The sequence below is a fragment of the Rhinatrema bivittatum genome, chromosome 4 (assembly GCF_901001135.1).
Source record: "Rhinatrema bivittatum chromosome 4, aRhiBiv1.1, whole genome shotgun sequence".
Lineage (NCBI taxonomy): Eukaryota > Metazoa > Chordata > Amphibia > Gymnophiona > Rhinatrematidae > Rhinatrema > Rhinatrema bivittatum.
In genome coordinates, this window is record NC_042618.1 from 213,661,162 (window position 1) to 214,652,865 (window position 991,704).

At 44.6% G+C, this 991,704-nt stretch overlaps 2 protein-coding genes across 2 annotated transcripts; both read right to left on the reverse strand.

Moving 5' to 3' along the window:
- Positions 1 to 43,480: 43,480 nt before the first annotated feature.
- Positions 43,481 to 80,801, reverse strand: INKA1 (inka box actin regulator 1). Its single transcript, XM_029599674.1, has 2 exons — positions 80,452 to 80,801; positions 43,481 to 44,608 (listed from the first exon to the last, which is right to left on the reverse strand). The coding sequence occupies exons 1-2, from the start codon at positions 80,500 to 80,502 to the stop codon at positions 43,646 to 43,648; spliced, it is 1,014 nt and encodes a 337-aa protein (XP_029455534.1). The 5' UTR covers positions 80,503 to 80,801; the 3' UTR covers positions 43,481 to 43,645.
- An 87,977-nt stretch (positions 80,802 to 168,778) lies between these two features.
- On the reverse strand, positions 168,779 to 787,673 carry BSN (bassoon presynaptic cytomatrix protein). Its single transcript, XM_029599675.1, has 12 exons — positions 787,385 to 787,673; positions 686,660 to 687,059; positions 567,512 to 568,417; positions 431,883 to 432,287; positions 414,025 to 420,894; positions 295,758 to 297,975; positions 294,505 to 295,394; positions 289,289 to 289,385; positions 259,344 to 259,484; positions 238,257 to 238,311; positions 187,747 to 187,824; positions 168,779 to 170,622 (listed from the first exon to the last, which is right to left on the reverse strand). The coding sequence occupies exons 1-10, from the start codon at positions 787,540 to 787,542 to the stop codon at positions 238,271 to 238,273; spliced, it is 12,126 nt and encodes a 4,041-aa protein (XP_029455535.1). The 5' UTR covers positions 787,543 to 787,673; the 3' UTR covers positions 168,779 to 170,622; positions 187,747 to 187,824; positions 238,257 to 238,270.
- Positions 787,674 to 991,704: the final 204,031 nt, after the last annotated feature.

Sequence of the window (991,704 nt, forward strand, 5' to 3'; positions counted from 1 at the left end):
AACAGGAAAGAGAAGTTCAGTAAACCTTGTGATACAGTAAGTTATGGGGTAGCCAGGTTGGTACCAGCAGGCCACAGTTTCCCAAAAACCAACCGGGTCAATGCTAACAGATTCATGGGTGGCCAGGCACTGTCTGGCTTAATTGTGCATATAGGGGTAGATTTTCAAAGGGTTTCGCACGTAACCCCCGAAAACCTACCCCTGTGTGCACCGAGCCTAAGCTCCGGGATGCGCGTATGTCCCGGGGCTTTGAAAAAGGGGCGTTCCGGGGCGGGGACGGGGGCGTGGTGCCGATCTGGGGCAGTCCCGAGTCCTCCGGCACAGCAGCCATGCCGGACGTTCGCATGCCGGCAGCCGTAAAAAATAAAATAAGGTGGGGGGGATTTAGGTAGGGCTGGGGGGTGGGTTAGAAAGGGGAAAGGTGGGGGGACCGAAAGAAGAGTTCCCTCCAAGGCCGCTCCGAAATCGGAGCGGCCTTGGAGGGAATGGGGAAAGCCATCGGGGCTCCCCTCGGGCTCGGTGCGCGCAAGGTGCACAAGTGTGTACCCCCTTGTGCACCTCGACCCTGTATTTTATAACATGCGCGCAGCAGCGCACGCATGTTATAAAATCGGGTGTACATTTATACGCGCCGGGTAGCGTGCACAAATGTACCCTGCGCGCGTAAGATTTAAAATCTGGCCCTGAGTGAATAAATATTTTCTCCAATTTTAAATGTGCTACTTACTAACTTCATGATTGTGTCCCCTAGTCTTTGTATATTTTGAAAGAGTAAACAACTGATTTACATTTATCCTTTCTACTCTATTAATGATTTAATAGACTTCTCTCATGACCTCACTGCCATCTCTTCTCCAAGCCAAAGAGCTCTAACCTCGTTAGCCTTTCCTCATGGGGGAGCTGTACCATCCCCTATATCATTTTTGTTGCCCATATCTCTACTTTTTTCACTTTAGCTATATCTTTTTGAGATGCGGTGACCAGAACTGTAGACAGTATTACAAGTGTGGACTCACCATGGAGCAATACCGAGGCATTATGACATTCTCAGTTTTATCCTACATTCCTTTCCTAATAATTCCCAACATTCTATTTGCTTATTTGACTGCTGCCACGCACTGAGTCAAGGATTTCAAAGTATTGTTCATAATGATACCTAAATGCTTTTCCTGTTATGGAACCTAACATTGTGTAACTACAGTTTGGATTACTTTCCCCTTTGTGCATCATTTTGTCCACATTAAATTTTATCTGCCATTTGGCTGCCTAATCTCCCAATCTTGCAAGGTCCTCCTGCAATTTCTCACAATCCGCTTGTGATTTAACAACTCGGAATAATTGTGTCATCTGCAAATTTTATCACCTCATTTATTCCAGATTATTTATAAATATATTAGAAAGCATCAATCCCAGTACAGATCCCTGGTGCACTCCACTGTTTGCCTTCCTCCATTGAGAAAACTGACCATTAAGTCCTACTCTCTGTTTCCTATCTTTTAACCAGTTCACAATCCATAATCAGACATTGCCTCCTATCTCAGGACCTTTTAATTTTCTCAGGAATCTCTCATGTCAAATGCCTTCTGAAAATCCAAATGAATGCATTCCACCAGCTCACAATTATCCACATGTTTATTAACCCCTTCAAAAAAAATGTAGCAGATTGGTGAGGAAAGACTTTCCTTAGGTAAATCAATGTTGGCTGTGACTCATTAAACAATGTCTTTTTATATGTTCTGTGATTTTGTTCTTTAGAATAGTTGCTATGATTTTTCCCATCACTGACGTCAGGGTCACTGGTTTCCCAGATCACCTTTGAAGCCCTTTTTAAAAATTGTCGATACATTGGCCACCCTACAGTCTTCAGGTATGATAGACAATTCTAATGATAGGTTACAAATTACTAGTACTAGATCTGCAATTTCATTTAGGAGTTATTTCAGAACTCTAGGATGTATACCATCTGGTCCAGGTGATTTCCTACTCTTTAGTTAGTCAGTCAGCCCTATTACATCTTCCAGGTTCACCGTGATTTGCTTCAGTTCCTCCAAATCATCACCATTAAATACCATTTCTAGCATGGGTATCTCTCCAACATCCTCCTCAGTAAACACCAAAGAAAGAATGAATTTCGTTTTTCTACTATGGCCTTGTTTTTCCTAAGTGCCCCTTTTACCCCTTGATCATCTAATGACCCAGATGACTCCCTTACAGGCTTCATGCTTTGATGTATAACCCCTCCCTACTGTGCCTGTCCTGCACGGGTAGGGCCATAAAAGAATTTATAAACTCTTTGGGGCAGGAACCCTGACTAGCTCTTTTCTGTTGCCCTTCCGCAGGGTGTGGATCCTTTGGCTTGGGGGGAAAGGGTTTCTTTCAGGTTCCAGTGCAGGGATGGCTAACTTCCTCTTAGTTATCGCTAGGAGAGGGGTCACTTCTCTTCCTGTGTGCCCAAATAAAGACACTGGATGTACCGGGTTAGTGTCCAAACTTAAATTTGCTATATAAAATAGTTGCAGGTGGCACAATAAATATGGTTCCAGAACCACAGTTTTTCTCTTCTTAATAATAACTTTGCCTCTGTCTTTGCAGGAATCTTTCACAGGGCAAAGGATCCTACCTGGATTAGGTGAGATGAAAGTCCTGATGGGCAAAGCAGCCTTTAAGTTGGGCAGGAAATCCTTTCCACGGATGGCCAAAAATCATGTCCTTATACATTTCCTTTCTCCAGGGGCTGAAGACTCCTGATGGGTGTCCTCTAATCTCTTTACAGCTCTATACTCATGGTTAGCAGTTTCTTCCTCTCTTTGGATTATCTCAGTCTCTGGCTCTCCTCTAGATCCCTTATGGGAGGGATACCTAGAAACAGGTTTCTTACCCTGCTCCCTTTCAGGAAGGAAGGGGCAGTCAAAAATATTCCTCCTGGATGGCTAAACTCAATGTCCCTTTTTCCTTAACCAAATATAACACTGGAGTTACTCCTCACAACGGGTCACCATCTCTGAGGGCAGGTCTTCCCTATCCCTGGGCTCGCCAAACACAGGGTTCCCCATGCTCTGAGTCCAAGAAAGGCCCAGGTGTCTAGTGAGGTTCCCACCAAGAAAAGCTCTAAATCCTGAAAACAACCCAGAAGCGTATCCAGACCAGCTAGGGAGTAGACTGGCAGGAACACCTTCCCAGCACTGGTTAGGATTCCTAGGCTGGGTAGCCTGATCCCACTGACTGGGCCTGAAAATGCAATAAAAGGTAAACGCCTACCACCTCCTGACTCTCCAAAAATTATACACGACTGCCTCCTGTATGCCCAGGGAAGCACTAAGAAGAGTAGATTAGTGGATGCGGGGAGAGCCCATTCAGATTCAGTCCCTTCCTTTGAAGGGCCTGGGAATGGCCATCCCCCTACGGGTTCTCCCCGCATCCACTAACCTGCTCTCGGTAGTGCTTCCCTGGGCCTACTGGTAACCAAAGAATGGCTCTTGGTTACAGCTGTATTTGAAAAAGTTTTAATTTGAAATTTTGCCTCTACAGCCAGCTTCTTTTCAGGTTCTCTTTTTTCCCCCACCTTATCAATGTTTTGCATCTAACTTGCCAGAGCGTATGCTTTTTCCTATTTTCTTAAGTTGGATCCTCTTTCCAATTGTTGAAAGAAGTTCTTTTAGCTAAAATATCCCCTTTCACCTCCCCTTTTAACCATGACAACAGTCATTTGACTTTCCTGCTATCCTTCAAATGAAAATATAATTTTATAATCCTGTCTGGGGCAAGTAGTTAGAAATATATTTTTAAAAATAATTTTTTGAGTAAAGAATTTGGCATCATAAGATACAGGCTCTCAGTAGTAGTATTAGGACAATGAGAGGAATGTTTCTGATCTGAAAACTGGAACAAAAAACCCATCAACCTTTTAGAGACTTATTTGCTGAGGCCAGGATGAGGTTCAGATCCCTCCACGAGAAGACTGGAAAAGAATTTGGCTTTCCATACAATGCAAGGTTTTCAAACCTATCCTAGTGACCCCACAGCCAATCAAAGTTTTAGCATATCATCAATGAATATACATGAGATAGATTTACATATATTAAATGCCCAGTATATGCAATATACTGGGCTTGCATGCTTGCAGACTGACTCAAAAGGGCAGTGTGACACCCCTTTCCTCTACCCTCCAAGCAGAGGATGAGTAATAATCAAAAAGCCCCTTTCTGTGGGTAAACATATGTAAAATAAACAGCAAGATATCACTGGTATTTAATGATATCTTAAGGGACATGTCATTAACTTTGAAGCCAGTGACATGCTGATTCCTATATAGCTTGTGTCAGGGATTCAACAGTCAGATCGAGAAGGGGATATGGGGCAGCCCTGCCTATTCCAGTCAGTATAGGAAAAGCAAAACGTAAGAAACACCATTCACCAGGATCTAGGATTAATGTATAATGCCCATTTCCATTCAACAAACTTATTAGGAAATCCAAACCTAGTTAACACAGCAAATAAAAACAGCCACCCCAGCCTATCCAGTGCTTTTTATGGCATTCTGCAATATCACAGCACCAGTTATGTTTTCCCTCCTAGCCAAATGAACAATGTTTAGAGGCCTTCGAGTGTTATCTGTCAGCATTTCGCTTCATGTCTGATCTGGATTCATAATAAATAGCATGATATTCTCCAGAAAAAATTGGTGTATATTAGCCAAAATCTTGATGTGTTAATCAGAGAAAAAGAACGAGTTAGGATTAAGCTCATCTTTGTCCTTCTTATGGATCAACACAATCGGTGCATCTGTCAAGTTATTGGCTACTGTTGGTAGCTCTTAGATGGATAGATGCAGTACCAGCCTCAAAAAGCAGCTTTTGAAGCTCTGAAATTTCCATATTTTTCCATCTTAGCATTCTTCAGCCCTAACTTGCAATGGTGGTGAGCAATGATGAAAGCGGCTAAGGCATAGGAGATGTGCTAATAATGCAGGAACATAACATTTTCAAGCCAGTAGCATTCTGTTCTTCCACTTTTACTGAGGCAGAGTGGCACTGTGCTGAAATCGAAAAAGAATGCTTGATAAGTGTCTGGGCTTCTGAAAGAGTCTATCAGTACCTTTATGGCTTTGAAAGCTATCGGCTTATGATGGACTATAAGCCTATTGTTAGCCTTATCAACAGAAAATACCTAGATAAAGCACCTTTACGATGCCAAAGATTACTCATCTGCCTAATGAGGTTCAATCCTGTGACAGAATAGCGCCAGGGTTTGCTATTAGAAGACATGTTACCCTGGTACCCAAAGCACAACTCTGACCTTCAAGAACCAAACCAGAAAATTTCAGCCAATGTCTAGGAAACAGAAATGCACAGACCTATAATGGCAGTCCCTGTGGCAGCAGAACAGACTGATGACAAACTTCAAGCTGTCCTAAAGATGGGCTGGCCAGACTGGGGTCAAAATGTGCTGGATGTAGCAAAAGAATATCATTCAGTCAGAGGACACCTCAGTCAGTCAAATGAGATGTTGACACATTATGACTGTCATCATTCCTAAGAGCTCGAGAGCTGGCATAGTGCAGAGAATACATTATGGTTATTTAGGGCTTGCCAAATGCAGGGAGAGGCAGAAACAAACTGGTGGCCAGGCATTGGATGCCAGATAAAAGAAAATGTTCTCTCTTGTCAACATTGTTTCATCTGTAGACCTATCTAGCTCAAGGCCCTCCTCGTGTCAAAGCTGCTTGATCTTCCTTGGGAAAAGGTGACAGCTGACCTATGTGACATTAAACATAATACTTACCTAATAGTTATTGACTGCTGTCTTTGGATTTAAATCCTGTATGTAACTACCCTCTCTAGTGCAGCAATAACTGGAAGCCCTAAGAGCCTCTTTGTCTGATTTAGATCACCCAAGACCCTGGTAACTGACAATGGCCCCCAGATCAAGACCCAATTGTTGTCTTACCTTTAAGCTCAATATGATGTCTTCCATATGATAATGAACCTATATTTTCCCCAAGCGAATGGAATAGCAGAAAAAGTGTTAACCACAGCAAAAAAGTTCCTGTATCAACCAGAATCCCTTTCTTACCCTTCTGAGTTACCCCAATATACTAGCAGAACTTACGAGGGAGAGTCCAGCTAATGCAGCTACGTCTCCATACTGATGCTTCACTGCTAGTGACACCTGCACCACAGTGATCTGATTTTACTGTTGTCCAACAAATGATGCAAAAGCTAAACACAAACTATGAGACTTTCTGCAGTAGACATCATTCAGTGAAAATGCTATAAGCTGTCATTACAGGAAACCTGGTTCATCTCATAACAGATGATGAGAAGCTTTGAGACAGGATAGCCATAGTTATAGGGCAATATGACACATTACACTCTGACTTGCTCCAGATCTCAGATGGCACATTAACCAGGTATAATCAACAGCATATCCAGCCCATTACTTGTGAAATAGATCCTGTAGCAATCCAGGAGACTGGTTCCAGACCTGCCAGGCTATCTGAAGCCTGTTCAAAGCAGTGATCTGCAAAAGATCACGACTACTGGATCAGGCCGAATAGTGAAACATTTGTTAGACTGGATTAATAGTCTGAAGATGGACATCTGTTGCAGAACAATCTTCATCTGCTTCAGGTTTATGATAGCCTACTCTTTGCCCAGTGGGTTGTTCAGAAGTACTGATTTGTTGTCTAGTATGTGAAAGTGTTCATAATAGAAAAGGGGGAAGATGTAATGTGGTGAATAATGTTCGGTGTATAATGCTCATTGTATAATGTTCAGTTAAGTCTGTGTAATCAAATCTCTGTGGGGAGGGGTCCTAGTTATACCTAAATCAATGTTTCCCAACCCTCTCCTGAAGGTACGGGTTTTCAGGATATCCATAATGAATATGCATGGCAATTTGCATACATTGGAGACCCTGTGAATACAAATCTATCTCATGCATTTTCATTGTAGCAGTCCTGAAAATGTGACTAGATAGGTATACCTCCAGGAGTAGGTTGGGAAACCAGCACATGACACCAGTCATTGAAGACGTCCTTTAACATTGCTGAGAACACTTCTAGAAATTTTTTGTAAAATATCTAAATGACAGCTATCCGACTTAGGGCATTTCCCAATGGGCAGTCAGTTAATGGTTCTTTGAATTTCCACTGGTGTGACAGGGGACAAAAGCACTGTGACAAAATCATCCGAAAGATTTGGGAGTTGCCATTTGTTTAAATACATTTTAATACTGCCCTCCAATCATCTCCCTTGGTTACCATAAAGCTCGGTAACGTGAGATAGAAAAAGGTTGCTGATTTCCTCATGTTTCCCCATGACATCCCCATCATCTTTTCAGAATTTATCATGATGCTCTGTACTTTTTTTTCCCTACTAATGACCCAGTTTTATTTCCATATTTATAATAACATTGTCTCATATATCTAAGGGCTCTTTCCAGTGGGGGGTTTTTTTCTGGTGTAACCCAGGCACTTCTTGGATCGCACCAGAGAAGTTCAGTACTGAGTACAAAGGGAGAAAAGAGTTAAGATTTTGTTGTTTTTACAGGCTCAGCCGGCTTTAGCCAAGAAAGCTTTGTTTGGGGTCAGGAGTGGGTTTTCCTTTCCAGTCCACTCACTGGCTGGTTTGGGTTATTCCCTTCTGGGTCATTTTTTTGGAACTTTTACCCTTTAAGTATTGGGGCCTTACTGGAGCCTGCTCAGTTCCTGGATCAGGGAATGGGGAACCCCGGGGTTGGGCCTGGTCCTGGGCAGGTTAGGGAAGACCTGACCTCCGTTAGACTCAGTGAGGAAAGGGGGGGGGGGGGGGGGGGGGGGGGTGGGGGGGGGTCAGTGACCTGCTGTGAGCCACCCCAGTGTTTTTCTGAGTTTTGTAAACCTCCAGGAGGAAGTTATGACTGCCCTTCCTTCCTGCTGGGAGCATTAAGAATCCTGTTCCAAGGAATCCCTCCCGTCAGGGATCAGAAGGAGATAACAAGGACTGCACCAATAACCAAGTTTGAATCAACAAACTGTGAGTAAAAGCAAAGCCTAATATCTGAGAAGTTACCCATCCGGTGCTTCCAAATCCCCGGGGAGAGAGAGAGAGAGAGTTTATTTCTCTGCGCAGAGACTGCAACATTATAGCATTGCTGGTGGAAGGGGTGGTTCTGCCCATGTAAAGGACGCCTGGCTGGCATTTGACCTTCCTTTACAGATAAAGGAGGAAACTGTGAGAAGTGAACATCCTTGTGGATTGAGATTTGTGCCATTTGCCTCATTTTAATCAGTAAAGATTAATTTGGACACTAACGCAGTGACTCCAGTTGTTTCTTTGGCACATCCAGCACACATTGGGACAGGAATACCATTGGGCACCACAGGGATCAGATAAAGGATGCACGGAAGCCACCCTTAGCTCTTGGGACCCTGGGAGTCATCTCCCCCCACCCCCCATACTCAACCAAGGATCCAGGCCCTGGAAGGAAGGGTCAGTGTTCAAGCTAGCCTGGGAGGGTTCCTGTCCCTACAAGTACAGCAAATACTTTTATAGCTTTATCAGGTAGCAACCCGTAGCCGGGGCTGGGATTACACTGGAAAATATGGTGCCAATACTCACGTGCAGGACCTTCCTTGGGAGTGAGATGGGAAGGGGCAACCAATCAGGGTCCAGCCCCCCCCCTCCCCCCCCCGCAGCTGGCTGCAGGACCTATGAAATGCCAGCATTGCAAATATTACATCTGACCCTAGAATACCAATACACCTCCTACCGAGAAAACAGAACAAGCTGAACTGCTACACAAAAACTATACAGAATCACTACACAAAAAAACACACTACCAAAATACTTCACCACAAACACACAGACAAAACTTGGATAAAAACTGGAAACCCTGAGAAGCTAGATGCTGCATGCAGTGCAACACTGGAGAAATAGAAACAAAAATATTTTTCCTTCTGTACCATGCAAAATACAAAGATATCAGAGATGCTGCACATTCATATTCCCTAAGTCAGTGGTTCTCAACCTTTTTTCTATCAGGACACACCTGATAGATAGTTCTCACAGGCGTGACACCCTGAACATTTGACTGTCACAAGGCTAAATGTAAATGTACACTTTGCATCCACAGGAACCTCAACTCCACCCCCGACCCTCAGCAATGGGTATAAAGCAGAACTAGAACATTCCCCGAACAACTCACCATACAAAAATATATATTCTGGTGTTATTTCAATAACAGCAACACAAACTCCCTCTACTATCAGGCGCAATTGCCCTACTTTTAAAAAGATAGCAGTTTGGCACAAGTACACCTATTGAGAAAACACAACAAATAAGGTGAGGTATTTTACTAGCCTATATGCTAGTTAAATACCTCACCTAGGTCACTCACACAAAATCAACCTTCACCAAGTACAGAAAGACCACAAATTATAAATATGGAAACAGAAACTGAAATGGAAACTCAATAAAGCCACTCTGCATGCAGTACAAAACTGGAGAAATGGAAGCAGAAATATAGCACTTAACATAGTCCCAGGATCTGCAATAATGCACATAAACTAATCTGCACAAAGTTACACCTACATTATGGCATGCACTCAAATTGAACAATCCTACATATAAAAAAGGCAACACTACAAATATTAAAGCAGGTCCTAAACACCAATTTACCTCCAATTAGGGAAACAGAAAAAGCCAAGCTGCTATAGATCCCCACCAGGGGTGGATTCCCGATGACGACCGGCCTGGGGATTCGCTGCCCAGGCCGGCCCAGGAGATACCACGTGGTCCGCCGAGCGCAGCTCTGTCACGGCCGCGCTCGGCAGACCATGTAACTAGAGCAACCGGCCCACCGGGGGATGCCCGATCCCCCGATAGGCCAATCCGCCCCTGATCACCACATAGTTTTATAGTTGTAAAAATAAATGAATAAATGTTTCCAAAGAGCTAGTGAACAGAAGATCTAACAATTAAAAACAATTAAAAAATATTAAAAATTCTCTGAACACCAATAAAATATTTCAAAACAGCAGACACATCACATAATACCTAATAATTAAAATGACAGTCAATCAAGAAAACTGAACTTAAAAAGCTACCTTTACTTACCCTCTCCAGCAGTTCTCCTACTCCTTTTCCTGGCAGGCCACACCAGAAGCAGCAGTACCTGTCCTCTTACTTAGGGACCACAACCAGTCTCTGTCTCTCTCTCTCTCACACACACACACAAACACATCAGTCACCTCCCTGATCAGTCATTCTCACACATAAACACGTCGCCTCTCTGACCAGTCTCTCTCAGTCACACAATGCTCTCTACACACGCATGTTCTCTCTCACACATAGGCTTTCAATCATACACATGTTCTCTCTCTCACACACACACACAAACACACTGGGCATGAAGAATGAAGCACCACCCTCCTTCACATACACACCACACACACAAACACACACACACACCCTCCCAGTTTCAAATACACACCACCCACACACATTGGGCCTCAGCTGAACAGCTCAGTCTTTAGCTCCCGCTGGCCTGGTCTCCGGCAGCGACAGTGTTCCGAACTTCAGGTCTCGCTGGCCTGGTCTCTGGTGGCGACAGTGCTCCAGTCTTTGGCCCGCCAGCCTGGTCTCTGGCAGCAGCAGCGCTCTGATCTTTGGCCCCCGCCAGCCTAGTCTCTGGCGGCAGCAGCATTCTGATCTTCGGCCCTCACGAGCCTGGTATCTGGCGGTGACAGCGTTCCAATCTTCAGCCTCCAGTGGCGGCAGTGCTCCAATCTTCGGCCCCTGCCAGCTTGGTCTCCGGTGACAGCAGCAATGCTCTGATCTTTGGCCCCCACCTGCCTGGTCTCCGGCGGCAGCAGCGCTCAGATCTTCGCCCCTGCCGGCCTGGTCTCCGGCAGCAGTCAGCACTTCAGTCCAGCCCCGCCAGCCTGGTCTCCGGCGGTGGCCAGCACTCCAGTATTCGGCCCTGCCGGCCTAGTCTCCGACGGCAGCAGTGCTCTGATCTTCAGGCCCCTGCTGGCCTGGTCTCTGGCGGCCGCCAGCGCTCTGATCTTCACCCCGCCAGCTGCGGGTAGCACGGGACACACTTGCTGGTGCTTGGCGACACACTGGTGTGACGCGACACATCAGTTGAGAATCACTGTTCTAGAGAAATCATGTATATGCTGGAACTCTAAACCGAGACACTCAGCCTCAAAGATCTTCTGCTTGGCTATCCTAGCCCTGCTCAGGTGAATAGAATAAGCAATTTTTTGCTCCTTAGTACAGCTTTAAATATTTCCCATCTAAGAACTGGGTTATAGACGGCAGAGTTGTGATAAAAGTTGTTTATTCCATCAGAAATTAGATTTCCAAAGCCAGCATTGCCCAATAACATCAGATTAAGTTTAGCTGACCTCCTTCGAAAGTGATGGAGAATAGGTGATGCTCCCAGCTCTCCTAGTTTATCAGCATGGAGTCCAGCAGTGTGGGCCATTTGAACTCTGAGCATGCATGTGCAGTGCTAAGCCCTATAGCCCCCTCCTCTCTTTACTGGTATGCTTCCTGTTTCAAAGTGGAAATGCACATGAAGAAGGAGAAGGCAATGGGGTCCGGCAGCACAGTGCATGTTCTGGGTTATCTTGGCCCATGCTGCAGACCAGGAGGAGGGATAGAGAGAGAGGTGCCCTTTGCAGCCATTAGTAGCCTCAAACTGCACTGCTGCATGTTTTGCGGAGGTTGGGAAGAGAGGGATCAATTGCAACCTTCAAGAATTATAAACCCCACTGCTCTTCAAGTGGATGTGGGAGGAAGAGAAGGGGCTGACTGTGGCCGTCAGAAGCTTTGCAGCCTCCGCCGCGCACGGAGGAAAGCACAGGAAAGCTGGGGTGATTTCAGTGGTGGGAAACATCTCCCACTGCTGCCACGAGCTCTGCCACTGGCCTAACCAGAGAGAAGAGGAGAGCTGCACTAGAAAAGGGAGAAAAATGGCTCAAAGAGAGCAAGGAGGAAAGGGAACTGGGCTGAGAATATGAGGGGGGAAAATTGGAGGAGAGAAGGAGTGAGACAGGACTGAGGAGAAGGAGGATAAAGAGGGAGGCGGGAATCCATGATTGGCCTAGATAAGGGATGTGAGAGAGGATGGCAGCCTAAGGGGGAGAGAAGAAGAGGACCCTGCAATCATGCTGGACAGAGGTAGAGAGAGAGGGAGGGAGGGATAGTGGGGCCACCAGGGATCAAGGAGGAGGCTGGACAAGAGAACAGCAAGGTGTGGATGTGACATTAAACATGAAAGTTATTTAGGGGGACACACAGACAGACAGACAGACATGGAACCTTCCTCTCTTCGAGAAGCAGGCTGTTTTGCTTTTTCTAAAATCTAAATTATTTTATGACGGTCACTTTCTGTATGTATTCGTAGGAATCGTAAAAGAATATAATAAAGTATAAAAGAAAAGCAGGCCGAACGGGGGTCCGTTTTCAGGGAAGGTAAGGTTCAAAACTTTGTAGGTGGGTAATCACCCGTTTACCGCCGTATAAAAGCCGTTCGAAAATTGCTGCTCCCCGCCACTGAGAGGAAGATTAGGGGACACTGTGATCAGCATCCAGACTTTTACCTGCCGGGGGAAAGGAGCAGGGCTAGGTTGGGGGAGGGAAGGTATATGCAAGGGTCTACTTTTGAAACCCCCTAGGCACGCTTTCACGCACGGAGTTTGCACCTTCTTCAAAGCAGATGAAAAGGACGCAGGAACCCCGCCGGCCCAAGTTTCCCTTTGAAAATTCGATTGCAGGTCTGCAGGCTCCGATGCAGATTTTCTGCCAGGTCGTGCCAAGTCGCCCACGTGGAACTTTTTTTTTTTTGGACTTGCTTCCTTCTCCCCATTGCAGCTGGAGGGGGAGGTGATATGGCCACCTCCTTCAATTACCAGGGCAATTTTCAATTAGCCTGGGAATTTGCCCTCCCTACCTATTCAGTTTAGATCCCATTATGAATGATCCTGGAGTGCATCTCCTTATTTCTTTTGTCGTGGCATGCAAACATAAAAGAGAAGTGAAAGTTCTGGAAGCTGGAAAGGGGGTCCATATTCCCTGAAAGACTGGGAACCCCTGCGTGTCTGCTGACAGCCTGGAACTTTGAGTGACTAATATTGCTTGGCTGTTTGCTGTGACATTCTGCTGGTCAGTGGTGACAATCTGCCCCTGTCCTTATCCTTTCAGGCTGATTTTGTCAACAACACAGCAAGCAAAGAGCAAGTCCCAGCACATGGCTCACATCTTTAAGAAAGCAGAAGAGAGACCAAAAAGGGGAAGGCACAGAAAACAGATGCATGATTTTTTTTTTTTTTTTTTGGTCTAAGAAGGGAGCGGCTGAGAAACAAATCTCACTCCCATTTCCTCCATTATTAGTCTTGGTTTTAAGGGCAACTTCTCTCTCAACTCTGTTCTTTTTTTTTTTTTTTTCACAGCAACACAGTCCACTCCCCAGGATGCCAGGGTTTCTTCCAGCAGGGAGGAGGATAAATCTCCGGGACGCTAAGCTCACAGGGGTGGGGGGGACCATTTCATGGTCTCTCTCTTTGGCTGCTCGCTCAGCTATGCTCACTCTTTGGATGTCCTCGCTTTAGTGCCCCACTGAGACTGAATGAAGACGCTGGACACCCTGGGAGTCAACAAATATTTACTACAACCAAAAGTATTTAAATTCCAATTCACAACAAAAATTGTCCAATAAACCTTCTCATAAAAAAAATAAATAAACAGTCCAAGGATGCCTCTCTCTCCTCAGTTCGATGGCTGAGTCAGTGTCCCCAAGGTGGCAAGGAGTAGGAAAACCTGCCCTGCAGGTGGGTTCTCATTGGGGTCTGGGATCTCCTTATCTTCTTCTCTCTCTCTCTCTCTGGGTAAGAATGGGACTTCTGGTGACAGAAAATCCCCAAAACGCACTCAAAGTGCAAAATCCTCTCCTCCTTCTAGTGGTCAGGAACTGCAGGCAAAAGAATTCCTCCCAAAACAACAGGAACCGAATTCACCTCAAGAATCCTTCTCCGTCAGGTCACTGCTCTCCCTCCTTGTACTCCAGGCAGCAGGGGAGAAGCGGCGGTGTATCCTGACCTCCCACAGGCAGGGGTTTAACCTCCTCCTGGGGCTCGATCAGGCTCCCAAAAGCAAAACTCTCAGAAAACCCAACGGCTCTTTCAAAACTCTTCTTCATTCCAAGGGTAATGCCTTCTAGATCCGGGAGGGTGCTGGCCAGGGCTGAGGCTTTCCCCCTTGGATCAGGCCTGAGGGACTTAAGAAATGGGGACCACTGCTTCTAACTTCCTTCAACTCCAAAAGCAAAGCCAAAACCAGGCCTCTCATGCAGAGCCTGATTTTAAGAGTGCACCGGTGACCTATCCAGACAAACCTCTGTGGAAGTGCCTGCAGGGATGGTCGGCAAACTACTGGATCCTAACTTAGGGGGTCATTTTTTAAAGCTAGCACACGCGAAAAGGAACGTTTCGCACGTGAAAAGTCGCTTTTCACGTGCGACAGCTAAAAAGGGGCGGAGTCGGGGCGGCGTCTGACCCAGAAGAGGAGGAATCGGGGTGGACGCCTCGAAGACACTGTGGATGGCGAAAAGGTAAGGAGCCTTTTCGCTTCCAATTTTGCGCCCAATAGCACCACCTTTTACAATGACGCTATTGGGCGCAAAAGGGGCAGCGATCGCAGGCCCGCCCGATTCACGACGCCGCGGTACGTTAGAAAATCTAGGCCTTAGGGCTTAAGCTAGTGACAATTTGGCTAGTGAGAAAGCTAGCCAGGCCTGGATTTTGGCATGGGCAATATAGGCAATTGGTTAGGGCACCACATTTTGAAGGGGCCAAATATCCAGGCCAAAGAGGAGTGCAACTGTATTAAGGAGGAGCCTGCTCTACAATCCACTTGAAAGGGGCACTGCTATGGCACTTTGGGGAGGTGATGGGAGTGGGGATGGCCCCCCCTCCCACACACACACACACACACACACTTTCCATTACTAAGGTCTCCCACCCCCCACTCTCCAACCCTGCCTATGGGCACAATACTTTTAAATCCAGCCCTGGAGCTAGGTATTACCTTACATCTACATTTGATGTTGCACACACAAAGAAACAGGGAAAGGAATTAAAAAATGGGCACATTAATCACTAGGGCACAATCGGGCCAGGACTGTATAAATGAGTCGTCTGGCCAGCCATGCACTTCTACAAATTCCAACTGAACGGTTTAAGTTTTATTAACAGGTGCTGCAAAAGTGTTTGCAATTTCTCTTTTGACTACATAAACTCATGACCGGACCCACAGACAGATAATATTTGTCATGTATTGCGATAAGAAGAAAGCCCTGCTCCTGCCTATTTTTTTTGTATTGTTAGTTATTGGTTTAAGGTATACATTTGGTTCCTCATTATCGCATACCTCAAAGGAACTGGCTGGTGGAATAAGTATATAATCAAAATAAACATTTTTAAAATGATCTAAATAAAATATGAATATTTAAAACTAACATCTCTGTAGTATCTTTTTGCCTGGTGGATACCTCGGGTTGGATGCAAGCTTCGCATCTTTTCTGAGGGCGAACACATCTGATGATCTTAAGGGGGCCAAACAGGCGGGATAAGGTGATGGCAAAAGCCAGAAAGATGCACAGGGAGAGGACTGGTCAGCAGAATGAAGGCGGCAATATTGCCTTTGTAATAGTCCCGGATGAGACCTCATTTGGAGTACTGTGTACAGTCCTGCAAACTGCACCTTCAAAAGGACATAAACTGAATGGAGTCTGTACAGTGGTAGTTACTAAAACGGTCAGTGATCTTCACAGCAAAGCTTATGGGGACAGACGTACAGGTCTAAACATGTATACCCTAGAGGAAAGGCAAACTAAGGGAGATATGATAAATACCTCAGAGGTATGAATGCACAGGAGGGAGCCTCTTTGAATACAAATGAAGCTCTGGAAATAGGGGTCATGGGATGAGGGTGAGAGAGGGTAGACGCAGGAAAAATGCAAGGAAATATTTCTTTTCGGAGAGGGTGGAGGAAGCAGAGAAAAGTCTCTCTGCAAGGTGCCGGAGACAAAACCAGTATGAAAGTAATCTTGCAGAAGGGTTTGTGGAGGTTTTTTTTTATCAGAACAGAAATACCTGTGAGCCTTTGCAGGTAAATTTTGTAAGGAAAACAATGTGCATACAAATCAGTGCATGTTACATTCCTGCCCTGACCTAAACAAACCCCTGAGAATGCACCCCCCCCCATGCAGCCAAAGATCCATGTGTAGTGGAGGAGTGCACGGAGCCCCCTTTTCATATAATCACTATTTATTCACGTGGCTTTGAGCATTGTCCTCCCCTCTGGTCTTTTGGTGATCTTGTAACCTGTTTCTCCCAGAGATGTAATTTCATGGGGACTTTCAGCGCTTTTAAGGAGTTTTTAATTGGTTGGTTTTTTTTCTGTGCCTTGGAACTTTACAACCAAGCAGAGTAAGCGATGATGTTACAAGAGAGCTCTGTGACAGCGGCAGAACCTCAGGACAGAAAAGAGCTCGCATCAGGAGAAAGTCTTTTGTGGGTTGAGAGAGGATGTTTGGTGTGGCGGGTGGCAAGTTAAGTCCTGTAAGAATATTTTGAAAAGCTTTTTGGTCTTTTATTGCCTGGTTTTTTTCCCTCTTTTATTTTAGTTTTGTTACTGTTATTTTGTTTATTATTTTTTTCTTTTTTCTTCTTTTGGTTTAGTTTGTTGCTTTTTTGCTCTTTTTTTATCTTTTAGTTTAGTTTTTTAAATTTATATATTGTACATATAATTGTATATAAATATATATATTTTTTGAACATTTTATTTTATATATATATATATATATATATATATATATTCTTTTATTTGATTTTGTATATAGTATTTTGCCAGCAGGTTTCCCTTTGCCCATTGCTGGTCAGTGGTTGTAGCCAAGGATTTGCACAGCTCAGCAGTAAGTACATCATCAGGAAAGATGTCATGGGGAGGGGAAGGAAGGAATGGGGAGAAGGGTTAGGAGGGAGAGAAGAGATGAGGGAAGGAGGGGAGGGATGTGTGTGAAAGGAGCAGGAAAAGGATGAGTGGTTGTGGTGAGGGAAGAGAGGGATATTTGTATGAGAGCTGAGGGGAGTGCATGAGAAAGATTAAAGAAGGGGAGAGGGAGAATGGAAGAATATAGCAGCGGGATTCCAAAATGGCATTGGAGGGTCAGGACTCTGCTTGCTGAGCTCTCACACCCACATCCCACTGACATTTTCCTCATCTTATATCCCAAGTGCAAGAAGGTTCATCCTCTAGAGGAAAGAAGGGACGAGTCCCCCAGCGGCTCAATTCCGTGCAAGGCCAAGCTTCCATGTGTTGGAGGTGATTCTACTTTTGTATCTTACTGACAATTATTTGGAAAATAAGCATTGGGGGAGATAGAGACATAGCAGGAAATCTCTCTCTTCCTCACTGCCTTCACAATCACTTAATTGTGGGGGAGAGTATGAGGAGAGGAAAGGAAAAAAATATGAAGCTTCCACCACGAACATTTAATTCTGAAGGGTGGTGGGCAGGACGGAGCCAGGGATGTTGCAGGAGCTCTTTCCTTCTCCTGCTGTGGACAATGATTCTGAAGAGGGAGTAGAGGAGAGGCTTGGAGGAGGAGCAGGAGACCTGGCAGGGGGAAAGCAAGAGTTCCCACCACAAACAGCTGTTCTGGGACTCTTGTGGCAGGCTAGCTGGAACTGAGCTAAGTATTTTATCTGGCCTGTGGGCTGGACATTCCCCGGCCTTAGCCTAGATCAGGGATAGGCAGCGTTAGTCCTGGAGTGCCACAACCAGATCTGGTTTTCAGGATATCCACAGTGAATATGCATGCGGTATATTTGCATGCACTACCTTCATTATATGCAAATATTTCTCATGCATGTTCATTGTGGATGTCCTGAAAACCAGTCCTGTTTGTAGCACTCCAGGACCTAAGCTGCCTACCCCTGGCCTGGTACAAATGGAGACAGTATTTCTAATGTCTGGGTAGGTGCCCGCCTGAGCAGCAGCAATCAGACAGTATGGTTTGATATAACAGCCGAAGCAGAAAGAAGTAAAAAAAAGCTCAAAGTCCTGGATTTCAAAAATACTGACATTGGTAAATTTGGGAAGTACCTTGAAGAGGATAATGGAAAGCTGGGAGAAGGATAAAAAAGACAGGTGCAGTGGAACAACAGTGGAGCAAATTAAAAGGAGCTATATAATAAAAGCAACAACTCTTTATGTCAGAAAAGTAAATAAAAGTAAGAGGAAAAGGAAACTGATCTGGTTCTCCATGGAGGTGGCTGAAAAAAATAAAGGCAAATAGATCAGCATTCAAAAAGTACAAAGGAACTCAAAAAGAGGAAGCCAGGGAAGAATATCTGGAGAAGGTGAAAGAGACGAGGAAAGAGACCAGGATACGAAAAGCTTGAATGGAAGAAAGGATCTCCATAGAGGTAATGTGAGGTGTCAAAACATTGTTCAGATATATCAGTGAAAGGGGGAAGGCTAGAGGTGGTATCATCATATTGAATGGAGATAAGGAGCAATTTGTGAAGAAAGATGAAGAAAAAAGCAGAAATATTAATCAAATACTTCACTTTGGTGTTCACTAACAAAGATCCTAGAGGAGGAATGTTGCTGTCTGGCAAGAGTACAGATGGGTGTGTGGGGTAGGTACCACCTCTTCTATAGAAGAGAGTGTTTGGGTGGAAATAGAGGCGCTGGCTGGCAGGTCCACTGTTCAGTAAATCCTTAGAGAAGGCAGTGGTGCCATAAGTTTGGAGAAGGGCTGTTGTGGTCCTGCTTCACAAAGGTGGTAGCAGAGAGGATGCTGGAAGCCTTACCTCAGTCATAGGAAAATTAATGGAAACTCTGCTGAAGGAAAGGATGGTGAACTATGATCTACAGTCCAGTGGGTTGCAGGATGCAAAGCAACATGGTTTTACCAGAGGAAGGCTGTGTCAAATGAACCTGATTGATTTTTTTGATTGGGTGACCAGAGAATAAAGTTCAAGGACAAGAGCTTCATGTGATTTTACTTGGATTTCAGCAAAGCTTTTGTTACAGTCCTACATAGAAGGCTCCTGAATAAAATAAGCAGCCTGGGAGTGGGTGCCAAGGTGGAGGAATGGGTTAGAAATTGCTTTACTGACAAACGGTAATAGGTAGTGTTAAATGGAATCTTTTCTGAGGCGAGAACGGTGAGTAGTGGGAGTACCTCAGAGATCGGATCTGTGCCTGGTTCTGTTCAGTTTCTTTGTGGGCAACATTACAAATAGGGTTAGAAAGAAAGGATTGTCTTTTTGCGGATGGTACGAAGATCTGCAACAGAGTGGATAACCTCCTGAAGAACTAAAGAGAATGAGAAATGATCTAAGAAAGCTTGAGAATTGGTTCAAAGGTTTGGCAGTTGGGATTTACTGTGAAGAAGTGCAGAATCATTCATTTGAGGTGTGGTAATCCAAAGGAGCTTTTAGGTGCCTATAGGTGAACAGAAGCGTCACACTACCAGAGAACGAGGTTGTAAATAAACTCTAGTTAAATAAACTAATAGGTAGTGTTACAGGAAGAAATACCTAAAAAGGTATATAGGGAAAAATAGAAGGGACTAACTAAATTCGGTATATTGGGTAGGGTTAGGAGCAGGGGGACTAGAATATGAAAGACCAGCAATGTGAGTACCATAAATGTAGGCTGCAGGAGAAGAAATAAAGAAAAATACTTGTGCAGAAGCAGCAATGGGGCAGAATTTGACTCAAGGGAATATTTGATTTATGCCAAGGCAAGCTGCACATGATTGATGATGTGCACGGACTGAGAGAGAAAGCTTGGGGTGATTGTATTCGATTTGAAGGTTGCAAAGCAACACGAGAAGGCGGTTGCTAATGCCAGGGTGATGCTGGGCTGTATTGAAAGAGTCATAGTCTACAGAGAAAAGGTGGCACTTATGCCCCTATGTAGGTCATTGGTGAGGCCTCACCTGGAGTCCTGTGTTCCGTTTCGGAGACCACATCTCAAAAAGGATATGGATAGATTATTTTTGTGGATTTATTTATTGGCATTTGATATTCCAATTTTTTTTTTTGTTACCATGAATGGCCTTAAAGTGGATTACAATAAATTTAAAGTAGGTTATTACAGTGTTAAATCAACAATATTGGTTGAGGATCTGCATATTTAAAGACAGATTCTTTTGTTTTGCTATAGAAATAGGATTACTTCTGTGGTAACTAGGTTGCTGGACAGGAAGTCTCTCTTGGGAATGCTTTCTTCCTGAAGGTGAGGTAGCTGGACTCCAAGCGTAGGGATAAAAAAGCATGCTCCAGATCTTTGGTGTGTAACAGCTAAAGGCCCAAAGTCTGGTGCAGGACAGTCTAGCACAGGCCAAAGGTGGGATGGAAAGTACAGCCAGTTGGAAAGATCTGCGTCCTCTCTTGGGAGCATAAGGGAGAAGAAGTTGCAAGCGATATTGAGTGGGAGATTATGTGAAAAAAAGAAAACCGAAAAAAAGAAAAAAATTTTTCAAAAAAAGAGGTGGTCAAAACGGTGGTAAAATTTGAAAAGTTAAACCTAAAAACCTGCTTAAAAATAAGCGGCAGTGTTAACCATGGTTTTAAAAAAAAAGGGTTATCCTATGATTGTACTATGAAAGGGCAGCCAAACTGGCATTTGTACATAAAAGTTAAAAACGCCATTAGGATGAAGTGTGCATTAGCCCAGATATGAGGGTATACCTTATTGAAAGAACCATGAGGCATTCGTGACTTTTCCTTTGGAATATTGTTGTTATTTAGTCACATATTTTCCAGTTTTTCCAATTTTGAGTATCCTCAAAAAGATGGCACTCAATGTTGAAGGCATGAATGAGGTCACATATCAGATGGATGTCATTGTTAAAAAGTACTGAGGAGAGGACTGAGCCTTGGGAGATTTTGAGAGTTTATTGAGATTTTGAGAGTTTATTGGCTCAAGTGTCAGACTGGGTTCTGTTACAGAGAAATGATTCAAACCAGTTTAAGGTGGTACCTTCAATGCTGTTACGATGCTGCTTGCGGGTCTAGCCACAAGCAGCCTCTTACCTCTATGGCTGGAGGCCGCCGCTGCCGCCATCTCTTCTTGTGGCCTGGAGGCTACCACCGACACTATCAGAGTCGCGGCCCGAGCACCACAGATGACATCGCCACCGACATCCTTCCCTCGCGGCCTGAGTGCCGCCGCCGATGCTGCCACCATGCAGCCCGGAGGCCGCTGCCAATTCTGCCACCCTCGTGGCAGGCAGAGCCACCGCCACTGTGTCTCCTCGCAGCAGGAAGCCACCACTGGCCTTCTCCTTCTTCGCGGCATGGAACCGCTGACATCAGGGCCTCATTTCGCGGTCTAGTGCCGCCTCTAGCTTGATCCTCGCGGCATGGATGCTGCCACTGCTGTCCCAGGTCCTGGCCTTCCCCTAGGCATACGGCCACGCCTCTTTCTGCTACTTAAAGGGCCCGCAGCAGGAAAAGCCCCACGGTCCAACCTGATGACATTTCCAGGGCGTCTTCTCTTCAGCCCTATAAAAGGACTCCTCATCAGTCCCTCGTTGCCTTCGCAAGGAGCCAGTCCACTCCTGGATTCTTCCCCTGTTTCCAGCTCTTCAGTCCAGGAGGCTTCTGAGGTCCTTTGCTTCTCCTTTAAGGTCCTTGTTCTTCGTGGGAGTTCCCTTGATTTGTCCATGGTTTCTGGTCTCTTGTCGTATCCTGTATCTTCTCCAGATGTTCCTGTCTCCAGATGTTCCTGATGTCCCATGTTCCAGTCCTAATCCCGATATCCTCATCTCCATCTCTTCGTCCTGCTTCCAGGTTTCCTACTTGTTCATCCTTCTTGGCGTGCCACTGTCATGGTCCATGACCAGCCCATGGGGGGGCTGTGTAGAGCACTTCGTGGCACAAGGCCTACATTTATGTCTGCAGCGCAAGTCTCCGGAAGGCTCCTGTTTTAATGCCGAGGTCCGTTGCTGAATCCAAGTTCCGAGTCTTGAATCCTGTTGCTGGCCTTCGGAGCACCTTGCACCTGCTTCTGTCCATGCCCAAGACTTAAGCCACAACCTGCTCTGCTTCAGCGTGATCTGCAACCAGCCACAGGTGGCTGTGTAGGATGCACCTTGGTGCAGGTCTCTCCTGAATCTCCGGATCCAAGTCTCCACTTCCTCACTTGGAGTCTGCTTCGCTTCCGGCATGGTCCACGACCAGCCATGGGCGGCTGTGTAGGGTGCGCTGCAGTGCAGTACTCAACCCATACTAGTGCCTGTATCCTGAAGCTTGCCTAAGTCTCTGAGTATCCTGAATCCTCGTCTACGACTCTGAGTATCCTGTATCCTCATCTACGTCTCTGAGTATCCTGAATCCTTGTCTAGTCTCCAAGTGCCTACGTCTCGTCCAAGTCTCCACATGCCTACATCTTGTTCTTGTTCCAGTACCATCGCCTGTCCTCAACCTCTGTCCATCCTGTCGCACCTGCCGTTCCCAGACGGTGGGTCCGAAAAGGCTATTGAGTAGCCGGAGGGCTACCCCAGAGACCAGCATTGCATTGTTGGGTCTCTGGTGTATTCAGGTTCAGCAGAGGTCAGAGTTCCTGGTCTTCAGCCTGTCCGCCCGTGCTTGGACACGTCTTGCCTGCCTCTGTGCTTCTTTGGAGTTCCTCTGGAGTCGTGCCATGGGCTAAGGGCACACTATCCCCCCATAATTAGGATCACTCCCTAGCGCTCCCCTAACAGATTGCGAAGGTCATGTGTCCGGTGAGCATGTTCCTGTGATGGACCCATTCCTTGTTTCTAGAGTTCCTGATTTAAGAAAGTTTTGCTCAAGAATTTTTGTTCAAGTTTTCCTGAGAATCCCTCAACCCGCTGGAGGCGCCAGCCTTGGTTTGGGATTTTTTCTTTTGTTCTACGACCTGCAGGAGGTGCTAGCATCTTCTCATTTACCAAGAACCTTCTTTGGGAAGCACCCAAATAGCTTGGGTATATTTTGGTTTCACGACCTGCAGGAGGCGCCTGCACCCAGGTTCACTAGCTTCCACAAGCTGTCTAAGCTTCTGGTTCCTTTTGGCTGCTTCCACCTCATCAAGATTTTTTATATTTTTTCCCTGGGTTTACCTTTCTTTACGACCCGTAGGAGGTGCCTTCACCCAGGAGTTATCGTCACGTAGCTGGAAACCCTGTGCCTTCTGTCTATCAGCTTCACCGCCTTGTAAGGGGTATCCGCACTTCATGGTTCCCAATTCTACAGCCTATTAAGGCTCCTCATTCCAGATGAGCTGCCATCCTTCGACTGGGGCCTGGATTACCTCTTTTCATCCTTGAGTTGAACCAACAAGTTATCTCCGCTTGTTACGCTCAGCTTTTTCAGATGCAACCAGTTTCCTTTTCAGCATTGCTTACCACCTTTTACTCAAAGACCAGTGACATCTCTCTGCAGTTCCTTCACGTTCAACATTTATTCTTGCAATGCTCAAACATCACCCGCTGGTGATGGTTTGATGACCTCATCGCTGGTTGCCAACTGGTTAGAAGAGTCTTGGGCCCGCTACAAGTCTCATCAGCCTTACAATGGCATCTGCCTAAGCGCGTCTCTCCTAGTACAACTACCCCTGGCATTGTTCTTAAGTACCCCAGAGAACACCACTCTACCTACCAGTTCATCAGTCAAGAATAACTCAAGTGTGAGTGTCAACTTTAAACCAAGAAACCTTGAGTTCTAGCCTCACCTAAGGGTTCACCCCTTTAAAGAAAATACAAGGAAATCTGTGCCTGCAATAGTTCCTGTTCTTCTTTTAAGTATACTCATCCTTGTTGAATTATACCTCCAGCCCAAGTGAGTCTAATCAGCACCTAGTCTACTGCTGTATGAAGACCAAAGACCAGCAAGAAGACTCCATCTTAAGTTCATTGCCAAGAGTAATTCCACTTGTGACCACCTGGAAGTTGCTACCTTATTTTACCTGCTACCTTTGGAATACTGCAAGCAAAGGAATTCATGCTTGCCCTAACACCTTATCATCTAAGAGACTGCCATGTCACCTGGTCATTGGAATCCCCTAAGACCTTGCTCTTGAACCATTGGCTAGTGTCTAATGCTATATGCTTCCCTATGCTTATCCTGGACTTTGACAACTATTGGAATGTTTCCTGCCTTCTAGAAATGCCAAGGCTATTCGTTGATGCATCCTGGTCTGCCATCTGGACGCCCCATCTTCAGCTTCTTCCACAGTAGAATCATTGGAGTACTAGTCTTCCTAGGATCCTTCAACTTGGCTTTTATTCTGTGGTTCAATCTTTCATCCTTCGACAACAGCTTCAGCCTTGGAAAATTCAAGAAATGATTCTCCGACCTTTACCCCATCATTTCCAAGATGATATGGGAGCCATAAGGTTTCTACTACCATGATTACAAGAACCCGAGATCTAGCCTAGCTGTCCTGCACCCCTGTATGATGTTTATCTTGCGCCTTCAGTGTTGGTCTGTGTACGTCTTTGTCTGAATCTTCGACTAGCTCCATTCCATGTCTTCAGCTTCGATTGCCTTCATCACTTCAGTCCCTCGCCAAGAAATTCCAGCTTTTGTTCTTGGACCCTTGCTCTCCCGCTGATGGTATGGATGGGATACCTTTGACCCTTCCAAGCTGCTGATAGGAGGCTTGAGGAGGGGGGGTCTTTGAGGAGGGGGTGCTGTTACGATGCTGCTTGAGGGCCTAGCCGCAAGCAGCCTTTCACCTCCGCGACTGGAGGCCACCGCTGACGCCATCTCTTCTCGCGGCTTGGAGGTCGTTGCCAACACTATTAGAGTCGCGGCCCAAGCACCACCATTGACATCGCCACCGATGTCCTTCCCTAGCAGCCCAAGTGCCACTGCTGATGCTGCCATCGTGCGGCCTGGAGGCTGCTGCCAATGCTGCCACCCTCGCAGCAGGCAGAACCACCGCTGCCGTGTCTCCTCATGGCCTGGCATGGAGCCGCTGTCAGGGCCTTGTTTCATGGCCTAGTGCCACCTTTAGCTCGATCATCATGGCATGGATGCTACTGCCACTGTCCCAGGTTCTGGCCTTCCCCTAGGCGCGCAGCCATGCCTCTCCCTGTTACTTAAAGGGCCCGCGGCAGGAAAAGCCCCGCTGCCCCACTTGATGACGTCTCCAGGGCATCTTCTCTTCAGCCCTATAAAAGGGCTCCTCGTCAGTCCCTTGTTGCCTTCACAAGGAGCCAGTCCTCTCCTGGATTTTTCCCCTGTTTTAGCTCTTCGGTCCAGGAGGCTTCTGAGGTCCATTGCGTCTCCTTCAAGGTCCGTTTTCTTCGTGGGAGCTCCCTTGTCTTTGTCTGTGGTTTCTGGTCTCTCGTTGGATCCTGTATCTTCTCCAGATGTTCCTGCCTCCAGATGTTCCTATCTCCAGATGTTCCTGATGTCCCGTGTTCCAGTCCTGATCCCGATGTTCTCATCTCCAACTCTTCATCCTGCTTCCAGGTTTCCTACTTGTTCATCCTTCCTGGCGTGTCCCTGTCGTGGTCCGTGACCAGCCCTTGGGGGGCTGTGTAGGGCGCTTCATGGCACAAGGCTTATCTTCATGTCTGCAGTTCAAGTGTCCAGAAGGCTCCTATTTTAATGCTGAGGTCCATTGCTGAATCCAAGTTCCGAGTCTTGAATCCTGTTCCCAGCCTTCGGAGCACCTTACACCTGCTTCTGTCCATGCCCAAGACTCAAGCCACAGGCTGAGTAGGGCGCTTCATAGCCTTGGCTTGCTTTCAGGTTTCCAAGTCAAGTCCGTCTTTTCTGGATCAAGTCCTCAGAGTCCATCCTTGTTCCAAGTTCCATGTTTCAATTTCTGAGTTCCTGTCTTGATGGTCTTCATGTTCTTCATTGGATGTTCTCGGTCTCTATGTTTCAACCTTCACAAGGAGTTGCCTTACTCCTGGAGTTCTTGTACCACCTATTCATTCCAGGAGTCTTCGCTTCTTCAAGGTCTTCTGTTTCTTGTTCTTCATGGGAGCTTCTCCATGTTTTCTGTTTTTCATTCCTGGTCTCTCGTCGGTTCCTCATATAAATTTCCTGTGTCTTCATCTTGTCCAAGTCTTCATCTAGACTGAGTCTCCCAAGTTCCCACAAGCATGCCAGCGTCATGATCCGTGACCACCCCACAGGCTGAGAAGGGCGCTTCATAGCCCTGGCCTGCTTTCAGGTTTCCAAATCAAGTCTGTCTTCGCTGGATCAAGTCCTCGGAGTCCATCCTTGTTCCAAATTCCATGTTTCAAGTTCTGAGTTCCAGGTTCCTAGTCATGTTCCTAGTTCCAGTCTCATGGAGCTTGTCCAGCCAGTGGATCATCTTGATCCTCATTCCAAGCTATGTTCCAAAGAATGTCTGGCTTCCATCCATGGCCGAGTCTCAGTCCTGAGCCTGCCTCTCCCCCGGCGTGGTCCATGACCAGCCCTCGGGCTGTGTAGGGCGCACTGTGTGCAGATCTTGATTGAGCCTGAACTCGAACCTGAACCCAAGTCTTCAACCAAGTTCCAGGTCTTCAGTGTCTTCGTCCAAGTTCCAAGTCTTCATCCAAGTTCTAAGTCTTCAGAATCTTCTTCAAGTACCACTTCATGCTATGTCTTGTGTCCTCAGCCTTTGTCTGTTCTGACGCACAAGCTGTTCCCAAGTGGCAGGTCCAAAATGTCTGGAGGGCTACTCCAGAGACCAGCATTGCATTGCTGGTTCTCACTGCTGTGCATACAGGGGCAGCAGAGGTCTGAGCGATCTACTCTCCAAGTCCATCCTATGCCCGGACATGCTCGCCTACCCACGGCACGTACCCTGGAGCCTTGCCCTGGGGTTGTGCATGGCCCAAGGGCTCACTCTCTCAAGCAAGTGACCACACTCTCCCACACTCGCAACCAATTGCAAAGCCCATGAACTCGATGAGCGTGTTCCTGCAACGGGCATATGTTTTCTGGATTCAGTGCATCTTGTTCCAGTTTTGAACTTTGTCCAAGCTTTGTTTGGAAGTTCCTGCATCTGTTTCAGAATGTTTTTTTGACCCACAGGAAATGCCTGCATGTGTTCCTCAGTTGGTTTTTTTTTTTAATCAACCTGCAGGAGGCGCTTGCACCCAGGTTTGTTAAAGTTTTCAGTTTATCCAACTCTTCTGGTTCTCTCCTCCTCTTTTCTGCTCATGACCCACAGGAGGCGCCTGCAATGCTTCTGGAAAAAAAATTTTCATGATACGCAGGATGTGCCTGCATTCCATTTGTTCAATTTCTGCATCTGATCAAAGTTCTCTGGTTCTCTCCAGCTACTGCCTTTGCCTCGCACAGCATTGGTTCTGACCTTCAATAATGTTCCCAGTTGTCAGGTTTTTTCTCAAGCTTTCAGCTATCAATATGTTCGTCAGCTATAACCACATTCCAGCTTTTTATCTCATATAGAACAAACCATGATTGGTTTAGCTTCCAATCATACTCAAAGTCATTGATCGAGTTCCAAGCTTTGGCTTTGGACATCTTTGGTTCAAGCCTTCAATTACTCTCCAGTCTCAAGCTTCGCATTGTACAAGCTATCAGTCTCACCGTTGCCCAATTTCCAACTATGAAATAAAAACCAATGCCGTTTCCGGTCTCCATTGTCCTTTACAACCAATCTAATGGAACTACAGTATTTTGAGGTTCTGGAATTGAGATTATACCCTTTGCAGCAGAATAACAGCCAATTTTCTCCATCACATGGATTTGCAAGGAGCCTTTTCCAAAAGTACATCAGTCACTGCTGCTTTGAATTACTGTTCTCCAATGTCATCCTTTCAGAACTTTCTGAGTCAGTGTAATTAATATGCTCTGGCTACGAGAAGCTGCTTGGTAATCCAGTCTTACCACCTTGGCAGTTTAATGGCCTTTTTGTTTATGAAATGGTCTTAAATAATGGTATTTCCTTTAAGCTCTGGAAGATTGTCATCAATTCTTCCCACAGCAGATTGCTCTATGAAATCCACTAGTGACAATCTCAGGACCTCATTGTTAACAGCTGGCTTTTCTTCAAAGAGCTTCTTGAGTCAGCATCCTTACCGGTGTGTTTAATCAAAGGATTTTTCTACCTTGTTCTGGAGCTTATTTTGCCTGCCTTCATTAATAGCTACCTTTATTCTGGATCCCTTGCACCTTGCCTCACAGTTCAGTTTTTCTTTGGCATTATATTCAACCGTCTGCTACGTTTTTGTTACAACCGTCACTTTGGCCAGACGGCCCTTACCACCAGTCATGAAGCCCTACTATCCAAAATAAAGTTTCGGATCTCACTCGTGTCAGTAAACATTCTAAGAACAACTATCAACTTTAAAACTTTAGCCTCTGGGATTGCGTTGCTGGAGAGTGAGATGGTCATTCATTATAAGAACACAAGAGCATGACTGATCTCTAGTGTCCAAACTTCATATTTTGCCAAGTTCCTTCAAGTGGAAGCAAGAACTGTTAAGACTTTAAGCCACGTCCATTACTGGTTGTGATACCATGCTGCAGCAACCTGAGAATAACTAGCTCTATTCTGGTAAATTTAATGTATGTGATAAAAGCGGGGCTAAATCAATTTCAACCCTTTCTAATTTTCAACTTCAAGAACGGAACTCACTACAGTTATGAGCCGGTTTCAGCCTGTGCATTACAGATTAAATTCTTTTCGAGCTATAGTCACCTAATTCTGGTTCCTGTTCTGTGGTGGACCTTTCTTTTCAGTGGAAAACCTGCGACACCATCTGTTCTTCCGCAAGCCTAAGCTACAGGATCTTGTTCCTTCTGCTCATGATAAAATGTATCATCGAATCCGGACCACCATCTATTAGGACCTTTGTGGTCCTTGAAAGTATTCCTGCTCTACAGGAGATGTTTAGTCTGTAATCGCTCACCCAAGTTCTTCATATCAGCCTCTCTTTCCAGTACCTTCTGCTACTCAACAGCCAACTGGTTTTCTGCAGTTTAGTCTACTTATTAATCCTGGTACAACACTTCCAGCTACAAAAGGATCAAGCAATAATGTTCTAATTAACTAACCACCACCTTTGCTAGAGTAGCATGAGGACAACAGCTCTAATGTGATTCCCATTTCTGTAATAAAGTGAGAACCTGAAGTTTCGGATCAGTTACACTTGGATGATATATTTATTTATTTGTTTGTTTGTTTTTATATACGACGTTCGCAGGGTACATCACATCAGTTTACAATAAGTAAAATTTAAGACTCGGTAAAAGAAATCATAGTATAAAATACAGTAAAATTCTAAATATAAAAGTACATTTAAAATATCATAAAATACAATTAAATACAATATAAAATCCTTAATATTCTAAAAATAATTAACTATATTATAAAAAGGATGATTGAGGAATTCAATATATCAGCAAGTGTTATGTGAATGCTTGTTGGAAAAGCCAGGATAAAATAAATCAAGTCCAAAGTCAAGTCTTGTTTCTTCGTCCTAGTCAAGTTATGTTTTGGTTCAAGCTTCTGCCATATCTTCATTCAAGTCTACAGTCTTGTCTATGTCTAAGTTTTAATTATATCTACATTCCTGACTCCAGTTTTGAATATTTCTTCACTTCAGTCACAAATTAAAGAATTTCCAGCTACTGTCTTTGGACCCTCAACTCCTCCTGCAGGTATAAAGGATATACCTTTATCTTCTCTGTGGCCGAAGACAAGAGGCTTGAGGAGGGGGTAATGTTGCACTTGCTGCCTGCGGTTGGGCCTGCAAACAGCTCACTCACCCCTGATGCCGTGAGTTTCCATGTTCTGGTGCAGCCGCCACCGGCTGAGTCTGTGCTGCGTTGTTTGGTGTAGCTGGGGCCATCACCGATGCTTCCCTCTCTTTGCGGCTGGGTGCCACTGATGCTGACAATGTTCGTGGCCTGGATCACTGACTACGATGCTCCACTCGTGCGCGATGCCCTCCCTAGTTGTGCACGTGCATCTCACTCTTCTTTTAAAAGGACCATGGTGGGAAAAGCCCCGTGGCCCTTTCTGATGACATCCTGCCTCGTCAGCCAGTCAGCCCTATAAAAGGGCTCCTCATCTGCTTCCTGGTTGCCTTCACAAGGATGTTCATGGTAGTCCATGGCGCTTCATACTTCAAGGTCTTCTGGGGTCATGTTCCTGTCTTGATGGTTTTCATGTTCTTCTTTGGATATTCACAGTCTCTGGCCTTCTCAAGGAGTTGCCTTGTTCCTAGAGTTCCTGAGTCATCTCTTCATTCCAGGAGTCTTTGCTTCTTCAGGGTTTTCTGTTACTTGTTCTTTGTGGGAGCTCCTCCATGTTTTTTGTTCTTTGATCCTAGTTTCTTGTCGGTTCCTCGTCTACGTTTCCTGAGTCTTTGCCTCATCCAAGTCTTCGCCTTGTCCAAGTCTCCCAAGTCCTTACAGGCGTGCCAGTGTCATGGCCCGCGACCAGCCTATGGGCTGAGTAGGGTGCCTCGTAGCACTGGCCTGCTTTCAGGTTTCCAAGTCAAGTCCTCGGAGTCCATCCTTGTTTCAAGTTTCATGTTTCACGTTCCGAATTTCAAGATCCTAGTCATGTTCCTAGTTCCATACTTGTGGAGCTTGTCCAGTCAGTGGATCACTTTGTTCCTCATTCCAAGCCATGTTCCAAGGGATGTCTGACTTCCGTCCATGTCTGAGAGTCAGTCCTGAGCCTGTCTTGCTCCTGGCGTGGTCCACGACCAGCCCATGGATTGTGTAGGGTGCACAGTGGGATGGCGTAGTCCGCAATCAGCCCTCAGACTGTGTAGGGTGCGCTGCAGCGCAGAGCTCGTTTGAGCCTGAATCCAAACCTGAACCCAAGTCTTCATCCATTCCAAGTCTTCAGCATCTTTGTCCAAGTTCCAAGTCTTTGTCCAAGTTCCAAGTCTTCAGCGTCTGTTGCATGTCCCATCCACGGTAGGCCCGCGACCGGGCCTACTCACCCTTACAGCTCTGCTCCCTGACCCAGACCATCCTCGCTCGTGGCTGTGGGCAGCTGCCTACACCCCCGAGCACCTACTGCCTCCTTGGCTGTTCCTGACTTTTCTGCGGACCTCCTCAGCTCCTGGTGGGCCGTGGGGAGATGCCGTCATCCGGCCTCCTGTGGGTTTTGACTTAGGCGCATGCACGTGCGCGCGCCTCTCGTACCTTTAAAGGGGCAGCGGCGGGAAACTAACCTGCGGCCATGGATGATGACATCATCCGGACCTGGTATATAAGGCAGGGCCCCACCACTAGTTCCTTGCCTTGGCAACAGGTCTCCACATTTATTCATGTGCTAGTTGCCCATCGTTCCTGGTTCCTGATCCGGACACCGTTCCTGGTTCCTGCTCCTGATCCGTACCTTGGTCCCTTCCTTGTCTCGCTGGACTGATTTTCTGGCTTTGACCCCTGCTATGTTGGACCACGCTCAGGACTGGCTTTAACCCCTGCTATGTTGGACCATGCTCAGGACTGATTCTCTGGCTTTGACCCTTGCTATGCTGGACCACGCTCAGGACTGATTCTCTGGCTTTGAGCCTTGCTCTGCTCTGATTCAGTACCTTGTCTTGCTCAGCTGCCTGCCCTGACCCTCCTGTATACCAAGGTCGTAGCATACCTAGATGACATTCTCATCTCAAAAGACCTGACCCTCATTGAGCCGATGTCCGCATTGTACTCCAGTGCCTATGGGAAAATTATTTGTTCGCCAAATTGGACAAATGTCTTTTTGAAAGATCCAGTTTGCCTTTCCTAGACTACATCATTTCCCAGCAAGGTTTCACTATCTACCCTAGTAAATTAAAGGGTATTCGCGACTGGCCTCGACCTGTGGGTCTTCGGGCGCTTCAAAGTTCCCTTCAATTTACCAATTATTATCATCACTTCATAGCGAACTACTCCTTGTGGGCAGCGCCCCTCACGGCTATGACTTCAAAAGGCAGCAACACGAAGAACTGGTCCTCCAAAGCTCTAGTGTTCTGAATCTCCGTGCGGAGTTAGCAATCTGTTATGCTCCGCTATCTGATGGGAGGAGCAATCACTTAGGAGTTAGCAATCTGTAGGAAAGCTCTGTGATAGAGCTGGGAGTTAGCAATCTTGTTAGAATCTGTGTTGCGGGCTCCTAAAGGAGGAGGAGTCAGCAACCTTGTAGTGTCTCAGATATCGTCTTGCTAAGGATTAGCAATCTGTAATGAATCTGATATAGTTGTAGGTGGATCCCTGGGCCGGTGGCAGATGACCACGCCCCCGGGAGGATATCCCAAGAGGGACCACCGGCTAGGCTTGAGTATGGAGACAGACACACATTAATTCTTTTATTAAACAGGATTTTGAAACCATCAGAGGTGGCCGTAGTGAGCTGATATGCCCAGGAGGGCTGTAATCCCTCAGGTACCGGAACAGCGATCCAGGATGGCTGAGCTGTTGAGAAACTGTAGAAAGTGAGTAGGCAGAGTAGGCAGAGTTCATGAACAGAACTAGATGACAAAACTCACGTAAGGTCTCAAGGAGGCTCAGGAGCTGGAAAGGTTTAGGCCCTCGAGGAGCGAGTACCTGGTTCCAGGGAAAGCTCTGAGAGAGCGATGGTAACTCACAAATGTTTGTAGCAGCGATAGCTTCCAGGCAGTAGAGAATCTTCAGAGTGTCCAGGAACATGGGCCCTCGAGGAGTGAGTACCGGTTCCTATCTGTAATCTGAAAGTAAAGAAAAAGAGCGAGGCCCCCGAGGAGCAGGTACCCCTAGTAAGTCCGAGGAGGCAGAGTAGCTTGGACAGCCAAAGCGAGTCCTTGCTAACTCAGATTGTTAGCGATATAGAGACCTTTAAATATTGGAAGCGTATGATGTCATCTCAGGGGGACGCCCCTGAGGTTCGCACTCTTGCTGGTACTCAATCAGAGCACGCGCGCGCGCCCTAGGTCTTCAGGCAACATGGTGGATCTGCAACGTCGAGCCGGTCCAGGGACGCAGGCTGGAGACAGCATGAAGACGCTGCGGCAGCCAGCCATCCATCAGACCTGGAGGGAGTCGCCACAGAGGTAAAGAGGGCAGAGTGAGGACGTTGAGCAGCGACGGTCGCAACATCTAGCTGCCTTCCAAGACCTCAAGAACGCCTTCCTTTCTGGTCCTTATTTGCACCATCCAGATCCGAACCACCCCTTCGTCGTAAAGGTGGACACCTTGGCCATAGGAGCTGGGACGGTTCTGAGTAAATACTCAACCAGAGGAGTTCTCCATTCATGCTCATTCTACTTCCATAAGTTCTCCCATGCCGAACAAAATTATAGCATAGGGGACAGGGAGTTATTAGCTATCAAGTTCGCCCTCAAAGAGTGGCATCCCTGGTTGGAGGGCGCTCAGTTTAAGTTCACCGTCTTTATGGACCATAAGAACCTCGAGCACCTCAGATATGCCCAGTGGCTTAACGCTCGCCAGGTCTGCTGGGCATTATTCTTCTCTCACTTCAATTTCAAGCTCCGTTACCATCCGGCAGAGAAGAACCACTGAGTGGATGCTCTTTCTCATTCCTTTGACCCTGAAGATGTTCAAGATGAGCCGAGTCACATCATAGACCCTGCCTGTCAGCCACCATTATGGTTCCAGCTGGGAAGACCGTTGTGCCTTGCCGGCTCAGTGAAAGGGTCCTGCATGGGATGCATGACTCCAAGCTAGCCGGTCATCCGGGATGCACCCAAACACTGTGTCTACTCCAACGCTACTACTGGTGGCCTACTATGGTCTCTGATACTCGTGCCAATGTGGACTCATGTCCAACCTGTGCCCAGCAGAAGCCACCAGTAGGTCGACCTTGGGGCCTCCTCCAGCCATTGCCTGCACCAGAAGAGCCATGGACTCACTTATCCACAGACTTTGTGGTGGACCTCCCACCTTCCAAGGGGAATATGGTCATCTGGGTAATTGTAGACCGATTCTCCAAAATGGCTCCTTTTGTTCTTCTGCCTGCCTTACCATAGGCCCCAGAACTAGCACGTCTCTTCTTTCAGCATGTCTTTCGCCTTCATGGTCTGCCCACGGATATTGTCTTGGACAGGGGTCCCCAGTTTGTCACCCGTTACTGGCGCTCTCTATATAAGAAGTTTGGAATTACCATTAATTTGACTACAGCTTATCACCCTCAAGCCAATGGCCAGGCCGAGCGCATGAACACCTCGCTTAAGAACTTCCTACATGCCTACATGAATGACCAGCAGGACAACTGGGCAGAATTGTTACCCTGGGCAGAATTTTCCCACAACTCCCATATTGCAGCAGCCACTGGAGTTTCTCCTTTCTGCATTGTGTATGGTAGACAACCTCAGCTACCCTTGCCAATTCCACTGTCGGTGCCCTCACCGGCAGCTCAGGCTACAGCAGACGCTTTCCAAGCGCTTTGGACCCAGATGAATCAATGCCTTCGCCAGGCTGCGACACGTGCTAAGAAATCTGCTGACACCCACCGTCGATCGGCTCCTGAGTTCCAGCCAGGCCAAAAAGTCTGGCTAAGCACGTTTTTCATTCGACTTAAACTTCCTTCACAGAGGTTTGCACCAAGATTGTTGCGTCCGTCGGTCTCAGACGGCTTCGTCTGACATGCCTCACCTCTATTTCAGCCTTCTCCACCAGCCTCGGGAGAATGGCGTCCGTAGTGTCTCCTTGCCGCACCCTCCGGCTTCCCCAGAGCGGATCTGGCGCGGCGTCCCGCCATGTTGACCTGAGGCCTCCTGGGGCGCGCGCATGCGCACGCCTCATGTCTTGTTGCAGTGTTGGCGCGAACCTCGGGGGTGTCCCCCTTGAGTGACGTCACTGCTTCCTTCAAAAGATTGCCCATTTGCTGACTCTCGCCGAGTTAGCAACAGATTGGATTCACTCTGGTCTGAAGCTGCTCTGCCGCTTCTACTCTGCTGGAAGCTACCTTCACCCTCCGGGGTTCTACTAACCTGGGTACCCGCTCCTCGGGGGCCCTTTGCTTATTTCCAGGTGCCTATCCTAATTACAGGTACTCACTCCTCGAGGGCCTGTGTGTCTATCCTGGTGCCTGCTACCAATTCTTCAAACCTGCTGGAACACTACCTATCAGCTACAGAGAGTGAGTACTACTTCTCCCAGTCTGACCATCTACAGCTCCTCGCTGCCCATCTGCATCTGGCCCTACACCACCATTGTGGAACGGGTCTCCTCTGCCGAGGATCACAGACTGTTGATATCTATCCTCTCTATACTGCTCACTGGGAACTCTATCTACTCAGCTAACAGGGAGTGTGTTATAACATCTGCCAGTCTGTCTCTCCTTCAGTGCCTTACTAGACATCTGCATTGGGACCTTACACCACCAATGTGGGATGGGTCTCCCACGCCAAGGATCACAGACTGTTACTATCTAATCCACTCTCTACTGCCACCTCTGGTGAACCAGACATGCTGTATAATAAAAGATATATTCTCTGTGTTTGTGCATCTGAGTCTAGCCTGGTGCTACAGTTTCCTACGGGGCTTTTCCCCGTAGGAGATACCATCACTGTTGCCCCTGAGAATCCACCAAATACCTCGATATCATAACAAAGATTTATTGGCCCATTCGCTGTTACCCAGCATATTGGGCTGGTTACATACCAGCTCAGGTTACAACCGACATTAGGAATACATAATTCCTTTCACATGTCTCTGCTCAAACCAGTGGTACTCTTGTGGCCTTCTCGTAAGGCCCCTGAACCTTCCCAGCTTACCACGGAAACCGATACCACATATCGTGTTCAAGAAGTCCTTGACTGCTGAAGTAGAGGCCACCGTTGGGAGTATCTTCTCTCCTGGGAAGGTTATGGTCCCGAGAACTCCTGGGAGCCTGCAAGAAATATCTTGGACAAGGGACTCCTCCTCTGCTTCTATCGTACCCATCCGGGCAAACCCAAACCTCCAAGAGGGGGGCATAAAGGGGGGTACTGGTGCATGTCCCATCCGCAGTAGGCCCGCGACCGGGCCTACTCACCCTTGCAGCTCTGCTCCTGAACCCGGACCATCCTCGCTCGTGGCTGTGGGCAGCCGCCTACACCCCCAAGAACCTACTGCCTCCTCAGCTGTTCCTGACTCCTCCGCGGACCTACTCAGCTTCCAGCAGGTCTCCCCGCGTAGGCCGCGGGGAGACGCCATCATCCAGCCTACTGTGGGCCTTGGCTTAGGCGCACGCGTGCCTCTCATACCTTTAAAGCGGCCGCGACGGGAAACTAGCTCACGGCTCTGGATGATGATATATTTGGGTCCTGTTATATAAGGCAGGGTCTGCCACTAGTTCCTTGCCTTGGCAACAGGTCTCCACATTTGTTTATGTGCTAGTTGCCCATCGTTCTTGGTTCCTGATCCTGACTTCGTTCCTGCTCCTGACCCGTACCTTGGACACCTTCCTTATCTCACTGGACTGATTCTCTGGCTTTGACCCTTGCTACGTTGGACCATGCTCAGGACTGATTCTCTGGCTTTCACCCTTGCTATGTTGGACCACGCTCAGGATTGATTCTCTGGCTTTGACCCTTGCTATGTTGAACTACGCTCTGGACTGACTCTCTGGCTTTGGGACCACGCTCAGGACTTATTCTCTGGCTTTGACCCTTACTACGTTGGATCACATTCAGGATTGATTCTCTGCCTATGACACTCACTATGTTGAACTACACTCTGGACTGACTCTCTGGCTTTGACCCTTTCTCTGCTCTGACTCAATACCTTGTCTTGCTCAGCTGCCTGCCCTGACCCCAGCTTGCTTTGACTATGCCTTTGGTATCTACTTGGACTTGGCCTTTTGGCTTCGGCCTCTATTACCTGGGCGCCCCTTGTCTCTGCCCTGTTCCTACTGGCACCCACGTCTCTGGATCCCTGCCTCGTTCAGACCTACATCAGCCCCTTGATACCTCTGCTGGTTCCCGGCAACCCTTGCACCTCATCTACTGGGAGTCGTCATATGGAGGCCCGCCTAAGACCAGTCGGCCCCGACACCCAAGGGCTCAACCTGCAGGGAACGAGGGTTGGTATTGGTGAAGCTCCAGTTGGCCTCCGTCTCCTAGTCAGCTCCGCCTCCTGACGGTGGGGACCCGTGGGGCTTGACCTATGGGTAGCGTCAACCTCACCTCGGGCCAAGGGTTCACCACCAGCACAACAGCGTCTTCGTCAAGTACCAAGTCATGCCATGTCTTGTGTCCTCAGCCTTCATCTGTCCTGATGCACAAGCCATTCCCAAGTGGTAGGTCTGAAAGGGCTATCGAGTAGCCGGAGGGCTACCCCAGAGACCAGCATTGTGTTGCTGGGTCTCACTCCTTTTTGTACAGGTGCAGCAGAGGTTTGAGCGATCTATGTGACAAATCGAAGTTCAAGCCACACTCCAAGTCCAGCCTGTGCTTGGACGCGCTCGCTTACCCTTGGCACGTAAACCTGGAGCCTTGCCCTGGGGTTGTGCCATGGCCCAAGAGCTCATTCTCTCGAGCAAGCAACTGTACTTTCCCATGCTTGCAACAATATTTTCATTGTTCAACGCTCCTAATAGTCAAATATAGGGGTAGGTAACCGCTGCAAGCAAGTTGAGTTTTCAGGATATCCACAGTGAATATGCTTGAGATTTGTTTGCATGCAATGGAGATGGTGCATGTAAATGCATCTCTTGAATATTCAGTGTGGATATCTTGAAAATATGACTGGTTTGCAGCATTCAGATGTTAATTAATTATCTTAAATAATAATAAGTAAAATATGTATTAGACCCAATATAGTTGCTTAGACTGGGTCTAATACATATTATTTTACTTATTATTATTTAAGATAATTAATTAACATCTGAGTCTGTCTGACAGGCTATGCAGTCCTCGTGTTGACCAGATTGGAGCAGGTAATGGTGGGACACTGTCCCAAAGCCATTGTGGGGACCTTTAAAGCCAAATGTTTGGGTAAGAATATAAGACTTGCCATACTGGGTCAGACCAAGGGTCCATCAAGCCCAGCATCCTGTTTCCAACAGTGGCCAATCCAGGCCATAAGAACCTGGCAAGTACCCAAACATTAAATAGATCCAAAGCTACTAATGCCAGTAATAGCAGTGGCTGTTCCCTATTGATTAATAGCAGTTTATGGACTTCTCCTCTAGGATCTTATCCAAACCTTTTTCAAACCCAGTTACACTAAATGCAGTAACAATATCCTCTGGCAGTGTATTCCAAAGCTTACTTATTCGTTGAGTGAAAAAGAATTTTGTCCGATTTGTTTTAAAATGAGCTACTTGCTAACTTCATGGAGTGTCCTTTAGTCCTTCTATTGTCTGAGAGAATAAATAACCAATTTATATTTACCTGTTCACGTCCTTTCATTATTTTGTAGACCTCTATAATATCCCCCCTCAGCCGTCTCTTCTCCAAGCTGAACAGCCCTAACCTCTCTAGCCTTTCCTCATTGTGGAGCCATACCATGCCCTATATAATTTTGGTTGCCATTCTCTGTACTTTCTCCAATGTAACTATATCTTTTTTGAGATGCGGCAACCAGAATTGCACTCAGTATTCAAGGTGCGGTCTAACCATTGAGCGATACAGAGGATTTGTGACATTTTCCATTTTATTTTCCATTCTCTTCCTAATAATTCCTAACATTCTGTTTGCTTTTTTGACTGCCGCAGCAAACTAAGTCGATGTTTTCAATGTATTATCCACTATGATGTCTAAATCTCTTTCCTGGGTGGTAGCTCCTAATAAGGAACCTAACATCGTGTAACTATAGCAAGGGTTATTTTTCCCTATATGCAACACCTTGCACTTGTCCACATTAAATTTCATCTGCCATTTGGATGCCCAATCTTCCAGTCTCACAAGGTCCTCCTGCACTTTATCACAATCTGCTTGAGATTTAACTACCGTGCATAATTTTGTGTCAACCTCAAAACTGATCTCCTCATTTGTCGTACCCTTTTCTAGATGATTTATAAATATATTAAGAAGCACTCCACTGTTTACCTTTTTTCACTGTGAAAACAGATCATTTAATCCTACTCTTTGTTTCCTGGCTTTTAACTAGTTTGCAATCCATAAAGTGACATCACCTCCTGTCCCATGACTTTTTAGTTTTCTTAGAAGCCTCTCATGAGGGTAATGATCACATTGCTGCTGGTGGCTGTTTGGATTGTTGTAGGACCTTGTAGTTAGACATGGGACAGGAGAGGTGCTAGGTGTGAAGTGGAAAAAGGACCTACACAAAAAGTGGAGTAGAATGATGGAGAATGAGAAAAACTGTCTTGGATAAGAAATCATGCTTACAGGCAGTCATGCTCTATGGCTGGCAGCTGGGATATATCCTTGGTGATGTAGACAGGATTGACCAGGAAGACTCGATAGGACTTTTTCTGCTGTATTAACTCATAGGATTACTGTGTAATCTTTTAAACTACCTAGGAATGTTGATAGTACAAGTATAAATTTCCTAAATAAATAAACTGACTTCCCTGACATTTTGCTACCACTCGGTTGCAGTGAAAGCCTCTGCTAGAAGGCTCCTTCAATGTTAAAATCCGGCCTCCCCATGCTCATTAAAATTTGGTTTATCCATGGTCATTCCATGTAGGTCCTTCAGCCTTCCTGGAGACCCAATTCAATTACACCACTGTTGGCAGCTCCTTGCAGGTTACCAGAATGCCTTCTAGGAAACCCAAGGCATTGTCAATGTTGCTTTGGGCTGCAATTGCCATGCTGCATAGGTTACGTCAGTACTTCATTCCCATCATCTAGTCACAAGGGCTTCTCTGCGCAGGGTCGGTGCAAGGGTTTTGGGAGCCCTAGGCGACCCTTGCACTGCCGCTCCCCCCTCCCCCCCGGTCGCGCCCCCCCCCCTACCTGTTTTGGCGCTGACTCTGTGCTTCTCAGGGTGCTGAGCCATAGGGGACGCTGAAGAGCAGCCACATGGTGCCGCAAGCGGGGCCTATCCCGCTCACAGCAAAGAAAAATGGAAACAGTTGGCGCCAAAACAGGTAGGGGGGGGGGCACGACACTGTGAGAAGCACACAGTCCCTATTTCTGTTTGCTGCAGGCGGGATAGGCCCCGCTTGCAGCACCACGTGACTGCTCTTCGGCGCCCCCTACGGCTCTGCACCTTAGGCGACTGCCGAAGTTCACCTGATGGACGCGCCGGCCCTGCCTCTGCGTATCTCATGCTTTTTAAAATTCCGTTACCATTTTAGTTTCTACAACTTCCTCCAGGAGGTCATTCCAGGCATCCACCAACCTTTCAATGAAAAAGTATTTGCTGATGTTGCTTCTGAGCCTACCCACTTGGAGCTTCATGTCATGACTCCTAGTTCTATAACTTCTTTTCCATTATCTTTTGCATTAATGCTGTTCAATTATTTAAATGTCTATATCATGTCCTGCCTTGACTCTCCTCTCTTCTAGGATATACATTATTAGGTCTTCAAGTCTCATTGCATGAGTCTTTTGTTGCTGATCCCAGACCATTTTTGTTGCTTTTCCCTAGACAGCCTCTAGACTCTGTCCTTTTTGAGATCTGGTCTCCAGAACTAAACCCATTATTCTTGGTGAGGCCTCACCAATGACCTGTATTAGGGGAATTATTGCCTTCCTTTTTTCTGCAGGTTATACCTCTCCCTATACATACTAGCATCCCTCTGGCTCTAGCCACTGCTTTCTCTCAATGCTTTGCTACCTTGAAATCATCAGACCTTGTTACCCCAAGATCTCTTTCCTGGTCTGTGCTCATCGGCCTTTCACTTCTCATCATGTGCCACTCCCTTGAATTTTTGTTTCCCAAATGCATGACTCTGGACTTCTTTGCACTGATTCTTAGTTGTTTTTGTGTTTTAATATATTTTATATGGATTAGCTTATGTATTTTATTCAGAGTTTATTGATGGAGTGTGTCATAAAGTGTAAATAAATTTACTGCCAAGCAATAGATCACTCCTCAAGTTTTCTTAGATCTCTTCTCACTCTGTCTATTCCTTCAGGGGTGTTCACTCTGTTGCAGGTCTTAGTGTCATCTGTGACAAGGCAAACTTAAATTTTGAACCCTTCTGCAAGACTGCGCAAAAAGGTATTGAACAGAACTGGCTCCAGAACCGATCCCTGAGGCATTCCAACTACCTCGGATTGAATTCCATTTACCACTACCATCTGTTGTCTATCATTCAACCAGTTTCTAATCCAGCCCACCACATTGGGAGCCACCCCCAGACTGCTCAGTTTATTAATGAGCCTCCAATACAAAAGCTTGAATGAAATCACATCTAGTCACTTTACACTCTTGTGACTTCAGAACTGAGTTGAAAATAAAGGATTTTACTTAATATGGCTTTCCCCATTACTGAACTTTAACAAACACATAATAGCTGCCCTCTATGTTTGCATTTTTTTATTCCTCCCTATTTCCCTGTTTATGAAGAAAGGACACTTGCAGGGCATTTTTTAATTCCTTATATACATGCAGACACATATACAAACACACACACACACACTGTGCAACAACAATATGCTCTGTTTGCAAAGCCCTGTCACACTCACACAGGCGCCTTCACAGACATATACAGGCAGACACATACTTGTATAGGCCCAGGCTCCTCCAAACACACATACAGGCACAGGCACACCCTCCCCCCCCCCCACACACACAGGTTTGTACACACAGCAGCACACATACACAAACTGTTATCAACCAGATAACCCAAGTAACGTCAGGTAATCTTCATTACAATGCTCTTGTCTGCGAAGCCCTCTCATACTCCCACAGACAGGGATGGGCTGACACAGGAAAACACAAGCATACAGAAGTGCACACAAGCATATCAACATTGGCTTGCACATACACACACACACACACACACACACCCAGACTCCTCCAAATACACATGCACACACAGGCAGACGCACATGCACAGGTGCACGCACACACACACAGAGGCTGTAATAAACCAGAATACCCAAGCAATGCCGGGCATTTTTCGCTAGTATAGATATATAGCTCTCTCTCTCTCTCTCTATATATATATATGAAGGGTATCCACCAGGCAGCCGCACTGCCAGCCAGTGACTCAAAGCCCCCATTTTGTTTCTCTTCAAGTTGCTGAAAGGAGTAAGCTCATACATGCACACACAGACACAGAGAGGCACATACTCCACTCCCAGACTTTCAGACACAGAGAGAATCAGATACCTCATACCCAGACACATCACACCCAGACCAAAAGAGAGAAAAAGACACCCAAACAGATATAGATACAGAGACTGCACAGTTATCCAGAGACCCATGTCAGACAGAAAAACACAAAGGAATAGACCACAGCATACCAGACAAATAAAGACACACGCACACTCCACACCAGGACACATGGCCTACACAGCTCAATGATAAGGGTTGGAAACTTTTTTAAGAAACTTGGGTGCCAGCCATAATTTTTTTAAGAGTTCAGAAAAACTCCATTTCACTCTGCCCACATTTTTTTTGTTTTTGCTTCTTTCCTGTTTTCACCAATTTTTCTCATTTTTCTCTCTCTTTGTATTTTTCTTAGTTTGTTTTTTATGTTTTCATATGTTTTTCGCGTATTTAACTTTAACTTTTCTTTTTAAACACTTTATGCCTTTATTCTTCATTCCCCACTTCCTCATTCTCTTTGGCCTCTTCGCTCATTCCCCTCTACTACCTCACCACTTCTTTTCCCCCAGGCGGGCAATGGCAATGCTCTTTCTCCCTGGGTAGCGACCCAGCAGCATCAGGAACTGCTCCTGGGCTGAGGCCTGAGCGTGGCAGCTCTTCCTGGGTTGTGGAACACTAGTGGCTCCTCCCACGTCCAATTCAGCCACAGTTCTCTTCCCGGCCCCATCAAAAGAGATGCATGGCTAAGCTGTGGCATGCTTACAGTAATGCCACTACATTATAGCAGCTCCCTCCCTCCTGAGCTTGCAGTACCTCCATGGCACCGAAACTCTACGGCATAGCCATTTTTCTTCTCTGACTGGGCAGTCGGTGTGCCTCCATTCGGAACTGTTCATGCTCACCCTTTCTTTTACTGATGCATCTCATGGTTGTAGAGATATTTAAAAAAAAAAAGTCTGTCTTTGAGATCATTTAAATGTATTAAGGGGTCAATACTGTTGGAATTTCATTTAATAGGTGCTCAAAGGGGTTTCTGTGATAAATTACTGAGTACACATATATCAGAAATATATAGCTCTGAAAATTTAGGTGTTTGGCAAGGAACATGGCTGGTTGATGTTACCTGATTGCTGCCTGAAAATGACATCATGCCAACTGCAGCCATTCACAAAGCCTTAGGCAGCTGGCATGACGACATCATCAGAGCAACTCTTCCTGTCTTTCCAGAATAGGTTCATGTACCGAATAATCACGTGATCCATCTTGTTTATAAGAAGAAATCTCAGCCACAAGAAAGGGCCACCCTTTGCCCACCTCAGTAACAACAAAACATAAAACATTTTCACAATGCAATATTAAAAACATGTTAACATTTATTTTACAAAACAAAAATAGATATATGTAACTACAAACTAGAAATGCAAAAGTCTGGCAACTCTTGGTTTTCTGTAAAGCTTTGGCAGGGCATACGAGTGCACAGTGTGGTTCAAAGTTCAGAGTTCATGATTCAGGGATTTAAATATAGCCAATGATGTCACTGCAGATTATTGGCTGTCGGCTCCTGCTGTTCATCAGGACTGCAAATCTGTTGAAGTCTGAGGTGAGCTCTGTGATGTTGGAGTGGGACTGGTGGAAGTAAGGGACCTTGGGCCGGTAGTTGAAGTTAACAGGGCAGGACAGCCTCTTTGAAGCTGCCTGCTCCCGTGCAGAGTCTCTGTCTCCTCGCCGTTTGACATCGGCACCCTTAGGGCGGTCTGAGCGTGCCATATTAGCCAGCTTCCGGCGCACATTCCCCGAGATGTTGAGGAAAAAGTCGTGGGGTTTGCCCAGCCAGCGATGCTGGTCCTGTGCTTTCAGCATCCCACTCTCCTCAGACATCTCAGGCAAGTCCATCCAGTTTTTCACTAGATCAGCAAAGCAATTGTCACCAAGGACCAGTGGCTGCCGGTTTCGGCTCTGGGACAGCAGTGCCACCGTCCAGTCTTCTGTGTCTGAGCTTTCAAACGCCCTCCACTGCTCCAGGCAGGCATCAGAGGTGGATTTGGGACGGACCTTCTTGTCGGGTGTCTGATGGTGCCGGCTGCGTAGAAAGCCCCCAGAAGACAGTCTGTGTGGCCGCTGGCAAGGCTGCGGATGCCTGCGGAGAACAGGCATGTCATCCTCTCTCAGGCTACTGCCCGACACCTCTGAATAACCTGAATCAAACTCCAGACTGCGCTCACTGCAAGGTGGGGTGAGGGCTGCAGGGACGCTCTCCTCTTCATCTACAACCATTTCCAGGCAGCAGGCCGAGTCCGCTTCAGAAACGTCAGAGACTCGATTGTTGGAGCGCTGCTCTCGGGATAGTATCTGACTGCCTGATAAACCTTGAGAGTCCAGGGGGGTGTGGTGTCCCTGCACCCGCTTCAAATCATGGAGAGTCCGCATCATGCACTGCATCTGGTCCCGCAGGGAATCCCCTGACTCCTTCATACAAAGCTGTAAGAAAAGAGAAGGCCATATGAGTGCACAGGACACATACACACAGGCTCTCAAAAAAGCAGGCCATATGAGTACATAAGCACATTCCCTTTACAAGAGTCCCAGAAAAATGCTCCCCAGAGAGACTGCCAAGTCACTCAACAAATAAACACCAAGGAGCAAAGCCACGTAGAGATCCCAACATAGGGTCAGCTTATTTATCAAGAATCACGGTGCTTTCCAATCCATTCTCAATCAATTTGATTTTTAAGTCATAAGGAATGTCATGAGATTTACATGTACTGGGGGGGGGGGTTCCATTATATGCAAATATATCTCATGCATATTCATTATGGATATCCTGAAAACCAGAGTGGTTAGGGGTGAATCCAGGAAATGGTTGGGAAACGCTGGTGTAATGTACTCATTCAGGTTAAAATGAAACACACCTACTGGTCCTAAGGGAGGCAATATCCCCATTTGGACTGCCGACCCCCCAAAGACCTCAGTAGAGCTTCTCTGCTTCCCCAGGGGAGCAGCTCTGAAAAAATATTTTGGAAGACAGGCATACAAACTCAAAGGTCAGTTTTCAAAGGGTTTAGTTGTTCAAGTTGCCTAACTCTGGCAGTTTTTTATTTATTTTATTTATTTAAAATCTTTTCTATACCGTCGCTAAGTTATATCCCATCGCAACGGTTTACAAGTAGGCATCTAAATCAGCCCTTTTGAAGATTTACTAGGGTTGAATGCCTACGTTTAGGATCCTAGTTTCACTAGGCCCCTAAATGTAGGAGCCTAATAAGTGGGTGGCTACAGGAGCGGAGTTTGGGCAGAGAGGCAAAGTTAAGTGCTTAGCACTGAGTTTTAGCACTAGTATCTAAGAGCCTAAATCGAGGCATAAGAATAGTAAGCCTATATTTAGGTGAATCTTAGCTAAAACTTTAGGCTGCTAAGTTAGGAGCATACTTATTGGTGTCCTAGACTATATTAGCAGATAAAGCTCATCTGGTCTGCCCATTTTCATTGCTGGTGCAGTGCCATAGACCCCCAGCTGACCTCTGGTTTTCCCCTTACTTCTTTGCAACTCAGGATCCTTTGCGCTTATCCCATGCTTTCTTGAACCTGTTATTGTTTTTTGTTTATCTCCACCACTGGAAGTCCATTCCATGCAACTGACACTCTCAGAACATAAATATTTTCTGATGTTCCTCCTGAGTCTCTACCCTCTTGGAGCTTCCTATTGTGACCTCTTTTCTAACACATTCTTTCCTCTGAAAAACCTTTGCTTCTTATATCTTTGAGGTATTTAAATTTCTCTATCATATTCCCCCACCCCTCTCGCCCCACTGTCTCTCATATTTAGAGCTTTGTCTCTTCTCATATAGCTTTTAGTGGAAACCCTGCACCGTTCTGGTAGTGTTTTTCTGAATTTTCTCCACCCTTTCTATATCGTTGTCAAGGTAAGGACTGCAAAATGAGCAATGCCTTGTACAGAGGTATTGTCATCTCCTTTTTTTTCTACTGGCTATGCCTCTCCCTATGTGCCCTAGCATCCTTCTGGCTATGGCTACTGCCTTTTCATGCTGTTTTGTAACCGTGAGATCATCAGACATGACCACCCCAAGATCTCCCTCCTGGTTGGTGCCCATCATTATCTCATCCTTCCACCATGTTCTGCTCCTTTGGATATCTGCACCCTAAATGCATAATTCTGCACTTTTTGCATTGAATCTTAACTGCCTAGTACTCGACTGCTCCTCAAGAACTCTCCCAGGGGTTTCTATTCTCTTGAAGATCTTAGTGTCAGCTGCAAAAGACAAACTTTTCCTTCTCCCTCCCTGAACAGAACCAGCCCCAGGACACATCCCTGCACCACCCCACGAATCACCCTTCTTTCCTCAGGTGACAGAAAAGATCCCTATAGCCACTAAATGCCAGGAGGTTTTAGGTGAGTATATTTTCTTCCTCTTGGTGTGGTGGAATAGCCTAGTGGTTAGACCAATAAGCTGTGAACCAGGGCAGCCAGGGTTCAAATGCTGCTTCTCCCATTAAGGCTTCTTGTGACCTTTGGGCTAGTCACTTCACCCTCCATTGTCTCCTATGCAAGCTTAGGGGGTCCTTTACTAAACTTTCTTGCCCATAGATACAGAATGGGAAAAAAGCCTTAAAAGATTGAAAGCCCTCTGGGACAGATAAATACCTTCAATATAACTTGTTCTGAGCTCAGATTTGGAACTGAGTAATTTTGATAAACAGGCTAAGCTGGGTTCTTAATGTTACAGAATTCTTATTTCTACACAGAGACTACTGCACGGGCCTGACTATGAACACTGCAGAGGCTGTGTTGTAGACTGATTAGTAAAATATTATACATACTCCATACATGATTGTTGTTCTGTGGCTCTGTGCATTCACTCTAGAAACTTGCAGTAGATATGAGAACTAGACAGATAGGTATGTAGATAGGACCCTATGGGATAAGGTAGGAGGTTCTCTATTGTTGGCATAATATTTTCCAAAAGATGGAGATGTAGCATAGCCCAGAGCACCCCTGAAATGGGGTTAATGTATACTACCATTAGAAGGAGTTAGGAGGACTCTTGTGGTTGACAGGAGAGAGAACTGATGAGATGTTTTTTGTCAGTTCTGGGGCTGGTCTGTATATAGACTTACTGTTGAACCCCACAAATAGGAAGAGGATCCCAGGCTCTGCTGGAACCTGTTAGCTCCAAAGTTTTGTTTATTGGATTATTGCAGCTTTAAATTTTGAAACCTTACTGCATTTAAAAAAAAAAAAAAGAAAAAGTGTTAAATAAATAAATAAGGGAACTTGAAAATTAAAAAAGACTTTCGTTTTCTATACAAGTACTGATTCACGGAGCATCGGGATGAGCATTCAACATAAATTTTAAAAATTGTGGAGTGGAAAATAAGCAGTGAAACAATTTTATGTGCATGGAAAAATTATAAACAAACATTCTAAAACCAATTTTGAACTCTATTGACTGTGAGGCAAATGAGGAAGGTTGGTGGAGGTTAATGATTAGGAATTTAATGGTAACCTGGCTGCTACCCAATTATGATCATGTATGAAACCAACACCATCTTTCTTTAAATATTAAATATAAATTGTCCTCTTGGCAGTCAAAAGAGTAAAAAAAATTTTTTTTAAGTTTTTTTTTTTTTTTTTTGTATTAATCAGTTGTGTAATTGAGATGCCTTTTGTGTAGTTGATTTAGATTTGGAGCCAGTTAGCTGGCTTAAGATGCCTTTCTGTGTGCTGCTGTTAAAGCTAAGATGTCAGAACACTTTTCATAAGAGGTTTGGAAAAGGGAAACACTCCAGTTATTGTCATCCTTTGAGGATACCACCTGATGGGCTGCTCTATCTATAGCTACACAATACCGGGTTCCCTATGAGGCATCACAATCCAGGAAAAGGAGCTTGGATTTACCGTGGACAGTGCTTTGAAATCTTCGGCCCAGTGCGCGGCGGCGGTCAAAAAAAAGCAAACAGAATGTTAGGTATTATTAGGAAAGGAATGGAGAATAAAACGGAGAATATCATAATGCCTCCATGGTGTACCCACACCTAGAGTTTTGTGTGCAGGTCTGATCACTCCATAGCAAAAAAGGTTGTAGCGGAGCGAGAAAAGATGCAGAGGAGGGCAACCAAATGATAAAGGGGATCAAAAGGCTAAAGAGTGTAGGGCTCTTCAGTGGAGGGGAGATATGAGAGAGATTCATAACATCATGAGTGGTTCGTAATGGGTAAATAGGGAATGATTATTTACCTTTTCCAATAACACTAGGACCAGGGGACACTCCATGAAGCTAATTCCTAGCGCTTTTAAAACAAATCAGGGATTATGACAGGGGAGGGCACAGTAAAAGAGAGTGGAGGAGAGGAAAACAAATGGAAAAAACGTATTTCAAATATTGCAATGTTTATTGTGTTACATGCCAAATGTAAAGTTCGCTGTGTCAATGATTTCTTCGGATTATTAAAAAGATTTAAATATAAAATAAGTCAGAGAAAGTATTTTTTCACACAGCGTGCAATTTAAACTGTGAACTTTGTAGTCAGGAGGATGTGGTGAAAGCAGTCAGCATAGCTGGATTTGAAAAGAGTCCGAACAAGTTTCTGGAAGAAAATCAGCCATGGAGACTTGGGAAAGCCACTGCTTATCCCTGGTTATGAGCAGGAAGGACTGGATCTGTTACTTGTGATCCTGCCAGGTTCTTGTGACCCGAATTGGCCTCTGTAGGAAACAGGGTGCTGTGCTTGATGGACCTTTGGCCTGACACGGTTTGACATTTCTTACTCTCTTATGTTTTTAACTCTGAGATGAAGGTGGAAATGTGAGAATTTGTTGCGGTTGGTACTGCTGTGATCAGCTCTTAAGAGTTAAGTAGCTCAGCTGGACCCTTCTAGTGTGCGCTTATTCCTCCCTGTGTCACATATGTTTGGGGAGAGTAATTTTATAACAGCTTGCCTAGGGCCACTTTCTACTCGCAGACTTTAGCCCAAATTTTCCAAATGCGCACAAGGTTTTTAATTTTTAGAAAAAAAGTACAGAAAAACAGTTTTTTCTGCTTTTCTGTACTTCTTTTACATGCGCTCAGATATTAACGCCTGCTCCAGGCAGGCGTTAATATCTGAGCGATAAATGTGCGTCTGAGACGCACACTTTTTTTTTTTTAATGCGGAGTGAATGAGTAATAACCTTATTCACGTGCATTTGCATGTGATGAGCGCTACTGCATTCACTACGCGTTGGACACGCGTTAAATAGGCGCTAATCCCCCTATTGCATTAGGGGGTGGATTAGCGCCTATTTAATCCGCGTCCAAGTGCACTGTATTGCATCGGCCTCTTTGTGTGACATTCTTTCCCGAAAAAGATTTGCTTAAAAGGGACATATCTTAAATTTAGAAAATTATTAAAGACATTTTTACTGTGGGAGATATTTCCCTTTTTTGATTACACGCTTGCTCTGTTGTGCAGAAAATGAAATTGGTCAAGGATATATTTGATGGCATATTCATCATGAGGTTTTTAACAAAATGTTATAATGAATGTTTTATAATAGTTGATGTAAGTGCATTGATTGTTTGGAATGTTTTTATAATGTTCTTTTTTTTTTTTTACTTTTTATGTTAGATTGTATATCGCTCTGAGATGGAATGATGGGGGATCTATAAATATACAGTAAATAAATGAAATGAAAGTCTATTTCCAAAATGTGCAGGTTGTCTCCATATGCGTGTACACTTCTGCATACTTTCTAAAACCAAAATTATAAATGAATTCTTTGCTCCAATTCTATGCCCCTGCCACCCCCTCCTCCCCTCCCCTGGAATGCCTCTTGCTAGTGTGAGCAAAAGTACATGCAAAATTGGGTTTAATTGGGTTTCGTGTGTACTTTTACATGCACATCTCCCTAACTGATTTTCAAAGCACACTTACACACATAAAACATGCTTTGAAAATCAAGCCCATAATGCAGAATCTGAGTCAATTGCACAGGTGGAAATGAAAAACTTTTTTTTGCACTGAAATTGAACTGTATGTTCCCTTCTAGAGTTTGAAATTTGAAACTGTTGATCTAATAGCTACATTGCTGCAGAAATGGAACTGTGTGTTATAGGACTGTTTAGTAACTATTTACCTCTGAATAAAGTAAGCATCTTGGAAACAACCAGCCTGGCAATTGGGCCACTCGATAGGCCGCCCTGCTCTCCCCACTGGAGATCCAACTTGTTATAGTCTCTTAGGTGGAGCAGAAATATGTAGGCTCATGTTAGGCTTTGAACCAGCCTAGGAAAAGATAGCTACAGATAGAGAGGGAGCTATTTACTTGTTTGTCGATATTTACTATGGTAGACTTGTTGGATGTCGTCTTTTTTTTTTATCGGTTGCACTGCATTTTGATGTCCCATTGTGTAAGACTACTTCAAGCATGATAAGGAGAGAAGCAAATTATAAATTTCAATAAATAAGCCATAATAAAATGCCAATGCACGTTATAAATGTGCATAAATCCAAATTAACGTACTGCACAATTTGTATTTGTGTTTGACAGATATTAGGGATTGGATGAGGGATAACCTTCTGAAGTAAAACTCTGCAAGATAAGAGGTTTTATGGTTAGGAAACAAGTGCTATATAATCTTTTTTTATGGGCCAAGGTCACAGTTCCACTGTAGACACAGGGGTATTACTGGATACAGAACTGTCATTTTATTCAATATCTATTATTTTATTTTGGGTTTACCTCACACTGAATTACTGTCAGGTATTTCTCTTACAATCTAAAAAGGTAACTTTTAAACCGGTGTGCGGATTTGATAAATTGCAGGAGGACCTTGTGAGCCTGGAAAATTGTGCATCCAAATAGCAGATGAAATTTAATGGGGACAAGTGCAAGGTGTTGCATATAGGGAAAAATAACCCTTACTGTAGTTACGCAATGTTAGGCTCCATATTAGAAGCCACCACCCAAGAAAAAGATCTAAGCATCATAGTGGATAATACTTTAAAATCATCAGCTCAGTGTGCTGCAGCAGTCAAAAAAGCAAACAGAACATTAGGAATTCTTAGGAAGGGAATGGTGAATACAACGGAAAATGTCATAATGTCTCTGTATTGCTCCAAGGTGAGACCGCAACTTGAATACTGTGTACAATTCTGGTCGCCGCATCTAAAAAAGATTTAGTTGCAGTGGAGAAGGTACAGAGAAGGGCGACCAAAATGATACAGGGGATTGAGCAGCTCCCCTATGAGGAAAGGCTGAAGAGGTTAGGACTGTTCAGCTTGGAGAAGAGACGGCTAAGGGGGGATATGATAGAGGTCTTTAAGATCATGAGAGGTCTTGAATGAGTAGATGTAAATCGGTTATTTACACTTCTGGATAATAGAAGGACTAGGGGGCACTCCATGAAGTTAGCAAGTAGCACATTTAAAACTAATCGGAGAAAATTCTTTTTCACTCAATGTACAATTAAGCTCTGGAATTTGTTGCCAGGGGATGTGGTTAGAGCAGTTAGTGTAGCTGGATTTAAAAAATGGTTTGGATATGTTCTTGGAGGAGAAGTCTAACTGCTATTATTCAAGTTGACTTAGGGAATAGCCACTGCTATTACTGCGATCAGTGGCATGGGATCTACTTAGTGTTTGGGCACTTGCCAGGTCCTTGTAGCCTGGATTGGCCTCTGTTGGAAACAGGATGCTGGGCTTGATAGACCCTTGGTCTAACCCAGTATGGAAATTTCTTATGTTCTTAATTACCTGGGTAAATAATTACCCTGCTAAAATGTAGCTGGATAAAAAGAGGCAGGCAGAATGCAATCTGGTGACCTGGCTAAAATGTATCCAGCTAGCCCTCAATTTCAGTACATTTTAGCCTGATTCATGAGATGCTGCCCCAGTACAAATGGGGATTCTAGGTGGGGACTGAATTTAGAAATTAATAGTGTTCTGGCATGCTTTGCAGTTGTGATACTGAAATATGAGTTTTATACTCTCTGGCATTTATGATTGAATCAAACTTAGCCTCTGCTGCAGAGGATCAACAAAAGATAAGGGAAGGAAGGAAGGAAAATGTCAGGTTGAGATTAACTCATAAGAACATGCCATACTGGGTCAGACCAAGGGTCCATCAAGCCCAGCATCCTGTTTCCAACTCAACCTGCTGGAGCTAGCTAATCACCACCTACTGATGGAAACATCTCACTTAGTGGTCACCAGTGATCATCTGGGCCCTGTGGGTGCTACAGTGCTACACACAATTACCTATTGAGGTGAGCAGTCATAAACAGCAGTTCTGAGCCCCCAGATTAGGCACACTATCTTTACACCAAGCAGCATCTTATATATACCCCAAGGTGTCATGAGTCTCCCTGAGTCCTCTGTGCAAGGATGTGAGGGCCCCCCAACTGAGGTATCTGACTTTGGGTGATCTTCTGGGGGGCTTTGCTCCTAAGCATCTGTAATGGGCCTTATATGAGCCTCTGCTCAGAGCAGCATCCTATGCTATGGGGCTGGTGCGTAGTCCAGGGCTGCTCTGGTGCCGTGCAAATGCAAACGGGGCTTCTTCCATAAACTGCTTAGCCACAGTTTCAGACTGCAATACATATGGGAAAGGAAGAGGCCCAGGAAGAAGAGGTGATGTGTTGGGGGGGGGGAAGATGGGGAGAGGGCACCTCTGGCGTACCCCACTATTTCTTTTTACAGTAGGCTGTGATCACTTTGCAGATTTGTTGATTGTATGTGTGTGTCTTATCAAATGCTTCTGGATATAGTAAATGCAATATATACACACTCACACACATATATATATATATATTATAAAAAAAATATATGTTTACCCCGGATCAAAATGTAAATGTTTCAAAAACAATTTTTTCAAAGCTCATTTATTTTCTTAGTTCCTTATACACACATTATGCATGCTGTTAGAGCCCCCCCCCCCCCCCATCATTAAAAACAAAAATCCATACATACCTCATTCACACCACATAATTCACTAAAAATTGCAAATATCACTACCATAAATTACAAAACTCCAATAAACCTTAACGGATCTTATTGCCCAGCCCTACAAACAAAGCCAATAGTTCCGGGAAAGAAGGTTTATAGGCATGAGCAATAAGATCCGTTAAGGTTTATTGGGCTTATGTATTTTATGGATGTGATATTTGCAGTTTTTAGTGAAGTATGATTGGTGTGAGTGAGGTATGCATGGATTTTTTTTTTTTTTTTAACAATGGGGGCTGCTCCAACAGCATGTATAATGTGTGTCTAATAAGGAACTAATAAAATAATTGAGCTTCGAAAAAAATTGTTTTTGAAACATATAGATTTTGATCCAGGGTAAACATATATATATATATTTTTGTATAGTGTTATATATGCTTTTACATCTATATATACACATTTCCTTTAAATCTTCTGTTCTGAGATCTGTAGAAGCTGGCAGGGGGCTGCCAGCAGGTGCTTTGATGAGAACGGCCTTGAAAATGAAACAGAAAGGCAGGCACAGAAACTGGCAGTTGCTGCCTTTATCTGTTCCAGCAACTGCTGAATAAACTGCATGAAGTGATCTGTTCCTGTGGCTGAGGGAGAGAACAGAGGAAGGTGTGGAGGGATAAACTAGCAGCACCTGGAGAAGGTGGGCGGCAGCAGTGAGGCGTGTGGTTTGTCGGAGCCCATACACGCGCAGGTGCTGGCATGGCTCTGGCCGACAGCTGGTGGAGTATATGGCTCACGATCCAAAAGTGGTAGGGGGTGGGGGTGGGCGGGAGGGAGGGACGAACGGGAAGGAGCCCTAAGGCTGTGATTACTGCTGGTTTATAGCCATGTTCCAGCACCGCCCCTGAATTGGACATGCAACGGCATGCAGTACAGAGAAAGGCACAGCCCAAAAACCCTCCAGACCTACACAGTCTGTATCTTAAAGGGATAGAGACCTCATGCCAGCCTTACACAGTGCTTATCTTAAAAGAGTAGGGATCTCATTTCTGTGCTATACAGTGTATACCTTAAAGGGTCAGAAATATCATCCCGCTGCTACATGTGTGTATCTTAAACGGATGGCGATCCTACGCACCCCTGCTGCACAATGCACATTGTAAAGGGATAGGGTTGTGCAGTGCCACACAATGTGCACTTTCAAGGTACAGGAATCTCACTCCAGTTCTACTTAATGTGCACCTTAAAGAGACAGGAATCTTCACACTGAACACAATGTGATCTTAAAGGGACATTGATTTCACTCCAATGCCACACAAGGCATATCTTAAAGGGACAGGGATCTGACTCCAGTGCTATACTGTGTGCAATTTGAGGCTAAGTTTCAGCAGTACATGTTTAAGTCAACAGATATGCACATAAGTTAGGATATGTAAAGTTATAGCTGCATTTTATATGTAAACTGAGTGGCAGGAGTCACATACGGGCCGATACAGTAAAATTCGCGGGAGAGCCGGCGCTCCGAGGCAAGCGCCCGCTCTCGCAACGCGCGCCCAGGCCACTCTCCTGGGCGTGCGATCCAGTATGCAAATGAGGGCCTGCGGTAAAAGATGTCCCTAGTGCCTCCTTTTTGACAGGAGCGGCGGCTGTCAGCGGATTTGACAGCCGACGCTATATTATACCGGTGTCGGTTCTCGAACCCGCTGACAGCCACGGGTTCGGAAAACGGACGCTGGCATAATTGAGTGTCCGTCTTTCAACCTGCGGGCCACCGGCCGATTTAAACATTTTTTTTTTTTTAATTTTTAATTTTTTTTTTTTTAATTTTGGGGCCTGCCTTTGGGCAGGCGTTAATTTCTGAAAGCAAAATGTGCGACTTGGCTGCACATTTTACTTTCTGTATTGTGCGGGAATAACTAATAGGGCCATCAACATGCATTTGCATGTTGCGGGCGCTATTAGTTTCGGGGGGGTTGGCCGCACATTTTCAACGCACTATTACCCCTTACTGTATAATGAGTAAAAATAGCGTGTCAAAAACGCGCGGCGGCCGGAGCGCACTGTACTGTATCGGCCTGTTAATAAAATATAGCATATCTCTGTTCTGAACGTACATGCCTATGTATCAGTACACACATATTTTTGTAATGCACGGAGCCACGTATTTTCTATAGCTGCTTTAGAAAAGCGCACTTGCATGTTTTCCATGTAAAATAACTGGAGCATGTGCATGTAATTATGGCAGTTTATGTACAAAGGCATAAAGGGGCATATTTTCAAAGGGTTACGCGCGTAACCCCCAAAAAGCTTCCCCAAGCTGCCCCTGCACGCGCCGAGCATAGGCTCGGCGGCGCGCACAAGCCCCGGGACGTGCGTATGTCCCGGGGCTTCGAAAAAGGGACGTTCTGGGGCGGGGCCGTGGGTGGGGTGCTAGCCCGGGGGCGTTCCAGGGGTGGGACCGAGGCCTCCGGAACAGCCGCCGTGCCGAGGGATGGCGAGCTGGCAGCCAGCCAGCGCGCGCAATTTACGCCTGCCCAGAGGCAGGAGTAACTTTCCCGATAAAGGTAAGGAGGGGGTTTTAGATAGGGCTGGGGAGCAGGTTAGATAGGGGAAGGGAGGGGAAGGTGCGCCGACCCTGGATTTTATAACATGTGCGCTGCAGCGCGTGCATGTTATAAAATTGGGTGTAGATTTGTTCGCGCCAGGTTGCACGAACAAATCTACGCCCACGCGCAGCTTTAAAGATCTGCCCCAAAGTGTGCACGTACTCTGCTTATGAAAATCCTTGCGCACCTACTTGCCAGCACTTCCACTAGCTCACCCAGACCTCCACCACTTCACCCTGACACCTCCACCACTTAACCCAGACCTCCCACCCAAAATCTGCAGACAAAACAAGAAGTGTGATTTCAGATCCACGACTCAATTAGCAGGTGTAAAAGTATGCATACAAGTTCAGTGATACTGACTTGTGCGCGAACCTTTGAAGCTCAGCATGGACCACCCCTAAACCTCCCCTTTCTATTCCCCTTTAACATTTACATGTGATTCTGCTAGTATATGCATGCGTCAGGCTTTTGCAAAATACATACTTACACGCATGCCTGCTGTTTTCGCATGTAACTTCCAATGTTACATGCTGAAACTTTTTGAAAATGACCCTTTTTTAAAAGGATGGTGAGCTCGGCCACAGCTTCACAACATATCTTTTAAAGGAACTGTGAGCTGAAATCCAACAAAGTGAATTTTTTTAAAGGGACGGCCGATCTCACAACCCTAAATGTTGTGTATTCTAAAGAGACAATACTCTTACAGCAATGGAGTGTGCCTCTTAAGGGAGACCATAATCTCACATCAAAACAACACGGTGAACTCACTCACTGCATCACAAGTTGTTCATTTTAAAGGGACAGTGCTCTCATAATCTCACTGAAGAGACAACTTAAAATGTTTCATGCAGTTATGTGTAATTTGTCATATACATCATATTCAGAAAGAAGGGAACGAACTACCTTACAAACTCAAGAAAGACTGATCATATTACTCCCATATTACAAAACCTCCACTGGCTACCAATCACCTATCGCTCTCAATACAAAACACTCACTATCATACATAACACGCTATATAAAAATAACTCCCCCTGGATCGAAGATATGCCACACTTCCACCAGGCCAACCGTCCTACCAGAAACTCCCTTGCGGGCACCCTCCACACCCCTTCACTCAAAATTGCTCACCTCACAAACACCAGAGCGAGAGCCTTCTCCATCGCCGGCCCCACCCTTTGGAACTCCCTCCCCACTGAGCTCCGACTAGAAACTTCACTTAATCAATTCAAAAAAGGAATCAAGACCTGGTTATTTAAACAGGCCTATCCCAACGCCTCTCAACCCTAGCATTTGACTTCTCCTCAACACTCATTATTTCCCTCTCCCTAGTACAGTGTCCCCCGCCCCCCTACACACCCTCCCTCCCTCACCACCCCATCCATATTATGGCTTCCTGATATTCAGTCACCACCTCTCCTTCCCATCGCCACCCCCTGCCCCCTTGTACAGTTCCTACCCCACCCCGCCTCCCCTATGCGCTTCATCCCCCACCCCCGCGCTACCCCCCACTTTGTCGTCTCTTGTATATAATTAATTTATGTCCAACCTGGTTAACCACATGTAATCTCATTTAATAACTGTGGCGCCCGTTGGCTCTACAGTAAAGTTGTCACCTTTTAACTTCCTATCCTTCCTCCATCTATCATTGTAATTTCCTTTCTCAGTTGTCTGTAAACCGACATGATGTTTTTTTTTTTACGAATGCCGGTATATAAAAGTTATAAATAAATAAATAAAATAAATACACTAATTTATTCACTGGTAATCAGCCATGTTGATTACTGTAACTCCGTATAGTTTGGTCTTTTGAAAAAAAGGCATTTGTAAGGCACTTGTAGTGTCTCAAGAACACAGCAGCATGTTTATTAGTGGGAGGGAAACCAACCGGCCATGTTAGACCTGTTCTGAAGGAGCTGCACTGGCTTCTAGTAGACAGTAGAGTACAGCTCAAGGTTTTCTGCATTATTTTTAAATCCTTGCATCAAACAGGTCGATGATACCTGAATGAATTACTTATATGGCACCAGCCCTCAAAGATCTTAAGGTCCTTCCAGCATGTTTTACTGACGATGCCATCAAATTCAAACTGTAAACTACTGGAAACCAAGTGAACGGCTTTTTATTATTATGCTTCAGCAGCTTGGAATGCGATTCCACTAGCGCTCCACTTGAAAAACAAGCAACTACTCAATTAGGAAGAAGATGAAAACTTGATTTTGGAATCAGGAATATGGTTAGGCTGCTGATGTGATACTTAATTTTAACACTGTATTTTATTTGTTGTTCAGATATTATCGTTTATTATGAAACGTGGTTATATTAAGAATGTACATTGTTATAGTGCTTTTATACATTTAGTGATTCTGTAACCGAAATACTTATTGAGGTAATTTTGTCACCTTGTGCTTACGTTAGCTATCAAATACGTGCATAACCAACCCCAGTTTTTCATAACATAAGGGCGCTCTGAAAATCATTCCAGCAAAACTGCACAGTTAAGCCTGCTGTTTGGTGCACCTAGTTTTGCTGAGGGAATCTGGTGCATACTTTTTTTAAAATAAAAAAAAAAGGATGCACGCAAGTCAGAACCCCGCCCAGACTCCACCACCCAGAATGCCGCTCCCCTCAGCACACGACACATACGTGCAACGCAGAGGCGTGCAATTTTATGCACATATCAGTCACAAAATTTTCCAAAGGGTCATTCCTGCAGGTAAAACACCACTTTACCCCATTTTGGAAAATGACCCTTATTATGTAATCCATTCCGAACGTACTCCTGCAAAAGACGGAATATTTACTGCAATTGAAATAAAAGAAAACCATATCTTCCATATACTGCTCAGTATTTCAAAAGCATAGGCAGCGAGTAGTTATCGACACCCTGTATCACCCAAAAAATGGTATGCAATCAATTTTTAGCTTCTTGAAGCAGTGCCACTGAAATTCCCCTGAAAGGTATCACAAATTACCTTGCATAAAAAGGGATCTGATTGACTCATGGAGTACATATGATGACATTTGTGACATCACAGCCCACATCTACAAATCACATCTAGAAATATTTGTGGTGCCCTACCTAACATGATGCTTCTCCCTGGCAGGAATTCAGGGGAATTACAGTGGAATTGCTTCAAATTTTCAAAGTGACTTCACTATCATGTTTATAAATAATGTCAAGTCCTCCTATAGGGATGACGCTTTCTTTCTACCTCCTACCTCGGTATGGTCACCCTGTCTGTCCCTAAATCTTGTTTCTTGACCTCTATTTTTTATTGCCTCAATACGGAAAACACCTATTCATGGTATGAAAACACTCCAAATAGAAGAGAGCCATCAGAGGGATTTCCAGGGAAATAAACATGACTAATAACTGTTTTAGTTCGGTTTCACTTCTTGCTCATAAGAACAGATGAAGCGCCATGCCGGGTCCAACTAATGTCTCTGAATTCAGCTTCTTGCCTCTGATAGCAGCCGATCTGAGTCAACAGCAGTGTAGTAACATAGTAGATAAAAGCAGAAAAAGACTAACTGGTCCATCCAGTTTGCCAGACTGTGACCACCAGCAAGATATCTTTACTTAGGACAGTCTTTGTATTCCTTATTGATACTCTCTGGAAGGATTAGCCTAGCAATTAGAGCAGCGGGCTTAGAAGCAGGGATGCCAGGGTTCAAATCCTGCTTCTTCCCACAGATACTCCTTGTGACCTTAGGCAAGTCACTTCATCTCCTCTGCCACAAGTCCAAATTTTACAAGGGTCATTCCTTAAACTGCAATGTGCCGTTATCGCAAGCGTCAGGGCCTTATTGCAAGTGATAAGGGCCTAATGCATGTGATACCGGCCGCATCGCGGTGGTACAATTTAAATCAGGGGAAGGGGAGGAGCGTGGGGCATGGTTTGGGCAGGATTATGGCCCGGCGGCACTGCAGGCGATAATGTTATGGGGGTGAAAGTGTGCGGCCCGGCCGCAAGTGCGGTGGGTGAAAATGCACTGCCACAATGTGGCCGGCTGCATACTTTCACCCTTGCCCCTTTTTTTTTTCCTGCGGCCCATCATTCCGCTATATTTATAGCAGAATGATGAATCCCGGGGTTAGACTGGAACCCTTCTGGCACAGAGAGAACGACCCACACTCCCTGATTGTAATCTGTCTTGCGTTTGGGTTTGGAAGGCATGTAATTAAATCTGAGTCTGTCATCTTGTGCAGATGAGCCTACAGGACTCCCTCCAGCACACCCCCCCCCCCCCCAGGTCTAGCCACAAAACTCTACAATAATCTAAACAGCCAGCAATACTAGTATGGCCATTGCCCAAACATCCAGTCTCCTAGGTGGCCTGCACAGCCTACCAAACCGACTCGGCTACATGAGTGCCTGCTTTTCCTCTAGGTCTTCCAATTATTTCTGCACTTGCAGCCTACTAGATAGACCCAACTCTTAGTCTGATTCTCTCATCCCAGCCTGATTTAAACAGCTATCATTACTGGTGATCCTGCAGAGCCTGCCAGAAAGACCTGGCTGCAGGAAGTCAGTTCTATCGCTGCAGCCGGCCAGACAAACCAAAACGCTTGGTTGCCTGTGTTTCTACCAGAAGTTCTGCAATTTCATATTAACCACTTTAGCATTCATTCTGCAACCCTCCACACTCACTGCTCAATCAGACAAGCACAGAGCTATTAACCCTTCAACATATGCCAGCAGAGCGTGCTGTCTGCTATCTCTTCACTTGCAGCAACCAATCCTCTGTGGGAAAATCCATTCTTTGTTGATCCTGTCCAGGAGATCCTTGCACGCTGGGAAACTATTCCAGGATTACAGGTGGAATCGTTTCTGTTACTCCAGGAGTTGAAGCTAAAGCTCATTCACACACATTTAATGCATCCAAGCAAGAATCTCCCTTCCGGGGGGGGGGGATTGGTTTCTCCAGGATTAATGTGGAACTTACTCTGCTCTCTTTCTAGTGTCAGTTTGGATTAAGCGTGCATTCACTACTACTGGAAAAAAAAAGAATTATTGATTTAATCCTGCCTTGCCCCACTGCACAGAAAGTGGAATGCTAACCACTGGAGGGAGAATAAGGAATCAAACTACTGCAGTAGCAAACTTCTTTAAAAAGGGAGAGGAAATGAGAAGGAAACTACGTGGAGAAGATGGGAGGGCTAAAAGTCTGCCTGAGGTGAGAAGCATCTTGGCAGCCCCGATAAATGGGCAATTTTCAAACTGTCTCTGGGGCTTGCAGAGTGCCAGTTCATTTTCAAAGAGAAATTCCCCGTGGTCCTTTCCTTTGGAAATTCAGGCCAGCAAGGGAAAGCAGGTGCCATGGAAGTGTGGGGATCTCAGAATGAAAACCTCTCCCCTGACCTGCACCCATCTCTTTGTTCCCACCCTATTCCTGGCACATGGCCTTTTACAGTGTGGGAGGAGAGGTAAACGCCTCCTAACCTGGGTAAAAGTTTTGAAAATTACCCTCCCAAGGTATTCCACAAGTTAGAAGAGGTTGAAAGAAGCCCAAACGACTGCCAGCATGGCTGAATAGTGCTGGAAAGAAGCTGGCAGTCGTTTGGGCTTCTTTAAAAACTGGACAGCAGGAAAACAGAAGGCAGAAGAAATGCGGGATAGACCTGTCGCCTTAGGCAGAAAAAGCTTTACTCGCACAATTGTTAAAAAAAAGCCCTACATTTGCATATGAGGAAAATTGATGAAAAGCGTCTCATAAATCGAAAAACTTTTACTGAGTGCAAACGGTAACAGTGTTTCTGGCTCACATTCACGCCATTTGAAATTCTTTAATGGCACAATCACTTATGATTTCTGACAATCAGTAAAGGTTTTTCGATTCATGAGATGCTGTTCATCAATTTTCCTCATGTCGTTCGGTTACAATACTATCTTTGTGCGCTTTTAGAAGCGTCTTATTTGACCAGTCCCCCGATACAGCCATTTGTGCGAAACTCGGCCAGAGTTGGGCTTTTTTTTTTTTTTTTAACAATTCTGCGAGTAAAGCTTTTTCTACCTAAGGCGAAAGGTCTATCTCACATTTCTTCTGCCTTCTGGCTCCGATAGACCGTTTCAGGAAAATTGGAAAGCGCATAAGCACTGGTAAATTAGCTGTAAAATATAGTAAAGGAGGGTAGATAAAGACCAAACTGGGCCATCCAGTCTGCCTAGTAGAGATTCATCCAATATGCTCAGAGGCATGTGTATAAAATGCCGTATGCAACTCAACACCAACTCCCCTTTCCCAGTCCTGTCACTCATTTTACCATCACTGCCCTCTTCATCCGTGCCAAGCATGCCCCAAAATCTGCATGTTAGTTCGTCTGTCATGTTTCTGTTTACTTATTACGTTGCGTTTTTGGTTTTATTTTGTTATCTGCTGGAAGCAATCATTTTGTTTTTGGACCAGCAGATTCACTTCAGGCCTTACCATCCACACCTTTGCTTCTTAGAAAACTAATAATTAAGCTAACACTCAGGCTCCCTTCTATTATTACCAAATCGTGCAATAATCCCCACAGCCACCAAGGTTAGTGGTGCTGTGGTTAAAAAAAAAAAAAGATCCAATCTCCTCATGCTCAGTGATGTTTGGGGATTTAACTACGATCCCTCCATGTGCGTCGTCCTATCTTCTTGCAGGCCCGATGCTGTTCAATCGCTGCTGTTTGTGCCTGTAACTGCTGCTCCATGCAGGTTATTCCAGTGCATTCTTGAAAGTGCAAAGCGGTCATACCACTGGTGTTAATTGGCTGAACTGCCATGCCATGCTTTATTACCATCCTCTTGTCTCCAGGCAGACTTTGCATTTTTCCCACTGGTTTTTCAATTCCGACACTTTTGCCTCTGCTGCCCCCTCTGGAAGGTTATTTCAAGCATCCGCCACCCTTTTGGGGAAGTAATATTTCCTCCAAGACTACCATCTTGAAGCTCTATGTCATGGCTCCTAGTTCTAAAACTTCTTTTCTGTTGAAAAGACTTGTTTCTTGTGCATTAAAACATTGCAGTATTTAAATATCTCTAAAACATCCCACTTGCCCCACAGTGTAAAAAACTAATACAATTTGAGTTTCAAAAAGCACATGGATAAGGGCAAGTTAATTGATATAGTGTATCTGCATCTCATTAATGATCTGAAAAAGGAAGCAATGAGTGAGGTGATCAAATCTGAAGAGGACACAACATTTTTCAAAGTAGTCAAAACATGAGTAGATTGTGAAGAACTGCCAGAGGACCTTATCCGACTGGAGAACTGGTCATATAAATGGCAAATGTGAAATATAATGTGGACCAGAGCAAAGTGATAGCCATAGGGGAAAATAATCCTAACTATATGTATATAGTGTTAGGTTTTACATATAGGGGTAGATTTTAAGACACAAGGGGATGCACATCAGTGCAACCTGTGTGCGCTGATTCCCGCAGCTTTCCCCAGTTCCCAACCCCCTAAACTAACCTCCCTTCCCCTTCCCCTAACCTACCCGCCCCCTAGCCCTAACCTAGCTCCCCCCGACCTTATCGTACTTATTGCGCCTGCCTCGGGGCAGGCGCAGGTTGCGTGCGCTGGCAGCCTGCCGGCATGCAATCCTCCCACACAGCGGCAAATGGCACTGTGCCGGAGGCCCCTCGCCCAGCCCCACCCCCGGACTGCCCTGCCCCTTTTCTTCGGACCTGGGACTTTCGCTCCTGGCTGGGCCTTTAAAATCCGGGCCTAAGTGAAAGCACTCAGGAAAAGCACCTAAGAGTCAATACATTAAAATCATTAACTCACTCTGCAGCAGCTTTAAAAAAAAAACAAAAAACAGGAATAGAAAATAAAACTGAGAATATCCACATGACCCTGAATAAATCTATGATATGACCACATTGAGTTCTGTGGGCAGGTCTGGTCATCCCATCTAAAAAACGATATAGCAGAACTAGAAAAGATACTGAGAGGAGCAACAAAAATGATAAAGGGGATGGAACAACTCCCTTATGAAGACAGGCTAAACAGGTTAGGGCTCTTCTGCCTGAAGAAGGGATAACTCAGAGGGAATATGATAGAGATTAATAAAATTATGAGATCCATATTCAGGGATATTAGGCACACTGCTGAGTATCCCTGGCTATCTTAAAGTTAGCTGAATAAGCTATCCTACAGTTATCCAACTATGTTATCCAGATAACACTGAAAATCGACATTTGTCCCACTAACTTAGCCAAATAGTTGACTCTGCCCTGAAATTCTCCTGCCCTGTCCCCGAGTTAGTTGGCTAAAAAGTTATCCAGATAACTGGGAGCTTGAAGTAAGTTGCAAACTAAAGAAGAAAAAAGAAAATGGTAGGGTTTAGGAGGTGGAGAGGAGAGGGGAAGGGAGATTAGGGTAGGGGGTAGGGAAGTTCCTTCCCAGTCCATTCCTTAATTGGAGCGGACTGGGAGGGAACTGGTGAAGGCTAGGATGCGTTGCCATGCAGAAATTGCAAAAATCCCCCTCCCCCTTGTGCATGCTGCCCACACGTTACGCACATGGCCCTCAAATTTTCCACCATGCGTGCGCTGGTGCGCGCATGGTAAAAAAAAATCGGCACGTCCATGTGTGTGCATAGGGAAACGCGCACACATGTGGAAAACCTACCCCATATACAAAAATGTTTATTCTTCATATGCTAATACATTATTCAGAAATCAAGACATTTCTAAATACTTTGTGCAAGCCATAACATTTCTCTTAATTATGCAACTAAAAATAACCATATTAAAATTCACGCTTCACATAAAACAAATCACACCTTACACAATCATACTCACTCATTCTAACATCCCATGCTATTCCCATTAAAAAAAAGTCCTATCATATATATATACCTCTACATACATGTGCAGCAGATCCCGGATACAAATTAAACTCCTACTTCTTATATCTTTATATATCGCATTACATTCACTAATTCATTAATTGATTTTTATAAATCGTCCAGTATATGTGGGATTCTCCAAATGCTCCTTGTGTCTGCCGCTGTAATAAGCAGGGATCTTCTCATAATTGTACTGCGACATAAGCAGAATTACCCCAACAAAGGATCCCTCCTTGTTGGTGGTCCTGTTGGAGTTAATACGGTGGATTAAATAAGCAGCTTGATGAGATGTGCTTGGGTGCTCACGGGAATATGATATGATTGGTTTGAATATTTGGGTCCATTTGAAACTTGATCCTTATGTGAATTTTGGGAAGAAATATCCTATATACGTGGTTAAAAATCTGTTATTCAGTGGTTTTTGTCAACAGACGGCTGAATCTTTTCCAGCTGTGATATAATTCCCCCTGAAGAAGCCTCTTATAAGTGAAATGAGGGATCCTTTGTCGGGGTAATTCTGCTTATGTTTGGTTTATGGAAGATGCAAATTTTAATGTGGTTATTTTAAATTGTAGAATTAAGAGAAATGTTATGGATTGCACATTGTATCTAGTGATTTCTGGATTTTTGAATAACGTATGAGTAACATATGAAAAATAAAAATCTGTGTATCAAGTCCAAAGTTGTCCAGACCAAAGGTGCTGAATATCGGCCTCTGTGAGTTGTATGGAACAGGTCAATAAAGAACAATTACTTATCCTTTCAAACATTTCTAGGACCAAGGGCCACTCCATGAAAGTATCTGGTAGCAGATTTAAAATAAATTTAAGAAAGTACTTCTCAGTCAACGCACAATGAAGCTGTGGAATTTGTTGCTGTAGGATATAATCAGGACCAGTAAGTAGTATACCTTGGTTTAGAAAAGGTTTGAAGACATTTCTGGAAAACGGGTCCATTAATAATTATTAGCTAGGAAGACTTGGAGATTGCCAGCGCTTACTTCTGAGAGTGAGTACAAAAGGAAAAGACTTTTCCTTTAGGATCTTCCAGGTACTGTTCAAGTGATCTGGATTGGCCAGGATCAAGAGACAGGGGGTTGGGCTCCGTGACCCAGCATGACACTTCATGTGCTCTTATCTTCTCAAATGAACACATCACCTGGTGACTAAAGGTATCGGGGAGACTGAAATGTAAGATTTCCCCAGGGTCTTTCTATAGCATCCTGGGAGGAGGTGACCTGCTTCTGGGGACTTTCAGAATAGAAAATGCTAGAACGAGACATGAAGGAAAGAGCAGAACAAAGAATAATCAATCTACATATTGGTAATGCACAAGAATCGAACCATTCCCGCTGGAAAAGAAGCTGTAGAACTAGGGGAAATGATATGAAATTCCAAGGGAAAAGACTCAGGAACAACGCCAGGAAACACATTTTCATGGAAAGGGCAGTAGATGCATGGAATGCCCTCCTGGAAGAGGTGGTGAAGACAAGAACTGTAAGTGTGGGATAAGCACAGAGGATCTGAAATGGCTTAGAGGATGGAAATGAAGAAACAGAGTAACCTGTGGTAACTTCTGGAGTAACATTTCTGCATGGGGGTAACCTGCCCAGAGTGGCAGTTAGAACCCTAAACACCTTGCTGGGCAGACTGGATGGACCATTTTGATTTTAGGTGCTGTCATTTTCTATGTTATATTAGTATGAGTGATTTGTAATTGTAGCAGAAGACAGTGAACTATGGACAAGCTCATTCACAGGCAGCATGCCAAAAGGAAAAAAAAAACAGCAAAACGGAGAAATGCAGATTCTTTAACACAGAATTGGAAACAGTTACTCGTTGTTGGGTATGATGTGCTGATGCCAGATGGTGGGTATACAGAAAGGTGCAATAAAGTAGACCAACTTATCTGCTGGAAACTGTGAAAATACTATGGGTCTGATTTCCAAAAGCTATTAGACAAATATGTGTGCTTTTATGCTGTGCTGCGTTCTGCGTGTATATGCACTTTGAAAATTCAGAGGCTTTAGCCCTAAGTGCACTGTTATTTATTATTTATTTATTTATAATTTTTTATATACCGCCGCTCATCAAAGATATCACGTCTGTGTACAGTGAACAGGAACTTACGCCGGAGCGTTATACATTTAACAGGGTTATAAAATGACCCTCCTAACATCACAGTAGCAGAGAAATACTGGAAGCACAACCCTGACAGAATTACAGAGTATGAAGAAGTTGTGAGCACATGGGGCAATGTCATCCCAACGACTATAAAGCTTCATTCTTAGTGGAAAAGGAGAAAAATACAAAACAGCAATGCTCATAGAAGTATCAGTACCACGTGACCTTTCTGTACCTAGAAATGCAATCAGAGACCAGGAAAATGTAGCAGAAAAAGAAATAATCCCACATGCACTGGGGCCACCAGTTTGGATATGCTACCTGCACAAATTGCACCCTAGCAGGCTAATTTTAAAACCAGCGCGCGTGCTCCCATACATGCGCGTATTGGCACACGAGCGGAGATACGCTTGAATTTTAAATCATGCGCACACTTGCGTGCGTATGATTTAAAATGTGCCTACCGCTTGTAAGTATGCTCCTAATTTTACAAGGTTACTCGAGCAAACCTACTTCGCGTTATCTTCCACAGGACTTTGCCGGCTTTAACGCACGCGTGTAAGCGGATTTTAAAACACGCTCCCCCTAGGGACATTCCCAGTTTTTCCAATTAGTCTACCAGTTTGCCCAGTCAATCTCAAGGTCATCCAGACCCCTCTGGTTCTTCATCCTGCATGTCCCCCAGTTGACCCGTTCCCCTCACCCTGTCCTGTAAGCCCAAAAACTGCAAGATCAGCAGACTTGCTCCTCATCAGGAGCAGCAGTAAAGTTACACGGCTAACAAGTTGCTGCGTCTGCGGCCTCCGGTTTTAAAACTTGGAGTTACGCGCGTAACTGTGGGCTCTGCCCTGGAATGCCAACACCCTGCCCCTTTATTTTTTTGCTTGCGTTTGCACATATACGCACATAAATCACAGCTTTTAAAATCCGCGTTGCTCAAGCCGTGGCCTTACATACTCACGTACACGGGCATTTTTGCGCACGCGACGCTTTTAAAAATCGACCCCTGAGTGTTCCAGAAGGAAGCAATGCACAGATTAAAGAAAGCAGCAGCAGTAACTTTGAGAGTCTGCGATTCCACTGAATATGCCCTGCATACAAGGGAGGGTCATTTATCTCATGCTGTGCATAAAGTAACCTATTCGCAAGTGACGGATCCTAGTAGAAATGCCAGCCCCAGCTAATGGCTGATGAGTGAATGTGTTTGCATTGTAAAACCTGCTTTTCTTTCTTTCGCTATCTGTATGCACTTGGGCAATGTATATATTGGAGACCGTGGCTGTAACATGATCGCTGCTCCATCTGTTTCCCTTTCGCTTCCATTTTTTCTTGCCTTTCCTTCCTTTCCTGTAAAATGTTCCTTTTTATCTCCTCTTTCCTTTCTGCCTTTCTCTGTATTTTTTCAGTACAGTTCGGCTCTCAGAAGAGACTCTTTTCTTTCTCAGGACAATAAGGCACCACATTGCCCCTTCCACCAGATCTCCACCCTGCCAGCTACACATATCCCATAATTACAAGCCCAGTAATGCTATCTCTCTTGTTAGGCTGTCAGAAACTAGCGAGTGAGAAACTGTTAAACCACACAGCCTCCTGTAAGGAGGGGCAGAAAAACAACAGGGAAAAAAAAATCTTTGTAATTTGTTGGTGGTTAAGGGCCAGATGGGAAGGAGGGGGAGTTTCTCGATTGCTTTTGTTTCCCCTCTGCATTTCCTCAGCTGTATTGCCAGGGCCACCCAACCCAAGGCTCTGTGGCAATGGGTCCTGGAAGCAGGACCCAGGGAACAATGCAGGCCGTAGGGTTGTTGGGGGGGGGGCGGCCTTAATGTCGATGACTTTATAAGCAGTTGAACATTTTTTTCATTTCAGATTTCATTTTGCCCTATCTAGGAAACTGCAAGAAAATATCTTAATATGCTATTGATCATATAAATATTTGTGAGGTAAGACTGAAATACAATTGAAGTGAAAATGTGACATAATGCATCAGCACAACACTCGGAACACGAGTCATAACAAACCTTTTTTTACTGAGACACATACTGGGGGTAAAAGAGTGTTTACTCCGGAGAAGGCCCCCTTTGCAAATTGTCCCGCCTCCTCCCGTTCAACAATTGGCTTGCAGCCTCCTCGCACTCCTCAAAACTGTTCTCCCCATGGACATATCATGGCAGATTTTTATGGAAACTAACATGCATAGAGTTGAAACTGCAGTTTACTCCCCCAGACTAAACACATTTCTGGGAGCCCCATTTCTAAATTCAGCTAAAAGTACGCGCACTGTGGAACAGTTGAGAAAGGGCCATACCTGGGCACTTTTGCGATGTGGCCATCCTGAGACTACTGTAGATTAGCATGCGGGTAGAGGGATGCACAAAAACTTCTCTCTTTCACTTGGCCTCCCCCACACACTCCCTCTCTCCCCCATCCAGGATTACCCCAGAACTCTTCCCCTTCCCTTCTCCCTGATCCCAGCACTCTCCTTCCCCCTCCCTGCCGCCTATAAATCACTCACGGCTCCCTGACTTTTGGTTTGGGGTGTCTCCTTCCTTCCTCCCTCCCTCCCTCAGCTGACAGGCTGAGCTGTGTTTGCTCCAACCCCTCCCAACCTGTTTCTCCCCTACATGGTGCCTGTTGATACAGAGAACATGGGAACAGGAGGGGAGGGGGTGAGGCTGGAGCAGACACATCAGAGCAGTAAAACAAGTGCTCTGCTCTCTTCTCTGTTTTCTGCCTAAAGGGGAGGGGCTAAAGTAATAAACAGAAAGCTTCTGCCTAGAACTTTTCAGTGTTTCACCTGAAACCAGTTATTTATGCAAATTCCCTGAGTCTCAGGGTTCCACCCACAGGTATAGAGAGGGCAATTTTCTGACAGCCAGTCAACACACATAGGGGTAGATTTTAAGACATGCGCGTGGGCGAAAATGTGCGTGCTACCCGGCGCGCGCACATGTACGCCCGATTTTATAACATGTGTGCGCATGTTATAAAATCGGGGGTCGGTGCGCACTGAGCCGCGCTGCCTTCCCCCGTTCCCTCCCCCCACCCCACCTTCCCTTCCCCAAACTCCTCCACCTCCCAGCCCTAAGCTAACACCCCCCCCCCCAAAAAAATTGTCTTACCCTGTTGCGCCTGCTGGCCAACTGCCGGCATGCGATCCCCAGCACAGCCTCTGACCCCACCCCCTTACACACGTCCCAGGGCTTTACGTGCGTCGCTGAGCCTTTTGAAAATAGGCCCGGCACGCGTAACCCTTTGAAAATCCAGCCCTTAGATTGCTATTTACATGCATTAAAGGCTTTGACAATTGCTCTCGTAATAAGTTGAAGAAGTTTTTTTTTTTCATGAGAGTTACATTCTAGGTTCATTGCATCTTGGATGATGTAGAGGAGATGGCCCACAGGGCACAAGCAGGCAAGCAGTATATTGATGAATCGATGACTTGCTAGGCCGTTTTATCCATAGGGCCCAAAGCCTGAGAGGGGCCCAGCTTGATCCCAAAAACAAATTAAAAAATGAATAAAATGGTAAATAAAGAAAAGAAGATTGCTATTGCCATATTATCTTCTTTAGGTCTTAACAAAGATTGGCTGAGTCCATGGTTCGTAAATTGCGCAAAAAGTTTATATGGTGAGGAGTGGGGAGAGGCCCATCCTAGCGAGGTTTGCCCAGGGCGTCATAGAGGCTTAAAACAGCCCTGAGGCAGATAATTTTCCTGTTGCCTTCCTTCTTTGACGGTAAGCCCCAAATCTGCTCACTGTCATCTAGGGCTGTGCATTTGTTTTGAATTGCTATTAAAAACACAATGCAACGCTTTCCTTCATTACTTGGCATTTCAAAATGAAATGCAATAAAAACTCGAGTGAAATCCCTGGGTTTTTCTTTGTGTGTGTGTGTGAGAGAGAGAGAGAGGGGGGGGGGGGGGAGGGGCGGTGCCAAATTCTGTCCCCCACTCCCAGTGGTTGCCCCTGAATGGTATGGCATCTGTGGCCTCACAGGTTGGTTTGCCAGCAGCATGTGTCAGAGGTCTCAACCGACCTGGCCCTGTAATGTGAGGTCAGTGTGTAGTGAGGTGCATTAGTGAAGTGTATCTCCCCCCATTAGGAGGGATTGACATTGTATATAAAAACTGTGCATCCATGTGAGACAGGAGGAGACTTGGGGAGTTCAGAGTCAGCCTTGGCACTGGGCTGAGGGTATGAGTGTGTCTCCTCATGGGGAAAATTTGCATGGGACCTTCCCCAGGCCTGGTGCTAGTGGGTCTGCATACCATGCAATTGCATGGGGCAGCACCCTTGGGGGGGGGGGGGGCAGGGGTTTAACAGAGGGTGGAGTTGGCACTGGCCAGTGCGGGCCCTTAGGTCTGATTGCGGTGGTGGGGCCAGGCTGGGAGGATAGGAGAGGGTGCTGGGCTGCGGCCCAAGGAGCTGATGCCATCTTCTGAAGAGGAGTGCCAAGAGGTAGGCCGCGAGCAGCAAAGTACCAACAGATTTAAGCCGCTTCAGCATAAGCGGAGCAAACTCGAATCCCCAGCGGCATTTATTTTTTTTTCCTGCTTCTACATTTCTGCTGCCACCTCTGCACAGCCAATAGCGAGGCTGAGAGCCGCAGGGGCGAGCCCTGGGCAAGAGAAGTGTCAGCCAGATGATTTGCATCTTCCAGCGGCAAGATAAGAAGGGGAGGCTAAGGCAAAATCTGGCTGCTTGGTAACTGCTGGCGTCTGTGGGGTTTTTTTTTTAATTTTTGCTAATATATGGATCTTGCCTGTGCCCAGTAGATCAAACGCTATCCTCACAGGACCTAGTTACTGCCCCCCGTCCTCCCCAACCTTTAATCCTGCCACCCCAATTCCCTTTTGATCAGACCTGATTCTTCTGCTGCCAGCGGAAAAAGACAGGAAGAGCCAGGACTGGAGCTGTGAAGCCAGCAGGGATCCGCCAGAAGAAGAGAGGAAGGGGCTGGGATTGGAGCTCGCAGCTGACACGGATAATGAGGTACGGTAAGGGATGGAGACTGAAGGACAGGAAGGGAGATTCTGAGGCCAAAATCGGGCAGGATATTGAGGACGAGGTGGGTCACAGACAAGAGGAGGAGAAACTGAGGACAATTGCTAGGAGACAATGAAGAGAAAGGTTGGGGAGGGGAAGAGATTGGAGGGGAGAGATTGATGCCACTTGCAGGAAGGAGATGACTGAGGCAAAAAGTAGGGGGAGGCAGTTTCTGGAAGGGGGGAACTGACGCCAAAGTGGAGGGGGAGTCAGAGGTCATGTGGTGGTGGGGGCACAATAAAAGGACAAATTTTGTCCCTGGAAGGCCAGGGGTTAATTTCTTATTTGTTTGTGCTGGGGAGGGAATTTGGCAGTGAATGGGAAGGGGAGCCCTGCATTGCCTTTTGTTTTTGGGTATTTTGTTTCAAGTAAGTGAAATGAACAGAAATAAACATCAAATGCAATGAAAAACAAATAACAGTAATAAAAAGAAACAATAATATAAAATAAAATGAAACTTTTTACCTTGCCCATCACCAGTGTAATCTAAACCTCTTCCTATTTTTATGTTCAAGTGCTAAGGTAATGAGGCATTATTGTGATATCTACATAGTTCATACATAGTTCATACATAGTTATTACTAGAGAGTTTACAAAACAAGAAGCAAGATGTATATGCTCAGCTATTAATCCACCTGTCGTGGATCTTCTTAATATGCTTTAGGATAATTAGAGAAATAGTTGAGTGCTAAAATGCAAGTAGAACCATTTCCTTTCAAAAACGTTACCCCCCCACCCCAAAAAAAAAAAGTATTGCAAATTTTGCAGTCCTCTAAATGTGGGTCCCTGGAGATCACCCAGTTTGCCCTCCCCTAAGGCCACCACTGGAGGGAGAAAGCCAAATCTGACAGGCTGACATCAACCTACACTCAAAGCTTTTTTGGCTCCCATTGTCCTAAGTATCTGAACATTTTCCGGTTTACACCATTTCTAGTTTTCAGACCGGGTAGGGTTTTGGTTTGGTGGGTGGTTCACACAGGGGCTGGTACCAGGTCATCTGGACAGGCAGAGCCAGTTCTGGTTTTGTCCTGTCGTGTCTCTGGACTTGTAATCTCAGTTATACTAATCTAGATATGTGATGGGTTAAAATTGCATGGCTAATCCAGATAACATGAGCGCCTGTCACAGTTTCTGATGGGGTCCCAAGCAGCAAATGTTTGGTGAGCACTGTGCTATGATTACCATGGACGAAATCACACAGTGAAAGGAGCTTTCCATAACAAAGAGAGCTTGAACTACAATTCTCTGGCAGAGGCACTGGAAGACATCCTATGCTAACAGTGCTTACCATAATCTTGGTTCCCACTGACAGCTATCCATACCACATATTACATGTTGATTAGAAAAGCAGCCCCTTATCTGTCAGCTTTCCTCACATTGAAGGTGCTGCACTGTATTATAGTACAATGATGTAAAAATGCTTTTGCATTGTCCTTGTAACATCTAACATATTACCAGAGATGCAAACTTTCCCAGTTCCAGGAGGGAAATGTTCGGTCAGTTATAGATTTCTGGCAACCCTACCATGATGCATTTTTGCTACCTGTAGTGCTGCTCTCAAATGGTAGAACCAGGGATTACAATACCACAATGCACTGAAATGCAAATTCAATAACCAGAACAAGCCAAGGCTGCTTTCTTGAACTATCACTTGGCAGCTCTGCATATGACCATTCTGTTATAAAGTAACTATGAGCAGAAAGTAGCACACAGTGCCCTTCCCACTAACCATTTCCCACTGCTCCTTCCCACCCCCTAAAACCTAATACCTCCCCCCCCACCAACACTCCTACAATGTGCTCCCACTACTCTTTCCTACTTTGTGCATATTTATATTAGAACAATATGACAGGCTAATTCAGGTTCCCCCCCCCCCCAATGCATTTATGGACTTATAGAAAGAACACAAGACATGCCATGCTGGATCACACCAAGGGCTCAGCATCCTACCTCTGACAGTGGCCACTCCAGGTCACAAATACCTGGAAGATTCCAAATAGTTGATTTATTTCAGCCTTTGGAATAACCGATGGCTTTCCCAAGTCTATCTGGCTAATAACTGTTTATGGACTTTTCCTTCAGGAAGTTGTCCAAACCCTTTTTGGAGCCCCACTATGCTAGTTGCCTTGACCGTGTCCTCTGGCAACAGATTCCATAGCTTGACTGTGCGCTGAGTGAAAAAATACTTCCTATGATTTGTTTTAAATCTGCTGTATCATGGTATGTCCCTTAGTCCTAGTGTTTGAAAGGATAAATAATGGTTCCCTGTATACCCATTCCACCCAATTCCTGATTTTATAAATCTCAGTCATATCTCCCTCTCAGTTGTTTCTTTTCCAAGCTAAACAGCCCTAATCTGTTTAGCTTCTCTCTATAAGGGATCTTTTCCATCCCCTTTATCATTTTTGTCACTCTTCTCTGTACTTTTTCTACATCCACTGTCTTTTGAGATGGGGTGACCAGAACTGCACACAATTCTCAACATGTGGTCATACCATGGATCTATACATAATTATTATGATGTTCTCAGTTTTGTTTTCGAGTCCTTTCCAAATAATTACTAACGTTCTATTTGCCTTTTTGACTGCCCACACAGTGAACTAAACATTTCAAGGTATTGTCCACAAGGATTCCAAAGTCCTTTTCCTGAGTGGTAACAACTAACATGATATCCAGCATCATGTACCTGTTAGCTGCACCTGTATTGGTATCTGAACCTCCATTATTTTTCACTACGTGCTTTACTTTGCATTTCTCTACATTAAATTGCATCTGCCATTCAGATCCCTATGAAAACATAAGAACATCCATATTGAGTCAGACCAAGGGTCCATCAAGCACATTATCCTCTTTCCAACTGTGGCCAATGCAAGTTGCAAGCACCTGGCAAGAACCCAAATAGATTCCTTGTTGCCTATGCCTAGGAATAAGCAGTGGTTCTCAAGTCTACCTGGTTAATAAAGGTTTATGGAAATTTCCTCCAGGAACTTGTCCAAACTTTGTAAAACCTGGCTATTTTAACTACCTTTCCCATATCCTCCATCAGTGAATTCTAGAGCTTAATTGTGCGTTGAGGGAAAAAGTATGTTCTCAGATTTGTTTTAAATGTGCTATTTAGTAACTTCATTAAGTGTCCCCTAGCTTTTTATTTTTTGAAAGAATAAAAAACTGATTAGCATTTATCTGTTCCACTCCTATCATTATTTTATAGACCTCTATCATATCTCCCCTCAGCTGTTTCTTCTCCAAGCTGAAGAGCCTTAATCTGTGTGATGTACCCCAACGAATGTCGGTATATAAAAGCAAATAAATAAATAAATATCTCTTTAGCCTTTCCTCATAGGGGAATTGTTCCATCCCCTTTATCATTTTGGTCACCCTTCTCTGAACCTTTTCCAGTTCTGCTATATCTTTCTTGAGATGTGATTACAATTGCATATGGTACTCTAGATGTGGTCACATATGGAGTGTCACAGAGTTATTATGATATTCTCCTTTTTATTCTCTATTCCTTTCCTAAAAATTCCTAACATCCTGTTGCTTTTTTGACTGCCGCTGCACACTGAGCTGAAGAATTCAGTGTATTGTCAACAATGATACCTAGATACTTCTCCTGGGTGGTGACTCCTATTATGGAATCTAATATTGTGTAACTATAGTTTGGATTACTTTTCCCTACGTGCATAACTTTTCACTTATCCATATTAAATTTTATCTGTCATTTGAATGCCGGTCTCTGTCTCATGAAGCCCTCCTGAAATTTTTCACAATCTACTTGTGATTTAACAACTTGCAATAATTTGTGTCATTTGCAAATTTGAGCACCTCACTCATTGTTCCCCTTTTCCAGATCATTTATAAATATGTTAAAAAGCACTGCTCCCAGTCCAGATCCCTTAAACACTCCACTATTTACCTTCCTCCACTGAGAAAACTGACCATTTAGTTCTACTTTTTGCTTCCTGCTTTACCCAGTTCGCAGACATTGCCTCCTATCCCATGATTTTTTAATTTTCTCAGAAGTCTCTCATGAGGGACTTTGTCAAATGTCTTCTCAAAATCTAAAAAGTCAGGATGGCAAAAGCGCTTATGGAAGAAAAAATAGCTAAAGAGGTAAAGCAAGGTGACAATTTCAGGGATATCAGCGACAGACCAAAAGGTAGAATTGTAAGACTAAGAGCAGAAGATGAAAAATGGGTAGAGCGAGATGAGGAAAAAGCAGAAATGCGAAATATTTCTATTCGGTGCTCACTGAAGAAGTGAGTGGAACAAGTCCATTCTTGGATGTCAAGGATGCATATGGGCAATACACCACACCATTTACAAAGGGGAGTGTTTGGATGAAATGAGTAACACTGAAGGTGGACAAAACCATCCAAGAGGTTCTCACAAGTTCTCTGAAGGATCTGTTCAATACATCTTTGGAGACAGGAGGGGTCCGTGTTACTGAAGAACAGTTGTCTGTCCTTATAAAAGCGACAAGAGGGAGGAGATTGGAAACTATAGGCCAGTTATGGAGATTTTACTAATTTCTTTCCACCTACAAGCCAGCTGCTTGCAGGATGCAAGGCAGCAAAGAGGGAGAGATTTTTGATTGGATGACCAGAGAATTAGATTAAGGGCATAGTTTACTTGGATTTCAGCAAAGCTTTTGATACTGTCCCCCACAGGAACTCATAAATAAACTGAGCAGTCTGGGAGAGGGGGACCAGAACAGGCCTGGATTTAGATATAGGCAATATCGGCAAGTGCCTTGGGTGCCAATTTTTTGAAGATGTCAAACACCCAGTCCAAAACGGGGCACGACTGTGCCGAGGAGGAGCCTGCTCTATCAATCCACTTCAAAGATGCACTGCTGTGGCAGGCTGGGACTTTGGGGCGGAAGGAGAGGGGGGGGGGGGGAGTGAAAGGAACTCCCTCACTTTCTGATTTCCAGACTCTCCAACTCCGTCTAATGGGGGGGAAAAAACTCAAATCCGGCCATATTCCAAGGCGGTGGCCTGGATTAGAAACTTGTTGAGTAATAGATAACAGAGGGCGGTGGTAAATGGAATTCACTCTGTGGAGAAAAAGGTGATTAGGGGAGGGCCTCAGTCCTGGGGCTGGTCCTCTTCAATATCAGGGGACATGGCAGATGGGTTAGAAGAAAAGGTTTGCCTTTTTGCAGATGACACAAAGCTCTGCGTTACCCCTGAGAACGTAGACAGAATGAGAAGGCTAAGATTCAATTCAAGAAAAGTGTAGAGTCATCCATTTGGGGTGCAGAAACCTGAGGATGGTGATACATGTTAGAAGGAAAAGAGCTGACGAGCACTGACCAGGGTGATCGTGACTGAGAATCTCAAGGCGGCGGAATGCTATGTTAAGTCAGTAAGCCAGAGCCAGGAGGATGCCTGGGTGTATAGGCAGAGGTTTAAACACCAGGGAAAAAAAAAAAAGGAGGTGATAATTGTTTTGTACGTCATTGGCAAGTCCTCACCTGGAACAATGTGTTCAGTTCTGGAGGCCATTTCTCAAAAAGGTTAGAGAGAGAGAGAAGCTAGAGGCAGTTCAGCGAGAGGCAACCAAAAGGTTGTGGGCACTGCACCAAAAGCCATATGATATAAGACTGAAAAACCTAAATATGTTTACTGAAGAGGAGAAGAGAGATGGGGGAGAATATGACAGAAACATTTAAATACCTGAAAGGCAAACCTTTTTGAATGTAAGGGAAGTCGCAGAACTAGGGATCATGACTCAGAAACAAAGTCAGGAAATATTTTTTTTCCTAGAAAGAGTGGTGGATGCATAAAATGCCCTTCCTGAAGAGGTGGAGACAAAAATGGTAGCATAATTAAAAAAATATGTGTTTTAAGTACAGAGGATCCATAATGGCAAAGGGATGAAAATGCACATGGAAAATCCTTGCTCTCTAAAAGTGTATGTGCCCACTCTGATGTTTAAGATCCTCAGAGGCAGGTTTGTTAGCAGTGCCTTCTACTAGGAATTATTACTTGCAAACAATGTATTCTAGAGCTTTTTTTCTATGTGGTTCCCACATTGTGCCATGCTCCACCAGTGATGCTACAAGCAAAGTCTTATCTTAAGATCTTTAGGTGACAATTAAAGATGTTTCTTTTTAAGAAAGCATAGTTGTAGTTATGTTTGTTTTGTTATTTCGGCATTTTATTGTGATTTTATGAATGTTTTGTTGTAACCAGCGCGGAACATAAGTTGGAAGTCGGGGGTTATAAAAACTGGTAAATCAATAAAAGAATGAAGTGCAGAGTGGCAGTTAAAACCCCAAACAGTAGCGATATGAGTGCATCAGGGCAGCAAACAAGCACAGAGCAGAAGTTACAACCCAAAATGACAGTGGTGCGATTGCATCAGAGATCCAAGAAAGTATGGGGAAGCCAGCAATGTGATGAGTATAATGGGGTCGTCCATGCTTGGGACAGATGAGAGATCGGGTGGAAGAGATGGGCAAAGAAGGAATTGGTTGGGTAGCATTTGGGAATTTTATGTGCATATTTACCTAAAGGGGATTATTCGTGACTGGGCAGACTGGATGGGCCATTTTGGTCTTTATCTGCCATCATTTACTATGTTATTAATATTAATTCACAAGCAATTAGTAAACAATTCATTTTTCAAATCTAGGCTAAACCGTAGCCGTTTTTGTTTTCCTTCGCAGGGGTAAACTTCACCCTGGCTGCATGTCATGCTGATTGGTCTTCCAGCCCTGGTTTCCCGATCTCCATCTCCAGACCCTGTGTGGGACATCAAAGGCATCACTGCCTGGGGATGAGAATCAGAAAACCTGGACTGGAGCCACACGTGAGGGCACGGAGGGCTGTAAACCACAGACGGACGGCGAAGAGTTTGTCCTTTTCCACCGAGACGCCCTGGTGCCCTCTTCAGACCATCCTCTCCCTGCAGCTGGCAAAGTATCACGCGTTTGCTGATTTGTTTCCTAGTTGGGTATTGCCCTCTTGGTGACAACGACACAAGCGATATTTAAAAAAAAAACCCATTTGCAGCTAACGCCAAACACGTGTCGGCAGCGCTAGAACCGAGCCTTAAAAAAAAGCGGGTAAACGTCCAGATTTTATTTATTTATGTATTTATTTATTCAACTTTATATACTGACTTTCAATTTAATATCAAGGCGGTTAACAATCATGGAATTCGCAGTAGCAAGATTCAAAAACAAACATACCCATATAACAAACTTATCACTATAGATTTTACATTATTTTCAGCTAAAAATAATAGGCTAAAATACATATTACTTCAACACTGAAGTTAAAACACTTAAAATATAATAATATGAGGAACGGCAGCCCCGCACCTCCCGACTGCCCTGAGCGCCGCGCAGCTCCGCGGTCCTCCCCAGCTCCGCGCCGCGCATGTAAGATAAGTAACCAATTATAGACAAAAAAACCCAAAAACCCCGGCTCTTAGAACAAAGTGTACGGAAATATCCGCACCGAGCACCTACCGAGCACCTTGCCAGCCCCGCGGCTCCCTAACCGCCGCTCCCCCTCCCCGCAAGCCTTCACCGAGGCAGAGGTCCCTCCTGAAAAGCAAAGAGTTAACACTTCCTGGAGCTTTGTTCCTCCCTTCAACATCCCCCCCCCCCCCCCCCCCCCCCCCCCCCGAGAAGGGACTCGAAATGAGTCCTCTCCTAAAAACGAAGTCACCTCAAAAAAAAAGATAAAGTGTCAGTCACCTCGGTGGTTTTTTTTGTTTTTCTCTCTCTTAACAAATTTGACTTTTGGCGGGCAAGCGCCCTTTTTCACCTTGTTTTCTAGAAGGGATTAGAGAGGTAGGTAGGGAGGGAGGGGCCAGTCCTCTTTTGAAAGTGGCCCGGACTTCGGAAAATGTCATCGCAGGACTTGCAAAGCCTGCGGGCTCAGCTCCCCCCCCCCCCCCCCAAAAAACCCCCACTCACCGTCGCCTGCTTCCCCCCAGGGCGGCTCTGCGAGCTCTCTCCCGGCCGGAGCGCATCGTCCCCCTGGCAGGGCAGAGGGATGCGCGCGCCCTCCCCTTCGCTCCAAGCCAGACAGGAGCGCGAGCGCCGCCGCCGCGCCCCCTCCACTCCCCCGCCCGAGAAAGTTTCGGCGACGCAGGAAGAGCCGCTTGCCCCGACACGTCGGGCCCTGTTTGCTTTCATCCCCGCCTACACCAGCCACACGTTCTCCCCGTCTCCTGGCTCCTCACCCAGACTCTTCACACCTTGATGCTTCGCGCACGCTCTCTGTCGTCGTCCCCCCCCCCTATCCTGCTCTTCCCTAGCCGCATCGCTTGCCCCTCTCTCTTCCCCCAACCCGTACCCCTGTATTCCCTTTCTTTATACCCGCTCACTCCCCCCCCCCCCCTTTCTGTCCCACTGTCTCAGAGCGGGACAGATCCAGAGCCACATTCTAGCGGTCCACCTTGACAAGGGAGCACCAGTTAAGTTTGTGGTCGTTCAAAAAATGTTGCGATGTACGACGACCACTCTGAAGAGTCGGTCTCCATCCTCTTATAAAGCATCGCCCTTCCTGCCTTTTTGTCCCTATTCCTCCCCATCTCTCTCCGCATCCCCCATCTCGCTCCTTATCCATCTTTGAGAGCATCTTTCCTCGCAAGCTCCATCTGCAGCAGCTCTTGCCTCCTGCCCGCATCCAGTGCCTGAACGCAGCATCGTCGTTTCCAAGCCGCGGACTTCTCACACCTCCCCTCCGGCTGTGCCCAGAGATGAATTAAAAAAGAAAGAAAAAAAAAGACCAGCAAAGTCTTTGTAACTTACCACCTGAGTCCGAAGGTGGCAGATAAAGTTGTCCAGTCTGGTGCTTTGCATGCCAAGGGGGCTATTCAACCGAGGGCGAAAACGTCTCTCCCTCTCCAGAAAAAAAAATAAACGTCTAGTCTATAAATCTAAATTTTATGGCTCTATCACTATAAATACTGTGCATTTATATCTGTTATAGATTTCGGAATAGCAAGACTCTGAAGGCACAGGGCAGACTGCTCCACGATAAAGGTTTTATGAGAGCTAAGGGAAATGGCTCGCGCTGGCTCTGCAGTCCAAGCGCTCGTGAAAGTTGCCAGCTCAGCTCCGAGCCGCCACTGAGCCCGGGACCCTGCCCGTCTGCATCCCCCCTCTCCTCTTCTGCCCCGAGCAAACTCTCCGGCACACGCGCGCGGACCCGCCCCGCTTTCCCCGACAGCCAATCAGCACGCCCGCCTCTAGCATCGGCCAATCCCCACGGCGGCGGTAATGTGAACCCCCCCCCCCCCGGCACCCTGCGGCCCCCTTAAACCAGACCTTGACGCGGGCGGCGGAGCAGAACGAGAGCCGGAGCCTCCACTCGAAAACTGCAGGGCAAGGATAGGGGGATTCAGCCGTCAGCCGAGAAAAAACGCAGACTGATTCAAGCTGAGCTGTGTATGAAACACGTGGGCACACAAATGTGTAGACTCGCACACATAAACAACTAAGGAGTCCGCCTGAGAGAGCGAGATCATCATATGCTGGTTTATCCGTGAACTTCATTCCACTGCAAAACTATCCTATTTGAATATACTACTGAGAGAGAGAGAGAGATGTGTGTGTCTGTGTGTTAATGTGTGTTCAAATTTATGGACGGACACACACACTACATAAATGTATCTTTCTATATATTTGTAAATCTAAATGCAGAAGCCAGAGGGCTGGATTTGGCTGTGTAATTAGGGTGGCCAACTTTCAATTATGAAAATACCGAACCCTTGCAGGCTGAGTAAAATCTTTGCCTACGATGACTTTCCACATGTGACTGAACCACGTTACATCTCCAGAACACCTCCTGAGAGCCCTCTGATTAATCCTCACCATCTCTCTTTGCTTGGATAATGGGTGGCATATCCCATGGCAGGGAATGCAGGTGGAAGAGGGTGCAAAGCTCAGAGCTTGTGCTCCCCCTGGTCACCATGCTGAAAATGCTGTTCTGGCTGCTGCCTGTCCATCCACCTGACTGAATAGGTGGGCCTGAGTAGATGATATTTTTTCATTTTCTGTCATGACATCACCCGCAGAACTGAGGCAAAATATCTCATAAGAACATAAGAAATTGCCATGCTGGGTCAGACCAAGGGACCATCAAGCCCAGCATCCTGTTTCCAACAGAGGCCAAACCAGGCCACAAGAACCTGGCAATTACCCAAACACTAAGAAGATCCCATGCTACTGATGCAATTAATAGCAGTGGCTAGTCCCTAAGTAAACTTGATTAATAGCAGTTAATTGACTTTTCCTTCAAGAACTTATCCAAACCTTTTTTGAACCCAGCTACACTAACTGCACTAACCACATCCTCTGGCAACAAATTCCAGAGCTTTATTGTGCGTTGAGTGAAAAAGAATTTTCTCCGATTAGTCTTAAATGTGCTACTTGCTAACTTCATGGAATGCCCCCTAGTCCTATTATTCGAAAGAGTAAATAACCAATTCACATCTACCCGTTCTAGACCTTTCATGATTTTAAACACCTCTATCATATCCCCCCTCAGCCATCTCTTCTCCAAGCTGAAAAGTCCTAACCTCTTTAGTCTTTCCTCAAAGGGGAGCTGTTCCATTCCCCTTATCATTTTGGTAGCCCTTCTATGTACCTTCTCCATCGCAACAATATCTTTTTTAAGATGCGGCCATCAGAATTGCACACAGAATTCAAGGTGTGGTCTCACCATGGAGCGATATAGAGACATTATGACATTTTCCATTTTATTAACCATTCCCTTCCTAATAATTCCTAACATTCTATTTGCTTTTTTGACTGCTGCAGCACACTGAGCTGGTAATTTTAAAGTATTATCCACTATGATGCCTACATCTTTTTCCTGGGTGGTAGCTCCTAATATGGAACCTAACATCGTGCAATTACAGCAAGGGTTATTTTTCCCTATTTGCAACACCTTGCACTTGTCCACATTAAATTTCATCTGCCATTTGGATGCCCAATCTTCCAGTCTTGCACGGTCCTCCTGTAATGTATCACAATCCGCTTGTGATTTAACTACTCTGAATAATTTTGTATCATCCACAAATTTGATAACCTCACTCATCGTATTCCTTTCCAGATCATTTATATATATATATATATATATATATATTGAAAAGCACTGGTCCAAGTACAGATCCCTGAGGCACTCCACTGTTTACCCTTTTCCACTGAGAAAATTGACAGTTTAATTCTACTCTCTGTTTCCTGTCTTTTAACCAGTTTGTAATCCACGAAAGGACATTGCCTCCTATCCCATGACCTTTTAGTTTTCTTAGAAGCCTCTCATGAGGGACTTTGTCAAACGCCTTCTGAAAATCCTAATACACTACATCTACCGGTTTACCTTTATCCACATGTTTATTAACCCCTTCAAAAAAATGAAGCACATTTGTTAGGCAAGACTTCCCTTGGGTAAATCCATGTTGACTGTGTTCCATTAAACCATGTCTTTCTATATGCTCTACGATTTTGATCTTGAGAATAGTTTCCACTATTTTTCCCGGCACTGAAGTCAGGCTCACTGGTCTATAGTTACCCGCATCGCCCCTGGAGCCTTTTTAAAATATTGGGGTTACATTGGCCACCCTCCAGTCTTCAGGTACAATAGATGATTTTAATGATAGGTTACAAATTTTAACTAATAGATCAGAAATTTCATTTTTGAGTTCCTTCAGTACCCTAGGATGCATACCATCCGGTCCAGGTGATTTGCTACTCTTTAGTTTGTCAATCTGGCCTACTACATCTACCAGGTTCACAGTGATTTCGATCAGTTCGTCTGACTCATCATCCCTGAAAACCATCTCCGGAACTGGTATCTCCCCAACATCCTCATTAGTAAACACGGAAGCAAAGAATTCATTTAGTCTTTCTGCAATGGCCTTATCTTCCCTAAGAGCCCCTTTAACCTCTCAGTCATCTAATGGTCCGACTGACTCCCTCACATGTTTCTTGCTTCAGATATATTTTAAAAAGTTTTTATTATGAGTTTTTGCCTCTATGGCCAACTTATTTCAAATTCCTTCTTCGCTTGTCTTATCAATATTTTACATTTAACTTGACAATGCTTATTTTTTATCCAATTTTCTTCAGATGGTTCCTTTTCCAATTTTTGAAGGATTTTTTTTGGCTAAAATAGCCTCTTTCACCTCACCATTTAACCATGATGGTAATCTTTTGCCTTCCTTCCACCTTTCTTAATGTGTGGAATACATATGGACTGCACCTCTAGGATTGTATTTTTAAACAATGTCCATGCCTGTTGAACACTTTTAACCTTTGCAGCTGCACCTTTCAGTTTTTTTCTATTTTCCTCATTTTATGAAAGTTTCCCTTTTGAAAGTTTAGTGTTGGAGCTGCAGATTTACTTATTGTCCTCCTTCCAGTTATTAGTTTAAATTTGATCATGTTAAGATCATTGTTGCCAAGTGGCCCCACCACCGTTACCTCTCTCACCAAATCCTGTGTTCCACTAAGAATTAAATCTAAAATAGCTCCCTCTCTTGTTGGTTCCTGAACCAATTGCTTCATGAAGCAGTCATTTATTACATCCAGGAACTTTATGTCTCTAGCAAGTCCTGATGTTACATTTACCCAGTCAATATTGGGGTAATTGAAATCTCCCATTGTATTGCACTGACAAATTGGTTAGCTTCCCTGATTTCTCTAAGCATTTCATCATCTGTCTGAACATTTTGTCCAGGTGGACAGTAGAATACTCCTATCACTATACTCTTATCCAACATACATGGGATTTCTACCCACACAGATTCTACTGAGCATTTAGTCTCTTGTATGATCTTTATCCTGTTGGACTCTATACCCTCCTGGACATAAAGTGCCACACCCCCACCATGTTGATCCTCTCTGTCATTGCGATATAATTTGTACCCTGATATAGCACTGTCCCATTGGTTATCCTCTTTCCACCAAGTCTCTGTAATGCCAATTATGTCAATCTCATCATTTGCTGCTATACACTCTAACTCTCCCATCTTACTTCTTAGACTTCTGGCATTGGTATACAGAAATTTCAAAGTGTGTTTTTTGTTTGTATTAACAACCTACTTTTCAGTTCTTAGGGATAATTTGGAAATCTTTAGCTCAGGTGATTTTTTACATATATGCACATGGACTATGTTTGCTTTTATTGGAACCTCTCTGTTGGGATGCCCTAACTCTCCTGTTTCATTAGTATCCTTCAAGGATACTTTTCTCCAAACCATGCACTGCTGAGTGACTGTCGGCTTTCCCCCTTGTTCTAGTTTAAAAGCTGCTCTATCTCCTTTTTAAAAGTTAGTGCCAGCAGCTTGGTTTCACTCTGATTAAGGTGGAGCCCATCCTTTTGGAAAAGTCTCCCCCTTCCCCAAAAGTTTCCCCAGTTCTCTAACACAAATTTTAAAATTTTCCTAAATAATCAAGAAGTAGAGAACACCTAGCTATGACATTGACTGTATCTAGCAATCTAGCTATAAGAAATTACAAGAACAACTCTTGTGCAATAAAGCAGTGTTTCCCAACCCTGGCCTGTAGGCACACCTAACCAGTCAGGTTTTCAGGATATCCATAATGAATATGCATGATATAGTTTTGCGTCATAGTGGATAATACATTGAAATTGTTGTCCCAGTGTACTGTGGTGATCAAAAAAGCAAACAGAATATTAGCAATTATTAGGAAGGGAATAGAAAATAAAACATAGGATATCTTAATGCCTCTGAATCGCTCCATGGTGAGACCGCACCTTTAATACTGCACCTTGAATACTGTTTGCAATTCTAGTCACTGCATCTCAAAAAGGATATAGCTACACTGGAGAAAGTGCAGAGAAGGACGACCAAATGATATGGGGCATGGAACGGCTGCCCTATGAGGCAAGGCTAAATAAATTAGGTCTGTTTAGTTTGGAGAAAAGATGACTGAGGAGGGATATGGTAGAGCTCTACAAAATCATGAAAAGACTTGAACAAGTTAATGTAAATCAGTTACTTACTCTCAGATAATAGAAGGACCAGGGGGCACTCCATGAAGTTAGCAAGTAGCTCATTTAAAACAAATAAAAGAAAATTCTTTTTCACTCAGCGCATAGTTAAACTCTGGAATTCATTGCCAGAGGATGTGGTTTCAGCAATTATGTTACTGGGTTTAAAAAAGGTTTCGATAAGTTCCTAGAGGTTAAATCCATAAACTGCTATTATAGTAATTAATAAGCAATAGTAGCTTGTGATTTGTCTAATGTTTGGGTACTTGCCAGGTACTTGTGACATGGATTGGCCACTGTTGGAAACAAGATTCTGAGCTTGATGGACTCTTGGTCTGACCCAGTATGGTATTCCTTATGCTCATACGTTCTTATATACTGGAGACCCAGGGTATGCAAATCTATCTCTTGCATAATCATTGTGGCAAACCTGAAAACATGACTGGCTAGGTGTGCCTCCATGAGAGAGCTGAGAAACATTGGAGTAAAGACATCCCTGGCAACTTGGCTGTCAGACATTACAAGAAAAACTCCCAAGGGCCCCATATGCAATAAAGACAACCCTGGCCAGTTTTAGCCACCCATCAAAACTACCTTTAAAATTATTTGACAGTATTGCATCAACAATTTTAGAAAATGGATACAGGATCTTATTCAAATGACATGTAACATCTCATAGATGTTACATGTCATATCCACAAGTGTCAGTTAATCGCTGGAGAAATACAGAGGCCATAAAGCATAAATAGAAACATGCAGACAAATACCGAACTGGAAACCACAACAAGCATGTATTGCAATATTTGCACTATTATCACTCCTCATAGAGCATCAAACAATAAAATCAAGAAATCTAAAACATGAATCATAATAGTATAATGATACAAATAAAAAGAATAAATATTTCAAAACTGCTGATGAATGAAGCATCCATAATTAAAAAAAAAAAAAAAAAGTATGAATTTTCCAAAACACCAATAACATTTTTCAAAGCTGCAGACACATCAATTGCCCAATTAGTAAGTTCCAGTTATGCTGTGAACAGGGAAGCCTATGGTATTATCACACAAGGGTCAAAAGAGCAAACAACCTCTTCGTCACAGTAATACAAAACACAAGAAGAGGACCTATTCAGCAAATAAATTCGTTTATTCATATATATCAATACCCTATCTAACATTAAAATCTATCCAACACACTCATCCATCATACATACACACCCATATAAAATCAATGTTCATCAATAAACATGAAATGAAATGTACTGTATACAATGTATATAATAAATGTAATTATACAGTATAAATATTCAAAACCAAAATTTTCAATGCTTGACAATTTATGTAACGTGCTAATATTATGGCTTGATAATTTATGTAAAGTGCTGATGTTATATAAAGTGCTAATATTATAGAACAAACTGATGTTAGTCCAAAAAATCCAACAAAGATCTTCGTTTCGCCAAGTTTATCTCAAAGGCTTCTTCAGGGATGGACTTAAACATCAAAAAGCAACCAACACATGTTCCCAAAAATATTCTCCTGATTCTTTTCAACAGGTGTATTTGTGAACATCATCAACTCTCGAAGAGCCTTCAAACAGATCAATCACCATTATTCATATAGGGGCGGATTTTAAAAGGCGCGCGAATAGCCTACTTTTGTTTGCGCTCCAGGCGCAAACAAAAGTACGCTGGATTTTAGCAGATACGCGCGGAGCCGCGCGTATCTGCTAAAAACCTGGATCGGCGCGCGCAAGGCTATGGATTTTGTATAGCCGGCGCGCGCCGAGCCGCGCAGCCTACCCCCGTTCCCTCCGAGGCCGCTCCGAAATCGGAGCGGCCTCGGAGGGAACTTTCCTTTGCCCTCCCCTCACCTTCCCCTCCCTTCCCCTACCTAACCCACCCGCTCGGCCCTGTCTAAACCCCCCCCTTACCTTTGTCGGGGGATTTACGCCTCCCGGAGGGAGGCGTAAATCCCCGCGCGCGAGCGGGCCTCCTGCGCGCCGGGCCGCGACCTGGGGGCGGGTACGGAGGGCGCGGCCACGCCCCCGGACCGCCCTGGGCCGTAGCCACGCCCCCGTACCCGCCCCCAAAACGCTGCCGACACGCCCCCGAAACGCCGCGACGACCGGGCCCGCCCCCGACACGCCCCCCTCGGAGAACCCCGGGACTTACGCGAGTCCCGGGGCTCTGCGCGCGCCGGGAGGCCTATGTAAAATAGGCTTCCCGGCGCGCAGGGCCCTGCTCGCGTAAATCCGCCCGGTTTTGGGCGGATTTACGAGAGCAGGGCTCTGAAAATCCGCCCCATAGTGTCCCGACTGGGACTACATCATCTTCAAATATTTTCAAAGCTCTTCAACGATTTTCTCACATAATCAATCCCAATTTATTCATGCCAAGACTCAGAGAATTCACCGTCTTCAAAAATTCTTCAGACTCATAATTATACGATCCATTTAGAATGTATCATTGCACCTCTGTTCCCAAAAAGATTCACCATCCGGAAGTGACGTCTACTTCATGTTTGAAAAAGAGCGTCAATATTTTTGGGAACATGTGTTGGTTGCTTTTTGATGTTTAAGTCCATCCCTGAAGAAGCCTTTGAGATAAACTTGGCGAAACGAAGATCTTTGTTGGATTTTTTGGACTAACATCAGTTTGTTCTATAATATTAGCACTTTATATAACATCAGCACTGTACATAAATTATCAAGCCATAATATTAGCACTTTACATAAATTGTCAAGCATTGAAAAATTTGGTTTTGAATATTTATACTGTATAATTACATTTATTATATACATTGGGGGTAATTTTCAAAAGGAGTTACACATGTAAATGTAACTACTATTGTAGCAATTTTCAAAAGCCATTTACTGGAGTAAAGTGCACTTACACAAGTAAATCCTATGGACAATTCAATGGCATATATTATAGCAATTTTCAAAAGCCCACTTATTCAAGTAAAGTGCATTTACTCGAGTAAAACCCTGTTTTACTCGAGTAAATGCTTTTTAAAATCAGGCCCATTGTATACAGTATATTTCATTTCATGTTTATTGATGAACATTGATTTTATATGGGTGTGTATGTATGATGGATGAGTGTGTTGGATAGATTTTAATGTTAGATAGGGTATTGATATATATGAATAAACAAATTTATTTGCTGAATAGGTCCTCTTCTTGTGTTTTGTATTACTGTGAGCAGGGAAGCAGCATGTTGTGGGAGCTCCTGCCTATTTTTATCCTGATGACTTGCATCCTGCAGTGGGTGAGGCTCACGGTTTGATTACATCGGTAAGCGATCCCTGCCGTTGCTGTAGGCTGATCGTGCTCTAACACTTAAAAAACCGGTAAAGAAACCTGGCGCTGCTAGGCCAGAACCAGTAAGTGACTCTGCTTCCGACAAAGAAATGGCAGCTTCCATATGTGCGTGGATGGAGGAATTCGCTGACAAGATCTCTATAATAAACTAGACGACCGTCTCTCTGTGGGGGTCGACAAAATGACTCAGGTGATGCTGCACAGGACAATTCAACAAAAACTGAAGAGCAGGATGGAAAGTTGATGGATTTAGAAATGGCGCTCACCGCAGCTGGTGCAAAAATCGATTGGCTCGAACGGTGATTTGATACAGCTCTGGAAGAACTGGACGTGCTTGAAAATTGCTCACGCCGAGGCAATATCCGAATACTAGGCATCCCTGAAAAGGTAGAGGGAGACGATGCGGTAACCTTTTTTGGGGAAATGTTTTCCTAGTATCCTGCAGCTGGAAGGGTCTAAGCCATTTATTAAAACAGGTCGTGCCCATCACACGCCGATGCCTGCCCCAGGGGTTGGAGGATGGCCCAGGGCTGTTATCATTAAGCTGCACATTTAGCGATAAGTGGAGAATACTTAAATCGGCCTGAGAGCTCCGAGACATTAAATTCCAAAACTCTCGCATTGTGATCGTTCAGGATTTTTCTGCGGAGCTCCAGCGGAAGCGTCAGGCTTTTAGCAAAGTCAAGCGGGAGCTGCAGGGTATATGAACTGTAAATATGCCATGTCATATCCAGCCCGCCTTAGAGCCGTTTGGGATGGATGGCCAGTCATCCTCGACGCCGTTGCAGCGGCGGAAAAATGGCTGCAAGATACCAAAAGCCCAGACTCGGCCGACTGACATTTGTGAACTATGACTGCCTTTGCTCATGTGCTGTCACCCCCTACGGTTTGGCAGGAGCCCGGTCGCAGATTGCATAGGTGGGGGTATTTCCCTTTTGCTTTTTGCGTCCCTCCTTTGTTGGATTGTTTTAAGCTGAGGGATCTCTTTGCGGGGTACAACTGAAGTCCGCTCTCGTGCTGCAAGCCTGTTTTTTTTCTATTTTTTCTTTTTACACCTAATACTACATGCTATATGTTTTTTGCATATGTGTTCTATGTGCTGCAAAGTTTGATATCTGCAAGGCCGGCTCATTCAACACGCTTCGACGGGCGTGTTGAATGTCTGCGTGACATATCTCTTGTTCCAGCTTTCTTTGCTCTGGGAGTGGATCTGCTTCTTTAAATCTCACCGCTTGCTGCTTTCCGATATTCCTGACCTTTGGAGGAGATGCTGTTGCTGCAATGAGCTCGGCATCGCGAGGCGGAAAAGGATTTCATTTTCCCTCCTGTTGCTGTACCTGGCCAGCCATCCTGATACTTCTGAACGATATTTTAAGCTGTTTCTACAACACTTTGGGGTCCTGCTTAGCAGCCTAGTTTCTCTCTCTCTGAAGTTACCGATGATTGGACATGGTAATATGAGAGTTTTGGTATTTGACATGCTACTCATCATTTTCTCTTATGTTCTCCTACTTTTAAGAGTAGAGTATGGGGTGAGTTCTTGGGATTTAGGTGGGTTTCGGGGGGGGGGGGGGGTGAGGGGTGTTGGCTGCCTTCTTGCTCTCGATTTATTTCCCACTGAGAGGCTGTAAGGTCTTTGATTTTGGGAGTTGGGGGGGTCGGGGTTGGTTAGTGGGGTTGCTGTGTTTAGTTATTGGAATGTGGATAGGTTGGGGTTTGTCCGCAGTTTGGGTGGTTTCTGGGGGGGGGGGGGTTAATGGGGCAAAGGAGAGATTTAAGACATACTGTGGTCAAGAGGGCGGGGTAGGGATTTTTGTGGGTGGGTTTGTCAAAATGGCATGTAACTGTGTAGAAAGCTTGCACAAAATACAGTGTATGTATGCTGGTGTGCAGAATGCTATTTTCTTTTGATTCCTCTCTGGTTTGGCTTGCATTGCTCAGTTTACGAATGCATATTTGACTCCACAGCTGGCAAATGTCTCATTTTCAAAAGCCCACATCAAGTATATGCTTTCTTTAAATGGTTATGACTGTCCGCTGTCTTTCCTTGAATCTTAGGGGAATCTCCTCTCCGATGAAGCGGAAACATATTCTTCAGTTTCCTAAGCAATGTAATGCTGAAAGTTTGTTACTACAGGAGGCTCACCTAACTGATTCCGAGCATGAAAAACTAAAAGTGGGTTGGGAAAATGTATTCTTCTTCCCATAACTCTAGAAGTAGGGGTGTGTGTATACTTATCCCTAAAGATCTGCCTTTGGCAGTCTGCCACTCTTTTGTGGATGCGGAAGGCAGGTTTATTGTATTATAGGGTTTATTATATTTTGTTTCCTTCATGTTAGCTAATGTATATGCTCCCAATGGAGAACAGTTGGGATTTTTTCGCATTCTTACTGATTACATAGCAAAATTTGGCTTTGAACATTTGTGTGTGGGCGGGGTTTGGAATCTTAGCCTTGATCTGATACTGGATAGAACTGCTTCATCTCAATCACTTATTCCACTTAATTTGGGTTTTCAGGATTTAGTTACTTCGTTCAAGCTTATAGATATTTGGAGGCATTTTCATCCCCAAGATAGGGATTATACCTTTTACTCACCAAAACATAATTCCTATAGTAGGAGTGATTTGTTTCATTGCTCCCCAAACTTGCTGTCTAACATGGACAGCAGTAACATTTTGCCCAGCAGATTCCCCTGTCGAGATCTGTTTTAATCTTGTTGCTGGTCCACTTAAACCTTCTACTTGGAGGCTTAATGCCTCTATTTTGGGAGATAAGTGCTTTCCTGACCTAGTGAAGGATGCCATTGCTGAGTTTGACTATCACAAACCGGAGGGGGATTATACACCCATTTTGCATTGGCTTTGGCACTCAAAAGCCTTTTTTGGGGGCAAACTTATCGTCTTTTGCAAGTTATCTTCAAAAGGAGAGGAGGCATAAGGAGGATTCATTGCTGGCACAGATCAGAGACTTGGAGGTTAAACATAAAAGAATGGGGGTCTGCTAAAATTCTAAAAGCCCTAGAGAAATGCAGATGAGAATTTCAGTCTCTGGAAGTGCCCAGGATTGGGGGAAAAACCTAAAGTATACCAAGCTTAGATTTTACAAGCATAGAGATAAACCAGGAGCATTCCTGGCAAGAGGTACTAAGAAAAGAGTGTATAAGTCACATATTGTTGCAATCAGGCAATCTACGGGGAAACTTACCACCAACCCTCAAGAAAATGAGAATGCCTTTGTGCAGTACTTTTCTGCCCTATACAAGAAACCAGAAGGTAGTAACCTGGCTGAGATACAGGAGTTCCTGATCAGCTTAGGGATGCCATCCCTGCCCAAGGCTCAATGGGGATATGTGGCGGCACCAATTTCCGATTTCATAAAGTGCACTATCTTAGCGCTTTGCATAGGTATTACCACAGAGTGGTAAGTACCACAATTGTTGCAATTCCTACCTCCAACAAGTGTGTGTGTTTGGAGAGAGAGAGAGAGAGAGAGAGAGAGAGAGAGAGAGAGAGACTAGCTACAAGGCCCTCATAGTAGTTAGGTATTTAGGTTTAGGTAGTAGTGTAGGTTTAGGTAGTAGTGTAGGGGTTAGGTAGATTTAGGTAGTAGTGTAGGGGTTAGGGGCCACTTTGACATGCAGAGTGAGACGTACGAATAGAACAGAAGATTTGATGACATTCGTAGTGAGGAAACTCACACAAAGATGAGATTTGTACAATGTTCTCTCAACCTAGCTTGATGTTACCCAGGAAGAGAGTCCATCAAGCGAAAAGCCCATAACACAGCTTGGAAAATAATCCCCTTAGTTTGTACCTGAGGCAATGGAGGATAAAGTGACTTGCCCAAGTCACAAGGAGCAACAGTGATTCATAGCCCACTGCTCTAACCACTAGGCTACTCCTCCACTCTGTCCAGTGTTTGCTGCATTCTGGGAGAAAATTTCTCAGGAGATAGTGGACATTTTGGGTATCCCTGTACTGGTGACCTCTGAGTTGGGGTTGCTGGGTCACTGGAACAGATCCTTAGTAGGGATGTGAATCGTTTTTCAACGATTAAAATTATCGTCCGATAATGTTTATATCGTCTTAAATCGTTATAGAACACGATACAATAGAAATTCTAACGATTTATCGTTAAAAATCGTTAAATCGTGTTAGTGCGCACTAACTCGAGTTAGTGCGCACTAACTCCCCGTTAGTGCGCACTAACTCGATTTAGTGCGCACTAACTGAAAATGATACAAATAAACACTTTCCAGGTCACTGAAGGTCAGTTAGGAATGAATATGTGTTCCTATTGGCTGGCTGCCCTCTTATCTATTGATGTTACCAAGGTTACCACTGAGGTGATGGTTGGGGGGATGGGAAATGGAACTGGAAACTAACGAACACCAACAGAAAATGAAACAAAGTGTTCACACTTCCCAGGTCAGTAAAGGTCACTTAGGAATGAATATGTATGTATGTATTCCTATTGGCTGGCTGTGCTCTTATCTATTGATGTTACCAATATGGTTGGGGGGATGTGAAATGGAAACAGTTGGAAGCTTGACAAAAAAAGTAATGTAATGATCAGCACTCACGTGACTAGAACTTGTTTGTTTATTATTTTTGTTAGCAGGCACCTGAAATGCTAGTGCATGTTGAATTTGCCAATCACTGTGCATTTTAGAAAGGTGGTCCTGGCTGGAACTGTACACAGTTCAAATATATGTAATTGATTGTTGGTAAGTGTATTTTTTAAGTAGCCACACTGGCACCAGTATGTTTACTTTTCCTCCTACTTAACTCACTAGCTCAGCTTTGTAAGAAGGGCTTCTCTGCTTGTGTGTTGTTTTTGTTTGGTGTGAGGAGAGCAGAAACATCAGATCTTTATTCAATCTACTACAGTCATCTCTTACAGTGCCCTATCCCTATTAATACCAGGAGTGTTGTGATCTTCCTGCACACAGTGCCCTAACCCTGATACCAGTCTGAGACAGCTCCCTCCCTGCATTACTAGTGAGAGGCTGGCTTCACAGACAGGGGGGAGCTGCCTGACCCTCACTCCTGACTTCCCCCATGTCCCAGCTAGTGAATGGTGTGTGGGTGAGGGGGGGGGGGAGGATGGTGAAGTCTGAGACAGCTCCCTCCCTGCATTACTAGTGAGAGGCTGGCTTCACAGACAGGGGGGAGCTGCCTGACCCTCACTCCTGACTTCCCCCATGTCCCAGCTAGTGAATGGTGTGTGGGTGAGGGGGGGGGAGGATGGTGAAGTCTGAGACAGCTCCCTCCCTGCATTACTAGTGAGAGGCTGGCTTCACAGACAGGGGGGAGCTGCCTGACCCTCACTCCTGACTTCCCCCATGTCCCAGCTAGTGAATGGTGTGTGGGTGAGGGGGGGGGGGAGGATGGTGAAGTCTGAGACAGCTCCCTCCCTGCATTACTAGTGAGAGGCTGGCTTCACAGACAGGGGGGAGCTGCCTGACCCTCACTCCTGACTTCCCCCATGTCCCAGCTAGTGAATGGTGTGTGGGTGGGGGGGGGGGGGGGGTGGATGGTGAAGTCTGAGACAGCTCCCTCCCTGCATTACTAGTGAGAGGCTGGCTTCACAGACAGGGGGGAGCTGCCTGACCCTCACTCCTGACTTCCCCCATGTCCCAGCTAGTGAATGGTGTGTGGGTGAGGGGGGGGGAGGATGGTGAAGTCTGAGACAGCTCCCTCCCTGCATTACTAGTGAGAGGCTGGCTTCACAGACAGGGGGGAGCTGCCTGACCCTCACTCCTGACTTCCCCCATGTCCCAGCTAGTGAATGGTGTGTGGGTGAGGGGGGGGGGGAGGATGGTGAAGTCTGAGACAGCTCCCTCCCTGCATTACTAGTGAGAGGCTGGCTTCACAGACAGGGGGGAGCTGCCTGACCCTCACTCCTGACTTCCCCCATGTCCCAGCTAGTGAATGGTGTGTGGGTGAGGGGGGGGGAGGATGGTGAAGTCTGAGACAGCTCCCTCCCTGCATTACTAGTGAGAGGCTGGCTTCACAGACAGGGGGGAGCTGCCTGTCCCTCACTCCTGACTTCCCCCATGTCCCAGCTAGTGAATGGTGTGTGGGTGAGGGGGGGGGGGTGGATGGTGAAGTCTGAGACAGCTCCCTCCCTGCATTACTAGTGAGAGGCTGGCTTCACAGACAGGGGGGAGCTGCCTGACCCTCACTCCTGACTTCCCCCATGTCCCAGCTAGTGAATGGTGTGTGGGTAAGGGGGGGGGGAGGATGGTGAAGTCTGAGACAGCTCCCTCCCTGCATTACTAGTGAGAGGCTGGCTTCACAGACAGGGGGGAGCTGCCTGACCCTCACTCCTCCGGGGTATTGTGATCTTCCTGCACACAGTGCCCTATCCCTGATACCAGGGGTGTTGTGATCTTCCTGCATGCAGTGCCCTATCCCTATTAATACCAGGAGTGTTGTGATCTTCCTGCATGCAGTGCCCTATCCCTATTAATACCAGGAGTGTTGTGATCTTCCTGCATGCAGTGCCCTATCCCTGATATCGGGATGTGTGCAAGAAGATCACAACACCCCCGGTATCAGGAATAGGGCACTGTGTGCAGGAAGATCACAACACCCCCAGTATCAGGAATAGGGCACTGTGTGCAGGAAGATCACAACACCCCTGGTATTAGGGATAGGGCACTGTGTGCAGGAAGATCACAACACTCCTGGTATTAATAGGGATAGGGCACTGTGTGCAGGAAGATCACAATACCCCTGGTATCAGGGTTAGGGCACAAGTTCTAGTCACATTGACTGATCACATTACTTGTTTTGTCAAGCTACCAACTGTTTCCATTTCCCATCCCCCATATACTGTCAGTAGGAAACTTGGTAACATGAATAAATAAGAGGGCAGCCAATAGGAATACATATTCATTCCTAAACTGACCTTAACTGACCTGAAAAGTGTCAAATTGTATCATTTTCAGTTAGTGCACACTAACTCCCGTTAGTGCGCACTAACTCGAGTTAGTGCGCACTAATCGGAAAAAACGATTTTTAACGATTTTTTAACTAAAAAATCGTGCCTAAGACGATTTTCTTGCCCTGCCACACGATTTCTATCGTTAAGACGATATGGAAAACGATTCACATCCCTAATCCTTAGTCCCTGTTAAATAAAGGCTGTTAGTGGGATAGTTGCTTTTAGCAGCACGATTTATTATTGCTACTTTTTGGAAGACATGTCCCCATGTTGATTACTGGAAAACACACGTTAGGGACATTGCAGATATCAAAATGTTAAGGTATGATCTTAAAAAATGAGCATGCCAAATATGTTAAAATCTGGGGTTAATACCATGAGTATCTGCAAGCTATATAAGTTCATATAAATGACTTTGCCAAACTAGCTGCCTGATCTATATGACTTTGTACTTTACTATTTCTCTGTGGAAAGATATTTTATCTGTACTATGTGGAGGTGCTCCTCCTTTGCTGCTTTTGTTTGTTGTATGCCGTTTAAAAGTTTAAAATAAAGAGATAATAAAAAACAATTAATGAAAGCTAATAAGGATTAAAAAGTTCTCCCACTACCATACTTGGGATCTTTTGATTTCCATTCACTCTGAGATTGTCATGGATTGGGGGAGGCCCTCCTCACACACATACACACAGGAACATAAAACAATAAGGCTTGCCATACTGGGTCAGACCAAAGGTCCATCGAGTCCAGTACCCTGTTTCCAACAGTGGCCAATGCAGGTCACAAGTACCTGAGAGGATCCCAAGGGGTAGTTGCAACTCTTCTTTAATAATGGTTTATGGACTTTTCCTCTAGGAACTTGGCCAAACTATTTTTAAATGCAGCTACACTAATAGCTTTCACCACATCCTCTCTTAACATATTCCAGAGCTTAATTACGCATTGGGTAAAATAATATTTTCCCTTATTTTAAATGTGCCACCTAGTAACTTTATTGTGTGTACTCTTTGAAAGAGTAATTAACTGATTAACATTTACTCGTTCCACTCCACTTATTTTATAGACCTCTATCATATCTCCCTTCAGCCATCTCTTCTCCAAGCTGAAGAGACCTGACCTCTTTAGTCTTTCATCATAAGGGAATTGTTCTATGCTCTTTATCATTTTGGGTGCCCTTTTCTGTACCTTTTCTAATTCTGCATAATATATCTCTTTTGAGATGTGGTGACCAGAGCTGCATTCAATACTTGAGATGAGGCCACACCATGGAGCGATACACAAGTATGATATTCTCTGTTTTAGTCTCCATTCCTATCCTAATAAGCCCTAGCATTCTATTTGCTTTCTTGGCTGCTACTGCACACTGAGCAGAAGATTACAACGTATTATCCACGATGACGCCTAGACCCTTTTTCTAAATGGTGACATTGTGTAGTTATAATTTGGGTTACTCTTCCCTAAGTGCATCACTTTGCACTTGTCCACATTAAATTTCATTAGCCATGTGTATGCCCAGTCTCCCAGTTTTGCAAGGTCCTCTTGTGATTTAACAGCTTTAAATAAGTTTGTGTCATTGGCAAATTTAAGAACCTCACTCATATTTCCCATTTCCAGGTCATTTATAAATATATTAAAAAGCAATGGTCCCAGAACAGATTCCTGGGGCACTTCACTATTCACTTTCTCTATTGAGCAAATTTACTATTTAGTCCTAATCTGTTTTCTATCTTTTAACAAGTTCCCAATTCACAATAGGACATTGCCCCCTATCCCATGACTTTTTAATTTCCTAATAAATCTCTCATGAGGGACTTTGTCAAGTGCTTTCTGGAAATCCAAATGCAATTGGTTTACCTTTATCCACATGTTTATTTATGCCCTATGTCTGTATATGTTCATTCTCTCTCACACACATACACCCAGACTCTCACATGCCCTTTCTCACAGGCACCTTCAGGCTCACACACACACACACACACACACACACACACACACACACATAATCAGGCCTCCTCCTCTCTTCTGGACCTTCTCAAACAGCCTTGCCGTGCCTCGCCTTCAGCTACCTCGTGATGAGGTCCTCTTCTGTCCCTCCTGCAGTGCCAAATTGAAATGTCTGCTGATGACATTTGAACCGCACACCACAGATGCTGGTCTTGGTGGCAGAGGCAGCATTTACCTAGTTGAAGTCACTGGTGCTGGGCAGGAGGAGGAGCAGTGTAGATGGTGGGCCATGGGGTGGCAGATGAGCAGCTGATGGTACTGTAGCTGGATTGGAGAGCTAAAATCTGGACATTTTCTGGATAGCTTAGCTCTCCTTCTGGCTTCTGGACATTCCCCTGGTTTTAATATGAATGGATAATGTTGACCCGAAGCTTTTCGGGAAGAGATTGTGAATTATGCTCTGTTTACAATACTTGTAGTCTGCCATTTTACCAAAGTCTGTTCATGGTGGACATTAAGGTCATATCTTGGCCTGCCACCAGTAAATTACAGCAAGCATTTTCATACATTGCCCCAGGCTCTGGAACTTGTTGCCAAAGTAAGATTGCTTTTCTCCTAATCTGTCCACATTTACAAAACTGATTAAGAGAGAGTGGGGGACTTTGGTTAGTGCAGTTAGTGTGGCTGGGTTTAAAAAAGGTTTGGATAAGTTCTTGGAGGAGAAGTCCATTACCTGCTATTAATCAAGCTGACTTAGAAAATAGCCACTGCTGTTACCGGCATCAGTAGCATGGGATAGACTTAGTTTTTGGGTTCTTGCCAGGTGCTTGTAGCCTGGATTGGCGCGCATGTTATAAAATCGCACGTGGGCGCACACATGTAAGTTTTGAAAAACTAACCTTAACTGAAAACTACTTATCTGATAGTATCTTGGTAGGAAGTAATTCTTGTACAGAAACCGATTTCTGTTCCAAACGGTGTTAAGAATTAGAGTGAGTCACGTATGAAAATTTGTTTTTTGTGCACCAGAAGTAAATTATTTCTCATTAACATTACTGACACTATTGAAATAATTACACTTGTTTCTAGAGATGAAGAACCTAGAACATTATCCATTTGCCAGTAAAATAAAACCCTTTATTTTAATTCTAAAAGTACTTCTCAAATCATTTTTCTATTTTGATTTATTTTCTGGGGAAGATACTCTGGGTGTGTACGCTATCTCCATACCATCTTTAAAAACAGAAATCCCAATAGCCTTACCATCTGGCTACCCACGTGACCCCAGTGCCCAAGATAGTTTGGTGCCCAAGGGGGGGTTTACATAGACATCATTGATGCTTTGTTTGTATTCTTTTGTTTAATTCTGTACTATGGAGTTTTTTTTGTTTAATTCTGTACTATGGAGTTTTTACCTTTATGACTGATTGTACATTCTTTTACGTATGTCAATTATGTACCCACCCTGAACCATAGAGGGACAGGTAATAAATATTTTAAATAAAATGCATAAATAAATCAATAAACAGACTGGAAGTCGATCCAAGTTGGCTATGTACCGACCAAAAAACAGAACTGGATCTGTATATGTAAAAGAGCTTTATTATGACAAATTGCAAGCCCGATTCTGGCCGAGTTTCGCTCCCTCTGGAGAGCTGCCTCAGAGGGTAGTAAAATTAAAATAAATATTGAAATTAAAACACACATATAAAAGACAGTATAGCACATAAATGTATGTTAAAAAAATTACATGTGACAAAAGAACATAAAGATATACATCAAAACATAGATAAAAACTATTATATGAATACAAAAACATGGAATCAATATATGTGTGTGGGCATCATAATGGCAACCAAATAAGCACCAAAAGAAAAGAATAGATTCTACACATATAGACACGGGTGGGGTGTTGTAATGTAGTAGCGGATGAGGTGGTATGTTGATACTTGTCAAAATAAAACTAAACTTAGTGTAACCAAAAATTGGAAAACTTTTAATAAATCATTTGATTACTGTGTTGTGGATCTGTGCAAAACTCGGAAACACAGAACAACTTGATGTCAATGTAAACAGACACACGTCTGTCTCTGCACACTGCAGACACACATGCACACGGTGTTTGTAGTAGTCTGGGAGTTAGGAAGCATGCCTGTGTTATTGCTACATGACTGCTATAAGAACTTGGAGCATTTACTGTGCCGATCTGTTAGAACTGAGGCTTCTGATAAAGCAGGGTCGGATTTAAGATTTTGGCGCCCATAGGCAGCATGCTATTATGGTGCCCCTGTGTAGTTCTGCTAGTACAAGTCCCTAAAGCAAGCAGAAGTAGGCACCTCTTTGGACTGGGTACCCTAGGTAGTTGCCTAGCCTAAATTTGGACCTGCAATAAACAGTGAATGTGTGTCCAAGTGTGTTAGTGTTTGTGTGTCTTTGTTTGTGGTTAGGTGTTCATGACTGCAAGTTCATCTCTCTGTGTTAGTGTCTGTGTAGCTTGTTTTTTTTGTGTGTGTATATGTGTATTCGTCCTGGAGATACCTGGATCTTTTGTGAGCAGTGGTAGCCTTTAATGAATATACACCATTCCAAAGTCTTGCATCATCCCCTGGTCATCCTACATGTGAAGTTGTGAAAACCATGCAGCTTCCCCCTATCCCCACCTTGGAATGGGCAAACCAGACAGGTGCTAAAGTCTTTCTATGAATTATCCACAGATGATGCTTTATGTGAAATTTCAAGGCGTGCAAGCCCCTTCTGCAGATGTGAAAATTCAAAAGCTCAGGTACAGCATCTTTAAATAATTTTTAAGTTGGTCCAATAAAAGGCATGGGCCCAATATTAAAAAAAAATAAATGTTTATATAAGTTAGCCGGATAAGACTTATCCGGTTAACTTAAATGGGATATTCAGCAGCACAGCTATGCTTCTGAATATCTGTGTATACTTAGCAGGATATATTAAATCTGGCTAATTTAGAACAGCCCTATAACCGTCAGCTGACACGTTATATCAATTTGAGCTGGGGATCAATCATCACACTGTATTCATAACACAACCCTCCTGCAATGGGCGCAACAATGGCCCCAAGTCTGGCCAATTTATATGTACGACAATTTGAAGAAGAAAAATTGTTTTCTCATACACAGTTTGAACCAGTCTCTGATTGGACACGTTACATCGACGATGTATTTTTCATTTGGCATTCAAGTGTACAGGAATTAGAATTTTTTTTGCAGTGGTTAAATACCCTTGATGTACATTTACAATTTACCAGCACTTACCATTGTACAGCCATTAATTTTTTGGATATAGCTATCCGCTTGGTCAATGGACGTTGCATTACTACATTATACAGGAAGGAGTGCGAGAGGAATACCCTATTACATTATTCTAGTTTCCATCCTCAACAGTTACGTAATAACCTTCCGATTGGGCAGTTTCTCCGGATACGGAGAATTTGCAGCACAAAGGCTGAATTTGTTCGGCAAGCAGACATTCTTAAAACACGCCTACTTGTACGAGGCTATCCAGCGCGATATATTAAAAAAGCTTACAAGCGTGCATACAATGCGGAACGTCAATGGTTACTTCTTGATACACCTAAAGAAAGTGAAGGTTTAAGGGTAGTTTGCACTATCCCTTATTCTAATTTATCAGATAACATAGCTAAGTTGATTCGCTATCATTGGCCAATTTTGAGGATTCATAATATTTTTAAAGAATCTCCAATCATAGCGTATAGTAGAAGTAGAAACGTGGGGGATTTGGTCACGCATTCTTTCTTGTCTATTGATAGCCCAATTGATATGAATAAAATCTCAGGGCATTGGCCATGTAAACACTGTTCTTTATGTAGTCAAGTGATCGAGGGGGTAGAATGGATTGATAAATATGGTAAGGTACATAAATCAAGACAGTATTCTTGTTGTGATACATCTCACGTGATATATATCATAGTGTGCCCCTGCAACCTGTATTACATAGGACGTACAAAACGCCAAATCCGTGTGCGCTTGATCGAACATCGCAGTTGCATAGCTACAGGTAAACTCATGGCTCCAATGGTGGCCCATTGTTTAGAGAAACAGCATAGTTTTCAACAGCTGACATGGCGAGTTCTGGAAGTAGTAACTTTACAACAACGTGGGGGTGATCCCAATACAGTGCTTAATTTAAAGGAGCAACAATGGATATTCTGGATGCGGACAGTGAGCCCAAATGGTTTAAACAGTATGATCGAGTGGTATTCTTTATAATGACTGTGAAAAACGTGGTGACGTCACGTATGCAAGGGGTTTAAAATGGTGGCGGGAAGTGGTAAACCGGAAGAGAAGATCAAAAAAAAACGCCGAGACGTTACAATGGTGGAAAGACTGAGTAAGTAGTTCTGCAGGTGAGGACAGTGTTAATACAGTTATTTCAGCGTTTAATATAAGTTTTTTTTGGCGCAGAATGTTGCCCTTGAAGAAGGACGATCCCGTCCGAAACACCGTACAGTGTCGGGCACAGACACGGCAATGTGGAGAGTCATCACGTTGCCATTTATTATCGGATGAGTAACCTGGGCACAAACAGCTTGAAATATCGGCATCACAAGTTAAGTGAGACTTATAATTTATCAAGAAAAGTAAAAGCACGGAGCACTTTAAGTTTTAAGCACAAAAAAATTTTCAAAAAATATGGACTGACCGATGATTAAAAATAAGGCAGAGTGAAAAGTTGGTACAAGTTGCCGCACAATGATGCCTATTATGAAGGTCAATTAGAAAGAGGTGGCGCTAATTAGTGGTAAAATAAGAGCAGGAGGGTTGTGTTATGAATACAGTGTGATAATTTAGAACAGCTACATGGCAGGTCTAACTTATCCGATTAACTTAACCAGTTAAGGCTGAATATCGGCATTTATTCGGTTAAATTAATCAAATAAGTACCGCCGCCCCAATGTGTCCATTCCCCGCCCATTGACTATCTGGTTATCTACTTAGCTGGATAAGTGACTTATCCAGCTAAGTGATGGCTGCTGAACATAGCCGGTTACTCTGCGACTGCCACTTAGCTAGATAACTCCTATTGACCCGGCTAAGTAGTGTTTCAATATTGCACTCGATGTATAGAGGGGGTTTTGCAGCCTGTGTGTGGTCATTCAAAGGGTTAATAGTTCCCCCTGTCTACAAAGGTCAGAGAGCAGCTGTTCTACATATGCAGGAGAGCTATAGGGAACTAGGCAGCGCACTGTAGGTCTTGCTGGAAATTGGTTGTGATATTGTGAATAAACCTGGGCAGAGTAGTTCCTGAATTAATAATGTGGCAGCCTGCACAGAAGTCAGTTTTCCTAAGGCAGAATGGTTCCTCTCTATTTCTGTGTGTGTGCAAACAGGAGTTCTAGAAAAGGTTAATTTACTAGATCTCTGCTTTTGCTTCATGGCCTTTTGCGTTTTGGCTGGGATTGAAAACCTGTACAACATGAGGATTAATGCCCTGCCACCAAACCCCATTGGGGACACGATGGCATTACGGTCATTACCACAGAAGGATTAAATCTTCCAGGAAAACCAGCATCTGTGTGCAGATGTGGAAGTAAGTGTGTCTATGTATTAGTGTGCATTTGGGGGCATACACATATTTGTGTGTGTGCTAGATTTCATGTGGCAAATGTGTATGTGTATGTGTATGTGTGTGTGTGTTTTAGTTTCATTTGTGTGTGTGCTAGATTTCATGTGGCAAATGTGTATGTGTATGTGTGTGTGTGTGTTTTAGTTTCATTTGTGTGTGTGCTAGATTTCATGTGACAAATGTGTATGTATGTGTGTGTGTGTGTGTGTGTGTGTGTGTGTATGTGTATGTGTATGTGTGTGTGTGTGTTTTAGTTTCATTTGTGTGTGTGCTAGATTTCATGTGACAAATGTGTATGTGTGTGTGTGTGTGTGTGTGTGTGTGTGTGTATGTGTATGTGTGTGTGTGTGTGTGTGTTTTAGTTTCTATGCATAGAGGTGTAAGTGTGTGAGAATATGTGTTTAGGTCAGGATGAGCAAACTTTTTGAACTGTGGATTCCAGGGCATTACAAACATGTACAGTCATTACCTGCTTCAGGGATAAAAAGGCTTTTTTTTTTTCCCCACTCAAATCTGAATGCATTCTGGTAGTGGTAGTTTTGATGACCTCATGTATAAAGTAGTGTGATCTCATGTTGAAATGCAGGACTGCAGGTCCCAGAATGCACTGCTATGGACAGGGTAATGCCTGTACAGAGCCTGCTGGATAACCCCAGCTTCAGTGTTTCTTGCTATTGCTGGGATCCTAGGGGCTGCCTGGACATGTCTGAGTACCTGCAGTGATACCCTGGATGCAGAACAGTGCTGGGACAATTGTAGTTCATTTACAGACTTTGTATAGTACAATAGAAAATCCCAATTAAGGGTGTTAATGGTTTCCATATATCCCCTCCAACAAACCTCAAATGCTACAGCTATCTTCTGCCATTGGAGAAGTAGTGGAGACAGGGGGCTAGGATAGGATTGATGACCAAATTTATTTTTGCTGTACCTCTCCTAGAGCAATTTGTTCTATTAGTGAGTAACAAATTCAGTGAAATGAAATAACAGTATATAATAGTTGAGAATATCAAGCATTAATTTGTCAGACCACATCAGATGATGTCCTTCAGTACAAAGTAATATATAATGAGTCACTGACCATTAGAAGGTAGCCTTAACCAATGAGTGATATTTCAATGGTTCTTTAAGCCAATAAAATTCAGCTGAGCTGGTTGACAACAGGTTGGAACTTGAACATTTTTACAAAATCGGGGAGTTTTATTTGGCCTTTGATATTCAAAAGGCATGTCTGGTTAACTTTTGGAGTTAGCTGGACAAAACCCGAGATCTGAGTATTTTTTAACCCACTCCCTGGCTAAATTTTCTCTGTGTAACTCCTTGCCTGCACAGAATTTACCCAGATAAAAAGAGATGGTGTGAGGGGGGTATTACTAGGTTGGCGGTTCACTTTGGGCAGCAATGATATTCAGCACTTCCCAGACAAAGGCCTGGATTTATCAAAAATGATATGAGTGAGAGAGAGAGAGAGAGAGAGAGAGAGAGAGAGAGAGAGAGAGAGAGAGAGAGAGAGAGAGAGAGAGAGACTAGCCATAAATTCTGCTCCATAGATAGGTATTTAAATCCCTATGGGAGGCCCACCTAGTAACTCGAGGTGAGGTTTAGGTATTACTGTAGGGGGTTAGGGGCCACTTGGACATTCAAAGTGAGACGTACGAACAGAACAGTGCTCTCTTGTGAAGATTTGATGACCTATGGAGAGAGGAAACTAACCCAAAGATGAGATTGGTGCAATGTTCTCTCCACCTAGCTTGATGTTACCCAGGTAGAGAGTCCATCGATCTAGGTTGAGAGAACATTGTACCAATCTCATCTTTGAGTGAGTTTCCTCACTCCGAAGGTCATCAGATCTTCACAAGAGACCACTGTTCTGTTCATACGTCTCACTTTGAATGTCCAAGTGGCCCCTAACCCCCTACACTAATACCTAAACCTCACCTCGAGTTACTAGGTGGGCCTCCTATAGAGATATAAATACCTACCTAGGATGAAAGAATTATGGCTAGGTTCTCTCTCTCTCTCTCTCTCTCTCACAAACTATCACATAACTTAACAGTAGTTAAAGCAGTACAGCTTCACAAAATGGTAAACCTAACTCCTCCTCTTTTTCAGATTTGCATCACACCATGTGATATGGTGCTATCGCATGCGTTAACGGTGCTTTTTGCATGTGAAAACACCTTAGCGCATTTTGATAAATGACCCCCAAAGTTAGCCAAGTATGTCAGGTTGAACAAATACCTGTTCTAAAGTTATCTGGGTCATGAAGACATAGTTTATAAGAAGGCTTTTTAAAACATTGGCTCCAGCCGAATCTTTGTATTTTACTAATTCAGTTTGAGTCATAGTTTTTGTGGGGAAGTCCTGGGAAGCACAGGTACATATGGGAGGGTAATAGACTCTGTGTCCTCTGGTTAAAGGGAACACAGTCCCAGTGCAGTTAGAGAGTAGACAGGGAATTTGAAAAGGTTTTATCTGTGGCGTTACTGCTTTCGTGGAATGAGGGTAACCATTATATTGTTTTATGTGGTGTTATTAATTCATTACTATGATGGTGTTGGCTGTTTTTATTATTTGTATGTTGCTTTGAAATTATGGGTTAAGCAGCAGGTAACATAGAGAAAATAAATAAATATATTCCGCAGCACACTGCCACTAAATATCCAGTTAGAGTTGTAGCATTCCAGCACACCGGCTTACTCAGTATGGACCTCTTGGCAACACAGAAGGTGTCAACCCCTTGCTTCACCCAGTTTGCCCACTTATGTCTACCTCCTGTACAGATATGCATGCCTTTGAAACAAATGCTTAAAATGCAGAGTATGACTCCATTTTTGGTTCAGGTGATTACATCCAAATCAAATGGACAGTGTTTCTGAAAATATCCAAATGTTATAAAATTGGGGCTGAAGTAAGTTGCGCGTGCTGACCAACTGCCAGCGCGTGATCCCCGGCACAGCGGTAAATGACCGCTATGCCGGGAGCCTCTGACCCCGCCCCATCTCAACCCCCAGACCGACCCATCCCCTCCCTGCCCCTTTTTGCAAGCCCCAGGTCTTACTGCATCCCGGGGCTTTACGCACGTCTCCGGGACTTTTGAAAATAGGCCTTTTGAAAATAGGCCCGGCATGCGTAACCTTTTGAAAATCCGGCCCTTAGTGTTCTATGTGTGTGACTCTTCTACAGGGTCTCATGTATTTAACCTCTTGCCCTAACGTTTAAGCCCTTATCTCCCATAACCTTTAGGTAAAAGGAGATGGTCTTGCCCTAACGTTTAAGCCCTTATCTCCCATAACCTTTAGGTAAAAGGAGATGGCTCTTCAGTCCAACCGTTTTGCAGATTTCTTTTGAAAGAAAATAGCAAATCTTTCTATGTGCTTGACATCTGCGGCTCATCATTCTATACATCAAACTCCCTCCACTGAAGTCCATTAGGAGGAATTTGATTCCATCATTTAAGCAGAAATCACGGAGTATGTAAAGGCTGTGAACCTGGCAATTTGCCCCCCTAAATCCATGTAACACAATCATTTTTTAAATCATTGGTTGATATTTGCATCCCCTTCTCGGCTCTTGTAAATGTATCTTTCACTGAAGGAACTTTACCTACACCTTTGGTTAAAAAAACACCAGTTCAGCCTTTGCTGAAAAAACCTTAACTAGATCCTACTGATCTTATTATCCCCCAGTTTCTTTCCTCTTGTTTTGTGGTGAAAGTCACTGAGATGGCAGTATTTAAACAGCTGCATGACTTTCTTGAAAAACCTATCTTAGATACATTTCAGGTTGGATTCCATCTCAAATACAGCACAGTCATTACTTCAATCTAGCCTAGAAGTTTTTCATCAAGGGTTTGGCACAGCTACTGATTTTTTTTTCGTGGTGCTTGCCTTCTCAGCAGCTTTCGCTACCTTGTAACATACTAGTTGTTTAGTCCATCTACTAGAGCTGGAACAGTCTGTGCCTGGTTTAAATCATACCTGACCGATCGAGTGCAGTATATTCAATTTAATTCCTTTGTTTCTGACTGGTTTCCTCTTGCCACTCAAGGCTACTCACCATTGGCCATGCTTTTTGATATTTAACTCAGACCCATTTGCAAATTTACTCTCTGGACTGGGGTTGCAATATAGAATCTATGCTGACGACATACAATTTTTCTTTCCTATAACCTCTAACATGGACCACTTTGGGCGTTTCTATATATTTCATGCTGTTAAAACTTGGCTTACAAACAACAAATTAGCCCTGAATATAGGTAAAACAGAAATTATTTCACTCAGTAGAACTTCTAACTCAGAATGCGCATTGAGCTAGCTGTTTGATGGTTTTTATATCCCAATAGTGATTGAGGTTCGAAATCTGGGAATCATCTTTGAGTATGTAAAACATTTAGTGTGGGGCTCCCTTTTCAAACTGCAATTACTTTGCAATTTAAAGCCATTTTTTGGAACTAGGTCAATTTTGCATGGTGCTCCAGGCTTTCATTTTAACTAGCCTAGACAATTGTAGCTCCCTTTATCTAGGTTTACCAGCCTCCATTGTCCATCAGCCCATATCCTCATGGGTTCCTTTTTCGATCGTATCACACGTGCTTTATTCTCTTTGTTTTGGTAACCATTTAAATGGGGGATTATTTTCAAAGTTTTATGTTTGATTCACAGGGCATTGATCGGTGCTGCCCCTTCTTGTATTAGCTCATTGGTCAAGAAATATAGGCCAGAAAGGAGCCTAAGATCAATGGTTGCTGGACGTTCCTTCTATATAGATAGTATAGCTATCTGAATTAAGAGACTGCATTTTTGCTGGGTCAGGCCCATGCAGCACAGCAGGCTTCTAGAACCTTTGGGGAAGGAGACTTGCTTTGTCGTTTATGAGGAAGCTGAAAACCCATCTTTTTGGACAGGCTTTCAAATGATACCGGCTCTATTAATTAATACTGACCTTTTTCCTTTGCCTTTCAGGAAATATTGAGTAGTTCATGTTTTGGTTTTATATTTGTTTTATTCATGTTTATGTAGGTTTTTATAAAAGAAGGATTCAATTTCTCATGAAAACCAGCATCTGTGTATTAGTGTGTTTTGGGGGGGCACACACATATTTGTGTGTGTGCTAGATTTCATGTGGCAAATGCGTATTTGTATGTGTGTATGTTTTTTTAGTTTCTATGTGTAGAGGTGTAAGTGTGTGAGAATATGTGTTTATGTCAGGGTGAGCAAACTTTTTGAACCCTGGATTCCAGGGCATTACAAACATGTACAGCCATTACCTGCTTCATAACCAGGGCTTTTTTTCCCCATTCAAATCTGAATGCATTCTGGTAGAGGTAGTTTTGATGATCTCATGTATAAAGTAGTGTGATCTCATGTTGCAATACAGGACTGCAGGTCCCAGAATGCACTGCAAAGACTGAAACAAAGTATTCATTTAATTATTTTACTTTATTCTTATCCTCCCTTTTACTCCCTCTTCCCCCCAACCTGGTCATCAAATGGTCCAACTGATTCCTTTGCAGGTTTTTTGTTTTTAATGTACTTGAAAAGATTTATTACTAGTTTTGACTTTTTGGCAAGTCTCTCCTCAAATTTACCCTTGGCCTGGTTTATTAGTGTTTTATACTATGTGCCTTTCTATTTTCCTCATTAGACTCTGCTTTCCATTTTTTTTTAAAGGATTTTTTTTTGTCTTTGATGGCCACTTTCACATCACCATTTAGCCAGGCTGGTGGGTGTTAGTGTTTCTTTTTCTTTTAACCTTTCTTACAGGCCGATACAGTACAAGAAATATAGGCCAGAAAGGAGCCTAAGATCAATGGTTGCTGGACGTTAACCTGCTCTTGGACGCGCGTTTTCCCTTACCCCTTATTCAGAAAACGCGCGTCCAACCCGCAGCACCTAATAGCGCCCTCAACATGCAAATGCATGTTGAGGGCCCTATTAGGTATGCGCGCGGGATACAGAAAGTAAAATGTGCAGCCAAGCCGCACATTTTACTTTCAGAAATTAGCGCCGACCCAAAGGTCGACGCTAATTTCTTCCAGCACCAGGAAAGTGCACAGAAATGCAGTAAAAACTGCTTTTCTGTGCACCCTCCGACTTAATATCATAGCTCAATTTTGCTGGCATCCGGTTTCCGAGCCTGTGGCTGTCAGTGGGCTCGAGAACCGACGCCGGCAAAATTGAGCGTGGGCTGTCAAACCCGCTGACAGCCACCGCTCCTTTCAAAAGAGGCGCTAGGGACTCGCTAGTGTCCCTAGTGCCTCCTTTTACCTGGATCTACCGCGTCACCTAATTTAAATAGAGAATGGCACGCACCGGCGAAGGGCCGGTGTGTGCGCCAGAGAGCTTAGCTTTTTCAGAGACAGATATTCAATGCCACTTTGCCGGATAAATTAAGACTTAGGTGCTGCGTCCAACCCGCAGCACCTAATAGCTGGCTGCGGGTTGGACGCGGGTTGGAATGCATTTGTGTCTGGGCTTCCAAAATATTGTTTTTAAATAGCATCCGTGCCTGATACAAATCTTTTACTTGTTATTTCTCTTTTTAGCTTTCTTCTAACTAATTCCCTCATCTTATCATAGCTTCCCTTTTAAAGTTATATGTTATTGTGGTAGTTTTATGGGGTTTTTTTTCTCCAGTGACTATCTCAGATTGGATTTAATTATGATCGCTATTGCCAGGTAGATCCACCACTCTTCTTTGCACCACTCTCCTGCATTCCAGTGGAAGCTGGATCTAAAGCATCCCTGCCTCTTGCTGGTTCTTAGACCAGTTGCTCCATGAAGCAGTCATTTATGATGTTCAGAAATGTAATTACCTTGTCAGGCCCTAATGAGACATTTATCCAAGCAATGTTATGTTAATTGTGTAACCAATTGAAGTCGCCCATTATTATTGTATTAAGTTGTCTAATCTCTCCCAGCATTTCATTGTTTGTTTCACCATCCTGGTCGGGTGGGCAGTAGTAAACCCCAGCGCTATATTCCTCCTTATCATGCATGGAATATCTACTCTTAAAGATTCCAGATTCATCCTTGGCTCAAGCTTTTTCAGGGTTGGTTCTCCAAGTCCAGCAACAGCAAGACCAGCTCATCCATATGACCAGCATCCTCCAAGGTCTCGGGGGCCCGAATGGACTTCATGCTGGTCCATGTACCTGCAGCGGCACCTTCTCCAGCTGCACTGGTCTGGCATTTGGGACCCATGTCACATTTACCTCCTCCACCCAGGTATAACAGGGATCCCAAGGCAAGCAGGGGTTTTATTAACCAGTGCATAATGCACTTTGAGTTGCAGGCTACCAACTTCCCATTGGACCAGACCAAGGTGACATTTATTCTCTCCTGGCTGGTTCTGCTGTCAGCATGAGCCTAATGGGTTCACCTGCTAGGCTGCATCAGCCAAAGGGCTCACAACTGTGATACTGATTGTCTGTTAAGCAAATCCATCTACACTAGAGCTGCCCTATTGGTGTTCAGTGTTACTCACAGTGAAAAGACCACCATAATATACAAAACCATCCATCAACACACCCCACTCGACTTACAAGTCCCATTCCAAATTTATAACTCCTCCAGACCAACAAGAGACACACTCAGAGGATCTCTTCAAGTGCCCCCAGCCAAAACTACCAAACACATTACCTTGAGAGATCGGGCCTTTTCAACAGCCGGCCCCCTTCTATGGAACTCCATCCCACCGGACCTTAGACAGGAGCCCAGCCTCCCAACCTTCAGGAAGAAACTTAAGACCTGGCTGTTTAAAAAAGCTTTCCCGGACACCGATTAATTCTATTCAGCCAGATTCTACCACTTCCACATGTAAAAATGTTATTACTAATGTAAATACCTATACCTAATGTTATTCTCTTTCTTTTCTTCTCTCCTCCCAGTTCTATTACCTTGTTATTTGTAACTGCTTCCTTCTACACAAATAGGTTATTGAATTGTTTACTGTACACCCCTGTTATATGTAAACCGGCATGATGTGTTTGCAACATGAATGCCGGTATATAAAAATTTTAAATAAATAAATAAATAAATAAATTAGGGGGACTGTTTGCTACTTAGATACTGTGATAGGCAATTTTTTCTTCTTTTGATATATAATAAAATTCAAGAATCTTGGAATTCTTGGACGTTAAATTCTGTATCATTCCTCAATCCTTTATATCTGATTGAACCCACCTTCTGTTCTGTGTGCTATGATTACAATAGTGGCATTACCACAGCCATTAGACATTTGAGGAGAGAAGAGGTGTCAAAGTTCAGGTAAGAACATAAGAACATAAGAAAATGCCATACTGGGTCAGACCAAGGGTCCATCAAGCCCAGCATCCTGTTTCCAACAGTGGCCAATCCAGGCCATAAGAACCTGGCAAGTACCCAAAAACTAAGTCTATTCCATGTAATCATTGCTAATGGCAGTGGCTATTCTCTAAGTGAACTTAATAGCAGGTAATGGACTTCTCCTCCAAGAACTTATCCAATCCTTTTTTAAACACAGCTATACTAACTGCACTAACTACATTCTCTGGCAACAAATTCCAGAGTTTAATTGTGCGTTGAGTAAAAAAGAACTTTCTCCGATTAGTTTTAAATGGGCCCCATGCTAACTTCATGGAGTGCCCCCTAGTCTTTCTACTATCCGAAAGAGTAAATAACCGATTCACATCTCCCCGTTCTAGATCTCTCATGATTTTAAACACCTCTATCATATCCCCCCTCAGTCGTCTCTTCTCCAAGCTGAAAAGTCCTAACCTCTTTAGTCTTTCCTCATAGGGGAGTTGTTCCATTCCCCTTATCATTTTGGTAGCCCTTCTCTGCACCTTCTCCATCGCAATTATATCTTTTTTGAGATGCGGCGACCAGAATTGTACACAGTATTCAAGGTGCGGTCTCACCATGGAGCGATACAGAGGCATTATGACATTTTCCGTTTTATTCACCTTTCCTTTTCTAATAATTCCCAACATTCTGTTTGCTTTTTTGTGAAACAAGCCCAAATCCAGAATACTTCTTACACCAAGGGTCACAGCTCACATCTAGTGGAATCAATCACATTGGAACAGATAAGGACAGAGAGCTACATACCCCTTAGTAGTCTGCTGACCCTAAGTAGATCTCCAGAGTGCTCCCCTCTCCTACCTGACAGGTTAGCAAAAGGCCTTCAGTAATGCTTCCTCAGGAGAAGGAACAACTGAGAGCTACTGAAACTGCACATCTCATAAGACCACCCTCACATTTCACAACTGGAGTGCTGCTTTGGAACAAGGCATACAAAGCAGCCTTTAGGAGTCAAAATGAAGCACCTGCAGAGCTGTAGCACATGGAACTATCCACACCTGCTATGAAATCTGGTCCATACATTTATGAACCTGGTGAATTTAGGGCAAAAAGTTTAGAGAAGCATGCTGCCCACACTCCCTCTGCACCACAGACAATAAACATGAGTCATAATGGAAGTAAAAGGAAGAGTCAGATTCTCACAAATACCCCCTATACTTGTAAGTTGCCAGGCCCCAGGACACAAGGGAAGAGGCTTCAGATAATGGGAACATAATCCACTCAAGCCTTAGAGTCCCAACAAAGGTAAGCCTTTACTGTTACTCATGACTACTTAGGCCAGCCAAAAAGAAAGGTAACTACACAGACAAAAGAGTAATATTACACTTCTACTCAAGGAAAAAAGTATGAATATACATGGAACATGCTTATGTCTGCATGCTGTTTTATAAAAGTACACGTGTATAAAATAGTCACATATTTTAGCCCTTTATCAGTACCTAAATAGCTAGTAATTAGGTACAGAAGATAATATAATAATGCGGGTTATTCCCATTGTCCAGAATGCCATAATGCTATGCAAACCAAATTTCCATCCCCAAGAAGTGATCCTTCTGGTCAAGGAGGTCATGCTAGTGCAGACCATGGAAGTCCTCCAAGAAATTAAATTCCTATTAGCAGGAGAAGATCTGGAAGGCAAAAGAAACAAGATTACTGCAGTTTTCCATAACCACTGCAATGTGGAAAACCTTTGTCACAGATGGTGTGACCTGCATCTACAAGTTCAAGAGAGGTGGACCAAACATCTGCCAGGAGTGCCCTGTCAGTCAATCACCTTCACTGTGGCTGAATGGGAGGTACTGAACACCATCCCGCAAGTGGTTGGGTTCAGCCAGCAAGACCCCCTCCAGATCCAGAGGCACACAAGGTAAATGTTGGCTGTCAACATTGAAGGGATGTATGGGGTTGTCTCTAGTCAAATTAATTAAATTACTATCTACATATACACAGCCAGCCTCTTGGCTCCAATGCCTGTAGGACCAGCATTATCAGTGCACCCCAGTGAGCTGTTATGAACATTTTTGGGTGCCAGCATGTCCATACCTATACTGCATAATGCTTGTAGAGAGACAAGGACTTGAGAAATTTCTAGGCAGAGATTTGGCTAAAGAGCCAAGCTTGGGGGCCCTGGGTTGCTTCCAAAGCCTCTATAGGATATCCTCTGCTATGTCTGTTAGCAAATGGCTACAACCATGAAGCAGCTCTCACATTTCATACTCTTTACCTACTTGCAGAAAAAGAGCTATCAGATTCCAATGCGCCAGGCCCTAGTCATGTGAGCATGTGAGCAAGAGCAGCAATCTTTGGATCAGCTACCTAGTTCAAAGTCACAGACAAAGCCAAAGGCAGCAGATGACGATACCAGGCTGGAGGAAAAAGGGACAACAGGAGCAGGAACTGGTGAAGCCAGAGGACAAGTGCTGTATGCCTATGGAGAGCCAGGTACTTCCAAGCTGTTCCCTGTGGGGTGGGGGGAAGAAGAGAAGAACAGGCATCAGAGTGGGGAAGAAGCACACAAGCCAAAAGCCGAATGATGACCCAGAATGATCATCTTGGGCACAGTCTTTGAGGGCCTGCAGGAAGAGGTGCACAGCAGCCAAAACATGCTGCAGGATGACATGCATAGCATCCAAAATGTACTCGGGGAGATGCTTACCCAGATGCTTCCCTGACAGCCACAGCCACCCTGGATGCCTCCTCTCCCTGCTGGAGCCCAGCCAACCTTGTCCTCCCCCTGCTGGAGCACAGATGGCCTTTAGGCCTTCTCTTTCTGCTGGCCCACAGCAATTCACCTCTTCAGCTATCTCTACTGCTTCAGCTGAGGCTTCATCTACCCCAACTGTGGTGTCTCAGACCACTATTGCTCTTACATCCCTGGACCTCCAGCTAGCAACTCACAAAAGCCCTGTCAGCTTCAGGCTCCCTGTTCCAGCCCTACCCCCCCCCCCCCCCCCCCCTTGCCAATGACTGACATGAACATGCTCTCAGATGAAGAAGACTCAGCCATGCTCCAAAAAGAGGGGCTGGTTGTACAAATTAGGAGCAGTGAGCACATGCACTGTATAATACCTGGACCAATGTAAATGTTTTGCTGGATCCACCTTTATCTCTTCCCATTTTAATATCTCAACTCCATAATTATGGTAAAATAGCTGGATTCAATGTGAATATATCTACATCAGAAATATAAAAGCGCCTCAAAATGGTAGAGAATCTACAGAGGAATTTTCCTTTTGTTGGGCTACTAATGAACTGCAATAATTGTGGATAAAGAAAAGATTAGTATCCCCTAAAAATAAAGTAGTATGGACAAAAAATTATAACCATTTGATTAATGGGATCCTTTGAGATTTACAGTTATGAGACTCAGTTAACTTGTCCTGGTTGAGAGAAATAGCTGCTATAAAAATGATTGCTTTACCGAGACTGTTTCAAGCCCTAACTTTTGCAATTCCAAAGGAAATGATTGATAAGATCCAGGAGAAGGTTTTGCATTTCATTTGGAAACAGAAACCTTTTAAATATCCAAAGAATTATTCTGGTTGAGAAGGGATGGGGGACTAGGTGTCCCGAAAGTTGAAGTGTAATATTATAGCAGCTCAAATAAAAGCTATAGCTGATTGGAAAAATAGAACAGCGTTTTTTGCAAGGTATAGGATTAGCTGATTAGCCCTGGATTCTTAAGAATGTACGGGTCCTAAGCTTCCTGCAAATCCCTATACAAAACATATGATTCAATTATAGGATTCTGCTGGAGAGAAATTGACCTCATGGGGGAAATATTTTCCATTTGCTCTAATTAGAACTAATGGTGATTTTCTCTCAGGGCAGGTTTTGAATGTCTTTAAGAGATGGGAAGGAATTGGGCTAATAAGATTTAATCAGCTGGTGGACAAACAGGGATGTTCTGAATTTCAGGGGCTAGAAGACAAATCTGGTTTATACAACTTGGAGTTCTTTGCTTATCTACAAGTAAGGCATTGTATCGGTAGGAATATCATTCAGAGACCTAATTCCTCTTACGAAAAACTTTGTATTAAATTTTCTGAAGTCCATATGCAGCCACTGCATGGCTCTGCAAGTTAGCCAGTTTTACTTAACTATATATTTAACTGGCTAACTAGGGCTGTATTTCCAGTGGCACAGTTGCACTGCTGAATATGCCTAGCTATCTTAAAGTTAGCCGATTATGTACAACCAGCTAACTTCAGGACCGCTTTTTGTCCCAACCAGGGTTGGCCAGATAAATCAGCCGGCTAAGTCTGAACATTGAATTAGCCAGAATTTATCCAGCTAACTCGATTCCTCCCAGATGTGCCCATTTCCTGCCCCTATCTTGTATATCTAAAAACTTAGCTGGCTAAGCTACTTATTCAGGTAAATGGCACTGGATATTCAGTGGCATCACGCAGCCAGCTAAGTGGTTCTGTTTCCAAGGGTTTGATTTGCCATATACAAAGGATATCAATCATCGCTTGCCCGGTGAATCAGTCTGGAAAGGGACTTAGGTACTGTTTTGGAGGAAGATATTTGGGAGGTGGAATGGTCCAGAATGGCTAAAGTATCTATATTTGCACACCTGATGGAAAATACATATAAGGAGTATTACTGATGGCATTTTCCATCACAGAGACCATATACATGATATACAACTGTATCTGATGAATTTTGATGAGATTGGGGAGAAGTGGGCAGAATGGGGAATATCTGGTGGAGTTGTGCATATCAAAGATAAATTCAAAATCTCATAAAATATACAGTGCGAATACAGGCAGACTGGCATCCTGGTTTGTTTTTATTTGGAATACCAGTTGACAAGGGACCTAGGACTTCTAATTGGCTTATTAAACAGAAGTTGATTGCAGCTAGATGTGAAGTGGCTGCACATTGGAAGAAGACTGAAGCACTGATGATGTTGGGGATGTATAAGACTATGGAGCATATATAATATGGAATGTCTCACAGCTACCAGATATGATAGACTGGTTGTCTTTAAGAAAGTATGGCAGCCATTTGAGAACTGAGCACATTTAAAAGAAATTGGAGAAAAATATTTTTTTTTTAATGCACAATTAAGCTCTGGCATTCATTGCTAGAGGATGTGGTCAAGGAAGTTAGCTTAATTGGGTTTAAAAAAGGTTTGGACAAGTTCCTGGAGTAGAAATCCATAAACTACTTAATGTTTGGGTACTTGCCAGGTACTTGTAACTTGGATTGACTACTGCTGGAAACAGGATGCTGGGCTTGATGGTCCCTCGGTCTGACCCAGTATGGCAACTCCATTTGTTCTTTAGTGGTTAAAACTAATTCTTCTATCCCAATAACCTCTCACCTTTGCAGGGAATAGCACAGAAATTTGAATTCCCTTCTGGCGGAGCTCCATGCAAATTGGGGACAATGCTTTTCAGCCCACTAGCACTCAAGCTGAGTAATCATTAAATACTAATATTTTCTTCCCTTCATACTCCAACAACATTTGCATTTCCTGATTGCCTGCATTAATGTGTCCTTAAGGTCATAATCAAAATTCAGGTGATCACTGGTCTGGGGCGCAGAGCACCTTCTTTAGCAGGGCCTATTCTGTGTGCTCTTTCTGCTACAACAGGCCCCGCTTCAGGCAGATTTGTACAAGCTACAAAAGTTCTGAATCTTTGACATATTCTAGGATACCATTAAGATGGTGCAGATAAGGGTGACCAAAATAAGGGGCATGGAATGGTTGCCCTATGAGGAAAGGCTAAAGAAGTTAGGGTTGTTCAGTTTGGAGAAGACACAACTGAGGAGGGATATGATAGAAGTCTACAAAATCATGAAAGAAATTGAACAAGTTAATGTAAATCGGTTATTTACTCTCTCAGATAATAGAAGAACCAGGGAGCATTAGATGAAGTTAGCAGTGGAGGAGTAGCCTAGTGGTTAGAGCAGTGGACTATGAACCAGGAGACCAGCGTTCAAGTCCAGCTGTTGCTCCTTGTGACGTTGGGCAAGTCACTTTACCCTCCATTGCCTCAGGTACAAACTTAGGGGGGTCATTTATCAAAATGCGCTAAGGTGTTTTCGCATGCGTCAAAGGAGAACATTGTACAAATCTCATCTTTGGGTGAGTTTCCTCTCTCTGAAGGTCATCAAATCTTCACAAGAGAGCACTGTTCTGTTCGTACGTCTCACATTGAATGTCAAAGTGGCCCCTAACCCCTACACTAATACTATTACGTAAACCTCACCTCGAGTTACTAGGTGGGCCTCCCATAGGGATATAAATACCTATCTACGGAGATAGCATTATGGCTAGTCTCTCTCTCTCTCATGTCTGAGTACCCAGGGAAGGTCTGGCATGTATCACAAAGTGTGAAAATGTTATCACAATTTGCACTAACTTGGCTCTTCACATAGGTATTAGCACAAATTGCAATAAACTGTCTATTTGCATAAAACATGCCCCTATTGCTATCACATGCAATACTTATCTCATTTTGATAAATCCAGGCCTTAGATTGTAAACCCTCTGGGGATAGGGAAATACCTACAGTACCTGAAATGTAATCCACTTTGAAACGCTGAAAAAAGTGTGAAAAGTGGATTATAAATCTAAAATAAATAAAAGAAAATCAAAGAAAATTCTTTCACTCAGTGTGCAGTTAAATTGTGGAATTGATTGCCAGGGGATGTGGTTTCAGCAGTTAGTGTAACTGGGTTTAAAAAGGTTTGGATAAGTTCCTAGGGGTTAAATCCATAAACTACTATTATGGTAATTAATAAGCATTACAGTAGTAGATTGTGATCTATCTTCATGTTTGGGTACTTGCCAGGTACTTGTGATTTGGATTGTGCACTGTTGGAAACAGGATACTGGGCTTGATGGACCCTTGGTCTGACCCAGTATGGCATTTATTATGTTATTCCTCCTACCTCTATTTTCCTGGTCTTCTATGCATTCAAGAAGGAGTTCATTATCCTGTTTCAGTACGTCAAACTGAACATTCAGTTTTTCCAGTGCCAATTCCTGGCTGCTAATGTGCTGATCCATCTCTGCAATTTGTCACCTTCCTGAATTTCCTCCATAGCTGATTGCAGCTAACGGAGATGATCTTCGAGGATCACTGAAACATTATGAAATATTTCTTTAATTAAGTCCTCCTTAAAGTCAAGCAGGGACGCCTCCATTTCAGTTGCCATGTAGGTATGAGTTACCTTGACCTTCTCCCACACTGACCAAGAGGAATTCACCAACAAAACAAGCTTCACACCAGGAAAATCAACAGTACCGGTCAGCACAACTACATAGTCTGCTAGCCAGTGTTGAAATAAAGTAAAAACAGCATGAAACGGGTTAAATTACAATGATTTACAAGCTGGCCCCCAGGAGTACCAGCACTCTGACTTCTCAGCTAGTGGCCATCACTGGAGGTCCCCAAGTCAGTTTTAGTTTTACTCTTCAGTTCTACCCTGTTTTGGCAGATAAGTCTACAAGTTTCATTACTTTGCCTACCTCTGATGTGAAACTAAAAGGCCTGTAGTTCTCCGCTTCCTTTTTTCCCCCCAGTCTTATGTAGCTCTTCTCTTCTTCAGAGTAGTTAAATCACAAGCAGATTGTGATAAATTGCAGGAAGACCTTGTGAGACTGGAAATTTGGGCATCCAAATGGCAGATGAAATTTAATGTGGATAAATGCAAGGTGATGCATATAGGGAAAAATAACCCATGCTGTAATTACACAATGTTAGGTTCCATATTAGGTGCTACCACCCAAGAAAGAGATCTAGGCGTCATAGTGGATAACACATTGAAATCGTCGGTTCAGTGTGCTGAGGCAGTCAAAAAAGCTAACAGAATGTTAGGAATTATTAGAAAGGGAATGGTAAATAAAACGGAAAATGTCATAATGCCTCTGTATTGCTCCATGGTGAGACCGCACCTTGAATATGTGTACAATTCTGGTCGCCGCATCTCAAAAAAGATATAATTGCGATGGAGAAGGTACAGAGAAGGGCTACCAAAATGATAAGGGGAATGGAACAGCTCCCCTATGAGGAAAGACTATAGAGGTTAGGACTTTTCAGCTTGGAGAAGAGACGGCTGAGGGGGATATGATAGAGATGTTTAAAATTATGAGAGGTCTAGAACGGGTAGATGTCAATCAGTTATTTACTCTTTCGGATAGTAGAAAGACTAGGGGGCACTCCATGAAGTAAGCATGGGGCACATTTAAAACTAATCGGAGAAAGTTCTTTTTTACTCAACGCACAATTAAACTCTGGAATTTGTTGCCAGAGGATGTGGTTAGTGCAGTTAGTATAGCGGTGTTTAAAAAAGGATTGGATAAGTTCTTGGAGGAGAAGTCCATTACCTGCTATTAAGTTCACTTAGAGAATAGCCACTGCCATTAGCAACAGTAACATGGAATAGACTTAGTTTTTGGGTACTTGCCAGGTTCTTATGGCCTGGATTGGTCACTGTTGGAAATAGGCTGCTGGGTTTGATGGACCCTTGGTCTGACCCAGTATGGCATTTTCTTATGTTCTTATGTCCTGTTTCAGGTAAAGCATAGAAGACTGGGAAAATAGGGGCACGAGGAATAATATATATCTTAATGGTATCCTAGAACATGCCAAAGATTCAGAACTGTGTGAGGGGCACAGCCAGCGAGTCCTTTGTGTCTTCGGGATTCTGGGATGTACCCCATCAGGTCCCATAGCCCTGTCTGCTTTCAGCTGTGCCAGTACCTTGGATATTATCTCCTCAGCAAATGGTTGTGTTCACTCGCAGTCCTTGATTGCCCTTACTTTTTGCTTTTGGTCCATCATCCTCTTCTAGTATTTGTTTAAGATCTCCACTTTCTTCTGCTCCTCTTCTTCACTAAATTCCTCTGCTCCTTTAATTTTTACTATTCCTCTTTTAATCATCTTTTTTCACGTATATACCTAAAGAACTGATGAAACGATATACTCCTTTACTTTTAGCCTCTGCCAGTCTAACTGTACTTTCTACCTCTTTGTTTTACTTGATAATTTTGGCTTTCCTCCTCTTTCCTCTGTGTTTAATATTTTCTGATTGACTTTTTGCTCTTAATTTTCTTCCTGCTTATTTGTTGAACCATGATAGCCTGTTTATTCTTTTCTCCTTGCTAGCATGCCTAAACACACATTTGTTGCTGTTTCAACACTCCTTATGCTTTCCAACATACAGAATATTGGAAAGACCGATATAAAAAGGATCACTTTCAGTATTCCTGGGTAAAAACTAATAGGCTCATCAATATGCATGTGCATGTGATGAGCGCTATTAGTTATGGGGGGGTTGGCCATGCGTTTTCCACGTGCTATTACCCCTTAAAGTATAAGGGGTAATACTAGTGCGTCTAAACGCGCGACCAAACAGGGGCTAAACGGTACACTCAGCAACAGCATTCTGCATCAGCCTGACAGTCTGGAAAAGGAAGGTTGTGTTGCAAAGCCCTGCTCGGATGATTGTAGGGAGCAGGAGCCAAAGGTGCACCTGCTAATACAAGCCAGTGTGGCTGGAGCTGGATTGAGAGAAAAGGATCATAGTGACCTTTTATTACCAAAACACTGTCTGGATTAATGTAGAAGGACAGGGCCTAAAACCACTGCTAACATAGGTACTGGGGGTTGGAAACTTTACTTTGAAGAGGCCTTTCAGCTGCAACACCAGTTTTTCCAAAGCCTGGACTGGATTGGTGAAGGAACTGGGAATCAGAGGAGCCAATTCTGGCACAGATGTTACTGGTGGGGAGGGGAGCAGCCTGGTTCTGACTCGCAGTTATAGGTGGGCACTGGTGATTTGGCTTGTTTGAAGAAATATTGAGAGTTGACTAACACAAACAAGAAAGGAGACTGACTCCCTGCAGGGTGAATCTACCATCAGAAGTTGCACCAGAGACATACGTCAAGAGCAGACCCTCATACCTACCCTTACCTGAACTTTTCATGGGCAGCGAGAAACTGTTTTGGGGCTTTGTGAATCAGTTAGTTGTGCTTGGCTTGTTATTCCCAAGGCTAGGACAGCAAGAAGGCGAAGGCGGGGATAGTAATTTATAATAATTTTATTCTGCTGATCCATTAACGAGTACAACATAAATACAACATTCAAAGTAAGAATATTCAATAAATATATCTATCAAATAAATTGTCAGAATAATGTTTCAATGAAACCTGCATGAAATAGATAAAATTAATTCAGAAAAGCTTGTATAAAAATCAGTCTTGTGATCACACTTCTAGTGGAAGGGTGTTCCATAAAATTGGAACCAGCATGGAAAATGCTCTAATCTAGCTCTAGTTTCAGCCAGCCACAATATTTTTGAAAGAAGGAACAGAGGTGCACGTTCCAGTTGATCTCCAATGCCATTAGGTGTGTAAATAGAAACAGCAGAACACAAGTATTCTGGAGCATTGTGAGCAAGTGCTTTAAAAGTTAGCGAAATTATTGTATATGTTTGTTCTAAAATTGCCCTGGTCTCAGTGCACTGAAGAGGATGCAGTTAACCCAGATTCAAATATACTTTTACGGGCACTAAGGAGGGGCGTTCCGGGAGCAAAGTTGGCATTTATACGTATACTTTCACATTTCAAAATGCGTGTGCATAAGTGTACACGCAGAATTTACGCTCTTTGAAGAGAAGGTGTAACTTTACGCAAGTGCATGTGTACAGGGCCGGTTGCTCAAGTATTTTCATAGCAAACTTATGTGTATAAGTTCACTTTGAAAATATGCATTAATGTGTGGACTGTTTTGAAAATGACCTTTCTTGTGCCTCCAAGCCAAAATGCAGGAGCAGTTATGTACAGCTGATCGGGAGCATTGCTGGCTGCTTTTGTGTTTCAGGCCCTGATTTGGCACTTTGCAGAGACTGGCCGCAGTGAAGAACAGCAGCAGGTCAGCTGTCCTGAAGTGGGGCTGGCAGAAGAGGTGGGATTCTGTGGAGGTGCTAGCGGGCCAACGCTGGCTGAGGAGGCAGGACGATAGAACCGAAGTCAGACATTGTGGAGCGGGTCAGGACCCATGCTCCAGAGGCCATGTGTGTGTGTGCGGGCCCCGGAATGGTGCTGGCTTCCTGCAACAACTGCCAGAGACAAGCAGACTGCCACAGCGGGGGGGCTGCCTGCATAATCTAGCAAGGCCTTTGATGAAAGTGGTATTGAGGCTTTATTTAAAGCTTTATTGCCTCTTTCACTGTTGGGACACAGAGAGCAGGTGTGCGTTAGATATAGGGACTTCTGCTATACCCTCTGTTTCACACCCGCTGCCAAAATAAACTAAAATAAAATACAGGCTACTACGAGCTGAAGGAGCAGAAGACATAAAACCAGGGGATACATTATGGCCAAGAAATCCCCAAAGAGATTGTTTCCAGCTCTCTGAGCTGACCATGCGGCTAAATCAAAGAGATCGAGTAGAAAGGCACCTGGGGCAAAGCACTAGTTGCTGAAGTGTTCCAGAGGGGGAAGGTGATATCAGAGGTGCCGGTCACAGCAGATGCCGCTGCTGCCACCATTAGGTACAAGCTGGGCAAACTGGACTCTAGGCTGGAGTTAGCCATAAGCAACATTGCCCAACTGGCTAAGTAATGCAAAGGAGAGGACAAGTGAGCCGCAGGATTCCCTGATGCCAACAGCAGCAAGACAAGAGGCCTCGCAACAAAAACTGGTACAATTAGCAGACCTTGAGAACAGGATCGGACTAATATCTGCATCACTGCAGTCCCAGGGAAGACAGAAGGCGCCTACGCAACATTCTTCTTCTCAGAATAGATACCAGAGATACCTGACATCGATGCTCAGAGCCAGAGACATAGGACCAGGCACTCAGTGCTACTTAGCCAGATTAGCCACTTATCTTCCTAACTGGATAATCTGGATAAATAAGTCATTTATCCAGCTAAGTAGTTAGCCGGATATCTAGTGGGTGGGTGGTGAGCGGATCGGGGTGGTGTTACATAGCTGGCTAACGCAGCCTGATAAATAGCGATATTCGTACTTATCCAGTTAAATTAGATAAGTTAGACCTACCATAGAGCAGGTCTAATTTAGCTGGATAGAATTTATATGGCTACGGAGCAGTTTTGACAGGGATATTCAGCAGCGTAGCTGTGCTGCCGAATATCCCATGAAAGTTAGCCGGATAAGTTTTATTTTGAATATCTACCTCAGAGTTTATTGCGCTTTAGCTCCAAAGCCAGCAGAGGTCCCATAACCCAGATCCATTATTGCACAAGCCGATTACTTCCAGGCAGATGTCAAGGAGGTCAGTATTCAAAAGCTTAAAAGACATTTATACATCGAAAAAAGTGAGATATATTGGACATATCTGGTTATATGGAATTTTTGACAGTGGTGGCTTAGCCACATCTCATTGGTGTACAGCAGCAATTAGCTTAAATAGTAACATTTTATTTTCTGCCTTTCAGGGGCTTCATAGTAGAATACATTCAAGTGCTATAAGTATTTATCTTTCCCCAGAGGGCTCACAATCTAAGTTTATACCTGAGGAAATGGCAGGTGAAGTGATTTTCCCAAGCTCACAAGGAGCAAAGCAGCACTTGCACCCTGACCTCCCTGGTTCACAGCCCGCTACTCTAACCACAAGGCTGCTCCTCCTCTTCATAATTATGTTGTGAGCGTGGACCCTTGTGCCGAGGCGGAGTTCTTGCTACCTGCAGGGTGAAGCTGGCAGGCGGACTCAGACGAGGCAGAGGCTCAACTGGAGCTTTGCCTTTACCAGCCCACGTCCCCCTCGGGTTGAGCCTTTTGGGTGCTGGGGCTGGCAGGTCTTAGGTGGGAGCCTCTGCTTGTGACAAGATCTGTGGATGCAGCAGGCTTGGAACAGGAGAAGGTGAGGCATATCCGGTGGCAGGCTATGATCGAAGGCAGGTGGCAGTCAGGCAGGTCCAAGAGACAGGCTGAGGACTAGATCAAGTGTCCGTCCAAAGGGACCAGGAGGGACAGATAGGCGGAACAGGCAGGTGAAGCACACTAAGAACATAAGAACATAAGAAACTGTCATACTAGGTCAAACCAAGGGTCCATCAAGCCCAGCATCCCGTTTCCAACAGAGGCCAAACCAGGCCACAAGAACCTGGCAATTACCCAAACACTAAGAAGATCCCATGCTACTGATGCAATTAATAGCAGTGACTATTCTCTAGGTAAAATTGATTAATAGCCGTTAATGGACTTCTCTTTCAAGAACTTATCCAAACCTTTTTTGAACCCAGCTACACTAACTGCACTAACCACATCCTCTGGCAACAAATTCCAGAGCTTTATTGTGCGTTGAGTGAAAAAGAATTTTCTCCAATTAGTCTTAAATGTGCTACTTGCTAACTTCATGGAATGCCCCCTAGTCCTTCTATTATTCAAAAGTGTAAATAACCAATTCACATCTACTCGTTCAAGACCTCTCATGATCTTAAAGACCTCTATCATATCCCCCCTTAGCCGTCTCTTCTCCAAGCTGAACAGCCCTAACCTCTTCAGCCTTTCCTCATAGGGGAGCTGTTCCATCCCCTTTATCATTTTGATTGCCCTTCACTGTACCTTTTCCATCGCAACTATATCTTTTTTGAGATGCGGCGACCAGAATTGTACACAGAATTCAAGGTACAGTCTCACCATGGAGCGATATAGAAGCAGTATGACATTTTACGTTTTATTAACCATTCCCTTCCTAATAATTTGTAACATTCTGTTTGCTTTTTTGACTGCTGCAGCATCTGAAAGTATTATCCACTATGATGCTTAGAATTTTTTCCTGGGTGGTAGCTCCTAATATGGAACCTCACATCGTGTAACTTCTGCATGGGTTATTTTTCCCTATATGCAACACCTTGCATTTGTCCACATTAAATTTCATCTGCCATTTGGATGCCCAATCTTCCTGTCTTGCAAGGTCCTCCTGAAATGTATCACAATCCGCTTGTGATTTAACTACTCTGAATAATTTTGTATCTTCCGCAAATTTGATAACCTCACTTGTCGTATTCCTTTCCAGATCATTTATATATGTATTGAAAAGCACTGGTCCAAGTACAGATCCCTGAAGAACTAAAGAGGTAACAACAAGGTTGATGCGAATGCAAGGTCCAGAAGGGCTGGAGATGGAGACCAACGATACTGGACACTGACACTGAAGAACGAACACAGATGCTGGAACTGGAAATGGGGACAAGCAGGAACTAGAGATGCAGGAACTTGCAACTCATACTCTGAAGACACAGGTTGACCTGTTGCCGAGGAAGGAGTAAGGGAGGCAAGGACCTTTTTAGGCCAGGGCTTGTGATGTCACTCTCAGGGGCTGCAGGGTTTTCCCCACCATGGTCCCTTTAAATCTTTGAGAGGTGTGCATGTGCGTGCCAGGGGAGGCTTATGCGAAGAGAGTGTTGAAGTGATGGCGTTTGCCACATGTCGGCGGCATCTCACCATGTTCTTCAGTCTCCACTCACAACAACAAACATTAAAACACTAACGTTGAATCATTTTTAAAGTGAAATTTGGCGCCAATAGAGCTGTCAATCATCTTGCCGAATACAGGATGGAAAACAATGGAAATCAATATTGTAAATAGTCTAATATTGCGAGCAGTCTTGACTAGGAAAGATTATTAAAGAGAAATAATTAAAGAAAAATTCTTAATGAAAATTCTTCCTTTTTTTTCTTTAAGTCTACCAAATGGTGCCAAACAGAACTGTCAATCATAACCGTAATGATTCCCAATGTTGCAGTTTTATCTTATTGTCACCATTTTTATAATTGTACTTTGAAGTTATTAATGTTTACTTATGATTTCATTTTAATTTCATTTTTATTAAACACAGTGTTTTACATGATTTATTTATAGCTCCTGAGACAGCCGCTGTGAGAACGGCGAAACTCGGCCTGAGTCGGACTGTTTATTTTAGACACGTCTCCAACTCAATAAAGAATTGGAAAAGACCTTGGCATCTATTCCTTTTTGTTTTCCTAACGGCTTTTTTAGATCGCCTATCTTCTTGCTTCGTGGGACCAGGCAGAGGTCAAGGCAGGCGGAGATCAGGGCAGGCAGAGATCAGACAGCGCTGAGGTCCAGGCAGAAGTCAGGGCAGGTGAAGATCCAGAAAAGTCTAGGTCCAAGCCAAGGTCAAACCAGGAATCTGGCAGAGACAGACAAGACCAGGGCAGAACATGAAGAGACCAAGACACAATGGGGGCAGGCAAGGTGAAACAAGGCAAGGCAATGATAACGCAGGGCAGGGCAATGACAAGGCAAGGCAGCAAGAAGACAAAGCAACAAGGAGACAAGACAACAAGAAAAGCAACACACACTGTAAGACTTCAGGAAGACTTGTTAATGAGCCAATGCTTGTAGCATGGCTGGGGTTTAAATACCTAGCTGTGTGACATCATTGGGCACCAACAGTCATGTTTCCCATTGCGGGGCCCTTAAGTGTCAATGGGCCGTGCATGCACATGCCTAGGGAGGCCTGAGGGAAGGGCAGCATGGCAGTGTCTCAGCCATATCAGCAGTGTTTGGAGGTAAGTGTGGCCAATCATGGGGCATCCTGTGGCCAACAAAAACGTTACACAAGTGAGGCCTCACCCATGATCTGTAAAGAAGCATTATTACCTCTTCTACTGTAGTGTTTATGCTTGTGGAGCAAGCTACTATAAACCAGGTTTCTGCCCCCACGAGCTTATCATGTTTTGGAGCCTTAAAATGTGGACAAAGCTGCGTCTAGATCTGAGTGATGTGTTTTGGACCTGTCAGAAAGGGGTTTTCAACCCTGCAGAGACTGCAAGCTACCACACCAAGGTGAAAGAATATAACAATATGTCAAAAGCCTTGGTGCACTCTCCTGTGAATGACAAATGTTCTGCAAGAACCAGCATCCACCACTCACAGTCTTAACAAGTTGGGAAAAGGGCGGTACTGTTTAGACTGCCCAGGGAACGGCACAATATAGCCAGCAGAAGAGGAAGCCAAAATAATGCAGGGAGACCATTTAAGGTAGAAAAGACACAATTTGGCTGGCTCTGTCTGTGTGCGTGGGGCAGGGACAGCCAGGAAGAGAGGACTGCATCTGGCAGTCCTGCAATCAGTTCTTCTCTTGAAGAGCTAATTTTTGAGAGGGAGGGACAGAAGTCTGTGCTCTGAGGAAATAGAGAGACAGCTGTTCTTGCTTCATAGCTGAGCTACATGTAAAATCCCAAAAAGGGACTGAGGAGCCAGAAGCTGAGAGACTCTTTCCAGAGATTTCCAGGCTTAGAAGCACATGGCTGGATCACTCCCCTAAGAGACAGAGTTAATTAATCTAAACTTTGCATAGAGGGTATCTTAGCTTCATCCTTTCAGCCAACATCAAGCATAAAGCCTTGCTGGTAGGTACGGCCACATGAGATAGCGCTGGGAAAAAAAACAACTGGTGGACTGTGGTCTTTCTGTAAGAGACTGAAACCAGGCACACTTTCTTTTAGTACCAAGTAAACCATTTGGGGAAGCTCTCCAGGAGAGAGAGACCTTTCACACACTGCAGTGCTCATCTATTTTGGTTTGTCATCTAGCCAGCTCCACTGTCAAGAGGGACTCATTCATTTTCTTGATTGTTTCTTGTATAGTTTGTGTCTGGGACAGGGTGCACTCTTTAGAAACTGGTGACATTGGGGTGGATCTGTTCACCCCCCCCCCCCTTTCTGAGTATTCAGGGGGTAAAGACCATTTTTGAAAGCTGTGTTCTTCACTACTTTTCCCTCCAAGCTCTCTATAGTGTTCCTTCTTTTTTTACTATCCATAAGAATATGTTGGTTGCCCTGGCCAACATTCCATACCAGTGTTATTTTTGCATTGCTTGATTTAAAATAAGAAAACTGCAAGCTTATATTATACTTCACTTTTGTTCTTTATCCATTTAATATTCTAGCTGGATTTACCCTCTACTTACACAATACTAAAAGGGTATTACAATAGTAAAAGGTTTAATTACTGTTTTATTCTGGTGTCATGATTTTATCTGGGCTGTGGTGCCACAAGTGAGAGGCTGCTTGGGAAGGGCACAGAATTGTGGTACCGGGGTGACTGGGACCCTGACTCATCCCCCACTCAGGCCACAAACCTGAAGATAAATCATATTGGTAAATATAATTTCTCATGTGATACTCCCCACCCCATGCATAGGGATAATTCAGGGGGGGGGTGGGGGCACACCTGGATAACAAAAAATAAAAACCATGTCATGAGTGTGACCAAAACTTAGCTGGCTTAGTCAGTTTTTCAGCTGTGCCAGGCCATGTACCATAGAAGACCCAGATCCCCAATGAAGGTAAAGGGGAAAGGAATGTAGGACTATAGGTTCACTCTGCTAGTGGGTCTCCATCACACATCCCGCTGTCACGCTTAGAGGCTTCTCAGACCTCTTTATTGCCTGCCACAAGCATCCTATGATCCCAAAGAAAAACAAAACAAAACACTCCTGCTGCAGGCAAATACCAAACTGTACACCACACAAAAATCTAGCCAGATAAAAAAAAGAGGCTTTCCAGGGGCATTTCAGGGAGGAGTTAAGTTATTGGCTAACTTAAACGATCCATTTGAGTAGCGCTGCCAAAATTAAAAAAAAAAAAACCAACCAAAAATAAAAGGGTCTACGGCCTGATTCTCTCCCTAGCCCAACCAAATTTAATAGATGGCCCTGTTGAGCTGTGCATTCCCCACTGCCCCAAACCCCTCCTAAATAAGTGAAAAGCATCTTTATTTGATTTATTCTACCTTTCAGCCACTTCAAAGCAATTTACGTTCAGGTACTGTGGGTTATTTCCCAATCTCTCGGGTGCTCACAATTTTAGGCCTGGATTCATCATTCTTTGCAGAATGATGAATCCTGCGAAAACGGGGGACAATGGGGGGGGGGGGGGGGGGGCTGCCGGCTTTCGCACCGAATAGCGCCACCGTGAAAGGTGGTGCTATTCGGCGCGCTAGTAACATTATTGCCGGCATCGAAAACACCACCGACTCCTCCCCTCCCCCTAATTTGCATTATATTGCATGCGAAAAGGCCCTTTTTGCATGAGATATGGCCTTATCGCGTGCGTTAGGGCCCTAATGAATGCGATAAAGCTTTAGAAAATAACCCCCTAAAAGTTTGTGCCTGAAGCAATGGAGGGTGAAGTGACTTCCCCAAGGTCACAAGGAGCAGCAGTGGGATTTTAACCCTGGGCTTCTCTGGTTCATAGCCCACTGCGCTAAAACCTAGGCTAATCTTCCAATTCTGCAAGCCGTTGCCCTGCCACCCCCTTCCCCATTCGTGATTAACATCTTGAAAGCCAGCCTCCTCCTGGGCCCTACCACTTCCACTCTAGAGCCCCTGTCCCACCCCCTGACTCTGGAAAACCCTGCCGGGAGCAAATTCTAAGCTTCCCCGCTCCCGTTGCACCATCGCTGCTTCTACCAGAGGGCCAGGGAAGACAGGAAATTGAGAAGCCTGTGGACAGAGGGCAGAGGGGGGAAGGAATCGAGGGTGACCTGATGGAATTCACCCCCGAATTCTAAAGGAACTCAAATATAAAACTGCAGGTCTACTACTGGCACTCTGTAACCTATCATTCAAATCTGCCTCTATACCTGAAGACTGGAGAGTAGCAAATATAACACCAGTTTTCGAAAACGGGCTCCAGGGATGGTCTGAACAATTAGAGACCAGTGAACCTGATGTCGGTGCCTAGTAAAATTATAGAAACTATAGTTAAGAACAATCACTGATCGTACGAATAAACATGGTTTAATGGGAAAGAACCAGCACAGATTCAGGGAAGGTAAGTTGTGCCTTACTAACTTATTAGAATTTTCTGAAAGTGTAAACATTAGCATGTGGATAAAGGAGAACAAATCGATGTAGTGTATTTGGATTTCCAGTAGGCATTCAACAAAGTCCCTCAGAAGAGACTCCTTAGAAAACTAAAAAGCCATGGGATAGGAGGTGTTGTCTCAGTGTGGATTGGTAACTGGTTAAAAGACAGGAAACATAAAGTAGGACTAAATCGTCAGTTTTCCTCATGCAGAAAGACAAATAGTGGAGTGCTCCAAGGATCTGTCTTGGGATCAGTGATCAACTTATTCATTAATGATCTAGAAAGGAAAGCTACAAGTGACGTGATCAGATTTGCAGATGACACTAAAATATTCCAGCTAGTTAAAACACAGGCAGATTATGAGGAACTGCAGAAGGTCTTTGTGAGACTGGAGAACTGGGCATCTAAATGGCATACGAAATGTAATGTGGACAAGTGCAAAGTGATGCACACAGGGAAAATTAACCCTGATTTTAGATACATGATGATGGGTTCCGTATTACAATAACCATCTAGGAAAAGGATCTAGGAGTCGTTGTTGAGAGTGCATTGAAATTCTCAGCTCAGTGTGTGGCAGTGGTCACACAAGCAAACAGAATGATAAGAATTATTTGGAAAGAACAGAATGATAAGAATTGCTTGGAAAGAAATGGAGAAAAAAATAGAGGACTTCATAATACCTCTGTACAGATCAATGGTGTGGCTGCACTTTGAGTATTGTGTGCAGTTCTGGTCTCCCTATCTCAAAAATTATGTACAGAGAAAAGGTACCGGTTAAGGTTAAGGGGATAGAATGGCTCCCTTATGAAAAAAGGAGAAGAGATGACTGAGGCAGAATATGATTGAGGTCTACAAAATCATGAGTGGAGTAGAACATGTAAATAGGGAATGGTTATTTACCCTTTCAAATATCACTAGGATTAGGGGACACACTTTTAAATTAGCAGATTTAAAATAAATTGGAGAATGCTTTTTTTTTTTCACTCAACGTACAATCACGCTGTGGAATTCATTGCCAGAGGATGTGGTGAAGGCATGTAGCATAGCTGGGTTTAAAAATGGTTTAGACAAAAGCGAGAGGAGAATAAGCAAATATAATTAAGCCAGCTAGGGTGGTTAAGGGAGTGGGGGAGGAGTAATGAGGGGATTACTTGTTAAACAATTGCATCAATTATCTTGCATTCTGTACTTTGCATTTCATGCAGCAGATTAGTGTACGGTAAAACCTATGTACATCAGATGGTTACGTGTTATTATGCAATAAAAATGTTGAATAGAAAAAAAAAGGGTTTGGACAAGTTCATGGAAGACAAGTCTTAAATAGTTGTTAACCAGGTGACTCAGGGAGACCCACCACTTGTGAGCAGCAAGAAACTGAATCTACTGTTAGGGATTGGTCACTGTCTGAGACAGGATGCTGGGCTCGATGGACCTTTGGTCTGACCCAGCATGGCACTTAGGGTTGCCAACTGGCTCCAGATTTTCAGGACGCTTTGATCCGGTCCTGGTTTTACTCCCCAGCATGCAGGTACTTATAGTCTTGCTTTTCTTAGGGAATGCAATAGAGAAATCAGAATAAGACCCAGCATGTGATGGAGTAAAACCAGGACTGGATCAACCTGTCCTGAAAATCTGGAGCCAAGTTGGCAACCCTAATGGCCACTTCTTATGTTCTTATAATGAAGGGAGAGGAGGGAGGGAGAAAGAAGGGGGGGGGGGGGGAAGCAAGAGAAGGGGGACAGGAAAAGAAAGAAGAGAAAGTATTGAAGTTCCTGCTGCTGAAGTAAACAGATGAAAAAGGAAAAGGAAGGAGAAGACCAGAGAGAACGAACAGAATGGATTAGGGACAAGGGCAGAGAAATCCGACAACGGTTGGAAACCGTTTTATTATGTGAGAGAAAATATTAATCAAAGTAGTTCCCAGGTGAGGTTGGGGGTTGTGGAGTAAGAGAAAAAAAAATCAGTGCCCCCCCTCTCCCCTCCCCCACTCCACAACTCCTTTGCTTCATGCTTTCCAAACAAGCGAGTCATCAGCTGCCGGTGCCGGTGCCTGCACCGCTTTTTTTTTTTAAAGAAGCATTTCATGTTATTTTATTTTAAAACATTTATAATCCCACCCCATCCAGGGTTTGAGGCAGGGAACAAGACTAACATGCATAAAATGAGAAATATCACAACGCAAAATGGGAGTGACCTTGGAAGCGCTCGGTGTGTTTACAAATGGTTCAGATTCAGAAAAAATGTTACTGGCCCGGCAATTTTTCACGGGCTGTCAAAGTAACATACAGAATGATTACAATAAAGGGAAAGAAAAGAGTGTGAGAATTAAAAAAAATAAATAAATAAGTCAAGTAAGATTATGGTAAGTAAGGCACCAGGGTCATGTCTCAGATTTTGGTGCTGCTCCGTATAGTCCCTAGTCAGGTTTTATTTCTGGCCTGGTGACAGGATACGGCGTATTTTGCTGCTTTAGCCGCTCTTTCTTCTCTTTCCCCCCAGGATTATACAGAGTCTTTCTTGCTCATTCATTTGAGGGAAGTTTCTGATTTTCTCCAGCAGCTGAAATGTGCACCATTTCCTAACATGTCAGGGCTTTAGAGTGAGTAAGGAGCTCCCTCAAGTGGTAATAACTTCAGCTGGGCTCAGAGCCCACAGAGGGGCTGATGTAATAGGACTCACTGATATATCAGTCCAGGTTTTCACTCCTGTTGTAATGTGCATTTTACCCATTTGTTTCAAATGAATGCACATCCCTATTGAAATCCTCAGTTTAGTGTGCAGCAGTGGTCAAAAAGCAAACAGAATAACAGATATTATTTGGGAAGGAATAGAAAATAAAACGGAGAATATCATAATGCTGCTGTAAACAGTAGATCTATGATGTAACTGCACCATGAGTATAGGGTTGCCAACTGGCTCCAGATTTTTAGGACAGGTTGATCCAGTCCTGGTTTTATCCCATTGCATGCTGGGAGTTATTCTGATTTCCCTATTGCATTTCCTAAGAAAAGCAAGATTTTAAGTACCTGCATGCAGGGGAGTAAAACCAGGACTGGATCAACCTGTCCTGAAAATCTGGAGCCAGTTGGCAATCCTACATGACTATTGCATACAGTTCTAATCTCCCATCTCAAAAATTATATAATGAAACTAGAAAAGCTACAGAGAAGTGCCACAAAAATGATGAAAGAAATAGAACAGCTCCTTGTGATAGTGTGGAGCTGGGTTTAGCTTTAAAGAGGTGTGCAGAAGGAGGGAAGATCAGCTGGACTCCAGCTTTCAATAGAAAAGCACTTTTATTCTTCACATAAACAGAAAAAGCCTGCTTACCTCAGCAGCGTTTCACCAAAGGTCAAGCATTCAAACATACAGGGTTCTGGCATAATGCCTGGAGCTTTCTTCTCCCCTTCTGGGCCCGTATTCTATTTTCTTAGTCTGGGCTTTTATTCCTCTCCCCTGGGAAATGCCCTCTAGCCTGAATTCCCACTCTGGAGATTTAAGATAGACTGGGCTAGATAGCTAGTTCCTGTCCTTTAAGATGTTCTGAGGCTCTTGTCTATGCATCCCTTCACATACCCTCCCTTTCAGCTCATCCTTCTTAGGGTGAGCACCTGCTCCTACCAGGGATATCCCACTCTGTGCTGGATCTGTCCCTTTCTTCCTTTTAAGGAATGTAGCTTTTGAGTGTTCACCTTGAAACCAGGGACTGATTTCCTCTCTATCACCTATACCTAATCATGGGCAAACTTAAGGGAACCATCTTCCAGTTGAGCCCATCCAAAATGTCCCTCCCTACCCATTCTGGGGGACCAATTAAGGGTTTCTGGGATGCCCACAGTTCCTCATTTGTCCCAGTAAATCTATTTACTATGGCCTTTAGGTACCTAGAATACCGAGCTTTCCCTTGGTGGCACTACTGTCAGATTTTGGGTATTTTGTTATTCCTCACTTACAAGTCTAGGCTCCCCCAAGGAAAAGCTCTAGAAACAACTCTTTTTTTTCATATACAGTCGGTTACTCCAGCTTTAAGCTGGACACAAAGAGATCCAAAATCTCAAATCTTGACCCAGGATGTCAGGATATGAGAGCCACTTCAAGGCTGGTCTCACCGGTGGATGTTTTCAGTGAGACTTATGTAGTAGGGTATCACTGTTGGTCTCTGTGAATGCAAGCTAGCGTCACCATATGCTCATATTCAATTTGAATTTGCTTAACTAGATCCCCCTGGATGAGGATTTTTACACTCCCAGGCCGGCCTAGGGAACCTATTCAGTCAGTTGGGACCATAAAAGTACTAAGTCCTGGGCAGGGAGTGTCAACAAAATTACAAATGAGGGGTGTCATTAAGTTGATGTCCATAGCTTCTTCCTCAGTCTGTGGACATTGCCTGGTAAAATGGCCTCTCTTTTCACGACTGAAGCATAGCAGTAGACCTAAGTCCTGTGGTCGATCCTTCTCTGAGATCTGTGGCGGACACTGCTCCCTCACTCTGGACTCAGGGTTCCAGTAGTGGCTTTTTCTTTTGTACTCTGATGTACTCTGGCATTAATTAGTCTTGATAGAAGGCATCAGCAACTTTTAAGGTGGCTTTGAGGGTAAGCTTCAATCACTGGCATACCCACTGCGCATAGACAGGTGCCAGCATCTAAAAACTGCTCTAGGAGAATTAAGTTGGCCACCTCTGTGCCAGTCTTCTCTTCAGGTTGTAGCCACTTCCATCCTACACCTTCAATTGATAAAAGAGATTGCATGGTTTTTCTCTTAGTTGAACAGTTTATTGCTGGAACCATTAATGGTATACTTCTGGGATACACCCTGCATGTTTAAGGATGGCGGCTTTAACCTGTGCATAGTTGGCCCCTCCATCTGGATTTGCAGCCTGGAACGCAGCTTCACTGCTGTATGTCAGCAAATTGCCCAAGAAGGTGGTTCACATTGACTCTGGCCACCCTATTAAGCGGGCATCCATTCAAAGTTTACCAGAAAACCATCTAAGGATACTGATAGAGAGGTTCCAATAAAAGCAAAAGTAGCCCATGTAGCCTTAATTAAAGAACAGATTGAGTCAAAAGATTCCAAATTATTCCTATTAATTGTTAGAAAAGTGGTATAGACAAATAAAAAATGTACCTTGAAATGTCTGTATGCTAATACCAGAAGTCTAAACATTAAGATGAGAGAGTTAGACTGATGAGAGCACTGAATGATGAGGTAGACATAATTAGCATCTCAGATACCTGACAGGAGGATAACCAATGGGGCATGGCATACCAGGATACAAATTATATCGCAATGATAGGGTGGATCAGTTTGGTGGGTGTGTGTGGGGGGGGGCGGCGAGGGGCATTTTATATTAGGGAAAGCATCGAGTCCAACAGGATAAAGATCTTGCAAGAGGCTAAATGCAATGTAGAATCTTTATGAGTGGAAATTCCGTGTGTGATGAGGAAGAGTATAGCGGTGGAGGTATTTTACCACCCACCTGGCCAAAACGAACAGTCAAACGATGAAATGCTAACAAAAATTAGGGAAGCTAACAAATTTGGAAGCAAAGTAATAATAGAAGTTTTCAGTTACCCCCAATACTGACTGCATAAATGTCTCATCAGGACGTGCTATGGAGATAAAGCATCAAGAAAGCCCAAATCTTTTTTTGTTTTTTTGTTACTGACGTGGAACTACTAACTTTGGGGTCCATTTTCAAACAAGCACGTGTGCGTCCATGTGCGCACAGTTCCCGGCCGCGCTCACATGGCAGCGATGATTTTATAACGTGCGCGTGTTTGGCGCGCGCATATTATAAAATACGGTTCCCGTGCGCGCATGCATGCCGGATTTTAATATCTGCACACGCGTGTGTGGGCGGGTCGGGACTTGAACGCGCGGGGGGGGGGGATTTTAAAAACCAATCTGCGGCGACGCAACTAGGCCTTCCCCAGTTCCCTCCCACGTCACTCCAATTAAGGAGCGGACTGGGAGGGAAGTTCCCTATCCCCCTTCCCATTATGCCTCCCTTTTCCCCTCTCCTCTCCTCTCCGACCCCTAAAACCCCTTTCCCTACCTTTATTTTTTTTAATTTCGGAACTTACTTCATCTGAAAAGATGAAGTAAGTTCCGCGCGCCGGCCAGCTGCTGGCACGCACTTCCCCGGGATAGGGCCTAATGGTGCTGTTCCGGCTGGCCCACCCCTTTTTCATGGTCTGGCACTTCTAAGCATATCAGGGGTTACGCACGTGGCTGGGCCGTTTCTTAAATGCTGTAATTCCCGGATTTTACGCACGCGAGCCTCTTAAAATTTGGGCGATTGTGTTTGCATTAACAGGACTTTCATCCCACCCCACGGCAGCTCAGATGCTTTGAGACTTTTTCATGCCGCTATTTAGGGTCACGTATAATCTTTGGTCCAAAGGTATATTGTGTTATTTTTTTAAAGAATTTGTTTATGCTAATAAAAAGGAGGATTTCTCATCTCAAGGGCCAATAAACAAGGTTATGACTTCCCTTAAAAATAGCCTATTGCTGAGGACTACTGCAATGGACAACTTTTAAGAAAAGTTATACCTTCTTCTTGAAGTACCTGTGCAAATGTATCATTGTCCATCAGTGAAACAAATGGAGTTTTACTGATCCTATCCATTTATCATTTTTTTCTCTTGGATGAATCAGCTGTTACTTAAACATTTGCATATCAATGATAACAGGGGATAGGAAATAGGAGAACAAGATGTAAATTAGGGTGGTGTCATTTCTTGAATTTATCTTGCGTTTAAATTTCTTTTACTCCCTTTCATATATGGAGACATGGAAAGGATTATAAATTCAATTTGTGTTCCTGATATTTCTTCAGATTCTATTACTGGCATTATAATTCTTTGTTTCCTTGCTTTATTTCATATAACTATGAGTTAAATGCTAATAAACTATAAATTAAAAAAAAGAGGGGAGAAATCCTCTGGCAACAAATTCCACAGTTTAATTATATGATGTGTGATTTGTTTTAAATGTGCTGCATGGAGCGCTTCATGGAGTGTCCCCTTGTAACACCCCAGAGAGCCCCGCACCTGTTGCATTCAAGGGCCGCGTATAGCATTTCCTGTTTCCCTTGAGCTACTGTTATAGGCCTGGCAGCTGGGACTTCCTGGAGCGCTGGCTGATGATATCACACTCTGGGCATGTATGTAAGGAAGTCCTTTGCAATCAGTCAACGGCTCAGCAACAGGTCCCCTGCCGTGCTTTGCCTTCAGTGGATATTGCCTCGTTCCTGCTTCAGCCTTGCCTCGTTCCAGTCCTGCTCCTTGCTTGCCTCGTTCCAGTCCCACTCCTTGCCTTGCCTTACTTCAGTCCTACCCTTCACCTAGTCCCTTACCTCCTCTCCTTGCTTTTCCTTTCTCTCTGACTGCCTTTCCAATTTGATCATTGCCTGGATACTGATGTTGCTGGATTTCTGCCTGCCCTGACCTTGGCCTAGTTACTGACTCTGCCTGTCTGCTCTCTACAGGACCTTAGAACCCAAGGACTCATCCTGTGGGGAAAGAAGTTGGTACAAGTCAGCGCCGTGGCCAGGCAAATTGGTGCCTATTGCCAAGTGAAAAACTGCCATTACACTGCACATGACACCACGAGATGGGAGACTCTGTTTGTACGGCAATGTCCATGGCTGGTGCAAGGGTATTAAGCGCTCTAGAAAAATCTTAAAGCCTTGAACCCCCACCACATCACACCTTTCTCACACAAAATTAAAAAAATATGCATTTATAGCAACAGATTTTACATGAGAAATGGCATTCAAAGCACAGTCTTCTGCAGTAAAAACATCACTTCCAAAAGGTATATTAGATTTACATACACTGCTGTGGTACCAACCAGATAACTCTGCAAAAAAGCAAGAGACACTTGGAACCCATATGGTATTAGACCTACTGTAATATGACTTGGGCATGGGCATGACCCTGAGAGAGTCACAAGTAAATAGAATTATAATGCAATAAACTTTCTATATCAAAACAACACTAACTGCTAGCACGCAAACAGCAACAACTCTACCTATGAAAGCTAATGCTGCAAATATTACACCAGTCACTAAAACAATAATATACCCCCTATTAGGAAAACAGAACAAGCCATGCTGCTATGGATCCCTATATAGAAACTACACATCATTGGAATACCTCACTTCATTTACACAGGCAAAACACAGATAGAGCCTCAAATACAGAATAAAGAGACCATAACCTATAAATAGAAATGTACAGACAAAAACTGAACTGGAAAACGCAACAAGACAAATTCTGTATGTACTGCAACAATGAAAAAACAGAAGCATTACCATTCCTCATAAAACAAAAAACTAGTAAAACCATACCAATAAAAAGAATAATTCAAAACTAATGAATAGAATAGCATTCAATAATTTAAAACTCATATAAAAATGTACAAACACCAATAAAATATTTCAAAACAGACATGTCAAATAACACTCAAAAATTAAAACTAATAAGGATTTTAAAAAATCCTCCGTTATCCACACCTAGCAACTTTTAATTTCCAGATGCCCTGAAACTGTCATGGATTAGCAGGCAGAGAGGAAGTGGAGTTGTTGTGGACACACATACTCTCTCTCATACACACACATACACACATGCTCTCTCTCTTATTCTCATATATTAGGATTGCCAACCTTTTCACAGACCAGGACTCGGACACAAGGACTGGGGGGGGGGGGGCGGTACCCCCCCCCCCATCTTTTGCATACATTTCCATAAATAAAATCAAGAAATATAAAAACGTCAATATAGTAAGATCATAATAGGGCTGAGTTAAAAAGACAGGAGAGAGAGGTCGAGAGCAAGAGGTAATGGGGATAGGAGGAGACAAAAAAAAGAGGATGGGGAGAGAGGAGGAGGCTGAGGGGAAGAAAAGTCCCCCCAATAGCTTCTTCCTCCTTTGACAAAATCCTCCTCTTCTCCCTTCAGCCCCTCCCCACTCCCATCGTGCTTACCCCATTCCCCTGCTGTCCTCCCCATTTTGTCCCCCATTCTCTCTCTGTCTTCTCTTCACCTCACTCCCTCTTCAGTCCTATTGCTCTCTCTAATGCCCCCACACTGCCCTATTCGTTGCTCCTTCTTTGCTCCCCAGACACCAGCTCTCCTAGTCCTCCCATCCATCCATCCACCATTTCCATACCTGTGGTCCCTGTCCTGGTAGTTCCAAATCCAGCTGGGACTGAAGACAGTGGTGCTGAGATGGACAGCAGGCAGCAAGTCCCAACCTGACCCCCCACGTGACCTGGTGGGCCTGGTGTGCGGGTCTGGACTGGAGGCAGTGGCAGTGCACGATGGTGGTGCTGAGTTGGTCAGTAGCAGATCTCCACGTGATGATGGCAGCAGATCCTGCCAAGTTCCACGCGCGACAGCGGCAAAACTAAGGCAGCAGTTCCCATGGTGCTCAGTGTGCATGAAGGAACACAACACTGCGGCCACAGTATGAATCAGAGAAGGCTGAGACTTACCAGTGGCAGTGGCACTGGCAAAAAGGAGAAAAACGTGAACTGCTGGGTTTTTTTTAACGTGCTTACAGTAGAAGTTACATCTTCTGCTGCAAGCAAGTTGCAGGCAGGCGGAGGAACAAAGCTTGCCTTGTCAATCATTCCTTCACAGTAGCTCTCTAATTGGTGGATCAGGTGGGGCCATGGCCCCTGTGGCCACTCCTTTCTGACGCACATGCCCTATAGACTGTGAGCCCCTGAGCATGTGCAGATGCTCTTTTTGATGCTTGCAATTGGTGCACAGCCAGAAGCAAAATGTAATCTGATTGGTCCCCAACCTAGCCACCATCTTCTGACTCTGCTGCCTGCCTGGACTGGATTTTACAGAGTCCAGTTACACTGTACAACTGAATGGAAATTCAAAACCAGGCAGTTGGTCACCCTATCACATACACGCATGCTTTCTCTCACTCTCACTCCCACACACATACACCCATGCTGTCTCGCTCTCTCTCCCACAAACATACATGCTTGCTTTCTCTCCCACACATATACTGACATGCTCGCTGTCTCCCACACACATACCTACATGCTTGCTCTCTCTCCCAGATGTCTAATTAAGAGCTAGGTCCTCCGGATCCCTCTGGTTTGATAGACTACACTCCCCCCAGTTACCCTAGACCCTTTAAACCCAGCAGAAATGGCTAATTTCTTTTATTTTTGAATTTACACTTCCTCTATAGCAGAGGTAAAGTTACGCATCAGTGGACCTGGACGTGTGCCGGGGTGCAAAAGTATTTATACACACAGATCTTGGCCACACCCTGAAATGCCCCAGCCTGTCCAGACCATGCACACGTCTGGGTGGCTTTTAAAATTTGGTGGGCGTGTGCAAACCTGACTTGTGCTCACATCTCCTGATTTTGCTGCATGCCAGGCTTTTAAAATTCACCCTATTATGTGGAACAACACGCATTCTGTTACCCACATACAGGGGGAGTGATTTTCAAAATGCCCATTTCCATAGGTAAAACATGTTTTACACTCAGAAATGTCTTTGTTTATTGTCCCCATTATTAGCAGACATGAGGATGGAACCAAAGAGCAAAGTAGTAATCTGTCAGGACACAGTGTACCATAAAATAAATAAGCTGTGCAATACAACACTAAATAAACCCCACAATTCTATTCATTATAAAAATATAAAGACAAACTATAATCATTTAAAACTTTCAAGGTGTATAATCCAGTATATAAAGTGAAAAAGCAAAATTGCTTACCTTGTAATAGGTGTTATCCCAGGACAGCAGGATGTAGTCCTCACATATGTGTGATGTCACTAACGGAGCCCTAGTGCGGGAAAACTTTCTGTCAAAGTTTCTAGAAACTTTTGACTGGCCCAGTGAGGCCACTGAGCATGCCCAGCATGCTATGATATTCTCTGCCACAGGTGTCTCTCTTCAGTCTCTTATGTAGCAATGAGCTTTTTGCAAAAAATAAATAATAATAATAAATGGTATGAGACCCAACTCCACGGGGTGGCGGGTGGGTTTTGTGAGGACTACATCCTGCTGTCCTGGGATAACACCTATTACAAGGTAAGCAATTTTGCTTTATCCCAGGACAAGCAGGATGATAGTCCTCACATATGGGTGATTAGCAAGCTATAGGCTGAATCATCTTGTAGTGAAGCGTTACTGAAGCATGGTTGCTAAAATGAGTCAGCCGAAGATCACAGCAGGTTGGATGTAGAAGGAGTTGGGGTTAAACTGGAAACAAGTTCTTTAAGACAGATTGTCCATAGGTTGAATCTTGTCGTCCTTGTTTATCCAAACAGTAATTTATTTATTTTATTTATTTTTAATTTTTATATACCGGAATTCCTGTATACAATACAAATCAGTCCGGTTTACATGAAAACGAAAAGATTGCCCTGGTCTGGGAGGTCAGACCGGGTTTTTTTTACAAGGAACATTGAACAATAACATATAATACATTCATAACATGAACATTTTTTTACAAAGAACATTGAACAATAACAATAAATCCTTAAATATTTTCATAAATTAACTTAAAATTAGGCCAATTAGCATGTTGAACTTAAATTAAACGTGATTAAATTGAAATTTAATTTTGCATAAAATTGCATATTATTAACTGTAATACAGAGTATTCCCAAGTTCAATCAGGATAAGGCGCTTAGTTACATTCTGGAGATTGGAACGTTTGCCTGAAGAGCCAGGTTTTTAACTTTTTTTTGAACTCTGGTAATGAGCTGCAAAGGTGTGAAGAGAACTCCATGTTGCTGCTTTACAAATGTCAAGAATTGGCACTGAACGATAGTGTGCTACTGAGGTTGACATTGCCCTTACTGAATGAGCTTTTACTCGCCCTTGGGGAGGAAGGCCTGCTTTTTCATAACAAAACTGTATGCAATCTGCTAGCCAGTTGGAAAGGGTATGTTTTCCTACTGCTTTCCCTGGTTTGTTTGGATCATAGGAAACAAAGAGTTGATTCGATTTCCTGTGGACTGCAGTGCGGTTTAAGTAGAAAGATAGAGCACGCTTGCAATCCAAGGTATATAAGGCCCTTTCTCCTTGATGAGAATGAGGCCTTGGAAAGAATGTCAGTAAAACAATGGATTGGTTCAAGTGGAATTCCATAACAACCTTGGGAAGGAATTTTGGATGTGTACGGAGTACCACTCTATCATGTAGAAAATTTGTATAGGGTGAGTATGTGACAAGTGCTTGTAACTCACTATCCCGTCTAGCTGATGTAATGGCTATGAGGAAGATAGTCTTCCATGTGAGAAATTTAATATCCCAGGAATCTATGGGTTCAAAGGGAGAACGCATGAGCCCTGATAAAACCAAGTTTAGATCCCATTGTGTGACTGGAGGTCTAATTGGTGGTTTGAGTTGAGTTAAGCCTGTCATAAATCTATGGACAAGAGGTTGTGTAGAGATTGGTGCATCTGCTATCTTGTTATGGTAAGCAGAAATTGCACTTAAATGTACTCGTACAGATGAAGTCTGGAGACCAGATTCTGAAAGATGGTACAAATAGTCTAGTAAAGAAGTTGTAGGGCAAGCAAAACGATCAATGTTGTTTTGCTTGCACCACACAGTAAATCTCTTCCATTTGGAAGCGTAGTTCTTTCGAGTTGAAGGTTTACGTGAAGCTATAAGCACTTGAGATATATGGGTTGAAAGATTTAGTGATTGTAATATCAAGCTTTCAACATCCATGCTGTCAGAGATAGGGTTTGAAGGTTGGGATGGCGCAGTCGTCCCTGATCTTGAGTTAAGAGAGTGGGAGCTACTCCCAGGCGAATTGGGAGGTCTAGAAGTGTGGGAAACCATACTTGTCGAGGCCAATACGGGGCTATGAGTATCATGGACCCTTTGTCCTGTTGTAGCTTCACTAGAGTTTTGGTTATGAGCAGTATCGGAGGATACGCGTATAGTAGGCCTGAGTTCCAAGGGCAAGCAAAGGCATCCTTGGCTGGCTGGTTCTTCTGTTTGTTTAGAGAACAGAAGTTGTCCACTTTGTGATTCAGATGTGACGCAAAGAGGTCTATTGTTGGTTGACCCCAGTTTTGAAATATCCTGGTCGCTACTGAGTGATCCAGTGACCATTCGTGTGGTTGGAACTGACGACTGAGTCGATCCGCCACTACATTGTGAATGCCTGCTAGATAAGTGGCCCGGAGAAGTATGGAGTGGTTTAGGGCCCAGTCCCAAATCTGTGCAGCTTCTTGACAAAGGAGATACGAACCTGTACCTCCCTGCTTGTTGATGTACCACATGGCTACTGTGTTGTCTGTTTGGATGAGAACAGTCTTGTGTGAAAGGCAGTCCTTGAATGCATGCAGTGCATAACGTATAGCTCGAAGCTCCAGGAAATTGATTTGGAAAGTTGCTTCGAGTTTTGTCCAAGTTCCCTGGGTTTGGAGATTGTCTATGGGAGCTCCCCAACCCAAGGTGGATGCATCTGTAGTTAAAGTGATCTGTGGGACTGGTTGTTGGAAGGGTAGGCCCTTGCGCAAATTGTCCTTGTTTACCCACCAGAGAAGTGAGGAACGTAGTTGGTGGGTTACTTGGATTGAAGAATGTAGTGGTTGAATGGCTTGGATCCATTGTGATCTCAGAGTCCATTGGGTTACCCTCATGGCGAGCCTTGCTAGAGGTGTGACATGAACTGTAGAGGCCATGTGGCCTAGTAAAGTTAGAAACTGATGAGCTGTTGCTTGTTTCTTTGAGTGAATCGAGTTTGCCAACAAGGACAAAGTTTCTGCTCGATCCTCGGGTAGAAAAGCCTTTGCAAGGACGGTGTTCAGTTCTGCTCCTATGAAATGGAGCAGGTGAGACGGTGTGAGATGGGACTTTTGATAATTGATGAGAAAACCCATGGAGTGAAGTAGAGCAATTGTTCGGTTGAGAGAAATTATTGCTCCCTGTTGAGATTGACTTCTGATGAGCCAGTCGTCTAGATATGAAAAAACATGGACACTTTCCTTGCGTAAGTGTGCTGCTATTACTGCCAGACATTTGGTGAATACCCTGGGAGCAGAGGCGAGTCCGAATGGCAGTACTCTATATTGGAAATGTTGATGGCCCACTATGAAGCGCAGGTGCTTGCGATGAGGAGGGAATATTGGTATGTGAGCATAAGCATCTTGAAGATCCAGAGAACAAAGCCAATCTCCTGTGTGCAGAAGTGGTAGCATGGTGCCTAGAGAAACCATCCTGAACTTCTCTTTTTTTAGAAATTTGTTGAGATTTCTGAGGTCTAGGATGGGACGTAGGCCTCCAGTTTTCTTTGGAATGAGGAAATATCTGGAGTAGAATCCTCTGCCCTGCTGTGTCCAGGGCACTGGTTGAATGGCCCTGGCTCTCAGAAGGGTGGATAATTCTATTTGTAATTGAATTAGTTGAGAATTTTGTTGTGGGTAGGAAGTTGGTGGAAATTCTGGAAGAATTGAGAGGAAATTTAGTTTGTAGCCTCGAGACACTATGGAGAGCACCCATTGGTCTGCTGTTATATTTATTTATTTATTTATTTATTTACAATGCTTATATACCGCACAAAGGGTAGGGAACTATCCGTCTAGGCGGTTTACAAAAGGGTACATACATAAGCAAAATTACACATTAACATTTGAAAATTTGAGAGAAAATATAATACTCTGCCTCCTACTGGCAGGTCTGGTCTGGGGTTCAGGAGGAGGGTCTGTTCTCTGGTCTGATCTTCAAAAACCCGCTGCTGGACGAGGTTGAGTGCGGGTTGTTCTGGGCTGTCTAGATTGTGAACGTTGAGTAGGTCTAGAAGGCCTAGTTCTAGCAGGTTGGGTGTAGTACCTCCTTGGTCTGTAATAAGACCGCCTAGGGTCTCTTCGAGGAAGGCACCTAGAGGACTGTGTTGCTGTCTCTTGTGGTAGTTGGGACAACTGTCGTAGGGTCTCTGTGTGATCCTTAAGCTGTTGAACAGCATCCTGGACCTTTTCCCCGAACAAATTGTCTCCGAGACATGGCAAATCTACAAGCTTTTCTTGTACCTCAGGCCTGAGGCTTGAGGCTTTTAACCATGCCCACCTGCATGCTGTGATTCCTGCTGCTGCTGTTCTTGAGGCAGTGTCAAAATTGTCATAAGCAGCCCTTACCTCATGCTTCCCTGCTTCCAGGCCTTTGGTCACTATGGCCTGTGCTGCTTCTTGAAATTGTGCAGGTAGAGAATTTGTGACTTCTTCCATTTGTTTCCAGAGATCTCTCTGATACTGTGTCATGTACAGCTGATATGCAGAGATTCTGGAAGATAGGAGTGCACCCTGGTAAATTTTCCTGCCAAGGGAGTCAAGGAAGTGATGATCTTTCCCTGGAGGGGTCGAAGAGTGTGGACGGACACGCTTTGATTTTTTCTGGGCAGATTCTACTACCACAGACTGGTGTGGTAGTTGTGTCTTTTGAAATCCTGGTGCTGATTGCACTAGGTACGTTGTATCCACACATTTGTTTACTGTAGAAACAGTACATGGGTGCTCCCAAATACGGTGCTGCAGGTCTAAAAGCACATCATGAATGGGAATCGCCAATACTTGTTTGGGTGGGTCCACAAACTGTAGAACTTCTAGTGTGTGTTGTCTAGAATCCTGTTCTGATGAAAGTTTGAAAGGGATTGTGTCTTGGACAAAACTGGAAAAAGATAAGTCCTCTGGTGGAGATCTTTTTCTTGATTCAGGAGGTGAGGGGGTCTGACATAAAGTCCTCAGAAGAGGTGTCTGTCCCTTGATCATCCCAAGAATCCTCATCATGATCCTGGTAGGGAGTCTTTGGGGTTGACTTGGGTTGCTGGTGAATACCTGATGGTCCAGGTAATGAGTCATCGATGTAAAGTGATGGAGGAACTTGTTCCGTGGGTTTCTGTGGAATTGTGTCGATGACTTTGTGATATTTTTGTAGGAGACGTTGGAGGAGAGCTAGATCTTGAGGCTCAGTCTCCTCTGTCGATGATTGCATCAATGAAATAATAGGTGGCATCGATGCAAGTGTGGATACTGGTCTTCTCGGCGTCAACACTGTCGATGGCGGTACCATTGTCATCGGCACCAATGAAGTGGATGGTATCTGTGCATAGATCGAAGTCGATGCCGTAATTATTCTAGGCGTCGACATCGAGTCCCCTCCTGACGTCGGTGTCAAGATTGACCCCGGCATCGGTGGTACCACCGGCATCGGCAGACTTGCCGGCATCGATGCTGTAAGCATCGGCATCGACATACAAGTCGGTACTGAAAGTTGGTCCCTCAAAGCCTGTGAAACCGCTTCTCGGATTAGATCGGACAATTCCGGCCGCACAACCGATGGAGTCAGAGCGGTTGCGGGCGGTGGCGTAGACTGAGACATGAGATCCTGCACAGTGCCCTGTGGAGGATCTGGTACAGGTACCTGAATCGAACTAGGCCGAGGCATTGAAGGCTCCGAGGTTTCCTGATGCTTAGGCCGCTTAGCCATCGATCCTTCCTGGGAAGCAGATTCTGACATCGAGGGGCTTCGATGTTGATGTCGATGTTTAGACTTGGATTTATCGATGGATTTTGTCAACGTTGAAGACGATGAAGGAGATGAACGATCCCCCGACGGTCCCGGGTGAGGTGTTTTAAGAATTAAACGCTTAGGGGCGGATTTTAAAAGCCCTGCTCGCGTAAATCCGCCCGGATTTATGCGAGCAGGGCCTTGCCGCCGGTGCACCTATGTTCCATAGGCCTACCGGCGCGCACAGAGCCCCGGGACTCGCGTAAGTCCCGGGGTTTTTCGAGGGGGGCGTGTCGGGGGCGTGTCGGATTGGCGCGGCGTTGTGGGTGCGGGACGCGGCGTTTCGGGGGCGGGCCCGGGGGCATGGTTTCGGCCCGGGGCGGTCCGGGGGCATGGCCGCGCCCTCCGGAACCGCCCCCAGGTCGCGTCTCAGCGCGCTAGCGGCCCGCTGGCACGCGGGGATTTACTTCTCCCTCCGGGAGGCGTAAATCCCCCGACAAAGGTGGGGGGGGTCTAGATAGGGCTGGGGGGGGGGGGGTGGGTTAGATAGAGGAAGGGAGGGGAAAGTGAGGGGAGGGCGAAAGCGAGTTCCCTCCGAGGCCGCTCCGATTTCGGAGCGGCCTCGGAGGGAACGGCGGCAGGCTGCGTGGCTCGGCGCGCGCCGGCTACACGAAATCAGCAGCCTTGCGCTCGCCGATCCAGGATTTTAGCGGCTACGCGCGTATCTACTAAAATCCAGCGTACTTTTGTTGGCGCCTGATGCGCCAACAAAAGTACGCGAAGGCGCGCTTTTTAAAAATCTACCCCTTAGTCGCTCCAGCCGGAGACGACTTCGATGACTGTGAGGGGGATGGTATCAGTTGCAGGCTAAACAGATGTTCCATTTTTTCTAGCCTGGCCTTCCAGCCTTTCGGTGTCATCTCCGCGCATTGTGGACAGTTATTTACTTCATGTTTGTCACCGAGACATAATACACATTCAGTGTGAGGGTCTGTGATCGACATCTTTCTGGCACAAACAGGGCATTTTTTAAATCCTGTCGCCATTTTTTTCTCTTTTACTCGATCGACAGCCGTCGATGAGATTATGAGGAGATAAAATTTTTACTAACAAGTAAAATTGAGACTGGGTTACTTACCGGCTGGTAAGAAAAAGAACCCGAGAGAGATTTTGAGATAGAGAATATCAATAGTATGACTTACAAGTCAAATTTAAGTGTTGAGAGAATCTCAACAGCTCCTGTACCGTGATGCTGGCAGCAGCGCGGAAAAACGAAGACTGAAGAGAGACACCTGTGACAGAGAATATCTTAGCATGCTGGGCATGCTCAATGGCCTCACTGGGCCAGTCAAAAGTTTCTAGAAACTTTGACAGAAAGTTTTCCCGCACAAGGGCTCCGTTAGTGACGTCACCCATATGTGAGGACTAGCATCCTGCTTGTTCTGGGATAATAACATTTCTTTTACATTTGTTACTTTTTCTTCCTCTCTGAACTTGTCTGTCTTGACTTTTTTGATTTTCCTTTTTATTCTGTCTTACGTATCCCTTTTCTGCCCTTCCATCTATCAGACATCTCTCTTCATCTCACTTTTTTCCATTTCCCTTTCCTCTGTATCTGTTTGCTTCATCACTACCTCTTGTGAATCATTCATCTGCACGTTTTCTTTCAATTCCTCCTATCCTATTCCCTTCCCCTTCTCTCCATCTCCTTCTCAAATCCACAACTTCCCCCTCCACCATCCTCTATTTGTCACTGTCTCCCACCTCCATCTCACTGTCTCTTCTTCCTGTCAGAATGTCTCCTCTGTCCCTTCCTTATGTTCTTTCCTTTCTCTCCCCCACCTTCTCCCCTTCCTTTGCTATCTTGTCTCTTCTGTCTTTCCCTTCACCTCTCAGCCCAGCAGATCAACCAAGACCCAGAACAGCTGGAGAGGATCAGAAATCTGTGGGCCCGAAGCAAGGTACACCTCTGGCTGGAGGAAGTGCTGTTGCAGGCAGCATAATCAGCTTCTCAAGGCAGAGGGCATGTGGGGACAGAAAAAGAGTCAGCATGTGCTCTTCTTTCTGCCTCTGCTCCCACCAACAGAGACTAATGAAAAGAGCACATGCTGAGCTTTCCCTGTTCTCTGCAACTCACTGCCTTGAGAAGCTGATTCTGCTGCAATTGCTAATGCAATTACCTTCACAGCCTTCCCTGAACTACAATTAAAAAAAAAGGTGCGCTGCTGGGTGCCTATGTTCTTCCTCCTCACGGCTGTATGGCTCTCATTTCCTTCCGGCACGCTAGGTCCATGCTCCTCCTTCCTAGCTCTGCGAGCCCGAAAAATTTCCTGCCCACTATCGGCTCGATACTGTAAGGCTGCGGTAGAAACAGTGCGGCAGTGTCAGGCGCACCCTTCCTCCCCGCATGCACAGTTCTCTTGACCTAGCGCCTGATACTCTCTTCTAATTGCATGCAAATGCATGCCGCGGCTGTGAAGCGTTAGGGAAGGGTTATGCCCGCGCAACCCATTTTACTGTATAGGCGCTTAATACAGCGCCTATACAGTAACCTGGGTGCGCTGGTACCTGTCATTTCAAATGTCATTTCAAATGACATTTGAAATGACAGGCACCAGGAAGTGTAAAAAACAAAAATTTTAAATACCTGTCGGAGGGCCGCGTGGGTCCAGGCAGCCGGCGGGATCCGGGTGGTCGCGTGTTAAATCTAGGCCGTGGATGGGTGGGCGCCTGTTCCAGGCGGCGGCGGCGGGGGCGGGTGGACGCGCATTAGTTTCAGACAGCCGGCGGCCGTCTGAAACTAACGCGCGTCCACTCGCCGCCGCCTGGAACAGGCGCCCACCCGCCCGCGGCCTAGAATAGATTTAACACGCGACCACCTGCCCCCCGGCTCCCGCCGCCGGCCGCCTGGACCCACGCGGCCCTCCGACTGGTATTTAAACATTTTTATTTTTTTTTCTGACAGGTTTTATGTGTCCCACAGCATTACATTTTCTCGATCATCTCTGTATCGCTTTTTTTTTTTATTGTGTTTTATTGTTTTTGAGTATCTTAAGCGGTGTCGATGGATTTGTTACTAGACTCACAGTCCTAACACCTACTAGGGGGAGGCGGTAAACTAACACGTTAAGGCCGCGGCAAAACAGCGGGTTACTAAGGAGATAATATCAGCGCCCGTTACAGTATCGGAGGAGAATAGCTAATTCCTTCATTATACAGCTAATTCGTTCATTTACACATCATATACATGCTGCGTGCGGAAAGGGTTATGTGTCTATTTTACGAAGCGCTAAGGACGCGTGAAACTGGAGACTGTATCGCTGGATCGCCTTACTTGTCTGTATTGTGCGCTCCCAGCACGTTACAGATGGGGAATCTTTAACCGCACGTTACTGTATCGACCTGTTTGTGCCCAGATCTTTTTTTTTTAATTCTAGGGCCTGCTTCTGCAGCAGGCCTCGCAGTTTATTGATGTTGGCTCAGGGACCCAGCAATTCCTTTAGAATTCCGGAGAGTCTGGGCCAATTCCGGAGAGTTCCCAGATCAGTTCAGATCTTTGTGAGCAATATGCAGAGAGGTGAGAACGAAAGATTTGTCTTTTTGCAGTTGACACTAAGATCTGCAACAGAGTGGACACCTCTGAAGGAGTAGAGTCAGTAAGAGAGAATGAGAAGTGCATTAGCCTGCTGATGCTCTCGAAAATAGTTTACTATCCCTTTTGAGGTGCAGCATAACATTAATATCAATAAGTTGCGTTCAAGCATTTGCATAGAACATGGATCATTAAACTATTTTATACACTTTGTTTTTGGCATTAATAGGAGCACATGGATGCCACTGAGAACATCAGAATATTTCAAGCATCTGAGAACACTTAAAAAAAAAGTTTATCCTTCTGGATTACCAATGTATATCTAATAACAAAGACCACAACTGATAAAGCAAATGTTGCTTACCTGTAACAGGTGTTCTCACAGGACAGCAGGATGTTAGTCCTCACATATGGGTGACATCACAGGATGGAGCCCAATCACGGAAAGAAGGTGGAAAGAAGGCAAAACGATTACCGGCATGGTTAAAAGGGGAGGTGAAAGAAGTTATTTTAGCCAAAAGATCTTCATTTTAGCCAAAAGATCTTCATTCAAAAATTGGAAAAAGGATCCAACAGAAGAAAATAGGATAATGCATAAACGTTGGCAAGTTAAATGTAAGACACTGATAAGACAGGCTAAGAGAGAATTTGAAAAGAAGTTGGCCGTAGAGGCAAAAACTCACAGTAAAAACTTTTAAAAATATATCCGAAGCAGAAAGCCTGTGAGGGAGTCAGTTGGACCATTAGATGATCGAGGGGTTAAAGGGGCACTTAGAGAAGATAAGGCCATCGCGGAAAGATTAAATGATTTCTTTGCTTCGGTGTTTATTGAAGAGAATGTTGGGGAGGTGCCCGTACTGGAGAAGGTTTTCATGGGTAATGATTCAGATGGACTGAATCAAATCATGGTGAACCTAGAAGATGTGATAGACCTGATTGATAAACTGAAGAGTAGTAAATCACCTGGACCGGATGGAATACACCCCAGAGTTCTGAAGGAACTAAAAAATGAAATTTCAGACTTATTAGTAAAAATTTGTAACCTATCATTAAAATCATCCATTGTACCTGAAGACTGGAGGATAGCTAATGTAACCCCAATATTTAAAAAGGGCTCCAGGGGTGATCCAGGAAACTACAGACCGGTTAGCCTGACTTCAGTGCCAGGAAAAATAGTGGAAAGTGTTCTAAACATCAAAATCACAGAACATATAGAAAGACATGGTTTAATGGAACAAAGTCAGCATGGCTTTACCCAAGGCAAGTCTTGTCTCACAAATCTGCTTCACTTTTTTGAAGGAGCTAATAAACATGTGGATAAAGGTGAACCGGTAGATGTAGTATACTTGGATTTTCAGAAGGCGTTTGACAAAGTTCCTCATGAGAGGCTTCTAGGAAAAGTAAAAAGTCATGGGATAGGTGGTGACGTCCTTTCGTGGATTGCAAACTGGCTAAAAGACAGGAATCAGAGAGTAGGATTAAATGGAGAATCTTCTCAGTGGAAGAGAGTGGACAGTGGAGTGCCTCAGGGACCTGTATTGGGACCCTTACTTTTCAATATATTTATAAATGATCTGGAAAGAAATATGACGAGTGAGATAATCAAATTTGCAGATGATACAAAATTGTTCAGAGTAGTTAAATAACAAGCAGATTGTGATAAATTGCAGGAAGACCTTGTGAGACTGCAAAATTGGGCATCCAAATGGCAGATGAAATTTAATGTGGATAAGTGCAAGGTGATGCATATAGGGAAAAATAACCCATGTTATAGTTACACAATGTTAGGTTCCATATTAGGTGCTACAACCCAAGAAAGAGATCTAGGCGTCATAGTGGATAACACATTGAAATCGTCGGTTCAGTGTGCTGCGGCAGTCAAAAAAGCAAACAGAATGTTGGGAATTATTAGAAAGGGAATGGTGAATAAAATGGAAAATGTCATAATGCCTCTGTATCGCTCCATGGTGAGACCGCACCTTGAATACTGTGTACAATTCTGGTCGCTGCATCTCAAAAAAGATATAATTGCGATGCAGAAGGTACAGAGAAGGGCTACCAAAATCTCAAAAAAGATATAATTGCAATGGAGAAGGTACAGAGAAGGGCTACCAAAATGATAAGGGGAATGGAACAGCTCCCCTATGAGGAAAGACTACAGAGGTTAGGACTTTTCAGCTTGGAGAAGAGATGGCTGAGGGGGGATATGATAGAGGTGTTTAAAATCATGAGAGGTCTAGAACAGGTAGATGTGAATCGATTATTTACTCTTTCGTTTAATAGAAAGACTAGGGGGCACTCCATGAAGTTAGCATGTGGCACATTTAAAACTAATCGGAGAAAGTTCTTTTTTACTCAACACACAATTAAACTCTGGAATTTGTTGCCAGAGGATGTGGTTAGTGCAGTTAGTATAGCTGTGTTTAAAAAAGGATTGGATAAGTTCTTGGAGGAGAAGTCCATTAGCTGCTATTAATTAAGTTGACTTAAAAAATAGCCACTGCTATTACTAGCAACGGTAACATGGAATAGACTTAGTTTTTGGGTACTTGCCTGGTTCTTATGGCCTGGATTGGCCACTGTTGGAAACAAGATGCTGGGCTTGATGGATCATTGGTCTGACCCAGTATGGCATGTTCTTATGTTCACTTTTGTCAAAGTTTCTAGAACTTTGACTGGCACCTACTGGGCATGCCCAGCATGGCACTAAACCTGCAGCCAGCAGGGGACCCCCTTCAGTCTTGTTTAAAGCTACAGGAAGTGTAAAAAATAAAATAAGAAAATGTTACGAACGCAACATTGCGGGGTGGTGGGTGGGTTTCGTGAGGACTAACATCCTGCTGTCCTGTGAGAACACCTGTTACAGGTAAGCAACATTTGCTTTCTCACAGGACAAGCAGGATGGTAGTCCTCACATATGGGTGAGTACCGAGCTGAGGATGTCCGAGAATTGCACCAAATGTACCCAAGATATGGTATAGGCACAAGGATTGGGATGGAATTTGGTAGAGGGCATCTTGAATCCTAACGGGCAGGCGGAAGGGTGTTGGTACGTCAAGTTGCAAAAAGGTTGCGCAAGACAGACTGGCCGAAGATGGAATCTTGTCTTCCAGCCTTGTCTAAGCAATAATGAGCTGTAAAGGTATGGAGAGAACTCCAGGTAGCAGCCCTACAAATATCAGAAAGCGGCACCGCGCGCAGGTGTGCTACAGAAGTTGCCATGGCCCTGACAGAGTGTGCTTTAACACGGTCTAAAAAGTGGAATGCCTGCTTGCTGATAGCAAAAGGATATGCAGTCCGCTAACCAGGAGAAGAGAGTCTACTTACCCACAGGCTGTCCCAATTTGTTGGAATGGAAAGAAACAAACAATTGAGAACTTTTCCTGTGGTTAGCTGTACAGTCTAGATAGAATGCTAGAGCCCGTTTACAGTCAAGGGTATGTAGAGCCTGTTCTCATGGATTAGAATGGGGCTTGGGAAAGAAGGTTGGTAGTATAATGGATTGATTAATGTGAAACTCCGATACTACCTTAGGCAAAAACTTAGGGTGAGTGCGGAGTACTACCCGGTCGTGCAGAAGTTTAGTGTAAGGCGGATAGGTAACTAGGGCCTGTAACTCACTAACTCTGCGAGCGGATGTGATTGCCAAAAGAAAAATCACTTTCCATGTGAGATATCAAAGATTACATGATTGGAGAGGCTCGAATGGTGTTTCCATGAGCCGACCCAAAACCAGGTTGAGGTCCCAAGAAGGGGCCGGAGGGCGCAGTGGAGGCTTGAGGTGGAGCAAGCCCTTCAAAAAGCATGTCACAAGGGGTTGTACAGAAATGGGTACATCCCGAACACCTTTATGGAAGGCGGCTACCGCACTGACATGCATCCTAATGGAAGAAGTTTTTAGACCTGACTCTGATAAGTGCCAGAGATAGTCTAGAAACTTTGCTGTGGAACATGTAAAAGGATCAAGTGACAGTAAGGAACACCATGACTTAAACATGTTCCATTTGTAAAAATAAGATTTTCTCATGGAAGGCTTCCGCAAAGCAATCAGGACACGGGAAACTGGCTCCGAAAGGTTGAGTGGCTGAAGAATTAGCCTTTCAACATCCAGGCAGTCAGGGACAAGGCCTGAAGTTTGGGGTGGCGTAGGCACCCATCGTTCTGGGTGATCAGAAGCGGGTCCTTCCCCAGGGGAATGTGCCTGCGAATGGAGAGGTCCTGAAGAATTGGAAACCACACTTGGTGTGGCCAGTGAGGAGCAATGAGGATCATGGTTCCCTTGTCCTGATATAACTTCACGAGAGTCTTCGATAGAAGTGGAAGTGGAGGGAATGCATATAGGAGACCGGTTGCCCATGAGAGGGAGAATGCGTCTCTTGGCTGTGAGTGTTGGCTGCGAGTGAGAGAGCAAAGGTTCTCTACTTTGCGGTTTTGAGGTGACTCAAAGAGATCTTCTTGAGGATAACCCCAACGTTGGAATATTGAGTTCGCTACTGTGGGGTTGAGAGACCACTCGTGTGGCTGGAAGGTGCGACTCAGCTTGTCTGCCAACACATTGTACACTCTCGGCAAGTAGGTGGCCCTGAGGTACATCGAGTGGGAAAGACCCTCCGCCCATATCTGTGCCAATTCCTGACACAGTAGGTAGGAGCCCGTCCCTCCCTGCTTGTTGATATACCACATGGCCACCTGGTTGTCCATCTGGATCAGGATGACCTGGTTGGACAGGCAATCCCGAAACACCCTGAGAGCATATGATTGCTCGTAGCGCCCAGGAAATTGATTTGGTGTTTGGCTTCCTCTGGAGACCAAGCTCCTTGGGTTCGCAAATTGGCAACATGTGCTCCCCAGCCGAGGTTGGAAGCATCGGTGGTAAGAGTTATTTGAGGATTTGGGGCCTGGAAGATTGATCTGATTTTTCCACCAAGCTAGAGACTGACGAAATGGGTCAGTGATGCGGACCACGGTCGATAGTGGTTGAACGGATTGAGTCCATTGTGACCTCAGAGTCCACTGCATGACTCTCATGGCCAAGCGGGCCATTGGGGTAACCTGCACCAAGGACGCCATGTATCCCAGCAGGATGAAGAAGTTTCATGCAGTCGAATGGTGTTGAGACTGTAGCTGGTGTGCGAGAGAAATGAGAGTGAGAGCTCGCTGTCGAGGCAGAAAAGCCTTTGCTTGAAAGGTGTCCAAGTCTGCCCCTATGAAGACAAAGTTTGAGATGGGACTAAGCAGGATTTCGTGTAGTTGACGAGAAATCCTAGCGAAATCAGAGTGTGTAAGGTAAGATGTAGGGACGACAGAGCAGCGTGCTGAGCAGGAGCCCTGATCAGCCAATTGTCGAGATAGGGGTAGACCTGGTCACCTTGAGTCCTGAGGAAGGCTGCTACTACTACGAGACACTTGGTGAAAACTCGTGGACCGGATGCTAGGCTGAACGGAAGCACTCGATACTGATAGTGCTTGGGGCCTACCAGAAATCTCAGAAATCTGCGATGAGATGGAGTTATCGCAATGTGTGTGTTCGCGTCCTGGAGGTCTAGACAGCAGAGCCAGTCTCCTCTTTGCAGAAGAGGAAGGAGGGAACCCAAGGTTACCATCTTGAACTTTTCTCGTTGGAGGTACTTGTTGAGGACACGCAGGTCCAGAATTGGACGAACGCCGCCTGACTTTTTTGGGGATTAGAAAGTACCGGGAATAGAACTCCAAGCCCTGTTGGGAGTAGGGCACTGGTTCGATTGCTCTGGATTGAAGGAGGAGGGAGACTTCCTGATCCAGGAGTAGTGAATGGTCTAATGTTCCCCATGTCAGCCGAGGTGGGGAGTCTGGTGGGATGGAGAGAAAGAGAGATTATGGCCAGGTCCCTCTGGTCCGAGGTGATTATGTGCCATATGTTGTTGAAATGGCACAATCGACCCCCTACCGGTAACTGGCAGCAAAAGCTGGTTGCTGCTCTCTATGCAGGATTCAGAAACTGGAAGCAGGCCCGGCTGAGGAGCTGCTTGCGGTTTTTGGTTACGGGATTGACAAGACTGGGCTTTTTGGAAAGGCCTCGTAGAACGACCTCTAGACGGTGGTGGATAGGACTTCTTTGGACGGAAGAATGACTTTTCGGTGTCCTTCCTAAATGGTTGTTTAGTCGAATACTCAGAAGGCATTAGAGAGAGTTGGTGACGGGTCTCATGATGCTCCTTGAGTTCCGCCACCATCCGCTGGATCTGTTCACCAAACAGATTGTCTCCGATACAAGGCAGATTGGACAATCTGTCTTGTACTTCAGGGCGCAAGTCCGAAGACTTAAGCCAGGCCCATCTTCTTGTAGAAATGGCAGTTGCTGAAACCCTGGAAGCGGTGTCGAAGATGTCATAAGAGAATCTTATTTCATGTTTCCCCGCTTCAAAACCTTTGTGAACCAGGGTTTGTAGCTGTTCCTGGAATTGCTGAGGCAGGGACTCTGCAAAGTCCTGTATCTGCTTGAATAAGACCCTATTATACTGGGTCATATAAAGCTGGTAAGAGGCGATCCGAGAGATGAACATGGATCCCTGGAAGACACGTCGGCCAATGGCATCCAGGAATTTCTGCTCCTTGCCTGGAGGGAAGGAAGAGTGCGGCTTTGAGCGTCGTGCTCTCTTTTGGGCAGACTCTACTACCACAGATTGGTGATCCAGTTGGGGTTTTTGGAACCCTGGAGCTGACTGGACCAAGTAAGTGGTGTCAGCTTTTCGGTTGACTGGAGCTACTGAACCAGGGTGTTCCCAATTCTTTTTGAGAAGGCCCAAAAGAACCTGATGGATAGGGATGGAGGTGATTTCCTTGGGAGCATCCAAGAATTGTAACAGTTCCATCATCTGGTGTCTATCATCTTGCTCAGTCTGTAATTGGAAGGGAACCATTTCAGACATTTCCTTCACAAAATTTATGAAGGACAAGTCCTCTGGAGAATGCTTCCTGCTTTCAGTAGGAGAGGGTGGTGATGGTAAATCATTGGTGTCTTGGGAGGAATCGTCAATCCAGGTGTCATAGGGATCAACACCTGTCCCTCTAGGATCCTGAGAGGGACGGGACAAAGGTATTCTTGAAGGTCCCGGTATAGGCTCTGAAGGCATCGAGGGAAGTACTGGAGGCACCGATGAAGGCATCGAGGGCACCGATGCAGGCATCAATGGTATCGATGGATGGATTGGTGGTGCCGATGGCCGCATCGGCATCGATAGTTGAGGCATTGGCAGGACTCCCGATGGGGGAAGACGGAACGGTGTTTCTCCTCCCAATGACAGAGCAAGCAGAGAAGGCACCAGAGCCATCGGTGACCCAGGATCCATCGGTGGAAAAGCGGCTAGAAGCATTTCCATCTTCGAAAGCAGCGGTGCCAATGCTGCTGGGATGGGATCGGTGGTCGGTTCCACAACCGGCACTGGTTTCAGCGCCGGAGGAACTTGGAATCTGTGCATCACCTTATCGATGGACTCCTGAACCATCCGGTCCAGCTCTTCTCGGAGACCTGGAGCAAGCAGCCCCGGCTCCGGAAGGGGAGAAGGAGGCAGAGGCATAGCCGGAGGGGACCACTGTTAAAGGCGGAGTCGCGGCTCCCAATACCCTTTCGGGTGAGGGTTGCCTTGGTGACCCAGTCCCAGAAAGGGTCGATACCTTTTCTGGACGGGGTTTCTTCGATGGCGGCTCGGACGATGGCGAAGTCGATGATTTTCCTTCATCGATGGTCCAAGGCTTTCGGTGTCAATGCCGATGCTTCTCTCTATGATCCCCTTGATCCTGAGGGGGAGTAGAGGTAGTCGATGGCTGGGAAGTCATCGATGCCGGACGGTCACCGGCCGGTGCCCGATGCTGGCACGAAGTGCATGGCGCTAGTTCGGACAACGTCAAAGCAATAGACGGCATCGGAGTTTGAGAATGGAAGAGAAGTTCCATTTTCTCCATTCTGGCTTTGCAACCTTATGGTGTCATTAAGGCACATTTGGTGCAAGTCAGGACATCATGCTCACACCCGAGGCACATTACACAGACCTTATGGGGGCCTGTTATGGACATGGTGCGAGTACAGTCAGGGCACCGACGGAACTCCGACACCATGGCCTTTGAAAAATTGAGCTGCGGTGCGGTCGTCGGCCAATAGGCCGAAGGGCCAAACTCGACGGGAATTGACCGAAAACGGATAAGGGACTTACCGGAGTACCGCAGAAGCAAAAATTCGAAAGGGGGACCCCTGTGGGGTATAAAAGTTTTTAGTAATTCCGTGAGGAAAATTCCTGTCAGGAATCTCTGTGGAGCTCCTTAACCCGTGTGGCTACTGCTGCGTGGAAAAAAGTAGACTGAAGGGGGACCCCTGCTGGCTGCAGGTTTAGTGCCATGCTGGACATACCCAGTAGGGATGTGAATCGTTTTAGGACGATTAAAATTATCGTCCGATAATTTTAATATCGTCTTAAACCGTTATGGAACACAATACAATACAGATTCTAACGATTTATAGTTATAAATCGTTAGAATCGTGAGCCGGCACACTAAAACCCCTAAAACCCACCCTGACCCTTTAAATTAAATCCCCCACCCTCCCGAACCCCCCCCCAATAACTTAAATAACCTGCAGGTCCAGCGGCGGTCCGGAACGGCAGCGGTCCGGAACGGGCTCCTGCTCCTGAATCTTGTCGTCTTCAGCCGGCGCCATTTTCCAAAATGGCGCCGAAAAATGGCGGCGGCCATAGACGAAAAAGATTGGACGGCAGGAGGTCCTTCCGGACCCCCGCTGGACTTTTGGCAAGTCTCGTGGGGGTCAGGAGGCCCCCCACAAGCTGGCCAAAAGTTCCTGGAGGTCCAGCGGGGGTCAGGGAGCGATTGCCCGCCGCGAATCGTTTTCGTACGGAAAATGGCGCCGGCCATACGCGTATGGCCGGCGCCATTTTCCGTACGGAAAATGGCGCCGGCAGGAGATCGACTGCAGGAGGTCGTTCAGCGAGGGTTCCGGCGCCTCGCTGAACGACCTCCTGCAGTCGATCTCCTGCCGGCGCCATTTTCCGTACGAAAACGATTCGCGGCGGGAAATCGCTCCCTGACCCCCGCTGGACCTCCAGGAACTTTTGGCCAGCTTGTGGGGGGCCTCCTGACCCCCACGAGACTTGCCAAAAGTCCAGCGGGGGTCCGGAAGGACCTCCTGCCGTCCAATCTTTTTCGTCTATGGCCGCCGCCATTTTTCGGCGCCATTTTGGAAAATGGCGCCGGCTGAAGACGACAAGATTCAGGAGCAGGAGCCCGTTCCGGACCGCTGCCGTTCCGGACCGCCGCTGGACCCGCAGGTTATTTAAGTTATTTGGGGGGGGTTCGGGAGGGTGGGGGATTTAATTTAAAGGGTCGGGGGTGGGTTTTAGGGGGTTTTAATGTGCCGGTTTTTCGATTTTTCGATTTTTAACGACCCGCAGGTTATTTAAGTTATTTGGGGGGGGGTTCGGGAGGGTGGGGGATTTAATTTAAAGGGTCGGGGGTGGGTTTTAGGGGGTTTTAATGTGCCGGTTTTTCGATTTTTCGATTTTTAACGATTTTTAACGATTTTTCACGATATTTTACCCCCCCAAACGGCAACAATACGATTCCCTCCCCCTCCCAGCCGAAATCGATCGTTAAGACGATCGAGGACACGATTCACATCCCTAATACCCAGTAGGTGCCAGCTAAGTTCTAGAAACTTTGACAAAAGTGTTCGGTGATTGGGTTCCATCCTGTGATGTCACCCATATATGAGGACTACCATCCTGCTTGTCCTATGAGAAATATTTATACCGACTGGGTTAATGAAACCATCATATGAAAGAGCTTTATACATTTGCTTAAAATGCATTCAAAAGAGTATGACTCCCTTTAAAGCTGACTTAAGCATTAGAAAGAGCTCAAGATTTAATCATTGGTCTCATAGTTATACTTTTGCCAATAGAATTGTACAATTTTTTTAATGAAATGCACTTAAAAATCAAACAGGTGGATATAAGCACTTATCTTTTAAAAGTTGCTTTTTGCAATGGTGGTTATAGGTTGAAATGGACTCTCCCTTGGAATGGCAAAAAGCAACTTATAAAATTGAGCTGTGGTGTGGTCGTAAGTGCTTACGTCCACCTGTTTGTTTTTTGTGCATTTCGTAAAAAAATATGCAATTCTGATGGTAAAAGCATTTAATATGAGACCAATGATTAAATCTATGAGCTCTTTCTAATGCTTAAGTCAGCTTTAAAGGGCTTCATATTTTTTTTGAACTCCTTTTGAAGTGAATTTATAAAGCTCTTTCATATGATGGTTCCATTAACCCAATTGCTGGTATAAATATTTATCTGTTGTGGTCTTTGATATTGGGTGTTATTTTTACCACCACTGTGGGGTTAGGTTCTTTTCTATTGGAATATTACCAATGTATATAACATTATTGTGTCCCTAATGGCATCAATTCTCTATAATTGGATAGGTTTTCAATTTTAGTCAACAGTTTAGATCTCAGCCAAAAACCGGCCAAGGCGTGATCAAAGCACATTACCAGACAGCAAATCCACTTTGTATATTGCTAACATATTTACAGGCCTGATTAAGTAAGGCTTTTCTCTCATTCAGTGACTTTGGGAAAATCGCCCTAAGCCTACCTTGTAAGTTTTTTTGTTAAAATGTCCCACCCTTTGTACCTGTTATTTTTTGTATAATCACTTTTTCTCACCCCCGTTTCTCATACAAAGCTGTGTATACTGACAGCGCTCTGTCGATAATAGTGGTGAAAATTAACAAAACCACTTTTATTAATGGAAAAGTAATATTTTTGCAGAAAATGGTCAATTTTGTCTTTTATACAACTGTGGATAAATACAGCATTTGTCACAGATACTCATTTCCTGCTCCACCAGCAGACAGGGATCAGGCCTCAGGCACCCCATGCTTATAGTAAGTCCTTTTTATTCCATTCCCACTGAAATAGCTTGTAGGGTTCAAACTTGTCATTAGCAAGTCACAATACATGAGGTGATACATTGAGAATTACTACATGTTCTTACAGAGCACAGCAGGACAGACACACAACTTACAATGTTCAGATATAGGATTCAGGCCTTTGCACTAACAACTGTAAACTTCTGGTCCTATTCTTTTTATACAGAACTCTTCCCCCATATCCCACCCCCTCCAAAACAGAGAAAGCTGCCACAAAATAAATGAAAATACATGGAAGCCTGATGTATATTTGTAGGAAGTTCCTCATTTTACTTGCACAGCATGTACAAAAGACTATATGTCTGCTATGTTTCCAGGTTTAGAAAGTGGATTTTAATCCAACAGTCTAATCAAACCAGCCACAAACAACTAATTTTTAAATATTTTTTTCTTTTACACACACAGAAGCGTGACTTGGCAGGTGAGATGGAAACCTTCGGTACTGTTGGATATTATTGTTTTATATTTTTTTGCTTGTTTTCATTCTTTACCATAGGTGCCAGTTCTGTGAGTACCCTGGGTTCTTAAGCACCTCCGTTATCAAATCTTCTCCCTCATCTGCTCTTAAATATCCTGTACCTGCTCCAGAGGAGAGGAGAGATTGAAGAGGTGAATGGGGGAGGCAGATCTGATATCCGGAGTGCTCAAGCACCCTCAGAGCTGGTACCTATGTTCTTTACCAGGTGAAATGTATGCATTATACACTTATTTAGAAAGGTCAGGGGATGGCTGAAGGACAGCCATGAATAACTTAAAAAAATAATCTGCCAGGGCCTAGGTTAACTGAAAATCCTTCAGGGCATGCCAAGAATAGCCACATTATTTCTGTGCGGTCCTGTGTACTGAACATCCCTGACTGGGAAATGGATTGGTGTGTGGAGCATTATCATTTTGCATCTTCTTAAAATAGTAGATAATGAACTCCCAGCTATATGAATAATCATATCCAGGGTTTCAGATGTCATGTACGCCATCAAATTAATGTCTGAATGAGCAGAATTTAAGATGCCACAGCCTTTGCCAGGCATACGTGATGGATTATTGCATCTTGATCAAATTGATCCTTTCCTGTCTCAGCCATTCCCTTCTCTGTCTCCCCTTTCTTCTTTGCTTCTGTTCTATTAATGCTTCCTGAAAGATCCCTGCTTTCTCTTTTCCTTCCCCATCCTTTAAAGACAACTTTGCTAATTACAGCTTGAATAGTTATTGTAATGCTACCACTGAGCCTTAAAACAGGATATTATATTCTGATTCAAGGAAAAGTCATGCTATAGATACCAGACCTGGAAATGTCCATGGTTTGCAAGGAAATTAGAGGTCATTCATAATGACAACCTATAGAATGTGATGTATGACAAAAGTAAACCACAGCAAGGGTACAGTCATATGCTACCTTGTAAATGTCATAAGATATGTCTTACTACACAACTGCACTTAATCACTCATTAATTATTTCATAGAAAATTGATTTTCAAAGAGCTTAGGTTCCTAACTTTGGCATTAGGCTTCCAAGTTGGTCCTTTTGAATATGTACTAAGGCTTAGAGCCTACATTTAGGCACCTAAGTTTCACTAAGCTCTTAAATTTAGGACCCTAAAAAGTGGATGGCTAAAGAGGCAGAAGTGACTCGGCTGTCTTAAGTTTAACCTGCTAACCAGTAGCTGAGTATATTCAGCAGCGTGGCAGCACTGCTGAATATCTTGGCCAAGTTAGCTGGATAAATTTACCTGGCTAGCTTGCGGACAGCATCTGAATGTCAGTCCTGTGTATGTGGATGATTAGAGACAATCTTCAAATGATCTAATATCCCTTTCTGAACAGACCTGCCAAACGGCTCTGAGCCATGTTTTTTCCCCATTCCTTACATTCCAGAGAACCAGTACTTGGGGAAATATTTGGGTAATTATGGAAAGGCTATATAGGAGGAACTTTGCCCAATGCATAGTTTAAGAATTGGGTTTGGGTTTTAATGTCTGATTACAACCTGGCTTCACAAACTGCGGGTTGGGACTCTAAGTGTGGTCACAAAACATTCAGCTGGAGTTATAAGTGCCTCAAATGTTTGCACTCTGCAGGTGCCAGCATCAGCAGCGTTAGTAGTGGAAGTCAGCATTGGGCCTGTGAGCCAGGATATACTTGTAGGCCGTGCAGTGGTCCTTTCCTCACATGAGTTTCTGTGTAACAGGAAGGCCTACAAAAGGAGGGACTGGGGCTGCCGTAGGGCCTGTGAGTTTGCACTGGCTCACAGGCCCTGTGCTGGCTTTCATTAATAATACTTTGCTGCTTGCAGATCACCATCAGGCTTGGGACAAGCCATGAGGGGAGGGCTGAGTGCGATAAGCTGGTTTGAGATTGCCATTGCACCTCTAGTAGCCGAGTGGTTAGAGCAGTGGGCTACAAATCCCACTGTTGCTCCTTGTGACTTTGGCAAAGTCACTTTTACCCTCGGTTGCTTCAGGTACAAAAATTAAATTGTAAGCCCTCTGGGCATAGGGAAATAACTACAGTTCCTGAATGTAGTCCACTTTGAAGTGCTGAAAAGTGGAATATAAACTAAATACAAAATAAATAAATCTTCACCCACTACTGAACCTGCTCCTGTGATCAGTCTGTCCTCTTTTCACACCAGTTGTCATCCACCTTTGGCCTGTTGGCCAAAGGGAAACATTGCTACTGACCCTGGCCTGGTTGATGTTTGGAGGAGAGATTAGATGCAGGAGGGGTTTGAGTGTTGAGCGAGTAGCTGTGGGGTGTGTGAGGAGGAATAACATCTGACTGAGCTGTGCGAGCTTAGGGAAAATTTTGTTTCCTTCATGGCATGAGTTGCCGGGATGGGCTCTAATTTTTGGCTACCTTGGCTACGTTCCTCCATGCTGTGGAAACTACATGTTTAAAAGTACCACAGGAAGTTTAACTCCTGCTCTGACCCAGGAGTTAAAATTTCCCATGGTAAAAGGATTCAGCTAGGGAGCCTAACTTTCAAACCTATTTCCAATCCAGTATTTGCATCCATAAGTGGATGCGCAAACATTTACTGTCGTATTTTATAAACTGTGAAGCAAGATCTGCACAGTTAATAAAATATCACGTAGTTCTGCTCTGAAAGTATATGCATATGTTTCAGTATGCGCGAATATGTCCAGTGCAAGAAAATGCATACTTTCTCTATTTAATTTATAAATCTACACACATTTATTTTTAGGTGCCAAAAAAATATAACATATACGTGTAATAACCCTGATTTGTACTTGGAGGCAGTTATTTTATAAAGTATATGCATATCGAAAATACTTGCGCACATACTTGAAATCACCAGTTCGCTGATACCTCTACCAGTTCACCCAATCTCCAGTTCACCTAGACTAGCACTTCACTCTGACCCCCTTCCAGTTTACCCAGAATTCTCACCCAACAACTGCAGACAAAAGACAATTAGCATCACTCAATTAGCAGGTGTAGCGTGTACAGATTAGTTTGGTCATGTATATGTGTATATGTCTTACAAAACAGCAACTACCAAGCATACTTCTGAACCCTGCTCCAGAATGGCTCTCGCCAGCCCCTTTTTTCCACCAGTACAATGTAAATGTGAAATGGAAAATATGCATGCCTTCTCAACATTTATAAAATAGCATATCTTTGCGTACATGTTACACATACATATGTGCTATTTTTATGCATGAAACCCTTCTGAAAATGTACTCCTTAGCATGTATTACAGGGTAACAGCTAATTCACTCATTAGCAAGGGATTTGCATTTAGACACACTAATCTTAGCATGAGTTTTAACCCACATTTTAGTGTGTTTTCTCCATGCAAAAAAACCTGTTAAATATCAAGGTTAATTTTGCATGGGAAAAATATGCACTGAAACACTGGTTAAAAACTGTGCTAGGATTAACATCCTTTATTACATCAGCTCCCAGATGGGCAGCCCAATAAAAACATTGTGGATTTGGAAGGGCCACATAATCTTATTCTGATATTTTATTAACATTATTTGTATTTACCTTTAATAGTGTTACTATGCATGTTTTTATTTGTTTTATAATAACTTTGTAGAATTTTTAATTTTTTTTGCCTTGTATTAATATTGTAACCTACTCAGATTTTTTTCAATGGAAGAGCAGTATATCAAATAAATAAATTCATAATAATAATAATTATTGAGTGCTATTTTCTAACAGAAAATATTTACAACAAAAGGTTCTGATGATATCATGTATAAGAAGACTGAACCACCCAAACATCTCACTGTAAGAAATACATTCTTTAACATGTTTTATACAAGTTAGATTGCTCCCACAGCAGAAACAAAGTTTTATGCTCCTAGGTGGAGGAAGTAATTTTAGAACGAGAGAGGTGTAACTAGCAGGAAAAAGGAGGTGATAATGCCCCCGTGCAGGTCATTGGTGATACTGGAATACTATGTTCCGTTCTGGGGGCCGTATCTCAAAAAGGAAAGAGATAGGTTCGAAGCGGTCCAGAGAAGAGCAACCAAAATGGTACAGGGTGTGCACCAAAATCCACATGAGATGAGACTGAAGAATCTAAACAAGAATGGAAATGGAATTGAAAGAGGATGGAAATGAAGAACTGGGGTAACCTCTGATAACTTGGTGAAATATTTCTGCATGGATGTAATCTGCACAGAGCAGCAGTTACAAGTGGCCAGTAGTGCATTTAAGGGATCCAGTCTGGCATATTTCACTGTTAACTTATGGTTGAGCAATGCGGCTGATTACACGTTGTTTCAATGCAGTTTGATAAATTTCATTCTTGATGATGGAAGGGAAAGGGCAGTTCAGTCTTGTGCTTCTATGGCTGGAGCAGGCGCTCTGAGCACTGCACGAAGGAATGCATAAATATAATTGACAAGGAGGAGGTCTGGTCATCACTTGCTTTTATGGTTTGGATGGGACCTGCTTACACTCTTAACTCTTAACACTGCTGGGCAGACTGGATGGACCATTTTGGTTTGTATCTGCCTATATGTACTATGTTACTAAGCCCCCCCCACAAGATTTTTTTTTTTTTTTTAAATTATGGGCCTATTGCTCAAGGAACCTCCCTGAACCTCCTCCAATTTAGAAAATATATGTGGCCTCCAGAATCCCTCCCATCCTCCACTTTCCCACCTGCAATTCCAAACAGGGCATTTCCACCCCCTCCTTCCCCACAGCCACTGGGAGCAGGGTATAATTGCAGGCCTACAAACACTTTGTTTCTTTTTGTTTTGCAGAACACTTAAGCAGCTACATGTTGAATATTGCTGGCTAAAAGTATAGTTATCTGGGGACATGTACCTGGATAACTTTAGACCTGCTCTGAGGACAAATAGACTTACCAGCCACTTAGCCAGATAACACTGATATTCAGCGCTCACCCGGCTAAGTTTAAGCCCTGCCTCTTTTGTTTTGTCCGGGTAAGTTTTAATACTCTTGACTAAAACTTAGCCAGACAGCAGGGGCACATATTTAAATCCCCAAAATGATATTCATCAGCTATTACAGTATCTTGTGACTTCTTAGTTTATCTGACCCTGTTTGTGATATGTCATAGGTCCCCAACCCAAATTTGAATAAAATGTTGTCTCACACAAGGGCGGGGGCAGAATTGATCTGTTCCAGCGGGCAATGCAGGGGAGTTTTTTTCCCCCCTGATAATACACTTTCAAGTTGCTAAAAGCCGTTAAGTGATACCTCTACTAATATAGGAGATGCAATGGCTTCATGATTGGAGATGTGTGTGCCCTCACAGCTAAGCAGCACTGTGCTACCACCTTTATTTCCTTTAACAGAGGAAATAAAGGTGGCCTCATTTAAAAACAGAATGCTTGGAGGCCTTTGGAGTAATTTTTAAGTAAGCTGTTGTGTGACAGTTAAAGGACCTATTAGGTTCCATGGCTGCCAAGAAGAACTGTAGTTAATCTTTGATTTCAAATGCTGTTAGATCAGTACAGGAGGGGGCACTGGAATCTGGGGCCAGCAATGGCTAGGAATGAAAGCTGCCAAAGCTTCATATCAGCTTCTTTAACACAGGCTATTTCAGCTAACTTAAAAATAGTAAGGTGCAAAAAGGCAACTGAAACTATTTTTTTTTTTAAAAAGGAGGCACATGAATATGCATTTCTATTTTAGGTTCCTTATTCAGTTGTTATGATTAGCTGGCTTATATTACTAGGAATTTTATGACTTAAAGCATCTATATAAATATATTTACATATACAAGTATTAGCAAGTAAATTAGTCTTGCTATAAAGTTTTCAGAATATCTATCTTTCTAGACATCTTATTGGTAAGCTTTCTTTATTTTTTTAGTTCAATAGCTTCTTGCTGTGAATGAGATCTAGAGAAAGGAAGAAGTCCAGCTTCTGACAAAAAAGTACGTAGAAGGTTTTAACATGGATTGAAAAAATCCATTCATTTGATTGGTTTAAGAACTCATATCATGATCACTATGAAATTAGGCAACATCTATGAGATCATTAAATCAAACCAGTAGAAAAGCAGTATTAACAAAGCGTGATGGCATCATTATGGACTGCAAAAGTTGGACTGTGTAATGTCTACCAGACTGCAACTTAATATATTTAAATAGCGTTGGAGTTGTGTTTGTTTATAATTTCTCCTAATATCTAATCACTTTGTCTCCTTGACTTGTAGCTACAAAATGGGAGGAACCCATCAGTAAATCTGAGAGTTTGTAAGAGTTTTGTTGGTAGATTCTGGTGGGACATAATAGTTTGTGCTGATTGTGCTTTAAATGTTTAACTCTACAATTCATGGTAAAGCATATATTAAAAAAAAATGAAAATGCTCCACATTTCCTGCAGGGACAGATTTTTCCCATTAACTTGCTTTCCTTTTGGTGGCTTTTTAGGGGTTGCTTCATAGGCAAATAATACCTTTACATATTTGCGTCCTGAGTAACCTTCAAAAGAGACTTGTGACCATCAAAGGGAAAATACTGAAAAACAGCTGTGAACCATCAACAATATTTATGGCCTTTAGGTTACAATGAACAACATAGTTATTGATTGGTTTACTTATTGATCGTTTTGCAATAACAAGTCAGATTTGCAAACAACATTCATTAAATGTGAAGAACCCATTATGAGAACAATTAAAAAAATCTCTAAGCACAGCACGGGAAACATTAAAAATAGATGGGATCGTGCAAAAAACTATCAAGCCATGCTCAATTACATCAAGACAGGAGACAGTTATTACAGGCTATATGGCTACCCTTTGGCAAAGTGTCCCTCAAATGAGTCGAACATGCCACTAATGTAAAACTTCATACACACAGGTATTAGATATTAACATATCTATCCAGTTTCTCAATAACATACTTTCAATTTAATTTTTATACATAACATTGAACTTTATGAAATATTAACAGTTTTTTTTTTTTAATTTTGTATTTTGTTGCATAGACAATTAGACATGAGACTTTGTTGTTGTTGCCCAGGATAAATGGAAGCTCCAATGGATGGACAAATGAATTGTCATTCTGAGCATGCTCAGCATGAAAGAGAGCTTAGCAGAAATGAACAAAAAACCATGGAGAAAGAAATGGTAAGAGAGAGAATCCATTTAACATTTCCTGAATTCTTCAAACAACTTGTTCAATTTGAATTCCTCTTGCCTCAATGCAGAAATAATTTTTCACACTGGTAAGTTTAATAGTTCTTGACTTCAGTAGCTCTTTTGTCATAGGCATGGCTTAGGACTCGAATTGCACAGTTAAGAGGAAGGAGAATGGCAGAGGCAAACTCTCCTGCCCTTTTCACATTCAATTGTGCTCTTTTTTAGCTCTCTGCACTCTATTGCTTCTACAAACATCCCATGGCGAACCAATGACAAAGCAGAAAAATGGAATAAAGGGTAAATAAAAAAATAAATAAATAAATACATAAATAAGCAAATGAAAAATGAGGTATACAAATAAAATAAAACTGGAATGGTTAAGGCTGTCCTTGAAATCAAAATAATAGCAGGAAAATAATAAATATATTTTCTAAACAATGGAAAGAACTGCCATTTGAATGCTATTTAATGGCTTAGTGATAGCTGCTAGACATGCCTGGCCAGCATTTGTTCTGCGATCAAAGTCAGCCAGTTTTGCAGTGCCTTTCAGATTCCTATGGCCTCATATTTTCAGTTCAACGAACAGTGTTAGGTCCTAATTTCAAGTTCTCCTAATTTCAACGATTGCTTTTTTGAAGGGGAGAGTAAAGAGAACACTGTATGTGCACAGAGATCAGTGGTGCAAACTGGAGTGCTCCAGGACAAAAAAAAAGAGAGCGCTTAACTCACAGCCCTCAATTCAAGCCTGTCACAGAGAGCATGGAAAAACCTAAGAAGACTGACAGCATGAGCTTCAGCTACTGAACACTGTGAGACTCTGTGTATAATCGCATGAGAGGACCAGAGATTCCCCTATGCCAGCGAGTTGGGCTCCAAGACAAAGCCATGGCTCCTCCCTGCTGGTGCTACAAGTCTTCTCCAACAGTGGGGATGGTCTGAGATACCCACCGTTCTCCAGTTCCCTAGCTTGTAAGACTTTCTTATGATATAATTCATAAATTCACGATGCACCTTAGAAAATATGTTCCTTTATGGCTCATCTGTTTTTATGTTCAACTTCACATAGTCAAAGACGTGAACTGTTTTTCAAAGTGCATCAGCGGTAGTCGCAACAAATCAAATCTGTAACAATTAAAGCTTCTGATATACACGTCTTTCATCTGATCCAGTTAAATGTTTGAAATCTGAGAAAGGTTCATCTGTGCATGTTGTTGAATGACATAGTCACAGAAACAGTTAAAGGATTTCATGTTTCCAAAGCTGTGGAGAGACAGAAGGAAGAAGATAGGTTATTTTTTTTTTTAAATAGCAATCTACAAACTCTTGATAACTTACTGCTTTTTTCAGCATACATTATGGATAAATTGCAACACAAGCATCAGGAGATAAATATAAAAGTATTTCTAAGAAAAATATATGCATGTGTAATATATAGGGATATATTACACATTATGGATAAATTGCACATTATGGATAAATTGCAACACAAGCATCAGGAGATAAATATAAAAGTATTTCTAAGAAAAATATATGCATGTGTAATATATAGGGATATATTACACATTATGGATAAATTGCACATTATGGATAAATTGCAACACAAGCATCAGGAGATAAATATAAAAGTATTTCTAAGAAAAATATATGCATGTGTAATATATAGGTCAAACTTTTGATTGACACCTTGTGAACGTCACTTCCGGAGGATGGGTTTAAAAACCCTGCATTTCCGTCATTTGTTTAAGCAGGTCCTAATGGAGGATCGCCAATAAATGATTTACTAAGAAGACGCCGTTTTGCTTGCCTTTTGGGAATTACATTTCGACTCGATCTTTTGAAGTTCTCTACCCCTGAAGCAGGACCTGTTGGTCCGAAACGTGATCACGTCGGGACTTGAAGCTAAGTACAGCTATTATTTTGTTGCGAGTTTTTGATTCTAAACTAACCCTTTGGGGCTTGGATATTTCCCGTGGCAATATTTTTTGAAATATTATTCAGGACTTTAAATATATACTAAATAAAGTAATGTGACTTCCCCTAAGTTGGGTCTGACTGATTAGCAGATCCAGTCGGGAGTGGTCCTACATATTTATTAATTTCTTCACAATATTTTGGCGTTTAAAAAATTGTATTACTCATCTGGAAACTTTTTCTATATTGGTATTAATATATAGGGAGTACAGATGTACCTAGATGAATCTGACTGTACTCATACTTACCGCCTGCTGTTCTACAGCTGATATAACTGTCAGCTCCTTATTTATACCAAACATGCAAAGGTCAGATTAACACTTCTGCCAATTTCTTTCATGTTTAATTTCACATAGTTTTCTGCCCCCATTTAGTATATAGAATGATTAACACTTATGTTGGACCAATAGGCATGGCCTAACTTGCTCTTTACTATTATCTCTAAGAAAAAAAATGTTTTCTTATCTTCTGGCACTAAAGTCGTAAAAAAAACAGTTCACAAAGTGTATCTGGGTCAAATGCAGGTCGTTTTTATAGTTGTTTAAAGCTGCCAGGGGCTTCTATTAAAACATTTTGGGGTATATTTTCTAAACGTGTACAGGTGTAAAACTGAAAGATACACACATAGCAAGCATGTACACGCATACGTTGCATTTATCAAAAGCACGTACTTGCAGTGTTCTGGGGTGGAGGTTTGGAAATTCGCTCACAAGTTGCTATTTCTAAACAGTACATCAGTGAACCTATTTATTTAGCAGATTTATATTCCGCCCAAATCACACAATTGTTCGAGGCAGATTCCAATAAGAATATAAATACATTTATAAACAAACTAAAAATAACAATCAAAATCACTTCCTACACTAAAAATAAAAAACGGCTCTGGAAAGGGAATACAACCCATAAGATATTTAGCATAAGCCTTACAAAACAAACAGGTTTGGAATGCTTTCTTAAATGACTTCAGGCATGCTGTAGCTCTAAGGTTCTCTGGAAAGGAATTCCAAAGCAGAGGGCTGGCAATGGAAAAGGCTCTCGCCCGCATTAACTCATAGGGGAAGATTTTCAAAGGGGTACGTGCGTAAGATACGCGCGTACCCCCCCGAAAACCTGCCCCAAGTTCCCCCTACACATGCCAAGCCTATGTTGAATAGGATCGGCGGTATGCACAAGCCCCGGGACGCGCGTAAGTCCCGGGGCTTTCCTGGGGGGGGCGTGCCGGGGGCGTGTCTTGGCGGCGCGTCATTCGGGGGCGGGGCTGTGGGCATGGTTCCAGCCCGGGGGCGTGACCAAGGCCTCCGAAACAGCTCCTGGGCCGGGGAATTGTGCGCCGGCCAGCTGGCCGGTGCAGGCGTAACTTTTAAAACAAAGGTGGGGGGTTTAGATAGGGCTGGGGGCGGTGGGTTAGGTAGGGGAAGGGAGGGGAAGGTGCGGGGGCGGGTGGAAGGAAAGTTCCCTCCGAGGCCGCTCCGATTTCAGAGCGGCCTCGGAGGGAACGGAGGCAGGCTGCGTGGCTTGGCACGCGCAGGCTGCTGATTATGGGCAGCCTTGCGCACGCCGACCCCGGATTTTAAAGGATATGCGAGTGTCTATTAAAATCCGGCGTACTTTAGTTTGCGCCTGATGCGCGAACAAAAGTACGCACAGGCATACTTTTATAAAATCTACCCCATAATGGGCTAGTTTAGGTGAGGGGACCTCTTGCCTGTTCCTGTTCACAGATTTTAAGCACAATGAAGGTTTATACATGCCCTTTCACACCTGCTAATTAAGTGGCGGAAATGAAATTACACTTGTCTTTTGTCGGCATTTTTTTGGTGGGAGGTCTGCGTTAAGTGGTTGGATGAAGTGTTGGAAGTTCTGTGTGAACGGATGCAGGTGTTGGGAAACTTGGTGACTGTAAGTATGCTGATAAGTAAGTATCTCAGAAGCAGAGTATGTGCAATCCTAACCCTGAGCCATTGGACTCTTAATAATGAAGTACTGTTATGAATTAGTAAATTGCTACGACTTTAAAGGCCTTCTCGCTCTCTTCGTTCTGCTGGATGTCCCTACAGGTAGCTCTGTGAAGCTGGTCAAATTGAGAGAGAAGCTGTTTGCTATAGCTGGCCCCACCCTTTGGAATCAGTTGCCGGAGGTGCTTTGACTGGAGCAGTGGTTCTCAGCCCTTTTCCTGTCCTGACGTACCTGACGGACAATGCTCATATGCATGACACACTGCTCACAACAATCCACATCTGAACTAAAAAAAAATCCTAAGTATTACTTTTATTGTTCAGAATGACGCAAGGTAAAGATAAGAGTCTTCTCTCTGAACAGAAAGATCATAATTTTTCTATGAACTGTTGTCGTGTGCCCAAGGATCCGGAAATTTCCACTCACAGTGATGGATGGGGTTATATATTTTGATCTTAGATATTAATAAGTTAAGCTTTAAATCTTAGTTTCAATTTAAACAACAAATACATCACACATTTTAAATAATAGATTATATATTTTTTCTTTTTGGATGGATAGTTTTTGTTCTTTCAGCTGGCAGAAAAGATGACGCTTATAACAAGAACACAGGTACATTTTAGCAATGAAATATCATTCCCATTAGTAAGCAATAGCTCTTCTCAAGTATAAATAGAAACACATAGACAGAAAGTGGAAACTGCAACAAGTAATGCAGCAATGGAAAAACAGAAACATCAGCAGTCCTCATAAATCATGAAACAATAAAATCATAAACTATAAATCAATGATAAACCACACTAATAAAAAGAATATTGCAAAAGAGCTGATGAACAGACTAACATCCGTGTTATGCTCCCGACCCACGGAGGTCTGCGGGCCGGTCCCCCACCTACCCCAGGACGTCTTGCAGCGGCATCCTGGAGTCCTGGTGAGGCCGGTGAACTTCTTTGCGGCGTTCCCTCGGCAAGGGAGATGCCGCTGATGTCTGGGCTGGTCCTGCCCCCTAGGCGCGCGTGTGCACAGGGGCTCTGCCATTTAAAGGGACCAGCGCAGGAAAACCCTGCTCCGCCTCAGGACGTGACGTCAGACGCTGCCAGTACTTAAACTGGCTTGACAAGCCTCTCCTTGCCTTGCTACAAGGTTCACTCTTCCTAGAGTTGCTAGTTGCTGTTCCTGGCTTCTGACTTCGGCTTTCGTCCACTGGTTCCTGACTTCAGCTTTCGTCCAGGAGGTCTCGCCTAAGTCCAAGCGACTCGGGTCCTCACGAGCTCCTCTCAGGGGGACCATGGGCTTCCAGTAGTGAATTTCCGGTTGGCCTCCTGGCTCCAGCTCTACTCTCCTCTATCCTCTGGAACTCCTCCTCCGACACCTGCCCACAGGAGACTGCTCATAAGTCCAAGTGGCCCAGGTCCTCACGGGCTCCTCCTGGGGGGACCTCGGGTCTCCTGCCTGTGCCGCCTCCCGGCTTCGACATCCACTGTGGGCCTTCCCACAATGCATCACCATCTGTCCTAGTCGGTTCAAGGGTCCACGAATACAACAGTTTGCAAGGCCATGGACCCGGCGGACATGGCGGGCTTAAAGGCTACCCTGGAATCACCCAGCGTCTACAGCAACAGCAAATCTGCCTTGATGCCCTGATGGCGACAGTAGAGAGACTGGCCAATCATATGGATGGAGCACCTGCACTCGTACCTCCTGCACTAGTTGCTGCGGGCAATCCCGGACCGGCAACGCCCACACAACTGCCAGCACCTTCAAGGTACTCGGGGGAAGCGAAGCAGTGCTGCGGATTCCTCAATCAGTGCTACATCCATTTCACTCTGCTGCCTTCCCAGTTTTCAACGGATCTGATTAAAACCAGTTACATTATCTCTTTTCTAGACGGGAAGCCCCTGGCCTGGGTCTCTTCACTATGGGAGCGTAAAGACCCCATTCTTGGGAACCTGGAACAGTTTGTCTCGGCTTTCCGACATATCTTTGATAAGCCTGCTCGCAGACCCACTGCCGCCACCGAGTTACTTCAACTACGCCAAGGCACTCGGTCCCTTGCCGAGTATGTGGTGGAATTCTGTACCTTGGCCGCCGAGCTAGACTGGAGGGACGACAGTCTTCATGGCATATTCTTAGAAGGCATGTCTTCACGTCTCCAAGATGAGCCAGCTGCGAGGGACCTTCCGGATGACCTGAATAGCCTATTTGATTTGGCTGGGCCGGTAGACCGCCGAATCCAAAGCCGCTTTCGTGAGGGGAAGTCTGGTTGTAGACCCAGTAACTCGGGGTCTACATTTCCCCGACTGGTACACTCCTCCTCTGCCTCTCCCGGAGCCCAAGGGGTTGAGCCCATGCAACTGGGACAAGGTCTGATCTCGCAGGAGGAGAGAAGACGTCACCGCACTCAAAGCCTGTGCTTATATTGCGGTGGCAAGGGGCACTTCCTAGCTCAATGTGGTGAGCGGCCGGGAAACGCCAGAACCTAGGGATCATTGGGGAGCTGACCATAGGTAATACAAGTTCCGCCTCCTCATGCACAGTACCGGTTACCCTCGTCTACCCCGGGGGTACTTTTGATACGCTGGCTTTGGTCGATTCTGGAGCAGGAGGGAATTTCATTCTCGCAGACCTTGTCCGGCAGTTGCAGATTGGGGTCCAACCCCGAGTTCCACCCATCCAGGTATCTTCTATTCACGGTACTCTCCTCCCGGGGAGTATTTCTACCTGCACCAAGCCCTTGATTCTACGCACTGGCCTCCTACACGCGGAAGAAATCTCACTCCTCATACTGGAGAAATCTATTCACCCAGTCATCTTGGGCTTGCCCTGGCTTCAGAAACATTCTCCAGTTATACACTGGGATACTCTTCAGATCGCATCCTGGGGCCCGTCTTGTTTTGACTCCTGCCTGGCAACTATTCCTCGTCCCAGTGTGCCTCTTCTGACCACACCCAGGACACTCCTGCCACAGTACCAAGATTATGTAGATGTTTCTTTAAGGAGAAAGCTGAACTCCTTCCTGAACTTCAGCCCTTTGACTGTGCCATAAACCTGATCCCTGGCACTATGCCTCCCAGGGGGCGGGTTTACCCTTTATCGCTCCCGGAGACCCGAGCCATGTCGTCATACATCCAGGAGAATTTGGAGAGAGGCTTCATTCGGCCCTCTAATTCCCCCACCGGGGCCGGGTTCTTCTTTGTTGCCAAGAAGGACGGGTCACTCCGCTCCTGCATCAACTACAGCGGCCTTAACGCTATCACATGGCGGGGCAGGTACCCTTTGCCTCTGATTCCCGAGCTACTAGACCGGCTCCAAGGAGCTAAGGTCTTTACCAAGCTTGACCTCCGGGGTGCGTATAATTTGGTATAGATATGACCCGGCGACGAATGGAAGACCACATTCAATACTAGAGATGGGCACTACGAATATTTGGTTTTGCCCTTTGGCTTATGCAACGCCCCTGTGGTCTTTCAAAACCTTATAAATGAGATCTTGAGGGATATGTTGCATTCCTCTGTCATAGTGTACCTCGACGATGTATTGGTTTATTCTAAAGACTTGTCCACGCACCGCGTACAAGTGCGGCAAGTGCTACAGAAACTTCGGGACAATCGTCTCTTTGCCAAGTTAGAGAAGTGCCAGTTTGAGCAGGAATCCTTGTCCTTCCTCAGATACATAGTGTCATCCACGGGCTTCCACATGGACCCTGATAAGGTGGTGGCTATTAGGGATTGGCCACAGCTGGTAGGGGTTAAGGCACTATAGCGCTTATTTGGCTTTGCTAATTTCTACCGCCAAGTCATAGCTCATTACTCCTGGATGGTGGCACCGCTTACGGCCCTTACCAGGAAGGATGCCGATGCTAAGAACTGGTCCCCGACTGCGACTAGTGCCTTCCAGAGGCTGAAGGAAGCTTTTCTACTTGATGTCTGTCTCCACCATCCAGATCCGCAGCGCCAGTTTATTGTAGAGGTAGACGCATCTGATCTTGCAGTAGGGGCTGTCCTGAGCCAGTTATCCACTAATGGCAAACCCCTACCGTGTTCCTATTTCTCTCGAAGATTCTCTCCGGCAGAGAGAAATTACAGTATTGGTGATAAGGAGCTCCTGGCCATCAAGCTCGTGCTGGAGGAGTGGCGCCAGTGGCTGGAGGAGGCCCAACACCCCGTGATCGTCTATGCGGACCACAAGAACCTGGAATTCTTCTGCCGAGCCCAACGCCTCAATTCTTGACAAGCCCGATGGTCACTTTTCTTTAGCCGGTTCAATTTCCTTCTCCGGTACAGACCAACGAAACAAGAGGGTAGGCTATCTAAAAAAGCCGTGAGGGCAACAAAATGGGTTAGACGCCAATAGGTTGTCCAATATGAAGCTGTATTTGGATGGAGACGTATTCTTTATATATTGTGCCCGACTCAGGCCGAGTTTCGCCCACAACCAGGGCTGCCTCAGGGGCTAAAACATAAATAACAAATTTAACTAAACAAAACAGGACATACAGAACATGATTAAAAAACATAATTGAATATGCATACAAATATAATGGTAACATATAAAATGACACTCAATACAAAAAAGGAGGATGTATTATGTTCTTTTTTATATAATTTTTAAAGTGCTAAATAAATTATCCTTATAAACTAATTACATAGGAACGGATAGTTTATAAGGATAATTTATTTAGCACTTTAAAAATTATATAAAAAAGAACATAATACATCCTCCTTTTTTGTATTGAGTGAATTGGTAGGTGAGGATATTTAGCTTCTGTTGGATTGATTAACATATAAAATGAAACAGCTTATAGGGAACACATGCAAAACAGCACATAGGGGGAAAGCATGAATCTGAAGTCAACAGAAGTAGCGTGATATATATGATTTTACATGTGTGCTTTAAATCATAAAATATATATGAGTGTAGTGTCACAACGATCTTGCTGAATGGTCTGTATAGATGTACATATCTTTGTGAGTGACATCGCGGATGTGATAGAAGGTAAGGTTTGTCTATTTGCGGATGATACTAAGATCTGCAACAGAGTGGACACGCCGGAACGAGTGGAGAGAATGAGACGGGATTTAAGGAAGCTGAAAGACTGGTCAAAGATATGGCAGCTGAGATTCAATGCCAAGAAGTGCAGAGTCATGCATATAGGGTATGGAAATCAGAGAGAAATGTATTCGATGGGGGGGTGAAGGGCTGATGTGCATGGAGCAGGAGAGAGATCTTGGGGTGATAGTGTCTAACGATCTGAAGTCGGCGAAACAAAGTGACAAGGCGATAGCTAAAGCCAGAGGAATGCTGGGCTGCATAGAGAGAGGAATATCGAGTAAGAAAAGGGAAGTGATTATCCCCTTGTACAGGTCCTTGGTGAGGCCTCACCTGGAGTACTGTGCTCAGTTCTGAAGACTGTATCTCTGAAAAGACAGAGACCGGATGGAGGTGGTCCAGAGAAGGGAGACCAAAAAGGTGGATGGTCTTCATTGAATGACTTATGAGGAGAGATTGAAGAATCTCAATATGTATACCCTGGAGGAAACGAGGAGCACGGGTGACATGATACAGACTTTCACATACTTGAAAGGTTTTAATGATCCAAAGTCAATGATAAACTTTTTCCGTTGGAAAAAAATCAGCAGAACCAGGGGTCATGATTTAAAACTCCAGGGAGGAAGACTCAGAATCAATGTCAGGAAGTATTTCTTCACGGAGAGGGTGGTGGATGCCTGGAACGCCCTTCCGGAGGAAGTGGTGAGGACCAAAACTGTGAAGGATTTCAAAAGGGCGTGGGATAAACACTGTGGATCCATAAAGTCTAGAGGATGTGAATGAAGAGAAGAGGCATGGGGGTGGCTTGTGGGAATGACAGCTACTACCTGGTGATTAATACCCTTATTTAATAAACATACACGTGGTTAATGCGACTCCAACATTGCTCTATGCTTTAACGGCAAGAGGAAATGTGGAAAAAAGGATTTGTATTCACAAATAAGCGGGGGAGTAGCTTGCTTGTTGCGGCGGTTACTACCCCAAACCAAATAAGCCTGATACTTCACTTGGAATATATATCCAGCGCAGCTCACTGCTTCAATGGCAGGGGGAAAGGAAGAAAGAGGATTTATATTCAGACAACAACCAACAAGGACTGAATTGCACAGGCTGGGTAAACAAATAAGTGTGGGAGTAGCTTGCTTATTGTGGCGGTTACTACCCCTAACCAATTAAGCTTGATAGTTCACTTTGATGCAGTTCCAGCACTGCTCTCTACATCAATGGCGGGGGTGGAAGGTAATTAGAACCAAAAAGTTACTAATAAGGGCACAGAGTAACAGATAAGTATGAGAAAAACAAGTGTTAAAGCTTGCTGGACAGACTGGATGGGCTGTTTGGTCTTCTTCTGCAGTCATTTCTATGTTTATTTCATTTTGTTTGTTTATGATAGCACTACTTAGCTGGATATCCTTTAAAGATATTCAGTTAAGTAGCACGTTATCCAGCTCACAAGGATGGATAATTTAGGCCTACTTGGAAGAATGCTAAAGTTATCTGGGTAACTTAACCGGATATATGTGATCTTTGACTAAGTTAGCTGGATAACGCAACCCTTCCCCGTGACATAAGAACATAAGAACATGCCATACTGGATCAGACCAAGGGTCCATCAAGCCCAGCATCCTGTTTCCAACAGTGGCCAATCCAGGCCATAAGAACCTGACAAGTACCCAAAAACTAAATCTATTCCATGTTACCGTTGCTAGTAATAGCAGTGGCTATTTTCTAAGTCAACTCAATTAATAGCAGGTAATGGACTTCTCCTCCAAGAACTTATTCAATTCTTTTTTAAACACAGCTATACTAACTGCTCTAACCACATTCTTTGGCAACAAATTCCAGAATTTAATTGGGCGTTGAGTGAAAAAGAACTTTCTCCGATTAGTTTTAAATGTGCCATATGCTAACTTCATTGAGTGCCCCCTGGTCTTTCTATTATCCGAAAGAGTAAATAACCGATTCACATCTACCCGTTCTAGACCTCTCATGATTTTAAACACCTCTATCATATTCATCCTCAGCCATCTCTTCTCCAAGCTGAAAAGTCCTAACCTCTTTAGTCTTTCCTCATAGGGGAGCTCTTCCATTCCCCTTATCATTTTGGTAGCCCCTTTTTTATCTGGTTAAGTTATAAATATATATAATATATATATATAATTTAGCCAAATAAGTGGCTGAATATGCCTATTTTGCCATTTAGACAGATAACCTTTGATTTATCTGTCTAAATGGCTTTTAAATTTGGACTTCAGAATTTTTAATTTTAAAAAGTATGCATGTAAATGTACGCACATAAGTTATGCCCTCTGAAGAGCCGGTGTAACTTTACACAGGTGAATGTGTGCACATATTCAATCAATTATCCGTTTATTTTGAAAGTGAACTGGTGTGCATAAATTCACTTTAAAAAAATTCAGTAAAGTCTATGTGCACAATATACACACAGATTTTACCACTATGGTAGCTGTTTGAAATGACTCTGGTAAGTAGAGGCTGGAAAGCTACAGAGAAGCCCTGGGAGATGCTGACTCAGAAAAAGGCCAGGGATATTTACCCTTTGGTTGCCAAGTAGTTAGATGCGCCCTCGGAAAGCCTCACTGGTCTAGAATTTTGTGTTAACCGATCTATTAGTTTGATATGGCAAATATGTGCCATTTGTGTTCTTATTCGTATGTTCGCTGCCGTGAGCTATTTCTTAGAATCAAACTGCGGCTCTGCTCTTCTAAAGCTGAGTATACAATTAAAGCTAAGGAGATGCTTCTCTGGTTCAGACAGAGGGGGTACCCTTTAAGGATTCTTAAACATGCCTTTAAAAGAGCCTTGTACGTCAATAGAGATGTCCTGTTTCTTCAAACACAAAAGGATGGGAGCAATACTTTGAATTGCATTTACACCTTTTAGTCATGATATTTCTACGATTATTCGTAGACATTGGTCGGCTTTATCTTTTTCAGAGCTGTTTCAAGGTTCCCTACGTTTTACTTACCGCAGGGGCAGAAACTTAAGGGACATTTTAATTCGTTCTGACTTTTCTCAAAATACACTTAAACGCACCCCGGGTAGCCATACCCCATGCAGTAATTGTTCTGTCTGTAAACACACATCTGTCATGACCAGTTTTACTGACCCTGTTTCAGGTAGAGTTTTTACATTATATGGCTCATCTGACTGTAGCTCCGCCGGAGTCATATATGTTATACGTTGTCCGTGTGCAAAACTCTATGTAGGCAAGACCAGACGACAGATCAGGACCAGGATGATTGAGCATCGGTCAAATATTAAACATGCTAGGGTTTTGGCCCCTCTCGTTGATCATTGGGTATCCTCATCTCACACAATATCGGACTTATTCTTTTTTGTATTGGAAGTGGTTCCCGCCCTCCCTAGGGGCGGAGATTTTGACTCTCATTTGATTCAGTGCGAACAACGATGGATTCACCGCTTGAATACTGTCGCCCCGGCAGGGCTAAACAAAGAAATTGAATGGGTCCATTTTACCTGACTGCTGATTGGACAAAAGTTTCAGGTCCTGATTGGTGGGTTATTCTCCTTAGCTGATTGGTCTGTGGAGGCTTTTGGCGCTCTTTTGACAGGTTTAAAGCTCCTTGTCTAATGATATGTAACGGGCTCCCTGTCATGTTACTTTGAAGACTTTACTCTGGTAAGTGTTAGCTTTTGAATATTTTACTTTGGTAAATGTTCACAATTTGTACACCTTATTCTATTGAATTATTATCTTTTATGTACGGCATTGGCGTTCTTTCTCTAACGCAGTCCTATGTTTATGCTTTGTTTACAGTATGCATTTAAACTTCTTGTGCGTCCCTCTAGATGCAGCCCCTGGCAAAACACGGGTCCGTGTCGGGGGACCCCTCTTTTTGAAACAAGTGTCATTATATACAGTGGAGTTGCCGATATAAATAATAAAAACTTTGATATTTATTTATTTTATTTATTTTATTTATTGTTTTTGTTATACCGAGTTTCATGATAGGCATCACATCAACCCGGTTTACAAATAACAAGGAGTGTAAAGCATAACGTAACGTAAAAAACGATATTTTCAATAAGAACCTTGAACTTTAAATACAGTGAATCAGAAAAAGGGAGAGGGAAAGTTACAAAAAACAAGGAAAATAAACTTGGGATGGAAGGGGAGAAATTGAACAGCACAATATTTACATTTCAGCCTATTGATACATTAGAATAGCAAGTGAAAAAATAAGACTATAAAACGGTACATAGGTAATCAAATGAATAAATATGACACAGTTGTGAATGATATTGAAAATTTACGTGGAATTCCTGGGACTGTGAACCCTTTCTTCTAGCACTCACTCTCTGGTGTGGATGTATATTTAGAGTGCTAACTGTGCTCGGTTGTTTGTGGACTTAGAATCAAACAGGACATAATCATAAAACTAAAAAAAGGCTAAACAAGTTAGGGCTCTTTAGCTTGGAGAAGAGACGATTGAGAGGGGATATGATCAATGTTTATAAAATCATGAGTGAAGTGGAACACGCAAATTGGTAATAGTTATTTACAATACCCTTTTCAGTAGTACTGGAACTATGGGGAACTCCATGAAATTAACAGGTAATAGATCTAAAACAAATTTAACAGAAAAATACATGCCCATATGGAGGATAATTTCCCAGAGGGCAGGTTCATCAACATATATTAGTTAGGCAGGCATGAAGATTGTCACTCCCTAAGCCCTGGAATGAGCAACAAAGAAGGGATCTTCCAGGTCCTTCCAACTGACCTGGATTGGCCATCATGTCGGAGATACGATGCTGGGCTCGATAAGACCATTGCTCTTATCCAGCATGGCACATGTTCTTATGTTCTTGTTTTTCCTACACTTTAAATACATTTGGCATCTTGGAACCGTCACCTGTTTGGTCAGTGGATTGATTTTTGTTCATTAAGGGTCAGGTTTCACCAAAAGAGGTAAGAGGGAAAAATTGGTTTTGCATTTTTCTAAGAGGGACTGTGAAGAAGAGAAATTTCTAGCCACAGAGAGGAAAAGTATTCCCTGTTCAACAAGATTTTCATTTTGAGCCTGGTCAACTGCAACAACTGCTTGGCCAGAAAAGGGTTTAAAATCCACCCACTAACAACTAGTTACATGTATTATGGGATATAAACCACTTATTGAATATAGCTCCTCCCTCCTGGGTGTATGAGGAGTTTACCTTTGAAAATGAGCTTGCTGTCCTGCAAATCCCAAAAATGTCCTCTATGGGGGACATTTTCTAAACCGTGTGAATTTATGTAACATTCATGGATATATTTCCACTAATCTCAAAGGAAATTTGCACCTTATTTTATGGAGGTTTGATAGGTACTAGCAGGTACCACATGGCTTTGAAATAGTGTCTCTGGTATGTAGAGGTTGGAAAGCTACAGAGAAGCTCTGGGAGATGCAGACTCAGAAAAAGGCCAGGGATATTTACCCTTTGGATGCCAAGGAGTTAGATACACCCTCGGAAAGCCTCATTGGTCTAGCATAGGGTGTGCCCTGATTGGTGACAGTATATAAGGAGAGCAACAGAGACACACCTCTGGAATCTCTGCTGATCTGGCCTTGTTCCTGCTCTGCATCCAGCTCTGTAGTCCTCATGCCAATGTTTTTGCTCTGCATCCTGTCATGTTCCTGTTCTGCATCCAGTTCTGCTTTCGTGTTTCCTGGGTTCCTGATACTGAGTCTGTTCCATTGCAACAGCAGCATGTCAAGACATCTCCCTAGCTAGGTCTGGTTTTACCAGTCTAGATTCTTGCTTTATCTGACCATACAGCCTGTTTAGCTGTGCTTCTTCCTAAGTGTAGCACAAGTGACCAGATATAGCCTGATAAGGTATTATTTCCCTTGAAAATAACGTGCATAGATTTGAAAATGTAATCTACGAGTGTTATTTCCCTCCCCTGACCTAAGCAATCCTTGCATGCATACTTCTTATTTGGCTAAAAGTAAGCACATTGTTGATCCCTGTGTTGATCCCTGTGTGTCTTTTTTAGCCAGATAACAGATGGATAGCCTTCAGAGGGCCTATTTGTTAGGGTAAATTGGTATTTAAATGTGTAAATGGCTTCTGAAAATTGCTGAAGTTTTAAAATCTTTTCTGTCATCATTTAGCTAAACAACCAAAAACCATTACATTAAATACTTGGAAACTGCTGGTGGTAATACCACTTCCATATTAGATTTTTTTATATTTTCAATTTGACACAAAACCACTTATAACATATATAAAGTATCTAAAATGTAAAATAGTATAGTATATATAAAATATAATATCTGATATGACCAAAAACAATAGGTTACTTAAAAGTGCTTAAAAATTGAATAAGTAAAGCCAAGGGACTTGCAAGATAAGCTAAGTAAATATAAATTTTAATATCTTTAAATCACTTCTACTAACAATGTGGAAAACATTCTAATAAATTAAAAAAATTATCAATTATCAAAATCCTTACATTCACTTTTTAGGCCAAAAATAAATTATAAACCATACAAACATCCCTGTTTATGTTTGTATGGTTTATGATTTATATTTGTTCCAAAAACTGAATGTAAAGATTTGGATAATTGATAAATTTTCTTCATTTATTAGAATGTTTTCCACATTGTTAGTATAAGTGTGATGGGGTGTGGGTGTGAGCCCTTGTTGCTGTGATGTAGTTGACGCAGCCTTGTAGGCTAACTTACGAGGCCCTGTAGTGGGACAGACTGGAGCTTCACCTGTACCAACTGCCTCACCCATGTTGCGCCCGTTGGTTGCAGACGGCTGCACCCTCTATTGCTCACCCTTTTCTTGCCTGCTTCAACCCATGTCGGGAGAGTGGCTGCCGCTGCTTCTCCTCGCCGACCCCGTCAGCGTCTTCGGCCCAGCATGGGCGATTGCGTTCGCCATCTTTGATGAGGATTCACCTAGGAGCGTGCGCGCGGCTCCGTCCTTTACGTGCGTCATGGCGGGAACCTCGAGGGCGTCCCCACCGCATGACATCATGAGCCTCCAGTATTTAAACCTGAACCACCAACTCCAATACGAATTAGCAAGGATTCTTCCATGCTTCTCTGACTCGCTACCATGCCGCTCTGGTTCTCTACTCTGGACGACTTCAGGCACTCGCTCCTCAAAGGCCTTGCCTCGCTTCCTTACTACCTCTGAGATAGAGGGACGACTGCAGGATATTTAAGGTACTCGCTCCTCGGGGGCCTTGCCTCGTTCCTGTGCACTCTTCGGGGTCAGACTGTCTCTAACTACGGAAGCCTATGGTACTCACTCTCTGGGCCTTGCCTCGCTCTTGCCGACCGGGATATCGCTCTCTACAAGGACACTCAAGGCACCCGCTCCTCGGGGGTCTTGCTTCGCTCCTGCCAACCCTTCGGGGTATATCTTCTCAACACGGACACCTAGGGTATCCGCTCCTCGGGGGCCAGATTCCGTCCCAGACCTCCGCTCCTCGTAGGTTCCCTGCTACTGCGATTACCACCATTCCAGTGAGTATTGCTGCTCCTGTTCTGTCTCTGTTTATCTCACAAAATCACAGATTCCGGGACCGCTTGCCACCATGGGATTCAGCCGGGCTTCCCCTGCTATCCGGACTGGGTGAGATCACATCGCTGTATTCCATCCTGCAGCTAACAGAAGGAACACCGCCATCAGAGACTTCCTCTTCTGGCAGGGATCAGTTCCCTCTCCTGAGACTACCACCGTATTGCAGTACAATAAAGACTATTCTCTGTGTCCATATCTACTCAAGAGTTAGCCTATCGTTGCAAGTCCCCACAGGGCTCCACCCTGTGGGAGGAGCCATCTCTTGCAATGACCAAGGGCCCACACTTTATCATCTAAAACCATAACACTCCACAGGTTGAGCTTTTGGGTTCTGGCGACCAGCAGGGCTTGGGAGGGTCCCTAGGGCGATATGGAAGGCAAGAGTCTGAAGGCATGCTGGGGTCAGGACAGGCAGCAGAGTGAGTAGGAGACAGGCCAAGGTCAGGGCAGGCTGTGGACAATTGTGATCAGGTCCAAGCAAGAGGTCAGATCCAGGCAACAGGCAAACATGGTCAGGTCAAAGCAAGAAGTCAGGTCCTGGTGGTAGGTCAGATCCCAGCAAGAGGTCAGGTCAATGTGGCAGGCAATCGTGGTTAGGTCCAAGCAAGAATTCAAGACCCGGAGAATGAGGCCAAGGATAGATGAAGACACACGAATACTGGATGAGATGAAGAGGAGAAGACACCACTGGACAAGGATAACAAGTCGTGGCAAGGCTGGACAGGATGGCTGGACGAGGCAAGGCTGGACAGGAAAGCTCGACGAGTCAAGGCTGAACAAGACAAGGTGGGATAGGAAGGATGGACGACGCAAGGCTGGATAGGAAGGCTAGACTAGACAAGGAACCGGGAACTTGAGAGCAATATGCACTGAAGATGCAGGAGACCTGTTGCTGAGGCACTGGTAAGTCATCTGAGGAGCCCTTATATAGCAAGGGCTGGATGACATCATCAAAAGGTGCTGTGGGGACTTTCCCACCATGGGCCCTTTAAGAGAGGAAGTTGTATGCGTGTGCGTCTTAGGAGGTTCAGGGACAGGAGCAGCATGGTGGCATGTGGGGCTATATTCGGCAGCGTCCCTGCTACGTTGGGGGCTACTGGAGGCATCAGGGTAAGCACAGCGATTCGCAGGGCTGCCTGCGAAGCCGTGATTCATAGCAATAAGCAATTTAATAATATTAAAATTTGTACTTTTGTATTAAAATTTGTATTTACCAGTCTTGTCTTTCAAGTCCCTTGGCTTTACTTATATCTGAGTATGAAACAACTAAATTATTTTTAATGGGGTAATTTTCAAAAGGATTTACAAGCATAAATCTTGGCTCTTGAAATTTATCCAGGGGGTTGTGCAGGCAAATATATTTGTAAACATTTTCTCACACTCATAGCAGGCATTCCCTGGGGTGGAGTGGAGGTGGGCAAGACACTTATGTGCATACTTTTGAAAGTTATACCTGCTTGTGTGCAGGTGCAACTTCCTGTATACTGGGGACACCTGCGAATTTTCAAAGCGGACATATGCCCATATCTCTGCTTTTAAAATTCTGGCTAAATTCTGGGGGTACTTTGTATTGTGTACCCACAGACTTTAGCCATATGTGGGCTGCTGAAAATTACCCTTTACTTGTACATGAATAACTAATAAGAATAATTACCTGTAACTGCTGTTCTCCCAAGATACCATGATACAGCATCATGCATATCTATTTTAGACATGCTTATCTTTGCATAAGAGATTGTACCATGTTATTTCATGCTAGGTCATTGTATTTTCCTTAAACCATAGCAAGTGAATGTAAAGCATTTTTTCATACATTTCTAAATTTTATTAGAGACTTACTATTATACCCAGAGTCCCATGCTGCTGGCTGAATTTACTGATGTCTTCACAGGTTTTTCCATTCCTTGTCTCAAACTCCTATCGAAGAGATAAAATGGGGAAGACCAGGGAGATAAAGAGAGACGGTGGGATCAAAGAAAAAGAAGAATGGCAGGAGTGAAAGATGAGAGAGGACAAATAGAGACAAAGGGAGGAAGAGAGAAAACAGAGATATTGAACTTGAGAATTGAAAACAATACTTCGTAACGTTTTACACATTTGCAGAAAGTTTCCTAATTTTCTAGTTAGATGTATATGATTTTGCTTTTCTTAATGTTATAAGGCCAAAAAAAGGAGCATGTGGGAACATGTCTCCCTTCCAGGATAACCAGCTAAAAGTGTCCGCCAACTTTCACTCCTTTCTGAGTGGAAAACCATGGATTTTCCTGGACCACTCAGGGAAGCTCTATGAGGCATTGGATCAATCTAGGAGTACTACTCTCCAGAATATTTACAAAGAGCCGGAGTAGAGCATGGAAACTATGAAGGAGATTTGCATGCAAATTTATCTCATACATATTCATTACGAATGTCCTGAAAATCTGACAGACTTGGAAACCACTGGTATAAGTGACCATATGTTCCCAGAAGGGAGCAAATATATATTATACTCAGAAATAATGACAGGAATTATTTTTTCATGGAGAGGGTGCTGGATGCCTGACATGCCTTTCCAGAGGAGTTGGTGGAAACAAAAACAATAAAAGAATTAAAAAAAAACCCCAGTGGGATAAACACAGAAGATTCCTGGAGACAGAGGATGATAATGAAACACTGGCCTGGCATGCCTTTAAAGAGGAGTTGGTGGAGACAAAAACAGTCCATAACAGCAGTGGTTATCACTGCTTTGTGATTTCAGGAATGTACAGGGGTAACCCACACAGAATGGCAATTACAACCCTAAAAAGCAATGGGCAGGCTGAATCAACTATTTTGATCTTTATTTGCTATCATTTACTATGTTACTCTGAGAGAAAACGTAGAAGGGTAAGGTACACCTTAATGGATGGTGTCTTGGGAATACAGAAGTCATAAAATCAGGAGCTCAGAGAGTTCTAAGGCTTTCTGAAGTTAGATCTAAGGTTCCAGGAAGGACCTTCTGGGTTTTTCTTGCTAGGTCAGATCAATAATCCATCAAGCCCAGTATCCTGTCTCTGACAGTGGCCAATCTGGGCCACTGGAAACACCTGAAAACACCTGTTGCTCATTCCCAGATGGACGAAGTGACATATCTTCTGTCTGCCTAGTTAATAAGTGACAATGAACCCGTCCATCAGAAACATGTCCAAACCTTTTAAAATCCAGCTATTAGGGATGTGCTGTCATTTTAAAATGACCAAAGCTCTTTCATTTCTTGAGATGGCATCCACCACAAACCAGTAAAATCTTGTTTATGGTTTCTACGCTCTCCTACTTCTCTCTGCAAATATTCTGGATAGCTGAGTATTCCTTGACCAATCCAATGCCAAGAACCGTATTCTCCATAGTAGCAAATCTCACCAATGACAAACAAGAATCACCCCTAAGTTTACCAGAATCAAAATGCAACAAAATAGCTAAATTCTTCAGCGACAAAATTACAAACTTAAGATCCAAACTTCCAACCAACACCAAACAAGAAATTAAATTGCAAAAAAGAGACGTTACTCAATGGTCCTCATTCACTGAAATATCAGAGCTAGAAGTAGAATCCATACTAAAAAATCTAAACCCAGCTCCACACAAAATCGACACAATACCAACATTTGACATAAAAAAAGCAGCCAACACAGTCTCCCCAACCTTAGCTAAGATTATAAACCTATCCCTATAAGAAGGAACAATTCCAGATATACTAAAAAGAGCAATTATAAAACCAATCATAAAGAAAAAAAACAGTGAGCCCCTGATCGTAAACAACTACCGTCCAGTCTCAAATCTACCCTTATTAGCCAAATTAATAGAAAAAAGGTACAGAAACAACTAGCGGAACACCTTGATATCAATAACTTACTATATCCATCACAACATGGATTTCGCAAACACTACAGTACCAAAACACTACTCCTCTCACTTACAGACAACATCCTAAGAGGTTTTGATAGCGGAAAACAATACATTCTAATAATGTTAGACTTATCAGCAGCCTTTGACACAGTAAACCATAAAATTCTACTAAAAAGACTAGAAGAGATTGGACTACACAACGAAACAATAAACTGGTTCAGCTCATATCTAAAAAATAGGTTCTTTCAAGTTCAGATCAACAACACACTATCAGACAAATTCAATCTTGAAACAGGTGTACCGCAGGGATCAGCCTTGTCCGCAACCCTTTTTAACATATTCATGCTTCCATTATGCCATCTACTAGCAGGATTAGGAATCATACATTACATCTATGCAGATGATATTCAATTAATTCTACCAATCGATGACACAATAGAAAAAACATTAAACCTAGCTAACATGTACCTAGACATCATAAAACAACTATTAAACCGAATGGAACTAGTGATCAATATTGAAAAAACGGAATTTCTACACTTAGAAAGAAAAAATATTGAAATCATTCAAACCCCAATTATACTCAAAAATAACCAGAAAATAGAACTAGTGGAAAAAGTAAGGAACCTTGGAATAATAATGGACCCCGAAATTAATCTAAAACAACACATATCGCTAAAAGTAAAAGAAGGCTATGCTAAGCTCATGATCCTCAGAAAACTTAAACTGTTACTAACTCCTGCAGATTTCAGAACAGTGCTTCAGGCACTAGTTTTCACCAGTACCGATTACTGTAATGCACTTTTTCTAGGACTCCCAAATACAACAATAAGACCACTTCAAATTCTACAAAACACAGCAGCGAGAATACTAACTGGAAAAGAAGAAGAGACCATATAACTGAAACTCTGGCTGAACTTCACTGGCTACCCATAGAACAAAGAATAAAATACAAAGCACTATGCACCATACATAAACTAATACATAAGGAAAAAGCAGACTGGCTAAACACTGCACTATGGGTACACGTACCATACAGGAACCTTCGTTCAGCAAACAAAGCTCTCTTAACCATTCCCTCAGTCAAGACAGCGAGACTAACTCAGGTAAGAGAAAGGGCATTGTCTTTAGCAGGACCCACACTCTGGAACACAATGCCTTTGGAGACCAGATTACAGAGAGACCCCAAAACATTCAAGAGAAGTCTAACGACATGGCTTTTTAAACAAGCCTTTTCTAAAGAGACTGGAGAATAGAAAATACACTGGAACAAACAGAAGTGCACCGGCACACAGCACTATTCCGTCTGAAATGCTCCTTCCCGTGGTCTCCTAGGGTGCGCGCGCGCACACGCTGCCTACGCTTATCTACACGTCATGGTGAGAACCTCGGGGGCATCCCCACCGCATGACGTCAATACCTCCGGGTATTTAAGCCTCCGCTCCGCTCCCAACGAACAAGTTAACAAGGACTTCGGTTTAGCTACTCTGACCGCTTCTAAGCTGCACGCTTAGATTCCTCGTTACCCTCCGGGGTATCTCGCTCCTGAAGAAGCTCTGGGCACCCGCTCCTCGGGGGCCTCTCGCTTCCAGCTACCCATTGGGGTTTCCACTACTAATTCAGACAACCGCTCCTCGGGGGTCTCTCTTCTCATTTCAGGATTATCTGCGCTTCCAGGTACTCGCTCCTCGAGGGCCTTACCAGCTCAGAGTATCCTGCATCACGGAACTCGAGTCCCACCGTCATCATCTACCAGGAGGATTCTTGCACTACTCTTCAATGAGTACCTCTATGTTCCAGTTCTCCATTTCCACCCACCAGGTTCGGCTTATCCCGCTCTGTGGAACATTACCAACCTTATACATCCGGGTGAGACTTCTACATCTGAGACTGTCTGAGCGTATTGGCACCCTGCTGGACTTCAGTGCCATTTCTTCTTGCACAATTACCATCTATCTACAGCAGTACAATAAAGCTTTCCATCTCCAGTGTCTGCTCTCTGAGTCTAGCCTATCGCTGTGGTTCCCCATGAGGCTTTTCCCTGTGGGAGGAGTCATCGCCACTGCGACTAAGAGTCCACACTATGCCACAAACCCAACAACCACTTAATGATGTCACATCCTCTTGAACTCTTTCAAAGTTCTTTTCAACTTTCTCTTATGGTACTTGATGACTATGTTAGTGCCGCCGGCACTAACGGGCTGCGGGCGCCTTCCCTTACCCGCGGTTTGCCTGTTTGGGCCTCTCCAGGGTGCCGTGCTGTGGCGGCAAGCCACTGCCGCCACTCTCCGGGCCATCCTGCACCCGCGCGGAGCTCCAACACCGCCGGCCCCGATTCCTCCGTGAGTCCCCTAGCTCGCACGTGCACCGAGATCCCGCCTCTTAAAGGGGCCGCGGAGGGAAAACAAAGCCCGGCACCTAGCTGATGTCAGGACTCACCAGCTATTTAAGGAAGCTTCCCCAGCCACACTTCGACTTGGCAACAGGTCTGCTTGGCTTCGTTTCTGGTGCCATGCTTGTTTCTGCGTTCCTGCTTCCTGAGTTCCCGTTCCTGTGTCCCAAGTTCCGGTTCTTGCCTTCCTCGTACCTGCTCCTGTCTCCCAGCCCTGTTCCAGCTCCTTCTCCTTCTCCCTTGGATGGATCTTCCTGGTTTTGACTGCGGACTGGACTTCACGCCTCTTGTTTGCCACCTGCCCTGGACTCCGGATCAGACCACACACCTCCTGCTCACTGGCAGCCCAAGACATTGGATCATCTTGTCAAAGCTTCCTTACAGGGGCCCACCTAAGCCCAGCCGGCCCCCGGAACCCAAAGGCTCAACCTGTGGGGAACGGGGTTGGTATTGGTGAAGCTTCTACCTTTGGCCCCTGTCGTCCGTCGGCCTCGCCTCTTGACGCTGGGAACCTGCGGTGGGTCTTCCACCCAGGTGGTGGGAATTCCGGCTCAGGCCAAGGGTCCACAACCTATAGTGTGGTCACAACAGGTTGCCAAGTCCATGGACCTGGCAAAGGCTTCTGCAATTCAGGCTATTCTGGGCCTGGCCCAAAAAATCGTGGAACAACAAAAAGCTTTGGCCACCTTGGCCTCGGCAGTAGAGAACCTAAGTCTCCGCCTCGATTCTGGACCCTTCACGGTAGCCCTAGTGGTTCCCTTGCCAGTTCACTGGCTGGTGATCCCTTTGCCTGTACCTCCGCGCTACTCAGGAGATCCCCAGCTGTGCTGCGGCTTTTTGAATCAGTGCAATATGCACTTTTGCCTACAACCTGCCCTCTTTCCAGAAGATATAACCAAGACCACCTACATCCTCTCCCTTCTGGATGGGAGAGAGCTGGCCTGGGCATCACCACTGTGGGAATGCGTGGATCCAGTTCTACAGGATCTGCCCAGCTTCTTGTCCTTCTTCCGCACGGTCTTTGATAACGCCGCCAGGCAAACAGTCTCCGGATCCACCTTGCTCCACTTGCGCCAAGGTTCCCAACCCCTGGCCGAGTATGTTATTCAGTTCCGGACCCTCTCTTCCGAACTCCACTGGGATGCTGGTTGCCTATGGGCTATCTTCCTTGAAGGTCTAAGCCCCAGGATAAAGGATGAACTTGCAGCATACGAATTGCCAGGCTCCTTAGACTCGCTCATTGACCTGACGGGATGCATTGACTGGCGCCTTCAAGAATGTTCCCATGAAGTACGGTTCTCCAAGAGACAAGCCTCGTCCCAGTAGCGTCCCCGGCATTCACCTTCGCCCACCGAGCTCACCTCTGCCTCTGGGGCATCCGGCGAAGAACCCATGCATCTGGGCCATGGGAAGGTCTCTACTAAAGAACATCTTCGACGTCGGCAGTCCGGCCTCTGCCTATTCTGGCAGGTCACTGCCTAGCCACTTGTCCAGTAAGGCCGGGAAACTCCTGGACCTGGGTCCCTCTGGAGGACTCGTCCTAGGTCTCACTTTGCCTTCTCCTCCACTCACCTTGCCTATATCCCTCACAGTGGGCAACCAGAATTTCCACACTTTAGCCCTGGTGGACTCGGGGGCTGGAGGCAATTTCATTATGAAACAACTCGTGGACCACCTCCGTATCCCTGTCAACCGTTTACCTGTGTCTCTGGTGCTCTCCTCTATTCAGGGGAATCCCTTGCCTGGTCGGGTAACTATGTCCACCGCCCCGCTCACAGTCCGGACCGGGGCACTTCACGTAGAGCTTCTCTCCTTCCATGTTCTGGACCGAGCCATTCACCTGATAGTCCTAGGGCTACCCTGGCTTCGGAAACACTCTCCCAGTTTCGACTGGTCTACAATACAGCTTTCCAGTTGGTGCCCCGCATGCCGCTCCAGGTGTCTAGAACTAGTCACGCCCCTCTGCTGCACCACCGTGACTACCCGGTTTCCTGGGCTACCACCTCAGTACGCCGCCTTTGCTGACATATTCTCCAAAGACACTGCTGATACGCTGCCTCCTCATCGCACTTTCGATTGTGCCATCAACCTGCTGCCTGATTCGGAGCCCCCCCGCGGTCGCACCTACCCATTATCCCCTGCTGAGACTAAAGCCATGACGGAGTACATCCGCGAAAATCTCAACAAGGGCTTCATACGCCGATCTACATCTTCGGCGGGGGCAGGATTCTTCTTTGTCAGGAAGAAGGATGGTAGCCTCCGGCCATGCATTGACTACTGTGGCCTAAACTTCATAACCCTCAAGGAACGCTACTATCTGACGCTCATTTCTGAGCTCTTTGACTGGCTCCAGGGAGCCAAAATATTCTCGAAACTCGACCTCAGGGGCATGTACAACCTGATTCACATTAAAGCGGGTGATGAATGGAAGACGGCATTTAACACCTGGAACGGGCATTATGAATACCTCGTGATGCCCTTCGGACTCTGTAATGCCCCTGCTGTCTTCCAGAATATAATGAACGAGGTATTTCGAGACATGCTATATGACTGAGTTGTGATCTACTTGGACGATATATTGGTCTTTTCCAAAGACCTGCAATCGCACTGCAAGGATGTAGCTTGGTTCTTGCAGTGGCTGCGTGAGAATCAATTCTATGCTAAGCTCGAGAAATGCTCGTTTGAAAAGAGGACGGTGCCCTTCCTGGGATACGTGGTGTCCAGTCAAGGGTTTCGTATGGATCCAGAGAAGCTCAAAGCTATCCAAGATTGATCTCAGCCTGCTACAAAGGTTTTTAGGATTTGCTAATTACTACAGATCCTTTATCCGTAACTACTCCACCTTGGTGGCCCCACTTACCACTCTCATGCGTAAAGGGGCCAATCCCAACTCCTCCAAAGTGGTAGGAGCTGTCCTAAGTCAGTATTCTGCTACAGATACCCTTCACAATGCTCCTTCTCCTCTCGACGGTTCTCCCCAGCAGAACGGAATTATACCATTGACGACAAGGAGTTGCTAGCCATCAAAATGGCCTTTGAGGAATGCGCCCATGGCTGGAGGGGGCCCAACACCAAATTTCCGTTTACACGGACCATAAAAATTTGGAATATTTACATCGAGCTCAACGCCTTAATCTGTGGCAAGCACGTTGGGCCCTTTTCTTCACACAGTTCGATTTTGTGTTCCGCTAGCGACCTGCTTGTAAAAACCTGCGAGCAGATGCCTTTTCTCGATCCTTCAACGTAGAAGACAAACCCGAACCCCCTCGACATATCATCGAGCCTGCTAGAATTCTCTTGGCCACCACAACACCTGTCCCACCGGGTAAGACCTTGGTACCTTTCAGACTCCGGAGCAAAGTCCTCCACTGGGCCCATGACTCGCGTATTGCTGGACATCCCGGTCAATCATGGACTCTGGCGCTCCTCCAGAGATACTATTGGTGGTCTACTATGAAAAAGGACTTCCGAGCCTACGTCGAATCCTGCATCACTTGTGCATATCAGAAGAACACTCCAAAAGACAACAGCAACCCCAAATAAATACAAATTTTAAAAAGAAAGAAAAACTCCCTTAAAAAAAGGAAGAATGTATTCTGCTTCTGCCCTGAAGAAGAAGCCCCAGGTAAGAGCAAGAGCACCCTCCTGTGACCAGCAGAGGTATTTATTTATTTATTTATTTTTAATTTTTATATACCAGTGTTCCTGTATGACATACAAATCACATCAGTTTACAGTGAAACATTGAAATAAAGCAAAAGAACTTCGCACACAGGCGGTACATGGAACAAGGAATACAAACTGGGATAAGGGAGACTATTCTAGTTAAGTTATGGAATGGTCCTGAAAACCGATAAACAGCTAAAACAAATCAACAAATAAATAGATAACTATAACAAGTAGTCAGTGCAAAGAATGGGGAGAAGGGCCAATTACAGCTTGTAAGAGTGAACAACAGTGATCTGCAGCGGAGAATACTAATAGGGTATATCGTGCCCAGAACAATCTTAAATGAATCGGACATTGCGGAAATATGGAGGAACGAGAAGGCAGGTTGTGAAGTGAAGGTCTTAGGTTCCTGGATAAGCTTGGCAGAAAGGCCAAGAAAAAGAATAAGGGCTTATGTTCCTGGTTAAGCTTGGCAGAACAGCCAGGTTTTGAGTTTCTTTCTGAAAGTCGAGTGGCAAGGTTCTTGTCGGATGTCTGGCGGGAGCGCGTCCCATTGTGTCGGGCCTGCTGGAGATAGGGCGCGTTTCCTTAGGGAAGATTTTGCTGGGGGGGCATAGAATGTGCCTTTGTATGCTCCTCTGATAGGTCTGGATGATGTATGTGGATGCAGTTGGAAGCTTAGGTAGAGCAGGGAGATGTTGTGCAAGGCTTTATGGATAGTTGTTAGAACTTTAAAGAGGATCCTTGTTTAATGGGCAGCCAGTGGAGGTTCTTAAGGATAGGGGTGATGTGATCTCTTTTGTTGGTGTTGGTGAGAATTCTGGCTGCGGAATTCTGAAACATCTGGAGTGGCTTAATGGTGTTGGTAGGGAGCCCTAGTAGGAGGGAGTTTCAGTAGTCAATTTTAGATAGTATGATGGATTGTAGTACCATGCGGAAATTGTTAAAGTGAAGTAATGGTTTGAGTTTTCTAAGAACTTGCAGTTTGTAGAAACAATCCTTGGTGGTGGTGTTTACAAATTTTTTTAAGTTAAGCTGGTTGTCAAGGGTGACTCCTAGATCTCTCACATAAGGAGATTGATTTAATTTTGGGATGGCTGATAGGGGGGTGCCAGATGGGTTGAGAAGCCAGTTGTGGTCATCTTGAATAGTGTGACAGAGCTTGCCAGAATCACTGTGTGAGCCTATCCTATGTAGAACTATAGTTGTCTTGGTAGTATTTACGCAGTTTCCATGTCTTCAAAAGGTATTTTTCTTCCCTCCTACATTAGTTGCTTCTCCTGCACAATTTTGTGGACTAATGTGCGTGGTATAGATTTTTCCTGATATAAGTTTGTTGCTATAAGCTTATGCTTGTTCCCTATGTTGCTTTAACAAAGTTTATTCATGTTTTGTAATTTAAATTCTATAAATAAATAATTTTAAAAAAGAGCTCAGATGAGAATCTCTGCCAACTCCCCCAGTGGGTGGTACTAAAAGTCAGGACAGCCACATCAAAGGAGCATGCTTAAATTTTATAACAGCCCCTAAAACTGCTGACTGGTGTCCGGGTTCAAATTTGACCTCAAACAGACTTATAGCAAACATCACGTTTGTGGTCCCTCATAGTACAGTACACAAGTGCACTGGGTTAAACTGACTTTTTCTAACAGTGAACATGAATGGCCTCATGACTTCTCTGCTCTACTTCTCATACTCCTCCATTCTCAGGAAAAGACCCTTCATGGAATAAGACCACACTGTGAAAATCACCTTCTCTATGCCAGGGAAAGTTCCTATACTTAGTTAAACTTTCAGATAGAGACTTGGTAACTCTTCCACATTATCAAAATAACAGAAAGAGCATCCCCCCTCTTCCCCCCCCCACCCCCAGCCAGCAGGTGTGTCCCAACAGGGGAACCCAGACTCTTACAAAAGTGCCAGGGACTTTTATGGACAAAAGTGCCAGGGACCTTTTATGGACTTTTATGGGAAACTCACTCCTTTTTTGTTTTGCTTTACCTCTTTTGAAGATGTCCAGTTAAGTAGGAAGTTATCTGGCCACACAAGGCCAGATAACTAAAAAATCTAACCGGCTATATAACTTTAGGCTAGTATAATCAGTAGGATGTTTATCCCGCTGAATACACAGGACAAATTATCTGGCTAACTTCAGTCAGATAACTTATCCACTAAACGGCCTACTGGATATTGGTCTCCTTGAATATATTTAAAATCCGCAATCCGCTTAGATTCATGGAATGTTCCCTAGTACTAATACTATTTGAAAGGGTATATAAACATTCCCTATTAATCTGTTCCACAAACCTTTATCATATCCCCTCTCAGGCATCTCTTTTCCAAGCTGAAGCACTAACCTAACCCTTTCTTCATAAAGGAACCATTCCATCATCTTTATCATTTTGTTGCCCTTTTCTGAATCTTTTCTAGTTTTGCTGTATTTTCTTTTTTGAGATGGGGCAACCAGAACTGCACACAAACTCAAGATGTGTTTGCACCATGGCTCGGAACATAGGTAATACAATATTTCAGTTTTATTCTCTATTCCTTTTTGAATCATTCTTAACATTCTATTTGCTTTTTTGATTGCCTATGAATACTGAACTGAGGATTTCAACATATTGTCCGCAATGAGTCCAAGATTATCTTCCTGGGTGGTAATTCCTAATATAGAACCCAGAATTGTATACCTATAGTTAGGGAAAAATATTCCTATGTGTATCAATTTGTACTTGTCCACATAAAATTTATTCTGCCATTTAGATGCCCAGTTCCCTAGTTTTGCAGGGTCCTTCTGCAGTTCCTGTCAGCTTGTGTTTTAAGTACTTTAAATATTTTTGTGTCATCTGCAAATGTGATCACTCATTGCTCCCTTTCCAGATTAGTTAATGATCAAATTAAAAAAACACTGGTCCCAGTAAGGATTCCTGAGACACTCTACTATCTACTTTTTTCCACTGGAAAAAATAATCATTTAGTCCTACTCTGTTTCCTATCTTTTAACCACAATAAGATGTTGCCTCCTATATCATAACTTTTACATTTCCAGGAGTCTCTCATGAAGGCCTTTATCAAATGTTGTCAGAAAAATGAAAAATACTATAATCACCAGGATCACCTTTATCCACATGCTTATTCATACCTTCAAAAAAATTCTAGTACATTATCCTTTATTTATTCCACCATTTTCTCTTTGCCAAATACATATTGATTCTTCCCCATTAAGCCATGTTTATCCACAGGATCAGTAATTTTGTTCTAGATAATAATTTCCACCATTTTACCTGGCACCATTGTCAGACTCACTGGCCTATAGTTCAATAACCTGAGTATTGATTGGGTAAATGTCACACTAGGTCATGCAAGGGAGGTAAAGTTCCTAGTTCCCATCAATGACTGCTTCATGTAGCAGTTGGTCATGGAACCAACAAGTTAGGGAACAATATTATATCTAGTTCTCAGTGGATCACAGAACCTGATGCAAGAAATAAACATGGTGCATCTCTTGGCAACACTGCTCATAATGTAATTAAATTTGACATAGTCAATTAAGGGTGAATACTAAGAAAACTATTGCAGAAGCATTTAACTATAAAAAGGGAGACTATGATAAAACGAAGAAATTTGTTAAATAAAAACTGAAAGGAGCAATCCACAAGGTTAAAACTTGAAGGAGTTGTGGATATTATTTAAAATTACCATCCTTAAGGCCCAAACAAAATTACCATCCTTGAGGCCCCCCAAAAAAGGTTGGCGGCCGGAGCTATGGCAGCGTGAGGAGACATGTCTTGTGGCTGAGCTTCTCCTGCTGCTTTTACTTGTCTTCTAAATATACTTTCTAAGACAAAGGGGAAGGAGAAGGTGAGGGTTTTCCCTTCCCTATCTGCTCACTTTCTAAGTCAGCCTTCCAATACATCATTCATGTCTCCAGGGCACTCTGTGCTGGAGGAACAACTCTCTGTTATGAGTGCTGGTGAGGGAGTGTTGCACTCACCAAGGAACGAGTTATCTCTTAGCCTCCACAATTATTTGGAGCCGCCGAGGGAGTGATGTGACTCTTTTGCTGTCTCGGCTTCAACGCCTATAGATGAGGTCATGGCTGAGATTTTGAAAGAGAGGGTCAGCTTGGAGTTGGTATCCCTAGGATCTCCTGCCATTTTGCCCTGCAACAGTCTGATTTATGCCAGAGGAGGTGAAGTGAAGAGAAGGCGCTCCCTTCTTTGGGAGCTGCAACAGGAAATCTAAAACAGCCTGGTGGTGAGTTCTTTCCAATTCCTTTGAAACCAGCAGTTGTGACATTGGTATTGTTATGGGAGCTGGTGGCTCTTCTTGCTAATTCCTTGAATACCTTTGTCAATAAGCTTGATGTTGTAACAACCTGTTTAGATCATGTGGTTTCTCAGCATGGAACATTTAGCTGCAGCATACTGACAAGATTAATAATATGGAAACTAAGATTAAAGTAATTCATAGAATCAGAGCTGCAACGATACAAGACTAATGTGCTCTTTCTAAGAGGTTAGGAACCTCTGAGAATCACTCCAGGTATTTAAACTTCTGATTGCTCAATTTTCCTAAAGTTATGGGTGAACTTCTTATTTCAACTTTGAAAAAATATTTCTTGGATATCCTGCATATTTCCTCTTCTGATATTCCTCCTATTAATAAGGTATTTTTCTTATCAAATTCAAGTTCTGGAGCACAGAATCAAAATTTTAAACTTTTTGATAATAATCAAAACTTAACCTCTTTCTTGGTGTCTTTTGTTTTTGAGCAAGATCTGGTAATATCTTGAAATTTTATTTCAGGTACATGAACACTGCTTTTCTGGGTCAAGTTGTAAGGATTTATCTCTATTTGTCCAGAATAATGCAGAAGAGAAGGAAGGGGTTTTTAGTTTTGAGCCAGGGCATGCTCAATTTAGGTATTTCTTTTTTGTTAAAATACCCTTGCAAGTATGTCGTAAAACTTAACACTGATTGTTATGCATTTTTTTTGTTTCTGATCAATTGAAATCTTTTTCGGATCTATCTATCTATATCTAAATATCTATATATATATCTATATATACATATTTATGAGTCGGCCTGTCCCGTTATAGCTGTTTCTTGTTTTTGCTATTTAGTCCCCATTTTCTCTCCTCTTTGTTTCTTTTATGATGATTACTGGTGTTTTGGTTTCTTTTTTTTGTATTAATTTCTAATGTACTTATTTGTTTTACTCCAGTTAAGTTGCTGTAATGCAAAGTTTATTGCTTTGTATTATGTTTGTAATCTATATAAATAAAAATGTTAAATAGTTTGGACAAAATCGCTAATCTCAGAAACCACTGAAGCGATTGCTTTCAAATTTGGACATAACCTTCATTTCGCATACAGGAAGGTTCTTCTGTACTTACATTACAGATATGTCACACCTGTGACAAGTAAAATAGGTTTAAATTTTTTTTCGAGAAAACAGCAACATCTGCTGGATGTATGCGCCATCTGTTACACCTTACACTAAAACACACTACACTAATCATTTCGCCAGTCCATGTCCACGTTTCACTTCCATTTTAACACATTCGCGCACTTTTTTTGCCGGAAGATAACTATTTCCTTTACAGATAAAATACACCCACCACCCTCCTCCCACCCCCCACACACATGCCAAATTGATTTACTTCCCAGGCCCTCACAACACACACAAAACCTGACAGAAGTCCGGGAGGCTCCAGCGGGGGGGCCAGGACCGGTCTGGGACACATCTTCTGCACTACGGCTGTCGGCTGCCAGCAATCAACATGGCGCCAATGGCCCTTTCCCTTACTATGCCACTCGGGGACACCAATGGCGGCAGTAGCCCATGTAGCATAGTAAGGGCGAGGGCCCCTCGGCGCCATTTTCAGGACTGGCAGCCGGCGGACCTTTGCCCTTACTATGTCAGAGGACCTACCGCTGCCATTGCTCCACCCCACTGACAAAGTAAGGGCAAAGGGCCATCGGAACCCGTTTCAGTGCTCGCAGCCGACGGACCAACGCCAATACATCACTCCTGGGCCGCTCCTGAAGCCCGCTCCACCGACTGACATTTTTATCAGGTCTCGGGGGGTCTGGAGGGTGGGGGGTGGTGATGAATTTATTGCGAACATCTTGGGGAGGGGTCACGAGGGGGGGCAGATTTCATTCATTCAGCAACTCTGGGGGGGCAGGGGGGGGCTACTGTTTTTCACAGGGCTGGGGGAGGGGGGCAGGAGAGTGTGGGGTGGTTAGTTTAAGAGAACTTTTCTCATAGGGTTGTTTTTTGGGGGAAGGGGGAGGTTCACACACAAATACATACACTAAACTTGCACGATCTCGGGAACGCACCAAAATAGCCCTCACCAGACCACAAAACAAATTTGGAAGTGCAAATTTGGTTAGGCACTCCCCTATTTGGCTACATAACGTGCAAAGACGCCCAGGGACAGACCACATGTAGCACCAACAATTTTAATTTCCCAGGTCTTGGGAGTGGCCAGGAAGGTGGGAGGTTATTATTTGATTTAAAGGGTTGGGATTGGGGTTTTTTTTGGGGGTGAGGGGGTTCCCATAGAAATAGAAAGACAAAGGTTTTCTGATCTGAAGGGTAGGCAGTAGGCGGGGGGAGGTGACAGTGAGGGGAGGGAGAATGAGGGGGGAGGTGAGTGTCAGGGGAGGGAGAATGAGGGGAAAGGTGAGTGTGAGGGGAGAGAGTTGGAGTGGGGACAGGGGAGGGAAGGGGGGGTGAGTGACCAAGGGGGAGGAGGATGAGTGACTGAGGTAAATGAGCAAGGGGAAGGGAGGGTAAAGAACCTGACTCTGCCACTGCAACGCGTGGCCGGGTACCGCTAGTTTATAAATAAATAGAATTTGAAAAAAAGGTTGAAAAAAACCCAAATACAGAAATATAGAAATGACGGCAGAAAAGGACCAAATGGTCCATCCAGTACTCCTGGGGGAATTCTGCGCAGAAAAATTTAAAATTCTGCGCACAAAAACTGAAAATTCTGCAAACTTTATATTGGTCAAAATAACACAATTTACATGACAGTCTTTAAGTAACTACATTTTAAATTATTACAGAAAAAGGTTGTTACTTAAAGTTGCAGAATTGTAAATATTTTTAGCAGAATTTCCCTAGAAATTCACTGTAAGAGTGTCCCTTCCACTCGCTCTCCCTACTCCCCTGGCCAGTTTGCCCTCTCAGGCCCCAACTCCTCCACCTGCCAATATCTCTCCCCTTCACCTCTAGGCTCAACCCTTTCTACTCTATTGCCAGTCCCAGACTTTGACCCTGTTCTCAGTACTGCCCCTCACACAGGCTCCCTCTGTCCCTCCCTCTCTCACACACATGCTCACTCTCTCTAATACACATACATACACCCTCAATACAGGCTCCCTCACATACACAATCCCTTCACACAGGCTAGCACCCTCACATACACACAATCCCTTTTTCATACACACGAGCTCCCAATCTCTTACACAGATACACACTCCTTCACAATCTCATATAGGCTCCCTCTCACTGAAACCCACACTCAAGCATCCCCCCAGCCCCCTATTTTACCTCCCATGCTCTCTCTCACCCTCCTGCTCTGTCACCCTCCCCTCCCCTCAACATAGGCTCCCTCTCTGAAACCCACAAGCATCCTCCCACTCCCCCTCTTACCAACCAAGCTGTTTCTCACTGTCCCCCACACCCTCTCTCCTCTCTCACACACACATTCTCTCTCACCGGCATCCCCTTCCCCTCATATAGGTTCCCTCTCTCTGAAACCCACACTCAAGCATCCCCCCACCCACCCTCTCTTACCTCCCATGCTCTCTCTCACACCCTCCTGCTCTCTCGCTCACGTTCCCCACCCCCCTCTCACCAACCATGATCTCTCTCACACCCTCCTGCGCTCTCTCTCACCTTCCCCACCCCCTCTCACCAACCATGCTGTCACCCTCCCCTCTCTCACACACACATTCTCTCTCACTGGCATGCCGTGGGATGTGCTCCGTTTGCGGCGAAGATGAAGGCACGGGCGCGCCGTTCGCGGCACACGAGGGCCTTCCCTTTTCGCTGCGAACAGAGCGCGTCCCATGTGCCGCGCTCTGTTCGCAGCATGCCAGGGTCTCCTCTGCTATTTTCTGCTGTGCTGAGACGCCCCTACTCTCGCAATGGCTGCTGTCTGTGCGCTTCCGGTTTTGGAGGGAGGAAATCGTCGAGGCAACGGTGAAAATCTGTGGGAAGGGCGACGAGGGAGGAAATCTGAGAGGTGAGAGAGGAAATTTGCAGGAAGGGGGAATTCTGCGCAAATTCTGCATTCCGCAGTAGCGCAGAATACCCCCAGGAGTAATCCAGTCTGCCCAGCAAGCTTATGGTAGTATCTGCTGTGCCGTTCAGTTTACCCCCATGTTTATCAGTTTCCCAAACCATAAAAGTCAGGGCCCTCTTTGGTCACTGTTTGAATCCAATTCCTTGTAACCCCTTGCCCTTGAAGCAGAGAGCAATGATGGAGTTGTGTTAACAGTATGTAGGCTTATTGGTTAAAGGTAGTAACCCCCGCATCAGCAAGTTACCCCCATGCTAATTTGTTTCCCCAGATCATAAAAGTCAGGGCCCTCGTTGGTTGCTGTCTGAATCCCATTCCCCTTTTCCCCTGCTGTTGAAGCAGAGAGCACTAATAGAGTTGCATTAATAATATGTAGGCTTATAGGTTAAGAGTAGTAACTGCTGCACCAGCAAGTTACCCCCATGCTAATTTGTTTCCCCAGATCATAAAAGTCAGGGCCCTCGTTGGTTGCTGTCTGAATCCCATTCCCCTTTTCCCCTGCTGTTGAAGCAGAGAGCACTAATAGAGTTGCATTAATAATATGTAGGCTTATAGGTTAAGGGTAGTAACTGCTGCACCAGCAAGTTACCCCCATGCACTCTTCTTCATTTCCATCCTCTAGTTTTTAGGGATCCACAGTGTTTATCCCATGCCCCTTTGAATTCTTTCACTGTTTTCGTCTTCACCACCTCTTCTGGAAGGGCATTCCAGGCATCCACCATCCTCTCCTTGAAGAAATATTTCCTGACATTGGTTCTGAGTCATTCTCCCTGAAGTTTCATTTCATGACCCCTAGTTCTACTGATTTCTTTCCAACAGAAAAGGTTTGACGATTGTGCATCATTAAAACCTTTCAGGTATCTGAAGGTCTGTATCATATCTCCCCTGCACCTCCTCTCTTCTAGGGTGTACATATTCAGATCCTTCAGCCTTTCCTCATAGGTCTTCTGATACAGATCCCACACCATTTTGGTCGCTCTTCTCTGGACCGCCTCCATCCTATCTTTATCCCCCTTCAGATACGGATTCCAGAACTGAACACAGTACTCCAAATAAGGCCTCACCAAGGAATTGTACAAGGGCATTATCACCTCCTTTTTCTTACTGGTTATTAGGGATGTGAATCGTTTTTTGACGATTTAAAATATCGTCCGATATATTTTAAATCGTCAAAAAATCGTTAGGGCCACGATACAATACCAATTCCCCCGATTTATCGTTAAAAAATCGTAAATCGGGGGAAGGGGGAGGGCAGGAAAACCGGCACACTAAAACTGCCTAAAACCCACCCCCGACCCTTTAAATTAAATCCCCCACCCTCCCGAACCCCCCCCAATGCTTTAAATTACCTGGGGATCCGGCGGTGGTCCAGAACGGCGGCAGTCCGGAACGGCCCCCTCAATAGAATCGTGTTGTCTTCAGCCGGCGCCATTTTTCAAAATGGCCGCCGCAAAATGGCGGCGGCCATAGACAAAAACGATTCGACGGAGGAGGTCGTTCCGGACCCCCGCTGGACTTTTGGCAAGTCTTGTGGGGGTCAGGACGCCCCCCCAAGCTGGCCAAAAGTTTCCTGGGAGTCCAGCGGGGTTCCGGGAGCGATTTCTTGCCGCGAATCGTTTTCGTACGGAAAATGGCGCCGGCAGGAGATCGAGTGCAGGAGGTCGTTCAGCGGGGGTTCCGGACCCCCGCTGAACGACCTCCTGCACTCGATTTCCTGCCGGCGCCATTTTCCGTACGAAAACGATTCGCGGCAAGAAATCGCTCCCGGAACCCCGCTGGACTCCCAGGAAACTTTTGGCCAGCTTGGGGGGGCGTCCTGACCCCCACAAGACTTGCCAAAAGTCCAGCGGGGGTCCGGAACGACCTCCTCCGTCGAATCGTTTTTGTCTATGGCCGCCGCCATTTTGCGGCGGCCATTTTGAAAAATGGCGCCGGCTGAAGACAACACGATTCTATTGAGGGGACCGTTCCGGACCGCCGCCGTTCTGGACCACTGCCGGATCCCCAGGTAATTTAAAGCATTTGGGGGGGGGGGTTCGGGAGGGTGGGGGATTTAATTTAAAGGGTCGGGGTGGGTTTTAGGGGGGTTTAGTGTGCCGGCTCACGATTTTAACGATTTTTCACGATAGTTTACACACCCAAACGGAAACAATACGATTCCCTCCCCCTCCCAGCCGAAATCGATCGTTAAGACGATCGAGGACACGATTCACATCTCTACTGGTTATTCCTCTCTCTATGCAGCCCAGCATTCTTCTGGCTTTAGCTATCACCTTGTCACATTGATTCACCATCTTCAGATCTCCAGACACTATTACCCCGCTTAACTTATGTGGCTACTCTGTTCGTGCTGTAGGGCTGCCCTAAAGTTAGCCGCATAAATATACGCAGCTAACTTTAATATACCCTGCTAGTTAGCTGAAAATGTGTTTTTGGCTAGTTAGTCAAACCGCTCAGTGGCTGAATATTGGCCTCAAAGTAGATAGAGTGATGGGGCCAAATGGGGTACATCGAAGGATTTTAAGGGAATTCAGAGAAGCTTTGGAACTCTGTTGGCTGACTCTATCAATACTTCTTTAGAATCATTAGTTGCAGAGGACTGGAGATGGGCAGATGTGTTCCTATTTATAAAAATGGAAGTAAGGAGGAGGCTGGGAACTATAAACCAGTTAAGTCTTATCTTTGTGGTGAGAGAATTAATGGAATTGCTGCTAAAACAGAGGATACTGCAGTTTCTAGAATCCAATGGATTACAAAATCTGAGGCAGTATGGATTTATCAGAGGTAGGAATTATAAGACAAATCTGATCAATTTCTTGGATTGGGTGACCAGAGAGTTGAATCAGAAGATATTGTCAGATATGGTGTACTTAGATTTCAGTAAGACCTTCATACATCATACCATTAGGAAAAACAATGCCCAAATACTTAGCCCCAAATGTTATAACTTTTCCCTACCTACAGGGACTACAGCTAGGAAGCTGTTGCAGATGGTCTGCCTGTCCTTTCACATCAGCAGCCTGTACAACAGCAGCAGCAGCAGCAAGGAGATTAGGAATCTGGGATGGGGAATATCTCTCCACAGCTCCCATAGAGGATTCAGAAACCCAAGTTTAAATGGTATACAGCGGGCTCTTATAGAACAAGACATGTGACTATATGACACACAATTTCCCCAACTGTGCAGCACACAGAGAAGTCAGACATCCAGGATTCAGAAACCTAGTAATAAATGGATTACAGTGGGCTCTGGCAGAATAAGGCCTATGATGAAGAGACACCCACTCTCCCCTTTGTTACCCTTTCATAATACCTTTTCTGCACTGGAAAATGAAGAAGCTGCGGGAATGGAAAATGAGGTGATATCTGAAAGGAATGTAGCTACCCATTGTACCCAGTAACCCTTAAACATTGTCAAAGGTCATTGTTATGATCCTGCTCGCGGAGCCCATCCCGCGAGTAGGCCTCTCCACTCACCTGCCCGCTGCTGTTGACTGTCTCCGCGGTGGGCTGCCACCGACGTCATCTTCACGCGGCAAAGAGGTTGCAGCTGTTGCTTCCTCTCTGTAGTCGGGAGGCCGGCTCATGAGCTTGCTGCTGCCGCCTCCTGACTTCTTTGTTCGCGGCCTGTGCTGCCGCTGGAACTCTGCTTCTGCAGTGGGGAATCCCTTGCTGGGATTCCCCACTTGCTGAGTGCTGCCGCCAGGACCCATGTGGTAGGAAGCTGCCGCCAAGTCCTCTCTTCATGGCCTAGTGCTGCCGCCAGGCCCTGCTTTTCTTCACGGCATGGAGGACGCTGCTGTCCGTGGTCCAACTCCTCCCTGGGCCCTCCTCTAGCCGTCAGCACGCGCCTCTTCACACTATTTAAAGGGTCAGTGGTGGGAAAAGCCTGCGGCCCCACCGAAAGTCTTCTTCATTTCACTTCCTGCTTCAGCCCTATAAAAGGGCTCACTTCCAGTTCCTCGGGGCCTTCGGATCCAGAATCCACAGTTGTCTGTGTTCCTCTTCGGGTCAAGGTCCTCTGTGGTCTTCACTTATCTAGATGGCTCTTTGTTCCATGTTCCTGGTCTCCTCGTCCTGATGTTCCTGGTCTCATCCTTTGTCGGAACTCCTTCGTCGCCTGATCCATGTCCTGATGTTCCGTGGTTCCGTTCCTGAGTCCTGATGTTCCAGATGTTCCGTGTTCCTGATGTCTTGGTCCTGATGCCTTCGTCTTCGCCTCTGCAACCAGTTCCCAGCTTCCTGTGTCCACCTTTCCTGGCGTGCCACTGCCATGGTCCGTGACCAGCCCATGGGGGGCTGTGTAGGGCGCTTCGTGGTACAAGGCCGTCTTCTCGTCTACAGTGCAAGTCTCCAGAAGACCCTTGTTTTTAATGTTCCGAGTTCCAAGTTCCAAGTCTTGAATCCTGAGTCTTGAATCCTGACCTGGTCTTCGGAGTTCCTTGTATGCTTCCGTCCATGCCCATGACTCTGCCAGAACCTGCTCCACTTCAGTGTGGTCCGTGACCAGCCATGGGTGGCTGTGTAGGGCGCGCTGTGATGCAGTTCTCATCCAGTACTTTCGCCTGAGTCCTGAAACCTTGCCTGAGAACTTCTGAGTAACCTGAATCCTTGTCCAAGTCTTCTGAGTAACCTGAATCCTTGTCCGAGTCTTCTGAGTATCCAAGTCCTTGACTGAGTCTTTCCAAGTTCCAAGTCCTTGTCTGAGCCCTTCCGAGTTCCAAGTCTTCGTCTTGTTCCTGCCCTCAGCCTCCGTCTGGCCTCACGCACTTGTCGTTCCCAAGCGGCGGGTTCGAAAGGGCTTTCGAGTGGCCGGAGGGCTACTCCTGAGACCAGAATTGCATTGCTGGGTCTCCTTGGTGCGTGTAGGTCCAGCAGAGGGCTGATCCTGCTTGGTGCCTGTTCCGAGTTCCTTGCTTTAGTTTCAGTCCTGCTTGTTCCTGGTCCGCCCGTGCTTGCATTCTCTCACCTCCCACGGTGTGGCTCAGGGCTCCTCTCTGAGTCGTGCCGTGGTTCAGGGGCTCACACTCTCGCATGAGCTAGCGGCCACGCCCGTATCAGGATCTGAAGGTCGTGGATGCAACAGTCATAAAAGGAATCTACTTCTGCTGGGAGACTCAGTCATCAGAGAAACCATTTTGGGAAATAATTTTGATGGGGACTCAACAGTTAAATACCTTCCAGGATTGTCAGCCAGTAGAAATACCAACCAGATAATCAATGCAATTATAGAATAAAGTAGAGACTCCGATATCAATGTTATTTTCCAACTGGGGACCAATGACCTTGCTAAAATTGGTATCCTTGCAGTACGGTGGGGGTGAAAGCGGAATTGGATTCAGACTATAGCCAACACTGGGCCCTATCTTTTATAGTCTGGGGCAGCGCTTCTCAACCGGTGTGTTGCGACACACCAGTGTGTCGCCAAGCACCGGCAGGTGTGTCGCGTGCTCCTGGTCTCTCCTGCTGCTCTTCCTTCCCTGCTGCCATTGCCGCCGGGCTAACAGCATGTTCAAGCCCAATGGGAATGGCAGCGTTGTTAGAGGAAGCTGTGGCACCCGCGGCTGGCCTTTTCTTCTTCCCGCGCCTGCCCCAGAACAGGAAGTGATACGCAGTGCAGTGAGCGAGAAGGAGAAAGAGCCGTGCCATGTGGAAAAGTAGCAGCGGCGGCGGCAGCAGTATCGGCCCCCGAGCAGTAGCATGGCCTGGAGCAATCGAAGCAGCCAGCAATCGGCAAAGGAGACAGCAGTATAAGCTTCCCGTGGCTGATGGGATTCTTCTTTCTTGGCCTGCAGGGGCTGGAGGAGGCTGCTGCAGCTACCATTTGTGCTCGGGGGAAGGTGGGGGGGGGGGGGGAGAGGAAGTGAGTGAGAGAGAGAAGACAGCCAGCCTGTAAGTGAGAGAATGTGTGTGTGATTGAGAGCATGTATTTGATTGAGAGCATGTGTGTGATTGAGAGAAACTGGTTAGAGAGGTGATGTGTGTATATGTGAGAGACAATAAAAGTGACTGGTCAGGGAGATGACTGGAGTGTGTGTGAGAGAGTGAAAGATTGGTCAGGGAGGTGACTGATGTATGTGTGTGAGAGAGAAAGAGCATGGAAGTGAGAAATTTGGGTATGTGAGAAAGCATGGGAGTAAGAAGCCTGGTGTTGTGGGTGTGTGTGTGTGTGAGAGAGAGAGAGAGAGAAAGAGAGAGAGAAAGCATTGAAATGAGAAATCTGGGTATGTGAGAAAGCATGGGAGTAAGAAGCCTGGTGTTGTGGGTGTGTGTGTGAAAGAAAGCATGGGACTGAGAAACCTGTATATGTGAGAGAGAGCATGGGAGTGGGAAGCCTGTGTGTGTTTGCATGCAGGAGAGAGAGACTGGTTGGTAAGGTGACGGTGTGTGAGAGAGAGAGACTGGGGTGTGTGTATGTGAAAGAAAGTGATTAAGGAAATGAGAAGCCTGTGCATGTGGAGAGAGTGAGCATGGGAATGAGAGAGAGACTGGTGCGTGTATGTGTAAGAGAGAGAAAGTGTTTATGGGAATGAGAAGCCTGTGCATGTGGAGAGAGTGAACATGGGAGTGAGAAACCTGGGTGTGTGGATGTGTGTGAGACACAGTAAGGGAGTGAGAAGCCCGTATATGTAAGATAGAACACGGGAGTGGGAAGCCTGTGTGTGTGTATGGAATGAGAGAAACTGTTCAGGTAGGTGACTGGTGTGTGTGTCAAAGACTAGTTGGGAGATGATTGGTGTGTGAGACAGAAACTGGTCATGGGGGTGTGACTGGTATGGTGTGTGTGTGTGTGAGAGAGACAGAGAGACTGGTCATGTGTCCTAAGGAAGAGGACCATGAGTATAGAGCTTAGCCACTACTGCTGCTTCTGGTGTGTGCTACGGCCTGCATGGAAGAGGACATGAGTAGGAGAGCTGCTGGAGGGGGTAAGTAAAGGTGGCTTTTTAAGTTTATCTTTCTTGATTGACTGCCATTTTAATTATTTAATATTATGTGATATGTCTGCTTTTTTGAAATATTTTATTGGTGTTTGGAGGATTTTGAATAGTTTTTATGAGTTTTTAATTGTTGGATGTTATTCTATTCATAGCTGTTTTGAAACATTTATTCTGCTTATTAGTATAGTTTTACAATTATTTCTGTGTGGAGATCTATAGCTGCTTGCTAGTTCTGTTTTCCTAATAGGAGGAATATTGATGTTTAGGGCCTGATTTAATATTTGTAGTGTTGCCTTTTCATAGATAGGGTTGTTACTGGTTGAGTGCATTCCATAATACAGGTGTGCGGATTAGTTTATGTACATAACTGCAGATCCTGGGAGTATGTTAGGTCGGTTCTGTGTGTTTTACTGAAGTGAGATATTTTACTAGCATGTAAGTGTTTGTATCAGTCTTATTTGTTGTGTTTACTCAAGAGGTCTTGCATTGGTGGTAAACTGCTGTCTTTTCATAAGTAGGGCTATTGAGCTTGGTAGTAGAAGGAGTTTGAGTTGCTGTTACTGAGATGACACCAGAACCAGAATATCTTTTTTCTAGGGTGAGTTGTATGGGGAATGTTGTAATTCTGCTTTACATCCATTATTGTGGGTCAGGGGGGGTTCCCATGGATGCAAACTGTACTTTTACATCTAGCCCCGTGACGATCATGGGTTCAGTGTGTCATGGATGTGAGAACCATCTGGGAAAAAAAAGAATGATCACATCACCCCAATATTAACTTCACTACAATGGCTTCCTATTAAATCCCGAATTGAATGTAAGATTTTGACCATTATACACAAATTAATACATTCCGATCACCATAAACTAACAAACTTGACTATCACTCCACAGAATAACAAAAGGAAACTTCGATCAAATAACACTTCTCGTCTAATAATTCCTCCCATCAGAGATTCTCATCTATCAACAACAAGAAATAGAGCTTTCTCCATTGCCTGTCCTAAAAAATGGAACTCCCTACCACCTTATTTGAGAACTCAAACTAATATCAAAACGTTCAAGAAGGATCTTAAGACTTTCCTTTTTCACAAAGTCTACATTAATGATTTAATTCAACAATCTAACTTCAATCAATGCTACCAACCAGACCCATGCAAGAGAGATACTGAAATAACATCTGGCATCAACCATTGTAGCAGCAATATGAACTTATAATTAACAATGCTAGAAGTCCATCCCAAAGATGAATACATACCAAGACTATTACCATCCTCCTTTTCCCTTTATTTCCTTGTCCTCCCTTTTGCACCACCAACCTCACCCCCTTCCCTTCATCTCTCCCACTGTTAATTTATGCAAATATGTTTTAATTGTATATTCTCTGTTTGATTTTTGTAAACCGTTATGAAGGCTGCACCAAATGACGGTATATAAAACTGAATAAATAAATAAATCTGTCAGGTGTGTCCCGACAGAAAAAAGGTTGAGAACCACTGGTCTGGGGTACTAATACACAGACATTAGGGAAAAATACAGGACTGCTTCTCCAGCCAAGCCCAAAAGCAAAACATGTTCAAGCAGCATTGACTGAATTATCAAGGCTGCTCACCCTGTAAAAATGTTTTTAGTAGTATTACTACACTTAACATAAGGCTTGGGGGTTACCTGCACGGAGCGGCAGTTACTACCCTTAACAGAAATTTGGGATAACCTGCATGGAGCAGCAGTTACTACCATAAGAACTTGCTGGGCAGACTGGATGGACCATTTGGTCTTTTTCTACCATCATTACTATGTTATTATGTTAGTCAGTGCAGCCTACTATAGTTGATGAGTGATGATCCTCTTGTGCCCCAAGCTCCAAGACTGCAGGAGCAAAGCAATGAGGAACAATGACAGTTGTAGGATTTAGTTGCCCCTAGGTACTGCTGGTACTGTCAGGTCCAACTCCATTTAGGTCAACTAGCAGTAGAAGTACTAAGACACAGGCCCACAGTTTCCTGCTCAAGTTCAGGGGTAGATTCTGTGGCACAAATTTGAAAATTCTGAAGCACATTGATCTTTTATATAAAAATGTGTTTCCATTCTTGTTTGTCTTTCTATAATGTATTAATTTTTATTGAGTAAGGAAAGCAGATCTCAGGTGTGAGTTTAGGGAGGATATCCTAAGGATAGGGGAAACAAAAGAGAGGGTGAGAGGACCAGGGATGGAGAAAGGAATAGAGGGAGACCGGGAATGAAGTGAGGAGAAGGCTAAAGGACTGGGGAAGGGGAGGATGGGAGATGGGGAAGATCGAGGAAGTGGGAGATTAGGAATCTGGGATGGGGAAAAGAAGGGAGAGGGAGGGAGGTTCTGGGACTGAGGAAGGGGAAGAGGGAGTAGGAGGAGACAAGTTTTAGGATCTAGAGAGAAGGGAGAGGTAGGAATTAAGGAGGTTTTAAGATCTGGGGGATAGAATCTAAGATCAAGGAAAAAAGAATCTGAATTGCAGAGATGGAGGTAGCTTGGAGTGGAGGCAGGTTTCCCTCCCTTGCTCTGCTTCTGTTCCCTCTTGCAGCTCCTCTCTAAACTCCTACTCAATCTGGCATACACCTTTTCCCACCAATCTCTTCTCTCTCAAATACACAAACATTGCCCCTTTCCTTCCTCTCATGCCCTCCACTCCTATCCCTGAATGACAAGATGGGAGGGGCAGGATTAAAGGGGAGAGTAGTTCTTCTATGCTCTGCTATATTTGCTCCAGAATTACCTCTTCCCCTCCTGTTCCCTACATACTGCCTAAGAGAGGACAGGCTGGATTAGGCAGCAAAGCACTGTTTTCTGTTGAGTGAGATTCAGCATAGCTAGAAGGCAGCAAATCTTCTATTAATAAATCCGGGCCTGATGAGAAGACTGGAAACATCTTGCCACCAGTCTTGCAGAAGGAGGGGGCCTGAGGAAGGATGCTGTAGATAGCAGACCAACAGATGCTAACATACACCCACCAAATAGTGGAAGCTGTGGAGGACATAAGAGCAGTTCAGCAGCAGTAGATGTTCATTCAGGAGCAGGAGATGGAACGGATTATTATAGCCTTTGCCCTTCAGCTGCTTACACAACAGCTAGCTCTTCTTGCTGCTGCAGGACATAGGCAAGTGTGCCAAATCTCTCAGCTTTCCGCTAAATCTGCCAGAGCAGATGGGTGCAGTATCAGTTCTCTTCCAACTTTAAAGGATGTGAGTACCAACAAAATATACTGGAAGCTCAGAGTGAGTATCCGAATTAAATTTTTACTGACAGAATTCTTAAGTAGTAGAAATGGCACTTTCACATTACAGACTTTGCACTGTCTCCCTAAAATGTCTTCCAGGGTGAAGATGCCAGACAGGTGTCCTCAAAGTAGAATTTTAGGTCTTACTCACAGTTGTCCTCTTCAGTTGTCACAATAGAATTTTCGTAGGAAAAATTCAGTTGCAGGGAACACAGATGTCCCTTCAGGAGGGTAGCCACAAATGTCCTCTTGGGAACTTAGAAAAAATCTTCACAAAAATGACGAAAAGATCAGGAAATATTCCTGCAGTGGGTGGTTTCTGATCCATCTCCCTCTGTAAGAGCTGAAGACCATTTGGAGTCTTCCCTACCCCCTGATCTAATATAACTGGTAGATAGCCCAAAATCTTCCAGCTAGTGGGACCAGTGCTCTCACAAGAAGGAAACCTAAAAAATGGCAACCAGTCCTCCAAAATCTCCAATACACATATGGAACTAGCACCCAGAAAAGCACTGGTCCCCTTCCCACTATGGTATTGGCCCAAGCTGTGAAATTCAGTAGTCAAGCAGGGGAACAAACACAAAAAAACCACACTCCTACTCTCTCTAACTCCTAACCAAAATACCACGCTGTGAAATGCTGCAGGCTGCATTTATAAACAGCAGGAGGGTGGCCTTTCCAGCAACCTCAATGAAGGAGCTGTTCTGACTGCTGCACCCCTCTCTCCACTACCTTTTCTATTCTAGCTCAAAGAGTTTAAGATTATGAGCTCTATAGTGAAATCCGAAAGGGTCATCACAATAGATTTCTCAAAACTGCCTGGTCAAAAGCACTATCTTTATGCAAATCCTGTTTCAGGCAATAATGTTTTGTAAATGTATGTTCTGATGATCATGAAGCTGCTTTGCAGACATCTTGAATTGAAGCTGACGGATAGTGTGCAATTGTTGCTGCAGTCACTTTTACTTAATAGGCCTTAATTTTCTGTGAAAGATTAATTCCTGCTATTGAGAAACAAAGCATGATACATTGTGAAAGCCATTTTGACAGGATTTGTTTAGAAATTGGCAGACCTTCCATTTTAGGCGTTTCAAGGAATAAGATCCTGGCGTAATAGCTGATATATTACATTGAAATCAGTATGCTGTGGCAGTCAAAAAAGCAAACAGAATGTTAGGAATTATTAGAAAGGGAATGGCAAGTAAAATGAAGGATGTCATAATGCCTCTGTATTACTCAATGGTTAGACCGCACCTTGAATACTGTGTTCAGTTTGGTTGCCACATCTCAAAAAAGATATAGCTGCACTGGAGAAAGTACAGAGAAAGGTGACCAAAATGATAAAGAGCATGGAATGGCTCCCATATGAGGAAAGGCTAAAGAGGTTAGGGCTGTTCAGCTTGGAGAAGAGATGGCTGAGGGATATGATAGAGGTCTACAAAATCATGAAAGGACTTGAACGGGTAAACATGAAACAGTTATTTACTCTTTTGGATAATATAAGAACCAGGGGGCACTCCATGAAGTTAGCAAGTAGCACAATTAAAACAAATTGGAGAAAGCAAAATTGCTTACCTTGTAATAGGTGTTATCCCAGGACAGCAGGATGTAGTCCTCACATATGGGTGACGTCACCGAACGGAGCCCAGGCGGGAAAGCTTTCTGTCAAAGTTTCTAGAAACTTTTGACTGGCCCTGTGAGGCCACTGAGCATGCTCAGCATGCTATGATATTCTCTGCCACAGGTGTTTCTCTTTAGTCTGGTATATAGCATGAAGCGATAGCAAAAAAAAATAAAATAATAAAAGGTATGAGACCCAACTCCGCGGGGTGGCGGGTGGGTTCTGTGAGGACTACATCCTGCTGTCCTGGGATAACACCTATTACAAGGTAAGCAATTTTGCTTTATCCCAGGACAAGCAGGATGCTAGTCCTCACATATGGGTGAATAGCGAGCTAGAGGCTGAGTCATGTTGTATTGAGGCAACAGTGAAGTATTGTTGTTGAATGAGTCAGCCGAAGATCCCAGAACATTGGATGTAGGAGGAGTTGGGATTAAACAGGAAACAAGTTCTTTAAGACAGATTGTCCGTAGGCTGAATCTTGTCTTCCTTCTTTGTCTAAGCAGTAGTGAGCTGCAAAGGTGTGAGGAGAACTCCATGTTGCTGCTTTGCATATGTCTAAGATTGGCACTGAACAAAAATGTGCTACTGAAGTTGACATTGCTCTTACTGAAAATGCCTTTACTCGCCCTTGAAGAGGAAGGCCTACTTGTTCATAGCAGAACTCTATGCAATTTGCTATCCAATTGGATAAGGTATGTTTACCCACTGCCTTACCTGGCTTGTTTGGATCATAAGAAACAAAAAGTTGAGTGGATTTCCTATGGACTGCAGTACGGTTTAGATAGAAAGCAAGTGTACGCTTACAGTCCAGGGTGTGCAATGCTGTTTCCCCTGGATGGGAATGAGGCCTTGGAAAGAATGAGGGTAAATTTATGGATTGGTTTAAGTGGAATTCCGTAACTACTTTGGGAAGGAATTTTGGATGTGTACGGAGAACCACTCTGTCATGTAAGAACTTTGTATAAGGTTCGTATGTGACAAGTGCTTGTAACTCACTAACCCTTCTAGCTGAAGTAATGGCTATGAGGAAGATAGTTTTCCATGTGAGAAATTTAAGATTACAAGAGTCGATGGGTTCGAAAGGGGAGCGCATGAGTCTTGTTAGTACCAAATTCAGGTCCCAGCTTGGGACGGGTTTTCGAATTGGTGGTTTGAGGTGAGTTAAACCTCTCATAAATCTAGTTATGAGAGGTTGTGTAGATATAGGTGCATCTGCTATCTTGTTATGGTAAGCAGAGATTGCACTTAAATATACTCTTACAGATGAAGTCTGGAGACCAGATTCCGAAAGATGGTATAAGTAGTCTAGAAGAGAAGTTGCGGGGCAAGTGAAAGGATTTATATCCTTTGCTGAGCACCAGAAAGTGAATCTCTTCCATTTAGAAGCATAGTTTTTTCGTGTGGAAGGTTTACGTGAAGCTATAAGCACTTGAGATATATGAGATGAAAGATTGAGTGGTTGTAAAATCAAGCTTTCAACATCCATGCTGTCAGAGACAGGGACTGAAGGTTGGGATGTCTCAACCGACCCTGATCTTGAGTAATGAGAGTGGGAGCTACTCCTAGATGAATTGGATCTCTGACTGAGAGGTCTAGAAGTGTGGGAAACCATACTTGTCGAGGCCAATGCGGGGCTATGAGAATCATGGCCCCCCTGTCCTGTTGTAGCTTCACTAGAGTTTTGGTTATGAGCGGTATTGGAGGATACGCATATAGCAGGCCTGAGTTCCAAGGGCGAGCAAAGGCATCCTTGGCTGGTTGGTTCTTCTGTATGTGTAAAGAACAGAAGTTGTCCACTTTGTGATTCAGAGGTGATGCAAAGAGGTCTATGGTTGGTTGACCCCAGCGTTGAAATATCCTGGTTGCTATTGCAGGATCCAGGGACCATTCGTGTGGTTGGAAGTGACGGCTGAGTCGGTCCGCCACTACATTGTGAATGCCTGCCAGATAAGTGGCTCGTAGGGACATTGAGTGATGCAAGGCCCAGCCCCAAATCTGTGCTGCTTCTTGACAAAGGAGATAGGAGCCCGTATCTCACAGTCTTGTGTGAAAGGCAATCCTGGAACGCATGTAGGGCATAACGTATAGCCCGGAGCTCTAGAAAATTGATTTGATATGTTGCTTCGAGTTTTGTCCAAGTTCCTTGTGTGTGGAGATTGTCTACATGAGCTCCCCATCCCAAGGTGGAGGCATCTGTAGTTAAAGTAGTCTGTGGGACTGGTTGTTGGAAAGGTAGGCCTTTGCACAGGTTGTCCATGTTGGTCCACCAAAGTAGAGATAATCTTAGTTGGTGGGTCACTTGAATTGGATAGTGTAATGGTTGAATTGCTTGGATCCATTGTGACCATAGAGTCCATTGAGTTACTCTCATGGCTAGCCTTGCCATAGGAGTAACATGAACTGTTGATGCCATGTGACCTAGCAGAATCAGAAACTGATGAGCTGTGGTCTGTGTCCGTAAGGAAATGGACCTTGCTAACTGAATAAGGGTTTCTGCCCGTTCTATAGGTAGAATGGCCTTTGCTTGGTTTGTGTTCAAATCTGCTCCTATGAATTGAAGCAGATGAGTTGGAGTGAGATGGGATTTTTGATAATTGATGAGAAATCCCAGGGAGTGAAGCAGAGCAATTGTTCGGTTGAGAGAAGTTATTGCTCCTTGTTGAGATGGACTCTTTATGAGCCAGTCGTCTAGGTATGGGAAGACATGGACACCTTCTTTGTGTAAGTGTCCTGCTATTACTGCTAGACATTTGGTGAAGACTCTGGGAGCAGATGCCAGTCCAAATGGGAGAACTCTGTATTGGTAATGTTGAAGGCCCACTGTGAAGCGCAGGTATTTGCGATGAGGAGGGTATATTGGAATGTGAGCATAAGCATCTTGAAGATCCAGAGAACAAAGCCAATCCTTTGCCTGAAGAAGTGGAAGCATGGTGCCTAGAGAAACCATCCTGAACTTTTCTTTCTTTAGAAATTTGTTGAGATTTCTGAGGTCTAGGATGGGACGTAGGCCTCCTGTTTTCTTTGGAATGAGGAAATATTTGGAGTAGTATCCCCTGCCCTTCTGCTTCCGAGGCACTGGTTGAATGGCCTTGGATCTCAGAAGGGTGGATAATTCTGTTTGTAATTGATGAAGTTGAGATTTTTGTTGTTGGAATGATGTTGGTGGAAATTCTGGAGGAATTGAAGTGAAATTTAGTTTGTAACCTCGGGCAACTATTGAAAGAACCCATTGATCTGAGGTTATGTTTTGCCAATTTTCGTGAAAAAAAGATATTCTGCCTCCAACTGGAAGGTTTAGTTTGGGATTGCAAGGTTGAATCTGTTCTCTGGTGTAATCCTCAAAAGCCTGTTGCAGGCCCTGTTTGTGCAGGCGGTTGTGGGCGTGCAGGCCTGGATTGTCTGGCTTGAGAACGCTGAGTTGGCCTGGTGGATCTACCCCTATTTGTTGGTTGGTAGTACTTGCGTGGCCTGTAGTAAGAGTGTCTTACATCTCTTCGTGGAGGACGACGAGAAGGTTGACCAACAGATTCTTGTGGGGTCTGAGACAGTTGTTTTAGTGTCTCCGTGTGATCCTTGAGCTGTTGAACCGCTTCTTGAATTTTATCTCCAAAGAGATTGTCACCAAGACAGGGAAGGTCAACAAGCTTATCTTGAACCTCAAGCCTGAGGTCAGATGCCTTGAGCCAGGCCCACCGGCGAGCAGTGATTCCTGCTGCTGCTGTTCTTGAAGCAGTTTCGAAGTTATCATAAACTGCTCTCACTTCATGTTTTCCTGCTTCAAGACCTTTTGATATAATTGCTTGAGCAGGCTCTTGGAATTGAGTTGGTAAGGAAGTGATGAATTGTTCCATCTCTTTCCAGAGATTTCTTTGATGTTGAGTTATATAGAGTTGATATGCAGAGATTTTAGTACTCAGCATGGAACTCTGGTAAATCTTCTTACCCAATGTGTCCAGGAACCTGTGCTCCCTGCCTGGTGGGATGGAGGAGTGTGGGCGCACACGTTTAGATTTCTTCTGTGCTGATTCCACAATGACAGATTGATGGGGCAATTGTTGTTTATGGTACCCAGGAGCTGGTTGAACAATGTAAGTAGTTTCTACTCTTTTGTTCACTGCAGGTATGGAAGCTGGGTGTTTCCAGATTCTTTTTTGAAGTTCCAATAACACCTCATGTACAGGTATTGCTAGTACCTGTTTGGGTGGATCCACAAACTGTAATACTTCGAGAGTTTGTGCTCTGGTATCCTCCTCAGCAGCCAATTTAAATGGAATGGAATCAGACATAGTTTGTATGAAGGATGAGAAGGAAAGATCTTCTGGAGGTGACTTCTTTCTTCGGTCAGGAGAAGAAGGATTGGACATGAACTCCTCTGAGGAAAATTGAGAGGGTTCATCATCCCAGGAGTCTTCTGATTCTTCTCTATAAGTTGTTTGAGTTGTTGGAACTGGAGGGGCTTGCAGCCCGGAAGGTCCAGGTTGTGGATCATCGAGGAAAAAATCAGCAGATACCTGCCTTTTTGTAATAGGTGGTAATTTGTCGATTACTTTTTGGTATCTTTGTAGGAGGCGATGATAAAATGTCTCATCGTGCACCTCCTCCGATGGAATAAGTTGCTGCAGGGATGCAGTCGTTTGATTCGTTGATGGAATTTGAAAAATCATCGATGTAGATTGAGTCAGTAGCCTCGGTGTAGTGGTTATAGTATCCGCCGAGGATCTTGAGGGAAAAGACGTTGTTGTCATCGGTGTTATCACCGGCATCGATGGTGTAGGCAGAAGCATTGGCATCGATACTGACGGTGAAGGTATCGGCATCGATGGCATAGCCATCGGCATCGATGTTGAAGACATCGGCATCGATGCTGGAGGCATCGGCATCGATACTGAGGGTATCGGCATCGATATCGAGGGTATCGGCATCGACCAAGAGGTCGGCATCGACAGGCCTGTCGGAAGTTGTTGCTCTTGAAGAGCTTGGAAAACAGCTTGTTTAATCATTGCAGACAATTCAAGCTGTGGTGTAAACGAGGGAGCCGATGGTGTATGCGATGGTAGTGCAACGACCATCGATGACGGTGTCGGTGTCGGTGACGGCGAAGGCCCAATCACCGGCGTGTCTTGGTTTTTAGACCGCTTCGGCATCGACTCGTCCTAGGACACCGTTTCGGAGGATGATCGATGTCGATGGCGATGTTTAGTTTTGGATCGTTCTGTTGACTTTGTAGAGAGTACAGAAGATGGCGAGGATGAACGGTCTCCTGATCCATTCGGATGCGGTTTTTTAAGGAGAACTTTTTTTGTTGCTCCAGCCGGAGACGACCTCGGTGCTTTTGAGGGAGAAGGAATTAGCTGAAGAGAAAAAAGGTGTTCCATCTTCTCTTGCCTGGCCTTTCGTCCCTTGACTGTCATTTCTGCACATTTCTCGCAGGAATTGACATCATGTTGTTCCCCGAGGCACATTACACATTCCGAATGGGGATCGGTAATGGACATATTTCTGTTGCAGACCGGGCATTTTTTAAAACCGGTCACCATTTTTGATCGACGGCCGTTGATGAAACGAACGTGTGTGTGTGTGTGAAAAATTTTCAGCCGAAAATTTTTAAACAGAGAGTACTCACCAGCCGGCGAGGCAGAGATCTTCCCGTGACAGAGAATATTTAGAAAAAGTGACTTTTCAGTCAAAAACGAGATTCCCAACGGTAGGGCTATCGGTCCGTGGTGCGAATGGCAGCGCGGAAAAGTGAAGACTAAAGAGAGACACCTGTGGCAGAGAATATCATAGCATGCTGGGCATGCTCAGTGGCCTCACAGGGCCAGTCAAAAGTTTCTAGAAACTTTGACAGAAAGCTTTCCCGCCTGGGCTCCGTTCGGTGACGTCACCCATATGTGAGGACTAGCATCCTGATTGTCCTGGGATAAAATTATTTCACATTCAATACAAAATTAAGTTCTGGAATTCATTGCCGGAGAATGCGGTTAAGGCAGTTAGTATAGCTGGGTTTAAAAAAGGTTTGCATAAATTCCTAGAGAAGTTCATATATTGCTATTAATCAATAGGGAATAGCCATTGCTTGTTGCCATCGTTAGTAGCATTGGGATTTTCTTAATGTTTGGGCACTTGCCAGGTACTTGTGAATTGGACTGACCACTGTTGGAGACAGTGGTCAGTCCAAGGGCTTAATGGACCCTTGGTCTGAACCAATATGGCATATCTTAAATTCTTATGCCCTTGACTGGATCTCTCATAACATAGAAATAATTGTGTTGATATTCTAAAGGGTTTTATTCTGTTTACATAGATAACTCTTCTACAATCTAGGTTTGAACTACTCTGTGTACTGAGATCATGTGAGGTTTTAGAAAGAAGTTAGGTAATACAATAGTCTGATTCATGTGTTTGACTATCTTCAGTAGGAACTTTGGATGTGTTCTCAATACAACCCTATTTCATAAATTTGGGTATACGGCACATAATGGAATGTGGCTTGAAATTCATTAACTCTACAAGTTAAAGTGACTGCTATCAGGAACAGAGTTTTCCATGTTAAAAATTTTAGATCTACCATTGCTAGCAGCTCATTTGGAGACTTCATTGAGATAAGACTACATAAAGATCCCATTGTGATGAAGGGTGAATAACTGGAGATTCCAAGTGATATAGCTCCTTTATAAAATGAGATACCAAAGGGTGTTGAGAAACAAGTAGCCCTTCCAAATGCTGATGATATGCTGCTATTGAACTTAGATGTAATTGTACTGAATTAAACTTTAAACCAGAATTTGCAAAGTGAAGAAAAGATTCTAACTGTACAGTTGGAGCACAGGAAAATAGGTCACTTTCCCATTTCAAATACCAGTTGGATAATCTTTTCTCATAGGTTGCTTTCTTGCTGCTAGGAGCACCCTTTTTACCTCAATTGGTAAGGACAATGTTTCTATTAATTCACTTTCAAGCTCCTTGCTGTGAGGGATAGAGACTGGAGATTGGGGTGAGGCAGGATGCCTTCTAATTGTGTTAGAAGGTCTGAATATATCCTTTTGTGTATTTGGGAGGGGGGGGGGGGCATTATGGTTAGTCTTTCCAACCAAGGGAACCATATTTAACAAGACCAAAAGGGGATTGTCATAACCATAACCCTTTTGCAGCTTCACAATTGTCCTTGCAATCAGAGGTATTGGAGGGAAAGAATATATCAGTCCCCTGTTCCAAGGAATTGATAGCGCCACAGAATCCTGTGCTGGACTCCTGGAATAATAAAGAGGAAATTTGTGATTTTTAGGAGATACAAAGAGATCTATTTCTTTTTTTTTTTTTTTAAACTCTCCTAACAATGGAATAACTGTTCTTCTCTTTTTTTGGTGCACAGATCATTCATTGTCTTTTCCTGGTAGGTAAATTGCAGAAAAATAAACATTCTTCATTTGTGCCCATTTCTAAACATTTTGGGCTACTCTGCAGAGAAGAAAAGAACCAGTTCCTTCTTGTTGATTGATTGAAGTTTACATATTGTACAGACTAGGCCTATCAATTTGTATAGCCTATGTTCTAGTAGATATGCTTTCTCTATTTGAGTATTCAATTGCACTGCTATAAATTCCAGTTGATGTGTCGGAGTCATATGAAACTTGTTGAAGTTTACTACAAATCCTAGGGATTGCAATGTTTGAACTGCAAATGTATGTCCTTTTTGGAACTGCAGGACAATTTGTTCAATATTAGCCAATTGTCTAGATATGGAAATATCATTGCATTATTCTTTCTTAAATGAACAATTACTACTGCTGAACACTGTATAAATACTCTTGGAGCTGCAGCTAGCCTGAATGGAAGGACCTTGTACTGGTAGTAATGTTCCCCTATAATGAATCTGAGATGTTTCCTATGCATTTTTTGAATTAGTATGGGTGTGTAAGCATCCTTCAGATCCATCATAGTTAGCCATTCTCCCAAGTCTAAAAGTAGAAGAATGGTGCTTAAAGAATTCATCTTGAATTTTTCTCTTTTAAGGAAACATTTAGATTTATGAGATCCAGTATTGGTTGCATTTCTCTCAATTTCTTTGGAATGAGGAAGTACCTGGACTAGAACCCCTTCTCCCTCTGTAAAGGGGAAACAGGTATTATTGCAATAGCTAATATTAAGAACTCACGTTCTTTCTTTCATACTGCCATCTGTTCTTTTAAATGATGATGTACGTATGGGTAAGCTTCAGGAGGAAAGGTTTGAAAGTTTTTCAGTTATATTGAGAACCCATTTGTCTGTTGTTAAGAACATAAGAACATAAGAAATTGTCATGCTGGGTCAGACCAAGGGTCCATCAAGCCCAGCATCCTGTTTCCAACAGAGGACAAACCAGACTAAAAGAACCTGGCAATTACCCAAACATTAAGAAGATTCTATGCTACTGATGCAATTAATAGCAGTGGCTATTCCCTAAGCAAACTTGATTAATAGCAATTAATGGACTTCTCCTCCAAGAACGTATCCAAACCTTTTTTGAATCCAGCTACACTAACTGCACTAACCACATTCTCTGGCAACAAATTCCAGAGCTTTATTGTGTGCTGAGTGAAAAAGAATTTTCTCCGATTAGTCTTAAATGTGCTACTTGCTAACTTCATGGAATGCCTCCTAGTCCTTCTATTATTCGAAAGTGTAAATAACCGATTCACATCTACTCACTCAAGACCTCTCAAGATCTTAAAGACCACTATCATATCCCCCCTCAGCCGTCTCTTCTCCAAGCTGAACAGCCCTAACCTCTTTAGCCTTTCCTCATAGGGGAGGTGTTCAATTCCCTTTATCATTTTGGTTACCCTTCTCCGTACCTTCTCCATCACAACTATATCTTTTTTGAGATTCGGCAACCAGAATTGTACACAGAATTCAAGGTGCGGTCTCACCATGAAGCGATATAGAGGCATTATGACATTTTCCGTTTTATTAACTATTCCCTTCCTAATAATTCCTAACATTCAGTTTGCTTTTTTGACTGCTGCAGCATACTGAGCCAATGATTTTAAAGTATTAGCCACTATGATGCCTAGATTTCTTTCCTGGGTGGTAGCTCCTAATATAGAACCTAACATCGTGTAACTACAGCAAGGGTTATTTTTCCCTATATGCAACACCTTGCACTTGTCTACATTAAATTTCATCTGCCATTTGGATGCCCAGTCTTCCAATCTTGCAAGGTCCTCCTGTAATGTATCATAATCCGCTTGTGATTTAACTACTCTGAATAATTTTGTATCATCTTCAAATTTGATAACCTCACTCGTCATATTCCTTTCCAGATCATTTATATATATATATTGAAAAGCACCAGTCCAAGTAGAGATCCCTGAGGCACTCCACTGTTTACCCTTGTCCACTGAGAAAATTGACCATTTAGTCCTACTCTCTGTTTCCTGTCTTTTAACCAGTTTGTAATCCACGAAAGGACATCGCCTCCTATCCCATGACATTTTAGTTTTCTTAGAAGCCTCTCATGAGGGACTTTGTCAAACGCCTTCTGAAAATCCAAATACACTACATCTACCGGTTCACCTTTATCCACATGTTTATTAACGCCTTCAAAAAAATGAAGCAGATTTGTTAGGCAAGACTTTCCTTGGGTAAATCCATGTTGACTGTGTTCCATTAAACCATGTCTTTCTATACACTCTACGATGCTCTATGATTTTGATCTTGAGAATAGTTTCCATTATTTTTCCCAGCACTGAAGTCAGGCTCACTGGTCTATAATTACCTGGATCACCCATGGAGACTTTTTAAAATATTGGGGTTATGTTGGCCACCCTCCAGTCTTCAGGTACAATGGATGATTTTAATGATAGGTTACAAATTTTAACTAAAAGATCAGAAATTTCATTTTTTTAGTTCCTTCAGTATCCTAGGATGCATACCATCCGGTCCAGATGATTTGCTACTCTTTAGTTTGTCAATCTGGCCTACTACATTTTCCAGGTTCACAGTCATTTCATTCAGTTCGTCTGACTCATCACCCCTGAAAACCATCTCCAGAACTGGTATCTCCCCAACAGCCTCATTAGTAAACACAGAAGCAAAGAATTCATTTAGTCTTTCTGCAATGGCCTTATCTTCCCTAAGAGCCCCTTTAACCCTTTAGTTATCTAATGGTCCAACTGACTCCCTCACAGGTTTCTTGCTTTGAATATATTTTAAAAAGTTTTTATTATGAGTTTTTGCCTCTATGGTCAACTTCATTTCAAATTCTCTCTTCACCTGTCTTATCAATGTTTTACACTTAACTTGACAAAGCTTATGTTTTATCCTATTTTCTTCCGATGGATCCTTCTTCCAATTTTTGAAGGATTTTTTTTGACTAAAATAGCCTCTTTCACCTCACCTTTTAACCATAATGGTAATCGTTTTGCCTTCCTTCCACCTTTCTTAATGTGTGGAATACATATGGACTGCGCCTCTAGGATTGTATTTTTAAACAATGTCCATGCCTGTTGAACACTTTTAACCTTTGCAGCTGCACCTTTCAGTTTTTTTCTAACCATTTTCCTCATTTTATCAGAGCTGCAGATTTACTTATTGCCCCCCTTCCGTTATTAGTTTAAATTTGATCATGTTATGATCACTGTTGCCAAGTGGCCCCATCACCGTTACCTCTCTCACCAAATCCTGCGTTCCACTAAGAATTAAATCTAAAATAGCTCCCTCTCTTGTTGGTTCCTGAACCAATTGCTCCATGAAGCAGTCATTTATTACATCCAGGAACTTTTTGCCTCTAGCAAGTCCTGATGTTACATTTATCCAGTCAATATTGGGGTAATTGAAATCTCCCATTATTATTGCACTGACAAACTGGTTAGCTTCCCTGATTTCTCTTAGCATTTCATCATCTGTCTGGCTATTTTGTCCACGTGGATGGTAGTATACTCCTATCACTATACTCTTACCCATTCTACCCATATAGATTCTACTGAGCATTTAGTCTCTTGTATGATCTTTATCCTGTTGGACTCTATACCCTCCCGGACATAAAGTGCCACACCCCCACCAAGTTGATCCTCCCTATCATTACAATATAATTTGTACCCTAATATAGCACTGTCCCATTGGTTATCCTCCTTCTACCAAGTCTCTGTGATGCCTATTATGTCAATCTCATCATTTGCTGCTATACACTCTAACTCTCCCACCTTACTTCTTAGACTTCTGGCATTAGCATACAGACATTTCAAAGTGTGTTTTTTGTTTGTATTAACAACCTGCTTTTCAGTTGTTAGGGATAATTCGGAAATCATTAGCTTCGGTGATTTTTTACATATAGACACATGGACTATGTTTGCTTTTATTGGAACCTCTCTGTTGGGATGCCCTAACTCTCCTGTTTCATTAGTATCCTTCAAGGATACATTTCTCCAAACCATGCACTGCTGAGTGACTGTTGGCTTTCCCCCTTGTTCTAGTTTAAAAGCTGCTCTATCTCCTTTTTGAAAGTTAGTGCTAGCAGCTTGGTTCCACTCTGGTTAAGGTGGAGCCCATCCTTTTGGAAAAGTCTCCCCCTTCCCCAAATGTTTCCCCATTTCCCTTGTTATGCGATACTATTTATTTATTTATTTATTTATTTATTTATTTTTGGATTTTTCTATACCGGAAGTTCCTGTATAATATACATATCACTCCGGTTTACAAGGAAATAACTAACTATTGCCTAGATGGCGGTTTACATTGAACAGATAGAACAATTAAAACAATTTAAACACTTAGAAACAATTAAAAAAACAATTAACAATTAATTATTGCTGAAACAGTTAATATAGAGAAAAGGCGCAAAGAGGGAATTCGGGCAACTCCAGTGAACAGAAAGCACATGGTAATTAAATTTCAGAAATGAACTTTTCAGGAACTTGTATGCAGGGGGTGGGGGACAGTGACTGAGTTGAAAATGTCATTCTTCCTGCTCTTAGCTCTCTGGGAATGCTTGTGAGAAAAAACTATTGGGCTACAACAAACTGTTCCTCCCACTGGAAGATCTTGATTCAGAAAACTGTGACCTGGGTGATGCTTATCCAAAGCCTGTTGCAGTATTTGTGTAAGTTGTTGTTGAAGACATTGCTGTGTTCTGTCTCTTGGTCAAGTTCTTGATTGTTGTTGGTGCTGATATGCTTGTGGTTGGGTCTGCTGTTGAGGAGTCAATTCATGTTGTATATAATAGTATGGATTATACCTTCTCCTTGAATAGTAATAGTGTAGTGGACCCTATGGTCATGCTACCAGTAAATCCAGGGTGTTAAGTGTTAGCTAATTAGTTTAGGATGGTTCATGGGGAGGTTTCATTCATTCATTCTGCAGAGTCTGGAATGGCCATCCCCCTGGGTAGGATAAATAACCGCTCCCTTGCTACAGCTTGGGAGGCAATCCTTTTAGGTTGACCAAAAGTTTAGAGTTGATAGGAGCTTACCTTTTGTTATTTTTTTGGGCCCAGTCAGAGGAGTTAAGCAAGCCCTGTTTGGTGGCCCTGACCAGGGTCACTGGCTGGTTTTGATTTCCCCCCTGGGTACATTTTTTGGACTTTATCTTTAAAGTGGTAGGAGCCTTACTGGAACCTGTTCACCTCCTGGGCCAAGGGAAAGGGGAACCCTGGGTCTGCGGCTGTGCAGGTTAGGGAAGACCTGCCCTCCATACTCTCCACGAGGAAGGGGGTGCCAGTGACCTGCTGTAAGAATACATTCTGGTGTTATTTTTAGTTTTTGGGAGATTTGGTTTTCAAAATCCAGGAAGAAGTTCTGATTGCCCTACCTTCCTGACTGGAGCACAGTGAGTCCTGCTTCAGGGGATCCCTCCCATCAGGGATCACATCAGAGTAAAGAGAGAAAATGGACTGCATCAGAAATAAAGAAATTGGGAAATCAACTAACTTTGAGTAAAGGCAAAGCCTAACATCTATGGAGACAGCCATCTGGTGCTTCTAACCCCTGGGAAGAAAGAGTAACTTTGTATCTTTGCCAGTTGAGGGATGTTTTGCCCATCTAAAGGACGCCCTACCCACCTGAGGACTCTATTTTTCCAAAGCTCTGGAGAGAAGAAATTCCCCTGGCTCTGGCAGCTGATATTCCTGCACAGTTTGAGGAGGAAACGAAAAGAATATAATCTGTGGTGCTGTGGATTAGTGTTGTGCCATTTTCACTCATTTGCAACAGTAAAGATTTATTTGGATATTAACACAGTGACGCCATTTACTTTTTTTTGGCACCTCCAGTACTCGCTGGGACATACACCTATCCCAGGGACAATAACAAAGGACATGACAGGTCATCCTTAGCACCCGGGGCCTTAGGCGTAATCTCCCCCTCCACACTCAACCAAGGATCCAGGCCCTGGAAATAAGAGTCATTGTTCAAGCTGGCCTGGAAGGTACCAGCCTCGGTTATACAAATAATTTTATGGCCTCATAGGGTAATAAACTGCACCTGGGGATGGAGTTACAGAAGTAATGATTTTTCACTGATTGGTGATCTCTTTTGACCCGAATGGTCAACTTTAGGTGGTGTTAGTGATTGAAAGGCAATTGAATGCATTTTTAAAACTTTTACAGTTTCTTTTTCTTTTTCACCAAATAAGTTACTGCCTATACAAGGTGTTATGGCCGCCGGTTGCGGCAGTCCGCGGCCGGGACCAAACACTCACCCACGGCATCGGGTTGCTTAGGCGGCTCCTGCAGGGGCAGGGAGCCTCCGCCGATATTCTCCTCACAGCCATGGCCACTGCCTGGCTGACCGCAGGGCTCTGCTTGCTGCTAGGACTCCGCCCCCTTCTTGGCTGCCTTAGAGCCGCGCGCGCGGCTGAAGATAGGATTTAAAGGGGCCATGACAGGAAGTGTCGTGGCTCCCTTCTGAAGCTCCTCCCTCAGGTTCAGGTATTTTAAGGCAAGGTCTGCTCCTCAGACCTTGTCTTGGTATTGAGGTTTGTGCATGGTTTCCTGTTCTCGCTTGGTTCTTCGTCCCGCTTCTGCTCCTCCCTCCTCACTGGATTGATTCTATGGCTCCTGACCTTTGGACTGGCTGTGGTGAGTGCTTGGCATTGACTTCGGATTGCCTTCTGACCCTTCTCCTGTGTTGTTCCTGGACTGGCTATGGACCTTTCTCCTGTCTGTTCCCGGACTGGCTTTGGACCACTCTCTGGACTTCGAGCCCTGGACCGGCTTTGAATTCTTCTTCGACTTCTACTCCCGGACTACCTACGACCAGCTGGAGGCGCCAGCCATCTGGAATCCATGACCTGCAGGAGGCGCCTGCATCCAGACCTTCAGTAGTCTTCAGGGAGTTCTGTAAGTCCCAGCGGCCGGATCTCTACAGGCTCCTCCTGGGGGGATCACGAGCTTCCAGGGTGAAGTCTTCTTTCAACACTCATCTCATCGAGCCTTGCCCTCCGACGGTAGAAACCTAACGGGTTCTCTGTCCGTTTGGGTAGTACCACCCTACCTCGGAACAGGGGTCCACCTTCTGAATTCGTAACACAAGGTGTATCAGTAAGCTTATTGTGCATATCCTTTCAAAGGCCTGAAGCTCTAAGCCAAGCCAAATGTCTAGCAGCTAATCTATAGCGATTATTGATGATCTTGAAGCCATATCTAATCCATTATATATACATCTGGTCAAATATTTTATACATTCCTTTACTTCTTCTCATAAAGGAGCAATTTCCTGGGATTTCTGGTCTGATTGACAAACAGTTGCTTTATCTTTTATAGAGTGTTTTAGGTGTATTGAACCATCTGTAACTGATGTGCTGCAATTCTTGATTGTAGGATTGTAGATTGAAAAGCCTTTCTTCCAAAGTTGTCTAATAATTTGTATACCCTTCCTGGTGGAGTATAGAGTATATCTTTGATTTCTTTTCCCTCTTCATGGCAGAGTCAGCTACCAGCGAATCATGTGGTAGTTGTATTTTCTTGAAGCCTGAACAATGTTATACCTTGAATTTAACATCCACATTTTTTGCAGATCCTGCAATGCCTTATTTTGATTTGGAGGCTGGATAAATTTTAATATTCCTTGGTACTCCTCTGACGCTGAGACTTCATCTAATTTGAAGGGTATAGCCTCCATCATCTTTTGTACAAATACGGGATATGTCAAATCTTCAGTGGGCTTATTACTCCTTGCAGGTTCTGGTCATAGATCTGAAGGCAGCTCTGGGGAAGGCTGCAATAATACATAGAATAATACTTGGAATAAGAATCAAGTGAATCTTCCAATTTGGAGATGACAACTGGTGGGTTCTGTCAAGAATTCCTGTTTTTTGGCGACGACCCCACCTTATCCATTGGATTCATAGCTTAGAACAAAGCTCTTCTGCTGACTTTTCCAGAATTAACTCTGATACTTTTACTTCTGAAAAAGAAGCTGATATGTTACTAGCAAATGATGAAACTAAATCAGACCACAGTTTTTGTACAAAAACATGGTATTCTGCCAATGGAGGTAAAGGCAAGAGCGGCAATACACTTCTTGCACCAAGATAGTTAGTAAAGAACCATCTTTGGAATTGGTTCTGATGGTCTAAAACAAGGTTTCTTTCTTTTTCAGGAGCCATGAGATTGAGATGCTTCCGCTTTACTCTTTCTAGGCATTGACCTGCTGGGTTCTGGTCATTTGGGGTAGATTTTCAAAGGTGTGCGCGGGAGTATATGTGCAAGCGCTACCTGGCACGCACACGTTATTCCCCCCCCAACCCTACTCTTACCTCCCCTGACCTTTGTCTTACTTTTGTGCCTGCCTCTGGGCAGGCGCAAGTTGCACGTGCCGGCAACCTGCCGGCACGCGATCCTTTGACACAGCAACAAATGGCTGCTATGTCTGAGGCCTCTGGCCCTGCCCCTGCTCTGCCCCAGACCGCTCCGCTCCAGACCGCCCCGCCCACGGTTTTGCAAGCCCCTGGACTTACATGCCTCCCGGGGCTTTGCACACGTCGCCGGGCCTTTATAAAACAGGCCCGGCATGTATAGGGCTTTTAAAATCCGGCCCTTTCTGAGTAATTTTCCTTTTAACAGATGGAGAAGAGAGCTCATTTTTGAGCTTTATGTCTCTGTAGGTTTGGGCCCTGGGTGACGCTGTGTCACATGGTCCACATGCCCAAATGTCATGATCCGGACCTAGATACTTCAAACATAGGGCCTCATTTACTAAGCATTTTTCCCATAGACACAGAATGGGAGTGTGGGATAGCCGAGTGACTTTCTTAGGTTGGAGGCAGGAACCATACTGACTCCAGCCTTTCTTCTTACAAATTCCAGTTTTATTTACAACTATCAGCATACAAATACATAGACTGCTTACCTCCTGCAGTTTACTTCCACCATTACTTTATACCAGAAAGGATTCAGGAGCTGCCTTCTCCTGGAAATGTGGGGCCTCTCTGTTCCCAGATGGGCTCACATTCCTATTCCTCCTCCCAGGAGATCCGCCCACAGAGCTCTCCATCTCTATGGCTTTTAAGGTGGACCAGGCTGGTCCTGCACAGATTAAAGAGGGGTTGTAGAGCCACTCCTTTACAAGGAGAAAAACCTTAATAAATCTGGCCCATAGATCATACAGGTTCTGACTTCCCATTTTGTGGCAGCATTTTCTATAGGACTTAAAAGTTTATTTCCTGATTGATGAAGATTTTTCGGATATTAGAGACAAAAAAGAAGAGCAAATATTTGAAGAAAAGAAAAAACTTTAACAAAATAGTCTGAAAAATCACAGTGATACAAAATGAGAGATTATTCTGACTATTCACGAAACAGACATTAAAAGACTGAGAGAAATATGTGGCAAAATTAATGCAGGAATTCCTGCATATACTCAATAGAAAGTTTTTGTTATGAGCTTGTGAGACAGAATGCTCCGAAATGGCACTGTCAGATGACATCATCCACTTTTATGGTTGACATTTCTCCTGCTTTTCCATGGAGAATGTCTGCATTGTGGCACTGCCCTGGGTGCTTGTCTAGGACATTTGTGATAATGCTCCTGGATTTGCAGAATATCTGCATAATCATGGAGTATAATATTTTCCTATTTCTATTTCATACTCAGATGGTACTCTGAATGCCACATGCATGCAATCAATAGCCTCCAGAACAGAAGGAAAACTGATGTCATAGAAGTCCCTCATAGTTTGCTCTTTTCTTTTGAAAGAGAAAATGAAATATAGTCCTTCATTCTGTGCAGAAGTGCATGAAGAAATACATCAAAGCAATGTAACATGGCAAACTAATTCCCGTCATCTTCTTCTACTGTTGTCTGGAACTGCCTATGGCTAAGAAAGCCAAGGCAGTGGTCTCTTTGATATGTACAAGAAAAGCATGGTTTCTATGTATTTGACTCTTCAGATCTTCTTTTAACAGGTCACATAGAGCCAAGATGGTTTGTTGGTTGAATCCACCATGAATGGTGGATATGTGCGGATTAATAAGACAAAAACTTAGCTGGCCTATAGGCTAAAAAATCCTCCCTTCTTCACTAAAAACATTTCAGAATTCAAAAAGGAAACAAAGACTCTGGAAAAAGTTCATCCTCTCCCCTTTAATCCAGCCCCACCTGGAATCTCCCAAATCCTTTATGGTAGCCAGGAACTAGGAAGAAGTGCCCAGCTCCTGGCATGTTCAGTGTTGCTTTAATAGCAATGCTGATCACGTAAGCCACCAGCATTGCTATAAGAGTATTGCTTTGACAGCAGTGCTGGATGTTCTGGTTGCTGGATAATTCTTCCCAGCTCCAAGCTGCAGTTGGGGGTTTGGGGAGTTCCAGATAGGGTGCAGATGGCAGAGTAAACTTCTGTTAGCACCTTTATTTATGTATGAATTTTGCAACTGTGGGGGGTGGGAGATGGAGGTGGGGTGGAGGATTTTCAGGCCTATAGGCCTGCTATATTTATGCCTTATTTTGGGAGGGTTTGGGAGGGAGGAAGCTTTGATGCCAGTAGCCTCATTTGTTACTGTAAGGTCTCGATAGGCAATTCTCTCTTCCCACCAGCAGAGGCCTCTGTGGACTACAGGGACTAGATGGTCAGCCCTCCCAGTTCCTTGGCCTGCACTTCCTGAGGACAGCCACCTTATTTTTTTTTTGGACACATATATATTCAGGCTTCCAGTCAGCAAGTTGTCAAAGTTTGGTTCTCATTATCTGGCCTCCCTCATTGGAGTCCTGCTTTCAAAGTCCATCTCGCTGCATTAATTGTAGCATGTTCCATGCTTCTGTAGATCTGATGACTCATCTCATTTGGTCTTCCTGTTTCCAGGTCGTTTATGTTTCATATTGCATTCCTGCTGTGTGCTGGTTCAGGACCTACCACGAAAAGCCCTGCTGGCCACCAGCACCTGAGGGCTGAATCCGAGGGGAAGGTGGCCATCACAGGTAGAAGATGCCCTGTCACTATTCCAGTTGAAACCTGTCTGACGTACATTGCCAGTGTACCAGTCTTTCTGGCCTGAGTGGCACATTCCCAGAAGAATATGTCATCACAGTTTCACTGTGGTGGGGTTGGGGAGGGGGTCCACACCAAAGCTTTTGTTTTTACATTTTTTTTAAAGCATCAGCACTTAACCAGATATATTATTTGAATATACTCAATTAAAGGTACAGTTATCAGAGTATATGTACCTAGATATTTTTGAAACCTAACTGGCGATATTCAAACATAGCTGATTAGATTTTAGTTATCAGGTAGGTTTATCCAGATAACTTTATTCAAGAATATTAAACAGATCATTTATCCCACTGAATATATAGAATAACTTATCTGGCTAACTCTGGACCATTTGGTCAGTGCCTACTATAGGCCCTGAACTGCTCTCTTCATCTATCAGTACTGCATTCTGAAATAGATGAATGGTGGGTCTGCCCTGAAAAGCAGAGGGGATGGATATAGCTACGGTTCCTATTCTGAAGGATTTGGAAAATGGGTTGTTGTGTTTTAGAACACAACTTATTGGTGTGGTCTATTGGTTATGAACCTTTTATTGGCCCTAGCTGTTGAATTCTGCCCCAAAATCACAGAACCTGCAATTAGTGGTCCAGTACTCTGCAGGATATGGAAATATTATCCCTTTCCTGTTACACAGTGTCATGCTTTTTCTATGCCACAGCAATGAGGGCACAGTGAGGAGGTGCACTGTCCTCAGCGCCAGTGTGTCTCTTTTTCTTAATAGCATCTGCTAAGTGGCTCTCTTCAAGACTGACAAGTCTCCATTGTTCTGCTGTGAACTCCGTGGTGCAAAGATACTTTTTCTTCGGTTTTACTCCAGTTCTGATCTGGATCCCCTTTTCTGAGAGGAAGATATGAATCTGTACCTTTTCTCCATAGGGAAAGCTAAGGACTTGTCATGTAGAAGGGAGATTTCTGACCCCTACTCAACATGACTGGGCTTTCCGTGCTGTTATATGTAGTACTTTGACAATAAGGGGATCGCCATTGTACATCTCAACCTGGCATTACTGGAGTTCTGCTTCTGAAGGAGGGTCTCTAACTAGCCTTTTTTCCATGTTCCCATACCTTCATTGCCAATATGTTCTCAGTCTCCATGGAAAACCTATAATTTCAGTATCTGAGTGCTCTCGGTAACATTCTTGCACAGATGGAACAATTTGGAGCACTATGAAATGGTCGCAAACAATACACACATACCTTATTGTAGGCATCTTTTGAATCTGTTCGACGCCATGCTTGAGAAAAATATTGGTGCTAAGTCAAAATCAATTTTGAACCAAAAAAGGGAAGCACAAGCCACAGAGATAAAGATATAATGAAAAAAAATAAGAAATAAAAAAATATCAATTTGAAGTGAGGTAGCAAAAATATAAAAAAGTTGAGAAAGCATGATCAGTTGTTCTTTCTACAATAGTCTGATGCACTGATGTTCTAGTTTGGCAGGAATGGTGAACTGGATCAGCCCAAGGTGCTCACATGTTGAACCAGTCAGCAGTAGTTTCTAATTGGCTTTCACTATCTCCAACTAAAGCTCATGAGTATGTTCACGTATACTTCACTGCCTATGAAAAAGTCCCAAGAATGTCATCAATTCTCCTGAATATAGCTTCAAATTGGTGCTGCTCAGTTGCAGTTGTGGCCTTGGTACCAATCTCATCTTGTCTTTCAAACACGACATTACATATCGCCCCAAAGTCCAGCTGACTGGATTGTAGTATATTATTTAATTTTAGATTCACAAACCATTTGTGTCCTTTTGTTCATATAGTGCCTGAGCATTCTTTTTGAGATCACATGAGTACTTATCAGAGTTAGATGATGCATTCTTGCTATCCCCTCCAACTTATGCAGCATATTCACTGTGTTTTGCCTTTTACTCAATTGACACACTCTCACACAATGATTTAGGCTACCACATGATCTACATGTTTTTCTATATGCTAGACAATGTTCTTTCTTTTGCTCATGTACATTGCCACGTGCTGCAAATTTGGTTTCTAGTGAGCTATCCTGCTGTCACTTATTGCAGCAGCCATCTGTGCTTAGCTGATGCTTGTTTTTTTGCATTAATACTGTTAGCCTGCTGGTCCTGTTTCATAGTTCTCATTTGCAAGTCAGTAAGTTCCGCAGTGTGACATATTTCAACAGCTGTATTCAAATTTCAGTTTCATTTTCTCAGAAGATGGCGTCAGGCACTCTCATTGGTTATGGAAAGGACTAGTTTATCCTGAATCAGTTCAGAACATAAAAACTTCTATACTGGGTCAAACCAAGGGTCCATCAAGCCCAGTCTCCTGTTTCCAACAGTGGCTAATCCAGGTCACAAGTACTTGGCAGGATGCAAACAGTAGATTGATTCTATGTTGCTTACACCCAGTGATAAGCAGTGGCTTTCCTCAAGTCTACCTGGTTAGTAACAACTTATGGACTTTTCCGCTATTAAGCTGTCCAAATCTTTTTTTAAACCAAGCTACAAGAACTGCCTTTACCACATCTTCCAGCAATGAATTCCAGAGCTTAATTTTGCACTGAATGAAAAAGTATTTTGTCTGTTTTGAAAAAGTGGTACTTATTAACTTTGTGTCTTTTTTTTTTTTTTTTTTTAAACGTGAGCAACGGATTCTCATTTACCCGTTCTACTCCACTCATGATTTTACAGACTTCTGTTATATCTCCCCTCAGCCATCTCTTCTCCAAGCTAAAGAGCCTTAACTGCTTTAGCCCTTCCTCATAAGGGAATTGTATCATTCCTGTTATCATTTTGGTCGCCCTTCTCTGAACTTTTTCCAGTTCTATTATATCTTTTTTGAAATGTGGCAACCAGAATTGGACACAGTACTCTAGATGTGGTCACAACATGGAGCAATACAGAGATATTATGACATTCTTATCATTCAGTGGGCCATATTCACATGTTGCTGCTTGCTGTCTCAAATGTATGATAAATTTGGCAATGGATTCACCCTTTCTTTGCTTGAAGCAGCCAATTATGTATCTTTCATATATTACGTTTTTTAATTCTAATGAATGAAGGATGACTTTTGTCTTTTCTCTGTTCCTCTGTAAAGTTCAAATTGTGCGTATAAACATGGCAGCATTCAGTACCCATTTCCTCAATGTAGCTGCCCGCACGTCAGTTGACTTCAAATTTAAGCCTGTGGTTAGAGAGTAGTCTTCAAATCCTGCCGTAAAATTTTCCTAGTTGCTACTTAAGTCACCACTAACCTTCATACCTTCGGGGGGCAGTTTGCTGTTAGCAACTGCCATGATGCAGAAATGTTCTTGTGCTTCTGTGTCCATAGAAGGGCACATGGAGTCTTAATCAATATTGCAAGCCTTGCCAGTAGCTCACAGTTCCTGAGCCACCTCCACTCTGGAAACTCTCTACTTTAGATGTAGGGAAGGAATTTGGGTTCAGATACTTCTAATAGCATGTTTCATATGCAGAAACAAAGACAACTGAAAGTTGTTAGTGAACGCATGCCATATTGTATTGTATTAGCCAGCAAGCAACAGATAAAGTTAAAGCAACAACAGAGACAGGAAACAGAAAAGAGTGAGATATAACAATGAGCCACAAGGTGGCATCAATCTACAGGTTAACATCAGTAACATTCACTTGCCACTCTTCTGAATATTGCCCTCAGAGCATTTTTAGTTTATAGATCATTCCCCATAACATCATCATAAATGTATTGCCCTTTATTATGCTGATATGAAATACAGCTGATTATGCACACACAATATTTGCATAGCTAACAATTCAGAGCATATACAGAATTGCACTGATAATCTATCAGTGCATTAGCCTATAACTTACCCTATGGCTTTTCTTCACCAAAATGAAGTAAATTTCTTGCCAAAAGCAGAGACAGCTGTGAATTGCAAAGATGACAAATTGGACAGTTAATATAATCATTTGACAATGTGTTTTCAATTTTCAAAACCTGTTAGTTGCAGATACAGCATCTCACATAGGATGCAGATTTATATAAACCAGTACCCACAATTCAGGGAGGAAGGGGAGGTGGGGAGGCTCCTCAGGCCAATAAACCCCCAGCTTTTAAAAAATCCTTTGAGGGGGTTCAGGCACTATGCCCAACATATGTTTGAGAAATTTAGTGGGGTGAGTGATCAGGCCTGCAGGCCTCCAAAGATATTTTGGTTTGTCTCCACTTAACTGGTTATATTTTAAATACAGTCAGTTAAAGCTAACGTTATCTGGATACATATACCTTAATAACTTTCAACCAGGGGGACGGAAGAGAGAGGAAGAGAAAGGATTTTCAAGCCTAGAGACCTGCAATTTAAATATTAGTTTTGCAGGGCTCTAGGATCTTGGGAATGTTTGACTGGGGAGGGGGTTAGGGGAATGGACCACAAGGGAACTGTATTTTGGGGGGTTTTCTACATTGATATCATGAACATGTCCATGGTTAAGTTTAAATGCTCTCTCGCTCATATCTTGTCATAGCCAAATAACTTATTTGACTAACTCCAAATATCAAAGTTAGATAAATATGATTTCTTGCTATCTCAGCTCTGGCCTGGAACGCCCACCCCAAAAAGCCCCGACATTATCCGTGTAAATTTTAGCAGGATAAGTCATTGTTCATCTTAAATTTAGATGGATAAGTACCAAGGATATTCAAAAGTAGGCATTTATCCAGATAATTCAAAAGTTATCTGGATAAATGCCTTTGAATATCAACTCCAGAGTTCTATGCACATACATAGTTTTGAAAATCAGGTCTTTAACTTCCATTCACTTCCCTCAGAAGTAAATGGAAATTAAAACTTAACTTCAGTTCCTGAAGTGAAGTTTCAGTGCTAAAAGGGAAGGAAAAAGGTGCACTAATTTTTAGCACACTTTGCTGCATTTGAAGTAATTCCATATTTAGCTCCTTAGCATGCATTTGTATGGAAAGTGAACTAAAATTAGCTTACTTTTTTATGTCTCTCTTAGCACACATTTTTTGTGTACTAAAATCTTTATCATGTGGGAAGTAATTTTAACATACAGAAAATATGACCTAAATCCAAAGTAAAGCAGTATGCTAAGCCTAGGGCACTTTACTACAGAGGTCTCTTTTTATTTATTTATTTATTTATTTATTTATTTATTTAACAATTTTTATATACCGGCATTCGTAGGACACATCATGTCGGTTCACAATTAACTGAGAAAGGAAATTACAATGAACGAGGATAGAGAGAGTCAACGATATTACAATGAACTAGGAAGATGTGTAGGCCTTGAGTTCCTGAAAAACATCTGTATTATCATACCTTCTGTCTCTCCTTGTGCATTCGAAACAATGACACTACAATTTAAGGCTGAGGAAGAGGAGCTTCCCTTTAACCAATGAGTGAACAGGAGGCAGAAACTAAAAATGGCAAAGAAAACCAAGCAGACAAGGAAATTTATGAAAGCAAGTGGGCAGCTAGTTGGAACCTCTTGCTGGTTGGGTAAAATTCATGCTACTGGGTACAACCATGACCCTCCGTCTTACAGGACTTTACCCCAGGAATACCCTTTCTGCCTTTGCCCTCCTCTTCTTCTCTTTTTTTTTGCCCTTTTGCGTAAGTTTTTTCATGGGAATCTGTCTTCTGTCCCTTGGGCTTTGTTGCAGTATTTCCTGCTAGCTATTTTTGCTCCATCAGCTGATTTGCCCCTTTCTATTATGGATATGGACCTTCATTTTCATTTTTTTATTTTATTTTCGCCAGGAATTGATCAGTCTCTATTACGACAAGAACAAAAATGAGAGAAATCAATGGAAAAAAACCATCATTTTTCTGGGATAAATTCCCAGGAAAAATAAAATAAAAACTGAAAACAAAAGTCTGCGATTATAGAGCATATAGACTCCTTCACAAGCTACCAAGGTTCATTGTCATGATGTCAGGGCAGAAGTATTCTAGCTAGCATTAAGCTTGGGTTTGTATGGGTTAAAGGCAAGTGTCTTAACTCTGAGTCACAGGGTGATTTGGGGGAAATGTAGGCTAGGAGTCTGCATGGATCCTAGATGTAAACCCAGTAATCCCACCCCAGAGGAATTTGATTGGTCCTCAGGAATTCAAAATTTCACTCTGGGAATTGTCGGATTTACAGTCTAAAAAGACCCCAGCAACTACATAACAGATGTCAGAGGACCCTGGATTTATTCCTTATCTGCATTGAGCAACTGTTGGACCCTTGGGCCAAGGTGGGGTTAATGCAACCCATTGGTAGGAACCTACGGATCCCCACCATCGGCAGGCGGAGAGGGCTGATGAACAGAGGCCTGCTGGAGCTTCACCAATACCAGCCCTCGTTCCCCACGGGTTGAGCCTTTGGGTGCCAGGGCCAGCTGGACTTAGGTGGGCCTCTGTATGTAGTCGATGAGGAGATTGAGTTCAGCCCAGAGACAGCAGGAGAGAGATGGTAAAGTCTTACACTGGACGAGGTAATGTCCTGGAGACTCGGGTGCCTAAGGAAAAAAGGCAGACAGGGGGCGCCAAGCAAGAGCAGGTCGAAGCCTGAATTGTCCAAGTCCAGGAGGTAAGCAGATGAGGTTTTGAGGAACAGGCTTGAGTCAGGGCTGGTGGCAATCTGGAAGCAGTGGCAAGCAAGGCTGAGGTCTGATCAAGGAGATAGTCTAGAAACGTAGTCAGGCAATGCAGAGGTCCAGGTCTGGAAAGAGGCAACGACGTAGACTGGCAATGCAGAGGTCCGGGTCTGGAGAGAGTCAATGGCATGGTCAGGCGAAGCAGAGTCAAAGTCCGTATAGGCAATCCATAGAAAGGTGTAAGGCAGTAATGTAGGAACAAGGAGACAGGAACCAGGATCACACGAGGAACAGGAACGAGATGAATCTCTGAAGAGGCAACGAGTACTTGACCAGCGAGGAGACCTGTTGCAAAGGCAAAGCTAGGGAGCGGAGCCCGGGCTTAAGTACTGGTGTTCCGCCGACGTCAACATCCGGGGCCGCAACTAAGTTCCCGCCACGGTCCCTACTTAAGCCTTGGAGATGTGCGCGCGCCTAGGGAGGGGGGCATGGCACCGAGTAGCAGCGTCTCTCCGTGGGTCACATGGAGAGGCCCGACGTGAAGCAATGGACGTGGAGGGACAGCAGCTGAGCCGGAGGCACCAGGGGAGGCCTGAGGATGGAACTGGCGGCCCATCGCTGCCAGAGAGAAGGAACCAGGAGCTGGAGTCACTGCAGATAGGTGAGGGGGCTGTGTTGCGGGTCTGCTGCGGACGGCATGCGTAACAGTACCCTTCCATTACGCCCCCCTCTTGGAGGTCGGGGTTTGCCCAGATGGGCACGATGAAAGTGCAGGAGGAAGGTTTTGTCCAGGATGTTTTGAGCTGGTTCCCATGAGTTTTCTTCGGGACCGTAACCCTCCCAGGAAAAGAGGTATTCCCACCGGTGGTCCCTACGTCGGACATCAAGGACTTCATGTACTTTGTAGGTCGTATCAGTTTCATCCACCAATGGAGGTGGTTTAGGAGCTTTTCGGGAAGGCCAGGACAAGACCATTGGTTTTAGAAGAGTTATGTGAAACGTATTATGTATTCCCAGAGTAGGAGGCAGCCGAAGCTGGTATGTAACTGGTCCAATGCATCGGGTGACTGAAAAAGGCCCAATGTACTTTGGAGCGAATCTTTGAGACGGTATCTTGAGTCGGATATTCCGAGTGCTTAAACAGACTTTCTGGCCGGAAAGAAATTCAGGGGCCGAGCGTCGGTGACTGTCAGCAGATCTCTTGGCCCAGGAAGCGGCTTGACATAAGAGAAGGTTCTTCTGTTCCCATAAAGCCTTAAGGGCATCTGCAGTAGCCTGCGCCGCAGGAGAGGGTACTGATAATGGTATGGGCAATGGTGATCGTGGTTGTTTTCCATAGATGATGGAGAATGGTGACGTGCCTGTAGCAGTGGCGATGTGGGAGTTGTGAGAAAACTCTGCCCAAGGAAGAAGTTCGGACTAATTGTTTGGCGGTTGTTAAAGTAGGCGCGGAGAAAGGCTTTTAAGGAGAAATTAATTCGCTCATCTTGTTCGTTGGCTTGAGGGTGGTAAGCGGTTGTTAGACTGATGTTAATGCCGAATTTTTGGCAGAGAGCGCAACAATATCTAGCAATGAATTGTGGACCTCTATCAGAGACAATGTCCTTGGGTAGGCCATGTAATCTAAAGACGTGGTGAAAGAATAGGCGTGCCAGTTCAGGAGCAGATGGTAGGCCTGGTAGAGGGACGAAATGGGCGATTTTTTAAAAATCGATCTATGGTTACCCATATGATGGTATGGCCCTTAGAGGGAGGCAAGTCCACGATGAAATCCATAGACAAGTAGGTCCATGATTCCTCGGGAGCTGGAAGTGGCTGGAGTAAGCCCCAGGGTCGACCGACTGGGGGTTTTTGCTGTGCACAAGTGTTACAGTATTCGACATATGCTTTAGCGTCAGAATCCATAGTGGGCCACCAGAAGAAACGCTGGAGCAGCGCCAAGGTTTGTGCTCGCCCTGGGGGACCAGCAAACTTTGAATCATGTGCCCACCGGAGGACTCTTTCTCGGAGTCGTCGGGGCACAACAGCCTTCCCAGTAGGGACTGGGTGAGTAGCAGATAAGCAAATGCAAGCTGGATCTATGATATGACTAGGTTCTTCCGGAGTATCTTCAGGCTTGAATGAGCGTGATAGAGCATCTGCCCGGAGGTTTTTCTCAGCTGGACGGTAACGAAGCTCAAAGTTGAACCTGGAGAAGAATAATGCCCATCGGGCCTGACGGGCGTTGAGACGTTGGACGTGGCTCGGATGTTCCAGGTTCTTATGGTCAGTGAACACAATGAACTTGTGTTGAGCACCCTCTAACCATGGGTGCCACTCTTCAAGGGCTAGTTTGATGGCAAGTAACTCGCGGTCTCCGATACTATAATTCTGTTCCGCAGGCGAGAACTTGCGAGAATAAAATGAGCGTGAAACTGTGGATCCAGAAGCAGTGCGTTGGCTCAGGACCGCCCCAGCCCAGATCGTGGAGGCATCCACTTCTACTTGAAAGGGGCGGTTTGGGTCTGGGTGATGGAGACAAGACCCCTCCTGGAAGGCTTCCTTGAGGTGGCAGAAGGCTAAGATGGCTTCTGGTGTCCAATTTCGGGAGTCTTGTTCCTTGCGAGTCAGAGGGGCAGCCAAGGTTGAATAGTGTGGAATAAAATGGCGATAATAGTTTGAGAATCCTAAGAACTGCTGGAGGGCTTTAAGGCCCACGGGTTGCGGCCAGTCTCAGATTCCTTTTAACTTAGCAGGGTCAATAGAGAATCCTCATTAGGAGATAATGTACCCGAGGAAAGGCAGACTGGATTTCTCAAATAAACACTTATCCAACTTCGCAAATAAGTAATTTTCACGAAGACGCTGGAGGACAATGCAGACATCAGTGCGGTGTGTGGCCAAATCTTTAGAAAAGACGAGGATGTCATCCAAGAATGCCAAAACCTTGGTATACAGCAAATCTCTGAAAATTTCGTTCATCATTTGTTGGAAAACTGCGGGCAAGTTACAGAGACTGAAGGGCACCACCAGGTATTTGTAATTCCTGTCTCTGGTGTTAAATGCTTCCAAATGTCGTCCGGGCGGATTCATACCAAGTTATATGCCCCGTGTAGGTCCAACTTGGTAAATATGGATGCTCCATGCAGGCGATTGAATAGTTCTGAAATCAGTGGCAGTGGGTACTTGTCCTTACGGGTAATAGAATTCAGGCCACGGTAGTCAATACACGGCCTGAGAGACCCATCCTTCTTGGTCACAAGAAAGAATCCTGCCCCAAAAGGAGAGGTAGAGGGGCGGATGAATCCCTTTGCAAGGTTTTCTAGAATGTACTCAGTCATGGCTTTTGTCTTTGGGAGAGACAGAGGATACGTATGCCCTCGGGGAGACGTGGTCCCAGGTAGGAGGTCTATGGGACAATCAAACTTCTGAAGAGGTGGGAGAAGGTCTGCTTTTTGCATGGAAAATACATCTTTGAAATCCGCGTAAGGAGTGGGTATACCAGAAGAAGCGGCAGCCAGAGGAACCATAGGTGGCGGTACTACTTTATGTAGACAGGACTGGTGGCAGGTGGAACTCCACTCTACCAGTTGCAGTGAACCACAATCAAATTGGGGAGAGTGACGTTGGAGCCAGGGTAGTCCTAAGACCACCAGATGAATGGATTTCTCTAGTACTAGTAGTTCAATGTCTTCTATGTGGAGGGCACCAGTGCGTAATTGAACTGGCTCAGTGGTGAGGAATATTCGACCGGGTAACGGTTCCCCATAAATGGAAGCTATGCACAGGGAAGTCTCTAGCAGACGGGTTTTTATACCCAGGAGTTGAATTAGATTCTTAAGGATGAAATTACCTCCTGCTCCGGAGTCCACCAGAGCAAGAACTGGGAAGGACCAGGAATCTCAAATCAGGGTAACCTGTACAGACAGTTGAGGGGCCGGAGATGTTGCGCCCAATTTCAGGACCCCTTCTGAACTCAGACTGGGAAGTTTCCCAGATGGACAGGGCAAGTCTGTAGATGGTGGCCAGGTGCTCCGCAATACAGACACAGACTGATTTGTCTCCGCCGGAGGCGCTCTTCCGGTGTCAGCCACCCACAGCCTAACTGCATGGGCTCTTCTGTCTTAGCCACAATAGAGACCCTACCTGTGGCAGGGGCTGGTGGTTGGTGGTGAACGGGATTGAACCTGAGAAGGCTTCTTGGGCATCCGACTCTCCCGGCGACGCTCTTGGAGACGATGATCAATTTGGCCCGTCAAGTCTATAAGGTCCTCGAGGGAGGAAGGGAGCTACCGTGCAGCCAGCTCATCCTTCAGCTGGGAGGAAAGTCCATCCAGGTAGATAGCTCGCAGACAATCTTCCTGCCAAGCAAGTTCAGCAGCCAAAGTCCGAAACTCAATGGTATAGTCAAAAAGACTTTTTTGACCTTGACGAAGGTGTAACAAACTTGAGCTTGCCACAGCATGCCACCCTGGATCATCAAAGTTCCATCGGAACCCATCCTTGAACTGAGACAACTCATTTAGAAGGGAGTCCGATCGTTCCCATAGGGGAGAAGCCCAGGCCAGCGCTTTCCCTTCAAGCCAGGATGTCCTGTACCTGATATGTAATGTCCTCTTCTGATGCCAGAGGTTGGGGCTCAGGTGGTTTCTTGGAGAATTCGGACAAGATAAGAGGCTTCAAAAGTGAGATGTGGAAGGCGTTATGAATCTTGAGTGATGTGGGCAGGCAGAGACTGTAAGTGACTGGTCCCAGCTGGTAAAGTACGGGAAACAGCCCGATGTATTGGGGGCCGAAGCGGGCTGGAGACAGTTTCAAGCGAATAAAATGAGTGCTGAGCCACACCTTGTCTCCTGGGTTGAAATGTGGAGCTGCCCGAGGATGGGCATCGTAGAACTTCTTTGACTTTAGAGCAGCTTGCTGAAGAAGTTGTTTGGTGTGGTCCCAAAGTTGATGTAATTCTTGTGCGGTAGCCTGCGCCGCTGGAGAAGATACAGACAGAGGTAGTGGAAGAGGAGGCAGAGGCTGGCGACCATATACTACTTGGAAGGGTGAAGACCCAGTAGTTGCAGACTGGTGGGAGTTTAAGGCGAACTTGGCCCAGGGTAGTAAGTCGGACCAGTCATTCTGCCGAGAGTTCACGTAAGCCCGAAGAAATTGATTCAGGGTTCGGTTTTTCCTGTCTGCCCGTTAGCCTGTGGATGATAGGCCGATGTGAGGTCCAGGGCGATATCAAATTTTTTACATAGTGACCTCCAAAATCTGGCTGTAAATTGTACACCCTGGTCTGAGAGGATGTGTCTCGGGAGTTCGTGGAGGCGAAAGATGTGGCGAATGAACAATTTCGCCAACTCCAGGCTGAGGGGAAGACCAGGTAGTGCCACGAAGTGAGCCATCTTTGGAAATCGGTCCACAGTGACCCAAATGGTGTTGTTGCCAGAGGAAGCAGGGAGGTCCATAATGAAATCTGTGACTATATGGGTCCACAGTTCACTGGGTGCAGAAAGGGGTTGTAAGAGGCCCCAAGGATGGCCCGCCGGAGGCTTCTGACGAGCGCAAGTGGGAAATGATTCGACATACGCTTGAGCATCTTTTTTCATGGTCGGCTACCAGTAGAACCTTTGGAGCGTGGAAAGAGTTCTAGCTTGTCCGGGGTGACCTGCCAGTAGGGAATCATGCACCCAGCGGAGGATTTTCCTTCGAAGTGGTCGGGGAACTGCCGTCTTCCCAGGTGGCACAGTGAACGTGGTGGAGAGGAGAATTTTAGATGGGTCAATGATGTGTCGGGGAACATCCGGAACATCTTCTGTAGTGAACGAACAAGAGAGTGCATCAGCTCGAGCGTTCTTATTGGCTGGTTGGTATCGTAGTGAGAAATTGAACTGAGTAAAAAAGAGAGACCAGCGGGCCTGCCTGTGATTGAGGTGTTGTGCATGGTGGAGATACTCAAGGTTCTTGTGGTCAGTGTATATCGTGATCTGGTGCTGTGCTCCCTCAAGCCAGGGACGCCACTCTTCGAAAGCCTGTTTAATTGCCAGCAATTCCTTGTCCCCGATCCCATAATTACGCTCAGCCAGGGAAAAGCGTCGGGAGAAGAACAAGCATGGGTGCAAGGTGTGACTGGCCGAGTGCTGGCTGAGTACAGCGCCAACTCCAACATCAGAAGCGTCCACTTTGACGATGAAGGGTCGTCTGGATGATGCAGGCATGGTTTTTGCAAGAAGGCTTTCTTGAGTTCCTGGAAGGCAGTCACGGCTTCGGGCGACCACTGAGAGGGGTTTGCCTCCTTGCGAGTCATGGCTGTGATCGGGGCGGTCAGCATTGAATAGTGTTGGATGAACGACCTGTAATAGTTTGTAAAACCAAGGAATCTTCGGAGCGCTTTAAGGCCCGTGGGTTGAGGCCAATCGCGAATGCTCTTGGCCTTTTGTGGATCCATTTGGAAACCCTGGCTCGAGACCACATAGCTTAGAAATAGAACAGACTCCTGGTCGAAAGAACATTTCTCCAGCTTGGCATATAACTGGTTGTCCCTCAGACGTTGCAGAACATTGGTGAAGCCCTGGTGGTGGCTCTGGAGGTCTTGAGAAAATACCAGGATGTGGTCCAAGTAGACCACAATGCAGCTATAAAGCATATCTCTGAAGATTTCGTTCATCGTATTCTGAAACACCACTGGAGCGTTGCAGAGGACAAACAGCATTACCAGATATTCAAAATGGCAGTCACGGGTGTTAAATGCGGTTTTCCATTCGTCGCTCTCGGATCCTGACCAAATTGTAAGCTCCTCTGAGGTCCAATTTAGTAAATATTTTGGCCCCCTAGAGCCTGTCGAAGAGTTCAGAGATTAACGGCAAGGGGTAACAGTCCTTCTGGGTAATCTCGTTTAAGCCGCGGTAATCTATGCACAGCCGGAGGGAGCCGTCTTTCTTTCCCCCAAAAAAGAACCCTGCTCCTGTAGGAGATTTGGAAGGCCGAATGAAGCCCTTTGCCAAGTTCTCTTGTATATATTCGGACATAGCCTTGGTCTCAGTTAACGAAAGTGGGTAAACCCTTCCGCGAGGAGGCTCAATGTCAGGCAGTAAATTTCTAGCACAATCAAAGGAGCGGTGAGGAGGCAGGGTGTCTGCTGCCTTCTTAGAGATCACATCCGTGAAAGAGGAGTACTGCAGGGGAAGACCCGGAAGGGATGTCGTGGTAACCAAGCAGGGCATCGGGGACACGACCTCCAAACATCTCCTATGACAGGAGTTGCCCCACTGAGTCAGTTGTAGAGTGCTCCAATCAAATTGTGGAGTATGTAGTTTTAACCACGGTAATCCATGGACCACAGGGTGTATACCCTTGTCCAGTACCAGAAAGGAAATGGTCTTTGTGTGTAGAGATCCTGTGCGTAGTCGAATGGAGACCGTGGAGAAAGTAACTTCGACTGGTAGAGGTTCACCATGGATGGAGGAGAGCAGTAATGGTGTTGGCATCCGGACGGTGGGGATCCGAAGATGTTCCATGAGTCTTCTTAAGATAAAATTCTCACCGGCACCGGAGCCTACCAACACCAAGGTGGGGAATTCTTGAGCATCCGAGTAAATTGAGACAGGCAGGGTTAATGGCGGAGAGGGTGACATTAGGCTTAGGAGAAGTCCTCCGGCAGAACCTAGGCCTGGGAGTTTCCCGGACAAAGTGGGCAGGAGGGTACCACATGGCCCAGTTGGCCACAATACAGGCAGAGGCCCGATCTTTGATGTCTATGCTTCTCCTTTGCAGATAGGTGACCGTGGCCCAATTGCATTGGTTCTTCCTCCTCGGTGCCTTGTGGAGCAGCAGTTGGAGCGGACAATGTGGGGCGGCTGCGTGGAGTACCTGAAGCCGTCCTGTTGGATCCTTTGGTCTCGTGTGAACGCTCGCGAAGACGGCGGTCGATACGAACGGCGAGGTTAATTAAGGGATCCAATGCTTTAGGAAGTTCTCTGGCTGCTAATTCGTCCTTGATACGCGGTCTCAGGCCTTCGAGGAATATAGCACACAAACAGCCCAGGTCCCAGTGCAATTCAGATGAAAGGGTTCTAAACTCGATGATGTAATCGGTCAGAGGTCTGGAACCTTGTTGCAGATGCAGGAGCGTAGAACCGGAGATGGCCTTTCAATCTGGGTCGTCGAACACAGAGCGAAATAGGGTGAGAAAGTCCGGCAGGACCTGAAGGATCGGATCTGTTCACTCCCAAAGGGGTGATGCCCAGGCCAATGCTTTTCTACCGAGGAGGGATAAGATGTATGTTGTCTTGGAAACTACATCAGGAAAATATGCAGGCTGTAAAGAAAAGTGCATATTGCACTGGTTCAAGAAGCCCCTACACAATAGGGGTTCACCTGCGAAACGAGGAGGTGCTGGCATAGGCACCATAGGCTGGAATGGAAATGCATGCAAAGCTGGGCTTGACTTGGCAGGCATCGAGGCGGAGTCCAGCCGATTATTCAATTGGTTTATGGCATTAGCCAAAGTCTCCAGAATTTTCTGATGTTCCGTAATTCGCTGGGTGAGGTCAGGGATGGCCTGGAGCGTCGAGACATGTGCCGGGTCCATGGACTTGGCAATCTGTTAGGATTTGTGAGTATGTGGGCCCTGGACCGAGGTGAGAGATGGTATCGCCTACGGGGAGGAGCTCTGTCAACCTCACCATCAGTAGGCAAGGTTTCAACTGAGGGTGTGCAGAGCAACAGGTGCTGGAGAGAGAGAGTGAAGAGAAGAGGGCAGAAGAGCTAGAGATGGTGACCCCAGGAGGTGGAGCCACGGGGCGCCAGCACAGGGAGCTGACGACGGTTCTAGCAAGAATGTCCTTTGAAGCTTTATTAAAGAAACAGAGTGACAATTCCCGTGGAGCGGGGAGTGATTCAGAAAGTCACACAGACGCTGAGGTGCCACAGGTCTGTGCAGTGGGGAATACCCACGGAGGAGTCCTCTGTAGAGATGGATGGTGAAGGTCCAGACGGGGTACACTGGTGAGGGTTCCTCAGTAGCGATGGTATGGCAAAGGCCCGCAGAGCGGGGTACACTGATGAGGGTCCTCAGTAGTGTGGTATGGCAATGGCCCGCAGCGCGGGGTATACCGGCGAGGGTTGCTCAGTAGCGTTGGAACGGCAATGTTCCTCAGAGCGGAGTACACCGATGAGGGTTCCTCAGTAGCGTTGTGTTGGATTCGTGGACCCTTGAACTGGCTGAGACAGATGAAGACTCACCGTGGGGAGGCCCACTGTGGATGTCAAAGCTGTGAGGCAGCTCAGAGCAGGAGACCAGAGGGATATTCACCACTAGAAGCCTGAGGTCTCCCCAGGAGGAGCCCGTTAGGACCTGAGCCGCTTGGACTTACGTACGGTCTCCTGAAGGCCGGGGTCTGAAGAGGAGTTCCTGAAGATTGAGAAGAGAATGGCCGAAGCCAGGAGGCCAGCTGGAACTTCACCACTGGAAGCTCGCAGTCCCCCCGAGAGGAGCTCGTGAGGACCCGAGCCGCTTTGACTTAGGAGGGGCCTCCTGGACGAGAGCTGGAGTCAGGAACCAGTGGAGCGAAGCCAAAATCAGAAGCCATGGACAAGCCGAGGTCAGAGGCAGTCGTCAGAAGCTGAAGACAGAAGCCAGAAGTCGGAAGCCGGAATCAGAAGCCACTAGTCCAAGCCGAGGTCAGAGGCAGTCGTCAGAAGCCGAAGACAGAAGCCAGAAGTCGGAAGCCGGAATCAGAAGCCAGTAATCCAAGCCTAGGTCAGAAGCCAGTAGTCAGAAGCCAAAGACAGAAGCCAGATGTTGGAAGCCGGAATCAGAAGCCAGTAGTCCAAGCCGAGGTCAGAAGCCTGTAGTCAGAAGCCGAAGACAGAAGCTAGTAGTCAGAAGCCGGAATCAGAAGCCAGTAGTCCAAGCCGAGGTCAGAAGCAGGTAGTCGGAAGCTGGGGTCGATAGCCAGAAGACAAAGGTAGCAGGGTTTAAATACCCCTGCAGCGTCTGACGTCATCTGGGGCCGTCCTGCCTGTTACCGTGCTAGCCCCTTTAACTCTGGAGCTCCTGCGTGTGCGCGCCTAGGGGGTGGGGCCAGCCACGACGGATTGGCGGCATCTCCCTCGAGGAGAAAGCGCCGCGGGAGAGGACCCGGCGGGCCTTGCCAGCCGAAACAGAGCAACCGTGGGCCTGGCCGGCCCCGAGGTGAGTGGCAGGACCGGGGCACGGCCCGGTACCGTAACAGTATCCCCCTCTTACGCCCCCTTCCCGGGGGTTTTGGCTTTGCCGAATGATCCAAGTGGAACTGGTGGAGAAGACCCTTGTCCAGGATGTTAGAGGCTGGTTCCCACATGTTTTCTTTGGGACCGCAGCCCTCCCCTGAAAGGAGGTACTCCCATCTGCGGTGGTGGAACCGTACAACTAGGACGTCCTTTACTTGGTAGACCGAATCCTCCTGGGCTGCGGGAGCGGCAGAGTCAGGAATCTTCTTATGGAAGACGAACAAGACCAACGGCTTGAGCAGCGAGACGTGAAAAACGTTATGCACTCGGAGCGTAGCGGGAAGGCGAAGTCGGTAGGAGACAGCACCCACCTGTTCCGTGATGGGGAACGGGCCAATGTACTTCGGAGCCAAGCACATAGATGGAACCCGCAGGCGAAGGTTTTTGGTACTTAAGCACACCTTGTCCCCAGGAAGAAGTGCTAGGACCGGACGTAGCAGATGGTCCGCGTACTTCTTCGCCGTGACTGTGGTGCATTGCAATTTCTCCTGAGTAGAGCTCCAGAGGCTGCGTAGTTGCTGAGCTATGAGCTGCATGGCAGGTGAAGTGACCGCCAATGGTAAAGGCAAGGGAGGTCGGAGGCGTCTTCCATATATCACCTGGAAGGGTGGTCTACCAATGGCCGAATGCCTATGGTGATTGTAGGAGAATTCTGCCCATGGGAGTAGAGCCACCCAATCGTTTTGTAGATCTCCCACGAAGGCTCGAAGGAAGGCTTTCAGAGTCCGGTTCGTGCGTTCCGCTTGACCATTACCTTGGGGATGAAAGGCGGTCGTGAAGTCCAACTGGACCCCAAATTTCTGCAGAGTGCCCTCCAATATTTCGCCGTGAATTGTAAGCCCTGGTCGGAGGCAATGTGGAGGGGAAGTCCGTGTAAATGGAAGATGTGCAGGGTGAACAGACTGACGAGTTCAGGTGCTGTTGGCAACTTAGAGAGGGGGACGAAGTGGGCCATCTTCGAAAACCTATCGATCGTGACCCATATCACAGTTTTCCCTTCAGACCGTGGCAAGTCTACGATGAAGTCGGTCGACAAATGGGTCCAAGGCTCGGTGGGGATAGGCAATGGTTGGAGAAGCCCCCAGGGCCGACCAGGTGGCATCTTCTGTCGAGCACAGGTCAGACAGGAGCTAACATAGAGACGAACATCTCTCCAGACCCGAGGCCACCAGTAATATTCGGTCAGTAGGTCCAAGGTCTAAGCAACCTCCGAATGTCCTGCTGTCAAGGAGTCATGAGCCCATGACAACACTTTCTTGCGCAGGCGAGTAGGTACGACCGTCTTCCCCATAGGAACCACCTCTGATGCTGCAAGGAGGACCTTGGCTGGATCGAGGATATACCGAGGTAGTTCCAGGTTCTCTTCAGTTTCCATTGTGCGTGAGAGAGCATCTGCCCTAATATTCTTGGAGCCTGGCCGGTATCGGAGGAGGAAATTAAATCTGCTAAAGAAGAGCGACCATCGCGCTTGTCGAGAATTTAGGCGTTGGGCCTGGCACAAGGATTCCAGGTTTTTATGATCCGTATAAACAATCACGGGGTAGTGGGCCCCCTCCAGCCATTGCCGCCACTCCTCTAGCGCAAGCTTGATAGCCAGGAGCTCCTAATCACCAATACCATAGTTTTTCTCTGCCAGAGAGAATTTTTGAGAGTAATAGGAACAGGGTAGAAGTTTGCCTTTAGTGGATAACTGGCTCAGGACAGTCCCTACTGCAAGGTCCGATGCATCCACTTCCACAATGAACTGGCGCTGCGGATCTGAGTGGTGGAGACAGACATCAAGAAGAAAGGCTTCCTTCAGATTCTGGAAGGCAGTTATCACCGTCGGGGACCAATTCTTTGCATCAACACCCTTCCTGGTAAGGGCCGTGAGCGGGGACACCATTCGGGAGTAGTGGGGTATGAACTGGTGATAGAAATTGGCGAAGCCCAGGAAACATTGTAGAGCTTTAACCCCTACCGGTTGTGGCCAATCTCGAATGGCCACCACCTTATCAGGGTCCATATGGAAGCCCGTGGATGAGACTATATATCCAAGGAACGGTAAGGATTCCTGCTCAAACTGGCACTTCTCTAGCTTGGCGAAGAGGCGATTATCGCAGAGTTTCTGTAATACTTGCCACACTTGTATGCGGTGTGTGGGTAAATCCTTCGAATAGACTAAGACGTCATCAAGGTACACTATCACCGAGGTGTGCAGCATATCCCTTGAGACCTCATTCATAAGGTTCTGGAAGACCACAGGGCGTTGTATAAGCCAAAGGGCATGACCAAATATTCGTAGTGCCCATCTCTGGTATTGAATGTGGTCTTCCATTCATCGCCGGGTCGTATCCGTACCCAATTATAGGCACCCCGAAGGTCCAGCTTGGTGAAGATCTTAGCTCCTTGTAGACGGTATAAGAGCTCAGGGATCAAAGGCAACGGATATCTGTCCCGCTGCGTGATTGCTTTGAGGCCACAGTAATCAATGCAGGGTCGGAGTGACCCATCCTTTTTACATAGAAACATAGAAACATAGAAATGACGGCAGAAGAAGACCAAACGGCCCATCCAGTCTGCCCAGCAAGCTTCACACACTTTTTCCCTCATACTTATCTGTTTCTCTTAGCTCTTGGTTCTATTTCCCTTCCACCCCCACCATTAATGTAGAAAGCAGTGATGGAGCTGCATCCAAGTGAAATATCTAGCTTGATAAGTTAGGGGTAGTAACCGCCGCAATAAGCAAGCTACACCCATGCTTATTTGTTTTACTCAGACTATGTTATACAGCCCTTATTGGTTGTTTTTCTTCTCCCCTGCCGTTGAAGCAGGGAGCTATGCTGGATATGCTTGAAGTATCAGTTTATTCTTCTCCCATGCTGTTGAAGCAGAGAGCCATGCTGGATATGCATCGAAAGTGAAGTATCAGGCACATTTGGTTTGGGGTAGTAACCGCCGTAACAAGCCAGCTACTCCCCGCTTTGTGAGTGCGAACCCTTTTTTCTTCTCCCCTGCCGTTGAAGCAGAGAGCTCTGCTGGATGTGTGTAGTATCAGTTTTTTCTTCTCCCCTGCCATTGAAGCAGAGAACTATGCTGTATATGCATAGAAATTGAAGTAACAGGCTTATTTGGTTTGGGGTAGTAACCGCCGTGACAAGCCAGCTACTCCCCGCTTTGTGAGTGCGAACCCTTTTTTCTTCTCCCCTGCCGTTGAAGCAGAGAGCTCTGCTGGATGTGTGTAGTATCAGTTTTTTCTTCTCCCCTGCTGTTGAAGCAGAGAACTATGCTGTATATGCATACAAAGAAGAAGCCGGCCCCGGTGGGGGAATTAGAGGGCCGAATGAAGCCCCTGTCCAAATTCTCCTGAATGTATAAGGACATGACTCGAGTCTCTGGAAGGGACAAGGGGTAGACCCGTCCCCTAGGATGCATAGTACCCGGGATCAGATTTATGGCACAGCAAAGGGCCGGTGCTCCGGGAGGAGTTCAGTTTTCTCCTTAGAGAAGACATCTTCATAGCCCTGGTACTGTGCCGGGAGTGCCATGGGTGTGGTCAGGAGAGGCACACTGGGATGAGGAACATTAGTTAGACAGGAGTCAAAACAGGACAGGCTCCAAGCTGCGATCTGAAGGGTGTCCCATCGTATGACTGGGGAATGCTTCTGTAGCCAGGGTAAGCCCAAGATGATGGGATGCATGGACTTCTCCAGTATAGGGAATGAGATCTCTTCCTTGTGCAGGATGCCGGTACGAAGGACCAAGAACTTGGTGCAAGTAGTAATGCTCCCCGGAAGGAGGGTACCGTGAATCGAAGACACCCAGATAGGAGGAATTTGGGGTTGGACCCCAATTTGCAACTGCTGGACGAGGTCTGCGAGAATGAAATTCCCTCTGGCTCTGGAGTCGATCAGAGCCAGCTTATCAAACGTGCCCCCAGGGTAGACGAGGGTAACTGGTACAGTACATGAGGAGGCAGAACATGTATTACCTAGGGTCAGCTCCCCTTTGATCCCTAGGTTCTGGCGTTTCCCGGCCACTCACCACATTGGGCCAGGAAGTGCCCCTTGCCACCGCAATAAATGCATTGCCCTTGAGCGCGGAGTTGTCTTCTCTCCTCCTGAGAGATGGGACTTCGACCTAACTGCATAGGCTCTACGTCTTGGTTTCCGGGAGAGGCAGAGGAGGAGGATACCGGTCGGGGAAATGTAGGCCCAGAGTTACTGGGTTTACGACCGGACCTCCCTTCCCGAAAATGGTGTTGAATATGGCGGTCCACCCATCCAGCCAGATTGATCAGGCTGTTCAGGTCATCCGGGAGATCTCTTGCCGCTAGCTCATCCTGGAGTCTTGGAGAGATACCTTCCAGGAATATACCGTGGAGGCTGTCGTCCCTCCAGTCTAGCTCGGCTACCAGGGTACGGAATTCCACCGCATACTCGGCAAGGGACCGGTTGCCTTGATGTAGCTGAAGTAACTCAGAGGCGGCAGTGGGCCTGCGAGAGGGCTCATCGAAGATATGTTGGAAAGCTGCGACAAACTGTTCCAGATTCGCAAGGCAGGGGTCCTGACGCTCCCATAGTGGGGAGGCTCACGCCAGGGGTTTCCTGTCCAACAATGAAATAATATAGCTGGTTTTAATCCGATCCGTAGGAAACTGGGCTGGCAGTAGGCTGAATCGGATGTAACACTGATTGAGGAATCCGCGGCAGAGCTTCGCTTCCCTAGAGTACTGAGAAGGTGCTGGCAGTTGTGTGGGCGAGGCCGGTCCGATATTGGCCGTGGCTACAGGTACTGGAGGACTGAATGTAGCGGCTCCATCTACCCGATCGGCTAGTCTCTGCACGGTCGTCATCAGGGAGTCAATGCAGATTTGCTGTTGTTGCAACCGCTGTGCAATTCCGGGAATGGCTTTCAAGCCCATGGCGTCCGCTGGGTCCATGGCCTTGCAAACTGTTGGATTTGTGGACCCTTGAGCCGGCAGAGACAGATGAAGACTCACCGTGGGGAGGCCCACTGTGGATGTCGAAGCTGGGAGGCGGCACAGAGCAGGAGACCGGAGGGATCTTCACCACTGGAAGCCCAAGGTCCCCCCAGGAGGAGCCCGTGAGGACCCGAGCCGCTTGGAATTAAGTACCGTCTCCTGAAGGCCGGGGTCTGAAGAGGAGTTCCTGAAGATTGAGAAGAGAAGGGCCAAAGCCAGGAGGCCAGCTGGAACTTCACTACTGGAAGCTCACGGTCCCCCCGAGAGAAGCTCATGAGGACCTGAGTCGCTTGGACTTAGGAGGGGCCTCCTGGACGAGAGCTGGAGTCAGAAACCAGTGGAGTGAAGCTGGAATCAGAAGCCGTGGACGAGCCGAGGTCAGAGACAGTCGTCAGAAGCCGAAGACAGAAGCCAGAAGTCGGAAGCCGGAATCAGAAGCAAGTAGTCCAAGCTGAGGTCAGAAGCCAGTAGTCAGAAGCCAGAAGTCGGAAGCCGGAATCAGAAGCCAGTAGTCCAAGCTGAGGTCAGAAGCCAGTAGTCAGAAGCTGGGGTCGATAGCCAGAAGACGAAGGTAGCAACTAGTAGTTCTCAAAGAGAGTGAACCTTGTTGCAAGGCAAGGACCCAGGCCTAGCTGCAGGGTTTAAATACCCTTGCAGTGTCTGACGTCATCTGGGGCCATTCTGCCTGTTCCTGCGCTGGCCCCTTTAACTCTGGAGCTCCTGTGAGCGCACGCATGCCTAGGGGGCGGGGCCAGCCAAGTCGGATCGGCAGTGTCTCCCTCGAGGAGGGAGCGCCGCGGGAGAGGCCCTGATGGGTCCTGCCGGCCGGAACGGAGCAACTGCGGGCCGGGCCGGCCCCGAGGTGAGTGGAGGGATCGGGGCACGGCCCAGTACCGTAACACGTTGGTATGGCAATGATCCGCAAAGCGGAATACTCACAGTAGTAGAGCGAAGTTCCAGAGGAAGCCCCGGGGCACAGGGCAAGTAGCAGTTCAAGAAGCAAGGCCCTCCGAGGAGCGTATAGCCAGAGACAGATAAGGCCCCTGAGGAGCGGGTACCCGGAATGTCTCTCGTCAAGGATGCAGGAGCTGGAACGCAGGTCCGGAGTGAGCGGATTCAGCAATGAGGGAACTCGTTGCCAAGTCGTAGGCAGGCAGGGCCAGCCGGCTTAAATGTCCAAGAGTATTGACGTCATCTGGGGGGGGACGCCCCCGAGGTTCCCGCCATGATGTGGATAAGACTGGCCTAAGGGCGCGCGCACGCGCCTAAGGAACTCCCAGGGCAAGATGGCGGTCAGCAGCAACATGCCGTGCGGGAGGGCCCAGGAACTAGGGCGTGCAGGCCAGCGGTAGCTGGCAGAGGCCGCCAATCTCCCCAGAGGAGTCGATGCAGGAAGGCATAAGGTGAGCAAGAGCGGTCGGAGCCGTCTGCGATTGACGGGCGTAACATATGTATGTTCCACTGTTTACTCTGTGTAGCTGATTGATGAAAATGGGAGACCTCAAGACCCAAAAATACTCTACTCTAAATTCCACAGTTCACCCTAGTTTCTGAACACTTCAAAGGCAAGGAGCTGAGTTGAGCAGACCAGGAAGCTGACTTGTGAACACCTGACCTAAGAGTATCAATGTATCTTAGGAACCTCTAAGTATCCAATATGTATAAACTAATATATCTTAGGAACCTCTAAGTATCCAATACGTATAAACTACTAATTTGTAATCTTATTGCGCTCTTGGTTATTTGCCTCCTTCTACTCTCTTTTCCGGCTACCTATGCTTCCAAGTTTTATCCTCCTTGTTAATTGTAACTTTGCTCCTTTTGTTAAATGATTGTTTATTGTTAAAGTTTCTTACCCCCGTTCTATGTAAACCGATTTGATATGGTTATTACCATGAAGGTTGGTATAGAAAAGTGTTAAATAAATCAACATAAATCAACATAGTAACACACAAAAATAATAAAATGTAAGAATTTCCCAAAGGGGAAATAAAGGGAAAAAGAAATAAAAGAAAAACAGAACTAAAGCATAGTTTGAGAGCCTAGCAACTGAGAGGTTTGTCATGAATAACTTGGTTTTGAAGAGTTGTTGGTCCAGGGATCACTTGCAGTCCTGATCATGAAGAGCTTTCCAGTAATCTCTTGCTATGATGATGCACACAATGCAATGATTTGACTCATGTTGGGGTGGGGGGGGGAGGAGGAACCTACAAGAAGTAGTAGTTACTACCCTAAGCAACTTGCTGGGCAGACTAGATGGACTATTTGGGTTTTTATCTATCATCATTAGCTTATGTGTGTTTTCACGGAAGCTACTTATTGCCACAAATGTCCTTGAGCTGTCTTTTTTGACATTGATCACAGCTGTTTGATCAAATATGGCTGTCACGTCATTATTCCAATTGCACTGCAGTGCTTCAAATTCACAAATCAAATAACTTTTTGCATAATACTTTCTAAAAGATTAGCTTCTGATTTCTCAAATAAAGCCACACATGTATAGTTTAAGCAGAATCACCTATCTTGCTACTATTTTTTTAGTGGCTTCTTGCTCAGAATAGGAATATCATTTTCACTGTCAGTGTCATATCCATTATTTTCTTAGTAGAAACTGAATTAAATTTACCACTTGACCAGGCACACAACTATCTCTGTAATGCGTATTCATGGTAAAGTAATAGGTACTGAATACTTTTTTCTTGCCCAGTTGCAACTTCCAGCTCAATCAGCAGCTGATCCTACTGGGGTTATCATACCTTGAATCTTCATACTCAGCTATCTCGGAATCACTCTCTCATTTTAACTCCCTTTTTGCTTCTCAGCTAGCCAAGCCATCATAGTGACAAGCCTCAGTTAAGAGATACAGGCCATAGCTCCCTCCGGAATCTATTATGCATACACACTGAGCTTGGCCAGTAGTAGGTGTCACTTTTATGTGATCTATTTATTTATTTATTTAATAGTTTTTATATACCGTCATTAAGTGATGACAGATTTCCCCCCAGGGAATGTGAATGCTGCCTCCACTGCCTCCCTATCCCCTACTAGCATGAGGAGTATGAGGTGGCTCCAGCAATGGAACTACAATAGCATTGCTGCAGAGCCACTAGATATGCCCTGAATATATTTTAAAAGAAGTGTTTTCCTTTACCATCAGTGAGTTTGCCTGCTTGTTCTGCTGCTGTGCCTGGAAGAAGTTTTGAGAACATGCTCTCTCCTTCTTGGCCTGATTGTCCAGGTGCTGCCCCAGCAGGTGTTGTAGCTCCTATTGGCTTCTGACCCACTTTGATACCTGTCAAAGGAATATAATAAAGAATCCTAAGGAAAAACATAAAACTAGAAATCCTGTTTCAAAGTATTATATGTACAAATTTAGAAGTGCTAGGAAATGAGAGTGGATAAGGAGGAAAGAAGAATGAGAAAGAATAGAGAGGAGACATTAGTTGGAAAAGTGAAAGGGAAAAAAGGGAGCATAAAAGGTAGAGTGAGAAAAGTGGTCTAAATAAAAGGGGATACAATGGAAGGAAGAATGAGAAGGGATGGGGAAGTAAGAAGATGCTCCAGGAAGGGAGAGTGAGAGAGAAACGTGGATAGAGAATAGGGATGTGCATTCATTTTAAACAAATAAGAAATCCAAATAATATCAGGTATCTTTTATTTATATTTTGCAAAACAAATGCAAATGGCCAGTGCCTCAAAAAGCAACAAAATTGTTTGTTTGCATTTGTTTTGCTTGTCCCAAGACTCTAATGAGAAACTAAAACTGCAAGGCATTCTTTCTTTTGAAGGCAGCTGCCAGACAGCACACTAAGCACAGTGCTTAATGCTTAGCAATCAGTGTTGCCACATTTGACCCTAGACTTATCAGATCTGGGGTTGGCAAAGGAGAGGGAGAGAACAAGCCAGGATACAGTACAATCAAGGCGAAGCATTTTTTTTTTATCCTAGCTGGCATCTACATGGACTGATAGTAACTTCCTCCTTTTTTTCAAGCTCATAATGACAGGAAGTTTTAGAATGCATTATTTTATCTTATTTTGTCTCTGGCTGCTGGGAGGGAAAGATGTAGGATTTTAAGCAGTGCGAGCTGAAGAAATATTCAGAAAAGGCAAGTTCTGGCTATACTGCTTTCATTTTCTCAGACACAGACACACAATAAGACACTTTCTTACGTGTCTCCACTGTCCAAAATCTTCTCCTATCTATTGGGGTCATTTATCAAAGGCTTATCGCACACAATACAGCTGTATCTCGGGCGATAAGCCTCTATCGCATGCGAAAAGGCCCTTTTCGCGAGCGATAGCATGCAAATTAGGGGGAGGGGAGGAGTCGGGGCAGGGAGGGGGCAGAGTTGGCTGTGTCTTCGTTGCCGGCGATAATGTTACCAATGTTATTGTCGGCAGTAGCGCACCAAATAGCCCCACCTTTCACGGTGGCACTAACCGGTGTGAAGGCCGGCAGCTGGCACACCACGATGGTGCGAAGGTTGGGGGCTTTTGCAAGCCCGCCCCCCTTTGCCCCCCGTTTTTGCTGGATTCATCATTCAGTGATGAATGATGAATCCAGGCCTATGTTTTGCAAATTTACAAATTTTGCTTTTACGAGTATAACCTTGGACTCGGAGTGTTAAAGTTTGTAAAGTAAACTTTGTAGCGTTGTGATGGTTTTTTTTATATTAAACTATGTCAGGGATGGCCAACTCCAGTCCTCGAGAGCCACAAACAGGCCAGGTTTTCAGGATATCCACAATGAATATGCATGAGGTAATTTGCATGCACTGCCTCCATTGTATACAAATCTATTTTATGCATTTTCATTGTGAATATCCTGAAAACCTGGCCTGTTTGTGGCTCTTGAGGACCAGAGTTGGCCATCCCTGAACTATGCCATCTGTGGAAAAAAACGGTACCTCTCCACTATTAACCCAGGGACATTTAGGCATTAGGCAGACACTTATTCGGAAGGCACTGGCTGTGCAGCAGAGTGGCATTCTTTTAAGCAAGATAGTGTGTGCCTATGTGCATTGCAGTCTATGCCTGTGTGTTTCCACACTGGTATGTGTGTGTTTGTGTAAGAGAAAGTAGTAAACACACACTAACTCACAACTTGTAAAAAAACCAAACCCCTTTCCAAAGACAGTGGACACTAAGAAGTGGGCACTTCTAGTCACTGTGCCAAATTGTCATCATGCCACAAATAATGGGAGAAAGAAGAAAGTGCTGTGGTAATGGCAGAGGGATTTTGATGCCTCTGTGCTATTTGTCATGCCCCACACTCTAAAAGGTGAATTTTAAAAGCCCAACGTGCGCCAAAACCAGAAGATACGCGAATGTGTAGGGTGAGTGCGTGCCAAGCAGATTTTAAAAGCCGCCCAAGTAGGCACGTATCTTCCGCTGCGTGCACAAATGAAAAGTTCCCAAAAAGGGACGGGACATGCGTGTGGTCTGGATTTCAACTTCAAATTAGCACGTAAAAACTTACATGCAGAGTTGTGCGCCAGGATCCCCTGCTGTATAACTTTACTTCTGTTATGGAGGACGTGTAAGTAATAAAATAAAGATAAATAGATATATTGGCAGGATTTTAAGGGTCAAAGCTAACAGGAGAGAAGGGAGGCTTTTAAACTGGGGGGGGGGGGGGGGGGGGGGTTGGGTTTTCTGGATGAACTGGAAACAAACTGGGAAACTGGTAATGGCTTTGGTGCGCATGCCTTTTAAAATCCCGCCACTTACACGGTAGAAATGGCATTTGTGCGCATCCACTTAAAATTGAGTGCACATGTGCATGCATTTAGGTTATTTTATCGCATGCATATATGCATGTGTATATTATAAAATGGCCATGTCCCTGGATGCGGGCTGATGAATGCATGCACATGTGCCCAAGGGCCTGCTAAAAACTTACTGTCCATGCCAGTATTACTGAGGATTTCTTGCTCTGTAGGGGTTTTGTGGTGTTCATGCCACTATTGTGGCATGCTGTTTTTTTCATAAACTGTGTCATCTCTGGAAAATAAATACCACTACCAGGCACAGATGGGCACTTTCTAGCGCAGCGGATCTCAATCAGTGTGTTGCAACAGACCAGTGTGTTGCCAAGCACCAGCAGGTATGTCGCGCACTTCCTGGTCTCCCACTGCTCTTCCCTCCCTCTCCTCACCCCAGTGACACACACACAAAATTCTTCAACGAACATTGCTGCTGCTCCTGCCTGGGCTATCAGTACATTCAAGCCCAGAGAGAAACGGCAGCAGTGTTCGTGGAAGTCAGCAACAGCAATATGGCCTTTTCTTCTTCCTGCCCCTTAGCCAGAAGAGGAAGTAATGTTTAGCGAGTGCGCGGGAAGAAGAAAGGGTCATGCTGCTGCTGCCGCCGCTGCAAAAATCATGTCCCAAGGCTCCCTCCACCTACTGCGATCGCGGGAGCAATTCCGTCTCCTTTCTGAGTCAGTCCTTCACTGCCGTAGACCCAGGGCAGCTAATTGACGGATTTTCCAAATAGTTGTGCGGCAGAAAATCCCCTCGGCCACATTTTTAGCTGACTTCTCTGTACTGCGATGATTGCAGCACAGGAAAACAGTTGAGTGTTGCCTTCTTACCGCTGCCTGGCTGGGGGAGTCACTCCTCCTACACTTCCCTGTCTGTCATGACCCTGCTTTAATAGCAGCATACCGGCTCTCTTGTGTTGTAGCTGCCATGTCTACAGGGGTAGGGGGTAGTGAGACGGAGAGAGTGAGCCAGTATGTGTAAGTATGTGAGAGAATGTGTATGATTGAGACTGTGTATGTAAGTAAGAGACAGAAAGCATGTGTGAGAGCAAGAGACTGGTCAGAGAGGTGACTGGTGTGTGTGTGTGTGTGTGTGAGAGAGATTGGTCAGGGAGGTGACTGGTGTGGGTGTGTGTGAGAGAAAGGGAGATTGGTCAGGAAGGTGACTGATGTGTATGGAGAAAAAGAAAGATTGGTCAGGGAGGTGACTAGTGTGTGTGAGAGAAAGAGAGATTGGTCAGGGAGGTGACTGGTGTGGGTGGGAGAGAAAGAAAAATTGGTCAGGGAAGTGACTGGTGTGTGTGTATATGTGTGTGTGAGAGAGAGGTGACTGGTGTGTGAAAGACAGAAAGTGTGTGTGTTTGTGTGTGAGACAGACTCATCATGGGCCCTAAGGAAGAGGAGCATGAGGACAGAGCTTCAGTAGCCATTGCTGCTTCTGGTGTGTGCTATTGGCTTTCAAGGTAAAGGTGTAAGAGAGATGCTGGAGAGGGTAAGTAAAGGTGGCTTTTTAAGTTTATCTTTCTTGATTGACTGCCATTTTAATTATTGGGTATTATCTGATGTGTCTGCTGTTTGAAATATATTATTGGTGTTTAGAGTATTTTTAATAAAGTTTTTAATGATTGGATGTTATTCTATTTATCAGTTGTTTTGAAACATGTATTATATTTATTATTCTAGTTTTAGAATTATTATATTTGTTGAGAAATGTATAAATAGAAACGTGGAATCAAAAACTGAACTGGAAACAGCAAGAAGTCAGACTGAGTGTATGCAGTGCAACAGTGGAAAAACAAAAACATTAACTTGATGGTCACTTTATTCTGTATTTGGTGAGGGTCTGTCTGTGTTCTGCGTGTATGACCCAGGCAAGGGTATTCTGCAAGCTTGTAGTTTCTGTGTAGGTATCTATAGCAGTTTAGCTTGTTCTGTTTTCCTAATAGGAGGTGTATTGGAGTTTAGGGCCTGGTTAAATATTTGTAGTATTGCCTTTTCATAGGTGGGGTTGTTACTGTTTGAATGAGTTCCCTAATGCAGGTGTAACGTTTTGCGCATTAGTTTGTGTAATTTATTGCAGATCCTGGGAGTATGTTAGGTGCAATATTTCTGTTTTAATTTCTTCAGTTTTGCACTGCATGCAGACTGACTGTTTTGGATTTCCATTCCAGTTTCTGTCTCCATATTTGTAATTTGTGGTCTTTCTGTACTTGGTGAAGGTCGATTCTATGTGTGTGACCGAGGCGAGGTATTTACTAGCATGTAGGCATTTGTATCAATCTTATTTGTTTTGTTTTCTCAATAGATATGCATTGGTGGTAAATTACTGTTTTTTTCATAAGGAGGGCTTTTACACCTGGTAGGAGAGAGTGTTTATGTTGCTGCTACTGAAATGACACTAGAAATATCTTTTTTGTATGGTAAATTGAACGGAGAATGTCCTAGTTCTGTTCTGCACCCATTGTTGGGGGTCAGGGCAGTTCCTGTAGATACAGAGTATATGTTTACATTTAGCCCCATGATGATTGTGTGTTCAGTATGTCATGCATGTAAGAACCATCTGTCAAGTGTATCCCGACAGAAAAAAGATTGAGAACCACTGCTCTAGGGTAGGCATTTGCGGTGCAACAGAGTGACATGCTTTTCAACAAGAGTATAGAGGGGCAGATTAGGCTATTGGGTGATTGGGCTTCCCCCGGTGGGCCAGTCACTCCCATCACATGTTATTTTTTTTCAGCCAAATAAAGAGGGGCTGCTGCGGCCAGAAGAGAAACCTGTGGGGCCTTGGCAGAGCCCATCCTGCTGCAGCTTGAGGAGAAGATTACTGGGCCACAGCAGAGCCCATCTTGCCGCAGCTGGAAGAGAGGCCTGCAAGGTCACGTGGCCCTCCCCCCACAACTTTGCAGGAGCAGCTCAGTAGCAATGGCTTCCTTCCACCTCTCTTTCAGTAGTGAGGAGCAGCGCTGCCATCCAACAGCGGCTAAAGCCAAGTCCCAGAAGAAAGTGAAAGGTCTGAAATCTGTATGTGTGTATGCTTGTGCATATGTGAGAAAGATCGCCACCAACAGTGTGTATGTGAGAGAGAGCCTACATGTATGTATGAGACAGCCTGCATGTATGTGTACGTGAGAGCGAGTAAGCCTGCATGTGTGAGATCCTGCGCGTGTATGAGAGCAAAACAGCCTGCATATGTTTGACAGACTACGTATGTATGAGAGCAAGAGAGCCTGCACATGTATGAGAGGCTGCATATGTATGAGAGAGTAAGAGAGCCTACATGTGTCTGTGAGCATCTGTGTGTATGTGAGAATGAGAGAGAGTGTGTGGATGTGAGAGAGTGAGAAAGCTTGTGTATGTAATAGCATATAAGTGAGTGACAAGAGAGCCTATGTGTGTGACAGTGTGTATGTGTGTGTGAGAGGGGGAGAGAGAGGATATAGATCGTGAGGCTCCCCTTCCCTAATCCACAACAATCTGTGGGTGACTGGAAATCAAAGGATCCCAGGTATGGAGAGCTGGATATTTTTAATCCTAATATTTTAAATTTTGGGGTGTTATTTCATGTATTTACTATTTGAAAATTTGGTGTTTGGGAAATATTAGAAAACTTTTGAGTCATTTCAGTTACTGGATGTTTGCTGGCTGTTGCCTGCTTGACATATTTATTCTTTTTATTAGTATGGTATTAATATTATGAAAGATGTTTTATATTTCTTAACTTTATTGCTCAATGTTTTATGAGAAATGATGATATTTCTGTTTTTTGATTGTTGCACTACATAACACAGTCAGGCTTACTGTGGTTTCCAGAGCATGTGTATGAGAAAGAGCGAGTCAGTGAACCTGTGTGTGAGCCAGAGTTTGTGAGCCAGTCAGGATGTGTGTGAGAAAATATAAGGGAGTTTGTGTAAGAATGAACATGTATATTAGAGAATGTGTATATATGAGAGACAGGAGAAAGTTTATGCAAACCTCCTATCTCTGACTAATCCATGACAATCTCAGGATGACTGGAGTCTAAAGTTCCCATGTATGGCGAACATGGGCTTTTTTAGCCTTACTTTTAAATATTGAGTACTATTTGATGTGTCTACTGTTTTGAAATATTGTATTGATGTTTGGAAAATTTTAGAAAATAATGTTATATGTTTTTAATTATTGGATGTTTTATTGATCAACTGCTTTAAAATATTTATTCTTTTTATGAGTATGGTTTTACTACCATGATTGATGGTTTATATATCTTGATTTTATTGTTTAGTGAGGAGTGATTTTTTTTTTTTTGTTTTCCATTGTTGCACTGCATAGAGTCTCTCTTGTTACAGTTTCTAATTCAGTTTTTGTCTGCATGTTTCTAGTTATACTTTATTGTCTCTTTATTCTGTATTTGGTGAGGATTTGTTTGTGTTCTGCATATGTGACTAAGGTGAGGTATTCTGCTAGCATGTAGTTTCTGTGTATAGATTTTAAGCTTGGCTTGGTGTAATATTTGCAGTGTTGTCTTTTCATAGGTAGGGTTGTTACTGTTTGAGTGCTGGCAGTTAGTGCTGTTTTCATATGGGAGGTTTACTATATTGTAATTCAGTTTACTTAAAGCTTTCTGAGGTTCAACATGCTTTACAACAGTCTCAATACCAGGTGTCTTTTTTGCAAAGTTTTCTGGTTGGTACCAGAGCACTGCATGTAAATAATACACGTAATAAGTGATATTTTTACTTAGAACACTGAATATTCTTTTTCATTTAATATATGTTACTATAAATGCATATTTTTAAATTATTTGTGGCAAGGATGGATGCAGGTGTGTGTGCAAGACTGTACAGTTTGCCTATGACACCTAATACCCTTGCACCAGCCCTGGCTACACTGACTCCATAAGAGAAAGCAGGATTCTATCTGGAGCTGTACTACTTTGGGATAGTGGCTCTCCCCAGTCTTGGCCAGGGCTTAATTTTCTCTTTTTATAAGCTCAGGGAACAGTATGGGTCATTTCTGGTCTCCCCTCCTCTGGAGTCAGTAGGCAGAGCAGAGCCTGGGGAACAATAAAAGCAGCAGACTGTGAAGCCTGCAGTCAATGGGAATGCACTAGAGTGGTGGGAGGGTTGTGGAGAAGTGGAGGTAAGCTACAGGCACAGGAAGGAAGGGGGCAAGACAGAAGGAAGTGCCTATGCAATCTGAGGTGACAGTTCTGAGCTCTGAGAGAAGCAACTGGCTGTGGAACCAGCGAGTCTCCTAGAGGATGAGATTGGGAAAGGGAAGGGTCTGCTGCAGAATGGGGAAGGGTTAGTAGCAAGAACATTACACCATGCTGCATTAGTGCTGGACTGGGGGCATTCACTGTATGAGCACATAAGCAGCAGTACAACAGTAGCATGTCAGAGAGAGTATCTGTGTATCTGTATCAGAGAGAGTGAGAGAGAGAGGCACATACCCATTTACATTTTGTCTGTGAGAGCGAGAGTGTGTGTGGGTATCTTTCTCTCTGATACACACACACACACACACACGCTCTCAGTGCATGGATGTATCTTTGTGTCTGAGAAAGAGTATGTGTCTTTGTGGGTATCAGTGTGTATGTGCCGATAAAGTTCCTGCAATTTAAAAATCTGTTTGTGACTGAGCATGTGTATGTCTGTGTTACGTTCTGTGTGACTTGAAATAATAGTGGGCCCTTGGGTCGTGGCGAGTGAAGACTCCGCCCACAGGGAGGAGCCCTGTGGGCCCTTACCACAACAGGCAAGGTCTCAGCAGTGATGGACAACAGAGGAAACAACTTTATTATACAGCCAATGGTGATCTGAGGAGCGGATCAATAGAATCAGTCCCGAGAGAGTGACCTGCAGTTGGTCGGTCCGAGTAGTAATCCTCAGCGTGGAGTAGTCTGGTGAATACCTTCTCTAGGCGTAGCTTGTGCTGGCAACTCCGGTAGTGGTCCGCAGCGCAGGGTAGGCCAGAAGCCGATGGGAAGTTGCACAAGTCTGGAGGGATCCAGTAGTGGCCCGCAAGCGGGGTAACCCAAGGATCCATGCCACAAAGGTAGAAGAGCAGGATCTGTACTCATGCCAGTACTGTGGAAGTAGATGGAGGAAGTCCGAACAAGAACAGCAAGGGTTGTCCGAGGACGTTGCAGGAACTCACTGGAACAGAGAAACAGAAAGTAATGGCTCTCCGAAGAGTGGATAGCCCTGAGTGCGGCAAGGCCCCCGAGGAGCGGGTACCTAGGTCACCTAGTAGGATAGCGAGACGGAGACCCAGTGTGGCGGAAATAGCAGGACAGGAATCCTTGCTAACTCGTCGTGCAAGAAGTCAGCTGAGTTTAAGTATGGTAAGCAGATGATGTCATGCGGTGGGGACGCCCCCAAGGTTCCCGCAAAGATGCGTTTAAGAAGGGGGCAGGTGTGCGCGTGCCTTGGGTAACCCTGGATGTAAGATGGCTGCCGGGAGCGCCCACGCCATCCTGGGCACACCATGAGGGTCGGCGTGTAGAAGCGGAGGCCGCCATTCTCCCCAGACTCGGAGCTGCATAGAGAAAGGAGTGAGCAGCAAAAGTCACAGTCGCCTGCAACCAACGGGCGCAACAGTACCCCCCCTTCTTAGGGCCCCTCCCAGGGGGTTTCGGCTTCCTAGCTTGAGCAAGGTGGAAGCGATGTAGCATCTCTTTGTCCAGTATGTTGGCAGCAGGCTCCCAGCTGTTTTCTTCTGGTCCGTTCCCTTCCCAGGAAATGAGGTACTCCCAGTGCTTTCCTCTTTTACGAACATTCAATATGTCATCCACCTTGTACCCAATGTCATCTTCAGCATCGAGGGGTTGTGGATCAGGAATCTTATGAGAAAACTCTGAGAAGATAAGTGGTTTCAGGAGTGAAATGTGGAAAACATTGTGTATTTTCATTGAGGGTGCAACCTCAAGCTGGAAGTCAAAGGTTCCAAATGTCGGAGGACAGTGAAGGGTCCAATATATCACGGAGCAAATCGAACCGAAGGTAGCTTGAGCTGGATATATTTGGTACTGAGCCATACCTTATCTCCTGGCTTAAACTGGGGAGCCACTTGATGATGAGCATCATAGAATCTTTTTGCTCGTTGTCCAGCCTTATGTAGAAGCTCCTTGGTCTGAGTCCAGAGTTGGTGAATCTCGTCAGCAGTAGCTTGGGCAGCCAGAGACGTACTAGTCAATGGTATGGGAAGTGGTGGAAGTGGTTGACGGCCATACACAATCTGAAATGGCATGGATCCTGTGGTGGATGCCGGATGCGAATTCAAGGCAAACTCAGCCCAGAGTAATAACTCTGCCCAATCATTTTGCCTACAGTTGACATAGGCGCAGATGAACTGCTTAAGAGTCCTGTTCATTCTCTCCATTTGTCCATTAGATTGGGGGTGATATGCAGACGTCAAATCCAGAGAAATATCGAACTTTCAACACAGTGCCCTCCAGAACTTGGCGGTGAACTGGACTCCTCTGTCCGATACAATGTGTTTCAGCATCCCATGTAAGCGAAAAATATGCCGCACAAATAGCTTGGCTAATTCTGGGGCAGATGGCAGTCCTGGTAGAGCAACAAAGTGTGCCATTTTCGAGAACCGGTCCACGGTAACCCATATCGTATTGTTTCCACTAGAAAGAGGTAGATCGACCACGAAGTCGATTGCAATATGCGTCCAGGGTGTTGTGTTCCGCGGCCGTGGAAGGCCACGACCGCATCCCCCTACCTTGCCCATGACGGCGACCCACCACGGGAGCTCGGGGGAAGTCCCTAATCCAGTGCCCGTCGCTCCGGCACGGGTCCCAGTGATGGTCGCTGGGTGGGGGAGCCGTCCCTGCTCCTCCCTCACGGCGTCCAGCAGCGTTTCCTCTGTGGAGGAAATCCAAGATGGCCGCCACCATTTTTAGGCACAAGGCCGTGCCTCCTCATCAGATTTAAAGGGACCTGATCCCACAGCTGTTCCCTATGAGCCAGAGCAGAGGAAGTATAAAAGGAGGCTTCCTCTGCTTATTCCTTGACTTGGCAATGTCCCACGTAGTCAGGTCTGCTTGCTTCGGTGAGTTCTTCTACTTCGGATCCTTGTTCCTGTCTTGTCTTGGTGTTCCTGGTTCCTGACTTCGGATTGGATAGTGGTGATTCCTGGTGTGTGACTTTGGATTGGCTAGCGGTGATTCCTGGTGTGTGACGTCGGACTGGCAAGCGGTGATTCCTGGTGTGTGACTTCGGACTGGCAAGCGGCGATCCCTTGGTGTAAGACCTCGGACTGGTAAGCGACGACCCTCTGGCACCTGACCTTGGACTTCTTCTGGACCATCGTCTCCAAGGGCCCACCTAAGTCCCAGTGGCCTGGGTCCCTACGGGCCCCTCCTGGGGGGACTGCAGGCTTCCAGTGGTGAAGCTCCAGTTAGCCCTTGCACCGAACTCTCAACACCTTGACCTCTCAAAGGTCCACCTAAGTCCCAGCGGTCCGGGTCCCTACGGGCTCCTCCTGGGGGGACCGCAGACCTCCAGTGGCGAAGACTCCGTTCTTCTCCTTGATGTCACGACTCTTCGTCTGCCTCCACAGTCGCTTCAGTCTCCAGTGCCGAGGGTCAGCTGGTCACGTCTTCTGTTCTGCCTCGCTACCCGACGGGAGAACCTACGGATCTTCCTCCTAAGGTATACCATCCTCCCGTCGGCCCAAGGGTTCACAAGCCTGAGCTTAACACAGGGTTCATCAGGAATGGGCAAAGGTTGGAGCAGACCCCAGGGATGACCGGCAGGAGGCTTTTGCCTGGCGCAGGAGGTGCAGGATTTCAAGTACACTTGCACGTCTTTTCTCATAGACGGCCACCAATAGTATCGCTGTAGGGTAGCAAGGGTACGGGATTGTCCTGGGTGGCTTGTTAACTTAGAGTCATGAGCCCAATTCAACAGCTTCTTCCTTAGAGACAGTGGAACCACCGTTTTACCTGTGGGAACTGAATGGGTAGTGGCCAGCATTAACTTCTCAGGGTCAATGATATGACGTGGTTCAACTGGGACATCATGAGGAGTAAAGGACTGGGAGAGAGCATCTGCCCGAACATTCTTCTCAGCAGGACGATATTTGAGTAGGAAGTTGAACCTGTTAAAAACAGTGACCATCTAGCTTGGCGATGACTGAGCCTCTGAGCATGGCTGATATTCCAGGTTCTTGTGGTTAGTGAACATGGTTATCTGATGTTGGGCACCTTCTAATCAGGGATGCCACTCTTCAAATGCTAGCTTGATGGCAAGCAGTTCCTTATCGCCGATACTATAATTCCTCTCTGCTGGTGAGAAGCGTCTCGAGAAGAACGAGCAGGAATGTAGAATGAGTGTATCGCTGTGCTGCCTAAGTACGGCCCCAACGCCGACATCTGAGGTGTCCACCACGTCAATGAACGGCTTGTGAGGATCAGGGTGGCGTAAACAATGTTTCTGCAGGAAGGCCCTTTTGAGTAATTGGAATGCAGAGATGGCCTCTGCAGATTATTTTGAAGGGTTAGCCCCTTTTTTCGTCATAAGAACATAAGAAATTGCCATGCTGGGTCAGACCAAGGGTCCATCAAGCCCAGCATCCTGTTTCCAACAGAGGCCAAACCAGGCCACAATAACCTGGCAATTACCCAAACACTAAGAAGATCCCATGCTACTGATGCAATTAATAGCAGTGGCTATTCCTTAAGTAAACTTGATTAATAGCCGTCATAACAGTGAGGGGAGCAGTCAAGGTAGAGCAGTCCTTGATAAAGGTGCAATAGTAATTTGTAGAGCTTTGATACCAGTGGGTTGAACTCAGTCTTGTATGCTTTTTGTCTTCTGGGGATCCATCTGAGATCCCTTACTGGACACGATGTACCCAAGGAATGGAACAGTCTCTTGATGAAAGGCACACTTTTCGAGCTTGGCGTACAGGAGTAATGACATCAGTTTGGTGGGTTTGCACATCACGGGAAAAAATGAGGATGTCATCTAGGTAAGCAACCACACAATGGTACAGTAGATCATGCAAAATGTCGTTCATATTTTGAAATATGGCCAGGGCATTACAGAGGCCAAAAGGCATTACCAAATATTCGACCTGGCCATCGTGAGTATTAAAGGCCGTTTTCCACTCTTCACCCCCTGGAGCCGATCAAATAATTTTGAAATTAATGGTAAGGGATACTGGTCTTTGATGGTGATCTCATTCAGACCTCTGTAGTCAATGCAAGGGTGAAGGGATCCATCCTTCTTGCCGACGAAAAAGAATCCGGCTCCTGCCGGAGATTTGAAGGGTCTAATAAACCCTTTCTGCAAATTTTCTTGGATATAAGCCGACATGGCCTCAGTTTCAGATAGGGAGAGTGAATAAACTCTTCCTCTGGGTGGCTCGGAATTGGGCTTTAAATTGAATGCACAGTCAAAGGGTCTGTGCAGTGGAAGCACATCTGCAGCTTGCTTTGAGAATACATCTTGAAAGGAAGCGTACTATGGTGGTAGACCAGGAGGAGCGAAGTAGTAGCCATACATGGCAGTGGAGTTATTTTATTTAGATATCTGTTATGGCAGTCAGGACCCCATTGAGATAGCTCCATAGATGACCAATTAAATTGAGAAGAGTGCTCTTGTAGCCAGAGTATGCCAAGCACTATAGGGTGGATGGCCTTTTCGAGAACCATCTTTTTATGAAAGTGCCTCACTTTGGCTGTCAGATGACTACAGCCTAATTGCATAGGTTCATCTTTTTCTTCAGGGCTAGGTGCAGCCTGGACCGGAGTGGGCGGCAGATTCCGTGAACGGATACCACAGGATACATGTTTCTTTAGAGATTTTACCTCAGTTGAGTGTTCGCGTATATGGTGGTCAATTCGCCCAGCAAGGTCCATCAGTGAGCTTAAAGTGTCAGGTAACTCCTGGGCGGCAAGTTCATCTTTTATGCGGGAATTGAAATATAGCTCTTAGGCAACCTGAATCCCATAGGAGTTCGGAAGACAGGGTCTTGAATTCAATCACGTAGTCCGGGAGTGGTTCCAGGAGTGCTGTACTGGCAATAGACTGGCAAGCGGTGTCATCAAAAACTGACTTAAAGAGAGCCAGAAACCCATGCAAGTCATTTAGGATTGGGTCATTGCGTTCCCAAAGGGGTGAAGCCCAGGCCAGGGCTTTCCCATCGAACAGGGATAAAATATAAGTAATCTTGTTAGTAGCAGTAGAAAAGTAAACTGGTTGTAGAGCAAAATGCATACAGCATTGATTGAGGAAGCCCCTACACAACAGGGAGTCTCCTGTGAAACGTGTGGGGGGGCTGGTAGAGGAACTGTAGTTCGCCTGGTAATAACCAGGGATGATGCATTCTCGCTGGAAATAGAAGAATCCTTCAGTCTGGAATTCAGCTGGTTAAAGGCGGTAGCCAATGTGTCGAGAGACCTCTGTTGCTCGGTGATCCATTGGGCCAGACCAGGAATGGCCTGCAAGGCTGAGAGCTGAGCTGGGTCCATGGAGTTAACAATCTGTTACGTTCTGTGTGATTTGAACTAATAGTGGGTTCTTGGGTTGTGGCGAGTGAAGACTCTGCCCACAGGGAGGAGCCCTGTGGGCCCTTACCACAACAGGCAAGGTCTCAGCAGTGATAGACAACAGAGGAAACAACTTTATTATACAGCCAATGGTGATCCGAGGAGCGGATCAATAGAGTCAGTCCCGAGAGAGTGACCTGCAGCTGGTCGGTCCGAGCAGTAATCCTCAGCGTGGTGTAGTCCGGTGAATACCTTATCTAAGCGTAGCTTGTGCTGGCAACTCCGATAGTGGTCCGCAGCGCGGGGTAGGCCGGAAGCCGATGGGAAGTTGCACAAGATTGGAGGGAATCCGGTAGTGGCTTGCACTAGGTAGCCACAAAGGTAGAAGTGCAGGTTCTGTACTCACGCCGGTACTGTGGAAGTAGATGGAGGATCAGGCACCAAGGAAGTCCGAACAAGAACAGCAACGTTTGTCCGAGGACGATGCAGGAACTCACTGGAATAGAGAAACAGAAAGTAATGGCTCTCCGAGGAGTGGATAGCCCTGAGTGCGGCAAGACCCCCGAGGAGCGGGTACCTAGGGTCACCTAGTAGGATAGCGAGACGGAGTCCCAGTGTGGCAGAAATAGCAGTACAGGAATCCTTGCTAACTCGTCATGCAAGAAGTCATCTTAGTTTAAGTATGGTAAGCAGATGACATCATGCAGTGGGAACGCCCCCGAGGTCCCCGCCATGACGCATTTAAGAAGGGGGCAGGCGAGCGCGCCTTAGGTAACCCCGGATGTAAGATGGCTGCCGGGAGCGCCCACGCCATCCCGGGCACACCATGAGGGTTGGCGTGTGGAAGCGGAGGCCGCCATTCTTCCCAGACTCGGAGCTGCATAGAGAAAGGAGGTGAGCAGCAAAGGTCACAGCCGCCTGCGACCGACGGGCGCAACAGTCTGACACTGGCAGGCAATGTAATTACTTGCAACTGTTCAAGAGCCAGACCGGGAATCCAGGATATATCTCTATAAGAGATATAAGCAGAAATGTAGGGGGCACAACCAATTTGCTCTGTTCATCCTTGATCTAGAATGTGCTCAAATTTTTAGTTATTTAGGAAAATTGAAGTGTATTTTGGAGATATTCTGGCTCAATTATTTTGGGTTCCAAGGTTGATTTGGCATCCTTTGGGAGTTGTGTTGCGGAGAAAGTGCATGAGGGCGTCAGATACCCCATGAGCTGGTTTTGAAAAATTCCCCAAGGCCAATATTGTTCTGCAATCTGCCCTGAGTGTGTGTGCCTGTGTACACTATAGTCTCTGCCAGAGTGTATGTGTGAGAGAGGGTCTACACTGGTGTATGTGTGTGAGAGCAGTAAGAGTACACACACTTATACTACTTGTAAAAAGACAAACCCGTTTCTATAGGCTGTGCCACTACTGCTACTGTTTCACCCCCTCTCTGTGCTTTGAGGTATTCATCTCATTGCTGCTGCTGCTGCTGTTGTTTCACCCCCTCACTATACGTTGTGGTGCTCATGTCCCATTTGTTGGTACCCTTTGCTCATCTCTGGGTGCCTTCTGTTGTTCAGGACACTATTATTAGTGCCTTTTGCTCATCTTTAGGTGCTTTGGTGTGTTCATGCCTCTGTTTGGAATAAACTGCCCCCCTCAGAGAGCCTTGAGGTTTTGATGCCACTCTCACAGTGCCTCAGTGTGTTCATGTCACTGTTGCAGCTGTTTTGTTGCTCTTTTGGTGCCTTGTGGGTGTTCATGCTAGTATTGTTGGTCCCCTTTAATCCTCTTTAAGTGCCTTGGGGTGTTCATGTCACTGTTCTTGTAATGTTGCTCCCTTCAGAATGCTTTGGGGTGTTGATGCCACTCTTCTTGCTGTATTGCTCTGCACTTATAGTTGTTCTTTTAAACACAGTAACATAGTATTGATGGCAGAAAAAGACCAAATGGTTCTTCCAGTCTGCCCAGAAAATTTCTTATGTTGGTAACTGCCGCTTTATGCAGGTTACCCCCATGTTTCTGTTAAGGGTAGTAACTACCTCTCCATGCAGGTTACTCCCAAGTCTTATGTAATGGGTAGTAATATTAACAATCAAAACCAAGCACTGTCAAACCCATATCAAAATTACTGCTATCCACAGTTTTTACAGGGTGAGTAGCCTTCTTGATAATTCAGATAATGTTGCTTGAATGTGCTATGGTTTTGGCCTTGGACATGAACTCTCACTTTATATCTTGGGATGTTGATGCCACTATTCTTGCTGTGTTACTCTGCATCTTTATTTATTTAAAAAAATGTATAGACTGCTGCGTTCCAAATTGTACATAAAGACTGATACAGGCCTCTTCAGAGATTTCCTTTGGCTTCTCCCTCCCCAGGGTTTGAAGTTCACCATCTTCCACCTTCTAGATGGTTGAATTAGTCTTTTTCCTTATATATCTACATGTCTGAGGTCTAATTTACACATCAAGATCACTATAGGTCTCCTCCTGAGATTTTCTCTGGCCTCTCCCTCCAAGGCTTCATACTAATTGTATTGGCATCCTCTGCTCCTCATCTGGAGCCTTAGAGTGTTCCTGCCAGTGTGGATGGTCGCTTTGCACCTCTCATGGTACTTTGGGGTCTTCATGCCATTGTTTGTACTGTTTTGACCCTCTATTGGTATCTTGGGATTTTCCTGCTGTCTTTGGTGCTTCATTTCCCCTTCATGCTGTCTTGAGCTGTTTATTCCACTTTTGGTGCTGCTGTGTAACAGTTTTGGTGCTTTGGCGTTTTCATACCACAGTTTTTTGTGCCCTTTGACTCTCTTTTGAAGCCTTGGGGTATTCTTGCCACTCATGTTACTGCTTTGTTCCTCTCATGGTGCCTTTAGGGGTGGCTGCCTCTGTTTGAGATACTTTGCTCTCTTATGATGCCTTGGACTATTCATGCCACTTTTGGTGCCATGTTGAAAGTCTTGGTGTTTTGCCAAGTACTCTTCCTGATGATGTTTACTTCTGATAATGTTTACTGACAAGTTTCATTAAAATTCATTAGAAAACTCCAATTTTAGATCCTAAAACATGATACATTATTCCCCCATTGAGTTTAATAGGAAAAAAAATGAACAAATGGAATGAATAAATGATTTTTTTTTTCATTTGAAACCAAATTAATTTTGGGGGGCATAAGAAATGAATGAACCAAAAGAAAAAGATTTTCTGTGCACATTCCTAATAAAGAATAAAATAGGGCAGAATGAGGGAGGAATAAGTGAGAGGGAGAATAAATAGAAGACAGAGTGTGCATTGGAATTGGACTCAAAAGGAGACAGAGGTGATGGCAGTACTGGTTTTTATTTTTCTAGAGGTGGTTTGGAGGGGGGCTGCAGGCCCAGCCCTGCAGGGCCAAATATTTGAAGCTCGAGCAGGGGAGGGGAGCTATGATAGGGTACCAGGCCCGTGATCTTTTGGGTTTTTTCAAACCTTGCAGCTTGGCACTTAACCAACTATATTTTTTTGAATATAGCCGGTTAAGGCTAAAGTTATCTAGAAACACTTTCCTGGATAAATTTAGACCTGCTCCCAGGCATGTCTGAGTTAGCCAGACAAGTTATTTGGTTATCTCAACCCACCCTGGTATGTCCCCAATATGCCCCTTTCTTATTCAGCTAAATCTTAGCCAGACAATCTGGCAAACTGGATAAAGGGAATATTCAAAACTTACCATTTAGACGGATAACTTATGAGTTATCCATTGAAATGGGTTTGAATATGGATCACGTTGTGTTAAACATTGTTGTACACCGTTCAAAGCCTTGGAAGAATGATATCTAAAAATGATTAAATAAATAAATAAAGAAGGAATCTGTGCAAGGTGAAGAAGGCAATATACAAGTGCTAGTTTTAAAGTTTTTATGAATGTTTTTACTGTAAGCCGCTCAGAACCTTGGATGTAGCGGCATAGACATATTTTAAATAAATACAAAAATAAATAAACAAACATACATAAGAAGTGCTATGCTGGGTCAGACCAAGGTCCATCAAGCCCAGCATCCTGTTTCGATAGTGGCCCATCGCAAAAAGTAGATCCAATTCCTTGTTGCTACTCCCAGCACTTGCCAGTACTTGTTGCTGGGATTGAGCAAGGGTGGCTTTAATAGGGAAGACAAAGAAAGAAAATAGAAAGAACAAGGAAGTAAAGTGAACTAAAATGGAGAAACAAAGAAATAACAAAAAATGAACAAAATAACAATTCAGAGACATGTAACAAAGGTTTGGAAAGTTATATTTATGTAGGGCTAACTAGGCCCCCCTATCTTAATATTGGGGATATTCCAAGAATGAGAAGTTCCTCAGGAAACAGCGTCACCTAGGAGTGACAGGGAGATCCATCCCCCAAAGGGTAGGTTAGTAAGCAGGAATATAAATGTTGACTCCTTGAGGTGCTGGAAGGTGTTGAAGGAAGTTGTTTGGAGTTGCTGTAAGGTTCCAAACAGGCTTTGTCCAAGGAACTAGTGAGGGGCAGCCAAGGTGCTGTGACTCTCACTGGGCTTGTGGAAGAGAGAGGTTTGGTTGCCTCTTTTTTCCAGTTTCCAGGGAGAAGAATAATTCTGAGGAGTCTAAAGGTGTCAGATCTAAGCTGCCTATGTTGAGGGTGGCATTGATTTCTGGCAAAAGGAGCTGATAGAGCCATCAGGTAGAGTACTATCAATTCTTTAAGTGAAATTTTCCTGGAATCAAAGGGTTTCAATGGGAGAAGAGGCCTTTTGGAGAGCTAGGAGGGATCCCTGAATTATACCCCAGTAGTCAAGTGGCTTGAGGGTTCTGAATCTATTGTTTGGACTGTGTGGAGATTTCTCATGGATAAAGCCTATCTATTTTCATACTCTGAACTATTTTTTTTTGTACTGCTGAACCTAATTTATCTAGCTAATTTAGACCTGGATTTTCTATCGGTGCACAGCTTTCTGAATCCTGCGGTAACGGGGGGGGGGGGGGGGGGGGGCGAAGCGGGGGACGGGCCTGCGAAAGCCGGCAGCGATCGCACCACCACAGTATTATTGCTGCCGGATTTCGCACCCAATAGTGCCACAGTGAAAGATGATGCTATTGGGCGCGCTACTGGCGGCGATAATGGGTCTTACCTTATCGCTGCCAGCAAAGTTACTGTGGCGTCTGCCACAATGCCGCCCCGACTCCTACTCTTCCGGACCCGACTATGCCCTGACTCCGCCCCTATCAAACTATCGCACGCGAAAAGGGACTTTTCGCGTGCGATACCGATAGAAAATGACCCCCTTAGCTGGATATGTCTAAATATCACTACTTATACTCCTAAGTTAGCTGGAGAAGTAGCTCCTCCCACTTATACCCCATTCCACTCACCAATTATTTGGCTAAGTGGTACTGAATATTGGGCCCATAAATGTAAACTGTACCTCCTTCACCTCATTTGGAAAGGGGATCACAATTATAATCCCTGCTGAGCACTGACCCACTTGTTGTAGGGTTGGGAAATATGTTTTCTATGATGGGTCAGGATAAACCTGTAAGGCTCTAAAGGAGATCACTCAAAAAAAACCCCAACAACTAATTTTACACCAAAAGTTGTGGTCCAAACCAAAAAAGCTTTATACTCTTCAATACAACCGCCTCCCCTTTTCCCCCCCAAGCTTCCTGCATTTCAGTCACGTTGACATTATTTTTGATATAAAAAGCGATTCCTCCCCCTTTTGTGCCAACAGACTGTAGCCTGGTATGACTGTATCCATTCATAGAACTCATTGAACAACAATGTCCAGGTTCTCCTCCATAATAGTGTGAAGATCAGGAATTGTATTGCTTAGACTACTTCTATTTGTACTCATGGACTTCCATGTATTTCTCCTTGGCTTGCCTATATTCTGTATAGCCTCACATCTGCTCCTCTCACCTTCCATGTTTGTGGAGGGGTGACAGCCCAAATCCATTGGCTTTCATTCACCACCACCCCGCCCCTTTAGTTTAAACACCTGACAACATATGATCTGAAGTTTTCACTTAGGTTTTTTTCCTCTAACAGAAAGATGTAGGCCATCATTACAGTAAAGCTTTTTATTGGTTCATATATGGCCCCAGTGCTTAATATACCTAAAACTTTCCTCTTTGCATTAGGTTTTGAGCCATTCATTAAAATTGGCGATACAACCAAAACTTTTATCTCTTGCCATGAACAGGCAATCCCTCTGAAAATGCTACTATCCTTGCCTGATGCTTGAGCCCATTTCCTAAAGTCAAGAAATCTTTCTGGACTTTACTGACTTCATTTAATGTCAAGTCATGGGTTCCCAAATGGATTATAAGATCATTGTCAGAATTCTATTCTTCTGTGATAATACAAATAATCTGGTTTCTATTCCTGCTAACTGAAGATCCTAGTAGGAATTTGACATTTTTATTACCTTTCAAGTTTGTCCCCAAGTTAATGCCTTTAATTCTGGAGTCACCCAAGAGAAGGAATTTCTATTTTGGGATCTTTTAACAGTGCTTTAGTTTCTGTGAACAGAAGGTGTCTTTTTTTATAGCTATCTGTCTCTTCTTTTCTTCCTTCATGCTTGACCTGAGTCCTCCTACCAGCGGTGGGTCCTAGGTCAGCAGAATAGTCCTTTAGTCCCTACTTCAATGGCACAGATAAGTGCAGGCTCCTCCAGCAACACCGGTATCAGCAGGAAGGTCCAGCCCAGACCTCCCAGCTCCTGCACATGACAGTGGCTCCCCCTTCCCCATACATGCCAGACCTCAGAAAGGAACATACCTGGGAACTTTTCAGTTGTACTCATCCTTAGATTTGGTGTGGCGGGGCAGGGGTCCACACTCTCACATACAGTTTTTTATCACTCTATCTTTCCCCTCCCCCTAAGTGCTGGTTTTTCCCTATCCCACTTCCTCTGCCTTGCTAGGCATCTCACTCAACAGAGAACAGCCTTCTGTTTCCTATTCCAGTCCCTCCTGGCCTCAGGCAGGTACAAGGAATGGAATGGGAGGGGATGAGACTGAGGTTAGAGCAAGACATCCGCCCGGACCAAGATGTGGCAGGCCACCAAGCAATGCTGTCCGTGCCACGTGGGGGACGCTGCTCAGCTGAGCAGCTTCCCTAGGCGCATGTGCGGTGCCTGATTCTTAAAGGGCCCGCGGTGGGAACTCTCTATGACACTCCTCCCACTGATGTCACCAAGACACCCTTTTTAAGGCAGCCTGAACCAGACTCTGATGCCTCTGCAACAGGTCTCCTCTCTTGCGAATAGATGGTTGAGTTCCTGTGTCCTTGGTTCCTGTGTTCCTGGTTTCTGCGTCCTTGGTTCCTGTGTTCCTGCATCCTTGGTCCCCTTGTTCCTGGCTCCTGCAATCTTCTTCTGGTCTTCTGCTGGTGTTCTTGCTCCCGTCTTCGGCTCCCTCCTCCCAGGACTGATTCTCTGGTTTGGACCTTGGCTTGCCTTGACTTGTCTTCTTCCTGGACTGACTTCTGGCTGACCTCAGATCTCTACTTGACTTTGCTTGTTCTGCTGCCTGCCCCAAACTAGTCCTGCCTGGACCTCCTCTTAGCCTGCTCCTTCTTCAGATACCATGCTTCACAGAGGCTTGCGCCTAAGTCCAGCTGGTCCCAGTACCCAAAGGCTCAACCTGCGGGGAACGAGGACTGGTAGTGGTGAGGTTCCTGTTAAGCCTCTGTATCTTCCTACCTCTGCCTGCTGACAGCGGAAACCTTCAGGGCCCTGAACTGTGAGTGGCACTAACTCCGCTTTGGCTCAAGGGACCATCGACATAACAGATCTTTTGTATAGGTGGTATAACAAGTATAAATAAACAAACAAATTTAAAACTTTATTGGCAAAGCAATTTGCACATGCATTTGCAAAGTGATACATAAAATGGTTAAAGCAAAAATCGAGAATTACTATAAAATAGTGATAACAGTAAGATAAAATTACAGGGCAAGGACAATTCCCCAGTTTCTAGTGCTGGTCTGTGTTGCCCTGGTCAGATCAATTTTCTGGCCTGGTAGCAGGATATAAAGTATTTTCCTGCTATAGCTACTGCTTCTCCTATTTTCCTTAGAAAAGAACAGTCATTCTGCTCCCTAATTCAGCCTCACTCCTGTTCTTTCACATTCCCTTCCTCTCAGGCAGCCTGCAGAGAACAGGATGGGAGGGGCCAGCACCTGGGTTTTCCAATTTTTTCTCAGACCAGGACTGGACACCTGAAGACTGGGTGGGGTGGAGAGGGAAAGGCTGCCCCTCCTTCTCCTTTCGCCCTCATTTGAAAAATGTGCCACCACTACTCCTGAACCTGCCTCCTCTCTCTCTGTCCCTTTTGTTCCTTCTGTTCTAGCATTCACAAGACACACCCACACACACACACACACTCGCTCTCTCTCTCCCTTACTCCTGCACATGCATACCTGATGGTGCATTCTTGACAGCTGTACTGGAGATAGAGGCTAGGCTTGCCAGTGCTGTTCATGCTGATGCCCATGGTCAGTGGCCCCTATGCTGTGAGTGGCTACTGTCCATGTGCAGTTACAGGGGCATACCTAAAGTATTTGGCACCTAGGGTGGATACTTCCTTTGGCACTCCTCCCCCATATACTTTTAAAATGTAAACACACAGAAAAACATATTTGGAAGTAGATTTTTAAATAGCACACTAGTACTGTCGCAAACTGAAAATTAGAAAAAATCAGGACATTTATGTTCAAACTTTTTATTAAAAGCCAGTAACAGTACCAATAATATGCATAATACAAATGTATTTTACATCCATCCAAGAGCAAGAATCTAAACAAACACAAATTTGCTGAATTGTTTTATTTTTCTAATATTAATCCTTAAATACCAGTCTCCATATAACCTCCAAATGCAAGACATTTATAGTTCAGTGACAGGTATTATTGCATTTTACTTTAAACAAAAAACATACGAAATCCAACCTCAGTGCTCAGTCTATTCACAGTCTCTGCTTTTGAGCTTTAATCTCTGTAAATCAATTGATGAGCTCATCAAAATTTACTTCCTTTGCATATTGATGTTCAATTGAAAGTAAAGGCAAATTTGTCAATCTTCTCTGACTCATGGTCAAGCATAAGAAATTTTTTATCAATTGCAATTTGGGAAAACTTCTTTCATATGAAGCAACAAACACACAAGCAGTCAAAAATAATCTCAAACACAGTGAGACGCTTGGCAGAGATTCACAAGAATCCCATTTCACAATAAACTCCAGAAACTTCTGTCCATTTATTTGCTTCTTCAACAGAGATTTTGGCAGCTTTCAAATGCCTCCGAAGTCATCCAATTTCCACACTGACATCTTCATCAGAGAATTCATAAAAAATCTAAGTCAGATTTGGAATACACTTCTTAAGTTCTTCTTCAGTTGCAATAAGCACAATGTTTGACTGAATAACAGCGAAGATTGACAGAATTTGATTCATTGCCTTAAATCGAATCTCCAATTCTTGATGAAATCAAACAAGACATTCAAGCATAGCCCGTTTTACTTCCTCTGGCAATGTGAGACCAGCAACCTTTGCCATTTCTCCTGACATCCTTACATATAGCTTTATACTCCCATTTCCTCACACTTTGTACTTGCATAATGAATGGTCTGCTTGACAATTTCACTGCACTGATCTTTAAGAAACAGTTTTAGAGCTTGGAGCTTCATAGTGCACTTATCAAGCTGATTCCAACTGTTTAAAAATATTTTTGTGTGAAATTGATTTCTTATAGGACTTGACCCCAAAAAGAAAGGTAACGCAAAAAAGAGAAATCACATACAAAAGTCAGCAAAATCTGTGTTGATCCTCTTGTGGCCACATTTTCTTTGGGATCACGCAGTATTTCCAGAGTTGAGGTCAGTTTCTCAACATTTGCTTTAAGGATTCACAACATTATAATGGGCACTCCATCTTGTCTGAGAAAGCCTTTTGACTGTCATGCTGACATTCTCCATCAGCATTTTCCATCAATAAGGAGAGGCTGAAAACAAGGAATAGACTCTCCAAGGCTCCAAAAAAAGTCACAGACGAAGAAGTACTTCCAAATATGTGCACTCCACAAAGGTTCAGAGAATGATTTGCACAAGGTACAAATAATGCCTTGGGATTAATCTCTCTGATCTTTGACTGAACACAACCATGAATCCCAATCATAGTTTCAGTTTTGTCATATCCCTGTCTATGGCACAAATTTATGTCCAGCCATCACTCTCTGGATATCTGGAGAGATCAGCAGCCATCTGGAGAGATGGCTCAGGATTTCTGGAAGGGTCAGCAGCCATTACTCTCCAGATATCTCAGGATATCTGGAGAGATCAGCAGCAGTCTTTCCAGCAATAAGGAAGAAGCTGGAGAATGTTTCCTTTACTTCTATATGTTCACATTCAATATGGATGTATCTGATAGGGATGTGAATCGTTTTTTGACGATTTAAAATATCATCCGATATATTTTAAATCGTCAAAAATCGTTAGAGCCACGATACAATAACAATTCCCCCGATTTATCATCAAAAAATCGTAAGTTGGGGGAAGGGGGAGGGGAAGGGGGAGGGCGGGAAAACCGGCACACTAAAACACCCTAAAACCCACCCCGACCCTTTAAAATAAATCCCCCACCCTCCCGAACCCCCCCAAAATGCCTTAAATTACCTGGGGGTCCAGCGGGGGTCTGGAACGACCTCCTGCAATCGAATCGTGTTGTCTTCAGCCGGCGCCATTTTGCGCCGCCATTTTGCAAAATGGCGGCACAAAATGGCGCCGGCTGAAGACAACACGATTCGATTGCAGGAGGTCGTTCCGGACCCCCGCTGGACCCCCAGGTAATTTAAGGCATTTTGGGGGGGTTCGGGAGGGTGGGGGATTTATTTTAAAGGGTCGGGGTGGGTTTTAGGGTGTTTTAGTGTGCCGGTTCACGATTTTAACGATTTTCACAATATTTTAAAAACCCAAACGGCGACAATACGATTCCCTCCCCCTCCCAGCCAAAATCGATCGTTAAGACGATCGATGACACGATTCACATCTCTAGTATCTGATCACTTACAGCTGATCTGTGTAGGACAAATCAGGAGTGCTTTAAAAAAGAATCTGAAAATTCTTTGCTTTCTTGATATCAGCCACTATTTTCTCTTTGTTGTGATTCCCCAAAAGTCAAATAAACTCATTTTGAATCTTTGGAGATAAATATGAAGCCATTCTCCTCCCAGATGGAATAGGATGCTTAATCTTTACAAAATGCTCTTTCAAAACTGGATCATAATTTGAAAGCAACTCTACCAATTCTATGAAGTTTCCTTTGTCTGCTGATGACATGTTCTGTTTGTGATCATGAAAAGAGAGATTCTGGCAAGCTAGCAACAATGTTAAGTCCAAGAGGCAATGTAAAATATTCTTTCATTTCTTTCCCTCCCTGTTCATTGCTGCTTGATGGACTTAATCAATGTTCTTTTGAAGCTTCAGCCATGCTTCCAAAGTCTGGGAAGGCAGCTGGATTCTCTCAGTACCCCTCCTCAAGCCTCTTCTCTTCGGCTTCTGAGGAGATGAAGGTACTATTTTACCAATTCGGGGCTTGGGGGTCCAGACCCAGGATTCAGAGATTGGTTTTGAGACTGGACTGAAAGATCAGACTTAACTGAAGAAAAGGCTGAAAGCTTGGACAAGGACTGAAACTTGCTCTGATCGATGGACAAAGTTTCTTTGGCAGGAGAATAATACAGTTCAGAATTCACATAGGAACAGGATGTACATTGAGGCATCAAAATCAACACTTCAGACGAGACCGGAGACAAAGATGAAACGATACAATGTTCTTGGCAGGATGGACCCCATTGGTCAATCTGTAAGGAATTCCAGTCAATAGATGGTTGATGAAGTCTCAGCCAGGTTAGTCCAAGTACAAGAGGGCTGGATGCTTTAGATAGTACATAGAACTGAATGCTGTCTTGGTGAGACCCAATCTGCATCATGATGGACAAGAAAGCAGTAGTCACACGACCAGGTAGGGGTTTTCCAGAGACAGACAAAATGAAACAAGGGGTGGTTAAGCTGGTAGTAAGGCAACCACATTGACATAGCAGCGATTCTTGAATAAAGTTTACCCCCACTCCAGAATTTACTAAAGCTTCGGTCTGAACTGAGTGTTTTCCGTAGGTAAGACACATTGGAACCATTAATAGAGGAATCAAGATAGTGCAGGGCTGCCTTCCCAACAAGACTTCTCTTTATAGAGTTTTCCAGTCTCAAGGTGCACTGATAGACAAAATGATCTTGTGTGGCACAACAGAGACAATAATTTTGTGATATTTGCCTTTGTTGCTCATCAAGTGAATGTCTGGTAACTCCCAATTGCATGGGTTCTTCGAAGGCAGCCACTTTCAGTGGTTCCAGGATGGGTTGCGAAAGATTCAGAGATCTGGGAACCACGAGTGAGGTCTGCTGAGAGTTCTTTTCACAAGCCTGTTCCTGGAATGGCAAGTCAATATGAATAGCCAAGGCAATGAGTGCTTCAAGGGACAAAATAAGATCACGGGCTGTAAGTTCATCTTTTATTCTCTCAAATAATCCCTGCCAAAAAATGGCAGTTTAGCTATCTTCACCCCAACTAAGGGCCTCATTTTCTAAAGTATTGCAGGCCTGCGGTACTTTATAAAAATGTGGTAATAAGGGGTGGGGGGTCGAAATGGGGGGGGCGGTCCTGCGCTAGCCGGCAGCAATCGCACCTCCGCGGTGCGATCGCTGCCAGCATCGCGCCCAATAACTACACCATAGAAGGTGTAGTTATTGGGCGTGAAATAGGCAGCGAAAAGGTCCTTACCTTTTCGCTGTCCGCACCATCCTCGCAGAGTCGGCCCCGGTGACGCCCCTACTCCTCCTCTTCCAGGGCCGACTCCGCCCCGATGTGGGTAGCGCAGGCGTGCGCTACCTTCGCTAGCTATCACAGGCTTGCACTGTTAGCGCAAGCCTGCGATAGCCTGAGAAAATAAGGCCCTAAGTTTGGAAGCTAAGGTAAGGAATTCTAATAACAGAATGATTGCCCTGACGAATACAAAAGAGTTCTGTGGAAGCAGAGATGACACACCCAGATTGATCAAAGATCAGACCGAATTGCTGAATGAAATTGTCCAAATTCCTGAGAAGCAAATCATCTTGTTCCCATAAGGGAGAGTCCCAAGCGAGAGTTGGACCGCCTAACAGGGAGAGCATATATGTGATCTAGACATGGTTGGAGAAAAAAACAAGCCAGCTGTAATTCAAATTGCATCTTGTGTTGCGTCGGAGGTGGATCATTGGGCCGAGGTGGGGTTGACGTAACCCGTAGGTGAGGACCTACGGGTCCCCACCGTCGGCAGGTGGAGTGGGCTGAAGGTAGAGGCCGCTGGAGCTTCACCTATACCAACCCTCGTTCCCCGCAGGTTGAGCCTTTGGGTGCCGGCAGGACTTAGGTGGGCCTTGAGGTTGGTTACAAGAAATTGTAAACATTCTTAAAAAGATGAACCCGGCACTCCATCCATAAGACAAGATTCCAATAAAAGGCCTTCAGGCTATCCCAGATATAGTTGCCCGCTCTTTAGCTGATATTGTCAATAATTCCTTGGAAGAAGGTTTATTCCCAGATTCTTTAAAATGTGCGGTTATTAAACCATTATTAAAAAAACTGCAGTTAAACCCAGATGACATTGCAAATTTTCGGCCCATATCAACTCTCCCTTTTTTAGCAAAATTGATAGAGAAAGTGGTAAACATACAAGTAACGGAGTATTTAGAGTCCAATCAGTTACTCTTTCCCTCCCAATGTGGGTTTCGGAAACTTCATAACACAGAAACTCTTCTTATGTCTCTGTTAGACACCATGTTAAGAGGGCTTGACCATGGTAATTCTTATCTTTTAATTTGCTCGATATTACATCCGCATTTGATACTATTAATTACGAGTCAATGATAGACAGACTTCAAGAAATTGGCCTTAAGGATACCACTTTAGCCTGGTTCAAAACTTTTTTCGCAAAAAGATTTTTCAAAATCAAATTAGGGTCTGCAGAATCCGTTAAAGTTCCACCCAACTCTGGTGTTCCTCAGGGTTCATCCCTTTCCCCAACCCTGTTCAACATTTACATGGCACCGCTTTGTAAACTTTTGACAGGCTTAGGGTTATTCCAAAACTCTGAAACTCCCTACCGCTAGATATCCGACAAGAAACAAACATACATTCCTTCAAAAAAATGTTAAAAACATGGTTATTTGAGCAATCCTATATTCCATCTGGCTAATCCTCTTATTTACTGACTCTCCCACTATTGATTTGGTAATTTATATATAGTTTGACAAGAAAATCATTATTTTGAATTATTGGTGTTACGCAGGTTTTATAAAAATGTTTGTATTTTATTATTTTGTAATCTTGTTTAATCAGCTAATTTTATATTTAGCTTAGTATTTTTACTGAGCTTTCTATTTTATTTTATTAAGTTTTTTACATCTCATAAGATTTATTTATAATGCTAGTTTTAATTTTTAATTTTACATAGTTAAATTTTACTTGTTGTATTGGACTAGGATTAAAACCTGGCCCCATTTATATTGTGAACCGACATGAAGTGAAAAACAAATGCTCAGTATATAAAAACAAGCCGTTAAGCCCATTAAAACGGGCTACATTACATTTTTTTTTCAGTCCATTTTCTAACACAGCACCCTTCTACACTTTTTCTCCCTCTCTCCCCCTTCCCCTCGTTCACTCCTCCCCTTTCCTCCACTCAGTCTTACGCACCCTCTGTCTCCCACTGCCTCCATCCCCTCACTCTCACCTCCCTCCCCTTCCCTCAGTCACTCCCACCTCTCTCCCCTTCCCTCAGTCACTCCCCACCCTCTCTCAATCCCATCCCCTCCCCCTCAGCCCTCCTCCACTCCCTTTTTCTCTGCTCCACAACTTCTTACCCTTCCACTTACTCACATCCTTGTCTCTCACCTCTCCCTCATTCTCCCTCTCCCCCTTCCACTTACTCACATCCCTGTCTCTCACCTCTCCCTCATTCTCCCTCTCCCCTCACTCCCTACCTCCCTCCCACACACTCACCCACTCCTCCCTCCCTCTCACTCAGTCCCTCCCTCCCCCTCCCTCAGTCCCTCCCTCCCACTCAGTCCTCCCCCTCACTCAATCCCTCCCTCCCTCTCACTCAGTCCGTCCCTCCCTCTCTCTCTCTCCTCCCTCCCTCGCTACTGGCCACCGCTGCCGCTGCTCGCTGCCGCCGCGCTGCCCGCTGCCGCCGCCGCTGCCCCGCTGCCGCCGCCGCCGCTGCCACCCGACGCTGCCGCTGCCGCTGCCACTCGACGCCGCCATGTTTTTTTTTTCTGGCAGAGACCGACGTGCTCGCCCGCACATGTGCGGTAGAGCTGGTCTCTACTGCGCATTTGTGGCACGTCGGTCAACCTTCAATTATTAGGTTGCTGTTAAATAAAATAAATAAATAAATAATAAAATAACAAAGTTGGTTCAGCCCAGAGACAGCAGACGATAGGTGGCATAGTCCTACCCTGGACTGGGTGGTTCAAAAACCCTTTTTCGACAAGTCAAAAATATTTCACTCAGGTCCAAACCCAGCTTGGTCCACATTGAAAGGCTCCAACACATGATAAGCTCATGGGGGCAGAAACCTGGTTTATAGTAGCTTGCTCCATATAGAACATGAAATATAGTGTCATCCTTCTTGGGCAGTCTTAGAACACTATCAGCAATGTTACAGTTGGATTTGGGATAATGTACAAACAGAAAGAACAAACTACTGTTGGATTCAGTTCCATACTGTGGTAGAATGAGGACTCTACTGACCTGCTGCTGCAGTTCCCTGTGGCAGTACTTGTGGTGCTCTTCCTTGCTGTGCTGCTTTTGCTGCTGTTTTGGGGCTATCTGTATGTTCTGCTTTTGGCTGTAACATTAAAACATTATATGCATGTCTTAGAAATATAGAAATGTGATGGCAGAAAGAGATCATAAGCCTATATCTGCCCATCCACACCAACTATTCAGCTATAAAATCCCTACCACCCTCAGAGATCCTCCTTGTTTATCCCATGCTTTCTTGATTTCAGATACGATCCTTGTTTCCAACACCTCCATGGGGAGGCTGTTCCATGCATCCACTATCCTCTCTGTAAAGAAATATTTCTTAATTACCGGTACTCTTGAGTCTACCTCCTTTCATGTTCATCCCATGACCCCTTTTTCTAATAGAAACATGACAACAGTCTTGTATTTACTGGGGTGTTCCATCTGAGAGTTGGGTTTGATTGTGGAGGTTGTTACAGGCAAAGATACTAAAACTAAAATTCAAATCTCAGCATGTACTGAAAAAAAAATAATGGAATAAGTATTATACAAATGTGCACATTTTCTAGGTTAGGATGCACAGGCCATTCCAAACAAAAAAAAATGAACATTAGGAAGCATATATTCTGATGCCTTGGGAGAGAGTGAAGATGGCTGCTGTTATGGTGGCAGCTCCTGATGACCCCAAAGTATTGAGCATTAAAGGAGGTGCTCCTCCAGCCTCTGACCCAGCAAGAATTACTTAGTGCCATCTCAGCACGTTGTCTGAAGACAAAGGAGAAAAAAGGGAAACAACCAACTCGTCACTCACTCAAATGGTGTAGGATTTTGAAAGTTGGGCTGCATGTGTGTATTTTGGTTGGAAATAGTATCCACAGAAAAGGTGCAAATCTCTGTGGGAATACCTGGAGCAGTTTTCAAAGTACAAGCACATGCAGATATTTCCTTTAAACATTTGTGCAAAGATGTGGATAAAAAGTGGAGTACTAGCAGTTTACTACTGCCCCTGACAGAAGCTATATTTAAAGCACTAAAAAAATCTACTTAAATTTAGCTTCTGTTCAGGGGCTTTTTGTGCTAATGATTAATGTGGTGATTAGCACATTATGTACCTGTTTAGCATACATCTGGCATGTTTACCCATTTAGGGCTGAAGTCCGTATGTAGAAAGTACATGCAGATTTCAGCCCAAATTTTCAAAGTGGACTTATGCACATAAGTCCTCTTTGAAAATTAGCAGATGAACATGGGACCCAGTGCAGCATATGTGCGAGCATTTATGCCTGTTTGGGAGCAGGTGAAAATGTGTACGTATTCATTTATGTGCATACCTTCAAAAATATGGGTGGAAATAGTTTCTCCATCCTGGGAATGTTTCTTTCCAGTACTCATAAAAGTACATACAAAATCACTTCTGAGCAAACTTTTATGTGCACAAACTCTGGGGCAATTTTCTAAAAGCTAATCTATGCACATAAATGCTTTTTGAAAATCAGGCCTTTAAAGGGAAATTTAATAACTGTGTGGGTAGGAGTATAGTCTATGTGTAACTTTTATATGCAAATTTTCAAAACACATGTAGGCGCATAAGTTCACTTTGAAAATTTCCAGGTACATGCCCTGGTATACGTACAAACTTACCCACACAAAATCACACCTGCTCTATCAGTTTAACTTAACGTGCATATTTTTAAAAGAAAAATAAATGCACACAAGTCCCAACTCTGACCCCTAGACACCTCTCCCCAGTGTTTGTAAAAGTAGGCGTGAAAGTGGGTTAAATGGGCAGAGACCCTGAGGCTATTTTATAACAGCCATTTATGTGCATAAACTGAGTTTTCTGTGTGTAAATGGCTTTGAAAATCAGGCCCTTTATACAGAGGCATATTGGCTAAACTGCGCGCTTTTTAAAAGATATTCAGTGAGACAAGTCTCTCGCTGAATATTCTTGGATAAAGTTACTCATTTTAACCTATCTGATGATATTCTGAGTATAGCTGGTTACATATGAAATTATTTGTGTTGAGTTACCCGGATAACGTCATCCTTAACAACTCATATGTTGCTAGGCGTGTGGCACAATTGTACAACTCTCAGCAGTGTCCTGCTATAATATCAGTTTTTAAATCTGATAGGACGTGGATATTGGTTTTCAGAAATGCAAAGTATATTGATTGTACCTAAAATGGAAATTTATGGATCTCATGCAAGCAAAGGGCTCAAGTATCATTTATTTTAAAATCTGAAAACTATTGCTTCTTTTGTCTCTTGCTATGTTGCACCAGTAGGCAGATCTGTACTGTCCACAATGGATCGGTTTTTTTATAATTTGTTTTCTTAATTTGTTGGCAAATGGCTAAAAACTGTGTTTGTACAATGCAAGATGAGCTGGCAGTCAGGCCAGCTCAGTGGCTAGTACTGTCATGTAGGATACCAGTTCCTTGAGTTGGCCAGAGCTGATTTTGTGGAGGAAGAGTTTCATAGTTCTTGGGAGATGAAGGCTCATTCATTACACATGACTAAAGATAGCTTTGGAGAAAAGTCTTAGTAAATTAGGCTACTAATGGCCATAGTTGTGAATGAAGGCTCATTATACTATAGCCCAGTACAGGCTAGTTCCAAATGAACTAGAAGCCCAAAAAAGCTGGAGGCAATTGTGGGACCAAATAAACAAAAGTGGGTTTTTTCCCCAGTCCAGCTTCTGCTAGACAAATGTCCACATCATTAAAAACAAACATCTCAGTTTGGCATGAAATTGTTACTAACACCATTGTTAATAGCCTCTACATAGAGGCCAAAACATACATAGGTAAGAAATGCCCATCTATCTTTGAAGGTGGTCATTAAAGTGCAGAGTTGGTGCACATTGACAGGACAGTGTACAGAAGTTTTAACTGCTCCTGCCTATGCTGTACCTATTCTGTGAATAGATGGAGGATGCTGCTTGCAATGTTATCTAGCTGGCACATTACTAAGCAGTAGGAGGGCAATTTTCAAAGGCACTTCCACAGGCAAAACAGGAAATGGCTTGTTATAAAATTGCTCGCCTGATATGCAGGTAAACTTATGTACATAGGTCCTGAATGTGCATAAGTTTATTCAGACTGAGCAGAAGTATTCCTGGGGGCAGAGTTGGAAGGGATTTGGACTTACGCATATACGTTTTGATTTTCAAAAATATGGGGCGGATTTTAAAAGCCCTGCTCGCGTAAATCCGCCTGGATTTACGCGAGCAGGGCCTTGCGCGCCGGTGCGCCTATGTTCCATAGGCCTACCAGCGCGCGCAGAGCCCCGGGACTCGCGTAAGTCCCGGGATTTTTCGAGGGGGGCGTGTCGGATCGGCGCGGCATTTTGGGGGCGGGACATGGCGTTTCGGGGGCGGGCCCGGGGGCGTGGTTTTGGCCCGGGGCGGTCCGGGGGCGTGGCCGCGCCCTCCAGAACCGCCCCCAGGTCGTGTCTCGGCGCGCTAGTGGCCCGCTGGCGCACGGGGATTTACTTCTCCCTCCGGGAGGCGTAAATCCCCCGACAAAGGTAGGGGGGGGTCTAGATAGGGCCGGGAGGTGGGTTAGATAGAGGAAGGGAGGGGAAGGTGAGGGGAGGGCGAAAGCGAGTTCCCTCCGAGGCCGCTTTCGATTTCGGAGCGGCCTTGGAGGGAACGGCGGCAGGCTGCGCGGCTTGGCGCGCGCCGGCTGCACGAAATCGGCAGCCTTGCGCGTGCCGATCCAGGATTTTAGCGGCTACGCGCGTATCTACTAAAATCCAGCGTACTTTTGTTTGCGCCTGATGCGCCAACAAAAGTACGCGAAGGCGCGCTTTTTTAAAATCTACCCCTATGTGCGTAAATTTCCTTGAAAACTTCCTGCACACAAATTAGCTGGAATAATTACAGTATGTTTGGGTATTTTTGGTGGGATAATTTTCAAAGTGAATAAATACATATAAGCTTGGTTTGAAAAGTGGTGTAAATTGTGTGGATTTGTCAGCTTTATCATGTGGGTTGATACAAAATGTTCCCCAAAGGGCGATTTTCAAACAAGATCTAGCAGCCTAACCACACTGGCAGCTAGATCCCATGTTAAAAATCTGACTCGTGTAGAGCAGTTCACTAGGTGGCAGTATTTAATAACTGTTTTAAATATAGGCATGCCTGAAGATATCATTTGGACAGGGGAGAAAAGTGTGCACATTTATTGAATACTTCAATGTATGCACATTCAGGTAAATTTTAAAACGAGCATGTGTGCGCCCATACATGCACTATCGGCACGTGAGTAGAGATACGATGCAATTTTAAATCATGCACACAATTGTGGGTGTATGTTTTAAAATAGACCTCCCATATGTAAATATGAGCCTAATCTTAAGAGATTGCCTAAGAAAATGTACTTTGCATATCTTTTCTAGGACTTTGCCGGCTTTTACATGCATATGTAGGCAGATTTTAAAACATACTTGCACCAAGGGACAACTCAGTTTTTCCAATTAGTCCACCAGTTTGCCCAGTTAATATCAAGATCTTCAAGACCCCTCTGGTTCTTCATCCTGTACGCCCCCCAGTTGACCCAGACCCCTCACCCTGTCCTATAAACCCTAAAACTCGAGATCTACAGACTTGCTCCTCATTTGGAGCAGCAGTAAAGTTATGAGGATAACAAGCCGATGTGTTCTGTGGTATCCAGTTTTAAAAATCTGAGTTACATGCGTAACTGTTGGCCCCACCCTGGAATGCCCAGGTTCTGTCCATGTCCTACCCCTTTTCCGCCCTCTTATTTTTGACGCATGTATGGGTATATATGCGTGTACTTTGTGGCTTTTTAAAATCCATGTTGCTTGTATGTGGGCATTTTTGCACAAGCAATGCTTTTAAAATTGACCTATTGTTTCCCCCACTTAACTCCATTTTTAGAAGGGGCAAAGTACTCAAGTGCCTTTGTACCTCAGTAACTTTAGAAAATTTTCAAAGAGAAAATGCCTGGTTGTTTTTCTTTGAGAATTTGTTAAATGTATGTGAGTATTAAAGTATCTGTGTACTTTGCTAGTATTTGTCTTTGTGGAAATTGCCCTATAAACTCATTAAAAAATCATTTTACATTTTTTAAAAAGTGTGTTAATGCTTGCATAAATATTTCATTCATCATATAGAGATGGTCTTTATTTGCAGGTCTTAAGTTCATGAAAAAGTGTATAAATACATAAATACTGTGAATATGTTTACTTACCGGTCCTGTTTGGTGAATGCCTACTTGTGGTTGTATGGTTTGTTGTTGTTTCCCTACTGGTTGGGGATGAGCAGGCTGTTGTTGCAGTGGTCGGGAAGATGGCTGTCCTTGAGTTCCCTGCTGCTGCTGCTGCTGCTGCTGTTGTTGCTGCTGCTGTTGTGGCTTAGTCTGCTGTTGAGAAGCCTGTTGAAGAGAACCTTGCTGATGAGTGGCTTGGGGGTGAGAAGGTTGTTGCTGATGAAATCCTTGCTGTGAAGAGCCAACTTGCTGCTGTTGTCTTGATGGCTGTTGTTGGGTCTGTTGCCTTGATGATGATGATTGCTGTTGTCCAGGTTGCTGCTGTCTCATCACTTGCTGCTGTTGATGGGATTGGAGTTCAGATTTGTTTTGCTGAGATGGTGGCACTGATTGTGTCTGCCTCTGTGTCTTCTGTGCCTCTGAAGTATGGTGATAACTAGATGACTGCCGGGATTGTTGAGAGTAATCAGATGAACTAGAGGAATAGGCAGGCTGTGATCTAATTTCTGACTGTTGAGCCTTCTTTTGTGAAGATGGCTGTGAATGTGGACGGGATTCATGTCTGCCTTGATCTCTTGGATGCTGCTTAGAAGATCTCCGAGTATCATCACTTGGATGGCGTGAAGAAGAGGAGTGTCTTCCTGACTCTCCATGATGTCTGTGTTCCTTAGAAGAGGAGTGACGATGTTGGGAATAGTCATCATGTTGCCACAAGTCTTCATCTGGAGGCTCATCATAATCATGATAAGTGTGTTTCACTGATGTCTTTTTCTGCGAGGAAGAGGAATGGCCACTGTAGTACCTTGATCTGTCTGAACGGGCTTCCCTTGGTTTATCAAACCAATCTGTCTCTTCCTGACCCAAGTGATAGGCTTTGGAAACCAAAAAACAGATCACAGTTACTCACTTGATTCAACAGTGTAAATGTAGCCCAAACTGAGGCAGGTAATAAAAAAAAAAGAGTGCAAGCAAATTATGACATGCAAAAAGATCTCCAGATAGAGCACACCATGCACTCAAAACCTTTCACTCACAGAAAATATGAATGCACTAGAATAAGACAATTTACAAGCACTGAACACCAGTGGAAATATAGAACATGCTAATACAATAAAAAGTAATAGAACAAAGGAGAAAGGCACACTGCAAACAAAAATGAGGCTGTAATAACTGTCTCTGCATATGAAATTATGATGCTGTTAACATTGAAAGACATCACTATTGATAATTTTTACCTTCACTGTCTGAAACAACACAGTGTGAATCATCCATGATGTAAGCTTCTTCTTGTTTGTAAACGTGATTCCTTGGCACTTCTTTTACATGTTCTTGTACATCAGGTAGTGAGTGACTGGAACAGAATGGTGGGCAGCTTTCAGTGGTGGTTTGAGGCAGTGAGCCACCTGATGAGCGAGATACACCTACAGTCTTCGCCAAAGGACTGATAGGGCTTTCTTCTTCTGAGGCTTGTGATCGCATTGGAGCCCGACCTCGACTCTGACTCATATTAAGAGAAGATGGTTTTGAGTTTGCTTTTTGAGACCTGTCAACATTTTCTCTTTCATATGACTTACTTCTGCTAGTTATGACATCACGGTTTGACCTGTCTGATACATAACTAGAGGCAGATCTGGATCTACTTCCACTGCTAAACCCTCTGTCATCTTCATCCACTATATCCCTACTAGATAAGCCATAATATTTTTGTTGTTCATAAACATTCTTCTTCAAGCCATAAGTGATATCATCCTGAAGTTTCTTTGCCTTGGATGTGACACTAATGCTGCTGCTAACAGATGTAGTTACTGGGTAAGAGGCTAAATCAGACTCTACATCTTTAGCTTCTTCAATGGGAGAGAACTTGGAGATTTTTTGTTCCATACCTTGTTTTCTATGCTTGCTACGTTTTGAGGATACAACAGCTGGACCCAGACTTTTGGATGAATGTTTCTGTATTCCTGTGCTAGATCCATGTTTCTCTGGCCGTGTGGAATGTCTGTAATCATTATCTCCATAGTAATAGGAGGAACTGCTGGAGCTGCCTGACACTCTTCCATTGTTTTCTAAACTCCTGTGGTAACTCTTTCCTCGATTGTCAGAGCTATGATGGTCATATATATCCTCTTCTGATTCCTCCTCAGCCCTTGCGTAGCAACATGGCTTATTTGAGATATCACTTTCCACTAAGCCATTACTTTCTTTTATGTGGCGGTCATTGCTGTTCTGTGGTTGCTGGGACTCAACTTTCTGGCTTTCAAGTGGAGTAGCATTCTCTTTGGTTAGTTCACTGATATCCTCAATCACAACATAGTTACGAGGAATGTTTTGTTCTAGGTTTGTGTACAGACCATCAGAAGAATAACTAGTAGAGGGGCTTTCCACTGCATTGCCTCTATCAGCTGGTCTTGTTTCTGAGGCCTTGTACTGATCATAACTGCTAGGCACTACAGTACTAGTGTATGCAACTTCTGAAGCAGCTGAAGCGATCACTACTGTAGGATCTGCAATTATTTCATAATTTGTAGGAATCTTTTGTTCAAGATCATTTAGTGTTGTCTGCCTTGGTTTCTGGTGAACTGTAAATGTATCAGCCTGGGATTGAAAGAGAGAATTTGGTGCTGGCTGTAAGGAAGTTTGGCTTTGGTATGTGGTCTGAACTGGGCCCTGGTTAGGTGGTCGAAAACCTGAATGGCTCTGCAGACCAAGTTCTGACTGGTAGCCTGTGCCCTGTGTGACACTGTGAGTCTGAAATGTGCTTTGTGAAGCATAGGCAGAAAGCTGATGAGCCTGGAAGCCATTTTGAGAAGGGCCATTGCTTGACACAGGGTAGTGTGGTGACTGGAATCTTGTATACTGGAAATTGGCAGATCCCTGGGACACTGCCTGCCCAGTTGGATACTGATAAGCATTGGGAGAATAGGAAGATGTAGTTGTGGGAAACTGCTGTGTGGCTGAAAATTCAGAGTACTGGCCGAGTGTGGTAGTGCTAGGTCTGATAAGAAGACCACTGCTATCATAATTGGAAATCCGTATGTTGTTAAGTTCACTGTCTGACATGTAATCTCTGTTTTCTCCCAAGCATCTCAGATATGAAAAGTCTCGTCTGTTTGGTACTCTCTCTTTGGTCAAAGACTCCTTTCTTTGAGTAATTCCTAGTTCTAAGAATTTTAACTTAGCATCAATCTCTTTTTCTTCCTCATCCAACTCAGCTTGCTGCTTGCGAAGTTTGGTGGATTCCTGTTCTACAATTTTCAAGTCACGATCAATAGTTTTTAGGAAGCCAACTTTGGGAGCTAGAACAACTTGTCCTCCTGTAGTTCTCTGTGTTAGGTTGGACATATACATCTGCGAGTGAGCTTGGCTGGTGAGGGGTAGATGGGTTTCATCTGGAGGTGGGCTGGGCAGAGTTCGCTTTACTTTCCGAATCAAAGTATTTGATTGCAAAGCTGAAATCTATAAATAGAAAAAAGAAAGGCCTTATTAACAATTATTTATAGTTGTATTCCTTTGAATTGTATTTTATCGCTAGCCTGCTCTAATTTCTTAGAATGATTTAGCTACAATCAAGAAATCCACAGCCCCATACTCTAAATGCTCACATCATCTCACTTTACTTTAGTGCCATAGCAATTTCCTCAGGCAGAGAAGACAAACACACTGACCCCTTAAGAATTTACATAATACAACTATGAAAATGACTAGCAGGTATTCTTCCATAGTGCCAAATGTTTCCTGCTATTGGGGTTTGAAGTACTTCCTTTGCAATGTAGGAGTTCAAGCCTGTAAATTAACTTTAGTCTGCTTTATGATTCTCATACCGTTCCAGTGGTCTAATTTGTATTATTATTATTTTAACAGGCAACCTGCAAAAATTCACAGAAAGGATTCCCGGGCCTGCGGAAGGGTTGTCAACTGACCCCAGGTTGACTGAACAGGCTGATCCAGTTCTAGTTTTGTACCACTGTGTGTATGGACCTGTATTTATGATTCTTAGGAAAATCAATGGGACAATCAAAACTATAAATATATGCATGCAATAGGGCAAAGCGAGGACTGGATCAGACTGTTCAGTCGACCTGGGCTCAGTTGGCAATCCTAGCATGCATTAACTCTTCACTTCTCTTCTCATGGCCCAAGGAAGGAGATCCTTGAAGCCTTGTGGTGACTTTTCTCCTTTACACTCGAGGAGGGAATCTCCTGTTTTTGCGCATGCCATCACTGGTTACTGAGAATGTTGGCCATTTTAACAGTGGTGGCTATAAAGTCCACTGCAAAGACATTTTCTTTGTTTTATTTAAGTATTTATTTATTATGCACTGAAATTTTAAAATTTGAAAACAAATGTAGGAAACTATTACATAATAAAGAAACAAAAAGTAAAAAGATAGTAAATAGTCAAGGAAAATATTGTAATTCTGCAATAGCAAGTCCATCAAATAAGCAGGGATCTAAGATCCTAAGGCAATGACAAAAATGCAGGTAAGAAAAACCCACCAACACCATATAACAGACTTGGCTCGCACTAGCACACTTGCCATCCTATACTACTTATAAGGGCTTCCTACTTCTCATTTCTCAGCAGGAGTCTGCTTTCCTGGTGCTAAAAAAATAGTAACTTGGTTGTTATCTTTCAAAAATAAAGCAAGGTGGTCAGGTTTCTGTTAAGATATACAAATTCTCTTGAAACTTCATAATGCATTGACACGCATATTTGAAGATAAAATTATCATTGATTGTAAGGACCTGTTGGCAAAACATTAGAAAACCCTTGTTCTTAACCTAGAAAGAAGAAAATGGCACATACCCCTTCAATGTTTCATACTGCAAAACATATCACAGGACCCCATAATTACCACAGGAAAAACATTCAACATAAGGGAATCTTCCTCATGCTCCTTCTCCAGTGTAGTATAGTATATAGTCAGTAACCAAAAAAATCACCACTGCTTACCAAGAAACAGTAATCGACAGACCCTGAGATTATTTAATTTAATATAGGTTTTCTAGTCTTCCTTGCATGGCGTTCAGCCACTCCAAAGTGGATTACCAAATGACATTGGGAGGGTAATTTTCAAAGAAACTTCTGCAGGTAAAAAGAGTACTTTACTTGCAAAAGGGGTCTGGACTTTGCAGACAGAGCATATTAGCGAAGAGTATCTAGCATTGATCGGGTTGTCTAGTTCACAACCAATGTACATTTTCAATACCAAACAAAAGTGGAAAAGATAAATATTCTGACTGATAGGCATATAAAATTAAGCGTATACATCCTGTATGTAGGTAATTTTAAGCATGCTGGGGAGAGGCTTCCTAGGGCAGTCTAGGCAGGCTTTGCATTTACATGCATACGTTTTGATTTGAAAAATATGCATATAAATTTTCCTGAAAACTTTCCCTGCACAAAGTAACTTTGTGTGGGTAGTTTTCATGAGATAATTTGCAAAACAAACTTGTGCATTTAAATTAGCTTTGAAAATTGTTGTAATTTAGGCATATAACGGCCTGCAAATTTGTGCAGGCTTTTGGAAAACTACCCCAACAGTGTAAAAATATAACAAATAAAACAAAAAATAAGCAGCATATTACAGACAGGATAAAAATTATTTTATACTAGGAGCTGTGCTCCTGCTTGCTTCGCTCACCAACCCCAATAATGGGCTCTCGATCTTGACTCCATGTACATGGATAAGTGGAAAATGCAAGGAATGACTCGGTGGGGAAAGTGACTAATGAAGGCAAGAGCAGAGTAAAAGTTATAGAATTCTCAACCCCACCCCTCCTTTTTTTTTTCCCTTTGGCAGAGTGGTGGATGTTAAGGGAAGCCCCCAAAAAAGAGAAATTGATAACTGCCTGGCAACTTCATAAACATGTTTCATGACTCCATGACCTAATTGTGTCCATTATTGGTATCTTCTACTTGCTCTGTTTGGGTGGAGCAATGGGAAGGGGCAAGAAAGTTCAGTGGGGAAAAGTGTAAGTCAGAAGACTTGCAGCGATTTTCTGAGGGTGGAGTGGTAGTACAGGGGGGTAGAGGTGGGGTATCTGTATGGTAGTGGTGGGGTATATGGGGTGCAAGTGGTGGTGGGAGAATGTGTGAACTTTTTCCACCTTGTACTCTTCATGATTTCCGTCAATCCTATGTGTTGTGGATGTGAATGGGGAACATGTAAGTGGTATTGGGAGGTGAGTGATTGTATGTGTGGCTGGGTATGGGATATGTGTAGTGGGGGAGCCAGCCACCTACCCTCATATCCCTCTCATCCCCTGTGTGTGTGTGTGTGTGTGTGTGTACAATCTTTCCACCTCTTCCCCATTACACTCTCTACTTTTTCCCCTCCCCATTCCCTTCTCCCTCATGGGTGGGTGTGTGTGTGGGGGGGGGGAGGGGGAGTTGTAGGGAAGTGAGTGTGATGGTATATGTTGGGGATGTGTGTGTCGGGGGTGTGGTCTTCCTCTTGCGCTCTCCACATTCTCACCCTCCCTCCTGCATGTGTGTAAGGGGAAGGGGTGTGTGTGGTGGTGTGTGAGTTTGTCAAGAGTGTGTATGCATGTCGAGAGAGCTGAGGGTGTATGAGCACTCTTCCCCTTTCCATCTCCACTAATGTCCACCCCTCTTCTCCCCATCCCATGTGTAAGCAGAAGGGGGTATTATGGGGAAGTGGGTATATGTATATGTTATAAGATTGGTGTAATATTGAGTGGATGTGTATGTATATGTGAGTGTTCATGTAAAGATCCATTCCAATTGCTCCTTTGGCCTGCAGGTGGCGCTATGAACTGCTTGATCTGTCTGTCTAGTCCTCCCAGTTCTGTGCTCCTAGCTTCCCTCTGGAGGTCATCTTCTTTCCTATATAGACATGTACTGATACTGAGGCAATCTCATCAGTCAGTTTCCAGAGCTTAGTCCTACCTTCTGGTCCTTGTACTTTTGGCTCTGCTCCTGTATCCAGAAGACTTCATTATCTTGAGCTTCTACATTTAGTACTCCTGTTTGTTCTCCTTCCTGGGTTCCTGGATTTCAGGTTCCTTTCAGCTCCTTATCCTGCTTTAGGCCTCTCGTTCTCTGACCATGTCGGGGACTTCTCTCGGGTTTTCATGCCTCACCAGCCACCAGCACCAGAGGGCTCAACCCAAAGGGAAGGTAGTTGGCCTAGGTGGAAGTCCTCCGGCAGTCTGATTTTGACTTTCCTAGGATTAGGCCCCTCATTTTTGGGGCAACTTTCAGATAACAACTGTCACAGTTCAGGAGTGATTGGGGAAGTGTGTGAGGTGTTGGGGAATGACTGGAGGGGTGTGTGTGGCAGGGACTGGAGAGGGGTGAATGGGTGGAGATGGCAGAGGGTGACCGGGTGGGTGAGTGAATGGAGGAGGGGGAGTCGAGGAGTGACCGGGGGAGAGGGATGTGTGGGTTGTATCAGGAAATGACTGGGGATGTTGAGGATTGACTGAGGTCAGATTGTGTTTGGGGGTATGTGTATTGGGGAGAGGGTGTTGGGGAATGATTAGGGATGGTACTGTGTGGGTTTGCCAAGCAGTGCCTGGGAGTGGGGGATGTGTGGAGAGTGAACGGGGGGGGGGGGGGGTTGTGTGTGGTGGTTGTTGAGGAGTGACTGGAGATTGTGTGGAGGTGTGTAAGAGAGAGGGGACTGTCAAGGAGTGACTGGAGGTAGGGGTGTGTGGGATTGCAGGCATAGGTGAGTGGTGTGTAAGTGTTGTGAGTCTGGAGTAGATGTGTGTCAGGGAGTGAGTGGATTAGGATTAGTTGGGTAGGGAGGACTACACCCTCCCCTCACTCTTTTATGTATGTAGAGTTGGGGGTGTGGGGTGGTGAGGGTGGCAGTTTAGGGATAGAAGCATATTGGGGGTTGAGCGTGTAGGGGAGATGGGGTTGGTACTGTGGGGGTTGGTGGTGGAGTAGGTGAGGAGGGGAAAGGGTGTCTGTGCACCTTCCCCCTCTCCAGTCCCCCTCCCTCTCATGCTCCCACTATTCCCTCCCATTCCAACTCCTCCACCTTTCCTCTACTCCCTCTCCTTTTCAGTCCTCCCCCCTTGCACCCCTGTCCTCTATTTCTCCCCCTCCACCTATTCTGGCACTTCTCTCCCCTCTCCTTTTCCTAGTCTCTTCTCACCTTGTGCTGTCTTCCTGCTGCTAGTAGGGCCTGGGAACCCTCACCGGCTCTTCTGTTGCCTGTACTGACTACTGTTTTCTCTAGTGCTGGTGGAGCCCAGGAACCTTCACTGGTCCTTCTTCTATCAGCACCTGTTCTTTTTGTTTTATTTGGCTGGTAGGGCTAGAGAACTCCCACCAGCTCTTCTACTGCTGGCATCACCACTTCTCTTTCTCTTTTAAGCTGGTGGGGTCCAGGGAACCCCACCAGTTCTTCCACTGCCAGCACTGCCAAAGCAATCACCTTCTCCTTGGTGCTGGTAGCTCCTCTCACTGCTCCTTGTAAGGTCATTACATTGGTGCATGGGTAGATGTGACACAAATCTCACCCAGAGTCTCTAATATTTTTATGATTTATAGAGATGCATAATGGGGTCAATATTCAAAGCCATTTAGCTGGAAAACTCACAAGTTACCAGGCTAAATGCCAACCTTTTGAATATCAGGGCACTTATTCAACTAAACTTAGCTGGAAAAGTCTTTACTGGCTAAAATCTAGCCGGATTAAAAAAAAAAAGGCATTCCAGGGATGGCTTTAGTCGATTTTCAGCTGTATTTGGTTAAGTTAATTAGATAACTTTATACCTGACTCAGAGCAGGTCTAAGGTTTTCACCTTAATGTGGCCAGATAATTTGAGTGTTAACTGACAATATTCAAAAGCTGTTCATTATTTCACATTGAAAGTGGCCCTGATTGTGCTTGAGCACCGTGATCTCAGTTGAAGGGCCTTTATTTCTCAAGGTAACAGGTAGGTGGGTGGGGCACTTAAGGCCATTTTCAGTGGAACTGGGGGAGGGGAAGTCGAACCTGTGGACTCCAGCAACATTTTCTTTTCTGGAAGGTTTGGGAGAGTATGTGGTTCTCAGCCTGGCAGGGCTATTTGTTAAATATTAGGGGTGGAGATGGGAAATCAGGCTGCAGGCCCATACTGCACTTTCTTTTTTTTTTTTTAAATAAAACAATGCCACTTAACCAACTATATTGTTTTGAATAAGCCATTTAAGTTTCAAATTATCTGGCTACATGAGGTTGGATAACTTTAAAACTTAATTGGTTATATTCAAACACTAGCAAAAACTGCCCAGTGTTGCTCAAGGTGTCAAGTCCATAACAGCTATCAACTCTAAAAATCAAACAAAAATGAAAATGATAAATAGTATTTTATTTTGTTACGTAATTAACAGAAAGCATATAGACACCTAGGGAACATCTCTATATAATACATTGACAGTATATTAGACATCTCTAGTTACCTAATTGTAGAGAGTGCTAAATAGTGATTGTTACAGGGGAAGATTAAAAATCACTGGTTCCAGTACATTTTCCTGGGACACTGCACTATGTATTGTCCTACAGTGAGAGAGCTGACCAGTTTTACTCTGTGTTTCCTGTCTGTTAACCAGTTCACAATCTACAACAGGGGCATAGCCATGGGTGGGCCTGAGTGGGCCATGGCCCACCTATTTAAGATTCAGGTTCACACTGTCAAGGCTGCTTGATACCACAGGATGAGGCATGGCCGCTGTGGTTCCCATCCCGCTGTGGTCAAAAAGGGAGAAGGCCGCTGCGGACCCCATACTGTGGCGTCAGAAGAAGGGGTCTGATAGTGCCTGAAGAAGATGCCATGTGTATGTGTGTGAGCAAGAGCCTGTGTGTATGCATGTTTGGGAGTGCCTGTGTGTGTGTGTGTGTGTGTGTATGTGTATGTGTGGAAGCCTGAGAGACAGGGCTTTGCAGACAGAGCATATTGTCCTTGCACAGTATTCCCTACACTGTTCAGGGCACTACTTGTTTGTCACAGACAGACACAACAGTGTGACTGACCAACACAACACATATATATATATATATCATTTTTTTTTATTTAAAAAATTGATATTCTGTACATATCCTAATGTTCATTGCGAATCACAACTTGAACATTCATAATTAAAATCTACCATGAAAGTATAAAAGACAAGGCATAAAATACAATAAAATAATTTAAAATGGAGACAATAATACATAAAATTCAAAAAATAAAAAATAAAAGTAGACTAGCATGCTGCTATGAAACCATTACGCAGCTTAAAACAGATGTCAAATTTTAAAAGATTGAAATAATAAATATAGAACACTGAGTGCTGTTTTAAAGTTCTTAAAAAATACAAAATGCTTCTATGAAACCATTAGGCACCTTAAAATAGCTTTCATTTCATTTCTTTTTTTTTTCATTTAGTCATTCTTATTAATCATTCGCTTGAGGAGAAACCCTGGCTGGTATGGTGTACAGCAATTAAAACAAAACATAAAAAAAACAAGATATAAATTAACAAAAACATCACAAATAGAACAGATTAACATTAATTAAAATATAACAATAAAAAACTCAAAAACAGCCTACAGAAAACCAGAAAATATCAACTGCTACCCACAACCTAACATGGAAATAGCCAAGATTTCATATTTTTCTGAAAAGATAAATAATTTGACTCCATCCTCATCTCCTTTGGTGCTGAGTTCCAAAGTTCAGGGCCGATTGTAGAGAAAATTATTTTCCAGATAGTATTCTTAGATACTACCTTAACGGGTGGAACACTGAAGATTCTCAGATGCTGAGCAAAGGCATCTCCTAGGTCTATAAATATTCACCAACTGCTGAAAATACTTAGCCCCTGCTCTCTAACCACCTTGTGCATTAAACTCATGATCTTAAACTGTATTCTTTGTTGGACTGGGAGCCAATACAGTTGCTTTAATAAGGAAACAGCACTGGCTCTCCTTGATGACCTTATTTATCATGTCAGTATCTCAAAAGACTGGCACAATAAATATAAAACATTAATGGGCAGATCTTAAAACCTGCTTGTTCGTGCAACCCGGCGCAAACAAATCTATGCCCAATTTTATAACATGCACACGCTGCAGTGCACATGCTATAAAATCCAGGGTCGGCGCGCGCAAGGGGGTGCACAATCGTGCAACTTGCACGCACCAAGCCGCGCAGACTTCCTCCATTCCCTCCGCCTCTTTCCACCTTCCCCTCTCTTTCCCTCCCTTCCCCTATCTAACCCGCCCCCCCAGCCCTACCTAAACCCCCCCTTTACCTTTGTTCCAAAAGTTACGCCTGCCTGAGGCAGGCGTAGGTTACGCGCACTGGCTGGCTGCCAGCGGGCAAAGCCCCGGCACAGGCCGCTGTGTCGGAGCACTCGGCCCTGGCCCCGGATTGTCGTCATGCCACGGCCACGCCCCCGGACCATGGCCCCGCCCACAGACCGCCCCTTTTTTCGAAGCCCCGGGACATACACGTGTCCCAAGGCTTGCGCGCGCTGCCGAGGCTATCCAAGATAGGCTCGGCGCGCGCAGGGGCAGCTTGGGGCAGCTTTTCGGGGGTTACGCACGTAACCCTTTGAAAATCTGCCCCTGAGTGCAGTTTACAAGTTCTTAAACAATGTAAAATGCTTCTATAAAACCACTATGTACTTAAAACATTTTGGGGTCAATATTCAAAACTGGTTAGAACTAATCTGGCTAAGTTACGATGTATATTCAGCAGCATGGCATGCAGTTAGCCGCATAAATTGTACAGCTAACTTGCTCTGCCCCATCTGCCCACCCATAACTTATGTGGCTAACTTTTTAGACATATAAGGAACTTATATGGCTAAGCAGTAGCTGCCGAATATGTGCACATATTCAGTGGCCGCTGCTTAGTTGCATAAGTCCCGCTTATCTAGCTAAATAGTGCTGAACATGGTTTGAATATTGGGCACATAATGGGTTAGATTTTAAGGTTATTTGGCTACATGTAGCCAATAAATTTAGTCAAATATATTCAGCGAAACATTTATCCCATTGAATATCTGTGACAACTTGTCTGCTCACTGCCTTACTGGCCTCAATCAATTAACACATTAAGCATTAAAATCCTTTATGACTAACATAACCAAAACTTGCCATACTTTAGAAAATATACCAAGCATCCTAATAGAATACAATAATATACATATGTGTGGAATTAATATGGTAAATATTAATAATAATATATTCCCCAATGCAGATCATACAGGTAAAGCATAAAAACAATGCATGCAATTTCACTGATCCTCAGATTTCTGAGGTTACGTGGGAGAATTTTTCTCCCACATCATTAATTGAAGTAACACAAATAATTTCCAAGATCCAACCAGTTCTCCTCTCCTTTAAATATCTGTTCAATTACCCTTTTAAAGATGCTCAAAGATTTCGCCTTTTGTGACAAACTTCATTAATTCATCATTGTCCAAAGGTTTACCACCATCATCTTTAAAGAAAGCCTCCGTATGACTGCTTCTTAAGAAATCCTTTCTGGATCCATCTTGTGTTCCCAATTACCACCCTATCCCCTAGATTCAAAATGCTACAATAATGCATGGATAACACCCGTATTGAGAGAAAGCAACTATCTATAAGGTCTTCATAGTAGTTATTTCGCTGTAGGAGGGCCAGCTAATTGCTCGAGGTGAGGAGTTGTAGTGGTTTAGGGGGCAGTTTTACATGTAGAGTGAGATGTAAAAACTGCACAGTACACCTTGGTGAAGATTTGACGTCATTTGGAGTGAGGAAAGTCTCATGTTCTTTCGCCCTAGCTTGCTGGACTTTACCATCAAGCTAGGGTGCGATAACATATTACAAAATTTCATCTTTGTGAGACTTTCCTCACTTCAAATGATGTCAAATCTTCACCGAGATATACTGTGCTGTTCGTACATCTAACTGCATGTAAAACTGGCCCCTAGTAGCTTCTGAAGTCTGAGTAAAGTATGTTTAGCTTCTGAGCGAGAGAGAGGACTACATCTAGGAACCCCTAGAGTTTGCAAGAAGAAAAAAAAAGCAATCTTGTGAGAAAAGCTGGAAGAGGTATTAGAGAAAGACTGAGGGTAACTGCTCTGAGCTCCTCAGACTCTGGGAGAATACTGAATGAAAGTGCACACTGTGAACTATGATAAAGGAAAAGCTGTTATTAGCTTGAAGTTGGGGAAGTAGATACAGAAAAATGGTCTGAAAATTTTGAGAAGCTGTAATTTTCTTGTTGAAGTTTAATATTCCAGATATTGAGCGGGGTTTGAACAGTTGATAAGAGACTATGCTAACTCGAAGTCTGTGATCACTGAACTGATTTCATAACTACATTGCCCTTATCTGATTTTTCTACTTGATATTTACTTCAGTAAGCAGATTATTGTTATAGCACAAGTACAATGTGGATATTGAAGTTATTGGAGTAGACAAATGTTTTTCTAAAGTGTCTTCAGCTCACATTGGCTCTGCAGGGAAACCTTCCCCCAGCTATGCCCTATGAGAGATTGTTCCCCATTCTGGAAGAGCCAGTCAAATGCTCCCCAGGGCTGGGAAGGTGGCCTCTTTGTACATTTCTCTCAACCATAATCCCATCAGCATATTTCAAATACTCCAAAAATGATTCCCACCAGAATGCCGAGGCTCATAATTCTCCCAGACACCTACCAGGAGCCCAGCAAATGTTTACTGGTCTCATATGTCTAGGCCTCACTGACAATAAAGACCAGAGGTCCTCCAGGAAAATAGTGCCCCTCTCTCCTTTCTGCAGCAGAAATCATTTAATCCCTTTGTTTAACACTACCTTATATATACCAAGCTCGATATAAGAGCCTACCCTGACTCTTAAAACAGTTGTTATCATTATCCTAAGCACTTTGTTCCTTAGTCTTTTTCTTTCCAGCAATCTTTGCTTCCAAGTTTACCTCCCTTGTTGAATGTAACTTTGTTCTTCCTGTTACCTACGGTTTCGTTACAGTTCCCCCTTTTTGATGTAAACCGACCTGATATGGTCCCTACCATGAAGGTCGGTATAGAAAAGTGTTAAATAAATAAATAAATAAATATTAGCCCGGGGAAAATTCCCCTTGTGGCTCTCTCCCCACATGATTAAAGGAATATACCAAATCTCTTTGATAACGTCTACCACAATTAAAATCACGATAACCCACAAATGGCAGTTAAACAAAATCTCTCCCTTCCCACGGGATTTCTCCTAGGCCAATTTTCTATTTACGAGACTCTATGTAAGTGGTCCAGACACTCAAGGTAAAAGCCCAAACCACAAATGCAGAGGCAGATGAAAATGGACAGTGAAGCAAAAGGGCTTTTGATGTCAGGAAAGAAGGCAACCTTGGAGGAAGCTAGAAGTCCAAGGGAAAGCTACCCTAGTAAGATTTATGCTCATGTGTTAATCAGGGGTAATCAGCTGTTTGGAGGCTGACCAGAGGTTGAAGTACAGGGGCTTAATTCTGCTATATATGATGTCTATAAATCCCTGTTTACAATACTTTACTGATTTAGGTCAAGAATGGAGCCTGTAAACAGTAGGCTATGACCTTAACTGGAAGCAAGATGTGAAGTAAATACTTGTGATTGTAAATAAAGCATATAAAATGTACATGAACTTCTTGCTTTATCTCTGGGAAAATGAAGACACTTTGTATTCCTTCCCCCAAAGAGCTTACCCAGAGAGACCATTCTCTGACAGAGCCCCATTTTTCACATCACTGATGGGCTGGTGGAGATGCACACAGAGAGGCTGTGATATCAGCAGGTTTGAGGACCAATATGAAGGCAGTGGTGACAGTGCGAAGATCAGTCTGTGGGGGCTGGCATATTGGCCATGGCACTGATAAGAAGATTGACCTATGAGGACTAGCATAACAGCAGTGATAGCAGCAACAAGAAGATTGGCCCACAGAGGTTGGCATAGTGGTGGTAGTGCTGACATTATAGCCCCTATGCAAACATGAAGGCACTGTGCAAAGTGGAAGAGGAAGGTAGGTAGGGGATGTCAGGGAGAGACAGAGGCTAGTGGAGGATGGGGGTTGAAGAAAGATGTGTGTGGGCAAGGGAAGAAAGACTGATTGGAGGAAGTAAGGGAGGAAGAGGAGAAGCACACACAGGGGCCAGCATGGAGGTAACAGAAGGAATGGTGGCAGCAAGAAGATCAGCCTGCAAAGACTGGAACAGTAGTAAAACTGCAATATATAAATCCTGAGACACATGTGAAGTGGGTCAAGAAACCCAATGAGACCTCATATATGATTGCCCGGAGGCTAAGCTAATGAAAGCTTTCAATGGCACAACATTTTCTTTTAATCGTTGGTCTCTATGGGCTGTTTTTGAAAGACGCTTCCTTGTCAGAAGCTGTCAGTATGCACTTAAAGTCTGTGAGTACTTAGAAAAGGGTTGCTCTATGCCCAGAAGGTGTACTTATCTTGCAGCTTATATCCGTTAATGAGCCTTGAGGTGGTGTTGGCAGAATGGATAAGTCCGACGTTGTTCTGACACTAAGTGTTTCGGAGAGAACCTCCTTCTTCAGGGGGTCGGATACCACTATTGCCGGCTCAGTCGTTACCCGGAGATACTCTACATTGTTGTACAGAAGTTACTGTTTTATAGCTGTGCCGATGGCGTCTCGGTGTAGCTTTTCGCGATGCTATTATGGTGTCAATCGCTTGGCCGCCGATAACGTGATAAGGTGATAAAACATTTTTCAGATATATCAGAGAAAGAAGGAAGGCCTGAAGTAGTATACTGAAATGGAAAGGTGACAAAGAGCAAGATGTAGAGACAGATGAAGAAATGGCAGAAATATTAAACAAATACTTCAGTTCTTTGTTCACTAAAGAAGACTTTGTAGAAGGACCATTGGGTAGACAATTATAGAAGAGAATGTATGAGAAGAGCTAGGAAAACTGAAAATAGACAAGGCCATAGGGTCAGATGCGGTACATCTGAGGATACTAAGGGAGCTCAGAGATGACCTAGCAAGTCTGCTGAAAGACCCATACAATAGATCCCTGGAAACAGGAGTGATGCCGTGAGATTGGAGAAGAGCGATTGTGGTCCTGCTTCACAAGAGAAGTAGCAGCGAGGAGGCTGGAACATTTAACCATCTTGCTTTCACGTTTCTCATCTCTTGGTCTTTCTGGTGCTATTTAAAACTGGTTTCAATCCTATCTCTCTTCTTGTTCCCAACAGGTATCTATAGATTCTAATCGATCTGGATGACATGCTCTCTCTTCTGGTGTACCTCAAGGCTCTTCCCTATCTGCCACTTTGTTTAACATCTATCTTACTCCGCTTTCTCACCTTTTGGACAGCTTTGGGGTGCACTACGGACTACATGTCGACAATATCCAGTTTTTCTTTCCCCTTAAAACCAATTGGGATCAAGCTGTAAAATTTGCATCAATCTGCCTTTCTGCAATTCAGCAATGGCTGTGTTCCAATAAACTCTCACTTAACCTTAATAAAACCAAAATTCTTGTTCTTTCTAGGTTCCCAGTCACTGCTTTACCTTCTCATATTGAGATTAACAGCTGTCAGTTACTAATATCAAACTTGGTATGCAATTTCGGTATCATCATTGACTCTTTTCTCTCTATGCAGCCACATATCGCCTCACTTTTATGCTCATTTTTGAGCCTTTTGATTTTTGTACTATTTTACAATCATTTCTCTTCTCTAGCTTAGATTATCCCAACTCTTTTTCCACCGGCCTACCTGTCCATACCATTAGGACCACTTCAGATACTTCAAAATGCCGTGACCCATCTCTTATCAAATACACTAATTCGCAAACATATCACTCCAGTTCTCTAATCTCTGCATTGGCTACCTATTCCTTATCAAATTCAATATAAACTTGCAACGAACGTTCAGAATATGTTAAACAAAATAGCATCTCCTTGGATTTCCTCCACACTGAAGCTCTACACTCCCTCTCGTTCTCTGCGTCCCTCCAGTCAAGACCACTATAAATTCCACCTGCAAGGCTTGCTCACCTTGCAGGTGGAATGAGGGAACCAGGGAATGAGCCCTCTCTACTGCTGCTCCCACCCTTTGGAATTCTCTTCCTCCTGACTTGAGAAGGCTAAAAGACCCAAAATGTTTTTAAAAATCCCTCAAGACTTAACTTTTTAAGCTGGCATTTTACATCATATAGCCTTTTTGTTTATTTTATATGATTTTTTAATGTAGTTTGTGACTGATACGTATGTATGTTTTTATTGTACTCCGCCCTGAACTATGGAAGGGTAGATGTTGCGCGCCCCGTCGGCATCTGGCCCGCACACGGGCCTGCTCATCTCTCTGGCTCCTCTGCAGGTCCCGGGTCGGTCTTAACAGCGGCAGCCACGAGCTCCTCCAGTCCTCGGTGTCCCGCAGCAGCAGTCGTCGGGCCTTCCACTGCGCACCAGGCCTCACTCGGACTGTCTCTCTGGTACTGACCTCAGCCTGTTCCTTGACCCTTCTGTCTGCTGCCTACCTCCTGACCTCAGCCTGCCTTGTAATCTCGGCTGACCTCTGGAACCTGACCTCTGTCTCGTTGACTACTCGGATTTTAACCTCAGCCTGATTGACCACATCTCCTGATTCTGACTCTGTCCCTTGCCTTGTCATTGCCTAAGCTGTTCTGGTCCTCCTTGCTCCATCTGACCTACGGTCTCGAGTCCGACCTTGCTACTTTGCTGTCCATGGGCACACCTGTCTACTACCTCTCCAGGAGACGCTGTGAGGCCCACCTAAGTCCAAGCGGCCCGGGTCCCTACGGGCTCCACCCGGGGGGACCTCAGGCTTCCAGTGGTGAAGCTCATCCAAGCCTCTATCTCCTCCAGTGCTCTGCCCCCTGGGGGCAAGTGCTTCCTGGTCCCTACCAAGGAGCCATTCTCCACTGCTCCAGGATAAGGGTCCACCCCCAAGCGCAATAGTAGATATAAATATTCTAAATAAATACATAAATAACACCACAGTAGACTGCCTTAACTCTGGATATTGTACATAATACAATAGTGGACTGCCTACCTTTGCAGTACAATTCCCAGTCCTTCTGGTTTGGCTCAAAATAGATTTAAGGGAGCTGCCTCTCCTTCTGGTTTGGCTCAAAATAGATTTAAGGGAGCTGCCTCTCCTGGAGACATGGGGGCCTCTTGAACCCAGCTGGGCTTACACTCCTCCCCTGCCCCACAGGGTCCTTCCCACAGAGCTCTCTCCCTCTGTGGGATTTAAGGTGGACCGCTTATCTAGTCTGGTCTTGCATACACAAAAAGGGGGAAAACAGGATCACTCCGTCACATGGTCGAAAATTTGGCAGCTGGGATTCAATGAAAAACTCTAGCCATATAGGCAAGAAGGGAGGTATGTGAAAACACACAATCCTGTATAGAACTCCCAACAAAAATATTTATTCATTAACTAATACTTTTGTGCTGAAAACACATTTATATAAATGGAGGAAAAGACCTCAGAATCCAGCAAGTCAAATTTTAATTTGCCTAAGATGATCTTATCACTGGTCAAAAAACCTCCACGAGATTCAGCACATTTGTTTTTTAGTACATGAAGCTGCTCTCTCTCTCTCTCTGGATGATTTTCTCAATGGTGATCTGAAGACGGAAAAGCAATGTGATAAGAAGAATGCTGGGCTACAAAGAGAGAGGAAAAATCAGTAAGAAAAAGGAGATGATAATGCCCTTGTACAGGTCATTGGTGAGGCTTCACTTGGAGTACTGAGTTCAGTTCTGGAGCCCATATCTCAAAAAGGATAGAGAAAGGATGGAGGTGGTCCAGAGAAGGGCGACCAAAATGGTGTGGAGTCAGTAATGGAAGACTTATGAGGAGAGGCTGAAAGATCTAAATATGCATATCCTGGAAGAGAGGAAATGCAGGGGAGATATGAAACAGGCCTTCAGATACCTGAAAGATTTTAATGATGCACGAACTTCAAACCTTTTACATTGGAAAGAAATCAGTAGAACTAGAGGCCACAAAATTAAACTCCAGGGAGGACGACTCAGAACCTACACCAGAAAATATCTCTTCACAGAGAGGGTGGTGGATGCCTGGAATGCCCTTCTGGAGGAGGTGGTAAAGACGAAAATGGCATGGGATAAACATTGTGGATCCCTAAAGGTTAGAAGATAGAAATGAAGAAAAGGGTGCATGGGTGAAACTTGCTGGTGTGGCAGTTACTACACTTAAAGCATGATTTTTAATCCCCTGCGCGTGGGGAAAATGGGGGTTACACATGCAGCTGGGCCTTGTGTGCACTGTGTGCATTTTAGAAGAGGCCCGGCTGTGCGCGTAACTCCCGTTACGTGCACAAGAGCCAGGCCTCTTCCAAGGGGCGGTCCTGGGGAGTGGGGAGGTGGGGGCGGGGCGGGGCAGAGCTAGAAGCCGCTGGTATAGCTGGGTAAGTTAGAAAACAAGAAAAAACCAAAAAGGTAGGGCCTTCAAAGGGGTCGGGGAAGAGGGAGGGAGGGTAGGTAGGGGGATAGGAAAGTTCCCTCCCAGTCCGCTCGTTAATTGAAGAGGACTGGGGAGGCCTGATCTCATCACCGCACATAAACTGGGCAAATCTACCCCCCTTGTACGCACCGGCCCAGATTTTATAAAATCGCACATCCATGTGCGTGCGCCAGGTAGTGCCCGCACATGGAGGTGTACGTGTAGTTTTTAAAAATCTACCTGTTAACCAGTAAGCCTTGATACTTTTGATGCAATTGCAACATTGCTCTCCACTTCAATGGCAGGGGGAAAAGAGGACCTGGATTCAGACAACAACCAAGAAGGGTCCTGACTTTTACATTCTGGGGAACTGATAAGCATGGGGATAACCTGCACAGAGCAGCAGTTACTACCCTTAATAGAAGGCAAGGGATTACTACCCTTAACCAATAAGCCTTGATGATTTTGACAAAACTACAACATCACTTTTCACTTTGATGGCAGTCTGGGTGGGGTGGAAGAGAAATTGGATTCAGACGACAACCAATATGGGCACTGAATTTTATGGTCATGGGTACTAATACACAGACATAAGTGAAAAAGCACAGGACTCCTCCTAAGATCAAGTCCATAAGGAAAACACGTCAACACTTTGTGAATTATCAAGAAGGCTCATCACTCAGTAAAAATGCTGCTAGCAGTAAATTTTTAATGGGTTATTATAAGGCTTGGGAATAACTGCATGCAGCAGCAGTTGCAACCCTTATGAGAAACAAGGGCGTTAACCTGCACTGCATGGCAGATACTACTATAAGAAGTTTGTTGGGCAGAGTGGATGGACCATTTGGTCCTTTTCTGCCATCATTACTATATCACTACATAAGATTTTGTGTGCTCAACTAGCCCAGATTGAGATTGATGGAACCATCTTGCAATGGTTTCATTCTTTCCTTGTAAACAGGATTCAGCTAGTTAAATTTAGCACTCAGTTGTCATTCTGGTATCCTCTGATACTTGGTGTATCTTAGGGGTCATCTCTGTAGGCAATGTTGTTCAACATTTATTTGAGACCCTTGCGTAAACTTCTTTCTGGCCTAGGTTTACATTATCATTTTTACACAGACAATATAGAATTCTTCTTTCCATTTTTTTGACATCAGTACCATACTTGAGTGTAATAAAGTGTTGGTTGTCAAATAATAGGATTTTGTTAAATCTACTTAAAACTGAGATTGTTTATTTGAGATGTCATTTCCTATTCCTTTTGTTTTTCAAAATTACACTATACCCGTTGTGAGACAGGCAAGGAATTTAGGTGTCATTATAGAAACTAATTTATACTTTAAAGCTCATATGAAATCACTGGTACATAAATCATTCTGGAAGCTGTGCATGCTGTGCAGACTAAAGCCTTATCAGGATCCAGTTGATTTTCATATTGTTACAGGGGCTGATAATACTCGGCATTGATTATTGTAATTTGCTATATTTGGGCCTACCTCACAATACTGTATAGAACATGTAGATTATCCAAAATTCAGCTTCTAGATCTTAACTGGGACTTCCAAATTCAACCATATTACGCCAATATTAAGCTCCCTCCATTGGTTACCAGCTGAGTAACAAATTCACTAAAAAATAAGAACATACGAACATGCCATATTGGGTCAGACCAAGGGTCCATCAAGCCCAGCATTCTGTTTCCAACAGTGGCCAATCCAAGCCATAAGAACCTGGCAAGTACCCAAAACCTAAGTCTATTCCATGTCACCGTTGCTAGTAATAGCAGTGGCTATAGCTAATGTTACCCCCATATTTAAAAAGGGCTCCAGGGGCGATCCGGGAAACTACAGACCAGTTAGCCTGACTTCAGTGCCAGGGATCTGTATTGGGAACCTTACTTTTCAATATATTTATAAATGATCTGGAAAGAAATACGACAAGTGAGGTAATCAAATTTGCAGATGATCCAAAATTGTTCAGAGTAGTTAAATCACAAGCAGATTGTGATAAATTGCAGGAAGACCTTGTGAGGCTGGAAAATTGGGCATCAAAATGGCAGATGAAATTTAATGTGGACAAGTGCAAGGTGATACATATAGGGAAAAATAACCCATGCCATAGTTACACAATGTTAGGTTCCATATTAGGTGCTACTACCCAAGAAAGAGATCTAGGCATCATAGTGGATAACACATTGAAATCGTCAGTTCAGTGTGCTGCAGCAGTCAAAAAAGCAAACAGAATGTTGGAAATTATTAGAAAGGGAATGTTCTTCCTGCAATTTATCACAAGTTTTTACTGTGAGTTTTTGCCTCTATGGCCAACTTCTTTTCAAATTCTCTCTTAGCCTGTCTTATCAATGTCTTACATTTAACTTGCCAACGTTTATGCATTATCCTATCCTATCCTATTTTCTTCTGTTGGATCATTCTTCCAATTTTTGAATGAAGATCTTTTGGCTAAAATAGCCTCTTTCACCTCCCCTTTTAACCATGCCGGTAATCGTTTTGCCTTCTTTCCACCTTTCCACCTGTGGAATACATCTGGACTGTGCTTCTAGGATACACAATTCTTTAAGTGAAGACTCTCCACCTTGATTGTTGAACATTTATCATCTGACCAGAAATTTAAGATCACAGAGCCAAATTCTTCTTGAAATTCCCAGCCATTGATCTATTAGATTACCGAAATCATGCAAACAATTTTGCAGTTGCGGGACCAGTGTTGTCAACCTGCTCCCTGCTGCATTACGCAAGCAGACTGGTAGCAAAATGTTAAAAAAGAAGCTAAAAGGACTTCTTTTCAGGCAAGCATTTTATTATATTCATTAAGCTGACATAATTTCAATAACATTAGTTTAAATATTTGGCATACTGTGAGAACATGAACAAATAATATTAGTTTGTATATTCAGGTATGCTATGAAAACATAAGTGGTTAACATTTATTGTTGATATAAAGATAAATGGTTTTATTCTGTTTTTTGAATGTATTTTATGAATGGTTTTACTGTAAGCCACTTTGGACTTTTGGATCAATGCGGCATATAACATTTAAAAAATAAATAAATAAATAAATAAATAAATAAATAAAGAGAGGCCAGTGGGGAGAAAGCAAGAAGGAATAGATCCTAGGGGTGGGAGGAGAGACAGGAGATCACCAGAGGGGAATGAGTAGGAGAGAGATAAGAAAGTAAAGATGGGAGGAGAGGAAGGTTGGGGGCAGAGGGAGAGGCTGGAGAGGAGAAATAGGGGAGGGAGGCTGGTAAAAGGTGTACATAGTTACCATCTACTATTTTATCTCCATGCCAAACTGTGAAAACCTGTCATTTTTTATGGGGATTTAATTTAGTAAAGATATAAAGGAGAAGGCATTGTGTAGGAGTAAAAGCATGAAATTAGATATTAATAAAATTCCTTGTGGTATCAGATTAAATTTTGAGTCTCCCATTGAGCCTCACTGTGTTCTGAAACAATTCACTTTATCATGCTGTGCCTCTGTTTACCCAGTTGTACTTTGGTAATAATAATGATTCACATCTATAATGACCCCATTCAGATTTTTTTTACAGGAGATTGTAAACGTAAAAAGTCTGAAATAGAAAATCTAATAAATTAATTTGGCTCTTTTCCATGAATAAAGCTGTAATGCAAATCCATGAATCAGAGCATTAAATTGTAAACTCTTCAAGATAGGAAAAATGTATGTACATAAGAACATAAGAAGTTGCCAAACTGGCTCAGATCACGGGTCCATAAAGCCCAGCATCCTGTTTTCAACAGTGGCCAAACCAGGTTACAGTACCTGGCAAGTATCTAAAACATTAAGTACATCCCAATCCCATCAGGACTTGCTAGAGATATAAAGTTCCTGGATGTAATAAATGATTGCTTCATGAAGCAATTGGTTCAGGAACCAACAAGAGAGGGAGCTATTTTAGATTTAATTCTTAGTGGAACGTAGGATTTGGTGAGAGAGGTAACGGTGGTGGAGCCACTTGGCAACAATGATCATAACATGATCAAATTTAAACTAATAACTGGAAGGGGGACAGTATGTAAATCTAAAGCTCTAACACTACATTTTCAAAATGGAAACTTTGATAAAATGAGGAAAATATTTACAAAATACTGAAAGGTGCAGCTACAAAAGTTAAAAGTGTACAACAGGTATGGACATTGTTTAAAAATACAATCCTAGAGGCACAGTCCATATGTATTCCATGCATTAAGAAAGGTGGAAGGAAGGCAAAACGATCACTATCATGGTTAAAAGGTGAGGTGAAAGAGGCTATTTTAGCCAAAAAAAAAAAAAATCCTTCAAAAACTGGAAGGATCCATCTGAAGAAAATAGGATAAAACATAAGCATTGTCAAATTAAGTGTAAAACATTGATAAGGCAGGCGAAGAGAGAATTTGAGATGAAGTTGGCAATAGAGACAAAAACTCATAATAAAAATGTTTTAAAATATATCCGTGGGTAGGAAACCTGCAAGGGAGTCAGTTGGACCATTAGATGACCGAAGGATTAAAGGGCCTCTTAGGGAAGATAAGGCCATTGCAGAAAGACTAAATACATTCTTTGCTTCTGTGTTTACTAATGAGAATGTTGGGGAGATAACAGTTCCAGAGATGTTTTCAAGGGTGATGACCCAGATGAACTAAACCAAATCACTGTGAACCTGGAAGATGTAATAGGTCAGATGGACAAACTAAAGAGTAGCAAATTACCTGGACCAAATGGTATGCACCCCAGGGATCTGAAGGAACTAAAAAATTAAATTTCAGATCTATTCATTAAAATTTGTAACTTATTATTAAAATCATCCATTGTACCTGAAGACTGGAGGGTGGCCAATGTAACCCCAATATTTAACAAGGGCTCCAGGGGTGATCCAGGAAACTATAGACCAGTGAGCCTGACTTCAGTGTTGGGAAAATAGTGGAAACTATTCTCAAGATCAAAATCGTAGAGCATATAGAAAGACATGACTTCATGAAACACAGGGAAGTCTTGCCTAACAAATCTGCTTCACTTTTTTGAAGGGGTTAATAAACATGTGGATATAGGTGAACCGGTAGATGTGGTGTATTTGGATTTTCAGAAGGCATTTGACAAAGTCCCTCATGAGAGGCTTCTAAGAAAACTAAAAAGTCATGGGATAGGAGGCGATGTCCTTTCGTTGATTACAAACTGGTTAAAAGACAGGAAACAGAGAGTAGGATTAAATGGTCAATTTTCTCAGTGGAAAAGGGTAAACAGTGGAGTGCCTCAGGGATCTGTACTTGGACCGGTGCTTTTCAATATATATATAAATGATCTGGAAAGGAATATGACGAGTGACGTTATCAAATTTGCAGATGATACAAAATTATTCAGAGTAGTTAAATCACAAGCAGACTGTGATACATTACAGGAGGACCTTGCAAGACTGGAAGATTGGGCATCCAAATGGCAGATGAAATTTAATGTGGACAAGTGCAAGGTGTTGCATATAGGGAAAAATAACCCTTGCTGTAGTTACATGATGTTAGGTTCCATATTAGGAGCTAGCACCCAAGAAAAGGATCTAGGCATCAAAGTGGATAATACTTTAAAATCGTCGGCTCAGTGAGCTGCAGCAGTCAAAAAAGCAAACAGAATGTTAGGAATTATTAGGAAGGGAATGGTTAATAAAATGGAAAATGTCATAATGCCTCTATATCGCTCCATGGTGAGACCACACCTTGAATACTGTGTACAATTCTGGTCGCCGCATCTCAAAAAAGATATAGTTGCGATGGAAAAGGTACAGAGAAGGGCAACCAAAATGATAAAGGGGATGGAACAGCTCCCCTATGAGGAAAGGCTGAAGAGATTAGGGCTGTTCAGCTTGGAGAAGAGACGGCTGAGGAGGGATATGATAGAGGTCTTTAAGATCATGAGAGGTCTTGAACAAGTAGATGTGACTCGGTTATTTACACTTTCGAATAATAGAAGGACTAGGGGGCATTCCATGAAGTTAGCAAGTAGCACATTTAAGAATAATCGGAGAAAATTCTTTTTCACTCAACGCACAATAAAGCTCTGGAATTTGTTGCCAGAGGATGTGGTTAGTGCAGTTACTGTAGCTGGGTTCAAAAAGGTTTGGATAAGTTCTTGGAGGAGAAGTCCATTAACGGCTATTAATCAAGTTTACTTGGGGAATAGCCACTGCTATTAATTGCATCAGTAACATGGGATATTCTTAGTGTTTGGATAATTGCCAGGTTCTTGTGGCCTGGTTTGACCTGTGTTGGATACAGGATGCTGGGCTTGATGGACCCTTGGTCTGACTCAGCATGGCAATTTCTTATATTCTTATGTACTAATGCCAGTATGTCCTGATGTTACATTTACCCAGTGAATATTGAGGTAATTGAAATCTCCCATTCCTGCACTGCCAAATTGGTTAGCTTCCCTGATTTCTCTTAGCATTTCATCATCCATCTCATCATTTTGGTCAGGTGGACGGTAGAATACTCCTATCACTATACTCTACCCAACACACATGGGATTTCTGTCCATCTAGAATCTACTGTGCATTTAGTCTCTTGTATGATCTTTATCCTTTGGTCTACAGGCCCTCTTGGACATAAAGTGCCACACCCCCACCAAGTTGATCTTCCCTATCATTGCAATATAATTTGTACCCTGATATAGCACTGTTCCATTGGTTATCCTCCTTCCACCAGGTCTCAGAGATGCCAATTATGTCTATCTCATCATTCAATGCTATACACTCTGACGCTCCCATTTTACTTCTTAGACTTTTGGCATTGGCATACAGACATTACAAAGTGTGTTTTCTGTTTGTATTAACAACCTGTTTTTAGTTGATAGGGATTTATTTATTTATTTGTTTTTATATAACGCCGCTCATCGAAGATATCGCGTCGGTGTACATAGAACAAGAACATACACCAGGGCGTTTGACATTAAACGATTTAAAACATATGTAGATAACGAAATAATATGCAGAACAAGGTATTTAACAAATGTAGAATTACACAGAATTTAAATAATATTTAGAGTGTTATGACCCGCTGCGGCGGGCCCTCCGCGAGCAGGTACTCACCCCTCGGTGCTGCCTTTCTCCACCCGACGCGGCATGGACGCCGACGTCGGGCCTGCCTGTGCGGCCAGAGCCGCGGTGTCACCTTGTCCACACGGTCCGGAGGCCGTCCCTGCTCCTTGTCTTCGCTGCGGCCGGAGCCGCGGTCTTTCCTGCCTTCCTTCGCGGCATGGTGCCACCCCGGGTTAGCCTTGCGGCAGAGAACCATGACACCATCAAGGGGGTCCTCGTGGGACAGCCTGGAGGCTGCCCCGAAGCCTGCCTGCCCGTTTCCTGCTTCTCAGCGTCTGACGTCGGTGCAGGCCGCTGTCCGCGGTCCTGCACTGGTCTCCTGCTGCTTCTTAGGCGCTGGCCCGCACCATTCTGCCTGATTTAAGGGGCCAGCCACAGGAAGTGTGGCTGACTCCACCTCTAAGTGGACTTCCTGCCTCTGTCCTATAAAGGGCTGCTTCATCAGTCTGTTCTTTGCCTTGCATCAGAGTGTCACCCTTCTGGAGGCTCCTGCCTGCCAGAGCTCCATCAGGCCTTCCTGTCTTCTCCATGGAGTTCCTGTTCAGTTCCTGTTCTTTTGTCTTGTCTTTGTGCCTGAGGTCCTGTCTAGATGTCCTGTCCAGATGTCCGGTCTAGATGTCCTGTCCAGATGTCCCATTCAGATGTTCCATCCAGGGATCCTGATGTCCTGCCATGATCCTTTATGATCCGATGTCCCGGCCTTCCCGGATGTTCTTTCCTGTGTCTTCGTATGTGCTCCTGGCCTTCTGACCTGTTGGGCCTAGGAGTGGCCAACAGGTGGGATCCGCCCCTGCGCCTCGGAGCTTTTGTCCCCGCCAGCCGTCGGAGCTTCGGATGCCATTGGTCCTGACATCGGAGTTCCTCCTCGCATGGATCTTCCCTGCGCATGTCCCGCTCTCCTCGTGGTCCATGACCAGCCTTCGTGCTGTGTAGGGCGCGCAGTGGGACAGGGTGGTCCGCGACTCAGTCCCGCGGGGGGGCTGAGTAGGGCGCCCTGAGAGACTGTGCAACTGTCCTTCTATCCAAGTGTCTTCTGTGATGTCTTCGTATCCCAAGTCTTGCTACAGTTCCTGCCTGGTTCTAGTATTCGAGTCTTGCTACAGTTCCTTCCTGGTTCCAGAACCTGTATCCTGTCACAGCACTGATCTATTATTGTCCTGTCCTTGTGTCAAGGTCCTTGACTGCCTGCTACCTCAGGCCAGGCCTGCTGCTCCATGCTGTTTGCAGCAGGTCCGAAAGGGCTCGGAATGGTCAGAGGACCATTCAACTTCCAAAATCCTCGGATGTTGGCCTTGGGAGCTTGCAGGCCTCGCAGAGGGTCAGCCGCCTGCCATGCTGGGATACGCCTCACCCCTCGGGTCGGTCCTGGGTTTGCCTGGGGTCGGGCTGAGTCCCAAGGGCACACTAAACAACACCAGGCCTTGAGGCTGACCGTGACAGTATGCAAAGCCTTGAGGCCAACCGTGACATAAAGGGTATAAAGAATGTATGGCGTGGCATGATATAACAAGGTATAACATAAATGAAGGAACAACGATAAAAAGAAAAAAGAGAAAATGTAGGAACATAATATAAACGTGATAGTATATGAACATATTATGAACGTAATCATATGTATTGGATCATATTATGAACATAATCGTATGTATTGGAATCATGAGTTTAGGGAGAGATAAACTTGATAGGTAATAGCAGCAGGAAATACATCTATGGATAAGGAGGGGTGAAAGGGAAAGACAAGGGTGGGGGGAGTGGTAACTGAGAAGAAGGGAGTAGAAGGAACAGCAGATGGACAATGGAGAAGGAGTAGTGGAGAGAGAAGATATGAAGTGAGAGAATAGATATTAGGTGTAAGCTTGTGCAAAAAGCCATGTTTTGAGTTTTTGCTTGAAGATTATAGGACACAATTCTAGACGTAGATCTGTAGGCATTGAGTTCCATAGCATAGGACCAGCTAGTGAGAGGGCTTGTACGTTGGTGGATGCATAATTGGATAGTTTGGAAGAGGGTGTCCGTATGGTTGCGAGGTATTGGTTTCTGGTAGGTCTGTAGGATGTGTGGAATTGTAGCGAGTCAGTAAACCAGTTCATGTCAGGGTTGTGTAATGCCTTATGGATGAGTGAGAGTGTCTTGTATTGTATGCGGGAAGAGATGGGGAGCCAGTGTAACTCTTTTAAAACGGGGGTAATGTGTTCATTACTACGTGTGTTAGTGAGGATTCGACCTGCTGTATTTTGCAGGATTTGCAGGGGGTGGATTGAGTTTTTAGGTAAGCCTAAGAGAAGAGAGTTACAGTAGTCGATTTTGGAAAAGAGCATAGCTTGTAGAACAGTGCGGAAATCAGAAAAGTGAAGTAAGGATTTAAGTTTTTTAAGGGATAATTTGGAATCCTTTAGCTCGGGTGATTCTTTACTTATAGGCACATGCACTACTTTTACTTTTATTGGAATCTCACCATTTGTTGGGAATCCCGGCCGTGGCTGTCCGCGGTTGGGTCCCCCCTTACCGCCAAGCTTGCTTCCTGCTCGGGCTGCGTCGGGACCTTCTCGCTGCGTTCTCCCCACGAGGGAGATGCCGTCGGCATCCTCAGGTGGCTCCGCCCACTAGGCACGCGCGTGCCCGACTGCTCAGGATTTAAAGGGGCCGCGGCGGGAAACCTCGGCCCGGCCCCAAACCCCACGTCATCATTGGAGGACTATAAATAGGCTGCCTCAGACCTCATTGCCTTGCCTTGGCAACAGGTCGCCTCCTGGGAGAATCTAGTTGCTTGTTCCTGACTCTGCTACTGCCTTCCTGCCTGCTCTAGCTCCTCTCCTGCTCCTGAGTTCCAGTTCCCACCTGCTTGCTTCTTTGGTTTTGACTTCGGCTTGGTACCTGGTTTCATCTGTCTGCTGCCCATCCTGACCCTTGGCTTGCTCTTTGGTTCCATCTGTCTTCCGCTGGCCCTGACCTCTGGCTCATCTCCTCGTCTAGCTCCTCTGCTGCCTGCCTCGAACTCCTGGACCGTCACCGACTCCCCACATCTGCAGCCTGCCTCAACTCAGACTGTTCACTGTACTCCTCTTCGCCAGGAGACCTTCTCCTAAGTCCTGCTGGCCCCGGCACCCAAGGGCTCAACCTGCGGGGAACAAGGTCTAGTATAGGTGAAGGTCCTGTCTGGTCTCCTGGTCCTGATCCACCTCCTGGCTACGAGTACCGCTGCAGGCCTTCCTTCAGTGGTTCCACCTCACACTAGCGGCCCAAGGGTCCACGTTCACAACACCGTTGGGATTTCTAACTCTCCTGTTTCATTAGTTCCCTTCGAAGATACCTTCTTCCGAACTATGCACTGCTAAGTGACTGCCACCTTTCCCCCCTTGTTCTAGTTTAAAAGCTGCTCTATCTCCTTTTCAAAAGTTAGCACCAGCAGCCTGGTCTCCTTCCCAAAAGGTTGTCCAGTTCCTTACAAAACTGAATCCCTCTTTCCTGCAGCATCGTATCATCCACGCATTGAGACTCTAGAGCTCTGCTTGCCTCTGGGATCTGCATGTGGAACAAGGAGCATTTCAGAGAATGCCACCCTGGAAGTTCTGGATTTCAGCTTTCTACCTAAAATCCTAAATTTGGCTTCCAGAACCTCCCTCCTACATTTTGCTATGTCGGAGCCCACATGTACCAAACAGCCGGCTTTTCCACAGCACTGTCTACAATCCTATCTAGGTAACGCATGAGGTCTGCCAGCTTCGCATCAGGCAGGCTTTAATGCTATCCAGAGTATGGCATGTCCGAGATCCTAACAATATTAACTCGTATTTGGTAAGAAACCATTTTTTATTATTTCTGTATCTATGATATGACTTGATCAATTAAAATACTTTCCTCATGTAAAATAAAAATCATAATTCTTTTTTAAGAATATTTCTCTGACTGAGTTATTGAGTGGCTCTGAGCTCATAAATAATTAACTGAGCTCAATGTGATGCCTCAACTCTGATATGTTAGACTTATGTGACATGGTATCCTAAGTTAAAGAGAATAATCTTTACGGGAACTCCTTATTAAAGTTTCTCTTACTAAAGGTTACCTTTCAGAGCAGAACTAAGACAGGCCAAGGTAACCCTTTGCTCCTGGGCAGTAGCCCTGGAAGACTCATCCTCGGTATGAGAGGACAATGCATCACCTGGAGAGCAGGTCCTTGCTACAGGATCACTTCCTGCTACACCAGGGTGTTGCTCTCCAATCAGGAGACCTTTCTGATCCAAGGCAGCACCGGGGCTGCCAGACTGGATTTAGGATGTGGCAACTATGTCCCTGAAGGTCTCATCAATGTACCTCTCTGTCTGTTTCAGCACTTCCAGGTCTGCCACTCTAGCCTCCAGAGATTGGACTCATTCTCTGAGAGCCAGGAGCTCTTTACACCGGGTGCACACATACAATTTCTCACCGGTGGATAAAAAGTCATACATGTGACACTCAATGCAAAAGACTGGAAAGCCCCTTCTTGCTGCTCTGCAGTGCATGCAATGCATTCTATAAAAAGTATTACAAATATTACCATATGCATTATATTAACCATTATGAGGTCTGGCTTAAATCACCTTTTGAAAATGATAAATAAATAACTTGTGGCCAGTGCGTGTAAAAGTACACATGCTGCAAGAGATATTCCAGAAGAGAGGGAAGATAATTTAAGAGCAAACTTTCAAATTTCAAAAGCATGCACGTAAATTTACATGGACAAAGTTACACCTGCTCTGGCTGACTTTGGTAAAATGGAGATGTACATTGAGAAAACGAGCTGCAGCAGAGAGGTGACGAGGAAGAACAGTGGGCTAAACTGAAAGCAGCTATAAAAATGACAACAAATCTTATAATAATATAGCTGTACTTATGTGGGGACAGCCCTTGGCTTCAGGGAGGGTGCTAGAGGACTGAAACAGTCTGGATTCTGGCCTTTTCTCATACAAAAATACTTTATTATTACAGGAAAGACAACCAGTATAAAATCAGCTTACTTCATACTCTTTGAAAGAGGAAACAACTGATTAACGTTTACTTGTTCCACCGAACTCATTATTTTATAGGCAACTATCATATCTCTCCTCAGCCGTCAGTTCTCCAAGCTGAAGAGTCCTAACCTCTTTAGTCTTTTCTCACAGGGGACTCGTTCCATCCCCTTCTCTGTACCTTTTCTAATTCTGCTATATCTTTTTTGAGAACTGCACACAATACTCAAGATGAAGTTGCACCATGGAGTGATACAGAGGCATTCTCTGTTTTATTCTCCATTCCTTTCCTAATAATTCCTAGCATTCTATTTGCTTTCTTGGCTGCTGCTGCACACTGAGCAAAAGATTTCAACAAATTATCAATGATGACACCTAGATCCTTTTCCTGAATGGTGATTCCTAATGTAGAACCTTGCATTGTGTAGCTATAATTTGGGTTACTCTTCTCTAAGTGCATCACTTTGCACTTGTCCACATTAAATTTCATTTGCCATTTACATGCTCAGTCTCCCAGATTTGCAAGGTCCTTTTGTAATTTCTTACAATCCTCTTGTGATTTAACAACTTTGATTAATTTTGTGTCATCAGTAAATTTGATCACCTCACTAGCTCCCATTTCCAGGTCGTTTATAACTATGTTAAAAAGCAGTGGTCCCAGAACACTTGCTGAACTACACTGGCTCCCAATCGAACAAAGAATACAATACAAGGCATTGTGTATAATCCATAAACTAATCCATGAAAAGGCCGACTGGCTTAACACAGCACTGCGCGTACACATTCCACACAGAAACCTGAGATCCGCAAACAAGGCACTACTAACCGTTCCTTCTGTTAAATCGGCATGCCTCACGCAAGTAAGGGAGAGAGGTCTGTTGCTAGCTGGACCTGTTCTATGGAACTCCATGCCACTCGAAATAAGACTACAGAGGAATCTGAAACTATTTAAAACCAATCTGAAAACCTGGCTTTTTAAACAAGCTTTTTATAAAGGCAAAGAGAAGGATGAAAACAACCGATAGATAAGGTAGCACTAAGCAATCAGTTTTTTTTCACTTATGTCTCCAAATACATATTAAATGTAGACTTGAACCACGTAACAGTTACCTAACAGACGTATAAACTCTAATTTACACCTAGTTTCTCTTATAAAAAATGTTACCGTTCCATGTTGGCACATGTTTAATTTATAATCTATACCAATCATATTTGTATTTTGTGCCTTTATGTAGACCGTTGTGATGATGAACTAACTTAACGACGGTATAGAAGAGTTTTTAAATAAATAAAATAAAAATAAATGAATCCTTGGGGCACGCCACTATTCACCTTTCTCCAGTGGGAACATTTACCATTTAGACTTACTCTCTGTTTTCTATCTTGTAACCAGTTTCCAATATACAATAGGACACTGCCTCCTACCCTGTGATTTTTTAATTTCCTAAGCAGTCGTTCATGAGGCACTTTGTCAAATGCTTTTTGGAAATTCAGATATACTATATCAAATGGATCACCTTTATTCACATGCTTATTTACACCCTCAAAAAATGTATCAGATTGGTAAGGTAAGACGTCTCTTGACTAAATCCATGTTGGTTTGTCACATTAAACTATGATTAGCTATATGGTCAGCAATTTTGTTCTTTATAAATACAGAGTAGGTCCTATAGCCACCCAAACTCAAAAAAAACAATAAGCGCTTTAAATTACTTTGGGGTCAATGTAATAAAACCTGTGCTAAAATTGGAGTTAAATTTTTAGCACAGGATTTACTTAATGTGTTAAATGAAAGATGCATACTAAGGGGTAGATTTTTAAAAAATATGTGCTCGCGTCCATGTGCGCGTGCTACCTGGCGCACACACATGGATGCGTGATTTTATAACATGCGCGCACCGGTCCACACATGTTACAAAATCAGGGCAGCGCGCGCAAGGGGGGGCTTCATTTTTTAGATTTTCGTGCGGGGATGCATTGGGGCCTTCCCGAGTTCCCTCCCAGACTGCTCCAATTTAGGAGCGGGCTGGGAGGGAACTTTTCTACCCCTTACCATAACCTCCCTTCCCCTTCCTCTCTCCTCCCCACCCTCTAAAAACCAATTTAAAATGTTTTTACATTTTATTTTACAAGTTACTTCAGGGCCCGACCTGAAGTAACTTGCGTGCGCCAGAAGTCGGCTGGTGTGCGAGGCTCCGGGACAGCGAACAATATTGCTGTCCCGGCCTGCCCCCACCCGCCTCTCCCTCCCCAAAACACGCCCTCCGGCCCGCCTCTTCCAAGAGGCCCAGCACTTGAGCGCGTCCCGGCCTTTACGCTCGTGGCCAGGCCTCTTGGAAGATTCACCCAGCATGCGTAAGGCCCGATCACGCGTATAAAGGCTGGGATTTATGTGCCCAGGCATTTAAAATCTGCCCTTAAAGTTGGAGTTAAACTGGAAAATCCTCACTAATGCAGAAAAGTGCTTTATAACATGAGTAAGAAGATAAGTGCTTGAAGTTGGAAGGCGTGTGACCAAAATGATCTTGCATACAAGACTGATATTGGCATCCTGGCTTGGGCACAATCTGGCATGCAAGTCCATTTTGATCACACTCCTTCCAATTTCAAGTTCTTACCTCTGTACTCCTGATTTAATGCACTTAAGTGGATTTTCAGATTGACTCCTTGGGGCCTGAGGTGGAGTAAAATTTAACTCACATTTCTGGTGGCCATTATATTCTATTGCTGTACCCATGTGGTAGTATCTTTCTCCCAGACTGGGAGCTGCAACAGAATAACTTTGGCCACCAGAAATGTGAGTTTACTCCACCACAGACCAAAGAAGGCTCACACCTACAGCTGAACAAAACACAAACTCTCTTGGGAAGACACTTTCAACTGAATGGTATGCACTTGGTGTTGTGCATCCTGACTCTGAAGCACTGTTCAGCAGTAGGTGCCCATCCCAGAGAGCATACACTGTAAATGCAAATCTCCTGGGTCCTAGGTGGAGTACCACACTGAGCACAACTATAGACATTTGCCACCAGAAATGTGAGTTTACTCAACCTCAGCCCCAGGAGTTAAATTTCCAATGTAAGCTCTCTGAGGAAGGCACCAATCACAGGTTGTCTTCATTTTCTTGAACAGCTGGTCAGCACATGGACATGAGGTGCTAAAGTGTGTAATGTTCATCTGTTGATGCCTACTCAAAAAGCCTATGCTTTGTTTATTTAGCTGAAGGTATCTACCCCAGAGAGCTTGTTGTTTGATTTCACTTACCAGGCTTTGTCAAAATGGCCCTGAATAAGAGAATGCACCCACAAGTTGGGATGCATAGCACCAATCTCACATGCAATGCCATTTTGGCAAAGCATGGCAAGTAAAATCAAAACATAAGCTCTCTGGAGAAGATACCTTCAGCTAAACAGAATGCACTTTGGTGCTGTGCATCTGATTTTGGCATCCTGTTCAGCTTTAGGTGCCCCGCCCCAACAAGAGAGTTTATGCTTTGTAAAGCTAGCTGTAGTTGTCTACCCCAGAGAGCTTATGTTTTGATTTTACTTACCATTTTCTGCCAAAAGAGCCTTTGATGCAAACATTTTCTCTGTGGATTGAGTACTTAGAGCTAGATGAACAAAGTGTAAGCTCCCTGGGGTGGGCATCGACAGTAAAATAATATGCCAAAGTTGGATGCACAATGCCAGTGTATTGTTCAACTGTAGATGCCCAACTTGAGAGAACTGGAAATTAAACTCCTGGGTCCAAGGTGGAGGAAAATCACATTTTTGATGGCCAAAATTATTTTATTGCTGTGCCCTGTTTGGTAGAATCAGGTAACTGCCACACTGGGCACAGAATAGTATAATATGGCAACCAGAATGTGAGTTAAGTTTTACTCCTGCTGTGACCCATGAGTTAAATTTCCAACTTTAAGAAAGTGTGTTTTAAGCTGTCTGCTTTTTAACACACTACCCTGCATTGCTGAGGAAATAAGTGGGCCCACGCCCCCGTGCCCAGAGCCCACTGTAACCAAGCGTCATGCTTGGCGGCCCGATTGCGCCTGACCAAGGGGACTGCAGTGTTGTGGCGAGCGGAGCCGTGGCACAGCTTCCCTTCCCCCTCCTTCCTCGGCCTGGCTCGTTGGTGATGCAGCCGGGCGAGGGGAGGGGGAGGAGTGGTTGCGGGCTGATCACGTCGCGGCCCGCTTAAAGGGCTGCAACAAAGGCACATCCAACCTCTTTGCTTCTGGCCAGCCTCGCTGCCCCAGGGATTGGGAGCCGAGTTGAGGGCAGTGAGGTCGGGGGGTTCAGGGCTCCAACACATTGGCGATGCCTTGGATCGTGGCCTGCCCTAGAAGGAGAACATTGCCGATCCGAGTGAGTGGGGGAAGGTGGTTCAGTCAGTGTTCGATTCTGCAATGATTTCTTTTTCAGCTTTCCTCGCAGTATCCAGCCCGTGGTACACCGGAGCAGCTGGCACCCCAACAAAAAAAAAAATCTAGCAATAGGATTGTGCTGGGCAGGAGAATCACGCAGCTCACTTGCAGGCCGATACAGTAAAGCGCAGCCGCGGTTACCCTGTTTCTAACCCGCTTTCTACCCACAATTTGGCCGCGTAAGTCTAACCCGCGATTCACTATCCGTTTTTACCAATCTTTACCGCTTCTTTAAATCGACGCGTATCCCTTTCCACCCGCGGCATATATATGATATGTAAACGATTGGATTAGCTATTCCCTCCCATACAGTAACATGCGGCCCGATTATCGCCTTTTTAACCAATTGTTTTGCCACGTCTTTAACCCGCTAATTTTCCGCCTACCCTGACCCTGATGTTAGAGGGATGTGACAGCAATAGGCAGGCTCCGGTCAAATAAGTGGGTGGGTTGGAGCAAGCGAGTAACATGGTGTGGCCTGGTTCTCCTACACTCGGGCCTGGTTCTCCTACGCTCGGGCATCGGGGATTGCCAGTCCTCTCTCCCCCCCCCCCCCCCCCCTCCCGAAGCAAGGCGCAGCGCGAAAATCGACTCGACTCGACATGTTATTAAAGCAAATAGAAATTGTAACAAAAGTAAACTTACTGCATGTTTCCAGCAGCCCCAGTCCTCTCTCCCCTCCTCCCGAGGCGCCCACCGCGGCTCCCCTGCCTCCTGGGGGCAGCCGGCGGCGAAAGCGGCTTCCAGCAGCCCCGCCGGCGAAGGTGCATGAATGCACGTCCAATTTGGGCGCTCAAGCAGCGAAGGCGCATGAGCGCACGCCGTGACCTCTCATGCACCTTCGCCGGCGGGGCTGCTGGAAGCCGCTTTCACCGCCGGCTGCCCCTGGGAGGCAGGGGAGCCGTGGGGGGCGCCTCGGGTGGAGGGGAGAGAGGACTGGGGCTGCTGGAAGCATGCAGTATGTTTACTATTGTTGCAATTTCTATTTGCTTTAATAACATGTCGAGTCGATTTTCGCCCTGCGCCTTGCTTCGGGAGGGGGGAGAGAGGACTGGCAATCCCCGATGCCCGAGCGTAGGAGAACCATCCACTTCCTGGTACCTGTCATTTCAAATGTCATTTGAAATGACATTTGAAATGACAGGTACCAGCGCACCCAGGATACTGTATAGGTGCTGTATAGCACTCTATACAGTAAAATGGATTGCGCTTCATGGACGCTTCATGGACGCGCTTTGGACGCGGCTTGCATTTGCATGCCATTTAAATACTGTATCGAGTGGTATGTGATCCGAACTGTGCGCGCGGCAAATGAGCGGGCGCCCGGCACTGCCGCACTTTTTCTTACGCACCCTTACTGTATCGGCCTGTTGGTTGGGTTCCCCGGGTCGACTTTGCTCGCACACCGTTCTGATCAGGTCCACAGTGGAGAGACAGTGATCAGAGGGCTCCACGTGGTCGGGCTCCTTGGGGGTGGGGGGAGAGCTCCTACAGGCAGAGCATTTTTGCTGTCCCTGGCAACGAGCAGCACCGTTGAATAGCGTTGATCCCCGCCTAGCACCAGTGCTGGTCCAGCAACTCTGCCTTAACTGAGACCCATTAGCGGGCTGGCCGCACAGCGTCAATGGGCACAGTGCATGTGGAGATGCGGCGTGGTGAGATGGGGGCCCTGGTAAGGCGGTCGGAAGGGGAGTAATGCGAGGTTGCATCGTGGAGTTCAGCTTGCGAGCAGTAGCGCGCATGGCGTCAGGGTTGTCTGGCAGCGGTGGTCCGATCCCCACTGGATATTAAAAAAAGAAAAGAAGGGGAAGGGGGAAGGGAGAGGAATTTTTGGGATGAGGCATGAGCCGTGTGGCTGGAGCAGTTTGGATTTGGGCACGGATTGGGCAGTGACGGCGGCCTGTTGCTGCTTCTGCCGCAGGGCATAGAGGGGTTGGGGTGGCGTTTGCGTCAGAGGAGGGCCTTCCCCTCTGGATGAAGATGGGTGAGGCGGTGGTGCAATGTCTGTCCTGCTGCTTGCTCTGGGCTTGCGTCAGCATGGCGACTAAGGATGAGGGCTGTGCGGGTGAGTGGTGAGGCGCATTGGTGAGAGCTGGGCGGGGACCAGGCCCATGCCGGTGGTGCCCTGATGGTTTCCCCGTTTCCTGTACGGGGATGGGAATGCGGCTGGGACCTGTAGGTGGTGCATTTGGGGAGCAGTGGTCCGAAGCAGTGGTGCTGGTGCATGACTCCTTCCCTCCTGACCTCCTCCTCTCACCACAGTCGGGAGGTGTCGGGGGGCCACTTTTCCGGCGGTTTCCTCATCAGCATAGGGATTCTTAGTTAGTCTATGGATCGCAGGGACAGGGTAGTGGAGTCAGTTGAATATCTAAACGATGGTAATGATGTACAACGAATGAACCTTTTGAATGAAAGGAAAGTTTTTGAATGGGAGGACAGGAAGTGAAATTCCAAGATGATAGAGTCAGGATTATTGTCGAAAACAGGGATTCAATGAAAGAGTGTTGCATTCATGCGAACAATTTTATGGAACAACTGCTAGAGGCTAAAGCAGCAACCAACCTCAAGAGGACATGAGATAAACCACCCCAGCAGCAGGCCCAAAGAAGCTAACGGGAATTTACGGCCATTCCTTTATGTTCAGGTCAAGGATTGAATTATAAAGAGAAGACAGTGAGAGTCTTAGGGGAATAATCAACGGATGGGAATAAGTCGAATGAGATGGGTTTAATTGCCTATGGGCTGCATGGGCCTCACGCTTTTGCAAACTGATTTAGCGCTTTTCTGCATTGGGCATTGATCCAACATTACTGGGTCAATAACACCATATGTTACCTGGACGACTTCTTATTCGTGAAATGAGTGAGTCCAACCGCTGTTCACACCTCTTCTGCAATTTTCAAGCTACAGCAACCATTTTCAGATTCCCTTTGGAACAGAAGAATATCGAATCTACCAACACCTGTATCCATTCGCGGATATCGAGAATAACTCAGAGGAGATAACATCCAGATACGGGAGGATAAAATGGTGAAGTTGCGGTATGGGTTGAACAAAGTGACAAGAGTGAAGAAGTGGATCCTCCCAGAGTTGCAACCCATTGTGGGCAGCCTGAAGTTTGCATATAGAGGGACTCCACCGGAAGGATCTCCTCAGAAGACTGCTTGCAGCAACAGCGGGTGCATGCAAGCCTCAAAACTTCATTAAGATAGTGTGACCCAGGTGCAATGACAACCCCATCTGGGCATCCTTCATGGCTGACTTCGACAGGGTATTGCTGTGGCAGGAGCGTCTACTTTCCATCAGGAACTTGGATATACAGTTTTGGGCTGTATTGCCTGGATACATGGCTGCCCCACTGGGGCCGGACGCATGGGTGGAGGTAGGATTAACTCTGAATGTCATATTCCTGGAGTTATTTCCCATGCTGGTGGCTCTAGTACTTTGAAAAATTAAGCTGCAGAATAAGCAAACCACATTATGGTGCGACAATCAAGTGGCATCCTCGTGTTCAACACTTAATCCGCTAAAGGGTAGATTTTTAAAGAAGGGTGCGCGCTACCCAGTGCGCACACATGGACACGCCAATTTTATAACTTTAGCAAATTTCGCATGGCGAGAAGAATGGGCCTCTCCCAGTTCCCTCCCAGTCCAATTAAGGAGCGGACTGGGAGAGAACTTCCCTATTCTCCAACCCATACTCCCTCCCTCTTGCCCTGTCCTTCCCACCCCCTAAACCCTTTACCCTACTTTTTTTTTTTATTTTGTTGCTTACTGCTCTGTTGGAGCAGTAGCAACTTGCACGCGCCATCAGTCCCTTCTCCGGTACACTGTGCAGCCGCCTCCAGCCCCGCCCCTCTCTGCCCCCCGGACTGCCCTTTCCTTTGGCCCAGCCCTTCTGCGTGTAACGGGAGTTATGTGCGTGGCCAGGCCCCTTCTAAAATGTGTGCGGTGCACGCAAGGCCCAGCCGTGTGCATAACCCCCGGATTTTACGTATGTGGGGGATTAAAAATCAGGCCGTAAGTGTCTGTGCATAGCAGAACTGCCCGGAGAGGTGGTACAGGCCACTGTACACAACAATACCACTGTTAGAGTGTGATACGTACCAGGGGTTAGTAATAGGAGTTGCAGTTCCTTTATCCCGAGCTAACTGGGAATTAGTTTGTGAACAGGTACCTATGGCGGAGGAAACAAGAACCAAAGTCCTGGACCATCTATGGAGGATTGGTCGTCGACTATCAGAGACCTCATGAAAGCATCATTAGCTGAGAGCACATGGGTAGTTTACTGCAGGAGCCGGGTGGGGGACCCGGGTCTCGATGCTGCCTTGCTTGATTATCATGGTAGGCAACGGAGGTGATTAGTTAGCCCGGTCTACTGGCTCAGATTATCAGTCCCAGCGACAATGACTTGAGGATAAGTATGTCTCCTTGGCCAAGAAAATGGGCATTCATAGGCTCGGTAGCTAGACATTTAGCAGGTCTGACCTGCCTTTTGAAAGAGAGCATACGAGGAGATCCCATGGAGTGGAGTAGCAGCCTATTGTTGAAAGCAATGGGCCCTGAACCAAGGAAACTAGGGATCAATTCCCATGCAGGTCCCATCGAACAGATATCAGTTCTCTACGGTGGTCAGAAAAGTAGTAACAAGAAGGGAGCTGGATATCAGGAAATTTACTCTCCTTAAGGACTGGAGCAGCCACATAACGCCACACAAATGGGTATTCGGATCGACACTAATATAACAGACAGGAAGATGAAGATCAGCAGCAGTCAATACGTATGCTAGGATGGACTGGATGGGCAATTCTAATCATAAGGTATTTTGCAGATTTGTACCGGGCCTAACTGATGGCTTAGGGTATCAGAAACTCTTTTGTACATTAGGCTGCCAGGACAGAACACGAGTGCCCCTAGGGATCGCAGTTTGGATTGGCACCTTGTGGGCTGGTCGCGACACGGATGGGTAAGCCAGGTATGCATTGGAACGATTTTGTGCTCCTTTCTTCAATGTTTGAGGGATTCGATAGCAGCTCCACATGCCATCACAACTTATTTGGGGTCAACGACCTTGACGAATTATCAAGCAGGCAGCTAATTACGAGGATTGAGAATGACCTGACCAAAGTAGATGTTTGGTTCCTGCATACAAGAATGCAGAGGAGGGTACTCAAGAAGTTCAACCATCTGATCGATGTATGGACCGCAAGCTGTGTTGTCACCACATAAGGCACAAACAGGGGGGATCTCCAATGTAAAGGCTTATTCAGGGCAGACAGTCCAACCTACCCTAAGCATTATCAACATCCAGAATTTCATTACTTCTGATCTCTTCTTTCTTGTTAAAAACTACATCTATGTGAACTGAACAATTCATTGTAAATCACACACTTCCCTTCTTGGAAATTCTACCATTTTACGGGTTAATATACTATGTTAAAGTTACTATCTTCTCTTCTTCTTGCTCCTAGTTGTTCAACTCCTTGTTTTATTGTAACTGCATCTATAGTATGTTTAATACATATTATCTCGTTCTCTGTTCCGGTTATCACCCCATTGTTTATTGTAAACCGGCTTGATGTGATATTTTCACGAATGCCGGTATAGAAAAAAATCTAAATAAATAAATAAATAAATCTTTCAGGCATTGGCTATGATATATTCAACAACACCCAGCAGGAGGCTCTGGAGGGTTGGTTTTTGGGGATGGAACTTGGCCACAGCTAGAGGGGGGCATGAGGCAAGGGTCACCCTACCTCATGCCTGTGGCGGTTACCTGGGCCAGTAGGGGCATTTCAGACGTGGTGCAGGTGAGCATCATGGTCCAGGTCAGCAGTGGACTGGTGCCTTGGGCAGTGCAGGGTGTGGCATTCCACACACAGCAGTTCAGGGGCCCCCTTGCTTGGAGGACAAGGAGGGAAGCCTGGGTTTGATGCTGCCTTGCTTGGTGGCTACGGCGGGCAGCTGAGGTGGTGGTGTAGCCTGGTTTTTGGCAACTGACATACCAGCTCAGGTACCAGTTTGTCTAGGGGTATATATATATATATATATATATGGTAAATAAAGCTGTGGCTTTTTTTATCCAACATCTGTGTTTGTTCTTATATCTTGTTTAAAGAATGTATCCATACATGGAAATGGGTCACTCAGAGGTAATGGGATGCTGGGAGATTGGAGACTGGGAGGGACGAAGACAGGACGCCAACACAGTCGCAGCTGCTAGAGTTAATAAGTGGGCCCGTGTCCCCATGCCTGGAGCTCACCTGTAACTGCGCACCTCACTTGATGGCCTGGTTGCACCTGACCAGGGGGACTCTGGTGTCTTGGTGAGTGGAGACACGGTGCGGCTTCCCTTCCCCCTCCTTCCTCAGCCCGCTTAAAGGGCCGCGACCAAGGCACATCTGGCCTCTTTGCTTCCAGCTAGTGTCCCACCCACCCACCCCGTTTACTTTGTTAAACAGGAAATTTCAGGTCAATTAATGTTAAAGGTTTGATGTTAGTCAATTCTATAGCAATAAGATTATTGGGTTAATTTGTGTTTGGGTTAATCTGTATTTGACTGTTGGTACATACGACAGATAGCACCTAATGTTAGCTAGTGTAGCATGTTTACTGTGTAATACGCAAACTAAGTAGTTAGCAGCATGTATTAGGTAGTCACATGACGGTGAAATGTGCAACTGTAGGGTTAATGTCGCAGCGAAAGGGGGGAGGCAGTTACCTGGGCTGGTAGGGGCATTTCGGACGTGGTGCAGGTGGGCATCATGGTCCAGATCAGCAGCGGACTGGCGGTATGGCGTTTTGCATGCCACAGGTTGGGGCCCTCTTGCTTGGAGGACAAGGTGGGGGGGGGGGGCCCGGGTTTGATGCTGCCTTGCTTAATGGCTACGGTGGGCAGCTGAGGTGGCGGTGTAACCTGGTTTTTGTCAACTGACATACCGGCTTGGGTACCAGTTTGTCTAGGAGTATATATATATATATATATATATATATATATGGTTAATAAAGCTGCGGCCTTTTTTATCCAACATCCGTATTTGTTCTTATTCCTTGTTTAAAGAATGTATCCATACATCGAAATGGGTCACTCAGAGGTAACGGTATGGTGGGAGATTGGGGAGTGGGAGGGTCGAAGACGGGACGCCAACACAGTCACAGCTGCTAATGCCTTTTTTTACATGGGATTTGCATAAACCCACGCTAATCTAAGTGCAGGTTTTTACTCCTGTTTTAGCATGCATATTTTAGGAGTTAAAACACCTGTTACATATGAGTTAGCTTATGCCAGAAAAATGCAAGCTAAAACAGGAGTAAAACCTGTGCTAACATTATCATCCCTTATTACATCAGCCTCTATGTCTTTACATTGATCTGTGTACAATTATGAAGCCCTTGGGTGCGCATACTAGTCCTTGGGCCCCTCCACCCCAACAGTTGGTTTTTCAGGATATTCCTAATGAATATGCATGAAAAATATCTGTGCACATAGGAGGTAGTACATGCAAGTAAATTGCATGCATATTCATTAGAGATATCCTGAAAACCTGACTGGCATGTGGGGAGAGGCCCCAAGGACCAGTTTGAGCATCTCTGATATAGCTATACTGAGGACAATATTCAGTGACAATTGGCCAGATAAGTATAGAGTTAAGTGGCACCGTTTCAATATTTGGCCATGTGAGGGGTGGGATGGGGGCATTCCAGGACGGGGCTGCTAATCCTGCTAATTTAGGGCCTGATTCATCAAGATATTTTCCCATAGACACAGAATGGGAGAAAAGTCTTAGTGAATCAGGCATTTAGCTGGATAAGTGCCAATATTCAGCTTTATCCAAGTAAGTTGGCCCAATAAGTTAGACCTGCTATTCAGCAGGTCTAAAGTTAGCTAGATAAACTTATCCAGCTAACTATTAAATACCCGAGCATATTCAGTGGCACAGCTAACTTGCTCAGCTGGATAGGAGCTGAATATTGACCTTACTAAATCCTGCTTTTTACCAAGGCTTTATTTATTTTTCTGTTTTAGGCTTTATGGATTTTTTAAAGGATTTTTTCTTGTTTTGTGTCTTTGCCACTGACAGGATTGTTTTTAGTTCTAAAACCCACATTTTAAGGATGGTAAAGACCCTTAAGTATCTGCACTGGATTTGCCAATTGTGTAACTACCTTAATCACCACAACCTCGCTACTGTGATACATGCATTAACCACCAATTAAATTGACTATTGCAATTCTCTATTTAATGGCATCTCACAATAGTCTGAAATGCTTTAGCTCCTAGAGAACACAGACACTAGAATTCTGGTAAGCCAAAGCAATTGACCACATACGACCAATCCTACATCAGCTGAACTAGCTCCCAGTTGAAAGCAGGATAAAATTAAAAACCTTCATTTCATCTTCAGATTTGTGAATAAATAGACCCCCAGTATCTCTCCCAAATTCTTTTCTCCTAAACTCCCACAAGAGCACTTTGATCCTCCCAAATGGATCTTTTTTTGTCCCCTCCTCTGGCTTTTCCCAGACTGACTTGTACAAATCTTCATGTGTTTAGCTATTATGCACCAAAATTTGGAACAAGGTACCGTTACCTCTATGTCTTGAGTTGTGCTATCTCACATTCTGGAAAAAAGCCTAAGGAATGGCTGTTCAGCAAAGCCTTTCCCTAGGTTTCTCAGCAGAGACCTTATTATAATCAACAGAGCCCCCCAAGAGAGGATTACAATTGAGTTACCTGGACTTTCGTATTCAACATTTTTACTTTGTCTGCATCTGTCAGCCTACTCTTGATATACTTCTACTCTTACACCTGTTTTATATTTATGCTCTCCCCAATAGATCCTTGATCCAACTATAAGTATTATCATCCACTAGCATATGACTCACAATATTCCTTCTACACCTACTCTACAAATGTCCTATTTTCTTGTTCTTATTTCTGGGATGAAGAAGAAAGAAATCTTGGCTCAATTATGATTGTTAATTTGACTCAATTATGATTGTAAGTGACTCTTGGTTCAATTTTGTTGTAATCCACCTTGAGACCATTGTTTGAAAAGGTGGAATTTCAAATGCTTATAAATAAATCATGAGAATTGCCACAATTGAATACAGAGTGACAGCATACAAATAAATAAAAAAATACATAGATAACATTTTGCCATAGTCCCTAGCTGCAGTAAACTCAGATTCTTTTCAGAAGATCTGTTGCATTTAAGACTGTCCTCCTCTTGCTGGTTAGTATTACAATATCATTGTTAATGAACTTTATTGCTTGTTACTGCTGAAAAACTTTTGAAGATAATTTGATGCACATACTTTATGCAAATCATGTTTCAAAGAGAAACTACTGTCTTGCTTTGCTTTAAAAATTTGCAAGTGCAAGGAATATGTGCTAAAAGCATCTTTTTATTTATAGGGGTAATTTTCAAAGCCATTTTTGCACATATAACTAGTTTTTATGTGTGCATATGGTAGAGATGTACAGAAGGAAACATTTCATTTCAGTAAGGTTTTTTTTTAATTTGGGGTTTGTTTTGAGGTGTTTTAATACCTTTTCATGTCTTTCTGTCCCTTGATTAGACTTAAAAAAGTCAAATCATACACTCAGTCCATCTTGCTGCAGTGAACAAGTTCCTTTCTGTCTAATATAATTAAATAATAGGAAAGGGGAAGTTGAAGCTCTTTTCTAACTGTGTAGTCCAGGCCTTGTCATCCCCAATGCATAATTTCTAATGGGATTCTGACTAGAGAATCCCTGTAAACCCAAAAACCCCTTCATCTTGATGCATTCAGGTTGACAAGGAGACCTAAGTGTCTGGGGAGGGGGCTATCTGTAACCATTATATTTCAGGAAGTTGAGGCAACACTATGTCTTCAGAGTTGGGAGTTAATATTGACTTTGGGTCTGACTTGATAATGGTCTCTGCTTCAGTAAGGCAAGTACATGCAGGGGTGGAAGGAAGTGTCATGAGAGGCATAAAGATGGTTGGAGTGAGATGGGGTATTTGTAAAATGGCCTGGACGCGATCAGCAGTAAGGGACCTGGAGCCTTGAGAAATCTGCTAATCCAGGTAAACAACAGAATAAGAGCAAAGTTGCAGCTTGTCTTTGGAAACCTTAAGACAGGTCTCAGGCAACTGAATCAAAAGTGCAGGGTATCCTCAACAGAGGTCTGATATGTCACAGAAAAGAGAAGCAGATCATGAACATATTGGAGTAGTGTAGAAGTCCTAGGAGCATAGAAAGAATTCAGAATGAAATGGAGGACCTGGGAAAAAATAGAAGAGAAATGGATGAAAATCTGAGGCAAACATGTCCAGGTGTAATACTGGCCCTCAAAAAAGAAACAGAAAAGGTACTGGAATTCAGGGACCACAGATATGGAGAAAAAGGATGAACAGAGATCAACAACAGAGAAAACAAGAGCTTCAGGTAGAATCTTAGACAAAAGGAACAACTGGAAAACTAGGCAAAACAATAGAATTAATGTCCCTCAAATCTTGCACAAAGTGGTAACTATCAGAGCCAGGTTTAGGAGGATCAAGGAATTACAGCAGCCTGGCGTGTCCATTGGACTTCTCAAAAGTACTCCTTGGGCCAAGAGGTCATGAATGACAGGATGAATATCCTCAATGGCAGCAGGCTTATGGGGGAACTGAGGCCTATGAGGCAAGGAAGGGTCAACAGAAATGACTACAGGAAGCAAAGCAAGGTGACCCACATCATTACTGTTGCAGGCTCAAAGGGACTCAGGGACAATAGATAAGTCAAGGCCAGGAGGGCAGGAAAAGGGAAAGAAGTGGGCAGGAGGATAGTGTGGCTGAGCTTTTAAAGCAAGTCACAGCTAAGAAGGTTAAGGCAGCCGAGCTTTTAAAGCAAGTCACAGCTAAGAAGGTTAAGGGGGCAGAAGGAGGAGAGGAGGAAAGAATGGGAAATTTCAAGGGGGCAGAGCTGCACTGGAACAGGATGTGTAGTTTGGCACCAGTGCTGAGTATTAGTCATTCCCCCAACAGGTACCCTCTCAGAAGAAAGAGGAAGTAAGAGGGCAGACTGCAGTCAGATAATAGAATGAGACATTCCATTGTCAACTAAACATTGAACAGGATTTCCAGAGACCATCAAAATAACAAAAGGCTCAGGAGAAGTAAAAGAATAAGAGGCTTTGAGTTAAGGAAAAACCCTGGTGGTCTCTGAAAATTCCTAGCTGGAGACAGAAAGATTGATCCTAATGGGGTTAGGGCAGCTGAGTTAGGGTGAGGAGCGGCAGAGAGACAAGGAGATAGGGGGGTAGTGTGGGACCACCACGGTACGGAGGGGACATTACAGTGGCCCTTCATAATTCAGATATGACAAACCCGTTTAGTGTTATGAAATTCTGCTCATCTGTTCCCCTGTCTCCTGCCCCTTCCTCTAGCAGCATTCTCCAGCTGCCCACGCTGAAGCGCAAGCAAGCAATTTGCCTCTGATGCTTTAGAAACAAACATCTGATCAAAGCAGGCTTGGGCTACAGCATAAAATTTGGAGGGAGCCTCAGTTGCCTAAATTATGCAAGCAGTGGCCATACACTCACAGAACTTGAGCAGGAGTTCCTGGTAAAAGAAATTGGTGAAAGCTGACTCATTATGCTCATGCTCAGGATTTTCTAATCCAGAGAAATTAACATACATCTCCCTAAGCCTGCTCAGAAACTCAGATAGCTCTTCATCAGCAGCCATTTTGCAATGAGAAATTGTAGGCCAGTCTGTTTTAGAAGGAAATATCTCAAGAGCAGCTTTAAACAAATCCTCTTTTTTCTTATCAGTAGGGGAATGTGGATTCGGAGGTACTTGCTTGTGTTACGAAGCAAGGGTGTAAAGGTGTGTGCGAACATCTAGAGAGAGAGCAAGTTTTAATAGCTGGTTTATGTCTATAAAGGTAGGGTTATAGATACTAAATAATCCACATAACTCCTCTACCCACTTACAGGGCTCCTCACGATAATGTGGCAGGGAGCTTTTGATGGCTGGCAAGTCTCCTTGCGGCCAGGGAATGTATACTTCCTGAGTGCTAGAGTGGGTAGTTTAATTTGGGATCATTCTAATGTGATACATGTCCAGAACTGGCTGGGAGTACAGCTTTCTTTGCGTACAATTAGGGTAGGCAATACCACAGCGGATTGGAAAGGAATCTCTCTAAGGACCATCCTATAACTGGGAAAGATCAGCAAGGAAGGCGTGATGGATATTCCCCCTTCATACACAGAAGAGAGAACATTCTCAGGCACAGAATGGAGTGATTTCATGGATATGAGCCTTGGGCTGTGGCGTGGTTGATACGGCCTAGCAGATGTACCTACTAGGACTATGCCAACAACTGGTGGACTTGCTCTTGCTTCACCTATACCAGCCCTATTCCCCACAGGTTGACCCTTTGGGTTCCAGGGGCTTGCAGGGCTTAGGTGAGAGTCCAGCAAGTAGCGGTCAGGATGAAGCCAAGACACAGACAGAGGTCAGGGTTGGCAGTGAGCAATGGTCCCTGGGTCTAGGCCAAGATCAGGGCAGGCAGAAGTTCAAAGGAGAAGCTGGTGTCCGTAGCAGGGGGTCAGAACCAGGAGTCAGGCAGAGGCAAACAAACACAACAAGTCAAGGCACAGGGGACCAAAGCAAGACAGGAACCAGCAGGGCTAGAAAGGACAAGGTACAGGCAGGCACGACAAGAACCATAGGCAAGGCAAAGAAAACAACAGGTAGGGCAAGGATGACAAGGAGCAAGGCAGGCACAGAAATAAGGAGACAAAGCACACGGAAAGCAACACACACTGCTGGTTGCAAAGGTCTTCCTTACATACTCTTGGAGGATGTGATGTCATCAGCCAGCACCACAGAAATTCCTGGCTGGAGGACCTATAAAGGAAGTCCAGAGCTACAGGAAGTTTTAGCCAGGTTCCATGGAGCAGCATGTTGCCGGAGATCAGATCAGAGATGATACTAGTGTGGTACTTTGTTAAGTGTCAGAGTGTATTCCAAAGAACGCATCCAGGTGCCTGGCCAAAGGTTAACAATAGGAAAGATACAACAGATCTCAAAGAGAAAACGAGGGAACCTTCCCTCAGTGGTGTCTGGAGATTTGTAAGATAGCGCCCCTGATAAGCAGGGTCATCCAAGTTATCCTCAGGAAGAGGGCTTGGATGCAGAGAGTTTTGCAACGTCTTCACAGTCTTTACTGGCGACAAGGGGGATGCAGGATAAGTTGGGTATTCTGTGGTTAGTGAGTATTCTGGTGGGGCACAAGGTGGGGCCAGAGTTCTTAACAGTGCTTGCCGCCAGCACATCCCATAAATGCATAATTCTACCATAATCAAAACTCCCTTCCAGTGGAAACTGCAATTTGGGATCATCTTGGGTCAGAAAATTCCATCTCTTAAGGTACCTGACATCCAACTTTGAGTAGTGCTCCCAAATATAATGAGCTGGGGTATTTGGGGAAGGTTCCGGGACATCTTTGGAGTGTCCAGACCCCATGGTAAAAAAAAAAAAAAAAGCAACTAACTCACTCAAGCATGTCTTTAATGTGTCACAAGAAAAGAGCAATCACTCTCCACCACCACTACAAGTTCTCCAAGGCACTGATATGCTGCAAACCCGGGCTGCACCTGCCTCTAGTACCTCTCTATTTTCTCTTATAACAGCACTTAAACACAAGATCAAATAAACACTAAAATCCAGCCCACAATAATGCTCACAGAGTCAAACACAGCCACTACAGTAAAAAAAACAACAAATTGTATAGTTGTGGTCTTCCATGAGAACATAGAACACGGAGAAATTAGTGCTGGAGTTCCTCATGGGAAAACCCAATCATTCATGCTTCTCAGGACCCTGTACACCAACAGAGGCCCTATCTAAATCAGCTAGAACAGCAAAGAACCAATACCAAAGGGTCAGATGCAGCTGACCAAACCTAAAGCATTCACATTTCAGAGAATGTCCACAATATTTAAAGAAAGCTCAACTAACAGCTGATGGAGACCAAATAAACAACCACTTTTCCTTGGTGCTGCTGCCAAGCTAAAGAGCCAGGGAGTGGAGACAAAAGAGAGAGCAACAAAAAAGAAAAGATAAGAACTCTCCTGGGAAACACCTGAAAGCGAACATCAAGGAAAAGGTGTCAAAGGCACAACCAGGAGCACATACAGAGCTAATACCACAAACTCAAAGAAGAAAGAAAAGGAGTCCTGCAAAAAGTAGGAGGTCCAGCATGGGAAGAAAAATAAAAATAAAGGGACAGACTACAGGGGGAAAGGTTCCCAGGAGGAAGAAAAAGTTTCCTTCTGAACAAGGTTCGGCACCAGTTGTGGTGTTTTAGTACCTTTTCAGGTCCCTATTTCCCCCAATTAGATGAAAAAAAAAATCAAATCATACAGTCCTTCTTGCTGCAGTGAACAAGTTCCCTTTATTGAGGATATGTGCACACAGAGGTTTGCCACCACAAAAGAATCAGGAAGCAATACATGCCTTCACATTTACAAACTCTTCTTAGACTTTTTCACTTCTGCTTTCTTTCATATAAGGCAAGGTTTTGAGATTTAACCAATTAGTTGTCAGTTCCTATACTCTCTCATTATTTATTTTCTCCTTATATATCTCAAGAAAAAACAGAAATGCATCATTTCACTGATTAGTTACAAAAAGTAGAACGAGTGCATTTGGCTCATTAATATTCTTTAATCTCAAGTTATGCTATACTTATGCAATCCTAACTGTCTTTTAGAAGTAAACTACTGGTTATAACTGGTTTTATTCTTACTGATATTTATTGGCTTGCTAGATAGCCCAGTGTCTCCTGTCCAGCCTTAAGTAGTTTCAGCCTTATATAATTACGGTATATAATAGGATAGGGGACATTGAAGCTCTTTTTTAACTGTGTAGTCTAGGCATTATCAGCCCTAGAGCATCACTTTTAATGGGATTCTGACTTGAGAATCCCTCCAAACTTGACAGTTCATTTAATGTGTATTGATAAATCAAAATAAGTCATAAATGTTAAAAAAAAACACTGAAATGGGGGTTTTTAGAGCATCCCTGCTGCTAACTCGGGCCCTCCCTGGGCCCCTCTTTCAACTGAGTCAGGGCCTCCCAAACTCACAATTACTTCTTCCATGCAATCTTCTATGTTGAAAGAGGCAGGAAAGATCCCCAGTCACTCCTGCCACTGAAGCTTCTGCTTGACTATCATGCTGACTGGCCCTGAGATCGGCATCAATGTTTCATGGCCATAAAGCATGTGATCATAAAACAAAATGGTGTCAGTCTCAGAGCTGAACAGTACCATTGTGGAACCAGGAATTGATGGGGCAGGAATGACTGGGGATTGCTCCTGCTCATTTCTATAATGAAAACCCAATGGATGGGGTAAGTGGGTGCTGAGGAGGCCCCATTTCAGCTCTGTGGAGGATGGGGAGGTTCAGGGAGGCCTTGTTTTTAAATCAACCAAAAATAATCTAAAATCTTCAGATATTTTCAGCTAAGTTTATTTTAGGTTTATTCTGTTTGTAACAAACTTTTGTTATGAACTGCACATTCATTTAAATTGAATGCACAAAGAATAAACTAATGACAAAATTAGCTGGTTTGCATAAAAGTATGTACATGGGGTGAATTTTCAAAACATTACGAGTGAGAAAATGTGGATATACACATGTATGTGAAACATCTGCACACAATGGGTCACATATATACGTATGGGCACCTTTGTGAGTAAAAGTATGCACAAAAAAGGGGACATGTTGGTGCATGGTTTGCACTATTTTAAAAGTGACTTGTGTACGAATGTCATCAGAACTGCGCAAGTACATTTGTTACTGCTTATTTATGCATACTTCAAACTTTCGTGCTGTTTTGACATTTGGTGTTTGGCAGGCTGGCTTCTCTGGGTGAGTGGACATGACAGTAAACTAGCAGGTGGCAATGAGTGTCCCTGAGACAGACTGAGCCATACTGGGGGGGATACTGGGCTATTCTGAGGGGTATAAGTGAGTGTACCTGGGACATATAAGCTATACAAGGGGGGGGGGGGGGCAGTGAGTGTCTCTGACACAGACTGGGCTATACTGGGGGTTAACTGAGACATACTGGGTTATACTGAGGTGAAAGAGTGGAGTATCCCTGGGACTGACAGGGCCATACTGAGGGTTAACTGGGACATACTAGGTTATACTGGGGTGTAAGAGTGAGGGTACTTGGGACTGACAGGGCCAAACTGGCAGGTGGGAGTCTATGGTAGAGAATCCATTTTCAAAAATACTTTAATGGGCTTTTGGTACTCATGTCACAACTGCTGAGGAGGGAGAAAGAACAAAAGATGGAGAAGGAGGCGGTTCCTCTTACAGAAAGTATATAGGATTAGGGCATAGTTTTTGGATCTGTCATAAAAGCAAGTTATGTGCAGGTTCAGTTCAACAAGGAAATTATACTGTATTTATGCCAACAAAGCAGAATCTGCAACCTTCCACCCACGAGGGCCACACTTTGCCTGTACACATCAAAGTCACTATTACCCTGGCATTTTTGGCCACCAGCACCTTCCAGACACCTGTAGAGGTCATGGCTGGAATAAGTCAGTCTGCCACCTCCACATGTAAAGATCAGTTCCTGGTTGCAATTTTCAGGAAAACACATCAATATATGTCTTCCTCTGAGCAGACAATAACTGATTTCTACCAAATTGCATGCTTCCCCTCTGTCTTGGTGGCTATCAATTGCACTCACATCTCTATAAAGGCACTAGAGGACGATATGGCCACCTACTGCAACTGTAAGGGCTTCTACTACCTTACAGGCCGATACAGTACAGTGCGCTCCGGTGGAGCGCACTGTTAACCCGCAATTGGATGCGCGTTTTCGACGCGCTAGCTTTACCCCTTATTCAGTAAGGGGTAATAGCGCGTCGAAAACGCGTGTCCAACCCCCCCAAACCTAATAGCGCCTGCAACATGCAAATGCATGTTGATGGCCCTATTAGTTATTCCCGCGCGATTCAGAAAGCAAAATGTGCAGCCAAGCCACACATTTTACTTTCAGAAATTAGCACCTACCCAAAGGTAGGCGTTAATTTCTGCCGGCACCCTCCGACTTAATATCATGGCGATATTAAGTCGGAGGTCCCAAAAGTTAAAAAAAGTAAAAAAAAAAAAAATTTGAAATAGGCCCGCGGCTTGAAAACCGATCACTCAATTTTGCCGAGTCCGGTTTCCGAACCCGTGGCTGTCAGCGGGCTCAAGAACAGACGCTGGCAAAATTGAGTGTTGGCTGTCAAACCCGCTCACAGCCGCCACTCCTGTCCGAAAAGAGGTGCAATGGATGCGCTAGTGTCCTTAGCGCCCCTTTTTACCACCGGCCCTAATTTAAATAAATTAATTTACTGTATCGCGTGCACAGGAGAGTGTCCTGTGCGCGTGCCGGGAGAGCGGGCACTCGCCCGATCTCCCGCAATTTTTACTGTATCGGCCGGTTAATAAGCAAGTGGTCTGTGATGCCAAGGGGATCATCTTGGATGTCGTGCCCAGGTTTCCAGGATCCAGGATCCAGTCATGATGCTTGCATCATCTTGCAGTCAGGAATTTATGACTGCTTCCAGGAAGGGCACATCACTTGGGGCTGGCTTCTAGGTAGGAATGCAGTTACCATTACCATCATACTGCAACTAACCTCTTCTTTTGGTCTTCCTTATATCTAGGTGGATTTACAGTATTGGCATAAGAGGACCACTCCAGCCTCAACCAGGGAACTACCCTGCTGCCCAAAATTAAAGAATATCTAACTTGGCTCTTAACTGTCTTCTCTCCTACAGGTGATAGAGGATATCCACTCAAAACCTGGCTCACGATCCCGCTAGCTAATCCTAGACCACTGAAGAGGCTCACTACAACAGGGCCCACCAACAGACCAGGGCAGTCATCGAAAAAGCCTTTGGCCCACTCAAAACGCATTTCCTCTGCCTCGACAGATCTGGGGATTTATTTATTTCAATTTCTATACCGGTATTCTGGTACAATCATACCGGTTTACAATTTAAATACGTTTTAAATACATCACATTAAAATATACAAATAAAACAATTATTCATCTAACATTAAAATACTAAAATACTCCATAAAATTAGTTAAAATTAACATCCTAAAATCTAAATCATACTATCAATAACGATGACCAAATAGCTTCAGATGACCTTTCTCTATTATCTTACTTCATATCAATCTCCAAACGCTAGTTTAAACAAATGTGTTTTTAATTTCCTTTTGAAACTTGAGAAGTTTGATTCCAGTCTCAGCTCACTAGGTAGATCATTCCAAATAAATGAGCCGGCCAGGGATAAGGCTCTCTCACGCACTTTTCTTAAATGGGCCAGTTTTGGTGATGGTATTACAAGCTGACTTTAGTAATTCGATCTTAGGTTACGTTGTGAAGTGTGTAGCCGGAAAGAGGCATTTAGCCATTCATTTTTTTCATTGTAAATTGATTTATGGATTAAACAAAGTAGCAACAAAAAAAGAGTAGATAGGTAGAACAGGGATCCTTTATTATTAGAATGTGGAACAGTGAAATCAAAGTCCGACTAAGGCCGAGTTTCGCTCATATAATCGAGCTGCTTCAGGGGCTGTGATGTTCAACCAGCTCACTCTGTATCAATTCCTCCTCTGTAATCAGATACAATGTTGCACTTGAACAAATAAAATCATTAATTTAAGCACACCGAGTTTACGCGACCCAGCATCTCGCTAACATTGTATCTGATTACAGAGGAGGAACTGATACAGAGTATGGTCTTTAGAATAAATACCACTATATGAGCTGGTTTATCATCACAGTCCCTGAAGCAGCTCGATTATATAAGTGAAACTCGGCCTGAATCGGGCTTTGATTTCACTGTACCATATTCTAATAATAAAGGACCCCTGTTTTACCGATCTACTCTTTTTTGGTTGCTACCCTGCTATATTGGATCGTATTCTGTGCTGTTTCCTGGATTAAACAAAGGACTTTAAACTGAATTCTAAAAAATACCGGAAGCCAATGTAAATTTTTCAATACAACCCCACTAAGGTCTGTGAGATCTTTTTAGCCTGCTGCATGCTTCCTAACCTAGCCAAAAACAGAGGCCTGACTCCTCCATAGGGACTAAAGATTATCTGGATGAAGAAGAAGAGAAGGAAGAGGCACATGACCCGAGTCAGGAGGAATTACAGGAGATACATCGCCAGACTCAACAGCAGGCTGTACAGGAAGGGAACACTCTGATACAAAGACATTTTACATGGTGAAATTGCATTTATTTATATGGGGGTAATTTTCAAAAGGATTTACACACTTAAAACTGGGTGTTACATGCATAAATGGGCTTTTTAAATTACTATGCTATAGAATTGTCAATAGGTTTTACATGCCTAAGTGCACTTTAACTGAGTAAATGGCTTTTGAAAACTGCTATAATATATGCTTTTTTTTCCACTCCTTTTGAAAATTATCCCCATAATGTGTTAAAATTATTTAGAAGATAAAGGTGCATTTATTTATATAGAGTGGTCAGTGTGATGAAGATTAAATTCCACTATTTTTGTGCTTCCTTGCTGGCCTCTTTTTTGGAGTGGAAGAAGCTCTGGTGCCTTGGCCTGGTCCAATCTGGTGTTCCTCTGTAGTGGTGTGTGATCAATACTGCCCTTGGAGGGCCAGGACCTGGGGGAAGTTGCACTTCCTGTTAGTTGCTGGAGGGGCCCGTAGGGCTGTGAGGCATCTGAGATGTTTTGGGAGCAGTGGTGGGCCTATCCATGTCAGCCACCTGTGCCCTTGGAGGGGGTAGCATCTCTCTATGGTGGTGGTGGTGGTGGTGGTTGTGATGCCATTGCAGGTGGTTGTGGTGGCAAAAGAGGAGGTGAAAACACAATGGGTGGTGGTGGAGCTACAAGTTGAACAGCACATGAGGCAGGCAGAATTCTGGGCTGGGGAGGTGCCATCTAAGGTGTGGTGCTGCAAAGGGTAGTGGGTCTGCATCCAGGGAGACATGACATAGTACAGAGCTGGTGAGGGTAGTGGCTGGCAGGGGGGCATTCTCTGTAGCATCCCCTTTTACACTGCAGTCTGGGCCTCCACTTGTTCATGAATGCCCCTTGGCTCCTGCCTCATACCCTGCATCTACTTTGGATCATATCCCTAAAGCTCTGCATGTCATGCCTGAGGTCAGTGATGTCCTCCACCACTTGGGCATCCAGTTCCATTATATGCCTCTCTGCTGGAGTGGCCTACACCTCTTCTCTAGGAGAGCCAAGGTCCAATTATACTATGCTTCTCATTTCTGGGCACTGGCATGCCACCAGAGATCTGGCTTGCTTGAAAGAGTTGCTATCGGCTAGGTCACGTCTCCTCCTCCTCCTCCTTGGGCTTTCACTGCTCTGTTGCTGGGTGGTCATCTGCTGGTCATTCATCCTCCTCCGTGTCCTCTTCAGGGTTATCGGGGAGCATCTATGAGAACTGCCTTGCCCGTTGGAGGCCACTGGGTCCCAATGCAACAGAGTCCTCAGCTGGCTGCACCCCTGTGAAAAGGAAGAATGTACATACTTTCAATATACAGTACATGTTAGGTGGCTTTTTCTCTTTACTGTCATTGGACCTTTCTTTCTACCTAACAGAACAGTTCCAAGGCCCTACTCTAGCACCCCAAGCTATATTACTAACTATATTGAAAGCATTCCCATACTAACCTAATCTTCCCTTGATACACTTGTAAAGCACAAGCAGCCAAGGACAGAGAATTGACTCACTAATTTGTGTGACTCTTGAATAGAGTTGCCAATTGGCTCAAGAATAGCAGGATAGGTTGATGCAAGTCTTGTTTTATCCAATTGGATTCTGAGAGTTGTAGTTCAGTCTGTCTTATTGCATTTCCTTAAAAAAGCAAGAGTAGAAGTCCCTGTATGTAGTTTGGTAAAAACCAGCACCGGGTCAACCTGTCCTGATTTTATTCCACAAGTTGGCTAGCATACTATTCAGTGATCGCCCCATTTGACTCGTGCACCATTTAATATTTCTATCCAGTAACATATCTCTATGGAAAGGAGAGGCATTCTGTGTCCCTTGAAATATGTCCCATCCCCTTACCTACATCCTATTTGAAGCTTTAGTTGGTCAGAGTGCACTCACTATGACAGAGATATCACTCGACTTAGCCTGTCAAATGTCAGCTTAGTGTCAGTATGCAATGGAGGTGCAACCATTACCCCACTGGTGGGGTATCTTCACTAAGTGCCAGCATAGAGACCATATCTTCACAGAGGATGCTCAGAGGAAAGTTGAGGAGATGATTTCTAGAAAAGGACTTTTAGGAAGTATAGAAGATAGCAGAAAGAAAGAGGTTCCCACAAGCTAGTGTAGAGGGAGGTGCTAGAGGTAGTTATCCTGCCAGGGAACTCTCATCAAAGTCTGAGTGATATATCACTAAAAGCTTCTCGAGACTATAAGGAGAGTGAACATAACCTAGGAGTAAAACATTTTAGCTAACTCTCATCTACTGTGTGTGTGGGGTGGGGGGCACATGGTTGAAATGGTACTAGCCCCAAAGACCTGACAAGTGTAGTGGGTCTGGAAGTGACAAGAAAGTGGGTTCTAGTAGTTTCTGTGTGCAGATAGTTAGCAACAGTGTACAGAAAGGTTTCCTGGTTAGACATTCATTTCTCAGCCATCCTGCAGTAAAATATTACATTTTCTATCATTGCACAGTTGTGCAGAATATTTTAATGAAAGATCGACTAATAAGCAGAAAAAGTATCTGTGATTACAACTGCATTCTGGCAAATAAAATACTCAGGTATTCTCCTCTGTGCAAGAACCACAGAAGGGCATGAGGCCTTGGGTGGCTCTCTCCATGTGGTCACATGCCCAGGACCTTCACTGGACAAGGACCACTTAGACAAATATATGGTACCCTACATCATTAGTCAATACATACATGCGATCACTTTATTAGACTTTCCTATAGATAATGCTCACCTGCATGGCCTTCAGATTGCGAGGTTTCCAAGTGTCCCACACCTCCCACAGCTGCCTCTGAAATGGTGCTCAGCACCATCCATTCTGTTGCAGAGAAGGTGATCTGGCTGGTAGGCTCCTCAGCTCTCATCCTGGTCTGTTTCCACTTCATGAGATGTTGGAGGTCCTGCCACTTGTGGCTCAGGTCTTTCATACTTCAGTTGTTGTGAAAGACAGCACTGAGCCTGTGGTGGACCTTCTCCCATGTCTTCTACTTTCTGAATGAGCCCACTCTCCTGGACTTAGGGCCATAGAGGAGATGCTGGACCTCACAGACAAGAAAGTCCACTTCCCTAGGTAGGCTTTCTCAGTAGCGTTCCACTCCTTCTAGACATGGTGCTAGTAGGAAGACATACACTGAGAGCAAACCTATTATATCCACATATGTGCATAAATGGCACAAATTTGCATGTATAAAGAGGCAGGATTTACACAAGTAATTATTATACACGTATATTTAAAAAATAAATAGGAAATATATCGTGTTTATTATTACTTGCTTATACTGGTATAACATACTTGCATTAATTTGCTTTAATGATATGATTATATACTAATTATGTCTACTTGAAAGTGTGCAGAGTTGGTCTTCACTAAGGATAATAGCAGGATCCATCTCCTCAGAGATTTTCATATCTGGTCCAAGGTTTCTCCTTATAGTTTGCAATGTGGATAAGACCTGAACTGGCTCTGCCAGTTCCTGATGCCATGGAGCCTGCTGATATCCCATCTCTATAATATATACCTTGGATGTTAGAAAAGTAAGGCATGTTAGGATGACTACCTCAACATCAGAAGCCTGGCTGATTTATTTTTTTTGCCTTGGCTTTTTGTCTTTTAAACTTGTATATCTATCTATCTATCTATCTGTCTATCTATCACCTCCATAAGGAACAGAACCATATTTATGCCACTATCTCATAATAATTTAGATGTGTCCTGTGTCTTATACTATATCAGGCAAACTCTTTCTAATGGGACTTTGTAGCTTCTTCTACCCTATCAACCCTTTGTCAAGTAATTTATGTCTGGATGGAAACAGCTGATTAAAATAACATTTCTGACTCAGCTTCATGTGACAAACAAGCTCTGATTTGCTGCAATTAGAGCAGTTAGAGGGTCCTTATAGATTACTGGTGGTGGAGGTGAGTTAGGGGGTTAAGTCATGGAAATACCAAGGAGTGCCTAATTGCTTACAGCTGGGAGACTTCAAAAAGCACATGATCCTATATATATTGTAGAACCCAGGGTTAAGCAGTCTTCTTGCAGGCAGATCTACATTAAGAGATATACGTGTGGTAAAGTCCATGAAGGGATTAGCAGAAAGGAGTTGGAAGCCTTTTGGAGATAGCTAGTGTAAGCATGGAGAAGGGAAGACTTGGTGCTGTAGATATATCATATACCCGTATTAATCCAAATAGGCCTTCATCTCTGTAGAGCAAGAAAGATTGCAGTTCTTTTCTATGACATTTGCAGCTTATGGACATCGAGATGACTTTGTTGACCTTGTAGCAGCAGCCAGTTTAAAGGGAATGCAGCTTCTATCATCACATCTATTTCATACCTCTTCTCTGTTGTAAAGTATGCTGAAGCAGAAAGGGCTACTTCATGTGTGCTCCTTGTCTTCCTATGCTGTGCTTTTATTAAAGGGGATGCATAAAGTATTTTACCCTGTATAGACTAATCCCCTGCATTTCACTTGGCTGCACTTACAACTGTAGCCCTTTGGGGAGGTAACTTGTAAAGGTAGTCTTCTACCTCTGATTTGTTGTCTCCCTTACTGGTTTGTCTTTCGGAGAAGCAACGTATAGACTGCACAACCAAATAAATATGCTGCTGTAAGGATAGATGAGAGAGGGATAACAATTAGTGGACAAACTTGTAGACAAGCTACATGCATGGCTATGTATGAGTCAGTGAGATATATTTATTTATTTAAATAATTTATAGTATTGGGTGTTCTGAAAGGGCCTTTACTGTTTATGGAAATAAGCCCGTAACAACTTGCCATAGTGGGTCAGACTAAGGGTCAATCAAGCCCAGTATCCTGTTTCCAATAGTGGCCAATCCAGGCTACAAGTACCTAGCAAGTACCCCAAAACTAAGTAGATCCCATGCTACTGATGCCAGTAATAGGAATAGCTATTCTCTAAGACGACTTGATTAATAGCAGTTAATCGACTTCTCCGCCATGAACTTAGCCAAATCGTTTTTAAACCCAGCTACACTAACTGCACTAATCACATCCTCTGGCAACAAATTCCAGAGTTTAATTGTGCGTTGAGTGAAAAATAATTTTTTCCAATTAGTTTTAAATGTGCTACTTGCTAGCTTCATGGAGTGCCCCCTAGTCCTTCTATTATCTGAAAGAGTAAATAACTGATTCACATTTATCCATTCTAGACCTCTCATGATTTTAAAGACCTCTATCATATCCCCCCTCAGCCGTCTCTTCTTCAAGCTGATTAGCCCTAACCTCTTTAGCCTTTCCTCATAGGGGAGGAGTTCCATCCCCTTTATCATTTTGGTCTCCCTTTTCTGTACCTTCTCCATCACAGCTATATATATATTTTTGAGATGTGATGACCAGAATTGTACACAGTACTGAAGGTCCGGTCTCACTATAGAGCGATACAGAGGCATTACGATATTTGCCGTTTTGGCACCATTCCCTTCCTAATAATTCCTAACATTCTGTTTGCTTTTTTGACTGCTGCAGCACACTGAGCTGACGATTTCAATATATTATCCACTATGAAGCCTAGTTCTTTTTCCTGGTTGGTAGCTCCTAATATGGAACCTAACATTGTGTAACTACAGCATAGATTATTTTTCCCTATATGAATCACCTTGCACATGTCCACATTAAAATTAATCTGCTATTTGGATGCCCAATCTTCCAGTCTCCAAAGGTCCTCCTGCAATTTATCACAATTCGCTTGTCATTTAACTACTCTGAATAATTTTGTTTCATCTGCAAATTTGATTACGTCACTTGTCATATTCCTTTCCAGATCATTTATAAATATATTGAAAAGCATCGATCCAAGTACAGAGCCCTGAGGCACTCCACTAAGAAAACTGATCATTTTTCCACTGAGAAAATTGACCATTTAATCCTATTCTTTGTTTCCTGTCTTTTAACCAGTTTGTAATCCACGAAAGGACACCTACTTCTATCCTATGACTTTTTAGTTTCCTAAAGACACTACATCTACTGGCTCACCTTTATCCACATGTTTATTAACCCCTTGAAAAAAATGAAGCAGATTTGTGAGGCAAGACTTGCCCTGGGTAAATCCATGCTGACTTTGTTCCATTAAACCATGTCTTTCTCTATGCCCTGTGATTTTCATCTTTAGAATAGTTTCCACTATTTTTCCAGGTTCTGAAGTCAGGCTCACTGGTCTATAGTTTCCTGGATCACCCCTGGAGTCTTTTTTAAATATTAGGGTTACATTGGCCACCCTCCAGTCTTCAGGTACAATGGATGATTTTAATGATAGGTTACAAATTTTAACTAACAGATCTGAAATTTCATTTTTTAGTTCTTTCAGAACCCTGGGGGGCATACCATAAGATCCAGGTGATTTGCTACTCTTTAGCTTGTCAATCTGGGCTACAACATCTTCCAGGTTCACAGTGATTTGTTTCATCTCATCTGAATCATCACCCTTGAAAACCATCTCTGCAACCGGTATCTCCCCAACATCCTCATTAGTAAACACAAAAGCAAAGAATTCATCTAGTTATTCAGCAATGGCCTTATTTCCCTAAGAGACTCTTTAACCCGTCGGTCATCTAACAGTCCAATCGACTCCCTCACAGGTTTCTTGCTTCGGATATATTTTAAAAAGTTTTTATTATGAGTTTTTGCCTCTACAGCCACTTCATTTCAAATTTTCTCTTGGCCTGCCTTAACAGTGTTTTACACTTAACTTGACAATGCTAATGTTTTTCCTATTTTCTTCTGATAGATCCTTCTTCCAATTTTTGAAGGAATTGTTTTGGCTAAAATAGCCTCTTTCACCTCATCTTTTAACAATGCCGATAATCATTTTGCCTTCCTTCCACCTTTCTTAATGCATGGAATACATCTGGACTGCTCTTCTAAGATTGTATTTTTAATCAATGTCCACGCCTGTTGTACACTTTTAATCTTTGCACTTGCACCTTTTAGTTTTTTTCTAATTATTTTCCTCAATTTTTCAAAGTTTCCCTTTTGAATATTTAGTTTTAGAGTTGCAGATTTACATATTTGCCTCCCTTCCAGTCACTAGTTCAAATTTGATCATGTTATGATCACTATTGCCAAGTGGCCCCACCACCATTACCTCTCTCACCAAATCCTGCGTTCCAGTAAGCATTAAATCTAAAATAGCTCTCTCTCTCGTTGGTTCCAGCAGATTCTACTTGGTTAACAGTTTATTGACGTCTCCTCCATGAATTTGTCCAAATCATTTTAAATCCAGCAATGCTAACTGCCTTAAGCACATTCTCCGATAATGAATTCCAGAGTTTAATTGAGCACTGAGTGAAAAAGAATTTTCTCCAGTGATCTCATAGATAAGAAAGTTCACCTCTTTAGGTAGGAAGTTAGGATTTCTCAGTAGCGCTCCCCTCCTTCTGGACATGGTGCAAGTAAGAAGACATGCACTGGGAGCGAGCTCTTTATACCCACATTTGTGTGTATAAAGAGCATACATGAAACAATACAGACACATACCCATTTTGAAAAATGAAATGAATTTTTATATTAAAATAAATATTTTAGAAAAACTGTTTAAACAATTTATAAATAAACAAATATAAAATTGGATGGGGTGGAATTTAGGGAGTAAATTATGCAAATAAAAAAATATGGCCCAGGTAGCTAAGGAGGACAAGTCCTGAAGGCCTGGGGCTGATGGCAGAGATGGCCTCATGTCCATCAACTCATGAGCTGCCTTGAAGCCCTCTAAAACCTCGGCTAGTTGCTCTACCATTGCAACCAGTCTCCTGAAGTCAGTTCTGAGCCATCTCAACTCTTCCACTACCATCTGCATCATCTGACCAAAAGCTTCCTGAGACACAAGTTCCTGGCCTGGTGCTCCGGTCACTGAGGCAGGCTCAGAAGCTAAGGGTTACTCTACAGAGGATAGAAGGTACTGAGGGAGCTCATGGCCTTCATTAGTCAGCAATGGCTGGCCAGCCTGAGAATCTGCATCCTAAGTTCCTGGGGCAAAATGGGGAGGAGGACCAACCATACTGCTGAATATCCCATGTAAGTTAGTTGGTTAACTATTATCCAGCTAACTTACATAGAATATTGAGGCCTATGTGCAAAAGTATACACACACTAATTACGCCCTCCAAAGATGAAGTGAAACTTTATGTGAGAGAATCATTTCTATACATACCTGGCCAATTACCCACAAATTTTCAAAGTGAACATTGTACATGCAGACTTTATGAGGATTTTCAAAGCGAACATACTTGCATATGTTTGCTTTGAAAATTCACAGGTAATTAGCCAGTAATGAGTAAAGTTACTCCTCATCTTTGGAGGATACCACATGTGCATATACACTCTGAGAATGTAACTTGTTCACCTAAGTGCCATTCATCCCCAACTACGTCTCTGGGAAACGTCTACTCAGTTTGTGTAAAATTACATGCAAACCAGATTTGTCTGTATTTTTATCTGAAAAAAGCCAAAGCCAATTTTGTATAAGCCATTTCTACACATAAAACTAGGTTTTATCTGTATAAATAGCTTTGAAAAATACCCTCTATAAGATCATAAGAGGTACCATGCACCAATGGTTCATTGAGTCCAGCATCCTCTCTGATAGTGGCCAATCTGAATCATTTTGACGAATCTAGCAAATCATAGTGAGGTTGATATTCAAAAACTTAGGAGCTACTTATTGGCTAAGATCAACACTTAAGCCGGCTAACTATATTTTATCTGGATACTGGGCATTTTCAGCAGCCATAATTTATCCGGCTATCTCAGTTGAGCGGCACTATCTAGCTGGATAGGAAAAGTCAGATATTCAGCTTTACAGAGGCATTTAACTATGTTGTGTATCTGGCTAAACTTAGGACAGCTATTTAGGAGTCTGCAGCAGCGGGACTTTCAATATACAAGAATAACTTTATCCGGATAGCATTGTAAACATCTTTAGTAGAGTAACTTTGGATTGTAGACTAGCAAGGATGCAGCATGCTTCCCATTTTGTGGTGGTGGCGCTGTTGGCAGCAAAGGCAACAGGTTCTGCAGCAGAGACAGCAGACAATATCACCCAGAAAGAGTGTACAGATGCAGAATAAACTATTTTGACCACTCAGAAAAGCAAGTCTTCACTAGATATCATTTTAATAAGTAAACTATTTTGGATATTTGTAGCTTGCTCAAAGAGGATCTAGAAAATGTCACACAGAGAAGCCATGCTTTAGTAGTATACATAAAAGTCACCACTGCCTTGGCCTTTTTAACCACTGGCAGTTTTCAGACCATTGTAGGAGATACTATTGGTATAACTCAATCAGTCACTTCTCATTGTATACAATGTATTAATGCTTTGTACCAAAAAATGAATATCTGCATATCCTTTCCATATGCAAGACAGCAGAAAGTAGAAACAATATGGGGCTCCTATCACATAGCGGATTTTCCATCAGTGATAGGTGCTATAGATTGCACTTATGTGGCGTTAAGGCCCCCAATGCAGCATGAAAGAGTCAAGAGAAACAGGAAAGGTTTTCACCCTATGAATATGTAGGTAGTTTGTAATGCCAGGGGAATAATCACAGACGTCTTAGCCATCTATCAAGAATTCTGCCATGATGCTTTCATTCTTGCATAGTCTGAACTGGCAGAGGACAATGGAGAAATAACAGGAGCTTGGCTCTAAGTAAGTCCAAGCTCCCTAAATAATCTCTCAGAACTTATTGTATGGCTTAGTATTTACTAGTCTGCCATGTTACACTGGGAATAATGCAGAAATTCCAGAATATTCAACTCTCTCTGTATAACTTACCCCCAGGAACTTCTTTTAGCTTGTGCACAGCCATGATGTATTGTTTGGGTCTGGCACATAGTCACCTCTGGTCTATGCAGGTGCTTCCTGCTGTCTAGCCTAGTATATCAAAGCATACAGACAGACATGCTTGACACTAGAAATCCTCCTTTTAGTCTCGTAACTGTACACCATGCTTGTCTGCATAAAGATCATATGTTGTGATCTTCCTCTCTTTTTCTCCACTGCACAGGTGAAGCATAGCTGCTTACCTGTAACAGGTGTTATCCCAGGACAGCAGGATGTAGTTCTCACATATGGGTGACGTCACTAGAAACCTTTGACTGGCACACTGAGCCCACTGAGCATGCCCAGCATGCCATGATCCCTGCAGCCACAGGGTTCTCTCTTCAGTCTCGTTTGTAGCAATAAGTGCGAGCGGAAAAATAAAATAATAAAATGGCTGCGGACCCAACTCTGCGGGGTAGCAGGTGGGTTTCGTGAGGACTACATCCTGCTGTCCTGGGATAACACCTGTTACAGCTAAGCAACTCTGCTTTATCTCAGGACAAGCAGGATGATAGTCCTCACATATGGGTGATTAGCAAGCTACAGGCTGATTCATGCTTTAACAGGTCAATGGCACACAACAAGTGCAACAGGCACAACAACTGGGGTGCTATTGACTAAAATGAGGCAGCCTGAATCACAGCATAGTTGTGGAAGGAGTTGGGTATTACACTGGAAATAGGTTTTTCAAGTCAGATTGTCCAAATGCAGAGTCTTATCTTCCTTCCTCAACTAAGCAGTAATGAGCTGCAAATGTGTGAAGAGAACTCCAAGTTGCAGCTTTGCAGATGTCAGCAATAGGTACTGAACGGTAGTGTGCTAAGGAAGTTGACATAGCCCTTACTGAGTGCGCCTTTACTTGCCCCTGAAGAGAAAGGCCTGCTTTCATAGCAGAATTCGATACAGTCTGCTAGCCAGTTGGAGAGAGATTGTTTGCCCACTGCAACTCCTGGCTTGTTTTTGTCAAAAGAAACGAAGAGTTGGGTGGATTTCCTATGGTCTGCAGTGTGGTTTGGGTAAAATGCAAGCGCATGTTTACAGTTCAAGGAGTGCAAACCTCTCTCGCCCTGGTGAAAGTCTGGCCTTGGGAAAAAAGTGGGCAAGACTATGGATTGGTTAAGGTGAAAATCCATTACCACTTTAGGTAGGAATTTGGGGTGAGTGCGAAGGACCACCTAGTCATGCAGGAACCTTGTGTAGGGTGAGTATATGACAAGGGCTTATAACTCACTGACCCTCCTAGCAGATGTAATAGCTACAAGGAAAAGGACTTTCCATGAAAGAAATTTTACATCACAAGAATGCAAAGGCTCAAACGGAGATCGCATGAGCCTTGCAAGCACTATATTTAGGTCCCATTCTGTAACCGGTGGTTGAATGGGAGGCTTAAGTTGAAGTAAGCCCCTCATAAAATGACTCACTAGGGGTTGAGCTGTTATTGGGGCATCCCCTATTCCTTTGTGGTATGCCGCAATGGCACTCAGGTGTACACGTACAGAAGAAGTCTGGAGACCAGAGTCTGAGAGGTGCCATAAATAGTCTAATAGAGATGGAGTGGGGCAGGAGAAAGGGTCAATACCTTTTTGAGTGCACCACTTGGTAAGTCTAGTCCACTTGGAATGGTAAGATTTATGTGTGGAAGGCTTTCATGAAGCTATGAGAACCTGAGAGACTTGTGTCGAAAGATTGAGTGGTTGTAGGATCAAGCTTTCAACATCCAAGCTGTCAAGACAAGGTTTTGTAGGTTCGGACGGTGTAGACTACCTTGGTTCTGAGTTATGAGGGTGGGCTCTGTGCCCAGGTGAATTGGATCACTGATAGAGATATCGAGAAGTATGGGGAACCATGCCTGTCCTGTTGTAGCTTCACGAGAGTTTTGGCTATGAGCGGAATCGGAGGATGTGCATATAGAAGGCCTTTGTTCCAGGGGCGAGCAAAGGCGTCCCTGGTGAATGTTTTTTGACGGCTGTGGAGGGAGCAGAACCTTTCCACTTTGTGGTTCAGTTTGGACGCAAAGAGGTCGATGGTTGGTTGACCCCAGCGTTGAAAGATTTTGCTTGCTACACAAGGATCCAGAGAACATGCGTGGGGATGGAAACGTCGACTGAGACTGTCCGCTAGGACATTCTGTATGCCTGCTAGATAAGTGGCCCTGAGATGCATGGAGTGTGCTAGGGCCCAGGCCCAAATCTGTACTGTTTCTTGACACAGCAGATAAGAGCCTGTGCCTCCCTGTTTGTTTATGTACCACATTGCTACTGTGTTGTCCGTTTGTATCAACACAGTCTTGTGTGAGAGGCAGTCTTTGAAGGCATAAAGGGCATAGCATATCGCTCGAAGTTCTAAAAAGTTGATTTGCCACTTTTTCTCGAGCGGAGTCCACGTACCTTGCGTCTGGAGGTTGTTGATGTGAGCTCCCCATCCCAAGTTGGATGCATCAGTGGTCAAGGTTACTTGAGGAGATGGTTGCTGGAATGGTAGACTGTTCCGTAAGGCAGGTTGATTCGTCCACCAGCGAAGTGAGAAATGTAACTGGTTGGTGACTCATATTAGGGAAGACAGTGGTTGAACAGCTTGAAGCCACTGAGATTTCAAAGTCCATTAAGTCTTTCTCATGGCTAATTTCGCTATAGGGGTAATGTGGACTGTAGACGCCATGTAGCCCAATAATGTAAGAAATTGGTGGGCAGAGGCTACCTTGCATCTGCTCAGAGAGTTTGCTAGTTTTGTGAGGTTGTGTGCATGGTCACTTGGAAGAAAAGCTTTTGCGACTGTGGTGTTGAGGTCTGCTCCGATAAAAGTAAGGAGCTGAGACGGGTTCATATTTGATTTCTGATAGTTGATTAGGAATACCAGGGAATGCAAAAGGGTTATGGTGCTTTTCAGGGCAGCGAGAGCTCCTTGCCTGGATGGACTCCTGATCAGCCAATCGTCTAGGTAGGGAAAACATGAATTCTGTTTTTTCTTAGATGTGCAGCAGCCACTGCTAAGCATTTTGTGAACACTCGAGGTGCGGAAGCCAGTCTGAATGGTAGAACTTGGTATTGGAAATGTTTTTGCCCCACTATGAATAGTAGATATTTTCAATGTTGTGGGGAAATGGGGATGTGAGCGTAGGTTTCTTGAAGGTCCAGAGAACACAGCCAATCTCCTTGCTGTAATAAGGGAAGAATGGTCCCTAGGGAGACCATTCTGAATTTTTCTTTCTGAAGACATGTGTTGAGATTGCGGAGGTCTACGATGGGACAGAGTCCGCCTGTTTTCTTTGGAATTAGGAAATAGCGGGAGTAGAACCCTCTGCCTTGTTGAGACCTGGGAACAAGTTTGATGGCTTTGGTAGTCAGCAGGGTGGAGATCTAACTTTAGTTGAGATGTTGGAATGTTGTGTGACCTCAGTGGAGCGGGTGGGGAATCCTGAGGTATCGTTCGGAAGTTGAGAAAGTATCCTCGGTTCAAGATGGCTAACTGATCTGTGGTGATAAGGCTCCAGTTGTGTATAAAATAATGGAGTTGACCTCCTACTGACAAGTCTGGTCTGGGGTTCTTGGAGTGGCTGCTGCTCTTTGGGAATGTTTCAAAATCCAGATGCAGGTCCCGCTTGCGGGGCTGGTTGAGGTCTGGGTTGTTTGGTTTTACGTGGACGTCCACGTTGAGGTGGATGTGAAGAACATACTGTCAATGATGGTGGATAGTATCTATGAGGTGTGTAGAAAGGTTTTCTGGTATCCCTTCTGATGGGATTTCTAGCTGAGGAGGAATTGTAGTTTTGACAGTTCTCATAGTGTCTCGTGATGATCTTTTAGCTGTGAAATGGCCTCTTGAACCTTATCACCAAAGAGGTTGTCTCCGGTGCATGGCAGGTCTGCTAATTTTTCTAGTAGTTCTAATCTAAGATCAGAAGTCTTTAACCAGGCCCACCTTCTTGCACTGATTCCTGTAGCAGACATACGTGCAGAGGTTTCAAAGGAATCATATGCTGCATGGACCTCATGCTTTTCTGATTCAAGTCCCTTCTGAATAATGGCATTGAGTTGTTCCTTATGCTGCTGTGGGAGATTGTCTGTGACCTCTTGAACTTGTTTTCACAAGTTTCTCTGGTATTGTGCTCATTGTGCTGGGTGACTCTGTCATCAGAGGAACTAAACTAGGAACTCTTAGCGAGGGAAACACTACAGTTAAATGCCTCCCAGGATCATCGGCCAGCAGAAATGCTATTCAAATAGTCAAAGTGATCAAAGAAGAAAGCAAAGACTCTAAAGTTGATATTATCATCCATCTGGGAACCAATGACCTTGCTAGAAACAGCATCCAAGCGGTACAAAGAGATTTCCAGTCTCTAGTGAAGCAGATTAGTCACATGGCAACAACCATCACCTTTTCAGAAGTGTACCTGTTCAGGGAAAGGGGAAGGAGAGGCTAAGCCGTATTAATAACTTCAATGTATGGCTCAAATCCTGGTGTAAGGAACAGTTTTGGATTTATAGGGGGCTGGGGCCGTGTATGGAACAATAAAAAGCTATATGTCACAGATGGCTTACATCTGTCTGTGGCAGGAAAAAGGATCCTAAGAGATAAAATCAAATCCTATGTCATAAGGCATTTAAACTAGAAGCTGGGGGTGGCAGAAAGAAATTAGAATGTCACTCCCCAAATACAAATGCAATGGAAAAGGCTGAAGTGGATAACAAAACTCAACTATATAAGTCACAAAAGGAGTCCAAGAAAAGCAGTAACCTGAACGAGAAAAGCTGGAAAGCTATGAGCACAAATGCTCGTAGTTTGGGCAATAAAATCCCAGATCTGCAAGCCCTAATGGTGGAGAAGGACTTGGACGTTGTTGCTTTCACTGAGACATGGTTCACGGAATCTCATGATTGGGATATGGCAATACCGGGCTATAACTTGTTAAGGAAGGACAGAGAGGATAGGAAAGGGGGAGGAGTAGCTTTTTATGTCAGAAACAATATCCAAGCATCTGAGCTGCAAGGAAGATGGGGCAAAGAAGAAGCACTATGGGCCGACCTAAAAAAAGATGATGGGGCATCCGTTTTTATTGGAGTGGTTTACAGGCCTCCAAATCAAAAGGAAGAGCTTGACAGAGATCTCGTTGAAAACATCCAAAAGATGGGAAAGAAAGGGGAGGTGGTGATTTTTGGAGACTTTAATCTGCCGGATGTAGACTGGAGAATCCCTTCTGCAGAATCTAACAATAATAGAGAGATAGTGGATGCCCTGCAAGGGGCTCTATTCAAACAAATGGTAATGGAACCCACGAGGGAGGGAGCTATACTCGATTTAGTGCTCACTAACGGAGATAATATCTCTGATGTCCAGGTGGGTGCCCACCTCAGCACCAGTGATCACCAAACGGTATGGTTTCATATCACAAATAGGATACGGAAAAGAAGCATGAAGACCCAAGTTTTGCAGTTCAAAACCACGGACTTTATAATTCTTTCTTTATTGGATTTTCAAGAAAAAAGCTTTACAGCAATTCTTACGTTATACTTACATAAATCAGGTAAATTGAATATTACAGCAAAATCACAAAATCATATACATCAAACATAAAAAGTATTCTGCTATATTCAAGCCTTATAACTTGGGGGCCTGTTAAAAGTTCAAAATACATAATTCAAATAACCATTATCTAAGGAGCAGGAGCACTAATTATTTGTTGTTGGCTCAACATTGGTGTTAAATTGTTCTCTAGCTTTGCTTGATTTTTATCTGCCAAAAAATTCTCTAAATGTAACGGTTGTGAAAAAATAAATTTTTTGCCCTGATAGTTAATGTAGCATTTACTGGGGTACTTTAAATAAAAAGTAGCCCCCAATTCCAATGCTGCATTCTTTAGGGCCAAAAACTTCCTTCTCCTAACCTGTGTTGGTTTGGAGACGTCAGGAAAAATAAAAACTTTCTGTCCACAAAACAATAAATCTTTATTTTTAAAGAATTTTTCCATAATTATCTCCTTATCTCTCTCTAAGGCAAAGGAAATGAACAAGGTTGTTCTCTTTGTTATTAAATCTATTGATTCCTCCAAGAAGGTGGATACACCTGGGGAATCCTCCACCTCCCTCCCAGGTGCAACATCTAATTGGCGTGGAAAATAATAGATTTTGGAAATAGCTGGAACCTCGTCACTTAATAAAATTTCTCTTACATATTTTGAAAACATTTCTATAGGTGACAATAATCTGGTGATAGGGAAGTTCACAATACGTAGATTTTTTATTCTCATAAAATTTTCCAAATTTTCCATATTTGCATGTAGACTAACATTATCTGCTGTATGTAAATCTTCCATTTTTTTAACAGTCTCTACTTCCAATGATAAATTAGACATAGTTGTTTCAATTCCATTTAACTTCTTCTCCTGTTCCTGTATTAGGATCTTATTACGATTTACAATTGCTCCTAAAGATACATTCATTTTTTGCATGTTAGAGTCCAGTTTAATCATCATCCTCCAAATATCCCCCAGAGTCACATTGTTTGTGTCGACGGTATCTAACCTTGCACTTTCAATGTTAAAAATTGGAGAATCCTCACTCGTACCCTGTCTGTCTAAATCAGACTGGGGAGTACCTGCAACATTCGGCGATTGAGAAAAATTTTCCAAATCACTTCCTCTTGCTTGTTCTTGTATGTTGGTTTCTCCAACTGATGTTCCGGGTGGGGGCTGAAGAGGTGTTGGGCCTATGCCGGGACTCAACGAGGCCTCATAAGAGTCTCTAATGCAGTCCCTTTGTGGCGAAATCCTCAATACATGGGCGTCCATTGGTCCTTGTCCTTGTAAGGCCGGAGACGAAGTGACGAATTTTGCCTTCCTTTTACGCCCCATAAACACTTAATAATCAAGGACTAATCCAGCCACTCCAAGCCGATCAAAGTCGATCTAAGTCGCGCACGCCCCTTGGACGTGCGCGGCTTTGACGATGCGCCGGCGGCTACGGTGCGCTGCTGTCCTGCGGGCTTTTCAGCTCACGGCTCCGGTCGATGACGTCAGGGGGCAGGAGTCCCGCAGGTGCAGGCGATCTTAATCCCTCACCGCTCCTCTGTGCCGGGCAGGCTAGGTCGGCTCCCTCCTCCTCTCAGGTCAGGCCCCAAACTCCTCTCTGTCCCGCGGGCTTTTCAGCTCGCGGCTCCGGTCGATGACGTCAGGGGGCAGGAGTCCCGCAGGTGCAGGCGATCTTAATCCCTCACCGCTCCTCTGTGCCGGGCAGGCTAGGTTGGCTCCCTCCTCTTCTCAGGTCAGGCCCCCAAAACCACGGACTTTGATGAAGTCCTGGAGGATGAACTAGAAGGCTGGGAGAACAAGAGAGATGTGGAACAACAATGGACCAAACTAAAAGGAGCAATTACCAAGGCAACTAATCTATATGTTAGAAAAGTAAAGAAAAGCAAAAGAATAATGACACCTATCTGGTTCTCAAAGGAGGTAGCTGACAAAATAAAAGCTAAAAGAACAGTGTTCAAGAAATATAAAGGATCCCAAAGGGAGGAGCACAAGGAAGAATATCTGGTGGAACTGAGGGAGACGAAGAAAGTAATCAAGACGGCAAAAAGTCAAGTGGAAGAAAGGATTGCCAAAGAGGTAAAGTGAGGTGACAAAAACTTTTTCAGATACACCAAAGAAAGGAGAAAAGTTCAAAGTGGTATAGTGAAATTGAAAGGTGAAAAGGATCAATGTGTGGAAAGAGACGAAGAAATGGCAGAAATATTAAACAAATACTTCAGTTCGGTGTTCACTAAAGAGAACCCTGGAGAAGGATCGTCGCTAGTTAACAAGAAACTGGAGGGGAGTGGAGTAGATGTAAATCCATTTACAGTAGAGAATGTATGGGAAGAGCTAGGGAAACTGAAAGTGGACAAAGCCATGGGGCCTGATGAGGTTCATCCCAGGATACTGAGGGAGCTCAGAGATGTGCTGGCGGGTCCGCTGTGTGACCTGTTCAATAGATCCCAAGAAACGGGAGTGGTGCCGAGTGATTGGAAAAGAGTGGCGGTGGTCCCGCTTCACAAGAGTGGGAGCAGAGAGGTGGCTGGAAACTACAGGCCGGTTAGCCTCACCTTGGTGGTGGGAAAAGTAATGGAGTTACTGCTGAAAGGAAGAATAGTGAACTATCTACAGTGGGAAGAATTGCTGGACCAGAGGCAGCATGGATTCACCAGGGGAAGGTCCTGTCAGACAAATCTGATTGACTTTTTTGACTGGGTGATTAGGGAATTGGATCAAGAGAACTTGATGTCATCTACTTGGATTTCAGCAAAGCTTTTGATACGGTACCGTACAGGAGGCTTGTGAATAAAATGAGAAGCTTAGGCGTGAGTGCCTAGGTGCTGACCTGGATTGCAAACTGGTTGACGGAGAGAAGACAATGTGTGATAGTAAATGGAACTTACTCTGAAGAGAGCGGTGTTAAGCGGAATGCTGCAAGGATTGGTGTTGGGACCGGTCCTGTTCAATATCTTTATGAGCGACATTGCGGACGGGATAGAAAGTAATTTTTGTCTTTTTGCGGATGACACTAAGATCTGCAACAGAGTGGACACGCCGGAAGGAATGGAAAGAATGAGTGTTAGCGATCACCCCGCCAGGAGGGCAGAGTTAGCAATCTGTTATCGATTTCCCCGCCAGGAGGGCGGAGTTAGCAATCTGTTGTAATCTGACTCCTGTAGAAGAGAGGGGTTAGCTATCTGTTATGGATTACCCTGCCAGGAGGCGGAATTATCAATCTGTTAGAGTGTCTGCTAGGAGTTAACAGTCTGTTATAGGTTAGGGCTGCTGCGTAGCAATTTGTAATAGAAGCTGCTATGGAGTTGCTCACCAGAGAGGAAAGGTCAGCAACCATCCAAGATCTGTTCTTCCAGAGAGGAGGAAATAGTATCTGTTATGAATCTCCGCACAGAGTGGCAACCTGATATACGAGAGTCTCCCTGAAGAGAGGTGTAGGCCCTCTGTATGGTTCCTGCTAAGAAGTAGCAAATGGTTATGATACAGTTCCTGAGGAAGAAGATGTTAGCAACAGTTGAGGGTAGACTGCAAGGTAGCAGTTTGTTGTACTCAGCTCTTGAAGTGTGAGAGATGAGCACTCTAATGTAGAATGGTGAATCCTTGGGTCAATGGCAGATGACAGCACCCTCAAGAGGATATCAAGAGAGGGACCACCGACTAGGCTGGAGTATGAAGACAGACACAGATAGTTCTTTATTAGACAGGTAGTAGAACCACCAGAGGTGGCAGTAGTGAGCTGATGTGCCCGGCAGGGCTGAAGTCCCTCAGATCCTGGAACTGCAATCTCCGGGTTAGCTGAGCTGTAGAGAGAGACTCATAGATAGTGAGTAGACAGGGTATGCTGGATACATAACCAGAAGTAGATGGTACACTGACATAGATTATAATAAAGCTCAGTAACTGGAGAGAGTTAGGCCCTCGAGGAGTGAGTACCTGGTTCCAGGAACAGCTCTGAGAGAGCGATGGTGACTCACAGTTAATTATCTCTGTAATGGTTTCTAGGCCGACTGTAATAAGAACTCACAATATCTGTATATGAAATAACTTCTGAAATAGAAGTGAGTCTTCGTAAGGTTTTAGGAATATAGGCCCTCGAGGAGCGAGTACCGGTTCCTATCTGCAATCTGTAATAACTCACGATCTCCGTACCTGCGATACCGTCTTAGACAGAAGAGAGTCTTCAGAGTTCTAGGAACATGGGCCCTCGAGAAGCGAGTACCGGTTCCTATATGCAACTGGAAAGGAAATTCACAATGTTTACGTCTGCGATCGCTTCCAGGCAGTAGGGAGTCTTCTGAGCGTTCAGGGATGTATGCCCTCGAGGAGCGAGTACCGGATCCCGTCTTAGCAAACTGAAAACAAGAGGAGAAAGCGGGGCCCCCGAGGAGCGGGTACCCCTGGTAAGTTCGAAGAGGCAGAGCAGCGGAGAATGAAGCGGGTCGGAATGATCCCCACAATCAATCCCTTGCTAACTCGATTCGTAAGCGTAAGCAATGACCTTTTATGTTGGAAGTAGATGACATCACTACAGGGGGACGCCCCCGAGGTTCGCGCCCTTGCTGGTGCAAACTTTGGAGTGCACACGCGCGCCCTACGTCATCAGGAACATGGTGGATCCACAGCGTCAGGCCAGCCCAGGGACTCCGGGAAGAAACGGCGAGGAGAAGCTGCGGCAGCATCTGTCCATCAGACCCGAAGGGAGTCGCCTCAGAGGTAGAGAGGGTGGAGTGAGGGAAGAACAGGCACGAACGCAACAATGAGATGGGATTTAAGAAAGCTGGAAGAGTGGTCGAAGATATGGCAGCTAAGATTTAATGCCAAGAAGTGCAGAGTCATGCATATGGGGTGTGGAAATCCGAAAGAACTGTATTCAATGGGGGTTGAAGGGCTGATGTGCATGGAGCAGTAGAGAGACCTTGGTGTCATAGTGTCTAACGATCTGAAGTCGGCAAAACAATGTGACAAGGCGATAGTTAAAGCCAGAAGAATGCTGGGTTGCATAGAGAGAGGAATATCGAGTAAGAAAAGGGAAGTGATTATCCCCTTGTACAGGTCCTTGGTGAGGCCTCACCTGGAGTACTGTGCTCAGTTCTGGAGACCGTATCTCCAAAGGGACAGAGACAGGATGGAGGTGGTCCAGAGAAGGGCGACCAAAAAGGTGGATGGTCTTCATCGAATGACTTATGAGGAGAGATTGAAGAATCTAAATATGTACACCCTGGAGGAAAGGAAGAGCAGGGGTGATATGATACAGACTTTCAGATACTTGAAAGGTTTTAATGATCCAAAGTTAACGACAAACCTTTTCCATTGGAAAAAAATCAGCAGAACCAGGGGTCACGATTTAAAACTCCAGGGAGGAAGACTCAGAACCAATGTCAGGAAGTATTTCTTCACGGAGAGGGTAGTGGATGCCTGGAACACCCTTCCGGAGGAAGTGGTGAAGACCAAAACAGTGAAGGATTTCAAAGGGGCATCGGATAAACATTGTGCATCCATAAAGTCTAGAGGATATGAATGAAGAGAAGAGGCATGGGGGTGGCTTGCAGGAATGACAGCTACTACCTGGTGATTAATACCCTTAGGGGCGGATTTTAAGAGCCTTGCTCGCGTAAATCCGGGTGGATTTACGCGAGCAGGGCTTGCGCGCCGGTGCGCCTATTTTACATAGGCCTGCCGGCGCGCGCAGAGCCCCGGGACTCGTGTAAGTCCCGGGGTTTTCCGAGGGGGCGTGTCGGGGGCGGGGCCGAGCGGCGCGCCGTTTTCGGGGCAGGACGCGGCGTTTCGGGGGCGGGCCCGGGAGCATGGTTTCGGCCTGGGGCGGTCCGGGGGCGTGGCCGCGCCCTCCAGAACCACCCCCGGGTTGCGTCTAGGTGCGCCAGCAGCCCGCTGGCGCGCTGGGATTTACTTCTCCCTCTGGGAGGCGTAAATCCCCCAACAAAGGTAGGGGGGGGGGTTTAGATAGGGCCGGGGGGGTGGGTTAGGTAGAGGAAGGGAGGGGAAGGTGAGGGGAGGGCGTTAGCGAATTCCCTCAGAGGCCGCTCCGATTTCGGAGTGGCCTCGGAGGGAACGGAGGTAGGCTGCGCGGCTCGGCGCGCGCCGGCTACATGAAATCGGTAGCCTTGCGTGCGCTGATCCAGGATTTTAGCAGATACGCGCGGCTCCGCGCGTATCTACTAAAATCCAGCGTACTTTTGTTTGCGCCTGATGCGCCTACAAAAGTACGCGAGGGCACCCTGTTTGAAAATCTACCCCTTATTCAATAAACATACACATGGTTAATGCGACTCCAACATTGCTCTATGTTTCAACGGCATGAGGAAATGTGGAAAAAAGGATTTGCATTCACAAAAAAGCGGGGGAGTAGCTTGCTTGTTGCGGCAGTTACTACCCCAAACCAAATAAGACTGATACTTCACTTTCAATGCATATCCAGCATAGCTCTCTGCTTCAATGGCAGAGGGGAATGAAGAAAAGAGGATTTATATTCAGACAACAACCAACAAGGACTAAATTGCTCAGGCTGGGTAAACAAATAAGCGTGGGAGTAGCTTGCTTATTGCGTGGTTACTACCCCTAACCAATTAAGCTTGATACTTCACTTAGATGCAGCTCCAACACTGCTCTCTACATCAATGGCAGGGGTGGAAGGTAACTAGAACCGAAAAGTTACTAATAAGTGCTAAGAGTAACAGATAAGTATGAGAAAAAAATAAGTGTGAAAGCTTGCTGGGCAGACTGGATGGGCCGTTTGGTCTTCTTCTGCCATCATTTCTGTTTCTATGTAGAGTTGATAGCTTGCAATACAAGCAACATTGAGCCCTGAAACATTTTTTGGCCTAAGACATCGAGGAATTTCTGATCTTTCCCCAGAGGTCCAGAGGAATGAGGCTTCTGCTTCCTGGCCTTTTTCTTCGCCAATTCAACTACCACTGATTGATGTGGTAATTGTGGCTTCTGAAACCCCGGTGTATGTTGTACAATGTATGTAGCATCTGTTCTTCTATTAACAGGTGGTACTGTACAGGGATGCTCCCAAAGACGTTGCTGTAAATCTAAGAGCACTTCATGGACTGGTATTGCCATGACTTCTTTGGGGGTATTGACGAATTGGAGGACTTCCAGTGTTTTGTGTCTGGTGTCCTCTTCTGTGTCTAGGTCAAATGGAATTTTCTCAGACATCTCTTTTATAAAATTAGAGAAAGATAGTTCCTCTGGGGGAGACTTTCTCCTCTCTTCCTGTGGGGAAGACTCTGAAAGGATGTCATCTATGTCTGTATCAGTGTCTACGTCTTACCATGAGTTATACTGGGATTCTGAATGGGATCCCGGTGGAGGAAGAGTGTCCTGTATGATTGGACATTTTGGCATCGATGGAATCCTCAATGTTTTTAATGGATGATACGTCAGTATCAATGGAGTAGGCCGGGCACTGATGGCGATTCGCCCAGTATCGACAGCATAGATGGGAATCAAAGTCCGATGTCTCCCGATGGACCAGGAAGAGGCATCGAAGGCATCAATGGAAAGTCCGGTCGGGATGGTTTTTGAAGACCCGATGGACCAGGTAGAGGGTCTTCGTCTTCTGATGAACCTGGAATGGGTATTGTCGGTGGAGTTATTGGAGGTTCCATCAGTGGTGCTGGCATTGGTTGCGTAGGGAAAGCACCAATTAAGGTATAGAGCCTGTTTAACAATGGCGCGAAGACCAATGGCTCCGGTGTCAGTGCTGGTACAGGAATTGGCATCAGTGGCGGTTGAAGATTTTTAATTGCTTCTATGACCGCCTGTCTGATGAGGGTATTCAGCTCTTCCCTGGATACTGGGATTGGATCCTCTGTCACAGGGGAAGGCACGATGGGCACTCCTGGCTTATCCACATGAATATGTGGTGGCTCAGTCTCCAACACCGGTCCCGGTGGGGAGCACCTTGGTGCCTCGGGTACAGAGAGGCATGGGGACTCATGTACCCAGGCCCACTTCGCTATCGGATCGATGGCCATTGATGCCGATGCGGTACTGGTTCTCTCTGGAATGGAGTCCATCCGATGTCGATGAAGCTTTTTCTCTCGATATTCGGTCCTGTCTTTACTTGGAGCCGAGGAAGAAGCTACCAATGCATCATATGGAGTCGGTGACGGACGGTCACAGGTTCTCTTTTTCCCTCGATTAACTTTTTCGAAGGAAGAGGGTGTTATCATCGGTGACGACTGTGTAGACGTCGATGGAGTTACTTTTTGAATAGATCCTCCATTTTATGAAGGCAGGCACGCCTGCCCTTCGGAGTCATCTGCGCGCAGGTGGAACATGCACGGACATCGTGATTTGGACCGAGGCAAAGGACGCATATCTCATGCGGATCGGTGATGGACATCGTTCGGGGGCATTTTGGGCATTTTTTAAACCCTGAGGCCATGATTAAAATTTTAGGCCAAGAACGGTTGATGGCCTGTGGGTACCGGTATGAGGTAAAAAGAACTGGGCTGAAACCCCTCCCCCCACCGGAACGGTACTCACCGAGTGTCACTGAAGGGAGACCCTTGTAGGGAACTTTTTTTGTGACTTTTGATGAAAATTCTTATCAATTTTCCGTGAGGAAAGTATGTGAGAATCTCACAGAGCTCCTTCAATGCGAGGCTAACAGCAATGCAAAAAAAAAAAAAAGAGACTGAAGGGCTGTGGCTGCAGGGACCATGGCATGCTGGGCATGCTCACTGAGCTCAATGTGCCAGTCAAAAGTCCAGTGATGTCACCCATATGTGAGGACTATCATCCTGCTTGTCCTGAGATAACAGAGGCTACCCACTAAAATTCTGGCTATTCCCTCCCCATAGAAACCCACAGATTCCAGCAGGCCTCACAAACACATCAACTCTGTCATTGAGCGAACCTTTGGCATTCTGAAGATACACTTTAAATGTCTGGATAAGATGAGAGGAGTGTTACTCTATAGCCCAGACAAGGTCTGTCAGATCTCTGTGGCCTGCTGTATTCTACACAAAATAGCTACTCAATGAGGGATCCCAGCACCTGAGGAAGAAGAGATAGGAGCTCATTCTGACTCAGATGCTGACTCTGAGCTCGATGTAGAAGAAATACAAAACTAGGCACCTGCTGCTGGACAAAATCTAAGATAAAGCTTGATTGAAGAACATTTCTAGGAAATAACATAATATTCACATTGAAAGGCAATATTAAAGATAAAGAGACAGGAATGGTACTCTGATTATAACAATGGTTTTCCCCTTTGTTATTCCACATGTGTGTCTTAGTGTGTTAAAGCTGCTAATTTCATTCACCAGCTGGCTGTAAGTAAGGTAGATATCAGCTTAGGCTGATTTACAGCCCATGTTACCATGCTGCCAACCTCAGGGAAGCAAGTAGATATATACCCGGCTAACTACTGAAGATGGACGGCTGTCTTCTTATTAATGAGATGATAGCCGGATAAGTAAGTAGTAGAAACTTAGCCGGCTATATTTTATCTGGTTAAAAAACTGAAATTGTAAATAGTGCTTATGCAGATAAAGAACTCAGACGGTTTAGACACATATCCGGTTAAATTGAAAAGCTATCTGGCTAAATATATAGTGACGTTTTAAATAAAGGATCACAAAGCAGGTGATAATGAAACAATAGTCCCTTAAGCAAAAGCATTCAGTAGCTCTTAGAATAAGACACTTTATACAGCCAACCCATTCTGCTGTTAATGGAGCAATGTGAGAATGTCAGTTTGGAGACTTTGTGATTTAACTCTGACAGATGAAGGTGTTTCACAGGCATCTAATGGGTGATATGGGCCTGGTTTAAAAAAAAAAGCTTTAATATACAGAGATGTTGGTATCAGGGATGTAAAACAAGCAATGACAAATATTGGACATGCATGCATCTTAAAATTAAGGAAGAAATGAATCATTTGTTAGGGGCATTGAAGAGGCTCAGAACTGCAAAGGTTACTCAATGTCATGCAACATCCTTCAGCCACTAAATGCAGAGGTTTTATTTAGCATGCCAGTGTTCATTAGGGACAGCTATGCAACACAAGGCACAATGTTAAGATATGCTGAGCCTCTTTATTGAGACCTTGCATCAGATTGGGGAAACATGACTAGAGTGCAACTTGTTCAGAAGAGTGTTCCCAAGAAGAAAAGTAGTGCTAGTGTTCATATTTGCAAAACCCTTTCAGGAGGCTGTGATGCCATATGCTACTGAAGCACTAATCCTATTAATCATAGTGGAATATATCTATATAAGCCTTCATATATTTGTCTGTTTGATATAGCTCTTCCTATAACATAGTGTAGTATTTCTTGTAGCACAAGTAGGCCATCTGGTGCTTTTAAAGGAGAAAAGTTGAGGATAGCTTAGTGGTTAAAGCAGCAGGTTACAACCAGGGTTCAAATCCTGCTGTCACTGCTAGTAATCATGGGCAACCCACTTTACCTTCTATAATTTCAGATACAAGCTTAGGGCCTCATTTATTAAGCAGTTTTCCCAGAAACATAGAATGGGAGAAAAGCCTTAGTATATCAGACCCTTACACTGTAAGCCCTTTGAAGTTAGGGAAATAAAATACCTGAATGTCATCTGCTTAGAAGTGTTGAAAAGTGGAATATTAGTAAAAGATGTGGTATAATAATTTTTCAGCCCCAGTATGTTACCGACAACCTAGGTATAGGCAGATTAAATCTTACTATGTGTATATAGTGGGAAACGAGTGTTAGGGCTATATAGTTGCTTCTGGCATAAAGCAAGTTCAATGTGCATGTGCATGTGACCATTTGGCTGCACAGAGTACTTTCTGGTTCCAATGTCCACTGTAACTGTTACCTTACAGAAACAGGCTTCCTTGCCTTAGACCAGAGTTTCCCAAACTGTTTGCTAATGTGACCTCATTTACCACTTAAATATTCACATGACCCCAGAAGATCTATTTATTTAATAATTTTTATATACCGACTTTTCATGTGAGCATATCAAATCGGTTTACAGTAGTTAGCAAGTATTCGTTTAATAATACTTGCATTTCTTAAATTCAATAGCAGGGGTGTGGTCCCCCTCCAACAATTTTTCTGTTCTCACTCCATCCCCTCTCTCATCTCCCTGCCTTACCTCCTCCCACATCTGATGCCCTTTCATCCCAAGCTCCTCTCTTACATTGCCCAGCTGATCTTTTGTCATTTTCCCTCTCTTATCTTCTACAACCAATCCCTCTCCAGTTGATGCAAACCATAAACCCTCCCTGCATCAGATCCCTCTCTCCATGCATCACCTCCTCCAAACATCCTCCTGGCCAGGGCCAGCGGCACCATTTTCCTTTGGGCCCCAGTCTAAAGTTAGCTCTCTTCCTTAGTGGGAAGAGAGGGCAGGTTGATAACAAGGACAACATGATTTCTCTTGAGTAGATTCGGTGGTAGGCAAGGACAGAGTAACAGTAGCAATCTCCACTGGCCTGTGCACACTCAGCTCTCCCCTCTCCTCAGAGCTGGTGCCAAGGCCAACAATCTGAAAGCAGCAGCAGAATTAGTAATGAAAGTTAGCACGGGACCTGTGAGCATGTGCTAGCTCACAGGACCCATACTGACTTTCACTACTAATGCTGCTAGTGCCAGAAGAGCACAGTCATTTGAGGCACTTGTGACCCCAGCGGAAGGTTTTGTGACTCCATATGGGGTCCTGACCCACAGCTGGGGAAGCCCTGCTTTAGACTCTGTTATGTAGCACCACTTATTATGTGACTAATCGGGGCCTTTTAACCGAAAAGTGCTATATTTGTCTTATTTGTGGCTTCTTGTAGAGAATGCGTGTCCATTACTTCCTTGCAGGTGTAGCCCTTTGAGATGCACCTCCCTTATCCTAAAGCCAATATTACACATGAGGGAAGGTTAACACCAGTAAAAGGATCCAGCAGAAAATGTTATGTGGTATAAACAGGAACATTTCTGGTAGCGCTTGTTAGTTACTAGTTCCTAATGATCATGTTTTGTTCTTCCAAGAAAAGTTGGCCACTGCATCACCTATTTTTGAAGGCTCAATATTTCTCTCCTGCTGACCATCTTCTTCTTTGTAAGGTTGCTAGTACAATCTTGATGGCTCTGATTGTGGACATCATACTGTTTATAAGGTTTGTGTAAGAAAAAGTTGATATAGATGACACTGATGTCTTATATAGTTGACTCAGGCAAATAAAAAGTCAGCACAAGAAAATAAACTAAACTATGAGTCCTTTATTACAAAATTAACAATAATTTATTTTATTTATTTACATTTTTATATACCGAAATTCATGTAGCAAAAGTTACATATCAATTCGGTTTACATTATAACATTAAACAAGCAAGACAGAGTGCAATTACATCGAACAGGAGGATAATCTTGGATCAAGTAACTGGGGATTAAAGAAACAAGAAGTTACAATAAATAATGTAGTACTCGAAAGGTATAATAATATGTATTTATATGTATTATATGTATTTATATGTAATAATATGTATTTATAAAAAACTATATATAAATATGATTTTATAAATATGTACAAAGCTTCCATTTTGGGGGTTCATCTAGGGCCACTATAATCCAGACCACATTTATTTGCCATCAGCTGTTGGTTTGTCTGATGGACTGTATTTCTGCCCTTTGCCTTTGGACTTCCCTGCTCAAGGCATTTATACAGCCACTTCATCCCTCTACCTTCCTCACCAGAGCATTGCAGGTTTTATATAATTGCTACAGCTCCTGTAGAACCTGCTTTAGTGGGTTGGTGGTCATTGGTTGAGGTGGCACTGAGGGAGGCAGAACTTGCTTGGCTGCCTGAGAAGGTCTGGGTGGCTCCCTCTCCTCAAACTCTGCTATAGCAGCCTCCTCACCCCCTATAATCTCCCTTGCCACCTCCTCCATTCTTTTCCCTACCCTTCTCCTCTGCTATCAGGTTTTCTGCTGTCTTCTCTTTCACCATCTGGTTCTTCTTCTCCTCCTCCTCCATTTGGTTCACCTCCTCTTCCTCTGTGCTCCAGCTCTCCGCTGCTGCCTCCTTCTCCTCCTCATCCTCTTCTTCCTCCTCCTCTGTCTCTGTGCACTTGCTCTCTGCTGCCTCCTCCTCTTCTTCTTCCTCCTCCTCTACCATCTGGTCCTCTGTCTCTCCCATGGCTGATTCCAGTCTTCTATCAGAGGCACTGGCTCTTGCTGAGGAACTACCTGCATTATGGAAGTCAAATATGAATGTTAGTGATTACAGAGAGAACAGAGGATGGTGTCAATAGTGTAAATGACTTCTATATTTCCTCCACTGCTGTACATCTCCTTGCATTTCAATGTGCACATATGTAAGGTTTAACACCATATTTACAAAACATTCTGTAATATTATTCTTGTGTGTGTGTGCTTATCATACATGTCTAGTCCAGTGCAATTCAGTTTTAAGAATCTTGTGTAATGTAGCAGATGCTTGACCAAACATGGTACACATGGGAACACATGAGCCTGTATAATACACATTAAAACAAATCAGCACAGGTTAAGACTAAGGTTCAGTTAAAATATCTGGTGCAAGTAGGCCACAGTTTTGTGGTCTTCTGATCACTTAATTGCTGAGGCCCATAAAGCATATATATTTTGTGACAAAATAGAGATATTATGCATAACAGACAAGGCTAAAAATTGCTCTTCCTTGACTGATTGCACAACATTTAAAATGATACATTGCATCAGTCATACATTGAACCAGAGTGATAGCTCTAAATACATTATGGAAGCAGGAAACAAAAAGACCTTGGATTAGTGGGAAATAAGCCAGTCAGTCAGTCACCAACTGTGCAGACAAAGAATTGTGTGCAGAGAAAGCATTGTGTTTGGTGTTTATGGCAAATGTAAATGCTCATTTCTTTCTAGCTGCTCAACATCAATATCCTTTCCTTTTCAGAGTAATAATTACCATATCAGTACTTACAGGCATAAAACATTTGCTAAGAGAAATTAAGTGCATGCTTTCCTCTGTTATATCATGCCCAATGTAAATGGTCTCAAAGTACAATTGGCTATCACTGCAGTCAAATAAACTTTATTACAAAACCCTCATTTACCCTATATAAATGGAGAACACTTACCTTCTGCAGCCTGCAGCTCTTCGCGCATTTGCTGTACAAGCCCAGGATCCAACCCTCAGATCTGTCAGACTTTATATTTAAGTTCCTCCAGGTCCCTGGAGATAAAGCTTCACCTAGGAAAAAAAAACAGAAAGCTGTGAACCAAGTGGGGGTAATTTTCCAATGGATGTATACACATAAAACAGGGTTTACATATGTAAATGCACTTTTGAATATTACTACAATAGATACCATTGATTGAGCATTAGGTTTTACCTGTGTTAAGTGCACATAACATAGGTAAATAGGCTTTAGAAAATAGCTATGAGAGTATTTGACATTTACATGTGTAACTCATTTGAAAATTACCTCCTTTCTGTGCACCTTCAGCTATCACTTCCCAATGGATCTTCTCTCCATTCAGCTAATCTTTCACTGACACCTCGTGAAACCTAGCCTCCAACCCTCCTCATGATTCCCTCTGGCTAGGATAAACATGAACAAGTAGTTCAGTCATCTATGCAACAGCCATACCAAAGGCCGACATGCTAGCTCATCTAAATGGATATAAAGTGCTATTTTCAACACACATCTGCACCAGTCCTGACTTCACATCTGCCACCACTGGTGACTTCACATCAAGCCACCACTGGTGATCTGCCAATGGAAAATGGGAGTACATCAACAGTATACTTCGGCACCCACTGGCTAAAGAAGATGCTTCTGACCAAAGGCAAATGTGTGGGGAGCCATGCCATGATGGCACTGTACTTATGCATATAACCCCCATGCCATCCCATTACCATCATCTGCTCAACAGTTAGCAAATTTTTTGGGATTGTGGACCTACTGTGTGTCATTCCTATACTAGAGATAACTACTAACCTGCCTTCCCCCCTGGAATACAACTTTAACCCTTGATATACTGTAATCTTACCAATTAAAGGTTCGTCTGATTTTCCTCTAGGCAGTCATTCTCTCCAGGATATTACCCCTGCTGGAGCCAGGATACAGGATTGCCTTCTGTGGCAGGACTAGATGCAGCAGATACTCCTTCTTCTTGTGGAAAAAATTTGGATTCCTACTGCGCGCAACCATTTTGAAATTTTACTGCATAGCAGATAGAGGGCGTGGTTTCTTAGTTACTCAGCTAGATGGTGATATTCACTATCTAACCCGCTAAATAGGTTATCTAGCCAGTTATCTAGTTATCAGCTATCTAGCAATATTCACTAGGTAACTGGGTAACAAGTTAGCCAGGTATGTAGCGAATATCCTTAGTTAGCTGGATAACTAAATATCTGGCTAACATGCAATATTCATCTGCATGTTTGCCTGTCTTTTTTTTTATAGCCTGCTACACTCTAACATTGACACTTAGCCGGACAGGTTTTTCATGTTTGAAAATTCCCGCTCTTTTGTGGCCATTTATAGTTAGTCGGCTATCTTGGTGTTGGCCGGCTAATTGAATATCAACCTCAGTATTTTTACTGATGGGTTAATACTGAGTTGCAAGGTGGCTGGCAAAGTTAGGCAGATAAACGTATCCAGCTAACTTGGTTGCAATATTCAGTGGCAAGGGTGCATTATTAAATATGCCCAGCTATATTAAAAGCTAGCTAGATAAGTTTACCTGGCTTACCTTAGGGATATTCTCAGGCAATCCTAAAGTTATCTTGCTATGTTAGCCAGATAACTTATCTACACTCTGGGAAAAAATGTTGGAAGAATAACTGAAATGGAATTCTGATATCATCTTAGGCAGAATTTTAGGACAGTAACCTAGTAACATAGTACATATCGACAGAAAAAGACTCTAGCGATCCATCCAGTCTGCCCAGCAAACTTTTTTTTTTTTTTAAATATTGTTAGGATAATTGTTGCTCTGTATAGGTTATTCCCACCAACACAGGTTATCCTTTTCTTCATCTCCATCATTTAGTCACTAGGAATCCTCTGTGTTTAACCCATGCCCTTTTGAATTCCCTTACTGTCTTTGTCCTCACTACCTTCTGTGGGAGAGCATCCACCACTCTTTCCATGAAGAAATACTTCCCAATGTTGGTCATGACTCGATTCCCTTGGAGCTTCATATTATTACCCCTATTCTAGTTTTCTTTCCATTGAAAAAGTTTGATTCCTGTGTATTATTAATACCTTTCAGGTATCTGAATATCTGTATCATATTACTTCTGTCCCTCCTCTCCTCCAGAGAATACATATATTTATGTCCTTCAATTTCATCTCATAACTCTTTTGTTGCAGACCCCATACCATTTTGTTCGCCTTTCTCTGGACTACTTTCATCCTGCCTTTATTCTTTTTGAGATACAGTCTCCAGAATTAAACACAGTACTACAGATGAGGCTTCACCAATGACCTGTACATGGGGATTATCACCTCCTTTTTTCCTGCTGGTCGTACCTCTATGCAGCCCAGCATCCTAGCCACCCCCCTTGTCACATTGCTTTGCTGCCTTCAGATCATCCGTGCACATCAGACTTTCACCCCCAGTACGTAAAACTCCTTTGGATTTCTATTTCCCAACTGCATGATTCTGCACTTCTTGGAAATGAATTCCAACTGCCAAACTTTTGACCACTCTTCACCAGAGCCTACGCAAACTCACTCAACCATCAACACCAACAGACTCCCACCAATCCAACACCAAGAAGAAATCCACATCCTTCGAGCAACATAATAACCTCTAACGACAATGTGCAATGCCCTATCATCATATACAAATAACCTAAGTATACCTTGAATCGGAAATACTTGGGGTAACTATCCTAACCAGACAAACCATCCAACATATATACCTTCCTGTCCACTGGCGGAGACTCACCTCAACCATAAAACCTATTCTACGTCGCACGAGAACCTTTTTTAGTATGTAACAACTAACACACAACCTGATGTAACCATGTTCACCTAATAGGTTCACCTAATATGATCACTGTAGACACTCTGATGTAACTTTGTTTAACTAATATGATTACTGTAAACCGTTCTGATGGCGAAACTGAATGATGGTATACAAAACATGTTAAATAAATAAATACGTTTTCTTAGATCACTTTTCATTCTATCTACTCTTTCAGGTATGTCCACTCTGTTGCAGATTTTACTTTCATCCACAAAAAGGCAAACATTTCCTTCTAATCTTTCTGTAATATCACTCACAAAGATATTGAACAGATCCAGTCCCAGAACTGATCCTTAAGGCACTCCATTTATCACTCTACTCTCCTCAGAGAAAGCTCCATTTATGATCACGCTGTCATCTGTCAGTCAACCAATTTCTCATTCATTGCATCACCTTGGGACTCATTCCAATGCTTTTCAATTTGTTCATGAGCTTCCAGTGTGACACAGTATCAAAAGCTTTGCTGAAATCCAGATAAATCACATCTAGTGCCCCTCCTTCATCTAAGTCTCTAATCACCCAGTCAAAAAAGTCAATCAAATTTGTTTGACAAGATCTTCCTCTGCTAAAAACCATGTTGTCTCAGATCATACAAACTACTGCATTGCAGATAGTTCCCTATCCTTTCCTTCAGCAGCAATTCCATTAATTTTCCCACCACCTAGGTAAGGCTAACTGGCCTGTTATTTCTAGGATCTTCCCTGATATAACTTTTGAGAAATGGGGGTCACCTTCTCCAATCCTGCGGCACCACTCTAGTTTCCAATGATCTATTGAACAGGTCTTTTCAGCGGACCCACCAGCACCTCTCTGACCTCCTTCAGAATCCTGGGATGTATTTCATCTGGCCCCATGGCTTAACCCACTTCTACTTTTGCTAGTACTTCCAACATCTTTTCTTCCGTAAATAGAGTAGTATCTATCCCACCTACATCCCTGTTCTTACCAACAAGCATTGGTGCATCCCCAAAATCTTTCTTAGTGAACATCGAAATGAAGTGTTTGTTTAACGATTCTGCATTTTCCGCATCTTTTTCCACACCATGACTCTTATCTCCTTTCAATTTTACAATACCACCTCTGGCCTTCTACCTTTCTCTCATATATTAGAATAATGTTTCGTCACCTCACTTTACTTCTTTGACAATCCTTTCTTCCAATCAAGCTTTTGCAATCTGGATTTCTTTTTTTTGTCTCTTTTAGCTCCATCAGATATTCTTTCCTGTAAGCCTCTTTTTGAGTTTCTTTGTACTTTTTGAATGCTGATCTTTTTGATTTTATTTTTTCAGCCACCTCTTTAGAGAACTATATCAGTTTCCTTTTCCTCTTATTTTTATTCACTTTTCTTACAAAGAGATTTGTTGCCTTTGTTATAGCTCCTTTAGATTTAGCTCACTGTTGTTCCACTTCTCCTAGCCTTCTAACTCCTCCTTCAGGTATTTCCACAGGGATGAGAGTGTGCCTCAGGGATCAGTGCTGGGATTAGTTCTTTTCTTTTTTTTTTTGTGACCAACATAGCGGAAGGATTGTCAGGAAAGGTTTGTTTGTTTGCCTATGATACCAAAATCTGTTACAGGGGACAGTAGGAAGGTGTGGAAAACATGAGGAGAGATCTAATGAAGCCCGAGGAATGGTCTGGAGACTGGCAGCTAAGATTTAATGCTAAAAGATGCAGAGTAATGCACTTAGGGGCGGATTTTCAGAGCCCTGCTCGCCGGTGAGCCTATTTTACATAGGCCTACCGGCGCGCGCAGAGCCCCGGGACTCGCGTAAGTCCCGGGGTTCTCCGAGGGGGGCGTGTTGGGGGCGGGCCCGGTCGTCGCGGCGTTTAGGGGGCGTGTCGGCAGCGTTTTGGGGCGGATACGGGGGCGTGGCCGCGCCCTCCGTACCCGCCCCCAGGTCGCATCCCGGCGCGCAAGAGGCCCGCTGGCGCGCAGGGATTTACGCCTCCCTCCGGGAGGCGTAAATCCCCCAACAAAGGTAAGGGGGGGGCTTAGACAGGGCCGGGTGGGTGGGTTAGGTAGGGGAAGGGAGGGGAAGGTGAGGGGAGGGCAAAAGGAAGTTCCCTCCAAGGCCGCTCCGATTTCGGAGCGGCCTCGGAGGGAACGGGGGTAGGCTGTGCGGCTCGGCGCGCGCCGGCTATACAAAATCAATAGCCTTGTGCACACCGATCCAGGTTTTTAGCAGATACGCGCGGCTCCACGCGTATCTACTAAAATCCAGCTTACTTTTGCTTGCGCCTGATGCGCCAGCAAAAGTAGGCCAATTCGCGCTATTTGAAAATCTACCCCTTAAGATGCAAAAACTATAGGGAGAGATACAGTATTGGAAGTGAAATCCTTCTAAGCACAAAAGAAGAATGGGATCTGGGGGTGATTGTAGCTGATGGTCTTAACATGGCCAAACAGGTAGATAAAGCCAGAAAGATGCTTTGCTGTATAGGGAGAGGAATGGTCAGCAGAAAAAGGGAGGTGATATTGCTCCTATGTAGGTCTCTAGTGAGACCTCATTTGGAATACTGTGTACAGTTCTGGAGACTGCACCTTCAAAAGGATATAAACCGGTTGGAGTCAGTCCACAGGGTGGCTACTAAAATGATCAGTAGTCTTCATTCTAAAGCATATGGGGAAGGACTTAAATATCTAAACATGTGTCCCCTAGAGAAAAGATGATAGGGGAGATATGATAGAGACATTTAAATATCTCCAAGGATTACATGCAGAAGACGCTGGCCTCTTTCAATGGAAAAGAGGCTCTAGAATAAGGGGTCATGGGATGTGTGAGGATCCTGGTGGCTATGCGCCCCTTCTTCCAGCAGGGGAATTTAGAGGGCTGCAGTCTGAATTGTACAGGCCTATGCCTTGCAGGCTCCCTCAAGCAGCTCAACACTAAGCTGCTTGAGGGAGCTTGCCTCATATAAGCCTGCCTCTCATGGAGCTCCCTGCCTCAGCTTGGGGTCTCCTTAGCCCACATTATGTCCATCATTGCTCTTGTTTAAAGCTTGATCTTGCTCCTGTTTGGATCCCTGTTGCCTTTGCCTTTGTTTTTTGTGGCCTTATTGTTCTATGTTTAGTTGTCTCATCTTTTTCCCTGGTTGGCCCCATTATCATGGCCTTCAGTTTTGTCTGTATTTGGTTATTTGTTTTGTCCTTGTCTTTATTGTGGTGCACTTCTGTTCTGTGTGTATCTGTGAGCACCTTCCAGTTATTCTACCTTCATTTCCATTCTGCCTAGACTCATGGATACCCCTGTACTTCTTGCGTGCACCATCTGTAAGTCCCTGCCCTGGGACCACCCAAGTCTTGCTGGCAACCAGAACCCAAAGGCTCAGCCTGAGAGAGAGGTGGCCTGTACAGCTGAAGATCCCTGCCTGTCTTGGTCCTGCTCCGGACTGCCCTGTCCCTGTCCTGTCTCTGTGTCCTGCCAGCAGCCACTTCAGTCCATGGGGTTACCCTATTCCGGCACATCAAGCTCTGACATGATGAGGGTAAACTCAGGAGTAATCTTAGGAAATATTTCTTTATAGAGAGAGTAGTGGATGCATGGAATGACATCCCTGTGGAGATGGATGACAAAAACATTATTTGAATTCACAAAAGCATGAGATAAATACAGGGGATCTCTGAGGGAGTGATGGGAATCATAAGATCTACATTTATTGGATGGATGTGCAGACTAGATGAGCCATATGGTCTTTTTCTGCTGTCATGTTTCTCTGTTTCTATTTTAACAAAGTCTGTACTTCTGAAATCTATGACTTTGATCTCTTAGTCGCTATTTCAAAACATACCATCTGATGATCGTTGGTGCTCAGATGGGCACCTACTATTTCCATTTGTGAGCACCAGTATTGCTCTTCCCCTCATGGTTTCCATTACTATTTATTTAAGTAGAGTCCCTTGAAAGGCATCCACAATCTCCCTATTCCTTACAGATTCTGCAGCAGGGATACTCTAATCCACATCCAGCAGATTAAAATCTACAATGAGCAACACTTCTCCCTTTTTCCCCATCTTTCGAATGTCTTCAACCAAATCTCTGTCAATTTCTTCTGTCTGATTTGGAGACTTGTAGACCACACCATTGTAAATAGAAATGCCATCATATTTTTTTAAAGACAGTTCACAAAGCTTCTTCCTTACTCCATGCCCCCAAAATTTTAGTTACTAAGATATTGCTTTTGACATAAAGAGCTGCTCCTCCTCTTTTTCTGCCCTCTCTATCTTTCCTCAACAGGTTATAGTCCGGGGACAGCTGTATCTCATTCATGATATTTATAAGTTGTCATACTGGGTCAGCTCGAGGGTCTATCTAGGCTAGCATTCTGTTTCCAACAGTGGCCAATCCAGGATAAAAGTACCTGGCAAGTATCCAAACATAAAATAAATCCCATGCTACTAATGCCAGTAATAAGCAGTGGCTATTCCCTAAGTCAGCTTGATTAATAGCAGTTTATGGACATCTCCCAGAATTTGTCCAAACCTTTTTAAACCCAGGTACGCTAACTACCTTAACAACATCCTCTGGCAATTACGGTAATTCCAGAGCTTAATTGTGTGCTGAGTGAAAAAGATTTTTCTCCAATTTGTTTTAAATGTGCTATTTCCTAATTTCATTGAGTGCCCCCTAGGCCTTGCATTATTTGAAAGATTAAATAACCGATTCACATTTACCCTAAGACCAAAGATTCCTCCTGGTATTGTTAGACATCTCTTCTGCCTGCGATACTATTGACCATAACATTCTATTGACATGTTTGACTGAGTTTGGAATTCAAAACTCAGTCTTTAGTTGATTTCAGTCTTTCCTCAGTAAAAGGGAAGTTGCAATGAGAATAGGTTCTGCCTGCTCTGCGTGGGTAGATATAAAAACTGGTGTCCCTCATGGATCTAGTTTGTCTTCCATTCTGTTTAATACCTACTTGGCTCCCCTCTTCAAACTTCTTGACAGTCTGGGGCTTAAGTTTCGGATCTACGCAGATGATAATCCAGTTCTCATTTCCGATAGTGTCCTCAGTTGCTTTTGCTTTACAGGAACTTGATATATACATGTTGGCCATCTCGAGATGGCTACGTCAGAACTGACTTACTCTTAATATAAAAAAAAAAAAAAAAAAACAGAAATAATCCTTATCTCAAGACAACCTAAGACTGTCTTTTACTTCGAGAATCAAGAGACAGTAGTCCAGGCATGGTACGTGATTTGGGTGTCCTGTTAGACACCAGGCTCTCTATGAAACATCAAGTAAATAATTTAGTTAAGTCTGGTAACTATAAACTAAGAGTGTTGAGGAGACTAAAACCCCTCCTAGAACAGGATGATTTCAGGTTAGTTCTCCAAACCTTGATCTTTGTACGTTTAGAGTTTTGTAACTCCTTTTTTCTTGGAGTCCCAAATAATACCATTAGATCCCTTCAGTTACTTCAGAACTCCACAGCAAGAATCCTTTCTGGGACACATAAATATGATCACATAACTCCAGTATTATACAAATTATGGGGGTCATTTATCAAAATGCGATAAGGCGTTTTCGCATGCGTTAAGGGCTTATTGCATGCGAAAAGCCCCGTTAACGCATGCGATAGGCCCTTACCGCATGCGAAAACGTGTTTAACGCATGCGATCGCACCATATCGTATGGTGTGATGCAAATTCAGAAAATAGGAGGAGTTAGGGGCGGAGAGTGGGCTGGGTTAGCCTGTCTGCGAAGAGCTATTGCACAGCTGTAACGCCGATTTTAACTACACCTCTTTGAATTGCGTTAGGCTGTGCGATAGCTGCCGTGATCCTGTGGTAAGGTTTCATCGCCCTTTGCGATGTCTCCCGTAAGGCCTATTTCAGGTGAATTGAAGGGTCTAGAGAGAGAGAGAGAGAGAGAGAGAGAGAGAGAGAGAGAGAGAGAGAGAGAGAGAGCAAGCCTGGCCGTAATGTCATGGCCCATAGGTAGGTATTTGTATCCCTATGGTAGGCCCACCTAGTAACTCGAGGTGGGGATTAGGTAAGAGTGTAGGGGGTTAGGGGCCACTTTGACATTGTACGTGACACCTACGAACAGAACAGTGGTCTCATGAAGATTTGATGACCTTCGGAGTGAGGAAACTCACTCCAAGATGAGATTTGGGCAAGGTTCTCTCAACCTAGCTTGATGGATTCTCTACCTGGGTAACATCAAGCTAGGTTGAGAGAACCTTGCCCAAATCTCATCTTGGAGTGAGTTTCCTCACTCCGAAGGCCATCAAATCTTCAGAAGAGACCACTGTTCTGTTCGTAGGTGTCACGTAGAATGTCAAAGTGGCCCCTAACCCCCTGCACTCTTACCTAATCCCCACCTCAAGTTACTAGGTGGGCCTACCATAGGGATACAAATACCTACCTATGGGCCATGACATTATGGCCAGCCAGTCAGTCAGTCAGTCTCTCTCTCTCTCTCTCTCTCTCTCTCTCTCTCTCTCTCTCTCATCCCCCAGTGGTTGAATGCAGGAAATACAACAGGTCAGCACTTCTAACTTAGCTCTTCACACAGGTAATTAGTGCAAATTGCAATAAATGCTATATTAGCATAAAACACACCCCTTTTGCTATTGCATGCAGTACTTACCACATTTTGATAAATCCAGGCCTATATTGGTTACCAATACAATAAAGGATTGTGTACAAAGTTCTCTCTACAAGAACATAAGAAATGACATACTAGGTCAGACCAAGAGTCCATCAAGCCCAGCATCCTGTGTCCAACAGTGGAAAATCCATTGTACAATTTACAATAGTGATACTTCTTGGCTAGGTACTAGACTGCACCTCTATACACCATTTAGGAAGTTTTGATCAGCAAACAAAGGTTTGTTATCTGTTTCCAATATTCAACAGACACATTTGGGGGAAGTAAGGGAAAGGGCAATATCTGTAGCGGGACCTATTCTGTGGAACAAAATGCCAGAAACTCTGAGATTAGTAGTTGACAAAAAATTGTTTAAAAAGGGCTTAAACATGGTTATTTCAGCAAGTATTTGGTGAGTTAGAAACATAGTTCTAAAGGATTGATATATTTGAGGGCTGTATATAACCTACTTTTATGTGGTATGTTACTTTAAAACTATTATATGACCCTATGATGTGTTAGATGATGTTTTTTGTTTTATTTTTTTATGTTGCTTTATATTAAAGATGTACTTTTTGCTTGTCTGTTGTTTTTAACTATATGTATGTTTTATTGTAAACCACTTTAGTTAAAAGCGGTTTAGAAGACATTTTCAAATAAATAAATAGATTCTAGTTCTCTCATGATTTTATACACCTCCATCCTATCTCCCCTCAACTGTCTTTTCTCCAAGCTGAACAGTCCTAACATCTTTAGCCTTTCCTCATAGCAGAGTCGTTTCATCCCCTTTATCATTTTGATATCCCTTCTCTATATCTTTTCAGTGCAACTATATCTTTTCTGAGATGCAGTGACCAGAATTGAACATGGTACTCAAGGTGCGGTCTCACCATGGACTGATACAGAGGCATTATTACATTCTAAGTTTTATTCACAATTCTTTTCCTAATATGTCCTAACACTGAATTTGTTTTTTTGACTGCTGAAGCACACTGAGTTGACGATTTCAATGTATTGTCCACTATGATGCCTAGATCTTTTCCTGGGTGGTAACTCCTAATATGGCACCTAATATCATGTAACTACAGCTTGGGTTATTTTCCCTATGTGCATCACTTTGCACTTGACTACATTAAATTTCACCTGCCAATTGGATGCCCAGTCTTCTAGTCTTGCACAGTCCTCTTGCAATTTATCACAATCTGCTTGTGATTTAACAACTCTGAATAATTTTGTATCATCTGCAAATTTGATCACCTCACTCATTGTTACCCTTTCTAGATCACTTATAAATATATTAAAAAGCACCAGTCCAACTACAGATTCCTGAGGCACTCCACTATTTGCCTTTCTCCACTGTTTGCCTTCTCTGTTTTCTTTTAACCAGTTTGCAATCCACAAAAGGAAATTGCCTCCTATCCCATGACATTTTAATTTTCTCAGCAGTCTCTTATGTGAGACTTTGCGCCAAATGCCTTCTGAAAATCCAAATACATTACATCTACTGCCTCACCTTTATCCACATGATTATTGACCCCTTCCAAAAAAATGTAGATTTGTAAGGCAAGAATTCCCTTGGGTAAATCTATGCTGGCTGTATCCTATTAAACCATATCTATCTATATGTTCTGTGATTTTGTTCTTTAGAATAGTTTCCACAATTTTTTCCTGCACTGAAGTCAGGCTCACCAGTCTATAGCTTCCCGGATCACCCCTGGAGCCCTTTTTAAATATCGGGATTACATTGGCCACCCTCCAATCTTCAGGTACAATGGACAATTTTAATGGCAGGTTACAAATTACTAGTGATAGATCTATTTCATTTTTTAATTCTTTCTGGTCCAGGCAATTTGCTACTCTTCAGTTTGTCAGTCTGGCCTACTACATCTTCCATGTTCACTGTGATTCAGTTCAGTTCAGCTGAATATTTACCTGAATGGGTATCTCCCCAAAATCCTCATAAGTAAACACCGTGATAGCTACAATATCCAAGTCTACATCTATTATTAGTGCCTGCAAATCTGGAACTTTGTTGCTCAAACTTCAAGCATTTATGCACTTAGTTTTCTAGCTTTTCCCCCTCAGTTTGCTGTACTTCCCAGATACCTTTTCTGTGTTTTTGCCTAAAAGTAGATTAATTTTGGGGTTTTTTCTCTAACTACTTCCTGTATTTGTATGCATTCAGAATGACATTTTATTTTCATTGACTTCCATCTACTATCCCTATCACTAGTTTAAATGCCTGATGACATATTATTTTGAGTTTCTCACTAAGGATTCTTCTTCCTGCCTCAGAAAGATGCAGGCCATTTTTCAATACCCTGCTCCAACCCCCAATATATCCAAATCCTTCTTCTTAAACTAGGTTTTAAGACATACATTGAAGTTGTTTATATGAACTAACCTTTCTTTTCCCTTTCCATGTACAAGTAACACTTCTGAAAAGGCAGCAATCTGTGCCATATAACCAAGCTGCTTCCTCAGATTCTAGAAATCTCTCTTTACTTCTTGGATGTTATTTCTAGCAAGGTCATTTGTCCCCATATAGACAGTTTTATATTCCTTATGTTCTTCCTTAATGGTATTGAAAATCTGGTTTATACTTCTGCAACTGAAGATTCTGAAATGGATTTTATTATCATCAAACTGAGTCCCCAAGTTAGTACCTCTAATGATAAAGTCTCCCACAGGAGAAGCTTTCTGAAAGGGCAGTTGGTAACATATTGTGATTTCTGTTGGGTTCTGGTGAAAATGTCTCCAAGTAGAGGGATCATTTTGTTTCAATATTTGATGACATTATATGGTTTCAATGTGCCTTGAGTGTCTCTTTTTTCAGATACAGTTTTCATTTTTGGAGTATCATCATTTTCCAATGCAGAAAAGGTATTTTGTACGGGTATCATTTGGGAGAGTGGGTGTCTCCTTGTCACATGTCTTATCCTTCCACAGCCCATTGTAATCCATTTATTTATGCGTTTCTGAATGCTCTGTGGGAGTGGGGGCAGATATTTTGGATGCTATACAGTTGCGGAGCTTTTTGTAAACACAGACAATTTCTCTTTTAGTTGAGTCAACTCCTTTTTTATTACAGATGGCTGAAGGTAAATGATAAGCCTTGAGCTTCCAGATGATCTGCCTTAAGACCAAGGACCACAATTATTACACAGATTAGGAGAAGCACCCTATTATGATTAAGTTACTGTTATTATTTAAGTTGCTAAAATGTGGAGCTCCTTGAATCCTTACACTGAAGTCACTACCAACAAAACTAGGCCCTTCCATGTCAGGAACTTTTGGCCACAAGAACACAGTGGCTCAAAAGGAGCTTTGATCAGCTGGGTCAGTACCATGTTGAGATTTCAAGACACAGTGGGAGGCTTCAAATGAAGCAAGCCTCGAATGAATCTGACATCCAAAGTCTATACAGAGATGGATCTGCCTTCTACATGTTGATAATACATGCTGACTGCATTGAGGTGAACTCTTATTGAGTTGGATTGAGACCTGACTTGGATACATGTAGAAAGTAATCAAGCAGTTTATGCGTGGAGCAAGCTAAAAGGTCTGAGCCTTTTGCTCCCACCATAAGGCAAACTTCCTCCATTTTAGTCTACTGGACTTTCTTGCAGATTCCTTTCTTTTTTTCTTTTTTTCTTTATTGGTTTTTATATACCGCCGCTCATCAGAGATATCGCGTCGGTGTACATAGAACAAAAACATACGCCAGAGCGTTATACATGGAACAAGAATAATAGTTTAAATCTTATATAATACAACTTTCTTAGCTAACAGAACATGAGACACATCCTCTGAGAAATCAAGGGGTTGCAGATTTACCCTCTCAACATCCAGGTAGTAAGATCCAGGGACCTGATGTTGGGATGGTGTATCTGCCCTCAATCCTGAGTGATGAGAGCTGGGGAATTCCCCAGTCTGACCATTTCTCTGTTGGATATTTCCCTCAGGAGTGGGAATCAAACCTGTCTCAGCCAAAAGGGAATTATGAAAATCATGGTCCCCTGATCCTCTCTCAGCTTCAATAAAGTCTTCAGAGTAGAAACAGAGGATATGTGTACAGCAGGCTCTTGCTCCAGTTGAGGGCAAAAGCATCCAGTGTTAGTTTGCCTTGAGTCCCTTTCCTGAAATAGAACAGCGGGATCTTCCTGTTCTGGGGAGATGAAAGCAGATCTCACTTGGGTGTACCGCACTTGTGGAATATCTGGTTTGCTATCCCCCAGTCCAGGGACCTTTCATGGGGTTCCAGGACTTGCCAGTTACATGGTTTTGAGAATCATTACCTGAGAAATGACATACTCCCACATCTGGACAGTCTCCTGACACAGGGTGTATGATCCTGTGCCTTGGTGCTTGTTGATGCAAAACATCACTACTTGATTGTCTGTCTGGACCAGGATCACTTTGTTGGTCAACCGATCTCTGAAAGTCTTCAGAGAATACTGAACTCCACTTATCTCTAGGAAGTTTATCTGATAAAGTTCTTCCTGAGCAGATCAAGGACCTTGATGACAGAGACCCTCTACATATAGGTTCCCCACCTCAGGTTGTTCGTATCCATAGTCAGGAAAATTTGGATTGAAGCAGTTTGTAAAGGTATGCTCTGGTCAGATTGGAATTGTTTCACCACGAGGACAGGGAGTCCTTGAGTGGCTGCATGACATAGATGCTGTCTCAAAGATTCTGAGTGGCCTGCAGCCACTGTGATCTGAGGGTCCACTGAGCTCGCTTGGAGATGTGCCCAGGGAGTAACATGGACTGTTAATGTTATGAGGCCCAACAACTTCAACATGTGCTATTTTGATGCATGCTGACTCACTTGAATCCTTTCCACTGCAGATATCAACATGATAGCCTTCTATTGTGGAAGAAAGGATTTTGGCTGAGTCATGTTTTGCAGTGTCCTAATAAACTCCAATAGAGATGACAGGCTCAAGTAGGTCTTGGGGTAGTTGATGATAAATCCTATTAATTCCAACATCAGGATGGTTTTATGCATCAGTTCTGTGGCACTCACCTGGAATGTGCTCTTAGCCAATCATCCAGCTAGAAGCACACATACATTTCCAATATGCATAGATGCACTGCCACCATGGCAATAAATTTTGTAAAGACAAGTGGCAGCTTGCAATACTGGATGTAACAGTCCCCTGCTACAAAACTTACATATTTTCTGTGATCTGGAAATATTTATATTTATTTTAAAATAAGTTTAGTCTACCTATAGCAGACCAGCTGTGCTAGGCAGATCACAGAGAAACATAATCTAAAAAACAAACAATATAACTATCAAAACAGCGAGTGAGTGTAAGCATTCTTAAGATCAAAGCAGCATAGCTAGTCCTCTTTTTGAAAAAGAGAATTAAGTTGCCCGAGCAAACCATCTTGAAGTTTTCTATGTTCTGAAACTTGTTTAAGGCCCTTAGGTCTAGGATGGAATGGATTCTCCCAGTTTTCTTTGGAATTAGGAAGTACTTGGAGTAAAATCCCTGCCCTCTTTCCTTTGGTGGAATACGCTTGAACGTATTAGTCTCTAAGAGGGAGGAGAGCTCCTTCTGAAGCAATTCCACATGTGGAGACATCCCCCAAGCGAGGTCTGGAGGCAGATATGGAGAGATACCCAAAAGATGCAATCTGTACCTTTTTTTCATTATGTGCATACAAGTTCAAAGTTATATTCTGGGTCAACATTTATGTAAAACCTCAGCCTGCCTCTGACAGGAAAGTTCTCTGCACAGATAACAGGATCCAGGCTATGTGATCCAGTCAAACCCCTTCCCAGGTTTCAACTGGGGTGCCAGCTCTGGCTTGGGGAGTCATCTGTTGTCTTAAGTGGGCATGAGAGCTTGTTGTACACAGGACAGAGGAGGTGAGGATAATACCTCTCTGACTGGAAGAAGTGCTGTTACGCATGCTGGCCATGGCAGACCCGCGGCTTGGCCCCCTCACCTCTTTCAAAGTGATCCAGCACCTGGTCCCTTGTCTCTGGCAGCTCTGGGCTGCCGGCTCCGTCCTCGGGCCGCCCCTGGGGCCTCTGGCTCTGCTACAGCTCCTGATGCTTCGCGTCAGGGCTCTCTGCCTGGCCCACAGAGAGATGCCGCCCCAACCAGTGCCGCGCCCCTCCCTAGGCATGCGCACGCGCACAGCTAATCCTTTAATAGGGCCCGTGGCGGGAACCTGGCTGCGGCCCTGGATGATGACGTCGGCTGAGCTCCAGTATATAAGCCCGGGCTCCTCTCTCTCAAATTGCCTTTGCAAAAGGTCCTCTCGCTAGTCGAGTACTCGTTGTTTCTTCTGTTCCTGGTAACCGATCCTGATTGCCTTCGTTCCTGTTTCCTTGTTCCTGTATTCCTCTTCCTTCGTCTCTCCTCCAGATTGCTAACATCTGCATTGCCTGACTACTCCGTTGCCTCTCTCCAGCCCCGGACCTCTGCATCACCTAACTACTCCATTGTCTCTCTCCAGCCCTGGCCCTCTGCATTGCCTGACTACTCTGTTGCCTCTCTCCAGCCCTGGACCTCTGCATTGCCCGACTACTCCGTTGCCTCTCTCCAGCCCCGGACCTCTGCATCGCTTGACCTCGCCGTTGCTTCTCTCCAGCCCTGGACTTCTGCTTTGTCTGACCATCCTTTGACTCTCTCCTCGTCCAGACCTCAGCCTTGCTTGCCACTGCTTCCCTACTGCCACCAGCCCTGATCCCAGCTTGCTTCAAGACACCTCTTCAGCCTTTGTCCTGGATGTGGTCCATTCAGGCTTCGGCCTGCTCTTGCTCGGGCGCCATTTGTCAGACTGTGTTCATATTGGCGCCTGAGTCTCCGGGACTCTGCCTCATCCAGCACAGACTGATACCTATACTAGTTGCTGCCTCTGGGCTGACTTCGATCCAGCCATTGATGACCACTGACAGAGGCCACCTAAGTCCAGCTGGCTCCGGCAGCCAAAGGCTCAACCTGCGGGGAACGAGGGCTGGTATTGGTGAAGCGCCAGCCTGCCTCCGTCCGTCAGCCCTCACTGTCTGCCGATGGTGGGGACCCGTAGGATCCATCCTATGGGTAGCATCAACCCCACCTCGGCCCAATGGTCCAACTCCGGTGCAACAAGTGCCTCCTGAGCCCTATGCTTAGATACTTTCCGACAAAGGTGAGTGGGTCTGGAGAGGCTGTCGAGATCTGCTGAAGCAATGCAGTGTTCACGGATTTTTGCCACCACTTCCTTCACTCTATTTTTTATGCAATTTTTTTCCAGTGCATAGCACATCATCAAGTCTTTCCTGTACCTCAGGTCTGAGGCCTGCAGCCAACAGCATCTGTGGTTGCCAAACCCTATAGCACAGATTCTTGATGCTGTCTCGAAAACATCAAAGGCTGAGCAGCCCATGAGTTTTCCACACTTCATTTCTTTCTCATCCAGTAACTAAAGGTTACTGCATTTCTTCTGAGGACGTTGCTTGGCTACCTCCCGCATCTGCTTTAACAGATCCCAAATGTATTGGCCCATAAACAGCTGGTAAGATGCTATGTGGGCATTCAGGATAGCTTCTTGAAACACTTTTTCTCAAGAGTATCCAGCGTTCTGACTTCCAGGACGTCGCTCTAGTAGGAAGCATTCATCATTCGATCCTTTGGGTCTAGCAAAGAATCAACATTAATCTACCAAATTTCTTGCTGTACGCTGGTGGTGGATCTGAGCTGGGGTCCGACCGACAAAGGTAAAATCTGTTCTGCTATATACGCACTAACATAATATGGTGTTAATTTGTTTTAGCTCACTTAATGTTGACAGTCTGCACTCTTCAATTAAACGCAAAAAAGTTCTAACAGGTTTAAAAAAGATGAGACCTGATATTGCATTTCTTCAGGAAAAACATTTGATTGACTCAGAACATGCCAAATTACGAAGAGAATGGGTGGATCATTGCTATTATTCTTCATTTTCACATAGAAAAAGGGGGGTTGCCATATTAATAAATAAACATTTGCTATTTCATTTTGAACATCATGTTACCTTGTTATCATGTTATGTTATTTCTCTGCAGTTTTTTTTCCTTCGCCATCCTTTAGTTATTTCTTTAGTTTTTAGTCACTGTTATCCCATCCCCCTTCCCTGTTTTATGTAATTTCTATCTTCAGTTTGGATGTAAACCGATATGATGTACTCTCTAATATCGGTATAGAAAAGCCTCTAAATAAATAAATAAATAAATAAATAAATAACATCAATTTATAGATGCAGATGGTAATTTTAATATTGTTCTTGGCTCTTTATATCACATCAAATTGATGTTGGTAAACATGTACATCCCTAATAAGAATACACACAGCCTTTTCTCTAAACTAGCTGCAGAAATAGCATGTTGGAGTGAGTATATTTGCATAATGGGAGTGATTTTAATGTCACCCTCTCATGGATTGTAAGCTTGCCAAGCAGCCTAGGATAGATAAAAAATATATTGGAATTAGCTTGTTTTGACAGGAACGTGGGGGGTTATTTTCTAAACATTTATCATGTGCGTTAGGGCCTTATCGCATGCAATAAGGCCCTAACGCATGCGATAAACCCCTATCGCACGCGAAAAGGGGCTTTTTGCGTGCGATAGGATGTTAATTAGCTGGAGGGGAGGAGTCAGGGCGGGGAGGGGGGCCGTGGCACCGCTGCCAGCGATAATGTGAGGAACATTATCACTGGCAGTAGCACGGCGAATAGCACCACCTTTCATGGTGGCGCTATTTGCATGAAAGGCTGCTGCTGTCGAAATCGCACTGCCGTGGTGCGAGCGGCTGTGGCCTTTCGCAGGCCCGCCCCCCCTTTCGCCCCGCTCCCTTTTTCTCTGGATTCATCATTCTGCGATTCATCATTCTGCGAAGAATGATGAATCCAGCCCTCGGTTTGATAGATTTTTGGCGTCTCTTACATGTAGAAGAACTAGATTTTTCTTTCTATTCTAAAGCTCATCATATGTATTCTAGGTTGGATTACTTTCTAGTAGATGAAAGATGGTTTGACAGAATAATATCAAACAATATGTAGGAAGTCCCAAATTCTGATCATTCAGTAATTTCGCTTAACTTAAAATTTGTAGACACGAGAACAGGAAGAGCAGCATGGAAAATTCTGCAGTATTATATCATGACAAAGCTTTCAAAAAATTTTATTAGACAAATGGAAAGAATACCAACTAGAAAATGCAATGCCAGATATAAATGCATTGACTTTTTGGCATGCAGCTACAGCTGTTCTTTGTGGTATGATGGTAAGAAAAAAATGCAAAATAAAAATTTTTTAGATCTTACAAAAAAATTTGTGGCGTTAAAAAGAATGCATATACATGACTTAATGCTGGAAAATAAGCAAAATATGGTAGCAATTAGAAAGGAAGTGAATGACATTCTATAGACTAAAGCTAGGAATAACTTACTTTATTATCAATCTAAACTATTTCAATAAGGAAATAAGTCTGGAAAATTATTAGCAAATTTGTTAAAGACCTCAACACCATGGAAGATAAAAGCAAAACATAATGTAAAAGCAGGAACATTACCTTTACAGACACAGGGTATATACTAAAGGAATTTGTTTTATTTTTTGAATTACACAGTAGAGAATCTGAACATGTTCAGGCACTTTGTGATTTTTTTTCAAGAGTTAGGAATACCTCAACACTCAAATGAGCAAAAGAAATTTTTGGAAATGCCATTAAGAGATACAGAAATGTTGAGAGTCATTAAACTTTTAAAACTGGGCAAGACTTCAGGTCCTGATGGATTTGGGTCTGAATTTTATAAAATACTGGGAGATTATATAGCCATCCCCCTGAGAGAAATGTTTTCTTTAGTTCGTGAAAAGGGATCTTTTGAAGTAGACCATAATTTGGCCACTATAATATTGTTGCATAAACCAGGTAAGGACCCATTGTTTCCTGAAACATATTGGCTAATTTTTCTTCTCAGTCAATTAAAATACTGGCAGTAGAGTTAGCCAATAGATTGTTAAACAAACCTTAGTGAATTCAAACTGAATTTATTAAAGGGCGTTGCTCATCAGCCAATATTTTAAAGGTAATATTAGTGTTACAGGATACCAAACTGAATATTCCTGATAGCATGTTAGTTAATTTGGACTTGGAAAAAGCTTTTGACAGTTTTGAATGGTCTTATTTATGGTGGATACTTGAAAGGTTTGGCTTCAAAGACATCTTTTTAAGTTGGGTACAATTGCTCTATGAGGATCCCTGGGCTCAAATTCAAGTTAATGGGATATTGTCCCATAAATTTCAAATATTATGAGGGACTAGACAAAGCTGTCCCTTTCCCCTTTGCTCTACGTGTTATCATTGGAACCCCTGGCAATAAAGCTATGAAATATGAAAGATTTTCCGGGTATTGCCGTGGAAAATAAAAGTATTAAAATTAGTATGTTCGCAGATGACATGCTTTTGTTTTTTGGTTATCCTAAAACTTGTTTAGAGCAAATGATTCAGAATATTAAGATGTTTGGATCCTTCTCAGGTTTAAAGATAAATTATGGCAAATCTGAAGCTTTTCCTTTATTGCTATCTTTGAAAGACATTTGAAATTCATATTTTCCTTTTAGTTAGAATTTATCTGCCTTAAAATAGTTGGGAATTTGGTTTACTTGCATGGAAGAAGAATTGTACCAACTCAATATTCTTAAACCCTTGGCCAACTGTAAAAGATTATTGTTTAAATGGATGGATTATCCGTTGTCTTTCATGGGCAGGTATGCAGTGGCTAAAAAGAGTATCCAGGGTTCTGGAATTCTTCCCTAGGGGTACCGAGGAATGAGTTCTAGTCAACCTGGCTCTTTTGAGAGCAGATCCGACCACCACAAATTGGTGTAGTAGCTGCCTTTTTTTTCGAATCTGGGAGCCTTTTGGACAAGATAAATCATATCTGCCTTCCTGTTTACGGGAGCCTTAGGGGTAAATTTTAAAAGCCCTATGCACGTAAATCCAGCTGGATTTATGCGCGCAGGGGACTTGTGTGCCGGCGTGCGCAAATCTCCGGGACTCGCATAAGTCCCGGGGCTTTGCTTGGGGGGGGTGTCGGGGGCATGTTGGGGGGCGTGTTGGGGGCAGTGTGGCATTTGGGGGCGTTCCGAGGGCATGGCCAAGGTCTCCAAAGCAGCCCCCGGGCTGGGAAATGGCGCACCGGCAGCCAGCCGGCGCAGGCAGGTGTAACTTTTTCGACAAAGGGGGGGGGGGGGGGATTTAGTTAGGGATGGAGGGTGGATTAGATAGGGGAAGGGAGGGGAAGCCCGGGGAAGGGGAAGTGCACGCATGTTATAAAATCGGGCGTAGATTTGTTCGCGCCAGGTTGGGCGAACAAATCTATGCCCGCGCGTATGTTTTAAGATCTGTCCCTTAGAGAGGGAGGTTTCCAAAATCCTCATCTGCGTTTCCTGTACTGGGATTGCATCATAATCTCCTTAGGATGCTCCATGAACTAGAGGATGTCCTGCATCTTGTTTCTGGTCTCATCGTCATTCAAGAAAGGAAATAGAATGGCCTCCAGCAAAAGAAAGGTCTTTCTTTCTGGTGGAGGAGAATGGTCAGAGAGGAAACTTGTCAATTCATCTTCTTCAGAGACATCTTCAGATCTATAGTTGTACCCCAAGAAAACTATGAGTCAGAATCCGATTATGGCAAAGACCCAGATGGTGCCCATCTTGCAGTCAAGGCCTCAGAGAGGGAACACTTGTCTGTTGGGAACCAAAACCCAAAGAGCTTCTGTGCCTCGAGGAAGCTACCTCCCCCAATGGGCTGGAGGCAGTCATACAAGGCCATTGGTCAGCTATAAAGACTCAAGCAGTAGCTGGATACAGGCCTGAATCGACACAGATGCCCTTGATGCCATGGTACCAATGCTTTACGTTGGCATATTCAAGGTCTGCTGTATTTTCTTGTCTGGCTCCTCCTCAAATACTGCTGCAGCTCCTGGGTCCATCACTATCGATTTCTCCAATGCCAATTTTGATTTGGTGCCTGAAGTTTTTCTGATAAGTTCCAACCAGTGCCAGCGCCCCATAGGCTTCATATTAACCCAAGAACAATGCCCTGGGATGTCATGTGATGCCCCCAAAAGCAAATGAAGCACAACTATTTTTCGAGGGATATAAATATCATAAGTACACGAAACCGGATATCACCTCAAATCAATATTCAAGGAATTTTTCTAACATTTTACAGTGAAGAGAAAAAAATCTCTAAATGTTTCAAACCACTATCAAGTGCAATATTTCATCCACCATAAAGGTGGATACATGGCGACCATAAAGGTGGATACATGGCGACCATGTATTTGGCGATTGAAAGTTTGTGAAGACGCCGTACAGCCTTCAAACAGAGGACTCAAAACTTTTGTCCCCTGATGAAGAATCCACGATTCGAAACGAGGCCTTGTCGGGATATGGACATGGAGCTAACAGTTCGATTGTGCACAGATAAGTAATGAGGAAGTTCCCCACTGTAAAATTGAAAAATCAAGTGTCGGCGTTATTGAAAATTGCTCTCTTTTGTTGAAAAATAGGAGGTCAACAAAACCCAATTGTGGGTAAAAAAAATTCTCCAAGAAAGATTCCAGATATAAAGATGTGACAAGGTGTTTTCCTAGCAAAATTGTAAAAACACTTGGTCGCCATTCATTGAAAATTGTTCTGTTATTCAAGAAAAACTTCAGACATAAAGGAGTGACGGGGTGGTTCCCGAGTTAAACTAAAAACTCTTTGTTGGCGTTCATTGAGAATTGTTCTGGTATTTCTTGAGAATAAGCCCTATTGAGGGCAAAGGACTTTAAGGAAATGTTTTAAGTCATTTTTTCATTAAATTAAATCACGCTAAAAATATAAAAAAAATCATTCACGGGTTGGAGGAGGTTGGTTCGTGATTAAAAACATTATACATTGCTGGATGCAATGACATGAAGTTGTATGAAACCTTCCTCTTCTTCCCCAAAAATGTTTCTCTTTCACCTTTATGGTGGATGAAATATTGCACTTGATAGTGGTTTGAAACATTTAGAGATTTTTTTCTCTTCACTGTAAAATGTGATGCCCCCAGGCATAGATTACATCTATCATTCAGATTTTAAGACAATTGAGGGGGGGGGGGGGGTGTGTGTGGAGCCAAGATGGCAGACGATTGAGGAGTAGGATCAGAACGCTCTCTAGTTTCCTCGGTATATTTGCTTTACCGGTAACCTTTCAATTTCCTTATGCCGCAAACGAAGCGCAAAGCCAAGCTCCATGAGAGCCTGGCAGTTCTAGATACCTCGGATCTTAACCAGCGAAGAATTGAGAGCTTCTTTTCTTCGACGCCGAAAATGCCGGGAATGAGGGCCGCTGAAGGAGGGAACGTGGAGCAAATGTCTCCTCTCGTGGCCGAGGAGATCTCGCTAAGCCCCGGCACAGCAGAGATGCTGTCCCTACCCCATCGGCCGAGTGCAGTGACTGTCGCTGTTACTATGGCTTCTTCAGCCGTTTCCACCGTACGACCTGCAATGCAGGAGATTGATTTGGGAGCCATGGGAGAAGGATCCAGGGGAACATTGCAGCAGAAGAGGTTTTGGAGGGCCATTCTAAGGCCTATTTGCCCCCCTCTTTATTGGAACAAACTTGCTCTGCTGTTTCAAACTTGGACTCGAATCAGGACACTGACACTGGAAGCACTGGAAGGGGTGAGCATGCTGTTCTTTCAGGCCTTTTCTATTGAAACCTAAAGTTATAACTCTTGATGTGGTCTTGGAAGCACTAGTCTCAATAGAGTTTGCAATTGTTACATTATCTCATATATATACAGATACTAACAAGCGTACTATGAATACTGAATAAAAGGTTTCAGAACAAGAAAAGAGACTAAATGATGTTGAAAAAAGATTAGCTTTAGCTGAAAAGCTTCAACGGAATTTGGTGCATTCTGAAAATGTTCAGGTTAAAAAGATGGAAAATATAGAAAATTCTTTAAGAGGCCTTAATATTAGGGTTCTTAATTAGAGGCCTTAATATTAGGGTTCTTAATTTCCCAGTTATTAAACTGATGCCTACGGTGAATATATTTAAGAACTATATGGTTAATAATCTCAAGATACCAGCAGTTGCTCTGCCATTAGTTACAAAGGCCTATTTTCTGCCTCAGAAAGCTGCTGAGGGCCCACAAAGTGACGGGAATGTTCAGCAATCAATGAATCTCACGAATGTTTTGGAACTCTCACAGGAAGATCAAGTTGCTCAAAGAGGAACATTGCTAGTGAGTTTTGCATTTCTGAGTGATAAAAATACAGTTCTTAGGTTTTTCTTTCAAAACAGGAATTCTCTATTTCATGGACAGAAAATATGGATGTATCCAGATATCACATGTATTACCCAGGAGAGGAGAAGGAAGTTTCTTACTATGAAATCTGATGCCTTAACAATCTGTTCTAAGTTTATATTACGTTATCCCTGTAAATGTGTGATATATTTCCAGAATTCTAAGTATATTTTCTTTGAGCTGTCGCAATTGCGGGGTTTTTTGGATTCTCACCCTAACTGAGTCATAAATGTAACTAGTGCAATTGGCATGTGTTAGTAGGTGATGAAACCTCTGTTTTCCTTTTTCTTTATTTCCTAGATTTTTTCGCTCTTGGATTTTCCTGAGCTACCCCCCCCCCCCCCCAAATTTCCTTATAACTGAAGGTCATATATATTTCTTGTAACTTTGAAATGAGTCACTGTATTCAATTTCCTGTAACTTTATTTTGCCTCACATGTGTAATTGTGTTAAATTTGAAATGCAATAAAAACTAAAAAAAAAAAAAGATTTTAGGACAATTGTACAAGCTTATATACTGACAACTGGACTACTGCAACTCCCTGTATACAAGACTGCCAACCAGCATTTTAAAAGCCCTGCAGGTGTTGCAGAATTGTGTGGCTTGCCTATTCTGGAAAGCAAAGATGGAAGCATATTACCCCAGTACTGACAGAGTTGCATTGGTTACATATAAAACAGCAGGTCAAATTTAAGTTACTAATTATGATTTAAAATATGCTGGCCCACATTACCTAATATCTCTTTTGGACTATTATGCCCCTGCATGAGTCTTAAGGTCATCTGGAAAATGTTTGTTAGTGACCCCTTTGATAAAAGTGGCTTGTCTCATAGAGACCAGATGACAAACATTTTTTTTGGCAGGTCTGATCCTTTCAAATACTCTTCTGGATGCTTTGCGGGAGCTTGATGACATTGTTCTCTTCTGAAGCAGCTCAAAACCCTGTTATTTCGCGAGACATATGGTTAACCTTTGGAATATAAGTCTAAATCTGTGAGCAGTCAAGATGTTTTACTGTGTTTCTGTGTTTTATGTATGAATTTTATAATTGTTGTATTTGTGATGATATAAATGATAATTTGCCTAATATGATTGTGTCGATATAGGCATTTGATAAATATTTTAATAATAAATAACTAAATATCATGGGGTTTTGTGACAGACATGATTCTGTCACATTAGGATCATTGTTTAAAGCTGCTGGTATACTGGAAACAGTGCACTGTCCAGGTGCAACAATGAATGGAAACTTACAGAAATGACTAAAAGCCTACTCAAGACACTAGAGGGGGTAAAAGAAAAGACCATGTGGCAACATGATGAATGATTCCTGCCCATATAAAAACTGGAAAATTTCCCCAGCAGGCAGGAGAGTGAGGATCTGCAACTAGTGGTCTCCATAGGAAAAAAGAGACTGAAAGGCCCTTGAATGAACACCTGGCATAATGGCATGTTGCACATTTCAGGTGTAGCACAATCAAATTTCTAGAAACTTTGACATAAAATTCTGGGCTGGCTGCCATCCAATGATGTCATCCTACTTATGAGGATTGCCATCCCACTTGTCCTTGGAGAGCACAAGTATCCTGTACATAACTGACCATAAGTTCTACAGAAGCCATCATTTCATTACACTTCTCTGCTTTATTTTCACATTGAACTATATATGCATTGTTTGTATTTTACTATAATGTCATGCTGCAATTAAATTTGGCAGTCACAAGAGATTCTAACCTAGCAAAAGTTTTTAATTTGTCACAATTTCAGTTTTCTTGCCTAGAATGTTTGCAGAATATGCTTTCCCAGTCACATCATTTTGCACTCTTGTAGATGCAAAGTCAGAATTCCCACTTATAGTTACCATTTGTCTAATGGTTAGTTCCAAACCATATTCCTCTTGCATTGCATAAGGATATACATTCATTTAAAATAAGTAAGAAATCTGAACCAATTTAGGCATATTCATTTTGGTCCATTGAAAATAAAAATTAATGGCTAGTTCCCCCAAATTTATGAAATTTTTCTTGTGCATTGATTTTTGGATCCCATTAAAGTTTATGGAGCGAGCCAAACTGTTTGTTTTTTTCTTCTAAGGCAAGCCAAGCAGAAATATCACAGTGACCCTGACTGTATGGATCTGAGGCACAAGGGAACAAAGAAGAAGCCAGAAAACAGGACCAATCAAGGTCAAGCATTTTTTTAAACCAGGCCACCTAGTTGGCATCTATATGGATTAACATGACTTCTTTTTTCAGCTGAAAATGAAAGAAACTATAAGCAGGCATCATTTTAATTTACTTGCCTTTGGGCTGCAGGGCAGGGAGATTTGCTTTTCTAGCTCTTGGAGCTGAAGAAAAAACTGAAAAAGACTAAGAATAAAGGAACTAGGGACGTTAAAACTGAGGTGGGCTCTAGCTCTTCTGTTTCAGCTTGTCATTCACTGTTAGTATTTGTAAAAGATATCTGTCTGTTCTCTGTTCTGTTCAGTATAATTGTGATGTAGTGCTCCTGTTTTCCCCTTCTTTTTGCCTGTGCAGGACCAGGCATCCACCTTAAATCCCACAGAGGGAGAGAGCTCTGTGAATGGGACCCTGCTGGGTAGAGAGAATCCTGAGGGCAGGACCAGCTGGGGCAGGATAATGTTGCGCCGGAGGTGGACCCTTGGGCTGAGATGGGGTTGACACAACCCATAGGTAGGGACCTACGGGTCCCCACTGTCGGCAGGCGGACTGGACTGATGAACAGAGGCCAACTGGAGCTTCTCCAATACCAGCCCTCGTTCCCCGCGGGTTGAGCCTTTGGGTGCCGGGGCCTGCTGGACTTAGGTGGGCCTCTGTATGTCATCGATGTGGAGATGGTAATCAGCCCAGAGATAGCAGAGGGGAGATGGTACATTCTTACACTGGACGAGGTAGTGTCCTGGAAACCGAGCACCAAAGGAATGTAGGCAGACAGGGGGCACCCAAGCAAGAGCAGGCTGTAGCCTGAATAGACCAAGTCCAGGAAGTAGGCTGAAGAGATGTCAAAGAACAGGTTGGCGGCAATCTGGAAGCAGTGGCAAGCAAGGCTGAGGTCTGAGGTCTGAACACGGAGATGGTCAAGCGTTGTCAAATGATGCTGAGGACTGGGTCTGGAGAGAGGCAACGGTGTAGTCAGGCAATGGAGAGGTCTGGGTCTGGAGAGAGGCAACGGCTTAGTCAGGCAATGCAGAGGTCTGGGTCTGGAGAGAGGCAACGGCTTAGTCAGGCAATGCAGATGTCTGGGTCTGGAGAGAGGCAACGGCTTAGTCGGGCAATGCAGAGGTCTGAGTCTGGAGAGAGGCAACGGCTTAGTCAGGCAATGCAGAGGTCTGGGTCTGGAGAGAGGCAACGGCATAATCAGGCGAAGCAGAGGTCCGGGCTTGGAGAGAGTTGATGGCATGGTCAGGCGAAGCAGAGGTCCGGGCTTGGAGAGAGTCAATGGCGTGGTCAGGCAAAGCAAAGTCAACGTCCGTGTAGGCAATCTGAGGAAAGGTGAAGAGCAGGAACATAGAGGCAAGGAGTCAGGAACCAGGAACAGCGAGGAACAGGAACACGGGAGTGAGATGAATCTCTCAGGAGGCAATGAGTACTCAACCAGCGAGGAGACCTGTTGCAAAGGCAAAGCTAGGGAGTGGAGCCTGGGCTTAAGTACCGGTGCTCCGCTGACGTCATCATCCGGGGCCGCGGCTAGTTTCCCACCGCAGGCCTACTTAAGCATTGGAGATGCGCATGCGCGCACCTAGGGAGGGGCATGGCCCTGAGTAGCGTCGTCTCTCCGCAGGCCATGCGGAGAGGCCCGACGTGAAGCAATGGAAGTGGTGACTGGACCGGGAACGCCAGGTACTGTAACTGAGCTGGAGGCACCAGAGGAGGCCCGAGGACAAAGCTGGTGGCCTACCACTGCCAGAGACAAGGAACCAGGAGCATGGACGGCATGCGTAACAGATAAGTTGGTTAGCCCAGCTGGGATCAGCAGGTCCCTGCATCTCCAGGAGAGGCATCTTCTGTAAATCTATGTGGAGCCAAAGCCCAGGGAGTGGGAAGTGTACTGCAAAGACAGGCTGTCATTTTTGTTTTCGAAGCACTGTTAACTTGAATAAAGTGAAAATGCATTTGAAAAGGCTAGAGTCAGTGTGATTTTCTGCTCCAGCCAAGGTGATTCGCTCTGTCACCCTCACATATTGTGTCAGGTTGGGGTCTTTATTTCTAAGAATTGAAACAGAAAAAAAATCCAAGTCTCCATAGGAGAACTGCAAATTTAAGTTGTGGTATCTGGCCTGCCAAAGAAATTGGTGAGGTAAAGCAGTGCTGCTAGGGCTGCAGTACACCGAAAGTTTAAAGCTGGAAAGGAAGAGCATGGAAAAGAAAAACTGAAAGTGCTTTTAAAACAGAAAGTGGTCTATGGAGCTTGGAAAGAAGCAGATTTAGGAATTTTTGTGCAGACTAAGGAGACATGCTCCATCTGAAGATAAACTGTAATATTCAGCAAAGTCAGTGCCAGTGAGATAGGGGTTTTTAAAAACGTTTTTTTCCTTTTAAGAAAAAAACAAAACTAAAATAAAAACACAGAGAAAAGCAATTGTACACTGGGCCTGAAATGGCGTGACCCCAGAAGAAAGTGAAACTGCTAGTAGGTGCACAGGGTGTAGCCTCCAGCAGTAAGCAGGCTTTGCACTAAGGACCGAATGGAGCACAGTAGAAGTATGTCAGTAAGTCAGTAAGTCAGGAATTAATTGGAAAGCATTGGCTCAGAGTCTTCTAGAAGAGCAGAAACAACTGCAGAAAAATGTCCTGAAGTCCCAGAGTCTCTGGACACCCCCCCCCCCCCCCCCCCCCCCCCCCGGGGAAAACTGGAAGCAGATAGAGCCTGTATAGCTGCCAGTCTGGCTAAAGTAAAACCAGTACTGGATTCCATACACTTGGAAGCAGAGAGATTGCCACAGCTCCCAAGTCATCTGTCTGCCCTACCCTGGAAAGAAGCACTGCTTCTAAGGAAGCTGGAAGCAGCAAGGCAGTTGACATTAGACCAGATCCTGACTGGCAAGAGTCCACAGAAAAGCATGCAATGGGACAAAAGAGTGCCTTAAGGAACCGGATGGTTCGAGAACCATGCTGGGCTCAGCTTACAGTCTGCCTAGCAGAGTTAAAGATGGAAGCAAAAGAAGTACAGCATCTGTTTCAAGTATATGACTAGCACTTGACCCTTAAAAGAGACTCTAATCCAGAAGAGAGTGTAATGAGTAGTTGGGATCCAAGGAATGCTCCTGCAGTAACTTAATCAGAGAAAATATAAAGCTTGTGGTGGAGTTTCATAGCCGGGCCTGGAGAAGGCAACGTCCATTACCTAGAAAGGGGCAATTCGGAAAGGGCTCTGGGGTGTTGCACGGACTGGCCTATCATGGGCAGTGCAGAGCATAGAGGTGCTGCAGGGAGGCCCGAGGACGGCACTACAGAAAGTCCACATGGAGGCACTGTAGAGTGCCCAAAACTCAGAGAAAACACAGGGACAGGGGCTGTGGAGAGCCCTGAGAGAGGACCCCTGGAATGCCCAGGAGGGGGCGATATTGAATGGCCTACTAGATGCAGTACTGATGAGCCTATGGAAGGTAGCATGATGGAGCCTGAGAGAGGTGCTGCCAAGAGGCTAGATGGAATGGCTGCAGATACGATGGTGACCTCAGCAAGAGGGGTTGCAAAGGAACCAAGATGTGGCACTACAGAGGAGCCAGAGGGCGCTGACAGGAATGCCTGAGAGAAGGCACCAGACATTGAAGAGCACCCACAAATAATGCCAAAAGAACAACCATGTCAAGTCCCACAGCCAGTCCAAAGAGACCAGCTGAGGAGGGATTGGGACTAGGAGCCAACAAGGGATGCATTCAAAGGACTGACACTGGGCACAGGATGCAGTGAATGCTACTAATGTTGTCAGGGGTAATCCTAATGTGAGAACTCGAGTGTGGCCCTAGAATCCCAATCCCAAACCTAGTTTTATGTTTGGCAGTCCTCTGATCCCTCCCATGAACCGCCACACTCACACCCTGGTCCGGGCCCCCTCCTCCAGCTTCCAACGCTGCACAACTCCCTCGCTTGCCCATGTGGCTGGACGGCACACTTCGTCGAACCAGGATCCATCCATGCACTTTGCGGTGGGATGCCACTACCTTCCAGTCAGGCTTTCCCCTAGGCGTGCGCATGCCTGACGTCATGATTCTTAAAAGGCCCGTGGTAGGAAATCCCCCGCAGTGCTCATTCTGATACTCCTCCAATGTCTCAGCAACAGGTCTCCCTAAGTTTCAGTAGGGCATGCTGCTCCTGCATTCCTTGTTTGAATTCCTGAGTTCCTTGTCTTCGTTCTCCAGTTCCTGTGATACTTCTCTTCAGTTCCAGCGACCCTTGTCTTCAGCTTCAGTTCTTCAGCCTCAGTGTTAGTCTCCCTCACTGCCCCCTGTTCTTCTCCATTCCTTCCTACCTGCCTACCCATCCTGCCTTTCCCTTTGGACAGATACTCAGTACTTTCCACTGCCTGATTCCTGGACCTCCTTGACCATTGCCTGCCACTGATCTCTGCCTGATTTCTGGATCCCCTTGACCGTTGCCTGCCATGGACCTCTGTCTGCCTTCGAACAAGTCTCCCTATGTCTACTCTGACCCAGCTGTCCCAACAGACTCCATCGTCATCAGCAGAGGCCACCACCTAAGGTCTGCCGGCCTCCACACGCAAAGACTCAACCCGAGGGGTACGTCGGCTGGTAAAAGTGAAGCTCTAGTTGGGCCTCTGCCTCTTCTGGGTCCCCCTACCAATGGAGGGGACCTGCAGGGCTCCTCCCTGCAGGTTGTGTCAATCCCACCTTGGCCTAAGGGTCCACAAGCACAACATCTAGGTGGCAGGAGGCCAGATGAAGGGGAATGGGGTGGGTGGTACTTTACTTGATGGGATCCAAGGCGGAGTAATAATGAAGATTAATGGGTCTAAGTTGGGGGGGGGAGGAGGTATGTAATGTAGTGCCCCTGTTTTCCCCTTCTTGATGCCTGGTCCACCTTAAATCCCACTGAGGGAGAGAGCTCTGTTGGCTGGATCCTGCTGGGCAGGGAGAGTCCTGAGGGCAAGACCAGCTGGGGCAGGATAAATTAGTTAGCCTAGCTGAACTTATCAGGCCCTCGTATCTCCAGGAGAGGTAGCTCCTGTAAATCTATGCTGACCCAAAGCCCAGGGAGTAGGAAGTGTACTGCAAAGGTAGGCAGCCAGTTTTGTTGTTGAAGCGCTGTTAACTTGAATAAAGTGAAAGTGCATTTGTAAAGGCTGGAGTCAGTGTGGTTTTCTGCTCCAGCCAAGGTGACCCTTACAATGACACACAGTTACGCTGTGGAGTATCAGACTCTGAACAAGCAGAAGGAAAAGTCTGATATCTCTGTTTGCTGTATGCAGTGGAGTTTAACTTTTTTCACTCCACTGTAGAGTAGTGAGATTTTATTTATTTATTTAAATATGTTAATCACCTATCTTGGGTTCTTGGCAATGTACAATAATTTAAAAAGAAAATTAAAACAACTAAAGAAATTATTTAACATTATAATACACATTAGGTTATTGTGCAGACAGAAAGATTTGGTTTATTGTAAAATCTGCAGTGGCACTGACAGTACATCTGTCTGAAGCTCTCGAAGGTCCATTCAACTGCTGTGTCACTCGGCAAGTTAGCTGAATAAACTTATCTGGCTAGCTTTGCTTATAACTGCATTGCTAAATATATCTGGCTATCCTACAATTAGTTGGATAAGTTTATGTGGCTAACTTTAGGATAGGTCTATGGGATGACCAGGATGTGGGTGCTGAGTGGAATTCCCCCTATAGTATCAAATGCTGAGGAGGCTGGCGGATTAATAGACAGCCCTTCATCATTTGTCTCTGGAAGGTGAAATAGATGTGGATTGCCCTTTGGGGCATCATGACTAGCTACACATAATGCAGCTGATCATAAATCCTGAAGCCCTTCAAGGATGCCATGGAGGATCTCAGTTCCTCAACAGCCACCCTGAGTGATGTGATCCTCATAGTTAACATCCTGCAGAATAAGTTAGAGTGTTTTCAACAGGAAGAGGAACTGACAGAAGAGGTGCTGGTGTTTGTAGTAGGGATGTGCACACTAATTTTTCTTGTCTTTGTTTTGTTTGTTCATTTTTCATTTTTTTGTGTTTCTTTTCATTTTGGGGAAATAGTGTGCACGATTCACCATTTGCAAATAGTGCGTACTATTTCCCAAAAATTAAAAATTCACAAATTTATTTTATTTTTCATTTCATTTGAAACAAAATGAAAACAGGCACATTTCAAACAAATGCATATCCCTAGTTTGTGGACTCCTTGCAGCAGCAAGTGCAAGACAGGATGAAACCCTCCTCACCCAGAAAGATCGATATATGCTAGCCATGCTATGTGACCAATGGGCGAAAGAGAGTAGTGCACTCCTGTCTGACACTCTAATTCAGTGAAAGGATACATTGAAGGCCAGCATGTAGGAATGGGAGCAGCAGAGGCAGAGGGCGGATATGGAAGTTAGCACTCCACAGAGTAGTGTCAGAGGGAGCAGCATCCTGTCAGCTACCATGTCCCCCCCACCTTTATCCATGCCAACACATGGCCATAGCAGAACATTCTCTCCTGAAACAGGCCATGGCTGCAGCAGTTTACAGCACTTGGCAACAGAAAAGTTTATCCTCCTCCAGCAAAGGAGGTGCTAAATAAACATCAGTCACATGCTATCTGGCAGAGCCCACAAAGGACATGGCCTCAGATTTGTTGGTATGGTGTACATAACAAAGCTGTCGGCTAGCCAGACCTTGGCAATGTGGCCCCGCATTTCCTCTTCTGCCCATCAACCAGTGAGCTTAGTGAATGGTTATTTTCAACGGCAGGCTACATCGTTCGCACCTGGCGCCAGAAAGGGAGGAAAAGTTAATTTTTCCTAAAATAAACTGTTGGGTTACCCAGAGTTTCCATGTGAGTGTCAGGAGGACTGAGTATACAGCTAAAGAGAATATAATATAGGCCCTCAGCCTTTCTTGCTGTTGCCAGGTGCCTCTCTTGTTTATTTATTTTAAAAAATGTATATACTGCGTGATCTAAAATTTTCAGCAATGTATAATAAAAAACCCCACACATAATGTTAAAGAAAAAAAAAACAATAAAAGGGCAACGCAAAACACTGAATCAGCAAGACACTGAATCAGAAGTGAGGCAGAGTTCCTCATGCTCTGCCTCATTCCTGATTCAATGCCTTGCTTTTTATTGCACCACTCTAAGGTCCCAACATGACCCTCCCACCCTGTTTCTTTCTTGGTTATACTGGAGTGCTTTGTCCCCAAAAAGAAAAATTGTAAAAACAAGAAAAAGTGTCTTCTTCCAGTCTGTCTCTTTCCTGGTTCTGTAGCTTGCTGAATAAGTCTTCCACTGTTACTACCTAGCCTATTCCTGGTTCTCTCATGGTGACTTGGAGAACTCCTATCACAGCTGGTACCGTTTTGTCCTTTCATAGTACCTTGGGACATTTATGCAACTGTTGGTGCTGCTTTGTGGCTCTTTTGGTGCCTCAGACTGTTCATGTCACTGTTGTTGGTGCCCCTTATCCTCTCACAATGCCCTGGGATTTTGATGCCACTATGCCGTTTACCATACTCTGCACGCTAGCTTTTTTGGGGGGGTGGGGGAAGATTCATGGTACTCTGCTGTTTGCTATATCTTTCACTTTACCTCTTGGGGGTTTTCATGCAATTCTGCTGTTTGCCAAATCCCACACTTTTAGCCTTCAGATATTTATGCCAATGTTTGAGCAGCTTTGCTCACCCCAGTGCCTTGGTGTGTTCATATCACTACTCCTACTGCTTTGCCCCATTCTTGATGCTTTGGGGTATTCATGGCACTGTTCATGCTACTTTCCCCCCTTTCTGTACCTTGGCTGTTTATGCCACTGTTGGTGCTGTTTTATCCTAATTTTGTTGCTTTGGGATTCTGTTGCCTTTGAGGCTGATACCTGCCTGCAAGTTTTACAAAAGCTGGATGGAAAACCTCAATGTTCTAGTAAAAAAAATAGAATACTTTGCTTCCCCTCTTTGACTTTAATGGAAATGACATACATAGCAAATGATATAACTTGTGAAACAAAATGAATGACATGGCAAAAAAACGGGAAATGAAATCAAATAACACACACCAAAAAAATGTTCGATCCGCATCCCTAGGGTGATTTACACAACCATATAAATCTAGGGGCTCTCATTTCCCTTTCTTCTGCAATGAAAGGGATATTTTGTAGCATGAGAATTGTACTTTAAATGTAGAAAACAGTAAGGTAAAACAGTATTTGTTAAAAAAAAAATGCTCTCTTTGAAGTATGATCAACCTACTAAACTCCAAGCAGAAAACCCCAATACATTTCAGATATTTCTGAATCCTCAGGGACACATACACCAAGCTATTTATATCACACATAAATATTTATATTCTCCTGTTCAGTTGGTGTAAATACTCATCACAATTAAAGAAACATGGAATGTTCTAAAATATAGAAAAAGCACTAAAAACGGGATTACCAAACTCAGCATGCAGTAATTATACACTCATAGACTTATTATTTACAATTTTATATCATCTATATTTATCATGTCACTGTGCACATTATCCTAATTACATAAAAAATAAAATAATTACAATACAAATTGCGAAAGAAAGTACTTCATTTCCTCTTTCAGTTAACATGAATGTGATACGTTCAAAACAGTATTATATTTAGTCTCTATCTTAAAAGCTAACTGAGGAAATGTATTTATTTTCATCCAATTTCCTGCACTCTCCCAAGCACTGAAGCAATGTCATCAGCTCTGCAACAAAGAATCACAACAATATGTATTATGTACTACCTAAACAATTCTCTTACCTGGCTGCCTTGGAGTAAATGGTGTTGATACATAGAGATCCTATCCTTCCCAGATTCCTCAGAGGTTGGACTGATGGGTTTGGGATCTGATAGAGATCTCTGTATGGTTTTGATTGGACGAGGCAGAGTCTGATGGCGCTGGGTTGATTCAGCTGTAAAGTGTTTTTGGGGGGTCACATGGGCCTTGTTAAGTCTTTCACTAGACATAAATGTAGATTCCAATAGCCGGTATGGAGAAAGGGGAGAAACAGGAGAGTAAAGTACTTGTGGGGACTTAGGTGGCTGACGGGCCACTAGCTGAGAAAGAGAATCTGTAGGCAAATGAGACTGATAGCCAATTTCCAAAGGGTCAGGTTTCTTTTTCTCAAACTTTGCTGCACCTTGTTGCCTAGCAGTGTTGGGATCTAAAGGCCCTGATGTAATCTGTATGTTAGATGAATAGGGAGTTACAGTTGTTGGGACAGTGAGTTGAGGTACAACAATTCCTTGGGAGTGAGTTTCTGGCTCTGTCTGACAAGCAAGACTTTCTCCACGCTGTGTCTTTTCTGGAGCCGATATATATTTCACAATTTCCACCCTTGGGTCAGGTGAAGTTATGTGAATAGATGGGGAAACTCTCAGTAGTTGGTCTGGTTCTGTCTGCACTGAGCAGTCACTAATGGTCTGGATGGCTATGCTGGATGTTCCTTTGGCTGAGTCATGTTTTCCATCTAAACCAGAGTCTGAATGGCGGGAGAATTTTGACCGGCGACGTCGCACTGGTTGCTCCCAGTCTGCATTATCCTCATCATCAGTCTGGACACTACAGTCTGTACTACGTCTTGTCCGACGCCGGCGGGAAATATAATACCTGTCTTCACCATCCTCATCATCAGTCTGCACACTACTATCAGTTATCTTCTTGACAATATATGGCTCATGTCCCTCATCCATCTCATAAGCATCCCTGAGCCGTGGCATTGAGTTTCTTTTTTTGATGCTCCTGGTACCTTCCCAGTGCTCTTCTGTCTGAAGGGACATCTCTGAGGCAGAATTGGTGAGTGGTCTTTGTGGTGCTGGACAGCGTGGATGTGTCTGCATTTCCTGACCTGGGGCTGCCATAGCTATGAATGGCTGGTTCATGGGTGGCCAGTATTGTCCATTTTGGGCAAGGGTCCTTTGCATTTCTATAGCTATATCAGATACTGCCTGAGGAGGTATCCTTGTTGTTGACTCACAGGTAGGGGGAATAGTTGTTTTCTGCCTTTTCTGCTCTTCCAGTTGCTGTTGTAGCTGTTGCTGCAGCTGTTGAATCTGCTCCAGCTGCATGCGTTGCTGTGCCAGCTGTTCCCTCTGCATAGCAAACTGTGCTTGGCGTTCTTCCTGCTGCTGCTGCAGTACTTGTTGCTTTATTGTCTGCAATTCCTGGATTTCTCTTTGTACCAACATCTGTTCCTTTTCTCTGTGGCGCTGCAACTCTATCCGTTCCCGCTCCAATTCCTCATGCAACCTCAGCTGCCTCAGTTTCTCTAGTTCCACTTTTTCCCTCTCAATCTGTAGCATGTGTTCCTGCTGCTTCCGTTGCCGCTCTTCTTCCTTCTCCTTTTCTTCTTTTTCTGTACCACCTTTGCTAGTAATGATGGCTTGTTGGGCTTCAGTCTGTTGCTTTTGATTTGGTTGCTGATGAGACTGGCTAATTTCTTTAGAGGCATTTTGTACCCCAAATGCTGCCATGCAGAGGTCTTCTCGAGTGCCAACATTTATCTGTTCTGGTCTCTGCACAGTATCCTGTGTAGAAGCTGTAACAGGAATAGCTGGCATGGTACTAACAGTGCTTACTGTACTGCTAATTGCAAGGGTGTTTATAGGCTTTCCTAAATACATGGGTGCCTCCATCAGTGAAGCTGTAGTAACAGTTATAAACCTCCTGGGAGCTGAATATCGATATGGCACTTGGTGTGTGAGTGGAATCCTTGGAGCAACTACTGGTACTCTGGTTAAGCTTGCTAGTGGTACAGTTGTGACATTTCCTGGACCATAGGGTCTATATAGTCCTCGTAGCATTGGCCGCAACACAGAAGCTGGCTGTGTGGTGATAGGAAGTGTAGAGGCTATTGGGGTATTTATGGTTGAGTAAATCATCCCATCTGCAGCTCTAACTGTAGCCGTAGAAGGATACATCTGACGAACAGCTCCCAACCGAGGACCAGAGATATTGTATTGTTGAAGATTTCCATAGCCATGATGAGTTTCTGCAAAGTTAGGATTGTACATCATATTAGCTTTCATAGAGGATAGACCCTGCTGAGCTGAGATGACACTACTTCCAGTTGGGCCAACACTTATAGAACTTGGCCCATACTGTAAGAGATCGGGACTATTTGTGTGCCTACCTCCATATTGGTCCATGGAGTTAAGGGCTGCACACATTCTACTTATTTCTCGAGCTGTAGTAGCACTATATTGAGCGAGGTTAGACTCCTGCAAATTTGGCAGATCTCTTGATGAATATCTGTAATCAGAATAGATATTGGACATTGAGCTGTACCTTCTCATTGGTAGTGAATGACTTAATAAATCTGTGGGCTGACGGAGATCAGTAAAAGAGCCATACTGAAGTCCTTGACCAAGGTAGCCTCCATCAGTGAAGGTATATGAGTTCTTCATTATTGTCAAGTCCATGGCAGAGTCTCCTGCAGCAGACTGGAAAGATGGCTCACTCTTAGCTAAGTAATAATTCAAACCAATTTCAGACAAGTTGGTTTCTGATAGGGATGAATGTAGCCTTCCACTAAGGCCATGAGGGTAGAATTTGTGCTCATCAAACATATTTTGAGTAGAAGATGATAGTTCTCTATAAGGATATGTCTCTAAGGGTTCAGTATCTCTGTTTCCATAATACTGGGCACTAGACCTACTAACTTGAGCTGTGTCACCCACATTCTTTTCAGGCATCATGGACGAAGGGATAAATGTACCAGTACAACTACTGCCAAAGGGAAATTTGTAAACCATATCACAGCATGCCATCTGACTTTCAGGCTTCATTCCTGTGAGATCTAAAGCATTGGAAGATGTTTCTTCTTTGATCAGCTTTGTTACTGTACCAGTTTCTATATCATCCAAATGCACCATCATGGAATGGGATGGTTGACTAATAAGGTTGACTGGAGGATTCTGAGTTTTCAGTTCCACTGGAAACACTCTGTAGATTTCTGAGGGACCTACACATTGATCCTTTGGAAACTGTTTAGGAATGGCACTAATACTGACCATATTTGGGGTTTTACTGGTATGAGAGACCAACACATCTTTCTTAACCAATGATGTCATTTGGTTGGGTAAGTTATATCTTGCAAAAATGGTTTGCTGTGAACCAACATTGTCATCTGGTTTTCCCACATTAGCAGAAATTGCAGCACTATTCATGTTTCCCCTTAAAATACCTGATTGAGTTGTTTGATCCACCTGTCTGACTTGTGTCAGAGACACAGGACTTCCTTGTCCAAAATCTACTCTATTTTGGAAATGATCTGCATAAACAAGAGGTTGTTTTGCTTGGGACACAAGCATGGAAGATGCAATAGTTATACTGACTGTAGTAGCTGTGCCTACAATAGCTTGAGATTGTTCTTGAGCATTGAGATTTATAATCAAAGGCTGCACAGTTGTAGACTGTCGAGTTGGAGACTGATCTAAAGTGAGTGAGTATCTCCTAGCCTCTGTAGCTAAGGAAGTAAGATCCATGCCTTGGTCTGTTATGATGACTGGAGCTGGCTTTAAAGCAGTTCGCAGGTCTACAGCACTACCACTTTGTGGTTTTGGTCCTGGTTCTACTCTAGATGTTCCAGGGACTGAAGATATTCTACATAAAGAAATATTCTCTGCTGGCAGTGCTCCCCAGCTATGTATACTAGCACTGGTATCAGCAATGTTGGCATGTGCTTTAGTGGCATGCATCTGAACAGAAGGGGATGTTGGGCCTCTTTCTATAATTGTCTGTGTTTTGGTATAACTAGATGATAGTTGTTCCTGCTGAATTTGTGCTGTATTCACTGCAGTCTGATTATAACTATGAATTATTTGCTGATGGCTTGCTCTTGTTGGAGAGGTTGTAGGGGAGGTGGAAGAGCTTACATTTATGGGTTTCGTTTGGCTGGATGCATCTGATGCTAATGTGATGACGATAAATGGAGCTTCTTGAGAAGACTGCTGTCTGGAAAGACGAGGTATACTGGACCGGTGAGGTGTCTGTGTCCCTTGAGCTATCATCGGAGAGGATGGTGAAACAGCAGAAGCAGTGGGGACATCATATAGCATCCTTGTACTCTGTGTTTGAGTAGAAAACTCTGCTGTAGATTTGGGTCCAGATCCCGAGATGAGTGGCATATCTAGTCTTGGGACAAATTGAGTGGGACTTTCAGTGGGAGAAGTAGGAGAAAGTGGTGGACTTGAGCTCTTAAAGAATGAAATAACTTTGGATGTTAAAGATGTATGACCTTTGCTATCAGTAGTGCTCTGGAATTTATCTCTTATTGTTTCACTAATTTCAGCAGCATTCTTGTGCCTTGACAGTTCTTTATTTGAGATATAACCTGAGGTCACTTTTGGTTGACCATAACTTCTGTTGGTTGAAGAAACAGATGATGCATCTAAGCCACTCATTGAAGAGGGACTGCTATACATTAGTGGAGCACTGATTGCTTTGGTTGGAAAGGTTTGGTGTGGGGATGTCACAGTAGTGCCCATGCTGTTGCTGTATTGATAATGAGTTATCATAACTTTGGAACCGGAGCTAGGGGCTGCTGATGAGCTATGAAGTTTGGATTTATCATGCCCTTCCTTTGAAAAATGTTGTGTGACTCGAACATCAGGAATCACTTTCCCTCCAATACTTTCAGATGATGAAAAAGACACAGGTGCAGCCAACTGGGTGGGACTTGTTCCAGGAGTAAGTGGGCCACTTGTTTGCTTCATCATGTCAGAATATGCAGTCTCTGCATTCAAAAACTGTTTTTCTTGATATGCATCCTCTTGACCACTTGTCTTTTCCTCTGGCTGCAGAGACAAATCAAGTGATGATGACTGGTGCATTCTAGAAATATTTTGTGATGTCTGCAGAATTTCTTCATATACTGCGCCAGACTTAGCAAGTTCATTCTGATAGTCTGTTTGAGATGAACCCATATGAACAGTGTCATAACTGTACTCATCTATATACTGGTATTCAAAATTGTTCTGACTTTCTGTACTTCCATACCCTACCTCTTGATAAGCATTGTTATAGGATACATTTTGCAGAGATTGTTGCACTTGCTGTTTCTGGAACATTTCAGCTTTTCTCATCATTTCTTCATATACTTCTTCTGCACTTTTCAGTGGTTTATTGGAATGATAAGTAGACATCTTTTCAGTTGGGGAGTAAAGTGACATAAAAGTTGGCAAGTTATACTCACTGCCAGACTTGTATAGTTTGGAAGCAATGATATCAAATCCTTCTGCTTCAGAATCTATCGAGGGTGAATATTCTGAGCAGGAGGATCTGTGAAGTTCTTCCATCTCTGCAGCCTGCCGAAGTTCTTCCGTTGGAGATGCATCCTCAATGGGAGATAAGTTGCTGGGTGGAGTTTTAGATCTTTCTCTCCTCCTCTGTGCTCTTAGCTCTTCTTTATCCCTTTTAGATTTACGTGCCGTGCTTCGAATACGCTGCTGTTCTACTTCTCGCATCTTTTCCTGCTCTCTTAAGAGTTCTTCTTCCTCACGCAGTTCTTCTTCCTCTGATGAATCCTCAATGGTTGGTAGTAGAGGACCATGGGAACGATGTCGTGCTTTTCTTTGCTGCTTAACCTCTTCTAGTCTCTGTCTTCGACTTGGACTGCTGTCACTGTCATCTTCAAGTGATGAAATGGAAGTAGGGGATGTACCTGATGTATAACTGGGTGTGGTTGCAGGCAAGGTTGAAGAATATTCACCCCTTGATTTTTCTTCTGGAGAGCCTGTTAAACTTTCCATCTCAAGTTCTGGTTCCCTGTCTAGACTAAGATCTGTTTCATGGCTCAGCTCCATATCTCTGTTGTAATTATTTGTGCTATTTAATTCAATAGTCTTGAAACGTCGCAATCCCCCCTGTGCCATTTCTTCTTCTTCCACAACTTCTATAACTTTTCTGTCTTCTTCATACATATTGCCTGAGTTCTGAGGAAGTCGCTTTTTGGATGAAGAGCTATCTTTGCCTTTTTCAGAATCAGGTTTGTGACTGATTTTAACACTGCTGTATTTCATGTTATATTCTTCTTCATCATCATCAAGATTGTCCTCTTCAGCACTCATCTCTAGGATCTGTCTCCTCATAAATTCCTCATCAGTCAATTCTCCCCTCTTTGGCTTTGTTGGTAAAGGGGAGAATCCTCCTTCACTGCTGTCCTCCACATAGTCATGGCGCAATTTGCTGCCAAAATCATCAGATGATTCCAAATTTTCCCTTTGAGCTTTCTGGTTCTCCCATTCAATTGAATCTTCATCCTCTTCCATGATGTCTTCTAACTCTTCATCAGAATCAAAAGCTTCAGGTGTAATGGAAAGTGATCGTGGCCTTTGTCTTTGCCTTTGTTCTTCTCGTAACTCATGATATAGTTTTCCTCTGTCACCCTGGTCTTGGGACATCCCCTTTGATTCCAATAGTGGACGTACAGAACTTTCTAGTTTAGTAAGTTCAGAGGGGCTTGGTGGACTGTTTTCCACTTGCCCTGTTCCACTTAGTTGTTCTTCTTCTTGCTGCACTAGGCCAGTGATCTCACTCTGTGAACTCGAGATACCATCTGAGGAATAGCCAGTATCACTCAGGCTCTGAGGACTGCGGGACAGGTCATGGGGATAAGACTTGTTTGTTTCCTGAAAAAGACATAATACAAAAATTAAATATTAAACTCGTTTTACAATGTATTTAAAATTATTCTGCTAACAAGGAAATTCAAATATGTAACTCATTGATGTATTTTGTTTGGATATCAGTTACAGTTCAAGATTTAGAGTTCTATAGGTTATATATTTTCTAACATATATTCTTGCCTTTCCATCTAGGCATCATGTTAGGGTTAACTTAAATATAATATGAAAATTAATTATAGTCAGTTATATCTATCTGTCTATCTATATCAGCAAATTTTCAATAGGATGACGAACTGCAAAGATATATGCATACTTTTAAGCCTGCATAAAAACAAGGTACCCAGATTAAATTGTATTTGAATATCTTTGTGGCTAAAAGCATGCACGCACACTTATGTTTCAAAACAATAGCATTAATTAACTGCATTAGTGGAATGTCTAAGATGTATGTGCATTTTTGGAAATATATGCATGTAGTTTCCAAATACAACTCCAAAATGCCTTTCCTGAAATGATTATTGTCTATGTGGCCAACTGTATGCTTGTTTTTAAAGTGTACACATGTTTTCAGGTGGCTAAAAATCCACTTACCTGAATATGGTTTTCAAAGGCAGCTTATATCTATTTTACCTATATAAAAGGTGCTAAGACTTTGAAAATTTATCCCAAATATAGAACATATGTTTGATATTCCAGGAAGTCCATGTATGATAATCAAGGGAGTGGTGTTGGGAGCTGGTTTGAGAATCCCTGCAAAACCTTACTTAGGTTACCAAGAAATTTCTATTAGTAAACTAGAAAGAAGATTTAATCATTTTGATTATATGATAATATGACCTTGGAAGGTATCTCTGAATGTTTGGAAATCGGTGTTTGGATAATAGATTAAAAGCTAAATCCTAGTAAAACTGAGGTCCTATGGGTTGGGTTACCTAACCCAAAGCAGGATTTAGTTATTTCTTTCCTTATTCACCAGCTGGCACTTATGAGAACCATTTGTAATTTGGGGATCTGGCTTGATTCATATTTGTCTTTGTCTGATCATATTTCCTTCACAGCTAAGACTGCTTATTTTATTTTAAGGTTATTCATCAGATTCACTGCTATTTGTGACAACATGATTTAAGAACAATAGTCCAAGCCTTGGTGATTTCAAGATTTGATTACTTTAACATGATGTTTCTGGATCTTCCCAAATAACTCTTAACTCGGCTCCAGTTAATCCAGAATACAGTAGCAAGATTGACCGGGGCTTCAAAGTGAGTGGCCATTATTAGAGATCTGGGGGACTCTTTGGAGGAGAGAGATGAGTCGCTCTGAATTTCTTGCTGTCCCGTCTGTGCCAAGGGCTCCTGCTGCTGAATTGACTGCAGCTGAACTATCTATTGCCTTCATCTGGTTTCTTTGAAGGGCGACTGCTGAAGTCAACAGGGCGATCGCGAGCCCTTTAGATTGTGCGGTGGAGCGGTGCACCGCTACCGCCGCGCCACCTACGCTGCACGCGCCAAAGGGGCACATGGCTTTGACTGGCTTCATCTGGCGTCGGCTGTTTGGCTGGAGAGACTGGTTTCCACTTTATTAACCCTTGTAAAACCAGCTTTATGGGTAAGAAAAGAAAAGCCAAGATTTTTACATCCTCTCCTGCTCCTCAAGATAATATCGGCCAAATGGATGCTCATGTTAGCAGATTAACTGTAATGCCACAGGAGGACTGCGCTGGGGGCACTTTCAGTGTCTCTCTGAGTCCTGGCAATGGCCCTACCCCTCCTCAACTCCCAGGTATTATATCTGAGGAGATTCCCTCTGGACTTGAACCTTTGAATCCTAATGGGAGTGTGTTTGAGTCTTCTTCGGTGAACTCTCAGGCAGCTACTTCTTTAGTTATCCATTCAGGAAGGGCTACTAGCAGGAATTCTCCTTTGGATACTGGAACTCTTCAAATAAATATTGAAGAACCTTCCAATGTCACACTGGGTGAATTGTGGAGGATGTTAGCAAAACTGGACTCTAATGTATCTCAGGTTAATATACATCTTTCTTTTTGGTTAATACAAATAGATTATCCATTGAGGGGCAAAGAAAGAAGATTTATGAATTAGAATCATCTATTAATATTTTGTCTTCCAAAGTACAGGGATTACAAAATGCTAAGATTATGCATATTAGTGATAGTTTAGCTTTACATGCTGAAATTGAAAATATTGAAAATTTGATGAGATCAAAAAATCTACGCTTTGTAAATTTTCCATTTACGAGATTATTATCTCTATATGAGATGTTTAAAAAATTTCTCAAAGAAATATTGTTATACGATGAGGATAATATCCCTTGTATTTCAAAAATTTTCTACTTTACTAATCAGTTCAATAAACAGATTGGTATACAAAGGGAGGATAATGAGAATAGCCCAGGAATTTCTACCTTTTTAGAAGTGTCATTAGATACTATTAATAAGAGGGCTACATTATTTGTTTCTTTCTCTTTAGAAAGAGATAAAAGAAATGGTCTTTGAGAAATTTTTCAAAAGTAAAGATGTACTGTTTTGTGGACAGAAAATTAATATTTTCCCTGATGTCTTCAGACCTACTCAGGCCTGCAAGAGACATTTCCTGAACTTGAAGAGTAGAGTTGTAGGTATTGGTGCTACATTCTTTCTGAAATTTCCTTGAGGATGTTTCATAAACTTTCAAGGTAAGAAATTTATATTTTCTGACCCATCACATCTTGAGACATTTTTGATTGATAAATCTGAGGTTCATAGAAACACAGAAACATAGAAATGATGGCAGAAGAAGACCAATAGGCCCATTCAGTCTGCCCAGCAAGCTTTCACACTTATTTTCTCATACTTATCTGTTACTCCGACCGCTGACTTCAGGGTCCTTATTGGTAACTTTTTTATTCTAATTTCCTTCCACTCCCGCCACTGATGCAGAGAGCAGTGTTGGAGCTGCATCAATGTGAAGTATAAGGCTTAATGTTTGAGGGTAGTAACCGTCATATGCAGCAATTTACCTCGATGTTTGTATACTCATACTGCTCAGATCAATGCCTTGTTAGATGTTGTCTGGATGTAAATCCTATTTCTTCATTCCCCCCTGCTGTTGAAGCAGTGAGCTGTGCTGGATATGCATTAAAAGTGAAGTATCAGGCTTAATTTATTAGGGGTAGTAACCGCTGCAATAAGCAAGCTACTCCCATGCTTATTTGTTTACCCAGACTGTGCAAATCAGTCCCTGTTGGTTGTTGTCTGAATGTAAATGCTCTTTTCTTCATCCCCCCTGCCATTGAAGCAGAGATCTACGCTGGATATGCATTGAAAGTGAAGCATCAGGCTTAATTGGTTTGGGGTAGTAACCGCCGCAACAAGCAAGCTACTCCCATGCTTATTTGTTTACCCAGACTGTACTGCCTTGTTGGTTGTTGCCTGAATGCAAATCCTCTTTTCTACATTTCCTCTTGCTGTTGAAGCATAGAGCAATGTTGGAGTCACATTAACTATGTGAACGTTTATTGAATAAGGGTATTAATCACCAGGTAGTAACCATCATTCTCGCAAGCCACCCCCATACCTCTTCTCTTCATTCCCATCCTCCAGGCTTTATGGATCCACAGTATTTATCCCACGTCCCTTTGAAATCCTTCACAGTTTGGTCTTCACCAGGGCGATCCAGGCATCCACCACCCTCTCCGTGAAGAAATACTTCCTGACATTGGATCTGAGTCTTCCTCCCTGGAGTTTTAAATCGTGACCCCTAGTTCTGCTGACTTTGGATCATTAAAACCTTTCAAGTATCTGAACATCTATATCATATCACCCCTGCTCCTCCTTTCCTCCAGGGTATACATATTTAGATTCTTTAATCTCTCCTCATAAGTCATTCGATGAAGACCATCCACCTTTTTGGTTGCCCTTCTCTGGACTGCCTCCATCCTGTCTCTATCCCTTCGGAGATACGTTCTCCAGAACTGAGCACAGTACTCCAGGTGAGGCCTCACCAAGGACCTGTATAAGGGGATAATTACTTCCCTTTTCTTACTCGATATTCCTCTCTCTATGCAGCCCAGCATTGTTCTGGCTTTAGCTATCGCCTTGTTACATTGTTTCACCGACTTCAGATAGTTAGACACTATCATCCCAAGGTCTCTCTCCTGCTCCATGTACATCAGCCCTTCAACCCCCATCGAATACAATTCTTTCGGATTTCCACAGCCCATATGCATGACTCTGCACTTCTTGGCATTGAATCTCAGCTGCCATAACTTCGACCAGTCTTCGAGCTTCCTTAAATCCAGTCGTATTCTCTCCACTCATTCCGGCGTGTCTACTCTGTTGCAGATCTTAATATCATCTGCAAATAGACAAACCTTACCTTCTATCCCATCCACGATGTCGCTCACAAAGATATTGAACAGGACCGGTCCCAACACCGACCCTTGAGGCACTCCGCTCATCACCGCATCATCATGCATAATCTTAGCATTTTGTAATCCCTGTACTTTGGAAGACAAAATATTAATAGATGATTCTAATTCATAAATCTTCTTTCTGTGCCCCTCAATGGATAATCTATTTGTATTAACCAAAGAAGAAAGATGTATATTAACCTGAGATACATTAGAGTCCAGTTTTGCTAACATCCTCCACAATTCACCCAGTGTGACATTGGAAGGTTCTTCAATATTTATTTGAAGAGTTCCAGTATCCAAAGGAGAATTCCTGCTAGTAGCCCTTCCTGAATGGATGGTTCCATTTACCATCACGCATTGTCTTCTGTCCTTCAACCAATTTGCTATCCAGGCCACCATCTTGGCACTCACACCCAAGTTTCTCATTTTATTCACAAGCCTCCTGTGCAGGACCGCATCAAAAGCTTTGCTAAAATCCAAGTAGATGACATCAAGCGCTCTTCTTCGATCCAATTCCTTAGTCACCCAATCAAAAAAGTCAATCAGATTTGTCTGACCTTTATCTTGGTGAAACCATGCTGCCTCTGGTCCATCAATTCTGCTGCTTGTAGTTAGTTCACTATTCTTTCCTTCAGCAGCAACTCCAATACTTTTTCCACCACCGAGGTGAGGCTAACCAGCCTGTAGTTTCCAGCCTCCTCTCTGCTCCCACTCTTGTGAAGCGGGACTACCGTCACTCTTCTCCAATCACTCGGCACCACACCCGTTTCCAGGGATCTATTGAACAGATCACACAGCGGAGCCACCAGCACATCTCTGAGCTCCCTCAGTATCCTGGGATGAACCTCAACAGGACCCATGGCTTTGTCCACTTTCAGTTTTCCTAGCTCTTCCCATACATTCTCTTCCGTAAACGGAGTTTCATCCATTCCACTCCCCTCCAGTTTCTTGTTAACTAGTGTCGGTCCTTCTCTGGGGTCTTCTTTAGTGAATACCAAACTGAAGTTTTCGTTTAATTCTGCTATTTCTTCATCTGTCTCCACCCATTGATCCTTTTCACCTTTCAATTTCAGTATACCACTTTGGACTGTTCTCCTTTCACTGATCTATCTGAAAAATGTTTTGTCAGCTCGCATTACCTCTGTGGCAATTCTTTCTTCTGCTTGACTTTTCGCTTTCTTGATTACTTTCTTTGTCCCTCAGTTCCATCAGATATTCTTACTTGTGCTCCTCCCTTTGGTGTCCTTTATATTTCTTGAACGCTGTTCTTTTAGCTTTTATTTTGTCAGCCACCTCCTTTGAGAACCAGATAGGTTTCATTTTTCTCTTGCTTTTCTTTACTTTTCTAACATATAGATTAGTTGCCTTGGTAATTGCTCCTTTTAGTTTGGCCCACTGTTGTTCCACATCTCTCCTGTTCTCCCAGCCTTCTAGTTCTTCCTCCAGGTACTTCCCCATTTCATCAAAGTCCATGTTTTTGAACTGCAAAACTTGGGTCTTCATGCTACTTCTCCATATCCTTTTTGTGATATGAAACCATACCGTTTGATGATCACTGGAGCTGAGGTGGGCACCCACCTGGACATCAGAGATATTATCTCCATTAGTGAGCACTAAATCAAGTATAGCTCCCTCCCTCGTGGGTTCCATTACCATTTGTTTGAACAGAGCCCTTTGCAGGGCCTCCACTATCGCTCTACTACTGTTAGATTCTGCAGAAGGGATTCTCCAGTCTACATCCGGCAGATTAAAATCTCTAACAATCACCACTTCTCCCTTCTTTCCCATCTTTTGGATGTCTTCAACCAGATCTCTGTCAAGCTCTTCCATTTGATTTGGAGGCCTGTAAACCAATCCAATAAAAATGGATGCCCCATCATCTTTTTTTAGGTCGGCCCATAGTGCTTCTTCTTTGCCCCATCTTCCTTGCAGCTCAGATGCTTGGATATTGTTTCTGACATAAAGAGCCACTCCTCCCCCTTTCCTGTCCTCTCTGTCTTTCCTTAATAAGTTATAGCCCGGTATTGCCGTATCCCAATCATGAGATTCCGTGAACCACGTCTCCGTGACAGCAACAACGTCCAAGTCCGCCTCCATTAGGGCTTGCAGATCTGGGATTTTATTGCCCAAACTACAAGCATTTGTGCTCATAGCTTTCCAGCTTTTCTCATTCAGGTTACTGCTTTTCTTTGACTCCTTTTGTGACTTATTTAGTTGAGTTTTGTTATCCACTTCACCCTTTTCCGTTGCATTTGTAGATAAATGTGAGTCTATCTGTAGCAACTTAAATTAAGACCTAAGAAAACATTTTTCTCTTCTCTCCAAGATTTTTTTTATTGCTTTGATTCACTTTCCTAAATTGTTCCCCATTATTATTGGGTCCTTGTGATGCCATGAATGTATTGGTCCGTTGTTGCCTTTATTATGACAACTGCATACAATTTTTCCTCTAAATTTCTTTATGTTTGTTATTAAAAAGCTTAATAAAGAAAGAATTATTAAAATTATTAGAGATCCAAATTCAGTAAGCCATTGAGTGGACAATTTAGCTGGCTACAGTTAGTCAGAAAACGTGTCCCATATATTCAGCGGAATAAACATCTCACTGAATATACTTGCCTAAAGTTATTCAACTTCATGTAGCTGGATATTTATTTATTTATTTATTTATAGTTTTTTATATACCGCGGTACGTAATGCACATCACCTCGGTTTACAGCAAACAGTAATTCAGCCAAAGGCTTTACAATGAACATAAGTGGAAAAAGCAAAGTGCTAATTTAAACAGAAAAACTAGGAGTATACATATCAAATACATATGTGTAACAAATTAACAAAAGTCTGTCTTGAAGGGAGTTATTTGTAAGGAAAAGGAGGGTAAGGGAAAGGGGGAATCATAGTAGGGGGGAAGGGAGTCAGACCCGCGCTGTGGGTCTGACTCTCTTATCCCCCCCCGCCATGTAAGGAAGGAAGGGTATGTTTGAATATAGCCAATTTGATTTGTATTTATCCAGCCTTGTATAGTTGGATAACTTGCTATTTATCTGAATATATTCAAAATATATCTGGTTAAATTACAATGTCAAATGTAAAAAAAAAAAAAGAAGTAAAAAGGCCTGTGGCCCGATTTCCTCCTTCTCGACCCTCAAATTTTATAGATGCCTTGTTGAGCCATGTATCCCCCATTATACATCCTCTTCTAAATATTAAAAAAGGCCCTGGGTCTGCTGCTGCCCCCCTCCCCCCCCCCACTGCCTTCTCTGGTTCTATATATATCTAAAATATAGTGCAGGTGCCAGATCCTCCCCCCCACCACCAAGGCCTTCAGTTGCTATATGGTACCTTTCTCCCATGGATCTTCCCCCCCATCTCCCTGAAACAAAAAATCTGTGCCGAGAGAGGGGTAGGCACTTACCCACTCCTGGCTTCAACACAGCTTTTGTTTGACACATGCTGTGCTGGAAGAGTAAACTACACACAGGGTGTGAAGGAGGAGGGTGTGAAGGAGGAAAGCGGACTTCAGCCCTTTTGCTTCTTCTTTCTTTTTTTTTTTTTAATTTGATATCACTATTTAACTGGATATCTTCAAAAGATATCCGATTAAGTAGCAAGTTATCCAGCCATACAAAGTGAGATAAATATAAACCTTCTCTGAAGGTCTGAAAATTATCTAACTGAAATTCTACTAAGTTAGTCAGAAAACTGAGAAGGACAGTGGTGGTGGCGTGGCCCGCATGGCGGCAGCCACCGGAAGAGGAGTGGAAGTGCAGCCCAGCAGAGGGGAATCCCTCGCTGAGCCAGAAGGCCCAGGACATGCGACAGCGGCATGGCTGTGAAGACGGCTGCCCACCGCCGCGAGAGAAGGCGGGACCAAGCTCGGGGCCTGGCATCAGCAGGTAAGGGGGTCCAGCCCAAGGCCTCCAAGGCTAGGAATCGTAACAGATTTTTTCTAATGTGATTAATAAATTTAATGATAATAATTGATTCCTTTTGCACACACAAAAAAAGCTGTTAGAAGTAGAACCAAAACATCTGACAGCCTATCAAGACTCTTCTTCACTTCAATCTGTCTACTAACCTCACTGCATTGTATTGTGCTATGACAGACAGAGACAAAAAACTCACTGGCAGTCTGAAGGGGACAGAACCAAGATGGCCGCTGCATAGCAGATGTGTTTCAGCACAGCTCCTGGGAATTCCCGCTATATTTCTTACTATTTCCTCTGATATTTTTTTACTCAATGGGGAAACGGAAAGGAGCTCTTCGGCAGGGTAAGATGGCAAATTCGCCAGTTCCCCTTCGCCAAACATCACTGACTGAAGCACGATTCACCCAGAGTTCGGTGATTGAAGCCGGCTTGGCCGGACCTGGGGACGCCAGCCCATCGGCGGCAGATATATCTCTTAGCCCCGATCACCATTCCACTCCGTGCCCTCCCGCTGGATATGCTGCCTCAGTTGAGGCCTTGTTAGGAGCACCTGGAGAGCTGGAAGGCTCCGTTTTTTCACCTGGCCTGGCTTCTGCCACCTTGCTGATGCAATTCCAGCACATGGGCGCTGAAGAAGGGCCTCGAGGGGCATGGCTTACCGAGGAAAGTTCGGTCCTATTATCTCCCTTGACGAAGGATTCGAAAAAAGCAGGTTTGGGAGATATTGTTATAACTACTGGGACTCCTTCTATAGCTTTTCCTAATCTCTCTGAATGTGCTAAGCCTGATGTCATTACCATGGACAATCTTTGGACTGTTTCAATGTCAGTTAACAAATCTCTAACCGCTTTGGTCTCCTTAACTACAGATTTACATAATAAATCTCAAACTTTTGAAATGTGGTTGGCCTCTCTGGAACAGAAGGTGACTGACATGAAAACTACTATTGTAGAAATTCAAGATGTACAAGTTAATGTCATCAAAGACCTGTCTTGTACCTCTCGTAGAATTAAGAATATTGAAAATTCTCTTAGATCTTCAAATTTGAGGATACTTAATTTTCCTCGAATTCCTCTGAATACACCCTCTGATTCTTTTCCATGTATTTAAAAGAAGTTCTAAAAATTCCAGAGAAAGCACTTCCTCCTATAAAGAAGATCTTTTTTCTTCCAGCTAATAGAAGATCACTGGATAATAACGCTGTGGATGTTCCTTCTAATCTAACTGATTTTCTTGAAAATTCTGGAGAAGAAACTGTGATTGATCGAGCTACATTATTAGTGTCATTTGTCTTTATGCAAGATCGCAATAATATTCTGCGTTTATATTTTTGAAATAAAGACTGTCTATTTAGAGGCCAAAAGATTGGATTTTTCCAGATATAACTAAGGCAACGCAAGAAAGGAGAAAGAAGTTCTTAGCAATGAAGGACTCTGTTCTTTCCTTGGGAGCAACCTGTATTATTCTTTATCCTTGTAAATGTGTGATAACTTTTGATTCTACCAAATTTGTTTTCTTTGATCCTGTCCAGTTACAATCTTTTTTGGAAGCCCGTTGGGGAATTCAGACCCTTCCTAATACAGATAGAGTGGATATTGTGTAAAGTGGGTTGTTTTTTCTGTTAAGCAGCTACCTTATTGTTTATTGAGTAAATTGCATAATTTGTTTTAAAGCCATTCCCTATGGCCTTTTCCTATATGTTCCTCCTCTCACACATTGTAGTCTAAAGTGGCAACTTGTATATTTTTCCTTTGGTATGACTACTGTATAACATTCTTATTTTCAATGTGCCAATATTTCCATATTGAATATCTTATGTATATTTGATTTGAAAATTATAAATAAAAAAAATCATTGGCAGTCTGGCACTGCTTCAATCTCCACTCCACTCCTACCCTATCCCTAGTGAACACAGAAGCAGTGCCATTGCCTCTGTCTTTCTTCTGTCACAGTAAATGAGAGAGACTAGACCACTCATTGCAGCAGAGAAGATCAGAAAAAGCCATTTGAAAGTGCCGAAGCCTAATTTTTTATAGCTTCTTTTTTTTTTTTTTTTTTTTTTTTAAACTCAGAGAGCTTCTGGAGCCTGTTGATCTTGAAAGAATCCATATGGAGGACAATTTTTAAAGGTGTTTACCAATGTAATAATATGATTTGAAAATTTTCCCTCTCCCCAAATGCAGATATGTGCACTACTACATAACACACATACTTTGACCTCCAGAAAAAAGAGGAAGAGTTAGTTTGGAGAATCGAAATCCTACATGTACTTTAACCTATGTACACTCTCTGCTTAGCTGCATTTTCAAAAGGAAGATTTGCAGACATCTGCAAACTGCCTAGGAAAATGGAAAATTGCTCTTATAGAGTGCTTTTCTAAAATTTGTGTTGCCAGACATTTATTTCCTCAGCCCAATAAGCTTGATTGATCAAAGGTTTTTGCTGATAAAAACTTTGAAAAATCATTCCCCGAGTGAATTCAAACATGTTGCCCAGTTGTTAGGTCACTGTGGTGACCTCTAGGTCTCTTTTATACATTCTCACATATGGGGTGATCTTATTGGTGTTTACCAGATTTCATGCAATTGTGTTCAGTGAAATCCAGTTAAGATATATCATTACCAAATAACTAAATATATGAATTCCTCTCACCTCTTGGTCTCTTCGGATCTCAGCAGATATCTTGCTTTCTTTAACTGCTGTGTCTTTCCTAGTACCTATGCTTTTTCCTTTTGGCAAAACAGGCTTTGGAGACTCAACAGGCATTTTTGACCGCAGCTTATCTTCAGAGGGTACAGCAGAGGGCTTTTTCTCCTCACTGACAGGTTGCACTTTGTTCTGCTCAGAAATCCTGAAAGGCTTGCCTTGTGTGAAGAGTTTGTCTTGTGATGGCTCTGTCACTGGCTGCTGCTGCTGACTTACTGTCCCTTGCTGTCGCCGGGGTGATCCTGGCGCTTGTTGCTTTGGAGTAGGCAGTGACACTGGAGTGTGGGCATCTCCTAGACTTCCTTCTAGCAGCCTTTGTGTTTGGCAGTTCAAACATAGCCATTCATTTTTCTGCAACATAAAAGTAATTAGAGAATTAGTCACCTATTTCCATTCCATTGTTATAATTTTCTTAAGGCTCAGACAGATATGGTATACTGATCTAATTTAATTTAATTTAATATTGATCTAAATTGTAAACATAAGAACATAAGAATATAAGAAATTGCCATGGGTCCATCAAGCCCAGCATCCTGTTTCCAACAGAGGCCAAAACCAGGCCACAAGTACCTGGCAATTACCCAAACACTAAGAAGATCCCATGCTACTGATGCAATTAATAGCAGTGGCTATTCCCTAAGTAAACTTGATTAATAGCAGTTAATGGACTTCTCCTCCAAAAACTTATCCAAACCTTTTTGAACCCAGCTACACTAACTGCACTAGCCACATCCTCTGGCAACAAATTCCAGAGATTTATTGTGCATTGACTGAAAAATAATTTTCTCTGATTAGTCTTAAATGTGCTACTTGCTAACTTCATGGAATGCCCCCTAGTCCTATTATTCAGAAGTGCAAATAATTGATTCACATCTACTCGTTCAAGACCTCTCATGATCTTAAAGACCTCTATCATATCCCCCCTTAGCCGTCTCTTCTCCAAGCTGAACAGCCCTATCCTCTTCAGCCTTTCCTCATAGGGGAGCTGTTCCATTCCTTTTATCATTTTGGTTGCCCTTCTCTGTACCTTCTCCATTGCAGCTATATCTTTTTTGAGATGCGGCAACCAGAAGTGTACACAGAATTCAAGGTGCGGTCTCACCATAGAGCGATATAGAGGCATTATGACATTTTCCGTTTTATTAACCATTCCCTTCCTAATAATTCCTAACATTCTGTTTGCTTTTTTGACTGCTGCAGCACCCTGAGCTGACGATTTTAAAGTATTATCCACTATGATGCCTAGATCTTTTTCCTGGATGGTAGCTCCTAATATGGAACCTAACATCGTGTAACTACAGCAAGGGTTATTTTTCCCTATATGCAAAGCTGAAACCGAGTAGCAGTGTATGCAGAGAGACAGAGACAGAATACACCGCATAGATTTTCCACCCTTGATGAAGCCCACGAAACACTATCATGTCGGGTCGGGTTGGTGTTTTCAGATACTGCCCAAGCAATGCTCAGATAAGTGTCCGGTTTCTTCTGCAAACAATTAAAATTCAACAAAAATAGTGTGGTCACCAGTGATTAAAACATTGGGTGCACAGTCAAGGTCAAGTTAATCGACGTGCATAGCAGCTTCTAAAAACGCTGCACACCCTTCAGCTTGAAGCATTCAGGATAAGCCCACATATAGTTTATGAGGTGTCCACACGATTCAATTATATTATTTGTCAGCTCAAGTATAAGGTGTTTCTGTGTTCTCTTGCTGATTAGGTAAAGCATCAGCATTCCGGAAACAAGCAGGTTTTCAAAAAAACAAGCAGTTTGGGGTGAATGCTCAAAGTCTTAAGTAGGGATTGTGCATATAAAATCAGCATATACATGTGTAGGTAGCCTCTGTGCATTGTAACTGAATTTTCAGAAGGGCAGGTGTACATACGTACTGTTGCTATCATGCAGAAAACTATGTTTGCACAAAGAGGGACTCTCGAGGGCATTCTGGGTCAGGGTTTGGCAATACGCATACATCTATATTTTATAAATGGAGTACATGTACATGTCATCAAACAGGCGTGCATGCTTTTATACTTGCTAATGAAGTTGTGGAAATTAAATTGGAGTTTTCTTTTGTCTAAAGTTTATGGGTTGGGGGGTGTAGAGGAAATGGTGCAGGGTGTGGGTAAACTTGTGGAGGAAATGGGTGAACCAGTGAAGGTCTGGGTCAACTGGTGTAGGTCTCAGCAAACTGATGCTTGGAAGTGTTTTCATAAGCAAGATAAGAATACATAAGCCAGATTTATAAAATAAGCACATAAGAACATGCCATACTGGGTCAGACCAAGGGTCCATCAAGCCCAGCATCCTGTTTCCAACCGTGGCCAATCCAGGCCATAAGAACCTGGCAAGTACCCAAAAACTAAGTCTAGCCCATGTTACTGTTACTAGTAATAGCAGTAGGTATTTTCTAAGTCAACTTAATTAATAGCAGGTAATGGACTTCTCCTCCAAGAACTTATCCAATCCTTTTTTAAATCCAGCTACACTAACTGCACTAACCACATCCCCTGGCAACAAATTCCAGAGTTTAATTGTGTGTTGAGTGAAAACGAACTTTCTCTAATTAAAAATGGAGACTAGGAATGCTGTATAACTATTGTAGCTCAAGGAGAGTTACCTTTAGGCACTGTAGGTATTTTCCCCATCGCCACAGGGCTCACAATCTTAAGTTGATACCTAAGGCAATGGAGGGCGAAGTGACTTGCCCAAGGAGTGGCAGTGGGATTTGAACCCTGGCTTCCCTGGTTCTCAGCTCACTGCTCAAACCACTAGGCTATTCCTACTTCCATCTGCCCATAAACTGAAGGTTAATATGTGCACGTTACAATTATTTAATGCATAAACCATACGTGCATACTTTATAAAACTGAGGTATAAAATATGATGATCTCTGCATTAAAAAACAGGGAAGTACTGAAACATTTGTGCATATCTTTAAACTGATGCCATACCCTATTTTATAAACTATGTGGTTTCTGCCACACAGTTAACAACATACAGGCGTATCTTTAGGTATACCTACTTATGCATGTAAGTGCTGAGTTCTATACACTATTGAAAATTACCCTCCCTAAATATAAATTTAAAAGAGTTTGAACCTAGGTGTGCCAGAGTACTGGAGCTGACATTGGTTTATGGTTTAAGGGCCTAATTTATCAAGATGTTCTCTCCCATACTTTATTTATGAAAAAATAACTTTGAAAAATGGCCCCTAAGAGGGTCATTGTAGTTTAGCAGCATCAGCCACAGGAAAGGAACAGGCATATCTCCTGCATGATCTATGCCATTTATTTTCTTCCTCTTCCTTCTGTTCTGCGTGAGCAAAGGACAGGCAGTGAGGCCCTTCCTCTCCAAAACCCTGCCCCATTCACATGCCAATGTAATAAGCTGGATATATATCGTATCAATACAAAAAATGAAGAATCCACATATACAGGAAATAACTAGTGACAACTACATAAATAAAGATCCTGAAACAATATAATGAGTGGATAAGCTCAAAGAGACCTCATATTCAACGATCCACTGAAAAACTTAAAACAGACATCAAGCGGAGGAAAATTTCCAAATTTAATCGTGATAAGAACGACTATAATGAAGATAATGTTTATATTTGGCTTAACAAATATAAGGAAGGCACATCCCCACCAAAACAAGTGGCCTTCGCAGATTCTGATGGGTCCTCCAACGGGACAGATGCTCCAGAAGCCCGTAGTAAGCCTTTTTTAGACAAACGCAAGTTTCCTCCCAAACCCGGACGGACTCGTGGCAAGAAAGCCACACACCAACCATCCCGAGACGAAGACACTTCATGGCACAAGCCGTTCACCCGGTCTCAATCCAATCGTCAGTAATTAATCTTTCACATCACTCCTTAACATCAGATGAAGAATCAGTGCTTAATAGGGGATTATCATTTGTCCCCACTAATAAACATGACTCTTTTTCTTGTAGGATTGCTCTGCATAGATTTTTTCGATCCCTTATGATTAAATTATATTTTTCCACAACTGATGTCACTCAAGATATGTCCATTGTACGCCCTAAATCACGTTGGCTTCCTCCAGGACCAGTTGACCCACAGATTAAAGCTTTCCAAACCCTGGTACTACAGGATGTTACCCATATAGAGACACACCAGTGTCGCACTTTCTATAATCTATCTAAGGGCGAAAAGCAAGCTTTAAAGGGTCTAGCACAAAATCAGGACATCATCATAAAACCCGCAGATAAGGGTGGCGCCGTGGTCGTTATGGATCACATTACATATCGACAAGAAATTCACAGACAACTTGAGGATCGTAAATTCTATCGCAAACTCCCATCAGATCCCACTGCGGATCTTCACAGTCAAATTCAAGAGTTATTACAAATAGCCTCTCAGGCTGGTTTCCTCACCTCAAAAGAATTAAGATATTTGAATGTAGAATTTCCCAGAACGCCGGTGATACATGGGGTCCCCAAGGTACATAAAACCTTGGTTAACCCCCCCTGTCGTCCTATCGTATCTGCTAACGGTTCACTTCTGGAACCCATAGCCAAATATTTGGACCACTTTCTCCAACCTGCTGTCTGTACCTCGAAATCATACATTCAAGACACTTCTCACATGTTACGACAACTCAAAGATACACCAATCCTTTCTGAAGAAGCGTTGTTAGTAAGCCTCGATGTGGAATCACTTTACACCAACGTACCACAAGAGGAGGCGTTGATGCTGGGTAAGGATGTTATGAGTAATCGAACACATCCTCAACGCATTCCTACAGAATTTCTAGTGTCTTTATTGGAATTAGTCCTTTTCAATAATTATTTTTCCTATCAACGGGAATATTTCCTTCAGATACACGGGGTGGCGATGGGGTCACCAGTAGCCCCTGATATCGCCAATTTATATGTCGCCAAATTCGAAGAAACAACGATATATACTTCCCCTTTTTTCAAATTCATCACTCAGTGGTCTAGATACATAGACGACATATTTTTCATCTGGCATGGCTCTGAACATCAACTTTTTGAATTTCACACATGGTTAAATTCAGCAAATCCTCATCTCAAATTTTCTATGACGTTTGATAAGGAACAATTATCCTTCTTGGATATTTTGATCACCAAGAATTCAGGCACCATTCGAACATCCCTATTCAGGAAACCTACGGACAGAAACAACTTCTTAAAATTTGAAAGCCATCACCCTCGCAGGTTCAAAGAAGGCCTACCTGTGGGTCAGTTTTTTCGTATCCGAAGGATATGTTCGGATCCACAAGACTTTCTGCAACAAAGCGTAAGTTTGAGTGACAGATTCCGTGAGAGAGGTTATCCTATTAACATTATCAAGAGAGCCTTCAAAAGGGCTAAGTTTTCTCCACGTGAATCTCTCTTACAATATAGGAGTAAGAAACAAGCTTCAGGTCTTACTTGTGTGTTGGAACACACCAATCTCACTCAACAGATCAGGCAATCCATTCAATGTAACTGGCATGTTCTTAGTCCACATCAGATTTTTGACTCATTACCGATGTTCGCATATAGCAGGGGTACTAACATTAAACAACAGGTGGTCCGTGCCACCCAAGATGGTGATTTTATTTCTGGACCCCCCGGACAAACACAATGCGGTCATTGCAGTTTCTGTGCTCAAGCTATCACAGGGATCGTGTGGCAAGATCCCAACACCCAGACGCGAATCACACGCAGATACTCTGTCCACTGCAATTCTGACTTTGTCATTTACGGACTTTTATGCCCATGCCAAAAAGTATACGTGGGCAGGACCAAACGGAAAATTAGAACTCGTCTCACGGAACATCGGAGCTGCATGAAGAATCTGGATTTCAAAGCACCTATTGTACAACATTGTGCCACACACCAGCATACCTTTGAGCAACTTCAGTGGCTTATTATAGAACAAGTCACTCCATCATGGAGAGGTGGGGACAGGATTTCCGTTTTAAATTTCAAGGAACATCAATGGATTCATCGTCTTAAATCGGTGGAACCACATGGTTTAAATGAGAAAATCGAGTGGTACACTCTCATTTAGCCGCGCGTTTATGCCCCTCTTGAGTGTTCCTTGTCTATAGCCTCGGAGATTTTATCTCGGAGTCCACTGCTCCCTCTTCAATATGGCGTCGCCAGTGACGTAGATGTCCTTTTTTGGCTAGTCTTGGGGCAGCCCTTCAACAGAGAGAGATCCAATATGGCGTCTGACGACGTCACTCTCCTTTTTTGGATACACGTTGTCCAAGATGGCGTCCCTCATGACGTATATACCCATTTATGGACACATACACCGAATTGGCGCTCTTTTTGCCTCTTTAAAGGTCAGCGTTCTTTCTTCTTGCTGCCGCCGATAGATGTCTCACGGCCGAGCGCGTTGTCTTCAGTCCAGCATTGTCAAAGTCAGTATTATGTGAAGAACAGGTATCTATTCACAGTATAAGATCTACGCTTAGAGCTTTAATTTTTACAGACTGCATTCTGTTGTATTCACAGAGCTAAATTGAAACGCTATCGATGCTGCCGCATTAACAATCATTCTTGCATCAGTAAGTGTTCCCCCATACCTCGGCGCCATTCCTTAAAATTGAGTGGTATTACTTATGCACATTGTCTCTTGCATTTATTTTATCCTTAGCACGCTAAGGTTTTCCGGATATCAACAGAGCCGTCTCCAGTGGTACCCGGCCCCCTGAAGAAGGAGGTTCACTCCGAAACACTCGGTGTCGGGGCAACGTCGGAGTCTACCATTTTTTTAACATCACTTCAAGGCTCATTGACGGACAAGGCAAGATAAGTACATCTTCGGAGTTAAGCGTGTGAGCAATTCGTTTTGCAAGTACTTTCAGGTTCAATGTGCATAAAAGGGCAGCTTTTTTGGTAAAGCGCCCCTTACATCCAGCCCACTGAGACCAATGATTAAAAAATGATTGAATGCTATTAAAAGCTTACATTAGCTTAGCCTGCTGGCATTTAAATATGAGGTCTCTTTGAGCTTATCCACTCATTATATTGTTTCAGGATCTTTATTTAATGTAATAAGCTGAGCATTAAAACAATGTGGCTGAAATTCACTGCACATTGTCTTAATTCAGATGCTAAAAATGTTTTTTAACTCTTGATGCAGTAAGCTAATGATATGCTAACTCATTGGGAATTAAAAAATGCACACAACCCTGAAGGTGTGTGTTGTGGTCGCCAGCCACAAACCTTAGCAACCGGCTTCCCTCACCTTCCGCGGCAGGAGGCCCACTCCCGCTCCATCCAGGCTTGGCCCAGCTTGCTGCCAACTCCGCAAGCGGGTCACGCAGCAGGGAGCCGCTGCCTCCTTGGCTGATGCCACCCATGTCGTCTCTCCTGTCAGCCCTCCTTTGCACGCTTGGGCACCTCGCTCCCCAATTTAAAGGGCCAGAGGCGGGAAAGTTCCCCGTGGCCCTGGCTAATGACATCAGGCTGGGGGGCTATTTAAACCCAGCTTTGCCGCTCCTTCCTCACCTCAGCAACAGGTCCCGCTTTGTGAGAGTAGCTGGTTGCTTCCGCTCTTCACGTTCCTGATTCCTGTTTCCATGCTCCTGATTCCTACTTCCTGGCTCCGTGTTCCTGATTTCTGGTTCCTGACTCCGTGCTCCTGGTCCTTGGCTCCTGACCCTGCGTTCCTCCCTTGGCTCTGTGTTCCCTACTCCTGTTCTCCAGATTCCTCGAACTGATTCTCTGGTTCTGACTTTGGTACATTTCTTGGACGTCATCTTGTTTGTTGCTCACCTCAACTCTCAGCCTGTTCTTCAGATTTTGCCTTCTCGCTGCCTGCCCCTCCAACTGGACTCCGCTTCCTTCTGCTGGCCCCAACCTCTGGTACGTCTGACTACATCTCTTCTTCTATCTCTATGGGATTTTTCATCGCCCGGAGACCCGCACCTAAGTCCAGCCGGCCCCGTTACCCAAGGGCTCAACCTGCGAGAATGAGGGCTGGTATTTGTGAAGGTCCTGTTGGGTCTCCACACCCACCTCCCGACGACAAGAACCTGCAGGGGGGTCTCCCCCTGTAGGTAGCGCCAACCTCGTCTCAGCTCAGGGGTCCACATACCAACATTGTGTATAAAGAAAATGTTCAAAATGTATAAAAACATGATTTAGGAACATAAACCATGGTTTCTGCACAGAAAATATGGTTTATATGCACAAATCATGTTTTCTACACATAAAATTGACTTATGTATCAAAAAATGCTTTCTGCATAGAAAACATTTTATGTGTACATATATCATATTTTCTGCACATAAAAGCCCAACTACAGGTCCTGGCACCAAAACTCCAGCTTCCATTCATAGACTAATATTAGCCATAGAAACTTTACTCCACCTCAGACTAAAAGTTAAGTTTCCATTGCTAAGAAAACTTAGCGCTGAAAACTTGCATTTAGGTGGTGATATAGTGGGGCAAACCTTGGCTTCAGGGGGGGGGGTGCCAGAGGACAGAAACAGCTTCGACTCTGGCTTTTCCAACAGAAAACATATTTGTTATTTACAAGAGCAGAAAGTAGCAAAACATCTGCTTAGTTCAGCAGTGCTACATCAAAAATCAGATATTCAAACATATAAGGTCTTTGCATAATTCTTGGAGCATTCTCTTCTTGTTCTGGGCCTCCCTGTTCTTTTCTGGGCATGGATATTTATTCCCCTTGCCTGGGAAACACTCTATGGGCTGAGTTGTCAATCTGACTTGGTTTAAGGCTAACTACCTGATCCTGGCCTTATAAGGTGTTCCCTTTACATAACCTCCCCCCCCCCCCCCACCCTCCCGAGCTCAACTTTTCTGGTTTAAGCACCTGCTAGCTCCAGAGCCACTTCCTAGGAAAGGAAGTCTGCATTTCCATTATCCTTCCCAGCTCTGAAGATGAAGGATTCTACAGCCAAACATCAACACATCACCCTGCTGTTTGTCTCCTTGTTTTGGGCGATCTAGATGAGGGGTTGATAGTCCATCACCAATGTGAATTTGTGGCCCAGCTAATAATATCTGAAGGCCTCCAGGGCCCATCTTGCTGCTAAGGCCTCATTTTCAGTGGTAGAGTAGTGTCTTTCTTGGGCAGTAACATTTTACTAATGAAGGCCACAAGTGTTCCTGATATTCTGTTTCTTTGGAAAGCACTGCTCCTAGGCCCACAGAAGTCTGGGCTCATCAGAACTGGTTCTGAGCAAAGAGCCTTCTTTAATCCCTGGAATGCCTCTCCCTTTTCCTTGAACTATCTGACTTTCTCTGGGGCCTTCTTTTATAAAAGAAGGGTGAGGGATTTTGCCCTTTCTGTACTTTGGGATGAATCTTCCGTAATAGCTGATGAAGTCTAAGATGGCTTTCATCTTACCCTTTGGGGAACTGAAACACACATGATGGCTTTAATTTTTCATGCCTGAGGGTGGACTTGCCCTTTTCCTAGGAGTACTCCGGATACAGTAATTCTTGACACCCTAGTAGGCATTTCTTTGGATTAGCCATCAGTTCAGCCTTCTGAAGACTTGGAGTACTGCTTGCAATTGTTTTAAGTGGGCTTTCTAGTCCTCACTATAAACTATGATGTTATCCAAGCAGGCAGCAGCATAGCTTCTGTGTAGGCATAGGAGGTGGTCAATTAAATGTTGGAATATGTCAGATGCTTCAAATGGGAAGATGATGAACTGGAAGATTCCTCTAGAGGTGGAGAAGGCTGTCTTCTCTTGATGCAGGAGTAAGGGGTATCTTCCATTATCCCTTCATCTGGTCCAGTGTGTGGATATAAACTGGGAGGCCAACTTTCATTAAGTTCAACCTCTTGTGACATCTTGAACCTTCTAGAAGTCAAAATAGAAGAAGAGGTTGCCATTGAGTTTAGGAATTAGCATGATATGGGTAGACGATTCGCTGTTGGATTCTTCAATCACACTGAGCTGGAGCATTTCCTTCATTTCATCCTCCACAGTGTGATGCCTGGCTTCTGGGACTTTAGTATGGCGTTTGTTGAGCCACCACACTTGGAGGTATAAATAATGTTATGATAAGCCATATGGGTCAGTTCCAGTATGCTGGAAAAGACATTTTTATTTTGACTCACTAACTGGTCCAAATCCGTTTTCTGGGAGGCAAACAGCTGATCAACAAAAGGAACTCATAATAATTACTGGGCTACCATAACTTCTGAGCCAAAGTCTTTTCCTCAAACAAGGCTGTACGTTGGGGCAACCCATTTCTTCAAAAGATCTCCATGGAAGGTCTGAACATTCTTCTATCTATCTGGCTGGGTTATCCTGTAGTCTACTACACAGACCTTCTCTATGACCTCAGTAGGGCCTTGCCAGAAGGCTAATAATTTGCTCTCAGAGGGCAATAACATGACCAAGACACAGTCTCCTGGCTGGAGTCACTGGACAGCTGATCAATTATACTCCCAAGCTTGGGTAACTGGCCTTCTCAACAAAGGCCAGCAGCTTCCCCAGACTTCTTCAACTGTTCCTGCATTCATATCACATACTTGACCAGGTGCTACCCTTAGCTAAGTTGTAGGAGCACATCTAGCATTCCTCAAAGTCTTCTCCCATAGAGTAGTTCAAACAAGGAGAAGCTGGCTGAGCTTTCAGGAACCTTGTGGATTACAAACAATGTAGGGTAACAAGGAGTCCTAGTACTTGCAGTCTTCAGTGGCGAACTTCCTTAGCATCTATTTGAGGGTTTTGTTAAATGTTCTACTAGCCATTGTTTGTGGTTGACTGACTAAGATCCAGAGAGTTTTCACTTCTAGTAATTTACCAGGGTCTCCTGGTAAATTAAAAATTTCCTTGGACAATCCAACCTATGAGATGACCTCCATCAATGCAGTTGCTACCATCTGGGACTTCATATTTCATAGGGGTACATCCTATGGATTACAGATATCATAGTCCAGGATGAGTAGATATAAAATCTTCCACACACCAACTTCTCTTAATGGTCCAACCAGATCCATGGCAATCCTTTCAAAGGGGGTCTCTATAATAGGCACTGAAACCAGGGGAGCTGCTTGAACCACAGCAGGTTTGATTAGTTAGCATGTAGAGCAGAACTGACAATAGTCCTGAATTTGTCTATAGAAGTCAAGACATTAGAACTGGGCCAGAATGTTCTCCTTTTCTCATTCCCTAAGTGGCTCCCTAGGAAGTGGCTGTGGGCTAATTGAATCACTTGTTGGCAGTAGGAATGGGGCACAAGAGGTTGCTCATAGAGTTTTCCTCTAGATTCCCTTTGGCTACTCAATACATTGTTCCTTTACATTATGAAGAAGGGTGGAGTTGGGTAACGGGCCTCTGCCCCAGGGACTGGCCTCCCATCTACCATTAGTATATGTTCTCAGGCAAGTGATTCATATTCACTTTGAGCACATCTAAAGTTGCCAGGGATTCCCTCCCATCCCATTCTGAGGAAACAACTATGGGTTCCTGAAAGGCTTGGGGATCCTTCTTTTTCATGGGGACCCTATCTAGGGTGGCCTCTAGGTGCCTAGAATAGCTGAGCTTCTCTTGGCAACATTGCCTTTGGGATTTGAATGTCTCAGGCTCCATAATATATAAGTCCGGGTCATCTGCAACAATACTTGACCAGAGCCTATGTATAAAGTTAGGTTACATTGTTTACCAGGTTTTGTCACTTGTTACATTGTTTACATTGTTTACCTGTTTTTGCACTTGTTTGCTAGCTCCTCGCTATCGCTCTTGTTCCTTCTAGTCCCATACCCTGCACCTGTTTAATGTAATCTCAACCTTCAATTATGATGTAACCCGGTATGATGTAACTACTAATACCGGTATAAAAAAGCTATAAATAAATAAATAAATCTGGCAGGAAGACTTTAGGGAACATCTCCTCATTATTGGTTGAGTTGGCTGATTCAGTCATAAACCAGGACTAGAAATTCCCAAAGTCCAGGAGATCACATTCATTGACAACAGGGTATGGGAGCCATGGGAATACTCCCACTTCTAAGTGGGCGTGTCTGGCTAGGGGATTCTTGAGACCTGGGTGGAGGGGTATTGCCATTTGTCTCAATGGACACAGGCTAGAATCACTGTATTTTTGTAGTCAATCTGTGCTCTCTTGACTAGCTTTCGCCAGATGAGAGGTTTTATACTTCCAGAGTCTACTAAATTCACAACTGAATCTGTTATGAGCGGTGTTTGGGTGGATCCTTGGGTACTGTGGCAGATGACCATACCCATGGGGAGGAGCCCTGTGAGGAGCCACAGTACTAGGCTAGACTCAGAACACACAAACACAGTTAGTTCTTTATTATAGAGCTTGAACAGTACCACCAGAGGTGGCAGTAGTGAGGCAGTCTGGGAGTTGCAGTCTCAGGGATCCCTTCTCACCCCATTGGTCTCGGAAGGTTTCGAAGCAGGTAGACAGAGTTAGAGTACTCACTAGGTGTTTGTTGTAGGTATATGATTTCACCAGGTTTTAGAAGGAAGTGCAGGCACCGAGGCAGGGAGAGCAGGCCCTCGAGGAGTGAGTACCTGTCCCCTGTAAAACACCTGGAATAAAACAGGAGGGCCCCCGAGGAGTGGGTACCCAGGTTAGCAGTTACCCCGAAGGGCAGAAAGAGAGCTTCCAGCAGCAGCAGCAGCACGGAAGCGGAAGAGTAGCATAGACAGGAACAGATTAGAGTCCTTGCTAACTTAACGAGCTAGCAAATTAGAATAGGTTATATACTCAGATGGCGTGACGTCAGCAAGGGGGAACACCCCCGAGGTTCACGCTAAGGTTGGAATAAAGACGTGGATGGCGCGTGTGCGCGCACCCTAGTAGGTACCTGGGAAGAGCATGGCGGGAAGCTGCAACATAGCCGTTCCGGGGACGCCAGAAAGGTCGGCTTGTAGACGCGGCGGTAGCCATCTTTCCTAGGTAAGCGGGAGGAGCCTTGAATAAGGTGAGGCAAACGGGGCGAAGGCATCTAGCACCGATGGATGCAACAGAATCTTTATGGATAGAAATCCCTTGTGTGTTAGGGAACAGTATAGCAATAGGAGTATACTACTATCCACCTGGCCAAAATGATGAGATGGACAGTGAAATGCTAAGAGAAATTAGGTAAGCTAACCAAATTTGTAGTGCAATAATGGGAGATTTCAATTACCCCATTATTAACTGAGTAAATGTAACATCGGGACATGCTAGAGACATAAAGTTCCTTGATGGAATAAATGACAGTTTATGGAGCAATTGGTTCAAGAACTGACAAGAGAAGGAGCAATTTTAGATCTAATTCTCAGTGGAGACCAGGATCTGGTGAGAGAGGTAACTGTAGTGGGGCCGCTTGTCAATAGTGATCATAACATGATCAAATTTGAATTAATGACAGGAAGGGGGAAAGTAAGTAAATCTATGGCTCTAGCACTAAACTTTCAAAAGGGAAACTGAGCAAATGAGGAAAATAATTAAAAACAAACTGAAAGGTAGAGCTACAAAGGTAAAGAGTGTGCAACAGCCATGGACATAGTTTAAAAAGACCATCTTAGAAGCGCAATCCAGATGTATTCAACACATTAAGAAAGGTGAAAGGAGGGCCAAATGATTGCCAGCATGGTTAAAAAGTGAGGTGAAAGAGGAAAATAGGATAAATCATAAACATTGGCAAGTTAAATGTAAGACATTGATAAGACAGGCTAAGACAAAAATTTGCTGTAGAGGCAAAAACTCATAATACAAACTTTTTAAAATATATCCGAAGCAGAAAACCTGCGAGAGAGTTGGTTGGACTGTGAGATAATCAAGGGGTTAAAGGGGCACTTAGGGAAGATAAGGCTATTGTGGAAAGATGAATCAAATTCTTTGCTTCAGTGTTTACTGAAGAGGATGTTGGGAAGATACCTGTTCCGGAGATGGTTTTCAAGGGTGATAATTCAGATGAACTGAACCAAATTATGGTGAACCTGGAAAATGTAGTAGGCCTGATTGACAAACTGAAGAGTAGTACATCACCTGGACCGAAGGGGATACACCCCAGGGTTCTGAAGGAACGAAAAATGAAATTTCAGACCTATTAGTAAAAATGTGTAAACTATCATTAAAATCGTCTATTGTACCTGAAGACTGGAGGGTGGCCAATATAACCCCGATATTTAAAAAGGGCTCCAGGGGAGATCCAGGATACTATATACGGGTGAGCCTGACTTCAGTGCCAGGAAAAATCATGGAAACTGTTATAAAGAATACAATTACAGAACATTTAGATAGACATGCTTTAATGGGACACAGCCAGAATGGATTTACCCAAGGGAAGTCTTGCCTCACAAATCTCCTACATTTTTATGAAGGGGTGAATAACCATGTGGATAAAGGTGAACCAGTAGATGTAATGTACTGTTGACAGGCTGGTCACAATGTCCCAACATGCCCAATTTGTCCAGGAAACGGACGGGCCTAAGTCCTGCAGGAGGACTGTTGTTAGGCCTTACTACGCCCTCTCCTCCGCTCTCTCTCCCAGTCTCCTTGATCTGCGGACCGTCTGAGTTTCAAACTCTTGCCCTGGTGGATTAAGGGGCAGGAGGCAACTTTATTCTTCGATGCCTAGTAGAACATTTGAGGATCCCCCTTGTCACTTTGAAGGTTCCACTTCTCCTATCTTCCATCCATGGGGAGCCCTTACCGGGTGATGTGACTTGCCAAACTGTACCAGTAACTCATCGCACCGGAGCTCTCCTCATCGAGTCAATTCCCTTCTTTGTGTTAGAGAAGGCCATGCACCCTATCATCCTGGGGTTACCCTGGTTGCAGTTGCACCAACCCCAATTTGACTGGGCATCCTTGGAACTCTCCCGCTGGGGCCCAGGTTGTCATGGAAAGTACCTTAAGGAGATTGCCCCTGTCATCTGCATGCCTACAACTCCAGTGATGCCGGGACTGCCGCCCCAATACGCATTATTTAGTGATGTGTTTTCCAATGAAGCTGCTGACATTCTTCCTCCGCATAGGTCCTATGACTGTGCCATAAGACTGAAACCCAATACTGAACCTCCTAAAGGATGTGTCTATCCACTCACAGCGATTGAGAACAAGGCGATGTCCGAATACATCGAGGAGAATTTACAGAAGGGGTTTATTAGACCATTGAAGTCTCCAGCCGGCGCAGGCTTCTTCTTTGTGGGGAAGAAAAAAAAACCAACAAGAGCTGTACAACATAGTCTAGGTAAAACAAATAAGCATGGGTGTAGCTTGCTTATCGCAGCGGTTACTGCCCCTACTACCCCTAACTAATCAAGCTAGATATTTCACTTGCATGCAGCTCCATCACTGCTCTCTACATTAATGGTGGGGGTGGAAGGGGAATAGAACAAGGAGCTAAGAGTAACAGATAAGAATGAGAGAAAAAATGTGTGAGGCTTGCTGGGCAGACTGGATGGGCCATTCGGTCTTCTTCTGCCGTCATTTCTATGTTTCTATGTTAAGAAGGATGGTACCTTACGTCCTTGTATAGATTACCGAGGTCTGAACGAGATCATGATTAAAGACCGCTACCCCGCCTTTAATCTCAGAGCTATTTGACCGGCTTCAAGGAGCCAAAATATTCTCAAAACTTGACCTGAAGGGGGCCTACAACTTAGTTCGCATTCATAGTGGCGACGAATGGAAAACAGCCTTCAACACTAGAGACAGCCATTTTGAGTACTTAGTTATGCCCTTCGGCCTGTGCAATGCACCCGCCATATTTCAGAACATGATGAATGACATATTGCGGGACCTGTTGTACAAGAGTGTCGTGGTATACCTGGATGATATCCTGATATTTTCTCAGGATTTGCCTACTTATCTAGAGGATGTCAAGCAAGTACTATGCCGACTCTGTGAACACCGGCTCTACGCCAAACTATCCAAGTGCAAATTTCATAAGGACTCCGTGTCTTTTCTTGGCTATATCTGTCTAAAGATGAATTCCAGATAGACCCTCAAAAGCTAGAGAGTATAAAAAATTGGTCCCAACCTACCAGCCTGAAGGCCCTGAGACGATTTCTGGGGTTAACCAACTATTATAGAAGCTTTATAAAGAACTACTCTTCTTTAACAGCACCCTTGACCGCAATGACCTGCAAGGGTGCCAACGCTTCAAAATGGTCTGCGGAGGCCATTTCCACGTTTGAGAAATTAAAGACTGCCTTTTCCACAGAACCCTGCTTACGGCATCCTGACCCCAATAAGCCTTTTATCGTAGAGGTTGATGCTTCGGATGTCGGCGTGGGGGCTGTATTGAGCCAAACTGGAGACTCTAAATCCTTACGTCCCTGTTCTTTCTTCTCACGACGTTCTCCCCAGCAGAGAAGAATTATGGGAACAGAGATAAAGAGCTCTTGGCTATTAAGCTAGCATTCGAGGAATGGTGACCTTGGCTCGAAGGTGCTCAACATCTAATAACTGTATTCACGAACCATAAAAATCTAGAGTATCTCCGCCATGCGCAACGTCTTAACCACAGACAAGCTAGATGGTCCTTATTCTTCAATCATTTTGACTTTGTGCTTAAATATCGCCCCAGAGACAGAAATACCAGAGCTGATGCCTTGTCATGCTCCTTTCTCTCGGAGGATGTGCCTGAAGAACCTCAGCACATAATTGACCCGAAGGAAGTCATCTTGGCGGCTACACATTCTGTGCCCGCTGGTAAGACCATCGTGCCTAAACACCTCAGGAAGAAAGTGCTCTTTTGGGCGCACGATTCCAAGCTGGCAGGCCATCCTGGTCAATGCCGCACCCTGCTCAAGATCCAGAAGTTCTATTGGTGGCCTACTATCAAGAAAGATACCCTATCCTATGTGGCATCTTGTACCAATTGTGCCAAACACAAACCTGCTTCTGGCCAACCGTGGGGATTGCTGCAACCACTGCCAATTCCGGAACAGCCCTGGTCACACATCACTACTGATTTTGTAGTCGACTTACCTCTTTCTGGAGGAATGAATACCATCTGGGTAACAGTTGATCGCTTCAGCAAGATGGTCCATTTCGTGGCACTGCCTGGCTTACCTTCAGCCTTGGAGCTTGCGAAGCTCTTCATATCGCACATTTTTCGCTTTCACGGCCTAGCGAGACACATTGTTTCAGACAGAGGATCTCAATTCACGGCAAGATTATGGAGGGCCTTGTGCAAGTTATTCGACATCTCTCTAGACTACACTTCAGCCTATCATCCGCAATCAAATGGCCAAACAGAATGGATGAATAGAACCTTAAAACAGTTCATATGAGCCTACGTGAGTTGCCGTCAGAATAACTGGGCTGAAATATTACCTTGGGCTGAATTCGCCATCAATTCTCATCCAGCAACATAAACTGGATCAACACCTTTTGAAGTGGTATATGGACGCTCTCCAACACCGCCACTTCCACTGAAGCTCTCAGTGATGTCCCCAGCAGCTGAATCTACTGCTGATGAAATCCATAACCTGTGGACTCAGCACGGTCACATGCTTTAACTGGCATGTCTTTCGTCTAAGAAGTTTTATGACGCTCACCATTCTCAAGCGCCTGTCTTCAAACCCAGTGACAAAGCCTGGTTATCTACCAAACATCTCAGACTGAAGTTACCCTCCACTCGTTTTGCTCCTCGCTACATTGGACCATTTCCAATCCTCCGACGACTTGGCAACATCACTTACAGTCTGAAGCTACCACCCGGACTAAACATCCACAACGCTTTTCACGTTTCACACTTGAAACCTCTCAAACTCAGCGAATTCTCTTCCAAGACTCAGGAACCACCTGCCATCAACGTAGAAGATGACCTAGAATTCAAGTTCGAAGAGATTCTTGATGTCCAAAGATGAGGCAAAACACTTGAATACCTTCTTTCTTGGGAAGGTTTCGGCTCCGAAGAAAACTCTTGGGAGCCTCGGGCTAACATCCTTGATAAAGAGATGCTCCATCAATTTCATCTCGCGCATCCTTTGAAGCCTAACCCTGGTACCCACAGAGGAGACCACCCTTTGAAGGGGGGTACTGTTATGACTGTCGCTGCCCGACGTCTCCACTCCGCCCTCCTTAGCTCTTTGGTGACTCCTCCCGCAGTTGATGGTGTCTGCCTGCCGTCCTCTCCGGCGTCCCCGGTCCGGCTTGGGCGCTGCATCCCACCATGTTGTTCAGCTACCATAGGGAGTGCGCGCTGCGTGGCTCTGCTTCTTATTCCTTCTTTGGCGCGAACCTCAGGGGCGTCCCCCTGTGATGACGTCATGCATCCCGGATACAAAAGCCTACTCTCTTTGCTAACTAATCGAGTTAGCAAGGGGATCACCTTACGGATGGGATTCGCTCTCCATACCTAGCTACTCTCCTTATTGGACTTACTCTATTGGGGTACCCGCTCCTCGGTGGCCTCTCTCTTTTCTTTCAGGTCGCTGTCTGGAACTGGTACTAGCTCCTCGAGGGCCCAGGTTCCCGGACTCGCTGCCTGAGCATACTTCTGCTTGGAAGAACCTGCTGCCTACACCATCAGTGAGTTACCATCTCGACTCTCTCAGAGCTGTTCCCTGGAAACAGGTACTCGCTTCTCGAGGGCCTGCCTCTATTCCAGCTTCTGTGATACCTTTCGGGAGTAATCAACCTACGAGGCTCCATACCAGAACCCTGTGTATGTTCCACTGTACTCACTATCTCAGTTTCTCTCCTCTATAGCACAGCCATTGAGGGATCGCTGTTCCAGTGTCCTGAGGGACTATAAGCCCAGCCGAGCTTCATCTCTACTCACTACTGCCACCTCTGGTGGCTTCACAACTCTGTTTAATAAAAGACAATTCTGTGTTGTGTGTCCTTAGCTGAGCCTGACCTGTGGCCCCTCACGGGACTTCCCCCTGTGGGCGTGGTCATCTGCCACAGTGTCCAAGGGTCCACCCAAACCTTACAAACAATAACAGTTGCTGGACTGAGAAGTCGCATAGGATGGGAAACCAAACCTGCCGCGGCCAGTATGGGGCTATGAGAATCATTGTGTTCCAGTCTTGTCATAACTTCACGAGAGTCTTGCTGATGAGCGGAATTGGAAGGTATACATATAGGAGACCTGTTGTCCACGAGTGGGCAAAGGTATCCCTTGGAGATGTCTTGTGGCTGTGGTATAGAGAGTAGAATCGGTGTCCTTTGTGGTTGTGAATTGATGCAAAGAGGTCTATGTATGGGCAGCCCCACTGGTGGAAAATCGTGTTTGTTACAATGGGATCTAGGGACCATTCGTGGGGATGAAAGGTCTGGCTGAGATTGTCCACCATCATATTGTCCACGCCTGCCAGGTAGGTTGCTCTCAGTATCATGGAATGGTAGAGAGCCCAGGCCCAGATCTGCGCCGCCTCCTGGCATAGCAGGTAAGAGCCTGTTCTCCCTTGTTTGTTGAGGTACCACATAGCTACCTGGTTGTCTGTTTGAATTAGGATTACCTTGTTGGACAGGCAATCCTGAAATGCAAATAGGGCATATTGTATCGCCCGGAGCTCCAGAAAATGTACCTGGTGGCTTGCTTCTGCTCTGGTCCAGGTTCCCTGGGTTTGTAGATCGTTGACATGGGCTCCCCAACCCAGGTTGGAGGCATCTGTGGTTAATGTAATCTGAGGATCTGGAGGTTGAAAAGGTAGTCCTATCTGAAGACTGGACTCCTGTAGCCACCAAGCTAGTGAGAGTCGAAGCTGGATGGTGACGTGGACAATGTGGGAGAAATGTTGTTGTGATTGGGACCACTGGGACTTTAAAATCCATTGTGTTACTCTCATGGCTAGTCGAGCCATTGGGGTAATGTGAACTGTAGAAGCCATGTGTCCTAGTAAAGAGAGCAGTTGATGAGCTATAGTAGTGCGGCAAGTCTGTACTGCTTTGGCTAAAGTTGAAAGTGTGTGTGCTCGGTCCTTTGGGAGGAACGCTCTGGCTTGAATGGTGTTGAGATCTGCTCCGATGAACGAGAGGGTGCGTGATGGAGTCATATGTGATTTGGGATAGTTTATGTGAAACCCCAAGGACTGTAGCAGACGTATGGTAAGACTGAGGGATTGAAGTTCTACCTCCTTGGATGGACCTCTGAGCAGCCAATCGTCTAGATATGGATAGACATGGATACTGCGCTGCCTTAGGAAAGCTGCTATTACTGCCAGGCATTTCATAAACACTCAGGGTGCTGATGCTAGGCTGAACGGCAGCACCCGGTATTGGAAATGTCTGTGACCTACTATGAATACAATTCATCGGGACAAGGAACAGGAATGCTGGAACCAGGAATTAGGAACAGGAAGCAAGGCAGGAACACTGGAACAAGGCAGGGATCAGGAATGCAGACAACTCACACTCAAGAATGAGCTGGACCCATTCCTGAGGTGAAGTGCTGGTAGCAGGGCAGGGTATATATACCCACCCTGTCTGACGTCATCTTTGCAGGCTGCAGGGGACTTTCCCACCACTGGACCTTTAAATTTACAGCAGGGGTGCGGAACTCAGCGTTGGCGGCGTGTGGGAGCGCTGCAAGAGCAGGCCGCTGCTGCGGTGGTCAGCGACAGCTGTGAGAGGCAGCGACGGGGGGAAGCAGGAATGGGTCACCTGCCTGCCCAGGTAAGGGGTCCCGGCCGCAGGTGTGTGTGTGTGTGTGTGTGGGGGGTTAGATCAATAATGAAGTCCACAGACAGATGAGTCCAGGGTTTCTGGGGTACTGGTAAAGGATGGAGTAGTACAAGCGGTCGTTGACAAGAGTTATTTGCACACAGTTAGTGCAAGAGGAGACATTCACATACATCCTGGGCTAAATTTGGCCACCAATAGTTGTGAGAGATGAGGTCTAAGGTTTTGCAGATGCCCTGATGACCAGTGAGTTTAGAATCATAGGCCCATTTCAAGACTTTGTCAAGGTTGTTTAGGTACAAAAGTTTTTCATGGCGGGGTTCCAGTTAGTACTGAAGGGGTGACTGCGATAAACTTGGCCAGGTCGAGAAGATACTGAGAATCTTTGGAGAGTTTAGCAGGATCAAAAGATCCAGAAAGGGCATCAACTTTAACATTTTTTCCAGTTGGTTGGTAGGTTAGGCAGAAGTTAAACCTGGCAAAGAACAAGGCCATCTGATTTGTCATGGTTTAAGTCTTCTGGCAGTTTGAAGGTAAACAATATTCTTAAAATCAGTGAAGGTGGTGAGGGGATACAAGGTGCCCTCTAGTAGGTGACATCACTCTTCCAACGCTAGTTCAATAGTGAGCAGCTCATGATTGCCAATGCTGTAGTTTTTTTTTCTGCTAAGGAGATCTTTTTACAAAACAAGGCACAGGGTAACAATTTACCAATATGGTTGGACTGCAAGAGAATGGCACCTATCCCACAGAGGAGGCATTGACTTCCAAAACGAAAGGTTGTGTGGAGTCAGGTCTTTTCAGCACTGGTATGGAAAGGAAGGCAGATTTTAGGAGGGCATAATTAACTTTAGTTTTCTTAAAGGTAAGTACTACATTTGCTGCTGGCATTGGATTACATTTTTTTTTAAACTGAAGCTACTTTATGAACATTTTGGGAACATTTGGGAAGTTCTGAACAATTTTGAATTATAAATCTGAAATTTTGAAACTAAATGGGCATTCATTAAAGAAATGTGCTGTGATGGTATCCTTAAGAGACATTATTGGATCTGAATACTCCAGAATTATTCGATTTCAGTGGTCGCTGTTTGAGGTTTTTCCCTTTCCACATTGTTTTGATCCTTCACATACTTTATTTTATTTTATTTATTTTTTGTACAAATTTTGAGATAATTATTGCAGTATGCTGTTCTCAGTTTTTACACTGAAAATTTTATGAACATTATTTTTTGTTAAATGAAAAATCAATCACTTAATAGATACAAATTTGTACCAGTGGTGGTTGTTTAGTATTGTATTTGGGAGCAATGGTCAAACTGATTGGGTAGTGGTTAATTATAGGAGTTAAATATTATAATATTAGCTAATATGGAATCCTCAAAGTGTAAGCAATCTTTCGTTTCTCTGATGAACATATAGCTCACATAATAAAAGAAGTATCCTTGTTCCAAGGACAATTAGAATAACCTGATACTTCACAGTGGTCAGGATTATTGCAACTACACAAGCAAGCGGTGAGGGCAGAATTACATAATGCCACTTTAATTGAATGTGTCAAACAACAGATGATTCCCTAGGGTCTAAGATTATTTAAAGAACCAAAAATGTTTGTGGAAGACATAGTCTTTTTGAATAAATGTGCTGCTTTCTAAATGCTCTTTGGATCTCATGTTCTTGATTATCAGTCATACTAAACAAGCTCAGACAGACATACAGAATTCCATTTCAGAGCTGAAGACCCAGATAAAATAAACTTGCAAAGAACTGTGTGCAGCCCCATATACACGTGTATATGGATACGGGCAAATTTACTCTTGTATTTTATAATCTATATGGATTCAACTGTGCAGTTTATAAAAGAGGGGTATCTATTATACATAACATACACGCATACGTTTGCTGTTTGCGCATGTGCACATTTTCAGAAAATGTGAACATATGTGTAACCCCTCCTCTTTAAGGTACAAATCGAGTACGGAGGGGGACATAAAGTTATTTGTAAGTTCTTTGGGGCAGGGACCCTGGATAACTTTTACTTCTCTTCCCATCCCAAAGTGTAGGTCCTTCGGTCTAGGGGTGGAAAGGAGTCTTCTCTGGTCCCAGTACAGGGTGACTAGTAAGCTATGGTGGAGTTTCCTCTTTCTGCTGCATGTTGTATATTATGTGCCAAACAAACTACACTTGGACCACATAGGCAATGTCCAAAATAATGCTTTACTAATACAATTTCGTTGAATGAGACAATTAAATATGGTAAATCACGCACCACAGTCTTTGCAGTTTCTCTCTTAATTACAGACCTTTTCTCTTCTATCTGTGTATTAGTCTTTATCAGGCCAGGAACCCATCCACACTTCTAGATTAGATTGTGCAGTGGTCCCTCTCGGCCAGGCCCCCTTGAATGGTTGGGAAACCCCTCCCGGTGGCACAAAAATCTATCTAAAGCTAATGTCTCTATTCCTCAGGGCTCTTTGTGGACGTCAGATGGATGTCCTCTCTTGGATGTAAATCTTTTACTCACAATCAGTAGATTAATCTTCTGGTGGAATCCCTGATAGTAGGAATCCTTGTGGACTGCAGTTCTTGCCAGTCCCCTTGATGGGCAGGAAAAGGGGCAGAAAACACTTCCTCCCAGATGTTGGAAAAAGCAAGTTTGCTTATCGTAAGCAGTGTTGTCTGTAGATAGCAGGCTGAATTAGCCATGCTGTCTGGGGATGTCCTCCGATGGCTCTGGGCGGAACTTCTCTCCAAGATCACAGAGTTTTGACTCTGTGCACCTGTACAGGTCTTCCTGCACGATCGCCATTTCTCCTCAGTCTGAAATATAGTTTATCCAGCACAGCAAGAGTAGAAAGGCTGTCCAGGGAGGTGAGTGGGTTAGTATGGCTAATTCATCTTGCTATCTATGGAAAACACTGTTTTCCACGCAAACTTGCTTTTTTTCCCCGTCTATAAGCAGGCTGAATTAGCCATGCTGTTTGGGAGTCCCCAGATCAGGGTTGAGTTCTGCACACTGGTGTATGCTGACGTAGGGGTGGGCATCTACCCCTTAGGGAAGTAGTTGACCTTGTGTGTGCAACTTGCAATGCTTGTGGGTAGCCTCATTTTCTTGTCGCATACTTCAATACTGCTGAACATAGCACTGCGTCCAAATGCCTGTTGGTCCAAACAGTAGTGTGATGTGAAAGTATGCAGAGATGACCACGTGGTTGCTTTGCAAATATACAGCAATTGTACCTCGTGGAGATGTGCAAATGAAATTGCTACTGCTGTTACTTGATGCGCCTTGACTGGGCCCAAAAGTTGTGACAAGTGCCTTGAGTAACAAAAGTGAATACACTCGGATATCCAGTTTGACATGGTCTTCTTTGCAACTGGAAGCCCTGGCGCAACTGGGTTGAAGGAAACAAAAAGTTGAGAAGTTCTATCTTCTGACTTCGTCCTTCGCTTGTAGTAAGTCAGCACTCTTTTGCAGTCTAAGGTGTGAAGGAGTTATTTTTATGTAACTTTGGGAAAAAGGTAGGTAATGTGATGGTTTGATTCAAACAGAAAGCCAAGATTACCTTTGGTAAGAAGGAGTGATGATTTCTCAAGGCAACCTTGTCATGGTGGAACTGCTCACTAACTCATCTTGCTGAAGTCAGTGCCACCAGGAACACAACTTTCCAAGTGAGATATTTCATATGTGCAGTATCCATATGTTCAAAGAGTGGGAGCATGAGCTGCTACAAAACCAAATTTATGTCCCAAGGAACTGGAGGTTTTGTTACGGGTGGCCTCAGTTTCAAGATCCCCTTCATGAAGCATGACACCAGAGGATGGTTCGAAACAGGAAATCCATTGCATTGGTGAAGGTGCGCCAGTATAGCGCTCACATGGACCCTGAAGGATGCCGTCGCCAACCCTGCTTAGTAGAGAGTGTTTGCAGGTATTCCAGCAGAACTTCTGGTGAGCAGGAGAATGATTCTATTCCCTTCTCAGTACACCAAGCCGTTTAACACTGCTACTTGCTTGATAGTTTTTCCTTGTGGAAACCTTCCTAGCCGAAACTAAAACGTCTTGGGCTCCTGTCAACAACTAAAGGTGGTCCAATACTCTCCTTTCAATCTCCAAGTGGTGAGATGAAGCAAGGAGTGCATGGGGTGTAGCAGCGTGCCCCCTTCCTGAGTCAGCAGATACACGCTGTTTACCAATGAGGTAGGAGGAGTGATGGATAGTCAAACTAGATAGGTGTACCAAGGTTGTCTTGACCACGCCAGAATGATGAGGATCAGGTCCGCAATGTCTGCAATGCATTTGTGGATCGTCTGGGATATCAGTGGTATCGGCATGTAAGCGTAGTAGAGTCCCTCCGACCAAGGGATGAGGAACGCATCCTATGCGAATTGCTCCTGGCTCAGGTAGACCGAGCAGAATGTTTGAACTTTCCTGTTGTGTATCGTTGCAAAGATGTTTATGCATGTGAGGCTCCATGCCGTGAAGAGATCGTCCGCTACTTCTTGGTTGAGAGCCCATTTGTGCAGATGGAATATCTTGCTGAGTCTGTCTGCTTCAGTTTTCACACTCCCTGGAAGACAGGTTGCTTGCAATGAGATGGAGCATGCCTCTACCCATTTCAGGATTTGAATCGCTTCCTTGCATAAGATTCAGGAACCTGAATATCCTTTTTTGTTTATATAAAACATGGCCACCTGCTTGTGTGTGTGGATCATGACGTTTCTGCCTCGAAGGTGGTCAAGGAACATATGGAGGGCATTCTCTATCGCTCTCAAATCTAGGAGGTTTATTTGTTGGGTTCTTTCCGATGGTGTCCACAGACCTTGCACTATATGTGCCTTCAATGAGCTCCCCAACATTGTGTTGATGCATCTGTGGTTAGAACTAGTTGGTGCGCCGGGTTGTGGAATAGGGCTCCCATAGTAAGGATTGGCGGGGTCAGCCACCATGAAATGTCCCTTCTCATAGCCTGGGTCAGTGTCACCATCTTGGATAATGGTTGAGTAAACTGGGTCCATTGAGCCTTTAGCCCCCACTGCAGGCGGCACATATGCAGTCGAGTGTGTGGCACCACATATATTACTGCAGGGTTAAAATTTGATGTGCAGAGGGGTGTGTGCAATTCTTCAATTGTGTTGCTAGAGTACAAAAGGTTTGAGCCATGTCCCCCGGCAGGAATGCTTTCCCCATGCTGGTGTTTATACTGGCTCCTATGAACTCATTCATTCGTTTATTATGAACCCTAGCCCTTCTAAGCAATTTATGGTGTCCATTAAGTGTGTCTGAAGAGTAGTTGCCTCTGATGCCACCAGAAGCCAATTGTCCAGATAAAGGAATAGTTGAATCCCCTTCCTGTTCAGGTGGGCCACCGCTACCACTAAACATTTTGTGAAAATTCTCAGGATGGGCAAGAGTCCAAAGGGGAGCACTTTGTAATGGTAATGCTGTGCATTGACCTGGAAACACAGGTAGTGGCATGAACAATGATACATTGGTATGTGGGAGTAAGCATCTTTGAAATCCAGTGAGCACATCAATCGCTGGGTTGCAGAAAAGGCAGAATGAATTTGAGGGATGCCATCTTGAACTTCTCCTTCTGAATTAATTTGTTGAGGGCCCGCAAATCCAAAATTGGGTGGAGACCTCCTGATTTTTTTGGCATGAGGAAGTATTGGGAATAGAAACCCTTGTTGCACCAGTGTGAAGGCACCGCTTAGATTGCCTATTGTTGTAGTAGTGAGTCCACATCCACTTGCAATAGTTGCGCTTGCATGCAGGCCCACGTTGAAGGAACCAGATGTGGGAGAGACGGATTCTTTTTGATGTTCAACCTGTAACTCTCATGTTCAATACCCAACGTTCCAATGTGATTGCTTCCCAAGAGTTGTAAAACTTGGATATTCTGCCTCCCACCAATAGTAGTAGCCATGGCCGTGCCCTCCTCAAAACCCTGTTGCGCCTTCAGGTTGGTGCCTTGCTGTTGCCTTTGTTTACATTGGCCCCTTGGTCTATTCCTGGGCTATGATGCTGCGGCTGCTGCCTGAGCTGCTGGTACCCTGGTGGAAGGTAGGGTGTGCACATCTTAAAAGGGCGCCTTTGATAATATGACATTTTAGAGGTTGAGTAATATTTCCTTGCAGAGGACTGTTGTTCTGTTGGGGACGCTAGGGATAAGACTACCACGTTCTACTCTTTAAGCTAGGATGCTGTCTCCCGCAACTTGTCTCCAAACAGGTTGTCTCCCTTACACAGCAGATCTGCCAACTTCTAGTGGACATCCTCACATATGGCACTGGCCTGCAGCCAGGCTATTCTCCGGGCCGCAGTGGACACTGCCGATGTACAGGCTGTTTCAAATGCCTCATACACCATTTAAAAAAGGTGGCGCAATCCTTCCTCCAGATCTGTGAAGGGCTTAAGCAACGTGTTGTCTGACATGTCAGCCATGAAGTGTGGTTTGAGGGACTATAACACTCGTATAAGTATTGAGTGGTATAGAATTGCTGTTGTTGAATCTTCGCATTCAACATCGCCGCTTGGAAGGTTTTCAGTCCGAACTCATTCAAGTAACAGTTGTCTCTACCCGGTGGATTATTCAAGTGTAGCTTAGATATTTTTAGACTTCTTCATGGCTGATTCTAAAATTACGGAAGCTTGTGGCAGTTGCACTGTTCTGTAATATGGGGACGTCCTCATCCGAAACTTAAGGTCCATTTTCCTGGATGTTGCTGGTCCCGAGAAGGGGGATTTCAGGTCTTGTCCATTACCACGTCCAGGACTGCATGGGAGGGCAAGGCCATAGGCTCAGCTGGAACTTCAAAGATCTTTAAAATCCCGAAGATTTCCAAACTTGGGTCTGGCACCTTTTTGGTTTCGATCTTCAAAAGTGTCCCCATCTTCTTGATAAACAGAGTATTTATTTTATTTATTTATTTAAATACTTTTGATATACCGATACTCAAGACTAGCATCTTATCGTACCGGTTTACATTGAACTCGGGGTAACCAATTAACTAGGAAGATAAAGTTACAATGAACAGGGGGTTTACAGTGTGGGAGGGAAGAGTATGACAGTTCCTGGTTCTAGTGGTTCCTCCAGCGGGTCCGACAGGATTCCTGTGGAGGAGTCCGGTGAAGTTGGAGGGGAGTCTTTGGGCTCTGAGTCTGGTTGCGGGGAGAACTATGGATGGGGTCCACCGTCTCGTTCCATGGGCTACAATCCCCCTATGTTGGGTATGGGGAGTCCCTTGCAGGGGATAATTCTTCAGTCGAGGTGCTGGGTGGTTGATGCCCTTACTTGCCACTCTCCAGGGATGTGAAAAAATTGCTCAGAATTGTGGAAATTTGAGACATCACTTGGAAAGCTAGTCCTCCCTCTCTAGGGATCTGCTGCTTCTTCTTCTGGGCGGAGGGTGTGATTCCTTCCTGCCCTTTGTCCATGGTGGACTTAGCCCTTCTGGTTGGAGGAGGCACTGCGGCTAAGAGGATGGTAGAATCAGGCCCCCTAAGACGTTCAGTTGGATTCTCATCCCTGTGCGACGGTCTGTGTCTCTTTGCCAAGGAGACCTGTAATTGAGGCGAGTGCCTCTTCCTCTTTGATATAGAAAACCTATCCAAATAGATAGGATCCTATGGGATCCTATCTATTTGGATAGTGGGATCCTTTGGGATGAGCCAAAGGATCCCACTAAGAAATGGTCATCTGAGAGGGGCTCTACAGCTGAGAAACCCAGCTGCAAGAACACCACTTGAGAATCCTTCTCTGGTTTCCCCTTGTGGGAAGCCTGCTTATGGGAATATTTATGTTTCCACACCATCTTTTCCTGCGGTAGGTTTGATACATGGTCTGGATGCATCGTGCGTGTCATGGATAGATGCTTCGTTGCGTGGTCCTGCACCGTCTTCCACTTGGGAACCATATGCGTCAATGTGAGCAGTGCTTGCGAGCTACGCTTCGGTGTGTCATGGCTCTGTGACGCGTCCCTGCATTGGGTACCTCTCTTTTTGACGCAAGCGCCGGGTTGCTCTTGCGTCGAGCATTGTGCTTGCCCTGCTTTGACACCTGGCTGGTCCGTGGGATTCAATGCTGCCGATGGCTGGCAACGCTGTTTTTGGCGTGGGTTTTACTGACACATCCCCGGATGCCCGATGTTTCCTTGAGGCTTGGGGGAGTTCGAGCACTGTGGGAGCATGTCCCCCTCGGCTCTGCCTTGTTTTTCCTCTAGGTGGGGGCCAGGGAGGAGGCTCTCCTTGTCTGTTCAGCTCTATGTGTCTTTGGCCCCGGGGATGAGTGAGAAGAGAGCCATTCCAACCCTAGGGTATATGAGTCTGTCCCCTCCTCTCTTAATCTTGCTATCTTCTGAACCCTCTGTCGACATCCGACCGCAGTCCCTGCAGGTGGACTGGTCGTGTTCAGGGCCCAGGCAGATGTAACAGTAGCTATGCCCATCTGTGAAGGACACAACTTTGCCACTTGGCAATATTTGAATCCCAGTGACTTGGGTGCCATGGTAGTTCTTAAAAGTGCTATTTGGGTGATTTACTCAGGTGAAAAATGTTTCTGAGGAGACGAGAGAAGAACTCTACGTGCAGCTAGCAGCACGGAAGAAAAAAGACTGAGGAGAAATGGTGATTACATGGGAAGACTCGCGCAGGCGCACAGAGTCAAAGTTCTGTGATCTTGGAGAGAAGCTCTGCCCAGGTCCGCCAGAGGACGTTCCCAGACAGCATGGCTAATTCAGCCTGCTTATCAACAGGAAAAAAAATTTTCTTCCCCAACTTAAATAACTGCAGGAATCCGCTGCAACGGGCCACCACTTTTGTTGAGCAGATCTTCCCTAAACACTGGGCATCTTCAGTGCAGGGTTCCCCATTCCCTGAGCTTTGGAAAGGCCCAGGTCTTCAGCAGGATTTTTTTTTAAGTTAGTCTCCAGGATCGCGGTAGTTGCCTAGCAAGGGCAGAGGCATCAGCAGAGGCACTGGTCCCAGATCGCGGTAGGAGGCTACCAGAATCATGGAGACCAATTTCAAATAAAGGTATGGTACAAGGGGAGTGGGCAGAAGGAAAAGGGTTGGGGGGGGGGGGGGGAATATGGAACCAATGATTTACATTTTTAAGTATAAGGGGAAGTAGGAGCAGGGGGTGGGGAAGGAGGGACTCTTGGCCCCAATAATTTTTTGTTAACATTAAATGGGCTGTTTTGGGGGGATGGCAAGTTCTACCCCATAGGGTCTTTGCAACTCAAGTGGGAGGGAGGCGAGGGACAGGCCACGATATGAGGTTGGTTTTTTTTTTAATGGAACCTTACTTAACTAGATATATTCTGTTTTGATTATATCCAGTTAAGTCTAAAGTTTTACAGCTAATCTTAGCCACATAACTTTATACATAACTGGAGATATTCAAAAAGAATATCCGGTTATGTTTAGTCAGATAACATTAATTGGGGATATTCAGTGAGATCTTTATCCCACTGAATATCCAGGACAAATTATTTGGCTAACTTTAGCCGTATATCTTTCCTTCTAAACATCCTACTAAATATGTACCCCAATGTATTTTTAATTATATGTTGTACATCACCTTGGGTAACATTTATTGGTAGTAAGATAAACAAATGTAAAAGTAAATAAATACATACATGAGAGCTACTAACTAATGGATTAGTTCTCACAGGCGAAAAAGGCTCTCCTGCCTAGAAATATGTAATGAGAGGGCTTGGCATTCAGAAGTACTTACTCTGCTAAACTTGCTATCCTGTGACCCAGAGACTGAAAGAAAAATGTAAAATCTCATTACAAAATTCTCCATGAAGTCTGGACTACACTTTGAGACTACAATAACATAGGTAGTTATGAAAATAGCAACTTTCTATCCATGGGCAAAAAAACCACAGTTACAGTTGCTTGTATTTAAACTATAAGGACTTTGGCTAAATTTAGAAAAGCACAGATTTATAGCCAAGATAAGTTTATAAAAAGATGTTCTTGCAAGGTTTTAATGCATAGACCAGAACTAAGAATATAAATGTGTTGCATATGATTACTGTAAATTTCAGAGGTAAATCACAAGTAAAAAGTAGAGATCAGAACCATAGCATGCCTATGGCCAATATGGCCACAACCATCTAAGCGCCGCTACCAAAAGGCGCCAATGAAGGTAGTGTAGTCGGCTGCTGGCGGGTCTTCAGAAAAAGAAAAGCAGCACTGCCCCGTTGAAATTGACGGCGTGGTCGTCGTGGCCTTAGTAAGTGGAAAAGCAGCATGGCCCCGCTGGCAACACTGCTGATTCTGGTGGGGCTGCACTGCTTTTCAACTCACTAAGGCAGCGCTTACCACGCCAACAATTTCGGCAGGGCTGCGCTGCTGAGGAGGAGTGCGCCCTGCCAGAAGTAGTCCAATGCCCCTTGGCCAGAAGTCGTTCCCTTAGTTACGGGGGCTAAAGGAATGAGAATGAGCATGTGTGCGGGAAAGTGAGAAAGCATGTGTGCCTGTGTGTGAGACAGCGTGTTTGCATGTGTGTGGGAGAGTGAGAGAGAGCATGTGTGCATGTGTTTACAGTGAGAGCATGTGTGGGAGAGTAGGAGAGAGAACATGTATGTGGGAGAGTAAGAGAGAGCATGTGTGCTTGTGTGGGAGAGAGAGAGAGCTTGTATGCATGTGTGTGGAAGAGAGAGAGAGCATGTATGTGGGAGAGTGAGAGAGAGTTTGTGTGCTGGAAAGTGTTGGACTCATGGAGGAGAACGTGGACCCTTTGCCTGAGGAGGTGTTGGCGCTACCTGGGAGGGTGAATCCTTGCAGGTCCCTACCATCGGGAGGCGAGGTTGGACTGAAGCAGGGGTTGACTGGAGCTTCACCAATACCAGCCCTGTTCCCCGTGGGTTGAGCCTTTGGGTGCGTAGGGCCGGCTGGTCTTAGGTGGGCCCCTGCGGAGATGGAGGATACACAGTCGGAAGGGTCACCTGAAGTCAGTCCAGGATCAGAGGCTGGAGATTTGTCGAAAGCCAGTTCGAGGTCGGAGCCAGAAGAATCACCATAAGCCAGTCTGAGGTCGAAGCCAGAAGAATCACCGAAAGGACCAAGGAAGGAGGTTGGATCAGGAACAAGGCTCGGAAGGCAGGAACACACTCACGCAACTCAGAAGACTCCACAAGGGAACATAAGAACATAAGAAAATGCCATACTGGGTCAGACCAAGGGTCCATCAAGCCCAGCATCCTGTTTCCAACAGTGGCCAATCCAGGCCATAAGAACCTGGCAATTACCCAAACACTAAGAAGCAGAAGCAGACTCGTTGCCAAGTCGTCAGATGTCCAAAGAAGCCTTCCTTAAATACCCGGTGAAACTTGACGTCAGCTGGGGGCCAGCCGAGGATTTCCCGCCGCGGCCCCTTTAAGAGGCAGAGGCTTGGCGCGCGAGCTAGGGAAGGCCCGGGGAGATCAGGGCCGGCGGCATTCCTGCTCCTCCTGTGCGCAGGAAGGCCTGAGGAGTGACGGGAGCAGTCTGCTGCTGTGGCGCGGTATGCTGAGGAGGCCTGAGCGACCGGACCGTGGGTGAGTGAGGGTACCCGTGGCCCGTTAGTACCAGCGGCGCTAACAGAAAATGAGAGAGAGTATGTGTGTATGTATGTGGGGGAGTGACAGAGAGCATGTGTGTGTATATGAGAGGGAGCATGTGTTAATACAACTACTCCAGTTATTCTCTGCCTGCTAATCCATGACAATTTTCAGGTCATCTGGAAATCAAAAGTTCCAATGAATGGTTAATGAGGAATTTTTTAAAATCCTTATTTTAACTGTTAGGTGTTATTTGATGTGTCTGTTTTGAAATATTTTATTTATGTTTGGAAGTTTTTTATGAGTTTTTAATTACTGAATGTTATTCTATTCATTATTTATTTTGAATAATTCTTTTTATTGGTATGGGTTTACTAATTTTGTTTTATGAGGAATGGTAATGTTTCTGTTTTTTACATTGTTGCAGTGCATACAGAATTTGGCTTGCTGCAGTTTCCAGTTCAGTTTTTGTCTGTCTATATATATTTATACTTTATGGTCTCTGTATTCTGTATTTGAGGATCTATTTGTGTTTCTCATGCGTGACTGAGGTGAGTTATTCCATTAGCAGCTTGGCTTGTTCTGTATTCCTAATAGGGGGTGTATTACTATTTTAGGCCTGGTGTAATATTTGTAGAATTAACTTTCATAGGTAGGGTTGTTGATGTTTTGAGTGCTATTTCTATATAGAAATTATTTTTTCTGATGGCTCTCTGAGGGTCATGCCCATGCCAAAGATGCATTACAGTAGGCCTAATATCAAATAGATTCCAAGCGTCTCTTGCTTTTTAGCAGGATTTTCTGGTTGGCACCTCAGCAGTGCATGTAAATAAAATATACATATTGTAAGTGATATTTTTACCTCAGAAGACTGTGCTTTGAATGTTCTTATAGAAACATAGAAACATAGAAATGACGGCAGAAGAAGACCGAATGGCCCATCCAGTCTGCCCAGCAAGCCTCACACATTTTTTCTCTCATTCTTATCTGTTACTCTTAGCTCCTTGTTCTATTCCCCTTCCACCCCCACCATTAATGTAGAGAGCAGTGATGGAGCTGCATGCAAGTGAAATATCTAGCTTGATTAGTTAGGGGTAGTAGGGGCAGTAACCGCCGCGATAAGCAAGCTACACCCATGCTTATTTGTTTTACCTAGACTATGTTGTACAGCTCTTGTTGTTTTTTTTTTTTTTTTTCTTCTCCCCTGCTGTAGAAGCAGAGAGCCATGCTGGATATGCATTGAAAGTGAAGTATCAGGCACATTTGGTTGGGGTAGTAACCGCCGTAACAAGCCAGCTACTCCTCGCTTTGTGATTGTGAATCCTTTTTTTTCTTCACCCCTGTCGTTGAAGCTATGCAGGATATGCGTGAAGCATCAGGTTTTTTTTTTTTTTTTCCCCCTGCCCTTGAAGCAGAGAGCTATGCTGGAAATGCGTGATGTATCAGTCTTTCTCCCATGCCGATGCAGGAGAGAACCATGCTGGATATGCATGGAAAGTGAAGTATCAGGCACATTTGGTTTGGGGTAGTAACTGCCGTAACAAGCCAGCTACTCCCCGCTTTTTCATATAAAATCTGTATTATATTGTGCTGGCGGAATTGTGGGCTGGAGGGAGATTTTTACCACATGTGGTGGACGTGTCCCGTGATTCGTGCCCTCTGGGAACAAGTGGAACAGTGGTTTGGGGTTCTGGTGGGTGTGCATGTCGTCTTTCACCCGAAGGAAGTTTTGCTCCACATTCCAGTTTCGCAAGACACTCATGTGCATAGTTTACTGCTCAGGGCAGTGGCGCACGCGGTGAGGGGTGAAATTGCCATGCGGTGGAAGGATCCTAGTTCCCCTACTCTGTCTGATATCTTGAGGAGATTGAAATGGATCTATTATATGGAGTATCTGACGGCAATTCGTAGAGACAATATGGCCAAATTGGGCAAAGTTTGGCATCTTTACACACACTGGTCTGATATCACCTTACCGAGCTCAGCGGGAACACGTTAGCGGGAATGGGAATGGGGGGGGACGACAGGGGTGCCGGGGGGATGGGGTTTTTGTTATAAGGGATCTAGGGGTGGGGTGGCACCTTAAGGGTGGCTCTCCCACGTGGGTTATAACAGACATGAGTATTTTTGACTGTTTGTTTATTGCAATGTTGGTTGCTGGTTTTCTACTATGGGCTAGATTGTATGTGTATTAGCCTGCATTGCCTATTGTTCTATGGAACTGTGTACTGGTATTTATGTCAATAAACATACAATTACAAAAAAAATAAATCTGTATTATAAATACATAATTTTTAACTGTGTGAGGAGGGTGTGATAGGGAGGGGGTGCAAGGCTATAAAATTTTCCTAGGCCTCTAATACCATTGCACTGGCCATGGCCATTGCTGTACAAACATTTAACAAAATCTCCCAACTCATGGTGTCATGTGTTGTGTAAAGGGGGATGGCGCAGATTTTCACTTGGTCATAGGCGCCAAATTGCCTGCCTACAGCTCTGGTAATGATAGACCAAGTTCTTGATTGTGATCCACAACTGGATTTTAACATTCTGCAAAATTTATGATGATTTTTGTGGATAATTAAAATCCAATCACCAGTTCAATTCTGCTTATCACCCAAAAGCAACTCACCACAGAGAATACCCAGATCAGGTCGCATCTTTTTGTATATAGGTTTGGATCAAAATATTATCCCACTCTGTTCTGCCTTTGCAGTATATTAGAAAATATGTATAAACATTATGCTGACACTCTATATCATTTTATTGCACAGCTTGGGTTCTCTATTAGTTGTAGAGCTCTCTCTAGTGATAGGTTCTCTTTTTAATGATTCTGCGCTCCTTACTGGATCTTGCCAGTTATGCTTTGTTTCTCTATCTGCTTTCTCTTGCCTACTCTCATTGGTCCCTTGCCACTAGGAATGCTTGAGACAATTTGTTTCCTGTGCTTTCCTTCAGTTGGAACTGAGCTCTCTGCAGGCTAGCAACTCCTTTTGACTCTTTTTTTCAAGCTATTCAGAAGCATTGCTTTTCACCATTCACATTCTATAGCTTATATCTCAGCGCCAGTTGCCTCCTTCGGACTACTGGGCTTCCAGACAGAAATATCACAGCTGTAACAGTCTCCCATAAGAAAATAAGATATGTCATACTGGGTCAGGCCAAAAGGTCCATCAAGACAAGTATCCTATCTCTAATAGTGGCCAATCCAAGTCACAAGTACCTGGCAAGTACCCAAACATTAAATAGATCCCATGCCTCTAATACCAACAACTAGCAGTGGCTATTCCCTGTTGATAAATAGCAATTTATGGATTAAAGTATACCTAGTATTATATGAGAAACATATATATGAAAATCCTCCAGAAAATTATCCAAACCTTTTTTAAACCCAGCTATACTAGCTGCCTTAACCTCATCATCTGGCACTGAATTCTAGAGCTTAATTGTGCATTGAGTGAAAAATAATTTTCTATTTGTTTTAAATGTTCTACTTGCTAACTTCATGGAGTGCCCCCTAGTGCTTGTATTATCCAAAAGAGTAAATAACCATTTTACATTTACCCATTTAAGTCCTTTCATGATTTGTAGACCTCTATCATATCCTTACTCAGCTGTCTCTATTCCAAGCTGAACAATCTTAACCTCTTTAGCCTTTCCTCATAGGGGAGCCTTTCCATGTCTTCTATCATTTTGGTTGCCCTTCTTTGTACTTTCTCCAATACAACTATATGTTAGGAATTGTGGACCCTTGCTCTGAGGTGGGGTTGGCGCTACCTGCGGGGTTGAGCCCCGCAGGTCCCCACCATCGGGAGGCGAGGCTGGCTGGGAGCAGAGGCAAGCAGGAACTTCGCCAGTACCCTGCAGATTGAGCCCTTGGGTGCCGCGGCCGGCTGGTCTTAGGTGGGCCTCTGTCTAGTTGTCCCAGAGGAAACAGGCGGCTGGAAGCAGGGAGTGTCAGAGAGGTCAGATTCAGTCCAAGGTTGAGGTACCCTCAAGGAGAGAGAGTGAGAGAGAAGGCCTTAAGGGATGAGATGCTACAGCAGTTCCAGAGACAGCAGAGCAGGACCACATGGGGCAGGCCCCGTGGAAAGGAAGTGCAGGAGCAGGGGCCTGTGTAATGGTATGTTGAAGCATGCCCTGAGCGGGGAATCTGCTGTGACAGGTTCTAGTGGAGCACAAGCGCTGAGGCACTGCCTGAGGTGCGGCAGCACAGTAGCAGGAACCTGTGAAGTAGAAGCGCTGAGAGATACCTCGAGGAGCGGGGACACAGAGACACAGTCCTGTAATGTAGAGGTGCTGAGACAGGTCCTGAGCGGGAGCGTAGAGACAGTGTCTCATGATGTAGAAGCTCTGACCCAGGCCCCGAGGGGCGCAAATGCCGTGACAGGCAGGTTCTGAGCCAGGTCTCAAGGAGTGGGAGTGCAAAGGCAGGGTCCCAGATGTAGAAGCGTTGAGCCAGACCCCGAGTAGCGGGGTGCCAAGGCAGGGTCCCAGATGTAGAAGCGCTGAGCCAGGATTCCGATGAGCAGAGCAGGGATCTGTAGAACAGGATCAACAGGTCCAGAGAACTGGAGCAAGCACCAGCTAGGAACCAGGGAACTCGTTGCCAAGTCAGTTAGTGGTGGAGAGAGGTAGTCCTTAAATATCCTGGGCCAGTGATGTCATCAGCTGGGGACGAGCCTGAGGTTCTCGCCATTGGCCCTTTAAAAGGAGGACAGATGGTGCGCGCGTGCGCCTAGGGAGACCCAGGGTCGGAATGCTGGTCGGCAGCATCCCAGCCGCCACATGGAGCACAGGAAGCCAGGAGGAACGTGGTGGCAATGACAGGCTGTGGCTGCGAGAGTACCGGGAGTAAAGGGCCAAGCATGACAAGAGGTGAGTTGAGCTGGCCGTGGGTGGCCGTGGCCGGTGGACGTAACACTATATCTTTTTTAGATGCGGAGACCAGAATTGCACACAGTATTCAAAGTGCAGTCTCACCATGGAGCGATACAGAGGCATTATGACATCCTCTGTTTTATTTCCCATTCCCTTCTTATTAATTTCTAACATTCTGTTTGTTGTTTTGACCGCCACAGCACACTGAGCCGATTTCAATGTAATATCAAATATGACGCCCAGATTTTTTTCCTGGGTGGAAATTCCTAAAAGGAACCTAACATCATGTAGCTACAACATGGGTTATTTTTCCATATATGCATCACCTTACAGTAGTCCACATTATATTTCATCTGACATATAGGTGCCCAATCTTACAGTCTCACGAGGGCCTCCTGCATTTATCAAAATCTGCTTGTGATTTAACTAATCTGAATAATTTTGTGTCATCTGCAAATGTGATCACCTCACTCATCGTACCTCTTTCCAGATCATTTATAAATATATTAAAAAGCACCAGTCCAAGTACAGATTCCTGAGGAACTCCACTGTTTACCTTTTTTCAATATGAAAACAGACCATTTAATCCTCCTCTCTGGCTCCTGTCATTTAACCAGTTTGCAATTCATAAAAGGACATCTCCTCCTATCCATGACTTTTTAGTTTTCTTAGAACCCTCTCATGAGGGACTTTATCAAACGCCTTCTGAAAATCCAAATACACTATATCTACCGGTTCAACTTTATCCACTTGCTTATTCACCTCGTTAAAAAAAAAAATGTAGCAGATTTGTGAGGCAAGACTTCCCTTGGGTAAATCCATGCTAGCTGCGTCTCCCTTTCAGTGTGCCTACCCTTGATGCCTTCCTGCATGAATGTTCCTGCGCGAGAAAATGTACTAGCTATAGCCATTATGTAAGTATGTAGGATTATTCTTTCTCTGTCTGTATATCCATTTTCCTGTTGCTTATGTATAGTATATGAATGATATATAATAAAAAAAGAAACGTAAAAGATTCAGAGTTGTTCTTGTAAACAAATGGGATTTTTAACATATTCCATGAGTGTTTGAAATGTTCATTATTCAAATAAATGTTGTTTGGTATACAAGTACTGAGTTTTCTCTGGTATTCGAAGTTGGGAATAAGTTTTAACTGACTGTATAGACACTCAAGCTTAGGATCGAGAGCTGAGGGCAGTACACATTCTGTAAAGATAGAGAAACGTAACCAGGAAGGTAATATCACCTTCTAGTTACAACAGATATTACTGTACAACTGTAAAATACAGTGAGATAGATATTCAAATATAGTCGTTTAAGTGAGTTAGCTGGATAAGACTTTGCTGGCTAACTTTCAAGGGTTATTCAGTGGCATGGTTATGCCGCTGAATATCCCTGAATAAATTGTTAGTTAGCTGATAAGTCTTATCCAGCATATTTTAGACTGGCTATTGAGCAGGTCTAACTTATCCGGCTAACATACGGGGAAATTCTCAAAAGCCAGCGCGAGTACAAAACGGGAAGTACGCACTTGGCCTGGCCGTGTGTGCGCCACGCGCATTTTCAAAGCGGGTCAGCCACGTGCATATCTCCTGGTATGTGCAGAAAACCTACTCCAGCCAAAAGGGATGGGGCAGGGGTGGGGAGGGGAGGGTCCGGGCCAAGACGCGCCATTAGGCACTGTCCCACTGAAGTGTACGCCGGCAGCCAGCCTGTATGTGAAAGCTAGTACTGCTCCGGAGAGCAAGTAAGTGGCAAACATTTTTTTAAAAAGGATAGTTGGATCTAGAGTGTTCTACCATTACACATCAAGCATTCATTTAGGAAAATCAGCTACTTCAATTCAAACTAGAGAATATGGAGAATCAAATGAAGGCGACAAATCTAAATTGCATTAACTTTCCGAAAGTCCCACATGTCCCACCTAAGGATATGTGGAGGAGGTACTTATTGGAAATACTTAAAATCCCGGAGCCTATTCGCCCTATAATTTCAAAGATATATTACATTCCCCCATTGAAGAAAAGTTCTTTGGAGAATAATAATATGCATGTTCTATTACCTCCTGAGCCACCAAATTTGGATATCTCTGCAGTTCTGGAATTGTCTGATGAAAATGTGGCAACATCTACTTTATTTCCTTCTTGCTTGAAACTGATAGGGAATGGATCTTTAAAAAATATTTAGCACATCGAACAGAGCTTTTCTTGAACCATAAAGTTCAAATATTCCCAGATCTCTCAAGACAAACCCAGAGGAGAAGACGTCAGCTTTTGTTGCTGCGGCCCAAAGTTCTTGAAATAGGGGGGTTATTTCTATTAAAATTTCCATATAAATGTTTGATTAGGCATCATAGGATTTCTTACTTGATTTTTCAACCTTCTCAATTAACAACCTTTCTATCTAATAAAGTCAGGGTCACCTTAGCTCTTCTCTGGTTTCTGTACAATGAGCTCCATAAAGAAGCAATTTGACCTCTCCTAAATGATATGCTGCCCTATTCTTGCTAAATTCAACATTAATTGATAGATTTCCCCATGGATATTGTAAATCTTGGATCACCATATTGTGGACTTGTTAGACACGTGGTATTTGGTAGTGTATTTTGTTATTTTCTTTTTAATTTGTATATTGCTGTAATGTTACATGTATTTCCTCTCAAGTGTATGCTTGATATTATATTTATAAATGCATAAAAAAAAAAAAAAAGAAAGAAAAAAGATAATTGGGGGGATTTTAGAAGTCGGGGCAGAGAGGGGACAAGGGAGGCAGGGTAGATAGAGGGTTAAGAAAGTTCCCTCCTAGTCCACTCCTTTATTGGAGCAGACTGGGTGGTAACTGGGGAAGGCCCTATTGCGTGGCCACGCGTTTGTTATAAAATTACCCCCCTTGCGTGCGCGAGTCGGCACCTGCCCACACATGCGTGTGCCAATATAAAATTGGGTACACGTCTGTGCAGGTACCTGATTTTATAACATGCGCGCAGTGATGCGCGCATGTTATAAAATCGGCACATCCATGTGCACGCACTGGGAACCCCCTGCACATGGACGCCCGCATGCCTTTTTTTAAATTTACGCCATAACCGGTAAGTTTGAATATTGCTACTTATCTGGCTATGTTAGGCGGATAAGAAGCTCCTCTCCAGAATTCCCATATCCTACCCACCACTAATCCGGGATATTCAGCCACTGCTACTTAGCTGGATAAGTCCCTACTTATTCGGTTACAAACAGCGCTGAATAATGGCACTCCTGCAGTGCATATCATTATATTTTTTAAATTCCACCAAAATCCATTTTAGGATTTTTCACAGAAATTTTCAGTATGCTTGAAAACAGTGCTTCTTAACCCTCTCCTTTCCTAAACAATCCAGTCATGATTTCCTCATGCATATTGATTATAGATATCCAAAAACCAGACCGTTTAGTTTTGCCTCCAGGACAGTGTTGGGAAACACTGCCTTAAAAGTTAGGGATATGATGACTTCCATGAGAGCCTTGCCGAAATCTAAACCTCTGAAAAAGTCAGTGCCATGGTCTTCTAATCCTTATCCTTATAATGATCCAAGTTTTCTCAAGAATGTAAAGATATAGCCTTTTGTACAGACTCATTCTGAGGGTACAGATATTTTGGTATCAACCCAACCTTCAAGCAATGCACAAATTGCTTACTATGTAAGAACCAAAGGCATAAGTAAGAACCTTCATGTTTTTTAGAAACTGTTCGAGTTTCTGAATAACATTTTTAATTTAATGTCATTTCTTTCTCTCTCTCTCTCTATCTTGTAAATCTCATCCACAAAGACTCTCACACCCCCGTCCCAGCTGTATAATTTGTTACAAGCCAGGCAGCCTACACACATCCATGCTGCTAGCGCTTAGCTTGCTCATATAGCACCATCCAAGTAAGTGACATGAATGTCTTAGAACCAATTCTGTGGCATTCACTGATGCGTTTGATCCACAGTGTGATACTATCTATTCTGAACATTTTGTAGGTTAGGATAGACCTCCTGTCAGTAAAAGGAGCACGTACCTAATTATTTACCAGTGCACATACAGAGGCCAATTTTATAACATAGCACTTAGAGCTAAGTCAGTTATAATTTTCAAAGCAGACATACACATAAATTAGTAGGTACATGTGAACCTTTGCACGGCATACACATGCACATTTACACTTGCATGACAGCAGGTATAAATGTTCACGTGGACATTTATGTGCATACTTTTGATTTTAGAAAGTACACACATGGTTTCTCCACCTTAACTCCTCTCTTGGGAATGCCTCTTTCAACTATGCGTAACAGAACGTGTGAAATTTCTCCTGTGCACACAATACCTGGGATAATTTTCAAAAGGCCTATATATGCGTGTGCATCTATGTTTTACGCACATATATGCTTTTGAAAATGTATTCTAAAATATACATTGTAACAAGGCCATTTGCATATAAAGATTGCACAAAAGACAACTGTAGGAACAAGGAACAAGTTTCAGTGAATTTGCATTCAGGTTTTTTTTATTTAACTTACGCTTATATTCTGTTTTTCTTCAAAACATAAGAACATGCCATACTGGGTCAGACCAAGGGTCCATCAAGCCCAGCATTCTGTTTCCAACAGTGGCCAATCCAGGCCATAAGAACCTGGCAAGTACTCAAACACTAAGTCTATTCTATGCTACTGTTGCTAGTAATAGCAGTGGCTATTTTCTAAGTCAATTTAATTAATAGCAGGTAATGGACTTCTCCTCCAAGAACTTATCTGTTGTGTCCTGCGGCCGTGGCAGGCCACGACCGCGGTCCCCTACCTCGTCTGTGGCGGAAGAGGGGTTGTGGTAGCTTGCCACTGCTGCAGGAGCTTAGTAAGTGCCCTCTGCTGCTTGTCCTTTCCCCCCTTGCCTTCATTTCACTCTGTCTTAGCTTTGTTTTACTTTGATTTCTTTTATTTTACTTATTCTTGTATTTTACTTTTGTGCCTGCCCCTGTGGAGCTGACATATCTGGCCCCTTTAAGATTCCAGGATATGACAACATCATTGCTGAACTGCTAGTGAACAGGGGCTGCAGCAGCTCTTCTCTCTGCTTTAACAGCTGATACTGGGGGAGAGAGAGTACCAAAACAAAAGAGCAGCATGCTGTCTCTGCCAAGCCCAGGTAACATTTATTTAATAATAATTTTTTAACGTGTTCATATTAAGAAAAATATTCTTGGAGGGTTAAACTATTACTGCTGCAGTTGGACACTGCTGGAGAGATAGTGGACCCTTGGGCCGGCCTACCTAGGGGGACAGGGTAGGCCGGGGGGCGGAGCCACAAGCAGGAGGTGTTCACCCAGGAATCAGGGACCCCCCAGGAGGAGCCCGTAGGGCTCCGGGTCCTCGGGACTCGCAGTTGAGACAGAAAGTCCAGGGGCTGAGATAGGCTTAGACCGGGACCAGAGCAAGCAAGAAGGATAGGAAGTCCAAGGTACCCGGGAGGCAGGGGACCGGCTGTACAGGGCCGAGGGCCGGCTGAAGGCAGGGCAGCGGGCGGCAGCGGAGTCTGTAGCAAACCGGAGGCTGAAGCAGGCTGTAGGCTGAAGCAGAGTTGGTAGCAAACCGGAGGCTGAAGCAGGCTGTAGGCTGAAGCGGAGTCAGAGGCAAACCGGAGTCGGAGGCAGGCAGCAGGCAGAAGCGGAGTCAGATGCAAACCGGAGTCGGAGGCAGGCAGCAGGCTGAAGTGGAAGTCAGAAGCAAACCGGAGTCAGAGGCAGGCAGCAGGCTGAAGCGGAGTCAGAAGCAAACCGGAGTCAGAAGCAGGCAACGTGGAGATCACCAGAAACGCAACTAAGAACAACTATAGAGTTGTGAACCTCGTTGCAAGGTGATGAGAGAGAGTCTGAGCACCGGTTATATCGGGACTTGGGCGTGACGTCAGCAGCCTGGGCGGGGCCAGGCTTCCGGAAGTTGAGCGCTCAAGACGGACGTCCTCACGCGCGAGACTGAAGGGAAGCAGGCACGTAATGGCGGCCATCACGTGGAGTGAGAGAAGCCCCCGGGGTCCGGAGCGGGCGGAATGCGGTGATCCCTGAAGCGGAGGTAGGCGGGTTTGGGCCCTAACCGGAGGGAAGCGGTAGAGACCGCAACAATTACTGGCTGTTTATATTGTTTGCTAGTTTTAAGGCTAGAATTCATTTGCTACTGTTAGAATTGTCTTGTAGTGGGAAAATAGACTGATTAATTCTGTGAGCTAGGAAAAGTTAGTATTTGCTTGCCAGTGTTCGAATTACATGTGTAGAGCAAGTTTACTTTCCATAAATGGTGCTTTCTTTTGCAATCTCCGGCCGCTTCTGCAGTGCGGCCGGCCCCGTTCACCTCGCTACTCCTTCCACCAGCACCGGGCTCACCTCCTCTGTGGCCTCTGCCAGTTTGCGGCGTCTCCAGCTTCCCCGCTCGCTTTTGCCCAACCAGGCCTCACAGTGGAGCTCCCGCCGGGGATCCGCGTATTCCTGCTCCTTGACCCCGCCCCTAGGCACGCACGCGGACTACATCATCCCATTTAAAGAACCAAGTGCGGGAAACCTGGGTCTGACGCTCCCCGATGGTGTCACGAACTGTCAGTATATAAGGCAGGGCTCATTCCCTTGTTCCCTGCCTTGGCAATCGGGTCGACACCGTGTTTCTAATTTGCCTCTGTATTCCAGTTTTTGTGTTCCAGTCTCATTCCAGCCTTTGTTCCAGTCTCGTTCCAGTCCTGTTCCAGCGTCCCTTGTCTCCTCGTCTCCCCAGGTAATACCTTTGGACTGTCTTCTCAGTACTGACCTTGGCTTTCCTTGATCACGTTTGACCGCTGCCTGCCTCTGACCTACCTGTTTCTATGACCACGTCTGACCGCTGCCTGCCTCTTGACCTTCTGCCTGCTTCCACGACCACATCTGCACACTGCCTGGAGCTGACCTCTGCCTGTACTCAACCACGTCTGACTGCCTCCTGGAACTTGACCCCTGCTTTGGCTGACTATCCACGGACTGACTACTGGTAACTGACCCCTGCTTTGGCTGACCATCCACGGACTGATTATTGACACTGCCCCTTGCATTGGCTGACCACGCTTCCTTGAACCTGGCCTTGATCCCTGCTATACATTCAGAGACACTCTTCTGGCCTTCTCAGGCACTCAGGACTTCCAGCCTAAGTGTCGACCATGTACCCTTGATTGTGGTGGGCACACCCCTGAACTTCCTATCAAGGAGATCCTGCGAGGCCCACCTAAGACCAGGCGGCCTGGGTACTCAAGGGCTTAACCCGGGGGTACCTAGGGTTGCTAGTGGCGAAGCTCCAGCTAGCCTCTGTCTCCTCTTATGCTCCGCCTCCTGGTGGCAAGTGCTCTCTGGGTCTGACCAGGGAGCCTACCAATCCTGCACTAGGCCAAGGGTCCACCTACCGGTGCAACACTTTCCATACATAGCAGAATGAATTAGCTATTACTAGTGGATGACATCATCTGGCAGCACTGAATTGACTCTCTCTCTTAGCTAGTACAGCTTTTGCTCTTCTGAGCATGTGCAGGATTTCCCGCTCAGGTGTTGCCTCATGAACCCCCTAAGTTGATTTGAGAGCTAATTCTAGCTAGGTAGTTGACTCTTCAGGGAAGTGGGTGAGTATTTACCATGACTAATTCATTCTACTATCTACAGAAAACAACATTTACAGTAAGCAAACTTCCTTTTTCCATCAATAAGCTGGCTGAATTAGCCATTACATGTGGGGAGTCCCAACCTAAATTTACTGTCATTGTTTGAGAGATTGTCCAGACAGTAATGGTACATGAATGAATGTACTGACTACCATGTTGCAGTTTTGCAGATGTTTTCAAGTAGTACGGCTTGCAGATGAGCCACTGATGCAGCCATGGCTCTAACTTCATGAGACTTGATGGTATCTGTAACTTGAAGGCCTGCTAGGTGATAGTGGTTTGCGATGCCGTCTGCTAGCCAGTTGAACAATGTTTATTTGGCTGCTGCTAATCCCAATCTGTTAGCGTCATAAGAGATGAATAGTTGCAAGGTCTGACAATGAGGCTGAATTCTTCTCTTGTAATAAGCCAAGGCCTGATTATAGTCTAGGGTATGAAGGGCTTAAGAATATAAGAATTTGCCAGATCAAGGGTCCATCAAACCCAGTATCCTATTTCTATCAGTAGCCAAGCTAGGTCACAAGTACCTGGCAAGATCCCAAACAGTAAACAGATCTCATGCTGCTATCATGCAGTGATAAGTAGTTGCTATTTCTTAAGTCTACTTGGTTAACAACAGTTTATTGACTTCTTCTAGGAACTTGTCCAAACTTTTTTTTACAGTGCTAACTGCCTTAACCACATCCTCCTTTTGTTTGTTATAATAAACACTGTATTTGAGGGGAAAATAAAATGAACACTGAAAACGAGGTTCCTAAATATAGTCAAGCGCAAAGTGATTCATGCTGGGAGAAAAAAATCCAAACTACTAGTATGCATTGTTGGGGTTCATTCAGGGAAACTGCTATCCAGGAGGGATCTTGGGGTTGTGAGATTGTGGATCATATGATAAAATCATCAGCACAGTGCACAGTAGTGGCCAAAAAGGCCAACCATATGAGAGGGTAATTTGAAATTTGTGAAGAGCTCTGGTGTGACCACACCTGGCATGCTGCATGGTTATCCCATCTTAAATGGGAGTGTGAAGAACTTAAGATGGTACAAAGGGCAACTAGACTGGTAATTGGATTGGGGCATCTTTCAAATGAAAAAAGGCTGAAAAGGTTAGGGTTTTTTAGCTTGGAAAAGAGACGATTGGGGGGCATGACAGAGATCTACAATATTATGAACAGAAAAGAACAAATCTCAAGCAAGTGGTTGTTTACCTTGTCAAAAAATACTAGGACCAGGAGGCATCCAATGAAACTGAAAGCTAACAGTTTCAAAATGAATGCAAGATAATATATCTTTTTTCAGTCAGCAGGTAGTTAAATTGTGGAATCTGCTGTCACAGATACAGTTACAGCAAGCAGTATAACAACGTTCAAGAAGGGTCTGATGCAGCTCTAAAAACCAAAGATATAAACATGTGACAGGGACCACAATCTCGTCACCAGTAAGACCTGGGTGAGCCCTTGTTTTTAGCTAGAGAGAGAATAGGTTAGAGTAGAGGGATATTCCATTCAAATGCAGCTCCTCCCTTTGAGGGGTCTAGAATGGCCGTCCCCCTAAGAGTCTATTTAGGAGCTCTCCAAAGTGAGCTCGGGAGGCAGTCCCTTTAGGTTATCAGAGAGTGCAGAGGTTTAGAGAGGTTTAACTTTTGCTATTTTTTCCAGGCCCAGTCAGTAAAACCGTGCTAGCCCAACCTGTGGGTCCTGACCAGAACTGGGAGGGGTTTCTTTTTACAGTCCACAACCTGCTGGTTAAGATTTTCTCTCTGGGTCTAATTTCAGGGATTTTGATATTTTTATTAAGGAGTCTCACTGGACACTTGGGCCTGTCTTGCCTACAGGGATTGGGGAACTCTCTGTGTAGGTGTCCCAGGGATAGGGAAGATATACCTCTGAAGTGGTGGTGACCTCCCGGGAAGAAGGGATTCCGCTGTTTAGATTCTGTTCCTTTTGGGGAAAAGAACATTTTTGAATTAGAAGATTCAGGAGGAATTCTGGCTGCCCCTTCCTTCCTGTTTGAAATAGGAGAACTTCTTGTTTCCAAGAGGATCCTTACCATCAAGGATCCTGTGAGAGAGTACTAAAGAAACTGTGTAAAATTCAAGAAGATCCATAAGATCTCCTAACCGTGAGTAAAGGAACACTATACCACTTGGGAACACCTATCTGGTGCTTCACCACCCTGGGGACGGAAAGGGAGAATTAACTCTCTGTGCCTTAGACTTTTTGCCAGTGTATCAGTTTGGAACGCATTTTGCCCAGATTAAAAGATCCTGCCCATCTAGGAGCTCCACTTAACTTAAACCAAGAGAGCAGAAGTTTCCTGTTCCCGACACAAACGAGTCCTGCACAGATAGAGGAAAGAGACTGTAAATGAATTGAGAGGAGAATTCTGTGATGCTGCAGTTTGAGTTTTGTGTCATTTATCACCAGTTTAACAGTAAAGATTTTTATTTTGGAAACTAACAAAGTGCCTCCAGAGTATTTCTTTTTCCACTCACAGCACCCACATCCAGGGCAAACATCCTCCGCAGGGGAAACAAAGAAAATGTGTAAAGCAACCATCCTTGTCACATTGGACCCTGGAAGTTTACCTTCCCCCCACCCCCACCTACAAAGCATCCAGCCTTGGGAGAAGGAGCACTGTAAAATAGCTAGCCAGGGAGAGGTTCCAGTCCCAAAGAATAATAAATAAGTTTGTGTACCCATCCATGCAGGATAGGCACACTGGGGTAGGGTTACAAACAAATATTAGTAATTGGGTATGGCCAGGCTGCTACATACTTACATATCTTTAGATAGCATGGATGAGCTCTGGTTTAGATCTGTTAGGTGTTACTAATAACTCCATGGCCACTGTCGAAGACAGTATGCTGGGTTAGATGAACCATTGGTCTAACACAGCTTGGTTGTTCTTATATTCTTATAAGATTTAGTAATATTTCCTCGTCTGTTTTCTGAACTCTTTTCCTGTATCCCTTACCATTTTACCTTTGCTTATGTCTCCTCCTTTCTTCATGCAAACAAGTACATAAAGAAATCTCTTCCTCCCCTCCCACCTTTATTACCAATATTCTCCCATTTCACTCTTCATTCTCTTTTTTCTCCATCTGCTTTTCTGCTGTCCAACACCTCTTCATATTTCCAACTTGTTTTGTCTTCTGTCTTCATCTCACACTCTCTTACCTTTCCTCTCAATCTCTAATCTACATCTCCCTATCTTCTACACCTTCTTTTCCACCCTTACTTTCTTTCTTGTTTCCCTTTCCATCTTCTGCCTCTCCGGATCTCAAATGCATTCTCTCCTCATCTCAGTGAAACACAGTTCCTCTTTCAGTCCTTTCCTATTGTCCCGTTTCCCCTTTTCAGTCTCTTTCCTTTTCTCAGTGATTCCTTCATAGTCTAGCTCATCCTCCCCAGTGCTCCCCTGTTTCACTCATATTTCTCCAGTATTCCCACTGTCCCCCCCCCCCCCCCCCCCCGTGCCTCTCATTCCTTCACCAGTCCATCCCTACCCTTAAGGGCTCCCTCCTGTCTCTTTCTCTTATCTCACATCTCCAGGCCTGTTTCTCACTCTCTGCTCATTCCCCCCACCCAATTAATAAGTGGCAGTTAGTGAGGGTCTCCTTTTTTCTTGGTTTTGTGGGTGCTGGTCCAAAAGTATATTGAAATATGTATATTGGTGGTTTGTGACCAAGGTGTTTATCATTTTTAAGTGTTTGGTGCTTTGGTTTTTATTATATGTACCACAGTGGTTTGGATCCTGGAAATCTAAAAATTGAGTATATACAGGGCTTAATTTGTAAACAAAAAGGAAGTGGAACTGTGGAGGGGAAGCAGAGTGGGAGAGAACAGGGTCAGGGCCAGGCCCGTTTCTTACCTGTATTGGGGGGGGGGGGGGGGGGGGGGAGAGAGAGGCTGAATGTGAATTCTCTCCTACACACACTAAAACACATATATGCAAACACTCGCTCAAACATTCATCTTGTGTCTTTTCAACCTTTCTCTTCCTCTCTCATGGATTTTCAATTGTGCCAGGAAATTGCAATAAATCAAGGCAATGTGGCTGCTCTCATCTCATGGTGATCAGCTCTAACAGCTCTGCTTTCTCTGAGGCCTGGGGGATGGAGAGAGGCCTTAGATGATCCTACCACCAGCTCTGCTCCATTTCTGCAGGGAGCTGGAACTGCAACGGCTCCACTCTGTCTCCTTGGGTCCTGGAAAAAAAATGGCAGAATGCCATGTTGGGTTGTCCCACCAGAATTTAAGCCCTGGGTAACAGACACAAAAAGGGGTTGAATTAGCACAAGTTTGAAATTTGTGAGCTTTGTTACTTATCAAGGCCAGGGCTGAAGCCTAGACGACTGGCAAGGATGCTCATAAGTTTCAAACTTGTGCTAATTCTACTCCTTTTTGTGCCAAGTTTTTTCTGTAGCATCTGCTTCAGTATCGTCCCCTCCTCTCCTGTTTCCTGTAGGAGAGGACGGGAAAGTGGAACAACAAGAGGGAAGGGGCCGGACAAGGAAGGTGAGTGGCCCATTCTCTGCTCCAGGCTCACCTTCTCTCCCCTTCTCTTCCCTGCAGGTTACCCGAAGAGGAGAGGCTGGAGCAAAACACCCCAGCTGCTCTGCATCTTAAGACTGAAAAGAAGTGGTGAAACTGCGTTCCATGTCATACCCCCACATATTAAGCCTTGAGCATATAGATGTAAATAAATAAGTTCCTACCATTACCCTCCCACCAGTCACTGCTCTTCTGAGTCCCCATTCTAGTGTCAATCCCTGAGTTCCCATTCTCTCAAATTACCATTCAGTCCTCCAGTCCCAGTTCATACTCCTGACCCAATCTCTGTGCTTTAGGAAGGACCTTTAAAGAGCATGCCAGAATACTTGTTTCTACCACTCATGAAAATTGATAGTCTCCTGTCAATTTTTTGCTCTTTTACTGTGCTTCTAATGTAAAGTCTGCAAGGCCAGGGATGGCCAGAGATATCTGCATAAAATAGATTTTGAACACGCATTAAATTGCTCTTTTATTTAATCACTTCATTCAGAGACACTTATTGGCTTCACTTTCCTAGCATATGCCTGATGTAGGGGTTTGAAAGTTGGAAGTTAGGTTACTGTATTTCCTCACCAATGGTCCCTGTAGTTCTGCTCAGTACAGTCTGCTGTAAGCAATTACTGCTTTTTGCAGGGAGAACCAATGGTGGTTAATTCTTTAAGAATGACAAGCACTGTTACTGTTACTGACATTACTGAGGAACACATTACTTCCTTTCTGCCATCTATGCTTTGGTGATAGAAGTGCTATGGGCTCCGATCACCCTATTCAGTTTGGTATATTTTCCTAATGGTGTGTGGGAGGTATTTTGTTCACAGGATTTCTGCAAATGCTTCCCACTCACCAGCTTGAATATGTAACTTCTAGTTTGAAGCTTTTAACATCTAAAGAAACTCTCTGAATGTCAGGATATTTAAGCCCTCATACTTCTAGTCTACTTTATTTTTTGTGATTCCCCTTTTCTTATTATGTATCACCAAGAACATCTGCATGAAAACAGGATTATTGTCCCTCACAAATGCACAGTAAATAGATTTTAAGGTTTATATGCCTTTTATTTGGCCTGGTAGTTCTTACATTCTCTTTTTTCATCTAGCTCAGTTGGATCCACAGTTGGGATCTGGTGCCATGAGCCATCATTGACAACAACCCAGGTATTTTCCAATTTTAATAGACCCTCTCTCCCGCTAGTCTGGTCGTTGATGCAATGGTCCTAAGCCAGGGAGCCATGTATCAGGAATTATGTACCATAGGGTTAATTATGACCATCAAGTCTTACCCTTAACAATGGCTATGAGCCCCTACTACCCAGGGCCTGTAAATGCTGACTCTGAAGCATCCCCTGCTGATCCAAGGTGCAGAAGACCCAATCCAAGAATCAAACTGGGATACTTCACAAGGCAGTATACAATACTATCACTAAGACACCAGACTGACTCAAGTTTATATGCTAAGGAAGGATTTATTAGACTTTAGTGGCTGAAATTATTGCCCAATGTTAAACTTAACGCTCCAGTTTCATTTCCGCCATTCACCATGTGACCTGCAGCAAGGTATTTTACCCACTTGTACTCAGACAAGATGAGTGGGGGGTTATTTAGCCAGATAACTCACAAGTTATCTGGCTAAATGGCAAGTTTTGAATATCCCCCTTGCTTATTCAGCTAAAAGATAGCCAGATACTGTAAATCATTACCTAGCTAAGCTTTAGCCAAAAAAGAAAGGGGCATGTTGGGGGCATTCTGGGGCAGGGATGAGTTAGCTGAAAAATGAATCTGGCTAAATCAAGATATTTTGAATTAGCAAAATAATAGGGTAATTCATCAAAATGTGTTATGGCGTTAACGAATGCAATAATAGTAATATTGCAAGATGTGAATGCAAATTTTTAGAAGGGGCGGGATTAGGGAGGGGTTTGGGTGGGATTAATTAAAATGAGGGGCAATAACTCATTGTGTGATAGTATAACCCATACTATTACACAGTTTTAACACTGGAAATAACTACACCTTTTTTTCTGGCATTAAGCTGTGTAATATGCCTGAAATGGCTGTAACGCAATTCATGATAAATTTTGCAAATTGCATTTCAGCCATTTCTGGGCGGGAGAGGAAGAGAGAGAGAGAGAGGACCTCTGGGGAGGTTGTTCCAGTATTCAACTATTTATATGACTACTAGCCGTTAAGCCCATAACAACAGGCTACATTTAAACATTTTTTTTCAGTCCATTTCCTTCCCACTCCCTCCCCCTCATTCTCCCTCCCCTTTCTATTCTCCCTCCCTCCCTCTCACCTCCCCCCTCTAGTCTCCCTCCCTCTCCCCTTCCCCCCTCCCCTCACTCTCTCCTCCCTCCCCCTCTCCTCAGCTCACTCTCTCCTCCCTCCCCCCTCCCCTCAGCTCACTCTCTCCCCCTCCCTCCCTCTCACCTCCCCCCTCTAGTCTCCATCCCTCTCACCTTCCCCCCTCCCCTCAGCTCACTCTCTCCTCTCCTCACCCTCTCCTCACTCTCTCCTCCCTCCCCCCTTCACTCTCTCCTCCCTCACCTCACTCTCTCCCCCTCTCTCAATCCCCTCCCCTTTCAGCTCATCCACAACCGGCAGATGGAAGATCTCCAGGGGGTCTCCCTCCCTCCCTCGAGTGCAGCACCGCCGCTACTGCTCCTCCCACTCCTGCTCCTAAGGACCCAGCGCCTTTTTTTTTTTTCGGGCACGCTCCGCTCTGACCGACGTGCTCGCCCGCACATGCGCGGTAGAGCTGCTCTCTACTGCGCATTTGCGGGCCGTCAGTCAAAGCCCATTTATAAGGTAGATAGGAGGTCCAGCTAAAAGCTCGAGGTGAGGTGTTGGTGGTGACTTAGGGTTTAGAGGCCAGTTTTACATGCAGAGTGAGACGTACGAACAGCACAGTACACCTTGGTAAAGATATAAAATTATTTGGAGTGAGGAAAGTCTCACAAAGATGAGATTTCTACTATGTTATATCGGCCTAACTTGATGGTACCCTGTTATAGAGTCCATCAAGCTAGGGCGAGAGAACATTATAGAAATATCATCTTTGTGAGACTTTCCTCACTTCAAATGAAGTCAAATCTTCACAGAGGTGTACTGTGCTGTTCGTACATCTCACTATGCATGTAAAACTGGCCCCTAAATCCTAAACCACCACCAACACCTCACCTTGCGCTATTAGCTGGCCCTCCTACAGAGATATAAATAGTTGACTACTAGGAGAGTCTGAGTCTCAGTAAAACTGGCCCCTAAATCCTAAACCACCACCAACACCTCACCTTGCGCTATTAGCTGGCCCTCCTACAGAGATATAAATAGTTGACTACTAGGAGAGTCTGAGTCTCAGTCTCTCTCTCTCTATCTCTCTTTGTGAGCTGTGTAATGCAAGTATTGCAGAGTGTGGAAACTTTACTGCATCATGAGTTACTACCTATGCAAAGTGCTATGTTACCCCACAGTGCTCTTTCTCTTATCTCTATATATACTAGAGAGCAGGTATAAAGTTATCCGGGTACATATACCCAGATAATTTCAACTTTATTTTTGGGAGTCTTCGGGAAGGGGATCTTGACTGCCAGGAACAGGTATACTTTAAACTGTGGCGGATGGTGGAAGATCAGGCCAGGAAGCCCTAAACATAGCCTTTTTTTTTTTTTAACAGAAAAACTGCACTTAATCAGCTATATCCTTTGAATATAACTGGTTAAGGGTAAAGTTATGCACGTATATGTACCTGGATAACTTTGAAACCAAATTGGTTTCAAAGATATCCAGTTAGCTTTCAAAGTTATCTGACTACATATATAATTTTAGCTGGATAGTTATCTTTTGGAGGATTTTTTGATTATTGGCTTCGATACACAAAAGCTTTTTTCCAATTTTTTGTTTATGTTTAAATGTATCGCACATCTGATCTTTAGAGTATAAACGCTTCAAGAAAGATCTTAAAAATAGGATTAACTTGCATAGTGCTTAAAAATAATAATTTTTATTTCTATAGCATCTTTCATGTATGTTCCCAATGTACTTTACAACTGAAATATTTCAGATCCATATATCTCTGGGGTGGCTAGACTGGCAGCACATTTCTGGCACCTGTACTGCATGAAAGAATGGAGAAAACAGGTGTTCAAAATTGCATTTATTAAGACAGTAACTTTCACCCTTAATGGGAGTTTGATACCTAAAAGATCTGGAGTAAATACTGGCGTTATTTTAATAATAATTCCATGCAGATACCTGGACAAATTACTTGAAGAACTAGGCTGCTGATGCTAACGTTTAAAAAGGAGATGGAGCAGCTTTTAAACTAGGAAAGCTGACAGTCGCTCAGCACATGGTTCAGAGGGAGATATTGTCAAAGAATACTGGCAAACCAATAGGGAGATTTACTAAGCCATGATAGTTTATTGCCAGAAGATTCAAATGTTAGGTGCCAAAGTTAGGCACCTATTTTCAGCTGAACTTAGCAGCCAAGGATGATAACTTTCCAACCAGCCCAGGGAAGAAGAGTGGCCCAATTGTCTTGTCTCTCATTTACGAATGCTCAGAAAAAGGTTTTGAGGGTCCAATTCATTCTTTCTAGGGGTGCTAAGCAGAGGTAAAATCTAGCTTGATATCGAACTTGCGGCAGAGGGCCCGCCGATACTTGAAAGTAAACTGGACATCTCAATCCGAGGTGATGTGACGTGGCAGTCCATGGAGACGAAAAATGTGTGTGGTGAATAGCTTGGTTAGCTCCAGGGCAGATGGCAGGGCTGGAAGCGCAATGAAGTGAGCCATCTTGGAAAAACTGTCAATGACGACCCAAATGATGCAGTTGCTGCTAAAGAGAAGGTGGTCTACCACAAAGTCGGTAGACAGGTGGATCCAGGGTTCCTTGGGGGCTGGCAGCAGTGTAACAGCCCCTAAGGTCGCCCCCACCAAGGACTTTTGTTGAGCACTATTCCACATAGGCCTTCATGTCCCTGTCCATCTGAGGCCATCAATAGTATTGCTTAAGTAAAGCAAAGGTTCATGCCTGGCCTGGGTGATCCACTACTTGACAATCATGGGACCACTTCAGTACACGTTGCCAAAGCCAGTGGGGACCACTGTTTTTCCGGTAGGAACAGTGTACGACGTGGCTAGTAGAATCTGTGTAGGGTCAATCACATTATCCAGGGGGATCCGGGTTCTCCTTGACCTCGAAGGACCGTGAAAGGGCATCCGCTCTGATGTTCTTCGCGGCTGGTCTGTACCTTACCACGAAGTCGAAATGGCAGAAAAACAGGGACCAGCAAGTCTGGCGGGCGTTCAATCGCTGTTATGACTGTCGCTGCCCGACGTCTCCACTCCACCCTCCTTACCTCTCTGGTGACTCCACCTGCGGTTGACGGACGTTTGGCTGCCGTGGCGTCTGCCTCCCGTCCTCTCCGGCACCCCCGGACCGGCTTGGGCGCTGCCTCCCTCCATGCTGTTCAGATGCCTTAGGGCGCGCGCACCGCGCGGCCCTGCTTCAAGTACCTTCAGTGGCGCGAACCTCTGGGGTGTCCCCCTGTAATGACGTCATGCATCCAGGATACAAAAGCTAATCGAGTTAGCAAAGGTTTCCTAACGGATGGAATTCGCTCTCCGTACCTTGCAACTCTGCCTCCTTCGCACCTACTCTATTTGGGGTACCCACTCCTCGGGCACCTCTTTCTCTTTCTTATTTTTTAGGTCGCAATCCTGTATAATAAAAGAACTAGTGTGTGTGGGTCTCCTATGCTGAGCCTGACCTGTGGCCCCTCACGGGACTTCCCCCCATGGGCATGGTCATCTGCCACAGGTCCAGGGATCCACCCAAAACCCTTACAAATAATAACAGATTGCTAACTCCATGGATCCGGCACAGCTCAATGCCCTGCAGGCCATACCGGGCCTGGCCCTGCGCATTTCGGAGCAGCAAGACGCTTTGGAGAAACCCACTTCAGCGTTTCATCAGCTGCACACACAGAAGACCCAAGGCACTGCTTCCAGCAATGAAGGTCAGTTACAATGAAGGTAACTTTAAAGACTGCTGTACCGCTGGCGGCTCCAGTTCATTTCTTGGGAGAGATTCAGAAGACCAGGGGCTTTTTAAACCAGTGCTGCATGCATTTTGCTCTACAGCCTTCTCAGTTCCCTACAGCTTTTTCCAAGACTACCTACATCCTTTCTTATCTGGGTGGAAGGGCCTTGTCTTGGGCGTCTACACTGTAGTAACGCAAGGATCCTATACTGCAGTACATAGATGGATTTCTGGACTTATTTAAATCTATTTTCGATGATCCTGCTTGAGTTACTGTTGCTGGCTCTGCTTTGGTGGACCTGAAGCAAGGCAACAGACCACTGGCTGATTTTGGGATAGAGTTTAAAACTGTTGCTACAGAACTCTGCCTACAACTTAGTTCACATTCGTAGTGGCGACGAATGGAAAACAGCCTTCAACACTCGAGATGGCCACTTCGAGTACTTAGTGATGCCCTTCGGCCTGTGCAACGCACCCGCCATATTTCAGAACATGATGAACAACATCTTGCGGGATCTGCTGTACAAGAGTGTTGTAGTCTACCTGGATGATATCCTAATCTTCTCCCAGGACCTGCCCACTCACATTGAAGAAGTCAAACAAGTACTCTGCCGACTCCATGAACACCGGCTTTACGCCAAACTTTCTAAGTGTGAATTCCACAAAAACTCAGTGCCTTTCCTTGACTATATTGTGTCTAAAGAAGGCTTCCAGATGGATCCTCACAAACTTGAGAGAATCAAAAACTGGTCCCAACCTACCAGCCTGAAGGCCCTGAGCCTGGGGTTCACCAACTATTATAGAAGCTTCATAAAGAACTACTCTTCTTTAACAGTACCCTTGACCACTATGACCCGCAAGGGTGCCAACGATTCAAAATGGTCTGCGGAGGCCATTTCCGCATTCGAGAATCTGAAGACTGCCTTCTCCACGAAACCATGCTTGCGGCATCCTGACCCCAAGAAGCCCTTTATCGTTGAAGTTGATGCTTCAGATGTCGGCGTGGGGGGCCGTATTGAGCCAGACAGGAGACTCGAAAGCCTTACTTCCCTGTTCCTTCTTCTCATGATGATTCTCCCCGGCCAAGAAGAACTATGGGATCAGTGATAAAGAGCTCTTGGCAATAAAGCTTGCATTCGAGGAATGGCGGCCTTGGCTCGAAGGCGCTCAACATCAAATAACCGTATTCACAGACCACAAAAATCTAGAGTATCTCCACCACACATAATGTCTTAACCACAGACAAGCCAGATGGTCCTTATTTTTTAATCATTTCGACTTTGTGCTTCAGTATCGCCCCGGAGACAAAAATACTGGGGCAGACACCTTGTCACGCTCCTTTCTCTCAGAGGATGTGCCCAAAGAACCTCAGCACATAATTGATCCGAAGAAAGTCATCTTGGTGACTACCCATTCTGTGTCCGCTGGTAAGACCATCATTCCAAAACACCTCAGGAAGAAGGTGCTCTTTTGGGTGCACAATTCCAAGCTGGCTGGCCAACCTGGTCAACGCCATACCCTGCTCAAAATACAGAAGTTGTATTGGTGGCCTACGATCAGGAAGGATACCTATTCTTATGTGGCATCCTGTACAAATTGTGCCAAGAACAAACCCGCTTCTGGTCAACTGTGGGGTCTGCTGCAACCTCTGCCAGTTCCACAACAGCCCTGGTCACACATCGCTACTGATTTTGTAGTCGATTTACCCCCTTCCAGAAGGATGAATACCATCTGGGTAACAGTTGATTGCTTCAGCATGATGGCCCACTTCGTAGCGTTTCCTGCTTACCCTCAGCCTTGGTGCTTGCGAAGCTCTTCATATCACACATATTTTGCCTTCACGGCCTACCTAGTCACATTGTCTCTGACCGTGGTTCACAATTCACAGTATGATTCTGGTAGGCCTTGTGCAAGTTATTTGACATCTCTCTAGACTACACTTCAGCCTACCATCCGCAATCAAATGGCCAAACAGAACAGATGAATAGAACTTTGAAGCAGTTCATTCGTGCCTACGTCAGTTCCCGTCAGAATAACTGGGCCAAACTGCTACCATGGGCTGAATTCGCCATCAACTCTCATCCAGCAACATCAACTGGATCAACACCTTTTGAAGTGGTATATAGACATTCTCCAACACCACCACTTCCACTGAAGCTCTCAGTGACGTCCCCAGCAGCTCAAGCTACTGCTGATGAAATCCATAACTTGTGGGTTTAGACAAAGGACATGCTGAATAAAGTGAGTGACCATGCTAAGAAGTACTATGAAGCTCACCATTCGCAAGCGCCAGTCTTCAAATCTGGAGATAAAGTCTGGTTATCTACCAAACACCTCAGACTGAAGCTACCCTCCACTTGGTTCGCTCCTCGCTACGTTGGACCATTTCTAATCCTCCGACGTCTTGGTAACATCACCTATAGTCTGAAGCTACCACCTGGACTCAACATCCATAACGCTTTCCACGTTTCACTCTTAAAATCGCTCATTCTCAGCGAATTTACTTCCAAGACTCAGATACCACCTGTTATCAACACAGAAGACGACCTAGAATACAAGGTTGAAGAGATACTTGATGTCCGAAGACGATGCAATGCACTTGAATACCTTCTGTCATGGGAAGGTTTTGGCCCCGAAGAAAACTCTTGGGAGCCTCAGGCCAACATCCTTGACAAAGAAATGCTCTGTCAATTTCATCTTGCGCATCCTTCTAAACCAAAGATTGGTACCCAAAGAGGAGACCGCCCTTTGAAGGGGGGTACTATTACAACTGTCGCTGCCCGACATCTCCACTCCACCTGCCTTACCTCTCTGGCGACTCCTCCTGCGGTTGACGGACGTTTGGCTGGCGCGGCATCTGCCTGCCGTCCTCTCCAGTGCCCCCAGACCGGCTGGGGCGCTGCCTCCCGCCATCCTGTTCAGCTGCCTTAGGGCGCACGTGCCGCACGGCCCTGCTTCAAGTACCTTCAGTGGCGCGAAACTCTGGGGCGTCCCCCTGTGATGACGTCATGCATCCAGGATACAAAAGGCCTACGCGATTGCTAGCTAATCGAGTTAACAAAGGTTCCTAATGGATGGGATTCACTCTCCGTACCTTGCAACTCTGCCTCCTTCGCACCTACTCTATTTGGGGTTCCCGCTCCTCAGGGGCCTCTTTCTCTTTCTTATCTTCCAGGTCGCAGTCTGGAACCGGTACTCGCTCCTCGAGGGCCCATGTTCCTGGACTCGCTACTTGGATTCCACTTCTGCCAGGAAGACACCGCTGCCTATAACATCTATGAGTTACAATCTCTATCTCTCAGAGCTATTCCCTAGAACCAGGTACTCGCTCCTCGAGGGCCTGCCTTTACTCCAGCTCCTGTGCTCCACACTGAGAGACTTCTGCATGAGTACATTACCAACTAGGCTCTATTCCTGAACTCTGCATATCCTGCTACTACTCACAATATCAGATCTCTCTATTACAGCACAGCCATTGTGGGATCGCTGTTCCAGAGCCTGAGGGACTACAAGCTCAACCGGGCTACTTTCCAGCTCACTACTGCCACCTCTGGTGGTTCACCAATCCTGTATAGTAAAATAACTAGTGTGTGTGTGTGTCTCCTATGCTGAGCCTGACCTGTGGCCCCTCACGGTACTTCCCCCTGTGGCGTGGTCATCTGCCACAGGTTCAGGGATCCACCCAAAACCCTTACAAATAATAACAATCGCTGGGCATGGCGAAGGTGCTCTAAGTTTTTGTGGTCAGTGTAGACCGTAATGGTGTGTTGTGCCCCCTCTAACCATTGGTGCCATTCCTCGAAGGCCAACTTTATGGCCTGAAGTTCTTTATTCCCGATGCCATAATTCCTCTCCATGGGAGTGAACCTCCATGAGAAATAGGAACAGGGATGGAAGGTCCCTTTAGGGGAGAGTTGGCCATGGGACTGCTCCAACTGCGATGGCAGAAGAGTCGGCCTCCACGATAAATGAGCAAATAGGATAAGGGTGATGAAGACAGAATTCCTGTAAGAAGGCCTGCTTTAGCCTGAGGAACGTGGAGGTTGCTTCTTCGGCCACTTTTTGGGATTAGCGCCTTTCTTAGTAAGGGCCATGAGAGGGGCAACCAGTTGAGAAAAGTTAGGAATAAAATGTCTGTAGACATTGGCAAAGCCAAGGAAATGTTGTAGAGGTCGGAGTCCGGAAGGTTGGGGCCAGTCCCAGATGCTGGCCACCTTCTCTGGGTCCATGCGGAACCCGGAGCTAGAGATAATGTATGCAAGGAAGGGGAGAGATTCCCTCTCGAACATACATTTCTCGAGCTTAGCATAAAGTTGGTTGGCACGCAGTCGACAAAACACCAGTCGCACATCCTATCGATGAAAGTGGAGGTCCTTGGAAAAAATAAGGACATCATCCAAGTAGACCACTATGTTGTTGTAAAAGAGATCTCTGAAGATTTCATTCATGTGCTGGAATACCGCAGGGGCATTGCATAAGCCAAAGGACATGACCAGGTACTCGTAGTGGCCATCGCATGTATTAAACACGGTCTTCCATTCATCTCCGGGTTTAATGCGGACCAATTTGTATGCCCCCTTGGAGGTCCAGTTTAAATCTTGGTCCTTTGCAAGTGATCCAGCAACTCTGCGATGAGGGATAGGGGATAGCGGTCCTTCTTTGTAATTGCATTAAACCCCCGGTAATCAATGCAGGGCCAGAGGGTGCCATTTTTCTTGGTCACGAAAAAGAACCTCGCCCCTGCCAGTGACGTAGAGGGGTGAATAAATCCTCTCTCCAGATTCTCCCGGATGTATTGTGCCATGGCCTCCATTTATGGAAGGGACAGAGGATACATTCTCCCACAAGGAGGGACAGCGCCGGGGATTAAGTTGATGGTGCAGTCGTAGGGGCGGTGTTCAGGGAAGATCTCCGCCTTCTCCTTCGAGAAAACATTTGAAAAATCAGCATACTGCATCAGCACCACGGGAAGCTGTTGGACGGGTAAGAGGCAATCTTATTGGCAGCGGAAACTTCATTTACTGAGTTGGAGGGTCTCCCAATCAATAATAGGGGAATGCAGCTGCAACCACAGTAATCCAAGGACAACAGGGCTTACAGCCTTCTCGATCACGTGGAAGGTAATCCCTTCCAAGTGCAGCAAGCCAGTCCATAGACGCAAGGGAAGCGTGGTCTTAGTAATTTGCCCCGGCAGAGGATCTCCCGAGATCAAGGAGATTACAAGAGGCCTGTCTCGCAGAATTGTTGGTAACTTCAGATGTTCCACTAGGCTCTTCATAATGAAGTTCCCTCCTGTTCCAGAATCAATGAGGGTCTGTGTCTGAAATTCCCAGCTGTTCGAGCGAAAAGCCACAGGAAGCACGAGTTGGGGAGCGGGAATAGTGAAGCCTAGGACCACCTCCCCAATGGGTCCTAGGCTTTGGAGTTTCCCAGCCTCTCGGGACATTGAGCTAGGAAGTGACCCTTACCAGCACAGTACAGGCATAAGCCCATCGCCCAAGAATGTTGTCTCTCCTCTGATATCAGCAGGCTTCATCCAAGCTGCATGGGCTCGTCGGGGCATACTAGAGCGAAGGCCGTGGTGGTGAGTGGGCAAGAGATGGATGGTGCCAGTGTGATGGGATGACACAAAGTCCGAAGTTCTTGGGCTCGCTGCTGGAGGCGACGGGCCACCAGGTCAATCAGATCGTCCTGTTTCTGAGGCAAGGCTTGGGCAGCAGGGGCTGCCTTAAATAGTGCTTCTGGGCTGATGTTGATATCTGGAGCCACGGCCCCTTTAAATTCAGCAGCAAGCCGTGCATACGCTCTAGGAGCAGCTGAGGCCGGCAGCGCGACGACAGCAATATCGCCTACCCACCGCGCGGGAGGGAAGCAATAGCAGCAGCTCCAGGATGCTGTGAAAGGACCGGACTGGATCGAGGGGTGAGCGTGGCTGGATGCGTGGTTCCACAGCCAGCCATCACAAGAAATCTCATCTTTATGTGACTTTCCTCACTCCAAATCATATCAAATCTTCACTGATGTGTGCTGTGCTGTTTGTACATCTCATTATACATGTAAAATTGACCCCCAAACCCTAGACCACCACCAAAACCTCACCTTGAGTTACTAACTAGCCCTCCTATAGTAGTATAAAGAGTTGACTACTATGAGAGCCTTATAAAGAGTCTTTCTGCTCTCTCCCTCTCTCCCAAAATGCCTGTCTGGGCACTGCACAAATAGCAAACCACAAATATTGCAGGGCGTGATTAACTTTAATGCACGGTGCGATAAAGTACCTGTACATGGTGCAGTAACTCTTAAATTATCATAACCACACCCCTTTTTCCTTATCGCAGGTGTTATTCATGTGAAAATTAACACATTTTGATGAATCTAGGCCTTAGTTGGATAACTTGTGAGTTATCTATCTAAAAGGCTTTGAATATTAACCTCTGAATGGGATGAGCAGCTAAGTTTTGATAGGTGGATAAATTTAATCTGCCAAATTCTAGGTGGGCCTGGGAATGGTGTTAGATCGGTGGTAGAATATTAGTTCCTTCATTGTAGTGAGAATTAGTTCTGGAGTATTCCCCCTTCTCCTTTGCTCCAAGACCAGCTGCTCCATGAAGTAGTCTTTTATAGCATCTAGAAACTTTATCTCCCTAGCATGTCCTGATGAAACATTTATCTAATCAATATGGAGGTAACTGAAATCTTCCATTATTATTGTGTAGCTTAATTTGCTAGCTTTCTTAATTTCTGTTAGTATTTCACTGTCTTCTCTTTTCCTGGCCAAGTAGTTGGTAACATACCTCCATAGCTATACTTTTCCCATCACACAGGGAATTTCTATCCATAGAAATTCAACAATGCATTTTGTTTTTTGCAGGACTTTTATTCTGTTTGACTCTATGCCATCCTTAACATATAGCACCACCCCTCTACCAATTTGACCTGGTCTGTCATTTCGATATAATCTTTACCCTAGAATCACAATGGCCTATTGGTTATCCTCCTTCCATTAGGTCCCTGAAAAGCCTATTATGTCTACATCTTTTAATAACATACATTCTAACTCTCCGGTCTTATTTTTTAGATTTCTGGCATTTGCATACAGACAATTCAAAGTATAATTTTTAATTGTATTCACAGCCTACCTAGTAGTCGAAATGGGTAGTTTGGAATCATTTATCTGTCTGATCTTTATTTAAATGCACCTGGCCTTTATCACAACCTCTCTATTGGGATATTATAACTTTACTGTTATGCCAGTATCCTTTGAAGGTACCTCACTCTGAACCATGTGCTCCTGAGTGACTGTCAACATTCCCCTAGAACTTCACCAGTTCACCCATACCCTACATCATCTTCTCCAGACCCCTCAGCCAAAAATTGCAGACAATAAGTCAGATTTAACTTCCACGAACTGAATAACAGGTGTAAAAGCATGCATGCATGTTTAACGACGTACATAAATGTGCATGCACTTACCAACCCTGCCCCGGAACACCCTCTTTGTACATACGTACGTCTCTGTGTAGCATCATCAGTATGCACATACTCTTGGCCTTCTGCAAATTTGCTTCCTTCACACAGAGGCTATTTACATACATATGCCAATTTTACATGTATAACCCCAGCAAAAGTATTTTAAAAATTCACCCATACCTTATAAACTTTAATTGTGAATGTTATGGTTATGAGGTGTTGGAGTGGATTCTTGGGTACTGCGGTGATGGCCACTCCCACGGGGAGGAGCCCTGTGAGGAACCACAGTACTAGGCTAGACTCTATACACGCAGACACAGGGAAGTTGTATTTATTTTCCAGCTCAATGGTACTGCCCAGAGAGCAGGCAGCAGTGAAGGTAACCCAGTGAAGTAGTCCATGGGGTCCTCAGCAGGGGAGACCAGTCTCACACTCAAGTAGGTGATAGGCAGCTCGGCGTAGCAGGGACAGGTCCCGGATGTAGACATAGAGAGCTGAAGCTGAAGGTGAGACAGACTGAAAGAGTTAGTACTCACTGAAGCAGAAGCTGTATTGTTGAAGGTCCTGGCAGGCAGAGGTTGTTCAGTGGCTGGCACCAGATTAGGGAGAGTAGGCCCTCGAGAAGCGAGTACCTGGTATCCCAAGATAGGTACCTGAAATAGAGCAGAAGGGCCCCCGAGGAGCAGGTACCCAGGTTAGTGAAGAAATACCCTGAAGGGCAGAGAGAGAGCTTCCTGTGGCAGCTGGGAAGCGGCAGAGCAGCTTAGACCGAAGCAATCCAATCCTTGCTAACTCAGGGCAGGCTAAATACCAGGATGTGATGACGTCACTTGGAGGGGACGCCCCCGATGTTCCCGCCCCGACGTGGATAAAGACATGGGTGGCGTGCGCGCGCGCACCCTAGGAGGCCCTCAGGAAAATCATGGCAAACACCGTTGCCGTTGCCGATCCGGGGATACCAGAGAGAGTGGTAATGAAGACGTGGCTGCAGCCATCTTCCCAAGGCTTAAGAAGAGAGAAGGAAGAAAGGTGAGGCACAGAGGTCGAAGCTGTCTGAGACCGACGGATGCAACAGTGAAATGACAGTTTTGTTTTGAATTGAAATACAGTGCAACCATCCTTTTTATATTTTATTCAGATAGTCCTTGTCGTCTGAGTATATGAGTTTATGTATGCTCTAGGAATCAGCAGTCTGACATGCTGTTAAATTAATATATATCCATAAGACTCTCTACAAAAAATTGTATGGTGTGGAGACAGTAAAATATAAATCTTGCCACAAGTATCTGTACAACCACAATTTAAATACCCAAATAATTGATCATCTCAAGTGAGAGAAAATACTTTTCCAAGTACCAGACCTCATACAACGGCATGGATTAGTAATGCTAATTTAGCATATATTGAGTATGCCAACGTTTATAATCACAGGTCTCTGATAGACAAAATGTTTCTTTTGTTTTCTTTGCTTTCGTGAGAACAATGTTCTAAATCGATTTAGAACATTGTTCTCACGAAAGCAAAGAAAACAAAAGAAAAATTTTGTCTATCAGAGACCTGTGATTATAAACGTTGGCATACTCAATATATGCTAAATTAGCATTACTAATCCATGCCGTTGTATGAGGTCTGGTACTTGGAAAAGTATTTTCTCTCACTTGAGGTGATCAATTATTTGGGTATTTAAATTGTGGTTGTACAGATACTTGTGGCAAGATGCTGTTAAATTATACAGAGAAACATGCATATACATTGGACACATGGTAAAAGACACAAAAAGTAACTGGTCTATAGGAAAAATGCTAAGTACATAGGGCTCTATATTTGCTAATCTGCTACTTAGAAAAGGAAAAGTCCCCAAACTTCACAAACGTATTTTTTTATCCATCTATTATATTAATGCAATCCTTAGAGGGCACTCTATGAGTTGAATTTTAAAAGCCTGACGCATGCTTTAGGAAATTTGCGAAGAAGTTGGGCTCATGCACACTGAGCGGATTTTAAAAGCTGCCGAGATACGTGTGTATCTTTTACAGCATGCACATCTCGAAAGTTTTCAAAAAGGGGCGGTGCATAGGCATGGTCTGGGAGAGGTATGGGCATTTCTGGGTGTGAACCTAAGATGTGCGCATAAATACTGACATGACCCGGGGTGTGCTGAGGTCCTCTGCCGCATAACTTTACTTCTGCTATGGATGCTGTGTAAGATAAATTTAAAGAAAACTAGGCAGATCTGCAGAGTTTTAAGGGTTGGGGCTAACTGGGGGGGAGGAAAGTCTATCAAGCCAGGGGGGTTTGGAAGACCTGTCTCTTAATTGGATGAACTGAGGACGAACCTGTAAAACTGGGAATGGTGCTGGCATATGCCCCTTTTAAAATTCCCTGATTTACACATTAGAAGCTGGATTTGCTTGCACATGCATGTGCCTACTTAAAATTTGGTGCACATAGCCATGCTATTTTATAACATACGCATGTGCGTATGTATGTAATAAAATTATCGCGTACCTGGGCACGGGCCAAAGTAGGTGTGCGCATGTGCCGGTTTGAAAGTTATCATTCCTATGTTCTTGTAACTTGTTTTATTGAACAAACATATTAAGCTGAGTGATGGTATTACAGGATTTTTTTAGTTACACAATATTTCCCTAATTAGTTCTTTATAAAAGACATCTTGCTGGGTAAAGGTCTCTTACTTTCGTTTGATATGGATAATTATAATGAGCAAATGGCTAACTTCTTACAGCTTACTTTCATGTCTACTTTCAGATAGCAGGGGGCCATTAGCCTGCACTGTATGTTCAGTTTTCACCTGTTTTCTTCTATATTACATTCCCAGACAGTAGCTTTCTCTCAGCTACAAACTGGTACACACATCTCTTTAAAGAAAATGCATACCTGCATAGCAATATAGTAGATAAAGGCAGATAAGGACCAATTAGCCCACCTAGTCTGTCCATTTGTTCATATCTGTACTGCTCTAAGTTAAAGATATAACAATTGCCTACAGGGTTCTGAGACTCAGCATTCTATGGAGGGTGTGGGAGAAATGGCACAATTAGCCTGTGGCCGCACAATTTAAAATCTACCACACAATCTAAAAACTGAAGCTGTCTAGCAGATGCCTACTTTCAGTATTAGTTTTCTCTCTGCATCCTGTTCCAGCCCCTCCCCTCACAAGCTGCCGGAAGAGAACAAAGGAGAGGGATGAGGCTGAAGCTAGAGCAGACAGAGCAAAGGAGAGAAGAGGCACTCCAGTCTCTAATCCCCTCTTTTTGTTTCCTCTCCTCTCTTCTTGTCCCGAAGGGAACAAAATGGAAGGATTGAAGTTGGAATGGAAAGAAAAAGCAGTCAAAATATTTGATCCCTCAAAGATATCTTAAATCAAACTAAAGGTATTTTTGATATAATTTGATGGAGTGATGTCCCTTTAGAAAATTTCATCTTTATTCAAAAGTTTCTTGCACCTGCATATGTGGCCAACCATACACCAACTACAAAGACCTCAACTAGTTATGGAAGTCTGTAACTACTGGTGTCCAACAGCTGGCAGAGAGGGCATTAATTTCAAATCATAAAAGCCTTGATGACCAGCACTACTGTTAACAAGTTTCAAATTTGTGCTAATTCAATATGTTTTTGTCTCTATTATCATGTGTCCAATATATGCACATATACCTATCTACGAAATTAACAGCAAGACAAACTGCTGATGGGGAGAGTCTTTTCAGCATACAAAAGCTAATATATTTGAAAAGACGACTAGTAATTTCTCAAAAAAATATAACAAGGGTGGTTGCACTGTATTTCAAGTATGTATAATTATGAGCTTCCTAATACATTTAACCATTCAAAGGATACTTTTCAAATTAGATATAGGGTAAAATATTATGAATTTTGACTATACAGAGGAAAAGACCTCAGAAACAAGCTTGATTTTTCACAGGTTTCAATACAAGCTTTACAATTTATCATTGGTCATAAAAACTTCCTATTGCGTTCGGCAGTCCATGGGGCAGGCAAAGCGAATCACTGTCCTTACCTGCACCCCTCAGCCCGGCATGTGGCTTCCCGATGTTGGGGTAGACCCCAGAAGGAACACACAAATGACTTCCACGTTCCCCCCAACTCCGGCTACTCCTGCTGTCGATGACACAGCTCTTCTCCCACTCACACATATAGGATCCCAATCTCTTACTCACTCTTGTACACTTAGGCACCCTCACAAGCACACAGGTTCACAAGCTTTCTTGCCTCTTATGCTGGGCCTTTTCTGCTGCTGGGCCTGCTGATCTTCGCCGCTCCAATCGTGGCCAGCTTATCCTGGGGTCTGATCTTCACCACGAGCGGGATGGACTTCACTTGTGGCCAGCTGCTGCCCTGGGACTGATCTTCGCCGCTGCAGGACAGGCTTCACTCGCGGCCGCTGATCCTCTGACGGTCTGACCTGATCTCCGCTGTCTGCGACCAGCTGCTGCCCTGCGCTTGATCTTAGCCATGAGTGGGACGGACTCCGCTTGCAGCCAGCTGCTGCCCTGGGTCTGATCTTCGCCATGAGCAGGATGGACTCCGCTTGCTTGCGGCCCACAGGACCTTTCTTTTAAATTGTGCAAAAACTAAATTCCGCACGGGAGAGGAATTCTGTGCAAATTCTGCGCTGTGCAGAATTCCCCCAGGACTACCATGTGTCCCCATCCCCTTACATCCTTTCCAGCATGTAGAGCTATCTTTCTGCTTTGTTTTGATTAAATTTCTTTATTAAACAGTTGAGTACAAGCTACATAGAACAGCATACAAGAATGAAGCATCCAACAGTCTGCTTAACAATTACCAGTCAATGAGTTTGTCATGGTACAATTCAATCATTGTTGCTTCCATTTTTCCTTTGTTTCCCCTGCCCCCCGGGAATAAATCTTCCCCTCCACATTGGCTCTTGCTAACCATAAAACCATTACATACAGAACTCAATCTGAATGGCTTACTCTGGTCCAGTCAGGCGAGTTTGTGATCAAATACACCAAAATGGAACTCTTATCCTCCCAGGTTCCCCTCCAGCCCACTTGGCCCCTCCCTCCGACTCCCCAATTACCTTACAAAATATACTGGTCAGTATCAAATACAATCAGTGATTGTGGGATATAGCTCGTGCTGTCTACAAACTATTTAAAAGTAAACTCCTAGCTCTGCCAGAAAGACTCTGAATAAATTTAAAACTGTGGACATTGATGCCATAAACATCATAATATGCAATGCATTTCTCCATTACCAAAAAGATAGAGGATCCTTCTCTTTCCATCGCAACAAAATAGAGCATTTTCCCTGCACCAGGGCTTTTCACACTAAAGCCGGATTTTAAAAAGGCCCGGCGACGCACGTAAAGCCCCGGGATGCTTGTAAGCCCCGGGGCTTTACTAAAGGGGCGAGGCGGTCTCAGAGGCCTCCGACACAGCAGCCATTGCCGCTGTGTCGAAGGATCGCATGCCGGCAGCCTGGAGGCAGGCACAAAAAGTAAAATAAAAATTTGGGGGGGTTAGAGTAGGGCTAGGGGGAGGAAAGGTTAGGGGAAGGGGTGGGAATGTCAGGTTAGGGGGGAGGGAACGGGGAAAGGCAGCGCGGCTTGGAGCGCGCAAGGCGCACAATTGTGTACCCCCTTGCGCGCGCAAGTTATAAAATTGAGTGTACCTTTTTAAAATCTACCCCTGAGAGTCCATTTCCTTCTATGAGCACTCAGGGCCGGATTTTCAAAGGGTTACGCGCGCCGGGCCTCTTTTCAAAAGGCCTGGCGACACGTGTAAAGCCCTGAGATGCGAGTAAGTCCTGGGACTTTACTAAAGGGACAGGAAGGGGGCAGGGTGTGGGCCGACTGGGGGCAGGGTCAGAGGCTCCAGCCACAGCCGCCATTTGCCGCTGTGCTAGGGACCACGCACCGGCAGTCGGCCGGCACTCGCAACTTATTTCAGCCCCAGGGGGCTACAGATGTCTTTTTCACACAGTGTCCCACGGGTCACTCTTGTCAATATTCAGCCCCTGAAGAAGGAGCTCTTGCTCCGAAACATCTAGATGTTGGCTGCACAAGACTGACTGCAAAGCAGCACAAGATAAGTGATTTAATTGGACATAGAAGGCTTCATTACTTTGGCCAGACTTCATGTAAAAACATTAATTCTCAGCATTGAGAGTGGAAGTGGACACTAATTAGCTTAGAGATAAGAGATCTAGGTACCTAATGATTTATGAAGTCCAATGGTATGGCTCACAGATACGATAGCTTTATTATTAATAGCATCGTATGACGGTACACTAGGTCTCACATAGACTTTCCTTGTATAACAGGTCATATATTTATTTGGATTTTGTTTCATGTTATATATTCTGGGTTTTCATTTTAAGTAATTTTTAAGTTACATACAGTGAAACAGATTTTTTTTATTATGTTTTTCATGTTATTTGAAAATGAATGCACACACCCTAGATAGTATTAGGATACTTGTAGCATTGCTCAAATATGAGACTGCAATATAAGAGATATGGCTTCTATTATGGATGAGGAAGTTTGTAACACGATACAAGCAAAATTGATTTACATAAGTGCCATTTCAATAACAACTCTGTATTCAGGAACACCCAAGTTCTTGTCTTTGAGCTAAAGACCAGTCAGTATTATCTGTGGATGGAGAATAACATTTATAGCCAGAGAAATGTCAGTGTGTGTTCTTTAAATTTTGACAAAGCACAGGGTTTTATTTATTAGAGGTCTGTTCTCTCAATGTTTAAGCATCAGGGTGATTTTCTTGATAGGAATTGGTAAATCATATTGATTGAGTTGGATGTATAAATCTTTCTGACCAAGTATAAAGTTCTGTCTAGTACAGTACTAGCACAGCTTTAAGATAATTGAGTTGGCAGTAAAACCAAAACTATTGAGCTGTTCTTGTTTTATATTTCATTCCTTTTCTAGCATGGTACCCCCTTTGCCTCTAAACAAATGAACAAAGAAAGGCCCAGTGAATATTTTGAAAGATTGTCTTATGTTTTCACTGCTGATTATGGCTTTTCATGCTTACCACCAATGTGTGCGCCATGGTCATTTCCTTCATAGTTTCCTTTTCGTTGGAGGAAAAGTAGGGATATAGTGAGAAACAAGCCCACATTGCTCTTTACCAATTATATAAAACAAAGCAGAAAGGAAATCACGTGACATCTTGAGCTGGTAGGATGTGACTTGCTTAGCTCTGATCTCCATCTCCATGGCGTCCACCCCCATTCTTTGTTTCTGGCTAAATTCTAGCTGCCTGGCGGGCTGAGGAGGTCCGCATGGTTCTCCCGAGCAATAACAAAGGAATGTCGACTAGATTAGCAAAGAAAGATGAGGACAAAGAATAGGAGAAAACCAAGTTGGGAACAACAAAATGGCAGATGTGCTGCAGCTGGCCGACACAATCATGCTGCAGGAACCGGCGATTACAGACATCAAAGTGGCGATGGCTGAAACAGTGCCCCTCGAATTTAAGAAAATAGTGGACAAACTGGAAGACTTCACCACCACATGACTACCCACGAGACCAGATGCAAAGAGCTTGAACAGCGAGTATCTGATAACCAGGATGCCATTACAATGAAACACGACGAACTGTACAGTATGAAAATCCAAATCCTACAACAAGAAGAGCAGCTTGAAGAGCTAGAAAATTGCTCTTGCCATAATAATTTAAGATTCGTCGTATTGACTAAGTCCTTGGGTGACAAAGAGCTGCTCCCATTTTTGGAAAGTTGGCAGGTGAGTGAGCTAAGCCTCACATTGATATGGGGACCTCTTAAGATAAAGTGGACCAGCAAGACAATTCTGGAAAACTGAGGGTGGTAATTGCAAAAATTCTTGATTTTGTATATAAAACCGAAATATTGCAAGCAATCAGGGCTGGCAAAACATTGACTCACAATAACATAAAAATTCTGGTATTTCAAGATTACTCACTTAAATTATCTGCTCAGAGGAGGGAATTTGCACCTGTTTCCAAACAATTATATTCTTTGGGAGTCAAATTTGCCTTAATATATCCGGCAAAGCTGTGGGTATTCCTGCCTGAAGGCGGCAAATTGTTTCAGTCTGCAGCAGAAGCACAGAAGCTGGCAGACAAAATAGAGACAGCCAGGTTACCTGAAAACACATGAGCTCTAGTGTCTCTAGTTTATCATTGGTTACTACAAATGAAAGCGGAGGAAGAAACCAGCAATGTGATAATGTTATGAAAATCCTTGTACCTGGAACACAAGGAAATTTCTGTGTTCAGTGAGTTCTACATTTTTGCTGTGGTTTCTATGTATATATGAAGACCAAATAAGCCCTCTTTTGGCTTTTACTGATGGGCAATCACAGTTCTTTATTCTCCTACTGTTATGAATCGCGCTGCCTGCGGGTTTCCCAGCGAGCAGGCTCACTTACCACGCTGCCATTTTCGCCGACGCGGCAGGATGCCGCCATCAGCCTGCCCATGCGGCCAGGAGGCCGCCCTGCTTCGCCCTGACTTCCGCGGCCGGAGCCACGGCCTTCTTCAGGACTGGGACCGCCCCCGACGCTGACTTCCTCTTCGCAGTGCTAAGGCCGCAGCCCCGGGCTGGAGTAGCGGCTGGAGCCGCCCCCGGGGCCTCCTGCAGTGGCTGGAGCTGCTGCCGACATCGGGCCTGCGTCCCAGGCCAGCCCTGCCTCTACTGACGTCTTCCACACAGACGCTGTGCAGGCCGCTGGCCATGGTCCTGCACAGCCTCTGTTTCCTGCTCCTAGGCGCGCGGCCGTGTCTTCTCTCAAGATTTAAAGGGCCAGACACAGGAAGTGTCTTGGCCCCACCTTGATGACTGTTTCCTGTTCCAGCCCTATAAAGGGCTGCTCCGTCTGCTGTTCCTGGCCTTGCATCATCGTGGAGTCTTCACTCTGGAGGCTCCTGCCTGCCAGAGCCCATGTAAGGTCTTCAGGTCTTCTAGGAGCTCCTTGTTTCGTCCAGCTGTTCCATGTCAAGTCTTCGTGCCTGAGGTTCATGTCCAGGTGTCTTCGTTATCTTCTATGTCCTGGTGTTCCTGCCTTCCTTGATGTTCCTTCCTACGCCATGCCTCATCTTCGCTCTCGAGCCTTCTGGTCCGGTAGGCCGGGGGTCCCTCAGATGCAGTACTCCTGAGAGGACTAGCCTGCCGGTGGACGGTTGTCCTGTGCTCCTGAGCTGTCATGTCCCGGATGTGTGTTCCTGTGCTGTCCCACCCCCGTCGTGGTCCGTGACTAGCCTTTGGGGCTGTGTAGGGCGCGTAACGGACAGGGTGGCCCGTGACTCAGTCCCGCGGGTGGCCTGAGTAGGGCGCCCTGAGAGACAGTGCCAATGTCCATACCTCGTGTTACCTTTGTGGATGTCAAGAGTCTCGTCCCTGGATGCCGTTGCATCAGCCATGTGTCTTCGTCCCTGGATGCCGTTGCATCAGCCATGTGTCTTTGACCCTGAATGCCGTTGCATCACTCCATAGTCATGTCTTCATGTCAAGGCCCGTCTGCCCTCAACCTCAGGCCAGGCCTGCTGCTCCATGCTGCTCGCAGCAGGTCCGAAAGGGCCCGGAATGGTCAGAGGACCATTCACCTTCCAACATCCTCGGATGTTGGCCATGGGAGCTTGCCGGCCTGGTGGAGGGTAGACCGTCAGCCTAGCGGAGCCACCGTCAACCCTTGGCTCGGTCCTGAAGGTCGGGGTTGGGCTGAGGCCCATGGGCACACGAAAACCACCCGTACATAACATCTACTCGCTGTCTTTAAAAATTTCTGTGTTCTCCATTTAAATGCAGTGGTCACAGCCGTATGAAGAAAATCCTATGTTCCAAATGCAGAGATGTTTCTGGAATGATTCTAGTAATATCCCTGATTATGAACATTGTTGGTGACCATGCCTTAGGCAATTCAGATTTATTGAGAAACATTAAAGACTCTTGGGGAATCTTTGTACCAGGAACACAGATTCTTCTGGAAAACCTAAAGGAGACTGCAGATATATTTAGCTTTGAGTACACCACTAAGATGTTTTAAATGATGTTAGGAGCTTAGCTGATTCTCCTAGTATGCATACTGGAAGCAAAGCAGTCTGTTAATAGACAAATGGTTATGTTGAATGTGAAAGTTTTTTTTCTGCACTGTTCAATTTCTGTATTGTTTGTTTCCTCGAGTTCATGTACGTGTAGCCTAAAGATCAGTATAGTGGGAACGCAGAGTTTGCCATTTGTGTGCATTTTTGGCTAACTTATACTATTTCCCATAACTATTCTAAAGTTCCTGTTCTTATATATCAAAAGAGTGAATGGGGGGGGATGGGTGTGGTTGATGGAGGCTATCGAGTTATTCATGATCAGTGTGATTGTTTGGGTAGCTGGAAAGGGAGGGGTTTGTTAGAGAGGAGGGTTAAGGGAAATGGGGGGATTAGGTATTCTATTATCATGGGTTAAAAGGATCCTACTGGACAGAGTTTTGAGACATCTTTATGTTTTAGATGGGAGGAAAATGAGGGCTTTAGCTGGGGAGGTTCTTGTCTTTTTGAATTGTCTTTTCTTTTTTCAGAATCAGATGCTTTTAGGATTTTTTAATGACTCTTTCTAACTTAAAGATAGTTTCCTGAAATGTATGTGGTGAATTTACACCGGGGGCTGGTCCGGAGGCCTCGACCACGCCCCTGGGCCGGCACCACGCCCCGCCCCCGCAACGCCACATCATTTTAGACACGCCCCTACACGCCCCCTCCCTGCCCCTTTTAGAAAGCCCCGGGGCTTACGCGCGTCCCGGGGCTCTGCGCACGCCGGCGGCCTATGCAAAATAGGCGCACTGGCGCGCGAGGGCTCTGCACTCATAAATCCGGCCAGATTTACGCGCACAGGGCATTTAAAATCCACCCGTATGTTTTTTCTCAGCCTAAAGAGGCAATAGTTATGGCTAAAGTAAAACTGGTAGACAATTTTTTCCAAGTACAGCGTACTAAACTCTCGCTTGCGAGGATACATAAAGGATTTCAGAAGCTGAAACAGGTTAATTGGGTAAAATCACTTTGGGAGAGATGGAGACTGGAAAATAATTCTTCTCTTTCGCAGGGGGGCATGCTTTCCTGTTTTCAGCATGTGAGATCTAGCTCTTCAAATATTTACCTTAGGAAACTACAATTTTAATTTCTTCATAGAGCTTATATCACTCTGGCAGTAGCTCATAAGGCGCAAATTACACTCTCTGAGGATTGCCCAAAATGTTTACAGGAGAAAGGATCTCACCCTTGTGTTTTGGGCTTGTCCAACTATTAAAAAACTTTGGAAACAGATTTTAACTTACTTGGAGGGTTCCTGGATTATAGAATTCCTGTGGAACTGGAATTGGTGTTATTTGGCACATGCCTTCCCAATTGTAGGGTACATTTTAAAAGGTGCGTGCGCTACCTGGCGTGCACACATGTACGCCTGATTTTATAACATGCGCAAGTTATAAAATCGGGGGTCGGCGCACGCAAGGGAGTCCACGATTGTGCGCGCCAAGCCCACGCAGCCTTCACCCGTTCCCCCCGAGGCTGCTGCCAATTAAAGGTGCAGTACTGGCGCCAGTTAAAGGTACAGTACTTCCCGCCGCTGAGAGCTGCCGCTAACTGTACATGTTCTATAGGCGGTAGTCAGTAACATCGCCCAGAACATGAGTGATACAACGCATAGTTATCCTTTGTAGAACCGGTACTTTCGACCGGCTGAATAGTTTCTTTGATCAACCAACACAAGCAATCACTGCGGAGCGCATTAGACTGCAGCGACAGCACATCGTTAACATCTGAGAGAAAAATAATTTTCCCACGGAACAGTGCCACCATCACATGTACGTATCGAATTCCACCATTAGTGATCAAAAGTTAAGTGATAACTAAAGGATGTCTTTTTCACACAGTGTCCCACAGGTCACTCTTGTCAATATTCAGCCCCTGAAGAAGGAGCTCTCACTCCGAAGCATCTAGATGTCGGCTGCACAAGACTTACCGCAAAGCAGCACAAGATAAGTGATTTAATTGGACATAGAAGGCTTCATTACTTTGGCCAGACTTCATGTAAAAACATAAATTCTCAGCATTGAGAATGGAAGTGGACACTAATTAGCATAGAGATAAGAGATCTAGGTACCTAATGATTTATGAAGTCCAATGGTATGGCTCACAGACACGATAGCTATATTATTAATAGCATCGTATGAAGGTACACCAGGTCTCACATAGACTTTCCTTGTATAACAGGTCATATATTTATTTGTAACTTAAAAATGACATGAAGTTTATTGAGCTTTCCTTTTGTTCACAATGCAGTCCCTGGACCACTGCTGCTGCTACCTGGGCCTTCTCCATCCCCCACCCTTCCCATATTCCTATTACCCCCACCCATGGGGGTCATAGAAGTTGAAATGGGGCAGAAACAATTCCTAATTGTTCATCCCTGCCAGATCCTATTTTCAAAATGAAATCAGCTAGCTCTGAGGTCAGCATTATTTTGTTGTATGGTCGTAAAACAACCAGCCCCACAGTGGAATTCCTCTGGTCTCAGGGATGGCAAGTGCCATTTTGAAAATGGGATATTACAAGTTCTTTGGATCAGCTACACTGTCCCTCTGCATCCTAGAAGATGTGGTAGGCCTGATTGATAAACTGAAGAGTAGTAAATCACCTGGAATGGATGGTACACACCCCAGGGTTCTAAAAGAACTAAAACATGAAATTTCAGACCTATTAGTAAAAATTTGTAACCTATCATTAAAATCATCCATTGTACCTGAAGACTGGAGGATAGCTAATGTAACCCCAATATTTAAAAAGGGCTCCAGGGGCGATCCAGGAAACTACAGACCGGTTAGCCTGACTTCAGTGCCAGGAAAAACAGTGGAAAGTGTTCTAAGCATCAAAATCACAGAACATATACAAAGACATGGTTTAATGGAATAAAGTCAGCATGACTTTACCCAAGGCAAGTCTTGCCTCACAAATCTGCTTCACTTTTTTGAAGGAGTTAATAAACATGTGGATAAAGGTGAACCGGTAGATGGTGTACTTGGATTTTCAGAAGGCGTTTGATGAAGTTCCACATGAGAGGCTTCTAGGAAAAGTAAAAAGTGGTGATGTCCTTTCATGGATTACAAACTGGCTAAAAGACAGGAAACAGACAGTAGGATTAAATGGACAATTTTCTCAGTGGAAGGGAGTGGGCAGTGGAGTGCCTCAAGGATCTGTATTGGGACCCTTACTTTTCAATATATTTATAAATGATCTGGAAAGAAATACGACGAGTGAGGTAATCAAATTTGCAGATGATACAAAATTGTTCAGAGTAGTTAAATCACAAGCAGATTGTGATAAATTGCAGGAAGACCTTGTGAGACTGGAAAATCAGGCATCCAAATGGCAGATGAAATTTAATGTGGATAAGTGCAAGGTGATGCATATAGGGAAAAATAACCCATGCTATAGTTACACAATGTTAGGTTCCATATTAGGTGCTACCACCCAAGAAAAAGATCTAGGCGTCATAGTGGATAACACATTGAAATCGTCGGTTCAGTGTGCTGCGGCAGTCAAAAAAGCAAACAGAAGGTTGGGTATTATTAGGAAGGGAATGGTGAATAAAATGGAAAATGTCATAATGCCTCTGTATCGCTCCAAGGTGAGACCCCACCCTGAATACTGTGTACAATTCTGGTCGCCGCATCTCAAAAAAGATATAATTGCGATGGAGAAGGTACAGAGAAGGGCGACCAAAATGATAAGGGGAATGGAACAGCTCCCCTAAGAGGAAAGACTAAAGAGGTTAGGACTTTTCAGCTTGGAGAAGAGACGGCTGAGGGGGGATATGATAGAGGGGTTTAAAATCATGAGAGGTCTAGAACGGGTAGATGTGAATCGGTTATTTCAGATAACAGAAAGACTAGAGGGGCACTCCATGAAGTTAGCATGTGGCACATTTAAAACTAATCGGAGAAAGTTCTTTTTCACTCAACGCACAATTAAACTCTGGAATTTGTTGCCAGAGGACGTGGTTAGTTCAGTTAGTATAGCTGTGTTTAAAAAAGGATTGGATAAGTTCTTGGAGGAGAAGTCCATTACCTGCTATTAATTAAGTTGACTTAGAAAATAGCCACTGCTATTACTAGCAACGGTAACATGAAATAGACTTAGGTTTTGGGTACTTGCCAGGTTCTTATGGCCTGGATTGGCCACTGTTGGAAACAGGATGCTGGGCTTGATGGATCCTTGGTCTGACCCAGTATGGCATGTTCTTATGATGCTATTTGATCTACAGTGCCAGGGAAAGAATGTTCAGATTTTTAAAAATAAATTACATTTATAAAGGGAAGTTGAATGCAAAAATAAAAATTCAATATCAGATCCAAGATGGCGCATTAGAGTGAGGACGTGTTCTGCCTTGCTCTCCCGTTCTGGATTTTTTTTACCATCTGAATAATTTCCTCATGTTGCACTCTTGTCGAAAGAGAAGGGCCAGAGAGAGGCTGTTATTGGACTCTTCAGCTAGAATGATTCGGGGACTGATGGACGCTCACCTTCTCAGAGGAGCAGCAATACCGGGTGATGAGTCGCTGGAGGGATGCCGTGGAGACGAGGAAATAGCTTGCACCCTCCCTGACTCATTACTATCTCTCTCCCCGGATGATAGAACAGCCCCTGGAAACCCCACAGCCAGTCGGATAGCTACCTCTCAACACCCGGAGCTTCTTCCGGGGCATATCGAGAAGGAGGAAGTGCCGAATGCCGGTGCTGGAGACAGCCCCAGGAGGACGACGCTTCCAGACACTGCTGGGTCGGAGGTCGATTTACCCGATGGAGGACAGAAACAGGTGCTGGAAGAGATTACTTCGTGGCAAGTGGCTGAAGTAAGAGAGGAGGATCTTCAGGGCTATGTCCCGAATTAACATCTTTGGTAAGGCCGGAAACTTTTTCTCTTAAATCTATTTGGATGGCAATTGAAGCTATGAATAACAACATGATAGTTCAGTTCAAACCTGTTGAAAGGAAAATTGCCCAGACTGACTTACAATTGCAAAATATAAAAGAGGAAAGTAAAAAGGAAGTAACACAATTGAAATCTGAGATGGAAAAAATGAAAAAGTTAAATCAAGGTATGATTAAAGATAATCTATATATTCTGCGGAAACTTGAAAATATGGAAAATTATCAAAGGAGTAAAAATCTAAGACTGACTAATTTTCCTAAAAGAACATCGGTAACACCTACAGAAATGTGGACAAAGTTTGCCCTTGAAATTTTGAAAATACCTCAAGCTGTTCTTCCCCTATTATCAAAAATGTACTACCTCCCTACAAGGAAAAAGATTCAAACAGAAGGTAAAGAATTATAACAATTAAATCCTCTGAATATCTTGACAATTTTGGAGTCATCAATGGAAGAAGAGGCCTTACCAGCAGCTTTAATAATAACTTTTCTTTTACACTCTGATAGGGACTGGGTCCTTAGGCAGTATTTTTGAAATAAGATGGAGTTATTCTGTGGTTTGAAGGTTCAAATTTTTCCAGATTATGCGAAGGAGACACAGACCAGGAGGAAACAATTTCTTGAGTTAAGAGAGGAAGTGGTTCAAATTGGAGCCCAATTTTTTTTAAAGTTTCCCTGTAGATGTCTCATAAAATTCAGAGATGTATCTTATACCTTTTTTCAAACCACAGCAGTTAAAGAAATTTATAAATGATAGAATTAATGTCGTGCCAGAGGATGTCTCAGAAGTAGCACCTGTGTAAACCTCCTTTAAGGGTAAAAAAAGTGTTCTAAGTAAATGTAATATTATCCGTCTCCTATCTAATGCTTCCTATGTTTGAGGTGGTATATGATAATACTTAATTTCCTATTGTAAAATGTCTCCTGTGAGGATCTCCCGGGCTAAGTGAGGGCTGAATAATAGTGAGACAGTAATAATTTCGTTTCTTATTAGATACAGTGTCGTGGTTGATATTTTTGAACTGTATTTCACTAAGTTTTTCCTTGAATGTTTGCAAATTTTGTAACATTTAAAACATTTAATAAAGAGAAAATTAAAAAAAAATTCAATATTACCATTTACTCTTTGTTTGTGTTTAGTTACATTCAGTATTAGAATGTTACAGCCATTTAATTGTCTTATTAATAAATAAAAAATGTAAATAGCACATGAAAATACACAGTTCTAATTAAGGAAATATGAGTTTAATTACCTAAATAGCAGCGTTTGCCATTAACAAAGGCCACCAAAAGATTTTAGAATTGCAGCTTCTTAACTAATATAGCTCATACACACTGCTTTTTCAAGGCTTAGGCTGCTATAATATAATATGCTGATAATCAAGCAATCTGTGCTTTAAACAAAATGACTAATCATTTTGAGGTCAGCTCGGTAAGTTAGCCGGATAAACTTATCTGGCTAACTTAGCCTATGTATTCAGCAGCACAGCCACTGGCTATCTGGCTATCTTAAAGTTAGCTGGAAAAGTTTATCCAGCTAACTTTAGGACAGGTTTATGGGGGAACCAGAATTTGCAGGATAAATTATCTGGCTAACAAACTCCCCTCCATTACACCCATTCTCCTCCCACCACTTAACCAAATAAATATTATTTATCCAGTTAAATGGGGGCTGCTGACCATGGCCGAATATTTAAGACACAGCACTTAGCCAGATAATTTGGAACTTATTCTGCTCAGTGGTATTGAATATGGGCCTCTACATCTTTATTGCTACTTCACTGCCAATATTATTTCAACATCACAAAGAATGATTTAGTGTGAACAAAATTAAATGCAAAATTAAAACTACTGATAAGATAGTTGACTGAAGTAACAATCTGAGGACTGCAATCAGAGCTTAATCTGAGATATACTATACAGAAATACCTTACATAAAATAAGTATGCTTTTTTGATCAGTTAGCACTTTTGTTTTAAGAGTACCCTTCTTGTAATAGAAAATACTTCAATACACAAAAGAAAATGACTGCAGTATGCAAATATTACATCAGCCTGTATGCACTGAATTGCATGCAGGCTGATGGATTTATTACCCATCTTTTTGAATGCGAAATTCATTCAAAGTGAATTAGAATAGCAAATTAGAAATTAGAAAAGCTAGATCCAAAGCATCTTACATAAAAACTCAGTCTTCTAATCTCCACTTCCCCCTCTCCTCCTTACTCCCGCTACTCCCGCTACTCTCTTAATTCTCGTCCTCCTGCATGGGCATACTCTGAATTTTATATTTGGTTTAATTCCCCTCTTTCAGGCCACTCTCCTGTGCGCGTGATTCAGTATTTAAATGAGGGCCCATGGTAAAAAGAGGCGCTAGGGACACTAGTGCGTCCCTAACGCCTCTTTTTTGACAGGAGCGGCGGCTGTCAGTGGGTTTGACAGCCGACGCTCAATTTTGCCGGTGTCTGTTCTCAAACCCGCTGACAGCCACGGGTTCGTAAACCAGACGCCGGCAAAATTGAGCATCCGGTTTTCAACCCGCGTGTTGCAGTTGGACACTGCTGGAGAGATAGTGGACCCTTGGGCCGGCCTACCTAGGGAGGCAGGGTAGGCCGGGAGGCGGAGCCACAAGCTGGAGGAGTTCACCCAGGAACCAGGGACCCCCCGGGAGGAGCCCATAGGGTCCCGGGTCCTCAGGACTTGGAACTGAGACAGAAAGTCCAGAGGCTGAGATAGGTGTAGACCGGGACCAGAGCCAGCAGAAAGGATAGGAAGTCCAAGGTACCCGGAAGGCAGGGAACCGGCTGCGCAGGGCCGAGGGCTGGCTGAAGGCAGGGCAGCGGGCGGCTGCGGCGTCTGTAGCAAGTCGTTAAAAGGCAATGAGAGAGAGTTTGAGCGCCGGTTATATCGGGGCTTGGGCGTGACGTCAGCAGCACGGGCGGGGCCAGACTTCCGGGAGCTGGGCGCTCAAGATGGACGTCCTCGCGCGCGAGACTGAAGGGAAGCAGGCACGTAATGGCGGCCGCCACGTGGAGTGAGAGAAGCCCCCGGGGTCCGGAGCGGGCGGAATGCAGTGATCCCTGAAGCGGAGGTAGGCGGGCTTGGGCCGATTAAAAAATTTTTTTTTAAATTATTTTTTACTTTGGGACCTATGACTTAATATCGCTATATTAAGTCGGAAGGTGTACAGAAAAGCAGTTTTTACTGCTTTTCTGTATACTTTCCCGGCGCCGGCAGAAATTAACGCCTACCTTTGGGTCGGCGCTAATTTCTGAAAGTAAAATGTGCAGCTTGGCTGCACATTTTACTTACTGAATCGTGCGGGAATAACTAATAGGGCCATCAACATGCATTTGCATGTTGCGGGTGCTATTAGTTTCGGGGGGGTTGGACGCGCGTTTTCGACCCCTTACTGAATAAGGGGTAAAGCTAGCACATTGAAAACGCGCGTCCAAACGCGAGTTAACAGTGCCCTCCGCCGGAGCGCACTGTACTGTATCGGCCTGTTTTGTAGCAAGGGGAGCAATGCTCATCTTAATTCAAGCCCTGACCAAAAGCCCTCTCAATACTGGAGCTGCCAATTTTCAAGAGAGATTTTGAACCTATGATATCACATGCCACCACAATGTCCTCCCCTTCCTCATACTTCCAGTAAAAAACCTTATTCTTGGTGACTACAGGGCTGAAAGAAAAGGGCAAATACCACCTGCCCCCTCTCTTGATCCTGCCTAGCTAGCACAAATTTCTTCACCAAACTTCAAATAAACAATTTGCAACCTGTGTGTCTGTAGTTTAAATCTATCCTCTGTCTCTGCTGACTCTTGGCTTCTCTGTTTCCTCTCTGCCTTAAAACTTCCTTTTACTTTCAAAGCTTATTTTCTAGTCTTCTTCTCCTCATTTCTTTATTATTATTTTTCCTCCATGTGGAGGACTTTTAGGTCCATCACCTGTCTCTCTACAGCTCATTCTCTTCTTTCACCTACTCCTGGTTTCAGTCCCTCTTGCCACTTCCATCTGTCTTCTTATGTCTTCTTTCCTCTTCTCTCCACCATGATAGCCTCTCTTCTCACAACCCTTCTCTTGGTTTACCTCACCTATTAATCCCCCACCCCATCCACATAGCTCCTTTCCCAGTCCTCTTCATCTCACTCTTCCTTTTAAAGTTTCCTTCACCAAACCACTCACCCCTGCTCCTCTTCTTACCCAGCCCATGCCCTCTCTCGCAGTTTGTATCCTCGTTCCCCTTCCCATGTCCTCTCTGTCAATCTTCTCTGCTTTCTCCCAGTCCCTCTCACCTTCACAACCTGTCTACTTCTCTCCCTCTTCCAGAGCTCCTTTCCCAGGCCTCTTTACCTCTCACTTCCTTTTCAAGTTCCCTTCGCCTAACCACTCACTCTTTTTCCTCTTCTTATCACAACCAATATACTCTCTCCTAGTTTGTATCCTCTTTTCCCTTCTCTCAGCTACTGTCCACTTCTCACAGCCCATTTCTCCTCTCTTTTAGCCTTCTCTGCTATTCTCCAAGCCCCTCTCACCATTACAGTCCCTCTTCCCCTCACCTCCTTCTCTTTCAGCCACACTTCCTTCTTTCACTTCCTCTCCCAGCCAATATCTCCTTTTACAACCAAATCCCAGCAGTTCTATCAGCCCCTCTCTCAAACTGCTTATAACTCTTCTGTCCCTCTTTTCCTTTCTAGCCCTTCTATTAGCAGCCCTCCACATCTCCACCACACTTCTAACAACTTGTGTGTCCTAGATTGCTGCTGCTCTGTTTCTTCATTGGACAGACTTTCCATAAGCTGCAGGGGAAGGTGGGAACAGTAGCTGGGAGACAAAAGTGCAGTGCATGCCCTCCCCAAAGCCTATTGGTCAAACATTCCACAACCAATGAGCTGCAGCAGGAGGCAGGAACAGTAGCTAGGAGCCAGAAGCGCTTCCTTACTGCCTTCCCCCATATCTCTGTAGCATGTAGCTCTCAGTTCCTGATATAAAGGAGCACAGGAGACAATATTGGGAGTGCTCAAGCATCCACAGAGCTGGCGCTTATGTGTATGACAATTTAAAACAGCAGCAAATAAAGTAATAAAGTGTGCTAGCAGGGAACATATGTTTTATGCCATTTGTACACACATTTTTGTGTACATAACTTTACTCACAATTTTTATAAGGATTTTAGCACATAAATGAGAGTAAAAATGTGCACTCAAAAACTTCTCTTCCGTGCTCAAACCCCAACTCCGTCCATTGCATCGACGTCATCGGAACCGGCACCGTCAACTTCGCGCCAGCATCAAACACCGACCGGTGACTGTCTGGCATCGACGTCATCTCGGCCTTCGACATCCTCTACTCCCCTCAGGACCGAGGGGATCGTAGAGACAAACATCAACATCGACACCGTAAGTCTCGGACCATCGAAGGAGTGAAATCATCGACCTCGCCATTGTCCGAGCCGCCGAAGAAACCGCCGTCCAGAAAAGGTACCGACCTTTTCAGCGACCGGGTCACCAAGGCAACCCTCACCCGACAGGGGATCGGGAGCCGTGACTCCACCTTTAACAGTGGTCCCTCCAGCTATGCCTCTGCCTCCTTCTTCTGTTCCGGAGCCAGGGCTGCTTGCTCCAGGTCTCTGAGAAGAACTGGACCGGATGGTTCAGGAGGCCATCGAGAAGGTGATGCAATGACTCCAGATTCCTCCGGCACTGACACTGGTACCGATTGCGGAACCATCCACCGACCCGATTCCAGCAGCATTGGCATCGCTGCTGTCCAGGATGGAAGCGCTCATTGCCGCTTTTTCACCGATGGACCCCGGGTCTCCGATGGCTCCGGTGCCCTCCCCTCTTACATTGTCATTGGGAGGAGAAACACCGTTCCACATCCCTCCATCGGGAGTTCTGCCTCAGCCATCGATACCGATACGTCCCTCATCACCGATCCAACCATCGGTGCCGATACATCCGTCGGTGCCACCGAGCCATCCATCGATTCCCTCGATGCCTGCGCTGGTGCCTTCATCGGTGCCTCCGATAATTCCTCCAATTCCTTCGGAGCCTAAACCAGGACCTTCAGGTATCCAACCACCACGTCCCCCTCTAGTTCCTAGAGGGACAGGTGCTGATCCCTACGACACCTGGACTGATGATTCCTCCCCAGACACCAATGATTTACCTTCACCACCTTCACCCACAAAGTAGGAAGCGTTCTACTCCAGAGGACCTCTCCTTTATAAATTTTGTGAAGGAAATGTCTGAATTGGTTCCCTTCCAATTGCAGACTGAACAGGATGACAGACACCAGATGATGGAGTTGCTCCAATTCTTGGATGCTCCCAAGGAAATAACCTCCATCCCTATCCACCAGGTTCTTCTGGATCTCCTCAAGAAGAACTGGGACCATCCTGGCTCCATTGCTCCAGTGCATTGAAAAGCTGACACAACCTATTTGGTTCAGTCAGCTCCAGGCTTTCAGAAAACTCAATTGGATCACCAATCTGTAGTTGGTGAATCTGCACAAAAAAGAGCAAAAAGATCAAAGCCTCACACTTCTTTTCCCCCTGGTAAGGAACAGAAGTTTCTAGATGCCATTGGCCGCTGAGTATTCCAAGGCTCAATGCTCATCTCCCGGATTGCAGCTTATCAGCTCTATATGACCCAATATAATAGGGTCATTTTTAAGCAGATACAAGATTTGACAGATACCCTGTCTCAACAATTCCAAGATCAGCTTCAAACCCTAGTAAATAAGGGTTTTGAAGCAGGCAAGCATGAGATCAGGTCATCCTATGATATCTTTGATACTGCTACTAGAGTATCTGCAGCAGCTATTTCGGCAAGGAGATGGGCCTGGCTCAAGTCTTCCGACCTTCACCCTGAGGTACAAGACTGGTTATCTGACCTACCCTGTGTAGCAGATAACCTATTTGGAGAACAAATTCAACAGACAGTGGTGGAACTTAAGGACCATCATGAAACTCTCAGACAGCTCTCGCTGATGCCTTCTGACTACTCTTCAAAACAGCTCTTCCGAAAGGACTCTAAAAAGTCCTTCTTCTGGCCGAAGAAGTCCTACCCGCCACCAACCAGATCCCATGCTACGAGACCTTTTCAAAAAGCCCAGTCTCATCAGACACGGAAACAAAAGCCACAAGCAGCTCCTCAACCAGGTCCTGCTTCAGGTTTTTGACTTCCACCTAGAGAGCAGCAGCCAACCACCATTGCCTCACATACCAGTGGGAGGCCGACTGTGCCATTTCAACAACATATGGCACTCAATTACCTCAGACCAATGGGTACTGGAGATAATTGCCCAGGGTTACCATCTGAACTTTCTCTCCATGCCACCAGACTCCCCACCTCTGCCGCCGAGGAGAAACATAGAAACATAGAAATGACGGCAGAAGAAGACCAAACAGCCCATCCAGTCTGCCCAGCAAGTTTCGCAATTTTTTTTTCTTATACTTATCTGTTACTCTTGGCTCTTAGAAACCTTTTGGTTCTATTTCCCTTCCACCCCCACCATTAATGTAGAGAGCAGTGTTGGAACTGCATCTAAGTGAAATATCTAGCTTAATTAGTTAGGGGTAGTAACCGCCGCAATGAGCAAGCTACACTCATGCTTATTTGTTTACCCAGACTATGTAATTCAGTCCTTGTTGGTTGTTGTCTGTATATAGATCCACTTTTCTTCATTCCCCCTGCCGTTGAAGCAGAGAGTTATGCTGGATATGCATTGAAAGTTTCCCAAGCTAAAAATAAAGTTAGACGCTACCTTAACTGTAACATACATTTAATGTTCTCCATGCATAATTCTTCAATGCACCACATACTCAATATCTACCCTGTTTGTTGCATACTCACAGTTTATTGATTTTATTTTATTTTATTATTATTATTATTACTAACATTATTACTATTACTATTATTATATAATTTATATTTGTATTATTTGTTTTAATGTTTATTGTTCCATGTACACCATGCCCATGGTATTTCTAATTCTGGTTTTATGTAAACCGAAGCGATATGTACTTGTACATGATCTTCGGTATATAAAAGCTTTTAAATAAAAAAATAAATAAAAAAATAAATTGAAGTATCAGACTTTCTCCCCTGCCGTTGAAGCAGAGAGCTATGCTGGATATGTGTGAAGTATCAGACTTTCTCCCCTGCCGTTGAAGCAGAAAGCTATGCTGGATATGCGAGAAGTATCAGTCTTTCTCCCCTGCCGTTGAAGCAGAGAGCTATGCTGGATATGCATTGAAAGTGAAGTATCAGGCTTATTTGGTTTGGGGTATAAACGCTGTAACAAGCAAGCTACTCCCCGCTTTTTTGTGAATGCAAATCCTTTTTTCCACATTTCCTCTTGCCGTTGAAGCTTATAGCAATGTTGGAGTTGCATTAACCGTGTGTATGTTTATTGAATAAGGGTATTATCTCCAGGTAGTAGCCATCATTCCCGCGAGCCACCCACTCTTCATTCACGCCCTCTAGACTTTATGGATCCACAGTGTTTATCCCATGCCCCTTTGAAGTCCTTCACAGTTCTGGTCTTCACCACTTCCTCCGGAAGGGCATTCCAGGCATCCACCACCCTCTCCGTGAAGAAATACTTCCTGACATTAGTTCTGAGTCTTCCTCCCTGGAGCTTCAAATTGTGACCCCTGGTTCTCTTAATTTTTTTCCAACGGAAAAGGTTTGTTGTTGTCTTTGAATCATTAAAACCTTTCAACTATCTGAAAGTCTGTATCATATCTGATTACTGCAACTCCCTCCTAGTCGGCCTTCCAGCTATCACTACCAAACCACTTCAAATGCTTCAGAATTCTGCAGCCAGGATCTTAACCAATACCAGCTGAGGAGAACACATCACTCCCATTCTTAAGAACTTACATTGGCTCCCCATTAAATTTAGAATTCTGTATAAAGTGCTAACTATGATCCACAAAACTATTCACTCCCAAACCTCACTCGAATTAACTTGCTTTCTTCAACATCACTCAGCTTCCAGGCCAATTAGAACAATGTACCTAGGTACCCTTTATGTACCCCCTGCTAAGTCGGCACTTAAGAAACGAGCCTTCTCGATAGCTGGTCCCATGCAATGGAATAATCTTCCCCCGGAACTTCGCCTAGAACCCTGCCTGCGGACGTTCAAGAAAAAACTGAAGACTTGGCTCTTCACAAGAGCCTTTACTTAAGTCTTTATTACCTAATACCATAGTATCGTTCTTATGTTTGGATGTTTTTACTTTCTCGAGGTTCTCTTTAATCCTTATTATGTATCCCATGTTCAATGTATTCACTCATTTTTGTTTGCTGTAATTTCCAGTTGTTGGTTCTCTGTAAACCGAAGCGATATGTACTAGTACATGATCTTCGGTATATAAAAGCCTTTAAATAAATAAATAATAAATAAATATCACCTCTGTTCCTCCTTTCCTCCAGGGAACATCCGATCACTCCATCCTTCTGGATCAGTAGGCCTCCCTCCTTCTCCAATCCAAGGCAATTGAACCTGTTCCCTACTCTCAGCACGGCCTAGGGTTCTATTCCAGGTACTTTCTGTTCCCCAAAAGATCGGGAGGCGTTCGTCCTATTCTGGACCTACGGGCCCTCAACAAGTACCTCCAGTGGGAGAAATTCAAGATGGTAACCTTAGGCTCGCTTCTTCCTCTCCTATAAAGAGGAGACTGGCTCTGCTCTCTAGACCTCCAGGACGCATACACTCATATTGCGATAAATCCATCTCATCGCAAATACCTAAGGTTTCTAGTAGGTCCAAAGCATTATCAGTATCGAGTGCTTCCATTTGGCCTAGCCTCTGTGCCACGAGTCTTCACATAATGCCTCGTAGTGGTTGCAGCCTTCCTAAGAACTCAGGGTGTTCAGGTCTACCCCTATCTAGACGATTGGTTTGTCAGGGCTCCCACTCAGAAAGCTGCTCTGTCGTCCCTCAATCTAACCTTACACACTCTAATTTCACTAGGATTTCTCATCAACTACGACAAATCCTCTTTAGTCCCATCTCAAACCTTGTCGTTCATTGGGGCAGACTTGGACATCTTGCAGGCAAAGGCTTTTCTGCCTCAACAGCGAGCGCTCACTCATGTGTCTCTTGCACACCAGCTGCAGTCTCAACAATCCGTGACTGCACGTCACTTTCTCATCCTCCTGGGACACATGGCATCCTCAGTGCAAGTCACACCAATGGCACGATTGGCCATGAGAGTCATGCAGTAGACTCTACGATCACAATGGACTCAAAGCGTTCAGTCCCTGTCGACCATGGTCCACGAAACCGTCTCACTCCGTCAATCTCTTGCCTGGTTGAGACATCAGAAAAATCTCCTCCAAGGCTTGCCCTTTCAGGCTCCAGACCCTCAAATAACTCTCACCACCGATGCTTCCAACTTCGGCTGGGGAGCCCATGTGGCCAATCTGCAGACGCAAGGATCTTGGTCTCCAGAGGAAGCCAAACACCAAATAAATTTCCTAGAGCTTCGAGCAATCAGATATGCTCTCAGGGCATTTCAGGATCGCCTCTCAAATCAAATTGTCCTGATCCAGACGGACAACCAGGTGGCCATGTGGTACATCAACAAACAGGGAGGCATGGGCTCCTTCCTTCTGTGTCAGGAAGCTGCACAGATATGGGGCGGAATTTCTCTCCCTTTCGATGTACCTCAGGGCCACCTGGTTGCCGGGAGTGGACAATGTGTTGGCAGACAAGCTGAGTCGCATCTTTCAACCGCACGAGTGGTCTCTCAGCCCCTCAGTAGCAAACTCCATCTTCCAACAATGGGGATATCCTCAGATAAACCTCTTTGCGTCTCCTCAAAACCACAAAGTAGAGAACTTCTGCTCTCTCATTCACAGCAAACACTCTCAGCCCAGAGACACATTCTCCCTCTCGTGGGCAACCGGTCTACTTTATGCATTCCCTCCACCTCCTCTTCTCTCGAAGACTCTCGTGAAGTTACGTCAAGATAAGGGAATCATGATCCTGATAGCACCTCACTGGCCACGCCAAGTGTGGTTTCCAATACTGCAGGATCTCTCCATTCGCAGGCGCATTCCCTTAGGAAAGGACCCGCTTCTGATCACTCAAAATGATGGGTGCCTCCGCCATCCAAATCTTCAAGCCCTGTCCTTGACAGCATGGATGTTGAAAGTTTAATCCTTCAGCCACTTAACCTTTCTGAACCAGTTTCCCGTGTCTTGATTGCTTCACGGAAGCCTTCCACGAGAAAAGCTTACTCTTACAAATGGAAAAGGTTCACGTCATGGTGCTCTTCTCAGTCCCTTGACCCCTTTTCCTGTCCAATCACGAAGTTTTTGGACTATCTCTGGCATTTATCAGAGCTAGGTCTAAAGACTTCTTCCATCAGAATGCATGTCAGTGCGGTAGCTGTCTTCCATAAAGGTGTTGGGGATGTTCCTATATCAGTACAAACCCTTGTAACATGTTTTTTGAAGGGCTTGCTTCACCTCAAGCCTCCACTGCATCCTCCGGCCCCTTCTTGGGACCTTAACCTGGTTTTGGGTCGGCTCATGAAACAACCATTTGAGCCTCTTCACTTTTGTGAACTTTAATATCGCACATGGAAAGTGATTTTCCTTCTGGCAATCACTTCAGCTCGCACAGTTAGTGAATTACCTATCCGTCTTACACTAAACTTCTGCAGGACCGGGCAGTACTTCGCACTCACCCTAAATTCTTACCCAAGGAAGTTTCGGATTTTCATCTAAATCAATCCATCATACTACCTACCTTTTTCCCCAGGCCCCATTCCAATCCAGGAGAGCAGGCTCTGCATACCCTTGACTGTAAACGGGCTCTAGCATTCTACCTAGACCGTACAGCTGCCCACAGGGAAAGCACTCAATTGTTTGTCTCTTTCCATCCTAACAAATTAGGACAGCCTGTGGGTAAGCAGACTCTCTCTTTCTGGTTGGCGGACTGCATATCCTTTTGCTATCAGCAAGCGGGTATTCCATTTCAAGACCGTGTTACAGCACACTCTGTGAGGGCCATGGCGACTTCAGTAGCACACCTCCAATCGGTGCCGCTTCCTGACATCTGCAGGGCTGCCACCTGGAGTTTTCGCCAAACCATTGCAGCCCACTATTGCTTGGACAAAGCCAGAAGACAAGATTCCATCTTCGGCCAGTCTATCCTTCATAACCTGTTTATAATGTGACGTACCAACACCCTTCTTCCTGCCCGGTGGGGTTTAGGATGCCCTCAACCAAATTCCACCCCAGTTTTTGTGCCTGTTGCACGCCTTTGGGTACATTTGGTACATGCTCGGACATCCTCAGCTCAGTACTCACCCATATGTGAGGACTACCATCTTGCTTGTCCTGTGAGATAGCAAATGTTGCTTACCTGTAACAGGTGTTCTCAGAGGACAGCAGGATGTTAGTCCTCACGAAACACACCTGCCGCCCCGCGGTGTTGGGTTCGTAACGTTTTATTATTTTATTTTTCAGCACTGCCTGTAGCTTTTAAATAAGACTGAAGGGGGACCCCTGTTGGCTGCAGGGTTAGTGTCATGCTGGGCATGCCCAGTAGGGGCCAGTCGAAGTTCTGGAAACTTTGACAAAAGTGTTTTGTGATTGGGCTCCATCCTGTGATGTCACCCATATGTGAGGACTACGATCCTGCTTGTTCTGTGAGAATTTTTGTTTCATTTGTGGACCCCCAAAATGAATGGTGGGTGCCCATGAATTTAAATGAAAAATTTTGTTTCATTCATTTACATTACTCATTCAAGTTGTAAAGGAATGGTCTTAAAACCCCTCCTTAACCTGTACAGGATCAGGCATCCTGCCTGGTTCACCTTAACAGCCAGAAACACAGAGAACTCTAGGTGTGGGGCCCCTCAGGGTAAGAATAAGAACTGTGACACAGGTGAGAGTAGTCAAGCCAGGCTCAGGTCTCCAGGAGAAGGCAGCTGCTGTCATATTGCTGTCCTATTAGTGAATCCTGTAGGTGAATGCTGAAAATACATGTGAATACTGTTGAAGGTAAGCAGTCATGCTGTGTTTTAGGTGCACCATAAATTAAACACTCCAAAAACGACTTGCCCACTTTACTGTACCACACAAGTCTATAGCACATTGAAAAGTGTTGCAGTGAGAAAGCTGCAGTGAGACTGCTAACAGCAATCAGTTTCCTGTGTGAGGTAGTAGCTGGGCTGGAATAGAGGCAGGAGAAATAGGCACTAATGTGAAACATTTTTCTAACTAGCCTATAGCTGTTATTTAGATCAAGTAATGCTGAAATCCTCTCACTGAAAGGTCTGAGCATATACAAAGAAACTTCATTTTCTCTGTTAGATTTCACAGAGAAAGCTTACCTTTTCAGAAGAGTTAAAGTAAAGCTTTAAAAAAGAGAGAGAGAAAGGTTTGGCATTGGCAAAGGGCTTTTTCTGAAACTCACTGCTCTCAGAGAGACACTGCTTTCTATTTGTTCACTGGGTCTGGAGATACAAAAGAAATGAATATTGATTTTGTGTCTGACTGCACAGTGCACTATACTGGTTATCTGCAGATAGACTGACGTGAGGAGAAGTGCAGCACTGCCAGCCTTCTCAGTTTATTTTCTAACATTTTTTCTTTTTTGAGAGTGTAAAAGGTGTCATTCACCAGTGCACACACACATATACTGTATGTGAGAGTGTATGACGGACATTTTTGCGCACAGGGACGGTAACTAAAACGAATGCACATGCACCCACACATGCACATATGAGCGTACAAGTGCACATGTATGATTTAAAATACACCCAACATGTGTATGTATGCTCCTAATTTTAAGCAGTTGTGTGAGGAAACGTTCTTTGCATTTCTCTCTTTAGATCTTGTTCGCTTTAACACTTGCGGTGAGCCATTTTTAACCTGTTTGGGTCGAGGAAACACAGTTTGTTTTAAAATAATGAAGAATTGGAAACGCTCAGCATTTATCTAGTGAGTGGAATAAAGGTGAGTGTGATGACGTAAGAAACAATGACTAGGAGAGTTGTTTTTTTAACATATTTAAATTAATTAAAGTGTTTAAAATCAATGGATAATAATAGTTGAGTACGGGATGTATTTATAGAGGTTGATGGTGAGGGTAAAAATTGGAAGTGTTTAATGCAATGGATTGATTTTTATTTAAGGTTCCCTGATTACATTGGATTGGCAGTAAAAGCCTGATTGATGTTATAGACTTCATAGAATGTTACCCAAGAGCTTTCAAGTTTGAATATAAGGCTAATCCCCTGAGGAAACCGAAGGGTGAAACAGGAGCTTCCTGTCAGAACAGCAGCTGAATTGATGCCAAGAAGGGACAGTTATCGAAAGGGATGACAAAAGAATTAAGAAGACTTGAAAGAAAAGGTTTTCTATGATGTAATAAAGAGAATTTGTAATTATGTGTTTAAGGGACAACAATTGAATTGATGGTAAATAGGGTATAAAAAATTCCATAGATGTGAAAAATAAGGTGAAACATTGTAATTTAAGGGATATGTTTACATTGTATTAATTTCCATTGTAAGGTAGTACATTTATGTGTATGGTGTTAAGGAGAATTTTTAAAGTGTGTTCACAATATGATGTCTAGTTGAATGAATGAGTGGGTGTATGAAAATTTAGGGTGTGTTTTATGTATTTTTTTAAATAAATATATGGAATAAAATATTTAATGTATTTAATGTGAGAATACAGGTATATTGTGTGTAATTCTATAATATAGAATACCTGTACTGAACCCAGTGCAGGGAGATATATTTTCTGAGCCATTTTTAAAACATTCACGCATGAAGGAAATAACCAGTTTGACCAATTAGTCCACCAGTTTTCCCAATCCATCTCTAGGTCATCAACACCCTCAGATTCTTCATCCTCCACTCCTCCCAGTTGATCCAGATTCTTTGCAAGTCAGTTTTTGACTATAATGAGTTTTTTTTCAGACTTATAATTGAACAAGTGCAGAAGAAAATTTGCGCAAGTAACAGCCCGACATGTGCTATGATTGCTTATTTAAAATTGGGATTTACATGCATAGATGTTGGCCCCACCCCAGAATACTCCCACCCACCCCTAATCCGCCCTTTTCTTTCATGTGTTCTCTTGCACGCACACGCACATATACATGCAAAAATTGGCAATTTTAAATACGAGTTGCTCATGCTCAGACCATATACTTGCTTTTTAATGTAAAGAGACTCTTTAAAATTCACCCCACTGTGGGGGCCAATGCAAAAAAGGTACGCTGAAAGCGGGCAGTGAGTGTTCAGCGCCCGCTTTCCTAACGCATCCCCAAGCACCTCTCCTGGGGGCACAATGCTGTCAAGGAGGCACTAGGGGGTGATTGTGCGCCCCTAGCGCCTCCTTGACAGCGTGTGCCCGAGAGAAGACCGCTGTCAGCGGCTGGCTGCCAGTTAAGAAAACGGCCACTGAATTTATCAGCGTCTGTTTTCCTAACCAGCGCACATGCACGGGTTAGGAAAATGAACACTGATAAATTCAGCATCCATTCTTCAAACCTAACTGCCAGCACCGTAAGTATTAACTAAATCAATATTAAATTGTCAGGAACTTAATATTAATTTATTCACTCCTCTTATTGCCGATTGGTCCATTCACTGTCACATGTCAGTGAAAGGACCAATCCCCTTTCAGAACAGCCTTCTAAAAAGGGATTGGTCCTTTCACTGACATGTCACATGTATAAGGGGATTAGGTAGCGCCTATACAACCTGCGTCCAACTGCGGGTTATACAGTACGCTTGGCTGAGTGCACTGTATTGCATCAGCCCCTATGAGAGATAGTCCTTGAAAGGCAGAGACTGAGTTTGTGCCACTAGCAAGCTGCTAATTCTGCTTTGCAAGCTGTCACTGTGCTTGCTAAATACTGAACTGAACTCGGTCTGTCGTGATTGAGTGTATGTGAGAGGCAGACACAGTCAGTTATTAGAGTAGTACTGGTGAATGCTGGTATAGTATCAGTAATGAGGGCCATATTTTAAAGCCATTTAGCCAGCTTACTCAGCAGCTACCTGGCTAAATGAATATTTGGGCACATATCCTGCTAAATTCTAGCCAACTAAAAAGTTAGGAGGCTAGAATTTAGCATATGTTAGGGGCATTCCAGGGGTTTAACTGGTAGAGGTTGAGTTAGGCAGCTGAGTTAACCAGCTAACTCCAATATTCAGAGTTAGCCACAGGACTTAGCTGGTTGAGAATGGTCAGGCAAAAGACCTGTCCTAAACTGAGCTGGGTATACACTTAGCCAGCTAACTTTAAGATAACCAACTATTATTTAATAGTGCAGCTGCACTATTACATATACCTCAAAAGTAAGATGGATAAGTTTATGAAGCTAGCTTTGCTAACTGGACTGTGTCTGAATATGGACCTCAGCGTATAATGTGATATCAAACCCCCATAGCCACTTCCAATTCCATCATGGCACTGTGAGCAAAGGGGAGGAGGCAGGAATGGCAACAAGTAGAAAAATGGAAGGGGCAGAACATGGTTTGTTGCTGCAGAGCTAGCCCAGTCTGTCAGAAGTACAAGCAGTACTAGTAGCAGTAAGATAAAAGGAAGTCCTGCCCCTAAACTTAAGAGAGAATTTTTTAGTTGCAGAAAGCCAGGAGTGGAAGCCTCTTCAAGCTATAAGAAATTAAAATTGGGAGAACATGTGCAACCACCACCTCTTCCTCACCCTCTTGCTTTTGAACAGGGACAAAAGGTGGGAGAGCCATCTGAGGCTGGCGTTAGCAGTGCAGGGGCAAGGACAGGGCAAAGAAGTGCAACAAAACCAATAACACATGCTTCCTGCTTCTGAGGTAATTGAGTCAATATTTTAAAAAACTGATTCCAAGGAAGAATCATTTCTGGGATTCCCTGAATCAGAAGATATTGAAGAGCTACTAGCTAAAGAGAATTTGGGAGCTTTAGTCAGCATCATCTTAAGTGAGGTGGTAGGAAGGTAGATGTTACCGATAATGATGAAAGCAACCCCCAGAAGATCAGGCATTGCAGGAAGATAGTGTGAGTGATGCCCCTGGCCTTCTACTTCATGGTCAATCCTCAACCTCAATTCCAGTGCCAACAGCAACAGAAGCCCAAAGGATACAGAGAGGAGATCACGCAATACATCCATGGTTGGAGGCACTTTATATTGAGAGAAGACCCATGTTTTGCTTAGTATATTCAATGTAGAAAGGCCATCCATCAAGGGAACAGACTGGGACATCTGATAAATGTTGGTATGCTTCACTTACAGAAACACCACCTTTCTAGCACTGGCATCAGGGGATAGTGACAGATTTGTCCTAGGGATCTCTTCTATCAGAAGCTGTAGCAAAAGGGTAGAAAAGGGGAAGACTTTCACCCCAAGACCTTTTCTACCAGTCAGATAGCAGGCCAGCAACTTCCTGTCAGAAATCAGCAGTGGCAATCTACCATAAAAGAAACGTGGTGGTATTATGTATCACTTTTCTGGGGCAAGAGACAGATAACATCCAAAGTAGTGATGAGAAGCACTGCAAAAAAGATTACCCTGGATGACCAGCCCCTGCAGATAGTGGAGAACCTGGGCTTTAGGCATCTGCTGCATCTCTTAGTCTTCAATTACAAAGAGCCCTCTAGGACTAGATTGGTTATCTTCACCCTGTACAATGAGTACCATAGTCGCATACAGGTACAGCTGACCAAGGCAGGGGGGAATAGCATGCATTTCAGCAGCTGTATCTTGACCAGTGCAAATGGGAGCTGGCCAAGTCACGGGCAGATAGCAGCTCTAGCAGAGACTGAGCAAAAAGGATGCAGATGGGCTGTGCTGCATACCCAGATGATTGATAGCATCTACACTGTGTTCTAGATTCTAAAAGTCAAGGCACTCTTTGTACAGTATGGGGTTAACCTACTTACTCAATTTAGTCCTGGAGGGCACTTTGTAATTGGGGTCAAAGACGTGCAGCTGGAAGGCAGGAATGTTCATGCATGTCCTTTGTAACAATTATTGGGAAAAATATGATAAGAGCAATAGAAGATGGGAGCCTTCAGGGGATACATTGCTTTGCATATTTGGTTGCACCTGGGAGTGAGGGATGCCCTGGGGTGGGGGCCCAAAGAACAAGGGATTCCAGTCCTGAGAGACCTGATAGAGAAGTGTAGGAAAATAGCAGGGCATTTTCATCATAGCATGAAAGATGGAAAACTTCTCTGTGCCATGCCCCTGATGCAACACCTTGAAGGTTTTGCTGCCACTCTATCTAAATGCCATGCCCCTGACACTACCTCTAGGGGTTTTGATGCTTCCATGTTTGCTACATGAATCCCAATCTTCTTCTCTCAACTTCTTTCTCGGTTATACTGGGCTGTTTTTCCCAAAATTAAATGTGAAAAAAGAAGAAAAAATAAAAGTCTCTTCTCCCACCCCACCTCTTCTCTGGTTCTCCAATCTCTACCTTACTTTTGTGTTGTACCTCGTTAGGATCCTAGCCTAGTTCTCCCATTCTACTTTCTTCTTGGTTATACTGAGGTGTTTATTCCCAAAATAAGATGTAAAAAAATAAGAAAATATACAAGCTTCTCCTCCCACCCTACCTTTTTCCTGGCTCTATGCCTTGCTGTCTAAGTCTGCCATTTTTATTGCCCAGCCTATCACTGGCTCTCTCATTGTGCCTTAGGGAACACACCTGCTACTACAGGTACTGTTTTGCCGCTTTGCAATGCCTTGAGTAATTCATGCTACTGTTAATGCTGTCTTTGCTGCTCTTTTTTTGGTGCCTTCACTGCTTTGACTATTCATATAATTATTATTGCTTCCCTTTGTCACTCTCATGATGCCATGGGGTAGTGATGCTTCTGCGATGTTTGTAATACCCTGCCTGCACTCTATGGCTTGAGAGCCTTTATGCTTCTGTGCTGTTTTTTTATACTCTGCAATGTTTGCCTTGGGTTTTTGATGCCTCTGTGCTGTTTGTCATACCCCATTCTATGTTTTGGAGGTTTTGATGCCTCTACAGTGTTTGTGATTCCTTGTACCATACACTTTGGGGAGATTTAGAAAACAGAAACATGACCATCCATCCAATTAATTTAGCATTATAATCCATATCACTTCCTTAGAGATCCCCTGTATTTATCCCATGCTTTCTTGAATTCAGATACTGTTTTTGTCACCACTACCTCAACTGCAAGGCTGTTCCACACATCATCTCTGCAAAGAAATATTTCCTAAGATCACTCCTGAATTTACCCCCTTTCAACCTCAACACATGAATATCCTTTCTGCTAAAAGAGGCTCACCTCCTATGCATGGAAACCTTTGAGATATTTGAATGTCTCTATCATGTCTCCCTTATCTAGCCTTTCCTCCAGAGTGTACATGTTTAGATCTTTAAGTCTATTGCCATATGCTTTAGAATGAAGACCACTGACCATTTTAGTAGCCACCCTCTGGCCTGATCCCATCCTGTTTATATCCTTTAAAGGTGCAGTCTCCAGAATTGTTCACAGTAATCCAAATGAGGGCTCACCAGGGATCTGTACAGGGGCAACATCACCTCCCCTTTTCCTCTCCCTATGCAGCCAAGCTTTTTCTGTTGCTTTATCTACCTGTTTTGGCCACCTTAAGATCATCAGATACAATCACCCCTAGATCCCGCTCTTTTGTGCTTAGAAAAATGTCACCTCTAATACTGTACCTTTCATTGCTTTTTTGCATCCTAAATGTATTACTCTACACTTTTTAGAGTTAAATCTTAGCTGCCAGACTTTAGACTATTCGAGTTTTGCTAGAACCCTCCTCATGTTTTCCACATCTTTCTGGATGTTCACTCTGTTACAGATTTTGGTATCATCAGCAAAACAACAACCCTTGCCCAACAATCCTTCTGTAATGTTGCTAATTAAAATGTTAAAAAGAACCAATCCAAGAACCAATCCTTGAGGCACAAGTTAATAACACCCACCTCCTCAAAGAAAACTCCATTCATCACTATCCTTTGTCGTATCCCACTCAGCCAGTCACTCTAGATTCCATACCAAGGGCGCTCAACCTATTTATAAAATCTTCTGTGTAGAACTGTGACAAAAGCCTTACTGAAATCCAAATATTCTGGGGTAGATTTTAAAAGCTTGCGAGTGGGCGTACATGTGGCATACATATGCGCGCTACCCGGCATGCATACATGTATGCCTGATTTTATAACTTGCGCAATTTTGGGTGTTGCACTTCTGATGCCCCTGCTTGTCACTGTGGTATAATCCATTGAAAGCTACATTCCAGATGAGACTAATAACTGTAAGAACCATAAGCAAAGGGAGTTTGAAGAAAAAGTCCAAGAGGGCATGAAACCATAAATAAATGGGTAAGATCCATGTAAAGCATTGGATTGCCAAGGTAAGATTAAGAGTTGGCAAGTACCATAAGAGAAGGAAATTTTGAAAGAACCTTGAAGACAATGGGAACAGAAAAGAAACCTCCCAAAAAGTACAAAGAATAGCTTGGATCAGCAGCAGCAGCAGAACTGGTGATTAAAATCAGAAACATAGATGCATAGTAACTCAGTAAAGAGAATGGCAGCAAGGCCCTAAGATATATAACTAAAGCTAAGGCAGGAAGAAGAATGATATCAAAAGTCCAAGGAACAAACAGTTCATGAGTGATGCAGCAAGTGTCCAAGCATTGGATTGTCAGAGCAAGACCAAGTTCTGTAAGGGAAGAGAATTTGAAAAGAAATTTGAATTTAGTTGAAGCAGAAGCAGAACCAACCAAAGCTACCAAGAGTGGCTTGGTGCAGCAGCAATGATACTGGTGTTTAAAATCACAAACAATAAATGCAGAGTAATGCAGCATGAAGACTGGCACTGCTTAGCAAGCAGAGTTTGAATACTTGGCAGTGGGATGGCGATTGCATGAGAGGAGTTGGCATTAGGAGCTCCCAAATCGTTGTTTAACTAAACTTTTACTGATTGTCAGCATCATGGTAAAAAGAGGCCACATACTAAATGTAAAGGCAGGGTCAGAGAGGGAGCCTTGACCCCCGTGCGACCCACGCTAATTCAAACAACTAGCTGGCTTCTACCCACAGACAGAGGTTACAGCCCCAGAGAGTCCCGCTGGAACAGAAGGTGGAGAGCAAGCACCTCCATCCCTGGGAGAAATCACGCTCAGTCCTGGGGCTCCAACAACACCTTCTCCACCTAGAAGCGCCGCAACAACTGCTGAACCAGGCTTACCACACAGACGGATGGCGTCTATGGAGCTGAGTCAAATCGAGGAGGGAGCAGCAGAGGCAATGGTGGCGCCAGAGAAGGTGGGAGGCCCAACAACTTCCTCCCCACAAGTGGAGAAGTTACTCGGCGTGGACAGAGTCTGTACCGACGATGTTTGCGTCGTTACAGACAGGAAGACTGCTCAATCCCTGAGGAACCTGGACTTACAAGGTACATCTTTACTTCAAACTGTATCCTTTGCACCTCATTTGTTGATTGAAAAACCAAAGGTTGTGACAATGGATTCGATATGGCAGGCAATAACCATGTTGCAGAATTCCATAGTAAACCTAACAACAAATATAAGAGAGACGCAAACAATGTTTTATAATATGAATCCAGTAATAAATCAGCATACTGAGACCCTTGAGAAAGTTGATTCGGATATCACCCAAATAAAAAAGGTACAGCTTTCTATAATACAAGGAGAAACGCTGCTGGAAAAGAAAGTTGAAAGTTTAGAAAATTGCAAGAGATATAACAATTTAAGAGTATTAAACTTTCCTAAATGCAGAATGGTTTCTCCAAAAGAACAACTAAAGAATTACTTTCAAGAAGTATTACAGATGACATCTGAAAGATTTCCATCAATATTGAAAGCTTATTTTTTACCAGGAAAAAATGAACAAGCAATTGAAAATCAACCAGTGGAAGTAGAATCACTGAATGTTACTGATTTGTTGGAAACCTCTTATAGTTCTCAAATTGAAAAGAGGGGAACTTTGTTGGTTAAATTCAAGTTGTCGTAAGACAGAGATAATGTCTTAAAATTATTTTTGCGGAAAAGAACCTCTCTATATTTGGGACAAAAAATATGGATTTACCCGGATGTCTCTAAGGAGACACAGATAAGGCGTTAAAAAGTTTTAGTACTGGCGAACCAGGCTAGAACTTTTGGAAAACAATTAACAATTAGATTTCCTTGTAAGTGTATAATGAAAGCGAATAGAATAAGATATGTTAATTATGAACCAGACCAAGTGGAGAAATATTTAGAAGCCTGGCGGAACAAGGAATTTTGCACCTAATATATCATCTACCTAAGTTTTTGGATAAAGTTTATATTACTCTGTAACCTTTCATATTATTTTGAAAAATTTATATATGGTATAGTTTTGCTCAAATGATGGATTTCCCCCAAACTGTTTGGTAACAGGGTGACATGGATAAGACATAAATATTATTTTGTGTTATGTATAGCAAATATACTTTCTTATTGTTACTGGGTAGTATTCCCAGTTGTACATTCCATGTACTCCTGATACTTTTGGATTCAACGTGAAATTGAATATTGCATTAATTTGAAATTTCTAAAAAAAATAAATTAAAAAAAAAGAATTTGGCAGTGGCACATACAGTAAACTAGCTGGCTATGCCTATGTAGTACACTACAGTTGTACAGTACAATACTACACCCAGCTGCTCTCACAGTGTGTGCAAAATGTCTTCTGAGACAGAGAAGATATCAACAAGTCTCAGGCTGTTTTTCATTACAGTCTGCATCTGAAGTTAATATAAGGTGCAGATTAGAAGATAAGACAGCAGTGTACACAGCAAGACAAAAAGACAGAGTGGCATCAAATTGGGCAATATTTGGAAAGTTATGTACCCTAATGCTCATAGTATGGGGAATAAAGTCTTGGATCTAGAAGCAGCCATGGAAGAAAGTGATTTAGAAATAGTAGCTATCATGCAGTCCTGATACACAGAAAACTATTACTGGGATATAGTTATACTGGGCTACAATCTATTCAGGAAAGACCAGGTAGGAAGGAAGGGAGGAGGTGTGGCATTATATATAAAGAACAATATTAAAGCAACAGCATTGCTGGGCTTACAAAGTAATTCATAAAACTTGAAAAAATCCCCCCCCCAAAACAAGAGAGGTAATTCATTCATAAATTTTGCTTACGACCAAGACTCCCTTTTCACAAAAAAAAAATTTCATAAAAAATGCTCACAAAAATTTTTTAAGAAGGGAGGTGGTTGTTTCATAAATTTACCAAGGCACCATCCAGGTAATCCTCATAATGATTTTAATCATGAACAAACCGCCAACCCTCCACACCTTTTATATATATATATATATATATATATATATATATATATATATATATATATATATATATATATATATATATATATATATAAGAAACAAAGAAGAAGAATATTTGATGTAGGTTGGTTGTTGTTACTTGTGGTGAGTTACCCTCATTTGTAGATTTTTTCAATTGAGGGCTTACAAAGTAGTGGTTTAATCTGGAAACAGGAAATGAAACATTATTTATATTGGTGTAATACACTGACCTCCTTCATAGACAGAGGATATAGATCGAGATTTAATGGAGGATATTCATAGGATTGCTGTGAAAGGGAAGGTATTGCTACTAGATGATTTAAATCTCCCAGATGTTAATTGGGACTTCCCAACTGTAGTATCTTCTAGAAGTAGGGATCTCCTAGATTCTCAGCAAAGAGAACTGTTCTGTCAACTGGTAATGGAACCCACACAGGATGGGACAATACTGGACCTGGTGCTTAGCAGTAAGGACAGTATTTCTAATTTGTAGTGGTTAATCATCTGGGATCCAGTGATGATCGGATGGTGTGGTTCATTATTAGAATGCAAAAGATGAAGGTTCATTCTAAGGCAAGGGTCTCCTAGACTTAGGAAAACTAACTTTTTAAAAATGGGAGCGTACCTCAAGGAGTCATTAGCTAGATGGGAAAATCTAAGGGAAGTAGAAGGGCAATGGGCAAAACTAAAAGGAGATATTGTTGCATCCGGTCTCAGACGGCTTCGCCCGACATGCCTCGCCACTATTTCAGCCTTCTCCACCAGCCTCGGGAGAATGGCATCCATAGTGTCTCCTTGCCGCACCCTCCGGCGTCCCGAGTGGCTTTGGTGCGGCGTCCCGCCATGTTGACCTGAGGTCTCCTAGGGCACATGCACGCACGCCTCACATCTTGTAGCAGTGTTAGCGCGAACCTCGGGGGCGTCCCCCTCAAGTGACGTCACTGCTTCCAACTACAAAAGGTTGCCCATTTGTTGACTCTCGCTGAGTTAGCAACGGATTGGATTTGTTCCGGTCTGAAGCTGCTCTGCCGCTTCTGCAAGCCATCTTCACCCTCCGGGGTTCTACTAACTTGGGTACCCGCTCCTCAGGGGCCCTTTGCTTATTTCCAGGTGCCTATCCTAAATCCAGGTACTCACTCCTTGAGGGCCTGTTTGTCTATCCTGGTGCATGCTACCAATTCTTCTACCTGCTGGAACACTACCTATCAGCTACAGAGAGTGAGTACAACTTCACCCAGTCTGACCATCTACAGCTCCTCGTTGTCTATCTGCATCGGCCCTATACCACCATTGTGGAACGGGACTCCTCTGCCGAGGATTAGACTGTTGCTACCTATCCTCTCTCTACTGCTTATTGGGAACTCTTATCTACTTGGCTACAAGGGAGTGTGTAATAACATCTGCCAGTCTGTCTCTCCTACAGTGACTCACTGGATATCTGCATCGGGGCCTTATACCACCATTGGGGGACGGGTCTCCCCTGCCGAGGATCACAGACTGTTGCTATCTAATCCACTCTCTACTGCCACCTCTGGTGAACCATACAAGCTGCATAATAAAGATATATTCTCTGTGTTTGTGCATCTGAGTCTAGCCTGGTGCTACAGTTCCCTCCGGGGCTCCTCCCCGTGGGAGACACTATCACTGTTGCCCCTAAGAATCCACCAAACGCCTCGATATCATAACAGATATAAGGGTAACTAATCTTTTTGTTAGTAAAGTAAATAAAGAGAAGAGGAAAAAGAGGCTGTTATAGTTTTCTAAAGAAGTAGCTGAAAAGGTAAGGGAAAACAGATTAGCATTCATAAACTACAAGAGATAACAGAAAGATGAAGACAAAGCACAATATTTGGAAAAAATTAAGAGAAGCTAGAAAAGTAGTCAGGAATGCAAAACTTCAAATAGAAGAAAAAATAGCAAATATAGTACAACGGGGAGGGACAAGAATTTTTTTTAGATATGTTAATTATAGATGGAAGTGCAGAAGTAGCATTATGAAACTCCAAGGTGAAGGGGGAGGAATGGGGAAAAAGCAAAATTGTTTAAATTTTTCTTTTTGATGTTTACTGGGAAAGGCCTGTAGCAGGATCATATAAAATAAACACAAATAAGATTGGAACTGAGGTAAACCTCAGTCAATTTTCAAAACTGTGTTTGTGAGGTGCTAACTAAACAGAGTAGATAAGGCAATGGGGCCAGATAGGATACATCCAAGGATACTAAGGGAAATTAGGGATGTCCTAGCAGCTCTACTGGCTGATGAATTCAATGCATCTTTAGAGTCTGAAGTAATCCCAGAGGACTGAAAAAGGGCAGACGTAGTTCCTATTCATAAAAGTGGAAATAAGATTGGGGCTGAGAACTACAGGCCACTTAGTCTGACCTCTGTAGTGAGCAAACTAATTGACTCACTGCTAAAACAGAGGATAGTACAATTTTTGGAATCCAATGGTTTGCAAAATCCAAGGCAGCTTATTTTTTTTTACCAGAGGTAAATCTTGTCAAATGAATCTGATCAATTTCTTTGATTGGGTGACCAGAGAGTTGGATCAAGGGAACGTGCTAGACATAAAGGGCTGGATTTTAAAAGGGTTACGTGTGCCGGGCCTATTTTAAAAAGGCCCGGCAACGCGCGTAAAGCCCCGGGACAGGTGTAAGTCCTGGGGGTTTACTAAAGGGGAGGGGTGGGGCAAGGGCGGGGTCAGGCTCCCGACACAGTGCCCATATTTGCCGCTGTGCCAGGGATCGCACAGCCAGCAGGGCTGAAGTAAGTTTTGCAACAAAACAAACCAAAAGAAAAAGGTAGGGGGAAAGGGTGGGGGAGGTAGGGGAAAGGAAGGGAAGGTGGGGTGGGGGTAGGGAAGTTCCCTCTGAGGCGCTCCAGTTTCGTGCGCGGGCTTGGCGCGCACAAGGTGCACAGTTGTGGACCCCCTTGCGTGCCCCGACCAAGGGTCCATCAATCCCAGCATCCTGTTTCCAACAGAGGCCAAACCAGGCCACAAGAACCTGGCAATTACCCAAACACTAAGAAGATCCAATGCTACTGATGCAATTAATAGCAGTGGCTATTCCCTAAGTAAAATTGATTAATAGACGTTAATGGACTTCTCCTCCAATAACTTATCCAAACCTTTTTTGAACCCAGCTACACTAACTGCACTAACCACATCCCCTGGCAACGAATTCCAGAGCTTTATTGTGCAATGAGTGAAAAAGAATCTTCTCCGATCAGTCTTAAATGTGCTACTTGCTAACTTCATGGAATGCCCCCAGTCCTTCTATTATTCGAAAGTGTAAATAACTGAGTCACATCTACTCGTTCAAGACCTCTCATGATCTTAGACCTCTATCATATCCCCTCTCAGCCGTCTCTTCTCCAAGCTGAACAGTCCCAACCTCTTCAGCCTTTCCTCATCATTTTGGTTGCCCTTCTCTGTACCTTCTCCATCGCAACTATATCTCTTTTGAGATGCAGCAACCAGAATTGTACACAGTATTCAAGGTGCGGTCTCACCATGGAACGATATAGAGGCATTATGACATTTTCCATTTCATTAACCATTCCCTTCCTAATAATTCCTAACATTCTGTTTGCTTTTTTGACTGCTGCAGCACACTGAGCTGATGATTTTAAAGTATTATCCTCTATGATGCCTAGATCTTTTTCCTGGGTGGTAGCTCCTAATATGGAACCTAACATTGTGTAACTACAGCAAGGGTTATTTTTCCCTATATGCAACACCTTGCACTTGTCCACATTAAATTTCATCTGCGATTTGGATGCCCAATCTTCCAGTCTTGCAAGGTCCTCCTGTAATGTATCACAATCCGCTTCTGATTTAACTACTCTGAATAATTTTGTATCATCCGCAAATTTGATAACCTCACTCGTCGTATTCCTTTCCAGATCATTTATATATATATATTGAAAAGCACCGTCCAAGTCCAGATCCCTGACACTCCACTGTTTACCCTTTTCCACTGAGAAAATTGACCATTTAATCCTACTCTGTGTTTCCTGTCTTTTAACCAGTTTATAATCCACGAAAGGATGTTGCCTCCTATCCCATGACTTTTTAGTTTTCGTAGAAGCCTCTCACGAGGGACTTTGTCAAATGCCTTCTGAAAATCCAAATATACCGGTTCACCTTTATCCACATGTTTATTAACCCCTTCAAAAAAAAGCCTCCTTTCCATTGTGCAAAGAATTGCAGAAAATGCCTATAGTTTTGTGACTTTTTTTGTGTGTTTCTGACCATTTTGTGCTATTTTTCACATGAAAACAACCTTTTACCAAAAAAACTTCTACACTTCAGTACATCAGTCTCTGAGGGGGTCATTTATCAAATTGCGATAAGGCGTTAAGGGCTTATCGCATGTGATAGGCCCTTACCGCATGCGAAAACGTGTTTAACGCATGTGATAGCACCATAATGTATGGTGCGATGCAAATTCAGAAAATAGGAGGAGTTAGGGGCGGAGAGTGGGCTGGGTTAGCCTGTCTGTGAAGAGCTATTGCACAGCTGTAATGCTGATTTTAACAACACCTCTTTGAATTGTGTTAGCTGCCGTGACTGGTGGTAAGGTTTCATTGCCTTTTGCAATGTCTCCTGTAGGGCCTATTTGAGGTGTCCAGAGCCTTTTTGAGAGGGAGAGAGAGAGAGAGAGAGAGAGAGAGAGAGAGAGAGAGAGAGAGAGAGAGAGAGAGAGAGAGAGAGACTGGCCATAAGGTCATCCCCATAGGTCGGTATTTGTATCCCTATGGTATGCCCACCTAGTAACTCGAGGTGGGGTTTAGGTATGAGTGTAGGGGGTTAGGGGCCACTTTGACATTCTATGTGACACATACAAACAGAACAGTGGTCTTTTGTGAAGACTTGATGACCTTCGGAGTGAGGAAACTCATTCCAAGATGAGATTTGGGCAATGTTCTCTCCACCTAGCTTGATGTTATCCAGGTAGAGAGTCCATCAAGCTAGGTTGAGAGAACACTGCATAAATCTCATCTTGGAGTGAGTTTCCTTACTCCGAAGGTCATCAAGTCTTCACAAGAGACCACTGTTCTGTTCGTAGGTGTCACGTAGAATGTCAAAGTGGCCCCTAACCCCCTACACTCATACCTAAACCCCACCTTGAGTTACTAGGTGGGCCTACTATAGGGATAGAAATACCGACCTATGGGGATGACATTATGGCCAGTCTCTCTCTCAAAATTCACATAGCTAATTAGTGCAAATTGCAATAAACTTAATTTTTGCATAAACCACGCCCCTTTTGCTATTGCATGCGGTACTTACCGCATTTTGATAAATCCAGGCCTGAGTTTGCTCTGCAATAATAGGTTTTAATGTGTACAAGAACAGTTTTGTTAGAAACATAGAAACATGATGGCAGAAAAAGACCATATGGCCCATCCATCCAATTAATTAAGCATTATAAGTCTCATCATTTCCTTAGAGATCCCCTGTATTTATCCCAACCTCATCTCATCACCTCTTGTTCTAAAGCCTCCTTTCCATTGTAAAAGGTTTACCTCCTGTGCATGGAAACCTTTGAGATATATTTATGTCTTTATCATATCTCCCCTATCTTGCCTTTCCTCAAGGGTATACATGTTTACATATTTAAATCTATCCCAATACGCTTTAGAACAAAGACCTCTCACCATTTTAGTAGCCATCCTCTGGACTGATTCCATCCTGTTTATATCCTTTTGAAGGTGCAGTCTCCAGAATTGTACACGTCTCCAAAATTGTACACAGGTGATATTGCCCCTGTATAGGTCCCAAGTGAGGTCTCACTAGGGACCTATACAGGAGCAATATCACCTCCCTTTTTCTGCACTGAACGTGTTTAGTGCAGGGAGCAAGCAGATAATGAGCACCAATGCCCACCAGAATGTCATGAAATGACATGGAAGCCCAAAAACTGGAAAGCTGCATCACCCAAAGTTTTAAACAGTTGCATTCAGCTAACTAACCTCCCCAACAGTTCCATCTCAATTTCCACTGCAATCTGTTCATTTGATTGTCTGTTTATACAAGGTCACAGACAGACAGATGGGTGGACGGACACAATCTCCCCATTAGATGTTCTTTTCTTTACTTTTTAAATAAATGGCTAAATAAAATAATTTATACTGAAATAAGAATATTTTTATATTATTAAAGATTTATTCTCCTGTTTAAGTGCCTCAAACAGTTGGTTTTCAGGATACTCAGAATGAATATTGAAGATATGTTTGCAGGTTATATGCATGTGTCAAGTTAGTTCTGAACAGAATTACCTTAGGTTTTTATTAGGTTAAAATGGTAAATTGCTATTGTATATCATTGCATTCAAGTTTTCTGAATGGTGCACCAGTTCGGACAGGCTTTTAAAGCATTGGGAGGTGGAATATAACTAACTAAATGAAATGAATACAACAGGTTTAGTTTACGGCAATTTACACAGGCTGAGTATAAAAATAAAAATAAACCTATCTTTGCAGAAATGCATATTTACTAGTCCTAAAGGTATGATAGGAGATGCACTGGACTGACTGGGCTCATCATTATGTATGCAGATTTGTGTTTCTCAATGGAGAATGTTTTCACCTTTAAATAGATGGCTGAGGATCCCTCAAAATGGGTCAGATTCTGATTCACAGACAGCTTTTTCCCCATTTTTTTGTCTTTATTTCCTTTTTTACCCTCCATTTCCAAACTTCATAGACAGGCTTAATCAATAATTAAGCAAACAAAACAGCTCATATTCAGAAATTAAGCAAAGAAAACAACCATCTGAAAGTAAACTTCAACCCAGACAAAGCTGATATGAAAGTTTTTTTTACTATGTCTGGTGCAGAAATCATCCCACAAGCCAATGTGAGTCACAGTCTCTTACCAAACCTTATACAGAACAGCATTTCTATGGACCTTTTTCTTAATTAGAGAAATTAAATTCCTTGACCAGGCAGTCTGCTCCAACTTTTGTCCTCAGTGTCTGGGAAAACCTGGTTTGGATTACACATAGGTGATCCTATCATAAACCAACAGGCATATTCTCCCTGTTAGAAACACAAATACAGTCCTTGATATAATTATATATTTTTGCACTCAGGAGCTCCACTTATTCTCTTTTCTTCCTGCCACTGCTGCCTCAGCTCATCTTGAAGATGGAGAAGCTGCTGGAGCTGGTCCTATGTCTAAAGGTAGCAGCAGCAGAAGTCAGTGAACATGGAGCCTGGGACAGTACATGCTCAGAGGCCCCATCTCCCCCTCGTGCACGGGCTTCCTTTTAGAACGATGAGGTGACAGCAGCAAGGAGGGCGTTGATGTTCTGTGCATGAGGCGGCTAGCTGCCCAGCTTACCCTGCCATAGATGCACTACTGAACACAGTGATCCAATGCAGTTACTGGAAAGTACTGAAGATATTATCACTTTCTGGAAATGTTCTAACCTCTAAAGAGATCTCACAGCTTCTTTTTCAGAATGCATTTTCTTCTCTTCCCCTTCTGTGACTCACATGCTATACAGTAAGGCACATGGAAAGGGATTCACGTACACCACAGGATACCACTGCAATGCCGTCCAACAGTAACAGGAAGAGTAACATCTCTAATGACCAGTGATTAAAATACTCAGCAGGCAAAATTTCATCCTTTCCTTGCTGAACAAAAGGTCAACATTACAGGAGTTTTTCTGTCATTATTAATGAATTTCTAAAGCAATAGTTTTTTTCCCTAGATTACTCTCCTTAGGTAAAGCAGCTCTACAATTTTTCTGTGTGCTTTACTTACATTAACAATGTCAAAAACCTAGAAATATAAGAAACACTGATCTCCAAATCCCATCAAAATAATTCACAATTGAAATATTTCATACAACACTGCAGGACATACTCAAGAAACAAAGTGGTTCTAAATCAGTTACTGTGTGTGAAAATGAGTAATAAATGAGACTAAAAACAGCCTACTAAACTCTGATGACTTTATGCTGCTCATGTCATACCATGTCTTGTAGGAGAAAAATATATTTCATTTTCTGTTTACTTCAGAAGCTCAGTAATAAAAAAGCATGGAAGTTAAAGTGAATTGAAAATTATGGCAACAGTGCAGGTTGAATAATAAGGGGGTCCATATTCAGTCACTGTCCGGATAGCAAAATTAGCAGGATAAACTTATCCAGCTACGTTTAGAGATATATTCAATAGGGCTGCCACACTATTGAATATAGCTGGTTATCTTAAATTTAGCTGGTAACTTTATCTGTCTAACTTTAGGACAGCTCTACAGTACAGACTTAGTTGGATAAGTTATTTAGCTGAGTACTGGGGTTAGCCAGATAAATATCCGACTAATGTAATATAATGGCCTCAGAATGCCCTTAAGTAATTCTGCTAAATTTTAGATGGATAATGAGAAATTACTACTTACCTGATAATTTCCTTTTCCTTAAAGTGAATAGATGGATTCAGGACCAGTGGGGTTATGCATCTCTACCAGCAGGTGGAGTTGGAGCAAACTGACGTCACAGTATATATAGTCCTGCAGTGACATCAGCCTGCCAGCATATGCTTCAAAAGCAACTGTGGACAGACTAGCAAAAAACTTGATTAAAAACAGACAACCATTTCTATACTCAACCAACAAGAAACACCGAACTCAAGCAAGAACGTATGCAAACTAGTCTAGGGACTGGATGAACACTTACCAGTAATCACCTGGAATACATATCCACACAGGAGGATCATCACACAATCATTCAGCAGCCAAGCAAGGAAAACAAAGGGGGGTCTCTACCAGGAGTCTTCGCACATCTGCATACCATGGTCTTCTGGGCTAATCCGGTGCCACCACTATCCCCCTGTGGCCTTCGATCCTTTCAATTATTCTGCCCAACATAGGCCAAGGGAGAAAGGCATATAGCAGCTTGTCTTCTGGCCAGACCTGAACAAAAGCATAGATACCCAAGGACTTCAGATCTTGTTAGGGTTTTGAGGTGTTGGAGTGCATTCTTGAGTACTGCGGTGATGGCCACTCCCAAGGGAAGGAGGCCCCTGAGGAATTGCAGTACTAGGCTAGACTCTATACACGCAGACACAGAGAATTCGTATTTATTATGCAGCTTGGTGGTACTGCCAGGGATGGCAGCAGTGAGGCAACCCAGTAGTGTCAGTCCAGGGGTCCTCAGGAGAGGAGACCAGTCCCATGTTTATATAGATAGTAGGCAGCACAGGATAGAAGAGAGAGTCCCGGATGCAGACTCCAGCGCTGCAGCTGAAGATGAGACAAGCTGACAATGTTAGTACTCACTGAAGTAGATAGCTGTATTGATGAGAATCCCGGCAGGCAAAAATAGTTGAATTGTAGGCACCAAGGTAAGGAGAGCAGGCCCTCGAGGAGCGAGTACCCAGTCTCCAGTGATGGTACCTGAAAGAAAGCACAAGGGCCCCCGAGGAGCAGGTATCTAGGTTAGAGTTAACCCTAAAGGGCAGAGAGAGCTACCAGCGGCTGCTGGGAGTGGCAGAGCAGCTTAGACCGGAGCGTATCCAATCCTTGCTATCTCAGTTTGTTAGCAAACGAAGGGCAGGCTAAATACCCGGATGGTGTGATGTCACTCTGAGGGGATGCCCCTGAGGTTCCCGCCATGATGTGGATAAAGATGTGGGTGGCGTGTGCGCGCACACCCTAGGAGACCCTCAGGAAATCCATGGCGAACACCGTCGCCGTTCCAGGGACGCTGGAGAGAGCGGCATGAAGACGCGGCAGCAGCCATCTTCCCAAGGCTTGAGGAGAGAGAACAAAGAAAGGTGAGGCACAGAGGTCAAAGCCGTCTGAGACCGATGGATGCAACAGTACCCCCCCTTCAAAGGGCCCCCTGCAGACCCCCTACCTGTTCTTGGTTTTTGAGGATACGATCAATGAAATTGATGAAGCATCTCTTTGTCCATGATATTAGCCAAATGTTCCCAAGAGCTTTCTTCTGGTCCGTATCCCTCCCATGACAGGATGAATTCCTAAACTCTGCCTCTCTTTCTTACATCAAGGATGGCATCAACCGTGTACTCTATGTCTTCTTCTGCATCAACAGGAGTAGGTTCAGGTGCCTTGGTGGAAAACTCGCAAAGAACAAGCGGTTTCAGCAGCGAAACATGGAATGCATTATGAATCTTCATAGCTGGAGGAAGTTTCAGACTATAGGTGAGTGACCCCAATCGTTGGAGAATTGGGAAGGGTCCGACAAAGCATGGAGAAAATCGAGCTGATGGAAGCTTGAGTCTAAGATGTTTGGTAGACAGCCAGACTTTATCATCAGGCTGGAATTCAGGAGCCTTGCAATGGTGAGCATCATAGCCTTTCTTAGCTCTTTGTCCTGCTTTTTGAAGCATCTCTTTAGTCTTTCTCCATAGCTGCTGTATATCTGTGGCAGAAGACTGAGATGCCGGGGACGACACAGAAAGTGGAAGTGGCAAAGGTGGTAAGGGTTGTTGTCCATAGACCACTTCGAAAGGTGTAGATCCAGTAGATGATGCTGGATGCAAATTGATGGTGAATTCAGCCCAGGGCAACAGTTCAGCCCAGTCATTCTGAGGTGTAACAACATAGGCGTGGAGGAACTGTTTGAGAGTTCTATTCCTTCTTTCCATTTGGCCATTTGACTGAGGATGGTATGCAGAGGTGAAGTCAAGTGTGATATCGAATTTCTTACACAAGGCTTTCCAGAACTTTGCTGTAATTTGAGCTCCTCTGTCAGAAACAATGTATTTCGGCATGCCGTGTAGGCGAAAGATGTGACTGATGAATAGTTTAGCAAGTTCCATGGCTGAAAGCAAGCCAGGGAGAGCCACGAAGTGAGCCATCTTCGAATATCGATCCACTGTAACCCAGATGGTAGTGTTACCTCCAGAAAGTGGCAAGTCCACCACAAAGTCTGTTGCAATGTGGGTCCAGGGCTCATGACTTTCGGACTATTCTACAATCACTTATTTTTTCTGGGCTTGATTACTGTAATTCTCTCTATATAGGTCTTCCAGATAATACACTTCAACCACTTCAATTAGTTCAAAACGCAGCTGCACGTATCCTATCAGGTTCCCCAATTAGAAATCTTATTACTCCAATACTTCAGTCTTTACACTGGCTACCTTTCAAATACAGAATACAGTTCAAAATCTTAACCATTATACATTCCCTTATTCATAATTCTAACTCTACTACCCTGTGTTCCCTCCTTCGAATATATAAACTGTCCAGGCATTTAAGATCAATGAATAAGAACTTTCTAGACGTACCATTACCTTGACAGACACGCCTTGACATTACTAGGAAAAGAGCCTTTTCGATACCAGGTCCAACTCTTTGGAACGCACTACCAGATTCATTAAGATCCATATCAAACTCAAAACAATTTAAAACATCTTTAAAAACACACTTCTTTCAAATTGCATTCAAAATTACATCCACTAAATAATCAATCAGTTACCCTTCATACATTAATCATATGGCACCCGATTAGTATTATTATTATTCATTTTTTAATAATTATGGTTTTGTTTTAAGTTTATTTTATTATATTTTTGTAATTTTTAATTGAGTTTTAATTTATATTTTGAGTTTTTTGACTGATATATTGTACACCGTTTTGTCAAACAGAATGTTGGGAATTATTAGAAAGGGAATGGTGAATAAAACGGAAAATGTCATAATGCCTCTGTATCGCTTCATGGTGAGACCGCACCTTGAATACTGTGTACAATTCTGGTCGCCGCATCTCAAAAAATATATAATTGCGATGGAGAAGGTACAGAGAAGGGCTACCAAAATGATAAAGGGAATGGAACAGCTCCCCTATGAGGAAAGACTAAAGAGGTTAGGACTTTTCAGCTTGGAGAAGAGACTGCTGAGGGGGGATATGATAGAGGTGTTTAAAATCATGAGAGCTCTAGAACAGGTAGATGTGAATTGGTTTTTTACTCTTTAGGATAATAGAAAGACTAGGGGGCACTCCATGAAGTTAGCATGTGGCACATTTAAAACTAATCGGAGAGAGTTCTTTTTCACTCAACGCACAATTAAACTCTGGAATTTGTTGCCAGAAGATGTGGTTAGTGCAGTTAGTATAGCTGTGTTTAAAAAAGGATTGGATAAGTTCTTGGACGAGAAGTCCATTACCTGCTATTAATTAAGTTGACTTAGATAATAACCACCTCTATTACTAGCAACGGTAACATGGAATAGACAGTTTTTGGGTACTTGCCAGATTCTTATTGCCTGGATTGGCCACTGTTGGAAACAGGATGCTGGGCTTGATGGGCCCTTGGTCTGACCCAGTATGGCATGTTCTTATGTTCTTAAACTTTGTTTGTAAAAGCGGTATATAAACATTTTTAAATAAATAAATAAATAAATCTGGTACTGGCAAGGGTTGAAGCAGGCCCAAGGGCATCCGGGCGGAAGTTTCTGTCTGGCACAATTGGAGCAGGAAGGTCATATGCAAAAATATCTTCCTTCATGGTGGGCCACCAGTAGTACTTCTCTAGCTTAGCCAGTGTTCGCCATTGACAGGGTGTCCGGCCAGTTTCAAATCGTGAGCCCATGCTAGCAACTTCTTTCTTAAATTGCAGGGTACAATGGTCTTGCCTGGGGGTACCTGTTAGGAATCAGCTCCCCTGGAGGGAGGAGTTAGCAATCTGTTATGTTCTACTCCTCAAGAAGGGAGGAGTTAGCAAACTTGTTATGCTTGGCTCCTGAAGAGAGAGGAGTTAGCAATCTGTTAGGAAAGCTCTGTGTTAGAGCTGGGAGTTAGAAATCTGTTATGAACTAGCTCCTGTGGAAGGAGGAGTAGTAATCTGATAACAGCGGAGTCCTTGAAGAGGGCACCCAGCTGTAGAGGAATGTAGATAGGTGGATCCTTGGGCTGATGGCAGATGACTGCGCCCCCAGGAGGATATCCTGAGAGGGACCACCGGTTAGGCTTGGGTATGGAGACAGAAACAGATAGTTCTTTTATTAGACAGGTTAGTAGAACCACCAGAGGTGGCAATAGTGAGCTGATATGCCCGGCAGGGCTGAAGTCCCTCAGGAACTGGAACCATGATCCCAGGGTTGCTGAGCTGTAGAAAAACTATAGATAGTAAGTAGACAGGGTATGCTGTGTTCATAGCCAGAACTAGATGACAAAACTCACATAAGGTCTTAAGGAAGCTCAGTAGCTGGAAAGGGTTAGGCCCTCGAGGAGCGAGTACCTGGTTCCAGGGAGAGCTCTGAGAGAGCGATGGTAACGCACAAATGTCTGTATCTGCGATAGCTTCCAGGCAGTAGAGAATCTTCAAAGTGTTCAGGAACATGGGCCCTCGAGGAGCGAGTACCGGTTCCTATCTGCAATCTGAAATAAAGAAAAGAGAGCGAGGCCCCCGAGGAGTGGGTACTCCTGGTAAGTCCGAGGAGGCAGAGTAGCTTGGAACGAATCCTTGTCCATGTCCGTGTGCTTGCTAACTCGATACATTAGCGAATACTGAGACCTTTTGTATTGGAAGCGGATGACGTCATTTCATGGGGACGCCCCCGAGGTTCGCACCCTTGCTGGTACATCAATCGGAGAGCGCGCCCTACGTCATCAGGCAACATGGTGGATCCGCAGCGTCGTGCTGCTCCGGGGCCGCTGGAGGGAGACGGCAAGAAGACGCCGTGGCATCTAACCGTCCATCAGACCCGGAGGGAATCGCCACAGAGGTAAAGAGGGCGCAGTGAGAGCGTCGAGCGGCGATGGTCGCAACAGTACCGGATGTGTAGCTGTCAGAATAACTTTCTTTGGGTCGATGATATGCTGGGGTTCATCAGGTATGTCTTCAGAGAGAAAAGAGCGAGATAATGCATCTTCTCTGACGTTCTTATCACCAGGGCGATATTTCAGCACAAAGTCAAATCTGTTGAAGAACAGGAGCCACCTTGCCTGTCTATGATTAAGGCGTTGAGCGTGACTGAGGTACTCCAGATTTTTCTGATCAGTGTAAACAGTGATCTGATGTGCACCTTCAAGCCAAGGGCGCCATTCTTCAAATGCCATTTTTATTGCCAGCAATTCTTTATCCCCAATGCCGTAGTTCTTCTCCACTGGCGAGAAGCGTCGGGAAAAGAATGAACAGGGGTGCAAGATCTTAGAGTCACTGGTCTGACTTAGCTCGGCTCCTACACCTACATCAGAGGCATCGACTTCCACAATGAAGGGTCGTGTAAGGTCCGGATGGTGGAGACATGGTTTGTTGGAGAAGGCGTCTTTTTACTTCTGAAATGCTGTCACAGCCTCCGTAGACCAAGTGGCAAAGTTGGCTCCCTTCTTAGTCATTGCTGTTAATGGAACAGTCAATGAAGAGTAGTCTTTGATGAAGGTCCTGTAGTAGTTGGTAAATCCCAGAAATAGTCTTAGAGCTTTTAGGCCAATGGGTTGTGTCCATTTCTGAATACTCTCAAGCTTCTGAGGGTCCATCTGGAAACCTTTGTTTGAGACAATATACCCTAGGAAGGGCACGGATTCCTTGTGGAATTCGCATTTAGTCAACTTGGCGTATAAGCGGTTCTCGCAAAGTCTCTGCAGAATTCTTTTGACATCCTCCTGATGGGATTGCAGATCCTGGGAGAATATCACAATGCCGTCTAAGTAGACAATGACACATTGGTAGAGTAGATTATGCAGAATGTCATTCATCATGTTTTGGAAGACAGCCGGGACACTGCACAAGCCGAAGGTCATCACCAGGAATTCAAAGTGCCCATTCCGGGTATTGAAAGCCGTCTTCCATTCATTGCCAGAGCGGATGCGAACTAAGTTATATGCTCCTTTGAGGTTAAGCTTGGAGAATATCTTGGCTCCCTGTAACCTGTGAAATAGCTCCGAGATGAGTGGTAAGGGATAGCGATCCTTTACAGTGATCTCATTCAGACCTCTGTAGTCAATGCATGGACGTAATGTTCTGTCCTTCTTCCCCACAAAGAAGCAGCCTGCGCCGGCAGGAGACTTGGAAGGTCTTATCAAGCCTTTCTGGAGATTCTCCTCGATATACTCTGACATCGCTTTATTCTCTACCACAGAGAGGGAGTAAACCCTTCCTTTAGATGGCTCATTATTAGGCTTCAAATTGATGGCGGAGTCGTATGACCTGTGTGGAGGTAAGACATCAGTGGCTTCTTTTGAAAACACATCTTGAAAAGATGCATATTGAGGCGGCAACCCAGGCAACAACACTAAGTATTGCAGAGACTTCCATCAAGCATTTGCCATGGCAATCTGGACCCCAATGTGAAAGCTCCAAAGTGGCCCAGTTGAATTGTGGCATATGTTTCTGCAACCATGGTAGCCCCAGTACCAAAGGGTGCATAGCCTTCTCTAGCACAAAGAAGGAAATAGTCTCTTTATGAAGAGCACCAGTACGTAGACTCACTGGTTCCGTGAGCAGAGTTACTTCACCCGGTAAGGGCTCTCAATGAATAGAGGACAAAAGTAGAGGAGACGTCATGGTAGTGGTGGGGATCTGCAAATGTTCCACTAGACAATTCAGAATGAAATTTCCTCCCGCCCCAGAATCCACTAAGGCAAGGGTCTGGTATTCTAGAGGTCCACAGATCAAGGATACTGAAAGAGAGAGTGGAGGAGAGGGTGCAGTTAGACCTAGAAAGAGTCCTCCCACAGGACTTAAGTCTGCTAGTTTCCTGGACATATAGGGCATGTTTGAACTGCATGTCCAGCTTGTCCACAATACATGCTTAGTCCCAACCTCTTTCGAGTTCGTCTCTCTTTAGAAGTTAAATGACTGCAGCCCAATTGCATCTGTTCTTCTTTGCCTGCAACAGGTCCTGGAGGTGTAGGCCTGGGTACAGACTTGACTCGAGTCTCTCCCTGAGGTGGTCTTCTGGGGCTTTTGACATCTTGAACCTTGTCGCGAAGTTGGCGATCAATCCTTGTTGCCAACTTCATCAGGTCAGCTAAGGTTTCAGGCATCTCTTGAGCCACCAGCTCATCTTTCAACCGGGAGTTCAGGCCTTCAAAGAAGAAGGTCTTCAGGCATCTAGGGTCCCAATGTAATTCAGAAGCCAATGTCTTGAATTCAATGGCGAAGTCTGGTAAAGGTTTATTACCTTGTTTTAGATGAACCAAAGTTGATCCTGCTGTCGAGTACTGGGCAGGGTCATCGAATACTGATTTGAACAGTTCAAGAAACCTGGCAAGATCATTCAGGATAGGGTCATTGCGTTCCCACAGTGGTGAGGCTCAAGCCAGCGCTCTTCCGTCCAGATACGAAAGGATGTAGGTGGTCTTGGCATACGCTGTAGGAAAATGGTTAGGTTGCAGAGAAAAGTGCATGCAACACTGGTTGATAAATCCTCTACATTTACAAACTTCACCTAAGAAGCTTGTTGGAGCAGATAGAGGCACTGTAGTCTTGACCGTCACTTCTGGCGGTGTAACTTCTTTACCTGTGGTAATCGGTGTATTCATCTGTGCGTGTAACTGGTTAAAGGCAACAGTCAAATTATCCAACAAATTTTGTTGTTCGGAGATTCGCTTTGTAGGCCCGGAATGGCCTGCAAAGTGGTGAACTGAGCCAAATCCATGGAGTTAGCAATCTGTTAGGGTTTTGAGGTGTTGGAGTGTATTCTTGGGTACTGCGGTAATGGCCACTCCCACGGGGAGGAGCTCCATGAGGAACCGCAGTACTAGGCTAGACTCTATACACGCAGACAAAGAGAATTCGTATTTATTATGCAGCTTGGTGGTACTGCCAGGGATGGCAGCAGTGAGGTAACCCAATAGAGTCAGTCCAGGGGTCCTGAGGAGAGGAGATCAGTCCTACGTTCGTATAGATGGTAGGCAGCACAGGATAGAAGAGAGAGTCCCAGATGCAGACTCCAGCGCTGCAGCTGAAGATGAGACAAGCTGACAATGTTAGTACTTACTGAAGTAGATAGCTGTATTGATGAGAATCCCGGCAGGCAGAAGTAGTTGAACTGTAGGCACCAAGTTAAGGAGAGCAGGCCCTCGAGGAGCGAGTACCCAGTCTCCAGTGATAGTACCTGAAAGAAAGCACAAGGGCCCCCGAGGAGCGGGTACCCAGGTTAAAGTTAACCCCGGAGGGCAGAGAGAGCTACCAGCGGCTGCTGGGAGCGGCAGAGCAGCTTAGACTGGAGCGTATCCAATCCTTGCTAACTCAGTTTGTTAGCAAACGAAGGGCAGGCTAAATACTGGGATGGCATGACATCACTCGGAGGGGATGCCCCTGAGGTTCCCGCCATGATGTGGATAAAGACGTGGATGGTGTGCGCACCCTAGGAGGCCCTCAGGAAATCCATGGCGAACACCGTCGCCGTTGCCGTTCCGGGGACGCCGGAGAGAGCAGCATGAAGACATGGCAGCAGCCATCTTCCCAAGGCTTGAGGAGAGAGAAGGAAGAAAGGTGAGGCACAGAGGTCAAAGCCATCTGAGACAGACGGACGCAACAGATCTCTCCTGCAACTGAAGAATCAAGGAACTTTTGCATTGCGAGAAGTCACTAGCAGGTCTAGAAACGAAACGCCCCAGTGAACCACCTACAGCTGGAATGCCTCGTCCGACAATACCCATTCTCCTGGGTCCAAACATTCCCTACCGAGAAAGTCTGCTCTTACGTTGTCTTTTCCTACAATGTACAATGCCAAAATCACCTGAAGATCCCATTCCATAAGTTGATCTATCATCTGCAATACCTACTGGCTCTTGATTCCTCCCTGCCAATTGATGTAAGCCACCCTCATTGCATTGTCCGACATTTGGACTGCTCGACCCTGCAGCTTGCTGAACTGCAAGCATGCTAATCGGGCTGCCTGGGCTTATAGATGACTGATGTTCCAGAGAGACTCCTCTGTATTCCAATGCCCTTGCGCCATTAGTTCCTGACAGTGAGCTCCCCAACCTTGGAGGCTCGCATCTGTTGTGAGTACCAATCAGTCCGGCGATGTTAGGGAAACCCCTTTCTCAAATGATCCGCTTGCAACCACCACTGGAGGTGAGAGCATACTATCATCGGCAAGTGGAGTCGAATTGCATAGTCCTAAGACTTCGGGTTCCAACGAGACAGCAAGGAGCGCTGAAGGGGACACATATGTACCCTCGCCCACGGCACCACTTCCAGGGTTGCCGCCATCAACCTGAGTACCTGTAGAAAGGACCATACTGTCAGGCATATTGTGATCACCAATAGATGCACCTGAGACACCAATCTTCGAATATGAGATACTCTAACCACTGAGATGGCTGACGACTGCTCTTGGCTAGATTCACCACCTAACCGAGCTCCTGTTACAGGGAGATCACCTTGAGGGTTACCAGACTGCCCTCTTCCAGAGCCTGGCCCGAATCAACCAGTCGTCTAAATATTGGTGTACTAGTATCCCTTCCTTTCTCCGTTCTGCTGCCACTACCACCATAATCTTAGAAAGAGTTCTGGGAGTGGTGGCTAGACCAAATGGCAACGGCCGAAACTGATAATGGCACCCCAAGTACATGAAACACAGAAAACGTTGATGTTCCAATAGGATGGGAATGTGGAGGTACGCCTCAAACAGATCCAAGGAAGTCAAGAATTCCTCCAACTGCACAGCCATTATCACAGAGCTCAATGTTTCCATGCAAAAATGAGTCATCCACAAATGTTGGCTGACCCCTTTGAGATCCAGGATGGGATGCAAGGAATCCTCCTTCTTGGGCACAATGAAATAAATGGAATATCGACCCATATTTTCTTGAGACATGGATATTAGAACCACAGCCCTCAGACTGAGAAGCCTTGATAGTATACACTCCACCACCTGCTTCTTCTGCGGGGAGTGGCAGGGAAACACCATGAGCTCGTCCCGAGGAACACTGAAAATTAAAACACATATCCTTGACGTATCACTTCCAGGACCCACTGATCCAACGTGATCTTGACCCACCTCTGATAAAAGAGAGAGGCATCCCCCTATCTCCTGTTCCCGGGGGTGAGTCGGCAAACCTTTATTGGGAGGGTTGGGAGATTGCACTACCCGAGCCCCCACCTCGCCTAGGCTGTCTGGGATGAAAGGACTGAGACCTGCCAAAAGGCTGAGTCCTCTGAAAGGTCATCCCTCTATAGGACCGAAAATGCTTGGAACCTCTAAGACGACCCCTTATACCAAAGGGGCACGACAACTCCTTATCTTCTGGCAACCGAGGAACTGGAGATTCGCCCTACTTAGTGGCCAACTTCTCCAACTCGCTCCTAAACAAGAGCGAGCCTTTAAAAGGCAATTTTGTAAGGTTAGCCTTGGAGGTCGCATCGGCTGACCAATTCCCCAGCCATAACTGGCATCTGGCCGCTATTACCGAAGCCACTCCTCTGTCCGAGGTGCGTACCAAATCACGTCTGCATCTGCTAAAAAGGCGACAGCAGGTTCCATAACTACCCTGGAAGTCACTCCAGCGTCATGAACCTCTTGAGAGAGAAGCAAACAATCGCAACCCATCAGGGAACAACAGGAAGCTATCTGCAAAGTCATTGCCACTTCTTCAAATGCTTGCTTAAGGATGGCCTCAATTCTCCCATCATGCACATCCTTCAAGTCTGTTCCTCCCTCCATAGGGATGGTCATCCGTTTAGAGACGGTACAGACAAGTGCATCCACTTTCAGAAATCGCAGACACTTTCTAGCCACTGAATCCAGGGGGTACAAGCCTTTCAAGGTACAACCCCCATTAAAATTTGCCTCTGGGGCATCCCATTCAAGATCAATTCTTGAATGGCCTCCATAACCGGGAAAAAACAAGAGGCTTTATGCAAAGTCACCAAAATGGGATTTTTCTTTGGCTCAGAAATGGAATCTGCTCCAGGAACTCCCAGCATTTTCAACGTATGGGAAATCAGGGCCGACAATTCATCTCTATGAAGGAACCGCAACATAGTCCTATATAGTTCTATTCCCGGAGGAATTTCCCCATTCTCCAGAGAATCAGGATCTGCCTCATCATCAGTGCCATCCGGATTCCTGTCAGGAACACCTACAGCTTGAGGAGTACTTCGGCACTTAAACATAGTACCTCTGCCTGAGGAACTGACCTGACAGGATCAGACGGGGCTGAGGACTGTGCCTGAAGAAAAGACTGCAGTCTCTGAAAAAATTCTACCCAAGAAAAGGCAGAAGGATCCATGCCAAAACCAGGAGACACCTGGGCTGTGCCCACTGAGCTGCCGTCCTCTGCTGAGGAACCAGTTAAGGGAGTTCCAATGTCAGGCATTTTTCCTGACAAATCTTTACTCATAACCTCATCAGGCTGGGAAGAACCAGGCTTAGTAAAATCAGAGGAAGATAATTATCTCTGAGCCTCTATATAGCGCTGGCACAAGTTAGGGCATGCTAGGCTGAGACACCCAAATATGACAGGCTGCGCACAAGGCAAAGCGTTTAGGCTTCTTAGCAATAAGCGTCATTACAGATACACCAGAAGATTCAAATGACATAGTTAAATGGTCCACATTCGACAGAGTATCGAAACTGGAAATCAGTCAAATCATTGCTAAAATTAAACCTGCTACTCACCCACATGACCAAATGCCAGCCAGTTCCTTGAAACAAATACACCATGTTATCACTCTAACAATCATAATAACCTTAATTAATCATTCGCTATCAGAAGGAATTATACCACATGAATTAAAACAAGTGATGATAAAACTGATCCTAAAAAATAAGGCTGGTAGAACTGACAATTGGGCCAACTATCGTCCAATATTCAACCAGCTATTTCTAACAAAAGTTATCGAGAAAGCAGTATCACAACTTGTAAATCACCTGGAAGATCAAAATATTCTCTACCCAAATCAATTTAGATTTAGGAAACATCACTCAACTGAGACATTACTACTCTCATTAACAGACTCAGTTTTACGAGGAATTGAAGTAGATGAATCTTATTGCTTTGTGCTCATTGACTTAACAGCTGCCTTTGACACTATAGACCATAACCTGCTATGCCATCAGATGAGAAACACAGAGATCGACGGCATGGTTCACAGATGGTTCACTTCATTCCTATCTAACAGAACATTCCATGTTAAACTGGGCAACCACACATCTGATACCTTCCAGTGCGATACAGGTGTCCCTCAAGGCTCAGCCCTTTCAGCAACACTATTCAACATTTACATGCTCCTACCATGTATATTACTGATGAATCTAGGAATAACTTTCTTCTTATATGCTGACGACTTACAATTTTATATACCATTATCCAGATCTTTTGAAAACACAGCTTCAATACTCTCTACATATATGAAAGCAATACAACAAGAACAATTGCATCTTAAACTGACCTTAAACCCTAAAAAGACAGATATCATCTGGCTGAGTAGAAACTCTTCAACAGTTAAACCACCTGTCCTAGACCTGGGTAATTTTCAAATTAATCCCTCAAATCAAATCCCTCAAATCAAGTATGGGATTTAGGTATACAGTTAGATGACAACTTCACAATGAAAATGCACATCAGTAAATTAATCGAGCAGGTTATGCCAAGTTGCGTACTCTACATCAGTTGAAACCATTAACTCTCGCAGACTTCCATACTGTACTGCAAACTCTAATCTTCTTAAACCTGGACTACTTCAACTCCCTACTACTAGGTCTTCCAGCAAGTCACTTAAAACTACTACAAAATGCTGCAGCAAGACTATTGCTAAGATCTAGGAAATATCATCATATTACACCAACACTGATATCACTTCATTGGCAACCAGTACAATCCAGAATCTACTATAAAGTATTAACAATAATATTCAACATTATTTACACCAATAACACTGGCTTATTAGGTGAGACACTACAATCTTACAATCCTCAACAAACACTAAGATCTCAAAATAAAGGACAATTGTCTATTTCCACAATACGTTGCACACATCTGACGCAAATAAGAGATCAAGTGTTTTCCATAGTGGGTCCAAAGCTCTGGAATTCTCTGCCTGAGGAGTTGCGCATTTTACCAGAGATTCAAACGTGAATTAAAAATATGGCTATTCAAAAACACATATAATTTAACTTAAAAACATCAGAATATAAAGAACCACAAAAACAAGAAGGACAAACGATATTAATTGAACCCTGAAGAATAAATCAAACTATAGAATGTAAGATCCTAAAAACAACTCACTGACTAAGACATGAAAACCATCATTTCGTATTTTCATCATCCGAACTCTGCCTTATGTACTAGATAAATGTTAATATGTACTAGAAAATTGTAATTGATAGATTTGATAGATAAATGCTTGCCTTTGCACACCAACTCTATAACCAATCCATATTTGTCTGTCAATTGTGTTATAATTATGTCACTTTGTAAACCACTGTGATCTATAAATGGAATGTCGTTATATCACTAGCAGGACCCATAATCTGGAACACAATACCTCCAGAGATCAGACTACAAAGTGATCTCAAGACATTTAAGAAAAGTTTAAAAACATGGCTTTTTAAACAAGCATTTTATAAAGAGACAGGAAAATAGAGAGAAATTATTCAGGAAAAGACAGAAAGGCACTGACACACAGTCCGAGGACTATACAGTAGATTAGTCTACGAACTCTACACCACAATAAAGCATAACGATAATACTAGATGTGACAAAACTACCGGTGTAAGTACCTTGGTACAATTGGTCAGGAACTACTTCACTAATGTCTATGTTTAATGATATATTGTAACAGAACCTTTGACGGCACCTGTTAGAATGTACTATAGTACACTTTTACCTACATTAAATATGTGCCTACATGTAAACCGTTGCGATGGTATTTAACTTAGCAACGGTATAGAAAAGTTTTTAAATAAATAAATAAAATGTCTAAATAAAAACAGATATTTTTATTTATTTATTTATTCTCTGTGACCAAAAACTAGGCAACCAAGAACCGGGCGTCCCAAGACTAGGCGCCGCAAGACTAGGTGTCTCAACTTAAGTGCACATAAACTTACGTCCGATTTTGTGCGCACGAGATAAGCATGTGTCCATACTGGATGCTGCTTAACCTGGATGCCCAAGACAACTCTCAACTAGGCATCCAAAACCTGGACACGCAACCTAGACGTACAGCGAGATGCACCGCTAAACCGACATCCTACAGAGGGTAGCCAAACGTGCAGGCAAAAGTGCGAAAACACTGCCGGTGCCTACCATGCGGCATGCAGTGGAAAAGCCTCGGAGCAGGGCCTAGCTAAAAAAAGGCTGCTGAACCCGCCTGACTGCTCTCCCGTTCCTGAACCTCCTTTGGGACCTGGCGAATGTTGGAATGGCGCACTGAGCCCGGAGACCGGCAAAGGGGAATCCCTGAACAACCCTCCTTCACTGACTCTGTAATGTATCTTATTTATTAACTTTTTTTTTTCTTTAAGTTTACTGAGCTCAGCCTTTCCTGGTTGAGTTCAGAGATGGTCTCCAACTGTGGGGGGAGAGGGTATCTGCCATCACCGCCACACTCAGCTTCCTGCATCCACTACCTTTAAGCTGTACAATCAGCTAAATCCAATCTGGCTGAAAAAACAGCTACTGGACCAAGGCACACATTACAGAAATCACCTCAGGAGTTCTCAACTGAGGGAGGGACCATATGGTATCACCACAGGAAAGCTGGGCTTTTTTTTTTCTTTTAAAATTCTCTTTTTAAAATCTGAAGCAATCCCCAGTAGGGAGTTGCATGTCCACCATCTGCTGGAGATGGAGAATACTGGCAGGCTGATGTCACTGCAGGACTATATATACTGTGACGTCAGTTTGCTCTGTCTCCATCTGCTGGTAGAGGTACATAATCCCACTGGTTCTGAATCCATCTATCCACATGCTAGGAAATAAGATACTGTATCTGGTTAATATTTAGCCGGATAAGCTCAAATACTAACTTAGCTACTTCTGATTATCTGGCTAAATGCCTCTGAGTATTGAACTCTTGGTCCATTAATGAGGCCATGCAAGGTACTAGTTCTATAACATCTCCCAAAAGCATATTCTCAAAAACAGCATCTTTTCTTCCTTCCAATCTCAGCTCAACAGTGAAATTATGGTAACCAAAGGTGGTCTGAACTGCTCTCTAACCGCAGAACAGCACAAAGCTACTACTAGTAGGGGAAAAAAGTGGTATGTTCTTTGAATTCAAATGAAATTGTACTTTTCTTTAAACAAAGTCAACATCATTATCCTATTTGAATGTGTCTGAAGCCAAATAGTAAATTGGGTTATGTGTTCTAACAACAAAAACAGCCACCAGTGATAAAAATCACTTTGTAAAACCTTTGGGATGCACAGTTTTTTATTTATTTATTTATTTATTTTGAATTCTTATATACCGACATTCCTGTAAAGTATACAGATCATACCGGTTTACAGTGTAACAGAACTGTCGCGGCGGGGCGATTACAAGGAACATAAAAAATTAGCAAATCAGAACACATTGAACGTAGCAATCAGAACATTAGGACATTTTGGAACAGTTGAAAAACGTTATAACCTGAAAGACGTATGTTTAGATTGAAAAAAGATGTTCATCTATCACATTCTTCCTTCTTCTCAGGTCATAGATACTCATTATTGATTTTGCTCTTTATCATTTTTATCCACTAAGACAAGAGTTCTTAACCCCGTCCTTGGGATATACCTAGCCAGTCAGGTTTTCAGGATATCTACAATGAATATGCATGACAAAGATTTACATACAAATGAGGCAGTACAGGGAAATTTAACTCATTCATATGCAAATTTTCTCTCATGCATATTCATTGTGGATATCCTTAAAACCCAACTGGCTGGGGGTCCCTAGGACAGGGTTGGGAACCACTGGCACAGAGACCTCAAGATATGTTTCTTCTGAAGCCGACAACAATAAGGGCCTGAATCACCAAGGCTTTTTTTCCCCATTCTGTGTCTATTAAGAGAAAGTTTAGTGAATGAGGCCCTACATAGCTTGTTTGTTTGTTTTTATAAATTTATTAATCGCCTCACACTCGGGCCGATGCAGTAAACCACGCGGGAGAGCGGGCGAGCGCCCGGTCTCCCGGCGCGCACACAGGCCATTCTCCTGTGCGCGTGATTCAGTAACTTAATTTATTTAAATTAGGACCCGTGGTAAAAAGAGGCGCTAGGGACACTAGCATGTCCCTAGCGCCTCTTTTTTGATGGAAGTGGCGGCTGTCAGCGAGTTTGACAGCCGACGCTCAATTTTGCCGGCGTCTGTTCTCAAACCCACTGACAGCCACGGGTTCAGAAACCGGACGCCGGCAAAATTGAGCATCCGGTTTTCAACCCGCGAGCCCATTTAAAATTTTTTATTTTTTTTAATTTTTAACTTTTTTGTTTTACTTTTGGGGCCTCCGACTTAATATCGACATGATATTAAGTCAGAGGGTGCACAGAAAAGCAGTTTTTACTGTTTTTCTGTGCACTTCCCCGGCGCCGGCAGAAATTAACGCCTACCTTTGGGTAAGATCTAATTTCTTAAAGTAAAATGTGCGGCTTGGCTGCACATTTTACTTACTGTATCACACAGGAATGACTAATAGGGCCATCAACATGCATTTGCATGTTGCGGGCGCTATTAGTCTCGGGGGGGTTGGACGCGCGTCGAAAACACGCGTCCAACCCCCTTACTGAATAAGGGGTAAAGCTAACCCCCTTACTGAATAAGGGGTAAAGCTAACGCGGCAAAAGTACGCGTCTAAATGCCGGTTAACAGTGCGCTCCGGTGGAGCGCACTGTACTGTATCGGCCTGTCTAACAGGCCAAACCATGTCAAAAAAAACACACATAAAATAATTTACATAGACAAAATAATAAAAACAACTCATAAATAATAATTAATCCAAACATCTGCAATAAATATGTATGAGAAAACAATCAAATTATTTTAAAAGGTCTGTTGCAAAAAGGTCTTAATTGATTAAATCACCTTTAAGAAAAGCAAAATCTTCTAAAACGCCTATTGCAGAAGAAAACTCTTGAGAATAGTCTTAAATATCTTACTGCAAGGGTTCAGTCTCAATTCAACTGGTAAGGAGTTACATACCGTAGGCACTGCTACAGAAAAATCTGAGTCTCTACTGGAAGAAAGACAAACGAGTTTGACTGAAGGGATGTCTAACAAGCCTCGTTGAGACGAACAAAGCACTCTAGATGGTTTATACACTTATTTTATTTATTTATTTATTTATTTACTTATTTAACAGCTTTTAATATACCTGCATTCGTGGGGCACATCACGCCGGTTCACAATGAACTTGAGACAGGAGGAAATTACATTCGCCAAAGAGCAGGTATTTGGGTTCAACAATTTGGCAGTAAACATACTGACTTTATAGGCAATGCAGTTTTTAATGGGCAACCAATTTAGTTCCATTAAGACTGGAGTGATGTGCTGATTATGTTTAGTATCGGTGAGGAGACGAGCTGCAGAATTAAGAAGTAGCTGCAGGGGTTGCAGTGTAGAAGCAGGTAACCTTAGATATAGGCTATTACAATAGTCAATCACAGGGAAAATGATAGCTTGCATAACCTTTTGGAAATCAGCAGGCATTAGTAACTTTTTTAAACCATGCAATAACTTGAAGATTATAATAAACGTATTGTTATGCTCAGGCTTGTGGACCATTGGCTGACAAGAGGGTGGTATACCTTTCCGAGGGTCCGTAGGCTCTCTCGTCGGGGGGCGAGGCAGCACAGGAGGCAGGACCAGCTGACCCTTGGCACTGGAGGCTGAGGCAAACACGGAGGTGATGAAGAGACGAGATGAGGCGCTGTGTCTTCACCACTGGTGGTCTGCGGTCCCCCCGGGAGGAGCCCATAGGGACCCGACCGCTGGGACTTAGGTGGACCTACGGAGGTCAGTGTAACGGTGCAAGGGCCAACTGGAGCTTTGCCCTGGAAGCCCGCAGTCCCCCCAGGAGGAGCCCGTAGGGACCCGGGCCGCTGGGACTTAGGCGGGCCCCTGGAGACGGTAGTCTTGAGGAGGTCCTAGGTCGAGTGCCAGAGGGTCGTCGCTCACCAGTCCGAAGTCGTATGCCAGAGAATCACCACTTGCCAATCCGAAGTCAGGAACCAGAGAATCACCGTAAGCCAATCCGAAGTCAGGAACCAGGAAGACGAAGCAGGAACCAGAAGCCAAGCTCGAGGAACTCACCGATGCAAGCAGACTGGACAAAGCTCACAGGAGACGTTGCCAAGTCGAGGAATGAGCAGAGGAAGCCTCCTTAAATACTTCCTCTGCTCTGGATAATTGGAAGCAGGTAAGTATCATTGAAGGGATCAGGTCCCTTTAAATCCAGCAGGGGGGCGTGACCTCACATCTAAAGATGGCGGCGGCCATCTTGGATTTCCTCCTCGGAGGAAAGCCAGCAGAGCGCCACGAGGGAGGAGCAGGGACGGCTCCCCAGCGGGCGACCAGAATGCGGACTATCCCCGGGGTGATGGCCACCGGCCCCGGGGAGCGTTTCAGAGGTTGCCGCGGCGGGTCGCCGCCGCGGTGGAGGTAGGGGACCACGCCTGTGGATGGCCACGGGCGTGGGACACAACAGTACCCCCCTCTTTAGGGCGCCTTCCCGGAGGCCTGGGCTTAGACGGATGGTCTCTGTAGAACTGGTCCAATAGGCTCCGATCCAGGATGTTAGCCATGGGCTCCCACGAGTTCTCTTCGGGACCGAAGCCCTCCCATGCCAACAGATACTCCCATTTCTTGTGATGTTTTCTCACATCTAACACCTCCTGGACCTGGTAGGTGAGGTCAACTTCAGAGGCGACAGGTTGAGGAGTCGGAGGCGTGCTGGAGGGCCATGACAATACCTGAGGTTTTAAGAGGGAGACGTGGAACGTGTTGTGTATCTTAAGAGACGGAGGGAGGCGAAGTTGATATGAGACAGCACCCACCTGCCGGATGATGGGAAACGGCCCGATGAATCGTGGGGCCAGTCGCGATGATGGCAGCTTCAAACGGATGAATTGGGTACTTAGCCAGACCTTTTGGCCCGGTCTAAGAGGTGGATAAGGTCTTCTCCGTTGGTCCGCATACCTCTTTGCCGCCTGACTGGCCTTGATCAGGGCGCGTTGTGTGGATACCCACAGGCAATGTAGTTCTTCTGCAGAGAGCTGGGCTATCGGGGAAGGCACTGTAATGGGCACGGACAGAGGCAGGCGTGGCTGTTTCCCATACACAATTTGGAACGGGGAAGATCCCGTAGTCACGGAGAGGTGGGAGTTAAGGGCGAATTCGGCCCATGGTAACAAGCTAGCCCAGTCATCTTGCTTTTCACTGACATAGATGCAGAGGAACTGCTTTAACATCTGGTTGGTTCTCTCCGAGAGACCATTGGTCTGAGGGTGATAGCCTGAAGTATAGTCCAAGGTTACATCGAACTTTTGGCACAGGGCCCTCTAAAAGCGGGCAGTGAACTGAGGTCCCCTATCGGACAGGATACTTTTAGGCAGACCATGCAAGCGAAATATATGCTGCACGAACAGTTGGGCAGCTGAGGGGCAGTCGGCAGCCCTGGAAGGGGCACGAAATGTGCCAACTTACTAAAACGGTCCACTACCACCCAGATGACTGTATTGCCGCTGGACAATGGTAGGTCAACCACGAAGTCGGTGGCCACATGAGTCCATGGCTCCGCGGGCGCTGGTAGCAGCTGGAGTAGACCTGGGGTCGCGCCATGGATCTTCTTGTGCCGAGCACATACCTGGCAGGACTCCACGTAGGCCCGAACATCCCGGTTGAGTTAAGGCCACCAATAGTATCGGTGCAGGTTTTGTAAAGTCCGGGTTTGTCCAGGGTGGCCTGAGCAACAGGAGTCGTGGGCCCAAGCGAGGACGTTTTTGCGCAGGTGCTGAGGGACCAAGGTCTTCCCTGGAGGGATGGTAGTGGTGGCAGACAGGAGGACCCGAGACGGTTCAATGATGAAGCGCGGTTCCTCCGTACCTTCTGTAGATTCGAAGACGTGTGATAAGGCATCGGCCTTGACATTTTTCCCAGCGGGTCTATAGCGGAGAACGAAGTTGAACCTCGTGAAGAATAGAGCCCAACGAGCCTGCCGTGGATTAAGTCGTTGAGCCCGCAGCAGGTACTCTAAGTTTTTGTGGTCCGAATAGACCGTAAATTGGTGCTGTGCCCCCTCTAGCCACGGCCGCCATTCTTCCAAGGCTACCTTTATCGCCAAGAGTTCCTTATCTCCTCTGGCGTAGTTCCGTTCGGCCGGGGAGAATTGGCGGGAGAGGAAGGCACATGGGTGTAGTTTGTGCTTTTCAGAGGTCTGGCTCAGAACGGCGCCAACGCCTTCTGAAGATGCGTCTACCTCGATGACAAACGGCCGCTGCGGATCTGGATGTCGAAGGCATGGCCGTAACAAGAATACCTCCTTGAGGCGACGAAAGGCGGCTTCTGCCGCAGGAGGCCATTTTTTGGGGTCCGCGCCTTTCCGGGTCAGGGCCGTCATCGGGGCAACGATGGTTGCATAATGCGGGATAAAAGATCGGTAATAGTTAGCAAACCCCAGAAACCTCTGGAGTGCCTTGAGTCCTGACAGCTGCGGCCATTCCCGAATGGCCTTCAGTTTCTGTGGGTCCAATACGAAATCCTTCTTTGGAGACTATATATCCCAGAAAGGGAAGGGATTCCTGTTTGAAAAGGAACTTTTCCAGCTTTGCGTACAGTTTGTTTTCTCTAAGACGCTGTAGTACTTGAATGACGTGCTGGCGGTGAGCGGGCAAGGTATCTGAAAATATCAGTATGTCATCCAGGTATACGACCATACATCGGTACAAGAGGTCGCATAGTATTTCATTCATAGTGTTCTGAAACACTGCGGGGGCATTGCAGAGCCTGAACGGCATTACCAAATATTCATAGTGGCCGTCTCAGGTATTGAAGGCCGTCTTCCACTCATCGCCCTCTTTGATGCGGATCAAGTTGTAAGTTCCCCGGAGGTCAAGCTTGGAGAAGATCTGTGCTCCTTGCAAGCGGTCGAAGAGTTCCGAAATGAGGGGTAGCGGATATCGGTCCTTGACCGTTATAGCATTCAGGCCTCTAAAATCAATGCACGGACACAGACTCCCATCCTTCTTGGTGACGAAGAAGAACCCCGCTCCTGCGGGGGACTGGGATTTCCGGATAAATCCTCTCTTCAGATTTTCCTCAATATACTCCCTCATGGCCTGCGTCTTGGCCGGAGAAAGGGCATAGGTACGTCCTCGAGGGGGCTCTGTCCCTGGGAGAAGATTGATGGCGCAGTCGAAGGATCGATGCGGTGGCAGTATTTTGGCCTTTTGTTTAGAGAAGACGTCCGTGTATGCGGCATAAGGAGCCGGTAGACCTGGGAGACTGGTGGAGGCTATGGAACAGGATGCTGGCACCAAGGAGTGGAGACATTTGCCGTGGCAATTCGGTCCCCAACCAGCCAGCTGCAGTGTCTTCCAGTCAAACTGGGGCTCATGATCCTGGAGCCACGGAAGTCCTAGAACAATCAGATGGATGGAATATTCCAGGACGTAAAACGAGATTTGTTCCTGGTGCAGGGCCCCAGCTCTGAGCTGGATGGGAATCGTAGTGTGTGTCACTTGTTCTGGGAGGGGCTTCCCCTGGATCGAAGAGATGACCATGGGAACAGGAAGGCGGACTTGTGGGATCTTTAGGTGTTCCACCAGGCCTTTCATTATAAAATTGCCGCCGGCGCTGGAGTCCACTAAAGCTAAAGTGTGAAAGTCTCCTTTGGTCTTTGTTAGTGACACTGGCAATGTTAGTGGAGGTGCAGGTATGGTACGGCCCAGGAAGAGACTTCCTCCAGGTCCTAGGCCTGAGAGTTTCCCGGTTGTTCTGGACAGGTGGCTACTCGGTGGCCCGCCATGCTGCAATAAAAGCAGAGTCCCTCCTTCGTGCGCCGCCGCCGCTCCTGCGGAGATACTTTCCCGCGACCCAACTCCATGGGTTCGTCGGCAGGTGCCCGAGGGACTTCAGGGGCACTCTTGTACGGAGGAGAGGGCCTCCTTGCTGCTTTAGTCACCGGGATGCGAAACCTCATGCGACAGTCTACACAATTGGCCAACTCAATCATGCCGTCAAGATCGTCGGGGAGTTCCTTTGCCGCCAACTCATTTTGGAGGCACAAGGCTAGGCCCTCCAGGAAGATACCATGCAGGCAGTCCTCTCTCCAATTCAGCTCCGCGGCCAAAGTGCGGAATTCTGTGGCGTACTCGGCCACAGTACGGGTGCCCTGCCGCAACTGGAGCATTTCGGAGACCACAGTGGACTTGCGGACGGGTTCGTGGAACATCTGCCGAAACACAGACAGGAAATGGGTCAAGTCTCTAAAGATCGGATCACTTCTTTCCCATAGGTGAGAGGCCCAGATCAGGGGCTTCCCGTCGAGCAGGGACATGATGTAGCTGGTCTTGACCAGGTCGCTGGGAAACTGTGCCGGCAGTAAGGAAAAGCGAACCTGGCACTGGCTGAGGAATCCTCGACACAAATTTGCATCTCCGGCATATCGAGAGGGCGCCGGGAGTTGTGTGGGAGTAACTTGCCCCTGGTCGCTTCCGGAGGCCTGGACGGAGTGGGGTTGGGCAGGGCGACCTCCTTGCGCCCCAGGCGGAGACGGAAGCACAGGATTCATAGGCCCTAGTGCTTCCAGGCATTGGGTCAGGCCCTGTACCGCAGAGACCAGGGCATCGAGGGTCTGTTGTTGGTCTATCAGAGGCTGGGCCACCCCAGGAATGGCCTGGCAGGCAGATACCTCCGCCGGGTCCATGGACTTGGCAATCTGTTATGCTCAGGCGGTATACCTTTCGGAGGGTCCGTAGGCTCTCTCGTCGGGTGACGAGGCAGCACAGGAGGCAGGACCAGCTGACCCTTGGCACTGGAGGCTGAGGCGAACACGGAGGCGATGAAGAGACAAGATGAGGTGCTGTGTCTTCACCACTGGTGGACTGCGGTCCCCTCGGGAGGATCCCGTAGGGACCCGACCGCTGGGACTTACACTGACCTCCCTAGGTCCACCTAACGGTGCAAGGGCCAACTGGAGCTTCGCCCTGGAAGCCCACGGTCCCCCCAGGAGGAGCCCGTAGGGACCCTGGCCGCTGGGACTTAGGCAGGCCCCTGGAGACGGTAGTCTTGAGGAGGTCCTAGGTCGAGTGCCAGAGGGTCGTCGCTCAACAGTCCGAAGTCGTACGCCAGAGAATCACCACTTGCCAATCCGAAGTCAGGAACCAGAGAATCACCGTAAGCCAATCCGAAGTCAGGAACCAGAGAATCACCATAAGCCAATCCGAAGTCAGGAACCAGGAAGACGAAGCAGTAACCAGAAGCCAAGCTCGAGGAACTCACCGAAGCAAGTAAACTGGACAAAGTTCACAGGAGACGTTGCCAAGTCGAGGAATGAGCAGAGGAAGCCTCCTTAAATACTTCCTGTGCTCTGGATAATTAGAAGCAGGTGAGTATCATTGAAGGGATCAGGTCCCTTTAAATCCAGCAGGGGGCGTGGCCTCACGTCTAAAGATGGCGGCGGCCATCTTGGATTTCCTCCGAGGAGGAGGAAAGCCAGCAAAGCGCCGCGAGGGAGGAGCAGGGACGGCTCACCAGCGGGCGACCAGAATGCGGACCATCCCCGGGGTGATGGCCACCGGCCCCGGGGAGCGTTTCAGAGGTTGCCACGGCGGGTCGCCGCCGCGGTGGAGGTAGGGGGCCGCGCCTGTGGCCATCCACGGGCACAGGACACAACACTTATTGGATTACAGTTTTAATTTGAGGTTGAAAGAAAGGTGAGAATCAATTACGACACCTAAACTTTTGATTGAGTTAAGACAGTTTAAAAAAACAATTTCCTAACGAGATGAAGGATAAGTCTTAAGGGAATAAGATTGTTTAATTACCAAAAATTCAGTTTTGGACATCTTCAAGGACAGTTTATTGTGGTGCAGCCAAGATTGAATCAATGATATACAGATTTGTAAATAATCTATAATTTATTTCCAGCTTGAAAGCATGCGAATAAAAAATTGTATGTCATCAGCGTAGATCGCATAACCATCACATGTTGTGGCAAGTAACTTCACAATTGGGGCTAGACAAATATTGAACAGAACGGCTGATAAAGCGGATCCTTGTGGGACTCCTGTGTTGAGACTAGTCAATTGAGAAAGCTCATTCGTATAGATCACTTGTTGCGTTCTGACACTAGACATCAGACAATTGTATTCACTATAGTAAACACTTTTTAATAAATGACAATGGATTCATTTACGGAGCACTGTTACTGGGATCTCTTTTTTTTTTTTTTTAATTTTTGGATAGCTTGCATTCTCTGAACTCTTGGACGTCCAGTCCAATTAGAACCTGCTTCAATACACACTGCCGTTTATGATAGAAAGGAGAACAAGCTGAGATGCTGTGGGTGTTCTGCCTAGTTTTGACTATCCATCATCTTCAAATCAGCAGTGTTTAGTGCTAAACACAAAGACCTCTACCACGTTTTGGAGCCTAGTGTGAATGCTTCTTTCAGCCTCTCAGTGAGTGTTGCTGTGAAGTAATGGCTAGTATTCCTCTATAGCATTCCCAGTTCTTACCAGTTTAAAAACAGAAGTCAGGTATGGAAGTCAAGCCTGGAATTTTTACATGGGACAACATCTTGTTACTTAGATATGTTGGAATTCTAATTTGCTGAGTCAGTTAATCCTGGTTCAGTTTCAAGTCAATGCAGCTTATATATTCTCCACAAAATAGCACTCATATCCAACTGATTTCAGAAGAAATTTAGGTTAACATTATGAAGTGAACTTTAGGAAAAGCAATGAAACACTAGGAAAGGTTACTTGTGGAGATGGTTTAATCTCCATCATTTGAGAATTTTCAGAGTTGATTATGTAACTACCTGGGATGGCTGTGGTGCAGTGTATCATTCCTTGAGGTACAGAATTTACTAGATAATCTCTTGAGCTCTCTTTTTTAGCACTAATGTTTAATTTTTCTATGATCCAATGATTTGTTTTTATCATCTTCTTGTATTAAGATGAAATATTTTACCTGGGAACCACAACTGGATGAAATTCCACACAGGTTTTGCTTTCGTATAGATCAACATAAAACTAATTACTCAAATGTGAGTAGTATGAGGAAGGGTGTACTAAATGGACTGCGACTTCTTTCAACCTGAATAACTAATCAACTGTGTAGCAAAATAGTAATTAGAATTGTAATTCTAATAGCCTCAGGATGAACATGTCTAGATCTTTGTATTTCACCTTCACTGTGCTGAAACAGAGAAAAAGAGAATATCCACAATATGGAAGCGAGATGACTGTTGAGAAATACAGTATATGAATCTTGAGTGTGTCATTTTTGAAACATTAATAATTGGTGTGCTATTTCAACCATATAAAGGAAATGCCATATATTGACTTACTATACATAAAATGCACTTACCTCTACTAAGTGAGGGGTGGGGTTGAATCCACACATGTTGCAGACTTGTTTTTTACATGCTGTGCAGGTATTGCAATTGGAAAGTTCACCGGAGCTAACAATTTCTGCTTTACACAGAGGACATGTGATTCTGTCCTTCAGCACATCCTTTGGCTTAATAACATTCTCTGGCTGTCCTTGCTTGAGAATTGGTGCACCTCCAGGCTTGTCCAGCATTCCAGACATAGACCCCTGGGGTTTGCTGCCAGTTTCTTTGCTAGCATCACTGAAGACTATTTTTGGAGGCACTTTGCCAGGGGACTGCTGACTTTGTGGGGTAGCCTCTGGCTGGACTGAAATGAGTGTGCTTGCTTGGTTCAGTAGAGAAGCCCCAAATCCAAACAGCTTCCCAGTGAGGCCTTCCTGCATTTGCTCTTGCGTTGCAGTAGAGGATAATGCTGGAGATTTTGCTGGGGAATCGCCCACATGTTTTCTCTGGTCCATGGAGGAAGGCTTTGCTTGTTGATGCTGAGGAGAATATCTCACTGCTTCCTGAGAGTGAGGAATAGCAGATTTTGGCAGACCTTGGCTGAGCTGGTCCCTTTCACTTGTTAACTGTGCTTTAGCTTGCTGGGAGGGCAGAACATTTATGCCCTGTTTGATGCCTGTTTGCATAGCTCCTGGGGCTTTCTCATGTCCTGTCTTTGCCTGTAGTTGTGGTTGGGGATGCACATTGGGTTGAGGTTGAACTTGTGGAAGTGACTGTAGTTTGGGCTCTGGCTGAGTTTGTGATTGCTTGGCTGGGGAATGGGATGGAGAAAGAGAAGGAGAATGCAGTTGTTGCTGGCTTTTTGAGCGCGTGGCTGTGGTCATATCCATTCCCAGAGCCCTCTGCATCTGGCAATTCAAACATAACCATTCTTTTACCTATAAAACAGAAAAGTTAGGAAAAGAATGGTGAGTGGTTTGCCTCATTAATTGAACACATGAAACTAAAAACCGCTCATGAGAATTCTCGCAGTCTACTAGAATCTAGATATAGGGAAAGTAGTTTTCAAAGGGACTTGTGGGTGAAGTATTTCTTTACCTACAGAAATGGCCATTTATTTAGAAAATTGTGTGATCGATACTGTATGTACATACAATTATGTGCTTTTGTTAAATGAACAGGGAAGAGGAATTCCAGTGGATGAAATCTGGTGGGTTGCTACTTATGTACACTAAATTGAGTGTGTGTAGCTTTGCCAGAACAATTTTCAAAGTGTAAGTCAGAATGGAACTTTGTTTATATTTTCTGACTAACATGTGCAATGTTACAAAATTACCCACTTAAAGAGCATATTTAAAATCAATAGCAATGCACTCCCTCTTGGGTTTTAAATGAACTAAACACCATTGCTACACAATATTACAATCTTTTATCCATTTATGGAAAAATATGACTCAAACAGAAGGTTTTTCATTGCATGTAGAACTGTTGCTAGCTGTAGAAGATGCCATATAGCATCACAAGGCCACCTCAGCATGTGCTGTAACATAACAGAAATCGGTAATGAATGTTGTGATGCTTTAATGGCTGTACAAATTGCAAGTTAAAATCTATTATCCACAAAGTATGAGCATCAATTCAGGAAAATTCCTAAGTAGGTAAATGGGGTTGAGCTTTGGAACTTACCCTTTATGACTACTGAAGATTGCTAAAATGTAGCACGTTTTAACTGGCAAAATAGAAAATTGGACTATGGTAAATGATTATATTAGTATGTTAGCATCAGTCTGTTCCCTGGATGTTTCCAGGGACTCGTATGCACTCCCTGACAAGATCTAGCATATTATATGGTACCTTAATTGTTTTCAAAAGTATAAGCATACATTATAAGATATTGGCAAATTAAGGAACAGAGGCCTCCTTGGTTTTCAGCATTTATGTTTTTGTAGTGAAGACTTTTTTGACCTCTTAATTTTCTTTTGAAATTTCCAAGTATCAGTGCATTTTTTCTCATCTGGCTTGGGAAATATTTAGCTTAAGTCCTAGGAACATTTACTCCTACAAAATGTTGCACCTCTCTGAATTTCAAAACATAACTGCATTCTATTTGGCTTTATGATTAATAGCTATGAATATGCCAGTGATAGTTTTCCCCATATATTGCGCACCTGCAATTGTTCCATTCAATTTCTACAATTAAAATCTTTTCTGCTGTCATGTATTTACCCCATGTTTTGCAGTTTAACCCTTCTTCCTAGATGGCAAACACTACGAGCTTTAAGTACCTCTTCTTTGGCAAGGCTGAACCACTCAACATTGCTCTTGCACTAATGAGGGTTGCCAAAGTAGCAGTAGTTACATTTCTTCACTGCCTGGAGCTCCAGTGCATCACCTCTGTGATTCACCAGAGACCCCGCTGGCCCTGTATGACAAGATTCTGAGTCATCTGTGCCACACAAGACAGCTCGAGTGACAGGATCAGCCCTTTACAATTTTCATTTTGTTTAGATTTGCTGAACTGTTTTTCAAACTATTTTTTCATATTTCCATACAAAATTTAAAAATAACATTTTTAACTAGTGTATTCTTATGTAACCCCATTCCCGGGTGCAGACTGCATGCCAATGGGGCTATGAAAGAATGTATAAGTTCTTTGGGGCAGGAACCCAAGCTAGTTCTCCAACCTCCCTTCCTTCCCAGGGTGTAGGCTCTTTCGACTGGGGGATGAAAGGAGTCCTCTCAGTTCCCAGTACGGGTATTAACTCTCCCTCTGGAATTCCCTGGGTTAGGGAAATTCTGAGACGCTGTTTGCTGTGTGCCAAAAAGTCAAAGGAGCCACTGTGTTAGTATCCAAATAAGTCTTTAATGTTGCAAATAGTTGAAAAATGGCACAATATTGGTCCACAGCATCATAAATATGCTCTTCACAGGGTTTTCCTCATTCTGTGCAGGAATGTCTGATGCCAGAGCCAGGGCAACGTCTACCCTCTAAGGCTTGGAAAAAATAGAGTCCCCAAGAGGGCAGGGTGTCCTTTGGATGGGCAGAACACCTCTTCCAGATGGCCAAAAAACTAAGCTGCTGCACAAAGAGTTAAAAAATCTCTCTTTCTCCAGGGTCTTGGAGAATCACAGGATGGGTTTCCTTTGAATAGTAGGCTTTACCTTTACTCACTGTTAGATGATTCAAACTTTCTTTATTCTTATGCAGTCCTTGTTCTTTTTTTTTTTTAATCCCTGATGGGAGGGATCCCTGGAAGCAGGATTCTCAAGGCTCCCTGCAGGAAGGAAGGGCAGTCAGAACTTCCATCATGGATCTTGAAATTAGCTTTACAAAACAGAAGATAACTCTGGGGTGGCTCACAGCATGTCACTGGCACCCCTTTCCTCACCTAGGCAATGGAGGCAAGTCTTCCCTAACCTGCCAGGCCCAGACCCAGGGTTCCCTGTGCTCTGAATCCAGGAGCTGAATGGGCTTTAGTGAGGGCCCCTATACTCACAAAGTTAAAAATCCAACCCACCAGACAGGTTGTGTACTGGTGGGCAGAAATCCTCCCAACCCTGGCCAGGACCACTAAACAGGGCTTGCTTGGCTGGGCCTGTAAAACAACAAAAAGCTTAACACACTCCACCTCTGAACTCTGTTCTAAACTCAAAGAACTGCCTCCCAAGCTATAGCAAGGGAGCGGTTATATACTGTTACAAATGGACTGGCCATTCCAGAGCCCGCAAAAGGAGAGGCTTATTTGAATGATTCCACCCTTTATCCATCCTACTCTTGTTAATTGACACTGCACTAATCCCAGGGCTTAATGTTAACCAAAGAAGGGTCTTATGTGGAAGGACTGTCTTAGGCCAGTTAAAATAGTAAGTAGAGAGAACTTTGGCCTTCTGCTAGGACCAAGCAGTATAGGCGTGAAGGGATGGACCATCTTGTCACAGCACCTCCACTAGAGATGACTACAATGGTATTGTTCTGCCTGCATTGTATTTACTTATTTAGCATTCTTATTGACCACTTTCTCCATCTCAACAGAGATTGTCAAAAGCAGTGTACAATACATGTAACACTCATATAACTTTTGGAATCCAAACCTTTTTTGGTCAGCATGCTTAAACTATATTAGCAGGTGACCCCCTAGGTTTAGTGTGCATTTTTAATTGAGAATTGAAAGAGAAGGAGCTGACTTTTTTGTAATTCCTCTATCCTTACCTAGTACTGGCTGAAAGCCTTTGGCTCAGTTGACAGGAAGTAAGAAATCCATATCTTCTGACCCCCACCCAGGGACTAAATAGTTAATCTCAGCGTTCCAAATGTTTTTGAGTACTTTTGTGTCTGGAGATTTTATGTGGGAGGAGGATTTCTAGCAATCCTTTCTGACTATCAGTAAGGGGTAATAGCGCATCCAAAACACGCATCCAACCCCCCCGAACCTAATAGCGCCCGCAACATGCAAATGCATGTTGATGGCCCTATAAGGTATTCCCGCGCGATTCAGAAAGCAAAATGTGCAGCCAAGCCGCACATTTTGCTTTCAGAAATTAGCGCCTACCCAAAGGTAGGCGCTAATTTCTGCCGGCACCAGGAAAGTGCACAGAAAAGCAGAAAAAACTGCTTTTCTGTGCACCCTCCAACTTAATATCATGGCGATATTAAGTCGGAGGTCCCGAAAGTTAAAAAAAGTAAAAAAAAAAAATTTGAAATAAGCCCGCGGCTTGAAAACCGGACGCTCAATTTTGTCGGCGTCCGGTTTCCGAACCTGTGGCTGTCAGCGGACTTGAGAACAGACGCCGGAAAAATTGAGCGTCGGCTGTCAAACCCGCTGACAGCCGCCGCTCCTGTCCGAAAAGAGGCGCTAGGGACACGCTTTTTACCGCCGGCCCCAATTTAAATAAATTAACTTACTGTATCGCGCGCACAGGAGAGTGGCCTGTGTGCGCGCCGGGAGAGCGGGCACTCGCCCGCTCTCCTGCGATTTTTACTGTATCGGCCCGTATGAGAGTGGAGAGAAGAGAGATTTTTTTTTTCCTTTTTTTGTGTTAATTTTGGATCATTCAGTACAAAAGATCCCAGTGATTCCTAGGAGAAAGTTGAGAGAGAGAAAAAATACCATTTGAAGGAGACAGGAGAAACTTGAGACTCTCCACTGCAGTTTCTTCTGAGAGAAACAGGACAAGAGAGGTTGGAACATTCTGGAGACAATCTGTGGACTGCAGGTATTTAGAAGGAGAGATCTATGAGGGCAAAGGAGACTCATTCCATTTTCATGTCACTTTACACTCCATTGCCTCAGGTACAAACTTAGGTCCTTATTTACCAAGGCTATCGCAGGCTTGAGCTGTTAGTGCAAGCCTGTGATAGCCTGCGAAGGTAGCGCACGCCTGCGCTACCTAAATCGGGGCGGAGTCGGCCCTGGAAGAGGAGGAGTCGGGACGTCACCGGGGCCGACTCCGTGAAGACGGCGCCGCCAGCGAAAAGGTAAGGGCCTTTTCGCGTCCTAGTTCGCGCCCAATAGCTACACCTTCTATGGTGGCGCTATTGGGTGTGAAACCGGCAGCGATCGCACCGCAGCGGTGCGATCGCTGCCGGCTAGCGCAGGACCACCCCCCAGGTCGACCCCGCCCCCCATTAGCACAATTTTCTAAAGTATGGCAGGCCTGCGATACTTTAGAAAATGAGGCCCTTAGATTGTAAGCACCTGAATGTAAACCCGATGTGATATGTCAGATTGAATGTCGGTATATAAAAACAAACAAATAAATAAATAAGATTCCATTCACAGGAAGAAAGGGTTCACCTGGCAAGTGAATAAGGGCACTTAGACACAAATTCATTGTTGGATTTTATTTTTTGAAGTAATTATGAATGTAACAAGAAGAAAATGTGTTTAGTGCTGTCTGATTACTATTGAGCAAGTTGAATAGTTAAACCTTTTATTTCGGAACACCTTATTCGAGTGTATAGTCTGTTTACTGGAATAGGGAATTACAGCGCCTAAGATTTTGAGGGCCTGATTTACTAATATTTTTTTCTCATTCTGTGTCTATGGGAAAATGCTTAGTAAATGAGGCCCTGAGTTTACACCCACAGAAAGACTTTTACACAATGCCTGGGGATCTGGGGATATATCCTGGGGATCTGGGGATATATCCATCAGACCTCAGACAAGTGCAATGCCCTATTGTATTTAAAAAAAGACTCAAGACCTGGTTATTCAACCAAGCATTCTCCTAACTTCAGCTTTTTATTTGAATTCCAACCTATGATCCCTTTCATTGGTAACCCCCAGAGATCGCTCTTGTCATTTATCTCTATGCAGACTAATAGTAAAAACCTAGCCTTATGCCTGACTTCTGTTCTTAACTCCAGCCTACATTAGGCTCTATTACTTTATGTTGCTAAATAAAAGTTATGTTACTAAATAAAAGTTACTAAATAAATGCTTTATGCTTTAGTAACATAAAGTCTAAATACTTTATGTTACTAAATAAAAAGTTATGTTACTAAATAAAAGTTACTAAATAAATGTTGTTAACCCCATTTAGTTGTATCCAAGTTCAATCTACCTGTTTATTGTAAGACATCATATTGTCATGGTTACTGTTTAGAATGTAAACCGACTTGATTAGTAATTCTGTTACTGGAAAATCGGTATATAAAAGTGCTAAATAAATAAATAAATATCCTTCTCCGACCTGGAGAATCCATGGCAGGATTTGGAAAGACTTTGGCTGGACTGGTACTGGGTGGGTCCCCTTCCTTCTTAGTAACCACTGGAAAAGTGGCTACAAGTGTGATTGCACTGGACCCTGCAGCTGGAGAGTCCCCATGACAGTGTATAGGCACATGCTTAAAGACAGGCAGATGACATTAGGAGGAAAAAAAAAAACTAGTTCCTGTGCAGAGCCAGCCAGAAGAATTTGCATTGCACTGCTACCAGTCACTGTCACAGAAGGCTGCCTCTATCCATTCCAAGTCAGCATCAGTTGTGTTTTTAAGAATGCTATCCGCATACCTGAGAACTTTTGAGTTGTGATCACCCTGAGATTGTTGTTGATTTGCAAGGGTGCAGGGATGAGGAAGAAGAATGTAAATTGGCTTTCTATCTTCAGCCACCACCCCTCACTAATCCACTTTCTCTCTCTTCACATCCCGCCCCACCCACCACCACTTTTTCCTCCTCCAAGCATGACCCCAGCATTCTTCCACTCCCTGACCCCTTGCTCCACTGCTCCACTCCATTAATCACAGCTCCCCAACTTGTCAAGTGAGTCCAAGACCTAAAGTCATATCTGCAGACTGCGTTTTATTGGGTAGATTTTCAAAAAGGCATACGTGTTAAAAACGGAGATTAAGCACGTGGCCGGGCCTTACACTTGCTGCGCGCATCTTCAGAGGGGCCCAGCCATGTGCGTAACTCTTGATACGCGCCAAAGTGCCTGGCCCAGATAAAGGGGCGGTCTGGAGGGCGGGGAGGGGGCGGGGCTGGAGGCGGCCATTACAGCAGCCATTTGCCGCTGTACTGGGAAAGGGAAGTCGGTGCGTGCAAGGTGCTACTGCGGTTGGTTGACATGTAAAGGAAATGGACATGCAACTTGATGCACATTCTGAAACTATTAATCAGCTTAAGGGGCAAATCTGAGATTGGGTGATGGAGCAGGCTGCTTTGGCTGACAAGACTGAGGATCTTGAGAACCGGTAATGACGCTGTAATCTTTGATTTTTGGGTGAGTCGGAGACTCCCACTTATATGAAGCCTGTAGGGCTACAGTGGCAGGCATCCATAAGGCCATCTAGTCCACCTCTTCTGAAGCTGAAGGAACAGTTCTTCCTGATATCGCCTTGAAATGTACACAGAGGGTGTTGGGTCCCCCGAAATGGCAATTGGCCATGTGATATTATTGCCTCTTTTCACAGCTATGCTGTTAAAGATTAAATATACGAGTCAGCACGGCAGAAGGCCGAGTGGCCTTGGGATGGCTGTCAAATTAATATCTATGCAGATAATGCTCTGTCTACCTTATGTAAATGCCATGAATTGAAGGAGGTAACTGTGTTGTTCAGGAAAGAGAACATTCATTATCGCTGGACCTTCCCGTTTGAGCTTCGTTTTACTATAAAGAGAGCTTCCTGCAGAATTTGTTTGGTATCGAAGGCAGAGGAGATCCTGAAAACTGCTGGGATGGCAATTAATGCAATTAATTTTGTGACCCAAATAGTGCTGCTGTGTAAAGATACCTATCCCAGCTGGCAGTGTGTCGGCAGGGACAGCAAGAGGCTATGCCAGCAGTCGAGAGAAGCTGACTCCTCTCAAGTTGCTCCATGCTGTATGCCCTCTTAGATGTTAAGAGTCTCTAAATTTTCTGCAGATTGAGGATTGCATGGACTTGGATGGTTTAACTGATACATTTTTTACTATTTTTAGTAACTGAGTTTTATAGTTACTTATCTGCTCTGAGTTTTGTACCTTTTGCATCTTATCAACTCTTGGCTTGCTTGTTAAAGTTTTTATATGTTCTGGAGTGGGGCAGGATGTGGGTTGCATCGGGCTGATATCCACTCCTCCCATTGGTGAAGTGGATATGCTGAAGGGAGTAGGCAGATTATATCTGCGGGAAAAGGGATGGGTGATGAAGGGTGGACAATGGGAGTGGAGAAGGGTGAATGCAATGTGTAGGTGAAGGGAGGGATGCTTTTGGGTTGGAGGCATAGATGCACAGGTTATTTTTTAGGAAGGAGATTTTTTAAAAATGTTTTTCTTTGCTATGGAGCAAAAGTATCTTTGATAGTTTGAAATGTCTGTATGCCAACCCAGAAGTCTAAGATGTAAGATGGGAAGTGAATGATGAGATAGACATAACTGGAATTTCAGAGACCTGGTGGAAGGAGAAAAACCAATGGGACAGTGCTATATCAGGGTACAAATTATATTGCAATGATAGGGATGATCAATTTGATGGGGTCTTGGTGCTTTATATCCGAAAGAGCATAGAGTCCAACAGGATAAAGATTATACAAGAGATTAAATGCATAGTAGAATCTATATAGGAAGAAATCCCATGTGTGTTGGGTAAGAGTATAGTGATAGGAGTATACTACCATCCACCTGGCCAAAATGATGAGAAGGACAATGAAATGAGAAATCATGGAAGCTAATCAATTTGGCATTGCAGTAATAATAGGAGATTTCAATTACTCCAAAACTGACTGGGTAAATGTAATATCAGGGCATGCTAGAGATGAAAAGCTCCTGGATGGAATAAATGACTGCTTCATGGAGCAATTATTTAGGAACAGACAAGAGAGGGAGCTATTTCAGAGCTAATTCTTAGTGGAACGCAGGATTTGGTGAGAGAGGTAATAGTAGTAGGGCCACTTGGCAACAGTGATCATAACATGATCAAATTTGAACTAATGACTAAAAGGGGGACAATATGTAAATCTACAGCTCTAACACTAAATTTTCAAAAGAGAAACTTTGATAAAATGAGGAAAATAGAAAAAAACTAAAAGGTGCAGCTGCAAAGGGTAAAGCGTACAACAGGCATCGACATTGTTTAAAAATACCATCTTAGAAGCATAGTCAGATGTATTCTATGCATTAAGAAAGGCGAAAGTAAGGCAAAATGATTACCAGCATGGTTAAAAGTGAGGTGAAAGAGGCTATTTTAGCCAAAAAAACATCCTTCAAAAACAAGAATTAAGGATTCATCTGAAAAAAATAAGAAAAAGCATAAGCATTGTCAAGTTAAGTGTAAAACATTGATAAGAAGGTCTAAGAGAATTTGAAATGAAGATGGCTGTAGAGGCAAAAACTCATAATAAACTTTTAAAAATATATCCAAAGCAGGAAACCTGCGATGGAGTTGGTTGGAACGTTAGATGACAGAGGTTTAAGAGGCTTTTAGGGAAGATAAGGCCATTGCAGAATAAATTAAATTGATTATTTGCTTCTATGTTTACTAATGAGGATGTTGGGGAGATACTGGTTCCGAAGATGGTTTTCAAGGGTGATGAGTCAGATGAATTGAACCAAATCACTGTGAACCTGGAAGATGTAGTAGGCCAGATTGACAAACTAAAGAGTAGCAAATCACCTGGACTGGATGGTATGCACGCCAGGATTCTGAAGGAACTCAAAAATCAAATTTCAGGTCTATTACTTAAAATTTGTAACTTATCATTAAAATCATCCATTGTACCTGAAGACTGGAAGGTGGCCAATGTAACCCTAATATTTAAAAAGCGCTCCAGGGGTAATTCGGGAAACTATACACCAGTGAACCTGACTTCAGTGCCAGGAAAAAAAGTGGAAACTATTTTAAAGATCAAAATCACAGAGCATATAGAAAGACATGGTTTAATGGACCACAGACAACATGGATTTACCAAAGGGAAGTCTTGCCACACAAATCTGCTTCATTTTTTTGAAGGGGTTAATAAACATGTGGATAAAGGTGAACTGGTAGATGTAGTGTATTTGGATTTTCAGAAGAAATTTGACAAAGTCCCTCATGAGAGGCTTCTAAGAAAATTAAAAAGTCATGGGCTAGGAGGCAATGTCCTTTCATGGATTACAAACTGGTTAAAAGACCGGAAACAGAAAGTAGTATTAAATGGTCAGTTTTTGTAGTGGAAAAAGGTAAACAGTGGAGTGCCTCAGGGATCTGTACTTGGACTGGTGCTTTTTAATAAATTTTATAAACAATCCGAAAAGGAATACAACAAGTGAGGTAATCAAATTTTGCAGATGATACAAAATTATTCAGAGTAGTTAAATCACAAGTGGATTGTGATAAATTGCAGGAGGACCTTGAGAGACTGGAAGACTGGGCATCCAAATGGCAGATGAAATTTAATGTGGACAAGTGCAAGGTTATGCATTTAGGAAAAATAACCCATGCTGTAGTTACACAATGTTAGGTTCCCTATTAGGAGCTACTACCCAGGAAAAAGACCAGTCATCAAAATGGATAGTACATTGAAATTGTCGGCTCAGTGTGCTGCGAAATCAAAAAGCAAACAGAATATTAGGAATTATTAGGAAGGGAATGGTGAATAAAACGGAAAATGTCTTATGCCTCTATCACTCCATGGTGAGATCGCACCTCGAGTACTGTGTACAATTCTGTTCACCGTATCTCTAAATATATAGTTGCATTAGAGAAGGTACAAAGAAGTGTGATCAAAATGATAAAGGGAAGGAAATGGCTCCCATTTGAGGAAAGGCTAAAGAGGTTAGGGCTGTTCAGCTTGGAGAAGACACATCTATAAAGAATGTGTAAATGTGAATCTGTTATTTACTCTTTTAGATCAGCAATTCTCAACCGGTGTGTTGCAACACACCAGTGTGTCACCAAGCACCAGCAGGTGTCATGGCTCTCAGTGTCTCACTGCCCTAGTTGTGCTTCCCTTTTTTCCCTTTTTCGTGCCCTGCAGGCCAATGGGAAGCCTCCCTTCTTATTTATTTCTTATTTATTTATTTATTTAGAGTTTTTATATACCGGCAATCATGAAAACATATCTTGCTGGTTTACATAAAACGGGAGTGCATTATATACATAAAAACTAGAACCGTGGTGACCAAAGGTCACCACGGTTCTAGCCTCTTCCCTCCTTCCTGCCAGTGGGAGTAGGAAGCAGGAAGGAAGCCTTTGATTGGCTGGTAGGCCAATGAAGAAAGGGCATCCCATAGCTCAGGGGAAGGGTGGGAAGAGTGGCAGTGTCCAGGCCAGTGGTGGCGAAGGCGCCCAACCTCGCTAAGTAAGACCTCCATGCATCGGCCATACTGAAATTAAAAGCAGTGGTGAGCTGCAAACAGAAGAAGTAAACCGCGCCAAAATTAAATGTGGCAGTGAGCCACAAACAGAAGAGGCCAGCCATGCTGAAATTAAATGCAGCAGTGAGTTGCAAACAGAAGAGTCCAGTCACACCAAAATTAAACATAGCGGTGAGCCGCAAACAGAAGAGGCCAGCCGTGCTGAAATTAAACATAGCAGTGAGCTGCAAACAGAAGAGGCCAGCTGCGCCGAAATTAAACGTGGCGGTAAGCCGCAAACAGACAAGACCAACTACGCTGACATTAAACGCGGCGGTGAGCCGCAAAGAGAAGAGACCAGGCGCGCAAGGATTTCCCATTTCCAAAGCGGCAGGGAGCCACAATAGAACAGGGACTCCCCAACGCGGCAGTGAACCACAAGCACGAAAAGGCTGGTTGCTTTGGGGATTCCTCCCCCCCCCCCCCCCCCAATGCAACAGTGCGCACGGCAGAGCCACGATTAAAGTAAAAGTGGCACTCAGCCGTGCTGGTTACCACTGAAGCCATTGGAGCTCCCGGCGGCTGTAAAAGCAGATAGGGGCCGTGGGAGCCTGGGGAATGGATGAAATTCAATTGTTTTCTGAATTATTATAAATGACTGCATTCTCACCAAGTATGGGGGCAATCCCAGACATAGGTAAGGAATAAAATTAAACAAAACTCTTCATCTAGGTCCTGAACACGCCTATATTGCAATTATGTTGCACTTGCCTTTATTTCAATAACTGTAAAACTTAGTTTGCACTGTGCACAGAAGTCGCTTACCCATTATTATCCTCCCAAGCAATAATGTCCTGAACTGATAATAATGTTACCTGGGACGATTTGTACAACATAGTTTGCACTGTGCACAGATATCCTGGCAGCCAGAAACGAGTGTGTGTGTGTGTGTGTGTGTGAGAGACCGATACTATTCAGGGGAGGTGACTGGTGTGTGTGTGTGAAAGACAGAGACTGGTCAGGAGGTGACTGGTGTGTGTATGTGAGAGACAGAGACTGGTCGTGAGGTCTAATTGGGGTGCCTGTGTGTGAGTTACTGGTTGTGGGCCCTAAGGAAGAGGACCATGAGAACAGAGCTTCAGCAGCCACTGCTGCGTGCTTTTGGCCTGCAAGGGAAAGGAATAGGAGAGTTGCTGGAGAGGGTAAGAAAATATGGCTTTTTAAGTTTATTTTCTTGATTGACTGCTATTTTAATTATTGGGTATTATGTAATATCTCTGTTATTTTGAAATATTTTATTGATATTTGGACAATTTTTAATACTTTTTATGAGTGTTTAATTGTTGGAATTTATTCTGCTCATCACTGTTTTATTTCATTTATAAGTATAACTTTACAATTATTTCTTTGTGAGAATCTATAGCAGCTTGACTTATTCTGTTTTCCTAATAGGATGTGTATTAGTTTTTAGGGCCTGGTTTAATATTTGTAGTGTTGCCTTTTCATAGATAGGGTGGTTACTGTTTGAGTGTGTTCCATAATGCATGTATAACTTTGTGCAGATTAGTTTCTGTGCATTATTGCAGATCCTGGGACTATGTTAGGTGCTATATTTCTCTTTCCATTTCTCCAGGTTTGCACTGCATGCAGAGTGGCTTTCTTTGTTTTTCCATTCCAGTTTGTCTCCATATTTATCATATTTGGTCTTTCTGTACTTGATGAAGGTCTGTTCTGTGTGTGTGACTGAGGTGAGGTATTTTACTAGCATGTAAGCATTTGTATCAATCTTATTTGTTGTGTTTTCTCAATAGGACTTGCATTAGTGGTAAATTGTCTTTTCATGACGAGGGCTATTGTGCTTGGTAGTAAAGATAGTTTGTTTTGCTTTTATTGAGATGTATGGGTAATGCCCTAGCTCTGCTCTGCACCCAATGTTGGGGGTTGGGGGGATTCTGCAAAGGTCAAGTCCTCAGGTGGGGACCAGTACTGCTCCTCTGGAGGAGACGGGTCTGAGGGAAGATCCCCTGAGTCATTGGACTCGGACTCTGAGGTATCATCCCCCCATGGGTCATTTGGGGCATCTCCCTCACTAAGATCACCCAGAGACACCAGTAGGGGGCCCCTACCCAGGCCCCTCGGCTTGGGCACTGAGGGCACTACAGGCACTGAGGCCCCCGAAGGACACAGAACCAGGTCAGGGAAAACCGGTCATGGAACCAAGGGCTTCAACAGTGTGGCAGGCTGCGCTGGGCCTTCCTTTTTGGAGTTACCCACTTTTGGAATCGCAATGGATGGAGGAGGCAACGGTGGCTGCTGGGGTATTGATGGAACCCCGGGCACCGGCTGTGTGGGGAGGACACCAAGAAGGATATGGAGGTGCTCCAGCAGCAGCGCCAACATTTATTTATTTATTTTATTTATTTATTTATTTGCTTTTATATACCGACATTCGTTGGGGTACATCACATCGGTTCACATTATAACAGAGTAATAGTATGACAGGGGTCGTACTATTTATACATTGTAACATTAACTTATACATTGTAACATTTATACATTATGCATTGAAACATAGTAACATTAATTAATTTATACATTGTAGCATATATACATTGGAACATTCCCGTTGTAACTGTGAAATGGATTGTTATAAGTTGTATGATTAACTTTGATTTTAGAGGGAAGCATTAACCGTTTGGCAGTAAAGCCTTGTTGATAGAATATATTATACAATGGTAATGATGGGAGAGAGGATGGGTGTTGTAGGAATAAGTTGTAGAACTGGGCTGGGGTATCTGATGGGCGGGAATGGAATCTGCAGAAGCAAGGAAGAGACAACAGAAGGAGTATGTACAGGGGGACATGTATCGGACTTAGATGGAGAGAATGGGAGGAAGGGAGAGAACTAGGGAAGAGGGAGGGAGGGGGGGTGGAGTTAGGTGGCGAGTTGGTAGGCTTTCTGGAATAGCCATGTTTTCAATTGCTTTTTGAATGTTTGGTGGGAGGGTTCCAGTCTGAGGTGAGAAGGAAGCTGGTTCCAGAGGGATGGACCAGCTACAGAGAAGGTGCGTTGTCTGGTGGAGGTCAGGTGAGCAAGTTTTGTATGTGGTACGATGAGGCCTGTGTTTTGGGAACGTAGGTTTTTCTGGTTATGTTGTAGTTGGGGAGAGTCTTTGGTCCATTTGATTCTTTGGTTGTTGATGGTTTTGTGTAGTATGGTGAGGGTTTTGTATTGAGATCTGTATGCTATGGGGAGCCAGTGTAGTTCTTTTAGAATTGGGGTGATGTGTGAGGTACGGTTGGTGTTTGTAAGGGCTCTGGCTGTGGCATTTTGTAGAAGCTGAAGTGGTTTTGTGGTGGAGGCGGGCAGTCCGAGGAGGAGGGAGTTACAGTAGTCCAGCTTGGATAGTATGAGGGTTTGGAGTACTGTGTGGTAGTCGTGGTGGAATAGCAGGGGTTTGAGTTTTTTGAGGATTTTTAGTTTGTAAGAACCTTCTTTGATTGTCGAGTTGATGTGTTTTTTCATGTTGAGGTTTGAGTCAAGGTAGATGCCTAGGTCTCTGACCTCATTGGTGAGAGTGGTGTGTGGCTGGCTGGAGGTGCTAACTTCGCTGGTTTTGGTTGTGCTTTTGTTTGATATATAAAGGATTTCGGTTTTTTTGTGGTTGAGGGTGAGGGATATCTGCATGAGGAGATTTGATATTTGGGTGGAGAGGGAATTCCAGAAGGCGATGTTGTGAGGTAAGCTTTCTTTGACAAGGAGAAGAATCTGGACGTCGTCTGCGTAGATGAAGAATAAGAGGTCCATGCTGGAGAGAAGTTTACAGAGAGGGAGCATGTATATGTTGAAAAGGGTAGATGAGAGGGATGAGCCTTGTGGGACTCTGTGAGGAAGAGGAAATTGTTCTGACTCGTTGCTGTTGATGTGAACTTTGTAGGATCTGTTGGATAAGTAAGATTGGAACCAGATGAGGGTTGTTTCGCTTAGGTCAATCTCCAACAAGGATGCATCAAGGGTGCAGGCTCCGGCAATTGCACCCTGTAGTCCATCTCCTCTTAAAAGTCCGCCGAGGACAAGATGGATGGAGGAGGGGGGAGGCATCACCAAATCTCCCTCAGAGCCCCAAGGGAGATTGGTGCCCAGCACCAGCATCAGTGGGTAACACCTGGGACTCCTGGGTTCGATGGAGGACAGCGCCTCCTCTCTGCAGGGTCACTTTGGGGACATCATAGCTGAGCCTGGTGCCATGCAAAGACGGTGACCGGTGGCGATACTTCCGGGACTTCCCTCGGTGCTCAGTCCAGTCTTTCCCTGGTGCTGAAGAAGATGGAGACGATCCCGACATCCTGTAGCGTGACGGCCGACCCCTGTCCCCTCTCTTCAGAGGGGGCCCCAGTAGGGAAGTGGACAGAGAAGGCTCAGAGTCCATCGGTTCCCCGTGGCCTCTTGGAATTGATGCCCCTGACGCCAGAATCAAAGGTTCAGATTTTTTGGAACCGAAGTGTTTCTCCATTTTATCTAGAAAGGTGCGTCAGCCTTTGAGGGTCATCTGGTCGCAAAAACAACACCTCCTGACATCGTGTGATGCCCCCAGGCAGATGATACAAACCTTATGCGGATCCATGAGGGACATGGTCTACGGACACTGGGGGCATCGACGAAAACCTGATGACCATAAAAGACAAGGCGAGCAGTTGGTGCCCAGCGGCCACCAAGTGTGAGACACCACCAGGAACTGACCGCACAGAAAGGAGAACACTTACTGCACCACCCTACTGACTAAGCCGGTAGTAGGAAGAGGGACCCTGGTACAGAAAAAAATGGAACTGACCGGGAAAATACTTGAAAATACCGAAGAAAGAGCAGAGCTCCACAACTGCGAGATGATAGCTCCGCAAAAAAGAAGTGACTGAAGGGCGATCCCACGTGGACATGTGGATAGTGGCATGCTGGGCATACTCGGTGTGCCAGCTAAAGTTTCTAGAAACTTTGACATAGTTTACCTTGCCGGGCTCCATCTGATGATGTCACCCATGTGTGAGGACTACCATCCTGCTTGTCCTAGGAGAAAATCATTTAAGCCTGGTAAGGCTTCAGGTTTGGATGGCTTCTCAACAAGATTTTACAAATGTATTGCCCATATATTGCTATTACCTGTTGCATTCGGTGGTCCGCAGGGCAGGCCTACAGACTGCTGCACTTATGTTCATCCTCGAACCCGAAGCAACACCCTTTGACACCCCCGAATGGATGTGTGGTAGGCCACCGTGCCTAACCTGCCTCCAATGCTGCTACTTTCCTTGGGCTCCTCATAAGACACGTGCATGCCTGACATTGCTCCTCATAAAGGGCCTACGGGGGAAAATGCCAGTGGCGCCCAATGCTGACATCAACAAGGGCCTATAAAAGGCCACCTCAGCAACTCCTCCTTGCCTCGGCAATAGGTCGACTACTGTTAAGTAGAGCAAGTTGCCTCAGCATTCCTAGTCTTTTGCTCCTGAGTTCCTGATGCTTGTTTTTGTCCTGTGGTCAGTCTTCAGTTCTTCGTCGAGTTTTCATCTTGTGGTTAGTCGTGAGTGTGTCTGCCCACCTGTGCTGTGCTCCTTGCCTCCCTGCCTACCTATCCATCCCACCTTCCCTCGGATGGATCTCTGGTTTTGACTTGGTTTTGACACTTGCCTATACTTGAACTCCACCTGCCACTGACCACTGCCTGACTTATTTCCACGCCTGAACTTAGCCTGCCTAATAACCACTGCCTGACTCATGACCATGCCTGCATGCCTCAACCACCGCCCTTATCTGAGTGCGCCTGTAACCAACCTAACCTGGACCCTGGCCTGTAAACCATCTCCACACAGCTCCAATTCGTCAGCAGAGCCCTCTGCCTAAGATCTGCTGGCCCCGGCACCGAGGGCTCAACCTAAGGGGAACGAGGACTGTACAGGTGAAGTTCCAGTTGGGCCTCTGCCATAGCCAGCTCCGCAGCTGATGGCGGGGACCTGCAGAGCTCCTCCCTGAAGGTTGCACCAACTCCCCCCTCTGTCCAAGGGTCCATGCCCATAACATTATCTTTAATTTATATGTTCAATTATATTAGAAATGGAGGCTCCCTCCCATATGGTGCAAATATGGCAGGTATATCTATAATTGCTAAACCAGAAAGAGACCCAACTCTTTGTGGGTTGTATAGCCCTAAATACCTTATTAACATTGACCTTAAGATATTGGTCAGGGTGCTTGCTAAATGCCTGAATGGTGTAATCGCATCTTTAATAGACCCTAATTAGGCTGGCTTCATTCGCAACAGGATGGCTGTGGATAATGTGCGTAAAATTGTTGTCATCTGGTGGCTTAAACTGGAAAAATAATTCATCCTCTTCTCCTTACAGTTGATGCTGAAAAAGCGTTTGATATGGTACATTGAACATTGCTGTTTAAAACCCTGGGGAAAATGAATTTTGGGAATTATTCCATAGGATGGATCCAAAAATTATATGATAATCATGTGCCTGTGTCAAGGTAAATGGTGGCTATTCTGATAGTTTTGTTGTGGGAAGGGGCACAAGGCAGGGATGCCCCCTATTCCTGCTACCGTTTGCTATTTTTTTGAAACCTTTTGCAATTAGGATTAGGGAAACACCTAGTATTTCAGATGCATTTATTTGAAATAGTCAATTTTAGCTGCCTCTTTTTTGCATACAATATACTTTTCACTTTAACAACTCCAGACCAATGTTTGGGTGGAGTAGTAGCTGAGATGAGGATGTTTAGTGCAATATCCAGCTTCAAGATTAATTTAGAAAAGTCAGAAGTATTGAATCTCATTGTCCCTAGTGTATTGACAAATGTTTGGAGGAAAAAAAATCCCCTTTAAATGGGCCAAACACAAGATCCAGTATTTTGGAGTTTATTTGAGCAACTGTGTGGACGTTCTGTTTAATCTGAACTATCCTACACTATTGACAAATGTTATGAAGGATTTAGAGAAGTGAGAAGGATATGGGTTTTTCTGGTTAGCGAAAATAGTGACAATAAAGATGAATGCTCTTCCCAGTTTTGCTATTTATTCTAGACCCTGCCCATTAGAATATCAAATGCAATGTTGAAGTTGTGGCAGAGGAAAATTTTCTAATTTATCTGGTGACGCAATTTCCCCTTCTTGGGTGCTCTCCCTCCTTATCCCCTCCATCTTCCGTCCTATCCATCTTTGACCTCTCATTCCTTACCTCTCACCTTATTTGGCTGATTCAAGGGTCAGTGCTGGGGAGGGAAGGGCAAGCAAGGCAATTGTCCTGAGCGCCCAAGCCTCAGGGGACTCCAAGTTTCACCCAAGGTGAGGCCAAAGGGAGTATGGTTTGGAACATGTCTATCTTCAGGCTGGTACCGTAAAAATCACAGAGATTCTTTGCAAGGTCTATAAATAGGCCCTGTAGCAGCTATGTCCTCTCTTTCCTCACGGAAGCCCGTATGGCTTAGGGCTCAAAGCAATTGCCTCCAATGCTATTGCTGCAGGTTAGGGTGGTAAAAGGGTAGTAAGCCATATGTTTTGAAGGACACTTGCCACCCTCTCCCCTCTGTGGCAACACCATGGGCCAGAGGCTACTTGTTGTGATCTGCTTTATGATATATTGTTATTATTGTTAAGATATTTAAGCTAATTATTACCCTTGGGACTGGATATGTTCTTGGCTGGTTTGGTCTCTTATTTCTGACAGTTACCCACTTCTATTGCTATTGCACAAGGGCTCTGAATAGAGCATTACATCATTTTCAATTGACAAAGAGACCTTTGAAAGACAGACTCATAGCAAATTTTTCATCGTTAACCTAGCGCCATTCAAGCTTTCTCACTTTGTCAGGCACTTCACTGCTTGGAACAACTGCAAAGAATTCAGCGATAACCAGAGAATATTTTAAGACTCCCATATAATTGTTTAAGCCATTCCAGCTTTTACGTTGTGCTTTAACAGGCAGAATTTTTTAAATGGCATAGATATACCTAAGCACTTCTTACATTTTCAGGTGTGATTAACTATATTACTAGAAAAAGCTGGAATAGCTTAAACTATGCAAAGGGATTCTCAAAATATTCTCTAATTATTATTTATTGTATTTGTAGACTTTTATATACCGTTGTTTGGTACTAGCCTTCACAGCGGTTTACAAGGATAACAATAAAGCATAAGAAGATTACAATCTGTAAGACAACAAAAAGAAAACTCACTGATATAAAATTATTAATACAACAAACTATAAATAAACAGATTAAACATGGATATATATAAAAGAACATAAGAATAAACTAAATAATCTAATCTCATAATTAATTGAGTACAAAGATTCCAACCTTCATAAGTCATAAAAGCACTAAAACCTTAATAGTAACTGGTATAGACATAAATGAATCTAATAGAATAGTCCTGGATAGTTATATAAAATGATGTGGTGAGTGTGGAAATGCAGTTTAGCCTATGCCGTCTCTATATGCTTGCTTGAACAGCCATGTTTTGAGGAGTTTTCTAAATAGCTTTAAATTGCTCTGTATCCTTAAATTTTCAGGTAAAGCAGATCTAAAGAGAAGCCAGCAAGCAGTGATTAATCCAGCATCCATGCCAAAGATACCCTGGACTTTAAGGGAACGCTAATCACACTAATTGGTGAGAACTGAAGAGGATAATCCTGAATCACCAATCATTATAAACAGATATTCTAGGAATATGTTTCAGCAGAGCCTAAAGAAATAGGACATGAAGAGGGTTATTTTCAGCCTCCCTGTGTAGCTTGCAGGCCCATGGGAGTTTCCCTTTGAAAATCTACCGGCAGCTAGTTCTGCAGGGATTTCCTTACCTACCATAACTTACGGGTACAAAATATCCAGGGTAAACAATGCACAGGGATTTCAAAATAAAGTTTTTATTTGTAGTTTATCTGGCTTGTCCTAATCTTGCCCCTGGCCACTTTACTATGAGCAAAAGTACATATGCTGCAGATAGCAAGTGTACTTTTCTCTTCATGATAGGGTGTGGGCAATTTTTAAAGGGCTTTGTTTTTGTGGGTAAACTGCAGTTTACCTGTGGAAATCCCTTTAAAAATTGTCCCCATAGATATCGTGAGGTAGGCTCAGAATGCTGTGTATCTGTAATAAGCTGTATTTTAACATTTGTATGTTTCTCTTAAGAAAGAATCTTTCTTAATCTCTCTGGAAAAGCAAAAGTCTTTCACTGCTTATATCTAGTAGTTCACATGCAGTAGCAGCCCCACAGATCTCATTTCCTCTTTGTCTGCCATGATCTTCAAATGTTTTCTTCCTACAGTTTGCAGTATTTTTCTCAGAGGAACCTTCTTTATTTCTGCCACTTCTTTGGATCTTCTACCAAACCCTCTTCCTTCCACCTTCCCCTAATTACATTTTTTGACACTTGTATTAAGTGTTTTTTTGATTTTTTTTTTGATGGTTACTGCTCAGCCAATTCTGCATCTTTTTTAGCGGACCTTGCCAGCAGAACCTTTGGTTGCAATTTTTTCATATGTGTATATCACCTTTCTTTAAAGCTGAAATTTCCATCCATATTCCTCACCATGTCTAAGAAGGAGGCCAGCAGCTTCACCCGCTCCCGGTGGCTCCAGTGCTGTACCTGAGCCTAGTTTACGCTTCCAGCACTGCCAGGAGCAGGTGAGTGGAACCATTGTTCCAGGCAAGAATGATTTTTCGTCACCGGGGGGCGGGGTGACATGAAAAAGAAAATTAAAATAGAAAACGGGAAAAGGATTTGAGGGAAGGGGGATACTGATGTCCGGCAATGTATTTTAGGAGCGCTGGACCAGCCATTGTCATTGCCAGCCACAAGCCCTTACTGTTTTTGTGGGGTTTTTTTGTACTGATACAGTAACAGCACTACTTACTCTGATATCTTTTAAAGATATCCGGATAAGTAGCAAGCTATTTGGCCACATAAGGTCGGATAACTTTAGACCTGCCTTACAGCAGGTCTAAAATTATAGCTGGATATACTTGTTATTCAGTTAAGTTAAAAAAATCAAACAGAGGACACTATATTCTTTTATGTACACAGATGTCCGGTATTGCTCATTAGGTTACACCATAGATTGGTGATAGCCTTATTAGTACAGATACCGTTTTTAATTTTTGTGTTATTTCATATTCAAATGCAATTTTTTTTATCCTTTAATGATATCCCTCCACCAAAGGTTTTCTTTTAAAAGTAATACTGGTCTTTATTGAATAGCGTTCTCTTGTACGGTCACCATCTATCGCCTTCCTTAATGTTATTTTGTACTTAGCTATATTTGATTAGAAGTTATCTTCTCTTATACAAGCCATTCATGATAGCGAAATTGGAGCAGTCAGCCCGACACTGGCAGTGTTTGGACCATCCCGTCTTCCTCAGGGACTAAGGGGGTCATTTTCAAAGGCCCTTCTCGCGTGCGATAGCATGCTAGGGGCGGAGTCGGGGCAACGAGGAGGCGGAATCGGTGGGGTCTTCGCTGGCGGCGATAAGGTAAGTAACATTATCATCGTCAGTAGTGCGCCCAATAGAACCACTTTTCACGGTGGCGCTATTGGGTGCAAAAGCTGGCAGCGAAAACACCGCGGTGGTGCTAAGGCTGCCGGCTTTCGCAGGCCCGCCCCCCCCCTTCACCCCCCGTTTTCGCTGGATTCACCATTCTGCGATAGAATGGTGAATCCAGGCCTAAGACAGCTACACAAAATTCAATAACCATAGCTACTTGTGAAACTTTCGATTCCCGGAACATCTCCCCCTTGTGTACATAAACTTATAAAAACTTACGTTTTCGCTATATTTGTAGCCTTCCAGAATGCCATGTAGCCATCGGACAACTGGCGTGAGGTACTATGTGCTATTTAAATATTAATGGGACCAGTGACATTTGTCCATTTTAGAACGAGGCTGTCGGCAAATGACTCGTGCACTAAACTAAATTGTTTTCATAGTTCTCCATCAGGGCCTCTGTTTACTATCTCCCATGTAGGGAACCCAGGCTGTGTTAACTGATATGGCTCTCCTTCATGTTCGCCTCTCCCCGCTGTACAAAATAAATCTGCCGGGGAGGTATTTTCTATTATGTCCGCTTTTATCTATTTCAATGTTAATGAGCTTCTGTGTGTATTTTGCCAATTTCTGTTTAACCCCAAAATTGTCTAAAACCGTAAGCTATCAACCTAAATCTGAACAAAGATTGACAACGCTTTGATAACCCGTGATTCCTCTCTATTCTGGTACCATTCTTGAATGTCCTTAGTCTCTTATTATGGAGTATTGTCTTTCTGTAAGATCGCTCATGTTGTGTTTTGGACACTGAAGCGTGGGCCCTTGGTCGCTACAAGAGATGGCACCTCCCACAGGGCAGAGCCCTGCGGGGACTTGCAGTGATAGGCTAGCTCTAAGCGGAGATGGACACAGAGAAGTATAGTTTTATTATACTGCAATGTAGATGGTGACCCGAGGAATGGGTAGTGATCCCAGCCAGAAGAGGAGATGTCTGATGGCAATGTTCCGTTCTGAGGGCTGCAAAGTGGAAAAGGCAGTTCCACAGTTTCACCAGGTCCCATGAGGGAGATGGGTCCGGTAATGGTCCACGAAGCAAAGTAGGCCGAGGATCTGAGAAAAGAGATGAGACAATGCAGAGACAGAACTGGAGTGGTAGTACTCACTCTGATACGGGCAGTTGTAGAAGGAGAGATCCTCCAAGGAGCGGAGGTCTGGGACGAAATGAGGCCCCCGAGGAGCGGGTATCTTAGGCGTCCTTGAAAATGGTAGGCAAACCCGGAGGGTAAACAGGAGCAAGGCAAGGCCCCCGAGGAGCGGGTACCTAAGTCGTCCTGGAGCGAGAGTATACAGAGTGAAGGCGTCTGGTAGCGAGGAGAGATCAGCATGGAATTTTAGAAGTTGGACACATGCCAAAATCAGGAGATGGCCACGCATCTGGCACTTATGCGTATCCTCCCAATTTTATAAGGCGGGTAGATGTGTGCACAAGTGCCGATGCATGAATATCTAGCATCGGCAATAAAAGGGATGTGGTGTGGGAAGGGCATGGGCATTCCGGGGCAGGGCCACGAGATGTGCATACAACTACCTATGCGTCTGAGTGCGCATCCAGCTCCAGTGACGCATGACCTTACTTCTATTATGAAGGAGGTGTAATATATAAAAAAAAAAAGATAGGTATCTGTGAGGGTTTGAGGGGGCTGCGGGGAGTGCAGGCTAAAGAACCGGGGGGAAAGGAAGGACCTAGCAGAACACTGAGCAAACTGGTGGATGAACTGGTGATGTGGGTGCTCAGCTGGAAGTGTGGCTATTATAAAGTACAGGCAGTTGTGCATCCATAAGCCTATTTACACTGCTGGGCATGCGCAAGCTTAAAATTAGGTGCCCAGATAGTTGCGCCTAAGCTATTTTATAATGTGAGTGCATATGTGTATGTGTATTATAAAACTACCGCATCTCTGTGCACATGATGATGCACACACATATATATGCGCATCCGTGCACTTGTTTGAAAGTTACTGTCCCCAGGTGCTATTTTAAAACCTGCGAAACCAATGCACATACAGCTGTTACCTGTGCATATTTACAACTGCTAATTATCAGGTTTAAGTCAGAATATAATTCTTTATAGGCAAATACTGACAGGGTGAGGGGTCTCGGTAAACTAGGGGGAGTGCAGGCTGAAGAGTCAAGGAGAGCTTGATTACCTAGACACAGATAGGACAAACTGGTGGACTAATTGGTTTAACTGGTAATTTCCTTCATGTGTGCATATGTAAAAGCCAAGTTAAAATTCCTCATGTAAATGATTTAAATTAGGAACACAAATACACACGCATAAGCAGAAGCCTACCACTTATCCGGATAAGTCTTAAAAAGCACTACACAACCAGATAAATAAGATAGCTGAATAAGTCTTCAAATGCTAATTATCAGTCTATCTTACTTTTCAACCTATATATTGATTTTTTTTTTTTTAATTTGCTCGGCTATCCTTACTTAGCCAGATAAACTTTAAACAGCTCTACTTAGCCAGATAAGTCAAACTTATGCGGCTATGTTTAAAATACATGCCACATATTTTTTGATATACGAACATGTTAGGCAGATTTACATATATTTTATATAGTTTGCACCCATTTGCATGCTTGATATAAAAAACGTGTACAGGCGTACGCGTATCCATGTGTTTTAAAGTTATCATCTCTACTTCTTTAGCTTTTCCTCATAAGGGAACTGTTCCAGTCCCTTTCTCATTAGGGTCGCCCTTCTTTGAACTATTTCCAGTTCAGTTATATCTTCTTTGAGATATAGCGACCAGTAATTGCACACAGTACAAAATTCTACTCACTGTGTACTGTTTGTGCAATATTTCAGAAACATGCATGATGACGTGGAGTATTATAGCATTGAAAATACTATGTACCAACATTTCACAGGCTAGAGGAAAGGGTCATTTAAGATGGAGTAAGTATAAAAAAGTGTTGCATAACTAATAGAAGCATATTCTACGATAGATCTATGAAATCCACTGCAATTCCCTGAGCTCAATCGATCATTGGTTGCTATAATCATGTGTATGGAACTGACTATTTGATTGGTTAGAATTTGACCTCCTGGCTAGTATAAATACTGCAGCATCAATTTTGTTGCCATTACATACTATGAAATCCTGCAGGTATAGTGCCACGGAAAATGTTTGTAATGTTGAATTACACCTGAATTGTGATTATAAGCCATTTGAAACTGAATGTGTTAGAATTTATAACATTTTCATGATTTATTCTGTTTTGTTTTTGTATAGAAGCAGTTTGTGAGTTTCATTCTGAAAAAATCCCTGGCTCAGCCATTGGAAGACAATGTTGGCTACATCAGACTGCTCTTGTGACTTTAATATAAAGAACTGTTTGCTGCTGGACTTTATATAAGATATGCACTTTTTTATATTATTGCGCATTTAAAGCAACAACAATTTAAGAGGTTCTAAGAATATAAGAAGTTGCCATACTAGGTTAGACCAAGGGTCCAACAAGCCCAGCATCCTGTTTCCAACAGTGGCCAATCCAGCAATTACCCAAACATTAAATAGATCCCAATGTACTAATGCCAGTGATAAGCAGTAGCTATTTCCTGTCAACTTTACCATTAGTAGTTTATGAACTTCTGCAAATATTTTTTAAACCCAATTCCTGTTCATACCTCAGATCAGTCCAGACTTATCTGTTTTTCATCACTACCAGCAGATGGAGATAGAGAAGAAAAGCTTTACCGACACTGTGCTACTTAAGATAGTGTGCCACTTGCAGACCCTCGGTATTTCTCTGTCTCCAGCAGATGGCAGAGGTGTAAAACCTGCAGCCTGGAATTATGAGTAAAAAAAGAAAGAAACAGATTAGATCGGAGTATTCCCTGGGGCTCCATTAAGGGCCATCCCTCAGGTGGAGTGGCTGAGCAGGGAGTTGGTGACCTTAGCTTGCCACAGCCTGCCTCCTGCTCTTCCACGCAGCCTTCGCTCACTTCTCCTGGGCTCTGTTGGCAAAAGGAATTATTGCCTTCTTTGCTTTTATTCTTAGAAAGTTAAAAAAAAAAAAAGAAAAGAAAATGAATATGCTAGGGGTACGTGGAGGTACTTTAAAGAGCTCGAGGAGCCCAACTAAGTGTGAGTGTGGCTGCCAGTCCACGGATTGGCTTCGTTGCCCTGCGTAACTGTTCCCCTGATTGGCAGTGTGCTACAGGCTGTGCCGTGGGCATATGGGAAAGCAGTGTGCAAGCACAAAGGAGTGGCATGGGGTCAGCTGCAGACAATGGCAACCGTGGCCGTTCAGATGGACAAATGTCGTCATGTCTCTCCTCGGTGGACTTGTGCAGAAGCCGTTGATCCGAAGGTAAAAGTAGTACTGTGGGGACCGCATCAGGTGAGAGAAAGTCGGCCAAGGCTGCTTCTACTAATAAGGCCTCCCTCTTCTGCAGTGCAGGAATGGCCGTTTTAGAATTGGCAAAGCCTGATCTGTTGCAGATCATAGGAGGGAAAATAAGCAACACTTCCAGGATACAGTTACTGTTTCTCAAGCAGCAACAGTGAAGGCTTCTCCCCTGTTCTTAGAAGCTAAGCTGACTCTCAGTAATGGTAATGGATAGATGCCATGGCTGATCGAAGTACAGGAACAGCAGCCATTTTTAAGCCCTCCCGGGTGGGAGGATTCAAGCAAGGAGGCCTGTTCTAACCTGATGAATCTGATGTAATTGTAAACGGCATGCTGAGGGTGAAGGGCCTTCACCCTCAGTGGTTCTTGTTCTTGTTGCAGTAGGGTTCAAAACAGCTTACTTAGAAGAGATGCGGCGGCCACTTGGATGCTCCCAATCATGCAGGGTAGTGCAGAGAGGACTACTCAGACCCACCGGTTTGACGATGGTGGAAGGCGATTGATGAGTGCCAAGATAACAGGGGTCTGGAAAGCTCTACTTTGCAGAACAGTTTGCGTTAGGCCCCAGAGAAGCTTTTGTGCTCCAGGGTCATTGTATGGATACACAAAGCTATTCAAAGAAAAGGAAAAGTGGCATTCTCATTCTTCTTGAATTGGAGTGCTAGGCACTCCTTTGTGGGTTCTCTTCCATCTTCCTTCCATCTGCATAAAGTGTTGGGTAGAGGTGGATTTTGAGGAGAATTGGTTACTTGAAGGGCTAAAACCTCTGGAGGAGGGCCCTCGTGCTATTCAGCAGGAGAGGGAGGCAGGCAGGCAAAGATTTCCTGAAAGAAGAAGAAATCCTGGGCAAGCATGGCGTGCCCCAACCTGAGTCTCCAGTTCAGGTGTGAGGTGGAATAAATGGCCGGCGAGTCACAGGTAGCTCGCAGGCTGCACTTCTCTTGACTGGCCTTTCCTGAGGGAAACAATTGGTAACATAATATTAAAATATGGTACATAACTATAAACATAATAATAACTAAAACGAGAACTAAAAGGCTGGGTGAATGATGTGGATCAACAGTGGACCAAACTAAAAGGAGCAATTACCAAGGCAACTAATCTATATGTTAGAAAAGTAAAGAAAAGCAAAAGAAAAATGAAACCTATCTGGTTCTCAAAGGAAGTGGCTGACAAAATAAAAGCTAAAAGAACAGCATTCAAGAAATATGAAGGATCCCAAAGGGAGGAGCACAAAGAAAAATATCTGGTACAACTGAGGGAGACTAAGAAAGTAATCAAGATGGCAAAAAGTCAAGCGGAAGAAAGGATTGCCAAAAAGGTAAGGAGAGGTGACAAAACATTTTTCAGATACATCAGAGAAAGGAGAAAAGTTCCAAGTGGTATAGTGAAATTGAAAAGTGAAAAGGATGAAGGTGTAGAGAGAGACGAAGAAATGGCAGAAATACTAAACAAATAATTCAGTTCGGTGTTCACTAAAGAGGACTCAGGAGAAAGACCATCACTAGTTAACAAGAAACTGGAGGGGAGTGGAGTAGATGTAACTCCGTTTACAGAAGAGAATGTATGGGAAGAGCTGGGAAACTGAAAGTGGACAAAGCCATGGGGCCTGATGAGGTTCATCCCAGGATACTGAGGGAGCTCAGAGATGTGTTGGCAGGTCCGCTGTGTGACCTGTTCAATAGATCACTAGAAACGGGAGTGATGCCGAGTGACTGGAGAAGAGCGGTGGTGGTCCCACTTCACAAGAGTGGGAGCAGAGAGGAGGCTGGAAACTACAGGCCGGTTAGCCTCACCTCAGTGGTGGGAAAAGTGATGGAGTCGCTGCTGAAAGAAAGAATAATGAACTATCTACAGTCTGATGAATTGCTGGACCAGAGGCAGCATAGATTCACCAGGGGAAGATCCTGTCAGACAAATCTGATTGACTTTTTCGACTGGGTGACTAGGTAATTGGATCAAGGACGAGCACTCGATGTCATCTACTTGGATTTCAGCAAGGCTTGTGATACGGTCCCACACAGGAGACTGGTGAATAAAATGAGAAGCTTCGGAGTGAATGCCGAGGTGGTGGCCTGGATTGCAACCTGGTTGACGGACAGACGACAATGTGTGATGATAAATGGAACTTACTCTGAAGAAAGAGCGGTGTTAAGCGGAGAGCCACAAGGATCGGTGTTGGGACCGGTCCTGTTCAATATCTATGTGAGCGACATAGTGGATGAGATAGAAGGCAAGGTTTGTATGTTTGCGGATGACACTAAGATCTGCAAGAGAGTGGACACGCTGGAACGAGTGGAGAGAATGAGACGGGATTTAAGGAAGCTGGAAGAGTGGTCGAAGATATGGCAGCTGAGATTCAATGCCAAGAAGTGCAAAGTCATGCATATGGGGTGTGGAAATCCGAAAGAACTGTATTCGATGGGGGGTGAAGGGCTGATGTGCACAGAGCAGGAGAGAGACCTAGGGGTAATAGTATCTAATGATCTGAAGTCGGCAAAACAATGTGACAAGGCGATAGCTAAAGCCAGAAGAATTCTGGGCTGCATAGAGAGAGGAATATCAAGTAAGAAAAAGGAAGTGATTATCCCCTTGTACAGGTCCTTGGTGAGGCTTTACCTGGAGTACTGTGCTCAGTTCTGGAGACCGTATCTAAAAAGGGACAGAGACAGGATGGAGGCGGTACAGAGAAGGGCAACCAAAAAGGTGGAGGGTCTTCATCAAACGTCTTATGAGGAGAGATTGAAGAATCTAAATATGTACACCCTGGAGGAAAGGAGGAGCAGAGGTGATATGATACAGACTTTCAGATACTTGAAAGGTTTTAATGACCCAAAGATAATGACAAACCTTTTCCAATTGAAAAAAATCAGCAGAACCAGGGGTCACGATTTAAAGCTCCAGGGAGGAAGATTCAGAACCAATATCAGGAAGTATTTCTTCATGGAGAGGGTGGTGGATGCCTGGAATGCCCTGCCGGAGGAAGTTGTGAAGACCAGTACTGTGAAGGACTTCAAAGGGGCGTGGGATAAACACTGTGGATCTATAAAGTCTAGAGGATGTGTATGAAGAGGGGGTGGCTCGCGGGAATGACGGCTGCTACCTGGAGATAATACCAATGATGGCTATTAACAGGAGATAATACCCTTATTCAATAAACATACACACAGTTAATGCGACTCCAACATTGCTCTAAACTTCAATGGCAAGAGATAATGTGGGAAAAAAAAAAGGATTTCCATTCACAAAAAATGCAGGGAGTAGCTTGCTGGTTATGGCGGTTACTACTCCTAACCAAATAAGCCTGATACTTCACTTTCAATGTCTATCCAGCATAGCTCTCTGCTTCAACGGCAAGGGAGAAAGTCTGATACTTCACGCATATCCAGCATAGCTCTCTACTTCAATTGCAGGGGGAATGAAGAAAAGTAGATCTATATACAGACAACAACCAACAAGGACTGAATTACATAGACTGGGTAAACAAGCATGGGTGTAGCTTGCTTATTGCGGCGGTTACTATCCCTAACTAATTAAGCTAGATATTCACTTAGATGCAGTTCCAACACTGCTCTCTGCATTAAGGCGGGGGTGGAAGGGATATAGAACCAAAAGGGCCAAGAGTAACAGATAAGTATGAGAGAGGGGAGAAAAAAAAAAAAAAAGAGTGCAAAGGCTTGCTGGGCAGACTGGATGGGCCGTTTGGTCTTCTTCTGCCGTCATTTCTATGTTTCTATGTGAATGATATCAGGATTTCAACTGAGGAAAGAGAGTGAGTATAAGAGATAGTGAGCATGAGTGTAACTGGGTGATTGAGAGCCTATGTAAATGAAAGCGCGAGCATTGTATAATTGTATGATTGAGAGCCTATGTGAGAGAGCGAGCATGTGTGTAATTGTGTGATTGAGAGCCTATATAAGTGAAAGAGCGAGCATGTGTGTAATTGAGAGAGCGAGCATTTGCGTGATTGAGAGCCTATATGAGTGAGCAAGCATGTGTGCAATTGTGGGATTGAGAGCCTATATAAGTGAAAGAGCGAGCACGTGTATAACTGAGAGAGCGAGCATGTGCTTGACTGAGTGATTGAGAGCATATGTAGGTGAGAGAGAGAGCATGTGTGTGACAGAGAGCGAGGAGAAATTTGTAAACACCCCCTCTCCTCCTAATTCACAACAATCTCATGGCACCTGGGATCTGACCTCGGACCCGTGTTTTTTAATCTACTAGATAAATGAAGCTTGACTGACGTGCCGCAAATGCGCAGTAGAGAGCAACTCTACTGCGCATGCGCGGGCAGCACGTCGGTCAGAACTTGCCTGTAACAAAAATGGCACGGCGAGGAGCAAGATCAGTAGCGGCGGCACGCGTTAGGGAGGGAGGGACCTCCCCCGGAGATCTTCCGTCTGCGCCATCCGAAGGGGTTGTGAATGAGCTGAGAGGGGAGGGGAAGGGATTGAGAGAGGGGGAGTGACTGAGGGGAGGGAGGAGGGAGGAGAGAGTGGCTGAGGGGAGGAGAGAGTGAGGGGGAGGGAGGAGTGAGGATAGGGGGAGAGAGGAGGGGGGAGGAGAATAAGGGGAGGGGGGAGGAGAGAGTGAGGGGAGGGGGGAGGTGGGAGGGAGACTAGAGGGTGAGGGAGAATGAGGGGGGAGGAATGAGGGGTAAGGAAATGGACCGAAAAAAAAAATGTTGATGTAGCCCGTTGTTAGGGGCTTAACGGCTAGTATATTTATAAATGATCTGGAAAGCAGTATGATGAGTGAGGTGTTCAAACTTGTGGACAACACAAAATTATGCAGAGAAGTTAAATCTCAAGCGGATTGTGATGAATTGCAGGAGGACCTTGTGAGACTGGAAGATTAGGCTTCCAAATAGATGAAGTTTATCGTGGACAAGTGCAAAGTGATGCATATAGGGAAAAATAACATTTGCTGTAGTTACATATCTTAGGAATTACTACCCAGGAAAGAAATTACTACCCAGGAAAGAAATAGTCGGCCCAGTGTGCTTTGGCAATCAAAAAAGCAAACAGAATGTTAGGAATTATTAGGAAGGGAATGGAAAATAAAACGGAGGATGTCATAATGCCTCTGAATCGTTCCATGGTGAGACCGCACCTTGAATACTGTGTGCAATTCTGGTCACTGCATCTCAAAAAGGATATAGCTGCACTGGAGAAAGTGCAGTGAAGGGTGACCAAAATGATATGGGGCATGGAACGGCTGCCCTATAAGGAAAGGCTAAAGAAGTTAAGGCTGTTTAGCCTGGAGAAGAGACAACTGAGAGGGCATAAAATCATGAAAGGACTTGAACAAGTTAATGTAAATCGGTTATTTACTCTCACAGATAATAGAAGAACCAGGGGGCGCTCCATGAAGTTAGCAAGTAGCTCATTTAAAACAAAATTGATGAAAATTATTGAATTCCAGAGTTAAACTCTGGAATTCATTGCAGGGGATGTGATTTCAGCAGTTAGTGTTACTAGGTTTAAAAAATGTTTGAATAAGTTCCTAGAGGTTAAATCCATAAAATGCTATTATGGTAATTAATAAGCAATAGTAGCTTGTGATCTATCTAATATTTGGGAACTTGCCAGGTACATGTGATTTGGATTCGCCACTGTTGGAAACAGGATATTGAGCTTGATGGACCCTTGGTCTGACCCAGTATGGCATTTCTTAGGTTCACTTGGAAATCGAATGTTTGCAGGTATGGAGAACAGAACATTTTTAATCCTTATTATTTTTAATTATTGGGTCTTTCTGTCTGCTGTTTTGAAATATTTTATTGGTGTCTAGAAATTTTTTATATGAGCTTTTAATTATTGGATATTCCATTCATCAGCTGTTTTGAAATAATCTGTTCTTTTTATTAGTATGGTTTTACTGCTATTGATTTTATATTTCTTTCTTTATTTTATGAAGACTGGTGATTTCTTTTTCCTTTGTTGCATGCCATACAGATACTCTGGCTTGTTGCAGTTTCCAGTTCAGTTTTTGACTGCATGTTTCTATTTATACTTTATGGTCTCTTTATTCTTTGTTAGGTGAGGGTCTGCACATGTGAATGAGGCGAGGTATTCTGCTGCATGTAGTTTCTGGGTAGGGTTCTATAGCAGCCTAGCTTGTTCCATTTTCTAATAGAAGTATTGGAGTTTTAAGACCTGGTGTAATATTTTCAGGGCTGCCTTTTCTTAGGTAAGTATTTGAGTGCTTGAAGTTGGTGCTGTTCAGGTATGGGAGGTTTACTATTTACATAATTTATGTTCAGAGAGAGTACTCTTATTTTTCCCGTGTCATTCTTAGCAATAAAAGTAATACGGGGCCTTTTTTTAAAATTTCTGCCAAAGATTTTAATGAGCAGTGTGTCACGCATGTGAGAACCATCTGTCAGGTGTGTCCTGACCGAAAAAAGGTTGAGAACCACTGCATTAAACTATAAGGTTTCACAAAATCCTGTTCCACCTGCTCCATACAGTTATCTTGAACTGACTGATGTCTCATCCATTCTCGAAGAATCTGCAAAAGACATGCCATGTTATAAGACCTAATATGTGCAAATCCCAACCCATCTGCATTTTTAGAAGCTGATAGGACGTAAAATTGCAGCTGTGCTCGCTTGAAGTTCCAAAATAACTGAGAGCACATTTTTTGAAAAAAATTAATAGCCTTTTTTCAGAAAAAAATGATAGCATCTAAAGTAAATATAATAATTTGGGCAGCAAAATCATTTTAACCAACACCATACGGCCCTGTAACAATAAGGGAAAATATCTCCAGCTATGGAGTTTCTTCTGAAATTCCCGAAGGAGCGGTGTAACATTACATTGATACCAAACATCTGGATATTTGTGTATTTTGACTCCTAAATATTTAACAGTATCTTTTGCCCAGGCAAGTGGGAAATTTTGCCATAAGGCATACATAAATGTCCACCAATATCCATGGCCTCTGATTTAGAAAGATTCAGTTTTAATCAGAAAAAGAACCAAAGTTATGAATATGCCTTAAAAGTAAAGGAAGAGTTATCCGGGCTTTAGTCAATACCTTTAACATATCTTCTGCAAAAAATAGGGACTTCAACTCACGGGAACCAATACGAATCCCTATTATAGCTGTATCTTGTATAATTTTGCGCACCAAGGGGTAGATTTTACAAATCTACGCGCGCGCGAACAAAAATATGCAGGATTTTATAAGATACGCGTGTATCTTATAAAATCCGGGATCGGCGCACACAAGGGGGTGCACATTTGTGCACCTTGCGCGCGCCAAGCCCTGCGCACGCTGCCCGTTCCCTCCGAGGCCGCTCCAAAATTGGAGCAGCCTCGGCGGAACTTTCCATTCACCCCCCCCGCACCTTCCCCTCCCTTCCCCTACCTAACCCACTTCCCCCGGCCCTATCTAAACCCCCTCCCTACCTTTATCTTAAAAGTTACTACTACCTCCGGGCAGTAGTAACTTACGTGTGCCGGTGTGTGGCAGGCCCCGACACAGGCCGCTGAGTCGGGGCACTCGGCCACGCCCCCAAAACGCCCCGAGCCGGAAACATGACCCCGGACACGCCCCGAAAACGCCACGTCACTCCCGACATGCCCCCCCCCCCCCAGGCAAGCCCCGGGTATTACGTGCGTCCCGGGGCTTGCGCGCGCCGCCGAGCCTATGCAAAATAGGCTCGGCGTGTGCAGGGGGTTTTTAAAAGGGTTACGCGCGTACCTTATGCGCGTAACCCTTTTAAAATCCGGCCCCAAAGGTTCTAAGGATAATACAAACAAATCTGGGGATAACGGGCAATGCTACCTAGTCCCCCTCCCCAAACTAAACAAATGAGAAATTGTACCATTAACACAAATGAAAGCTTTGGGAGACTTATACAGAGTTTGGATAGCAGATAAAAAGGAGCCCTCAAAACCAAAAGCCTGTAGGGACATGAATATGTACTCTCAGGTCACCCTATCAAAGGCTTTTTCTGCATCAAAACTAATCAGTAGGGGGTCTTCTACCTTCTAAGTGCGACAGACTTCCAAAGCCAATAATAAGCACCATATATTGTTGCTGGCTTTTCTACCAAAAACAATTCCTATCTGCATAGGAGAGATCAAGTCCAGCAGAATATATTTGAATCTGTTGGCTAGAACCTTAGCATAGATTTTAACATCTTGGTTCCTCAAGGAAATAGGTCGATATGAACAGGGTCAGTTAAATCTCTCCCAGGTTTAGGCAGGATCGTAATAGCCACTACTGATAGAGTCGGTAGAACTCAATTTTGTATCATATGATTGAAAGTAATACAAAGTTCAGATGGTATGGATTCCTGGAGTGATTTATAAAACAAGGAATTCAACCAATCAGGGCCTGGGGATTTATGCAATTTCAATTCTTGTATAACAAACGAAATCTCCTGCACAGAAATAGGCTTATTCAAGTTGTCTACCTGTGCTGATAACGGAGAGCGAGACAAATTTGCAAAAAATTCTTTTTGGCATGCTAGATCTAGTGCTAGGAAACCAGGGTTCAAGTCCCGCTGTTGCTCCTTGTGACCTTGGGCAAGTCACTTTACCTCAGGTACAAAACTTACAGGTCGATACAGTAAAGTGTGCTCCGTCGGAGCGCACTGTCAGCCTGCTCTGGACGCGTGTTTTCCCTTACCCCTTATTCAGTAAGGGGAGGAAAACACGCGGCCCACCCGCGGCACCTAATAGCGCCCTCAACATGCAAATGCATGTTGATGGCCCTATTAGGTATGCGCGCGGGATCCAGTAAGTAAAATGTGCAGCCAAGCCGCACATTTTACTCTAAGAAATTAGCGCCGACCCAAAGGTCGGCACTAATTTCTTCCGGCGCCAGGAAAGTGCACAGAAAAGCAGTAAAAACTGCTTTTCTGTGCACCCTCCGACTTAATATCATAGCGATATTAAGTCGGAGGTCCCCAAAAGTAAAAAAAAGTAAAAAAAAGTAAAAATAAATAAATAAATAAATTTGAATTCGGCCCGCGGCTGTCGGGCCGAAAACCGGACGCTCAATTTTGCCGGCGTCCGGTTTCCGAGCCCGTGGCTGTCAGCGGGCTCGAGAACCGACGCCGGCAAAATTGAGCGTCGGCTGTCAAACACGCTGACAGCCGCCGCTCCAGGCCAAAAGGAGGCGCTAGGGACGCGCTAGTGTCCCTAGCGCCTCCTTTCCCTCGTTTGCACCGCGTCACCTAATTTGCATACTGGATAGCTCGCACCGGCGAAGGGCCGGTGCGTGCGCCGGGAGAGTGGGCGTTCGTCCGCTCTCCCGTGGTTTTACAGTATCGGGCTGTTAGATTGTAAACCCTCTAGGGATAGAGAAATACCTACAGTACCTGAATGTAAACCGATATGATATCTCAGATCGAATGTCGATATATAAAAATAATAAATAAAATATAAATAAAAATATAAAGTTTGATAGAACATTTTAAACAAATCCACTATCTTGGAGATTGTAGTAGCCAATGAACCATTTGGTTTTTTAAATATTACTAATAAACTTGGAATGGGATTGAGACTTTGTCAGATTTGCTAATAAACGCCCTGGCTTATTTCCATACTGAAACAACTTATGTTTATAGATAAAAAGAGTACCAGCGGCCTTCTGATGAAGAAGATCATTAAGAACCTCTTGAGCTTTATGAAATCTAGCCTTCCATTCCTCTGAATTATGTATATTCCATTGATGCTTATAATAAGACAACTGCCTGCTCAGCTCTAAAATCTGTTTGTTTCGTTGCTTTCACTTATAGATTGCAAACTGAATAATCTCTCTCCTCATCACCACCTTTGTCGTTTCCCAAAATAAAATAGGAGTATCTCTATGTTGCTGATTAGTTTCCAAAAAGTGCTACCACTTTTCCCTCAGAAATGGAGGGAAATCTCGTTCTTTGCATAACCATTATGGCATTCTCCATTTAAAGAGAGAATCAAACCCAATGTTGCCTCCCATGGCCCACAAAACTGGACAGTGATCTGATATTACTAGGTTTCCTATATTTACTCTGTGGACTTCATTAAAAAGAGATTCAGACAAGAGAATATAATCAATCCTAGATTTGGAGGGATGTGCTCTTGCATAATGAGTAAAATCTCTTTCTTCAGGATGGTATATTTTCCAGATATCCAAAAGTGAAAGATTTACAAAGAAATGTGATATTCCCTGGACCTAAATAAGTAGCAGCAGAGACAAAACACCTATCTAATATAGGGTCATGAATGCAATTAAAATCACCACCCATGACAACAGATGCTGATCCTAATGCTGAAATATTCGCAACTAGGTTAGTAAAGAAAGGGCGATTATATCAATTAGGGGCATAGACAGAAGCCAATATAATAGGCTTGCCAAAAAGTCCACACTTAACCAATACAATTTTGCCTTCTTCATCTGTCCATTTTTGTTCTAAAACAAATGACACCTGTTTATGTATTAAAATAACCACTCCACCATGTTTAGATGAACCTGAGGAAAATAAAATTTTATTATAACCTCTCTTATACCACAAATTGTCATGTTCCTTGTCTGACATATGAGATTCTTACAAAAAAAAAATATCACCCTTTAAGTGATGAATAGGGAAAATACCTTTTCTCGTTTGATGGGGAAGCCCATCCCTGCAACATTCCAGGTTATAAAAGTTGGTTGGGATCCCATTTTCTCATATTTACAATAACAGAAAAACTGAGAGTACAGAGTCTCTGAACAATAAGATTGATATCCAGACTCTGCCCCACTCCCTCATGAACATAACCTTATATAGACCCAAAAATATCCTTAGAACAGCAGATACCCCAGGGAGCTGGAACATCATAAAAGTTAGCAAAACTAATACAAAATCGATCCTCTTCTGATACAAGAGAATAATCTTGTAATGTACGTTTTGCTCACAAAATCAATAAAGACGCCAATAACCCCTCCATATCCCCTATCATTTTCCCCCAATAATTCTCCTTCCCCCCCCCCCCACAACCCCTTCTCCCCCACCCCAAACAAACCCATAAGAAATTAAACTCTCTTAGAGAGCTGGAGACAGTACTGCTGTTGCCATCCCCCTAGACACCCCAAGATTAGCTTCTGTAAAGCATAAGTTAGTCTCAAATGAAATTTGCCATATAAAGAAAGGCTTGAGAAAAAAGCACATTACTGCAGACATGGTCGGTCACTGATGCAAGGAAAAACCAATTCTTCATACACCAGTTCATGAAGGGCTACCGCCCAGTAAACCTTCCACAAAGGTTTTAGCTTCTGATTCTGAGTCAAAAACATGTGAAGTGTCATCACACCACACCTTCAGCTTGGCTGGAAATTGCAAAGCAAATTTAATTTAGCTGCAAGCCATGCACACACAAGTCCAAATTCCTTGTGCTTCATAGCAATTTTGTGCGAAAAGTCTTGAAATACTTTAATAGAAGCATTAAAGCAGTCAAGGCTGTTGACTTCCAATAAGCTTGCCAAATCATTTGCTTATGCTGGAAATTAAGGAATCTGGCTATCACAATTTGGGGTCTCGGATCGCCATCTTATTTAGGGCCCAATCTATGGGCGCACTCTATAACAAGGAGCATAATGTGATCCATTAAGCCCAATGCTTTCGGCAGCCAGTCTGCCTGAATTGCAGCCAGCTTTTGTCAATGGATTCTAGAAAACCTACAAAGCGTAGATTATTCTGCTGTGTGCGCGCACTAGTTTTTCCAGGTTCGCCATATTCCTTTCGATGGCCAAGGCATCATCCTCAACTACTGATAAACGGCCTTTTAGAGCTTCAGCTCTAGGATTGAACTCGGCGATTGTTGCTTTAATATCTGCGATTTGTTCTGCAATCGTAGTTAGCTGCCCGGCGACTGCCGCCTTTACAGCTTCAGTGATAGCCAGCATATCTGTGTTGGTAATCGCACACTGAACAGTGTTGTTGACTGCAGCAGCCAATTTCCCCTCCCCTTCCCTCAGTTTATGTTTCTCTTTTCTCACCGGTGTCACAGGCATCCTGGAAGGAGACTTCTGCATGTAACGATCAATATTCATAGGCACTTCCAGAGTCAGTGCTTGTGACCACGATATCTTCACTACGGCCTTAAAAAACTGACAAAAATCGGGGGGTGGCACCAGGATTCAGCAACAGAGCAGCTGCACCAAATCAATACATCATGTGACTCCCAATCCATCCCATTTATCATTTTGATCACTCTTCTCTGTATCTTCTCCAGTAGATCAATAACGTTTTTGAGATGCAGTGACTAGGAATGAACACAGTACTCAAGGTATGGTCTCACCAAGGAATTATGACATTCTCTGTTTTATTCACAATTCCCTTCCTAATAATTCCTAACATTCTGTATGATTTCTTTTAACCATTGCAGCACACTGAGCCGATGATTTCAATGTATTATCCACTATGACGCTGAGATTTATTTCTCCTAACATGAAACCTAACATTGTGTAAATACAGCATGGGTTATTTTTCCCCATATGTATCACCTTGTAATTGGCCACATTAAATTTCATCTGCCATTTAGACATCCAATCTTCCAGTATCACAAGTTCCTCCTGCAATTTTCACTATCCGCCTTGTGATTTAACTACTCTGAATACTTGTGTCATTTGCAAATTTCACCACCTAACACATTGTTCCCTTTTCAAGAACATTTATAAATATATTAAAAAGCATCAGTCCAAGTACAGATCCCTGAGGCACTCCACTGTTTACCTTTCTCCACTGAGAAAACTGACCATTTAATCCTACTCTCTGCTTCCTATCTTTTATCCAGTTTGCAATCCACAAAAGGACATTGCCTCCTATCCAATGACTTTTTAATTGTCTTAGAAGCCGCTCATGGGGGACTTTGTCAAATGCCTTCTGAAAATCCAACTCACCTTTATCCACATATTTATTAACCCCTTCAAAAAAATGTAGCAGATTTGAGAGACGTGACTTCCCTTGGGTAAATCCATGCTAGCTGTGTGTTGTGAAAGGGCCTCGAAAGGCCTTGCATTCTGTTACACTCTGGTGGTTTAGTGTGCCCTTGGGCCTCTGACCGAGCCCAGACCTTCATGGCCGGGCCGAGGGTTGACGGCGTGTCCCACGATGGCAAACGGGCTAACCCTCTGCCAGGCCTGCAAGCTCCCAAGGCCAACACCCAAGGATGTTGGAAGTTGAATGGTCCTCCGACCATTCCGAGCCCTTTCGGACCTGCTGCGAGGAACAGCATGGAGCAGCAGGCCTGGCCTGAGGTTGAGGGCAGATGGGCTTTGACACGTAGACAGGACTAAGGTCGATGCGACGGCATCACAGACAAGACACTTAGTTGATGCGACGGCATCACAGACGAAGACACTTGGTTGATGGGAGGGCATCACTGACGAAGACACTTGGAACTTGACAACAGCTGGGAGCAAGGACATTTGCACTGTCTATCAGGGCGCCCTACTCAGGCCACCCGCGGGACTGAGTCGCGGACCACCCTGTCCCACTGCGTGCCCTTCACAGCCCTTGGAGGTTGGTCACAGACCACGAGGAGAGCGGGACAAGTGCGGGGAAGGTCCAGGCAAAGAGGAACTCCAATGATGGAGCCGGTGTCATCCGAAGCTCCCTCTATGGCTGGCGGGAACAGAGACTCCGGAGCACAGGGACCAATCCCACCTACAGACCGCACCAATCTCGGGCATACACCATCCGAGAATCACAGCTCTGCAGGAACAGAAGGCTCAGGAGCACCAGACGAAGACGCAGGGAAGAACATCCTGGAAGGCAGGCACATCAGGAGGTGGAAGATCATGACGAGACATCAGGACATGGACCGGGACCTCAGGCAAGACATCAAGACACGAAGACATAGTAGAAGGCAGACAAGACGAGGAGCTCCACGAAGAACAAAAGACCTTACAAGACTCTGGCAGGCAGGAGCCTCCAGAGGGATGTCACTCTGATGCAAGGCAATGACAGACTGAGAAGACAGCCCTTTTATAGGGCTCAAGCAGGAAGTCCACTCCCTAGGTGGGGCCAGCACACTTCCTGTGCCTGGCCCTTTAAATCTAGGGAAGAGGCACGCGCCGGCGCCTAAGGAACAGCAGAAGCAGGGCTGTGCAGGACAGTGGACAGCGGCCTGCACAGCGTCTGTGCGTAGGGTCGCAGGCAGGGCCTGACGTCGGCAGTGGCTCCAGCCGCTGCGGGGAGCCCCAGGGGCGGCTCCAGCTGCCGGATGGAACCGGGGCTTGTGGCCTAGAGCCGCGAAGAAGGTAATGGCGTCAGGGGCAGTCCTGGCCCTCCGGAAAGAATCAGAAAGTCTGCGGCACTGGCCGCAGTGAAGATGACGATCCGGGGCGGCCTCTGGGCCACGAGGGGCAGGCAAGACCGCGGCTTCAGCCGCGCAGGAGGCCTGACGGCAGCGTCCCTTCCACGTCAGGTGAAGAAGGCAGCATGGTAAGTGAGTCTGCTCGCGGGGGAACCCACGGGCAGCACAGTTCATAACACTGTGTCCCATTAAACCATGCCTATCTATATGTTCTGTGATTTTGGTTTTTTTTTTTTTTTTTTTAAAGTTTACATGATTTTTCTCTGCACTAAAGTTGGGTTCACCGGACTATAGTTTCGCAGATCACCCCAGAGCCTTTTTTAAATATCGGGGTTACATTGGCCGCCTTCCAGTCTTCAGATACAATGGACAATTTTAACAATAGATTACAAATTACTAGATATAGATCTGAAATTTCATTTTTATGTTCTTTCAGAACCCTGGGTATATATCATCTGGTCTGGGTGATTTGCTACTCTTCAGTTTCTCAATCTGGCCTACTACATCTTCCAGGTTCACCATGATTTGGTTCAGTTCATCTGAATCATCCCTCTTGAAAATAGTCTGCGGAACAAGTATCTCCCCAACATCTTCATTAGTAAACATTGAAGCAAAAAATTCATTTAGTCTTTCCGGAATGGCCTTATCTTCCCTAAGTGCCTCTTTAACCCCACAATAATTTAATGATCTAACCGACTCCCTCGCAGGCTTCCTGCCTCAGATGTATTTTAAAAAGTTTATATGTTTAAATATGTTTATTGAGTTTCAATAGGTACAAAAATATATGCGAACATTTAACAACATTAACACGACATATGCAGAGGTGCACTGGTTGGTACTTCCCAGCGCTTCCATTTGTGCATGTATGTACTATGCCATTACAACCCCTGTACTCCCCTCCCAAAACCTGTTCCAATTTAGCAGTCATTAAGAACAAGGCTTCTTGCTCGGTGTGGCATTATTATGAGTTTTTGCCTTTTTAGCCAACTTCTTTTCAAATTCTCTTAGTTTGTCTTATCAGCGTTTTACATTTAACTTGCCAATGTTTATGCTTTTTCCTATTTTCTTCAAATGGATCCTTCTTCCAATTTTTGAAGGAAGTTTTTTTTGGCTAAAATATTCTCTTTCACTTCACCTTTTAAACAAGCTGGCAGGCATTTGGCTTTCCTTCCACCTTTCTTAATGCATGGAATACATCTGGACTGCACTTCTAAGACGGCATTTTTAAACAATGTCCATGCCTATTGTACACTCTTAACCTTTCTAGCCGCATCTTTCAGTTTTTTTCTATCTTCCTCATTTTATCAAAGTTTTTTTCTTTAAAGTTTAATGCTAAAGCTGTAGATTTACTTATTGTCCCCTTCCAGTCATTAATTCAAATTGGATCATGTTATGAGCACTACTGACAGGTGGCCCCACCACCATTATCTCTCTCACCAAATGCTGCATTCCACAAGAATTAGATCTAAAATAGCTCCCTCTGGTTCCTGAACAAATTGCTCCTTCCATCTAGGAACTTTACCTTTCTAGTATGTCCTGATGTTACATTTATACATCAATACTGGGATAATTGAAATTTCCCATTATTACTGCATTGCCAAATTGGTTAGCTTCCCTTATTTCTCTAAGCCTTTTCGTCTTCCGTCTTATCATTTTGGCCAGGTGGATAGTAGTTTACTCTTATCGCTACACTCTTCCCCCACAATTGGGATTTCTACCCATAAAGATTCTACTGTACATTTAGTCTCTTGCAGGATCTTTATCCTGTTGGATTCATTGCCCACCCGAATATAAAGCACCTCCCTACCTCCAAGTTGATCCACCCTATCATTGCGGCATAATTTGTATCCTTGTATAGCACTGTCCTCGTTCCACCAGGTCTCTCAGATGCCAATTATGTCTTCATTCAATGCTATGCACTCTAACGCTCCCATCTTACGTCTTAGACTTCTGGCATTGGCATACAGACATTTCCAATATATATATTTTGTTGGTATTAACATCCTGTTTATCAGTTGACAGGGATAATTTGGAATCTTTTAGCTCAAGTGGTTCTTTACTGATTGGCACATGGACTACTTTTGCTTTTATTGCAACTCTCTGTTGGGATGCCTTAACTCTCCTGATTCATTAATATCCTTCAAAGATACCTCCCTCCAAATAACGTGATGCTAAGCAACTGTCGGCTTTGTTCTAGTTTAAAAGCTGCTTTGTCTACCTTAACCTGGTTTCACCCTGGTTAAGGTAGAGCCTGTCCTTTCAGAAAAGACTCCCCTTTCCCCAAAAGGTTGGAAAGTTCCTTAGACTGAAATCCTCTTGCCTGCACCATCGTCTCATTCAAGCATTGAGACTCCGGAGGTCTACCTAGCTTTGGGGACCAGCATGTGGAACAGGAGCATTTCAGAGAATGCTACCCTGGAGGTTCTGGATTTCAGCTTTCTACCTAAAAGTCTAAATTTGGCTTCCAGAACCTCCCTCCCCCACCTTCCTATGTTGTTGGTGCTCATATGTACTATGACAGCCAGCTCCTCCCCACTGTCTAAAATCCTATCTAGGTGACGCGTGAGGTCCGCCACCTTCGCATTAGGCAGGTAAGTTACCAGATGATCCTCACATCTACCAGCCACCCAGCTATTATATTCCTAATAATCGAATTACCAACTATGAGGTTGGAAGTAAATTTTTAACTAATGATGGTATAAACCTCATAGTAGGGTCTTCCCTAGATATGCAGAAATCTTTTCCTCCAACAATTTCTGTTTTGTTATTTTGGTGGTTTATGAATCATTTGGTGAAGTTTTTGGTTTGATATTGCATGATTACTTCACTGCCTCTATTTGTGTTTGATATGCCATTTACCATTACTGCTATCATCGGTCAGTCAACCAATTTTAATCCATTGCACCAGCCTGCGAACCACTCCAAGGCTGCTCTCATTTTATTCATGAGCCATATCAAATTCTTTGCTCTGATCCAAGTAAACCATATCAAGAGCACACTCTTGATTTAATTCTGTAATCACCCAAGCAAAAACATCAAGGAGATTCGACATGTTACTCAGATCCTGCAATCTGCCACATTGTGACTTAGGCCTAAATTTTCTAAAATCGCAGGCCTTAGTGAATCGCGCAGTACTGGGGGGCAGGGCGAAGTGGGGGATGGGCCTGCAAAAGTCGGCAGCGATCGCACCACCGCGGTGCAATCACTGCCGGCTTTCCAAACCAATAGCGCCACCGTGAAAGGTGGTGCTATTGGGCGCGTTACTGGCGGCGATAAGGGGCCTTACCTTTTCGCCGTCAGCAATGTCTTCATCGAGTCCACCCCAATGCCGCCCCGACTCCTCCCCTTCCGGTGCCGACTCCGTCCCTTTTCACGTGCGAAAACTATAGAAAATGACCCCCTTAGATTGTAAACCCTATGAGAAAACATTTACTGTATCTGTCTGTAACTCGCATTGAGCTACGAATGAAAAGGCATGAGCTAAATGCATAATAAAATAAATAAAAATAGATAATTCACTATCCTTTCCATTAGCTAAGACTTCATTAATTTTCCCATCTCCAAGGTAAGGCATTTGAAGATGCTACTACTTAACACTCTCAGGGCAATATTTTCCTTGTAGTATTTTATTTTATTTTATTCTGTTATTTTATATTTATCATTCTGCACATAGTAATGTTTACCTTGTTTTAAGAAATATTATTAAATTTTAGTTTTCAATGTATCTATTTTTTTTCATTTTACATTTTTTAGTGTGTATATACATATATAGGGGTAGATTTTCAAAGGGTTGCGTGCGTAAGATACGCGCACAACCCCCGAAAACCTACCCCTGCCTCCCTCTGCGCACACCGAGCCTATCTTGCATAGGTTCGGCGTGCGCAAGCCCCAGGACGCGAGTATGTCCCGGGGCTTGCAAAAAGGGGCAGGGCGTGGGCGGTCCAGGGTGGTCCGGGGGTGGGACTGGGCGTGGCCTGAGCCTCCAGGCACAGCAGCCATTTGCCACTGTGCCTGGGATCGCAGGCCGGCTGTTGGCCGGCGCGCGTAACTTCTTCAACAAAGGTAAGGGGGGGGGGGGTGGAAGGAAAGTTCCCTCCGAGGCCGCACCGACCCTGGATTTTATAACATGTGTGCGGCTGCGCGCGCATGTTATAAAATCGGGCATGGATTTGTTCGCGCCGGGTTGCGCGAACAAATCTGCGCCCGCACGCAGGTTTTAAAATCTGCCCCATAGTTTTTTTTTTATTATATTACTATGTTTTGTATTGATAGTAAATAATGAATATTTCTTTTGTAAACCACTGTGACCATCGGAACGGCAGTCGCTAAATATTTTCTAAATAAATACATAAAGATAAGTGGCCTGTAGTTTCTAAACTTCTCTCTGCCACTTTTGTGAAGCAGGACCACAACTGCCCTTCTCCAATCTTGCGGCACCATTCCCATTTCCAAGGATCTATTGAACAGTTTACTCAGCAGTCTGCCAGCACCTCTCTGAATTGCCTTGAAATCCTGGGTTGTATCTCATCCGGTCCTATAGTATTGTGCACTTTCAGTTTTGCTAATTCGGTCCAAATACTCTCTTCTGTAAATGAAGTGGTATCTACCTCACACATATCTGTACTCTTGCCAACTTGCATCAGTCATCATCCAAGGTCTTTTTTTAGTGAACACTGAACTGAACTATTTGCTTAATATTTCAGCTTTTACCTTGTCCCTCTCTGGCCTTCCTCCTTTCTCTGACATATTTGAAAAATATTTTGTCACTTCTCTTTACTTCTTTACCAAACCTGTCTTCCGTTTGAGCTTCTGTCATCCTGATTTTCTTCCTTGTCTATTTTAATTTCACTAGATATTCTTCCCAGTATGCTTTTTGAGATCCATTGTAATTTTTGGATTCTGATCTTTTTGCCTTTATTTACTCAGCCACCTCTTTGGAGAATCATATCAGTTTGCTCTTCTTCTTACTTTTATTTACTATTTCAAAATAATGATGTATTGCCATTATTATAGTTCCTTTATGTTTAGCCCACTGTTGTTCTATAGAAATAAAGGGACCTTAGTGATGGGGAAAGGGCAGGAAAATACTATAAAGAAATGAGACAGCACAGTAGGCATGCACACGGGCAGACTGGGTGGACCACGTGATCCATAGCTGCCAACATCTTTTGTATTTCTATCATATCTTATCCCCTTGCCATAGCAAAAAACAGTGCCAAAAAAAAACTGATAATAAACATTACAACATTTTTAGGCTTAAGTATTTTCTCTGAAAAATCTCATCTCATACAATTCAGTATTCAAACTCATGATTCCCAATGAATGGGGAGGAGGAAAGTATAAATTATCACTCCTATTGACTAACAAAATGTATTTTTATGCAGAGAATGTGCTAATCCTTTGTTTATGAACACCTTGTTTGAGCCAGTTATGCAATCTCATCTGTTTATGTAGGCATAAATCTTTATTTTTAGATTTAAGTTTTAATTATTTTGCTGTCTTTTCCTAAAGAATAAAAACAATTTTCCAGTTTGTGTTTAACTGTGCACATGTTTTGGTGGCGTTTATACACATCTCATACCAGAAATAGGAGGCAAACAGAGATTGCTAGGTTAGTAACAATGATCAAGGGACAAAAATGAAAAATAAAGAAGGACAGAGAAGAGGAGAGGCAGGATAATCTAGATGCTAGGTCAGTAGGAGATAAGGCTGTGTGGAAGTGTGGGGAAGAGGCATAATTTTCTTTACAAAATCAGGGAGGAGAGAAGGTGCTTGGGGGGGGAGGGAAGTGTTTTGAGCTAATTTTTCATGAGATTGGACAAGAAGGAAGTAGGATCACATACATTTTAGTGGTGGGAGGAGGTTTAGCATCAAAGTGAAGGGGTTGGGAAGGAAAGGATCTTTTGTTTAAAAGAAAGCAGTACATTTTCAGTAACTAGTTACCTAACTGCTGAGCAGTTAGGTAACCAGCTAAACCAGTGATGGCCAACCTTTGGAGCTCAGTGGGGTAGATTTTAAAAGCCCTGCAGACAAATCCTGCCGGATTTACACGCGCAGGGGACTCGCGTGCCGGCGCACGCAAAGCCCCGGGACGCGCGTAAGTCCTGGGGCTTCCTAAAAGGGGCAGGAGGGGGCGTGTCCAGGGGGCGTTTCGGCAGGCCGGGGGTGTGTCCGGCGGCGTGTCCAGCGGCGTGTCCGGGGCAGGTTAGGGGACGTAGTGATGGTTCGGGGGCAGGCCGGTCCCGAGTCCCCTGGCACTGTGGCCTGTGCCGGGGGATGCCGAGGCGGCGCGTGCAAGTTACTTCTGCCTCAAGCAGGCGTAACTTGCACAACAAAGGTAGGGGGGGGGAAGGTGGAGGGACGTGGAGAGAATGGAGGCAGGCTGTGCGGCTCGAGGCGCGCAGGCTGCCGATTTTGCGCGCGCCGACCCCGGATTTTATAAGATACACGCGTATCTTATAAAATCCGGCATACTTTTGTTTGCGCCGGTTGCGCGTACTTTTTTACGATCTACCTCAGCATGTCAAAATTCATAAAAAAACCGAGCATAACTCCGGTGGTATGTCACTTCTAGAAAAATCCATAATTTTATGATATTTGTAGCTCTAATAACAAAATGTTATAATTATACTGTATTTATCAATAAAGCAAAAACAAATAATTCTTTACCTTACCTGCTTAGTGACTTTTTTGTGGCTGAATTTCATTGGCTAAATCTTCAATTAAAACACTCTCTCCCCCTCCACCCCCCCCCCCCCCCCCCCACACACACACACAAACTCTTACTCCCCTGGATTTTCTCATACACACTCATGCTCTCACACTCGCTGGCTCCCTCACATACACACACACACACGCACTGAACCCCAGGCAGGCTCCCATTCATTTTCACACCACTCCCGCTCCATCCTCCAGGTAGGCACCAATTCATTCTCACACACACAGACCCCCAGGCAGAGTCCCATTCATACACATGCACACACTAAAGGCAGACCCCCCCCCCCTCTCTTTCTTTTGCCAGCAACCTCAGAGCCTCTCTCATTCCTCTGCTGCCACTGTCACTGCTGCTGCGTGGCTATTGGGGAGGCACTGATTGCTGCTACTGGCACTGAAGCCCATTCTGCTGCCTCCTCTCTGCAGGCCCTGTGGGCTTCCACTTCCTCCATGCTGATCTCGTACATTGTGAGATGCGCATAGAGAAAGTGCTACTCTTGCACATTCCCAAAGATTACATGCGCCAATCACTAAAAAGTAATTTTTTATATTTTTTTTTTTACCTTTGCTGTCTGATCTTAGTTTTCCAATTGGTTGGTCACATGCTTTTTTTTTCCAGCTTCCCTTTCTTATTTTTTTTGCCAATTCCTTTTATATTGTCTTTTTTTCTGTTTCTTTTCTCTCCATCTTCTTCCCTCAAACACACAGTCAGGTTCTCATTCTCACATGCATTTCTCTCTCACACACACACACAGGCTCTCACTGTCACATGCTCTCTCTTATACAATCATTCATACACAGTCTCTCACTGGCACATGCTGTCTGACTCACACACACACAGGCTCTCTCTCACTCCCACATGCTGTCTTGCTCAAGCACATGCTGTCTCTGTAAACATTCAGGTCCTCACTCACACACAATCTCTCAACTCATCTCATACATGCACACACACACACACACACACCCCTCTACAGACCCTCAGCCTCTCTCACCCCTCTGGGCCTCCTCTTCACGGGTCACCGCAGGATGGGCTCTGCAGCGGCCCTAATCTTCTTGGGCCACGGCAGCCCTGCTACCGAGCCTCTTCCTCTTCCTCTTCTCGGGCCGCTGCGACTTGGGATTCGCGGCAGCCTGTAAGCGCAAGTGCTGCTTCTCTTCTGCACACGCTGATACTTCTCCTCCTTCCTGTCCATGCGGCTCCGGCAACATTAACTTCCGGGGCCGTGCAGGCAGGAAGGAGGAGGAGCATCAGCACGTTTAAATGCGATCTTTTTCTTCGGGCCGTGGTGACGTGAGCCTCACCACGGCCCTGCCTATCTGCCTGTCACTGTGCCGCATGAGCCTCCCTGCGCCCGGGGGCATTGGGGAGGGGTCCGGAGGGTGGGGGGATACTAAAAAACTAATTTGAAAGGGTCGGCGCAGCCGATAAAAAAAAATAATTTCCAGATAGTCCACGAAACGCTGCGCATGTCAGCAAAAACGTCTCGGCGTATCACCTCGGACACACGTGTCATAGGTTAGCCATCACTGAGCTAAACTATAGTGCAACCTGTACTACCCTTTCTTTCTTAGACCTTGTAGGACTTCTGAGGTGGGAAGGGCAGAGGGATAAGCCCCAGGTATTCTCCTCTTACCAATTGCATTGTATTCCATGCTTAGGGGGTTATTTTTCAAGCCGTGTTATGGGCTTTTCGCATGCGAAAAACACCTTAACGCATGCAAAAAGCACCATAACGCATGGTGTGATGCTAATTTAGAAAAGGGGTGGAATTTCTGGCCAAGTGGGTTGGCTTCGCAATTTGCAAAGCCATATCGCACAGTTTTAACGCAGGAAATAACTACACCTTTTTCATTTGCATTAAGCTGTGCGACATGGCTTTAACGCACATAGCGTTTTTAGTCTTTTAAGCTGTTTGGAGAGAGAGAGGGAGGGAATGCCTAGCTATAAGGCCCTCATGTTACCCAAGTAGAGAGTCCATCAAGCTAAGTTGAGAGAACATTGACAAATCTCATCTTTGGGAGAGTTTCCTCACTCCGAAGGAGCTCAAATCTTCACAAGAGTGTACTGTACTGTTCGTATGTCTCACTCTGAATGTCAAAGTGACCCCTAACTACTACACTAGTACCTAACCCTCACCTCGAGATACTAGGTGGGCCTCCTATAGGAGGTATAAATACCTAACTACTATGAGAGCCTTATAGCTAGGTTCGCACTCTCTCTCTCTCTCTCTCTCTCTTGTTGTGAGTAGGAATTTCAACAATTGTGGCACACAGGAGGAAAATCAATGGAAAATTCATTTTTCCACCGATTTCATTTTTGTTCAAACATTTAAATTCCAAGGCAAAATAAAATAAAAACTGAAAATGAAGATCCATATCCATGCTCTTGCGTGTTTCCAATGAAACACAGAACACTCTAGTCAAGTCCAGTTGTCTGTTTATTCAAATAAATCAGAGTCTGTATGGATAAGTAGGAAAAATGAGTTACCTATTCCCCCCTATCATGATGGGTTCCTCGATTCTTCTTGCAGAAGTAATTGTCGCTCTGAGTGTAAAGCAGAGTTGCTTACCTCTAACAGGTGTTCTCCGAGGACAGCAGGATGTTAGTCCTCACACATGGGTGACATCATCAGATAGAGTCCTGATGCAGAAAACTTATGTCAAAGTTTCTAAAACTTTGACAAGGCACACTGAGCATGCCCAGCATACTCAATACCAAGCATCCATGCGGGGTCCCTCTGCAGTTTTGTGGCATATAATTATAATTAAATGAAAAATTAGGAGAAACCCAACTTTGCAGGGTAGCAGGTGGGTTTCATGAGGACTAACATGCTGCTGTCCTTAGACAACACCTGTTACAGGATAGTAGTCCTCACATATGGGTGAATACCTAGCTACAGGCTACCCCCTCAACACAAAAACATAGAAACATAGAAATGACGGCAGAAGAAGACCAAACGGCCCATCCAGTCTGCCCAGCAAGCTATGCACTTTTTTATTTTTTTTTTTATTTCTCTCATACTTCTGTTTCTCTTGGCTCTTAGTAACCTTTTGGTTCTATTTCCCTTCCACCCGCACCATTAATGTAGAGAGCAGTGTTGGAATTGCATCCAAATGAATATCTACCATAGTTAGGGGTAGTAACCGCCGCAATAAGCAAGCTACACCCATGCCTTTGTTTACCCAGACTATGTAACTCAGTCCTTGTTGGTTATTGCCTGTATATAGATCCACCTTTCTATGTTCCCCCTGCCGTTGAAGCAGAGAGCTATGCTGGATGTGTGTTGAAAGTGAAATATCAGACTTCCTCCCCTGCCGTAGAAGCAGAGAGCTGTGTTGGATATGCATTGAAAGTGAAATATCAGACTTTCTCCCCTGCCGTAGAAGCAGAGAGCTATGTTGGATTTGCTTGAAGTAGCAGACTTCTCCCCTGCCATTGAAGCAGAGAGCTATGCTGGATGTGTGTTGAAAGTAAAGCATCTGGCTTATTTAGTTTGGGGTAGTAACCGCCGTAACAAGCAAGCTACTCCCCGCTTTTTGTGAATGCAAATCCTTTTTTTCCCACACTTCCTCTTGCCGGTGAAGCTTAGAGCAATGTTGGAGTCGCATTAACTGTGTGTATGTTTATTGAATAAGGGTATAATCTCCAGGCAGTAGCCATCATTCCCATGCTCTAGACTTGATGGATCCACAGTGTTTATCCCACACCCCTTTGAAGTCCTTCACAGTTCTGGTCTTCATCACTTCCTCCGGAAGGGCATTCCAGGCATCCACCACCCTCTCCATGAAGAAATACTTCCTGACATTGGTTCTGAGTCTTCCTCCTTGGAGCTTCAACTTGTGACCCCTGGTTCTGCTGATTTTTTTCCGATAGAAAAGGTTTGTCGTTGTCTTTGGATCGTTAAAACCTTTCAAGTATCTGAAAGTTTGAATCATATCACCCCTGCTCCTCCTTTCTTCCAGGGTGTACATATTTAGATTCTTCAATCTCTCCTCACAAGTCATTCGATGAAGACCCTCCACTTTTCTGGTCGCCTTTCTCTGGACCGCTTCCATCTTGTCTCTGTCTCTTTGGAGATACAGTCTCCAGAACTGAACACAGTACTCCAGGTGAGGCCTCACCAAGGACCTGTACAAGGGGATAATCACTTCCCTTTTCTTACTCGATATTCCTCTCTCAATGCAGCCCAGCATTCTTCTGGCTTTTGCTATCGCCTTGTCACATTGTTTCGCTGACTTCAGATCATTAGACACCATCACCCAAGGTCTCTCTCCTGCTCTGTGCACATCAGCCTTCCCCCCCCCCATCGAATACAGTTCATTCGGATTTCCTCTTCCCATATGCATGACTTTGCACTTCTTGGCATTGAATTTCAGCTGCCATATCTTCGACCACTCTTCCAGCTTCCTTAAATCCCGTCTCATTCTCTCCACTCCTTCCGGCATGTCCACTCTATTGCAGATCTTAGTGTCGTCCGCAAAAAGACAAATTTTACCTTCTATCCCATCCGCAATGTTGCTCACAAAGATATTGAACAGGATCGGTCCCAACACTGATACTTGCGGTACACCGCTTAAAACCGCTCTCTCTTCAGAGAGTGTTCCATTTACCATCACACATTGTCTTCTGTCCGTCAACCAGTTTGCAATCCAGGCCACCACCTTGGCACTCACTCCTAAGCTTCTCATTTTATTCACCAGTCTCCTGTGCGGAACTGTATCAAAAGCTTTGCTGAAATCCAAGTAGATAACATCGAGCACTCTTCCTTGATCCAATTCCTTGGTTACCCAGTCAAAAAAGTCAATCAGATTTGTCTGACAGGATCTTCCCCTGGTGAATCCATGCTGCCTCTGGTCCATCAATTCTCCCGACTGTAGATAGTTCACTATTTTCTCTTTCAACAATGACTCCATTACTTTTCCCACCACCGAAGTGAGGCTAACCGGTTTGAAGTTACCAGCCTCTTCTCTGTTCCCACTCTTGTGAAGCGGGGCCACCACCGCTCTTCTCCAATCACTCGGCACCACTCCCGTTTCTAGGGATCTATTGAACAGGTCACACAGCGGACCCGCCAGCACATCTCCGAGTTCCCTCAGTATCCTAGGATGAACCTCATCAGGCCCCATGGCTTTGTCCACTTTCAGATTCTTCAGCTCTTCCCATACCTTTTATACTGTAAATGGAGTTTCATCTACTCCACTCCCCTCCAGTTTCTTGTTAAATAGAGATGGTCCTTCTCCAGGGTCTTCTTTAGTGAACACAGAACTGAAGTAATCGTTTAATATTTCTGCCATTTCCTCGTCTTTCTCCACACATTGATCATTTCCATCTTTCAATTTCACTATACCACTTTGAACTTTTCTCTTTTCACTGATGTATCTGAAAAAATTTTTGTCACCATTCTTTATCTCCTTGGCAATCCTCTCTTCCGCTTGACTTTTTGCCATCTTGATTAATTTCTTCGTCTCCCTCAGTTCTACCAAATATTCTTCTTTGTGCTCCTCCCTTTGGGATCTTTTATATTTCTTGAATGCTGTTCTTTTAGCCTTTATTTTATCAGCCACCTCCTTTGAGAACCAGATAGGTTTCATTTTTCTTTTGCTTTTCTTTACTTTTCTAACATATAGATTAGTTGCCTTAGTAATTGCTCCTTTTAGATTGGTCCACTGCTGATCCACATCTCTCTCGTTCTTCCCAGCCTTTTAGTTCTTCCTCCAGGTATTTCCCCATTTCATCAAAGTTGTGTTTTTGAACTGCTAAACTTGGGACTTTGTGTTTCTTTTCTGTATCCTTTTTGTGATATTAAACCATACTGTTTGATCACTGGTGCTGAGGTGGGTGCCCACCTGGACATCAGAGACATTGTCTCCATTAGTAAGTCGAGTATATCTCCTTTTCTCGTGGGTTCTATTACCATTTGTTTGAATAAAGCTACTTGCATGGCATCCACTATCTCTCTACTATTATTAGATTCTGCAGATGGGATTCTCCAGTCTACATCTGGAATATTAAAGTCTCCAACGATCACCACCTCTCCCTTCTTTCCTATCTTTTGGATGTCTTCAACCAGATCTCTGTCCAGCTCTTCTTTTTGGTTTGGAGGCCTGTAAACCACTCCAATATAGATGGATGCCCCCCATCATCTTTTTTTAGGTCGGCCCATAGTGCTTCTTCATTTCCCCATCTTCCTTGCAGCTCAGATGCTTGGATATTGTTTCTGACATAAAGAGCCACTTCTCCTCCTTTCCTATCCACTCTGTCCTTCCTTAACAAGTTATAGCCTGGTATTGCTGTTTTATTTAAGGAGGTAGGGTTATTAAAGTATTAATATTAGTATTCTGCAACACTTAGCAGCTTTAATCCTCCTGCTCTGGCAATGGGAAAGCCAATATAGAAAATTATTTTTTCCTTAAAAGTGTGTAGAAAAAAGGGGGTGCGTCTTATACGCCACCTTGTCATATACGCCGGCAAATACGGTAATTAGTTTACAGACAGGTCTCAGACAGCTCCATTATAAGCTCTGCTAAACAGCCAGGTTTTCAAATTTCTTTTGTGTTGCCTGTTACCCTATCTCTACAGGTCTGTGCTTGCCAGTCCATGCTGTCCTGAGCTGTCTGCAGCATCCAGCTCACACTTAGCTCTGCCCCCCCTTGATGACACCACAGGTGCCACTCACCAGTGGGGTGTATGCCTCTATCAAATGCATGAAAAAGTGTGATAAAGGAGCTTGCCCCTTTGTGCATAACTGAAAGTATGACTGAGGGCTTCTAAGGTCCCTTGCACCTCATCTCCAGTTGTTTGTTTGGGGCTCTCTCATTTTTTGAGGTTTGTAAAGTTGGAATATTTTGACTCCTAGAATATTGTATCTGTGCTGATGGTCGGGACAGTACAATGTTCATTCTTTTAGGTGTCCTCTGCGATGATCTCGCGATTTATCATTTCTGTCTGCTGATACTGAGTAGTTTGTTCAAAAAGCTCAGAACTTTTATATCTGCCTCATGAATGCCTGCTCTGCACATAATAAGATCCATTATACCTTTGACTAATTTACTGACAAAATGCAATTACTTGCACAATATAAAATACGGGTAACTACATTGTGCATGTAGGTTGCACATACATTTGCACGTGGTGTCTCAAATGAACACAGCGTTGCACATGTATCATACATGTGTATGCTTCTGTGACGTACAACTTACGGTTCTTCCAGTGTTGGCTCATTCAGCCATGCTGCTGCCTGCAAGACAGCCCAGCATCACTGCCAAGTACGTCACCTGCGTGGTGTCCCTGGTGGTGGATAATGAAAGGTTGCTCTTCCCCATCCAGGGAATAAGGAAGAATCAGAGGGAATACAAGCAAGCCTGGAAAGATCTGCAGTGGAAATTCAACGAAGAGCTTCATACCTACATGTGATAAGTAGCTGGTGGCTATTAGAAGTGGGGGCATGTTAGGGTTTGCATGGGGGGAGCTATAAAGGAGGCCCCAATGTTGCCTACAGGTAGGGCAAGAGTCAATAAGTAGTTATGGATATAGTAACAGATGTACATTCCATGAATAACATGATCAATGCACATTTGTTGCCATTATAATACAATGCAAGAGTGAAATTGCAGGCAGGGGAAAAAAGGGATGATTTAAACCAATAGTCACAACTATATTAAAGGTGCAATTATGAGCTAGAACTTCTTCTGGGGCATTTAATAGATTTGATGCTGGTCCCAATCAGGGCTAGTGCAAGGGGATTAGGCACTCTAGGCTCCTTCAGCCTTGCGCAGCTCCCCCCCCCCTCCCCCCCACCTGCCCCCGGTCACATCCCCAACTCCTACCTCATACAAGAGGCGGCAGCCCCACATGGCTCGCGAGTGGCAGTGGCGCCCCCTAATAGTTGGTGCCCTAGGCCCAGGCCTAGCTTGCCTAGTGCTTCCACTGGCCCTGGTCCCAATAGCAAAGTAAACCAATGTCCTTCTTTCAGAAGGGAAATATTTGGCCCTGTCCCATGGTTCCTGTTACTCCCTAAAGCCGTTTTTTTTTTCTGGAAAAGGATATCCCCACTGGCTGGACTGCCCAGTTTGCTTCCTCATGAAAAGGTGTATCATGGCAGTTCATGGAGTGACCCTGTTCTGGGAGACTTTCGGGCCTTGTGGCAGCATATCACTTCTAAGTGCATTAAGGGACTACAAAGAACCATGCTACTCACTCCAGATGTCAGTAGAAAATTTAGATGCATATCAGTATGCAGCTCACAGTAACAGCTACAGTGCACATTCAACTTTGTATTCTTATTTCCCTGTACAGATTGAGGACCTCAAGAAGAAGCCCTGGGTGCTGAAGAGGAAAAAACGGAGGTGGCTGGATTGGCTGCATGCCAGGTGGGATGGGGCTGGAGGTAAGCCCATGAATTATAAGTTTTGAATATGCTCGTAGGGCCAACACAGAGGTGAGGAACAGTGGCAGCAACTCTGCCGCTCAACAGGTATTTTGCCCAAGGGAAGAGGCAGGAAGAATAATCAGATGTGCTGGTAGCGTCAGGGTGAAGTTGTGACAGGCAAGAGGGGGATGCAGAGAAGGAGGAAGGTAAAGGCAGGAGGAAGATGCTGGGGGTGGGTTAAGAGACAGGAGAGTGGATCCTGGGGATGGATGAAGTAAGAGGATCCTGGGGATGGAGAGTAAGATGCAGGAGTGAGGATGCTAAGAAAGGGGATTAAGGAGGCAGGGAGCAGAGGGAAACCTTCCCTGCTGCTCACTTGAGGTGAATGCTTGTGCACACCTTCAACCCTTATCTATGCCTTGGATTTGAGGGGGAGGTAGAATTAAGAATTTTCATCCAGGGCACCGTTTGTCTTAGAGCTGGCCCTGTTCATGATATGGCCTCCGTGAAATTTTCACATGGTCTATATCCTGTTTCAATCACCTGCCATACTATTGGCCAACCACTCTGAAAGACCCAGCCTCTGCCCTGAGCTTTAAGAAACCCTCATGCAAACATACTTTGACTTTGGCATTTCTCTTGGTCACATGCATCACTATCATGAAGTGTTATTTGGAAGACACCCTCAAGCCTAGCTGGAAATTCTGCAGGCTGGTCAAACTGACTCTTAAGTTCTTACCACTTATAGTATATGCCTGCTATCCTAGAAACACCCATACACTATTAGCTGCATAATGGCCCTTGACCACAATTCAGTCCTAAGTACCCAAAAACAGAGTCTACCTCTGAGCCCGTATCACAAGCAAGGCACTATCTAGTAAAATACTGCTGAATCAAAGCTTCTGTATTTCAAGTAACCATTCTATTGCTTTGCCACTACCTATATGACATGGGTGTCTTGTCTTATAGCTAGGAGCACTTCCCTTTGCCTACAACTAACCCAAAAAAGGAATGCCCTCTAACTGCCTATATGTTTGTGCACATCACAACCTGGAACATATGAGAATATGACAAGACACACTTTTTCTGTTCTCTTCACAGATGGTAATTCCTCGATGTTTCCTGACATTCTTGTAGCTGATGTTACTGCTGGGAAGCAGCAACAGGGCTATGTGTGAGTCAGATCCCCTCCAATACCAGTGGTGGCAGTCCATCCTTTTCCCTTCCATGGGAGGCCCAGGGCCAATGGCAACAGCTATCCCTATCCCGGTAGGGACTCCTTCCCTTTATGCTCCAGGGTCTAGGGTTATTGGGACTCAGGCTGGCCAGCCCTTGTTGGCTGAGGGAGGCCCAGACCCCCCTCTACTCTTCCCATATTTATCTGCTGCCCTCCCAGTGGCTCATGAGCCTGGTGTCTGGAGCACTTACTCCAGGCGATGAACAAATATCTCAGTGCGCTTTTGGTGAGGGCATGCAAATATAGGAGGAGTTGAGAGAGGTCAGAGCAGAACTCAGGAGTCTTGTACTATGCTGGGGTGACTCCTCAAGATTCAAGTCATGGCAGATCGTAAGCTCATCACCATGAGACTACGACCACAGCAATCAGACTTCTAAGCCTTCAGCACCTGATGTCCCTAGGTCTTTTTGTTTTATGAATATAGTTTGATCCCTAGATAGTCCCATCTTTGTTCCATTTTATTTTCTATTGCATATAGCTATTTAAAAGTTTTTATTATCTAAATATTTTGATTAAAAAATTATGTTTATATTTACTTTTGGTGTATTTCTCAATTATTTGTTACCTTCTATGATTTAGTTTAGACATCAGTAAAGTCCCTTAAAGGACACCCCATAGCCATAACTATCTGATCCACATATTGTCTTGCATGTTTTAGTTGTGTTAACCTTGTATCCCTAAAACAACTACCAGTAAGGAAGACCTCAAATCAGAGGTGTAAATCTACATGTATTACTTTCGCCCCCAATGGGCATGAGATGTGAGTGCTGCCAAGCCAAAAATAAGGATTTTATTGGATAAGGTTACACTAATGTATCCTCTTAACAAAAATGACAGCATAAGAAGATAAGAACATCATATGAAGTGGCTCTTTCTGAATCTTTACACTTTACAACAGAGATGTGACATATATATGTTTCAGATAGGAGCTGCATTCACCAGAAGCACGCTGCTGCTGAAAGGTCTACCAAATTACCTCCATGCCCCAAAGGCTTCAGATGTCATTAAAAAGAAAGGCTATATTTCATATACTCAGAGTCTGAAGGCCTACAACCTTAATACAAGTGTTTGAGAGATGTACAGTAACAAGCCTACCCCTCTCTATGCTCACACTGGCTAACTTGGCTTGTAAGGCTCTGCATCTTTCCAAAAAGCTGCTGAATTCCATTTGCCAAACCCTGCATGGACTTTGCCACACATATATCGCTCCCAAACTACCTTGAAATGCAGATTTGCCAGCACAAAAGATTGCATTGCCCTGTACTCTCTCAAAAAATCTACCAGCCTATCAGGGACTCCTTGGTGTTTGCCTAGCATTACCCCCATCACCCATCTCCACCACTGATAATCCTTAAACACCCTCACAATAAACACATTCTAGCTAGTTATCAAAGATTATCTCCCTCCTGAAGCTGGTTCAAACCTGTTATTTTCATCACTTATTCCACAGGACAAAGGGTTAATACAAGAAGGTACAGGTAACCTTTTTAAACTCGTGGTCTGATATATTTATTGTAAGACACAACACACATATCAAAACTAAGAGAGAGAAAGTAGGAAAAAAAAGAGTGATGTTCCATAAGGAGAGAAAAGCAAGTTTACTTACCATAAACGGTGTTTTCCGTAGATAGCAGGGAATTTAGCCATGCATACTGGGTAACATCAGCCGTGATGTCACGAAGGCGGAGCTACTCTCTTAGCTCAAAGAGCTTTGAAGTGCGCATGACCTCGGGTTCCCGCGCTCCTCTAGCTCCTCTTCAGTTGGTTTTCCAAGCTAAGTGCTGGTGTAGGGGTTGTTAGGATGGAAGGCTGTCCAGGGAGGTGGGTGGGAATGCATGGCTAAATTCCCTGCTATCTAAGGAAAACGCCGTTTACGGTAAGCAAACTTGCTTTTTTCCGACGATAAGCAGGGCATTTAGCCATGCATACTGGGAGTCCCAAGCTCATAGGTTGCAAGATGATATTGCCAGGTAAGAAACATTGATTCTTTTTTTTTTTTTTTTTTCAACCTATGGAAGGTGAACAGTCATCAATGCTTTGAAAACGTTTTTAGAATTACAGATCCCAGTGAGGAATCCGAAGCAGACTGCTGATCAAGGCAGTAGTGTGATATAAATATATGATTAGATGACCAGGTCACTGCTCTGCAAATGTCCTGGATTGGCACTCCTTGGATGTGCGCAATGGAAGCTGCAGTCGCTCTAATTTGATGAGCTTTCACTGGACCTGCAAGAGGCATTGCCTTTGAATACAGGTGGTAAGCCAGTTAGACAGTGTTCTTTTTGACACTGGTTGACCCAGATTGTTTGGGTTGAAGGAGACAAATAATTGAGAGGAACGTCTGACTGAGTCAGTCTTGTTTTTGTAATAGGCTAAAGCTCTTTTACAATCCAAGGTATGAAGAGATTTTTGTCTATCATCAGAATGTGGTTTTGGGCAAAAAACCGGAAGGGAGATTGTTTCATTTAAGTGAAAAGCAGATACTACCTTCAGTAGAAATGAAGATTAGGTCTGCTCCATCTGCAATACATTTTTGGACTACGCGTGAGATTAGTGGTATGGGAGGAAATGCGTATAGAAGCCCTTTCCTCCACGGAATCAGGAAAGCATCCTGTGACGTCCCGTGTGAACTGGGAAGAAGCGAGCAGAGTTTTTCTACCTTTCGATTCCCTTCTGATGCAAAGAGGTCTATCTCTAGAGTACTCCAGTTTGCAAAAATCTTGTCTGCTTCCGTTTGTTTAAGCGACCATTTGTATGGATGGAAAACTCGACTGAGTTTGTCCGCTCTTGTGTTCGCAAGACCTGGAAGGTAGGATGCCCGTAAGAAATCTTGTTGTGTTCTGCCCATTCCCAGATTTGAACCGCTTCTTTGCAAAGAGTCAAAGATCTGGATGCCCCTTGTTTGTCGATATAAAACATCGCCACCTGCTTGTCGGTATGAATCATCACTGATTTCCCTTGCATCCATGACTGGAATGCAATTAGAGAGTTCCTCGTTGCTCTAAGTTCCAACAGATTTATTTGGAGACACTTCTGCTTCTGACCAAAGACCTTGAATCTCTAGATGCAAGAGATGGGCACCCCATCCCTTTGTTGAAGCATCTGTTGTGAGGATTAACTGATGAGGGGGATGTTGAAAAGTGCTTCCTTCATTTAAAATAAATGGCCGAAGCCACCATTTTATGTCTTTCTTCATGGAGTGTGTAACTCATACCTTGTGAGACATCTGCTGCGTCAGCTGGTTCCATTGAGATTTTAGACACCACTGGAGATGTCGTATGTGTAGACGAGTATTTTGGACTACATGAATTGCTGCCGCCATATGCCCCAAGAGTACCATTATGTGTCATGCTGGAACCACTTTCCAACGTAGAAGAGTCTGAGAAAGGGATTGTAAAGTCTTGATTCTGTCCAGAGGTAGAAAAGCCCTGGATAGTGGAGTTCGAGTTAATGCTCCTATGAACTGAATGGTTTGGGAGGGATGGAGCTGGGACTTCTCGTAATTTACTATCCAACCCAAGTTTTCTAGACAGAGGAGTGTGCATTTCACCTGCAGTTTTAGGAGTTGGGCATTGGGAGATACAAGGAGCCAATCATCCAAGTAAGGGAATATGTTTATTCCTTGTTTGCGTAAGTGTGCCACAACAGCAGCAAGACATTTTGTGAAAACTCGTGGGGCAGAGGAGAGACCAAAAAGGAGTACCTTGTATTGGTAGTGGTGATTCGCAACCTGAAAACAGAGGTAACGCCAATATTCCTTGTGAATTGGAATGTGAGTGTATGCATTCTTTAGATCTAGCGAGCACATCCATTCGTTTGTCTGCAGAAAAGGGAGTACGGTTTTGAGAGAAGTCATCTTGAATTTTTCTCTTGTGAGGTGTTTGTTTAGAGCTCGGAAATCTAAGATGGGGCATAGGCCTCCCAATTTTTTGGGAATGAGGAAGTATTGGGAATAGAAGTTGTTTTCCCTTTGAGAGGAAGGCACCGGTTGGATTGGCTTCTGTTAAAGGAGGATTGAAATTTCTTTCATGAGAGATGGGATTTGAATTTGAGGAGTCTTGGAAGTAATGAGATGTGGAAGAGTTGGGAAGGAACTGAAACGTAGTCGGTACCCTTGAAATATTATGCTCAACACCCACTGGTTTGTGGTGATTCTGGACCACTGGGAATGAAAAAAGGATAGTCTCCCCTCCCCCCCCTACACGAACTGTTGTGGCAAAATGATTTAAAAAGATTGCTTAGGAGCTTGTTGAGAAGGTTGCGACTTTTGTTGTCTTAGAGTTCTTTGCCGTTGTCTCTGTCCTTGCATTTGAGATTGAGGCCTCTGTGGTTGGAAAGGCTGATGCCTATAACTAGATTGGTAGGGTTGATAGTAGCGGTATGGTCTGCGATAATAGTAACCTCTTTTGTATTGACTGAAGTAACTTTTAGATGTTGAAGGAGTATCTAGAGGTGTTGCTAAAGACTGGATCGCTATATGTTGTTCTTTAATGAGAGAAACCGTCTCTCTGAGTTTTTCACCAAAGAGATTGTCTGGTCTGCATGGTAAATTGGTTAGTCGGTCATGCACATCCTCTCTTATACTGCTGGCCCTAAGCCATGCTAGATGTCTAGCAGAAATGGAAGTTGCTGATGATCTTGCGGAGGTATCAAATGCTTCATATGCTGTCCGCAACAAATGACGCAAGTCTTCCTGTAGGTCCAGGAAAGGCTGAGGCAGTGGAGCGTCCCCATGCAAGGTGGTTAGCAAGGGCTGCAACTGTTGAGTACAATTGAACAAATAGGGGTAGATTTTCAAAGGGTTACGCGTGTTGTGGAGATGGCAGGTCATGAGGTGGATTAGGAGAAGCCTGCGGTGATGTAGAATCTTGGGAATGTGGTGGAAACACGTTCCCAAGATGGTAAACCCCGAAAGAAGGTGTGCAGCAGCATAGTGATTTGAGACATTGTTTCCTCAGCTGTTGGGCGATGTGGTTGGTCAGGTAGCATGGTAGATCTTTTTGACCGTTTAGCCGGCGTCTTAGGGACTGATAAATGAGGAGATCTTGGTCTCTTTTTGGAATGTTTAGGAAGAGCAACCAGATATGGGGATGATTCCCAGCCCCCTGCTGGTTCATCAATAATATCAGATAATACTGATGAAGGAGAGTGGTGATCTCCTGGTAGAGATGTAGAATGTTGAAGAGCAGAACTAGAGGAAGATGGTGCTCCAGATGGAGTTGTAATATGCTTTGTCTTTCATATTGACTTACGTGGTTTATTTTGAGTTGTAGGTGCTGTGATTGACTTCTCCGGTTGTGGGTGAGAAGGTTTCTTGGTTTTATGAATGAATTGCATCGTGGACTGCTTAGATGCGTCGTAGAAGTCAACGTCTTTAATGGTGTCAATGCATGCGTCAATTGCGTCATGCGAGGCATAGAAGCGTCGCAGGTTTTAACAACGCATGCGTCGTATGCATCGTAACTGGTGCAGTGCTTGACGCATGATGCGTGGTCACCGATGCATTATTTGGCGCACGGCCCTCTGAGGCTGCACGCGTCGAGGAGCCTCAGACCAGGGCTTTTGCTTGCCTGGGGACAACTTAGTTGAACGCTTATCAGCTGGAGAGGGGGCATACGAGTGCCTCATCCTCTCCATTTTCTCTGCTCTTTGCCTTCTGGCCCATGGGGACAGTTTTCCACAGTCCCTGCATGCGGCCTGATCATGGTCGGGATCGAGGCATAAATAGCAGTAATTATGCCCGGTCACTGACATGATCTTACCGCAGGGGCAGTACTTAAATCTTGGGCTTCTTGACATCTTCTTTTTTCTTTTCGCCGAATTTTCTGAAGATTTTAATTTTCCTGTCAGGGCAAGAGTAGCCATACGTCCATGTAGTAACCGCGGAAAACTAAAACTGAAGAGGAGCTCGAGGAGCACGGGAACCCGAGGTCATGCGCACTTCAAAGCTCTTCGAGCTAAGAGAGTAGCTCCACCTTCGTAACATCACGGATGATGTCACCCAGTATGCATGGCTAAATGCCCTGCTTATCAATGGAAAAAAACTATTAAATTACAAAAAAAGTTCCAGATCCTGACAATTTGCTTTCATCCACACATGCCATCTTTTCAAAACAGCCAATATGTACCTTGTGTAGGAAGAATACCAGCAGGCTCCATGGCATCAGGGGCAGTCAGATCCAGACCAGACTCTTTCAATGGAAAGGAGAACCTAGAGCGAGGGTTCATGCGATGAGGTTGAAAGTGGGTAGATTCAGGAGTAATCTTAGGAAATATTTCTTTACAGAGAGGGTGGTGGATGCATAGAACAGGCTCCCAGTGGAGAGACAAAAACAGAATATAAATTCAAGAAAGCATGAGATAAATACAGGGGATCTCTAAGGAAGTGATGGGAATTATAATGCTAAATTAATTAGATAGACAGGCAGAACTGATGAGCCATATGCTCTTTTTCTGCCGTCATATTTATATGTTTCTATGTCTATTTACAAAGATTAGAGGACACACAATGAATTACTAAGTTGTACATTTAAAACTAATAAAAGAAAATATTTTTTTACTCAACATGTAATTAAACTCTGGAATTTGTTGCCAGAGGATGTGATGAAAGCTGTTAGTGTAGCTGCATTTAAAAAAGGTTTGGACAATTTTCTGGAGGAAAAGTCTATAAACCATTAAGGTGGAGTTGCAGAAATCTACTACTTATCCCTGGGATAGGTAGCATGAAATATATCTACTGTTTGTAACCTGGATTGGTCACTGTTGGAAACAGGATACTGGGCTTGATGGAACTTTGGTCTGACCCAATATGACAAATAACAAAAAAGTCTGAGTATCTGTTTTACTCTCTGTTGATCTGGGTGTTGGGTGTCTATGTCTATCTGGGTAAGAAGTATCTGTTTCTCTTTTTGTCTATCTGGGTATAAGGTATCTGCCTCTTTGTTCCATGTGTGTGTGTATGTGTGACTTATTCCTTTCAGCAAACTGAAGAGAAATACAAGTCACTGGTTGTCAGTGTGATTGCCTGGTGAATACTCTTCACATATATGTGTGTGCATGCATGTGTGAGTATTTATGTATGGTAATCCATTTTAGGGGATCTCCAAACAATTGTATAAATGAAAAGGAGGGCCATGGTTCAAAAAGTTTGCTAATCCCTGCCTTAGAAGCACAGATATATACAATATCAAAAACTAAGTAAACCTTGGTCCAAAGGGAGTGTTGACTGCAGAACATTCATCTGCAGGTAGTAAGTTGGACTTGGTGGAACAGAACACTTACATTTTGAAAATAAAATTCTTAAAGAGCTAAATTATTACTGGCTGTGTACATTGTATGTTAATTTTTAAGGCAAATGTTTGAAAATGTTAAGAATTGTGTATGTTTACGAAAATACATTTTGGATTAATTTTGTGAGCTAGTATACATTAGATGGCAGCATTAAAAAAGATTGGAAATACAGCATTAAACCAAAAGTGCACACAGTTCATTCCACAGCCACATTCATATTGACTTGGGCTCCTGTATCCTTTCTGCATAGGAGGCAACTATCTGTGTTCAACTTTATTTGCTGTGGAATGTCTTATTTTGTTTTGTTATTGTTTTGATTAGTCCGTAGTGTTAGCTTTGTTTGTCTGTAGTTTGATTTTATTATGTATGTTTATTGTTATACACTGAGGGCTGGATTTTAAAAGCACTGCGCACATAAATCCGGCCGGATTTACGCGCGCCGGCGCACCTATTTTGCATAGGCCACCGGCACGTGCACAGCCCCGGGACGCGCTGTGTACGTCCCCTACCTTTGTTGGCGTAAATCTGCCAACAAAGGTAGGGGGGGTTAGATAGGGCCGGGGGTGGGGGGGTGTTAGGTAGAGGAAGGGAGGGGAAGGTGCGGGGGGGGTAGAAAGAAAGTTCCCTCCGAGGCCGCTCCGATTTCGGAGCGACCTCAGAGGAAACGGGCAGCGCGTGCCGGGCTCGGCGCACGCAAGTTGCACAAATGTGCACCCCCTTGCGCGCGCCAACCCCGGATTTTATAAGATACGCGCGGATTTTATAAGATACAAGCGTACTTTTGTTCGCGCCTGGTGTGCGAACAAAAGTACGCGCTCGCGCAAATTTATAAAATCTACCCCTGAGATTTGTGGATCAGCAGAATATAAATTGTATAAATAAATAAATAAATAAATAAATAAATAAATAAATAAATGTAAAGAACTGCTTGTGTTTAGGCATAAAGCAAATTTGATTACCGTAAATAGTAGTATGAAGTAGACATGACATGTTGGGTTATGTCTTTCAGCGGCACTTAAAGGACTTCTCTCAGTGGAGCTTTTCCTCTACTGAGCATGTGCGGGAATCCTGCACGGGTGTTGCCTTGTGAGAGCCCTCAGTTGATTTTATAGCTAACCTAGCTAAGTAGTCGACTGTGTAGGGAGGCAGGTGAGTATTTAAAAAGGCTAATTCATCCTACCTCTGGAAAACCACATTTACAGTAAGCAAACTTGCTTTATTCATCAATAAACAGGGTTGAATTAGCCACGACATGTGGGGTGTCCCAAGATGATGGCTGCAGTGGAGCATTTGCTGAATTAGCAACCCAGAACCTACCATGGAGAATAGACTACTGGGTGAACTGGCTATGCAAAACTGCTGGTCCAAATGTATTGACACTCTTCAAGAGATTGTAATGGGATGAAAAAGTGTGCACTGACAACCATGTTCCAGCTTTGCAGATATCTATAATTGGTAATGCTTGAAAATGAGGCTGAAGCAGCCATGGCTCTGACTTGATGAGCTGTGATCTGTAAGCCTGCTATAGTATAGTAGTGTACGCAATAATACTTAAGGAACCACCACAGTATATTATCATATGAATAGAAAAATGGCTAGTGTATATTAATGTTTATAGGGACTGCAATGAACCAATTTGTATTCTTAGAGGAAAAGACCTCAGCACTGGTATTTTTCTGAATATGTTTATCAGAATATAGACCAGTCGGTGCAATCATGGGTCAAAAACCTCTAGTGATTATGTCTTTTATTGAAAATATATATTTTTTTGCTTTTTTAATTTTTTTCTAAAAATTAAGTCAGACACTTCTTTAAATGTTGTGCTGAATCAAAAATTCAGATATCTTGTTGGACAAATTCCAGCAAAGAAGCTTAAGCAGTTTTTTAAAATTGAATTTAAGGCGGTACCATTCTTGCAAGAATGGTTGGCAGACACAGAATGGTACCGCCTTAAATTCAATTAAAAAAAAATGCTCAAGCTTCTTTGCTGGAATTTGTCCAACAAGATATCTGAATTTTTGATTCAGTACGACATTTAAAGAAGTGTCTGACTTAAATTTTAGAAAAAAAAAGAAAAAAATTCAAAAAGCAAAAATTCAAAAAGCAAAATTAAAAAATATATTTTCAATAAAAGACATAATCACTAGAGGTTTTTGACCCATAATTGCACCGACTGGTCTATATTCTGATAAACATATTTAGAAAAATACCAGTGCTGAGGTATTTTCCTCTAAGAATACAAATTGGTTCATTGCAGTCCCTATAAACATTAATATACCTCAGCCATTTTTCTATTCATAGTATAGTAGTGTGCCATCTAGTTTGCTAGCCAGTTGGACAATGTATGTTTGGCCACTGCTAAGCTTAGTCTGTTATGATCATAGGAGACAAAGAGCTGCAAAGCATGGCAATGAGGCAGAGTTCTTCTCTTGTAATAAGCCAGGGCCCTTTTACAGTCTAAGGTATGAAGGACCTCAAGAAAAATGTAAGTAAGATGAGAGTTGGAGATAGGAGGGGAGATGGGTGGGGGAGGGAGGGTAGATGGATGGGTGGAGGGAAGGGGGATACCCTGGTAAGATGTGGCAGAACTGTCGCGATTTGAAAGAGATTAGTTTTAATGTATTGTTTAGTTAGCTAGCCTTTGGTTTTACTGTATTATAGCCTTGTATTATGCTTAATGATATGTTTTTAGTATATATGTACTTGAAGGTTGCTACTGCAATTTCAATCAATGTAAACCGCCTTGAAATGAATTTGAAAGCCGGTATATAAGGTTGAATAAATAAAATAAATAAATAAATAAGTAACACGATGGATTGATTAATATGAAAAACTAATGCTATTTTTGGTAGAATCTCAGGGTGAGTGTGGAGCACTACCCCATTGTGCAAAAGAGGAGGATAATGTCACTGACTCTTCTGACTCACGTGACTGCAACAAGCAATATAACTTTTCAACTTAGAAACATAAGCAAAGCTGACTCCAATGGTTCAAACTGTGGCTTTGAGTTGTGCAAGAACCACATTTACGTCCCATAGTGCAGATGGGTTTTACAACTGGAGGTTTAGTATGTCATAAACCTTTCATGAACTTGGATACTAAGGGATGAGTAGAGTTTGGCTTACCCAAATTGAGGGTATGGTAAGATGCTATGGCACTGAGATGCACTCTCACAGATGAGCTAGCAAGATCTGAAACAGAAAGAGTAAATAGTTCAGCAACGTTTTGGATTTGCATGTGACAAGCTATTGTCATGACACCATGTGGAGAATTTTTACTATTTAAAACCATAGGCTCTTCTAGTTGATGTATTTCAAGCAGACAGTACAATGTCCTCATTCTCTTTAGGTACAGAGAATTTGGTGATTATTGAGCACTTAACATCCAAGCTGTCAAGTTGAGGGATGAGAGGTTTGGATGAAACAAATGTCAATAGTGATCAAAGAGGGATTGGAGGACTGCTGGACAGCTGTACAAGATATGTGAACCAAACTTGTCTGAGCCGTATTGGAGCTATGAGGATCAGTCAGGCCCAGTCTTTGATAATTTTTTCACTGTTCTGGCTATTAGCGGTATCAATGGATAAATGAGATCTGCATTCCAATCAAGTAGAAAATTGAATTGAATTTGAATGCATTAAAATTTAAATTCTGCTCTTTAACAAGCAAATAGCATTTAAGGCGCATTACTACTAATAAAATAACATGCAAAAAAACATTAAAACATAATGACGGTTTATACATATAGACATAATCAAAAGCATAGTATGCTTTAAATCAAACCAGATACTTTATACCTGCTAATGAAGAGATATTCAGTACATATTAGCATCCAGCAATCATGCCTATGATAGACTGAGATGATATTAAAGGCAACTGGACTAGATTAAAAAAAAAAAAAAAAGACCTTAAAACAGCACCAATGGTGTGGGCCTGATACTGCTTCAGGGAGTACCTCAAGCCTATTGCAAATGCTTATAGGCTTACCCAAAGAAATGTGTTTTCAAAGCTCTCTTAAAAGCATCATGGGACTAAATAATTCACAGATAGTCAGGCAATGAATTCCAGAGTAATGGACCGGCAATTGAACAAGCTGTGTGTCTTGTGATGTTCCTATACGAGCTCTTAAATGATGGTACTTCCAGCAAACATTTATTTTCCGATCTTAATGAACAGGAAGGCTTATAGATTTTCAAAACGGTGTTTATCCAAAACTATGGATAATTTTATGAATTATAGATAACCTGAATTGAATTCAATATTTAACTAGTAACCAATGTAAATGATACAATATAGGAGTAATATGATTTCATAGTGGGGTATTAGTCAAAATGTGGGCTGCTTCATTTGCACCAATTGTAAAGGATGTAGTACATTTGCTGGAAGTCCTGTATAGAGAGCATTACAATAATACAAGCATCCTGAGCGAAGCTGAGGTTGCAGAGAAGAACAGAACACATTTTTTCAGCATTCTAATTTGCTCTGATGCAAATAGGTCGATGGCTGGAAGTCCCCGTTGACTGAATAGTTTGTCGGCCATTGGTGTAGTTGAAATATTCTACTGAGGTGATCTGCCAACAAGTTAGAGGTGGTCTGCCAATGTCACTTGCAGGATGGCTTAATGTCTGCATGACGACTATTGCCATATTTTTATCGCTTCTTGGCAAACAGCCCACAACCCTGTGCCTCCTTGTTTCTTCACGCAGAACATGGTTGCCCCTCTGAATGAGAATTCTCTTTTCTTGCAGGAAATGAGTGAAGACTGTCACAGCGTAACTGATTTATCTCAATTCTAGGAGGTTGATTTCAAATTGGTTTTCTATGAATAACCAAGTCCTTTGGGTTCGAAAGGGGCCTGTGTGGGTTCCCCAACCTTTTTTGGAGGCATCCATTGCCAACATTATTAGGTGAGGTGGTAGTCAAAAGGCATCCTCCTACCTGAAGAATGAAGGAATCTAGCCACCAGCATAATTCCCGTTTCCTTTCTTTTGAAATCTGCACTTTGAATGTCAAAGGTTGAGTGAGTTGGTTCTATTGGGAATAAAGGCCCACTGTAGCAATTATGTATGAAGGCGGGTGAGTGGAATCACATGTATTGCCACTACCAAATGGCTGAGAACAACCATTATGACTCTGGCTGATGACTAATCTGTACTCAACAGGTTGTACATTAGGGGATCTAAGAATATTTGCTTGATTTGTCGGAAAGTGAGCTGTCTCTTGGAGAAAATCTATCTAAGCTCAATTAATTGTATTTTCTGGTAGGGAATCAGAGATTTCTTGAAATTTACTAGAAATCCTAACAACTGAAGTAATTGGATTCTTCAGGGAGATTAATGCACCTCTTCCTGGGAATTCACCATCACAAGCTAGTTGTCCAGGTATGGAAAAACTGATGCCTTGACATTGCAAATGCACTGCTACTTATGCTAGGCACTTGGTGAAGACCCTTGGTGTTGCTGACAGGCCAAAGAGGAGGAATCGATTTGACAGTGAGAGGAGTCCACTACGAAATGTAGATAATGCCAGTGTTTAGGATGAATGGGAATATGAACATAAGCATCCTTCAGCTCTAAAGCCACTCTCCTTTTCTAAATAGAGGGAAGAATCATGTGGAGAGGGTTCATTTTGAATTTCTTCCAGAGTATATGCTTGATTAGGATTCTTAAATCTAGGATGGGCCTTAATCTCCTGGATTTTCTGGAGATAAGGAAATAACAGGAGTAGAATTTTATTACTGGCCATGGTAATGCTGAAGAACAAGTTCTATCACCCGCTGTTTGAAGAGTGACTCCACTTCCAGGTGGATTTGTGTTGAGTGAGTCAGATCCAGATTGAAAGTTGAGCACTGAGGTAGCTTTGGACACTGGGGGAAACACAAGCAGTATCCAGACTCCACAATTTGAGAACCCAGCAATCTTGTAACGTTTGGCCGGTCACAGGATGGGCCGGCGAATAGCTGCACTCATCCCAGAGAGTTGCCAACCCTGCAAGACAATGCCAAGCTTCCATCCCGGTCAAGACGCTGCAAACATGCACCTGGCCAGTCATGCCACACCTCCCCTAGGTACACCGGCAGATTTCAAGGCCCCATGGCACGAAAGGGACTCATGGTGTTTCCTGTTGACGTCAGCGCAGAGGGGTATTCAAATCCCAACTGTGCTTGTGGCAGGTGCCTCAGCAACAGGTCCCCCTACCTTGCAGGGCGTGTTGCTATATTTTTTGTGACTTGCCTTGCTGTCCTTGTGCCTTGTTTTGTTCCTGCCTAGAACTGCCTCTAATACCTTGCTCTGTCCGCCTTGCCTTGTCCTGGTCCCCAGTGTCTTGTCATGCCCTGATTCCTGATTCTGACCCATGCTATGGATTTTGACTGCACACCAGGATTGCTGACTGTCCTGACCTTAGCCTGGACCCAGAAACTGTCTGCTCACTGTCTGTCCTGACCTTGGTCTGGACCCAGATACTGTATTCTTGTTGCCATTGCCAGCCCTGACCCCTGTCCGCACCTTGACTTTATCTGACTGGTCTTTACAGGACTTTTGCCTAAGCTCTGCTGGCCCCTGGAAACCAAAGGCTCATCCTGCAGGGAACCTGCTTCACTCCCAGTATGAGCGAGTCTCCCAGCTGTCTGCATGGGCCTAGCAGGTTCACCTGCTACCTGGCTTGGGAGGTAGAACATTCTTTTATGATGCAAGTATGGAATCCTGTACATCATATTGGCTCTGCAGAATTTGAACCGGAGGTTGATCAAATGTGAAAGAGAGCAAATGGGATCTAGAGTCTCAAGGCATAGCCCTTGCTCCATTAATATTGTTGGTTAAAGGGCTCTAGTAATTGGTGGGGGTAGAGGTATCATATATCTCTCTGCATGGCGTTACTCAGCGTTTCTCAGCATGTATCTTAACTGCTGAGAAACGCTGAGTAACGCCATGCTATTACAAAAACGCAGATATATAGCCCTTGATGAAGGACATGATTAAGTCCGAAACACAGTACGGTGTCGGGCAAGAATTGAGCGGACTACAAGTGAGCATGCGTTGAGAATGAACTGAGGCGTATGAAATAAGAGTATAATTCGGAGGATTTTGAACTTAAGAATTCACGCATCATATTGAGATAAGTATTGCTCTTACTATCAAGATTGAGAAGAAAACTTAAGAAGATTTTTATGAATATGTGATTTATTTTTCACGAGGATTATTTATGCACAAAAAAATCTTAAAAAATATGGACTGACCAATGATTATTTATAAGGTTGAGTTACTATGGTTTAATTACCAAACTATGATACCTATTATGAAGGTCAATATATTGGTGCTCAATTGCGTCAAATGTGTAGTATGAAATAGGAAGGAGGTCAATTTTGTTGAGATTGTAGTTTCCATGACCTGTTCCGAACGGGAATTGATCGTTGTCAAGCATTCTAGTTGAGGTATTGATATAGGCCACCATCGTTGCATTGTCTGACATCATGCAAACCGCTTGATTCCGCAGCCGTGGCTGAACTGCAAGCATGCCAGCTGAACCGCACGGGCCTCCAGGCGATTGATAATCCAGCAGGACTCTTCAGCATTCCAGAGCCCCTGGGCCATTAACTCCAGACAGTGAGCCCCCCAACTATGGAGACTCGCATTAGTCATGAGTACCAGGCTGGAGAGGACAAGGGAACTCCCTTTCTCAGATGATCCTCCTGCAACCACTACTGGAGGCAGGAGCAGATTTCTATGGGGAAGTGGAGCCAAATTGCATAATCCTGAGACTTCGGGTTCCAACAAGATAGCAGAGAGTGCTGTAGAGGATGTATATGCACCCTTGCCCATGGCACCATTTCTAGGCAGCTCTCTTCCTGAGACTTGGCTCGAATCAGCCAGTCATCCAAATACGGGTGCACCAGGATTCCTTCTTTTTGCAAGACTGCCGATACCACCACCATAATCTTGTAAAATGTTCTGAGAGTGGTGGATAAACCAAAAGGCAACGCCCGAAACTGATATTGGTGCCCCAACATCACAAAGAATAAAAAGCTTTGGTGTTCCAATCGGATGGGAATATGAAGGTAAGCCTCTGGCAGATCCAAGGAGGTCAGAAATTCCCCCGACTGCACTGCCATTATTACAGAGTGTAAGGTTTCCATTCGAAAATGAGTCGCCTTCAAGTGACGGTTGACCCGCTCGAGATCCAAGATGGGACGAAAGGAGCCCTCCTTCTTGGGCAGAACAAAATAAATGGAATATCGCCCCATGCTTTCTTGAGATGTGGGCACTGGAACCACAGCCCTCAAGTCTGCAGAGCCTTTGAAGCGTGAACTCCACTGCCTGCTTCTGCAGGGAGTGGCAAGGGGACACCATGAACACGTCCTGAGGACTACTGTGAAATTCCAATGCATACCCTTTGCGTATCAGCTCCAGGACCCACTGGTCCGACATGATCTTGACCCACCTCTGATAAAAGAGAGAGAGAGACGTCCCCCTATTTCCTGCTCCAGAAGGTGGGTCAGCAAACCTTCATTGGAAAGCTTGGGAAGTCCACAACCCAAGCCCGCTCCTCTCTTGGGCTGCTGGGGATGAAAGGACTGAGACCTACCAAAAGGCCAAGTCCGCTGAAAGGTCATCTCTCTGTAAGGACAAAAATGCCTGGAACCCTGAAAACGACCCCTCAAACCAAAGGGGTGCTGTAACTGTTTCTTATCCTCCGGCAACTGAGGCACCGGAGACTCGCCCCACTTACTGGCCAGTTTCTCCAACTTGTTCCCAAACAAGAGTGAGCCTTTAAAGGGTTCTTGCTAAGACTGGCTTTGGAAGCTGTGTCAGCTGACCAATTTCGCAATCAGAGTTGACGCCTGGCCACCAACACCAAAGCCACTCCCTCTGGCCTAGGTCTGGACCAAATCACAGCCTGCTACTGCTAAAAAGGCTGCAGCAGGCTCATAACTGATCTGGAATTTCTTCAAGACTCATCAACCTCCTAAGAGAGAAGCAGACAAGATTTTGCCACTAGGGTGCAACAGGAGGCAATCTGTAAATTCATTGCCATTGCCACAAAGGCTTGCTTAAGAATAGCCTCAACCCTTCTATCATGTACATCTTTCAAGACCTCTCTTCCCTCTATAGGAATAGTCGGCTGCTTAGACACAGTACATACCAGAGCATCCACTTTGGGAAAACGCAAATGCTCTCTCACAGCCAGGTCCAAGGGGTACAGGCCTTCCAATGTTCGACCCCCTTTAAAATTTGATTCTGGGGCATCCCATTCCAGATCAATCAATTCTTGGATGGCATCCATCACGGGGGAAAAAACAAGAGGCTTTTCCTAAGGAAATCAAAATGAGATTCTTCCTCGGCTCTCACATAGCATCTGAACCAGGAACACCCAGCTGTTTCAAGATCTGGGAAATCAGGGCCGGAAGTTCTTCTCTATGAAAGAACCGCAACATGGTTCAATATGGTTCCAGCCCTGGAAGAATTTCCCCATCTTCCAGGGAATCTGGATCAACCTCATCATCAGTACCATCCAGATTCCTGTCAGGACACCCACAGGGAGCCAAGGCAAGCCCTGGCACTTAAGCATAGAACTGGAAAAGAGAGGAGCCACTGGTGGAGGGTCTGACTGGACAGAAATGGAGGAAGTAGAGGACTGCGCCTGAAGAAAGGCTTGTAAGCCTTGAAAAGATTTACCCCAGGAAAAAGCAGCCGGGTCCAGACCAAGCCCAGAAAGAACTGAGCTGGTCCCACAGAACTGCCCTCGCCAGCGGAGGAGCCAGTCAAGGGAGAACCAAGATTTGGCGTGCCCCCAGTCAAGGCCATGACTAACACATTATCAGAATGGGAAGAGCCAGGCTTAGGAAAATCCAAGAAAGACAACTCTCCCTGAGCGTCTGAGCAGCGCTGACACAGGTTAGAAGCCACATCAGGCTGAGACAGGCAACACAAAAAGGAAGACGCTTAGGCTTCTTTCTTACCGGCGTCATCACTGCTGTAAATGTGCAGCTCATGCTCAAAAATGAAATGAACTAAAAAAATAAGCACCTAGAAGAAAGTGCAGCAAGGCACACGCACAACCCGTGCGACAAGTTAAACACATAAAAAAGTTTGTTTGGGTAAAAAGCTCACCCAAAAACTGAGTGAACAATGCGTGTGCAGAGTCAACACATTGCGCACACTGATGACCTATAGAGGGCAGCAGAACATGCACAAAAGCATGCGAAAACGGCCACCGCAGCCTACCACATGGCATGCAAGAAAAAAGCCTAACTGCGGTCCTAGCCCACTGGGAACCGCTCAACCCGCCAGGCTGCCCAATTCCCCAACCCCAAACGGGAGCGGGAACGAATGTCAGCACAGCGTGCTGAGAACGGATGAAGTCCTGAAACCTCTCTGTCTCTGATTCAGGTAAAACTCTTTTTTTAAAGCTTACCTGAGCTCAGGGCTTACCGACTGAGTACAGAGATGGTCTCCAGCTGCAGGGGGACAGGGCATCTGCTCTGCTGTCACCGCCATGTTCGGCCTCCTGCACCCGCTGCCTTTCAGCTGAACTAGCAGCTAAGTCCACGCCAGAAAACCCAGCTACTGGACCAAGGCACACTTCTGAGAGACCACGGAAATCGCCTCAGGAATTCTCAACTGGGGAGGGACCTTTAGGTATCACCGCACTAGAGCGGGGCTTTCTTTGCCTAAATTTAGAATTTCAAATTTCTCCTTTCAAAAAGCTCAAAGCGATCCTCATAGGAAGGTGCATGTCCACCATCTGCTGGAAACAAAGAATACTGGCAGGCTGGGGTCACTGTAGGGTTATATATACTGTGGCGTCAGCTTGCTCTGTCTCCATTTGCTGACAGGGGAGCATAAACCCACTGGTCGTGAGTCCATCTATCTACATGCTAGGAAAAGGAGAATTGGATTTGAATGGTAACAGACGAGGGCCCCAACCTTTACAGTCTTAATCAATAAGCCTGATACTTTGATACAACTCCAACACTGCTCTCTGCTTCAACAACAAGGCATAACAGGGAATTGGATTCAAACTGCAACCAAGGGTCCTGACTTTTAAGGTCTGGGAAACTGATAAGCATGGGGGTAACCTACACGGTGCAGAAGATACTACCATAAGCTTGCTGGGCAGACTGGATTGACCATTTGGTCGTTTTCTGCTGTCATTTCTATGTTTCTATGAGATAGAGGATACTTTATCTCCTTGGCGTTTTTCAGTACTTGACATCAAAGAGGAGTGATGCTTCTTCAATGTTCATATATCACCAGAATCCGTTGCAGCACAAAGGCACCTCAAGTTTGATGCTGCTGATGATGACAATGCAGATAGAATGGAATTCTTTAAACGTAAGAGCTTCTTCATATACTCTTGCTTGTTAAGAAAACCTCTGGGATGCATCTTCTGACAAGTGTTACAACCAAAGATATCATGTTTAGTGCTCAGACACAGCATGCATAAATTATGGGGAGCAGTTACTAGCATCAGATGGCTGCATCGGATGCAGTTCTTTAAGCCTTTGGCCTTCTCCTTCTTGGACATCAAAAATATGACCAAAACGAAATCAAATGTTTCAATTTCTGGAACCAAAAAACCCACCATCGAACAATGCCTCTGAAACACTAATACCAATGCAGCTGCAAAAAATGTATGAAAACTTAAACTAAAAATCTATCTAAAGGAACTAAAGAGGAAATGTTTTTGAGAATTGAAGGAAGCCATAGCGAAAAAATGTTTTACTCTTTACCATCAGAGATGACCAAAGCAGCAGCTTTTGGCTCCATGGACAAAGAAACTGAAGGGGGCTCCATGCGATCGCTGTCATGCAGGATGTCCCACACATGCTCAAAGCATGTCAGAAAGTTCTGGAAACTTTATCATCACTACTCCAGCCTGGGCTCTGTTTGAAGATGTTACCTATCTGTGAGCTCTGAATATTCTACTTGTCCTTGAAGGATCAACATATGCTGGATAAATTCATGGAAAATTGACAGATATATTTAATTGAAGGTAACAAAATTGGCATAGTGTGACATGATACAATCACATAAGAAATGTTTCTATATAATATTCAGTGTTAATACTTGATTTACTTTAATATGTGCTTAATGTCAGGTACGATAGAATAGAATGGAATAATTTACTTCTAATGCTACCTATGTATTTGGCATGGTTTATCTGAAGTACACAGACTAGTACAAAAAAACAATAAATATTTTCCAAAATAAAGAGATAAGAAACAGTAAAAACCTAAGTAACAGTAAAAACCTAAGCAAAAGGCAAGCCATACTGAATGAAGCCTCTGTGGTGATATATACTTTGCAGCAGTGTATCATTAACAATGCAGCTGGCGCACACCAGCCTTACAGTGCCTGAAAGTGATCTCCATGAAAATATCCTCATCATCATTGTTTATTTCATGCTTTTCTAGCAAGTGTGCAAAGCATGTTACAGCAAGATAACTGCCTGATTCGCTAAGGTTTTTCTTCCATTCTATGTCTATGGGAAAATACCTTGATGAATCAGGCTCTACGTTTACATTTACAAAGTTATAAATATATAATAAGACTGCATTTACAATATAAATGTAAATATAAAGAGGCCAATAACTCTGGTACTTATCTGGCTAACTTTCAATCAGTTAAGTTATTGGGCATTTTGGGAGCATTCTGGAGCAGGGATGAATTAGCCAGGAAACTTCTCTGGCTAACTCTGAAGTTAGCTGGATAGGTTTTTTGGCTAACTCTAGCCAACCGCAGGGTTAGATCTGAAGTTATCTGGGGACATATTCCCAATTATCTTTAGAATTAACCAGCTGTATTTATAGGAATATAGCTAGGGCTTCTGATTTTAGATGTTTATAAATATTTAATTGATGTGTTTATTTTCTAGCTAATTAAGCAGTCTTAGGGGGTACCAAAACTCTGTCAGTGTTTTTTCACAGCACTAGTACTATTATGGTGTGCCTTTTCTGGCTGAATCAAATACATAAATGTGTATAGCTGAGGAGTCATGAACATAGAAAAGGCACAAAAATAAAGTGGAGGATCCAGATTAGGCAAAGGAGGAGTTAGGGAATGTGTAGTGTTTCTGGAGTTTATCTAATAATCACCTATTTTATTTCTTTGCATTGGGGTATTTTATCGGAGTTTATTGGTTAAAACCTAAAATCAGATGCCCTAAATAGAGCCAGTTAAATGGTGACAGTCTTTAAAAATAAAATACTAAAGGTCTATCTGGGCCAGTGGCACTAATTACCCTGGAACATGCTGCCATCATGTATAAAGTGCAGATAAGTAATGTGTGTGTTGCAGAGGTTGGTAAGTGGCTGGAGCTAAGTGCTGCCTTCTTGTAGTGCAAGGTGCTTCTGGTCCAAGAAAATCAGTATATTATTGCAGATTAATTTGCATCTGGTTGCTTTAGAATGTTTGGCACAGATGTCAAATCATTTCATATACAAGAACTGCCAGGGTGATGCAAACAAAAGTTGTAATCTTTATGAGGTCTATATTCAGACATAGTCCGGAAGCATATTCAATAGTGCAGCTGCACTACTGAATATAGCCAGCTACCTTAAAGTTAGATGGCTAACCATAACTGGCTTACTTTAGGACAGCTATTTGATCTGACCAGACTGGCTAAGTCACCAGGCTAACTCTGAATAATGGAGTTAGATGATTAAGGACCAAACTTTAAAAGCATTGCTCGTGCTAAAAAGCCCATATACACGGGTATTTGGGCCACGTACAAGCGACATGTATTTTAAAAGCTGCAAGTTAAGCAGAGTTACTTACCTGTAACAGGTGTTCTCCAAGGACAGCAGGATGTTAGTCCTCACAGATAGGTGACATCATCAGCTGGAGCCCTGATGTGATAAACATATGTCAAAGCTTCTAGAACTTTGACTAGGCACACTGAGCATGCCCAGCATGCCCTATACCTCGCGTCCACGCGGGGCCCTTCCCCAGTACTGTAATATAGGATTCCGATTAAAATAAAAATTAGGAGAAACCCAACTCAGCGGGATGGCGGGTGGGTTTTGTGAGGACTAACATCCTGCTGTCAATGCAGAACACTTGTTACAGGTAAGCAACACTCTGAGGACAAGCAGGCTGGTAGCCCTCCTACATGGGGGAATCCCTAGCTACAGGCTGCTCTTCAGCAAAAAAGGAGACCAGCAGACACCCAATTAGATGCCAATGAGTACAACACCGGTGCTGTTGGTAACAGAGGGGAAGACAGCCTGAACCCAAACATTGGGCCCTAGGCAGGAGAGTTGGGTCTACACCTCAAACAGATTCTGAAGGACAGACTGCCGAACCTACTGCCATGTCAGCCATCCCTATCCAGAGAATAATGAGATGTGAATGTGTGGAGAGAACTCCATGCCGTAGCCTTGCAGATCTCCTCCATGGAAACTGCTCGTGAATAGGCTACCGACACTGCCATGGCTCTAACAGAATCAGCCTTCACATGACCCCCAAGATGCCTCCTAGGCATAAAAGAAGAAGATGCAATCTGCTAGCAAATTGGATAGTGTCTGTTTGGCAATGGCAATACTCAACCTACTCTTGTCAAAAGAAATACAAAGTTGAGTGGACTGTCTTTGGGCTTCTATTCACTCCATAAAGAAGGCTAAGGCTTGTTTGCAGTACAAACTGTGCAGTGCTCATTTGCCTTGGAGCAAATGAGGCCTGGGAAAGAATTTTGGCAGGATGATTGACTGGTTAAGATGGAAATCCATCATCACCTTAAGTAGGAACTTAGGGTGGTATTGTGTATGCACCCTGTCATGATAAAACTTAGGATATCAATCACAATCAAAATAGGCTCTTTACACTTCATGTATTCCGGGTACCCCGCTTGTAAACAAAATATTAAATAGAAAATTCTGCAAGATAAGTACTCTTGCAGAATACAGCGTCTTTTGAAACTAAGTTAAAGTGACATTTTTCATATTAGACTGTGGTTTGAAGGTTTCATCAGCTTTTTGATAAAAATTCAGCAAAAGTTTGATAACAGTTTTTAATGGTGAAAGTGTGGTGATATAAATGATAAAAATATCCAAAAAAATACAAAGTAAAATGGACCAGAGACCACAAGTAAGAGTCTGGTAAAAATACCATGACCCTGTGAGGAGAGGTCCCACAAAAATATATAGTAGCTAATCTCCTATTAATTTAAAATAGACAAACAGGTGTACCTATTATTTAATATTATGATAAAACTTAGTACAAGGCGGATAAGTCACTAAGGCCTTGAGTTCTGTGACCCTGCATGCTGAAGTTACCACCACCAGAAATATGACCTTCCAAGTCAGGTACTTCAGGTCACAGGTGCGCAGCGGCTCAAAATGAGCTTTCATCAGCTGAGCTAATAGCATGTTGAGGTCCTAAGACACAGGAGGCCTTAGGGGAGGCTTCAATTGAAGTAGGCCCTGCAAGAAATGTACAACTATAGGCTGTACAGAGATGGGCGTATCATCTACAATTTGGTGGTATGCATAACTCTTACAAAGTTGGTCTTTAAGCCAGCCTCCAAAAGGTGTAGGAGTTAGTCAAACAGTTTTGGTGTGGGCCTTTCTGCTCACACCACACGGAAAACTGCCTCCACTTCAGTCCATAGGACTTTCTAGTGGAAGGCTTTCTAGAAGCCACCAGGACCTGAGACACATCCTCAGAAAGATCAAGTGGCTACAGGATTAACCTCTCAACATCCAGGCTGTGAGCAACAGAGCCTAGAAGTTGGGATGCCACAGCCTGCCTTGATCTTGTGTGAAGAGATCTGGGGAAGTCCCCATACTGATTGGCCTCCAGATGAACAACTCCCGTAGGAGTGGAAAACAGACCTGTCTTGGCCAATGAGGGGCTATTAGGATCATAGTCCCTTTGTCCTCACAAAGCTTCAAGAGAGTCTTCATCAGTAAGAGAATATGCATACAGAAGACCCTTGCCCCAATAACAGGAGAGGTATCCGAGGCTGGGTTGCTGTCTGATCTGTACAGGGAGCAGAACCAAGGGCATTGTTTAAAAACACAATCTTAGAAATGCAGTTCAGATGTATTCCACACATTAAGAAAGGTGGACGGAAGGCAAAATAATTACCGGCATAGTTAAAAACTGAGGTGAAAGAGGCTATTTTAGCCAAATAAAAAATCCTTCAAAAGTTGGAAGAAGGATCCATCTGAAGGAAATAGGAAAAATTATAAGCATTGTCAAGGCGAAAACTCATACTAAAAATGTTTTAAAATATATCCGAAGCAAGAAACCTGTAATGGAGTCAGTTGGGCTGTTAGATGACAGAGGTGTTAAAGCGACTCTTAGTAAAGATAAGGCCATTGCAGAAAGACTAAATTAATTCTTTGCTTCTGTGTTTACTAATGAGGATGTTGGGGAGATACCGGTTCCGGAGATGGTTTTCAAGGGTGATGAGTCAGATGAACCGAAATAATCACTGTGAACCTAGAAGATGTAGTAGGCCAGATTGACTAACTAAAGAGTAGCAAATCACCTGGACCAGATGGTATGCACTCCATATAGTAATTTTCCATTAGAAATTGAAGAAAGCTATCATGTTTAACTTTATACCATATAGCGGTTATGTCAGTTTCTGTTAATGTACAGATTAATTGAAACATACAATTTGACTAAGGGTTCCTAAATCTTTGCATACAACTGTATATATATATATAGATATATATTTGTATTTTAATTTAATGTTCTCAAATACCACATGAGTTTCAGTTTTATTTTTATTTGTTGTTTAGTACATACAGGAAAAGTGCAGAATAAACTTGCAGGTCCAAGAATTCATCAATTCAAAAATCAAATGTATTAATGTTTCTTATGGCAACTCCACTGGGTTTATAGTAGCAATTCAACGGGTCCCCCGTGTTTCTCTGTCAGGCTGCATCGGGAAGGACAGATATCTTTAAACCAGCATTCTGTAAACATAAATATATACATCAGAACTGAAATAGAGAGGGCACGCCGACATAGAAATAAGAGGAAACTAAAAACATACCGATTACGTTGTATATCAAAGTATCCAGGGAGCGCACAAACTTCCAGCGTTACAGCAATTTAAAGCCCAAATTTTGGTGCGAAAAATACAGAAAGCTCAAAGAGATGGAAAAGTAACCAATCAGGACGCTGGAGGTCTAGATCAATAAGAGAACAGAAAGGACAGCCAATCCAATCACTGCAAGGGAAATCAGGTAAAATAGCTCCACTCTAGTTCAGCATTCAGTCCTTAAGATGAGATTGTATCTAATAAGAAAATCCATTTTTGTTCCCACTTCAATAGAAACTCAGAATAGTTACCCTCCCACAACGGGGGATAAACCACTTCAAGAACAGAAAAATGCAAATCTTGTTAGGAGTGTGATGCCTGAATCCAATGGTCAACCAGGGGGGCATTTTCCTGTTTTTTGATGTTGGAGCGATGCTCAATGATACGAATTTTTATCATCCGAGTGGCTTTGCCTACATATAATTGGTCGGCACTAAATTTAAATCGAGCCGGTTGAATTTAATATTCAGTGAAATAGCTTAATAGTAATTTATAGCAACAATTATGCTGTTAAAACATTTTTGAGAAACAGTGACAAAAAAATTCTAAAAATATTCATTTTAACTCACATATAGCGCACATTTCATAAAATAAAAAAAGAATAAGGATGAAGGTGGAGAGTTCATGATTAAATTATCTGATATATTACTTGGTAGTAATGTTATGAAAATTTATGAAACATTTCACCTTCAACCTAATAATATTGTTTTGAGATTTCGAGTATATTGTAACAAAAGAAAGAGAAACTGTTTCATATTAAGAAATCATAAGGATACAATTTAAGAATATTTATACGGAATATTTTTGGAGTTGGGACTACATATAGGGGTACATTTTCAAAAACAGCGCGTGCACGAACAAAAGTACGCTGGATTTTATAAGATACGCGCGTATCTTATAAAATCCGGGCTCGGGGGCGGATTTTCAGAGCCCTGCTCGCGTAAATCCGCCCAAAACCAGGCGGATTTACGCGAGCAGGGCCCTGCGCGCCGATAAGCCTATTTTACATAGGCCTACCGGCGCGCGCAGAGCCCCGGGACTCGCGTAAGTCCCGGGGTTCTCCGAGGGGGGCGTGTCGGGGGCGGTCCCGGTCGTCGGGGCGTGTCGGCAGCGTTTTGGGGGCGGGTACGGGGGTGTGGCTACGGCCCGGGGTGGTCCAGGGGCGTGGCCGCGCCCTCCGTACCCGCCCCCAGGTCGCGGCCCAGCGCGCAGGAGGCCCGCTGGCGCGTGGGGATTTACGCCTCCCTCTGGGAGGCGTAAATCCCCCGACAAAGGTAAGGGGGGGGTTTAGACAGGGCCGGGCGGGTGGGTTAGGTAGGGGACGGGAGGGGAAGGTGAGGGGAGGGCAAAGGAAAGTTCCCTCCGAGGCCGCTCCGATTTCGGAGTGGCCTTGGAGGGAACGGGGGTAGGCTGCGCGGCTCAGCACGCGCCGGCTATACAAAATCCATAGCCTTGCGCGCGCCGATCCAGATTTTTAGCAGATACGCGCGGCTCCGCGCGTATCTACTAAAATCCAGCGTACTTTTGTTTGCGCCTGGAGCGCAAACAAAAGTAGGCTATTCGCGCTCCTTTTAAAATCCGCCCCTCGGTGCGCAAGGGGGTGCACATTTGTGCAACCTGCGAGCGCCGAGCTCGGCGCGCGCTGCCTGTTCCCTCTGAGGCAGCTCCGAAATCGGAGCGGCCTCGGAGGGAACTTTCCTTCCACCTCCCCTCACCTTCCCCTCCCTTCCCCTACCTAACCCTCCCTTCCCCTACCTAACCTACCCCCCCGGCCCTATCTAAACCCCCCCTACCATTGTTGGCAGATTTACGCCTGCCAGAGGCAGGCGTAAATCTGCGCGTGCCAGCGGGCTGCTGGCGCGCCATCACCCGATCCAGGGGGCTGGTCGGCAGGCCTCGACCACGCCCCCGGGCCAGCATCACGCCCCCGACATGCCTCCCGCCCCGCCCTGAAATTTGCACCGCCCACCCGACACACCCCTGACACACCCCTTTTGCAAAACCCTGGGACTTACGCGTGTCTTGGGGCTTGCGTGCGCCACCGAGCCTATGCAAAATAGGCTCGGCGCGCGCAGGGGCCTTTTAAGAGGGTTACGCGCATAACTTATTAATTGAATCTTTTAATAGGGTTACGCGCATAACATAACTAATTGAATGTCAGTACCTTACCAAATAAGTAGCACGTCATCAATGTATCATACCCAAAGGTGTACAAATGGGAGCCAGTCAGAAGAGTAGAAATGAGTTTTTTCAAATTCTGTGACAAAGGCATGCTAGGATAGGGGATAGCCATGCCCTTCACTTGTTGGTAAAAAATAAGGTCAAAAATAAATAATTTATGCACGTAACCCTTTTAAAATCCGGCCCATAATTTCTGGCATGGACAACGAATCACATAAACCACCCCAGAGGTGGAACAGTCTGAAGAGCCATAACACACAAAATTGTTATTAGAAGTTGGGTGACAATGATGTTATGTGAGAAGTCAATGGACAGACTGAACACTGGCCGCAAGGCTTATGTCCACTTTGAGGATGTGTGCGTGGACTGTTAGAAAAGTGTGCCGAATGAACCAACATGTCCCTTAGATTTTTTCCCTGACAGTAGGTAAACCATAGGGGACAATTAAAGAGTTTATCTAATGACAATGAGGACCAGTGTTTCCGGATAATCTTAGTGATTTTAGCGCTTGAGGTAGAGAATGGAAGAATACAGTTAGCAGAATTATCAACTGGGCGGTTTTGAGGTAGAAACAGTAAATCCCTATTAACATTATAGGCACGTTTATAAGCTTTCTTCAGGACTTTCCGAGGGTACCCTCTTTCACAAAACCTAGCAGTCATCTGCTTAGCTTGGGACATGAACTCAGGCTTAGAAAAGCAGAGCCGGCGCAATCTCAAGAATTGGCTCGTGGGAATGTTGTGTTTTAGGTGTCGCGGATGACAACTATCAAACGTCAATAGCATGTTCCAATCCATGTCCTTACGGAAAATAGAGGTAGAAAAACCCTCATGGCTTAAGGAAATCATTATATCCAGAAAGGGGATGCTATTACGGTCAATTTTAAAATTAAACTGCAAATTGTGATTACATTGATTAAGCCAATCCAAAAATATAAAAAATTGAATGTCAGTACCTGACCAAATAAGTAGCACGTCATCAATGTATCATACCCAAAGGTGTATAAATGGGAGCCAGTCAGAAGAGTAGACATGAGTTTTTTCAAATTCTGTGACATAAAGGCATGTTAGGATAGGGGATAGCCATGCCCTTCACTTGTTGGTAAAAAATATGGTCAAAAATAAAGAAATTGTTTTGTCAAAGCTATGTGGGCCAAATCCATTAAAAAAAGAGAGGTAGGGACACGGATAGGACTAATACGAAAATTCAGTATAATTTCAATAACCTTTAATGCCTCATCTTGGGGAATATTAGTGTAAAGTGAGATGATGTCTAATATAACCAAATAGCATGATTCAGAAGGTATAGACAGATCCTGAAGAATGGTAATAAGATGTGTGGCATCTCGGACAAAAGATTTACTTAAGGGAACAAATGGTTTTAAAAAACTGTCCTCAAATTTAGATAGGGGCTCCAAAAGGAATCCAGTCCCTATTACAATGGGGCATCCAGGGGAATTTTGAAGAGATTTGTGAATTATTGGCAGAACGTAAAAGACTGGAGTCACCGGGAATTCTGATATCAAAAATTGAGCTTCACGAGAGGTAGTAAATTTCCGATCATAGGCTTCTTGCACTAGAGATTTAATACTCGCCATAAGGTCATTTTTGTAGGGTCATGAGGAAGTGGACAATAAAACTCAGTGTCATTTAATTGGAGCATAACCTCTGTCTCATAGGTGGATTTATCCAGGATTACAATCCTCCAGCATCCTGATTGGTTACTTTTCCTTCTCTTTGAGCTTTCTGTATTTTTTGTGCCAAAATCTGGGCTTTAAATTGCTGTAACACTGGAAGTTTGTGCACTCCCTGGATACTTTGATATACAATGTAATCGGTATGTTTTTAGTTTCCTCTTATTTCTATGTCAGCTTGCCCTCTCTATTTCGGTTCTGATGTATATATTTATGTTTACAGAATGCTGGTTTAGAGATATCTGTCCCTCCCGACGCAGCCTGATGGCGAAACACGGGGTCCATGTCGGGGGACCCGTTGAATTGCTACTAGAAACCCAGTGGAGTTGCCATAAGAAACGTTAATAAATTTGATTTTTGAATTGCTGAATTCTTGGACCTGCAAGATTGTTCTGCACTTTTCCTGTATGTACTTACGGTATATTGCTGAGTGCAGTTCCTGCTCCTTTTGTGGTATTTGTTATTTGCCATCTTATTTAGTACACAAGTGTACAGCTAGATTTAGGACAAACATTTGTATGGACAAAGCTGTCCACACAAATTTAACTGATTAGCTCTGAATATCACACTAACCACCTACATTTTAAAAAATGAGCCCCAACCTGGCCCTATTTGTAGGTGTAGACAATAAAGCCTAAGAAATATTTCCTCTTAATCTGGAGACTCTGTGTGCCTACCATGAACTGGCTATTAGCAAACCACTAATTGAGAGCTAAGTGGCTGTGCATCGGTGCATGATTCACAATGATATATGTGCACAGGGATGGTATAATCAACTTGTAGAAGACAAATGACATCTAACTAGTACAGTACAGCTTGTCTAGCAGGTTTATATTATAACTGTATATTGCCCTGAAGTAGAACCAATTTGGAGAACTTGATCGCCATTAACACTAGTGCATGTGTTCATGATGCACTGTGCAAAAAACAGTAATGCCAGCGATAACAGAAAAGTTAAATAATTCAAGCTTCTCATCCAAAAATTGCTACTATCTGTGCTTTACTTACATATCTACTGTGACAATGAGGGGAAGATACAGGTGGCAAAGGATAGCAAGCCAGCTGAAACCAACGAAGCTGGGAACAGACACTTTGTGAGCTGTACTCTGGAATCTGCATATTGTTTCCCCTCAAGCAATGAATGTGCCTATTGTTTTGTTGGTATGAATTTTATTTGTATATAATAATTGGATATTCACATTATTGTATCCTAAAATTACCTGTAATCTTATACTTCTAGCTGGTGAATTGGTTTCTGTACTTCCTTGTCTCTAGCCATTTGCTCTTTTTCTATTAATGAACTTTTTAATATAGACTTCAATAAATATTTTTCATTTATTTTGCTGGAAAATGAACTCTGATATCTATAGCCTAAAAGTTCTAGTTTACAAAGCTATGTACAGAGCTTTAAATTTAATCACATATTATAGCTCTTTTTAGGTAAATACAAATAGGCCCACTCTAACAGATTACCACTTACCCTCTTGAAGACTGTTGCGACCGTCGCTGCTCGATGCCCTCACTACGCCCTCTTTACCTCTGTGGCGACTCCCTCCGGGTCTGATGGACGGCTGGCTGCCGCGGCATCTCCTTGCTGTCTCCCTCCAGCGTCCCCGGACCAGCTCAACGTTGCAGATCCGCCATGTTGCCTGAAGACTTAGGGCGTGCACGTGCGCGCTCTGATTGCCAGCAAGAGCGCGAACCTCAGGGACGTCCCCCTGAGATGACATCATCCGTTTCCAATATTTAAAGGTCTCTGATATCGCTAACATACTGAATTAGCAAGGATTCGCCATGAGGATTTGCCAAGGATACGAACAGGACTCGTTTCAGCTATCCAAGCTACTCTGCCTCCTCGGCCTTACCAGGGGTACCCGCTCCTCGGGGGCCTGCTCTTTTTCTTTATTTCAGATTACAGATAGGAACCGGTTCTCGCTCCTCGAGGGCCCATGTTCCTGGACATTCTGAAGATTCTCTTCTGCCTGGGAGCTATCGCTGCTACAAACAATTGTGAGTTACCATCGCTCTCTCAGAGCTTTCCCTAGAACCAGGTACTTGCTCCTCGAGGGCCTAAACCTTTCCAGCTCCTGAGCTTCCTTGAGACCTTATGTGAGTTTTGTCATTTATTTATTTATTTATTTAGATTTTTTCTATACCGGCATTCGTGAAAATGTCACATCAAGCCGGTTTACAATAAACAATGGGGTGATAACCGTAACAGAGAACGAGATAATATGTACTAAACATAGTATAGATGCAGTTACAATAAAACAAGGAGTTGTACAACTAGGAGCAAGAAGAAGAAAAGATAGTAACTTTAACATAGTATATTAACCCGTAAAATGGTAGACTTTCCAAAAAGGGAAGTGTGTGATTTACAATGAATTGATCAATTCAAATAAATGTAGTTTTTAACAATAAGGAAGAGATCAGAAATAATGAAAATTCTGGATGTTGATAATGCTTAGGGTAGGTTGCCAGGATGGTTGTAAAAAGAAAATTGTTGCTTGGAGGTTGAATGTTGGAGAGAATTGGGTTTAACCTGAGTCTGGGAAGGCTTGTTTGAAAAGCCATGTTTTGAGTCTTTTTCTTTATTCTTTTTTTTTTATTCTTTTTCTGAATGTCAGTAAGCAGGGTTCCTGTCTTAGATCCGTTGGTATGGAGTTCCAAAGAGTGGGTCCTGCTGTGGAGAAAGCCCTATCTCTGTAAGTTATGTGGAGGGAAGTCATCTAGTTCTGTTATGAACTCTGCCTACTCACTTTCTACAGTTTCTCAACAGCTCAGCCATCCTGGATCGCTGTTCCAGTACCTGAGGGACTACAGCCCTCCCGGGCATATCAGCTCACTACTGCCACCTCTGGTGGTTTCAAAAACCTGTTTAATAAAAGAACTAATGTGTGTCTGTCTCCATACTCAAGCCTAGCCGGTGGTCCCTCTCAGGATATCCTCTTCGTGGAGTGGTCATTTGCCACCGGCCCAGGGATCCACCTACTACTATATCATTACAGACTGTTCCTCCTACCTGATTGCTCCGCCCATCTAATTCAATCCTAACAGATTGCTAACTTCTAGCACCAGATCCTGAACAAAGGCTGGAGTTGGTGGCAAACCTACTGCCAGAGGCCAGGCTCCTTCTCCACATTACCTTAAAATTTGGCCTTTAAGACCTCAAGCTTTCGCTCACTGTAGATTTTCCTGTTAGAAACAGAATGTTGTATGTTTCATTAAAAACTTGGGGCAAAACTTAAGATGGTAGAAAGCCACTATCCCCCTCCAAATCTCTCTTACCATTTCACTTCTATCCCTTCCAGCTTCTGAAACACTACAGGGAGAAATGCCTCACCTAAACCCTTCCTTTAAGTCACCCACACTGTACAGGACCAGCAGCCACAATGGGATCCATATTCAGCAGCATTAAGTTAGATAACTCACAAGTTATACAGCTAAATGCCAACTTTTCAATATTTCCCCCATTTATCCAGCTAAGGTCTAGCCAGATAACTCATTATCCAGTGAAAGTTTAGTCAGATTATATAAGGCCATTCTGGGTGGGGTTAAGATATTCAGAGTTAGTACTAAAAGACAGCCAGATAAACTTATCAGGGTGTCTATAGATGATCCAACTATGTTCAATAGTGTAGCTGTACCATTGAATATCCCTCCAAAGTTAGCTGATTAAATTTATCAGGCTAACTTTGCAATCCAGTCAGTGACTTAATATTATTTTCTGGCAACCAGACCATCATCTTTTCAGAAGAGTAGAGTAGTGGAAATGTCTAATGGAGCATGAAGAACAACTGAATCTTCCCCATTCCCTCACATTGAGCCCTCAACTTTTCACCTGATAGGTTCTGTGCCAGTGGATATCTGCAAGTGGAAGTAGTGTCAAGTTCAAATTAACAAGGGGCCCTGTGACATTATCCACACAAAAAGATGCTCTCCTCCCACACAACTTTCCTGCCACAATAGACAACCATGCAAGGGTCAAGGCATTTACTTTGGAAGATACTTCTATCCATAGTTGACACATTACACCTTGCATGCAACTGTCACCCAACCCTCCACTCTGCATGCGTACCTATTGAACTGCTTTCTTTATTTGGACCAAGCAGTTGTCCTCACCTTGATATCTCCCATGCTCCTGCCAGGAGGGAAAAACTAATGGGATTTTCAGAACACGTATACTGGAGCACTGCAGCTGCTTGAAACTGAAGCAATTCAGGCTTCTTTGGTTTGTCACTGTGTGGAATACTGACATGATTTTGATTCATTACGAGTTCATGTTTGTTTGTCAAAAAACAAGCTTGAGGAGGAGACAGATCTTTTTTAAGACGATTAGAACAGAGATGGATCTATAGATTACAAATCAGTGGAACCAAATAGTCTGAATGTTTTCATGGAATGGAATGTGTTCCTTGGCCATCTGTAAGATTCTGTGCCTTGATAAACTATCTGCTTTTTTTGTGTGCATGTGTGTGCCACTTTGCTTGAATGAAGAGGAACTATTCCACTACAGAGAAGACAGAAAGATCAATTCTATATATAACTTCTCCCTTGTTTATTGTTTAATTCTCATTTCATTAGCACATACTTTTAATTTCCACACTATTATTTTTTCTAGAAGTGCCCTGATGCAGCAGTTTATGCGAAACATTGTCAGCATTCACTTAATCAGCTGTTTCCTACAAGTTGGTATTTGCTAAACCAGCGGGCAACGTTAGACAGGCAATGTCATATCTCAATGAGGAACTGTTTTTAATAGTTGTAGATTGGGGCTTTGAGCACAAATTGAACATTGCTAATACATTTTAAATTGTGGAGGTTTTTTTGACTGATGATTGTTTTTTCAACAATGCATATTGACAATTTTACAAAAGCCTACTTCTGAGGTTTTTTCCTTCATATGGAAAAGAACCATAGGAGTCACTTACACTTTAGAGAATATTAGACCCAGCATTTTCAAACTACATCAAGTCCTTCTTCTTGCATATGGTTAGAAATTTCTTACAAGCAGTTACCTATTGAATTAGACAGACCTGTGCATCAGTAGTGAGTTAGCTGAATAAAGAACATCCTTCTTTAAGACATTTAATGGGGCACTCATCTAAGTTGATTTCTGCATTTTCTTTCCCACTGCAGTCATATCATCATTGGCTCTGTTCATGAGGAGAGACACCATGACCTAAGTTGCATCAAGCAGAGCCACAATTAATTCCAATTAAGGTGACAATTTACAGTAGATGAGACTTGGGATAACTGATGACAAACTAGTGACTCCAGCACATGGATAGTGACTTGCACTGATTTACTTGAGTCCTTCATTGACAATTATCTAGGTAGGGAAACTGATGACCTGACATTTAGGGGTCAATATTAAAATGATTTATGCAGTTAACTGGTTAAATATCCCCCCCCCCCCCCCCCCCCCCCCCCCCATTGTCCAGCTAAATTTTATCCGTGCAAGTCTACACACATATTCAGTCAAGCAAAAAATGGGCCAGGTTGGGGCACATTTTTTTAAATTTAGGTGGTTAGTGTGATATTCAGAGCTAATCAGTTAAATTTGTGTGGACAACTTTGTCCATACAAATGTTTGTCCTAAATCTAGCTATACACTTGTGTACTAAATAAGATGGCATACAAGAAATAAAAATAAAACTGAAACTCATGTCATATTTGAGAACATTAAATTAAAACACAAACATATATATATATATATATATACACACACACAGTTGTATGCAAAGATTTAGGAACCCCTAGTCAAACTGTATGTTTCAATGAATCTCTACATGAACAGAAACTGACATATGTGATATAAAGTTAAACATGACAGCTTTCTTCAATTTATAATGGAAAATTATTTGTTGATTTTAATAAATTGAAAACAATAAAATACTGAATATGGCATGTGTAACAGTTTGGACATGCTTCCAGTTGGTTCATTACTTTTTTTTTTTTTAAAGTTGCTAATAAGGCCAAAAATGTTGATTGACTCATTAGGCCTTCAATTAGTCAGGTGAAGACAATTCCACAGTTGAACAAATACCCTGATCCTTCTAACCTTTCAATTTGTGATTGTGGTTCTGGAATACTTTTAACAACCATGGGCAACTCTAAGCAACTGTCCGAGCATTTGGAAATGAAAGATAACTTGTTCTTAGAAAGCATGGAAGGGCTAAAAAAAAATCTCCAAATGCTTCCAGCTTGCAATTTGAACTGCCAGAAACACTATTAAGAAATGACATGAGGCAGGTGGCACTTTATAGACTAACCAATTTGTTGAGGCGTGGACTCTGTCCTCAAAAGCTCACGCCTCAATAAATTGGTTAGTCTATAAAGAGAGATCTGCCTCATGTCATTTTTGTTACACCAAACTAACATGACTATCCCTCTGAATAATTGTTATGAAATGGTAGATACATGGCAAGATGTGGAAGACCAAGAAAAATCTCTGCTAGAAGTGCCCAAAAACTGGTCAGAATTGAAAAACATGAACCCGCAAATCCCTACAAATGAACTTCTGAAAAGTTTAGCTGATGCTGGAGTAGTTGTCCACAGTACAGTGTCGTTTACACAACAGTGTTCTGCATGGGAGAGTTTCCAGAACATTTTTCTATAACCCTTATCAAAAAGTCATCTTCTAAATTATACAAAACTTTGATAAAACTGAAACTTTTTGAAAATATTGTAGCGATGATGGTGCCCCTGGTGGCAGGTCCTCTCAGCGGTGACTTCGGGCTCGGGGCTAATTATCAAGGACTGCTTCCACAAAGTCCTTTATAGCAGATTCCCTTCCTGAAGTTTCTCCCGCGAGACAGGAGTACAGGATAACCATAAGGCAAGGAGGCTATGGGTCAGCACCACTTGTAAGAGAAGGCCCTCTTACAACTAGGCCCCTGAGACCAAACTTCCCTCATTCTCCACTAGAGTAAGGGTCACCTCCCTGGCAGCCCTTTAACATATCATATTACATTCAGGCAGAAGCTTATGTATTGAAGTTTATTAATTGAACCAAACTCCACAGAAAGGAAAAACACTCAACAAGCATTACCAACCAAGCTTCTCACTCTGAGTTTCTGGTATACTTTCCCCTGCACAACATGTGGGCAAAGTAGGTTTTTCCCCCAGTACATTCTTCTTCCCCCAAGTATAACATAGTACTGAAACCTCCCCCACTGCAGGAACGTCTCCTTAGGCCAGCTGCAAGGTCCTAATTACCTCTTTTCCTCCAGCTACCTTAATTAAGTAAAACAACTCTTTTCGCTGCCACAAGCTCCCCTTGCTGTGCAGTTCTAAAAACCATCTGTTAGAGCTGACTTAGCTTTTAGTGGAAAAGGTCTGCCTGGGCACCATCCCCCAGCCTCAGGCTTTGGATCTTACTTGCCTTCCCTCCAGCTCTCCTCCCTCCCCTTCTCTTTGGAGGGCTACTCTCTTTATGTCAGATAGAGTGCCCCTCCCTAGGAAGAAACCGCCCTTGTGTTTCCCTGCCCCCAACCCTTCCTGAGGCTGACTACCGGGGCATCTGGGAAATGTAGTTTCCTTCCTGCCAGGTATCCCGGAAAACACCCAGAGCTCTACAGCACAGAGACTCCGCCTGGCTCAACTCATCACAATATCCTAGAAGCTAATGTCCTACAGCCAATGAAGCAAATAAAGGTAAAAAGAGGTTGAATATTTCAATAAGACAATAAATCCAAAATATACCTCAAAATAAATCATGAACAACTAACAGGATATAGAATGGCCTTCGTAGTCCCCAAACTTGAATATTTTTGAAAATCTGTGGGGAGTGCATGAGAGGGGACCTAAAAATGTCTGAGCTAGAAGAGTTCTGCAAGAAAGAGTAAGACAACAATTCCAAAAGCAAGAATAGAAAGATTCTTAGCTGGCTATAGGAAATGTTTGGAAGCTGTTATTTCTCCCAATTGAGATCTTAGAAAAAAGTACTGACTGAAAGGGTGTCCAAACTTTCTTTGTACATGCCATATTGATTTTTTTATTTTCAATATGTTAATAATAAAAACTTTTAAACATAAAAGCAAAAAAAAAATAAATCAGCAAATAAATAGTAATTTTGCATTAAAAATAGCTGATTTTTTTTTCTTCTGAAGGAATCTAGCTCAGTGCTTAGCAACTGGTGATGTCAAACATGACCCTAGACTGACCATACCAAGGCAGGAAAGGCAGTGGGAACAATCCAAGAAGCAGGACCAATCAAGGTGGAGCTTTTTTTTGAGCCAACTATTCTAGCTGGCATTTGCATGCAGTGACTTCGTTTTTTTTCAACCTGAAACTAAGCTAGATCAGGCAGATAGCACCATTTGTAAGCTCATTTGTCTCTGGGTGGGAGGAGAGGGTCGTTGGATTTTGAGTTCTTAGAGCTGAAGAAAAATTGAGAAAAGCCTGGGACAAGAAGAGAAACATTAAGTGGGCTCTAACTCTGTGCTGTTTCTTCTTGTAAAACATACACTTTGTTATGTGTCTAATCTTTTATTTGTTTTGTAGAAACTGAAACGGTGGACAAGGAAAACTGAACATAGGCTCTCTGTAGTGAGTGCAAATCAGTGTACTAACAAATTTTTAAGCTACAGTCGTGCACTGCAGTATGTGTTTGTAAGCTGTCTAGGAAAACAGAGCAAAGATACTAGGCTTGAATTTTAAGTGTGTAAATGCTTTCTAAAATCAGGCATGATCTGTTGGTTAAATCATATTTGCCTCTTTTTAAGGATCCAAACTTTGACCAACGAGGCATACAATGGGTTTGTTTCATGTGGTTCTTGCTCAATATGTTCACAAGTACTTTCGAGTATCCCTTTACATGTGACTGCTGATATAGTGATATATCCGTGCTTCATAATGACTTGTCAATCTATAGGGGACATTTATTTGATCCTCTGTCTGTACAAACTGGTATACATAGGGAAGACAATTAGATCTTTTCACACCCACATTACTGAACCTCATAGCTGTATACATAAGCAATGGATTGAGGCCCTTCTTGTATCCCATTGTTTCGCAGTGGAACATCTGCCATCCCAGTTACGTGGACCGTCATTGATCAGTTATTACCATCAATTTGAGGTGGTGACTTTAACTGATGGTTAACTCAACTCAAGCAGAAATGGATTTATAAATTGTGGACAATGTCTCCTTAGGGACTTAATTGTGATATAGAGTGATCTTCATTTTTGTGACTCTTTCCTTCTGTTCACTAATTACCTAATTAATTTGTTTCAGTGATCTAATGTTTTGCAAGTGTTCCCTTTAATTTTTTATTATATATAAGTTATGCATGTAATGTGTTGTTTCACTGATGTCATTTCTGGTTTGATTCAGGTTCTTCTGAAATCACCAGTGTCAGGACCTCTTGTTCATTTTGTAGTTGAAGAAACTACAGAATTGGCACATTTGAACATTTTAATATTTGAATTTTGTATGTTCATCTACCAAGCTAAGTATTTATATATTCCATCTTGATGCTCTCCACTTTGACATGTTTGCAGATGGATATCCAGTTGAATTGGAGACATTTTGAAGATTTAAATTATTATGGTTTTCCAAGCATTTTCAAAACTTATCATGGCAGATGATAACAAGTGTGGGGTTGTGCTGAAGTGATTGATTTCACTTTTGAGCCCCATTTGATGCTGTTTTAAACCTTTCAAAAAAAATTTTAGATTTCATAAATTTGATAAAGTGTTCACTGTTCAACTCTTTATTTAAAATTTGATTTATGGTGCATCAGATTTGCTCCTTTATTTTTTATTTAGTTAAAATCCATAAACAATTAGTCATGTAGATATGGGAAAGCCATATTCCTGTCAGGGGCTGCAGGGATTGAACATGCAGCTCCAGTTTTTCAAGTCCAGGGGATCCTACACTGGACTCATGGGCCTCTGAATCACTAAGTACAGAAGGATAACTTTGAAACATGCGCATGTGCACTCATATACGCGTGTATATGGACATCCTGCAACATGCACACACTTGTGAAAAAAAACCCCAAAAAATGCACAAATACATATCTAATTTATCTGGATAATTTCTGCTTTATCCAGATAAGTAGTGAAACTTATCCAGATAAATTCTGATTTTTCCGGCTAATAGGGTCATTCATCAAAATGCATTACGGTGTTAACGTACACGATAATAGCAGTATTGCACGGCGCAAATGCAAATTTTGGGAAGGGGTGTGATTTTTGAAAATGAGGGGCAATATCACAGAGTGCAATAGCATGCATTATACTAGCTCAATGTTTTAACACCGGAAATATCTACACCTTTTTTGCTGGCATTAAGCTGTGCGATATGACCGAAAAGGCTGTAATGCAATTTTTTAAATTTCATTTTGGCCACTTCTGGGCTTGAGAGAGCGAGAGAGAACCTCTGGGGAGGTCTTCACAGTATGCAAATATTTATATGCCTACAGGAGGGGCAGCTAATAGCTTGAGGTGAGGTGTTGGTGGTGGTTTAGGATTTAGGGGCCAGTTTTTCATGCATAATGAGATGTACGAACAGCACAGTACACCTCTATGAAGATTTGACATCATTTGGAGTGAGGAAAGTCTCACAAAGATGAAATTTTGTACTATGTTATCTCGCCCTAGCTCGATGGTACCAGTGTTTCGCCAAGGCTGCGTCGGGAGGGACAATAATTTTAAGAATAGTCGTAACAATTGATGATAACACTTGACAGTCCCTCCCGGTGCAGTCTCGGCAAAATATGGGTCCGTGTCGGGGGACCCTGTGAAAGTACATTCGTTGACAACAGCGGAGTTGCCTGTTTGGATTAATAATAAAATTGTTTTTTGAAGATTATATGGACTATGGAATATTTTCTGCACTTGTCCTGCTTTAACTACTATTGCTGAACGCAGCATTTGCTCTTGTGTGTTGCGGTCTCCACCGCTTCCCCTCTTTTTTCTGAACACAGAGCTCACCTTCGATGCCGGGAACGCCGCTTCCGCGGCTCTGCTGGGCCTGTGGGGCATCCGCCATTACTGGGTCATCTCGCTGCTGCCACGAGGACGCGCATTATGGACGTACGGACACTGGAAGTCTGGCCCCGCCTGGGCTAACTACGCCACGCCCCAAGCCTGATTTAACCGGCGTTCATCTGCCTTCTCATTGCCTTGCAATGAGGGTCACTACTGTTAGTAGTTCTTAGTTGCGTTTCTGCTGTTCTGCTTTCCCGGTTGACCTCAGCTTGTTCCTGACTCCGCTTCTGCCTGCCGCCTGCCATTGACCTCAGCTCGTTCCTGACTCCGCTTCTGCCTGCCATTGACCTCAGCTCATTCCTGACTCCGCTTCTGCCTGCCGCCTGCCATTGACCTCAGCTCATTCCTGACTCCGCTTCTGCCTGCTGCCTGCCACTGACCTCAGCTCGTTCCTGACTCCACTCCTGCTTGCCGCCAGCCTCTGATCTTGGCCTGCTCCTGAGACTGCATCGACTGGCTGTCAGCCTGACTCGGGTTTGTCTTCCTTACTCTCTGCCCGGTCTGGCTCCTTGCACGCTTCTGACCCCAGTCCTGCCTTCAGCAGGTCACAGCCTACGTTCCACTACAGACTCTGTTCCTGTTACCTGTCTGCTCCGCTCCGCGGCTTACTGCAGATCCCGGTCCTGCTCTCTACTGCTTGTTCAGCAGGCTACAGACTCTATCTACTGCCCCGCTCTCGCCGGGCCTTCCTGTTTCCTGCTGCTGGACTCTGTGGATTACTCTTGCCCAGGCCTTCTCTATAGAGACTGTTACTGTGCTCCTAAGTCCCAAGGTTCTAGGACCCTACGGGCTCCTCCTGGGGGGTTCCTGGTTCCCGGGTGAAGACCTGTGCCTGTGGCTCTTAAGTCCCAAGGTTCTAGGACCCTACGGGCTCCTCCTGGGGGGTTCTTGGTTCCCGGGTGAAGACCTGTGCCTGTGGCTCCGCCTCCCGAGCTACTCTAACCAGGGTAGTTCGGTTCAAGGGTTCACACCTGGACTGCAGCTTCCCAGACTGCAACATTGTGTTCTTTGGATTCACCTGATTGTATGCACCATGACAGATCTGTTCTGTAGTAGATGACAGAATGTGATGAAGGTGTTTCGAATGGCTCTCAGTTCCAGAAGGTTAATCTGGTGAGCCTTCTCTTCTGGCGATCAGTGACCTTGTATCTTGTAGTGAAGCAACTGAGCACCCCACCCCTAAGCTGAAGCATCAATAGCGAGGATCAATTGCTGGGGAAGCTGTTGGAGACGGGGCCCCCTCGGATAAGACATCAGCATTAGCCACCACGCTATATCTACTTTCATGGATCTTGTGAGAGACAGGTGGACAGGGACTGAAGACATTGTGACCATTGACTCTTTAGCCCCCACTGTAATTGAAGCATGTGGAGACAAGCATGAGACACAACGTAAATAATTGCTGCCATATGCCCCAGTATCATTAGTACTCAATGCACCATCATTGTTGCTTGTTGAAGTAATTGAAGACTCAGTTGACAAAGCTTTTGGGCTCTGTCCTCTGGCAGAATGGACATGAATGGAGTCTATTTTGATTGAATGGAGTCTATTTTGGCACCTATAAATTGTAACATCCGAGTCTGAGTACCGGCTTCTTGTAATTTATTAGGAATCCTAAAGTTTCCAGGTATTGAATTGTTACCCGCAGGTCTCTCTGTAGGGTCGCTGGGTTTGAAGGAACTATGAGCCAATCATTCAGACAGGGAAATATTTGTATTCTCTACTCTCAACATAGGTGAGCCTCAGCCACCGCTAGGCACCTCATGAAGACTCTGGGGGCAGATAAGAGACCAAAGGGGAATAGCTTGTATTGGTAGTGTTTGAAGCCTATCTGGAAGCAGAGATATTGCCAACATGACCATTGAATCAGGATGTGTGTATATGCATCCTTCAGATCCAGTCAGCACATCCAATCATTGGGATGAATAAAGGGTAAAACAGACGAGTGAAGTCATCTTAAACTTTCCATCCAAAGGTGCTTGTTGAGGGATTTGAGGTCTAAGATGGGATGAAGGCCCCCTGATTAATTGGAATCAGAAAGTATTGGGAATAGTACCAGAAAACCAGGTCAACACAGGCTACTACTTGAATGGCCTTCTGCTCCAGTAGCTTGTGTGCTTCCTGAGGGCTATTTGAGATGTGTCCCGTGGAGGAGCGACTTGATGGGGAAGAACAGGATAGCTGGTGAAGTCCAGATGATTTACTATATTTAGCACCCACCTGTCTGTTGTTATTTGCCCCTATACTAAATAGTAATGGAGGAATCTGCCCCTGACCGGAAGGTGGGGCTGTGGCTGGTCTCTTCTCAGAAAGATTGCTGAGACTTGGAAGCAGATTGTTGTGCATGCTTTTGCTGCCTGCAGTCTCTGACAGTCTTAGGGTTGCACCGCCTGAGCTTGGACCTGGGGCTGTTGATACAACTGCATCCAGTATGGTGGAAACTGATTGTAAGGTTTCTGTTGATAGAACGGCTTCCTATACTGGGAATAGTATCTCTTAGATGTTCCCGGGGTCTCCAAAGAAGTTGGCAGTGATTGCACTGCAACATTTTGTTCTTTAATCTGAGAGACTGTCTCACTAAGCTTGTTTCCGAACAAATTTTCACCTAGGTATGGTAGGTCTGTCAGTTTTTCATGAATGTCTTCCCTGATACTGCTAGCTCAAGGTCATACCATACGATGGGTCGCAATGGATGTTGCAGAAGTACGAGATGAAGTATCAAATGATTCGTAAACAGCCTAGAGCAAGTGTCACAGACCCTCTTCAAGATCATGGAGAGGTTGCGACAATCTGTTGTCCCGTCTCAGACCTGATGAAGGGTTTCAGCTGCTGTAGACATCATGTAGAATTAGTGCTGCTGTATTCTTGATTCCAAAATGGAGCTTTGAAAACCTTTACACCCAAAGTCATGTAACAGTTTGTGATCCTTCTCCTGGCGGAGCACTGGAATGGATCCTTGACTTCTTCACTTTCTTCATTGCAGACTCCACTACCACCGAGGCATGGAAAGCAGGAAAACAGGAAATCTTCTAAGGTGAAATTTGAGGTCTAATTTCCTTGATGCTAGAAGACTGGAATACGGGGACTCCCAGGACTTCATTAACACAGAATCTAACAGTGCATGTGATGGCTGAACTAATGGATCTGCTGGGATGTCAAGGATTTTCAAAATGCTGAACACCTCTGCACGTGGGTCAGGTATACTACGGACTTCCGTGTTTAATGCCATGCCTAACTTTTTGACGAATCTGGAATAAGTGAGATCTTACAGAGGAGATGAATGTACCGGAGAGTCCTCTGGAGGATCAGAAGGAAGGCCAGTGGAGTTAGATTGAGAATGAGTATGGAAAAACTCTCGCTGCTGTTCCAATTGTGGAGAAGCAGGCAGACTATGCACCTCCATGGGATCTGGCAGTGGTATCAGAGTTACCTCATATAGTGTGGTGAAAGTCCGGGTGATGTGTGACTGCTCGTTCCCCCTGAAGTCTATCCCCAGGAATTTACTCAGGTAGAAGAGGTGGTTGAACCTGAGGATGCAATAAAGTAAAGAGATTTCTGAGAATGAACGAGATTTGCTGCAAAGACAGGCTGAAACAGATCCCTGGCAATAAGGGAGGAACTGCATCCAGTTCCCTCATATGGAAAGGAAAATTCACCACTGAATGCCTGCAACTCCAGGGTGGTTGGCTAGCTGCCAATGTAATGTCAAAAACAGGCTGCCATGGACTGAACACTAATAGTTCTGGCCCAGGATACTTATCACTTGGATAGAGTTTCACCTGTAGACTGAATGCCCCACATTTGCAATGTGACTCTCTGGATGAGGTAGAAGACCTGATAGACTGTGGCCTGGATGGCGATGGCCAAGGATGGTTAGACAACATGTCGAAGATGGGCTCCATTTACCTGAAAAGATCAGGTGGAATACAGGGTGTCTCCCACTTTTTTCTCTGCTTTGGAACATGCTGGTCCAATGCTGAGTCTGATGCAGGGAGACGTTTTTTGGTCCTAGATGCAGCCAGTTTCTCGACCCCTTCACTGGGAGACACCAAGTGCCCTTGGGTCAAGGCTTGCATCAAGGACTTCTTCTCTTGTGCCATATGTTTCAGTTTTGGCGTGGTAATCTAAGGTACCTGGTGCTTGCTTGGTGTATCGTGATGGCACATCTGTGCATCACAGCCCTGCAAAGATGCATTGTGGCTGTGTTTCAGAGCATCATCACTGCCTTTTCGAGTGTCCTGACCATGCATTGGCCCTTCGGATGGGCATTCTTGCATCAGTGCATGTTTCGTGCCATGAGCAGTCTTCGACACCCTCCTGATCTTGTCGCATAGAGCTGTGTCATGCATCAAGGTGATCGACGCAATCTGAACCAGTACAGACTGCATCAGATGCTTCAGTTCGGAAGATTTTAAAGCCAATGTCTGTGCATAACTAGAGTTTTGCTATCGGTATGACATAGCCCCCCAGAGTCTTCATGCAATATTGACAGAGTAGTAGCCTCATGATGTTCTAGGCACTTAGCCTTCTGCTTCAGGACGCTCATTGATGGGCCCATGGACGCAGCTCTCCACTGTGGGTCCAGGTGATGTTTCTTCAGTGAAGGGGCATAACTACCCGATGCCGATGGGCCCCCCTTCTTCCTCTCACAGATGAGCGATCTTCTGGGCTCTCTGGCATTGAAGCCCATGGGGACCTGCGACCACAGTTACCCATGGGCCCTGGTAATGGTCTGGGCCCAGGCAAATGAAGCAATAATTATGCCCGTCAATGATGGACATAATATGCCTGCACTAGCAATACTTGAAGCCCAGACGCTTGAACATCTTAGCACTGAAAAGTGCTGTTGGGGGTATCTTTTGCGTGCAAGACAATAAAAACCCATTAATTTCTGAGGAGAAAAAATGGAGAGGAGCTTTCACATGTCCATACTTCAAACTGTTTACTTTACGAAAGTTAAAACCTTTTCTTGAGCATAAAGACTTCAGGTCTGTCCTGCAAGCTCTTATTTCCTTGGTTACCTGCTTCCAGTATTCAGCCTCTTCAGGTCCTGCAGAATGCTGCTGCGCGAGTTCTGACAGGCCAACGAAAATGTGATCACATTACCCCTACCCTGATCAAATTACAATGGCTTCCAATTCATTATCGTATCCAATATAAAATTGCCTGTATAGTTTAACACATCTATGCGCCTCCATGTACCCCAGAGAGACCTGAGATCCGCCAATAAGGGGCTTTTATCAGTGCCTACAATTAAATCAGCAAGACTCAGCCATGTAAGAGATCGTGTCATATCTATTGCGGGAACAAAAGTCTGAAACTCACTACCAAGGCACTTGAGACTGTCAGCAGAAAAAAAAAGCAATTTAAATCTGAATTGAAAACTTGTTATTCAAGTGTGCTTTTGCAGAGCATGAAACATCTTTACAGAGTACAAATCTTTAGATATAAGCTGCAAAACACCAGAATATATTACGTGCTTAATCTCTATGAATTCTGTTTTTATTCTTATTTTATGTTTATAGTAATTACGGTAAGTTTATTGCCCCATTACTGCTATTCATATTTATGCAATTTAATATTTTGTTTTAGATTTATTTTTATTTGATTTTATCTTTTACTCTAACAGCTAATTTATTTAATTGTCCTCTTTTATGTAGTTTTTAGCCTTTACTATCTTAACAAAACAATGTATTTCTTGTGTTTTTAACTTGTAAACCATTGTGAAGGCATGTCTGATGTAACGGTATAGAAATGCTAATAAACTAAACATACAAAGCACAGAAAAATGGAACAGAGGAGTCTTCACATCATCAACAATCGCACGTGAACTGCCGCACATGCGCAGCAGAGCAAAACTCTGTAATCTTGGAAAAAGAGCTCTGCTTAGTGCGCCATCGGATGACGTCACCCATACAGCATGGCTAATTCAGTTTGCTTATTAATGGAAAAATATAATAGCATAGCCCAAGCAGTCTGCCCAGCATGGTGGCTGAAGACAAAGGCTAGACAATATTAGCAAATGACTGAATGGAATACACAAAAAAAAGATTGAATGACTGCCTCAAAAGCCAGACATGATTAATGAAATTTATTACACAATAGCTGAACAATGCTCACCTCAAATCAAATCTATAGATTGATTAAATTGAATATATGTCTGAAGACTGATCCAATCATCTCAAGCAGTGTTTCCTAACCCTCTCCTGGAGGCACACTTAACCAGTCAGGTTTTCAGGATAACTACAGTGAATATGCATGAGACAGATTTGCATACATTGTAGATCTAGTATGTGCAAATCTGTCTCTTGCATATTTATTTTGGCAATGAAAACCTGACTGGATCGGTGTGCCTCCAGGAGAGGTTGGGAAACATTACAGTACACAACATGTGACCTATAATCCTGCAATTCTTGCACAAAACAATAAAAACGGAAAAGAGATCAACAGAAAGAAAAATCAGAAGAAAAAAACAGAAGAAAAAAAAAAAAAGAAGAGAAGCCAACACAAGCAAGAAGCCAACACAAGCAAGAAGCCAAAAATAAGAACTTTAGACTATAGCAAATTCCAAGGACCAGAATCAACAGCAATGAAGTATTCCTGCTTATCAAAGCCACCAACCCAGAAAGACCTGCTAATTCCCAAATAGAAATCACAAATTTTTGTAAATAGTAAGTTAAGACTAAAAATCAATTTTTATAAAGAAAACTGATCTCTTTTTGCATATTTCCCCCTAAAAGATTCTGAAAGAGAAATTGCAGCTATTTGAGTGATATTAAGTATTCCTAAATTGTAATATACAAAATCGTCAATTATTGCAACAAATAGCTAATAGTGCATTTAATCTATTATCTTATATAATAAAGTACTGATTTAAGAACAAAACTAGTCTGCTGCTTTAGATTAACTTGATTCCATCTGGGGGTAGCAGACATTTATTGCATATAACTTTTACCTTAATGTTAACTCATGCAAGGAACTATAGTTTGGTAATAACCTTGTTATATTTAATAAATACCTGTCTTTCTCATGCATCATAACAAGTTAAATGCATTTAGCATGTGCTTTTCCATTCACACCCCTGCCAAGCAATTTTCAAAAGCCATTTATATGCTAAAAGGCAGGGTTTATACACATAAATCCTTTTGAAAATTACTCCTCATCATGGGCAGGCTGGATAAAACAAAAGGCACCCAAATTCACAAAATGGACCGAATTTTTAAAGCACTGCTCGCGCTAAAAAGCCCATATTTGTGAACATCTGTGCCGCATGTGAGCGATATGTATTTTAAAAGTCAGAAATTATGTGCATATATACACGTGTGAGAAAAAAAAAAAAAAAGAGGGGGCAGAGAAGGGACATGGTCATTCCGATGCATGGCCAATAGTTATGCGTGTACTTTCATATTTTAAAACCGGAGGCCGCAGCACAGGATGGCTTGTTAGCCGCATAAATTTACTGCTGCTCTGATGAGGAGCAAGTCTATAGAAATCGCATTTTAGGGCTTACACGACAGGGTGAGGGGTTCGGTTCAACTGGGGGGCATGCAAGATGAAGAACCAGAGGAGTCTGGATGACTTTAAGATTGACTGGGCAAACTGGTGGACTAATTGGAAAAACTGGGAATGTCCCTCTTGCATGTTGTAAAATCCACTTACATATGTGCGTTAAAGCTGGTAAAGTCCTAAAGATGATATGTAAAAAACGTTTGTTTGAGTAACGGCTTAAAATTAGGAGCAAACTTATGCGTGGCAGGCATATTTTAAATCATACGTGTGCAAGTGCGCACATGATTTAAAATTTCTGCGCTATGACTGCTTGCGCTCCCATATGCACGTGTATGAGTGCCCATACGCTCATTTTAAAGTTAGTCTGATAATGGTTGGACTACTGCAATAGCAACAAGGAAGCAATATAACCGCATAATGCAGTGGTTACTCTTGAAGATGACACTGTCTCACAAACAGATCAGTTTGAGACAATCAATACCATGTCCTCTTAACTTGGATCATTAAGTTAAACTCAGTTTTAAAATGTATACCATACCCTTTTATGTGGATGTGGTTAGTGGGTTTTGTTCAAGGTAAAACTCGAAATGTTATATATAAATAAAAGTTGTGGCCTTGTTATTTTCACTTGGAGAAATGGTGTTCTGTTATTCATAGACAAGTATTAGGGGTGAGGGGAGAAAGAGACAAGTATGGTGTGCCCATGTTATGAGTATACTGATAGGGTGAGAATTATTCCCATATAACATAAGGGTACATCTCTACTCTCCCCCAATCTTCCTTTTTTTCAAAGAACTTCTGTCAAGAACAGCACATCTGTTGGACTACTCTGCCAAAACTTGATAGAGCAGGGTTTCAGGACTTACCCTCCTGCTACCAAAGCTCATCTGTTGAAGTCCAATGTGCATTGAATGCATCGACTTTGATGCAAATCAAATACTCTGATATTACCATGGAAACAACTAATGATATTGTGCTGAATTTGAAAGCTGAGGCAGAATCATGGTATTTTTAGCTGTACAATATCTGAACTCTACTATGTTATAAAAGAAAGAATCCCAGCAATAGCAGATATCAGTGTAAGAATAGCCCCAACAGTATAAAAAGGGACAATAGGTCTGTTAACCCTGCTTGCAGTAATCCACCCTTGCTGAGTTGGAACTTAAGGAGGACCGGTACAGATAGCTGGACCTGGTCCTTTAAGGTGTTCTGAGGGAGTTCCTTACATGCTCCCCCAAATGCTTTTTTAAATCAGGCCCTAAGAGTATTAAGATTTGCCAGGCTGGGTCAGAGGCCAGCATTATCTTCGACAATGACAAGTCTGGGTTCCAAGTACCTGGCAGATCCCAAACGTAGATCTATTTCTGATTACCTGCTTCCAGGAATAGCAATAGCTTTCCCTAGTTTATCTGGCTAATAATGTTTTTATGGACTTTTCTTCCAGGAACTTGTCAAAGCATGTTATGTTAGTCGCCTTTACCACATCTTCTGGCAACAGATTCCACAACTTGATTGTGCAGAGTTGAAAAAAAGTAGTTTCTTTGATTTGTTTTAAAACGCAATACAAAATGCCCCATAAAGAAGCATTGCATCCAATAGAATAAATCCCCCTGATAAACAGAGAGGACCCCTAAGGTTTAGAACAGGAACAAGGAAAAAGAAAAAAAAAAAACATATGGCCTGCTTAAAAACATCCTGTAGTAACATTTTCCAAGAACTCACAAAAAAAAAGAGAAAAGAAAATCACACAAAGCAGATACATCCAATAAATAAGATCAAGGTAACAGAAACACATTCAGTCAATAAGGAGTTACAACCCTCAACCCACATCTCCACACCCGGAGGCTTGCCCCACCATTCTACATCCATCATATCCAAAAAAAAAAAAAAGGCTTCCAAATTTTTACAATGTCCATGTAAGAATCTCTAATGTATTAAATGCTCCATGGCATAAACATGCCACAAGTTTTGGAACCACAAGGATATGGAGGGTTTAGAAGGGAAGCTCCATTGTAGAGCAATGAGACACCTTGTAGCTACTAACATGTGAATCATCAGTGTAGGTTGTTTGACAGCACCTGACAATATTAGCGTGGGGTCTGAGGGAAATTTCACCTTAGTGATTTGATGAATCTAAGAAAGATTTTCAAAGCAAAATAAGACAATGGTGGGGTATTGGTTCTTAATTTCATGGAATGTCTACTTGTTTTAGAATGTTTGAAAGAATAACTATTTATCCTTTCTACGCCACTCATGGTTTTATAAACTTCTATCAACCCCCTCTCAGCCATCTCTTTTCCCAGCTAAGCTAACCTGTACAGCTTTTCATCGAGAGCTAATCCATCCCTTTTATCATTTTTGTTGCCCTTGTCTGCACTTTTTCTAAGTCTGTTATGTCTTTTTGGAGATTGGATGACCAGAATTGCACACAGTACTCAAGATGCGACCACACCATGGCTCGATTCAGAGGCAATATTATATTTTCTGTTTTATTCTCTATGACGGTAACTTTCAAAGGGGCATGCGGGTCTACACTGATGCATGTGCATTGGTGCACGACCAGGGACATGACAATTTTATAATATGCGCACATATGTTATAAAATAGCCTGAGCACGCTTATGCGTGCACCCTAATTTGCAACTGGACATGCACAGCCACGCACATTCAGGTATAAACTGTGCAAGTGTGGGAATTTTATAACCGACATGCGTCCATGCCATGACCATTTTCACCAGTTCATCCATCAGTTTGCCCAGTGTAGAGCTAGGACCTCCAAACTCTCCTGGTTTAATAGCCTGCACTTCTCTCCAATTACCCCAGATCCTTTCAAACCCCTCAGGGGTGGCTGGGTTTTTTTGGATTTTAAACTTACACCTCCTTCATATCAGAAGTAATGTGCCGCTGCACTGGATCAGGATGCACACCCAAGTTCATAAATAATTGCAAGCACGTCTCTTGGCCCACCTTGGAATGCCCACACTCTGCCCACACTACACCCCCTTTTTGAATCAGAATGAGATATTTGCGCCTCTAGAGATATGCGCGCATGTAGGTACCTTTTAAAATCCACTGGGTGCATGCATGTCCTACATGTGCACACACCTCCCGATTTTGGTAAGCGCCAGGCATTTATAATTCACCTCTATTCCTTTTTGGATCATTCCTATCATTCTATTTGCTTGTTTGGCTACCACTGCACACTGAGCTGAGAATTTCAATGTATTGTCTACATTTATTTAGTTAGTTAAGAAAATGTATAATCTGCTGATCCACATATCTCAGTAAGTCACAACCCACATACTTAATCATTAAAACAATAGAAAAGCAAGGCTATACTAACATATAAATATACATGACTCCAAAGGCCTTTTTTCCTTGGTTGATGATGCCTAATATAGAACCCATTATTATGTATCTGTAGTTGGGATTATTCTTCCTTGTGTGTATCATTTTGTACTTTTCCACATTAAATTTAATTTTCCATTCAGATACCCAGTTTCCTAGTCTTGCAAGGTCCTTATGCAGTTTCTCACAATCCATTACTATTTTAACAACTTTGAATAATTGTGTGTCATACTGTCACCTGCAAATCTGATCATCTCACTTGTCATTTCTTTTTCCAGATAAATTATGAATATGTTAAACTGCACAGGTCCTATTAGCAATCCCTGTGGTACTCCACTAATTCTTCATTTGGAAAACTGACCATTTAGTCTTACCCTCTGTTTTCTGTCTTTTAACCAGTAGCCAATCTACAATAAGACACAGCCTCTTATCCTAGGACTATATATTTTCCTGAGGAGCCTCTCATAAGGGACTTTGTCAAAAGCCTTCTGAAAATCCAAATGCACTATATCAACTGCCTCACCTGTATCTACATGGTTATTTATACCTTCAAAAATATCCTACAGATTTGGAAGACAAGACTTCCCTTTGATAAAACTATGTTGACTCTTCCCCATAAAGCCTGTGTATCTATACAGCCATGATATGATATAATAAATTTGGCTAAACAAGAATCATACCACCCAATGGTCAGAGAAGCCAATTGTATAAAAGAGAAGTTATAATCACAAAAAAAGTCACACTTCCAAAAAAAGTTCTTTAATATAATATAAGTTATACAATAAGACGGTAACTTTTAAACCGGAGTGCAGGTGGACATGTGCATGCATTCATCAGCTCATGCCCAGGGATATGGCCATTTTATAATATATACGCGTATATGTACACATGTTATAAAATAGCCTGGCTGTGTGCAAATGTACACGCAATTTTAAGTGGACGCATCTCTATGCACGCAAATGCCACTTCTACTGTGAAAGTGGGGGGATTTTAGTAGACAGGCACGCCAACGCCATTACCAGTTTTCCCAGTTCGTTTCCAGTTCACCCAGGTAAAGAACAGGATTTCCAAAAACTCCTGGTTTAATAGCCTCCCTTCTCCCCTCTTACCCCCAAACTTTAAAATCCTATTGATCTATCTAGAATTTTTTGTTTCACAACCTACACGTCAGCCATAGCAGAAGTAAAGTTACACAGCAGGGGGCCTTGGCTCACGCTGGATCGTGTAAATATTTACGTGCAAATTTCTGGTTAAAGTCCTGTAATGCTCATGTACCACCCATGCCCCACCCAGACCACGTCCTGTCCCTTTTTGAGAAGTTCTGGTATGTGCGTGCAGCAGCATTTTTGTGCATATCTGGTTTTTAAAATCTGCTCAGTTGTGTGAGCCCAACATATTCGCGCATCCCCTAATTAATGTGCACAATGGCCTTTTAAAATTCACCTTTAATTAGACAATTAAACTATTATAACACAAACCATATAATAAATTTTACCATATCATAAGTATATTATAAACTATAACAAACCCCTCTACAAAAAACTAGAACAAAAAAATATATACTAAAACAAAAAAACCAGAACATATCACCAAATCCCCATACATCAAATCTTATCTCCAATAAAACACATATAACACATCCCAACAAATATATCTCATTCACTATCCAAATAAGGCAAGGCACATACCACGGCATTCAGACCAACAACAATCAAATGGAAAAAAATCCAAAACAATTTCTTTAAAAATGCTCCAGGAGATTCTCCAAATCCGAGGGATCCCATCGCCAAAACACTCATAACTTTAAATCTTTTCCCAACAAGATTTAAATTTATGGGAAAATATTCAAAGCTCTTTTGGGGACTTTTGAAGTTATATCGTCAGCTGATGATATATATTTTAAGCAATGGTTTTGAAAATAAAAACCTGTTGAAAAAAACCCAAAAGATCTTGAATGTGTCACTGGTACATGATCAGACTGCACTTGCCTTAACCATGTTATTGGCTTTTTTGCATGAGCTGTATGGTACCAGCAGATTGCCTATAGGCTTTTGAACCCATCTATTTTTCTTTAAATGATAAGTTACAGATTACTAATAATGAACTAACTTTCAAATCCATTTGCGGTACTGGATTTGCATGCATAAGTGGATGCACAGAGATTTATTTTAGTATTTTATAAACTGTGTAGCAGGTTGCTGCAGTTTATAAAATACTGTAGTTCTGCTCTGAAAGTATGTGTGTATATTTCAGTATACATGAATATTTGCAATACAATGAAAGCACTTACTTTCTCTATACAGTGCATTGAATGCATGTATTTTACCCAACTATTTTAAAAACATAGATGAGAGTTGGCAAAAGTTATTGGCCTGCTATGAGAAGGTGTGAGAGCTGGTTCCTGGACAAGTAATCACTGGTGTCTGTAAATCCCTAATTTATTTTGAAGATTTTCCTCCTATTTGAAAGTTATCCTCTTAGAATATAATTCCTAACAGCCACACGGGCATAAATATGCACACATATGTCGACTCGCGTCAGTGGACTCGGCCATTTTATAACATACGCGCATATATGCACACAAGTTATCAAATCGACTATGTGTGTGTACATGTATGCACAATGCACACGTGTGCAAGTGCCAGCTCTACTGCATAAGTGGGAGGGATTTTAAAATCAACGCACACTGACACAATTGCCCTTTTTCCCAGTTCACTCGTTCTCTGTTATTGGATTGGATTTCCTAACCCCCTTATTTAGCCTCCGTTTTACCTTTTTAACCCGACCCTTAACACCCTGCTGACTCACCTAGTTTTTTTTATTTTAATACTTAAACCATCCATAACAGAAGTAAAATTACGCAGTGGGACCTTGGCGCTCACTTTTGCCCTAAATACAAGCACATTTCAAGATAACTTCCTGGAACGCCCATGCCCCACCCATGCTCTGCCCAGACCATGCCCACATCACACCACACCCCTTTTAAAAAACTTTTTGATTTGTGAACATACTGGGAGATATGCACAAACCTGTGTGCTTTTTAATATCCACTTGGCACGCACCGGCCCAAGACATGCACATATCTCCCGGCTTAGTCGCACATTGGGGGTTTTTTCTTGCCGGCCGGTAAGTAACCCAGTCTAAAATTTTCTGTTTTTGGAGACTTAAAATTCTCCTCAGTCGAATCGACGGCCGTCGATTCACAATGTCCACAGGGTTTAAAAAAATGCCCTGTTTGCACAAGAAAAATGTCACTTACAGACCCACACACCGAATGTGTGATATGTCTGGGTGAAAAACATGATGTGCACAACTGTCCACAATGCGCGGAGATGACACCAAAAACCCGAAAAACCAGGCTCGAAAAAATGGAGCATTTATTCAGTCTGCAACTTATACCTTCTCCATCACAGTCATCGAAGTCGTCTCCGGCTGGAGCGACTAAGCGCATAGTCCTTAAAAAACCTCTCCCGGGACCATCGGGGGATCATTCGTCCCCTTCCTCGTCCTCGACGTCGACAAAATCGACTGAAAAATCAAAGTCGAAACATCGACACCGGCATCGAAGCCCCTCGTTGTCCGACCCGGCTTCCCAGGAACCCTCGACAGCGAAGCGGCCTAGACATCAGGAGACGTCAGAGTTTTCAACGCCTCGGCCTACCTCGACTCCATTGCCGGCACCTGATCCAATACAAGGTACATCTCCGGAACTTGTGCTTCAGCCTACGCCACCGCCCTCAACCACTCTGAGCTCAACGGTTGCGCGGCCGGAATTGTCGGATTTAATCCGACAAGGGATTTCACAGGCTTTGAAGGAACAACTTGCAGTACCGACTTCATTGTCGATGCCGATGATTTCTACATCGATGCCGGCAAACTTGCCGATGCCGGTGGTAACACCGATGCCGGGGTCATTCTTGACTCCGACGGTACAGAGGGATTCGACGTCGACACCAAAGATCATTACGTCATCGACGTCGATATATGCCCAAATCCCATCCTTTTCATCGATACCGATAACTTCAATGATACCGTCATCGACAGTATCGACACCGGCGGGACCACCCTTGACAACGACATCGAGACCACCGGTTATTTCCTCGATGACAACAGTTCCAGATGATACTGACCCTCAGGAGTTAGCACTTTTTCAACGCCTCTTACAAAAATATCAAAAAGTCGTCGACATAATTCCTCAGAAAACCATAGAAAATATTCCTCCAATAATTTCCATCGATGATCCTTTACCTGGACCATCAGGTGTGTCCACTAATTTAAGAAAAACCCCAAGAACGCCATATCAGGAACCGGATGAAGAAGATTCTTGGGATGACCAAAGATCAAACACCTCTTCTGAGGAGTTCATGTCCGAACCCTCACCTCCTGAAGTGAGGAAAAGATCCCCGCCAGAGGACTTATCCTTTTCCAGTTTTGTCCAAGATATGGCAGATACAATACCATTCAAGCTTTCATCAGAAGAGGATTCAAGACAACATACCCTAGAGGTGCTACAGTTTGTGGACTCACCAAAACAGGTTCTGGCAATTCCTATCCACGAAGTCCTGTTGGACCTACAACAACGAGTGTGGGAACACCCATGCACGGTTCCAGCAGTTAACAAACATGTAGACAGTACCTACCTAGTGCAGCAGGCACCAGGCTTTCAAAAGGCACAGTCACCACATCAATCTGTGGTAGTAGAATCTGTCCAGAAAAAATCTAAAAGGGTACGTCCACATTCTTCAGCTCCTCCAGGGAAGGATCATCGCTTTCTAGACTCCCTGGGCAGAAAAGTGTACCAAGGTGCACTTCTATCTTCCAGAATCTCTGCCTATCAACTGTATATGACACAGTATCAAAGGGATCTCTGGAAGCAAATGGAACACTTCACAAATTCTCTCCCAGAACAATTCCAAGAATCTGCGCAAACCATCATTGCCAAGGGCCTGGAGGCTGGGAAACATGAGGTAAGGGCTGCTTATGACAATTTTGACACAGCCTCAAGAACAGCAGCAGCTGGCATTACAGCACGAATATGGGCCTGGTTGAAAGCATCAGATCTCAGACCTGAAGTGCAAGACAAGCTTGTAGATCTACCATGCCGTGGAGATAATTTGTTTGGGGAAAAAGTACAGGATGCTGTCCAACAACTTAAGGATCACACGGAGACCTTAAGACAGCTGTCACAATTACCTCAAGAACCAACAACTCAGGCCCCTAGACATTTTCCTCGTCGAGAACCTAGACGACCATACTACAGACCAAGAAGGTACTACAATCAACCTACTAGGGCTAGACCTTCTAGGCCTACCCAGCGCTCTCAGGGCAGGCAACCAAGAACAACTCGTACCCAGCCTCCTCCACAGACTGGTCCAGCTACGGGTTTTTGAACACAAATCCAGAGAACAGGCCCACCCTCCTAAACCCCAAACAACATATACCAGTGGGAGGAAGAATTTCCTATTTCCACTCAAATTGGGAAAAGATAACAACAGACCAATGGGTCCTTTCCATTGTAGCTCAAGGATACAAACTAAATTTTCTCTCAATCCCTCCAGAATTCCCACCAACTTCCTATCCACAACAAAATTCCCAAATAATTCAATTACAAATAGAATTATCCACCCTCCTGACAGCCAGGGCCATTCAACCAGTGCCCAGGTCTCAGCAGGGCAGAGGATTCTACTCCAGATATTTCCTCATTCCAAAGAAAACTGGAGGCCTACGTCCCATCCTCGACCTCAGAAATCTCAACAAATTTCTAAAGAAAGAAAGGTTCAGGATGGTTTCTCTAGGCACAATGCTCCCACTTCTTCAAGCAGGAGATTGGCTCTGTTCTCTGGATCTTCAAGATGCTTACACCCATATACCAATATACCCGCCTCATCGCAAGTATCTGCGCTTCATGGTGGGCCTTCAACATTACCAATACAGAGTACTGCCATTCGGACTAGCTTCTGCTCCCAGAGTCTTCACCAAATGCCTGGCAGTAATAACAGCACACCTACACAAAGAAGGTGTCCATGTTTTCCCATATCTGGACGATTGGCTCATCAGGAGCCAATCTCAAAAAGGAGCAATACAGTCTCTCAACCAAACTATTGCTCTACTGCACTCCATGGGATTTCTCATCAATTATCCAAAATCACATCTAACTCCAAACCATCTCCTACAATTCATAGGAGCAGATTTGAACACCAACCTCTCAAAGGCATTTCTACCAAAAGATCGAGCAAATACACTGTCTCTACTGGCAAACTCGATTCACTCCAAGAAACAAGCAACAGCTCATCAGTTTCTAACATTACTAGGCCACATGGCATCCACAGTTCATGTCACTCCTATGGCAAGACTGGCCATGAGGGTAACTCAATGGACTTTAAGATTACAATGGATCCAAGCCATTCAACCACTTTATTCTCCAATTCAAGTAACCCACCAACTACGTTCTTCTCTACTATGGTGGGTGAACAAGGACAATTTGTGCAAGGGCCTACCCTTTCAACAACCAGTTCCACAAATAACTCTGACTACAGATGCATCCACCTTGGGTTGGGGACCTCACATAGGGAATCTCCAAACACAAGGAACATGGACAAAGCTCGAAGCAACATTTCAAATCAATTTCCTGGAACTTCGAGCTATACGTTATGCTCTGCATGCCTTCAAGGACTGCCTTACAAACAAGACTGTGCTGATCCAAACAGACAACACAGTAGCCATGTGGTACATCAACAAACAGGGAGGAACAGGCTCGTACCTCCTTTGTCAAGAGGCAGCTCAGATATGGGGTTGGGCCTTGAACAACTCCATGTTACTCAAGGCCACTTACCTAGCAGGCATTCACAATGTAGTGGCGGACAGACTCAGTCGTCAATTCCAACCACACGAATGGTCCCTGGATCCCACAATAGTGACCAGGATATTTCGACATTGGGGACAACCAACAGTAGACCTCTTTGCATCACATCTGAATCACAAAGTGGACCACTACTGTTTCCTATACAACCTGAACAACAGACCATCCAAGGACGCATTTGCTCGCCCTTGGAACTCAGGCCTGTTATATGCGTATCCTCCGATACCACTCATAACCAAAACCTTAGTGAAGCTACAGCAGGACAAGGGGACCATGATTCTCATAGCCCCATATTGGCCTCGACAAGTATGGTTTCCCACACTTCTAGACCTCTCAGTCAGAGATCCAATTCGTCTGGGAGTATCTCCCACTCTCATAACTCAGGATCAGGGTCGGTTGAGACATCCCAACATTCAATCCCTATCACTGACAGCTTGGATGTTGAAAGCTTGATTTTACAACCACTCAATCTCTCATCCAACATATCCCAAGTTCTTATAGCTTCACGTAAACCTTCCACAAGGAAAAACTATGTTTCCAAATGGAAGAGATACACTTTGTGGTGCAGGCAAAACGACATCAATCCTTTCACTTGCCCTACAAAGTCTTTACTAGACCACTTGTACCATCTTTCAGAATCTGGTCTCCAGACTTCATCTGTAAGAGTACATTTAAGTGCAATTTCAGCTTACCATAATCAGATAGCAGATGCACCTATCTCTACACAACCTCTTGTCAGCAGGTTTATGAGAGGTTTAATTCACCTTAAACCACCAATTAGACACCCGGTCACACTATGGGATCTAAATTTGGTTCTAACTAGACTCATGCGTTCTCCTTTTGAACCCATAGATTCCAGTGATCTAATATTTCTTACATGGAAAACTATCTTCCTCATAGCCATTACATCAGCTAGAAGGGTTAGTGAGTTACAAGCACTTGTCACATATGAACCTTACACTAAGTTCTTACGACAGAGTGGTTCTCCGTACTCATCCTAAATTCCTCCCTAAGGTAGTTACGGAATTCCACTTAAACCAATCTATAGTTTTACCCACATTCTTTCCAAGGCCGCACTCTCACCAAGGAGAAAGAGCCTTACACACCTTAGATTGCAAGCATACTCTGTCTTTCTACTTAAACCGCACTGCAATCCACAGGAAATCCAATCAACTATTTGTTTCCTATGACCCAAACAAACCAGGTAAAGCAGTGGGTAAACATACTCTATCCAATTGGCTAGCAGATTGTATACAGTTTTGCTACGAACAGGCAGGCCTTCCTCTCCAAGGGCGAGTAAAAGCACATGCAGTAAGAGCAATGTCAACTTCAGTTGCACACTATCGTTCAGTGCCAATACTTGACAAATGTAAAGCAGCAACATGGAGTTCACTTCACACTTTTGCAGCTCATTATTGTTTGGACAAGCAAGGAAGACAAGATTCAGCTTATGGACAATCTGTCTGAAAGAACTTGTTTCCAATTTAAACCCAACTCCTTCTACAACCAAACTGCTGTGATCTTCGGCTGACTCATTCAACAACAACATTCCACTACACAATGACTCAGCCTCTAGCTTGCTAATCACCCCAGTGACATAGTGACATAGTGAGGGCAAAGGGCCGTCGGCACCATTTTGACTACTGGCAGCCGACAGCCCAAGTCCAGGAGATCGCTCCCGGACCGCTCCTGGACCCCCGCTGGACCACCAGGGACTTTTGGCAGGTCTTGGGGGGGTCAGGAGGGTGGGGGGTTGTAGTAAATTAATTTTGGAGGTCTTGGGGGGCGTCAGGAGGGTGGGGGGGTTTTGTTAGATTTTTACTTTTTTATTAAATATTTGTCTGCGAGCCAGATGCAGCCATCAAAAGAGCCGCATCTGGCTCGCGAGCCATTGGTTCCCGACCCCTGGTCTAAGGTGTATAAGACTCTCTCGATCTGGTGAGAGTGAGGTCTTGGGAAGAATGTAGGCAAGACTATTGACTGATATGAAAGTCTGTTACTACTTTTGGTAAGAATTTGGGGTGAGTGCGAAGGACTACTCTGCCATGCAGGAACCTTGTGTAAGGTGAGTATGTGACAAGAGCTTGCAGCTCACTGACTCTTCTAGCCGATGTAATGGCTACTAAGAAAAGCACTTTCCAGGTAAGGAATTTTTCTTCACAAGAGTGTAGAGGCTCGAATGGTGAGCGCATGAGCCTTGTTAGTACTAAATTCAGGTCCCATTCAATGACCGGTGGTCGAATGGAAGGCTTAAGGTGAAGTAAGCCCCTCATGAACCTACTTACTAGAGGTTGTGCTGTTATTAGTGCATCCCCTATTCCCTTGTGGTATGCTGCTATGGCGCTTAGGTGAACCCTTACAGAGGATGTCTGGGGACCAGAATCCGAAAAGTGGTATAGGTAATCTAGTAAAGAAGAAGTGGGGCAGGAGAGAGGTTCTATACCCTTTTGTGTGCACCATTTTGTAAATCTAGTCCACTTAAAGTGGAAGGATTTACGTGTGGAAGGCTTTCATGAAGCTACTAGAACTTGAGAGACTTGTGCTGAAAGATTAAGTGGTTGGAGAATTAAGCTTTCAACAACCAAGCTATTAGGGCAAGAGTTGTCAGGTTGGGATGACGCAACTTGCCCTGATTCTGAATGACGAGAGTGGGCTCTGTGCCCAGGCGGATTGGTTGTGAGATCGAGAGGTCGAGGCGTATGGGAAACCATACTTGTCGAGGCCAGTACGGGGCTATGAGGATCATTGTCCCTCTGTCCTGTTGTAGCTTCACGAGAGTTTTCGCTATGAGCGGAATTGGAGGATACGCATAAAGAAGATCTGTGTTCCAGGGGACAGCAAATGTGTCCCTGGGGACTGTTTGTCAACGTCCGTGGAGGGAGCAGAACCTTTCCACTTTGTGGTTCAGTGTGGACGCAAAGAGGTCTATGGTTGGGCGACCCCACCGTTGAAAGATTTTCTCGCTACACGTGGGTCCAGTGACCATTTGTGGGGATTGAAATGTCGACTGAGATCTTCCGCTAAGATGTTTTTGATGCCCGCCAGATAAGTTGCTCAGAGATGCAAATCTGCACCGCTTCCTGGCAGAGCAGATAAGAGCCAGTGCCTCCTTGTTTGTTTATATACCACATTGCTACTGTGTTGTCTGTTTGTATCAGCACAGTCTTGTTTGAGAGGCAGTCTTTGAAGGCATAAAGGGCATATCTCATCGCTCGAAGTTCCAAGAAGTTTATTTCCTTCTCCAGCGCTGAGGATGCCGATGATCCGGATGCCTTGGAACGTTCTGACGATGGAGAGGGCTAGTCACCCGAGCCCCTCATCATGAGGAGGAACCGGATGGGACGCAGAAAGCGATGAGTCTGCGGGGTCTCCACGGCCCCTCGGTGTTAAAGTCCCCAAAGCTGGACTCGATAGAGTCGACTTCTTGGCGCCAAAAAGCTGCTTCATCTTGTCCAGACGGGAATGATGGCTCTTGGGGGTCATCTGGGCATAGTCAGGGCACCTGCAGATGTCGTGGGAAGCCCCCAGGTAGAGGATACAGACTTTGTGCGGATCCGTAAGAGACATGGTCCATGGGCACTGGGGGCATTTGCGAAAACTGAATGACACCATCAAAACAAGCCGGCTATCAGTTGATGGCCGGCGGCCACTGGAAGGCGACATGCTTGGGAATTGACCGCACAGAACGATAGAAAAAAAAACCTACCGAGACGCCGGAGGGACAGACAGCGGAGAGGGACCCCACACGGAAGATACTGGAGGAAAAAACCTTGATATGAAAAATTTTTAAAGAAATAAGGAGCAAACTCAGAGCCGCGAGGCAACTGCTTCATGGGAAAAAAACGAGACTGAAGAGGGACCCCGTGTGGCCGTGCGGATAGTGGCATGCTGGGCATGCTCAGTGTGCCAGTCAAAGTCTGTAGAAACTTTGACAAAAGTTTTCCGTGTAGGGCTCCATCTGATGATGTAACCCAAATGTGAGGACTACTATCCTGCTTGTCCTAGGAGACATGTCAATTTCAGCATGTACAAAGTAGTAATATCTTTAGCCCTATAAAATTGGCTCATATTGAATATTCTAATATATGCATGTTGTTTCTCCTATGTCTAATACTACCTGTAGATATTGCAGGGGAAAAGAATATGAATGCATTTGTACCCACATATCTTTAGCAAATTTCCAAAGAGAAATTATCCAAGTAGTTGGTCTTTGAGAATTTGCTAAAGATATGCAGGAATAGCCATGCACTTTGCTGCTATGAATCTTTGTGAAAAATGCTGCTTAAAATCTTAATCAAAAAGATGTAGATATTTAAAACAAACCACCTATTTAAGTTAGCCTGATAAGACTTATCCGTCTAAATTACATGGGACATTCAGCAGCAGGGCTATGCTGCTGAATATCCTCATATCCAGCACTACTTAGCTCTATGGCAGGTCTAACATTTGATTAACTTAACCATGTATAAATATCAGCACTTATCTGGCTAAGTTAGCCAGATAAGTAATGCTGGCCCGATCCTCCCACTGCCTGTCCACTAAATATCAGGCTAAGGCAACCGTTGAACAAAGCTGGATATTCAGCAGCCACCAGTTAGCCAGATAAGTCGCTATTTATCCGGCTAAGTAGTGCTAAATATTGGGCTCAAAGTGTTTTGTCAGATTCTGTGCCTATGGAAAAAATGATTGAATAAAGCACACTTAATATGATGGAGGCTCATTTCTCAATGGGTTGTTTTTTTACATTATTTCTTTACCATTGCCAGCATCCTCCAAAATGTTAGCATAACATTACATTACAATAAACAAAAAATATTTAAATTAAAGTATAACATAACATACAGTAAACAAGTCAAGCCCTCCCAAAATAAAAGAAAATGACTGAAAAACATGCATAGCAATAGTATGTACCTCAGTAAGATGAGGATTGGGGTTGAATCCACACTGGTTGCACACCTCGTTGTGACACTGGGTACAGGTGTTGAAGTTTCGTTGGTTAGGAGAGGAGGTGAGGTCCGTAGTGTTGCATATAGGGCAAAGAGTACTGCTGGGAAGAGGTGCAATTTGAGGGACAGAGTAAGGTGAAGTGGGGCTGCTGCCTCGGTCTGGGGATGTAGAGGGAGACCGCCGTGATCTCTGAATTCTGTTATCCACCTGGAGTGTTCTCCTGGTATTATCAGTCTGTTGGTGGGATGGTATGTGGCTTTTCATCTGTTGAGTGCCTTCATGGCTTGGAGTAGCCTGTTTAGGAGACTGGGGCACTGATCTATGTCCAGCCAAGCGTTCTGAGTGTTCCAATCTTCCTGAGACACTGAAATATCGACAAAATACATATAATCAGCATTTTCAAAAAGTGACAAATTAGGTAAATACATTATTAAGAATTTAAAACTGCATAGATTCTCATCTATATTTCCTAATGAAGTATACTAGAGATATTTATTTTTATTTATAAAGAAGGCAATTGCAGTAGCCTGTATAGCTGCAAAATACAAGGATACTTTTACTACACATATTTTGTAGCTAAATTACAAAGACAAACTACCTGTGGAAGTTCTCTTTGAAAGTTAGCTAGTATAATGTACGCACACAGGGAAAGCAGAATAGAAGCAAGAACCAGTTGATGTTGAATAAAGGCATCATGACCATCTGTAAGACAGATTGAAACCATAGCATGGATAGAATATAAAAACATTTTTTGATAATAAATTGCTTTGAAATGTACAAAGTGAATCCTGGATTTACTGAGCATATCAAGTTCACTATGAAAATGTAGCAGGCTGCTCTCCACCTGAATTTTGAAGATGGACAATATGCGATTCCTAACATCAAGTGTTTCATATGTAGAAAAGTTGCTACCATGTTGCACTGTATTAGCCAGCAGACAACACACACAAGGTTAAAGTAACAGAAACAGAAGTAGAAAACAGTGAAATATAATAACAGTAGTTATGCCATGTCAAATATTAACAAAGTGCATCAGAATATCATTATACACCTAGTCCAAAGTCTCTTGATTCAAATTTAATAAGTCACAAAAAACAAATCTCATGAGAAACAGAATCAATCCAACAGTGTTTAACAAAGGAGCAAGACTGGTATAAAAGTACTTGCCCCTCCAGGCAAACCTCCCCAACTTACCCATTGACAGCAAATCCAGCATAATGCTTCCTCCTACCGGCAGCTGCGGCTGAGGCATAATGCTCCCTTCTTTCGCAGTATTGTGTAGCGTTTGGCGAACCACGGGCCCGTCCCATGGTCAGCCATTCTCACCTCCAGCCTGGGCCCATTCTCAATGCTTCCCGATGTCACATCAGCCTTCAGAGACACAGCCACTCACCGCCTCTGCCTTCAGGCTCCCACCTACTCCCCAGCATCAGGTCCTCCTCGGAGCACAGCAAGAGGCTGTGCTGCGACTGCTCTTCAAGACAGAAAGCCACCGGATCCTAAAAGCCCTTCTCCTTTAGGCCACACACACAACTGCCCTAACTTTAAAGGGCCATCGCGGGAAACCTCCAGAAGCACCCCCTGATGACATCGCCCAGCTAACCCTATAAAGGGCTGACTGAGAACCTCCAGTGCCTCGGGAACAGGTCGTCTCGCTTTGAGAAGTGCTTTGCATTCGTATTCCTGTTCCTGATTCCTGTTCCTGCTATGTGTTCCCGAGTTCCTGTGTCTCATTCCTATTCTTATTTGGCAATCTAGTTTGTCTTGAGTTCTTGTCTTCAAGGTCAGTCTTCCTTGTCTGCTTTTAGAATCTCCTGCTCATGTGGTCCCCGACCTCTTCTTCATTCTCCGTCCCCTTGGATTGGACTTCTGGCTTGACCTCAGACCGGCTCTGACTTGGATTAGATTTCTTGTTTGACCCTCGGACTGGACTATGACACTGCTTGACCTCTGCCTGCCCTTGAACACTGCCTTCTCACTGTCTCTGATTTAACTCCGCCTGCCTCGACCACTGCCTTGACCTAGACTCTCTCCAAACTCTGCCCTCCTCCGACCACAGCCTGAACTTGATCGTGTCTGACCACTGTCTGCTCTGATCGCTGCTTGCCTTGAATTTGCTTCTTTCTCCGTGCTGGCCTGCATCGTCTCCATCGCAATGGATCATCACTTTCGCAGAAGCCTGCACCTAAGACTAGCTGGCCCCAGCACCCAAGGGCTCAGACTAAGGAGTAGGTGGTACTGATGAAGCTCCAGTTGGGCCTCTGCTCAAGCCAGCTCTGCCTGGTGAGTCTTCCCCAGCAGATTACGCCAACTCCACCTCGGCCCAGGGATCCATATCCACAACATATTGGTTCCGGCATAGTACTTCTCTATACCTTGGGGAATTTTGCTGTCCCACAAATTTTGGTCTAGAAAACTGCCAGTTTGTCTAATGCACCAGCCCTGCAAATAAAATTTGCCCAGCTTTGATCGATTCTGCCCAGTTGTATTGATTCTGTTTCTCATGAGATTTAGTTTTTGTGACTTACTAAATTCAAATCAAGAGATTTTGCACTAGCTGTAATATTATATTCAGCTGCACTTTGCTGATGTTTGACATAGTGTAATTTCTGGCAGCTTTATATGGCGACTTATATAAAAAGTGTGTTTTCTATTTGTTTAGTGTTCCACTCTCTGATTTTCTAGTTATTGGTGTGTCTCATTAGCACTTTTTTTTTTTTACTAATTTTTTTTTTAATCATATAGTAGCATGCTAATACCCATTATGAACTCCTTCAATGATCAGGCACAGGTTCTATAGTTTACCAATACTCACAAAAATACTGGCAGCTATCTCTCAAAAAAGCAAATAGAATTATTTGGAAAGAAATAGAGAATAAAACTGAGAATATCATAAAGCAGAGTTGCTCACCTGTAACATGTGTTCTCCAAGGACAGCAGGATGTCAGTCCTCACAAGGAGGAGCCGATTTTTAAAATGTTGCTTACGCAAAAAGATCTGTCAGCAACGTGGATTTTAAAAGCTGTAATTTGTGTGTATATGTGAGTGCGCGAGCAAAAACAAGGTGATAAAAAGGGGCGGAGCATAGCATTCCTGGGCGGGGCCAATAGTTACATGTATAACTTCTTATTTTAGAATCGGAGGTCACAGCATGCAGTGGCTTGTTAGCTGTAAAAATTGATTGTTGCTCCTGATGTGGAGTAAGTCTATCGAAATCAGGTTTTAGGGCTTACTTGACAGGGTGAGAAGTCCAAGTGAATTGGAGGTCATGCAGGATGAAGAACTAGAGGGCTCTGGATGACCTTAAGATTATTTATTTATTTATTTATTTATTTAAAAGTATTTATATACCGCTTTTTAAAATAAAATTTTATCAAAACGGTTTACAACAGGTTAAAATAAAGTAAAAATAAAAATAAAATATAACTAAAATAAACATAAAATACATAAATTTAGCTAAGATAATTAACTAGGCAAATTGGTATAAGAATTGGAAAAACTGGGAATGTCTCTCGCGTTAACATGTTTTAAAATCTACTTACATATATGCATTACATACGTGCCGACAAAGTCCTAGGAAAGATATGCAAAGTATATTTGCTAGAGTAACTGCTTAAAATTAAGAGCATCCTTATGCGTAGTAGGCATAATTTAAATCACGCTCGCGCAAGTGCGTGTGCGATTTAAAATTCCAGCGTATCTCTGTTCACGCGCCTATATGCACATGTATGAGCACATACACGCTTGTTTTAAATTAGCCTGATGGGGGGAATCATCCAATGCAGTCTGGCACAGAACTCTTATATCAAAGTTTCTAGAACTTTGACTTTGTCTCATTGAGCATGCCCATGCATGCTATCATACCATGTCTTATACTTTAGCAACACCAACTGAAACCAACACCAAGGGGAAGCAGGCAGGTTATGTGAGGACTGACATTCTGCTGTCCTCAGAGATGGGGAATTCCTAGCTACAGGCTGCCCAGAACAAAACATTGGGAAATAACAAACACAACAGTATTTTTGTTGTCAAAAATAATTTTTTCCATTTTATATGTATTCTATGAGGGGCAGCCTGGAACAAGAACAAACACTAGGAAATTCTATACCTCAAACAAAATCCACAGGACAGACTGAGCAAACCTACTGTTGCATCAAACAGCCTTATCCAAGCAGTACAGAAATGTGAATGTGTGGTGGGAACTCTGTCACAGCTTTGCAGATCTCCTCCATGGAGACCTATTGCAAGTGAGCCACTGCCATTGCTTGGAAAGAGTGAGCCTTGACATGGTCCACCAGATTTAGGCCACCTGGACATAACAGAGGGACATGCAATCTGCTAATCAATTAGATAAAATCTGTTTGGCAATGGCTATCCCCAGTTTGCTGGTATCAAAAGAAACAAAAAGCTGGGTGGACTTTCTATGGGTTTCACTCTGCTCCAAGGCTCTTTTGCAGTCCAAACTGTGCAGGGCTTGTTAAACTTGGTGGACATGTAGCTCGGTAACAAATGTTGGAAGGACAATTGACTGGTTAAAAAGGACATCATGGTCAGACCCCAAACACATCACACAGACCATGTGAGGGTCAGTGATGGGCATTGTTCGAATGCAGTCTGGGCACCGACGGAAACCGAATGCCATGGCCTCGACAAAAATTAGCCGCGGCGAGAGGGAAAAACCCGAAGGGAATTGACCGCAAGTAGGTAAAAAACTTACCATTCGACCGCAGAGCTCAAATATCGATAATGGGACCCCTGTGGGGTAGAAATTTTTTAAATTTTTTGATAAAGTTCAGTGAGGAAAAATTCCTGTCAGGAATCTCCGAAGAGCTCCTGTCAGGAATCTCCAAAGAGTTCCTTAACCTGCGTGGCTACTGCTGCGCAGAAAAGAGAAGACTGAAGGGGGACCCCTGCTGGATGCAGGGTTGGTACCATGCTGGGCATGCCCAGTAGGTTCCAATCAAAGTTCTAGAAACTTTGACAAAAGTGTTCCATGATTGGACTCCATCCTGATGATGTCACCCGTATGTGAGGACTACCATCCTGCTTGTCCTGTGAGAATGTTAGTAACATTATTGCCGGCAGCAAAGCCACCGCCGACTCCGCCCCCTCCCCACCTGACTCTTCCCTCCCCCTAATTTGCATTATATCGCATGCGAAAAGGCCCTTTTCGCATTCGATATGGCCTTATTGCGTGCGTTAGGGCCCTAATGCACGCGATAAAGCTTTAGAAAATAACCCCATAGACCTGAGCAAACTCACAGTAGAGCTTTTTCTTTTGCTTTTCCATGTCTGTGGAATTCTTTTATTGATGCAGTCGAGGGACGAAAGGGGTTTGAAGACACTCAGGAAACAGTTTAAAACCATGTTTTTAAAGATGTCTTTGGACAATGTGGTTTTATGTGTTATAATGTTTTATTTTTTTATTCTTTTAGATGTATTTGTTTACTGTGAATGTTACATTGTAATCCACATTGAACAGAATTTTTCCTGGAAGCTGCAAAATATAAGATTTTAAAATAAATAAATGGAGGGATATTCAATGGTGCAGCCACACTAATGAAAATAGCCATCTATATTACAGAGAGACATTGCTACTCCGCTCATAACCTAGTTAGTGTTGCTCACAGAGCAACACTAGAAACACAGGACTCCGGTCACGGTTGCAACATATCTCAATCCGGGCTGAAGAATGACATTGGCAAAGGACCGGCAGCATGGGAGAGTTAAGATTGGGGTGGAGGGCTGGGAGAGAGGGACAGAAGTGTCACTGTGCACAATTATTTTGAACCAGGTGGCAGGTAGTAGGAGGCCAGTCCTGGACCCACTCTGATATAGCAAATGTTGCTTACCTGATGTAACAGGTGTTCTCACAGGACAGCAGGATGTTAGTCCTCACAAATGGGTGACATCGAGGATGGAGCCCACCACGGAAAACTTCTGTCAAAGTTTAAACAGAACTTTGACTGGCCCCTACTGGGCATGCCCAGCAAGGCACTGACCCTGCAGCCAGCAGGGGTCTCCCTTCAGTCTGATTTTCAAAGCTACAGGCAGTGCCTAGAAAGTAAAAATAAAACGAACCCAACACCGCGGGGAGGCGGGCGGGTTTCGTGAGAACTAACATCCTGCTGTCCTGTGAGAACACCTGTTACATCAGGTAAGCAACATTTGCTTTCTCACAGGACAAGCAGGATGGTTGTCCTCACAAATGGGTGAGTACCGAGCTGAGGATGTCCCGACCTGCACCAAATGTACCCAACGGTGTGCAGCAGGCACAACAACTGAGGAGAAATTTGGGAAAGGGCATCCGCACCCTACCGGGTAGGTGGAAGGGTGTTGGTACATCAGGTTGGAAAAAGGTTACACAAGACAGACTGGCCGAAGATGGAGTCCTGTCTTCCAGCCTTGTCCAAACAATAATGGGCTGCAAAAGTATGGAGAGAACTCCAGGTTGCAGCTTTGCAGATGTCAGGAAGCGGCACCGATCGAAGGTGTGCCACTGACGTCGCCATGGCCCTCACAGAGTGTGCTTTAACACGGTCTGGAAAAGGAATGCCAGCTTGCTGATAGCAAAAAGAAATGCAGTCCGCCAACCAGGAAGAAAGAGCCTGCTTACCCACAGGTTGTCCCAACTTATTAGGATGGAAAGAGACGAATAATTGAGTGCTCTTCCTGTGGGAAACTGTACGGTCTAGGTAAAAAGCTAGAGCCCGTTTACAGTCTAGGGTATGCAGGGTCTGCTCTCCAGAGTTTGAGTGGGGCCTGGGAAAAAAGATAGGTAGTACGATAGATTGATTGATATGAAACTCCGAAACTACCTTAGGTAAAAATTTAGGGTGAGTGCGGAGTACCGCCCGGTCCTGCAGGAGCTTAGTGTAAGGCGGATAGGTAACTAGGGCCTGTAATTCACTAACCCTGCGAGCTGAAGTAACAGCCAAAAGGAATAACACTTTCCAAGTGAGATATTTCAAGTCACAGGAGTGCAGAGGTTCGAAAGGAGGTTTCATTAGACGACCAAGAACCAGGTTAAGGTCCCAGGATGGGGCCGGAGGACGCAAGGGTGGCTTTAGATGGAGTAAGCCCTTAAGAAAGCGTGTTACTAGGGGTTGCACTGAAATAGGATTACCCCCAATACCCTTATGGAAGGCGGCTACCGCACTGACATGCATTCTGATAGAAGAGGTTTTAAGACCTGATTCAGAGAGATGCCATAAATAGTCCAAGAATTTGGAGATTGGACAGGAAAGGGGATCAAGGGACTGAGAAGTGCACCATGATGTGTACCTTTTCCATTTGTATGAGTAAGACTTTCTTGTGGAAGGCTTTCGTGAAGCTATCAGGACCCGAGAAACGGAATCTGAAAGGTTAAATGGTTGAAGGACTAACCTTTCAACATCCATGCCGTCAGGGACAAGGCTTGGAGGTTGGGATGGAGGAGGCATCCGTCGTTTTGAGTGAGCAGATGCGGGTCCTTTCCCAGAGGAATGTGCCTGCGGATGGAGAGATCCTGGAGTATTGGAAACCATACTTGGCGTGGCCAGTAAGGTGCTATCAGGATCATGGTTCCTCCGTCCTGGCGTAGCTTCACGAGAGTCTTTGACACAAGAGGGAGTGGAGGGAATGCATAGAGCAGACCGGTTGTCCACTTGAGGGAGAATGCATCCCTCGGCCGAGAGTGCTGGCTCCGAATGAGAGAGCAGTAATTGTCCACTTTGTGGTTCTGAGGGGACGCAAAGAGGTCTATGTAAGGATAACCCCACTTGTGAAATAGAGAGGTCGCTACCAAGGGATTGAGTGACCACTCGTGTGGGTGGAAGACACGGCTCAGCTGGTCTGCCAATACATTGTCTACTCCCGGCAGGTAAGTGGCCCTGAGGTACATGGAGTGGGAGAGGGCTTCCGCCCAGATCTGCGCAGCTTCCTGACACAGAAGGAAGGAGCCTGTGCCTCCCTGCTTGTTTATGTACCACATGGCCACTTGGTTGTCCGTCTGGATTAAGATTATCTGATGAAAGAGATGATCTTTGAAAGTGCGGAGCGCATAGCGGATTGCTCGAAGTTCCAGGAAATTGATCTGGTGTTCTGCTTCCTCTTTGGACCACAACCGTTGGGTTTGAAAGTCGTCCACATGGGCTCCCCAACCGATGTGAGAAGCGTCGGTGGTTAGGATTACTTGCGGATCCGGTGGAAGAAAAGGTAAGCCCTGAAGGAGGTTGACCTGAGTCGTCCACCAGGTTAAGGATAGGCGCAGCGCTTGTGTGACTGTGACTATGGAGGACAGAGGCTGAAAAGCTTGAATCCATTGGTGTCGTAGAGTCCATTGTGTTACTCTCATGGCTAGTCGGGTCATGGGAGTGACTTGAACCGAGGATGCCATGTGTCCTAGGAGAATGAGGAACTGGCGAGCCGTGGCAGTGTTCTGAGACTGGAGCTGGCGAGCCAGGGACATTAGGGTGTGGACCCTCTGAAGAGGAAGGTAAGCCTTTGCCTGTAAGGTGTCCAAGTCTGCTCCAATGAAGAATAAGGTTTGAGACGGGACTAAGCAAGATTTCTCGTAATTGACAAGAAACCCTAAGGAAAGGAGTGTTTGAATTGTCAATTTTAGGGAGGATTGAGCTATCTGTTGGGTGGAGGCCCTGATTAGCCAATCGTCCAGGTAGGGGTAGACGTGGACACCTTCCTTCCTTAAGAATGCTGCTACCACTACGAGACATTTGGTAAAGACTCGTGGGGCAGAAGCCAGACCGAAAGGTAGGACACGGTATTGATAATGGTCGTGGCCTACGAGAAACCGCAGATATTTGCGATGGGATTGTGTGATCGCAATGTGGGTATAAGCGTCCTTGAGGTCGAGAGAGCACAGCCAATCCCCTCTTTGTAGCAGAGGGAGCAGCGCGCCTAGGGTTACCATTTTGAACTTCTCTTTTTGAAGGTATTTGTTGAGGGCTCGAAGGTCCAAAATGGGACGTAGTCCCCCTGATTTCTTTGGTATTAGGAAGTATCTGGAATAGAATCCCTTGCCTCGTTGAGAGGGAGGAACGGGTTCTATAGCATTTGATTGCAGAAGAAGAGACACTTCCTGTTGTAATTGAGCCAAATGGGTGGATAGACTCCACGCTTGAAGAGGCGGGGAGTCTGCCGGAAGAGTTATGAAGTTGAGGTGGTAACCCTGTGTGATAATTGTTAGCACCCACTGATCTGAGGTGATCTGCAACCAAGGTTGTAGAAAATGGTACAGTCGACCTCCTACAGGAATGTCTGGAAGAGGGGTTTGGCATGTGTTCCCTACAGGGGAGTCAAAGGCCAGCCGCAGGCCCAGGAGGAGGGACTACAGTAGGCCTTTGTTTCCTAGGCTGATGCGGCTGAGGCCTAGTAGAGGATCGAGCTGGACGAGGCCTGGCCGATGGAGGGTAGTAACGGCGTGGCCGAAAGAACGACTTATTAGAGTCCTTCTTAAGTGGTTGTTTGGAGGAAACCTCAGACGGAACAGAAGAAAGTTGTTTCAACGTCTCGTGGTGATCTTTCAATTCAGCTACTATTTGCTGAATTTGTTCTCCAAACAAATTGTCCCCTAAGCAGGGTAAATCCGCTAAACGATCCTGGACCTCTGGGCGAAGGTTGGATGACTTTAACCAAGCCCAACGTCTGGCCGAGATGGCAGTAGCTGAAACCTTTGTGGAGGCATCGAAGATGTCATAAGCTGTTCTGATCTCGTGCTTCCCCGCTTCAAACCCTTTGTTAAGAAGGGCCTGAAGCTGTGGCTGGTATTGGTCAGGTAATGTGTCAGCAAAATCTTGCATCTGTTTAAGGATGGCTCTGTTATATTGCGTCATGTAGAGTTGATATGAGGCTATGCGAGAAATCAGCATAGCTCCATGGTACACTTTCCGTCCCACACTGTCTAGGAATTTATTGTCCTTGACCGGCGGAGTGGAGGAGTGTGGCTTGAGACGCTTGGCTTTTCTTTGTGCGGACTCCACCACAACAGAGCGATGATCCAGTTGAGGCTTTTGAAAGCCTGGTGCTGACTGGACAAGGTATGTGGAGTCAGCCTTCTTGTTAACTGGTGATACAGATGAAGGAGATTCCCAGTTTTTCTTTAAGAGATCGAGAAACACCTGGTGAATGGGGATGGAAGCGATGATTTTTGGAGCGTCCAAAAATTGAAGCAGTTCCATCATCTGGTGTCTGTCATCGGTCTCAGATTGCAGCTGAAAAGGTACAATTTCGGACATCTCCTTTATAAAATTAATAAAGAAGAGATCCTCTGGAGGAGATCTTTTTCTACTCTCTGTAGGAGAAGGCGGTGATGGTAAATCTGTGTCAGAAGATGTATCATCACCCCAGGTATCATAGGGATCACTTGGGGGTTGAAGCCCCGATGGACCTGGTTGAGGATCCGAAGGCATCGAAGGAAACCTTGGAGGAACCGGTGGTACAATCGGTACTGGGAACGGCATCGAGGGTTTCGGTGCTGCCGATGGAGTCGGTGCCGGTCTTGGAACCGATGGAGCCAAAGGATAAATCGGTGGAGATATACGAGAAGGCACCGATGGGACCACCCCGGAAGGGGGAATCAGGAACGGTGTTTCTCCTGCCGATGAAAATCCAGTCGGAGACGATGGCGCTGTCGGTGCTACTGGAATCATCGATGGGAGGGCATGTACAAGTGCCTCCATACGTTGTAGTAGCGGTACCAGTGCTTCCACCAAAGGTTCGGTGGTCGGTTCCTTCCTCGGTGGCGGAGTCGGTGCCGGGGTCGATGCCGGTGGCGGTGCCGGAATCGGTGCCGGAGACGGTGCCAATGGAGGTTGGAATCTTTGCATCGCTTTCTCGATGGCCTCCTGGACCAGCCGGTCCAGTTCTGCCCGGAGACCAGGGGTAACAATACCCGGCTCGACGGGAGAGGGAGGCTGAGGCAGAGCCGGAGGGACCACCGTAACCGGTGGGATCACGGCTCCCACACCCCGAGAGGGTGAGGGTTTCCTCGATGCCTGCGAACGAGACGTGGACGGTGCCAAGTCTGAACGAGGCCTCTTAGTCGGTGGCTCGGCTTGTTCAGAGGTCGATGACTGTGGATCCTCGACAGGCCGAGACTTGTGCCGTCGATGGCGATGCTTGTCCTTCCGGTCTCCTCGCCCATCTGGGGAGGGGACAGGAGTCGACGGCCGAGAAGTCATCGATGGTGGACGGTCACCGGAGGGTTGACGATGGTGGTGCAACTTCGACGGTGCCGGTTCCGATGACGTCGATGCTATCGATGGCGTTGGGGTGGGTGCATGGAAGAGGAGCCCCATCTTCTCCATCCTGGCTTTGCGACCCTTAGGTGTCATTAGGGCACATTTGGTGCAAGTCAGGACATCATGCTCACTACCCAAACACAAAACACAAACCCTATGGGGGTCTGTGATTGACATAGTCCGGGTACAATCCGGGCATCGACGGAACCCCGTCGCCATGGCTTAAGGCCAAATTTAGTCGCGGGCTCGGTAATTTCCAACAGGCCTCGAGGGCCAAATTCGACGGTAGTCGAAGAAAAAAGGCAAAAAACTTACCGGTTTCCGCAGAGGTGACAAAAATTTGTCGAAGGGAGACCCCTGAGGGGCAAATTTTCTTCGGAAAGAAAAATACCGAATTCCTGTCAGGAACGTGGTAAGAGAGCTCCTTTCACCGCGTGGCAACTGCTGCGCGGAAAAAAGAAGACTGAAGGGAGACCCCTGCTGGCTGCAGGGTCAGTGCCTTGCTGGGCATGCCCAGTAGGGGCCAGTCAAAGTTCTGTTTAAACTTTGACAGAAGTTTTCCGTGGTGGGCTCCATCCTCGATGTCACCCATTTGTGAGGACAACCATCCTGCTTGTCCTGTGAGAATAACTTTAACATCATCTCAGAGGAGTTTAGGGGAGGAGAGACTCAGCCCTGCAGGGCCTATGGTGACTGCTTAGGTAGAGGGTGTATACTTCAGGCCACTAAGCCCACAAAATCCTCTCTCTTAAATTTTGCAGTGCTACTTAACCAGCTATATTCTTTTGAATATAGCTGGTTAAGGCTAAAGGTATCCAGCCACATGAAGACCCAAAATATTTCATTTATACCTGTGGACTTCCAGTAATTTGGACCCACTGAGATGCAGTAAAGAAAGCTTTGTAGAGGCCTACCTTATTTTTCGCTGGATAAGTACTTTTTGAGAATTTGAAATAATTCAATGTAAAGGATATTATTTGAGGATACTCTGATCAAAGGCAGCTGGAATGACAAATACATCTTTGCACTTAGTGAGACACAAAGTTAAGCAATCCAAATCTGTAATGGCAGCTGAGCTGGAACATTGCTAGCAGATCTGAAAGATGATCCCATGAAAGAAATATCAAGGATTGTATCTGTGACACTGGAAGACAAGCTCTTGAAGTTGCAGTACTTGTTAGATGAGAAGCTCTCTGAAAAACTCTCCAAACTTGAAAATTGTGTTTCTTTGTAAGAAATAACAATGTTACAAGTTTTCAATGCAGTTGGCAGAGATTAAAAATGAAAATGAGATTTTATTAGATCATATTAAAAACCAAGAGAACAGAATGAGGAGAAACTTTAGAGAATTATTGAACTTCATGAGTGTAATAAAGATGGCTCCCTGAAATAGTAGGCCTGTCTTTGATGACTGAATCTTTAGCAGTTGAGCGAGTACACAGGCTCAGACCATTAAAGGAAGGTACACTCAGGCCTAGGCCTACAATCGCCAGAATTCTTAGTTTCACTTATAAAATTAAGATTATTCAAGTTTACAAGAAGCAATCTTCCTTAGAGTATGAAGGACAAAGCTTCTTTTGTTTAATGACTTTTCACAAAAACTTTCTGAGGCTTATAGGAATCTTTCTCCTATCTGTTCTGAGTTATATCACATGGGTGTAAAATTTTTACTGCAGTTTCCTGCTAAAATTAAAGTTTTTTCAAACAAAGCTATCTTTCTTTAAATGAAGGAACAAGCTTGGCAATATATGGAATCTATGTGAACGGTTTCAAGCTTAATATCTACTCTCTGCTGACCTGCTTTAAATAAGGCAGTATTTTTTTCTTTTCTTTCTTTTCTTCCAGTTGGATGGCCATATAAAATTGATCTATGACTTGGCTATGCTCTTTTATGATTTTATTCTCATGAAAATGGTGTGCTTGTTCTATTTTCATTCTACAATAGATTCAGTTGTACTGCGCTCTAATTGATAGCATTGTCTGTGATGCAGATTATATTTCATTGCACTAATGACGTCCACTTGACTGTATCTGCAGATGAGTTGTGGCTGTTCTTGCTAAACAAACAAGAGGCAATCATAATGCTAAACTGAACAGTAATTTATCAATTTTTATTTTATTTTTTCTGACATGTATTATGTTCCTGTTTGCTTCTGCGGTGATTGAATAGCGAAAAAGCGGAGGCTGTACTGAATATTGATTTGAGTTTTATTGTTTACCTAAGTGAAAGTTTTATTTTTCATACTTTTGGATTTCCATATCTCAGCATACCCTATGGGCCGGATTTTAAGAGGTACGTGCGGGCGTACATTTGTGCGCACAACCCGGCGCGCACAAATGTACGCCCGATTTTATAACATGCGCGCGCAGCCGCATGCATGTTATAAAATCCGGGGTCGGCACGCGCAACAGGGTGCACACTTGGGCACGCCAAGCCCTAGGGGAGCCCCGATAGCTTTCCCTGTTCCCTCCACCCCCCACCTTCCCCTCCCTTCCCCTACGTAACCTGCCCCCCAGCCCTAACTCCCCCCCCAACCTTTATTTTTCAAGTTGCGCCTGCCTCTGGGCAGGCGTAGGTTGCACACGCCGGCCAAGTGTCGGCGCGCAATACCCCAGCCTAGAGGCCCTAGGAAGGCCTCTGGCCACGCCCCCACCCAGGACCGCCCCCGCCCCACCCCTTTTTTCAAGCCCCAGGACATAAGCACGTCCTGGGATTTGCACGCATCACCGGGCCTATGCAAAATAGGCTCGGCACGCGTAACCCCCCTGCGCGCGTAAATCCAGCTGGATTTACGCGCATAGGGCTTTTAAAATCTGCCCCTATGGGTTTTATTCAGTTTTTGTGAAGTCCTTGATTGCAATACACTGCAGTGAATCATGATCTATTTAGGATATTGCTTTTATGAGATTTATTATTTTGTATTTTTTCTCATTGCCTACCACTAATCTATTGCTATTTCCTTTTTTTCATTCTTTCAAGTATATAAGTGCTGTTGTTTAATCAGAAGACTGACTTTAATGTATATTTATTTAGAAGTAAAATTTAAGACCCACGCGCAGGCACACATGTGTGCACATTTGCCAGTGTGCACATGGCTGTGGCAATTTTATAACATATTCATGCATATGCGAGTATACGCGCACATTATAAAATAGTCTATTCGTGTGTACATATGTGCACGATTTTGTATTGATGCAAGAATATGGTGACTCGAGCCGTAAGTGAGGGAATTTTAGTTGCTACGCGTGTCGATGCAATTACCTGTTTCCCCAGTTTGCGCCTAGTAAAGGAGAGGACTTCCTAAACCCCCTAGCTAATTTGCTTCCCTTTTACCCTACAAGCCCTGAGCCTGAAAACCCTGCTGACTAGTCTAGTTTTTTTTGTTACACGACTTACAAGCCGTCCACAGCAGAAGTAAAGTTATATGGTAGGGGACCCCAACTCGTGCTTGTGCGCGTAAACACTTACATGCAGACCATGGTGCAGTTCCAGCCAGCCCATGTCTCACCAAGACCATGCCCACACCCTGCCCCTTTTGGTGAGAAAATCTTTTATGCATGTACCCGCACAGATTTTAAAATCCGTGCGGCGTGTGCTGGACCAAGCCATGCACATATCTCCTGGCTTTGGCGCGTGTAGGGCTTTTACAATTGACCAATTAAACAGTAACTTTTAAACAAGTACGCACATGTCCATATGTGCACATATGTGGGCACAGGGTCACATACGCAGGAATCTTATATTGTCTGTGCAAGGGGGCATGTATTATATAAAATATGCCTAACGCGCATTTGTGTGCTCCTAATCTTAAGCATTTTCCTTAGGAACTGTTGGCTTTTACATGCACAAATGAACTAATTTTATAACATATGTGCGTGAAGGAAATGAGCAATTTTACTAGTTAGTCAAACATTTGCCCACTCTATCTCAAGGTCATCAAGACTTCACTGATTCTATAGCCTGCACTCCCCCCAGTTTACCCAGACCCCTCATGCAGTTCATATTTGGTAATAAATAGTTTTATTCAGACTTACACATAATAAATAGCAGAAGTAAATATGTGCAGGTATGAGCCATCACACGCTGCATTCACAGGAGATAAAAACACAACTTATGTGATATCCGCACATCGGTACTTGTACGCTTATGTGTGAGGTTAATAAAATAGTCCCAGTGCGAACAACTGCTACTTGTGAGTGCATCTACCATTTTATGCATGTGCATCTCTTTTAAAATTCACCTTTAATAATGGATATTGGCCCGATTGATTCTCAATGGGTTCTTTTAATTTTTTTCATCGTTGCCTTACTATTGTCATCTGGGATGTATCATCTGGTTACATCACTTTCTTGTTAAAGAGGTCTGGTCATTAGCCTCTAAAACTTGCAAGTTGTTGCTTTCTTGTCTCTCTATTAATATGCTCCAGTTCTATTTACATTAAAGAAAACTGTTGAGAGGAAAATTATTCTTCAGTCTCTATAGGGTACATGTTCCAAGAAAAAAGAAGAAGCAGAAGAGAAGATGCAGATTGTGGGAATGCAACGATTGTTGTGTGTCTAGCTTGTTGTATTTGTCCATTTATATGTGTTACATCAGTTGTGTGGAGTATGGATGAATGGTTCTCATTGATGAGGGTGCTTATTGACTACATTTCAGATTTTGTTTTTTTCTTCATGCAAATTTGTTTCCAAAATGGTATTTGTGTTGGTGGAATTATCTTTCCATATGATTTGATGTTGGGGACTGCTTAGGACGAGGAGACCTCTGCAATAAGTATTTAGAGTCCTCAGAAATCCTCCTTTAAGAACTTGTCCAACCCTCTTTTGAACCCCACTGTGTTAATTGCCTTGACCACATCCTCTGGCAACAGTACATTGAAATCCTTAGTTCGGTGTGTAGTGGCTATCAAAAAAGCAAACAGAATGCTAGGAATTATTCAGAAATAAATGGAGAATAGAATGAAGAGCATCATAATGCTTATCTATAAATCTACTGTGTGACTCCATCTTGAATATTGTGTGCAGATCTGGTCACCTCATCTCAGAAAAGATATAGCAGAATTAGAGAAGATAAAGAGAAGGGCACAAAAGTGGTTAAGGTGATAAAACAGCTCCCTTACGAAGAAAGGCTAAACAGGTTAGGGATCTTTAGCCTGGAGAAGATTGAAAGGGGATATGATTTATAAAATCATAATTGGGGTGGAACAGATAAATAAATAGAAAATATGTATCCTTTCAATTAGTACTAGGACTAAGAGATACTCCTTGGATCTAACAGGTAGCAGATGTAAAACAAATTGGAGAAAGTATTTTTTTCCTCATTGCCCAATCAAGCTGTAGAATTTGTTGCTGGAGGAGGTAATCACAGTAACTATTTATTTTTTAAACATAAATAACATAGTGGGGTTTGAAAAGATTTGGACAAGTTCCTGGAGGAAAAGTCCATAAACAGTTATTAACAATGAGGTCCATATTCAAAGCATTTAGCCAACTAATTCAGATGTTAGCCGTCTAAATTAATATTTGGGCACATATCCTGCTAAATTCTACCTGGCTATTAAAATAATCAGCCAAATTTATCTAGCTAAGGGCCTGATAATGAAAGGTTTTCTCCCTCTCTGTGTCTATGGGAAAAATGCTTAATAAATGAGGCCCTAAGTTAGGAGTGTTCCAGGAGTGTAACTGGGAGGAGTTGAGTTAGCCGGAGCTCTATTTTCATATGTAAAAGATCTGACCAATCCCATTGAAATCCCCTCAATTTGTTTAATTGTCATACAATTGCACAATATTTCAAGGAAAAGACTTTAAACATACTAAAAATCATCTTCCCACATAATTCGAACCAAATTGTACTGCCAAGCAACCCAAAAGATCATATAACCTCCTTTGAAACAATTTAATCTACTGAAATTGAAGGTATAATTAAAAAAATAAATCCAGCAGCTCACCCAATTGACCATATTTCAATAAAGCTATTAGAAACAGTCACTAACATAGTCTCCAGACCCATTGCTGATATAATTAACTTGTCTATAATGGAAGCTAATGTTCCATACATTCTAAAAGCAGCAATAGTTAAACCAATCACGAAGAAACCACAGTCCAATTCACATGATCTATCAAATTTAAGACCTATTTCTAATTTACCATGTATTTCTAACATTCTTGAGAAAGTAATTAATAATCAGCTAACAGATTATCTTGAAACCCACAGTACCCTATTTCCAGCTCAACATGGATTCAGAAAATATTTCAGTACTGAGACCCTATTAACTTCATTACAAGATATCCTCAGAGGAGCAGCCAAACTTACTTTCTGATCATGCTGGATATTTCAGCAGCACTTGATACAGTCAATCATAAAATTCTTCTGGATAGACTTAACGAAATAGGAATTAAAGACTCAGCGCTCAAATGGTTTGACTCTTATTTAAATAATAGATCTTTTAAAGTCAAATTTCTTGATAATGAATCGCAACCAATTGATCTCCAGTATGGAGTACCTCAGGGATCTTCTCTGTCTACGACCCTTTTTAATATTTACATACTTCCATTGTGCAGAATTCTATCCGGCTTCTGTCTAACACATTTTATATATGCTATGTACAAATTTTAATTCCGATCGAAAAATCAATAGACCTAACTGTTAAGCATTGGGATATATATCAATCCGCCATTGATAAAGTATTAACCCAAATGAATCTTTCCCTGAATGCAAAAAAAAACTGAAATTCTATATATCTCACCTAAATTAAGCCAGGCAAAGGAACTTGAAATTCAGGAAGCCGCTAAAAATTACCCCATCTCACTGGAAGTACGAGATCTAGGGATCTTCCTAGACTGCAAATTCACAATGAAAGCATGCTTTAAAAAAATCATTAACAATGGTTATTTTAAACTAAATGTTCTTAAAAGATTGAAACCTCTTTTATTCCCAAATGATTTTAGAACAGTTTTACAGGCTCTTGTTTTGTCAAAATTAAACTATTGTAATTCAATATTTTTAGGCCTACCGGCAAATATTACAAGACCTCTACATCTATTGCTGAACTCAACTGCTAGACATTTGACTGGAACTAGAAGATCTGATCATATTACTCCAATACTGAATGACCTTCACTGGTTGCCTGTAAAATACAGAGCTCAACATAAAATCCTTTCCCTAATTCATAAGACACTCTACAATGAAAAAATCGAATGGTTAACCTCATCATTACATTTCCATATCCCTTCAAGAATTACTAGATCCTCAGGTACAGGGATGTTACCAATTCCTTCCCCCAAGATTGCTCAACTAAATAATGTAAGAGAAAGGGCTATTTCCATTGCTGGGCCCCTACTGTGGAACACTATACCACAAGAATTAAGGATGGAAGTCAGAGAAAGGGCCCTATTTTTAGCAGGCCCCGCTTTATGGAACACTATGCCTCTAGAGATCAGACTACAAAGAGATCTCAAAACCTTTAAGAAAAGTTTAAACACATGGCTTTTCAAACAAGCATTTTCTAAAGAGAACGGAGAATAGAAAATATACAGGAAAGGCAGAAAGCACCAACACACATAACCTACGTAATTATATAACACAGAGAATATGATTTTTTACCTGGTAATAGTACCTGACAGGTACACTTAGTCATGAACTACATTACTAATAAATCGATTGTTTTTGTATTATGATATATTATAACCGAACCTTTTGGCACCTGTTAGAATGTACGATAGTACCATTCACCAACCTTAATTTATGTGCCTACGTGTAAACCGTTGCGATGGTATTTAACTTAGCGACGGTATAGAAAAGTTTTTAAATAAATAAAAATACATTTAAAAAGGGCATTAAAACATGGCTATCCAAACAAGCCTTCCAAGAATTATTATCCTAATGATTTTTAACCTACTGATTATATAACACTGTAAATATATAGGTGATTGTATTATCTCAACTCTTACTATACTTCTTCTCTAACTATCTAAAATTGTGATTTTTAGTTTACTATTTTATTTTTATTTATATTATGAAACTATGTATTTACTTCCTTTTGGAAATGCAAATATTTTTAAATGAATATTTGTTAACTAATGTAAACCAATGTGATATGTACTCATGAAACATCAGTATATAAAAATTATTAAATAAATAAATGACTTAGCCAGCTAAGTCAGGTTGGAACAAAGAGCTGTCCTAAAGTTAAACGGCTATAGTTAGCCAGCTAACTTTAAGGTAGCTGGCTCTATTCACTAGTGCGGTTTCACTACTGAATATACCTCCAAAGTTAGCCAGATAAGTTTATCCAGCTAACTTTACTAGTCGAACTGTATCTGAATATGGACCTCAAGGTGTCTCCAGGAAATCATTTATACCTGGGAATAAGCCACAAAAAATTGGATTCACTTTTTGGAATTGGCCTTTGTAGGAGACAAGATGCTAGGGTTGATGGACTTTTGATCTGACCCAGAATGGCACTTCTTATGTTCTTAAAATCACATCATTGCCAAAATATACATGGGAGGAAATATGATGGCTTTGCTATATAAACAGTCAGTAACCAATTTCAATCCAACCAACTAAAGTTTCTTATGCCTTAAGTTCAGATCACAGGTTTTGGCAGAATCGGTGCAGTAGTTATCAAGATATGATAATTTTAACTTTCCCCATGCATTTCTTATGAAATTTCTTAACTGTGTCCCTCTCCTGTGTTCCTCTAATCCCCTCCCACTGCCCCCCCCCCCCAAAAAAAAATTCATTCATGAACATTGAAAGACACAAAAGTCAGATAGCCCTCCAAGGGCCTACCTCCATTCAGTTTGCTTCAGCTTGGTCTAGCTGTTTAGAAATTGAAAAGGGGGACACACACAAAGACATACTCAACCATCTTAAAAGCTCCTGCTCTTTAAGGAAAGGCTAAAAAGACATTTTATAACAGTCAATCTGAGCAAGAGTGAAAATAAATATATTGCACTTAAAGGAATTATGCGTAATAAACATTGGGGCGGATTTTCAGAGCCCTGCTCGCGTAAATCCGCCCAAAACCGGGCGGATTTACGCGAGCAGGGCCCTGCGCGCCGGGAAGCCTATTTTACATAGGCCTCCCGGCGCGCGCAGAGCCCCGGGACTCGCGTAAGTCCCGGGGTTCTCGGAGGGGGGCGTGTCGGGGGGCGGGCCCGCTCGTCGCGGCTTTCCGGGGGCGTGTCGGCAGCGTTTTGGGGGCGGGTACGGGGGCGTGGCTACGGCCCGGGGGCGTGGCCGCGCCCTCCGTACCCGCCCCCAGGTCGCGGCCCAGCGCGCAGCAGGCCCGCTGGCGCGCGGGGATTTACGTCTCCCTCCGGGAGGCGTAAATCCCCCGACAAAGGTAAGGGGGGGGTGTAGACAGGGCCGGGTGGGTGGGTTAGGTAGGGGAAGGGAGGGTAAGGTGAGGGGAGGGCAAAGGAAAGTTCCCTCCGAGGCCGCTCCAATTTCGGAGCGGCCTTGGAGGGAACGGGGGGAGGCAGCGCGGCTCGGCGCGCGCAGGCTATACAAAATCGATAGCCTTGCGCGCGCCGATCCAGGATTACAGGGGTAGATTTTAAGAGGCGCGCGAACAGCCTACTTTTGCTTGCGCATCAGACTCAAGCAAAAGTACGCTGGATTTTAGTAGATACGCGCGGAGCCGCGCGTATCCACTAAAATCCTGGATCGGCGCGCGCAAGGCTATCGATTTTGTATAGCCTGCGCGCGCCGAGCCGCGCTGCCTCCCCCCGTTCCCTCCAAGGCCGCTCCGAAATCGGAGCGGCCTCGGAGGGAACTTTCCTTTGCCCTCCCCTCACCTTACCCTCCCTTCCCCTACCTAACCCACCCACCCGGCCCTGTCTACACCCCCCCCCTTACCGTTGTCGGGGGATTTACGCCTCCCGGAGGGAGACGTAAATCCCCGCGCGCCAGCGGGCCTGCTGCGCGCCGGGCCGCGACCTGGGGGCGGGTACGGAGGGCGCGGCCACGCCCCCGGGCCGTAGCCACGCCCCGCCCCCAAAACGCGGCCGACACGCCCCCGAAACGCCGCGTCGACCGGGCCCGCCCCCCGACACGCCCCCGACACGCCCCCCTCCGAAAACCCCGGGACGTACGCGAGTCCCGGGGCTCTGCGCGCGCCGGGAGGCCTATGTAAAATAGGCTTCCCGGCGCACAGGGCCCTGCTCGCGTAAATCCGCCCGGTTTTGGGCGGATTTACGCGAGCAGGGCTCTGAAAATCCGCCCCTTAGTGGATACGCGCGGCTCCGCGCGTATCTACTAAAATCCAGCGTACTTTTGCTTGAGTCTGATGCGCAAGCAAAAGTAGGCTGATCGCGCTTCTTTTAAAATCTACCCCATTATTAATTATGGATTTTGTTTCTTTACTGTATTGTTTTCTATGGTCTGAATTGATTCAATATATTTGTAACGAGGCCTGAGAAAGGAATATCAGTAACTATTGACACATATCTTTTAAAATAAGCCAGAAATAAATCTTAGCTCTGCACATAAGTTTACAAGCTCAACTTGCAGAAAATAAGCATAATTATCAGTTAGTTATAGACTTTACAAAGTCTTTTTGAAACTGATATATACAATTAACAGTAAATCTAAATTAATCTGTCCAGTGTTAACAGAGGCCCCATCTGTACTGCACACAATTAGAAGTGATGTCAAGAAAGAGATACACAGTGAAGAGTCTTTCAACACACCTCTGTTGTAGTGACAAAACACTACCCACACATAAGCATTTTAAGTATTCAATCTGCTCATAATAGAATTGAATATACAGGCATGAAACATGGACTAATTTGCTTTTCTAATTTTCTCAAAATATTTATTTTCAGTCCTTATAGAGGTATTTATTTATGCATATTTCCAAATAAGCTTACTCACTTCACTCTCTCTTTAATCTGACTTTATTGCCACTGTGATTAATTCTTCACAGAAAGAACATAGCAATCTATGGCTATGCATCAGGAATGAAGTTGGACAGATTAGAAGGGCCTTACAGTCCTCATCTGCTGTCTTTTTCTATGTTTCTGATTAGAGCTGCAGATGGAGTGGGATATAAATTTTTAAAATAAATAATATCCTGGGCAGCTGCAACCAGAATGTCACAAAGGCAGCTGTGAGGGGTGGAAGCAGACGAGGGGGTGACATTCAATCAAAGAAGACACCTATCAACTGAGACTGACCACCTTATGGAATAAATTGGCCACAGCTTTATTTTAGGTAAACAGGATAACAATAAATGGCCTATGTAACTGAGCCGTAACATAGTAAACTAACCCCACAATAAGCAGCAGGTAGTATGCCATCTCTGGGACCCAGGCTTGCTGCAGGCAAGCAAGGCTTGGCCCCTCTGTGCATTCCTCATGGGCATATCTGGTCACCTGCCACACCCAAGCAAGGTGACTGCCCAACATACAGGGACATCTGGTCTACTGCCAAGCCAGTGCCACCTGGCCCTGACAGCAGACAGTCCCGAGCAGGATAGGTAACAGCCTAACCAACATACCTTAGTACTGCCTCCAATCAAAAGCCCTACCTCCCGGCTCAGGTACCCCGCCCAGCTGTGACAAGAAACATATTAAGAAAATGAACATCAGGAAACAGACAAACAGCGAATACTGGTTTAACAGACATGAGCAACAGCGTTCAGAGAGGATGGGTGGAAGGGATGTAGCTGTGGTGGTAGAGCAGGGAGCTGGAGCGAAAGGGGCTGCTCAAGGGAGGCATCCCTTGGTTAACCTTCCCATACTGCTGGTGCCGCCTCCTCGGACATCCCACATTTTCAAATCGCCCAATCAGGGTGAATTTTCATCTTTTCCCCGCCCCCAAAACCCCAGTTGGAGCCTCCCCTCTCCCAGGTGTCCCTTCGGCCCATTTTGGCCACTGGGCGTGCACAGCTGGCGCCACAACAGAGACGTCAACGTGGAGACAGCATCCCCAACCTGATGTCCTTGCGCGCCATCGGCGCGGCTATGACATCGATGGTGCATCGGCCTGGACGTGATTCAGTACCATGAGGAGCACTTCATAGGGATAGCCCCTCTAGGACTTTGCCCAAAGCCATCCAGTGAGTACCACTGCGCCCCCACCGCCCATCTGCTGGGCTCCAACTGTGGTGACATGTTAATGGTGGCATCCGCACACCGGGCTCAGCACCTTTACATGTCAATGTATATATTTTCCATAGGGAACCTAAAAAAACTTATTGGGGTAATTTTCAAAAGCATTTATAGGCTTAAAACTGTTTTTTTACATTTGTAAATGCACTTTACACATGTAAGTGGGACTTTGAAAATTCCTACAACATATGCCATTGCATTGTCAATAGATTTTACATACGTAAGTGCACTTCAAGACTAACTTTTTAATGTTTAAACGATTTTTATTGGTTTTAAACAATAACATCAAAGGAACACTCCTGAGATGGGGTGATTCTGCACCCATCCCAAGCTTACATACAGCAATTACCACTCATAAAGGATAATCCCCAATTCCCCCCCCCCCCCCCCCCGACAAGTGCAATCTGATAGCATCAAGTCCGAATACACATAACGGTCCCCACAGACCAGGATATAGACCAAGCAAGTTCTCATCACTCAGGCATTGAGAAGAAGACTGCGAATGCGATGTGGGAGAGTTTGGATATACAGCTGCCACACGGAGAGGAAACGCTTCCTGTCGCTGGGAGAGTGCCGAGAGGCCATATGTTCCGTGTTCATCATCAAGTGGAAGCTATTTCTCCAGGCCCAAAAGGAGGGGTCATCAGTCGTCCACCATCCAGATAGGATAATTCTTTTCCCTACAAGACAAGCTTTGGCCAGGAGCATCCGCGAGCCAGGATCTCTGATGCGAATTGGTGAAATACAGCCAAATAACAACCATAATGGAGTAACAGGAAAGGCTATGTCCAGCAAATCAGCCAGATAATCCGCCATGAGTTGCCAGAATTGGTGTATCGGCGGACAAGCCCAAAAGGCATGTGATAAAGTACCAAGACTATGGCCACAGCGGGCGCAACCAGGGGTGGAGGCAAGTTTTAAATGAAATGCTATTTGAGGGGACACGTATGCCCGGCTCAAAAATTAATATTGCAACTCCCGATAGTATTGGTTAAGTGAGATCCTGGCTATACGGCGGAAACACCTCTGTAATATTACTGGAGTAAGAGCAAAATCACCATCTTTATTCCAGCGGGAGGCCAAGACAGTACACATGTCCCCCTCCGCTCCCTGCCTTAACCGTGCATAATAACGGGACAATGACGGGGGCACTCGGCTCTCCAAGTGAAATATCTGTTTTATAGCGTGGAGTGTGGCTAGACTTTTATGTTCCTCCGGTAGAGACCTCAAGTAGTGACTGATTTGCAAATAAGAAAACGTGTGTTGAGTGCCCACCCCATACGTATCCCGTATTTCCTTGTAGGAGAAAACCCTCCCCTCCATGGTAAACAAATGTCCCAGATGCGTGATACCCCGGGCCTGCCAGGTCCGAAAGCCAGAGGACTGGAATCCTGGGGTAAACTCAGCGTTTCCACACACCGGGAGGAGATACACACAGTATGGTAAAATATGCACTTTTGCAGCCACTCTCCGCCAGGTTAGGCGAATCGGGCGCATCAACGGGGAACTTAACAAAAAAGAAGGAAGAGTGGCAGCTGCCGCTTGCAACGCATAAGCTGGGGTTAGAGGTGCCATCACCGCCCGCTCGGAGTACCGGGATGTAAAAGTACCCACATCCAACACCCAGTCCCGCACAATCCGCATATTACATGCTAAATTATATGTGGCCATGTCCGGGACACCCAACCCCCCCCCAACCCATTTAGCTTTCAACCAAGTCAAAGAGATCCGGGATTTCCCTCCCCGCCACAGAAATTTGCGCAGGACACTATCCAATTTCCGCAAGTCCACCCATTTTAAAAGAATGGGCACATTCTGCAAGAAGTAGAGCCATTTAGGCAAAATGCACATTTTAAAGAGATTCACTCTGCCGCTCAAAGATAATGGTATATTTCTCCAGGCAGACAAACTGTCTTCCGTGCTGCGCAATAACCCCGGGACATTTGCCCGATAGATCTTATCCGGGTCAGGCGCAATATTCACCCCCAAATAACGGAGAGGGCCCTGAGTCCAATGCAGCGCAAAGTCACCTTGCCATCTGGCCGGGAGATCAGAAGGGAACGCCATCATCGAGGATTTATCTTCATTCAGTTTCAAACCAGAAAAGGCACCAAAGACCCTATCAAAGTTAGTAAGGCTGCAACCGAAACTTGTGGGTTAGTGACAAACATGAGCAAGTCGTCCGCGAAGGCTACTCCCTTAAATATCCGAGGACCCATTCTAACTCCCCGTATCCCCTTTTTCTGGTGAATTGCTAGCATAAGTGGCTCTAATTGTAGTATAAACAACAGAGGGGACAATGGACACCCCTGCCTGGTCCCACACGTCACCACAAAAGGTTCGGAGCATGTGCCATTTAACAGTATAACAGCGCTCGGGGCAGCGTACAATAAACGCACCGCTTGGAGAAAAAATCCCGAAAATCCCAAATCTTCCAAAAGAGTAAAAATGTATCGCCATTCTACGCGATCGAACGCCTTTTCGGCGTCGAAACTAATAACTAAATGAGGTTCCCCCATTTGGTGACACATTGTCATGGCTGTGAGCACGCGGCGAATATTAGCTAGGGCGTAACGCTGATGAACAAACCCGACTTGGTGATCCCCCACCAAAGTAGGGATAATTGGGGCTAACCGATCAGCCAATATTTTTGCTAATAATTTATGGTCTAAATTTAACAGTGATATCGGCCGGTATGATTCTGGTAACAGAGGATCCTTCCCCGGTTTCGGTACCAAAGTGATTAACGCCACGTTTTCATGAGGTAAAAAGGAACCGCGGGAAATCAATTCAGAAAAACACGCCGCCAAGGGTTCAGATATCAAGTCCCCCAGCGCCTTGAAAAATTCCGCGGTATACCCGTCGGGACCTGGCGCTTTAAAACCGCGCAGGTGCTGTATGGCCAGCAACACTTCTTGTGCCCTAATGGGTTGATTAAGGGTCTCCTGCTGCAATAAGGTTAGACGGGGTAGCGTCAGGCCCGAACAAAACCGTTCTCCATCGTCTCCCCCCCCCATCAGTAGAGGTATACAGCTTAGAATAGAAGGCACGAAATCCCTGTAGAATAGACTTCGTGTCCCTAACTACCTCTGTGGGAGAGATCTTCAAGGCAGGGACAAAACGGCTCGGGCGTGCCGACCTGACCAAATTGGCCATCATTCTTCCCGTTTTGTCGCTATACCGGTAGAGTTGATATTGATAGTAAATGTAGCTTTTTCGAGCTCTTTGGTGGAGAAGAGAGTTAAGGGCTGTTTGCAACGAACGAAACTCAAAGCGAGCCTCCCTAGTTTCGTGCTGAACCAAGGACATGCGAGCTTTGCGCAATTGTCTGGTAACTAACAGAACCTGGTTATCTATCACCTTCCGGCAGTGGGCGACATAAGAAATAATTTCTCCTCTAAGCACCGCCTTCGCAGTAGACCAATACAAAGAGGGTTGAGCGGCATGCTCTCGATTCAGCACTGCGTATTCAGACCATTTAGTCTTCAAATATTCTTGAAATTTGTTATCATGGACTAAAAAGTATGGATAGCGCCAATGAGCGCGTGTCGCCTGATTGCCCTGCAATTGCAAGTCCAGCCACACTGGAGCGTGATCCGAAATGATGATATTATCTATACCCGTGGTCTGAATACGAGAAAAGGCATGCTCACTAACCAAGAAATAATCCAGCCTAGAGAAAGAAGCATGGGCCCGGGACAAATGGGTAAAATCCTTCTCCAGAGGGTATAATACTCGCCATGCGTCTAATAAATGCAAGACTAACTTTTTAATGGGCGCATGAGCGTATATATATACATACATGTGCATCGGCATGAGTTCAGAGACAGGGCAAATTAATAACATGCAAACACATTTGTGCACGTTATAAAATAGCACATTATAAAACAACCTATGCGCATGTTTATATGTGCCTAATTTTAAGCTTGTGCACATCCAGCAGCATAAATCGAGTTTGAGTTGCATAAGTGAGGGTATTTTATAACAGGCGCATATCCACACCGTGACCAGTTTCACCAGTTCATCCAGCAGCTGGCCCAGTTTAGAGCTAGATCCTCCAAACCCCCCCTCGGTCTTTAACCTGCACTCCTTCCACTTACAGCAGACCCCTTAAACCCCTCAAATATGTCTGGAAATAATGTTATTGAGACTTACACCTCTTCTATCACAGAAGTAAAAAGTTACATGTCACTGGACCTGAGCATGTGCCCAGGAGAGTTGGTATTTGCATGCACATCTCTTGGCCCCGCCCAGGAATGCCCATATCACGACCACATCCCGCCCCTTTTTTGTCCAATGCAAGATATTCGCACATCGGGACTTCTGCACACATGAGGGTGGCTTTTAAAACCGGGTGGACACATGCTTGTCCTACATGCTCGCACATCTCCCGATTTTGGCATGCACCCGTCTTTTAAAATTCACCTTTAAGCATGTAAATGGGCTTTTGAAAATTGCTACAATAGTATGTTACATTTACATGCATAATTCCTTTGAACATTACCTCCTGAATGTGCATATTTTTCAGCATACTCAGATCCAGCTGATTTTCAAACAGAAGGTACCTTCCTACATTAGCGACAGTTTTCAAAGGGATTCTCCGAGGGTAAACTAGCGGGGCGGCTAGCTCATATACACATGGAGATTTAATTTTGAAATCCCCATGCAGTTTAATCTGCATACTTTGCACTACAAAGGATGAGAGTAACTTTCAAATGAGTGCGCAAGACCACATATACATGTGTATATAAGCGTGTGACCAGATATGCGGCAATTTTATATCCTGCATGCAAATACGCGCACATGTTATAAAATAGCCCAGGTGCATGTATTGGTGCTCCTAATTTTAAGCTTGTGCGCGCACACAGCAGTATAAGTTGTCTTTGGGACGCACAAGTGAGGGAATTTTACAACAGACACATGTCTGCGCCATGACCAGTTTCACCAGTTCGTCCAGTCTAGAGTTAGGTTCTCTAAACCTCGCTGGTTCTTTTTTTTTTTAATTTGTCTTTATTAGGTCATTCATTGCAAAAACCTTATAACAATAGCAACAGCAGCCATGCCAACCATTTTGGCAAACAGTACAAACATAATGACCCATCTTGTCAACATTTCCCTCATCCAATGAAAACGGACAACTCCTACACACAAATTTCCATTCAGACCCGCAAACACACACATTCAAAAAACCAAACAATCACAGTCCCACCAAGGACAGCCGACAATCTGTTAGAACATACAGAGCAACAAATATATCTAGGTACAGATACTAGTATCACTGAACAAGAAGTACTTTTTCCCAAAGGGAAAAATAACCTTTCAGGAAAATAAACGATTTCTGATTAGCTAAGTCACGTTTTCAAAGTAATTCCAGCTGCGCAGTATGATTCATCAGTTCTTTCCACTGAGCATATGAAAGCGCCTCCTCCATTTTCCAACTCATTAAGATAGCGTTTTTGGCAAGGAAGGTGGTGGCCACAGCAAGAAATTTTCTACCCCGTCTCACAGTGAACCCAGACCCCTCAAACACTTCACAGATGCCTGGAAACAGTTTTATTAAGACTTACACCTCCTCCATAGTAGAAGTAGATTTGCGCTCAAATACACCTGGGCACACGCCCAGGTATGTAGATACTTGTGCGCATAGCTCTTGGCATGCCCTGGAATGCCCATGCCCCGCCCACATTCTGCCCCTTTTTTTCCCCCGATGAGAGATATTAGCGCATCAGTACTTGTGCACGCATGTGGGTGGCTTATAAAATCAGGTAGACACGCCCACATGCTAGATGCGCACCCATCTCCCAATTTTGGCATTCACCTGGCTTTTACAATTCACCTTTATGCGCGTTAAAAAAAAAATCCCTGCCACACTGCAACCTGTGGGATTTGTAAAGGGAAACTCCATGGGAGAGTTTTCTGAAAATGAACTTGGAGGCCCATGGGCCTTCTTAAAATTACCCTCCCCCTGTTTGAATACTGACTGCTGATGCAGTTAAAAGTACATTCATACACTTGCATGATTTTAAACAATGACAAAAAGTACATGTAGCATATTGAATGAACAGATGGCCAAAAATGCATGCATTATGGAAGTGCATATACTTTCTGGCTGCTAAAAATCCACTTACTCAGATTTAGTTGTATTAACTCTATTTATACCCGTATAAATGATATCTAAACTTTTGAAAATTTACCCCTGTATGTCTAATGAAACATTTAAAACAAGTTCAGAATTCCATGGCAGCTTTGAAAAGCATGTTTTTAACTTTATTTATTTATTTATTTATTTATTTATTTATGGTTTTTATATACCGGAGCTCCTGTATACAATACATATCGCTCCGGTTCACAGAGAACAGTAATAATTACTACACTTTATGAAGTGTATTTATATCTTTCAGCTGCTCCTGGGGAAATAGGTGACAGTGTGTTTGGGGAAGAGGCTGTTGGGTTGGGGTGGCTGAGGGTGGAGTGTAGTTGTGTGGCGAGGGACTTGTGTGAAGGGATAGAGCAGGGGTCGGGAACCCATGGCTCGCGAGCCAGATATGGCTCTTTTGAGGGCTGCATCTGGCTCGCAGACAAGTGTCGCCACACTTTCCAGTCCCCCGCTGACCCAGCTGCTCCCTGGTCCTCCTCCGCCCGGGCTTAAAATGCTGTCAGCCCGGGCGGAACGCGGCAGGACAGCTGGAGTCAGCGGCACCGGCATGCTCTCTTCTTCCCGCCCCCCCGCGGCCCAGAAGAGGAAGTGGAGAGCATCGGGTGCGTGCGCGGCAAGAAGAGGCCACGCTAGTGTCCGACGAAAAGAAGACTGCAGCGCGGCTCGGAGGAAAATGAAGAGCTTCAACCGCGGCCGATGGGACTCCGCCTCCGCGAGGGCTGAAAATGAAGGAGGTTAGCATTGGGAGGAGGCTGCTGCTGCCGCGCGTTCCCGGGTGGGGGTGGGGGAGAGAGAGAGTGAATGAGCAAGCAAGCATGTGTGTTTGAGATCCTGTGTGTGTGAGTGAGAGATTGCATGTATGTGAATGATTGAGAGCCTGTATATGTGAAAGAGAGTATGTCTGTGATTGAGAGCCTGCCTGTGAGAGAGAGCATGAATGTAAGTTTACCATTGGGAACCTGTATGTGTAAGTTTGTGATTGAAAACCTGTTTGTGTGAAAGAGTATGTGTGTATGATTGAGATCCTTTGTGTGTGAGAGAAATCATGTGTATGTATGATTAAGAGCCTGTGTGTATAAGTAAGAGAGAGATCATGTGTGTCTGTGTGTGATTGAGAGCTGATTTAGGTGAGGGAGCATGTGAGTATGTGATTGAGAGCCTGTATGTAAATGAGAGAAAGAGAGGACATGTTTGTAAGCATGTGAATGAGAGTCTGTGTGTGAGAGAAAAAGACAGCATGTATTTATGTGATTGAAAGCCTGTGTGTGTGTGTGTAAGCGTGAAAAGATAGACAGCATGTGTGTAAATGTGTAATTAAGAGCCTATATAAGTGAGAGAGAAAAAACGTGTATATGTGAGTACTGAGAGCATGTGTGTATAGGTGTGTCATTGAGAGCCAGTGTGAGAGAGAGCGCTGGTATGTGACAGAGAGGAGAAAGTTCCAAGCAAACCACCCCGCCTCCTGCTAATTCAGAACAATCTCAGGACACCTGGATATCAAACGTTCCCAGGTATGCAGAGCAAAAAAATTTTTGTATCCTTATTATTTTTCAATTTTCATTACTGGGTCTTTGTGTCTGCTATTTTGAAATATTTTGTTGGTATCTGGAAATGTTTTATATGAGTTTTTAATTATTGGATATTCCACTCATCAGCTGTTTCGAAATATGTTCTTTTTGTTAGTACAGTTTTACTGCTGATGATTTTATATTTCTTGATTTGTTTTATAAGGATGGGTGATTCTTTTTTCCTTTGTTACACTGCATACAGAGACTCTGGCTTGTTGCAGTTTCCAATTCAGTTTTTTCTGCATGCTTCTTGTTATGCGTTTTGGTTTCTTTATTCTCTGTTAGGTGAGGGACAGCACGTGATTCAGGTGAGGTTCTCTGCTGGCGTGTAGTTTCTGTGTAGGACTCTATAGCAGCCTGACTTGGTCTGTTTTCCTAATAGGAGATGTATTGGTGTCTTAAGGCCTGGTGTAACATTTTCAGAGACTTATTGTACTTTAAAAGTGTGATCTTACATAAAATGCACACATTTACTTGTATTTAGTTGTAAACATATTGTATGGCTCTCATGGAATTACATTTTAAAATATGTGGCGTTTATGGTTCTCTCAGCCAAAAAGGTTCCTGACCCCTGGGATAGAGTATGAGTGATATATTAAGGGGGGTTGTGGATGAGAAGTGTGTGGGAATAACAGGGAATGGGTATATGGTGGAATAGTTTGTGTGGAGGATAAGGTATGTGAGTTACAGGAGTTCCCATAACTTATCGAATCTTTTTCACTCCAATCACCCCACAATCTCACTGCATCTCCATTCAACTCTCATGCTATCTTCCCCCTGTAGTCTGTCTCCTCCCCAATTCAGTCCCCCATGCTCTTCCCTCTGTTCCTCATTCCCCCTGCTCTCTCCCCTGCACTGTATCCATCCCCCCCCCCCCCTTTTCTGTTCCCCTATACTCTTGGCCCCTTCCCTGACTCGCACTTTTTCTGCTCTTTTCCATCTTCCTCTTGCTCCCCCCATGTTATCTCCCCCGCATGTCTTTGTGCTGCTGCCAAGACAGTAGGCAGTGCAGTCAGCACCTGGAGGACAGGCAGGAAGCATGAGGTGATGGCAGCACAGCAGTGGAAGAGCTGCATGTATACAGCCTCTGGGTCTTCCACTCGTAGGACATGGGGATCCCCATCAGCCATGCTGCTCCAAGGTCGACTCCTTTCTCTTCAGCAAGCAAAGCCCTGCTGCTCTACACTTATTGTTTTCCTTTGTCCCCCTGCCCATTGCAACTACCTACCTGCAATATTAGCATCCCAGATGGACAGAAAGAAAGTGGCAATATAAACGCTTTTTATAAAGTAGTAAGTAATGGCAGATAAAGACCAAGTGGACCATCCTGTCTGCACAGATCTTGTACTTTGTTGCTGTTCCTTGGTTTCTACATCTAATCTTAAGTAGGGTTGCCTATGGAATACGCACTGCAACGGGTTTTATTTTATAAAACACACTTAAATCAATGTTTAATTTAATTTTTAGGAATTTGACTTTATTTGTAATATATTTCATCTGTTAGATAATTAAAATACATCATTTACCATATGTGTTAAGGTTCAAAACTAATGACACAGCAATCAAATAAATCAGTGCTGTACCTAGGAGGTTACTTGTAACACAGCACCTTGTGTTACCCGTAGTTGGGATTATTTTTCCCATATGTGCATCATTTTGCACATGTCCACATTAAATTTAATCTGCCATTCAGATGCCTGGTTCTCCAGTTTTGCAAGGTACCTCTATAGTTCCTAGAATACCAGAATGTAATTCACTTTGAAGTGGCAAAAAGCAGAATATAAATAAACTCACTGACTATTTTTGCATTAACTGCAGATTTGATCACTTAACTGGCTACTCTCTTAAACAGCAGTCCAAAGCCAGATCCTTAGAGCGTTATATTATATGCCTTTTTCCATTGGGAAAACAGACCATTTAATTCTACTCTTTGTTTCCTATTTTTTAATCAGGTACCAATCTACTGCAAAACAATGCCTCTTATCCCATGACTTTTTACTTTTCTGAGGAGTCTCTCATTCAGTATTTTATCAAAGGTCTTCTAAACATTCAAATATACTATATCAATCGGCTTATCTTTAGCCACCTGCATATTTATGCCTTTAAAGAATTATAATAGGTTAGTGAAGCAGGACTTCCTTTTGTGAAATTCAAACTGGTTCTTCCCCATATCAGGGATAAGCAAACAGGGGGACAGGCCCCCCCCCCCAGGAAGAGCTTGAACAATCCTGAAGTGGGGGCACATTGAATGCCCAATATCAAGGAAGGAAAAAATGGCTATGCTGTCAAGTCTCAGTACCATGGAGGCACTGCAAGCTCAGGAGAGAGGAATCAGTCAGAATAAAGTGACATCACTGTAAGCACGTCATGGCTTAAACAAGCATCTCTTTCAATAGGCTAGAGAGAGGAGCTGCTTCTGCTGAGGCAGGCCCAGGTAAGGAGCTGTGGCAGAACTGGACAACGGAGCAGCTACTGCAGTGTTCCACAACTCGGGAAGAGCTGCCACCCTCAGGCCTCAGCCTGGGAGGAGATCCTGCTGCCACAGAGTTCATACCCAGGCAGAAAGATCACAGCTGTTGCCTGCCAGAGTAAAAAGAAGTGGTGAGGTTGGGGAGGGGAGTGGGCAAAGAGGCCAGAGAGAATGAGGAAACAGAGGGGAAAGAGGGAACAGAAGGGGAAGGGCGAATACAGGCAAAGTGGATAACTTTCAAATCTGGGCCCGTATAAAGTTGCTACAGTATTTTATAACCTGTGCGCATTCAATATGCACAGGTTATAAAACACACACATATGCATGCAAATATGAGTGCATATGTAAAAAAAAACAAACTTGCCGCACCATTCTGGAATTATTTGGATAAGTAGTGGCACTTATTCAGATAAATTCCGATTTATCCAGCTAAGTAGAGGCAAAGCTGCTACTTAGCTGGAAAAGTCTGAAAAACGCTACTTGGCTGTCTAAGAGGCGCTTTTCAGACTTATTCAGCTAAATAAAGCCTAGATTCATCATTCCGCTATAAATATAGCAGAATTATGAGCTGTGGTGAACAAAGGGGTGAGGGATGAAAGTTTGCAGCCAGCCGCATCACAGTGGTGTGGTTTTGCATGCCGCACACTTTCACCCCCATAGCACCATGACAAAAGGTAGTGCTGTTTCCTGTGCTACTGCTGGCGAAAATGTCCAAAACATTATAGCCAGCAGCGGTGCCACTACCTCATTAGCCTTACGTTGCCCAAACTCCTAACTCCACCCCTTCCTCTAATTTAAATTTTACTGCCACATTGCGCCCATTATCGCGTGTGTTAGCCCTATCGCATGTGATAACGGCCCATCGCATTTTAAAGATGTTAGGCATCCGCCATTATGCTGTAATGCATGTGATAAAGCATCGTGAAATGGGTATGCAAATTTTATTCGAGTGGGAGGAGTTTGGGCGGGGTAAATGGAAATCAGGGCTGCTTAACGTTGCGTGCGGTAACATAATGCACTCTGTCGAGGTATTTAACGCCGGAAATAACACCACCATTTTTCTGGGTGTTATGCCTGCGATAGCTGTGCATTACAGCCGAAACGGGATTTATCACAAATCCTGTTTTGGGAGGGAGAGGAGAGAAAGAGAGAAAGAGCGAGAGAATGAGAGAGAGAGAGCACAAGAGAGAGAGAGAGCGAGAGAGAGAGATACATTTACCCCTCATAATTTAGCTTTTTCATGAGTAAGTCAGGGGATGTTCTAACATGTATACAGCAATGAAATAACCAGTTTTACCAATTAATCTACCAGTTCACCCAGTCCATCTGCAGCTTGTGAAGACTCTCCTGGCTCTTCACCTCGAAATCCCCCCCTTTTCACTCCAGATACTGAGCATGAGTAAATATATGCGAGTAATGTGCCAAATTTGTATGCATAAATTGCTTACAAAATAGCAACTTCTGTAAATGTTGGTCCTGTGCCTAAAATGCCTCTGGCCAGCCTCCTTTTTTTTTTTTTTTTTTTTTACATGCACAAATTTATTCATGGACCACAATTTATGCATGTATGTTAAGGTTTCTAAAATAGTATTTTCGTGTGTATATGCTATTTTACGCGCATAAGTGCTATTTTTTTGTGTGTGCAACTTTTGAAAATTTACCTTAAAAAATGTAAAAATGTTAAATAAGCAAATCAAATGTATACACCAAAATTGTTGTTAAACACTGTGTTTCACTGAAAGGAGTTACCGCATTGAAAATAAAGGAATTACAAGTGTTAAACTGTGACCAAAGTAAAGTTTTATTTGCGCTTTTGGGGGTAGATTTTTAAAAAATGCGCGTTCGCGTACTTTTGTTGGCGCACCAGTCGCAAACAAAAGTACACTGGATTTTAGTAGATACGCGCGTAGCCGCGCGTATCTGCTAAAATCCAGGATCGGCGCGCGTAAGGCTGCCGATTTTGGGCAGCCGGCGCGCGCCAAGCCGCACAGCCTGCCTCCGTTCCCTCCGAGGCCGCTCCGAAATCGGAGCGGCCTCGGAGGGAACTCTCTTTCACCCTCCCCTCACCTTCCCCCTCCCTTCCTCTACCTAACCCCCCCCCCCCGGCCCTATCTAAACCCCCCCCTACCTTTGTCCACGGATTTACGCCTCCCGGAGGGAGACGTAAATCCACGCGCGCCAGCGATAGGCGCGCCGGCGCGCAAGGCCCTGCTCGCGTAAATCCGGGCGGATTTACGCGAGCAGGGCTTTTAAAATCCGCGCCTTGGTGTATACATCAGATGTGTTAAGTGCACTTTTGCTCCAGTGTAATATTAAATAAGCAAATCAAAACATGAGAAAATTAAAAATATGAGCAAATTAAGAAATATTAAAAAACAGAGAGAAAAATGGGAAAATTTTGTGAAAATAGTATGGGGGCAGGTGGGATGGATATTTTGTCAGCTCCTAAAAAATTTTGGCTGGCACCTAAGTTTTAAAACATGCAGAGTCAGACCAAGGTTCATCAAGCCAGCATTCTGTCTCCCAAAGTGGCCAGTCCGAGTCAAAAGTACCTGTCAGATCCCCAATAGTTGATCTATTTCTTTTCTCTCACTCCCAGGGATAAGCGCTAGCTTCCCCAATTCTACGTCGCTAATAACTATTTATGAATGTATCCTTCAGGAACTTGTCCATCCTCTTTTGAACTCCACTATGTTAATTGATTTGACAACATCCTCCAGCAGCTGATTACTAACAGGTCGATCCAGTAAAGTGTGCTCCGTCGGAGCGCACTGTCACCCTGCTCTGGACGCGTGTTTTCCCTTACCCCTTATTCAGTAAGGGGAGGAAAACACGCGGCCCACCCGCGGCACCTAATAGCGCCCTCAACATGCAAATGCATGTTGATGGCCCTATTAGGTATTCCCGAGCGATCCAGTAAGTAAAATGTGCAGCCAACCCGCACATTTTACTCTAAGAAATTAGCGCCGCCCAAAGGTCGGCGCTAATTTCTTCCGGCGCCAGGGAAGTGCACAGAAAAGCAGTAAAAACTGCTTTTCTGTGCACCCTCCGACTTAATATCATAGCGATATTAAGTCGGAGGTCCCCAAAAGTAAAAAAAAGTAAAAAAAAAAAAAAAAAACATTTTGAATTCGGCCCGCGACTGTCGGGCCGAAAACCGGACGCTCAATTTTGCCGGCGTCCGGTTTCCGAGCCCGTGGCTGTTAGCGGGCTCGAGAACCGACGCCGGCAAAATTGAGCGTCGGCTGTCAAACCCGCTGACAGCCGCCGCTCCAGGCCAAAAGGAGGCGCTAGGGACGCGCTAGTGTCCCTAGCGCCTCCTTTTCCTCGTTTGCACCGCGTCGCCTCATTTAAATACTGGATCGCTCGCACCGGCGAGGGGCCTGTGCGCGCGCCGGGAGAGCGGGCGTTAGTCCGCTCTCCCACGGACTTTACTGGATCGGGCTGATAGTTTGATTGTGTGCTGAGTGAAAAAGACTTCCTATGATTTGCTTTAAATCTGTCGGAGTGTCCCCTAATCCTAGTGTTTGAAAGGGTAAATAACTGTTCCCTATTTACCAATTCTACCCCACTCATGATTTTATAAATTTCAATCATATCCCTTTTTCAGGTGTCTCTTTTCCAAGCTAAAGTGCCCTATCTGTTTAGCTTCTCTGCATAAGTGAGTTTTTCCATCCCCGTTATCATTTTTGTTTCCCTTCTCTGTACCTTTTCTACGTTGGCTAAATCTTTTCTGAGATAGAGCAATTAAAATTGCACACAATACTCAAGGTATGGTTGCTCCATGGATCTCTATGGGGCGTGGGATAAACACTGTGGATCCATAAAGTCAAGAGGCCGCCAATGAAGAGTGGGTGACTCGCCAGAATGATGGCTACTGCCTGGAGACAATACCCTTATTAAATAAACATACACATGCTTACTGTGACTCCAACATCGTTCTAAGCTTCAACAGCAAGAGGAAATGTGGAAAAAAGGATTCACACTCACAAAGAGGGGAGTAGCTGGCTTGTTACGGCAGTTACTACCCCAAATCAAATAAGCCTGATACTTCACTTTCAATGCATATACAGCATAGTTCTCTGCTTCAATGGCAGGGGAGAAGAAAAACTGATACTTCACACATCCAGCAGAGCTCCCTGCTTCAACGGCAGGGGAGAAGAAAAACAACCAATAAGGGCTGTATAACATAGTCTGGGTAAAACAAATAAGCATGGGTGTAGCTTGCTTATTGCGGCGGCTACTACCCCTAACTAATCAAGCTAGATATTTCACTTGGATGCAGCTCCATCACTGCTCTCTACATTAAAGGTGGGGGTGGAAGGGAAATAGAACCAAGAGCTAAGAGAAACAGATAAGTATGAGAGAAAAAATGTGTGAAGCTTGCTGGGCAGACTGGATGGGCCATTTGGTCTTCTTCTGCCATCATTTCTATGTTTCTATGTTTCTAGAAAGGCATTATCATATTATCAGTTTTGTTTTCTGTTCCTTTCCAAATAATTCCGAACATTCTATTTGCTTTCTGATAGTCGCTGCACTCTGAACTGAAGATTTAAAAGATTGTCCACAAGGATTCCAAAGTTGCTTTCCTGGGTGATATCTCCTAACACAAAACCCAGCATCTTGAACCTATAGTTGAGATTATCTTTCCTTACATGCAGTACTTTCCACTTGTCCACTTGCATCTGCCATTTAAATGACCAGTCTTCTACTCTCACAAGTTTCTTCTATAATTTTTCACAAACCACAGCTGTTTTAATGACTTGAAACACTTGTGTCATCTGAAAATCTGTTCAGCTCACTGGTTATCCCTTTCTCCAGATCATTTATGAATATGCTAAATAGCACAGGTCCCAATACAGAACCCTGAGACACTCCACTAATGACCTTCCCTCCATTTGGAAAACTGATCATTTGGTCCTATCCTCTGTTTCATGTCTTTTATCCAGTTAACAATCCACAATAGGGTACTGTCTCTTATCCCATGACCTCCCAATTTTCTGAGGAATTTCTCATGAGGGACTTTGTCAAATGCCTTCTGAAAATCTAAATATGTTATATCAACTAGCTCACCTTTATCCATGTTTACTCTCAAAAAAATCCAGTAAATTGATAAGGCAATACTTCCCTTTGCAAAATGTATGTTGGCTCTCCCCCATTAAACCATGTTCATTTACGTGGTCAGTAATTTCATTTTTATGAACAGTTTTGACCCTTTTGCCAAGCACCGATGTCATGCTCACCTATTTATAGTTTCCCAGATGACCCCTGAGGCCCTTATTATTTATTTGTGTATTTATTTACTTATTTATTTGCATGCTTTAAAACATTTATATTTTGCTCTTTCCAAGTACAACTTGTCCACTGCAGATAACAAGATATACATTCATAAATTAAAACAAACAAATTGACAAATATAAAATGAAATAGATTTTAAAAAAGCAAATTACATTGTGAGCCCTCAAAATCATCAGCTTTGAAGTGACTGAAAGTGAAAAATAAAATAAAGCAGTTACAGAAATAAAATCAACCATAAGCTTGTTTGAACAGATATGCTTGTAATATTCTTCTAAAATTAAATAATCCTCCTCCTGCCTATATCATCATCAGGTAATAGATTCCATAATTGAGGACCTGTAAAAGAAGGCAGAATTGCTTACTTGTAACAGGTGTTCTCCGAGGACAGCAGGATGTTAGCCCTCACACATGTTCTGTTTCAATGTAAACCGATGTGATCTTTATTTCATATAGGAACACCGGTATATAAAAATCTAAAAATAAATAAATAAATAAATGGGTGACATCATCAGTTTCTAGAAACTTTTACTAGGCACAATGAGCATGTCTAGCATGCCCTATACCATGCGTCCACACGGGGTCCCTCTTCAGACTCGTAACATAGAATTATGATAAAATAAAAAATAGGAGAAACCCAACTCAGCGGGGTGGCGAATGGGTTTCTTGAGGACTAACATCCTGCTATCCTCAGAGAACACCTGTTTCAGATAAGCAACTCTGCTTTCTCTGAGGACAAGCAGAACAGTAGTCCTCACACATAGGTGAATCCCAAGCTGTATGTTGCTCCCCAACAAAAAAGGGGACCAACAGATACCCAACCAAGTATCAAGAGGCACAACAACACCGGTGCTGTTGGTAATAGAGGGGAAGAAGGCCTGAACCCAAACAACGGGCCCTAGGAGGAGAGAGTTGGGTTCTACACCTCAAACAGATTCCAAAGGACAGACAGGCAAAACCTACTGTTGCGTCTGCCATCCCTATCCAGTCAATAGAGGGATGTGAATGTGTGATGAGAACTCCATGTTGCAACCTTGCAGATCTTCTCCACGATAACTGCTTGCAAGTGGGCCACCGATGCTGCCATGGCTCTGATAGAATGAGCCTTGACATGACCCCCAAGATGCAGTCCCACTTGGGCATAATAGAAGGAGATGCAATCTGCTAGCCAATTGAATATTGTCTGTTTGGCAACATAAGAACATAAGATATGCCATACTGGGTCAGACCAAGGGTCCATAAAGCCCAGTTTCCTGTTTCCAACAGTGGCCAATCCAAGCAACAGCAAAGTGCAACCTATTTCTATCAAAAGAAATAAAAAGTTGGGTGACTGTCTATGGGCTTCTGTCCACTCCAGATAGAAGGCTAAGGCCCACTTGCAGTCCAAACGGTGCAGTATTTGTTCACCTTGGTACGAATGTGGCCTGGGAAACAAAAACCTGCAGGACAATTGACTAATTAAGATGGAAATCCGTCACCACCTTAGGCAGGAACATAGGACTGTTCGCAAGACCACCCTGTCATGATAGAAATTAATATAAGGTGGATAAGTCACTAAGGCCTGGAGCTCGCTGACCCTGCATGCTGAAGTGACCTCCACCAAAAATATGACCTTCCAGGTCAGGTACTTCAGGTCACAGGTACAGAGTGGCTCAAAAGGAGCTTTCATCAGCTGAGTTAACACCACGTTGAAGTCTCAAAACACAGCAGGAGGCCTTAGGAGAGGATTCAGTTGAAGCAGGCCCTGCATGAAACATACAACTATAGGCTGTACAGAGATGGGCATACCATCTACATCATTGTAGTATGCGTCAATCACACTAAGATGAACTCTGACGGAGTTGGTTTTTAAGCCAGTCTTTGATAGATGTAAAAGGTAGTCAAGCAGATTTTGTGTGGGGCAGGAGAACGGATCTAGGGCCTTCTGCTCACACCACACGGAAAACCACCTCTACTTCAGTGCATAGGACTTTCTAGTGGAAGGCTTTCTGGAAGCCTCAGAAAGATCAAGTGGCTGCAGGATTAACCTCTTAACATCCAGGCTGTGAGCAGCAGGGCCTGGAGGTTAGGATGCTGCAGCCTGCCCTGCTCTTGTGTGATGAGATCTGGGGAAGTCTGCAGACTGATCGGTTTCCAGATGGACAACTCCCGCAGGAGTGGAAACCAGATCTGTCTCGGCCAATGAGGGGCTATGAGGATCATATTCCCTCTGTCCTCACAAAGCTTCAAGAGAATTTTCCCTATTAAGGGAATCAGAGGATACGCATATAGAAGACTCCTGCCCTAATGATGGACAAGGGGGATGGTTTTCCATCTGACCTGGACAGATAGCAGAAACAAGGCACCTTCCAGTTGCAGGGGAATGCGAACAGATCTACGTCTGAGCTCCCCCAGAGTTGGAATATCTGATTCACTACCCCCTGCTTCTGGGATCATACATGAGGTCTGAAGGCTCGACTCTGCCTGTCCACTATCACATTCGCCATTCCGGTCAGGTTCATGGCCCTGAGCACCATCCCGTCTAGGGCCCAGGAACAGATGTGGACCACTTCCTGACACAGGAGGTACGATCCCATGCCTCCATGATTGTTGACATACCACATGGCTAATTGGCTGTCAGTCTGGATCAGCACAATTTAGTTGGACAGCTGATCTCTGAAAGTTTATAGCATGTACCTGATTGCCCAAAGCTCCAGGAAATTGATTTGACAGGAACATTCCTGAGTGGACCACAGCTCCTGGATGTTGAGCCCATCTACATGAGCTCCCCATCTGTGGTTAGCACAATTTGAGTAGGGAGACTCCAAAAGGAAATCCCCAGTACCAGATTGGACAGTGCCCTCCACCAGGACTTAGAGTCCCGGAGAGACAGGGTGGCCCGTATGCAATCTGGAGGCTCTGAGTGGCCTGGCGTCACTGCGACCTCAGGGTCCATTGGGCTCTGTGCATGTGTAAGCATGCCCATAGAGTGACATGGTCACGGTCATGTGACCCAACAGTCTCAACATTAGGCAGGTTGATACCTTCTGGCTCTGTTGCTCCTCTGTCACAATGGTTGCCAGAGCAATGGCTCTCTGTCACGGCAGAAAGGCCCTGGCTTGAGCCGTGTCTAGCTGGGCTCCAATGAAGTCCAATTGAGGTGACAGATTAACATGGGACTTTGGGTAGTTGAGAACAAACCCTAGTGACTCCAACACCTGAATGGTCAGTGCATGGACTGGGTGGCCCCTGCCTGAGACATGCTCTTGACCAGACAATCATTCAGATATGGGAAAATGTTCATTCCCATTCTGCAGAGGTGCACTGCCACCACGGCCAGCCATTTTGTGAAGACCCGTGGGGCAGACGTGAGCCTGAATGGCAACACCCGGTACTGAAAGTGCTGTTTTCCCACAAATTGGAGATACTTCCTGTGACCGGGGAAGATCTTGATATGGGTGTATGCATCCTTTAGGTTGAGGGAGAATAGTCAGTCCCCTTTTTGCAAAAGGGGGATCAAGGTACCCAGGGAAACCATCTTTAACTTTTCTTTTTTTTTTTAGGAACTTGTTCAAGGTCCTCAGGTCTAGGATGGGATGGAGTCTTCCTGTTTTCTTTGGAATCAGGAAGTACCTGGAGTAGAATCCCCGACCTCTTTGCCCTGGTGGTACAGACTTGTGCGCTCTGGTCATTAAGAGGTAGGAGAACTCCGCTTGTAGCATCTCCAGATGCATTTATCGGCCCCCAAAGCGGGCACAGAGGGCAATTTGGTGGGACATCCAATAGATTTAATTAGTACCCCTGATGGACAATGAACAAAAACCCACTGGTCTGAAGTTACACTGGGCCACCCTAGCCTGCCCCCAACTGGAGGGTCCATTGACCCGGGTCTTATGCTCCCTACAGCCCAGTCAAAACTCCATCCCCGGAGTTGACTGAGAAGCTGGATGGGGCTTGGGAGCTCTCTGCTGCCTGGAACAGCTGTGGGAGCTCTGATGATGTGGACAGGATTGAGGAAGCGGAGGACAGTACTTCCTTTGGCAAAAGACTTCCTGGGCCTTGGTCTTGACAGCCTTCTGGATGAGGAGGACAGGTCCAGAGTGCTGGTGGAGAGTTCTTAAAGGGTTTCATGATGGTCCTGGAGTAGGGCCACAGCATCCTTCACCCTATCTCCAAAAAGATTCTCTCCAGTGCACAGCACGTCAGCGAGTCGTTCCTATACTTCTGGTCTGAGATCCAAGGCCTGTAGCCATGCCAGTCTGCGGGCACCGATTTCCACTGCAGAGACCCTCTATGCCAATTCGAAAACATCATAGGTCACACGGACCTCATGTTTTCCCACATCCAAGCCCTTATGCTTCAGCGACATGAGGGTGTCTTGCTGCTGTTGAGACAGCTTCTCAGCCACCTCCTGCCACTGCTTCCAGATGACCTGCGAGTATTGGCTCATGTAGAACTGGTAGGTAGCGATGCAAGCAATAAACATGGCACCTGGAACACCTTCCTCCCAAGAGTGTCCAACGCTCTGTGGTCCTTCCCGGGGTGCCGAGAAGTGGGTCTGAGTGTGCTTGACCCTCTTGAGACCCAATTGGTGGGGCAGCTGACTTAACGAATCCAGCAGCCTTTTGGATGAAGTAAACCCCATCTGCCTTCTTATTCATGGGAGATACTGTGAGAGGGTGTTCCGAAATCCTCAGCAGCAATTCCATAAGGATTTCATGTACCGGGACTGCCACAATCTCCTTAGGAGGCTCCACGGACTGAAGAATCGCAAGCATTTTGTGTCTGGCATCTTCTTCAGTCAAAATCTGGAATGGGATGGCCTCCACCATTATTCTAAACAAACTCTGCGAAGGTTAAGTTCTCAAGCCAATACCTCCTTCATTCCTCTGGAGGAGAAGGGTGTGATGGGAGACCATTCAAATCCATGGAGGACTGCGTCTGATCATCCCCCCATGGATCATAGGGACCCTCATCCTCACTGTATACCATAGGGGATAGGGCCCTAGGTGCTCGGCCAACGTCCATAGGTACAGGCACTGATGGAACTGGACAAGGGGACTACAGGCCTCGGCATCTCCGCCGGCCTACACAGAGCAGAGGATGCAAACCTCATGAGGGTCAGTGATAGACAAAGTCCTCTGGCATTGGGAGCATTGGCAGAAACCAGATGCAGCCATGACAGGGCAAAACAAACGGGGAAAATACTGAATGATGGCAGCAGTCATTGATGGAAAATGGGCACCAAGGCACCGCCCCCATGGGGAGAACCAACCACGAAAGGAAACTTACCAAACGCTGAAAACCCTGATTGGGAGCACTCCAGGGAGGCACCCGGTGATGGACCGAAGGAAAAAGATAGCGTAAAACTGCAAAATCGAAGTTTTTCACAAGGCAAAAAGCCAACATTTTTAGAGCTCAATCAAACCACAAGGCTCACAGCCCATGGAAAAAAAAAAAAAAAAAAAAAGAGAGACTGAAGAGGGACCCCGAGTGGACATGTAGTATAGGGCATGCTCGTTGTACCTAGTCAAAATTTCTAGAGACTTTGACATAAGTTTTCCATACCATCCTGCTTGTCCTCGGAAAAAACAACTTATTTCTCATGATCTGCACATTAAAAGTCTTAAAATGGGGAACTAACAAATTTCAACCAGATCATATTTTTGACGCAACATAGGAGACCAGCAATGAATTTAAACCATTGGGTATCTCCTTATAGAAAAACCTTATGAACTAAGGAAAAAATTTTAAATTGTTTGTGTTGATAATGGGAAACCATGCAACTACTGTAAATAAGGACTAATTGTGATCCCTATATCTCATACAAGTAAGCATTCTTGTGATGGCATTTTGCACTAAATCAGGTGCTTGCAGTCATTTATTTTTTTTTTGGTAAACCAAGATATTGAGAATTTAAATAATCCAATTTCCTCAAAATCAAAGCTTCTATAACATTTCATAAATTACTTTTATCAATTGATAAAATGAAGTTTTCACCACCTATCTAATTTGAGCTTGTAATTGAAGGGCAGAATCTAAATTTACTGCCAAATCAGTTTTCATCTAGAATTGGCATATTTGTGACTTCCAATTTACAAATGGTGAAATTAGGAATACCAATTGTGGAGAATAGTGCAGAAAAAACTGAAGGTCCACACAAATTTCAATAATTTTCAAAAATATTTACTTGGTTCGGCAACTCTAGTATTTCAAGAATATGTAACATCAGAATAAAGCAGGTCCCCCGACACGGAACCCGTGTTTCGCCGTGAGGCTGCGTCGGGAGGGACAGAAATCAGCTTGTCAAATCTCTTGTCAAGCTGATTTCTGTCATGGGTGACATCATTGGATGGAGCCTGGCATGGAACTTTGATCTCAAAGATTCTAGAACTCGTCAAGCTGATTTCTGTCCCTCCCGACGCAGCCTCGCGGCGAAACACAGGTTCCGTGTCGGGGGACCTGCTTTATTCTGATGTTACATTTTCTTGAAATACTAGAGTTGCCGAACCAAGTAAATATTTATGAAAATTATTGAAATTTGTGTGGACCTTCAGTTTTTTCTGCACTATTTGCCACAATTGGTTTGTCTACAAAGTGCAGATTTGCCCTCTTCTTCTTGTTTGTGGATTGTTTCTGGAATTAGGAATACTCAATTTCACATCTATAAATAGTAACTGTGTTTTTTGTAAATTTAAGGCTAGCATATCAACCATTATCCATGCTTTAATAACTGACATTGCATGCTTAAAAAAATCTGGTAATCTTTCATCAGCATCACAAGGAAGTAAAAGTTGTATATCATTGACATATATATAACATTTTATTTCAAATGTACATAAAACCTTAGCTAGTAGATGTAAATGTATATTAAATAAAATTGCCAATTTCCAGAAGACATAAGTTTCCAGGAAGATAGAAAATCACCGACTTGCACTTGTTGCATCCTATTTGTCAATAAAGATGAAAACCATTGTAATACAGTTAACACTATCTCCAAATTTTGTAAAAGTTGTACTAAATAATATGATCAACTGTTTCAAAGGCAGAACTTACACCATGCTAAACCAACAAGACAGGTTTTTTCCATATCAGTTTCTAAAAGTAGGAATCTAATAAGGATCGCATACAAGTCTCTATCCCAAAACACTTATGAAAGCCATATAAACAAGAGTCCAACACATCCTTTGCTTCCAAAAAATCACACAACTGACTTAATACCCACCTTCTCTATAATCTTTGATAATGTTGGAAGATTTGAGTTAGTGCAATATTTGTAATGTCCAATGATGATATTGTTGAATTCTTTTTATTTGGTCAAATACAAACTTTTTTCAAAGCATCCAGAAAATGGCCCTCACATAAAGATGCATTTACCAATTCCACTAATATAGCACTTACTACTATAAAAGGACATGTTTATAAAATCATGAGTGGGGTGTAGTGGGTGTAAATAAAGGACATGTACTTGCACTTTCAAAAAATACTACAACAAGAGGGGGCCCTCCCAGTCTTTTGCATCTAGTATCACATGTATGATTTTTTACCCGCCGGTGAGAAGTTGTGCGTGTGCATCCGATGCAAAGAGCTCCTGTCTCTCAGACAATGAGTCCGATCTCTGGAGGCTAGAGTGGCAGACCTGGAGCAGCTGAGGCAGACAGAGAGGTATTTAAGTGAGACCTTCAGGGACATAGTAGCCAAGTCCCAACTTCAGACTGGCAGCCCTGGAGCTGCCTTGGAGGAAGAAGTTCTCATGATCAGAGAGCATCAACCTGGTGCAGCAGGAAAGGATCCTGTAGCAAGGACCTGCTCTCCAGGTGGTGCATTGTCCTCTTGCACCGAGGATGTGCCTCCCAGGGCTACTGCCCAGAAGGGAAGGGTTAGGTTAGCCGTTTCGATTATTAGGAATGTAGACAGCTGGGTGGCTGGTGGGCGTGAGGATCGCCTGGTAACATGCCTACCTGGTGCGAAGTTGGCGGACCTCACACGTGATCTAGATAGGATTTTAGAAAGTGCTGGGGAGGAGCCAGCTGTCGTAGTACATGTGGACACCAACGACATAGGAAAATGTAGAAGGGAGGTTCTTAAACCAAATTTAGGCTCTTAGGTAGAAAGCTGAAATCCAGAACCTCCAGAGTGGCATTCTCTGAAATGCTTCCTGTTCCATGCGCAGGTCCCCAGAGGCAGACAGAGCTCCGGAGTCTCAATGCATGGATGAGACGATGGTGCAAGGAAGAGGGATTCAGTTTTGTAAGGAAATGGGGAACCTTTTGGGGAAGGGGGGGGGGGGGGGGGGGAGTCTTTTCCGAAGAGATGGGTTCCACCTTAAGCAGGGTGGAACCAGGCTGTTGGTGCTAAGGAGATAAAGCAGCTTTTATGTTTAAATATCTTTATTGAGTTTCACAAAATACAAACATTGCCTATAATCAAACAAATAAACAACCACTAACATGGTAACTATAAGCATATAACAAAGGCAATGCAGTCCCTTAGTCCCACTAAGCCCCCTTATCCCCTACTACGGACACTAGAAGTCCAAACAAAAGAAAATGGTGGCAGGGTCCGAAAAAATAAATTGGATCTCCAGTGAAACTTAGAAAGTGGTGTAGAAGAATTTCTCTCATAGTGAATCGTATTGCGCAGTCCCTGAAGCAGTGGCCCGTGAAACATGAACACGTCGGACTTGCATCTCAAACTCCAGACTATGAACTCTGAAGCACGATAGCGCCAGCCAAGGGAAGTACCTTTCTCCACATATTTTTACAAAAACAGTTTAAAACCAAAGAAAAATTTGCAAAATTGAAAACCAAATAATTGATATTTAGTGGACGGATGATTAAAAAAGACCCCTAGCAGTAAAATTACAAGTTGCATACTTGCAAACCATGGGTAGTATGAAGGTCCAATATACATATAAAGGTATGATAAAATGATTTTCATATAATAGTAATGCTACACAAAAATTGTAAAAAATTTCATTGATACAACGTGATTTATCATAGGTTTTACTTGCTTCATTGTACACTGGACAAATTGATACGGATATATTAGATTTCAATTACCCCAACATTGACTGTTCTTTCTTCTTTCCTTTTTGTGTATATATATAGATAGCTATATATATATATGTGTTTAAGTAAAATGTGAGGAGAAGGAGAGAACTCCGCGCACTCAGTTGCTGGGAAAAAATTAGACTGAGGAGACTTGAGGCAGCACGGCATCAGGCAAGCAGGCGCACCTCACTATCAAAGACAAGATTTCAACTTTGAGAGCTCCGCCACCTAGTGGCACGGAGAACGTACCCATACAACATGGTTAATTCAGCTGCTTATCTATGTTAAAACAGCAGTTGCACACAGCCACTATGCCAAGCTACAGGGGGAAAAAAAAAAGTTAATCAGAGCCTTGCACATGGTGCATTGCAACACCATCTGGGAAACTGACTGACACTCACATGGGAAGCCTGTACCTGCACTACTGGACAGGGGCCCTACCATCTGCTCAGTCCTAAGTCCATCAGCTGTGCCAGCCATCTTCCACCATGTGCTTGGCCCAGGCTGTTGCAACATACTGAGCTGCACTCCTGCTTTCCCCATGCCAAGGCCGCCACATGTCGAGCTGCAGCAGTAAGCAGCTATGAAGACATCAGAACCAGGAGAGGAATGGGGGGGAGGGGCAGGTCCACAAGAGACAGCCAACATAGGCAGCTAGAGACCCCTCTCAATCTAACCCTCAAAACAGACTGGGTATAAGGGGCAGGCCGCAGAAGCCACAGATAGCAAATGTTGCTTACCTGTAACAGGTGTTCTCACGGGACAGCAGGATGTTAGTCCTCACATATGGGTGACATCACAGGATGGAGCCCAATAACGGAACACTTCTGTCAAAGTTTCCAGAACTTTGACTGGCCCCTACTGGGCATGCCCAGCATGGCACTAACCCTGCACAGCCAGCAGGGGTCCCCCTTCAGACTTGTTGAAAAGCTACAGGTAGTGCCGAAAATAAAATAAGAAAATGTTACGAACCCAACACCGCAGGGCGGCGGGCAGGTTTCATGAGGACTAACATCCTGCTGTCCTGTGAGAACACCTGTTACAGGTAAGCAACGTTTGCTTTCTCACAGGACAAGCAGGATGGTAGTCCTCACATATGGGTGAGTACCGAGCTGAGGATGTCAGAGTATGCACCAAATGTACTCAGGCGTGCAAGGCACTAGGCCTGGGATGAAATTTGGCTGAGGGCATCCTGAACCCCACCGGGCAGGCGGAAGGGTGTTGGATTCTTGTCTTCCGGCTTTGTCTAAGCAATAATGGGCTGTAAAGGTATGGAGAGAATTCCAGGTGGCAGCCCTGCAAATGTCAGGAAGTGGCACCGAGCGTAGGTGTGCTACTGAAGTCGCCATGGCCCTCACAGAATGTACTTTAACACGATCTTGAAGTGGAATGCCTGCTTGCTGATAGCAAAAGGATATGCAGTCCGTCAACCAGGAGGAGAGAGTCTGTTTACCCACAGGCTGCCCTAATTTGATAGGATGGAAACAGACAAACAATTGAGTACTTTTCCTGTGGGCAGCTGTACGGTCTAGGTAGAACGCTAGAGCCCGTTTGCAGTTAAGGGTATGCAGAGCCTGCTCTCCTGGATTGGAATGGGGCCTGGAAAAAAGGTAGGTAGTATAATGGTTTGATTGAGATGAAACTCCGAAACTACCTTAGGTAAGAATTTAGGGTGAGTGCGGAGTACTGCCCGGTCCTGCAGAAGTTTAGTGTAAGGCGAGTAGGTAACTAGAGCCTGTAATTCACTAACTCTGCGAGCGGAAGTGATTGCCAAAAGGAAAATCACAGGATTGAAGAGGCTCGAATGGTGGTTTCATGAGCCGACCCAAAACTAGGTTGAGGTCCCAAGAAGGGGCTGGAGGATGCAGAGGAGGCTTGAGGTGAAGCAAGCCTTTCAAAAACGTGTTACAAGGGGTTGTACTGATATGGGAACATCCGACACCTTTATGGAAGGCGGCTACCGCACTGACATGCATCCTGATGGAGGAAGTTTTTAGACCTGACTCTGACAAGTGCCAGAGGTAGTCCAAAAACTTCGTGATTGGACAGGTAAAGGGGTCAAGGGACTGAGAAGAGCACCATGACGTAAACCTGGTCCATTTGTAAGAATATGATTTCCTCATGGAAGGCTTCCGTGAAACAATCAGGACACGGGAAACTGGTTCAGAAAGGTTAAGTGGTTGAAGGATTAACCTTTCAACATCCATGCCGTCAGGGACAAGGCTTGAAGATTGGGGGTGGCGTAGGCACCCGTCGTTTTGAGCGATTAGAAGCGGATCCTTTCCCAAGGGAATGTGCCTGCGAATGGAGAGATCCTGAAGTATTGGAAACCACACTTGGCGCGGCCAGTGGGGTGCTATCAGGATCATGGTTCCCTTGTCCTGACGTAACTTCACGAGAGTCTTCGAGAGAAGTGGAGGGAATGCTTATAGGAGACCGGTTGCCCATGATAGGAGAACATGTCTCTTGGCTGATAGTGTTGGCTGCGAGTGAGAGAGCAGAAGTTGTCTACTTTGCGATTTTGAGGTGACGCAAAGAGGTCTATTTGAGGATAACCCCATTGTTGGAAGATCGAGTTCACTGAGGGGTTGAGAGACCACTCGTGCGGTTGAAAGGTGCGACTCAGCTTGTCTGCCAACACATTTTCCACTCCCGGCAAGTAGGTGGCCCTGAGGTACATCGCGTGAGAGAGGGCCTCCGCCCATATCTGCGCAGCTTCCTGACACAGAAGGTAGAAGCCAGTCCTTCCCTATTTGTTGATGTACCACATGGCCACCTGGTTGTCCATCTGGATCAGGATGACTTGATTGGAGAGGCGATCCTGAAATACCCTGAGAGCATATCTGATTGCTCGAAGCTCCAGGAAATTTATTTGGTGTTTGGCTTCCTCTAGAGACCAAGATCCTTGTGTCTGCAGATCGGCCATGTGGGCTCCCCAGCTGAGGTTGGAAGCATCGGTGGTGAGAGTTATTTGAGGGTCTGGAGCCTGGAAGGGCAAGCCCTGGAGGAGATTGACCTGATTTCTCCACCAGGCGAGAGACTGATGGAGTGAGTCAGTTACACTGACAATGGTCGACAGGGGCTGAATGGATTGAGTCCATTGTGACCTTAGAGTCCACTGCATGACTCTCATGGCCAAGCAGGCCACTGGGGTGACCTGAACCGAGGACACCATGTGTCCCAGGAGGATGAGAAAGTAGTTTGCAATCGTGGAGAGTTGAGACTGCAGCTGGTGTGCAAGAGACACGAGAGTGAGAGCTCACTGTTGAGGCAGAAAAGCCCTTGCCTGTATATCTGAAAGAGAACATGAGAGTGGGAAGCCTGTGTGTGTATATGCATGAGAGAGATCAGGTGACTGGTGTGTGTGTGTGTGAGTGAGTGTGAGAGAGAGAGAGAGAAAGAAAGTGATTATGGGAATGAGAAGCCTGTGCATGTGAAGAGTGAGCATGGGAGTGAGAAAGCTGGGAGTGTGTGAGATACAGCATGGGAGTGAGAAGCTTGTATATCTGAAAGAGAACATGGGAGTGGGAAGCCTGTGTGTGTGTGTATGCATGAGAGAGATAAGGTGACTGGTGTGTGTGTATGTGTGTGTGTGTGAGAGAGAAAGAGAAAGAAAGTATTATGGGAATGAGAAGCCTGTGCATATGAAGAGTGAGCATGGGAGTGAGAAACCTGGGTGTGTGTGAGACACAGCATGGGAATGAGAAGCCTGTATATCTGAAAGAGAACATGGGAGTGGGAAGCCTGTGTGTGTGTATGCATGAGAGAGATAAGGTGACTGGTGTGTGTGTTTGTGTATGTGTGTGAGAGAAAGAAAGTGATTATGGGAATGAGAAGCCTGTGCATGTGGAGAGAACAAGGATGGGAGTGAGAGACTGGTGAGTGTGTGTGAGAAAAAGAAAGTGATTATGAGAGTGAGAAGCCCATATATGTAAGTGGAACACGGGAGTGGGAAGCCTGTGTGTGTGTATGGCATGAGAGAAACTGTTCAGGAAGGTGTCTGGTGTGTTTGTCAAAGACTGTTTGGGAGATGATTGGTGTGTGAGAGACAGAAACTGGTCATGTGGGCATGAGTGATATGGTGTGTGTGTGAGAGACATGGGCCCCAAGGAAGAGGACCATGAGTATAGAGCTTAGCCACTACTGCTGCTTCTGGTGTGTGCTACAGCCTGCATGGAAGAGGAGTAGGAGAGCTGCTGGAGGGGGTAAGTAAAGGTGGCTTTTTAAGTTTATTTTTCTTGATGGACTGCCATTTTAATTATTTAATATTATGTGATGTGTCTGCTTTTTTTTGAAATATTTTATTGGTGTTTGGAGACTGTTTAATAGTTTTTATGAGTTTTTAATTGTCGGATGTTATTCTGTACATAGTTGTTGTGAAACATTTATTCTGCTTATTAGTATAGTTTTACAATTATTTCTGTGTGTGGATCTATAGCTGCTTGCTAGTTCTGTTTTCCTAATAAGAAGTATATTGGTTTTTAGGACCTGATTTAATATTTGTAGTGTTGCCTTTTCATAGATAGGGTTGCTCCTGTTTGAGTGTATTCCATAATACAGGTGTAACTGTGTGCGGATTAGTTTATGTGCATTACTACAGATCCTGGGAGTATGTTAGGTCAGTTCTGTGTCTGTTACCGAGATGAGATATTTTACTAGCATGTAAGCGTTTGTATCAGTCTTATTTGTTGTGTTTTCTCAAGAGGACATGCATTGGTGGTAAACTGCTGTCTTTTCATAAGTAGGGCTATTGAGCCTGGAAGTAGAAGGAGTTTGAGTTGCTGTTACTGAGATGACACCAGAACCAGAATATCTTTTTTGTAGGGTGAGTTGTATGGGGAATGTCGTAATTCTGCTTTACATCCATTATTGTGGGTCAGGGGGCGTTCCCGTGGATGCAAACTGTACTTTTTCATCTAGCCCTGTGACGATCATGGGTCAGTGTGTCACGCATGTGAGAACCATCAGTCAGGTGTGTCCCGACAGAAAAAAGGCTGAGAACCACTGCTCTAGACTAGGGTATGGCCCACACTCTCGAATTGCCTGATATGAGAAGTCCCCATTGGGACCTCACCTGCCCATCACCGCACTCTGCTAACGGCTTCAAGCACACAAAGAAGCCACCAGCCTTGCAAACAGCGCCCCCTGCTGATAGGGAAGGGGCTGCAGCCAGAGAGAGAGATATGGAACACTGCTCCCCGCATAGCTGCTCGAACAGAAGTCCTCCACTCCAACCAGGGAGTCCAAACGGGGATGCTGATACTGCTGCAGAGGCAACACAGACTTCCTTTTCCTTTTTTTTTTACCACGCGGGCACCTAAATGGCTGCCCAGCCCAAGTCCCCATCGTGCCTATGCCGCAGCTCCTAACAGGAGAAGGAGCACTGAATAGCCCCACCTCCCAGGCTCTGGCCCAGCACCAAAACATCTCTTACCTACCGAGGATTCTATCTAGAACAAAAGAGGAACACTGCAGCAGCCAGAGGCATAGACGGCAAGCCTGCAGTACAGAAGGATAGGGCCATGAGGTAAGCTCAGCTCAAAAACCGATGAAAGAGGAGGCTGGTGGGGGGAATCAGCCCAGTCTTAAATTGTGCTCGCTGGTCAAGCCCCAGCTTCCGCCCTACTCCCTGATCCAGGAAGCGAAGCACCTCCACAGTCGTGGCCTTCCTCCCCCCCCCCCCCCCCCCCTCCTTTACCTAGGGATGGGAAGCGGATCTTATACCTTTGCAATGCCTTATGAATCATTTGGGTTTTTTTTAAACTTTTTATTTTAGGGTTTTAGCTCAAATGTTTTCTGATTTTTAATGTATCCTTTGCAGAAATACTTCAGCTGCTTAAAACCAATTTACCCTTCACTTGGGTATCTGATTCTCTATTATACTTTGGACTGTTTATTCTGCATGACTTGCCTCAGCTGTGCAGGATAAATTTCCCTAGGGTGTTATTACTGGTGAAGGCTGAAATGGAGTGTTGGGAATTTATGGCTAGCTCTTTGATTAGGTGAATCAATGAGTTCAACTCCTTTTTTGTTTAACTCACTGGAGCATTTTCTAAGTTTTTATGGAATAACAAATGCCCTAGGGTTCCAATCAAGCTCCTATTTAACTGTAGTTTGGATGGTAAGTTGGGTCTTCCTAATTTTAAATTTTATTTTTGCTTTACCCACTTGAAATTCACATTGTGTTGGAGAGTGGGGAGAAAGTATAACAAATTTACATTAAGGGCAGAGATTTAGAATCTTTGGGTCTCTCCTTATGAACTGAGACATCTATTTATTTTCCAACTGGAATGTCAAAGTTTAATCAATTAATACTCACCCACTGTTAGAAACTGCTTATAAGATCTTAGATTTGAGAATCTGCTATCTCTGCTTTTACCTATTTGTTACAATTACCTGTTCCCCACTGGGTTGAACCATCTGGCTGTTTTCAGTGACACTCTATAAATGGAATTCAGTGAAGGTAATTTTCAATGGAGTTACATGCATAAAAGAAGTATATATTTTTACAATTTTAATGTACATGCGCAAAACCTTTTGACAGTTCAAATCTATGGAATGAGTTTTCAAAGGAATTACGCACATAAAAGTAGCTATTTTCAAAACACCATTTACACGTGCAAAACCTTTTGAAAATTACGTCCTTACTGTTTATGAGTGGGAAATTCTTTTAGGTTGAACCATGAGATAAGAATTATCCTGAGTGGAACAACTAAGCCTTTGATTCTTTTCATATAGCTTTTCAAGAATTTAATTTAAAGTTTTGGTCTTAGTTTTCTGTGCACTATGTAATTTATTACCAGAATATTTGAGCTCACTATTAATATCAGATAAAGCCTATCTGTCCTTTAGGCTCCGAGTCAGAAGAGTTATTATCTTTATCATTAGTTTAAAAAAAAAAAAAAAGGCATGTCTAATACACACAAGGAAATGAGCTTTCTTTTTCAATGTTATGGAACGCTTTACCTAGAAAGCTCATGACACTATTTTTAAACAGTAGAACACTGATTATTTAGACAAGCATTTTTAGATTAAATTTTCATAGAAAACATTCAGGCCGATGCAATATCAGCATGTAAAAAATGTGCATTCAAACTAGGCACACATTGTTTTTGAATACGTGCGCATCCACTTGTCCTGGGCGCTCGATGCAATAGGAAAATGAGCTACTGCGCTAAAAGGGATGTGCAATTGGTTATTTGTGCATCCCTAGCACTCTGCATTGGGCACCTAGGAGATGTGGCTGTTCATCTAGAACAGCCTGGCCAGAGCTTCCTCCCCATCACCAGCAAAGCTGTTCCTGATTGGTCCTTTCCACTAACACTTATAAGTGGAAGGACAAATCCCCCAATCATCAGGAAGTGAAGGAGTCAATAAATTAATTTCAAGTGCCCAACACTTATTAATGTATTCACTCCTTCACGCATTGCCAGCAGGGCCAGAACTTGGGGATGCTGCTTTCTTTGGTTCCTCCTATGAGGAACCACAAAAAGCAGGATTTTTTTTTTGTTAAGCCCTTGAGCGGGACATAATTCTACTTTCTGTGGTTCCTCCTATTTAGTATCACTAGGATACTAATAGGAAGAATAACAGAAAGCAGGATTTATTTATTTATTTATTTATTTTAATGTCAGCCCTTGAGATTTACATGCTTTAATGCCTGCTCCTTGGCAGATGTTAAAATTGCAGTGTTAAAATGGGCGCTGTGGCCACACGGAAATTTTTTGCATCGGGGATAATAGCCAATAGCCTCATCAACATGAATTTACATGTGATGAGCACTATTAGCTACATGCTGGTTTGTGCATGCATTTTGAATGTGCTAATCCCCTTATTGCATGAGAGGTTTTGGATGCACGACCAAAATGTGTGTCCAAGTGCATGAAAAGCCATGCGCTTGGCCGAGCGCACTATATTGCATCAGTCTGTCAGCAGAAAAAGACCAATGATCTATCCAGTCTGCCCAGCAAGTTTCTTATCGTGGTAACCGCTGCTCCATGCAGGTTCCCCCATACACTTTTTTCGTCATTATCATCCACAAGCGTTTAAGGATCCACAGTGTTTATCCTATGCCCTTGTAATGTTCAGAGATTAATAATGTTCTGAAGCAGAGAGGAGGAAGTTTTTAAAAAAATTCAAAACTATTAACTTGATTAATCTTATGTATTTGTGAATTTGGTTTTATGAAAATGTTTTAATGCTTTGAACTTTGAGGGTTCTAAGGTAAAAGCGGTAATAAAAGCAAGTTTGCTTACCGTAAACGGTGTTTCTGTTGATAGCAGGATGAATTAGCCATGCTGTCTGGGAAGCGCTGCGATCCCGGGTAGGCGGAGTTTCTCTTAGCTGATCACAGAGTTTTCAACTCTGTGCGTCTGCGTGGTCGTCTTCCCGCGCGGTTCCCTCACCTCTTCAGTTTCTTTGTAGCCAAGCGAGAAGTAAGTCCAGAAGGTATGTGTTGAGAAGGCGGCTTCGAAGGGCCTTGCATTCTGTTGAGAATGGGGTGTTTTAGTGTGCCCGTGGGCCTCAGCCTGAGCCCAAACGAATCCAGGACCGAACTGAAGGTTGGCGACGTGTCCCAGCATGGCAGAACATGGTCTTACCCTCTGCTGGGCCTGCAAGCTCCCAGTGCCAACAACAGGATGATGTTGGTAGGAGAACGGTCCTCCAACCGTTCCGAGCCCTTTTGGACCTGCCGCTTGGATCTGCATGGAGCAGCAGGCCGGCCTGAGGACGAGGGCAGACGGAGGCCTTGACACGAAGACTTGACACCAAGGCTAATGCAATGGCATCAGGGATGAGACGAGGAACTTGACAACGTCCAGATGAGACGAGAAGCTGGGTGGGTAGAAATTGGCACTGTCTCTCAGGGCGCCCTACTAAGCCCATCTTCACGGGTGGACCCAATGGGCTGGTCGCGGACCACCCTGTCCCACTACGCGCCCTACACAACCCAAGGAGGCTGGTCACGGACCACGAGGAGAGCGGGACGAGCACAGGGAAGAATCCAGCCGAGGTGGGACTCCGACGACGAAGCCAGATGTCATCCGAAGCACCACAAAGGCTGGGAGGACAAGATGGCTCAGGAGCACAGGACACCAGTCCACTGCCGGCATCTCCCATGATGAAGCTGCGTCACCCGGAGATCCACGGCCGGCAGAACAGAAGGCTCCGGAGAAAGCATGAACACCAAGGAGGGCTAGAACACCAGGAAGGCTGAGACATCAGGAGATGAGACACCAGGACACCTGGACAGAGACCTCAGGCGATGAAGACATGACACGAAGACATGGTATGAAGCAGACGAGACGAGGAGCTCCACGAAGAAGACAGAAGACCTGACAGAGCTCTGGCAGGCAGGAGCCTCCAGACTGAAGTCACTCTGATGCAAGGCCACGAACAATGAGCAGGAAATAGTCTCAAAGGGTGGGCCCTTTAAATACAGAAGAGAGGCGCGGCCGCGCGCCTAGAGGGCAGCAGGAAGCTGTGCAGGACTGTGGACAGCGGTCCTGCACCGACGTCAGCATCAGAGACAGCAGGGCTGGGCCTAGAGGTAGGCCGCGACGACGGCAGCGGCTCCAGCCGCTGCAGGAAGCCCCGAGGGCGGCTCCAGCCGCCAATCGAGCTCGGGGATGCGGCCTCCTGCCATGAAGATCATGAAGGCGTCGGCGACGGCTTCCAGCCGTGAGGAGGAGCAGAGGAGTCCGCGGCTCCGGCCGTGAGAAAGGGAGACAAGATGGGTGGCCTCCGGGCCGGAGGAGAACAGAGTCCGCGGCTCAGCCGCGCAAGAAGGCCTGATATCGGCGGTGTCCTGCCACATCGGGGGAAACAGCATGGGGTAAGGGGAGTGCCTGCTCGCGGGAAGAACCTGCGGGCAGTGTCCATAACAGTATGTCTGTCTAGGGTGGAAGGAGAGAACACATGGCTAATTCATCCTGCTATCTACGGAAATACCGTTTACGGTTAGCAAACTTGCTTTTTCCCGTCGATAGCAGGGCTGAATTAGCCATGCTGTCTGGAGTCCCAAGGTCACGGGTTGTGTCCTTGTATATTTATTGTTTGTAGGTTTGGACATCAACCCTTGAAGTGATAGACAGTCATTTCTTTTTAGTGATAAGACTGCTGTGCCTAGTGCTCCATCAGAGGTCGTTTGCTGTTGGAGGCAATAATGCGATGTGAAGGTATGAATGGACGACCATGTAGCCACTTTGCAGATATCGATTAAGGGAACTTTGTTCTAGTGGGCAACTGATGCCTCAGTGGTGCGGATCTGGTGCGCTTTAGGCTTTGTGAGTAGTTTTATTGAATGCTTATTGTAGCAAAAATGTATGCATTGTGATAACCAACTAGCTATGGTCCTTTTTGAGACTGGTTGTACAGGATCATTCGGGTTAAAGGAAAGGAACAGTTGAGAAGGCTTCGAAGTTGATTGAGTCCTGTTCTTATAGTAAGCCAACGCTCTTACAGTCCGTGTGTAAAAGTTTTTCACGCTCGTTATTATGTGGTTTTGGCATAAAAGTAGGTAGAGTTATGGATTGATTAAGATGAAAAAATGTTACCATCTTAGGCAGAAAGGAAGGGTGAAGACGAAGTGTCACCTTGTTATGGTAGAATTCAAGATAAGGGGAGTAGTGAACCAAGGCTTGTAGTTCACTGACCCTCCTTGCAGAAGTAATGGCAATGAGAAAAACTGTTTTCCATGTCACATATTTGATGTGGCTAGAGTCTAATGGTTTGAAAGGTGGAAGTCCCATGGGATAGGGGGCTTGGTCACCGGTGGCCGAAGCTGGATCCTTCCCTTCATGAATCTAGATATCAACGGATGGTTAGACATTGGTAGGTTATTAAAAGGTTCATGAAAAGCTGCTATAGCACTGATATGAACTTACCGACGTGGTGGCTAGTCCTGCTTCGTAGAGTGTGTGCAGATATTGCAGTAATTGAGTGGCAGTGGATGAGAACGGGTTTATGTTCTTTGGAGTACACCAGTCCAAGTAACGTTGCCACTTTCCTTTGTAGTTACGTCTGGTTGAAGGTTTACGTGATGCAATAAGAATATCCTCTAGTTGAGAAGATAAGCCTAAGGGAGATAGTATTTGCCTTTCAATCTCCACGCTGTGAGATGAAGTGATTGATTCATGGGGTGAAGTAATGAGCTCCATTCCTGTGTCAGAAAATGTGGAAGATTTTGTAGCGTTATCGGTGGATGAATAGAAAAAGTTTCACGAGATATGCATACCAGGGCTGCCTCGGCCATGCCGGAGCTATTAAATCATGTCTGACACATCCTGGATGCATTTCTGAACCGTTCAAGAAAGGAGTGGAATGGGTGGATAGGCGTACATCAAGCCTGGCGCCCATGGAATGAGAAAGGCATCTGGAGCCATCCTTTGATTGCTGGGGTAAATTGAGCAAAAGGTTTTGACTTGTCTGTTTGCTTCCGTGGCAAAAAAGGTCTATTTTGGGAAATCCCCACTGTCTGAAGATGTTTTGCGCCACCTCTGGATTTACGGTCCATTCGTGTGGATGAAAAATCCAACTGAAACGATCTGCTGTTACATTGTGCAGACCTGGAAGATACGTTGCTTGAATTGACGCTTGGGCTTTGACTGTCCAATGTAGAATTCGTGTTGCTTCCTGGCAGAGAGTCCAGGAACTGGACACTCTTTCCTTGTTTATGTAAAACATGGCTACCTGGTTGTCTGTATATACCATGAGGCTTGATCCGCTTATCTGATCCGAGAACGTTTGAAGTGCCATCCAAATGGCTCTTAGTTCCAGGAGATTGATCTGATATGTAGATTCCTGAGGGGTCCACAGAACTTGAGTTTTCAGTTCGCCCAGATGTGCTCCCCAACCTTTGTTGGAGGCATCCGTGGTCAGAGTTATATGATGAGGCGGTAAACGGAATGGAGCTCCCGAGGAAAGGTTCTTGGGAAGGAGCCACCATCGAATGTCCTCTTTCATTGCATTTGTAATTTGAATTCTGGTGTTGAGTGGCTGTATGAATTGAGACCAATGAGTCTTTGGACCCCATTGTAAGTGACGCATGTGAAGTCTGCTGTGAGGAGCCACATAGATTGCTGCTGCCATATGACCCAGAAGTTGGAGAATCTGTTGTGCAGATGCTCGGTTTCTGTAAAGTAGGCTGTGTGCCATTGATTATGTTTTGCATCCTGTCTTGAGGAAGGTACGCTCTCTGTTTGACTGTGTGTATGAGAGCACCTATGAACTGAAGTATCTGAGTCGGTTGTAGGTGAGACTTCTCGAAATTGATAAGAAATCCCAATGTCTGAAGGCATTCGATTGTGCGTATCGTATGATCTCTCAGTGTAGACTGATCCGATGCTACTATTAACCAGTCGTCCAGATAAGGAAATATTTGGATCGAAAGTTTCCTGAGGTGAGCTACCACCACTGCTAGACATTTGGTGAATACTCTTGGGGCTGAAGATAGGCCAAAAGGGAGAACCTTGTATTGGTAATGTATATCCCGAACTTGGAAACAAAGGTAACGCCAAGAAGACGGGTAAATTGGTATATGGGAATATGCATCCTTCAGGTCGATGGAACATAGCCAATCGTTGTGCTGAATCAGCGGTAGGATATTTTTGAGAGAAGTCATTTTGAATTTCTCTCTCTGTATGTGCTTGTTGAGTAGTCTGAGATCTAGAATGGGTCGTAGGCCCTCCGACTTCTTTGGAATGAGGAAATATTGGGAATAAAACCCTTGGTGTTGTTGATGAATGGGAATAATCTCTATAGACTGTTGAATTTGTAGGTTGTTCAATTCCGCTGTGAGGGATGTGGAGTGGGATCGTATCATCCTCCTCTGAGGAATATGAGGAAAAGAAGGAGTGAATTGAAAATTTAGAGAGTAACTGTTTTTGATAATGTTGAGTACCCACTGATCTGAAGTGATGGAATCCCGATTGTGGAGAAAAAATTGAAGGCGTCCTCCTATGAGAGCCGGTAAGGGTGGTGGCTGAATTAATTTCAAAAAGAGGAGGCAGGTTTCTGTTGAGGGGCTGGTGTTTGTTTTACTGGTCTTTGTCTGGCACGACCCCTAGAACTCTGCGGAGCTGTATTTCTTGGAGGGACATACGGTTGAGGCCTGTATTGCGAATAAGGCCTATTGTATGGTCTGGAGTAATACCGGCGACGGTAAGGATAGAATCGATGTTGCAATTTTTGAGAATCTGCAGGAGTGGTGAGAGATAGTACAGCTGCACTTTTTTCCTTCAAATGGGATACGATGTCTCCAAATTTATCTCCAAATTGATTGTCATCCATACATGGGATGTCAGCTAACTTCTCATGGACATCAGTCCGAATTGCGCTGGCTCTGAGCCAAACCATACGCCTGGCCGCAATAGCCGAAGCAGACGCTCTTGCTGAAGATTCAAATGATTCATAAATAGAGCGCAGTAAATGCCTGAGTCCTTCTTCCATATCTAAGAAAAACTGGTGTGGTGCGTTATCTTCCGAAAGACACAGTGGACGCAGTTTTTGGAGTGTTTCAAAGAGGTACTGAGTAGTATAAACCTGTGATTCTGTATCCTGTTGGTGAGCATGGAGGAATGATAGATCTTTTTGCCAAAATCATCTAGGCATTTATTCTCTCTGCCCGGTGGAGTATTTGAATGCAACTTATTCCATTTTACCTTGGACAAGGCTGATTCTACCACGATGGATTGGTGGGGTAGTTGGGCAGACTCGTAAATTGGTGAATTACGCATCTTATATTTGATGTCAATTCTCCTTGAAGTAGCTGGGGATGAGAAAGGAGTCTTCCAAATTTTAAGAGTAGATTTTCTAATACCGAATGAGGAGGAAGAGCATTGGGTTCAGGAGGAGATTCGAATATTTTTAATATACTGAGCATTTCAGCTCTGGGGTCAGGTATTCTTCCTGTTTCCACTTGAAGAAGACTGCCTACTTTCTCAATAAATTTTGCATAAGTCAAGTCTTCCAGAGGAGAATACAGTTCAGGTAAACCTTCGAGGGTCAGAAGGCATTCCCGTTGAAGAATTCAAAGAATGAACTGATTCTGGAGAACCTGGGCTGATGGGTTGAGTTGGAGTATCTTCTTTTACCGGTTCAAGAGGTTCTGCACCTGGAGGCGATGCAGGAGAACCCTCTGGAGAATGTTGTGGTAGAAATTCTTTTGTTTTTTCCAGTTCTTAGAAAAAAAAGAGGTGAGAATATCTGAGATTTTCGTCATAGTAGATGCCGCCAAAGTACCTTGTGGAGGAATGTGTAACTTTTGCTTTGGGGTTTTCGTTGGAATTGCCACAAGCAAAATGTCCTCAGGTGCTTTTCCCTTGTGTTGACCTTGAGGAGGTATAATCGGTGAAGGGTGAATACGTTTTGTTAATGGTATTTGTAAGGAAGGAGAACGTCTTTTCTCTCTAGAAAGCGATGAGAGACTGGCCAAAGAACTACCACTAGGAGAACAGCCTGATGATAAAGATTCTGATGCCGAGAAGCCTTCAATGTCTACATCAGAAGTTAAGGACATTCTTGATGAACTTCTTGATCTTATTTGTTTTGTAGAAGCTACATGATGTGACTTATGGCGATGTTTGCCCGATGCACTTCGTTCTGGTGATTGGAAGTGCATTGTTTTAGCGCCATGTGCTGTAGGAGCGTCCCTGATTAATCTATGCTCCGTGGGTGCGTCGTGCGATAGGCTTCGCGCCGTATCTGCTCCGTACGCCGTGTGACGCATAGAGGATGCTTCGTTGCGGCGATGCGCCGTAGACGTGCCATATCCATGCTTCGTGCGTTTTGAAGCGTCGTGTTGTGTTTGACAATGCAGGTACTTTACGCCGTAGATCCTCTGCCGGATCCCCGGCTTTTGAACAAGGTCTTGAGTGTGTGTAAGACCCTGGCCTGTAGCGTTTTTTGGGCCTCTCGAGTCCTGCTGGTCCCAGCGAGGACGCCCGCTTCGGGTGGGCCTTACCCGATTTCGCCAGTCCCGGCGAAGAATGGACGGAGGATGGTGGGGCCGAAGATCCCATGCAGAGCCTCTCCATCTTCGCGGCTCAGTTTTGCTGGGCCTGCGGAGACATCCTGCCACAGTCCCGGCACGACTTTTGATCGTGGTCCAGGCCTAAGCAAATGGAGCAATAATTATGTCCATCCGTGATCGACATAATTTTGCCACATTGGCAATATTTGAAACCAGACGGCTTCGGAGCCATCTGGGATGAGAATTCGTGAGGAAAAAAATGCGAAAAATCGACGGAAAAAATATCCAATCAGGCAAATTCGCTAAGAGAAAAAAATCCCACGTGCGAACGGCTCGCGGGGAAAAATGGAATTGAAGAGATAAGGGAACCGCATGGGAAAACGACCACGCAGACGCACAGAGTTGAAAACTCTGTGATCAGCTAAGAGAAACTCTGCCTACCCGGGATCGCGGTGCTTCCCAGACAGCATGGCTAATTCAGCCCTGCTATTGACGGGAAAAGATGATGATAAAAAAAAATAAAAAATTAACAGTCATGATGACTTTCTTAGGCCCCTTAACACATTGAAACTAATCTTTACGCAGGCTATATCTATCCAAATGTTCTTATACCAGAAATTTGAAATGGAGGTTATAAAACTTCTATGTACATGTCTCATCTTAACATTCAACATCTGACTTTATATCAATGTCATCTTACTCCTATCAGTCTTCATAGAATCTAGCCCAATACACCTGATTACATGCAGGAGGTGCTGCTCGTTTAAGGAGTAATTTTATAACAGCCTGCATAAATTAGTTGGCAAACATGCACATAAGTTACACTTATTTTCAAAAGAAATTATGTGACTATTTCCCTTTTTAAAATTATCCAACCACACCTACACACACCTAATTCCACCCAGTAAATTGTGTGCAGAAAAGTTTCATGTATACTTTGAAAATGCAAAAATATATGCATAAATGTAAATTCTTCCTCATTCCTGCCCTCCTAAATGCCTTCACTGAGTCCAAGTAAATTTACGTGTAAACATATCAGATACACGTATGTTTACCCACACATTGAGTAGGCAATTTTATAACAGGCAATTTCTGTGGGTAAAACACTATTTTACCAGCAGAAATGCTTTTGAACATTACCTTCTTAGCTTGTATGCTGTCTTGGAGAAAACTAATAAAATTATGCACTTATCTACAGTCTTGACTATTCATAGTCCTTATTAAAAATTATGGTCCAAGAGTCCCGCAAAACTGCTCCTCCTGGCAGCAAGAATGACAATTGCTTCAAAATGGAAAAGCATAATTCATCCTGTTGTCTATGGAGAACACTGTTTATGGTAAGCAAACTTGCTTTCTCTGTCTATAAGTAAGGCTGAACTGGCCATGATATGTGGGGAGTCCCAAGCTGAGAGTTGCAGTGGTGCTCTTACCAAATAAAGCAACCCGGACTCCATTGTGGAGAGTAGACTACTGGATGAACAATCTACGCAAAACTGCTCGTCTAAATTTAATGTCACTCCCTGAGATTATCCAGACAGTAATAGTCGTTATGATGTGTACTGTTGACCAAGTTGTAGTGTTGCAAATGTCTTCGATAGGCATGACTCACAAATGAGCCATTGATATAGCCATGACTCTCACTTAATGAGCTTTGACTGAGTTTGTAATCTGGAGGCCAGCAAGCACATTTATTTATTTTGCGTGTTTTGTATACCGTCATTCGGTTTCACCATCAGAGCACATAATGTGCAATATAGTCTGCTAGTCAATTGGACAACATATATTTGGCAGCTACTATACCCGGATGGTTATGATTTCAAGAGACGAAAAGCTGCGAGGTCTGATGATGTAACTGAGTTCAGTGGTAAGCCAAGGCTCTCTTACAGTCCTAAGAAATGAAGGGCGTTCTCACTTTTATGTGCATGTGCCCTTTGAAAGAATGTGTGTAACATGATAGCTTGATTTATTTGAAAATATGACACCACTTTCAATAGGAAATTTGAGTGAGTATGGAACACTACTCTATTGTGGAAGAACTGCATATAAGGAGAGTAATGAACTAATGCCTAAAACTCCCTGACTCTTCTAACTGATCTGATCACAAGGAATAATACTTTTCATGTGTGAAACTTCAAAGAAGCAGACTCCAATGGCTTGAATGTGGCTTCATAAGCTTTGTCAGAGCAACAGTGAGATCCCATGGAACAGGAGGTTTGGTCACTGGACGTTTAGTATGCCTCTTATTAATTTTGACATTAAAGGATGACTGGAAATAGGTTTACCCTCTACCTGTACTTTGAAGGCCAATATGGCACTGAGATGCACCTTGATTGACAAGGTACTGATTCCTGAGAAAGACAAACAGAACTAGTACTGAAGCAGCTCCCGCAATGCACATATGAACAGGTCCAGGAAACTTTATTGATACCAGGATGAGAATCATTTCCCATTAAAGCTGTAAGCCCTAATAATTGAAGGTTTTCTGGTGGAATGGGCTTACAGGTGGATACTAGCATGTCTTCAACTTCATTGGGTAAGGAAAGTGTGCAGTCAGCAAATGCTCAGCATCCAAGCTATCAAGTTGAGAGAGAGGATGTTTGGCTGATACAGACGATCCTCTTCATGAGTCAATAAAGATGGATCAGCCCCTAGAAGAATTGGGGGTGGGGATACTGATAGTGCAATTATCTAAGTGCGAAAACAGTACTTGTCTGGGCCATGCTGGTGCAATAAGTATCAGGCGGGCTCAGTCTTTGAGCACTTTCTGCACTATCTTGGCTAACAGCAGAATCAGTGGAAGAGAGTATGTTATGAGAACCGGCCATGAAAGGCCACGGCCGGCTCCCTCCACCTACTGCTCTCGCGCCAGTATCCCGGCTGGTCCAGGGATCCTGGTGACGGCAGGGAGCCGCAGTGGACGCTGCCTGCTGTGTGGGCCCTGCGCCGGACTTCTGCCACCAACACGACCTTATTGGCACGCCCAAGCCTGTCCTGGCCCTTCCGCTTCCTGGCTGCCTTAGGTGTGCGTGCCTCTGAACTACATTTAAAGGGACTGCGTTGGGAGGCACCCCGGCTCCTTCCTCCTGACCCTGGCCTATATTAAGGCAAGACCTGCCCCCAGACCTTGCCTTAGCTTCCTTTGGCTTCCGTTCCAGTTCCAGTTTCTGCGCTCTGATCCGTTGGACCTGTGACCCACGCTTGATCCTGGACTACGAGATTTGCTGCCTGCCCTGGCCCACACTTGGCCTCTGACTACGAGACTCGCAGCCTGCCCTGATTTACACTTGTATCTGGACCACATGCTCTGCTGTCTGCCACTGCCACGCCATACCAGGATCGAGATTCTATGGACCTGAGAACCCACATAAGTCCAGCCGGCCCCGGTACCCAAGGGCTCAACCTGAGGGCTGGTAGTAGTGAAGCCCCAGTGGGGTCTCAGCCTCGCTCTAGCCTTGCCAGTCGATGGTGGGGACCTGTGGGACTCCTCCCCATAGGTAGCGCCAACTCCCCCTCGGCCCAAGGATCCACGTTCCTAACAGAGTACATGAGATCTGTATTCCAGTTGAGCAGAAAAGCATCCCAAGTGGACTCAAGTTTGCTTGGAAGAATGGAACAAACATTTTTCCAGTTTTCTGTTTTCCTCCAATTCAAAGAATTTGATAGAGGGATATTCCCAAAGGCAAAACAGTGTGTTGAGTGTTGACTGATGTAGGGACCATTTTTGAGGGTGAAACACCCTGCTGAGGCAATCAGCCAACATTTTCACAATCCTAAGAAGGTAGGACACTTGCAGAACAACTTGATGTTTGCATGCTCAATCCCATATTCCTGTGGCCTCTTGGCAGAAAGTCCATATTCTGTGCCTCCTTGTTTGCTGACATAAAATATGGCTACTTGGTTGTCAATTTGGTTGAGAATTCTCTTTCCCCTATGGAGATGCGAGAAGGCACTCAAGGCATCTCTGATTGATTGGTTTTGGAACCGTCATTCTACTGTTGACCAAGTTAACTGAGTTCGGAAGGGACCTGTGTGTGTTCTCCATCCCTTGGTGGATATGTTTATCATTAAGGTTACTTGATGGGAAAGTGGGTGGAGGGTCTAACCACAGTGGAGCTCTTTTTTTTTTAATTTCTTGCAAGACATTCACCAGAGTTGTCAACATTTGAGTTGAATTAATTGGCCCCATTGAGAACAAAGGCCCCATTGTAGAATTAGAATGTATAGCAGTGAATGATGACAGACTTAATTGGCATCTCAGAGACATGGTGGAAGGAGGACTACCAATGGGACAGTGCTATACCGGGGTACAAATTATAATCGCAATGACAGAGGAGCACCCGGGAGGCGGTGTGGTGCTTTATGTCTGGGATGGCATAGAGTCCAACAAGATAAACATCCTGCATGAGACTAAATGCACAATTGAATCTTTATGGGTAGAAATCCCTTGTGTGTCGGGGAAGACTATAGTGATAGGAGTTTACTACCATCCACCTGGTCAAGATGGTGAGACTGACAGTGAAATGCTAAGAGAAATTAGGGAAGCTAACCACATTGGTAGTGCGCTAATAATGGGAGACTTCAATTACCCCAATATTGACTGGGTAAATGTATCATCGGGACACGCTAGAGAGATAAAGTTCCTGGTTGGAATAAATGATAGCTTTATGGAGCAATTGGTTCAGGAACCGACTAGAGAGGGAGCAATTTTAGATCTAATTCTCAGTGGAGAACAGGATTTGGTGAGAGAGGTAACGGTGGTGGGGCCGCTTGGCAATAGTGATCATAATATGATCAAATTTGATTTAACGACTGGAAGGGGGACAGTAAGCAAATCTACGGCTCTCGTGCTAAACTTTCAAAAGGTAAACTTTGAGAACATGAGAAAAATAGTTAGAAAAAAACTGAAAGGAGCAGCTACAAAAGTAAAATGTGCGCAAGAGGGGTGATCATTGTTAAAAAAAAATACCATCCTAGAAGCACAATCCAGATGTATTCCACGCATTAAGAAAGGTGGAAAGAAGGCAAAACGATTACCGGCATGGTTAAAAGGGGAGGTGAAAGAAGCTATTTTAACCAAAAGATCTTCATTCAAAAATTGGAAGAAGGATCCAACAGAAGAAACTAGGATAATGCATAAACGTTGGCAAGTTAAATGTAAGTCATTGATAAGACAGGCTAAGAGAGAATTTGAAAAGAAGTTGGCCATAGAGGCAAAACTCACAGTAAAAACTTTTAAAAATATATCCGAAGCAGAAAGCCTGTGAAGGAGTCAGTTGGACAGTTAGATGATTACTTTTCTTCGGTGTTTACTGAAGAGGATGTTGGGGAGGTAGCCGTAATGGAGAAGGTTTTCATGCGTAATGATTCAGATGGACTGAACCAAATCACAGTGAACCTAGAGGATGTGGTAGACCTGATTGACAAACTGAAGAGTAGTAAATCACCTGGACCGGATGGTATACACCCCAGAGTTCTGAAGGAACTAAAAAATGAAATTTCAGACCTATTAGTAAAAATTTGTAACCTGTCATTAAAATCATCCATTGTACCTGAAGACTAGAGGTCAGCTAATGTAACCCCCATATTTAAAAAGGGCTCCAGGGGCGATCCGGGAAACTGCAGACCGGTTAGCCTGACTTCAGTGCCAGGAAAAATAGTGGAAAGTATTCTAAAACATCAAAATCACAGAACATATAGAAAGACATGGTTTAATGGAACAAAGTCAGCATGGCTTTACCCAAGGCAAGTCTTGCCTCACAAATCTGCTTCACTTTTTTGAAGGAGTTAATAAACATGTGGATAAAGGTGAACCTGTTGATGTAGTGTACCTTGGATTTTCAGAAGGCATTTGACAAAGTTCCTCATGAGAGGCTTCTAGGAAAAATAAAAAGTCATGGGATAGGTGGCAATGTCCTTTTGTGGATTACAAACTGGCTAAATAACAGGAAACAGAGAGTAGGATTAAATGGACAGTTTTCTCAGTGGAAGGGTGTGGGCAGTGGAGTGCCTCAGGGATCTGTATTGGGACCCTTAGTTTTCAATATATTTATAAATGATCTGGAAAGAAATACGACAAATGAGGTAATCAAATTTGCAGATGATACAAAATTGTTCAGAGTAGTTAAATCACAAGCAGATTGTGATAAATTGCAGGAAGACCTTGTGAGGCTGGAAAATTGGGCATCCAAATGGCAGATGAAATTTAATGTGGACAAGTGCAAGGTGATGCATATAGGGAAAAATAACCCATGCTATAGTTACACAATGTTAGGTTCCATATTAGGTGCTACTACCCAAGAAAGAGATCTAAACATCATAGTGGATAACACATTGAAATAGTCGGTTCAGTGTGCTGCAGCAGTCAAAAAAGCAAACAGAATGTTGGGAATTATTAGAAAGGGAATGGTGAATAAAACAGAAAATGTCATAATTGCCTCTGTATCGCTCCATGGTGAGACCGCACCTTGAATACTGTGTACAATTCTGGTCGCCACATCTCAAAAAAAATATCATTGCGATGGAGAAGGTACAGAGAAGGGCAACCAAAATGATAAAGGGAATAGAACAGCTCCCTATGAGGAAAGACTAAAGAGGTTAGGACTTTTCAGCTTGGAGAAGAGACAGCTGAGGGGGGATATGATAGAGGTGTTTAAAATCATGAGAGGTCTAGAACAGGTAGATGTGAATCTGTTTTTTACTCTTTCGGATAATAGAAAGACTAGGGGGCATTCCATAAAGTTAGCATGTGGCACATTTAAAACTAATCGGAGAGAGTTCTTTTTCACTCAACGGACAATTAAACTCTGGAATTTGTAGCCAGAAGATGTGGTTAGTACAGTTAGTATAGCTGTGTTTAAAAAAGGATTGGATAAGTTCTTGGAGGAGAAGTCCATTACCTGCTATTAATTAAGTTGACTTAGATAATAACCACCGATATTACTAGCAACGGTAACATGGAATAGACTTAGGTTTTGGGTACTTGCCAGGTTCTTATGGCCTGGATTGGCCACTGTTAGAAACAGGATGCTGGGCTTGATGGACCCTTGATCTGACCCAGTAAGGCATGTTCTTATGTTCTTAAAGCAGGTTAGAGCAACTACATGAACCACTGTTGTCATGGTGCCCAAACTTCCCTGGCTATTGTCTGATCCATGCTCATCAAGCGATGAGCTAGGGAACTGAGAACCCCCGCTTGGTCTGTTGGAAGAAACACTCTTTCCTGTAGAGAGTCTATCCATGTATCAATGAATTTGATTTTCTGAGATGGGATCAGGGTCAATTTTTCAAAATTTAGTAGAAAACCCTTGGGACTGCAAGAATCGATGAGCTTTGACGGTCTGCGGTTTGTAAGCCTGTAATTGTGTAGCAGTGCTGAATGCAGTCTGCTATCCAGTTGGACAAGGTACACTTGAAGGTCACTATCCCAAATCTACTGGGATCATAAGACACAAAGAGCTAAGAAGTTTGGTGATGTGGCTGAGTTTTTTCTTATAGTTTTCTCTCCTTCATTCACAGACCTACAATACCTGAATATAATCTGCTTTGAAGTGCTCAAAAAGTGAAATATAAATCAAATAAATAAATAAAATGTGACCTCAGAAAGAAGGTAGGCAGTACAATGGATTGATTGATATGGAAAGCAAAGAACGTTTGGATGAGTGCAGAGCATCACCCTATTATGGAAGAATTGCATGTATGGTGGATAGCGAACTAGTGCTTGGAATTCACCGACTCTTCTGGATGATGTTACTGTCACAAGAAACACTACGTTCCATGTCAAGAAAGTAAGAGAAGGCAACTTCATTAGTTGAGAGAGAACAATATTCAAATCCCATGAAACTGGAAGTTTCTGTACCAGTGGTTTAACCAGCCATAAACCTTTCATAAATGTTGACACTGTCAAGTGAGTTGAGATGGGTTGATTGTCAGCTGTAACAAGGTAGGCCACTATGGCACTAAGATATACTCTTACAGAAGATGTAGCGAGGAATGATTTGGAAAGGAAGAGCAAGTAGGTCAGTAATTGTTTACACTCACAACGGAACGGGTCCAAGGCATTTTGTTGCTACCATGTGGAAAATTGTTTCCATTTAAAACCATGGACTTTAATGGTTGATGGCTTCCTAGCCAAACATATTATGTCTTCAATCTCTCTGGATAGAGATCAGCGATTACTGCCCATTCAACCTCTAAACCATCAGGTGAAGGGACAGAAGGTTCAGGTGTAATTGAGTTCCTTCATCTTGTGTTAACAAGGAAGGGTCTTGTCCACAAGATGGATGGAAGGACAGCTGTATGAGATTTGCAGACCACATTTGTCTGGGCCACTTTGGAGCTAGGAGGATCAGTCAAGCTTGATCCTGTAGCATTTTCTGCACTGTTCTGGCAATCAGTACCAGTGGAAAAATGTACATAAGATCTGTACTTCAATTGAGCCAGAAAGCATCCTAAGCTAACCTGGGTTTGCTGGATAGAAGTATACAAAATTTCTCCAGTTTTCTGTTCTGATGCAAATATGGGATCTATCAATGGTTGACCTAAGTCGAACATTTTCTAGGCTGCTCATTGTCACAGAGACCACTCATGAGGGCTAAAGACTCTGAGATGATCTGTCAGGGTACTGGAGAACCCTGGAGGTAAATGGCTTGGACAGGCTATCTGCTTGCCTACTGCCAGATTTTTAGCGCTTCCTGGCAGACAGTCCATGACCCTGTGTCTCCCTGTTTGTTGACATAATGCCAAGAAGTGCAAAGTCATGCATATGGGGAGTGGAAATCCGAATGAACTGTACTCGATGGGGGGGGAAAGGCTGATGAGCACGGAGCAGGAGAGGGACCTTGGGGTGATAGTGTCTAATGATGTGAAGACAGCGAAACAATGCGACAAGGCGATAGCAAAAGCCAGAAGAATGCTGGGCTGCATAGAGAGAGGAATATCAAGTAAGAAAAGGGAAGTGATTATTCCCTTGTACAGGTCCTTGGTGAGGCCTCACCTGGAGTACTGTGTTCAGTTCTGGAGACCGTATCTACAAAAAGACAAAGACAAGATGGAAGCGGTACAGAGAAGGGCGACCAGGAAGGTGGAGGATCTTCATAGGATGACGTACGAGGAGAGATTGAAGAATCTAAATATGTACACCCTGGAGGAGAGGAGGAGCAGAGGTGATATGATACAGACTTTCAGATACTTGAAAGGTTTTAATGATCCAAAAACAACGACAAACCTCTTCCGTAGGAAAATAATGAGCAGAACCAGGGGTCACGATTTGAGGCTCCAGGGAGGAAGATTCAGAACCAATGTCAGGAAGTATTTCTTCACGGAGAGGGTGGTGGATGCCTGGAATGCCCTTCCGGAGGAAGTGGTGAAGACCAGAACTGTGAAAGACTTCAAAGGGGCGTGGGATAAACACTGCGGATCCATAAAGTCAAGAGGCCGCCAATGAAGAGTGGGTGACTCGCCAGAATGATGGCTATTGACACAATACCCTTACTAAATAAACATACACATGCTTACTGTGACTCCTACATCGCTCTAAGCTTCAACAGCAAGAGGTAATGGAAAAAAGGATTTGCACTCATAAAGAGGGGAGTAGCTGGCTTGTTATGGCGGTTACTACCCCAAACCAAATATGCCTGATACTTCACTTTCAATGCATATACAGCATAGCTCTCTGATTCAATGACAGGGGAGAAGAATAACTGATACTTCACACATCCAGCAGAGCTCTCTGCTACAACGGCAAAGGAGAAGAAAAAGGGTTCGCACTCAAAACGCGGGGAGTAGCTGGCTTGTTACGGCGGTTACTACCCCAAACCAAATGTGCCTGATACTTCACTTTCCATGCATATCCAGCATGGTTCTCTCCTGCATCGGCATGGGAGAAAGACTGATACATCACGCATTTCCAGCATAGCTCTCTGCTTCAACGGCAGGGGGAAAAAAAAAAAACAAAAAAAAAACAAAAAACTGATGCTTCACGCATATCCTGCATAGCTTCAACGACAGGGGTGAAGAAAAAAAAGGATTCGCAATCACAAAGTGAGGAGTAGCTGGCTTGTTACGGCGGTTACTACCCCAACCAAATGTGCCTGATACTTCACTTTCAATGCATATCCAGCATGGCTCTCTGCTTCTACAGCAGGGGAGAAGAAAAAAAAAAAAAAAAAAAAAAACAAGAGCTGTACAACATAGTCTAGGTAAAACAAATAAGCATGGGTGTAGCTTGCTTATCGCGGCGGTTACTGCCCCTACTACCCCTAACTAATCAAGCTAGATATTTCACTTGCATGCAGCTCCATCACTGCTCTATACATTAATGGTGGGGGTGGAAGGGGAATAGAACAAGGAGCTAAGAGTAACAGATAAGAATGAGAGAAAAAATGTGTGAGGCTTGCTGGGCAGACTGGATGGGCCATTCGGTCTTCTTCTGCCGTCATTTCTATGTTTCTATGTTTCTATGTTTCTATAAAACAATGCAACTTAGTTGGTTCGTATCAAAAAGATCTTCTCTTGGAGAAGATGCATAAAAGTTGTCAGAGCATATCCGATTGCTCACATTTCCAGTAGATTTATCTCAAAGTGACTTTCATCAAGAGATCAAGGATCTTGGATTCGAAAAGTTCCTGTATAGGCACCCCATCTTTTTGTGGCAGCTTCTGTCATTAAGGTTACTTGATGGAGCACAATAAGAAGTTGTTGTGTGTGCCGGCCGCAGCAGGCCTGCGATCTGGCCCACTTACCCCTGTTTGCCTGCTCCAGCGCCTGGTTCCACCTCTCTTGCGGCCATGGGCAGCCGCCTCCATGCTTGGGCTGCTCCCAGCTCCTCCGCAGATGCTCCAGCTCCGCGGTGGGCCTCCCCCACGCGGTCTGCAGGGAGACGCTGCCGTCTCGCACCACACCTCTCCCTAGGCACACGCAACCAGGCTACCTTTAAAGGGGCCACAGTGGGAAACTACCCTGCGGCCCCGGATGATGACGTCACTGGGTCCCGGTACATAAGGCCAGGCCCAGCAAGTGCTTCCTTGCCTTGGCAACAGGCCTCCATGCTTGTCATGTGCTTAGTTGCTTGTTCCTGTGTTTCCTCTGTGTTCCTGCTTCATCTGTGTTCCTGTTTCCTGATCCTGCCTTGCTCCTGGTATCCATTCCTGTTCCTGAGTTCCGCGTCTTCCCTGTTTGTCTCACTACTGACTGATACCTGGCTTGACTTCTGCTTTGTCTCACTACGCTACTGATTGATACCTGGCTTGACCTCTGCTTCGTCTATGTTCCTGCTTGACCTTTGCCTTGCCTGACCATCCTCTGCTTGACTCTGGTTTGACCCGTGTCCGTTTGCCACTTTGCCTTGCCTGCCGCCTGCCTTGATCCCAGCCTGCTCTACCACGCCTCTGCTGAATCTACTCTGGACTTGGCCTTTCAGGCTCCGGCCTGTTCTTACTCGAGCGCTCCTGTTTGCTCCTAGGTCTCTTTGGTGCCCGGGTCTCCTGGACTCTGCCTCGTCTGGACATTCTCCGATCTAAGTCACTGCTGCTGGCCCCTGGCTGATTCACACATTGCTTCTGGGAAGACCTAGGACAGAAGCCCACCTAAGACCAGCCGGCCCCGGTACCCAAGGGCTCAACCTGCGAGGAACGAGGGCTGATATTGGCAAAGCTCCAGCAGGCCTCTGTCAATCAGCCAGCTCCGTCTACAGATGATGTAGACCCGTAGGGCTCGCCTTGCAAGTAGCATCAACCCCACCTCGGCCCAAGGGTCCACCTCCGGTGCAACAGAAGTGGAGCTTCCACCACCAGTGTAAATCCTGCTTCCCTAGAAACTTCTACTATGTATGTCAAGGGTTGAGCTAGCTGTTCCAAATGACAGCACAGCCCCTAGTGTAGGTGACGGATATGGAGATGGGTTAATGGAACTACATGTGACTGAAAACAATAAGAATCTCTCTTGCTGTCTAGCGCTGCAAGGTTAGTAGCTTATAAATGAGTGATCTAATGGTGTTTGCTCATTCCAAAGGCAGGAAAGCTCTCACCTTTAGAGAATCTATCCACGTCCCAATAAACTGTTTACAGGTTCATAACAAGGTTTGATTTCTTGAAAAATTCACTACAAACTCCAACTTCTGCAGAAGCTGAACTGTCTTTTGCAATATAAAGTAACACTTTCTCTCAGCAGCTGGCCAAGACTAGCCAATCATCCCGACATGAGAAGACTTGGATTCTCTTATGCCGTAGGTGTGCAGCTATTACCACGAGGTATTTGGTGAAAACTCTCAGAGCTGCTGATAGGCCAAAGAGAAGCACTCTGTATTGATAATGGGAAAAATGAAGCAAGGTAGCACCAAGGGATAGGATAGATGGCAATGTGAGCATATGCATTCTTCACATTGACAGCTCACATCCAATCACTTTCTGGATGTTGGGAAAAATTGTACTGATTGAATTCATTTTGAATTTGATTATTTTATTTAAAATTTATAAACCTCCTCAACATTGCTAGGCAGTTTAAAAAAACAATAAAAAATTAAAAAAAGAACATTCATAATAATATACACAAGATAGAGTAGATGTTTGTTTAGTTTTCTCAAACCCAGAATAGGTCTTAATCCCCTCCCCCCATCTTTTGGGGGATGAGAAAATACCAGGAGTAGAAAATGTAATATTGGGATGTAGGGGCTTGTTCTATCACCCATTGCAGAGGAAGAGATTCTGCTTCCAGACGGAGTTGTGTTAAATGAGACAGATCTAGACTGAGAGTCAAACAATGAGGAAATGATAGTGACCAGGAGAAAATAAATAGTATCCAAATTTCATAATCTTGAGGATACAGAGGAACTTTGTTATCTGGTGCCACTTATCAAGAAAGGCTTGGAATCTGTCCCCCAATTGGGACGAGTGAAAATTCGGAAAGATCAAAATCCAGGCCAAGGTTTTTGTTGGCCCTGTTGCACCACCTCAGGCTGAATGTGTTCATGTTGATGAGGTCTAACTAGAAACTGCTGCTATTGCTGAGCCAGTAGAGGTGGGAGCCAGTACCTTTGAAAAGATCATAAAGGGCATCTCTGAAAACATGACCTCTAATAAAGTAGAAGAAACATCTCAAAATGATAGGCTGCTTGGACCCCATGCAGAGAGACTGGACTGCCATATTTTGTTCTTTTATTTAAGCAACCATTGCTCTGAGTTTTTCTCCAGAGGTGCTCCCCCAGATAAGGCACATCCACTAACTTCTCATGCACATCGTTATGAATGCTGTTGGCTCTTAATCAGACCATACATTGCGCACCCATAAGGGCAGATGAAGTACGCAATAAGGCATCAAATGACTCTTAAATGGAATGAAGAAGATGTATGCACTCTTCTACATCTAGAAGAGGTCGAGTATTATAATTTTTGCTGTCGGTAAGTTGAAGGAAAGGTTTAAGTATTTTATTACGTTCATGCAGATATTATACCATTTAAAATTGTTGAACTGAAATATGAATAGTTAGCATTGAGCTCTGAAAAACCTGCTTTGCAAAACTGTCAAGAAGCATGTGATTTTTTATTTTATTTATTTGTCACATTTATATGCTGCCTTATCCATTGTCCTAAGCGGCTCACAACTATACATTCATAAAAGTGAATCAAGTGATCTTTCCCTGGAAGAGAGTTTGAAGAAATTCTTGTTTGCTTTGCCTTTTTCATTGCGGATTCTATGTTAAGGTAATTGAACCAGTCCAATATACGAGTTTTGTATTCTTTAACTGAGATCTAATTTCCTTGCTGAGGGAACACAGATGGCAGAGTTTCCCCACATTCTCATTTGTAATTGATTAATAATGTTGTGAAGTGGAAGAGCCTCTGGTTCTGATGGAGTATCCAGAATTTGAAGGAGACAAAAGACCTCTATTTAAGGTTCTTAATCCAAGTGTGGTTCCCGACTTTTCTATAAATTTAGAATAAGTGAGGTCTTCAATGGGAGAGAGATACTGTATGTTCCAACAGATCTAGAAGCGGATCAGAAAGTATCATTGTTGAAACTTCTTCAGAACCCAAGAGCCTTGGAACACTAATCCACAACTCCAATGATAAAAATGGTGAATTGTAGGGGTTTCTCCCTTTTGTTTCTTTTTTTTTTTAATTTATACTTTATTGAATTTTAACAATACCCATTTGGTAAAATTCAGGTAGAAGCTGGAATTAATTATCACATCAACATAATACATACATATAACCAAAGTTCCAATAGACAAGTCCCCAGTCTGGGAGGCTATAGCAGAATAGAAAACAAGAAATTAACTGCAATAATTACAGCATAGAGAGAGACTATTAATTGTTTTACCATTATAATCCCTACATTCCAGACATTTAAGACGCTTGTTTATCCACAAGAAATGTTTCTACGTGAGTGGGTTCTTGAAATATAAATCTATTTTTCTGATAACCAAACATTTACAGGGAAATTTTAAGAAGAAAACTGCCCCAAGGGATAAAACTCTAGGTTTTAACAAAAGAAATTGTTTTCTCCTCATTTGGGTACTTCTAGAGACATCTGGAAATACCTGAATTTTTTGACCACAAAAAGAAACATCTTTATTTCCAAAATATTTCTGGAACACCAAGTTTTTATCCTGGTAATTACAAAAGGATACCAAAAGTGTAGCCCTAGGGGGAATATCGTCTATAGATGCCTCTAAGAAAGAAGTCAAATTAGGACTATGCCCCTGTAATATATCCATCTCTTCTTCCTGATCTGCTACCCTCAGCTTGAAACCAGGAACATAATATATTTTGGAAATAGCTATTTCCTTTACTGATGTAATAGATAATACTTCACTCAAATATTTTCTAAATAGTTCAGTAGCTGATAACCTTGAAACAGGAAAATTTAGGAAATGAAGATGCCTCATACGGATCTCATTCTCCAAATTTTCCATTTGTTTCTGTAACATTAAACTATCTTTCATAAAAGCAGTGTTGTTTGACTGTAATGAAGCTACTTGAGATGTAATATTATTTGAGAATAATTCTACATTTTTTTTTATACGTGACCCATAATCTTCTACTGTGCTCTTAATATCACTTGAACATTTACCAAATTGGGCTGTTGAAAACGATAATGATTTTTCCATATTGATTAATAAAGACCATACATCCGCTAGCGTTACTTTCTGGGGGTCTAGGTTTAAAGAATCCAAACTACCAGCCTGTAAAAGAGAACCTGGTTCCAAGGAGCCAGGTTCCTTTGAGGTAACCTGCTGCCTTTCCACACTTGCCATATTAAGCTGAGAGTTAGCAGTCAACGAAAGAGAATTGTCCATAGGAGTATGAGGTAATGGTGGCTGGCCAGGACTCTGAGGAGCCTGAAGCAAAGGAAATTTCAGGAATAGAGTTTCTCATTGACTGACTCACCTGTAAATCCATTGATTCTTTCACTGCCGCCAAACCTGGTGAAGTCACGAACTTTGTTTTCCTCTTCTTACCCATAAACTTGGGATTTAAAGAGAAAAAAAATCTGCGATAAGGGGCGTGCCCCTTAGGTGCATGGCTTTGGCTGCGCACCAGCGGCTACGCACTGCAGCCTCATTTTATCAGGTGCTCAGGCCCTGGATGATGTCGTCATCAAGGAGCGGGTCCCATGAGAGCTCAAACTGGCACAGATGGTAATATCTGTCAATCAGGCTTCTCAGCCTGCAGTCCTCTGACCAAAACTCCCCATCCGGGGAACATTCTCTCCCCTTTTGTTTCTGAGGGGAGAAACCCTGGTCTACCACCTCTGAATAACTTGACTCTACTGCAACCAAGTGGGATGATGAAGAACCTCTCAGGAAAGGTTCTGATGATGTATTCACCCTAATAGGGAAGGCTCGGCCTTCTTTATGTGTGATTACTGTAGCAATACTGGAGAGGAGAGGATGTAAAGTGCCTTGAATCTCCTTAGTCAAAGTAGTAAATAAATTCTTCATCATAACTGCTATTTGGTCAATGACCAGCATGTCCTCTGACCTGGTGTAGGTGGTAGAACATCTTCTTTAGAGACAAGAATGTACTTCTGTTCCTGAATAGGAGGTTTGTTCAAGGTAAGTGGTACCAGAGAACATATTGGATCTGGTGTTTCTAGACACAGTAACATAGTAATGAAGGCAGAAAAGGACCAAATGGTCCATCTAGCCTGTCCAGCAAGCTTCTTATGATAGTATCTGCCATACCGTGCAGGTTACCCCCATGTTTCTTTTAAGGGTAGTAACTGCCACTCCATGTAGTTCTCCCCAAACCTTATGATATCCCATAAAAGATTTACTGCTGGCAACATTTTTACTGGGTGATGAGTCTTCTTGAAAATTCAGACAATGCCGCTTGACGTGCTTTGCTTATGGACTTAACTGTAGAAGCAGTCCTGTGCTTTTTCCATTATGTCTGCCTAAAGGTACCCCAAACTATAAAAGTCAGGTTGTCATCTGAATCCAATTCCTCTTCCTCCCCCCACCCCATCCCACCAAAGCAGAGAGTGATTTTGCAGTTGCGTCAAAAGCATCAAGGCTTATTGGTTAAGGGTAGCAACTACTGCTCCATGCAGGTAACCCCCATGCTTAGCAGCTCCCCAGACCATAAAAGTCGGGGCCCTTGTTGGTTGTTATCTAAATCCAATTCCTCTTTTCCCTCCGCCGTTGAAGTGGAGAGCAATGTTACAGTTGCATAAAGGCTTAGTGGTTAAGGGTAGTCACCACCTCACCAGTAAGTTACCCTATGCACCTTTTTCTTTTTTCCATTCTCTAGCCTTTAGGAATCCAGTGTTTATCCCATGCATCTTTAAATTCTTTGACTGTTTTGTCTTCACCACATCCTCTGGAAGGGCATTCCATTTTGTGACTCTAGTTCTACTGTTTCCTTTCCATTGGAATAGGTTCAAAGTTCGTACATCATTAGGTCTATATCATATCTCCCCTGCACCTCCTCTCTTCTAGGATATACATATTTAAATCATTCTGCTTCTCCTCATAAGTCTTCCGATATTGACCCAACACCATTTTGGTCGCCCTTCTCTGGACCGCCTCCATCCTGTCTCTATCCCTTTTGAGATATGGGATTCAGAACTGAACAGTACTCCAGGTGAGGCCTCACCAAGGACCTGTACAAGGGCATCATCACTTCCTTTTTCTAAGTGGCTACTCCTTTCTATATGCAGCCCAGAATTCCTCTGGCTTTTGCTATCACCTTGTCACATTGCTTTGCCATCTTCAGATCGCCAGACACTATTACACCAAGATCCATCTCTTGCTCCATGCACATCAGTCATTCACCCCCCATCACATACAGCTCTTTTGGATTACCGCAGCCCAGATGCATGACTCTGCACTTCTTGGTATTGAATCTCAGCTGCCAAATCTTCGATCATACTTCAACTTTCTTAAATCACTTTTCATTCTCTATGTTCCTTCTGGCGTGTCCACTCTGTTGCAAGATCAGCAAATAGACAAACTTTACTTTCTATCCCTTCTGCAATGTCACTCACAAAGATATTGAACAGAACTGGTCCCAATACCGATCCCTGTGACACTCCACTTATGGTTCTCTCTTCAAAGTAAGTTCCATTTACCATTTCATGCTGTCTATCGGTCAACCAGTTTGTAATCTATGCTACCACATTGGCGTTCACTTCCAAGTTTCTCATTTTATTCACAAGCCTCCTATGTGGGCCTATATCAAACGTTTAGCTGAAATCCAAGTAGATCACATCAAGTACTCTTCCTTGATTCAATTATCTAGTCACCCAATCAAAAAAAAATCAAATTAGATTTGTCCGACAGGACCTTCCCCTAGTGAATCCATAATACCTCAGGTCCAGCACCCCACCCATTTGTAGATATTTCACTATGCTTTCCTTCAGCAGTGTTTCCATTAATTTTCTCACCACTGAGGTAAGGCTAACTGTCCTGTAGTTTACAGCCTCCTCTCCGTTACCAATCTTGTGAAGCGGGACCACCACAACTCTTCTCCAATCCGTTTCCAGAGATCTATTGAACAGGTCCTTCAGCGAACCTGCCAGGACATCTCAGAGCTCCCTCAGTATCCTTATCTACTTTCAGTTTGCCTAGCAGACAATGTTGCATTGCGGGAGGAGCACTGACTGCGGCTTCTGAGAGACTTATGCAATTCCTCCATTCTATATACCTTTGAAACCTGAGTGCACAGGGACATCCATCCACATGCGTAACAGTTTGCCTGGTCATGGTCAGACCAAGGCAGTGGTACCATAATTTGTACCCATGGGTGAGAGACATCACCTTTCAACAGATTTCTTAAAACTGCTCACTGTGGGTTTCTTTTTACTGGACATTTTTGGGAGACAAATCTGAAAAGAAAGATTTGGTTTTTTTTGTAGCACTGAAAAGTGCTGTTGTGGGTGCTGTAGGGGCAGCGAGGCAACTGAAGGAAGAAAAATTGTATGAGATAAGAGAAAATTTATCCAGAAAGACTGAGTACACACCCATGTGGTGCACAGACAAAACATGACTGAGGAGGCTCACGAGGTAACGGCTGCACAGGAATTCCCACACTTGCTCATTAGAGTTAAAAGCTTTACTAGCTAGGAGAGATGACTCCATTTGGTGCCACCAGATGACATCACCCCACATGTCATGGCTAATTCAGTCTGCTTATTAACAGAAATATTTTTTTGTCTTAAGATTTAAGCACTTCTTTCAAGCAAGTCCAAACTTACTGCCAGCATATGAAGGTTCCATTGTCAGCACTCCCTCGCTTATGGAGAAAGGCTAAATAGATTCGGGCTCTTCAGCTTAGAAAAGAGATAACAGAAGAGGGTATGATTGAGATTTATAAAATCAAGAACGGGGTGGAGCAAGTCAGTAGGAAACAGTTATTTATCCTTTCAATTAACATTAGGCCTAGGGGATACTCCATAAAAATAACAGCTGGCAGATTTAAAACAAATTATAGGAAGTAGTTTTTCAGAGGATCTGGTCAAGGCAATTAACATAGTGGAGTCTGAAGAGGCTTGGACAAGTTCCTGAAGGAAAAGTCCATAAACAGATATTAGCCAGGTAGACTTGGGAAAGCCAGCACTCATCCCTGAGAGTGAAATACAAAACAAAAAAAGATCAACTAATGGGGATTTACCAGGTACTTGTGACCCTGACTGGGCATTGTTGGAGACAAGATGCTGGGCTCAATGGACCTTAGTTTGACCCAGCATGGCACTTATGTTCTTTTGCTCTTACTTTCACTGTGCTATCTTAGACTGTGTTTGGCCAGCAGGATGGGCTCCATTGACTACCATGCTTGGCTTTCCTCTTTGGAGCTTTTGAATGCAAGTGGTTCACAGCCCTGTAGTGACCTCCACCACTTGTGTGAGTATCCTGGAGGTTGCTGCTGCTATTGATGTGTGAAGAGATATTACAGACAGGGCTGGCTTGTTTCTTCTTCCAGCTCATGTGGGCCCAGTGTCTCTGGGGCTATTTTTATTTGGGGTAGCAAGCTATTTTTGGACAGGACTTTTGCTACTCCATAGCAACACCCTGGTTCTGCCTTGTTCTCTCTCCTCTATGCTTTGCCTAGTGTCTCTCTCTCTCATCTCTTTTCTCCCCAATCAACCACCTTCTTCCCCCTCCCCAAGAATGTCTTCAAAATTTCCTCCTCTTTCCAGGACACACAGCATGCTGGTAGACACAGCATAAGAATTTAATAACTGTCATACTGGGTCAGAAAAAGGGAAGTGTGCATTTTCCGAGTAGGTAAAATTTTCAAATACCACTGCCAGTTCTGAGGCAGCTCATGATACTGTTAAATGTGGAAAGCCATTCACAGATGGAGAATACATGAAAGAATGTTTCCTTAAAATATCAGAGCACCTTTTTAGTGATTTTAAAATGAAAGAGTTCACAAAATAAGGGATATGCCATTATCTGCAAAGACAATAAAAACTGAATTGTAAAGATGGCTACAGACATTAACAGCCAGTAGGTTTGTGACATTAATTTAGTACCTGTGTTTTCCATTGTCTGCAGTGAATCTTGTGATGTGGATGACATCACAAAGTTTGCTCTCCTTGAGAGATATGTTAGCTTTCAGGGACTTCTAGAAGAATTGATTAACTATTGCCAACCAAAAGGACAAACCCAGTGCAATGTGGGGGAGATCTTGCATCTGCTGTCACCAAGTGCTTGCAACCAAAAGAAATTGACATCAACAAAATAATATCTTGTTGCTACAGATGGGACATCTAGCATAACAAGAGCACAAGGGTTTTGTTTCATTATTTAAAAAGGGTTTGGGGAATGATGTAATTTCTTTTCACCACATAATCCACCAAGAGGCTCTTCATGCACAATCTTTCAAGAGAAAATATCAGTAGTATGAGGTAGATTTTCAAAAGATATGATTGCAATAAAAGAGCACATGCGCACATAAAATGGCACAAACGCAAGTAGCATATATGCTAATTTAAAAATGATAACATAAGTGCATAAAATCAGGGACTGCAAATAGAAAATGCGCATATGAAAAAAAGAGGCAGGGCCAACACTTGTTATTTTAAAACTTGTCAAAATGACGCATGTAAGTCTTTTATTTGCATATATTTGCTCCTCCTCAATATCAGGTATCAGTGATTGTAAACATCTTAAAAGTGAAAAAATGACTTTGAGAGGGTCTGGGGGCAATGGGGGGTTTCAGGATGAAGAGCCAGGAGGATTTCAATGACCTGAGATGGACTGGGCAAACTGGTAGACTAATTGGTAAAATTGGTAAATTCATTGCCACACACGTTAAAAAAATCCCCTTACACCTGTAAATGCTGACTTACATGTGATAAATGCATGTAGATAACATGCATAAAATGTATTCACATTTACCTTAAAAATTCCAATACAACTACGCATGTATATCATTTATGCACACTTATCCAACTAAATTCCGATTTTTCTGGCTATATAGAATTTTACTGCTACTTAGATGGACAAATGAGAACTTATATGGATAAATACAAGTTGGGTTGTTGGGTTTTTTTTAGAGACTTATCCGGCTATCTTATATACCCAGATAAGTCCAAAAAGTGATACTTAAGATGGACAAATAGAGATTTTCAGACTTATCCAGCTAAGTGCCACTACTTAGCCACATAAATCGGAATTTATCTGGATAAATGCCAATAATTTTTCAGATAAGTCCAAACTTTCACTCATCATGGTTTTTATATACATGAGCACAAATGAGTATATATGTACTTGTATTTTATATAACCTGTGTATATCAAGTGTGCGCAGGTTATAAAATACAGTAGTAACTTTGTTGGCACCCATATACATATGTATATGGGCTCATGCGATCAGTTTTAAAAGTGATCCGCAATGGATTTAGCTGTGCAGATTATCAGGAAAATAAAATGCAAAAGGTCTTAATCATTGACAGTTCGGTAAGCTTCTTTAAGAAGTCAACAGCCAATATTCCAATATCCTTATGCATTAAAAGGCAAAATTGCTTTCCAGGGAAAATGTGCTAAAGCAGTTTGCATCCTGTCTTGAGGAAGTGAAGCTTGAATATACAGAGCTAACAGATCTTTACTGGTTACATAAATTCTATTTTATAGTGGATATAACTGCTCAACTAAATGTGCTAAATCAGAAGCTTCAGGGAAAGGGAAAAACAAATTTTGCTTTTGGAAGAAGTGCTTTCTTTTGAACAAATGCTGTCTTTATTTACAAGAGATTTAAAGACAAGCAGGTCCATTTCCTAACACTGAAACAATATAAAGAAGCAAATGTGTGTGATATTGACAACATTGCTTGTAGAAGCAGTACTCAAAATGCAATCTGCTTTTGCTGCACAATTTCAAGAGTTCAGAAATTAAAAAAGCAGTTTTTCTATTTCTGTTGAAATCCCTTGAAGCTGACACTTCTACACTGACTTTTTCAGCATTTTCTACAATTGATCGAGCACAATTTAGCTTGAACTAGAGAATTTACAGGCCAAGAAATGATGGAATTTGAAAATGAAAGATCTTGTCACTGAAGTAGAGAATCTAGAAAGGCAGAAATCTACTCTGGCACTATATTACAAAAGAACTGAAATTCACTGTCTTAAAAAAAATATGACCAAATTATATTTGACGTTTGGAATAGTCTGCCTGACAGCAAGAGTCAACTGAAAAAATATGCATTTGGATCCTCTCAATCTTTGATCAACATACTTTTGAGAGCAAGTGTTTTCTAACATGAATTTCATAAAAAACAAATTGATGAGCCAGCTAAAAGATGTGAGTCTTGAATCCTGCCTAAAAATGAAAATCATAACATATTCTCCAGACATTGAGCAGTTCTCTAAAGAAGTCAAACTACAGAAACACACTAAAAGATTGACCTGTTCTCGCCAGCCTAGCTTAAAAGGTAAGAGCAACCTTTGCAAAACTAAAGAATAAAAGATCCTGCAGCCTCCCTGCCTTCTCTCCCACTGAAGGGAAGACAACAGTAGCTGAAGGGCTACTGTTTTACAGTCTTGATAAAAATGCATGGTATTACTTTTTCCCACAATTTTGCACTATGGGGTAGATTTTTAAAATCTGCGCGATCGCGTACTTTTGTTTGCGCAGCAGGCGCAAACAAAAGTACGCTGGATTTTATAAGATACGCGCGTAGCCGCGTGTATCTTCTAAAATCCTGGATCGGCGCACGCAAGGCTGCCGATTGTGGGCAGCCGGCGCGCGCCGAGCCGCGCAGCCTGTCTCCGTTCCCTCCGAGGCCGCTCAGATTTCGGAGCGGCCTCGGAGGGAACTTTCTTTCGCCCTCCCCTCACCTTCCCCTCCCTAACCTACCCCCCCCGGCCCTATCTAAACCCCCCCCCCTTACCTTTATCCACGGATTTACTCCTCCTGGAGGGAGACGTAAATCCATGCGCGCCAGCGGCCTGCTGGCGCGCCGAGACCCGACCCAGGGGCGGTTCCGGAGGGCGTGGCAACGCCCCGGGCCGGCGCCACGCCCCCGTTCCCACCCCCGAAACGCCTCGCCCCGCCACCAAAACGCCGCGATCGGCCCCGCCCCCAACACGCCCCTTTTCAGAAACCCCGGGACTTACGCGAGTCCCGGGGTTTCTGGGACAGTATTCATGATGTTACTCTCTCTCAATCCCCTCTCCCCACCCCAGCGGTCACTCTCACTCTTCTCTATTAGGGATTAAAAGAAAGAGTGACTGCTGGGAGTGGGAGGGATTGACAAAGAGAAAGAGACCTCTGTTTCTCTCTCTCAATCCTCCCATCCCAAGCAGTCACTCTCTTTCTCTTTCATTCCCCAAATGGGGGTAACAATCTACCTTATAAATGGGCTCTGACCAACAGCCCGCAAATGCGCAGAAGAGAGCAGCTCTATCGCACATGCGCGGGCAAGCACGTCGGTCAGAGCGCTGGGAGGAGCAGGAGCGGCGGCGGCGGCGAGCAGTAGTGGCGCGAGGGAGGGAGGGAGGGACACCCTCCCCCCCGTCTGCCGGTTGTGGATGAGCTGAAAGGGGAGGGGATTGAGAGAGGGGGAGTGACTGAGGGGAGGGGGGGAGATGAGAGGGAGAGTGAGGGGGAGGGAGTGGGAAGGAAATGGACCGAAAACATTTTTTTAAATGTAGCCCGTTGTTAGGGCTTAACGACTAGTAGTAACATAAAGGCAGAATTTTAGAATCTTGTATGGGCACACATGTGCGCGTGTTTGCCATCGTGCGCACATGGACACGCTGATTTTATAATATGCGCACATATTTGCGCGCATGTTACAAAATCTGCTTCCCGCATGCACGATTTTATATCGATGTGCACGTGTACATGCGAATGCCATCTTGCGCGCATAAGTGGGGTGATTTTAGTAGATGCGGGTGGCGACACATTAGGGCCTATTTCCCTGTTCCCTCCCAGTTCGCCCCTGTAAAGGAACAGACTTCCTAAACCCCTTACCTAATCTGCCTCCCTTTTAACCTACTAGCACCCGACCCCTAAAACCCTGCTGAGTATCCTAGATGTTTTTGTTTTACTACTTAACCGCAGCCCACAGCAGCAGCGACCTACGTGGTCATTGGATCCCGGCGCATGCTGTGTACGACTCTGACTTAATGGTGCTGGCCTGGCCTGCTCATGCCTCGCCCCTTTTTGCAAAATCCTTTCCAATGCACATCCCAGTCACACGCATATCTCCTGGATTTGCCACATGTAGGGCTTTTAAAATTCGCCCTATAGCATACTGAGCACTTTAGAACAAGAGTGCACTCTATTACATGCTATCCTCCTTGTCAGGAACTCCCTTACAACCTAATAGCTCTGTACATAGTTGGGGGGGGGGGGGGGGTAACAACTCAACCAGCATCTCCTCACATCTTTACAAGTGGTAAAGACCTCCTTTATGCACCTACACCAGATTCATCAACTGCATAATTACTTTGAGAAATGGGACCTATCTTCTTCATACATTCACTGATTGCCAGCAGCATTGACTATTCCAACTCTTTGTATTGCGCAATACCATGGAATAATCTCAAATGTCTTCAACTTTTGCAGAGTATGGCAGCTAGACTTCTGATAGGTGCCAAATCCACCAACTATTTAATACCAATTTTTTGTCAGTTACACTGGCTCCCAGTTGAGAGCAGAATAAAATGTAAAACGCTTGCTTTGTCTTCACATGTATAAACCAACCATCCCTAAATATATTTCCCAACTTCTGCTCTCTTACACCCCCACAAGGGAACAATCCTCCCAACAGGCCCTTCTACCCTCCCCTCTACTGGCTTCAGCTAGACTAACATGCATGAGACTTTGCACATTCAGCTACTCTCCTCATAAAATATGGAACAAGTTACCTCTGGCAATGCAAGGGTAAACTTGCTACTTCACCTTCCAGGAAAAAAGTCAAAGCTTGGCTGTTTTACCAAGCTTTCTCCTAGACTGAACAGAAATTTATCCTAGTCTACTGGAAGCCTTCCAGAACGTGAATCCCACAAGGTTCACCCTCTTTCGGCTACCTCTATCCATATAATTCTTAATATTTGTCACACTGTTATCACACCATATCTATGGCATTTCTTGCCCATTAAAAGGAAAAGAATCCTTCAGAGTTGTGGGAAGATGAAACACAAACAGCAGTGCTCCAAAAGACCCACTTGTCATATTCAGAACATCAAAAACTCAGGCCCATCCAGGAAGGTCAATTATTTTCAATTTCATATACCTCCAGAAGTAGAAGAGTATGTATTCTAATACACAAGGCTCTGCCACTACCAATAAGCATGTGTGATTAAAGACCCTAAAGATCGTTGGATAATTCTGATATGTGAGTTATATTCAGTAAAAGTAAGCCTCCTTTTTATCGGAGCTGAAGAAATGGCTTTTAGACATTCCCGATATTCCTATTACGGGTGGGGACTAGATTACTTGCTAAACCCAGAATTAGATAGATCCAGAATTTTTCCAAAGATGACAATCTGTTTAAACCAATATTCACACTAATTTTAGTCTGATTAAAAAGCTGCTCCAAAACTGCATATGCAGCATTTCAAAGCCTCAAACCACTGCTGAAAACCAGTGTGGGCCAAAGCGAACTTTGTATTTCAAGTCCCACCCTCCACCAGGGAAAGTTCTCACCCTCCAGTGCCGCCCATGCCATGTTTCAAGACCCATCTCCTCAACCTCAAAGCAGCCAAAGTGCCAGTTGTCTGGTGCTGGGAAGGCATTTCAAGCAGACCCAGTCCACCAGAAGCACTTTCTGGCAGGCACTCTGGCCCTGTATAAAAGCAGAAGTGCAGTGCTGCAGAGCGAGTGAGCTGAGGGAGAAGAAGAAGCCTGGAAGCACCACCGGTAAGGATGAATGCTATTGCAGTGTGTGTGGTGGGGGACACATGTGGGTGGGAGGAGAAAGAGAGGGGCATGTTAGGCAGGGGATGGGGGTAGAAAAGGGGATGCTGCTGAGTGGGTGGGTGGGAGAATCTGATAATGGCATCTGTTCACCAAAATAAACTCCGATATTTTCCTGAAAAAATAATGAGCCATTTTTTTCCCCACTGATTTTCTTTTGTTTTTGTTTTTATCATTACAAACCCTGATAAATTCCCAGGAAAAATAAAGAACAATAAAAACCAAAAATTGAAGGTTCCTAGGCATATGATAGTAGCAAAGAGTTGGAAGATTTAATTTTGCATTATCAGCTTCAAAGTATCTGAAGAATAAGTACCGGTAACCCCTCTGTAGACTACAAATGTTATTCTCCCAGATTTAGTTCTTTTAGCAGACCTGACTACTTTTTATTCTCCACATCACTGACTCCTAAGTTCAGTGAATTAGGATCCTTCATTGTATTTTCTCCGATCACCACCCAATTTTACTTCGCATTAGCCTACTCAGAGTAATTCTTGTCCTCGAATGCTGCAAATGGGTCTGGTTTTCATAATATCTACAACGAACATGCATGAGATTTACATACAGTGAGGTCAGTGTGTGTGAATACAGTATATCTAATACATATTCTTTTCAGATATCCTGAAAACCAGACCTGTTTGTGATACTTGAGGACTGGAGCTGCCTAACCCTGGACTAATTCTTCAATCTCCTCCAGGATACTCTTGGAAATTAAATTAGATGTATCTTTACTGGGCAATAACGAGTTTCAAAAATTAGAATATAGCATAAGAACATAAGAAATGCCATACTGGGTCAGACCAAGGGTCCATCAAGCCCAGTATCCTGTGGTGGGTCGCTTGGCAATAGTGATCATAATATGATCAAATTTGAATTAATGACTGGAAGGGGGACAATAAGCAAATCCACGGCTCTCGTGCTAAACTTTCAAAAGGGAAACTTTGATAAAATGAGAAAAATAGTTAGAAAAGAACTGAAAGGAGCAGCTACAAAGGTAAAAAGTGTGCAAGAGGCGTGGACATTGTTAAAAAATACCATCCTAGAAGCACAGTCCAGATGTATTCCACACATTAAGAAAGGTGGAAAGAAGGCAAAACGATAACCAGCATGGTTAAAAGGGGAGGTGAAAGAAGCTATTTTAGCCAAAAGATCTTCATTCAAAAATTGGAAAAAGGATCCAACAGAAGAAAATAGGATAATGCATAAGCGTTGGCAAGTTAGATGTAAGACATTGATAAGACAGGCTAAGAGAGAATTTGAAAAGAAGTTGGCCATAGAGGTAAAAACTCACAGTAAAAACTAACTTAAATATATCCAAAGCAGAAAGCCTGTGAGGGAGTAGGTTGGACCGTTAGATGATCGAGGGATTAAAGGGGCAATTAGAGAAGATAAGGCCATCGCGGAAAGATTAAATGATTTTTTTTTGCTTCGGTGTTTACTGAAGAGGATGTTGGGGAGATGCCCGTATTGGAGAAGGTTTTCATGGGTAATGATTCAGATGGACTGAACCAAATCACGGTGAACCTAGAAGACGTGGTAGGCCTGATTGACAAACTGAAAAGTAGTAAATCACCTGGACCAGATGGTATACACCCCAGGGTTCTGAAGGAACTCAAAAATGAAATTTCAGACCTATTGGTAAAAATTTGTAACCTATCATTAAAATTATCCATTGTCCCTGAAGACTGGAGGGTGGCTAATGTAACCCCAATATTTAAAAAGGGCTCCAGGGGTGATCCAGGAAAATGCACTTTACTTGTGTAAGTGAGCTTTTGAAATCGCTACAATATATACCGTTGAAATGCAATAGGTTTTACCCACGATAGGGGCACTTAATGCAGGTAAATGGCTTTTGAAATCTGCATTATGTATGTTACATTTACATGTATAACTCCTTTGAAAATTCATCTGTCAAATATCTTCTGAAAATCCAAATACACTAGGTCCTAAATAAGAAACTCCGCAGGAAATTGGGAGGTCATGGGATAGGAGGTAGTGTCCTACTGTGGATTGGAAACTGGATAAAAGATAGGAAATAAAGAGTACGGCTAAATGGTCAGTTTTCCAAATGGAGACAGGTTGTTAAAATGGAGTGTTCCAGGGGCTTTGTACTGGGACCTCTGCTATTTAGTTTATTCATAAATTATCTGAAGAAAGGAAGAGGGAATGGGGTGACCAGATTTGCAGATAACACAAAATTGCTTTGAGTCATTAAAACAGTAATGGATTGTGAGGAGCTGCAGAAGGACCTTGTGAAACTAGAAGTCTAAATATCTAAATGGCAGATGGAATTTCAAGTGGACAAGTGAGAAGTAATGCCTGTATGGAAACATAATGCCAGTTACAGGTTGCTGGATTCTGTATTAGGAGTCACCATCCAGGGAAAGGCGCTTGGAGTCCTTGTGGATAATACCTTGAAATCTCCAGCACAGTGTTTAGTAATGAGTAGAAAGGCAAATAGAATGCTAGGAATTATTTGGAAAGGAATTGAGAATAAAAGTGAGACTATGATAATGCGTCGAACAGATCCATGATGCAACCATACCTTGAGTGCAGTTCTAGTCATCTCATCTCAAAAAAAAGACATAGTGGCCATAGAGAAGGAACAGAGAAGGCTGACAAAAATGATAAAGGGAATGGAAAAGCTCCCATAAGGAGAAAGGCTAAACAGATCAGGGCTCTTTAACTTGGAGAATAGATGACAGATTTATTAAATCATGAGTGGGGTGGAATGGGTAAATAGGGAATGATTATTTATCCTTTCAAACACCACAAGGACTAGGGGACATGCCATGAAACTAGCAACTGCCAGATTTAAAACAAATTGTAAAAAATATTTTTTCACCCAGTACACAATCAAGGTATGGAATCTTTTGCTGGAGAACATGGTGAAGGCAACTAATATAGTGGGGTTCAAAAGAGAACTGGATAGGTTCCTGAAGGAAAAGAACATAAAGCTATTATTATTGGCCAGGTACACTTGGGAAAGCCAGCGCTTCTCTGGGAGTGAGATACAAGAAACAGATCAACTACAGGGGATCTGATGTGTACTTCTGACCCAGACTTAGCCACAGTTAGAGACAGGATGCTAGGCTTGATAGCCATTGGGTCAGTCCCACCTTGGCACTTATGTGCTTTTGTTTTTAACTTCTAGAAGTCCACATATAAGGAGATAATTTTCAAAAGGTTTTACATACGTAAATGAGCTTTTGAAAATTGCTACTTTTACTTGCATACTTCCTTTGAAAATTCATGCCATAGGATTGAATTGTCAAAAGGTTTTATGCAAGTAAATGGGCTTTCGAAATTTGTTACAATATCTACTACTTTTATGCATGTAAATCTTTTTGAAAATTACCTCCTATGCTTTTAGAAATCTTAAATGAGTATAGTCAGGTATCAGACTATAAGGTTAATTTTACCAAATCTGAGATTATACCAATTGAACATGAGACACCTGTTCAGAGATGTCTCTCACAATTTAAACTAACTCGTGATGACTTCAAATATCTAGGTATTATTATAATAAAAAGACCGGAGACTTGTTTAGTAAAAACTATAATTCAATTAAAGCACAAATTTAAAAGTATCTAAGTAAATAAATGTAGAGATTTATGCTCATCATGGTCAGGCAGAATGTGTTAAAAATGAGTGTACCTTTTAGGTTTATTTACCTGATCCAGCATTTGCCATGCTCGTTATCCTCAACAATTTTCAAGGAATTGAACTGTACTCTCTAGTTTTATTCGGCAGAACAGGCACCTTTGTATGAATCTCTCATCCCTTTTGCTGCCCAAAAATAAGGGTGGAATGTGCTTTCTTAATTTGCAATTTTATGACTGGGCAGTTGGTTGGCCTTGGTTGAAGTCATGGAATGAAAGCAGGACTGTTATTCCTTGGAAGTCAGCAGAAACAAATTTTGTGAATGTTCCTACTAGTGACCCTGCCTCACCTTTATTTAAATAAGCTTGCAGAACTAGTCCTCTTATTTTGCACACATTAACTATATATCAGAAAGTATACAGGCGTTTTGAAGTTAAATATGCTAGAATTCCACCTATATATCTGGTTTATCCCAAGAGGTTATAGATGCCAGTGGATTGGCCACTGTTGGAAACAAGATGCTGGGCTTGATGGACCCTTGGTCTGACCCAGTATGGCATGTTCTTATGTTCTACATGTCTGAAATGCTAGGGTGACCTAGGATTGAGATATGTATGTTATAGTGTGGTTAGGTAATAATAAAAATTCATTTGAATACTTGGTTAAAGAACATGGCATTCCAGCAGATACATATATTTATTATTTGGAGCTTTCTGTTCTCATTAAAAACAGGAATAAGGGATGAATACCTAAGAACCTGAATATAACTAAATATGTGCTCCTTTATCATAAAAAATCCACTAGGATTATTGCTGTGCTAAATAAAATGATAGAATGCTTTGGCAACCTAGACATAACGCACTCTTTAATAACTAAATGGAATGAAGAGTTTTCAATTCAATTGGAAGAAACAGATTGGGACCAGTTGTGGACCAATGCCCATAAAACATTAATATGTAGGAGGCAATTTGATATAATGTTTCATCTCTTCCATTGTACGTACAGATACCCAACTTATATCCATAAGTTTCATCAAAGCTCAAATCCTTTATGCTAGTGAAGGTGCAGACACAAAGGCACAAATATTCACACGCAGTGGACATTTCTATTTGTGTCCTTCTGAATAGAAGTTTCATACTATTAGAAAGAGAGTAGGATACATTGTAGATATATCTCCTAAATTTGGTCTTTTGAGATCACTGAATGCTTTAAATGTTCCAGAACCTCAAAAAAAAAAATGAATTTCTCATTTGCTTTTAGCTGCCAGATTCACTATAGCTGAACATTGAGAAACAGTTCTAACAATAAAAATGTGAAAGGCACAAATGTTTTTGGTAGCTGGTACTAAAAAATTATCATATTCATTGAAAGGAGAGCAAAGAAAATATGATCAAGTTTGGAGATATTTTGGGGAGCACTATTCAACAGAGCTGTAGGATATGCCATGGATTTTATTTTAATTTCACCTTTATTTCTATTTTCATGCTTGCAGATATTTTTTTTTTTTTTAAATATGTTTTATTGGCACTGTCTGTAAAAACAATTCAATGACAATAATCAGTGTGATAACTGTAAAGCACATTACAAGAAACTTTAAACATAATACCGAAGTACCTCATTTTTTAAATTTTCCCCCACCCCCCACTTTCCCCCCCCCCTCCCCATTCCCCTACTATTCCCTTCCCCCCCCCCCCCTCCCCTGTTGCAGAATAACTCTAGAGTTACAGTGTAGGTCGACACTACCATTCCCCCTACGCCACTCAGCCTGTCTTCCATATCATATTCCACTTAGTTCTACTCGATACTACCCTTAGCCCTTCCCTAACTGAGGTATCCATACACATTCTTTAAGGGATGCTTGCAGATATTTTGTTGATATGGGGCTCTTTTACGTTATAGATTATAAATAGTGTTAAACTTGCAGTTTCGCACATTTGTATGGATGCATTTGTCATGTTATGTAGTATCTGCATCCAGGGAGTATAACTTTCAAACAACTCCGCATGGCCCTATATACACACGTATATGGATGCACAGAGATCTACTATAGTATTTTATAATCTGTACATGTAGATTATAAAATACACATATATTTGTCCATCATACGCATGTATGTTTCAGCACACGCGAACATTCACAATGCAATGAAAGCACATACTTTCACTCTCTATTCTATAAACATAAACACGTATATTTTATGTGTGAAAAAAAAATAACTTGTTCGTGTAAAACCTTTATTTGTACATGGAGGTAGGGATATTTTAAAATAGGCACGTGTACTTGAAATCGCCAGTATACCAACACTTCCAGTTACCCATTCCAGTTCACCAAGACATTCCTAGTACTTCACTCAAATTTCCCAGCTAAAAATAGCAGTCAAGTCTAATATCAATTGTGCTAGTTAAAACTGCACAATAAATTGACTAATGAATTCACATAAATCAACTATGAAATAGCAATTTGCACATGTATCTCTTTGCTCCGCCCTGGAGTGCCCCTTTTTGTGCAGGTAAATGTATGCACGAAACTAAAAATTACAAACAATGTGGTAGATTTTAAAAGGAGGGCACGCGTGTCCATGTGCACACGATTCCCAGCGCACACACATGAATACGCGGATTATATAAATTCGATATCCACGCACAAACTCGCCGAATTTTAACATCCGCATGTGCAGTCGGCCCGCGATTTGAGCACGCAGGGGGGATATTTTTTACTTTATGTGCAGCAATGCAATTTCATTTTTCACGGTTCCCTTCCAGTCTGGTCCAATTAAGGAGCAGACTGGGAGGGAACTTCCCTAACGCTAACCCTATCCTTTCTACCCCTCTCCTCCTCAACCCCTACCTATCCTATTTTTTTTGGTTTGTTAACTTACCTGCTCCTTTGGAGCAGAAGTAAGTAATGCGCACCGGCCGGCTGCAGGCGTATGCTTCCTGGGGACAGGGCCTAAAGGCACTGTCTTGGCCCGCCCCCCGCCTTACCCCTTTCTAGAGGCCCGGCACTTCGGCGCGTACCGGGGGTTACACGCGTGGCCGGGCCCCTTCAAAAATGCACACAGTGCATGCAAGGCACAGTCACGCGTTTAAAATTGGCCATCAAATTTATAAAATAGCATATGCGCAAGTACGCATATAACCCATTTGAAAATTTACTCATTATTGTTATGAAAATTATCAGATATCATTGACTGGATTATAAATAAAGAATTAGAAAAAATATATATTTATATTTATCTGTCACACCGCTGATGTTTAATTTTCTACTTAATTATATATACGTAATTTATTCCAATACACCCACTTCCTCAGCTCTACCCAAATCTACCAACTTTTTGTATATATTTACTATAAATCTACCCCATACTATTACCATATCTGTATGTATCTATTACTATTACTTATATATTCAATGCCTTGTTACTTTTTGTAATACCATGAGCCTACTTTTAGGAAAAGGTAGAATATTGGAGAAATTACTTACCTGATAATTTCACTTTCCTTCATGTGGACAGATGGTCTCAGGACCAGTGGGTTATGCTCCCATGCCAGCGGATAGAGACGGAGCAAGCTGACGTCACAATATATATATACTGCTGCAGTGACCCCAGCCTGCCAGTATTCTCTTCAAAAGCAACTGTGGACAGACTAACAAAAAACATGATTAAAAACAGGCAACCATTACCGTACTCAACTAACAAGAAACACTGAACTCATGTAAGAAACTAGGTTCCCCAATCTAGGGACTGGATGAACACTTACCAGTAATCCCTTGGGACCCAGAGCCCCACAGGAGGAGTACTGACACACTCAAGGAGCAGTCAAGGATGGGAAGCTGAGTCCATCTATCTACACTAATGAAAACAAAATTATCAGGTAAGTAATTTCTCCATTTCCTAGCATGTAGACAGAAGGACTCAGGACCAGTGGGATGTACCAAAGCTACTTACTAACAGGGCGGGAGGCTGCCTGTGGACCAGTTAACACCCCACATGCAAATGCCTCATTATCCTGGATAAAGTGTGTAAGGAGGACCATGTCACAGCTCAGCAGATATTGACGAGAGACAACAATCGAAACTCTGCCCAAGATACTGCCTGAGCCCTAGTTGAATGAGCTTGAACCTGAGTAGGCAATGGCTTCTCAGCATCCACATATGTGGCCATGACCACTTCCTTAATCCAACGAGCTCTTGTAGACCGCAAAACTGAAGTGCCCTGCTTATTTCCGCCATGGAGGACAAACAGACAACCTCTCTTCTGGAAAAGTTCAGAAACCTCCAGGTAGCACACAACATCTAAGGGGTGTAGAAGGCAATACTCTTCCGCATCCCTGACTTTATCCAGGGATGGCAAGGAGATGAACTGATTCAAATAAAAGTCCAACACCACTTTGGGCAAGAAGGATGAAACAGAATGCAGTTGTAACACCTCTGGAGTCAACTGAAGGAACGGCTCCTGGCAAGACAAGGCCTGCAGCTCAGAAATTCGATGCACAGAACATATAGCCACCAGGAACACTATCTTCAAGGTTAACAACCGCAAGGAAAGGCCATGCAGCAGTTGGAACATAGGGCCCGCCAAAAAAGCCAACACCAAGTTAAGACTCCACAAGGGAACCGGTAACCTCAAGGAAGGCCTAAGATGCTTCACCCCCTTCAAAAAATGAACCACATCAGGATGAGATGACAAGGAAGCACTATTCACCAGGCCTCTGAAACAGGCAAGAGCTGCAAGCTGCACCTTCAAGGAATTAAAGGTCAATCCTTTATTCAACCCATCCTGCAAAAATTCCAGAATGAGTGAGATCTTAACTGAACGATGAAGAATACCATGCTCCTCACACCAGGCCTCAAAAACTCTTCAAACCCACACATAAGCTAAGGAAGTGGAGAACTTGCGAGCATGGAGTAAGGTGGAAATCACCATGGAGGAATAACCACGCTTCAACAGGTAAGCCTTCTCAAGGGCCATACCATAAGACAGAACAGAGTTGGATCCTCTTGAAGAGCTGGACCCTGCTGTAACAGATTCATACTTAGCGGAAGACTAAGGGGGGTCTCCACCAGGAGTCTCCGCAAATCTGCATACCACGGATGCCTGGGCCAGTCCAGCACCACAAGGAGTACTAGCCCCTGTGGCCTTCGATTTTGCGAATCATCCTGCCCAGCAAGGACCTCAAAGGAAAGGCATAAAGCAATCTGTCTTCCAGCCAGACCCGTACAAAAGCATCTATGCCCAGGGACCTCGGATCTCTCCTGCTACTGTAGAATCAAGGAACTTTCACATTGCGAGAAGTTGCCAGCAGGTCCTCGGATGGAAGCCCCAGCGATCCACAATCAGCTGAAATGACTCATCTGACAACATCCATTGTCCTGGGTCCAGACTCTCCCGGCTGAGAAAGTCTGCTCTTACGTTGTCTTTTCCTGCAATGTGAGAGACTGAGATCTGTAAATGTCCTTCCACCCACTCCATAAGCTAGTCTATTTCCAGCGACACCTGCTGGCTCTTGGTTCCTCCCTGACAGTTGATGAAGGCCACCATCATCATGTTGTCCAAAATCATGTAGACCACTTGAACCTGCAGCCTGTGGCTGAACTGCAAGCATGCCAACTGGACTGCCTGGGCTTCCAGGTGATTGATGTTCCAGCAAGTGGAGCCAAACCAAATAGTCCAGAGACTGCAGGTTCCAACAAGACAGCAGACAGCGCTGAAGAGGACACATATGCGCCCTTGCCCATGGCACCACTTCCAGGGTTGACACCATCAAACCAAGCACATATAGATAGGTCCACACCGTTGGATGTATAGCATTCACCAACTGACGCACCTGAAACATCAATTTCTGAATCCGAATTTGCAGCAGGAAAACTCTATCCTGCCCCATGTCGAACCAAACCCCCAGATACTCCAATGACTAGCACCCCCCCCCCCCCAACTGAGATCCTGCAACAAGGAGATCACCTTGTGTATCACCAGGTGGCTCTCTTCCTGAGACTTGGCTCGAATCAGCCAGTCGGGTGCACCAGGATCCGTCTCTTCTCAAGGCTGCCTCCACTAACACCATAACCTTGGAAAATGTTCTGGGAGCGGTGGTTAGTCCAAAGGGCAGCACCCGAAACTGATAATGGTGCCCAACACCGCAAAACGAAGAAAATGTTGGTGTTCCAAATGAATGGGAATATGAAAGTAGGCCTCGGACAGATCCAGGGAGATCAGAAATTCCCCTGACTGCACTGCCAAAACCACAGAACATAAGATTTCCATGTGAAAATGAGTCACCTTCAAATAATGGTTGACCCTTTTGAGATCCAGGATGGGATGAAAGGAACCCTCACATAAATCAGGGCTCTACTCTACTGATCTTTACTAGAACCACATGCAGATATCACACTGATACATATAAAAAAAAGAATAGCTAAAGAATAGAGTCAAGAGAAGGAAAATTGTGGACACGGAGTATGACATAAGAACATATATAGAAAGATGCATATCTATTATTCTTAAAACAGGAATTAAAATAATATTACATTATGAGGATTTAACAATAAGAGCAAAAGTCTACAACAATCAAAAAAATTGGTTAGTTTGTATGTTAACCAATCAAAGTAATTATTGCTGCTTTAAGGTAGTTAACACACAAAATAGTTGTATATCTTTGTTTTAGATTGCATGCCAAGGGTAAGAGTTTTTCATGCGGCAGTATACGGATGTTATTTTCTGATATCCATCAAATCATGCTTATATGATGCAATCAGCACATTTTACCACTGTAAATAACAAAATGTTTTATTCCACAATCTTGGTAATCATTCAAGTACAAGCTGCACATAACCATTTTGTATCCTCTTGTTTGAACTTAGGCAATAGATAATTGTACAAATAAATGGGAAAATATGCTGTTCATATATACTGACCTATATGTTGTTTTTCATGAATATTACAATCCTACTCTTTAGTCACCTTTATGCACACAATATATTGCAACATCAAAAAGCAACAGTTTTCTGTTTCAGTCTCCAACTTTCCTTATATTCCTAATCATAATACCCAGTTCACAGCATAACAGCCCAAAATGACTCCCTTTCAGCTCACTGATGAAGACACAGTCATTCTGAATGAACATGTAAGCACAAACGCATACATTGATGGTATTTATATATCCTTAGTAGTGTTTTTCTCATTTTGATTCCATGAATAAACATAGCATATGCTCTTGGGGAATGTCCAGAACTTAAACTGGATACTTTATTACATTTTTAATTGAACAACTGGAAGCTTTTCATTTGATGGACTTATTTCCATGTGAAAAGTATTATTTTACATTTTAGTATCTTAATATATTTTCTGTTAGAAAGGGTGGTGGGCGCATGGAACAGCCTCCCAGTGGAGGTGACAGAAACAAGGATAGTATCAAAATTCAAGAAAGCATGGGAGACGCACAGAGGATCGCTTAGGGAAAGGAAGGGATTGTAAAGCTAAGCAGCAGGTGTGGCTAGGGAGAATGGACGGGCCATATGGTCTTTATCTACCGTCATGTTCTATGTTTCTATATGTTTCTATGAAAAAGAGCTATACGTCAAAAACCGTCACAAGAAAGCAGTATTAAAAATTGCAGAGAAGGATTAAAATAAACAGTTTCTTTAAAAGCCACTATTCGGAAACCTAGCCTGGGCATAATTACATGTACGTAGAAAAATGTGCTTCACCTGCACTGCCCAAGCCTGTAAGATGCACTCTCAAATTTCACCACGACCAAATATTGCTGTACTGCTGTGACAAAAATAACCCTTCATGTGGCTAGCAAAGATCTCGCCGAGAATAATGAACCGATTTCTTTTCCACGAGTAATTTATTCCCCAATGGCAGTCCTGTTTTACAGGAATGGAAAAGGCCAGGATTGTCTGTGACAGGGGAAACCAACCGCTATGCAATAGGAGCAGTCCTGAAACACGCATCTCTTCAACTCCAACTGCCTAATACAATTGGGTTGATAATGATGCAAGAGAAGGGCACATTTGCCCAGAAGTACAAAAGCCTTCTTTTTCTGGTTCTTGTTTTTGTTGTCAGGACTGCCGATCCCCCACCGTTCCTGTCACATATTCCCAAAGTCATTGCCAACTGATCAGGTTTGTTTGGTTTTTTTTTTTTTTCTCACACAGAAATACACAGATTCTGTTTTACTGACAAGGAAGGAAAATAAGTGCGATCTCTGCGGAGTAAGGAGGTGAGCGGGAGGCAGCGCAGGAGCAGAGTTTGATTTCCGGCCATGCGAAGCTCCCGGAATGCGGGAGCCTTAAACTCTGGACCGGGACAGGAGCCCCCCTGAGGCCGGGTTGGGTAGTAGGCCAGCTGCCCCCATTTCATACCTGCTGCCGCCGCCGCTGGCGAGGCTCGCCGCGGAGAGCTGTCCGCCGCTCGGTGCTGAAGGCGTCTTGATTGCCGCTCCGGGCTGCGGAGTGACTGGGCCGGCGCTGTCAGGTGGCTGCCCACCTCCTCCTCCTTCCAGGCTCGCTTCATTACCCATGGCGACGCCGCTACTCGGCGGACACGTTAGTGGCCAGAGACCTGGCAGAGCTAGAAAGAGAAGCCGTTTCCCCCCCCCCTCACACGTTCAGCGAGCCACCGCTTCCGCCATCACCCAGCCTTCAGCATCTCCCTCCCCCTACTGCCGCCGAGGCTGAGCGCCAGGAACCGACTCCGAGCGCGCCTGCGCGCGCGCATCCCTCTTCCACTCTTTTTCGTCTACGCCTATGACAACAACCAGCTGTCACTCAAAGAAAGAGGCGGGAATACTACGGGAGTTTAGCCAGGTGGTTCCGCACTGGCCACTTAACGTAAAGGATGGACGCGGGGCTGGAGAAACCACTAGCAAGCACATGGCAGGCCCCCTGCGCTTTGGTCCCGTGCAGTTTCCTTAAGACCCTGGAGGTCGATGGGGATGGGATTAGCAGCTTTCCTGCCTTTTTCGGCGAGGAACGTCAGCATTGTCCCTTCCTCTGCTGCGCGGGATATTCTGCATGATTCAATGACTGAGAAATTAAAAAAAAACAAAAACCCAAAAACCTAGTAATCCAGGGCAGAACTTTCACCTGCAGTATGCAGTGGGCGATGCTTTGGAATCCAGACTGTCTCCCTGCATGGATATAGTGCCGGCCTCTCAGCAAACCTTTCAGGTTTGCGACCTTGGCTCCAGGGGCAGTTATCACGGGGATGTAAATGGGGTAAGCAGGCCGCTGTCCTCTGCATGGAAACCCAGGGAAGGCAGGTTCTATGGAGGCAGGCGTAGTCTGCATTTTTTTTTTCCCCTGAATGAACCAGAGCTGGATGTCAGGAGCAGATGTCTGGAGGGGGAGCAGGATATCAGGGCCGCAGGGGGAAGAAGCAGGAAATTTGCCACCCCCTAAATGTTGCCACTGTAGGCACAGAACTATTTGGAATATATATATTTGCAGTACAGTGAGAAAATAAGGAAAAAAAGCTATAGTGAACCACGCTCAAAATAGGTAGAATCTTTTAGTATATCTGGTCCTAGTGAGATAATGATGTCTTAAACTTGCATTAAAATGTATTTATTTCAGTATTCATTTGATGACCAACTCGGGGCACCTCACAATAATGAACACCGACGGTTTATACAAATGATACTTACCAAAACAAAGCAAAAGTTCCGTGATAGAACACAGCAGTCTGGAACCTTTTTGAACTGTGGCAAATTTGCTTTTCATTTCTTTTATCAAGACTTTAGACTTAAAGATGTGAAAATCTCTGGGTGCCACACAGTTAAAGCACTTGTAAGAATTTTCAAACTTGGTTGCATGGCACTTCCTTGTTGCTGATCACCTGCATTGTAAGATCAGCAGCCTGGAACTACTGGCCCATGAATTTTAATAATTCTCATAGACAGTGCAGGGATGGGATGGCTGACAGACTGGATTCTGCAAACCACCTAAGGGAGGGAAGAGTCCTGCACCACTCTGCTACTTGAGAAGGTAAGTGGGGCAGGGATGGGAAGGAGAAACAAGGTCAGGAGGAGCAAAGATAGGGTCAGCACATTCTGCAATCCCTTACATAGAAACATATATAGAAATAAGAACATAAGAAAATGCCATACTGGGTCAGACCAAGGGTCCATCAAGCCCAGCATCCTGTTTCCAACAGTGGCCAATCCAGGCCATAAGAACCTGGCAATTACCCAAAACTAAGTCTATTCCATGTTACCATTGCTAATGGCAGTGGCTATTCTCTAAGTGAACTTAATAGCAGGCAATGGACTTCTCCTTCAAGAACTTATCCAATCCTTTTTTAAACACAGCTATACTAACTGTACTAACCACATCCTCTGGCAACAAATTCCAGAGTTTAATTGTGCGTTGAGTAAAAAAGAACTTTCTCCAATTAGTTTTAAATGTGCCCCATGCTAACCCATGATGGCAGAAGAAGACCAAACGGCCCATCCAGTCTGCCCAGAAGCTTCACACATTTTTTTTTCTCATACTTATCTGTTTCTCTTAGCTCTTTGGTACTATTTCCCTTCCACCCCACCATTGATGTAGAGAGCAGTGATGGAGCTGCATCCAAGTGAAATATCAAGCTTGATTAGTTAGGGGTAGTAACCGCCGCAATAAGCAAGCTACACCCATGCTTATTTGTTTTACCCAGACTATGTTATTCAGCCCTTATTGGTTGTTTTTCTTCTCCCCTGCCGTTGAAGCAGAGAGCTATGCTGGATATGCGTGAAGTATCAGTTTTTCTTCTCCCCTGCCGTTGAAGCAGAGAGCTATGCTGGTTATGCGTGAAGTATCAGTTTTTCTTCTCCCCTGCCGTTGAAGCAGAGAGCTATGCTGGTTATGCATTAGAGATGTGCTTCGTGTTTAGGTATCGGGTCTGGCTTCGGTCGACCGATTCGTTTAAAAATTTAGTTTTTCGCGTGTGTTTTGGTTTTTTTATACGAACGGAGTTAGTGCGCACTAACGGGGTTAGTGCGCTCACTGTTACCGTTAGTGCGCACTACCTAAAGTTAGTGCGCACAGCCAAAAATTGCAACTTTTAAGTAAAACGTATCAATTTTTAAGGAGTCCGTTAGCTAAATGTACGGTTCCCAGCTCCCACTGGTTCGCACCACCTGGAAAACAGGCAATGGGAATGTAGAACCAGTATTTTAAATCATCCGTAGTTAGTGCGCACTAACGGGGTTAGTGCGCTCACTGTTACCGTTAGTGCGCACTACCTAAAGTTAGTGCGCACAGCCAAAAATTGCAACTTTTAAGTAAAACGTATCAATTTTTAAGGAGTCCGTTAGCTAAATGTACGGTTCCCAGCTCCCACTGGTTCGCACCACCTGGAAAACAGGCAATGGGAATGTAGAACCAGTATTTTAAATCATCCGTAGTTAGTGCGCACTAACGGGGTTAGTGCGCTCACTGTTACCGTTAGTGCGCACTACCTAAAGTTAGTGCGCACAGCCAAAAATTGCAACTTTTAAGTAAAACGTATCAATTTTTAAGGAGTCCGTTAGCTAAATGTACGGTTCCCAGCTCCCACTGGTTCGCACCACCTGGAAAACAGGCAATGGGAATGTAGAACCAGTATTTTAAATCATCCGTAGTTAGTGCGCACTAACGGGGTTAGTGCGCTCACTGTTACCGTTAGTGCGCACTACCTAAAGTTAGTGCGCACAGCCAAAAATTGCAACTTTTAAGTAAAACGTATCAATTTTTAAGGAGTCCGTTAGCTAAATGTACGGTTCCCAGCTCCCACTGGTTCGCACCACCTGGAAAACAGGCAATGGGAATGTAGAACCAGTATTTTAAATCATCCGTAGGTAGTGCGCACTATCGCTGGCTAGTGCGCACTATCGCGGATTAGTGCGCACTACCTTGAGCATGCTCTGTGAGGTCCCCGGAGGCCATTTTGCTTAAAATACACGCACTAATAATTATTTTCTTACTACGTGCAGTCTCTGAGACAGAGCAGTGAGCTGAGCAGCACGCGCAGTGAGCTGACTCTGAGCACTGTGAGCAGCAGTACATACTACAGACACCAGTAATATAATAATCATCAATTCAACAGACGTTGATTCATTCTTCCCACATTATCATCAACTCTACCACTGTAAGTGTATAATATAATAAATATATAAGATTTTGTTTTAGTTTTTATACAACAGTATTACTTTACTAGTAGTTACTTAGTTGGTTAAGAAATAGTTAATGCACTTTTTTTCGGTGAAGTAGCATAAAATAATATAAAAATAATATTAAATGAAGTTACTTACATTAGGGGAAATTAAAAGTTTAACACACAAAAGTACTTCATTTAATTTTATGCTAATTTAGTGAAAAAAAAAGTTTAACAGAAATTGTCAGTGTCAGACAGCTCCCTCTCTGCATGAGAGGCTGGCTGGCTTCACAGACAGGGGGGGGGGAGCTCAGCTGCCTGACCCTCACTCCTCCCCTCCCCCCATGTCCCTGCCACTGAACTGAATAGTGTACTGTCACTGTGAGGGTGAGGGCTGAGACAGCTCCCTCCCTCCCTGTCTCAGCCCTCACCCTCACAGTGACAGTACACTATTCAGTTCAGTGGCAGGGACATGGGGGGAGGGGAGGAGTGAGGGTCAGGCAGCTGAGCTCCCCCCCCCCTGTCTGTGAAGCCAGCAAGCCTCTCACTACGTAATGCAGGCAGGGAGGGAGCTGTCTCAGCCCTCACTGTGAGGGTGAGGGCTGAGACAGCTCCCTCCCTGCCTGCATTATGTAGGGGGGGGGGGGAGCTCAGCTGCTGCCTGACCCTCACTCCTCCCCTCCCCCCATGTCCCTGCCACTGAACTGAATAGTGTACTGTCACTGTGAGGGTGAGGGCTGAGACAGCTCCCTCCCTCCCTGTCTCAGCCCTCACCCTCACAGTGACAGTACACTATTCAGTTCAGTGGCAGGGACATGGGGGGAGGGGAGGAGGGAGGGTCAGGCAGCTGAGCTCCCCCCCCCCCCCTGTCTGTGAAGCCAGCAAGCCTCTCACTACGTAATGCAGGCAGGGAGGGAGCTGTCTCAGCCCTCACTGTGAGGGTGAGGGCTGAGACAGCTCCCTCCCTGCCTGCATTACGTAGTGAGAGGCTTGCTGGCTTCACAGACAGGGGGGGGGGGGGAGCTCAGCTGCCTGACCCTCACTCCTCCCCACCCCCCATGTCCCTGCCACTGAACTGAATAGTGTACTGTCACTGTGAGGGTGAGAGCTGAGACAGCTCCCTCCCTCCCTGTCTCAGCCCTCACCCTCACAGTGACAGTACACTATTCAGTTCAGTGGCAGGGACATGGGGGGAGGGGAGGAGTGAGGGTCAGGCAGCAGCTGAGCTCCCCCCCCCCTACGTAATGCAGGCAGGGAGGGAGCTGTCTCAGCCCTCACCCTCACAGTGAGGGCTGAGACAGCTCCCTCCCTGCCTGCATTACGTAGTGAGAGGCTTGCTGGCTTCACAGACAGGGGGGGGGGGGGGAGCTCAGCTGCCTGACCCTCACTCCTCCCCTCCCCCCATGTCCCTGCCACTGAACTGAATAGTGTACTGTCACTGTGAGGGTGAGGGCTGAGACAGGGAGGGAGGGAGCTGTCTCAGCCCTCACCCTCACAGTGACAGTACACTATTCAGTTCAGTGGCAGGGACATGGGGGGAGGGGAGGAGTGAGGGTCAGGCAGCTGAGCTCCCCCCCCCCCCCCTGTCTGTGAAGCCAGCAAGCCTCTCACTACGTAATGCAGGCAGGGAGGGAGCTGTCTCAGCCCTCACTGTGAGGGTGAGGGCTGAGACAGCTCCCTCCCTGCCTGCATTATGTAGGGGGGGGGGGGAGCTCAGCTGCTGCCTGACCCTCACTCCTCCCCTCCCCCCATGTCCCTGCCACTGAACTGAATAGTGTACTGTCACTGTGAGGGTGAGGGCTGAGACAGCTCCCTCCCTCCCTGTCTCAGCCCTCACCCTCACAGTGACAGTACACTATTCAGTTCAGTGGCAGGGACATGGGGGGAGGGGAGGAGTGAGGGTCAGGCAGCTGAGCTCCCCCCCCCCCCCCTGTCTGTGAAGCCAGCAAGCCTCTCACTACGTAATGCAGGCAGGGAGGGAGCTGTCTCAGCCCTCACTGTGAGGGTGAGGGCTGAGACAGCTCCCTCCCTGCCTGCATTACGTAGGGGGGGGGGAGCTCAGCTGCTGCCTGACCCTCACTCCTCCCCTCCCCCCATGTCCCTGCCACTGAACTGAATAGTGTACTGTCACTGTGAGGGTGAGGGCTGAGACAGGGAGGGAGGGAGCTGTCTCAGCTCTCACCCTCACAGTGACAGTACACTATTCAGTTCAGTGGCAGGGACATGGGGGGAGGGGAGGAGTGAGGGTCAGGCAGCTGAGCCCCCCCCCCCCCCCTGTCTGTGAAGCCAGCAAGCCTCTCACTACGTAATGCAGGCAGGGAGGGAGCTGTCTCAGCCCTCACTGTGAGGGTGAGGGCTGAGACAGCTCCCTCCCTGCCTGCATTACGTAGGGGGGGGGGGGAGCTCAGCTGCTGCCTGACCCTCACTCCTCCCCTCCCCCCATGTCCCTGCCACTGAACTGAATAGTGTACTGTCACTGTGAGGGTGAGGGCTGAGACAGGGAGGGAGGGAGCTGTCTCAGCCCTCACCCTCACAGTGACAGTACACTATTCAGTTCAGTGGCAGGGACATGGGGGGAGGGGAGGAGTGAGGGTCAGGCAGCTGAGCTCCCCCCCCCCCCCCTACGTAATGCAGGCAGGGAGGGAGCTGTCTCAGCCCTCACCCTCACAGTGAGGGCTGAGACAGCTCCCTCCCTGCCTGCATTACGTAGTGAGAGGCTTGCTGGCTTCACAGACAGGGGGGGGGGGGGGGAGCTCAGCTGCCTGACCCTCACTCCTCCCCTCCCCCCATGTCCCTGCCACTGAACTGAATAGTGTACTGTCACTGTGAGGGTGAGGGCTGAGGGCTGGCTTCACAGACAGGGGGGAGCTGCCTAGCCCCTCCCTGCATTAGTGTGTGAGCTTCTGAACAAACAGCTGTCCTATAGCACATACTTTTTTTCATCTTCTTTTTTATTTTCTCATGGTAGGATGGAACGTGAAAGGGAGTCAGATGACAGGGGGAGGGAGTCTGACTCCTCCCCACCGTCCTCCTCCCCACCGTCCTCCTCCAAGGTGGCAGCAAGGTCCAGGAAGCCCCGCTTTACCCAGGCCGACGTGGACCTCCTGGCCCGGCTGATGCTCCTGGATGAGGGGAACCTTTACACCCCCCCAGGCAGCAGGCCTAACCTGCAAAGGGAGACTGCTGCCTGGGCCTCTCTCCAGGAGGAGTTTTGCCGGCGGGCCTCCTACCCTCGTGAGGTGGAAGACCTGAAAAAGAAAGGTGAAAATAATAATGTTGATCATAATATTCAATTATAAATTATGTATATTATTTTGTCATTGAAAATTAAATAGAGTATGATAGTAATACTAGCTACAGTAGCTACTAGTAGCATACATTGAGTTATATAATTATAATGTAATAATTAACTACTATAAGTAATAAAAGTTATAATGTTAAGTAAATATATTTTAAAAAAACAGAAATACTAGTAGCTAGCTACTAGCTAGCTAGCTACTAGTGTACCACCCTTACCCTATACTATACTAGTATTAATACTTAATAACTAGACTACACAGGAAATAAAATTATCTGTGGTATATTATTGATATTTATATATTAATCGTTTTGAAATGGTGGTATTTGGGATTTTTTTGAAAGCCACATTGAAATATAAATAAAATAGTATTTATGTATAACTAACTTTTGTATGTTGCATAAAAAATAATCTAGTAGGTCAAGGCAAAACATGGGCATGTTGTAAAAATTAATCAATGTTATTCTTTTTCCTGTATATCCCTCTAATTTTCAGGTCGCCATCTGCGATTGCACGAGGGTAGGTGGCTCGAGGAGGTCCGCCGAACCGTGGCCCGTTCCGTGCCTGGTAAGTTGTTTTCAGAATACTACACAAGAACAACACACATTACACAAGTATTCAATTAATTGTAATGGAATTTGTGTTTAAAAATGTTTCTTTACTATAACAGTGAATGAATCATTGTGTCTGATCTCATTCTTGTTTTTAAAATTCTAACTGTTCTCTGAATTTTGATTTGTCTTGTACAGAACCACACCCAGGCAGGGACGAGGCGGGGCTTCCTGGGCCTAGTGGGAGGCAGAGCTGTCACCAGAGGAGGACGGAGGCAGCAACCAGTAGTGGTCTAGGTAGGAAATAATATATCTCTTGGCACGGCCAGTAAAGTAGTATATATTATCTGAGGCTGAAAAACAAAATCTTTTTTTTTTTATATCAATCAGTTTTAGTGGCTGGGGATTGGGAATGGGGGGAAGTGTGTATTTATTTATTTGTATATATTAAATGACACTGAGTGGCTATGATAGTAAACTAAAGAATTGAAGGTGAAAAAAAAGAAGAGGTTTGTAGTGTATCTCCTACCATCATATTCTGTGTAACCTGAGATTGACTATTATTTCTCCTTCCAATCCTTCAAATTATGTATTCTCTCTAATCTATGTTGATAGATTTGATATCCCTCCACTCTCCCCCTCACTCCTTCTCCCCTGCAATGGACTCCTCATTTTTCTATAATCCTCAAGGTCAATAAACTAAATAAGGGGTAGATTATTTTATAAACTTGCTCGCACGCATCCAGTATTTGCTTTTTTATTTGTCATATCTGACTATGTGTAATGTATGTATAATGTATAGTTCTGTGTCTCATGTTGAATTATTATTTTTTTTTAATTTCTTTACAGGCCAAGATAAAGCTGCCACCAGCCAGCGGCCCACCACTTCCACCAGCACCACCACCAGCGCCAGCGCCAGTGCCAGCACCAGCACCAGCACTGCCGTACTTCCTCCAGGATCTCCTCCAACCTGTAAGTGCTGTTGTGCACAATATTCAAAGTTGGAGGAGATCCTGCAGGAAGTACGGCAGTTCAAGGCGAAATATGATGCCGACTTCATGATGTTGCAGCAGAGGGTCGGAGAGGTGCAGGCCAGTGTCAGCAATGTGGAGAGGAGGTTGTTAGCCCTGGAGGAGGCCCCTCAGGAGCAGAGGGAAATGGCTTCTCCTCCTCATGAGATGCCTCATGAGGAGGAGGTGCCAGTTCCCTCTGCTTCAGAGCAGGTTTCTCCAGTGGCGGCACCCTCCTCTCCACATGAGCCTGACCCTGCTGCAACATCATGAAGTCAAGGCATCATATTTCGCCTTGACCTGGGCTGCTGGGCTGGTTTTTTTTTATTTTAATTTATTTTTTTTGACAAAAATGTTTGTCTATTGTAATTTGTTAATGTCTTCTAATAGTTAAATATTTGTAAAAAAAAATAAATGTTTTAACATTGTGCAAAATGTTTGTTTGTTCTTTTTTATATATTATTTTATTAGTCATTTAACTAATAATAATTATTCATAAATAATATAGTATGGTACTACTAAATTACAAAGAGCAGACATGTACGGATGTATGTCTATTATAATCCAACATATTTCATTGTTTTAGTAGTAACTAAGTTAGTCATACACTTCCATACAACATTCAGTCTGGCTGAATTAGCACAAGTTGTATACTTGTGAGCAGTAGCGCCAACGTCAAGGCTTCAACCGTGGCTACTGACCATTCACACATCTTTCAACCTGGCCAATACAATATTGTGCACTGTGTGCAGTGTGTGCAGCACTCAAGCTACTGCAATGACTCACACGTCAATGCCAAAAATTGCTCCATGACCAAGACAGCCATTTGAAGCAAAAACTTTAATGCTTGTGATACTAAAGTAGGAGTAAGGACTAGGAGAAAGCAGACTCATGAACAAAAAATCCTTCAGAAATGTACAACTTCTGGGTGCTCAGTTTTCTCTTTTTATTACACTCAAGGGTGTTTGTATATATTTGGTTAATCAATATATTGTTACAGTAGTGGATATAACAGTAACAGTTTATATCCAACTAGTAGCTAGTAGTAGTAGCTACTAGTTGGATATAAACTGGATATCCAAGTAGTAGCTAGTAGTAGTAGCTAGCTAGTAGCTAGCTACTACTAGTACAACCACTAGCTACTTTGTTAGAGTATCAACCTCTCTGTGCACTGTAAGTGCAATTTTATATTGTATTGGCCTGAAATTCTTTCATACTTCATTCACACAATCATGCTGTCGGAGATGGACGCTGAGGCAGAAGAACCCAGCGAGGACTTGCCTGCCTCAGAGGTGGACACTGGGGGAAAGGAGCCTGGGAGTGAGAAGCCTGTGTTGGAGACGCAGCAGGACAGAGTGTTCATGTCTTGTGACTCCCAGACTGGCTTCTCCTGTGGGCCACAAGAGGCAGCAGCGGCAGTGTTGTGGCCGCTGCTGCCTCTTGTGGCCGGGCACCCCAGCAAGCGATGCGGGGAGCACAGCTGCATAGAGCCAAGCCTCTCTTCCACCCCTTGACCTTGGATCTCGGCCCTCGACAAGAGGCTCACTCCTCCCAGTCACAGGGAAAGTTCGGATACCCAAGCTGTGGAAAGTTCGTTTTGATAAAAACCAATTGCTCGACTAAGTCTGGAGACAAACGTGCACGGTGTGGACTCACTATGTTCCCTGTCATTGAAAATACTCTTTCACTTTGCACACTTGTTGGCGGGCAGGAAAGAAAGTGCTGTGCTAGTATTGCAAGATCAGGCCACATTGAAGCTTTCTGTGCCCAATATCTCAAGGGATCTGAGTCCATGCTCTGAATTGGCTCAGACAGAAAACTCTTAACATGCAGTTCTGAAACATTCTCCTGCAGGTAGGACTCAGTAGTAGTAACTCTTCTGCCAACAGCTGATGCGATTGCTTGTGACATGGCAGGCAGTTCATTAAATGTGGAATGACTCATATTTTGATGTGTTATGGAAGGGGTAGGGGAGCAGCTGATCATACTAGTACTTGAGCAGGATGGAGTTGGAGACTGAGAGGATAATACTAATTCTTTTTCATCGTTACCAGTGGAACAGACCCTGTTAGACATTATGTTTTCAACCATTGTAATCAACTTTTTTTTCCAATGTGTAAGAGCATTGTTCTTGAGAGCAATACTGCCTTTCACACGTGGGTCACACATCGTGGCTAACATATAGCAATCCCTTTGCATGAGAGGTTTCAATCTTTTTTCAACTTGCTCTTTTAAGCATTTAACAAGCATTAACACTTCCTTAGAGAAATCTGGATGATGCAGAAATTCCTGTAATACCTCCTCCAGATAGTTTATTACAGGGATGACACCACCCAAAGTGGCATTAGCTGAACTCAATGCATCAGTATATACTTTGAAAGGCTTGAGGACATGCACCATGTGTGCAATGTTTGTCCAGTCCTGACATCCAAGAGGATTTTCCAATCCAATTTCAGTTGCCATTGCCAAATCATGAAGAGGTGTCTGCTGTTCAGACAACCTCTCCAACATAAGATAGGTGGAATTCCATCTGGTAGGCACATCCTGAAGAAGGTTGTGCAAAGGTGCGCCAACTGCTATTTGCCTCTTTCTGAGTTGCTTCCCACTTTTTACACTACGATTGAAATGCCCAGCTATTTTGCGACACTTTTCAATCAACCGCTTCAGGAGTTGACTACTACAACTAGTAGTAGTACCACCTTCCTTGCCACTAAGCCCCAAAGCATCCCTCACTATCAGATGCAGGGTATGTGCAAAGCATCGGATGCCGCTGAATCTGCCATCAGCCAGAGCCTTAATAATATTGGAACCATTGTCAGTAATGAAAAATCCATTTAAGCATTCCATATCACTGCTTCTAAGGAGCCCATTCCATTTTTCCATCATCCCCTGAATTGCGTGTAAGATATTTTCTGAAGTATGTCTCTTGTCTAGCACTTGAGCATGCAGTAAAGCCCAATGGTATCCTGGTGAAACCTTTTTGGAGCTGCTGCCACTGCCACTGCCAATGCTGCTAGTGCTTACAGGTATTAATGCCTCATCCAGCTGCCACCAATGTGCTGTTAGAGACAAATATGCATGCATTGCATTCATACTAGTCCAAACATCAGTGGTGAGATGGATGCTCCTCCCCTTTGCCCTTGCCATCATAATCTGCATTTCAGCACGACATTTTCTGTATAGGGAAGGAAGCACCTGACGGCTAAATGTACTTCTTGAAGGAAGTTTGTAGTAAGGGGCGAAATAATGGAGCATCCGCTTAAATCCCTCATTTTCTACAATCTGCAGTGGCTGATCATCCAAAGCAATCATTAGAGCAATATGTCGTGTACCCACTTTAGACATTGCCTGCTTCCTGCTCTGTGACATTGCAGAAGAACACCACCCCATCTGCTCCATGGTAGCTTGCCGCTGCTGCTGGGGATGAGGAAGAGGAGACTGCTGCTTCTGCAGATGCACACAATCTGTATCTTCTTTAGTACTACTACTTTCCTTCTGTGGCTGCTTCCCTGTTGCTTTACTTGAAGCCTGGGCAAGCACGGTGGGACCAGCTTCTTCTGCAAGCAACAGTGCTCTATGTTCTCTTTCAAGGTGATATTTCATGTTGCTGTTAGTAAGATGTCCAATAATTCTTCCACGGCTCACCATCTTTTTACAATGGATACATTGTCCAAATCTCTGGTCAGCCACAACATGATAATGATTCCAAATCTTTGATGTCCTTGTACTGTTCCTTACTCTAGGCTGGATACTTGTCATTTTCATACTAGTAGTAGAAATAGTAGTAGTAGTAGTAGTAGTCACACGTGGATGTTCAAATGGTGTAGGGGACAGGGTACCAGCAATACTGCTGGCACTGGCAGTAGTTGTTTGTTTTGCAATCTGACTAACATTGTCATTGCTTCTGTTCTCCTCCTCCTCCTTCTCCTCTGAATGTTTACTAGCCAAAAACTCCTGATCATCATCCTCCTCCTCCTCCTCCTCCTCCTCAATATCTGATTCTTCATCATCATCAAATATTTTCTGTATCACCATTCTTTCATCTAATCTTTTCACCTTTCCCTCAAATTCTGCTCGTTCCTTCCCTTGCAACAAGTTTCCTTGCACTTCTACATCCTCTTTCTTCTCCAAAAATCGCAGTTTTTTCCTAGGGACTGGCAGACAGCTCTTTCCAGTAGCACTATCACTAGCAACACGTTTTTTTCCAGAGGGTACTGGTAGGGGCATTATGATCCTGTGGTCAAAGAAATATATAATAAATATAGTACATTAAACAAGTTAATAAATTAGTTTGGTATTCATTTTTAAAACTTTATTGAGCTAATAGCATTAGCTAGCTAGCTAGCTATTGCTAAGGCTACCCCCAGACCACAGGACAAAGAAGGATATAGTGATTATTTTTTATTAGTCAGTGAGTGACACTGACAATTGATAATTTGATATAGTATACTTACTAATATATTATATTGCAATTTATACCATGCATTGGCCAGAACATCAAACTGCAGCAGACTGAGACTGAAACTAGGCTGCAATACTTCAGTTCACTCATTACATTAGCCTCCTGGCAGGACTGGCTAGGCTTTTCTGTTAATACTACATGCAAGCCAAGCATTGAGGTTAGAGAAGTCCTATTCTTATTTTTTCATATCCTTTTCAGGCCTATTCTGTTCTTTGGACTAAAATAACTTCTCCCTCCCACTTCAAGTCTTACTCACAAATCTCACACACAGGAGCAGAAGCCTTAAGCCAAGCACAAGAAACATAATATAGGATATTGGACAGACTATTGGCCAATTATAGGTTTAGTAGTAGAATTGATTTGATAGTAGTGACTCACTGGCTTTAATAGCTAGCCATAGCCAGTGACACTAGGCTAATAGCCAAGCTAGCTATTAGCCTAGTGTCACTGGCTATGGCTAGCTAGCTATAAACACTATTAGTGATAAATCTAGTAGATTACACATACATCTATATAATATTGATAAATATAATATTATATAATTTTATATATTTATAAATCTATTAAAACTCTACTGCTACAATGTTCAGAAAGCAGTCAAAGCACCTACCTTGTCCTTTATAAGCAAGCACTGCTGCTGGACTGGAGTGCTGGTGCCTGCCTATGCCTAGGCTAGGAATGCTGCGAACGAAGAGCTCACTCAAGAAACAGAAAAAAAGAGTAGAGCTCAGCTCAGCTCACTGGTTGTGGCTATTGGCTATTTTGGCTAGTGGTACTTGGCTGCTAGCAGTAGCTATATGCTACTGTGGCTAGTGGCAATGGCTACTGGCTGGCTGGCTAGTATCATAGGCTGATACTAGTATCAGCTAGCTAAGCCAGCTAGCAGCTACCCCTTATTAATAACAATAAAGGCTGTATAATAATAGCTATCAATCAACAGCTGCAGCTAGCTATAATGACTGATTGACTGATGTTTTCTCCTCAAACCCACAAAACAAAAGCAACACATAAGCAGAGCACCCCTTATTATATAGCTATTATAGCTACCTATTGACTAAAAGTAGGAGGGAAAATAAACCTATTAATTTAAGTGGCCAATTCAAAAATGATGCAAATGAATATTATGCATAATATATCAAACAAATTCTAGTCACATGATTGATGACTTAATCACAATATCCACAGACACACTACTACAGTAGGATTAGAACTTCAAGCTAAAAGCTAATAGCTCTATCCCCCATTCCCATTCCCCATCCCCCATATAAAACAATCTGTAAAAAACAGCACCTTGGCTGTTGGTAACCTTGGTAATGAATAAAAAACAAGAAGACACCCAATAGGAATACATATTCAACCTTCAATTTAAAAAAAAGTGTCAATTTAGTATCAATTTACGTTAGTGCGCACTAACATATATCAACGCGCACTGCCATGTACTGAGCGCGCACTAATAATCCGTTAGTGCGCAGTATGGTGAGGCGCCATGTACTGCGCACTACGTCCAGCGACTGCGCGCTAACGGATAGTCCATGCGCACTAACATCCGTTAGTGCGCAGTAATAAAAAACCGACTTTAACCCGAAAATTCGTGGAATTTTGATTCTTTTTCCCAACTTCCCCAACAATGACGATTTAGACAATGTCGTTGGCATTGACTAAATCGTGAAAAACGATTGCACATCTCTATTATGCATGAAGTATCAGTTTTTCTTCTCCCCTGCCGTTGAAGCTGAGAGCTATGCTGGATATGCGTGAACCTTCCACATTAGGTACCAAATGAGCAACTTTTTTTTTAAGCAGATTATCTATGAGAACAAATGCAAATAGAGAGACTATATTTGAGAAAGGAGTGTATAAAAGAGTTTGCACCAGGTGATTGTGAATGTATAAAATATTGAGAGAGTTACTGCTGAAAAGGAGCTGCTGAAAGTAAGACTTGGCACTAGCTAAAAAACTGGGGGTCTGTCTAACTTGCTTAACTAAACTCTTTCTACTGGGAAATTTTTACTTCATTGTACCTTTGAAGTTTCTTTTTGTTTGGAATGTTTTCTTGATTGATTGTTTCTTTTTATATTTATTTCTTTCTTCTAGGAAAGATTGCCTGATTGATTATGTTTTTGAAGTTTATTTCTTTGTGTTTTGAATGTGATAGAACTGATTTCTGCAGACTGAACTGTTCTGCCACTGGAAATAGTCCCATATGGGAGGGGGCGATACTGAACCTGGTGTTTACCAATGGGGGGAGAGTGTTTCTACTTAGTATCATAGTATGTGGAATATAAGATATCTTAAATAGATAAATGATAAAGACCAAAACAGTCCAATTAGTCTGCACGGTAGATGTTTAGGTTTGTAACTGCTGCTCCATGTAGGTTACCCAGAGCAAAGATATTACACCAAAAGTTTTTAGTATGAGTTTTTGCCTCTGTGACCACTTTCTTTTCAAATTCTCTCTTAGTCTTCTTATCAGTGTTTTACATTTAATTTGCCAATGCTTATGCTTTTTCCTATTTTCTCCAGATGGATCCTTCTTCCAATTTTTGAAGGAAGATCTTTGGCTAAAATAGCCTCTTTCACCTCACCTTTTATTAATGCCAACAATTATTTGGCCTTCCCTCCACCTTTCATAATGGATGGAATACATCTGGAATACAGCTTGTTACTTGCTTTCTTGCTATGTAACCTTGATCCAGTATAGTGGGTACCTTTGTTTTATATTTGCAAACGACATTCAGGTCATTGCATACTTCAATTTGACTTCTCCAAAAGAAGTTGCAATATTTTAATACATGTTTAGATCTTATTGCAGAGTACCTCCATACACATTAATTCAAAGTCAATCCATCAAAGTCCGAAGCTCCTTGGGAGGGTAGGAAGTAACCTATTCCCACTGAGGCTTCCATTATGCTAGGTACACCTATTCCGATTAAAGAATTGGTCACATCTCTGGGAGTCAAGCTGGATTCCAAGTTGAGTTTGGCTCAACAAATGTCCTTCTTAGTCCAAGCCTTATTCTTCTTTGTCAGTTATATACATCAGCTACAACATTTTCTTCAGTGCCCAAGTAACAGGGAAGGCCTAGCCCAGCTGACAGGTCAAGACATAAGAAAGGCTTAGCAAGGCAGCAGCCACAAGAGAGAGAAGGAGAAGCCTGGCCTGAGTGAGAGAGATCGAGCATGAGCATGTGTGTGAGAGTGAGTGTGTGTGTGTGTGAGAGCAAGCATGCTTGTGTATGAGAGTGAGCGTGTGTGTGTGAGAGAGAGAGAGAGCCAGTGTGAGAGCAAGCATGCATATGATGGAGCGAGTGCATGTGTATGTGTGGAAACCAGCGTGTGTATGTGTGAGAGAACAAGCGTGTTTCTGAGTGAGCATATATATGTGTGTGTGTATAAGAGCGGATGTATGTCTGTATGAGAGTGAGTGTATGTGTGTGACAGTTGTGTTTGTGTCATAGTGAGTGTTTGTGAGAGAGCATGTGTGTGCACGTGTGTGTATGTGAAAATGAGCATGTGGTATGTGTGTGCGAGAGCGAGTGTGTGTGTGTGTGTGAGAGCATGTGTTTGAGACACTGTTTGTGAATAAGAGTGTGAGAGAGAGTGTGTGTGAGAGAGCATGAACATCTATTTTAGGAAGCATGTGTATATGAGAGAATGGAAAACATTTGTGTGCCTTGGCAACAGAAATCAACTGTAAGAGGATCGTACCGACTTTTATGCTTGTCAGACTATTACCTTTATTGTTTTATTCATATTAATGCTACAGTCTCAGTTTAGTTAATTCATTATTTAATGTTTAAGCAGTAGTATTACTAGATTCTTCATGCTAAATGGTTTGTGGACTTGTGTAAATTGCCTGTTCAGAAATTAACTGTTTCCTGCTCTCATCTGACACACTGCTGAATGGATTTCTGATTTGTCTCATCTAACACCCTGCTGTATGGATTTCTGATTTGTCTCGTCAGTTGAACTTGCTTGGTTGTTCTATCTTCAGATTCGTTCCCAAGTTCTGTTAAATACAAGTTTCCTGTCTTGAACCGCCTCTCGGCTATTCAATTCATATTGATCAGCCGACCCAAGGATCCACGTTTATAATACCTTATTTATTCATTGGTCCTCTGTTCTTATTTTTTTACCATTTTGTTTGCAATTAAAATATGCCAAATTAAGTTTGTCTTATGAAACTTCTAACACTATTATGATCTGAAAAGCTGAATCATTCAACTAAAAGATACTACCGCTGCAACTGTGGTATATTAGAGTCCCATATTAGAGTCCCACAAGCATGAAAAAATCACTTATCTGTGCTTAAATTTAAAGTCCCATATTGGATTCTCAGCATGAGCTGTGTTTCGGAATTATCTTCCTGCCTCAGGAAGATAATTGTAATAATGTGACCAAATCGATGTATCAATTGCTGATGTAAGCATTACTTCACAGCATGTTTGCAGCATATTTCTGTTTTAACATTGTTGCCCTGCATACAGAGTCTGGCTTGTTGTGGTTTCCAGTTCAGTTTTTGTCTGCACATTTCTGTTTTATACAATATGGTCACTTTATTCTATATTTTAGGGTCTATCTGTGTTCTGCATGTGTGACCAAAGTGAGAAATTCTGCTAGTTTGCAGCCTCTGGAAGGATCTGTTGCAGTATAGCTTGTTGATTTTTCCCCTTAGGTAATGTATTGTTCCAGACCCAGCGTAATATTGCAGTGCTCATAGGCAGTGAGTCATGGTAGCGTCCTTTTGAAGCTGAGCCGGCACATGGCCCTAAGGAAGCAGATGCAGGCTTCTGTTTAGGCTGGCTATTTGGCATTTTCAAAATATGGTGCCCAAGGCCTAAGTTGCCTATGACTAAATCCATGCCTGGTGCTATCTTTTTTTTTTATATTGGGTAGAGTTGTTGCTGTTTAGAATTCTGAGAGTTAGTGCTCTTACAGTATAGTAAGGTTGCTACACAGATTCTGAGTGTCCTTTTTTTTTTTGTTTTTTTGCAGAGTTTTGTGTTACTTTACAAAGTATTTGGCAGTGAAACAAGAGTGGGATCTGGGGATGGATATGATGATCTAAAAAAGGACAAACATGGATAAGATTACAGCAAAAGCCAAAAAGATGTTTGGTTGAAGAGGGAGAAGAATGGTCAGCAGAAAAAAAGGAGGTGATATTACCCCTGTATAAGTCCTTGGTGAGACATCATTTGGAATGCTGTGTACAGTTGTGGAGACCACACATTCAAAAGGATATAAACCAGATAGAATTGGTCAAAAGGGTGGCTAATAAAATGTTCAGAGGTCTTTATTCTAAAGTATATGAGGATAGTGTTGTGAATCTCCATGCGGAGTTAGCAATCTTGTTGAGAATCTGTGTTGCGGGCTCCTGAAAGGGGAGGAGTTAGCAATCTGTAAAGAATCTGTTATGATTGACTCCAAAGAAGGAGGAGTTAGTAGTTATTGATATAGTTGTGGGTGGATCCCTGGGCCGATGGCAGATGACCACGCTCTCGGGAGGATACCCCGAGAGGGACCACCGGCTAGGCTTGAGTATGGAGAAAGACACACATTAGTTCTTTTATTAAACAGGTGATGAAGCCACCAGAGGTGGCGGTAGTGAGCTGATATGCCCGGCAGGGCTGTAGTCCCTCAGTACTGGAACAGCGATCCAGGATGGCTGAGCTGTTGAGAAACTGTAGAACGTGAGTAGGCAGAGTAGACAGGGTTCATAAACAGAACTAGATGATAAAACTCACATAAGGTCTCAAGGAAGCTCAGGAGCTGGAACGGTATAGGCCCTCGAGGAGCGAGTACTTGGTTCCAGGGTAAGCTCTGAGAGAGCGATGGTAACTCACAGTTGTTTGTAGTAGTGATAGCTTCCAAGAAGTAGAGAATCTTCAGAGTATCCAGGAACATGGGCCCTCGAGGAGCGAGTACCGGTTCCTATCTGTAATCTGAAAGGTAAAGAGAGAGCGAGGCCCTTGAGGAACGGGTACCTCTGGTAAGTCCGAGGAGGCAGAGTAGCTTGGAGGAATCGTATCCGTATTCGTCCTTCCGTCCTTGCTAACTCAGTCTGATAGTGAAAATAGAGACCTTTAAATATTGGAAGCGGATGACGTCATCTCAGGAGGATGCCCCTGAGGTTCACGCCCTTGCTGGTACTTCAGTCAGAGCACGCGCGCCCTAGGTCATCAGGCAAACATGGCGGATCTGCAACGTCGAGCCGGTCTGGGGACGCCGGAGGGAGACGGTATGGAGACGCCGCGGCAGCCAGCCATCCATCAGACCCGGAGGGAGTTGCCACAGAAGTAAAGAGGGCAGAGTAAGGGCGTCGAGCAGCGACGGACACAACAGATAGACTTAAATATCTAAACATGTAAACACTATAGAAAAAGGTGGGAAAAAGGAGAAATGGTAGAGATATTCAAATACCTTAGAAGTATAACCCCCTCTTCAGGGACTTTCTGGAATGCAGGGGTACGCTGTTGTCTCCAGGGCCACTTTCCTACACCAAACTCCCTTTTCTCACCACAGTCGCAGTGCAGTTTGCCCCAGGGTGCTGGGGTTCATTAGGGTAGGGAGAAGGATAAACCTCAGGGACCCTAGGCTAACGGGGTTGAATACCAACACACAGTCTCTTACTTCCTTTAAACTCTCTTGATCCATAATGGTCACGCTTGGGATGTCCATGTTTTCGGTTAACCTCTGAATTTGAATAAAGATGCTGGATACTCTGGCTGGGTGTTCAACCAAAAATACTGTTAAGTCCACTTCACAACAAAAATTGTCCGGTTTTCTTCTCACAAAAATAAAAAATCCAGAAGTATCTCTTTCTCAGTTTTGTTAGCTGAATCTGTCTCAATGCTCTAGGAAACACACTAGGAAAAGACTCAATGCTCTTAAGTGATAGAGGGTAGGTTCTAGTAGAACTGGGATCTCCAATCTCTGTCTCTGATGGTATAGGCTGGACTTCTGATGGTAGAAAGCCCCCAAATTATTCAAAGTCCAAAAATGTTTCCTCCTTCTCTGCAGACAGTGACTGGTGGCAAAAATTCCTCCCAAAACAACAAGGACAAAACTCTCTGCAAAAATACTACTTTCTTCTTCTCTGGTATTCACTATCAGGTCACTGCTGTCCCTTCTTAGCTGGGCGGAGGAAGTCACAACATCTTTCTAACATCCCAAAGCAGAGGAACATAAAAATTTCCATACTGGGTCAGACCTAGGGTCCATCAAGCCTAGTACCCTGTTTCCAACAGTGGCAAATCCAGGACACAAGTACCTGGCAGGATTCCAGGTAGTAGATCATATGCTGCTAATGCCCAGGGATAAGTAGTGGCTTTTCCCAAGTCTGTCTGGTCAATAACAGTTTTTAGACTTCTTCTCCAAGAACTTGTCCAAATCTTTTTTTAAACCTAGCTACACTAGCTGCCTGTACCATATTGTCGTAATTATGTGTATTTGTGGATCCTTGGGTGCTGTGAAGGGGACCACGCCCACAGGGAGGAGCCCCGTGAGGAGCCACAGCACTGGGCTAGACTCGTTCTACACAAACTCAAGAGTTCTTTTATTAAACAGCTTGAAGAGAACCACCAGAGGTGGCAGTAGTGAGGCAGTCTCGTAGCTGCAGTCTCAGGGACCTCGGCAGAGGGAGCCCTTTTCTCCTTGATGACATCAGGAGGTTCCGCAGCAGGTCTCCCAGCGAGGAGATACTGTGGATGAGATAGACTGAGAGTTAGAGTACTCACTAGGTGTTTGCTGTTGATATGCGATTCCACCAGGTCTGTTGTAGAAGTTACAGGTACCGAGGCAGGGAGAGCAGGCCCTCGAGCAAGTACCTGTACCCTGTAAAGCACCTGAAATAAAGCAGAGGGCCCCCGAGGAGCGGGTACCCAGGTTATCACATACCCCGAAGGGCAGAGAGACAGAGCTTCCTGTGGCAGCACGGAAGCTGCAGAGTAGTGTAGACAAGAACAGATTCGAGTCCTTGCTAACTCAGGGAGCTAGCAAATGAGTGAAGGTAATATACCTGGATGGCATGATGTCAGCATGAGGGAACGCCCTCGAGGTTCACGCCAAGGGTGGTACAAAGACGTGGGTTGCGCGCGTGCACCCTCGCAATGGCAGGAGGCTGCACCATAGCCATTCCGGGGACGCCAGAGAGGTCGGCTTGTAGACGCGGCGGTAGCCATCTTGCCCAGGTAAGCGAGAGGAGCCATGAATAAGGTGAGGCAAACGGAGCAAAGCCATTGAGAACCGACGGACGCAACACATATCTTCTGGCAATGAATTCCAAAGCTTAATTGTACATTGAGCACAAAACAATTTTCTTTGATTTGATGTAAATGCACTACTTACTAAATTCATGGAATGTCCTCTAGTTTTTGTATTATTTGAAAGAGTAAATAAATGATTCACATTTACCCATTCTATTCCACTCATGATTTTATAGACCTCTATTGTATCCCCCCTCAGCCATCTCTTCTCCAAGCTGAACATCCCTAATCTCTTTAGCCTTTCCTCATAGGGGAGCCATTCCATCCCCTTTATCATTTTGGTTGCCCTTCTCTGTACTTTTTCCAGTTTATCTATATCTTTTTTGAGATAAAACTCTCTTCTCTGCACCATCATCTCATCCTCTAGGGTTTTGTGCGTGGAATAGGGAATATTTCCGAAAATGCTACCCTAGTGTTGGTGTTTGAGGTAGTTGTGGGTGGATTCTTGGGCCGGTGGCAGATGACCACGCCACCAGCCCTTGAGGAGCGAGTACCTGGTTCCAGGGAAAGCTCTGAGAGAGAGAAGGTAACTCACTGGTGTAATAGGCAGCGATGACTTCCAGGCAGCATAAGTATTCAGCAACCAGTCCGGGAACATGGGCCCTCGAGGAGCAAGTACCAGTTCCTGACTGTGACCTGAAAAGAAAGAGAGAGCGAGGTCCCCAAGGAGCGGGTACCCCTGGTAAGTTCGAGGAGGCAGAGTAGCTAGGAGAGTGCGAAACTGGTCCTTGCTAACTCAATTAGTTAGCGATTTCTGAGACCTTATATATCTGGTACACATGACATCATCTCAGGGGGATGCCCCTGAGGTTCGCGGCACTGCTTGTATATCAGTCGGGGCCGCGCATGTGCTCTTAGGCTCTTGTGAATCATGGCAGATTGCAGAGTCGAGCCGCTCTGGGGATGCCGGAGGGAGTCGGCAGAATGACGCTGCGGCAGCCAACCTTCCACTTGAGCAAGAGGGAGTCGCTGAGGAGGTAAGGTGGGCATACTGGAGATGTCGGGCAGCGACGGTCGCAACACCTAGAGGTTCTGGATTTCAACTTTCTACATAAAAAGCCTAAATTTGGCTTTCAAAATCTTCCTCCCACACCTTCCTAAGTCATTGGTGTCCACATGAACCACAACAGCTGGCTCCTCCCCAGCACTATCTAAAATCCTATTGTGAGGTCTGCCACCTTCACAAAAAGCAGGCAAGTTACCAAGTGATCCTCACGTCCACCAGCCACCCAGCTATCACCAGCTATGACAGTCGACATAATACTTCCCTCCTGGGCACAAGTTCTTGGAGACTCATCTTTGGTATGAGAGGATAATGCCATGACAAAATAAACACAACATGGCACAAAGAACAATGACGTACATAATAATAGCATAATGGACAAAAGCATGTACCATACAAACTTCCTATACTGTGAGAAGTCAACCTCAAATGAATGTCTCAGTTTTATAATTATTATTCCCCATCACCACGTCAGTTCCCCATCAAATTTGGTTCAGATGGGTTACTCTTATCCACCTAAACCATGAAGTCGTTCACCATCCCACATCATACAGCCCCAGTGTCCTCTCCCAATTATCACCCAAACCTCCTCCCTCCCTCTCATCAGCCGCAAAAGGAAGAAATCTTAGTTCCATAAACAGTCTGTCTTTTGAAGGAGAATATAACCCTTTTATAAAGGGCCAGATTTTAGTACCTATGCGCGGGCGTAGAATTGTGCGTGCAACCCGGCGCGCACAAATCTACGCCCAATTTTTTAACATGTGCACATTGCGCGCGCCAAGCCCTAGAGGAGCCCCAATAGCTTTCCCTGTTCCCTCCGCCGCCCCCCAGCCCTAATTAAACCCCCCCAACCTTTGTTTGGCAAGTTGCACCTGCCTCCGGGCAGGCGTAGGTTGCACGCACGGGTGCGCGATCTCCCGGCCTAGAGACCCTACGGAGGCCTCTGGTCACGCCCCCACCCCAGACCACCCACACCCCGCCCCTTTTTTCAAGCTCCGGGACATACGTGCGTCCCGGGCCTTGCGCGCATCGCCAGGCCTATGTAAAATAGGCTCAGCGCGCATAACCCCAGCTGGATTTACGCGCATAGGGCTTTTAAAATCTGCCCCAAAGTGTTTAAAATTAAACTACAAGCTCTGCTAGACAAATTTTGGATGTAATTGTTCCAAATGTTAAAAAACCTTGTCTTGGATCTAAATCGCATTTGTACTGCCAAAGATTCCATAAACATATTGTGTACAGCATTACACCATTGCCAATAAGAAGGAAAAGTCTCTTCTTTCCACATTAATAAAATAGTTTTCCTTGCACCAACAATTTTTTAACTAAAAGTCTCTCCCCATCTCTTTGTAAATATTTATGTAGCCCTGTTCCAAATAAGACCAGATCTGGTACAGAGGGAATATCACAACCCATAAGGTCATTAATGTATGACAAGATCCTTTTCCAAAATTTGGAGAATATTGGGCACCCCCAAAATGCATGAGTATATTAACCCCTAAGAAGGGAACATTTTGAAAAAAATTCAGAGACAGTAATTTGTGTCTTAAATGTTAACACCTTGTTATGCTCAGGCTTGTGAACCCTTGGCCGACGGGAGGATGGTATACCTTTCGGAGGATCTGTAGGTTCTCTCGTCGGGTGGCGAGGCAGCGCAGAAGACGGGACCAACTGACCCTTGGCACTGGAGACCGAGGCGACTGCGGAGGCGGATGAAGAGACGAGAAGAGATGCTGTGTCTTCACCACTGGAAGTCTGTGGTCCCCCCAGGAGGAGCCCATAGGGACCCAGACCGCTGGGGCTTAGGCGGACCTTTGAGATATCGGGGTGTCAGTGCAAGGGCTGACTGGAGCTTCGCCCTGGAAGCCCGTGGTCCCCCCGGGAGGAGCCCGTAGGGACCCGGGCCGCTGGGACTTAGGCGGGCCCTTGGAGACGGTAGTCTAGAAGGAGTCCTAGGTCGAGTGCCAGAGGGTCGTCGCTCACCAGTCCGAGGCCACACACCGAAGGATCACCACTTGCCAGTCCGAAGTCACACACCAGAGAATCACTGCTTGCCAATCTGAAGACAGGAACCGGGAACACCAAGACGAAACAGGAACAGGATCCAAAGCTCAAGGAACTCACTGAAGCAAGCAGACTAGACAGCGCTGGTGGACGTTGCCAAGTCACTGGATGAGCAGAGGAAGCTTCCTTTTATACTTCCCCTGCCTAGGCTGATCAGGAACAGGTGAAGCTAGTTAAAGGGATTAGGTCCCTTTAAATCTGTAGAGGAGGCACGACCTCGCACCTAAGGATGGCGGCGGCCATCTTGGATTTTCCCCTGCGGAGGAGAGACGCCGCTGGACGCCGCGAGGGGGGAGCAGGACGGCTCCCCCTGCAGCGAGCAGCACCGGAGGCCATGCGGGAGCGACGGCCTGAATCAGAGCCCTCCCCCACGGCTCTCGCAGCGAGGGAACGCCACAGACAAGGTAGGGGGCTGCGGTCGTGGGGCGCCACGTCCGCGGAACACAACACACCTGTGAGATATTCACCCTATTAAAAACCAAAATTGCATTTCTTTTAGGACGAAATACTTTTAATTGTCTTAAAGCACTTTAAGAAAACTTTTTGAGAAAATGGAAAACCACTCCTTGCCTGCCAGTGATCACAAACAGCCGATACAGTAAAGCGCGGCCGCGGTTACCCTGTTTCTAACTCACTTTGGATGCACAATTTGGACGCGTAAGGCGAACCCGCGATTCAGTATCCGGTTTTACGCGTCCTTACCGCTTGCCGAAATGGACGCGTATCCGTCTCTGCCCGCCACATGTAAATGATATGGTAATGATCGATTTAGCTATTCCCTCCGATACAGTAACGTGTGCCCAGATTATCACCTTTTTAACCAGCTTATTTGCCGCATCTTTAACCTGCATATTTACTGCCTACCCTGACCCTGGCATTAGTGTGGTGTTCAATCAGCTTCCCTCTGCCTTGAGCGCCTGGCTGAAGCCCAGCAGCAGTTCTCTGAATCTGAATCCATTCTGTTGCGCTGCAGTTTATGCCACCGCTCATTGGCTCCGGCCGAAGAGTCATGACTACTGGTTGAGTTGCCCTCAGCAAAGAAAAAAAAAGCACCACATGCCAGCAACAAAGAGGACTGCTAGAACTTAGCCGCCCAGTCCCAAACCAACCCAATCCACAGAAAAAAATGCTTCTCGCACAAGGGGGGAAAAAGTAGCCCAACCTGGCACCACCATGCTTAACTTCAGAGTACTTCGGTTCCGTAGGGTTTAGTTTCTGTACGGAAGGAACGGACACCGTTTCCGGGGGCTCCTCTGGCCTTCTCGTGGGTCTGGACTCCTTGTCGCCGCTGATTTGCAGTGGGCACGAGCTCCTAACGCTGATAAGATGCTGCTGCACTGGACCCGGCTGGCGCGCCGCTTCCCGAGTACAGCCTGCATTGCAGGTTAGACGTTAATAACAATCATTCGTGCGGTGGGCCTTCCCGCTGCCTTGAGCGCCCGGCTGGACGTCCAAGCCGTGACCAGCGGGAAGGTCCATGAACGGACGCCGTAACCTCAGACGTCCAGCCGTGCGCTCAGGTCGCGGCGAGCGTTCATGGACCTTCCCGCTGCCTTGAGCTCCTGGCTGGACATCCAAGCTGGACGTCCATTCATGGACCTTCCCGCTGCCTTGAGCGTCCAGCCGGGCGCTCAAGGCAGCGGGAGGGTCCATGAACGGACGCCACAACCTCACTGGCTACGACAGCAGCAGCAAGCCCAGCAGCAACCGGACCAGTGGCATCAGCATGGGCTACGACCAGCGGCACGTCAGCCCCCACTCCAGCCACTCGGACTTGCGCTACGGGGCCCCGGGAAACACTGAGGCTGACGGCGCCGGCCCGCCGCGGGCCAGTCCATGCTCCAGCCTGTGCAGCCAGTCGGCCACCTTGGGCAACTGCTGCAACCCCTGAGTGCTGGAGGAGCCCGTCCCGCCCGACTTCGGGGATGCGTGCCGGCACAAGTCGCCGCCCCGGCCGGAACAGCCGCCGCCCCCCATCCCGACCAAGGATCGGCCATGCTGCACAAGTTCCAGCTCCCCTACCAGGTGACTCCGTGCAGGGAGAGCGGACCCAGCCAGGCAGAGAGGAGGTTGGAAGCCTTGACCCTGGAACTGGAGAAGGAGCTGGAGCTGCACATGAAGAAAGAGTATTTCGGTGAGTAACTAGTGTGTGGTACTTGTTTCAGTGCGGACAGACATTCATGGGCCTTCCCCCTGCCTTGAGTGCCCGGCTGGACGTCCAAGCCGCGACCTCGGACATCCAGCATGGACAACCAGCCGGGCGCTCAAGGCAGCGGGGTCTGTAGGAAAGAACCATCCACTTACCTGGTGGAATGACATTTCAAATGACATGTACCAGCACACCCTGGATACTGTATAGGCGCTGTATACCGCTGTATGCAGTAAGATGGATTGCGCACGCCTACCGCTTCATTGACGCGCTTTGGACGCCACTTGGATTTGCGTCTGATTTGAATACTGAATCGAGCGGTATGTGAACCAAAATATGCGCGCGGCATACAAGGGTGCGCCCGGCACTGCCGCACTCTTTCTTATGCGTCCTTACTGTATCGGCCCGAAAGTGTCTGAACGCCTACTTTATCTAATTTTAACAATCTTTTTTGAAATCTGGCCAGTGATATCTTCCTTCGTTCTTCTCGAAAAAAAATTATCCACCTTGTCAACCACACTCAGGCTTAGCTCTGTCCTGTTCAGGGAAAGGATGCAATGATGCAATTGCAGATAAGAAAAAAAAATCAACCGTATTCAGGACAAATTGGGTCTGTAATGTTTGAAATGTTAATAATGTCCCTCCCCCTCAGAGAGCACGTTTAATTTGTGTAATCCCTTTATCTTTCCAGTATCAGAAACGCAGAGACTGCGTACTGGTAGAAAATATGCATTTCCCTGAAGTAGTAAAAACGACGTGTACACACTAGAGATTTTCATCATTTTCATAAGTCTTTCCCATTCCCATTGCAATGATGCCACTAATATTTGACTTGCGAGCCCTAATGGTAATTTATCTGATGAGGCCTTGAAAACATAATGCAAGCCTAACTTCTTTACATCTCTTGATCATTAACTACGGAGATAAATATAGAGCCATTGTAAAGCCAGTCTCTGACCACTAACAATAGACTTGCTAAATTATAGGATTCCATATTTGGGAGACCAAATCCTCCCTGTTCCCAACTTCTTTTTAACTGTTGAAGAGCAATTCTACATTTTTTATGTGCCCATAGAAATTGTAATATCAATTTGTGCAAGACCTTACTAACCTTATGTAAGAGCTGAAAGAGTAAAATCTGTAAAACGTATAGCCATTATGGAAATATGACCATCTTAAAAAGATTTACACGCCCTCCCAAGGATAAAGGTAAATTTTTCCAAAAACCCAACTTGGACCTGGTACATTATAGTAAAGGTGGTATATTGAGAGCATAAAACTGTTTTAAGTTCAAAGAAATGATTATCCCTAAATAGCAAAAGGATCCTGAGGCTCACTTTAAAGGGAAATCTTTCCTCCAATTAGTTTTGACTTCTTCTGGGAATACTAAGGCTTCAGATTTGTCTTAAGTTTGAATCCTGAAAATTCCCCAAAAATTTGAAATTAATCTAACAATTTTGCAAGAGAACTAACGGGTTCACATAGAAAAACTAGCAAGACATCTACAAATGCAGCCTACTTGAAATATGAGGGTCCCATAGGCATACCCTTGATAATATTGTCCTGTTGAAGAGCCACCAGTAATGGTTCCAGCATTAATAAAAACAACAAAAGTGACAGCGAACATTCTTGTTGTGTCCCTCTATTGACTGTGAAAGTGTCAGAATGTTCTCCATTTACTGTCATTTCTGCTGTCAGATTAGCTGCATATGGGCTAGAAGTTCAAATAAATACTGCCATTCTACTTGATTGAATGCTTATTTAGCGTTGAAGCAGATTACTAGAAAAGGTATATTCCTACTGGTACATAAGGAGATGGCAGCTAGTAGCCTATGTACATTTACTGTAGCATGTCTACCCTGGACAAAGCTGATTTGTCCTAACACGATAAATTCTGGTAACATCAGTATCAAATGGTCAGCCAATATTTAGGTAATAACTTTTGATCAAAATTTAGCAAAGAAATCGGGCGGTAGGAAGCAACAGAAGAATTATCTTTCTCCATTTTGGGAATGACTGTTATCACGGCTTAATTGGCATCTTTAGGATAATAGCCTCTATCAATCAATGCTGCAATGGTTTTACTAAGCATGGGTGCAATTGGTTCTGACAAGATTTTGTAGAATTCATCATTGAATCCATCCGGGCCTGATGTCTTCAGCAGCTTAGCTTGCTGTATTCCCACCAATATTTCTCCAACACTAAGAGGCCTGTTTAGTTTTTGTAAATGTTTATCTTCAGAGGTTTTCATTCCCAAATTTCATAGAAAGCCCCAACATTTGACTATATCAAATCCCTCAGAGGAATAATTTTGTATAGAAATCTACAAAGGAGGTCAGAATATCACGATTAGAATGGAGTTCGTCCCACCCTTCCCTTTTAAATGAGAAACATATTTAGGCCCTGAAACAGACCTTATTGTCGAGCCAGCAGTTTACCTGCTTTTTTGCTATGTTGATACAATTTAAATTTCTAATATAAAATACTCTTTTTAGCTCTTTGATGTAGGAGAGTATTCAATGCTACCTGAACTGAGAAAAATGCTTCCCTATTTGCAGCATTATTAATTTCAGCCAAACATTTTTTTCCTTGAATGTAGCTTAGATTCTAAAGCCAATATCTGCTTATCCATTGCCTTTCTTCTCTGAATAATGAAAGATATTATATCTCCTCTTAAAACAGATTTAGCCCTGTACGAGGCCAAAATTGGTGAGTTTTCAATATGAATCCCATTATGAGCCATGTAGTTTATCCAACTCATAATCAGTAGCCAAATAGTATGAAAACCTCCAAGCCCTATTAGAAGTTCTCCTTCCCAGCTCATTCAGTGTAATTCAAACAGGAGCATGATCTGAAATTCTTATTTTCCCAATACCAGTATCATCAATATAAGAAAAACCACTGTGCGAAAACAAAAAATAATCCAATCTAGAGAATGTGGCATGTGCTCTAGACAAGTGAGTGTAATCCCTTTGAATGGGTGGAAAATTCTCCATGAATCTAGAAGATGGAGCTCTGAAATTAGGAAGTAAATACCCTTATTCACATCCTGAACCTCACCTCTAGTCAAGTGAGATTTGTCTAGGTTTGATTCTGCCACTATTTTAAATTCACCTCCCACAATTATCATATCCTCTAGATTAGGCAATAGCAGCTGTGCTATCTTGGTAAAGAAAGCGTGATCATATATATTAGGGACATATATATTACAAAGCATTACACCCTTCTTTCCCAATTCTGCTAGTAGTATTAAATATCATCCCAGAGGATCTCTGACTTCCTTTTGAATTTTCAGGGGGCAATTTTTGTGAATAAGAATCACTTCTCCTGTGGGTCTTGTTGTAGCAGATGCAAAATAAAGCTGTCTCACCCAATCTCTCTTAAGCTTCTGATGTTCGACATCACTCAAATGCATTTCCTGTAAATAAACCACAACAGAGGCAAATTTTGTAAGAACTGTCAAAATGTTAGTGTTTCACTGGCGTTTTGATACCACAGACATTCCATGACACCAATTTCAGTGTTGTTTTATTCATTCTCATTCATGTATGATATTAAACATCCAGGTTAAGTTAGTATTTTAAAGTGAGCACCTCCCCAGTTAAGGTGCCCACTAGTCTACACTTCTACCTCTCCCATCAACAGTTCTCTCTTCCAGATCACATAACCAATTCTCCACCCCTTCCCCTTCCCCTTCCCCCCCAAACCCCCATACTCAACACCCCTATTAATTCATGATATATCCTAAAGAAGCGAGATTAGTACTGATGCCATAATCTCTCCAAACTGCCACTATTTGCCTCCATACATCCCCCCAAGTGAAAAGTTAACTAACAGTAAAACTTCACTAGTAACCTCTCTGTAAAGAATCATTTCTGCTCAAGGAAGAACTAGGAATCATAACTACTACCTCAGTCCCACTTTTTCCAAACATAACACAAATTGTTATTTCCTGAGAAAGTTGTAGCTCTGTATTCCCAACTGCAGAGCTCCCCTCCATGTCCTGGAATACCACAAGCAGTGCCAATGTGTATCGATGAGAGTTGCCAATGCTGCACCGTTCAATATAGTTCTGCTTCTGATGAAAATGAGAAAGAAAAGTTCCATGACAAATCTGGAGCAAAGGTAAACCAGGAAACTTATAGAGGCATGAAACTCCATGGAAGAAAACAGGGCGAAAGAAAAATGTTTCAAGATTACAGATAGCAAACCATGCCTATTCATAAAACTCAGTCATCTGTGCTTTATCCAGCACAAAAAGAGAGAAAAAAAACATATTTCCTCATGTCACTGCCATCATTGTGCCAACAAAGTGTAGTGGGGTCTTCAAGTGGTTATCGCCGCCATTCTTGCATTTTCCAGATGGGTCACTAATTTAACTACGTCTCCAACAGTTTGGAACAATTGAGTGCCTTCAGGAAGCATAGCCCAAAGCTTAGCTGGGTTTATGAGCACATATCTCAAATCCAGAGCATGCAGCCATGAGCATACAGGTGAGAATTCTTTGCACTGGACAGATAATTTAGGCGAAAAATCCTGGAATATGAGGATATTCTTGTTTTCATAGGACAACATTTTACCAGATCTTAAGGCCTGCAAAATGCCACTTTATAAGCGCAATCCAAAAAATGAGCAATAATTACTCTCGGTCTCTCCGAACGTTCCCTTTTCGCTCCTAGCTGGTATACACGCTCAATATGCAAAGGACCCCCTCGCTGTGTTGAGGCCCAACTCCAACAACAGCCAGGTCTCTATAAATTTGACTAAGTCCTTCTCAAGCAGAGACTCAGGGAACCCGGCAAAATGTAAATTATTTTGTCGAGAGTGATTTTCTAGCTCCTCAAGTCTGTCTTCTTGTTTTTGGGCCGTCACTTTCAAATTGCTCATTTCCTCTCCAGTTGCCACTTTATCATCTTGGTTCACTGATGCTCTTTGTTCGAGTTCCCCAAATCGTGCCTTGTAAGTAGACATAGAGGCGGACACCTCCTCCAATTTATCTACAATTTATTTTAAATCCAGCTCTAAAGCTGCCACAACTGCCTGCTTCAACTCCGTGATCTCTGTTGCATATAGGGCAAGCTTCTTCGGGGCCTGGTACACCTCCGCCATCTTGCCATCTTTTTCTTTTTTGGCTAAGCGAGTTGATATTCTTCATATGGCCTCCATTAATGGTGGCCCTGCTTCTAGCATCCGTCTTCCGTTAGAGGATAACCTAGTAAAAGGGATGAAAGCAGAAATGGCAGAAGGTTGAGAGGAGTGAAGGAAATGACATCTTTCTTCATGCAAGGCATCACCTCATCTCCTCTGTTGTCCTCGTAAATGGGATAGGGTGGATGGGAGTTGGGGTGGGTGGGAGGGAGGGAAAGAAAAACACACTTAGAATTACCTAGCTTTCTTTTTTTTTTTAACAGACAAACATACTTAGAACTACGTTGCTTTTCTTTTTAATGCAGCACACAAACTAAAGATTAATTTATTTCATGATCTCACACTCCCCCAAACCTTGAAGACCCAAAATTACCCAGTAAAGCAATACTCAACAATCCTCTTCAGCCACCGGCAAAATCTTCTTCTGCTATCAGTGCTCCCTCAGGATTCTAATCATCCTTAGGCAAGCACAGGATCCCAAAAGCAAAACTCTAAAAAAATCCAAAAAAAAAACCCCAGCTCTTTTCAAACCTCTTTCAAACCCTTCTTCACTCCTTTAAGACAATCCCTTCAAAACTGTGGGGCAGGGCTTAATTTATAGATAGAAAAGAAGTAGAACTGCAGCGGGGGAACATAAGAATAGAGATGTGAATCGTGTGATCGATTGTCTTAACGATCGATTTCGGCTGGGAGGGGGAGGGAATCGGATCGTCGCAGTTTGGGTTTTTTAAATATCGTGTAAATCGAAAACCGGCACACTAAAACATCCCTAAACCCCACCCCGACCCTTTAAAATAAATCCCCCCACCCTCCCGAACCCCCCCAAAATGCCTTAAATTACCTGGGGTCCAGTGGGGGGGGAGGGCGGGAAAACCGGCACACTAAAACAACCCTAAAACCCACCCCGACCCTTTAAAATAAATCCCCCACCCTCCCGAACCCCCCCAAAATGCCTTAAATTACGTGGGGTCCAGAGGAAGGGTCCCGGTGTGATCTTTTACTCTCGGACCTCGGACCTCCGTGCATTGTAGAAACAAAATGGCGCCGGCGCTACCTTTGACCTGTCATTTGACAGGCCGGCGCCATTTTGTTTTTTTGTCCCCCGACGTCAGGAGCGTAGGAGATCGCTCCCGGACCCCCGCTGGACCCCCAGGGACTTTTGGCCAGCTTGGGGGGGCCTCCTGACCCCCACAAGACTTGCCAAAAGTCCAGCGGGGGTCCAGAACGACCTCCTGCAGTCGAATCGTTTTTCCGTACGGAAAATGGCGCCGGCCATACAGCGTATGACCGGCACCATTTTCCATACGGAAAAATGATTCGCGGTAGGAGATCGCTCCCGGACCCCCGCTGGACCCCCAGGGACTTTTGGCCAGCTTGGGGGGGCCTCCTGACCCCCACAAGACTTGCCAAAAGTCCAGCGGGGGTCCGGAACGACCTCCTGTAGTCGATTCGTGTTGCCGTACGGCCGGTGCCATTTTGCGCCGGCCGGCTTGCGGGGGTCAGGAGGCCCCCCCAAGCTGGCCAAAAGTCCCTGGGGGTCCAGCGGGGGTCCGGGAGCGATTTCCTACGCTCCTGATGTTGGGGGACAAAAAACCAAAATGGCGCCGGCCTGTCATATGACAGGTCAAAGGTAGCACCGGCGCCATTTTGTTTCTACAACGCACGGAGGTCCGAGAGTAAAAGATCACACCGGGACCCTTCCTCTGGACCCCAGGTAATTTAAGGCATTTTGGGGGGGTTCGGGAGGGTGGGGGATTTATTTTAAAGGGTCGGGGTGGGTTTTAGGATTGTTTTAGTGTGCCGGTTTTCCCGCCCTCCCCCTTCCCCTCCCCCTCCCCCTTCTCCCGATTTACGATTTTTTGACGATAAATCGGGGGAATTGTTATTGTATCGCGGCTCTAATGATTTTTGACGATTTAAAATATATCGGACGATATTTTAAATCGTCAAAAAACGATTCACATCCCTACATAAGAACATAAGAAATTGCCATGCTGGGTCAGACCAAGGGTCCATCAAGCTCAACATCCTGTTTCCAACAGAGGCCAAACCAGACCACAAGAACCTGGCAATTACCCAAACACTAAGAAGATCCCATGCTACTGATGCAATTAATAGCAGTGGCTATTCCCGAAGTAAACTTGATTAATAGCCATTAATGGACTTCTCCAAGAACTTATCTAAACCTTTTTTGAATCCAGCTACACTAACTTCACTAACCACATCCTCTGGCAACAAATTCCAGAGCTTTATTGTGCTTTAGTGAAAAAGAATTTTCTCCGATTAGTCTTAAATGTGCTATTTGCTAACTTCATGGAATGCCCCTAGTCCTTCTATTATTCGAAAGTGTAAATAACTGATTCACATCTACTCATTCAAGACCTTGTTATGATATCCAGGTGTTTGGTGGATTGTCAGGGGCAACAGTGATGTTATCTCCTACGGGGAGGAGCCCCGTAGGGAGACTGATGCACTGGGCTAGACTCAATAGTACAGACACAGAGATAGTTTCTTTTATTGTACAGCTAGGATGACCACCAGAGGTGGCAGTAGAGAGCAGGTTAGCTGGTAGCAGTCTGTAATCCTTGGCAAGGAAGACCCATCCCACAATGGTGGTGTAAGGCCCCGATACAGATGTCCAATAAGGCACTGTAGAAGAGACAGACTGGCAGATGTTAAACACACTCCCGTAGCTGAGTAGAGAGAATCCTAATGAGCAGTAGAGAGGATAAGTGTTAGCAGTCCGTAGGCCTCGGCAGAGGAGACCCGTTCCACAATGGTGGTGTAGGCCTGATACAGGGTAGCGAGGAACTGATGAGAGACAGACTAGTAGAAGTTGTACTCACTCTCTGTAGCTGATAGATGGATTTCTAGCAGGTTGAAGAATGGAGCAGGCACCAGGATAGACCCCCAGGCCCTCGAGGAGTGAGGACCTGTAAGAGGATAGGCACTTATAAATAAGCAGAGGGCCCCCGAGGAGCAGGTACCCAGGTTAGAGAGCCCCGAAGAGTGAAGATAGCTTCCAGTGGATAGAAGCGGCAGAGTAGCTTCAGACCAGGGCATACTGATCCTTGCTAACTCGGCGAGAGTCAGCAAATGGGCAACCTTCTATATGCGGAAGCAGTGATGTCACTCGAGGGGGACGCCCCCGAGGTTCACGCCAACACTGCTACAAAGGTAGGGACACGCACGCGCGCGCACCCTAGGAGACCTCGGGTCAAGATGGCCGAACGCTGCACCAGAGCCGCTCCGGGGAAGCTGGAGGGTGTGGCAAGGAGACGCCACGGATGCCATACTCCCAAGGCTGGTGGAGAAAGCTGAGAGAAAGGTGAGGCATGTCGGGCGAAGTTGTCTGAGTCTGACGGACACAACAGACCTCTCATGATCTTAAAGACCTCTATCATATCCCCCCTCAGCCGTCTCTTCTCCAAGCTGAACAGCCCTAACCTTTTCAGCCTTTCCTCATAGGGGAGCAGTTCCATCCCCTTTATCATTTTGGTTGCCCTTCTCTGTACCTTCTCCATCGCAACTATATCTTTTTTGAGATGCGGCAACCAGAATTGTACACAGTATTCAAGGTGCGGTCTCACCATGGAGCGATATAGAGGCATTATGACATTTTCCGTTTTATTAACCATTCCCTTCCTAATAATTCCTAACATTCTGTTAGCTTTTTTGACTGCTGCAGCACACTGAGCTGACAATTTTAAAGTATTATCCACTATGATGCCTAGATCTTTTTCCTGGGTGGTAGCTCCTAATATGGAACCTAACATCATGTAACTACAGCAAGGGTTATTTTTCCCTATATGCAACGCCCCCCCCTGCGCACGCCGAGCCTATTTTGCATAGGCTCGGCGGCGCGCACAAGCCCCGGGACGCACGTAAGTCCCGGGGCTTGCATGGAGGGGCGTGTCCGGGGTGTGTCCGGGGCGTGCCTTCAGCAACATTTGGCGATCTTAAAAGAAGCACCGGCGTGAAAGATTTGCCTATAATCCCTTCTGTAAGACGCACGGGGAGTGCTGGATCAGGAGAGTCAGTAAAATTCACGTCTCTGAAGCAGTGGTATTGTAAAACGCGCGCGTCGGACTACTGACGCGTGACTAAGGTGTACTGGAGCCTGCCAACTGCGATTGAGGAAATATTATTGTCAGCCCAAAAACCATCTACACAAAGAATTATGCTTTAAAATGGAACCAATATATAACATGGTACAGGGAGCATTCCATTAACCCCCTCATCTGTGGACCATGGCAGTCGTTACTATACTTACATCATTTAGCCCTATGGGTCTCGCAACATTATTAATCAGAGTACATATCAGTGCCATTGCAGACTGTCACCAGCTAGAAGAAGGATCCCTGATCCGCTGATCTCTAAATTCATGAGGGGCTTCCTACACCTTTGTCCTCCAACCTGTAATCCTCCAGTTTCCTGTGATATCAACATAGTTCTAACAGCGCTAATGGAAGCCCCATATAAGCCCTTGAACTGAAATACTTAACGTGAAAAGTGTTCTTTTTTAGTAGCAATTACATCTGCACATAGAGTGAGTGAACTGCAGGTCTTGTTTCACTTCTCTTCCTATCTGCAAGTCTATCATGACAAAGTAGTTCTTCAAATGCATCCAAAATTTCTGCTGAAGGTAGTGTCCACTTTTTATATGAACCAAGCGATCACGCGTCCCACATATTTTCCAAAATCACATAAGCAAGACAGAGAAAAATGACTTCACACCCTGGATTGCGAAAGGGCCTTGGCCTGTACATATACAGAACCCATGTACACAGATGTTTCCCACAACTTTTCGTATCATACATAAGAAAATGCCATACTGGGTCAGACCAAGGGTCCATCAAGCCCAGCATCCTGTTTCCAACAGGATCCCAATAGGCTGGAAGCTCCAGTTGCGAAAAAACCTTTATCAAACTGGATCACATCCTGCACAGCATTGTCATGTTTCCAAATCCCTATCTCTGTCTCATCCAATAAAAGTGTATCAATTGCGTGATACAACAACTTCAGTAGTCCTGCGCAGTGCACTGATCAAGTGTTGTGATCAGTGGTCCACAGACTGCCACACGGACCGCCAATTTTACTTCCAGACCTGAGCGAATGCAGCAGGACATCACCAACAAGCCCAGGCCGAGCCAACTGCCACTTCCCAATGCGGCAAGATGCCAACACTGACCCCAATGTGGCTGGACGCCATCATTGACTCCCTATGCGGTGTGCTGCCTCAGGCATGCATGTGCACCTCTCTGGTATTTAAAGGGACCACGGTGAAAAATCCCCTGCAGCCCCATAGATGACATCTGACACCAAGGCCTATAAAAGGCTTCTCCTGACTCTGCTCCAGTGCCTCGGCAACAGGTCTCCTACAGTCCTTGTAGAAAGAGTTGCCTCAGCGTTCCTGAGTTTCTGTCTTTAGTTTCTGGTCTACGTTTGTCTTCAGTTCCAATAGTCCTCCTTGTCCTTGTCCTTCAGTTCGTATGGTCAGTTCTTCATTTCTGCTGTGTTCCACATTCCGCCTGTCTTTTCCATCCCTCCCTGCCTGCCTTTCTGTCCCTCCTTCCCTTGGAAGGATACCTGGTATTGACCTTGGCTTGCTTTCTGGACTCCTCTTGAATTCTACCTGCTACTGACCATGGTCTGCTCACTGACCATCCTCATATGCTGCCTACCTCTGATCACTACCTGACTCCAAGACTTCCTTTGATTGCCATCTGCCAGTGATCCCAGCCTGTCTCAGGATATGCCTGGTCTGTCTGCTCTGACCCTGCTGTGTCAAAGAATCTCTGTTGTCCGCAGAGGTCCCCTCCTAAGACCTGATGGCCTCAGCACCTAAAGGCTCAACCCAAGGGGAATGAGGGCTAGTATAGGCAAAGTTTCAGTTGGGCCTCTGCCTCACCTGACTCTGCCTGCCGACAGTGGGGATCTGCAGGGCTCCTCCCTGCAGGTTGTGCTAACTCCCCTTTGGACCTAGGGCCCTTGCCCACAACAAGGCCATAGATCCAGCAGATTTGAATGTCCTGCAGGCTATCCCTGGCCTAGCTCAGAAATTGCAGGCACTACAGATGGCCTTGGAACTCCTAGTGGCCGACATGAATTGTCTCACTGCTCGATTGGACACCATACCCATACCTGCTGTCCCGCCTCCACCTGTAGCGGTACCAGTGCCACTTTCAGTAACAAATGGACCCATACCACAGTTACAGGCTCCATCCCAATCAACCGGGAACCCTAAGCAGTGCTGTAGTTTAAGAACATAAGAACATGCCATACTGGGTCAGACCAAGGGTCCATCAAGCCCAGCATTCTGTTTCCAACAGCGGCCAATCCAGGCCATAAGAACCTGGCAAGTACCCAAAAACTAAGTCTATTCCATGTTACCGTTGCTAGTAATAGCAATGGTTATTATCTAAGTCAACTTAATTAATAGCAGGTAATGGACTTCTTCTCCAAGAACTTATCCAATCCTTTTTTAAACACAGCTATACTAACTGCACTAAACACATCTTCTGGCAACAAATTACAGTGTTTAATTGTGCGTTGAGTGAAAAAGAACTTTCTCCGATTAGTTTTAAATGTGCCACATACTAACTTCATGGAGTACCCCCTAGTCTTTCTATTATCCGAAAGAATAAATAACCGATTCACATCTACCCGTTCTAGACCTCTCATGATTTTAAACACCTCTATCATATCCCCCCTCAGCCGTCTCTTCTCCAAGCTGAAAAGTCCTAACCTCTTTAGTCTTTCCTCTTAGGGGAGCTATTCCATTCCCCTTATCATTTTGGTAGCCCTTCTCTGTACCTTCTCCATCGCAATTATATCTTTTTTGAGATGCGGCGACCAGAATTGTACACAGTATTCATGGTGCGGTCTCACCATGGAGCGATACAGAGGCATTATGACATTTTCCGTTTTATTCACCATTCCCTTTCTAATAATTCCCAACATTCTGTTTGCTTTTTTGACTGCCGCAGCACACTGAACCAACGATTTCAATGTGTTATCCACTATGACGCCTAGATCTCTTTCTTGGGTAGTAGCACCTAATATGGAACCTAACATTGTGTAACTATAGCATGGGTTATTTTTCCCTATATGCATCACCTTGCACTTGTCCACATTAAATTTCATCTGCCGTTTTGATGCCCAATTTTCCAGCCTCACAAGGTCTTCCTGCAATTTATCACAATCTGCGTGTGATTTAACTACTCAGAACAATTTTGTATCATCTGCAAATTTGATTACCTCACTTGTCGTATTTCTTTACAGATCATTTATAAATATATTGAAAAGTAAGGGTCCCAATACAGATCCCTGAGGCACTCCACTGCCCACACCCTTCCACTGAGAAAATTGTCCATTTAATCCTAATCTCTGTTTCCTGTCTTTTAGCCAGTTTTTAATCCACGAAAAGACATCGCCACCTATCCCATGACTTTTTATTTTTCCTAGAAGCCTCTCATGAGGAACTTTGTCTAATGCCTTCTGAAAATCCAAGTACACTACATCTACAGGTTTACCTTTATCCACATGTTTATTAACTCCTTCAAAAAAGTGAAGCAGATTTGTGAGGCAAGACTTGCCTTGGGTAAAGCCATGCTGACTTTGTTCCATTAAACCATGTCTTTCTATATGTTCTATGATTTTTATGTTTAGAATACTTTCCACTATTTTTCCTGGCACTGAAGTCAGGCTAACCGGTCTGTAGTTTCCCGGATCGCCCCTGGAGCCCTTTTTAAATATGGGGGTTACATTAGCTATCTTCCAGTCTTCAGGTACAATGGATGATTTTAATGACAGGTTACAAATTTTTACTAATAGGTCTGAAATTTCATTTTTTAGTTCCTTCAGAACTCTGGGGTGTATACCATCCAGTCCAGGTGATTTACTACTCTTCAGTTTGTCAATCAGGTCTACCACATCTGCTAGGTTCACCGTGATTTGGTTCAGTCCATCTGAATCATTACCCATGAAAACCTTCTCCAGTACGGGTACCTCCCCAACATCCTCTTCAGTAAACACTGAAGAAAAGAAATCATTTAATCTTTCCACGATGGCCTTATCTTCTCTAAGTGCCCCTTTAACCCCTCGATCATCTAACGTTCCAATTGACTCCCTCTCAGGCTTTCTGCTTCGAATATATTTTTAAAAGTTTTTACTGTGAGTTTTTGCCTCTACGGCCAACTTCTTTTCAAATTCTTTCTTAGCCTGTCTTATCAATGTCTTACATTTAACTTTCCAACGTTTATGCATTATCCTATTTTCTTCTGTTGGATCCTTCTTCCAATTTTTGAATGAAGATCTTTTGGCTAAAATAGCTTCTTTCACCTCCCCTTTTAACCATGCCGGTAATCATTTTGCCTTCTTTCCACCTTTCTTAATGTGTGGAATACATCTGTTTCCTGAACCAGTGCCACATGCACTTCACTCTGCAGGCACTGTAGTTTCCGGATGATTTAACAAAGACCACCTACATCCTTTTGCTCCTGGATGGAAGGCTTTAACGTGGGCATCCCTTTTCTGGGAATGTGCAGACTTTCTATTGTGCAACTTGTCCCAGTTCACAGACCAGTTCAAAACAGTCTTCGAAGAACCTGGCTGCATGACTATCATGGGTTCTGACTTACTCTTCCTCCATCAAGTCTTCTGACCCCTGGCAGAGTATGCCATTGAGTTTAGGACCCTAGCAACAGAACTGAATTGTCAGGGAGAAAGCTTACTTGCTATATTCTAGGAAGGGTTTTCACCACAAATTAAAGATGAGCTTGCCGCCTGGGAGCTTCCCACTACCCTGGAAGCACTCATCGACTTCACTGGGAAAAAGCCCGAGAGGACCGCTTGGCAAGGGAAATGGTAACCGGAGCACCGCTGTTTCAACCCTCGCTTCTGCCAGATACTGCCATGCCAGTAACCCTACCACCAGAAAAGCCCATATAATTGGGCCGCTAGTACCTGGCACCTAAAGAGAAGACCCAACGCAGGCAATTAGGTCTCTGCCTGTATTATGCGGCTCAAGGCCACATCGTGTCCTAATGTCAGGCTAGACCCTGGACACACAAACACAGATTTGAATCTTTTATTAAACAGTTTTGGAAACCACCAGAGGTGGCAGTAGTGAGTAGTAGATGTTGAGCCCGGCTGGGCAGGTCTCCCACAGAACGCTGGAACAGCGAATCCACTGCTGGCTGTGCTGCAGTGGAAAGAGACTGAGAGTTATGAGTACACGATAAGAAGCATTCAGAGTCCCAGGTAGAATTAGGAGAAGCTCCGAGACAGGGAGAGCAGGCCCTCGAGGAGCGAGTACCTGATCCCTTAGAGCAGAGAGACTCAGTTGTATTGTACTCACATAGCAGCAACAGAGATTCCACTAGACGAGAGGTCTGGCACCGGAACAGAGGGCAGGTCCTCGAGGAGCAAGTACCTGGTTCCAGTGAAGCAGTACTGTGGAATAGATGGTAGTTGTACTCACAGATGGAAACTGTTAGTGAAGTCTTCCAAGTAGAAGGGTTTGAAGATGCAGGCAGCAACTCAGGGAACATGGGCCCTCGAGGAGCGAGTACCAGTTTCCTGATAGCACCTGAAAGAAGCAGAAGAGGCCCCCAAGGAGCGGGTACCCCGTTAGCAAACCCCGAAGGGAATAAGAGTTCCAGATAGTGCTGGAGTGGCAGAGCAGCTTCGATACGGAGTGCGAATCCCATCCGTAGAGTTACCTTTGTTAACTCGATGAGCTAGCAAATACTGTAGGCTTAAATATCCGGGCAGCATGACGTCATATCAGAGGGACGCCTCTGAGGTTCGCGCCAACATGGAAGCAAAGATGAGGGAGGCGTGTGCGCGTGCGCCCTAAGGTACCTTGGAGGAGCATGGTGGGAGGCAGCACCAAAGCCGGTCCGGGGACGCCGGAGAGGACGGCAAACAGACGCCGCGGCAGCCAGTAGTCCGAGGTGAGCGGGAGGAGTCGCAAGTAGTGAGAGGTAGGCAAGGCGAAGCCGTCGAAGACCGACGGTTGCAACAGAACCAGGGGAGAAAGCCAATCGTTCGGTTCTCAAAGCTATCAACCGAGCCAAGAAACCCGCAATTATCAAAATGAGTTTTCATTTCCGTTACCCCTGCAAACTGAAGGCCTCAGGAGGGGTGCTTAAGAGGGGGTAATATTGCAATCAGCAGTCCGCAGACTGCCCCATAGACCACCACTCATACCTCTGTGCCTGGACGAATGTGGCAGGACACCGCCATCAAGCCCAGGCCAAGCCGACCGCCACATCCCAATACAGTGAGTCGCTGACGCTGACCCTGATGCAGCTGGATGCTGTCTCCGACTCCCTATGCACTGAGCTGCCTTAGGCACACATACGTGCCTCTCTGCGGGATTTAAAGGGATCACAGCAGGAAATCCCCTGTGGCCCCTATTGATGATGTCTGATGCAAAGGCCTATAAAAGGCCTCTCCTGACTCTGTTCCAGTGCCTTGGTAACAGATCTCCTACAGTCCTTGTAGTGTGACGTGCCTCAGTGTTCCTAACAATGTTCCCAAGTTCCTGTCTTCAGTTCCTAGTCTTCATCTGGTCTTCAGTTCCTGGTCTTCGTTTGTCTTCAGTTCCGGGAGTCCTCATTGTTCTTGTCCTTCAGTTCATCTAGTCATTTCTGCTGTGTTCCCACCTGTCTTCTCCATGCCTGCCTTTTCATCCCATCTTCCCTTGGACGGATACCCGGTACTGACCTTGGCTTGCTTCCCGGACTCCTCTCAAACTCTACCTGCCATTGATCATGGCCTACTCACTGACCATCCTAGTACACTGCCTGCCTCTGATCGCTACCTGACTCCAGGACTTCCTTTGATCGCGGTCTGCCAGTGATCCCAGCTTGTCTCAGGATACACCTGGTCCATCTGCTCTGACCCTGCTGAATCAAAGAATCTCTGTGTCCGCAGAGACCTTCTCCTACCTGCCAGCTCCGGAACCCAAAGGCTAAACACAAGGAGAACAGGGGCTGGTATAGACAAAGCTCTGGTTGGGCCTCTGCCTTGTCCGACTCCGCTTGCCAACAGTGGGGCTCTGCAGGGCTCCTCCCTGCAGGTCGTACCAACTCCCTCTCAGCCCAAGGTTCCATCCTCGCAACATTGAGGATATTTGTAAAGCGGCTAACTGTCATCCGTTCACACTTTCACATCACACCACTGCTTGGATGATATGGCAAGTGCTGATAGCAAAGTAGATCAAGCAGTATTAAGCCATTTCTCACTTAAGTAGACTGCTGTCCACAGAGGAGTCCAGGTTGCAAAAAAATAAATAAGAAAAAAGAGAAAAAATGTAGAATCTCTATGATAGCAACCCTCAGCTTTGGACTCCCCAGGCGGCATGGCTAATTCATACTGCTTATCGACGGAAGAAAACAAGTTTTCTTACCGTGAATGGTGTTTTCTCTAGATAGCATGATGAATTAGCCATGCTTTCCTGCCCTCCTTCCTGAACAGCAGTTTTCTATATACATCGACAACTATTCGCTTAGACATAGACTGAGGAGACTTCTGGAATGTTGATTCACATGGGAACAACCGCACATGACCAGTAGAGCTAAAAGCTGTACAAGTTTTGAGAGAGAGCTCCACCTAGTGCCGCTTGATGATGTCACCCATGCAGCATGGTTAATTCATCTTGCTATCTATGAAAATACCATTTACGGTAAGCAAATTTGTTTTTATAGCTTTTTCACTTCTAACAAAGAGAAGAGCCTACTAATTAATTGCTGCACCACCTCATCCAGCTTTGCTTCAAAGTATCTAACCAATTAAAAATGAAATTCTGAACTATCAAAAGCTGAGAAGAGTGAAGACTTTTAAAGAACTCGGCCAAACACTGAGCCATTTGACTAGAGATGGCTGTTTCTTTCCCATGCCCTGATTGAATTTTATTAATCCCTCTGAATTTTATTTCGCTTCAGTTGCCTTAATAGCAATTTAGGAGATTTATTTGCATGTTCAGAAAAGTGCCTTTTGTCAACCTCATATAATATGCTGTGTGAGAACACTCAAGCATATTAATCTCACCCCTTAATTGTGTTAATTTTTGCAATATATCATCTCTTCCAATACGCTTCTGCTTCCCTCAAGAAATAACACTTGAGCCTTTAAAGATGCAAGTTTTTCTTATTTGTGCTTCTTAAAAGCCAAAGTCAATGACATAAACTGCCTTCTAAAAACTGATTTAGCAGTATTCCACACTTTAAATAACTAAATTCCCTTATTTTGATTAAACTGCATATATTTCTCCCAAGCCTCTGTAAGATTCACTACAAAATCTTGATCAGTCAGAAAATGACTACTCATTGACCAGCATCTAGGAGGATTGTTTTCTTTTAGGCCATCAAGCTCCATACAAATCTAAGCATGATCCAAGAATGGAACCAATATCACAAATTCTTAGTGCACTTAATATATCAGACAAAATGAATCAGAAATCAATGAGGGAATAATAAGTTTTTTATGCACTGAAGAGAAAAAAGTATAATCTCAAGCCTCTCTGTTCATCTCAGCCCAGGTACAGTATAGTCCAAATTCTTTTAGAAAGGTCTTTAATACATGTGTTGCGTCCGTCGGTTGCAGATGGCTGCGACCGATCTGCCTTACCTCTTTTCTTCCCTTTTCCTCCTCCTTGGGCAAGATGGCTGCCTCCGGTGCCGAGGGCCTCAGCGTCTCCAGCTCAGCATGGACATTCCAGTCCAACATGCTCCTTCCCTCAGGGGTCTCTTGCTTCCAACCACCCTTCGGGACTTCTACTAACTAGACAACCACTCCTCGGGGGTCTCTCTCTCTTTCTATTTTCAGGATCTTCTGGACTATCAGGTACTCGCTCTTCGAGGGCCTACCAGTCTGTGTATCCTGCACCACGGCCCTTCAGTCCCACCATCTCTATTGCCAGGAAGACGTCCACACTACGCTCCTGTGAGTACCTCTATAATCCGGTCCTCCAACTCCACCCACCATGCTCGGCTTTACCTGCACTGCAGGCTCCTGCCTATCGTGAACATCTGGGTGAGACTTCGACATCTGAGACTGTCAGAACGTATTGGCATCTCGCGGACTTCAGTGCCTTGCCTTCCTGCTTCATACCATCTATCTACAGCAGTACAATAAAGCCTTCCACCTACTACGTGTCTGTTATCTGAATTTAGCTTATTGCTGTGGTTCCCCATGGGGCCCCTCCCCATGGGAGGAGTCATCTCCACAGCGACCAAGGGTCCAAATGATGCCACAAACACAACAGATGCTAACTCCATGGACTCAGTTCAGCTCGCAGCCCTGCAGGCCATCCCTGGCCTAGCCCAGCGGATCAAGGAACAACAAAAGTCTTTGGAGAGCATAGCTACTGCCTTCAATTAGTTAGGTAGAGAGGGTGGAGCGAGGGCGGGAACAGGCACGAACGCAACATCCACAGACCTGAAGGTTTTTGACGCGCTATTACCCCTTACTGAATAAGGGGTAAAGCTAGCACGTCCAAAATGTGTGTCCAATCGCGGGTCCAATCGGCCTGACAGATAGTTCTTTATTAGACAGGAAGTAGAACCACCAGAGGTGGCAGTAGTGAGCTGATGTGCCCGGCAGGGCTGAAGTCCCTCAGATTCTGGAATTGCGATCTCTGGGTTGCTGAGCTGCAGAGAGAGACTATAGGTAGTGAGTAGACGGGGTATGCTGGATACATAACCAGTTTTTAAGTCAATTATTTTTCCTATGTTTTTCTGCTCTTTGAGTTTTTATAAAATAGTCGCCAATTTTTCTTTTATACCATGATAAGTTATATTATTGATAACTTCCCCCGTTGTAATTTTTATTCTTACTTTATGGCATTCTTATTTTATTTTTGCGTAACTTTTGATTTCTGGTTTTTGGCTTTTACTATTACTTAACTTTACTCCTATTTTATGTTATTATTGTAAACCGCTTTGAACAGTAACATTACTGGTAAAACGGTATAGAAATGTTTAAAATAAATAAATAAATATGAAGAGAGACTGAACGATATGAATATGTATACTCTGGAAGAGTAGAGGCACAGAAGTGATATGAACAAAACCTTCAGATACCTGAAAAGTTTTAATGATGTACAAACATCAAACCTTTTCCGTTGGAAAGAAATCAGTAGAAGTAGGGGTCACAAAATGAAACTCTAGGGAGGATGTCTCAGAACCAACATCAGAAAATATTTCTTCACGGAGAGGGTGGTGGATACCTAGAATGCCCTTCTGGATGAGGTGATGAAAACCAAAACAATGAAAGAATTCAAAGGGGCATGGGATAAATACTAAGGATCCTTAAAGGCTAAAGGATGGAAATGAAGAAATGAGTGCAAGGGGGACCTTGCTGGTGTGGGGGTTACTACCCTTAACCAATAAGCCTTGATAATGTTGATGCAACTCCATCATGGCCCTGTGCTTCAGTGGCAGGGGGAAAAGGGGAATTGGACTTTTTCGGTCTGGGGAAATAAATAAGTATGGGGGTGACTTGATGATGTGGCGGTTACTCCCTTAACCAATAAACCTGATACTTTGATGCAACTCCAACATTGTTCTCTGCTTCAACAGCAAGGCACAACAGGGGATTGGATTCAAACAGCAATCAATCAGGGCCCTGACTTTATAGTCTGGTAAATTGATAAGCATGGGAGTAACCTACACGGCACAGCAGATACTACTATAAGCTTGCTGGGCAGACTGGATGGACCATTTGGAACTTTTCTGCCATTATTTCTATGTTTAAGATAGCAGCACATTCAGCAGAAATCAGTGAATCCATGATGAAGTCTGTGGAGAGGTGAATCCATAGGGTAGAAGGAATTGGAAGTGGGTGCAATTCACCCAAAGGTTTGGCTCGAGAGTTCTAGCACATACTGTACAGGCTGAGACATAAGTTGTGCAATCTTTGTGCAGGGAAGGCCACCAAAAAATCCTGAAAATCAGTTCAAAAGGTTTCTTAAATAGGGATGTGAATCGTTTTCCATATCGTCTTAACGATAGAAATCGTGTGGCAGGGCAAGAAAATCGTCTTAGTGCGCACTAACTGAAAATGATACAATTTGACACTTTTCAGGTCAGTTAAGGTCAGTTTAGGAATGAATATGTATTCCTATTGGCTGCCCTCTTATTTATTCATGTTACCAAGTTTCCTACTGACAGTATATGGGGGATGGGAAATGGAAACAGTTGGTAGCTTGACAAAACAAGTAATGTGATCAGTCAATGTGACTAGAACTTGTGCCCTAACCCTGATACCAGGGGTATTGTGATCTTCCTGCACACAGTGCCCTATCCCTATTAATACCAGGAGTGTTGTGATCTTCCTGCACACAGTGCCCTATCCCTAATACCAGGGGTGTTGTGATCTTCCTGCACACAGTGCCCTATTCCTGATACTGGGGGTGTTGTGATCTTCCTGCACGCAGTGCCCTATTCCTGATACCGGGGGTGTTGTGATCTTCTTGCACACATCCCGATATCAGGGATAGGGCACTGCATGCAGGAAGATCACAACACTCCTGGTATTAATAGGGATAGGGCACTGCATGCAGGAAGATCACAACACCCCTGGTATCAGGGATAGGGCACTGTGTGCAGGAAGATCACAATACCCCGGAGGAGTGAGGGTCAGGCAGCACCCCCCTGTCTGTGAAGCCAGCCTCTCACTAGTAATGCAGGGAGGGAGCTGTCTCAGACTTCACCATCCTCCCCCCCCCCCTTACCCACACACCATTCACTAGCTGGGACATGGGGGAAGTCAGGAGTGAGGGTCAGGCAGCTCCCCCCTGTCTGTGAAGCCAGCCTCTCACTAGTAATGCAGGGAGGGAGCTGTCTCAGACTTCACCATCCACCCCCCCCCCTCACCCACACACCATTCACTAGCTGGGACATGGGGGAAGTCAGGAGTGAGGGACAGGCAGCTCCCCCCTGTCTGTGAAGCCAGCCTCTCACTAGTAATGCAGGGAGGGAGCTGTCTCAGACTTCACCATCCTCCCCCCCCCCCTCACCCACACACCATTCACTAGCTGGGACATGGGGGAAGTCAGGAGTGAGGGTCAGGCAGCTCCCCCCTGTCTGTGAAGCCAGCCTCTCACTAGTAATGCAGGGAGGGAGCTGTCTCAGACTTCACCATCCTCCCCCCCCCCCCCCTCACCCACACACCATTCACTAGCTGGGACATGGGGGAAGTCAGGAGTGAGGGTCAGGCAGCTCCCCCCTGTCTGCGAAGCCAGCCTCTCACTAGTAATGCAGGGAGGGAGCTGTCTCAGACTTCACCATCCTCCCCCCCCCCCCCCCACCCACACACCATTCACTAGCTGGGACATGGGGGAAGTCAGGAGTGAGGGTCAGGCAACTCCCCCCTGTCTGTGAAGCCAGCCTCTCACTAGTAATGCAGGGAGGGAGCTGTCTCAGACTTCACCATCCTCCCCCCCCCCCCCCTCACCCACACACCATTCACTAGCTGGGACATGGGGGAAGTCAGGAGTGAGGGTCAGGCAGCTCCCCCCTGTCTGTGAAGCCAGCCTCTCACTAGTAATGCAGGGAGGGAGCTGTCTCAGACTGGTATCAGGGTTAGGGCACTGTGTGCAGGAAGATCACAACACTCCTGGTATTAATAGGGATAGGGCACTGTAAGAGATGACTGTAGTAGATTGAATAAAGATCTGATGTTTCTGCTCTCCTCACACCAAACAAAAACAACACACAAGCAGAGAAGCCCTTCTTACAAAGCTGAGCTAGTGAGTTAAGTAGGAGGAAAAGTAAACATACTGGTGCCAGTGTGGCTACTTAAAAAATACACGTACCAACAATCAATTACATATATTTGAACTGTGTACAGTTCCAGCCAGGACCACCTTTCTAAAATGCACAGTGATTGGCAAATTCAACATGCACTAGCATTTCAGGTGCCTGCTAACAAAAATAATAAACAAACAAGTTCTAGTCACGTGAGTGCTGATCATTACATTACTTTTTTTGTCAAGCTTCCAACTGTTTCCATTTCACATCCCCCCAACCATATTGGTAACATCAATAGATAAGAGCACAGCCAGCCAATAGGAATACATACATACATATTCATTCCTAAGTGACCTTTACTGACCTGGGAAGTGTGAACACTTTGTTTCATTTTCTGTTGGTGTTCGTTAGTTTCCAGTTCCATTTCCCATCCCCCCAACCATCACCTCAGTGGTAACCTTGGTAACATCAATAGATAAGAGGGCAGCCAGCCAATAGGAACACATATTCATTCCTAACTGACCTTCAGTGACCTGGAAAGTGTTTATTTGTATCATTTTCAGTTAGTGCGCACTAAATCGAGTTAGTGCGCACTAACGGGGAGTTAGTGCGCACTAACGGGGAGTTAGTGCGCACTAACACGATTTAACGATTTTTAACGATAAATCGTTAGAATTTCTATTGTATCGTGTTCTATAACGATTTAAGACGATATAAACATTATCGGACGATAATTTTAATCATTGAAAAACGATTCACATCCCTATTCTTAAACCCTGGATATCTGGAGAGTTGGGAATCATGCCCCCATTTAAAAACATCTGGATGGCAAGTGTCTGGAACATAAGTACACCCAATGGGAACCCCTAGAAGGAGGTTCCTAGACCACCATGACCTGTTGCACCTCCTTCTTCAAGGACTGACCATCAATGGCAACAATGGAGATCAGTGCAAGATTGAGTCAGATAGGAATTTTGTACTGACATACAAAATCCAGGCTAATGAAATTGCCCACTGCCCTGGAGTCGATGTAGGCAAGGATCTCTGCTGATCCCATTTGGCAATGCAAGGAGACTGAGACTGAGAGATGTTGGGTTACATGACTGAGGAAAACATTAATAAGGTCCAAAGGAATCTGTTCCTTTGACAATAGTGATGAATGTTGGCCTGATCTAGATTTATATGGACAATTTCTGACCAAGTTTCCAAGGTCAACACAATAGATGCAAAGTCCCGGTCATTTCCTACGATTTTTCTCGATTTAGGAAAAATGAGTCCCAATTTGGCCCAGTTCCATTGGCTACTTGAGTGGTGGAACAGGGTTAACCTGTGAGTGTGTGAGGCATAGGGCTCATGGTAGAAGGCTACAATTCCAATTATTGTTCTCTGATATGAGTGTCCAAGTACAGACACAAGGGGATCAAGGCATCCACCTCTAAAGGCAGGTCAGATCATCCTTAATCCAATCTGCTAATTCATTTTAGAGGGCCACAACAAGGGCCTCATTATTCCAGTCTATCTCTGCTGCAACTGTATGGAATTCCACAGAATACTAAACCATTGCTTCATGTGGAAAAGAGAAGCAGAGACAGAAATCAAGCTGCTTGGGTCATCAAAAATGCATTTAAATGCCATGTACAAAAGCATCACAGACCAAAATCAAGGGGTCCTATTTTTCCCAGAATAGGGAAGCCCAGGCCAGAACCTCCCAGTCCTTAGTGATATTATGTTCGCCACTCTTGACTTATTTTCCTTTTGTTTTTAAAGTACTTGAACATGCTGTTCACCACCATTGCCTTGACTTTCTTTCATCTCAAGCCATTCTTGACCTCTACATTACTTAGAGACAGCCCTTTGTAGGAACCACGGCGTGGTCAGTGGACCCCTAGCCTGAGTTGGGGTTGACGCTACCTGAGAGGGTAACCCCCACAGGTCCCCAACATCAGGAGGTGAGGCCAGAGGAAGACAGGGGCCAGCTGGAGCTTTGCCAATACCAGTCCACATTCCCCGCAGGTTGAGCCCTTGGGTGCCGGGACCGGCTGGACTTAGGTGGGCCCCTGAGGCATGGTATTGGTGTCGAGTCCGGAGCTGAATCAGAAGGCTGGCTGGCAGGACAAGACAGGCAGAGTTCAGATGCCAGCAGCAGGAGAAGAAGGCGGGCACCTGCCAAGAGTCAGGAAGCCGAAGGCAGGCTGGCCAGGGATTGCCAGGAGTCACGCCTCCAGAGGGTAGACAAGCAGAGAGAAGTCCAGACCAAGATTCAGAGGCAGGTGGCAGACGAGCAGAGTAAGGTCCAGTCCAAGGTTCAGAGGCAGGCGGCTGATGAGCAAAGTAAGGTCCAGTCCAAGGTTCAGAGCCAGGAGATCCATCCGAAGAGACTCCAGGGAGAGGGGCGCAAGGCCAAGTCCTGGAGCAGGAGAAAGGCAGTGGAATAGTAGTAAGGTACTGGAGCAGGAGTCCGACAAGGAGAAGCGCAGGATCCCTCTGGGTGAGGCCCGAGGGAGCCTTGTATAGTCCCGCGCTGATAATGTCATCCTCCGGGGCGGTCCCAGGTTTCCCGCCGAAGGCCCTTTAAATAGTTGCTGGTGCCGCATGAGTGCCTAGGGGAACCGCAGGCGGGGCCGGAAGCTGACGGTGTCTCATGCACTGGCGAGGCCCCGGCATTGGCGGGTGTGAGCAGAGAGGAAACAGCAAGGCAGGCCGTGGCAGCCAATGTCCTAGGCAGGGCCCGGAGGCGTAGTCGGGTAGAAGGAGCCGGCATGGGGGTTCCGTGGGCGGTAAGTGCAACACCCTTGCCAAAGGCTCCACTGACTTGTTCATGTCTACAACCAAAGGCCTTTACTCAATCCTTATCCTTCTTGACCTATCTGCTGCTTTTTTTTTTTATATTTAATATTTTTATTGAATTATAACATTTTTTTACAAATGCAATAATCAAGAAAAGTAAAGAAATAAAATAACACAATAGTAATTTCACACGTATCATATTACATAACATTCCTAGTCCACATCAAGGGTAGGAAGGGGGGTTTCCTTGCTATTTGCTTGACTTTTTTTTTTCTTATACAACCCTAAATCCTAACAAAACGTTTTTCCTATTGCGGAGTTTTATCCCTTAAGAATCGTTCCAGGTGGATGGGGTCAGTAAAGATAAATTTATTATTCTGGAAAGTTATTAGGCATTTACAAGGAAATTTTAGAAAATAACTGGCCCCTAAATCAAGAGCCTGTTTCCTCAAATTTAGAAATTGTTTCCTACGTGCTTGGGTAGCACGGGAAACATCTGGAAAGATTTGGACTTTATGCCCACAAAAATTAAGATCCTTGACCTGAAAATATTTAGAAAAAAAACTATCTTTATCTTTCTTTAAAGAAAAAGAGACTAACAATGTACCGTAGCTCTAGTATTTATGATATCCATGGAGTCCTCCAAAAAAGTGGAGATCCCTGGACTATTCAACATATCCATCCCCTCCTCTTATACCTGAGTAATCCTTCTATTAGGTAAATAATATATCCTTGATAATATTGGTAGTTTATCATTCTCAAAGGATAAAATCTCCATAGCATATTTATTAAACAATTCTCCTGCTGACAATAATCTTGTTTTGGGAAAATTTAACATTCTTAAGTTGAATGATCTACATTCATTCTCCAATAACTCAATCTGATTATGTAGCATTAAGTTGTCTTTTATAAATGAGGTATTGGTGACAGTAATAGTATTAACTTGTGGGCCCAACGTTTCAACCACTTGCTCTACTCTCATAACTCTATTATCAAGATCTTCAAATTTTGCCTTTACCTGAAGCGAGAATTCATGTGTTTGTACTACAGATCTAGTTAGTTTTTTATCTATTTTTGCTGACAATTTCCAAACATCAGAAAGAGTAACATTTCCTGGCTCTATATTACATTCATCTACTTCTTCAGTCAACTCTGGTAATATCATTGGACAAGGCACAATATTATTACTTGCAGTTTCAGTTCTCCCTTCAGTATTTGAACCATACATCCTATTCCCTCCGGTGATACACCCTTCTAGATTCCCTAGGGGGTTCACCCGTGAGTTTTCAGCAATTAAAGTCTCACCAATACCTTCCAATAAAGGTTGTAGGGGGGGTTGACTGGGCCGGGGGCTCAAGGTAACCCCTGAAGGGGAGCTACCTGCAGAATCACCCCGTACAATTGACTCACCCATATGAATTATATGGTTGTCCATTGGTCCTTTTCTTACGACGGGAGTTGTTGGTGAAGAGGTCCAGTTCTTTGACTTGCGTTTCTTTCCCATGGTAAACTTCTATGAAATGAAAATTTACCAGGGGTGCGCCCCTTTGGCGCACGGCTTCGGCTGTGCGCCGCAGGTGCCTGTTTTTATGGTGTTCCGGGTGCTCAAGAGTGACGTCACCTGGGGGCGTGTCCACAGCCGCGTCCTCCTTTCCCTCGACGAGGAGATAGAATGTCTCTTTCTCTTTGCAGCAATTAGCACTCGCCTGGGACTCCTGCAATAGCCGGTATTCTCCTCCTTCCCCCGACTATTGCTCCGCAGGTGCCTGTTTTTATGGTGTTCCGGGTGCACAAGAGTGATGTCACCTGGGGGCGTGTCCACAGCCGCGTCCTCCTTTCCCTCGACGAGGAGATAGAATGTCTCTTTCTCTTTGCAGCAATTAGCACTCGCCTGGGACTCCTGCAATAGCCGGTATTCTCCTCCTTCCCCCCGACCTATCTGCTGCTTTTGACACTTGATCACTACCTAATCCTTAATATTCTGTCCTCACTTGGATTTCAGAACTCTGTCCTGTCTTAATTCTATTCTTGCGTCTCCCATCTCATTTTTAGTGTTTCCTCTGGCAGATCTTCCTCTGCTGCCATCCTTTTATCAATTGGTGTGTCTCAGGGTTCTGTCCTAGGTCCTCTTCTCTTCTCTGTATACTAATTCCCTTGGTGCTCTGATTTCCTCTCATGGCTTTCAATACCATCTTTATGCTGATGATTCCCAGATTTACCTCTCTACACCGGAAATTTCATCAGGAATCGAGTCCCAGATCTCAGTCTTTTTGTTTGACATTGCCCCCTGGATGTCCCACTGCCACCTTAAACTCAACATGGCCAAAACAGAACTTATTTCTTTCCCCTCAAGACTACTTTCTCTCTTTCTCCTTTCTCTGTTTCTGTGGATAACATTAATCCTTCCAGTCCTCTCAGCCTATAAGCTTGGAGTCATCTTGGACTCCTCTTTCTCCTTCTCTGCAAATATCCAAAACACTAATAAAGTATGCTGTTTCTTCTTCTGTAACATTACCCAAATCCATCCCTTCATTTCTGAGTAACCTACCCGAACTCTTATCCACTGTATCATCACTTTTTGCATAGACTATTGGAATCTTCTCCTCACAGATCTCCCAACAAGTCATCTCTCTCCACTACAATCCATCCAAAATTCATCTGCACAACTTATCTTTTGCCAGTCACTATACTCATATAACCCCTCTTCTCAAGTCACTACATTGGCTCCCTATCTGTTCCCACATATAGATCAAGCTCCTCTTACTCACCTACAAGAACCTTCACTCTCCAGCTCCTCGCTTCTCTTCTCTCTTCTCTCTTATCTCTCCCTAAATCCCTTCTTATGCACTCTGCTCATCAGACAAGTCACTCTTATCTCTACCTTCTCTACCATCTGTTACGTGTGCCGTTCACAGCAGACCCACGGCACGGCTCCCTCACCTCTCTTCAGTAACTCTAGTGCCTGGTCCCTCGTCTCTGGCGGCGGTAGGCCGCCAGCTCCGTCCTCAGGCCACCCCTGGTGTCTCCGGCTAAGCTACAGACCCTGGTGTCTCCAGTCTAGCTACCACTTCCACTGCTCCATGTCTAGCCTCTCCGTGTGGCCCATGGAGAGACGCTGGTACTCTGTGCCGCACCCCTCCCTAGGTGCGCACGCACATCATTGAAACTTAAGTAGGACCGTGGCGGGAACCGAGCCGCAGCCCCGGATGATGACGTCAGTGGAGCACTGGTATTTAAGCCCAGGCTCCACTCCCTAGCTTTGCCTTTGCAACAGGTCTCCTCGCTGGTCGAGTACTCGTTGCCTTCTGAGAGATTTGTCTCGTTCCTGTGTTTCTGATCCTCACTGACTTCAGTTCCTGGTTTCCCTGTTCCTGTGTTCCTGTTCTTCATCCCACCTTTGGATTGCCTTCTCGGATTTCAGCCTCTGCTTTGGCTGACCGCGCCATTGACTCTCTCCAAGCCCGGACCTCTGCTTTGCCTGACCACGCCGTTGACTCTCTCCAAGCCCGGACCTCTGCTTCGCCTGACTACTCCATTGCCTCTCTCCATACCCAGACCTCTGCATTGCCTGTCAGACCATCGCTGGATCTGCACTTCTACACCTTCAGCAAGATACCAAGCCTTTGACTGATTATGTTATTGAGTTTAAAACTTTATCATCTGAGTTGCTTTGGGACCTGGGTTGTCTATGGAATAATTTTCTAGAAGGCCTTAATTACCGCATTAAGGATGAACTAGCCGCCCGTGAGCTCCCTGATACCTTGGATTCCCTCATTGATCTTGCAGGGCGAATTGATCGTCGCCTGCGTGAGCATTCGCACGAGATAAAGAGTCCCAAGAAGATGACCTCGGGAGTTTCACGTCCTCGTCCTGCACCTACTACTCAGACCACTTCCACGCCCAGTATCAAGGAGGAAGAACCCATGCAACTAGTCCGTAGCCATCTAACAGCCAAGGAGAGGCGTTATTGTAAAATATTTGGCCTCTGTATGTACTGCGGACAGCCTGGCCATGCCCTATCTGTCCAGGAAACTCACAGACCTAGGTTCCGCCGGAGGACTCTTCCTAGGTCTCACCTCTCCATCTCCTCCACTAACTCTTCCAGTCTCCATCATTTCGAGTACCCTCGAATTCCATACTGTTGCTCTAGTGGACTCTATGCCGGGGTAAACTTCATACTTAAGCAACTCGTAGAGCACTTTCGAATTCCCATTGTCTGGATACCTACACCACTGCTACTATCTTCCATACACGGCGAGTGACTTCCTGGTAAGGTCACGTATTCTACTCAACCCATTTGTCTCCGCATGGGGTCGCTCCACTCGGAGACCATCTCATTCTTGGTCTTGGATAAAGCTATTCACCCGATCATACTTGGTATACCATGGTTACAGACGCATTCACCCCAGTTTCACTGGAACACTTTGGAACTGTCCCAATGGAGAAAAGACTGTATTGGGAGATGCCTTCAAGAAGTCACCCCCATGCCGTGCCTAACCACCATCACCTCACTTCCAGGTCTACCTCAGCAATATTTGTCCTACCTGGATGTCTTTTCAAAGAAAGCAGCAGATACTCTGCCACCTCACCGGTCCTTCGACTGCGCCATTAATTTAATACCCAATTCTGAACCTCCCAGAGGAAGGGTATACCTACTTTCTCTCTCTGAGACTCAGGCAATGTTGGCCTACATTCAAGAGAACTTGGCTAAGGGCTTCATTAGACCTTCTAAATCTCCAGCCGGGTTAGGTTTCTTTTTCGTGGGTAAGAAGGATGGATCCCTTCGCCCATGTATCGACTACCGTGGACTAAATGAGATCACCATGAAGGACCGCTACCCACTGCCACTAATCTCTGAATTTTTTTGATCGGCTCCAAGGGGCCAAAATATTCACAAAGCTGGACCTCAGAAGGGCATACAATTTGGTCCGCATTTGCCAGGGAGATGAGTGGAAAACTGCTTTTAATACCTACGACGGCCATTTTAAATATTTAGTCTTGCCCTTCGGCCTTTGCAACTTCCCAGCTGTATTTCAAAACATGATGAATGACATTTTTAGGGACATGTTGTACAGTTGTGTGGTTGTATATCTCGATGACATACTGGTCTTCTCCCAAAACCTACAGGACCATCAAGTAGATGTTGCCAATGTTCTCCAAAGACTCTGGGATAATCACCTATACGCCAAATTAGAGAAGTGCTCCTTCCATCAAGAATCCGTTCCATTTCTTGGCTATGTGGTATCCAGCCGAGGGTTCCAAATGGACCTGCAAAAGACCAAAAGTATCCAGGACTGGCCCCAACCTACTGGTCTCAAGGCTTTGCGGAGAGTTCTCAGATTCATGAACTATTATAGGTCCTTTATACAACATTACTCCACCTTGACCATGCCTCTTACAGCCATGACGCGGAAAGGAGCCATTCCCTCTCACTGGTCTGCTGAAGCTGTTGATGCCTTTGAGAAACTTAAAGAAGCGTTTATCCACGAGCCATGTCTATGTCATCCCAATCCTCGACAACCATTAATTGTCGAGGTAGATGCTTATGATGTTGGAGTTGGTGCTGTCCTTAGTCAACACAGTGACACCCACACATTACACCCCTGCTCCCTCTTTTCTCGGCGGATCTCCCCCACTGAGCGGAATTATGGGATAGGAGACAAGGAGCTACTCGCCATCAAATTAGCATTTGAAGAATGGCACCCATGGCTCTAAGGTGCAAAACACCAGATAACGGTCTACACGGACCATAAAAATCTTGAATACCTTCGTCATGCGCAATGCTTGAACCATAGACAAGCACGCTGGTCCTTATTTTTTAATTGATTTGATTTCTTACTGAAGTATCGAACCGCAGACAAGAATATCAGGGCAGATACACTCTCCCGTTCCTTTGTCCCAGAGGATGTACTGGACACACCGTGACACATCATCAACCCTACAAAAGTACTGCTTGCAACTACCCACACGGTTCCCGCCGAGAAGACAGTGGTACCTCTCTCTCTCAGGAAGAAGATCCTCAGATGGGCCCATGACTCTCTGCTTGCAGGGCACCCTGGACAGTCCAGAATTCTCATCCCCTTACAGAGATACTATTGGTGGCTTTCTATGAAGGAAGATGTACGGACTTACATTGAGTCATGTCCTACCTGCGCAAGACAGAAACCTTCAGCTGGCCATCCCTGGGGACTTCTCCAACCACTGCCTGTTCCTAGTGAACCATGGACACAATTGCAACGGACTTTGTTGTCGACTTACCCTTATCCAACGGTAATAATACCATCTGGGTCACCATTGACCGTTTTTCTAAAATGGCGTATTTTGTGGCACTGCCCAGCTTATCGTCTGCTCCAGAACTAGCAAAGTTGTTTATCTGGCACATCTTCCGTCTACATGGCATGCCGAAACATAGCCTCTCGGACAGAGGGGTTCAGTTTACAGCCAAGTTCTGGAGATCTTTGTGCAAGAAATTCGATATCTCATTGGATTTGATGTCAGCGTATCACCCACAAGGCAACGGGCAAACATAGAGAATGAACCGCACGTTAAAACAATTCCTTCGTGCCTACATCAACTACAGACAAAGCGACTGGTCAGAATTGCTTCCTTGGGCTGAATTCACTCTGAACTCACACCAGTCTGCCTCAGCTGGGTTATTTCCATTCCAACTAGTCTACGGACATCAGCCCTTACCTCCAATACCTATGCCACTACCAGTAGCCTCTCCTGCTGCTCAGGCATCAGCGCAAGAATTACAACCAGTTGTGGGAACACACGAAAGAACTCCTCCAGAAGGCTGGACAACAAGCCAAAAAGTTCTATGATGCCCATCACAGAGCCGCACCGCAGTTACAGCCTGGCGATAAGATACAACTGAGTACCCGGTTCATCCGCCTAAAACTGACATCAGTCCGGTTTGTGCCTAAGTACATAGGACCCTTTTCAGTCCTCTGTCGCCTGGGTCCAGTTATGTACAGCTTGAAGCTACCACCGGCACTTCGAATACGTAATGCTTTTCATATCTCCCTTCTGAAGCCTCTCATCCTGTCCAAGTTTACCAGGAAGACTCCAGAGCCCCAGCTTCTCTCTGCTGAAGAAGATATCACATATCAAGTAGAAGACATCCTTGATGTAAGGAAACGCAGCAGATGATGGGAATATCTCATTTCCTGGGAGGGATTCGGTCTGGAGGAAAATAGTTGGGAGCCAGCATGCAACATCCTGGACAAGAACTTGATCCAACAGTTCCACAGGGAGCTACTGTTACACCTGTCGGTCGCAGACGGCTGCTACCTCTCATGCTCACCTCTTTTTTCCCCACTCCAGCTAGTCTAGGAAAAAAAGCAGTGTCTGCCAGTTCACGCTGACCTCTCCGGTGTCCCCAGGACATCATGGGCACTGCAAGCTGCCATCTTGGATCTGGAGTTTCCTAGGCACGCTCACGCAAGGGCCTTATTTGAATACGTCATGGTGGGTACCTCGGGGGTGTCCCCACCTGATGACGTCAACCCACTACTGTATTTAATGGAGCCAGCCCTTGCCTTCCTCAAGTTAGCAAGGAGTTCTGTCTTGCTGTACTCTGCTCATTCAAGGACTTCCTGTTCCTGCTACTGCCTTGGCAATTGGACGCTCTGAGTACCCGCTCCTCGGGGGCTCCCCTGTGTTCATGGCTATCAGCTCTTCGGAGGGCCTTCCTGCCTATCTGCTACTGATCTGCTTCCCTGATCTACTTGCTCCAGGAACCACCGACTGTGAGTACTTCTACAGACATCATCTTTTCTAGACAATACTGAAGAGCCTACGCGGCATACCCCGAACATTCGGGCCACTACCGCCCTTCTTCAGTGAAAGCCTATCTACATTCCTACACTACAGTATTCCTGCTCATCATCTGCATTAGACTACGTCCGAGTTTGGCATCGCTACCAACATCTACAGTACAGACTTCCTCGGCATACCCCACTCCGCGGGCCACTACCAGATCTGTATCCTGAGGTGCCTACTCTCGCCAGAGAGAATCTCCAGCTTCATGGGCCACTACCGGATCTTCTCCACTGTGTCTCATTCTGGGTAATTCCCATTGCCCAGGACTGTGCTTCTATTCTGTTAATACTGTGGACATTACTTTCCTTCCTATTTTAATAAAAGTTCTGTTTTTAGCTGTGTGCCACGCTGCTGAGACTGTGCCTGCTGACGGTGAGGCTCACAGGGCTCCTCCCTGTGGGCGGAGACATCACTCATCTCAGACCAGGGGTTCACATCCTTCCCTAAACATAACACATACATCTCCTCTCAAAGACATATCTTACTTTAAATTCATCGAGAAATGTGGCACTGCCCTCAAAATCAAAGTTTGAATGGACAAGGATTCTGAAACAGAAGTGACGGGTCTCCTTCACATTCTTGACATTCCATCAGAACCAGTGATTCTACCAATGCATGCCATTTTAGATACCCTGAAATGTGGGAATGTGATGAAGGGACCCTGTTTTCCCCTTTTTTGCATGTGCGGGACCAGGCATTTAGACTGGTCCACATTAACTCCTACAGAGGGACAGAACTTTGTGAACGGGACCCTTCTGGGGAATAAGAATGTAAGCCCAGCTGGGATCAGGAGGCCCCTACGTCTCTAGGAGAAAGCAGCTTCTGAAATATTTCTGACTTAACGAAAGAATTGGGAGGTACACTGCTAAGAAGGTAGGCAGTCAACTAATTGTGGTTTTGAATGTTATAATAAAGTGAAATTGCATGAAAAAAAAGCTGGAGTCAGCTTGATTCCTGACTCTAGAAAGTGAAGTTTTGCTCAGCCATCCTCACATATGGTGTCAGGTTGCTGATTTTTTCTAAGCTTGGCACAGAAAAAAAGTCTCCAGATGAGAAAAGTGAAAGAAAGTGCTTAGTGTTTGGCCTGCCAAGAAGTTGCAAACAAAGCAGTGCTCTTAGAAGACTATACAAAAGCAGAGAAAAGGAAAACAGAGTTTGTGTAGCCCTGCCTAAGGAAGGGGGCTGGGACAAAAGAAAATCAGAGCTGCAAAGCACTGAAAGTTAAAAGCTTTCTGACTCAAAAAAGAGCACTCAAGAGAAAAGAAACTGCAACTACCTTTAATTAGAGTGGTCTGTGGGGCCTGGAAGGTAGTCAGGTTTAGGGGTGGGTTTTTTTGCAGACAAAGGAAACAAGCTCCATCTAGAGTTAGGACTTGTTTTCTATGTAGATAGTGCTGGGACATGCAGGAGGTTGTTTTTTTTCTTTTTTACCTTTATACAAAAAAAAAAAAAACCACCCCAGAAAATAGTGGTACAAAGAAGCAGAGCAGAAACAGGGTCTGGTCCCTATAGAGACTGCAGCTGCCAGAGGTTTGGGCAGCAGCAGTCTCTATAGCGACCAGACCCTGGAGCCAATGAGTATGCTGCACTACAGATAAAAGAAGGAAGAAGCCAGACTGCTTGGGAAAAGAGAGCAGGCATGTACTTCTGCATGATAGGAGTTCCCCACTCTCAAGAACCGGATAAGAGGGAGAACCTGAGATTGGAAGTGTGGCAGATGGAAAGGCCAGCCAGGCTAGTGAGGCCAGGGAACCCACTCCCAGATGCCATAGATGCCCAGAGAGAGGAATGGCTACAGACAGTAGCTGAAATACAGGCAATGGCCGCAGAGATGGACCAAATGCTAAAGGAAATGTGGCAATGCACTTTTGAGGAACGAAGGGGCACTGTTACAGTTGGGGATACTGTCAAGAGCCAAGAAACAGGTGCTGTGGAAAGCCCCCCTGAGAGAAGTGCCACAGAGAGCCCAGATGGAGTACAGCCCTGAGTGAATCACCTGACTGTGGCTCAACACTTCAGACAAACTCCACTCCAGAGTGGGCTGAAAGCAGCAAAGGGCTGAAGCCCACACAAATCCTGAGCAGCAAGGGCCCACAGAGGTGTCCTAGAGGAATGATCCTGAATAACCTGAGTGAGAGATACAGAAAAGCTCATGGTGGAGCTTCATAGCCTGCCCTAGAGAGGGCAAAACAGACTTCCAAGAAGGGGGAAGTATCGAGTGGCTTGCGAGAGGCATATCAGGTGGCCAAAGGAAGGCAGCATGGAGGAGCCTGAGAGAGGCGCTGCCAAAGGGCTAGATGGGAGGGCTGCAGAAGCCATGGAGACCCCAGCAAGAGGGGCTACAGAGAAGCCAGTTGGAAGCACTGCCATGGAGAGTTCAAATGAAGACTCAGCTGAGAACCCAGAAGGAGGAGCTATGGAGAGCCCTTAGAAAAGGAGCATAGAGACCCCAGTGAGAGCAGCCACAAAGGATCCAATATGTGGTGCTGACAAGGAGCCAGCGAGAGGCATGGTAGTCACCAGAGGATGCTGATCGTGATGGTGCAGAGGAGGCACAGGTCACTGGAGAAAGAATGAAGAGTATTTACTACAAATCCCACAACCAGTCCAAAGAGTCCGGCTAGGGTGGAATTAGAGCCCAAAGCCAATAATTGACTCTTTTAAAAGACTGGGGGGGGGGGCACACTCCTTGCAAGAGAAAGCATTCCTGCCCTCCAATAGAGCACAAACCCTGTGCCACTTGATTTGTCATCTTCTCTCCCTTCAATTTGATTTATTTATTTATGTATTTAAAAACATTTATTGCCCGCCCTTCTGACATTCAGAGAGGGGTACAAATAAACATACACAGTCAAATGTCAAAGAGAAAACAATTTTCCATCGCCCATCAGATCTTGGTCTTCCTCAGCCACATGGCACGGTTTTTCATGTAGTCCTCTTGGCCCACCTTCACATCCGGTGTCTCCAGATGGGTTTGTGCAATCAATAGGATCAATTCATCTAGCCCCTAGACATGGTAATTCAAATTTCATGACCAATGAAATGGGAGCTTCGTTGGTGGCTTTTTCCTAATGTCCTTAGAGACAGAGCTCCCCTTCAATTTCTTCCCTCCCAAATCACCTTGGCAATGGATGCTTCTACTAAAGGTTGGGAAGCACATACCCTCTCTTGTCGAACTCAGAGCACCTGGCCTCTTGAAGAGAGTCATCTTCAAATCAACTTTCTCAAACTCAGGGCGATAAGAATGCACTTCATGCGTTAGTACATCCCTGCAAAAGAAAAGCATCTTAATTCAAACCAAAAACCAGGTTGCAATGTTTCTGTCAACAAGCAGGGAAGAACTAGCTCCTGGCAACTTTGTCAAGAGATGCTGGAGATATGGCAGTGGGTAATAAAACATCAAGCCACCCTTCAAGCTACATACCTTCCTGGGATATCCAATACCTTAGCAGACCACCTCAGCAGAGTGTTCCAATCGCACAAATGATCACTCATACAATCCACAGTAGATAAACTCTTAGAGTTGTGGGGTTGTCCATTGACAGATCTGATTCTTGTAGCTCCAGCATGGTCCAGATAAGTCTGATATGTGTATCTTGTTCGACTCTCACTACATCCTTCAATTCACCAAGGAATGATCCTCATCTTCTGTCTCAGGAAGATAGCAAGTTGCTTCATCCAAATCTGGTGTCCCTCAACTTCATAGCATGGATGTTGAGGGACACCATGCTATGTCATTGCCCAAATCAATTAAGGATACCATGCTCTTGGCTCTCAAACCTTCAACCAGGTGCAACTATTCCTTCAAGTGGAATCGATGCGGGCTAGCTGCAAGCAGCCTCTCACCTTCAACATGGCCGGAGCGCCTCTGCCGTTCGCTCCCCGTGATGGGTGAGCTGCCATCGACACTGCCATCTTTAATGTGGCCGGAGCACCGCCGCCGTCTGCTCCGTGGTGAGCAGAGCCACTGCTGCCATTCCCCTTTTGCGGCCCGGAGGCCACCACTGCTGTCCTTATCCTGCGGCCTGGAGACCACCACCGACACTGCCATCAACGTGGCCCGAGTGCTGCCACCGACAAAGTTTCCTCTTTGTGGTGTGGAGCCGCCAACGTCTGGGTCCCGTTTTGCAGCCCTGTGCCACCTCCAGCCTTGATCTTCACGGCATGGCCGCCGCCGCCACTATGCCCGGTCCTGGTCTCCCTCTAGGTGCACGGCGGCACCTATCTTGATTATTTAAAGGGCCCATGGCAGGAAAAGCCCGAGGCACCACCGGTTGACATCATCAGCCTACTCCTCACCCAGCCCTATAAAAGGGCTCTCTTCCACTTCCTCGGGGCCTTCGAATCAATATTCACAGTTGTCTGTGGTCTTCTTCCAGTCAAGGTCCTCCGTAGTCTTTTCGTGTCTAGATGGCTTCTTGTTTGATGTTCCTGGTCTCCTTCGTCTGATGTTCCTGGTCCTGTTCTTCGTTGGAGCTCCTTCATCATCTCTTTGGTGCCCTGATGTTCCATGTCCTGATGTTATGATGTTCCTCGTCCTGAAGTTCCTAATGTTCCATGTTCCTGATGTTCCATGTTTCAGTCCTGGTCCTGAAGTCCTCATCTCTGGTTTTTCATCCTGCTTCCAGTTTCCCTGCTTGTCCACCTTTCCTGGCATGCACCGTTGTGGTCCGTGACCAGCCCATGGTGGGCTGAGTAGGGCACTTTGTGGCACAAGACCTGCCTTCATGTCTGCAGCACAAGTCTCCAGAAGGCCCCTTGTTTTTAATTCCGAGGTCTGTTCCTGAATCCGAGTTCTGAGTCTTGAAGCCTGAGTCATGAATCATGTTCCCGGTGTTTGGAGTACCTTGTGCCTGCTTCTGTCCATGCCCAAGACTCAAGCCAGAACCTATTCCAGTTCAACGTGTCCGCGACCAGCCATGGGCAGCTGTGTAGGGCACGCCTCTGTGCTGGCCTCTCCTGAATCTTTGACATGTTTCTAGTTCCAAATCTTCACTTTCTCGTCTGGAGTCTGCTTCACTTTCGGTGTGGTACACTCACAATAGTAGATGTCTGCAATGGTCTCTATGCCTCAGAGAGTCTTCACTACATTCAGGAACAGGAGCCGAAGGTGAGCACTGGTTCCTCTAACAGTCTGTAATAAGAACTCGCAATAGCTGCACATGAAATGGCTTCTAGAGTAGAAGAGTGTCTGTAAAAGATTCTAGGAACATGGGCCCTTGTGGAGCTTGTACCGGTTCCTATCTGCAATTTTGCCAGTGTAACTCTCGATCTCCGTACCTGCAATAACATCTTGTACGGAAGGGAGCCTTCAGAGCTATAGGAATGTAGGCCCTCGTGGAGCGAGTACCGATTCCTATGTACAATAGAACTCACTGTGTTCACGTCCGCGATTGCTTCCAGTAAATGAGGAGTCTTCTGAGTATCCAGGGATGTGGCCCTCGAGGAGCGAGTACCAGTTCCCGTCTTGGCAATCTGAAATCAAGAAGAGAGAGCGGAGCCCCCGTGGAGTGGATACTCCTGGTAAGTTTGAAAAGGCCAAGCATTGGAGAAGGATTCCCCTCGCTGACTTGGATCGTTGTTGCAAGTATCGTGGACTGCCGAAGCAAGTCCTGTTGGAGTTCCTTGCTAACTCGTTAGAGGTTAGCAAACATGGACCTTTTAAAGTGCAAATGGATATCACTACGGGGGGACACCCCCAAGGTTCGCGCCCTTGCTGGTACAAAGTCTGGAGTGTGCGCGTACGCCCTTACATCATCAGGAACATGGCGGATCTGTAGCGTCAAGCCAGCCCGGGGACACTGGGACCAAGAGGCAGAGAGAAACCGCGGCTGCTGCTGTCCATCAGAGCCAAAGGGAGTCGCTTCCAAGGTAGAGAGGGTGGAGCGAGGGGCGAGAAGAGGCACGAACGCATCATGAAGGTGAGAAGCATCTCCATAACTTGAATTGTAAATGAGCTCTGACCAACTATAAGTCACATCATCAAACTTCACAGCTGTTTGTCTCATTTGATCCTAATCGACTAGGTGTTTCTGTGACAAACTACACCTTGTCCAGCTGGATAGCTGAATGCATTCAGCACTGCTACACATTAGCAGGACTTGAACCTGCCAATCTGGTGAAAACTCATCACAACAGAGCCATGGCCTCCTCTATTGCCCACTTGCAAGAAGAACCACTTGAAGACATCTGCAACACTTCGACATGGTCATTGTGAATGCTTTCATGTCCCACTACTGTCTGAATGATCTATCAACTTCAGACAGTATCTTTGGACAGGCAGAGTTGAATAGCATACTCTCACAGTAGTCTACTCTCCAAGGTGGAATCTGGGATGCTTTTCAATAATGCTCTGCTGCAACCCTCATCGTGGGACTCCCCACATATCTTGACTAATTCAGCTTGCTTATCAATGGAAAAAGCAAGTTTGCTTACTAAAAAAGGTGATTTCTGTAGATAACAGGATGAATTAGCCATGAGATAGACACCTTTCTCCCTGGAGAGTTGACTACATGGCTAGTTAGCTTTGTTACCAACTGAGGAAGTTCTCGAGGCAACACCAGCATAGGAATTCCTGCATATGCTCAGTAGGGCTCAAAGCTCTACTAGCTTGGAGAGATGAGTTTGTTTGGTGCCACTAGATGATGTCACTCACATATCATGGCTAATTCATCCTGCTATCTATGAAAAATACTGTTTGTGGTAAGCAAACTTGGTTTTTAACATTCTTCACTAAAGAGGAAATGACGTTTGAAGATGCATTGATCAGAGTCCAGTCTCTCCAAGACTACCCTAAGTTACTACAAGAGGTTTGATTAAGGGGAGCAATCACTCACGCTTATAAGATGCCAAAGAGACTAAAGTTCACAATCTTGGAGCTTCCATCAACTGAATTCTCTCCTGGACAGCTCCAATAAGCAAAGATAGCAAACCTGAAGGCCTTTCCTTGTCAGCTACTGCACCGATGTTCCAGCAACATTCTTCTCTGCTCCTGGCGATCTTTCTTCAATGTCATCACCAGGCATCAGAATTGTTCCATGGCTGGGTTATGGCTGTCGGTACAGTTGTATAATAAGTCATTCCCATGGGCAGAGCACTGTTTTACTTGCTGAAATGCATTTGGAGGGTAATTTTCAAAAGCATTTCTGCTGGTAAAACAGTCTTGAAGGGCGAGTGAAACCTCTTCTTCTAGCAGGTCTGGGGCTCCTCCACGTGATACCACAAACGAGGAGACCTCCAGCAAAGGAGGAATGCCTCCATTTAGACTGGGTAAACTTGCACACAAATGAGTAACCTGCATATCAGGAGGGCAGTGGTATAATAAGCCATTCCCAAGGGCAGAGCACTGTTTTACCTGCTGAAATTCGTTTGAGGGTAATTTTCAAAAGCATTTCTGCTGGTAAAACAGTGCCTTACTCTGTGGAAATGGTTTGCTATAAAATTCTCTGTCTGATATGCAGGTAAACTTATGCATGTGAGGCATTTGTACTTACATGTATACTTTTTGATTTTCAAAAGTGAGCTTGTAAATTTTCCTGAAAATTTCTGTGTACAAATTTCTATGCAGATTTAATTGTGTACAAGTAGTTTTGGTGGAGTAATTTTCTAAGCGAACAAATGAACATAAATTTGCTTTGAAAATTAGGGTAATTTTTGCTGGCTATTACTTTTAGGAGGTAATTTTGTGATATGATTCATAAGTTACACCAATTTTCAAAATGGCCTTATGCACATAAATCAGTTTTGAAAATGATTCCAACAAAACTACACACACACAAATACACCTGCTGTTTGGTATATACAGTTTTGCTGAGAGAATTTATGTGCATACTTAAAATTAAAAAGTATATGTGTAATATGATTATAAAAAAAAGTATATGCATAAGTCCCACCTCTGCCCAGACTCCTCCCCCTTGAATGCCTCTCCTATGTATGTAAAATGTATGTGTGTACAGTGTATATATTCACACACAAGTTGTGTACACACAAGTTTGTACACAAGTTTTCTAATGGATCATTTCTGTGTATAAAGCACTAATTCACTTAAGAAGACCCTTTGAAAATTACCATGCCTATGTTCTATACTGAGGTAAGAGCTTTAAATATGTGCTTGCTATTTGTTTATTATTGGTTAAAATGATTGTATGTTGTACATCTAACTAGGGCCATGATGAAAACCAAGTGATAAAATACAGAATGACAAGGCTGTTTTTATGGGCTGCCTACATTCAGAAGCAAAATTAAGAGGATGAATTCAAAGTATAACTAGCTTTCCACCCTCTAACAATTCTGTAAAACATTTACCATGAATGAAGTTTGGTTTCAAATTGGCCAGGTCTTATCTGCTACTGAAGCTGAATGGCACAAAACCTAAACTGAGTACCATTTAGTATCATTTTCAGATCCTAGGCTTATGTTTAGTGCCACATCTATGAAAGTGTGTTCATCCATCTAGTAGCCATTTGTGGAACAGAGAAACAGGAATGACTATAGAATTTGTTACATTTCATTATATTTTTATCAACACAAGAGGGCGCCATGTACCAAAAAACTGTGCCATTGTTTTCCTTATGGGGTTATAGATGTTATCATGAATGGTCAGTGTTATCCAGGGCCAGATATTGTGAGAACTTTTATAGAATTACAAGCAAATATATGAAAGAACTTATGTAAAAACAAAATTAATTCTGTACATTTTTACAAAATTATTTTTATAATTATAATCCAGACCTTGTGTATGGGGAGGTAAGTTTTTAAAAATATACCCACCGATCAACAAAAGGAAAAGTAAGTGGGGGTGTCATACATGCTTTCTCTTTGAAAATTGGTGTAAAGTCTGTAATGAAAAAGTGTGTTAATGTGTGGTTTTAATGCATGTGTTTTATTAAATTGCAGTGAATGAGTACTGCAGTTTAGTAAATCTCACACTCCTGTAGTTGGTAATGTGTAGATGTTACCAGCAGAGTTAATAATCCAAGTTTTTGCTGCAGCAGAAGCATGCATTGGCAGGCACCTGGCCCACAATTTAAAGTAAGGCAGCTAGCCATGAGTGATTTGATGCCTCCACATAGAATGAAATCACCTTCTGCCAGACCTTCATGCCAAGCAGAGTCCACTCTTTCCTTCCCCACACCAGAAATCTGCCTACCACCCCTTAGGCCTGGTCCCCTGTATACAATCCCTGCCATCATCCGAATATCAAAAATATTCCCTCTTCCTCTAGTTATTTCTGCCCTGCAGGTGCCAAAATTAAAATTGGTGTCAGCTGACCCCCCCTTGATCAGCCAGCACCATTTATTTCCAATTATGGTGCCAGTGGAGCAGGAGTAACAGCATCATTTATGATTGGCTGGAAGAGGGGTGATCCTGAAACCTGATTAGGGTAAGGTGGGCTCCAGATGGGGAAGGTGACCTTGGCAGGGGTTCCCATGGGAAGAGGGGATTTTTGTTTTTGGCATTCAGGTGTTGTTTATAGACATTGGGGCGGATTTTAAAAAGCATTTACATGCGTAAATCTGGGTTTTATGCATGTAAATGCACTTTACTCGAGTAAGTGGGCTTTTGAAAATTGCTACAATATATGCCATTGAATCGTCCATAGGATTTATTCGCATAAGTGCACTTTATGTGAGTAAATGGCTTTTGAAAATTGCTACAATAGTAGTTTCATTTATGCGCGTAACTCCTTTGAAAATTACCCCCAAAGTGTAGTAGGGGAATATCTGGAAAGGGAATCTGCCTGGAAGGGGATCCTGTGGGGAGCATTCACTCTGTGGGAGGCACTGTGCAGGGGGATTATTTCACTTGGGACTTGCAAGCCCATCTTAAATCTCTGTTAGAGGGCTCAAGAGCACTGGCAGACGCAGCCTGCCAATGCTTCCAGGGAATTTTGTACCTTTTAGGTGGTTAACATTTTGAGGCCTAATGTGGCTTGCAAGATTTATCGCAATCCACATGTAGCTATTTTATTATAGTAACCCCTTCTCTACTGTCCTTGGATACACTGGCACAATTGGGAACTGTGGGGCTGTCATGCATCCCAAGGGGGCCCCATGTGCTTCCAATAGGGGGAAGACATGCTTCAAGACCCTCCAGTAAAAGAAACATAGCCACAATAAGTTAGAGTTGCTCCAAAATAAATTTACCGAGGTACTCATGGAATGGTAATGATTTGAAAAAATGTACACATATTTCTAGTAATATCTATGGCAGAAACAAACAAGAAGAAAATATTCACAGAATTACAGTTCATCAATCAGCATCAGGGATATCCACTGACTCCCAGACTCCTATCAGGATATTCTTTAAAGACCTCTTTCCTCCTCTCCCCCAACTTTGGGATTCTATTTTTTTGATACTTCAATCAAGCAGATAACTTACTCGTTATCTGGCTGAATGGCTTTGAATATTGACTGCTAAATGGTTTAACTAAATAAAGAAATAAAATAAATCTATGGAAGTGGGCCATAAAGGGATTTGGTTGTCAGTCGTAGAGAAAAACCAAAGGAGGAGGCTGGGCTTGTGTATTTACTGTGCTAGACAAGGACACTTTGCTATGACTTGCCCTCACAATTTTAATTTTGGTAAATGCCTAAGCCTCATGGAAGTGGAAATATATCCTTTGGTTGTATCACCTCTTTCTTGAATCATGCAGTCCAACATCTCTCAGTTCTAGTTTCTTTGTGCTAGCCTTGAGGCTCTATGGAGATGTCTACCCTCATTGACTCAGAAAGTACGAGGAACTTTGTAGTCATGATTTTGTCCATTCACATAGAATGCATCACCAGTTCTTGTCATGGCAACTGACGGCAGCCCTCCAGCCCAGGAGAGGATACAACAGGTCATGATGGAAGTGACACCTGGGCACATGGTATTTGGAGACCATTTCCTTTTTGAGTTATCAAGGCACTATCCTGCAGTGCACCATCCTTTCGGTGTTACCTTAGTTTCAGTAGCACAATCCCTTTATCTATTGGCAGCAAGGACAAATTGTCACTTGATCTCCCTTTTCACTTTTTGTTCTGGGTTCTGGACTTTTGACCTATGGATCCTAGCGTCATAGCTTCCATCTCGTAGAAGCTTTTTGGGTCTTCTGGCTGATAATTCAGTTACTGACACAAGAAACAGGCTGAGACCCTGCCCATGTAGATTCAAGTGAGTAGTTGATTTATGTACTTAGACTTTCAGAAGGCATTTGATAAAGTCCTCCATGAGAGATTCCTCAGGAACTTACAAAGTCTTGGGATAGGAGTCTTGGGATTTAAAAGGCCGGAAACAGAAGGTAGGACCAAATGGTCAGTTTTCCAAATGGAGACAGTTCATTAGTGGTGTTCCAATATGGATCGGTACTAGGACCTGTGCTTTTTAACATTCATAAACGATCTGGAAAATGGTACAACAAGTGAAGTGATCAAATTTATACAAAATTATTCAATTTTATTAAAACTGCAGCAGAATATAAGGAACTGCAAAATGACATTGTAAGACTAGGAGTCTGGGCAACTGAATGGTAGATGGAATGTAATGGGAAAAAGTGTAAAATGGTGCACATAGGGAAAAATAATACTAATTACAAGTGCACAATGCTGGGTTCTTTATTGGGAGTCACTATCCAGGAAATGGACCTTGGAGTCCTTGTGGACAAAACGTTGAAATCTTTGGTTTAGTGCTCAGTGGGGTCAAAACAGCAATTAGAATGTTAGGAATGATCTGAAAAGGAATGGAGAATAAAATGGAAAATATCCTATTGCCTCTTGATCAAGCCATGGTGTGACTGCACCTTGAGTATTGTATGCATTTCTAATTGCCCCATCTCAAGAAAGACATGGTAGAATTAGAAAAGGTGCAGAGGAGGGTGAAAAAAATGATAAAGGGAATGGAACATCTTTCCTATGATGATAGGCTATGAAGGCTAAAGCTTGGAAAAGAAAGGGGACATGATATTTATTTCTTTATTTATTTATAACTTTTATATACCGACATTCAAATGAATATCACATCGGTTTACATACAACTGGGGTAACAACTTAACAGAAGGAACGGAAAATAAAAGTTACATCTAACAGGGGTTTCGAAGGAACGGGGATGAGAAAAGAAGGACAGGAAGACCTAGAAAGAGAAGAAATAAGGATAGATTGTCCATAATTATATTACATCACTTTATATTAATTTCAAGAGTCTACATCATGAGTTATTGCATTAATAATAAACGTGGAACAATTGCCGTGGGAGGTATTTCGTTAACTGTTAGTATATTACAATTATATTACAATACTATCTCTATTACACTGCTAGGTGGTGAGGGGTATGGTAAGATTAAGTGAAAGCTTGTTTATACAGCCAGGTTTTCAGTTTTTTCTTGAAGGTTGTAGTACAGTGTTCTAGGCGTAGGTCAGGTGGCATCGAGTTCCATAGTGATGGTCCTGCAATAGAGAGGGCTCTTTCTCGGGTGGAGGCGAGATGAGTGAGTTTAGGCGAAGGGGTAATCTTCTGGTGGGATCCCAGGTGGTAGGAATCCTTACCGAACTGCAGGATTTGCCAGTCTCCTTGATGGGCAGGAAGAGGGGCAGAAAAACACTTCCTTCTGATATGCCCATCGGTCGCAGATGGCTGCGACCACACTTGCTCACCTCTTTCTTTACTTCCCTAACTCCATGGGGTAGACTGGCAGCCTCTGCCAGCTGCCGACGGCCTGCGTACCACTCCGAGGCCTCCCGGGGCAGCACGAACGCCACCGATTGGCATCTTGCCATCAGATATCCTTAGGTGTGCACTGGCCAGTCTTAAAGCCATCATGGCGGGAACCTCGGGGGCGTCCCCTCCGGATGACGTCATCTCTCCAGGACTTTGAGCTTGCAGGCCCTGCCTACCAATGACTTGGCAATGAGAACCCTTCTTGCTAAATCCACCTCGCTCTCCGAGGACTTGCGTTCTAGTTCCTGCTTCCAGGCATAGAGGTCTTGGATGCCCGCTCCTTGAGGGCTCTCTCCTCATCTTGGCTATCCACTCCTGGGAGAGCCTATCGCCTGGACTTCTGCGTGCTCCGTTCCCCTGGGCTTCCCTGGAACCTTCACTACTCTTCCTGTGAGTTCCCTGCTCCGCGGACTACTTCCTGTTCTACTGAGGATTCCTCTCGTGTACCCCGCTTCGCGGACCACTACCATTCTTACTGAGGACCTCAGCGGTGCGCCTTGCTCTTCAGATCACTATCATCACCACTGAGGACCCTCTCCGGTGTACCCCGCTTCACGGACCATTACCATCTCTACTAAGGACCTCATTGGTGTACCCCGCTCTGCGGACCACTACTGACTCAGCTGAGGACCTTCTTCTTGCTCTGCAGATCGCTATCATCACTACTGAGGACCATCTCCTATCCATGGATCCTGTGTCTCTGGGTCTATAAGACCTTCTCTCTGACACCGCCCGCTCCTCGGGTTGTGTCACTCTCTCTCTTTAATAAAGACTCTAGACTGATACTGTGTCTGACGTCACTTAGACCTCGCCTCCTGATGGTGAGGCTCACTGGGCTCCTCCCTGGGGGTGGTACCATCTCTCACCTCAGCCCAGGGCCCACACACTAGCTAGTCATAACACCATCCAGATGTTGAAAAACAAATCTTCTTTCCCTTACTTGGATGATCAGGAAATCCTCTGCAGGAGGTCACCACCTTTCTTTGGCAGATCTTCCCTAAACACTGGGCATCTTCAGCTCAGAGTTCCCCAGTCCCTGGCTTCAGAAAGGCCTAGGCCTCCAGCAGGGCTCCTCTATATAAATGTTCAAAATCCCAAAATCGTCCCAGAGCAGCCACTTTGCACCTCATGAGGAGTGTACAGCAGCAGAGCCCTTTGGCCTGTCCTGGAGGGGTCTCAGAGGGTTTCTGAGGCTCCTGGTGGGCCAAAATCCAACTTAGGAAAAACACAACCTCTCTCGCTGACTTTCAAATAATACTGCCCCCAGAGCCTATGTCAGAGCTCTGCTATAAAACCTCAGGACCAAGGGTATCTATTACAACTCTGTCAGTGAGTATCCATGAATGGACACTCCCCTAATTATCTCTCTAACTGCATTAGGCTGTTACAGGACCTATTAGTAACCCAATAAATGCTCTGGGTTACACAAATAATATTAAAACAAGGGGACACTCCATGAAACCAGCAACCAGCAGATTCAAAACAAATCATAGAAAGTACTTAAGAACATAAGACTTGCCATATTGGGTCAGACCAAAGGTCCATCAAGCCCAGGATCCTGCTTCTAACAGTGGCCAATAGTGATATGCAGAGAAAAAAAATTTGTTTTTGTTTTTGGTTCGTTTTTGCAAAGTTTTTTTTCCCACAAATTTCAGTTTGTAGATTGTTTGATTCATTTTCATTCGTGAGAAAAAAAATGACTCAAACAATTGAAAAAAAAAAAAAAAGGCCAAAAAATGAAAACAAGACCTCCAGGGGCTTCACATCTGCCGGAAGAAATGCCAGGGCCAGGATCCCTCCTAGCCTCCACTTATCCGGTCTGGTGGGGATCCGCCAGCTTCGGTCTAGGCTCAGGCCAAAGACTCGGCCATGTGTAGACCAAGGGTACAGTAGGTTACCATGACCTCGGCCTACTCAAGGCCAAGGCTTTGGCCTGACTTGGAGGCCAGATCCTGACACCTGGGCTGTACATCAAAATGGTGCCGACGGCTAGGGTGAATGTGCAGGAGTTAATTAAATTCGGCACAACCCCAGCGGGTGGTGTCATTTTCTTACAAGTGCCGAAGAACAAAGAGGACCAAGAAGAAGCTCCAGGCCTGGGCCTGACCCTGGGCCATGGCTCAGTCATCGGGATCCAGCCTCCTGGCCAAGGTCCCAATGTTGAGTCTGGGTCCAGGCCTAAGCCCCAGTGTCAGGGCCTTGCCTCTGAGTCGGGTTGCAGCATTGGGTCTGGGTCCGGGATGAGGCCCCAGTATCGGGACCCAGCCTTTGTCAGATACCAGACAGTAAGGTAAGTTTTTGGGGTTTTTTGTTTAATTTTTACGGGTCTCTGCTGAGGATCCAGCGTCAGCATGTGCCTCTGCCTTAATCCTGGCGTTGCACTCAGGCCTAGGCTGCGGCCCCTGCTTTGGCCTCAGCATATGCCCTAGGCAATATCCCAGCTTCAGGCCTAGGCTGAGGTGCTGGCATCATGCTCGGGCATAGAACACGGCCCTGCTGTGTGCCTCAGCCTATGACCTAGGCGAGGCCCCGGTTTGAGCCTAGACCTAGTCCCGAATCATTAGTTTAAAACATAACAAACAGAAATGTTCCAGGGAAATTTGACAAATTTTTTGGAAAATTCCTCTGAGAACATTATATCATGGAATACCTTGCTTGTAACCTTTTATACAATTAATGATATAAATTTAATTATGAAAAGTATTTCAATAAGTATCCAGTTATGTTCCACGAGCAACCAGTAAAAATTTTTCCTGACCTGGCTATTACTACACAAATTAGTCCTTTCATTGGGATACACTTTTGCCTTGAAATTTCCATGCAAATGTTTGATAAAGAGACAAAATGATGTATATTTATTTATCGACCCAGATCAGTTGAAAATATTTCTTGAGCAGACAAGAATGCCGACATCTTCCCCTGTGACCAGTTAAACAGTGAGATGTTGGATTAGTGAGACTTAGAGTGTTCTTTTCCTTAGTAATTAATTTACTTATGTAATATTCCCATTGATAAACAATCCCCTCCTGTTGATTGTTAAAAAAATGGCCAGAATTTAATAAGGTTTGTTATGTATAATTTCTTTAATGTGTATTACATTATCTTGTCCATGATATTATCTGAGAAATAATATATAATAATATGATATTATTTGAAAATGAAAATAAAGATAAAAAAAAACAAAAACCATAACAAACAGATAAGATTTGTTTCATTTTGGGGTCCCCCGAATGAAATGAATTAGCCTTATTCATCATGTTTTGCAGTTTTGTTTTAAATAAATGCACATTCCTAGTGGCCAATCCAAGTCACATGTACCTGGCAGGATCCCAAGGAGAAGATAGATTCCATGCTGCCAATCCCAAGAATAATAATTGGATTTCTGCAACTCTGCCTTAATGCTTAATGGACTTTTCATCCAGGAACTTGTCCAAACTTTCACCACATTCTCTGGCAATGAATTCCAGAGCTTAATTATGCATATTCTCAAGATCAAAACCATAAAGCATATAGAAAGACATGGTTTAATGGAACACAGTCAACATGGATTTACCCAAAGGAAGTCTTGCCTAACAAATCTGCTTCATTTTTTTTGAAGGGGTTAATAAACATGTGGATAAAGGTGAACCGGTAGATGTAGTGTATTTGGATTTTCAGAAGGCGTTTGACAAAGTCCCTCATGAGATGCTTCTAAGAAAACTAAAAAGTCATGGGATAGGAGGCGATGTCCTTTCATGGATAACAAACTGGTTAAAAGACAGGAAACAGAAAGTAAGATTAAATAGTCAATTTTCTCAGTGGAAAATGGTAAACAGTGGAGTGCCTCAGGGATCTGTACTTGGACCGGTGCTTTTCAATATTTATTTATTTATTTAACAGTTTTATATACCGACCTTCATAGTAAATAACCATATCGGATCGGTTTACAATTAACAAGAATAAAACTGGGGTAACTATTCAAGTAAACGAAAGATAAACAGTAGGTAGGAATGAGTCAAAGTTACAATCAACAGGGAAGAGAACTTGGAAGCTTGCAACAATCTGGAAAGAAGATAAGGCAGGAAATAAATATGAAGTGATACAATAGGGCGTACGGGTTAAAGTTTAATGGTGCTTTAACCTGGGAGAGTCAGAGTCCATTCGTGAGTATAATCACCATAACGGGTAAGCGTGAAGGACAACTAGTGATTGTCTGGTGGGTCGGCGAAGGCTTGGTGAAAGAGCCAGGTTTTAAGTCTTTTTCTAAAAGTTAACAGGCAAGGCTCCACTCTGAGACTTGAAGGGATGCTATTCCAGATAGATGGGCCAGCTATCGAAAAAGCTCTGTCTTTGGTCATCGAGAGGCGTGAAGCTTTAGTAGGGGGAAATTTCAGGGTGCCTTTGAGAATATCTCTAGTTGGTCTGTTAGAGGAGTGGAGTTTGAATGGGATTTCCAGGTCGAGTTGAAGATGATGATGGATAGTTTTATGAATTACGGTGATTGATTTGTATAGAATTCTGAAATTAACTGGTAACCAGTGTAGGTTCCTGAGGATGGGAGAGATGTGGTCGCTGCGGCTGGTACTGGTCAGCAATCTCGCAGCCGCATTTTGTAACATCTGCAGTGGTTTGGTAGTGGATTTGGGAAGGCCTAGGAAAAGGGCACTGCAGTAGTCTATTTTGGCGAACAGTAGCGCTTGGAGGATTGTCCTGAAGTCGTGGAAGAATAAGAGTGGTTTAAGTCGTTTTAGAATCTGTAATCTGAAGAAACAGTCTTTGGAGGTTGTGTTGACCATTTTCTTAAGGTTTAGACGATTGTCTAGTATTACCCCAAGGTCTCTAACCTGCTTGCAAGTAATGTGAGAGATGTGTGGAGATGGTGGGGAGATATTGATTTCGTTTGAGGATATGTGGAGCAGCTCTGTCTTGGAGGCATTAAGAACCAAGTTTAAACTGTTGAGTAGATTAGTGATGGATAGAAGGCAGTTGTTCCAATGGGTGAGCGCTTTTGAGATTGATTCTGTTATCGGTATTAGAATCTGCACGTCGTCTGCGTACAGATAGTGAATTAGGTTGAGGTCTGTTAACAGTTGGCAGAGGGGGAGGAGGTAAATATTAAAGAGGGTAGGAGATAAGGAGGAACCCTGAGGTACGCCAAGAGTTGATTTAGTTAGGGGTGACTCTTTATTGTTGATTTTGACTTTGAAAGTCCTATTGCTGAGGAAGGACTTGAACCAGTTGTGGGCAGATCCGGAGATGCCGATATCTGTTAGGCGATCCAGCAGGATGGTATGGTTGACGGTGTCAAATGCCGCCGAGATGTCCAACAGGACCAACAGAAAGGAGTGTCCTTTGTCTAAACCCATGATAATATGGTCAGTAAGTGAAATGAGAAGGGTTTCCGTGTTGCGTGATTTATGGAACCCATATTGCAATGGGTATAGGATCTTGTGGTCTTCAAGATATTCAGAAAGCTGGGTGTTTACCAGTTTCTCCGTTAGTTTGGCAACAAATGGGAGGTTAGAGATGGGTCTGAAATTAGCTGGTACATTAGGATCTAAGTTGTGTTTCTTGAGGAGGGGCTTGAGTGAGGCGGTTTTTAGACTGTCTGGGTAGCTTCCTTGCGTTAGAAGGCTGTTTATGATGCCGGTCAGAGGTCCTGAGATCACATTTGGGATGAGAAGCAGGAGTCTCGATGGGATGTTATCAGCCGGATGGCTTGATGGTTTCTGCCTTTTTAAAAGGGATTCAATCTCTTTAGTGGAGATTGACTCGAAACTGTCAAATTTGGGTCTAGTAAGAGACTGGGGATTCTCACCTGGCTTGGGGGGTGTAGTATTTGAAGGCAGGAGGGCGAGTGTATTTAAGATCTTCTGTTGAAAGAATGTAGCGAGCTCATTAGCCTTGGAAAGAGCTTGTTCGTCTGGAATAGGTGGGGGGGGGGGGGTAGATTTGGTGATTTGTGTCACGTAGGCGAATAGGGCCTGGGCATCATATTGGAAATGGTGTATTTTGTTTGCATAGTATTCCTTTTTTTTCTGTAGAATGGCGGTCCTGTAGTGATGTAAGAATCCCTTGTATGTAGAAAGGGTAGAAGTGTTAGGAGTTTTTCGCCATCTGTTTTCCTTATGGCGTAAGGTCTGTTTCATTTGTTTAAGTTCAGCGCTGAACCAGGGTTGATTTCCCTTTTTTGTTGGGTTGATTGATTTGGAGACTAAAGGGCACCATTTGTTTGCGACCGCTTCTGTAATCTTTTGCCAGGAGGATAGGGCTGAGTCGGGGTTAGCTAGGTCTAAGTTAGAAAGTTCTTTGGAGAGCTGATCGCTGAGTGTATCCGATGGACATGCTTTCCTAAATTGAATGGTGGAAAGGAGTGGGGCGGTGTGTGTCTGTTTGTGTGTGGAGAAGGAAGATTCTATCAGGAAATGATCTGACCAAGGGATTGGGGTACACGAAGGTTCTACTGTGCATGTGAAATTGGAGTTGATGAATATTTGATCCAGAGTGTGTCCAGCTTTATGTGTGGGGCTGTTGATGGTCTGAGTAAATCCCATAGCGCTGAGGGTGGTGAGGAGGGCTTCGCAGTTTGCAGAAAGAGGTGTTGCGTTTGTATGGAGGTTGAAATCCCCCATGATCATTGTTGGAAGGTCTGAGTTAATATGTTTCACGATGGATTCTATGGGGGTGACGGGTCCGTTTCTAGAACTCCCGGGGGAGCGTAGACTAAGAGTATTTGTAGATGTTTTGACTTGACTAGACCCATTTCCAATTTGGACTTTGTCTTGATTGAGAGTGCGGTCAGTCTGAGTTCTTTCTTGGAGGCTAGGAGGAGTCCACCTCCTCTTTTTTGTGTCTATGGAAGGTGAAAATGTCATATGTCTGGATGGGTAGTTGGTTGGTTAAGGCTATGTCCGAGTTTTTTAACCAGGTTTCTGTGATGGCACAGATGTCTGGGTTGGAATCCAAAAGGTAATCATTGAGGATATGTGTCTTCTTAGTTAAGGATTGCGCATTGAAGAGGGTGACTGATAGAAGCGTGAGGCCTAGAAGTTGGTTCAATGGAGATGTCATGATAGGGATAATTCTTTTTTGTATGACGTTAGTGGAATTAGTTGAAGGTATTCTCCTTTGGTTGTGGATGATTGGGATGTTGTAAGTGTGCATGATGCGTGGAATTCTGGAGCAGGTTTAGTCTGAGAGGAATGGTTGAAAGAAGGTGTCTGTCTGATTGAAGAGAGGTTGGGAAGATTGTTGAGAGTGTTTGTAAGTTTGTTGGTTCGGCTGGAGGAGTGCTCTGTCCTCCGTAGTTGTGAATGGAGTTGTCTGACCGCTTGCTGGCGGTGTATCTGTCCTTTGAGGTAAATAGCGTGACTGTTTAGAAGGCTTTGCTTAGGTTATACATGCGAGGTGCTGTAATGTCATTTAAGTTATCATGTGGATACAATACATGTGCAGAAAACAGGTGGATGCAGGCGGATAAAATACAATAGATGCAGGTGGATGCAATACATGTGTAGAGTGTAGGTATAATACAGAATGCAGGTGGAGTGCAAGTATAATACAGAATATCATACAGAATATAATATAATATAAAACGGGGTATAATACAGAATGCAGGTGAAGAATTTTCAGTATGCAGGTGGATACATTACAAGTATGAGAATCCGTGCGAAATACAGGGCTAAGCACTGATGGTACAGTACAGTAGATGCAAGCTAGCAGGTGGGCCTTGCGGGCGTTTGAGTGCCGGCTCGGGGGGGAGGGGTAGGCCCTTACCCTGCGGTGGTGCGCCGGTTGTTGTTGGATCCGACCAGGTCCGAGGGACTAGGTGGATAAGATCTGAGTTGCGAAGATAATAGTTATAGTCTGTATGAGGAGTAAAGTGATCCTCATTGGTCCTGGACACCGTGGCCAGCCTTTTTTGGTGGGAGTTAGGTGACAATGGGGTTCTTGAGGAGAGCACAAGTTAAGTGGTCTCCCATACGTTAGGGTCCATAGAAGAGACACCCAAAGAGGCTCACAAAGGAGCGCACTAAGGAGCAGGCTCCTTAGGTCGCGCTCCTTCGGGTGCGTGACGCCCGGTGCGTGACGCCCCAGGACACTCCGTTACTTTTAAAGGGCCAAATCCGAGCGGGGATAGGCCGGCTGGGGTGGGGGTGGGAGCGTTTCAACTCACCACGTGGTTGCAGCGTTTGTCTCTCTTTTTTTTCAGCTTTCTTTAATTTATTGGTTTTGGAACCCTCTTTCACTGTTTTTCCTCTGCCTTAAATCTGCTGCTGCTGGCTCACTGCTGGGGGTGAGCGGGCTCTTGCCCCGATTGGGCAGCGCCGACCGCGCAAGCCCCTGCAGAGCTGAGAGGAGACGGATCGCAGGGAAGAGGGAGGCACCAGGACGCTCCGTTACTTTTAAATCCGAGCGGGGATTTCTCGCTCAGAAAGTAAGGGCAAAGGTGCGCCGGTTGCCAGTCCAGAAAATGGCGTCGAAGGGCCCTCGCCCTTACTATGGGCTACTGCCGCCATTGGTGTTCCCGAATGTCCTAGTAAGGGACAGAGCCGTCGGCCCCATTTTGATTGCTGGCAGCCGACGGCCATAGTGTATGCGATGTGTCATGGAGCGCTGTTGCCCCCCCCCCTCCCCCGCTGGAGCAGCCCGAACTATTCTGCTGTTTTGAGTGCGTTCTGAGGGTGTGGGCAGTAAGTAGAAAAGTCATGGGTGTGGGGGGTGTGAGGAGGGTGTTTTTGTGTGAGTTCGTAGGGTGTGGGAATAGCAAACGTGGCATGTGAGTGGCCTCCTGGTGTAGCATGCTGGAATTTTGTGGGTTTTGGGAGTAAGTACAATTGGCATGTGTGCGGGGGGTGTGAGGAGGGTGGATTTGTGTCTGGTCGGAGGGTGTGTGAATCCCAAACATTGGTCACGTGTGTGTGGGGTGTGAGCATTTGTGCAAGGTGTAAGACCTTGCGCTTACGTCCAGCAGATGTCGATGTTTTGTGGAACCAAATTTTAAAACTTTTTTACCAGCCCCCGGTGTGACATATATGTAACGTAAGTGTAGAAGAACCTTGCCATATGTGAGGTAAAGCTTGTGTCCAAATTTGAAAGCAATCGGTTCACGCGTTGCTGTGGCTGAGCCTGGTTAATTTGAAAAAACAGAACAGAGCAGTAAAGGTTACAGTTTGTGTGGGTTTTTTTTTTTTTTTTGTACCCCAAATGAACAGCACCAGCAAAGAATAGTTTAAATATGCAAGCACACCTTCCTGGCCCTCCCCCCCCAACCCGGCGAAATAGAGTAACCCACGCTACAGCCCCCCTCTCGGGAGATGTGGAGAATGAGTGGCACCCCCCCTGTGAAAAACGCGCGGCGGAAAATAAGAACGGTCACCCACCGTGCTCCTCCCCAGCTACCTGTGTAAACTGCCAGCCGGTGGCGAGGGTGTGTGCTAGGGTTTGTTCCGCCGGCTGCCATGTCGCAAAACTTCACTGGTGAAAGATGTGCGTCAGGATTCCTGACCTAGTAAGGGCAAATGTCCGCTGAGGATATGGCGCCGACGGGCTCTTGCCCTTACTATGTCACATGGTGTACCGACGTCATTGTTGTCTCCGTATAGCATAGTAAGGGCAAGGTCCGCCAGTGCCATTTTGGTTGCTGGCATCCGACGGCCCTACTGAATGCGATGTGTCCCGGACCGTTCCTGTGGTGCCGGTGGAGAAGCACGGACTTGTTTCAGGTGTAGTGTGTGATCGGAGTGCAGTGCGTGGGTGGGTGGAAGAGGGTACTTTAATTTAAAATCGGAGGGTGTGTGAAATGCGTGGCTTCCCAATGTAGCAGCCAGGAATTCGTGTTTTGGTGTGTTTTGTGAGGGTGGGTGAAGTAAGTGACATTGGCAGGCGTGTGGGTGGGGGTGTGTGGTGTGATGAGTGTGGATCTCTTTGTGTTACGAGGGAGTGTGAATGAAAGACAACAGCCCTATGTGGGGGTGGGGTGTGGTGTGTGAGTGTGTGTGAAAGGTGTAAAAGGTTGCGCTTGCGCTGACGGCCACCAGATGTCGCTGTTTTGTGTAAGCAATTTTTAAACTTGTATTACCTGTCACAGGTGCGACCTATATGTAATGTAAGTGTATAAGATCCTTCCCGTATGGGAAGTGAATGTTGTGTGCAAATTTGAACGCATTCAGTTAAGCGGTTGGCGAGATTAGCGATGACATACAAACTATTTAACATTTTTATTTATATAGATTGAAGTCTCCAGCCGGCGCAGGCTTCTTCTTTGTGGGGAATAAGGACGGTACCTTACGTCCTTGTATCAATTACCGAGGTCTGAACGAGATCACGATAAAAGGCCGCTATCCCCCTGCTTTTAATCTCAGAGCTGTTAGACCAGCTTCAGGGGGCTAAAATATTCTCAAAACTTGACCTGAAGGGAACCTACAACTTAGTTCGCATTCGCAGTGGCGACGAATGGAAAACAGCCTTCAACACTCGAGACGGCCATTTTGAGCACTTAGTAATGCCCTTTGGCCTGTGCAACGCACCCGCTGTATTTCAGAACATGATGAACGGCATCTTGTGGAACCTGTTGTACAAGAGTGTCGTGGTATACCTGGATGATATCCTGATATTTTCTCAGGTTTTGCCAACTCATCTAGAAGATGTCAAGCAAGTACTTCACCGACTCCGTGAACACCGGCTCTATGCCAAACTATCCAAGTGCGAATTTCATACTCTGTGCCTTTTCTTGGCTATATCGTGTCTAAAGATGGCTTCCAGATGGACCCTCAAAAACTAGAGAGTATTAAAAATTGGTCCCAACCTACCAGCCTGAAGGCCCTGAGATGATTTTTGGGGTTTAACAACTATTTCAGAAGCTTCACAAAGAACTACTCTTCTTTAACAGTGCCCTTGACCGCAATGACCCGCAAGGGTGCCAACGCTTCAAAATGGTCTGCGGAGGCCATTTCCGCTTTTGAGAAATTAAAGACTGGCTTTTCTACGGAACCATGCTTGCGTCATCCTGACCCCAACAAGCCATTCATCGTAGAAGTTGACGCTTCGGATGTCGGTTTGGGGGCTGTATTGAGCCAAACTGGAGACTCCAATTGATCTGATCATTTTTGTGCATTTGGTGTCTCAAATTTTTCTAGAAGGGTACTTCTGTAATTCAAATAGAATCATATATTAGTCTGACCATTGGTAAGATGCAGATTATCAATAGATAACTCAGAAAGTAATCTCTCAATCTCCAGTACTGCAAATTTGCAAGATTAACCATAGTAATGGCAGAAATTGGTTGCTAAAGATGTTTTGAATGGCCTAGTTAGTCTGATGTCCAATGAACAGTATAGCAGTGTCACAGTCACTGGGATCAGGGTACACCATCTGTTCAGAACTCAGTTGCTGGAGTTAGCAATCTGTTATTGTTTGGGATAGTTGTGGGTGGATCCTTGGGCCGGTGACAGATGACCACGCCCCCAGGGGAAGATCCCGAGAGGGACCACAGGTTAGGCTCAGAGTTTGGATTCAGACACACACTAGTTCTTCTATTAAACAGTATATTGAACCACCAGAGATGGCTGTAGTGAGCTGGAAAGCCCGGCTGGGCTGTAGTCCCTCAAATACTAGAACAGTGATCCCTGGAGGCTGAGCTGTAGAGAAACTGAGATATAGTGAGTAAGAAGGGTATGCAGATGGTAACACACAATGTCCCAATAAAGCCCAGGAGCTGGCATGTATAGGCCCTCGAGGAGCGAGTACCTGGTTCCAGGGAAAGCTCAGAGAGAACGATGGTAACTGACTGATGTAGCTGATATAGTATATGAAGCGTATATGAAGAGTATATGAAGCAAGTCTGGAAACAAGGGCCCTCGAGGAGCAAGTACCAGTTCCAGACTGTCACCTGAAAAGAAAGGAGAGAGCGAGGCTCCCGAGCAGCGGGTACCACTGGTAAGTCCGAGGAGGCAGAGTTGCTTAGAAAGACAAAGCAAGTCCTTGTCAATCTGATGTCAATCCTTGCTAACTCGATGTGTTAGCAAATACTGAGACCTTAAATATCCGTCGCGGGTGACGTCATCTTCGGGGGACGCCCCCGAGGTTTGCGCCATTGCCGGTACTTCAGTTGGGGCCGCACCGCGTGCGCGCCCCTAGGCCTCCAGGAACATGGCGGATAGCAGCGTCGAGCCGATCTGGGGACGCCCGAGGACTTGCAGCAGAAGAATGCCGCAGCAGCTAATCTTCCATGGCCGGAGAGGGAGGTGCCAGAGAGGTAAGGAGGGTGGAGAGAGGGTGTCGGGCACCGACAGACACAACACCAATCCAGGAGTTGTGTAGGACTGCAAGGCAGGACACTGGACTGAACAAAAGCTGGTCTTCTGCCTAGCCACCCCCTCCCTCGCAGGTTGAGCCCTTGGGATCTGGAAGCCATTAGGTCTTTCCTGCAGGAGTAGAACATGGTGAGTCCAGGTAGGCGGGAATAAGGCAGAGCAGGCTGGGTCAAGGCTTGACAAGGCTAGCCTTGGACAGGCTGGATGAGGCAAGCCAGGTAGTGTGGACAGAGATAGGCTGGAGCAGGATTGGACTGGATACTGGAGCTGGACACAGAACAAGGACTGGGGTTGAATACAGAGACAAGGCAAGGTACTGAGCACAGACTGGGAGAGATACAGGCAAGGCAAGATACTGGAAAGGAAATGGAACTAGATACAGGCTGAGGCAAGACAAGGTACTGACAAGACAGGGAGTGAATACCAAGAAAATGATTGGGCAACACATGGCAAGAACAAACAGAGAAAGGACTGGATAAGACAGACAGGACAGGACTGGACAAGGACTAAGCAAAACAACACAGAACAAAGAACACAGAAGCCCGAAGACAGCAAGGCTGCAGGTCCATAGGCTATAAGGCTAAAGGCCTGAAGGCCCCTAGAATACAGATGCCTGCATAGACTACAAGGCAGGATATAAGAGTAGAGCCAGCTCAAAGACCACAAGGCAAGGTAAGGCCTAGATAGGCCACAAGACGAGAAGCAAGGAACAAGAAGGCCCGGAAGCCACAAGGCAAGATAAGGTCTAGATAGGCCACAGGACAAGGAGCAAGAGAGCAGAAGGCCCAAAGGCCACAAAGCAAGGTATAAGACTAGAATGGCCAGGTTAGAGAGTCAATGGTGACTTCATGAAGAGTGATCTTGGGTTTAGCAAGGGAGGGTTAAATGGGTCTGGAGCTTGGGTGTGGTGCGAGTTGTGAGGAGGAGCTCAACAAACTGGAGATTAAGCTCACTGAGGACCCCTGGTGGGGCAGAGGCTGTACAACAGGCTGGATCAGATGGCCAGTGAGGAGATGGCTCAAGTAACCAGGGGCAGAGCTCACTGGAGGCCTCTGCTGGTGGAGAGTTATAGTGGGCATAATCAGGGCATGCATGGCAGATGAAACCATGACAGTACCCCCCTTTTAAGCCCCCTCCTCCTGGGTCCATTTTCCATGGGGACTATGGCTATTAGGTACTCAGTTATCTAAAAGTACAGAGCCAGGTTTCTTTTTTTTTTTTTTACTTTTTATGTGTGCAATTTAAATATACAAAGCATCAACTATCTTTGTACAATCCAAATTAGGGAAAACAGATACATTAAAAAGAAAAATGATCATAAATGACAATAAGGCAAATAAAGCCCTTAAATCATTCAAGACAAACATAAGTAACAATCATATCAATGATGTCTTCCTGTTAAAAAAGAAAAAGAAACATAGGAAGAGGAGGGGATGAGATGCAAGGGAGAGAATAAGAAAAGTAAAAAGAAAGGAAAGGCTTATAGCGAGTAAGGGCCCTCCATATAGATAACAAAGGCTCCAAAAAAACTTAACTAAAGATCAAGTAGGACTGGGGAAGAAGTAATCATTTTCCTAGCATTCAGTAAAGATTGTAACTGTTCAGGAACAAAGAAAAGAAAAGTATCAGACCGAAACTTAACAATGCATTTACAGGAGAATTGTAATATAAAGGAGGCTCCTAAATCCAAAGTATCTTTCCTAAGAACTATAAAGCCTTTCCTCCTAAGCAGAGCCAGGTTTCTTGAGGCATTGGATAGCCATGGTGATGACATGAGGAGACTGGTGGTTATGGTTAGTGGATCCCAGACTCCTCTGAGGCTGGATAACAAGTTTGGAACATCTCCTGAGCTGGACTGTGGGTTTGACACCTCGCTGGATCTGAACCTCTGGCATAGAGCGTGTTGCTGGAACTGAACCCTGAGCTTGGTTTTGGTGTGAGCAGTGAGGAGGAACTTGACAAAGCTGAAGGTTAAGCCCTGGTGGAGCAGAGGCTGGATCAAATGGCCAGTGAGGAGATGGCTTGGGTAACTAGAACAGAGCTCACTGGAGGTCTCTGCTGGTGATGGTGGGGGGGGGGGGAATAGTGGGCATAATCAGGGCATGGTGAGGTTATACAGAAGACAAAACCGTGACAAGCAGATGCTACTACTGCCTTGCCCCTCAATCTGTGCAACATCTCACATTTTTTATGTACAACCTTCCCTCGTGTTTTTACAAACAAAATCTCATCTGAGTGCTCTATTATTTCATTTTATAAGTCCTGAAATTTTTCTAGATAATATTTCAATGACTATATTTGTTCCAAGCTCAGAACATGAAGTGAATTGAGTGGATGAGCTCAGTAGAAGGTCCCAGGTTAGGGGTGTCCACATCACAATTGATATTCCTGTTCTCAGGTTCAGGAAAAAGACAAAAGATGAATGAGAATCGAGAGTGAATTACCTTCTCACTCATGACGCTGAGACATACCATGGATCTCTGGTGGCTGGTAGCCAATGTTTGAATTTTCTCTTTCTCTCCCCATCTTTCTCATAGCAATTTAATCACAGAAAATCACAATGTATTTGATTATTCACCTTACAATTCAATCAATATAAAAACAAACATAATAATAAAGAAGACTTATAAATTACATAATTAAAAAAAAGATAGTGACTCAAACTCCCTCCACTAATAGATAGTCTGAAGTAACACAAAACCCTGCAAAAAAAAAAAAAAAAAATCATTCAGGATCTATATAGCAAACCTGCAACATCAAAACAGTACTAACTCCCAGAACTCAAACAGTAACAACCCTACCTATACAAATATTGTAAAGTGCCCTAGAACACCACTAAACCCTCCTATTAAAAAACAGAACAAGCTGGATGATTATGTAAATCCCACACCTATGGGAGGGGCCACATATATACTCCACCTCTCAACTATGTGATTTAGAATGGGCATGTGTTTTGCCTACACAACTTAAGATTCTCCTAGGGATGGTGGGGGGAGAGACTGGTGCAGAAAATAACGGGCCTGATATTCAAAGCAAGTTCAGCACTCAATAGCTGGATAAGTAGGACTTATCTGGCTATCTGGCAGCCGCTAAATATCTGGTTATATTCAGCAGCCGCTAGAGAGCTGGATAAGTCACTTATCCGGCTATCCTTTAGCTGGTCAATTTGTGGGTGGGCAGTGGGTGGATCAGGGCAGCGCTACTTAGCCAGTTAACTTAACCGGATAAATAACTATATTCGCTCTTATCCAGTTAGATTAATCGGATAATTTAGACCAGCCATATAGCTGGTCTCTCTCTGAAACATAGTCCCCCCAGTGGTTGTATGTAGGAAATACATTTCCATACCACATTTAGATTCTTATATTCTATAGGAAACAGAAACATATGGCATTATAGTTAAAGAATATTGAAATTAAGAAAATTAGCTTTTTGTAAGTTAGAACAGAAAATCACTAATCCACCCCCCGCTCCATATCTTCAAAAGGAAGTTCAGCTCTCAAGTAACATCATAAATAAGATGTATTGGAAGTCAGCCCTTGTCCTGTGATATAATTGATACAACCTAACAGGTGAACCTACTTGGCCAACGCCAACAGCTGGTAGACACGCCCCAGTCTGGGACAAGCTGGAGCTTCACCTGTATTAGCACCAAACTCAACAGGTTGAGCCCTTGGATTCAAGGGGCCAGCAGAAGGATCCTGAGGGCAATCAAGAGAGAGTCCAAAAAGGGGCTAAGGTCAGGGCTGGCACCAATCAGAAAGGTACTAGGTTCAGGCCGAGGGTCAGGGCAGGCAGAGGGTTGTCGGGATCCATAGCAAACATGAGGTCCAGGTGGCAGGAAAGAGAATAATCAATGTCTGTAGTAGGGGTCAGATCCAGATGAGAAGGCAGGCAGGATGATGCAAGGCTGGAAGGCTGCATAAGGCTGGAAGAGGCAAGTCTGGAAGGCTGAATGAGGCCAGGCTGGACAAGGTACACGCACTGTGTTAGGCAGGAGGACCTGTTGCTGAGGCTTCGGGGTAGGCAGGTGTTTAAATACCCTGCCATGTGATGTTATCGAAAGACGCTGGAGAGTTCCCGCCATGGAGCCTTCTTGTGTTGGTGTATGCACCTAGGGGCCACACTGACAACCAGAGAATGGCATCGTCCTTGTCGTAGGAGGAGTCAGCAGCATTGAGGGTAAGCGCAGCCAGTCATGGGTGTTATGAATTGGCTCCTGAAGAAGGAGGATTTAGCAATCTGTTATGCTTTGGCTCCTGAAGAAGGAGGAGTTAGCAATCTGTTGTGAACCTGCTAGGGAGTTAGCAATCTTGTTATGAAACGACTCCTGAGGAAGGAGGAGTTAGCAATCTGTTATGCTCAGCTCCTGTAGAGGGAGTAGTAAACAATCTGTTAGGGTTTAGACTGCGGAGTAGCAATCTGTTATGAATCTCTTGCTGAAGACTCCTGATGGAGAGGGAGTAGCATGCTTGGAGAGGGCACTCAGCTGTTGAGGAATGCAGATAGGTGGATCCTTGGGCTGATGGCAGATGACTGCGCCCCCAGGAGGAAATTCTGAGAGGGACCACCGGCTAGGCTTGGGTATGGAGACAGACACAGATAGTTCTTTTATTAGACAGGTTAGTAGAACCACCAGAGGTGGCAGTAGTGAGCTGATATGCCCGGCAGGGCTGAAGTCCCTCAGGTACTGGAAGAGCGATCCCAGGGTTGAGCTGTAGAGAAACTATAGATAGTGAGTAGACAGGGTATGCTGTGTTCATAGCCAGAACTGGATGACAAACTCACATAAGGTCGTTAAGAAGCTCAGTAGCTGGAAAGGGTTAGGCCCTCGAGGAGCAAGTACCTGGTTCCAGGGAAAGCTCTGAGAGAGTAGTGGTAACTCACAAATATCTGTATCTGCGATAGCTTCCAGGCAGTAGAGAATCTTCAGAGTGTTCAGGAACATGGGCCCTCCAGGAGCGAGTGCCGGTTCCTATCAGCAATCTGAAATAAAGAAAAGAGAGCGAGGCCCCCGAGGAGCGGGTATCCCTGGTAAGTCCGAGGAGGCAGAGTAGCTTAGGTAGCGAAATCCTTGCTAACTCGATGTGTTAGCAAATACTGAGACCTTATATACTGGAAGTGGATCATGTCATCTCAGGGGGACGCCCCCGAGGTTCACGCCCTTGCTGGTACATCAATCGGAGTGCGCGCGCGCCTGCGCCCTACGTCATCAGGAACATGGCGGATCCACAGCGTCATGCCGGTCCGGGGACGCCGGCATGCTGCTGCTAACCGTCCCTCAGACCCAGAGGGAGTCACCACAGGGGTAAAGAGGGTGGAGTGAGGGCATCGAGCAGCGACAGACGCAACAACGGGACCAATCTATAGCAAGCCAAACATTACATAAGGTTGATTACAATTATTTTTTCCAAAGGAACATCTGCTGGTTTCAACCCTTAGGTATTTCTTCTGTGACTGACAAGCAAAAAGACTGCAAAGAGCTGTTTATATATCACCATTTCTCCTTTTAACTTAGGTAGCAATGCTAACACACAAATTGCTATCAATTGATTCGATATCCTGGATCAATGCAATGTTGTTGGTTTATAACCCTGTCAGAACCTTGTGCTCCTCACAGAAGGCTCTTCTGAATTTTCCCTTGGTGAAATTAGCAAGGCTTTCTGAGACTAGAGATTGTGCCTTCTCAGTTGCTACTCATATTTTTTGGAATACTCTTCCTTATGAATTGAGAGAGGTAGAATGTCTAAAAGAATTTCAAAGCTCTATTTAAAACTTTTATTTAAACAGGCATTCTGCAAATTTTAGCCATTGAGTTGACTTGATTTTATATTTTTATCCACATATTTGTACAAATTTTGTATTTTTACTCTCTGTGTAGTTACATTTTATGCATTTTTTTATGTGTGTTTTATCATAAGCCACTTGCAGCCTACAAATACAAATAATAGGAATTGCTGGTATAAGGGAACTATTTAGCTTAACAAATGCTTCTAGAAAGCCATTGATTTACAATTAGATCCGAAATAAAATATAAAATTTCACTGTCAAAATTCTAACAAGCAATTTTTTCATTGTTTGTTAATATATGTTTAAAGGGAAAAATGTCATAAATTTAAAGTTATTAATACAAATGTGCCTGACATTTTTCTATCATAGGTATAAAAAACCCCTTTTTTCAATTTATTTTTCAAAATGTTCCTAGATGCACGTGAAAACAGTGATAATTTTTTGATAATTTTTCAATTCCATTACTATTGTATTTCACTGGGAGTATTTTGATAAATAAAAAAAAAAAATCTTCTTTATTGTAGATCCCTACACAGAACAACATACCTTACCTTAGTCACACAAGCAAAACCCAGAGAGACCCTCACCAAATACAGACTAAGGGACCACAAACTAGAAATAAAAATATTCAGACAAAAATTGAACTAGAAACCCCAAGAACCAGATTCTGTATGCACTGCAATACCAAAGCAATAGAAACATAAATGCATTTTCTCCTGTGTCGTGTAAAATACAAAGATATGAGAGATGCCATTTCCCAAAAACTAACAGAAAAAAAATCAGAGACTTTCCACAATAGAATGAGCAGGAAAAATGCCATAATCCTGGGGGAAACAGGAGAAAACACAACTGAATATGGTGCATCCTGCCACTAGGCCAGAAATGTAATCTGACCAAGGACAATACAGATCCTAGGCATTGTTCTTGTTAAGGCCATCTCTATACACAGTAATTTTATCTTACTATTATTAGAACTATGATGAATAATATTTTTCTCTCCTGTTTATTTTAACCACCTTATGAATAACTTTGGCAAAGAGAGAGAGAGAGAGAGAGAGACAAAGCACCTAGCCATAATTCCTGCATCCTAGGTAGGTATTTATATCTCTATAGGAGGCCCACCTAGTAACTCGAGGTGAGGTTTAGGTATTAGTGTAGGGGTTAGGGGCCACTTTGACATTCAAAGTGAGACGTACGAACAGAACAGTGCTCTCTTATGAAGATTTGATGACCTTCGGAGTGAGGAAACTCACCCAAAGATTGGATTTGTGCAATGTTCTCTCAACCTAGTTTGATGAACTCTCTACCTGGGTACCTATCGCACGGCTTAACACTAATGAAAAAGGTGTAGTTAAAATTCGCATTAAAGCCATGCGATACGGCTTCGCAAAATTGTTAACCCAGCCCACTCGGTCACAAATCATGCCCCAAACTCCTCCCTTCTTTCTGATTTGCATCGCACCATGCGCTATGGTGCTTTCACAGGAGTTAAAGATGTTTTCGCATGTGAAAATGCCTTAACGCATGAGAAAATGCCTTGATAAATGACCCTGTTAGACACAAACACATATACCTCTTCCATCTCTCACACACATTTATGCTGTCTCTCATGCATGTAGACACAGCCATATCCTCTTACACTCAGACATATCAACACTCAAATACACAATGATACAACAGTCACTCAGAAACATACACACCTGTAGAAACACATGGATACACACAATAGAACACAAACACACATGCTTGCACAAAAACACATACATACATCTCTGTGTATAACAGGTGACTGCATTAGCACTATTAAAAATAAAGTGAAAAAAAATAATGTGTAGTAAGCTACTATAAACCAGGTTCCTGCCCCCATGAGCTTATCATGTGTTGGAGCCTTACATTGTGGACTGAGCTATGTCTAGATCTGAGTGATGTGTTTTGAGTCTGTCAAAAAGGGGTTTTCAATCCTGCAGAGATGGCAAGCTGCTGCAGACAAGGTGAAGGAATATAAAAATACATTAAAAAAAACCCTGTGTGCTCTCCAGTGAATGACAAATGTTCTGCAAGAACCAGCATCCAGTATTCATATTGTTAACAAGTTGGGTAAAGGGTTGAACTGTTTAGCCTTCCTAGAGAACAGGACTACATAGCCAGCAGAGGAGGAAGCCAAAGGAATGCTGGGAGACCATTTAAGGTAGAAAAGGCGCTATTTGGTTCTATCTGTGTGTGCAGGGTGGGGATGGCCAGGAGATGAAGCCAGGAAGAGAGGAGTGCATCTGAAGCCATATAATCAGTTCTCCTGAAGAGCTAATTATAGAGAGGGAGAGACAGAAATATGTGCCCTGTAAAAGACTGTTTGGGAAGGGCACAGAATTGTCCTATCAGGGTGACTGGGATCCTGTCTTATCTCCCACTCAGTCTACAAACCTGAATATAAATCATATTAGTAAATATAATTTCTCATTTAGTAATTTATAATCAGACCAAGGGAGGACCAGAAATATATCAGCATAGATGAGAAACACACATCTTTCCCACCTCATCCTACAGCACAATCCCTCCTACCAGTAGGAGGAGAGCAGTATTTCTTACCTATGCCAACCTCTTCTCTACCTGCTTCACTCTGAAATTTGATCTGTGCAGGGCCTGTAGAGCGTGTGAAATAATGGAATGGATTTCTGTGCAGACTTCTCAAGTTTAGCCCCTGTCTCAATCCAGTCCAGACACAGGAACTCACAGGGAAGGACATGGCTAAGGACAGGTCCCATGACTTCCCAGGGTCCTTGCAGGGGAGGGAGATAAATCTCTTCCTTTCTCCATGAATTCCTCACCAAGAACAGATCCTCTCTGGCACACACGTCTCCAAAAGCTCTCTCAGGAATTAGACAAAATATATATATTAATATCTCCTCCCAAGAATTATTCTCTGGCCTGGCCCCAGCCACTTTTTCCAGATAGAATCTCTTCTAATTCCTACTCTGTTTTTGAAACCGTCTCTAAAAGTCAGAAAGAAGGCCCAGACAACTGATCGGTAAAGATAGACTTTTATTGCCAGCAAGATGCAGCTAAGACAATGGCTTAGTACAACTGCATGCCACTCCCCTTAGGGAGTAAACTCTTATACATTCATTGAAGTAGGTGTAGCTTATAATCAGACCATTGTTTCGTCATTTTAATTGACGTGTTAGACATTTTATAGCGGTGATCGTATTAATACAATACAAATTATTAGAATTACAAAATGGTGGTGCGTTCCACTGAATGTCAGTATGTGAGCACGTAATTACGTAGTGCATGCCATTGCGGTTCAAATGTTAGTACATTCAAGATGGCTGTGCGTTTCAATGCGGTTCACTGCTGGCAGTGTTAATTAGAGGGTTTCAGTTTTCTCTTTCAACGATTGTCCATAAAATTGAACTCCTTCATTTTGAAAGTCTGAAACCCTAATCTTGGGCCACACCAGTTTTTCAAAATAATAATTCAGCTTCTCACAGCAGAGGCTGCACTAGAATTGCATGCTACAGGGTAGTTAACGTAACACCTCTGGTCTGAAACACCTCCAGCATTATGAGGAATCCAAAGAACATGGCTGAACTTCCTGCTTTTATAGGTCCTGCTGGCTGGACTTCCTGTGACATGCTTAGATTACAGCACATCCTGCCTTGTACAGAGGGAGGCTCAGAACTACTAACCACTGCCTTCACAATACATCCCCTGCTATCTTTTGCAGTGCCACTGCGTGTTTCCGGTATTCCTGTTGTTGTTCCTGCTTCCTACTTTGCTCCTGGTGTCTTCCTCGTGAGTTCTGTGGTTCCCTGTTCACACTCCATTGTCCTTGTCTGCCCTGGTGCTTGTTTCTGCATTTCTCATCTCACCCTCAGATCAGACTCTGTTCTCACTCATCTTGGCCAACTATCTAACCTCTATCACACATTTGGATCATGACAAGAAAGTCCTGCCTGCTGTTATGATTATTGATATTTGAGTGGCTCCTTGGACACTGTGGCAGCTGACCATGCCCACGGGGGGCAGTCCCGTGAGGGACCACGATGTCAGGCTAGACTCTGGACACACAAAACACAGATTTAAATCTTTATTTAAACAGTTTGGGAAACCACCAGAGGTGGCAGTAGTGAGTAGTAGATGTTGAGCCTGGCTGGGCGAGTATCCCACAGGATGCTGGAACAGCGAATCCTCTGCTTGGCTGTGCTGTAGTGGAAAGAGAGAGTTATGAGTACACAGTGAGAAACATACAGAGTCCCAGGTAGAATAAGAGAAGCTCCAAGTCAGGGAGAGCAGGCCCTCGAGGAGCGAGTACCTGATCCCTTAGAGTAGAGAGACTCAGTGGTATTGTACTCACACAGCGATTCTGAGTGCAGGAGGTCGCTCCCGGACCCCTGCTGGACCACCAGGGCCTTTTGGCAAGTCTTGGGGGACCCTCCTGACCCCCACAAGACTTGCCAAAAGTCCAGCGGGGTCCAGGAGCAACCTCCTGCACTCGGACCATCGGCTGCCAGTATTCAAAATGGCACCGATAGCCTTTGCCCTTACTATGTCACAGGGGCTACCGGTGCCATTGGTCAGCCCCTGTCACATGGTAGGAGCACAAGATGGCGCCATCCAGTGCTCCTACCATGTGACAGGATCCGGCCAATGGCACGAATACCCTGTCACATGGTAAGGGCAAAGGGCCATCGGCGCCATTTTGATTAGTGGCAGCTGATGGCCCGGGAGCGGGAGGACGGCCCGGAGCAGGAGATCGCTCCCGGGACCCCCACTGGACCACCAGGTACCTGTAAAAAGTTTTTGGGGGGGTCGGGAGGGTGGGGGAAGCTAAGGGGTTAGCTTTAAAGGGTCGGGGTGGGTTTTTTGTTTATCGGCTGGGGCGCAGCCGATAAACAAAACCGCGATCAGGCCCGATGGAAAAAAACCCACATGTGAATCGGAACCGGAATCGGAACCGATTCGGTTCCGATTCACATCTCTAATGTTTGTTTAAAACTTCTTTCTCTTCCATAAAATCTAAAAACTGTGTCAAAACAACTTTCCTCAAAACTTTCCCCAAAGAGAAGAGAACTGAGATGGGCCAGTAGCTAGATGACATTTTCCTGGCAGGTGAGTAGCCTTTAAAACAGGACAAACTATCCTCCTCTTAAGTTGCTCTGGGATCACCCCTTCAGTCAACAAACAGTTGACCAAGGAGGTAATAAACTTCAACATTTCTACCCCCACGCTACGTAACACTCATAGAGGACAAACGTCCAGTAGGCTAGAGGAGGTCCTCAGTATAGACATTACTCTATCCACCTCACTCATAGCTACTGGCTCAAAATAATTCTAACTAATTCTCCTGAGACCACATTGGGTCTCTCAGATAACCTTAGGAGACAAAGGAATGATTGAACTTTGACTAGTTTATCCCTACGGTACTGAAAAAAATTCTCACAGTTGACTACCTCTGACTCCACCCTCTGTACAATCATCCCAATTAACCTAGAAACCAAGCTGAATAGGTCTTTCTGGTGGTTTAAGGATACTGCCAACCACATAGTATAATACTGTTTCCTACTTCACTCAAATTCCACCTTATATTGGGACCGATGTATAACCAGCAGTTGGACTTGGGTTGAATAGGCGCTAATGAATAGGGATGTGAATCGTTTTTTGACGATTTAAAATATCGTCCGATATATTTTAAATCGTCAAAAATCGTTAGGGCCACGATACAATACCAATTCCCCCGATTTATCGTCAAAAAATTGTAAATCGGGGGAAGGGGGAGGGCAGGAAAACCGGCACACTAAAACCCCCTAAAACCCACCCCCGACCCTTTAAATTAAATCCCCCACCCTCCCGAACCCCCCCCCCCCAATGCCTTAAATTACCTGGGGGTCCAGCGGCGGTCCGGAACGGCCACCTGCAATTGAATCGTGTTGTCTTCAGCCGGCGCCATTTTTCAAAATGGCGGCGCAAAATGGCGGCGGCCATAGACCAACACGATTCGACTGCAGGAGGTCGTTCCGGATCCCCGCCGGACTTTTGGCAAGTCTTGTGGGGGTCAGGAGGCCCCCCCAAGCTGGCCAAAAGTCCCTGGGGGTCCAGCGGGGGTTCGGAAAACGATCTCCTGCCGCGAATCGTTTTCCGTACGGAAAATGGCGCCGGCAGGAGATCGACTGCAGGAGGTTGTTTAGCGGCGGTCCGGAACCCCAGCTGAACGACCTCCTGCAGTCGATCTCCTGCCGGCGCCATTTTCCGTACGGAAAACGATTCGCGGCAGGAGATCGTTTTCCGGACCCCCGCTGGACCCCCAGGGACTTTTGGCCAGCTTGGGGGGGCCTCCTGACCCCCACAAGACTTGCCAAAAGTCCAGCGGGGGTCCGGAACGACCTCCTGCAGTCGAATCGTGTTGGTCTATGGCCGCCGCCATTTTGCGCCGCCATTTTGAAAAATGGCGCCGGCTGAAGACAACACGATTCAATTGCAGGAGGCCGTTCCGGACCGCTGCCGTTCCGGACCGCCGCTGGACCCCCAGGTAATTTAAGGCATTGGGGGGGGGGGGTTCGGGAGGGTGGGGGATTTAATTTAAAGGGTCGGGGGTGGGTTTTAGGGGGTTTTAGTGTGCCGGCTCACGATTTTCACGATTTTCACGATACTTTAAACACCCAAACGGCAACAATACGATTCCCTCCCCCTCCCAGCCGAAATCGATCGTTAAGACGATCGAGGACACGATTCACATCTCTACTAATGAATCCCCTAATGCAATAAGGGGATTAGCACCTATTCAACGTGCATCCAAATGCATGTGATTGAGGCTATTAGCATTCACTCCAGATTCCCCCCCAAAAAATGTGCGTCTAGGATGCACATCTAGCCCTCAGCAATTAAGTTAAGTTAAAGAACAGAAAAAAATACCCCACTGGCAGCCGGGTGCAGGAAACAGAAGCTTGAATGACAAGCGTCTGTTTCCTGAACCCCTGGCTGTGTAGTGTTTAGGAAAACCGACGCCTTTAAACTTGGCGTGGTTTTCCTAATCGGCGGACCAGCCGACGCTGATCGGGTTCGTGTTAGCAAGGAGGTGCTAGGGGCACGCAAGCAACCCTAGCTCCTCCTTACTAACGAGACCCCTATTTTAAATATGCGGGCACTGACTGTTCAGCGCCCACTTTCTGCGCAAATTTATTGCATCGGCCCCAGTGTGACCTCATATTCCTTTTTCATCCTCTGGTTATGCCTTTTCCGCCATCTCCTTTCAGCCCATTGCATAACTCTTTTTCTCAACTAATAATCCACTAAAACAAAATACACATGTCTCATCAGAGGGCAGGATACTGATTTAAGAGGGGCAACCTTATCCAGTGTGGCCCCCACCCTTTCTCTAATCAGTCCAAAAGAGCTGTAGCAGAACTGCAATCCATATCTTCCTTCTCCACAGCCCACTTGGAACTAGACTTAGCTAAATCAATATTAACCTGAGACTATCATGATATAACTTGCAGAGAACTAGGGGTTTGCAATTTGTGGCCCAGAAATAAATGACATCAAATAATGACATCAATTTGTGACCCAGAAATAAATGACATCAAATAATGACATCAAATAATGGTCAGACCACACCACTTCTTCCAGCTATAAATACCATACTGGATTGTCCTGAACCAAATCTGTAGGCACAAATAGCAAATCCAAGGTATGTCCTGCGCAGTGGGTGGGAAGAGCCATTAGTTGATCCAGCCACACATCGTAGGTGGAATCCAAAATGTTCTTAACTGAATCTACCCTTACATTTAAATCACTAACAAATATTTTTGTGATATACTCTATGACTACACTCAGTGCGTTTCCCTCGTCCCTTGGGGGTCTATAAACCAACTCGATGGCCCAGTTCTCCAATTTCACTACAATGTTTTCACTCCCAATTCCCATTTTATGAGGTGCACAACTTACAGACAGATCCCATAGATAAATGAAAATGACCCCCTCTCCTTTCCACCCTTCCCTAATGTGATGACAATAAGTGTACACCGGAGGAGGGTACAGCTGAATCAATAACATTGTCTCTGCCTCAGAGTGACAAGTTTCCAATAAAAGCAATAAATCAGGCTAAAATCCATTAAAATAGCAAATATAACAGCCACTTTGGATTTAACCACGCAAATGTTAATATAATAAACTGAAAATGGCCTTTCAACAACACCTATCTCCTCTGGCTTGCATAATATTAGGTTTTGCCCACCAACCCTACCGCCTTGACTTTTAAGCTAACACTGCAGGGTGTGAGGCTCTGCAGTTAAATAAAGTTCTCACCATGCACCAAGCCTGCTTGCTGCACTGCAGGCGACATCTCTGGCAGTAAAGTTTGGCTAGTATGCAGGTATCAGTATTGTTGAAATAACACTCCTGGCAGATCGAGAAGTTGTGCATTGTGCAAGCATGCACTTGGATGGTACACACAAATTTGCTTGTAAACCACAAACTATGCTCAAATTATGCAGAAGTCCATGAGCAAATTAATGTTAAAGTTCTGCATGTTTTAGATCATGCACACGCATTTGCACATATGATATAAAATACATGTGCATGAGTATGCAAACCCATTTGCGCATGCATATGGGTTCGCATTCAATTGTAAAATTATCTTCCCTTTGTGTGCGTAACTCATATTGTATGTACAGAAAATATAATTTGTGCACATGAACCATGTTTTCTGTGCATAAAATATGATTTATGCACATAAATCATGTTTTGCTGTGTGCTGAGCCTTGTCTTTACGCACATTTTTTTGTTTAAATAGATTTTTTATTCACGATGCATTAGCTTGCTGCGTCCGGAGATTTAAAAAAAAAAAAAAAAATTGCTTGTGCAATCAGAAACTGTGCTAAATTTCAGCACACAGTTTTAATGTTCAGTATTTTACATTGGCCTCAGTGTGAATGTACACCCAGCTTCCAGAAATGAGAGCAGGTGGAAGTTGGAATGCAGTATGCTTTGGTCTTGGCTGACTCTGGACTCCATTTCGTCCTGGGGGAGGTTATGTACTGTGTTGTTTGCTTCTTAACATTGTAGGTGGTGTTAGGACAAGTCAGAGCATTCCATCAGCATTCCAATCAGTAAGAAGGCCAGGACAGAACAAAGGAGATCTGATAAAAAGAAAGGGGCAAGGGAGGCAGTTTGTGAGATTCCACAATAGGGACAGAGTCACAGACTAAAAAATGCATGTCCTGCAGGCCATAAGTTGGAGCAGCAGAGACAGACAAATCACATTCAGGAAGGGTTTCCTGGAAAATACAGAGATCTGTTTTAAAGGATTCTGGTCCATTATGACTCAGTCCTTCTACAAAGTCACTTTTGTTTATAAAGATAGAATCAACTTGTCTGCATGATAACTTCTGTCAGATATAATAACTTAAAATCTATCGGAAAACAGTCATATAATATATTATAGATTCCAATTCTAGGACCCATAAATTACTATTCGTTGTTATTATAAGACTCCACTTTTGTGCATTTTACCCATCAGAAGGATGCAGAACGCCAAATTGCTCCCTGTGTTTCTGGCTTGTCTTTCAGCAAAGTTTATATAAATCATTCTTGGGTTCTGGCACAAGCACAGGAAATATCACAAATGAGTTGTGTAAATAAAGTTGGTTTAGAAATACTCTTTGCTTACTACATTAAAGCTTACTGTCATAAAACCTGCAGAGCCCTGCTTTTAAGCAAGTCAGGAATGCAATAGGGAATTTAATATTCTAAGTAATTTGAAGTTCTATCAATGTCCTCTTTACAGAACTGGATGAGCAGAATGGTCTAAAATGGAATCTTCTACAAGTATGTTGTAAGAGGGCTCAAAGTTATCAGACTCCTCTGCTATTTTTTGGTGGAAAGTCTGAGTGAACTGCAGGGATTTCAGAGTGAAATACTAAGTGGGTCTTGGTGAACTGGAGATGGATTGGATGAACTAGCAGAGGCATCAGCAAATTGGCGATTTCAAGCGTATAGCATATTTTAAAATATACCTGCTTCTGCACATAAAACAGGGCTTTACATGTATATGTGGCTTTTTTTTCATGTGCAAATTAAATGCACTTACCGTATATATTTATAAAATAGAGAAAGCACACACGTTTAGTGTGTATTATTAATGCATACTAAAACATATGGGCATACTTTAGAGCTGAACTACACAGTTTTCTATAAACTGTACAGCAACCCTCTGTACAGTTTATAAAATACTAGGAAAAATTGTTGCATGTCCACTTACGCATGCTAATCCGTAATGTGATTAAGTTTGAAAGTTATCCTCCCTGTTAGGATACAATCAGTTATTTTTACTTTGGCCATTGAGATCTTTCAAACTATTTTACATTTTATTAATTTTAGAATTCTTAGGTCTATTTTACAATTTGTGAGGTCCATATTCTAAAGCACTTAGATGGATAATGTAATAGCTAGCCCTCTAAATGGCTTACCCGGCTATATTCAGCCTTTATCCGGGGCGGTCCAGAGGCATAACTGGGAAGAGTTGAGTTATTCAGCTAAATTAACTGGCTAACTCCTATATTCAGAGTTAGCTGGATGACTTAGCTGGCCAAGTCTAGTCGAGTCAAAGAGCTGTCCTAAAGTTAGCCAGCTATAGTTAGCCAGCTAACTAATTAAGATCACTATTCCAAACAGAGGGAGCACAACTTAAAATCCAGAATTCACAATAAATACCGGAATATAATCTGCTTTGATGCACCTGAAAGGCAGAATATAAATCAAATAAATAAAAGAATGTTTTTCTCTGTCATGAGTAGTAGTGCTGGGACAGTTCAGCTAATTTTACCTGTCTCTGGTGACCAAGATAGGACATTTTGTAGTGATTTTAGCTGTCACAGGTATTAGTGATGGCACAGTTCAGCTGATTGGCAGGGGTGGAACAGTTTAGAGGTTTTTAACAATCACTGATGAGGGAGACTTAGTGCCTTGATTTTTGAGACATCCTGTACTCAGGCCTGAACTTGTACGCTGGCATTGTCCCTTGCCCTGGTTCCAGAGCAACCCAAATGTTTAAAGTCTGAAGAAAACAGAAGTGCATTGATAGGAGTTTGTGAATGGCAACAGATTCCAAACCCCAGGTGTGCCAAAGTGAATTTACGTTTTCTTTTTCAATTGGAAAAAGAATCTTTGAAGAGAAGTCTTTACATCCATCTCCACATTCCTGGAGCCCTGGGGACAGGCTTGCAGCTGTACAGGAAGTATCATCAAAGCAACCTTTTAACTCTAACATCTCTGTGCTGCTTATATATCTCTTTTCATTCCAGAAGATTCTAGTTTAGAAGCTGCCAGCTGTTGATTCCCCTGTGAACGATGACCTTTAACTCTTCAAGAATGAGTCTTTATCTTTAGTCTCTGCAGGTTTGCTAACTACCGTAATTTGAAAGTGTTTAAATAACTAGTTAAAATTTTAGAAAAATATTTGGGGGATATTTAACACAATTGGCTCAGACAAACAATGACATCATTATGGAATAATTGTTCTTGCTTAGGTACTGGTGAAGCTTTAGTTGTAGCTGTGACTTTTTTTTTATTGACTACTCTTAGAGATCTGTTGGGCACCATATAATTCAGAGTTACAGGCAGAGATTTGGAATGCTATTTTTCAGCCTTTCTTGAATTAGAAGGAGTGCTTCATTGCTCCAGATGTGTGATCAGCTAAACTGTATTCTGTATTTTATAACAGAGTGCTAATGCTGGAGAGAAAACAATAAGCTTTGGGGTCCATTTTCAGCCGCTGTCAAGCCAGCAAAATTAGCTGGAAAAACTTATCCAACTATCTTTGTCAGGATATTCAGTGGTGTTGTGGCACTGCTGAATAAACCTAACAATCTGGATAACTTTATTTGTTTGGCTAACTTTAGGACTGCTCTATGGCAGGACCAGAGTTAGCTAGATAAGTTATGCAGATAATTCTGAATATCAGAGCTAGCCAGATAACTTTTTGGCTAACTTAACTCCACCCAGAATACACCCCTGGAATGCTTCCAAGGTAAGTTTTAACTGATTAACTACTTAGCCGGATATCTCAGAGGTGGTTAGCGAGTGGGGATTTTCAAATGTCGCTATTTATCTAAGTTATAATATGTTATCTATACCAATCAACTTTTAACCCTATTTGTGCCTTTATGTAAACCGTTGTGATGGTTAATCAACTTAACGATGGTATAGAAAAGTTTTTAAATAAATAAATAAGTCTAAACTTAGCCAGACAAATGGTGCTGAATATGGGCCTTTTTCTATAAAACCATTGAGGCCAATGTAATAAAACCCACATTAAAATCTGAGTTAAATTTTAGCATGGGATGCAGGAAACTAATGACATGCAAAAAGACCTGGATTTAAAAAGGCACATCTTCACTACAACTGTATATAAAATAACTAACTAATTAAATAAAACGTTTTTTATATTCATCATGGGGCAGATTTTAAAAGCCCGGCGCGCCTATGTTGCATAGGCCGCTGGCATGCACAAAGCCCCGGGACACATGTAAGTCCCGGGGCTTTGCTTGGGGGGGGCGTATTGGGGCGTGTCAGGGGGGCATGTCGGGGGCAGCGCGGCATTCAGGGGCGTTCCGGGGGTGGGGCTGTGGGCGTGGTGCCGGCCCGGGGGCATTCCGAGGGCATGGTCGAGGCCTCCAAACCAGCCCCTGGGCTGGGGAATGGCGCGCTGCACAGGTTACGCCTGCCTCGAGCAGGCGTAACTTTCTGCACAAAGGTAGGGGGGGGGCCAGAAAAAAGTCGGAGGCAGGCTGTTTGGCTCGGCACACGCAGGTTACACAATTGTGCACCCCCCTGCGTGCGCCGATCCTGGATTTTATAACATGCACGCGGCACCGCGCATATGTTATAAAATCGGGCGTAGATTTGTTCGCGCCGGGTTGTGCAAACAAATCTACACCCGCGCATAACTTTAAAAATCTACCCCCATGTTTTTAAAAACTTTTTATACAGCGCCATGCAAACAGCAATGGTTATTACCAATGCACTATAATCAGCAAAGAGAACAAAGCACAAATATATAAGAGCATACATCATAAGAACATGAGAACGAGATATGCCATACTGGGTCCATCAAGCCCAGTATGCTGTCTCCATATGTGGCCAATCCAAGTCACAAGTGCCTGGCAAGTACTCAAACATTAAGCAGATCCCATGCTACTAATGCGGCAACAAGCAGTGGTTATTCCCTATTGATAAATAGCAGTTTATGGACTTCTCCTCCATGAATTTTACCAAACCTTTTTTAAACCCAAGTACATTAACTACCATAACCATATCCTCTGGCAATGAAGTCCAGAGCTTAATTGTGCATTGAATGTTGCGATCCCTCCTGTTGCTGCGCTACAGGTGGTCTCTCACCTTCCTCCCGGAGGCCGCTCCGAAGCCAGGGCCTCGCCTGTGTTCCACCCGGGACTTGCTCCAGGGCCTGAGAGGCCTAGCTGTGCCTGTGGCTTGCATGCCAGCGTTTGGACTTCCTGTTTGGCGACGCCCTTCTCCTAGGGGCCGGCCCGCAGCTCTCCTCCTTGTTTATAGGGCCAGCGGTGGGCGGTCCTGGCAAGCTCCTCCCAGGGAGTTGCCTTCTACCTCCAGTATATAAGGACTTCCTTGTCATTTGCAACTGGCCTTCGGATTGTGCATTACAGTCGCCTGTAACCTTGCCGATACAGGTCCTCCATGTATTGTTGGCTCCTTGTCCTGACCTTGCTTTGATGTCTGTTCCTGAAGCTGCCTGATCCTGTTCCTGTTCCAGTTCCGGTTGTTCTGCCCTATGTCCTCGTCTGGTTCCTGAGCCTTCTGTCCTGTTGGGCCCTGGAGTGGCCAACAGGAGGGATTCGTCCCCCGGGCTCTTGAGCTTCCCCGCCTGCCAGCCGAAGGGGCTTCGGATGTCAGTATCCCAGCATCGGAGTTCCTGCTCGTCTGGACCTTTCCTGCACCCTCCTTTCCTCAGCGTGGTCCGCGACAGCCTTCCTGGGCTGTGTAGGGCGCGTCTGGGACGGGGTGGTCCGTGACTCAGTCCCGTGGGTGGGCTGAGTAGGGCGCCCTGTTAGACAGTGCCATGTCTCCTTCCAGCCCTCCTCTTCAACGTCTTGCTTCAGCCTGTCTTGGATGTCTGCTTCAGCCCCCGTCTGACGTCTTCTGTGTAAAGGACTCTGTCTGCCCTCGCCACTGTCCGGCCTGCTGCCCATTGCCGTTCCCAGCGGCAGGTCCGAAAGGGCCGGGAACGTTCATCAGTCAACTTCCCAGTGTTGGCTACCATGGGCGTGCAGGTCCGGCTGAGGGTCAGACTCTGTGCCTGCTTCTGTACCCGCCTGGCTCACCATGCCTGCCCAGCTCACCTCCCACGGTGTGGCTGGGGCTCCTCCCTAGCTTTCGCCGTGGCCCAAGGGCTCACCACCAGCTCGAGACGACCGCGCCCGCGCGCGCTCATAACATTGAATGAAAAAGAATGTTCTCCGATTTGTTTTAAATGTGCTAATTGCTAACTTCATGGAGTGCCCTCTAGTCTGAAAGACTAAAATACCGTTTCACATTTACCCGTTCAAGTCTTTTCATGATTTTGTAGATCTCTCTCCAACAAGACCTATGCAATACAAATGATCATGTATCGTTAGAATGTCAGTATTTCCAGAAGCTACCCCAAATCTTATCACACAGCATCACCTTATGGTTTAGTAAATGAATGAACTTCTCTGTTAAAGCCAAGTCATAAACTTGTTTGTACCACAGTTCCATGGTAGGAGTTGATTTTCATAATGTCATCAGTGTGAATCAGGTTATCATCAAGATTCTCTTAGATGTATTCAAGTGTTGCACACCACAACGCCCATGAAGGCTCAGCTTTGGTGTGAGATCCACATCTATTTCTTCAATAGTGGAGATTAGGGATGTGAATCGTTTTTTGACGATTTAAAATATCATCCGATATATTTTAAATCGTCAAAAATCGTTAGAGGCGATATATAATAGGAATTCCCCCAATTTATCGTCAAAAATCGTAAATCGGGGGAAGGGGGAGGGCGGGAAAACCGGCACACTAAAACAACCCTAAAACCCACCCCGACCCTTTAAAATAAATCCCCCACCCTCCCGAACCCCCCCCCCAAATGTCTTAAATTACCTGGGGTCCAGTGGGGGGGTCCCGGTGTGATGTTCCACTCTCGGGCCACGGGTGCGTTGATAGAAATGGCGCCAGCACTACCTTTGCCCTGTCATATGACAGGGCAAAGGTAACACCGGTGCCATTTTGGTTCCTGTCCCCCGACGTCACGAGCGTAGGAGATCGCTCCCGGACCCCCAGGGACTTTTGGCCAGCTTGGGGGGGCCTCCTGACCCCCACAAGACTTGCCAAAAGTCCAGCGGGGGTCCGGGAACGACCTGCACTCGAATCATGTTGCCGTACTGCAAAATGGCCATACGGCCGGCGCCATTTTGCAACGAGTATTGCAAAATGGCGCCGGCCATATTGCCGTACTGCAAAATTGCGCCGGCCGTATGGCTGTATGGCCGGCGCCATTTTGCATTACGGAAACACGATTCGGGTGCAGGAGGTCGTTCCCGGACCCCCGCTGGACTTTTGGCAAGTCTTGTGGGGGTCAGGAGGCCCCCCCAAGCTGGCCAAAAGTCCCTGGGGGTCCAGCGGGGGTCCGGGAGCGATCTCCTACGCTTGTGACGTCGGGGGACAGGAACCAAAATGGCGACGGCGCCATTTCTATCAATGCACCCGTGGCCCGAGAGTGGAACATCACACCGGGACCCCCCCACTGGACCCCAGGTAATTTAAGACATTTTGGGGGGGTTCGGGAGGGTGGGGGATTTATTTTAAAGGGTCGGGGTGGGTTTTAGGGTTGTTTTAGTGTGCCGGTTTTCCCACCCTCCCCCGATTTATGATTTACACGATATTTAAAAAAACAAAACCGCAACGATCCGATTCTCTCCCCCCCCAGCCAAAATCGATCGTTAAGACTATCGATCACACGATTCACATCTGTAGTGGAGATCTTTTGCTAAACAGCTGTCCAAAAGACCACCACAAGTGAACACTCCCAGCACATGTGCTGGGAGTGTTCACTTGTGTTATTCTTCTCCCAGCACATGTGCTGGGAGAAGAATAACTGATACTTCACACATCCAGCAGAGCTCTCTGCTACAACTGCAAGGGAGAAGAAAAAGGGTTCGCACTCAATAAGCGGGGAGTGGCTGGCTTGTTACGGCGGTTACTACCCCAAACCAAATGTGCCTGATACTTCACTTTCCATGCATATCCAGCATGGTTCTCTGCTTCATCGGCATGGGAGAAAGACTGATACATCACGCATTTCCAGCATAGCTCTCTGCTTCAACGGCAGGGGAAAAAAAAACAAAACAAAAACAAAAAACTGATGCTTCACGCATATCCTGCATAGCTTCAACGACAGGGGTGAAGAAAAAAAAGGATTCGCAATCACAAAGCGAGGAGTAGCTGGCTTGTTACGGCGGTTACTACCCCAAACCAAATGTGCCTGATACTTCACTTTCAATGCATATCCAGCATGGCTCTCTGCTTCAATGGCAGGGGAGAAGAAAAAAAACCCAACAAGGGCTGTACAACATAGTCTAGGTAAAACAAATAAGCATGGGTGTAGCTTGCTTATCGCGGCGGTTACTGCCCCTACTACCCCTAACTAATCAAGCTAGATATTTCACTTGGATGCAGCTCCATCACTGCTCTCTACATTAATGGTGGGGGTGGAAGGGGAATAGAACAAGGAGCTAAGAGAAACAGATAAGAATGAGAGAAAAAATGTGTGAGGCTTGCTGGGCAGACTGGATGGGCCATTCGGTCTTCTTCTGCCGTCATTTCTATGTTTCTATGTTTCTATGTAGGATCCCTCTGAACCATACTCCCTAAAACAAAGTCTGGAATATCCATATGAAAAATGAACATAAAAAAGAGGCCATCGGTATGTATGATGGAAAAGCTTAATCAGCAACTCAATCCTGTGACTGCATATGAAGATGCTATGAGCCGCCTTCCAAATGCATTTCCAATTGTCAACTCCTAGGGTCAAATATGAAATAAGGGCAAGTGGAAGATATTTTTTATTAGACATCCCTAAAGAGCACTATAGACCACCAAGATTCCTCTGCAGAGAATGTTTCCTAATTAAAAACCTTTTCAAAGGAGGAAAGGGATCTGGGTTCCCAACCCTTTTCTCTGTGCCTTTGAAGCACTGCCAGTATCTTGCCCTAATGATTATCAGACCCCTCTCTCAACCCAAATTCAAATCTGAGATCCTGAAAATATTTTTAAACGATGTTATTGTCTTCCCATAACTGCCCAAAAAACTTTAAGCTCTGCTTCCACCAACAAACAACTTCCTTGCTGAAAGTGTGAGCAGACAAAAAGAAATTAACACTAAGGGGAGATATATTAGTGATAGAAGGAAGTGCAAAAGTGGCATTGTGAGACTCAAAGGTGAAGGGAGGAATATATAGAGGCTGATGATGAAAAAGCAAAATTGCTTAACAAAAATATTTCTGTCCGGTGTTCACTGTGGAATGGCCTGAAGCAGGAGCACATAAAACAAGCAGAAATAAGATTGGAAGTGTGGTAAACCTCAACCGATTTTCAGAACAGTGTGTTTATGAGGAGATGACTAGACTTAAAGACGATGGGGTCAGATGGAATACATCTGAAAGTACTAAGGAAAGAGATGTCCTGGCAGCTCTGCTGGCTGACCTTTTCAACGCTTCCTTAGAGTCTAGAGTAGTTCTCGAGGAGTGGATATGGTTCCTATTCATAAAAGTGGAAGTACAGAGGAGACTGGGAACTACAGGCCAGTTATTCTGACATCTGTGGTGAATAAACTAATGGAATTGCTGCTAAAACAGAGGCTAGTGCAATTTTAGGAATCAAATGGATTGCAAGATCCGAGGCAGCATGATTTTACCAGAGGTAAATCTTGTCAGACAAATCTGATCAATTTCTTTGATTGGATGACCAGAGAGTTGGATCAAGGGAGAGTGCTAGATGTAGCATACTTGGATTTCAGCAAGGCCTTTGACATGCTCCACACAGAAGATTTATAAATAAATTGTGCCACTTTGGTATGGATCCTAGAGTGACTGAGTGGCTTAGAAACTGGCTGAGTGGGAGGAGACAAGAGGTAGTAGTAAATGGAGCATTCTCTGAGTAGGGAGTTGTTAATAGCAGTGTGCCTCAGGGATTGGTCTTTGGACCGGTTCTTTTCAACATTTTTGTGAGCGACATGATGTAAGGGGTTGTCAGAAAAGGTTTGTCTTTTTGCTGATGATACCAAAATCTGTTAACAGGGTGGACAGCCAGAAAGGACTGGAAAGCATGAGGAGGGATCTAGCGAAGCTCGAGGAATGGTCTAAGGTCTGGCAGCTAAGATTTAATGCTAAAAAATGCAGAGAAATACATTTAGGATGCCAAAACCTAAAGGAAAGGTACATTATTGGAAGTAAAATTCTTCTAAGCCCAAAGGAAGAGTGGGATCTGGGGGTAATTGTATCTGATGATCTTAAAGTGGCCAAAGCAACAGTAAAAGCAAGAACAATACTAGACTGCATAGGGAGAGGAATGGTCAGCAGAAAAAGGGAGGTGATACTGCCCCTGTATATGTGCCTGGTGAGGCAAACAGAAGCAAGACAGACCAGTCGTCTTAGCTTGAAGATATTTATTGGCACATATATTTAAACAGAGCCCATCTCTGGCCGAGTTTTGCACAGCGGCTGCGTCAGGGGCTTGCTTTTTAGAAAATGTAGCTTTAAAAAAAAAAAAAAAGTATGAATCAGTTTTGCTAGATGCAATTTCTGATCTTTTTTTAATCACTAGATAGGTTTCCGGCAAGATTCAATTCCAAATATTGTGCTTTTTTCAACTCTGCTGTTCAAAGGATTTTGCACAACAGAAAGTATCTCCACCATAGCTTATTTCTGTGGAGTTGTCCAATGACAGAAGGTGAGTCTTTTTCAATGGAAAGGAGGCTCTAGAACAAGGGGTTATGAGATGAGGGTGAAAGGGGGTAGATTCAGAAGTAATCTTATGAAGTAATTTTAGGAAATATTCTTTACAGAGAGGGTGGTGGATGCATGGAACAGACTCAGTGGAGATAGTGGAGACAAGAAAAGTATCTGAATTCAAGAAAGCATGGGATAAATATAGGGGATCTCTAAGGAAGTGATGCTAAATTAATTGGGCGGACAGGCAAACTGGATGAGCCATATGGTCTTTTTCTGCCATCATGTTTCTATCTACTAGATAAATGAGGCTTGACCAACGTGCCGCAAATGCGCAGTAGGGAGCAGCTCTACTGCGCATGCGCGGCACAAAGAACTCTGCCCGACGTGCCATGAGAGAGCACGTCGGTCTGAGCGGCGGACACGGCGTTTTGCGGCAGTGTCGGCGGTCTGTCAGCATCGGTCGGGCCAGCAACAGAGAGCGGCGGATGCGGCGTGGAGGAGCAGCGGCGGTGAAAGCTGAGCGACAGGAGGGCAAGCAACAAGCGCGGTGGTCAGGCGCTCCAAGAAAAGGCTCCTCGGACATGTTAATAGCCTGAGACTGGCCCTCCATTGCCGGGGAAGGGGGGAGGGAATAGGAAGTAGGGACGGCGACGGAGGGACAGGCTCAGGCTGTTAACACGCTGCAGTTCCGTCAGCAAATGCCTCCTCCTTTAGCCTGGTCCCTCCCAGCCGGCCCTGTAGAAGAGAAAAAGAGGGAGGGGAGGAGAGCTGAGGGAGAGGGAAGGGGTTGTGGATGAGGTGATAGTGGAAGGAAAGGGAAGGTGAGGGGATGGAAGGAAAAGGGATGAGTGAGTAAGTGGGAAGGGTAAGACGTTGTGCAGAAGAGAAAAAGAGGGAGTGGGAAGGAGGTGTGGATGAGCTGGGAGGGGATGAGAGTGAGGGATGGGATTGAGAGAGGGTGGGGAGTGACTGAGGGAAGGAGTGGGAGTGGGAGGGAGAATGAGGGGGGAGGGGAAAGGGAGGGAAAGGGAGGGAGTGGGATGGAGGATGAGGGGGAGGTGAGAGTGAGGGGAGGGAGTGTGAGGGAGAATGAGGGGGGAGGTGAGAGTGAGGGAAGGGAGTTTGAGTGGGGGCGGGGAGGGAAGGTGGGGTGAGTGACTGAGGTGAATGAGCGAGGGGAAGGGGCAGTGAGGGAAAAGAAGTGTAGACGGGTGCAGTGTCCGAAAGCAGACCCCTCCTTGTCACAGCAGGATATTTTGTGCAAGGACTTCAATTGCCAAATCAAACAGCATGAGAGACAATGGGCATCCTTGCCAAGTACCGCTGAGAATCTGGAACAAATCAGGTGTGCACCCATTAGTATCCTGGCCCATGAGTATGCATAAAGTGCTTTGATCCATGCACAAAAAGTCCCAGCAGGCCAAATTTCTCTAACACTGAGAACAAAAAGGGCCACTGAAGCTTGTCAAAAGCCTTTTCCACATCTAACACTGTCACCAGGGCAGTCATCCCATCCCTCCTGGCCAAAGACATAATATCAAATAATCTCTGTGCATTAGTGGTAGAGGTCTTCTCCTTTATGAAGCCAGTCTGATTCAGGATGTATTAAGTACGCCATAACCTTTTGTATCCTAACCTGTAATACTTTGTCCAGAATCTTAATATTAATATGTAATAATGAAATTGGGAGATATGCGCTGGGGTCTAGTTTGTCTTTGCTTTTTTTTGTACATTAGGTCTATAGTGGCATCTAGCATTCTGCCCTCAGTCCTGGGGAACTGCTGTACACTCAAAAATACCTAGCATTGTGGGATCCAATTCCTGTGAAAAATCTTTTATAAAAGTCCTGGTGAAAGCCATCTGACCCAGGACATTTTCCATTGGGGAGGACAGCCATCACCTTTAAAATCTTTGCAACTGTAACAGATACAATCAAATTAGCCACCTGCCTTTCAGATAGCCTTGGATAATCCATTTTGCTCAGATAAGTATTAATCTCCTCCAGGTCTCATATCTCCGGGCTAAAGTAAAGCTGCTCAGATAACTTCCTAAAAGTATCATTAATTTCTGCCAAGTGATATTTAACCATCCCCTATGAATTGCAAATGCCATGGATGAGTATTTGAAGAACTGTCACCAGCAAAGCCCCAGTTTTGTTACTGTGTTCATATATTTTCTAATAAGTAAATTATAAAAATTGCTCAATGCCATGTATCTGGAGCTTCTGAAGTTCCTCTCTACACTTCTGCAGCATTTTGTACACTCTTGGGGAACAACTAGCTCTGTGCCTAGCCTCTAGTTGGTGTTGCGCTCGGGGGTGGACCCTTGTCCTGGAGCAGTGGAGAACAGCTCCCTGGTAGGGACCAGGAAGCAACTGCCCCCAGGGGGCGGAGCACTGGAGGAGACAGAGGCTAGAATGAACTTCACCACTGGAAACCCGAGGTCTTCCTGGGGAGGAGCCCTTAGGGACCCGGGCCGCTTGGACGTAGGTGGGCCTCACAGGGTCTCCTGGAAGGATGGAAGTCTGGCGTGCCCACAGATAGAAGGGGAGCGCAGTCAGGTTCGAGACTGGAGGTCAGATGGAACAAGGAGGACCAGAATAGCGTAGATGATGACAAGGCTAGGAACAGAGCCAGAATCTAAAGACATGGTCAAGCAGGCAGAGGTCAGAGTCCGAGGGTCAGTCCGAGGAATGGTCAGCAAAGCAGAGGTCATATTCCAGAGGTCAGATGAGGTCACAGGCAGGCCGAAGTCAGAAGGCAGGCAGCAGGCAGATGAGTCTAGGAACAGGCTGAGATCAGAGGGCAGGCAGCAGGCAGGCAGGTCGAGGAACAGACTGGAGTCAGAAGGCAGGCAGCAGGCAGGCAGGTCAAGGAACAAGCCGAGGTCAGGACCAGTGAGACAGTCCGGAGGTACTACCTGGGAAGACGGACAGACGAACAGGAACAGAAGGACGCTGGAGTACTAGGATGCAGGAACAAGGCAGGAACAGAACTGGAAAAGAAGGATCTTGGAACGAGACTTGGAACAAGACTGGAACAAGGTTCAGACACAGTGACAATCTAGCATAAGCCGACCCGATTGCCAAGGCAAGGAAGTACAAGCAGGGACTTCCTTATATCAGGGAATCAATCAGGACGCGCCGCGGAGCTAAGACCCGCCCCTAGCTCTACAAGAGGCCGGGCAGTCCGCACGCGCGCACATGCGTAGGGGCGTGGCCAACACCACCGAGGATGCCGAGCTCCGGCGTGAGGCCTGGTGCGCAGTGAAAGGCCCAGCGACCGCAGCCACAGGATGCCAAGGCCTGGAAGCGCTTGCAGCTGCCACTAGGGAGGCCGACCCGGGACCTGCCGTGGAACCATGGAGGTGAGCAGGCCCATGTGCGGGCCGGGCGTGGAAGGGGTGCATAACAGTTGGCAAGTATGCGCTTCTACAGATTTTGCTCTTTTAAGTCTGTCTGACTTCAGATGGCTAGCAAAACTAATAATTCTGCCTTTCAGGACAGCCTTAAGTGTTTCCCACAATAAAACAGGATTTTGCTGTGCTCCTTCATGTATTTTTTTAAATTCCTTGATAGCATTAGATATCATAGTACAAAAACAATCATTACTCAGGAGAGAAACATTAAAACGGCAGTTCTTTTCCGCAGACTGCATTTGCAACATATCCATTGGCAGTAAAACTGGGTGATGGTCAGTTATATGACAAGTTAAGGTATCCAGGTGCCCAGCCAAGCTGACAAACTCAGCAGCATATAAAGAAGTATATGTGATTGTACATGTTGTGTCTCTGTGATAAACTCAGTCTAAGCACCAGAAGCTTTAGTCCCTCTACCTGAGCTGCAGTCCAGCCCAATCAAGAAAATCTATCCACTGCAGGGTCTAGGTAAGTGTTCCAATCCACCTCTATAATGAATGGAAGGGTTGAAAAACCCTCCAGAACACCCACACATTTTCTATAGTAAGCCTGTTGTCCCTCCTTAGGGGCATAGATGTTGACTAAGGCAAATTGTCTCCCATAAATAGAGCATTATAAAGTAAAATATTGCCCCTCGGGGTCCACCAAAGATCTGATCACATCCAAAGGACAAGCCTGTGCACCAGGATGCAGACCCCTCTGCCCTTAGTATTGAATAAAGAGAAGAACATCTGCTCCACTCAATCACATTTTAATTTAGCATGCACCATGTTTGTCAACAGGGCCAGTGCTAGGTTTTTGCTGCCCTGTGCGAATAATTACTGTGCTGCCCTCCCCCCAACCACGATTCATTCAGTCTCAGTCCCGGCCCATCAAACAAAGTCCTGCTCCCTCCTGCAATCTATATTAAAAAAAACAAACAACTCACCCCCTTACCTCTGAATATGTGCAGAACACAGACAGAACCTCACCAAATACAGAATGAAGAGATCAGAAAGTATAAACAGAAATGTGCTGAAAAGAACTGAACTGGAACCCACAAAAAAAAAAAATAATAAATAACAGCCTCTATGTGCAGAGCAACAATGGAAAAACAAAAAGATTACCATTCTTCATAAAACATTAAATAATAAAATCAAGAGATATAAAACATCAATCATAATAGTAAACTCATATTTGTAAAAAGAATAACTATTTCAAATCAGTTAATGAATAAGAGTATCCAAAATTTCCCAAACACCAATAAAATATTTCAATACATCTGATGAATAAAAAGATCCAATAATTAAAATATATTCTATTTCTCCCCAAAAGTTAAATATTTCAAAAGAGCAGAATATCAAATTATACCCAATAATTAAAACTAATTAGAATTTAAAAATCTCCTGCTCTCCGTACCTGGGATCTTTTCATTTCCAGTCACCCTGAGATCATCGTGGATTGGGGGAGATAGGGCCATACAAATTTTATCTTCCCTCTCACACACATGCACAATAACACATTCATTCTCTCACACATTCTCTCTCTCACATACACAGGCTCCTTCTCCCTCACAGATATGTTATGTATGTGTGTGCCTGTGAGAGCTTATATGTGACACATAAGCTCTCACGGGCACATATTCACAAGCACACAGGCTCTCACAGACACATGCAGAGGCACAAAGGCTCTGTTGACTTCTGGTATTGACCCACGCTTGCCTTGCTACTCTCTTTGCGTGCCGCCTGCCCTGACTTCAGCCTGCCCTACAGTGCTCCACTCGTCTCCATTCTGGACTTGGCTTTTCAGGCTTCGGCCTGTTATTACTCGGACGCCCTCTGCCTTCCTCCTGTACTCCTTGGCGCCCGGGTCTCCGGGACTCTGCCTCGTCCAGATCAGACTATCAATTCCTACTACCACTGCTGGCCCCTGGCTCACCTCCTCATCATCCCATAGAAGACCTTGGACAGAGGCCCACATTCCAGCTGGCTCCGGTACCCAAGGGCTCAACCTGCGGGGAACAAGGGCTGGTATTGGCGAAGCTCCAGTCGCCCTCCATCAGTCAGCCAGCTCCGCCTGTCGACAGTGGGAACCCTTAGGGCTTGCCCTACGGGTAGCGCCAACCCTACCTAGGCCCAAGGGTCCACCTTCTGTGCAACACCTGTCTGAGCAGAGAGCACTGGTTTGCACACCTCCCTGTTGCAGGATCGACTTGAGAGAAAATCTATCAGAATTGAGCAATCTCAGGTCGGAATCCCACAGCTGATCGAACGGTCCTGTAGATGTTTTTGTCTGATGGCTTGGATCCCCTGTGATTGCGCCTGAGAGGGCATGACTAAGAACATAAGAACATGCCATACTGGGTCAGACCAAGGGTCCGTCAAGCCCAGCATCCTGTTTCCAACAGTGGCCAATCCAGGCCATAAGAACTTGGCAAGTACCCAAAAACTAAGTCTATTCCATGTTACCGTTGCTAGTAATAGTAGTGGCTATTTTCTAAGTCAACTCAATTAATAGCAGGTAATGGACTTCTCCGCCAAGAACTTATCCAATCCTATTTTAAACACAGCTATACTAACTGCACTAACCACATGCTCTGGCAACAAATTCCAGAGTTTAATTGTGCATTGAGTGGAAAAGAACTTTCTCCGATTAGTTTTAAATGTGCCATATGCTAACTTCATGGAGTGCCCCCTAGTCTTTCTATTATTTGAAAGAGTAAATAACCGATTCACATCTACCCGTTTGTTATGATCTGCTATGCTGATGGGAGGAGCAAGCAGATGGGAGTTAGCAATCTGTTATGAACTGACTGCTGAATACTCCCGTTGAAGGAGGAGTTTAGCAAACTTGTTATGGATCTGCTAGGGAGTTAGCAATATGTTATGGTCTGCTCCTGTAGAAGGAGGAGTTAACAATCTTGTTATGCTCCGTAGGCAGAGTTAGTAACGTAGTTAGGATATAGACTGCAGAGTTAGCAATCTATCAGCGGAGTGTTAGAGAGGGCACTCTGCTGCAGAGGAATGTAAATAGGTGGATCCTTGGGCCGTTGGCAGATGACAGCGCCCCCAGGAGGATATCCTGAGAGGGACCACCGGCTAGGCTTGGTTATGGAGACAGACACAGATAGTTCTTTCATTAGACAGGTTTAGTAGAACCACCAGAGGTGGCAGTAGTGAGCTGTTGTACCCGGCAGGGCGGAAGTCCCTCAGATACTGGAATAGCACTCCCAGGGTTGCTGAGCTGTAGAAAGACTATAAATAGTGAGTAGATAGGGTATACGGTATTCATAGCCAGAACTAGATGATAAATCTCACATTATGTCTTAAGGAGGTTCAGTAGCTGGAAAGAGTTAGGCCCTCGAGGAGCGAGTACCTGGTTCCAGGGAAAGCTCAGAGAGAGCGATGGTAACTCACAAATGTCTGTATCTGTGATAGCTTCCAGGCAGTAGAGAATCCAGAGTGTCCAGGAACATGGGCCCTCAAGGAGCGAGTACTGGTTCCTATCACTCACAAATGACTGTATCTGCGAAAGCTTCCAGGCAGTAGAGAATCTTCAGAGTGTCCAGGAACATGGGCCCTCGAGGAGTGAGTACCGGTTCCTATCTGCAATCTGAAATAGAGAAAAGAGAGCGAGGCCCCCGAGGAGCGGGTACCCCTGGTAAGTCCAAGGACGCAGAGTAGCTTGGATGAATCCGTAGCGAGTCCGAATCAAAGTCCGAATTCATATCCGATTCATAGTCCTTGCTAACTCAATCTGTTAGCAAAAGTATGAGACCTTTTATACTGGAAGCGGATGACGTCATCTCAGGGGATGCCCCTGGGGTTCGCGCCCTTGCTGGTACATACATCGGAGCGCGTGCATCCTACGTCATCAGGAACATGTCGGATCCGCAGCATCGAGCAGGTCCGGGTACACCGGAGAGAGGCAGCATGGAGACGCCGCGGCAGCAAGCCGTACATCAGACCTGGAGGGAGAGAGGGTGGAGTGAAAGCATAGAGCAGCCACGAGGGTGGAGTGAAAGCATAGAGCAGCCACGAACGCAACACCGTTCTAGACCTCTCATGATTTTAAACACCTCTATCATATCCCCCCTCAGCCGTCTCTTCTCCAGTCTGAAAAGTCCTAACCTCTTTAGTCTTTCCTCCTATCATTTTGGTCACCCTTCTCTGTACCTTCTCCATCGCAATTATATCTTTTTTGAGATGCGGCGACCAGAATTGTACACAGTATTCAAGGTGCGGTCTCACCATGAAGCAATATAGAGGCATTATGACATTTTCCGTTTTATTCAACATTCCCTTTCTAATAATTCCCAACATTCTTTTTGCTTTTTTGACTGCCGCAGCACACTGAACCGACAATTTCAATGTGTTATCTACTATGATGCCTAGATCTCTTTCTTGGGTGGTAGCATCTAATATGGAACCTAACGTGTAACTATAGCATGGGTTATTTTTCCCTATATGCATCACCTTGCACTTAGCTACATTAAATTTCATCAGCCATTTGGATGCCCAATTTTCCAGTCTCACAAGGTCTTCCTGCAATTTATCACAATCTGCTTGTGATGTAACTGTTCTGAACAATTTTGTATCATCTGCAAATTTGATAACTTCACTCGTCATATTTTTTTCCAGATCATTTATAAATATATTGAAAAGTAAGGGTCCCAATACAGATCCCTGAGGCACTCCACTGCCCACTCCCTTCCACTGAGAAAATTGTCCATTTAATCCTACTCTCTGTTTCCTGTCTTTTAGCCAGTTTGTAATCCACAAAAAGACATCGCCACCTATCCCATGACTTTTTACTTTTCCTAGAAGCCTCTCATGAGGAACTTTGTCAAACGCCTTCTGAAAATCCAAGTACACTACATCTACCGGTTCACCTTTATCCACATGTTTATTAACTCCTTCAAAAAAGTGAAGCAGATTTGTGAGGCAAGACTTGCCCTGGGTAAAGCCATGCTGACTTTGTTCCATTAAACCATGTCTTTCTATATGTTCTGTGATTTTGATGTTTAGAACACTTTCCACTATTTTTCCTGGCACTGAAGTCAGGCTAACCGGTTTTCATTTCCTGGATCGCCCCTGGAGCCCTTTTTAAATATTGGGGTTACATTAGCTAATCTCCAGTCTTCAGGTACAATGGATGATTTTAATGATAGGTTACAAATTTTTACTAATAGGTCTGAAATTTCATTTTTGAGTTCCTTCAGAACTCTGGGGTGTATACCATCCGGTCCAGGTGATTTACTACTCTTCGGTTTGTCAATCAGGCCTACCACATCTTCTAGGTTCACCGTGATTTGGTTCAGCCATCTGAATCATTACCCATGAAAACCTTCTCCAGTACGGGTACCTCTCCAACATCCTCTTCAGTAAACACTGAAGTGAAGAAATCATTTAATATTTCCTTGATGGCCTTATCTTCTTTACGTACCCCTTTAACCCCTCGATCATCTAACAGTCCAACTGACTCCATCACAGGATTTCTGCTTCGGATATATTTTAAAAAGTTTTTACTGTGAGTTTTTGCCTCTACAGCCAACTTCTTTTCAAATTCTCTCTTAGCCTGCCTTATCAATGTCTTATATTTAACTTGCCAACACTTATGCATTATCCTATTTTCTTCTGTTGGATCCTTCTTCCAATTTTTGAATGAAGATCTTTTGGCTAAAATAGCTTCTTACACCTCCCCTTTTAATCATGCCGATAAACGTTTTGCCTTCTTTCCACCTTTTTTAATGTGTGGAATACATCTGGACTGTGCTTCTAGGATGGTATTTTTTAACAATGACCATGCCTCTTGCACATTTTTTAACTTTGTAGCTGCTCCTTTCAGTTTTTTTCTAACAATTTTTCTCATTTTATCAAAGTTTCCCTTTTGAAAGTTTAGCATGAGAGCCGTGGGTTTGCTTACTGCCCCCTTCCAGTCATTAATTCAAATGTGATCATATTATGATCACTATTTGTTATAAATCTGCTGGTCAGAGTTAGCAATCTGTTATTGAGCTCCTCCTGTAGAGGGAGGAGTTAGAAAACTGTTATGGATCTCCTCCTGGAGAGGGAGGAGTTAGCAATCTGTTATCAATCACCCCTGAAAACCATCTCTGGAACTGGTATCTCCTCAACATCCTCATTAGTAAACACGGAGGCAAATAATTCATTTAGACTTTCTGCAATGGCCTTATCTTCCCTAAGAGCCCCTTTAACCCCTCTGTCATCTAATGGTCCGACTGACTCCCTCACAGGTTTCTTGCTTTGGATATATTTAAAAAAGTTTTTATTATGAGTTTTTGCCTCTATGGTGAACTTCATTTCAAATAATATTCCCAAATAGTTAACTTTGCCCCAATACATTTAAAAAAGACAATGTCCCAAGCAAAAACTTACTGATTCCTTTCAGCCACCAGCAATGCTTTGCATTATGCTTAGGTGGACTATTACCTGAAGATTCACTGCTTTATGCATTATTGAACTTTTTTTGTTTGGAAAGGAGGTTTTTGAGAAGTATTGTGTGTGGTAATTAGGTGGGCGGGTGGAGGGGAGATCTCTCAGGGTGAGAGTTTGCCAACTCTGGAGTAGCTTGCCTGGTTGAGGGTTGGGAATGCCAGTGAAGGGGAGGGATGGGAGAGGGGAAGACTTGGGAATGTTATGGGCTGGTTAGGAGTAACTTTCAAAATGGGAGTCTCTGGGTGTTACGAGTGTGGCAGGTGCTTGAGAGCATGAGCCCTTGTGCCGTGACATGACCTGCACAACCCTGGGGCTGGTTGTGGTCCATGCCACTGGTGGGCAAACGCATCTGGGCATGGGCTGGCTGAAAGAGGGAATGCTCTACACTTGGAAACAAGAACACTCTTGACTTGGAACAGGAGCACTTGGATGTCCAACACTCTCCAGAAACTGAGAACCATCAACCCATGCTGGTCTCAGGGGTAGCCCTCTAGCCACTCGAAAACCCTTTTAGACTGCTTCTTGGAAGTGATTTGAGCATGATGACAGACGGTGGCTGAGGACTCTGAATATGACTCTGGAGATGTGGACAAGATGCTGAAAACTTGAACATGATGAGGCTCAGGACTTGGAACACCGGGGCTGGCCGCAGACCACACTAATAGCTGCACAGGCAGTGGACTCAAAGACTTGGAAAGATAGAAGCTAGAACAAGAACTCTGAAGCCCAGTGTCAGGGACTCAGGAACTCAGTACTCAGACTCAGACTCAGGAACTCAGAACTTGAACTCAGGAACTCTGATTCAGACTCAGGAACTAGGATGCACAAGCTTTATGGATTACCATGTATGATGCATCAATTGCTGTGATTTTGAAGGAAGGTAAAAACAATATGGATTGCGCTTATTACCCTATTTTTTGTTTTTCAACAGGGATTTAAAAATTTTGGCTAAAGTGTCAGCTAGGATGTTGGATAGGGCTTTACCTAAACTGATACATAGAAATTGAGTGGGCTTTATTACTAGCAGACATTTGAGTGATCATTTGCTCCACATTTTAGGGGTGAGCCATGAGATGGGAAAACCTGGGCCGGAAGCTGCTCATATCTCCTTAGTCACCAAAAGGCATTCATTAGAGTGGAGTGGAGTTTTTTGCATGCTGTGTTAAAGAAGGTAGGTTTGGGGGAGAATATGCAGGGATGGATTAAAGCTATGTACAGATGCCCTAGAGTGAAGGTTAGGGTGAATGGGGTGGAATCTAGCTCTTTTCAGCTTCAACATGGAACTTGTCAAGGATGCTCCTCTGTTATGTTTTGTAAGGTTTGAGTGGACCCTTGGACACTGTGGCAGCTGACCACGCCCATGGGGGGAAGTCCTGAGAGGGGCCACAGGTCAGGCTCAGCTCTGGACACACAAACACAGATTATATCTTTATTTAGACAGTTTGTGAAGCCACCAGAGGTGGCAGTAGTGAGTAGAAGATGGAGCCCGGCTGGGCTAGTATTCCTCAGGGCGCTGGAACAGCGGTTCCTCCGGTAGCAGTGCTGTAGTGAAAAGAACTGAGAGAATGAGTACAACAAGATATTCAGAGTCCCCAGTATGGAGAAGCCCCAAATAGGGAGAGCTGGCCCTCGAGGGGCGAGTACCAGATCCCTGGGAGCAGAGACTCGTTGGCAAGTACTCACACAGCAGTTCCACGTAGGAGATGGCACTGGTGCTGGAACGGAGGCAGGCCCTCGAGGAGCGAGTACCTGGTTCCAGGGAATCAGCTCTGAGGAGTAGATGGTAGTAGTACTCACAGATGGTGTCTGTAGCAAATTCTTCCAAGTAGAAGAGGAGATGGACACAGGCAGCGAGTCAGGGAACATGGGCCCTCGAGGAGCGAGTACCGGTTCCTGATAGTGACCTGAAAGAAGCAGGGAAGCCCCCAAGGAGCGGGTGCCCCGTTAGCAGAAAAGAGACTTTCAGATACTTGAAAGGTTTTAATGATCCAAAGACAACGACAAACCTTTTCCATAGGAAAAAAATCAGCAGAACCAGGGGTTACGATTTGAAGCTCCAGGGAAGAAGATTCAGAACCAATGTCAGGAAGTATTTCTTCACGGAGAGGGTGGTGGATGCCTGGAATGCCCTTCCGAAGGAAGTGGTGAAGACCAGAACTGTGAAGGACTTCAAAGGGGCATGGGATAAACACTGTGGATCCATAAAATCAAGAGGCCGTCAATAAAGAGTGGGTGGCTCGCCAGAATGACGGCTACTGCCTGGAGATAATACCCTTATTCAATAAACATACACATGGTTACGGTGACTCCAACATCGCTCTAAGCTACAACAGCAAGAGGAAATGTGGAAAAAAGGATTCGCACTCACAAAGTGGGGAGTAGCTGGCTTGTTACGGCGGTTACTACCCCAAACCAAATAAGCCTGATACTTCACTTTCAATGCATATCCTGCTTCAACGGCAGGGGAGAAGAAAAACTGATACTTCACGCATATCCAGCATAGCTCTCTGCTTCAACGGCAGGGGAGAAGAAAAAAGGATTCGCACTCACAAAGCGAGGAGTAGCTGGCTTGTTATGGCGGTTACTACCCCAAACCAAATAAGCCTGATACTTCACTTTCAATGCATATCCTGCTTCAACGGCAGGGGAGAAGAAAAACTGATACTTCACGCATATCCAGCATAGCTCTCTGCTTCAACGGCAGGGGAGAAGAAAAACAACCAATAAGGGCTGAATAACACAGTCTGGGTAAAACAAATAAGCATGGGTGTAGCTTGCTTATTGCGGCGGTTACTTCCCCTACTACCCCTAACTAATCAAGCTAGATATTTCACTTGGTTGCAGCTCCATCACTGCTCTCTACATTAATGGTGGGGATGGAAGGGAAATAGAACCAAGAGCTAAGAGAAACAGATAAGTATGAGAAAAAAAAATGTGAAGCTTGCTGGGCAGACTGGATGGGCCGTTTGGTCTTCTTCTGCCGTCATTTCTATGTTTCTATAGCTGGGTTCGGAGAGCGAATCCCATCCGTAGGAAATCCCTTGCTAACTCAACGGCTAGCAATAAACAATAGGCTTAAATATCTGGGCAGCGTGACGTCATCGCAGGGGGACACCCCTGAGGTTCGCGCCATAGAGGAAATAAGAATGAGGGCCGCGAGGCGCGCGCACCCTAAGGTACCTGAGGAGCATGGCGGGAGGCAGCACCCAAGCCGGTTCGGGAATGCCAGAGAGGATGGCGGACAGACTCCGTGGCAGCCAGACTTCCACAAGGAGCAGAAGGAGTTGCAGAAAAAGAAAGGTAGTCTGAGTGAAGCCGTCGGGCAGCGACGGTTGCAACATCCTCTGTCCTCCTATTGTTTGTGCTGGTCATTGAGCTTTTGGCGGCTCATATTAGAGGGGAATTGGATATTGCAGGTTTTGAGCAGAAGATTGCCCTATATGCCAATGATGTTTTGTTATATGTTATGAATTTGGAATCATCTCTAACCGCAATATTGAAGAAGTTGACAGAATTTGAAGTTCTCTTTTGTTATAAGGTTAATGTTTCTAAATCTGAGATATCAGTTTTTGAGAGAAGATGAATTAGGGGTTATAAGAGCTCATATAGATCGTCCACTTCAGCTCCTAATTTAGGGGAGTTATATAAATTGAATTATGGTCCTCTGATTCTCGAATTGAAAGAGGATGTCCAAGAGGGCTGTATGTGTCCTGGCTGGGGCAGGTGAATGCAATTCGTATGAACTGGCTGTCTCAATTATTGTATTTGCTCATTATTTGCTTTACATTTGCCTTTCTCCTTTTCCATTTGTTCCTGGTACAGTTGGGGAAAATAGACTTTGTACAATTGTTAAGCAGCTCTTCTTAGCTGGAATAATAGGCAGCTTCCATTGAAATAGAATTGGTACAGAGAGGAGGGGATAATGCTGGAAATGGAAGTCCAGACTGAAAAGGTTAGAGGGAAATCTTTGAAGGTGAATAATTTGTGGGATCCTGTGTGGCAGTTTTGGTGTACCAATACCCCTGCATTCCATTGTGTTTTCTTTTGATAATTACAACCTTCCATTCCTTCGTGTTCTTTTCTTATTTTTCTGTATATGAAGGCCATTTTTGAATTGGGGGGGGGGGGGGGGGGTTGGGCTTGTTAGGCAGTTGGAGTATTATATTTCCTATGCTGAATGTTGATGCACATTTGTATATACTGTATTCTATATAGTTGTGTTCTAAAACAAATAAAATATAAGTATAAAAACAAAGTTCAAAAAAGAGCAGCCGAACACCTATCAATTTTAAAGAAAAATTGGCCAGGCGAGTCCTCCCTCCGTTTCTCCAGGAGCAGGCTGAATCCTCTCCTTCCCTCCTTCTCTCCCACCCACCTACCTTCAAATTAGTGGGTCCTAGAGAAACCCCCACCTGAACCCCCTCCCACTTATAAAATAGCCCCAAACCCTCCAAATTACCCCCACCTCCAGAGAATCCTAGCCGGAGAAGACCTTATTTTATCTTCTCTAACAGGGCGGCTCCCTCACTGGCAGCTGATTGGTCCCTCCACCATCAGCTGTCAGTGAAAGGGCCAATCCCCTTTCAGTATTCCCAAAGTATAACCTTCTCAAAGGGAATGGTCCTTTCACTGACAGCTGACAGTTGCAGGACTAATCAGCTTCCAGTGAGGGGGCAGCCCTACTGGAGGAGGTAAGGTCTTCAATGGCTGGGGTTCCCTGGGGGTGGGGAAGGAATTTGAAGTTCGGAGCTGGGGAAGGGATTTGAAATTTGGGGCTATTTTATGGATGGGTGTTCTGCTCTGGCATGGCTAATTTGAAAGTGGATGGGTGGGAGGGAGGGAGGACCTACCTGCCTGGCCTGCCAAGCATGTTCAACCTCCAGAGTGGGTTTGATAGCCTCCTCTACTGCAGGAACTATAATTTCTGCCTTTGATCAGGAGTTAAATTTCCTGCGGTAAAAAAAGGCCCGCTAGGCAGCCTCCCCACTAATGCACCTCCATGTATTGCAGGGTAATAACTAATAAGCCTATTACCCTGCAATTTGCATGGAGTTATGCAAAGCTGTTTTTTTCCCGGCACTAAAACCCTATTACATACCGGGCTAATGTTAACACCAAAAAACCCATGTTAAAATCCTCAGGAAGGTCAGAACAGCTTATTACATCGGCTCCAGAGCAGAGCAGGCAGGGCAAATATAGAAAGCACTCATGACCAAAAGAAGAGCTACAAAAGCACTGAAAGGCCCACAGGTCTCTCGTCTAAATTTTGAAACAAATAGAGGGAACCAAAGACATACATGAACCCATCAGAATGGACCTACTCCCCCCTCCCCTTCTAAATGGACCTTTCTTTATATTAGTGCAGGAGAAGAGAAGTTGATGTGATGTGGATAGCTGGGTCAGTCAGTTACCTTGGCTGCTACATTTAGTTGCCAGAGCTCCTCCATTGCTGCTGCTCCCAACACTCAGAATGAGTCACATCCAGTGCTCTGTGTGTAGACTCCCCTTGTCTCACTAAGCCTGCGGCTAAGACATAGGCTGGAAGGACTCAAAAGAGGAAGCTCAGGAGGGGCATGATGAGGAGGTGCCATGTTGTGCTGCACACAGCGGGACCTGGTTATCTACGCCTTGCATGTTGCTCATTAATTACCTAATCAGGTCTGGCGGCACACCAGGGGTGCGGTCCTGGAGAATACTGAATTCTTTATTGGCATTGCTGGCATACAGACCCCTGTGATTTCAACACTGCTGTCTTTTAAATACTGTTTGTGGTCACTGTCTGAGGCAAACCTCCCATTATGAATCCTACGTTTGGTAAACTTTCCACTCTGTCGCGACCATTGTTTATTCCCTGCTCCAACCTTCACTTTCTGCTCAGTTTATACCATATTTCTGCTACAAGTTAGTATCTCTAATTCTATTTTTAAACCTTGAATTTTAGAAAACAGCTTTGAGTCTTAAACAGTAGTAAGGCAAGTTCCTGCTTGCTCCCATAAGGTAACCACACGGAACCGGCTCTTCTAAAATTAGAAATCTCATTTAGCACATTGTAATTTACAAATGTCAAGGCTGGAAATATTGTTTTTGAAACATTTATAGTTCCCTCCAGTTCCCTCTGACTACAAGAAGACATCTCTGCTTTTCTCAGGAAAAGAGGCTGGTGTGCTTGTATGGGAATTTACATAGTAATATAGAAGTCCATATTCAGTCACTGTCCAGATAGCAAAGTTAGCCAGATAAACTTATCTGGCTAACTTTGGAAGTATATTCAATAATGCAGCCACCCTATTGAATACAGCTGGCTATCGTAAAATTATCCAGCTAACTCTGAATATTGGAGTTAGCCGGCTAACATAACTCCTCCCTGAAATGCCCCTAGGTTATGTCTAAATTTTAGCCAGATAATAAGATACCTGGCTAAGTGCCCAAATATTCATAAACAGGCCGATAAGGAAAGGTGCGGTCGGCTGAGTGCACCGTTTAGCCTGCGTTTGGCTACGTGTTTTAGATGCGCTATTATTACCCCTTATACTGTATGGGGTAATAGCGCATGGAAAATGCGCAGTCAGCTTATAAAACACCTTAGAAAGCAGTATTCTGCTTTTCTGTACATCCTTCGACTTAATATCATAGTGATATTAAGTCGGAGGCACCAAAAAAAAAAAAATCCCCCCCCCCCCCAAAAAAAATCTGCTTGCCAGTTGGCGGGTTTGAAAATGGACACTCAATTTTGCTGGCATCCGTTTTCTGAACCCATGGCTATCAGCGGACCTGCTGACGGCCGCTGCTTCCGCTAATAAGGAGACGCTAGGGTCATGCTATTGTCCCTAGCGCCTCCTTATTAGCGCGACACCTAATTTAAGGAAGTGTCAGGAGAAGTGCCTGGGCGCAGGTCGGGAGAGCAGGCGCTCAACTCTGAGTGCCCGCTCTCCCGCATGTTTTACTGAATTGGCCTGTTAGCCAGATAACTTCTGAGTTATCCATCTAAATACTTCTGAATATGGATCTCATAGTTAACAACAGCAGAAAAAGACTGAAATAGTACATCCAGTCCATCCAATAAGTGCAGCTCCCACAATCATAGGAACATAAGATGTGCCATGCTGGGTCAGACCAAAAATCCATCAAGCCAGTTTCCTCTCTCTGATACTGGCCAATCTGGATCTTCAGAAAGTACCTGGCACTAGATCCCAAAGAGTAGATAATTTCTTGTTGTCCATTTGCAGGGATATGTGGTGGCTTTCCCAAGTCTATCTGGCTAATAATTCTTTAACAAATTCTCTTTCAGGTACTTGCCCTTTTCATTGTTATTATTATTAATAATAATAACATTATTATTTTCTTAATAACCAAAGCTTCGCTATGTGAAGCAGAATAAAATAAAAAAAAGAATAGACCTTTAAGTATAGACACAAAATAAATCACCAACCCAACATATAGACAATCAGAAATAACAGCTATACTAGATGCCATAATCTCATCCTCTGGCAACAAATTCCACAGTTTAATTGTGCATTAAATGCTTTCTCCAAGTTGTTTTAAATCTGTTACTAGCTAGTTTCATGGAATGTTGCCTAGTTCTTATACTGTTTGAAAGGGTAAATAACCATTTCCTATTTATTCATTTCACTCCACTCATGATTTTATAAACTACTATCATATCACTTTTCAGTCATCTCTTATCCAAGCAGAAGGGCCATAACCTTTCTTCATAAGGTTGCTATTCCAACCCCTTTAATATTTGTGTTGCCCTTCTCTGTACCTTTTCTAATTCTACTATATATATTTTGAGATGGGGGTGACTGGAACTGCATGCAATATGCAAGATGCAGTCACATCATAGATCCATACAGATAGAGGGATTATAACATTCTCAGTTTTGTTCTCCATTTCTTTCCAAATAATTCCTAGCATTCTGTTTTCTTTTTTTGACTGCTGCTGTACACAGAGCTGAGGATTTCAACGTATTGTTCACAGTTTCTCCAAAATTCTTTTCCTGGATGCTGATACCTAATATGGAACCCACCATTGTGCACCTACAGCTATGATTATTTTTCCCAATTTGTAGCACTTTACATTTTTACACATTAAATTTCATCTGCCATTTTAAACCCAGCTCAATAGTCTGGAAAGGTCCTTCTACAGTTCCTCACAGTCTGCCTGTGTTTTAACTACTTGGAATATTTTTGTCTCATCTGCAGATTTGATCACTTCACTCATTGCTCCCTTTTCTAAATTGTTAATAATTAAATTAAAGATTGGTCCTCTGAGGCACTCTACTGTTTTCCTCTTTCCAACTGACCATTTAGGGGTAGATATTCAAAGCCTAGCCAGGTAGAAGTCGCAACTTAGCTGGATAAATTATATCCATCTAAGTTTAGACCTGCTATTGAATAGGTCTAACTTAGAGGGTCATTAATCAAACTGCTATAGGGCGTTTTTGCATGCATTAAGGCGTTTTCACATGCAAAAACACATTTAACGCATGCAAAAATGCGATGCAAATTAGAAAAAAGGAGGAGTTTGGGGTGGTTTTGTGGTCAAGTGAGCTGGCTTCATGATTTGCAAAGACATATTGCATGGCTTTGATGCATATTTTAACTACACCTTTTTCATTTGTGTAAAGTCATGTGATGGGGCTTGGCAATGTTTTTGCAAAGACATTTTTAATAGTTTTAAGCTACTGGAGAGCCAGCCTAGCTATCAGAGCCCTTCTACAGCCACTGGGAAGGTGGGGGGGGGGAAGGAGAGAGAGAGAAAGGGAGAGAGAGATACTAGCCATAATGTCCTCATGCTAGGTAAATATTTATACCTCTATATGAGGCCCACCTAGTCACTCGAGGCAAGTTTTAGGTATTAGTGTAGGGGTTAAGGGGCCACTTTAACATTCAAAGTGAGACGTACAAACAGAACAGTGCTCTCTTGTGAAGATTTGATGACCTTTGGAGTGAGGAAACTCACACAAAGATGAGATTTCTGCAATGTTCTCTCAACCTAGCTTGATGTTACCCAGGTAGAGAGTCCATCAAGCTAGGTTGAGAGAAGCATTGGCCTCCACAGTGAAGGGACGTGAGGGGTCAGGATGATGAAGACACGTGTCCTGCAAGAAGGTGCGCTTGAGTTCCTTGAAGGCGGCAGTAGCTTCAGGTGGCCAGTTCTGGGGTCTGCCCCTTCATGGTTAATGCAGTGAGTGGAGCCACTATGCGAGAGTAGTTAGAGTTGTACTGCCGGTAGAAATTGGAGAACTCCAAGAAACGCTGTAGCGCTCAGAGTCCCGTGGGTTGTGACCAGTTCTGCATGCTGGTGACCTTCTCAGGGTCAATGTGGAAACTGGTAGTGGAAACAATGAAGCCCAAGAACGGGAGAGATTCCCGTTTGAAGAGACATTTCTCCAGTTTTACAAATAATTTGTGCTCCTGGAGGCATTGAAGTACCCGTCTGATCTCTCGGCTATGGGACAGAAGGTCTTTGGTAAAGATCAAAACATCGTTGAGATAGACAATAACACTGGTGTAGAGCATGTCACGAAAGACATCATTCATTAAGTGTTGGAAGACCGCTGGCGCATTACAAAGGCCGAAAGGCATTACTAGATATTCACAGTGACTGACCCTGGTATTAAAAGCGGTCTTCCACTCATCCCCAGGTCTAATGCGGATGAGGTTATAGGCCCCTCTAAGATCTAGTTTGGTAAAGAGTTTAGCCCCTTGCAAATGATCCAACAGTTCTGGGATCAGAGGTAGTGGGTACCGGTCCTTTTTGGTGATCCCATTCAACCCTCAAAAGTGTATACAGGGGTGCAGGGAGCCATCTTTCGTTGCAACGAAAAAAAAGGTTGGCCCCGGCCAGTGAGGTGGAGGGTCGGATGAAGCCCATTTCCAAGTTTTCCCAGATGTATTCCCTCATTGCTTTAGTTTTAGGCAACGATAAGGGGTAAACTCACCCTCTTGGTGGAATCGTGCCCAAAAGTAGGTCAATTGTGCAATCAAAGGGGTGGTGCTCCAGTAAAGTCTCTGCCTTCTCTTTGGAGAAGACATCCCCAAATTCAGCAATACTGTGTTGGCAGAGTCAGTGAAGTAGTAGCCACAGGTAGAACCAATGGGTTACCCTTTGGAGACAGGGCATGCGGCACTTAGGGTTCCAGGCAAGGTCCCCCAATCGATGTGAGGGGAATACTCTTGAAGCCACTGTAAGCCCAAAACCACTGGGTGTATCGTCTTTTCAAGGATGAGGAAGGTGAGCTCCTCTTCATGAAAGATCCCGGTGCGAAGTTTCACCAGGGCCTTCATATGCCGGGCAGGGATCCCCATGAATGGATGAAATGGTCAATGGGGGTTCCCTAGGCCGAGTAGGCAAGCCTAGTTGATGGACGAGTTCAGTCTTAATAAAGTTTCCATCAGCACCGGAATCAATCAAGGCCAAGGTGGCAAAGTCCCCATGGGCATGGCGAATCGTCACTGGAACCGTACACTGGGGAGCAGGGTTGCTGCAGACCAGGGTCATCTCCCCACTGACACCTAGGCTCTGGCATTTCCCGGTCTCTCAGGGCACTGGGCCAACATGTGACTCTTACCAGCACAATACAAGCATAGCCCCAAGGTGTGCCAGCGCTGTCTCTCTTCGAGAAAGAGTTGGCTGCGGCCGAATTCCATAGGTTCCTCCTCTGGAGGTGACCTGGATTTGGCAGAAGATGGCGGCACCTCAGGCCGGGAGAAGGACGGGGCCAGAACCACCGGTCTGCAGACAGGTCATAGCTCCCGCAGACGTTGCCGCAGCTGCTGGTCGATGCGGCCGGCGAGGTCGATTAAGGCCTCCAGGCCCTCAGGCAGTTCTCGGGCAGCCAGCTCATCTTTGACTCGGGTAGACAGTCCTTCCAAGAAAATACTGCATAGGCTGTCCTCTCGCCACCCGAGTTCAGATGCCAGGGTGCGAAATTCCAAGGCATTGTCCGCCAATGGGCGTGACCCTTGGCATAGGTGAAGGGTTCAGAAGCCACAGTGGACTGTTGCCCTGGTTCGTCGAAAACTTGCTTGAATACTTGCACAAAGCGTGGAAGATCCTGAAGCAGGAAGTCGCCTCGCTCCCAGAGAGGGGAGGCCCAGGCCAGTGCTTTGCCATCCAGAAGTGACAGAATGAAGGTTGTCTTGATGCTATTGTTGGTGAACTAGGCAGGCAGGAGGGTGAAATGCATAAAACAGTGGTTTAAAAACTATGGCACTGCTGGGAATCCCCCGCATAGCGGGGAGGTGCCAGAAGGTGAAGTGCTGCCGCTGGTGGAATGGAAGCCAGATTGGGAGCTGGAGGAGTGCTGGGTATTGGGGCAGTGTCCAGTTGATTGGTCAAGTGTTACACGGTCACGGTGAGAACATCCAGGCATTGCTGTTGTTGCTGCAACCTCTGGGCCAGTCCAGGGATAGCCTGCAGGCCAGACAGGTCCGCCGGGTTCATGGCCTCAACAAGCTGTAAGGGAGGTTGACCCATGAACCAAGACAAGGTTGTTGCCACCACCAAGGGGAGGCCTCTGGTGGTCCTTGTCATCGGGAGGTGGTTCCTGGAGAGAGAACCCAACAGGACCTTCACTTATACCAGCCCACGTTCCCCGCAGATTGAGCCCTTGGGTGTTGGGGCTGGCAGGACTTTGTCGTGGGTCACTCAGACAGCAAGCAGGAGTCAGGTCAGACGTACCAAGGGTCGAGGCAAGCAGCAGGCTACACAAGGTGAAGGCCAGGCCAAAGTCAGGGCAGGCAGTGGACAAGCAGAAACCAGGAGACAAGCAGGGTCGGAGCCAGAAGATCAATCCAAGGAAGCAGGGATGAGGAAGAGCTGGATGGAAGCAGGAACTGGAATTAGGACTGGGGCTGGAGCAGGAGCAGGATCTGGAGCAGGAGGCAGGAGAACTGCAGGATCATGATGCAGACAACACACACTCACCAGGAGCTGGACCTGTTGCCGAGGCAAAGAGGAAGTGGCAAGACAGGGTATTTATACCCTGCCTTGTCTGACATCATCATCCCAGGCCACGGGGAACTTTCCTGCCGTTGTCTCTTTAAATCTAGGCCAGGCGCACATACGCGCCTAGGGGACCAAGGGATCACTCCGGCTTTGGAAGCACCATGATCAGGCCACAACGGCGGTGAACCACACTGGGACGCAGCAGCGGAGGGGAACATTGGAACGGGCTTCCTGCCCGCACAGGTATGGGGACCTGGCCCAACTCCCCGAGGGCCGGGGCGCCTAACAGATTCATTGTGGATATCCTGAAAAATTGAATGTGGTGTCAATTCGACAGACTTGAAAAGTCATGATATTATAGTGTCATAATTTTGTGCAAAACTTGACAGAAACCAGGGTAAACATCTAAGAACATAACATATGTCATGATGGGTCAAACAAAGTTCCTTTGAGCCCAGCATTCTGTCACTGACAGTGGCCAGTCCAGGAGACAAGTTAAATAACAGATCCCTAATAGTTAATCTGTTTCCTGTATCCCACTCCTAAGGATAAGCACTTGCTTTCCCAAGTCTACCTAGCTAATTAATAAATGTTTATGGACTTTTCCTTCAGGAATTTTTTTAATCCTCTTTTGAACCCCACTGTGTTAGTTCCTTTGACCATGTCCTCATGCAGAAGATTCCACAGCTCGATTATGCACTGAGTGAAAAAATACTACCTACAATTTGTTTTAAAGCTAGTTTCATGGAGTGTCCCCTAGTCCTAATGTTGTTTGAAAGGGTAAATAACTATTCCCTATTTATACATTCCACCCCACTCATGATTTTATAAATTTAAATCATGTCCTATCTTAGTTGTCTCTTTTCCAAACTAAAGAGCATAGCTTTTCTCCATAAGTTAGCTTTTCCATCCCCTTTATCATTTTTGTTGCCCTTCTCTACTTTTTTTCTATCCACTATAAAAGACCTCAATCTCTCAGATTTACAGCTAATACCTATCTTAATACTTGCATTGTGCTAAAGAGATCTTCATAGAGTAATAAGCACAAGCAACATGTCCAGATGTGCCTGGAAGTTCTTCTTAATCAGGTCAGTGGCACCCAATACAATTGTGACAATTTTTGTATTTTTCTTGCTCATTTTTTTGGTTTCTGATTGCATCATTTAGTACTTGAAGATCTTCTCTCTCTGTCATCTACAGAGTAGTTGATTAGTACTGACACTTCTATCAGCAATGCTATTCTTGTGCTTTTCTCCTTTACTTCAATATCTGGGTTTCTTGCATCAGCTTTTTATCAGTTGGAATATGAATAACCCAGGTGATCACATCTTCATTTTCTACAGTTCTCCCAAGGTCATGATCCTATTGTTTTTCTGGTACAGTGATGTTATATAGGATAACTTCAAAACTATTCGTTATAGAGCATTTATAGGCATAAGTGGATATGCTACAATTTACCCTAATATTATATAAACTGTGCAGCGGGACTCTTTGCCCTGGTGGTGGGAGGATTACAATCTGGAACGGGGAGGGTCTCCTTCCAAAGTCTTCGGATCCAAATTTTATTGACAACGGATGCATCCACCCTCGGCTGGGAAATTCATGTAAATGCGCTTAGCACCCAAGGTGTTACGTGACGGGGTATTTTAGTGTGCCCTTGGGCCTCAGCCCGACCCCAGACGGATCCAGGGCCGAACCGAGGGTTGATGGCGTGTTCCAGCATGGCTGACGGTCTTACCCTCTGCCAGGCCTGCAAGCTCCCAAGGCCAACAACATGATGATGTTGGAATGTGAATGGTCCTCTGACCATTCCGAGCCCTTTCGGACCTGCTGCTTAGATCGGCATGGAGCAGCAGGCCTGGCCTGAGGATGAGAGCAGACGGGCCTTGACATGAAGACAAGACACCAAAGTCGATGCAACAGCATCGCAGATGAAGAAATGACACCAAGGCTGATGCGGATGGCATCAGAGACGAGGGCTGGAACAAGACATGACACCAAGGTAGTTGAGGACATGACACCAAGGCTGATGCGGAGACATCACGGACCAATGGTCGATGCGACGGCATCCCGGACCAGGGTCGATGCGACGACATCAGGAACAAGACGTTGAAGCAAAGACATGACACCAAGACTGATGCAACGGCATCTAGGACGAGACGAGGGACTTGACGAAGTCCAGACGAGAAGCTGGGCGGAAGAACATTGGCACTGTCTCTCAGGGCGCCCTACTCAGCCCACCTTCACGGGCGGACCCAATGGGCTGGTCGCAGACCACCCTGTCCCACTGCGCGCCCTACACAGCCCGAGGAGGCTGGTCACGGACCACACTGAGAACAGGATGAGCACAGGGAAGAATCCAGTCGAGGTGGGACTCCGACGACGAAGCCAGATGTCATCCAGAGCTCCACAAAGGCTGGCAGAACATGACAGCTCAGGAGCACAGGAACGAATTCCACCTGTAGGCACTCCATGCTCGGGAAAGATGTCATCCGAGGGAGCACGGCCTGACAGGTACCAGAAGGCTCAGGAGCGCCGAAGCGAACACCAAGAAGGGCAGGACACCAGGAGGCGGAACACCAGGAGACGAAACACCAGGACACCTGGACGAGGACCTCAGGCACGAAGACATGACTTGACTTGACATGAAGACGAAATGAAGAGGAGCTCCATGAAGAAGACCTGACGGAGCTCTGGCAGGCAGGAGCCTCCAGAGTGAAGTAACTCCAATGCAAGGCAAAGACTGAAGTGACGGAGCAGCCTTTATATAGGGCTCAAGCAGGAAGTCCAATCAAAGGTGGGGCCAGCATACTTCCTGTGTCTGGCCCTTTAAATCCTAGAGAGAGGGGCGGCCGCATGCATAGGAGGGAGCAGGAACTTTTGCAGGACCGTTGGACAGCGGTCTGCACAGATGTCGGCGTCAGAGGCAGCAGGGCAGGGCCTGAAGGCAGGCCATGATGATGGCAGCTGCTCCAGCCGCTGCAGGGAGCCCCGGGGGGCGGCTCCAGCCACTACTCGAGCCCGGGGATGCGACCTACTGCTGCGAAGATAGTGACTGCATCGGCGGCGGCTTCCAGCTGCATGATGAACATGAAGAGTGGCTTCCGGGCCGCGAAAGGTCAGGCAGAACGGGCGGCCTCCGGGCCGCGAAGGGCAACAACGTCCGCGGCTCCAGCCGGAGGGAAGGCCCGACTCCGGCGGCGTCCGTGCCGCGTCGGGCAGCAAAAGGTGAGCAGTGCCTGCTCGCGGGGGGACCCGCGGGCAGGGTCCATGACACAAGGTTTCTGGTCTGCACAGGATCAGCTATGTTAAATCAACTTCTCTGGAGACCTGGGCAATCAGGAGCTCCTGAGATCTTCTGTCCCACAAAATTGTTTTGATACAGACCAACAACCAGGAAGCAATGTATCATTTACATTTATTTAGATTTCTGAATCGCCTAATACAATAGGCCTAGGCAATGAACAGCTTTACATACCTAATCATAAAATAACCATAGAAAAAAATAAAACAGACAGTAAATACGCTCAAAATGAATAAAAACACAATTAAAACAAAAGAATAAACACATTACAAATCTGAAATCAATTAAAATTAATCAAATCAACTTAAAAATAATATAACACAGTAATAAAATAAGTAAAATACATTTATAAGAACATAAGAAATCGCCATACTGGGCCAGACCAAGGGTCCATCAAGCCCAGCATCCTGTTTCCAACAGAGGCCAAACCAGGCCACAAGAACCTGGCAAGTACCCAAACACCAAGAAGATCCCATGCTACTGATGCGATTAAAAACAGTGGCTATTCCCTAAGTCAGCTTGATTAATAGCAGTTAATGGACTTCTCCTCAAGAACTTATCCAAACCTTTTTTGAACCCAGCTACACTAACTACACTAACCACATCCTCTGGCAACAAATTCCAGAGCTTACTTGTGCGAGGAGTGAAAAATAATTTTCTCTGATTAGTCTTAAATGTGCTACTAGCTAACTTCATGGAATGCCCCCTAGTTCTTCTATTATCTGAAAGTGTAAATAACTGATTCACATCTACTCGATCAAGACCTCTCATGATCTTAAAGACCTCTATCATATCCCACCTCAGCCGTCCCTTCTCCAAGCTGAACAGCCCTAACCTCTTCAGCCTTTCCTCATAGGGGAGCTGTTTCATCCCCTTTATCATTTTGGTTGCCCTTCTCGGTACCTTCTCCATCGCAACTATAGCTTTTTTGAGATGCGGCGACCAGAACTGTACACAGTATTCAAGGTGCGGTCTCATCATGGAGCGATACAGAGGCATTATGACATTTTCCATTTTATTAACCATTCCCTTCTGTTATAGTTATGAGGTGTTGGAGTGGATTCTTGGGTACTGCAGTGATGGCCACTCCCATGGGGAGGATCCCCGTGAGTAACCGCAATACTAGGCTAGATTCTATACATGCAAACACAGAGAAGTTGTATTTATTGTACAGCTCGATGGTACTGCCCGGGGAGCAGGCAGCAGTGCAGGTAACCCGGTGAAGTAGTCCAGGGGTCCTCACCAGAGGAGACCAGTCTCACCCTCGAGTAGGATAGACAACATGGTGTAGCAGGGACAGGTCCCAGATGTAGATCCAGAGTGCTGAAGCTGAAGATGAGACAGACTGAAAGGGTAAGTAGTCACTGAGGTGGAAAGCTGTATAGTTGAAGGCGCTGGCAGGCAGAAGTAGTTCAGTGGCAGGCACCAGATTAGGGAGAGCAGGCCCTCGAGGAGCGAGTACCCGGTATCCCAAGATAGGTACCTGAAATAGAGCAGAAGGGCCCCCGAGGAGCAGGAACCCAGGTTAGAGAAGAATATCCCGAAGGCCAGAGAGAGCTTCCTGTGGCGGCTGGGAAGCGGCAGAGCAGCTTAGACCGGAGGCAGTCCAATCCAATCCAATCCTCAGTTTGTTAGCAAACAAAGGGCAGGCTAAATACCAGGATGTGATGATGTCACTCTGAGGAGACGCCCCCGAGGTTCCCGCCATGACGTGGATAAAGATGTGGGTGGCGTGCGTGCGTGCACCCTAGGAGGCCCTCAGGAAAATCATGGCGAACACCGTCGCCGTTGCCGTTTCGGGGATGCCGGAGAGAGCGGCATGAAGACGCGGCAGCAGCCATCTTCCCAAGGTTTGAGGAGAGAGAAGGAAGAAAGGTGAGGTACAGAGGTCGAAGCCATCTGAGACCGACGGACGCAACACCTTCCTAATAATTCCTAACATTCTGTTTGCTTTTTTGACTGCTGCAGCACCCTGAGCCGACGATTTCAAAGTATTATCCACTATGATGCCTCGATCTTTTTCCTGGGTGGTAGGACCTAATATGGAACCTAATATCGTGTAACTACAGCAAGGGTTATTTTTCCCTATATGCAACACCTTGCACTTGTCCACATTAAATTTCATCTGCCATTTGGATGCCCAATCTTCCAGTCTTGCAAGGTCCTCCTGTAATGTATCACAATCTACTTGTGATTTAACTACTCTGAATAATTTTGTATCATCTGCAAATTTGATAACTTCACTCGTTGTATTCCTTTCCAGATCATTTTTAAATATATTGAAAAGCACCGGTCCAAGTACACATCCCTGAGATACTCCACTGTTTACCCCTTTCCACTTAGAAAACTGACCATTTAATCCTTCTCTCTGTGTTATGATTTGTGGGTATGTGCACCCTTGGCCCGAGGTGCGAGTTGTTACAGCCTGCGGGGAGGAGCTCCATGGGTCCGCACCATCAGAAGGCGAGGTATAAGCATAGCTGGAGGCTCTGGGCACAGTAATGGGGAGATCCCCAGAGACCAGGAGGTGACCCCCCCCCCCCCCAGGGTGGTAGGCTGTAAGCAGTCCTTAGAGTGAGGGCCTGGAGAGAGAGAGGTGCCAGGCAGGCCACGGAGCGATAGGCGCAGGAATAGCCGTGCAGGAGGTTCTCCGGGAAGATGGCCCCATGGGGCGGGGCTGCAGAGTAGTGGGCGTAGACTGGAAGGCGCAGGCCAACCCATAAGGCAGGGAAGCCTGAGCTCGGTCTCAACAGCTTATGTAGACAGGTACCCAGAGATTGCAGGAGAACCAGCTGAGCAGTAGAGAAGCACGCCCGAGGAGCGGGGCAGCTGACAGTAGTGATATACCCTGAAGCAGGCCCTGTGGAGCGGGGGAGCTCAAGGTAGTCTCCAGAATGGGGAGCGTGGCCCGAGGAGTGGGAGAGCGTGGACAGTCTTTGCTGAACACAGGCACAACACCGAGGAGCGGGGAAGGCCAGCCAGGAAACTCACGAGTTGCCGCAGTAGTTCCAAGGGAGACCCGAGGTAGAAGCTGGTAGCAGGATATTTATTTATTTTATTTATTAGCTTTTATATATCGACATTCGTGGGTACATCATGCCGGTTTACAATAAACTGAAGGAGGAAATTACAAAAAACCAGGGTGGGGGGAGAGGGAGCAGATAGGAAGAGAGAAGGGGCGAGAGAAGAGAGGGAAAAACAGGAAGAGGAGAAAAGGAACAGTACCTGACGGAAAACAACAGAAAAACATAATAAGTAACATTTCAAAACTATACACTCAGTAAGGGACTGTGTATAACCTTATATAAATTATACACTCCAAAAAGTATGATATACAATAATATACATTATCTTTAACAAGTACATACAGGAGACACTATATATGACATCACAAATTATGCGTTCAGAAAGGCAACTATATATAGACTAGCAGGGTTGCTATAGGGAAAAGTAAGGTTTAAAGGATACCGGAGAGGGGTAAATAAAAGGGGTATAAAGGGTTACTATAGGGAAAAAGGTAGGGTTTAAGGACAGGGGAAGGGGGAAAGGGGTATAAATGGGGGTACATAAGGAGGTGCAAAGAAATGGGAGACAAAACAGAATATAATTAAAGAAATAAAGGAGAAGGCTATGAGTACGTTAATGACAAGGGCTCTTTCTCTGAAGGAGTAGAGGGAGCAGGGGGACTATGTAGGATCCGGATCAGGGTAGGCCATTTTAAAGAGCCATGTTTTAACCCCTGTTTTGAATTTCTGAATGCATGGTTCTAGTCGGAGCTCAAGTGGCATAGTGTTCCAGAGGGAGGGGCCTGCAATGGATAGGGCTCTTTCTCTGGTGGAAGTGTGGTGAGCACATTTAAGGGAAGGGGTGTAGAGGGTTCCTGAAAGTGTGGTTCTAATAGGACGATTGGAGGAGCGGAATCGAAGAGCATCCTCAAGCCAGGAGTGATTGTGGTTGTGCAGGGATTAGTGAATAATGGTGAAGGTTTTGTATCTGATGCGGGAGGAGATGAGAAGCCAATGGAGTTCCTTAAGAATAGGGGTGATGTGGTCGGCTTTGTGTGTATTTGTAAGGATTCTTGCCATAGCATTCTGTAACATTTGCAGGGGTCTAATAGTAGAGTAGGGAAGGCCTAGAAGTAAGGAATTGCAGTAATCCATTTTTTATAACATTGTCGCTTGCAGGACTGTACGGAAGTCTTGCGAATGGAATAGGGGTTTAAGTTTTTTGAGGATATGGAGTTTGAAAAATCCTCCCTTTATGATTGTGTTAATGTGGTTTTTGAAGTGTAGTTGGTGGTCTAGGGAGACACCGAGATCTCGCATGAAGTAGGAAAAAGCATTTGAGGTAAGGGTGAGGTCACAAGCAGATGGTAGCGTCCGGTCAGGGTGATTTGAAATGATGAGGAGTTCAGTTATGGAGGAGTTTAAAGCAAGGTGGAGGCTAGAAAGTAGGGAGTTAATGGAGATAAGGCAAGTTTCCCAAAACTTAAGAGATTTGGTCTTAAGAAAAACTTAAGACCAAGGTCGGAGAGGAGGTGGCAGAGCGGTAACAGGTATATTTTAAAGAGCGTGGAGGATAGTGAAGAGCCCTGTGGAACGCCTTGGGTAAGGGGGATGTGTGATGATTCGGAATTTGCAATTTTTACAGCGTAGCCTCTATTATTGAGTTAGGAAGAGAACCAGTGGATGGCTGTGCCTGAAATGCCAATCTCAGTTAGGCGGGTGAGGAGGATTTTGTGACTGATAGTGTCGAAGGCAGATGAAATGTCAAGAAGGGCAAGGATTGTCCATGGTCCATGCCCTTGAGGAGAGTGTCAGTCAGTGAAAGTAATAGGCTTTCCATTTTACAAGACTTCTGGAAGCCAAATTGAGAGAGATGGAGAATATTATGGTCTTCCAGATAGTCAGAGAGCTGTGAATTGACTATCTTTTCCATAATTTTAGATATGAAGGGAAGGTTAGAGAGAGGACGGTAGTTTGAAAGGTTGGTGGGGTCAAGGGTAGGTTTTTTGAGAAGAGGCTTGACAACAGCAAGTTTGAGGGGGTCTGGGACTTTGCCATGGGAGAGGGAGCAGTTGATTATGTCGGACATGGGTTTCGAGATGATGGAGGGAAAGGAAAGGAGTGCTTTAGTTGGGACAGTGTCAGAGGTGTGTGTAGTAGGTTTGATTTTTTTAAAGGAGTGGAGGAGTAGTCTAGTGGGTAAAGTGGTGGGCTATGAACTAGGTGACCAGGGTTTGAGTCCTGCTGTTGCTCCTTGTGACATTAGGCAAGTCACTTTACCCTCCATTGCCTCAGGTACAAACTTAGACTATAGGTCCTCTGGGGATAGAGAAATACCTACAGTACCTGAATATAATCTGATGTGATATGTCAGATTGAATGTTGGTAAATAAATAAAATGGATTTGATTTCCTTGGTGGAGGTTAAGTCAAGAAACTCAAATTTGAGGTTGGGATTTTTGGGGAGCAGATTGGCTGGAGAGGGGAGGGAAGGGTAGGAGGAGGTTTGATATTTTATTTTTGAAAAAGAGAGCGAGTTCTTCGCATTTGCTCTTGTCTTGTTCATCTGTGGTGGGGGGGGGGGGTAGATTTAGTGGGGTAGATTTTATAATTTTGCGCGAGCGCGTACTTTTTATAAGATACGCGCGTAGCCGCGCGTATCTTATAAAATCTGGGGTTGGCACGCGCAAGGGGGTGCACATTTGTGCAACCTGCGCGTGCCGAGCCCAGCGCACGCTGCCTGTTCCCTCCTTATCACTGATGCTGTAATTGCACTCCGCCGGGGTGAACTTCCGAGAGAAGTATGAACAGGGAAGAAGTTGTCCCGTATCCGTGTGTTGACTCAAGACGGCACCGGCTGCGATATTGGAGGCATCCACTTCCACGATAAACGGCCAGTTCGGGTCGGGATGGTGGAGGCAAGTGTCTTGAAGGAACGCCTGTTTAAGCTCCTCGAAAGCTTGGCAGGCAGAGGCGGGCCAGCCCCTCGGGCTGTAGACAGGCTGGAACCAGGCTCTGGCTGTAGACAGGCTGGAACCCTCCGTATGGATCGCCCTGGTATGGACAGTGACAGGGACCGTGGAAGTCATGATTCGCCCAGGCAGTAGCGCTCCCTGGATGGACGTGATCTGCAGCGGAACTTCTCGTCTCTTCATCAGGATGCATAGTTGGGTGACCAGTTGTTGCTGAATAAAATTGCCCTCTGCTCCTGAGTCCAGAAAGGCGAGGGTCTCCAAGGACCCTCCTGGGTACTCCAGCGTGATAGGCAGGGCGCAGTGAGGAGCAGATGCACAACTTAGGAGGAGCTCCTCCTGGCCTCCCAGGCTTTTAGAGTTCTCCGCTCGCTCCTGGCAGTGTGCCAGAAAATGGCCTCTCTGCCCACAATATAGGCAAAAGCCCAAAGACCTTTGGCGATGTCTCTCCTCGGGGGAGAGAGCGGTACGTCCCAATTGCATGGGCTCAGGCATTGAGGCGTCTTGGCGAAAGGCCCACAATGAAGGCTGCGATCGTAGCAGGCCAGGTGCAGGACTAGCCTTCCTCGCACGTGATTCGCGTGCCTTCTGCTGCAGGCCTCTGAAAAAAATTGAGCCACAGTACGGTCGACGGCCTGTAGGCCACGAGGGCCAAACTTGATGGGAATCGACCAAAAATGGGTAAAAACTTACCGGAGTACCACGGAGTAAAGAATTCGAAGGAGGGACCCCTGTGGGGTATGAAAGTTTTTAGTAATTCCGTGAGGAAAATTCCTGTCAGGAATCTCTGTGGAGCTCCTTAACCCGTGTGGCTACTGCTGTGCGGAAAAAAGAAGACTGAAGGGGGACCCCTGCTGGTTGCAGGTATAGTGCCAAGCTGGGCATGCCCAGTAGGTGCCAGTCAAAGTTCTAGAAACTTTGACAAAAGTGTTCTGTGATTGGGCTCCATCCTGTGATGTCACCCATATGTGAGGACTAACATCCTGCTGTCCTGTGAGAACACCTGTTACAGGTAAGCAACATTTGCTTTATTTGTAAAAGCATTTTTAGAGAATTTGGGGAACACCAAGGTTGCTTTTACACTTTTTTTTCTGCTCCTGAAGTTCCTCCCACTTTGTTTTTTGGCTCCTCCCACTTATCCACTCCCACCATTATGGAGGGAATTTTCAAAGGGATTTCTGCAGATCAAACACAGTGCAAAAGTGGTCTTTTACAAAATTGCCCACTCCGGTATGTGGGTAAACTGCTGCACGTATGCTATGTTTACATGTAAATTTACTTGGACTGAATGGAGGTGGGGGTGACATACTTTTGATGTTAAAAACTATAATCTTTCAAACAACGTAGATACGTACATGGCCGCACTTTGTTTCTCATAGTATTTTAAAGCCCGTGCATGTTATAAAATATGCATATCTTTATTTATTTATTTATTTATTTACGGATTTTTTTATATACCGGGGCACGTAAGTAACATCACCTCGGTTTACATTCAAACATTAATTCAGCCTAGTGCTTTACAATATAACATTATAACTGAGAGAATACAAATCCATGTATAACTTGTATAATGAAAATAAATATCAGAATATGAGTGTCTGTGGGACTAAACTAGAATGCAAAGCATAGGACTCAGTTCAAGAATAGTAGGCTTTTTTGTATAACCAGGTTTTTAAGTTTTGTTTAAATTTTTTGTAGCAAAATTCTTGGCGTAATTCTGATGGCATGGTGTTCCATATTCTGGATCCAGCAATGATGAATGAACGTTCTTTTGTAGAAGAAAGATTAGTCAGGTTGGGTGCAGGGATCTTCAGTTTAGCTAAATGCTGGAATCTGGTTGGGCGGATTGATGTTTTGAATTGTAGGTGATCAGTGAACCAGTTCATATCTCTGTTGTGGATGGCTTTATGAATCAGCGTCAAGGATTTCTATATTATTCTGGATGCCACGGGTAGCCAGTGTAATGATTGAAGTGCTGGAGTGATGTGCTCATGGCGGCTTGTGTCAGTGATGATGCGGGCAGCTGCGTTTTGTAAAATTTGCAAGGGTTGAATTGTAGTTTTAGGAAGACCTAGTAGCAATGCATTGCAGTAATCAATCTTTGATAAAATAGTCGCCTGTAATACAGTGCGAAAGTCATATTGGTATAAGAGAGGTTTAATACATTTTAGTGTATGTAGCTTAAAGAAACCACTTTTAACTGTATCCGCGATGAATTTTTTAAACGTGAGATTGCTGTCAATGATGACGCCAAGGCTGCGTACTTGCTGAGTAATAGCAGACATGTCATGTGAAGGACCAGCATAGCTCGGGGATGCATTTTTTGGAGGTGAAACAATGATAAGCTCGGTTTTATTGGTATTAATAGCCAATTGATTGTCCATGAGAATTGTTTTAATTTCTAATAAGGCTGCATTCCAAGTGTTCAAGGCATTTGTGATAGTGCTGGTGATTGGTATGAGTATCTGAACATCATCCGCGTAGATGAAGTATTGAAGACCCAGTTTTGATAGTAGCCGGCATAGTGGTGTAAGGTAAATATTAAATAATGTAGAGGAAAGAGATGATCCTTGGGGAACTCCTTGAGAGAGATTTCTTGTCTTGGATTCACTTAGTCCACTTTTAACACTGTAAGTTCTGTTGCTCAAGAATGACTGGAACCATAGTAGTGCTGAGCCCGAAATACCTATTTCAGAGAGGCGGATTATGAGGGTATTGTGATTAACCGAGTCGAAAGCTGCTAATATGTTAAGTAGGGCGATGAGATATGATTTACCAGCGTCTAGAGCTTTTAGAAGCATTTCTGAAAGTGATATCAGAAGCGTTTCCGTGCTGTGGTACTTTCTGAACCCAAACTGGGAAGGGAAAAGTAGTTGATGTTCATCTAGGTAGTCAGTTAGTTGTTTGTTGATGACTTTTTCCATAATTTTTGAGAGGAAGGGTAGGTTTGAGATTGGGCGATAGTTTGCTGGATCAGATGAATCAAGGTTTGGTTTTTTTATCATAGGAGTTATGATAGCATGTTTGAGTACAGAAGGAACTATGCCTGTGGTGATAGATTTGTTGAGAATCTTTGCAATGGGTTTTGCTATTGTTGAACGTATTAAGAGAAGAATCTTGGTGGGCATAATGTCTGTGGGGTGGAAAGCTGGTTTCATTTTCTTTAGAATTGACTCAACTTCAATACCAGTAGTAATCTCAAGATTAATAAGCTTAGATTCGCATTTATTTTGCATGGCAGATGTAGCTTGGTTGGTGTGAGAAGCGTCGGTATAGGTAGGGGAATTGTTGATGTAGTTGATGTAGTTGGAGTTGAAGTTAATGTTTGAGTTCGGTGTAATTTGAGACTTGAATCGCATTAAAATAGATTGTATTTGTTATAAAAGAATGTAGCTAGTTCTTCACATTTAGAATCATCGTTATTGTTTTGGTTAGTGTGAACTGGAGCAATAATGCTTGAGGGTTGAATTGATATTGATGAATTCTAGCAGCGTAGAAATCTTTCTTCGTTTTATCAGTGGTTTGGCGATATTTGTGAAGCAAAGATTTGAATTTTTATAAAGTAGTAGAATTTTTGTTTCTGCGCCATTCTTTTTCTGCTTTACGGAGCTCCGTTTTCATAGTTTTTAGTACAGGGTTTTTTTAATTATCTTTTCAGTATTAATTTCTTTAGACTGTATAGGACAGAAATTCTCTGCTATATTACTGGTAATTTTAAACCAAGATGATTTAGCTGTTTCAGCATCTGTGAGATCTAAATTTTTAAGATCTTCTGACATCACTTTAGTAATGTCATCTGTTTGACCTTGTTTTCGGAAGTTGATAGTTTTTTTGCTGTAGACAGTAGTTGGTGAGTGTTTTAATGTGCAGCAAGTATCAATCCGGAAGTGGTCAGACCAGGGGATAGGGGTGCAGCGGGGCAGTTTAGTTTCAATAAGAGAGTTGGTAAAGATGACGTCAAGGGTGTGACCAGCTTTGTGAGTCGGGTTGGTCACAGATTGTTGAAAGCCTAGGGCATTCAAAAAGGTCATTAATGCTTCGCAGGCTGAAGTTAAGGGGAGACGATCAAAATGTAAATTCAAATCCCCAAGAATAATAGTTGGGAGGTGTATATCAATGTTTTTGGTGATAAATTCTATAAGGAGAGATGGGTTATTTTCAAGTACACTAGGGGGAGAGTAAATCAGGCAGATTTGAAGTTCCTTGGATTTGAAAAGGCCAGTCTCCATTTTGTGAGAGGAGGAAGTAGGTTGAACTTTTAGGTTAAATTTCTTTTTGGCTGCCAGGAGAATGCCTCCACCTTTCTTTTTGTTCCTTGGAATGGAGAAAACATTGTATTTGTCAGTGGGAAGTTGATTAATTATGGCTGTGTCGGTGTCTTAGCCATGATTCGGTGATCGCGCATATGTCTGGCTTTTCTTCTATGAGAATATCACTTAGTAGTGTGATCTTTTTTAGTAGGGATTGTGTATTTAAAAGAAAAATAGAGAAAGTTATTAAACCTAACATTTGAGTGAAAGGCGTTACCATAATGGGAGTTAATGACCTGATTACTGGTGTGTGTAGTGGAAATCTAGCCGGTTTATAGTTAGAGTTGAAGTGTTTGATAGTAGGAATGTGGTGAGTGATCATTTCTGTTTAGTGAGCGGTGACCAGCAATAATGTTAATCTCTAGCGTATTTGAAATTGGATGGAGATTTATTTTTTTTTTAACCTTTTTTTTTTTACCTTTACCCTGCAACGTACACGTGTATGTATGCTTATGCATGAATACATGCAATGCATTGAAAGAGAGCATTTTAATACATTGAATGCCTGTATTTTTCCTATTTATTTAAAAAATATGCACGTGTATATTTTACATGTGAAAATAAAAAGGGACACACTGAAATCCTGATCCTAAGTTGGTATATTTTAAACATGTGCACGTAAATGAAATTACCTGTTTTATCGATTATTCCACCAGTTTACCCAATCCTTCCCCAGGTGATCGAGGCCTCTCACATGGCCAATAGTACACAATAAACACATTTAATATCACTTATGCAAAATAATTAACAGGTGTAAATTTACTCAAGTAGGTTGGCAAATCTATCAGATGAATTTTCAAAGGAGTTACACATGTAAATGTAACATACTATTGTAGCAATTTTCAAAAGCCATTTATCTATGTTAGGTGCACCAAGATTGCAACTTTCAAAGTGGCACGCAGGCGCACATTGACCCAGGTGCATTGGCACATGCCCATGGATGCGATGATTTTATAATATATGCTCGCATACATGCTACATTATAAAATAGTCTTGGTGTGCGTATGTGTGCACCTTATTTTGTAAGTAGGTGTGCCCAACCGCACAAATCAGGTTTCGGCCTTGTAAGTCAGGGAATTTTATAACTGGCGTGCGTCTATGCCAAGACCAGTTTCACCAGTTTATCCCGTGGAGAGCTAGATCTTCCAAACCCCCATGGTTTAATAGCTTGTACTCCCCTCAGTTAGCCCAGATCCTTTAAACCCCTCAGGAATGGGTATTTTTGTTTATTTTTAAATTTACACCTCCTCCATAGCAGAAGTAAAGTTACGCAGTACTAGATCTGGGTGTGCGCCCAGGCACTTAGGTATTTGCACACTTATCTCTTGGCCCTGCCCTGGAACACCCACACCATGCCCATACCAAGCCCCTTTTTGATTCTGAGTGAGATGTTACAAGCAACAGGAGATACATGCACATGTAGGCGGCTTTTAAAATACGGCGGGATCATGTAATTCCTATGGGGTAGATTTAAAAAACACGTGCGCATCCATGTGCGCACGCTATCCGGCACGTGCATATGGACACGCACATGTTATAAAATCCGGGATGGCGCACAAGGGGGGGGGGGGGGTGGACTAGTGCAGTATTCACATGGTGGCCTTTCCCAGTTCCCTACCTCCTACCCTAACCTCCCTTTCCCTTCCCCTCTCTTACCCGCCCCCTATCCCTATCCTAGCTACCCCTATTTTTTTATTTTACCTTTTGCTCCTCCAAAGGAGCAGTAGCAAGTTGCGCACGCCAGCACCCTGATGGCGTACAATCCCCCAGCACAGCAGCAAATGGCCACTGTACCAGGCGCCTCCAGCCCCGCCCTGCCCCCTGGACTGCCCCTCCCTGCCCCCTGGACCGCCCCTTTGTTAAGGCCCAGCTCTTGTGTGCGGAACAGGGGTTACGCACGTGGCCGGGCCCCTTCTAAAATGCGTGCGGCGAGTGCAAGGCCCAGCCGTGCACATAACCCCCAGATTTTACGCACAGATTTTTTAAAAAATTTGGCCATATATGTGCATGTGTCTCCTGATTTTGGTGTGCACTGGGCTTTAAAATTCACCTTTTAATGTGGATAAAACCTATTGACAATACAATTGAAGGGCCTGATTTTATAAAGCATTTATATGCTTAAAACTGGATTTTATATGTGTAAATGCCCTTTACCCATGTAAGTAGGCTTTTGAAAATTGCTACAATATAGGCCATTGAATTGTCAATAGATTTTACCTGCGTTAAGTGCACTTAACACAGGGGGTTTATGAAAATTGCTACAATTGTATGTTACGTTTACATGCATAACTCCTTTGAAAATTCACCTGCTATTGCATATGTCTTTTAAAATAGCAACTTATATGCATAAATGTCGGTCCTGCCCCAGAATACTCCTCAACCACCCCCTTTTTACATGAGTATAAGTGCGCATGGAGGCAATAAAATATGCACATATGTTTAAGGTGTACAAAATAGCATGCACATGAATAGATGCTACTTGTGCATATATGCTAATTTTTATGCACATAAGTCTTTGAAATTCATCTCTATGCATATAAATTTTCTGTAAAAATTTGTGTGGACATTTTAGCACATATAACTTGTGTGGCAGAGGTTGTGGGATAACTTTTAAATCAGATTTATGCATATAAATCTACTTTGAAAATTGGTATAAATTATATGTACATGTTTGCCAACTTTCTTATATGGACTGTTTGAAAATCACCCTCCCTGAACATAAGCAAATGAAGAACAAATTTGCAATTTTGTTGATCATCATCTCACCCCTCCCCATCTGCCAGGTATCACACTGATACTTGTTTCACAAGTATAAAGTATGAACTGCTTAACAGTGAACTCCAAGGAGGATTTTTTTTTTTTTTTTTGAAAATCAGGAAACAAAGCCATAACAAAAGGTTTATTATTTCAAAGAAGTATTAAAACTATTAGAAATTAAATATATTGAAGATAAATGACTTAGGAATATAAGAACAAAGAGGAAGTAAAAGAGCCAAGGACAGTCGTATTAGTAAGAATCTTTCTGCTGTAAGCTGTCTTTACAGACATTAGTTCTTGGTAAATGGTATTTGGTTGTTATTTGCCAGGAAGTCTGGCATGAATTTCCATAAATAAAATGAAGACTATGGCATGCAGAATGCATTAGGATAGGAATTTAAATGCTTGTAGCAATCCAACAACTGCCCCATGTATGATACACAGGGCCCACTGGCCAATTTACTGTTCTAAGGGAGGTGTTATCTGGTTTGTTCATGTCTGAATATTTAGCTTTGAGGGGAGGAGATGCGTAGGGGGAACAAGAGTCCCTGGAATTCTGTCTGCAGAGATATGTTACTGAAACTTTAAGAAGAAATCCTTGATGAGCTGAATGAGTCTCTTTGTTTCTGACTCATTATTTCTTATTATTACACTGTACTCTGAGTCCCAGACAAAGAACCCATTCAACCCTCTCTTTCTTGTTGATCCAGATTGAATGCCACATAGTTTCCCTTCATCGGCAGAGATCTGGTGCAAACTCCAAGGCTAGATCCTCTAGAGACAGAAATATGCCCAAATCAGATCATCTGCATTACAGTGTCATTTATTTCATAGCTTTTGGAGTATTTAGTAAATTGAATATCCCTCACAACATTTGTATTGACTGGGGAGCTTCCTCTGCACGTCTGGATTTAGTGTTCTCCCCTGAACATCTGCACAATCAGAGGCATCCCTCTAAAATTCTATAGTGTCAGGGTTTTCCCTCTTCACATCTGGATGCATACCCATACCTGGGAATTCCTGGTCACTCTAAAAAATGTGTCTTACTACACCCTTTGAAAAAATTACCCTGCCACCTTACAAACTGAAACAGTCTCAAGCCCTCAACTATATTCCTAAATCCTGGAAAAAATTGACCCCAAAGTTCCATTATTCCTTTCTGAAGAGAAGTTCAACACATGCCAGACAAGAGCACTATCTCCTAAATAACCAAAATAAGCTAGATCTATGACCTATTAACACAGGAGTCCACTGATATTCTATACCTAATGGAGACATGGAAAAAGAACGCAAATACACCCAGCTTCTCCAAATCTGCTCTCAAGCCTCATCTTCTCTTATACCCCATGGAGAAATAAAGGGGTTGGAGGAGTAGCAATAATCAGAGCCAAAGCAAGCCTATGGCCAACATGGCCTCCACCATAGGCGCCATAATCTGAAGGGCGCCATAGTGCCACTAGCCAGCCGCATACTGTCAAGAGCATCGTGGGACCTCAGTAGAAACAGTGTCACCCCATTGGAAGTGTTTAGTTTCTGTGTAGGGATCTGTAGGTCAGTCTGTTCTGGTTTCCCAGTAGGAGGTGTATTGCATCTATACAGTCGTAAGGGTCATACTTTTGGAATTAAGGTCACACTTATGTCTGTTCACAAATAATCAGTGTCATGTGTTGTTGCAATGTGTGAGGGCACAATTTTTTACTTGGCCATAGGTGCCAAATTGCTTGGCCATAGCTCTGCTGCACAGCATGACTTATGGCCAGTAAACCACACATTGCACACATGGTTGAAAGGCATGCACACCAAGAAGAGGAACATGAAATAGTGAGCGGGAGTTTGGATTGCCCACTGGGACTGTAGGAGATAACCCATGAAAACAGGAGTCTCCTGCCCAATGAGGAAAACCAGGGAAGCAGCACTGCAAGCTACACACACTGCCCGACCACATAACAGGTAAAGCATTGGGCATGGGTGCCACACACACACACACACACACACACACACTCACACACACTGCTTTACTACAAAATATATACAGCACAGGCAGAAACAGTGCTAGTTACACACATACACACTCCTCAACCACAAAACAGGTACAGCAATATTGCTGCAAGCTGTATATACACACAAACACATACCACCCTTCTCTATAAGAGGCTCAGTATATGTAAACTAAAAAGAGGGGTGTTTTTCATTCAGAGTATACAGGGAGACTGTGAGTAGTTCTGGTGAAGGAATTATCCATTCCAGGAGGAAGGAGTGAGGAGTAAAAGTGAAAGGAGACTGTTGGATCTATCTATAGATTCACTACTATCTACAACAGATGACAGGACTATCCTCTATCAGCTGGGAGGGAGTTTACTAACTATCCAACTTGATTGTGAAGAAGAATAGATAGAACGTCTCAAGTGGAAGTTTGCAATGAACTTTAACTTGGAATTTACTAAATGCAATGCACAGGGCTTAGAAGATTTCTTCTTCCCCCTGGTCAGGGAATCATGGACACTCAGATGAAATAACATGGGAAAAGACTGTAACTTAAGGTTTGAGGTGTGGTTCCTGGGGCCTCTGAGTGTATTGGCTCAGGGGTTTACGTATGCACTCACATTAGGCTTCCTCACTAAAGAAGAGATGCAAACCAGACAGTTGAAATGCAAGCTTCATACACACATACTTCTCCTTCTCATAACAGGTACGGCATGTGCAGAAGAAGTGCAATCTATCCCCACACATACACCCTGCCGCAATGCAGAACAAGTACTGCACAGGTAGCACTATTGCAAGCTCCCCTCCCAGTATCTCCCCCTCACACACACACACACACACACACACACACACACACACACACTACCCCACCTTAGAATAGAGGAAACAGAAGTTGAAAGATTCTGTATCCTTATGTCATCTGCACTGAATTGTTTGTGCCATACCCTCCACTTTCCTTTCCATACATTATAAGGTACAGAGTAGAGCCCAAGCAGCTGTTTCTCCCATAAAATTGAGTATAATTCTCTTCGGGGCACTTTTCCAAGTCTGCTTCCAACTCAAGGAGTTCCTCTGCATTTCCCATGACCTTTCATGAAGCCGAAGAGATTTTCCAAAACCTAACAGAGAATCTAGTGATTAGCACACACAATGGCACTAGCCTGACCTGGCTAAGCATTCATATCAGGTTTAAGCGGTAAAGAGTACTGTTTAGGATGCAGCCTTTAACTCCTTTTTTCCTTAAAGATTGCTGATTGGCTGTAAAATTCTGAATCTCCTTCTGTACTCCTACCTTCCATTCTCATGCCCTCTGCAGCCAAAGGGGTGAGTACTCTGTCTCTTTCTCTTTGTTGTTCTACTTTGTCACTTGCGCCATAAAAAAAACAAACAGCAGTCTTGGGGCAAAACTCTCACTGATGAAGGGAGACTGGTTAATGATTAATGATTACCTGCAACAGCTTCATTCATCCATCTGCAGCCAGAAACCCAGAATGTGTGGCTAGGCCCCTGGAATCTGCAGTAGCCCTGTCTGAGGCCAAGCCCTCAGAATCTACAGTTAAGCCCCTGTGGTCCACAGTCCCCATAGTAAGCCCTAGATTAGAAGCTTGCAACCTTTAGGGATTATTACTGGAGGCTGTAGCTGGGCCTCGTCAGTCCACAGCCTCCAGAGTTTAAGCTGAGCCCCTTGTGTCTGTGCTCAGCTCTGGACTTTACTAATGTGTGTCCCTAAACATGTCTGCTTTCCTACCTTCCATTGAAACAAGTCATCATAACAACAGTGCCATGGCTCTCTCCAGAATCGTCAAGCAATCAATATCACTGTTAAATGACAGCCGGAACTCCCTCTTAAAGATAGTGATCTCTTTCTGTGCAGCATCCCTGGTCCAAGGAGCAGCAGTCAGTTTCAGAAACTGATCTTAGGAGTCCAGCACAATTGCCACTGGGCTATTAAGTCAGCTTGTAAATGAGAATAACAACTTTAATTACTTTCCATCCTATGCTAAGAGGAAAAAACATGGAATCAGATTTAGCAAGCACTTTTCTCATGGACACATGGTGAGAGTGATTGTGAATCTTGGCATTGTAGCTATAACTAACTGTATACCCATGGATAAATAAACTTTTCTGGCACCTACGTAAGAGAATTCTAAACAGTGTAAGCTCCTTTCTTCTGATAACTGTTGGGGATCTTGTTAATTTGCCACTAAGTGCTAGTACAAGAAAGGAAAACATTTACATTAGAAACAGTTAATAACTTCTGTTTATTCAGCTGCCTCCTTTTTCTTTCCCATCTCACACCAGCCTGGTAGTTTATTGTTGTAAATAAATTCTTAGGCTACAGGCTGCTTCCCAGACTCTGTGCTATAATAAGGTTCAGTTATGAGCCTGAGGGACTGCAGCTATCAATGGAGATGAAGGGGTTGTGGGCATAGCAGCCTGATTCCTAGGTCTTGGGAGAATCACATATCTTTGCACCAGGAAGGGAGCCTTAATGTCACATCATAAGGGAGTTACACACTTGAGCACTAGGGTGACCATCTTTTCCATGAACTGTAATTGAATACCCAACCAAATTTGAGGACTGGGGGGGGGGGAGAGGAGGGGGTATTTATCTTCTGAGTCTAGGCTAAATGAAATTAGCAACAACCCCCCCCCCCGCCCCCCACACACACACCACCGCACAACACTTGGCTGTACCTTTGGCCCAGCACTCCCTTCTTCGGCAGTGGCTCTGGCTCAGTATACACATTGCCACCCCCTCCCACCCCTCACTCTCTGTCCAGAACCATTATTCTCTCTGCCCTGTTCTCTTTTCCTCTTCCCACAGTAACCAGCATTCCCCCTCTCTCTGTCTTCCCTTTTCCTGCCCAGACGCATCAACATCTTTTTTTTTTTAAATTTCCCCTCTTCCTCTACAAACTGATCCTTCACCTACCAGAACAGACAGAAGCCTCCTTTCTCCTACACAGCATTCCTGCTTACAGATATCATATGGAAGATAGCAGAAGGGAGGAGGCAGCAGAACCCTCTTGAGCATGGCTCCCTGTGTGGCTGCATAGGTCGCACACCCCAAAAGCTGGCCCAGACTGGAGGGTGAGAGGGACCTGCTGTCTTTGGTTGATCCACATTCTTCTCACCACATGGACCCCAAGCACCCCCTCGATACAATTTGTTTTATAAAATGTTATTAATTACATCAACCATCCTCATAAACACCTCATCCCCAGTCTCTCTATCACATATAAAGCCCCGACATCCTCATCACAGGAACACTGCCATGCGCGTCACGGCCACTGCCCGTGCCACCTCCAACCAGGCTCCCTCTAAAGCATGCACATCCAACGTACCAGCTCTTAAAGAGGCCATGGCGTGAAAGTCCCCACGGCGCCCTTTGATGACATCAGATACATTTCCCTAATTAAGGCTGGCCTGGACACATCTCTAATGCCTCAGCAATATGTCCCCTGGTGTACTTTGTGTTCCAGGGCATATTGCTATTTCTGCGTCTTCTTCTTGCCTTGTCTTTGCCTCATTCCTGTCTTATCCGTGCCTTGCCCTAGCCTTGTCCTTACCCTAGCTGTTGTCTTGTCTGCCTTGGTGTTTGTCTTTGTTCCCTTTGGCTTGACTTCCTGGATTCTGACCCTGGCTTGGACCCTGATCTTCCTTGATCACCGCTTGGACCCAACCTTGTGCTTTGGACCCGACCCAGCCTCGTCTGTCGCCTGCCCTGATTTATGGCCTGTTATCCGTCTCTGCTGTTTGCTGCCTGCCCCAACCTCTGGCATGTCATTGTCTGCTGCCAACCTCAACCGTCACCTGCCCTTGGACTCTCATTCCCAGATTGCCCTAAGGATCCATCTAAGACCTGCTGGTTGCCAGAAGCCAAGGGGGAGGCAGCTGGTATAGACAAAGCTCCAGACAGTCCCACCACAGGGCTTCTCTGCCAGCTGTCAGTGTGGGCCTAGTGGGTTTGATCACTAGGCAGCGCCAACCACACCACAGCACCAAGGATCCACTACTCAGGTGAGCATTAAAGATTGCTGAGGCCATGAACTCGATGGTTCTGGCTGACCTGCAGGCCATTCCTGGTATGGCCCAACAAATACAACAGCAATAAACATCTTGTATCAGGTCACTGGAGTTCTGGACAGACTGGTGTTGGGTCTGGATGCACTACCAGTTCCACAACCAGTGGCTTCTCTTCCCTTGAATGCAAGGGCTTCCATAATCAGTGCCTCATGCACTTTGGCCTCTTCCTCATGGATAAAACTAAGGACAATTCTCTCCCTTCCAATTTTGAGCAGGTCCTCAAAGAATTTCACCTCATCTTTGACAAGCCCAGCCACGTCACATCTGCTGCTACGGAACACTTCGGATCCATCAAGGGATCAGTGGGAGTACTTGGTCTGCTTTCAAACCTTGGCTTTGGAGCTCCAGTGGAGGGAGGACAGCCTAACTGTGATCTTCTGCCAAGGCCTCTCAGAATCCATAAAGGTAGAGCTTGCTAAACAAGACTTCTGGACACCTTGGAGGGTCTCATCAGCCTGGACATTAGGCTAGAGCTATGGTTCCGGGAATGGGCTAGAGGGTTCATCTCTTCGGACTGTATCCAGGATCTTTAATCCATCAGCCCCGCCCAGCCACCCTGGAACTGAAGGGGCTGCCAGCTCTCGCCTGAAAAAAGCAGAGGAGGAGGCATCACAATCTCTGCCTCTACTCTACTGTCCCGGGTCACTTTGCAGCACGCTGCTCTGACAAGTCAGGAAACACTAGAATCTAGGCTTGGTAGGAGAGGTCACTCTATGTCTTTTCAGTTCCTCTCCCTAAATTCTAATCCCAGTTTCTCTCTTCTTGGAGGGATCCCGCATCCACATTCAAGCTTTGCTAGACACAGATGTGGCCAGGAGCTTCATCACTGAGGATCTAGTATGCCATCACCAGATCCCCACGGACCCATTGGCAATGGCACTCACCATATGATCGGTTAGCGGAGAGCCTCTCTCAGGCCAGGTTACCTGATCGACTGAGCTACTGAGGATGCAAACTGGCCTGCTCCATCAGAAGCAAATCTGCCTATACGCTCTGCTGGGAGCTTTAAATAATGTTATCTTGGGTCTTCCTTGATAAGGCAGCACCAGCCGCACTTCAACTGGGACATTGTGGAGATTTCACGATGGGGTTCGTCTGCCTGATGCATTGTCTAACCCAGGGTCAACCGAAGAAGTTCCTCAACCAAGTGATTGTAGTGAAAATGCCTGGCCTGCTTTCTCAATACTCAGCCTATTCAGACATATTCAGTAAGCCGCAGGAGGAGATCTTACTATCTCACCAAGTCTACGATTGTGCCATAGAATTGTTCCCAGGCAAGCTTCCACCCAAAGGCTAAATCTACTCACACTGCACCTGAAACTGAAGCGATGACTAAGTATATTAAGGAGAATCTGGACAGAGGCTTTATCCGTCCTTCATCGTCACCTGCTGGAGCTGGGTTCTTTTTTGTTGGGAAGAAGGATGGATCCCTGCACCCCTGTATAGATTACCAGGGCCTTAACTCCATTGTTAAGAAGAATCATTATTCGCTCCCTTTGATCTCCGAGCTCTTTGATCACTTACGGGTGCATAGGTGTTTACTAAGTTGGATCCCTGGGGAGCATACAATCTAATTAAAATTCATGAAGGCGATGAATGGAAAACCACATTTAATACCAGTGACAGAAACTACAAATATTTAGTGATGTCCCCGCAGTATTTCAATTCATGATTAATGAGATCTTCAGGGACCTTCTCTACTCCCATGTAGTAGTTTATCTGGATGACATCCCAGTCTTCTCCAATTCACTGATGGCACATTGGAATCATGTGAACAAGGTCCTACAAAGATTCCATGAACATCACCTCTACACTAAGTTAGAGAAATGTGCCTTTGAAAAGGAATAACTTCACCTTTTGGGATATATCATCATCTGCCAAGGCCTCAGTATAGATCCAGACAAGTTAAAGGCCATCTTGGAGTGGTCACAACACACGATCCTCAAGGCATTGCAACATTTTTTTGGGGGTTCACCAAATACTATAGGCTGGATGGCAAGGCCCTCGACTGGGCTTCACCCTTGTGGGAACGTTCCGACCCTCTGCTACAGAACCTCCTTAACTTCCGCCTGGCCTTTGATGACCCAGCACGCCGATCCACCGCGGCCTCAGAGCTCCTACACCTTCGACAAGGGACACACCCGGTGTCTGACTATATTATAGACTTCCAAACTCTGGCCATGGAACTCGCACTTTTCCAACTTAGTATATAAGGAGCCATCTTGATGTAACAACAGTGTGACTGCAGGTCAGATGAGAAGATCAGAATATTATCTAAACAGATTATGACATACATGTATAGCAAGTCCCTGAATATGTCATTGACAAAGTTATGAAAAACCGCGGGGGTATTGCACAGGCCAAATGGCATCATGAGGTACTCGTAGTGATTATCACAAGTGTTAAAGGTGGTTTTCCATTCATCTTTCCGTATGCATTTAAGATTATATGTCCCATGAAGATCCAACTTAGTGAAGATGGAAGCTCTTTGCAGCCGATCAAATAGTTCCAATATCAAGGACAGCGGGTATTTGTTTTTTTATGGTAATTGTGTTCAAACCCTGGTAATTGATAAATGTGTGCAGGGATCCATCTTTTTTGCCAACAAACTGGCCCCTGCAGGGGAGGTGGAGGGTCTGAAGAAAACTCTCTTGAGGTTCTCCTGGACATACTTGGACATTGCCTCCATCTGGGCAATAGATAGATGGTATATTTTATCTCAGGGTGGTGCTTTACCAGGCATTAAATCTATAGCGCAATCGTACGGAGGATAAAGTAGGAGGACATTTTCCTTTTTCTTGCTGAAGATGTCTGCAAAGGATGCGTAGGCATGGGGAGGCCTGTAAGACCTGGGAAATCTTTTAAATAGAGTTGCATAAGGGGGATATAATGGATGCAGACAATTCTGGAAACAATGATTACCCCATGAGAGGATATCTCAGTTTCAGCAGTTTCAGTAATGTCACTTCAACTAAGGTAGACCATGCAGTACGGGGTTTACAGCTATCTGAAGCACAAACAATGAAATACGTTCTTCATGCAGGAAACCCACTCTTATCAACATAGAGCCAGTGATGAAGTGAATAGTTCCTGGTAATAGTTCTTCATAAATTGAAGAAATGTAGGCAGGGTTTTTTTTAATGCTACCAGAGGTATATGGAGCTTTTCCACCAGGGCAGCATCGATGAAGTTGCCAGTGGAACTGGAGTCCAGAAATGCCCCAGAGATGAAATCCCCACTTCCGAAGTCCAACCAAGCTGGTAGAATAATTTGTCGTGGGGGAGGAAGGTGAGTAGTATCTAGAGTTGCCTCTCTCATCAACCTTTGGCATGGGAGTTTTCCGCCTTCTCCGGACATGAGGAAGTGTAATGACATTTTCCTGCACAGTATAAGCTGGCCCTCCTCTGATAACTTGGCTTGCTCTACCTTAATGAGCTCATCTATGGATGCAGGCGAAGGTAGGGATCAGAAAGAAGACATCATAAGCCTTTGAAAGCTGAGTGCCAGGTTGTCCTACATCTGGAGACCTCCCATTTCCAGGACCTCTCTTGAAAGCAGATGTCTTTTTTCACACAGAGAAATATGAGGTCGTCCAGTTTGGTGGAGGTGTCACAACCAACCAATTTGCCCTCGACCCTGTCTGAAAGACCATGCCAGAATACAGCTATCTGTGCTTCTTCATTCCAGGAAACTTCTGATGACTGGGTGCGGAATTGTACAGATTATTGCCTAACTGTCATGGAGTCCTGCCTCAGGCAGAGTAACTGGGAGGCTGAAGATGACATTCAGGCGAGCTCGTCAAAGAGCTTCCTAAAGTAGATTAAAACCAATTTGAGATCACAAAGATTAGGGTCGTCTCTCTCCCATGGGGGAAGCCCATGCCAGTGCCTGACTGGACAGCAGGGATATTATAAAGGCCACTTTTGCCTGCTCAGACATAAAATTGGCTGGCTGGACTTTGAAATAGATTGGGAACTGATTGAAGCCCCTACAGGCCTTGGGGATCAACATCGTAACAGGGTGGCAGATGCAGGCAAAGAGAAGAGGCAGACTGAGATGAGGCGGCAGCAGCAACTGACTGCGGTGAAGGTGAGGGTAACATTGTCACAGCAGTGGATGACTGCAATTTATTTAGCACAAGGACAGGTCTTGCAGACCCCAATAATGTGATCTTGGTTCTACAGATTCTCCAGCAGGGGGACAATCAGTGGGGTCCATGGCCTGAGCAAACTGTCATGGACTTGGGATGTGAACCTGAGGATGCTGATTAACAGGCCAAGGAACTGTACCAAATTATGAGGTGTAGACATGGTCAGGCAGGCAAAGTCAAGGAAGGCAGAGTTCAGACAGAGGTAAAGGTCAGGAAAGAGTCAGGGCAGGCGGCAAACAGGAGCAGAGCTGAGGTCAGACAAGAGTCAGCGTAGGCAGCAAACAGAAGCAGAGTAGGGTCAGGCAGGGTCAAAACCGGAAACAGCAATTGAAACAACTACTAGTACAGGAACAAAGGAAGAGAACCTGTTGCTCAAACACTGGCCCAGGGGACTGGGCTTTTTTGTTGTTGTATCAGTGGTGACATTAACAGCCCACATTGCTGGGAGCCAAGGATGCTGGGTTTATAAAACAGGTAAGTTACTAGGTTGCTATTAAGAGCAGGTTGGATATCTTGGAGGGGCAGGATGCAGGGACCCATGCTGGGTGATCCCAACAGATCGGAAGACACTGCGCCAGGCCTGGGACCAAGAGGTACAGGAATGTAACAATGAAGCGACAGCCTGTGATCAGTGGTCAGTGGCATGTTACAATCCCCTTTCCCTCTACACCTAGACTGTATACTGTTCACTCACCAGAAAAAGCCATCCTGCCAAACATTAGATCAAAAACCACTACACAAGTTTGAATTTGGCACGTAAAACAGTTGGTGTAAAAGTGTATATACATTCTTGATAATGTTCACATGTTCATTGTTTATAAAATGGGCAAACTTGCAAACCATACACTGACATACCACAAACACACCCATAAGAACATAAGAAATTGCCATGCTGGGTCAGACCAAGGGTCCATCAAGCCCAGCATCCTGTTTCCAACAGAGGTCAAACCAGGCACAAGAACCTGGCAATTACCCAAACACTAAGAAGAACCCATGCTACTGATGCAATCAATAGCAGTGGCTATTCCCTAAGTAAAATTGATTAATAGCCATTAATGGACTTCTCCTCCAAGAACTTATCCAAACCTTTTTTGAACCCAGCTACACTACCTGCACTAACCACATCCTCTGGCAACAAATTCCAGAGCTTTATTGTGCGTTGAGTGAAAAAGAATTTTCTCTGATTAGTCTTAAATGTGCTACTTGCTAACTTCATGGAATGCCCCCTAGTCCTTCTATTATTCGAAAGTGTAAATAACCGAGTCACATCTACTCGTTCAAGACCTCTCATGATCTTAAAGACCTCTATCATATCCCCGCTCAGCCGTCTCTTCTCCAAGCTGAACAGCCCTAGCCTCTTCAGCCTTTCCTGTTATGTAACTGGGGCAAGGTCCGAGAATTGGACCTAGGCCACTTGAGGGTGGTAGGGGGTAGGACTTACAGGGGTCCTGAGGGGGGAGGCATTATATCCTAATACGTTTATTTTTCTGATGGGTTGGGGGGGGGCACTCTAAACCCCATTGCTTCTTTAAACCTTTGGGAAGGACTGTCACCATGCGCAACTGGAAATCTTTTTTTACTTTGAGAGTCAGGGCCGCCTCAAGTGGCATCCTCGGGTTGAGCCGGGGATCAGCCCTGACCTCTGCTCAACTTTTCTTTATGCGGGCACCTTCTTAAGCAGCTGACCCTTTTAAGGTGATGGCAGCCCCTTGAGGTTGGGGCCATTTTCTTTTGCCCTACGGTGTTTGGTTTGAAACAAAAAAAAATGCTCCCTACAGCTGTGATTTTATTTTCGGGGGGAGAAGCCCCACTATCACAGCATCACACACCCCCCCCCCCCCCCAAGATAGTGGGACTCCTCCTGAGAAAAAATCATCGTGGTTTAATGCATCCAGGTGTGAGTCAGTCACATCAAGGCCCATACCAAGGGCACTCAATTTATTTATGTTATGTCTCCTATGTGGAACCGTGTCAAAAGCCTTATTGAAATCCAAGGGCACTATATCTAGTGCTTAGCCCTGATCCACCTCTCGTCACCCAGTCAAAGAAATTGATCGGATTCACCTGACAAGATTTCTGGCATGGATTCTAGTTGAGTGGTCACGTTTGGGAAGAGCTCCACAGCAGCCTAATACTTATCTGCACGTTTTGAAACAGAGGGGTGAGAAAAATATAATTTGACCAAGTAATACCGCACTTTTTCCTTCCCGGCTGTTCTTATCACTGTATTTGTAAATCATTCAACAGTTGATATGTCAACAAAGTTTCAAGGACTGCATGGGAAAAGAACAAGGACTTAGAGGCTTAGATGGTTTCAGAGCCAGAAAATTTGCAGATGACTTCAAGGAGAAATTGATTAAAGCAATATAGGAAAAGATATCTGCAGGTATAAGGTAGATTATACAAATCACAGTCCTCCTTGGATGAAATTCATGAAGTATTTGAATGCCATGCTATTAAAATAACTGACCTGGATCACAGATTGATGACGTAGGAAATAGCAGCAGATCAGCCTGCTAGCCAACTTCAAACTTTGCTAAGGAGAATATATTTTACTTATGAAAAGGATCAAAGATCAAGAGAATTATGGATGGTGGCATAATATTTGAAAAATCGATCTTCCAAAAACAGTGAAAGATAGTGAACTGCTTTAGTTAGTACAATTATGGTTGCCTGAAAATCTGGGCCTGTCATTATAAACTAAGCCTAAGGTAGTGGAGCAAGCGCACAGGCTAGGAGTATTAAAAGAAAATGCCACGCGTCCATGCCCAGTGATTCTTAGAATCCTGAGTTATGCTGATAAACTTAAAATGTTGATAGCCTACAAAAAAAAAAGGTAACATTGAGTATGAAGGTCATAAGCTACTGCATTTTAATGATTGCTCAGCAAAAGTTTCTGAAAGCCATAAACAGGGGCAGCTCAAGGCAATCTGTTGCCTAAGGGAGGCAAGGGATGAGATGGCACTACTCCACTCCCCACCCTCCACCACAAGGCACAGCACAGGTCAAATCACCCCTTGAAGTCTTGCCCTGTCAATGATTTGAAATGCTGGAGAAGTGGGTGGGCAGGGGTCAGAGTTCCATCATTGGATGGAGCCTGGCACAGAAAACGTTTGACAAAGTTTCTAGAAACTTTGACAGGCACACTGAGCATGCCCAGCATGCCGTTAACCACGCGTCCAAGCAGGGGTCCTGCCTCTTCATTCTCTTCTTATCCGTGGAGCTGTTGCCTCGCAGCTTTGGAGCTCGCACTTCTTTTTGAAACCTACTACTGCAAAGTGATTTTCTTTACCTTCCACCTCACCCTTCTCAGCCTCCGGTTGGTAATTTTCTTGGTCATTGCGGTCAATCGCTGATGGCATCTCTCTTCGGTACCTGCCGACCATCGACTGCGCATCAAACTCTTTTTCCTATGGCACCAACCGGCTTCCGCCTGTGCCCCAAGTGCCCCCGGACTATGTCCATCACATGCGCCGTGCACAATGTTCGCTGTGCTCTCAGTGGTGTCAGGCATCACAGGACCTGCATGCTCGCATCATAGTCACTGAAAGGTTGCGGCAATCCCTCCTGTGGTAGACACTCCCTGCAAACCTAGAGCAGGGCTGTCCTTTTTGGAATGTTCAGTCCCAGGCCACGCTTACCTCTGATGCTTCTCAGACATGGTGGGGAGCGCACGTTCTGGGTTACCGCACCCAGGAATTTTGGTTGGTTTAGGAGGCTCGGCTCCAGATCAACCTCTTGGAGCTACGAATGATCTGCTATGGCCTGCAGGTGTTCCGAGAGTTTCTCATGAACAAAGTAATTCTGGTTTAGACCGACAATCAGGTGGCTATGTGGTACCTGAACAAGCAGGGATGAACCGGGTCACTTCCCCTTTGCCAGGAGGCAGTCCAGGTCTGGACATGGGCCATCAAGAACAGTATCACTCTCCGGGTGGTGTACCTTACAGGAGTGGACAACATCCTGGCCGATACCTTGAGTTGGACATTCAGGCCCCATGAATGGTCCCTCAATCAGGAGGTGGCGAACAGCATCTTCCGCTGCTGGGGGACCCTGGACATAGACCTATTTGTCTCCATGGAAAACAGGAAAGTACATAGGTTTTGCTCCCTCGGCAGGAGGGGCAGAGGATCGATAGTGGATGCCTTCTCGAACCACTGGGGAATGGGCTTGTTGTACGCCTACGCACCCCTTCCGCTCATATCCAGAACACTCCAGAGGTTGCAGCAAGATCAAGGCTCCATGATCCTGATCGCTTCCTGTTGGCCCCATCAGGTCTGGTTCCTGACCCTTCAGGACCTATCGGCGCACCCCCAAATCCGTTTGGGTACGGCCCTGGACCTCATCACCCAGGATCAGGGCAGAGTCCATCACCCCCAACGTTCTGACTCTGGCCCTCACAGCTTGGATGTGGATCGGTTGATGGTGGAGGCCCTCGGCCTACCGGAGGGGGTATCCCGTGTCCTTCTGGAGTCCAGGAAACCTTCCACCAGGAAGCCCTATAATCTGAAGTGGAAACGGTTCTCTTCCTGGTGTGAGTGGCGCAGTCTGGATCCCTTCTCTTGCTCCCCTCCTACACTCTTGGTCTACCTGTTGTCCCTCTCTGAGTCTGGTCTACAGACCACATCAGTGAGGGTCCATCTTAGTACTATAGGGGCATACCTTCGGGGTTCGGTTGGCTCCCCAATATCCTGCCATCCGCTCATTAGCTAGCTCATGAGGCGTTTGTCTCAAATGAAGCCTCCCACTTGCCCCTCGGCAGTTTCCTGGGATCTCAACATGATTCTTTCGCAGCTCATGAAAACTCCGTTTGAGTCCTTGCCTTCTTGTGATCTCAAGTACCTATCATGGAAGGTGATCTTCTTGATTGCAGTCACATCAGCTCACAGGGTAGGTGAATTGCAAGCGCTAATGTCGTATCCACCTTATACAACGTTTTGTCAAGACAGGGTGGTTCTACAAACTCACCCCATGTTCCTACCCAAAGTGGTTTCAGAGTTCCATCTCAACCAGTCCATCGTGCTGCCGTCGTTTTTCCCATGGCCTCACACTCACTGCAGTGAGCATGGTCTGCACACCCTGGATTGTAAGAGAGCACTTGCATTCCATTTGGAATGGACAGCGCCCCACCGCACCTCTACTCAGCTGTTCATCTCTTTTGACAAGAACAGATTAGGAGTCGCGGTCTCCAAGCAGACACTATCCCACTGGCTGGTGGATTGCATCGCCTTCTGCTAAGCGCATGCAGGTTTATAGCTTGATGGTCACATCAAGGCTCACTCTGTCCGGGTCATGTTGGTCTCGGTGGCTCACTTTGTTCCCATCCATGAGATCTGCAGGGCGGCGACCTGGAGTTCCCTCCACACTTTTGCTTCACATTACTGCCTGGACAAAGATTGTCGGCAGGACAGCCAGTTCGGTCAGTCCATCCTCTTCCAACCATGAAAACCCAATTCTCTCCTCCGTGGGTCCTGTCCTTGGGTGCAGGCCTACTCCTCTGGTTACTGCAGCTTCAGTTGTTGTGCACGTTGGCATTTGTTCTTGCTGCTCTTGTTCGGAGAGGCCTGGAGCTACTTAATCACCCATGTGTGAGGACTACCATCCTGCTTGTCCTTGGAGAAAGCAGAGTTGCTTACCTGTAACAGGTGTTCTCCAAGGACAGCAGGATGTTAGTCCTCACAAAACCTGCCCGCCACCCCGCAGAATTGGGTTTCTCTTGGTTTGTTATTTTATTTTTTCTCGTACTCTATGTTATAAGACTGAAGAGGGACCCCGTGTGGACACGTGCCTTAATGGCATACAGGGCATGCTCAGTGTGCCTGTCAAAGTTTATAGAAACTTTGACAAAAGTTTTCCGTGCCAGGCTCCATCCGATGATGTCACCCATTTGTGAGGACTAACATCCTACTGTCCTTGGAGAACACCTGTTTCAGGTAAGCAACTCTGCTTTCTAATCCATGTCAGAAGTGGAATTTGAAGAGGTACTTTCAATTATGCGTTAAAACATGTCTACTGCTGTAAAGTAATTTAATTTGAAGGATCTAGTTTATTATTGCAACTGTGATTCTGATGGGATTGGCATCCATAAATTGTCAATTAACACAGATGAGAGTAATGACTGGATGTATGTAAGGGAATGTCTGTGGGAGAGAATGGGGGGTAAAAAAACAATATGAAAAACACTGTTTGAGCATATGCAGAGTTACATCTATTATTGTTATATTGAAAATTATTTAGCAATCAGTATATTGTATATATCTTAAATACATTTTCAAAAAAAAATTATAGTAAAGCCATACTAATAAAAACAAATAAATATTTCAAGACAGCCAATGAATAGCAGCTAAATTTGCTCCTCTGCTACCAATGGAGATATTACATGCTAAGAATTCTTTACTCACAGCTCATGTAAAATCAAACCTCTTACTTTTAAATCTATTGCTCTAGCTTGAAGTTTCTATGTAAATGGTGCAGCATTTCTTCTTATGTCTCTGAATTTCTTTCTTTGGTAAGGAATCCCAATTTTGTACCAAGACTATATAGTAACATTTTTAAAGAATGAAGAGAGGAGGGGATTGTTGATATTTTGCAATTTTATTTCTGTGAAGGTTAAAAAATAATATATTCCTTTGAACAAATGAAAGTACAATATAATCTCACCCATAAACATTTTTTCCATATTTGCATATGAAACATTATATTTCTACTGTAATAAACTCATTTTCCATTTTTATTTGAATCAGGATCACTGGAACATGTAATTCGGTTTGTAAATCTTCAGATTAATACACTCTCCCACTGTTACAAACTCCGAATGTCAAAATATTCTCCAGAGTTGATTTTACAATTGGCTAAATTCTGGATGGAAAATAAAGGAATAAATGTTAACACAACAGATATGATAGTTTACTTTAATATTGCATTTACAAACTCAATTGAAAAACAGAAACATCATCATTAATCATAAATACAATGAAGTCAAGAAATGTGAAACATCAGCTATACTAATAAAAAGGATATTTCAAAACATCTGATTAGAATAGCATCTAATAATTTAAAACTCATATTAACATTTTAAAAAATGTACCAAAGTAGTGGATTGCGAACCGATTATAAGCTGATCAAAAAGAGCTTTGAAACTCTGGCAGTCCCGCCCAATAATCACAGGGTAAAGTAACTAGGGAAGTACTCCGACCTTCATCATCGCTTGACTGGCTGGGGTCTTCAGCTGCACTAGTGTCAAACACTTAGCAGCTTCCAGGTTGGAGGCATCTGCCAAGTTGCAACGAAGGAAGTTACTACATTAGTGTCCATTGCTTCCAGTTCCCTGCGGGAACAGTCCCTCGTGAAGTGTTCTCACTCCCCACAGCGGAAGCATGTCCAGCTGTCTGAAGATTGTGACTTGGGTGACTGGCTCAATCCGTTCTGTCCCAGAGGCTTTAGCCTCCGTCACTTGCAGGGCCGCCATCAGGGCAGTATTCTTGGGCCTGCAGTATGGGGCCCCAGGATCTACTGCCACATATGGGGGCCCGCAGCCGCCAGGCGGCAGGTGCGCTTGGGGGCCCAGACATTTTGGCTGTATGGGGCCTCAAAATTCCTGATGGCGGCCCTGGTCACTTGCTCTCTTCGTTGAGGGGTTTCACTCAGCAGGATGGTGGTACGTGCATGGTCTGGACCTGATGGTATGCCTCTACTAGTCCTAGGGGAATTCTGTGCTACTGCAGAGTACAGAATTTCCCTCCTGTGCAGTTGTGCAGATTCTGTGCAAAATTTGGCAGGCCCTGGAGTGCCATGAGCGGAGGCCACTTGGTTTGCGGTGAAGAAGCAGGCCCTGGTATGCCACAAGCGGAAAGACCTCTGCTCGCGACGAAGATGGAGCAGGCTCAGGCGTGCTGCAAGCGGCGGCTGTCCTGCTCCCAGTGAAGATGGAGCAGACCCTGGTGAGTGTGAGTCTGTGTGTGTGTGTGTGTGTGTGTGTAAGACTGCAAGCTTGGACGGTGAGAGAGAGCATGTGTGAGTGTACTTGGGTGTGAATGCCAGAGAGAGGGAGCCTATTTGAAGAGATTGTGAAGGAGTGTGCATATGTATGAGAGATAGGGAGCTTGTGTGAGTGAAAAAGGGATTGTGTGTTTGTTTGTGAGAGATGGAGCCTGTGTAAGGCTCTGTATGTGTAAAAAAGAGAGCCTGTGTGAAAGGATGTGTGTGTGTGTGAGAGAGAGAGAGAGCCTATGTGTGGGGGGTGTGAGTGAGAGGGTTTCAGTGTGCAGGGGTGTTTGTGTGTGTGAGAGAGGCATAAGTAGTCTGTGTAAGGGTGTATATGTGAAAGAAAAAGGGAGCCTTTGTGGGTATGTGTGCAAGAGAGGGAGGTTATATGAGGGGGTGTGTGTGTGCGCAAGGGAGAGAAAGGGAGTCTGTATGAGGGTGTGTGTGTGAGAGAGAAAGGGAGTTTGTGTGAGGGTATATGTTTGTGTGCATGAGAGAGAGAGAGGGGGGAGCCTGTATGAGGGGATGTGTGTGTGTGTGAGAGAGGGAGTCTCTTTGAGGGGGTGTGTATGGCACTAGAAAGAGGGAGCTTGTGTGTGTGTGTGAGAGAGAAAGAGGGACAGAGGGAGCCTGTGTGAAGGGCAGTACTGAGAGAGTGTTGCATGTGCTGGCTGCGGCAGGCTTGTGGCCAGGCCCTCTTACCCTTTGTTGCCTAATCCAGCATCTGGCTCCACATCCCTTGCAGCTGGCCATCCCCAGCATTCTTGGCTCTACAGCAGACTCCTGTGCTCCGCAGCAGGCCTCTCCATGTGGTCCATGGAGAGACGCCACCATCCAGCGCCGCTCCCCTCCCTAGGCGCGCACGCACATCTCTGCTTCCTTTGAAGGGCCTGCGGCGGGAACTTGGCCGCGGCCCTGGATGATGATGTTGTTGAAGCTCTGGTATATTAGGCTGGCCTCAGCTCCTGCTAGTCACCTTTGCAACAGGTCTCCATGCTGGTCGTGTACTTTGTTGCCTCCTGGTGATTCCTTCATGTTCCTGGTTCCTGTTCCCTTCGAGTTCCTGTTCCTGGTTTGTCTTCTTCGTTCCTACGTTCCTGGTTCCCAGCTTCCCTTATGGACTGATCTTCTCCTGGACTCGACCACTGCTTTGCCCGACTACCCTATTGATCTTCTCCTGGACTCAACTACTGCTTTGCCGGACTATGCTATTGATCTTCTCCTGGACCCGACCACTGCTTTGCCCGACTACGCTATTGATCTTCTCCTGAACCCGACCTCTGCTTCGCCCGACTACGCTATTGATCTTCTCCTGGACCTGACCTCTGCTTCGCCCGACTACGCTACTGATCATCTCCTAGTCCAGACCTCTGCTTTGCCTGACCATGCTACTGATCATCTCCTAGTCCAGACCTCTGCTTCACCTGACCATGCTACTGATCATCTCCTAGTCCAGAACTCTGCTTCGCCTGACCACGCTACTGATCATCTCCTAGTCCAGACCTCTGCTTCCCTTGACCACGCTACTTATCATCTCCTAGTCCAGACCTCAGCCTTGCCTTGCCATCATTCCTTGTTTGCCGCCTGTCCTGACTTCAGCCTGTTCTACGACACTTCCACTGTCTACGTCCTGGACTTGGCCTTTCAGGCTTCGGCCTGTTCTTGCTCGGGCGCCCCCTATCAGATTTTGGTTCCTATTGGTGCCCGGGTCTCCGGGACTCCGCCTCGTCCAGTACAAACTCTTCAGTTCCGCTGTTGCTGCCTCTGGGCTGACCTCTCCATCTTCTCATCGATGACTGCATACGGAGGCCCCCCTAACTCTAGCTGGCCCTGGTACCCAAAGGCTCAACCCGCGGGGAACGATGGCTGATAATGGCGAAGCTCCAGCTGGCCTCCGTCAGTCAGCCCACTCTGCCTGCCGATGGTGGGGACCCGTAGGATCCCTCCTATGGGTAGCGTCAACCCCACCTTGGCCCAAGGGTCCACCTCCTGTGCAACAGATTGCAAAGGCCATGGGCTCGGCAGCATCATGTGCCCTCCAGGCTATTCCTGGCCTGGCTTTAAAGGTACCAGAACAGCAATGATTTCTCGAGGCACTGGCCTCTTCCATTGAGTGACTGCACGCCCGGCTTGATGTCCAATCTGGTAATCCAGTTCCAGTAACGGGTTCCTCCAACCAACAGCCGTCTTCCTCTACCTCCAGGGCCTTGCTGGCCCTACCAGCTCCGCCTCGTTTCAATGCTGACTCCAAGCTCTGCAGAGGGCTTATCAACCAGTGCTACATGCAGTTTGCTCTGCAACCCTCCGTCTTCCAAGATGAACTTACGAAGGTCACCTTTATCCTGTCTCGTCTGGAGGGGAAGGCGTTGGCCTGGGCCTCGCTCTTATGGGAATCCTCGGATTCGCTCCTGCAAGAACTATCTGGCTTTGTGGCCGTGTTTCGTCGGACCTTCGCTGACCCCGGGCAGCATGCTGTGGCAAGTGCTAATCTACTTCATCTTCGACAGGGCCAAAGGAGCCTGCTTGACTACACGATTGAATTTCAGACCTTAGCTACCGAGCTCTCTTGGCAGGAAGACTGCCTACGAGCTATCTACTTGGATGGACTATCTACTCAGCTGAAGGATGAATTGGCAGCTTGGGAGCTCCCACCCTTGGTTGAGGATCTTATTGATGTGACTGGCTGAATTGACCATCGTCTCCAAGAGTGCCATCGGGAGAATCGGATGCCCAGAAGGTCCACTCGGGTACGCTCCCGCTCAACACCGACCACCAGCCCTGCCACTGGTAGCGTCCCTCTTGTGGCCAAAGCGGAGGAACCCATGTAGTTGGGCCATGGGTGGCTGTCCTCGGAAGAGCGCCACCGGCAGAGACAATCAGGCCTGTGTCTGTATTGTGGAGCACCAGGCCACCATCTTCAGACCTGCCCAGTCCGTCCGGGAAACTACCTGGCCTAAGTTCAGTAGGGGTCCTAAACTTGGGCACTACCTCACTGGCCCCTCAGTTGTCCTTACCAATTACATTGACCTGGGACTCCGGGTCCTTCCCAGTCCTTGTTCTGGTTGATTCCGGAGCCGGAGGAAATTTTATTCTCAAGGATCTAGTTCAGCTATTGTGTATTGATACCCGTCCCTTGGAAACTTCCTTGTATATTGCATCAATTTATGGTGAGACATTACCTGGACAAATTTCCTTGACTACAGAGCCAGTTCGTCTCCTCACTGGTGCCCTCCATGTTGAAGAAATTGAACTCGTTGTTCTGGAAAAATCGATTCACCCGGTAGTCCTGGGACTACCTTGGCTCCAACGTCATTCCCCTCAGTTTGACTAGGGGTTGCTCCAGCTGGTGGAGTGGAGTCCAACTTGCCACCAGTCCTGCTTAAAAAAGGTGGTACCGCCTCCTACAGTTGCCCTGGCTACCACCTCCTCTGGCATTCCAGCTCCTTATGCAGACTTTGAAGATGTCTTCTCAAAGCAGAAGGCAGACATCCTTCCACCTCTTCGAAGGTTTGATTGTCCCATTGAGCTCTTGCCTGGAACGACGCTTCCTCATGGGCGGACCTACCCTCTGTCACTACCAGAGACTACAGCTATGATGGAGTATATCCTAGAGAACCTTGCTAAAGGGTTCATTCGACCATCAACGTCTCCCACCGGAGCGGGATATTTCTTCGTCATGAAGAAAGACGGATTCCTAAGGCCATGTATCGATTATCGCGGCTTGAATACCATCACTAGCAAAGACAAGTATCCATTGCCCTTGATCTCAGAACTGTTCAACCATTTACAAGGAGCTTCCATCTTTACCAAATTGGATCTACGCGGAGCCTACAATTTGGTGTGTATCCGCCCCGAAGATATCTGGAAAACGGCCCTCAACACCAGAGATGGGCATTACGAATATCTGGTGATGCCCTTCGGCCTTTGTAATGCTCCAGCAGTATTTCAACGGATGATTAATGAAATCTTCAGAGACCTCTTGTACCTCATGGTCGTAGCATACCTTGACGATATCCTTGTCTTTTCTAAGGATCTTGCTATGCACCTCGCAGATGTGCGCACAGTCTTTCAACGTTTCCGTGAGAATCATCTCTTCGTAAAATTGGACAAGAGCCTTTTTGAACAGTCTAGTTTGCCCTTCCTGGAGTATATAATCTCGCAGCAAGGATTCTCCATAGACCCTGAAAATGTAAAGGAATCCAAGACTGGCCTCGGCCTGTAGGCCTCAAAGCATTGCAACGATTCCTTGGATTTACAAACTATTACCGCCATTTTATCTCCCATTATTCGACCTTGGTGGCTCCTCTCACTGCAATAACCTGTAAGGGCCAAGATACCCAGAACTGGATCCCGGAAACTGTTACAGCTTTTCAACGCCTCAAAGAGGCCTTCCTTGCTGGACCCTGCCTTCACCATCCTGACTCAAACCGCCCCTTTCTGGTCGAAGTGGACGCCTCTGCTATTGGGGCCGGGCCAGTTCTGAGCCAACATTCAACATCCAGATCTTTAGTTCCATGTTCTTTCTATTCTCGCAAGTTCTCCCCCGCAGATCAAAACTATAGTAACTTTTATCTCTTCCCACTACTAGGGATGTGCAGGCAAAAAGTTTTCGTTGCATACGCAATAGGTATTCGTGGGGGGTCAATTCCGTTTCATGCGGACTTATGGAGAATTCAATAAGTTGTCGATCTGTAAATACGTTACTACTAAATTAACTACAACCCCCCACCCTCCTGACTCCCCCAAGACTTACCAAAACTCCCTGGTGGTCCAGCGGTGGGGTCCGGGAACTCACTCACACCCTCGGTGCTAGTTTCATCTCGGCGCCGATAGCCTTTGTCACAGGGGCTACCCGGTGCCATTGGTCAGCCCCTGTCACATGGCCATCGGCGCCATCTTGTGCTCCTACCATGTGACAGGGGCTGACCAATGGCACCGGTAGCCCCTGTGACATAGTATGGGCAAAGGCTATCGGCGCCATTTTGAGTCCTGGTGTCGGACGGCAGGTCGCTCCGGGACCCCCGTTGGACCCACAGGGACTGTTGGCCAGCTTGGGGGGGCCTCCTGACCCCCACAAGACTTGCCAAAAGTCCAGCGGGGGTCCGGGAGCGACCTCCTTGCACGCTGGCCGTCCGATCCCAATACTCAAAATGGCGCCGATCGCCTTTGCCCTCACTATGACGGCGATCGGCGCCATTTTGAGTATTGGCGGGACGGCCATTTTGAGTCTCAAAATGGCGCCGAACGCCGTCGGCGCCATTTTGAGACTGAGAGGGCAAAGTGAAAGGAAACTGGCCAGGGGAGTAGGGAGAGAGGGTGGAAGAGACACTCTTATAGTGAACTAGGGAAATTCTAGTCAAAATATTTAAAATTCTGCATCTTTAAGTAATAACTTTTTTTCTGTATTACATTTTAAATTAATTACTTAAAGACTGTCTTGTATATTGTGTTATTTTATATTTCTGCAATATAAAGTATGCAGAAGTTTTCAGAATTTTAATTTTTTTTGCACAGAATTTTAAATTTTTGTGTGCAGAATTTCCCCAGGAGTACTTTGCTACCTCCAGGGCTTTTTCCATCATCAGGGCTGCATGGACAAACTGAGACTGTCGTAGAACTGCTCCAGCAAATTCTTTGGGCCATCTCCTCCCTGGTTTTCCCGTCCGGGTGCAACCACATCCTGGCGGCATCCTTAAGACATTGAAACAAGTTCCTAGGTTCTCTCCAGGCCTTAAAACTCCCCCTCGAAACCTTTGCAGGTATGCTTTCTGTGGTGATCCCCATCCTTCCTAGGATTGTTGCCTTGACCAGCAGATATGTGGCCGTCCCTTCTGGATTGGCCAGCTGATAGGCCTCTTGGCATGGTCTGGTAAGAACATTTCTCAGGACAACCTGTCAGCCTTGCAGTATGCTCAAAGTTCTTCAAGAACCCCTCTGGATCCTCTCATGGGGTCATCTTGAGGAAGGTTGGCGACACTGGCAATGGACAGACTATTGCAGTTTGTACTGCCTGAGAGATCTGCATAAGCACAGTATGTTGCTGCATCACTTGCGCCTGTAATGCTTCCTACTGGGTAATTTGTGCTTGCAGGGCATTCTGCAGTTGCTGTTGGTCAGTGGCAGGTACTTGAATTATCTGCTCCATTTTTATGTCTTTCCCCAGGGATAGGAGAGCAAATAAAACAAACAAACAAACAAACAAAAAAAAACCCCTGCTGGCCTCTCCGGCCCTTATTTATTGCTTGACTTCTCTCTAACTAGGCGGGGATAGCCCCCCTTGGCCTGCACATATGCACTGGGATAGAACCGTGAGGACCCTAGGAAAATAGAAAGAAAAAAAACCTCTGCAGTTTATTTCCTTAGTGCATAGCAGATCTACAACTGCTAAGAAGCTGTACAGTAAACAAATTGTTCCTCTTCACAGTCCTCCCTAGAAACTGGTTTTTCTCTCTGTGCTTGGCTTAGAGGAATCTCACTTCTAACACCATTTGTGGCACAGGAGTGATCAATGGCATGGGCGCAGCCAGAGAAATGCACACATACACTCTTGCTGCTCTTCAAGTGCACTTTATTTACAGTGATAGACAGCAATAGGGATGTGAATCGGGCTTCAGACGATTGAAAATATCGGACAATATTTTCAAAATCGTCAGAAATCGGGGGCTCCCGATAAGAGAACCCCACGATTTTGTTCCTGGGGTTCTCTTATTGTTTTGGGGGAGGGCGGGAAAAACGGCACACCAAAACAATCCCTAAACCCACCCCGACCCTTTAAAACTGTTCCTTTAGCTTCCCCCACCCTCCCGAACCCCCCCAAAACTTTTTACAAGTACCTGGTAGTCCAGTGGGGGTCCCGGGAGCCATCTCCTGCTCTCGGGCCGTCGGCTGCCACTAATCAAAATGGCGCCGATGGCCCTTTGCCCTTACCATGTGACAGGGTATCCGTGCCATTGGCCGGCCCCTGTCACATGGTAGGAGCACTGGATGGCCCGCACCATTTTTAGTTAGGGGGCTTGTAGATTGGAAAACGGCTTCCAAGAGTTTTCTTCAGGGCTGTAATTTTTCCAGGCAATAAGATACTGCATTTGGTTATGAACTCTTCGAGAGTTTAAAATCTCCTGGACCTCAAACTGTTTCAATTTCAGTGGTCTGGAGGAGCGGTCTGCCTGGCCAAGAGAAATTGGCAGGTTTTACCAATGAGATATGGAATACTTCATGAACCCTTAAGGACAGTGATAATCTGAGTTTGTACCTACAGGGCCCAGTTGATGGCCAGTAAGAAAGGGACCTATGAACTGTAGAGTGAACTTCATTTAGGGCATCTTGAGTCTCAGTTTCTTGGTGCTAAGCCAGACTAATCTTCCTGGGTGTAGCCGAGATACAGGATGGCATTTCCTTGTGACTTGCCCCTCAGAACATTCTGCCGCTTTGTCCAGAAGAAGATTAGATTTTTACCAAAGCTCTTGAAGCTCCTGTCCCATCAAGTTGGTTGCTGGACAATTGTCCGAGATAGGAAGCGGTGTGGGTACTCAGGGATGATGCCCAAAGACTACATAAAAGGGTGATGATCCTGTGGTGCTACTCAAATAGTTATTATGAACAAATCGGCACATGGAAGAGAGGCCCAGTTATCTTGTTGTAGATTCACATAAGCCTGCGGGAATGACTTGAGGCATTAATTTATCCATTCGGTTTGTCTGTTGCTCTGAGGGTAGCACGCGGAGGTAAAATCCAATGTTATTCCAAACTTTCAGCACAGGCCTTTCCAGTATTGAGCGGTGAACTAAACCCCTTGATCTGAGAGTATATGAAGTGGTAGCCCATGCAGGCAGAAGATGTGTTGTAAAAAGAGTTTAGCTAATTCAGATGCAGATGGGAATCCAGGAAGAGAAATGAAATGCACTATCTTTGAGAATCTATCCACAACCACTCATATGGTGGTATTACCACTACAGAGGGGAATGTCACAGTCAAAAATCTGTGGCCACAGGAGTCCAGTGTTCTGGGGTTGGGGGGGGGGCAGGCAGTCGTTGTAACAATCCCTATGGTTGTGTTCTAACACTTTTATGCATGGCACATGTAGGGCAGGAATCTGTGTAATGCTAAATGTTGGTCTTCATCTGTAGCCACCAATAGTGTTGCACAATTAATTCCAATGTCCCAGTAATGCCAGGATGACCAGATAGACAGGAGTCATGAGCCCACTCAAGAATCTTCTGACTTAGGCATTAGGTACCACTGTCTTGCCAGGAGGAACTGTGAAGGTGGGTGCAACCACAATTTTGGCTGGGTCAATAATGTGCTGTGGGGATTCTAGGGTTCCCTCAGTATTGAATGACCAGGAGAGAGCATCTGCTTGACGGTTCTTGTCAGCTGGTCGGTACCGTAGCTCAAAGTCAAATCTATTGAAAAATAGAGACCAGTGGGCTTACCTGGGATTTAACCTGTTGCACCCATCGGTCGCAGATGGTTGCAACCTCTGTTGCTCACCTCCTTTTTCCCTGCACCAGTGATCTTCGGACGAATGGCGGCCTCCGTCTGTGCATGCCGCTCTCCTCGGTGTTCTCAGGATGGCATGGGCGACCCCGTCCGCCATCTTGAATCGGGGATTACCTAGGGCACGCGCCAGGCCCCGTCTTATACATGTCATGGTGGGAACCTTGGGGGCATCCCCTTCGCATGACGTCACCCACCAGTGTGTACTTAAGCCATCCGGCCTGTGCTACCTACGAGTTAGCAAGGGCTTCCTTCCTGCTGAATTCCACTCCTTCGGAGGGCCTTCCTGCCTGAAGATACTCTGCATCTGCTCTGGGCAGTATCTGGTTCAGCCTTGTGAGTACTCCTTCAGTGTACCCCATGCCTCGGGCCACTACCGTGCTCGCCTCAGCAACCTTCCATCTATACTTCAGAGTGAGTACCGTCATCTACCCAGCTCTGCTGACCTCCTGTACTTTTCTCTTATCTACCATCTGCGATTCTTGGCGTACCCCGCGCTGCAGACCACTACCGGATCTACCTGAGAGAAGTTCCATCTGGAGGAAGAATTCCCTGGCGTACCCCGCCCTGCGGGCCACTACGGGGGATATCATCACTAGGCTATCTTTCTACTCTGGACTGTGTCTCTCCACCCACTTGGTGGGTATTTTCTCTACGTTCCAGTACAATAAAGTCTCATTACGATCCAGGGTCCACAACCATATCAAATTATAACAGATTGCTAACTCCATGGACTCGGCTCAGGTCTCAGCCCTTCAGGCCATCTCTGGCCTGGCCCAACGTATTGCTGAACAACAGAGGACCTTAGAGACTTTGGTTAATGCTTTTAATCAGTTGAGTTCTGCCACGTCTGATAAAGATGCTTCATCACCAGCTGTTTCTGGACGAACTGCAGTACCACTACCAATCCTTACTCGCTTCTCAGGAGATTCCCTGTTATGTAGGGACTTTCTCAATCAGTGCTGAAGGCACTTTTCATTACAACCAACTTATTTTCCTACTGCGGTATCCAAGACTACGTATATCCTGTCTCTTTTAGACGGAAAAGCCCTGGCTTGGGCCTCCCCTCTCTGGGAACGCAATGACCCAAACCTTAGCGACTTGCCAGGTTTTCTTGCTCTCTTCAAGTCAATGTTTTATGACCCTGCGCGCAAGTCAGTCGCCGATTCTGCTCTGTTATACCTCCAACAAGGAGCCAAGCTACTCCCAGATTATGTGATTGAATTTAAGCCCCTACCTTCAGAGCTTCACTGGGATCTAGAGTGTCTACGTGCGATTTTCCTAGAGGGCCTTAACTCCCGCATCAAGGATGAATTAGCAGCACATGAATTACCTGACACCTTGGACTCACTCATTGACCTTGATCGTCGCCTGCATGAACGATCACAGGAGGTTAAGAGCCCTAAGAGACACCCATCAGTGAGTATGCGTCCACATGCCACATCTGCAGCTCAGACCCTGCCTACATCTAGCCCTGAAGAAGATGAACCCATGCAATTAGGCCGCAGCCATTTAACCGCCAAAGAGAGATGCTATCATAAGAGACTAGGTCTCTGTATGTACTGCGGGCAACCAGACCATGCGGTTCAATCCTGTCCCATCTGTCCGGGAAACAGGCAGACCTAGGAGCCGCTGGAGGACTCTTCCTAGGTATTACTACCCCATCTCCTCCACTGACACTCCCAGTCTCGATCATCTCCGGGACCCTTGAATTCCAGACTCTTACGATTGTAGATTCCAGAGCCGGTGGCAATTTTATACTTAAAAGGCTGGTGGAACATCTATGGATTCGTATCGTTCCGACACCCACTCCGCTGCTTCTCTCCTCTATACACGGCGAACCATTACCAGGAGAGGTATCCCTCACCACACAACCGATTTGCCTTTGCACTGGTGCCCTTCATACTGAGACCATTTCATTTTTGGTTCTTGACAAGGCCATTCATCCTATAATACTTGGCCTCCCATGGCTACAAGACCACACACCCCAGTGTGACAGGAGCACCGTGGAACTATCACAATGCGGAACAGCTTGTCATGACTGGTGCCTGAAGAGAGTAACACCTATACCCTGCATGACTACCACCACCTCTCTCCCAGGTTTGCTGCCACAATACGCGTCCTTTCAAGATGTGTTTTCTAAGAAAGCAGCTGACGTATTACCACCACACCAGTCTTTCAACCTTGCTATTAATTTAAAACCTAACTCGGAGCCCCCTAGAGAATGGTGTACCCACTTTCTCTATCAGAGACTGAAGTCATGTCGGCCTATATTCAAGAAAACTTGCAAAAAGGATTTATTCGGCCTTCCAAGTCACCAGCTAGCACAGGATTCTTTTTTGTTGGCAAGAAGGATGGATCCCTTCGCTTATATATAGACTACAGAGGACTTAACGAAATCACCATAAAAGACAGATACCACTTACCACTGATTTCAGAGTTATTCGACAGACTCCAGGGAGCCAAGATTTTTATGAAGCTGGACCTAAAAGGGGCATATAATCTGGTCCGCATTCATCAAGGAGACGAGTGGAAGACGGCCTTTAATACTCGTGATGGCCATTTTGAGTATATGGTCATGCCCTTTGGCCTGTGTAACGCTATGGCCGAATTCCAAAATATGATGAATGAGATTCTGCGAGATATGCTGTACCAATGCGTGGTTGTATATTTAGACGACATACCAATTTTCTCCCAAGATCTGCAAAGCCATCAAGTGGATGTTGCTAGAGTCCTGCAGAGACTATGGGATAACCGTCTCTACGCTAAGCTTGAAAAATGTGCCTTCCATCAAGAATCTGTTCCCTTTTTGGGCTACGTGGTGTCCAGCAGAGGTTTCCAAATGGATTCACAAAAAAACAAAAGCATACAGGAATGGCTTCAACCCACTGGTCTTAAAGCACTCTGCCGCTTTCTCGGCTTCACTAATTATTATTGCACATTCATTCCGCATTGCTCCACCTTGACGGCACCACTCACTGCTATGACAAAGAAGGGAGCCAACCCCTCACGGTGGTCGCCTGAAACAGTTGCTGTCTTTCAGTCCCTCAAAGAGGCTTTCCTCAAAAAACCTTGCCTTCACCACCCGGACCCTTGATGACTGTTTATAGTCAAGATGGATGCCTCCAATGTCGGAGTAGGAGCCATTCTCAGCCAGAACAGTGATACCCATACACTGCACCCTTGCTCTTTTTTTCCCCGGCGTTTTAATCCAGCCAAGAGGAATTATGGTATAGGAGATAAAGAGCTGTTGGCTATCAAGCTAGCATTTGAAGAGTGGCGTCCGTGGCTTGAGGGGGCAGAACATCAGATAACTGTATACACAGACCACAAAAATTTGGAATATCTGCGTCATGCGCAGCGACTGAATCATCGACAAGCCCGATGGTCTTTGTTTTTTAACCGGTTTGACTTTCTGCTCAAGTACCGTCCTGCTGACAAGAATATCTGCGCAGATGCCCTCTCGCGCTCTTTCACTTCAGAGGATGTTCCAGACAAACCTCGCCAAAATCTTTAACCCTGAGAAGATGATTTTGGCCGCTACCCATTCCGTTCCTGCTGGGAAGACGGTGGTACCCCTGACCCTGAGAAAGAAACTTCTGAAATGGGCTCATGATTCCCGCTTAGCCGGTCACCCTGGGCAATTCCGTACGCTATCCACCTTACAGCGGTATTATTGGTGGCCTTCAATGAAGGAGGAAGTACGCGCATACATTGAATCTTGCGCCACCTGCGCAAGACAGAAGCCTCCGGCCGGTCGCCCTTGGGGTCTTCTCCAGCCCTTACCAGATCCAGAGGAACCTTGGAAGCACATCGCGACGGATTTTGTCGTTGACCTGCCAGTGTCCAGTGGAAACAACATCATATGGGTCACAGTTGACCGCTTCTCGAAAATGGCGCATTTCGTGGCCTTACCAGGGTTAACATCTGCCCCAGAATTGGCAAAGCTGTTTACACGACATATATTCCGCCTGCATGGCATGCCGAAACATATCCTCTCAGATAGAGGTGTACAGTTCACGGCTAAATTCTGGAGAGCCCTTTGTAAGACATTCGATCATTCTTTAGATCTAACGTCAGCATATCATCTACAGTCTAATGGTCAAACTGAAAGAATAAATCGCACACTTAAGCAGTTCCTTCGCTCCTACATCAACTCCAGACAAAGCGACTGGGCAGAATTACTTCCCTGGGCTGAGTTTGCCTTGAATTCACATCCATCAGCCGCTACTGGATCTACACCTTTCCAAATTGTGTATGACCGTCAGCCAGTACCTCCATTACCAATACCCCTGTCAGTTTCATCACCTGCAGCCCATGCTTTGGCTGAAGAACTCCATCAACTCTGGAACCAAACCAAGGGCCTCCTACAAAAGGCGGGTCAACAGGCCAAGAAATGTTATGACGCTCATCACAGAGCAGCACCCCAATTTCAACCAGGAGACAAGGTATGGCTCAGTATCAAGTACATCTGTCTCAAGCTGCCATCTATTCAATTTGCTCCACGCTACATTGGGCCTTTCTCCATACTCTGCCGCCTGGGACCAGTAACCTACAGCCTGCAGCTACCTACTTCCATGAAAATACACAATGCCTTCCAGTATCTCTCTTGAAGCCGCTCATCCTCTCCGAGTTTTCAACTAAGACTCTGGATCCACAACCTCTTACTGCCAAAGAGGACATCACACACCAAGTTGATGACATTCTTGATGGGGTAGATTTTCAAAAAGCGCGCCTTCGCGTACTTTTGTTGGCGCATCAGGCGCAAACAAAAGTACGCTGGATTTTAGTAGATACGCGTGTAGCCGCGCGTATCCGCTAAAATCCTGGATTGGCGCGCGCAAGGCTGCCGATTTCATGTAGCCGGCGCGCGCCGAGCCGCGCAGCCTGCCGCCGTTCCCTCCAAGGCCGCTCCGAAATCGGAGCGGCCTCGGAGGGAACTTGCTTTCGCCCTCCCCTCACCTTCCCCTCCCTTCCTCTATCTTACCCACCCCTCCGGCCCTATCTAGACCCCCCCTTCTACCTTTGTCGGGGGATTTACGCCTCCCGGAGGGAGAAGTAAATCCCCGCGTGCCAGTGGGCCTCTAGCGCGCCGAGACGGGACCTGGGGGCGGTTCCGGAGGGCGCGGCCACGCCCCCGGACCGCCCCAGGCCGAAACCACGCCCCCGGGCCCGCCCCCAAAACGCCGCGTCCCTCCCTGAAAATGCCGCGCCGATCGGCCCCACCCCCCAACACGCCCCCTCGAAAAACCCCGGGACTTACGCGAGTCCCGGGGCTCTGCGCGCGCCGGTAGGCCTATGTAAAATAGGCGCACCGGCGCGCAAGTCCCTGCTCGCGTAAATCCGGGCGGATTTACGCGAGCAGGGCTCTTAAAATCCGCCCCGATGTTCGTAAACGTGGGAAGCATTGGGAGTACCTCATATCCTGGGAAGGATATGGGCCAGAAGAAAATACCTGGGAGCCTGCTAAAAATATCCTTGACAAAGATTTAATTCATCAATTTCATCTGACTCATCCAAGGAAGCCAAAACCCCCTGGGGGGCCCTAAGAAGGGGGGTACTGTTGCACCCGTCGGTCGCAGATGGCTGTGACCTCTGTTGCTCACCTCCTTTTTCCCTGCACCAGCGATCCACGGACGAATGGCAGCCTCCGCCTGTGCATGCCGCTCTCCTTGGCATTCCCAGGATGGCGTGGGTGACCCCGTCTGCATCTTGAATCGGGGATTACCTAGGGCACGCGCCCCAGGCCCCGTCTTATACACGTCATGGCGGGAACCTCGGGGGCGTCCCCTCCGCATGATGTCACCCACCAGTTTGTACTTAAGCCATCCTGTCTGTGCTACCTACGAGTTAGCAAGGACTTCCTTCCTGCTGAATTCCACTCTTTCGGAGGGCCTTCCTGCCTGGTGATACTCTACATCTGCTCTGGGCAGTATCTGGTTCAGCCTTGTGAATATGCTATCGTCTGCTGACGGAACCTTTGATGTACCCCGTGCCTCGGGCCACTACCGTGCTCGCCTCAGCAACCTTCCATCTATACTTCAGAGTGAGTACCGTCATCTACCCAGCTCTGCTGGCCTCCTGTAATTCTCTTATCTACCATCTGCGATTTTCAGAGTACCCCGCTCTGCAGGCTACTACCGGATCTACCTGAGAGAAGTTCCATCTGGAGGAGGAATTTATTTATTTATTATTTATTTATTTGCAGTTTTTATATACCGACATTTGTTTAGTAACCTCACATCGGTTCACAGATAACAGAAACATTGCAGCTGTGCGAACTGGAAAAAACATATGCAACAGTGCTTTACAATAAACATTTACAATAATCAATAAACATTACAATAAACTTGTTAACGAAAATATGCAACAGTGCTTTACAATAAACTTATTTAACCAGGGGGGGGAAGAGGGGTAACAGTGGAAACAATGGAATTTCCCGGCATACCCCACCCCGCGGGCCACTACTGGGGATATAATCACTGGGCTATCTTACTACTCTGGACTGTGTCTCTCTGCCCACTTGGTGGGTATTTTCTCTATGTTCCAATACAATAAAGTCTCATTACAGTTGTGTCCGTCTCAGCTGAGGCCACGCCTATTGTAGTGAGTCCCCACAGGGCTCCTCCCTTTGGGTGGAGTCAGCTCTCACTATGATCCAGGGTCCACAACCATTCCAAATTATAACATAACCTTTGAGCCTGTGCTAAATGTTTAAGGTTCTAGTGATCCATATAAATCGTTATTTGGTGCTTGGCCCCCTCCAACAGGTCAGGGATGAGTGAACCCGCTGTGGGACTGTGGCGGCCAGGTAGCGCAATACAAGTCACGAAAGTATTCTTAGATTTATGCCGTAGGAGGACAGCACCTACCCTGAGAGTAGAGGCATCTACCTCTAGACTGAAGGGTTGAGACAGGTGTGGATGATGTAAGCATGTTTCAAAGAGGAAGTACTTCTTTAGCTGTTCAAAAGCCCATATTGCATCTGAGATCCAATTTCTAGTGTCTGCACCATTTCTAGTGAGGGCTGTGAGTAGGGCCACCAAGGTGGAATACTCCAGTCTAAATTGTCTGTAGTAGTTTGCGAAACCTTGAAAGCATTGTATGGCTTTGAGGCCTACCTGCCAGGGCCATTCTAACATGATTTTTAATTTCTCTGGCTCCATCCGAGGGCTTTGATATGAGGTGATATACCCCCAAAAGGGGAGTTTTTTCCTGTCTGAAGAAATACTTCTCTAATTTAGTGTAGAGATGATGCTCATGAGATCTTTAAAGGATCTGTTTCACATGGTGGAGGTGCTCACTGACTTTGAGAAGATCAGGATGTTATCTCGGTAAACCACCACATGGGAGTAGAGCAGGTCCCGGAAGATCTCATTTACCATAAACTGGAAGACCATGGGGGCATTGCACAACCTGAAGGGCATTACTAGGTACTTATCATGTCTGTCACGGGTGTTAAAAGTGTTTTCCACGCATTGCCTTCTCAGATTTGGATCAAATTGTATGCCCCCTTGAAGGTCCAACATCATGAATATTTTTGTGCCCCAGAGATGGTCAAAAAGCTCTGAGATCAAGGGAAGCAGATATCAATTTTTCTTAGTAATCGAGTTGAGACCATGATAATCAATGTAGGGATATAATGACCCATCTTTCTTTCCAACAAAAAAGAATCTAGCCCCTACAGGGGATGAGGAGGGATGAATTAAGCCTTGGTCCAGATTCTCCTTGATGTATTTAGACATCATCTCTGTCTCAGGAACGGAGAGCAAATAGACTACGCCTCTAGGTGAACCCTTGTCTGGGATGAGGTCTATGGCACAATCATAAGAGCAATGAGGCAGCAGGACCTCCACCTGCTGTTTACTGAATACATCAGTGAAATCAACATACTGAGATGGCAGGCCTGAAGGTTCAGAGGTGACAGTCGGAGCTGCAGGCATCACAAGAGAGACTCTGGTAATACATTGTTCATGACACTTAGGACCCCATCTGAAAATGTGTATTGTTACCCGTCGATGTAGGGCTGGTGATGCAGGAACCACATCAGGCTGAAAATGACTGCATTGATTGCTTTGGGTAAAACATAGAGGCTGATTAGTTCTGCATGTAAGATCCCAGTTTGTAAGGTCAATGGTACTGTCATCTTAGTAATCTGTCCAGTTAGGGGATCTCCATAAATGTAGGATAATGAAAATGGGGAATTCAAGACAACTGTAAATATATTATAGTGTTGAACCAGAGCGTCATTGATAAAGCTACTTCCCACGCTGGTATCCAGAAAGGCAAGAGCATCGACAAGGACATTTTCACAAGACAGGTGTACTGGAACCAGTAGTTGTGGAGAGGTACAAGTATGATCTAGGATGGCCTCTTCCACCAGGCCTAGGCTCTTGAGTTTCCTGACTTGTTTGGGCATCGCATTACAAGATAACCTGGGGCAGCGCAGTATATGCAAAGGTTGCGTGTATGATGCCTCTGATTTTCATCATCCAAGATTCTGGAATGGTCCACTTGCATAGGTTTTGGTGGCGGTGAGCCTGACTCAAAATGGGAAGGATTAGTCGGCAGTCTTTGAAAGGTTGAGCTAGGTGGACAGGCCAACGGGCCACACTTCTTTCTTTGGCCCATTCCTTAAACTTCAAGTCTAGGCGTATAGCTAAACTGATCAGCCCATCCAGGGTAGATGGTAGGTCTCGGGCAACCAGCTCCTCCTTAACACATTCTGAAAGTCCCTATTGGAAAATTGAAATCAGGCTGTCGCTGCCCCACTGAAGTTCAGAAGCCAAGGTATGAAAGTGCACCACATACTCCCCCACAGATCAGGAGCCTTGACTGATTTGTAGGAGTTCAGAAGACTTAGAAGTGGTGTGACCGGGCTCACCAAATACTTGTCAGAACTCTTGCAAAAAGCAAGCCAGATCCCCTAAGAGTGGATCCTCCAGTTCCAAGAGGAGGGAGGCTCAGGCCAAGGTGGTGCTTGCTTCCCAGCAGAGAGAGAATGTAGGTTACCTTGACTCGGTCATTTGGGAATAATGGTGCCTGAGGCTCAATTTGCAACTGACACTGATTAAGAAAGACCCTACAGCTTCTGAGATCCCCATCATACTTCAGAGGCGAAGGCAAGTGGAGCATGGATGTGACAGGTTGGAAGACGGGTGCAAGAAGAGGCACTGGAGCAGGGCGGGCCGGAATGTCCTGAAGATATCTGGCGTGCTAGCCCAGCAATGGCGGAGGTGGAGAATGAGTCCGCCGAGCTCATGCCCTCAGCAACCTGTGACGGATATAGGGTGTATGAGCCCTTAGTGCTTGGCGCAATTGACGCAATCTCAAGGGCGAGCCCCCGAAGCCTACACCGGCAGCTGACAAATGCACCCTGAATATTGGGACAGTTTAGAGCTTCCCCTTTTCTAGCCACTTCTACTGCAGGTTGAACCCTTGAATTCTGGCAGCCAGCATGACTTAGGCAGGTACTTAGGGCAAGGGTGGTAGTTAGAGTCCAGAGGTATACCAGAAACAGAGTGAACAGCAGACTTATGGAAGTCAGAGGAGAGCAAATGTCGGGGTGGGCAGTGATCAAGGATAGTTGGGAACAGGCGAGGGGTCAGGTCCAGGTGGCAGGCAATTGTAGAGGTCACATCCGGATCAACAAGCCGAGGGTGAATGTGAACACACAGGAGACACTGATAATGATAACAAGAAAGACAGGCTGGACTGGAAGACAAGGCAAGGGTGAACGAGGCTGGACTGGAATACAAGACAAGGCTGGATGAAAAACCAGGAATCAGGAACATGGAACAGCAACACTTACTGCATAGGATGCAGAAGACCCAATGTTGATCCTCAGAGGGAATCTTATATAGGGAGCAGGTGATGAAGTCCTCAGGAGGCACTGAGGCAATTTTCTTGCTGAGGGCCCTTCAATCTGTGGTGAGTCGAGCGTGCATGTGCCTAGGAGGAGGAGTGACCCGGAGCACTGTGATGCGACAGCCTCAGTGCCACACTCTGCCGTGCTGGGGAGTGTGGCATCCTGGCTGCAGGAAAGCATTGTTGGTGTTGTGATGGCTCTGGCAGCTCACAGTCCCTTCCTGCAAGCTGCGGTTCTTAACATATTAGCCTTGCTGGTACACCAGTATATACTTTAAACTGCACTAATGTAAGGATTTTTTTAACCACAGCATAACCAGCACATTGTTTCTGCAGAGAGGCTGAAAAATCATGGTAGGGCCAGTGCTCTATGCGCTGTCTTGATCTTAATGCCACATGTCTTCTCTGCAAGATTTAAAGGGCCAGGCACAGGAAGTGTGCTGGCCCCACCTACGGAGTGGCCTTCCTCTACCAGCCCTATAAAAGGGCTGCTCCGTCAGTCAGCCTTTGCCTTGCATCGGAGTTGCTTCACTCTGGAGGCTCCTGCCTGCCAGAGCTCCGTCAGGTCTTCTTCGTCTTCTCCATGGAGTTCTTGTTGTTACGTCATGCCATGTCAAGTTACGTCTTCGTTGCCTGAGGTCCCCGTCCAGGTGTCCTGGTGTCTCGCTTTGATCCTCTGTTTCCTGATGTTCCAGGTTCCTTGATGTCCTGCTCCTGTGTCTTCGTCTTCAGTGCTCCTGAGCCTTCTGGTACCTGTTAGGCCGGGGGTCCCTCGGATGATGTCTTGCCCGATTTGGACTAGCCTGCAGGTGGACAAGTGTCCTGCGCTCCTGAGCCATCATGTCCTGTCAGCTGTTGGTGGAGCTTCGGACGACATCGGCTCCATCGTTGCAGTTCTGCTTCGACTGGATCCTTCCCTGCACTTGTCCCGCTCCCAGCATGGTCCATGACCAGCCTCCTTGGGCTGTGTAGGGCGCGCAGAGGGACAGGGTGATCCGCGACTCAGTCCCGCGGGTGGGCTGAGTAGGGCGCCCTGAGACAGTGCCAATGTCCTTCCACCCAGCTTCCCGTCTTGTCTGGACTTCGTCAGTTCCTCATCTCATCCTGGATGCCGTTTTATCATCTTGGTATCATGTTTTGTTCCTGATGTCGTCGCATCAACCCTGGTCCGGGATGCCATCGCATCGACCATTGGTCCGTGATGTCTTCGCATCAGCTTTGGTGTCAAGTCTTCGTCTGCGATGCCATTGCATCGATCCTGCTGTCATGTCTTCATCCGCGGTGCCGTTGCATCGATCCTGCTGTCATGTCTTTGTGTCAAGGTCTGTCTGCCCTCGACCTCAGGCCAGGTCTGCTGCTCCATGCTGTTTCATGCAGGAGGTCCGAAAGGGCTCGGAATGGTCGGAGGACCATTCACATTCCAACATCATCCTGTTGTTGGCCTTGGGAGTTTGCAGGCCTGGCAGAGGGTAAGACAGTCAGCCATGGTGGAACACGCCTTCAACCCTCGGTTCGGTCCTGGATCCGTCTGGGGTCGGGCTGAGGCCCAAGGGCACACAAAACACCCCATCATGTAACAGAATGCAAGGCCTTTCAAGGCCGTTCTCAACAGAATGCAAGGCCTTAGAGGCCGATCGTCTCAACAGTGGGGATTGATCTGAGGAAATTTGTAGTACTTAAGCGAAGTATCTTTTAACCGTCAAACAAGGAATTTCCCCCATTACCCTGGGAAAATGTAATATTCTTAGATTTAAATGTCTCAGTGCATTCTCTATATTCTCAATCTTGCGATTTAAAGCCCCACAATCTTTAATTATCGTTGATTGAACTTTCTTTACTTGCTTTATATCATTTTCAACATTCTGGAATTTCACTATCACTTCCTGCTTATGTGACTCAGAGTTCTTATTCATAATTTCCATTTGAGTTGCTAGCTGGTTAATTTTCTCAGAGCAGTCTACTAATGACTTTGCCATTGCCGAAGTTCGTGTCCAAAGAGAGTCCAGTGTTACTACCTCCGGTTTACCCATTGTTAATAACTCACTGGGACAAACAGGGGTCACAAAGACAGGGCTCTCACCTCCTCTACTAGCATCCTGTCCTTCCCGTCTATTCAGATCTCTTCCTCCAGTGAGTAAATCTCTGATTCCCTCAGAGGGCTGCAATTGCCCTTCCACCGACGTCTCCCCCTCGGCCCGACTTCCTCGACTAACCAACTCCGGGTTTCCGCTCGGGCGAGGAATCGAGGTTGCTCTTGCAGCTGGGGGTAGTCGTTCATCCAATGGGCTGAGGGATATTGCTTCCGAAGAAGGGTCACAGTCTTCTTCCTGTGACCCAGCAGCCGGACCTCTCATGCCCGAATTCACCGGCTTGACCGCACACTGCTCGATGGTTTTCTGCCCCGGAGGTATCGTAGAAGTCGAGGGGTATCTTCTAGTCTTTCCCTTTTGTTTCGGTACCATTTTAGCAAGGGAAATCTCTATAGCAGGAAAATAAACGCTGGAGCTGCCGCAACGTGTGTCTCAATGAGTCGCCATCTTGACTCCATCCCATGGAGGCAGGCTTTTGTATGAGAGATCATTGGATGAGGTTGAAAGGGGTAGACTATGGAGTAAGCTAAGGAAATACTGCATTTTTACACAGAAAAGGTGATGGATGCAAGGAACAGCCTTCCACTAGGGGTGCTGGAAACAAGAACAGTTTGTGAATTTTAAAAAAGCATGGGACAAGCATAGGGGATATCTGAAGGAGTGGTAGAGATTGTAGAACTGAGCATCTGGTTTGGATGGGCTGAGTAGATAGGCCATATAGTCTTTTTGTGCTGTGACATTTCTCTATTTCTACAACCTTTTTTCTTTTCCCTCAACCTTTAAATGTTGTAAATGGTACAGAAAATATGAACCCCTCTTCTGCTCATTAGGCTCACAGTGGCTGGGGATGCTGCAAATACAGCAATTATACCCCCGGGGAAGGAGGAAATCTCACCTACTACAGAACAGCAACACCTACTGGCTTCCTCAAGAGCACACTTGTATTTGGTTCTAGGGTGAACTACAGTCAGCGCTTCTCAGTTAGATGATTGTAGCTGTTATGGTGGAGTTTTAGTGTGGGGGATGGGGGAAGAAGGAATATAAATAGGGAAAACCGCTGGTTGCCTACAAATGAAGGTTCATAGTTCTATAGCCCCAGTTGGTGAGGATTCTGATTGAACAGGAAGTTGAAAGGCACAAGATGAAACTGCTAGGTTAAAAGAAAAATAGGAAGCAAAAAACAAAACAGCAAGTCCTGGCTACACCCTGGAATAAACCAGAGCCTCTTGGGTAATTGGAAAATTGAGGACCGAGTTTCTGAATGCAGAATGATGCCAAGCCCAACATTTGATTCTAAAACAAGCTCCACGGTGCATTGAGAGGTCTCTAGAAGAGAAGTATTGGGAATCAGAGCTGACCTTTTATGTGCAGGAATGAGAGCATACAGCCAGACCTTGGATAGTGGGCTTTTTATAGCCCCTGATACCTATTTTAAGTTCCTGGGAGTATGTCTATCAGATGACTGTGTCCCTCCTTTACAAAGTAATAAATGCAGCATTGCTTCTCCCTGCTCCTTTGCCTCTATCATCATCTAGAAATTACTGAGGCTTGAAAAAATGTTTAAGCATACCAGGCTCCCCTCCCTTTTTATCTTTGCAACAGCTGTACAGTATAAAGCAGTTTTAAGCACATCCCTCTAAGAATGCTCAGTGAACCTGCTGAAAAGAAACAGCTGGTGCCAGGGGAAATATGCAGCTGGAATCAATAGAAAAAGCATCAGAAGCTGTGAGATACAGAAATGTCATTTCAGTGAAAGTTAGTGACTTGATTAGCAGCAGTACTTATGATTTCAACCATGAGTCCAAGTGACAAAAAAAAAAACCCTTACAGCTGGGAATTCTGAAGAACTTCAGCTTTTTTTATTTTTTTGTACAGTGGCAAATATGATCCAACACAAGATAAACTGTTGCAGAAACAATACAAGAAGTTCTACCCAGAAATAGAGAAGCCCACTTTCCAGGACATACATATATGGTCCACAGATGTGCAGGTATCCAAAAAAGAACCACCACTAACAGAGTTTTCACATTCCTCCAAAATGTTCAGATCATTTACTGTGCATAGGACACCAAATAAAAAAGTTATTATAGACACATCCTCACACACCCACACCCTCCTTCCCTTTGGAAAACAGTAACATAGTAATTGCCAGCAGATAAAGACCTAAATGGTATATCTAGCCTGCCACTCCATGGATGTTACCACCATGCCTTCTGTTAAGGGTAGTAGCTACATCTATGTGCATGTTACCCCAGTGCAGAAATGTTACATCTAAAGTTAATATAGGTTACCCCATTTCTTCAGTTCCATTCTCTAGCCTTCAGGGATCCACAGTGTTTATTCCTTGCCTTTTGAATTCTATTACCACCACTTCTTTCAGGAGGGCAATCCATGCATCCACCACCTTTTCTGTGAAGAAATATTTTCTGACATTGGTCCTGAAGTGACCCCCTTGGAACTTCATATCATGATCCTTAGTTCTAACCAGTGCCTGAATTATTTGTTGATAAAACCAAAAAAGCTGATCTGCAAAGAATTCCAGGACCAAAGTAAGGTACCGGAAACCGCAAAGGGGGATGAAGATGCTGAACTCCCTTCAAGAAATGGGACACCTCGGGATGGGAAGACAAAGGCCCTCCATTGACTCGCCCCCTATAACAAGCAAGGGCTGCAACTTGAACCTTCAAGGTGTTATAAGGGCCAAGTCTTTATGCAAGCCATCCTGTAAGTATTCCAAAATTAAAGGAATATCCACCTTGAGAGATTGAGAACTTCGCTCAGAACACCAGGCCTCGAAAACCCTCCAAACCCTATCATAGGTTAGAGACACAGAAAATTTTCTGGTCCAAAGTAAGGTGGAAATCACAACAGGCAAATTTTTATTTATTTATTTATTATTTTTATATACCGACATTTGATCTCAATTGAGATATCACACTGGTTTACATTCAGGTGCTGTAGGTATTTCTCTATCCCCAGAGGGCTTACAATCTAAGTTTTTGTACCTGAGGCAATGGAGAGTAAAGTGACTTGCCTAAGGTCACAAGGAGCAACAGCAGGACTTGAACCCTGCTCTCCTGGTTCATAGTCCACTGCGCTAACCACAAGGCTATTCCTCCTCCCAAATCACTCTGCTTCAACAACTGAGTCCTTTCAATGGCCAAGCCGTAAGACAAAATTGTCCTGGATCCTCATGTAGAATGGGTCCCTGCCACAACAGACCTTTCCGAGTTGGTAGCCTGATGGGAATGCCCACCAGCAGTCTCTGTAGATCGACATATGACGGCCTCAGAGCCCAATCCGGAGCCACTAAAAGGAAGGTATTGGATTGACTTGCAATCTTCCAGTCGATCCTGCCTATTAGAGGCCAGGGTGGGATTGCATACAGCAGGGCGCCGCATGGCCACTCCTGAATGAGACCATTGATGCCCAGCACTTTCGGGTCCCGTCTGCAACTGAAAAAGTGTGGAATTTTCATGTTGTTGAAGGTTGCCAACAGGTCTAGGTCTGGGCAGCCCCAGTAGTCCACAAAGAGCTGAAAGGTTTCCTTTACATGCTCCCATTCTCCTGGGTCCAAGCTTCTTCTACTGAGGAAGTTAGCTCTGATATTGCCCTTTCCGGTAACGTGAGAGGCAAATATACCTAGATGATGTTACTCTGCCCACACCATGAGTGCGTCTATTTCCTTTGCCACCTGTTGACTCTTGGTTCCACCCCGATGATTGATGTAAGCCACCATTGTTACATTGTCTGACATTATTCAGACCGCTCGAGCCTCTAGACACTCTGTGTACCGCAAGCATGCTAACCAAAGCACCCATGCCTCTAATTGGGTGATACTCCACTGCCACTCTGTTGTAAACTATGAGGTTTGTTTGTGGATTATTTTATCCTATATCAGCCCAATATTGACTGGGCCACTTTGCAAATTACCAGATAGGGTCCTGGTTGTCATGAGAAATGCCTCACCAAAGTCTCCCCTACAATACCTGTGGCTTCGACAGTTACCTCAGAACTTTCAGGCCTGCCACCACAGTATATCAAATTCACTGATGTTTTCAGTAAACAACGGGCAGAGTTCCTTCTGCCACTGTTAAGTTTGGCAGTTCATGGCTGCCCCTGTGAAACTCCACACTCATCTCCCTAGCTGGGCCATCCTGATGGGCTCCCATCGCTGTGAGCTGCTGCTGCTTCCCCCTGCAGTGAGATGCTGCCAGCTCTACACATGGCAGGACGCTGCTGAGCCCATCCAGCCTTGCTCCTCCTTAGGCAGCCACATGCCCATCCTCACTCCTTTTAAAGGGCCCGTGGCGGGAAAAGTCCTGTTGCATCCACTGATGACCTCACATGCCAAGTCCTATAAAAGGCTCTTCCTGTCCTTCCCTCATTGCCTCATCCACAGGTCCAACTACATCCTAGTACTGTGTGTTGTTTCCCAGCATTTCAATCTTCATCCAGCTTTTTTCAGTCTTTGTCCAGCCTGTCTTCAGTCTTCATGCAGTTTGTCTTCAGTCTACATGCAGCTTGTCTTCAGTCTTTATCCTGCTTGTTTTTGTTCTTGCCTGCCTGCCCTGCCTATCTGTCCCTCTTCTTCTCTCTCAGACAGATACCTGGTTTTGACCTCGGCCTGGACCCCAGATACGCCTGATGGCTGTCTGCCTCTGACCATTGCTTGGACTTCTGATACACCTGACTTCTGCCTGCCTATGACTTTAGCTACTAGAAGCCTACTCTTCTGCCATCAGAAGGGACCCCACCTAAGTCTTGCCAACCCCAGCACCCAAAGGCTCAACCCAAGGGGAATGTGGGCTGGTATAGGTGAAGGTCCCGACTGGTCTCTCTGCCTCGCCTGGGTCTGCCTGCCAATGTTGGGAACCTGCAGGGCTTCTCCCTGCAGGTAGAGTCAATCCTGCCTCAGTTCAAGGGCCCACAGACACAACAGGTTGCTGAGGCCATGGATTCGGCAGATGTGACTTTGCTGCAGGCCATTCCTGGCACAGCCTGCAGGCTGCAAGACCAACAAGGTGCCCTGGAACTCTTGGTCACAGCAATGGACTGGCTCTCCACTCACCTGGATGCACTGACCATTCCTGCGGTGCCATCCTCACTCACACCAGCACTACTGCCTCCCGCAGCACCCAATCAGCTGGTTCCCCAGCTGCCAGCTCTACTCCGGTATGCTGGGGATCCCAAGCGATATAAGGGATTCCTTAACCAGTGCAGAATGTGCTTCCAGCTACAGACTCCGCTATTTCCAGACAATCAGATCAAAAACCACATATATCCTCTCCCTACTTGATGGAATAGCACTGGCTTGGTCTTCTCCCCTCTGGGAGCAAGGAAAGCCTCTCTTGATCAACCTGCAACAGTTCATGGAACAATTCCGCATTGTTTTTGAGGAGCGAGGTCATGCAGTAGTGATGGCCTCTGATCTGTTATACCTCCGTTAAAGTCTCAAACTTTAGCTGAATTCATGGTGTAACTGGGGATGCTGGCTTCCGAGCTTAAATGATAAGAGGACAGTGTTAAGCATGCCGCCTGCAGCAGACCTGCGGCACGGCCCCGCCCCCTCACCTTCTCACACAGACTCTAGCTCCTGGTTCCTCCTCGCTAGTGGCGGTGGGCCACCAGCTCCGACCTCGAGTTGCCCCGGTGCCTCCAGCTCTGCCTTGGTCCCCAGTACTGCAGCTCAAGATGCCATTGCTCATCGGGCCTCTCCACATAGCCCGCAGACTGACGCTACTAACCATGCAGTGCCCCTCCCTAGGCGCGCACATATCTCTGATCCTTATGAAGGGACCACGGCAGGAACCTGGCCACGGCCCCGGATAATGATGTCAAACTCTTCAGTGTATTTAAGCTCAGGCCTCGATCCATAGCATTGCCTTTGCAACAGGTCTCCTCGTTATCCTCGTAATCCTCTCTATTCTTCGTTCCTGACCTCCGTTGTTCCCGGTTCCTGTCTTCGTTGTTCCTTCCCTGTCAATGTGTTGGACTGACTCTACGGATATTGACTTCGCTTTGCCTGACTACGCTTCAGCCTATCTCCCGACCCAGACCTCCGCTACGCAACTGCAACCAGGGTAACCCCAGAACGATAGGGTGCATGGCCTTCTCTAACACAAAGAAGGGAATTGTCTCCATATGGAGGGCTCCGGTGTGAAGAGTCACTGGTTCAGTGCGACAAGTCACATCACCGGGCAAAGGCTCTCCATGGATAGATGACAAAAGTAGTGGAGCTTCTAAAGTAACAAGGGGAATCCTCAAATGTTCCACTAGGCGTTGAAGTATAAAGTTGCCTCCTGCCCCCGAATCCACAAGGGCAAGAGTTTGGATTGTAGATGGTCCGCAAGTCAGAGAGACTGGTAAAGAGAGCGGAGGAGAAGGCGTGGTAAGGCCTAAGAACAGTCCTCCTGCAGGACTTAGGCCCGTCCGTTTCCCGGACAAAATAGGGCATGTTGGGACATCGTGACCAGCTTGTCCACAGTACATACATAGGCCATGCCTCTTCCGAAGTCTTCTCTCTTTTGAAGTCAAATGACTGCGGCCAAGTTGCATCAGTTCTTCTCCACTGGCAACAGGTATTGCTGGAACCATCCGAAGTGCAAGTTTAGCACGAGTCTCCTTCTGAACCAGTCCTTTAGTAGACTTGAGTTCTTTCACCTTTTCACGAAGTTGGTGGTCAATTCTAGTAGCCAAAGCCACTAGTTCATCCAGCGAGTCAGGTGTCTCACGAGCGGCAAGCTCGTCCTTCAAGTGGGTATTCAGACCTCTGAAGAAGAGAGTTTTCAGGCATCTAGGTTCCCGCATAATTCTGTAGAAAGAGTCTTGAACTCTATTGCAAAATAAGCCAGTGGTCGGTTGCCTTGCTTCAGGACAACCAGGTCAGAACCAGCAACAGTCACTTGAGCAGGATCATCAAAAACGGATTTAAATAATTCTAGAAATCCATCAATATCCTGCAGGATTGGATCCTTACGTTCCCCACAGCGTTGAAGCCCAAGACAAGGCCCGTCCATCAAGATAAGATAGAATATAAGTAGTCTTGGCGTAGGCTGTGGGGAAGTGTGCAGGCTGCAATGCGAAATGCATGCAGCATTGGTTTAGGAAACCTCTAGTTCTTTGAATCTCTCCAGAGAAATGAACTGGAGCAGCCAGAGGTACCATAGTCTTTATAGTTACTTCAGGTAACTGACCTTCATTATTGGAAGTAGCGACTCGCGTCTTCTGTGATGTAGCTGATGAAATGCTGAAGTGAGGTTCTCCAATGCGTCTGGTAGTTCAGCAGTGTGTAGGGCCAGGCCTGGAATGGCCTGCAAGGCATTGAGCTGTGCCGGATCCATGGAGTTAGCAATCTGTTATAATTAGTGAGGTTTGGGTGGACCATTGGACACTATGGCAGCTGACCACGCCCACGGGAGGAAGTCCCGTGAGGGGCCACAGGTCAGGCTCAGCTTAGGACACACAAAAACAGAGATTGATCTTTATTAAATAATGTGGTGAAGCCACCAGAGGTGGCAGTAGTGAGCAGCAGAAGTAGCCTGGCTGGGCTAGTATCCCTCAGGCGCTGGAACAGTGACTCCTCCGGTAGCAGTGCTGTAGTGGAAAGAATTGAGAATAATGAGTACAGTGGAATATGCACAAAGCCCCAATATGGAGAACCCCAGGATAGGGAGAGCAGGCCCTCGAGGAGCGAGTACCTGATCCCTGAGAGCTGAGAGGCTTGAAGGTAATGTACTCACACAGCGGTTCCACGTAGGAGATGGCACTAGGGCTGGAACGGAGGCAGGGCCTCAAGGAGCGAGTACCTGGTTCCAGGGAACAGCTCTTAGCTGAAGATGGTAGTACTCACTGGTGTAGAAGATAGCGAATCTTTCCAGGCAGAAGAGAAGGTAGGAGCAGGCAGCGAGTCAGGGAACATGGGCCCTCGAGGAGCGAGTACCGGTTTCCTGATAGCGACCTGAAAAGCAAGTGAGGCCCCGAGGAGCCGGTACCCTGTTAGCGTTAAGAGTCCAATGGAAAATTGGAGAGGCAGAGTAGCTGAGTATGGAGAGCGAATCCCATCCGTAAGAATCTCCCCTTGCTAACTCAAAGGCTAGCAAACATCGTAGGCTTTAAATATTCGGGCAGTGTGATGTCATCACAGGGGGACGCCCCTGAGGTTCGCGCCAAGAAGGAAATAAGAGTGAGGGTCACGCGGCGCGTGCGCCCTAAGGTACCAGCGGAGCATGGTGGGAGGCAGCGCCCAAGCCGGTCCGGGGATGCCAGAGAGGACGGGAGGCAGACGCTGAGGCAGCCAGGCATCCATCCATAGCGAGAGGAGGAGCAAAGAAAGAAAGGTAGGCGGAGTGAAGCTGTCGGGAAGGAATGGTTGCAACAGGGTTCTCCATGGATCCAGGTAAACTAAAGGGAATCCGGGATTGGCCACAGCTGGTGGGCCTCAAGGCGCTCCAGCACTTTTTGGGATTCCTCAACTACTAATGTCATTTCATCCCACATTATTCTACTCTGGCTGCTCCATTGACGGCCTTGACTCGTAAAGGTCAAGACACGCGAAACTGGCCCCCTAAGACCATTACAGCCTTCGATCGTCTGAAGGAAGCCTTCCAGAAAGGATCCTGTCTGCACCATCCCAAACCAAATTGTCCTTTCCTAGTGGAAGTTGATTCCTCCACCATTGGGGCTGGGGCAGTTCTGAGTCAACGCACCACTTCGGGTACTATAGTTCCTTGTTCTTTCTAGTCCCATAAATTTTCAACTGCAGAGCAAAATTACAGCATCGGGGATCATGAGCTGCTCGCCATAAAACTGGCGCTCGAAGAACGGTACCCGTGGCTAGAGGGTACGCAACACAAATTCACTGTGTTTAAAAATCATAAGAATCTGGAACATTTGAGTCAAGCACAAACTTGGACTTCTTGTTCCTGGTTCCTGTCTTCGTTGTTCCTGCCCTGTCTATGTGTTGGACTAATTCTACCGATATCGACTTTGCTTTGCCTGACTACGCTTCAGCCTATCTCCAGACCCAGACCTCTGCTATGCTTCACTACAGACCATTGCCTTGATTGACAAACGCTATTGACTTTCTCTGAGATCTGAACTCAGCATTGCTTGCCACGACCTCTGCTTTGCCGCTGGCCCTGATCCAAGCCTGTCATTGACGCCTCCTCTAGCCTACTCCCTGGATGTGAACATATTAGGCTCCGGCCTATCTTTGCTCTAGCGCCTCCAGCTAAACTCCATTACATTGGCGCCCAAGTTCCAGTACCAAACCCAGTCCAGGATAGGACTACGCCACCTATCGTCTGCTGTCTCTGGACTGAACCAACCTTTCGTGTTAACTAACCTCGAGGCCTACCTAAGTCCTGCCAGCCCCGGCACCTCGTTCCGCGGAGAACGAGGGCTGGTATAGGTGAAGCTCCAGCGGCCTCTACCTTCAGCCCACTCCATCTGCCGATGATGGGGACCTATAGGTCCTCACCTACAGGTTGCGTCAACCCCACCTTGGCCCAAGGGTCCACCTCAGACGCAACAGACAGTTTAGTCGCCATTTTCTTGGAAGGCCTCTCTGGGAAAATCAAAGATGAGCTCACTGCCCGGGATGTACCCACCTCCCTATAGGCTCTCATTGTCCTAACCAGCAAAAGAGATCGTCTTTTGCAGCAAAGGGCTCAAGAGACCTGTCCTGCACGAAGGAATGTCTTGTTGGCACCACAATTCCAACATCTGCTCTTATACCCGGCTGCTGCATCCTCAATTTGTCTTCCAGAAGAGCCAATGCAGTTGGAACGCTGCTGCTTGGCTCCAGAAGAGAGGGTCAGATGCAGACCTCAGGGCCTCTATCTGTACTGCGCTGCCCGAGGCCATCTCTTGGTCTAATGATCACAGAGATCAGGAAACTTGAATGCCTAGGTCATTTGGGAAAGATGACCCTAAGCCTCACCATTCTGGCTCCCCAACTACTACTACCGGTCACCACTGGAATTGGGCTCCACTCATTTCTCCACAGAGGCCTTTGTAGATTCCGGCTCCGGAGGAAACTTCATCTTAAAAGAACTAGTCAACTAACTCCAGATTCCCATCGTCCAGATGGCTTCTCCTCTGGTGATTTCCTCTGTCTACGGAGACCCACTTCCAGGCCAGGTTACTATGACCACTGTGCCCGTGGCCTTACACACTGGTCTCCTGCACGTAGAAAAAACACAATCTTCACATGATATCTAGAGCCATCCATCATACTAGGTCTGCCATGGCTCCAACAGCATCAGCCACATTTCGATTGGTCTACCTTATAACTCACTTGCTGGGGCCATGGCTGTACAGACAACTGTTTGGTGCCAGTAGAACCCCCCTGGTTCAGTGATCATGGCTTCCTTACTTTTGGGACTTCTGTCTCAGTATGCGGATTACGAGGATGTCTTCTCAAAAAAGATTGCTGAAGTACTGCCTCCTCATTGCATGTACAAATGTAGCATTGAGCTGATCCCAGGAGGCATGCCCCGGAGCAGATGGGTTTACCTCCTGTCTCTCTCACAGACTCAGGCCATGTCTGCCTACTTTAAGGAGAAGCTGGAACGTGGATTTATCCGCCCTTCTTCCTCCATGTTGCCAGAGGATGTGGTTAGTGCAGTTAGTGTAGCTGGGTTCAAAAAAGGTTTGGATAAGTTCTTGGAGGAGAAGTCCATTAACGGCTATTAATCAAGTTTTCTTAGGGAATATCCACTGCTATTAATTGCATCAGTAGCATGGGATCTTCTTAGTGTTTGGATAATTGCCAGGTTCTTGTGGCCTGGTTTGGCCTCTGTTGGAAACAGGATGTTGGGCTTGATGAACCCTTGGTCTGCCCAGCATGGCAATTTCTTATGTTCTTATGAAGAAAAATGCATCTTTCAGGCTATGCATAGACTACCATGTTCTGAATGCCATCACCAAGAAGGACTGTTGTCCATTACCTCTAATAGTGGAGCTCTTCGACCGTCTACAGGGCACCAAGATTTTCACAAAGCTGGATCTCAGAGGTGTGTACAGCCTCATCTGCATCAAGGCTGGTGATGAATAGAAAACAGCATTTAACACTCACAATGGATATTACAAGTATTTGGTTATACCCTATGGGTTTTGCAATACCCTGGCAGTTTTCCAGAAAATGGTCAATGAGATCTTTTGTGATCTGCTATACACCTGTGTTATATACTCAGATGACATATTGATCTTTTCTCAAATCCAGAGTTCCCACCGAAGAGATGTTTGCATCATCCTGCAACACCTGTGAGAGAATAATCTCCATGCCAAACTTGAAAAATGTCTCTTTGAACAAAAGGAGCTCTCGTTCCTTGGGTAAATTGTCTCATGGAACAGATTTCAGATGGATCCTACCAAGATAAAAGCCATCATAGACTGGCCTCACCCTGTGGAGCTCCGGGCATTACAAAGATTTATGGGGTTTGCTAATTATTCCCATCAGTTTATCCCACATTACTCATCTGTGGTAGCTCCCCTTACTGTCCTTTCCCAGAAGGGCACCAACACCAAAGATTGGCCACCTGGGGCTATTGAAGCATTTAAAAAATTAAAGAATGCCTTTGCTGACAAGTCTTATCTGTGCCACCCAGATTCTACATGACCCTTCATCTTAGAGGTAAATGCCTCTATCCTGGGAGTAGGGGCTGTCCTCAGTCAAAACATTCCAGAAGGGGTACTTCATCTGTGTTCCTTCTTTTCTAAGAAGTTCTCTCCGGCTGAAGTCAACTACAGCATTGGGGATCGAGAGCTCTTGACTGTCAAACTAGCTTTTGAGGAATGGCATAATTTATTTGAAGGACCTCAACTGTTACAATATACACAGACCACAAGAACCTTGAGCATCTACTTCAAGTTCAGCAGCTTAATGTGACACAGACCCAGTGGTCTTTGTTCTTCGCTCACTTTGATTTTGAGTTATGAAATTGCCTAGTGCTCAGGAATTGCATGAACTATGGAAACAGACCAATCAGTTGATTGAGAAAGCCTCCACCCAAGCTAAGAAGATGGCAGATGCCCAAAGAAGGCCAGCTTCTCAGTTTAAAGTAGGAGAAAAGGTCTGATATGACAACTGGAACTTATGCTTATGACCTCCTTCTATGCACCTGGCCCCATGCTTTATTGGACCATTCCCTGTGCTTTGACAAGTGGGCCCTGTCACGTACCAGCTAAGGCTACCACCTACATTAAAGATCCATAATGTGTTTCACATGTCCTTGCTTAAGCCAGTGGTGTTTCATGGCCCTCCAGAGCCCAGCCTGAACCTCAGAAAGTCACTGCTGAAGAAAACAATGTATACGAAGTCCAAGAGATGCTGGACTCTTGCCAGATGGGTAAAAAGGTAGAGTATTTAATCTCCTAGAAAAACTATGTCCCAGAAGAAAGCTTATGGGAGCCATCCTCCAACATATTGGACACCAGCCTTTTGAAGGATTTTTATCAACAGTACCCCAGAAAACCCAGGGCCTCAGGGAGGGAGCTTAAGAGGGGAAGTACTGTTACATTTGGTGGTTCACAGGCTGCTCCCTCCAGAACCGCCACACTCACCTCCACAGCCTCGCCGTCCTGACAGGCTCCTGTCACCGTTAGATGCCACACCTTCCCCCTGCAGCGAGATGCCATGCTCTAATGCAGTGAGACGCCACTGGCTCTGCATGCGGAAGGACACCGCTGGGCCCATCCAGCCATGCTCCTCCTTAGGCAAGTATGCACCCAACATCACTCCTTTTAAAGGGCCTGTGGTAGGAAAAGCCCCTTGGCACCTGCTATTGATCTCACATGGCAAGCTCTATAAAGGATTCTTCCTGTCCTTCTCTCACTGCCTCAGCAACAAGTCCAACTACTTCCTAGAAGTTGCTTCCCAGCATTCCAGTCTTCATAGAAACATAGAAACAGAAATGACGTAGTCTGGGTTGCTTCCCAGCATTTCAGTCTTCATATAAACATATAAACATAGAAATGACGGCAGAAAAGGACCAAATGGTCCATCCAGTCTGCCCAGCAAGCTTATGGTAGCACCAGCCATACCATACAAATTTCCCCCATAAAGGTAACATCAGGGGGTGGCAACTGGCTTGCCTATACAGGTCTCCCTCGTAAAGGTATCATCAGGGGGTGGCATCTGCCTTGCAAGTAACTCCCCATACTTATTTTCCCAAAGCATTAAAATCAGGGTCTTTGTTGGTTTCTGTCTGAGTCCAATTCCCCTTTATCTCTTACCATTGAAGCAGAGAGCAATGTTGGAGTTACATCATAAGTATAAGGCTTATTGGTTAAGGGCAGTAATAGCCACATCAGCAAGTTACCCCATGCTTGTTTGTTTTCCCAGACCGTAAAATTCATGTCCTTGATGGTTGCTGTCCGAAAAGCAACTCTCCTTTTCCTCTTTTCCTCCTACTGTTAAAGCAGAGAAAATAATGAGTTGCACCAACAGTATGAAGGCTTGTTGGTTAAGGGTAGTAACTAGGGATGTGAATCGTTTTTTTGACGATTTAAAATATCGTCCGATATATTTTAAATCGTCAAAAATCGTTAGGGCCACGATACAATACCAATTCCCCCGATTTATCGTCAAAAAATCGTAAATCGGGGGAAGGGGGAGGGCAGGAAAACTGGCACACTAAAACCCCCTAAAACCCACCCCCGACCCTTAAATTAAATCCCCCACCCTCCCGAACCCCCCCCCAAATGCCTTAAATTACCCTGGGGTCCAGCGGCGGTCCATAGCTAAATCGGGGGAAGGGGGAGGGCAGGAAAACCGGCACACTAAATCCCCCTAAAACCCACCCCGACCCTTTAAATTAAATCGGGGGAAGGGGGAGGGCAGGAAAACCGGCACACTAAATCCCCCTAAAACCCACCCCCGACCCTTTAAATTAAATCCCCCCAAATGCCTTAAAGTACCCTGGGGTCCAGCGGAGGTCCGAAGGGCTCCTGCTGTTGAAGCGTGTTGTCTTCAGCCGGCGCCATTTTGCAAAATGGCCACCGCAAAATGGCGGCGGCCATAGACCAACACGATTCGACCGCAGGAGGTCGCTTCCGGACCCCCGCTGGACTTTTGGCAAGTCTTGTGGGGGTCAGGAGGCCCCCCCAAGCTGGCCAAAAGTCTCTGGGGATCCAGCGGGCGTCCGGGAGCGATCTCCTGCCGCGAATCGTTTTCCATACGGAAAATGGCGCCGGCAGGAGATCGACTGCAGGAGGTCATTCAGCGGAGGTCCATACGCGCCGGCCATACGCGTATGGCCGGCGCCATTATCCGTACGGAAAACGATTCGCGGCAGGAGATCGCTCCCGGATGCCCGCTGGACCCCCAGAAACTTTTGGCCAGCTTGGGGGGGCCTCCTGACCCCCACAAGACTTGCCAAAAGTCCAGCGGAGGTCCGGAAGCGACCTCCTGCGGTCGAATCGTGTTGGTCTATGGCCGCCGCCATTTTGCGGCGGCCATTTTGCAAAATGGCGCCGGCTGAAGACAACACGCTTCAACAGCAGGAGCCCTTCGGACCGCCGCTGGACCCCAGGGTACTTTAAGGCATTTGGGGGGGGGTTCGGGAGGGGGGGATTTAATTTAAAGGGTCGGGGGTGGGTTTTAGGGGGATTTAGTGTGCCGGTTTTCCTGCCCTCCCCCTTCCCCCGATTTAGCTATGGACCGCCGCTGGATCCCAGGGTAATTTAAGGCATTTGGGGGTGGGGGATTTAATTTAAAGGGTCGGGGGTGGGTTTTAGGGGGTTTTAGTGTGCCGGTTCACGATTTTAACGATTTTCACGATATTCTAAACACCCAAACGGCAACGATACGATTCCCTCCCCCTCCCAGCCGAAATCGATCGTTAAGACGATCGAGGACACGATTCACATCTCTAGTAGTAACCGCCACACTAGCAAGTTACCCCATAAGCTCTTTTCTTCATTTCCATCTTCTAACATTTAGGGATCCACAGTGTTTATTCCATGCCCCTTTGAAATCTTTCATCATTTTTGTCTTCACTACCTCCTCCGGAAGGGCATTCCAGGCATCCACCACCCTCTCTGTGAAGAAATATTTCCTGAAGTTGGTTCCGAGTCTTCCTCCCTGGAGTTTCATTTTGTGACCCTAATTTTACTGATTTCTTTCCAACGGAGAAGGTTTGTTGAATGTGTATTATTAAAACTTTTCACCTCCTCTCCTCCAGTCATTTTATGGAGACCCCCTACCATTTTTGTCACCCTTCTGTGGACCATCTCCATCCTGTCTCTGTTTCTTTTGAAATACGGTCTCCAGAACTGAACACAATACTCCAGGTGAGGCCTCACCAAGGAGTTGTACAAGTGGATTATCACCTCCTTTTTCTTATTAGTTATTCCTCTCTCTATGCAGCCCAGCATTCTTCTGGCTTTAGCTATTGCCTTGTCACATTGCTTTGCTGACTTCAGATCGCTAGACACTATCACACCAAGGTCCCTCTCTTGCTCTGTGTACAACAGCCCTCCCCCCCATCACATACAACTCTTTTGGATTATGACACCCTGGATGTATGGCTCTACACTTCTTGGCATTGAATCCCAGCTGCCATATCTTCGACCATTGTTCAAGCTTCTTTAAATCATTTCTCATTCTCTCCACTTTGTTGCAGATCTTAGTATCATCCGCAAAAAGACAAACTTTATCTTCAATCCCTTCCGTAATGTCCTGTTTCATTAGTATCCTTCAAAGATATATTCCTCCAAACAATGTACTGCTGAGTGACTGTCAGCTTTCCCCCTTGTTCTAGTTTAAAAGCTGCTCTACCTCCTTTTTGAAAGTTAACGCCAGCATCTGGTTCCATTTTGGTTAAGGTAGAGCCTGTGCTTTCGGAAAAGTCTCTCCCTTCCTCAAAAGGTTTTCCAGTTCCTTACAAAATTGAATCCCTCTTTCCTACACCATTATTTCACCATTCTCTCTCCCATCTGTCTACATTCCTAATAATCAAATCATCAACTATGACAGCCGACCTAACCCTTCCCTCCTGGGCAGTAGCCCTGGGAGACACATCCTTGGTGTGAGAGGATGTGTCCAGAGTAATGAACCAATGTCTGAAGCTCACTAACTCCTTTGGCTAATGTGATCACAAGAAATATTTGGCCAAATTTTAAAATGGTCACACACGCACTGCACACAATTTCAAAAGAGCCCAGCCATGCACGCAAGTGCCGATATGCGCACAATTGTCGGGCCTTGAAAAAGGGATGGGCCGGGGAGCGTGGACGGGGCGGGGCAGGGTGAGACAGAGGTCGGCCGGGACAGCAGCCATTAGCTGCTGTCCCAGGGAAGCGCATGCCGGCAGTCAGCCAGTTCGTGCAAGTTGCTTCTGCTCCAACAGAGCAGTAAGTAAACAAATTAAAAAAATTCTTGTACTTAGGTGGTAGGGGTCGGGGTGGAGAAGGGAAAGAGTAGGAAGGTTAGGCAGGGGGTAGGGAAGTTCCCTCTCAGTCTGCTCCTTATTTGGAGCAGACTGGGAGGGAACTGGGGGAGGCTCGATTGCGTCACCGCTCGTAATTTGGTAAAATTCCCTCCCCTGCGTGCGCTGCCCGCAATTGCGTGTGTGGATTATAAAATCTGGCGCATGCACGCAGCTCACATTTTATAATATGTGCGCGCCGGCACTCATGTTGTAAAATCTGTGCGTCCATGTGCGCACGCCGGAAACCATGCGCCTATGAACGCGTGCGCACCTTTTAAAACTACCCCATTATTTTCTATATGAGAAACTTCAAAAACCTGACTCCAATGGCTGGAAGGGTGGTTTCATAAACTAAGCTAGGACATTAAGGTCCCTCAGAATAGGTGGTTTGGCGTCTGGAGATTTAGTATGTCAGAGGTCTTTCATAAACTTTGACACTAAAAGATGTGTGGATATTGGCTTACTCTCTACTTAAACATGATAGACCGCTATGGCACTGAGATGCACCTTGACTGATGAGGTACTGAATTGTGAAGAGAAAAGAATAAGTACTGAAGTAGCTGTAGTGATTCGCAAGCGAACGGGTCCAGGGAGCTCAACTGGCACCAGGATGAAAACTGTTTTCATTTAAAGCTGTAAGCCCTTCTAATTGAGGGCTTCCTGATGGATACTAATATGTCTTCAGCTTCCTTGGGGAAGGAAAGGGATGTGATCAGCAAGTCTCAACATCTAGGCTGTCAAGTTGAGAGAGAGGAGATTCAGATGATACAGACGGCCCTCTTCTTTAGTCAATAGGAAGAAAGACCCCTTGATGATTCGGGGGACTGATGGAAAGTTATACTAGATACAAGAACCATACTTGTCTGGGCCATGCTGGTACAATAAGTATCAGGCAGGCCTAGCCCTTGAGCACTTTTTGTACTGACCTGGCTATTAGCAGAATCAGTGGAAAAACATACAATACATGAGAGCTGTATTCCAGGTGAACAGAAAATCACCTGAAGTAGACTCAAGTTTGCTTGGGAAGAATGTTGTAAAATCTTTTCACTTTTCCGTTTTCCTTCAATGTAAAGAGGTCGAACAGCCTGTCAGCTATTGACAGATGCAGGGACTGTTCTTGAGGCTGAAATATTCAACTGCTAAGGTGATCTGCCAACATGTTAGAAATCCCCAGAAGGTAGGTCAATTGCAGAACAGCTTGATTGTTGCACGCCCATTCCCCTATGCTTATGGCTTCTTGGCAGAGAGTCCATGACAGTGTGCCTCTTTTCTTTTTGACATATAACATGGCTACTTGGTTGTTGGTTTGGTTGAGAACCCTTTTTCCCTCGAGAAGGTGGGAGAAAGCATTCAAAGTGTCTCTGATTGCTTGAAGCTCTAACAGGTTGATTGAAAACTGTCATTCCACTGATGACCAAGTTCCTTGGGTTCGGAAGGGACCTGTATGCACTCCCCATCCCTTGGCGGATATGCCTGTTGTTAATGTGACCTGATGGGGAAATAGATGGAGGGGGGCTCCCTCACATAAAATGTACAGGTCTAACCACCAGTACAGCTCTCTTTTAATTCCCTGTGAGACATTCACCAGGGTTGTCAAGAGCTGAGTTAACTGGCCCCATTGGGAGTGCAGGCCTCATTTGTAGAACTTGCATGTGAAGGCAGGTTAGAGAGACCACATGAACAACCACCAGCATGTAGCTCAGAACAACTATCACTTCCCTGGCTGTAGCCTTATCTGTCTGCACCACCTAATGAGCAAGAAACCTGAGGACATCTTGATCTGTCAGGAGAAACACTCTTTCCTGTAGATAGTCTATCCATGCCCCAAACAATTAGATTTTCTGAGAAAGGATCCAGGTCAATTTTTCAAAATTTACTAGGAAACACCTTCTCCTGGGAAGCTGCCATAATTTGCCAGTTGTCTATGTAAGGGAAGGCATAGATGCTCTGATAACAGAAATGTGCTGCTACTACAGCTAAGCATTTGATAAAGACCCTCGGTACTGCTGAAAATCCGAAGGGAACCACCTGGTACTAGTAGTGAGAGGATTACACCACAAAGTGTAAGTAGTACCAATGGGAGGGATGGTTGGGTATGTGGGTATATGCTTCTTTCAGATCCAGAGCACACATCCATTCTCCTGCCTTGATGAATGGCAGAATGGTGTAGAGGGAGTTCATCTTGAACTTCACCTGTAATAATTTTTTTCAAACTTCAGAAATCC

Bases quoted from the DNA above. Each gene is read 5' to 3' on its own strand.
- INKA1 (XM_029599674.1), bottom strand. From the start codon at position 80,502: ATGCAAAGCACCAGACTGGACAACTTTATCTGCCACCTTCGGACTCAG. The intron at 44,609-80,451 runs GTAAGTTACAAA...CTTTTCTTACAG, and splicing joins GCCACCTTCGGACTCAGGTG to CTTTGTATGAAGGAGTCAGG.
- BSN (XM_029599675.1), bottom strand. From the start codon at position 787,542: ATGGGTAATGAAGCGAGCCTGGAAGGAGGAGGAGGTGGGCAGCCACCT. The intron at 568,418-686,659 runs GTACATACTATT...TCTGTTTTATAG, and splicing joins CCAATCCTCATCTTACTGAG to GTAAAAGAATGGTTATGTTT. The intron at 297,976-414,024 runs GTAAGAGAATTG...TTCTATTTATAG, and splicing joins ATTTACTCCAAGGCAGCCAG to ATTTCAGCTTTGCAATCAAA.